The sequence below is a fragment of the Penicillium canescens genome, assembly GCF_028828765.1.
Source record: "Penicillium canescens strain IBT 15451 chromosome Unknown utg000002l_segment0_segment0, whole genome shotgun sequence".
NCBI lineage: Eukaryota > Fungi > Ascomycota > Eurotiomycetes > Eurotiales > Aspergillaceae > Penicillium > Penicillium canescens.
Window position 1 is genome coordinate 579,085 of NW_026703964.1, and position 1,061,515 is coordinate 1,640,599.

General features: G+C 49.0%; 411 protein-coding genes across 411 annotated transcripts; 199 read left to right on the top strand and 212 right to left on the bottom strand.

Annotated features, from left to right (window-relative positions):
- Positions 1-3,899: 3,899 nt before the first annotated feature.
- Positions 3,900-6,305, bottom strand: N7446_001405 (acetoacetyl-CoA synthase; the record flags this gene model as incomplete). The annotated part of the gene is made up of 6 exons (XM_058510154.1): positions 3,900-4,058; positions 4,123-4,463; positions 4,545-4,999; positions 5,118-5,487; positions 5,595-6,126; positions 6,195-6,305. The coding sequence occupies 6 exons, from the start codon at positions 6,303-6,305 to the stop codon at positions 3,900-3,902; spliced, it is 1,968 nt and encodes a 655-aa protein (XP_058375690.1).
- A 552-nt stretch (positions 6,306-6,857) lies between these two features.
- On the bottom strand, positions 6,858-7,676 carry N7446_001406 (uncharacterized protein; the record flags this gene model as incomplete). Its single annotated transcript, XM_058510155.1, has 1 exon — positions 6,858-7,676. One exon carries the CDS (start codon positions 7,674-7,676, stop codon positions 6,858-6,860), a length of 819 nt encoding a protein of 272 aa, XP_058375691.1.
- An 830-nt stretch (positions 7,677-8,506) lies between these two features.
- Positions 8,507-9,250, bottom strand: N7446_001407 (uncharacterized protein; the record flags this gene model as incomplete). Its single annotated transcript, XM_058510156.1, has 1 exon — positions 8,507-9,250. The coding sequence occupies one exon, from the start codon at positions 9,248-9,250 to the stop codon at positions 8,507-8,509; it is 744 nt and encodes a 247-aa protein (XP_058375692.1).
- Positions 9,251-9,589: 339 nt separating this feature from the next.
- Positions 9,590-10,612, bottom strand: N7446_001408 (fumarylacetoacetate hydrolase family protein; the record flags this gene model as incomplete). The annotated part of the gene is made up of 2 exons (XM_058510157.1): positions 9,590-10,405; positions 10,457-10,612. 2 exons carry the CDS (start codon positions 10,610-10,612, stop codon positions 9,590-9,592), a joined length of 972 nt encoding a protein of 323 aa, XP_058375693.1.
- Positions 10,613-10,887: 275 nt separating this feature from the next.
- Positions 10,888-12,318, top strand: N7446_001409 (uncharacterized protein; the record flags this gene model as incomplete). Its single annotated transcript, XM_058510158.1, has 5 exons — positions 10,888-11,176; positions 11,228-11,375; positions 11,428-11,530; positions 11,581-11,637; positions 11,944-12,318. 5 exons carry the CDS (start codon positions 10,888-10,890, stop codon positions 12,316-12,318), a joined length of 972 nt encoding a protein of 323 aa, XP_058375694.1.
- A 4,061-nt stretch (positions 12,319-16,379) lies between these two features.
- N7446_001410 (uncharacterized protein) lies at positions 16,380-16,775 on the top strand (the record flags this gene model as incomplete). The annotated part of the gene is made up of 1 exon (XM_058510159.1): positions 16,380-16,775. The coding sequence occupies one exon, from the start codon at positions 16,380-16,382 to the stop codon at positions 16,773-16,775; it is 396 nt and encodes a 131-aa protein (XP_058375695.1).
- Positions 16,776-23,219: 6,444 nt separating this feature from the next.
- On the top strand, positions 23,220-24,140 carry N7446_001411 (uncharacterized protein; the record flags this gene model as incomplete). The annotated part of the gene is made up of 3 exons (XM_058510160.1): positions 23,220-23,665; positions 23,708-23,849; positions 23,958-24,140. The coding sequence occupies 3 exons, from the start codon at positions 23,220-23,222 to the stop codon at positions 24,138-24,140; spliced, it is 771 nt and encodes a 256-aa protein (XP_058375696.1).
- Positions 24,141-24,174: 34 nt separating this feature from the next.
- On the top strand, positions 24,175-24,876 carry N7446_001412 (peptidase family M3-domain-containing protein; the record flags this gene model as incomplete). Its single annotated transcript, XM_058510161.1, is given in 4 exon segments — positions 24,175-24,222; positions 24,261-24,398; positions 24,414-24,515; positions 24,691-24,876. 4 exon segments carry the CDS (start codon positions 24,175-24,177, stop codon positions 24,874-24,876), a joined length of 474 nt encoding a protein of 157 aa, XP_058375697.1.
- A 5,423-nt stretch (positions 24,877-30,299) lies between these two features.
- Positions 30,300-30,654, bottom strand: N7446_001413 (uncharacterized protein; the record flags this gene model as incomplete). The annotated part of the gene is made up of 4 exons (XM_058510162.1): positions 30,300-30,349; positions 30,406-30,450; positions 30,507-30,564; positions 30,589-30,654. The coding sequence occupies 4 exons, from the start codon at positions 30,652-30,654 to the stop codon at positions 30,300-30,302; spliced, it is 219 nt and encodes a 72-aa protein (XP_058375698.1).
- A 2,573-nt stretch (positions 30,655-33,227) lies between these two features.
- Positions 33,228-35,025, top strand: N7446_001414 (uncharacterized protein; the record flags this gene model as incomplete). The annotated part of the gene is made up of 5 exons (XM_058510163.1): positions 33,228-33,470; positions 33,547-33,965; positions 34,033-34,319; positions 34,390-34,658; positions 34,708-35,025. Coding segments are annotated over 5 exons (1,536 nt in total), but the record flags the coding sequence as incomplete, so codon positions are not given.
- A 512-nt stretch (positions 35,026-35,537) lies between these two features.
- Positions 35,538-38,323, bottom strand: N7446_001415 (ATP-dependent Clp protease ATP-binding subunit; the record flags this gene model as incomplete). The annotated part of the gene is made up of 2 exons (XM_058510164.1): positions 35,538-38,122; positions 38,194-38,323. 2 exons carry the CDS (start codon positions 38,321-38,323, stop codon positions 35,538-35,540), a joined length of 2,715 nt encoding a protein of 904 aa, XP_058375700.1.
- A 1,865-nt stretch (positions 38,324-40,188) lies between these two features.
- On the top strand, positions 40,189-41,763 carry N7446_001416 (uncharacterized protein; the record flags this gene model as incomplete). The annotated part of the gene is made up of 4 exons (XM_058510165.1): positions 40,189-40,251; positions 40,304-40,486; positions 40,776-41,561; positions 41,620-41,763. The coding sequence occupies 4 exons, from the start codon at positions 40,189-40,191 to the stop codon at positions 41,761-41,763; spliced, it is 1,176 nt and encodes a 391-aa protein (XP_058375701.1).
- Positions 41,764-46,912: 5,149 nt separating this feature from the next.
- N7446_001417 (putative isochorismatase family hydrolase) lies at positions 46,913-47,841 on the top strand (the record flags this gene model as incomplete). Its single annotated transcript, XM_058510166.1, has 4 exons — positions 46,913-47,002; positions 47,083-47,395; positions 47,469-47,688; positions 47,751-47,841. 4 exons carry the CDS (start codon positions 46,913-46,915, stop codon positions 47,839-47,841), a joined length of 714 nt encoding a protein of 237 aa, XP_058375702.1.
- Positions 47,842-48,685: 844 nt separating this feature from the next.
- N7446_001418 (transcription factor domain-containing protein) lies at positions 48,686-51,135 on the bottom strand (the record flags this gene model as incomplete). The annotated part of the gene is made up of 2 exons (XM_058510167.1): positions 48,686-49,814; positions 49,865-51,135. 2 exons carry the CDS (start codon positions 51,133-51,135, stop codon positions 48,686-48,688), a joined length of 2,400 nt encoding a protein of 799 aa, XP_058375703.1.
- A 2,500-nt stretch (positions 51,136-53,635) lies between these two features.
- On the bottom strand, positions 53,636-54,661 carry N7446_001419 (proteasome assembly chaperone 4 family protein). Its single transcript, XM_058510168.1, has 2 exons — positions 54,395-54,661; positions 53,636-54,119 (listed from the first exon to the last, which is right to left on the bottom strand). The coding sequence occupies exons 1-2, from the start codon at positions 54,617-54,619 to the stop codon at positions 53,871-53,873; spliced, it is 474 nt and encodes a 157-aa protein (XP_058375704.1). The 5' UTR covers positions 54,620-54,661; the 3' UTR covers positions 53,636-53,870.
- Positions 54,662-54,790: 129 nt separating this feature from the next.
- On the top strand, positions 54,791-56,356 carry N7446_001420 (uncharacterized protein). The gene is made up of 2 exons (XM_058510169.1): positions 54,791-55,017; positions 55,147-56,356. Exons 1-2 carry the CDS (start codon positions 54,893-54,895, stop codon positions 56,261-56,263), a joined length of 1,242 nt encoding a protein of 413 aa, XP_058375705.1. The 5' UTR covers positions 54,791-54,892; the 3' UTR covers positions 56,264-56,356.
- A 279-nt stretch (positions 56,357-56,635) lies between these two features.
- N7446_001421 (Hsp70 family protein) lies at positions 56,636-59,532 on the top strand. The gene is made up of 4 exons (XM_058510170.1): positions 56,636-57,278; positions 57,337-58,269; positions 58,320-58,758; positions 58,809-59,532. Exons 1-4 carry the CDS (start codon positions 56,886-56,888, stop codon positions 59,006-59,008), a joined length of 1,965 nt encoding a protein of 654 aa, XP_058375706.1. The 5' UTR covers positions 56,636-56,885; the 3' UTR covers positions 59,009-59,532.
- A 127-nt stretch (positions 59,533-59,659) lies between these two features.
- On the bottom strand, positions 59,660-60,355 carry N7446_001422 (tubulin-binding prefolding complex subunit GIM3; the record flags this gene model as incomplete). The annotated part of the gene is made up of 4 exons (XM_058510171.1): positions 59,660-59,852; positions 59,982-60,049; positions 60,125-60,256; positions 60,338-60,355. The coding sequence occupies 4 exons, from the start codon at positions 60,353-60,355 to the stop codon at positions 59,660-59,662; spliced, it is 411 nt and encodes a 136-aa protein (XP_058375707.1).
- Positions 60,356-60,967: 612 nt separating this feature from the next.
- On the top strand, positions 60,968-62,489 carry N7446_001423 (autophagy-related protein 27). Its single transcript, XM_058510172.1, has 3 exons — positions 60,968-61,536; positions 61,628-62,141; positions 62,204-62,489. The coding sequence occupies exons 1-3, from the start codon at positions 61,275-61,277 to the stop codon at positions 62,397-62,399; spliced, it is 972 nt and encodes a 323-aa protein (XP_058375708.1). The 5' UTR covers positions 60,968-61,274; the 3' UTR covers positions 62,400-62,489.
- A 2,303-nt stretch (positions 62,490-64,792) lies between these two features.
- On the top strand, positions 64,793-66,841 carry N7446_001424 (uncharacterized protein; the record flags this gene model as incomplete). The annotated part of the gene is made up of 1 exon (XM_058510173.1): positions 64,793-66,841. One exon carries the CDS (start codon positions 64,793-64,795, stop codon positions 66,839-66,841), a length of 2,049 nt encoding a protein of 682 aa, XP_058375709.1.
- Positions 66,842-67,907: 1,066 nt separating this feature from the next.
- Positions 67,908-68,894, top strand: N7446_001425 (uncharacterized protein; the record flags this gene model as incomplete). Its single annotated transcript, XM_058510174.1, has 1 exon — positions 67,908-68,894. One exon carries the CDS (start codon positions 67,908-67,910, stop codon positions 68,892-68,894), a length of 987 nt encoding a protein of 328 aa, XP_058375710.1.
- A 1,535-nt stretch (positions 68,895-70,429) lies between these two features.
- N7446_001426 (uncharacterized protein) lies at positions 70,430-71,146 on the top strand (the record flags this gene model as incomplete). Its single annotated transcript, XM_058510175.1, has 3 exons — positions 70,430-70,521; positions 70,594-70,764; positions 70,813-71,146. The coding sequence occupies 3 exons, from the start codon at positions 70,430-70,432 to the stop codon at positions 71,144-71,146; spliced, it is 597 nt and encodes a 198-aa protein (XP_058375711.1).
- Positions 71,147-71,441: 295 nt separating this feature from the next.
- Positions 71,442-72,729, top strand: N7446_001427 (uncharacterized protein; the record flags this gene model as incomplete). Its single annotated transcript, XM_058510176.1, has 4 exons — positions 71,442-71,543; positions 71,607-72,036; positions 72,098-72,621; positions 72,682-72,729. The coding sequence occupies 4 exons, from the start codon at positions 71,442-71,444 to the stop codon at positions 72,727-72,729; spliced, it is 1,104 nt and encodes a 367-aa protein (XP_058375712.1).
- A 458-nt stretch (positions 72,730-73,187) lies between these two features.
- On the bottom strand, positions 73,188-74,266 carry N7446_001428 (heme-dependent oxidative N-demethylase family protein; the record flags this gene model as incomplete). The annotated part of the gene is made up of 3 exons (XM_058510177.1): positions 73,188-73,593; positions 73,659-73,781; positions 73,839-74,266. 3 exons carry the CDS (start codon positions 74,264-74,266, stop codon positions 73,188-73,190), a joined length of 957 nt encoding a protein of 318 aa, XP_058375713.1.
- Positions 74,267-77,362: 3,096 nt separating this feature from the next.
- On the bottom strand, positions 77,363-78,600 carry N7446_001429 (SDR family oxidoreductase; the record flags this gene model as incomplete). Its single annotated transcript, XM_058510178.1, has 6 exons — positions 77,363-77,506; positions 77,565-77,651; positions 77,710-77,781; positions 77,828-77,954; positions 78,018-78,475; positions 78,525-78,600. 6 exons carry the CDS (start codon positions 78,598-78,600, stop codon positions 77,379-77,381), a joined length of 948 nt encoding a protein of 315 aa, XP_058375714.1. The 3' UTR covers positions 77,363-77,378.
- A 478-nt stretch (positions 78,601-79,078) lies between these two features.
- On the top strand, positions 79,079-81,009 carry N7446_001430 (uncharacterized protein; the record flags this gene model as incomplete). The annotated part of the gene is made up of 6 exons (XM_058510179.1): positions 79,079-79,395; positions 79,474-79,491; positions 79,541-80,050; positions 80,112-80,345; positions 80,407-80,654; positions 80,708-81,009. The coding sequence occupies 6 exons, from the start codon at positions 79,079-79,081 to the stop codon at positions 81,007-81,009; spliced, it is 1,629 nt and encodes a 542-aa protein (XP_058375715.1).
- Positions 81,010-81,441: 432 nt separating this feature from the next.
- N7446_001431 (MFS transporter) lies at positions 81,442-83,486 on the bottom strand (the record flags this gene model as incomplete). The annotated part of the gene is made up of 6 exons (XM_058510180.1): positions 81,442-82,103; positions 82,161-82,208; positions 82,277-82,652; positions 82,717-83,130; positions 83,187-83,380; positions 83,432-83,486. 6 exons carry the CDS (start codon positions 83,484-83,486, stop codon positions 81,442-81,444), a joined length of 1,749 nt encoding a protein of 582 aa, XP_058375716.1.
- Positions 83,487-84,975: 1,489 nt separating this feature from the next.
- N7446_001432 (alpha-amylase) lies at positions 84,976-86,822 on the bottom strand (the record flags this gene model as incomplete). Its single annotated transcript, XM_058510181.1, has 8 exons — positions 84,976-85,000; positions 85,068-85,265; positions 85,316-85,596; positions 85,666-85,686; positions 85,739-85,762; positions 85,820-86,137; positions 86,158-86,414; positions 86,474-86,822. The coding sequence occupies 8 exons, from the start codon at positions 86,820-86,822 to the stop codon at positions 84,976-84,978; spliced, it is 1,473 nt and encodes a 490-aa protein (XP_058375717.1).
- Positions 86,823-88,282: 1,460 nt separating this feature from the next.
- On the top strand, positions 88,283-88,924 carry N7446_001433 (GNAT family N-acetyltransferase; the record flags this gene model as incomplete). Its single annotated transcript, XM_058510182.1, has 1 exon — positions 88,283-88,924. The coding sequence occupies one exon, from the start codon at positions 88,283-88,285 to the stop codon at positions 88,922-88,924; it is 642 nt and encodes a 213-aa protein (XP_058375718.1).
- A 690-nt stretch (positions 88,925-89,614) lies between these two features.
- On the bottom strand, positions 89,615-91,221 carry N7446_001434 (peroxidase family protein; the record flags this gene model as incomplete). The annotated part of the gene is made up of 6 exons (XM_058510183.1): positions 89,615-89,945; positions 90,001-90,175; positions 90,235-90,555; positions 90,616-90,796; positions 90,849-90,967; positions 91,017-91,221. 6 exons carry the CDS (start codon positions 91,219-91,221, stop codon positions 89,615-89,617), a joined length of 1,332 nt encoding a protein of 443 aa, XP_058375719.1.
- A 1,536-nt stretch (positions 91,222-92,757) lies between these two features.
- On the top strand, positions 92,758-94,406 carry N7446_001435 (CFEM domain-containing protein; the record flags this gene model as incomplete). The annotated part of the gene is made up of 7 exons (XM_058510184.1): positions 92,758-93,064; positions 93,113-93,297; positions 93,353-93,389; positions 93,446-93,513; positions 93,568-93,950; positions 94,007-94,074; positions 94,132-94,406. 7 exons carry the CDS (start codon positions 92,758-92,760, stop codon positions 94,404-94,406), a joined length of 1,323 nt encoding a protein of 440 aa, XP_058375720.1.
- A 1,155-nt stretch (positions 94,407-95,561) lies between these two features.
- N7446_001436 (GMC family oxidoreductase) lies at positions 95,562-97,750 on the top strand (the record flags this gene model as incomplete). The annotated part of the gene is made up of 3 exons (XM_058510185.1): positions 95,562-95,617; positions 95,696-96,142; positions 96,211-97,750. The coding sequence occupies 3 exons, from the start codon at positions 95,562-95,564 to the stop codon at positions 97,748-97,750; spliced, it is 2,043 nt and encodes a 680-aa protein (XP_058375721.1).
- A 473-nt stretch (positions 97,751-98,223) lies between these two features.
- N7446_001437 (uncharacterized protein) lies at positions 98,224-98,643 on the top strand (the record flags this gene model as incomplete). Its single annotated transcript, XM_058510186.1, has 1 exon — positions 98,224-98,643. One exon carries the CDS (start codon positions 98,224-98,226, stop codon positions 98,641-98,643), a length of 420 nt encoding a protein of 139 aa, XP_058375722.1.
- Positions 98,644-100,147: 1,504 nt separating this feature from the next.
- Positions 100,148-101,993, bottom strand: N7446_001438 (putative extracellular lipase). The gene is made up of 2 exons (XM_058510187.1): positions 101,300-101,993; positions 100,148-101,240 (listed from the first exon to the last, which is right to left on the bottom strand). The coding sequence occupies exons 1-2, from the start codon at positions 101,903-101,905 to the stop codon at positions 100,215-100,217; spliced, it is 1,632 nt and encodes a 543-aa protein (XP_058375723.1). The 5' UTR covers positions 101,906-101,993; the 3' UTR covers positions 100,148-100,214.
- Positions 101,994-102,275: 282 nt separating this feature from the next.
- Positions 102,276-103,939, top strand: N7446_001439 (putative MFS transporter). Its single transcript, XM_058510188.1, has 2 exons — positions 102,276-103,806; positions 103,861-103,939. Exons 1-2 carry the CDS (start codon positions 102,298-102,300, stop codon positions 103,885-103,887), a joined length of 1,536 nt encoding a protein of 511 aa, XP_058375724.1. The 5' UTR covers positions 102,276-102,297; the 3' UTR covers positions 103,888-103,939.
- A 99-nt stretch (positions 103,940-104,038) lies between these two features.
- Positions 104,039-105,148, bottom strand: N7446_001440 (uncharacterized protein; the record flags this gene model as incomplete). Its single annotated transcript, XM_058510189.1, has 6 exons — positions 104,039-104,235; positions 104,292-104,375; positions 104,432-104,503; positions 104,580-104,639; positions 104,723-104,778; positions 104,850-105,148. 6 exons carry the CDS (start codon positions 105,146-105,148, stop codon positions 104,039-104,041), a joined length of 768 nt encoding a protein of 255 aa, XP_058375725.1.
- Positions 105,149-107,039: 1,891 nt separating this feature from the next.
- On the top strand, positions 107,040-108,155 carry N7446_001441 (uncharacterized protein; the record flags this gene model as incomplete). Its single annotated transcript, XM_058510190.1, has 4 exons — positions 107,040-107,078; positions 107,154-107,203; positions 107,290-107,709; positions 107,771-108,155. 4 exons carry the CDS (start codon positions 107,040-107,042, stop codon positions 108,153-108,155), a joined length of 894 nt encoding a protein of 297 aa, XP_058375726.1.
- A 1,318-nt stretch (positions 108,156-109,473) lies between these two features.
- Positions 109,474-110,688, bottom strand: N7446_001442 (putative proline racemase; the record flags this gene model as incomplete). The annotated part of the gene is made up of 1 exon (XM_058510191.1): positions 109,474-110,688. One exon carries the CDS (start codon positions 110,686-110,688, stop codon positions 109,474-109,476), a length of 1,215 nt encoding a protein of 404 aa, XP_058375727.1.
- A 592-nt stretch (positions 110,689-111,280) lies between these two features.
- N7446_001443 (uncharacterized protein) lies at positions 111,281-112,562 on the bottom strand (the record flags this gene model as incomplete). The annotated part of the gene is made up of 5 exons (XM_058510192.1): positions 111,281-111,648; positions 111,698-111,762; positions 111,816-111,933; positions 111,994-112,360; positions 112,410-112,562. 5 exons carry the CDS (start codon positions 112,560-112,562, stop codon positions 111,281-111,283), a joined length of 1,071 nt encoding a protein of 356 aa, XP_058375728.1.
- A 2,023-nt stretch (positions 112,563-114,585) lies between these two features.
- Positions 114,586-115,953, top strand: N7446_001444 (uncharacterized protein; the record flags this gene model as incomplete). Its single annotated transcript, XM_058510193.1, has 4 exons — positions 114,586-114,898; positions 114,954-115,083; positions 115,136-115,584; positions 115,640-115,953. The coding sequence occupies 4 exons, from the start codon at positions 114,586-114,588 to the stop codon at positions 115,951-115,953; spliced, it is 1,206 nt and encodes a 401-aa protein (XP_058375729.1).
- Positions 115,954-116,631: 678 nt separating this feature from the next.
- N7446_001445 (uncharacterized protein) lies at positions 116,632-117,741 on the bottom strand (the record flags this gene model as incomplete). The annotated part of the gene is made up of 4 exons (XM_058510194.1): positions 116,632-117,325; positions 117,390-117,468; positions 117,523-117,538; positions 117,601-117,741. The coding sequence occupies 4 exons, from the start codon at positions 117,739-117,741 to the stop codon at positions 116,632-116,634; spliced, it is 930 nt and encodes a 309-aa protein (XP_058375730.1).
- Positions 117,742-118,015: 274 nt separating this feature from the next.
- On the bottom strand, positions 118,016-119,819 carry N7446_001446 (sugar porter family MFS transporter; the record flags this gene model as incomplete). The annotated part of the gene is given in 5 exon segments (XM_058510195.1): positions 118,016-118,369; positions 118,421-118,777; positions 118,833-119,543; positions 119,600-119,619; positions 119,630-119,819. 5 exon segments carry the CDS (start codon positions 119,817-119,819, stop codon positions 118,016-118,018), a joined length of 1,632 nt encoding a protein of 543 aa, XP_058375731.1.
- Positions 119,820-120,269: 450 nt separating this feature from the next.
- Positions 120,270-121,451, top strand: N7446_001447 (sialidase family protein; the record flags this gene model as incomplete). Its single annotated transcript, XM_058510196.1, has 1 exon — positions 120,270-121,451. The coding sequence occupies one exon, from the start codon at positions 120,270-120,272 to the stop codon at positions 121,449-121,451; it is 1,182 nt and encodes a 393-aa protein (XP_058375732.1).
- Positions 121,452-121,702: 251 nt separating this feature from the next.
- Positions 121,703-122,734, bottom strand: N7446_001448 (dihydrodipicolinate synthase family protein; the record flags this gene model as incomplete). The annotated part of the gene is made up of 2 exons (XM_058510197.1): positions 121,703-122,224; positions 122,276-122,734. 2 exons carry the CDS (start codon positions 122,732-122,734, stop codon positions 121,703-121,705), a joined length of 981 nt encoding a protein of 326 aa, XP_058375733.1.
- Positions 122,735-123,111: 377 nt separating this feature from the next.
- On the top strand, positions 123,112-125,204 carry N7446_001449 (uncharacterized protein; the record flags this gene model as incomplete). Its single annotated transcript, XM_058510198.1, has 3 exons — positions 123,112-123,264; positions 123,312-123,415; positions 123,476-125,204. 3 exons carry the CDS (start codon positions 123,112-123,114, stop codon positions 125,202-125,204), a joined length of 1,986 nt encoding a protein of 661 aa, XP_058375734.1.
- A 303-nt stretch (positions 125,205-125,507) lies between these two features.
- N7446_001450 (aldo/keto reductase) lies at positions 125,508-126,521 on the top strand (the record flags this gene model as incomplete). Its single annotated transcript, XM_058510199.1, has 1 exon — positions 125,508-126,521. The coding sequence occupies one exon, from the start codon at positions 125,508-125,510 to the stop codon at positions 126,519-126,521; it is 1,014 nt and encodes a 337-aa protein (XP_058375735.1).
- Positions 126,522-127,104: 583 nt separating this feature from the next.
- N7446_001451 (polynucleotide adenylyltransferase) lies at positions 127,105-129,344 on the bottom strand (the record flags this gene model as incomplete). The annotated part of the gene is made up of 8 exons (XM_058510200.1): positions 127,105-127,152; positions 127,289-127,406; positions 127,460-127,574; positions 127,619-128,234; positions 128,285-128,496; positions 128,553-128,927; positions 128,990-129,138; positions 129,196-129,344. 8 exons carry the CDS (start codon positions 129,342-129,344, stop codon positions 127,105-127,107), a joined length of 1,782 nt encoding a protein of 593 aa, XP_058375736.1.
- Positions 129,345-129,701: 357 nt separating this feature from the next.
- Positions 129,702-131,101, bottom strand: N7446_001452 (homoserine acetyltransferase family protein; the record flags this gene model as incomplete). The annotated part of the gene is made up of 6 exons (XM_058510201.1): positions 129,702-129,835; positions 129,890-129,969; positions 130,026-130,173; positions 130,227-130,336; positions 130,390-130,882; positions 130,960-131,101. 6 exons carry the CDS (start codon positions 131,099-131,101, stop codon positions 129,702-129,704), a joined length of 1,107 nt encoding a protein of 368 aa, XP_058375737.1.
- Positions 131,102-132,453: 1,352 nt separating this feature from the next.
- On the top strand, positions 132,454-134,055 carry N7446_001453 (uncharacterized protein; the record flags this gene model as incomplete). Its single annotated transcript, XM_058510202.1, has 7 exons — positions 132,454-132,505; positions 132,562-132,683; positions 132,750-132,883; positions 132,942-133,069; positions 133,121-133,778; positions 133,833-133,919; positions 133,980-134,055. 7 exons carry the CDS (start codon positions 132,454-132,456, stop codon positions 134,053-134,055), a joined length of 1,257 nt encoding a protein of 418 aa, XP_058375738.1.
- A 179-nt stretch (positions 134,056-134,234) lies between these two features.
- N7446_001454 (flavin reductase family protein) lies at positions 134,235-135,019 on the bottom strand (the record flags this gene model as incomplete). The annotated part of the gene is made up of 2 exons (XM_058510203.1): positions 134,235-134,660; positions 134,714-135,019. 2 exons carry the CDS (start codon positions 135,017-135,019, stop codon positions 134,235-134,237), a joined length of 732 nt encoding a protein of 243 aa, XP_058375739.1.
- Positions 135,020-136,111: 1,092 nt separating this feature from the next.
- N7446_001455 (Zn(II)2Cys6 transcription factor) lies at positions 136,112-139,738 on the top strand (the record flags this gene model as incomplete). Its single annotated transcript, XM_058510204.1, has 8 exons — positions 136,112-136,131; positions 136,182-136,403; positions 136,481-136,530; positions 136,589-136,900; positions 136,958-137,049; positions 137,105-137,153; positions 137,232-139,010; positions 139,068-139,738. The coding sequence occupies 8 exons, from the start codon at positions 136,112-136,114 to the stop codon at positions 139,736-139,738; spliced, it is 3,195 nt and encodes a 1,064-aa protein (XP_058375740.1).
- A 531-nt stretch (positions 139,739-140,269) lies between these two features.
- On the top strand, positions 140,270-142,414 carry N7446_001456 (uncharacterized protein; the record flags this gene model as incomplete). The annotated part of the gene is made up of 1 exon (XM_058510205.1): positions 140,270-142,414. The coding sequence occupies one exon, from the start codon at positions 140,270-140,272 to the stop codon at positions 142,412-142,414; it is 2,145 nt and encodes a 714-aa protein (XP_058375741.1).
- Positions 142,415-143,227: 813 nt separating this feature from the next.
- On the bottom strand, positions 143,228-144,005 carry N7446_001457 (RNA recognition motif domain-containing protein; the record flags this gene model as incomplete). The annotated part of the gene is made up of 4 exons (XM_058510206.1): positions 143,228-143,420; positions 143,615-143,721; positions 143,788-143,860; positions 143,914-144,005. 4 exons carry the CDS (start codon positions 144,003-144,005, stop codon positions 143,228-143,230), a joined length of 465 nt encoding a protein of 154 aa, XP_058375742.1.
- Positions 144,006-144,388: 383 nt separating this feature from the next.
- N7446_001458 (thioredoxin family protein) lies at positions 144,389-144,923 on the top strand (the record flags this gene model as incomplete). The annotated part of the gene is made up of 2 exons (XM_058510207.1): positions 144,389-144,576; positions 144,626-144,923. The coding sequence occupies 2 exons, from the start codon at positions 144,389-144,391 to the stop codon at positions 144,921-144,923; spliced, it is 486 nt and encodes a 161-aa protein (XP_058375743.1).
- Positions 144,924-145,352: 429 nt separating this feature from the next.
- On the bottom strand, positions 145,353-147,234 carry N7446_001459 (multicopper oxidase; the record flags this gene model as incomplete). The annotated part of the gene is made up of 4 exons (XM_058510208.1): positions 145,353-145,944; positions 145,995-146,408; positions 146,461-146,935; positions 146,991-147,234. 4 exons carry the CDS (start codon positions 147,232-147,234, stop codon positions 145,353-145,355), a joined length of 1,725 nt encoding a protein of 574 aa, XP_058375744.1.
- Positions 147,235-148,437: 1,203 nt separating this feature from the next.
- On the bottom strand, positions 148,438-150,975 carry N7446_001460 (putative homeobox and C2H2 transcription factor; the record flags this gene model as incomplete). Its single annotated transcript, XM_058510209.1, has 1 exon — positions 148,438-150,975. The coding sequence occupies one exon, from the start codon at positions 150,973-150,975 to the stop codon at positions 148,438-148,440; it is 2,538 nt and encodes an 845-aa protein (XP_058375745.1).
- Positions 150,976-153,790: 2,815 nt separating this feature from the next.
- N7446_001461 (alpha/beta hydrolase) lies at positions 153,791-154,552 on the bottom strand (the record flags this gene model as incomplete). Its single annotated transcript, XM_058510210.1, has 2 exons — positions 153,791-154,294; positions 154,325-154,552. The coding sequence occupies 2 exons, from the start codon at positions 154,550-154,552 to the stop codon at positions 153,791-153,793; spliced, it is 732 nt and encodes a 243-aa protein (XP_058375746.1).
- Positions 154,553-155,303: 751 nt separating this feature from the next.
- Positions 155,304-157,646, top strand: N7446_001462 (Zn(II)2Cys6 transcription factor; the record flags this gene model as incomplete). The annotated part of the gene is made up of 2 exons (XM_058510211.1): positions 155,304-157,524; positions 157,573-157,646. The coding sequence occupies 2 exons, from the start codon at positions 155,304-155,306 to the stop codon at positions 157,584-157,586; spliced, it is 2,235 nt and encodes a 744-aa protein (XP_058375747.1). The 3' UTR covers positions 157,587-157,646.
- A 197-nt stretch (positions 157,647-157,843) lies between these two features.
- Positions 157,844-158,616, bottom strand: N7446_001463 (uncharacterized protein; the record flags this gene model as incomplete). Its single annotated transcript, XM_058510212.1, is given in 4 exon segments — positions 157,844-158,032; positions 158,100-158,288; positions 158,337-158,507; positions 158,524-158,616. The coding sequence occupies 4 exon segments, from the start codon at positions 158,614-158,616 to the stop codon at positions 157,844-157,846; spliced, it is 642 nt and encodes a 213-aa protein (XP_058375748.1).
- A 403-nt stretch (positions 158,617-159,019) lies between these two features.
- N7446_001464 (uncharacterized protein) lies at positions 159,020-160,071 on the top strand (the record flags this gene model as incomplete). The annotated part of the gene is made up of 2 exons (XM_058510213.1): positions 159,020-159,354; positions 159,435-160,071. The coding sequence occupies 2 exons, from the start codon at positions 159,020-159,022 to the stop codon at positions 160,069-160,071; spliced, it is 972 nt and encodes a 323-aa protein (XP_058375749.1).
- Positions 160,072-160,956: 885 nt separating this feature from the next.
- On the top strand, positions 160,957-164,834 carry N7446_001465 (putative NRPS-like enzyme; the record flags this gene model as incomplete). The annotated part of the gene is made up of 3 exons (XM_058510214.1): positions 160,957-161,199; positions 161,285-161,683; positions 161,736-164,834. The coding sequence occupies 3 exons, from the start codon at positions 160,957-160,959 to the stop codon at positions 164,832-164,834; spliced, it is 3,741 nt and encodes a 1,246-aa protein (XP_058375750.1).
- Positions 164,835-165,524: 690 nt separating this feature from the next.
- N7446_001466 (oxidoreductase, short chain dehydrogenase/reductase family) lies at positions 165,525-166,513 on the bottom strand (the record flags this gene model as incomplete). The annotated part of the gene is made up of 4 exons (XM_058510215.1): positions 166,411-166,513; positions 166,103-166,347; positions 165,665-165,965; positions 165,525-165,614 (listed from the first exon to the last, which is right to left on the bottom strand). Exons 1-4 carry the CDS (start codon positions 166,456-166,458, stop codon positions 165,525-165,527), a joined length of 684 nt encoding a protein of 227 aa, XP_058375751.1. The 5' UTR covers positions 166,459-166,513.
- A 1,610-nt stretch (positions 166,514-168,123) lies between these two features.
- N7446_001467 (zinc finger HIT domain-containing protein) lies at positions 168,124-169,469 on the top strand (the record flags this gene model as incomplete). The annotated part of the gene is made up of 3 exons (XM_058510216.1): positions 168,124-168,167; positions 168,230-168,670; positions 168,728-169,469. 3 exons carry the CDS (start codon positions 168,124-168,126, stop codon positions 169,467-169,469), a joined length of 1,227 nt encoding a protein of 408 aa, XP_058375752.1.
- Positions 169,470-169,708: 239 nt separating this feature from the next.
- On the top strand, positions 169,709-171,223 carry N7446_001468 (glycoside hydrolase family 16 protein; the record flags this gene model as incomplete). Its single annotated transcript, XM_058510217.1, has 1 exon — positions 169,709-171,223. One exon carries the CDS (start codon positions 169,709-169,711, stop codon positions 171,221-171,223), a length of 1,515 nt encoding a protein of 504 aa, XP_058375753.1.
- A 650-nt stretch (positions 171,224-171,873) lies between these two features.
- On the top strand, positions 171,874-172,422 carry N7446_001469 (V-type H+-transporting ATPase 16kDa proteolipid subunit; the record flags this gene model as incomplete). The annotated part of the gene is made up of 3 exons (XM_058510218.1): positions 171,874-171,988; positions 172,105-172,240; positions 172,302-172,422. 3 exons carry the CDS (start codon positions 171,874-171,876, stop codon positions 172,420-172,422), a joined length of 372 nt encoding a protein of 123 aa, XP_058375754.1.
- A 481-nt stretch (positions 172,423-172,903) lies between these two features.
- Positions 172,904-174,672, bottom strand: N7446_001470 (cytochrome P450; the record flags this gene model as incomplete). The annotated part of the gene is made up of 5 exons (XM_058510219.1): positions 172,904-173,075; positions 173,124-173,290; positions 173,375-173,485; positions 173,543-173,863; positions 173,923-174,672. The coding sequence occupies 5 exons, from the start codon at positions 174,670-174,672 to the stop codon at positions 172,904-172,906; spliced, it is 1,521 nt and encodes a 506-aa protein (XP_058375755.1).
- Positions 174,673-176,039: 1,367 nt separating this feature from the next.
- N7446_001471 (sugar porter family MFS transporter) lies at positions 176,040-177,750 on the bottom strand (the record flags this gene model as incomplete). The annotated part of the gene is made up of 3 exons (XM_058510220.1): positions 176,040-176,757; positions 176,817-177,576; positions 177,627-177,750. The coding sequence occupies 3 exons, from the start codon at positions 177,748-177,750 to the stop codon at positions 176,040-176,042; spliced, it is 1,602 nt and encodes a 533-aa protein (XP_058375756.1).
- Positions 177,751-180,870: 3,120 nt separating this feature from the next.
- On the bottom strand, positions 180,871-182,309 carry N7446_001472 (SUMO protease ULP1; the record flags this gene model as incomplete). Its single annotated transcript, XM_058510221.1, has 2 exons — positions 180,871-182,126; positions 182,189-182,309. The coding sequence occupies 2 exons, from the start codon at positions 182,307-182,309 to the stop codon at positions 180,871-180,873; spliced, it is 1,377 nt and encodes a 458-aa protein (XP_058375757.1).
- Positions 182,310-182,899: 590 nt separating this feature from the next.
- On the bottom strand, positions 182,900-185,062 carry N7446_001473 (phosphatase PAP2 family protein). The gene is made up of 5 exons (XM_058510222.1): positions 184,848-185,062; positions 184,555-184,771; positions 183,728-184,489; positions 183,204-183,682; positions 182,900-183,144 (listed from the first exon to the last, which is right to left on the bottom strand). Exons 1-5 carry the CDS (start codon positions 184,897-184,899, stop codon positions 183,068-183,070), a joined length of 1,587 nt encoding a protein of 528 aa, XP_058375758.1. The 5' UTR covers positions 184,900-185,062; the 3' UTR covers positions 182,900-183,067.
- A 1,110-nt stretch (positions 185,063-186,172) lies between these two features.
- On the top strand, positions 186,173-187,140 carry N7446_001474 (Rho4-like protein; the record flags this gene model as incomplete). Its single annotated transcript, XM_058510223.1, has 3 exons — positions 186,173-186,457; positions 186,510-186,713; positions 186,766-187,140. 3 exons carry the CDS (start codon positions 186,173-186,175, stop codon positions 187,138-187,140), a joined length of 864 nt encoding a protein of 287 aa, XP_058375759.1.
- A 546-nt stretch (positions 187,141-187,686) lies between these two features.
- N7446_001475 (DASH complex subunit DAD1) lies at positions 187,687-188,441 on the bottom strand. The gene is made up of 3 exons (XM_058510224.1): positions 188,154-188,441; positions 188,017-188,079; positions 187,687-187,953 (listed from the first exon to the last, which is right to left on the bottom strand). The coding sequence occupies exons 1-3, from the start codon at positions 188,250-188,252 to the stop codon at positions 187,750-187,752; spliced, it is 366 nt and encodes a 121-aa protein (XP_058375760.1). The 5' UTR covers positions 188,253-188,441; the 3' UTR covers positions 187,687-187,749.
- Positions 188,442-194,553: 6,112 nt separating this feature from the next.
- Positions 194,554-202,122, top strand: N7446_001476 (ATP-binding protein; the record flags this gene model as incomplete). The annotated part of the gene is made up of 4 exons (XM_058510225.1): positions 194,554-195,030; positions 195,100-195,439; positions 195,511-195,786; positions 195,857-202,122. The coding sequence occupies 4 exons, from the start codon at positions 194,554-194,556 to the stop codon at positions 202,120-202,122; spliced, it is 7,359 nt and encodes a 2,452-aa protein (XP_058375761.1).
- A 3,250-nt stretch (positions 202,123-205,372) lies between these two features.
- N7446_001477 (uncharacterized protein) lies at positions 205,373-205,621 on the bottom strand (the record flags this gene model as incomplete). Its single annotated transcript, XM_058510226.1, has 1 exon — positions 205,373-205,621. One exon carries the CDS (start codon positions 205,619-205,621, stop codon positions 205,373-205,375), a length of 249 nt encoding a protein of 82 aa, XP_058375762.1.
- Positions 205,622-207,882: 2,261 nt separating this feature from the next.
- On the bottom strand, positions 207,883-208,478 carry N7446_001478 (small nuclear ribonucleoprotein F; the record flags this gene model as incomplete). The annotated part of the gene is made up of 4 exons (XM_058510227.1): positions 207,883-207,949; positions 208,054-208,209; positions 208,325-208,362; positions 208,473-208,478. The coding sequence occupies 4 exons, from the start codon at positions 208,476-208,478 to the stop codon at positions 207,883-207,885; spliced, it is 267 nt and encodes an 88-aa protein (XP_058375763.1).
- A 537-nt stretch (positions 208,479-209,015) lies between these two features.
- On the bottom strand, positions 209,016-210,058 carry N7446_001479 (CXXC motif containing zinc binding protein; the record flags this gene model as incomplete). Its single annotated transcript, XM_058510228.1, has 5 exons — positions 209,016-209,156; positions 209,210-209,332; positions 209,593-209,658; positions 209,742-209,856; positions 210,024-210,058. 5 exons carry the CDS (start codon positions 210,056-210,058, stop codon positions 209,016-209,018), a joined length of 480 nt encoding a protein of 159 aa, XP_058375764.1.
- Positions 210,059-210,374: 316 nt separating this feature from the next.
- N7446_001480 (putative FAD monooxygenase) lies at positions 210,375-212,331 on the bottom strand (the record flags this gene model as incomplete). Its single annotated transcript, XM_058510229.1, has 2 exons — positions 210,375-211,631; positions 211,687-212,331. The coding sequence occupies 2 exons, from the start codon at positions 212,329-212,331 to the stop codon at positions 210,375-210,377; spliced, it is 1,902 nt and encodes a 633-aa protein (XP_058375765.1).
- A 2,023-nt stretch (positions 212,332-214,354) lies between these two features.
- N7446_001481 (uncharacterized protein) lies at positions 214,355-217,351 on the top strand (the record flags this gene model as incomplete). Its single annotated transcript, XM_058510230.1, has 4 exons — positions 214,355-214,569; positions 214,624-215,712; positions 215,832-216,390; positions 216,449-217,351. The coding sequence occupies 4 exons, from the start codon at positions 214,355-214,357 to the stop codon at positions 217,349-217,351; spliced, it is 2,766 nt and encodes a 921-aa protein (XP_058375766.1).
- Positions 217,352-217,903: 552 nt separating this feature from the next.
- Positions 217,904-221,001, top strand: N7446_001482 (DDHD family phospholipase; the record flags this gene model as incomplete). Its single annotated transcript, XM_058510231.1, has 4 exons — positions 217,904-218,932; positions 218,982-220,275; positions 220,325-220,462; positions 220,523-221,001. 4 exons carry the CDS (start codon positions 217,904-217,906, stop codon positions 220,999-221,001), a joined length of 2,940 nt encoding a protein of 979 aa, XP_058375767.1.
- Positions 221,002-221,307: 306 nt separating this feature from the next.
- Positions 221,308-222,396, bottom strand: N7446_001483 (molybdopterin molybdotransferase MoeA; the record flags this gene model as incomplete). Its single annotated transcript, XM_058510232.1, has 1 exon — positions 221,308-222,396. One exon carries the CDS (start codon positions 222,394-222,396, stop codon positions 221,308-221,310), a length of 1,089 nt encoding a protein of 362 aa, XP_058375768.1.
- A 2-nt stretch (positions 222,397-222,398) lies between these two features.
- On the bottom strand, positions 222,399-223,632 carry N7446_001484 (uncharacterized protein; the record flags this gene model as incomplete). The annotated part of the gene is made up of 3 exons (XM_058510233.1): positions 223,367-223,632; positions 223,178-223,215; positions 222,399-223,108 (listed from the first exon to the last, which is right to left on the bottom strand). The coding sequence occupies exons 1-3, from the start codon at positions 223,621-223,623 to the stop codon at positions 222,399-222,401; spliced, it is 1,005 nt and encodes a 334-aa protein (XP_058375769.1). The 5' UTR covers positions 223,624-223,632.
- A 308-nt stretch (positions 223,633-223,940) lies between these two features.
- N7446_001485 (H(+)-transporting V0 sector ATPase subunit c'') lies at positions 223,941-224,898 on the bottom strand. Its single transcript, XM_058510234.1, has 5 exons — positions 224,797-224,898; positions 224,703-224,737; positions 224,551-224,642; positions 224,182-224,489; positions 223,941-224,116 (listed from the first exon to the last, which is right to left on the bottom strand). The coding sequence occupies exons 3-5, from the start codon at positions 224,551-224,553 to the stop codon at positions 224,008-224,010; spliced, it is 420 nt and encodes a 139-aa protein (XP_058375770.1). The 5' UTR covers positions 224,554-224,642; positions 224,703-224,737; positions 224,797-224,898; the 3' UTR covers positions 223,941-224,007.
- A 259-nt stretch (positions 224,899-225,157) lies between these two features.
- Positions 225,158-226,075, top strand: N7446_001486 (Rab family GTPase YPT6; the record flags this gene model as incomplete). The annotated part of the gene is made up of 5 exons (XM_058510235.1): positions 225,158-225,207; positions 225,266-225,291; positions 225,378-225,466; positions 225,558-225,960; positions 226,017-226,075. The coding sequence occupies 5 exons, from the start codon at positions 225,158-225,160 to the stop codon at positions 226,073-226,075; spliced, it is 627 nt and encodes a 208-aa protein (XP_058375771.1).
- A 1,090-nt stretch (positions 226,076-227,165) lies between these two features.
- On the top strand, positions 227,166-229,501 carry N7446_001487 (uncharacterized protein; the record flags this gene model as incomplete). Its single annotated transcript, XM_058510236.1, has 6 exons — positions 227,166-227,193; positions 227,239-227,307; positions 227,373-227,638; positions 227,692-228,440; positions 228,495-229,293; positions 229,346-229,501. The coding sequence occupies 6 exons, from the start codon at positions 227,166-227,168 to the stop codon at positions 229,499-229,501; spliced, it is 2,067 nt and encodes a 688-aa protein (XP_058375772.1).
- A 258-nt stretch (positions 229,502-229,759) lies between these two features.
- On the top strand, positions 229,760-231,695 carry N7446_001488 (Zn(II)2Cys6 transcription factor domain-containing protein; the record flags this gene model as incomplete). The annotated part of the gene is made up of 5 exons (XM_058510237.1): positions 229,760-229,787; positions 229,852-230,000; positions 230,054-230,527; positions 230,589-230,952; positions 231,016-231,695. The coding sequence occupies 5 exons, from the start codon at positions 229,760-229,762 to the stop codon at positions 231,693-231,695; spliced, it is 1,695 nt and encodes a 564-aa protein (XP_058375773.1).
- A 44-nt stretch (positions 231,696-231,739) lies between these two features.
- On the bottom strand, positions 231,740-233,346 carry N7446_001489 (uncharacterized protein; the record flags this gene model as incomplete). Its single annotated transcript, XM_058510238.1, has 3 exons — positions 231,740-232,470; positions 232,526-232,898; positions 232,972-233,346. 3 exons carry the CDS (start codon positions 233,344-233,346, stop codon positions 231,740-231,742), a joined length of 1,479 nt encoding a protein of 492 aa, XP_058375774.1.
- Positions 233,347-233,843: 497 nt separating this feature from the next.
- Positions 233,844-234,499, top strand: N7446_001490 (phosphotransferase family protein; the record flags this gene model as incomplete). Its single annotated transcript, XM_058510239.1, has 2 exons — positions 233,844-233,905; positions 234,046-234,499. 2 exons carry the CDS (start codon positions 233,844-233,846, stop codon positions 234,497-234,499), a joined length of 516 nt encoding a protein of 171 aa, XP_058375775.1.
- Positions 234,500-235,127: 628 nt separating this feature from the next.
- Positions 235,128-236,704, top strand: adB (adenylosuccinate synthase ADE12; the record flags this gene model as incomplete). Its single annotated transcript, XM_058510240.1, has 4 exons — positions 235,128-235,167; positions 235,216-235,284; positions 235,396-235,847; positions 235,994-236,704. The coding sequence occupies 4 exons, from the start codon at positions 235,128-235,130 to the stop codon at positions 236,702-236,704; spliced, it is 1,272 nt and encodes a 423-aa protein (XP_058375776.1).
- A 567-nt stretch (positions 236,705-237,271) lies between these two features.
- helA (putative DEAD box RNA helicase HelA) lies at positions 237,272-239,403 on the bottom strand (the record flags this gene model as incomplete). The annotated part of the gene is made up of 2 exons (XM_058510241.1): positions 237,272-238,982; positions 239,051-239,403. 2 exons carry the CDS (start codon positions 239,401-239,403, stop codon positions 237,272-237,274), a joined length of 2,064 nt encoding a protein of 687 aa, XP_058375777.1.
- Positions 239,404-240,750: 1,347 nt separating this feature from the next.
- On the top strand, positions 240,751-241,923 carry N7446_001493 (NAD(P)/FAD-dependent oxidoreductase; the record flags this gene model as incomplete). The annotated part of the gene is made up of 1 exon (XM_058510242.1): positions 240,751-241,923. One exon carries the CDS (start codon positions 240,751-240,753, stop codon positions 241,921-241,923), a length of 1,173 nt encoding a protein of 390 aa, XP_058375778.1.
- Positions 241,924-242,702: 779 nt separating this feature from the next.
- N7446_001494 (MDR family NADP-dependent oxidoreductase) lies at positions 242,703-243,734 on the top strand (the record flags this gene model as incomplete). Its single annotated transcript, XM_058510243.1, has 1 exon — positions 242,703-243,734. The coding sequence occupies one exon, from the start codon at positions 242,703-242,705 to the stop codon at positions 243,732-243,734; it is 1,032 nt and encodes a 343-aa protein (XP_058375779.1).
- Positions 243,735-244,113: 379 nt separating this feature from the next.
- N7446_001495 (CybS family protein) lies at positions 244,114-245,127 on the top strand (the record flags this gene model as incomplete). Its single annotated transcript, XM_058510244.1, has 5 exons — positions 244,114-244,249; positions 244,355-244,372; positions 244,567-244,633; positions 244,734-244,827; positions 244,963-245,127. 5 exons carry the CDS (start codon positions 244,114-244,116, stop codon positions 245,125-245,127), a joined length of 480 nt encoding a protein of 159 aa, XP_058375780.1.
- Positions 245,128-245,741: 614 nt separating this feature from the next.
- On the bottom strand, positions 245,742-246,557 carry N7446_001496 (nucleotide diphosphatase; the record flags this gene model as incomplete). Its single annotated transcript, XM_058510245.1, has 1 exon — positions 245,742-246,557. One exon carries the CDS (start codon positions 246,555-246,557, stop codon positions 245,742-245,744), a length of 816 nt encoding a protein of 271 aa, XP_058375781.1.
- A 926-nt stretch (positions 246,558-247,483) lies between these two features.
- N7446_001497 (uncharacterized protein) lies at positions 247,484-247,816 on the bottom strand (the record flags this gene model as incomplete). Its single annotated transcript, XM_058510246.1, has 1 exon — positions 247,484-247,816. One exon carries the CDS (start codon positions 247,814-247,816, stop codon positions 247,484-247,486), a length of 333 nt encoding a protein of 110 aa, XP_058375782.1.
- Positions 247,817-247,877: 61 nt separating this feature from the next.
- Positions 247,878-249,079, top strand: N7446_001498 (uncharacterized protein; the record flags this gene model as incomplete). The annotated part of the gene is made up of 3 exons (XM_058510247.1): positions 247,878-247,891; positions 248,198-248,346; positions 248,403-249,079. The coding sequence occupies 3 exons, from the start codon at positions 247,878-247,880 to the stop codon at positions 249,077-249,079; spliced, it is 840 nt and encodes a 279-aa protein (XP_058375783.1).
- Positions 249,080-250,371: 1,292 nt separating this feature from the next.
- N7446_001499 (Zn(II)2Cys6 transcription factor) lies at positions 250,372-252,301 on the top strand. Its single transcript, XM_058510248.1, has 3 exons — positions 250,372-251,022; positions 251,071-251,214; positions 251,261-252,301. Exons 1-3 carry the CDS (start codon positions 250,384-250,386, stop codon positions 252,119-252,121), a joined length of 1,644 nt encoding a protein of 547 aa, XP_058375784.1. The 5' UTR covers positions 250,372-250,383; the 3' UTR covers positions 252,122-252,301.
- Positions 252,302-252,996: 695 nt separating this feature from the next.
- On the top strand, positions 252,997-253,827 carry N7446_001500 (uncharacterized protein; the record flags this gene model as incomplete). The annotated part of the gene is made up of 1 exon (XM_058510249.1): positions 252,997-253,827. The coding sequence occupies one exon, from the start codon at positions 252,997-252,999 to the stop codon at positions 253,825-253,827; it is 831 nt and encodes a 276-aa protein (XP_058375785.1).
- Positions 253,828-254,971: 1,144 nt separating this feature from the next.
- N7446_001501 (uncharacterized protein) lies at positions 254,972-257,128 on the top strand (the record flags this gene model as incomplete). Its single annotated transcript, XM_058510250.1, has 4 exons — positions 254,972-255,244; positions 255,293-255,491; positions 255,540-256,645; positions 256,672-257,128. Exons 1-4 carry the CDS (start codon positions 255,213-255,215, stop codon positions 257,126-257,128), a joined length of 1,794 nt encoding a protein of 597 aa, XP_058375786.1. The 5' UTR covers positions 254,972-255,212.
- Positions 257,129-257,502: 374 nt separating this feature from the next.
- N7446_001502 (uncharacterized protein) lies at positions 257,503-260,289 on the top strand (the record flags this gene model as incomplete). Its single annotated transcript, XM_058510251.1, has 5 exons — positions 257,503-257,746; positions 257,836-258,779; positions 258,828-259,635; positions 259,690-259,839; positions 259,892-260,289. 5 exons carry the CDS (start codon positions 257,503-257,505, stop codon positions 260,287-260,289), a joined length of 2,544 nt encoding a protein of 847 aa, XP_058375787.1.
- Positions 260,290-261,421: 1,132 nt separating this feature from the next.
- Positions 261,422-264,284, top strand: N7446_001503 (karyopherin beta; the record flags this gene model as incomplete). Its single annotated transcript, XM_058510252.1, has 4 exons — positions 261,422-261,461; positions 261,564-261,622; positions 261,716-262,522; positions 262,581-264,284. The coding sequence occupies 4 exons, from the start codon at positions 261,422-261,424 to the stop codon at positions 264,282-264,284; spliced, it is 2,610 nt and encodes an 869-aa protein (XP_058375788.1).
- Positions 264,285-265,705: 1,421 nt separating this feature from the next.
- N7446_001504 (40S ribosomal protein uS8) lies at positions 265,706-266,437 on the top strand (the record flags this gene model as incomplete). The annotated part of the gene is made up of 3 exons (XM_058510253.1): positions 265,706-265,838; positions 266,118-266,187; positions 266,248-266,437. 3 exons carry the CDS (start codon positions 265,706-265,708, stop codon positions 266,435-266,437), a joined length of 393 nt encoding a protein of 130 aa, XP_058375789.1.
- Positions 266,438-266,732: 295 nt separating this feature from the next.
- On the top strand, positions 266,733-268,000 carry N7446_001505 (uncharacterized protein; the record flags this gene model as incomplete). The annotated part of the gene is made up of 4 exons (XM_058510254.1): positions 266,733-266,784; positions 266,836-267,161; positions 267,256-267,846; positions 267,913-268,000. The coding sequence occupies exons 1-4, from the start codon at positions 266,749-266,751 to the stop codon at positions 267,998-268,000; spliced, it is 1,041 nt and encodes a 346-aa protein (XP_058375790.1). The 5' UTR covers positions 266,733-266,748.
- Positions 268,001-268,189: 189 nt separating this feature from the next.
- N7446_001506 (uncharacterized protein) lies at positions 268,190-271,939 on the bottom strand (the record flags this gene model as incomplete). The annotated part of the gene is made up of 3 exons (XM_058510255.1): positions 268,190-269,756; positions 269,800-270,711; positions 270,762-271,939. 3 exons carry the CDS (start codon positions 271,937-271,939, stop codon positions 268,190-268,192), a joined length of 3,657 nt encoding a protein of 1,218 aa, XP_058375791.1.
- A 213-nt stretch (positions 271,940-272,152) lies between these two features.
- N7446_001507 (uncharacterized protein) lies at positions 272,153-273,811 on the top strand (the record flags this gene model as incomplete). The annotated part of the gene is made up of 1 exon (XM_058510256.1): positions 272,153-273,811. The coding sequence occupies one exon, from the start codon at positions 272,153-272,155 to the stop codon at positions 273,809-273,811; it is 1,659 nt and encodes a 552-aa protein (XP_058375792.1).
- A 337-nt stretch (positions 273,812-274,148) lies between these two features.
- Positions 274,149-274,697, top strand: N7446_001508 (uncharacterized protein; the record flags this gene model as incomplete). Its single annotated transcript, XM_058510257.1, has 1 exon — positions 274,149-274,697. One exon carries the CDS (start codon positions 274,149-274,151, stop codon positions 274,695-274,697), a length of 549 nt encoding a protein of 182 aa, XP_058375793.1.
- An 853-nt stretch (positions 274,698-275,550) lies between these two features.
- Positions 275,551-277,519, bottom strand: N7446_001509 (uncharacterized protein; the record flags this gene model as incomplete). Its single annotated transcript, XM_058510258.1, has 3 exons — positions 275,551-276,683; positions 276,812-277,205; positions 277,268-277,519. 3 exons carry the CDS (start codon positions 277,517-277,519, stop codon positions 275,551-275,553), a joined length of 1,779 nt encoding a protein of 592 aa, XP_058375794.1.
- A 599-nt stretch (positions 277,520-278,118) lies between these two features.
- Positions 278,119-279,716, top strand: N7446_001510 (phosphatidylserine decarboxylase 1; the record flags this gene model as incomplete). Its single annotated transcript, XM_058510259.1, has 2 exons — positions 278,119-279,097; positions 279,118-279,716. 2 exons carry the CDS (start codon positions 278,119-278,121, stop codon positions 279,714-279,716), a joined length of 1,578 nt encoding a protein of 525 aa, XP_058375795.1.
- Positions 279,717-280,235: 519 nt separating this feature from the next.
- Positions 280,236-282,180, top strand: N7446_001511 (Auxin Efflux Carrier superfamily; the record flags this gene model as incomplete). The annotated part of the gene is made up of 4 exons (XM_058510260.1): positions 280,236-280,497; positions 280,571-280,737; positions 280,791-282,022; positions 282,108-282,180. 4 exons carry the CDS (start codon positions 280,236-280,238, stop codon positions 282,178-282,180), a joined length of 1,734 nt encoding a protein of 577 aa, XP_058375796.1.
- Positions 282,181-283,434: 1,254 nt separating this feature from the next.
- Positions 283,435-285,760, bottom strand: N7446_001512 (uncharacterized protein; the record flags this gene model as incomplete). The annotated part of the gene is made up of 7 exons (XM_058510261.1): positions 283,435-283,875; positions 283,954-284,362; positions 284,414-284,617; positions 284,692-284,846; positions 284,911-285,242; positions 285,293-285,409; positions 285,469-285,760. The coding sequence occupies 7 exons, from the start codon at positions 285,758-285,760 to the stop codon at positions 283,435-283,437; spliced, it is 1,950 nt and encodes a 649-aa protein (XP_058375797.1).
- Positions 285,761-286,496: 736 nt separating this feature from the next.
- On the top strand, positions 286,497-288,596 carry N7446_001513 (nonhemolytic phospholipases C family protein; the record flags this gene model as incomplete). The annotated part of the gene is made up of 5 exons (XM_058510262.1): positions 286,497-286,625; positions 286,680-286,762; positions 286,810-287,074; positions 287,126-287,249; positions 287,314-288,596. 5 exons carry the CDS (start codon positions 286,497-286,499, stop codon positions 288,594-288,596), a joined length of 1,884 nt encoding a protein of 627 aa, XP_058375798.1.
- A 337-nt stretch (positions 288,597-288,933) lies between these two features.
- Positions 288,934-289,574, bottom strand: N7446_001514 (uncharacterized protein; the record flags this gene model as incomplete). Its single annotated transcript, XM_058510263.1, has 3 exons — positions 288,934-288,984; positions 289,096-289,442; positions 289,505-289,574. The coding sequence occupies 3 exons, from the start codon at positions 289,572-289,574 to the stop codon at positions 288,934-288,936; spliced, it is 468 nt and encodes a 155-aa protein (XP_058375799.1).
- A 1,407-nt stretch (positions 289,575-290,981) lies between these two features.
- N7446_001515 (uncharacterized protein) lies at positions 290,982-291,327 on the top strand (the record flags this gene model as incomplete). The annotated part of the gene is made up of 2 exons (XM_058510264.1): positions 290,982-291,127; positions 291,195-291,327. Coding segments are annotated over 2 exons (279 nt in total), but the record flags the coding sequence as incomplete, so codon positions are not given.
- Positions 291,328-291,616: 289 nt separating this feature from the next.
- On the top strand, positions 291,617-291,880 carry N7446_001516 (uncharacterized protein; the record flags this gene model as incomplete). Its single annotated transcript, XM_058510265.1, has 2 exons — positions 291,617-291,806; positions 291,855-291,880. The coding sequence occupies 2 exons, from the start codon at positions 291,617-291,619 to the stop codon at positions 291,878-291,880; spliced, it is 216 nt and encodes a 71-aa protein (XP_058375801.1).
- A 135-nt stretch (positions 291,881-292,015) lies between these two features.
- Positions 292,016-292,291, top strand: N7446_001517 (uncharacterized protein; the record flags this gene model as incomplete). The annotated part of the gene is given in 2 exon segments (XM_058510266.1): positions 292,016-292,181; positions 292,197-292,291. 2 exon segments carry the CDS (start codon positions 292,016-292,018, stop codon positions 292,289-292,291), a joined length of 261 nt encoding a protein of 86 aa, XP_058375802.1.
- An 815-nt stretch (positions 292,292-293,106) lies between these two features.
- Positions 293,107-294,964, bottom strand: N7446_001518 (cytochrome P450). Its single transcript, XM_058510267.1, has 5 exons — positions 294,760-294,964; positions 294,490-294,707; positions 294,254-294,440; positions 293,248-294,200; positions 293,107-293,195 (listed from the first exon to the last, which is right to left on the bottom strand). The coding sequence occupies exons 1-5, from the start codon at positions 294,950-294,952 to the stop codon at positions 293,127-293,129; spliced, it is 1,620 nt and encodes a 539-aa protein (XP_058375803.1). The 5' UTR covers positions 294,953-294,964; the 3' UTR covers positions 293,107-293,126.
- Positions 294,965-297,219: 2,255 nt separating this feature from the next.
- Positions 297,220-299,806, top strand: N7446_001519 (uncharacterized protein; the record flags this gene model as incomplete). The annotated part of the gene is made up of 6 exons (XM_058510268.1): positions 297,220-297,265; positions 297,435-298,248; positions 298,317-298,328; positions 298,381-298,900; positions 298,951-299,094; positions 299,150-299,806. The coding sequence occupies 6 exons, from the start codon at positions 297,220-297,222 to the stop codon at positions 299,804-299,806; spliced, it is 2,193 nt and encodes a 730-aa protein (XP_058375804.1).
- A 327-nt stretch (positions 299,807-300,133) lies between these two features.
- On the bottom strand, positions 300,134-301,251 carry N7446_001520 (putative 26S proteasome-associated ubiquitin C-terminal hydrolase; the record flags this gene model as incomplete). Its single annotated transcript, XM_058510269.1, has 3 exons — positions 300,134-300,995; positions 301,066-301,160; positions 301,210-301,251. The coding sequence occupies 3 exons, from the start codon at positions 301,249-301,251 to the stop codon at positions 300,134-300,136; spliced, it is 999 nt and encodes a 332-aa protein (XP_058375805.1).
- A 1,927-nt stretch (positions 301,252-303,178) lies between these two features.
- Positions 303,179-305,057, bottom strand: N7446_001521 (putative C6 transcription factor RosA-like; the record flags this gene model as incomplete). The annotated part of the gene is made up of 4 exons (XM_058510270.1): positions 303,179-304,268; positions 304,318-304,545; positions 304,593-304,895; positions 304,948-305,057. The coding sequence occupies 4 exons, from the start codon at positions 305,055-305,057 to the stop codon at positions 303,179-303,181; spliced, it is 1,731 nt and encodes a 576-aa protein (XP_058375806.1).
- A 3,455-nt stretch (positions 305,058-308,512) lies between these two features.
- On the top strand, positions 308,513-308,910 carry N7446_001522 (CVNH domain-containing protein; the record flags this gene model as incomplete). Its single annotated transcript, XM_058510271.1, has 2 exons — positions 308,513-308,645; positions 308,714-308,910. The coding sequence occupies 2 exons, from the start codon at positions 308,513-308,515 to the stop codon at positions 308,908-308,910; spliced, it is 330 nt and encodes a 109-aa protein (XP_058375807.1).
- Positions 308,911-312,217: 3,307 nt separating this feature from the next.
- On the bottom strand, positions 312,218-315,533 carry N7446_001523 (putative importin beta-2 subunit). Its single transcript, XM_058510272.1, is given in 4 exon segments — positions 312,218-312,479; positions 312,534-314,981; positions 314,993-315,145; positions 315,225-315,533. 4 exon segments carry the CDS (start codon positions 315,324-315,326, stop codon positions 312,378-312,380), a joined length of 2,805 nt encoding a protein of 934 aa, XP_058375808.1. The 5' UTR covers positions 315,327-315,533; the 3' UTR covers positions 312,218-312,377.
- Positions 315,534-316,826: 1,293 nt separating this feature from the next.
- N7446_001524 (uncharacterized protein) lies at positions 316,827-319,840 on the bottom strand (the record flags this gene model as incomplete). The annotated part of the gene is made up of 3 exons (XM_058510273.1): positions 316,827-318,740; positions 318,805-319,559; positions 319,633-319,840. The coding sequence occupies 3 exons, from the start codon at positions 319,838-319,840 to the stop codon at positions 316,827-316,829; spliced, it is 2,877 nt and encodes a 958-aa protein (XP_058375809.1).
- Positions 319,841-320,105: 265 nt separating this feature from the next.
- Positions 320,106-321,892, bottom strand: N7446_001525 (DUF803 domain membrane protein; the record flags this gene model as incomplete). The annotated part of the gene is made up of 7 exons (XM_058510274.1): positions 321,625-321,892; positions 321,482-321,551; positions 321,332-321,422; positions 321,182-321,272; positions 320,962-321,122; positions 320,615-320,906; positions 320,106-320,559 (listed from the first exon to the last, which is right to left on the bottom strand). The coding sequence occupies exons 1-7, from the start codon at positions 321,636-321,638 to the stop codon at positions 320,106-320,108; spliced, it is 1,173 nt and encodes a 390-aa protein (XP_058375810.1). The 5' UTR covers positions 321,639-321,892.
- A 921-nt stretch (positions 321,893-322,813) lies between these two features.
- Positions 322,814-325,358, bottom strand: N7446_001526 (uncharacterized protein; the record flags this gene model as incomplete). The annotated part of the gene is given in 4 exon segments (XM_058510275.1): positions 322,814-323,274; positions 323,295-324,198; positions 324,253-324,339; positions 324,354-325,358. 4 exon segments carry the CDS (start codon positions 325,356-325,358, stop codon positions 322,814-322,816), a joined length of 2,457 nt encoding a protein of 818 aa, XP_058375811.1.
- Positions 325,359-325,761: 403 nt separating this feature from the next.
- N7446_001527 (coatomer subunit delta) lies at positions 325,762-327,480 on the top strand (the record flags this gene model as incomplete). Its single annotated transcript, XM_058510276.1, has 4 exons — positions 325,762-325,764; positions 325,822-326,265; positions 326,319-326,515; positions 326,577-327,480. The coding sequence occupies 4 exons, from the start codon at positions 325,762-325,764 to the stop codon at positions 327,478-327,480; spliced, it is 1,548 nt and encodes a 515-aa protein (XP_058375812.1).
- A 1,475-nt stretch (positions 327,481-328,955) lies between these two features.
- Positions 328,956-331,916, top strand: N7446_001528 (CeGAL family transcription factor; the record flags this gene model as incomplete). The annotated part of the gene is given in 6 exon segments (XM_058510277.1): positions 328,956-329,069; positions 329,122-329,378; positions 329,435-329,546; positions 329,613-330,391; positions 330,447-330,912; positions 330,927-331,916. The coding sequence occupies 6 exon segments, from the start codon at positions 328,974-328,976 to the stop codon at positions 331,914-331,916; spliced, it is 2,700 nt and encodes an 899-aa protein (XP_058375813.1). The 5' UTR covers positions 328,956-328,973.
- Positions 331,917-332,724: 808 nt separating this feature from the next.
- Positions 332,725-334,323, bottom strand: N7446_001529 (uncharacterized protein; the record flags this gene model as incomplete). Its single annotated transcript, XM_058510278.1, has 2 exons — positions 332,725-333,503; positions 333,564-334,323. The coding sequence occupies 2 exons, from the start codon at positions 334,321-334,323 to the stop codon at positions 332,725-332,727; spliced, it is 1,539 nt and encodes a 512-aa protein (XP_058375814.1).
- A 720-nt stretch (positions 334,324-335,043) lies between these two features.
- N7446_001530 (uncharacterized protein) lies at positions 335,044-336,285 on the bottom strand (the record flags this gene model as incomplete). The annotated part of the gene is made up of 1 exon (XM_058510279.1): positions 335,044-336,285. One exon carries the CDS (start codon positions 336,283-336,285, stop codon positions 335,044-335,046), a length of 1,242 nt encoding a protein of 413 aa, XP_058375815.1.
- Positions 336,286-336,926: 641 nt separating this feature from the next.
- N7446_001531 (fatty acid alpha-hydroxylase) lies at positions 336,927-338,181 on the top strand (the record flags this gene model as incomplete). Its single annotated transcript, XM_058510280.1, has 2 exons — positions 336,927-337,897; positions 337,950-338,181. 2 exons carry the CDS (start codon positions 336,927-336,929, stop codon positions 338,179-338,181), a joined length of 1,203 nt encoding a protein of 400 aa, XP_058375816.1.
- A 565-nt stretch (positions 338,182-338,746) lies between these two features.
- N7446_001532 (putative RNA splicing factor (Pad-1)) lies at positions 338,747-340,549 on the top strand (the record flags this gene model as incomplete). Its single annotated transcript, XM_058510281.1, has 4 exons — positions 338,747-339,354; positions 339,407-339,715; positions 339,766-340,242; positions 340,291-340,549. The coding sequence occupies 4 exons, from the start codon at positions 338,747-338,749 to the stop codon at positions 340,547-340,549; spliced, it is 1,653 nt and encodes a 550-aa protein (XP_058375817.1).
- A 549-nt stretch (positions 340,550-341,098) lies between these two features.
- On the top strand, positions 341,099-343,058 carry ptcA (type 2C protein phosphatase PTC6). The gene is made up of 2 exons (XM_058510282.1): positions 341,099-341,187; positions 341,235-343,058. The coding sequence occupies exons 1-2, from the start codon at positions 341,127-341,129 to the stop codon at positions 342,851-342,853; spliced, it is 1,680 nt and encodes a 559-aa protein (XP_058375818.1). The 5' UTR covers positions 341,099-341,126; the 3' UTR covers positions 342,854-343,058.
- Positions 343,059-343,630: 572 nt separating this feature from the next.
- On the top strand, positions 343,631-344,666 carry N7446_001534 (CDP-diacylglycerol--inositol 3-phosphatidyltransferase; the record flags this gene model as incomplete). The annotated part of the gene is made up of 3 exons (XM_058510283.1): positions 343,631-343,811; positions 343,864-344,240; positions 344,298-344,666. The coding sequence occupies 3 exons, from the start codon at positions 343,631-343,633 to the stop codon at positions 344,664-344,666; spliced, it is 927 nt and encodes a 308-aa protein (XP_058375819.1).
- Positions 344,667-345,596: 930 nt separating this feature from the next.
- leu2A (3-isopropylmalate dehydrogenase LEU2) lies at positions 345,597-346,973 on the top strand (the record flags this gene model as incomplete). The annotated part of the gene is made up of 8 exons (XM_058510284.1): positions 345,597-345,647; positions 345,699-345,719; positions 345,790-345,855; positions 345,943-345,999; positions 346,058-346,118; positions 346,190-346,330; positions 346,405-346,683; positions 346,741-346,973. 8 exons carry the CDS (start codon positions 345,597-345,599, stop codon positions 346,971-346,973), a joined length of 909 nt encoding a protein of 302 aa, XP_058375820.1.
- A 206-nt stretch (positions 346,974-347,179) lies between these two features.
- N7446_001536 (anaphase promoting complex subunit DOC1) lies at positions 347,180-348,561 on the bottom strand (the record flags this gene model as incomplete). The annotated part of the gene is made up of 2 exons (XM_058510285.1): positions 347,180-348,015; positions 348,090-348,561. The coding sequence occupies 2 exons, from the start codon at positions 348,559-348,561 to the stop codon at positions 347,180-347,182; spliced, it is 1,308 nt and encodes a 435-aa protein (XP_058375821.1).
- A 759-nt stretch (positions 348,562-349,320) lies between these two features.
- On the bottom strand, positions 349,321-349,677 carry N7446_001537 (uncharacterized protein; the record flags this gene model as incomplete). The annotated part of the gene is made up of 3 exons (XM_058510286.1): positions 349,321-349,366; positions 349,424-349,488; positions 349,543-349,677. The coding sequence occupies 3 exons, from the start codon at positions 349,675-349,677 to the stop codon at positions 349,321-349,323; spliced, it is 246 nt and encodes an 81-aa protein (XP_058375822.1).
- A 1,159-nt stretch (positions 349,678-350,836) lies between these two features.
- N7446_001538 (uncharacterized protein) lies at positions 350,837-351,163 on the top strand (the record flags this gene model as incomplete). The annotated part of the gene is made up of 1 exon (XM_058510287.1): positions 350,837-351,163. The coding sequence occupies one exon, from the start codon at positions 350,837-350,839 to the stop codon at positions 351,161-351,163; it is 327 nt and encodes a 108-aa protein (XP_058375823.1).
- A 616-nt stretch (positions 351,164-351,779) lies between these two features.
- N7446_001539 (FAD-binding oxidoreductase) lies at positions 351,780-353,685 on the top strand (the record flags this gene model as incomplete). Its single annotated transcript, XM_058510288.1, has 5 exons — positions 351,780-351,993; positions 352,134-352,298; positions 352,353-353,437; positions 353,485-353,558; positions 353,610-353,685. 5 exons carry the CDS (start codon positions 351,780-351,782, stop codon positions 353,683-353,685), a joined length of 1,614 nt encoding a protein of 537 aa, XP_058375824.1.
- A 686-nt stretch (positions 353,686-354,371) lies between these two features.
- On the bottom strand, positions 354,372-356,305 carry N7446_001540 (alpha-keto acid decarboxylase family protein; the record flags this gene model as incomplete). The annotated part of the gene is made up of 3 exons (XM_058510289.1): positions 354,372-356,029; positions 356,091-356,226; positions 356,291-356,305. The coding sequence occupies 3 exons, from the start codon at positions 356,303-356,305 to the stop codon at positions 354,372-354,374; spliced, it is 1,809 nt and encodes a 602-aa protein (XP_058375825.1).
- Positions 356,306-357,433: 1,128 nt separating this feature from the next.
- Positions 357,434-358,345, bottom strand: N7446_001541 (TMEM53 family protein; the record flags this gene model as incomplete). The annotated part of the gene is made up of 1 exon (XM_058510290.1): positions 357,434-358,345. The coding sequence occupies one exon, from the start codon at positions 358,343-358,345 to the stop codon at positions 357,434-357,436; it is 912 nt and encodes a 303-aa protein (XP_058375826.1).
- A 204-nt stretch (positions 358,346-358,549) lies between these two features.
- On the bottom strand, positions 358,550-360,713 carry N7446_001542 (sugar porter family MFS transporter; the record flags this gene model as incomplete). Its single annotated transcript, XM_058510291.1, has 10 exons — positions 358,550-358,846; positions 358,896-358,990; positions 359,043-359,215; positions 359,277-359,374; positions 359,426-359,469; positions 359,517-359,771; positions 359,831-360,341; positions 360,418-360,463; positions 360,523-360,598; positions 360,656-360,713. 10 exons carry the CDS (start codon positions 360,711-360,713, stop codon positions 358,550-358,552), a joined length of 1,653 nt encoding a protein of 550 aa, XP_058375827.1.
- A 303-nt stretch (positions 360,714-361,016) lies between these two features.
- On the bottom strand, positions 361,017-363,500 carry N7446_001543 (uncharacterized protein; the record flags this gene model as incomplete). Its single annotated transcript, XM_058510292.1, has 8 exons — positions 361,017-361,967; positions 362,028-362,291; positions 362,351-362,787; positions 362,836-363,128; positions 363,175-363,266; positions 363,320-363,334; positions 363,388-363,402; positions 363,453-363,500. 8 exons carry the CDS (start codon positions 363,498-363,500, stop codon positions 361,017-361,019), a joined length of 2,115 nt encoding a protein of 704 aa, XP_058375828.1.
- Positions 363,501-364,500: 1,000 nt separating this feature from the next.
- Positions 364,501-365,547, top strand: N7446_001544 (uncharacterized protein; the record flags this gene model as incomplete). The annotated part of the gene is made up of 5 exons (XM_058510293.1): positions 364,501-364,700; positions 364,755-364,831; positions 364,888-364,971; positions 365,023-365,091; positions 365,147-365,547. The coding sequence occupies 5 exons, from the start codon at positions 364,501-364,503 to the stop codon at positions 365,545-365,547; spliced, it is 831 nt and encodes a 276-aa protein (XP_058375829.1).
- A 1,462-nt stretch (positions 365,548-367,009) lies between these two features.
- Positions 367,010-367,972, bottom strand: N7446_001545 (GNAT family N-acetyltransferase; the record flags this gene model as incomplete). The annotated part of the gene is made up of 1 exon (XM_058510294.1): positions 367,010-367,972. The coding sequence occupies one exon, from the start codon at positions 367,970-367,972 to the stop codon at positions 367,010-367,012; it is 963 nt and encodes a 320-aa protein (XP_058375830.1).
- A 1,922-nt stretch (positions 367,973-369,894) lies between these two features.
- N7446_001546 (glycoside hydrolase family 43 protein) lies at positions 369,895-370,925 on the bottom strand (the record flags this gene model as incomplete). The annotated part of the gene is made up of 2 exons (XM_058510295.1): positions 369,895-370,517; positions 370,577-370,925. The coding sequence occupies 2 exons, from the start codon at positions 370,923-370,925 to the stop codon at positions 369,895-369,897; spliced, it is 972 nt and encodes a 323-aa protein (XP_058375831.1).
- Positions 370,926-371,860: 935 nt separating this feature from the next.
- N7446_001547 (uncharacterized protein) lies at positions 371,861-372,285 on the top strand (the record flags this gene model as incomplete). The annotated part of the gene is made up of 2 exons (XM_058510296.1): positions 371,861-371,872; positions 371,950-372,285. The coding sequence occupies 2 exons, from the start codon at positions 371,861-371,863 to the stop codon at positions 372,283-372,285; spliced, it is 348 nt and encodes a 115-aa protein (XP_058375832.1).
- An 815-nt stretch (positions 372,286-373,100) lies between these two features.
- On the bottom strand, positions 373,101-374,764 carry N7446_001548 (uncharacterized protein; the record flags this gene model as incomplete). Its single annotated transcript, XM_058510297.1, has 6 exons — positions 373,101-373,157; positions 373,208-373,294; positions 373,349-373,513; positions 373,577-373,840; positions 373,890-374,668; positions 374,722-374,764. The coding sequence occupies 6 exons, from the start codon at positions 374,762-374,764 to the stop codon at positions 373,101-373,103; spliced, it is 1,395 nt and encodes a 464-aa protein (XP_058375833.1).
- Positions 374,765-375,158: 394 nt separating this feature from the next.
- On the bottom strand, positions 375,159-376,039 carry N7446_001549 (glutathione S-transferase family protein; the record flags this gene model as incomplete). The annotated part of the gene is made up of 3 exons (XM_058510298.1): positions 375,159-375,261; positions 375,311-375,642; positions 375,692-376,039. The coding sequence occupies 3 exons, from the start codon at positions 376,037-376,039 to the stop codon at positions 375,159-375,161; spliced, it is 783 nt and encodes a 260-aa protein (XP_058375834.1).
- Positions 376,040-376,338: 299 nt separating this feature from the next.
- Positions 376,339-379,304, top strand: N7446_001550 (uncharacterized protein; the record flags this gene model as incomplete). Its single annotated transcript, XM_058510299.1, has 10 exons — positions 376,339-376,498; positions 376,544-376,569; positions 376,632-377,089; positions 377,145-377,336; positions 377,391-377,529; positions 377,578-378,026; positions 378,084-378,248; positions 378,302-378,638; positions 378,727-378,836; positions 378,893-379,304. The coding sequence occupies exons 1-10, from the start codon at positions 376,435-376,437 to the stop codon at positions 379,302-379,304; spliced, it is 2,352 nt and encodes a 783-aa protein (XP_058375835.1). The 5' UTR covers positions 376,339-376,434.
- Positions 379,305-379,691: 387 nt separating this feature from the next.
- Positions 379,692-381,308, bottom strand: N7446_001551 (TauD/TfdA family dioxygenase). The gene is made up of 3 exons (XM_058510300.1): positions 380,735-381,308; positions 380,420-380,685; positions 379,692-380,365 (listed from the first exon to the last, which is right to left on the bottom strand). The coding sequence occupies exons 1-3, from the start codon at positions 381,032-381,034 to the stop codon at positions 379,705-379,707; spliced, it is 1,227 nt and encodes a 408-aa protein (XP_058375836.1). The 5' UTR covers positions 381,035-381,308; the 3' UTR covers positions 379,692-379,704.
- A 544-nt stretch (positions 381,309-381,852) lies between these two features.
- N7446_001552 (uncharacterized protein) lies at positions 381,853-382,335 on the bottom strand (the record flags this gene model as incomplete). The annotated part of the gene is made up of 2 exons (XM_058510301.1): positions 381,853-382,016; positions 382,215-382,335. 2 exons carry the CDS (start codon positions 382,333-382,335, stop codon positions 381,853-381,855), a joined length of 285 nt encoding a protein of 94 aa, XP_058375837.1.
- Positions 382,336-382,409: 74 nt separating this feature from the next.
- On the bottom strand, positions 382,410-383,106 carry N7446_001553 (formate/nitrite transporter family protein; the record flags this gene model as incomplete). The annotated part of the gene is made up of 3 exons (XM_058510302.1): positions 382,410-382,570; positions 382,641-382,761; positions 382,828-383,106. 3 exons carry the CDS (start codon positions 383,104-383,106, stop codon positions 382,410-382,412), a joined length of 561 nt encoding a protein of 186 aa, XP_058375838.1.
- A 1,974-nt stretch (positions 383,107-385,080) lies between these two features.
- Positions 385,081-386,303, top strand: N7446_001554 (uncharacterized protein; the record flags this gene model as incomplete). Its single annotated transcript, XM_058510303.1, has 2 exons — positions 385,081-385,664; positions 385,769-386,303. The coding sequence occupies 2 exons, from the start codon at positions 385,081-385,083 to the stop codon at positions 386,301-386,303; spliced, it is 1,119 nt and encodes a 372-aa protein (XP_058375839.1).
- A 53-nt stretch (positions 386,304-386,356) lies between these two features.
- On the top strand, positions 386,357-386,716 carry N7446_001555 (uncharacterized protein; the record flags this gene model as incomplete). The annotated part of the gene is made up of 1 exon (XM_058510304.1): positions 386,357-386,716. The coding sequence occupies one exon, from the start codon at positions 386,357-386,359 to the stop codon at positions 386,714-386,716; it is 360 nt and encodes a 119-aa protein (XP_058375840.1).
- Positions 386,717-387,932: 1,216 nt separating this feature from the next.
- On the top strand, positions 387,933-400,210 carry N7446_001556 (uncharacterized protein; the record flags this gene model as incomplete). The annotated part of the gene is made up of 8 exons (XM_058510305.1): positions 387,933-388,902; positions 388,959-391,277; positions 391,307-392,039; positions 392,104-392,324; positions 392,375-394,595; positions 394,660-395,351; positions 395,408-397,258; positions 397,305-400,210. The coding sequence occupies 8 exons, from the start codon at positions 387,933-387,935 to the stop codon at positions 400,208-400,210; spliced, it is 11,913 nt and encodes a 3,970-aa protein (XP_058375841.1).
- Positions 400,211-401,407: 1,197 nt separating this feature from the next.
- On the top strand, positions 401,408-402,554 carry N7446_001557 (zinc-binding alcohol dehydrogenase family protein; the record flags this gene model as incomplete). The annotated part of the gene is made up of 2 exons (XM_058510306.1): positions 401,408-401,964; positions 402,020-402,554. The coding sequence occupies 2 exons, from the start codon at positions 401,408-401,410 to the stop codon at positions 402,552-402,554; spliced, it is 1,092 nt and encodes a 363-aa protein (XP_058375842.1).
- A 312-nt stretch (positions 402,555-402,866) lies between these two features.
- On the bottom strand, positions 402,867-403,566 carry N7446_001558 (uncharacterized protein; the record flags this gene model as incomplete). The annotated part of the gene is made up of 3 exons (XM_058510307.1): positions 402,867-403,361; positions 403,414-403,455; positions 403,513-403,566. 3 exons carry the CDS (start codon positions 403,564-403,566, stop codon positions 402,867-402,869), a joined length of 591 nt encoding a protein of 196 aa, XP_058375843.1.
- Positions 403,567-404,074: 508 nt separating this feature from the next.
- Positions 404,075-405,919, bottom strand: N7446_001559 (DUF1479 domain-containing protein; the record flags this gene model as incomplete). Its single annotated transcript, XM_058510308.1, has 8 exons — positions 404,075-404,287; positions 404,342-404,448; positions 404,502-404,747; positions 404,802-404,937; positions 404,990-405,147; positions 405,200-405,314; positions 405,363-405,560; positions 405,611-405,919. 8 exons carry the CDS (start codon positions 405,917-405,919, stop codon positions 404,075-404,077), a joined length of 1,482 nt encoding a protein of 493 aa, XP_058375844.1.
- An 878-nt stretch (positions 405,920-406,797) lies between these two features.
- Positions 406,798-409,208, bottom strand: N7446_001560 (putative lipoxygenase; the record flags this gene model as incomplete). Its single annotated transcript, XM_058510309.1, has 3 exons — positions 406,798-407,840; positions 407,904-408,787; positions 408,898-409,208. 3 exons carry the CDS (start codon positions 409,206-409,208, stop codon positions 406,798-406,800), a joined length of 2,238 nt encoding a protein of 745 aa, XP_058375845.1.
- A 1,422-nt stretch (positions 409,209-410,630) lies between these two features.
- fmpR (Zn(II)2Cys6 domain-containing transcription factor fsqA) lies at positions 410,631-412,304 on the bottom strand (the record flags this gene model as incomplete). The annotated part of the gene is made up of 2 exons (XM_058510310.1): positions 410,631-411,740; positions 411,801-412,304. 2 exons carry the CDS (start codon positions 412,302-412,304, stop codon positions 410,631-410,633), a joined length of 1,614 nt encoding a protein of 537 aa, XP_058375846.1.
- A 1,348-nt stretch (positions 412,305-413,652) lies between these two features.
- On the bottom strand, positions 413,653-415,688 carry N7446_001562 (cytochrome P450). The gene is made up of 5 exons (XM_058510311.1): positions 414,520-415,688; positions 414,440-414,465; positions 414,272-414,356; positions 414,056-414,219; positions 413,653-413,999 (listed from the first exon to the last, which is right to left on the bottom strand). Exons 1-5 carry the CDS (start codon positions 415,609-415,611, stop codon positions 413,801-413,803), a joined length of 1,566 nt encoding a protein of 521 aa, XP_058375847.1. The 5' UTR covers positions 415,612-415,688; the 3' UTR covers positions 413,653-413,800.
- Positions 415,689-416,755: 1,067 nt separating this feature from the next.
- Positions 416,756-418,323, top strand: N7446_001563 (uncharacterized protein; the record flags this gene model as incomplete). Its single annotated transcript, XM_058510312.1, has 4 exons — positions 416,756-416,873; positions 416,923-416,998; positions 417,047-417,210; positions 417,266-418,323. The coding sequence occupies 4 exons, from the start codon at positions 416,756-416,758 to the stop codon at positions 418,321-418,323; spliced, it is 1,416 nt and encodes a 471-aa protein (XP_058375848.1).
- Positions 418,324-418,642: 319 nt separating this feature from the next.
- Positions 418,643-420,095, top strand: N7446_001564 (acyl-CoA dehydrogenase family protein; the record flags this gene model as incomplete). The annotated part of the gene is made up of 3 exons (XM_058510313.1): positions 418,643-418,829; positions 418,875-419,857; positions 419,910-420,095. The coding sequence occupies 3 exons, from the start codon at positions 418,643-418,645 to the stop codon at positions 420,093-420,095; spliced, it is 1,356 nt and encodes a 451-aa protein (XP_058375849.1).
- A 671-nt stretch (positions 420,096-420,766) lies between these two features.
- Positions 420,767-422,514, top strand: N7446_001565 (uncharacterized protein; the record flags this gene model as incomplete). Its single annotated transcript, XM_058510314.1, has 3 exons — positions 420,767-420,947; positions 420,997-421,014; positions 421,064-422,514. The coding sequence occupies 3 exons, from the start codon at positions 420,767-420,769 to the stop codon at positions 422,512-422,514; spliced, it is 1,650 nt and encodes a 549-aa protein (XP_058375850.1).
- A 239-nt stretch (positions 422,515-422,753) lies between these two features.
- Positions 422,754-424,245, bottom strand: N7446_001566 (uncharacterized protein; the record flags this gene model as incomplete). Its single annotated transcript, XM_058510315.1, has 4 exons — positions 422,754-423,542; positions 423,602-423,862; positions 423,917-424,014; positions 424,068-424,245. The coding sequence occupies 4 exons, from the start codon at positions 424,243-424,245 to the stop codon at positions 422,754-422,756; spliced, it is 1,326 nt and encodes a 441-aa protein (XP_058375851.1).
- Positions 424,246-425,647: 1,402 nt separating this feature from the next.
- N7446_001567 (glycoside hydrolase family 28 protein) lies at positions 425,648-426,954 on the bottom strand (the record flags this gene model as incomplete). The annotated part of the gene is made up of 4 exons (XM_058510316.1): positions 425,648-425,976; positions 426,041-426,170; positions 426,221-426,643; positions 426,700-426,954. The coding sequence occupies 4 exons, from the start codon at positions 426,952-426,954 to the stop codon at positions 425,648-425,650; spliced, it is 1,137 nt and encodes a 378-aa protein (XP_058375852.1).
- A 1,760-nt stretch (positions 426,955-428,714) lies between these two features.
- On the top strand, positions 428,715-430,532 carry N7446_001568 (MFS transporter; the record flags this gene model as incomplete). Its single annotated transcript, XM_058510317.1, has 1 exon — positions 428,715-430,532. One exon carries the CDS (start codon positions 428,715-428,717, stop codon positions 430,530-430,532), a length of 1,818 nt encoding a protein of 605 aa, XP_058375853.1.
- Positions 430,533-430,781: 249 nt separating this feature from the next.
- On the bottom strand, positions 430,782-432,065 carry N7446_001569 (putative phosphatidylglycerol specific phospholipase; the record flags this gene model as incomplete). The annotated part of the gene is made up of 1 exon (XM_058510318.1): positions 430,782-432,065. One exon carries the CDS (start codon positions 432,063-432,065, stop codon positions 430,782-430,784), a length of 1,284 nt encoding a protein of 427 aa, XP_058375854.1.
- Positions 432,066-433,428: 1,363 nt separating this feature from the next.
- Positions 433,429-434,738, top strand: N7446_001570 (RTA1 domain-containing protein; the record flags this gene model as incomplete). Its single annotated transcript, XM_058510319.1, has 3 exons — positions 433,429-433,650; positions 433,706-433,841; positions 433,906-434,738. The coding sequence occupies 3 exons, from the start codon at positions 433,429-433,431 to the stop codon at positions 434,736-434,738; spliced, it is 1,191 nt and encodes a 396-aa protein (XP_058375855.1).
- Positions 434,739-435,267: 529 nt separating this feature from the next.
- N7446_001571 (transketolase family protein) lies at positions 435,268-437,553 on the bottom strand (the record flags this gene model as incomplete). The annotated part of the gene is made up of 4 exons (XM_058510320.1): positions 435,268-436,140; positions 436,198-437,195; positions 437,246-437,355; positions 437,408-437,553. The coding sequence occupies 4 exons, from the start codon at positions 437,551-437,553 to the stop codon at positions 435,268-435,270; spliced, it is 2,127 nt and encodes a 708-aa protein (XP_058375856.1).
- Positions 437,554-438,122: 569 nt separating this feature from the next.
- On the top strand, positions 438,123-439,402 carry N7446_001572 (NAD(P)-dependent alcohol dehydrogenase; the record flags this gene model as incomplete). Its single annotated transcript, XM_058510321.1, has 3 exons — positions 438,123-438,459; positions 438,521-439,149; positions 439,199-439,402. 3 exons carry the CDS (start codon positions 438,123-438,125, stop codon positions 439,400-439,402), a joined length of 1,170 nt encoding a protein of 389 aa, XP_058375857.1.
- Positions 439,403-439,746: 344 nt separating this feature from the next.
- On the bottom strand, positions 439,747-440,209 carry N7446_001573 (uncharacterized protein; the record flags this gene model as incomplete). The annotated part of the gene is made up of 4 exons (XM_058510322.1): positions 439,747-439,852; positions 439,903-439,947; positions 439,998-440,071; positions 440,126-440,209. The coding sequence occupies 4 exons, from the start codon at positions 440,207-440,209 to the stop codon at positions 439,747-439,749; spliced, it is 309 nt and encodes a 102-aa protein (XP_058375858.1).
- A 1,988-nt stretch (positions 440,210-442,197) lies between these two features.
- N7446_001574 (uncharacterized protein) lies at positions 442,198-445,160 on the bottom strand (the record flags this gene model as incomplete). Its single annotated transcript, XM_058510323.1, has 4 exons — positions 442,198-443,626; positions 443,683-443,770; positions 443,905-445,002; positions 445,064-445,160. 4 exons carry the CDS (start codon positions 445,158-445,160, stop codon positions 442,198-442,200), a joined length of 2,712 nt encoding a protein of 903 aa, XP_058375859.1.
- Positions 445,161-445,862: 702 nt separating this feature from the next.
- On the bottom strand, positions 445,863-449,552 carry N7446_001575 (Zn(II)2Cys6 transcription factor). Its single transcript, XM_058510324.1, has 3 exons — positions 447,077-449,552; positions 446,971-447,023; positions 445,863-446,909 (listed from the first exon to the last, which is right to left on the bottom strand). The coding sequence occupies exons 1-3, from the start codon at positions 449,229-449,231 to the stop codon at positions 446,040-446,042; spliced, it is 3,078 nt and encodes a 1,025-aa protein (XP_058375860.1). The 5' UTR covers positions 449,232-449,552; the 3' UTR covers positions 445,863-446,039.
- A 924-nt stretch (positions 449,553-450,476) lies between these two features.
- Positions 450,477-452,394, bottom strand: N7446_001576 (MFS transporter; the record flags this gene model as incomplete). Its single annotated transcript, XM_058510325.1, has 3 exons — positions 450,477-451,284; positions 451,346-452,192; positions 452,301-452,394. 3 exons carry the CDS (start codon positions 452,392-452,394, stop codon positions 450,477-450,479), a joined length of 1,749 nt encoding a protein of 582 aa, XP_058375861.1.
- A 3,614-nt stretch (positions 452,395-456,008) lies between these two features.
- N7446_001577 (uncharacterized protein) lies at positions 456,009-456,197 on the bottom strand (the record flags this gene model as incomplete). The annotated part of the gene is made up of 1 exon (XM_058510326.1): positions 456,009-456,197. One exon carries the CDS (start codon positions 456,195-456,197, stop codon positions 456,009-456,011), a length of 189 nt encoding a protein of 62 aa, XP_058375862.1.
- A 5,528-nt stretch (positions 456,198-461,725) lies between these two features.
- N7446_001578 (GTP-binding protein Obg) lies at positions 461,726-463,462 on the top strand (the record flags this gene model as incomplete). The annotated part of the gene is made up of 1 exon (XM_058510327.1): positions 461,726-463,462. The coding sequence occupies one exon, from the start codon at positions 461,726-461,728 to the stop codon at positions 463,460-463,462; it is 1,737 nt and encodes a 578-aa protein (XP_058375863.1).
- Positions 463,463-463,961: 499 nt separating this feature from the next.
- N7446_001579 (putative flavin-containing amine oxidase) lies at positions 463,962-465,825 on the top strand (the record flags this gene model as incomplete). The annotated part of the gene is made up of 2 exons (XM_058510328.1): positions 463,962-464,702; positions 464,758-465,825. The coding sequence occupies 2 exons, from the start codon at positions 463,962-463,964 to the stop codon at positions 465,823-465,825; spliced, it is 1,809 nt and encodes a 602-aa protein (XP_058375864.1).
- Positions 465,826-466,315: 490 nt separating this feature from the next.
- N7446_001580 (ketopantoate reductase family protein) lies at positions 466,316-467,421 on the top strand (the record flags this gene model as incomplete). The annotated part of the gene is made up of 2 exons (XM_058510329.1): positions 466,316-466,514; positions 466,580-467,421. The coding sequence occupies 2 exons, from the start codon at positions 466,316-466,318 to the stop codon at positions 467,419-467,421; spliced, it is 1,041 nt and encodes a 346-aa protein (XP_058375865.1).
- Positions 467,422-467,847: 426 nt separating this feature from the next.
- Positions 467,848-469,402, bottom strand: N7446_001581 (alpha-hydroxy acid oxidase; the record flags this gene model as incomplete). The annotated part of the gene is made up of 8 exons (XM_058510330.1): positions 467,848-467,923; positions 467,982-468,058; positions 468,124-468,377; positions 468,456-468,530; positions 468,592-468,759; positions 468,822-469,159; positions 469,220-469,253; positions 469,309-469,402. 8 exons carry the CDS (start codon positions 469,400-469,402, stop codon positions 467,848-467,850), a joined length of 1,116 nt encoding a protein of 371 aa, XP_058375866.1.
- Positions 469,403-470,149: 747 nt separating this feature from the next.
- On the bottom strand, positions 470,150-471,149 carry N7446_001582 (uncharacterized protein; the record flags this gene model as incomplete). The annotated part of the gene is made up of 3 exons (XM_058510331.1): positions 470,150-470,227; positions 470,297-470,813; positions 470,875-471,149. The coding sequence occupies 3 exons, from the start codon at positions 471,147-471,149 to the stop codon at positions 470,150-470,152; spliced, it is 870 nt and encodes a 289-aa protein (XP_058375867.1).
- Positions 471,150-471,583: 434 nt separating this feature from the next.
- Positions 471,584-473,860, top strand: N7446_001583 (Zn(II)2Cys6 transcription factor; the record flags this gene model as incomplete). The annotated part of the gene is made up of 3 exons (XM_058510332.1): positions 471,584-471,839; positions 471,908-472,842; positions 472,904-473,860. The coding sequence occupies 3 exons, from the start codon at positions 471,584-471,586 to the stop codon at positions 473,858-473,860; spliced, it is 2,148 nt and encodes a 715-aa protein (XP_058375868.1).
- Positions 473,861-475,077: 1,217 nt separating this feature from the next.
- On the top strand, positions 475,078-475,472 carry N7446_001584 (uncharacterized protein; the record flags this gene model as incomplete). Its single annotated transcript, XM_058510333.1, has 2 exons — positions 475,078-475,171; positions 475,222-475,472. 2 exons carry the CDS (start codon positions 475,078-475,080, stop codon positions 475,470-475,472), a joined length of 345 nt encoding a protein of 114 aa, XP_058375869.1.
- A 27-nt stretch (positions 475,473-475,499) lies between these two features.
- On the top strand, positions 475,500-477,573 carry N7446_001585 (WD40 repeat domain-containing protein; the record flags this gene model as incomplete). Its single annotated transcript, XM_058510334.1, has 3 exons — positions 475,500-476,457; positions 476,545-476,768; positions 476,815-477,573. 3 exons carry the CDS (start codon positions 475,500-475,502, stop codon positions 477,571-477,573), a joined length of 1,941 nt encoding a protein of 646 aa, XP_058375870.1.
- An 870-nt stretch (positions 477,574-478,443) lies between these two features.
- N7446_001586 (uncharacterized protein) lies at positions 478,444-479,631 on the bottom strand (the record flags this gene model as incomplete). Its single annotated transcript, XM_058510335.1, has 1 exon — positions 478,444-479,631. One exon carries the CDS (start codon positions 479,629-479,631, stop codon positions 478,444-478,446), a length of 1,188 nt encoding a protein of 395 aa, XP_058375871.1.
- Positions 479,632-480,400: 769 nt separating this feature from the next.
- N7446_001587 (uncharacterized protein) lies at positions 480,401-481,391 on the bottom strand (the record flags this gene model as incomplete). The annotated part of the gene is made up of 5 exons (XM_058510336.1): positions 480,401-480,615; positions 480,667-480,924; positions 480,972-481,085; positions 481,135-481,271; positions 481,321-481,391. The coding sequence occupies 5 exons, from the start codon at positions 481,389-481,391 to the stop codon at positions 480,401-480,403; spliced, it is 795 nt and encodes a 264-aa protein (XP_058375872.1).
- Positions 481,392-481,738: 347 nt separating this feature from the next.
- Positions 481,739-485,803, top strand: N7446_001588 (uncharacterized protein; the record flags this gene model as incomplete). Its single annotated transcript, XM_058510337.1, has 1 exon — positions 481,739-485,803. One exon carries the CDS (start codon positions 481,739-481,741, stop codon positions 485,801-485,803), a length of 4,065 nt encoding a protein of 1,354 aa, XP_058375873.1.
- A 497-nt stretch (positions 485,804-486,300) lies between these two features.
- Positions 486,301-487,650, top strand: N7446_001589 (uncharacterized protein; the record flags this gene model as incomplete). Its single annotated transcript, XM_058510338.1, has 1 exon — positions 486,301-487,650. One exon carries the CDS (start codon positions 486,301-486,303, stop codon positions 487,648-487,650), a length of 1,350 nt encoding a protein of 449 aa, XP_058375874.1.
- Positions 487,651-488,586: 936 nt separating this feature from the next.
- N7446_001590 (uncharacterized protein) lies at positions 488,587-489,672 on the bottom strand (the record flags this gene model as incomplete). Its single annotated transcript, XM_058510339.1, has 1 exon — positions 488,587-489,672. One exon carries the CDS (start codon positions 489,670-489,672, stop codon positions 488,587-488,589), a length of 1,086 nt encoding a protein of 361 aa, XP_058375875.1.
- A 2,657-nt stretch (positions 489,673-492,329) lies between these two features.
- On the bottom strand, positions 492,330-494,211 carry N7446_001591 (CAZyme family AA7; the record flags this gene model as incomplete). Its single annotated transcript, XM_058510340.1, has 2 exons — positions 492,330-492,351; positions 492,428-494,211. The coding sequence occupies 2 exons, from the start codon at positions 494,209-494,211 to the stop codon at positions 492,330-492,332; spliced, it is 1,806 nt and encodes a 601-aa protein (XP_058375876.1).
- An 813-nt stretch (positions 494,212-495,024) lies between these two features.
- N7446_001592 (uncharacterized protein) lies at positions 495,025-495,782 on the bottom strand (the record flags this gene model as incomplete). The annotated part of the gene is made up of 2 exons (XM_058510341.1): positions 495,025-495,672; positions 495,750-495,782. 2 exons carry the CDS (start codon positions 495,780-495,782, stop codon positions 495,025-495,027), a joined length of 681 nt encoding a protein of 226 aa, XP_058375877.1.
- Positions 495,783-496,504: 722 nt separating this feature from the next.
- Positions 496,505-497,346, top strand: N7446_001593 (uncharacterized protein; the record flags this gene model as incomplete). Its single annotated transcript, XM_058510342.1, has 2 exons — positions 496,505-496,788; positions 496,851-497,346. 2 exons carry the CDS (start codon positions 496,505-496,507, stop codon positions 497,344-497,346), a joined length of 780 nt encoding a protein of 259 aa, XP_058375878.1.
- A 1,367-nt stretch (positions 497,347-498,713) lies between these two features.
- On the top strand, positions 498,714-500,321 carry N7446_001594 (putative JmjC domain protein; the record flags this gene model as incomplete). The annotated part of the gene is made up of 1 exon (XM_058510343.1): positions 498,714-500,321. The coding sequence occupies one exon, from the start codon at positions 498,714-498,716 to the stop codon at positions 500,319-500,321; it is 1,608 nt and encodes a 535-aa protein (XP_058375879.1).
- Positions 500,322-500,489: 168 nt separating this feature from the next.
- On the bottom strand, positions 500,490-502,089 carry N7446_001595 (uncharacterized protein; the record flags this gene model as incomplete). The annotated part of the gene is made up of 3 exons (XM_058510344.1): positions 500,490-500,690; positions 500,764-501,227; positions 501,309-502,089. 3 exons carry the CDS (start codon positions 502,087-502,089, stop codon positions 500,490-500,492), a joined length of 1,446 nt encoding a protein of 481 aa, XP_058375880.1.
- Positions 502,090-502,399: 310 nt separating this feature from the next.
- Positions 502,400-504,776, bottom strand: N7446_001596 (cell division control 45 family protein; the record flags this gene model as incomplete). Its single annotated transcript, XM_058510345.1, has 2 exons — positions 502,400-504,202; positions 504,252-504,776. The coding sequence occupies 2 exons, from the start codon at positions 504,774-504,776 to the stop codon at positions 502,400-502,402; spliced, it is 2,328 nt and encodes a 775-aa protein (XP_058375881.1).
- Positions 504,777-505,639: 863 nt separating this feature from the next.
- Positions 505,640-506,673, bottom strand: N7446_001597 (uncharacterized protein; the record flags this gene model as incomplete). The annotated part of the gene is made up of 4 exons (XM_058510346.1): positions 505,640-505,991; positions 506,052-506,224; positions 506,271-506,549; positions 506,572-506,673. 4 exons carry the CDS (start codon positions 506,671-506,673, stop codon positions 505,640-505,642), a joined length of 906 nt encoding a protein of 301 aa, XP_058375882.1.
- A 499-nt stretch (positions 506,674-507,172) lies between these two features.
- Positions 507,173-508,372, bottom strand: N7446_001598 (GPI-anchored transamidase; the record flags this gene model as incomplete). Its single annotated transcript, XM_058510347.1, has 1 exon — positions 507,173-508,372. One exon carries the CDS (start codon positions 508,370-508,372, stop codon positions 507,173-507,175), a length of 1,200 nt encoding a protein of 399 aa, XP_058375883.1.
- Positions 508,373-508,778: 406 nt separating this feature from the next.
- Positions 508,779-509,605, top strand: N7446_001599 (DUF1014 domain protein; the record flags this gene model as incomplete). Its single annotated transcript, XM_058510348.1, has 3 exons — positions 508,779-508,835; positions 508,920-509,020; positions 509,092-509,605. The coding sequence occupies 3 exons, from the start codon at positions 508,779-508,781 to the stop codon at positions 509,603-509,605; spliced, it is 672 nt and encodes a 223-aa protein (XP_058375884.1).
- A 405-nt stretch (positions 509,606-510,010) lies between these two features.
- pex7 (putative peroxisome biosynthesis protein (Peroxine-7)) lies at positions 510,011-511,172 on the bottom strand (the record flags this gene model as incomplete). The annotated part of the gene is made up of 2 exons (XM_058510349.1): positions 510,011-510,911; positions 511,009-511,172. 2 exons carry the CDS (start codon positions 511,170-511,172, stop codon positions 510,011-510,013), a joined length of 1,065 nt encoding a protein of 354 aa, XP_058375885.1.
- Positions 511,173-511,595: 423 nt separating this feature from the next.
- On the bottom strand, positions 511,596-513,066 carry N7446_001601 (uncharacterized protein; the record flags this gene model as incomplete). Its single annotated transcript, XM_058510350.1, has 2 exons — positions 511,596-512,889; positions 512,954-513,066. The coding sequence occupies 2 exons, from the start codon at positions 513,064-513,066 to the stop codon at positions 511,596-511,598; spliced, it is 1,407 nt and encodes a 468-aa protein (XP_058375886.1).
- Positions 513,067-513,589: 523 nt separating this feature from the next.
- On the top strand, positions 513,590-515,075 carry N7446_001602 (GDP-Man:Man(1)GlcNAc(2)-PP-dolichol alpha-1,3-mannosyltransferase; the record flags this gene model as incomplete). Its single annotated transcript, XM_058510351.1, has 2 exons — positions 513,590-514,415; positions 514,468-515,075. 2 exons carry the CDS (start codon positions 513,590-513,592, stop codon positions 515,073-515,075), a joined length of 1,434 nt encoding a protein of 477 aa, XP_058375887.1.
- A 171-nt stretch (positions 515,076-515,246) lies between these two features.
- Positions 515,247-516,344, top strand: N7446_001603 (uncharacterized protein; the record flags this gene model as incomplete). The annotated part of the gene is made up of 1 exon (XM_058510352.1): positions 515,247-516,344. The coding sequence occupies one exon, from the start codon at positions 515,247-515,249 to the stop codon at positions 516,342-516,344; it is 1,098 nt and encodes a 365-aa protein (XP_058375888.1).
- Positions 516,345-516,361: 17 nt separating this feature from the next.
- Positions 516,362-517,714, top strand: N7446_001604 (uncharacterized protein; the record flags this gene model as incomplete). The annotated part of the gene is made up of 2 exons (XM_058510353.1): positions 516,362-517,093; positions 517,173-517,714. 2 exons carry the CDS (start codon positions 516,362-516,364, stop codon positions 517,281-517,283), a joined length of 843 nt encoding a protein of 280 aa, XP_058375889.1. The 3' UTR covers positions 517,284-517,714.
- Positions 517,715-517,720: 6 nt separating this feature from the next.
- N7446_001605 (MFS transporter) lies at positions 517,721-519,822 on the bottom strand (the record flags this gene model as incomplete). Its single annotated transcript, XM_058510354.1, has 3 exons — positions 517,721-518,483; positions 518,540-519,449; positions 519,551-519,822. 3 exons carry the CDS (start codon positions 519,820-519,822, stop codon positions 517,809-517,811), a joined length of 1,857 nt encoding a protein of 618 aa, XP_058375890.1. The 3' UTR covers positions 517,721-517,808.
- A 494-nt stretch (positions 519,823-520,316) lies between these two features.
- N7446_001606 (inositol polyphosphate kinase KCS1) lies at positions 520,317-525,292 on the bottom strand. The gene is made up of 6 exons (XM_058510355.1): positions 525,200-525,292; positions 524,898-525,126; positions 523,147-524,820; positions 522,986-523,065; positions 522,674-522,938; positions 520,317-522,612 (listed from the first exon to the last, which is right to left on the bottom strand). Exons 3-6 carry the CDS (start codon positions 524,718-524,720, stop codon positions 520,722-520,724), a joined length of 3,810 nt encoding a protein of 1,269 aa, XP_058375891.1. The 5' UTR covers positions 524,721-524,820; positions 524,898-525,126; positions 525,200-525,292; the 3' UTR covers positions 520,317-520,721.
- Positions 525,293-526,633: 1,341 nt separating this feature from the next.
- On the bottom strand, positions 526,634-526,816 carry N7446_001607 (uncharacterized protein; the record flags this gene model as incomplete). The annotated part of the gene is made up of 1 exon (XM_058510356.1): positions 526,634-526,816. The coding sequence occupies one exon, from the start codon at positions 526,814-526,816 to the stop codon at positions 526,634-526,636; it is 183 nt and encodes a 60-aa protein (XP_058375892.1).
- A 146-nt stretch (positions 526,817-526,962) lies between these two features.
- On the top strand, positions 526,963-527,931 carry N7446_001608 (DUF614 domain protein; the record flags this gene model as incomplete). The annotated part of the gene is made up of 2 exons (XM_058510357.1): positions 526,963-527,608; positions 527,696-527,931. 2 exons carry the CDS (start codon positions 526,963-526,965, stop codon positions 527,929-527,931), a joined length of 882 nt encoding a protein of 293 aa, XP_058375893.1.
- A 1,866-nt stretch (positions 527,932-529,797) lies between these two features.
- On the bottom strand, positions 529,798-531,326 carry N7446_001609 (uncharacterized protein; the record flags this gene model as incomplete). The annotated part of the gene is made up of 7 exons (XM_058510358.1): positions 529,798-530,022; positions 530,132-530,539; positions 530,567-530,626; positions 530,681-530,874; positions 530,930-531,020; positions 531,048-531,167; positions 531,240-531,326. 7 exons carry the CDS (start codon positions 531,324-531,326, stop codon positions 529,798-529,800), a joined length of 1,185 nt encoding a protein of 394 aa, XP_058375894.1.
- A 1,269-nt stretch (positions 531,327-532,595) lies between these two features.
- N7446_001610 (uncharacterized protein) lies at positions 532,596-533,854 on the bottom strand (the record flags this gene model as incomplete). The annotated part of the gene is made up of 5 exons (XM_058510359.1): positions 532,596-532,998; positions 533,054-533,135; positions 533,197-533,235; positions 533,308-533,492; positions 533,556-533,854. 5 exons carry the CDS (start codon positions 533,852-533,854, stop codon positions 532,596-532,598), a joined length of 1,008 nt encoding a protein of 335 aa, XP_058375895.1.
- Positions 533,855-534,250: 396 nt separating this feature from the next.
- Positions 534,251-535,441, top strand: N7446_001611 (alpha/beta hydrolase; the record flags this gene model as incomplete). Its single annotated transcript, XM_058510360.1, has 2 exons — positions 534,251-534,515; positions 534,575-535,441. Exons 1-2 carry the CDS (start codon positions 534,276-534,278, stop codon positions 535,439-535,441), a joined length of 1,107 nt encoding a protein of 368 aa, XP_058375896.1. The 5' UTR covers positions 534,251-534,275.
- A 1,446-nt stretch (positions 535,442-536,887) lies between these two features.
- On the top strand, positions 536,888-537,684 carry N7446_001612 (MscL family protein; the record flags this gene model as incomplete). The annotated part of the gene is made up of 4 exons (XM_058510361.1): positions 536,888-537,024; positions 537,105-537,305; positions 537,366-537,510; positions 537,577-537,684. 4 exons carry the CDS (start codon positions 536,888-536,890, stop codon positions 537,682-537,684), a joined length of 591 nt encoding a protein of 196 aa, XP_058375897.1.
- Positions 537,685-537,928: 244 nt separating this feature from the next.
- Positions 537,929-538,874, bottom strand: N7446_001613 (RTA1 domain-containing protein; the record flags this gene model as incomplete). Its single annotated transcript, XM_058510362.1, has 2 exons — positions 537,929-538,599; positions 538,703-538,874. 2 exons carry the CDS (start codon positions 538,872-538,874, stop codon positions 537,929-537,931), a joined length of 843 nt encoding a protein of 280 aa, XP_058375898.1.
- Positions 538,875-539,378: 504 nt separating this feature from the next.
- N7446_001614 (putative ABC transporter) lies at positions 539,379-541,614 on the bottom strand (the record flags this gene model as incomplete). Its single annotated transcript, XM_058510363.1, has 2 exons — positions 539,379-540,850; positions 540,903-541,614. The coding sequence occupies 2 exons, from the start codon at positions 541,612-541,614 to the stop codon at positions 539,379-539,381; spliced, it is 2,184 nt and encodes a 727-aa protein (XP_058375899.1).
- Positions 541,615-542,402: 788 nt separating this feature from the next.
- Positions 542,403-544,293, top strand: N7446_001615 (CAIB/BAIF family enzyme; the record flags this gene model as incomplete). The annotated part of the gene is made up of 4 exons (XM_058510364.1): positions 542,403-542,769; positions 542,823-543,121; positions 543,174-543,674; positions 543,742-544,293. 4 exons carry the CDS (start codon positions 542,403-542,405, stop codon positions 544,291-544,293), a joined length of 1,719 nt encoding a protein of 572 aa, XP_058375900.1.
- A 292-nt stretch (positions 544,294-544,585) lies between these two features.
- N7446_001616 (D-serine ammonia-lyase DSD1) lies at positions 544,586-545,993 on the bottom strand (the record flags this gene model as incomplete). The annotated part of the gene is made up of 3 exons (XM_058510365.1): positions 544,586-545,575; positions 545,647-545,763; positions 545,823-545,993. 3 exons carry the CDS (start codon positions 545,991-545,993, stop codon positions 544,586-544,588), a joined length of 1,278 nt encoding a protein of 425 aa, XP_058375901.1.
- Positions 545,994-546,465: 472 nt separating this feature from the next.
- On the bottom strand, positions 546,466-547,501 carry N7446_001617 (uncharacterized protein; the record flags this gene model as incomplete). Its single annotated transcript, XM_058510366.1, has 3 exons — positions 546,466-547,061; positions 547,115-547,358; positions 547,436-547,501. 3 exons carry the CDS (start codon positions 547,499-547,501, stop codon positions 546,466-546,468), a joined length of 906 nt encoding a protein of 301 aa, XP_058375902.1.
- Positions 547,502-548,711: 1,210 nt separating this feature from the next.
- On the top strand, positions 548,712-550,503 carry N7446_001618 (T6SS phospholipase effector Tle1-like catalytic domain-containing protein; the record flags this gene model as incomplete). The annotated part of the gene is made up of 2 exons (XM_058510367.1): positions 548,712-548,825; positions 548,893-550,503. 2 exons carry the CDS (start codon positions 548,712-548,714, stop codon positions 550,501-550,503), a joined length of 1,725 nt encoding a protein of 574 aa, XP_058375903.1.
- A 310-nt stretch (positions 550,504-550,813) lies between these two features.
- On the bottom strand, positions 550,814-552,834 carry N7446_001619 (AAA family ATPase CDC6; the record flags this gene model as incomplete). Its single annotated transcript, XM_058510368.1, has 3 exons — positions 550,814-552,438; positions 552,496-552,738; positions 552,789-552,834. The coding sequence occupies 3 exons, from the start codon at positions 552,832-552,834 to the stop codon at positions 550,814-550,816; spliced, it is 1,914 nt and encodes a 637-aa protein (XP_058375904.1).
- Positions 552,835-553,240: 406 nt separating this feature from the next.
- On the top strand, positions 553,241-554,840 carry N7446_001620 (DNA-protein crosslink repair co-factor UBX5; the record flags this gene model as incomplete). Its single annotated transcript, XM_058510369.1, has 2 exons — positions 553,241-553,715; positions 553,774-554,840. The coding sequence occupies 2 exons, from the start codon at positions 553,241-553,243 to the stop codon at positions 554,838-554,840; spliced, it is 1,542 nt and encodes a 513-aa protein (XP_058375905.1).
- A 1,412-nt stretch (positions 554,841-556,252) lies between these two features.
- On the top strand, positions 556,253-558,435 carry N7446_001621 (putative Ste20-like serine/threonine protein kinase; the record flags this gene model as incomplete). The annotated part of the gene is made up of 4 exons (XM_058510370.1): positions 556,253-556,304; positions 556,377-556,407; positions 556,477-556,793; positions 556,853-558,435. 4 exons carry the CDS (start codon positions 556,253-556,255, stop codon positions 558,433-558,435), a joined length of 1,983 nt encoding a protein of 660 aa, XP_058375906.1.
- A 1,341-nt stretch (positions 558,436-559,776) lies between these two features.
- Positions 559,777-562,501, bottom strand: N7446_001622 (putative C6 transcription factor; the record flags this gene model as incomplete). The annotated part of the gene is made up of 5 exons (XM_058510371.1): positions 559,777-560,578; positions 560,632-562,006; positions 562,056-562,172; positions 562,228-562,262; positions 562,332-562,501. The coding sequence occupies 5 exons, from the start codon at positions 562,499-562,501 to the stop codon at positions 559,777-559,779; spliced, it is 2,499 nt and encodes an 832-aa protein (XP_058375907.1).
- Positions 562,502-563,194: 693 nt separating this feature from the next.
- Positions 563,195-564,586, top strand: N7446_001623 (L-rhamnonate dehydratase; the record flags this gene model as incomplete). Its single annotated transcript, XM_058510372.1, has 3 exons — positions 563,195-563,281; positions 563,342-563,564; positions 563,622-564,586. The coding sequence occupies 3 exons, from the start codon at positions 563,195-563,197 to the stop codon at positions 564,584-564,586; spliced, it is 1,275 nt and encodes a 424-aa protein (XP_058375908.1).
- A 470-nt stretch (positions 564,587-565,056) lies between these two features.
- Positions 565,057-566,467, bottom strand: N7446_001624 (uncharacterized protein; the record flags this gene model as incomplete). Its single annotated transcript, XM_058510373.1, has 4 exons — positions 565,057-565,560; positions 565,614-565,955; positions 566,010-566,165; positions 566,216-566,467. The coding sequence occupies 4 exons, from the start codon at positions 566,465-566,467 to the stop codon at positions 565,057-565,059; spliced, it is 1,254 nt and encodes a 417-aa protein (XP_058375909.1).
- An 826-nt stretch (positions 566,468-567,293) lies between these two features.
- N7446_001625 (uncharacterized protein) lies at positions 567,294-569,378 on the top strand (the record flags this gene model as incomplete). The annotated part of the gene is given in 5 exon segments (XM_058510374.1): positions 567,294-567,468; positions 567,523-567,773; positions 567,821-568,008; positions 568,028-568,448; positions 568,503-569,378. 5 exon segments carry the CDS (start codon positions 567,294-567,296, stop codon positions 569,376-569,378), a joined length of 1,911 nt encoding a protein of 636 aa, XP_058375910.1.
- A 362-nt stretch (positions 569,379-569,740) lies between these two features.
- On the top strand, positions 569,741-570,784 carry N7446_001626 (SDR family NAD(P)-dependent oxidoreductase; the record flags this gene model as incomplete). Its single annotated transcript, XM_058510375.1, has 4 exons — positions 569,741-569,809; positions 569,894-570,162; positions 570,257-570,674; positions 570,734-570,784. The coding sequence occupies 4 exons, from the start codon at positions 569,741-569,743 to the stop codon at positions 570,782-570,784; spliced, it is 807 nt and encodes a 268-aa protein (XP_058375911.1).
- A 57-nt stretch (positions 570,785-570,841) lies between these two features.
- On the bottom strand, positions 570,842-572,012 carry N7446_001627 (uncharacterized protein; the record flags this gene model as incomplete). Its single annotated transcript, XM_058510376.1, has 2 exons — positions 570,842-571,278; positions 571,337-572,012. The coding sequence occupies 2 exons, from the start codon at positions 572,010-572,012 to the stop codon at positions 570,842-570,844; spliced, it is 1,113 nt and encodes a 370-aa protein (XP_058375912.1).
- A 901-nt stretch (positions 572,013-572,913) lies between these two features.
- Positions 572,914-576,710, bottom strand: N7446_001628 (GTPase-activating protein RGD2). Its single transcript, XM_058510377.1, is given in 4 exon segments — positions 572,914-574,477; positions 574,527-575,655; positions 575,673-575,960; positions 576,024-576,710. The coding sequence occupies 4 exon segments, from the start codon at positions 576,252-576,254 to the stop codon at positions 573,471-573,473; spliced, it is 2,655 nt and encodes an 884-aa protein (XP_058375913.1). The 5' UTR covers positions 576,255-576,710; the 3' UTR covers positions 572,914-573,470.
- A 464-nt stretch (positions 576,711-577,174) lies between these two features.
- Positions 577,175-579,032, bottom strand: N7446_001629 (amino acid permease GAP1; the record flags this gene model as incomplete). Its single annotated transcript, XM_058510378.1, has 3 exons — positions 577,175-578,237; positions 578,290-578,707; positions 578,759-579,032. 3 exons carry the CDS (start codon positions 579,030-579,032, stop codon positions 577,175-577,177), a joined length of 1,755 nt encoding a protein of 584 aa, XP_058375914.1.
- A 3,617-nt stretch (positions 579,033-582,649) lies between these two features.
- N7446_001630 (RNA-binding protein LSM5) lies at positions 582,650-583,358 on the bottom strand (the record flags this gene model as incomplete). The annotated part of the gene is made up of 6 exons (XM_058510379.1): positions 582,650-582,714; positions 582,770-582,834; positions 583,045-583,072; positions 583,129-583,167; positions 583,225-583,281; positions 583,334-583,358. The coding sequence occupies 6 exons, from the start codon at positions 583,356-583,358 to the stop codon at positions 582,650-582,652; spliced, it is 279 nt and encodes a 92-aa protein (XP_058375915.1).
- Positions 583,359-583,724: 366 nt separating this feature from the next.
- Positions 583,725-588,095, top strand: N7446_001631 (3'-5' exonuclease; the record flags this gene model as incomplete). The annotated part of the gene is made up of 3 exons (XM_058510380.1): positions 583,725-583,846; positions 583,908-587,848; positions 587,926-588,095. 3 exons carry the CDS (start codon positions 583,725-583,727, stop codon positions 588,093-588,095), a joined length of 4,233 nt encoding a protein of 1,410 aa, XP_058375916.1.
- A 494-nt stretch (positions 588,096-588,589) lies between these two features.
- pex10 (ubiquitin-protein ligase peroxin 10) lies at positions 588,590-589,717 on the bottom strand (the record flags this gene model as incomplete). The annotated part of the gene is made up of 1 exon (XM_058510381.1): positions 588,590-589,717. One exon carries the CDS (start codon positions 589,715-589,717, stop codon positions 588,590-588,592), a length of 1,128 nt encoding a protein of 375 aa, XP_058375917.1.
- A 284-nt stretch (positions 589,718-590,001) lies between these two features.
- N7446_001633 (EXS domain-containing protein) lies at positions 590,002-592,698 on the top strand. The gene is made up of 5 exons (XM_058510382.1): positions 590,002-590,529; positions 590,579-590,628; positions 590,715-591,400; positions 591,450-591,766; positions 591,861-592,698. The coding sequence occupies exons 1-5, from the start codon at positions 590,445-590,447 to the stop codon at positions 591,932-591,934; spliced, it is 1,212 nt and encodes a 403-aa protein (XP_058375918.1). The 5' UTR covers positions 590,002-590,444; the 3' UTR covers positions 591,935-592,698.
- A 151-nt stretch (positions 592,699-592,849) lies between these two features.
- On the bottom strand, positions 592,850-595,060 carry N7446_001634 (aromatic amino acid ammonia-lyase; the record flags this gene model as incomplete). The annotated part of the gene is made up of 2 exons (XM_058510383.1): positions 594,850-595,060; positions 592,850-594,794 (listed from the first exon to the last, which is right to left on the bottom strand). Exons 1-2 carry the CDS (start codon positions 595,020-595,022, stop codon positions 592,850-592,852), a joined length of 2,118 nt encoding a protein of 705 aa, XP_058375919.1. The 5' UTR covers positions 595,023-595,060.
- A 652-nt stretch (positions 595,061-595,712) lies between these two features.
- Positions 595,713-597,104, top strand: N7446_001635 (uncharacterized protein; the record flags this gene model as incomplete). Its single annotated transcript, XM_058510384.1, has 4 exons — positions 595,713-595,821; positions 595,873-596,122; positions 596,174-596,647; positions 597,065-597,104. 4 exons carry the CDS (start codon positions 595,713-595,715, stop codon positions 597,102-597,104), a joined length of 873 nt encoding a protein of 290 aa, XP_058375920.1.
- Positions 597,105-598,392: 1,288 nt separating this feature from the next.
- On the bottom strand, positions 598,393-600,063 carry N7446_001636 (putative cyclopropane-fatty-acyl-phospholipid synthase; the record flags this gene model as incomplete). Its single annotated transcript, XM_058510385.1, has 3 exons — positions 598,393-599,351; positions 599,404-599,890; positions 599,956-600,063. 3 exons carry the CDS (start codon positions 600,061-600,063, stop codon positions 598,393-598,395), a joined length of 1,554 nt encoding a protein of 517 aa, XP_058375921.1.
- A 758-nt stretch (positions 600,064-600,821) lies between these two features.
- N7446_001637 (uncharacterized protein) lies at positions 600,822-602,509 on the bottom strand. The gene is made up of 3 exons (XM_058510386.1): positions 602,167-602,509; positions 601,886-602,104; positions 600,822-601,833 (listed from the first exon to the last, which is right to left on the bottom strand). The coding sequence occupies exons 1-3, from the start codon at positions 602,387-602,389 to the stop codon at positions 601,070-601,072; spliced, it is 1,206 nt and encodes a 401-aa protein (XP_058375922.1). The 5' UTR covers positions 602,390-602,509; the 3' UTR covers positions 600,822-601,069.
- Positions 602,510-602,817: 308 nt separating this feature from the next.
- Positions 602,818-603,508, top strand: N7446_001638 (tropomyosin; the record flags this gene model as incomplete). Its single annotated transcript, XM_058510387.1, has 3 exons — positions 602,818-602,835; positions 602,989-603,293; positions 603,346-603,508. 3 exons carry the CDS (start codon positions 602,818-602,820, stop codon positions 603,506-603,508), a joined length of 486 nt encoding a protein of 161 aa, XP_058375923.1.
- A 296-nt stretch (positions 603,509-603,804) lies between these two features.
- N7446_001639 (rRNA-processing protein RRP17) lies at positions 603,805-604,501 on the bottom strand (the record flags this gene model as incomplete). The annotated part of the gene is made up of 2 exons (XM_058510388.1): positions 603,805-604,269; positions 604,319-604,501. The coding sequence occupies 2 exons, from the start codon at positions 604,499-604,501 to the stop codon at positions 603,805-603,807; spliced, it is 648 nt and encodes a 215-aa protein (XP_058375924.1).
- A 196-nt stretch (positions 604,502-604,697) lies between these two features.
- Positions 604,698-605,793, top strand: N7446_001640 (Ac45/VOA1 transmembrane domain-containing protein; the record flags this gene model as incomplete). The annotated part of the gene is made up of 5 exons (XM_058510389.1): positions 604,698-604,792; positions 604,845-605,143; positions 605,217-605,321; positions 605,370-605,600; positions 605,654-605,793. The coding sequence occupies 5 exons, from the start codon at positions 604,698-604,700 to the stop codon at positions 605,791-605,793; spliced, it is 870 nt and encodes a 289-aa protein (XP_058375925.1).
- A 574-nt stretch (positions 605,794-606,367) lies between these two features.
- N7446_001641 (uncharacterized protein) lies at positions 606,368-607,471 on the top strand (the record flags this gene model as incomplete). The annotated part of the gene is made up of 1 exon (XM_058510390.1): positions 606,368-607,471. One exon carries the CDS (start codon positions 606,368-606,370, stop codon positions 607,469-607,471), a length of 1,104 nt encoding a protein of 367 aa, XP_058375926.1.
- A 682-nt stretch (positions 607,472-608,153) lies between these two features.
- Positions 608,154-610,376, bottom strand: N7446_001642 (uncharacterized protein; the record flags this gene model as incomplete). The annotated part of the gene is made up of 4 exons (XM_058510391.1): positions 608,154-608,386; positions 608,455-609,363; positions 609,426-610,005; positions 610,062-610,376. The coding sequence occupies 4 exons, from the start codon at positions 610,374-610,376 to the stop codon at positions 608,154-608,156; spliced, it is 2,037 nt and encodes a 678-aa protein (XP_058375927.1).
- A 579-nt stretch (positions 610,377-610,955) lies between these two features.
- Positions 610,956-612,921, top strand: N7446_001643 (Zn(II)2Cys6 transcription factor; the record flags this gene model as incomplete). The annotated part of the gene is made up of 4 exons (XM_058510392.1): positions 610,956-611,128; positions 611,176-611,988; positions 612,037-612,243; positions 612,300-612,921. The coding sequence occupies 4 exons, from the start codon at positions 610,956-610,958 to the stop codon at positions 612,919-612,921; spliced, it is 1,815 nt and encodes a 604-aa protein (XP_058375928.1).
- Positions 612,922-613,245: 324 nt separating this feature from the next.
- Positions 613,246-615,124, bottom strand: N7446_001644 (PEX28-32 family peroxisomal membrane protein; the record flags this gene model as incomplete). Its single annotated transcript, XM_058510393.1, has 3 exons — positions 613,246-613,803; positions 613,856-615,063; positions 615,112-615,124. The coding sequence occupies 3 exons, from the start codon at positions 615,122-615,124 to the stop codon at positions 613,246-613,248; spliced, it is 1,779 nt and encodes a 592-aa protein (XP_058375929.1).
- Positions 615,125-615,358: 234 nt separating this feature from the next.
- On the top strand, positions 615,359-615,995 carry N7446_001645 (import motor complex subunit PAM16; the record flags this gene model as incomplete). Its single annotated transcript, XM_058510394.1, has 3 exons — positions 615,359-615,403; positions 615,448-615,522; positions 615,591-615,995. 3 exons carry the CDS (start codon positions 615,359-615,361, stop codon positions 615,993-615,995), a joined length of 525 nt encoding a protein of 174 aa, XP_058375930.1.
- A 744-nt stretch (positions 615,996-616,739) lies between these two features.
- Positions 616,740-618,161, top strand: N7446_001646 (D-arabinose 1-dehydrogenase (NAD(P)(+)) ARA2; the record flags this gene model as incomplete). The annotated part of the gene is made up of 1 exon (XM_058510395.1): positions 616,740-618,161. The coding sequence occupies one exon, from the start codon at positions 616,740-616,742 to the stop codon at positions 618,159-618,161; it is 1,422 nt and encodes a 473-aa protein (XP_058375931.1).
- Positions 618,162-619,149: 988 nt separating this feature from the next.
- Positions 619,150-621,415, bottom strand: N7446_001647 (putative topoisomerase family protein TRF4; the record flags this gene model as incomplete). The annotated part of the gene is made up of 2 exons (XM_058510396.1): positions 619,150-620,587; positions 620,640-621,415. The coding sequence occupies 2 exons, from the start codon at positions 621,413-621,415 to the stop codon at positions 619,150-619,152; spliced, it is 2,214 nt and encodes a 737-aa protein (XP_058375932.1).
- A 7,218-nt stretch (positions 621,416-628,633) lies between these two features.
- Positions 628,634-630,515, bottom strand: N7446_001648 (uncharacterized protein; the record flags this gene model as incomplete). The annotated part of the gene is made up of 3 exons (XM_058510397.1): positions 628,634-629,286; positions 629,342-630,298; positions 630,419-630,515. 3 exons carry the CDS (start codon positions 630,513-630,515, stop codon positions 628,634-628,636), a joined length of 1,707 nt encoding a protein of 568 aa, XP_058375933.1.
- A 134-nt stretch (positions 630,516-630,649) lies between these two features.
- Positions 630,650-631,739, top strand: N7446_001649 (replication termination factor 2; the record flags this gene model as incomplete). Its single annotated transcript, XM_058510398.1, has 3 exons — positions 630,650-630,669; positions 630,730-631,216; positions 631,278-631,739. 3 exons carry the CDS (start codon positions 630,650-630,652, stop codon positions 631,737-631,739), a joined length of 969 nt encoding a protein of 322 aa, XP_058375934.1.
- A 491-nt stretch (positions 631,740-632,230) lies between these two features.
- N7446_001650 (mitochondrial 54S ribosomal mL50 protein) lies at positions 632,231-633,731 on the bottom strand (the record flags this gene model as incomplete). Its single annotated transcript, XM_058510399.1, has 3 exons — positions 632,231-632,599; positions 632,659-633,061; positions 633,154-633,731. 3 exons carry the CDS (start codon positions 633,729-633,731, stop codon positions 632,231-632,233), a joined length of 1,350 nt encoding a protein of 449 aa, XP_058375935.1.
- A 404-nt stretch (positions 633,732-634,135) lies between these two features.
- Positions 634,136-635,337, top strand: N7446_001651 (uncharacterized protein; the record flags this gene model as incomplete). Its single annotated transcript, XM_058510400.1, has 4 exons — positions 634,136-634,675; positions 634,772-634,955; positions 635,030-635,143; positions 635,195-635,337. The coding sequence occupies 4 exons, from the start codon at positions 634,136-634,138 to the stop codon at positions 635,335-635,337; spliced, it is 981 nt and encodes a 326-aa protein (XP_058375936.1).
- A 178-nt stretch (positions 635,338-635,515) lies between these two features.
- Positions 635,516-636,757, bottom strand: N7446_001652 (uncharacterized protein; the record flags this gene model as incomplete). The annotated part of the gene is made up of 1 exon (XM_058510401.1): positions 635,516-636,757. The coding sequence occupies one exon, from the start codon at positions 636,755-636,757 to the stop codon at positions 635,516-635,518; it is 1,242 nt and encodes a 413-aa protein (XP_058375937.1).
- Positions 636,758-637,339: 582 nt separating this feature from the next.
- Positions 637,340-639,471, bottom strand: N7446_001653 (uncharacterized protein; the record flags this gene model as incomplete). The annotated part of the gene is made up of 2 exons (XM_058510402.1): positions 637,340-638,083; positions 639,412-639,471. The coding sequence occupies 2 exons, from the start codon at positions 639,469-639,471 to the stop codon at positions 637,340-637,342; spliced, it is 804 nt and encodes a 267-aa protein (XP_058375938.1).
- A 1,144-nt stretch (positions 639,472-640,615) lies between these two features.
- Positions 640,616-642,197, top strand: N7446_001654 (3-deoxy-7-phosphoheptulonate synthase; the record flags this gene model as incomplete). The annotated part of the gene is made up of 4 exons (XM_058510403.1): positions 640,616-640,652; positions 640,732-640,797; positions 640,852-640,907; positions 640,990-642,197. Coding segments are annotated over 4 exons (1,167 nt in total), but the record flags the coding sequence as incomplete, so codon positions are not given.
- Positions 642,198-642,510: 313 nt separating this feature from the next.
- On the bottom strand, positions 642,511-644,080 carry N7446_001655 (cytochrome c oxidase assembly protein COX14; the record flags this gene model as incomplete). The annotated part of the gene is made up of 2 exons (XM_058510404.1): positions 642,511-643,457; positions 643,582-644,080. The coding sequence occupies 2 exons, from the start codon at positions 644,078-644,080 to the stop codon at positions 642,985-642,987; spliced, it is 972 nt and encodes a 323-aa protein (XP_058375940.1). The 3' UTR covers positions 642,511-642,984.
- A 189-nt stretch (positions 644,081-644,269) lies between these two features.
- On the top strand, positions 644,270-645,238 carry N7446_001656 (DUF2458 domain-containing protein; the record flags this gene model as incomplete). The annotated part of the gene is made up of 3 exons (XM_058510405.1): positions 644,270-644,661; positions 644,816-644,858; positions 644,945-645,238. The coding sequence occupies 3 exons, from the start codon at positions 644,270-644,272 to the stop codon at positions 645,236-645,238; spliced, it is 729 nt and encodes a 242-aa protein (XP_058375941.1).
- Positions 645,239-646,092: 854 nt separating this feature from the next.
- Positions 646,093-647,965, top strand: N7446_001657 (uncharacterized protein; the record flags this gene model as incomplete). The annotated part of the gene is made up of 2 exons (XM_058510406.1): positions 646,093-646,308; positions 646,358-647,965. The coding sequence occupies 2 exons, from the start codon at positions 646,093-646,095 to the stop codon at positions 647,963-647,965; spliced, it is 1,824 nt and encodes a 607-aa protein (XP_058375942.1).
- Positions 647,966-649,268: 1,303 nt separating this feature from the next.
- Positions 649,269-650,043, top strand: N7446_001658 (uncharacterized protein; the record flags this gene model as incomplete). The annotated part of the gene is made up of 3 exons (XM_058510407.1): positions 649,269-649,553; positions 649,612-649,870; positions 649,937-650,043. 3 exons carry the CDS (start codon positions 649,269-649,271, stop codon positions 650,041-650,043), a joined length of 651 nt encoding a protein of 216 aa, XP_058375943.1.
- A 1,326-nt stretch (positions 650,044-651,369) lies between these two features.
- On the top strand, positions 651,370-652,397 carry N7446_001659 (cytochrome b5 reductase family protein; the record flags this gene model as incomplete). Its single annotated transcript, XM_058510408.1, has 3 exons — positions 651,370-651,646; positions 651,704-651,781; positions 651,841-652,397. The coding sequence occupies 3 exons, from the start codon at positions 651,370-651,372 to the stop codon at positions 652,395-652,397; spliced, it is 912 nt and encodes a 303-aa protein (XP_058375944.1).
- A 1,703-nt stretch (positions 652,398-654,100) lies between these two features.
- On the bottom strand, positions 654,101-656,172 carry N7446_001660 (uncharacterized protein; the record flags this gene model as incomplete). Its single annotated transcript, XM_058510409.1, has 3 exons — positions 654,101-655,813; positions 655,871-656,035; positions 656,089-656,172. 3 exons carry the CDS (start codon positions 656,170-656,172, stop codon positions 654,101-654,103), a joined length of 1,962 nt encoding a protein of 653 aa, XP_058375945.1.
- Positions 656,173-657,043: 871 nt separating this feature from the next.
- On the bottom strand, positions 657,044-658,525 carry N7446_001661 (putative lipase; the record flags this gene model as incomplete). Its single annotated transcript, XM_058510410.1, has 4 exons — positions 657,044-657,192; positions 657,278-657,803; positions 657,866-658,219; positions 658,430-658,525. 4 exons carry the CDS (start codon positions 658,523-658,525, stop codon positions 657,044-657,046), a joined length of 1,125 nt encoding a protein of 374 aa, XP_058375946.1.
- Positions 658,526-660,376: 1,851 nt separating this feature from the next.
- Positions 660,377-662,011, top strand: N7446_001662 (putative hexokinase; the record flags this gene model as incomplete). Its single annotated transcript, XM_058510411.1, has 1 exon — positions 660,377-662,011. The coding sequence occupies one exon, from the start codon at positions 660,377-660,379 to the stop codon at positions 662,009-662,011; it is 1,635 nt and encodes a 544-aa protein (XP_058375947.1).
- A 995-nt stretch (positions 662,012-663,006) lies between these two features.
- On the bottom strand, positions 663,007-664,042 carry N7446_001663 (intradiol ring-cleavage dioxygenase; the record flags this gene model as incomplete). The annotated part of the gene is made up of 2 exons (XM_058510412.1): positions 663,007-663,347; positions 663,424-664,042. 2 exons carry the CDS (start codon positions 664,040-664,042, stop codon positions 663,007-663,009), a joined length of 960 nt encoding a protein of 319 aa, XP_058375948.1.
- A 920-nt stretch (positions 664,043-664,962) lies between these two features.
- N7446_001664 (type I polyketide synthase) lies at positions 664,963-667,499 on the bottom strand (the record flags this gene model as incomplete). The annotated part of the gene is made up of 3 exons (XM_058510413.1): positions 664,963-665,790; positions 665,852-666,172; positions 666,225-667,499. 3 exons carry the CDS (start codon positions 667,497-667,499, stop codon positions 664,963-664,965), a joined length of 2,424 nt encoding a protein of 807 aa, XP_058375949.1.
- A 50-nt stretch (positions 667,500-667,549) lies between these two features.
- Positions 667,550-671,837, bottom strand: N7446_001665 (type I polyketide synthase; the record flags this gene model as incomplete). The annotated part of the gene is made up of 3 exons (XM_058510414.1): positions 667,550-668,791; positions 668,866-671,071; positions 671,137-671,837. The coding sequence occupies 3 exons, from the start codon at positions 671,835-671,837 to the stop codon at positions 667,550-667,552; spliced, it is 4,149 nt and encodes a 1,382-aa protein (XP_058375950.1).
- A 540-nt stretch (positions 671,838-672,377) lies between these two features.
- On the top strand, positions 672,378-673,316 carry N7446_001666 (uncharacterized protein; the record flags this gene model as incomplete). The annotated part of the gene is made up of 6 exons (XM_058510415.1): positions 672,378-672,419; positions 672,467-672,485; positions 672,535-672,618; positions 672,669-672,977; positions 673,031-673,102; positions 673,153-673,316. The coding sequence occupies 6 exons, from the start codon at positions 672,378-672,380 to the stop codon at positions 673,314-673,316; spliced, it is 690 nt and encodes a 229-aa protein (XP_058375951.1).
- Positions 673,317-674,122: 806 nt separating this feature from the next.
- Positions 674,123-675,026, top strand: N7446_001667 (uncharacterized protein; the record flags this gene model as incomplete). Its single annotated transcript, XM_058510416.1, has 4 exons — positions 674,123-674,464; positions 674,542-674,632; positions 674,683-674,765; positions 674,832-675,026. 4 exons carry the CDS (start codon positions 674,123-674,125, stop codon positions 675,024-675,026), a joined length of 711 nt encoding a protein of 236 aa, XP_058375952.1.
- A 2,740-nt stretch (positions 675,027-677,766) lies between these two features.
- On the top strand, positions 677,767-678,188 carry N7446_001668 (uncharacterized protein; the record flags this gene model as incomplete). The annotated part of the gene is made up of 1 exon (XM_058510417.1): positions 677,767-678,188. Exon 1 carries the CDS (start codon positions 677,946-677,948, stop codon positions 678,186-678,188), a length of 243 nt encoding a protein of 80 aa, XP_058375953.1. The 5' UTR covers positions 677,767-677,945.
- A 188-nt stretch (positions 678,189-678,376) lies between these two features.
- Positions 678,377-679,012, top strand: ura6 (uridylate kinase ura6; the record flags this gene model as incomplete). Its single annotated transcript, XM_058510418.1, has 1 exon — positions 678,377-679,012. The coding sequence occupies one exon, from the start codon at positions 678,377-678,379 to the stop codon at positions 679,010-679,012; it is 636 nt and encodes a 211-aa protein (XP_058375954.1).
- A 485-nt stretch (positions 679,013-679,497) lies between these two features.
- Positions 679,498-680,945, bottom strand: N7446_001670 (PCI domain protein; the record flags this gene model as incomplete). The annotated part of the gene is made up of 2 exons (XM_058510419.1): positions 679,498-680,606; positions 680,705-680,945. The coding sequence occupies 2 exons, from the start codon at positions 680,943-680,945 to the stop codon at positions 679,498-679,500; spliced, it is 1,350 nt and encodes a 449-aa protein (XP_058375955.1).
- A 430-nt stretch (positions 680,946-681,375) lies between these two features.
- N7446_001671 (uncharacterized protein) lies at positions 681,376-682,072 on the bottom strand (the record flags this gene model as incomplete). The annotated part of the gene is made up of 3 exons (XM_058510420.1): positions 681,376-681,774; positions 681,826-681,902; positions 681,952-682,072. The coding sequence occupies 3 exons, from the start codon at positions 682,070-682,072 to the stop codon at positions 681,376-681,378; spliced, it is 597 nt and encodes a 198-aa protein (XP_058375956.1).
- A 723-nt stretch (positions 682,073-682,795) lies between these two features.
- Positions 682,796-683,485, top strand: N7446_001672 (PaaI family thioesterase; the record flags this gene model as incomplete). The annotated part of the gene is made up of 1 exon (XM_058510421.1): positions 682,796-683,485. The coding sequence occupies one exon, from the start codon at positions 682,796-682,798 to the stop codon at positions 683,483-683,485; it is 690 nt and encodes a 229-aa protein (XP_058375957.1).
- Positions 683,486-683,676: 191 nt separating this feature from the next.
- On the bottom strand, positions 683,677-684,741 carry N7446_001673 (thioesterase family protein; the record flags this gene model as incomplete). The annotated part of the gene is made up of 2 exons (XM_058510422.1): positions 683,677-684,575; positions 684,639-684,741. 2 exons carry the CDS (start codon positions 684,739-684,741, stop codon positions 683,677-683,679), a joined length of 1,002 nt encoding a protein of 333 aa, XP_058375958.1.
- A 225-nt stretch (positions 684,742-684,966) lies between these two features.
- N7446_001674 (uncharacterized protein) lies at positions 684,967-687,905 on the bottom strand (the record flags this gene model as incomplete). Its single annotated transcript, XM_058510423.1, has 5 exons — positions 684,967-685,258; positions 685,328-685,753; positions 685,810-686,792; positions 686,862-687,634; positions 687,683-687,905. 5 exons carry the CDS (start codon positions 687,903-687,905, stop codon positions 684,967-684,969), a joined length of 2,697 nt encoding a protein of 898 aa, XP_058375959.1.
- A 1,925-nt stretch (positions 687,906-689,830) lies between these two features.
- Positions 689,831-690,689, bottom strand: N7446_001675 (uncharacterized protein). The gene is made up of 2 exons (XM_058510424.1): positions 690,348-690,689; positions 689,831-690,290 (listed from the first exon to the last, which is right to left on the bottom strand). Exons 1-2 carry the CDS (start codon positions 690,672-690,674, stop codon positions 689,946-689,948), a joined length of 672 nt encoding a protein of 223 aa, XP_058375960.1. The 5' UTR covers positions 690,675-690,689; the 3' UTR covers positions 689,831-689,945.
- A 3,963-nt stretch (positions 690,690-694,652) lies between these two features.
- N7446_001676 (putative alpha,alpha-trehalose phosphate synthase subunit TPS3) lies at positions 694,653-697,616 on the bottom strand (the record flags this gene model as incomplete). Its single annotated transcript, XM_058510425.1, has 3 exons — positions 694,653-694,783; positions 694,836-697,540; positions 697,594-697,616. 3 exons carry the CDS (start codon positions 697,614-697,616, stop codon positions 694,653-694,655), a joined length of 2,859 nt encoding a protein of 952 aa, XP_058375961.1.
- A 529-nt stretch (positions 697,617-698,145) lies between these two features.
- N7446_001677 (Stk19 family serine/threonine-protein kinase) lies at positions 698,146-699,339 on the top strand (the record flags this gene model as incomplete). The annotated part of the gene is made up of 2 exons (XM_058510426.1): positions 698,146-698,695; positions 698,750-699,339. The coding sequence occupies 2 exons, from the start codon at positions 698,146-698,148 to the stop codon at positions 699,337-699,339; spliced, it is 1,140 nt and encodes a 379-aa protein (XP_058375962.1).
- A 238-nt stretch (positions 699,340-699,577) lies between these two features.
- On the top strand, positions 699,578-700,835 carry N7446_001678 (SRPBCC family protein; the record flags this gene model as incomplete). The annotated part of the gene is made up of 2 exons (XM_058510427.1): positions 699,578-700,067; positions 700,225-700,835. 2 exons carry the CDS (start codon positions 699,578-699,580, stop codon positions 700,833-700,835), a joined length of 1,101 nt encoding a protein of 366 aa, XP_058375963.1.
- Positions 700,836-700,982: 147 nt separating this feature from the next.
- N7446_001679 (uncharacterized protein) lies at positions 700,983-701,823 on the bottom strand. The gene is made up of 4 exons (XM_058510428.1): positions 701,648-701,823; positions 701,505-701,594; positions 701,390-701,414; positions 700,983-701,262 (listed from the first exon to the last, which is right to left on the bottom strand). The coding sequence occupies exons 1-4, from the start codon at positions 701,708-701,710 to the stop codon at positions 701,048-701,050; spliced, it is 393 nt and encodes a 130-aa protein (XP_058375964.1). The 5' UTR covers positions 701,711-701,823; the 3' UTR covers positions 700,983-701,047.
- Positions 701,824-702,537: 714 nt separating this feature from the next.
- On the bottom strand, positions 702,538-704,336 carry N7446_001680 (C2H2 zinc finger protein; the record flags this gene model as incomplete). Its single annotated transcript, XM_058510429.1, is given in 2 exon segments — positions 702,538-702,947; positions 702,959-704,336. 2 exon segments carry the CDS (start codon positions 704,334-704,336, stop codon positions 702,538-702,540), a joined length of 1,788 nt encoding a protein of 595 aa, XP_058375965.1.
- A 2,807-nt stretch (positions 704,337-707,143) lies between these two features.
- N7446_001681 (uncharacterized protein) lies at positions 707,144-709,328 on the top strand. The gene is made up of 2 exons (XM_058510430.1): positions 707,144-707,885; positions 707,939-709,328. Exons 1-2 carry the CDS (start codon positions 707,400-707,402, stop codon positions 708,971-708,973), a joined length of 1,521 nt encoding a protein of 506 aa, XP_058375966.1. The 5' UTR covers positions 707,144-707,399; the 3' UTR covers positions 708,974-709,328.
- Positions 709,329-709,685: 357 nt separating this feature from the next.
- N7446_001682 (condensin subunit BRN1) lies at positions 709,686-712,044 on the bottom strand (the record flags this gene model as incomplete). Its single annotated transcript, XM_058510431.1, has 2 exons — positions 709,686-711,647; positions 711,700-712,044. The coding sequence occupies 2 exons, from the start codon at positions 712,042-712,044 to the stop codon at positions 709,686-709,688; spliced, it is 2,307 nt and encodes a 768-aa protein (XP_058375967.1).
- A 20-nt stretch (positions 712,045-712,064) lies between these two features.
- N7446_001683 (uncharacterized protein) lies at positions 712,065-712,387 on the bottom strand (the record flags this gene model as incomplete). Its single annotated transcript, XM_058510432.1, has 2 exons — positions 712,065-712,266; positions 712,314-712,387. The coding sequence occupies 2 exons, from the start codon at positions 712,385-712,387 to the stop codon at positions 712,065-712,067; spliced, it is 276 nt and encodes a 91-aa protein (XP_058375968.1).
- A 220-nt stretch (positions 712,388-712,607) lies between these two features.
- Positions 712,608-716,061, top strand: N7446_001684 (sodium/calcium exchanger protein; the record flags this gene model as incomplete). Its single annotated transcript, XM_058510433.1, is given in 3 exon segments — positions 712,608-713,117; positions 713,189-713,703; positions 713,721-716,061. The coding sequence occupies 3 exon segments, from the start codon at positions 712,914-712,916 to the stop codon at positions 716,059-716,061; spliced, it is 3,060 nt and encodes a 1,019-aa protein (XP_058375969.1). The 5' UTR covers positions 712,608-712,913.
- A 521-nt stretch (positions 716,062-716,582) lies between these two features.
- On the bottom strand, positions 716,583-721,143 carry pan1 (actin cytoskeleton-regulatory complex protein PAN1; the record flags this gene model as incomplete). The annotated part of the gene is made up of 3 exons (XM_058510434.1): positions 716,583-717,765; positions 717,819-720,459; positions 720,522-721,143. 3 exons carry the CDS (start codon positions 721,141-721,143, stop codon positions 716,583-716,585), a joined length of 4,446 nt encoding a protein of 1,481 aa, XP_058375970.1.
- A 453-nt stretch (positions 721,144-721,596) lies between these two features.
- Positions 721,597-722,333, bottom strand: N7446_001686 (DNA-directed RNA polymerase II core subunit RPB11; the record flags this gene model as incomplete). Its single annotated transcript, XM_058510435.1, has 4 exons — positions 721,597-721,791; positions 721,849-721,958; positions 722,011-722,069; positions 722,206-722,333. The coding sequence occupies 4 exons, from the start codon at positions 722,331-722,333 to the stop codon at positions 721,597-721,599; spliced, it is 492 nt and encodes a 163-aa protein (XP_058375971.1).
- Positions 722,334-724,006: 1,673 nt separating this feature from the next.
- On the bottom strand, positions 724,007-726,991 carry N7446_001687 (uncharacterized protein; the record flags this gene model as incomplete). Its single annotated transcript, XM_058510436.1, has 3 exons — positions 724,007-726,244; positions 726,299-726,698; positions 726,759-726,991. 3 exons carry the CDS (start codon positions 726,989-726,991, stop codon positions 724,007-724,009), a joined length of 2,871 nt encoding a protein of 956 aa, XP_058375972.1.
- A 1,269-nt stretch (positions 726,992-728,260) lies between these two features.
- On the bottom strand, positions 728,261-730,724 carry pmt4 (dolichyl-phosphate-mannose-protein mannosyltransferase; the record flags this gene model as incomplete). Its single annotated transcript, XM_058510437.1, has 3 exons — positions 728,261-728,721; positions 728,782-730,420; positions 730,497-730,724. The coding sequence occupies 3 exons, from the start codon at positions 730,722-730,724 to the stop codon at positions 728,261-728,263; spliced, it is 2,328 nt and encodes a 775-aa protein (XP_058375973.1).
- Positions 730,725-731,411: 687 nt separating this feature from the next.
- N7446_001689 (uncharacterized protein) lies at positions 731,412-732,338 on the bottom strand (the record flags this gene model as incomplete). The annotated part of the gene is made up of 1 exon (XM_058510438.1): positions 731,412-732,338. One exon carries the CDS (start codon positions 732,336-732,338, stop codon positions 731,412-731,414), a length of 927 nt encoding a protein of 308 aa, XP_058375974.1.
- Positions 732,339-732,814: 476 nt separating this feature from the next.
- Positions 732,815-733,963, bottom strand: N7446_001690 (uncharacterized protein; the record flags this gene model as incomplete). The annotated part of the gene is made up of 1 exon (XM_058510439.1): positions 732,815-733,963. Exon 1 carries the CDS (start codon positions 733,943-733,945, stop codon positions 732,815-732,817), a length of 1,131 nt encoding a protein of 376 aa, XP_058375975.1. The 5' UTR covers positions 733,946-733,963.
- An 846-nt stretch (positions 733,964-734,809) lies between these two features.
- On the bottom strand, positions 734,810-736,203 carry N7446_001691 (uncharacterized protein; the record flags this gene model as incomplete). Its single annotated transcript, XM_058510440.1, has 6 exons — positions 734,810-735,177; positions 735,235-735,308; positions 735,374-735,753; positions 735,805-735,881; positions 735,937-735,973; positions 736,030-736,203. The coding sequence occupies 6 exons, from the start codon at positions 736,201-736,203 to the stop codon at positions 734,810-734,812; spliced, it is 1,110 nt and encodes a 369-aa protein (XP_058375976.1).
- Positions 736,204-737,302: 1,099 nt separating this feature from the next.
- N7446_001692 (uncharacterized protein) lies at positions 737,303-739,695 on the bottom strand. Its single transcript, XM_058510441.1, has 3 exons — positions 739,544-739,695; positions 738,644-739,486; positions 737,303-738,589 (listed from the first exon to the last, which is right to left on the bottom strand). The coding sequence occupies exons 1-3, from the start codon at positions 739,667-739,669 to the stop codon at positions 737,465-737,467; spliced, it is 2,094 nt and encodes a 697-aa protein (XP_058375977.1). The 5' UTR covers positions 739,670-739,695; the 3' UTR covers positions 737,303-737,464.
- A 224-nt stretch (positions 739,696-739,919) lies between these two features.
- N7446_001693 (ATP synthase subunit e) lies at positions 739,920-740,372 on the top strand (the record flags this gene model as incomplete). The annotated part of the gene is made up of 3 exons (XM_058510442.1): positions 739,920-739,943; positions 740,009-740,198; positions 740,299-740,372. The coding sequence occupies 3 exons, from the start codon at positions 739,920-739,922 to the stop codon at positions 740,370-740,372; spliced, it is 288 nt and encodes a 95-aa protein (XP_058375978.1).
- Positions 740,373-740,814: 442 nt separating this feature from the next.
- On the bottom strand, positions 740,815-741,597 carry N7446_001694 (CSN8/PSMD8/EIF3K family protein; the record flags this gene model as incomplete). Its single annotated transcript, XM_058510443.1, has 3 exons — positions 740,815-741,089; positions 741,144-741,325; positions 741,383-741,597. 3 exons carry the CDS (start codon positions 741,595-741,597, stop codon positions 740,815-740,817), a joined length of 672 nt encoding a protein of 223 aa, XP_058375979.1.
- Positions 741,598-741,893: 296 nt separating this feature from the next.
- N7446_001695 (dolichyl-diphosphooligosaccharide--protein glycosyltransferase subunit STT3) lies at positions 741,894-744,430 on the top strand (the record flags this gene model as incomplete). Its single annotated transcript, XM_058510444.1, has 6 exons — positions 741,894-742,023; positions 742,074-742,097; positions 742,174-742,254; positions 742,333-742,926; positions 742,979-744,107; positions 744,160-744,430. 6 exons carry the CDS (start codon positions 741,894-741,896, stop codon positions 744,428-744,430), a joined length of 2,229 nt encoding a protein of 742 aa, XP_058375980.1.
- Positions 744,431-744,962: 532 nt separating this feature from the next.
- On the bottom strand, positions 744,963-745,412 carry N7446_001696 (uncharacterized protein; the record flags this gene model as incomplete). The annotated part of the gene is made up of 3 exons (XM_058510445.1): positions 744,963-745,042; positions 745,223-745,347; positions 745,399-745,412. 3 exons carry the CDS (start codon positions 745,410-745,412, stop codon positions 744,963-744,965), a joined length of 219 nt encoding a protein of 72 aa, XP_058375981.1.
- Positions 745,413-745,912: 500 nt separating this feature from the next.
- Positions 745,913-748,573, top strand: N7446_001697 (RNA-processing protein PTA1; the record flags this gene model as incomplete). The annotated part of the gene is made up of 8 exons (XM_058510446.1): positions 745,913-746,244; positions 746,340-746,505; positions 746,559-746,689; positions 746,748-746,951; positions 747,001-747,349; positions 747,402-748,246; positions 748,298-748,368; positions 748,428-748,573. 8 exons carry the CDS (start codon positions 745,913-745,915, stop codon positions 748,571-748,573), a joined length of 2,244 nt encoding a protein of 747 aa, XP_058375982.1.
- A 560-nt stretch (positions 748,574-749,133) lies between these two features.
- On the top strand, positions 749,134-749,428 carry N7446_001698 (Short-chain dehydrogenase/reductase SDR; the record flags this gene model as incomplete). The annotated part of the gene is made up of 2 exons (XM_058510447.1): positions 749,134-749,167; positions 749,214-749,428. 2 exons carry the CDS (start codon positions 749,134-749,136, stop codon positions 749,426-749,428), a joined length of 249 nt encoding a protein of 82 aa, XP_058375983.1.
- Positions 749,429-750,028: 600 nt separating this feature from the next.
- On the top strand, positions 750,029-750,475 carry N7446_001699 (uncharacterized protein; the record flags this gene model as incomplete). The annotated part of the gene is made up of 1 exon (XM_058510448.1): positions 750,029-750,475. One exon carries the CDS (start codon positions 750,029-750,031, stop codon positions 750,473-750,475), a length of 447 nt encoding a protein of 148 aa, XP_058375984.1.
- A 779-nt stretch (positions 750,476-751,254) lies between these two features.
- N7446_001700 (uncharacterized protein) lies at positions 751,255-753,536 on the bottom strand (the record flags this gene model as incomplete). The annotated part of the gene is made up of 4 exons (XM_058510449.1): positions 751,255-751,959; positions 752,013-752,499; positions 752,546-752,615; positions 752,666-753,536. 4 exons carry the CDS (start codon positions 753,534-753,536, stop codon positions 751,255-751,257), a joined length of 2,133 nt encoding a protein of 710 aa, XP_058375985.1.
- Positions 753,537-754,858: 1,322 nt separating this feature from the next.
- nop12 (rRNA-processing protein NOP12) lies at positions 754,859-756,741 on the top strand. Its single transcript, XM_058510450.1, has 2 exons — positions 754,859-755,001; positions 755,055-756,741. Exons 1-2 carry the CDS (start codon positions 754,885-754,887, stop codon positions 756,516-756,518), a joined length of 1,581 nt encoding a protein of 526 aa, XP_058375986.1. The 5' UTR covers positions 754,859-754,884; the 3' UTR covers positions 756,519-756,741.
- Positions 756,742-757,397: 656 nt separating this feature from the next.
- On the bottom strand, positions 757,398-759,212 carry N7446_001702 (DEAD/DEAH box helicase; the record flags this gene model as incomplete). Its single annotated transcript, XM_058510451.1, has 1 exon — positions 757,398-759,212. One exon carries the CDS (start codon positions 759,210-759,212, stop codon positions 757,398-757,400), a length of 1,815 nt encoding a protein of 604 aa, XP_058375987.1.
- A 139-nt stretch (positions 759,213-759,351) lies between these two features.
- On the bottom strand, positions 759,352-759,846 carry N7446_001703 (uncharacterized protein; the record flags this gene model as incomplete). Its single annotated transcript, XM_058510452.1, has 1 exon — positions 759,352-759,846. One exon carries the CDS (start codon positions 759,844-759,846, stop codon positions 759,352-759,354), a length of 495 nt encoding a protein of 164 aa, XP_058375988.1.
- Positions 759,847-759,889: 43 nt separating this feature from the next.
- N7446_001704 (uncharacterized protein) lies at positions 759,890-760,888 on the bottom strand (the record flags this gene model as incomplete). Its single annotated transcript, XM_058510453.1, has 2 exons — positions 759,890-760,753; positions 760,811-760,888. The coding sequence occupies 2 exons, from the start codon at positions 760,886-760,888 to the stop codon at positions 759,890-759,892; spliced, it is 942 nt and encodes a 313-aa protein (XP_058375989.1).
- Positions 760,889-762,613: 1,725 nt separating this feature from the next.
- Positions 762,614-770,900, bottom strand: N7446_001705 (type I polyketide synthase; the record flags this gene model as incomplete). Its single annotated transcript, XM_058510454.1, has 19 exons — positions 762,614-763,447; positions 763,505-763,813; positions 763,864-764,035; positions 764,103-764,515; positions 764,568-764,645; positions 764,698-764,904; positions 764,960-765,112; positions 765,166-765,926; positions 765,984-766,080; positions 766,150-767,066; positions 767,122-767,437; positions 767,496-768,598; positions 768,682-769,281; positions 769,381-769,588; positions 769,648-769,958; positions 770,011-770,030; positions 770,086-770,202; positions 770,252-770,369; positions 770,423-770,900. The coding sequence occupies 19 exons, from the start codon at positions 770,898-770,900 to the stop codon at positions 762,614-762,616; spliced, it is 7,212 nt and encodes a 2,403-aa protein (XP_058375990.1).
- Positions 770,901-771,770: 870 nt separating this feature from the next.
- Positions 771,771-772,728, top strand: N7446_001706 (alpha/beta hydrolase; the record flags this gene model as incomplete). The annotated part of the gene is made up of 3 exons (XM_058510455.1): positions 771,771-771,881; positions 771,935-772,408; positions 772,474-772,728. The coding sequence occupies 3 exons, from the start codon at positions 771,771-771,773 to the stop codon at positions 772,726-772,728; spliced, it is 840 nt and encodes a 279-aa protein (XP_058375991.1).
- A 225-nt stretch (positions 772,729-772,953) lies between these two features.
- On the bottom strand, positions 772,954-773,829 carry N7446_001707 (TMEM53 family protein; the record flags this gene model as incomplete). Its single annotated transcript, XM_058510456.1, has 1 exon — positions 772,954-773,829. One exon carries the CDS (start codon positions 773,827-773,829, stop codon positions 772,954-772,956), a length of 876 nt encoding a protein of 291 aa, XP_058375992.1.
- A 667-nt stretch (positions 773,830-774,496) lies between these two features.
- N7446_001708 (MDR family MFS transporter) lies at positions 774,497-776,433 on the bottom strand (the record flags this gene model as incomplete). The annotated part of the gene is made up of 6 exons (XM_058510457.1): positions 774,497-774,834; positions 774,889-775,146; positions 775,205-775,320; positions 775,382-775,557; positions 775,602-776,153; positions 776,281-776,433. The coding sequence occupies 6 exons, from the start codon at positions 776,431-776,433 to the stop codon at positions 774,497-774,499; spliced, it is 1,593 nt and encodes a 530-aa protein (XP_058375993.1).
- Positions 776,434-777,093: 660 nt separating this feature from the next.
- On the top strand, positions 777,094-778,578 carry N7446_001709 (long-chain-fatty-acid-CoA ligase; the record flags this gene model as incomplete). The annotated part of the gene is made up of 1 exon (XM_058510458.1): positions 777,094-778,578. One exon carries the CDS (start codon positions 777,094-777,096, stop codon positions 778,576-778,578), a length of 1,485 nt encoding a protein of 494 aa, XP_058375994.1.
- A 2,040-nt stretch (positions 778,579-780,618) lies between these two features.
- Positions 780,619-782,376, top strand: N7446_001710 (Zn(II)2Cys6 transcription factor domain-containing protein; the record flags this gene model as incomplete). Its single annotated transcript, XM_058510459.1, has 1 exon — positions 780,619-782,376. The coding sequence occupies one exon, from the start codon at positions 780,619-780,621 to the stop codon at positions 782,374-782,376; it is 1,758 nt and encodes a 585-aa protein (XP_058375995.1).
- Positions 782,377-783,669: 1,293 nt separating this feature from the next.
- On the top strand, positions 783,670-784,397 carry N7446_001711 (uncharacterized protein; the record flags this gene model as incomplete). The annotated part of the gene is made up of 2 exons (XM_058510460.1): positions 783,670-783,991; positions 784,057-784,397. 2 exons carry the CDS (start codon positions 783,670-783,672, stop codon positions 784,395-784,397), a joined length of 663 nt encoding a protein of 220 aa, XP_058375996.1.
- A 108-nt stretch (positions 784,398-784,505) lies between these two features.
- On the top strand, positions 784,506-785,510 carry N7446_001712 (NmrA/HSCARG family protein; the record flags this gene model as incomplete). Its single annotated transcript, XM_058510461.1, has 1 exon — positions 784,506-785,510. The coding sequence occupies one exon, from the start codon at positions 784,506-784,508 to the stop codon at positions 785,508-785,510; it is 1,005 nt and encodes a 334-aa protein (XP_058375997.1).
- Positions 785,511-785,613: 103 nt separating this feature from the next.
- On the bottom strand, positions 785,614-786,542 carry N7446_001713 (uncharacterized protein; the record flags this gene model as incomplete). The annotated part of the gene is made up of 3 exons (XM_058510462.1): positions 785,614-786,135; positions 786,198-786,415; positions 786,476-786,542. 3 exons carry the CDS (start codon positions 786,540-786,542, stop codon positions 785,614-785,616), a joined length of 807 nt encoding a protein of 268 aa, XP_058375998.1.
- A 223-nt stretch (positions 786,543-786,765) lies between these two features.
- On the top strand, positions 786,766-788,368 carry N7446_001714 (cytochrome P450; the record flags this gene model as incomplete). The annotated part of the gene is made up of 2 exons (XM_058510463.1): positions 786,766-787,858; positions 787,932-788,368. 2 exons carry the CDS (start codon positions 786,766-786,768, stop codon positions 788,366-788,368), a joined length of 1,530 nt encoding a protein of 509 aa, XP_058375999.1.
- Positions 788,369-788,775: 407 nt separating this feature from the next.
- On the top strand, positions 788,776-790,522 carry N7446_001715 (cytochrome P450; the record flags this gene model as incomplete). Its single annotated transcript, XM_058510464.1, has 4 exons — positions 788,776-789,031; positions 789,099-789,640; positions 789,697-790,036; positions 790,098-790,522. 4 exons carry the CDS (start codon positions 788,776-788,778, stop codon positions 790,520-790,522), a joined length of 1,563 nt encoding a protein of 520 aa, XP_058376000.1.
- Positions 790,523-791,159: 637 nt separating this feature from the next.
- Positions 791,160-792,860, top strand: N7446_001716 (uncharacterized protein; the record flags this gene model as incomplete). Its single annotated transcript, XM_058510465.1, has 2 exons — positions 791,160-791,168; positions 791,283-792,860. 2 exons carry the CDS (start codon positions 791,160-791,162, stop codon positions 792,858-792,860), a joined length of 1,587 nt encoding a protein of 528 aa, XP_058376001.1.
- Positions 792,861-793,159: 299 nt separating this feature from the next.
- Positions 793,160-793,976, bottom strand: N7446_001717 (uncharacterized protein; the record flags this gene model as incomplete). Its single annotated transcript, XM_058510466.1, has 4 exons — positions 793,160-793,366; positions 793,442-793,567; positions 793,624-793,746; positions 793,800-793,976. The coding sequence occupies 4 exons, from the start codon at positions 793,974-793,976 to the stop codon at positions 793,160-793,162; spliced, it is 633 nt and encodes a 210-aa protein (XP_058376002.1).
- Positions 793,977-794,656: 680 nt separating this feature from the next.
- N7446_001718 (uncharacterized protein) lies at positions 794,657-801,903 on the bottom strand (the record flags this gene model as incomplete). The annotated part of the gene is made up of 12 exons (XM_058510467.1): positions 794,657-794,955; positions 795,013-795,373; positions 795,438-795,739; positions 795,793-795,943; positions 795,998-796,168; positions 796,225-797,356; positions 797,402-797,443; positions 797,497-799,712; positions 799,772-800,216; positions 800,267-801,091; positions 801,149-801,630; positions 801,676-801,903. The coding sequence occupies 12 exons, from the start codon at positions 801,901-801,903 to the stop codon at positions 794,687-794,689; spliced, it is 6,624 nt and encodes a 2,207-aa protein (XP_058376003.1). The 3' UTR covers positions 794,657-794,686.
- Positions 801,904-803,811: 1,908 nt separating this feature from the next.
- On the top strand, positions 803,812-805,972 carry N7446_001719 (alpha-amylase; the record flags this gene model as incomplete). Its single annotated transcript, XM_058510468.1, has 8 exons — positions 803,812-804,206; positions 804,263-804,366; positions 804,417-804,572; positions 804,621-804,729; positions 804,787-804,949; positions 804,975-805,161; positions 805,220-805,271; positions 805,329-805,972. Exons 1-8 carry the CDS (start codon positions 803,828-803,830, stop codon positions 805,970-805,972), a joined length of 1,794 nt encoding a protein of 597 aa, XP_058376004.1. The 5' UTR covers positions 803,812-803,827.
- An 856-nt stretch (positions 805,973-806,828) lies between these two features.
- On the top strand, positions 806,829-807,705 carry N7446_001720 (GPI anchored serine-threonine rich family protein; the record flags this gene model as incomplete). Its single annotated transcript, XM_058510469.1, has 3 exons — positions 806,829-807,129; positions 807,196-807,455; positions 807,518-807,705. Exons 1-3 carry the CDS (start codon positions 806,870-806,872, stop codon positions 807,703-807,705), a joined length of 708 nt encoding a protein of 235 aa, XP_058376005.1. The 5' UTR covers positions 806,829-806,869.
- A 6,739-nt stretch (positions 807,706-814,444) lies between these two features.
- N7446_001721 (uncharacterized protein) lies at positions 814,445-815,676 on the top strand. The gene is made up of 2 exons (XM_058510470.1): positions 814,445-814,848; positions 814,910-815,676. Exons 1-2 carry the CDS (start codon positions 814,504-814,506, stop codon positions 815,450-815,452), a joined length of 888 nt encoding a protein of 295 aa, XP_058376006.1. The 5' UTR covers positions 814,445-814,503; the 3' UTR covers positions 815,453-815,676.
- Positions 815,677-815,864: 188 nt separating this feature from the next.
- Positions 815,865-816,065, top strand: N7446_001722 (uncharacterized protein; the record flags this gene model as incomplete). The annotated part of the gene is made up of 1 exon (XM_058510471.1): positions 815,865-816,065. One exon carries the CDS (start codon positions 815,865-815,867, stop codon positions 816,063-816,065), a length of 201 nt encoding a protein of 66 aa, XP_058376007.1.
- A 215-nt stretch (positions 816,066-816,280) lies between these two features.
- Positions 816,281-817,512, top strand: N7446_001723 (uncharacterized protein; the record flags this gene model as incomplete). Its single annotated transcript, XM_058510472.1, has 2 exons — positions 816,281-816,438; positions 816,495-817,512. 2 exons carry the CDS (start codon positions 816,281-816,283, stop codon positions 817,510-817,512), a joined length of 1,176 nt encoding a protein of 391 aa, XP_058376008.1.
- A 3,694-nt stretch (positions 817,513-821,206) lies between these two features.
- Positions 821,207-822,403, bottom strand: N7446_001724 (uncharacterized protein; the record flags this gene model as incomplete). Its single annotated transcript, XM_058510473.1, has 3 exons — positions 821,207-821,693; positions 821,781-822,079; positions 822,149-822,403. The coding sequence occupies 3 exons, from the start codon at positions 822,401-822,403 to the stop codon at positions 821,207-821,209; spliced, it is 1,041 nt and encodes a 346-aa protein (XP_058376009.1).
- A 1,763-nt stretch (positions 822,404-824,166) lies between these two features.
- N7446_001725 (GPI anchored serine-threonine rich family protein) lies at positions 824,167-824,862 on the bottom strand (the record flags this gene model as incomplete). Its single annotated transcript, XM_058510474.1, has 1 exon — positions 824,167-824,862. The coding sequence occupies one exon, from the start codon at positions 824,860-824,862 to the stop codon at positions 824,167-824,169; it is 696 nt and encodes a 231-aa protein (XP_058376010.1).
- Positions 824,863-825,536: 674 nt separating this feature from the next.
- On the bottom strand, positions 825,537-827,422 carry N7446_001726 (CCCH zinc finger protein; the record flags this gene model as incomplete). The annotated part of the gene is made up of 2 exons (XM_058510475.1): positions 825,537-825,641; positions 825,701-827,422. The coding sequence occupies 2 exons, from the start codon at positions 827,420-827,422 to the stop codon at positions 825,537-825,539; spliced, it is 1,827 nt and encodes a 608-aa protein (XP_058376011.1).
- A 214-nt stretch (positions 827,423-827,636) lies between these two features.
- N7446_001727 (DNA-directed RNA polymerase III subunit RPC25) lies at positions 827,637-828,503 on the top strand (the record flags this gene model as incomplete). The annotated part of the gene is made up of 7 exons (XM_058510476.1): positions 827,637-827,648; positions 827,694-827,792; positions 827,841-827,937; positions 827,984-828,070; positions 828,120-828,183; positions 828,233-828,410; positions 828,459-828,503. 7 exons carry the CDS (start codon positions 827,637-827,639, stop codon positions 828,501-828,503), a joined length of 582 nt encoding a protein of 193 aa, XP_058376012.1.
- Positions 828,504-829,106: 603 nt separating this feature from the next.
- N7446_001728 (cystathionine gamma-lyase CYS3) lies at positions 829,107-830,473 on the top strand (the record flags this gene model as incomplete). Its single annotated transcript, XM_058510477.1, has 4 exons — positions 829,107-829,211; positions 829,262-829,347; positions 829,397-829,841; positions 829,898-830,473. The coding sequence occupies 4 exons, from the start codon at positions 829,107-829,109 to the stop codon at positions 830,471-830,473; spliced, it is 1,212 nt and encodes a 403-aa protein (XP_058376013.1).
- A 476-nt stretch (positions 830,474-830,949) lies between these two features.
- N7446_001729 (protein-histidine N-methyltransferase) lies at positions 830,950-832,310 on the top strand (the record flags this gene model as incomplete). The annotated part of the gene is made up of 3 exons (XM_058510478.1): positions 830,950-831,099; positions 831,307-831,600; positions 831,675-832,310. The coding sequence occupies 3 exons, from the start codon at positions 830,950-830,952 to the stop codon at positions 832,308-832,310; spliced, it is 1,080 nt and encodes a 359-aa protein (XP_058376014.1).
- A 202-nt stretch (positions 832,311-832,512) lies between these two features.
- N7446_001730 (putative NADH-ubiquinone oxidoreductase 178 kDa subunit) lies at positions 832,513-833,178 on the bottom strand (the record flags this gene model as incomplete). The annotated part of the gene is made up of 3 exons (XM_058510479.1): positions 832,513-832,660; positions 832,723-832,967; positions 833,074-833,178. The coding sequence occupies 3 exons, from the start codon at positions 833,176-833,178 to the stop codon at positions 832,513-832,515; spliced, it is 498 nt and encodes a 165-aa protein (XP_058376015.1).
- Positions 833,179-834,399: 1,221 nt separating this feature from the next.
- N7446_001731 (uncharacterized protein) lies at positions 834,400-838,199 on the top strand (the record flags this gene model as incomplete). Its single annotated transcript, XM_058510480.1, has 2 exons — positions 834,400-837,035; positions 837,212-838,199. 2 exons carry the CDS (start codon positions 834,400-834,402, stop codon positions 838,197-838,199), a joined length of 3,624 nt encoding a protein of 1,207 aa, XP_058376016.1.
- A 3,148-nt stretch (positions 838,200-841,347) lies between these two features.
- N7446_001732 (lysophospholipid acyltransferase family protein) lies at positions 841,348-844,046 on the bottom strand (the record flags this gene model as incomplete). The annotated part of the gene is made up of 6 exons (XM_058510481.1): positions 841,348-841,507; positions 841,560-841,816; positions 841,870-842,857; positions 842,907-843,162; positions 843,213-843,431; positions 843,491-844,046. 6 exons carry the CDS (start codon positions 844,044-844,046, stop codon positions 841,348-841,350), a joined length of 2,436 nt encoding a protein of 811 aa, XP_058376017.1.
- Positions 844,047-844,588: 542 nt separating this feature from the next.
- Positions 844,589-845,518, top strand: N7446_001733 (pantoate--beta-alanine ligase PAN6; the record flags this gene model as incomplete). The annotated part of the gene is made up of 1 exon (XM_058510482.1): positions 844,589-845,518. One exon carries the CDS (start codon positions 844,589-844,591, stop codon positions 845,516-845,518), a length of 930 nt encoding a protein of 309 aa, XP_058376018.1.
- Positions 845,519-848,713: 3,195 nt separating this feature from the next.
- On the top strand, positions 848,714-850,969 carry dbp7 (putative ATP-dependent RNA helicase; the record flags this gene model as incomplete). The annotated part of the gene is made up of 1 exon (XM_058510483.1): positions 848,714-850,969. One exon carries the CDS (start codon positions 848,714-848,716, stop codon positions 850,967-850,969), a length of 2,256 nt encoding a protein of 751 aa, XP_058376019.1.
- A 77-nt stretch (positions 850,970-851,046) lies between these two features.
- N7446_001735 (WD40 repeat domain-containing protein) lies at positions 851,047-852,415 on the bottom strand (the record flags this gene model as incomplete). Its single annotated transcript, XM_058510484.1, is given in 3 exon segments — positions 851,047-851,970; positions 851,982-852,087; positions 852,160-852,415. 3 exon segments carry the CDS (start codon positions 852,408-852,410, stop codon positions 851,047-851,049), a joined length of 1,281 nt encoding a protein of 426 aa, XP_058376020.1. The 5' UTR covers positions 852,411-852,415.
- Positions 852,416-852,770: 355 nt separating this feature from the next.
- On the bottom strand, positions 852,771-854,955 carry N7446_001736 (Zn(II)2Cys6 transcription factor; the record flags this gene model as incomplete). Its single annotated transcript, XM_058510485.1, has 4 exons — positions 852,771-853,164; positions 853,226-853,390; positions 853,449-854,155; positions 854,206-854,955. The coding sequence occupies 4 exons, from the start codon at positions 854,953-854,955 to the stop codon at positions 852,771-852,773; spliced, it is 2,016 nt and encodes a 671-aa protein (XP_058376021.1).
- A 1,325-nt stretch (positions 854,956-856,280) lies between these two features.
- Positions 856,281-856,520, bottom strand: N7446_001737 (uncharacterized protein; the record flags this gene model as incomplete). The annotated part of the gene is made up of 1 exon (XM_058510486.1): positions 856,281-856,520. One exon carries the CDS (start codon positions 856,518-856,520, stop codon positions 856,281-856,283), a length of 240 nt encoding a protein of 79 aa, XP_058376022.1.
- A 456-nt stretch (positions 856,521-856,976) lies between these two features.
- On the top strand, positions 856,977-857,901 carry N7446_001738 (type 1 glutamine amidotransferase; the record flags this gene model as incomplete). Its single annotated transcript, XM_058510487.1, has 3 exons — positions 856,977-857,217; positions 857,285-857,511; positions 857,611-857,901. 3 exons carry the CDS (start codon positions 856,977-856,979, stop codon positions 857,899-857,901), a joined length of 759 nt encoding a protein of 252 aa, XP_058376023.1.
- A 620-nt stretch (positions 857,902-858,521) lies between these two features.
- N7446_001739 (uncharacterized protein) lies at positions 858,522-860,108 on the bottom strand (the record flags this gene model as incomplete). The annotated part of the gene is made up of 4 exons (XM_058510488.1): positions 858,522-858,659; positions 858,731-859,324; positions 859,378-859,790; positions 859,889-860,108. 4 exons carry the CDS (start codon positions 860,106-860,108, stop codon positions 858,522-858,524), a joined length of 1,365 nt encoding a protein of 454 aa, XP_058376024.1.
- Positions 860,109-861,558: 1,450 nt separating this feature from the next.
- N7446_001740 (FAD-dependent oxidoreductase) lies at positions 861,559-862,939 on the top strand (the record flags this gene model as incomplete). Its single annotated transcript, XM_058510489.1, has 6 exons — positions 861,559-861,587; positions 861,649-861,786; positions 861,850-861,953; positions 862,002-862,105; positions 862,169-862,544; positions 862,596-862,939. 6 exons carry the CDS (start codon positions 861,559-861,561, stop codon positions 862,937-862,939), a joined length of 1,095 nt encoding a protein of 364 aa, XP_058376025.1.
- Positions 862,940-863,110: 171 nt separating this feature from the next.
- Positions 863,111-863,830, top strand: N7446_001741 (uncharacterized protein; the record flags this gene model as incomplete). The annotated part of the gene is made up of 1 exon (XM_058510490.1): positions 863,111-863,830. The coding sequence occupies one exon, from the start codon at positions 863,111-863,113 to the stop codon at positions 863,828-863,830; it is 720 nt and encodes a 239-aa protein (XP_058376026.1).
- A 107-nt stretch (positions 863,831-863,937) lies between these two features.
- Positions 863,938-865,839, bottom strand: N7446_001742 (putative MFS transporter; the record flags this gene model as incomplete). Its single annotated transcript, XM_058510491.1, has 8 exons — positions 863,938-863,982; positions 864,031-864,169; positions 864,226-864,656; positions 864,712-865,027; positions 865,094-865,295; positions 865,355-865,453; positions 865,506-865,593; positions 865,645-865,839. 8 exons carry the CDS (start codon positions 865,837-865,839, stop codon positions 863,938-863,940), a joined length of 1,515 nt encoding a protein of 504 aa, XP_058376027.1.
- Positions 865,840-866,675: 836 nt separating this feature from the next.
- Positions 866,676-867,848, bottom strand: N7446_001743 (TauD/TfdA dioxygenase family protein; the record flags this gene model as incomplete). Its single annotated transcript, XM_058510492.1, has 2 exons — positions 866,676-867,691; positions 867,746-867,848. The coding sequence occupies 2 exons, from the start codon at positions 867,846-867,848 to the stop codon at positions 866,676-866,678; spliced, it is 1,119 nt and encodes a 372-aa protein (XP_058376028.1).
- A 392-nt stretch (positions 867,849-868,240) lies between these two features.
- On the top strand, positions 868,241-869,621 carry N7446_001744 (TauD/TfdA family dioxygenase; the record flags this gene model as incomplete). The annotated part of the gene is made up of 4 exons (XM_058510493.1): positions 868,241-868,639; positions 868,735-868,912; positions 868,968-869,176; positions 869,238-869,621. The coding sequence occupies 4 exons, from the start codon at positions 868,241-868,243 to the stop codon at positions 869,619-869,621; spliced, it is 1,170 nt and encodes a 389-aa protein (XP_058376029.1).
- Positions 869,622-869,692: 71 nt separating this feature from the next.
- Positions 869,693-873,611, bottom strand: N7446_001745 (uncharacterized protein; the record flags this gene model as incomplete). Its single annotated transcript, XM_058510494.1, has 7 exons — positions 869,693-871,728; positions 871,781-871,850; positions 872,237-872,312; positions 872,384-872,459; positions 872,524-872,823; positions 872,871-873,153; positions 873,240-873,611. The coding sequence occupies 7 exons, from the start codon at positions 873,609-873,611 to the stop codon at positions 869,693-869,695; spliced, it is 3,213 nt and encodes a 1,070-aa protein (XP_058376030.1).
- An 801-nt stretch (positions 873,612-874,412) lies between these two features.
- Positions 874,413-875,964, bottom strand: N7446_001746 (uncharacterized protein). Its single transcript, XM_058510495.1, has 6 exons — positions 875,690-875,964; positions 875,601-875,637; positions 875,480-875,547; positions 875,216-875,407; positions 874,853-875,152; positions 874,413-874,798 (listed from the first exon to the last, which is right to left on the bottom strand). Exons 1-6 carry the CDS (start codon positions 875,864-875,866, stop codon positions 874,493-874,495), a joined length of 1,080 nt encoding a protein of 359 aa, XP_058376031.1. The 5' UTR covers positions 875,867-875,964; the 3' UTR covers positions 874,413-874,492.
- Positions 875,965-876,350: 386 nt separating this feature from the next.
- N7446_001747 (putative MFS transporter) lies at positions 876,351-878,210 on the top strand. Its single transcript, XM_058510496.1, has 5 exons — positions 876,351-876,601; positions 876,671-876,779; positions 876,843-877,189; positions 877,234-877,386; positions 877,451-878,210. The coding sequence occupies exons 1-5, from the start codon at positions 876,395-876,397 to the stop codon at positions 878,075-878,077; spliced, it is 1,443 nt and encodes a 480-aa protein (XP_058376032.1). The 5' UTR covers positions 876,351-876,394; the 3' UTR covers positions 878,078-878,210.
- Positions 878,211-879,089: 879 nt separating this feature from the next.
- Positions 879,090-880,545, bottom strand: N7446_001748 (uncharacterized protein; the record flags this gene model as incomplete). The annotated part of the gene is made up of 7 exons (XM_058510497.1): positions 879,090-879,411; positions 879,473-879,568; positions 879,625-880,004; positions 880,059-880,132; positions 880,192-880,225; positions 880,280-880,299; positions 880,359-880,545. The coding sequence occupies 7 exons, from the start codon at positions 880,543-880,545 to the stop codon at positions 879,090-879,092; spliced, it is 1,113 nt and encodes a 370-aa protein (XP_058376033.1).
- A 1,298-nt stretch (positions 880,546-881,843) lies between these two features.
- N7446_001749 (FAD-binding oxidoreductase) lies at positions 881,844-883,595 on the bottom strand (the record flags this gene model as incomplete). The annotated part of the gene is made up of 5 exons (XM_058510498.1): positions 881,844-882,124; positions 882,186-882,406; positions 882,458-882,947; positions 883,011-883,440; positions 883,515-883,595. 5 exons carry the CDS (start codon positions 883,593-883,595, stop codon positions 881,844-881,846), a joined length of 1,503 nt encoding a protein of 500 aa, XP_058376034.1.
- A 1,769-nt stretch (positions 883,596-885,364) lies between these two features.
- Positions 885,365-886,350, top strand: N7446_001750 (uncharacterized protein; the record flags this gene model as incomplete). Its single annotated transcript, XM_058510499.1, has 4 exons — positions 885,365-885,439; positions 885,487-885,552; positions 885,602-885,698; positions 885,752-886,350. The coding sequence occupies 4 exons, from the start codon at positions 885,365-885,367 to the stop codon at positions 886,348-886,350; spliced, it is 837 nt and encodes a 278-aa protein (XP_058376035.1).
- A 441-nt stretch (positions 886,351-886,791) lies between these two features.
- Positions 886,792-888,203, bottom strand: N7446_001751 (TauD/TfdA dioxygenase family protein; the record flags this gene model as incomplete). The annotated part of the gene is made up of 5 exons (XM_058510500.1): positions 886,792-887,142; positions 887,201-887,734; positions 887,796-887,977; positions 888,043-888,085; positions 888,141-888,203. 5 exons carry the CDS (start codon positions 888,201-888,203, stop codon positions 886,792-886,794), a joined length of 1,173 nt encoding a protein of 390 aa, XP_058376036.1.
- A 743-nt stretch (positions 888,204-888,946) lies between these two features.
- On the bottom strand, positions 888,947-889,801 carry N7446_001752 (alpha/beta fold hydrolase; the record flags this gene model as incomplete). Its single annotated transcript, XM_058510501.1, has 1 exon — positions 888,947-889,801. One exon carries the CDS (start codon positions 889,799-889,801, stop codon positions 888,947-888,949), a length of 855 nt encoding a protein of 284 aa, XP_058376037.1.
- A 300-nt stretch (positions 889,802-890,101) lies between these two features.
- Positions 890,102-891,503, top strand: N7446_001753 (TauD/TfdA dioxygenase family protein; the record flags this gene model as incomplete). The annotated part of the gene is made up of 4 exons (XM_058510502.1): positions 890,102-890,388; positions 890,447-891,217; positions 891,275-891,374; positions 891,426-891,503. The coding sequence occupies 4 exons, from the start codon at positions 890,102-890,104 to the stop codon at positions 891,501-891,503; spliced, it is 1,236 nt and encodes a 411-aa protein (XP_058376038.1).
- A 347-nt stretch (positions 891,504-891,850) lies between these two features.
- On the bottom strand, positions 891,851-893,848 carry N7446_001754 (nucleobase cation symporter-1 family protein). The gene is made up of 5 exons (XM_058510503.1): positions 893,305-893,848; positions 892,942-893,254; positions 892,590-892,892; positions 892,290-892,540; positions 891,851-892,230 (listed from the first exon to the last, which is right to left on the bottom strand). Exons 1-5 carry the CDS (start codon positions 893,740-893,742, stop codon positions 891,925-891,927), a joined length of 1,611 nt encoding a protein of 536 aa, XP_058376039.1. The 5' UTR covers positions 893,743-893,848; the 3' UTR covers positions 891,851-891,924.
- A 126-nt stretch (positions 893,849-893,974) lies between these two features.
- On the top strand, positions 893,975-896,372 carry N7446_001755 (Zn(II)2Cys6 transcription factor). Its single transcript, XM_058510504.1, has 3 exons — positions 893,975-894,172; positions 894,226-895,772; positions 895,828-896,372. The coding sequence occupies exons 1-3, from the start codon at positions 894,075-894,077 to the stop codon at positions 896,274-896,276; spliced, it is 2,094 nt and encodes a 697-aa protein (XP_058376040.1). The 5' UTR covers positions 893,975-894,074; the 3' UTR covers positions 896,277-896,372.
- Positions 896,373-896,750: 378 nt separating this feature from the next.
- On the top strand, positions 896,751-897,534 carry N7446_001756 (uncharacterized protein; the record flags this gene model as incomplete). Its single annotated transcript, XM_058510505.1, has 3 exons — positions 896,751-897,086; positions 897,157-897,271; positions 897,326-897,534. 3 exons carry the CDS (start codon positions 896,751-896,753, stop codon positions 897,532-897,534), a joined length of 660 nt encoding a protein of 219 aa, XP_058376041.1.
- Positions 897,535-898,703: 1,169 nt separating this feature from the next.
- N7446_001757 (MFS transporter) lies at positions 898,704-900,530 on the top strand (the record flags this gene model as incomplete). Its single annotated transcript, XM_058510506.1, has 1 exon — positions 898,704-900,530. One exon carries the CDS (start codon positions 898,704-898,706, stop codon positions 900,528-900,530), a length of 1,827 nt encoding a protein of 608 aa, XP_058376042.1.
- Positions 900,531-901,364: 834 nt separating this feature from the next.
- N7446_001758 (PTH11-like integral membrane protein) lies at positions 901,365-902,744 on the bottom strand (the record flags this gene model as incomplete). Its single annotated transcript, XM_058510507.1, has 5 exons — positions 901,365-901,759; positions 901,817-901,884; positions 901,942-902,315; positions 902,394-902,461; positions 902,519-902,744. 5 exons carry the CDS (start codon positions 902,742-902,744, stop codon positions 901,365-901,367), a joined length of 1,131 nt encoding a protein of 376 aa, XP_058376043.1.
- Positions 902,745-906,666: 3,922 nt separating this feature from the next.
- On the bottom strand, positions 906,667-907,549 carry N7446_001759 (bZIP transcription factor; the record flags this gene model as incomplete). Its single annotated transcript, XM_058510508.1, has 2 exons — positions 906,667-907,340; positions 907,405-907,549. 2 exons carry the CDS (start codon positions 907,547-907,549, stop codon positions 906,667-906,669), a joined length of 819 nt encoding a protein of 272 aa, XP_058376044.1.
- Positions 907,550-909,137: 1,588 nt separating this feature from the next.
- Positions 909,138-911,025, top strand: N7446_001760 (uncharacterized protein; the record flags this gene model as incomplete). The annotated part of the gene is made up of 2 exons (XM_058510509.1): positions 909,138-910,782; positions 910,865-911,025. The coding sequence occupies 2 exons, from the start codon at positions 909,138-909,140 to the stop codon at positions 911,023-911,025; spliced, it is 1,806 nt and encodes a 601-aa protein (XP_058376045.1).
- Positions 911,026-911,973: 948 nt separating this feature from the next.
- On the bottom strand, positions 911,974-914,647 carry sreA (siderophore transcription factor SreA; the record flags this gene model as incomplete). The annotated part of the gene is made up of 4 exons (XM_058510510.1): positions 913,397-914,647; positions 912,833-913,338; positions 912,390-912,778; positions 911,974-912,336 (listed from the first exon to the last, which is right to left on the bottom strand). Exons 1-4 carry the CDS (start codon positions 913,675-913,677, stop codon positions 911,974-911,976), a joined length of 1,539 nt encoding a protein of 512 aa, XP_058376046.1. The 5' UTR covers positions 913,678-914,647.
- Positions 914,648-915,218: 571 nt separating this feature from the next.
- Positions 915,219-915,795, bottom strand: N7446_001762 (TVP15 family protein; the record flags this gene model as incomplete). Its single annotated transcript, XM_058510511.1, has 4 exons — positions 915,219-915,391; positions 915,460-915,549; positions 915,599-915,714; positions 915,776-915,795. 4 exons carry the CDS (start codon positions 915,793-915,795, stop codon positions 915,219-915,221), a joined length of 399 nt encoding a protein of 132 aa, XP_058376047.1.
- A 1,571-nt stretch (positions 915,796-917,366) lies between these two features.
- Positions 917,367-918,978, top strand: N7446_001763 (uncharacterized protein; the record flags this gene model as incomplete). Its single annotated transcript, XM_058510512.1, has 4 exons — positions 917,367-917,486; positions 917,547-918,576; positions 918,634-918,887; positions 918,943-918,978. 4 exons carry the CDS (start codon positions 917,367-917,369, stop codon positions 918,976-918,978), a joined length of 1,440 nt encoding a protein of 479 aa, XP_058376048.1.
- A 1,354-nt stretch (positions 918,979-920,332) lies between these two features.
- On the bottom strand, positions 920,333-921,616 carry N7446_001764 (uncharacterized protein; the record flags this gene model as incomplete). Its single annotated transcript, XM_058510513.1, has 2 exons — positions 920,333-921,046; positions 921,203-921,616. The coding sequence occupies 2 exons, from the start codon at positions 921,614-921,616 to the stop codon at positions 920,333-920,335; spliced, it is 1,128 nt and encodes a 375-aa protein (XP_058376049.1).
- A 799-nt stretch (positions 921,617-922,415) lies between these two features.
- N7446_001765 (SDR family oxidoreductase) lies at positions 922,416-923,787 on the top strand. Its single transcript, XM_058510514.1, has 5 exons — positions 922,416-922,869; positions 922,933-923,242; positions 923,293-923,348; positions 923,399-923,507; positions 923,565-923,787. Exons 1-5 carry the CDS (start codon positions 922,565-922,567, stop codon positions 923,595-923,597), a joined length of 813 nt encoding a protein of 270 aa, XP_058376050.1. The 5' UTR covers positions 922,416-922,564; the 3' UTR covers positions 923,598-923,787.
- A 90-nt stretch (positions 923,788-923,877) lies between these two features.
- Positions 923,878-924,667, bottom strand: N7446_001766 (uncharacterized protein; the record flags this gene model as incomplete). Its single annotated transcript, XM_058510515.1, has 3 exons — positions 923,878-924,283; positions 924,357-924,490; positions 924,551-924,667. The coding sequence occupies 3 exons, from the start codon at positions 924,665-924,667 to the stop codon at positions 923,878-923,880; spliced, it is 657 nt and encodes a 218-aa protein (XP_058376051.1).
- A 1,587-nt stretch (positions 924,668-926,254) lies between these two features.
- N7446_001767 (uncharacterized protein) lies at positions 926,255-927,511 on the top strand (the record flags this gene model as incomplete). The annotated part of the gene is made up of 2 exons (XM_058510516.1): positions 926,255-926,590; positions 926,654-927,511. The coding sequence occupies 2 exons, from the start codon at positions 926,255-926,257 to the stop codon at positions 927,509-927,511; spliced, it is 1,194 nt and encodes a 397-aa protein (XP_058376052.1).
- Positions 927,512-929,325: 1,814 nt separating this feature from the next.
- Positions 929,326-930,590, top strand: N7446_001768 (uncharacterized protein; the record flags this gene model as incomplete). Its single annotated transcript, XM_058510517.1, has 2 exons — positions 929,326-929,729; positions 929,861-930,590. The coding sequence occupies 2 exons, from the start codon at positions 929,326-929,328 to the stop codon at positions 930,588-930,590; spliced, it is 1,134 nt and encodes a 377-aa protein (XP_058376053.1).
- A 342-nt stretch (positions 930,591-930,932) lies between these two features.
- On the bottom strand, positions 930,933-934,896 carry N7446_001769 (uncharacterized protein; the record flags this gene model as incomplete). The annotated part of the gene is made up of 12 exons (XM_058510518.1): positions 930,933-931,164; positions 931,330-931,701; positions 931,763-932,390; positions 932,440-932,504; positions 932,561-932,611; positions 932,667-932,738; positions 932,789-932,912; positions 932,966-933,319; positions 933,395-933,557; positions 933,626-934,308; positions 934,362-934,595; positions 934,662-934,896. The coding sequence occupies 12 exons, from the start codon at positions 934,894-934,896 to the stop codon at positions 930,933-930,935; spliced, it is 3,213 nt and encodes a 1,070-aa protein (XP_058376054.1).
- A 1,652-nt stretch (positions 934,897-936,548) lies between these two features.
- On the bottom strand, positions 936,549-938,839 carry N7446_001770 (uncharacterized protein; the record flags this gene model as incomplete). Its single annotated transcript, XM_058510519.1, has 5 exons — positions 936,549-936,941; positions 937,004-937,298; positions 937,363-937,575; positions 937,644-937,779; positions 937,831-938,839. The coding sequence occupies 5 exons, from the start codon at positions 938,837-938,839 to the stop codon at positions 936,549-936,551; spliced, it is 2,046 nt and encodes a 681-aa protein (XP_058376055.1).
- A 542-nt stretch (positions 938,840-939,381) lies between these two features.
- N7446_001771 (uncharacterized protein) lies at positions 939,382-939,808 on the top strand (the record flags this gene model as incomplete). Its single annotated transcript, XM_058510520.1, has 2 exons — positions 939,382-939,543; positions 939,623-939,808. The coding sequence occupies 2 exons, from the start codon at positions 939,382-939,384 to the stop codon at positions 939,806-939,808; spliced, it is 348 nt and encodes a 115-aa protein (XP_058376056.1).
- Positions 939,809-940,647: 839 nt separating this feature from the next.
- On the bottom strand, positions 940,648-956,629 carry N7446_001772 (uncharacterized protein; the record flags this gene model as incomplete). Its single annotated transcript, XM_058510521.1, has 6 exons — positions 940,648-944,160; positions 944,244-944,260; positions 944,311-950,749; positions 950,803-953,088; positions 953,133-955,202; positions 955,295-956,629. 6 exons carry the CDS (start codon positions 956,627-956,629, stop codon positions 940,648-940,650), a joined length of 15,660 nt encoding a protein of 5,219 aa, XP_058376057.1.
- Positions 956,630-957,623: 994 nt separating this feature from the next.
- N7446_001773 (ABC transporter permease/ATP-binding protein) lies at positions 957,624-961,978 on the top strand (the record flags this gene model as incomplete). The annotated part of the gene is given in 11 exon segments (XM_058510522.1): positions 957,624-957,722; positions 957,779-957,859; positions 957,913-958,028; positions 958,092-958,146; positions 958,203-958,804; positions 958,860-959,472; positions 959,544-960,117; positions 960,169-960,341; positions 960,391-961,397; positions 961,415-961,895; positions 961,952-961,978. The coding sequence occupies 11 exon segments, from the start codon at positions 957,624-957,626 to the stop codon at positions 961,976-961,978; spliced, it is 3,828 nt and encodes a 1,275-aa protein (XP_058376058.1).
- Positions 961,979-963,287: 1,309 nt separating this feature from the next.
- On the bottom strand, positions 963,288-964,526 carry N7446_001774 (FPP/GGPP synthase family protein; the record flags this gene model as incomplete). Its single annotated transcript, XM_058510523.1, has 1 exon — positions 963,288-964,526. The coding sequence occupies one exon, from the start codon at positions 964,524-964,526 to the stop codon at positions 963,288-963,290; it is 1,239 nt and encodes a 412-aa protein (XP_058376059.1).
- Positions 964,527-967,180: 2,654 nt separating this feature from the next.
- Positions 967,181-969,235, top strand: N7446_001775 (uncharacterized protein; the record flags this gene model as incomplete). The annotated part of the gene is made up of 7 exons (XM_058510524.1): positions 967,181-967,322; positions 967,380-967,464; positions 967,529-968,487; positions 968,544-968,588; positions 968,647-968,832; positions 968,894-969,060; positions 969,113-969,235. 7 exons carry the CDS (start codon positions 967,181-967,183, stop codon positions 969,233-969,235), a joined length of 1,707 nt encoding a protein of 568 aa, XP_058376060.1.
- Positions 969,236-970,660: 1,425 nt separating this feature from the next.
- Positions 970,661-972,528, bottom strand: N7446_001776 (uncharacterized protein; the record flags this gene model as incomplete). The annotated part of the gene is made up of 2 exons (XM_058510525.1): positions 970,661-971,510; positions 971,576-972,528. The coding sequence occupies 2 exons, from the start codon at positions 972,526-972,528 to the stop codon at positions 970,661-970,663; spliced, it is 1,803 nt and encodes a 600-aa protein (XP_058376061.1).
- Positions 972,529-973,575: 1,047 nt separating this feature from the next.
- Positions 973,576-974,495, top strand: N7446_001777 (Major facilitator superfamily domain general substrate transporter; the record flags this gene model as incomplete). Its single annotated transcript, XM_058510526.1, has 4 exons — positions 973,576-973,661; positions 973,723-973,974; positions 974,024-974,158; positions 974,222-974,495. The coding sequence occupies 4 exons, from the start codon at positions 973,576-973,578 to the stop codon at positions 974,493-974,495; spliced, it is 747 nt and encodes a 248-aa protein (XP_058376062.1).
- Positions 974,496-975,887: 1,392 nt separating this feature from the next.
- N7446_001778 (uncharacterized protein) lies at positions 975,888-977,999 on the bottom strand (the record flags this gene model as incomplete). The annotated part of the gene is made up of 4 exons (XM_058510527.1): positions 975,888-976,694; positions 976,757-977,395; positions 977,448-977,661; positions 977,710-977,999. The coding sequence occupies 4 exons, from the start codon at positions 977,997-977,999 to the stop codon at positions 975,888-975,890; spliced, it is 1,950 nt and encodes a 649-aa protein (XP_058376063.1).
- Positions 978,000-978,313: 314 nt separating this feature from the next.
- N7446_001779 (uncharacterized protein) lies at positions 978,314-980,006 on the top strand (the record flags this gene model as incomplete). The annotated part of the gene is made up of 3 exons (XM_058510528.1): positions 978,314-978,369; positions 978,438-979,908; positions 979,974-980,006. The coding sequence occupies 3 exons, from the start codon at positions 978,314-978,316 to the stop codon at positions 980,004-980,006; spliced, it is 1,560 nt and encodes a 519-aa protein (XP_058376064.1).
- A 1,766-nt stretch (positions 980,007-981,772) lies between these two features.
- N7446_001780 (cytochrome P450) lies at positions 981,773-983,062 on the bottom strand (the record flags this gene model as incomplete). The annotated part of the gene is made up of 3 exons (XM_058510529.1): positions 981,773-982,185; positions 982,292-982,434; positions 982,491-983,062. The coding sequence occupies 3 exons, from the start codon at positions 983,060-983,062 to the stop codon at positions 981,773-981,775; spliced, it is 1,128 nt and encodes a 375-aa protein (XP_058376065.1).
- Positions 983,063-983,118: 56 nt separating this feature from the next.
- Positions 983,119-983,589, bottom strand: N7446_001781 (n-alkane-inducible cytochrome P450; the record flags this gene model as incomplete). The annotated part of the gene is made up of 2 exons (XM_058510530.1): positions 983,483-983,589; positions 983,119-983,404 (listed from the first exon to the last, which is right to left on the bottom strand). Exons 1-2 carry the CDS (start codon positions 983,491-983,493, stop codon positions 983,119-983,121), a joined length of 297 nt encoding a protein of 98 aa, XP_058376066.1. The 5' UTR covers positions 983,494-983,589.
- Positions 983,590-984,414: 825 nt separating this feature from the next.
- Positions 984,415-987,623, top strand: N7446_001782 (uncharacterized protein; the record flags this gene model as incomplete). The annotated part of the gene is made up of 3 exons (XM_058510531.1): positions 984,415-984,881; positions 984,932-985,357; positions 985,418-987,623. The coding sequence occupies 3 exons, from the start codon at positions 984,415-984,417 to the stop codon at positions 987,621-987,623; spliced, it is 3,099 nt and encodes a 1,032-aa protein (XP_058376067.1).
- A 927-nt stretch (positions 987,624-988,550) lies between these two features.
- N7446_001783 (Zn(II)2Cys6 transcription factor) lies at positions 988,551-990,623 on the bottom strand (the record flags this gene model as incomplete). The annotated part of the gene is made up of 2 exons (XM_058510532.1): positions 988,551-988,675; positions 988,723-990,623. The coding sequence occupies 2 exons, from the start codon at positions 990,621-990,623 to the stop codon at positions 988,582-988,584; spliced, it is 1,995 nt and encodes a 664-aa protein (XP_058376068.1). The 3' UTR covers positions 988,551-988,581.
- Positions 990,624-990,786: 163 nt separating this feature from the next.
- On the top strand, positions 990,787-993,136 carry N7446_001784 (putative pentafunctional AROM polypeptide; the record flags this gene model as incomplete). Its single annotated transcript, XM_058510533.1, has 2 exons — positions 990,787-992,877; positions 992,930-993,136. 2 exons carry the CDS (start codon positions 990,787-990,789, stop codon positions 993,134-993,136), a joined length of 2,298 nt encoding a protein of 765 aa, XP_058376069.1.
- Positions 993,137-994,948: 1,812 nt separating this feature from the next.
- N7446_001785 (sugar phosphate isomerase/epimerase family protein) lies at positions 994,949-995,971 on the top strand (the record flags this gene model as incomplete). The annotated part of the gene is made up of 1 exon (XM_058510534.1): positions 994,949-995,971. One exon carries the CDS (start codon positions 994,949-994,951, stop codon positions 995,969-995,971), a length of 1,023 nt encoding a protein of 340 aa, XP_058376070.1.
- Positions 995,972-996,083: 112 nt separating this feature from the next.
- N7446_001786 (putative pathogenesis associated protein Pep2) lies at positions 996,084-996,838 on the bottom strand (the record flags this gene model as incomplete). Its single annotated transcript, XM_058510535.1, has 2 exons — positions 996,084-996,657; positions 996,711-996,838. The coding sequence occupies 2 exons, from the start codon at positions 996,836-996,838 to the stop codon at positions 996,084-996,086; spliced, it is 702 nt and encodes a 233-aa protein (XP_058376071.1).
- Positions 996,839-997,114: 276 nt separating this feature from the next.
- On the bottom strand, positions 997,115-998,044 carry N7446_001787 (shikimate dehydrogenase family protein; the record flags this gene model as incomplete). The annotated part of the gene is made up of 1 exon (XM_058510536.1): positions 997,115-998,044. The coding sequence occupies one exon, from the start codon at positions 998,042-998,044 to the stop codon at positions 997,115-997,117; it is 930 nt and encodes a 309-aa protein (XP_058376072.1).
- A 272-nt stretch (positions 998,045-998,316) lies between these two features.
- On the top strand, positions 998,317-999,192 carry N7446_001788 (shikimate dehydrogenase family protein; the record flags this gene model as incomplete). Its single annotated transcript, XM_058510537.1, has 1 exon — positions 998,317-999,192. The coding sequence occupies one exon, from the start codon at positions 998,317-998,319 to the stop codon at positions 999,190-999,192; it is 876 nt and encodes a 291-aa protein (XP_058376073.1).
- A 1,835-nt stretch (positions 999,193-1,001,027) lies between these two features.
- Positions 1,001,028-1,001,926, top strand: N7446_001789 (Ras family protein; the record flags this gene model as incomplete). The annotated part of the gene is made up of 4 exons (XM_058510538.1): positions 1,001,028-1,001,039; positions 1,001,108-1,001,222; positions 1,001,321-1,001,596; positions 1,001,688-1,001,926. The coding sequence occupies 4 exons, from the start codon at positions 1,001,028-1,001,030 to the stop codon at positions 1,001,924-1,001,926; spliced, it is 642 nt and encodes a 213-aa protein (XP_058376074.1).
- An 867-nt stretch (positions 1,001,927-1,002,793) lies between these two features.
- On the bottom strand, positions 1,002,794-1,003,967 carry N7446_001790 (flavin adenine dinucleotide pyrophosphatase; the record flags this gene model as incomplete). The annotated part of the gene is made up of 3 exons (XM_058510539.1): positions 1,002,794-1,003,427; positions 1,003,554-1,003,720; positions 1,003,785-1,003,967. 3 exons carry the CDS (start codon positions 1,003,965-1,003,967, stop codon positions 1,002,794-1,002,796), a joined length of 984 nt encoding a protein of 327 aa, XP_058376075.1.
- Positions 1,003,968-1,004,207: 240 nt separating this feature from the next.
- Positions 1,004,208-1,004,915, top strand: N7446_001791 (GMF family protein; the record flags this gene model as incomplete). Its single annotated transcript, XM_058510540.1, has 4 exons — positions 1,004,208-1,004,210; positions 1,004,289-1,004,388; positions 1,004,534-1,004,664; positions 1,004,724-1,004,915. The coding sequence occupies 4 exons, from the start codon at positions 1,004,208-1,004,210 to the stop codon at positions 1,004,913-1,004,915; spliced, it is 426 nt and encodes a 141-aa protein (XP_058376076.1).
- Positions 1,004,916-1,007,989: 3,074 nt separating this feature from the next.
- On the top strand, positions 1,007,990-1,009,502 carry N7446_001792 (uncharacterized protein). Its single transcript, XM_058510541.1, has 3 exons — positions 1,007,990-1,008,330; positions 1,008,395-1,009,171; positions 1,009,229-1,009,502. The coding sequence occupies exons 1-3, from the start codon at positions 1,008,176-1,008,178 to the stop codon at positions 1,009,323-1,009,325; spliced, it is 1,029 nt and encodes a 342-aa protein (XP_058376077.1). The 5' UTR covers positions 1,007,990-1,008,175; the 3' UTR covers positions 1,009,326-1,009,502.
- Positions 1,009,503-1,012,360: 2,858 nt separating this feature from the next.
- Positions 1,012,361-1,013,503, bottom strand: N7446_001793 (putative oxidoreductase, 2OG-Fe(II) oxygenase family; the record flags this gene model as incomplete). Its single annotated transcript, XM_058510542.1, has 2 exons — positions 1,012,361-1,013,065; positions 1,013,120-1,013,503. The coding sequence occupies 2 exons, from the start codon at positions 1,013,501-1,013,503 to the stop codon at positions 1,012,361-1,012,363; spliced, it is 1,089 nt and encodes a 362-aa protein (XP_058376078.1).
- Positions 1,013,504-1,013,823: 320 nt separating this feature from the next.
- Positions 1,013,824-1,014,803, top strand: N7446_001794 (RNase P/RNase MRP complex subunit). The gene is made up of 2 exons (XM_058510543.1): positions 1,013,824-1,014,450; positions 1,014,522-1,014,803. The coding sequence occupies exons 1-2, from the start codon at positions 1,013,919-1,013,921 to the stop codon at positions 1,014,719-1,014,721; spliced, it is 732 nt and encodes a 243-aa protein (XP_058376079.1). The 5' UTR covers positions 1,013,824-1,013,918; the 3' UTR covers positions 1,014,722-1,014,803.
- Positions 1,014,804-1,015,206: 403 nt separating this feature from the next.
- On the bottom strand, positions 1,015,207-1,016,160 carry N7446_001795 (tRNA splicing endonuclease subunit SEN34; the record flags this gene model as incomplete). Its single annotated transcript, XM_058510544.1, has 1 exon — positions 1,015,207-1,016,160. The coding sequence occupies one exon, from the start codon at positions 1,016,158-1,016,160 to the stop codon at positions 1,015,207-1,015,209; it is 954 nt and encodes a 317-aa protein (XP_058376080.1).
- Positions 1,016,161-1,016,648: 488 nt separating this feature from the next.
- N7446_001796 (uncharacterized protein) lies at positions 1,016,649-1,016,956 on the top strand (the record flags this gene model as incomplete). The annotated part of the gene is made up of 2 exons (XM_058510545.1): positions 1,016,649-1,016,706; positions 1,016,772-1,016,956. The coding sequence occupies 2 exons, from the start codon at positions 1,016,649-1,016,651 to the stop codon at positions 1,016,954-1,016,956; spliced, it is 243 nt and encodes an 80-aa protein (XP_058376081.1).
- A 21-nt stretch (positions 1,016,957-1,016,977) lies between these two features.
- On the bottom strand, positions 1,016,978-1,018,197 carry N7446_001797 (elongator complex protein 4; the record flags this gene model as incomplete). Its single annotated transcript, XM_058510546.1, has 2 exons — positions 1,016,978-1,017,678; positions 1,017,732-1,018,197. The coding sequence occupies 2 exons, from the start codon at positions 1,018,195-1,018,197 to the stop codon at positions 1,016,978-1,016,980; spliced, it is 1,167 nt and encodes a 388-aa protein (XP_058376082.1).
- Positions 1,018,198-1,018,470: 273 nt separating this feature from the next.
- On the top strand, positions 1,018,471-1,019,224 carry N7446_001798 (DNA-directed RNA polymerase core subunit RPB8; the record flags this gene model as incomplete). The annotated part of the gene is made up of 2 exons (XM_058510547.1): positions 1,018,471-1,018,799; positions 1,018,876-1,019,224. The coding sequence occupies 2 exons, from the start codon at positions 1,018,471-1,018,473 to the stop codon at positions 1,018,979-1,018,981; spliced, it is 435 nt and encodes a 144-aa protein (XP_058376083.1). The 3' UTR covers positions 1,018,982-1,019,224.
- A 1,664-nt stretch (positions 1,019,225-1,020,888) lies between these two features.
- Positions 1,020,889-1,022,108, bottom strand: N7446_001799 (thiamine pyrophosphokinase-related protein). Its single transcript, XM_058510548.1, has 2 exons — positions 1,022,035-1,022,108; positions 1,020,889-1,021,982 (listed from the first exon to the last, which is right to left on the bottom strand). Exons 1-2 carry the CDS (start codon positions 1,022,073-1,022,075, stop codon positions 1,021,055-1,021,057), a joined length of 969 nt encoding a protein of 322 aa, XP_058376084.1. The 5' UTR covers positions 1,022,076-1,022,108; the 3' UTR covers positions 1,020,889-1,021,054.
- Positions 1,022,109-1,022,271: 163 nt separating this feature from the next.
- N7446_001800 (OPI10 family protein) lies at positions 1,022,272-1,022,976 on the top strand (the record flags this gene model as incomplete). Its single annotated transcript, XM_058510549.1, has 1 exon — positions 1,022,272-1,022,976. The coding sequence occupies one exon, from the start codon at positions 1,022,272-1,022,274 to the stop codon at positions 1,022,974-1,022,976; it is 705 nt and encodes a 234-aa protein (XP_058376085.1).
- Positions 1,022,977-1,023,449: 473 nt separating this feature from the next.
- Positions 1,023,450-1,025,962, bottom strand: N7446_001801 (MHYT domain-containing protein; the record flags this gene model as incomplete). Its single annotated transcript, XM_058510550.1, has 3 exons — positions 1,023,450-1,025,111; positions 1,025,163-1,025,727; positions 1,025,808-1,025,962. 3 exons carry the CDS (start codon positions 1,025,960-1,025,962, stop codon positions 1,023,450-1,023,452), a joined length of 2,382 nt encoding a protein of 793 aa, XP_058376086.1.
- Positions 1,025,963-1,028,660: 2,698 nt separating this feature from the next.
- On the bottom strand, positions 1,028,661-1,029,766 carry N7446_001802 (thioredoxin family protein). The gene is made up of 3 exons (XM_058510551.1): positions 1,029,662-1,029,766; positions 1,029,332-1,029,505; positions 1,028,661-1,029,187 (listed from the first exon to the last, which is right to left on the bottom strand). Exons 1-3 carry the CDS (start codon positions 1,029,668-1,029,670, stop codon positions 1,028,891-1,028,893), a joined length of 480 nt encoding a protein of 159 aa, XP_058376087.1. The 5' UTR covers positions 1,029,671-1,029,766; the 3' UTR covers positions 1,028,661-1,028,890.
- A 661-nt stretch (positions 1,029,767-1,030,427) lies between these two features.
- On the bottom strand, positions 1,030,428-1,032,659 carry N7446_001803 (uncharacterized protein; the record flags this gene model as incomplete). Its single annotated transcript, XM_058510552.1, has 1 exon — positions 1,030,428-1,032,659. The coding sequence occupies one exon, from the start codon at positions 1,032,657-1,032,659 to the stop codon at positions 1,030,428-1,030,430; it is 2,232 nt and encodes a 743-aa protein (XP_058376088.1).
- A 4,079-nt stretch (positions 1,032,660-1,036,738) lies between these two features.
- N7446_001804 (MDR family MFS transporter) lies at positions 1,036,739-1,038,596 on the bottom strand (the record flags this gene model as incomplete). Its single annotated transcript, XM_058510553.1, has 4 exons — positions 1,036,739-1,037,380; positions 1,037,436-1,037,859; positions 1,037,933-1,038,312; positions 1,038,375-1,038,596. The coding sequence occupies 4 exons, from the start codon at positions 1,038,594-1,038,596 to the stop codon at positions 1,036,739-1,036,741; spliced, it is 1,668 nt and encodes a 555-aa protein (XP_058376089.1).
- A 3,597-nt stretch (positions 1,038,597-1,042,193) lies between these two features.
- Positions 1,042,194-1,042,481, top strand: N7446_001805 (uncharacterized protein; the record flags this gene model as incomplete). Its single annotated transcript, XM_058510554.1, has 1 exon — positions 1,042,194-1,042,481. The coding sequence occupies one exon, from the start codon at positions 1,042,194-1,042,196 to the stop codon at positions 1,042,479-1,042,481; it is 288 nt and encodes a 95-aa protein (XP_058376090.1).
- A 4-nt stretch (positions 1,042,482-1,042,485) lies between these two features.
- On the bottom strand, positions 1,042,486-1,043,228 carry N7446_001806 (ubiquitin carboxyl-terminal hydrolase; the record flags this gene model as incomplete). The annotated part of the gene is made up of 2 exons (XM_058510555.1): positions 1,042,486-1,042,832; positions 1,042,898-1,043,228. The coding sequence occupies 2 exons, from the start codon at positions 1,043,226-1,043,228 to the stop codon at positions 1,042,486-1,042,488; spliced, it is 678 nt and encodes a 225-aa protein (XP_058376091.1).
- Positions 1,043,229-1,043,784: 556 nt separating this feature from the next.
- Positions 1,043,785-1,044,895, bottom strand: N7446_001807 (translation initiation factor eIF2B subunit alpha; the record flags this gene model as incomplete). Its single annotated transcript, XM_058510556.1, has 2 exons — positions 1,043,785-1,044,793; positions 1,044,846-1,044,895. 2 exons carry the CDS (start codon positions 1,044,893-1,044,895, stop codon positions 1,043,785-1,043,787), a joined length of 1,059 nt encoding a protein of 352 aa, XP_058376092.1.
- A 207-nt stretch (positions 1,044,896-1,045,102) lies between these two features.
- Positions 1,045,103-1,046,679, top strand: nuf2 (kinetochore-associated Ndc80 complex subunit NUF2; the record flags this gene model as incomplete). The annotated part of the gene is made up of 4 exons (XM_058510557.1): positions 1,045,103-1,045,222; positions 1,045,272-1,045,532; positions 1,045,599-1,046,513; positions 1,046,566-1,046,679. The coding sequence occupies 4 exons, from the start codon at positions 1,045,103-1,045,105 to the stop codon at positions 1,046,677-1,046,679; spliced, it is 1,410 nt and encodes a 469-aa protein (XP_058376093.1).
- A 136-nt stretch (positions 1,046,680-1,046,815) lies between these two features.
- On the bottom strand, positions 1,046,816-1,047,457 carry N7446_001809 (uncharacterized protein; the record flags this gene model as incomplete). Its single annotated transcript, XM_058510558.1, has 1 exon — positions 1,046,816-1,047,457. One exon carries the CDS (start codon positions 1,047,455-1,047,457, stop codon positions 1,046,816-1,046,818), a length of 642 nt encoding a protein of 213 aa, XP_058376094.1.
- A 197-nt stretch (positions 1,047,458-1,047,654) lies between these two features.
- N7446_001810 (AP-3 complex subunit beta) lies at positions 1,047,655-1,050,385 on the top strand (the record flags this gene model as incomplete). Its single annotated transcript, XM_058510559.1, has 3 exons — positions 1,047,655-1,047,774; positions 1,047,841-1,047,998; positions 1,048,058-1,050,385. Exons 1-3 carry the CDS (start codon positions 1,047,735-1,047,737, stop codon positions 1,050,383-1,050,385), a joined length of 2,526 nt encoding a protein of 841 aa, XP_058376095.1. The 5' UTR covers positions 1,047,655-1,047,734.
- Positions 1,050,386-1,051,739: 1,354 nt separating this feature from the next.
- On the bottom strand, positions 1,051,740-1,053,368 carry N7446_001811 (uncharacterized protein; the record flags this gene model as incomplete). The annotated part of the gene is made up of 2 exons (XM_058510560.1): positions 1,051,740-1,052,130; positions 1,052,182-1,053,368. 2 exons carry the CDS (start codon positions 1,053,366-1,053,368, stop codon positions 1,051,740-1,051,742), a joined length of 1,578 nt encoding a protein of 525 aa, XP_058376096.1.
- A 557-nt stretch (positions 1,053,369-1,053,925) lies between these two features.
- N7446_001812 (metal-dependent hydrolase family protein) lies at positions 1,053,926-1,055,227 on the top strand (the record flags this gene model as incomplete). Its single annotated transcript, XM_058510561.1, has 1 exon — positions 1,053,926-1,055,227. The coding sequence occupies one exon, from the start codon at positions 1,053,926-1,053,928 to the stop codon at positions 1,055,225-1,055,227; it is 1,302 nt and encodes a 433-aa protein (XP_058376097.1).
- A 699-nt stretch (positions 1,055,228-1,055,926) lies between these two features.
- N7446_001813 (serine/threonine-protein phosphatase) lies at positions 1,055,927-1,057,058 on the top strand (the record flags this gene model as incomplete). Its single annotated transcript, XM_058510562.1, has 3 exons — positions 1,055,927-1,055,942; positions 1,056,007-1,056,240; positions 1,056,346-1,057,058. The coding sequence occupies 3 exons, from the start codon at positions 1,055,927-1,055,929 to the stop codon at positions 1,057,056-1,057,058; spliced, it is 963 nt and encodes a 320-aa protein (XP_058376098.1).
- Positions 1,057,059-1,057,378: 320 nt separating this feature from the next.
- On the bottom strand, positions 1,057,379-1,058,145 carry N7446_001814 (rho GDP-dissociation inhibitor; the record flags this gene model as incomplete). The annotated part of the gene is made up of 3 exons (XM_058510563.1): positions 1,057,379-1,057,509; positions 1,057,576-1,057,947; positions 1,058,052-1,058,145. The coding sequence occupies 3 exons, from the start codon at positions 1,058,143-1,058,145 to the stop codon at positions 1,057,379-1,057,381; spliced, it is 597 nt and encodes a 198-aa protein (XP_058376099.1).
- A 905-nt stretch (positions 1,058,146-1,059,050) lies between these two features.
- N7446_001815 (KilA-N domain-containing protein) lies at positions 1,059,051-1,060,900 on the top strand (the record flags this gene model as incomplete). The annotated part of the gene is made up of 5 exons (XM_058510564.1): positions 1,059,051-1,059,328; positions 1,059,440-1,059,648; positions 1,059,705-1,059,867; positions 1,059,923-1,060,823; positions 1,060,876-1,060,900. The coding sequence occupies exons 1-5, from the start codon at positions 1,059,268-1,059,270 to the stop codon at positions 1,060,898-1,060,900; spliced, it is 1,359 nt and encodes a 452-aa protein (XP_058376100.1). The 5' UTR covers positions 1,059,051-1,059,267.
- Positions 1,060,901-1,061,515: the final 615 nt, after the last annotated feature.

A 1,061,515-nucleotide genomic window follows, 5' to 3' on the forward strand; every position in this document is an offset into this window, starting at 1 on the left:
CCTGAATTCCAGAAAGTATACAATCCAATCCTCGGCACATCCCTACCGCCAGTTCCAATTCTCTTAAAATCAAACACCGAATCTCAATTTTGTGTCTGCAAAGGCTAAAAGGCAGAATAGAATATGCTGGAGAGTGACCCGCCGATCTCCCGCCTCCTTGCGTCAACTGTTGATCTTATCGCCATCGGACATAGACAAGGCAAATGGTTGGCCCAATAAGTTAACTTATGCGAACATAATGTGTCGGGATTTGAACACATATCCCTGCAAGCCAAGTGTGATTGTGAAACCCATGGAACCATTCCAGAAAAACCTCAGCTCACACCCCTGACGCTAATAAGCCAGTGGCTTGGAATGTCTTGCTTAGACATTGCATATGCACCCTGTACACAATAGTCCGCAGTTACCACGGCTAAATGATCCTGAGCTGATCCTTCGACCGTTCTAAGCCATCTACAGTACTAAATATGGAAATCACCGTCCCACTTCCTATATCACGCCTTGGCATGGCCACCGACATCGGTGACTTCATCTAAAGAGGAAAAGGAAAAAAAAAAAAAAGAAAAAGAAAAAGAAAAAGAAAATTAGCCTAGACTGTATGTAACGGAACGCCACCGCGGGCCATACCCATGGATATGGACTGGCATCAACAGCAACGAATGCATCGCCAATAAATTTCATGGTTCCATGGACTCACTTTCTCTGGACTTGGGGATTGGGATTTTCGCGGGATCGACCGGAAAAGTGACATGATAAGTCTGGAGTATTATCAATACCCGTCGGTCACATATCGGCCGCCTAATATAACACTTGCAACACTTATATTGCTCAATTTCATTGTATATTGCTACGTGCATAGTAAAGTGAAGACACCAAAAACAGTTTCAGTGGCGGCGCAACGGCACTAATCAGAGTTTGAGCAGAGTTTCGGCGACCCACACGGACCGCCTCGTATTATCTCTCACCTTAATGTTTGAACCCCGAAGTGATTTTGGAGCACAATATGGACATGTAACAGCGCGGTAGTCATGACAGGCGATCAATCCTATTCGAGCAAGAGTCCCAACGACAGATCTTCACACTCGCCCATGGATAGACAATCAATAGTGCAACACGCAACTCGGGAGCGACAAGGTAAGCGAACACAATATATTAAAATGCAAACCAATCAGAACTGAAATCCTCTATATACTAAGCAAAGTAAGTGGACCCCCTTTCCCAGCCTCGGCAAAACACAAAGCAACCAGCCAATACAAGAATCCGAATGCAAGATCGAGCCACGCCTATCATTGCCCGGTCAGGATGGTGGTAAGCCACCCCAATCCCCTATCCCCTTTCCGTCATTTTTCTCATGTTGTATTGTTGCACTGCGCCTGGATAATCTAATCCTTCCCTGGCCACATCCCCGTTGCAAAGCAATATATGTCGGTCTCTTGGATCGTAGGCTTGCCGTGCATGGTGGCTCGTGCAACCGCGCCCCGCTGGTTTGCTGATGGTCGCCCTGGCGGGATCCTTGTTCCGAATAGGGGATTTGGAGAGTTGGTTTTCTTCTTCATGGATGGAATCTTATCCCTTGAGCTTAGGGACGATTGGCTTTGGGCCTGTACCTGGATTTGGGCTTGAGCTTGCTCTGTTTCACTGTTCGGGTCGGGTTTACTGTCTATTTGCGGGTTGATACTCTGTCCGTGCATTGGTTTTGTGGGATTGAAGTAGCCCACATTTCGGATTTTTTTTGTCTGTCTTTCGGTACAATACTTTCCGGTTGGTGGTGGCATGTGTTTCTGTAAGGCGGGGTGGTGTTGCCTCTAACAGTATCTCGTAGTTCGTCCAATTGCCATGAGGTGCAGACCAAGCTCTGTTAGTCGATATAGCACCGCTTAGGGAGTGATTTGATCTGCTGTCGTGATATAGGGTGAGACATTCGAGAAGAACGGTTTTGTAGTTCTATGCAGGTACCCTAGTTGGGCAAGGTACGGAGTACAATCCATTGAGGATCTTCGTTCGATGATGCACTTGCCTCATACTGTGAGATATTGAAACAAACCTGTTCGTATGGAAATACACTTTCAAAACTTCCTTCCCTACACCGCCATCCCAACATGCGTAAATCTACTCACCCAACAATTTTATATCGTAGGAAACTTGACACGCTCAGACTATTGAATCTTGACCAAGATCCTGTTCAGTTAAAGTTTGACCATATCTTACTTGGAGGACCTGGCCACCGTCCGCCGCACAGACGCTTGAAGCCCGCAAAGCGCAGTCTCAAATTATTTTTGAAGCTCAACTGCGTACGGACCCTCCTTCCGATTTGGAAGTGGATTTCGACTTAGGAAAAAAATATGGGACATTTGTTTCGGGTCAACGGAAGTAGTGGAAGCAGGGTAAGGTATTTGTATGATTATGAACAGACCTCCTGGATATAAAGTTAGACTTATGCAGGTGTAAAGCAAAGTACAGTAAATTTCGTTGATCATTAACTAGAGGGGACTAGAACACACGTCCCTGATGTTTGCATGATTCATGTTTTCTATCCTCAGGCATCCACCGAGAATTATTGAATAATTGAATACTACGGTACCTGTTGAAAGCGTCATAAATAAGCGAAGAGAGGACTCTACTAGTCAGCCTATCCATATTTGCTAGGCTATGACAATGTCTATTATCTCATCGTAGAAATGGTATAGAGGGCTTTGATGCATTCTCATGCCATGATTGATATCAGCAAAACCTGGAATTATTGTATTTAGCTGATGTGAGGCATGCCACTAGATTTGATTGAGAAATGATCAGTTTTATATTTCTAACCATGTGTAACTTAGTCCTAAGACTATCAAATAGATCAAAAGAGCGCTTTAGATAAACTCATCACTCATATTACGTTCTAGGATCACTCAGCCTGAGTGGTTTGAAAATAGCAACATGAGGATTGGGCTACGTACACAAACATGCCAAAATAACATCATATGAACGATTGTAAATGCAAGGCATTGACTATTTTTGACATTTACCTCTATCAGGCCCGTTGCATGGAAGTACAAGACATTGTCACCAGCAAGCACCTTTCGCCAATTCCAGGGTTTTACGAAGATATTACGAAAACAGAACTGCTAGTCATTTAGAGGATAAAATCGAGCAGCTGTAGGTAGCCCCAGGAAATGGTTGCTGCTATCATCACCATCCCAGACTACTGGAAATCGAGTTGATCGGTAAATATTTCGACATATTTTATTAGTGCCGCTATTCTCGTTATCGGGATCGGGGTTAGCAGCCTTAGCTACTAGCTTATTTCCGCTACTAACTAAGATATATTTACTTATAACTCGAAACTTAATTCGAGACGGTAATTAATATACTACGCACGACAAACTAGTCTAGTCGTCACTATATTAGAAGAATCCTACGTTATACTTACCTATACTTCTCTATCTTCTAATGGAACGGGCAACCATGCTGCGAATTGGTCATAGTCGCCTGAAGAACTGCTTGTACGGTACGATACTTTCTCGCAAAAGCTCAGGCATTATCCAGACTCTCCCGTGTAGCAAGACAGTGATGAGTACGTAGGCTGGTCTGAAAGGTGCTATTTAGGAGAAACCTTGGATAGTATACCCATATATGCGATATAACTTAACCAAAAAGTAAAAATTAGTCTCTGATAACGAAACGGTATTATAAGATAAGAAAACCTTGATAGCCCCTAAAACTTCAAGAATATCACACTGATTTCTAGCGTGGATGCCGTATTTATTCGCAGGAAATAGTATATCTAACGCAAAAGGCGCTTAGAAGGGAAGACAACCCTTAGATAACATCGTGCTTTACGGGACCCAATTGTACCCCATTAATAATATTATACCTTGGATCATAATAATAATATCGACCATCTTTACATCCGTTTAGAGTCTGCTCTCCCTCGCTGCCATCTTCTCAATGTCAAAAAACTGGACGTAATACTTTAGGCAATCGGGATTTGCAAGTGTACTGGATGGTTGGATGTGTACTCCAGATATAATCTGTTTCACAGGCAGCTCGACCTTCTTGAAGTTCACTGTAGTCTGGTTGATTCACCATCAGCTGAATTTCTAGTAATCAATCATGTTGAAAGGCGAGAATACTCACTGGTATTTCAGGAGTGGGAAAGATATAAGACGGAACATGACGTGCGCTCATCCGTTTTCGAATACCGGCTCTCACTCTTTTCGTGAGGTCTGCATTAAAAGTAGTGTTTGGCTTCATTTTGAGGAACAATACCACCCTTTCGTCATTATCAGAAGGCCTCCGTTGGCTTACACAGAGCGAGTCCTCGACCTCATCGGCAAAATCGCTCTCAATGACCTGATAGATCTCTGATGAGCCAAACCGGACACCTGACGGATTAAGTACCCCATCGGCGCGTCCGTGGAAAAACAGCTGTTTCGTGGTGGGATGGATGGAGACAAAGTCTCCATGCGTCCAGACGCCTAGTAGAGACATACTTTTGATTAGCATACTTATCTCCAGATGGCGGCTAGTTTCCCGCTTGCAGCTGGACTCTAACATACGGTCAAACTCAGCAAAGTACGCTTGGTGATAACGTTTGTCACCGTCTTGGCCCCAGAAGCCAACCGGCATGTTGGGGAAGGCAGCTGTGGCCACCAGTTCCCCGGGTATGCCATCGGCAACAGCCACTCCCTTGGCTCCACCCCTGTCTATGGATGGATCATACACCTCAACAGGAATGCCCAGGGACAAGCCGGCGCACCCACCCACGTAGACTGGCAGCAGAGCATTACCGGTGCCAAAAGAGCCCGCAATGTCCGTCCCGCCGGAAATATTATTCAGACGGACGTTTGGGGGGAAGCCGACATCGTAGAACCATTCGAAATGGGAATCGGGCAGCACCATTCCGGTGCTCGTGACCAGCTGCAGACACTGCAGGTCTGCGATCTCTCGCGGATTGATCTTGCATCGCTGCAGTTCGTACAGATACCGTGGGGATATTCCTAGGTGACTGACCCTATCATAAATTATCAGCCTCGTGGACTATGTTTTGGGTCATGTGCAACTTGAGTTATGGTAATCGCAAGGAGAAAGCCGGGGTGGGAAGAGACTCGAAACTTTATATGATAGCGTACCTCTCCTTTGCAGCCAATTCGATCAAGACTGAAACATGCGGCAAGAACGGATTTCCGTCATACAGGATGATTCGCGCCCCGAAGAGGAGACCTTGGACCTGCGCCAGATACATGATCCAGCCCGTGGTTGTGTACTGCAGGATCACGCTGTCGGAACGCATTTCTTGATGGAGGCCGCCTTCTTTGTGAGCGTTCAACAGCACACCCCCAACGGAGTGGATGATGCATTTGGGCTGCCCAGTGGTACCAGACGAATATACCACAAGAAACGGATCGCGGAACCGCACTCGTGCAAACTCCAGACGATCATGTGGCGCTTTAGCGAGGAAGTCGTCCAACGTGCAAGCTTTAGGGACGTCACTGATATCGGCTGGAGACGAGAATCGGGGTTGAGCAACGACCCCCGGAACTCAGCGACTCCGTCCAATTCTTTGGCAAGTTCCGCCATTTTCGGGCGTAAATCTACCTTCTTCCCACTGTAAACCGCGAAGTCATCCATGAAGAGACAAACAGGCTTGATTTGCAGCAGCCGGTCAAGAAGCCCTCTGGTGCCCATGTCTGTGGACATCGAGGAAAAAATGGCGCCGAGGGCAGTAGCCGCCAGGAACACGAGTAATGTGTCGACGCTGTTGCTTGCACAGACTGCAATACGGTCTCCTCGTTTTACTCCATGGGCCTTCAGTGCCTGGACTAGGCGTCCGGTCATGTTGCGCAGTTCCTTCCAGGTCACATAAGTTGCTCCTTCGGCGCCTGCCTCACGCACCTCGACAACTGCAACCTTGTCGTCTTCTTTCCCTCGTAGCCGGTCTCCGGCGTCGCTTGAGAAAAGAATATTCTCTGCAAAGTTCAACCTGACACCGTCAAACCAGTGAGGAATGGTGTCGATTGGGGCTGTTTCGTCCACGACTACATCATACAAACCCTCATGTATGAGTTGGAAATATCCCCAACAAAAGTCCCAGAACGAAGACCTGTGCTGGATGGAGTAGCGGTGGAGGTCATGGAAGGTCTTTGGTTTGGTCAACGAGACTGCAGTATCCGTGGTAGCAACGGGACATGCTGTGCGCCGTAACTTACAGGGAAGGATTTTCCAGTGTGTCTCTCCAGAGTGTCTCGGAAACGGCCGATGTTCGTCGACGCTGGACAGGGATGTTGCCAAAGCTTCCGAGGTACTGCTTGGCTTGCCATAATTCGGAGTGGGAAAAGAGAGGAGTCAGAGGCAAGGGAGAGTATACTAAGAACCAGCAGAGATATCACAGCTTGGGGGAAGAAGAAGAAGGGTCTTGGGTAAGAAAACTTATACTCCGCTCGAGATATTCATTCTCCTCGGCTTGATACTCAAACTGCCGAGGATATAAATGTGGCACCTATGTTTACCTGGATGTCCCCGCGCTGTCTGTCCCCATGGTGGGGCCCCACACTTTTCGCCAGAGGGTCATCATCTTGGGGTCGCTCTGGTTTTCGAATAATTTCTGGATGTCTCTATTTCCTAGTAATATCGTGTCAGTCGATAGTAGATGTACTGGCTTACAAAAAATGCGCCCTACGTTGCTATTTATTAGCTACGGTGCCAAAAAATTTACGAAACGGATTGAAATATATTTCGTAGCGAAGTAGTTCACTTGTTCTTAATACCGGATCTTTGCTGGTCGCATCATGTGAGATACCTTAATATGAGATGCTGGAAACCCTGAGAGAAGAATTCACACCGTAGTGATTTGATACACAATGGTCCTAAATTTAGAAAACATTCTCCTGCCCCTCGATAAGCGCAAGCAAGGCTGAAGCGAGGCTTAAAGATAACTTCCAATACCGTATGCTCTTCAGGAGGCCGATTATCCCGAAGACCTGATTCGCAGCCTTCCGCTCGACTTGAGTGTTCCTCAATTCTGCTGCACCGAGTTCGCCAACATGCACTCCAGCCAGATCTAATTCTGGAAAGTTGCGTTCCATGATAGCTCCGTTGCTGCTATTCCCGATATGCCCAAAGCAAAACCAGATGATACCACAATGGTAAAGGCAGGTGGGGATCTGTAGTGGACACTCAGACCCAATGGACATTGACTCGAAGTGTTTTCTGATGCAGACAGCATGTATTAGAGATCTGATCGCGTCCTGGGAATTTGCCCACTCTCGAGCGTATCCAATGGCTTCTCGAGCTGCTTCAGGGCCGTCTCTACCACAGGCTCGCTCAAGCGCACCGATATCCGAGTATAAGAGGATGAAAATGGCATGCCAGAGAATCCTTAATGGATATGCCCAGGCCTCACCAGGAGCAGCAGCAGATAGATGCGTCTTGTACCATGATAGAAGCATTTCCTGGCACTTCTCGGCTGCATGGGTTGTAGTCGAGAAAGGTTCCTGGCACTCGCAGGCCATAGCACTGATGGACTCAAGAGTGGCACAGAGTTGGAATTCACTCGTCACTCGAAGAATTCGATCCTTCATCGACCTGTTGCAGAACCAGCTCCCTCCATGCATTTGCATTGCTTGCAGCAAACATCTCATCTGAGGAGATGACCGGTAGACGCTCAATGGAAGGACGTAGGCATGGCTCATGATGATGAGTCTTCGCTAACTCAGCATCAAGTATAAATATTCCGAGCACAGCGCTGTAGGATATTAGTGAGGTTATATCGACCGGGTAAAAATGGTAGGTTCACCGTTTTCTCTCCTCTAGGGAGACCCAATGCTTCCACGAGGATTGCAATTTGTCATTCGGGAGGCTTGAAAGGTTTGTGGGTAGTTCTAGTGATTCTGTATGCCAAAGTAGTCGGACTTTACGAGCCAACTTTGCCATAGTCAGCATTTCCAAGCGTCTCTTGTCGAGACAAGACGGTTTGCCAAAACTCACTGCAATTATACTTCCATGAAAAGCTTCGATTCCCGCCAGATCTTTGGGCTTCTGCAGAAAGAAAGCAGAGGTAATAAGTTAGCCTTTGCACATAGTACATGATTCAAATAACAGAGTAAGAGAATCCTGTGGCTGGCAAAGAACGTACTCCCATAAGAAGACCGAATGTCTGTCCTAGTAAGGCCGACTGAATGGCCACAATTTTTGAAGCTGAACGTTGAGTGATCATAACGTCCCACTGTATTGCCAGACTCTCGATTAATGTTGCTGCTCAAGACCGATTGACTCCGCGAAACGGACGGGCCTCCTGACTCACTGAAGATAAAACTGCTTTTTGGAGTCTTTCAAATAAGCTAATTCTGTGCTCGATTGCTCGTTGGGAGCTGAGAAAGAGACTCCCTACAGAGCAAACGGACAGAGGAAGAACGGCATTCTGCTTAGAGGGCAGGAAGGATGACTCATGGATGACAGGAAATATGGGATGAAAATGGGAGAAATACGCCTGCAGGCAGAGATGCTACATATCAGTCAGCGCCTAATTCCTTAAAATTTCCCTCCTTCCGCCTTTGTACCACTTTCGGAGACCGGGTGATGGCACACAAAGAATGAAAGTAGTAGATCTTACTAGGAAAGTGGTTGAAGGAAGAATACCGGCTTGCAAACGTTGCTGAAGACGCTTAGCGAGCTCGTGGCGATAAGACTCGTCAATTTGATTGCAGTCATTCGCTGGATCTGGGGATATGACGCCCGACGTGGCCTGCCCACAGTAGGTGTGCCATTTCTCTGTTATTTCATCCCCACTAGGCGCCAATGCCGCGTTCGTTGCCTGTTGGTCAACGCTAAATGATCCAGTGGCAAGCGGACCCTCATCCGGCATCCGATCAACAGTCATGAAGTCTCCAGTAGTGGCTTGCAATAAGGACGAGTTCAAGGCATCCAAGTCGAAGTTGTCGTCCATCAGCCAAGAATTCCATCCTGACTCTAGCTCGACGTTGAGTATATCCGACAAATTCAGGGTTTCGTTAACCTGGAAATCACTACTTGGATCCTGTGAAAACGAGATAGGGAAATCCAATGCCAACGAGTCATTTGTATCAGCGTCCCCAGACACAGTTGCCGGCTCTACACGTTCTATTGCGTCATTTGAAGGCGTCCCTATCGTTGCAATATTACTCGTAGATGGTGACGAATGTGACGGCGACAATGGATGGCATGTTGTCGCGGCAAGCACTTCCAGACCACACTCAGTCGTGGGAGGAGTGACATGAGGGACGCCCATTCCCTCCTGTGAATGCAGAACGTCCCCCGATCCATCTCTGCGGTAATGGGACCGCGTATGGCGAAGCAATGTGTCCCTTAATGAAAGGATGAACATCCTAATCAATTCCTTTTTCTTTTGATTTGGTCAACCCGGTGAAGAGCTACACTCACTGTCTGCTATAACCCCTTCCGCAGTCCGCGCAAAGGAACGGCTTTTCCTTCGTGTGGGATCTATAATGCCTGGCCAAATGTTCCGCCTTGGAGAACTCCTTAGAACATAACGGGCACACGCGTTCCTGCTTGGACGTCTTGGGTCGCCGACGGCCTACTGGTCGAGAGAGAGCACCAGATTGCATTATCAGTACACAAGTACGTGAGTCTGAGCCAGCTGTTGATGTGTGAATGATGATGCTGGTAGTGATGTGATGTTAGGAAGATGATGATGCGTTATGGTAACGGGAAGGGGCGAACTACGGATTGTGGCAACTTCCGTCCGCCGAGATCTGGCGCATAACTTTTTAGGATAATATTGTTCTCTCCATATCAGATAGTAGATAGTATGCAATGTTGTCTCCACAGCGATATCAAGTATACCGGATTTCATTTTGACGGACGCCACGCCTTCGATCTCCACCTCCACCACATCCCCAACCTTGAGAAATTCCCGGTTGAAAAATCCCACGCCAGCTGGTGTGCCAGTCATGATCACGGTTCCCTTCCGAAGAGTTATGCCCCGTGAGAGGTGGCTGATAATCTGCCGGACGCTCCAGATCATGTCAATTGTACTGGTCTGCTGCTTGACCTGCCCGTTGACCCTGGTAACCAGACGGAGATCCTGAGGATCGGGAATCTCACTGGCCGCAACAATGGTATGTCCAATAGGTCCAAATTGATCAAATGATTTGGAATAGCCAAATTGCATCCCAGAGGCCTCGGGGAGCTGGAAATTCCGCGCAGACAGGTCATTTCCGGCCGTATAACCCAGGACATAGTCCAATGCCTCATTTTCGGAAATATTCTTCGCATCTCGGCCCACAACGACGGTCAACTCGCCTTCGTAGTCGAGCATTTCACGAGCGTCGGGGTGAATTTCAATGGTATCAAAAGGACCAGCTAGCGCATGGGCCGGCTTAACGAAGATGATGAACGGAGTATGATCAATGGGACAGAGTAGCTGGATGGTTGTTAAAGGGGAAGACGGGAACTTGTTTGATGCAAGACCTACCTCATCGACTTGTACAATATCCTCAGTGGTCATCAACATAGTGAAAGGGTCACCAGTCAATCGTCTGACTTTGTATGTGTCGCCATTGACGCTGAGAAGATCGCCAAAGGAGATACGGTCTCCTATGGCGAAACGGACCAGTCGCTTGAAGACCATTTCGTTTATGGATACGTGGAGCGTAAGAAATGCAGTTTTATATTAGAGATTGCAATTGCGCCTGAGCACAAGGTTTGTAATTCTTCTGAAAAAATGGCAAACTGGGTGTAATTACGCGACATTGAATTTATATCCAGACTGAGGCACTTCAAGCCTCCGCAACATAGGTCCCACCGCGCCCTTGTGGCGAAGAGGATGTGGGGCCTTTGACTGGGTACAGTATAATAGAGTGTTCAATGTTCAATCACATCTATCAATCGGCCCCTATTAGTTTCATGCAACAGTGCACATCACCTTTAGGCTTTCTCGACCTTTCCAATTTGGCATCTCAGCGTCTTACCTATCAGCGTCTTACCTATCCTCACAATGGCAGTTACGGAATTTTCGGTCAAGGCCAACCACGGAGACTCTGTGCCCGACACGAGCGCCTCTCGAGAGCCAATGTCTCAAGCGCATTGGCTCCAGTCCAGGGTCATAAGGCTGAAGACCGTGCTCGTTTGGGCAGGCTCTCCCATATGCGATATCAGCATCCAGATTTGGACGTATTATCCGATTTCATGCTAAGTTTGTGTCACGCGGTTGCCTCATGTGTCGAATGCAAACTAAACCTTCTAGATTTCGGAACGGAGGTAGCAAAAAGAACCGAAAACGAAGTCTGGTTCCGAGGTTATGGAGTCGATCAGTATGTTTATTACGCAACCAAAGGACCGAAGAAGTTCTTAGGAGGAGTATTCGCAGTTGAGTCGGAAGAGGAATTCGAGAAGTAAGAGCAACTCTCGCCAAATGCTAATCATACGTGACTAATTTACTTATAGGGCCTTGAATGTACCAGGAGCATCCCCAGTCCAAAAATTATCTGAAGCCCCGGGAGGAGGTCAGATGGTGACTATCGTGGATCCAGACGGCTTTCCCTTCAATGTGATATTTGACCAAGAAAGAGTCGAAGATGTCTCTACGTTTTCTACAAGAAGTTGAAGGCCAACTATCCAAACGAGAAGCAGAGGCTTCGTCAGTTCAACCGCTTCGTACGTGGCCCTGCAGCTGTGCATAAAGTTAGTTGACTTGCGGTTCTCTGTTTGACATGCTCTTCTATCCATACTAACGATTCGGGAATTAGTGGAAAAAGACCCAGAACTGCAATCAGCCATACACTAGCAAGTCGATTTAGAGACCTAGTGCGCTGATCGCTCTCACAACCCAGCATTACGGGCGATGCTGGAGGACCAGAAGCGTTAAGTCCATAATCTACGCCGGCGTCTGCAAGAAAAACGGCGGAAAGAAACACACCGCGTTTTAGTCGGAAACAGGCGGTGATTGACATTGAAAGATAGCTAACTAGTGGAGCTGTCAGTGATGAGCCTACGCGTGAGGTATTATGGAAGGAGTTTGAAATGCCATCGGACCAGATTCTTCTCGTGGAGACGTTCTTTACTTATCCCACCACCGATTCATTAGAAGACGAGTGGACGCGGCGCAACAAAGCTGTTGCTGCTGGAATACAATATTGCAGCTTTCAGGAGGGTGGGCCTCTTCGGGGACGACGGAAGCGCTCTACGCCGTCCAATAGTGACGATGCAGTTCCCTCTCCGCCAGCTCGAAAGATAAAGACCTATACGCCGCCGACTACGTCGTGGGAGAAGGGACGTACCTCTGGCGGGAAACATACCGAATGCAGAGCAAACATTCACATGCTTCCAATGCCCTAAGACATACTGCGACTATAATGGAGTTAAGAGGCATTTCAGGACATCACATTTGACGGACCGGAAATGTAATTTTTGCGATTTGTCTGTCCTACACGAGATGCACTTGCGGAGGCATGCCGAGGGTGTCCATGGCCTTCGAACATGACCGTCAGATTCTACTTTTCCGATCTTTGAGGCCCTTGCTTTGTTTTTTTAATTGGACACAGATGGCGGAGCCATGGTTGGGTTGTTGACTATTTCATTAAAGCATACCTTTTTTGTCGCGATTATTTAGAGCTACCGGAACAGAACTCCGTCATAGTTGTTCCGACCTTTTGATTGATGGTTCATAGTAATTTTGATTGCATTCGTCTTTGACTCATCTCTTTACTTCAATTAAATTTTTATCATCCAAAATAATATATTAGATTGGATTTAAAACTAAGTCTTAAGACCTCCTCAAGTAATTAGTTATGACTATTTATCTCCCCTAGATTAATTAATTATAATCTAGTACTCTTCTGCTATTATACCAGTGGTGAATCATGGACAATCCCTATGATCCCTTGATGATAGAGTTGATATAAGATTACTAGCTAGATTTTATCTTTGAGATTTATTATAAAGCTTTTACTTACGTATTACAAGAAAAACCGACTTCCAAGCTTGGAAGGGTTCAAGGTTCCTCATCACGTAATCCTTAAAATATACGAAGATTTGAAGAAGCCCTGGAGTATACCTAGGTAATTTATTTACAGACTTTGTTACGTTTATTAATTCGAAGCAGATTGTCATATTTCATAGTCAATGCAGTTCTTCTCGCAGGAAATAGCGAATCTCCGTCCATATTCGTTATAGTCAATTATTCCTCGAAAATGACTTACGGAGCCTTGATATTGGTCATCTATCTTTTACTTACAGCCCATGCCTATCTTATTTCTCCTCCAGTTGCGCCAGCAGACATCCTTCACTGCGGTTCAACTCCAGCTGAGGCTAAAGCATTGGATTGTCGTTTTGACATGTTTTCCTTTGCATGGTATCCAGTACCATGCTGGGACAAGGAGCTACATAACGAATTCTTCCGCGTCCACAGCCATGAGATTGATTGGAGAATAATGGACTATACTCCAGTAACGGCCGCCGAGGTTCTTACAGGATCCTATATCCACCTTCGTCCAATATCTGGACAGTTTCATGATTTACATTGCACATACGAATGGCACCGGCTGATTCGTGCTCTTGCCAACGAGAGGCCTCTAGATATAAAGCTTTCGAGATTTGAGCACTCCTATCACTACTCTCATGAACTGTTACAAAAATACAAAACCCACCGAAATGAAACAGCCGGTACGACCGCTAACCTTCTTTTTGGTTCTTGCGGATTGACAGCAGAAGAGATGTATCGATTTGGGACCAAGGGAAGCGAGTGGAATTAGCTTGAACATACATCATGCTATATATGGAGACTATGAAAAACTGTCTCTCCCCTGGCCACATGCAAGTGCCTAGGTACTTCGCTCTCGCAACTTAAAGGCTTACTCTTCATAGAATGCTACAGATATTAGGCTATCTGAGAAGGCTGACAGGTAATACGCAGCTCGGAATGCGTGTTTATCACTGGCATGTATTCTAGAGAATCTAATACCCGCTGTCATATTCTGGTGGAGCAGTCGGACTATTCGTATTATAGATGTTGGCAATAAAATACACTCCCTGACTAGCTGCGGCTTATATAATGTTTTGATGAAAAAATCAAGGACCCGTCAACTTGAAATATTTCACGAAGACTTAGTCGAAGTACAAAAATGTGAGTCAATAAGCTAAAGGGCTTAGAGTCAAACCCTGCTTAGTTTTGTAAGCATTTGAAGATGGAGCTGGCGTTAAAGGAGATGTCAAGAAGATGCAAATAGAAATCAGAGTATGATCTATTCGAGGCAAAGTCTAACTAATCACACAAAACATTGGAAATTCCCAAAGGTCCAGGAATTGAACTTCCTCCCTTTAAAGAAGCACGAAACCTTGCTGCATTCTCTTCCCAGTGATCTGGATCCGCAGAATCTCGATTATTTGCCTAAACTTTCAATGACTCATAATCCCGGCAGGTATGAATCACTTCAAAGTTTGGTATAAATCTATTTCTATTTGTCGTCCATATTATCGGTGAAAGAGTTATGTCCCCGGTACACATCAGACTCTGTCTAAGGCTATCAATGCAATTGTCTGTGGAAAGTTGATCAATTCCGTATCATGATAGATTGGGGATTGCAGAAGAAGCCAACATACCTAAATGAGATGGCCATGCTGTCATATTCTTCTCCGGGGTATAGTAGTCTAAACGCAAAGATTGGCGTATCATGTTCTTGTTTTAGGGGAAAAGAATGAGATTTATTTTGACCCTTCATATCAAATTCGATTATTGAGACTTACTAGACAATGCAGGTCATGGAATACAGTGACCCTTGATACTTCCAAGTTAGTGACAAGCTCTTTTCCGTTTCAAAAAATGTTCCGACAAAGACAACAATGGGATCGTTTACTCGGCCATGTACAAACCACTAGCAGGATCAAGATATAAACCTCCTCCCAGCAATTTGGCTTCCTCTTCCGATACAAAAATGTTGACCGCTGAGTTTTTAACTTCCAGTCAGCTTGGTTCTATAGGGATGTCATTCAATGCTAATCAAGGCTGCAAGGCAGGACTTGCCTCCGATGAGATCATCCCAGGCGGCATCAATTTCTGGACTCGGTATACCGACATATTTGGGTCCATTTGGGTTGACAGGCCGATACAGTTCGTGCGCCTCGTTATACTTTAGTGCGGCAGTAAAAAGCGTTTCTTTAGTGGTCGCGGGAAGCTCTCTTGTTATAGGTTCTTGTGAAGATGAGTTTAATCAAGATTGGTCTGTGGATAAGAAGAACATTAATCCGGCGGACGTACCGATCTCTGTAGGTGCCCAAAAATTCTTTGGAATACAGGGTTCCGATCTCAATCCCAGACTAGCTGTTAATAAGATAGAAAGTATCAAGCATAAAACCTAAGGTATGATTATCGCATAGTAATGATGGTTTCGTGTTGGCTCCTTCTCCTGTGTCGGACGAAATTCTGTAAGCAGACTTTCTTCAGATTCTCGATTATATTCACTTGATTTTGTGAATTTTGCCATGTTAGGTTGACAGTTTTCCTATCCAAAGTAAAGGGATTTTTCAGGGAAGGAACATTTGAAACAACTGATATTTGCATATGTGCGAGGTTTCTGCAAATCATCTAGGGGTAAGGTTAGGGTTATATCTCGTAAGCTCGGGTTATAGATGAGGTCGCATTACCCGGAAATTAGCTTAGATTCAAATGTTGCTCTAAACCCCCAATTTACTTGGGCTAGTCTAAAGTCTTTAACCAATACGAGATCAGGTATCCCTATTCACGTTCATTTAGGCCGGAATTCTTGTGTTGTAAGTGCTTAATAATTCTACTTTGATTGCTGGAAACTTCATTGCATATGTAATTCTAAGTTAGATTTATGAAAACCCCTCAAATTTGCAGATCTTTGAGTATACCGATATCTACACAGAGCCCCGATTGACTGCCTGAGGCCCTAACTAGCGGCCGCAGTCACGACTTGAATATTAAAAAAGAATTTGTTAAAGAAATCATTGGATCTTGCACCGTGGCGGCTCAAAGCTATATCCACTTACGGTTTATGTATTTGCTCATAGCGGCCCAATAAAAAACTTTTACGGTCAACATGAGCTTTTTGGATTGCTCTGGTAAATTTTAGACCATTGCAACCCGTAGACCCTCGTAAGCCATGAGGTGAGATATAATAATCTGGAATATTACTAAATCGACCATTCAATAATTTCATTTCCATACTAACTAGGTACAAATTAATGCTTCAGTAGTTTCAAATGTTTCTCTTGGGCGTAACCAAAAAATTGCAAGCTGGACTTACATCAGTCTTAGAGCTTCTAGGGATTGAAGTCGCGGTATATCGTCCTGCCCCATACTGAACTATGTAATCTCATTGTATATCAATACTTATTGAAGATAATTTAACTAGTAGATAGCTACCCTAAGTGCAACCATGGCCGAGTATAAGAAGATCCTCGGGGAGGACTCGCAATCCAGCGACAACGACTCTGTTGCCGCTGAAGGATGGACGAAATATGACCACCTTCGAAATTTTGGCGTTAGGACAGTGATTTTTATCCTCTTTGTGCAAGTTATCACATACCTCGCGATTGTTCTGCTCCTAGCATGGATCCTCAAAAATCAAGGTTCATACCAAAACTTGAACGGGAAAAATTTAGAGAAAACGGCTATCAATCAAACTCGTATAGATATCACATCTTGCGGACGTACGCCTGCTGAAGCCATCGCAGCTTATTGCTTCTTCGACATTTTCCTATTTGGATGGACTCCGCCAGAATGTACGGACTTGCAACTTTATAATGAGAGCCTGACGACTTTGAACTCCTAGCTAGAAGGTTGTCCAGCATTCTACACCCTTTCTAGTTCTAGCTCTGCACTTCCATCAAAGTACACCCCGCTGTCTTTTTCGACAATAGAAAACTATGCGCTAGGCGCAACATCCGCTACAGATTCTGAGCTCCTTATAAATGGCGATGAAGTGTTCGCAACATGGGAGCATTATCTAGTTTCATGCATATATGGATGGCAAAAGGTGCAAAGAGCGGCGATGAGAAATTGGCTATTGGAGGAGTGGTCGGCAAGTTATGCATTAGCAGCACACTACGGACCTGATTTATTGATAAGGGAAAAGCGAGAAAGCGAGAGTATCATGTCACGACATACACCTTGGTATCTAAGGTGTGGGTTAGAAGCAAAGGACCTGAGGAGAGAAATTGCGGATACAATCTAGCGAGGATTATATCATGATGCTCCGAGTTAGTATTCGGTCTTACAAATTACTAGTACGAGTGTAGGTAAAGCAACATTTGAAATTGAATGAAGAGTGAACATTTGAATATAATCATTATGACATAGAAAAATCAGTACTAATAGCAAGATTGTAATTGTCACTCGCTTTGACCACTAGTGGTGTGCTGACCAAGCAAGACGGAGCGAGTGACAATTATACGTGAATCTTGGAAAGGAAATGAATGCGACATTGAAATAAAATAATCAATGACTCGGAGACATATAGTACCTCACCTAAGATTCAGAACTACCTAGACAAAACTACCAGTGCCAACACAATATTATCTGTGGGTAGTGAACCCACGTAATCTATATCTCTCGTTAGTAATGGAATAAGGGGCTATTCTAGGTGACAGGCAAAATGAAACCTTGGAATACTAAGGCTGTAGCGAGCTTTCTGTTCTACATGTGCCCACATTTCTGAGCCGCCGATGTAAATTTCACCGCTTGTACGACACGGCTGGCTATCTAACAGCTGCGGCAGCTTGCATAGTCACTTGCAGATGCCTACGCCACATGGGGAGCGAGATAGTGGCGTAGAGCTAGGCCCACCCCCACTCGTAAGCGGTGACCTTTACCGTGCCCGTTACCATAGGCTCACGGATGTCTGTTCGCCGGATTGCATACTAATACCCTCGGGAGAGCCAACGTGGTCAATGGCGTAGCCCCGTTCAGAACTACCTATAGCAACAAAATAGCACGAACTTATCGAATTTAGCATGAAAAGGTCTTTTGATGCCACCTTTGTGCCCTTTACTGTAACTAATCTGTTACCTATGCACCTTTCAAACAATGTCACCTATCTACCATGACAAGCTTTTTGAGCGACCCACTTTACTCCGCAGCCCTATATTAAATTTTAGCGGTCTTTATGATAGATCAATACAGCTTGGTGTCTAGATTCTACGCTCTCTCCAATATAATCTCTGCCATACTTATACCGAAATTCGGTGCTTGGTATAACCCCCTATATCAACACTTAACTGCTTGTATCCTTTGAGGCATCATCTCTAATAGGTTTTACAGTTTATCTCGCCTAACGCTCTCCTAAGTAGCTCAAAGTTGGTGATTTTATCTCTGGGTGGTTTCTATAAATCCACTGCTTCATGCACGCCGTATCAGTTTGGCCATCCTAGGGTCCGATGGCTTAGCCCTAACGGGGGGAAATATAGGATTACGAGACAATTATCTAAAATAGCTCCGAGCTTTCGTGATAGATTACTGACTAGAGCTTTCTGAGGATATAATCTCTAATGTAATCGAGGCATATGGTTGGTTGGTTCACAAAATATTACGGTAACTGTATGTAATAGATAGTCGATTTAATACCGCGTTTTCCTGTTTCAATCTAGCGTGATGCGCTAAAATTTAGTGCTTGTCAAAAACTAATCTCATGGCACTGTACATCCCTCGAAAAGCGTAGCATTTTCAGTGGGTTAAGGATCCCGGCAGTCAGCCAGCCTGCCTAAGTTCCGCTAGGGCGGGATTATAAGCGAACAGGATTAGAATTTTGGAGATAGGGGATACAGGCTCATAAGAGAGTTTACCGGAAGTGATATGGCCGATCTTGGGAAACTGGGTGGAACGGGGGTCGACAAATCGCATTCCGACAGAGGTTTCGCTTTTCCCTTGGAACGGTCCGGGATTTCAAAATCAACACGTGCGGCCAATCGGAATTTTTCCATTTTTATAGGAGAAATTACTGTCTTAAGTATTGTTTATGACTATAGGCTCTTTTTCTTTTCCTTAGCTGATAAAACATCCAAACATTAGCCGACCGCTGAAACTAATAAGTAGCTACTGCTTGCACAGGATACGGCATCGCCTGTGATAAGACGCACTAGTACCTCGTCCCTAATATTCTCCCATGCCTCCTTAGCAGCAGATTTTAATGCCTCGAGCCTTTACGCGTTATCACGAGCTTGCTCAAGCTCAGGATATAGCCTATAAATTTCCTGCTTCATTAACGCCCAAAGGTTTTCAATCGGATTAAAATAAAGGGCGGTGGCGGAGAACCGACGGGAGACCAGTATCAAGCTTTGGGCTTAACAAGCCAAAGCCAGCTTATTGGACGATTAACTTAGTACGCGTAATGGGCTCCGCTGGTGCGCAAGCATAAATCGTGTAGTACATGCTAGCATGCTCGCATCAAAGACATTCATGGTATCGAATAGGTGCTAATCCACTGAAAGATGCAAAAAGGCGGGGATCGCCCTGGAGTCCGTCGTTATAAGAAGACCAGGGGTTTGCCTTCAATCGAAGGGTTGATACTACTTTGCAAATTGGTCGACCTTGAATATAATCTTACTTTTACCTATGGCCGGTCCAGCGAGTGACAGCATGAGTAACGTCGTTAGCGACAAGGTCGTAACCCCACAGCACTGCCAAGTGAGCAGCACAAGACCCGAAGATTCAAAAGAGCGAAAACGGAATCAGAACCGTATTGCTCAGCGTACCTACAGTGAGACAGCCCCGTTCATTAGGTCAGCTAGAGAATGACTTCTAACGGAGTTACGAAGGATACAATCAAAAGCAACGTCTTCGAGCTCTAGAGGAAGCCGTTGGACAATGCCTAGTGAACAATAGCGAATTAGCCATCCCTCATGAACCCCCCAAACATGATGAATTTTGGTCTTTCCCATATAATGAGGCTGTGACCACAAACTCGAGTTTCACTCCTCTGAGTCTGCCTGGCTCATAGATCGACATTCTAAGAAACAAGGTAGTTGAAAAGACCATATCATCAAACTTGGGCAATATGAGACTCAGAATTAATATCTTTTAGTTTACTCAGAGCGACTCCGTCCTACCTGAGCTTCCCATCCCAAGAACTAAACAAAATGGGGACCAGCCCGCACTTCACCGTGCAATTTGCGCGGGGAATGAATCGATTACGCGTCTTCTTTTAGAGCGAGGAGCTGATGTTGGGAGACAAGACGGCAACGGGAAAACTGCACTGCATCTGGCCGTGGAAAGTGAAGATGAGCCTCTAGTCCGTATATTGCTTGGAGTGAAGATAGACTTAAATGTCAAGGACTCCCTAGGACGAACTGCATTATTCTCAGCAGTCCAGAGTGATAATGAGAATGTTGCAAAGCTGCTTTTAGAGGCATCTATTGATGTTAATATGAGGGACTCATATGGGGAGGTTGCATTGCATTTAGCCGTGGATTGCGGGTCATTGTCTCTGACAAGCCTTCTTCTCTTCCATGTGGCTGATATTGAGGCATAGAGTTAAAGATTGACGTTGCGTTAAACAAAATTTATCCGATAGTATGCGCGAGTATGTTCGATATGGAGGAATACCTACCATTTATGGATATTTGGGAAGAAATCTCTGATATTAGGATAATACCAATTACTATTGCCTGCACCCCGTATTAAGAACTAAATTATCTTTCGTGGTGAATAAGCTCGGGGTATTTAACAGTTCTGATCATAAACAACACGGCCTGCAAAGGTTTCGATATCATGCTAGTGAATATCCTTTTAGATAGCTTCTAAAAGAATGCCAGCGCAATGCTCTATATGCGGATAGTCTACATAGCGTTGGGTATACCTACCACTATCGTGAAGGATTTGTGCAAGACTGAGGAACATGTAAATGCAATGGGTCAAGTGTTCTCCTCGTTCACCGTATACCAATATTTCGTTGTCTAATACTTTGGTCCAATCGGTACCATCAACAACTTCCTTGGCATATGGATCAGAGTAGAATTTCTAGTGTTGAACGTTGAGATATTCGTCATTTGCGTAGTGTGGGCAGTGTTTAGGATACCACGACCACATCAATTGATCGAATGAGCATCCACGCGCCCACGCCTGGGCAGATGAATTTCCGCAGGGAAGAACTTGGTCGACATTATTGTGGAACTTCGCATTTGTCAAGAGACCGATGAACGCCAATATGGCGATTCCGCAAATTATAGCAATAAAAACGGCCGTCGTCCTTTTTCTAGGCGCTGGAGATAGGTCTTGTTCGTCTTTCATATGTTCCTTAGCAACTGACTTTTGACCTAAGTCGCTGTGGACGTTATCTGACCCAAGTCTGCTGTAGGACAGTTTCTATCTCGAAAACATACTTCTAGAACTTGAAGTAAATTGTGTGCGAAAGGAATACCCAAATTTTCTCGAAGCTAGACATTTTATTAGAGAGTTTGACTTTAAATCTTTTGAAGAATGATCGACATACCAGCACCGTGACTTGAGAAAAGGTTTCTATCTCCAGTTTCTTAACACTGTTGTTACACAACAGACGTTCTTAGACTAGAGAAGTAGATGAACATGAATTATAGTCAGGGGAGGATAGTAGACAAGATTCAGTGTAGAATACACACATGTGCATAAATCTAACGTAAGATACTGTTAACGTGCTAGAGCACATTTATCTGGAAATGTCGTTCAACAGCTCAATTCTTCCTTATTGGTCCGTATACTACTAACTCATAATCGAGTCGGAAATCCTAGCTACGTACTATATTAGGTGAGAATTGGTGTACACTAATTGTTCGGTATACTATTAAATCCCAACTTCCCTAAGGATGATATAATACATATCCCTAGATATAAAGACTGGTAATCAATGAGGAAGTCGGTTAATGAGTAACGTCACGGTGCTAGTCTAAGGGTCACTATGATAGGCTTATCATACCAACAGTGGGGTTTTCATCATTGAGCCACCGAACATTAGAAGGGATCCCTTCAAGTTATGGGGCTTCTGGTAATCGTAGAAATAGTGCCTTTTTAGGCGTCATTCTCCGTTGACAAATAACTACTACTAACACCGAGGTAGCCCTAGGTAATCCTCAAATGCTAATTATCTAGAAGGCTCGTTACCATTGGATAGGTTCCAAAGTTGACAAGGTGCATACATAATCGCTTATCTATGTGGATGAAGCTATCTATATGCAGCTAAGTAGTGTACGCCATGGAAATCTCCCTAACCAATCACTGGCAACGGGTGATCATATTCTTGATTCCTTCGTAAGCCTTCGGCGAAATTTAACGTATTCGGTAAGCGAGCTGGCCACCCCAAAACACATAGTAAATGTAGTAAATCACAACTCTATTTCTCAACAACTGAAAGTTGAATTCGGTTAAAACTTATAGATTAGGCTATTAACCTTATTTCTAGTCATACTCCGAACTTTAGGGCCGTTTAAATAAGTGTTTATCATGATTACCAAAATACTGTCCATTTTTCATCGATTTGCTTTAAATCTATATTTTTGAGCTATTATTCTCTAGAAATTTTCAAATACCACACTGTCATAAGAATCTATTCTAACTTGTGGTTGTTGAGAAATAGAGTTGTAATTTAATACATTTACTATGTGTTTTGGGGTGGCCAGCTGGCTTACATGGCCAGCTCGCTTACCGATTAAGTTAGTATGTGTTCTCTTTCTGGCTGTATAATTGGACTCTATACAATACCCCAGTGAAGAGGGGATCGCTCTAAGCCGTGCACGCTAAAGATGTACGGGTCGATTGAGCTTCAATGGACCAAATCACAACCACGCTTCGAGTTTTTTGGACAACGGGAAGACCCGTAGGGGTACACTTGGAGACAGCATGTGGAGAAAGTGTGTATTCCAAAACTGTAAGAACCTTGGAACTGGCAATATTCTATGTGCAATAACGGAATATGACATAAGAAAAACAAAACACGTAATGACAGGTATAATACATAGCCCCACTAGGCCACGTCAGCGGCACTTGGTTCCATTAACATGTAATATGTACGGAGTAGTAGAGAGTAATGCAACCACCACTAGGGGGTACCTGGGACTCCGGAGTAACATGGCTCTTCTCTTTGTTCCCTTGCTGTGGGAGATCGGACCACCGTAGTCACGTAGTCACCTAATCCCCGTAGAAGTATCACTAACTTCGCTGGCGCCCTCTCCCTTTTTCTTCCCATGCTCTCTTATTCAGTTCTCCTTCCATCCTGCAATTGCGATATCTTAAAGCGTCACCAGATACGAAAATGTCCTTAAACAAGATTCAAGAGCCACCTCAAGCTCCTCCAAGATTCAGTGACACGCCGTCAACGGTTCTCAGCAAGGCTAAGGATCTAATAGAGCGCTCTCGAAAGGCGAAAGATGAGCTTATGGCACATGTGCCGCTAGAAGGCGCAACTTTTGCGAATGTTCTAGTACCACTCGCAAACGATGAAAATTTATTGGCTCATGAATTTGAAATTCTTAAATTCTATCAATCTGTGTCGACCGACCCGGAACTACGTGATGCATTAGGGGAGGCTAAGAAGCTTTTTAATGAATTTGTTTTTGAGACGGAGACCCGGGAAGACCTTTACAACCTAGTCAAGTCGGTTTTCCACAAAAGCAACATTGATAAACTAGATCCGGAATCACGTCGACTGTTAGAGAAGAAATACAAAGATTATTACCGGAAGGGATTGGGACTGCCCGAGTCTTAGCGTGGTCGCTTCAAAGAAATCCAGAAACATCTCAGTCAGCTGAGAATCGACTATAAAAAGATTCTGAACAGCGAAAATGGGGGCATCTGGCTTACTCTGCAGGAATTGAATAGAGTACCTACGGAATTTATATCCAGCTTGCAGAACAGAAAAACGGATGAAAATCATTCGGGCAAAGTTTGGCTTAGTTTCAAGGGATCGGATATCTCCATAGCACTGAAATCTGCAAAAAATGAAGAAACCCGAAAGAAGATCTTCATTGCTAATGAGAATAAATGCTCATAGAATGCGTCTATCCTTAAGGAGGCTGTGGTGCTTCGCGATGAAGCTACTCGGCTGCTTAGATATTCAAATCACGCATCGTTCAGAATAGAAGAGAAGATGGCCAAAGACTCTAAGACAGTGGAGATTTTCTTAGATGACTTATGGTCTAAGTTGATGAGCAGTGGTCAAAAAGAGCTTGCCTAGCAAACGTAGTTGAAAAAGGCAGATCTAGAGTCTCATGGAGAACTATTCAACGGCTTTTATCTCTGGGACTATTCATTTTATAGTCGTTTAATGAATCAAAAAGAGTTATCAATCGACTAGGAGAAGATTGCAGAGTATTTCCCTTTGCAAACCACTGTCCAAGGTATGCTAGGGATTTTTGAGAGATTGTTTGGTCTCGTCTTTAAGGAAATGGTTGTCGACAAAGGCAGTGACATTGTTTGGCATGAAGATGTGCTGGTTTTTAATGTTTAGGACGATAAAGACCTAGGAAGTGGATTCGTTAGCTACCTCTACATAGACCTGTTCTCACGAGACGGTAAATATCCAAACCCATCGGATTGGAATCTCCAGCTAGTACGTACTATCTCTTGTCCTAGTTGCTAGTTTAAGAAAAGTCTTTCCCGAATAGTGACTTGATACTGCCACTTTACTTTTTCTATTGATGACTTCGTTCAGAGCTGACTATATTTAGGGCTTTATTCGATAAGACAAGACACGCTCCTATCCGTCCACAGCTTTATTATGCTAGTTCCCTAAGCCTAGCCCTGATAAACCCAGTCTTCTCAGACATGATAACGTTGTAACGATATTTCATGAACTGGGACACGCTATCCATGACCTTATGGCAAAGACTACTTACTCAACTTTTTATGGTACAAAATCAACGGAAGACTTTGCAGAAGCGCCTAGCCAGATACTTGAGAACTGGTGCTAGGTACCTTCACAACTAAAGTCGCTGAGTCGACACTACTCAACTCTATCAGCAGAAAGCTGCAGTCTAGGGAAAGGAGAACGTTAACCTAAGTCAATGCCCTCTGAACAAATCCCCGATGAGATGATTACAGGGCTTATCCAATCACGCAATTAGAAAACGGGATTGTATAACCTGTTTCGGGTATTTCTTAGTGTTTTTGATTTGAAAGTCCATACACCTAGAACTCACTAAGAGATCATAGATTTGGATATCTCATCGAAATTCAACAGCCTACGAAAGGCAATCAGACTAACTGATAGACCTGAGACACTTGGCCAGGGTTATGCGTGGGGACATGGCGAGGGAATCATTCCACACTAGATAGGCACGTATGATGCGGGCTTTTACAGTTACCTATGGTAAGAACTTATTACCTGAAGATAATTGATCTGTCACTAACACCTATATGAAGGTCGGAAGTATATGCCCTTGATATGTTCGACTCGGTATCCGGTCTGACCCTCTCAATGCCAAAGAAGGCCGAAGATATCGACACCTTGTTCTTGAGAAGGGTGACAGCCAGGATGGGATGAAGACCCTGACTAAGTTCTTAGGTCGTGAACCAAGCAGAGAGGCATTTTTCAAAGAACTCGGTCTGGCTTGACTTTTAATCGCTAACAAGCATATCTCCTATTTTTTTAATCATCAATAAAGTCATAGAACGGCTAAAGTCTTCTGTTTCTATTTGATAGTCTCTACCAGATTAGCTCTCAGTCGCCTTCCACTCATATATTAGATTGACCTGACGCGTAATTTAAACACCAAGAAGAGCATTCAAATGTTGAATTATTCAATGTTGAAAATGCTAGTACACACACGTGGATAGTAGTATTGAGTCAGTATGAAGGTATGGAAATTGCGTGAAGTTCAATGTGATGAATCATATGCTGAAGCCTGGTGTCTGAGAGCTGGTGCCTGAGGCCTGAGAACTGAGGGTCCTTATATTGTTATCCCCTCCTGTCTCCTTCTCCTCTTCTCTTCTTTCTCTAGCTTTAGTTATCTTGTTGAATAGACTCTTTCCCCTTGGATTGACTAGCCTTATCACATTCAAGTTCTAACATTTTCAATCCATTTGAGCTAACTAAGATGTAGGGACTTGTTAATCCGTAATTTCGCCCCTGTCGTAACAACCAGCATACCCCACAAACACTTTGATTGGCATAGTCCTAAAGTCAATTCCCCAAGTGGTCATGTTTATCAAATATTCAGAGCAATGATTTGTATGCCTAGAGTCTGCGATTATAGAATCATATGTAGTTCGACCCTTAGCAAATGCCCTGTATTGCTTCCTCCACAGCATCGCACAATGAACAATATGGTCTCGTTCGTTGGTGTAGTAAAAAGAAATTTCTGACATAGCATCTATGCTCAAAACCTCTATCCGATTCTCGTCGGCATATCCGTACCATGATTCATCCGATTGATATTCCTCCACAGCGCCTCTGATCTATGCATTTGCCTGGCACCCAATGGTTACTAAGGATGTCGTATTGACAGCCCAAGGCCCTCGCCTCTGGAGCTGATCTTCCGCAATACGAGTACTTGGCTCCGGAAAATAAGGGCGCATCATCTAGAGAGTGGCCGACTCGTCCAACCGATTTGTGACTATACGGGGATAGGAGCGTAAAGAAAAGAAGAGATCCCCCCAAATCACGGACGTGATCAAAAACACGAGCAGGTAGGTGAAAAATGGAATTGATCTTTTTCTGCTTTCCACCCAATGTTGAACAGCCCGGAAAAGGCGAAATCTTTTCTTCACGACTGGTGAATCGTTGAGTTCGTCTTGCGTGGTATATTGAGATTCTTTCAGGAATACATCGCACTCATCCTCGGAAAACATGATAGGTTGTTAGATTGCAGGAACCAGGTGTCTGTTGTGTAAAATACCACGTTTGAAGCTCGGAATACCAAGTTTCAATGTTGTCATAGTGTTGATATCCTAAGAAACCACCTAGGCTGAGTGAGTACATAGAGGAAGTTCTCACGTAAGTGGCATGAATTAAGTATCTTTTCAATTATCTAAATCAATTTTTCTAGAGACTTTTTTCAATAAACAAACAACGTTTCTAAGCTTATGTAGTTGGGTTAGTAGATTACGTTAGATTCATGCATTCACGTAATTCATACCCCTGACTAACCCAAATACCCCCAAGGAATTCACGGTACATTCCGCACCTTGAAAAGCCACTATTATGTGATGATACGACAGGGCAAATATCATAGAAAACCCTTTTCCAATACTAGCCCTACGTAAGAATTCATATAGAGACTGTCATTCAGGGATATTGCGGCACGGCCTTGGCGTTGCTATACATGAGGGAGTTTGTAATGCTGCATTACTTCGATTTCTCTGTCAGATAGTTCTGAATTCTCTTTATCGGAACAAAGAATCTGAATAATCATGATGCTCGAGCAAGAGGAACAGGGCGATGCAGAATCCAACAGCCTATTAGGGCAACTCGGGAAAGAAGTTTCAGCTAGGAGCGGAAGAATAAAGGGAATCCTAAATTTTCTCTTGCTATTTTCTGTTTTACTGAATATCTTTCTTCTTAGTATCGATTTCGGCTATAAACGCCCGCAGTCTTACGAATATAGATTCGAAACAGATTTAGGTAATAAACAGTACAGTTTAGATAAGCAATATTTCTGTGGTGATCGCTAACAAAGACCCCCAGACTCAGTCAAATCGAAAATAGAGCTGTCTCAATACCACTTTACTAGTGGAGTCAAAATAACAGAGAACGGGGACTTTGAGATGGAACAAACTACCCCTAAATACGTCGGATCTCCCTCGCGGGAAATCGACGAGGCCTAGGCGCATCTTCTATTAGGTTAGTTTTACGCTGAAGATAAGTCAAAACAATTATTAATCTTGATGCAAGGTTTAAACATGGACCTTGAGGGTCATGAGGCTGATCACCTTCATAGGAGAACCTTCTAATGGCCTGACTCAGGACATTATTTTACTAGGTGAGATTGATTTCAACTCTACGTCAAGCCTCAAAATACATTATATACTAACGGATAGAATAGGCTTGAGGTATTTCATTCTCTGCATTGTCTAGTAAGTCCTATAAATCAATCTGCAAGCCTTCAAGTTCCACAAGTTTTAAGACAAAGCAAAGAATCGCCTCCGCCAAGCACTATATCCCAACTATTACAATATCTTCAACGATCCAAATAACCCTCCCCGTGAGCATCATATAGGTTGGTTCTTCCAAAAATTCAATATTCAAATGTTACTGGGATTTTCACTAATCGAAAGGAGGCCACTGTATCAATCATTTACGCCAAGCCATCCAATGTCACGCCGACCTCACCCCGATGGAATAGACTTTGACTAGCAATAAACTCATTCTAAGCACTGACACTATGCACACATGTAGAAACTTTGAAGTGATTCATGACTTGGCAATCAAGAGGCGCTCAGACTACAATAAGAAGGAACTGATAGTCAATAGAAGTATATTCATAGTAGATTAGGCTCATATTAAGACCGGTTTTAACTCGAGGGCTGGTTTTATCTCCTTCCAAATGTTCTCACTACCATATATCAATATATCAAAACAATCCATCAATGGATACAGTCACATCAGGACATCTGGATATGCGCGCCGGCCTTTATAATAGCCAGTGAGAGCACTTGACATCCGGAGGTAACCTTGGAAGTTTAAGGTTGAAATTGACATCTAAAACATTCAACCTTTCAGTTCAAATCCATGTTCCAAGGTTGAACGGTTGACCTTGCACAGACATATGTATGCACCGTGACATGTGTGGAACTTAAACTTGAAACGATTGATTAAACTACAGAACACATAATCCATATTTAGCAGCCCTCCGGGGCTGGGAACAAATATCTCAAACGTTCTAAGGTTGAATCTCATATTGGTGATAAATGGAAGGTACTATCTTTGCCCATCACCATCAAACAACTTGAATTGACTGATTTTCCGCTAGACACATATTCAAGGATATCTTCAGCAAGGGGGATAAATAATCTCCACGATACTTCCGATAGAATCCAAATCATGCTCCCCCAAGACATGTTTGGAGCAATGATCAATGTGTTCCTGCTTGATACATTCTCCATCTGTTGGCCACCCCTTTACCAGTGCCCGATTCAGTTTCTTCCACATAAATACACAATGCGCCGAATGCCAACGATGTGTAGTCTAGATAAGTCCACTTTGGGAACCCAGTACATCAGGGTCATGGGATATTGGATCAGTGCCATTCGGGTTTCGAAAATACTGCCATGGATGCAACGCCGTAAATTCAGCGGCCAGTTCATAGTCGATATATTTAGGGGGCAGCCACGCGGTAGCAATTATATCGAAGTGACAGCCTCGAGCTATGGCCTCCGATGGAGATTTGCCACAGGGCAACGGTGTGAATCTTTGCGACCAGCTCAATTGTCCGGAAGGAAAAGATTTACCGTCATCGGTCATAATGGAGTCGTAGAGATTCGTCCGTGAAATATTCATCGTGTGCCGGGTCGCGAGCCCCATTATAATGACTAGTAGCCTAGCATTAAACACGCTCCACCAGAGTAGTAGAGTAGAGTATGGTTTAGAGCGACGATAAGTTGAAAAACAAGAGTGTGGTTTTACGCGTTCATCGTCTACCCAGTGAACTCTACTAGTAGAGTCTAGGAGAAGTTCATCTCCATCAACAGGATCCTTATCCAGGATTTCGCCATTCTTGCGTTGATCAAGGTGAGGCTGTTTCGAAAAAAATACTGTCTTTGATAACCAATTTTGGAACATTGTCAAGTCTCGAAGATGTCAAGAAAGGCGATCTTGTTGAACACATATCATAGGAAATAAACCCCCAATTCTGATTATTTTGGATCCATTTAGTTAAGGAATATGAACTTGAATTGCATTGGTAATAGTTATTAGTTAGCTAAGTCTAATCGTTAGGTCAACCACCACCCCTAGCCCTACGCATAATTTTCTCACGTAACTAAAGCTCGTTATTTATGTCAGACTCGGAATAGTAAGCCATGAAACGCCTGCAGGACGACTCTTAGAAATTTACCACGTAATTAATTTACTTGAAAGATATCATCAACAAGCATAGCCCATTGAAATGGAAATCCATCATCTTCACTACTAACAGAAGGTATAACATTAAAGAAACAGATTATGAGCTGGAGTACTAATTTCAAGTTGGAGTAAGACCAAAGAGTAATCTAGGCCAATGGAATTACATATTGCCAATTAACTCAGAACTAGCTCCTTCCAGTAAACAAAATGTGATTACTGATTCCTAGTTATTCTAAGGTTGTGGCACTGGCTAGCATTCATCAGTCCACCTATAGACCTGGTCCAAGCGGCGCACAGATCACACGCTGAGCGCCCCTTTCTAAATACAGATTACTACTCGTCCAATCGTGAGTAACCCTGGCCATCACGCTGTGGCTCTCGCTCTAGAATTCGTGTTAAATGTTGTCAAACCTGGAACAAAATGTATCCCTGATCTTACTTATCTTGTCCGAGTAAACCTGGCCATCACGCTGTGGCTCTCTTTCTATAATTCGTGTTAAAAGTTGTCAAACCTGGGACAAAACATATTTCTGATCTTACTTATCTTGTCCGAATAGACTTGGGCAATGCGCTCAGGCTGCGGCTCGGGATGCCGCGCCTCGAGTTAGGCGACACCACTTACAGGGGCCGCCATAGCAATGTTTGCCGTGGTTGCAAGGGTCGCAACGAATACTTTGAAAAAATGCATTCTGGGTGGAATGGATTAGGATTTGGTGGATTTTTTTTTTCTAAAAAAAAAAAAAAGAATATAAGGTAGAACTGGATCTAGTTATATTTCGTCTTCCTTGAATGCGGAAAGCGTGATACAGCCCTGGAGGACCTCGGGGAAACCTGCTTTCGACTAAGGAATGATGGTTGAGATTAGTTAAAAAATTTCCATTACGTAGTATACACTATGCCTCAGAAGATTCAAATAATTCTGAGACGCACGTCATATTTCGACACACTAACGTGTACCGAGTCATGGACTCATGGCTCACGTAATTTACGTGACTTGGGTTAGTTACTCGATATTGGAATCTTCGCATTCAAGTTTTGTGCAACCCCATACATGTAGACAATAAACAGAACTCACATGTGCATATATCGCTTCTCATACGGACCTTGCCGATATACTACTCATTGCTACTAACATCGAACTCATCCATGTTAAACTATGTCTTTTAGATACCAAAAGATTCCCAGTGCAGGCCTCGGACTTTCGGACGAAACCACTACATATAGTAGGAAAAGGGGCGGATGGGTCTATGTCTTTTTGCACCCTCTTCCTTGGATCATCTCAACCGGCATTCTTCTAGGACTTCAGATACTCAGTCATATAAAATTACAAAATGACACATACGAAGTTAGGTTTGGGACGGAGTTCGGTTAGTTCTCAAGATCTATAGAATCCGTAACAAAAGACTGGCACCCCCTTCTTACTTATTATTTCACTTTTTCAAAGAGCCATTTCGGTCAACTATAAGCATCACAAAAGTTCGATTCAGTGGAACATTGAGTTACAACGATACCGGTCACCTTTATATTGACTTAGGCCCTGATGGCGTGCGATATTTTGGAGAGCCTGGCCCAGAGGTGGATCAAGCGTGGCATGAACTTATTGGGAGTGAGTTCCTTGTAGGATTTTGGGTTTGAGCGATATTTTCCGATCTAATTCTTGATTTAGAGCATTTTCAAGTCGGCACGACTATCCAGGAGTCGGAAGCATTAAATCGAGAGTCATTGAAACCTCTCTTATATCCTACAAATGTCGGGTGAGTAAACCTTGCATCCTGCAGTTATCTAGGAACTTGAATTCGAGTTTGAGTATTTCCTGTCAGGGCTAATGGAAAAGGTATGCAGACCGGATGTCCTTCATACTTTGCACTGTGTGGTTAGCAACATTCTCTCTTTTGTTAAATTGAATTGAGAAAATGACTGATGGTTCCAGAATTACATTCGAAAACTTCTTGACAGCGAATATTACTATAATTCCAGTTTAATCAATTTACCCCGTGGAGACAGAATACATGGTGGTATGTGGTTTTTGTTTCCCTGACCTCCTATAAGAGAACTTCGAGCTAAACCCCTTCTCTTTTCAGACCATTGTCTAAACCACATACGTCAAAGTATTCAATGCCACATGGATTTGACACCGGTGCCTGTTATGTACTTTGATAGTGTGAATTCCAAGGTTGGAAATTTTGATGTCTTGCATACCTGCCGTGATATCAGCAGGCTACGGGGCTGGATGGCCGAAAAAATGGCTACGGCTGAGCGATCTCTATATTTTAACCCAGAACATGATCTCGGATATGTGCAAAATGATCATTATAGAAAGTCTTGGGATACCAGGATAGACGAGTTTCATTGAAAACTTCTACTTTGTATTCCTCAACACGCAAGTGCTTTGAATATATACTCATCATATAAGTATCTTTTATGACCAATCATGAAAATAGAGAGCGAATCTAGTAGACAACCGTAGCATCATATCTCAAAGAATAGTTATCGAGAGTAGGGAATTGATTGCTGGAGATGTCCAAAAATAGCTTCTTGCTTGTAGCTTAGAGGGGATTGCCTAACAGTCTTCTGCTGTGTATTGATCACGGGGGTATAGCTGATCCGACCTGGGACCAAAGCTGACAAGCCAAACCACGTCAAATTTGGACTAGTTGCCAGGCCGTGGTAATCCGAAAGGGCCGAACTTCCTCCCATCGGGTCCCTTATTTTTGTGAGGTCTATCTCATTCCATTTCCTCCACTTAGGACCACTTTCAATTGAAGAATATCGGTCATGTTTACTGTTTAAAATCACTCGAAAAGGTGTATTTTCCCTGAAATAATTATGGGTTTTCAATTAAATCGACATTCCTCGTCAATGGTGAGAGAGTGGGCACCGAAATCACTGGAAAATTCCATCTAATGTTCACTACAAAAAGTGGATCGTTAACGGTTGATTGAATATCCAGTTCTAATTCTATCACATGTGTTTGCTATTAGTTTGCGACCCCCAGATCGATACTAGAAAAAGTTCTAGTTAAGCTTCATAATGTCACGATTTGTCCTGTATCCGGCCAATTGGAGATGTAAATGACTCTGTATTTCATTACCCCTATTTCTCACTATTTATGGGTTCATTCTAGTTACATAAGCTATGCCGACGGATCATCTATCGACCCGGTTTCATGCAGTATTCGTAAGCTGGTCACCTAAGCAAAAACGCGGTGTTGAGCTTGCAGCAAACCCGGGACTTCTTCTGTTCCTTGATGAACCTACCAGTGGACTGGACTCTCAAACTGCATGGTCTATCTGTGCATTTCTTAGAAAGCTAGCAGATAGCGGACAGGCCGTTCTCTCAACTATTCACCAGCCTAGCGCGGTCTTGTTCCAGCAGTTTGACCGGCTTCTTTTCTTGGGAAAGGGTGGAAAGACAGTCTACTTTGGTAACCTAGGGGAACAGCCACAAACTTTGCTTGACCATTTCGAACGCAATGGCGCTAGAAAATGCGATGCGTCTGAAAACGTAAGTCCAGCATCGATCACACTGATCTATTTGTAAGAACGTTTTGCTGACAAATCTTCAATTTGGGAACAAAAAGCCTGCAGAATACATGTCGGAAATCATTGGCGCCGGCGCTGCCGGCTACTCTGTTCTGGACTGGCCAGTAGTCTGGAAAGACAGCCCCGAGGCGCGGGAGGTGGAGGCCGAATTTCAGCGTATACACGCAAGTGGAGCTGCTGCTAACGCCCATTCCAACGAAAGTTTTGGTACTGGTTATAACGAACAGAGTGAATTTGCTATGCCGTACCTCGATCAGATTTGGTGTGTCAGACACCGGGTCTTCCGGCAGTACTGGCGTGAACCTTCCTATATTGGGGCAAAGTTCATGCTTGGTATTGTTTCGGCTTTGTTTATTGCTTTCTCCTACTTCAAGCCTGGAAGCTCTATACAGGGGATACAAAATCACCTCTTCAGTTCGTTCATGCTTACATCAATCTTCTCAACCCTAGTCCAACAGTATGTCCCCACCCTTATTTCAGTATAGGTATATGTGCACGTTCCCGCTGACAACACTATTTACTAGGATCATGCCCAAGTTCGTCACTCGACGCTCGTTGTATGAAGTTTGTGAGCGCCCCTGGGAGACATACTCTTGGGTAGCATTCATTGTCTCGAACATATTGGTCGAGATACCATACCAGGTGTTGCTAGGGCTTTTGGTCTGGGCCAGTTACTATTACCCCATCTATGGGGCGAATCAGAGCTCTCAAGTGCAGGGAATGATGCTTCTTTTCGTGATTCAATTCTTTGTGTTTACCTCAACATTTGCCGAGCTTGTCATCTCAGCATTGCCAGATGCTGAAACAGGAGGTATGATGACGCAGTCCCTCTAATATGAACCTTTAGGAACAGCTGCTGATCTTGTTCTCAAAACTAACAGGAACTGTCGCAACATTGGCATTTGCTCTCATCTTGACATTTAATGGAGTAATGCAGACCCCAACTGCACTCCCCGGGTTCTGGATTTTCATGTACCGCGTTTCGCCGTTGACATACTTGATTGCAGGCATATGCGGAAATGTGACTACACTCTCAAGCTGTACATTGCTCCCAAGCGGAGCTAACTGTATTCAGCCCACCTCAAGGCCAGACGTGCGGTCAATATCTTACAGACTGGCTGATGGTCGCTCCCGGGCAATTGTACAACCCGTTCGCTACACAAAACTGCCAATATTGTGCATTCACGAATGCAGACCAGTGCATGGCCTTGAGTGATATATGTATGTTATGCCCTCTTCTCCCAAGAGAATACACCGTCGAACGTCTTCACCTATTTGTGGTAAAACCCCGTTCTAACTTAACCTGTGATTCAGATTATGATGAAAGATGGCGCAATTGGGGCCTTGGGTGGGTTTACATTTGTTTCAATATCGCGGCGGCCGCAACCTTATACTATTTCGTGTCTGCCATTATAAGCCCACGCTACTCATTCGAACTCTTCACGCCTGTGGAGGAGTTCTACACAGACTTTTCAGGAGACGATCAGGCAAGACACCCTAGGCAGAGAAGATCATAACGACCGTTTGATTTGAATTGGATGGTGCAATCATGTTATCCAATTTCTATGTGAGTATATGCTAAGACTGTCGATGCTGATTGTAATAAGCGAATCAATTGAGCAGCATTCAGTAGGAATGCCTTATAAACTTTTGTTTTACTTACATATTGTATTCACAGAGAGACTATTAATATATAGCGTCAATGCTATGCACAAATGCTATATGTTTTAAATTAACATGGCCAAAGTGACCACCGAGTATTATGTGCCCAAAGGCAACAAGCAGAAAGTCACAAAATCAAAACAGGATAGATATAAGACAAGAAAAATATAGAATACGAAATGCTAGGACCAACGCCATGCCAAAAGATGGAAGGAGGGAAAAAAAAAAAAAAAAAAAGAAAAGAAAAGAAAAGAAAAGAGAAAGTCATTAAAAAGGAAAATCGTGAATCATCCCGAAGCTCAATATGCTCAACTCTTTTTTCCTTGCTTGTGTTTCAACAACATAAGTGGAAGATTGAACATTCCATTTAATCATCGTACAGATCGGGCATGTCAGTCTCCATTTCGGCTGCGAGGTCATCCGAGTCCATCATGTCATCATCGCTATCACTGCTTTCACCTAGCTCGTGGTTAGGCAGGACCTCGATGCGACCGTCGCGCATGACGACACGAGCGTTCTCGCCATCTTGTATACTTCCGCGAAGTATGAGAACAGCGAGACGGTTGAGGACCTCACGTTCGATGAGACGACCAAGAGGACGGGCACCGTAGGCGGGAGAGTAACCAGCTGCACCAAGGTAGTCCTTGACTTCCTCGGAACAATCGATGTAGACATTGCGGCCGTTGTGCTCGAGACGCTTCTGGACTTCGGCGAGGCGGAGGTCGACGATCTTGCGGATCTCGCGCTTGGTGAGGCGGTTGAAGATGACTGTGCTGGAGATACGGTTGAGGAATTCGGGCAGGAAATAGTCGCGGAGAGCGCCCATGACCATCTCGCGGGTCTGTGGGTCGATGCGGCCGTCCGTGGTGGTAGGGCGGGCGAGGAACTCGGCGCCCAGGTTGGAGGTCATGACGACGATGCAGTTCTTTGCGTCAACGATGCGGCCTTGGCCATCGGTGATACGGCCATCGTCCATAAGTTGGAGGAGGACAGTGAGAACTTCCTTGGCGGCCTTCTCGACCTCGTCGAAGAGCAAGATGGAGAAGGGGCGACGGCGCAGACTCTCTGTCAGCTGACCGCCAGCATCATGACCAACGTATCCGGGAGGTGCACCGATCATGCGACTCAAGGAGTGTCGCTCTTGGTATTCGGACATGTCGAAGCGGATCATGGCCTTGGGGTCGTCGAAGAGGAATTCGGCAAGGGCTTTGGTGAGCAGTGTCTTACCAGTACCAGAGGGACCGCAGAACAAGAAGCTTGGAGGCGAGTTGGGGTTACTGAGACCAGAGCGTTGGAGTCGAATGGCGTTGGAAACAGAAGTAACAGCCTCCTTTTGGCCGACAACGAGCTTACCGAGGGACTTCTCCATGTGGAGCAGCTTGTCCTTCTCGGTAGTCTTGAGTCTGGTGACGGGAATACCAGTCCACCGACCGACGATTTCATTGATCTGATCGGGGCCAACAGCATCAGCAAGCAGTGCCTCGCCGGCATCGCCGGAGTTGGCGCGGCGTTCGGCATCAGCCCTGGCGCGGTCAGATTCAAGACGCTCAATGAGGGTCTTGGTCTCTGGAATGGCATAGTACTCGAGATCGGCAGCTGTTTGGGTGTCGCCTGAGCGTTCGGCTTCGTCACGCTTGACCTTCAGAGAGTCAAGCTTGATCTTGGCGTCCTGAACTTCTCGGCTGCGCTGCTTTTCGCTTTCATACTTCTCGCGCATGGGCCGGAGCTCCTCCGCAACATTAGCAGCTTCCTGCTTGGCAGCCTCAAGACGAGCCTTGGATGCGTCGTCTTGTTCGCGCTCCAGTGCATGGATTTCGATTTGGAGCTGGCGAGCCTTTCTCTCAAGGGTGTCAAGTGCTTCTGGCTCGGACTCACGGGTGACGCGGACGGCTGCTGCTGCCTCGTCAATAAGATCGACAGCGGAGTCGGGAAGTCGGCGGGCTGTCAGATAACGTGAAGCGAGAGTGGCGGCAGTGACGATGGCACCGTCAAGAATGTTGACACCGTGGTGGACTTCGTACTTTTCCTTTAGACCACGGAGAATGGAGATCGTCTCTGCGACAGAGGGTTCCTTGACCAGAACTTGTTGGAAACGACGCTCAAAGGCCTGATCCTTCTCGATATACTTGCGGTACTCGCCGAGAGTGGTAGCACCAATGCAGTGCAACTGACCACGAGCCAGCATGGGCTTGAGGAGGTTGGCAGCGTCCATGCCGCCCTCGCCGCTGGAACCGGCACCCATAAGTAGGTGGATCTCATCGACGAAAAGAACGATGGTGTCCTTGGAATCCTCAATCTCCTTGAGAACACCCTTCATGCGCTCTTCGAATTCTCCACGGTACTTGCTGCCAGCAACAAGGGAGCCGACATCAAGAGAGAGGAGACGGCATTGGGCCAGGTTTGCAGGAATATCGGCATTGACAATGCGGCGGGCCAGACCTTCAACAATGGTGGTCTTACCAACTCCAGGCTCACCAATCAGCACAGGGTTGTTCTTTGTTCGTCGGCTAAGAATGCGAATAACTCGTCGGATCTCCTCCTCACGACCAATGACGGGGTCGATCTTACCCTCACGAGCCAATGAGGTCATGTCGATGGTGAATTTCTTGAGGTTCTCATTCTCGCTCTCCGCGTCGGCAGTCTTGGAGTCGACGCGGCGCGTACCACGGATTTGCTGGATGGCAGTGTCTATTAACTTCAGGTTTGGAATATTGGCATCGCCCAGAGCACGCTGAACCTGTGAATCTTGACACACCGACTGGATCAGGTGGTCAACGGCGACAAAGCTGTCTTTTTGTGTTTTGGACAAATCGGTGGCAGATCGGATGACTTTCGCGAGTTGAGGAGAAACACTGGGGTTCTCTGGTGGAGGATCTTGGCTCGGGAGACGGACGAGCAATTTCATGAGCGCTCGATCGAGGAGTTGGGAGTCACCGTGGGCGCGTTCGATGACTTGGCGAAAGAGGGTGCGGTAGCCCCATCATGAGATGCATGGCCCACGGGCTGCTGGTCTTCAGATTCACCTGGGGATGGGTTGAGGAGAGCGACTGCCAGGTGTAGAGGCAGAATTTGGGAGTGGGCGTACTGTTCACACAGGCCGCTGGAGTCGAGCAAGGCCTTGTTGGCCCGATCTGTAAATTGGGCGCCGTTCATGTTGAACGGAATAGTGGAGTGAGATCAGCGAGGGTGTGGATGGCAGCTGAAAATGGACTGTGAGGTCAGGAAATATGCTGGATTTGGTATGTGAGTAGGTAAATTATGGAATGTACCGATATTTCAAGGAGGAAGCAAGTTCATATACTCCATAGCGCGTGGGTTGCCCGAAGCTACTTCGAAGGTCCATGACGCCACCACCAGCTTCCACCGCCTTCCAGAAGCTACCCGACCCAGACTGATGACTTGGTAGGCGACCTGTCAATGGGCTCACCGACTACGTACATGTCCCACTTTGCATATTGGTAGATGATGTCAACACTTATGGCAACAGATAAGAAATAGATGTAGGCAATGAGAGGGCACACTGGATGACATTAAGTTACGGAAGCATGTAAATGTTTGACCAGGAGAGTAATGTACATTTCTTAATGATACTTTATTGCAAACATAGCAAACAATCTGCCAGCGAGCACCGCCTACCCACGTGAGACAGGTGTCTCACGTGACTGTTGTATTACCACGTGACCCAATAAATCGCGCAAAACCGGCGACTATCCAGGGTTGGATCTCCAAGCTCCCCACGTTCGAGAGATGATTCGACCCTGATGACTTTGTTGGTGGGTTCTCCGTTGGAGCTTGCGTACCGGCGTGCCTTGCAGTGGAGCATCGAAACGAGGTGGCTCTGGGTTGAAAATCAAGGCTCAAGATCTTACGATGTGCCACTGACGCCAGCCCAGGTACAACTCCGATTCTTCACGAGGGGCCTGGTTAACACACGGCTGCCATGCCTTAACACTTAACTCGTGTTCCACGATAGCCGACGGAAAATAGCCCAGTCAATGACGTCAAAGCGGGCGATCTAGAGCAATGAGCATCCGAGTAAGCATTGGGTGAACCTTGACTGGGATCAGACCCCCAGTGACTTCGACCGTGTTGATATCTGCCTTGACATGCATGCCAACCCTCCATCGGATATCGAGATCACACTCTGCCTCGGAGGGGGAGTGGCCGTGGGGCATTTTCGAAACGATGCATCCAGACATGGAGATCAATCCCTCGGGCTGTCCACTAGTCGGTTTCCTATTGGCTTTCCAGGTGGATTCCCTCCTGATATGTTTTACCTTGGACTTTGCCTTTGCCCTGACTTGTCTTGGAGGCGCTTGGAGAGGGGCAGGGAAAAGTAGATGCGGAAAAGTTCGGCGGGGCAAGCGGAGGAGAGGGGCAAAATACTTTATGTGTTTTATGATTTGCCTCTTGACTCCAGTCACCTCCAGCTGGGCGTGAGCTAATGCTGGGCATGGGGGGTTCGAGACTAACCTTTCCATGCGCTACCACATATACTACTGTGTGAGGAGGGGGCTATGGCTATACCCTATACCCCATGAGTACCCTCATCCGTAGTAGATCCTAATACCCTCAATAACGGAAATACATGTATCCATAAAATTCACATCTCCATAATTCTTTTTATTTTCCATGGTAGGCAATGGTAAGCTCTCCGCCTCCCGAGGCTCCAGAAAAAGAAAAACCTGGTTTATTCTTGGAAACCCCAGTGGATGTAGACATATAAAGAGTTTGCCCGGGCCCCATCTCTGCATCCTTCATTATTCTCACGCCATATTGCATATTCTGATATCATCAAGCTGCACTCACATTTGTTGAGAGCCTTGACTGGATACTTTTGACCACTAGTGAAATCAGAGATTTCTCGCGCAGCCTTAACGGCCGAGATTTCATTTACCCACGCTGTAATTGATCAACTTGATCCACCTCAAGTTTATTTACACTTGACTATTTTTTTTTCTTCTGGGATAACCCTGCAGACTGCAGTCACCATTACCCGATTCATCTCACATATCAGGATGTCGAACAAGCCGATCTTTGTGGCTACGCATCCGCGAGCATGCTCGACGGCCTTTGAGCGCGTGAGTGGAGACGTCGAAATATGATGCTTGAGTTGCAACTGACATTTCACAGGTCTTCATGACTCAGCGTGACACCATTCAGTGTGTTCACGAGCCGTTCGGCGACGCTTTCTACTACGGCCCAGAGCGTCTCTCGGGCCGATTTGCAGACGATGAACAAGCTCGTCTCGAGAGTGGATTCAGCGAATCCACGTATAGCACCGTGATGGACAGACTCGAACGAGAAGCTACACAGGTCCGACCCTTCTTTTGCGAGATTCTCCTTCATTGCGTTCTGCCATATCCCCTTAATGCTCCTCATGTTCTCCGTCTGTGGATCGAACACGAGGGAAGATACCCTACTATGTCTACATCTTCTGCGTTTCTTGTTTTGCACCTAGTGTGCTGGCTTTGTGTCGATATACCCTCCCCTCTACACACATGTAAACCAAAATCGAGCTCCGAATCCTCGGATGACTCTGGATATCCGCAATGCGGAATAGAAAAATTGCACTTCTGTCGAGGGGATACTTACCGTATAACAGGGAAAGAGAATCTTCATCAAGGATATCGACCACTACCTGCTCCCACCGAGTGGAAAGCCAGCCAGCCTGGCTCCATCCCTGCTGCGCCTGAAGCGCGGCGTCGGGACTGACGAGACCAATGGCGAGGGCCCCCAGGCCAACGGCGTGAATGGTGTCGACGGCACCCACACCAATGGCCACACCAACGGCCACACCAATGGTACCAACGGTGTGACTAACGGTGAGACAAGTGGTCACTCGAACGGCCTCAGCAACGGCCACAGCAACAAAGAGCCCTATCCGTACAACACTCCCGCAGAACCAGGCAACCCAACAGTGATGCCCCGCGAACTGCAAGAGAAGTTCCACTGGGCATTCCTAATCCGCGACCCGCATTACAGCGTGCCGTCGTATCTGCGTTGCACGATTCCCCCACTGGACGACGTAACCGGGTTCCACAACTATGACCCCACCGAAGCCGGGTACGACGAGCTGCGCCGCCACTTCGACTACCTGCGCGAAGCCGGGCTCGTTGGGCCGCGTGTTTCGACTCGACCGGAGCTTAGCTCTGGCGAGGAGGTTGCTCCCGGTGCTGTTGAGATTTGCGTTATTGATGCAGATGATATGCTTGATGAGCCTGCTAAGACTATGGAGGCGTTTTGTAATAGTGTGGGCCTGCCTTACAGTCCTGAGATGCTCAAGTGGGATACTGAGGCTGACCATGCGGTTGCCCGGGCTGCTTTTGAGAAGTGGCGTGGCTTCCATAATGATGCTATTGAGTCGAAGGCTTTGGAGCAGCGGGAGCACGTGAGTTCTTGTACTGGTAAAGATGTGGGAGAGTGGTTTGACTGACCTTGGCTTTTAGAAACGTGCTACCAAGACTGAGGCAGAATTTGACGCTGAGTGGCGCAAGAAGTACGGCGAGAAGAATGCTGCCCTCATCCGCCAGACTGTGGATGACACCATGGCCGACTACCTGTACCTGAAGTCTTTCGCCGTGAAGGTCTAGACTGGTCACAGATGTGGTGAATGAGTTCCGTAGTATGGGATCTCATGGTACCCAAGGTGGCAACGATGAAGAAGAGGAACAGAGAAGTGGAAGAAGAGGAAAAGGGGGAAGAGGATATCAACCCCAGCTTCCCCAGTTCTTGACCGCTTCCCGTGAGAACAATTTAGCTCGGATGGCGCCATTTCTGGATCGACCGACTCCAGATTGGTTGATGACTCTGACGATCTGCATTTATTTACTTTACTCGTTTACTCGTTTACTCGTTACTGTTTTGTGCTGCTATTCGTTCTTCTATTTGTTATTGTAGTGATCGGACCCGATTGGGCCCACTGGATCTCCTTTACTTGCTTTTTCCTTCTTTCAGAGATCGGATACTGTAACTAACGCTATGTAAGTCTCGTACATGTAATTTGTTTAAATTCGGAACTTCACATCTCATTAAAACCAGTGAAAATACTCCGTCGTCCAGCTCATCACCCACGTTGCCGATGCCTTCATCAATTTTGCCGGTAAAAAGTTCGATATTCTCTCCTAGCATTACATTACGCCTTGACAAAATCTAGGCTGCGAGTCTGAAAGCTGATGTGTCTAGGAAATTAGTGATAGTCAGTGTTCTCAGTCGCCTTGGAAATTTCTCTCAGAGGCACGTAGCCTGAATTCAGGGACTTGGTAGGTGCTATGGTCTGGAAGAAGATACAGTGTAATTACCAGCGGCCGCCATCTGGGGTTTGAGGTTGTATGTGCTTTATGAGGGAATCAAGCTCCATCACAGCATGCTCAAAGAATAATATGCAGGCACATATGTGATCATAAGATATATCGTGGATATGCGAAATACCTCTTACGTCAACCTTGGACGCGCCTCACTATATTCCAATATCTCGAACTTTGGGATCTCATCTCTTTGCAAAGTGGACTTCTGAAGAGCAAGCACTTTCTAGGAGATGAAATCATGAAATATAAGCAAAATGTCAATTCCTTCCACCCTCCTCCTGTCTTCCTCTCCCCTCTTCCCTAATGACATGGGTACAATATTGCAGCAGCATTAAAAGAAACAAGGTGGTGGTTCATAGCAGTCATCCCATTTCAGCTTGCAAATGTTGGGAGAAATTCCCCTGTCACCCGGCTTTATCCAGTGTAGTCACGAGTAAGTCGTATGCGAATTGTGAAACAAACTTCAAGAGGCTGTTCGTCAGAGCTTAGTCTCCCCCGTCCGGCGCCTTCGTTCCTTATTCCTGCTGTGCTCCCTCGCTCCGCAATATCTTGATGTTCTCTATAGTAAACTGGACGGCAAGATCTCGCAGGCCGCTATCAGTTGCCGGAGTAGAGTTGTAGATGGCTGTTCGGAGGGTGCGCGGAGATATCTCTTTTGGAATTTGCAACATGCGAGGGTCTTGAGGTCATTGATGAACATCCGACCTGCTAGGGAAAACATCAAAATGTGGAAAGACAGAGGTTCCCATAGGTCTGCTGATCCTTTAGATTTCCCTCGATAGTTCCTTATCCCCTTGCTACTGATGACTCGCTAGTAGAAGCTGGCTTCACGTCGACATCGGTGCTGGTAGTACTACGTATTGGCTCACTGTGCTTCGCAATATAGTCGAGCGTCATCTAGGCCTCTCCACGGTGAATGATCTTTCAATTCAAGAACCTAGTATTACACTGCAGTGCCTTCCGCTGGTCTCATTCGCGATGTAGTGGGAAGGGCAGGGTTTTGCGTCAGCAAGGAGCCACGGAGTACGACCACGCACATGTATTGCCTGGTGCAGATATATATTTCTACAACTCCTATCCCCACTTCTACTTTTCCCTCATCTAATGATCGTAGCCTATTAAGGCGGCCTGCAGATATATCATCCACCAGTCTTCCAATTTTCTATAGCCGTATAGCTTCAAAATTTAAACCTTACGTGAAAAAATAAAAAAATTAGATAGGTTACCTGGATGAATCAGCATGTTATGCGTGTGTTCGGAGCGATTTTATGTAAACTGCGAGTATAAGAAATACAAGGCAAGGAGAGCCGCATTTGCTTCCAAAATAGACGCCCATAGTAGTTACTAAGGGGTTATAAATACGGCTACAGTTAACCTCCAAGATGATATATATTTGGGGTCTAGATCAGATACGAACAGCAGCACATGATCTCTACCGGTGTTGTTAGGATCCGCTTCTTCTGAAAGTGGATGTTGAAAGATTTCAGGTTGTCCATACCACAATCCCTGATACAGGATTACCAGAACAGCGGAGTCTCAGGGATGAGAAGATCCACTTGGCGGCAAGTGAGCAAGCGCGGGTCCCTGCAACGAACGTATCTCGGTCTTTTGATAGCTAGCTTTTGAATTTGGTCAATAAGAGATCGGCTGTTGGTCAGCCTCCCCATACAAGTAAATGTCAGTCAGCTGTACATAATTTTAATTCTGACAACATTCCGAGTAAGTGGGCGTAGTGTAACTAATTACCTGGGTGCGGCTCTTCTCAGTCACAAGAACTTTCCACCTGATGAAGCATATCTGACGCTTGCTCTCAGCTCAACGCCCAGTCTGTTTATATATCGAGTTTTCTGATAATCGCAGCGTGATATGTTTAAGAGCAATAAACGTGTAAACTATGATAGCTGTGGTGACTAAACTATTGAGTGTGAATTAGTAGAAAAATACTAGAATGAGACTTTATTCGCGGTTCGCTTAATGATGCTTAGTCTTACATTTGAAGAGTTAGATAAGGCGACTGCGACTGCCATTTGAAAGGGAGAGGAGGAACGATTTAAGGCTCACTATGCCCTATATTGCCTACTTGAGTGCAAATAGTCGTCGCTTATCACTCCAGATTCGCCACAGCATCTTTCCTATTATCTAGTCCAAAACAGGAATATTTTACCACACGTTAGCCTGGTTGCCAAGGTGATTCTGAATGGATTTCAAAATCATCAGGGGCGGGAAGACTGGTCACTCTTTGTCTCACCTGGACTGAAAAGTGACCGCCGAGTACTCCATAGTAAAACCTAGGTTCAAATGACTTCGTTTATATTTCATGTGATATGTTGCAACACGCCAAGGCATGCCTAAGAAGCCCGTAAGCAGACCCGACCACAGGGTCTCAGATTTAGATCGAGTTTCCGGTTCCGAAACTAGCTACATCCTATGAGACCTAGCAACCAGGCACGAGATCTCCACAGTGGCTACGTTATCGTTGGCAATGAATGAGAAGGCGATATGCGGAGAGAAAAATTACAAGTTCTGGTATCCTATTCTTGTGTGCATGACTCGGCAGCTGTTTTGGAGATGACACGCTTCAATCAGAGTTTCAGGGCTTGAAAGGCGCGACTTGATTCCTGGAAAAGGGTGTTGGCTAAGCGCAAGACAGTGTGGGTGCATGTTTAGCCCGACGCTTCAGGCTGACAGGCAGATTAGTCTGCGGTTTGTAAGACGCTAAATAACGCTAAATATCGGCCCTGCAGATGGCGGGTTCCTTCGGGTTTGCCGAGCCGAGCGATGGCTTCATGGTCCACTGTGGCAGGTCCGGTTAATTAAATTTGCAATCAGCAGGGTTTACCTGATGGGCCCTGAGAGCCCCGTTGCTTTTGGCCCCCAATTTGTATATTGAAGCCCATCATATGTCCTGGACGTGTTGCCTGTTTTTCTCCTGGAGAGTGGAGATCCAGGAACGCTTGGGATGTAATTAACCACTCATCAAAGGTAGCTGACGTGAGAATATGACAGGACATTGAAATTTTGCAATGGTTCGTAATTATGCACAATCCCTGCGAAAGTGCATGTTCAAGTCACGCCGCTATTCCGGCAGCCCAGTCTACCCTTTGAGTGCAATACATGCAAAGACCTACTTCACCTTAACCGTTATACCTACTATGTTCACTTCCGGCCTGTTGTGAGAATACCTTCCACTCTGAAACTCCGGCCCCGCAATATTCGGCCCCAACCATTTGTGCTTTAATTAAAGACCTGCCTTGCATTTACGGATCCAGTGGCTTATTCCGTGTCCATAGGAGCGGCCTTTATCCCAAAATCAGCACATGGAGCCCCGGCTAGTTTTCTCCAATCTGTATTTCTCGGAGCGCCTCCTGTGTAGTGCCGGTCAATATGCACCATAATCAAATTGCCGACAGTCACTAAAGGGGAATATGGATCAGGATCTTAACATTAGATAAGTTATGGTTTTGTGGGTCTTCGCTAGTCAGGAGCTAGTATTGTCAAATTTGCAGATCAGGGTAACTGTGATAACTGGGACAGGAAGCGAGTAACCTACAGACTGGAATTCAACCAGAACATGCCAATGCGGTGTGACTATGACTCGTGCTGCAGCGGCTTTCAGTAAGTCATTTATCCGGAATTTTGCAAAGCCACCAGCAACGTGGTCACCCTCTTTTTTTTTAGTACCAGCAAGGTTGGAGGGATCTAAGAACAGTCTCAATTATTTTCTCCAGGCACTGCGACGTGAGACTAAAGAACCTTTAGACTACAGATTATTCAGGATTAGCAGTGATTTCTAAGGGCTGAGTGGAGCAGACGTCAGCCGTGCCCAATCCCCTTTAGGTCATTGCTACCCCAATCATTTACACAGGTCAAAACAAAATTGGAGTCGATATCCCAGGATCTATAGTCTTGGGAAGAATAAATCATCTAATCTCTTGTCGGCCATCAAACTAGAACACCGAGTCCCAACAATGAAACCGGAATTCATCTATACCATCCTACCGGAACGAAGCTACTGCACAGCAAGCCGAAGAACAAGCTAAAAACAGAAAATGCTTTCCAAATCAATAGTCACGATCTTATAATCTCACCACAGTCCGTAATATGTCGGTCTCTTTACGAACCCCAGTCAAGCCTCTTTCTGCAAGCCAAGACATGACGGTAACCGTTCGCGGATATACCTCAAGCCTAGACAGCACGCACTGGCAGCAGACAGCAGACAACAGACAGCACTAGCATCTCCGGATAGAGATAAGCTGGTGAGAATTAGCAAATCTTTGGTCAGGATTACGGGATGTAAGAACTGAGATGGAGGAAATTCTGGTTGAGGGTCTGGGTATAAAGTCGAGGTCATTCCCATGCAATTAAAGGGCATCCAAATCAACTCGAACACCTTCCACTCTACTGTCTTGCTTCGACTCTTCAATATTCCTACAAGATGTTCATCTCCGCTGGTATCAAGGCAGCCCTGCTGCTCGCCGCCTCTATTCCTGCCCAGGCATGGAACAGACTCGACAAGGACAAGGCTGTAAGTGAACCTATTCTCAGCACCACATAGCATGTCTATTCCCTATCCGGGATATATCCGAACCTGACTGACAATTTCAGGCCCTCCTGGTCATCGACCACCAAGTCGGTCTCGCCCAAGTCGTCCGCGACTATGGCACCAATGACTTCCGCAACAACATGCTAGGCCATGCCTCGATCGGCAAGGTCTTCAACCTGCCCACCGTGTTGACCTCCTCTTCCGACCAAGGCCCCAACGGCTTGCTGCTCAAGGAGATCACAGACATGCACCCCAATGCCACCTTCGTCCGTCGCCAGGGCGAGGTTAATGCATGGGACAACGCCGATTTCCGTGCTGCTGTTAAGGCCACTGGAAAAAAGCAGCTTATTATTGGTGGTATTGTTACTGAAGTTTGTACGTGTGACTCTGAATATGATAACTTATATCCATCCCAAGACGAGTGAACTATGCTAACTGAAACACCCAGGCACCTCCTTCCTAGCCCTCTCCCTCATCGACGCTGGCTACGAAGTCTTTGCCAACACCGATGCCAGTGGCACATTCGACATCCGCCTTGCAGAGGATGCGAACCGCCGAATGGAGAAGGCTGGTGTTACTCTCATGGGATTGTTCGGTATTGTCTGTGATCTGATGCGTGACTGGCGCCACACCCCTGGTCTGCCTGAGCTTCTTCCCTTCCTTGACAAGTAAGTTTTGCTCTATCTTCCGCATTGTTTCAAGAGACTGTTTTTCTGACTGGTGTGTGTAGGTACCAATTCGCCTACGGTCTTGTTGCTCGTCACCATGCTGGTTCTATTCAGAATGGTACCATTGCTCCCGTTGAGTTGACTTTGATCTAAGTCTTTTCTGCAGGGGAGTGATTGGTTTGGAGGAGGTGTGAAGGGGACTGACTAGTGTAAAAGAGATTGGAGATAAATTGGCGAAAGTGTGATATATATGATACATATGTGCATATGCACCAAGCATATTTTATCTCAATAATAAGGTAGATATCTAGCTCGATCGAGATAGCATATTCGAATATCAGTGTCACTTTTGAATGGATGCAAATCTGAATGTTTTTAGGCACCATACAAGTACTATTCAAACTAGTACTATTGGTCTTGTCGGAATGTGTTTGATTTAAGTTTATTCTCACAGCGGCTTGACTAGTCTGGATGTGAAGGTGGGCGTCAAGGGGACTTGTGGAAAAGAGATAGATGTGACAACGAAAGTGGGATATATATTTTGCCAGTGAATAACTAACTGGGTAGAGATGTCTTGCTTCAATACTAACGTTCTCTTTAGAACAATGCAAACTTGAAAAATTGGGGCCGGTTCGCCACCGCTATAAACAAACTAACGATGCAATATACGATCCCATGGTAAGCCCATACGTATGCTTGGAACGTAAGTATATACAGAAGAAGAAAAAGGGCTATAAACATGATTGGGCATGGGTATCGGCAATGCAATATTTGCAGGACATAATGACAGTGACAGCAGACGATAAGAGATGATTGCTGTGGTTTGAGGTGTGCCGGGTAGAGCGAATCTGTTATACGGACCGTATTTTATGGTCGTAGACCACTAGAGATGCATGTGTAGGTGGCAGTAGGCAGATGAGAGATAAGAGATGATGTCGCATGATGCGCCAAAGACATAAAAGCACCGAAACCCCAATAAAAGAAGACAAACACCGCTTCAAATAATGCTAGCAATCGTCATGCGTGAATGCGCCGAGCTAGACCTGCGATCCGAATCCGAAGTCGCTAACTCAGGCGCAAGAGTCGACCCCGAAGTCGTAGGAACCTCTTGGCGGGACTGACCCCCCATAGGCGTATCTCGTTGAGCATAAGCCCTCTGCCGCTGCTGGGTGAAGAGCTCTTGCACAGTTTTCTCAATCCACTCCCATCCCTCCCACTCAGTCTCGCGCTCGTGCTGAGCTGGTTGGCCCCCTGAAACAGGCGTTGACCGCATTGATGACATCGCTTCGAGTTGAGATCCTGTTTCGCTGCCATGCCAGACCCAGCTTCCGTCGCTGGCTCCTTGCATATCGCCTGAGACATAGGCCATCATTTCCTCGTCGCGTTCTAGGTCGACGCCGTCGCTGCGGCGGAGTCGGGAGAGAAGACGGCGCAGGAAGAAGGAGAGGTAGCGGCCGCAGGCGGCGTTGACTGTGCGGACGTCGCCGATTGAGGCAAGGGCTTGCACGCAGGCTAGGGCGCCGGCAAATTCTTGTCGGAAGAGGAGGAGGAGGGTGCAGCGCCAGATGTGTGTGCAGAGGAGGGAGCCGGCGCCGGAGGCGAAGAGGGCGCGCGGGTCGTTGTTTCCTGCTGGGCCTGGGGGTAATGCGTTTGCGTTTGGGTAATTGCGCATGCAGCGGGCGAGGATGTTGGCTGTGTCGAGGGCTGTGGAGACACAGTAGTCCATTGCGGAAGAACGGACGATATCCGGGCAAAAGGGGGAGATGTTGTGGCGGTGGAGGAGGAGACGGGCGTTTTGTAGATATATTACTGGGGCGAGAGAGCGAGGGTCAAGGTCTTGGTCTGTTCTTGGGTGGAATTGGGAAGGGAACGTTGCAAGGCAGGTGTTGAAGTGAAGTTCGAAGGTCTCGAGAGTGGCGGGGCTGATGGTGGCTGACCGGAGGGTTCGTGTGAGTTGGCCGATTGAACGGACGACGTGGATGGTTGCTAGAAGGGGCGATGTTTGCTGGCCTTCGGGGATAGGGCCGCTTTCTGTGATATATTGTTCGTCCACGGGACAGGGCAGGTCAATGTCGCAGTCTTGGTCATTGATTAGAACTGGCTTGCCCATCTCGAGAGCGAGTAATCTGAAACAGCTATGAGCTAGGGTTCATCCAGGTACTTGGGCATAACAAACCTATCCCAAGCGTATAGTCCCCACCATACGCGCTTTCGCATCTCCCCTTCGACCGCTGGCCATGGCCCTGACTCAATGTGCAGGCCCATCTCTTGAGCCACGCGCACAGCTGAACCAATCCATACCCAACTTGCTGACTTCGAGTTCACCTCGTAGAGGAAGATACTGGCAAGCAGCGCAGCCCGAGCTCGATCCAGATTGAAGTTGTCGTGCCAAACGTCGATGATGCCGCACGAGGTGCGTATGTATTTCTTGCCTTGCTCCTCCCGATCCAGCTCGTTGGTGTGAATAGCACCGCAGGCGAATACTCCAAAGAGAACAGCAGCCCATTCATTCGAAACACCCAACAGCGACCCCGATCGATAGACCTTCTCATACTCCGCCATGAAGATGGGCCAATGGAGCACCGGAAGCACCGAATGAATGCAATTGAAGTACTGCGCCAACAAATGGTCCGCGAGAGTCTTTGGAGGTAGTTCTGGCGCATCACCAGTAACCAAAGACTCAGGACCCTGCTGTCGATAAGGCGTAGGAACCTTCAAGATACCACGACCATAATGTCGCAAATTAGATCGCACATCTGAGAAATCCTGGGCAATAGGTGCCTTCGACCGCCGCACAGGACGGTACTCAATCTCCGGCAACTTGATCAAAGGCTGCGCAATGCCCTCATCGACATCGACCATGCGATCAGGACGCATCATGCCAGTCTGCAGATGCTGCAATTGCTGCTTGGTATTCTGCAACTGCTTCTCCAAGTCCTGCACCTGCTTAATAGACGACATACGACGATTCGTTTCCTTAGTAAACTGACATCGCACCTTGCGATTGTTACATTCCGTGCAACTAGACGACTCCGACGCATCGCATTTGACCTTGCGTTCGCGACAAGCGTCGCAGCTGGGATCCTTCCTACGCTGTCGATATGCGCGCTTTTGTTGCAGCTGCGCGGGCGTTGGCTGCTGCCCAACTGGGCTGGTTTGGTACAGACCCGGACCGCCCGGTACTGATCCCAGCGGCGCGTCGGGGAGCGCACCGCTTTCTGCGGGCGACCCGGAAGCGGAGTCGTAGAAGCGCGAGTATGGCGATGTCGCAGGGGCTGGGAGGTGTTGTGGCATCGGTTGGAGTAGATGAGCCATTCGCATCCCGCTGTCGGGTCTGCTGGGCGGAGCGGAGAGCAGCGCCGGGACCGGAAATGCGCCGGTCACTGATTGTACGGGTGGAAGGTCATAAGAATTCGGGTTATTCCCCCGAAAATGGGAGGGCTGCATGGTGTTGGGATGAAAACCACATTCAAAGTTGGGGGGAGAAGAGAAAACGAGAAAGGATATCGCCACAGTGCCTAGGCTATTCCTAGAATGCAAAGTGTTACGGTAAGAAGGCCATAGTCGGGAACGAAGAAAAGAGGCAAAAACAAGAATGTAAAGGAGAAGAAGAACCAGATCGGCGGTAAAACCAAAGATCGTGGAGAATATTAATATTAATATTAATGTTAATGTTAGGAATTTAAGGAATCTTCAGCCGAAATGACAGCGGGACTAACTAACCAACTACACACTACACACACTGCACTCTATGCTCGAGCTCAGACTTCACTTTCCCGAGATCGGCAGTGGCAGTGTCGATGAATACTCAAAGCAGAGTGCTCAGTCATTTCTCCCTTGGCCCACCAGCGGGCTGGGATATGAACCTTGTCTTCTTCTCGATCCGGTGTGCTTTCTGGTCCACCAGTCCTAGTGGATGATCAGACTGGTTCGGCGTCTGAGCAGATCCCGGAGTCCGTCCCCTGAAGGGAAGAGTGAAGATCTTGTCTTGTCTATAATGGTATGTCTAAATGATCGACTCGGAAGGCATGCACCGGACCACATGGAAGCCCGGATGGCTGGCCCGGACAGTGGGACCTGGAGCCAATCTTCTCTTCAACAGAATGCCGAGCATCTCGCCTATCACAGCCGAAGTGCTAACGGGTTGCCCCGAGCTTTATCCGAACGTTTATGTTTCATCTGTACAGGTCCATGTATCGTGAAGTCCTGGAAATCACTTCTCTGGACCCCCGGCGCTCCCACCCTAACAGGGTTGGTGCCGAACACGGAGTAGAGCTCCCGTGCCATTCCGCCATGCCTTGATGCGCTGGCCGTGAAATGCCATGCAGGAAAACCCTGCACAGACACTCAGCCGCCCCTCCCCCTTCTCCATTATGGGCTAGTCCTCCGTCAATCCGTCCTATGAAGGCTCGGGACTCCTCCGGTCGGCTCACCAAGTGACATCTGGCGCCCTGATCGGCTCGTATCGAAGGAACAGGCTTGTTGAATTTCCCCGCACAGCCTCGGCCAGAGGCAGTTCGAGGAAAACAGGCTACATGTATGCCGCTAATCCGAATAATGCAAGAAGGGCTCGGGGCGACATTCCTTGGAAAACAGGGGGTGCATGCACGAGCTTAACCATAATGGAGACAGAACTCCCCTCGGTTCGTCCCGTCGGAAATATTCTCCATAATGCAGGGGTTTGGAAGCATTGACCTGCGATAAACGAGCCAATGATCGGGTGAGAAATATGTCCCATTCGGCCTAAAGGAGTCTTCATTTCCTGGCAAGGAGATTGCGGTGTAAATCTCAACCCCTTTTTCAATTTGATCTGCCTTCTGGGCCAAGCGGAGACTGTCTACGCGTCCAGAGTGATCATCAGGCGGTTCTCCGATGATCGTTTAAGGGACCTGTGGATATCGGACGCCTCCGACAGGGTTCTGACGTAGTTAACGTCCCATAGCATAGTTAAGTTATGCAAATACATGTACATGTTCATGCTTCGCGCGCGTAATTGCAGACCATTTATCTAAACACTCACATGTATTTCTTACATGTACAGATGTCTAAACCTCAGTTCGCCCCACAGCGGGACAACGATCTCGAAACTCAGCCGTTAACCGAGTCATTCCGATTTGCTCTCCCCTGCTGTCACCGTTAACCTGAGACTCCCGAGGCCTGCCGTCTGTTAGTTCCGCAAATGTCTCAGATTAATTAGGCTTGGACGCTTTGACGTAGAGATCTGAGATGCCCGGAGTGCCTGCCGAGTGGACGATGGGTCCCTGTCAAGGGCGCATTGTTCGAGTAGTAGTATTTTCATAATGCCTTTGTCTTGGAGGACCTGGTGGATATTGGAAATTTTTGTGTTTGTGTTGTGGATCGCGTAAATGTAACGCTACACTCCATACTACTAGTAGCATGTGAAACTCTACCTTTTTCGGTGCTGCCTACTGCTACGTACTGCTGCTTCTGGTACTACGACCCTAAGCATGCAAATTGATTGACCCAAGCTTACTTCTGTGTGTACTTTTCTCAGGTACCCGAGTAATATAATGGTGGGGCCCGTTCGTGTTTCTGAAACCCTAAACAATGGCATCGGCCACTAGCCATAAGGGCGCAATCCTTCCGGTGATCCAATTACGCACCTTAGATCCGATGAATGTACATTTCATCTAACCAATTGATAGAGAGGTATCTTTTGCAACTTCATCACATTATTCTCCACTCTTCAATTGTTGTCTGAATTGGTAGACCTTTGCTTTGGAGACGGAGACTTCCATATTGAACAGGACATATATAACTTAGAGATCGAACGAGATGAACGACGATGTTTAGTGAACTCTTGGATGATCCATATCGCTGCATTAGGCTCTCACGTAGCCCCTTATCGTCCTTGATAAGTTAGATTCTGGGACTGTATTATCGCCGCCTGAATGGGGAGGATGATGCTGTGCCTCTTTTATATGATCTTTAATGCTGGGCATAAGGCATTTATTAACAACAATGTGACGGCCATGTTTCACCAAGGACCTGAGTCACAAGGGCAGAGATCATAGGCTATAGAATATTGTTTGACACTGCGCTGACATGGAACTCCAAAAGTGGTATGCTTCATTAAAAAGTTTTCCGGGCGTGGCAGTTTAACCAGGTGAGAAAGACAATGCAAATTCCACAAGAGAGATCTCGTGATATTCCGAATCCATTTATTTCGCACTTCTAGCCTTCTCCTGTTTATGCTCTTCCCACTTCGCCATAATCACATTAACAATGCTGGTAAGTCCCTCCATCTCTTCCTGAACTTCCAAGCCCAAGGAATGCGGGTCAATGCTGCAACCAACGTAGACGGGCATGTAAAGCCGTCTAGCCAGGATTTTGGCTATGCGAGTTGTGTATTCGATACTGGGTGGTGATGTGTAGAGTGTAGTTGAGATTGTTGATTTGGGTGATGTGCGCTGTATTATGTTAGTGATATATTTAACAACAAATCAGAATATTTCCAAAGAGAGATGCTCAAGTCACAGGATGTGACGATGCTTGATACATATGAACATAGTGTGTGTTCGGGGTTCAAAGATGGGGCAGTGCTTGTTAGATTGCTGTTTCTCCAACGAAAAGGGATAATTCAACCACTTTGAAGAGATAAATGCCCCATCTGATAGGAGTGTAGCACGAGAAATCCTCTTTTTATACATGTTCAAGGAGAAAGACTGATGTTCAAGATACTCACATCAGGCATCGCGTAGACAAAGCTCCCCATCGGCTTGATAGAGCCACCCGAGTCACCGGGTGTAGATGTAGCCAGGAAAACTGTAACACAGTGGTTCATAAAGTTCAAGTGAACATGTGCTGTTGTGTGCAAAGCTCGGGGCAATGTGAACGAGAGCTCTTGAGGCTTGACGCTCGGGGTGGTAAGCTCCGCTTGAGGGATAGCTGGAGGCATGTCGGTGGCCATCGCTGCGCTTTCTCTGGAGGTTCAAGAAAAGACAACACAGCCTACCTAGGTAGGGTCTCAAGAGGAATGGCGGGTGTTGGTGATGTTGGAGTCCCCGCCCTCCAAATGTCGGCCAATCCCAGGTGTTTCTGCCTCAGGACGAAAACTTCCCACTTATTTTCTCCCCCTCCATATACTCTTTTGCTACTCCGTATTTCTCTGATTTATTGCTAGCGTTTTGATTCTTAAACTCTAGAATAGAGGGCACAACGCCTCTCGCGTGCAGATTTTAGCATGTCATCTGAGACACACCAAAACCCCCAGACTGGGGAAGAGGAATCCAGCTGGGGAGGTGATTTTGATCCTTTTTCTGATCCGGAAGAGCGCAGAGTGCTGTTTGCTGCTTTTGACTCATTCAGGTATGTCGACGATGGTTGATTTTGATGGAAATATTGTTGGTCTCAAGCTCCAGCGCTCAAGATGCTCCAAATACGCAGAATCTGAAGTCTATAGACAAGAACATCGGACTATAGCTGACCTATTGATAGACAATATCGGCGAAATGCCCACATGAACACCACACATCGCAGGCGGCAGGCCTTTTATGCCCTGCCATCGGCACACTGGCAGATGCTATCAGAGCCGCCATTCTCTATCCTTGACAACTTCAACAAGGTAGATGACGCTATCGATGTCAATGCTGAAATTGCAGATGCAATCCTTGCCATTGGATTACATTCATTTGATCTTCCTGTCAATCCCGACAAAAATAACCCAAAGGAAAATTGGCATGACACAGCCACTTCGTCAGACATCAACAAGGCGCATTCGACGATCCGCCAGTTCTATCGTGACTGGAGCCTGGAGGGGCGAACCGAGCGAGAAGTGTGCTATGACCCCGTCATCCAGGACCTTCACAATGAGTTCCAGACAAGGCGCGACAGCGGAGAGGAAATCCGCATTTTGGTTCCTGGCGCCGGTTTGGGGCGTTTAGTCTTCGAGGTCTGCATGGCTGGCTATGATGCCGAAGGAAATGAGATCTCCTATCATCAACTCCTGGCCAGCAACTGGGTTCTCAATCACACCGACGGAACGGCAAAGCATGCGCTTCATCCTTTCGCATTACATTTCTCCAATCTACAATCTCGAGCGCAGCAGCTTCAGCAGATCATGATACCCGACGTGCATCCCGCCTTGGCGATGCAGGAGATGGCCAACTCAGGCCGTCGCTTTGGAACAATGTCCATGTCTGCAGCCGACTTCACCGTATTATACACCCAGCCCAACAATCAGCAAGCTTTTGATGCAGTCACCACGGTATTCTTCATTGACACCGCGCCAAACCTTATCCGGTACATCGAGACGATCCGACACTGCCTCAAGCCCAACGGGCTGTGGATCAACGTTGGCCCGCTATTGTGGCACTTCGAAAATGGCCATTCCCGCAATGAAAGCGAGGCCGGGCACGAGGAATCTGGGATTGGTGAGCCTGGCAATGTAGAGTTATCCGAGGACGAAGTGTTGAGCCTCGTGGAGCGCATGGGCTTCCGCCTTGAGAGGCGGCCTGAGGATCGGCGGGCTTGCGGCTATATCCAGGATCCAGCGAGTTTGCTTCAGAACCTTTACCAGCCATCTCACTGGCTGGCCCGCAAAATTCCTGTCTAGGCTCTGTCTAGGGGAAATTGGGCGTCTGTAATTAGAAATGACAAGGCTGTGCGGCTTTGCCCCTGGTCTTAGTGTTTGGGGGCCAAAACGAACAAAGAATACATCTGAAGCGATTCCATGGTAAAGGCATCCCATAGTAGAAGGTAAATGGCATTTGAAGCCTACTGTGATATATGTAGTCCGTTGCCGAGTAAATTACTCGGTATAGGCAAATGTATACAAAGTACCCGGCGGGGACCTACAAACAAACGGTGAGAGAGTGTATACAATTGCAGAAAGAGAGAGACGGACAAAATTAAACGAATATACAAATGTCAAGTATAAGCGAAACTCGAATTCGGTCTTCATTCTGCCCCTTCAGACCCTTCGACCCTTCAAACCCTTCAAACCTCCCGTTCTTTCATCTCCCTTTGATCTCTCCACCTCGTATCCTCAGCCTCACTTTCCCTCTCTTTCACCTTTTCCCCTTCCCACCTTTCTCGCCTCACATGGACCTCATGAGTTCCCGGTTCAGGTTCAACTTCAGGAACAAGAAGAACCCTCCCCTCCGCCGATTGTCCCTGCGAGTACATCCCCCAGTTCTCCACCTTCCGGCCACAGCTCGTCAACAACAAGTCTCCCAATGAATCAGCCACCCGGGGGTTTGGGCCGACCGCCAAGTTACACCATGAACAATCGCCCAACCAGCCCGATGGTACAACACGGTCAACACCCCGCGCCCACAAACGCCCCATACACCCAACCTGGTGTGCCCATGAACACTGCCCAAGGCTACGGTATGCAGCAGCAACAGGTAGCCCCCAGCATCCCGACGACACTGTCGACTTCGCAGTACCCCGGGCGCAACCCCGCGGTGGAGGTCGAGGGCGCGGGTCGCAGCAAGGCACAACTCATCGTCGGCATTGATTTTGGAACAACATTCTCCGGTGTCGCATTCGCATTCGCGACCAACAATGAAGCACGGGAAGACATCATCACCGAGTGGCCGGGTGCCGGAACTCACACGAAACAAAAGGTAAGCATGGCACGAGACTCGCGAGCGCGCTTGATCTGACTCGCGGTTGCCTGGCTAGATTCCCACCGTCCTCTATTACGATCAATACCAGAAGGTCGTAGGCTGGGGCCCCGATATCGCCGACGCTCTCGCCCCGACTGGATACCCCAAGCCTGGTGTGCAAAAGGTGGAGTGGTTCAAGCTGCAGCTGATGCTATCCGGGAACACGTATATCGATCCCATCAACCTACCCCCACTGCCCCCGGGCAAGTCTGAAATCGATGTCGCGGCCGATTACCTTTTCAAGCTACGACAAGCCATGCGCTCGCAGTTACAGAAGACACTGGGTGAGGTGTTTACCCGTGAGGAACGCAACATCCGATACTACCTCACTGTGCCGGCTATTTGGAACGACGCTGGCAAGGCTGCGACACGTACTGCTGCTATTCAAGCTGGTTTCTTGCGCGACGAGAACGACAATCGACTTACGTTGGTTTCGGAGCCAGAGGCGGCGGCGCTGTTCTGTGCCAAATCTGGGTTGCTTAATTTGAAGGTGGGCGATGCCATCTTGATCGTGGATTGTGGTGGTGGCACCGTGGATTTGATTGCATACGAGGTCGAGGAAGAGTCGCCGTTCAGCGTGATGGAATGTACTGCCGGGTCTGGTGACTCGTGCGGTTCAACAGCACTGAACCGGAATTTCAGCAACATTTTGCGAGCGAAGATCCGTAAAATGAAGCTGCCCGATGGCTCTCGAACTGCGGGCAAGGTATACGCGAAGTGTATCATGGACTTTGAGAACCGCATCAAGGCCGATTTCCGTAACAACGGGCAAAAGTGGGCTGTAGATGTGGGTATTGAGGCTGACTTCCCTGATGCCGGCATCGAGGAGGGCTACATGACCTTCACCAATGAAGAGATTCTCCAATGCTTTGAACCGGTTGTGAACCGTATTCTCGAGTTGGTTCGCAACCAGATTATCGCCATTCAAGCGCAGAACCGTCTGCTCCAGGTAAGAATATCGTTTCTGTTTGACATACCGGCACTAACCCAGCTATGCAGAACGTTCTCGTTGTTGGTGGCTTTGGTGCTTCAGAATATCTCTTCCAGCAGATCAAACTTCACGTGCCACCACAGTATCAGACCAAGGTGGTTCGCCCCATGGACTCTGTGGCTGCTATCGTCAAGGGCGCTGTCACCGCAGGTATTACCGAGCGGGTCATCACCCACCGTGTGGCCCGTCGACACTATCTGATGGCCACGCTCCAGCCATTCAAGGAGGGCTACCACCCAGAACAATACCGTGTTCCCAGTCTGGATGGCCGTGACCGATGCAAGTACACCCGTCAGATTTTCGTCCAGAAAGGAGAGCGTGTCAGGATCGGCGAGCCCGTCAAGGTCAGCTTCTTCCGCCAAGTTGCTCCTGGCGCCACACTCATGTATGAGGATGTGCTGTACGCCTGCGACGAAGACGTCTGCCCCGAGTACACCAAGGATCCCCGTAAGTCAAGCTTTCTCTGTTATTGATCTCGCTCACTAAACCTTTTATAGGCATCAAGGAGGTTGTCACACTCACATCCGATCTATCGCGCAAGAACCTAGAGACCGATTTTGAACGCATGGACACACCGCAGGGCATCTTCTACCGTGTCTACTTTGACATCTACCTCACACTAGACGGCAGTGAATTCAGCGCCGAGCTGGTTTGCCAAAACGAGATCATGGGCCGGTGCCGTGCCAAGTTCCGGTGATCTCCATCGCAACGCAGCCAAATCAGAAAAATCAAACCTTACAAAGAAAAACATAAGGGTGACGCCGTATATAAATCTCCTCCCCGGACGAGGACCATGACATCATCGGTGAACAGTGGCTATGACTTGGAGTTCTTGACTTTCTTCTCTAATCTTTTGTACCGTCGTTGGGCAAGATATCCTCCCACTCCAGGTCAGGGTCACTGGACATCGCTACACGGAAGAATAGGCGTTTATCTGTGATGATTATTCGAGAATCCTGTGCCGTTCCTAAATATATGCCACAGTCGTTTGGCTATTTCTTGTCGTTTCTTATTGTTGTTTGGCGGTCCCTTTTCTTTCTTTCGATGGCCCTCTTAGATACCTCTACCTATTTTGTGTTTTGTTTCAATGATATTGACAAGCTGAGTTTAAGCTTATAATGCTTTCCTTAACATGATCACCAGTGGGTAAAGGGTAAAGCAAAGAAAGGAAATAAAGCACCCCTGAAAGGAAGAAAGGAAGTATACGTAAGTCATCAAATGAATGCCATCCGACTTTCATTGAGTTTAGCTAGGTAAGACATGAACTTGGCTTCGAAGCACATCACTTCAGTGACCATTATAGACAGAGAAATGAAAAGGGTTAGAGACAGGGATAGAGAAACCACACTCAAGTCTCCAGGTTAATGCTTCTTCCGAAGCGAGCATACAAGGCAACCTTGAGCTGCTGCAGCTCCTCACGCAATTCACCCAGCGTATCCTCTAGCTTGGACACGTCGGAGTCGATTTGCTCTGTGGATGCGGAGAGCATGCTCTGCGCATCGGGTAGAGGTAGTTGGAAGAAAGAGTCACCGATTTTGTAACTGGAGACACGTTAGAAAGATCCATTAATTCACACATTCCTTCGCTCCTTTAGACTTCTGTCCAATTGAAGACAGAAATGAAAACAACCAAAAAGGAGAAAAAGGAAAAGGAGAAGGATATCAACTCACGGGACAAGCTCGTCCTCATCAGCAAGTTCAAGCTCCATCGAAACCTCCTCTAGATCCTCTTTATCTTTCTATAAACCAATTAGCAATCCCGTATCCATCGTAGAATTCAACCATAGAGATATGGTATAAGATATGATACATACCTGCTTCCCCTTCAACTGCTCCTCAAGCAAAGTCTCCCGCTGATGCAACCGCGAAAAACGATTAATCTTCTCCTGATCTTCGCGGCGGACTTCATTCTCATCGCTGGCTGTCGCCTCATCGGCTTTTGAGAGCTGCGCGTGGGCGCGTTAGTCTGGCGTCCTTCATGTGGATTCGGCGGGGTGAGGGGAGCTTATGGAGGGGTCGCGCTTTACCATGCGGGGTTGCACCATCTTGGGTGTGTTGGGTGTTTTATTTCTGTGTTTGAGATGGGGAGTGGTGGCAGAGTGTACGCTGTGTACGCTGTGTGGCTGTTTTGTCGGTTGGGACTTTGATATCGGGTTTGAGTGGGTTGGTCCGTGCGCGTTTGGCGATGCGGACTCGGTTTATACTCTACAAAAGGTGTAGATTGTTGGAGATATTTGGAGATATTGACTGCTTTGGTTTTGTTGTTTCTGTTTTTGTTACTTCTGTCATTCTAGCTTGCGCTACATTTTACTGAATCACTACCCAGGTACGTATTAATGGTGCTGTATGACCAAGAATCCTGCTGCTAGCAGGCTACCAGGGGATGAAGTGGAACCACTGTCAATCTGTGGAAAGATAACGGCATTGGGAGTTGGATTGAGCAAGTTGATCTATATCTACATCTCTATCTATATCACTGCTGGCAGCTGTAACTACAACTTGGTCAAGTGACATCATCGCGGTATAGTACCTATAGGCACCCGCCTACCTACTTAAGAGGTAAATAGCTTCACTTTCAATATCTGAATCGAATATAACCCACTAAGAGAATCAAAACCTTACTTTCCCAGCTTCCTCTCTCAGATTTCGTCGGTATCATCTAGGCGCGTGTGCTGCCTGCAGCCGCACCGGAGAAACGAAACACCTCCGGAACACCGTCATCCTGAACTTGATACCCAAAGCACCCGTGGACCTTGACTATCCCAAACTCCCCAACTCCCCAACTCCCCAACTCTCCATTCCTCGTCATTTGTGCCTGTGCACCGGTCACATTCACCAACCCGGTGCACATCCTCGTGACCATCCCCACCCAAGCTCTCAAGCTTCTCCATCCCGCGCGGGAGCCTCAAATCACCTCCGTGGGCTCTTCCATCAATCCTCTTCGTACCCCTCACAACAAACACAATGCGAATACAATCAAGCGGAGTCTCACTCCTCCTCTCCGCTCTCGTCCCCGGCCTGGCCTCGGCGTCCGGCTTTGATTGCGAACACATCAAGGTCGACGGTTACAAATATGACCTCAGCCCCCTAAAAGGCGTCCACGAAGTGACACACAGCGTAACCACGGACGATTTTGTTACCAATACAACATACCGCCTCAACATTTGCAATATTCTGGGTTCAGCAGCCCACCAGGGCAAGGCGACGTGCGGCGCAAGCAGGAACAGTACGTATCGAGATGATCGCGACCGCGAGCGTGTTGGCATCATTACACTGCCACTGGGAATACCCACTGACTATGTTTCTACTCATTCTAGTCTGCGGCTTCGTACAACGGTCTCCAAAAGATGGAAACGGTGGCACCGAATTCGGCTTCCCGATCGTCGGACTCGACCACGGTGGTCACGGCTCTAAGGACCCCGAAGTGAAGCGATTGAAGCAAGATAACCCCGACTCTGAAGGTCTCCTCGTTAAGCTCGCCGGTGGTGAATACAAGGGCGATGACAACGAGCAAAAAGGCAAGGCTGCAGGTGCTGTCATTGAATTCCAGTGTGATCCCGATCGATCTGGACTGGAGGGGTTGCACACACTCCAAGATACACTGGAAGATACACCGGCGCAGGTTTTGCGACGTCTTACGGCTACCGCGGATGAAGGCGAGACGCCAAGGAACAGCAGCCTTCAGTTCAGGAGTTTTGGTCCTGCAGATGATGATACCTATATTCTGAGACTGGATTGGCGTACACGATATGCCTGTGACGACTACCAGAAGGAGAAGGGAGACACATCTGGCTCGAAGAGCTGGGGTTTCTTCACTTGGTTGATTATCATGTAGGTTTATGGAACTCTGTCTCCCTTCTACGCCGGAATTCTTTGCTGATTGCTCCACACAGTGCCTTCCTCTGCACTGCCACCTACCTTATCTTCGGCTCATGGCTAAACTACAACCGCTACGGCGCCCGCGGCTGGGACCTCCTCCCGCACGGCGACACCATCCGCGATGTCCCCTACATCTTCCAGGACTGGCTCCGCCGTGTGATCAATACCCTGCAGGGGGCAGGCTCGCGGGGCGGATACAGTGCAGTCTGATAGGGCTTCGACGGGACGATTGGATATGAGTTGGCTATTATACTCTTATGTACTTTTGACTCAAGACACAACATCTTCTTTTTGACCAAGTTGCTTAGCCGGGTTTGTCTTGGCTTCTTTTGCAGGTCAGGCTTGCAAATGATTTCTGATGCAATGTTTTTTAATGGCGCTAGATGAGGGTGGGTTTATATGTTGGTCATAACGAATGACATAGGATCTTTCTGAGTCATTGTCTCCTTTTGCGTGTATTTTCGTTGTTATTTCGGGATGTTGTGGAGAAATGAGATTTAAGTGCTCTGTTAACCACTTCTTTCACACGACCCCTTTGCTGGATGTCCCTGGGCTGCCCTGCGGGAACCCTGCTTGGTCCTTTTCCACTGCTATATCCAACCAATCCCTCAATCTGTCAGTCCGGGGACTCCTTGCCTTCCTTTCTTGATTTGTGGCATCTGGCTGTTTCAGCGGGTATCCTTCTGATGGGATCCAGAGGATACCACTTTAGAATACGGGGTTTCTCTTCGGAATTGCCCAAGGCAGCTAGCTGCTCTCACCTTGCGGGTCGATTTGTGTTGTTTCTTCGTCCAAACTAGCTATTATATATTCCAGAATTTCTGAATTCCTTTTACAAACCAAGGGAAGCTTCACCGTGTTGATGACACCCAGAGTTCTCAGTTGGACACGTCGGGACACGCAAAGATATATGCAATCCGGGCTGCTTGAGAGGATGCTAGAAGACGAGGATCTCTTGGACAACATGTTCGAGCCAGATCTTGATACATTTTCCTAGCATTATAGCATTATCTGGTGAAATGGTGCCAGTGCGTGTTGTCAAATCTGGCTACCTGGGTACCGCGGTAGTTAGTTCAAACTACAACTAAAATACAGAAGTAATGTGATCAGAGCTCCGGCGTTCGTTCTGGAGTATTGATAGTGGTACTGGGCAAAATTAAATCTGTCAGTGGCCAAGAAGCCGGTGCAGCAGCTTTATATATATTTACAGTGCGTCAAGTCCGAGAGATTTCAAACTAGAGATTCTGATACATATTTACTATTACCCGACCCTGAGCGGCCGACTAGAGTGACTGTCAATATACACCAATTCTGGTTATACAACACTCAATTCTAGCATGGGAGATGGTCACTTGCACTGCCCTGTCTGAGGTGTTGAAGGCTGTGATTCCAAATACGCTCTATATTTTATGGTAGCGGTATTCGTGGCTTGTCCGTCTCTTGTCTGTTTCTGGCCATTGTTGACAATAACACAGTTTTCAAATCATCATCCTTGCACTCTCCATGGGTGATATCAGAAGCCCTTCTTTTGTACGTCAGGTGCATTGTCCCTGACCCCTCACGCTTTGATATTTCAACTTCGTTTATCCCCCCTGAGTATTAAAGTCAACGTAATTCGGATTGCTGCCGAGCACTGTCACATCGGCAAGGGAACTTGGCATTCGAAGCACAAGTCTAGTCCATGCTAAGACCAACGGCGCGGAAAAATGAAAGGCACTCCACCCGTGATCCACATCTTGCACACTTCTAGTAGTTCCGCCCGAGCCTCGGGCTCGGACTTGGAAAAGATTTCAAAGACATGCAGGGCAAAATTGTTCTGCAGTCCATTGGATCGTTATTGCCAAGCCTTTGATTGCGTTGGCTTGATTGATTCTCTTGCGTGGACGAACGAAATGAAAGACAATAGCCCTGGTCAGTAGGAAATCTCCGAATGTTTGAACTACATCTCGAACCAATGTGCTTGGCAGAGAAGTCGGGATCCGAAGATGAGATCTGGGGAACGTTATCGAGTCAAGCACAGAGCCAATAGAGGTGATCCAATTACCTTCCTGCCACTCCCTACATCCTGGCATTCCGATATCGTCATTGCTACTATCTTTCAAAACCATATCATTTGCACCTTCCCGGCTGTCTACTTGACAAAGTCTACTAAATGAACACGCGGGAGAGATTTTTTCCGTCAATCTCAAACAACGACGATCCCTGCCTACTTCTTCAAGTCTTGCAACGCGGGTGCAACCGATACGTCCAATGGGCAGGAAGATTAATCTCGACCAATGCAAGCGCAGTGTCTGAATGGATAGAAATAAGACAGAACTTCCTCTTACTGGAGACTCGACTGCTAGCTCGCTTCATCAGATAAGATGAAGTCCTTGGCGCGGTGCGACGACTCTACCAAACTACGCTAGTAATGGGGACTTCATTACGCCAATGTGGGTTTGGCGTCGGAGGTAAGGACTGTGCTACAGCCTTGAAAGGAAATGATCGTTTATTGAAGGATTTTATTGTTTAAATGGTACAGTATAAGTATGAGAGTACCGTCTAGATAACGGCGGCTTCTGTCGCTGTGCTGCAGTCGTCTACTCAACTGTTAAGCACTCGCCATGCATTTCTCCACGTCCGCTACCTTATTAGGCTTGGCTCTGCCCACGGCATTGGCCCTTTGCCCTTATGCTGAACAGATGAAAGTTGACAAGCGGAATACGCCACCTCCTCATCCGCATACACCGCGCGATTTGCCCACCTCAGATAAGAAAGGCATCTTCTACATGAATCGTATTGCTCCCGGTACATCTGAGCTCTATGTTGCCAATGTGGATGGTTCCAATGAACGACCTTTACTATCTAATTCTATCTACGAATACCATGCTACCTTCTCCCCTGATGGGGAATGGATCACCTTCACCGGAGAGCGCAACGGCGATGGCAACTCAGATATCTACCGTGTCCGAACAAATGGCTCCGATCTCGAAGAGCTAGTAGCGACATCCTCTGTGGAAGACGGAGCCGTCATGTCTCCCAATGGCAAGCAAGTCGCCTATGTGTCCACTGCCAATGGTTATAAAGCCAACATCTGGGTCTTGGATTTGGAGAGCGGCAAGAAATGGAACCTGACCGATACTGCCTCAATTGCCGCCAATGCCACTCTACCAGACGGATATTTCCGTCCCTCATGGTCTCCTGACGGCCAATGGATTGCTTTTTCGTCGGATCGTAACTCGGGATGGTACGGCCATGGAGACCCAACCTTTCTGGGTGTGACAGGATGGGAGCATACACAGGAGCTCTCCATCTACGCTATTCGTCCTAATGGATCTGATTTCCGTTGCGTGGCCGCAAAGTCAGGCTACTCTCTGGGCTCCCCCAAGTGGTCTCCCAGCGGCAAGCGTATTCTCTTCTACGAGATGACCCGTGAAAACACCTGGAACTCTCACCGTCCCGAGTCCATTGACTCTGCAAACTCCACCCTGGTTTCCGTAGACTTTGCCACAGGCGCTGATCGTCGCGTTGAAGTCGAGGGATCTGGCGTGAAGATCTTCCCCCAATACCTATCTGAGAGCACGATTGCCTACTTTGCCAAAGGTGCCGGTAAGGAAGGTCTCCACACAACCAATGGTGGATTCGTGAATACCTCGAGCGTTACCATTCGTTCCCCTGCCTGGTCTGCCGATGGCAAGAAAGTGGTCTACGAGAAGACCACCTGGTCTGTCCGTCCCATGGACAAGAAGCTTTACAGCTGGGACACGGACTGGGAGTACCGCTTCACCGATGTTTTCCCTCAGCTGTCCAACACAAACATGATTGCCATGACCGAGAAGCAACTGGGCAATTCCTCCATCGTCTCTCTGAATGCCAACGGCACAGACGAACACCTAGTCTACAACGACATGGCCTCCGATTTCCTAGACTCATCCTCTATTGCCATGGGCACAGCAGGTGCCTTCAACCCTGCCTGGTCCCCCGATGGAAATTGGCTCGCCTTCGGCGTTGGCTTCTGGTTCCAAGGCCGAGCCACCGGTGGTGGCTGGCTGGTGCGTGCTACCGCCAACGGTACATACTCAGAGGTATTGCTGGATAGCCAGACAACCCTGGAGAGCAACAGCAGCGTTATAAACCACGGATTCCCCAGCTACTCGCACGACGGCAAGAAGATCGTTTACCGAGTTTGGGGAACAAACTCGACCCTGGGTGATAAGTCCCAGCTCGGTCTCCGCCTCCTCGATCTACAGACTCGAAAGGTCTCTGTCCTCACTACGGAGTGGGACAATCTACCCTTCTTCTCCCCAGATGGCGAGAGAATCGTTTTCACCCGCAAGACCAGCTCTTACAACTATGATATCTGCACGATGCGCTCTGATGGTTCGGACATCAAGGTGCTGACCAGTAGTGGTGCCAACGATGCCCACGCTGTTTGGACTTGGGATGGTCGCATTGCCTACTCTACTGGCATGTTCGGCTTCCAGTATGAGTGTGCGCTGTACGATCAGACTTTCCAGCCTTATGGTCAGGTTGTTGTTATGGATGCTGACGGGTCAAATAAGCGTGTGCTTACTGACTCTATTTGGGAGGATTCTATGCCGATGTTTGTGCCAAACGAGAAGCTTCATGGTATCCACAAGACGGCTAGACGGGATTATCGGGGTCGTTTCTGAGGTGGGAATGACGATACATGGTGGTCACAGCCAGTTAGAACAAGTTTTCATCTTGGTCAATGTAGGTTGGTTGTTTGTGTTTATAGTTTGTGGTGCTTCAAAAATGTGTTTACGACGATATTATTATTATATCGTTCTTGATATTTATGCAACCCACCTAGAGAGCTCCGCATTCCCTAGACTTGGCAGTGGGAAGCATGTATAAAGCGTGCAGTCCAAATCAGATGTATCATCGGTTGTAAGAATTTAATTAAAGTTGCATTACTGATGAATATGAACTAGAATACCCTCGACAGACCAATGATTAGGTCATACGTACAAATGGAGAGCAAAGAGCACTACAGAGTAGAATTGAAGACAGAGCGAGAGTAAACTAGAAAATGGACGCCCAACTAGGAGACCCTTCCCCATAGACCCTGAACATGTCCCCCAGAAACCCCGGGATTCCCGCTAAACTTGGCCCGCTTTTCCCTTAGCCCCTCGCTAATCGCACGCCACTGATGCTACTCTTCATGCAGGAGCAAAACAGGCTAAAAGCCATCCACTCCATCTACACCAGGTGCTTCTCTCGTCAGAAGGCACGGTACTCGTTATCAGAATCAGGAGTTCCGCTGTTGTGGGGTACTCAGATGCGTTTCAGCAAAACAAATGGCGTGTCACATGTATATTACTCATCAGACATGACACACCTGGACACGAACTATGTCTCAGAGTGTGTTGACCTGAAAAAAAGGAGAAGTGATCTACACAGCACTAGCCTATTTGAAAGGCGCGATATATGACCAAAGGGGCAAACTCCCGACGGGTTGAACAGCTCTTTCCAGCGATACTCGGTAAAATGGATTTGCATGGCTGAAACGTAGGTAGAATAGCTCATGAATTCTCCCGGTTAAGCCACTTGGAGTTTATCCATTAAGGCAAGAAGCAATCTATCTGTCTTGTTCGGGGTATTCTTGCCAAAGCCAAGCCTTATGTAGGACATATAAAGCCGTCTGGCCTTCGTTTCGAATTATTGCCTCACACCTCTCTAGCTTTGAACACTTCGCTTTTCAGAAAACACACCGCAATGAGACCCCCAATGACTAAAGCTTACTTGCTGTCGTCTGGCATTGTCCTGCTGGCATCGGTGCTAGGTGTTTCGGCGGACTGCGACCTTCCCTCTACCTACCGGTGGACATCAACTGGTGCGCTAGCCGAGCCTAAGTCAGGATGGTCGGCTCTCAAAGACTTTACCAATGTGGTCTACAACGGCAAGCATCTGGTGTATGCATCGGCACCTGATACATCAGGGAGCTACCACTCAATGAACTTTGGCCTATTTTCGGACTGGTCTGATATGGCCTCGGCGAGCCAGAACGTCATGAATGTCGGCACTGTTGCCCCCACGCTCTTCTACTTCCAACCGAAGAACGTTTGGATTTTGGCCTATCAATGGGGCTCTACCGCGTTCTCCTACCGAACTTCAAGTGATCCTTCGAACGCCAATGGATGGTCTTCAGAGCAGCCGCTTTTCTCGGGAAGCATCTCCGGCTCTAGTACTGGCGTTATCGACCAAGCAGTCATTGGCGATGCTAAAAATATGTACCTATTTTTTGCGGGAGACAATGGCAAGATCTACCGCACTAGCATGCCCATTGATCGTTTCCCGGGCAACTTCGGAACGGTGTCAGAAGTGATCATGAGTGACACGACCGCAAATCTGTTTGAAGCAGTTCAGGTGTATACCATCCAAGGCCAGAACAAATACTTGATGATCGTCGAGGCGATGGGGGCAAATGGACGGTTTTTCCGCTCCTTCACTGCCAACAGTCTTGACGGTTCGTGGACAGCGCAAGCGGCAACTGAGGACCGGCCATTTGCTGGAAAGGCCAACAGCGGCGCTACATGGACCAACGACATCAGCCACGGAGATCTTGTTCGCCACAACCCTGATCAGACGATGACCGTTGACCCGTGTAACCTTCAGCTTCTCTACCAGGGAAGAGACCCTAACGCTAACAGCAACTACAACACTCTACCTTACAGACCGGGTGTCCTGACACTGCAGCGATAAAGGAAACATTCCAAACATTCCATTTGCTCCATATTCATATACTTTGGCGAGTAGATATGATCCAACCCAATTGAGTATTCGGACAGTGATGAGCCTACAAATCCTATGTATTTAAATGTTTGGAATGGGAACCGGGATTAACGACTGGAAGACTTTGCAGCAGAATGTAATTCCAGTAAAGGTCATAGGGAAAGAAAAATTTAAGGTTCTATCTAGCACATATGTAGTCTCTAGTTCTGTAATTGAATGTCCAGGGCAGAGTTGAGTTTAATTATGTGAGCTACCGGTTGCTTTACTCACATTGAGGATTCAGCGCCAGCTAGGTGCATCAAATTAACGTACAAACATTTGCAATTAGAGCATCAGGGAAAAAAATAATCTTTTTCACGGTAATACAATAGAGTATTCTGTAATGAGCGGATGGCTGTTGGCTTCATCAACGTTGGTGCTGGACCCGAGTCAAAGGCCCGGAACTACGCTCAAGCTAGCCTGATGCTCACATAGCTACGAATATACTATATGACTGTCGATCCTATCTGATACGCCATTATTCCGGAGATTTGTCCACCCTTTTCCACAACAAAGGCGTTTGTTTGATTCGTATCGCCTATTATATTACTCGGATTGTGTCCAACAGTGTCAAACCCCTCATGTTGAATTCAACTGCGGGGAACTAGCGTTGGAACACTGCTTTCCTTCCGGGTGTCTTTTCCTTCCTCTTCTTTGTCTGGGCTTTTTCTTCCGTCTTCCTGAAACGAAGGACAAACATATGAAGAGTTCGGCATTTTGTTCGCTCGCCGAGTGAAATTTGGCAAACATAGGGTTAATGCTTTCGCTGAGGTTGAACCGGTCCTCCAGAAAAACGATGAGAAGTAGCGACCTCTATATAAATTTCTATCATTTTCAGAGGAGAAAATGAAGGTTTCGAAGTGGAGCTCTTCCATCGATCGGGCCCAGAAGCTACCAAGATGTATTTAAAGTTTAATTTGTCAACAATTGTCCAAGCAGCGTAGCCGCGCCCCATTAGTCCATGTAAATAATCATGATACTTTGTAGTTGACGTAGGAGAGACGATTGGCCCTGTTATATTTCCAATGAACTTGGTGGCTCTCATAAGCGACCGATCGCACAGCCCAATCGGATAGTTGTCGCCATCATATCCTTTTATTCTCAACAGCATGATTTTTTTTGTTGGTTTAAGAACCTTTCAAACGAGCATTTAGTTTCAGGAAAGCTAGAATTTCACGAAATGGCACGCCTAACCACGCCCGGGTGGGAGTATTAATTGACCCGGACTTACAGCCTAAGAGCCTCCAAACCTGAAGAGTGAGGGGTACGCGCCTCAGCTGCAGAACTTCTGCATCCAGCCTCCTCAGCTTTTGAAACTACTCCCTCACTCGTTTTATTCAGTCGAACCTGGGTCTATCTACACTCGTTAATCATTTTTTATGTTGCATTTTGATTACGGTTGAACATATCTGCGGCCCAAAGCTATCCCAGTTCCCTGACGAATCGGTTGGAGACGGCTCGCCCATATGCCAGTCTCATCCTTGAAACTTAATCAATCTGCTGTCTCAGCACCATGGCGGGTTTTAACGGTTTTTTTTGCGGCACTGCTGCTTCTCGGGTCAGTTGTATTATCTCGATAATTGAGTTTTCTCAACAGCATAAGGTCGCTGACTATTATTTTGGGCGTTAGTTATATGATCTTGGCCGTGGCAATCAATAACACCCAAGACACATTGCGAATCGACATCACTGGATCTATAACTTGCGCATTCGTTTTTGTTGGAGTATCCTATATCTCATCAGCCCTGGTCGTTTTCTGTCAGCGACATCAGAAGCTTTTCCTAATTCACTACGTCTTTTGGTACGTTTTGTGGTCGCACGAAGCTGATGACGCAGCTAATGATCTCAGTCCCTACTCGATAATAAACCTGCTCGCACTTTTTAATGCCCTGTTCCATGTCCTTGCGCGCGACTTACCCCTGAACACCCTACGTGTCATGAGCATTGGGCTGCCCGCTGCGTTTTTTGCAATATATCCTCTCGCAGCGCTGTTCGTCTACCATGACAACAGCTCTAGCCGTCCCCACCGAGAGGATGGTACTCCCTTGCTTAGTGACGAAGAAATGCAGCGAAGACAGATGCTTCGCTTGCTTCAAGATCAGTCAAGTGCGCCGTCGCCAGATCTTATTCGAAACACCTATCGATTTGATTTACCTCAGTACGACGCGGCTCCGAGATATTAGAGCGATGCGTGGTCCACGGTCCGTAGAGGGGAAACTGCACGGTCGCACCAAGGATAGAAACATATGGAATTTGTTCATATAAAATATTAGTAGTAACATGATACTGAAAGCCAACACATGTTTTCCGTAGAGGCATGTGTCGGGAAGTACATAGTCTCAGTACCCGTGCCGGCAAGCAACTTAATCAGCACGCGTTGGACCTCGGCTCTTTCCGCATTTAAAAGTCCAGGAACCCGCCGCCGTCCGCGACGTCGACCTCATTAATTTTCTAGACGATCTGTACTACTTTAACAACATGGCTAAACGCGTGACCATCTTTGATCCTCCAGAGCAGGATCATTCCAAGGCGCTCATTGAGAATGTACTCGATCTGACGCCTGTGGCGGACCTCGGCCCAGTATGCATACCATCGCACAACTCGAGCATCTGTCCCAGTCTAACAAATCGCCTTTCTGTATAGGATGTCTTCACAAATACTCGCCCCCTATGGCATCCCCCCGGAGCTCGCGGCATCTACGGTGGTGCAGCGATCGCGCAGTCCCTATCAGCAGCGATGCGAACAGTCCCCACCGACTACGCCGTCCATAGCATGCACTGCTACTTTGTCCTTGCTGGTGACTCCGAGATTCCGATCTTATATCATGTCGAGCGGGTCCGCGATGGAAGAAGCTTTATAACAAGGACCGTGCAGGCGCGACAACGGGGTCGGCCTATCTTCACTACAACGCTGAGTTTTAGTCGCGTAGGCAGTGGTGGCCAGAAGACGCTCAACCATGCTACCCCGAAGCCGGATGTGGGATTACCGACTGATGCTGAACCGGGAAGTATCAGGGCTCTGAGTGATGCTGGCGGAGGTCCATTTGAATCGAGGAAGGCGGGCATTGTGAACCGTAAGTATCGGACCGGAGCGTCCACGCTATGCAATTCATAATGACAAAACTCATAAAATAGGCGACTCTCCCAACCCAGAAGACAAGAAAATTCGACGGTATATCCGCGCTCGTGGTCACATCTCCGATGAAGGCGCCTATCAAGCACACCTGTCCGCTCTCGCCTACATCACCGATAGCTACTTCATCGGAACTGTCTCCCGCGTCCACGATATCCCCCGATTCTCATCGCGTGCTGAATTGGAGGGTCTTTTGAAAGCTCTCAAGAACCCATCAGACCTCGACGACGAGGATATCACCCGAGCCCTGAAGGAGCTGAAGGAAGAGGAGGCCGCGGAATTGCGCCGCCGGATAGAAGGTGCCCTTGTCAAAGCCACCAACGTCAAATCCGAGAAAGATCATAATGAAGTTGGCATGATGGTCAGCCTGGATCACTCGATTTATTTCCACAACCCCATGGCATTCCGGGCTGATGAGTGGATGCTGTCTGAAACAGAAAGCACCTGGGCCGGAGAGGGACGAGGATTAGCACTCCAGAAGATTTGGTCCAAGGATGGACTACTTATTGCTACTTGCACACAAGAGGTATGTGCATTGATCATGCCTTCCTATTGAGTTATTGGCTCATGCTGACATTGATAATAGGGTGTCGTGCGTTTAAAGCAAGATAAGCCCCCAAAGTCAAAGATCTAAGCACCTTGGCTATACCCCTACTGACCGACTTACTTCTTCCTCTTGGATCATCATTGTTTTCCTTCGATTCTCCTGACACAACATAGATTTGGGTTCACTACCCACTACTTTTGACTTCATGTGATTCTATTATTGTACCCAAAGTTTGCCTAAGCTTGCTTCGAGCTCTACTGCACAAGTGTTCTTTTTAATATAATATATAGAAATAACCATATATTTGTCTCCTGATATCTTTTTGTACCTTCGAAAACAATATTGATGCCTGCACAATCAGATCAATTTTTCATCCTGGATTTGACTTTTGAATCTGAAATTGACGGGAACAAACAGCGCAAGACTTGAACCAACAAAAAACAACTTTTACGTTGTTGACAAAAAGCCGCCGATCCATTTTTGATCTTCCAGAGCCAGTATGCGAAACGGACACAGCAAATAACGAATAGTGTTACAAGTTCAACTCAATCTTCATACTTCTCGGGCTCAATCTTGCCCTCCTCCACCTGCCTCTGATAGAATTCCAAAACCTTAGCCCCCCACACATGTTTCCCCTTATACTCCCCAACATAGTCAGGCCAACTCCTCATTTCCTTGGCAAGATTATTCAGCTCTTGCATGGGGAGCTCCTCCAGAGGCGTGAGATACGTCTTCACGCCAAAGACGATAGCTCCCGTTCGTGGCAGTCGACGGAATGTTTGTCTTTCACGGCGAACGAGGATTTCCGAGGGGAGGGGGTTGACTAGCTCCTTTTCGCAGAGTGCCTTTGGTCGGTACAGAATCTCTGTTAGGTTCTCATCGGGTCGTTTTACTTCGATGAAGTAGTTTGAGCGCTCCATTGGCGAGGTTGGAGTTAGACGGGCGAGGAATCTGGGAGCTTGGTTAGTATCCTTTGCCTCTGGTGGCCATTCTCCAGGGCTTGTATGATTACTTACTTGTCCACGGAGTTGGCAACGTGCTGGTGCCATAGAGGTACTGGGCCATGCAGTTGAGAGATGGTCCAGCCGATTCTCTGTTGCACTGTCCATCCTGTAGGGAACAAACTGGCACTCGCTGCTCTGGAATGGTGTCAGTGTTAAGCATTGGCATTGGCATCGACACTGGTTCTGACTTACAGATAATATTCGCCCTCCTCGTTCATCATCAAAACGCTGAGGTCCTCCATTGTGAGACGCACGGCAGCCTCGAGGGCGTCGGCTACGCCCTCATTGGGGTCGCGTCCACTGACTGTGAATTTGTCGCCGGTCATGCAATTATTGACGATCTTTTGGTTGTTTTTGATGTTCATATCAAAATTGTTGGGGAATCTTTCGCAGAGGAAGTCTGATACCTCCTCCAGTGCCTCCTGGCACGCATCGACAGACTCTGGGAGGCACCGTAAAACCTCGGATCTTTTCTCGTGCAACAACTGGTTGCGTACACGGTGCTCATCCATATAGTTTTTGTCGAGAGTGAGCCAGTTTTGTGCGTCGAGTTTGCGGATATCCATCATGACACGGTACCGCTCTCTCCCTTTGATGGGCTGCGCTGGGTAAGGTGCCATGGACTTGACATCTGATGAAGTGGAGGCATGATTTAAACAATACTTTTCCGACTTTGGTGACAGCCACTGAAACAGCTGTTTGTGATGTTTTACGGCGAATAGAAAGACGAATATCGGAATCGCCACGAACGAAAAGGCTGTCATACTTTTCCCATTCAATGTGCTCACGTTCTAAGGCGTTGGAACTTGTCTTCTTTTGGAAAATGAAGTCGACTAATTAACAACGCTGAATTTCAAAGGAAGGAAAAAGAAAAGAAAAAAAGGATGATCATGGAGTAAGTCATCCGGAGCAGGTGGACATAAATATGACCTCGGAGACATGAACAATGACCTAATCCGGGACTAGGCAGCAAACTTGAAAGATCACCAGACAATCAAGTCAGCTCTAGTTCTCGGGGGGAAAATGGATAGCTCTGGCAGCTGCATTCCACATTCCTGATTCAGCGGAAACTGTGCCTGCGGAACTGTTGTGATACGCTCAAGGATTCCCCGCAAAAAAAAAATAGCCCAATTTCGCCGGGGAGTACTGACAGCCACATGATCTCAGGGTTTTTTTTTTCTAATTATTGTTTTGTGTTCAGTTCGAGGTATGCAGGCTGTGCACCAGATCAGCTCGAGTGGAGGGCAAACTCTCAAAATCCCCAAGTTTTAACTGGCTCCCGGCTGGATATGAGAAGGCACCCCCACACAGTTAGATCTTTCACTAATCCCAGAATAGCAATCTAGGCACAAAATCCCCCAGCCTTGAATCGTCAAGCTCACGTACACTGTCAGTGCGCGGCGCCCCCGTGAACTGCTAGCCCTGCCGAACAACAATGCCAACATGTTAAAGGCAAAATTAGGCCCCGGATACCCTCGGAGGAAGTAATTCCCAGCACATGATTCGTACCGCGCGACGCGCTTGCCAATGTATGTACCCAAAGGCTGAAGGGAGCGAATGTTTGATCTGAGTCACGCAGGTCCAGCTCCTGTTGATCGCCCGCAGCACCCGCGCCTTCGGGGATACTTGAGCTGACTGGCTCGGGGCCTGATCTAGCTCAGGTGCACATCACACCGTCACCAAACTAAATCGATGGGCACATGGAATGGGCTGACGTATCACAGCCCTGGAGGTGGGGGGCTCTAAGGGGCTGTTCTCCAACGGCCCAGTGCCCTTCACTTCCGCGGCCCCGATCTAAAGATACCGGAATGAATCTTATTACTTCTGTTTGACCTGTTTGAGATGCAATTGCGTTCGGCTAACACATTTAATACGTCTACATTCTATACTAAGTCCCGGTCGGACACCACGAAAACTTGGAAACAGGAAATAGCCCAAAATTGTAAATCACCATTGACTGGAATAGAATTGCCACTATTTGTCCCACCCTGGGATCACCAGGCCCAGAACACGCCATACACTCCACAGCTCTGGGGCTCCCGCTGCAACCGCTTATCCCCCTTTCGCGCAAAGCGCGATTGCCGCTATGTCTTACATGTCTTTTTTCGGTGCATTCCCTATCGATTTTCTGTTGTTTTGGATTGAAAGGCTATGATGATTATTATTATGATTAGTCTATTTTCTATTTTGCCCTTTTTCGCCTCCTCGTCATAGCCACGCTAATGCCCGTCACATATTGAAACACAGACCACCATATCTAGGGTCAATTGAATCGATCTGCAATGTATAAAAGATATTTGCCACCGCTACTTGGAATTGACACGATTTGTTTGCGCATTTTATTCAGGACCAGAAAAGGCAGAAAAGGCATCCAAATACATAATCCTTTCGTAGTTCCTACTCGACGCGTTTCTGAATCCAAAACACCCACCCCACCCAATCAATGCCTCTGCATTACCGTGTCCAAGTCTTCCTTTCTGGGCAGGGTCTGGACCTCTACCCGATCCTAGCCTCGACTCCTATCCCTGATCCTAGCCCTGGCCCTGGCACTGACGATTAGAGTGGAGATCAATGCAAGTCAACCCTGTCAACGGGTGTTAATCGCCCCCATCAAGTCCGTAAATTCTAACGATTTCCAATTCTTTCAACTGCGCACAGACGGTGAGATCAGCTGCCTCGACGCAATCCCTCTCACTGAATGACGGCAATTGCATCCGTCGGAAAGGCAGTTTGGACCGAGAGGGAGGCCGTCCGCGTTCCTTGATTGGCTGAGGTTGCCTGCCGTTCGGCGCTGGGTATACTGTATTTGTTTTTTTTTTCGTAAGGCTAGCGTTCCTTACATTAGTATCGCCTGGGGCGTCTTTTAGGGATAAAAGGGTAAAGCCACAAATCTGCATCAGATCATTCGTGAAATAAGCCACGTAGGGGTATCTGTCAGCTATTCCTAGAATGTTCACGGGTGGTGGCACAAGTACGGCAGTCTGACAAGGCCATCACTCAAAACTAATTCTGCCACCGCTATACATACCAATACAGTCGACTTGCTTGGTTTCATCATTAAGGCTACTGATACTGAGCACCACGTAAAGGTGTAAGTTATTGTTTAGGGCGCTGTATATAGGTATCCCGTACGGCTAGGGCGGTCTAAAAATGGTCTAGAAAACTGTCTCGAAAACGGTCTGTCCAATGGTGTTGAAACATTTGCTAATATGTCACTATAGAAGAATAGCTTTCGTACGAATCTGTAATTATCTAAAGCGGTAATAGGGGCAGCAAGGGAGGAGGTAAGAGGTTTGTATGGGGAAAATTAGTCTTGAGCTGATGGCCTTGTTAGGCTGCCGTACGCAAGAGTATTGCCTTTCTATCAGCCACGTTCTTGGTAGTCACGTTGTGTCTGATGTATCTGTCAAATTGGATCTAGCTGATTCGTCGGATCATAAGCCATGTCGAATGTGGAAACTTGTCTTGCTCACTTGTTTGCCTCGACGGAGTATGACGTTGTTCGACAGTTGATGGCTCGAAATTCCTGGATCTGGTTTGTTTTGGCCCCTGTATGTGAGGTACTTGTTTCGCATGTCATAGCGACATGGACCTGGAAGAAAATGACAAGAATGAAAGTCGTACTAAATCTCAGAATGTACATTTAATTCTCTAACTTGAACAAGTGGCCTTCAGCTGGATATTACCAAGCGCCATGACGTAAATTTGTGCCCCTTGCAATGTCATCCGGCTTTACAAATTGAATTCTTCCCCAAGGAGACGTTCGCCTAGATGCCACAGCCTATCGGCAGTCTCTGCTCCGCAAGCATGATTCGCTGGATTCTTCAGTTGACAATCACTGAGATATGAGCCCGACAGTTCTAAGATGACAACTTTGTTAGTAGCTCGAACCAGGTTAGACTCCAGATATATAATGACCTTCAAGGGCTGGATCCAGAGCAGCGACCAAAGTAGTGGCGCATCCTTGTTGAAGCGTCTTCCTCTCTGCGACTTCAAAATCCGGAACTTGAAGAGTCAGCTAGCTCTGATGGCACATAACGGCAGGATAACAATATCAACGCACTTGATTGTGACTTTGCTCTAGCATCTGACATTGACTCGGAATCGACATGACGCTGTAGACCTGATGCAATACCTAATTCTGTTAAATCCGCACCTGCAGAATCCTTGCTATGACTTACTTCCGGGATGAATCGCAAAAGAAGCGACTTCACTACTTGGGATACTTCTTGCGAGGTGGACGGCCATCAGGATTAATGCTGTTTTTGACTGGCCATATGCTTTCCATGTATCATAGGCAGTACCACCCTAGTGGACAGAGGTCCGCCGTTAGAAAAGATGCACTTAAAAAGTCTCATGGTAGTTGCTCACCTCAAAATTTAGATCTTCGAATCGAATACCCTCAAACCGATGTGCGGAGCTGCTCACGTTGACAATACGTGCGCCTGGTCCCGCAGCGCGGAGCTTAGGGAGAAGCAGCCCAGTAAAGAGGAAGGGACCGAGGAAATTTGTTCCAAATTGTACCTCAAATCCGTCTTTGGTGGTGTTATACGGACAAGCCATGATGGCGGCATTATTGATGAGAACATCAATGCGATCGAATTGACCGTTTATTTCTGCAGCGGCTTCCCTTATTGAGTTTCGATTACTTAGATCCAAGGAGACGAAAGTTACTGTGATGTTTGGGTTGATCTCGGTGATCCTTTCGATGACTGGTTGAATTTTGGTACGATCCCGACCTGCAAGAATGATAGCTGATGGAGATCTGGATGCTAGACAGAGGGCAGTTTCTGCACCAATTCCTCCGTTACTTGGGCCGGTGATTAGAACTGGATCTGAGATTAGTTGATGTCGTTGGGCGAAAGTGATTCCTCTTACATGTCCGTCCTTCGATCCTCTCTGCAAATTCGTGCACGACTTCATTACCCGTAGATGACCACGACCAGGTAGACATTCTGGTAGAGTGTTCATGTATGAACCTTATTCTTGTATATTTTGTAACTGGGCCACAAGTGGTTTATATAGGTAGCGCTTACTGGGCAACCAAAAGTCTAAGCCTCCGGATATCGCTTTTAAAGCTCCGTCATCTCCTTAACTCCGTCACTGTGCATGAAGGCGTTTCCTTCCCCAATACTTTGATTTTGCTTGCAATTTTTTTTTCGCGCGAGGTCAATACTCAGATAAAATAACACAGATTAATTATTCCTCAGTGTCCCGTCCAATTCATGATTGGCGCACGTCAGGGATTCGGGCCCCGCCATGTCACTCCCAGGGCGCACTGACTAATGACCCGAGTTTCGATTCTTGAGGTTGACTTCATTTTCAAATTTGAATCTCGAATATAATCTTATACCTAATGTCCTGTTAGCTACCTGGAACTAAGGATCAGAGCTAGCCACCACATCCCTCATTTTCAACACCGGACTGATGAAATGTCTCAAACAAAAGTGCACACCGAAGCTCGAACAGTGGGCGTGGAACTCGATGAATTAAACCAACCTTCCATGCTAGATACACAACTCCGCGAGTCCCTAGAAGCATATTTAGTGCGTCATTCGCCGGACGAAGAGCCGTCTACCGAGCACGTTTATGATGACCGACCCAGAGATCTTTCTCGGAGCAATGCGGTGATCTTAATTACTACCCTCTCCGGCATTACTTTTGTCGGGAGCATGAGTGGTGGACTATTGACCGTTGGACTGCCCACCATCGCTGCCGACTTAGACTTACCGGATAACCTATTGCTTTGGTGAGTGACATTATCATATTGTTGTTCATATGAAACCCAATTTTCCACTTAGTCTAACCAACATTCGACTTGCTTTAGGCCAGCCTCAGTCTACTCGTGGGTTTCCGCTCCCAATTTCCACTGAGAAATATCTAACCAATTTCAGTCTTGCAAATGGATGCTGCCTCCTGCTCGCAGGCTCCATAGCGGACTTAATAGGCAACCGAATGATAAACATAATCGGCTGTTTCCTTCTAGGGTCATTTATTCTTGCATGTGGTGTAGCCCAGACTGGCATCCAAATGATTCTCTTCCGCACACTCCAAGGCATCGCAACATCTATGTGCCTTCCGACGGCTTTTAGCATCTTGACAGATTCCATGCCGACTGGAAAACGTCGAAATATCGGATTTGCTTGTCTTGGACTCGGACAGCCCCTGGGATTTTCAGGTGGACTTGTGCTTGGTGGCCTTTTCCAGGCTACGTCTCTAGGCTGGAGATTTGGTTACTATCTCTGTGCAGGGGCTGCCTTGATCCTTGCGATTTTGAACTTTTTCAAGTTGCCAAAGGATGCAGAGCGAGGACCTATCTCTTGGCACAGATTTCGTTCTGAGATCGACTGGATTGGAATTTTCTTGTCGAGCGCTTGCTTAGGCATAATTTCCTATGTGTTTGCGTAAGTTTACCTTTTATTGTTATTGGTCCGATCAGGTTGATTCAATTAACTCGGTTTACAGCACCATCACGGATAGCCCGTCCAACATTAGCACACCTGAAAATATCGTCTTGCTCTGTGCTGCTGGTATTATGATCCCTGTATTTTGGGCCTGGATGAATTGGCGAGAGAAAAACGGCAAGCCCGCCCTGATCCCAAACTCTCTGTGGAAAAACACAGCCTTTGCTTCCGTCTGTATTATGGTTCTGCTGTCCTGGGCAGTCTTGAACGGAATGGAAACTATTCTCAGTCTTTTGTAAGTTCTGATCAACGTCGCCTGGGAATTATACTTCTAACCGCTGAATTACGGAGTACAGCTTCCAAGAGGTGCAGAACCTATCTGCCTTCCAGGCTGCACTTCGGTTCTTACCAAACATAGTCATTGGCATCATCCTCAACGTGGGTACCGGACTTCTCGTTCATCGCTTGCATGCAAATCATCTGGTGCTTGTCAGCACAGTACTGAGTGCTGGATCCCCACTCCTGATGGCTATAATTAATCCGAGTTGGTCGTGGTGGTATTGCGCGTTCTGGGCTATGCTGCTTGGTCCTCTTTCGGCAGATGGTAGGCTTTTTTTCGTCTTGCCCTTTGAGAATCCACTGACAATCCACAAATAGTTATTTTCACGGTTGCGAACCTCATTATTACCGACGCGTTCACTCCTAAGACGCAGGGTCTTGCTGGCGCCGTATTTAACACGATCGCGCAGTTTGGAACATCTATTGGATTAACCATCTTTGCCATCATCTCCGCGGGTGTCACTCAGAGTTCCGCGTATTCAAACAAAGGTTCTGCGGAAGCACTGATGACCGGCTATAGAGCTGTGTTCTGGACCTGTTTCGGGTTGATGGTGGCGGCATGTGGTGTTGGAGCCTGGGGATTGCGCAAGGTTGGAAAGGTTGGGTTGAAGAGGGAGTAATATAATGAAGGACAAGTATGTACAGAGGGTGCGCTAGAATAGATAAGTTCGGAGATAGCGAAGTTCAAGTCAATATCATTAGTGCGCGACCCTTGCCTGATGCGATACTACGATGTGTGGATGGTATGTAGTGTGCCCAAATACATCAAATGTAGGGAACTTGCGATCATGGAAAAAAGAAAAGATGATTTAAACACCTGCACATGCTTCCGGATCGACTTTCCTGATGCAACTCATCAAGCTTCTATTTTCGTAAACATTAGAGAATAAGTATGTTGTGCGTATCGCCTCATGATAAAATGTCAAAACTTTTGAATCGCCAAAATGATGATAACATATCGAAGCAAAGACCTGTTGCCGTGTTCCAAATAAGACGGACAGGCCAACAATGAGTTCTGGAGGTATAAGTGAGAAACGAAAACTGCTATCGAATTAACAAATGATCGATGCCTTGTCTGCGTGGCTCCGGGCAGTATCAATCCTCGTCATCGAACCACCGGTATTGCACGATGGGACAGATTTAAGCTCGTTAGAGCCACTAGCAAGACGCTCCTCTCTTTCCAACTCTAGTCGTTCGACCTCCTTAAGGCGCTTGAGTTCCTGGCAGAACTTGCTATTAGCTCTAATCCGGTCACCATATCGGATAAAGGCAAAGGGGATAATGGAGACAACCAGACTGAGGAATGCAATAAGACTGCAAGCCCAGGCCACGCCGAGACGGTCGAACATTGGCTTGGCAGCCAGAGGAATCACGGCTCCCAGAATACTTCGCGTGCAGCTTGCAGCAGATTGTGCGCTAGCGGAAAGGGTTTCGTAGGCGTCCGTAAGATAGTTGAGCATTGCCATGAAAATGAGGAGATATCCCATTCCGAAGGGGATTCCGGAGAGGAAGGGTACAACCCAGTGGATGTTTGGTGAGGATGTCCATCCTACCCAGAACAGAGAGATTACATAAAGAGGTCCTCCGATGCAGGCGAGGGGAAGTCTTCGGTATTCTTCGATGAAGGCCCATTCGGCGTTGCGGGCTTTGGCTCGCGCTAGATAGCCATCGTACCATAGAAAAACTCCGCATGCAAGGATGGCGCCGATGCCGACTATTACAAGTAGGTCAATAATCATTTCCTGGTTTGGGGTAAATTGTAAAAACTTACTTGGCAGAAACATTAGACCAGAGACACCAGGGCTCATTTTGTAAATGCCTGCGAGAGAAAGTTAGGACTCGTCGCCAAAACGTAACTTCAAATAGTACTCGGCATAGATCACCGACCTTGGAAAATGATAGGGTAAGCCTCGAAATAGAGGTAGAAAATCGCGTATGCAAGCGCGAGATACAAGGAACTCAGAGAAACGATATACTCGTGCATAATCATACGGAAAGGTCGTGATATCGTGATGAGGAACATTTCTTGTAGGTTGTGGCTTTCCACGTCCAACGGCGAGACAATGCTCGAGTTGCCAGTATCTTTGCGTAGTTTGTGCGCACGACGCTTCAGGATCACCGGTCCATAGGTTTCTGGCATGAAGATGACCAATGGGAGAGTCGCCCCCGAGCAAATTAGTCCGATCCAGAAACACCATCGCCAGCTAACGACAGCAACAAAACCCGATACCCAGGGTCCGATGATGGGTCCAAAGGTTGTGCACTATACAGAAGTTAGCTTTCAATCTCAGACAAACTATGCGTAGTCAGGATGTGAAAGAACTTACGGCCATAAAATAAGCCATCAATCGACCTCGAAGCGTGGGATCATCATGGACGTCCGCAAACAATCCACCGACAGTGGCAATAGGCGCCGAGGCTACCATACCGTTGAGTAACCGGAATATGAGCAACGAGGTATATGAATCTGCAACCGCACATGCCAGCGTGAAGATCATGAAGCCACAATAAGCTATAAGCAAAGGTGGCTTCCGCCCGAAGTACTCAGAGCTGGGACCCCACAGTAAAGGTCCCAAAATGTAACCGATGAGAAAGATAGAAATTGGCAACACTAGAGCTGCTTGGTTGGTGATATTAAATTCCTCGGCGATCTGTGGGATGGCGTTGCTACAGATCGATGAGCCGATCGTGCTGTTCATGACCTGCATGACACCAGACGCGAGGACCAAGAACTTTCTTCTCTGTTGGGAATATTAGAAACCCGTTAAAGTTCTGATGAAACACTTGATAAACATACTCTTCCCCAATTCACGGGATTTTCTGGGTCATTCTGTCCGAAAGAAACAATTGTTTTGGAAGCCACACGACGAAACCGAGAGTACGAAGGGTTTTCATATCGTTCCTGAATAGGCTCATGATTGACTTCTGAATGTTGGTCCTCAGATTCGCGTGAACTGTGCTGTGACTCATTGGATGGCACCTCTACGTCCTCTATGCACCACTTCAGTACTTTGACCCCTATAATACAAAGGAGGGACTGACCTGTCGTTGACATGGCCTCTTGCATGTTCTCTTCGGCGGTAAAGTGGTCCGGCATTGTGGTGACCTTAGCTCGCCCATCAGGTTGGTGATGTGTAGGCTAAACGAAGATCCAGGCGGGACACAAGAATTATAAAGGCTCAAAGTCGAAAAAAACCTACCCCCACAGGGACCCAGTTCATGCTTGAGTCAGACAAATTAGAATGGCCTTCATGTGGATTCGGTATCCACATCCGTCAGGCAGGTTCTGCCTCGACGCCCTAGGTTTGACAAATGGAGTCTGCGTGCGAAACTGTTCTGGTTAATACAATGAGAAAGGGTCTAGCTTCCCCAGTCTAATTGGGTATCTGGTGGTGCTGATCAGCCAAGTAAGAGATCTGGCTCGGTTAGGACGGCTTCTTCCCCGACTTTTGGGCGCAAAACAGAAGCCAAGATTTCGTGGATTTCCCAAGTGGCAACTTGGGATGCTACTATATGCATTACCACATGACAACTCGCACAATACACCAACAGGCATGGCCTAGATAGGTCATCATGGGTTGTTTGCGATAAAACAAACGCAGACGGCTAGGGTGAAGCCAGCAAAAATTTGACGCAAATTTCTCTTGACCGCATGCATCTGATCACTTGTCCCGAATGCTTCAATTCGTGATGAGGGGTTAGAGCCTGCTGATCAATCGATCGGTCTTAGATCGATAATCGCACTAGGAGTTTCCCTGTCATGTCACTTAGGACTAATGGACAAGACGTAAGCGAGCATCCGTTCCCATGATATAGTAAGCGGGGGACTAGTTGGCCAAATTGAGCCATAACCAACTCTTAACAGGAATCCCCCTGTAGCGGGGGGACGCCAATGCTGGGGAATGATCGGGAACGGGGTGTTCCGCACAGCTTTGGGTGTATCGGCATAGTGTCCGACACGGGTCCACAGCTGGTGAACAACAGCGCTGTTTTTGGAAATTGCCGGGTATATACACACACACACACATATATATATATATATATATCTATACCTATCTCTTGGTTATTGTGGATGCAAGCCTTTGTGCAGCCCGTTTGTTTGTTGGGCTGGAATCGGCAAACCATGCCAAGCCAGAATTCTCCGGCCTCATTCCCGGTTGCGTCCCGACGCGTTCGGACTTCTGGCCGATCTTAATACACTTCTGTGAGAACCTCTTCTACTCCAAAGCATCGATATTGATTAGTGGTCCATAGCATAATAAGTGCTAGGTGCTGGGTTTTTCAAACCTGAACAAGGGGCCAAATGAGAATTCATCAAGTCTACGCACCTACGTGACTTGAGTAGAGAGCAGACCTATTGTCTACCGCTATCGACTCGAAATCATAACAAAATAAAACCACATATAACATCCAGTGTGAAGTCTAGGACAGAGAACCATAACCGGACTTTCGATATTGCCAGTATCCTTACCCAGGAACGAGACTTGTATGAATACATTCGCAACTTGCCTCGCAAGCAACGACAATTAGATATTAATGACAATGATTGTCTATACATGAGATTTAGCTCTGTCTCGCTTGAGCCATCACAGAGCGTATATATTCTCATTGCTGTAATTTGTCGATTATTAGCATTCCGATAATTAGATCAACATGTCGGCAAAAACTCGAAACTCACAAAGGACGATGAAGATGACGTCTCCCTTTCGCTCTCGAGTTGACCCAGACACTTACACTCATAGCAGCGACCGGGAAAATTCCATGCCCGGACCGATCGATCAAGACTGTTTCATCCCGCCACTCCAAGATGTCGGTCCACATCTCGCCAGCATGTTTGAGCCCAATGAACATGCGCTTATATGAAGAGGAGCCATTGCTAAGAATACAAGCAAGGCCAAACGGATGTCTATAGTTGCCATATCTAACAAATCCTGAACGTTTTGTAAGAGATCAAGACCATTGAATGGTAAGAAGAGATACTGACCGATGCAGTTTCGTCTGTTAAAGTAGTCTCGCTGCTCCCCGTGTGCATACAGCTTTCGTGCACGAGTAAGAATTGGAAGCCTTCCGTGACAAGATGAGCCGTACTGGGGCTCGGGTCCACCTTTGATTCCATATAGGTCACCATAAAAGACACAAGGTTGACCCTGCGCACGAAGAAGTATCAATGAATATGCCAGTGGCTTGAAGAATGGTGCAATGATAGTCTGCAAAAGCCATCAGCCGGGTTCTGAATCTTGTCAATGCGAAAGCGCCGCTGATTGAGGACATATTACCTCTAATGATTGGCCAGGTTGCTTGGTAAATGTCAGCTGCGTTCGAATAATCTATGAAATGGTGGTAGCATACTGTATCATGATTCCCGACAAATGTCTGAAAGTTTGGCACAGGTTAGATATAATCAATCTTCACGTCTTGATGGAGTCTTACTACTGCATGTTTCGGGCTCCGTTCCACCAAACTTCCCTTGAAAATCTTCCGCAAATCCCCACCAGCCATCTTTGAAATAGCAGCAAACCGCCCAAGGAGTGGCACGTCGAACAAAGACACCTCGTACTCCATGAATCTGAGGTAACCCAAAAGCAGATCAACTTCTCCCCTCCAGTATTCCCCCATCAAAACATAATTAGTACCGACTGTGTTGCGCAGATGATTGACGAACTCTTTTTGGAAAGATGCGGAGTAGTGTTTAGCTGCGTCTATTCGCATTCCACTTATTGGCAACTCGGTGCCGAGCCACTCCCCCATCTCAGAATATCAGCTCGAACTTCTGGATGGGAGTGATCGAGATTGGCGAACATCAGGTAATCATAGTTACCGTATTCATCGCTCACATCCTTTGCCCAAGTCTTGTTCTGACCTAGTGTTTTATATATCGAATGCTCTTTGTGTTTCTGGTCCCAGTCCACACCGGTGAAATGCTGCCAGTGGTATTTCATCGAACTGTACTTGCAACCGCGGCCGGGAAAACCAAAGCCAACCCAGCCATCAATGATCTCGGGCTGAGAAACCTCCGTATTTCTATCTAGCATGATGTCGGCGTTGGTATAGACACTGGAATCCTTTCTGGGGGACTAGTCATACCTTCTGGGTCAACCTTGACCGCTGCAAAACGTTCGGTTGAGTCGGCTCCAGCTTTCTGGTTCAACACTGTATCCCAATAAATCCCAATGCTCCTTTCCTGCGCAGTGTAGACCAGATCCTCCAAGTCCTCCTTTGGACCCCATCGCGTCGCCCTGTTTCCCTTCTGGTCAAATTCGCCGAGATCGTACAAATCATAAATATCATATCCAGTCCCTGTCGGATCCATCCCCTTACAGCCAGGAGGAATCCAGATGTTGTCAATTCCGATATCCTTGAGGTCTGGTATCGCCTTGCGGAGGCGTTGCCAATGAAGTTGGTCGGCCGGTACATGCCATTCGAATCCCTGCATCATGAGGGTATTCTCGGAAGAAACCCACGGCAGCTCCTTTTCAGACAGGATCACAGAATCTAATTACAATATAAGTTAGCTGAAGCAAGCCAGACAAGGCTGGCTAAAGATTAATGCTAGCCTTCGATCTCGGGCCATTTTCTGGCCTGTCTCCGCATTTTCAAGAAGCAGCTTAGGAATGACAACATGTTGTCAGCGGTGTGTTTGGCGCATGAGGACACTACTGCGAGATTCTAAATAAATGGAAGAAGAGCCTCTTTCTATTGTCCCAAATTTATCAACGTCACTAACATCAGGACTACGCAGAACTGCACAAAGTAACACTGGCACACTACTGTGTAATACATTGTTGTAACCACGGATCTGGTAGGCTATATGTTCATAGGTTAAGTATAAATTCTCCCTGTGAAAGGAAACTAAATTGAAGTCAACCTATTGTCTCATATGAGAGAGTTGGTGCTCATCCCTTTTGATTTTGTCCGAGGGATATATATATTTCTTTTCAGCGCGAGATTACCTGTGCATCGGCAAACAGCCTCCCTTGCAACTGTCCAGTGAAATATATAAAGATAGTCAGTGCGACAAGCCCGTGTCACGTATAAATCATAATGGACGCGTAGATAATTCTCTCGGATGTGTATTTTAGCCACTCTGCATTGAAAATCCTAAGACCTCGGATTGTAGGAACTAGGATGCGACAGTCTCTCTGATTCGCCTTGAATGCCCGTGCAAGCTCAGAGAACCGATAAAGATGGCACTTCTGAGTTTGTGATCGTAAAAAGGGTACAAAAAAGCTATTTATTTCAATGTGAAGAGGTCGGTAGTGGCTGGTGCTATAACGGTGGAATAACAGCATAAGTAATAACAGTTTCATGTACCTCTCCCCCGCCTTCCAATAAGAAAATCTCACTGCCTGATAAATTTCACACTACCGATGATAGCCGTGAGCTACATGCTACCGCTTTGACTTTTCTGGTTCTTTACTGGCTTACGACTCCCTATCAATACTTATCTCCCGGCTGGTCGCACAATTTTTTGGTACTCGAACAGGGGGCAGAATACTCTCCATGTATGGCTCGTACAGGTACCCAACGCCGGATGTGTACCGTGGCTCATTTTACCGATTTTCTAGCATTTGATATGTATCTTCCAGGGCCAGGAGGGCTATGTCACTGGCCTTTCGAAAGGGCTAGGCGATATACAAAAATGAAAGATGTTCTTTTGACAACCAATGAATTTGCTGGAATAACGCCAGGTCTGACTGTAAAGTAAGCAAGGTAATACGGATCTGGTGTTTGGTAGTCGGGGTCCCAATCAGTTCTAGGGCGCACACCAGGCTGTTCAATCGTCTTTTTCGGCGGAGTACTTAAGTACCAGGGCCCCCTGCTAAGACAGGGAAGCCAGCAATAAAATCTGAGAATTTCCATCGAAAACACATCTCTGGCCTACCCCCTCTCAATATGGCAAGGACCGATGCCCCTGAGCACATTTTTAAGTCTAAGCGCCTCCTCTACCGAGCTGTCGAGGACAATGAGGAGGACAAGGCGTTTTTACATAAACAAATCCTCAACGACCATACCATCCAAGCAATGAGCACTGCTAGATTAGCGCGACCAGCACACACGCGATCGAGTGAGGAATTTGTAAGAAAGTTTCATGATGCTGTTCTCGGCGTTATGATATGTCTTCAACCTGAATATCAACACAGAGATAATACGAAAACTTCATCCGATGCTGAGGCGTTTAAATCGACCCCAATCGGTCATCTGAGTCTCTTCAATAAACTTGGTCAGGAGACGAGCCATCACCGCAATTTGACGTTGGGCATATCGCTGGCGCCCGGGTTCCGGGGCAAGGGGTACGGTGGGGAAGCTATCAATTGGGGATTGGATTGGGCATTTCGATATGCCGGGATCCACAGGGTTGAATTATACTCATTTTCGTATAATGAAAATGCCTTGAGGCTTTATAGAAAATTGGGCTTTGTGGAAGAGGGTCGCGAGCGCGAGGCTATTTATCACCTTCGCGTCTGGCATGACGTGGTCCTTTTCTCTATGCTGGAGCATGAATGGGAGAAACTGCGTGAAGTAGGGAAGATATGAGTACTGATAAAATGCTTACAATGACCCTTGGTACATCTACCTTTCCATCGACCTTTCCATCAACGATCTAACTAATCGTCGGAAAAAAGCCTTAGTCTTGTGTATGACTGAAAAGCGATAAACTCACAATCATTCAACTATGAAAGATTTAGGAAGCTATAGCAAAGGTAAAGGCACACAGGGAGCCGTACGTTCCATGATAGGCATGTTTTGTACACCTGGACTCTTTCTACCATACTGCATTATGTGCTTAATTTGCGCAACCTTAAGCATAGTCATAAGCAGCTCTTGTAGCCAAATAGCTAGTTCTCGTGGCGGGACAATTACACGTGGTTTTGGATAACTCTGGTAGAATAAGTGGTGTAAGAAAGGCGCGAGACAAGGGAGATCACTTTCGTAGCCCAATGGTATCGAAAGCGGCAAGGCATTAGAGTATAAGCAGCGAAGGTAATTGTTGATCGCGATATGTGGTACTTATTGTGTCAAGGAGAAGATGGGAATCATACTTAATTTTCCTAAAATCTCTTGGTGAGTCCCTGACCCCAAAAGCACCGTTCCTCGGTGTTGGACATTTCATCAACGGGGATACAGCTCAAATAGAAAAGGAAATGCAAACAAATGCACTGCAAAAGGTCTGAATTATGATAAACCAGAGCTAGGCATGCTCAAGGCAAATATGAAGCATAATGTTCAAAAAGCACGGTTGCTTTTCATAGCACCAGGGAAGTCGTCTTGAAGTGCTTCCCAAATTGGCTTGCCTCCCATTTGAAGATCCTGGAACGCAGGGCAAGTCACATTCAGCAAAGGAACAGCGAGAATGTTGGTGACAAATTCCAGCGGCTCAGCAATGGTCCCATATAGCCCAGAAAGTGCGTTGGGGCTAGCGAATTTCAGCACTTCGAACACAAAGCAAAGCAGATTGTTACCCTCTAGGAGGGTGGCCAAGCTGAGCACACCGCCAGTCAGATCTGCTGGATCAAGCCCAGCAAAGCTGTTCACGGTGCCAGTGTTGCCTCCAACGCTGCATATACTCGTCAGATGTGTGCAAGCATGAAAAATAAAGGGATAAAAGTTACCTTCCAAGCTCTGGGTACTTTACAAGCCAGTCAATTGTATCCAGATTGAGTTGGATAAGGCCATAGTCTACGGGAGACTTGTACCAATTCTCAGGGATTCTTTCCCATCCTTCGCGGTATGTCAAATTATGTTCTTCCCCGTAAATGCCGTAGAAGTTCCGGATATGGCTCTTGGCTGAGAAATCATTAGAAAAGTATGTATTTAGAGTTGACATCACCATCAAATTCACGTACTCAATACTCCTTCGGGATTCTCACGCGAGTGGTTCCGGAACAGTCGGCCTGGAAAGATATAACCAGCATTGCGCGCAATAAGGCCAGTAACCGGTCCGTAGTAAAAGTCGGGATTCGTTTGGATGGTTTCTTCAAAGCGGTTCTTTGCACGCTTGGCCATCAGATCCATATCAAATGTACCGTCGGTTGACATGTTATACCAAGACATAAACTTCTCCATGTTAAGTGCGTAGTTGTTTCCTGTCACATAGAGGTCGTCCCGCGTGTTGGAGGAGTCTGCTTCGATAAAGTTGTGTGACCCAATCAGGCCTTGGGGATCACCTACAAAAGGATAAGTCAATCACCGAAAGGGGCTGGGATATGTCATAAATGCATTCGTACCTAGAATGCCACCTAAATTGTTCAAGAGGTTGTTGACGCCTGTATCGCGGCCACCGATGGAGAAGCTCGGATCTAAGGACAGCGGATCTCCTGTCCAGACGGTGCCCATGATTGCAAGGACAGTAGCTAGATCGACACCCATGCCGTAAACCTCATTGATCGCTGAAATGACTTTCGCAAACTTTCTCTCAGTCAGCCTGTGCCTGATGGAAGTCAAGTAGCCAATGACTTACTGGCACCACACCGTTTCGTGGGATATAGCCATGGTTGGCAAGCGCGTTGAGACCTGGACAAGGACCGCGCTGGTCACCATTCTCAAAGTTCGGTGGTTGGAAGGCATGTTCCCCAGTGACTATGTTTTCGTTACTACCAATTGATGACTGACGGTGGGTCTGCCATACCAACAACAGGTGAATCCATCAAATCAAAAAGAAACCGCTTGTCATGTTCTGGCCTTGCCTGTTCCTGGCTTGGGGCATATGGGCATCGTTTGTGTGATCCTCGGTGGGCCAAATTACCACCATGGGTATCTGCTCCCGGGAATCCTGCCACAAGGCTCAGAAGTGAGAACGACCAGAGCAACTGCCCTTGAGTGAAGACGCGCATGACAGCTGAAACGAACTGATCCCAGATTTGAACGAGCGATATCACCAAACTACTGGGGAAATAAAACGATCAACCATGGAAGAAGTAGATTATTCTGGAACTGTGGCATGCGTCAAATAGATATGCACTTCCATGCGCTTGTGCCTCGGTAGAGTTCCATTGTAGCCAGGCTGATTCATCAATGGCCCCTGAATGGCGCGTATCAGCGTACATGTATGAAGCCATTACGCAGACATTACCAAGCAGAGTCGTGTGAAATACCAGCCGGTCAATTAGATAGTCTATTATGGGGATAAACTCCGTAAATTGGCCCCCACTCAACACTTAATCAGCGGAGGAACGAAGTATGGATTATCACCGAACCCGGGGGTCCTTCCCTTCGAAATGTATTCTTAACTCTTTCCCTTCTTCGTGCATCACGGAGAGGATTTCCATTAATATTACCGCTGCCTGTCATCTAATCCCATCCTTGTAGACCGGTGATTCCTTTCTCTAGAAGCTGCTACCCCTCGTGGAGTCTAAATCCGGAAATGGGAGCTGGGAATTCGATCGGCGGCTGTCGTTGGTTGGCGGGACTACTCTCAGGTCCCTTCAAACGTTCCGCTCGATATACCATTTTGGCACAATCAAAAAGGACTGCAACGAATAACATCACGGGGAAAGTCAAAAATATTCGATAGAGGCGCACATGTCCTCGTTAAACAAACACGCTACATCCAAGGCCATGCCGCAGCTGGCAAGTGAATATTTACTTGACGTTGATCAGGTCAGTTTGGGGAAATCGCAGGCCTCTCCTTAGTGGCCTACTGACTAGCATGTTTTTAACAGTGTCGATCGGGTCCGGTAGTCGAGTTGGCAGGATTCGGGGGCCCACTCGGTCGCTTCCGGCTGGCTTGTTCCCCTTAGCTCAAACTGACGAGGATCAATTAGGAAACTGCGGCGTAAAGCCAAGATCTTGTCTGGTTGGAAACGCTCAGTCTTTAGTGGGGTCATGTGTCAAAATACCGCAGATCAGCGGCTCGTTAAATATCCCGCTGGTGGAGCCATGTCAGCTCGGCTCCTGACTCGGTCTGGCCCGTTAAGCCCTAAAACGTTCAGTAAGTGACTACGACTGGAGAAGTGTTCGTATAGCACGCAGATCATAATTTACCCCAAACCCACTGTGCCAGAGGATAGTTTAATCGCTCTTAGTGGCTATAAGCCAAACCATACAGGGGCATATCCGCAAAATCATAAGCTCATGGAGGTCTAAACAACTTCGTTTTGCCGCAACAGTTAAACGATCGACAGGGATAGAATATTGGGGTAGCTCATCACCGCCAGAGACTGATCTAGTTCTCGCCAAGTTGGGTGTTTAATCTCCCTGCGAGAATAAACGTGTCTTTAGTGTAGATTCTAAAAGTCCGACCAGACTGGTGCGTCTGGTTATCTCATCCCAAATAAGGGGTTGCTGTCTTCAAGAAGGTCGGTTCTGCTGGCTCTAGAAATTGCTGGTCACAATCAGACCAATTCTCATCTGCCAGCGTCTCGAGCAGAATGCGTTTCTTCGTTGTAGCGTTCAGTGTCGTTGCGCTTTTCGCCATTTCTGTGACAGCGGGAGAGGAACAACTGCAACAGCTGGCAGCTGCTCTACCCTCTTGTGCGGTAAGTAGTGGAATATTCCCCGTTGCCTTGAATATTAGCTTGACGAAAACTGACATTGACAAGCTCGAGTGTATGCAAATTTCACTGCCGCAATCCTCCTGCGCAATTACTGATCAGAAGTGCCAATGTACGGATGTCACCTATACTGCGACCCTTGAGCGATGCGTCGCCACCACTTGCACGATCCGTCAATCACTGAGTAGGTAAAACATTCAATCACAAGGAGTGACCTTTGCTAACAGATAAGCTACCAAAAATGTCACGAGCTCGGCTTGTGGAGCTCCGCTTCGAGATCGAAGTAAGCTTGTTTCATATTTTGGACTCGGTGGTGGCATTCTAGCACTCATTGCTTTTATCCTTCGGATGGTGGCACGGCTCAGGTGCTGTGGTGGTACTTTTGGCATGGATGACTGGACGATGATGTTGACGATGGTGAGCACCATTTGCTCTTATTCAGGGATGAAGTATCTTGCCACTGACGATTCAGTGTCTTGTTGTTCCAATATCCGCACTTTCGGTCGTTTGTATGATTCCCTTGACTGCTGGCTTTGATTTCCTGCATTTCACTGACCTTTACTAGTGGCCGACGCGGGTTTAGGAAGAGATATGTGGACACTCCCTTTCGAAAACATCACGAGAATCCTTTATGTTAGTGCACAAACCTTATGCTCTCGGCTATACAGATTTATCTGACCCAAGCAGATTTACTTCTGGGATGAATTGATCTATCTGTCAATTCTGCCATTAACCAAAATCTCCATCTGCTGCTTCTACCTTCGCATCTTTCCCGACCGGCGCCTCCGGATAGCAACATATATTGCCATCGCATTAAACTTGAGTTACTTGATTGCCTTTGTCTTAATTTCGGTGTTTCAATGTCGGCCACTACCTGGCGCATGGCTCCATTGGGACGGAGAGGGCAATTTTAAATGCAACCATATCAATGCACAGGGATGGGCAGCGGCAATCATCAACATGGTGCTTGATATATTGGTCATGGTTCTGCCATTACGGCAGCTTTACAAGCTAAATCTTTCCGTCAGGAAGAAGGTATACGTGATGTGCATGTTTAGTCTGGGTATCTTGTATGTTTTCATGAATACCTAATATTCGTGAGAGATGTGACTGATTTGGGACTTAGTGTGACTCTTGTGAGCATCCTGCGCCTAAACTCACTCATTCATTTTGCCAGCACCACAAACTTGACATGTAAGTAATCGCCAGACTCGTAAGTTTCATGGCCGCAAACATACTGACGAATGCAAGGGGACTACGTGAGCGTTGGCTACTGGTCTACCATTGAAGTTGACGTGGGTATTATCTGTTCATGTCTCCCTGCTATTCGTTCTTTACTCCGCCGAGTCTCACCTGGATTATTTGGCGACACGGAAAACACTAAATCGTATGGGATGAACTCTCGCTCTCATGGAACTGGGTCTCGATTTGAAGGAGCACTTCACGTCCAAAGCAAGAGTGGTGACCGGCATTTCTACCCCCTTGATGATATGGACACTTCGAGTGATAGCCGGCTACACCATTAGCAAGTTGAGTAGCAAAGCCAGTCGCTCAATTTGTGAATTACACAAGACGGTTTCTCGCAGGAGCCCCTATATCTAGCTTTTAATCCTATATATCCAGGTGTCTTTGTACGCGAAACATACTTTGTTTAATTTCACCAAATAAGATTTATACCCACGGGTTGACTGTCAAGCTGGTTGGTACACATTGCCATAATTTCAATTTGCATTTTTGGTGAAACCTCAAGCGGATTGCTAGCGAGGTAGTGGGCCTCCTAAACAGGAAGCTGGTACCTACTCTCCTGCACAATGTCACTAATTCACGGGTACAGTTGGTAAATTTTCGGCAATAATCAGGGGTTGTTGGGATTCAAGTGCCCCTGACCCCCATTTGCCTAGTCGCAAAGTGGACCGGCAATGCTTCTAGATTATCAAGAGCAGAAATAAGATTCTTGACTTGTCTCAGTAGGTTTGTGGCGTAATGCCGTTATGGGTCCCAATTTCAGCATACGGAAAACGATCCCGGGGTGCTGGGCGCGTTTACTTTTGGTGCACTGTGGACCCTCCTCCCCACATTAATAAATTGCAGGCCTAAATAAACGAAGCCTCGTCGTGCGAAAAGAGGATTAGCCTCACCGTTACACTGTTTACCTGTAATGTTATATGATCGGCATGTCAGACGGCATAGGGTAGGCACTAGTCCGTCAGCACGAGGGTCCCGAGACGCAATAAAGAATTACTGATTGGCCGGCGATTGCTAGGGCAGGACTAGCAGTGTTTTTGTATCTTTTTCTTTGGGATACTAACAAGATACCAGCCGGGTCAATACGAGACAGACCATCCACCTGTATGGAGCTGCTGGACTAGTTTACGAGTCAGACGAAATTGGTGCCATGCTAGGGGATACGACCCGCTGTACAAAACAGACCAGCTTTGAAATAGGATGGTAATGTCGATCATACTACAAGCAGAATGAGGACATGGTAGTAACGTGGTCACGGATGGTACTGTAGAAGACCCCAGGGGTCAAGGTGTATCAGCTTATAATAGATGGCGATGGAAGATATATGCTGCTTTGGAAGTTCATGTTCTGTCTTTACCTAGTTTGACCTCTGTTGTGTTTTCACTCTTGTTCCTGCTTTTCACTTTGAGGTCTTGGTCTTCCCTCGAGCATTTACCATGCGTCTCTCGGCAGTGGCTGCGTTATTATCCACTCTTTCAGTTGTGCTAGCTTCGTATGTGCCAGAACTTCCTGGAAGTTCCTTCCGGTACAAGCCTGAATCTGATATCGCAAGAACTGACAGATGTTACAGAGGCCACAGCTCAAATCCGCAGCATCATGATACATATAAGAGATCACCAGTTGGCGGTAAAACAGCGCGAGACAACGCCACGTCCTCGGAATATGACTATGTTGTTGTTGGGTCCGGCCCTGGAGGAGGCCCTCTAGCAGCGCGACTGGCAATTGCCGGATACAAGGTACTTCTTCTGGACGCAGGTGATGACCAGGGAAATGCCACACAACAAATTGTCCCTGCCTTGCAGCTTCAGTCCACTGAGTATGATCCCATGAGATGGGACTATTTTGTGAACCACTACTCGAATATCTCACGCCAGGAAGAAGATACAAAGATGACATACCGGACTCCTGCAGGGGACCTCCACGTTGGACGCGATGCACCTGATGGCTCAGAGCCTCTGGGCATATTGTATCCAAGAGCTGGGACCTTAGGAGGGTGCTCTGCCCACAATGCCATGATGTGAGTCTTCAATCTTTCTATGCGGGCCTGAGGCTGGGCGATCTGTATGCTAACAGTCATTTTGTCAGCACCATCTACCCGTACGAGAATGACTGGGAGCAATTGGCCGCTCTCACGGGGAATGACTCGTGGTCTGCGTCAAACATGCGAAAATACTTTGAAAGATTGGAGCGCAACCGATATATACCAAGTGGCCTGGTGGGCCATGGATTTGAAGGATGGCTCACAACAAGTTTGACCGACTTGCGTCTCGTGATTGAAGACCAAAAACTCCTTTCCTTGATCCTTGCTGGCGCGACAGCTGCAGGTCAGAGTCTGCTGGGTAAATTGGTCAACACTGTGACGGGCCTCGCGGGAGTCCTTCTACGCGATCTTAACAACGCCTCCCCCACGCGCGATTATGAGACCGGCCCATACCAAGTGCCTCTGGCTGTGGACGTTCCCGAGTACAAACGTACAGGCCCTCGAGAGTTCCTCATGAAGACTGTAAATGCCGTCCACTCTGACGGCTCACGGAAATACCATCTTGACATCCAGCTCAACACGCTTGTGACCAAAGTAAGGTTTGATACCACTGGAGCTAAGCCGCGGGCTCTTGGTGTGGACTATCTTCGGGGCCAGAGCCTATATCGTGCGGATCCCCGGGCCTCCCGCACGGCCTCTAACGGTATACCGGGTAGTGTGAACGCCGCGCGTGAGGTGATTCTGTCCGCAGGATCATTCAACACCCCTCAGTTGTTGAAGCTCAGCGGAATTGGTCCACAGGAGGAGTTGTCCGAGCTGGGTATCTCCACGCTGGTGAACTCGCCTGGCGTCGGCTCCAACCTTCAGGACCGGTATGAGATCGGTACAGTTGGGAAATCCCCTACCGATTTCGTTCTCACCTCCAAATGCACCTTCATGTATACCATGCCCGACCCCTGTCTGGAACAGTATGAGAACGATCCTTTGTTTAAGGGCACGTATACCACCAACGGAATTGCCATTGCAATCATTCGCAAGTCATCCGTGGCGGACGACGAACCGGACCTATTGATCTCGGGAGCCCCCGTCAACTTCCCCGGCTATTATCCGAACTATTCATATGAAGGTCTCAAGGATGCTCAACATTGGACTTGGATCACATTGAAGGCACGCAGTCGCAACAACGCAGGTACAGTGAAGCTGCGCTCCATTGACCCCCGCGACGTACCCGATATCACCTTTAACTCGTTTGATACCGGAGTAACAGAAAATGATGCGGATGAGAAGGATCTTCAGTCTGTGTACGAGGCGGTGGAGTTTTCTCGAACGATATTCGACGATCTTATCCCGCTCGACGGGGGATTCGACGAGGTCTGGCCGGGGCCTAACGTCACTACCGAGAGTGAGGTCAAAGACTTTATCAAGCAAGAGGCCTGGGGCCATCATGCCTGCTGTACTGCTGCTATTGGAGAGGATGGTGACGGGAAAGCCGTACTGGACTCTGACTTTCGGGTACGGGGGGTAAATGGGTTACGCGTTGTAGATGCCTCGGTGTTCCCAAAGATTCCCGGGTACTATGTCGCGCTGCCAATCTACATGATAAGTGAGAAGGCCGCCGAAGTTATTATTGCTGATGCCGCTTGATTGTGCTTGTGATAGTTTACCTACTGTCATGGATGGCAGATTATTGTAATTATTATTTTGTATCTTTTCTATTCAACTCAGATATAGTGGGATTAGAGAGTCATTAAAGGTTGATGAAATCGGCCAATCTTGCAATGATTCAGCTTCTTATGATATAGTAAGCTTTATACCGTTACAGGGGCAATTCTAGATGGCAGCAGAGATACGATGTGAAGTAACTTGATGTGTTAGCTTCCTGATAATTGATGATTTTAGTAATAAATAAGTAGACATATTGATTATAATAGCACAGATCCTTGAACATTCGGCAAACAGTAAACAATATAACAATTATAACAATATCCTCGTGAGACACATCCGTTAGGCTGGACGTCTCTGATTCTGAATTGACGGGGAAGATGACAGATCTCCATGTCAGTGTGCAGTGGAGAGAGTTCGATCACCTTTCACAGGTGATCGAGATATCGTTACTCATGAATGTCGATTTCCTTCAGCAAGGCTTCGCAGGCCAGAAACTGGCGGTCTCGGGTCCACTTGCGACTGAACACCTTGCCACAAATTGGGCAGATCTTGTTGTTCGGGTCCCCAGGGACAGCTCTCCCTTCGTAGCAGATTTGTTCATGAGCCTCCATGAGGGCATTGCAGTCGGACTCTTCGCCACAGTGCATGCCCTTTTGATGTGTTTCCTTACGGAGTACACTGTTGAATACTATGCCACAGTGACCATAGGTCCGATCCGCTGCTGGTTGATACTGTTTCATGAGGCGAAGACCATCCTGGCAGTGCTTTGTGTGTCGTTTGCAGCCCCACGGGCGCGGGAATACTTTGCCGCAACGAGAACAGGTGAGGTGCTCGATGGAATCGGCACGCGCTTCCTGACCCCAACACACTGACCATGCGCTTCACGAAGAGCCTTGAACTTGAAGATTCGGTGACACTCGTCGCAAGTCTTATTCTTCATCATTATGAGTGCTGGAAAGATCATGGGTAAGTGCGTGACCCAAAATCTCCACTAGGGCAGGTGTCCAGGCAAGCAGTCCAAAACCCATAGCGACCGTCGGGTCAGTACGTGCTCATACTGATATACGCACACGTACGGACTCTTCGATCACAATCACGACCGACATCTATCACCCTCCGTTGGATCCCCGCTCACGTCGGGGTGCCTGGCAATAAAGCTGCCGATGGCAATGCGAAATGCGCGGCCCTGAGCTCGAGATGGTGAACGTCAACAAATCCAACCAGAACCGTGCGGCCGAAGATGAGTCTCCTGCTGATATGGACTGGGATCCATACTCGAACTCTCCTAAGCCGGAAAATGAATAAACATACGCTATGTTGCAAAGACTTTTGTGTTGACAGGGAAATGACATCTGCCGCGAAGTGTGTCTTGAAACTAGGATAGGAAATTACTTCGTGCAGTTCAACAGCTCAAGGTGAATTGCACAGTCAAATTGAACAGTATGGCAACCGTTCATATATCAGTGAATTCTAAGTTAGCCGTCATAAACAATATTTTTACCAATATCTAATTCCATAGTGTAAAGACGTAGGCACATGCACAAGTCAAGAAATAGACCGAATATGAAGTGCATCTCCTGCATACTTCAGGGGCGAGGTTGTGTAGCAATCACTGCGGCCATCCGATCGATCGGCTTTTGCCCGATGATGATCCCGAACTGTGTGAAATTCAGAAAGCGTCGAAGCCATCGATTCCACCTATTCAACAGGAACTCAAGGCCAACAACAGGGCTATTGAGACTGCGGAGAAATTCGGTGTTCAAAGTTACATCTTCGTGCCGTGCATCGTTCACAGTCAGGAGGAGGCATCCGGCAATCCCATTTCGATCCAGAGGTCGCGATTGTGCAAGTAGCCAAAAAGCTTGGAAATTTGTATAAACCGGATGAGGAATTCTTGGTAAGACCTATCACCTTTTCACGAGTTATTTGTTTAGATTGTCGCTGATACACTTTCAGACTTGGCCCGTCACTCATGTTATCGAGATTACAATGCTCTATCAGGATGATCACACAAAATATCCTCTACGGAGAAGATGTACTGCACGGGAAGAATGGGTGCTTTCTCGTCTCCAGTGGCGGCGTTCCTTGGTATGACATCTACTGCGCCATGGTTAAAGCACTTGGCAAGCGCCAAGGCATTGGCAGTCATGCAGTGGAGCTGGCAGATAAGAAAACTCTAGAACAGATAGGAAATGCACGGGGCTGCCCAAGTCATCTGGTTCCGCTGTTCTTGGGTGGTCAGTGTACCTGCAGTCCAAGAATGGGCTTCACATCGGCTGGAAACCGCAGTATTGAGCGGAGCCCATCTTGGAGGCCGCTGATGCGGAAGTGGAGCTCGTTCTTCACAATCCGGGGAGATTATATTCAACAGTGCTCGTGAAATATGAAGGACATCTATTGACGGTATCTATGTGCGGGACTATATTCAAAGTATTGTTCGGAATCAAGCAAGTTGAGAAATTGGAACCTTCGACCACCAGAATTTAGTTTCATCCCTTGCCCAATCGTCTGCAACACATTTAGCAGGAGGAGCAGTATCCCCGCCAATCAATTCCTCGTTGCCCTCTCCAAAGATCATAACCTTGTTATCCTCGGGCTTGAAGGGCTTCCACTCCGGTCTCTCGCCATACCGACCGGGGACAGCATTAGGATCACCCTTGGTAATAAAGCTGGTCAGATAAGCATGAAGAGCACCCGATAACTCCCTCTGTGATTTAGAAATCCCCGTAATGCTGGTGTTGTATGTCTCATAATACATGTTATCTCCGTGATTGGCACGACCAACAACTGTTCGCGGAAGTGCCCAATGGTAAAGATACACAGGGGCCCCCTGTGATGACGCAAACTCCGCAGTTTGGCGAACTGGCGCAACGTAGGCATAGTGACCATATGCAGCCTCGATACGTTTGTATTGGGCACCGAGACCCTCACCCTCCCTGGTTTCAAGATATGGCGAGGATGAATCCACCGAGGGGTCGGGGTAAAGCTTTTCAATAGTATCCAGATCCGAAGATGAAAGCTCTGGGAGTAAGTTCTCCCAGAACTGGCGGAATTGAGAAGTCTTGGACATTTGCTTGTCGACGTACATGGTACCTTCGTTTCCGTTGAAGCCGGTCATTATGGGTACTTTATTCCAAGCCTTGGAATTCCATGCATCCAGGGGCTTGCGGGCAATTGTGTCCCCATCAATTACGGGCTGGAATGCCCATCGCAGCGAGGGGTTGTATTTGTCAAAGACAGCTGTTTGGGCGTTGGTCACGGTTAAGCTTGGCAACGACCGGAGGAAAGGGAAGATCTCAGATTCAGGTAGATCTGCAGGACATCCGACTTCCTGAAGGAAATCTTGGAATTGTTCTTCGTGGACTTTCGCATTGTATGGGCGAACGGCGCGAGAAGTGGGGGCGCCCGATTCGATGATAACACGGTGGAACAAGGGGGAGGCGTTGTGATTGAGCAGGAGGTGGCCGATCTACACTCTTCTATTAGAACAGTAGACTCGAAGATGCGGTTGGAAATTGCGATACTTACAGAGTGTGCCCCTGCCGAGAGACCAAATAGAGTCACTCTCCCAGCATCACCGCCAAAGTGGCCAATGTTCTCCTGAACCCACTCCAACAGATGAATTTGATCACGCAATCCTAGGTTCAGCAATCCTTCCTTCTCGGAGAGACTCGATGGCAAAAATCCAAGCGCTCCAATGCGATAGCCAAAACTCACAGCCACAAACGGTTCTTCGGACCATGCCACCATAGACGCGGTGTCATGCATCGCCGCCGCTCCACGGTTAAAGGCACCGCCATGGATATAGACTGCGACTGGAAGCTTCTGCCCATCTCCAGCACTGGCAGGCCGGAAAACGTTCGCGGTCAAACAGTCCTCACTCTGCTCCAGTTTCGGTCCGCCCGATAGCAATGCTTTCCCTGGGGCCGCGGGGCCGTACTTGGATGCATCGATAGTGTCTGATGAGCTCGCAACTTTGACTGCAGGTCTAAATCGCCGATCTCCAACAGGAGGCAACGCGTATGGCACTCCCAAGAAGGCGTCCACTGTTTGTGGGAAATTGTCCTTGAGTTGCGTGCCAACTACCTGGCCTTGGGCCAGAGTCACCGAGGGGGGCTTGCTATCGACTGTCATTGTGTATCTTGGTCAGTTCAAAGCCAAGAAAGACGGCAAGATGGGGTTCGGAGGTCTGATATAGCACCGTTGGGCTCGCTATCTATCCGGGCCTCAGAAGTAGAGCCGTGCGGGGGAAGTAAACCAAGTGGAGACACGGGATGTTTATCTCAGAGATAGTTAGGCTTGCTTGATATGATTCCGAGACTCTCTTATCACGTTCGGCCAAAGTCCGAATGGCATGCCCAGCAATGCTCCGCACCATATTCCCCGTTTCTAGAAAGTATAGATAACGCAAAACGGTCATGCATAAAAGGCATTGGGGGAATTTGGTTCTCGTATACGAACCCTTCTGACTTCTACTCCTTCAACCATCTGAACACTTTCATTGATCAATCTACTAGCTTGATGTCATGGAGGTAACCAAGAAAGAACCCGTGGTAGACTCTGTCGGCGAGAAAGACGTCCAAGTCGGCATTATCACAGACCTTGACGAGGGTGAGGTCTTCCTGCGTCAACATGGATTCACCAATGAAGACGTTCAAGGCCTATTGGACGATGAAGCACGCAACAAGGCCGTGGTCCGCAGAGTAGATCTTATTCTGCTCCCCTTGCTTGCAGGAACCTACATGCTTCAATACATCGACAAATCCGCACTGGCTTACTCTGCGGTGTTTGACCTCCTCAAGTCGACACACATGTCAAGCAACGAATACAGTTGGCTAGCCAGTATCTTCTATTTTGCCTACCTTGTCGCCGAATACCCTTGGAATATCTTAGCGCAGAAGACCAACCTCGCTAAGGTCGTCTCCTGCAATATTGTCGCCTGGGGCGCTATGCTCATGATTACTGCCGCCTGTTCCTCCTTTACCGGGATGGCTATCTGCCGCTTTCTTCTTGGTGTTTTCGAAGCTCCAATAACGCCTTGCTTTATGATGATTATTGGCATGTGGTATACACGCTCCCAACAACCGTTTCGCGCTGGTGTCTTCTACAGTTGTAACGGAGTTGGTGCTATGGTCGGTGGAGTCCTCACGTTTGGTATTGGTCAAATCGAAACGATTGCCGTTTGGAGAGCTATATACCTCATTCTTGGAGGCATCACTGTTTGCTGGGGTATCGTTATGCTCTTCTTTCTCCCCGGTGACGTCCTCTCCGCAAAGCGCTTTAGTCTAGAAGACAAGGCTCTGCTCATCGGTCGTGGACGTCTTGGCCGCACTGGTATTATCAACCACCAAATCAAGTGGAACCAGATCCGCGAGGCCCTGGTCGATCCCCAGGTCTGGATATTGTTCTTTTTCACTCTATTTAATGAGGTCGTCAACGGTGGAATCGCCAACTTCAGCAAGCTGATCATCAAGGGCCTAACCCACGACTCACTTACTACTGTCGCTCTGGGTATTCCTTTTGGTGCTTTCCAAGTGGTCTGGGTCCTCTCAGGAACATACTTTGCATCTCGCTTTGCCAATTACCGTACCATCGTCATGTTCGCGTACCTCATCCCGACAATCATTGGTATCTCTCTGATGTGGAAGCTGGATCATGCCACACACAAGGTCGGCGTGCTATTCAGTTATTACATCGTCGGTGCCTACGTCTGCTCCCTAGTCCTGGCGCTGCAGATGCCCGCCACAAATCTGGGTGGGTATACGAAGCGCTCCACCGGTGTTGCTTTCGTATTCCTGGCCTATTGTGCTGGTAATATCATAGGACCACACGCGTTCCTCGCGAAAGAAGCACCCATCTATCAGACCGGATGCAAGGTTCTCCTCGCATGTTCTTCTGCACAGGCTGCGTTGACTGTCTGTCTACGGTGGCTGTTGATCCGCAGAAACAAACAGAGGGATGCCGCTGCAGCAGCTGCAAATGAGTCTGGGGCTCCCTTTGAAGTGGATGAGTCGGCTGATTTGACGGATTTCGAGGTTAGTAGTCAGCTTTCTGACTTGGTTTTGGATAAATTGCTAATAAATTCACAGAACCCAAACTTCCGATACGTGCTATGAGTGATAGTCTCTACTTATAAGTTTATATGTACAACCGGTTTTGCTGCCCAAGATGTATGTATAAGCCACGGCACGGCTCGATGGCTTTTCCCGCTACCACGTAAAACACTATTATAGACCCATGTAATTAAGACACCACTACCAAGGGGCCTTAAGAGCTGCTGCTGAAGTCGCTCTTAACAGCAGAAGTAGAGTCAAAGTCAACACTGTTAACCTTGACCCACTCGGTGTACCAGGTCAGGCCACCATCTGAGGTGGTAAAGCCATTATCAGTGACACCATCAAGGGCCATCGCCTGGTCGAACTTGGTGTCGGCCTCGCTCAAGGTGACGGTCAGGTTATTGATGTCTATTGCATGTTAGGCCGTCGCCTCGTGAGATACTCTGAGGAACAGAAGGGCTTACAGTAACCTGCGAGCGAGCCACAGTTTCCAGAACCGGTGTAGCACTCATTGCTGGAGTACAGGTATTGAAGGGGCGAGTCGAGGGCTGAGGCTGCTAGTTAGTCGAGCGAAGCTTTCGGCGAGTCTCGATGATCCACTCACCATCGCTTTCCTTCGACACGACCTTTCCGTCCATGGTGACAGTTTGGACAACCTTTCCGTTCTCAACGGCGACTGGGCGTGAGTTAATCATTAGAATTGATGTCCCGTTGGGTGATGAACGCATGTTTAACAGAGAGAAGTAACTCACTTTCGAAGTTCACTAGGGTGTTATTTGGGACTGTCACATAGGCTTGGCCAAGTTGACCGGCTATTAATGCAACGATGTCCGGTCAGCTTGTTCGGTGCATAATATAGTGGATTTCACAGCGTGGGTCTTCTAGATATGCTTACATGGGGTATAAGTGCTCGCTGCGACACACCACTCATCAGCAGATGCGGAACAACCCCTATATTACATGCACAGTCAGTAAAACCCACCTTTCTCTCATCCGACGGTACCTAATCAAATTCCACGTACTGAGACTCCTGGTCTAGGGACCAGTTGAATATCGGCTGGTATAAATTGGCATTGTCGTCGCCGGCAGTTGAAGACGCGCCAATCCAGACAGAAACCCAGACTTCATCATTGGTGTTGGATGCCTTCGCGCCGGAGGGAACTGTTGGAGGGACGATAGAATAGGTCGCCTTGGTGATGGCAGAGTTTCCTGAAGGGGGACCGAGATAGAACAGACTGTTTCCAAAATACCATGTGTCGGCATCGATGGCCATGGCCTGCATGGCGGAAACGAGAGGAACGAGTGCGTAGCTGTAACGCATTTTAAAGGATCCGAGCTTTGTTGCTGGGAGTTATGCCGACGAGGATAGACTGTAATGAATAAATCTCCAATGGTGGGCGGAGATGAAGACTTTATATGGTGACAATCAGGCCAACACGGAACAAGCATTATTGCTTTACTACAAGCTTTATCAACGTGAAGCTACTAAATTTCTCTAGGGTGTTTCATCGTGATGAGGAAGACCCTAGTAAGAAGTTTAGGAAATAAAACCGAAACATTGAAGTTCTGGATCCGCCTTCAGTTTCAGAGTTCGGCGTTGTTCTTTGCCAATCGACGGTAGTTCAGCCTTGCAAGCTTGGTAGATGGAACCTGTGGATTCGTAGGGTTCATACAGGTGCTATATTTGCGCCTCGACGGTGCCAAAGTCTGTGTTTTGTCTTCTCTCGAGATGATCAGGGTCTTGAAGCCTTGGTGGACCCCTGGGCTAGGCTAGCTGCCTGGCCCTAAACCCACAGGCGATTTACAGAACTTTAATAGGGGTTAACACGGCAAAACAGAAGGTTAACGTTAATATTTTCTAGACAAAAAAACAGATAGGCTATAGGGCTGTCGATAGCTGATGGCAAGTGCAGCAGTGGAGCCGAGTAGCACTCTACAGTGGTTTATTTGCGTGGAGTATGTCTGACAGGTTCGACTCCTAAATCTAGGATTATTGCACTGTAATTAGTAGAATATTAAACATGGACAAAATTGCTTTAATGCATCCATGTAAGACATTCGCGCCAGGCAAGTCACGAACTCCTCAGCGCATTTACCGCAAATACACGTACGATGTTTCGCCATATAGCTACGATGTTTCGCCTTATAGCTAAGACGCGTGATCTTTATGTGTTTGACGCCAGTACTCAAGTTATTTCATGAGTCAGCAGTTTATGTACTAGGGCAGATACTCCTTTCCGCTCCGAACAAAGGGCATGTTGTAAACGAACCACGTCATAAACCTAGAGATTTCACAATTAGCCTCATCCAGAGTCCCACGAGGAACGCTGGAAACGAGATTAACCTGGGATATATCATTTTTCTTCGAGATATCTCCCTTTCGATATATATTGAATGCTTTACCGTCTCTTTTTTTTTTTTTTAGTCGTGATGAGGTGCTTGCAAAGAATGCCGCTGACGATACACAAGAGATGGAAGAATGATACTCACCCGCTTGGTTCTAGAGTTTGTGTTTTTGAGGCTTTTTTTAACTACTGTACCTTAGTAAGGAGCCAATAGTACCTGAAAGCGGAGAGATTATATTGCCACAATGGTTCCCCCACCCCCCGTACAAAAGGAACAGGGTGTCCACTCTGACGTAGGGATAATTGTGTGGGCACTCAAAATCTGCGCTGGGATGCGGGTCTTGAGATTGCGATTGTTTGCGATTTTGATGACCATAGTGTATGAAATCTACCTTGACACTGGCCTATCTACTTCAAGTTTGCTTTTAGTAAAACCCAGCTTATACAATATCAAGCTTGCGATGTGACGCTCTCGGTCAGTGGCTGTGCGTATTATTCCGCATAATTCCGGTGCATAACCAGGGCGACCAAGCATCATGGGTGTTTTGATATTGAGAACCTCAATGTTGTTTCAGGCATAACGTTATATTATATCATACAACTATCAATGCATAGAAACAAAGCTATCAAGTACTGGGGCTATTGCCCGGGTGATCGGAATTTAGTGGCAACCGTGTGCTGCCGAGTGGCTCCCGCATTGGCCGCGAAAAGTTTTCGGGTTCGGGCCCATCCCTTTGAAATCTTTTCTCCTCTCTCAATCCTCCACCACTTCAAGTGACCTTAACTCTCCTCTCTTTCTCTTTTATTCTCTGTCTGCTTTTTTGTTCTCCATATCAAAATGGCCACTACTACCACCCCGCCCCTCAGATGGGCGCTTTCGACTTCTACGGAAGAATTTCTTTCGCTGTATGAACCCTTGAAACCGGGGACCAACCACCTCACCTCCGCTACCCAAGTCAACTAACTTTCTTTTGTATACAGGGAGCTGCTTGCTGTGCTATCACACACGGTGCGGCCACGCCACTCGACGTGTGAGTTAATTCGTTATTTGAAGCGATTGAAGCTATATACAATCGCCGGAAACATGAAACTTTGACTAACAACGGATCGCATACAGCGTCAAGACCCGTATTCAGCTTGACCCTGTCACCTACAACCGTGGCATGATCGGTGGTTTCCGCCAGGTCATCCAGAACGAGGGTGCTGGCGCTCTCCTGACTGGCTTCGGTCCCACCGCTGCCGGTTACTTCCTTCAGGGTGCCTTCAAGTTCGGTGGATACGAGTTCTTCAAGCAGCAGTCCATCAACATGCTCGGCTACGAGACCGCTAAGAACAACCGCACTGCTGTCTACCTTGCCTCCGCCGGTATCGCCGAGTTCTTCGCTGATGTCGCCCTTTGCCCCCTTGAGGCCACCCGTATTCGTCTCGTCTCCCAGCCCACCTTCGCCAGCGGTCTTCTCCCCGCTATGGGTCGTATCATGAAGGAGGAGGGCATTGGTGCCTTCTACTCCGGATTCGGACCTATCCTCTTCAAGCAGTAAGTCAATTTTTTGGGATTTTCATATCAGCCCTATTTTGTGCTAACGCGGTTCTCACAGGGTCCCTTACACCATGGCTAAGTTCGTCGTCTTCGAGAAGGTCTCCGAGGCCATCTACGCTCAGTTCGACAAGAGCACCCTCTCCGACGGCTCCAAGACCGGTATCAACCTCGGCTCCGGTCTCGTCGCTGGTCTCGCTGCCGCCGTCATCTCCCAGCCCGCCGACACCATGCTCTCCAAGATCAACAAGACCCAGGGCGCTCCCGGTGAGGGAACCGTCACCCGTCTCGTCAAGATCGCCAAGGAGCTCGGTATCCGTGGCTCCTACGGTGGTATTGGTGCCCGTCTGTTCATGGTCGGCTCCATCACTGCTGGTCAGTTCGCTATCTTCGGTGACATCAAGCGTGTCCTCGGCTGTGGCGCTGGTGTCGAGATCGGCAAATAGATCATTCGAGTATAATAGAGTCTGGAGGATAATAGAGACTGCCCTTAGAATTCCCTTTGTTTTACGCCTTGTCCATCCCCCACACACGATGTACATTACTTTGTCTCAATTTCTTTCAAGAACAGCCTCATCTTATTTTCACATTTCCAATTATTTCCTCTGTATTCATAACATAATTAGTCCTGCTCTGTCTTTTGATATTGGGGCGTGACTGCGACAAGCAACATCTAAATCCTAAGTCCGACGATCTTGCAGATAGGGCAATCCTAGAAGGACCCCCATTCTAGGCGTTTGGACCCTACCTACGCTCACTAAGCCTGATTACATAGGTCTTATGCAGTAATCGTATTTCAATGCATTAATCGCTAAAAATCCATCAATTTCTTGGCAATGCTAATGCCCTGAGAATTGGCGGTCATAGATCCGAGGTACTTCTATTTACTATGCATCCGCCTAGTAAAATTAAGTCACTACCATCCCGTATAACGAGCAACTGGCTTCCTGGCCCCAAGATACTTTCATTTACTATGTAAACCCCTAGTTAAATGAAGTACCTAATAGCGGCCAATTTCCAAGCAAGGTACTACTCCTAAATAGGAAACAGATGCTGATATCAAAACTGCGCATCTGAAGGAAACCAGCTATTCTGCGTCAGATTCTTTTTAAAGAGGCATAAAGAAGGAAAAAATCGAGTCAAATTTTAATGTATTTCCTATTCCTATTTGACAAGATGTCTTCCTAGCCGACCGGGGCCAGGAAGCCAGTTGCTCGTTATACGGGATGGTAGTGACTTAATTTTACTAGGCGGATGCATAGTAAATAGAAGTACCTCGGATCTATGACCGCCAATCTCAGGGCATTAGCATTGCCAAGAAATTGATGGATTTTTAGCGATTAATGCATTGAAATACGATTACTGCATAAGACCTATGTAATCAGGCTTAGTGAGCGTAGGTAGGGTCCAAACGCCTAGAATGGGGGTCCTTCTAGGATTGCCCTGCAGATATCTTGTCAGCGAACAACATGCCGCTTCAGCGAAGGAATTACGACCATCTTATGATCAAAATCGGTTACATCAGTGTTTTGATGGTTCTGGTCGAGGATTAAAAGGTCCGGACATACGGAAAAAGATGGGCGTTGTAGTCGCCGCTGAGTACCGCATTAGCGGCGTTGCTACTAGAAGCGAAGAATGCTCATCAAGACGGGAAGCGGCCAGTTGATCACTTGGCTACCATCAAACAGTCGTTAGATTTGACAGCTATCAGTCCCCTGGACATGCTGTTCCCATCCTTACGTATGAGCCTAGGCCAACAACCTTCTATAAAGCGATATCGCGAACAGAGAACCCATCCACACCAAGTCCATCTTCTTTTTCCACCACGAACGAATGGTACCCGGTGTAATATCCATATCCCTCAACTCGGGCTCTGACACTCCGCTGCCCTTTGTCTCCCTCGGCCTCATCAAACACAGACCCAACAAAACCAGAAAGGCCATTGTACGCCCGAGTCACTAGGGAATTATAGACTCTCTTCTCTCCAACGGACAAAGCACCCTTGGCACGTGCTAGGGCAACTCTTGCAGCGACACAGCCACCAGTCGGAGAACGATCAATCTGTTGATTAGCGAAGAAACATAGACCTGTTTCTTCGCTAGTTGCGTCCAGTTGGGCACGAGAGGCTGCAGATCCCTCCGACGCATCAACATGTCCCAAGTTTCTATCTGTGATCATGATGCTATACAAGAACCCTGACTTCCCGGTCAAGATGTCTTTAGTGAGGTATTCCAGATCGGGGTTTGCGACCACCGCTTGCTTCAGCAATTTGGTTGCAATATCCATCTCTTGGAGTTTGACATCACCCAAGCCACCAGGGAATCCTAGTTCTTCTGAACTGATCATAGCATAGTAGGCACCACCATAGGCAAAATCTACCGTAACAGACGCTCTTCCTTTCAGCTCCGGCCACTGGTACTTCTCAGACAATGGAACCTCCAGAGAGATAGCCGTCGCAAACGAAGGCACTGAAATGAATGACACAGGCCTCGAAGGATCTGACTTCCCCGATTCCAGAGTCGGAACAGAAACTTCAACAACACCACAAGGAACATGCAAGTTAAGCGCGGTAGTACCAGAAGCGGCATCATATTTCAACTGCTTCCGACGTGGGAAAATACTCTCATCAATATCAACAAGGAACCTCCCCAGCGCGATCGTCGCATGGCCACACATAGTCGAGAAGCCTTCATTGTGCATGAACAAGACTCCAATATCAGCTTCTCCGGAAGCGACCAGCTCTGTTTCTGGACGTAGAATCGCGCCATACATATCGTAGTGGCCGCGGGGTTCGAGCATCAGCACCCGTCGGAATTGATCAAATTGGCGTTTGGCTTGGGCGCGCTGTTCGAGTAGGGTCCCTGTCAATGGTGGGATACCTTCCCATATAATTCGAGTTGGTTCGCCTGCTGTGTGCATCTCTACGCAGGTTATTGGTTTGATAGGGCCCGCAGATTCGAAGGGGCGTATAGCTTCCATGATGCAGGCAAATTGTATAAATTGAATCGGAGCTCAAGCGATGCAATTGATTATTTGAGAACGCAAATGGTAGTGGTACGAAATGCGTTGATTTTTTGGAGATGCGGAGTCTCCCCTGGAAGCGGTGCTGGCGCGTATCCTTACCTGAAGAGGTAAGTGGGCAGATAAGTGGGCGGATGTCGAACATAAGGCGCGAATAAAAGCTGCATATGTTTCCGCTAAGATTACATATCTCTGCTTCAATACTTCATGTACCAGCTTGAAACTTTATGTGTTTGCTCACTATCAATCAAATGCTTCCGTTATCGTATTGCAACGCGTACGGTGCTAATTGCATTCAGATACATGATTTCATGATAGACACATGTACCCGGAGTCAGTTGCGGTGACGAAAAGGAAGTGTGACACTACACAAAACGGTATGCATGTATGGGAGTGTTGAACCCTGGGAGACGCTGTCGCTGTTCATAAGCGAACACTATGAGCTTCGAAACCATGCGTAGTCATCAGCAAATGTACATAATAAAAAAGAAAGGAAAAGAAAAGAAACAGTTATGTCCCTCCCAGTACAATTGATACGATAACGCGTTTCTTAGAACTTTTTACCATATGGCTCATAGGTGACCGATATTTCGTCCATCCTCTCAATGCCAGCAGCCCCACGAAGAATGGTTTCGTCGCTAGTGTTGCTTTTTTGGTGCTTCATAATGGTACTTTGGTATGTGCCACTCTTCTGTTCAACAATAGAGGAGCCAGGGCCGGGGAGCGAAAGTATGCCGTACTTCCGGCCACTTCCATACAAGGGCAATTTGTAGGAAGAGTTACCAGGGGTGCTGCTGTCTTTGCCATCCTTCCCATATCTGACGCGAATGTAGAGAGGTCGAAGAACAGGGATTGTAGAGCACATAATAGTCACGGTACTCTCAGTTGCGGACCAGATAAGCATTGGTACAGTATCATCTTGGGATGGTCAGTTGTGTTTATTGAGAACAGTTTGGAGGCCACTAACATATGTACTCTGACGCGTTGAGCCCCGACAGAGCCACGGTGCGGACAATTCCACAGACTCCAGCGCTGAATTATATCCGTCAGGAAGATTCCCAAAAATGTGGTAGTTCCGGACTTACAAGACTCCAAGGCTAAGACCTAAAGCCACTGTGATTTTCTCTTTTTGTTTCATGTTGAGATCCCAGACAACGAACCATGGGAGAATCGCGAAAGAGAAGTCGGCGGCGACAAACCACGCTGGAAAAAGTTGTGGTTAGCATTCTAAATCCGTTTTGCGCGGAGTTGTATGTTACTCACAGCCAACAGTGTAGCCAACCTTAGAAAAGTCCAGCCAGCATGTTCCCTTGACAGTTGGGTTCCAGCTCCTTTCGACCGGGGTACATTGCACGATCACCGTGATACTGGCAAAAACAGTGATAAAAGCAGTGATTGCAAGGCAGACCCGAATGAACCAAATCTGGATGTGGTTCCGAACGATGCGAAGGAGAAACATTCCCACAGCAGCTTTTCCTACCCCAATGACCATTATCCCGGCCACTTGGCTGAACAGCTCATACTTGACTGCTGTAAAGTAGATCGCTGGGTCCCCGACATCAGCAAGCTTTTGCCCAAGGCCGTAGCGACTTGCCTCGGTAACTAAAGCCGTGTAAGCAATTTGCAGAATCTATTTGGAGTCAGCCTTTGGCATTAAACGGAACATACGAATCGCTCACCAGCGAAAGAATGCCCAGATAATCATCGGCACCGACAGCGTTCAAGATACATTTTCGTGTATAGAGCCTTAGCCCCACAAAGACAGCAAATATAACGACGTGAACCCAAAGAACTGCATTTGTCATAGGTCCTAGACCGCCGTAAACACCCATGTTGAATATGACCGTCTTGAATTCACAAATTCAGTACAATGATCATTGAGATGATTAAAGCTGAGGAGCTCCAATTCTTCCAGGAGTATGAGGTTGACCGTATTAGTATGAAAGTGTTTATGATGTGTAACTTGGTTACCGTTATCTCTTGCTCCCGACTCGGAGCAAGGTACGCTAGGACGTGATCATTATGCCCTTCATTAAGCCTCACATGCTACCGATGAGAGAATTAAACCTACGGGAGATTAGGATTTTAGAATTGTGACCTGTAGGGTGGCATATGAAACACCCACTGGCACATGTCGGGCTCTCAGGGGCGTCCTACGGGCTCGGGATATCCATTTGTGTATAGTTTTAGGCGGGTAAGCCTCGACCGTATCCGAGTGACAGCCCCACACGAGTAAGTCCGGGAAAATATTGATAGGTCATATCAACCATGATGATCCTATAGACCCTGTCAGCATATTGGACGGAAAATATACAAATGTGGACCGGCAATTAAGCTACTGCTCAATATAGTAAGATGCGGGACCACAGCGGACGGCTTTTCTGACAGATAACGGCCGGAGGTTACTTCAGAGGCAGTGAATTGCCATTGGTCGCTGGGTGGGGTGCATGCGAGAGTCACTAGTATTTCCAGAAATGCAACTCACGTAGAGAATGAGCTGTAGGTTATTTGTCCTTCACCATTAAAAGACGTCCAAGAGCGGAAGATAGTCCTTTTGGGAGATGAACCATCGAGTCCTTGACCAAGGTACCGGGATACATGCGAACGCACCACTATTTGGGGTAAGCCATCAATGATGATAGAGTAAAGACAACCTCGTTGGCCGCTGTCACCCAACGGCCGGGGGCAATAAAACTGGGACAGTCTAAATCCGCTGGAGCCCAGACTCGTTGCCGATTCCACCTAGCGCAAAGAGCACGAGCTGTCTCTTTGGATGCCTTCATGTTCCCGCTTCCCCGGTTATGTGGATCTGCAGTGGCGTAGCCAGAATAGACAGCGATTATTCCTTAACATAGTTGACAACGTACAGGTCCCCTTCGCTTGGGTGTGAACTATCAATCATATGCAATGGGAAACATTATCATATCTGTAAGGCTCATGGAGAGATAATGTGGAGAAATTCTCCGCTCTGGAGTCGGGGTGATGTCCACATTTGGTTTGGTGCCAGCTGTCAGACAAAGACGTAAAACACAAAAGTGATAGATAAAATCCATATCGAAAAACAAGGTTCTGGGATTTGAAACATCCGTCTTCCTTTCCAAAATTGCTCTACGTCCATATACGCGAACAGCGTTATCCCGCGCTTGGAGCGGGCTGGTTTCGAGCCTTTGCGGGAGGATAACATGTTGTCAAGTGAACAAATCAGTGTAGCTTGAACACATCAACGTAGAATGGATGTAGGTAGTTGGTCCATCCTTAACACGCAGATTGGTATGTCGATCAGAAAGATGGCTAACAAAGTTGCTTCGTGGGAGACGAGAAAACTGATATATCAAAATATTCTACAGTATGACATGCCAATCTCCGAAAAGATGCATTCACAGGTCGTCAAAGCAGCACAATGCCGCTCGACAATTTCGACCAATTTCCCCACTTCGGATGGCGGAATTGAAGCCGGATTGAACGGGCGAGCGATCGAACGGCTAAACTGTACGGCACGTTCAGACCTTGGCGTTCTGGCGCCTCAAACCTTTAGAGCGCTACTAGTTAAGGGCGAGTGCTGCGCATTGATACTGCATTAGTGGTGAGGGGTTTTAATCTTCGAATCCACATTATATCTGGCTTCATGTTCTAACTGGGCAATTGCCAATCCATTGGCGCTGCTGGTCGAAGGATAATTCCTGTGATTTTTCGCTCACCATGTGGCAGCCCTTAGTGCCATGTCGTCTTCATGTATATAAAGCTTTGTGCCGTAGCCTGCATGTTGCTCGGGTCTTGCATGATCTTTTTATCCACTCTCCTATACCTGTCACAAACGTGTTGTGTCCAGCCGAAGCTCGATCTGAACAGTCCGAAATGCCTTCCAAAGTACTATCTGACACCGACCAAATTATCACCTCTCTCGATGCAGTGGAGCCTGAGGTATTTAGCGGAAACGAGGTAGAACGCCTCAAAGTACGTGCAGCAGCTCGCCGCCTACTTGCCAGGGTTGAAACGCCTTACGAACGCGCTTGGGGATTCTGTTTTGAACACCCTGCCGTTTTTGCTGCTTTACAAACTTGCATTGATGTAGGCCTGTGGAAATCCTGGACTATGGTGGGAGGTGGCAAGAAGACCATCGACGAGCTAGTGGAACTTACCAGTCCAATTGTGGACACAAACTTGCTCCGTAAGCCATCATCCCAGATAAACTTCGCTCCTTTTGACTGACATCTTGGATACAGGTCGGTTGTTCCGTTTGCTAGCGGCATTCAATGTCATTGAGGAGACATTGGAAGACACATTCAAACCAACCCCGTTTTCATACGCCATCGGTGAGGAAAGTACCAAGGTTCGAGCATCCATTCAAGCAGCGTGCGTACGATCCGCCACTTAAATCTAGTCATCATACTCACAGGTACACCAGAACAAACCAATATATTGCTGCTGGTCACAATCTGCCCGCATATCTAGCCCAAATCTCCTACAAGGAGCCTACTGACGTCAATGTGAACAATCACTCGGCCAGCGATCCGGATGGCCTTAACTTCTTTGAAAGACTGCAGAAAAGTCCCGATTGCCTTGAGGCCTTTACCGGCCATATGGAAGCCTGGACAGCATGGAAGACCCCCTGGACCAAAGTGTACGATACAACTCGTCTGCTTGAAAATGCCAAGCTGGGAGATGGCTCCCCGCTAGTGGTTGATGTTGGTGGAAATACCGGAATCGACATCTCACACGTCCTTGCCAAGCATCCTGACATTCCCGCTGGGGCACTAGTTCTGCAGGACCTTCCGGAGGTTATTGCCAAGGCACAGGTTGACGAGAAGATCACGGCAATGAATCATGACTTCTTCTTACCACAGCCTGTCAAGGGTGAGAGAGACTGAAACGTACGCATCAAGTTCATCTATTAACATTTAAGTCATAGGGAGCCGTGCTTACTTTATGCACGCTGTTCTTCACGATTGGCCAGATGATAAGGCCAAACAATTGCTGGAGAATACTAGAGATGCAATGGTCAAAGGCTACTCAAAGCTTTTTATCTATGATATCGTTCTTCCGCCTACTGGAGCTAGTATTAGCCAGACCACGATGGATGTGGAGATGATGTCGTTGCTATCCGCTTCTGAGCGTACACAAGATGCGTGGACGAGGCTGTTGACTGATGCTGGGTTGAAGATTGTCAACTTTTGGCCTGATCCTCAGGAGTATGAGATGATCATTGAAGCTGAAATTGCGTAAATTCATGACGAGAAAAATTTGAAAAATGGAAGTTTCTAAAAGATCACCATCTTTGAGCTATTCGGACTGTTCAAATTCTAATCTGTTCAGGCAATCGTATGAGTAAGTAAAGAATTATCACAAATAGATCTCAGAACGTACTTTGTCTGGCGTGTCTGGCGTTTCATTGGACAAGGATATCCAATTCCTCGGTTGGCAGAGTCAAAGAGTGCTTAGAAAAGTGGTAGATGGGAGAGTAAGAGGCAAGTCAAAAAGTTAGAGGTAGGTAAGAATAAATGATGGTCGCAGGAAGGATGTCTCTTTATTATAGCCACAGGCGAAAATAGAAGCCGTTAACTCTGTTCCCTTTAAACTTATTGACAGCGGAAGACCCCGAGACGACAGGAGAGAAGAAGAGAATGATTATTCTCTAGGAAGAAACAGCAGATCAAATAGTCATATAACCTAGGGCTAGCAAATCACAAGATCTGAATACTGAGGCAAACATGCCCATATCACTTCCCATGATATTTTCAAGATCTTCCTGGGTGTTCTTTTAACAAAACTACGAGATCTTAACCAAATTAATTGAGGCACGAATTCATTAAGGGGTAGTGGGAATAACATATAGCTTTCATGTTACATTTGATCAAACACACACACCTGTCTCGTATTTAGCTTTTCGCTCGTATGGATGTCTCAATTTTCGCATTGCACATTTTCTCGATCATCGTGGAAGATCACGGCCCCCCAGTTAGGCCGATTGAATCGCTTCTCTCCAAGCGTGTTGACTAACTGATCAATTTGCGCCACCTCTTGATCGTCCATCACGAAACACTTTTGCAGATTCCCCACGATACGCGTCGGTTTGACGCTCTTTGGAATCACACTCCAACCTTTCTTCACACCCCAGCTTAACAGCACATTCCCAGAGCTACATGCTCTCCTGTCTGCAATACCACTCACAATGGGATCTGTGTGAAGCGTACTTCCACTACCTCCAAGCGGCCCAAAAGCAGTTTGATGGATGCCTTTATCAGCGCAGAGAGCATTCAGTTTCTTCTGAGGAAGCAAGGGCTGAATCTCCGTTTGATTCACGGCAGGAACAGTGTTACAGCTCTTGAGTAATTTTTCAAGGTTCACGGTCGAGAAGTTCGCAACACCAATCGCCCGGACTTTCCCGGTTGCTAGCAGCTTCTCCATTTCGCGCCACGTATCTGTGAAGTCCCAGTCTGGGTCGTGTGTGGTACGGTCTTCCTTGCCGTATGTTCCTGGCGATGCGGTGGGTAGCGTTACGGGCCAGTGCATCATGTAAAGATCGACGTAGTCTAGACACAGGTCGTCTAAGGACTTTTGGAGGGCGGACGTAATGCGGCGGTGATCGGAGGACCAGCTATGATTCGGGTAGAAATATCAGCTTTGAATAGATTCCTTTGTGCTCATGGAGTGTAGCTCACAGCTTAGTTGTTACGAAGTATTCTTCTCGGGGGACGTCGGTTTCCTTGAACACTTGTCCGATTTCGGCTTCATTTCCATCTATATTCGTATGTTAGTTGTGTAAGAGTGAGGGCTAGCTTAATAGAAACGCACATAACGGTGCGCAGTCCTGAGATCCACATCACACGTCAGCTTGAATGCAGTAAGATAATGAGAGGGGAAAAGACTTACAAAGTGTCTATAGCCGGCTTTGAACGCAGCTTTCACAGCCGCTGCCGCTTCGCCAGGGCCAGCCTTCCATGTTCCAAAGCCAATTGCAGGAATTTTGGCTCCCGTGTTCAAGGTGAACGCTTTGTTCTGAAGTCCTGCCATGGTGAATTGTGTTTCAATTTCCTATGATCGTGACACAGGAAACTACATTAGCTTTATCAAGCTCTTGCGGGGTATAGCGCGCAACCACTGGAGCTCTCCGTTTAAGCCAGACAGCGGAGAGAAAGCCGGAAGTCGATGCACTCGCAACACCTCCGACCTCTCGGAATGATACCGCATCCTACGACTAATGAAGCAAAACGTCGAAAGACTTTTTAGGTTACTGCAATGTTCATATCTCGTCTCATATTAGGCAGATGATTAACTATGCGTCAAACTAAGCAGTCTCCACATGCTCGGCGCGATGATTCTTTCCATCGTCCCTGACAGCTTGAATCTTGCTGTTCATCTCCTCTCGGACATCGCGTCTCATCTTCTCCTCCTCGGTGGGGTACGCATGCTTCCACATGGTCCACAATGGGCGCTCGAATAAATCGTCCATACTCTCCATCGACCGACCTTTCATCTCTGGCAGACAAAAAAATACAAATACAACCCCCAGATACGTGAGCATTGCATATAATAGGAATACACCCCAGCCCATTTCAGTGATCATGTTTGGTGTGGCTCGCGTAATGCCGTAGTCGACGATCCAGTTGATAAAGAAACATATAGCCATGCAGAATGATCGCTATTTCTGTTAGTATTCTTTTTACTGAGATGAGATTTGGTGAAAACTCACAATTCTGGTTGGGAACACTTCAGCTGCGACCACGTAGCAAGCGACAGAGTGGCCGAAAGACCATCCAAACGCGTAGATATATATCCAAACAATCCCAACAATACCTCCGGCAGGAGTCCCGCCTACACTATCCGCGGTGGTATCAGTGAAGCGAAGGTATAATGCAAGATATAGCATGGCTGTGGCTTGAAGCGTTGCTCCAATAAGAAGGGGAATCCGACGACCGATGCGATCAACAAGGTATCCCACGTAGATAATCGTGACAACCGTCTTCACCACTCCATATACACCGGTGGTAAGTAAGCTGGAGGAGCCACTCTTGACTCCAATCAAGGCAAAAATCTCCGGTGCGTAGTACTGAGAGCCACGTTAGCCATAGGACTACCAAGTAGGAAGAATGAAGGGAACCCACGTTCAAGGAGTCAGTACCCGTGAATTTGTGGAAGAGGAATAACATAATCGACAAGAAGAAGCGCTGGAAGTTGCTCTTCGATGTAAAGATGTCCTTGAATACAACCCAATAGTTATGTCCCACGAAGCACTCCTGCTCATGTCGAACCTGAGCCTCGATCTCACGGAACTCAGTCTGCACATATTCATGATCGGCAGGAAGTTTCCGCAATTTACAAATATTCTTCAGGCCTTGCTCGGCCTTGCCATGATTGATCAAATATCGCGGAGTCTCTGGAACGAACGGAACCATCAGGCAGAGCAAGGCACCAGGAATGATCTGAATCCCCATCGCCGATCTCCATTGGGCGTCGTCATACTCAACACCTGGGAAAGACCACTTCGCAACGCCGTAGTTTACCCAGAACGCCAACATGAGTGAGGTCACAATCATCAGATTGTATGTTGCAGTCATCGATCCTCGCACAGATTTGGGCGAGTTCTCTGCCAGAAATTGGGGAGTGAGCATTGAAGATGCACCGACTCCCATGCCTGCAATGAATCGTCCAGCAAGGAGCACTTCATAATCGGCAATCATTTGCATTACCGCACCAATCACAAAAACGATGCCCCAGCCAAAGACTGACCATTTTCTACCGAAATAGTCCGACGTTGGCGCAGCAAGTAGGGCACCAGCTGATCCACCTGCTGCAAGCATGGAGGCGATTGTTCCCTGTAAATTGTCAATCATCCATCAAAGAAAGCTTCCAGTGGGGAAGGTCAACTTACCTTGCGGTCATCTTCCACGGCTTGAGATACGTTGTTCAAACCGAATGCATTTCTGAAGGACGGAAGCGTCAATATTCCCCCCTATGTTTCCTGTGTCAAATCCATAGAAGGATCCTCCCCAGGCAACGGCAACGAGCAGATAGAGAAGGCGAAGATTGAAAATCTCCTTCGGATCAGTCTTCGCCTCGCTGCTAAACCAAATGCTTGTTCCTCCCGCCATGGTAGCTTCGGAGGGTATTCTCAACAATCGTCGATGATTTGAAATATATCACAGGCCTCTGAGGATTCCTCGTAGGGATCGAGAAAAAAAAAAACCGCGAATGGCGGGATAGAGGTGCGGGTCAATATATAGACAACGTTAATTTGTGTCCAGCCAAACACGCCACTAGGATTTCCTACGTCAGGAATGTAGCTATGCATGCCGAGACCTCCACCTTGCGTTCCCCATGGGGAAGTGGGGGAGTGGAGTGGAAGCATCGGATTCGGACTGTCCCCCGGAATTTAGCCTCAAAACTGCATCTCGGGGAGCAAGCCGATGGATGGGATCATCTTTCGCATTTGGGCCACGGGCGAAAAACTATACAGATAAGATAAGGGTCATAAAATATTTGCCAGCTGTCGTCCGACAGTTTCAAGCATCTACACTGCCCTTTGATCACAGCTAGTAACGATGGCAACTACCACGACTCTGCTTGAAGGGCCAAAATTTGATCCAACCCTTCAACAATCACCAACCCGACCCTACAGCTACTCTGAAGCCTACATCCCCGCTCTCACTTCACAATGCCATGCTTCCAACCTCCTCCAGCTCCCAAATGGTGACCTACTCTGCGCCTGGTTTGGCGGAAGCATTGAAGGTCGACCTGATATCTGCATTTATATGTCCTGTCTTCCAGCAGGACATAGTTCCTGGACAGAGGCAGTGAAAATGACGCACGACCGCACACGCAGCGAACAAAACCCCGTCCTCTTCCGTAGTCCCTCGAATGGAGAAATTCGACTGTTGTACACTTCCCAAGATGCGGGGAACCAAGACTCGGCTATCGTCAAACAGTTGATCTCCGTCGACAGCGGTACTACTTGGTCAGAGCCAGCCGTCCTTTTTAGTGACCCGGGCACCTTCATCCGCCAACCTGTCGTCGTACTACACGATGGAGCATGGGTTGTCCCCATCTTCAAATGCCGCGCTGAGCCAGATACACGATGGCTAGGGAGTGATGATATATCCTGTATTCGGGTATCAAAGGATGAGGGCCAGACCTGGATCGAGAAGGAGATCCCAAACAGCTATGGGTGTGTACATATGAACATTCAACGACTGAAGAATGGGTCCTATCTCGGACTCTTCCGAAGCCGGTGGGCGGACTGCGTCTACCTATCTACTTCTTCAGATGGATTGGACTGGATTGAGCCTAAGCAGACTGTCCTCCCGAACCCGAACGCAGGTATCTGTTTTGACGTCCTTCCATCGGGTCGGGTAGTTCTGGTGTATAACCACTCGTCAAAGCAGGACGCTCTCGGTCGGAGGAATGGTCTCTATGATGATATCAGTGACGGAACCGACACAAGAGCTAATCAGGCTACCAAGCATGGGAAGGAGGCGTTTTGGGGAGCGCCTAGGGCCCCGTTGTCTGTTGCTTGGAGTGACGATAATGGTGCTACCTGGAAATGGAAGACCCTAGAGGAGGGAGATGGGTATTGCCTGACTAACAATAGTGAGGAGAAGCTCAATCGTGAGTTGTCTTATCCTAGTATTCTGGTGGAAGGTAACAGGACTATCCATGTCGCATTTACTTTTTGGAGGCAGCGGATAAAGTATATGCAGTTGCGAGAAGACTTTTTCGAGGCATGAGCTTGTACATCTATTCTTGTCCAATATATAGAATTGACCATTCTCTACGCTGTTAGTGTCGCATTGTCTTATATTAAATGTAGCACTATTCAGTAAACAAGTCAGAAGGGTGTCTGGTACTATACAGGGCCAAAGGAACGCTGATAATGAACGGACCAAGAGGTATGTATGCGAGATACTTTTCACTGGCTCATTAGGATTTTATTTGCAAATTTCGTTCAATAAGAAGGGTATGTCTATATCTTAAATTTCTAAACTCCATCCGGCAAACTCTGCTCTACCTCTACTAGATGTTGCATCACCTTCACCACCCAAGCCGACTTCTCCTCTCCACAAGGAGCATATGGCTTCCGAGGCCAAAAAGCCTTCAGATCGGTTATACTAGCCAGCGGTCCAGCAAAATGAGCAGTACCAAACTTAGTGGCTGCAATACCTTCCTTGCATGCCTTTTCCGCTTGAGCGACCAGGCCTTGTAATTCGCTCGCTTCCTTGGTCTTCCCTTGATTCCACAAGGAGTAGAGTTGCGCAACACATTTAGGGAACACATTGGCAATCCCAGTAACGCAACCACCCCCGCCACCAGCAAGACAAGGAATAAGCCAGTCTGATGATCCAGCATAGACGGCGAACTGCTCATGGGTATACTCCTGGGTGAGTCTGGTCACTTTTCCAGCATTTCCGCAGGTCAATTTCACCCCAACAATATTCGGATGCTGGGCGAGTTCGGATAATGTGTCGGAATTCATATCAATGCCGTTACACATTGCGGGGAACTGTTTCGCATTAGACGAATGGTTTAACCAACAGCAAATTGAGAGACTTACACTGTAGATAACAATGGGTAATGTTGTCGCATCAGCGACATCTCGGTAGAACCCAACAATAGCATCCTTGGTAACTGCCTTGGCCCAATAGCTCGGCGGGAGCAGCAATCCAAAACTTGCGCCCGCACTCAGTGCATCCTCTGCCAGTCTGATCGACTCATTTGTGGATTGGCCGCTGATTCCCGCGACAACAGGGAAGTCTGGGCGACCGAGATCCACGGCTGTTTTCCTGGCAATTTTGACCAATTCTTTCCTTTCTTCCGCAGACAATAAAACTGCTTCAGCAGTAGTTCCAGCAAGTACTAGGCCATCGACACCACCGCGGATGAGGTACGAGAAGAATTTGTATGACGCGTCGTAATCGATTTCCTGTCGGGGTGTTGGTTTATAGAGCGAGATGACCGGACAGTAGATCCCCGGTGGAATGAAGGTAGCTTTCTTCGCAATGGTAGAAGTCATGGTGTAATTAGATCCTTGTACAAAAGCTTAATACGTGCGAATACGGCTGTCTGTTTTTCCTTATACTTAATGAAATACGCGATAGGGCAAGTCCCTCATAGTAACTCGGCGAGTGTCCGAGATCGGCGGGTTTCCGGAGTCTTTTCCACCGATGAGCCGTAGATGAGGGGATTGCCCCAATCAAAGCAGCTATGGGGAATTGTCCCGGGAATGAAGCGATCTGCATTTTCTGAACTGGACAAAGAACGTCTCAGCGAATGAAATTGAGGTTATTTCGTCAATCCGGGGCACAGGGCTCCCCCGCTTCTCCATTCATAAACTCGGGGTATTCACCGGTGCCTTCTTGTCTTTGTGTTCCTTGATTACTCTCTAGTGAAATGATGGTGAAGCGCAAGCGGACCTTGACCGACGACGATCCGGAAACCTTGCCGGCCTCAAATGTTTCTTACTCGAAGGAGCCAGCTGTGCTTGACGTTTTGCCGGGGATTACCCGGAAGATCACAGCATGCGGTGCATGTAGGAAACAGAAGGTGTGTGATGAGTCGAGCGTGATACGGATTGAGGTTAACAGGGATAGATCAAATGTGACATGACCAATGGGCCACCATGCACGCGATGTAGGCGTCGAGATCTCAGCTGTATTCTGAACAAAAGTCTGCAGTCATTGGTTGAGGAGGTCAAGTAAGTAATCCGCTGCTTGCATTCATCCTAGCCATCGGAGCCAAGCTCATTCTTTTCCAGGAATACCGAGGTTCTACAAAGTGATGTGTCAGGGATTCACGAAACCCTAGACAACATCTGCCAGTATCTCAACCTTCCTCGACCAAAAGCTCTTTTATCTTCATCAACTAGGGATCCGGTCGAGGTAGGCGAGAAGAGAAGTGAGAATCATGATCTAGAGCGAGATGATGAAGACTTGGATGGTTGTGAGATATCTCCACCGGATACTCCGTCTGCTGTCCACGCTCCCATCGATACGTATCTCGATATTGCCAAACTAGGAAGTCCAGGATCTTCGGAAAATACGCCACCGAGTACAACACGACATAGGCAGAACCCACTGCCTCAAGACCTTGTCAGCAAAGGGATAATTACTGCTACAATCGCCGAGATTCTGGTGGAACGATACATCGCACGGCTGGATCCATATCTATATGGGATATGCAGTGGCTACCAAAGCATTCAAGAGATCCGTACAACATCCCCAGTGTTGTTTGCTGCTATCTGCACAGTATCAGCATTGCAAGATCCTCAAGCGCAACGTGTCTACGAAGTATGCAATCGCGAATTTCGCCGTCTGGTGTCCCGGTCGCTGTTTGAGAAGCACAATATCGAACACATTCGTGCGTTATGCATAAGTTCATTCTGGTTGTCAGATGCCTCGAGAATTCTCTCGAGTGATGCCATCCGTCGGGCAGCAGACATGCGCCTTCATCGCAGCTTTGATCATCTCTCGGTCCCAATAGATCATCGGCTGATAGCTGGCAATTATGGGACTACGCAGCCCCTACACGATACTGCAGCACTACAAGACCGTGTGAGACTCTGGTATCTAACATTTATCTCTGATCAACACCTCTCTATTCTTCACAATCGAGATCCGCTACTCCGCAGCGATAAAGAAATTGCGTTGAATGCAGAAACATTTCTTGCTCGAGAAGACACGACAGACTGTGACGTGCGGATAATATCCCAAGTTTCCTTACTGGTGATAATGAGCCAAGTCCGAGACCTGCTTGGGTCGGATCAAGAAACCCGAGTACCACAATCATTATCAAACCAGATCGTTCACTATTCGCGCCAACTAGATCGATGGTTCACCAAATTTTCCGCACTTTTCAAGCCAGATCCACGCATAGGTGATTTTCCCAAACGCGGCCTACAGCTCCATTACCACTTTGGAAAGCTGTACCTCGGACATCAGGTGTTCAAAGGCTTGGACGGTGAGACTATACCACCATATTTCCTGACAGCCGCCAGTATGGCCCACGAAGCCGCCGTGGCAATTTTTGAAATGATTCTCAATGAGGATCTTCAACAGAGTCTCATTGGAATGCCACACTATTTCCATATCATGATTGCCTTCGCCGGTCATTTCCTGTTAGAGGTAACTCAGAACTACCACGGCCAGCTATCATTTGCGCCTGGTCAGAATTTTGAGTTGATCCAGAAAGTGCTTGAACTATTCCAGGATATCCCCGCTGTTCAACAACATCCAATTTGCAGAATGACACCTGGCTTAACAAGGAAGTTACGTGAGTGTGTTAGTGTGTTGCATGGGGATGGGCATTTACCTTCGTCAATTGGGCGCGCGATTGGCTCTATGGATTATACTCACAAGTCTACTCATATGCCGCCGCCGAGCTCATTCACTTTCCCTGGGGAGGCACTTGTTGAACCTGTAGATGATTTTTTGTTGGCGGACTTTGGGGAATTCACGTTCCCCGGAATGATGTCTACTGATATTTGACCTTCGAGTAATGGTACGAATTTATAAGTGGTTTATGTTGTCTTGTATGATAAACAAACGGTTTCAGAAGCGACAGGATGTGCCTTCTCAGGTAAACTAGCGTTCTTACCTTGCCCTGGAGGGTATTTGCATTGATTGCTTATGTTGCGGAGAGCTGTCCGAGTACTCGGCGGACATTTATAACCTCCAATATTTTAACTAGCCACCTTGGAAGAACCGAAATCCTACTTTGCCAAACCTAAAATGAATATACAAACTTCAAGCTTGATTTCAAGCGACACTAAACAATCATCTCCCCGCAAAATGGAATACCAACACCTAGGAAAAAGCGGCCTCAAGGTCTCAAGAATAATCCTAGGCTGCATGACATACGGCAATCCCAACTGGGAAGGCTCACCCTGGGTACTAGACGAAGAGAAATCCCTCCCACTGATAAAAAAGGCCTACGACATGGGAATCAACACCTTCGACACAGCAAACACCTACTCGAACGGAGTCTCAGAAACCATCCTTGGCAAAGCCCTTACCAAATACTCAATCCCACGAAGCCGAGTCGTGATCATGACAAAACTCTACTATCCTGTCCTCGAAGACGATCTAGACGCACGACCAAACCCAGCAGTCAACGACGGCCCACTGGTGAATCAAATGGGCCTAAGTCGAAAACACATCTTCGATGCCGTGGACGGATCCCTACGTCGACTGAATACAGAGTACATCGATGTCCTGCAGCTGCACAGACTCGACACTGAAACACCTCCCGAAGAGATAATGCGCGCTCTTCATGACCTGGTTCAGATGGGGAAAGTGCGATACCTGGGTGGGTCGAGTATGCACTGCTGGGAATTCGCACGTTTGCAATATATAGCAAAGATGAACCATTGGACATCCTTTGTTAGTATGCAAGGACTATATAACCTACTGTATCGGGAAGAAGAGAGGGAAATGAACCCATTCTGCGAAGCCGAGGGCGTGGGCTTGATTCCGTGGAGTCCGTTGGCGCGTGGGTTGTTGGCTCGGTCGTGGAATGAGCTTTCTGCGCGAGCCGGCCAGGATGAGAAAACTAAGAAGTGGTTTGTTGGAGGGCAGAATGAGGAGATTGTTCGTCGTGTTGGGGAGTTGGCTAGGAAGAAGGGGTGTGAGATGTGGGCGCTTTCCATCGCTTGGTTGTTGCGTAAGGGGGCTTGTCCTATTGTTGGGCTGAATAGTGAGAAGCGGATTGAGGGGGCTCTTGAGGCTCTTGATGTTCAGTTGTCGCGGGAGGAGATGGAATCATTGGAGGAGCCGTATCAGCCATTGGCTGTTCAAGCAATTTGAATGGTAATTTGTTGTTCAAAGATCGGTTTATACAAGTCTTTTAGAGATATCGCATCAGATCACACTTCTACCCAGTGATTCCTTTGGAAGACTGAGAAATGATATTGGTGGATTAAGTGTAGCCCGCATGCCGCAGGACACATTGCATTCAACTATTTGAACTATCTGCAAGATGTCGAATGGATACATACAGCGGATAAAAGCCAGCCTGTAGCACCAAGGAAATACTACACCGATGAGATATGGAACATAAGAAAGCTGATGCAGGTAGATATGCACCATGTGAAAATGTCCCGAGGGACTGCTCAAAGAAAAAGGCATGTCTCAGATCTAGTTGCTTATCCAGCAACAACGCAGAAGACAGAGAAGAGAAAACCAACCTTGTACTTCAGGGTTAGGGAGGTTCACCGTATGGCAACTCGCAGGCCCGGAGTTAAATGATCACTTCTTGTGAGTAGGACTGTAAGATCACAGGTCAGAGACCTCTGGCAATTCAACGACGTTCGGACAGTTTCTGTTATCAATTTCAATGGGGACCAGCCCCGGCGTGGTGTATAAGGACAAGGTATGATCGGGGAGTGCTTCAAGCTGGAGTGGCGGCATGGCGTTTCGCGTTTACTTCTGACGAGCCCTGGAAATCAATGTTGGTATTAGTCTTTCCTAGTTGTCGGAATCCTGGGAAATTGTCTTGTAGGACGTTGGATAGCGGATTCCAGGATTGGTCTCTTGCCAAGTCAGGTTCGTCTCGCTTTCTTCTGTACACTTACGTCCAACTGGCTGATGTTCCGTTTCTGGCCGGCTGCTTCCGTCCTCTTGATGACCTTCTTCTTCGGCCGAACAGGCTTGACCTCACCGGGCTCGAAGACATCGTCTGGCAAATCGAAGCTGTGGGTGTTTAGTTGAGTTCATGGATTTGGGAGTGATTACGATTGACTTACTTGCGAGTATGAGTGACAGCTAATTCCATGACCTCAGGCTGGAACCCTGTCCACGACGTGCAATTGGACTTGAAAATGTTCGCATCGGTGGAGATGTCCAGCTCTCGTGATTGACCTGGAGGCGTTAGAAAAATTACACAGCGGTAGCGGAGTCATTACCTGGTTCGAGAGGCTTCAATTCCAGTCCGATATAATACGTAGTAGTGTAGACGGTGTGACCATCGGTTTCCGGTTTCGTCTGGCTTTCGCTTGGCTCTGGGACCTCTGCATTCTCGAGGGTGTTTTGGATAGCGGCTTGGTGAACGGCATCCTTCGTCTCATCAGTCATCTCAGTTTTGGTGCCCTTAGCCTGATACTGTGTAGATCCATTCTTAACGGCTTCCATCTGTTGTTCGTTGGCGATAGTATGAATTCTTTCGAAGCCTTTGGGGAATGGGTGGGCAACTGCAATGATGGGCTTGCGGTCAAGAGCTCCGACAAGGTGGCGCAGCTTGGACTCGACAAGACCTGACCAGGCTGACTCGGCCTCCTTAGTCCTGCTAGAGGCAGTTATGCTGATATAATACTTGTAGTCGTTGGTGAAGAATGTATGGCGAGTGAACAGATCATTCCACGAGAGCTGTTTCATGAAGATCTTGTCCACTATATCTCCTCCTCGCTGGAGCTCCCTCAGGATGACAGCCTTCGTGGACATACTAATGTTGTGCGTCGCACACATGGACGGATATGCGGGAGTGATGATGGGCATCAGATGGAACCGATCGCCATGATAAATCTGATATTGTCAGTTCATACTGTCGGAAGAAAGGGGAGCCATATGCGTACCTTCGGGTTCCAGACTTTCATCTGAAGCGGGCCATCCTCAATCTGCTTCAGTAAGACGGGCTGGGGCCAGCTCCACTTGTTCATGATCCGGAAGAACTTGCCCACAATGACAGATCCGCTGGCTTGAGGGTAGAGTTGGCAAACTCGAGCCACCAACATAGCCCACGCGACACCACCGGGGAAACCGACAATGTTGGAATAAATCGCTCGCCCTTCATATGGTCAGCTCAATCACATCATAACATGACATTGACGATGAGTCACTTACGTTGAGCCCAAAGCTTGATAGCGCGCAATGCAAGACGGAAGGTTTTTTGCTGAGGAACAAGCTCTAGAATCTCATCTGTGACACGAGTTCCATTCAGCGACCGCACTTCTCTCTCATCCAGTCCTCGGAGATAATCATTGTTCTTAAGGTCCAGGTTCATCGGGATAGCAGGGATAATAAGGCGCGCGAAAATCAAATCGATACTGATTCCACATAGTTCAAGTTTGATGATGGGAACGAAGGCATCGGGCACTGGTGTCATCTTCTCGATTGCACCTTCGCTGGCCATTCTTTGGAGGATAGGAGGGAAGTCGGAGAAAAAATCATCGATCAGGACATGCTTCGGTCCAACCACTAGGGTATCGATATCGGATCCTGCCAGTAACCGAGGTCAACCAAACAACGAGATCCAGTGTTCATCTTGCATTGCAACTTACCTGGTCCATAAACACCCAGGCGATAACTTCCATATGTGAAGATTTTACCGCCGGAAGCCTCAACGGCGGCATTTGACAGGCCCTTCTTGCGACTGACCGCTTGCACGAATTCTACTGCGACGCGCTGCAGTAATTGGAGGACTTGTTGCCTGTGCCGGCATCAGTTTCGGAGCTTTCAAGCTTCCTTTTCCCAAACTTGAACACACCTTTTCTCTGTCTCAGTGGGGAGCTCGAAGTTGTTCTGAGCCTTGAGCTCCGCAATCAGATCGTCGTTCGCCGCAAGCTCGCCCTGGGTCGGCAAGACTGTCGAAATCGGAGGAGTGACACCCCACTGGCGAACTGGTGGTGCGGTCATCGTAAATATTATCAAGATTGGTATAAAGGCTTGGAAAGGACGGCGGGAAGGTAGGAAATTTGATCTCGGAAGGTCGGTGACGATCGAAGAAAAAGAGCTCCGGAAATAGATTAAGGGACGCTTGAGGAAGAATTCAAAGTAAAATGATTGAGAAAGTTAGTCCGGCGCATACGACCCAAAGTGAGTAAAGAAAGGAATGACGAGGAGATTGTGCCGACATGCAAGGTTCGTCGGCGCTTCTTGGATCACGCTTACTCATGCTGTCACGTGATTTGTATGCCTGATCAAGCCGGGATGTTTACGCTCTACATTTTTGCATCATGAACCATGGTCTATTCCAAATTATGATTCGCACAATCAGCCTAGCATGTTCTTGATCTTCTCAGTGAGAGACTCGACACCGTTCGGTCCATTGTCAGCAAAGAATCGCGACATCTTCTTGTCAAGCCATTCAACATCGTCCTTGCTATCACCCGGACCGCCTGCCCAATCTGCATAGCGAATTAGCTTGCTTAAATCTTTATTTTGGATATAGGTTGACTTACGACCCCAGATCGAAGGGAAGATATCCAGTGTCCCAACACCGGGCTTCATACAGGCAACTTCATACTCCGAGTCCTCCGGCCTAAACGGATAAAACAGTCAGTTTGTCCAAATTGAAAAGGGGCTAATCCAGCATACGGGAAATAAAGATCAGTCTTGCCCGGCAAAACAAGAGTCTTGGCTTTGATGGATGCCATGGCCTTTTCAAAGTCACCATTATACGGCTCTTGCTGCGAGACATCTCCATTTTGCCAGGTTTGCAGCATGACAAGCAGATTCTCAGGATCTAGGAAGATTGCGTCAGATATTTGAGGCTGTTCATAATGGACCCAACAATACCTTTGGAACAGGCCCACTTCTCCCAAAAGTTGACCATGAAATCCTCAAGGTTCTTGTATCCGAGCGCAGTTTCATGCAACTTATGGCGATAAAATGCCTGGCTGAGGCCCCTGTTCCGATTTGTCAGAGGAATCACACACAGCCACATTTCCTGACATCTTACCATCCAGCATAGACCCGACCCATAGCCTTCAATCCAACATCTTTCTCCTCGGCACTCCAGGTAAATGCCTCCGCAGTATTTCTTACCCCAAGCTCCCCCGTCCCAGCAGAACGAATCTTCTTCGCCGCAATAAGCGAGCTTTTCACACCCTCCAGAAAGACCTGGTTATGCAGCGAAGTCTTCGCCGACGTGCAGAAGGGAATGACAATATCCATAAACTCCGGATACTGAGTCGCCCATTGGAAAGATTGAGCACCACCCATCGACCAACCCACGACAGCGCGCAAATGCGTGATGCCGAAGTGCTTGGTCACGAGCTCGTGCTGCGCTCGGACATTATCGTAGAATGAGACCTTCGGGAATGGACCGGGGGCAGGCTGGTTCGATGGGGAAGAGGATTGGCCATTGCCAAACAAAGCGGTGATAATAATAAAGAAGTCCTTTGGATTGAGGAACTTGTCTTCGCCGATCAACCAGAAGTTGTCGGAGATAGCTATATACTGTTGTGTCAGTTTTCTCTTTACTCAGCCACACCGTGGGCAATATAGAAGTGTCTTGGATAGTACTTACCTCCCGAGAACCAACTTGGATAGACGATGGCTGGAGACTTGGGATCACCAAAAGTCTTGTATGCGATGTGGGCATTTTCAATCTTCTGTCCACTCTGAAGCTCCCAGTCTCCCAACTCATAGGTTTCGTATTCTTCAGACATATTCGCTCTTCTTTTTGTCTGTTCTTCGGGTCAAGGTGATGAAGTTGCAAAGATTCTCGCCGGAGAGCAGCGATATGCAGTTGTCCTCCCATTTATAGTTGGAGATAACGACCCCGCTCCTCCGCACGGCTTTAATCGGAGCTATCGTATACTTCGGATATTTGTCACGAATACTTGCTACAAGCGCTGAAGGATTATCTAAACTGGGCCTCCGGCGAGATATCTACTCAGCACGGAGGGATTCAAGCTTACTTTTTAGGTAGTTCTCGGCCACTTTCGGGTTGGGAGGACCCCACCTGAGCTTGGTGAGCAACAACTTTAATCAACAGTTTGCAGGGCAGTAGAGTTTCGGATCTAACATTTTATAGTGTAGCTTATTATTTCGTGCTGTTTGGAGTCGGCTTGTTTCTCGCTATACTTCTAGCCGACTTCAGGTTAGATCTTCAACACCGCATTGCTCCAGGTCTGTGGGGCTCAGCCAAAGTTCTAACTCAAAGTAGGCAAAAGCCAAGCTGCAAAAACGAGACGCTAGTAAACATAAGTGTGAGATGATTATCAAGCAGATGGAATTTTGCGGATGAACTTTGCGCAGATGAGATATATATCTCCGTTCGATCTATAAACCAACCTCTAAAGTCTCCGAAAACATATACACCAGATTTTAGGCCACGCGAAATGGCTTTCACTTTTCCTTTTAGTGCTTACCCCTCGCCCCTTTTTAATCACTGAGTAAAATGAGCACGCACCTGAGTATTACATACTCATCAAACTCACTCACTGAGCATCACCTGGCCATTTCGTAAGCTAGAGGACTTATCACTGAGCGTCACCTATGTAGATATACTCACTGCGCAGGACCAAAGTAAAGCACGGGAGCAGCTAAGTCAGCAGTCACCTCAATAACATGCACCACGCTAGCTTTATCTGAATGTAGTCGCTCACCTAGCACTCTTGACCGTGGCCCCGTCAACAGAAGGCCGGCGTAATTAATAAAGCGGTCGATCCTAGCTAGTTCGCCTCTAGTTACACCTAGAAAAAGCTCGTGATAGGCCTAGGTTTTACGCTCGAGCTGGTCCCGTAGGGCTCGCGAGCTTTCCCAGGTCTAGGTCCTAGTCCTATGAATGACTAAATCCAGTTTCACGAAATTCACTGATACTTGCGAGAAAATAAATGTTATGGAGAAACAATTTACTCTCAAAGTGTTTGGCATCTTTCCCATATTGCGACATAATGGCGTGTTGCCAATTGCGTGCTCCTAGAAACATATCACTCGAAGCCATCTATTTCCCCGCAGGTAACTTATAAGGTTGAACATAGTAACCTATTTCCTCGAGTCACCCTCAGCAATAAAAATGGGTAGCATAGCAGCCAATCCTTTCCAAGATGTCCCAGTGGGTCGAACAGGTAAATGATACAATTGATAACGTTAATTGATATACCGGAATTAAGAACATGTTTAGAGGGCCTCGAAGCTCTCGTTGCGCAGTTCCGAGCCGATACCGATCCCAACAGAACTGATCTCCTTGTGGGCGTCTACAAAACGAACGAAGGGAAGGCCTATGTGTTACCAAGTGTGAAAAAGGTATAACTTCCCAAGTTCACTATTCTACACCGGCGCATCACTAAATCCTTGCTATTCATGTCACAGGCAAAGACGAAAATATTCAATGACCCTGATTGGCATCATGAGTATCGCCCTTCCTCACTAGGTTCCCAGAATTATAGGGACTTGAGTGCCAAGTTGCTCTTTGGGGCGGATCATCGTCTGTTGCGAGAGAAAAGGTATAAGAGGACGCACATTTTCTTTACCAGTCAGTCCAGAGCTGAGTCTATTTATCAGGATAGTTTCCACACAGACACTCGGTGCAAGTGGCGGATGCCATGTCGGCGCAGTTATGTTGAAGAATCATTATGGACCATGGAAGCAGACTGGGAACCCCGAGATCTTCCTTCCAAGCGATTCTTGGTGTAAGGCGTCGCTTGATCACAAAGACAAAAGCAATGCTGACCAAATCACAGTAAACCATCCTTACGTATTTCAATCTGCGGGAATCAATCCCAGCGTTCTGCCGTATTTTAGCAGCAAGACGAATAGCTTCGATTTTGTGACGTTTGCAGAGGCCATCAAGTTGTTGCCAGCTCAATCCGTTGTCCTTCTCCAGTCTGGAGCCCAGAACCCAACTGGATGTGATCCATCACCAGATCAATGGCGAGAGCTTGCTTCAATTTTCTCCCAGCGTGGTCATTTGGCATTCTTCGATGCTGCGTACCCCGGATTTGCCTCAGGAGACATTGACACGGATCTTGAAGGAGTTCGTTTGTTTGCCGAGCACGAAATCCCGCTTGTCTTTGTCTCAACGTACGGGAAATCCTTTGGGCTTTACAGCGAACGCGTTGGGATTCTTTCCATTCTTGTTCCGAGCGAGGAAGTGGGAAAGAGAATCGAAACGCACCTGAGACTACTAGCACGAGCTGAGTCTGGCGCACCTCCCGACTTCGGGTCCAAAATTATTGAAACTGTTTTATCAGATGAGGTTTTGGAGCGCCAATGGCGGGAGGAAGTGCGCGATATGGCAAACCAACTCAAGCATCGTCGAATTGCGCTTAGGGAAGGATTGGAGAAATTGGGAACACCAGGTGACTGGCGGCATATCACTGAACAGAACGGGATGTTTTCGTAAGAGTTACCAACATCGAACTCAAGGAGATTTACCTTATTGACTTTCTTTAGATACGTTGGACTATCTGTGGAACAAGTCACTCTCCTCCGAAACAAGCACCATGTTTATCTTCAGGACTCTGGGAGAATATCTATCGCGTATGTTTGATGAGCATATCTTTGGAACAAATGCCGAGCTGACATATTTCTTGCCTTTAGTGGGCTCAACAAATTCAATATCGACTACACTGCTCGCAGTATCAGCGCTGTTGTTAAAGCCACAACACCCAAATGAACTCGAAAGGTATCGGTTCACTGAATCAACTATGTAGATGGGAAGAAGGCCTTTGGTAGCATCAATGGATCTTGAGCACCCTTAAAGCGGCGGCACCCCAATCAGGCAAGTCGCGGCCGCGGCCTGAAACCCGGTACATACAGCGATATATTTACATCAATGGTGTCACCCCAATTCTTCTAGTACTGAGGCCGAGGAATCTCAATAACCTCCGTAGTTCGACCGTAAGTGATACCACCAAGCCGACTAACAGGCTTTAAAACATTCAAGTCGATAGCACTCCTCTCCTCATTGATAGCATCATCTCTGACCCAGAAGCGAACACCTTCAACCATAGCCATACAACCAGACTTCTTGCCAGGAGTAGCGCGACTCTCAAACTCCTTGATTTCAACAAGCTTAGCTTCAATCGACAGCACGGACTCCTTAACACGGGCAGCCTTGACCACGGCGCTGGGAGCCTGGTGCAGTCCCGAGGTCTCCCACTCAGATACACCGTATGGAGCATTGATACAAGTAGAATTAGCCGCCTCGATGAAGTGTTCTGAGATAATATTGACAACACATTCCTTCGTCTCGGCCAGGTTCTTCAATGTATCCTTTGCCTTCTCGAAAGAGCCCGAGAACCCGACGACGAAGAGTGGGGGTCATGGCAGACGACCTGCGAGTAACTGAAAGGTGCCAGGTTCGTAGACTTGCCATCAGCTGATCGAGTGCTAACCAAGGCGATGGGCCGAGGCACCATTCCCGAGATAAGGAGCTTATAGTTGGAGACTGCAGGCCGGCCTTCGGCATTGGGGTCGATCTCGACGTGGTTCTTCTTCAAGCTCTCGCCGTTATCGTTTGCTCCATCTCCGTACTTCCATGTGGGGTTTGGGGACTTGGTGTAGACAATTTCGGCACCCTGGCGCCAATCTGGGCGCGCGGCTTGGGTCTTCTCGAAGTCTGGGTGGGCGCTTGACATGTTGTGCGTTTGGCTGAAGGGTCGGGGAGTTGGGTATGGGAGTTTGATTCGCGTGCAATTTGCTAGGAGACGCGTTGGACTGGGGATTATAAATCAGCTGTGTTCACCGTTGCCCCGCGGAGCTTGAGATTGGTGTGGACGGTGGGTGGTTGGGTTTGTTGGGAGGAAATGGTGGCATTGAAGTACTTGCAGTGATTGCAGGGAGGATTTCCGAGGAACTCGGCACATAGATGTCAGTAAATGCATGAAGACTGGGGTTTGAACTTGGTTTGAATTAGCTGCACCTTGATTCCTTATCGCGTTTATCTGCGAGTTAATTCCACGGCGTATTTGGCTGAGGTGTAGATATTGCCACGCTTTATGCTATCTTTGTCTTGATATGTAGTGCGTGCCTATATGCTCTCCCCAAGCTCGGGCCGACTGCTATACCAAGCGGGACTTTATGCGACATCACATCAACCGGTTAAATGCATCGAACTTTCGATATAATTCCCGTTGGAGCTACTATAGAACTATATGCAATCTATATACATCGGTTGACAAGAGCCCCTTTTTTACAGAACAAGTACTCAAGCTATGAGCATCCAGCTTGCAACAATCTAAGCTTTGACAGAATGCGAACTAATGTACATATCGTTGACGTTTTGAGTTATGTATTCAACAGATGGTCCAGAAGGGAACGTGGGGTCTCGAGACACGGGCCCCCAGATCCCCCGGAGTTCAAACTCCGGGGACTCGGAGTTGATGCGACAAGACCTTATACGTAGCCCCCTATCTTAGAGTGTTGTATTCTAGGCTATTGTTGCCGAGACTATGACCAAAAGAATTAGACCTACAGTATATAGAACATCCTAACCCCCACGGGAACGTATGGATCGCCCCACCAGGGCAAATCCCATGACCGTCAGATCTTGTACAGGTTGTCCCTGAAGGCCTAAACGAGGTGGTTGCTGTTTTCGACTTAGCGGTCAAGACTCCTTTGGAAATTATCGTGAGATCTGGTGTGGCGTAGTACATCCCCTCTTCCCTCCCCAACTTCCTCTCGTCTTTATCCCTTGTCACTTGTAAACCGCATCTCATTTCGCCCACCTGATGCAGTTGTCGTCACCGAAGTCCGTCCTTCTTTCGTACGACCTCCTACGTCACTTCATCTGTGCAACAGTCAACCCTCGTCGTTGCAGCTGAATCACCGCGCGCCGACCGATCGCTCCCCCCGAACCTGGGACAAACATACAGATACCCAATGGGTCGGGACCACGGCTAATACCTGGCTCGCCATGAGCCCCCCTTCTCCCAAGAAGAGCGGCAATCCTCCACCGCGACAAATCCGCTTTGTCGCAACCGACGGCCAGCCGCAAACCAAGCGCCGCCGGGTCAACGCCGCGTACGTGAACCGCCCTGGCCCAATGTGATCTACTCGGCAACCTCCGAATACTGACATCACATGCGATCTACGTTTAGTTGTCTCACATGTCGCCGGCGCAAGATTCGATGTTCAGGCGAGCAACCAGGTAGGATGCGCCGAGTGTCCTAATTGAGATACCGTTGCTGATGGATATGTGAGGACAGTTTGCAAGACATGCTCTGATTATAAGCACACTTGTCTTGGATATACCGACTCGACCGCCCATCTGCGAACACAGTCCGATTCTACAACCCGTGCTCCGCCGAATCTGTCCGGTCAGAATGGATCTAGTGAGCGTGTTACCCGGGCTGTCGAGAGTTGTTCTCCGGAGCCGGTCCGGACAACCGTATCCAAGCCTGCGGTGGACAAGTCGCCTAAAGTGAAAGCGCCGGATGGAAAGGATGCCTCCAATCGGGAACCATCGCGAGTGAACAAAGAGCTGGATACACAAGTGGCTATTGACAGTCCACGGAGCAGTGAGTTAGAAAGGCAGCTCGGTTGCGGCTTAGTCCATACTGACTTGACACTTCTAGGAGGGACATCTGTGAGCTCAGGGAATCGCACCCATGTCCCATACTTTCGATACTTTGGACCGACAGCGATCGTGCCCGGCTTTAAGCAAATGGTTTGCATTCCTCTTTGGCTATGTACAGCGTAACAGTCCTCTAATATATGCTCAGGTCGTACAAGTTCGAGGCTCTCGCAAGAGTAATGCTTCCGTGTCTTCCGGTAAGTCATCAAGCTATTCGACCACACAGTCAGGTACATACATGCCCCGGGACCACTGTCGCTAACACTGACCTATAGATTCTCTTTCTCCTCTTCGGAGCCCCAAGCCTTCCGGTATCACAATTGGACCCTCGGCCCCGATAGCAGAGAACCTTGATAATCGCGACGCAAATACGATCCCGTTCTACGACCGAGATGATACGCTGCCTGTTTCGAACCTTGTGTCCCATTTATGCGATCTCTTCTTCGCCCATTTGGGTTGCAGTTTTCCGTTCCTACAGCGCGACAGATTCCTTCAAGACCTCAAAGACAAAAGAGTTGATACCATGTTGGTAGATGCGGTGTGTGCACTGGCTGCAAGATTCTCACCACACCCATTACTTGGACCACCGCAGGCCCAGCCTATCGATAATTCGCAGCCACCACTAGACGACAAAAAATGGGACCGGGGTCTTCCCTTTGGTCACCGAGCAATGAGCGCCTTGGTGGATTCATTGCCTTGTCCGACTCTTTCCGCCGTCCAAGCTTGCCTATTACTGGCATATGAACAGTTTGGGTCGAATCATGATAGTGGCCTGTGGATGTATCTCGGGATATCGATTCGGATGGCTCAGGACCTTGGTTTGCAAAAGTTCCAAGGCCTAAAACACAGCTATGGCCAGAGAGGAGTCACACCAAGCGAAGTTATGACCGGACATGCTGGGAAATTAAGGGAAGATCAATACGATGACCTTGATGTGCACCATACTCCGAAGACGACGCCAAAGCCTCTGAGTTCGGAACGGGCTCGAGAACGGGAACGTGTTGATTCGTTCTGGAGTATCTTCTTCCTGGACAGAGTAATCTCGTCGGGCACCGGACGACCGGTGACATTACGCGATGAGGATATTGAGCTCTGCTTTCCTCTTCAATCTGAATCTCAACTACCGAACGGGTGGCCTGCACCGTTCCCGCCGCTTATCCGTATCATTCACCTCTACGGGCGAGTGACCGATCTTATCAACGGGATTCAGGATGTTAAGCGCGTCACACCGGATACCCTCAAGATGCTTGCTGGGATGGAAAGCGACCTTACTGGTATCTACCAACGTCTATCTCCACGGCTTTATTTCAACGCGGCCAATTTCCAGGCCTATGTCAAGGCCAAGGAAGGGACTAATTTCATCCTTCTTCACTTCTGGTTCCACACGCTTATCGTCCTGCTGCACCAGCCGACACTTTTGAACTCCTTCGGCGGGACAATCCAACATCTCTACCCCAACAGTCGAGAACTGTCCATGTCATCGGCCAAGACCATCGCGGATATTCTTTCTTTCTCAGAGCTCATCGATGGTAAAAGTTTTATTGGTAACCCCTTTACGAGTCAGCCGATGTACATTGCGGCTTGTGCGTTCCTCATGGAGAGTGCATATTACACATCTCCTTCGTCGAACTCTGGCTCGCCTCCACCGCAACCATTATTGACGAACCAGTCCAGCGGATTTGTGATGCCTACCATGGAATCATCCAATGGAACAGAAAGAAAGTCCACTCAAAAGCATATCCTGCTAGCTTCTGCTGCCAAGGAGAACTATCAACGATGCTACAAGGCCCTGAAAGCACTTAATACGTACTGGGAAGGTACAGGATATATACTGACAGTACTGGATCAGAAGGCCAAGGGAATCGTCGATCCTCTCCTTTATACCGTGGAAGATATGGAGAACGCCGATGGGTTCGCTCCAGGACAGCCTCTCGGGTCGGGGCCTTGGCGGGCAGGCAAAACGTCGGCAGATTCTAGCTTTGATCCGGAAAGAGCAGGCTTGGCTGACATCTCATCGGATGAAAGGCGGTCACCACTTATTGATCCAAGTCAAGGTATGTTTATATACCAATGCTGTTATGGAATACTCACTAACTGACTCTGGCATTCAGCAATCGGATGGGCGCTTGCAGGAGCCACGGGCTCTGCTCAGCCAAATTTGAGCTTGCTTTATCAGATGCCCACGACTCAGAATGAACATCCTCCCAATAAGCAAACATACTCATCCCGATACAGCCACAGCTACCCTATCCTCTCTCCAAATGCCGGAGAAGGGCCCAGCTCCTATGCCCGACCTCTCGCCCAACCGCAGGGCCTTGAAAAGCACACATCAACCCTCACAACACCGAACCCCAAATACTCGCATGTTCCATCCCCAAGCCTCGGCAATGAACCCTACTATATGAACATGGATCCGTCATACCCAGAATCAAGCACTCAAACAGCAAGACCGCTCTTCCCCAACCTCCCATCGTCCCAAATGGAACCACAACCCTCCTACAACTACTCCATACCTCCCACGACCGCAGAACACCCAAGCAGAAATCACATGGGCTCTCGCGGCCCTGATCTCCCTCCGACGATGAATACGGATAACGGGATGATGATTGGAACGCACGACGTTGATATGAACTCCCTCCATCACCAGGACTCATTCCCTTTTGCAAATGGCGAGATTATACCCTGGCTGGAGTATCTCCCACAAGATGTCCTCAGCTTCTTTGGCGATCATCAAAATTATCCCCTCATGAGCCCTGACGACGCGACACCACGACCTCCGTAATGTTTGATGTTTATCTCTCGTATATATTTCTGTATTTTTGGCGGGTTTGCATTTCTTTGTGTTCAGCGATCGACTTGTGCTTATTTTTATCCCGAATTTTGGAAGGATGCATGCTTTTTCTGGCGTCTAGTGATGATATCCTTGGGCAACACTAGATCTCCTTGGTTTTATATTTATATTTTCGCTTCGATTCTCATCTACAACCAACTCGGTCTCAGCGCAGCTGACTCGACTTCTTGAGTATTGAGCTTATATGACACGTGGAAGCTATACATGGATGTATTAATTATATTGTACTATGAACGTGGAGATAGCTGGTGGCTTGATGATCGACCTGTCATCCGTCGATCCGTTGCCCTGCACAACGGGGCGGTGAGCCATCGTCAACAGTGTCCAACGTTAACCCCCAACGTTCACATTCACGACATGCAGTGGAATCTTGTTTCACTGGCACTGGCTGTGTAGTTCTCTAAACCGTACACAGAAAGTGGACTATCTCACACTCCCGCAGCCGCAGTGTATGACAATCCTATGGCACGGTTAAATGACGATAGTCAACACGACGCATCAACAGACATCCTAAGCCCGCAACCATTCACCCCTCAAGGCAAAGGCTTCCTCGTTTCGTCGCTCGAATCAAAACACAGCAATGCCCAAATGTCCAACCACGATTATGAATACAACTCCTCATCATCCTCAACCCGCCACTCAACAAGCGACGTCTTCGGCCATGAAATGGACGAGGAGCTAGAACACCTCAAGTCTAGAGCCTCGAGTCGCTCATCGCTATCTTCCATCCCGGCTTCCGTCCTTATCCACCCAGTCGACCGCATAAAGCAAATGAAACAAATGCCCGACATGGATATTCACGAGAAGATCGCCGGCTATAACAATAGGGAAGAGTCGGAGGCTAGCTTTGGTGATTTCAACGAGGTCCCTGCTAATATTCGCACTATCCGACAGCGCGAAGCGGCATTCCGGAAACCGAGCTCCGTTAGAGCTTTACAGATGCATACAGAAGACGAGGCTGATGATGATGACTACTTGACGCCGCCGCGCCGACGGGCAGGTCTACGCTCGCCAGGCTCTTCCCCCTTGAAGCGTTCCCCATACTACTCACCTAATGGGTCTCAGAGCAAGCCGAAAGCCAAGAAGGAGAGGGAGCGAGAGAAGGAAAAAGAGAAAGAGAAAGAATTCCCTCTGGTCCTCCTACACTGCACCATACTTTCACCATCAATTCCCGTCCCCGGAGCCACAGACCCCCGAAACCAAGATATTCTCGAAGAAACCCTACCACCAGAATACTGGAAGCGATGGCGGCGACTCCAAGATCGAGTCGGATCAGGCGTTCTCCGCGATAGAGGCGTCCTAATCTCGCACCCAGAAGACCTATACGACATGCTCGAAGAAAGACTCCTAGAAAGCCTAGAGCTGCAACGTCCCCGCCTGCAAAACGGGCACTTCCTCGGCCGCGAGGAAAACGACACAGCCTCCGAACGCGAGATGTCCGATGTCGGCGAAAGCGAAACAGACGGCGAACAAGGCGACGCCTGTCCAGACTGCGGCAGCCACGTCCGACACGGCGACAGCAACCGCAAATGGGAGATCCGCGTCTTCGCCGCGAATGGGCTCTTGCGCGCGGGTGCGTGGGCTGCTGCGTGGCGCGATATGGAGAAGGTCGATGTCGAGGTTGGGCTTTGGTTGCCGTCTGATGTGCGGCGTGCTTTGGAACGACGGTTGGGCGAGGAGTCGATGGCTCTTACGCATACGCATGGCAGATCTATGTCTATGTCTATGTCTACGCCACAGATGGGATCGCCTTCGCTGCTTGATGCTGATAATCGGGTTATTCCCGAGATGATGCAGTCGCCTATGCCTGGGTATGTGCGTATGGTTTCTGATGCTGGGTCTTTCCAATCGGAGGCTGTGCTTTCTCGACAGGCTCTTCTTGAAGGCCGGAGGGATTCTGTGTCGGAGTTCCGGCATGAGAAGGTGGAGCGGCGGCAGCAGGGGCAGCAGCAGGGGGAGCATCAGGTTGCGTTGAGGGTTCTCATAGTTAATTACCTCCGTGTCCTTGCTGCTGACCGGCGCAACGTTGCGCTTGTTTTGTTAAGTGTCCTCGTGGCTTTTCTTGCCATTGGCTCCGTTCAGCAGCAGTTGCCGCCGTCTTTTGATACCCGTCCCTTGCCCCGGGATTTGGGGTATGATGTGCTGGAGCCTATGGTCGTATCCAGTACCAGCGTTGCTTTGGCGCCTTCTGTTCCCGTTGCGAGCTCGATTGCTCCTATACCGACTGTTGACTCTACGCCTCGTACTGGAGACTTGGACGAAGATAAGTCTTTGTCATCTGAGACGCCGAAGCCGGTTACTTCCTCTGTTGAACCGTTTGCGCCCACGGAGGCCGCAGAGACCTTCGCAGCACCCGAGGTGCTGGAGACACCTGAACCCGAAGGTGAAGAGCTCCCGGAATCATCTAAGTCTTCTCTCAATTCTGCTGGAACTTCCGTTGCGCCCACTGAGTCTTCCGAAGTTGTGGACGAGGCCCAGGTACTCGAGACCGCTCAATCTGAAATCGAAGACACGGAGGAACCCACTTCGCCTTCGACCGACTCTGTTGAACCCCCGCCGCATCTGTCGAGCCGACGGGCCCACCTCAGTCCCAATCAGAGGAACTAGAGGAGGATGATGCCCTCGTTGACTCTATCCGGTTTTCTGCAGTATCAGAAGAGCCAGAGACCGCGACTGAACCCCCGACATCGGAAAGCAACCAATCCGAGTCCGATATCCAAGAAGAACTCTCTTGAAAGTGAAACCAACCTCACGACCATGACTGAAATGACATACAGCGATATGCTTGGAATTTATACGTTTTTCAATTTTGGCGTCTGTTGATTTAGCCATAGCCTCTCCTTTGATATGATTTATGTATTTGCGCCGGAGAAGTGGATCTGGATCTATTAGCGAGTCTAGCTTCAAACAATTAAATCTATGTTCCTGTAAGAGAACTCCAATTATAGTGCGTGGGGACATTTTCTCCACTTTGCCCCGGGGGGTCCTCCAGGGCTCCTCTCGCTTAGCCCCATAGATTAGATGCAGTGTCTAAGATATTACAAAATTACAATTGTACATGTAAATTACAGGTCTACTCTGGAGAAATGCGAAATGAAATAACCTCGAAGAATTGCGATTTTCAGAGTACGGATATTCACACGGGTATCACTTGTGTCTCAGCCCAGCTTGGGATCACCAAAAAAGGCGGGGCAAGGCAAAATAATAAATTGAGCCCTCTACATCCCGCACAATGTAGATCAGGAACCCAAAAAAGAAAAAAATCCGGATCGGCTCATCGATTAGTCGTAACAGTCGTTGAGAGTAACAAGTTCGATTTTGTAGGCATTCACAAAGGGGGAGGGGGTGGGATCATGGGATCAGTTTTCCCAAAGACCATGAAAGAGTCACAGGTCACAGGAAGTGCAAGTCAGGGATCCTTTAGTAACCACCGTTACCACCGCCGTAGCCGCCCTGCTGGTAGCCACCCTGCTGCTGGTAACCACCGCCGTAGCCACCGTTACCGCCACCGTAACCGCCACGGCCACCGCCGAAGCCGCCGAAGCCACCACGGCCACCGCCGCCGGCGCCACGCTCAGTAGCCTTGTCAACACGGATGCGACGACCGTCGAACCTGGAAGAGAGTTGTCAGTAAAGGGTCTTTCTCAGAGCTGGATTGGATGGAGCATTGAAGGGAGTAGCCAGGCGCTCTTTCGAGCGCGACAGGACAGAATTGGGAATTGGAAGGGAAGCAACATAACAGAAGGTAACGGACACCAGCCAAGCAGCCAGGATCAGGAAAGGGGAAAAAGGGGAATCGCAGCTTACTCCTGGTCGTTCATGGCGTTCATAGCGTTGGTAGCCTCATCATCGGTAGTGTAGCGCACGAAACCGAAACCACGGCTGCGGCCGGTATCGCGGTCCTTGACGACGGTCTAGAAACAAAAAAAGTCAGATTGGACGCCATCGGGCGGTCAGAGGGGCAGAAAGAGTCCACTTACAGCCTCCTCAACGACACCGAATTCCTCGAAGCGCTGGCGCAGAGACTGGTCGTCTGTGCCCCAGGAGAGACCGCTGGAAACGGAAAACGGTCAGTAATCGCATCGATAACGTGGAAATTAACTTACCCGATGAAAAGCTTAGACATGTTGATAAAAGTGAGTGGGTTGGATGAAGGAAGAGACAGGAGGTTGGGGGGTGTTAGTGTGAAGAGGGGCATAGCCGAGTTGGATCTTAAATACGGCCTTCACCCCGGGCCGGAACAACATCTGGCCATGTCACGAGTCCTGATTTTTCAGGCGAATTTTATTTTTTGTTTCCTTTGTTTCGTTTGTATATCCATTGTAGCTTCGTTGCTTTCGTGTGATATTGGCTGGGAGGTGATGCTCGGTATCACCGTCGATCCGAGCTCCCCGTGGAGTATATCCCCGTCGCCCATTCCATGGGGCTGACAATGAGGCTACAGAATACCTGGCCAGATTCATCATTGATCATTGTGATATCGCATAACTCGTAGCACAACGTGGCAATGTACACATGTATACAGCATGTACTCTATACATGTGTACCCCGTACCCCGTACCTGGAGATCAGAGACTAAACATGTCACCGGCGCCATCTTTCTCCGCCCCTCCGATCTACATCACCCCACCTTTCTTCTATAAAATCGCCGATTTGACAACTCCTCACTCTTCCCTCTACCACCATTTCTCAATCCAATCCTCATCTCAAATCACAACTGCTCATACATCCCATCACATCACCAACATGCCCGTCATCTCAATCACGAGGTATGCAGATCAGCCCCCACTTACCAAAAGAGGTACTAATCCCCACCAGCGTGGCCGAGTTCATGGACAAGGTCCTGGGCTCCGAGGAACCCGCCATCGTGGACTGTTTCGCGGAATGGTGTGGTCCATGCAAAGCCATCGCGCCTAAGGTCGAGCAGTGGAGTGAGCAATACCCCCAAGTCAACTTCTACACCTTCGATGTAGACAAGGTCCCCGATCTTTCGAACGAGCTTGGTGTGAGAGCAATGCCTACTTTCATGCTCTTCAAGGGTGGCCAGAAGATCACTGAGGTTGTTGGTGCTTCTCCTCCGGCCATTGAGCAAGGTATCCAGTCTCTCATTGCTTAAGGGATGATGTTGTCACTCCGGAACTCTACTGAGCTCTGAGTTCCTTACTTTTTTAATGAGATCATATGAAATGCCCTTAACAAATGTGCGTTGCAGCATTGGTCTGGTTTCTCAGTGCGGTGTTCCCTGTAATGTGGTGAAGTCATCGATGAAGTGCTCCGGTACCCACCCTTCTCCAGCCCTAATTACGGTCACTTTACGGTACGTGAAGGGAAGTCAACGACGAGTAGGAACGAATAATCATTCTCCCATAATCCACCAACTTTATACTACGCAATGCCAAAAACTATATGCTAATATCAAACTCAAATGCTGCTTGCTCAATAAACATCTCCTTAAACCCGAATTGTCGTTCACATCTTGTCAATGCATCGGTCACATATACATTCCCGGACTCACCAAATGTAGTCCCAGCCAACCGTCGTTAATCTAAGCGCCATTGCCATTCAAATAGATCGGCGGGACAGTAGGCCAAGCATCAACCCCATCTAACATAGCCAACGCCATACCCCCACTCTGATGAACCTGAATATGACAATGCACCAGGAAAGCCCCAGGGTTAACAACCTGATACCGAATCGCCAACCAAGTCGGGCCCTGCGTAGCTGGCGGTGTATTCGACGTATCGCGATACTGCGGCGTAAGCAGATTGAAGTTCCCAGGGATAGCCTGGACAGCCTGCGCAACAGAGGTATAATTGAATATCCCGCTCCCCTGCCCGATGATGAAATGCTTATTTGAATGTTTGTGGATTGGATGTGGAGGCTGGACGGGTGTGACGACTTGGATGATGAGATCGACCCAGGTATTGTTGTTTGTTCTGATGACTAGGTTGCTGGGGATTGAGCTCTGGTTGAAGAGGAGGGGCTGGGATTCTTCTAGTTCGAGGCCATAGCTACCGTTTCCTAAAGTCCAGCGGTATGAGGCGCCGAAACGTTCGACGTTTAGGAAGAAGGTTTGGGCGACGCTTGTTGAGGGGACGAGGACAGGGAAGGGGTGACAATGGATTCGTTGAGAAAGACTGTTTCTGTTGTGGCGTTTTGGTTGTTTATTGTTATCCATGGGTTGGACGTTCTGTTCAGTTGCGATGTGCCTTGGTATCGGAGGATTGCAGTTGTGTTGAGGATTTGTTGGACGCTGGCGCTGACGAGGCGGACCGTGTAGTCTCCTCTTGGTTGGGTGAGTGGGACTAGCACTGAGTAGCGGTTGGAATTTGGTATTGTGAGGGCTTTCACTTGGACTGGGCGGATGTATCGTCCGTCGATGGCGTATACCCACATGACATGCTCGTCGACTGAGAAGGTGAGTTCCAGGACGCCTGATGCACTGGTCAGATCCCAGCTTACGAATTGCTGGGATGCATTGACGTTGAAGATCTCTTGGGGTCCCTGAGATGGCGTGCAGCCGGAGAACATCGTGGGAAGAATGGCACTGTAGTTGTGCGGGAAATTCCCCTGCGCAGAGGTGAGGTTTGGAGGGAAGCATCTGTGATCATGGTCAGTATTCCAGATCACCACTTTCACGCTGATCAACTAACGCCATATCCGTCAAACTCTCATTCCTCAACGCCCGCCTTTGAGCTTCCGTCGTCAAAGAATCAATCTGCGTGCGCGGAAGACAGGTAACAGACCCCTTGCCATTAATGAGCAAAGCATTAGCACAATAAGAATCAACCCCAGATGCCACTTCGGCACTCCAGATCTGTTCCGAGGTAAGAAGCCGCCAGTCCGAAAGCAAAACAGAGCAACCATTCCTTTCGGCATTTATTATAGCATTGAGTTGACTGGTATTGTTCGTAATCAGGCTGAATGGTTTTGTCACAGAGGCCAATGGAGTGATATAGATTGGACCGTAAAGCCCATCTTCGAGTGAACCGCGGTGATGCGCATGGTAGAAGTATGCTCCGTATTGAGCTGCTGTCCATCTATAGAGGAAGGTAGTGTTTGGCGAGATTGACCTCTGCGAGACCCCGGGGACACCGTCGGACCAGGGGGTTCCAATCTGTTCGATTCCTATAACTGATTAGTACTTTTTCACAGCAAGCATATAAAGAAATTAGACACATACCGTGGAAGTGAACGGTAGTATTAAACGGACAGCGGTTATCAACAAAAAACTGGACATTGTCGCCTTGATTGATATTAAGTGGAGGACCAGGATACTGGCCATTCATGGCAATAACCGGCCTGACAACGCCGGCAACGGTTTTATTCGTCCATGTCAAAGTGATCGGGAAGAACACCGTGGCCGCAGTCGCCCATTGGCTAAGACATAGAAGTATAACGGAAAGGCTTCCAATGGAGAGATTCATAGTTATTGATGTAGGTTAAACTTTCAAGCTTTGTATAGACTGGAAGGTCTGCTGTATAGGCCATACTCTCCTCGGCCTGCTCATCGTTTTATACGAGTCCGCAGACTCATAAGACACTATGTGAGCATATGCATCTCAATCCCGCCTGAGGGTCCTCCGTGCAGACTATCACATTGAATGCAGATTGTCCATGGAGCGGCTTGTTTGCGAGCTCGTAAAAACGCCAGAGTAGGGTGATGCTTCCTAGTGTTTTCTTCCGTGGCCATAGCAACCTCTCAGAGGTGGGAAGATGAGAGTAGTCTATTCGAGCATCAATATATTGTTCGGCGATCGCGGATTCTCACTTGCGACTAAGCCAATCATGTCAAGCAGCAAACCCTTGGTGGCCGCTCAGGACCCTCTCGTTTCTGGCAAGGGATCCAATTCGTAAACGAATGACCAATTCGATCAATGAAGGGGCTGTCAAGATGTCCATACAGCCATCGGGGAGATAATACTCCCGAGCGCTAAAGTGGCAGTGCCTGAAGCATAAGCCTGCGAGTGATGTGGGTTGAGCCGTCTCAACAGCTCCGGGGGTGATCTCATAGCCCTAAGTCAGATCCAAAGTGGGGGCTTTTATGCCTCGGCATGGTGCGGAGTTGTGTAGAGCCCAATGATGCACGATGGATTTCAAGGCTCCGTAGCCATGGGGAGCGCCTGACTCAGGTCGGGACCTTAGTGGATTGCATGTCAGACCGACGCGAACCAATGTTATGGTTAGTAACAAAGAAATCTCAGTATCGATAATTGTGGCTTGTGACTCAACCAGTCATAGTCCCGATTAATTAAAGCGGGTTCGGCAGAAGGCCTTAATCCGGGCTTAGCATGAACGCCACGTGCCTGGAAATGCATCAAGGTACGCAATTCTCAGGATAAATCAGAAGACAGAATCATTCACAAGGCTGGCTGACGTGTGTACAAGGGAGATGGAGGGAGTTGGGTTGAAAATTGAACTACCCTCCACGCCTCCACGAGGATGAGACGTGAGAGCCTGGACTGAACTGAGAGAAACTAAATGCGTATTTATTTGTAGTATTATCGCCAGCATGATTAATATCAAATTATATGCCATGAAAATGAAATGAACCAAGCAAATTCGTAACAAGTAACTTTTACTTGCCATGCACAACTCTGCACGGATCAAAATATTTGCCATCATAGATATCAAAAGTGGCCTTGTCGATTGAGAAACCCAGAGAGGTCAGGCTTGGATGCATCTGAAGCAGGGGCGTGGCCCTCTTTGGGATTGAAGATACCAACCGGATCTGAAGTGGGTTGGCCAAGCATATCTGAGTTTGGCCACCCCTGTTCCCCAACCGCTCTGTGGCCATCATCCTCATCTAAATGCATGCCTTCAAGATCATCAGGGTTGATTTTACCATAGCTATCATTCAGTTGTTGGAGGAACTCCGGGTCGAACCCCATTTGAACCAAAGGATCAGAGGACCCTTCTCTTGGCATAGACGAAGTGGTTGGAAGGCTGGTCGGAAGACTGGTTGGCACACTACTGCCCCAATCCGTGGCAAATGATGGATCCGCACCGGCTGATATCATCCCTGCACTACCAGCGTAGCTGCCCGAGAGACTTCCCCCACGGCTAGGCCCGGCGGATGAAAAACCAGTTCCGGGAAAGGCGGGGCTGCGGAGGCTCGGGCTAGAGACTGCAGGGCTATATAGGCCACCTCGACATACTGTTCGCGCGAGGACATTCATCTCCCGGGGTGGGGCCCGCAGGCCGCCATGCATCGCAAATGGAGGTTGCATGCCTAGGTCGTCGAATTGGATCGTATCATTTTGTACAGCTGTCTCCAGCCCGCAATCACGTTTGAGAACACTCAACCACACAATGTTGTCTGCGCAGGTTTGGTTCCAAGGGTCATCGCATCCATAAATGACACGACGGGCTTCTTCTTGGATCATCGAGTCGGACGGAACCACACCTTGTGACTTCTGGTTATGAATGTACGCAGCAAGTTCTTGCGAGAGACGGTCGTAGCAGTTGGCATCATTGGGGACGGGGAGCTGAGGTGAGGTGCCGTCGCCCTGGGCTTGCTGTGTGGTCCATGGATCAGGACTCCTCCATTCATAGTCAATCATGTATGGCGGGATTGCATTTTCCACGCGAGCTTGAATTAAAGGCTCAAAGCCCCAGTCCCCTTGCCAGTGAGCCATCACAGCACCGTTCTTGAAGTGACCCGCCAGATGATCGACTCGATCTTTCCAGGTCTGGAAAATAGAGCCACAGAAGCCGCAGCGAGATTTGATCTCTGTGATACTACTTTGCCATTTATCCATGCACGATTGGAACTTGGCATTGTGCATCAAGCGAAGGTGTTGGTTCAGATGATCCTTCCGATAGAATGTCCTTTCTTGCACAGTCTTCTCCTGGCAGCTGATGAAGTTATGAGTTTCTAGGTGTTCTCCATCTGGGTTAGCTGCCGAGCAGAAGACGCAAAGAGGTATACCATTCTGTTCAACTACTCCACCGTGAGGAGAGCATGTCCATTTATCCAGGATAAGGTGCATAGACTTTTCGTGTCGTTGCCAATCATACTTGGCAGGGAAGGAGTCAGTGCAAAATGTGCATTGAAATGGACGAGCGGATTTAGCCTTGGAATGGGCCAATGTGTTGACAGGTACCGAGGCCTTACGGCGACGGCGACGTTCTTTACGATCCATTGAGCCGAATGAATGCGAGGATCGATGAGAGAATGCCGAAGCAAAAGAGAGATCAGAGAGAGATGACCGACTAGTATCCAGACTACTGGCAGAGGCGGTGCGCAGTTTATGTTCGGAGCTGGCATGGCTTGACTCATTGGTACTGGACCCAGGGCGACGGGGCCTCACGTGACCAGATGGGGCCCGGCGTGGACGCGAGGGATCAAACGGGGGATTTGCCAAGGCACGGTTAATATCGCTGATCGTAGCAGGTTCGTTCTCGGGAGGAGAGTATTTCCAACGCTCCAGAGGTGTCATGAGAGATACGTCGACGGATTGTTTCTTGGGAATATCCACAGCGCCGGGAACAGGAGTGTTATCGGTCGAAGAACGCACTTTGCCGCGTCGTCTGGCGTTTGCTAGCCAATTGGAAATCTGCGTTCGGGTCAAACCAGTGTCTTGTTTGAGATCATCTTTCTCCTGTTCAGTAGGATAGGGATTCTCGTTGTGATCTCGCAGCCAGCTCTTCAGGATACTGATTGCCTTTCGAGAAAATCGAGGACTATTTTTCCGAGAACGTGCATCAGGATCATCGGCATATGCACCATATGAGACGGATTTGAGAGCTTTCTTTCCTGTGAGGCTGCCCGTAGGGACGTAGGCGTTTTCGGACACACTGTGTAGGGTCTGAAGGAACTTGCCAGGCGTTTTGGCATGTGTGAAACTGCATTCGCGGTAGAGGGAGATACAGCAAGTACAGCCATTTTGCATCACACCACGCTTGGCAACAAAGCAGTCCAGTCCCATTCGGCGACAGAAGTCGCATGGTTCCTGGGCGCGGAACATGGGGTACACCCCGTCGGGGGCAATGGCTTGTCCGACATACAGATCAGGGAACTCTAATGGCTGATCTCGGGCCAGCGAGTTGAAATTGGCTGCTTGTTCCTCGGCTTCATCAAGCTCAATATCGACTGAAGCGACGTCGTCGTCTTGCTGGTTAGAGCCATGAGCTGACGACGCGCCCTCGAAATCGAAATACTCCATGCTGTAATGTGCAATTTCAACAAACTCCTGCACCGAGACGAACAGGAATTAAAAAATTGCAGGGAAATGGAGGATGGAAGGTGGAAGAATCGGTCTGCTGAAAACTGCCCGAAACCGCACCTTGGGTCTGGGGTAGAAAGGGAGGAATAGTGGAGCACAACGATTGACCTAAGATTCGGGGGCCGCTGGGAACGCAGATTTTGTGGCTTTAGAGCATGATCATGTGGAACCCCAAGCACATTCGTATCCGCATATGAACTTCGGCATTGCCGGCCAACAATGAGCAGACGGAGAAGAGCAGCAAGTCCGAGAATGATGGAGCGTGCAGCGCGCCCTTTCAATGACAGCGCCAAGCCTATTCAGGACTAGCGTCAGCGCACGCCAAGGCCCCGATCAGGCAGGAATGTGTCATCGCGATATCGGACTTCGACAGTACGGAGTATGCAGTTTGCTTATTTTAGCTTATACTATAGGTCAATTCTTATAATCCTTTGTCTTTCCTACCTTCCATCATATGAATATAACCGGGTATAAGTCTGGGACAATATCCTGCCTCGGGCTATACTCTTTCTATCTTGCGAATACGAGATCACACGAGCGACTTACCTTTTATCACCTCCGTGCTATTCTTGTCCCGGGACGTCATCCGTAAACTTTCGATGAGGTTTGTCGGGTTAACTGGTTCGGCTAAAACGCTTCGACATATATCAGATCAAACCCCAAACGTGTGAGTGGGCCTAAAACATAAACATCCAAGTAGTTGACATTCATAAGCTAGGGTATTTCCTATGTTGGTGAACCCGGTCGAGCCATTTTCTTACCTGCACACGAACGCCAAATGGATTCCTGTATCTTTACGAAGTCTGCGATCATTTGGAGCTAGTTTATCGTTTACAACAGTACTACCAAAGACTAAGTACACCAGCAGTAGGTTGAGTATCTAACTTGTCCGATTTTACGGGCAGATAGACGGTTGCATTCGAGCATAGTAGATCAAGGTCTTTGAGATATTCTAACAAGCAACTAGATTCAGACTAACCTAATAAGTTACTAATAAACGAAACTAATGACCACCACCTTTGCAAGAAGTAAAACAACAAAAACAAAAGACCGAAACAGAGAAAAATGATGAAAACATGCTGTAATCAGAGGAAATCGTCATCGACCTTTCTCTTCCAACATGTAAATTGTAAACGCACCCGAAGCCCTTTCATACAAAAGAGCCTATCAAACACGAGTTCATTCAAATACTCTTGCGTACTTTCGAGAGTCATGTCTCTCCCGCACGAGCTTCCCCCCTCACTTTGGTTCTCGTATAGAGGAAAAGCCCAAAGCACACAGATAGGGAACAGAAGGAAGTAACATGGATTATTCCTGTATGTTGAGCCATTTAGCGCCGAATCCCCCGCTTGTCTATCTGTGCAGCCCAAGCATTGAAAGTACCAGTAAGCCTTTCGTCTTCTTTCAATACTTTTTTGCCTCCCTTTTTCTCTGCGCAGTCTCCTCCTTATGAGTCTCAGTGGACTTTAGATTGTCGTATGTCTGAGGTTACTTATGGGGAAAGCGCTCTCCAGCTTTTACAGCCCTACAGATGTAAGGTTAGCCATGTATTTCTCCTCCCTTTTATCAGGGGGTATATTACTTGTTCATCCTTATGGCCATGTCGATTCCTGCCTATATCTGGGAATCTTGAGATATGGTGGGTGTATTGTTCTACCAATTGAGATGGCCGATACGGCAGCAATTGCTGCTTCCTCGCTCACATCATCCTCATCAGACAGCCCCTTCGTAGTATAGGTAGTCCTTATTCACATAGGGTGCGTACAGAGTTGCTTCACAAAAGGGTCACAATATACGTGTTCCTGTTAAGGGTTACAGACTGAGTGCGCACGATTCTGAAGTTCTGGGTGACCTTTAAGGAAGCCTTCTCCCTGAGCTCTCCGATTGAAGATCTCCGTTGTGCTGGGACTTTTTTGATGTCGGAGTCAAAGTAACTCGGTAGTGGTCCGCGGGCAACTTGGTATAGGTACTCCGGCTGTCAAACCTCGCACGCAAATTCTGAGCACGTTTTTCTCGGCTTCGAGTCACTATCCATATCTAAAACAAATCCAAATACAGATATTATATAATCAAGAGACGAGAGAATGCAATTGTGATGAAGGAAATCAATTTTTTCGGAAAATAATAGCAAACTGTTATACAGGAAAACGAGCAGCGAGACATCTCACGATTTTTGTTTACATTACCAAAGAAAGTTCCACGAGGTTTGCTCCAGTCTCACCACTACCTTGGCTCTGACAGATATGTACCAAGGGGTATAAATCAAAATCGCAACGCAATATAGGTGCCAAAGAAAAAGCCGCATATATAGAACTCCCACAGCACGCGAACCAGAAGTATGGTTAAGCGATAATGCATTGGGAATACAATTACTGCTGAGACCTAATAGGGTTTAGTGAACGTAGGTAGCGTCCGAACGCTCAACATGGGGGTCCTTTTAGTGATACCCAAGAAATATTACGGCATCCCTAAGACGGTTTGGTAAGAGGTGGTCCGAATAGTACAAACGTGGTTCCTTTAAGAATTTCCCTTTAGCTAAAAATAAGGTATAAAGATCCTGACCCCATGTCCCTGTGGATTCCTCTAGCACCCTCTGTGATTGAAAGTTAAACTTGCCATTTGATGACTAGATAACATGTTGCCTCATCGAACAATAAATGAACGTAAACCTTCACCAAGGCCTGCGTGTAGCTATTTGCGTACCACCCCTGCATTAACCATCGAACAATTTAGTCTCTTCTCGTGTGGAGACAAATCATTTTTGAAGGAATTGCAGAATCTGGTCAAAACCTTCAGGTTCTTTGATCCAGTGTCCATCATTCTCCGCTCCAGTGAACTGGTGACAATCAACGTGCGTCATAACCCGCCGTATAATCCGAGATGTCTGTCGTCCAAGATCGACTGATACCCAGGCATCGTCCGTTCCATGACTTAAAAAGACCGGAGTGGAAAGAACAGAGCTGTCAACCGTTTGATCGGCCTGTGATAACCCTTGGGCGGAGATTTCGTCAAAGAAGAATCTAGACACAAGGCGCAGTGCCTGAGGAGTGCAGGGCCTGTCGAAGATTGGCTCGCATAGCATCCCTTCGATATCTTGTGCAAATGGTAGCCAACCACAAAGAGCTAGCAGGCCACCCAGTGGACGTTGTATCCTTCCTGTACCGACTGCCGCAAAGAAAGTCAACAAAGCGGTTGCCATTCCCTGGCTGACCCCACCGAGGTAGACATGAGAAAGTCGCCGCTTAAGTAGATTCGCTTCCTCTTATATGGCATTAAGAATGTGGAAAACTGACTGTGTCAATCCTTCTTTCTGTAACCCCTGTCTCTCGTTGATATCGCCTAAGGAGTAGGCGTCAAACCAAGAGCAAATGTCCTCTTGGAATGTAGTACTGTATCGGTCGCATGAAGTTGGAAAGACCCAGCGATAGTTGGGTAGGCATGCGGGTAGGTTTTTGCCGTTCGAGGTTGTTGAGAAGAGTTCTTCGGCGAATTCTTCACCATTGCTAGCGCGAACCATGCAGGAGAATGACCGTATGGGTGTGAGGGGCTAGGGGAGGTTGGATGTGAGATGCCGGAAATTCCATGATGGCTGAGCCGTTACTAGGGAGTACCAGAAGGGTCGAGAGAGAAAGGCTGAGAGTTTTAGGTGCCTTCTGAATTTCAAAGTTCGGACCAGCCCGAATCACCTCGTCCACAAACAAACGGATAGTCTATCCTATTTAGTATCATAGATGGTATCACTTGTCTGTAAGTACTGATATATCCCTGCAGTACTAAGCGCAAAGGCCCTTACAGGGCGCTTGCTTTGAAAGCCTCTGCTATCGCATCCGCATGCAAAGGTATGGGATCTGAGCGGGTTGTCCGGGAGCTTTTCGCGTCAAGGGGGTTGCCGTATGCTGTAGAGGCAAGTTTGAAACCATTCCTTTGATACCAAGATCGTGAAACTCCCTCTAGGGGCCGGATTTGTAACCCGTTAATGGAAACGTTTAAAACTTTATTGTTCCAATGGAAGATACTATGCACCCAATAGATTCCCCAACAAAATGAAGATTAAAATTGATAGAGTCACGGTATATACAAGTCCTTTGATTCAAGCAGTACAAGTTCGCGCAATGATGGGATTACTACTTTGTTGACTACTGTACACGTGGTCCGGAAAAAGCGGAAAAGCGGAAAAGTCTCCGGACAAGCTGAACAACATCAAACCGTTTTCGAGAGGGTTAGCTATGGCTACATCTAATCGCCCGCTCCACTTGCGCTAGTCGGAAATGGCCAGCGATGCACGTAAAGTGCGCAAAGTGACACGCGCTTGCGATGCTTGCAAAGCGAAGAAAAAGGCGTGTACAGGCACGCTCCCCTGTGGCCCTTGCGCGCAGCGGCGGATGCCATGCACCTACAATGCGGCTTACAACAGAGGCGTTGCCGTGAGCCCACTTTCCTCCGGCCATCAAATAAAGAGGCCAAGCTCGGCAAGCTCCAATGCAGATATCAACCAACCCCAGACCATTGGCAGATCTCGATATCAGCACTATGCAATAGAGTCCCCTTCGGAGAGTTGGGTTCAACCACCAAGCGCTCACATATCTCCAGCCCCTGCCTTCGCGCGCACTGCATCAGGGACCCCTGCCGACCCGCCAAATGAATCAGAATCGTCAAATATCGCTCCTCAATATTGGGGGCCAACCTCGGCGCATTCGTTTCTTGGCCGCGTGGTTCAAGACCTGCCCTCAACACCATCAAAAACATTGGCCCAGCAACGGGAGCGAGGCACGTCATCCAGTGTCTCGATCTTCTCTTTTGGGGACCGGGTCACTCCCAATGGCTTAGCCGAATTTGAATGGCCTGGTCGGAGAACCGCGGACATCTTGGTCCGACGATATTTTGACTTCGCATCCCCGACCTATCGAGTTCTTCATCAGCCAACAGTCGAACTACTGGTTCATGACCTATTTCGAGGCGGTAACGTTGCAAGAGAAACCTCGCTCCCCACTGCAACTCGGGCGACTCTGCTCCTGATATTCAGTATTGCGACAATGTTTCAGCCAGACTCGGAAGGGCATATCACAGATGCTGACACGTCTGGTTGGCAAACAAGTGAGACGTATTACACACAGGCAGATGCTCTTCTGTCACATGAAACGGGCGCACCAAGTCTGGCCTCGGTACAAGCGCGCTTTCTGATGGTCCTCTATCTTCTAAGCTCGTCGCGGGCTCACAAAGCGTGGTTTACATTTGGTACGACAGTTCAGCTGATGATGGCCTTGGGATATCATAGTAAGCGGCCACGGCTGGGAACTGATGAGGAGGATTTGATACAGAAGGAATGTCAACGTCGCGTCCTCTGGTGCTCATATACATTGGACAAATACCTCAGTGTTATTTTGGGCCGGCCCCGTCTTTGGCAAGATGAGGACCTGGACGAAGATCTCCCTGATCGAATCAACGATCAAGACCTAAGCCGGCACGAAAAAAGAATGTCTAAGCGGGATTGTCTGATGGATGCCCCTGTGTTTCATACCATGCTGGCTCGCATCCTTACGCAGGCCGCCAAAGAACCGTATGTAGTCACAGGTGTCTCTACTAAAGCACAAATTGATATTATTCGACTCTTTTGTGGGAGAGTCGCCGAGTGGCAGGCCGAGTTACCGGCGTTTCTATCAGGCATTATTCAGCCAGATAGCTTAGTCCCTGGATTGAGACGCCAACTCACAGTTTTGCAGCTAGCGCGGTACCACGCATTGCTATTCATTACTCGGCCTCTACTACTCCGGAACTATGGTCAGACCTGGCCTGAATGCGAAGCAAGTTGCCAATACTACCTCAGCTTGTGCTTGACGGCAGCACGAGACGCAATTGAGTTGATTCTCACTTTTGTCCAGGAGAAGCAACTTTTCCAGTCTTTCTGGTACTCTCAATATATCGCCTTCAATGCGTTGTCGATAATCTACCTTTACCTGATCCAAGTCCAAAGAGGCCGAATTTCGCCAGTCAATCTCCGCTTTGTCTCAAGCCAGGATGTCCCCTTTGACTCCCCATTGGACGAATCCACGCTCTACAGATTATCGGAGACCGCACAGGCCCACCTTGCCGATGCCACTGTTCGTAATGCGCCACCGTGGAGATATAGCATTATACTACAGGGTCTGCGGCGAGAATTGACAAAGTCATACCCGTCCGCCCCGAGTCATACTGACATCTATCCTGACAATCACAGCAGCCAACATGGCGCTACTGCTGACCGTGATATTTCTCCTTCTACTGCACATCAACGTGATATGATTGCTTTTGCGCAAGCTGAGCAGAATGGATCAGCTATGCAAGAAATATTATCAACGCAGGAGGACGACGGAGCAGGTGGCGTATCTGGTCTTGACAATGATGCTCAGCTTTTCCTACTTGATCCGCAAACCGAAATCTTATTGGACAATCTTGCGACCGATGAGGACTTGGTTCTTGATTTCTGGCCACAGTTTGACAGCCTGCCTATCTGTGAGTTTTTCATCTCTTCGCTGTAGCTGAATTTTCTGACCGCTCCAGCTTATCTTGGGTAAGAGGTGGTCATTTATTGACGACCAGCCATTTCAGCCCAAATTACACGTTCGAACTCTTCGACATTCAGATACCATGGTGCGCTATATGGACGAAGATGCCAAAGTATGACAAGCGTGCGGAATCATTCTATCATCTATTCTTGATACCCCTATAATCATTTCTACCAAATATACTTGTAGCGTGTCTGGCCATCTTGTTCCTCCGCTTTTCTTGCATTTACATTCATCCAATGGAGATAAGCTACGAAGGCAAAGGACTACACGATGGCTCCCGCAGCAAATGAGGATAAAATGATGCCTCCTGGGCGATATTGGGGTGAATCCTTCGTGGGGAAGAAGTAGGAGCCATAAACGTTGATCGAGTTGCCGAACAGATTTACCAAGGCGTATACGATGGCTCGCTTCGTTCGTGTGCGAGGACTTGTGCTGGTAATCCACCTCCTGCACTACACTGAATGCCGAATAAGATCTTGCGCACATGATGAACATACCGGTGTACTGCACAGCAGTTACCCGGGACGAGATAACCATTATGTTACCGACAATGTCCACACAAAGAGGCCAGGCAATCAGAATGAATCTTTGGTCAGTACGGCTTGCAATCAAGAAGTTCCCCAGGGCAGTGATGAAACTAAAAATATACATTGGGGCGATAATCAGCAACGTAATCTTGTTGCCGTAGCCCAGCTTTTTGGCAATTGTCTGTACTCATTAGACATGAAAGAATATGGGGTGAGTGGAGGCGCATACAGGGAAGAAGTAGGTCCGTGTTTGGGAGGAAAGCTGGCAAACTTGAATAAGAACGAGAATCCAGGCTTTGGGGTCAAGGAAAGCGTCACGCAGCGCTTCTTTGATAGAGCCATTATCGTCAACTTCATCGTCTGCCGCGCGAGCCAGGCGCCATTTGGCAAAGCGCTGCTCCTGTTCGGTTAGTCACTTTTGCTTGCCCGATGAAGGAAAGTCGAGCAACAAGGCCACTGCGACTGGGCCAGCCACCATGGCTCCGGCGCCTTCGATGATAAAGAGCCATCTGATCTCTTCAGTTGCATGTCCATGGAGATGTTATAGTAGATCACGAACCTCCATCATGCAAGACTCCCTTGCCCTCGAAGCCGGTCATGATGCCAGCGGCTAGTAATCCACCAAAGCCGTTGGCAACTGTATTCCCGCAATAAACGATTGCCACACGGAGAGCAATTTCTGACGGCTTGTACCAAATTGCTAAGCGGATTGCTTGAACGAGACCAAGGAGTTTATTTTGCTAATACTTTTGTCGCCTATATTCGATTTTCCGCCTTATCCGAACCTAGATCCACTCCTCCGCCTCCGACGTATTGTTGACCCTGGGATACCAAGCTACTTATTTCAGTTGTTGGACAGTTCCATTTTGTTTTTCTTTCAACATCATTCATTCCATTGGGCCCACAGCAACTATGCCTATCGCCACTCACTTCACTCTGAACACTGGCGCCAAAATCCCGGCCGTGGGATTTGGAACATGGCAAGCCAAGCCTATGGAGGTAGAGAAAGCAGTTGAAGTCGCCCTTAAGCAAGGATATCGCCACATTGACTGTGCCGCTATCTATCGCAACGAAACAGAGGTCGGAAACGGAATTCGCAAGTCAGGGGTGGCCCGTGGCGAGATCTTCGTCACTGGCAAGTTGTGGAACACGAAGCATGCCCCCGGTGACGTCGAAGCCGCTTTGGACAAGTCCTTGAAAGACCTGGACCTTGATTATCTTGACCTATATCTTATGCACTGGCCTTGGTAATCACTCCATCTTCTCACCATTCTTTAGTTCTCTGAAGAACCCATCATCAAATAAGGGCTAACCGAGTGAAATGTAGCGCTTTCAAGGGAGGAGATAAATGGTTCCCTCTTGACAAAGATGGTGTATTTGAGCTGGCAGATGTTGACTACATCACCACTTATAAGGCAATGGAAAAGTTGCTGGCAACCGGCAAGGTACGGGCTATCGGAGTTTCGAACTTCAATATCCGTCGCCTGGAGGAGCTGTTGGGTCAAGTCAGCGTGGTTCCCGCAGCCAACCAAATTGAAGCCCATCCATACCTCCAACAGACAGAGCTACTGCAGTTTTGTCAGAGCAAGGGAATCATCGTTGAAGCCTACTCGCCCTTGGGTAACAACCAGACCGGGGAGCCCCGAACAGTTGATGATCCTCTTGTTCACGATGCCTCACGTGATGTTGGTCTGGACTCAGGTGCTCTTCTTGCCAGCTGGGGTGTCCAGCGTGGAACTGTGGTCTTGTCAAAGAGTGTCACTCCCTCGCGTATTGCGTCCAATCTACAGGTCCGGGAATTACCCGAGGCCGCTTTTGCAAAGCTCACCTCGTTGGAGAGACACAAACGCTTCAACTTCCCTACCATTTGGGGTTATGACATTTTCGAGGAAGTGGGTGAAGAGGCTGTTCGCAAAGCTGCCTTGGAGGCGGGCCCGGCAAACAAAACCAAGTTTGTTGTATAGGACTTCTTGAAGAATTCCATGGCTATTTCATGTATATAAAACAAGCTTAGACAAAATAAGAACAAAGAAGTGCCATTCAATTCCAACTGCGTCCTGTACATCTAGGCATCAGCTAGCCGTTAAAAAGACAAATGGGATTTCATGCTAGGTAAGAAAAGTAGTCCCGAGTAACTTCCACCTGTATGCTATGAGATACAGATCGAGTTTTGATATCAGCTCCATCTTCTTTCCGCCTTCTTCTTGGCCATCTGCAGTACCAAACCCAGAGGATGGTTTAGTAGCACTACTTACTACAGTCTAATATATATGAGGTCCCGTTGGAAATATCCCCTGGGTGGCTACAAGATACTCTATACTTGGGCAGTGGTATTTGCTGTATGGGTGCATTGTCCTGGAGGCCGCGTAGGGCTCCATGGTAGACTCATGGTCTTCCACCGCCTTTAGTGAGTCTCCAGGATATCTAGCTAAACTCGTCCTTTAGTTTAGAGTGCAACTCGTTCATGAACACACATCGAAATGGGGTGTTAGATGCTTCTCCGACGTACATCCATACACGCAAATGCCGAGCCCATTGCGCCGGATTCATCGGTATGAAATATATCTACATTGGTAACTCTAGAATCGCTTCAGTTCCATCATTCATACCTGGGGTTTATTTGAGCTACATCTTACCTCCCGCATGGCGGTATCCAATATTTAGTTGTTTGTATTTCCGACATTTCCGACACCTCCGCAGCGGAACGGAACCCCATGTTTCTCTATAATTCGGAAATAACAGTGATGCAACTCTGGAAGTTTGATTAATGCCTGGAGCAACCATAACCTCAAAACCTCACTGTTTTTCCCTTTGATGCATTACTGTCAAATTAAATCAATCCGACCACCATGGCAGTAATTACAGTACAACCGCCGGCATCGCAACCTCTCTTTTCATCAGCCGAGCCAGCGAGCTCAGCCTCCCCAGCGAGCTCAGCCTCCCCAGCAACCATCGTACAAAATTCCACCGAGCATGATTTTAAAACCATCGACGGACTCTTGCGAGCACGATCTAATGGGCATTTGGCCAATGAGCCCATTGTTGCATATCCATCATCGGGAACTGACTATGACTACTATACACCCCGCCAAGTAAGTTTTGCCTCCAACAAAGCCCAGCAGAGCAAATTCGTGCTTGAATACTACCGAATGCCGTGGCTAATGTTCAATTACGCAGTTGGACAATTTTGTGGAGGCGGCATCTGTCACCCTGTCCAAAGTGATTCCACAACGCCGCTCTTCAGAAGACCCCGTCAAGGTGGTAGGTTTGCTCGGTGCATCTGACTTTGAGTACACGATCACTCTTTTGGCTATCTCCCGCTTGGGCCACACCGTGTTGTTACTATCTACACGGATTGCAGAAGATGCCTACGTCAGTTTGGTAGAAAATACTTCTGCCTCATTTCTGATAGTCCACCATAAGTTCCATACGATGGGTGAAAAGGTCGCCGAGAGAACAAACATTGCGCTGCATGCTGCTTTATCTCCTGAACATTATGACAGTTCCGTTGCGAGTGCAGCCAGGCTACCATCAGCTCACCTGGATGGTACCAAAGAGGCTGGTAACATTTGTTGGGTTAGTAGTTTGTTTCCTTGATGGTTTTCATTTCGCTGATGCCTTTACTTAGATTATTCACTCAAGCGGCTCAACGGGCCACCCAAAGCCTATCTATCAAACCCACTCCGGTGCTCTACGAAATTATGCAAACAACTTCGGACTTCGAGGATTTATCACACTGCCACTATTTCACGCCCATGGAATTAGCTGCCTCTTCCGTGCGGTTCACTCGCAAAAGCTAATTTATATGTACAATGCAAACCTGCCTTTGACAGCATCGCATCTCATGGCCACTCTACAAGAGCACCAAGAGATCGAGGTGCTTTATGCGGTTCCATACGCCTTGAAGCTCCTTTCGGAGTCGGAAGACGGCTTGAGGGTTCTTTCACGTCTGGAACTTGTCATGTTTGGTGGTTCTTCCTGTCCAAAGCCTATCGGTGACACCTTGGTGCAGAACGGAGTCCGCCTGGTTTCTCACTACGGAACCACCGAAACAGGTCAACTAATGACTTCTTTCCGAGACCGCTCGGACTTGGACTGGGACTATGTGCGCCCAGGTCCATCTTTGCTACCATATCTCCGCTGGGAAGAGCAGTCAGCTGGAATTTACGAGCTGTGTGTCTTAGAAGGCTGGCCATCCAAAGTCGCCAGCAACCGCCCTGACAATTCATACGCAACCAAAGACCTTTTTGAGAAGCACCCAACCACACCAAATGCCTGGCGCTACTACGCACGTCTGGACGATACTTTGGTTTTGGAAAACGGCGAGAAAGCCAACCCGCTGATTATCGAAGGCGTCGCCCGAAATAACCCTAACGTGGCTGAAGCGATTGCTTTCGGAGCCAACAAGCCACGGCTTGGCATGTTTATTGTTCCAGCAGCCAACGGTGTTGTCCAACAGGAGCAAGATCTGGTAGATCTGATCTTCCCAGCTATTGAGAAATGCAACGCGGAATCTCCTGGATATGCCTACATGTCCCGTGACATGATCCACGTCCTGCCCGCAGATGCTGTCTATCGCAAGACTGACAAGGGAACTGTTATTCGCTCAGCGTTCTACCGTGACTACCAGTCACAGATTGAGCAGATATATGATCTTGAGGATGCCAGCGGAGACCAGGTTTGCGAAGGTGCCGCGCTGATCAATTTCCTACGCGAACATCTTCTCCAAGTAGCACCATCCCTCGAACCAGCCGCATTGGAAGAGACGACCGATATTTTCAGTTTGGGAATTGACAGTTTACAGTCTACTCGACTGCGAACAATTATACTGAAAACCCTCTATCTTGGTGGTCAGAAACCATCCCAAAATTTTGTTTTCGAGAATCCCTCGTTGAAAGCTATGGCCGAGGCTTTGACTCGCATGCGCCTAGGTCAGGTTCCGAAGGGCGAAATACCCGTTGAAGAACGGATGTCAGCCCTCATTGAGAAGTATAGCGCAAACTTTGAAGCCCATATCCCAGTTGCCCGCGAGGATGACGGCGAACACATCATCGTGACTGGTGCGACAGGTTCCTTGGGTGCTCATGTCGTGGTTCAATTGGCTCAGTCCGATCTTGTCAAAACAGTCTACTGTCTCGTTCGTGCAAAATCTCGTGATTCTGCCCGTCGTCGTGTTCAACAGTCTTTGCGGGCACGAGGCTTGTCATATACCCTTGCCCCAGTTCATGAACGGAAGATCGTCGCGTTGCCGGCTGACTTGGGTAACTCCAACCATCTGGGAATGGATGAATTCTCTTACAACATGCTAGTTGAATCAGTTACAGGTGTCATGCATTGCGCTTGGTCGGTTAATTTCAACTGGTCCTTGGAGAGCTTCGAAGGAAGCTGCATTGCTGGAACTCGACACTTGTTGGATTTCTGTTTGCAGGCACGACGGCCCTCCCCTGCCAAGTTCTCTTTCTGCTCCTCAGTTAGCACAGTTGCACGGACACCCGGCAATTGGGTCCCAGAGGCCCTTCCCGAATCACTCAGTTATGCGCAAAAAATGGGATATGCGCAGTCCAAGCTAGTAACGGAGCATATAATCAATCGAGCTGCCCACCAGACAGGAATGACAGCACGTGTACTAAGAGTAGGGCAGATTATTGCAGATACCGTTCATGGCATCTGGAATGCCACCGAGGCCATTCCTATGATACTCCAGACAGCAGAGACAATCCACGCACTGCCCCAACTAGAAGATCTCATCTCGTGGACACCGGTAGATATCATTGCCAACAGCGTTATTGATCTCACCCTGGCTCAAACTGCAGGAGAGGTGGTCAATGTCACGAACCCAACTCTTAGTCACTGGACTCGAGACTTGCTACCACTTCTGAGACAGTCGGGATTGGAGTTTGAAGAGTTGAAACCTCGCGAGTGGCTGAACCGTCTGCGCAATTCGAACCGCAACCCCAAAGAAAACCCACCTATCAAGCTTGTCGAGTTCTTTGCCAGCAAGTATGACCATGACCGTCCTAGTCAAGTTCTTCTCTACAGTACCCAGCAGGCGCAAGCCGCGGCTCCTGCACTGCGCCAAGCAGGAGGTCTGAGAGCCGAATTGGTGACACGCTTTATCAAGTACTTCCGCACTCAATGCTGGACAGACACAAGTGTTTCAAGTCTCTCAGCACGGTACCGGGAAGTGATCTTTTTGACTGGCCCCTGTGGATGTGGCAAGAGCACAGCCGCCCAAGCTCTAGTACAGCGATTTGATATCCCTATCATCGAGGGCGACGACTTGCACTCGCATCTATCGCGACAGAAGATGGCTAATAACATCCCTTTAGAGGATAGTGATCGTTGGGATTGGATTGCTCATATCCGTGGTGCGCTGATGGGTAGATTGCAAAACTCAACTGCTCCTGCCATTGCCGTCACCTGTTCCGCGTTGCGAACAGTACACCGCGACGAGCTGCGGAAGCTAACTCAGCTCCTCGACTTTCCCGTCACAATCACCTTCCTTGCCCTCTCTATCAGTGATGAAGTTCAGTTGAAAGATCGGCTGAACGCCCGTTCTGCGGCGGAGAATCATTATATGCACTCGAAAATGGTTGAATCACAGCTTGCTGTCCAAGAGCCTCCCACCCGCCTGGAGAATGACGTTATAGTGTTGGATTCATGCCAGTCAAAAGATCGAGTGATTAAAGCTGTCGAGGAGACTGTGCAGCAAATTCTGGAGCTCTAGTTTTAGATATCAAGTTATCGTTTTTTACTGTCTTTAACTCTTCCATAACACTGCATATACACACCGTACTCAAAACTATGTGGCGCAATATTAGTTGGCCAAATTCCCTAGGAGTAGAGAATAAAGACTTTAAGGAGACTGGGAAGTAGGTACGCTGAACCTGACGTGTATAGGTGCATGACAAATTGTGGCGTTGAAGGGACAATCCTGTGCTTAGCATTGACCCAAACACATCTATTCAAACAGTGAAAGCTTTAGCTCCGCCACACACAGCCGTCATGTTGCCATGCAGCCACTCTGGCAAGAAATTGAAAATTGGCACTCTACAATTCCTCCCATGCAAATACCATAAACTATACCTATGCTGCTTGCTTTGCTGCAGAAATTGGCTCGGTAGTTATATCATATTGGTGCCAAATCTGCATAATGGGAAATCAAATACGCAACATATTAGGAGGTTGGAAATTCCCAGCCACAATGAGACAACATAATAACTAAATTAAAATAAAGACTACCAACATCATAGATTCATCTCTAGATGTTGATCACTAAGAAAGCTGATGACTGCTAGGCTTGTCCATGGAAGTAACCTGGCTCTTTCTTTGCATCGATGCTTAGAAATCAAAGTGAATCGACTCTTTCAGGGTCCGTAAACTTGATTCAAAGACATCCCGGAACTTAATCAAATGTTTACCACTTCTCAACATATGGACGTAGGTCGAGTTCAAATGCAAACGTCGTTCGTGGCTGAGTGTGCAGATACCAATACGAGTCCGCAATCTAAAGCAAGTCAGTGACCAAATCGATATACCAAAAGAAATAACACTTACAGCATCGGGACTCAATTTCCCATCCACGTGTTCATTGACCCATGCCTTAGTCCGTGGTATGTCAATGACACCGTCGATGATGGTATGCGAGACATGCACACCCTGCGGTCCAAACTCACGAGCAAGCGACTGTGCTAACGCGCGCAGTGCAAACTTGGCCGAGGCAAAACCAGCACAGTTAGCCGAACCCCTAAGGCTCGCTGTAGCTCCGGTGAAGATCAGAGTTGGAGGATACTCGGAGGATTCACGAGAATCTAAGAGGAGCGGGAGAGAGCGTTGAGCGAAGTTAAAAGCACCTTGTCTATTATACGCATTAGTGCCGAAACTCAAACTCCACATGTTTTTGAATTGTTATCATCGAGAGCAAAATATGTGAAAGAAACGTTCGCTTGAGATGCAAGTGCGCTTGAGTAATCCTGCTCGGTAAGTTCAAGGAACGGCTTTCGGACGAAGCCGCCGCCAGTATTAAACACCGCGGCGACAACCTTAGATGATGGGTATTGAGATGCGATCTTATCAAAGGCCGCATTCACGCTCTTTGAGTCGGAGACGTCAGTGCTAATGCCGAAGGCTTGGCCGCCACTGGCATTGATCTCCTGAACGACTGGGTCGAAATTGTCTGGGTTTCGAGCCAGAACGACGACAGAGTATGCCTTACCAAACTTTCTGGCGATCGAGGCGCCCTATACGTTTTGTTAGTGCCGTATTTCTTATATAGCGGGGGTGTATGTATAAGTAGACCGTACTGTGCCAGGGCCAACGCCGGCGATAATTGCGAGAAACTTTGAAGTCATGATTGATATGGGAATGAAGTCTTTTAGGCGAGTGCAATGAAAGCAGAATTGAGGGGAGCTATATAAAGCAGATTACTATCGCCGAAGCTTAGAAATGCAGTGGGGATTGATAATCACCTCAGCGGATGATATCATCTGCAGAGAATGGGACTGGTGTATCCCCGCAGACGAAATCACAGCATAAATGGGACAATCCAGATGAATAATCGTTAATTAAGGGTCAGTTTCACTACAATGATAGAATAATGATGGATCTATTTTTCTGCCGCCCCCAATTGCGGTTTTTGGCGCGGTCTAGAGGTCACAAGTGAAAGCGGCGAAAGGTCTGGCATTCTGAACATCTGCGGGAACCGAATGACAATATTTATGGACATAAAAAGTGACTAAACTAAATGAGAGGAGGGACTTTTCGATAGTACGGAGTATTTATTGCTCTTTAACCGAGGCCGACGTCGGCTGGGAACGTGAAATTAAGGCCGTGCGGGCGATCCGGAGCCTGGAGCGTTTGTAGCGCTGTGGCCTGTGGTTGGGCGCTAGTTTAGGGCGGCTACTAGTATCGGGCAGTAGTTATTTGACATAAAGCTAGCACTCCTCTCGTCCCTTATTGCTCGCTCACCAGAAGTTGTCTCAAAATCTACCACACTGCTGCCACGTGATGAAATTGATTCTCCCGCAATTCCTGTCTCTTTGCACCGTTGCACTCGCTATTCTTAGCAAGACTAACCCCACATAGCAAGAATTGCTCGTCCGCGAGGACGTTATGGTCCAACAAGATAGGTCCCCGGCCACAATGATGCTATATACGACATCGTGACCAAAGAAGACCAGCTATACAGCATCGAGTTTCTCGAGATTGCCCCGACGCCTATTTTCGCGTAACATCCTCCCTCTCCTTGGAGTGCAGCTTGATGATAACGTTTTGACATCCTGATGAAGCGACCGTGTCCTCTTCGTCCTCCTAAGCGGTTATCTTCCTGGATCTAAAAAAAAGGAGCTAGCAATTCCCGACGAGGGCCTCGTCAATGCGACCCTCAAAGTGAGCGGCTCTGTTGTCTACGCGGATGGTAGTCACGACGACGAACGTTCCGTTACATTTCCGCTAAAGACTACGCCCTTCAATGCTCTAGCCCACCTCAGCATTCGCGACGCCCGTAGAGTTCAGGTCGACTACTTGCCTAGCAGCGCCAGCAGTGACATCCTAGTAGATTTCCAGTTTCTTCTAATGTTTTTGAGGAGCGGTATGTGGACCTTCAAGGTCGACGCGAGACTCGGCGATATAGACAATACATGCCTATTTGCTATGTCGTTGACACAATGGTTAGAGGGGAGGCTTAAATAGTATGTTTGGAATAATCTACAAGCTCAATGGCACAACTTTCCTATAGCGTTCCTTGTATTCTCCTGTTAAGATTGGGAAGCCGCGTGAAGCCTGGGGGGGGGGCGGTCACCTCCCTAATTAGGATCTAAAATGGCTTGCTCGAAAGCAGGCTTAAGGGTCTACTACTCCGTAGTTAGCGAGCGATCAGTGTTTAGTTAGCGGAGGCCTGTGCGTATATCGGGCCCCGACATCTATCGATAACGAACTTTCCGCCTCAGGCCGTTATCGATAAGACAGCAAATTTCCCAAATGTTCCCAACTCGACAACTTCTTCTTCACAACCCATCATGGCCGACTCTGACGCTTTGTTGAGTGAACTGTGCTCAATATGGTATGTCTTGGCTTATATACTACATACGTCAAGCTCAAATCTAACCTCCGAACCTCCTACAGCCATGTTAACCCCCCAAAATACCGATGCCCTCGCTGCTCAACGCGCACCTGCTCTCTTCCCTGTACACGACGTCACAAACTCTGGTCGCAATGTTCCGGTGTACGTGATCCAGCTGCCTATCTGAAGCGCAGCGAGTTAGCCACAGAATCTGCGTTCGACCGCGACTTCAATTTTATCACGGGCATTGAGCGCAATCTCGAGCGAGCGGATAGAGATGCCGATATTCGCGGTATCGATCTTTCGCGTGGTATCCAGGGCGATGATTCCGGCGATGGCTCTCATGGTCTGAACGATGGACGTAAGAGGAAACACCCGCGTCAGGGCCTTGTCAAAGGAGAAGCTGGTTTCTTGCGCGCTGCCGAGGCTGGAGGTGTCAATGTCATCCGGGCTCCGAGGGGAATGTCGCGCAGTAAGCAAAATGGGTCGCGGTTACATCCTAAGTAAGTTGGAGTTTGTCTTGATATTTTGGTGGATGGTGTGCTGACTGAAGTGCTAAGACATAAATGTCTTGCGTGGACCGTGGAGTGGATTGCAGGTGATGGAGTGAAGACCGTTCGGAATGCCATTGTCGATACATGTTCTATCTCCGAGGCTTATGACCGTTCCATTCCACGTTCGAAGGACCAAGGTACTTCCGAATCAGTCAAGGAAAAGAGCGAAGGACAAATGAACTTGAATTCTCCGAATAATACCAAGGAAAGCGGAGTTACCGACACACGCAGTGAATCCGCCACGGCAGCTGTCGAACCGGAAGATACGAAATTACACCAAGCTTCGGTTCCTAGATCAACAGAGACACCCGCAGACACAACTACCGACGTGATAGAGCAGCCACTTAAACATAGCACTACTCACCGCGAACTCTACTTCTATCTCCACCGTCCACGAACCACCACCAAAAAGCCAGTTCTAGCTCCAGTATCGCCATCCTCAACTTTGAATGAAGTCCTCCGTGGTCGAACGGTTCTCGAGTTTCCTACGATATACGCCCTCCCGGACTCTCCAAAGACACTTGCAGGACAAGATATGTCTCCATTCATTTTGGAAGAAGAGTATCTCCGAACTGCGGGACCAGAAGAGATCGGCCAGTCCACCGCAAGCGACGAGGATGATGTAGCTGGAAATGTAACCTTACCTGGCTCCGCTGTGAATTTGCAAGATGTCGACGAAAAGCAAGTGCTGGAGGTCTTGAAGCAGGATCTGTTTGAGGAAGTCCCGGTAACTGAGCGCCCAGTATGATTAGAAATACTGAGCAGAGCCAAGCAGATGGGCACATGGACGATAAAACTGGCAGATAATTGTCTGTAGATTATTCAACTGCATCCGACTCTCCAGTCCTGCCCAGGTAGAGTTGTCGGCTTACAATTACTCAGCCTGATATTCCAATTAGGAAACCACGTTCACCACTGGGCACTTCCCCGGCCATCCTTTAGCCTCTCACTTTACTACATCTTCCGCATCTTATTGTTCAGCTCACCATGCAAATCATCATATTAAGACTGGCGGCTGTGCTTTGTCTCGGGACACTTGCCTTGTCTACTATACAACCAACTGCCACAACACCACCACAGTTGCCTTCCAAGGAACGTCCACGAGGGTGCGACTGCTTCACTGTCTCTGGTCCTGATCCTGGATACTTCCAGCACTACAAACTCTGGGACTTTCGAACAGTCGATTTAAGCAAACATGCCCATCTCAATCTCACAGATTCTCTTTCAGATGGTGAAAGGGACTGGGATGATGATGACGAAGGCGATGAGGAAGGGCAGAACATAGCCTATACCACGGCTCCACCTTACGGCAAGAAGAAGTCCGACCCTAGCTCCCTGGTCTTCTTCAAAACCGCCTTCGAGCGAGATTGGAGCAGTCAAGACTGGGAACGCCAGCGCTCCCCCAAAGCCCCAGTTTACATGGTCAACTCGAAACACAACGTCTTTCTCACCAAGGATTATGAGCGTGAAGATCCTCATGCAACTTACCTCGTTCTGCGCACCACCCGCCATGACAACTACACATCCACCGCAGAGATTGAAACTCGCGTCCATAACATCTACCGTTGTTCGCTTCGTGTCCGACTGCGCTTCTTGCCGGCAAACTTCATCGTGTCCCAGCCACCACAGCCGAGAGAATGGCCACCGCGGGATCCACTGAAACACGCCATCGCGCCTTTAAATAACCGGACTACAATGGGCAACCGAACAGTTCCGTTCCATGAGGGAAGCCCGCCCCCAGGCGCATGCGCCGGCATCTTTACCTACCACGATCATCATTCTGAATCAGATATTGAAATTCTGACACGAGACCCAACACATCGTGTGCGCTATGCCAATCAGCCAGACTACGACCCTGTGACCGATCAGCAAATCCCTGGGGCAAGCACGGTAGCGGATCTCCCCATCCCGTGGACATCATGGGCCACGCATCGTCTGGACTGGCTTTCGGACATATCACGATGGTTTGTGAACGACCAGATACAAGATGCCAAGTCCTATCGAGTCCCTGAGCTGGAAAGCATGATTGTGCTCAATCTTTGGAGTGATGGCGGGGCGTGGACTGGCGACATCAAAATCGGCGAAAGTATATACATGGGCATTGAATATATCGAGCTGGTCTACAATCGTTCTACCGATGCCCCCGGTTGGAATTTCTCTTCTCAGCATCATAATGACCAGCAAAGATTTCCTTTCGCAAATACTTCCATCATTGACAACGATTCGAGCCACGGGAATTCTTCTGATGAAAAGCATGCTTGTCCCCCAGGAAGACAGGGGCGCGAGTGTAGAAAGGGGGATACAGGAATCCGCCTCATCATGAATTTTGCCAGAGATCATGCAACATCGATGGAATTGAGCCTTGGCATGCTGGGTGACCATTGTGCTATCAGTCGTTTTGGACATTATTATCTTTTCTTGGAGGATGTTGAGCACCGGCGGGGATTGGCGACATGGGTATACTGTATTCTCTATCGAGCACACAGAATACAGAGACCTTGAGATTTCCACGGTGATTCGTATTCCTTAGCCATAATCATGGTGAGTGTAGAGAGTTTATTAGTAGCGTAGTAGTTAATTATAGTGGGAAAACACAAGTTTAGAATACGCCAACTGTACAGTCACTATGGTATAACATACGAGAACAGTGAGCTCAACAGGGGTGCCTTCTGGAAGCGTGGCCCCAGGCAGACTTGGCTTGGGAAAGTCCGTCTCAGTCCGTCCAATCTTGCCACTCAAACCTCTTCTCTCAGTTACTTGGGGCAACGTCAATAACCTCCCTCTTAAGATTGTGTCCTTGTCTTCCTAGCATTTCTCTAAAAGCTGTCCGCCTCAAGCGCTCAAATAGACAAAGCAATCAGCAAAACGGTTTCAGAATGTGGTAAGCAAAGCTCGTGGAGCCCGGGCATTTCATCTGATCCCTTACGCATGCAATCCGTTTCTCTGCACTTCTAATGTCCTGCATCTGATTCGTACTCACTGGATCTTCTTTTAGTCCTGTCTATGCCATGAGTTCGCCCTCCCACGTGGCTGATTCGAACGTGACGACCTAAGCATCAGCCAAAGTTCATGTCCTCGTCCCTCACCATGTCTAAATCCGCTGCCCCAATTTAAGTGGCTAATTTTGAGAGCCCCAGCCATTTGTTGGCTCTATGGGCTGCGTCTGCGCAATTGTCTTCACTTGCTTCTGTGCTGCCTACGGAACTGCTAAGGCCGGCGTTGGCGTTTACTCGACGGCTGTCTTGCGACCCGATTTGGTTGTAAAGAGTATGTCACGTCTGAGTGCCGGACGAGTTTCCAGAAGGGTTTTGCTGTTAAAAAAGTGAGTTATTTTCAGTACTTGAGACTGCGACCCTAAAGCAGACGTGGTTCAATAGACATAGTTCCGGTTGTGATGGCTGGCATTATCGGGATCTATGGCTTAGTTGTTTCCGTTCTTGTCGCGAATCTACCCTTATATACAGGCTTGATTCAGTTTTGTGCGGGTCTCTCCGTCGGCCTTGCCGGTTTAGCATCTGGGTAAGTTGCGTAACAGATAAGTCCCGAGACAGCTGAGATGACCCTTGCATCATGATTTCAGTTTCGCTATTGGCTTCGTTGGTGATGCCGGGGTTCGTGGAACAGCTCAGCAGCCAAGATTGTATGTCGGCATGATTCTGATACTATCATATCTTCGGGAAATACGCCGAATGAGAAGCTAATACGTGTATAAGGCCTGTACGGTCTAATCGTCGCCCTTCTCATGAACTCGCACGCCAAACAAGATGTCGAGGAGTGCACATGAGAGTTCCTTGCCACATACATGGCGTCGGAAATAGCGAACTTGGGCAATCGAATCTTTGCTAGAACGTAGCGAGATCTTCTGCAGGCTTTGGTCTCGTCCATGCTACTCTGCTCTCGATATTTCCATTTTTGGTCGGAGACACTGGTTTAGCTATCATATTCATGTTCGAGGCTCTTAAAGAGAGGTCCGGACTTTGTGACACTGTTACAACTAGAGCCGAACTAATCCTTGGATACACTGAATGCAGACAACGTCTTTTTATCCTTCTGTACGATTACGTGGCAGTCGCTTCCACGTAGGTTCCCAATGACAATCGAGGGAATTCCGCAATACCCCAGTTGGTATCCCGAAATGCTTCATTGACATAGAGGTAGACTGAGAGGCAGACGAATATTTGGCTAATCGAGCTCTTTGATAACTCTGACCCTAATCAAATTAAGGCCGGGGGCTGTCTGTCCATTGAAACAGTCTCGAACAATGCGGACATTTTCCTCATTAGTCTCGTAAAGCTCCAGGTCGAACTTACGTATCACGGTTCCCACTGCTGAGTATAGCCACGAATAGGCCATACTTGAATAGGTCAAAACAAACCGTCTCACGAAGGGGCAGCGTACTTACTATGGGCCCAGACAACTTGAAGTTCCTTTGGCGAAAGGGACGAGATATTTGTCCAGTAGACGAACTTCATTAGGAGAGGTCATCCAACGCTCAGGGAGGAATTCCATCGGCCGAGGAAAGATTCCTGTATCTCGTAGGATGAAGTGGTTGGACATGCTGACAGCAGTCTATAAACACGTTGTATGGCGCATTAATAAATGACGTAGATTGAGGTATCTTGAGAAGGAATACCAAGAACTGAAAACACATACCCCGGGAAGGAGGCTCCATTCCTTATAATATAAGGTCTCCTCCGGCGCTATACGTGGAAGTCTTGTTGTCACCACAGCAGAAATTCGTAATCCTTCTTTGATCACGGCACTCTAATATAGCTGTTAGTATGGTATAAGAAAAACAAAGAACTAATTAATATTTCTTACGAGATAGGGTAGATGTTCCAATTTGTTCCAGTCTGCATTGGACACAGGAACAGGAAAAGCATCATTTAACTCAGCTTTGAGCTTTTGATGTATCTCCGGACTCCGAAGAATATGGAACATAGTGATTGCGATTACTTGGGATGGCGCGTCGGTCCCAGCCACCATGATAAAAGTCATTTCCTGTGCCAGGCGCTCAAAGTCTTTTTCTTCATTTGGTGCTTTATCACTGGCAAGTATAGTGGAGAGCATTGCTTTTCGTGAACCGTCAAAGAGGCATCCGTCTGGGTTATCGCATACAGCTTTAACACTTTCACGAATTTGCTGGTTCATGATCAGTATTATTCCTGTGTTGATAGATTGATGTAGCTCCATAGCCATACCGTTTCTGCTTGAAGAACCCATGAGGATGTGGGTAAGATCCGACTGGCAACTGACGGCAGCGTGCGTGCTAATGGTAAAAGCCATGGGAAATGTCTAACGAGCACCAACAGCTCGAAGACACTATTGATCTTTCGCTTCCAGTCATCTGTTATGTCTGGTGACTCCAGGTACCCAGAAGACTGTGTGGAACCAAATACATATGTAGAAAGCGTGTCTGCGGCGAAACAGGCAAAGAGAGATTGCAATTCTAGGGTATCTCCTGTGCCGACTTTCTTGGATAGATGATAGCAAACCATACTCATCTTGGAGCTGACGACAGGCCCAAAATTTGAAATCGCACGTTTTGTAAAGAAGGGGCTTAATATATTCCTCCGCTTGCGATGAATGCTATATTGCGCAGTTGAGAAGGTTGACCGGGGCAAACCGATGTAGACAAACCAAGGCACTTTGTCTCTCTTCCTTGACTTTCCAACATAGAGAGTATCGTAGAAGTCGGGATCTCGGATATGTACTTCCGAAGGATTGATTCGGACGACAGGCCCATATTTGCTGTGTAGGCGTTCAATCTCCCACATTAGCTGTCCCCCTTTCACGACATCAAAATATATCTCATAAAAACCGGTTGCGGCCGCTAAGAGTGGACCTGGGAATCCCGCGAGTGGAGAGAAGAATAGGCGATAGATGATCTTGATTCCCGTGTACACAAATAGTGTACACACTAACAAGATTAGGGTCTCGGTCATATTCATAATGAGTCGCACGGTACATGTAAATGGAGCAGGCCGAATGTTTTCACTTTGAGGTGTTCTCACCTCACAGCACTGAGGGGAATAACAGGGACTTTTTTATAGGTGACAGGAGAATAGACTCAAGGAGATCTGATTTGGTAAATTTGCAGACCCATAGGCTTTGCATTGATACAAAGACGGTATATTCACATCTTGACGTTACAGCACATAGGCCAAATGCAACTAAATATGCACATCGATGTTCTAAGAGTGATATCCGATTTGAGTGGAAGCGAAGACGTAGATCAGTTCAACTGTTCATAGCCTCACCAAGCTTGAATCTTTCTACGATTTAGAAGAAAAAAACACCCCTACATTCCATACTTTTGGACGATGAAAACGGGAATGGCGTAAATTGATGTGAATTGGTGTGAATCCTACAAAAAAGTCCGTGTATTAAATGCCTATGTGTAAATGATCTCAAATGGTTGACAGTTCGGAGCATTTCCGATGGTGTGTACACCGTGGATGTTGTGTAACTACATAACGTCACTTTAAGGATATTTCTGCATACTCGTGAGCCATGACAAACCAGAATGGGGTCTAAATGTGATCTGACGTAGGTCGTCGATCTTGCCGTGGCAACTCTTGGTGCCGGCGCTACGCTGTTAGCTCCGATTAAATCTAAGTCTCGAATAGGAAGCTATTGTCGAGATCATGGGTCACGTGACCCAGCAATAGAACTGAGCATTAGATAACTAGCGAGCTCGCGTACCAAGTCTCTTTCTCCGTCCTTTTCTACCAATACCTTTGACATATGATTGCTTCCTGTCCCTTTGCCAAGATCTTCTATCCTTTCTTCCCCATATTTGTTAGTCGCAAATACAATACCATTCTTTTGCTCCGTTGTTTCCTTTCGTCATAAGCTTTATTATGACGGCTCAGCAGGTCTATGCTGCAATATCGACGGGGGCGACGGCGAGCGTCTGCAACCACTTGTCGGTCCACTCCGCCCAGAATGGTGGGAAACGAAGTCCAAGAAAAGGGTGAGACGGCCGGTTTACAGAGTACAAGAAATCCATCAGACATTTGACACTAACAATGCCCATTTCTCCTTCTTTCTTAATCCTGTTCTGCACCGGAATTGGATCTGTAGCGTATTTTATAATAGTTCAGAAGAAATAAGAACATAAAGTTATGTGAGTCAAGCACGACTGCAATAAAGTGGAATCCAGCTCCAAAGAAATAGGGAGAAAACAAACAAAGCAAAAGGGTTGGAAGAGGGGATGGGTAAAACAAAGGGTGATCTTGCGTATCCCTCGTACCTTGCCGTTGATTGCTTCTCGGCAAGAACAGAAAATCTAAGATCCTTGGCTATCCAAAGGTATTTACACAGCCTCCATATGCTCTCCCTGTCCAGACACTCCTTTCTTTGCTTCGGACACTGATTTGTTCCGATGTACCAAGTCCTCTTCGATCTCGATGTACCGCTCTGGACGTGCAAGAGACACAGCCTCCGGGTTGTTGTGAATAAACACTGACTGGTTGTCTCGGAAGAACAAATCAATATCCTCCAGCTGTCGGTTCGCCGTCTCAGGATAGAAAAAGTAGATAGTCGGTACAAACACCAAATTGAGTACGGTCCAGATGATGTAAAACTTCCAACGAAGATTTCGGATTCCGATGGGAGTGATCTCGACAACCAAAAAGTTGATCGCCCAGTTTGTTGCCGTGCCCAAGCTGGCTCCCTTCGTTCGCATGCTGAGCGAATTGAGCTCCACAGGCAACAGCCACGGGATACCTTGGAATCCGCAGCCAAAGAAGATATAGTAGAGGAAGAAGAAGGCGACCGAAGCTGAGGCCACCTCCTTTGTGTGAGCATATCCTTCTTTTTCACTGAATCGCAGGAGGACAGTGATGAGAAGATAGCAGAGACCCTGGCCTAAAGCACAAATCATAAACAGGCGTCTTCGGCCCCATTTTTCGATGTTTGCAATACCCACGGTACCTGCAATGAGATATGATATAGAATTACAGCCTGCGAGCAGCCTGGCCAGCGTCTCCGATAATCCAACAGATTCTATAAGCACGGTTGGAAGATAATAACTGATTGGATCGTCAGTATATGTTGCGAACTACTCTCAATGGGTATATGCGCCACCTACCTAGTCACGTTGATACCGGCTCCCTGTTGCATAAACTGTGCGCCAGCACCCAAGATCATCCGGCGAATAGCACACGTGCCACCCTCTTTAGTTCTGCCGCGTAAAAGGTCGCCCCAGGACACGGCATGCTGGCGTTCATATTGAACAGCAGCCACAATTTCAGTGTATTGAGTGATGACGTATGGTTCATCAATGTTTTTATCCTCTAGATCAGCGATGATGACCTGGGCCTCTTCGGAACGGTCATGGGCGATGAGCCAACGAGGTGATTCAGGCAACCAGGGAACGGTTGCGTAAAGGATAAAAATGAAAATGAACTGGAATGCCAAGGGGAAGCGCCAGGCAACAGGGCCAGGGAGGAAGGAGAACGCAAAGGTGATCCAGTTAGAGAGAGAGAACCCTGCTATGTTGAGAGTGAGTTCGATGACAATCAACTTGCCACGCCATTTAGCCTGGCTGGTTTCTCCCTGCCACACAGGAGCAGTTGAAGTATTGATTCCGTTGCCCAGACCAGCAATGATGCGGCCTACGATCATCTGGGGGACTCCGTAGGCTGTTATTTGGAGGAGGGCTCCCACGGACATGATGGTTGTTCCATATATAATAGAATTTTTCCGACCCCACTTCTCGCCCCAAATCATGGACATTATGGCACCGAAGAGACAGCCGATATCGTAGATAGCAGTGACAGTACCAAGGAGGGTGGCGTTGTCATTGAGGTTTAGGGTATTGAGGAAGTCTTTGGTCACAACAACACCGGCTAAAGGGTCAGCATCACGAATTCAGAAAAGGTTCATAGGGGAAAGGTACCAAAAACACCCTGATCGTAGCCAAACAGCATCATGTCAGTGGCACAGGCGACAGTGACCCAGAAGGTCAGCCATCCACCGCGTAAGCCAAAGTAAGGTTGAGTTGGTTTGAATTTGCTGAACATAATGGAAGGCAGTAATGGGAAGCACAATCAGGCCGTGAGGGACGATGGGAACCTTCCATCCTTTAAGTAGAATAACCCTTTGACCAAAAAGTTAGCAACATAGGTACGCTCTTGCATGACGAAATCCCAAGACGTAGTAGCGGTGATATTCAAGAATCATTCCCCTACTTGTCCTAGCTGCAGTGCCCCAGGAATCTCCACAACAAAGCTTGACCCACTGTAACAAGGGGTACCCCCGCACGACAGGAGAATGAAGAAAATAAAGTTGGAGTGGCGGCTTCCCAGAGAATAAAGAAGCATGTAACCAGGGACGTATCGACTCGGGATTGGCCAGTAAAGCGTGGTAAGTTAGACCCTGAACCAAGGACAATTTGGAGGCGAGTCGACTCCTGAGTAGAAGGCAAGGTCAAGTTTCAAGGTCCATTTTATGATGGCTGATATACTCTGGAACGAGAATGACTCTGTACTAGACAGAGTTCCCAAGACTCGCTTTCAATGAATGTCAACAATGCTCCATTGGTCTGACCGTTACAGGCATTGGGTATATCTAGGATCATTGCTTAATCTGGGGTTCTGGGGTCCCGCATCATTAACGTTGGTCTCTAGTATGAATAAACCGCGTTGCGTCATCGGGCGCCACTGCCGGAGCTTATAAGTTATTGGCTAAGAGTATAATTATAAGCCCCACCACTTTTTAGAGTTAACTTATATAAACCAATCATATGTCTATAAGTTTCCGCGATGAAACACCGAGACCAACTTAATTCGCTGTGCATTCCCGTACATACCGAATGTAACTCACCGAGAAAACAATATAGCCCGAGCACGGTCCGAGACACGCGATATCCCTCAACCCTCCCGGTTTTTCGTGCTCCGGCCCGCTTGATCGGCCGCGGGATTTAGTGGCCATGGCATCAGCCACCCGGCGAGTGCCAACTCTCTTGCCTTGGCTTTGCCAGTTGTGTTTAATTTGGTCAATTATTTCATCAGTGTTGGGTAGATCTATCCCAGGACGGGCACTTGAGCGAGTTGGGACGGAATATGCAATGCATATGACGCTTGTGGACGCGGCAGAACAGATTAGTCAAAATAAAAATCGTTGCAATAGTACGAGTTGATCGACGCCCTGCGCCAAATTACTTAGCCCCGTAAAATCTGCTCAACGTGTGCCTTGGTTATAGAGCATGCGCCCCATAAACACACTTGCCTAATCTATATGGGACTCATGTGTGGTATTTGTTTCTCCTAAGATCATGCACACTGTTGAACTTCATAGCCATCCTCCACAAAGACGAGCGTTCTGATATAGCTTACCAAGATAGTCATTGAGATTACCCATCCAGCCAAAGCAATTGCCAAAGCATTTCCCAAAGATGCCGGTTTGAGAAGCATATAAATAGAGATATTCGTGTATCCAATTTGACTAACATTATAACACGCACTAAGTGGTACTGACGAGTCAGTGGTTGTATTGCTTGACTTGAACATTATCGCCATGTCCTTTCTGTGATGTCCTCGGAATCGGCGGCTGACAAACAGCATTGTTTCGTGCACCATCGTTGGTAATGCCAGGAGGCAATGACCAGACTATGTCCAGGGGCATTTTAGAAAGGCTGTATTGCTTTGGTCTCCTCTTATTGGCCCAGGATAGGTGTCGGCGATGAGCCTCCGGCATAGTCTAAGAAAGCTTCCTCCACCTCTCCTAGTTTACCGTTCTGTCTAGCGCTTCTATAAGTAGGCTACCTTTATAAACTATTAAGCCTCCGTTCGTCTCTTTTTACGCGTCGTCTTCACATTAGTGGCTAGGAATTCGCCGATTCGCTACCTCGCCATCGTAAAGCTAGGGCTTTACTAAATGGACCCTATTTTCGACGAATGGACCCCGCCTTACATTTATCTAATCCTAATTAGTAAGGGGCCGTACTTGTATTTCACGAAGCATCATTAGGTCAATATTAGCACCGCTAATACACTACTAGCGGGTTTATAATCACCTTAATAGCCTCTTCTACGGCCTAGGCGTCGCCGACGACTCCTATCTTAGGACGAGTATGCCTAGTCTAATCGATCGACCTAGGAAATGTAAGATAGCTTTACATTTATCTGATCCTATATATATATTTCTTCGCTTTTGGTATAACTTTTCTAAAAACGCTCAATATGAAAGGGCTAGCTAGCCTCGCTACCATCTCGCTAGTGCATACCAAGACGCTGTCTCGATTTATATATCGCAGGTTACATTGGATGGATAGGCTCGGAATGAGAGGTTGGTTCGAGTGATGGTGGATTTGATGTTGAGCTTGACGCGATGATATTGCAGCTTAATGCGATTAGTCCGCATTATGCTTTTTACAAGGCACTTGTGTGGCCGGCTTTTGCTATTGGTGCTGAAGCCAAGCTTGAGAAGCAGAGGGTTGCTATTCTGGAGGGTTTTGGGCATTTATGGGTGGTTTGGAGGGCTGGAAATGTTAATTATGCTCTGAGGGTTTGAGGGAGATTTCGGTTAGGGGCAATGAGGAGTTGTGGTGTAAGCCTTAGATGTTTGTTTAGGGATGATGATGTATACAGTTCAAGTAGGTGGTACTGGATATATTGCTATACTATTTGAGTATAGAATTCACATGGAAACGGGGTTACAGGTATTGCAGGTCCAGTGCGTTGCATTAAAGTACATAGCTCTGGGAGAGCGATAAGATAGACTTGATACAGCCAAAAAGACAGGAAAACGCCACGAACCAATGCAGAAAACAAGCTGGGAAAATCAAAAAAGCAGCACTGGCTTCGTTCTCTGTGTCAACGAAGTCAATGCCGTAGTGACAGGGGTATCATTCATATTCATTGCGGACATTCAATGGAAACAACTCCAACAGAAAAAGCAGGGTGCTTTCTCGGTCTTGTTGTATTGTGTTCGCCTTGTGCGCCGAAATCAGATAATGTAAATCGCTGCCGAGAACGCCTTAGGGAAAGATGATGGACGGGTATGTGATTTGAGGGAGGTGAGGAGGATGGATTGCGAACGTGTAGAATCGGTCAAGAACAGAGCCAGAACCCACGTTCCAATGCCATCACGAGACCGACAGGGCTGGTATCGATGGTTACGTATATGTCGACATTCAGTGATCAAAGCAGTAGTGAACCTGTAGCTTTATCCAGTGGAGTGAAGTCGCCATGAAGCCCTCCATTCATGAGCTCAGCGACAATCTTCCTGCGAAGAAGTTGAGTATGGCCTGCTCCGAAGGCAGTTGGCTCAACACCGATAGAGATTGCCTTGGCGTTTGTTAGGAGAAATACACCACAATCACTCCCATTGTCTTGTTGGGAGGAGACCGATGGAAGGGTCGTCCATTCGTCCTCTTTGTATTTAGAGCCGAGCTCGCCTCCAAGCCATTCCTTGATCCTCTTCACCTGCCGAGCACCACGAGATCCTAGAGAATCGAAATATTCTATCGTGCGATCTGCTGGTCGAACAACCATCAGAGTCCAGTGACTCGACTCGTGCACTGGGATGAAGACAGTGTCAACATTGAGCAACCATTCTCCACCAATCTTGGCCCGGTTTGCCCATCGTCGCACGCCCTGGTAACCTTTGTCGCGAAGGGTGGAATAGAAAAACGTGTTGAAGGCGTGGAAGCGCGGCTTTTCGTTCGGCTTGAGATTCCCGGTGGATTGACGGAGATAATGAACAAGTAACGGGAGGTAGGCATTGATAATTTCATCGTTCAGCCAAGCCAGTGGTCGAATGCATGTGACAATGTCTCTTTGGTAGAGATCATCCCCGGCTAAAGACCTTGCGACAGCCTGGCCCTGTGCGCTTTGTGACGCACGTTGTAATTTGTCGAGCCAATCCCATGAAAGGTCACGCACTGGAGGACCACGCGGGACAACTCTTGTCGGTCGCCGAGAATCGCGTAGCCTGGCCTGCCTTTCCTTCTCGCGTTTTTCCCATTCGGCCGCGTATACTGATGCAACGCGGTTGGCGGGTATGTCCTTTCTCGTGAGGGAGAATAGTTGTACAGCTGAGACAGGTCTCCCCAGATCTAATTTTTCGAAATCTTTCGTATGTTGTTCCCATGGATCGTCGATGAGCAGGCGATCTTCTGCGGCGCGCTTTGGGATCTTCTGTGGGCGGGGCGATGGCGCCGCCCGCGAGCGTGGAGGGGTGGGTGGGTAATATTTGGACGCTCGAGGATGGAGGTGTGAACCAAGCTCTGTATGAAGTGACGGCGATCCGAGAGAGTCTATGTCCATCGACTCCAATCTCCCCGGCGCAATGCCCTTGGCCTCGATAGTCTCGCCATGTGGATCGATTGGCGCAAGTGTCGGTGACTCGGGAGGAGTCGCTGGGAAAGCTCCCGGGATAGGCAGGTTGCTGTAGTCTACATGTGCACAGTAGGTAAGTATCTGCATGCGCATTTTGGATGCATCCTGAGCTCCTCACCATCGTTATCGCCAATCGTGCGCTTTTTGGGAGCTCCAAAAGAGGGTGGAGTATCAGGCGCAGGCTTCGTAGGTGTGATATAGGAAAGGCGAGACTTGAGTCGAGCCCAGCAATGCCCCATGTTGATGTGAGCCGGAGATATCTCAGCTGAGCGAAAGCGAGGTAACCTATCGTCCGATGACGCGCTTCCAGATTGCGAGGGTGGCGATTCAATGAATGTTAGAGGTTGAGCGAGGAGAGAATGAAAAGTGGAATAATGAAAGGTCACAGTCCATCATTGGGCATGACCGGAGGAAAGGTCTGAGAAGCCAGAGTCGAAGACAGACACTCCAGAGGTTCATGAGAACAATATGAGCAGACGCGGTTCCCTTTCATCATTCTGCTGACTCAGCCCAGTGAAACATTTCCCGAGGTCTCCAGTCTACACTTTCTCTGCTCCGTTCTCCCTATTTTCTTCTGTTTTTCGAATATCTATTGAACAGACCGGTGACATTTACTATTTATAGAAGAGGCACCTTATTCGGTTGGCTTAAATCCCACAAGACGTCGAAACCAGCTTCAAGGACTGCAACCATGTGATCTTCCACTTTGGACATTAGTCGCTTTTACCTAGATGGCTTGCTATGAAGCACAATCTCTAGTAGGGATTCATTATGGCGGCACCCAGTGCGAGCGGAGTGTGAAGAACTTATAAATGTCTTATGAAACACACATATGCTATGAATACCACTTGCGATGCTTATATACATGGACAGGGTAATGTACGTATGAGGTGGCGCCTTCCAGCACAGCCTGCTGAACTGGAAGCAGTCTTGGAAGCCGTCGGAGGTGAGGAGGAGGGTATTCAAGGTAGTAATGACCCATTCAATAATGATACATTCATACAACATGCGGAACTCCGAGCCCGATTAGGTCAAATAGTAGGGGTGCGACCTCGATAACAACCCAAGGAATACCTAGAAGCAACTGTCAGCAATTGCCGTATGAGAAGAGAAGCCTTGGTGTTGGAACATACCTGCATATACAACCAGCTTGGTCACGACCTCCACATCATAACGGACACGGGGTTTCTTAATCTGGGAGAATACCTCTTTTTCATCACGTTGCTCGGCCTCGAGTTCTGTCTCTATCGAAAAGTCTGCCGAGGGGAAAGGTGTTGTCTCGGGGCTGACGTCGATGGCAGACGAATGGGGACTGCCTCTTCCCATCATGCCTTCGTAATCGCCCACGGTTGTCGCCTTTCTTGACATAGTTGGCGCCCCGTTTAACTTTGTCTCTCCCTCTGCAACTGGAGAAGCACGATTTCCAGATTGGCTCTCACGTCGACGTTTTTCCCTGTAAGCCAGGGTCTCGTACGCATCAGCCTCTGACTGAGGGCCGACAGAGATGGCTCTGCGGCGAGGATGACGCATGGTAGTGATGATGGATGGAATGTCGGAGAAATTAGGGAGGACATCGCGGTCCTTAAGGTTAGATGGAACAGTGGTGTATTTCCTGCAATTGTTAGAATCCCTTTACTTCAAACAAAGGTGAACTTACGAAGCAGTCGTGAAGAAACGTCGAGGGAGAAGAAGTCCAAGTTTCTCCAGGGTCCGGAATATGGGCGGTAAAATGCGAAGCAGAGCGGGCTTCATCACAGTCCTCCAGGCAAACACGCACAGTACACCCACAACCAGACGAATAACAGTTTTGATCCATCCCACGGTGTTCAGGTCATATGGGATCGACCCAGCAGGATATCCATCCCAAATATCGGCAAAATGCCACGAGGATACGTCCACGCCAAGCATGACCCCCGCAAATGCAACACTGTCGTCAAAGCAGGGACAATCATCGGCCGGCTCAGGGTGGACGCGGACCAGAGATATGATCAGAAGCGCGAGCAGGGAGATATCCTTCAACGAAGCGGACACAATAAATTCTTCAAAGGCTGGTCCGTAGTGGAACTGGATGAGACCAATGCCCGCACCCAAAGCACACCCAACAGTACAGTCCAGCATCCCATGCATCCCGCAGTACAGACGGCCCAGAACGATAGACACGACGTACATATAGGTGACGCATTGGAGAAGGAGTGTGGCTTGCGCACTGAGAGTCGACTCAGGCGATCCAAGTAATCCCAAGGCATAGACAGCCACCGAAACAGCGTTTGTAGAATGTGTCGAGGGGAATCCGTATTCGAGGGCTGCAGAGCCGGACATCGTAATGCGCTGCAGTGGGGGAGACAGAGGCCGTGGGAGACATAGCAAGTCTTTAATAAAGCCACTCCAAAAGACACCAGATGCTAATATGTGTACGAGTCTAGAAAGAACACAAGTCAGTCTCCGGCTTGCATTTGGCTATACGATTCCGACGAAAACACATACCCTCTACCCATGCTCGGAGAGCCGCACCAGAACAGGAAGGGCAGGAAAACCATGAAGAACGTGTGGGTACCGAGGTTCGCCGTGAACGCGAAGTACGAATCGAGCGTCGGGGTGCGGACTTTCTCCTGCACCCAGGCAAGGTATGGAGTCTCATATCGAATCAGTGGGATGAGTTGCTGTCGCGGCCAATACCGCCAGAGGGGTAAACGGTTTGAGTCTATGCCGTGAACGCGCGGGGTCAGCGGCCATTTCAGATGGGAGGTGGAGAATGTGCAGTCGATAGGGGTCCATACAATGGTTGAGACTCTTTAGTCCAGCATCAGGCTGGTCCGACTTGTGGCCCATTTTGTGTTATCTATCGGGCGGATTCCATAGATCGACAGACAGCTACCTGCCGATAGGGTTGAAATGAAGTTTAGAGGGGCCGGAGCATAAGGAGCGAATAGAAGTTGGATTGAAGCAATGGAATTCGACGTGGACTCGGAAGTTGAGATCATCCTCCCCTGGCCATGTGTGTGTGGCTTAGTCACCTCAAATCGCCGAGGTTGACTAACTTATACTTCAGACATTTGATCATTTATGAGGCTTTGCTCCTGCATGTGTTCTCTTGCTTGCTACACACTTTATATGTATCCTCCCAAGGTCGTACGCAACCCCTGTTATATATTGTTCAATATATTTTCGGCCTCTAGTTTGGCGTGAATGCTATTGACGAATACCATTGCCGCGATACTAACACTAATACTCAGCCCCTCCCCGCAAGGCTCAGCTGAGCTCAACTTTGTCATCTTTGATGTAAGATTCACATGTAGAAAGTAGACATCTAACTTACACATAGAAGTACACAGAGTTGGACAACACATTAGAGGCAAAGCGCATTATCATGGTAACCTGGGTACCTAGGTTGACCGTTGCTTGACAAGACACATCACAGCAAACTGAGTTTGTTTTCCAGATCCTTGAGTCCACTGTGGGATACTCTATACCTACTAGTCGGATTTGTGGGCACGATACGAGGGAGATCACTCGCAGGATTAGCACATGCATGAGGTAGAGCCTCCTTCGCTTATACATATCTCTACATGAAATCCGGCTACAACCTGTTTTTCAATGGTTAATTAAAGAAATCTAGTTGCCTATGTAACTAATCTATAACCAAATAGGCCTTGGAAGTGAGATACAATCACATGACGCCCCAATCCGGTAATCTGTATATAGGCCGACCCGGTTCTGGCGAGCTGAACGGTGGGGAAATGAGGAGGCTTGAGGCGGATCCTCTCCAAGAAAAGAAACAGGATCGGAGTAGCCGTGCTTCAAAGTGACAAGATATCGAGACTTTCATGGGAAGCGGAGCCGTGGCGTCATCACGACACGGCCGTTGCCATGGCAGCTTCATGTAAACACGGGTCTCGCCCTGACAGACCCTCTATCGACGATCCTCATCGAGATCTTTTAGATCTGTCGTATTCTCCCTTCTCAACAACCTGAACCCCTCAACATATCTCCCGGAAAACTTGTCAGTTTGTCAACTGTCACCTGTCAACATTCCCACACGTCAAACACGTCAATACTTCACCGGCAAACGAGGGACCACATTCCACGTATCCACCTCTTCACCATGAGTGCTATGTACGAGGACCAATACTATGCTGCTTCGCGCCGCCGCTCTCTTGCAACCCCTCCTCCATCCTTGACACCGCGTCACAGCAGAGCGCGCAGCGACAGCGTGCGAGTGAGCCACGGCACTGCCAGCACAAACACCAGTTTCTCCAGCGGACGGATGTCCGAAGCAACAAATATCACCCAGCCGCCCTCTTTCTCCAAAAAGTTTGTAGTGGTTGGTGATGGTGGCTGTGGAAAGACCTGTCTGCTGATAAGCTATTCGCAAGGTTACTTCCCAGAGGTAAGTCCACAACAACATATATTATGCATCCCTGATATTGACCATGGTGCAGAAATATGTTCCCACGGTGTTCGAGAACTACATTACACAAACCACACATCGGGCTTCAGGAAAGACTGTCGAATTAGCACTCTGGGATACTGCTGGCCAGGAGGAATATGACCGTTTGCGCCCACTGTCGTATCCTGAGACAGATCTTCTGTTTGTGTGCTTTGCTATTGATTGCCCCGCTTCATTGGAGAATGTTGTCGATAAGGTGAGTCGCTAACTGCAATCCCTTTGCCCCAATTTATCTAACCTGTGTATAGTGGTACCCCGAGGTTCTGCACTTCTGTCCCACAACCCCAATAATCCTTGTCGGCCTGAAGTCCGACCTGCGCACCAAGAGGACCTGCATTGAACTTCTAAAGACCCAAGGCTTGACACCAATTACACCAGAGCAAGGTCAGAACGTAGCCCAGCGGATGGGTGCAACCTACGCTGAATGCAGCAGTAAGGAGATGCGCGGTGTGGATGAGGTTTTCTCCATGGCCGTCGACTCGGTCATCTCAATCGAAGAACAGGGCTACTCGACACAGCAACCAGGCCGCATCGGCCGCAAAGATCGCAGCAGTGCCATACCCTCCGGAGGAGGTCAACGTCCCGGCAAGAAAATCAAGAAGCGCACTTGCAAGATCCTGTAGATTGACTCTTCAGGGAAACGGCTTGTCCCTCCACTTCCATTCTCAAACACCCTCTTATCCTTCCCTTCTCCCCTGGCCGGACCACAAGCCTGGTTGCTTCGTCGACTTGCTTGCCTCAGCATCTCTACATCTGACATGTGGTAAGCTGGACAAAGCTAGACATGATTTTCACACCCCCTTGTCCGTGGGGATACGCTGTGCGGCCCCTACAATGATCTCGACTGTTTTTTTTTTTTTTTTTGCTGGAGGCTGTTTCCTTTATTCCATTGTTTCCCTGTTTGTCTTATGTTTGGCCGTTTTATGACCCGTGTCCACTTTTTTCAATTGATGTCTCTCATGACTCGGGTCTTTGCCGCTTTTTTTATTGGCATGCATGGGACTGGTGTTCTGTTTATGTTATCTGATCTGTTCTGTTGGCGAAGCGACCCCTATGTGTTACTGAACAATCCATCTGACTTATGTTCATTCCGTTCCCGAGTAGTAGAGGGTGTAGATCTAGCTTATGTTTCGGCAATTGTCTTGTAAAAGGAAATTTGAGTGTTGCGTGGTATCTAAAAGGTAAAACAAAACAGCCCGACGCCGAAGCCTATGCAGACTAAATGTAAACAATCACTGCATGACAGTCGACTCACCCTCCTCAGGCTCCTGTTTAATCTCTGACTTGATCGGTACATCGCTCTCCCCGCTCACTTTCCGCTTCCCATGGCTATTCCCATTGCCATTGCTGCCCTCTTCACCCTCCTCTTCCGGCCGTCCCATAAAGTTCTCAAATTGAGACCATAGAGCTTCCACAGACCCGAATTCATTCCCAACCTATAATCAATCTATCAGCGGGAGATCTTCTCCAAGCAACCTGCAATCGGTCCTGATACTCACCGCGATAACGCTCTCCAGATTCCGATTCAGACGGTTGATATTTTGAAGAACCTGCTCCATACCCTGAAACATATAACTTAGCACCATTTACACCACCAGCTGTCGGCCCAAGAGCAAAAGCAAAAGATCCAACCTACCACTGCAATGTCCCGGACTAATTCCTCCCGCTGCTGCTCGAAAACAGTCGGGGATGCGGCGCGTCCACCTGAGCCTGGTGTTGACTGAAGCCAGGCCATATCTTCGAAATGTATGGGACAGAAGAGTAATTGGAAGTATTTGTCACAGGCCAAACGAGATAGGCGCGACTGGTGCGGTCTTTGGGTATTGTCGGCAAGTTATGCCTCGGGGAGACGCGACGGGTTTGAGGCGTGGGTTCGGGTCGGTTCTCACGGTAGCAGAGTTGGCGAGGAGGGAAGCGGATGCTAAACTCGGGGTATTGGAGGTACTTTCCGATGGGAGCGGGTTGTTGTCTAAGGGTGCGCGATGGAGTTGATGTTGTCGGGGGAAGTTATAGTGGGGCAGTGATAAGAGATTTGGATATCCGAAGTAAACATCACTGAACGGCGTTATCTTACACTCATTTCTAGCAAGGTTACTCTACTTTGAATTGAAGCCCTGCGAATAAATCAATGCCTTGTATATCAGTAGCATACATTTAGAGAGGAGAAGTCTACATTTAAATATACACACTTCCAAGAGGCTCGGTGTAGGAGATACAACGATTCCGCCACTACCCATTCTTCAAGTGATTTCTTCTTGATCTGTAGTAGGCTAGCTTCCTTGTCTCGATTTGCGGTATGAGTATCCTGTGCCTGACCGCAAAAGTTATACGAACCAGCGCAGAGCAGCCGGTGTAACCTTTTTCATACTTGACGTTGCAACATCTAACGTCATATCTGCATGCACATGGGTTTGGTTTTTTGTTATTATTTCGGCGTTTCGTATTTGTAGCTCTTGCTGCTGCTGTTGCCGCCGTTGGTCCTGGCCTAAAGCGATGAATATCACCACAATGTGTGGGTCTTCGGCGGGACTTTTTGGTGCAAGAGAATGCAGCTTTTTCTGCGTGAGAAGAACAACGGGTTTATTAAGCCTTTCGTAAGAGGAACTGTCCACATAGTTTGTCCGAAGCCTCTCTATTGCCTCGAACGTGATGTAGGCAAGGCTTGGAGTCACGGAGTTATTTGAGAAAACACCTTCCGTTGGGAACTTTGCAGCAGCCCTACGATTAAAGTGGAAAGACAGGCTTTGAGGTCTTCACTACCAATGACGTGGGATACAGGATATCTTACTCTGAAAGATGAATATTTTAAGAATCAAGTGTTGCTTCAACAGCGAGCTTCTTGGTCATCCAGGAGGTCCGCTTTCCTAGCTGGGTTGCTGAACGCATGGTGTCTCTATATTGTTCCCATGGCCTTCTCTGTGCAGGAGCTGCCATGCTACTTTCACCCTGTGATTCCGGTTGTGACGCATCATCACTAAACTAAAACTAACGTCGCTAGTCAACCTTTCAACCTACAACTACTTTGTCGTTTCTCCCTGGTCCCTTTCTGCAGGAGGAACTGGCACGTCAACGCGACTGTTCCGAGATCCATGCCATCGGTGAGACATATAAGCGGTTCCCGCAATGATTTTGAATGATGCGCTGAATTGAATTCGGCTGGGCTAGACTGAGATATTCATGCACCTCGAACACCACTGCACGATTCAAGTTGATTCTAAGATATAAGCTTCCACCTCGTGAAGTTTGGGATTGAGTTGTTCAATCGTAAGAGCAGATTCAGGGAGTCTCATTGGGAGAGTGAGTTGGCTGAACAGGCCATCGGAATGTATGTGCCCCTTGATCCCGATGGTGAAGACAATGAATATCGCAGTCTTTTTGCGGGAATGAAGTTCTTTTTAAACTGGAAGTTTCTTGAACTTTCGATACAACAAGGAGACTATGCTGGAGAGTAGAGACAGAGCTGTGTATCTGTACATTGGCAGTTACTGAGCTGAACTTGGATATTGGGCATAATCTAGTTGGGTTGGTTTTTACCAGTCACTGGTGTAGGGTGCTTTATATTGATGGAGACACACCATCTTGCAAAACACAAAATATCAAGAATTCCAACATTTAGAGCGACTGCAATACTAAAAGGTGAAATGATGTACTGAAAAGAATGTCACAACACGAATATCCAAACCACACTCCAACGCTAGGTGACGGTGGACTGCGACATTGCCTGTGGACGGGCGTGTGGGCAAATGCAGGCGTAGTGGGCGTTGGGCCCCTACTCCCTTGGGGCTCCACGTAAGGTGGATCCAAGTGATGGGGGCTGTTTTTCTTTTTTTTTTCTTGGTTTTTGTTTCTATTTCTTTTTCTTTTTCTTCCTCTTTTTTCCAATGGCGCGCTTAAATAAGCGCTGATCACGCAGGTAACTTACTTGACTTCATTTCCACTCCGCTTCTGTGCATCCTTAACTTCGTCATGGGCGGAATCTCTGTTCTCCTTTCTGCATCTAAGGCAATGGACGACCGCCCTGTCCCTCATCTTGGTCTGCCGGAGCTCATGTTACAAAAGATGGGGTACTATCAGCATCCGGTCTTGTATGTCTCCATTTCTAGTCATAAACGACTGTTCATAAGTCTGATCCTATGCTTAATAGCGTCATGCTTTGTCTTTTCGCATCTCTGCTCGTGGTGTTGTATTCATTCAGTTCAAATTTGTGACGAAAGGTTCAGAATTAGAGACGTTAAGCTCTCCACACGATGTATGTATTTCTCCATACGTAGTACTTCTCCGAACGGATGAGAAGTTCTCCATCCTTGGCCAATAAGCTGACTGGCCGTGTGACATAAGTGAGGACTACATAGTAGCCATGTTGATGTATCTGTTATCACTGACTTGTCTAGGAGGAACATCTTTCTGGGTGCCTGGGTATTGAAGAATACGTGTGATTTTGGATGGAGACTGTTCCCACAATCACTTTAAACAACCTACTTCTTTCACTGTGTTTGAGACGAAAACGAAGGATTAATCATTGACTATTTCTTTCGACGGCTTTGTTGTCGAATTCCTGAAACAACTAAATGTTTATTGACCGGCTACAAATATTTTCTTGCCCGTTGAACTTCATCGTTTCACCACTATAGATTTTATACCACTAGGTGTCTATTTTTATTTATTCTACTGCTAGCTCGAGAGCACTGTTGAAGATGTTTATTTCGTCATATTATCGTTCATCAATATCATCCTCTTCTAACCGTTTATTACACAAAATTCTTCCCTAGTTAATCTCCTCTTCTTTCCATTGCCCGCTCCTATTGCTCGCGTTTTGGAATTCATATTGATGATACCTATCCATGATTCCGCTTATTATTTCGGGAGTGAGACCCACGTTCCTGGGATCATACCCGGCCCTAGGATCCATAGCATGGTTTCTAGGCACGCTCTTGGTCGCTCCTAGGAATCAGAGTCATAGTTCCTAGGGGACCTATAGCTCCCGGGAGTGAGTGGTATAGCTCTAGGGAACGAGGAGTGGGGTTTTCAAGCTTTAGTGCATTTAGTAAGATCGGTGCCAATGCATAACGAATCTCGGGAGCATTGAGGGCTCCCCGGAATTAACAAATGATTCCTGGAATGTAAGGATATCATGGATCGCACATCTCGAAGATTAGTCTATTAGTGATCATATGGATCAAGCAGGATAGCTTATGATATAATGTCTACAAGTATTTTTCGACTCGTCTTTCGGTGCTCCTTGTTCAATTATAAGGTATAAACAATCTATTTTGATACAGTATGGGCCAAAGAGCGTCTAAAACCTACCTTCCACTTGAATATCCACTGCACATAGCATGACCGCCTTAATAGGCATCAGAACTAGTACAGTAGTAAAGGCCTAATGAGCAACCTAGCTATTAAAGCTTCTCATACATCGATTCAAGGCCAACGAGGCCTAATATAAGGAGTTCAGCATCCAAATTTGCCTATGATCAGATATCATATGTCCGATAAAAGTAAGCTGGAGATGACCGCCTACTGTTCTAGAGCTTATGCCAAATGGCCATGGTTAAAAGGCGGTGGTGTAAGAGATAGACGCTGAGATCTAGTGATCGCGAGCACCGGTTACCGGTTGATTGCCAAAGGGCCGAGCTAGCCCACGAGCCGTAGACGGTGGGCCAGCCCGGCCCTTTGGCAATCAACGACCGGGCGGGCTTATTAACCTAATAAGCAAAGAAGCATGTGGCTACAGTACTTATTGGATCAAGATCCGGGTCGTAAGGGCTGAACTTCAGATCGGTGGCCTATTGGGCATTGGAAAATCCCCCAATTCAATAATATCATCAGTATGAGAGGATCTACAGCTCCTTGGAGTGGACTGTATAGCCTCCGGGAACGAGAGCAGGTATTCTGGGAGCTTCGGTTACTACTTCAGATATCATCTGGCACTGATCCAGGCCTCACTGAATCCTTAGATCAAGAAAACATTGTCTTGAGTCTTGTATACTGTATATTCTAGTCGAGGGGTACGAGCGCTTGACGAGGCCCGAAGCCAAGGATGGGAGGTGCAGTTTAGATGGATCCCGGCACACGTCGGAGTGCCAGGTAACGAGGCTGCGGATCAAGCTGCGAAAGAGCCCGCGAATACTCACAGCAACCGCCAAGTTTACCATTCTCCAAGCGATGAGAAACGAGTGGGAACTAGCTTGGGAGAAATGCAAACACGGCAGAGAGCTCTTTAGGCTCGGAGTGCGACCGGAAAAAGCGACCCTCGAAACACACATCGGGGCACATAGAGCAATTAGCTCGGCAATCACACAGATGCGTACGGGTAAGATCGGCCTACAGGCCTACCTCCACGCCATAACAAGGCCGATACAGACCAATGTCAGTGTGGCCATGGACCCCAAACGGTTCGACACATCCTGCTCGAAGCCGGAACCGGGTGGAAGAACGACATCGAATGTAGGCAGGCAAGTCTCTATTCATTGACATCAAGCACGCTCTCTGTAGCCCGCCAATGGCAGTACAAGCAGCCAAGATGATCTTGAGGACTGGACTGCTAGGACAATTTCAAGCAGTGCCGTCCACGGTACTCAGATAAACATAGCGAAGATGAGTGATTTTTGGTATATAGAAGTAGAGGAGAGCCAGGAGAGGCCCGACAGGTACATAGAAACAGAACGGTCAACAAGACTACGAGTTGGGATGTAGCATACTGGAGCGGACGGGGAAGTTATTCGGACAAGGAACGGCTTGTTTTCTGAAAGCGAGGGCTGGGACATCCGTACTTACAGTCACACGCTACATAGCTTCCATTAATTGGGGGCTGGGACAGTCTATGAATAAATCAATCAATCAGATGGTTTCATGTTCCTGGAGATTGACTTTACACTTCTCGAAGGCTTACCCGTGTTCCAGGGAGCTGTAAAACTCTCCTAGTAGTAGACTTGCCCATCCCGGGACCAAAAAGCTTTTGAGGGAATTCAATAAAGCTTTAGTTCAGTGGCAAACCTAAGGATGTCTGCATTAGATCAATCCCAGAAGTATTCAACTCAGTCCCCAGGCGTAGAAAACTGATCATTTTCGTTTTGTCATGGCGGAGTATTGGCTTTAGTGGTCGCAAAGATCATTCTTGGTAGTCGCACTGTCCATTTTTGTACAGTATGGTAGGTAAATCCTCAGAGCGCACATCGGCATGTTCAGGGTCTTTAAGCAGAGGCCCACTAGGGTCAAACTAAACGTATGGATGCTATCAGCCGAACGAATCGTGTATCGGTCTATAGCCAATACAGATCGGGATTTGGTCAAGAACTTTTGATGACACCAAAGACTAGCCAGCAGTATATTATGAGTCAGTCCCCAATAAGAACGCGTCGTGCTTCCCGACCCTCACATACTCCCAATGACTTCAATAACAAGGGGCTTAGGTAGCAGTGACTAAACGCAAATCTGCCCGACCGGGACACATGACAAGATTCGCTTCCCCTAGGAGATAACTTTTCATTGTTTTACGGTAATGAAGTGGGGAGAACGCTTGAAGCATTAGAACTGATATTGAAATTAAAAGCAGTCCTTTTTGTGAAACGAATTTAGCGGGTTGAAGAATGGTATCACAACTGGTCAATCGTGGCATTGGCGACATTGAACCTTCACGGGTCTGATGTTACCGCATAGGAATGCGAGGCCTGGCTTGGCTGGTGTTCCTTGCACACGCCATGATTTTTCACTGCTCGTGATACTTAAGTGGCCGGCTTGTCGCCGATACCTGACCAATAGTTGGGTCTTGAGGGTCCTCTGAGTTGGCCGTCCGGGATATGACACTAAAGCACGGGACTTAGGTCTGCGGTGGTCATCTCCGCCTCATAATCCCAGGAGATTTGCGCGGTCGCATTACTCTATCAGTTTAGGACCGATTTTGCTTTTTCGATGCCGCTTCAGCTTACCTTTCGTCCTTAGGCCATGGAGTCTACTTTGTTCCTTCAAGAGTGACTGGTCCCTACTACCCAACCCAGAAATCCATCCCAAATACGTCTCAGCCTAAAACAGGCAAAATGCGCTCCAATACCGTGCGCCCTGTGCCAGGTAACCGCTCCTCTGCTTTCTACCCCGGGTTTCCTGGTAAATCCCGGCAACTGTCTGCTTTCTCTGCCGCTTTTGATTGCGATAGCATCTCCCAAAATGCTCGCTCCACGCAGGGAGGATCTGATTTCGCCCGCAAGCTTAGCGGCATGGGCAGCTCCAATATCACCAGCGTGGTGCAGTCTCTGTATCACCGCAGCGGTGATGAGCTGGGCAATGGTGTTTCATCTCAGCTCCTGAACACATCTTATCACTCCATTATCGAATGGATTCGTTCCGAGCGGATGAGCCACCTGCCCCCAGAGGGTAGCTGCTATGACAAGGTTCTCACTTGGGCCCAGCTCTTTGTTGACAGACTGCACTCCTTTGACACTGGCATCCAAGACTTTGCTGGCGATAGCTATCTTGCCGCTCAGCTCTCCTACGGATACTGTTCTATGCTGCTCGAGGTATGCTCCATTGCGATGCTTTTCACCAGGTCTTTGTAGACTAACTGAACTTTCCTCTTCTTTAAACAGCTTGGTATAAAGAACGCGCCTGCTTTGATGATCTCTTTCGGCTTCTTCTACAGTACCTCATCCGCTCTGGTGAACCTACTGGAGCGGACCGAGCTGTTCTCGGTATCCCAGGAGATCAAAGAGCAGCTGATCCTAGCCCTGGCTGACTTGGTTACCCTTGTTGCCAGTGTGTCGACTCACTTTCACAAGGCCATTCGTGGATTAAGCACCGCCTCGGTGTCAGTCAACGTCTATGACACTTTCCCTGGCCAAATCCAATCCTTCTGTGAGCGCTGCGGAAAGATCGCCGAAGCTATGTGGCGGCACCAGCTTGCCAAGGAGAGCATTGACACCGAAAGAGGTAAGAATATTTGTGATACGATATCTGGCCTTAGGCTATAGCAGTTACTGATCACGCCTGGCTCTGTATAGTTGCCATTGTCAAGTTCGTCCGATCCTGGCTTGCCCCAGAAGACCGCGTCCTCAGCTACCTCGCTGAAAACACCTCGCATCTCGCCCACGAGCGTGAGGAGATGACTTGCGTTTGGATGAGCCCATATTTGACTCGCTTCCTGAAGAGTCAGAACCACACTCTGTCATTCTACGGCAAGCCTGGATCCGGCAAGACCGTTCTTGCTTCGGTCATCGTGGACCTTCTGCAGGAGCGGATTGACGGAGTTCCTTACAAGACCTTGTTTGTTCCTATCAGTACGTGTCGAATTATATGTGAATCTATCACGTGTTGGCTCTCATTTAACTTAGTCATTGAATTAAATAGATTCCCGCATCCTCGCTGAGACTACCCCCATTCCAATTGCAAAGACTATTCTGTTCCAGTTGTTCGAGAAGGGCATTGGCAATGTACAGCTCCTGCACATCTTGGGTGATGCCTATGAGCGCAGCCGCAAGAAAACTAGCCCCGCGGACTATGAGAACATTGTTTGGAATGCTCTGGAGCGTGCTTTGGCTTCTGCTCTCCGTGGTGCCAAGGAGCTGGTTATTGTCATTGATGGCCTCGACGAGGCTACCGGCGGGGAGACTGCTCTGCTCCAAAGATTGACTGCCGCCACCTCCAACGCTGTTAATGTCAGGCTCATCACTCTTGGTTCCGAGAAGCCTACTACCAAGGAGAATGTGATGGCAGTTCCTATCACTGAGGATCGCATTGCTGATGACATCGCTGCTGTTGTGCGTGACATCTTTGAGCACAGCCGCACTTTACAAGAAATGTCTGAGTTAGAGCGAGAAACAGTTGTGGACCAAATTACCGAGGCTTCTAAGGGCTCATTCCTATGGGCTAAGCTCGCTGCTAAGCGTGTTCGCCACGAGCATCATGCCGATGCCTTCCGCAAGACTGTCGAGACCGTGGTGAACAGCAAGTGGACAGTGACAGACTTTGTCACCTACATACTTGCCTCCCCTGACGTTAGTAAGGATGCCAAGTTTATGCTTCTTTGGCTTGCTACTGCCGAGCGGCCTTTGTTGCTAAAGGAATTGGCTACACTGGCCTCGGTTCAGCTTGATAAACAAACTATATCCGATCGTAAGGTTGACACTTTGACTATCCTGAAGCCCTTGACCTCTCTTATCTTCCTCCAGGATGGCCAAGTATACCTTCGCCACGGCCTCATTCGTATGGCCGTCCTGGATATTTACACCAAGGGCAAGTTTATCACCACCGTTAAGGACCGTCATGCCGACCTTGTGACTCGACTGTTGGTTTATATTAAGTCCACTGTGACTGAGCAGCGTGAGCCTTCGCTGACCCCTCTGGACCGTCACGATACCAGCATTCTTATCCAAAAGCATCAGCTTCTTGACTTCGCGGTGCGCTATTGGCCCCACCACTTGAAGAATACCACTGTATATACCACTGGTGGTGATGCTCCTACGGCCAAGGAGTTCGGCAAGCTCTTCCCCGCCAATGTTACTTTGCTGCTCCTCCAGAACAGCCTGTGGCAGAACATCTCCACCCCGACGCTCTTGACATACCTATCTATTGTCAGCAACTTGAGCCGTCAGATCCTGACTCCAAATAATGTCGTCACTCTCCAGTCTATCATCTCTTTGGCTCTTTTCCGTCGTGACATCAGCCACGTTACCGAGGCAATCCCGCTGTTCTACGAGATCACTACTCTCAGCCGGACTCTGCTTACTGCCAAGCACATCATTACCATGCAGACGTCTATCCTCTTCATGGATCTCACAGTTGGGCAGACGACCACAACCAAGACTGACATAATGGTCAAGCGCGAGGAGATTCTTCTTCTCATTGTTGAGTGCTACAAGATCCATTATGGCAACGAACCGGAGAAGGTCGTTGCTACTCTCGAGAACTTGGTCGATCACTACCGTCTCCTCAAGGAGGAGAAGAAGGTCACAGAGATTGAAATCATAATCCAGAAAATTACTGGGGCTCGCTGTTATCGCGACGAAACCGACACTCACGGTAATCTTCATGTTCACCAGAACGGTCATAAGCAGAACGGCGAAACTGGCACTCGCTTCGTTCTGGATACCGAGGTCGATGAATACCAGTCCGAAGCCTTCGACTTTGAGGCCCTCCTCAAGCAGGCTCAAAATTACGTCTCTGAGGGTGACATTGCCGAGGCCGAGCGTATCTACGTTGAGAGCTGGCATCGGGCTAGCAAGGAGTGTCGCACTCAGTACTCTGTATACTGGGAGCAGATCAAGCTGGAGTCAGTCACTGTCTATTCAAACTTCCTTCAGTCTCAGATGCGCGAGAACGAGGCCTCTTCAATCTTGTTAAGTGTTTGGGAGGAGTATCGCAACACTAACCTGTCTGTGTCCGAGTCCACTTCTTCCTACTTCCAGGAGATTGCGAAGGTCATGACCGCTGTCGGTCTCTCTTCAGCAGCTCTGAGCATTTTCAAGCACTGTGCACATTACTACAAGAGCACCAACCGCACTGAGTCCTCGCAATACTCGGAAATCCAGAAGAGCGTTGAGAAGACATCTCAACAGGCCATGCACCAATCGAGCTCGCCTTCATCCGTCATTTCTGAATCCGTTTTGGAGGAGATCATCTCCTCCCATTCCAAGCACGCCAAGTCGTCTGAGTCTGTCCTCTCGGAGCTCAAGGAGTCGGCTGTGCAGATTTTGCAGGCTGAGTCTTCCTCCACCAGCCTTCTCGTTGCTGCCTCGACCATCGCCGCCAGCTACATTGCCACAAACCAGGTGTCCAAGGCCACTGAGCTGACACAGGAACTGTACCACCAGGTCGTCATGAAGGACACGACCAATGTCAAGTCTACCAAGTTTGATCTCACTTCGAAGGGTCGACAGAGCCTAATCTTCTTGGCACAGCTAGAACAAAGTCTCTGCCAACGAAGTTCGAGCATCACGGAGATCCTAGCCGCACTGATCACCGAATACGTAAAATTCGAAGAGTTCCGTAGCCATGTCTTCTCCAAGAGCAGCTCCTTCCACACTGTCTCGGTTTCTGCCTCCCATCTGTACCACGCCTTGCTCTCTAACAACCGCCAGACTGCTACTATTCGTGTCTTTGACGACTATGTTGCCTACTTCCTGGCCACCGAGGGCAAACACACCAAGTTGACCGAGATTAACCAGGTAAAGATCTTCCTGTCAACTATCCTGGAGCACTTCAGCACCCACAAGTCCACAAACTTTGTCCGTTCGGTTGGTATCGCAAGCAACTACCGTGTTCTTGATCTCCTCCAGAAGAAGAACTACGATGGTGCTTGTGACCTTGCTATCGCCTCCTTCCGGTACATCTCTGCGCACGATGTGTATCGCTCCGTTGCCATCGTCAAATTTGTCTTCACTCTGGGCGTTTTCATCACCGGACGTACCATTGTTCCACAGCCTGATCAAGCTGCTCAGAAGAAGCTGTTCGGCGTCTCTTCGGCCATTATTCAGGAGGTCCTCCGCGTCATCAGCGATTTGAAGATCAACCTGGCTCAGGTCAATCTGGACTACCTGAATATCCTGATTGGCGTGCTGGGCGAACAGAAGGACTATAAGAACCTCGTTTGGGTCCTTTCCAGTGTCTGGAACGGTCGTAATCAGCAGATCAACTGGTCACCTGCGATCACCCTCCAGCTGGCTCGCCGTTACATTCTGGCCCGTTACTTAGTTGGCGACGCTATCAAAGCGACACGGCTGGCCGAGGACATTGTGTACAAATGCAGCCGTGTCAATGGTGCCCGCCACCAAAGCACCCTCGAGATGTCTACCCTGCTTTCCCAGCTGTACGCCGGTATCGCTCAGCGCTATCAGTCCGAGAAGGGTGGTCAACACATGGCATCCAAGTACTACAAGAAGAGTGCCATTGTTCACGAGTATCTGCTCCGCATTTTCGTGGATCCATCCCTGGCCGAGTTTGAGGGCGGCCTTGACGACAGCCTCAGCACGGACGGCTCTGAGTACGACCTCAATTTCGCCGACCACATCACTGACGACACCGTCTCCGATGGCGAGCATATCCGTCAGCACCTGCTACTGTTTAAGCTTGCTATGCAGCGCCTGGGTGATTGGCCCAAGGACTACAGCGAGTACGAGCGGCTGAATACCGACCTGTTCCGGGAATTCGAAAACGAGCTGAACGGCTTTGAAGGTATTGAGAAGTGGAACCTGAAGGATTTTGGCTCGGGAAAGGCCGCGAGCAACGAAGATATGCTGGACCTGGAGTTCAGGTCTTGGGAATTATGCCTGGGTGTAGCTAACGAGAGTCCCGGTCAGACCAGCAAAGAGTCCTGTGAAAAGTGCATGCGATGTGCACACTCCTCCAAGGACTGCCTTACATGTCGTAATGGAAAGGGATCCGGGATATGGTGTCATGTTTGCAGCGAGAGTACTCGAGAAATCCAGTACAGCGATGGCCATCAACCATACCATCACAACCTCAAACAACAATATTCCAACATAAGCAAATCCTCGCAGCAATCTAACCAGGAGGAAACGCGTTCGGCGCAGACCGGTATCACACAGCCCGATCAAGAGGAAGAAGATGACCTTGATGCTGGATTCGCAGATTCCGATGAGATGGAGCATATTCTAAGTCCAGTTACCTATTACGAGAAGCTGGATCTGCTCGAGGTCAAAACTGCGGACATCTGCGATATCAGGAAGGGACCCAGTGAGCAAAAGGGGTCGTTCGTTGAATGCCTGATGAGCTTGAAGAGAAGTATGGCTGCGCTCCAAAACCTACAGGCAGAAGGGTTCTGTGAGGGCGTGCTGTCCATTTTAGTCGAAGACCAATCGCGACTAGATGTTGCGAGCGCTGTCCGTATATCGCAGGATGAAATTGCGAGTGCCATCGGCATATTGGATGATCCGCCGCATGATATATCGCCACTCAGCTCACAGTCACTTGTCGCAAAAAGCATATTCCGGCCTTCTCCAAATCCTGCCCACGTTTCTTCTTTGCCAATAATTCACAGGCTGCTTGGCAAATTGTCCTTAGAAGATCACGTCGAGGGGAAATTGGATTGGCTGCCCTACTGGCAGTTCCTAAGCACGGCCTTGTTAGTTGGCCTTGTGTCTTTCTCTGGCTCACACGTCTGCCGGTTTGATCTTAATCTTTGGAAAGAGACGAGAAACGAAATTTCTGTTGGGCAAGAATATTACTTTACTCTGCGAAAATTGGCCTGCCTTAAGGACTTTATCGGCGGGCCTGCATGGGTTCTGGGGAAGAGCCGAGCAACATCAGAACAGAGAGGACTGAAAATATCTCTGACCGTTCAGGACCTCCAAGAACTTTGGGGCCCAGTCTGGCTGGTTGGAGGAACAACAGACGAAGGCCTAATTCTCCAAACTGAAACAGGATATATTGTCCCTCTTCCACACAAGGAGCAGTCTGATACAGCTTCGGGGGAGATTGAATGCCATTGGACAAGGCAATTTCCCGAGCATATCCATTGCGATAAGACTACTCTGTTAAGCAGCACATCACGTATTCTGATCGGTACTGACTCGATCACTGCAGCCGGACTGACAGTCAACCACCGATGCCAATCAAAAATTGATTGCCTACAGGCGCACATTCGACATCAGCTCCAACCTTCTGGGACACACGATGCATATTACACTCCCGATGGTTTCGATTTGCAGATAACGGGAGGTCAATACATCAATGGGGGCATCATCAAGAAATACAAGCGAATCCCAGGGCGTAAATGGAAAGCCTCGATTATTGACATGTGCAAATATCGGAACCCCAAGCTCATGCCGCTCCTCAACCATTCCATCGGATTGGAAGTAAGCGCATGTACTGGTAACGCCCAAAGAGTAACACTCTGGGACGCTCTTCGCCTATCACAAACCAAAGCAAGGGATTCAGGCCGAACGTCATGTTGTGATCACCGAGTTGCCGACCGAAACTGTATCAAGTCCTGCTGGACTCGATGCTTTTCCACCGATGACGACATTGATTCATCTGACCAAATTCTAGAAGAATCAGCTATGACCAAAGAATCCATTCGACGCTTAATTATCAATTCGATCATTGCCCTTGAAGACACAGGAGTCGATCATAATGGGCACCTGCAGGTTTTTTGGCCTTTTACTGGTAGCCCGCGGACCCTTCGCATAGAGATCAACAACTGGTTTCGGGTTATAAAGGATACACGGGATGTCGCAACCTTTGCCGTTGCAAGCCAGCATTGTCTAGAGTTTCGACAGCAGAGTAATGCACGACCCTGCTCGATTCTTTGCCAGAACATTTATACCGAAATTCCAGAAACAGTTCTGTGTACTCGGGTCTTGCTCACTCCTCCAGTATTATCGAATTGCGCGGACGAATTCAATCGATGCAAGACGATTACTCGGTCGTCACCGAATCAGGCGGACAATATGCTTCCTGGTGATCACTTCCTGCTGGGAGAAGCAGCTCTCACTGTGAAAAGGGTAGTTCCAGGAGTCGAGAGGGTGGTCATTGCCACTGCCATCACAAGTAGATGGAGAAATGGGGTCACGAAGCTGGTGGAGCGGAGAATATTCCAAGAGGATTTGGATTCTGATCTATCGACAGGCGTTTACGTTTCACTCTTGGTTAACTGAGTACCACGCAAAGAGGGAACCGAACAAAAATGCCAACCTTTTTGTGTGGCGCATTCATACCCTCGTCAGTCAATGCCTGTTTCCAAATTTGGAGTCCACAGCATGGGATCAGCATCGAAAGGCTGTGGGAGGGCTCTCCATTCTTGTTTATAGCGAGTTTTCTGCTTTCGGGCCTATGTTGCTATGCTTGCATTTGTCCACTGATTCATGGTCTCCTTGCCTTCTTCTGTCGTTTCGCCTATTTTGCAGTTCTTGAGGTTCCTGGGGCGAATCGGCTTTAGCTCGGTTCGTCGACGATAAACGTGTGTTTGCCGTATAGATGGTCGAAGTGCTACCCGGAGTGGACATTGGGTGCAAGGGGTTGGTTAGTCCAGGTTTCTGAAGTTGCTGATAGAAGACATCTTGGCGCTAAAAAATCACTGATAGCTTGGAAAGCATTGTTGAAGATGCATGTTTCGTCATCTGATCGTTTATAAATATCATTCTCTTCAAACTGTGTCTTTACGCAATATTTTTGCCTAGTTAATCTCCTCTTCTTTCTGTTGCCCGCTCTTATTGCTCGCTTTTTGATCATGAGCTATGCCGTTACACCACAACGGTAGTAGACGGTAAAGCACAACGTGACCGTGACTCTAGTATATATGGGGAGTCACCAGCTATTCCAGAAGCTACCTTAGGGGGTAGACCTAGGAGTAGCAATCGAAGGATATATAAGGACACTACATGCACTTAGTTTAGTTTTACGTGATCAATCGCATATTGCTGCCTGTGTTTACTACTCAGGCTTTGGTGACTTTTTATTTGATTATTACTTGACAAGACTCGTAGTCCAACACTTTAATATAGAACTAGTTTGTGCTCTACCCGGCATCGTTCCTCGGTATCTCAAAAGAGCCTGGTTAAGAATAACAAATCAAGTACTGTAGTATCTGAGATACAAAATCAATTTTTGTTTAGTTTAACAAATGATTAAGGTCGCGAAATCGTGGTAAATCTTGGGATGGATATTGTCCCGTGATCTTTTGATTCGTGAGATTATCATGGTGGACGAGAATCGTAGTGTTTATTATGATACCACTAGTTCTAACGGGCGCTAAATTCATAGGAAGACCTTTAGAGTTGCTAAAGGATCGTGACACTTCTTACGATAGCGATACTCGTATGTTCTTACGGTTCGCAAGAGAGTCAGAGCTCGCGGAAACCATGGTTTCCCATATGATACAGATAATCAGATGATCGTCTGGTTCGTAAGAGCCTAAAGCGCGCGGAAACCGAGGTGTTCCCTAGGATCTACCTTGTCCAACGATGTGTAGGCTCCCCCGAGGGGTCTTAGATTATAAGAAATCTGTGGTTTCTCCAATGATAGAGATAATTAGAGGACCCCCGCGTTCGGGAGAAAATCGTAGTTCGCAGAAACCGTAGTTTTTCCTACGATAAAGAGAATCAGACGATCTTTTGATTTATAAGACACCAAGGGACGCGTCAACAGCCTAATCAATTGGTTCATTATTGTGCAGCCCGTGTAATGGCCGGTTTTTATAGAATCACCCAAACCACGACGAATACCATGCATGACCTTTCCGCAACCACTGTACGATACTCCGTAGTGGTACATGCACGTGTGTGTAGATTGATTGGCTATTGATGCCCGTTTGTGGCATTAGCCTCGCTTCTCTAGACAGTAAGGAGATAACAAGCGAGGGCCCACGCAACCTTTCTCCCTTGGAACGTGATACTGTAGCCAACGATATAGAAAAGTGAATCTAACAAATGAATATAACCACTTCAAGGGGTACAGTATAAAGTTCCCGCGTAAAGCTAATGACTCGAACAAAACATTGAGTGGAGCTTATCAGCCTACACTGTGGCACACTATGTGGATTGACTAATGCTAAAACATCTTCTGCTATAGTTAATGGTGATATTGATATATCAGATTGTATCTCGCGCTTAGACGACTCTGCTTTCGAGGCCGAGTCTAACGTCTAGTTATCCGCTGCTTTACTCTAGGGCCACCAAAAAAGTACCTCCATCCCGAACGCTGTACAACAATCCCCTTATCAAACACCACACAGCTCCCTCCACAACGCGGATCCATCAAGATCTAGATGCAAAGATACCTACCACTTCGTACAAAATTCTCACCAACCCTCGCCCATCCCCAGTCCAAGCCCGAAGTTCGGAATGGTCCGGCGCAGGGACGGAGGCACCAGAATTGTACCAAGCAAATAATAACACTTAGTACCAGAACTGCTGTGTCAGGTCTGTCTCAACAGAGACAGGCTTAACAGTAATATAGATCCAAGCTTCACCGACATTCACCTTGACCCTACCCCAACGGCTGAAACTTCTTTAGCCAAATCATTTCTATTGGATCGAAATTAACCGAGGAGTTGTACTTGTAGTACAAGTGGTCCACTCCGAGATAACCCCTCATCGCCAGGGTCCACACGTTAGATCTTTTACTTACATGCATATGTTATGTTACAAGGATTGGGAGTTGGGCAAATGGCAGTATTCACGGCTAATTCGGAATATCCTGACTGGACAGGGGGGTGAGAGGGGTGAGAGGATTGTCTATGAGGCCCATTTGATTTGGTATTTGCCAGGTACGGGGATGAGGAAATAATAGCTAGGTGGCTATGTGGAACATGGAGAATGTAGTGTAGTGTAGTTCGCTGCTTTGAGTATTGGGTATCAAAAGTAAATCTGCTCAGGCTACTGAAGAGCAGCGAGACAGCAAAACAGCATAAGAAAAAAAAAGAGAGAAAAAGGATATGTGTAAAGTATCAACAAGCAGTGAATAATGAACACCATTCCCCAAAGTCGCGGACTCCCTTCATTTCAGCTTCTTTTTTTAGTGAGGCGATTTCGTTTTCTCTATGTCCGCTGGACATCAACCCGATACTCATATGCAACTCCAATCCAGTCCAACCCATTCGCAAGTTAAACATGCCAAGTGGGGGATGTTCCCAAACTTATCAATTGGACCAAAAACAGCCCTGGACCAAACTCCTTCCGAATCCCCCACTTTCACTTTCATTTCATTTATTTCGTTATGTCGTTTGTGAACGGTCTGACACCGCACCACTTTTTGACTGTGTGGTTCGATTACCAGAACCGAATCCGATGCATGATCCTACAGCGAAGTCAAGTCGTGAATATATCCGTAATTTCAATTTCGTAACACATGGCAGAACAAAGCTTCTCCACCACGGAGATAGCTCCGTATAGGTAAGAGGCGGTGTAGCTAAGCGTTGCGACGAGGCTGCACAAGGATATTGCTCAGCCGCTTCCAGCGTGGGGTGGGAGAGGTCGAGTTGCAACGCGACATGGATTTGTCCATGGGCTTTGTGGAAGATTGTGTTGAAGAGCGGGGCCGACTGCTTATTGCTTCGTGGTCGGCGAGGACATCTTCTAGGCGGACGTCTGAGTCAGACATGCGGGAAGTGTCCTTTGGATCGAGAATCTCGATGAATTTGGAGGGGGTGTCGCGCATGTTGATGTGATGTGAATAATACGCGAACACCAATATAAGTGCGAGTGGTGGAGGTAGAGGTGAAGTATATAGAGACGGAGGGGTCACGAGGGTGTATGGGTGTATGCAGGATACGAGCGCCAGATGAGACAAAGAGCGTTGCAGGTTTGGGCTTGCTGCAGAGTTGCGGGGTATATAACGTGTAGAAGCGAGAGGATATGAGGAAATCAGATGGAGGGGGAAGGAGACTTTTTTAAAAGGTCACAGGTAATACTGTAGGGATCTGGAAATGACTTCCAGTGAACGGCGTGAGATATGCAACTAACCACTCTCGATCCCTGTAGTGGAGCCCGAGTGAAGATCAGGGGAGAGAAGAAAAGATGATTCGATAGCCTAGGTATAAGATCCGTAGACTGAAGATCGGACCCGAATCAGCTTGATTCGATATTGTAGAGTATCACACTGGGTAGTACGTGGGTTGTAGTACCTGGAACACCACACTTATACCACAGAATCAAAATAGACCCCATTCTGCACTCTGCACATGCGTGTAGGGTCATCTCCACAGACTACGTACCCGAGGCAATGCCTTGGACGCCACCAAATGCTGATCATCGCCCCATTAGCTGCTCCACCAAACCCTCCCACCGCTGACCATTGACTGCTAGGGCCCGAGTGAAGAACCCTTGGAGAGGCCTGAGCTGTGTGTGTGTGTGGCCCCAATCTGATCGGCCTACTGTATACTTTTTCTCTTCTGTGCACGCTACCCCTCCGATGATCACAGTGAAATTCCCTCAGGTTATAGTAAACGGGGCTTAGCGTTTACCCCTACAGTAGTTCTCACGGTAGTTCACAGTAGTTCTGACAGTGGATGCCTGCAGTAATCATTCTCACCATGACGTCGGAGGCACACTAATGTATAGTGCAGACACCACGCCCTCTCTGGGGATCTCAGCGAGTTTGTAAGCACTCGGGTGATCGGCTTCCTTTCTATAAAAAGAAACCCGCCACACATAAGCCACTCACCTACATGTACATGTACTGTGACTTGTACCATATGAGCTATGAGCTATGAGCTATAAGCCACCTGAGCCCCCGGTAAACACGAAACAATCCACGTAGTGCCGTTCGCCCCAGCTACGTACTGCACTATAGCAGACACGCCGTGCTCAACAACCAAGTGGGCCTCATCAAACCATCGCCTCCATCCATCCCCACAGTAAAGTTGGCGGTGGAGATGTGAAAGATGAAACCGGGGGTCCAATTCGACGGTATACAGCTGTTATCAATGCGGTCGCTGTCTCATACTTTTTTATTGGAGTGGTCGCCACATCGATCACGTTGCCGCCTCAGCTTTTTTTCATTGCGCAGGTGTACACGCATACGCGATAGCTTTGGGTAGTGCGATTGGGTTTGTTCGGTAATCAGCCAAGTTGTTCTCACCGACTCCCTCTGTCTCTGGCTATGTGGGTTCAACTGGGTGATCGTCGCTGTTCTGCACTCCGTATCGAGTAGGATACACGAGGATTGTATACCCGGGTTTCGTGGTGGATGTTAGCGTGGTGGATAGTTGGATTACATAGGCGCAGAGCGAAACGGATTACATGCAAGATGCCAGAAGCGACAGGATGACATGGATGCTTGATCTATCTACACGAGGATATAGGTACGTACTCGAAGTGGAAGTGGAAGTGGAAGTGAAAGTGAAAGAGAAAGAAGAAGAGCAACACAGGCCACCCATACCAAGTGTCCTGTGCAACATGCAGAATAAAGAGCAATTGATTCGATTTTGGCCAATTGGGACCATGCACAAAAACCACTTTGAAAAGCCAACAAGAAAAAACGCCTTGCGATAATTGAAAACAGTGAGCCCTAGCACACCCAGTCCAAAAGTGGACATCGTCGTCGCCATATCTCCCTCTCTATCTGTGTCTGTGTGTGCAGCAATGAGCTCTGATCCCCGGTCGTGCAGTGGATACCTGACGCAAGAAGAATAGAATTCGTCCCTCTGATCGCCGGGCACATGTACATGTAACCTGAGCATCCCGAGGGGGTGACATTAACGATTCGATATCCAACCCGCCGGATGTACAGGTCCAAGGCCGACAAGCGCGAAAATGAAAATAGAATAGATGTCGGTCTCATTCTCGACGGCCACGACACGGAGATCCAGCAGTTTTGTCACACCTCACACCTTCAGACTTCACTCCTCACTCATGCATCGCAGTGTATTTTATTGCATTGCATCCATCCCCATCCCGCCGAAACATATGCGACAAGAATTATTTTAATCCGAGATCCGTCATCTCGACACTATCCGCGGAGCCCATCCAGAGGATGTTGTTGCATCTAAATGGAAAGAAGAGTTAGCGATTCCAATCAAATTCAAACACAAATGATCCCGATTCCAACGGGACACGAGATATGAGGTATCAACGGGTCCGGTCGCATACCTGATCAACACAAGGCCCAGCGAACCGGTAGGCTTCCCATCGATGAATTCTTCCGTATCGCGCAGCAAGACGTTCATGTATGAATCGATGCTCTCGAGCTTGCCCTTGTATTCCGTCTGGCCCCACTTGAGGCGGATGAGGACTTCAGTGCCGACGCTATAGAGGAGATATTATTAGTACTTTTTCTCGATGGTTGCGACAATAGTTCATAGAAAGATGTGGGGGGATTATGATCAGGGTTGGGGGTTTGGGTTTGGACGGGGTCGCATACTGAGCCTGTAGGAACGGGCGGGGGTTGAGTGGTTGGAACTATAGAGCCCGGTTAGCAATTGGATCGCTGGCGATCAGATGTGAGTGGCATGAAGGTGAGTTGTATCTTTAAGCTTGATACTGGTGTTTCAGGGCGAAGGGAGACGTACGCTCATTGTGACTGGGGTGGTGCACGCGGTGATGAGTGGCTAGGTGGTGCGGTACGGTTTTCGGGAGAGGGGTGAAGGGAAAGAAGTCGGCAATAGGATCTTTCACGCCGTTTGGATGTGCTGGTCGCGTGGCTGCGAGAACATCGGAGTCGGCGACATCGCGAAAATGTGAGCTGGTCGGGCGGTGATTGTAGGCCAATCAGAGGTCGCTGTGCCACACCGCTTTTAGCTTCTTTATAGAAATGGCAGTGGACTTGTTCTTTGGTTAAGTAATTGGTTATAGAAAGCTGAAATGCTACAGTTCATGCTTGGTTTGAAAGATTTCAAGCTACTCAAGCTACGCAAGAAAAAAAATGGCCATCTCTTGGCTCATTCTGCCACTACGGACATGTCATTATCCTTTTGCATCATCACCCCAACACCACTGCTTGAAATCATCCCCAGGCACCATTAATAATACAAAAGAAACATTCATATGAAGATCACAGCTTGCTAAGCAAACCTCGGCCACACTCAAGCCGACTTTGCATCGTTGCAATCTTCCTAGCGGCTAACCTTCCAGGTCAGCTCCTTGATGCTAACCTCCTCGCCCTTCTTCTCGTCATAGTCATACCACTCGCCTTCGAGAAGGTCAATACCTGAGAAGGTAGTGGTAGACTCGACAGCCTTGGCTTCCCAATCGCCCTGGGAGGAGAAGTCAGTATATGACATAAGATCTCTCGTTTGTAGTCACTCACGTCAGGCTTGAACTCGACGAACTCGAGGCCACGGCAGTCCATCTCGATGATCTTCTGGGAGTTACGCTTCTCCTGAGCTTCGTAGGCCTTGGGTGCGTTGAGAATGGATGCCGAATGGGTTTTCTGTGTTGTTGGTGTTAGCGGTGGGAGCAGGGAAAACAGGACAAGGTGTGCAGGGAATAACAGGCGAAGGACACAAAAAAAAAGCAAGAAAGATAGCCAAAGGAGGAAACACATCGAGAAGATATGGCCCAAGGCATGAAGCATGATATCAAGTAGACCCTGGCTCCAAACGGAACAACCACAAGTAAAACCACAATTCAAGTACCAAAATATGAAGGTAAAAAAAAAAAAAAAAAAAAGGAAGAAACAAGGAGACTTACAGTGCAAAGGCGACACTTCCACACAAAGTTAGCCTCGCCCCGACTACCAGGGATCTCATGCGTTTCCTATATAACAAAAGAAGAACAGTCAATAAGTTATCCTAGCGAACTCGGAGGAGAAACATCTCCACCTCAGAGCGCGCACATACAAAACGATTGAAAGAAACCCAGTTCGGGTGCGTCTCATGGCAAGAAGTGCATGACACGCGGAAGGTGTAGTAGTAAGGGTTTTCCTCTGTGTCGGTGGGCTGGAGGGCAGTCACGCTGGATTTTCATATTAGCGGATGGAGTCCCTGATACAATTGGTGAAGGGTTCTGCTCGCGCGAGGTTCTTTGTGTTGGAATGCAGTGCGGGGAGATTCGATGATACCAGAGATTTGGTGGATTGGGATTGGGATTGGGGGTTGGAGATGGAGAGCATTGGGACTTACCCCTCTAGCTGGGCTTCCAGAGTTAGAGACAACATCTTTGAATGTGACGAAGGGAGTTGGGCGTTGGGGTTGTGCTTTGTGAAGATCGTCTGCAGATGCGGGGCGGAGCTGGAAAGGTCTTTAGATCGAGGCTTGGCATGTGACTTCGACGAAGTTGGACTGGCTTAAGTAGCTACGAACATACAAAAGATTTAATTTTGGGAATGTGGATGCATATTGAAGAGAAAATCTATTCATATCTGAAATTTGAAGATAAACGCCAGTCATGCTGGAGCTGTCGCTCCCAATGAACGAAACAAAGCTATATACATCATGAAAAATAAACAAACTCATAAACGTGAAACAAGATTCTTACAGACGGCTCTGCTGCGAGTCCTGACCCAGAGGCTTGGTAGCGAAGGTACCGAAGAACTCGTTAAGAGCGTCGACAGTGCCGCTGCCCTCAACCAGCTGGACAGTGCAGGCAACGTGGCTGTCAGGACGGGTTACAACGACACCACCCTGCTCAGGGTTGAAGCCGAGCTTCTCGTGAGCAGCGAAGGTGGCCTGGGGGACGCGGACATCGGGGATGTCGTCTGCGTACAGGTGGTGGTGGTAGTCGCGCAGAATCTGGGGGATGGACTCGACATCGACGGTGTTCTTGGAGCCGGCATAGATGACGGAGAGAGTGAAGAGCTTGGAGTGGGGATTGTGACGCTCGAAGAATGAAACATCGGCGATGTCGGATCGGCGGTAAACCGAGAGGAATGAGCGCTCCTTCTCCAGATTGGCGGCAAAGTCAGCAATGGCCTTCTTGCTCTTGGCCTGGTTGCCCGCGAAGACGAAGATGCGGAATGAGCCATTAGCGGGGACTTCCTGCTCAAGCTCCACGAAGTTGGAGTCTGCGAGACGGGTGACGGTGGTCGGGGTGAAGGCACGACCAGGAGTCAAGTGAACACCGGGGATGTTGAACAGAGCGGACTTGGCGGGGTGGCTAGGGGACCAAGTGAAGATGTTGGGCTGGTAAGCAACTCCGTATCCACTGGTGAACTCGCAAGAGGACTTGAAGGTTTTGACGAATTCATCCTCCTCGGCATCACCGCCGATCTTGGCGTGGCTGGCCTCACCAACCTCGCCGGCATTGGGGCGGCGCTTGGAGAACAGGGCGGCGTACTTGGCGTCGAAGTTCAGCAGGGTCTCGGCGATATCCTTGCGCTCGCTCTCGTAGGTGCTCAGGATGGAGCGGTTGGCAAAGCCAGACTCCACGGCGTGGAGCTTCCAGGCCATGTTAAGTGCGTCGTGGAAAGCAGTGTTCATACCCTGACCAGCCTTGGGGCTATGAGTGTGGCAAGCATCACCACCCATGAAGACACGCTCGTCCAGGGTGTACTTTTCAGCAATACCTTGTCCGATGGGATAGACCGAGTACCACTCAACGCGGTCCCACTCGATCCAGTATGGCTTAAGGATGTTTTTGGCAGTCTGCTGGACCTGCTCGGCGGTAGCAGTCTTGCGAGGGTTCCAGTCGGGGTCGGTTGAGGAGGCGATCTGAACGTAGAGGCGGACCATGTTGTCCTCGCGGGGAATAACCATGATAGAACCGGCATCGGAGTGGATAGTGCACTTTGTCTGTAGATAGGTTTGTTAGTCAATTCCGTGAAACCGAGCAGTTGCAGTTGCTTACCTCAATATCAGGGAAGTTGGTGCGCACGACACCGTCCATGACACCCCAGACGTAAGCAATGGGGTCCTTGTGGTGGATCTTGATATCGAGCTGTTCACGGACGAAGCTTCGGGCGCCCTCTCCACTGAAGAGGTACTTGGAGCGGACATTCTCAATCACATTGCTGTCCAAGCACTTCAGATTGACCTCAACGGGGTAGTCGGCGTTGGCGCCATCATTCTTGAAACCAACAATGGTCCATGGGCGCTCGACCTTTGTGCCAGCCTTTTCAATTTCATCCAGGAAGACACGCTCGATCTTACCCTGGTGAACGAGGGTGGTGAAAGGATAGCGGGTGTCAATGAAGCGGGGGCAACTGGGCCAGCTGCCAGTGCGGCCAATACCGGATCCGTCGGCCTTGGGGTCCCAGAAGGCAACATCATAGACCTTGGCGGGCTCGTAGGCCATGATCGAGCGCTTCAGGCCAAGGTTACGCAGGATCTCGGTTGACCGCGGCTGGATACCGTCAGCGCGACCAGTGGCGGTCGGCACTGGACGGTTGTCGATGTGCTTGACTTTGTAACCCCATCGTGACATGCACAGAGAAAGGAGCAGGCCGACGGGGCCGGCGCCCACAATGACAATGTCGTAAGTCTCTTGGACCATGACGAAGGAACTCAGGTATCGGGTGGTTATGTATAAGATGTGATGGTTCCAAGGGTCTGTATAAGTAAATAGTATTCACAGGAGTCACGACAAAGAGGGAAAGCCAGGGCCATGGCGGGCTCTATATACTGTGCGGAAGCTGGGGTAAGATTAGGTCACGGAGAACATCCACGGCATTCACAATCGGCTGAATCGTGGGGAGCACCGGTTGCAGGGCTGGGGTAGCCAATCAGCGGCGAGAGAATCGAGGTTACTGGTGGTTAGTCATCACAGCAAGAACAATGTGGGGGTGCAGACTGAGCTGCCTGCCCAGCGAACAGTCACAATGCCGTCGTTGATCGCCGAGTCGTGCTTGTCGCTGCAGGGAAGTCTGTCTCCACCCGGAAACGACTTCGGTATGTGGAGTGTGGCACGTGACATGGCTCTCGGCAGCTTGTCCGGGATTTACTTGACCTTGCTCTTTCCTGGCCCTAATTCCCTTTTTTTACTACTCCGAAATGTTAATGACCATCTTCCGACTAATCCATTGGCCACTGTCTATTTTAGCCGAGAGCGCCTTGCCGCCTCATCCGCCGGTCCCATGTCGTGGTAGTTTAACCTGGTACTTGCATTGCGGAAAACCCGAGGTTTCCTCCCAGACCCTAAATTGCCTCATTATAAATCCTATTTCTACAATTAAATTGTGTCATTCTCGGATCTATCCATGGCAAATTGCTCGGTCCCTTCCGTCCGAACAGCCCGAGGCAGATCAGTGCATTCATCGTAGTGACTTCCTCGCATAGACAGCAGGTAGATCGTTATATTATATTAAGCTTGATACTAGATAACATCAATGAACTACCTAGTCCACCCCTCCTGAAATTGCTCCAAATCCAGTACACGTAGTTTGTCCGCCAAGTCCGGACGAGTTTGCATATCGGATGCCCCGGCTATCCAAACGCCTCTTCCATGGCCTTGGGTTAACTGTTTTCTAGAAACAATAATCTCGGTATTGGGAGTGGCAGTGGCACGCAGAATAGGGACCTTGGTATGACACCTCGTCTGTCAGGCATTAAGCGGTTTCAATATCGGATACAGGTTGTTCCGTGCCGAACTATATCGACTACAATTAAGACAGATGAGGCATTGGATAGGAGACTACACTGTTAAGGAGGTACATTTGAGATGGCTATCACAGCCAAGGAACTCTGTTGTGTCTGCCATGGCGTAGCGACGACCATTTTCCAATATCATGGATCAGGTTAGCAACATTGTCGGGCGATATACGGAGGGTACAACGAGTAATGCCCAGAGTGGATACTTGTGTAGGATCATCTCCTAACCAGTCCATAGAAAGAAGGAGAAAAGCAGCAGTATCAGACATCGCCATGTCCTGGTTGTGGCCTCAGGTATGGTAGCATGGAAATAGCTGACCCGGAATTCGTGCATGTTCTGGCCCAGGTAAGAGCTGGCAGGTGTCGTCGGTTTTGGTTAGGGGGGGGGTGAAAGAAGGAGGCTGGGGAAGGAATGGCGATTGGTTGGTCGAAACTTGAATAAGCATTCAAGCTTTCTTCGCTCATTGTTCTTTTCATTTCTGATTAGCCCGTTTATTCAAATTAGATATTGTCGATTTTCTTCTTGATTTTCCCTGCTCCCATTGGCCATTGGGATTGTTTGCTCCTATTTACACTGAGACATTGTCATTTTGGGGAGAGTCTCGAGAAACCGAACCCAAATGCTGCTTGTCATCGGGTCCTGACCACCATCCTCAGACCTATATCAACCAACCACAATAGCCTCAGGTCTGTACGATGACCCCAATCGAGCCTCTGAATGATCCCTCAATAGCTATGTCTGGCTATTGTTATGAAGAGTCCAATAAACCTCGATTGCTTCAGCTGCTCAACTATTCTATTCCATCTATCTACTCTCTCATCCTTTCTCATCTTCTTCATCTTTCTTCATACTTCACCGTTTCCTTTCTTGCAACACCAGTCGCAACTTTGTTCAATCTTTGACCTCAATTGTTTCTGTATTCGCAACTATGTACCCCGACGTCAGTGGTATCAAGTCCACCAAAGGCCGGCACAGCCGCAACTTCTCCAACTTCGACCGCCGCCCCACCCCCGCTCAGATCCTTCAGCGATACCGGGACATGGAGGAAGAAGTTGACCCTGAGTTGAGTGCTTGGCGCAAAGCCAACCAAGTCCGGATGGATCACGCGGACGCTTACAACAAGACCATGATTCCGGGTACTAAGTACGAGTCTGTATCCTTGCCCTGACATGATTTAAGAGCTAACACTACGAATAGGTCTTCCCTTGGTAAGCCTTTCCCCACGCCAAACGGGAAGGGTGCCTCCATTCTGTTCCCCAAGCCAGAAGTCGAAACCTGCAACTCTGCCGATGAGAAGCTCGAGTGCAACATCACCTCGGCCGCTAACAACGAACAACTTGAAATTGTCTGCAAGCAGTTGCAAGATGTCAAGTTTCATACCGTTCCTCCCCCAACGCCCATCGGACCATCCAGCCACACACCTGCCACATTTGACCTGGAGGCCGTGGTTCAGAGTGCCCATATTTCTATGCGCAACTTGCCTCGGACTTTCCCTCGCCTCAATCGTTCACATGATGGAACCAACGACAACGATGAGACCACTGACGATGAGACCAAAGAGGTGGTACCTTTGCTCGAGCGTGAGGTCGATATGAACGGTTATTGGAAGTATCTGTCCGAGGATGGTGAACTTCACGACACTTATAGGCAAGCCAAAATCAACGGTGGTTTGCCTGTTACAGTTTGGATTCCTCACAATGCCGACGACGCGCTTGATCCTCCTGACATCCACGACTCTGGCTCTCCTCACTCCTCTGATCTTCCTACTACTCCGAATTCCCCCTCTGTGAACTTTTGCTATTCCTCCAAATGTTGCCTTTCTCGCTCAGCTGCTCCTGAGGTTGCTGGGGAAGTGATGTGGGAATGCGTAGATGGTGAACGGTTCTATTCCTCCGAGGAAGCTGGCGCCCATGGTCGTGTAGTGTCTTATGCTGGTTACGACGATCATCCCGCCATTGATGGTTATGTCTCTCCTTACCGAGCATGCACCCCTTCTGATTGCTGGAAGAATGAATCTGATGCGAATGCAAATGCCCTTGGTGGCGTGAGGAGCCTTTCTCATCGTGCCATCCCCAATTATGTCTCTCCCCTCCCAGCCGGCAATCCTCTAGATTACTGGACGAATGAACGTGTCCATTTTGAGACTCGCGACTCGAATGTGAATGCGATTGTTCGTGGTGGCTATCGCAACTGGTCTCGCTATGCCCTTGACGGTGCTGGCTCTCTTGACTCGCGAGCCTGTACTCCTCCTGTCTGTGGCCGGAAGTTTGAAACCACCGAGGAGATGTACGCCTTCTACGCGAATGACCGTACCAACAGTTGCGTGGTGTCCCCTCTTTTGTTTCACACAATGGCTCTGGCGACTTGGCTTCGGAGACTCATGTTGACCAATTTGAGCGCTCTAGGGCTCCCTCCCCGACAGTTTCTTTCTCTGACACGGTTTCCACTTCTCGAAAGCAGTCCGCCACATCTCCTTCCAAGGGTGATTCTTCCATCTCAAGCTGTGCTGCAGCTGGTGCAGGAACCACTCCAGCATCGTGCCCTGAGTCTGCTATCTACTCCTACCAAAATTTCTGGGACCCTCTCATGGACGACATCGAAAACATGCTCAAGAAAGAACCCGCCACCGACTTCAACTGGACTGCTAACGTCCCCATTCAATTCACCAATGGGCAACAGACTGCAGTTCACGTCCCCGGGGGCTCAGACGATACACGCAGCTGTGCCGCCTCCATCGAAGACAATGCCGAAAGCGACACCGACACCGCCAACGTCGCTCTGAGCCACGAGTTTAGCATGGAGTCTGACAGCGATGCGTTGCCACGCCGCCATTTCAACAAAGAGCTCTTCGGCAGTAACGGTTGGCTTGATCAGACCAATACCACAAAGACGGGCAGCAAGCGACGTGTCAGTTCAGGCCTCAAGGGACTGGGACAGACTGTGAAGGCACACATCAAAGATCTGGTAAGTGGATCATGGCTCATCGATTATGATCGTTTAGAAACTAACAATGCTTTGACAGACTGGAGATGCCAAGCGAGCTCGCATCACCACAGCCAACCCCAGCATCGCAGTCGAGATCACCGCAGCTCTCTCTCTGAGCGTCGAGACCCAGGTCAAGCTCTACGCTGAGCTCGAATACCTGATTGTCACCACCGCCAACCGGTTCCTGATGAACGAATATTACGACGGACATGTTTCAGATCTCTCAATCCGCCGCCTAAACAAGCAATGGATCTCCAAAAACCGCCCAGGTGTCCCTCAGTTCTGCTTCGACCAGTCCACCCAGCGTGAGCTCATCTTCGCCAACCGCCAGAGCGTCCAGTTTGGCGGCGATGCCTCCAACCAGCCAATGCTACTGCATACGATCTTCAGCAACTGGAAGGCTGTCTGCACCGAGACGAGCGTGCGCTCTTTCTGTCTCCCAGACGCCGCCGTGCGCAAGCACTTGCGTGACATTGAGGGCATCCTGGAACTTCTGCAGGCCCCTCCCTCCATCATGGAGACCATGCAGACTCTGGCCATGCGTACTCGCGAGGAGATCCTCCAAGTCCGTGCTGCTCGTACCGCCCGTGCATCCTATGGCTCTGGTGCTCCTGACACACCCAGCACCCCAAGCACCCCCAGCTCTTCTGACTCGACCTTCGCCTATGTCAACCCGCGTACTCCCACGGCTTCATCGATTTCGAGCATTTCATGTACTCCTCGGACCCCTCATTCGCGTCGTCGTGAGGCTTCGCCAAATTCGTGTTCTCCCGAGACATCTTTTCCACTTTATTATGATCAAAATGCTCCGTTTGAGCTCGCTGGCTGGACTGGCGAACTTGCAGCTGGCCGTCGCCAACGTCGGACGGCCTGGCGGAGTATAAATGGTCGCGTTAATCCAACTGCACTTCGTGAGCGTGGCATTCCCAAGTCTGGATAGTCGCCCTCGTGGACTTGTGCGTGATGATCAGTACTGCCGGTGATTTGATCTCATACGTTTCCGATACTCTGTTCCCTCTGTCCTAAGGATGACAGGTCCCCAGACCTTCAGTTCTCGGGTGGTTCTTCTGCTGCCCAGTTCTTTTTATCTCTTTTCTTTTCTTTTCTTTTCTTTTCTTTTCTTTTCTTTTCTGATAACAATGTGTGCCGTGGACATTCGAGCAATGAGTTGATAACGGTCTCCAGAATATGCAGAATAGCCAGAATAACAATGAATATCACTCATGAATACTTCCGCGGTAGTATGTAGATAAACACGTGGGCCGACGTCATCGGCTTATCGATCACGGGTGTTCCAAGGTGGTCACCGCTCACATTTTCTCTCTCTTTCTCAATTCTTGACACTCTGAAATCTCCATATGCAATCTTCAAGCGCGCGGGTGTTTCCGATCGCGTGGTGGAGTAAACATACCGGCCCCCAATGACCATCTCTACGATCCACGTTTAGCACCATCGGAGTGGAGCTCAACTGGCTTAAATTACTACCCTCGCAATGACGGGCCCGATTCACACATACGGTCAAAGCTGCTTACTATCGGACGAGGAACCAGATCTCGCCAGCTTCCAGACACTTCCCGATCCACCAGAGATCCGGGCGCAGTTCTTTTATGTCTCGTCGTTGCCAATCGACGATCCACTAGCGGCTCTGCCACCGCCTGCTACTCAAGGAGCTGGGAATGAGAGGATACCCCCTAAGCCGTTCTCCGCTAGGGATAACATCGCGCTGGAGGGTGCTTGGCGCGATCTACGGGAGGCGAGGAAAGCCAAAATCGCGGGACAACGTGAATCCAGGCCTGCAACCTCGAAAGGGCCTTCTGGGATAGCTGTTCCAGGTCATGAGTCGGGGTCAAATATTCAGAACCGCCCCAAGACCTCCAGTCGAGAAGATCCAGGTTGGATAGGTAGCAGAGAGAGCACCGTCAGCAATACTCCTTCATTCCCAGACGATGTACCTTCTCGAAGTCACAAGTCTCAGCTCGCGTTTGCGACCGGCTCTGGGGTACGAGCGCAAGATTTCGGAAACGTAGATCGCGTGGGATCATCGTCGGATGATGGCATGAAACATGATACCCCTACTGGTATCGCTATTGATCGGAAACGAGCGCGTTCTTCTTCTGTGAATGAGTCCATCGCTGCCAAGAGAAGAAGTAGCTCGACTTTGGATCCAGAGAATGGCGATGCTGGCAACGAGGAGATGGGCAATATACGAGCCAATCGTTCTCGTGATGCAAGCATCAGTGGCTCGCCTTTCATACGTGCGCCTACCTCTCAGTCTCATACGCCACTCGGTCGGTCATATGAGTCTACTTCCTCGAAGGACGGAGGACAGGAATGGCAGTCTGAAGTACGAGTCAACACTGCTCCCCGGAGTGCACCAAAGCCCTCGGGCCTCAGAACGACAGTGAGCCTGGATCAGTTGACACAAGACTCAGAGGGTGAGAGGACAGAAGAGCCGAACACGCAATTAAAGATCCCAGTGGGCGTTTCGCGGCTTCATTTAGTTGAGTTGCCGAATCTCAAGGTATTAAATCTTGTCTCTTTTGGCTTGAAATAGTATTGACACTATGCAGATGAAACCGATATACTGGAGCCCTCTCCAGGACATATCTAGTGTTGTTCGGGCTACTTGGTTTTACAAAAACACCATGTATCCCGTTGAGGCGGAGCTTGCTAACAAATTGGAGGAAGGATACGTCTACTTGAAGCCTTGGAGTGATACCTGGCAAGATGAGCTGAATAGCTGTGTGGAAAACGGTGCTGATGCTGAGATGAAAATTGTCCATCCACTGTGGACAAGGGAAGAAGCCGCCTCTACCAGTCAACCTACAAATGAACCAGGTCCTGCAAATGGCGACCCCGAGTCGAATCGAGCAGATTATTTGTTGACTTTTGACAATAACCAAGCCGCCGGCGGCACTTCTCTTCAGTCCGAGAACATCAAACCCTATCTCACATCCAGTGCTATCTTCGTCGATGCGGTCAACGCCCAGATACTTCGACCAAGCCTACTTCCCTCATCCTCGAGGGGACGAAAACCTCTGGGAGCAATCAGGAAGGGGAGGCAGATAGGGATACCGGTGGTCCGAGGCTTTAATCGAAAGCTATGGGAGCAACTACATCCATCCAAGCCCAATCCCATCGATGTCCGCCATTACATCCGCAAAACCCAATCCCAGGAACCCTCAGTTCCAGGTGAGCAAGTATGTTACGCTTGCAAGATGGAAGAGTCGCGGCCACCTCCGACAGACTTGGTACTCGTCATCCACGGTATCGGACAGAAGCTCTCTGAGAGGATGGAAAGCTTCCATTTCACACATGCCATCAATGCATTCCGACGAGAAGTCAATATGGAGCTCAACAATGAACCTGTCTGGCCACATGTGCGCCAAGATCATGGAGGAATCATGGTGCTTCCCGTAAATTGGCGCACCAAGCTATCCTTGGATGACCCCGATATCGAAGCGGGCGTCGAGGACCCGACCGCTAATAATTTCTCGCTGGACGATATCACACCCCAAACGCTTCCAGCCGTTCGATCTTTGATCAGTGACGTGATGCTCGATATCCCGTACTATCTCTCACATCACAAGCCGAAGATGGTCAAGGCGGTAGTGAAAGAAGCGAATCGCGTGTATCGCCTCTGGTGTAAAAATAACCCAGGGTTCCAAGAAAACGGCCGTGTACATCTTCTTGCCCATTCCCTTGGAAGTGTCATGGCCATAGATATTCTCAGTAATCAGCCAACACATGTGCCTCGCTTTGACTTTTCCGATACTGCACTGCACAGCGATATCTTCGAGTTTGATACTACACAACTGTTCCTCTGTGGAAGCCCGGTTGGCTTCTTCCTACTTCTGAATAAAGGTAAGACAGCAAGTTTACGATCCTCGAGCTCGAAACTGACATCCTACAGCTAGTCTTCTACCCCGGAAAGGCAGAGATAAACCAGGCAGTGAAGGTGACGACAGACTGCGTGGTGTAGCCGGTGAACCAGGTCAATATGGATGTCTCGCAGTGGACAATCTATACAACATAATGCACACAACCGACCGTGAGTTAAGCACCTTAAAACCCCCTCATCCCCATGTGCCAATATACTAAACCCCTTTAGCAATCGCCTACCGCGTCAATGCAGCAGTAGACAGTGACCTCTCCAACTCCCTAAAAATGGCGTCAATCCCAAGCTCCAGCTCAACATTCTGGCAATCCTTCGGCAGTGTCTTCCGCTGGAGCTCAGCACCAACATCTTTCCTACCCTCAGCAGACCCAACCCGACCAGCAGCAGTCTCGAAACTCCCATCGAACGTCGAGCTGGAGACACACGACTTCACCCGTGAGGAAATTGCCGAGAAACGAATGCTTCTTCTCAATGATAATGGCCAGATTGATTATTATCTTTCTGGCGGTGGGGGCCCGCTGAATATTCAGTACCTCAATATGTTGAGTGCGCATAGTAGTTACTGGACTCTCGGTGATTTCGTTCGCTTTTTGGTTGTTGAAATTGCTAGGAAGCAGGGGCGCGAGGGGACTTTGCTTGCTTTTCGGTCGGAGAAGAAGAAGGGTTGGAAGTATTCTAAGGGTTCAATCTAATTTTGGGATTTCTGTGGGTCATCTACGGTTTTCCGGTTTGGTGTTTTGCTTTTATCTACAGATAGAGCATCTAGAATTGACTTATTGTAGGAGTTGAATGTAGAAATGAAGTTGTTGGACACATGTGATTTGCACTCATCTGTTCACATACATCCTCGGCGATATATATTACCCGGTTCTGTCAAGGGCAACCAAAAAAGAAAACGAACCAGACAAGAAATATAAAGACAACACAGAAGTCATAGCCAAGAAGACAAAACGAACCAACCAGTTGGAGATCCAGCCCCGGAGGTAAAATCATCAATGCTAACAAATAAGCCTAGTATCAGAGCCATGCACATCACCCATCAACAAAGCCTCCACAATCTCCCCCTTAATAGCAACACCCCTCCCAATGCGCAACACCACCAAAGCATTAGCCTTAGCAAGACTCCCAACCTTGGAGCTTCGCTGCCCAGCCCCCTCAACTCCAGTACTAGTCGCATACAAGCGCCCATCAGACCGCGACGCTGTCACCACGGCACGATGATACTCCGTGCGTTTGGGGTCAAGCGGGAAATGATGCGTTAGGACAACCGCAACACGCGGAAGACCAAGCTGTGGCGCAAGCCAAGGCCTCGAGCTCAGAGCCTGGGAACTATGACCCAGACCCGTGAGCTTGTGCAGTGAAGGTAGCACGAAGAGGTTGAGAGTGACGAGGGCGGAGGCTGGGTTACCGGGGAGGGAGAAGATGAGTTTCGATTGGCGTTCGGATTGTGAGGAGGCTGCTTCTGCGTCGCCGGTGGGTTTGAAGGGGATTGTCGCGAAGGTGGTTGGTTTTCCTGGTTTCATGGAGACTCGGCCGAAGTGAATGGTGCCGCCGAGGGAGCGTTCAATTGTCGGCTTGAGGAGATCCAGCTCGCCCATTGAGACACCGCCCGTCGTGATTATGACGTCGACGCTGGACGAGGCGCGGCCTACGCCGCGGAGGGAGTCGCGGAGTGCGTGTTCTAGTTCGCTGGCTGGGGTGTCGCGAGCGATTCCTAGATCGATGGTTTCGAAACCCCATGAGGTCAGGCAAGAGATGAGAGATGGGCGGTTTGAGTCTCGGATCTGGCCACCTGTGAGGGGGCGGGGGTCGTTGTGTTCCACCAGCTCATCGCCCGTGCTTAGGACGCCTACGCGTGGTTTGCGGAAGACCTTGATGGTCTTTGTGCCGGTTGAGGCTAGCAGGCCGATCTCTCCACCGACGGGGGAGATCAGATCGCCTCTTGCGAGGATCTTAGAGCCTAGTGAGACGTCGCTGCCAGGCTCGCGAACGTTCTCGCCAGGCTCGATGTCGTCAGTGAGAATTTCGACGGTCGCTTCTTCTTTGCCATCTGGCGTGCAGCTGTCCAAGGTTGTGTCTTCGACCATGACTACAGCATTTGCGTTCGGGGGGAGGGGGCACCGGTGGTGATTCTAGCGATGGTGCCCTGTTGCAATGGCTCTAGGTTTCCGCCGACATTGGCATGGGTGATCGATGCTACGGGGAAGACACCCTTCGTGGACGGGCCGGTGGTGCTAGAGTCCGGTGCAATGATGGCGTAGCCATCCACGATACTAGCTCGGTAGGCTGGGACAGCCTCGGCGGCGTAAACGTCTTCGGCAATGACTGAACCGATCAAGGACGTCGTCACCGGGACTTCGACCACCTCTGGGTCAGGGGTCTGCTCGTTAATTCGGCGTAGTGCTTCGTCTACGGACAGCATTGGGTAGGGAGAGGACCGATAGCGCCGGTTAGGGCCTGCGTTTGGGTCGTTGGACTGAGGTCTTTCTGAGGGCGATGTATGTGCCTTTGGGACCTTGTGTCCGTGACCGTGATCATGGCCATGATGGTGGTGATGATGATGGTTATGCTGGTGCTGATGCTTGTCCTTTTGAGCGCTGACACCTGCCTCTGATTCCAGCTTTGCCATGCCTCCAGCATGGAGGTTTCGTGAATTGGCACCAGCAGCCTGCATACAGGCATGAGGCAACAGCTTCACAACAGCGTCGAGGTTCTCCATTGCCCCTTTTGGAGACCCAGGTAGAGTAATAATCAAAGACTTGTCACGAACACCCGCAACTGGTCTGGCCATCATAGCAACTGAGCGGGGGTTAGCACAAAGTAAATACTCGGGAGAGGCGCCAGGGCGGCGCCCCTGATGTCACTTACAGGGAGTCACTTTCAAGGAGGCAGCAATCATGCCGTGCCTTCAAGTCTTGGTTAGTTTACTAGCGTCAATGCGGCCAAGAATACCGAGCCGACTCACACTAATCCTGGGGCATGGCGTTGAATCAGCGGGGACACTGCCTGGTGATGTCATTTAGCACGACAGCGTCAATTCGGGAAGCAAACACTCACCTCCGGGGTGTTATCTTTGATTGCAAATCCTGTTCCTCCGCTGAGCAGAATGAGGTTATACCAATTGGGGCCATCAGCCCACTCGCAGACGCACTGTTGGATCTGGCCCACGTTATCCGGGACGATCCTGGATGCGGGGGTTCCCACTTGCCCTCTGCAGCGAAGATGGGCGTCAAAGCATCAAAAACCTTGTCGGATGCGGGGTTCGCCGAGGCTGTGTCGGAGACTATCAGAATTGCAACTCGAAGTTTGTCCATGTTGTGGTGTGGTCTGGGGAAGTGGGGTGGGTGGGAAGGCTCCTTTATAAGGAAAGATATCGGACAATCACGAATCCCGGACAGCAACGTCAATTAGGGCAAACCATGTACAGTGCACTCTACTTGGCTATAACTACCTGATTAGGTATGATACGTCTTTTACGCCAAGACTAGGATAAGGTTATTCCTTGGTACTCTTTACTGTACACATAATCTCCTGATGCAATTCAACCCAAAAGGGCTCTAAGCGACCCCAGACGCCCCAATGCGGTGTATATCGAAACATAAACTCGAAACTGAAAGTGAAGCGAAATTGTGTGGGGATAAGTTTGCCCCTTGCCAGCCGCCCAATTTTGAATCTTCTCTATAAAGAGATGATTCGATTTAAGCTGCCTCCAATGCTGAGGCCTTCTGAGCCACGAGCAGACCGACAATGAGACCAAACAGACCCAGGACTGAGCTGAAGATTTCAACGACGAGAATCTTGACGAACCTGGAAAAGAAACAATGTAAGCAAAGATCCGGGTTATCATATACAATAACACAGGAATGACTTACAGACTGGGATCGGCAGCATCGGCCAGAGCAGCACCACTTCCGTTGATACCAACAGAGATACCGCAAATCAAATTGCACACACCAACTGTGATTCCTCCCCAGAAGACCGCGTATCCGGTGTAGTAGTTGCTGGAGGTGTGGATTCCGCCCTCGGCGACAGGGTTGAGCTTCGAAGAAAAGACAATGGCCATGATGACACCGTAGATAGCCACGACTTCACAGAAGATAATGGAGATCAAGTTCTTGGTACGGATTCGGGGGCTCTGACACCACCTCCGACGATCGATGAACCGGTAAGGAAGATACCCCTAAGAACAGGCATTTGATAAGTATGGAGAAGCTAGTATGTGTATGCGGCGATCGGCTTACCATGCTGCGCCGACAACTGAGCAGCCAATACACATGGCGATTCCGATATTCGCCCAGGCATAAGGAGACACCTCCTCAAGGAAACGGCCGACCTAATGCGATCCACGTCAGAAACAAGATCACTGTAAATTGCGATAGAGATAGACCCGTACATTGAAAGCTTCTCCTTCACCATGGAAGAGCATGTCTATTCAGAACGTATTAGCTGCCAGATCGCATCTCGCATCTTGCATCTGAGAAACGTACACAATCCAACCACAACAAGGGCGGTGGTGGAAATACCGACCGGATAGAGGTAAGCCATGACGACCTCTGGGAACTGAATGAATGGAAAAGGTCAAGATCGCGTAGTCAAGTTGGAGCTAGAGGGAGATGGGGGGACTCGGTGGCCGGAGCGGATTAACTGCTCCGCTCGGGCGGTGACAGCGCGCTGTGTTTCCCCAGACATCTCCCTCCTTTATTTGTTACGAAGGAAGACACTTGTCTTGACCTTTGATATCTTTGTTACTGCTTGCACATCATTTACTGTGTGCTGAATCCCTGACCATCGTCCCCTGGTGCCTCCTTCCCCTGACTTTCACGCGTTCAACGCCTCCGTCTCCGTACAATGGCCTCCTCCGGGGTTGGGTCGTATTCGAACCCCTTGAAGAAGTTCAAGTAAGTCCTGGGAGCATGTTGTTTGAACCTAGAATGAATTGTTAACAATGGTATCTAGGTTGGTCTTCTTGGGCGAACAGAGTGGTAAGCATCCGTCACTTTACACCTTATCACCATGCGCCCTGGTCCATGGGGGAGCAAATGAACAGAAGATCTGATACGCACTACAGTTGGAAAAACCTCACTGATCACCCGCTTCATGTACGACTCGTTCGACAACACATACCAGGCCACTATCGGTATCGATTTTCTGTCCAAGGTATGCCATACCCCGCACAAGCGTTCAGGTCTACTTGTTTCGCCTCAGAAGATTGTCCATCTATGAATTGCGGCTAAATGTATTTCATCAGACCATGTATCTCGAAGACCGAACCGTTCGCCTTCAGCTTTGGGATACCGCGGGCCAAGAGCGATTCCGTTCCCTGATCCCTTCCTACATCCGAGACTCGAGCGTTGCCGTTGTTGTCTACGATATTTCGAATGCGAAGTCCTTCCAAAACACCCGGAAATGGATTGACGATGTCCGCGGAGAGCGTGGAAACGATGTGATTATTGTGCTCGTAGGCAACAAGACCGATTTGAACGACAAGCGTGAAGTTACCACGGCGCAAGGCGAAGAGGAGGCAAAGAAGAACGGATTGATGTTTATCGAGACCAGTGCAAAGGTCGGACATAACGTGAAGCAATTGTTCCGGAGAATTGCCCAGGCTTTACCAGGAATGGAAGGCGAGGCCAAGCAAGGCGAGAGCCAGAGTACGTTCACTTGCACTGAACGCCCCCTATCTTGATACTGACCTATGTCTTTCCAGTGATCGATGTCAATATCAACCCCAAGGAGACGACCAACAACGACGGCTGTGCCTGTTAAGATCACCTCACGTCAATCCCGCACTTCATTGCCTCATCTCGATGCCCATCGAGCCTGTCCATGATATTCTACCATTTTCTAAGATGTACATGTTTCCTCTTTCCTTTCTTGCTCCCCGGGACAATAGCGCGTGTGTCTAGATATTTCAGTACCGACTGCGGTCGCGTCCACTTTTTTTTCTGAGCCCTCGGAAGGAGATAAGGTGTTATGATTTCCGTTCAACCAGCATCATATGTGTTTCTTATTGCAGTTAAACTTACTTCGCTTGATTTTCTCTTGGGAGGTCATCTGTTCTCCGTTTGGCAGCATGGGCTAACATGTCTGATATCTTTTAATTGATGAAGCTGTACAATATGGCATTTTTCCCGAGCTAATGTAAATTATTTTCAGTGATCACAGCATATATAGTTACCGGCATGCAATTTACGATGAAATCTATAGGGCAGTGTAATTTGTAACTTAATCGTAAGTTCACTTTACGACTGTTGCGAGACTGATATCTTGAATATCATTCAGACAGAAAAGATCGGCAGCCTTTTAGCAATAAAATAAGCCCAAAACAGGGGAGCATTATCCGAGCTCGGATAGCCTGACCAGCTGCCTCTGTTCCGAACGCTAATGGCAGCGAGAATGAAGTCGCTCCAGAATGCCGACAGAAATGCAACCACGATGACTACCGCAGCACAGCCGAAGAAAGGAATGCGGCCTCGGCCTCCGCGAACCACGAGACAAAGTAGAACTAGGAGAAGGATCAGCGCAGCACATCCACCGGACACCTCACATATGATTCTATAGCCTTGATTTGGTTCGGCAAGTTGTCCTCGACGCCGGCGATGAGTCCCACGAGCCCAATGATGACAGAAAACAAGTATATGACCACGGATAGCGGAATACAGGTAAACATCTGATCTCCAAAGAGTAGTGTTTCTTTGAACAGAATCTGTTGTGATTTCTGGATTCTAGTCCCACAAGAACAATATCAAGGCTCCCGTCCGGAAGATATTGTTGCTCATTCATTGTCCCAACATCAACATGCCTTCGGACATTTCGATGACTTCTCTACTTCTCTTCACTTTTCAATCCAACAGCCATGGCACGCGTTGTGATTGTCGGTGCAGGTATGTACAAGCCATCTTCTAATCCAATCTTCGTTAACAAGTCAGGTCTCTACGGTCTTATTGCCGCAAAAACATACCTACAGGTCGTGGGAGCCTATGACAGAAACGCAGAAGGTAGCAAAGATGATCTCGCCGAAGTTCCCGCATGTTTTACTGCAACAGATGAATTCCCGCAAAAGATGCCGCCGAACGTCTTCTCGTCATTGACTCCGCCTCGGATATTGGAGGTACATGGGCAGAGGAGCGCCTGTATCCAAATCTACTAAGCCAGAATACATACGGGCTTTATGAGTTCAGTGATCTTGCTCTTTCAGAAGTTGTCCCAGAGGAGAATGATGACGATGGCACGAAAAATCAGTTCATTGCAGGGTGGAAGATCAACCGATATCTTCGTGCGTGGGTAGAGAAATGGAAGCTTCGAAAGCATATCAGGTTGAACTGGACGGTAAAGTTCTCCGGATCCGACCCAGCGCTACACCCTCTCTGACGAAGTTCTAGGTTGACGACATCAGTCGCTTGGGGAACAAGCAGTGGAAGCTCAAAATCACCAAAGTCACATCCAGCTCGACACAAAGTATCACGATTATATGTGATAAATTGATTCTTGCTACAGGATTAACATCGGTGCCAAATTTGCCGGACACTCAAGCCTCTTCAAAGACAGACAGTCCTGCTCCAGTGATCCACGCCAAGGGTGTTGGAAGCTGGGCTCGTGAACACCTGGGATATCAACCACTGGAAATACCCCAGCGCTCAACCTCCAATCCTCCAAGTAATGAGCCTGCCTACCCAGAACTTGGATCGGTTGCAATCTACGGAGGCGCAAAATCATCCTTTGATCTGGTGCATTTCTTCGCTACTCTGCACCGCAACGACCCGAAGCTGCGTCTAGCATCCAAACAACAAAATCCAATTCAGGTGCATTGGATCATTCGTGATAGAGGGGCAGGTCCTTCATGGATGGTGCCTCCGACGTCAACACTACCAAACGGCGACACTGTTGCGAGTGATAAGGCCGCAAGTACTAGATTGCTCAGCTATCTAACCCCATGCTGCTACAAGATCCCGAAGCGGTTTTCTTTCAAAGAGTTCCGGTGCGAGGGGGCATGGCTGGCGCGACTTTTCCATGGCAACCCACTGGGTCGATGGTGGATTCGGATGTTGTGGCGCTCCATTGATAAAAGCCTGGAGGAGACAGCGCAATATAGATCAGATCTGAAGATGGCGAAGATTCGTCCAGAAAATAGGTCAGTTTGGTGATGTTTTGTCTGAAGAGCATTGGTTAAAGTAACAATTTGCAGTGTTGTTTCCTGTGCTTCTGGCATTGGCATCGCAAATCAAGGAGATCTCTGGGAGGCAATTAGATTGCCTCATGTGCAAATTTACCGAGCAGGGGTCAAAAACATTAACGTCCCAAACTCACAAGGAACCACAGACTCTGCCGGCAAGGCTGTGGTTCAATTGTCGGACGGAACTTGCATTGGCGGCGTTGGTCTGGTCATCCATGCTACTGGCTATAAGCCAATTGTCCCAATTCAATTTAATCCACCAAGCCTTCGATTGAATCTTGGGTTATCCGCCCTAATGGATTCGGAGCCCCAGGAGTATCACGAAGATCAGGTCTTAACGGTATCTCCCGAAACGGTTCATGGGTCTTTGGACCCAAGCATAAAGGACCGCATTGATCATTGGGAGAACCTAGACCGTCACTCCGAATTGAAAGTCAGGAACACTTTAAATACGACAAGATGTGTCCTTGCAGATCGCAATCCTCCGTCATGGGCTGCAACTCACAAACTACTACCATACCGTCTATTCCGCCGTATGGTGGCCCCAGAACTAGTTGCACAAGGGGACCGCTCTTTCGCGACGCTCGGTGTGCTCTTGTCGTCGACAATTGCTGTTGTTGCCGAGGTCCAGGCCCTGTGGGTAGCGGCATTCCTCACGGGGGCATTGGACTCATCTGGCGACGTGAGGTCAACAAAAAGCGAGGCGCTTTCATTTGCAGACCTCTCGGAAGAGTCGATTGAGGGTTCCATTTCCGAGGATGTTGTACTCGGTTCGTTGACTGGGACTGGGCTTGAAGTTGATGCTATTCTGGTATGTTATCTCTAGGAAGTAAATTATTTGTTCCCCCCTAAGATTTGTTTAGTACAACGACCTGCTTATGCGCGACCTGGGCTTGAACCCATACCGACTCGGAGGAGGGTTTTACACTGAACTCACTGGGGTGTATAAGCCATCGGCATATGCTGGAATTGTGGACGAGTGGAAGAAAAGCCGAGGTCTGGCCGGTGGCCATGTGTAGTTGTATAAGAGATCTCGTTGATCAATACCGAGCAATCATTCTATCTGAATAACAAGGGATTAAGTGTAGTTGAAGCATGAATGTACTCTCCAAGGTCTCGATATCTGATGACAAAGCATGTCAGTGGCCCACCCCACATCGGCAGTGCTTATGATTACCCGATTGGGAACTTACACCCTTCAATTTCCCGATTCGACTCCGAATCATCTCACACTTCGAGGCCATGCCGGACCGCCCAGGGCAAAATCGACTCACGCGATGTCGCACTGGGTGCATGCGCTGTCGCGTGCGTCGGCGAAAGTGTATGCATGTCGTAGACTTTGGAACATTCATTGAGCTAATGGGTATAGGTGACGAGGGCAAGCCGCGGTGCCGGAACTGCGTTGACCGCAATTTCCAATGCCAGTATGGCCCCCAGTTGACCTTTTTGTCAAAAAATGCACACACCATTCAGGCCTCGCAAGTCGGCACTCCATCCGCGAGATACGAGGCCATCAGGGTAGGTCTACTGAGATGGAGAGGCGGGGAAAACAGACCTGATTGCCGTTATAGTTTATCAATGAAGAGCCCCAGAAGGATATTACCGAAGCTGAAGATGATGATATGGATGAAATACCCTCTCATATCGATTTACCACCGCACTCGCAGGAGGCTGCCGACACGAACCCGCTTAGCCATCCACCCAGAAATGAAGATATGCCGTCTGGGTCAGAGGAGCCAGTATCCCATACTGCGAACGATCTTCCTTCTACTGCAGTGCTCAGTGACAAGGACGAATCAGCCGTCGCAGGATTGTTGGCTCTGGGGACCAGCATGAATGGACACGATCTGGGAATGGCAGACTTTACGGTCTCATCCCCCGAAGTAGTCACTCTGACGAGCTCCACGATTCCATCCCGTTTGTCGCATAGCCGACCAGCCTTCTCTCCGCAACCTATGCTTCCTCCCAAATCACCTGCAGATGAGCTTTCGCCGACTGAAACCCAGGCGCTGCTGAGGCACTATCGTTATGAAGTAGCCTCCTGGGTAAGCTTCTTTGACTACCGAGACTCAATGCCGAGTGCTGACCACAGACCCATACATGTAGTTGGACATATGTGACCTGGGGCAATCATTTGGAATCAATGCCCTCCAGGTAGCGATGAGATCGCCTGCCATCTGGAAATCAATTCTAGACCTGTCTGAAACGTCGTTCAATCAGCTTCACACGCAAAATCCACGCAAAGAAGGAAGCAGGTCATTTTCTCAGTTTGGCGACGAGGATATACTGGACAACATTACAAATTCCGCTCTTCTTGATGTTCTCGATCGAGTGATGGATTCCATTTCGAATATATCTACTGCGTGGACGATGAAAAGACACTACAATACTGGTCTTTTGAATGCGTTGAGTTCCCACGCAGTTGGCAGAGACCTCAATGCAGCGATCTATTGGCTCTTTGCCAGGCTTGGTATGGAATCTCATTGCCCTCAATACACATTGACAGTCATATCTAACTTGTGAACGCTTACAGATGTCGGAACTGCATTAGCAAGCGATAGTGATGTGCAGGTACCGCTGCCACCGACGTTCCCCTGTTTAACTGAAGTAGACATGGTGGCCGACCCATATGAAATGGTCTTCTACTATGCATACCGGCCACTGTGGCTCTGCGCGAAAGCAATCCACTTCATGCACAATGAGGAAGTTTCCCCATATCGCCCTCCCCTGCATACATGGATGCAGCTAGTGGAGGAGCTTGAGCAATGGTATCGGGAGCGACCCCAGGAGTTTCAACCCATGTTAGAACTAGAGATGGATGATCGTTTGGCTGGGCCGGAGAGGAGCTTCCCGGTTGTTCTCTTTGCCAATGGAGCTGGCTTGTTCGGCAACCAGCTTTACCATACGGCCATGCTCCTGCTACTACATAATAAACCGCGAACTGCGCGGATCACCGACTTTCAATCTGCTGCCATGTCACCGTTGTGGCATGCGCAGCGCGTCTGTAGTATTTCTCTCCACAATGACCGACGAGAATGTTGGGACCCATGCCTTCTAGCGTCCTTCTTTGTGGCAGCTCGTCGAATGACACACGAGTCGCAGCAACAGGAGGTGTTGCGAGGGTTTGATCGCATCTGCACAGTGACAGGATGGAATGCCCATGACTCTGTGCAAGGTCTGCGAGTGGAATGGGGTCTTCTTGACGAGACATGAAAGACTGGTGTCTATTTGAGTATATTCTCTTTCACTCGTCATTATCACCCCGTAACAGGAATTCGGTACCTCGCGCTCGGCTTTTCCGGACGAGGTACCTGATATCCCCAGGCAAGTTCCAAATCTCTGATGCGCCAGCAAGCGCCCCATCCGGTTTCTGCCTCGATGTGGCGGATTAAATCAATGATGATAACATGTTCGGAGACATGGCTGAAGAGACGCCCTGCAATCCAAAGTGGCTGGATGGCATTGTTCAAGCATCCTTGGTGCGGATTAGCCAGAGAGATACCGCAAATTCGCCTTGCATGCCACAACGCAGAGATGGCGGGTGCTGGCTGCAACTTGATACGTTTGGGCATCATGTTGAGCAGCAAAATGCATGATGTATGATATAGTTGGTTCGAAGAAATCGCTGCCCATTGCATGAAGAGGACGTGTGGAAACGGCTTTGTCGTGGTCGTGTGAACTGGTAACAGTTCAGGTGGCCGGTTTTCCATCCAGTTTTGCAGGTCGTCCCAAAGTCGGAGCCAGCGGCGATTAAAGGCTTCACCAGTGCAGTCGTTCTTCACGCCCAGTTCGACATACTGGGTACGATCTGCCACCAGCTCGCATGACTTTGCACATAGATAGACGGCGTAATTTGCGTGCATATCCGGGGATTTTGCAGCTTGAAAGAGCTGCGCGGCGTCGTCTATATGGCATCCGGGCGCCAGCCATTTGCTGGGACGAAGGAGGGTGCTTTGTGTCCCATCAGAGATAAGCGCACCACACACGTCTAATTAGTTAGCCATCAATCAAGTTTGATCTTAGCTCTCAATATGAAATCTCACCCATTCGTGCGTAGCACCAGAAAACAGCCTGCAAAATGCCACTGCTAAATCCATTAATCTCAAAAGAATCGAAAAGCGCCGCGCAGCCCTCCAAATGGCGGTGCCAGTCCTGCGCACGCGCAGACATCATCTCAAGGCAGCAGAGCAGCACACAAGCCGCAACAACCTTAGGATCCCGCATCTGCAGCAACGGACTCAACAAACGAATCGCTTCCTGATAGAGCTCCAAACTATCAAACGAGTCCTGAATCCCCTCTTTCCTCTCCATTTGCCTGGCAGATATAGCAAGAAGAGCATTTAATAGAGCAGGAAATGAGCGCGCCAAGGCAGGAATCTGCACCCGAAAAGTGCACTGCGAATCAAACATATCAAGCTACAATCCCGTAGAAAGAATCCATCAGCAATTGCAACTCATAAATCTCAAAGACTGAAAGATAAAAACCCACCCAAGGCGCAACCTGTCCAACGTAATTCTTCAAATACTCAATCCGGCGCGGATTCGAAAGAACAGGGCGCGCCGCCCGATCGCTATCACGGATTTGCACCGCATCCTGCGCATGTGTATCCGGACTCGGGGCGCGGGTCGGGGCTGCGGAGTGCGCGATATTAAAAAGCATGCATCGGAGCTCTTCTTGGGAGGCTAGGAAGCCTGGATCGTGCGTGAACCCATCGTGGCCCCAGCTGGCGGCGCCTAGTGGGGATGCGAATGCAGGCGCATCGGTTGAGTCAGATGGGGTGTAGGAATGGGAAAGGGTGGGATTGGGCCAGTCTGTCATTGCATAGGTCGAGGATGGGTCTAATTCTTCTAGGGAGAACTGCATTGGGGCATGGTTTAGTTGTTGTTCGTTGTTCGATGCGGAAGGAAGACGCGAGCTGTGGGGAAGTTGGGGAAGTTGCGGAGACCCGTGATCTACTTCTACAGAGCTGTCAGATTTGATATCGTCGAAACTGTGTATGCGCTTCTTTATATGCGTTTGTTATAACTCAGGGAAAAGGCTCTAATATTTCATTGTTCTAATTCCCCTGACTTCCCCTCCCACCTTCCCACAACACTCAATATCCAATATACCGTTTTAGCGTGCAGCCACGCACGCCCTTTTATGATGTTGCCTGGGAACAAAGTGGAAAGATCACTAACGGCTGGCTGGAAGGACTATTTCAAGAAAGTACACTGCGGGCAATAGGCGCTTTCATCTTGAAGCACCGAGGTGGGTGTGAAAAGCTATGCGATCCCAAAGCCGGTTTTAAACATTATATTCCGCATGATATTCCAAGACGGGGGCTCTGCAATAATTGATTTCCCCAACCAGGCGTGACAATGTTCCTTGGAGGGAAAGTTCACAATGAGGTTGCAACGATTCGATATATCCAGGAAAACATGTCAATCTCACTACCCTTTATCCTACACTGGGGTACCCAGGAGGAAAGTTTCCTCGGCTTAGGCCCTTTCATACCATAGAGTGCATAATCACAAAATGAACATGACCAAGACATTGAATATGCCTGATCCAATGCCCCAGAACACTTAAGCTATGGTGCGATGACGTCAAGCCCTCAAATGTGCTCCTCTATGAGAAATTGCAAATCGTTGGGCTTATAGACTGGGAGTTTACATATGCTGCACCAACCGCGATTTCTTCTGCACCTCCATGGTGGTTACTGATCGAACAACCAGATTGGCCATATTGTATCGAGGCTTGGATGAAAGTCCGCGACTATCGTTTGCAGGCATTCCTCAAGGTGTTGATTAAGCATGAAGACGCTCTTTTACGTTATGGACAACTGGAAGAGGGCCAAATTCTCTCTGGGCCAATGCGGAAAAACCTTGCTTTTGATGCTATTTTTTGGCAGAAGCTTGATCCTCGCTTCTTTGGTTCCGTCGAATCTCCAGGTGATGCCTGGCTAAAAGGGTTGAGTTGGCTGCTGAGAAAGAGAAAAAAGTCTATGGAGTCACTTGTAGAGCATAAGCTGTAAGATATGAGGGATTGGGTCCTGGCTTGGGAACCATGAATAGATTTTGCGACCTGCTCTGGGGTTTGACTATAGAGAATATATTTGACGTAGTGTAACTTAGCAAAAGTCCGCGATAGGAGGTCATATGCAGACCCTTGACCCATGATATATTCCGTAATTGCCATATATAGAACGAGATATCCCAATAACTTCTTTATTCTGCAGTATATGCATACTATCAAGCCATGCAAAGAACATGAATTACGAACCCTTGCCCTAATTTGTGGCCTGAGGCTGAAACGTAACGAAACCAAGGCACCAAGGCACCAAGGCATCAAGGCCGCAAAGCCCCGCCACCCCGCTAGGTCGGATGCGGGATGAAGGGAAGTTAGTCTGACTCACTAGAATAAAAAGACCTTGAGAAACGCTTTGCTGTCTTATATACGGAATTTTGCAGCATCAATTTCATAAACATCTCCTTGTGGGTGGCCCCAAAGTCAAGGACAAGAAAGGCACACCGGCAAATCTCTTGGCCCCGCTATCGGCTCCGGACATATTCTCTTCTACCCCCACCACCACGCAATTGACCGCGGAGCAATACTAAATCGGACTTCTTTGACCGAGCAACTACCTTGTCAATCGAGCAATCATGGTTTCCATCGTTTTAGGCAGTCAATGGGGAGATGAAGGTGCGGGAACAAGACCCGAACGCGGAGATGGCCGCTGACAGTGAACAGGAAAGGGAAAGATCACAGACATGCTGTCGCAGCAGGCGACGCTGTGCTGTCGTGCAGCTGGTGGCCACAGTACGTTTAAGCCCTCAATGCATTGCATTGCCTCTACCCCGGAGTTTCGAAACGAGCCATCGTGAGCGCGGGACAAGGACTGACCAACCCGCTTCTTTTGATTGAATATAGACGCCGGCCACACCATCGTCCACGAAAACGTCACCTACGACTTCCACATCCTGCCCTCCGGTCTCGTCTCACCGAAGTGTATTAACCTGATTGGTGCCGGTACCGTCTTCCACGTGCCCAGCTTCTTCAAAGAGTTGGCCGCCATCGAGGCGAAGGGCTTGAAGGGCGCCGCTCAGCGCATCTTCGTCTCTGACCGCGCGCACGTCTGCTTCGACCTGCACTCTGTCGTCGATGGTCTGGAGGAGAAGGGTCTTGGTGGCCGTAAGGTCGGCACCACCGGTAAGGGTATCGGCCCCTGCTACAGTGACAAGGCTGCGCGCCGTGGTGTGCGCGTTGGTGAGATTCTGGATGAGCAGACTTTCGAGCGCAAGCTGCGCACTCTTGACACCGCTTACCGCACGCGGTACGGAGACATCGAATACAGTGTCGAGGATGAGATTGCCCGCTTCAAGGTATGTGACTCAGAGGGGCTTCATGCAGGATCAAGAATCTCGCGGAACCCACTGATACAAGACAATTGGAACGGAAGGAGGACCTAAAGAAGCCTCATTCCTGACTATAGTTCACCTGTATAACATGTAACTAACCCTCAAACCAGGAATACCGCAACCTCCTGAAGCCGCACATCGTCGACCAGCTCGAGTTCCTGCAGGAGCACAAGAACTCGCCTAACACACTGGTCGAAGGCGCCAACGCCCTGATGCTCGACCTCGACCACGGCACATACCCCTTCGTGACCTCGTCATCAACAGGCCTTGGCGGCGCCGTGCAAGCCCTGGCCCTGAACCCCTCCAGCATCAAGTCCGTGATCGGCGTGGTGAAAGCCTACACGACACGCGTGGGCTCCGGCCCCTTCCCCAGCGAGCAGCTCAACGCCGACGGCGAGAAGCTGCAGCAGGTCGGTCGCGAGTTCGGCGTGACGACCGGCCGTCGCCGCCGCTGCGGCTGGCTGGATCTGGTTCTGTGCCGCTACTCGCACGCCATCAACCACTACACCGCGCTGAACCTGACCAAGCTCGATGTTTTGGATGACTTTGATGAGATCAAGGTCGGCGTTGCTTACCACTTGCCCTGTGGAAAGCGGACCACTTGTACTTTCCCGGCTGATCCTAACGTTGTTGAGAAGATTGAGGTTGAGTATGTTACTCTGCCTGGTTGGAAGTCTAACACTATGGGTGTTACTCGCTATGAGGATCTGCCTGCCAATGCTCGTGCCTATATCGAGTTCATTGAGCGTGAGATTGGTGGTGTTCCTGTTAAGTGGATTGGTACTGGTCCTGCCAGAGAGCACATGATTGCCCGTGAATAAGTGTATCTCTTGTTTTGCCTGTTTGATTTTTATGTCACATTGTTCCTTTCATATTCGATATATTTGGGATGTGTGATATAAGGGTCTCGTTTTGTCTCATATTCAACGATTTAGATGTCTCCAAAATGGATCTGGTTAGAAGCTACATTACTAAGCCTACGTTACAATTTATATTTCTTTTCTATCATGTTGCAGTAGAGTGTGTTCATATTCAGTGGATTAAAATGAATTTCGGGATATGATAAAGGCAGATAACTGAAATATTGTACATGAAATCAAATAAGTCAACCCTTCGATATCCAGAACGAAATCCCGCAAAACAGCGAGGAGAGTATAAGACAAGAGGAGAGAAGTCTAAATTAGAAACACAAAGCACCCGAACAAGGGTGTATAGTACACAGACAATCCAAGAAAGAGACAAAACGCCACCCGATGCGATGATTGCTTCTTCCTTTCACTTTTCGCTCATCCGAACCCATAAAAGGCATTCCTGGCGCCAATGCAGATATCAAAAGCAGCGGAGCCACAAACGTGACTGGCAAAAATCAAGAATCGATTTAGCCGAATTTAAAAGTCTAATCCTTCCAGGGCACGACGAGGGCCGCGAGATGAGCCGCGGTCGCCGCGGTCGCCGCGGTCACCACGGCGCTCACCGTATGAGAAGCCTCCGCGACGGTCGCCACGGTCTCCTCCACGAGAGAAGCCACCACGGTCACCACGAGGGAAACCACGGTCACCGCCACGAGAGAAGCTACCGCGGTCACCACCACGGGAGAATCCATGGTCACTACCGCGAGAGAAACCTCCACGGGAGAATCCACCGCTAGAAGAGGAGTCATTCTCCTCCATCATGCGGCGGGAGCCAGTGCCAATGTTGACACCAGGGATTTTACCGAGACCCATTTGCTGAGCAACTCTGGGGGCGATCTGAGGAGGAGACTCCATGCCAAAGCCGTCAACGAACTGCTTGTTCAATACTTCTATAGCGAACCTCTTGCTGCTGAAGTTGCCAATGATTGTGCCAAGCTGGCCCATGTATGACTTGATCTTGTGGGTAGGACCAACAGCGGCCATGGCGGCCTTCATCTGGCTGACGGTCTCGCTGGTGGCGGAAGAATCGGTGGCCTGCTGGGACATGTCGGCCCAGGCAGCGGGGAGAGAGGCGGTATCCTCCTTGATGGGGATACGGCCGAGGCGGGAGCGGAAGCAGACATCTTCGCCCTTGTGGACGAGGAGCCAGCCCTCACCCTCCTTGCCGGCACGGGCGGTGCGACCGAGACGGTGGATGTAGGTCTCAGTGTCACGAGGGACGCCGACCTGGATGACGTGCGTAACGTCGGGGAAATCCATACCGCGGGCAGTCACGTCCGAGGAGAACAGGATACCCGAGGGAGATCTCCGGAAGCTCTCGGCGCTGCGAGTGCGGTCAGCCTGGGTCAGGCGCGAGTTGATCTCGAGCATTTTTAGTTCACCCAGAGGGGTTGTGCCGACGTCGTAGGAACGGCGGAGGTTGTTGAATGCGTCAGCGGCACACTTGGTCTCGGCAGTCGAGTTGTAATAAACGATGGCCTTGAAAGGTCGGAGGTCCTCGCCGTTAGCACGGCGGGCTTGGTAGTTCTTGACGATCTCGAGGACAGCAGGCATTCCGTTCTCAAGACCACGCATCCAGACGACCTTTTGGGGCACTCTGTGGTGGGTGGGGACCTCGTCTTCACGAACAGTCTGAACAAACTGGAATCCTGGCTTCAGGGTCTGGCGCACCAGAGACATCACTTCACGGGGAACAGTAGCAGAGAACATGAGTGTCTGGCGATCAATCTTAGAGGGATCAGGGAGGAATCCCTGGATCTCCTTGATATCAGGAGCGAAACCTTGGTCAAGCAGACGGTCTGCCTCGTCAAGAATCAGGGTGTTCAGCTTAGGGGCAGAGACACCAGTCCAAGGGTCAGAGAGAATGTCCTTAAGACGTCCCGGGGTACCGATGAGTAGGTGGCAGCCCTCGCGCTGAATCTTCATCAGGCCGGAGCGCTTCTGGGTACCACCAACAGCAGTTTGCACAATGAGGCCAGTGCCGAAGGCGACCTTCTTGGCCTCGACAGCAATCTGTTCGGCCAATTCACGGGTAGGGGAGATGATAAGGGCGCGGATTTCGGAGGGAGCGGTTCTGGAGTAACGTCCAACCTTGGAAACGTCGACACCGGGATCATTAAGGATGTTCTGAAGAGTGGGGAGGAGGAAAGCAAGAGTCTTTCCAGTTCCTGTCTTGGCCTGGGCAAGGCTGAAAAAGGTTGGCATATTAGCGGATCAATTCATCTCGATTTATAGCTGACGCATAGCAAAACTTACACATCATCGCCCTTCACAATCTCGCGAAGAGTCATGGATTGCACCTCAGTCATGGTCTCGAGGTTCATCCTGGAAGGATGGGTGATGTTCTTGATGATCGTGCTGTCAATGAAGCCTTGTTCTCCTAGTTCTGCAAATTTTTCAATCTTCTGAGATGGCTCAGTCTCAGTAGACTCTTGGGCAACAGCGGCAGAGAATTTGGGGAAAGAAGAGTGCAGCGATCTCGTCAGCACCGAAGACGCCGAGAGAGCTTGCACTTTCGGCAACTGGGAAGCCCATCTCGTTGAGAGGGTACGAGGCGCAGACGCGCGGAGCACACTGGATACGCCGAATCGGCGAAGTGTTCCAAGCATTTTGAATGAATGATGGAAAATATGGGTAAGGATGATAAAAAAAGCAGATTGCAATTGGGGCGATCCAGGAGACCGCAAAAATAATCACGGTCACATGACTCTTATCGATAAGATATGAGCCTTGGACTTCGGACTATATTGGCTGTAAAATGCTGAAGCCACTTCTGTTCCATAAGGTCACAAGGTGTGGGCTAAATGTGATTGGTGCATGCTCCTGACGCGGTTTTCACTCATATCATAGTATATTACAATGTGTGTGGCTCTACATCTTATCGTTGCTCTATGCCTTCTGTTTCATAAGGTCACAAGGTGTGGGATGAATGTGATTGGCGCATGCTCCTGACGCGGTTTTCACTAATATCATATTATATTACAATGTGTGTGGCTCTACATCTTATCGTTGCTCTATGTTTTGACAAGAAAAAGGGACGGAGAGAGCAAACAAGCCAAACAGTCAAATAAATAATCCAATTAAGTCAAGCACGCCAAGCGGTGCAAACTAGTCAAACAGTCAAATTAGTCAAACCTACAAACTGACAAAGGCTTGGAAATACCATCACGGCTGTCCAAATGGATTTCCAATGCTTACTTATTGTGCTTCGGTTCGGAGCTCAAATATATCCCTCTCCCGCTTACTTTATACTGTTCAGTCCCGTTTTAGTTGCCTAGCGCTTGCCGCTTTTTGCTCAGTAGAACTGAGCACGCTTCTGTACCCCAGACTGTGACTAAAATGGAGCATCTCATAATCTCATGGGCTACTGAGCACTACATTACATGCATTAATTCCAGGTAAGCTAGCCGCAGGTTTGATTGAATATCTACGACCTTGGTAGTGGCTAGTTCCAGAGGCACTATATATATTGGACAAAATAAGGCATATTTGTCTTGCCGAAGAGTGCCCACATCAGAATTGTCTCTTTGTTGGCAAGGATGCATTTTTGCAAAACTTTCAAGATATTGGTATTCGCATTGCCAGATTTGATGAATACGGTATTCTCAGGCCATCATTCGAGTGTTCAAATGCCTTCAAGACCTGTGTTGGAATAATATCACGTGACTGCTATCACGTGGCGGACTAGAATGTACTCAAGGGACCTGAAGCGCCTCAGATGTGAAGGTAAAAGCGGCAAATAGGAGAAAGCCACACCCGAAGTCTCGGGGGAACTAGAATATGCTGACCAACCAGTTCAAATCTGTCCCATGGAAGACTTGGGGAAATACGTCTGTTGATACTTCAAGCCTTGCAGCAGGCCCTGCATAGACGCGGGACAGTCCCAAGACATATAAGATCAACCTTCCTCGCACTTCCAAGGAAACTCACCTTCTTGAAGACTTCAACTTCACACCATGGCCCCTGTGAATGTAGTCATTGTCGGAGGCTCCTATGCGGGCCTTCATATTGCCCACTCGATGCTTCGTGATGTGTCTGACGCTCAGGTCACGCTGATCAATCCTTCAACCAGCTTCTTCTGGAACATCGCGGCCCCGCGTATCGTCGCCAAACCCAAGGCCTTCCGTACGGAGCAGTATTTGCTCCCGATCAAGGATGCTTTCGCAGGCTACCGCCCTGACGCCTTTCGCTTTATCGCAGGCACTGCAAGTGCCATCGACACAACCGCCAAGACTGTCTCCGTGAACTCGAACGGTGGTGCCTCTGCAGCCGTACCATATGATTACCTCGTCATCGCATCCGGCAGTACAACCTCGGCCACGTCAGGCTCGCTCACCGGCACCTCGATCCCTTTCAAGCAGGCGAATCACGATGATATGGAGGAGCTGATCAAGTCGGCCCAGGGACACATTTCTGGTGCGAAAGAGATCGTTATCGGAGGCGCAGGACCCATCGGTGTGGAACTGGCGGGTGAGCTTGCTGAAGCCGTGGAACAAAGTGGTAATGCTGGCAAGGTCTCGATCACGCTGGTCTCGGCCACTGATCGCGTGCTCCCTATGCTCAAGCCATCAGCCAGCTCTGCCGCACGCAAGATGCTCGAGCAGAAAAAGGTCAAGATTATCACGTCGAAGCGAGTCATGGGTGTAGAGACCCCCGCTGATGACGGGTCAAGTTGGACTGTGTCTCTAGAGGGCGGCGATAAGCTTTCGGCCGATCTTTATATCCCCACCACCGGTGTGGTGCCCAACAACAGCTTCATTCCGGCTGAGTTCCTCGACAAGAATGGTTGGGTGACGGTCAACAGCGAGATGCGTGTCCAGTCCAGCGATGGCAAATCACTGCCCATCTTTGCCGCTGGCGATATCACCAACAACTCTATGCGTCTCAGTTTCAAGGCCATAGAGCAGGCACATGTGGCGGCGGCAAACCTCAAGGCCGATATTATTGGCACTGGTGCTATCAAGACCTTCGAGCAAGGTGATGGCATTATGATGGTGGTGCCTGTGGGCGAAACTGGTGGCACTGGCCAGATCTTTGGATTCGTGCCTTTCAGCTTCATGGTCAAGATGATCAAGAGCAAGCATTTCTTTATCGACAAGGCAGCAGGTGCACTCGCCGGCAAGGCCTGAAATTGCATCTTCCAGCTATTTAGAACGTTCATATTCATAGTTCCCATTCCGGGCATGACTAATACATAATTTTGGATGACTTCATTTTTACAGTCTGCTACCACCCGGCCAGACACCCAGCTCTGGTCATAGACCTTGAAAAGTCTGCATAATGACCTCAACAATAGTACTTTGTATATCGACTAACTCCAGTTCATGTCTGTATTCTCATAAATACCATACTATGTACAAATTCAACTGATCTACCCCTCCATAGCAGGCTCTGCCTCCCGAAACGGTAAGCTCCTCCGTGCTTAAAAATCGTCGTTTTCAACCTTGAGACGTGCCGAGGGACGGTCGTCCTGCCCATAATGGAGTTTCCCCGTCGGTCTGACTTGTATTCAATTCATCCGGTCCCCACTGGAATCCCGTTGCCACAGTTATGCACCAATGCCTCACTGATTTTGCCTATGTCGGGCTTTGAGACCATGGCATAGTGGACATTTATGACCATTTTAGCTTACGCATGCCAGTCTGCAAGTAATAATCAGCCAACTGAAACCAAAACTTGCAGATAGTGGAGTCTACCAGCTTCAGCATAACCTTCTCGAGAATCTTCTCCGGACCCAGTCTGCTTTATAATAAAATGTTGAGATCTTGCATTCTTCCTCGGCTCATTGACTGCCCCGCTTGGTGTAGCTTTGTATAAAAGAGCTGTGTTACCGCATTCTCTCTTAAATATCCAAACCTATATCTTCCACTTCTACCTCTACCTCTATCCACATCATAATTACTTCATAATGTCTAACAAGGCTCTCGTCTTCAAGTCCATCCCCCAGGGATACCCTGTCCCCGGCGAGCACTTGGCCGTCGAGGCCGCTGCCTATGACGCCAACGTTGCTGCCCCCGACAATGGTGTCGTTCTGCAGTCCCTCTACACCAGCTTCGACCCTTACATGCGTGGCCGCATGCGCCCCGCCGAGACCAAGTCGTACGCCCCCGCCTTCGAGCTCAACAAGCCAATTGAGAGCGCCACCATTGGCAAGATCGTGCGCTCCAACAACGCCAACTACAAGGAGGGTGACCTCGTCATCGGCCATGTCGCCGTGCAGGAGTACGTCGCCGTCGGCGAGAAGGAGATGATCCGCATCCGCAAGCTCGAGAACCCCCTCGGAATCGAGGACATTCGCGTCTTCCTCGGTCCCCTAGGTATGCCCGGTCTGACCGCATACTCTTCCCTGTACGAGATCGGCAAGCCCAAGAAGGGCGAGACTATCTTCGTCTCCGCCGCCAGCGGAGCCGTCGGCCAGCTCGTCGGCCAGCTCGCCAAGCACGAGGGTCTGCGCGTCATTGGATCCGTCGGCTCCGACGAGAAGCTCGAGTACATAACCAAGACTCTCGGCTTCGACGGCGGCTTCAACTACAAGACCGAGAAGCCCGCTACCGCTCTTGCCCGTCTCGCCCCCGAGGGTATCGACATCTACTACGAGAACGTCGGTGGCGAGCATCTCGAGGCTGCCCTCGATGCCATGAACAACTTCGGCCGCATCGTCGTCTGCGGTCTGATCTCCCAGTACAACGCCGCCCCCTACCCCATCAAGAACATCCACAACGTCCTCGTCAAGCGTATTGACATGCGCGGCTTCATCGTTGGTGACAAGGGCATGGGTGATGTCTACACCAAGGAGCACCAGGAGAATGTGCAGAAGTGGATCAAGGATGGCTCCTTCAAGGTGCTCATCCACGAGACTGCCGGCATTGACAACGCTGCCGAGGGTCTCGTCGGTATCTTCTACGGCAAGAACATGGGCAAGGCTGTCCTTAAGTTCTAAGTGCATTATGAGACTGATGAAATAATGAGATTGGCGTCATAATTTTTTTCAATATATGAAGGGATTTGGTATTGAATACCTCGGCTAGGATAGTAGACAGGCCATTGGCACAAAATAAGATTTCTGCAAATAGGGAAGCAAATAAGTGCAAGTAGCCATAATCAGTAGTCAAAATTGGAATAATCAATATAGCTCCAGGGAGTAAAGAAGTAAGCAATAAAAAAGTAAGTCGGGCTAAATGTTTCTCGAGCATCGGCCAATTTCGGCTGGGCGGACCGTCGACCAATCACCTGACCTGTAATAGGATGACATACCCGACTTGGACTCCCGAGGCCTCCAACTTCATCCGCGAGGTTGTTTCTCTTCCATACACCACACAATGGCTTCTTTTGCGCGCTCGTCCCTGCTGAGGCAGACTCTCGCTCCCCGGCCCTTCCTCCAGAAGAATGTCGGTGTGTCGCAGGTCGTGGCTTTCCACGCCTCGGCTAAGAAGCAGATCCTGCCCCCATTGCCTCGTAAGTAGGCCCTGCCACGGAGAGAATGGAGAATTGAGAGAAGCGGAATGAATGAGAAATACCAGATACTGTGACAGTCTTGCTAATGTCTTTTTCGCTATTCAGAGTCCGTTGAAGGAACCCGTATGTGATTTCCGCGCCTTGCCTATCCCGATCCTACCCACGCTTTCGCGGGCATTCGACCTGCCAAACCGCCTGCAAAACGTGAATAAATTACCATTCATACAATCTGCTGAGCGTGGTGGCCTCGGGAAATGCTTCCATTCGGATCGCGATACCGCTGTTACTCATGTCCTTGATATTAACAATCGTGACAGTGAACGACCCTGCTCCCATCCCCGAGACTCACCCCTCCGAGGGCAGCTACCACTGGACTTTCGAGAGGTTCGTACTCCCCTTCGCATGCAGCAGCATCAGCTCAAGTCACACCTTCGGGCAATCCGGAGACAAGCAATCCAAAGAACCCAGAACTAACCGACAACAGAGCCGTCTGTGTCGGCCTCGTCCCTCTCACCATCGCTCCCTTCGCCGCCGGCTCCCTCAACCCCGTCATGGACGCCATCCTGTGCTCTCTGATTGTCGCCCACTCTCACATCGGATTCCAGTAAGACCTCACTTCCATCCCTGGAGCACATCCCCAGATCTAGATCTAAATCTAAATCTAAATCTACACCCCAACATGAACACCACCTAACATGTCCCGTCTCATCCAGGGCTGCCATCGTCGACTACTTCCCCCCAAGCGCGTCCCGAAGTTCCGCACCACCTGCAACTGGCTCCTGCGCGCCTTCACCCTCACCACCGCCGTCGGTCTGTATGAGTTTGAGACAAACGACGTTGGTGTCACCGAGGCTCTTCGTCGCATCTGGACTGCATAGATTGCTGCACCGCTTGTCTTTCTAGTTTCCTTTCCTTATTTCTCTTTTTTTTATAACCTCTTGGTTCTGGTTTATCCAGGCGTTCCGCTTCCGCCTCTACCTTGGCCTCTGTATATGTCGTTGATTTTCTTTTTGTTTGTCTCATCTGAGCCCGATTCTTTTTGTCGGTGCTGAATTCCCGCTGTGATCGGGTTGGGTTTGAGCTATAGAAAAATATGGAATGTAACCCTTGTACGAGAAGATATTTTGTGTTGCATTTGTAGATTGTTGGGGTTGTTGTTTGGGTATGAGTTACCGATGGATCTGATTTGTTCTAGAGACTGGGTCCGGCTGTAGATAAACGGATATTCGCATCGAACCTCGTGGCGTATCAATGTTTCGGGTCACAGCAGATATATAAATCGACTGAACTCCATAATTTACAACATATAATAATAAACGCAACACCCATTCAGGCATACTCAATATCAGATCTCGTTCAAGTCCATTTGGATGCATTTATTTCTATCTAAGAGATCACTATACGGAATGCAAGTATATATAAAGCGTCACAACCAACGACCAACGACCAACGACCAAAAAACTATACAAATCCCCCCTCAGACCAAAACCCCTCACTCCAACTCATCACTCTCCTCCCCATCCTCAGGCAACCCCTCCTCATCATCCGCCTTAGCCATAACAGTCTCGATAAGCTTAAGCGTAGCCTTAAGCGGCATCCCAATAACATTATCATAACTCCCATCAACCTTCTCAACAAGAATACTCCCGAGCCCCTGCAAGCCATAACCCCCCGCCTTATCCGCGCCCTCACGGGTGCGCACATAAGCCATAATCAATTCATCAGTGACATCCCCATCAAACCGCACAGCCGTCTCCTCAACCGTACTCTCGAGCGCATACCCAGGGTCCCGGGCTGAAGCGAGCGGCGCCATGGCGACTAGCGCAGTGAAGACCTTATGATCGCGCACGTCGCGGAGGGAACGGAGCATTGTCATGTGGTGAGCTTCTGAGCGGGGTTTTTCGAGGATTGACCCGGTTGACGGATCGACGACTATTGTGTCAGCGGCGATGATTAGGGCTGGTTCGCCGGCGGTTTCGTTGTTGATTTCTTGGGCGTAGACTGCTTGGGCCTTCTTTGTTGCTGTTGCTAGTACGTATTCAAAGGGCCCGAGGCTTTTGGGTAGGTCTTCGTCTGCATTTGAGGGGATGATTTCTAGGTTTGGAAGGCCTAGGAAGGAGAGGATTTGGCGCCGGCGCGGGGATTGAGAGGCTAGGATTACGCGGCGGTTGCGGAGGCTGTTTAGGACGGGGAGGCCTAGCGGTGGTGGGCGTGGAAGGCGGGTTTGTTTGGGTTGGTGGTAGGCTGGGGGTGGGTCTTGGGTTAGGTCGTCCATGTTGGAGAGCAGGGCTTCTTTTGAGTCGGTCATGATGTGGTTGTGGTTGGTGTGGTGGGTTGGTGGTTGGATGCGGGCAGCTTTCTTATGCGATGCGGGGTGATGTCTCGCCTGTTGCGGGCAAGTAGTCTGAGGGTACAGTTGGAGGGTTTCGTCGGGATAGATACAAAGGTACGATTGAAAGTTCCTTTTCGAGGATATGTGTATCCCTGTGCAGTTAATGTCAATGGGTACTTCAACAGGAGCTTGCCCGGTTAGTTCGGCAGTTCGGTGGGCGGTAAGACTGATGTCCACATCATGCACCATACAAGAAGATCATTGTCTGAATAGCACTCGTTATTCAGATTGATATCTGATGTGCCTATGCTTATATCTACAGGGCTAAGGCGAACAAGGCACCAGTGAACAGCCTCAATTATGTGCCCAGGCTAACCTGTACACGTGATGCAACCAAACCTGCGGCACTCGGGACTCAAATAGCCCCGATGATGTCCTGAATGCCCCTGAAATTGGGAGTCGCTCATTAAGAGCTGAACAAACATGGATTCAAAGTTAGCCAACCACGAGTTAACGCCCCAGTTGCTTTGCAGCAACATCCGTGACCATATACATTCTGGTATCCAGGAAAAGCTTCAATGTACAGCAGAAGTGAGAACAGAAGTAAGGACAAGAAGTAAAGGTGAGAAGGAAAAAGAACAATTAGAGACAAAAGGGTAGAAAAAGAATTAAATACAAGAAGGGCGGGTGTTGAGGGTGAAAACAGATAGATATGATATCGCATGTAAAGACACAAGATTCAGGAAATAGGAAATCAGATCATTTTCGTCTTGATACAACGAAGCAAAGAAATTCGTGTGGCGTGGGAATAGTTCCTGAAATTGAGCGGACCTCGGCACATACTTGCCCCCGAACCCCCCTCGACCAGCGAAAGGGGACGGGGGCAACCCCAGTAAAAGGAATCATGATGGACGGAAAGAATCATCTACATGACCGCCTTTGCTCTCGATTTCGGCAATGAGATCATGGCGCTCTTGGAGCTTGACATGAATGAAGTCCACTGTCTTCTGTAGAACAATGCTCTCGCTTCGGCCCTGGCCCTCCAGACCAGGGACCAGCTCTGTGAGGCGATCGAAGCCCTCGCGAATTGCTGCGCGTCGCTTTTGCTCCGAGGCGATATGGTTGCTCTTCTTTTCTTGGTCGGTTAGACGAGGCTTGTCTTTGTCTTGGGCGGACTGCTTGGATGTGCCATTCGGTGTTGACGATGACCTGTCATCGCCATCTTCTGGATTCATGTTGAATGCGGCTCGGATGGGAGGAAGTGGTTGAAAGGAAGGGATGGAATCGATACTCGAGATGGATGCGCGGAAGTGGGTATAACGTGTTCGGGGATTTGCTTCGATTGCGATTCTTTCTGAGTGTCAACGCCGAGAGAGTAAGAGAAGAACAGAAGGTGAAGCAGAGAAGTTGATAGCGATAAGGTGCGGAGTCAAGTGAATGTCTTGGCAATATTTAAACGTCATAGAGGTCCACTGGACTCGCCCTGCTTTCTCTTTTCTTCAATTTTGTTCCACTTGACACTTCAAATTTAATCATTGTCATTGTCGAGATCAGACAAATTGACTGTCTGACTGCTCCTTTCCCGCCTCGGCCCTATCTATCGCAATCTCGCCCAGTTCACCGGCGCCCCGGTACTTCTTGTACAACAATGGCCTACGAGCCGCTGCGCGCTCATGCTCCTGTGGTCGCAATGAATACCAAGTCAACATCCCAGACGATGTGACAGAACATGCCGAGGTCTACTTCGACAGCAGCCGAGACAACCGTGAGTGAATCCCAAGCTAGCCTGTCGATCTCCCAGCCAATGCTAATATGAATCAGGTCGATTCCACGGCACGCCTCTTTCGGCATGGCTGCGGGTGCCTCTTGACTGGTACGAGTCTTATACTCAATCATTCTTCCCGGATGAATCCCACTCCTCCATCCGCCGTAGATTCTCGCCCCGTCATGCTCCTCAGACTCAGCGAGTGTTCTGTGGTTACTGTGGAACGCCATTGACATTCTGGACGGAGGAGCCGCGCGAGGAATCAAACTTCATGTCTATTACCATTGGAAGCTTGCTCGGTGAAGACCAGCGGGCTTTGGCTGATCTAGATCTGCTTCCGGATGACTTCGATGAAGAGGCCCAACGTGCTGGAGTCTCCGTCTCCTCTCCTCTGGCACCGGCAGAGGCTCCCACTTCTTCTGTTATTATTCCGTCTTTTGAGGAGCCCAAAATTTCCAGGAGCTTCCAACACGGCACAACAAGGGGTATCCCTTGGTTTGAAGAGATGGTGGAAGGATCTCGTTTGGGTCGCTTGATGCGATCTCGGCATGGGAAGGGAGTTAGTGACGATCAGTCTACTTCGGTTGAATGGGAGATTAGCGAATGGCATGATGATGGATCTGTATTTGTACGACAGGAATCGGAGTCCAGTGGAGGGTCTACTGGGAAAAGAAAGCGGGTGACCCAGGTCGATGTCGAGGAGTCTGAGTCTCCCTCGAAGCGTGTTGAGTAACGTCCCCGAAAAGTCTATGGAGTTTTATGAATATTAAGCTGGTGTTTCATGAAATTCAAAAATAAAATTAATGTTTAAACATATGTTCCTTAAGCATATTCTAAGTTGCTGTTCAATTAAGGCTTCCATTAACTCAAGGGAGCTCTAGGAAACTCGTCAGAGCTGGCAGTATAGAATCTTGTCGCAAAGCCTGTGTCACTTTTGACTTTATAAGAGGAACGAAACCAGGGCGTCAGGATTTTCATATGCAAGCAGATTTCCGAAGAACAACAGGCAACGGTATCTAGTCATTCATTTAGTTTCAGTAATGGCGCAATTTGAGATAGTTGAACCAGGTCCTTTCATGCATCCAAGCCTGAACTTTTACAATATTTGAAGTGTTTGAAGTGCCTCGCTTCAGCTCTTTGACTTCAATGTATTATTTAAAATACATCATAGCCTCTGGCATACCAGAATTGACTAAGAAAGCACCGTATAATACAGAGGCCTCGACCCGCCACGAAACCAATGTATCAACTCATGTAAAGTGTTGTCAAAGTCCAGTCAACTCAAAGCTATCATGGTCCTTCTACTTGCATTTTTCTTTCCAAAAATCCTAATGCCAATCTACAACTGTCTTCTTCTTTTCTTTTTGAACTCCCTCCCTCCCCGCATCCTTCTTGACTGACAACAGAATGAGAAATTGGTGTTTAAGCCTGCCGGCCTTTAGAGGAGTACCCAATCATGATCAATGATACATCGATACTTCTGAATGGTCCTGGCTTTGAAAGTTTTTGCTAACTAGGCGACAATCTTCAGACAAGTGGAGTTACAATGCGGCAACTGTCAACAAGTCTCACTTTTGGAACAGTCATTGCCAGAGGAAACTCTTGTTTCAGAGGGCGTATTCTACAAAGAGAGGGTTGAAATCAGAGCAGATATACGAGTCAATTGAACGACCTTTGTACTCCCACTAGGACCATTGATCGTGTGTGCTTGCGTAGATATACTAATCGGTTGTCATTTTCTGATTAGATTCCAGTCTTCAAGAGGGCTACGAACAGTCAAACTCACACGTTACCACAACCATATACCCATATCCCGATTCCCAGAGAGCTTTGAGGAGAATGTGTCAGATCACATCGAAAAGGAAACTGACTCCTCTTCCTCTCATGCCCCCATCCTCACCATCTAATAAAACAAGAACGATATAGATGTAAGCTTTCGCAAAGCATACCCGAAACGGTTAAGCGCGGACCCATCTCCGTTGGGCTGAACATCCAACGATCTCCAGTAGTTAGTTCTTAGGTACTCTTCAACACGCCATGGTATACTGCGGCAAGCCAAGCAAAGGATGTGGCGAGTGCCGGGCCAGAAAGATCAGATGTGACCAAAGCCGACCGGCGTGTTCGCAATGCACGCGCGCCAAGCGGGACTGCCCGGGCTACCGGGATCAATTATCGCTGATGTTCCGCGACGAGAGCCAAGAGGTAGTGAGAAAGGCGGCCGGGTCTAAGAAGAGCGAGCGAGCGCCTCGCACTGTATCCCCAGAAGGGAAGACCGGGGTCGTGGTGGAGCCGGAGTTCGACTTCAATGTTCTCCGACGACTGGGGAGTCGCCCGGTCGAAATTCAGCCATCGCAGGATGTGGAGACGACGAAGTATGAAGCGATTTGTTATTTCATGCGGTCGAATGCTATTCCCGGGTCTTTCTGGACTAGTGATTTGGTCTCCAAGTTCTTGTTGCAGTCTGGGGGCCCAGCGAGTCAGAGGGCCATGCAGGCCAGTGTGGTTGCTACTGCGACGGCTATGCTTTCCCGTGTCCGAGGCTTGCCTTCGCTGCAAGATGTGGCCCACAGGGAGTATGGGTCCGCTTTGAGGCTGCTAAACACCGCCCTATCCGATATGGATCAAGCGAAGACGAATCAGACTCTGGGCACTGTCGTGCTGCTTGCCATTTATGAAGTAAGTTTGTCGATCCCGCAGATAAGCAGACACTAACTAGAACTATAGGTTGTTACGTCAAGGTCTCCGGAAAATATTGACAGCTGGACAAACCATATCAATGGTGCGACGGCCTTGCTTGATATAAGAGGAACTGACCAGCTCAAGACTGATGCTGGTCTGAAATTATTCTTGCACCTGCGATATCAGATTGTAAGTGTCGTGGACCAGCCGTCCATCCCAAACTAATCATCCATAGATCATCAGCTGCCTACAACGAGACGCCAGAGTCCCAGAATCACTATTCGAATGTACCAAACTCACCATGTTCCTTCGCCCAGCAGAAGCACATGGCAACCGCCTCATCATGATTATTGGCAAATTATCCAACCTACGCGCAGACATCAGAACCAAAACATTCAACAACGAACGAGAAATCATATCAGCAGCCTCAGCCATCGAATCGGACCTGATTGCGTGGCTAGCTTCACTCCCGCCAGAATTCAACTATACCAACCACACAAAGTCTCCCTTTGATTCACAATTCCAACATCGATTTAAGGGACTATCACCATACGACGACCAATACCACATCTACCCCAACCTCTGGGTCTGCAATTCTTGGAATCAATACCGCAGCGCCCGAATAGTCGTCAGCGAAATCATCCTCTCCCACATCCGCCAAATCTCCACAACCTCATCCATAACCTCCCTGTCCGAAGAATTCCACCTGCAATGCAAGGCGCTCCGTTCAACAATCAGACGACTGGCCGTGGACATCTGCCGCGGCGCACCATTTCACTTCAACGCACACGGGGCAGACACTTCACCTAATTCTATACCGCCAGAAAGCTACATCGGTGGCCTCGTGCTCCTATGGCCCTTATTCGTCGCTGGTATTGTCGAAAGCCCGCGCCACGGTCTCCGCCGTTGGGTCGTGAAGTGTCTGGAGATGATTGGGCACACGATGGGTATTGATCAGGCGTTTGCTGTTGCTGATATTATCTCTGCTGATCCTGGGATTTTGCGTTCCGTTACTGAAACTGACGAGGATGGTCTTATTGGGGATTCGAATGCGCCGGACTTGACTAGTCGGCTTCCTGTACCTCTAACTAGATAAATGGGAGAGGGGGTATAGATGGCTTGATGTTTGTTTTCTCTTATGTTGTTTCTGTTGTTTATGTGCCGCGTTAGTGGTGTCAGGTCATGTCTCATAATTTGTATACATTGTCGCGTTATAGCCTGGATCTGGGAGGGGGCCTCATTACGAATCACGAAATGTATCTAACTTCAATAGAAGCGCGACTAATAGAGTCATACCTTCCAAAGACTTTTCAGAAGAGTCCAACATAACCCTGTAACCCAGGCTACTGTACTTCGTATCAACCAAATTGGGCTGTGCGCTCAGGAGGTGGGGCTGGGCTGTGTAGCTCCGCCTCCAGCCTTAACTAATGCGGTAGCTCATGCGGCTCCTGCAAACAATATACACATCTGGTTGGTTAATCTATAGGTTAAATACCCAGCACGTCCAATATATGACGGTGTCTTTGGTTTAGTTAGATGCAGGTGTGGCTCCTACCAGACACGGGTTACAACCACATTCTACCCTACCAGATACATATGTGCCCTGCCAATTCCAATAGGGCTGCCGACCATCCCGAGTCTGCCTTGACTTGCGACAGTGTGACAATTCCAAGGTTTGTACGGGGCATTCCAAAGTTTATATGACAGTTTGTATAGTCCCCAAGTATGCCTTGTCCCACGTTCCCATGGTTCTTGCCCTAGGCATTGCCATCTTGATACTTTGGTTATTAGTTCCACAGGTATGAGGCCGTGTTCAAAGACGGGTATAAAGAAGGTGGTGTTTCCGGTTGTGACAGATTTCTTTGTTTTAGACAGAACCATATTTAGACCTGGGTCTTTGACATTACGTCTTTTTAATAGAGGCAGAGTCCGCATTTCTACTTCTTCAACTACTATATGCCCTTGGCAGCCATGAACTTCTCTGAGAAATCACCACCCAAGTGGGCTTCTTTTGCCTCACACCGACGTTCATCCGGTCAAGAAACACAAATGAGAGCAGAGCCGGCTCCTAAGAAATCATGGAGATCGAAATTCAGAAGTCCAATCACATTCAACCCCAACTCTAACTCCAACTCCAACAATGAAACCACCGACCTCCCACCACCCTACTCAGCCAACCCAATTCCCCCCAGAACCCTACAGCAACACCAATCAGCAAACACGCCCACAGACCCGGAATCAGCCTACACGTTCCTCAACACATTCGACACAATCTTCCTAGTAGACGACAGCACAAGCATGAAAGGCTCAAACTGGACCTCAGCCGCCACCGCAATCGCAGCAATCGCCCCAATCTGCACAGCCCACGACCCAGACGGAATAGACATCTACTTCCTAAACCAGCCAGCCAGCAGCAACGTGCACTACAACATAACAACTCCCAGTCAAGTGCACGAAATCTTCCAAAGCGCGCAACCGCGCGGTGCGACACCCATCGGTAAAAGGCTGAATGATATTCTGCGGCCGTACATGGCGCGTGTGGAACGCATGCAAACTGCCCAGAAACATGGTGATAATGGGGAATTGTATGTGCGGCCGGTGAATATTATTGTTATTACTGATGGGGTGTTTACGGATGATGCTGAAAGTGTTATTGTGGGTGTTGCAAGGAAATTGGATTTGATGGATGCTATTGCTTGGCAGGTGGGCATTCAGTTTTTTCAGGTTGGGCGCGATGAGAGTGCTAGATTGTATTTGCAGGAGTTGGATGATTTTCTGGGGGGAGGTGTCGGGATGGGTTGAGAGATATTGTTGATACTGTTTCTTGGAAGGAGAGGGGTTAAGTGGTGAGGGCATCTTAAAGACTGTTCTTGGTGCTGTTAATAAGAGGTTGGATCGGAGGGTTCTCTAATTAGTTCTGTGTATGTGTTGGTGTTGTTGTGAAGTATAGATATTCGTCCCCGGTTTCAGGTTGGTTGTTCAGGGGCCAGTTTCATAGTTGCTTTTTCCTTGCTAGAAATATTAACTTCCAGCCAATCGCATATTTTATTGGGTTGTTTATTCTTTCTTGGCTTAATATGAAACTGACAGATCAACAGTAATCTCAGGAACCGCCGGGGTGGAGTACAAGGCGAACACATCCCTGACCCTGTGAGCCTATGAGTGCAGTTAGTTCAATTAAGTTAGCTACTATTAGCTGCAGTAGTTTCCTCTAGTGTGTCCAATAAGAGTATCTAAACCGTTGTACGCCAATCACGTCGTTTCGGCACTTCAGCTCCCTATGTGATATGTTTCGTTCCCAGTTTCCAAGCTAGGAGTTCCTGTTTATTTCTAGAATAACTTGTTTGGAAGAAGCTAGAGGGGGGTTTCTCTAATTCTCACTGTAAAATAAATTAATTGTGTGCACCTTGCGTGGGGAACGGCGAAATTCGGTTCGGATGGATAATAGGCAAGCCACCGTGATAATCTTCGCTCAATTCCCTATTTTGACGGGCATATTCCATACCAATTTGCCCTCAAAGTTGGTTGACTGCACTAGTTCGCTCCACCCCTCATCACCGCAATTTGTGTGATCGGCGAAAGTCATCATCCCCGCGCCGATCCCTCGAAAACCTCGCCTCTTCATGTCTCAACGTCTCTCCAACATACCTCGTTTGACTCCTTCCACTCCTTCCACTACTTTCACTCCTTTCCGCCGCTTCAACTTTCCTCTAGTTCCTCTCTCTCTCTCATCTCTCGTAGCGCCGGGTCCCTACACAGTACTCGGCGCTTGCATCTTCACCTCCGATTGGCCATCCTTGTCGCCCTGCACTGCGCCTGGGAAATTGTCCCATCGCGGCTCCCGCCTAGCTATGGCATGCTCCAATCACACCTGAAACGTCGTTATTCTTAGACCTGTCAAGCCTGAGACAGGTACCGCCTGGTGTTGCCTTGGGTCTGGACTAGTCTTACCGACTAGTTCTTAGTGTTATTGTTATATGAACTCGTGTTTGCGACTCGACTTCTGCCTTTCTCCATTGTCTTTTGTCTTGCATTTGCGTGTACAGCACTGGGTGTTTGTGTTTTAGCATTTGTTTTCCTTTTGTTCTGCATTGTTGTGCCTGTTCTCTCTTTGATTTATCTTTCTTTTCTACTTCCTATCTTCAGCTCTGTTAGCGATCTCTTTTCTTCTCTTTTCTTATATTGCGATGATCTCTACCACCCTCATGACTTTCTTGCTGTGAGTGTGTCCAATGCCAATTGCAACTTCATTACTGACTCAATCTAGGATTACCAAACCCGAGGTCCGGTCGGTCAAACTGCTCGGATCGTGGGATAATTTCTCCAAGCAATATGTGATGGAAAGAGACAAGCGAGTTGGGCCGGGCCACTGGAAAGGATGCCATACTTTTACGGATATCATTGGCGACGGGCCTGACCAATGGCGAACCGGTGGCCTCAAGATGGGAGGCACCTACTGGTACTATGTGAGTCTTACTGACCATATCTATCAGATGATGAGCTAATAAAAACAGTACTTACTGGACGATGACATTGAGTATTACAACGAAAGAGAACCTGCCACTACACAATGTCCCCTGCTTCCCGGGCAACCGGTGAATGTACTGAATGTGCCCATCATCCTACCCGATAGTCGGTCTCATGGACGCTCGGGAAGCAACAGCTCCCAAAAGGCCGAATACCGAACGATGAATCCAGAGGACAAATTCATGAACCCGCGCAAGCCGCCGCCGCAGCCTCAGCCGTTGCGTCTTCAGACGTCCACGTCCGTGCGTCGCCAACCGAGTCCGGCGCTGGCTTCCACCTCTCCAATTGCGGGCATGGTTCACAGGAGTAAATCCCAGCCGAACAGTGCCACTCGCAGAAGCCACAGCTCGAAGGACTCGCGTTCCATGTCTCCCCCGAGAGCACGGGCTCTTCGCGCTGCTTTGGGACAACCCAATGGGACGGAGCACCGAACGCCAGAGGCATGGAAATCAGCCAATGCTTCAAATGAGTCTGTTGAGACTCGCCGCAATGTCCCTGGGATCAAGGTCAACGCTGGAATTGCAATTCCCTCCTCCGCGAACTCGCCTAACAAACCCGGGTCCTCTACCATCCAAAGTCGTCGCGCGTTGAGAACCGGCGAAAATGCAGCCTCGGGTCGCCTTCTCACTGTGCAGACACGCCCTGAGCACCATGGACACGGTCCTCCTCGCGCGAATGGCAAAAATGCGGCCTACGATGAGTCTCGTGCTATCAGAGAGGCCTTGGAGGATATCGCAAACTCCAGTGACTTGCCAACGCCAACCAAACCATTCGCCAAGAAGGAAAAGAGGCTTCCCACGCTCCCCAACTCTCCATCCTCCGTGATGGATGAAGCCGTCCGTGCCATCGACGAAAGAGACAAAGCGATGGACGCGGAGGTCCTGCGCAGCCACTTCTCCAGCATGACAATGACAGACGATTCCATCCACTCCCGCTTCATCCCAGAACGCAGCCGATTTTCCGAATGGAGCACCGATACCGAAGCCGACGACTACAACACACCAGAATCAATGGTTTCAACTTCGTTCAATCAGGACTGCAACTACGAAACCGAAGCCTCAGATGACAGGTGGAAAACCCCCGAACTTTCCCAGTCCGGCGACGCAGCAACAAACACAGACCCGAACACCCCCACCTGACAGTCCACTCCAAACCCTCCTCTCCAAACTCAGCCTCTGGCGACCTCCCCTGGAACGGCCCTCTGCCCCACCTCACAGTCTCCTTGTCCTCCCCCAGCATCGACGGCTCAGGACTGGGTATCGAAGGAATGGACGAAGTGGAAAGTAACCCGAAGCGCCACGCCGCCCTCTTCAGCGCTCTTGAATCAATGCAGGCACTCGCTATGTCCCGCAGCCCCAATGCCTCCCCCATCCTCTTACCGCAGGTCCTGCGTGATTCTGTTTCTGAGAGGAAACTCTCTGGCGAGCGGAGACACAGTGATCAGGCTGAGTCTACTCGTTCTCGGCGCAGTAATGCAGACTTTCAGGGTGGTAATGCTACCATGCAAGAGTTGATGGATGAGCTCAGTTATCTGAAGAATATGATTCAGTCTGAGATGGATGGCACTCCTTTCTGATGGATTACTGCCTATACTTTTACATGTACTTTAGTCGCTCGTTTTGTATTCTTATTCTTGTCCGGTGCTGGTCGCCGGAGCAATTACTGCATACATGTATCATTTATCTATCTGTTTAAGAGATGAAATTCCATGAAAGCGAACAATTCAAGAAAAGTGATTGTTCTCACTTAAGAAGACCATCAATAAGTAACAGAAGAGTTCGGAGTACAAAAGCGAAGTCCCATACAAACATCCTCCAAACACCACACACGCGCCAAGAATCCCTGTATCCACCACCCGTCAACAGCTTCAACCAAGACCAAATCAGCCATTCCTACTTGACCGCAAATCAAGAATGGGCTGAATCTAGTCCAGCCTCTAGACAAAAAGCAATGGCAGAAGAGGGCCCCCAACTAACACCCGTCGGAGAAAAATCTCTACCAGCAAAATGCAAAGCCGGCGCCGTGGCATACTGTCCAACAATGGACCTGATCGCGCTAGCGACTGAAGACGAGGAACTACGCGTCTTCCGACTAAACGGGCAACGCGTATTCGGGGGTTCATTTGGTGGTGATCCGTACCTTGGCGAGGACGAGGAGGATGGAGAGATTCGAGGGATGGCGTGGAAGGGGAATGGTACGTGTGCATTCGTTCAATCAGGCCATGCAAATCTATTCTAGTTTTCCATCCCATTGAAAAAATCAAATACTAATATCCCACCCCAGGTCGTCTACTCGCCGTCGCCTGCGGAGATGGCTCACTCCGCATTATCAGCTCGTACAGCGGCAAGACAGTGCACCACTACCGCACCTACCAGCACCAGCACGCCGGCGAAGAAGCAGCAGACTCAACCGAGCAGAAGTCGCTGCCCAAGGCAACATGTCTAGGCTGGGGCGTGAATTTCACTGATAGCAAAGCCGCCCAGAGACATCTGCACGAGTCCGCCGGTCATATCTCCGTCGATGACCTCCTCGCCCCGGGAATCCATCCCTCTAAGGCGGCTGCTGTGCTCAAGGCTGATTTACCGCGGGAGCTTGCGCTTCTGGATGTCGAGAGCTCATTGCCTAAATTGAGTACGCTTCCTGCGACGGGGGGTGAGGATGATGTTTTTAGTTCGCGGGCGTCGCTTGATGCTATTTTTCACTCGGCTAGGGATACCAATGATTCTGTTGATGTCCTTTCTGTTGGGTTTGATGATGGGAGTGTTCATCTGCGGATCTTTGATTGTTTTGAGATTGGTTCGTTCCCTGTTGGGAGGACGCCTGGTGTTGCTGGCTCTTGTCCGGTTTTGAGGCACGCTTCTCATCCGTTGAGTTCTACGCATGCGTTGTTGGCGTCGGCTGTTGATGGTGATGGTGAAACGAGGACTCTTGAGCTTGTTACGTTGGATCTACGTTTCATTACCAAGTCTGGGAGATATTTGTCTCTGCTGGCTTCGAAGACTACACAACTTCAGAATTTGCTGCGTTATGTTGGGCAGGTGCAGCGACAGATTGAGCTGGAGTGGAAGAACGCGCAGGAACTTCCTGCGCGGTTCTTGCGCAGTGTTAATGAGGACTTGCAGGAGAAGTGTCAGTGTGATTTTATCACTGCTATCTACCATCTTGTTGTTACTGGTCATTGCTATGGGCCGATGAAGGAGTTCCTCGTTGATATTGTCGGAGAGAGGGTATGTGAGCCTTGGAATATGTGAGAGCGTTGGCTAATGAGCGATTAGGGACACAAGCGATGGGAAAAGGCCGTTGGGGGCGGTTACGAGAACATCCGCCGATTGACGCACGAGTGCCTTCTGCCCGCTCTCGAGCGCAGCCAGGTACTTCTCAGTCGACTGGTTGGACTATCCAAATTCCACAAGCTCAGTGATGTCCTCGGACTGGACACGCCTAAGCTAAACGCCATTGTGGAAACACTCGACTGCCTACACCTCCTCGCCCACCGAATCCTCATCCTCACCAACGAAGAACTTGATCAATTCGGTGCTTTCTCCAGATGGCTCCGCCACGAAATCAACATCCTCAACAGCGAGCCTCTATCGCAGACTCTAGAGGAACTGCAAGACAAAAGGGATCTGTTTGACGTCCCTCCCACTGTCAAATACATCACTGGTGCATTGACAAAGAGTGCTCTGCGTAACTTCATCCGCCAACTCCCCATGATGGGACCTCCTCCCCCGTCTTCTGATAAGTGGCTTCCTCTGCCGGACGGCCATGACAGCTCCTTCTACGACGCTTTCAAGTCTCTTCTTCAACAACAGCGAGTGGCCCAGGACAAAGGCGGCGACGGTACATCAGTCGATGCACCTAAACTCAACGATCTCACCAGGCGTTTGGGTGTCCAGTTCGAAAAAGTCTTCGGGGAGATCGCCTTGACACAACGGAGAGGTATCCTACATCGCTCACCCATCACACTTCACTCCGATTGTGATCAGGGAGTTATCGATCTTGCTGTCTGTTACGAAGACTGTGAGGAAGGACATCCCTGCTCTATATACGTTGCGACCAGGTCAAAAACGTCAAAGTACCAAGGTTCGTCCCTACCCCTTCCCTAACTTAACCATATACTTACACTTCCAACCCCAGCCTACATCTACCGAGTAGTCCTCGACTCAATCGGCGGCGTCAGCTCAACAAGAAGCACATCAATCGCAACCCTCGACCTGGAAGAAGGAACCATCCGCCAACTGCAATTCGTGGCTGACCACACCTTAATGATCCTCTGGACAAACAGCAGTAAGTTCTCTCGACCTTGAATCCACGGATCTAAGTCTAATAATTGAAACAGGAGGATCCTCCCACCTCCTAAACTTCCCCTTCCAACCCTTATCGGCACATTCAAACCCACCACCCTTAATCCTCGACTACATAGAGAGCGAAGCCACACCAGCCTCTCTGAAACCTTCCGTGCCAGCTACGAAACTCGATCTGTCGGACTCGTCTCCTCATGCGGAGGTGCTGAAACATGTCTTTGCTTCTACGGGACCGAAAGCGAACCCTGTTTGTATTGATGTTAATGGAAGGAAGGGAAGGCGTGCTGTTTGTGCTTTGTATGGAGATGCTATGCGGTATGAGGTTTTGGATTTGGACGCTGCTATTGATGAGGAGGAAGTGGATGAGGAGGGAGAAGGAGGAGAGAGAGAGGAGATGGGGAGTGAGGAGGAGGAAGTTGATACTGAAAATTAGCATTTGTAGTGTGGAATTTGTTTAGATTATAGCTATTCAACGATACCTCTTGTTGGAGTATGTACTTGCTAGCTGGGAGGGCTTGGTGACTGGGATTACTGTGCGACCAGACACAAAATCAGTATTTCAAGGACAAGCACTCTCTATAAAGAATTTCCATTTTAAGCTATCACGTCACTGCAATATCATTAGTCTCAGACCGATACAGGTGAACAGTGCGCGCCACATATATATAGTGGGGTATAGGGGCTTTATGTGATATTGTCGAATTCACCACCATTGTAACTCGGCCGTGATGCAATTAATTTGCAGGGTATCGAGATATACCCAAGGGTTGCTGATTATGACATATAATTTTCTCTTTGTCTCCGGGTCTGCTCTGTCACAATGTGGCTAGCGTTAGGCCCTTATCTAGTCTCACTCCCTGCATATATAGTGCGTCGATCAATGAGGCACACACAAGATAATTAAAGAAAAAAAAAAAGCCCGTAAATCGAACTTGATATTATTAGAGCACCAACTGCAAGCAATACAGAGCTATCCTTTGTTATTATTCCAGAGGCTTCTGTTTGGATATTTTCACCCCACTGGTGGACTCGGTCGCTGGGGCCACAGATGTCTCTAAGGAGAAAAATCAAAACAAGCAAGCTGGAGGGGCTGCCCCTCCATGGAAGGCCTCCAACACACCAGTCAGTAGAAAATACTCAATAGAGCTATTGATATGAGAATAGCTTTGTACAGAGTACAAATATAGCCATCGTCTTAACTATACAAAAAGCCGGGGCTTGAGTCTAAATCACGTGACATCTGACTAAACCCCGCACCCAATCAGGTAGAACTTCACCTCTCCTTGGAATCGCCTTTTTTTGTCTCTTCACTTTCTTCACTATTTTTCTTGTACTCCAGATTTCCTTGTTTGAAACCTGGGCGTGCACTCAGGCACCTTTTCTCTCTGCTGTCGCGGAAAGACCTATAGTGCATGCCGCCTCATATCCACAAAGGCACCCGTCCCTTCCTCCCACTCAACTCCCACATTTCTTCTTCCCCCCCCATCCAGGACTTGGGCGTGATTTCGACTTCCTGCCCTATCTTTCTTTCCTGTTTTTCTCATCTTTAATACTTTTTGCACACCATGGATGCTCGTCAGGTGTTGCAGAGCACCCTCGCGCCAGGTAAGACCCCCAGCTCCATCGCAGATTCGGCCTTCGAGTCGCGCTGCGTGATGAAGAATTTTTTTTAAGAGCTCCCCTTGCTAACCGTGATTCTCCTTGAAGATGCGGCCGAGCGTACCAATGCCGAACAACAACTCGCCCACGCGGCGGAGGTCGACTTCGTACGTTTTCCTATCTCCCCGTTGTCTCCCATCTCCCTGCGATGCGAATGATCCCTTCCCCGGACCCGAATGCTAATATTCCCGATTCCATAGGCCGTCTATCTTATCACCCTCGGTCAGGAGCTGGCCAACGAGAGCAGCCCAGCTCACATTCGTGTCGCTGCCGGTATTGCCCTGAAGAACGCCTTCACTTTCCGGGACCAGGCCAAGCTGCGCGAGGTGCAGCTCCGCTGGGTCCAGCAGATTAACCCCGAAACCAAGACACAGGTTAAGGAGCTCGCGCTCAAGACTCTTCATTCACCAGACGCCCGCGCCGGAAATGCCGCCGCCACACTTATCGTCTCGATTGCCGCCATCGAGTTGCCCCGGAATGAGTGGACGGAGCTGATGAACATCCTCGTCCAGAACGTGGCGAGCGGAAACGACGCCCTCAAGCAGTCTTCTTTGACTGCCATCGGTTACATTTGCGAGTCTCAAGATCCCGATCTCCGCGCGAGCCTCACAGCACACTCTAATGCCATCCTCACTGCCGTTGTTCAGGGTGCCCGGCGCGAGGAGCCAAACATGGATGTCCGTTATGCCGCTATTGCTGCCCTCAGTGATGCTGTGGACTTTGTGCGGACCAACATGGACAACGAGGGAGAGCGCAACTACATTATGCAGGTTGTGTGCGAGGCCACCCAGGCGGATGAGGTTCGTGTCCAGGCTGGTGCCTTTGGCTGCTTGAACCGTATCATGGGTTCCTACTACGAGAAGATGCGCTTCTACATGGAGAAAGCTCTGTTCGGCCTGAGCATCATGGGCATGAAGAGCGAGGAGGAGGAAGTCTCCAAGCTTGCTATTGAGTTCTGGTGCACTGTCTGCGAGGAGGAGATTGCCATCGAGGACGACAACGCTGAGGTATGTGTTTTCTGATAAAAGGATGAGTGCAATTGATAGAATATTGACCTTTTTGTAGGCCCAGCAAGAGGGTATTGAGGCTCGTCCTTTCTTCGGCTTTGCTCGCGTGGCCACCCGCGAGGTTGTTCCCGTTCTTCTGCAAGCTATGTGCCGACAGGACGAGGACGCTGGTGACGACGAGTACAACGTGTCTCGTGCCGCCTACCAGGCTCTCCAGCTCTACGCCCAATGTGTCCAGGGCGATGTCATTCAGCCCGTCGTGACTTTTGTCGAGGAGAACATCCGCAACGAGGATTGGCGCCGCCGTGACGCCGCCGTCGCTGCTTTCGGTGCCATCATGGAGGGCCCTGAGCCCAGTGTTTTGGAGCCTCTGATTAAGCAGGCTCTCTCTGTCCTGCTTGGCATGATGCAGGATGACTCCATTTCCGTCCGCGACTCCACTGCTTACGCCCTGGGTCGTGTGTGCGACTGCTGCCCCGAGGTCCTGGACCCCGAGGTTCACCTCCAGCCCCTTATCTCTTGCCTTTTCAACGGCCTTGCCAACTCCCCTAAGATTGCCAGCTCTTGCTGCTGGGCTCTTATGAACGTCGCAGACCGCTTTGCCGGTGACGCTGGCTCGCAGACTAACCCTCTGTCGAAGCACTTTGAGGACAGTGTGAAGTCCCTACTCACAGTCACCGAGCGCCAGGATGCTGACAACCAGCTCCGTACCGCTGGATACGAGGTTCTCAACTCCTTTGTTCTCAACTCCGCAAATGACAGCCTGCCTATGGTTGCCACTCTCTCAGATGTTATCATCCAGCGTCTTGAGCACACTATCCCCATGCAGCAGCAGGTTGTCAGCACCGAGGACCGCATTCTTCTTGAGGAGATGCAGACTAGTTTGATCAGTGTTATTCTGGCCATCGTCCAGCGCTTTGAGGTTGAGATCAAGCCCCAGGCCGACCGTATCATGAGCATTTTGCTCCAGGTTCTCCAGACCCTTGGTCCCAAGTCAAGCGTGCCGGATGTTGTCTTTGCTACCGTTGGTGCTATTGCCAGCGCCCTTGAGGATGACTTTATCAAGTACATGGACTCTTTCAGCCCCTTCCTGTACAATGCCCTCGGCAACCAAGACGAGCCCGGTCTCTGCGCCATGGCCATTGGCCTGGTTAGTGACATCGTTCGTGCCTTGAACGAGAAGGTCCTGCCTTACTGCGACTCCTTCATGAACCTTCTGCTCAAGACCCTCCAGACTACGACCAACCAACTGAAGCCTGCTATCCTTGAGACCTTCGGTGATATCGCTCAGGCTATTGGAACCAACTTCGACACCTACTTGGCTGTCGTTGGCCAGGTTCTCCAGCAGGCTTCCAGCGTCACCACCAGCTCTGACCTCCCCTACGATATGGTGGACTACATTGTCTCCCTCCGTGAGGGTATCATGGATGCTTGGGGTGGTATCCTTCTTTCCTACAAGGGCACTCCTTCCATCACTCAGCTGCAGCCTTTCATCGAGTCCATCTTCCAGCTCCTTCACATCATCTCCACAGAGAGCAACCGCAGTGAGGGTCTGATGCGCTCTGCTATGGGTGTCATTGGTGATCTTGCCGATGCCTTCCCTAACGGTGAGCTCGCTGCTTACTTCCGCAACGACTGGGTCACTGCCCTCGTGCGCGAGACTCGCACAACTAGAGCTTACAGTGAGCGGACCATCGAGACCGCCCGCTGGGCTCGCGAGCAGGTCAAGCGCCAGATCAACATGAGCACTGGCATGGCTTAAGCTTCTCAATGCACCTCAGCATATTGATCAAGGCGTTTAGCACAGCTTCACCTCCTGGCTGACCATGCCACCATGCCACTCGGCTCGGAAGTGTTGTTGAAAAGTGACAGGTCCTTTGACGCGGTACTACGGCATCCTGAGGCCCCGCCTCTCGGTGTCGGTGTCCGCGGAGAAGTTGCCTGCACGCTCGACGCTGGCATACGTGAGCTGTTCGCTATCTCACTCCCAGAATTCCCCCTCCCCCTTCCCAGCACAGGATATCTTCTTATCCACACCCCTTGGTCCTGAACTCTGTTTCCCCTGACCCTTTGCTGGTGCTACTCCCCTGATGACACACGTGCGAATGAAAGCCAATTTCCCCTTCCCCCATTTGCCCTAGGCCCTGTCCAATTTCTCTTCTTGATACAACCCTTTTCACCCTCCCCGTCCTCTTTCTACTTTGTTTTTAATTAGACAAGACCCCACCCCGTCGCATCTTATAGCATTGCGAATCATGTAGCCCAAGATTCATGTACTTCCCTCACCAATTCCCCAATTCCTGCCCCCCGCAATCATGTATCCCCTCCCAATCATGTCACCCCTCCAGAAACGAGTCATCGTCATGAAAAAGCTGTCCCCGAGTACCTCTCTTCCTTCCTCGTATACTCTCCAGCCTCTCTCCAACCCATGCTCCCATGCTGGAAAATTATGTATAGAATAATCCGTCTGTGGATTTACCCATGGATGGCTTAAGTTAATGGTTGTGCTAATGAATTAGTAGTAGAAGTAGTTGTTTTGTATGGTTGTCGCAGTTCTGTGTCTCGTGTAATATTTTACTGGAATTGACGGAGTCTCAACGGGCTTGTATCATGTATACTTTCCAAATTGAACCTCAGTCATAGTCAAGTGGTGGAGCACAGTATGTTGAAATGAAGTTTAGACTTGTAGACCTAAGAGGTATGTTGAAGCCTGAGGCAGAAGTCTCAAGTTATCACCACGTGACAAGCCAAAGATAAGGGCTATCGCGCGACTAACCCTACAGGCGCACGACCCGAAAACCAAAGTTCGACGATTTCTTCACTCTCCTCATCACCCAACGGACAGTCTTTCGAGGTATGTACCAACCCCCCCAACAACAGCCTCTCAGCTAGTCTGGAAGTTGCAATCATTGCTTCTGGATCTGCTTTCTTGAGAATTACAGATGGTTCCAGTGGTAGACCAGGAAAGATGATACGCATCTCCCAAATCGGCACGGGCTGAAGAACTCCTTGCAATGCATAAGGGGCACTCTTTGCGCTCGAGGACTACTGGTGGCTGACTTAGTTTGCAATATGAAAACTCGCCTACGGGTGGGGTTTTCTGTTGCGTTTTCATCGAACAGATACCTCATAATCTTTCTTTAATTTTTTCGATTTGAGAATCTCGATTCCTACACCGCCACAATGGTCAAGACTTCCGTCCTCAACGATGCGCTCAACGCCATGAACAACGCCGAGAAGGCTGGCAAGCGCCAGGTCCTCATCCGTCCTTCCTCCAAGGTCATCGTCAAGTTCCTTGCTGTCATGCAGAAGCACGGTACGTTTACATTAAATTTTTGTCGTCTTTCTCTTTCCTCTTTCGTCTTTTGCTTTCTTTTCATGTCATGTCTTTTCTTTTGTGCCACTGGAGGATTTCATGTCATCCGGCTTGATAACTAGGCGGCCGGTCTCAACAACCTACGACGTCTGCCTTTTAAGTAGCCGGTATATTGATCTGTCGAAGATCTTACACGTTTTCAAAGCGCTGTTATGGCTTTTTTTTCAGTATTTGACGACTTTTAAATCTTCGCAACATACTGACATCTTTTCTTTTCAGGCTACATTGGCGAGTTCGAGGAGGTCGATGACCACCGCTCCGGCAAGATCGTCATCCAGCTGAACGGCCGGTACGTACATCATCTCATCATCAACCGTCAACAAACGTGAATGCTAACTACCTCCTCCAGCCTCAACAAGTGTGGTGTCATCAACCCCCGCTACCCCGTCCAGCTCCGTGACCTCGAGAAGTGGGCTACCCAGCTCCTTCCCTCCCGTCAGTTCGGCTACGTCGTCCTGACCACCTCCGCTGGTATCATGGACCACGAGGAGGCCCGCCGCAAGCACGTTGCTGGCAAGCTCCTCGGCTTCTTCTACTAGATGGAGTCTTAAAAAAAGAATTGAAAAAGTTCTTGCTTTGACTGGTTTTGCATGGCGTGGTTTTACTGGGATCTTGGGAATGTAATCTGGTAGCTGTGGATATTATACCCCCATTCAGCTGTTTATTAGTTTGCAGAGTACATGGTGCGCTCGTATTTCCAATGCTACGTGATTCCGGTCTGCCTTCGATCCTTTGTAGAGAGTAAATATCTGGGCCGAGGTAGGAATTCACCGCCTTGGTCGGTTGATGTATTCTGCCCTACCCCCGCAAGATTGTTGTCAATAGTTGATCGTTCAAGAACTCGGTCAAAATGCCTTTGGATACGATCTACCTGACCCGTCATGGTGTATGTACTGTCCAATTCATCACTATATAGTCCTCAAACTAACCCCTGCAGCACCGCCTCAACTGGACCATCGACTTCCGCACCGGCACCTACAAAGCCCAATTCCCTACGCCGACAGGAAACCCAGCAGACCCAGCGCTGACCTCACATGGCGTTCGGCAGTCGCACGAGCTGGCAGAACATATTGCTGCTCCTCAATTTCACCCCAAACCATTCCGTGTCTATTCGAGTCCCTTCTACCGCTGTCTGCAGACGATCCAGCCCTCCGTCGAAGAACTGAAGAGGATATCCGCCGAGTCTAGACATGGCCAGCAGAATGCCCCCGGTTTGATTGACCGGCATGCGGATTTGGATGTTAGGATTGAGAATGGATTGGGGTGAGTATATATCCTCTATACCACGGCTTCTCCTTCTACTCTCCTTCTATAAACAACACATCTACCCAAGCAATATAAACTAACCAACAACCAGAGAATGGTTCGGCGCAACAAACTTCTTCGACCACCCCTCCCACCCAACTCCCAAAGAAATGAGCCTCCACTTTCCAACCCTCATCCCAGAAACAAGTCTCCAAAACTACACACCACTCCTAATCCCCTCCAGACGCGGCGAGACAATCGGCCAACTCCACAACCGCGTCGCGACAGTCCTGCAGGGTATAATCACCGACATCGACGCTGACATCACAGCTGTGGAGGCACATTTACCCCCAGACCAGCGGACCAGCAAGTCCGTCTTGATCTGCGCGCATGCAGCCCCACTTATTGCCATGGGTCGTGCGTTGACGGGTCATATGCCTGATGACAGTTCTGAAGAGGATTTTAATGTATTCACTGCTGGCTTGAGTACGTTTAAGAGGCGGGGGACTTCGACTGCTGTTGCTGAGGGTAGACGATTACGACCAGAGGGTGAGGGTGAAAGTCCTCTTGCTGAAGGCACGAAGTTTGTTCGTGCCTCGGGGGCTGTTCCATGTTGGAAGAATGGAAATGGTGTTGGGGGAGGGTGGGATTGTGTTTCGAACGGGGATTGTAGCTTTTTGAGTACGGGTGCTGAACGTGGATGGTGAGTTTTATCCTGGTTCTTTTGTTTGCTTTGTCTTGATTTTGATACTAATAATCTATTTGACAGGCATTTCAATGGTGAGGAGTCTTTTGATACTGGTCCTATGGCTCCGGCTTCTGAGCCAGCGCCGAGTAAGACTGGTACGAAGTTATGAGCACTGAAACGGTGACCAACGTACAGGTCAGTCTTGTTGATTCTACACTATACCATTTCCTATAGCTAGGAACTTATATATAGATCATATACAATCAACACAAGCAGCATATTACCTGACTACACATATGAACAGATGAACATACATACAACAATGTAGAATCTATCCAAAAACCCCCATACTCAAGACTCAACCCATCCTCCCACCCGTAATCAATCCCAACCAACTCCTTCCCCCATTCCCATCTCCATACCTAGCCAACTCATACAAACACCCCCACCCCTCCCGATCAGGCTGCGTCTCAGCGGTAAACCCATACTCCAAAATATCCCTCTTATCCCACTCCCCAGGTTGCTCAATATAATCCCCCTTCGAAGTCCCCTCCAATTCACACATCCTCTTAGCTCCCGCGTCTCGCAGGATACGTATAACATCCGGGAAAAGCCTATATGCTTCTGCCGCACGCGACGGCGGACCTTGATTCTCATCATAGACCAGATCCGCCTCGAGGGCTTTGGTACGTGCTATGCCGGCTTTGTATGATGCCAGTCTGCGCATGTGTGCGCGACGAGTTATTTCTGCCGAGTGGAGGGCTTGGTCGAGGGGCGTCCAGCGTTCGGATTTGGAGGTGGAGTTGGATCTAGGGTTGGAGGGATTATTGATGGATTTTATGAGGCCGAGGGTGAGGAGGAGGGATGTTGTTTGTGGTTTGCCGCGGGATGCGGCTGCGAAGAGGGTTGCGTTGCTGTTTGGGTTGAGGAGGTAGTGCGTTTTATAGGCTTGTTGGATGTCTGGGTTGAGGTGGAGAAGGAATCGTTGGATTAGGTCGTGGCTGTCTTGGTCGGTTAGGACGACGTTGTTGGCGATTGAATAGAAGATGTCTCGTCCTTGGTCTTTGGGTATGAGGGGGTCGGCGCCCTTTTCCAGGAGGAAGCGGCCTCGCCGGATGGGATTGAGGTTTGTTTCTAGGGCTATTGACAAGGGGGTTTCGCCTCGGCGTGTTTTTGCGTTTATATTTGCTGGAAGAGAGTGATCGAGGAGGACATTGCATGCGGTTTCGAATTCATCTTCCGGGTGGTAAATTGTCGACAATAGATGGAGTGGAGTTTCTTCTTCGAAGCGGTTGATAATGTCGATATTTGGCATGGCGTTGACTATTTTCTGTAGAGTCGGGATGTACGAATTTGGATAGTCCAGACGCGGTCCGATGATGGACACCCATGAATGTAAAACTGTATTCCCAGCTGACAGGATCGATTCACTTAGATCAGCTCCTGAGTCTAGCAATGCACATATCATACCGCCATCCCAGACTCCTGGATCGGCGGCTGCTGCGATGGGTGTCAGAGAAGGATATCCCTTGTCTTTGGCATTTAGGTCTGCTCCAGCATCGACCAAGACTTTGACTAAATCTATCATTTGTGACAGATGGTTCTCCCAAGTCCCGTGGCGAATCCAATAATGCCAATGATGAGGTAGGTAGCCATGTCGATCGGGGAAGTATTTGGTGATACCGTGCAAGGTGTTTCGTTTCATCGAGTCGAACAGAGTACCATCCGCGCTGTGGGATGTCAGATATTTGGCTATAGTTGTCTCTCCAAAGTATGCTGCTAACGCAAGTGGAGTTGTTGATGAATCTTGGCCATGGTATACTGCATTGACGTTGGCACCGAGCGAGATGAGAGCATCCATGGCTGTCATATTGCGGAAGAAGCATGCCCAATGGGATGGTGTGCCGTGAGGAAGTTCAAACGGACTGATCTGTTAGTTTGAGGTTCAGACGAAGAATCAAAACATACTAATGAAGGATCTGGATCTTCTCTGGGAATCCACCGCTATTCTCCTTGATCACAGGCTCCATGACCGCGTTCACATCTGCTCCTTTCTCAGCCATCCGCTTTGCAATTTGGTGGATTGAAGCTTCGGGAACCATAAACAGCCAATGCAGAGGAGTGATCTTCTGCCGGGTTGTACAGGATGCACTTGCTCCATGGTCAAGCAGGACCTCTATCACTTTCGCATGGCCTGCCTGGAACGCCTTGTACAATGGCGTCTCGGAATTCTCATTCTCCATGTCCACTTCCATTTGCGCATCCAGTAAGCTCTGCACCGCATCAACAGACCCAAAAGCAGCAGCAGCATGCAGTATCGTGTTGCCTTTGCGGTCAACGACATCTCCTCTCTTCGACTTCCATTCTAACACCTTGTTCCCGGCAATTGCAGCTTTAACATCGTTCTTCCCCAAGAATGCATCTGAACAGAATCCCCCATGAATCCTAAACTGGTCTTTCGCCTCTTCCACCCGCTTGACAAGCCGGCCAGGTTTCGCAAAGAAATACCCTTCAGAAACAGCCTGCAGCATCCACTCATCCAAGACATCCTGAGTAAACTCCAGTGTTTGTCCATGTGCTTCCATAATCTGCATATACACAGCCCGAGCAGGCGAGTGACCCGCTTTTGCTGCGTCGCCTAGATAGCCCAGCATACGATCAAGATACGCTGGCTTCTGTCCGGTGATTGTTTGTGCTATTCCAAAGAGAACATCCCCTGCAAATGGAGGTGCATTGCCTTCCTTGCTGAGCGCGTGTTGTTCTTCGAGCTCTATGCGGATGCTCTCGTCCAGTCGGTACCAGAAGAGCGGGCCTTTGTTGTAGATTGGGTCAATGATGCCAACATGGGTCGTCGTAGAGTTTGATTGGATTGAGGAAAGCCTGGAATCATAGGTTAGCGAATGAACCGAGGCAAGGAGGAATGAACATACCAAGATGCGTATGCTGGCGTATCTGTTTTGAGAAGAGCTGAACTTGGAAGTGGTCGGGCTCGAGGATCCTCGGATAGCAGGCTCAGTACTGCATTGCGCAGTTGTTTGCGTATAGAGGAGGGTATGTCCTTCCGATCGTTGAGTGATGTGGAGATCTGATCAGAGCTCTTGTCGAAGTCGCTATCCAGAACTGGAGCATCTCCATCCTTTGTAAAAATCGACAATAGCACCATCCCGAAGCTATACGCGTCAAACCTGAACATCAACTCCGGCGAGAACCCTCCAAATCTCGAGACATCCCCATTCAACACCTCAGGTGCTAACCAAGCCGGCGTCCCCCGGTAATCATCCAATGTAAATCTCCCCTCGGGAGCCTCTAGATCAACACAGACCCCAAAATCACTCAGCTTAGCCTGGAAAGGCATGTTATCACTCGGACCGGCAAAGACAAGCACATTATCCGGCTTGACATCTCCATGCACAATCTTGAGATTGTGTAAGGCCTCCAAACCATTCGCTACACCTAATGCAAGCTGATATCTCACTCCCACGTCCCTTTGCTCAGCAGCGAGAAGAAAATCGCCCAAAGGCATGATCGCCGCTTCCATGAACAACACAGGAACAGCGAGATCCGCAAAGGGGAAATCGAACCCCCAGGCTAGAAGACTGGTAATGTTGGGATGCGCGCGTAAAATTGGGTTGCATAGTGATAGAAGCTCAAGCTCCAACGTCTTCAGCTGGAGGCGATAGTCCGTGCTCGCTGCGAAACGTTGTTCAGCTCGGCTTGATAGCGGGACGTTAACCCGTTTGATGACTTCTCCTTCGAAGATGGGGTCTTTGAAGACGGTGAACTGTGCACCGGAGCCGATCTTGGTCGCCCGGGCGGAGAGATTTACTGCTTTCAGGAGACGGGGGCCGTGGATACCCGTTTGGGAGAGGATGGTGGTGAATTGGGAGAGAGTGCTGAGGACCGGAGCTGAACCGTTGCGGGTTGCGGTTATGGCGGACTCTAGAGGGTCGATCCATGATGAATCGGAGGATAGGTTTAGGCTTTCAAGGTCGAGTTCTTCGATGTCGGTGGAGTTGGACCAGGGTTGGATGGAGGGGGAGAGATCATCTCCGTCTATGGAGTAGTAGTTGTCGTCGAGGGTGTTGAGAATATCGTCGTATTCTGACATTTTCCTTCGATTTACAAGGCAATGAAATTAAAATGGAGAATGAAGGGGAGTCATGAAGTAAAAGCCAACGGCATACAATAAGCAGAGTGTGCAGGTGCAGTAGTTCAGCCTCTAAAATTAGCCCTAACCCATCCCACTCTTAGTGCTGACTGTTGATCCCCGCCAAGTCCGATTTCCTGACACTTCTCCTCTTCATCTATCTTTGTTTGCAAAATGGACTTTTATGGCACGGCAGTAACTGCCATCACTCAAGTGTACCAGGTCACTGTCTTCATCCAGGGCGTCATCTCCGACGTCAAGGCATTCGACGATGACCGGGCCGAGATCCGGCTCAAGCTGAATATCCAGCTATCGACTCTTCTCTTTTTCAAACGTACATTTTTTCATCCGGAACATGGGTTGATGATCCCAGGGAAGGTGGATACTTTCATCGCCGAAACGGTTGAAGGGCTACTAGTGCAGATGAGAAAGACGCTGGCTGAGTATGAGATTATGGCTGCCAAGTACGGTCTTGTGGACGAGGAGTACACCATTGAACCGGAAAGGCCTAAAGTGCAAGAGACGCTGCTCGAGCGGGCAAAGACCAAAGCCAAATCGCTAAAGCTCAAGGGGTACGACTGGTCGCTCTTCGACAAGAAGAAGCTGAATCGCATTCTGGAAGCATATACCAAGTGGTCAGAGGACCTGCGCAACCTCATGCTGCACATGTCGCAAGAAACCTTGGCTATTCTGGTCGAAGGCGATCATAAAGGACTGAAAAGTAGCGGCCTGGAACCGGTGATGAAGAGACGTATGCTGGCGGAGACCAAAGCGCCAGCAAACTATCGCAGTTTGACCGGAACTGTCACTGAAGAAGGAAAGTCAACAGGAGGATTCAAACTAGGGAAATGGTCTCTTTCAGAATCGGAAGAGACGCAAGTAATTGTCGAGTACCACGAATACGAGAGGATGCTCAAACAAGACAATCTGGAGCCAGATGAGATTGAAGAGCTGAAGAAACCTATCCGAAATCTTGCCTGGTTGCTCCAAAACACGACTTTCTCCAGCAAATCATCCGAGTTCCTTGACCAGCCAAAGATTTATGCGCTGGAGTGTCTGGGCTTCATTGATCAACCCGTCGAAGAGCGAACTGTTTTCCTTTACAAACTTCCATCCGAACCAACAGCCCCAGCGTCACTAACGACACTCCATGACTTTATCAATGCAGTCGACAGCACAAACGACCGCCCACTGAAGAAGCCTTCCCTAAACGACCGGTTCAGCATGGCACACAGTCTCGCCCTAACGATCTTAAATGTCCACGCCTCAGCCTGGGTCCACAAGAACATCTGGAGCAGAGGCATCCTCCTATTCCTAGAGACCCCCACTGGAGTCAGTACCTCGGGGCTTTACGAGCATCGTCTTTCTGCACCAACCACCGGAAAGAAGATCGTCTCATACCTCAGCGACTGGGGCTATGCGCGCTCCGTCCAACAAGGAACAGACATGCGCCCCGACTTTGAGGTCGAGCCTAATCTCTACCGCCATCCAAGGCGACAGGGCCGTCCTACACAGCAGTTTAGTCATCTGCATGATATCTATGCTTTGGGTGTAGTACTGCTTGAGATTGGGTTGTGGGTTACGCTGTCACGGTTGATGGTGACCAAGATTCGAGATGCGGTGTCTAATGGGCGACTGCCTAGGCCGACGAAGGTTGTTGAGGATCTGATGATGCTAGCGACACAGGGACTACCGAAGGAGATGGGGATTGGATATACGCGGGCTGTTCTTGCTTGTTTGAAGTGTGACTTTAGAGGGACTGAAGGGCCGGCTTTGGCGATGGACTTTCAGGAGAAGGTGGTTGATGTCTTAAGGAGTGGTATAGAGTTGTGAATGAGCTATAGGTCAACGCTTGTTATATTCTACTTTTATACATAAGTCGCCTAACATAACGACGATGTAAAAGGTTGGTTTCCTGTTTATATAATATTTCTTGTTAACCAATCATGTCTTTGTCAGGGGAATAACCAAAGACGATAATCGCCTCGATGGTTGGCTATGTAGGTGGCATAAGCGACGTGTTGGCACCCCTTCCCCTGTCTAAGAGGTGCGTCTCGCTTACTCTTTGAACCTACGACATCAAAAAGGCTCCCGCAGCTGAGTTATTCGATCTATCATAAACCAATAATACTTCTCACAAGAATACTTAAATACTCGTATCCCCAAAACAATGTCGGCCCCCACTCTCACAGAAGCAAAGGAACGTGCAACAGCTATCAGAAAACAACAATCCGACCTACTAACAAGTCTCCCACTCTACGCACTATACATAGGCCTGTGGATCCGATCGGATCCCCCACGCCCAAATGATTTCCACTGGGGCTTCTACCTACACACGAGTACAACAAGCGGCATAAAATACCACGTCTCCAGTCTGACCGGAGGATGGATACCCGAACACGGTCCCAACTCGGTCCTCAAGTCTAATTTCTTCTGCGTGCTTATTCAAATCGCCTCCGTTCCAGACACAAGCCTTGCTCAGCTTGATCAGATTATGCGATTGCATGACGGGGATGTCAATGGTATACCGGGAGTTACGTGTCGTGTATGGTTGGTGATGATCCTGGAGAAACTTGTTCAGAATGGTATTGTTCGATGTGGGAGTCTGCAAGCGTTGGAGGATGAGTGTATGGATTTTGGGAATGATCATAGTGCAAGCGCTGCTGTGAATGCTCAGCCGCGGCCTGTTGTTAAATCTGGACTTTGTCTTTGGAACTGATTACGGTGTCTTGTTCCGGGTAAAGATTGAATTTAACATGCGCAGTCAAACTGTCTCGTTGATTTTTCTATTTGGTGTCTATTCTTGGACACCTCTTCGGACATAGTAGGAAAGCATGTATGTGCATTTCGAGGATATCTTGAGACATTGAAAGAAGAACAAGAGTAGCTCGCATTCTTATAACAAGCTCATCAAGTATCAGTCCACGAGCTCGGATAAAGGATTGAAGTACCTCTTAGCTAGCCATCCAACTGTGCGCCTGGTGTCAGGATGACCTGGAGCTTCCACCTGGCCCAGTCATTATCGGCTTGGCTTAAGTCGGGTTCATGGCCAGTCTTGTTGCGGATACAATAGGAGACACCCAGCACCTGATGGCGAGGGCTGCCTTTCTTCCTTTGTCTTCCGTCAGGCGGAACATCTCCTCAACGAGGGTTTCGCTCCCCTGGGAGAGGAGAGGATTTTATAGGCCTGGAACTAGGGCAACATTAAGGTAGGGAGACAGAAAAGGGAGAATAGAATAAGAAAATACAGCAAGGGAATGGAATAGGAAACAGAGGAAGGAATTGGAAGCTTTTCGCTTCAGTAAGTCAACTCTTATAACTACCCACGCATATAGACCTTTACCTTTACCTACGACTAGTGCCAGGTCGTTTACCATCACATTATACATCGCTCTACAACAACCTAGCAATATAGTTTGTATACGACACTACAGATAGAGTGGAAGTAGATAAGAATATGTGGTTTTACTTCAACACAAGCGTCAAACATGGCCCGTACTCAAGGACAGAAAAGTACGCTATCGCTAATACACAAACAAAAAATGCTAATATGGACAGCCAACCCTACAGAATTAATTCTGGGCGGGAGTTGGCTCAGGCTGCGACGCAGGAGCCTCCTGTTGAGCAGCGGAGTTGGCAGAGCCCTCGGCCTCCGTAGTTTGAGCTTGCTGCTCCTGGGCCTGTGCCTGCTCCTGCTCCTGACGCCGAAGCTCGGCGCCACGCTCGGCCGCATAGTGTGCCTCGACCTCCCGCTCACCAAGACCGGGGACTACACTAGCCAAAAGGAGAAGAATAGACCGCTCTATGCGGCGTAGCTGCTCCCGCATACTGAATGCCTGAAAACGGGGGTCGTTGGCAGTTGCGGCAGGGTCTGCAGGTCCACCAACACGGGCCAAAGCCTCGAGATGACGCTGTGCAGGGGTGATAACTGCTCGCAGGATTTGCTGAGGGATCTCGGTTTCTGACAGGAGAGTGACCAACAAAGAAACGGCGACCATGATGTAGCGTCTCCAGGTGCCAGGCTCACTAGTTAAGTAGCAGACGAACCAAAGACGTACGAATAGCCAGATGCGACTCATGTGGCGGGCCAAGCCGGCTTGTTCGATATTGTTACCGCGTCTCTGTTGGTTCGGCATTCCCTGGCGGAACACGTTCTCGACTATTGCTGCGTTCTGAGGAGGTTGCGGAGGGACGGGTGCATCAGATGCTGCTGCAGGTGGCGAGTAAATTGTTCCGTCTAACTGTGCGCCTGGCAGATAAATTGTTCCGTCCAACTGTGCACCTGGGGCCAGGATGACCTGGGGGCTTCCACCTGGCCCAGTCATGATAAAGATGCTATGGTTTTCGGAAACCGACGAATTGACTATGCAGCGACCTTGAGCATTGGTTTCAAGATTGGCTGAGGCATGGCTATGGCTGCTCGTTGATGTTCTCTCCCGAAGTTGCATGCTTTCCAGTTGGCATACACGAGTATAAGCGTCCATGACACGTGCAATCAATGCTCCAACCTCTGGCAGCGGACGCCGTCTGTTGAATTGGGCATCTTGGATTCCTAGAAGTTCCGTCCGAACGTTGACGATATGCCGCATCGAGGAGGCTAGGAGACCACGCTCCAGCTGCCGTTCGATCTCTTCGGTTTGGCTTCGCAGGTTAGCAAGACGGAGGTTGGTGTCGTCATCCGTTGCCGCGGGCTGTGGCTGGAATCCTTGGAACCCCCACCAGTGTTAGTGTTGTGGAGTGAGCCAAAAGGATTTCCGTTGGTGCGTGCAGGTCCGAAACCCGTGATGCCCGGTCCGAATGGACTTGGATTAGCTGGGATGGGACCGAACAAACCTGAACCGGTTGGGCGATTGGGTCCGAACCCACCTGGGTGAGCTGCGTTGGGTCCGAATACACTCGAGCCAGCTGGTGCATGGCCGAATCCACTTGGCTGAGCTGTGTTGGGTCCGAATGGACTCAAGCCAGCCGGTGCATTGGATCCGAATCCACTTGAATGAGCTGCGTTGGGTCCGAATAAGCTTGAGCCAGCTGTACGGTTGGGCCCAAATGGACTCGGATTCGCTGCAGAATTGCCGAATAAACCCGGGGTACCCGTAGCAAATGGTCTTGCCTGAAGTGGACGTAGGCGATCAGAGACAGCTTGTGACGATGGCTGGGAGGCACCAGAAGCTAGCGCGTGAGTTGGTTCGGGTGGTGGCAGCACGAGATGCAGGGCGTGAGTAGAGTCCTGCAAGACGGTTTGGTCAATGAGGAGAACAATTAAAAGCATCAGAATATCAGCAGACTTACATTTGTAGACGGCAGAAAGCCTCCAAGAGTGACGTTGTCGTCAAGGAGTGCCTTGCCTTGGTAGATGAGTCGTTGAGTTGATGGATGAGGGTTTCCGGGGAAGGTCTCGGAAATGCGGGCCCGAAGCTGGCCTACAGTTGTGGTCAAAGGCAGATTCTCCATCGTGTATCGCCCAGGAGGAGGCAGAATCTGACAGAGGATGTTGAGGGTTGTGGTTGCGCCCTCGCCGGAGGAAGAAGGTGCGTCCGCCATTGTAGGTGGTAGGCAGTGGGCTCAACGTCGGACTTTCTGGAGCTGTGAATGCAGGTATGTGCAACCCAGTGATGGGAAAGGAAGGTGCGGCAAAAGAAGCTATGAAAGATATCTCTTGGAGCTGGTGTGGGGAATGATATGTGTTATCGGAGCTGCGGTTGTATGAAGCCGCGATTGCGCCAATGGAGGGGTGAGGGGTGGAAGGAAATCCTGCTAGAGGAGAGTCTCCGGTTATTGACGTGAGAGGAACCCTCGACACAAAGGGGATCTGAGGGTGTCGAATCTCCAAGCGCAAGGAGTAGAGAAAGTTGGACTTGATCTTGATATCTGGCATCAAAGTATCGATAAGCGATAAGCTCAATAGGAATGGCTGGGGACGTGGGAAAAGGAGGTGGGAGATACGAAGGAGAGAAAGACAACAAAAGATGCAACGAAATACCACAACGCCAATTGAGCAGAAAGAGCAACTACAGCAACGAAGTCGACAAACATCATATTCCACGTGCCCATGTGCCATTCTGCCCGGGCGGTGTATCGGCGACGCTTCTTTTCCCCCCGGGAAAAAACGCTCAGAAGGTTGATCTTCGCCTGTATGAAACATGGCCAAGCGCCTCCTTTATTCTTTACCGTCTTCTGGCATAGGGGCCATGGAGGTATTCTCGTTCCGGGCTACAGCCCGCCACAAAGCCAGTCTTAGGCATTTTTCATCCACATCATGGAGATATCAAAAGGACAATAACCCCGAAAACAACAGAGGTGGATTTGGTTCCCGACTACGATTCGCCCTACGAAACACCAAGGTCGAATGGTATCCAATACCGGTCGGACTCGGTATTGGCCTGCTTGGATTGCTGCATTTCTACAAGTCACAGCGCGCGGAGCGCGATCGCGTGGCCCGTGATGCCGCTGGAGATGAATGGGACGAAAGCAAAAAACCACCACGTCGGCCGAGGATTGTGCCGTCCGGTCCATGGCATGTCCAGATCATGTCCACACTGCCCCTGAAGGCCATGTCGCGGCTCTGGGGTCAGTTCAACGAAATCGAACTCCCCTATTACTTCCGCGTTCCTGGATTCAAATTATACTCCTGGGCCTTTGGCGTCAACCTTGAAGAAGTTGCCGAGCCCGACCTGCACACCTACCCCAACTTGGCTGCCTTTTTCTACCGCAAATTGAAGCCTGGCGTTCGACCTCTAGACCCTGACCCACGAGCACTTCTGGCACCGTCCGATGGTCGCATTTTGCAATTTGGAATGATTGAGCGGGGTGAAGTCGAACAAGTGAAGGGAATGACCTATAGTCTGGATGCTCTCCTGGGTTCGGCCACACCTGCGCACGCCGACCACACGAAGCGACTCATGGACAAGGACACCGAGGAAACACAAAAGGATTCGGAGAATATGGCTGCGCATGAGGAGTTTGCTCGCATGAACGGCATCTCCTACACGCTTCCGAGCTTGTTGTCTGGCGAATCAGAAGCCCCTAAGCGACGTGCCTCCATGGACGCCTCTACAACATCCAAGGCGACATCAGAAATCCAAGTGCAAGAGGAACTGGCCCGCGGTGACGGAACCCCTGGTATGCGCCGCAAACCGCAGCCAACCACGCCTTGTTCTACGTTGTGATCTACCTGGCCCCGGGAGACTACCACCGCTTCCATTCCCCAGCTCCATGGGTGGTCGAAAGCCGTCGCCACTTCGCCGGCGAGTTATACTCCGTTTCGCCATACCTGCAAAAGCACCTTCCCGGTCTGTTCACCCTCAATGAGCGCGTTGCCCTCCTTGGCCGGTGGCGATGGGGATTCTTTAGTTACACACCGGTCGGAGCCACCAACGTGGGCTCCATCAAAATCAACTTTGATTCGGAGCTGCGCACTAACAGCCTGTTGACCGACACCGCGGCGGACTTAGCAGCAGCCTTGGCATTGAAGCGAGGTGAGCAGTATCCCGGTTTTGTTGAAGCGACCTACCGCCATGCCAGCCGGACTCTTGGCGGACATCCGCTGCAGCGCGGCGAAGAAATGGGCGGATTCCAGCTAGGCAGCTCGATCGTTCTTGTGTTTGAGGCTCCTCTGGGTACTCGCAAGTCAGTGGATGCCGGCTGGCCGGATGATACTCCGACTGATGGATGGAAGTGGAATATCGAGAAGGGACAGCGCATCAAAGTAGGCGAGAAGTTGGGCTTTGTTGATGCGTGAATGTTGCACAGCCCTGCACTCTTTTTAGAGGCCTGCTGAGACCATTGTATTATACCCTTGCTGGACAGCACGGTCAAAACTAGCTTAATTTATAAATTCTACCAGTACTCTGTACAAACTTGTAACTATACAACTTTTTGTTAATTATTGGCTGCAGACCCGTTATCAAAGCACTGACCACCCTTGGCATTTTGCCGCTCGCGTCACTTATCTCTTGCACTCTTGAAACAATCCTTGACTGTGATGTATATTTAGTATGTGTGTTTCAAGACACTGTAGCACAAAAGCTAGATGTTGTAGTATATACCACTTGCCGTGTATTGCGCCATTCATATGTCAGACCGTCGGAATAACAATGCCCGATCACAGCCACTGTGGAGAGGGAGCTCTATCCAAGGAACTATCAACGTGGGCGAGATTGCCAAGATCCCTGCCAGGAATGTCGTCAACCTTTCTTCTTTCTTCCTTTCTACAACTCCCCGTCCTCTCACTCAAGGACAATTGTGATACTTCCAACTCATGGCCATCTTTAACTTACCGCGGTCATTCCAGAATGTCAATGCCATTCAAGCCCCGATGGGCACCAGCGGCTTCTTCCCGGAAGGCGCCCATTCCAGCCACCCCTCGTTCTTTCATTTAGTGCTGCTCGTCTTTGAGGCCGTGCTGGAAGTTGTCTGTGTCAGTCTGCCTGGCTATATCGCCGCCCGCCACGGCATGTTTGATGCCGATGCCCAGAAGCTCGTGGCGAACCTTAACGTGACTCTGTTCACTCCTTGTCTTAGTATGGAAGCCGCTCCTGAAGCTCTCCCCGAAAAGGAGATAGGTTTTGTGATCGGCAAAGCTGACAGTTACAGTTTTCACAAAATTGGGCTCACAATTGACCGCCGAGAAGCTGACGGACCTGGCTATCATCCCTGTCATCTTCGTCGTCCAGACCTTCGTGTCATACTTCTGTTCCTGGGTCGTTACAAAATGTTGTGGCTTCAAGAAACGCCAGTCCAATTTTGTGGCTGCCATGGCGGTATGTGATTTGTGACATCATACGAGACGCGTTACTGATAAGGATCCCAATAGGTCTTCGGCAATTCGAACTCCCTCCCCATCTCCCTCGTGGTATCGCTCTCAGCAACTTTGAAAGGCCTCCACTGGGACCGGATTCCAAATGACAACGATGACGAAGTCGCCGCGCGTGGAATCCTCTATCTCCTTATCTTCCAACAACTGGGCCAACTCGTGCGCTGGAGCTGGGGATACCACATTCTCCTGGCCCCCAAGGACCGATACCTGGAGGAAACAGAGCGCGAAGTGACAGATAACTCAGTCATTGAACAGGGCCAGGCGCGCTACACCGACAACCCCGCCCAAACAGACCCAGACGAACCGCTCGTCCGGACGCAGAGCTCAGACGATCTACACCATGTGCAACACGCCCACACCCCACGCGACTTCCAATCCGGAGACCAAACGCCCGTGTCAACACGTGCATATTCCTACTCCAAACTCTCCTCCACCCACTCCGACGGCCCAGACTCGGATGATTCCCCATCCGTAATCGGACCACCACCAACCGGCCCCTTCCTTCCGCGCCAAAGCTCCCGGGGCGACATCCTGCAATTCCCCGACGTAGAAATCACAGCCCGGGAAGCTCAAGAGGCAGAGCAAACCCGTGTCCAGCGCTGGAAGTCATCTCTGCGCAAATCCCGAGATCGCCATGGGCGTTGGTGGGAGAAGAAGACAAACGCGCTCCAAGCACGCCTCCCACCCAAACTCCAAAAAGGTCTCTCATCAACCAGCCGCGGCGCCCGCCGCTTCGTCAATGGCTTATGGGATTTCATGAACCCGCCTCTCTGGGCAATGCTAGTCTCAATAATTGTCGCCTCGGTACCCGCCCTGCAACGACTTTTCTTCGACGACGGCACCTTTGTCCGTAACTCGGTAACCCGTGCAATCGATCAGAATGGACAGGTCGCCGTGCCACTTATATTGGTCGTGCTGGGCGCGAACTTGGCGCGGAACACTCTGCCCGATGAGGCGCTTGAGGATATGGAACATCCTCGCGAAGAGCGCAAGTTGATTATCGCTTCGTTGGTGGCGCGCATGCTGATGCCGACTATTATCATGGCACCGCTTTTGGCGCTTACGGCTAAGTTTGTGCCGATTAGTATCCTCGACGATCCGATCTTCGTTATCGTCTGCTTCTTGCTTACTGGCGCGCCGTCGGCGTTGCAATTGGCGCAAATCTGCCAGATTAATAACGTTTATGTTGGGGCTATGTCGAAGCTTCTCTTCCAGAGCTATGTTGTCTGGTAAGTTCAGTTCAGTTCCAGTGCAGGGGCTTTCTTCCCTGCTCATTCTTCATGACATGACTGCTAACCTACTTCCTCTCTATAGGATCCTCCCATCCACCCTCGTCCTCGTCATGTGCGCTTTGGAAGTTGTCGAGTGGGCTACTGCATCTACGTAAATTCCTCGTTCTCTCTTTTTCTCTCTCTTTGTATCCTATCCTGAAGGGCGAAGCTGGTCTTCCTTTCTGGTTTCCTCGGGGCTTGATATATGACAGCCGTCTCACTGCACATTTTTGTAATACCTCTCGTTTTCTCTCATTTGGCTCGCTACTGGCGTTATGAGTCGTTCGCTCTGCACAGAATATGCGAACGTGTGTACTTGAACCTAGGTATTTTTCTTTATTATTAGTATGTCACGAACAGATCCACCCTTTTCTCTGTTTACCTTGGCTTAGGTAAATCCTCTGCACTCGCGTCATTAGAGAATATATGGATGCTATCTAGGAACTCGTTACTGAGATCTATGAGCGCCCTCAAATCCAGGCTTTTCCCAAAAAGAAGCAAAATAATTGTATCGGCCTATATATTAAGCCTCGTGACGGTATAGCAGAGTATTTGTTATCTTGATAAACCCTATAACAGCAATATAGCTGTTGTACATCTAAAGGAGACTCGGATCGATGCACTTCACTGGCCTTTACAAGTGCACGTGAAAGGTTTGTTTGATGACAGGGGAGAAATCATTTATCGAATTTCGAGGAAACAAAGAGCTCATGATTCGGTGCCTTGCTCTTTCTACGCTTTTCTCTATCTGTGAAGATAACTAGACCCTCCGAAATTCCAAGTGCTCCCGTAGAACTTTGGATCTTTTGGGAGCCTTGCTTCATCGCCATGCAATATACGGCATATATTAGCAAAAACGAAGTCAAAATCGTGGCATTGAAGGTATGTTGTCTATTAAGGTGCTCTGTGAAGGCGCCTGAGTGATTGAATTGGGTCCGTTCCTGATGACAGGGCCTGTAGTATACCAGATTCAGAGAACTGTCTATCAAATAGAGAGGAAATCCAGACTCACGAACGAACCAAGATCTTGTTACGATGAGTGTACAGCGATCTCGGCCCGGCAATGTTCTAAACGGCGGCTTATAGACGTTGATGTAGTTGCTGTAGGTCGCGTGAGGCTTCCATGAATCTATGGCATCTTCGCTAAAAGTGCTTTTGGTTGTGTTAGAGGTTGTTCCTGAATCATATCTTTTATTGGTCTTATTGACTGCCTGAATTCTTATAGCCTATACTGAAAAAGAGTTTCATTTGGGCTGATCGTTACCTTGTAATATTGCTATTAAACGGTTGGTAGCAATCCCAGAAACTAACCTAGCAACCTAGCTACCTAGAGTGGCCCTTATTTAGTAGGGAGCAGTGGGTAGCCCCTGTTACCCCAACACTGGGGAATCAGAACAGACCACCCCATCACCATCACCACCACCAGCTCCCAACTCCCTTCCATTTCCAACATCAATCAACATAGCCATCCCGGTAACAGAATGCCAAAGAACATGACAATGTAAAAGCCAAACCCCAACATTTTCGGCCCGGAATCGGAGCACGGCATACCCGCGACTCGGGATGTTGACCGTGTCACGTAGTGCAGCCCGGGAGAGGACGTACGGGCTGGAAATGTTTGGGGTTGAGCCTGTGTTGTTTTCGTCTTCTGTGGCTTGGTCTGGGTGGCCACGGGATAAGGATGCAGATGAAGGTGAATCCCTTTCCAGGTCTGAACCTGCGTGTGGTGGTGATTTATCTGTGAAGGGGTTGTAGGAGCCCCAGCCGGAGCTTGCTTGATATGTTGCTAGGATATAGAAGTGGTGGCCATGCTTCAGTATTGTTTGTTAGATTGTGCTGGTGTGTTTATTTTGTCGGATGGGAGAGCAAGGAGAATATTCTTTTCATACCAGGTGGAATGGATGGGATCCTTCGTCTAGGTTGTTGATTACTAGGTCGATCCATACTGAGTCCGGTCCTGTAGTAATTGTCAATTGGTTCTTATCCCATTTTGTACGAGGTAAAGTGGTCAGCGGTGCTGGTGGATGCTGTTGTGGTTTCCAGGTTGTTTGGTTGATATAGCCGAATGGTTTGTTGGAGTAGCGGGCCATCTTTTGGATCTTAGTGTAGATGACGTGTGTTTGTTCTGCTGTTGGTGGAAGTGAGTTTAGAATCGAGGGTGCGGATGGTACTTCTTGGATGTTGACATGGTTGATAACCACCGGTGGCTGGGAGCTGGTATTGAAAGTGGAAGTTGGATGATGATTAATTGGGAATGTTTGATCAGGGGTCAATGCTGGACTGGTGTACTTGAAGCAGCTGATTAGTTGTTAGCAGAAACTTCATGGTGTTTGTGCTAAATGTACATACTCTTGATCTAATTGAACCGTCATATATGACTGCTTGTTGGTGCTCTGCGACGACGGCGGAAGGATAAAATCCATGCGCTGTCCGGGATACAGGATTCCAACAGAATTGGCATTTCGCTGACGCAGACGCTGTACATCAATACTATCCACCTGCATAAGATCCAGTACGTGATGGCTGAAGGAGAGAGTGAACCCAGCAAGTGCGCTAGAAATGGTTAACCGATTCTTTCCTTTTTTTTTTTTTTTTTTTTTTTTTTTTTTGAAAATAGAAGTACATACCCAGTATTTACAACACGTATTCTATATGTCATATCAGGAACGAGGTCCATGATTGACCAGTTCATACCCTTAGTGCAATCCAGCGGCAGGGCAGGAACAGCCATGCTGCAGTCGAAGCGTCCCACTCCATTGATGAGTAGAGAATCAGGGATGGGCTAGTAGGCTTGATCATTAGTGACTCAATGACACATTACGCTTGATATAACTACCAGGCCATACCTCGTTCCCAAAGTTCCCAGGGTCCATGTACCACTCAAGAACGTCACTTGCAGGCCGATGATACCAGTCGCCGATGAGAAGCAGAAGCTCTTTTTCATAAGTGTATGGCTGATCATTATACTCTTTCTGAGCCATCAAGCCTCGAACAGTCGATTTTGAAGCTGGCGCATGAACAATTAGTCCACCATAAATGCCATCAGCTCGCGAGACCCCCGAATGAGCATGATACCAAAAAGTACCACTTTGATCGGATGGAATAGTCAAATTGTATACAAATCGACTCCCGGGAGAAATGGGGCATTGGGAAACTCCGGCAGCCCCGTCCATAGAATCTGAGAGGGTCAGCTCTAAAACTTCAAGTTCCGATACTGCAAGTACATACTGGCAACATGAAGGCCATGCCAGTGAAGCGTAACCGACTCATCTAGCAGCTCATTCTCAACAGTGATGATCAAGGTATCACCAGAGCGGGCCTCAACCGTCGGGCCAGGAAACAGGTCTAATTCAATATCCTCCGGTCAGCCCACAAACACAACTTCACCCCAACTGCGCACTCACCATTGATCAGATAGACCCGCTTCAGTACACCATCCGGTCTGCGATGGTCTACTGTAATATGCCAGTCCAGATACTGTGTCACCGGCGCTCGGTACACATGATCCTCCGGGTGGAGTTCGATTCTTGGGCGCGTTGCGATTTCCTGGTCTTTTTGGAGGTGTTGGTGCTTTCCAATCAGGATCAAAGGCATAGATGAGAACTGAGTTGATTGGAGTAGGTATGCAAGCCCGATTAGGAAACATGCGACCAATGACCAGGTCACGATCGGCCATGGCCGGGCTTGATTAGGCATCTGTTGAGTTCGAGGTTGCTCAGGGTGAGTGCGGACAGTCCACCGACTGCTCTAGTGCCCTACCTCTGGCTTTCAAATACAGTAGAAGCAACTAGAGCGCCACGGGTGTTGCAGATAGAACACAGAGTACCGATAACTCCGGGAAGTGATCTCATGCCTCATGCCGCCCTTGCTGGGAAGGGGAATGCACATCTGAATCAAGACTGCGACCTTGCAGAAAGACATGCAACCCACGTGCACTGAAGCAATCAATCAGAATACCCTCAATTATGGCGGTCATCCATGAAAAAAAGAGACTATGCCCGAAGTAAACAGTCGCTGTTCTTGCCGCAAGTATACTTCGCTTTAGCGTTGCCACACCCGTGGGTGAATTCTTCACGTGGAGCCCCAACCAGATCACATTGGCCGATCACCAGGTACATCCCGCTATAACGTCAAATGTTTACGATTTCGGTGTTTCTTCTATAGTTCTACGCACGAGCCCTGATACATCGCTTATGCACGCTATGATCGACACTCCAGGAATGCCAGCCCATCCCTGCGCTCTGATCGCAGACTTTCGATCGTGCTTCCTTTTCGAGCTATAGTACCATGGAGCTCATGCAACCTTTCATCTGGAGAGCAGAGAGCTCCGAGGTCTGGTATAGCGGGGCCTCACTTCTTGTGGGGGCATAGGTACATATAGTAGTCGGTTTCTCCTTCCTTCTTACGACACATCACTTCTTCAATATCCATTATGACTTCCAAGTTACTTGGAGGTATAACTCTAGCAGTGCTGCTAGGAAGCAGCACTGTGACGGCTGGATCGTTGAAAGACATTGAGCACGTAGTCCTCTTCATGCAGGAAAACCGTTCGTGGGACAGTGTAAGTTCCCCTGTCATACTGAACAGTTCCATCTTGCTCACTCCATATCTCCAGTACTTCGGTACCATGGCTGGAGTCCGTGGCTTCAATGATCCAAATATTCAGGTCAACCCAGATGGGAACTCAGTTTGGCACCAGTAAGTCCGGATACAATATCAACCAGAATGCTTCTAACAGTCGCCAGAGTTGTCGATCCCAGCCAGTCCAATGATACCAAGACCTTGCTTCCTTGGTATCTGGGTCATAAGGGCGGTGACTGGAGTGACGCCATTCAGTGCATGGTAGCTGGTAGCAATGGGTACCAGGAGAATCAGGGTTCTCTGAACAACGGCTCCAACAACCACTGGGTGACCAAGAATACACCCTGGAGCTGGGGACATCTCAAACGTCAGGATATTCCAGTTCAGTTTGCCATTGCTGAAGGTTGGACTTCGGGAGACATGTACCAGGTACGAGATCAGATCAGGAATGACTTGAGTTGCTGAGGCTGATAAGGCCAGGAGAGTCAAATCACTGCCACAAACCCTAATCGGGTTACCCTCGTTAGCGGCTCTATCAATGTGCCTGGTAGTCCTCAGACCAAGGACCAGGGTGGTGTGTACATTGACAACAATGAGGTACCAGGTACGTATCACCTGCTTCTCTATTTTGATAGCTCTGAAGTATTGCCATCTGACTCAACTTCCAGGTTGTGACGATCATGGTATCAACTGCTATCCGCTCAAGTGGAAGACCGTATATGAATTCTACGAAGAAGCAGGTGTTTCTTGGCAGCTATTCCAAGATACAAACAACTTTGACGACAATCCTTTGGCTTGGTTCCAGCAGTTCCAAAATGCCTCAAAGAACAGCCCTCTCAACCAGAAAGGCATGTCATTTGTGAGCCTCGACGCATTCTATCAGCGAGCTGCCAATGGAACATTGCCTGAGGTCAGTTTCATTGTTGGCCCTGCCGAGTTGTCAGAGCACCCGCCCTACATGCCGAAAGATGGAGCTTGGCTGCAGAAGAAGGTCGTTGATGCGGTTACCAATAGCCCCAAGTACAACTCCACCCTCCTGATGGTCAGCTATGACGAAACTGGTGGCTTCGGTGACCATGTCACTCCATTCCATTCCCCTGCGAACACACCAGGAGAATGGATGAAAGATCCTTTGGGTCTGTTCTCCGATATTTTCTCAGGGCCTGGGTTCCGGGTTCCTTTCTATATGATCTCTCCATGGACACGAGGAAACCGTGTGTTTACTGAGCGAGCAGACCACAACTCCCAGATCTTGTTCGTTGAGGAATGGCTAACAGCCCGAGGCTACAAAAACATCCAAACTGACCAGATGGTGTCTTGGCGACGTGAACATATGTCCAATCTGGTCAACGCCCTCGACTTCGAGAACCCGGATTACTCCCTTCCCAAGCTGCCCGATGCACAGACGCCAGACACCAATTCCAAGGGAGGCTACACCGGTACCTCGAACTGCCAATCCCGTCACTCCCAAACCCGACCTCCAGTCCCATACGGCGAGCAGGACAATGCAACCGATACCAACGGCCTCTGGTTCGAAGAAGGATACAAAGAGGTAGTCGGTTACCTAACAGAAGGTCGCTATCTAGTCTTCGAGAAAGATGGAGAAGCCCTCACAAACCCAGGTAACGGCAAATCCCTCATCACCAGCCCAGCAACCTCCCAGCACAATGCCAAGTCACAGCGGTGGGTCATCCATTACACCCAAGACCAGGAGAGCCAGGTCTTTACCATGTCCAGCGCTCTGGATGGCAGATGGCTTGGAGCGAATAATGCCATGTTGCCTAAGAACGAAAGCGCAAATGCCGTCAAGGTGCGATTCTCATTCAATGGAAATGGTCGCGGCCATTCCATTCAACACCTTGATCAGGGACATTATGTCGATATCAACACTCAGGGGCGTAAGAGTGGGGCTGGTGGCTATAAGGTCTTTAGTGTTTCATATCGTGATTAAACTGGGGTTTGGTCTGATGTCATTACGGCAAATTGCATGGCCATTTTGTCTGAGACTGGATGGCCAAGGAATCGATTTTAAGTTCTTGTCTATTACTATAGTGGTTGATCCTCCGAGAGGCTGGAAGCTAAAATGAAAATACAGTGGAATTTTTTGAATATTTTGACAGCTGGTCACAGTACAGTACACCGCCGACTATAAGTTGATTAGATTGCGTTAGATTCAACTGTCCGGTTGATGCAGTAATGCCAAGCATGCTATTTCTATATAATATGCTAAGAATAGTAAGGGTCACATATTATTTTAAATCAAACTCAACCTCAAATAGCGGATGCACCTAAGCCTTGGTAATAGTAAACGGTCCAGCAGCGTTGAACAAAGTGGGCATCTGCAGTATGTAATTAGCATCAATCAACCAAAAGAGAAGCAAATCCAGCCCCAAATAATACGGTACAACCACAACAAGGGGAACCAAGCAGAAAAAACAAAGAAAGCTTACCTGAGGAGCAGTAGACAAACTAGTCCCAAGTCTCAAATACCAAACAGAGCCATCCTTAACCTGAGGCAAATTCTTAGGGATAGTAACATGCACAGCACCCGCCTTCTCCTTAATACCAGTAGCGATCTTAATCGACTGATCGAAGTTCACAGCGTTCGGCACGCGGACTGGATTGTTGTACAGCCAGACACTGTAGTCGTCGCCGGGGTATTGGTTCAACGGATCCGGGCAGCGCCCAGTGGGCTTGCGATCGAAGCGGACGTGGACGGTTTGGCCTGGAGAGACGGTTGAGTTATCGGGGATGCCTTGGTAGACGTTAACGCAGGAGTAGTCGCGCTTGCCCCACGCTAGAAGTCAGATTTAGTTGGTTAGTTGGTTGGGATTGGTATGGTGGTTGGGATGTTCATACGCTGGTTCTTGTCGAAGAGGGCGGTGCTGGTTGCCACGAGGGAAGCGAGGATGGGGATGGTGAACTTCATTTTGGACTTTGAGGTGAGGGTAATAAATAGTAGTTATTGGAAAGTAGAGAACTATTTGTTTGTATTTGGAGGAATTGGAAGCACAATCAGGGTCTCTTTTATAAGGAGCCGGAATCATACGGCTGCCACTGACGAAACAGGCCCTAAATTTAGCTGCGGCTACTAAACCCCAGTCTGCAAGATTTAAGTGACGATGTTTCACTCAGCCTCTCCACATCGACTCAGATTAAATTTTGTCTGCTTGGCGTGAGAGAGCGGTCGGTGAGGTGTGACTGATCCGGGCTTGGCTATGCAGATCTCTGGGGTGGCCAATGTCGCAGTTCTCGTATACTTGCTCACGAGATCTATACTCAGCTGCACTGCGAGCTGAGCGGTGTAGAGCAAATTATCTGTTTATGTTGTCTATTTAAAATTAAAATGATACTTGTTGTTGAATACTCGACTATCATGTTTGATCGACAATGTTGTTGTTTATATAAGTTAGTTTAGCTCTTTATCGATAGTTGCCGCCACAAACCGCGAATGACCTATACTAGCTTAGTAGCTTAGTAGCTTGGTAGATTATAGAATACTTGAAGTGTCCTTGATTTAAGAGGTCGCTTTGTTTTAGAAGACAAAGCGACCTCTGTGTACATATTTCCAGAAAAGAAACCAAGAACAGCTGACCGAAGTGAGAAGCCACCTCGGAGTCGCCGCAACTTTTTGTACGTAAGTTTTTATCTCGCCTGTCCTTTCAAGTAGGGATAATTTTGGAAACATTGTTGTTCGCCTGTTCAATATGTATATTGTGTAAAATTGACTTCTATTCGATTAGGACGTCCTCTAAAAGCCAGATATATATGGCTGCCGAAGACTGATTTTCTCCACTATGAAATAGGAATTTGAAGTTGTTGCCAAAGGCCTACCGCTTTAGATAGCTGTAGTCGTTGCAATAATTGAGCCGTGATGCCTCGCTAAGTATTAAGTACCGTTGAACCCATGCAGAGATGCTCTTGTTGTATACGAATTCTTAGCATTTAGGGATCTACAACAAAATCTAGAAGAAATAAAATAACTATAAGGGATAGTGTTTATGATACAAAGAATCCAATGTCTTTATGCGCTCATAAATGTGTTGATATCCGAGCTGAGTCGCACAGGGCAAAGAACGCGCTTCCCCGCCAACCCCTACTTGAGATAACAACATAAACTGCCCACAAACAATGGACCTGACAGCCACCCAAGATGAGATTGAACGTAAACCAGCTCTGTTGCTTGAGTCATCGAATACTGCGAAACGTGAAGCCTCGCAGAATCCCAATATCGCAAACATGGCCGAGCCCCTTTCTCCAAACACTCCCAACATCAACGACCATCCACGTCTCAAATAGGCAATTTTCTTCTTGCGAAACAGACGTTTACATCTAGAAGAAGCTACCCGAATATTTTGATTATGAGCATTTCTTTCGTTACACTACTGGACGGTGGCTTTGGGATGAGCAGAAACAGCTACGGGAGAGGTATAGTGCCTTCAATGTCCCCGAGCTACAAGCCGTCTGTGCCAAGGCTGTGGGGTCAGTTTTTTTTTTTTTTTTTTTTTTTTTTTTTTTTTTTTTTGCTTTAATGGAAAAACTGGCAGAGGCAACTCGAACAATGTGTCTCGTCTACTCATGATGACGGCAAGACAGCTCTGGCACCGATCGCGAACCCGAACGCTGGGCCTGCATTCTATACAACTGCCTCCGAGGTTGCCACAATAAATCTGTGCTCTTAAATAAACAGGGACTGGCAGAAATTACAGGTGCAAACTGTGCTTGGGATTCCTGTTCCCTGAGTACTGCAATGGAATGCCAATTCTGATAATCCTGTGGGCTCAGAGAATATTGTCATGGAAGAAGCCACAAGGGCACAGCTTGCAATGGTTAGGGATGACATGTAGCCTGACCAGAAAGTCAAGACTGTGAATGAGATTGTTGCTGTCGAGACAAAAATGCTGTCTATCTCGTTCTCACGATATGTTCGGGTCTACGAGAACCAATGCTCAACAGGAAATGCTATCTAACATGGCCATTAGCTACGGTTGTATCTACTTTGCGAGTGATGCAGTGAGTGATGCAGTATCGGCACAGATCACTAGCGACATGTCAGCTGGATTGAGAAAGCAAGTTAAGGTGAAATTCACTATAAATCCCGTAGTCGACATCCAGTTTTGGAAAGAGGAGCCTGCCCACATGGATAGCTCCCAAGGACCTTGTGCGCTTTACATTATCATATAAAACAATACATGCTAATCCCCTCCAGGGTCAAACCCAAAAGTCTACGCGTGAAGTATTGCCCGCCGCGAAATCGAGTGGCTCAACCGATATGCCACTCCATAGCTATTCAAATCTCCTATACGGTTTGATGAAGTCCAAGAAACGCAAACCAGCCGAGAAGCGTACATCGATCTCTTAGAAAGATATATGAAGCTGGCACCATATCTTGTGGCTCTTTCCAAGCCCTTGACTAACTCTACATTATGGTATACGGACCTCCGTTTCCCGAATATCTTTGTGAAAGGCGACCGGATTACATCACTTATAGATTGTCAAGGGATATGGTCTGGGCCATTCTTTCTCAATATCTCCAGTCATTGACTACCAGAAATGGTGCTCGAACGCCCAGAAAAATTTGACGAGCTTGATTCTGAGCGGCAGGATGAGATCAAAAACCAGATTTCCAGATCATTATTGCTATAGCTACACTTGATAAGGACGGGGTGAAATGCATCCGACACTTAGCGATGTACTCTGTCTGGAGTACGGAAAACTACAACATTGGCTTCTGCTACACTCTGGGAACACTTGGAATAACGAGATCATGCCCTTCCGGGAGTGTCTTATGAAAGCGGAAAAGTACTTAATCCAAGAATGTCCCCTCCAAACTGACGGATCTCAAGCTAATCATGAATCATTGCCTGAGGGCTTGGAAAGGACTAGGCATTGAGGAACTGTGTCCAGTTCATTTTTCCAAAGAGGAGAAGAAGAATACTTAGAAGGAGAAGGATGGAATGAAGTCCAGGACTTTTTCAACTGCCTGTCGAGTGCTGTCCAGAGGGATGGCTAGGCACGCCATAAAACATTTGACGCTCTCAGCATTTATCAGGATCTTCGAGAGGATGCTCTCACTGAGTCGAAGGGGGAAGATAGAAAGCAACATGAAAAACGGACGCGGGTGCTTGAAGAGGCAAAATGGTTGATGGCGTGCTTAAGAGAGTCTCTATGGATGCTGAAGAGCCCTGTCTAGCTTATTTCTCACATTGTTTTTCTAGCTCCAGTAGCAATGCCTCTCCTTAAATAAGTTCATTATTCAACAGCGATCTACAATATGCAACAGAGCCTTTCACACCCCCAACTTATATAATCTATACGATGAACCCGAGGTAGTCGAACATGGACAAAAAGGAAGATGTAAAAAGAGAAGCCAAAGAAGGGCGAATAAATGGTGAACAATTATAACCCCTGTTGTAATTATGTGGGCTACTCCATACGTACGGGCTTGCGGATCCATCTCAGTTTGCGAATCCATCTCAGCTTATACCGTTGGGGCGAACCTAACACGCATCTTCGTTCCGTCAACGGGCTTCGCAGTGATCTCCAATGTCTAAATGTTATCAGCACATAGCTACCACATCCAGAAACTTCCAAGCACTTACACTGTACAGCTCTGAATGGACATCGTACTGCCCGTTTGCTTTCATAATTGGTGCACCCGAATCATCACATTTGAAGGCTCCAAGCCCTACCTTCTCCCAATCATACCGGCGTACCGCACACGCGAGAATGACCAGTGCCTCAATGTTTGCAAGCTCCTGCCCAATGCAGTTGCGTGGTCCTCGCTCGAAAGGACGCCATGCACTCGGGGGGATGGGGGCGCTGTCTTTTACTCCTCCCAGCCAGCGCTCGGGGATAAATTCGTTGCTTTCGTCACCATACACGCTCTTATCACGCTGTATGATACTATGACAGGTATATAAAATTGTACCATCCAGGCACAGTCCTTCACCATTTGGTAACTGAACGGTCATTCCGGTGTTTGGAGGTGACGAACGTGCCGTGGCAGCTGGTGGGAACAAACGAAGGATCTCCTTTATCACGGCAGAAGTGTAGGTCAGCTTCTGGAGTAGCTCCTCTCCACGTTCCAAAATATTGCCCCGAACAACAGATGGCGAGCTATCGGTTCCAAATATTTCATCCAATTCGAGACAAACGAGGCGTAGAACCCGGGGAGTCCGACTCAGTTGATAAAATGACCATTGCAACACGATACTGGTTGTATCATGGCCAGCAAATAAGAAAGTCTTAAGTTGGTCACAGGTCTGGGTCAGAATCTCTGGCGTCAATTTAGGATGTTCTGCGAGACTGAGAGCGAGAACGCTGCGAGATAACTTGTCGGGATTGGATCCTTCCTCAAATTTCTCCGTAATAATCGCTTTGAGAAGCCTATCAAGCCGACGTCCCATAGCACGTCTCTGGAAGGGAAGCAATAACTTCCATCTACCATTATTATGGCGATAGCTGTAGCCCAGTTCACGGTAAAGTCGAACCAACTCGCCTTGGTATTCTTCTTCGAGTTGAGCATCCATGTTAGTATCCATGGTGACCGCGCCTGTAGACAAGGTTAGTGGACATATCTGTGAGGGGACAGCAAGAAGTATTCACCGATAATGTCAAAAGTCAAGTTTGTACATAGATCGTCAAGTGAGAATTCCTCTCCAGTGGTGGCGTAATGGTCCAGGCGTTCTAGGAAAAGCTGGGTCTTGTCGAGGATACAGGGCATCAGACTCATGAGATGCTTGTGCGAGAATCCTGGATTGAATCGCTTGCGTAGACATTTCCATTCTTCATTCTATATAATGGTTAGATCGTGTATCTCTTCGCCGAATGCCTCAACTTACTTCTGCAACAAGAATCGAGCTTGCTCCGAACAAATCTTGGAACCACCGGATGGTGGGTGACTTTGGAGTACTGTACTGGAAAAGTTTTGAGCTTTTCGAAATCTGCTCTGCGACCTCGTGATTGCAGACAATACACATAACATAGGTAATTGGTCGGAAATCGGCAATAAATAGAGGAGGGTTGCCGAGTTGGTCGTGCATGTCTTGGAAGAGTTCATCTAGTTGCCAGTTAAACCCATGCTGCCAGATTAAAGAAACGTTTAGTCCTACCGACGTGAACATTCGGCCTGTGATTGTTCCTGATTTTACCGACAGTGGCCAAATGACCCCATACTAATGATGGTGGAAGCTGGGGTAGGTGTGCATATTGCTTGGTTCTGTAGTATGTGACAATTTTCCACAGATAGATCACGAATAGTGGAAATATGCCCACAAGTATAGTCCACGCAATATTAGGCGACATTGCTCAAGTTCTTGCAACTGTGAAAAGCGTTGCACGTCAATCCCAGAGGTCTAAGGGTCATGAGTTGTGCCTGAGGCGTCAATGTGATTACGACTCGCGCCGTTCTGATTCGCTGTTCGGGCCCCTTTTGGTCTGCAGAACTCCATGCACCGCGACGGGGAGCTGACTCTCCACACTCACATTGAATGTCCTAAAATGGTGACTCGAGGGAGGTTTTGGTCGTGTCTCCATCCCGAGGGACCGGTCGGATTGGGAGCAGGAAATCAAAAACAGGATGCAATACTTGCAAGTCAGTTTAGTCTTACGCGTGAGCAACCAAGTTTTCATTGAGGGCCATTCCCGAGAAGATAGAGCTGACAATCGTTCAGAATTCGAATTCGTCGCATCCGGTGTGGAGAGGAGAAACCACACTGCGTAAGGTGCACTAGCACAGGTCGACAGTGTGCTTACAGCACCGTGTCTCTCCGCCCAGCATTGGTCATTTCGCCTCCGTTATCTCATTCTGGACAGCGCGAGCGCCGTGCATTCAATTATTACTTACATCGAGCAGGGCCCGCCCTTGCCGGTGCGTTAGATCTTAACCTCCTGGAGCGGATCCATGTTGCAGATCTGCCGGTTGGAGCCTGCAGTATGGGATGCAGTCATCTCACTTAGTGCGCTATACGAGAGGCCACCCATTTGCGATTCAAAACTATTATCCCTTCTCAATAATCGAGCAAATTGTGCGCCATGGCTATCACGAAGAAGCTTTGGTGTGGCACTCACGCTCTCTGACTGCTTTACGGCGGCAAATCAAGCAAGGCGTTGCCGATCTCACCATATCGATGACCAGCTGTGTGCTTTTCAGAGAGCTGGTTACCCGCCGAAGAGGATCATTTTAAGATACGCGGAGTTGCCAATGGGTGAAAATAGAACTACAGTCTATTCGAAATATTGCTTCTCGTCTGCAAAGCAACATTTTCCTATTATGTAGCTTTTAGCAGTATTTCCACCCATCAGCATTAGGATCATTATTTTCTTTCTTCCCCCCAAGTCAAGAAAATGTCGGCTCGAATTCCTGACATCCCTTGAGGTTTCGGAAGTAAACATCATCTTGAGATAATGGCGTCGGGAGTGATGGTTGCAGTAATTAATGTTGTGGCATTTGATAGATTTGATAAATTCATGAGAGGCAATATGGAAAGTAGGATCAAGAAAACAAATGGCTATAACTCAAGAGAGGGTGAGAGTATAACTAAGTTATAACGTTAGGTTGTCAATTCCAGTGCTGTCTTCGACCAATTAGAAATGTCAAGAACTCTGCATTCGATTACCCCTATGGGTCCATTCTAATTGCATAATGATGCCTGCATCGGATCATTATAGATCCGGTCTCACGCAGTATTCATAAGATAGTTAAGTTAATATTTGACATGGATATGTAGCCTAATATCGGAGGCAAACAAATACCACCCAATACGGTAACTTACCTCGTGCTCCCCTCATCTCTCATCTCCCCTCATCCTCTTTTCTTTTCTTCTCTTTGACTTAACAATCCAAGACTTGACATCGGCAACTTTCCAGGGTACATCCCGGGTCGTCAAAATGAGACTTGACGAACGCCCCCAAACTCTCCAGCGAGAGCCCGAACGAAAGCTTCCTTTGGCGCCGATACAGCCCGCTCCCCACATGCTACAGTGAAAGCCATCTGCCATCTGCCGCGACATGTACGAGATGCCAGCCCAAGCAAGAGACGAAGTTTGCGGTGTGAAGGATCCGCTACTACTAGCCCGGCAAAGATAACTTATCAAACAATTAGTGGTGTGATGGTGTGACCTCTTGCCGAATCGGAGATCCCTGGCTGTTTTGCCCAGATATGGAGACGGCTGCCAGATCCGCAAGGCATCTCAGTCACCTGAGTGATAACTGCCAATTTTTCGCCACTTTTTATTTTGTCCAAACGTCTCCTTGAACTTCGAGTTTACGATAACGTTACAGTACTCCCTACATGTATTCTGTTAATTGAATCAGTTCCAGCTCATCTTCCCAGGTTCCACTGCAGTTGGGTTGCAATCCAAGGGACCAGTCCTCCGTACCCACATCCATTTCCGTTCGCTTATCAAACTGTTTCTAGGGGTCCAATTTATCCCCCACCTTGCCTCCTTTCTGTTCCCAAGTTTCTCGTTTCTACGCGGGTTTGGGCATTCTTTTCGCCTGGAAGTGCAGTTCAAACTGGTCGCGTGCCTGCCGATAAGCTATCCACCCCCTTTCTTGGCTCGCGTGGAGACATGCCGTCATTCACCGAAGACAGTGGTCCTGGTCCCGAATTAACAGGTAGGCTCCATCTCTTTGCCCGCTTTGTAGTTAGGAATCCACTATCTCGTCCTCGTCCCATATAACCACACGTCCCCTGGCTTGTAATTCTGTCTCCATCGCGACTCGACATCTCTTGCCCCCAGCAGCACCTCGAATCGTCTGTCAATCCAAATACTAATTCCCACAGAATCGTCTATTTCGGGAACAGGCTTGGATCTCCGCTCTTTGACCAAGGCCTTACACGCAAGTGGGACGGTCGATTCCCCAGACAGCACTTCTCTGAAACAGTATCGGGCTTCCATGTCCCAGCCCATTGCGCAACACCCCACCTCCTCCATGCCTTCTCTCGATGGCCCTTCGAGCGTCAACGATGCAATGACCCAAGAGGTTAGAGAGCAATACAGGCCCGAAGAAGATACCCAGGGTCTCTTCCACCAAGTATACGAATGGTTACACCATGAGAAAGCCAGACGACAGAATCGTAAGGCACGGAAATCCGAAGCAGTCTCCTCCAATGCGACAAGCGATTCACCCGCCGAGGACGGTCCCATAGAAAGACCTAACTCCAACCCCTCCGAAAGCACCTTCTCCTTGGATAAACTGGAGAAGATCCTCCTTCAGTATGCGACCAACCGGCCCAGCAGTGCCATCGGCTCGAATGCGTCGGTCAAACGCCAAAGTCGGCGTCGCCATAAGGGCCTGCAAAGAGGTTCCGCCTCCGACTCAGAAGCCACAGATGTCGAGGCACCCGTGCCAGGCGTGGAAGCCTACTTGGACAACTCCAAGACACTTGCCTACACCGGTGGTGCTGCAGTAGAAGAGGATACCGATGCCAATGCCAATGTCAAGGCTGCCAAGGACCGAGAGGGCTGGATGATTTTCAAGACTGAGATCGTGCGCATTGTACATACGCTGCAACTTAAAGGCTGGCGCAAAGTCCCGGCGGATCTGGCTGGCGATATTGAGGTGGTTCGACTTAGCGGTGCTCTCACGAACGCCGTGTATGTAGTTGCACCACCCAAGAACCTGCCTCCCCCAAAACGGACAGCAAGTCTACTTTAGTGTCCAGGAAACCCCCACCGTAAGCATCGACATCTCCCCTATTTTGAACCCCTAGCTAATCGGCATTGTAGGAAGCTTCTGCTCCGAATCTATGGCCCGCAGGTGGATCATCTGATCGATCGAGAGAAGGAGCTACAGATCCTCCGCCGCCTTGGCCGGAAGAACATCGGTCCTCGCGTTCTAGGCACATTCTTGAATGGTCGATTTGAAGAGTACTTCGAGGCCCGTCCTCTTACACCCCAAGAACTGCGCATTCCCGAAACGGCAAAGCAGATTGCCAAGCGGATGAGAGAGTTGCACGAGGGTATTGAACTCCTCGAAGAAGAACGCGAAGGCGGACCCATGATTTTCAAGAACTGGGACAAGTGGGTGGATCGTTGCGAGCAAGTGACCACCTGGCTCGACAAGGAAATCCAGTCTCCGCAGAATGAGGCCAAAGCCGCATCTGAGCCATGGCGTCGTCGCGGCTTTGTCTGCGGTGTGACGTGGGACATGTTCCGCAAAGCCGTGGATAATTACCGACTTTGGTTAGTTGCCGAGTCTGGTGGAATTGCTGAGATCAAGCGTCAGTTGGTATTCGCGCACAATGATGTAAGTTCTCTTCGTGGATATTGTGAGATGTTGTATTGACTCGTCCCTAGACCCAGTATGGCAATCTTCTTCGCATGGAGCCGGCCACACAGTCGCCTCTGCTCTTGCCTGCAAATGAACACAAGCAGCTCGTTGTCATCGACTTCGAATACTCCTCCGCCAATACCCCTGGCCTGGAATTCGCCAACCACTTTGTGAGTCCCCGATGTCAGCAACAAAGAAGCAAGCCCCTAGATCTAACTGCAGCAGACCGAGTGGTGCTACAATTACCATGACGAAGAACGCTCCTGGGCCTGCAACACTCGCGCCTACCCAACCCCAGACCAGCAATACCAGTTCGTATCGACCTACCTTACCCACCGACCCGCCGTCGGCGGCGGGACCGTCTCTCCCCTGGCCACACCCAACATCCGCGGTCGCACCGCAACGGGCATCATACCTCTAGACCTCGACGAGGGAGCCGATGGGCCCAGCTCCCAATTCTCACAGATTGAAAAGTCCAACGACGAAGAGTTGGATAGGGAGGTGCGCTTCCTCATGCAGCAGACTCGACTGTGGCGGGTCATGAACTCAGCGCAGTGGGTTGCATGGGGTATTGTGCAGGCCAAGGTGCCCGGCATGGAAGAAGGTATCGCGGAGATGGCAGCTGCCAATGGGCACAGCGAGAACGGACAGCACGAGGGTAACGGTAACGGCAACAGCAACAGCAGCGGCAACGGACACAGCGAGAAGACGCCGCCTGTTGACGCGGACATCGACGAAGAAGGAGATTTCGATTATCTGGCTTACGCCCAGGACCGAATTATGTTCTTCTGGTCTGACCTGCTGGCGCTGGGCTTGGTCAAGGCGGAGGATCTGCCTGCGCCTATGGTTGAACATATCAAGTCGCGCCTTGTGGAGCATTGAGTGGCTGTCATTTTGGCTCTTAATCCGGGGGAGAATAATGATTTATATTCAGGAACGGGACGGAGAATGTCCCTTGCACATTATCATTACGAGTTACGATGTGGACGCCAGTACATAGCACTGCGTCGATTTCGGTGATTTATCACACCTATGTATGTACTACACTCTAGCGTTGGGGTTTCAACATCATCATCGAATACCATACCAGATCTTTGTTTCGTATCGACCATTATCATCGTCCTGCTTCGCCAAGGGTATCTGAAATGCCGACGTAGAAAAGCTCAAGGACAAAGAAGAACAACCACAAGTACAAGAAGAGAAGAGCATCTAACGCTGCATCTCAAGCTTCTTCCTCGTCTCCTTCTTCGCGTTCTCAACCCACTCCCCATAAGCCTTCCCCTCAGGATCCTTCTTATCCTTCATCCCAACAACCCCCTTCATCATCTCCCCAATAAAGCCAACAAAGTTATGTCTTCGCAGCGTATTCTCCCACTGCCACGCAGCCCTCTTCCTCTCCTCCCTCTCAAGCGTCTCCACATCCCCAATCTCCCTCGCCGAAACCCTCGGATCCCTTACAACAGCCATAAGATTGAAATGCGTCTCCCCAGCCGGATACCGCGCAATTCTCCGCTGAAGAACCTCAATCACCTTCTCAGGAAAAGACCCCGCATCACACGCCCCATGACTAATAGGATGAGGCTGCAACCCATCAAGCTCATACAACTTCCCATTAACAGGCGTATACGCAATGAAATGGTAAGCGTCCGCGCCCTTCTCGTCGTCCTGCGGACGGGCGGTTTCATCCGCGAACGGGCTAGCACGCGCAAAGCTGTTGTGTGCTGTGCGGATGGCTTCTGAGTTTGAGAGCGCCTCCCCTCGGAGTTCGGGCGGGAAGCCTGTTGTGAATTCTTTGAAACTGGATAGTTCGGGCCCGAGAGTTATCGCTGGTTGTCCAGCTTGGGGGTTGTCGTGGTTTAGGATTACGGAGAGGATGGCTTGGGTGCCGCAGGCGTTTTGGATTGTCTGCGCTGCGAAGAAGAGGTTGTTGTCTGTTGCTGTTTGGTCGTATTCGCCGTCTAGGGGGCTTCGGCACGGGCGCCTGCTGCTTCGCGGGTCCATTTGAAGAGGAAGATTACGCCGTAGACGGGGCTGGGTGGGGTTAGCTTTTGATGAGGTTCTCGGTCTTGGTCTTGGGTGTGGTGTTGGTGTTGTACGGATTGGGTCGGGATTTTGGGACTTGAAGGGGAGGTGATGCTTACCCGAGGGACCTGATTGTATCCGGGTCGAGGGAGATGAGCTCCTCAAATTGGGTGTCCTTTACTCCCAAGGTCTCGATCAGCGAGGTGAAAAGGCCCTGGCATGTGTCAGTAATCTGGTTCCGACGATTGTTAGAGAGATCGTACCTCGTCTGACTCGATTGTGCTCCAGCCAGCAGCGTCGCTCATTTTAAATGTCTGTTGTGCCGTGTAGACTGGTTGATTAGGAGTGACGAGTGGTTGTGCTCGAGCTTGAGAATCAAGCGTTGCTTTGTTCCCCAAAACGGAAAGCGGTTATGTCATTGTCACATGATCATGAGTTTGTTTGTCACGTGTCGCTTCTTGTATGGAGCTCAGAGCAGGGCATAGCACTGTGTTCTTCTCAAAACCAGAAAATGAAATAATACAGTAGAGATAGAATGTGCATATGAGTGGTACGTTTGAATATCAAGACGTATAACCATGACTCGATCATGAACTTCTTCCACATTCCGCATTTCTATTCCCAGACATGGATGGTCGCTTGATGTCGTGTAGTGAATTGGAGTGAACAATAATCAGTCATTACCCCTCTCACCTTACTGGAGATAAAAAGAGTCAGTAGATCTGTCCCCCATAAGATCTCTGTTATCTTGTTGACTAAGTTAAGTAGGCTTTCAAAAGTTGCAAGTCTTTGCCAGCGTAAGTTTAGAAGCGATCCAGGAAAGGAGCTAACAGCTGAAGAATTCCTATACAGACGACAAGAATAGTAAGAAGATCATTACCAGAAGCAGCATATTTCTATAAAACGACGAAGCATACTTCACCGGTATTAATTAGAGCAAAAGTAAGCCCCTACGGAAGGGTCATCTAAGACGCAAACACCATGCACAAGCTTAGTCCCCAATAGCCAAATACCCATAAGATAGCGCAAGGGCAGCGAGAGGCTCCATGTGAAGCATGCAGCAAAAGAAAGAACAAAGGATAAATATAGACAGGAGACGATTATTAACCGCATTTCCATATAGTACATACACACCAACCGAGATAAAGGAAACGCCGATCTTAATCAACAGAGAATCCAATAAGCATAGAGTGAAGATGAAGTAATTAAATTCTGTACTTCGCCATCTCCGATCCATCAATTAGGCTTGAGGCTATACCTCTATCCGCCTTAGCCCGGGAACATAATACCCCATCTAGCCTAAAACGCAGCCGAATACGAGGTCTGAAGAGAGTGCGGGCCACGAATATCCAATGAGAGGCTCAGATCTGTAGTTTATATCCCTTAATGTAGTTCGTTTGATTGATTGTTCTATTCTTAGGTATGGGACTCAGGTCGGTTTGTGGGGTTGCGTTTGTCCCTGCCGATCGGTGATTGGAATATCAAGTTTAGGGCTGGATAGAGTGCTGGGGGTAGATTGTATAGGGGTTTTCTCGTGTTCTTTTTGATACGGAGGGTAGGTGGGTAGAGAGAGGGTTGGCGCTGCTATGTTTAGATTGATTGCGGCTCATATTCAGCTGTCGGGAGATAATAAAGTCCGTGATTCATAGTGGTTTGATTCTGCCGAGGTACATTGTGACTGTGTATTGTGTGCTTTGGTACCCATTTCTGACATGATCATACTATGTATCGTTCTGGAATGGATAATTAGAGATATAGGGTAGTTGGCACAGAAGTAAAATAGAACACTTCAAGCAATTCTAACAAGATATTCGAGGAAATCGGGGTATATACATCAATATTAAAAAAAAAAAAAGGAAAAAGATTCACGCAGTCATTCCATCCAGCTTGTAACTGAAGATTAGACCAAAAAGTAAAACACTCGAAACAGAACCAGACCACACTAATGCTCATGCACGACAGACAGAAATGACAAGAGTGGAGTGATATGAATCCGAAAAGTTTACCCAGGGTCCCAGGAACCCAACTCCGTGCCGTAGCCCAATTGTTTAGAGACGAAGACTGTCCTAGTCATTCATTCTCTCCTGGTACCCAGTAGCCAGAACCAAAACAACCATCTCCTTTCCACTCATGGAAGGCCATCGAAATCTTCCTTTTTTTGGGCACTTTTCTTTCTTATTGTTTTTTTTCGGGTATAATGGCATCATCTCATAATCGAACCATGTATAGTCCTCATGATGTCCAAAGTGGCGCAACCAAACTGGGCATTTCAAAGGGATGCGTCTGCGGATAGACCTCCATGTTCAAACCAAGCGTGCCATCAGCACGAGGTAAATCAGAGCAATGCAACTCCCCACCATATGGTGGCGTATATGTCGAGGCATTCGGGATGGCAGTGTGCGGATGGCCCAAATCAAGGGCGAGGTGTGCATCATTCGTATCCAGGAGTTGTGGCGAGGGCGGGTACAGGGAATGAGAATGCGAGGGTGGAGCAGTGATATAGCCATCTGGGAGGTTGTAAGGGGAGCTGGCGACTGTGACAGCTGGAGGGGACTGTAGGGGCGGGGTATATGCGGCGTAAGAGGGAGAAGCTGATGCAGGAGAGGAAGATGCGACGAGGGGGTATTCGGTCAGGTTGTGGTGATATGGACTAGGCGGGCCGGGGGAGTATTGGTCAATAGAGGAGCGAGGAGACCAAGGAAGGCGGCTGCGATAGTGGGCGACGATGCGTCGCGGGATATCCATCAGGCCCAGGGAAAGTCGCAATTCAGCGTTGAATGGATCCGTTGCGCTATGTGCGATGATGATGCGGTAGATTTCCTCGATTGGGCCGATGGATAGAGCGCCTAGATATGCGCCTCCCATCTCGGGAAGGAAGCGGTCGAGGGAGACGCCGACAGCAAAGAACTGGGCGAGGATTGGGAGGGCGTTGAGGTCCGAGTCGCTGCCTCGGAGCATGGAGGGTGGTAGCCAGAAGAGCCAGCGGCGCAGGATCTGGATACGGTCAAAGGTTTGTTCGGAGGTTTGACTTGGGAAGTCGTCGCGGAATTGTTGGACGAATTCGATCAGTTCACCGAGCCTTTGGGTGTGCTCCAGTTTGTGAGTGACTCGTTTTTGGATCATCTGGAGGCCGTTGATGGTTTGGTCGAGATGGGCCATGTCTTCATCGAGAGGTTGGTAGCCAGTTGCCATCCCGAGATCTGTTGTGCTCAGTGCGCGTTGACTGTCTACGAACTGTGCCAGATCTGACTCCTGCTTCCAATACGGATGCATAGACTCGAGGACACTTGAGATGCCATGTTGTAAGGACATCCAACTTGAGCTGTTCACGTTAATTGCTGACATTATTGGGAATTCAGAGTAAAACTCACTGTTCTGTCGCCTGCCATGAAAGAAGAATAGACGCCGCGAGAATAGCATCACAGTTATCCTTGGAGAACGACCCAAGAGCACTCTGCAAGCCCTGAAGGGCAGTAACCTTATGACGATAAGCTAACTGCTTCGTATCCTGGTCTCCGGTCAAGAAGGAAAGATGGAAAGCCGAGAAGCCAAGGATAGAGCTCATAACAAAGTCGCTAGACAGCGCAATAGCAAGAAAACTAGAAAAGGTAAGCAAATGAACTCCCGACACACCGTAGAAACTTACTTAGGCATCTTCTGCGCCCAAACAGTACAACCACTCAACCCTCTCCGATGCAAATCAATCGAAAGCCCAATAATATGATGAATCAAGCGCAGATCCGCACGCGACAGACCAGACCATCCCGAACGGGGACACTGCAGGAGCTCTGGATAAGGCGGCACGCCGGTACGATGCCAGTTCTCGATTTCGGCCTCAATATCGGGCGACATGAGCAGGTCCGGACCCCGTCGTGGTGTGGGGGGACTGCCTTGAGCGCCGACAACATCCTGGTAGTCGCAGCGGCAGTTGTGCTTGGTGCAATTGCGACTAAAGGAAATCCGTTAGCTGCGCATTTGGAGATCTGTGGATTTGAACGTACCATTGCGGGAAAGTCTCGTCGCAGCGAATATGTCGCCTCTTACAGGTTTTGCAGCCGTTGCGAGATTTGGTGTGACTCTTGCGCGGGGGACCGCCGCCTGGACCGACCATTTTGGCGTGTTAGAAGGGTTGAAAAAGGTGTGGGATTAGATTGGAGTCAGGGTTGACTCCGGAAGTGATTAGAGGGAATGGTTGAGATCAGGTAGTGGGCACGTATGCCCTGTAGACTTGAGTTGTCGGACAGAAAGGCTGTTGAATGAGAACAGGGGAAAGCGAGTGATATGAGCCGCAACAGATGTTTATAGTCGATCTCTCGGGGGTCCAAAAATAACCGTGAGGAATGTCGGATTAAGCACGTGGAGAATACGAGGTGCAGGGCTCCCGATCTCCGAAAAAGCCCAAACCGAATAGTTCAGATAGGTGAAATTGTCGAGATAGTTGAGGTATATTGAGTAGGTATAGAAGAAAGAGGTCGGGAAGAAGCCTTGTAAAAGAGAGAGAGGTCAGGCGCAGATATGATCAATCTCACTTATAAGAGAATAATGCTGAATCCATCGAGATTTTGAGCCTCTGGGTGCAGGGGGTAAGCTAAAGAAATTAATAAAATAAATTACCAAAAGAGTAGAAAGAGAAAAAGAAATAAAAAATATTATAAAACAATAAAATATCGAATATTATAGAATATTATGAAGAAGATTAGCCGTCCAGGATAGCACCGGTTCAGCTGGGTCTCAGACCGGGGGGCCTGTGTGGAGAATTCTTATACAGCTGCCTCGATAGGCTTAGGCTCGTCTTGGGCTCCCAGACTTTCTGGGGAGTCTCTGATCGGTATGGAGGCTGAGCTATTACAGCCCTAGGCTGTGTAAGAACCCTTTATTTCTATACAGTGTGAATAACCATGGATGCAGCGTATGAACTATAACTTACTATGGGTTGCAAAGGCAAAATAGGGGCGGACTCCCTTGTAGATCAAGTCTATTTTTGCTTTTTTGCTTTTCATTCTTATCCCGCGCATTTCTAAAGTAGTTCTGGCCAAGACTAGGGACCAAACTATGAAACGAATCTGTTCGATCGACCTCACAAGGCTCGATCTCAAGACCCTAGTGGGTCGAAACTGTCAAGCCAGCACCTTATACCTTGTTGGGTAAGTCTCCATGTCAATCACAGTGCCATCCTGGACCTCCCCCGACCCACCGGCTCGCTAAGATTGGAGCGTAGACTGACAGGCGGAAGTCCGCCGTTTCTACCCGTGAGTCAGAAGGAGATTAAACGCTCTGAACTCGGTAATCACAACCGAATGTAGAACTTCACATCCATGACAGTATGATTCGAGAGACAGGGGGTCGCTAACCACTTGTGCCATGGGGATTGGCGGCTACTATTGCAAGGTTTACTCGCAACCAGGGGGTCACTCCAATCTCGCGGGATCGCCGCCACATTACAAGTCCTCAATATCCTGGTGGCGAGCCTATTTGGGCCCCCGGAATCCCCATGTTCTGGTCCGGTTAAGCTACCACTGGACTGGAACGGGGAACCATGTCCATGTTCATGGACTATTGGGAGGTGTGCGACGTCAAGCCTAAACAAGATAATGAACACCGGCCGAAATTCTGAGGTATGCAGGGAAGAGAGAGTAGTGAGATCACCTTTCTCGTCTGCAAAGACCCAAGGCACATTACTGCAGGGTCCAGGCTGGGGGCAGTCACAGAACAAAGGTGGGAGGCGTTCCCCCGTGGAGTATGCACCCTAGCCAGAAGTAGAGTAGAGGGTCGGAGTTCAGGTGTGACTCCCCTGAAGGCTGCAGGCTGCAGACTTGTGCACCGATCGACCACGTTTTCTGGGGAGACATGTGTCTAAAGTCGGTGTGTGCTACCTTCTGATCTGGACTCTGACATTCTAACCTTACTACACACGTGGCACCACACTCGCACAGGATCTCAGGCCTCCTGTGAGATTGCTTTCCATTCCAGTCAAGTAATCAAGTCGGGCAAACCCGTCCGGAACGGGCCCGGAATTGTTCGGGACAACAATAATAAGGGACCACTGTAAGAACAATGGAATAACATTGAGTTATGGACTAACAACTAAGAACTGAGAACTAGTATGAAGTAAGTAAGTAAGAAGGGAGACTGCAGACAGAGAGAAGGGCCAATCAGCGGCAGTGAGTCTCGCTTCTCGCGACATGGCCCCCAAATAGGCTTAGCGGCCAAAAGTACTGACTTCACTACTTTATCCCCTATTCCTCTCTCGGCCTTTTTCTTCGTCTTTTCATGGGAGTGGACGGGGTGCATGCAGGTATACTGTAGTCCGCTCTCTAGCTTCTATTGTTCCGAACCCAGGGGTACCTAGTCTTCTGGTACACTAAGGAATATTTTCCCTACCAATACGAATGCCCCAACCATAATGACTATACATAATTGACTCCCTATATGCGTCTTCCCCGGATGGCCGAGATTATCTCTCCCCAGATAAAAACCGTGGATCGAAGATCAAGAGACAAGCCTTTTTGGATTAGAGCCATCGAGACCTTCAGCACTGCCCATGGGCTGCGGCAGACTAAGCAACTCTATTACGCCAAGAAGAGGTCATTCAAGACGGTGGGGCGCACGAGATCGTCAAGGGACTACAGATGTATGTACCACTCCACTGGGTTCGAGGAGCCTAATCTTGGGCGGTCATCTGCAATGGCCTTCTGCATCACCTTCAGACGGCTGTCTGTACCGAGCACTCTAAAAGACTTTGGACAGGTATAGCCCAGAAAAATTTTGACCGGGGATCTCAAAATAGACCCAAAGTCTGTTCTACATCGATACATCGAACTAATCAAGAACTAAAGACACTAACTAGGATCGACGGGAAGGAGTCTATATTGCCCCGAGTCCCGCGGATATACTGTACTTCATCAAATAAAGATCGTTAGCGTCAACTCTCTTTTCTAAGCCACGCTTCACCCCCGTTTCAGCTTTCTATATGTTCTTTTCTTTTTTGGCTTCTTTTTTTGATTATACATATTACCCGACGGCTGCTGACCCTTGCCAAGTCTAAACGCCCGATACTTTGCATTTGGATGAGGCTGACAGCGCACTCTGCAGAAGTCCTGCATGAGGTCACTATGACCCCCATAAACAAGAAGAACACGCCCTATCATTAACAATGAGTTATATTTCCGCAGCTAAGATACATGCTGCAAGCAGTCCATGCAGTGCTAGTCTCTATATTCCCCCACGTGTCATGGTGAGAACAGCATGATGCCAGAGCCACCGCCTCCATAGCTCTAAATGGTCGGACATCTACACCGTACCGATGTCATCTGGGGAAAGTTGCCGTCCGCTCAGTATTCAGCATTTCACTTGCAGTCCTGTTTCTGTACTTTCTTTTCTATTTTCTTTTCTTTCTTCTCTCTCAATGCAGGACTGCGCCAGACCGTTCTGGGCATCTGGATAATAGAATTTTCATACTAGACTGCATAGTTTCTGCATCTATCTTTTCATTCGAGGGCCAGCCCCTGCCTTGGAGCCTAACCAGCAAAGCAACCAAAGAGGCCATTCACAGCCCAACACGCCAATATGCCCTTCCACAAATCATCTATGAATATTAGACTGAAGGACAAGCACATCCTCACTGCCTACTGCCGACGACCGACCGGGGACGCATTATACTCCGAACTAGATCTCAATCCTTTCTTAGGGGCTAAGAAAGGTGAGTTGCATTTTTTTACATACAAACTCTACTTCCCATCCCTGTAACACTAACGTGGCTATCATTAGGAAAACTTACATGGAGCTGTGAGAATTTCTCCGATTCTGCCACTGATGTCGCTCTTCGAATGGATGGCCCAGACAATGAGCCCATTTTACAAGCGCGGCTTGACGATGGGGAGGGAAACATCTGCAGTGACGAGTTGAACTTAAGTTCATGCATCAAGAATGAAGATGGACATTTGCGGTATATGCAATGTTTCTAGCGGGATTTATTGTTTCATATTCCGAGAAAAAAAAACAAAAGAAAATAAACATGTGTTTGATTTTGAACCATTCCCAATGAGTGAGATAGGGGAAATAGGAGTCAGATTCCACGATCGTATGCTTCCTAGATCTAAGTTTCAACACTTAAAAAGGCTCGAAACTCCAAGCCCAGATCTGACTCGACCTGACCTGGAACCCGTCCTACATAGGAAAGATAAAACTGTAGTCACACTACAGCTGAGGCTGAAAATGAAACCCTGGAAACGTACAATATTGCAAACACCAAAGCTTGTAACCCCTGAGCCCTAAGAACCCCCCAACAACACCTCTCACACCAAGCTAAGATCCACTCCATTTCAGGAAAAGCGTGTATATAACGTACTAACCCACCGGCGTCCAAAAAAGGACCCCGGCCGTCGATCCTCAAAATCCCAAGTCCACCAACCCGTCCCCAAGCAAAATGCCTTCAATAGCCCCGTCATCTCACCCCCCAAAGCCACAAGACCCATAGCCGAACAGCCTTACCGTAAGCGGGAAAGGCTGGAATATCGACAATGCCCAAAGCCTCGAAAAAGGCGCCACTAGCACCCACGCCCTCGGTAGACTAGGCCCTGCAGTATAAGCAGTTAGAAAACGGGTACCAGGGTGAGATTTGCCTTGTCCTTGGCATTGTGCTTGTGCTTAGACTTGGACTGCCCAGGCTGGTATCGGTATGAGTGGGGTCCAAAATGGTATGCAGACGCCCCGTTTTTTTCGTGAAAAGAAGCGGTTAAGGGAAAGGCTCGCGTCTTGGTATTGGGAACGGGCGCTGGGGCTTTCGGAGCCGACTGTTGAGTTTATGTTCGACTTCGCCTTGCTAGACCACGCGCCAAATAGGCGAGGAGCGGAAGTTTCGGGTTTGGCTTTGGTTTTAGTTTCTCTGGTTACCTTGCTTAGTTTGGAGGATGGGTGGACTTGTTCCTACGTGTTCTTGTTAGTGTTAGTTCGGGGAGAGTACAGTACAGTAACTTAGTCCTGAGGGTCTGTGGGATCTGTTGATGTCTTTGCTTTTTCTTGCCCTCGCATGTCTACGGAGTAGACATCCAGGTACAGTACATGTACATACCTCCGAGCCGTTAGGGGGTAAAGATGCACGAGACCTAAGGAGACTAAGTGTGCATCGTTGATCCAAAAATACCTTCGCGGATCGCAAATGTTCGTTGTAAATCACCGCTGATCTTCATTTCCTTCTTTGCTCCGAGATCTGGCTGATCGTCTTTTGTTCATTTTGGTTTAGCGGCCTCGCAGCATGGATACTGCTTTGTCGTTAGTGATCGACCGGGGTGTCAATCGCACCGAAATTACCGAAATGAGAACGACTCGACGTGACTCGATTTTTAAGCGAAGAGCCCTTTGCGCATTTACTTGGCAGTCATTTGGCGATTCTAAAGCACAGGCCATGGGGGCAGGGCGGTCTTTTTTGTGGTGCCGATTGGTCTGTTTATACAAGCTCCTATTGGGTATGGAAACCAAGTACGCAGCAAAGGAAAGAGGCCACATCAAAGACCCTGACCCCAAGAATACCGCTAATAAATTGTTAAGAAAACAATGAAAGAGAATACACAACCTAGGTTCAATCGATGTTATAAATTCCAAGGAAATCAGGCTGGTTGCCGCCACAAGCTCATAAATTCCGCTAACGATACCAAAGTAGCTCATACAGTCATAGGTCATCACACCTTGATGCAATATACATGATTAACCCGAAGCACGCGACGAAGGGCAAAACAGAGGTAGAAAAAACAATGCATGAAACGGAATACTTCATTCGAGGCTTTCGAGTACTGTCCAAACATTATCAATTGCACAGCATACACATTTATGACGCCTGTTTTATAGTACAAAGCCCTGAGGGATTTCAGGAGTGAGGAGGCTGTGATAAGTCACTGAGTCCTGGGCTGGAGATAGGTTACCCTATGCGCGACACGATGAGGCTCACTAGGCCACTATCATAGGAAGTGTACCAGCTACGGAAGGAAAGACGCTATTAGTTACTTATCACTTCTTTTTCCCATTTGTTGGCAGGCAATATCTGACTTAGGTTTCAGGCCTTGTTTGTTGTTTGCTAGCCCTAGTCCATGGGCTATAAATCCCATGGACCTCAGCAAATAATTCATCCTTCTTCATCATCTCCCTCTCGGTCTATCATTTGTATCGACTCGGCCACGAGAGATCATCGAACTGCTTCGGGCCGTCATTCTCCTTGGGTCTCCAGAGGACATACGAGATTATCCGCCAGACAATGAGGTATGTTCAAAATACACTTGCATGAGTGCATTGCCTGACTACGGGAGTGAGCATATACTAACACTGATCTCCTTCAGACACGCCCTATGTGACCGGAAGAAACGGGCAGGATAGCTAGATAGCCAGCCGGCCAAGCGCCCTTAATGGACTTACCTTTCCTCTTCCCGAACTTCGCTTACACCCCACCAGCTAGTACTGCTGTGTATCATTACTACGTCTGCACATTGACAAAGTGCGTCGAATCTATCAAGAACAAGGCTCATCGAGCCCAAACAAACTGCACAGCCTGCACCTGAGTGTAGAGCCTCGCCCTCCTACTGCATGTTTCAAGTTTGCCTCTATCCCGAGACGGGCAACACTTCGTTGTTTATCGAGAGTCTATATAAGCCGAGTTGTGTAAAGACTAATTGATCGTTGTTTAAGGGAACCTAGTGAAGAATGTTTAGTTGTAATTTGAGAGATTGCTAGAGGTAATAAGTATACAACCTAAGAGCTACTTAAAAGCAAGCAATACTGCCCCTTTCATGGCTAGTGAGGGCTTTCCTACTCTATGACTTTATATAGCTCGACTAAGTTCTAAAGCAGCGTGATTGTTCTTTGTGTATCTCACACTACCTACCAACACAATCCCCGGCTTCTTTATCTAAGTAACCATTTAAATTATAAACTAACGTTGAGAAATCCTAAGATTTCTTTTAATGCATACCTATCTAATCTACCTAGATATCTATCTAATGGGATATGAATTTTTGAACAAAAAAGCCGAACCAGCGCTGAGAAAGAAAGAAAAACTACCTAGGAGCCGGCCCTGACCAATGGGGCCAAATGGATGCAAGAAATAAAATAAAAATGGAAACCAAAGCAAAAGTAAAGAAGAAATGGAGATCATTTCAGAATCATGCATGCCCATTGCAATCATGAGATGTAAACGTAAAAAAAAACGGCTAAATCGCAGAATGCTCCTATCCCATGATTTTTGCCCCCACCTCCTCCCCCCCTCCCCCAAACTTCGCCCTATATCCCTCCTCTTACTATTAACTCTATTAACTTCGAAAGAAAGAAAAATTGGCCCATGGCCCTATGTACTTTGTCCATTTCCTCCCAACTCGCCCTGCCCGTGGGGTGAAATCCCGGGCCAAACTGACGCTATGGTGTAAGCGTAGACCGAAACGGTCCCCGCTTAGATCTGGTACACCGAGCGCAGTTTCTGGGCCACTGGCTGGGGGAGCTGGCCGAGGAAGTCGTCGAAGTTAGGTATCATATTCTTGTACCCTTGGAGAACCTGGGCGACTAGATTAGCGGGACGTTGTAAGCAGTCCAAAGTAAATGTTCTTACCTGCTGGAACGAGACCTGAATCTCGCGGTACTCGTCCTGCGCCAGCGACTTAGCGGGGAAAGTGGCAATGGCCTGGAAGTAGTCGACCAGGCTCGACTCCATGGCCTGGGGGTTCTTCATGACGACCTGGTTGAAACCGAGGAAGGCCGACGCCTTCTCACGGGTGAAGTCAATCTTGTCCATTGACTTCAGGAAAGGTCCAGAGCATTCGCTCAATCGTGGCGCCATCTGGTCGGCGCAGCAGAATCCCAACCGTCCCAATGCCATAGCCGCGTTCTCGTTGACGGAATCGATGATCTCCTCGTTGTTAATGATGGTGAGGAGGCTGTGGTAGAGCTTGTCTGCGTATGGCGAGAGGCCGGCGTTATCGTTCACGGCAATCTCACCGCAGGACCAGCAGGCGTTGTTCAAAACACTGAAGCCGGTGTGGCGATCGTCGTCGCGGATGAGGTCCAGGTCGAGCTGCTTAATGAGTATGGGTGCGATAGTGGGGATGAAAGGTTCCAGATGCGGGAAGATGCTAATGGCGCAGTCACCCAGAAGAGCGTATGAAGACTGACGGACTTCGTAGTTGGCATCCTCCATGCAATAGCAAAGGATGTCGAAGAACCGTGGCTGGGAGGTGGATACAAGCTCGCCACTCTTATGTGGGTCGATAGCCTGAATGATGGCACTGAGGAGATCTAGGCTGGTGACCAAGAAGTCCTTGTCAGGCTCATCGTAAGCGGCGTTGTTTGCCGATTGAAGAGATGCCTGCAGGTTCTCATAGATAATTCTGATGCAGCGCTGGAAAAGAGGTGGTGCGAATTGCGCGAAAACATCGCCGTAGGCCGCAGCAATGTAGCCAAGGCACTCGAGGAGAGGGAACAACTCCCGAGACTCGTCGCTGACAGAGTTGTAGCGTCCGATGAGGGCGGGCATGAGGATATCGACCAGGTGTGGCTTGGCAAGTTCGTTCATGACACATTCCGCCAGCGTTTGCACACAGTCGTAGAGAATGTACATGTTTCTGTCCTTGTATTTGCCGAAGCATGCGACAAACTGGCGCAGGATGGGCTCGCAGTATGGCAACAGGTTGTCATCTGCCTTCTCTTCTAGGCTGGCGAATGCCGATGCAGCAGCTTCTTGGACCTTCTTGTTGCTGTCCAGCATGCGGTGAAGAATACCTTCCATCATAGGCTCGAAGTATTGCGCTTTCTGGGATGGGTCACGAAGACCTGCCGCCCAGCCGGAATAGCGGACCAAGCACCAGCAAGTGATCTGTCGCACGACAGGCTGGGCATCGTTAAGTAGTGAGATCAGGTAAGGGACGAGCTCTGGGAGGTGGGGAGTCACGGCATCCATGCATCCATCAGCAACTGCGCCCAAAGTGAGGACGGCAGCTTCACGGTTGGGCCACTGCTCATGGCGGAGAGTCTCCTTGAGGTATGGCAGGAGAATTTCAAAGACGGGACGGTGGTAGACGTTGGAAAAGACGTCGAGTGCTGCAGCAGAACACTTGCGCAGAGTCCAGTTACCGGAAGGATCGTCCCCAAATTCGGAATCCTCAATTTCGCCTTCGCTCAGCTCATCATCATCCTCTTCGATCTGTTGTTCCTCCTGGGCGTTCGCTTGATCACCCTGCTTGTTCATATTCAAACGGTCTGCCTTGGACTTTGCGAACTGGGGCTTGAGATCCTCAGCGCGGTCCTCGGTATCAGCATCATCCTGTTCGGCCATCAGTCGAATGACCTCATCCTCCTCATAGATCATGTTCTGGAGAAGGACCGGAATGATCTTCGGCATGAATGGAGCAAGTGCTTGTTTCAACTGCGCTTGCTCTCCAGCCCCGATCCAGAACTCGGCTGCGTCGAGGGCGAGCTCCGGGTCATCCTGAGACTGCTGCTGCATGATGATATAGTTGACCAGACCTTCCATATGCGGGGCAAGCTTCTCCGGCGCGAACTCCACCAGCTGGGAGAAAGATTGGCAAACCATCTGCCGGACCTTGGTATCCTGGTCGCCAGATAAGTTGAACAACTGTGAAAGGAAAAGATCAAGCGAGGCCATCAAAGCCTGGGGCTTGTAAGGAAGGAAAATGTGGACGGCACTGAGAGCGGTAGCACGGATATTTGAGCTCTCACTGGAGCTGAACTCCAAGAGCTTGGGAATAATAACGTCGAGTGGGCGCTGTCCGGAATAGTCGCGGTCGAGGATCTTGCGGTTGTCCTCGCAGACTTTCAGCAGAGCCTCCATAGCAGCCTCCCGAGTGCCAATGGTAACATCACCAGAGGCATTGCCAACGAGAGACAAAAGTTCCTGAAGGACCTCGGGCCAGGCCAACAGGCCTCCTTGGCTTAGGAGCTCTGTAATGATGCTACCAGCACCCCGCTGGACGTTGCGTTCGGAGTCGCGCAGCGCAAGCAAAGCCGCAGACCGCACGAAGACCAGACTCTGGGGGAAATGGTGCTGTAAGCGACGAAGATTTTGGTCTTGACGTTCATGGCGGCGGCGAATCGAATGGTGCTGTACTCCGCATTGCTGATCCCCGACGAGGCAGGAGGGTGCGGGGTGGAGAAGAGATAGGTGATGTAGTTAATGTAGTCCGGAGAAGAGGTCGCTTGAGCAAGCATCTTTCGGTAGAGGATTTGAAGTCAGCATACATCCCGGTGTAGAGCCGCAGAGGCGGACAAAAAAAGGGAAAGCCATTACCTGTTCAGCTTGCTTGCGAGCTGGACCGATTCCTCCAATAAGAGAGTCGCGGAGGCAGCAAGCCAGCTGCCTCAATGGCTCCTCCTGAGGTTGCCAGTCCATCTTGTTAGGTGTATGGACTCGGGTCGACTGTTGTAAGAAGTGTAGTCGAAAGTGCGAGTGGCACAGGAGCCCCGCCGAGAATGTGGGAACGGGCCCCTTCGATTCCCCAGATAGAACAAAGCGATCACCCACGGCGCTGGTCTGCTTACACAGATCCAGAAATCATAAAGGAATTGGAAATCAGCCGTAAGATATTGCAGAGCAAAGAAACGAAGAGAACTGTCGAGGGTGCAAGAGGGGGTGCACAGGCAGAAAAAAACAATGTGGCTGAGATGGGAAGGCGGTGTAGAACTGTAAAGCCAGGTCAAACATCCAAAGATCAAAGATGAAAATATGGAAAACTTCAAGTCTTTCCCGTGCCAAACCGGAGAGGCGAAGAAGGGAGAAAGGAAATTGAAGTAGATTTGGGATCTTATAGTGTGTATTCTCCGTGTAAAATGCGCGAGATACCTTTGAACCCTCCAAGGTTGATCAGAACGTCAAACAACCAGGGCTGGGCATCGACGAAGAAGGAAAAGAGAAACTGGAGGTAAATTGGGCATTTTATGGCGGGAAACCCTCGTATGGAAACACGCGAGAAACATCTGGATCTTTTGCCGGACGATAAAAGGAAGAGAGATCCAAGTAAATCTGGGATTTTAGGGGACAGGCCCCATGGAGAAACAAACGCACGAGATACATCTAGATCTTTTTGCAAAACGTAAAACAACCAGAACCAGAATTAGCTAAAGGTGGAAGGAAGAAACAGGAGGTAAATTTGGGATCTTATATCAGGGAGCCCTGGCGTAAGAACGCGCGATATACATCCGGACTCAAACGACCACGAAACAAACCGAAATGGAATTCGCTACAGGATACCAGTGGGTTGTCCCTATGAAACATGCCAAACTCCTGCAGACGAATTGTATGAGGGAGTGAAGGAAGAAGAACTACATTTGGAAATTATAGCTGACAACCCAGCAAATAAACATCAGATCTACTTCTGAGCGCTTTCAAAGTAGAGTCAACCATTAGCCAGCCATGAATCGGTCCAAAACGGGCAGTGAGTCATCCGCACAAGTCGTGTCCATTGCTACCTAGATAGAAGTAATCCGAAAGGGCGAACCCCGAAGAAAGAAGAGCATTGTAGATTTTGGAACGTATACCGTGCAGACTGCGAATCAACGCGCATCAATCCCTGAACGAACCCAACGCAAAACCAAACGACCTGACACGACTTCGCTAAGTCCTGGCAGCAATTTATACCCATGCGTCGTGCCCATGGGTAAGAGGTACGCAACCAGTATCCTCGGTAAGGTAGTCCGTATGTAAGATTGCAGTAGCACCGATGGGATATCATCGCAGTCAATCACCACGCAATAACGCACTATGGGCAAGGGGACGATGAACGTCAACGCTATGATGAAAGTCAACGGATCACCAGTCGCCTTCACCTTCCCTGAGACACCACATCACACTTCGCCATGCACCAGAAACCACACAAGACAAGAAAGCCTACAATCAAGCCCAAACCATCTTCTTCAAATCATAAACCAAATATTCCAACCAACCAGTCCTCTTCTTCGCATCAGCAAGAGAAATAATATCCGACTCCTCAACAGCCGAAGAAGCCTCAACATTTCTCCCATCACCAGCAAGCATAGCGCGCTCAATATCCAAAGCGATAGACCTCACCCGATCCATCTCTTTCACCACACCGGTCGTAGGGCCGAGCCGTGGACTAGCCACAGAAGTCGACAAAGGTAACCCCTTAAACGCAACGAAGCGCGTCGTAGCCCTTTTCACACCACGCAGCCAAGAAACAAGATCCCACTCGCTATTCGCACTAGCAGTTGTCTCAAGCGAACTCATATTGACATCACTTTGGAGGGAGCGCGTGTTAACACGGAGGGTATTTGCATCCCCGTCTCTGTAGACGATGACAAGGCCGACATTACTCGCTTCGTTTGCTTGGCTCTCCGTCAGGATAGAGGTGATGTAAGTGCCATAGTGGATGCGGGAAATGGAGCGGAGGTCGATGCGCTCGAAGGAGCGGACTTTATCTGTTTCCCAGTCGAAGCGGCAGCTATAGACGGCTGCGTCTGTGAGGAGGAGGACGGATTCTTCGAAGGGGAATGTGCGGAGGGTATTTGGTTGGCGCGGGGTGAGCATTGTCCAGCCACCGAGGAAGTCCTCGGAGGGACTGCTGATGACTATTTTGCAACTCGTATCGATCGCGTTTTGGCGGAGCTTTTGGACGGAGATTCCTGGGTCTGTGGTTTGGAGTTGGATGGCGAATTCGTCGAAGACTTGGGTTGAGACGTTGCCTAGGAGGTAGTCGATGCAGGCTTGGGAGAAGAAGTCGTTGACGATGTTGTTGTAGTATCGTGACAGGGTGAGACCGAGGTCGTTGAGGGCGCCGCGGTAGTCTCGTTTACGGGTGCGGGTGTAGTCGCCCTTGAGGGCTGCGGTGGATGAGTATTGCTTGGAGATGGCGTCGCCGTTGTCGGCCCACAACGTGTTGAACCATTGAGTTGAGGAGTCGCCGCCGAAGTCAATATCGATGCCTTCGTTCTCGAGTTGGTGCTCGAGGGCCCATTGTCCGAATGCACACTGGGCGACGCCGGTGCGGTCAAGGCAGTCCATGCAGTTGGTTCGGATGATACCCTTTTGGGTCTGCAGGATGTCGTTGTTTGCGAGGATTGTGTAGCAGAACTCGTTCAGTGTGTCTTTCAGACGGTCGACCAAACGAGACACGTTCTCAAACTTCATTCCGCGACATTCGCGGTGGAAGTCAAACCACTCGAGGCTCAATGGAGTGCCATCAATGCCACCGGCTTCATTGAAGGATTGCGTGTATCTCTCATATTGCTCTCCTAGCTTCAATTCACCGGCGAGCTTGTCAACGAGGGAAACGGCCTGGATCTTCCCGTACCTCCGACTGAACTCTCGGAAGTGTCTGCTGAAAGCAAGAAGATTGGTATCCGCTGAATGATGCAACACAGGAATTGGCTTTAAAGTATATGGCGACTGAGAAAAGTACAACGGGATTGAGCCTCGGACTTGCATATAAGAGTAGGCAGGACGAGACGGATTCCAATCAGGAACTGAAAAAATCTGCTCAGTCTCGACAGTATTGGCGGTGTTGCCCTCGTCATCGATACCGCGGCGCAGGTAACGAAGACCCGGCCGATTAACAGACCGTCGAGAAATGAGCGTCAGAAGGTAATCACGCTTGCTGGCGTCGGTTTCAACAGCCTCAGCCTCGCGCTTCTCACCGAGAATTTTACCTCCTGTGAGTTCTTCTGACGACTTTTTCTCAGCGCCAGCAATGGTAAATTCACGCTGGCCAACGAAGCCTTGAATAAGCGGTAAAACAAAACCATGAGCCCCATTATCAATGAATGCATTCATCAAATGTCTATTCCAAAAATACTGCAAAAAGTCAGTAAGCAAGACCTCAAGAGAATAAGTACCCAAGCATATATTTCGCGCATACCAACGGGTCAACAACTTTATGAAGCGGAAGCAAATCCTTCCTAGCCTCCTGCGTGTGCAGAGAACGCGTAAGGTCATAATCATAAGCAAAGAAGAAATTGCGCGAAGCAAACAAAAGCCTCGTATACCTTAACAACTTCGGCAAGAGATCAGTAGCCTGACCAGATTTCAGCCGATCGAAATCCGACTCGCCCGGTCCATCGAGCGTACCCGCCTGCAAAGAAGGCCCATCCTTTGCATCACGGGCCTCACTCGAAGGGCTGGGCGCATCGTCATCAAAAGGTGATTCAGACTCAGCCACTTGGGCCGGAACAGGAGCAGTGGCAGGGGCATCCTGCTCCAAAGCACCAGGCCTAGGCAAGCCCAAGTTCTTACGCGACAACCAATTAGCCGCAAAGCGACCAAAGCGAACCCGCTTGCCGATTACATCTTCCGCGATGCTTCCAGCGCTAGCACCGCGGGCATGGTGCAACTCACGAGTCGGCGACGCGGGCAAGCTACCAATCTCTACCTCCGCACGATCTATTTCATTATCCGGGAGATCGTCTTCATCTTCATCGGAGGAGTCGAGCGAGAGGATCTCCTGGGCTGTATCTTTTCTAGCTTGTATGATTGCGCGGGTGGCGTCTGCTTGGGAGGAGATGGGGATGATGGCCACGTTTGTTACGGCGTAGACGGGTCGGCCTTGGATTTGGGCGACCTGTTCGCGCTGTGTGATTGATACCAGGAATGAGTATGAGTCGACGGATAATAGGCCTGTGGGGTGTGGGTTGTTCACCCCCGCGGGTTAGGTTGTGTTTCTGTGGGGTTGGATAGCTGTTTCACGTACCGATTAGACCGTGGGCTTCTAGGGCGTCTTTCCCGTCGAGAGGCTCTGAGGCCGAGGTTGGCAGGGCGGTTATCTTGTTCGTTTTGTAGTCGATGCGGATTGAGGAGGCTTCATTATTGCATCCGCTGTTAGATCGGGTGTTGGCTGCGTGAAGGATTAGGCCGTCGACTGCGGCGACGATAACTAGTTTGCGCAGGAGACCGGGCATCTTGCTTCCCCCTTGGTTGGCGACTATCAAACAGCCTGAAAAGGCAGAGAGGGAAGAGTAGAATCTCGGATGGGCATGTTCCATAAACAGCTGACTACATCATCGGCCCCACCATCTATTCAAGAAATCCAAGAGAAGACTATATACAAAACAAAACGCATACCCAGAGTCATATCCAGTCGTTCAGACATCTCTCTGCCTGAGCCCGAGTTCTGCAACTCTTGGCATTTTCGTAGAGTAAAAATACAATTGAAGCCCTATACCATCAGAGTTGACTGTTCTGCTTGGTATGCTTCGCAGTCGTCCTGTCGGTACGTGGGAACGTCGGCCCTGGCTCCCCATCGCTTGCCTCTGCGAAATCATTCATGCTTATTCCGTTGTGCTCCACGTCGTACGCATGGATGAGCCCCTCACGGTCGCCGTTTCCATTCAGGTATGCGCTCGAGGAGCTTCGCCGGGACTGCATAGAGCGCCGGGTCTGGAAGCTCGCAATAGCATCCGTTGGCACTCCGTCCTCGTCCAGCTTGGAGTTCACCATGTGGTGTCCGTCAGGGTCGTGTCGCGAGAGGTTCAGGAGGTACACGCCGGTGAAGATAATGAGGAATCCACAGAGCAGAGATATCGTGTTGACTGCATCTGTGGTGTTAAATCCCTTGAAAAGGATGAACGAGGCGCAAAGAGTCGCGGTCGTGAAGGTGACGTAGTAAAGCGGGTTCACACTGCAGCGACCTTATGTGAGTACCGTGTCTTCATCCTGAGGAACATCTCACTTACATCGAGGTGGAGAACGAGTTCAATGCCTTGTTGAAGTAGTTCATCTGAGTGAGAATGCAGAATCCGGTCACAATGGCGAAGACGTAAGTAGAGGCATGGACGAATTGGTTGTTGCCCGCAAATGTCAACTTGACTGCAATGCCGAACGCTTTCACAGACATGACTGAAACCGACCCAACAGTGGAGCAAATCGAGATGTAGATGAGGGGGTTCTTCTTGCCGTAGACTGGGGCAACCCGATAAATCATCAGCGTGGAGAAGATCGCGACCGCCAGACAGTAGATAAGGAACCCTGCGTAGAAAGAGTCAGCGATCTGCCAGTGCCGCAAACCAATCTCGAGACATACCTGGCTGAACAGCATATCCAAGGATCTCATTGACGGTTTCCACCTGCTTGTCGGGAGGCGCATGAAGAACGATAATAACCGAACCCAACAAGCACATCGCACACCCCAGTTTCCCCAAAACACCGAGTTTCTCCTTGAGGAAGTACGAGCCGAGAACGGACCTGTGATTGTCAGCCTTAGTGTCGCTGTATCCACGCACACCATCTCGGGAGCTCCCTACCCGATCAACACACTCAGCGCACCCAACGGCGTCACGAGAATCGCGGGCGCAAACGCATATGCCGCGAAGTTGGCCACTTCGCCGAGTCCCACTATCAATCTCATTAGCTTCTGCATAGCCCGATCGTCGATTCTGGCACAGGGTGCGTACGTAGAGAGACACCAGCCCACCACAGGGGACTCTTCAAATATGAGAATCCTTCACCCTCGAAGCCATGTCGCTCGGATGCATGATTCAAACCCTGTACCAAACCCATTAGCTCTCCATCCCATTCCCCGACCGAGTTCCATCCAGACGAACCAATTTCGTAATAACAAAACTCGTGCCGATTCCCATAGTCGAAACAATGGCTAGGATGAGTCCGACATATCTAAGGGGTTGCGCGCAACGATGTTAGAGCTCCTGGCCAGCTTGTCCACAGCCATTCGAAAGGGAAGCCATACTTGTCTGGAAGCATCTTGACGTAATTCCTGAGGAGCCGAGTGCTCCTACTGTCGAAAGACCTCCAGGGCCGGCAATGGATCGGGGAAATGAGCGAGCGACTCGAATGAGCGAAGGGGAAGCAAACAAAAGCGAAAGTCTAGAAGTGAAGCCGGGGATGTTGAGATGAAGGAAGAAGGCTGAGATGTGGTGCCTGCGTGCGGTGGGGTTCCGGTTTCAAGCCTGGCCGATCGGGACGCGTAAGAGAACGGCTGAGTCTGGAGAGGCGACCTGGAATCGACTTGTAATTAAAAGTCTTGAAACAGGGAGATCTGGATATCGGGATAAGTTTTACACTCCAGAATATAATTAGGTGGCCAGTTCCAGTACCTTGGAAGTCCTATACAGCCAGTCCCTTGTTACTTATTACTAGTCACATTGATTATCCCTCGGTACCTGAACCTGCATTTCTCATTTCTTGGACCCTGAAATGAGTGCGGCGATCGTTTCAGCTCCGAATGCGGCGTTTCTATACATAGTCATTCATCTTCAATAAACTCATACTATTGACTCCATGGCGTTTATCAAGTGGAAACTGGCCAAGGACCACGTCTAGTGCCGGTACTTCGACCCTTGTCCCCATAAGAGCTGAGACATGCGAGCTACATTCCAAGTGTTTTCATAATTCGAGGAACGGGTCTACTTTTTATGCAGCATAAAATAAGAATAGGAATACATGTAAATCTGTGGTATGCTACACGTGGAATATCCCATCGCGCCGATACGCCTAAGTCCTATGGAGGATTTTTTTAAAAAAAAACAAGTCCCAACATCCATCAACACCGAACACAAATTTTGGCCGAAGACCGAACGTGGTATCTCGAAATCGCAAGGAAAGAACCAGACAAGGCAGAAAATGCAAATGAAAATCAGGGGAATCGGGGAATGTGTCGCGGACCGGTGTTTGATCCAGATGCGAGGAGGCGAACAAAGAAATCGCGGGTCCCAGGGATCGGGGACGGAAGCGAGGGAAAGGGTCGAACATACCTGTGAGTAGTTAATTCTCAAACGTGACACTGCGTCCGCCGGCCGAGGTCGTCGCTGGTAAGTATGATTAGTAGAGGGTGGAGAGTGGCCATCATCCCAAGGTGAGGCCACATGGTAGGAGAGGGTGGAGGCAAGGCCCTTGGACCGGGCCTAGTGACAGCGGGTTTACGACGACCGGCGGCGCTTGGTGTCAATGGTGGTTTCCACGAGATCCCATTCATCGTCGTCGTCTTCGCGAGACCGTTTGGCAGACAGGTTCGCGCTGGGTTCGGAATCCGCAGGGGAATGGTCTGCCTCAGCCAGCACGACTGCCTCGGATTCTTCCAACTTGGGGTCGTGTTCACCAAAGTTGTCCTTATTGAAATGTTGCTCGTCGGCACCTTCATTGTGAGCGAGTTCGTGCTCAAGCTCGCCGGAGTCTACGCTCTCAATGTGATCAAGGGGTTCGTGCTCGGTATCCTTCGCAGGGCTTTGCAGCACGTCTGGAGCTATCTCAAGCAAATCATCTACATGATCAGGGGTTTGCTCCTTGCCAGATGCGTCTTGTGGCGCACCATTTAAGGTCGGTTCCGCTTGGTCATGAGAAGTGTGAGAGCCTTCGTCGTCGAAGGCATCTGCCGACACGACTTCATCCGTGGGGGAGCACCTAATTCATCTCCATCTCCATCAGGACCGGGTGCATGACCAGCAGGTTGTTGAGCACCAGCATCGTTATCCTCGCCGGCAGATTCATCCTGGAAGTTCTGTTGGTCATCACCGAAACCATTGTCCTCGTTGTTATAGTAGTCGGCGTCGAACCCATCATTTTCATCTCCATTTTGGTCATGGTTGGCTTCCGCAGCATCTGCAGAGACATCCTCGATCAGCTCTGTGATCTCAGTCTCACCAGAAAGCGGGGCCACAGTGGCCGTAGACTCGCTCTGTTGGCCTTCCGAATCGTAGTGATCTTCATTTCGATCATCGTGAGTCTCAGCTTTATCATCATGGTGGGGACCATCTTCTTGCACATGTTCGCCTTCAAAGTGCTCATAGTGGTCAAACTGATCAGTCTCTTTGCCTTCAGGGGAACCTTGAAGAGCGTCAGACTCTGGTGTAGCTTGCGTCTCTTTCTGGGAAGCGGCAGATGCAATATCCTCCTGCGGCAAATCCTTTCTCTGGTCATCATCGGGGCGGTCTTCCTGGGTTTGACCCACGCCGTCTGCAGGAGCCTGATCTTCGCCGGACAGAGCAAGCTTAGCTTCACGGTCTGATTGTTCTGGCTGAGCCTCTTCGCTGGAAGATCCATCCTCATGTTGCTCAGTCTTATGAATTTCAATATCATCTTCAGAACCGGGCTCATGTTCATCATAATCAGCCCACGGGTGAATTCCGGAGAGTCCCTTGCCTTCATTTGCAGCGTCGAGGAGATCAGCGATTTCAGCAGGGAACGCGCGCTTGCTGCTTAGTGTTAGATAGAGAGCTTCAGCATCCGTGGTGCCATCGTTATGACAAAGTCGAAGGTAAAGGTCCACGACCTGGTGCAAAGTAACCTGGGATGCGTGGAAAGAGTCCTGGAAAAGGGGTTAGTTCGTTGATCGACTGGGAAAAAAAGGGAAGATACATACCTCTGTCATTTGGATACCAAGCACGTCGATATCAATAATGAGGACCTCATTGTCCGCCACATTACCCTGGAGCACCAGGCGCAGAGCCTTAAACAATTCACCAATGTTTTCATAGGCCACATCTTCATCGTGAAGGAAGAATGTCTCTGCTGAATCACCCTCCAGAGGGGGAAGAGAGCAATTTCATTGTCCTGATAATAGATTTTCACCGGATGTAAAGATTCATCTCCATGCTCAGCGTGGTCCTCTCCTTCATGCGAAGGCTGTGTCTCAGCATGCTCGGTTGCGGCGGTTGCGGCGGTTGCGGCGGTAGCAGCTTGGGGCTCTTCAAGAGAAGCCTGGACTTGAGTGGTCTCGAGGCCTTCAGTTGCCTCAAGATTCTTATCGGTCGCTGAGACAGAAGTGGTTGCTGCCTCATTCACCTCTTGGCCAAGATCGGCGTTTTCGTGATCGTCGGTGTTTTCGGTCGTAGTGACATTTTCGGTCGTAGTGACATTTTCGGTCGGGTTCTGGGCAAGGCCGTCATCCTTGGTGGGCACGGCTTCGGTGCTAGGGACCTGAGTCTCAGGTATCTGAGGCTCAACTTGATCGTGTTGAGATTCGGCAGGGGCACTCGGGGTTTCCTGTACTTCCAGTGTAGGTTGCTCGGCCATGACTGAGACTCTTTCATTTACCTCGTTGGGCTTGCTGGTGTCTTCATTGGCGGTCGTGGTTTCTAACTGAATAGTAGGGACTGGAATATCAACGTCTTCGACTTGATCGTCTTCAATCATCTCAGCTTCGTACGTCTCCTCCCCAAAATTCACATCAATATCGTTGTCTTGGTCGACGTAGTCGGCATCGACCATCGACCCCTCGGAGGGCTCATCGGCCATGTCGGCATCGTGTATCGTCTCGTTGAACTCGGTAGGCTGGGATGCGTTGGTGTATTCCTCGGCACCCATCATATCACTGTCCATATTGGAGACTTTTTCATGGTCCTCCATGAAATCGATGTCGATGTCAAAATCGTCGACCTGCCCCTGGTAGGGCGAGGCCATCTCCATAGAGTCTTCCACAGCGGGAAATTCCATGGCGGGGAATGGTACAGAAGGAACTGCTGTCATGGCAAGAAAAAAAACGCGTGAACTTGTTTGAGTGCCACAGGTACGTGATGGAAGGCTCAGTGGTGAGCTTCCATGAAAACGTACGAAGTGGATGTAAAGTTGAACGAGAAAAGCCTCTCGGCTCTCTGTAAAAGTAGAAAACCTAAGAAGAGAAAAGAGAACGATGAAGCGGGTGCGGGCAAAGAGTATCAAACGCGTGGGAAAAAGGTGAAGTGAGGAAGAAAGTGGTTGCCGACTAAGCGAAAGTGGTGCACGGACCATCCGCCGAAGTGAACAGAGTAGCTCCCTACCGTTGCCATCACCGCATATGCTTGTTTAGTCCACTCTACTGTTATTCTGTGGTCTCTGTGCCATTCCTTTCCCCTGAATATTTTGACTGTCATTGACTGACGCCCCCTTCACCATGGTATGCCCCTGTGTGAGCCATTTCGCGGGGGGAGTCCAACTAATCAACACACAACAGGTCGTTCTGGCAGCGTCGATTTGTACTCGCGGAGGCAAAGCAGTTCTCTCGCGCCAATTCCGAGAGATCTCTCGGTCGCGAATCGAAGCCCTCCTCGCCTCTTTCCCCAAGCTTGCGGACTCCGGAACCCAGCATACTACTGTTGAGCAAGACAACGTGCGCTTCGTTTATCAGCCATTGGACGAGTTGTACATTATCCTGATCACCAACCGCCAATCCAACATTCTACAAGACATCGACAGTCTCCACCTCTTCGCGCAAGTCACAACCAGCATCTGCAAGAGCCTGGACGAGCGGGAGATCCTCCGCAATGCCTTCGAACTCCTGAGTGCATTCGATGAGTTGGTGACATTGGGATACCGGGAGAACCTTTCTCTGTCTCAGATTAAGACCTTTTTGGAAATGGAGAGTCACGAGGAGAGAATCCAAGAGATTATTGAGCGGGTACGTTGCGGGATAGCACGCCGGGTTGATCTATGGCTAACAGGCATCGATAGAACAAAGAGTTGGAGGCCAGCGAGGAGCGCAAGAGGAAGGCGAAGCAGTTGGAGATGCAGCGCAAGGAGGCTGCTCGCACAGGTCGTGCTGCGGCCCCAAGAACCCCATCCTACCCCGTCTACACACCCCCGTCCCGTCCGTCGGTGCCCGACACCTACGATTCATATGAGGCCGAGAAGAAGAAGGCATTCTCCAAGTACGTTCCCTGCATCCGCGACCTGTTCGTTGCCGGGGCATTGCTGACTGCGTGATACTAGGCCCATTCCCACCCGCGGCAAGGGTATGCAACTTGGCAAGAAGTCCAAGGCAACCGATATCTACGAGAAGGTGCGGGGTGATCTAGGCCCCGAGCCTGAGGAAGAGAGCCCCTTGGTGACTCCTCAAATCTCGACCCCCGTGCAAGAAATTTCCTCAGCCCGCGAGTCCCTCAACGCGGACCGGGAACCCATCCATCTCACAATCGCCGAGACCATCTCAGCCACCCTGACGCGGGAGGGTGCCTTGAAGTCATTCGAGGTCAAGGGTGACCTGCAGCTTCGCATCACCGACCCTTCATTCACCAAGCTTCGACTTGATTGTCAGGCTGTCCCCACACATGGCGCACAATTCCGCACTCACCCCAACGTCGACAAGGCCCTCTTCACCAGCTCCTCCGCCATCCAATTGAAGGATACTACCAAGCGATTCCCAGCCAACAACTCCATCGGTGTTCTGCGGTGGCGTGTGGCCAGCTCGGCTGACAATGCCGATATTCTTCCCATCACATTCACCGTCTGGGTAAACAAGGGCTCTGACTCAACCACGGTGACCGTGGAGTATGAGCTCACCGGCGAGGACAGTCTGCGCGATGTTGTCGTTACCATTCCTTACGGCTCAGCGGAGCCCGCAGTATCCAGCTTCGATGCAGTTTACGAGGTCTCTGGAGACAGTCTGGACTGGAACCTGGGTGCTGTCGATGAGTCGAACGCTTCCGGCAGCTTTGAATTTGAGGCGACCGACGCCGATGAGAACGAATTCTTCCCCATGAGCGTTCGCTTCACGAAGACCAAGCCCTTCGTAGATGTTGACGTCCACAGCGTTTCTCTCCTAGAGATGGAGGGTGAGAACGCCGGCTTCTCCAAGGATGTCCGTAGCGTTGCTGAGAACTTCCACATTGAGTAAAAAGTGGGCTTGGATTACTATTGTATAGGTTCCTAATGATGTTCGGGTTGTGGTGGTGTTCTATTTTGCTTCCAAGATCGTGTTAAGCCAATGCCTGATTTGATTATCTTCCCAGCCTCTTTCTTCTATAGTCTTGTGCAAAAGATTATCCCTTTTTAAGATGAACTAGAGCTAATGGGAAATTCTAATTCGTTCTGAACTACACCTCTAATCATAATTTAGAATGTCCTATGCTTTTAAGCTCGCTTCCGAGCGATATATATCGTACCTTGTGCAACAGCCAACTTCGGTGTCGAATATGACTATCGCTATATATATAATGGCACACAATTCTTCCCGTGTATACTAGTCATGGATTAATAGTTTAGGTTAACTTAAACTTTAGGGTTAAGCCTACTACACCAGCCCTGGAGGCATCACCATAGAGTCATCTCCACGTAACACCGCGTCAGAGATATGAACGTCATATACCCAAACAAACGAGAGATTCTCGTACCAATTGCCGTAAAGCTTTGCGGACATTTCCCCTGTTGACACACCTTCACCTTCAGGTCCGGCCTGAAAGTTAACCAGGGACGAATCTCGAAATCGGCGCCTCCATTTACCGTCAAACACGTCAGATTGACTTCAATCGGCCTGGTCTGGCCACTACATTCGACTACTAAGGGAATTTATCAGATCTTGAATATTCGGACAGAGGGTAGCATGTCTTGCATTGGCAGTTCTACCTCTTCAATATGACCTGTGTTTAGAGCTTGCAAGAGCTTTTGGCAGCATCATTGGCAGTCCATGATTGGAAGCCTTGACACTCAAATTATTTCTTATATCTGGTCCATTGGTCGCCTCCTCGGGGTCCAGAGCCAGACGGTTCCAACAACCGAAAGCCAGCCTAGTCAAGCATGAATTCCCGGGGAAATTATCAAACGGTTAAGCCAATACCATAATTCCCCTGGTGTGTGATAAGGTGCTAGCCTATAATTATGGTTGGTTGAAGGCAAATAGCGTGATCAAACAACTGCGAGAAGGGTGTGTTGCTCATAAAAACGTTGAACTTTTTGCCTCGTCTCCTAGCAAGGTACCTAGCTATGAGGTCAAAACCGAACAACTATTCCTAGTTCGGTGATCGGTGGCCATGTTGCGTGTTGACTCCTTGTCAAAACGACAAAGCATTACGAGCCGACTTGCGATTCCAAGCGGTGCTGGAAACCCGAACCTCTCTTGACACATCTTTCCCCGTTATATGCTTCTCCTGGGTCGAACCTTGGGGTGGTTTTATAAGACCCATCGCCTCCTGATCTATTTCCATCTTTTGCCCAATGTCTCGACAAGTGGTTGCGGATACCGTCGCTTCAATATATTCATAGTTCAATGGGACTTGGATATATTTCACGATTAACCTACGCATTCAGGCAAGTCTTCTGGGATTATATGACTCGAGCAACTCTCCCTAACAGCATTGAACACCTTCAGTCCTCATAATCCGATGATTGACCATGAGTAGCTTACATTTCCCGCCATGGAGCGAGCAGCAAAACATCTTTAACCTATCATGCGCCGACGCTGAGACGTATAACCAGCTATCCAATGTGGTAAGTGCCCACGCGAGCAGGCATAGCAGCGACACTGATAAAAGATCTGTAGGATAATCCAGTGCCGCAACTCCAACATCGCGATACTGATCTTGGTAGCAAGAAAATGGCCATTCCGCGACTTGCGGAAGGAGCTGAGTCGGCTTTCACCTCGCCTGGCAGGTTCCATCGTCGACATGTTCGTCGGGCTTGCGAGTCTTGCAGACAGCGAAAGACGAAGTGTACTGGCGACAAGTCTGGCTGCCGCAACTGTCGAGAAGCTGGAATCATTTGCTGCTATACTGATGGCAAAAGAGAAAAGTCTAAACGGTAAGAACAGACTACATATTCTCATTGCATATATTAACATCCTAACCACTTGAAAGACAACTTGCAAGCCTATCGGCAAAGGTGCAGGCATATGAAGATGTGATCAGCAAGCTGAGCAATCGATTTGGAGTCTCTGACGAACAGCTGGTAAACATAGCCCTAGCAGCGGTATGAGACTCGATCCACGCCCACGAGTAAAAAGAAAAAAAAAAAGTAAAGGCTAAGACCAACCAGGAATCGGCCCCAGACGTGGCGCTTAACCCAGATGCATCCATCACAACAGGCGGAGACCAAAAATTCATACTTTGGCGCTCTGGTTCGGAGCCACCACCCTCTCGAGCTTCATCTGTTAGTCCTCTGGAATCCGGAGACCAGACGGAGGAAGACTTCAACCGAGACGAAACCGCACGAGCAACTGGGTTTATCGGGAAAAGCTCCGAAATTACTTGGCTCCAGAGGCTCAGCAAAGAAGTTAACAATGAATGTGAAGCATGGCCGGCCACTCTTCTCAACACAGATGATGTTAACGGTCTACCTTCGCCAACTTTGACGCCTAGACCAGAAAATCCCAGTGATCCATGGGTGGTGTGTTCCAATTATTACGTTGATGATATGGATATTCCAACTGCAGATCATGGTGATGCTTATGCAGTTCCATCTCGTGAGCCAGCAACCAAATTGCTCAATGTCTATCTGACCTCGGTGCATCCATCATTTCCAATCATTGGGATCTCGACATTTGTCTCCCAGTTCCAGGTTTTCTTCAGTCAGCCAGCTCTCAAGCCAGGAAACAAGTGGCTCGCCATACTGAATATGATATTTGCCATTGCGTCAAAGTATGGCCAATTGACCTACGCGGAATGGTTGGATGAAGAAGATGACCACCAAATGTATTTCTCAAGGGCGCGGGCTTTGAGTCTAGAAAATCAGATTCTCCATCATCCTGATCTGCAACAGCTGCAAGTTGAAGGACTCACTTCGTTCTACCTTACCGGGGCAGGTCATATCAATCGGTAAGTTGGTAGATCTGGCAGTTTGGATATATACTCACAGTGCTGGTCTCTCTAGGGCCTGGAAACTATCTGGAATTGCGATTCGAGGAGCATTGGCTCTAGGATTACATCTTCGCAATGTGGGCGCGAGCACTTCTGATACTTCCAAGGAGATCCGCTATCGGGTATGGTGGTCGCTCTATACCCTTGAACATCTCCTGACTGTCATGACTGGCCGTCCCTCGTGTGTCATTGATAGTTCTTGCACTACACCCATGCCGGTACCTTACGACGAAAGTGATTTCCAGAAAGGAGAAGTCGCCCGACTAATCAGACGAAGTTCCTCAATGTACTACGACCAAATGCCAGCCAGCAATAGCGGCGAGGACCGAGAGTCAACAGCGGAATCCGAATCAAATGATGCGCCTGCAGAAAGCGATATAAAGATGAATAGAGCAGAGTATCTCAAGAGCCTGCCACCATGCATTTCATTCTACTTCCTGCAGCTGTCTTCATTGACCAGCATATCCAAGCGGATGACAGTCAAACTCTACAGCCCAGAAGCACTGCAATCACCATGGGCAAGCACCGAGTTCACCATCCAAAGCCTAATGCTCGAGATCGATTCATGGTTCATGAACCTCCCCCAGCCTACGATTTCACTTCAACACAGACATCACAATGCCCCATCAACCAGCGTATGGGTCTAGCATTCCTATTCTACAGCACCAAAATCGGCATCACCCGACCATGTCTGTGTCGCCTGAGACAAGCGGAATCAGAGGACGACAAGACATACGAGTTCTGCAACAAAACTGCCGCAGAGTGTGTCGAGGCCGCGTGCCACATGCTCACGCTGTTCCCAGATTCACCAGATGCAGCCATGCTATACCGCATGTCGCCGTGGTGGTGTACCCTCCACTACCTGATGCAGGCAGTTACAGTGCTCCTCCTGGAATTGGCATTTCACGCCCAACACGTCCCCGAAAACGCAACCATGGTCTCCAAAGCCGCGAAAAAAGCTCTGGACTGGTTGTCCAGTCTATCCAAGACGAGCCTTGCTTCTGAAAGAGCCTGGAGGCTTTGTGATGGATTCCTTCGCCGCCTAGCGCCACACATTGGAATCAGTGTCAACGATTTACCCAGCCATGAGGAGTGCGCTGCAGACACTCTCTTCCCTGACACCGCAGACCCTATGGGAATGGCAGAAGACCCAATTGGTGATTTATCATTGAATCCGTTGGATCCATGTGCCAATTTGCCTACGACTGCAGCTGTTGATGCCATTGCCACAGAGCTGGATCCTATCACCTGCTCGCCCATAGATCAATCAGATAGTTCGATTGGAGTGCAGGAGCCATACGGTCTCGAAGCGCCAGATTTCCTGGATCAATTCATCAAGCAAGAGATGGATATCACGGATCGCAGTCCTTACGATGAGTACTTCCCCTATGACCCTACTACAGGTCAGATTACGGGTTCATTTTTCCCGTCTGGGAATCTGGACCTTGACATGGGGTATTTCTGGGGTGATCCGGTCTGTTAAGGTCGGATAATAATAAGATCAAAAAAGAACAAGACAAAGAAAAGCAAAAAAAGAACAGCAAGATGGAGGCAGAACCAAATTGGAGCATCTTTGAGGTTATTTGGATCTGGATTTTGTTCCTCCTATCGCTTCATTCGCATGCTCGAGAAAGATAGAACTCGTTGCAACTGGTTTTATATAGACCCCAAAGTTATAGAGAAAAGTTATTATTGCTTCTCTGGATTTCACTTGCCCCTAGGTCTATCTTGAACTACACTAACGTGATCTTCAATTGATACTGACTTTGTCCAAGGTGATATCTACTCCGAAAGTTTTCTTTCGTATTCGAACTTCGAGTTTGTCATACAAGATAGCGATGTCTTCAACAAGAGAGATTATTTTAACCTCCACTGTACACAAAATTAACCCCCGTATCCCTCACCGAAATGCAACCAGATCCCAAGACCCTAAGAGCTAAGCTTCTCTCAGAACCAGCATAATATGGCATATGGATATACCCAGTTGCCGATGAGACCAAACCCTGGGCAGAACAGGCCCAGACCGGTCTCAACCCATCTGATATCTTCTCAATGTCGTCATTCTGTCGCGTTCCCACGCACTTAAAAGGGAGAGAGATAAGTCCGTGGTCCATTGCTCATCGTGATGTATACAGGAGGATGCATGTTGTTAGGGTTACAGGGATCTCCGTATGTAGCAACTGGACCTGTGCTTTTTTTACTTTGCTTTGTTTACTAACAGTGAAAGTATAGTTGGTATATATCTACTATATCTACATCCAAGGTTTGATCCAAGCATAGCTTATGAATATTCACCCCGAACTCGCAGTCCAATCTCGCTTAGCTGCTGTGAACAATAACCGGCCCACCTCTTCTTGCGGCGTAGAGCGGTTCAGTTGATTCTTCTGTGGAATTGATGGGTAATGCACTGCAGTAACCCTCGCGAAGGAAATCTCGACTGTTTGCTTCTTGTTCACCAGATCAGCCCATGGTATCCACCTCGCTGGATGTGAGATATCTGACACAAGAGGATCCAAGACTGGTAACATAATACCGAGCAGACCGCGATCATCCCAGACGAATTTCTCAATGCATTCCAACGGAGCCATGATTCGGCGCCGGACACCGCAGCCAGAATGTGCTTCATCGATGGGGTAATCGGGGTATTGTTTGAGAGAGGCGATGATGGCGGTTATATCAGACGGTGGACTTGCAGGAGGCTTACTCGAGGAGTGGCCATTTCTCTCTTGATCAACGACATGACCATCTTCGTTGGGGGTTGCGCTGAAGTCGGGGTCTATCAGGGTCGAGCCTAGGAAGATGGTCTTGGCGCGCAGTGAGAAGAATCGGGTCATTTGGCCCAATTGAAAGAGATCGCATTGACTGGCGTTATTTAATCCGCCTCGGCATTGGAATTGACGCAGGTGGACGGTTAGCGGTGCGGATGTTGTGAATGCTGCGCCTGGTGTTCTCGTGTTGGGTGCTGCTTTTGCGCCGTCAGAATCTTCGAGACCTCCATAGACTCGTAGGAAATAGGCTTGGAGGTCGGTTATGGTGTTCAAAACGCATTGGCGTCTATAGTAGATTTCCTCTGTTGGTCACCGGATTTAGTATTCGAATAGTGTTTTGGAAGTCTGGGAATAAAACATACCTTCTAGACCGTTTGGTAGATAACGCCAGCGTAAAGTTTCTTCGTCCGGATACTCTAGTCCATTGATCCAGAATCTGGATCCAATGACCAACAAAGCGTGGCTCATGATTTTGGTCACACTTAAGTCATTGAGGAAGGCAGATATCAAAATGATCTGCCGAATCCGATCTTCCTTCATCTGTAACGAAGAAACGCTAAGCTTGGCAATGAGTGAAGGTTTCGTCTTGCCATATGAGTATCCAACTTGTCGCAGTATATCTTGGACAATACGTGGAGAATTGAATGAGTCGGCAAGATCAATCAACCTCGCAACAAGTGATGTAGACAGGGACTTCAACTCATGTTCAAACGACGCAGTGTCTTCCTCGTTTAGACAGTTCACACATAATATTTGCAAGAAAAGCTCGATAGCGTCTTCCCCGCATATGCTAGTCAACATGCCCCCGGGGAGTCTCACTGTGGGTAACATCTGCTGTGAGGCAGAGTTTGATCCTTGGGTTTCGTACCATGCTTGCTTTTGAGCATTGAATTGTCTTCCTTCGAAGAATTTCGTAGGATCCAGCAGGGCATGAAAATATGGACTATTGGAGCTGAGAAGCTCGCTTGCCACCTGCCATCTCCGGTTTGTTGACGTGGAGTCACCAGGAGCAATGTACTCGATGATCAGGTCACCCTGAACAGAGATCACTTTGATGGAAGGGTCTATGCCGTCTGTATTTGGGCCATTGTGACTGCCCAGTTCGTTTTCATCGTGGCTCATGATTGTTGGGCCCCAATGTCAGCTTTTGGGACTCTCTGAGTTTACGTTGTTGTGATGTATGATTTGTGGCAGCGAAAAGAAAGCATTGAGAGTTACAGAAATCCGAGAAATGCTTTGTCCAGAACGCTGAATTGGTTCCTCTCATGATCGCATGTTAGACTCTCAGATGTTCATGTCTAAGATATGGCTGACTTATGTGTGTGATTTGCAACGAGGTGAGGTATTAATCAACCGAACACAAATCAATTCATGCAGCCGAGTATATGCAGATGTGGATGGGAATGAACATGTATAATGTGTTTAGAAAAGAAGGATGATATTGGTAGAGTAAAAAGTGCCCTCTGTTGATATGCCCGAATTCCAGGGTGGTGACTAATCATGGGCACGTGAATAACATTCCATATTAGGAATACGTATGCCTGATTAAAAGGGTCACAGAGTCATGTACTTATAGTGGGCCAACAGGCGATTACCAGGAGTGTTTAATATAGGAAGTTCAAGTGAAATATGTGCTCCCAATTCATTTGCATATACAAGACTTTTTTTCTTCTTTTTTCAGGTATTGGCGATGGACAAATATCCTAACAGCATCGATGCCAAAGAGCAAGACAACATTGGCATCTAGAATGCAAACGAAATCCAAGATCGTCAAAATGGTCGTTAACGTTCGTTGACAAAACATCAGAGAGCATGCAGAACAGCCGGCGCTAGTATTTGTAATTATGCAATGATAACCGCTGGGAAATGCAGGAGATTGGGACCGACTCGTTCACTTCTCGATCCATTGGGTTCATGCTCTTGTCGACTCTGCTCCCGGAAGGCAACTGCTTGGCCGACAATATGGTGTAGATATTGCGCCGAAGCTGGAATTTCAGTATCTGACACAGTTCGTCCGTTGGGCTTGAAGTTGGGATCGTATTCAAAGCCGTTGCCGAGCGGCGGTGGGATGAGCGAAAATATAGCCATTGAGCCTTGCTTATCGACGTAAGGCGAGTTGGCGAGTAAAGAACAGTCCATGCCTTCTTGGGCTACGCCGCAGCCGTCCATTAAGGCCAATTCAAATATATCATTGCCTCGGTGATTGATGAAAAAGGGCTCGCTGGTGGCGAAACCCAGAACGAAGTCAGAGTTGGCCAATGCGGCGATGATCGAACTCTGGCGGAACTCTGGTTTGAAACCGGTGTTAATGGAACTTGGCAAACAGAGCGATATACTGCGGGCCAGTGTGGGCGGGGTTGGAATGCCGTCATCTGGTTGGATGTCGGGATGAGGTGTTTTGTATTCTGTGACTGAGATGGTTGACGATTTGCGTAGCGCGCCACCCATATTGTCGGGGCTAAACTCTTTCCAGCCAGTGCTTGTTGACTCAAATGAGTGAGACACTTCCATTTCGTCCTCGGACAACTCATGATTCCTTTCAACGGAAATTTCCGTTTGAATGGTCTTTGCGGTTGTCGCAACCGCCTCGCGGGCCGCAGTCCGCAATGTCGGGATTAAGGCATCCTTTTCTTGTTGGTTGACAGCCACAGCGGGAGCCCAAGAAGTGGCCACGTTGGCCCAAGTCGCCGTTCTTATCGGACCGCAGGCGTATGACTTTTTGATCAATTCAGAAAGAGCTTGGCGCGTTTCCAGCGGCGCATCGCCCCGACCCATAAAACCAACCAGTGAGTTTAGGATCTTGCTACCTTCCCACAGCAGAAATCCATGTTTTCGCGCGAGATACTGCAATTCATCAATGGTATCGCTACTCCAGTCGTCAATGACCTCGGCTGGCACTTGTAAGATGGCGATGTGGGGACCCAGTTCTGCGGCCAGCCGCAGAAGTGAGGCCGAGTCAGTGTGGCTATGGGAGACATAGGCGGCCACTGGTTGCCCATGGGGAAGATTCTTCTTGGTTGCGATTAATGTTTGCAAATAGGCCAGAATTGGATTCTCGGGGATCCAATCCCCCGCAGTCGACATGGTGTAGAGGTGGAAGGGGGGAAGAGAGAAGAAAGGGAAAAAGGGAAAAATGACAACAAGAGGGGGGGGAAACTCCACTGATGTCTAACCCCTGCCTCAATTTGGAATCGAGAGATAAATCACTAAACAGATGGAAACTTCCCGGCCCCAATTCCCGCGCAGGATGCGCTAAAGCAGTGGAGTGCGCCGAGAGCATAGAAAGGCGCTGGATCAGGATCGGGATCCCTCTGTCCCACTCATGGGGCCTGATGGGTCTGTCAGCCTGATCGACCCGGTAGGAAGAGAAAGCCAAAGCCAAAGCCAGTTGAAGCGCAGTTCTAACTCAATATGGCGTGTGGTGTATACGGGGTTAGTCATCGAGGGAGTCTCCGCTTAGGTCAGCATACAGGCTATCAGCAGAATCTACATAGATCAAATTACAATGGCCTGATTTATTGTGATTACTGTGTATGTTACTCAAAAGATCAATAAACACTGGTTGTGGCCTGATCTGCGTGGTTGAAATATCAGAGATTTCGGAGCGGGCGGATCCCCCGATCGTTTTTTCTCGTCACGCCACTCCCCTGAATAATTTATCTCCAGTTCTATCCCTCGTTTCCTTCTCGAACTACGCATACGTCTCTATTCCGTTTTCCCTTATCATGCCTGGAAGGGTCTTGCCGACATTCACCTCCGCCGAGGTTGAATCCCATAACACCGCCAAGTCCTGCTTCGTGACCTTGGGGCGCAATGTTTACGATGTCACCGATTTCCTGGAAGCCCACCCCGGTGGCGGTGATCTGATTCTGGAGTATGGAGGCAAGGATGTTACAGACATCCTCAAGGACGAAATCTCCCACGAACATACCGATGCTGCCTATGAAATCTTGGACGACTACCACATTGGCTTCGTCTCCAATGGCTCGACGCCCGGAAAATCGTCCACTACTGCCATTGAGACCGAAACAGGGTCAGCTCCCATCTACGCCAGCACCGGAATGTCCCGCGCGGAAGATCTCTCGATCGACACGGACTACACCCAGGATTTCAAGACCCACAAGTTCCTGGACCTGAACAAGCCGCTCCTCATGCAGCTATGGAACAGCAACTTCTCCAAGGAGTTTTATCTGGAGCAGATTCACCGGCCCCGTCACTACCGGGGCGGAGAGTCTGCTCCTCTGTTCGGCAACTTCCTTGAGCCTCTCAGCAAGACTTCGTGGTATATTGTTCCGTCCATTTGGCTGCCTCCGGTTATCTACGGAACCACGGTCGGATTATCAGGACTTGGAAACATTTCTGTCACTGCCTCCTACTGGATTAGCGGTGTTTGCCTGTGGACTCTGATCGAGTATCTGATGCACCGATTCCTCTTCCACGTTGACCACTGGCTTCCCGACAACCGTGTCGGTCTGACCCTTCACTTCCTGCTCCACGGTATCCACCACTACCTCCCCATGGACAAATACCGCCTTGTCATGCCGCCGACGCTATTCGTGATCCTGGCTGTCCCCTTCTGGAAGCTAGCCCACACAGTCTTCTTCTACAACTGGTTCGCGGCCGTGACAGTATTCTGCGGCGGAGTCTTCGGATATATCTGCTATGACTTGACCCATTATTTCCTACACCACCGCAAGTAAGTTGACACTCCACTTCTCCGCAGAGGTACAATGCTAACGTGACTCCAGCCTCCCTCTGCACTATAAGGAACTCAAGAAGTACCATCTCCAGCACCACTTTGCCGACTTTGAGAATGGCTTTGGGGTGACAAGTCGGTTCTGGGATCGTGTCTTTGGCACTGAGCTGGAGACTCCCCTCCCAAGGGAACAAAGGCTCAGTGAGCGTTCTCTGAACCAACCATATTTAATGGGCTTCGGCCCTCGGGTCACGATTTTACGTCGAGTACGACAGTCTCTGTGATCCGACTCTCTACTATTCATTGGCACCTACGGAGTTTGTGGTTTTTCTTCGGCCCTGGAGGGTCTACTTCTTGTACAGTGGAATTCGTCATCCGATTCCGGTCATTGTACAATGCTGGATGACGAGCCCTATATCTTCAAGTATTTTTATCAGTCTATATGCACATTAATCATAATGCAATTAATAATGTCCCGGTTAGTCACTTGTGAATGAGCATTCTGAAATTGTAAATCTTCCACATCCACTGAATCTCACAACGATTCACCAGAGCACAGCTGCTAAAACGGTTGGTAAAACCCTGGCAGAATCCGGGGCAAGCGCCTGTCGCCACGTAAAACTCAGTATTTCACGTGATGCATCGCCTTCACCGCCCTCCTCTTCCCCCATCACTTTTCCCCGATAATTATATGATATCCACAATCTAACCCACAGCCACTTCAACCTGTGCCTTGCCTAGAGACCGATCTCCTGCCCAGGAAGGGTTTGACCGCCAATTTTGCTTCATCTTTCGCTGTCTGACCGCAGCCAAGTAACATCCCTCCCCCGAGTCGCAACGCCACTCATCATGTCGGGACTCAACGTCGAGGCTCTCCTGGAGGCCACTGATGCAGCCCCCGCCGAGACCCCCACCAGGTCTGATGACCGTGATAACCGCTCCCCCCGTGCAGACCCCGATGACCAGCGTACCCGTTCCCGCGAGAGACGCCGTCGTCCTGACCGCGATATCGATGGCGATGAAGACATGAAGAGCCCACGCAGCGAGCTTGGCAGTGCTAACGGAAGCCAGAGAAGCCGACGCCGCAGCCGCAGCCGCGAAAGTGATCGCCGCCGCCCTCGCCGCCGTGGTGATGATTACCGTTCTAGCGGAGATTTCTACCGAGGTGGAGGCCGTGCTCGCTCTCGTTCTCCTTTCGATGATCGCCACTATCGTCCTAACCGTCGCGAGCGCGATGACGAGCGACGCCCCCGCCAGGACCGCCGTGGAACTCCCAGCCGCCGGGGCAACAGCAAGTCCCCTGTGCTCAACGAGGATGAACGCGACAAGCGCACTATCTTTGTGCAGCAACTTGCTGCCCGTCTCCGATCCAAGGAGCTGGCTGAATTCTTCGAAAAGGTCGGCCCTGTGAAAGATGCCCAGATTGTTAAGGATCGTGTGAGCCTCCGATCCAAAGGGTACGTCTCTTTTCCAGTCCTTCCTATAACAAACATACTAATCTTCATACAGTGTCGGCTACGTCGAATTTAGGGATGAAGAATCGGTGCCCGCTGCCATTCAACTCACCGGCCAGAAGCTTTTAGGCATTCCCATTATCGCGCAACTGACCGAGGCGGAAAAAAACCGACAGGCCCGTAACCCCGAGGCTAGCTCCGGATCCCAACACACAGCTCCCTTTCACAGACTTTACGTGGGTAACGTTCATTTCAGCATTACTGAGAGTGACCTCCAGAACGTCTTCGAACCCTTTGGCGAGCTCGAGTTTGTTCAGCTACAGAAGGATGAGACTGGCCGCAGCAAAGGATATGCGTTTGTACAGTACGTCTTCTCTTCCGTACTTTCACCTTTCATTTACTGACTTTGTTTAGGTTCCACGACCCAACCCAAGCTCGTGAGGCATTGGAGAAGATGAACGGTTTCGACCTTGCTGGACGCGCCATTCGTGTCGGCCTTGGCAATGATAAGTTCACCCCCGAGTCGAACGCCACTCGTCAGCAGGGCTCTCAATCCAGCAGCCAACAGTTCCAGGGCTCTTCCTTCTCCGGTCAAGGTGGACGTGGTATCCAAGCTGGTGGCTCCAACAGCTTTGATCGCGCCGGCGGCCGTGAATCCGAGAAGGGCGGCGGTGCCAGTGCCCTTGACGACACTGATGTTGCCGGTGTGAACTTCAACAATTACAGTAGGGACGCGTTGATGAGGAAACTCGCACGAACAGATGACCCCCAACCTTCGGCCGAAGACCAGCAGAAGGTCCTCCGACCCAAAACCGAGACCAAACCCCTTCCCGTTAATGTCAACATGGCTAGCCGCTGTGTAATGCTGCGCAATATGTTTGATCCTGCCGAGTAAGTACTCTCGAAACCCACTAAAGAACAAGTGCTAACATGTCACAGGGAGACCGGCGAAACCTGGATTAAAGAATTGGAGGACGACGTTCGCTCGGAGTGCGAGCAGAAATATGGCCATGTTGTTCACATTTCGCTAGATCCCAACTCCCAAGGCGATATCTACCTCAAGTTCGATCGTGTCCAGGGCGGCGAGAACGCGATCAAGGGCCTCAACGGCCGTTTCTTTGGCGGCAAGCAGATTACCGCCCAGCCTGTCGTGGATGCCGTTTACAGCAGTCTTTTCTCTCGCACAAAGGCCATCTAATCGGCTATTCTCAACAGCCATTGCCGTGGGTCCCCAACTGGTTCTCTGATCTCTAACCTGGCACATTTTCTGAAAGCAGATTCCTTGACTTCTTGCCTGGGCCTCTCTGGATGATTCTGCTCCTGGTAGGTGCCGATTTTCTTAGCGTGATATTTTTCTGGCCACTTCATGAGCCTGAGCCTTTTTTTTTTCTTCGATATGATTGTTTTAAGTAGCATGGCCTACATATCGAATGCTCTACATTACCAAAATCAAATTATCGAAACATCTTCCATTTGTCGTAGTGATGTAACATTGCAAATTGGAGCCCATGAGTTGGGTCTGTGACCTGCATGGCTATATCATTGTCTCTGCTGATACGATTACGGATTTGTCCCTTATATATGTTATCGTCTAGTATTTGTGCAGTATGCCTCGAAGTATAAAATGTAGTATAGAATGTAGTATAGACAGTTCTATAGCGGAAGGGATGTGCCGACCCAACTCTTCTTATCTGCCGAAGCCGGGGCCACGGCTCCCCCACGCCCGGTTCTTCATCTCTCCTTTGACCTTCAACTTCACTCTCCTCAATGGGCCAATGACTCTCCTTGCAGCGAGTCGAGTAACAGGCCGAGTCTGGACCTCGGCCGACCGTTACAGTATGTGCGGACGCCATATTCCTCTAACATATAGCTAATCGCAACAGGCTCCGCCCTTCTTCGAGCGCGATACTACAGTTCCGACCCTGCGTTACCCAATGGCCAGTCGACGGCGAAGAAGCAGCCACAGTTCCACGATTACTTCGTGACACATCTGCCCTCGTCCTCCCTCCACCCAGATCCCCGTGGTCCATCCTCTCCGTTCCATAAGCTACCTCGCTCCGCCTCCGTACCGCATACCGGAGATACGCCGCAGTCGCCAGCTTCTGCCTCGGCTTCATACCAAGCATTAATAGATCGCGAGACAACCGTTGTCCGTATTCCACTTCGCAGCGCGAAGCACCATTTCGGCGCCGTTACCGCCCGTGGCACCCGCCCTGCCAATGAAGACACATACCAAGCTGGTGTCATTGATATTCCGGCCTTTGCCAAGCGGCCTCCAACGTCGCTGACTATCAGACGGCAGAATAACGGAGATCCTTTGCCCAAGCCGCGCGAGTCGCGGGCTGCGGAGACAGCTAGCGGTGATCCGCAAGTCTTCTATTTCGGTGTCTTTGACGGCCATGGCGGAGTTGATTGCAGTGCGTTCTTGAGGGACTACTTGCACGAGTATATCCAGGAAGCGGCGGTAGATATCGATCTCAAGTCCAGCCTCCAGCTCGGCGCGGAAATGCCACCTTCCAACAGCGAGCTACCTGTCATGCAAGAAGGCAACCGGAACAAACTCGGAGATCTGGAGAAGAGCCTCGTACAAAATTGGAGACGTATAGTGGGTGGTTACTTCAAGCGATTCAAGCCGCCTCATTTCTCCTATCATGGCCTCGAATCTGATGACCCCAGCATCTCAAACCACGTTTCTATCGAAGAAGTCATGGAATACGCCTTCCTCCGCGCAGACCTCGACTTCATCAAAGCGCAAGCCTCCAAACGAGCCGATGACCTTGTCCAAGCCGAGAGACCTCTAAACGACGATGAAATCTTCCACCGACCCAGCATGACCCGTTCCCCCAAAATCGGCGGACCCAACCGATTCAAGGGCGGCAGCACAGGGAGCATCGCCATGATCTCAACACCCACCCCTACCCCATTCTGGCACCCCGTCGGACCCTCAAGTCTCCTAGTAGCCCACGTCGGCGACACCCGTATGCTCCTCTGCTCAACAACAACAGGCGAAGCAATCCCAGTAACATCAAACCACCACCCCTCCTCACCAATTGAAGCAAGCCGACTCCGCCGCTATGCAGCAACCTTCGTAACAGACTCCTTCGGCGAAGAGCGCATGAGCGGGCTAGCCAACACGCGCGCCTTCGGCGACATGCAATCCAAGCGCATCGGCGTCTCCGCCGAGCCAGAACTCAAACGCATTGAAATGGGACCCGCAGAGTTCTCGTTCTTGGTTATGGTCTCCGATGGTATCAGTGGTACCCTTCTTGACCAGGAGATTGTGGATATCGTTAAGGAATCCAGGACGCCTGAGCAGGGCGCGCGCGACGTGGTCAACTTCTCCACTGAGGTTACTAAGGAGGGTGACAACGCTACTTGTCTTGTTATTCGTCTTGGCGGTTGGGAGCGAAGGCTTGAGGGTGGTGTTGGGAGTTTGGGGACTAAGGAGTCTCGTGAGTGGCGTCGTCAAGATGCTACTGATCCGCGCAGGTCACGGACGTGATGGCTCTTCTTTTGAGCTTTTTTCTGTATATACTTTTGTTATTTGGCCTGTTGGCTGTCGCATATAATTGGTGGTGTCAATAGGTTGAGAGTATTTTGCATCAAATGGTTGTGAATATAAGATGTTGCGGCCTGAGGCTGTGGTCCTTTGCTATTTGAAAGATACGCGTGTATTTGAGAGTTCTTATATGTTCTGTATAATAGGGACACTAGCTATGACATAGCTGCCCGGGCGTTCTATTCGGACAGATATTTTGTCTGACTAAGAAGGCGTAAACAACCCTGGAAGTTAAAGTTAGAGATAAGAAAGATATTAGCATAAGGACGAGTAGACAACGCATCTACACTGTACGCACAAAATATTCGCTGTTTCAGTTAAGTGAAGATCCTACAGTGGGTTCCCGGGAAGCTTCCAAGGATCCGAGTAATCCGTCAGGGACTGTGGACATTCCACTCTCCTGATCTTCAATCTTCCATCCCTTGTCTTTTTTTTTTTTTTTTCATCTTCTCTTTGATTGCCTGGCAACTCGCGATCTTCAGATCTTTGACCCTCCTTTCACCTCTACCTCCTATCCTTATCCCACCTGGGAACTCCATATCATTATCTGTTTTGGACAGCCTTCACGGTATGCCTATTTCCGAATTCCGTTATGTTGCCTAGCCTTGGCTGCATCAAGCTGACAGCCGTGATATCCAGCTATAAAGAATCGCGTTCGGCCCGTTTCGAGTCGACTCTGAACCCATTTCAGCTCCCAAAGTCCCGCCACACACATACACAATGAGCGCACGAACACGACGACAAAAGGCCGCTCTCGCCGCAGAGGAGAGCGAAGACTCACCTAGCGGAAATGGCTCTGTGTCAACACCATCTAAGCGCACACCTTCTAAGAAGAGATCTAAGTCTGCCGCGCGGGAGGAGCCCAAGGAGAACATCTTCCTCTTTGCCCCTAACATCATCGGTAGGATGCCTTTCCGGACCGTTATCAGTTCTAGCGTCTGACTAGCTCCTAGGATACTCCCGAGTCGTCCTGACCTTCGCCTCCCTATACTACATGCCCCTCCACCCCCGGACATGCTCCTTCCTCTACACCGTGTCATGTCTGCTAGACGCGCTGGATGGCTACGCGGCGCGTTACTTCAACCAGTCCACCACCTTCGGTGCAGTCTTGGACATGGTGACTGACCGCTGCACAACCGCTTGTCTGCTGGTCTTCCTGAGCTCCGCCTGGCCACGTTGGGCAATCGTCTTCCAGGGTTTGATCTGCCTCGACATGGCCAGTCACTACATGCACATGTACGCGACTCTCAGCATGGGCGGATCCGACCAGAGCCACAAGAAGGTCGATTCCAGCCGCAGCTGGATTCTCTACCAATACTACCACAGCAAGGTAAGCCACAACGATAAGCTGTACTTACCAGCCAAGCTAATCCGCTCCCTCACTTAGACCGTCCTGTTCATCTGCTGCGCTCTCAACGAGGCTTTCTTCATCGGCCTCTACCTTCTCTCCTTCTCCTCGCCCATTCTGTCTCCCTCGCTCCTGCAGCCCGTCCCTGAAGCCCAGGCCTCCTCCGCTCAGCCTGGAAACCCCGCCCACCCCGAGCCCGCCAGTCTCTTCGCCAGCCCATGGAGCGCCGGTGCCCTCGAGATGGCCCGTGCCAACAAGCTGGAGAGCACCTGGCCCTGGATCATCACCGGCATCTCGCTCCCTGTCATGGCCTTTAAGCAGTTCGTCAATGTGGTGCAGATGGTCAATGCCGCCCGCTGGATGGCTGAGGGTGACCTCCAGGCCCGCCGGGCCAACCGCAAGAAATGAAGGCCACAAGTTTGAGACATGAATGCTACCAACACGGTGGCTAGCTAGTCCGCTGATTGTAGCATCTAGCAGATGTCTCATATCTCACACCTTATTCACCCCCTTCTCCTTCCTTCTTGTCATGCATGTCTTGGAGCTACGGTCTGTGTTTTCAGGGATGATCAAGCGGACAGCAGTTGGAGCTGTCCCTTACTCCCTAGGGCAATGGTTGGTCTGGTAGCTGGATCCTATTCATGAGTTGTTTTGACTACTGCTCGTTTTGGTGGCCCAGACATACTCCGCTTTCTGGAACTTTGTACAGTACACACGCGGGTTGTGTTTTTACTACCCTTTCACTTTTCTTCTTCTTCTGTTTCTTCTGTTTCCCCTCTTTTCACTCTTCACGTTTACCCCTTTTCTCGGCTCGAGCTCTTTGCCTGGCTTGTGTTTTTCAATCTTGTTTCTTTTAGTCATTCTTAATGCCATTACAACTCATTTAATGCTTTTACCTGCGCCAAAAGACGCTAGTCACCGTGGACTGAGTTTCATTTTTGGGACGAGGGATCTGACGACAGCCATTGCGTATTAAATACCCTTCAAGCTTAATCTTCCTTGATCCGTGGACTATCTGACTTGTTGATTCAATTGCCTCCTGTTTGAGATATAATCTGACTAGCTGTTATACGTGCATCGAACACGTTCACTGGAATGGCAATCAAACCAAGACCAGGGTTTCAAATATAATGAGTCAGAGAGTTCTATGGAGCTAGCAGAAGCTATGCATTGAAGACATAGATGAAGCTATAGACCGGGAATAAGCGACGCCGCGTTTATGTCATCGGCCGCCGATTTCGGAGATGGCGGGGTCGAATTCACCCGCCCGCCGTTTTTATAACTGCAGCTCCCCTGAACACCAATTGAGTCACTTTCATTTGTATCCTCTGCTTCAATATGTCTGCCTTCAACGTCGTTGTCTTTGGTGGTGACCACTGCGGTCCTGAGGTACGTGGTTGAGAACCCCACCATACGTGTATCTACTGACATTCAGTATAGGTTACTGCCGAAGCTATCAAGGTAAATTTGACAATTGCGATATGCAGGAGCACACAGAACGCAGATGCAGATACTAATTGCATTGGCGTAGATTCTTCGTGTCATTGAAAAAAACCGTGATGTCACCTTCAACCTGCAGGACCACCTCCTCGGCGGTGTAAGTATACATATACCACGGTCCAAAGCTCAACATCTAACAATTGCAGGCCTCAATTGATGCCACCGGCTCCCCCTGACCGACGAGGCCCTCACCGCTGCTAAGAATGCCGACGCCGTTCTCCTTGGTGCCATCGGCGGACCTGTACGTCAACTCACAAACCCAATGGAAAGCAAGAGCAACCACTAACACACACACAAAGAAATGGGGAACTGGCGCCGTCCGCCCGGAGCAAGGAATCCTCAAGCTCCGCAAAGAAATGGGTACATTCGGCAACCTGCGTCCCTGCAATTTCGCCGCCCCATCTCTAGTAGATAGCTCCCCCTCAAGGCAGAAGTATGCCGGGGCGTAGACTTCAACATCATCCGCGAGCTGACCGGCGGCATCTACTTCGGCGAGCGCAAGGAAGATGATGGCAGCGGCTTCGCAATGGACACAGAGCCCTACAGCCGCCACGAGATCGAGCGCATCACCCGTCTCGCCGCCAACCTGGCTCTGCAGCACAACCCCCTCTGCCCGTCTGGTCCCTGGACAAGGCTAACGTCCTAGCTACTTCACGTCTGTGGCGCAAGGTCGTTACTGAGGTTATGGCTAAGGAGTTCCCTCAAGTCTCTATCGGTCACCATCTCATTGACTCCGCTGCTATGCTTATGGTTAAGGATCCGAGGAAGCTGAACGGTATTGTTGTTACTAGTAACCTCTTCGGTGATATCATTAGCGATGAGGCTAGTGTTATTCCTGGTTCGTTGGGTTTGCTGCCTAGTGCTAGTTTGAGTGGTGTTCCTGATGGCAAGGCTCGTGTTAACGGTATCTACGAGCCTATTCACGGTATGTTTTTGTCTTTCTTCTTTTTGGTTTGTTGCGATTTGCTAAATGAATATGCAGGTTCTGCCCCTGATATCGCTGGCAAGGGTATTGTAAACCCCGTTGCTGCTATCCTCTCCGTCGCTATGATGATGCAGTACTCCTTCAACATGTTCGACGAGGCTCGCATCATCGAAAAGGCCGTCAGCAACGTTATCGAGGCTGGTGTTCGCACTGGCGACATCGGCGGCAAGGCCAAGACCGCCGAGGTTGGTGACGCCGTCGCCGCTGAGCTGGAGAAGCTGCTCAAGTAAATATGGAGCAGCGGCTCCAATGTTTCTATATGAGATATGACTAGCATAAAAAAGGCCAAAAATTGAATACCCGTTTAAGATGCAACCTGTTGATTCGCCTGGACTTGCCTAACGATATGACCACTTGCCACTGGGTATCTTGAACCTGAAAGACACGAATAAACTCCAATATGAACCCCGTTTTCGAGTTTCATCTCATAATGCATTCATCGTATCACCGGCTCACCCATCCAATCCGGCTCATCAAGACCAGAAGGCGCAGTCAACCTCTCCGTATCAACACCATCGCTCACCCGCCCACGCAGATCATGAGAAGCACGAAGCGAAGGCCGCCTCAGCCTCACATCAGCAGAAGCAGAAGGCGCTGCAAGGACCCGACGTCGACTATCATCAGCCGCAAAAACCTGGAAGCCCCGAACATGCGTATCCTTCCCGTTCTGATGATTCTCCATAATCCGCATCTGGATGACCATAGCCTTAAGCACATTCCCCGAATAAGGATCATCCTGGTCGTCCTGGCTATCCCCCTCCTCGTCTTCATCTTCGTAAAATGGATCACAGTCTTCATTATGTTCGTGGTCAGGGTCTGTATTGTCACAGTTCCGGTACGTAGTTCGGCGCCGTCGCCGCAAACTCGTCGACCGACGTTTCCTTCTTCCCGCGTCATTCTGTACCCAGCCGCCGTTTCGTCCGCCAACCCCTTCTAATGGTACATCTACCCACCCGCATGGGCCATCGCCTTCCCATGTTGCGAACTCGACTAGATCGTTGCCACCCATCCCGGCGGCGAAGATCATTTTCGTAGGTGTGTAGCTTTCGTCTAGTTCAAAGTCGAGGTATACTCGGATCCGGACAACAGCGACTAATTTGAAGAAATGTAGCGTTAAAGTATGTGGCTGCGGGCCGTCGGATTGCCAATATTGGGATGGGGAGGCGTTGCGGAGGGCTGCAACGCCGCAGCCCGGTTTGGAGGTCGACACTGTCCAGGAAGCTAGAGATGAGATCTCACGCAGGTTCGGCGGTAAAGGGGAAGGGGACTTTTCTGTAGAGAGGCGGGTTAGAACCGGGGAAGCGTGGGACCAGTCGCCAGCTGTAGGATAAGGAGGGTAGTCGTACCTCGATCGTGCATCTCCTCGTCGGGGTCTTCTTCCTCGTCGAAGTGATCCTGGACAACCTCCTCCTCTTCCAGTTCCTCGCCGTCAATGTCGGAGTCATCGTATTGCCCTTCAGTGCCGTCTTCGACCTCGAAGGAATCGTCGTGGTCGAGTGGTTCGTCGTCGCCTATCTGCGCCATCCCCCGCGGGTCGTAGTCCTCGTCGAATTCGTCGTCATCCATTGTCTCTGGTGGAGGTTGTGCCACTCCTGGTCGGCCGAAGATTGTAAAGGGGTTTATTTGGACGGGGTGTCCCGCCTGGGCGAGTGCGTCGGGTGTGATCACATTTGGACCTGTTGATGGTGGGAGTCGGTGGGTTGGGTTTGAGGGTGTGTGTCGCGCTGGCGGGGTGTGGAATTGGGCGCGGAGATTCCCCTGTGCTGGATCCTGGTTGGGGAGATCGCGCGGGTTGGGTTGTCGACGCAGATGAGGCATTGTTGTGGTTGTTCGGGGAGTTTGATGTTTACGCGCAGAAGCTGCATTTCCTGTTGCGGTTAGCGTCTTAGCTATATGGATGGCATGTTGAGTTGTTTCTCTTCTTTGAATTGGATAAATCTAGAATTGTCCTTTGTGCTATGCTAGTATATAATCTAGCACTTGGCTTCTTGGTCAAATAACAGCTTGACTAGGCTGGAGAGTGCAAGTTTAGAGAACAAGGCTAAACTCTGGATCTATACCGACATTGGCGATGGCCATACCCTACTCCAACTTTGGAGTTTATTTTCCTAGATATATGATAATACTGGGTATATTAATGAAAAGCTCTTCATCGTCGTTTTTAATCCTTGTTCTAGAATGATACTGGAGCAAGCGGCAAGTTGCACAGTAAATAGATCCGGATCTAAAATGTATACAAGAATTGTGTACAGGGGGTGTCATCTTTTACAAATTAATTCCTGGTCAAATTTTTCTGAATATTCCATTGAATGCCAGAATGATGGAGCAAGAAGAAGCAAATACCAACAGCCATCAAGGTTATAATGGTTTGTGAATATTATCCGCTCTATCGCTGGATCGCTAGATCAAGTACTAACTAAGCACACGCGACAAGGAGTTATAAAAACCGCAATCAAGTTCAAAGTCTTTGAATAATTTGGTATCCAATATGGCTCGCGTATTCACAGGTTTCCCGATCCATTCCAACGCCGCTCAATCATTCAATCAAGGTGTGTGGTTCGTCGTACAGTGATGCGCTTAGCAGCAGCACTCGCAGCATTCGATGCAGGCGAGACCAGCGCAGCTATAATATCATAATTAGCACCTAGGTTTGTGCACCAGGCCAAGGTGTGATACTTACATTCCACAGCAAATATCACCACCCTCACCTCCGCCGCGCAGTTCCATCTTCATGGACTCGGGGTTCTAGAACAAGATTGTCTGATTAGTTCATGCTTTTGATGCAGAGTGAGGCCTTACCGGCTGCTGAGAGATGACCTGGTTGGCAGTCATCTCCTCGGTGTTGGAGGGCTGGCGCATGGTCATGGTGGCCGCGTCCCAGGTACCCTCCTGGGTGGGCTTAGACTCGTTCGAAGACTTGAACCAACCGAACATTGTGAAGAAATATTGGAAAGATGTTTAGAAAATTAGGGGAAGTTGAGAGTTGTAGAAAACAGTAGAGTTTAGAAAGAGGGGGACGGCACAGATAAAGGTCAGCAAAACGGATCAGCCTCAGCTAATTTCCTTCTCGTTTTCTAATCTAAAAGCCCCTGCCAGTCGTACACTCTAATCGGGGACACCGGACGTGTCTCAGAAACTGATAGGCCACTGGAATTACCACAGGCAGCCGTGTTCTGTGGTGGGGCGGCACGAAAGTGAGGCAAACCTCGCTCCTGTGGCTTCAGCTCTTCTTGATACGGTTCAATACTCTGGGATTAGGGACCTAGAGAGTTTCCGCCACGAAACATGACATCGGTGGCTCAGGTAGATTACTCTCAGGTGTTCAGATGCCGACTGTTAGGGGTAATATCTGCAGTTCCACATCGGAAGTATTAGGAAGTGGACCGCCAAGCTTTGACCAAGCTTTGAACAAACTTGGCACATCGTTTCCCTCTCAGCCCTACTGCTTTTCGACGTCATTGTGTTTTTATATGCTATTATTGAGAATTACCGTGGGTACTTGGAAGTCCTTCATACAATCATAGGCCATAATTCCTTTCACACCCTCTACCTTTATACAATCTAGTTGATGGACCCGAGGCACTCGAAAATGGTCCAAGAAAGAGGTGAAAAAAAGAGAGGCCAAAGTAGGGCAAAAACAATAAATAAAACAGTGTACTCGATTGGAGGCTTCGTTTAGAGACTGCCCAATACTTCATGACACTGCATACATGGCTATGACCCCTGCCTGTTGTGTCGAATACCAAGGCAAATTATTCTCTAACCAGTCTAATACCCGAAACCTGCGAGACGCAAAAAGACAAAACGTCACTACAACCAATACTCATAATGAAACGAACTTCTAATTCTTGCGTATATAAACCATTTCATACAGAGGCTCCCCACGAATTGCCTGCCGGGTTGTGGCCCTTGGGAGTGACTCGCGTTGTGCAGAGCTCGGATCTCTAGTTTAGACTTTGACCAACAACTTGATCTTGAGTGGACTTGTTCTTTCACTGCACTACTTAAGCCTTCTCCATCATCTACATCTAATACCCCACATTTCACATCATTCGCAGTCCTTGCCTTCTTTTTTTACTTATCCTTGACCACAATGAGTACCCCAGTGTATCTCCTCCAGCTTCTCTGCACCAAGGTCACCGTCGACCTGTGGCTGCCACCACCTACTGGCCCTGTTTCCAAGGCTTGGGAAATTACCGAGAAGATTGAAGAGGCTGTCAAGGTGACGAACGAATTCGAAACGGTCAACGGTATGACCATATCATACGCACGTGGGGAGTTTCGCTGTCGCTCCTCCAATAACGAAAAAAAGCTCGCCGTTCTGAGAATTCACAAGCAGGTTTCTTTCGCTGGATCTGATCGTGACGATCCCGAAGATCGAAACCACAAGCTGTTGAACCATATGGATCGCAAGAGTTGATCATTTTAGAGGCCTTACAGCAACGAGATTGCCCTGTTGTTCCCGAGTCACTGGGCTATCAGCTTGCCAAACAGAGCATGTTGGCGAACGTCCTTAAAGGGTGCCCAGTGTATTTGGCGTGGAAGAAGGTTCCTGGAGAGACCTTTATGCACCAAGCCTGGGAAACTCCCCTATCTAAACGAGCTGAGATTCGATCCAAGTTCGAGCTTCACTTTGTGTCGCAGACACCAAGAGCCATGGCCAATGGACCTTGGACCTATGAGGCGGATCCCCCTGATTGGTCAGAAGTTCGGAAAGCGGGCCGCCCAATCCACAAATCTCGTCGGCACGGAAACGGATCTGCGGAAGGACGAACCCACCTTATTATTGCCCGTCGATAAGCAGTCCTATCTCCTCGTCACAGGGGCGCGGCAGGCGGATGCAAATTGACATATCTCTGAGTTGCGCGGTGCTGCTGTCCTCGCTCAGATCGCCATATCAAGGACAAAGCTTTGGTTCGCTTTGAACGCTCCCTGATTAGTGGTGGCAATTTTACAGCTTTCTACCCCGGGCCAATATCTTAGTTCTGTAATTAAGTCTGGACGCAATTGTGTCAAAGACTCCGATGTTTAGCACAATGCTCAAGACTGTACGCATCCAGGGTCTATGGCGACAGAGCCTGAGTCGACACGCGCCGAAACAGAAGCAGCTTAGAGTGCTATCAAGACCCTACTCGAGCAATTCAGCCAAGCCAGCAGGCTCAGTTATCTCCCTCCTGGGGCTCACAGCTGTTCTTTCGATGGCAGCTGGATATGGCTTTGCGACACAGTTCTCTCCGTCGCCTCTGTCGGGTAGTTTAACGTCGGTTCAGTATCCCCGGAAGGCGACCATGATATCAGCAAGTCTACCATACAATCGAATGTCATCTTATAGCATTTGCTGACTGTGGATGGATTACATCAGGCAGCGCATGAGATCTCAAGCATTCTAGGAGAGGATTCAGTAAGCTACGACAACGACGATATTGAGACACACGGCTTTTCAGACTGGGCTTCCACAAACTCGACGGGACGCGCGGTGGCCATCGTCTATCCTAGGTCTACTGAAGATGTGTCCAAGATTGCAACTATCTGTAGCAAGCACGGTGTCCCAATAGGTAAGTATTCCAATGAGGCGTGCGTTGGCGAGGACATAGTCTGACTGATTGAAGTGGCATTTGGAGCTGGATCGTCCATCGAGGGCAGCTTCTCATCACCGCACAGTGGCATAGTCATAGACTTCACGTACATGGACAAGGTCGTTGCCACCCATCCCGATGACATGGACGTGGTCGTGCAGCCTGGAGTCAACTGGGTTGACTTGAACAAAAGCCTAGAAGCCGAGGGCTTGTTTCTCCCGCTAGATCCCTCCCCGACTGCAACCATTGGCGGCATGGTTTCAACTAACTGCAGTGGTACAAATGCCTTCCGCTATGGTACTATGAAAGATTGGGTTCTTAACGTGACTGTCGTCCTTGCTGACGGCCAAGTCATCAAGACAAGGCGACGGCCTCGTAAGACGTCCGCCGGGTACAATTTGACCTCACTTTTTGTCGGAGCAGAGGGCACACTGGGTATCATCACTGAAATTACACTGAAGTTGGCCGTGGTGCCAAAAGAGACTAGTGTCGCCGTCATCTCTTTCCCTACTGTTAAGGACGCAGCGTCTGCTGCGACCAAGGTCATCCGCTCCGGTCTGCAATTGGCCGCATTGGAGCTTATGGATGATGTTCAAATGCAGGTTGTCAACCGGCATGGGAGCGAGTCAGTACGGATGAAGAATCTGGATGAGTCTCCGACACTCTTCCTTAAGTTCTCGGGCCCTACACAGGAGGGTGTCCAAGCAGATATATCTCAGCTCCAGAACCTAATCAAGTCTTGCAACCCGGGAAGGTCCTACTTCGCGAGAAGTAAACAGGAAGAGACAGATCTCTGGGCAGCAAGGAAGGAAGCCCTTTGGACAATGACGTCTATCAAGCCAGAAGGGCATGCGCTTTGGTCAACCGATGTAGCTGTTCCCATTTCTCGCCTAGCAGAGATTATCGAGCTATCTAAAAAAGACGCAGAGAGCTTGGGTGTCTTTGCCAGTATTGTCGGGCATGTTGGAGACGGAAACTTCCACGAGGCGATGATGTACGATCCCAAGAATACAGCCCAGAAGGCTGCAGTGCAGGATGCGGCGTACAAGATGGTAGGACGAGCTCTGGAGATGGACGGCACGGTTTCCGGCGAGCATGCCATTGGGATGGGGAAAATGGTGAGCTCACCCTCTTCTTGTACCGAGACGGAGACTAACGCATTCAGAATTCCCTCGTTGATGAGTTGGGAGGCGACACGATCGAGGTAATGAAGCGGCTGAAACAGGCTTTGGATCCAAAGTAAGCCTCAGTTCTTTTTCTTTAACAGGAGCACAGACTGACTTCTCATAGATGGATTTTGAATCCAGGGAAGGTCTTTGCTCTCCCGGCCGGCTCCAAGGCAGTTGCAGCCAAACCATTAGAGTAGTCGACTTTGTCATCCCACGAAAAGAGTCACGTAGTCACCAAAGCCAAGCAGCGCCCCGGCAATTTCACTATACGTTAGAAGGTTGGAACCCACCTACTTACTGCAGGCATCTGGCGGATCCTCTACTCACCTAGTGGAACAACCGGCACAGTTGGCCCATGTATATAACATCAGTTGTTCCAATAAATCCTTGACCTGGAAACCAATGATCATAGGACACAGACTTTGGGAATCATGTTGCAGATTGCAAGTCCAACTTGATATCCCAGCGTTAAACAAAATTAGCACGTCGTTTCCTCTAAGCCCTATTGCTTTCGACGTCATTGTCTTTATATACAGCTATAGGCTATACGTCCTTCCACAACCCCACCTTATAGAGTCTACATGATAAACCTGAGGCACTCGAAAATAGACAAAAAAGAGGTGAAGAAGAGAGGCCAAAGCAGGACGAAAACAATGCGTAAAACGGTTATTCGCTTCGAGGATTGAGTGTATTGGCTTGTACTTCACTAGTGGCACTGTATACACAATTATGAGCCCTGTTGTTACTACCGTGGGTACAAAGAAGACCTTCATATGGAATACTAGTAGTGATTTTTCTCTAACCTGTCTAATACCCGAAACCCACGTACAAAAAGGCAAACAGTCATTACATACAATCAATAGTTATAAGTAAACGTGTCATGTCACTTCCGTCTTGTGACTGCATCAATCATGCCACGCAGAGACACCGGTGCATCATCCTTCGGCATATGCAACTCCACAAGTCGCAATGGGGCCGGATTCTTCTTATCAAAGTTCTCAGCAGGTCCAAACTGAGGATCGGCAAGAAGCATATCCAACTCGGCCCTGGTCCGAACATCATAGGTACGTACGGTATCAGGTGCGGCTTGGAAGACAGTAGGGAGTAGCTTGTAGTCCCAGGGTTGGATATCGTTATACTCCTGATCTTCGCCGTGGACTATACGTTCAACTGTGTAGCCTTCATTATTGACGACAAACAGGATAATCGGGAGCTTCCGGCGGACCATAGTGCTGACCTCTTGTGCAGTCATCTGGAGGCTACCATCTCCCGTGAGAAGAATAGTGCGTCGGCGAAGGGCGTTGGACTTTTCCTCATCTTCGCGTGCGGCTATAGCAGCTCCTACGGCTGCGCCGACTGCGTATCCAATTGAGCACCAAAGGTATTGCGATAGCAAGACTACTCCTCGTGGGTATCGGGTCCATGTGGTGCCGAAGAGCGAAGTACCAACGTCCGCGGCTATAATATCGTCTTCCTCTAGCCAGGTGCTGATCCGTTGCCAGACCCATTCTTGTGTTAGGGGAGATGACTTGTCGAGAATACCGCCCTGGAAGTCAAGTGCATGATCCCAATAAATGCTTCCCTTGGACAGCGTGGAAGCGGACGAGACTGAATTATCTCTCTCAGAAGTGACGCTGACTTCGCGTGCTGGCGTAGATGCCGAGGAGTTGGACGGTGACATGCGACCATCAAAGGCCTCACTGAGCTTGGTGAGAACGCCACTCATTTTGAGACTAGTAAACTCTTGACCTCGCATCTGCACTGTATCACGTCCGAATTTGATGGTCTCAATATGAGGCATGTCTGTCATAAAGCCCGCTGTATTGAGATCTGTCGGACGTGGTCCAATCACTAAGATCAGATCACTGAGCTGGACTTGCTCGAACACACCAGGTTCCGAGATCCTCTCTGCGTATACACCGCGGTAGTTGATTAGGCTTTCATCCACGATGCCCTTGGCCATCGGCATAATAAAGCAAGGCAGACCCGACTTCTCAACCAATGATCTGGTCGACTTCAGGACTTGTGGTTTGCCGCCCAAACCATCAACAATGATAATCGGGTTCTGGGCTCCCAAGATCTGATCGAGAGCCATATTCACGACATTCTCTTCCACTGCCATGGGATTGGATGCGGGTTCTTCGAGGCCCAGTGGACGCTCAAGCGGAGATGGGTCTACTTCCGCCTGAACGAGATCCATGGGGAATCCAATATAGACAGGCTTGCTGGAGCGGTAGCACTCGGTGATAGTCTCGTCGATGCATTTCGACGCAGTTGACTTGTCTTTCAGGATCACCACGGCGCTTGAGATCTTTTCGCTCATTTTGGCGAATCGCCCAAAATCTCCATCTGCCAGTGTATGATGCAGTAAGTCTCCCTTATCCATGGCTGTTGTCGACGGGTATCCAACGATGTGGATCACAGGTACAAGCTCAGCGCTTGAGCCTGCTATAGCATTGATGGCGGAGAGCTCCCCTACACCTAGGGTAGTTGCGATCGCCGATATTCCTCTTATGCGCGCGTATCCATCGGCTGCATATCCTATTGTAATATATTTGTGAGCTTGGAACCTAACTAAATTGAATGGCATCAATTTACTTACCAGCATTGAGTTCATTGGCGTTCCCAACCCAGCTTAGCCCACATGTATCAACGTAGTCGAGGCATGTCAAATTGAAATCACCGGGGACACCGAAGACCGACTCAATACCGAGTTGGTGAATACGACGAAAGAGATACTAGATATTGAGAACATCCTTGTTAGTGAGAGGCAGTAGTAAATAAGGTTTAACAGATGTATACCTCAGCAAGATGCATGGTGAATCCGGTCAAAGGTCGTTAAGAGACAAATAATCTTTGAAGGTGCGATAAATATAAGTGCATTCCAATGTTAAGGCTCTTCGTAATTCTTCGTCTTTGGCAATCCTACCCGGGTTTTTATATTAATCTCATCACCCACATTTTGTCACTTCGATTCTTATTGCACCGTTGTGGTGGATATATTCTTTTCGCCTCGTAGCCAATCTCATCCTTGTATTAACCTGTCTATCTGCATCATAAGGACACATTTTACCCAACCATGTCTAACGTGTCGTTCAAAAATTACGCGAAGGGGAGCTATGCGCAAGATCGACAAGGTTGTATCACCCTACCACATCCCATCAAAAAGCCACTTAGAGGCTGACGACGCCACAGACTCGATACAGACATTTGTTTGTCAGTTGCCTGTCTCTTATGATCAGTCCAATCCAAATCGGGGTCCATATCTGCGTAAATGACTAGTATCTTGCCACACAGGACTCTAGTGACTTTCACGTTTACTACCTCCCTAGGTAAGTAAGTGCGGTATGACAGGTGCGTGAACTAGCTACTCTGATATGCTGGATGTCTTAGCCAAAGCTGCTTACGTCGTCGTATCTCAGCTATCCGATGTGTCAAGCAGGGTGTTCCCCGTCGATAGCAGCGAATACGATGACAATAAACCGTAGCTTCATGTCATGCGTTTCAACTTCTGCAGGAGGAAATACCAGCATATGGTTGTTCCAGTAAAGATTAAGTACGCAAGCAGTTTCCTTATTTGAACCTGCCGGAGAATCTGAGCATCATACACCTATCATAGCCAATTGCCACATATCTTCAAATATTGACTATGTACCACGACGTATATCACCACATCTATGGGATAGCAGACATAGTGCCGAACAAACGGCGTGGTGAGGTGACCTTTCAGGGGCTTTTCTGGGTGCTTTTTCGGGGGTATTGTCTTCTATGATAATGCCTAGGAAAGAGTTTGCTTGTCATCTTGTCTGGTATATTATAGGCAGCAACCCGCTCGTCAGGTAGTGCCGGCTAAGAAATGATCTCATGGAGACAAGGAGTATCACAATCGGAGCGATCATCTTAACTCCATCGGGAAACCAATGCAGTAGAGCACATACCAAGAGCTCACAAGCGGCTGCGAACAATCTGCTCTGGGTGAGATACACCAGGGTCTGCAACGTCATATCCATCCCAAAACCGCTGCACAGCCAACCAGTACCGCGTAGAATCTTCCATTATCAAACCACAATGCGGCCCATGCTCAAAGAGAACCTGATCGGCATGATAACCCCTGTCCCGGGCCTGATCAATATGTGTTTGCACATCTCTCCACCCAACCATGTTATCCTCTTTTGTGTACATGTACAGCCTCCTTGTCCGTCTCCCAAAAGTAGATGGATCATTGAGTAACTCACGCAAGTCCCGCATAGAGCGCAGTACACCCGAGTTCTGGAGTATCTTAACCACAGCGACCGAGGGATAGAGCATTGTCTTCGTGTAGAGTTGGGATATTGTGTCCTTGCCCATCGACAGTCTTACGGCTCCATATGTCTTCTCGAAGCTGTCGTCACCGGGACAACAGTCGAAGATTACGCCACGAAGACTTGAGAGGAATAATGCGCCTTGGTCGGCACCCTCTTGCATTGCCAGTGCCAGTTGGGCACCCATACTACCGCCGCCATTGGAGAAGAAATGAAGCAAAGTGCCGGGATTGGTCGACTTTTCTAGAATCCGTTGGATCACTTGGCAAGTTGGTTGCAGACGCGCGCGGATCAGGCGGAGCGGCCAGAATGCCGTGTCGTAAATAGTAGTTGTAATGACAAGGATGCTGGCTCCTGGGTACATCTGGCGATATTGAGTGATGTATTTGTTGATCCGCCGCGGGGTTGCTCCGCCATTCCAAGTGCAGAGGATGATTATTGACGGTGACGCTCCGTCAACTGTGACCTGGCCAGCCACACTTTCATGAGGTTCATGTAGATAAATATTCTCGCTCACAAGCTGCAAAGAGTCAAAGTTTGAGTTACTTGAGGCCATGGTGGGCAATGTGTCTGACATGCGGGGGTGTTGTGAGTGTTGATCTGGCGCTAAAGAGCGTTGGGGCCGTGTCAGCCCGTGGGGGGCGTTTATGAGATATTTTGTTAACAAGTTTCGCTTACTTATCTTAGTTAACTACCTGGGTACCTAGTGACTACTTATGTACCTTTGTACCTCGGAGGTGACCCGCGCTTCGTCGGCTATTCACTCCTGTTCTTCCACGATGGCATAGTCTATATCCGCCTCCTTAGCCTTGGCTAAGTCCATTTCTTCTGCAGAGAGAATACCCAGTCTGTGTCGAATTTCCGTAATACGCTGCATATCTGCCTGGCCCTGGTTTCCACCGAATATCTTGTCCATTTCCTCGATCGGCACCCCTTTTGTTTCGGGGACAAAGAACATGACCCACACGAAGAGGATTACGCAAAATGCCAGGAAGAAATAGAAAGTTCCAAATGTGATTGACTGGAGCATCCGCGGCGTAATCAGAGCGACGATGAACTGAGAAAGGTCATTGATATACCACGGCTTAGGTGCTTGCGAAACTTACATTCGTCAACCAATTGGTCGCAATAGCGATACTCACACCCTTGGAACGAACACCAGGAGGAAAAATCTCCGAGGGCATAATCCAGTTGATACAACCTGATCAATCCATAAGCCAGGTACTTAGAAGCCAACCCCGGAAATTGCTTACCGATGCTGTATGAGAAATTGGCGATATAGACCCAAATGAAAATAGCTGCTGCCCATCCGGCACTGACATTTGTTTCCCAACGGTTCCGATACACAGCATATAAAGTGCCAACAATGAGCTGGGAGATAGACATTGCTGCTGCACCTAAGAGCAGGATTTTACGACGTCCCCACCTTGAAGATGAAGCCATGAGTATTGGAGGCATACGTTCACTAATATGATGAGGGCACTCACCTGTCGATAAACAGAACCGTAGGAATGGTACAGAGAAATAGGATGATACCCACAACACCAGTTGCGAGGAGGTTGACCGAGTTTCCACTAAGGCCGATCTAAAAACGGTTGATCAGTATCTCGACAAATCCACCTTTGGGGCAGCGTACGGATTGAAACATTGTCGGAGCGTAATAAATCACGGCATTGATTCCTGTTGTTGTGAGATTTTCGATCGCCACCAGATATTGCAGCACATACCTGTAAACTGCTGGATAAATTGAAGCATGCAAGCGATGAACAGGCGGCGGTTAAGGTGACGCAGCACAAACAGATCCTTATACTCCTGCATGGCTACTTGAAGTTTCCCCTTGCTGTTCGGGTACTTTGTTGCCCTGCTCTCTTGCTCAAATATAGTCGCCGCTTTAATTTCCAACAGCTCCAGGCGAATTCGATAGTCAGATTCTGGGACGCGGCGAAGTCGGCAAAGGACATCCCGTGCCTCTTCTTCACGGTCTTGGTAACCAGTCAGCAATAAACGACAGGTCATATTAGCCTTCGTATCTATAACGTACCGACTTTCATCAGCCAACGTGGGCTATAAGGCAACATGAAAGTGCCACATGCCAGGAGCAGCGAAGGCACACATTGCAAGGCCAAAGGTAAACGCCAAGCAGCCTGTGACTGGCCATCACCTGTCCCGCCAATATATTGTGTCCCGTAGTCAATCCAAAAGGAAACCATAATACCACACGAGATGGCCAATTGTTGTAGTGAAACAAGACTACCACGCAGTTCTGGGGGTGATAGCTCACTCAGGTATAGCGGTATCACCATCGAAAGCATGCCGATTGCCGCGCCCGTAATAAAACGCCCAATGAATATCATAGGTAGGTTCACAGCGCCGGCCTGAATTGCTGAGCCGATCAGAAAGATTATGTTAGCATATAAGATTGACCAGCGTCGAGAGAATCGGTCGGCAATAGGGCCGTTTACAAAGGCACCGAACATGGCACCCAGCGTTAGGACCGAAACCATCCAGCCTTGAAGCCCTGGGTCGCTTGCAAGTTTAGGGAATTCTTTTCCCTAGTGGCGTGATAGAAGCTAGGTTAGACTAGGCAAAGTTGAAGTTTAGAAGATTGAAAACGAAAAAAATCCTCACAAAGCTTGTCGTCACAATAACTCCTGATATGACACCTTGGTCGTAACTATGAAGGGCTTCCATATTAAAACAGAACAAAGTGATCTAAGGACAAGTGCAACTTACCCATAAAGTAAGCCTCCAATGCTAGAAAACAATGCCTGTGAAAGGAGATAAGGACTTTTCACAAGCCCCTTGAGGCCTATTCATTTCAATGAGCTTGGTGTTCAATGGCAGTTGAAACCACAAATTAACTGACCTGATGGACCGTATGAGATATCTAGTCCCCCAATCGAGGGATTATCTTGAGCAACCATATTTGCTTGATGATATGCAGCCCAAGGACAAGCCAGTGATAGAAGGAAGGGGTAGGTAGGAATAGTCACATCGCTTTATACAAGCACGCATACTAAATAAAGTTCAAGGTATTTCAAGGAAATCCGGGGTGCGGGGACAAGTTCCCCAGAGCCACCCCGGGCATTGACAGGCCGACAAATGATCTTAGTCCCGGGGCACTCTTCGCCGATAAATCTCATGTCGTGTCTATCGGCGCACTCTGACCCTATGGCCCGCGGGACCGGATAATCACACACCCAGTACGGTATGTTATTTACATTTGCTCACTGTGTGTAATTTAAATCCTGGCCGCCTGGGTCTGAAGATCTGAGACACCCCTGGTCAGCATTGGATGGAACATAATCAAATGCTTCCCCCTCGCCTGTGCTGGGAAAACCATCGAGGCCTTGAAAAAGGTCTTTATCCCACAAAGTATCCTCGAAAAGCATTTGAAGTGTAGGGTCAACAGCTAGCATCGTGGAAGGAACCTCTACATCGCCGGGGACAGTTTCGTGCTGTACAATTTCTGGTTGACGATTCGCCTGCGATTCTGAGGCCAAAGATGAGTGGTGTTGGGCATGCTGAGGTTGGTCGCTTATTCTTTCAAGAACCTCGAGACACCGCGTTGCAGCCGTATTGGTTCGGCTCAAGGAAGCCAAACAGTCACGAGATCTTGTAATGGAAGAGAACCAAAGCTCTTGACTTACCTCCCCTAAGCCTCTATTAATAGATCCGATAGGACGAAGGTGGTGGATGCTCAGAACAACAGCCGCTTGGAAGAGGTAGTATGTAGCATACCAGCTAATGCCAGTGTGCAGTATCTCCGAGTTGTCACGACAAAAGTTTGAGATATCTTGAATCGTCTCAACTGCCGTGAAGTTGCACATGTTCTGTGCCTCTTCGTGATCAGACGGTGATGTGCACATTCGCTTAGTACCCCACCATAGCAGCAATCGAATGTTTTCTTCTTTCCATAGGACAATCGCTCGTGGGCCACGGAACCATTCTGGAACACTTTGTACCGCGAAGTAAGAGGGGAGTGAGAGTTTCCAGGCTTTAAGTTGGTTGTCGATAGAGCGCGAAATCCTCAGGTCCAAGAGGCTTTGGTTCGAGGAGGAAATTATCTCACTGAAAACAACATTCCCAATTGATGCCATGCGAGATTGGGCAATAATCGCAGAGTAGGAAGTAGGGTATTCAGTTGCATCAGGAATAGCCGCCTCCAACGTGCACGTCTATATAGGGATCTCAGAACTAGTGAAATAGTGACTGCAAAAACAACGTCTTACACTTACCGAGTCGTCTACGTTTCGTGGAAGCTTAGTCTCAATGAAAGAATCAGATACCATGATAGGCCTTCCCGTAGTGAAGCTGAAGCCACTATCAAAGGAATAAGCAATCCACCATATAACTCGTCGGCGTTGATTGGAAAAGGGCTCGGAGCTTGTCATTCCCCCAGGCGGTTCTCGGTGAAGTCCCAGACCGAGTGCCATTCGATATGCGATACCGATGAAGTTATATCCTGTGTTTGGCCTATCCCTCTTTTGTAGGTAGTTGCCCTATCTTTAAATCAGCAAATATAATCGATATGATAGTCGGGCATCATCTGCTAACAGACCATTAATAAGAATGCTTGAACAGTAAGGAGATTTCCGGACTCCAGCATCCGCATTGACATGCGTGAACGTGCAGCAGTATAATATCTTGACTGCTCGGCCTCAGAATCCTCAGTCAATGTCCAGTGACCAATCGCCAACACAAGAAAGAATATCGAATGCCAGCTTGACCGAGGATGAATATGGTGCCGATTTTGGTATTCCTCTCTAAAGGTTTTCTCGTGTATAATAGGGTAAGATGGATTGTACCACATAAAATATGCGTCAATCAGACCATTCATTGTGGTAGTATCCGCGAGATTTATAGGCATTGTCGGGCTACCAGTATGATTGGTGTCTGCAGGTGAGGACTGCCCCTGTTGGCTCGCTCGCGACCTGAGGCTCTTCACGGGCAGAAGATCTGAGATAGTCCTCAAGATGTTAGAGCCCGAGCTATTTCCTGGTCCCTAGTTAGTGTTGGTTCTGACCGACCACCATGTGGACCTACCAAGGTAGCCAGATTCAGCCCTTCTACTTGGCAACGTTGCCATTCCATCCAGCGGAACATCTTGCGTCTGTGATGGAGAAATTAATGAGCTCTCATTCCACTCAGTTTGATCGGATAAAGTACTGTTTTCCAGGCCAGGATTCAGACTTCGAGAACTTTCAGCAGATACTTGAAAATCCTGATCAGGGTTCCGTAGTATTGTTTCCAGCAGAGACTCTATGTCAACATCAGGGTCCAGCCGCTGTATCAAAGATACTAACCCTGCACATCGAAGTTCAATAGCGTCCAGGTTCCTACATGGTGTCAGTGATGAGTTGATCATAGTAATATGTAACATACTTTCTCGTTAGTGGAGTCCGGGATGGGGGTGGCCCGAAAATACAGCGCTTATTTGCTCGAGTACAGTAAGAGCAAGGTGATATTCCAGAGCACTTGTTTTGGTCAACATAGGGGAAACAGTATAAGGGGCCAAGTTTCACAATACTTTGCTTTTGCGTTTCTGCTCATTCCGGTCACTAGTTGATCATATAAGAAGTATGTCGTGATACTCACCCGGCATTCGGTGCACTGTCCTTCGTCAGTTAAATTGAAGTAATTAAATTAACCAAAATAAATACCGCTCGAAGATCGTGAGACCCGGACGCTGCAGGCTTAGACTTGGGCATAGCGGAGGATTCCGGCGACCAGTGTACGATCAGTCATACCAAAAAATAGTCAATATGATGGCGCGTAAAGTTCGAACACGTAATTCTTTCGCAACAGTACAATCTGTGAGTGAGTGGACGTTACAGGTTCCATGAATGATTGCATCGGTCTACTGTCGTCCGATCACGGGATATTTGATATTCCGAACTATGGCGCGGGGAAGCCAGGCAGTGATCATCTCTTGAAAGCACTGCAAATTTGTTTCTATCATGGAATGCTATTCTGTGCTATACAGAGGACCCTTTCGGTGCTAATATTCTCTCAGAGAAATGGCATTGTTGGGTGTTGTTCAGGATTGCGATATATATCGTGCATCTTGTTATTATTATAGTCCAATCTACCTTGATACGAATACCACCAGCTCCAGCTGACTACGCTATTCTCTAAACCGAGGGGATCGACCGCACTGAACACCTTTTCGCCAAGATCTCCCCTTTAAACGCTGATTTGTCAGGGTTTTGACCCATCTATCTCGGGGCACAGGGAACCGACGAAGTTCCCCTCATCTTAAGACAGGCAGAATGCCTCCGAAATGGCATTTTCCAATAATTAACGAGATCATTTTTGACTTCTAAGCTGATAAAGTAGATAAATGAAATAAAAGAGTACATTACACGGCACATTTCTTGCTCGAGAATCCCCGCATTATGCCCCCAGATTCCCAATACAACGTCTGAGTCGGGTGTATGCAATACTTTCTTACTTTTACTTGTGTTGAACTTCGTAGTTAAGCAATCCGTGATAAAAGACTAAAGGTTCCGTATTAAAGACGAGTCTAAAAGTATAATATCATAAGACTCTGACATGTCTCCATACAGCACATCTCGGCCAACACTGCACCGATAGTGGGTCAGTCCGGTTATGTCGCTTCCAAGTTGGCGGCATTATAAAGAAGATCAGGCCCCCAATGTGGCTACCTTCCTCAGAACATGTTCATAGCACCAATATAACTCCACCAAGATGTCTATGACCTTCGAAGATTGTGCGAGAGTCCGGCCCGGCTTCCCCCGGCCGTTCCCCGACACGCCATCAAATGTTATGGAGCAGTTTCAAATGAAGGGGAAGGTGGTTGCCGTCACTGGCGCTGCCGATGGACTTGGTCATGCGATTTCGCAGGCTATGGCTGAAGCAGGTGCCCATGTTGCCCTGTGGTATAATTCGTAGGTTATGCCTGATCCGATGGTGTCTAATTTGAAGTTGCTGACCATCCCCAGAAATAACGTCGCCATTGAGAAGGCCCAGGAATTAGAAAAACAGCATGGTATCAAGGCTTCTGCATATAAGGTTGATGGTGAGCAGTTCCAGTGCCTCAAACCACAAGGGATCATAGGTTTAACCTCTATGAAGTTTCGGACTCTACTCAAGTCTCGGAAACAATTGCCAAAGTTGTGAAGGACTTTGGCAAGATGGATGTATTCGTTGCTAATGCTGGTAGGTGCAATCTGAAATGTTCAACTGGATAATCAGCTGATTTTCAAAAAGGCATGGCGATTTCAAAGCCCATTTTGGAACAAAACCTGGATGAATACCGGAAGCAGATGTCTGTGAATGGTAGGGGAATGTTCCCTATATTGATAAATCACCGCTTTACTAACCCCCTTTATAGTCGATGGAATCGTTTATTGTGCGAAATATGCAGGCGAGGTGTTCGCACGCCAGGGCTATGGCAATCTGATCATCACCTCGAGCATGAGTGCGCACATTGTGAACGCCCCAACTGATCAGCCCGTCTATAATGCAACCAAGGCATATGTAACCCACTTTGGAAAGTCACTAGCCCGTGAATGGCGGGAGTTTGCACGTGTCAACATTGTCTCGCCAGGCTTCTTCGATACCAAGATGGGTGCGAGCCCCCAAACCGTCCACGAGGCGTACCGTATGTCGTCGCTTGGAAGACAGGGTCATGTAAAAGAGATCAAGGGATTATATTTGTACCTGGCCAGTGATGCTTCCACTTACATGACTGGAAGTGATGTGATAATTGACGGAGGATATGTCTTGCCATAAATGGAGACCCTATGAAGCACCTGTCCGAGCAATGTTTCTAACTAAAGTAGAGAGACAAGTTGCGAGTCAAATAAATTAAGAGCTATTACTATTTAGACAGAGAAGTCAATATCTTTCCATCTTGCTAGTTAGCTAACTAGATGCTCGACGTTTGCCGAAGGATAAGGAGAGCCTGTCAAATAACCACGCACATGTGCATTCCAACCTCCAACTCCTTGCTGTAAAGCGTACGTCAAGCCTGCACGCATTGCATTGCTTCTTGTCACATAATAGGCCCCAGTCCGTCGATCAAACTTCTCAACTCAACTTTCCGTCGACAGACCTCCAAACCACATATGTGAGCCATACAGAAAATAGAATATTTGCTATTTATAAACACACCCCTTTGCAGACCGACTTTCACTGATGATTTTCATTGGTGGCGGTCTCCACTACACGTAGACAATTATTTGCACCTTAATCCACACGATCGCGCCAACTGTAGATCAAGGACCCTGAGTTTGATCTTCATACGCCACACCCGTCACGGAACGTGATGATGAATCCAAGCTCTTGGCATTTTCCACCGGACGAACTATCGATCCACGCTCGGGTTAACGGTCCGCCGTCCGGGAGATCCTTGATCGACATCATCCCGCGAGACCCAGGCGCTAGAAACGCACAAGGGGGTTTCTAGCCCAACTTTCCTAGACCCTGAATATGGTCTTTCACATAAAAAGGAGCCAGGACTTGCGTACTCTATTACGACAAGCACGCAATATGTCGCATCTGAGGTAAATGTTCCACACTTGTGTACACCCCTGAATATCATCTCAGCCAAGGCCAGGGTGTTTGAATAGTATGCATGTAACGTATATGTATACTATAGCCCGTAGGTACGTGTTCCCCTCAACTGAAGCTTTGAGAGAAGAAATACGGAGCCGTTGTTTGGCATATCCTGCCAATACATTAAACTTGTTGACACCGACAATTGAATGATCTACGACGTAGACCCACATCTGCTATCCCTTGTTGAACAATATGAAACAACTAGTTTCGCATAAGCAATAACAGCATCTGCGCATAATTCCCCTGATCCATTAAACCGGGTTTCTCGGCTATATGTATGAAAAGTCGGTTTTATGTACTTGGATTTCGGGATTTCTAAGACAGCGGCTACAGTATGTCAAATTGAGAAAGTGGAAATAAAAATAAAATTGCATCAATTGAGTGTATAAGAGCCATCAGCCTCATTGTAGGTTCTAAACAAATATCCAACTCCAAGTATATACAAACCAACCCTGAGAAAGAAAACGAACGCCAGGGTTTTTCTTCTAGACCAAAATATGAAACGCCTGAAAATGAAGATCGAGGTACCAAATCCCTTTCTGGAGAATGGACCCCTGAATTATGTGTACAAGATGCAAATTCGAATAAGAGAGCAAGTGGGGATCAGATGCAAATCACCGCGACCAAGGGCCCCTTAGTTGGTTTTCTTGGTCAGGATGGGCTTAGTGAACGCGAGTCCGAATCCTTCCTTCTCGGCGTTGCGACCTGTTCCAATACCGGGGCGGGCGTGGATAGTGGCGAAATCGTAGCCTAGGCGCTTTGCGTCGATGAGACGAGCCCGGATCAGTGCTTGCTGGACACCACGACCGCGGAAGTTTGGCGTTGTGCTGTCGATATAGAGATGTGCGACACGTCCATACTTGGTCTCCATCAATGCCATCGCTCCACAACCAGCAATTTGACCATCAATCTTGCCGAAGTAAAGGTTTGTGTCGGATCTCAATGCTGCTGTTTCGGCTAAGCTGCGAAGAACTTCATCTGATCGGCCGTCATCCTTGAACCCAGCGACTGAGGCGTGGATGAAGGCTCCCATGCCTGCCTCGTTGGCGGGAGCACGGCAGACAAGCATGTTGGATCCAAAGGGAAGTTCGGCAGGTGCGTCCATGTTTGGATCAAAGTCCACGTGGATTTCATGTAGAGAACGAGCGTAGATGTTGAGGAAGCCGTCGACCACGTAGTTGCGCATGGCAAGTGCTTGGAGCACACTCTGGTCGGCATATGGGCAGAGCAGGATGGTTGGTGTGAGGCTTGCTTCTTCGTGCAAGGCTTCAATGTTGGAGAGATCATCCTCGGTGACCATGCCCTTCATGCCTAGGCCAAGAGTGCGATTTAGTTGTTTGCCGAGCTGAGGAGTTGTGAGAGCAGACACGCCACCGCCAGCAACGGGGTGCAGTCTGATGTTTTCTTTGGGGAATAACTGCATGCCAATCTCAACCTGTCGTGAGAGATGGAGGATGTGGGCTTCTTCAATTTGGTGGACAGTATCGAGCTTGTTGAACAGCCGAGTTGACATGGCTGATGGTGTAGGAGCAGGTGCTGTTTGCTTGCGGTGCTCTGAGCAGAGGTTGGGAGTTGTGGTAGAGTGTGCGACCAACATGATGGTATGGTCTTCTAAAGACGCCGGATTGAAAATAGTGTAGACAAAGATGTTTCAAAGATGATGTGTCTGTGTGTTTGGAAAGAATAGTTCTTGATCTGATCTCCCAAACACTCGGAGACAAGCTGCTTTATGAACCTCAGTTGTGCTCTTCAACGTATCCCATGCATGAGCCGTCTCCTAACCTCCTGCATTCTTGGCGAGGACACATGGATGATTGCGTACGTGGTCAACTACAATGGCATCCAGATCCTCTGGGGAAGAGCAGATCCCGAATATCTCCTGGGCCGCGCGGGTGGGGCCAAGCCCCCAGGAGCGTATAGTTTCCTACTATGAGATGTTTCAAATCAAATGCCAATCAAGGACGGTGACGAGTACGCGTGCGAAGCCATTGACGCCGATCAGCCGCTGAAATGATCGACCCGTCAGACCCTTGTGACTAATACTGGCCTCTGAGCTTCGATCGTCATGCATCAAATCGTTGGTCAGACTCGGAACTCAATCATTCCGCCACAGCGCAATCATTGGAGCTTTTCCTGTTTCCGCTATTTTAATTCTTGGCCGATGATGCCTGAAGATGATCAAATTGCATCAGGAGAAGCCTTAGCATGCAAGGAACGCGATCTATCATGAATGCAAGTTATCTCGCAGCTGAAGTGGACCCAGCCTATAGTACCTTGATGATCTGCTGTGGAAACCCTCCAGTTGGTCAATAATTTGAAACAGCAGGTTAGATCTCCACTCCCAAAATGGTATAAATCCAGGGGATAAAAAAAAGCTTTACAAAAACAAAGTAGAAGACTAACAAACCATGAAGCTAGGAAGGTTGGGGCGAAGCAAGCTTGGCAGGACGTCACTTAGGATCCAGCGGAAGATCGTTCCCCCCTGCCCATTCCGCCCTATGCCAAGACGGGCACGCGTCATGAAAATTCCTATGTTTTCCATTCCCTCTACCTCATCAGGTATGTTCGAGTTAAGTAAACCATTTAAAAGTCTACAGGGACGAGATAAGAGAGCGCCAAAAAATGCGGGCGGAACGGACCTTAAGCCTTGCAATTGTCCGAGTCTTCGTAATAGCAATCACAATTCGACTATTGAAAAGAAAATGCTCCCTTGTTAGAGTACTATCGAGATATTGAAATTCAGTAATCCACCTCAAAACGGAGGAGGTGTTGAGTTTGGCTCATGACTTTGAGAAGCACGCAAAAGCAGAGTGAAAATGCTCATATGCTCCTCGATCCAAGTAAAATCTAAGCTCGCGGCATGAAACTCACTACAAACTTTATCAAATGGTTGAAGTCAAATCATGAGAAATAATGAGTCTGCATCTCGGTAATATTAACTAGTATTTATCTCCTTTTATTGTTCACATATTGCAATATATATATCCACTTGTGTCCATCGTCCCATCTACGCTATCGAAAGTAACAAATACTAGCAGCAGTTTTCTCACTATTGTAGTGGTGGAACCCGTGACTGTAGCGTATTATTGGCCTAAGGTGTCGCAAATGCCCTAGGAAGCTTGCATGCAGTCTTCTCCTTCTAGGGATAGCATCCATCCATCATCAATATGACTAAAGTTTTTCCACCAGATTCTTCATTCATGATATATTTTCAAGATCAGTACTTCAGTCGCTTCCTGAGACTACTTCCTACGCCTACGGTGGGCATAGGAGTGGTTGGTTGTCTTCTCTCCATTGATATCGACCCGTCTGCTATATCAGACTGCCATCGAGCCATCCCCATTTCACTATATATATTCACCACTATGAGACACCGGCAGCCTTACTTCGCTTGGGATTGGTTCTGCTCACACCACGCACTGCTTACTGTTCGATGACCTTCTATTACCAAATCAGGGAGCATCAGATGATGGACACAATGACAACGGCACTCCGCGCAATTGTTCGACCTCTCTATTTTCAACTTGGCTCACTATAAGCATGTCCCCACGCCACCGGAGTTCCAAAGTTCGGACTACCGTCACTGTGCGTCCCCAATAGTTGGATCATAGTGTACCGACTATCGTCGCAGGCGCCAGTGCTAGTGGTGGTAGCATGATATGCAATCCAAGTCTGCGAGCCGTCCGGACTTGTGAAGAACGAATTGTGGCCAGTTCCATAGTTCCCATTGGCCGAGGAGAAGACACATTTACTACTCTTGGTCCAAGCACTCGCTGAAGTGGGGGCTGTGCTGCCGTCCCATTCCAAGGTACCCAGGCAGTAGTTGGCAGTCCAGCAGTAGGATGCCGAGTAGGTGATATATGTCTTACCGCCGAAGTAAAGCGCAACAGGTCCTTCGTTGACGGGCGTGCCGTTCTTCTCCCATGGTTGATCAGGTTGTGAGATCACATATATGCTGCCGGTCAAAGAGACATAGTCCGATCCTAGCTTTTGAAGGCAAATTGATTGGTAGGTCACGCCGTGGAAACAGGAGAACATCAAGTAGTTCCCGTAGTCATTGAATCGAAGGACTGAGGCATCGATGGACCATTCATTTGTCAATTGTCCGCTGTAGGTATAGGTATCCCAGGGGGTAGCACCGCCTGTCCACTGTTAGAAACGTTGCATTTGAATTGGAATGAAATTGATAAGAGGAAAGTACCCGTGAGAACATGGAGCCGCTGCCCATCGAGATCTGTACTCTCGCCCGCAGTGTAGTAGATGTACCATTTGCCGCCAAGGTAGTGAACCTCGGGAGCCCACACGTTGCAGCAGTGTGATGTAGCCGTCGTGGTATACACCACTTTCTTAGTTGCCGTTTCAAGCCCCGCCACAGTTGTCGAACGCGCAATTTCAACGTCGCTCCACGTGGTAGTGAGAAGATAGTAATATCCACCAGTATAGACAACAAACGGGTCACTTCCACCCGGGTTTCGGATCGGGTTGGTCCATGCTATAGCCTGACTGCAGAACGCAAGTAAACCGAAGAAGGAACAAATGTTGAAAATCATCCTGGAGTTCCTTCAGGAAAGTCAACCCTGGAATTGCTTTTTACATGGCCCAATGGGGTTCGATTCGATATATAGTCCTACCAAGGCGGAGAAATTAAAGTGGTTTCAGCCCCTAGGTGCCCCGGCGGGGGCTTTACTCGGTACGTTTCTTGGAGCTGCCGCTTTTGCGAGAACACCAAAAGACACAATCACTGTGTAATTCCCAGTACAGATACTCAGCTCGGTAATTGTTATAATGCCCGATCCATTTCTGATTCACCGCTTCGGCACGAACCCAAACGGTTCACCACGATCCTTCTAAGCATTACATAATCGAGAAGTAACAGGCAACCATAAGCGATACTTTCTATTGACACCAGTTTCCTAAATTGGTCCGCCTGAGTCTTACTACTGATATGTTCGTGGACCGCCGTTTCAAGAAGATGGATGATTTCTGAAAGTAGTTCACTAACTGCACCATAGTGCCTGGATAAAGCATCAGTTAATAACCAATAACAAGCGACACTACTGAAGCCTGTCGCAAGGTAGGTGACTGCTACCGTACTGTGGTGGAATATATGGAGCCATAGGCCTCGCAGGGCAGTGAGCAAAATGTAACAGTTCGTCCCCACAACGCCATACGCTGACAGGAGACCAAACCACTAACCGTAAGAAGCTACAAACCTTGTCGATCTGCAGTAGCAAACACTTCCATGGCCTTGAAGTGGAAACATCGCAGCATTGAACATACGATAGTCGTCAGCTCCCCATGATCTAGAGCTATTGCACCTCAGCTGAGAATCGAACAGTTTCCTAACGAGGTCAAGCTTTGTTAGCTAGTGTTTCTTATCGAATCTAGTGCAGGAAGTAGGAAGGTCAGGATGGACATATAAAGAGTTAACTATTCCCCTCCGTTTTAAAGGGAATATAGAATAACAGTTTTACTTCCCTTCAAGATGATGACCAAGGTATGCACTGAACAATATCAAAACGATAAGAGCCACACAACTACAATAGAAACATTGAAATCTAACATAACAAGTAGGCAATGACTCTCATCTCCGCCCTCACATTGGCAGGAGTCGCAAGCCCCATAATCGGTTACGCAGGCTACTTCTACGCCGACTGCGCCATCCCAAGCATCGACTCCGCCAACGCCTACGCCGGATCCTGCATCAACGTTGAGAACTTCCCGATCAAATCATTCACTGCCTACGTTGAGTCCGGCTCCTGCGGCGACGGTACCTCTGCCGTGTTGAACACCTACACTGCCGCTGGCTGCAATGAGTCTACCCTCTTTGAGACTTTCAGTGTGGATAGTAAGAAGCAGTGCTTTGAGGCTGATGTCACTCTTGTTAGCTTGAAGACTGAGTGTATCTAAAGAACGAAACTATGCTACATGGGTGAGCCGGGTTGAATTATGTAGGAGCCTAAAACAATACAATGCATTTATTGAATAAAATTTCCACTTGAATAAACGTAGATCACTCAGCCGCTAAATCCAATTTGGACTTAAGCGACCACCGGCATGGACCGCGGCAACCCGACTCGCTTAGAGGCGTGCTCAACTCTACAAGTAAGCAAAAAGCGGCAAGAGCCTAGCCTCCAAAATGGACAAGGATATCATACACATGTAGGACAATTCGTGGATATTTTGTCAAACTATTTGCCAATAGTTCCTGTATCGTCTACCATTATGACGATGCCGGGCTACGCCCCCGCACATCCAAGAATGTGGCGCTGACATGCAGCAGCCCGCCGGAATGTTACGACTTCTGGCCATGCAAAGCAAGCCTGTAACCGCGTTGATCGGCTTTGATTGGTGCGAGCCGTTCTTCACTGTCCCAGGTTCTCTGGGCGTCGGGAGTAGCGCGTGGCTATGTCGTAATTTTCTGGCTTTGCAGGGACATGTACATTCCAGTGGTGGATCTGAGTATTGGCACTCATGTCTTGAGATAAGAGTTCTACTAAGTCTTACAATCAAGTTTGATAGCGATATCTGCTGAGTTGGGCTGAATTTGGGACAATTCAGTTTGAACCGAGGCAAAATTTGATGAAATTTGACTTAATTGCATCATGTTGAATAGATGCAGTAGAATTGAAATGCGATGACGCGTGTTGAACGGCATACAAAACAGGAATAGCAATGTAAATGAGTGGCAGGAGCTTTATGCTCCGGTGAGCACCTTAGAGGGCTCAATAGTCATCGCCGCGGCTGATGACTTCCTTGTTTGATCCGCGCAGCAGAATTGTCTAGAGTGGTTAGTACTTTGGATGAGTGTATAGGCCAATGGCGCACTCACATGTTCAAACTGTGCGGAATAGGAACCTTCGACGTCCATAAGCGGCTTATAGGCTTCAACGACTCCATTATTCACAAGAGTGTTCATCTGTTGAGAGTTAGAGGATTGTCTGGCTTCACAGCTATAAATATGATAACTCACGCCAGCCAGATAACGCTCAACGCCCAGCCGTTCGAGATAACGGCGACAAAAGACAATAGAGCCAAAGTTCTCGTTGATCTTCTGATACAGGGAATTGGCACTGGCGAGATGGGTCTTGATCTTCTTCGGCGCGAATGGGTCTTTTCCATATCCGTAGATACCAATCTAGATTATTGTCAGTATATGGACGCATAAAATGATCAAAGCTAGGAGGGAAAAAAAACGTACACCATCGAACATGTGGCCTCGGCCAGTTGTGCCGAATGTTTCGATAGCAAAGACCTCTCCCTCCTCCATTTTGGTGTTGTCGTTGTTCTTGACAAATGGAATGGATTTGCCACCATGGATGCGATATCGATCAATGTTGTGACCACTGAGACCTCGCACTGCCTTAACCGGGATCGATTTACCATTGATCTCAACCTCGTAGCTTTCCATCGCTTCCTGGATGGCAGCGCTGACATCGCTAATACGAACGTCAATTCCAGCATTCTGGGACTGTCAGTCATAACATTGGCTTTGAGGAAAAAGGTTGATTTACCTGAATACCAGTATTCGTTGCATCCTTGACAGCAGCAAGCAGATTGTCGTAGGTTGGTTCAAATGACATGGTGAAAGCACTGTCAACGATCCAGCCATTGATATGAACTCCAAAATCGACCTTCATCACGTCGCTCGATTTGAGAATCACTTCTTTCTGACCGGGGTTGGGTGTGTAATGCGCAACACAATTGTTCAGCGCAAGACCAGTCGGGAATCCCATGCCAGACACGAGACAATCCCCGGTACCAAGACCATCGTTATCGAGCAGCGCTCTCACGCCGTCTTCGATGCCCACGGCAATCTCCGTGAGTGTCTGACCCGGGGCGACGTTCTGCTGCGTCCAGTGTCGGACCTGACGGTGAATCTCCGCTGCCTTGCGATAGTCGTTCAGGAAAGTTTCGTCTTCAAGGCGATTACGAGACTCATATCGGACCTCCTCACCCGTGGTGCGAGCCGTATTCTCGACAGGCGCATATTTCAGCAATTCACCAGTCGGGTACTTGCCGGCAGGGAATAGTTTGGTGAGAGGGACTCGTGGTGGTGAAGATTGCTTGGAAGAAGACTTCTTCTTAGGCTTCTTTCGTTTCTTCTTTTGGGATTTAGCCGGAGACGCGGAGTCGGGTGTCAACGGCAAGGTAACAGCACCGGCGGCATGGTCGCTGTCGCCGTCATCACCGCCATCGTCATCCCCGAGGGTACCATCGCCATCGCGGGACAGATGGGTTCCACGCGGTTCTCCACCAGTGGCATTGGGCTTAGTAGAGCTGGGAGGAGCATCTGTTGGGAATCAATATCTAGTCTAAGACAGTGTTGGGTAGTGAGGGACTCACATTCACCTCCCTGGCCCCCATTTTCAAGTGTTTTAGAGCCCATCTCGACATTAAGAACTGGAATTTGTGATCTGCAATGGAGACCACGCGGTGGAGATGTCAATGTTGTGCGTGGGGCCGGACAGGGCGGTGTGTCTCTCGGTCTGGATATATCGGGCACTATATTTATCTCCACGCTGTCGTGTTGTCCCTTTACTCCATCTGGATATGACACAAACAAACTAATATTGGCTGGCTGAAATTTGCTAAGTAGGCTACTCATTATCAACATTACACGCTGATTTGTGAAACCTGCTCTCAGAACCCATCAGGAACAGCACTCTATGCTGCAAAGACCTCGCCACATCAACACAATATCAGGCTCGACTCTTTTGCAGGGATTTACTATGCACCTGAATCTCACAACATTCCCTCCTCAAAACAGTGCCTGAATCAACTCACTCCCAAAGCATATATTCAGGGAAGAATCGATCATGAATACGGCGCGCATATTCGACCACAACGGGCAGACTCTTGACAACCTTCTGCGCCTTGGGACACCTGGAATAATGAGCTTCTATTGCACAAAAGCGTGAGGACAGGAACTTACGCGGTAGAAGTCAAAGCCGCAACAATAAAGCCGAAACAGACCGCATCTGCTTCAGTCGGTGTATCTCCACCAAGCAGCCAGAAGACCTGATTTTGTTCTGCGTTCTTTGATGCAGACTTTGAAGAGATAAGCAATGAGCTTATCTCTTCCCAGATGTCTCGTCGCATCGAGGCAATCTCATCATCCGTGAAGCGAAGTGTTCCTTGGCCATAGAGTGTCTGGGCCATATTTCGATACACCAACAACCCTACTCCGACACGCAACGGGTAAGGTATCGATCCTAGGACGTGATCTCGCATGGTATAGTAATTCTCGAACCATTTTTCATGACACTATATCGATGGTTAGCATCACGGATCACATAGCTAGTCCATTACTTGCCGTTAGGAAATATAGCCGTTCTTCTAGTAAGGCACGCAATCCTAGGTCGTGTGTCCTTGCCCGGGGACTCAAGGATCCATTTAAATCTTCGATTAACCCTTTCTCAACAAGATTTCTGATCATAAGACTTGAGTCGGAAAGTGTTTGCGTTTCCGATCCATCGGGTTGCGCGAGTGTAAGGTATGGAATTTTGCCACGAGGACCATCACGAGGCGAACCGGCCTGCTTAGAATATTTGAGAGCAGAAAATCGTAGACGAAGCTCAATTTTTGTGACGAAGGGCGACCAGGTATATTCGTCGGATCCGGGAAACCCTCGGTACAGCGTCAACTGGGGTTGCTCGGCCATCTCGAGAGTATATCTGTCGCTTCAGTTGGATCAAACAATACTCTTTGTGTTTTCATTGTAGAAAGAATGCGTTTGTTTATTATACAGCAGACAGCGCTTCGCCCAAAGCCCGACTCCGACTGCTTGGCTCATGTTGCGACCGCAAAAGCCGAAGTAAACACCCGTTAGTAACCCATGCATGATCCCAAACCACGCAAAAGCCGAGTTGCAGGAAATCGAGATAACTGTACAGCATATCTTGATGTTTAGGTTATTAGTTAGATATTCAATTTGACATGTTTGTTTCGAATTGACATTACCCCACACTTTCGATCTCGTCATTCAACGTGCAGATCTCGTAATAGAGCCGACCCAGCCGACAGCCCGAAAACTTTTATGCTTCTCAATGTAGTTGAATGCTGAGAGATACCCCCTTGCTGAATGGTATGGGTTCAAACAAGTCTTCACGATCGCGGTTCGGTAAGTGATCACGCCGAATACAAGGCATGCAGCTAACATGCATAGGTTGCCGCACATGTCGCGCCCGCAAAGTGAGAGATGAGCCCTATGCGCGAGGCGATGCAGCATTCTGATAATTAAATCTACTTTGCAGGTCAAGTGTGATGAACGACCAGGCGAATGTGGCAACTGTGCTCGGTTGCGACTGGTCTGCTCGGGTTATTCCACGCCGCCGAGGTCGCATGCATCGGAGAGTGCGATCGATCAGTTGGACCGCTCGAAAAGGAAGCGAACGTATCGTTCTTGTGCCGCTTGTCGTGTATCGAAAACGAAATGCTCAGGCGAGAGACCAACGTGTCAACGATGCCAGGATAAGAATTTACAATGTGTCTTCGCTGAGGCTTCGCAGCCTACTTGGGTGCGGAGGGTTAATGTGATATCAACACATAGTCAGAAGTCGCCATCCTTAGAGCCGCCGGTTGATGGGTCTCCTAGTTATACCCCTGCGCGGCAGGATGTACGGAGATTATTGGAAACTCCGCCAATCTCACAGCAGCCCTTTTCGATAGTTGAACCTACATTTACTGAGACTTCATCATCCCCCTTAGACTGGTGAGATACTTACGTGCTCTGGAGCAAATTTTGAACTTGATCTGACAGACATAAGGCTGTCTTCACGGCATCTACCCAACCCGTCACGGACGAGGGTGCTAGTCGAGGAATACTTTAACAATGTTCATCCGCTACGCGCTTTTGCTTTTATGCATAAGCCCTTATTTCTACAAAGGCTAGATGGGGAACTTGCGAAGAGCGGTAACAATCATGCTTTGCTGCATATTGTCTGTGCATTGGGAGCTCAGTACGATTCACAGCCCTTATTCCGATAGCTGGCCGCAAGTTAACAAAGTGAAAGATTCTTTGCCCTCACATACAGTGAGACTATAGCTCCTCTGGAATCGAAGTTCGTTCTCCATGCAGGGGCTGAATGGGCCAAGATTGCGCAACGTATCATCCTGGAGGCCTTAGATTCTGTCACTATCGAAAACCTAATGGTATGTGCCAGCATAAGAAAAGTTTGAGCAATCCTGACATTATTCTAGGCAGCTGTCCTTCTCCATGATTATGCCGTTCGCTTAGGAAACTTCTCGAACGCATTTATGTTAAGTGGAATCACCACGAGGATGACACAAGCTTTGCAAATCAATCTGGAATACAACACAGACATACTGTGTCAAGAAGCTGAATCCAATCTTCCAGTGACCGCAAGAGAGTCTCGCCGTCGGCTGATGTGGAGTTGCTATATCATGGACGCTCTCGTCGGCAGCGGAGTTGACCAACTCACACTGATGGACGAGAGGGACATCAAAATTCAGCTTCCATGCAACGAGCGAAACTTCACCCAACAAGTTCCATGCCTTACTGAAACCTTGAATCCTGGAAATCGACTCAAACTTCTTCCCGGAGATCCAGATAATAAGTCTCTGTCGCCCAACATGGGAATAATGGCATATTTCATTCGACATATCGCACTTCGTAAGAGGGTTCTACGGTATGTATAAGAAGGCTTCTATGAAACATCACATAAATCTGACAAACATCTAAATAGATACATCAAACACCTAGGAGATGCCATGGTGCCATGGTCCCCAGAATCCGAATTCGCCCTCTTGGATGCAGACTGCCGAGCATGGTACGAATCCCTCCCAGCCAGTCTTCAGTTTACACCAGATGCAATCTACATTCGCAAAGACACATCCCAACTAGGCGCTCTGTGTGTTTTACATTGTGCGCATTATCAAACGATTTGTGACTTGTATCGACTAGGAGCACCAGCTCTCTACAAACTCCGAGCAGCCTTCGACTTCCCCCAGAACAGCACGACTTTCTTCAACATCTGCAGCAGGTTCTGTTTGATGCTGCTCGCGCTTTGGCTACTATCGTTGGTCAGACGGCGCACCATGGTCCTCGGATGCTGGCGGATTCTTGGCTTCCTACTATCACCTATGATAGTTGTCGGATTATTGTTTATCACCTTACTCAGATTCTTGATCCCCGAGAGGAGAGTACAAAGGCGCTTATTTTGGCGACTATCCCTTTGTTGCGGAGTAATATTGCGGCCCTTAAATCTATGGGTTCTCTAAATGCGATTGCTAACACGCTGGTAAGTTGAGACCTTCTCTGTTTTCCTCATTGGCTATAATTGGCTACAACCGATGTTAAAGTTACTAACATTCAATCTTCTCTTCCAGGGTTGCGCAGCAGAGACAATGCTGGACAGATCTGGTATCGAGTCCGAGGTGGTAACACACAACATTATCCCTGACGATCCATACCACCCAGACGAAGAAGAGGACACAAGGTACTAACAAACACCTTCCCAACCCCAAACTGCACATACTAACACTCAACCTATAGCGAAAGCATATCAGGAACACCGGCCCAAAGCGCCCCAGACTACGTCTTAAACCCACTAACAATCTTCCGCATGGCCCGCAAAACAATACCCGAACGCCACGCCCCCGAAAAATCCGGCACATCCTCCGACCCGAACAGCGTCCGCTCAGACCCGCATGCCGATATCGAGCGGTCTTCAGCGCGGGTCAGTGACGGGAGACTGTTAGGTGGGAATGAGCTTGATGCTGGGCAGGCGAGTCTCGAGGAGTTACAGACGCTTTTTATGTCTGATTTGGGTTGGGCGTGGCAGCCTGCTGATACGGCTGTCGGATCTGGGATTGATGGCGCCGGGCTTTTGCCTTGGGCTGGTGGGTATCCTGTTATGCAGACGGAGCCTTGGTTACCTGTTTTTCCGTTTCCGCAGCAGGGGTGATTGAATGAGTTTGGGGCTTGGGGTTCGGTTTTTGTACATATCTGGGGAGATGTATATAGATGTAGTATTCTGCTTTCTATCTGTGCTATTTTGTACTCGCGGCAAATCATATCGCAACACTACAACATGGGTCATAAGTGTGTATACAGTGCCATAAAGTATTGGACAGTCTCTACACCAACCCCAGCCTCGACGCAATTGTTTTCGCCCTACTTTGGCCTGTCTTGACCTCTTCTTTGTCAATTTCCGGGTACCTTGATTTACGGATGTTTATATACAAGCGGGAGTGTGAAGGAACTTACGGCCTAGGAATATATGCAACTTCATTTGTGTTCGACCAATATGGAACGGAAGGGCTATCGCATGGCAACATATACTATAACACATACAGAAATAGCCCTCACTCCGCATCCAAAGGACAAACAGGAGGCGTATCATTAACCTGAATCCCGCCCCGTTTCTTCTCCAATGTATCATGATAAGGAAGCTTCCAACCACCCTCAGACTCAGGCGCAGCCAACCAAAGCCTCATCAAATGACGACGCCGAGCCGGCCGACCCTGCTCATCAACAGCGCCAGGAGGATGATCCGTATAAGCAGTTCTCGCATGGAAGACCTGCGCATTACTCAAGAACTGAATATCACCAGGCGCAAGAATCATATGCAAAGAAAGCTCCGCACAGACCTTCTCAAAGACCTCCAGTGCGTATTTCTGTTGATCAGATAGCGGAGGAATGCGCGCGTCAGGACCCGAGTTGAATCGTGCAAGTGAGGTCACGTTCATAGGGTCGAATTTGGCGTAGACGCGGGGGTTGCTGCTGCGGTCGTTTTCGAGGTAGAAGATACTACCGCGAATCCATTGTTCTTCGCCTTCGGATACTTCGCCTTTACGGTCGAAGTACCAGTTTGGTTCGCACATTGTTCGGGCTACATCTGGGTAGCGTTCTTGTAAGACGTTGAAGACGTGGTGGGTGGATGAAATGTCGGATTCGCCGCCAGACATTGATTTTGCTACGCAGAGGAGGCCGACGAAATCTGCTCCGTCTGTGTGGAAGTATTGCCTGAGGGATGGTTAAATTTTGGATTCGATTGGGTGGCTTCTCGGACTTTCATACCGAGCATTGGTTCGATAGATGCGGACTCTATCAGTTTTGGTGGGATCTTCTCCGAGATCCTTGACGTGTCCGAGGACATGGCCTCGTCCATTCTGGCTGACAAAGTAACCTAGGTATGTGCCCAGGCCCATATACGCTGTCGCGCACTTTTGGAGATCCCATTCTTGGACGGGAAGACCTCGGAAAAGGAAGAATCCCTTGCCATCAATGAGGTCTCTTCGAAGCTCTTCCATTCGGTTGGATAACTTTGGGAGGTGGAAGTTCGCCTGGAGAAGGTCAATACGAGTTTTCTCCGCCCTGTCCAGTCGACCGTACCTTTGAAATGCCAGTCAAAGGAGCTCCGCTCTTGATGAAGTCTTCGGTGGCATTGCTTATCTCTTCGATCTCTTCAGATGTGAATGTATGCGTCCATGACTCGGGGTTGTTGCGATAGTCCTCAGCCTTCCACAGTGTGGGTCCCGCTAGGACTTTGGGGAAGTCGGCGTAGGGGCGGACTTGTGAATAGATAGGAGGGTGTTGTCCAGATGTTTTGTATCCATCTGGAAAGACAGATAACTTGACTGGCTTCGGTGTAGGCTGTGGGAAAGCACTTGAATCCACGAGACCGGGAGCCATGATGATAGAGATGTGATACTACTTAAACACAAGTGGAGTGTCGTTAGAGGAGTATGTATCCTGTGGCTTGGATAGTTAGTTTAAATTCCCCGAATGAGAGGACATCGATCCTTATATATACAGCTACTCGGCATTTCTCTAGATGTCGTAGGGTTGTAGTTTCTCGGCTCGTCGCGTCGATCGGTCGCGACCGGTCGCTGTTGATGGGCGTCGAAATCACCTCGCACACGCATAGTAATCTCTTTTTGGTGTGACTGGGGGTGCAGAGACAATTTTCCTCAGTGAATATCGCGTCACATCAACTTGAAATATAGCATCTGGCCCGCGCTATGCTTCAGTGAAACGACTCTCAGTGACGGCTTGTCGTCACGGCTGGTCGGCTGCTACCCCGACATTGGCAGAGAAGGTATTGCGCAACATGTTGCCGTATACTCGCAAGCACGAGCGACTCATATCACTCGCGACAATTATTCGACGGAGATTGTGTGGTCAGGGGTGGAATGTTGTTTGGGGATCAACCCAAGGCCTCCGGAAGTTCATCAAACGCCGTTAAACCACAACGCCAACCCAACACACTCTAGTCCCCGATGCGAATTGCCCGGTATCAAACCGGTGTTGTTGAATATTACTTCTGGTCGCAACTATCTCCGGGTCTTTTGGATTGTTAAATCGGCCACGACCTCGGCGTTCACGCAAAATGGGCAATTACAAGACCTCAAAGAGCCGAGCGATCGTGATTAAATTAAGTTGTCATAACTGTTAGGACATATTGCAGTTCAAATTTACCTACTCAGCCCCATTTCAGCGAGTGAGTCTCTCTACGCATTTGTGCGCGTTTCATGATCAATGACACCAGCCGAAGCCTCAATATCGGTCTCCTTCAGCGTCGCCTGCTCCGACTGAAGCGGGCTATCAAAACACTTCTTGCCATACAAAGGCAAAGAGTTCAAGTCAAGCAGGTACATATACCAATAGTAAGTACCTATTATACCTGTCAGTCCGAATCCAAACAGCCCAAGCATAGCTCCAAAACCCGCAACCTCCGACAGCCGCACAGGAACGTGCGCGATACCCACGTCAACAAAGTACCCAGAACGGCTTTAGAAGCTGGACCCGAAACCCGAGCCGTTTGTGGAGATTTGACATATTCTAGAAGAAAAAGAAGAAGAGAATGACTTACCACAAAACACACCGCCACCAACGATATTCCCTAGAAGGGTTGGAATGATGCCCTTCCAGATGTATAGACCCACACTAATATCCGGCGCTCCGACCCAGATAGCCATCGGGATGAACGTCATATTGGCAACAACGTGGTCGAAACCCAGAGAAACGAATGCAAATGTGGGCCACCAGATGCCAATCACTTTTGATGCTAGGTCGCGGCCTTGCAGCTGAAAAAGCATGCTAGACATACTAGCCAGTTGCATCCGATGCCACGCAAGAAGATCATGTGGAATTCGGGTGTTACTTGCTTTTTGGTTGCGAACGAGATTACTGCTGATTTGAATGGTTCTGCTGAGAATACGTTGCCGTCTATGTTGTTCGATTCTGTTGTTAGCCACGTCGATATGAAACGCGACAGCTGGGCGGATTGGATACTTACATCCGAAGATAATGGCCACGATGAATAGAGATCCGGCTAGGTTGCCGAGGAATGTTACTACCCAGTGAATCAACATCTTTGTCCACGGTAGGCGTCTGTGGAGTGCGGCTGTTGTGGTAAACTGGAATACGCATGTTAGCCACAATATAATTCGGTCATTGAGTATGTCACCCCAGCTATATCATACCATGAAAGAGCCCGTGCAAAGCTCTGCGCCTGTCAACAAGATCATGCACAAGCCATAGGGGAAGACCAATGCGCTGATAGTTCGCATCAAACCGGGGGCATTGGTTTGGAACCATGGTGTAGCATTCGTGCTAAGTGCAGTCCCGCATGCAAAGGCAAGCAAAGCGCCCGCAGAGGCTGCGCTCATGAATACCTTGTCTAATCGCATGTTTCCCTTGAGGACTCCGGCATTTGAGACCATCTCGGTCACCTCCCGAGGGGAGAAAGCGTCGAATGTCATTGTGTATGCGACACACTCGGCTGTGGAAGAGAGAAAAAGGTATTGATTTCACTGGTCGTTACTAAGTAAACAGAGGTGGACCAATATCCATGGCATGGTTATATATCTATTCATCTGCTCGAATATAAGGCTTATCTCTCCAAGCTTCCGTGACCCTTGCCGGCATAAGGGTTAGAAAAATTCCGCATTATTGAACTACAGGCAATCATTTGAAGATAAATTTGTGATAGGATATCGCATTGGCGATCGTTTTCTTTTTGTTGACTTCTGTCGAGTCACAGCTCATGCAGTTATCAGACTCAGGGTCTTGGCAAGATAAGGATCTATGTCAAGTTCACACATCTCCGCGGGAGTACAACACTGAGTATTGTTCTATAATCTTAATATTAAGCCACTATGGCTGGTACAGCCACTTGTTGACAATGTCCAATCACCGCCCTAGTTATAATGAATGAATAGTTGAACATAGTTGCCAACTTCTCACGTCAAATGTAGCAAACCAACAATCTAAACCCCTTTCCAAGTCTCAATTCCTAGCAGTACCATTTTTTCCTCCATATTCAACGTATTAGATTGAACCTCAATTTTCCAAACAACTCATCTACCAACCGAAACAATGCCCAAAGACAACGTCACCATCATTGAATTAACCCCAAAACTCAGTACAAAAAGCAAAAAGCAAAATCTAACAACTTACTCAGAGAATTCAATGATTACGTGAACATGAGCCCGGAAGTACCCCAAGGATTGCTGGAACAAGAACAGTCAGTATTCTCAGGTTTGCCAGGCGAATCAAGCGAAACAATTGACACGGAATATCAGCCGAATTGTGTTTACCCGGGCGCATAGCAAGCCCCTTCGGGGGTAAGTAAGAATGAGAAGGCTAGTGCAATGAATAGCAGCCGCAGGATAGTCAGCATTCTCGAGCACAGGCGTCACAATCGTTACGATCCTTCGCAGGAAAACGGGGGATTCTACGCCAATATGGAATTCGCACAGATGTGTCGCGTCGTCGCCTGTTGTAGGAGGGATTATGGCGCAAGAGCAGAGGGTTATGGGGATCCGAATGGTAAGAGTTGCCGGTCACTTAAGAATTGGGTCATGACTCGCTCTAAAAGTGAATTTTAGAGTAGTGTCTGCTCGAGATTGAGTCTTATGGTTTGGAGTTAGGAGTGGGATATCAAATCTGAACTGGTTCCTCAATTTTTGAGTTTGTTTGGGGTAATGGAGAATACTGAAGTTTGCATTGTTTTGTCTAGGTAACAGCTGTCAATTGTAGGCTGTAGACCATACTTCTCGTACAAGCGAGGTTATTGGGAGTGGGAGAACTTGGCGTGGGGTGAGTCGTGCCTGAGGCTGTCAGACTCGGGTTCTTCAGCCAACTTGATCGTGTCTTCCATCTTTGTTCGTTGGATAGTATGTTCTAAGTAAATACCCAAGACGGTTGGACTATCGCGGCTGACAGAACCAAGACTGATCACCGACGGCTAATGAAGTAGGGCATGTGATGGATATATATCTGGGCTGACACCCTTACTCGGGGCATAAGTCGGCACGTTGGACGCCGCCACGATCAGATACGGCTCTAACAAAGGCCGACCTTAGTGATCGGTCTCTCCAGTACCCGAGCACATAAGAGAAAGAAAGCAAAATGGTCACCCCCACGACCCCGAGTTTCGGTTTGCCTCGGCAATGGCCGAAGGGAAAAGACACCCGGGTCCCCCGCATTTTTCGGAAAGGAGAGAGATTGTAAACGATTGGTCGAGAGCAAACAACCTTGTCGACATACGGCAAACCTCACTCGCTAAGGGTCTTGACTATTGTGGGCTGATCTCGATTTGACTTTTGGTGGCGGACGCGGAGACGTGGGGGAACACGGGGAAGAAGGAATAGATGACGAGGGCGTGGGGTGGGATGCCCTATATATCCCTTGGAGCTGGCCAAGAAGAATTACACATTCACACGCCCTTCACAATGGACAACGCCATGTCCAAACCAGATGTTATCCACAATGAGACCGCCGAGCAGCAGAAGGGTGACAAGGCCGTGGACAACAGCGGTATCGAGCGTGTCCACATGACCGAGGAGGACAGCAAGCGCATTTGTCGAAAGACCGATCAGACCATGCTTGTTGTGCTTGCCTGGGTGTACTTCCTACAGATCCTTGACAAGACAGTACTGGGCTACGGTGCGACTTTCGGTTTACAGGCGGATACGGGCTTGACGGGCAATCAATACTCGCTTGTTGGATCCATTGGCCCCATTGCACAGCTGGCCTGGCAACCATTCTCGTCATATCTTATTGTTAAGGTCCCCCATAAGATCTTGATGCCGTCTCTGTGTCTTGGATGGGGTATTGCGCAGACATGCATGGCTGCGTGTCACAACTTCAATGGACTTATGGCTGCTCGCTTCTTCCTTGGTCTGTTTGAAGCTGGATGTCTGCCTCTGTTTGGTGTTATTACCAGTCAATGGTATCGTCGTGCTGAGCAGCCGATCAGGATCGCTGCATGGTACAGTACCAATGGTCTGGCTACTATCGTTGCTGCTGCTTTGTCGTACGGATTGGCACAAATCAAGTCAGATGTGTTGAAGGCGTGGCAAATGCAAGTTCCCCCTTTCTCCCGTGAAAGGGATAATTACTCATTCTAACTGTGAGTAGCATCTTCCTAGTCGTCGGCCTCATTACCGTCATCTCCGCCCCAATCGTCTACTGGCGCCTCGACAATGACGTTGCAACTGCTCGCTTCCTAAACGAGAAAGAGAGAGCCCAGGGAGTGGAGCGTCTGAGGGCCAACCAGACTGGAGCAGGCAACACGGAATTCAAGCTGGGTCACGTCTACGAGGCCTGCCTCGAGCCTAAGACCTACCTATGGATCGCCATGGCCTTGCTCCTCAACATCGGCGCCAGCGTGACCAACATCTTCGGACCTCTCATTCTGAGTGGCCTCGGCTACGACAAGTACAGAACTACGCTTCTTACCATGCCATTCGGCGCACTGCAATTCATCATCATCCTGCTGGCAAGTTATCTCGCCCAAACAGCCCGCCTGAAGAGTGCCATTCTCGCGGGCTTCATGATCCCAACGATAGCTGGCCTCGCAATCTTGTTCGCAGTCCCCAGAACCAAATCAGTGCAGGGCGAGTTGTTGGCCGGCTACTACCTGCTTGCATTCTTATTTGGTGGCAACCCCTAATCGTGACATGGATCATCGGCAATACGGCAGGAACAACCAAGAAGTCTGTTATAATGAGTTTGTACAATGCCGCCAGTTCCGCAGGGAACATCATTGGTCCTTTATTGTTCAACGCGAAAGACAAACCCGCCTATACCCCGGGACTGCGCGCGTGTCTGGGAATTTTCGGTGCCCTAACTGCGATTGTCCTCATCCAGTGGGCTAACCTGTGGGTCCTTAACAAACAACAAGCACGCCGACGTGTCCGAAATGGCAAGAAGGCTGAGATTGTTGACCACTCCATGCAAAGCCAATACCATGGGATGGATGAGGGTAACCAGGAAGAGGCTGGTCAGGAGACCGTCCAGGTTGGAGATAACGCCTTCCAGGATCTGACCGACCGTCAAAATGATGAATTTGTATATATCTATTAAGACCAACTTGAATAGCTCGCGCTCAGCCAGAGATGTGGCGGCGAATGATGAATGATACTCCTTGAAGCGCTTTAACAATCATGCCCCGATCACGCCTGTCAGCCACTGCTATTTAGGCAAAATTGCATGCACGAGTAAAGTAACGACACCAAGATACAGTCACGGAGAATTTAAATTATGATACTCCCGGGTTGTTCTATGCGATATGCGACGCGTTGACAAAGCAAACAAGCCAAACATGACCAGGGGTCAAACCTTACCAACATCTTGGCCAACGCTAGGTTCTTGTATGCGGAACTAGAGTTCCTAGCTAGGTAGATTATAACTGATCATGATATGCATATGCGGGTGCCAGATGTTTTCCACAGACACTAGGATTTATAGTCTGTTGCACTTTTTGAGATCGACCTGCAATGTTGGTCATGTGTCTCCAAGATATCAAAGTGAGATCGGCTCGAATCTCGGCCATGTCTTGTACCGATCGTGAGACATTGGATGAAGTTTGCCGGGCTTTAGCCATCATACTATTGGCAGCAAAGCCTCAAAATTGCTGATGTCGCACGTGGTGGCCAGTATACGAAACCAAGCCAGGGGACCACCAAGGAACAAGGGATTATGCAACGCATTGCAATCCGGCCTGGGATATCTCCGAGTCTAAAATATGATGCTAGGGGCGTTGGACGCCAATACTACGATCTACTGCCACCACGAGGCACGAGCAGTCGGAGTCGGAGTCGGTCTTGAGATTCAAACCGAGTCAAAAGCCGGCAGGCAAACGCCACAGGTTCTACACCCTGTTTCGCAGTCGTCAATTCTAGTTTGTCCACTCTATGTCAATAGTTCGTTTACAACACGAGGCAGAAACAGCCCAATCCACATGGCGGAAACATGGTGGACCCCCTTGTTCGAATCGTGATTTGTTTCGTTTCATACCACAAACCCAGCAAGATACTCGGAGTCGGAACCAGCTGCATGATACTGACAGGATGATGCGAGAATCAATGCCCGAATATGTCCCAATCTGACCACCATAGCGAGCATCGGAACCTTGATATGTACCGCTGCCCGTCCCTGGTGCTGGAGGGTGAATGATTGCGGAGCATTACTTGTCCCGATTGTCCATGATTCATATCCTCTAGACTTTTCTTTGCATACTGACAGACGCACAATTGGTCGTACCAGCCTGTGAAGAAGCCAGTCAAACCCTGCCAACACAATGATGGGTGACCGTGAACAAACTGGAGAGCCAATTGCCATTGTGGGAAGTGCCTGCCGCTTTCCTGGTGATGCAACAACACCATCGAAGCTGTGGGATCTGCTCAAGGATCCCCGTGACGTCTTGACTGAGATTCCGAAAAGTCGATTTAGTACCAAAGCCTTTTACCACCATGATGGTCTGCACCATGGCACGACGAACGTCCGACACTCCTACCTCTTGTCCGACGACCACCGGCTGTTCGACGCCCAGTTCTTTGGAACAAAGCCAGTCGAAGCGAACTCGATTGATCCGCAGCAGAGGTTGCTGCTGGAGACGGTCTATGAAGGCTTGGAAGCTGCCGGTATCCCTATGGAGGGTCTCCAGGGATCCAACACCGCGGTTTATGTTGGACTGATGACAAACGATTATGCGGATATGCTAGGTCGAGATGTCCAGAACTTTCCTACATACTTTGCCTCCGGAACTGCGCGCAGTATCCTGTCCAACCGAATCTCTTACTTCTTTGACTGGCGCGGCCCTTCCATGACCATCGACACAGCCTGCTCTTCCAGTTTGATTGCACTACACCAGGCCGTGCAGAGCCTGAGAAGCGGCGAAAGCAATGTCGCGATTGCCGCCGGAACCAATATTCTCCTTGGACCCGAGCAGTACATCGCAGAGAGCAAGTTGAAGATGCTTTCTCCAACAGGGCGCTCGCGCATGTGGGACAAGGATGCTAATGGATACGCTCGCGGTGACGGTATCGCTGCCGTCATACTCAAGCCATTGAGTGCTGCCCTGGCTGATGGTGATCACATCGAGTGTATCGTCCGGGAAACAGGTGCCAACCAAGATGGTCGCACGAAAGGAATCACCATGCCGAACCCTGTGGCTCAGGCGGATCTCATTCGGACGACGTATGCTCGAGCTGGACTCGATCTTTCTAAGCCCAGTGACCGACCGCAATACTTCGAAGCTCACGGAACCGGTATGTTTTGACGTATCTGGAATTAATCTCTGCGGAATACTGCTAACAAGAGATAGGTACCCCTGCGGGTGACCCTGTCGAGGCCGAGGCTATCAGCACGGCTTTCTTCGGAAAGACGGCTAACTACCACCGAAAGACTAGCCAGGAAGACCCCTTGTATGTTGGATCTATCAAGACTGTGATCGGACACACCGAAGGCACAGCTGGCTTGGCGGCTGTTCTGAAGGCATCACTAGCATTGCAACATGCAGTGATCCCGCCAAACCTCTTGCTTAACGAGTTGAGTGCAACAGTGCGACCCTTCTACAATGACCTGGAGATTGCCCAGGCTGCCAAGCAATGGCCTAAACTCCCAAATAATACTCCCCGTCGTGCTAGTGTTAACAGTTTTGGCTTCGGTGGTGCAAATGCGCATGCCATTTTGGAAGAGTACAACCCGCAATTGATTGGACGTACCTCTGGTGAGGGCAATACGGCGATTGTGTCTCCGTTCAATTTGTCTGCATCTTCTGAGAAATCGCTTCTCGGAAATGTGGCTGCATACTCGGCATATATCAAGAGTCACCCTGATATCAATTTGCGCGACCTCTCATGGACTCTGAACTGCCGCCGGTCCACATTGTCGGTGCGGCTCGCGGTCTCTGCATCGAACACCGTAGACCTTGTTGCAAAACTAGATGATGCAGTGCAGTCATCCACTGGTATCACACCAGCCACCCAGACAGCAACTATCCGTGAGCCGAAGATTCTTGGAGTTTTCACGGGTCAAGGTGCACAATGGGCTCGAATGGGCGCGGAGCTGCTTGAGAGCTCATCAATGGCACGGGAATGTCTTGCTCGTCTTGATCGCTCCCTACAGGAATTGCCCGTAGAGCATCGCCCAGAGTGGTCCTTGAGTGAAGAGCTCCTCAAAGACAAGAACTCTTCCCAAATTGGTCTGGCGACATTCTCACAGCCCCTGTGTACCGCTGTTCAGATTGTCCTAGTCCAACTTCTCCACGCCGCTAATATTAAGTTCAAGACTGTTGTCGGCCACTCATCTGGTGAAATTGCTGCAGCATATGTTGCAGGTTATCTCAACGAAGCGGATGCTATTCGGATTGCGTACTACCGCGGATGGTCCCTTCAGTATGCCAACGACAAGGAAGGACCGAAGGGTGCTATGATGGCTGCGGGTACATCCTTCGACGATGCCAAGGAGCTTTGCGAGATGCCCTCGCTAGAAGGTCGAATCTGCGTAGCGGCCAGCAACTCCTCCGCCAGTGTCACGCTCTCTGGCGATGCAGATGCGATTGACGAGGCCCAGGAAATCCTCGAAGATGAAAAGAAGTTTGCGCGCCTTTTGAAGGTCGACAAGGCATACCACTCTCAGCACATGCTATCCTGTGCAGCACCTTACATTGCAGCAATCCGCAAGTGTGGCATAACTATTCAGTCTCGGTCCAGTGGCAGCCCTACATGGATCTCCAGTGTATATGGCGAGAATATCGACGACGTCAACGACAATCTTGCTGACACTTACTGGAGCAATAACATGGTCAATCCTGTTCTATTTTCTCAGGCAATAACCTATGCCGTTGGTGCCGCCGGCCCATTTGACATGGCATTGGAGGTTGGACCTCACCCAGCGCTGAAGGGACCCGCAATGCAAACTATCCAAGAAGTGTCTGGTGAATCATTACCCTACACGGGCACCTTGAACCGTGGCAAGAATGACCGGGAAGCCTTTGCATCCGCTCTTGGCGCCTTGTGGGTATCACTAGGAGAGAGTGTCGTGGACTTTGCCGGCTTCGAGAGCAAGGCGACACGAAGCACTCGACAACCGGCATTGATCAAAGGTCTTCCATCGTACTCGTGGGATCACGACCGAGTTTACTGGCACGAGTCTCGGTCTTCGATTGCTTTCCGCACTGAGAGTGAACCCTTCCATTCTCTTCTTGGTGTTAAATGCCCAGACGGAAGCGACAAAGAGCTGCGCTGGCGCAACTACCTTCATCCCCGTGAAGTCTCTTGGCTGGCTCATCACCAAGTTCAGGGACAGATGGTGTTCCCTGCGGCCGGGTATATCTCAGCGGCAGTTGAGGCAGTTGCTCAGAAGTATGGTCTGCAGTCCGTGAAGCTGATCGACTTCCATGATGTAACCATTGGCCAAGCCTTGGTCCTCGAGGAGAATGATGGCGTCGAGACCATTTTCAGACTCTCCATCGAGGAGCTCCGGAGTGATTCAGTATCGGCGTCTTTTGCTTGTCATTCCAGCGCTAACAAGGGATCATCCAACATGTCCCTGCATGCATCTGCTTCACTGCAAATTATCTTGGGCGATCCGAAAGATGATACTCTCCCCCTCGACCCGAAACCCATGGAACCTTCCTCGAGTTGGAAGCTGACCGTTTCTACAACACAGTTTCTGAACTTGGGTTTGGCTATACGGGTCCCTTCCAGGCTCTCTCTGGCTTAAGCAGGAAGATGGACGAGGCAACAGGCCTCATTGCTGTCCCAGAAGTTGATGAACATGACAGACCATTGATCATTCACCCGGGCTCACTCGACGGTGCCATCCAGTCGATCATGTTGGCTTATTGCTTCCCAGGGGACGGTCGTCTACGCACCCTATACCTGCCTACTCGAATTGACAGGCTTCGTCTGAACCCTTCTGCTTGTGCTGCCCTCGCTGCGCCTGGGGCAGATATGCCGTTCTACTCCACAGTTACGGATGCCCGGTTTGCTGAGCTTTCTGGTGATGTTGATATATTCTCCACAGACGGAAAACATACCCTGGTTCAACTTGAAGGGTTGCATACTACTCCGCTCAGTCCGTTGACACCTGCCAACGACGTTCCCTTCTTCACGGAGGTGATTTGGGATGTCGATGGGCCGACCGGCACCAAGGCCACTACAGAATTGACACCGCAAGACCATGCCCTGGGATTGAATCTTGAGCGCATCGCTCACTTCTATTTCAAGAAGCTTTATAGTTCGATTTCCCGGTCGGAACGTGCGAAGGCCGCCTGGAACCATGCACATCTTTTGTCTTATGCTCAGCATTGCATCTCTTCTGTTGCTTCTGGAAAGCACAAGATTGCAAAGGCTGAATGGGCTAACGATACATTAGCTGATATCACTCCAATTTTGGACCGGTGAGGTCCCCTCTGCTAGCTTGTGAGCAAGCGCCAAAACTGCAACATATTAACCAAATTATAGTAACGCTGAGAGCATCGATGTCAAGGTTCTCTCTGCAATTGGCGAGAACCTACCTGCTGTCATTCGCGGTGAGAAGAATCCGCTTGAAATTCTTATGCAAGATAACATGCTTGGTAGTTTCTATGCCAAAACTCTTGGAATTGATTTTTACCTTGGAGAAATTGCCCGGATGTCTCGTCAGATCAGCCACCGATATCCCCACCTGAACGTCCTAGAAATTGGTAAGATTCTGTCCATGACCGCGACCTTGCTATGTACTGATAATTTGCAGGCGCAGGCGCTGGCGCCACCACCGAGAGAGTTCTGCCTGCAATGGGCTCGGCGTTCACCTCCTACACATACTCTGATATTCTGGACAGCCAGTTCGATGATGTCCGTGAGAAATTCTCGGAGTACCAATCCAGGATGGTATTCAAGGTTCTGGACATTGAACAGGATATTATCGAACAGGGGTACGAAGCGGAATGCTTCGACCTGGTGATTGCTCCCTTGGCTCTTTACGCCACGAAGAATCTCGAGGCTACCCTCTCAAACGTTCGTAGGCTTATCAAGCCCGGTGGTTACCTGATCATGTTGGAGATCACAAATCCCGATGTTATGCGCTTCAGCCTCATCCTTGGTGGCCTACCTGTTTGGTGGCGGGGCCACGAGGACGGAAGAACACTATCCCCTTGTGTTAGTGAGAGCAAGTGGGATGAGCTAATGCAAAGGGCAAAGTTCTCCGGATTGGAGGCTCTCGCGCCATCTTCCTCGACCTCCCTTCTGCCATTCTCCGCCATGGCTACCCAGGCAGTCGACGGCCGCATCAACTACCTCCGTGACCCCTTGGCCCATATCCACCAACCACTCGGTGTTGACTCGTTGACAATTATTGGAGGGAAAACGCCGTTGACTGCAGCCATGGCCGCTGACATCAAGACCGCAGTTAGTCGCCATTATGGCAACATCCATACTGCCAATTCCCTGAGCGATATTGTCTCCACGGACCTGCCGGTTATGGGAACAGTCATCAGTTTGATCGAGCTTGATGAGCCGATTCTCAAGAACATGACGTCCGAGAACCTTAATTCTTTCCAGGAACTGTTCAAACGGAGCAAGAATGTACTCTGGCTGGGACATGGAGCTCAAGGCGATAACCCCTACGGCAACATGTTCACTGGTGTTCAACGTACACTGCTCATGGAGATGACCCACCTCCACGTTCACTTCCTCAACCTTCATTCCTTGCGTGAAACGGAAGCAAAAGCCATCGCAACAAAGCTCCTTCATCTAGAGGCTGCCGAAATTTGGGATCAAAGTGGCCAACTTGATGGAATTCTCTGGTCTAATGAGCGAGAAATCGCCTTTGAAAACGGAAAGATCCTGGTTCCTCGATTCCGTCTCAACTCTTGCCGAAATGACAGATACAATTCTTCCAGGCGACTCATAATTAAAGACGTTGAACGTGCCAAGTCCATTGTGACTATCCAGCAATCGGACATGGGATATCAAATCGAAGAGAAAGATATTAGGTCTTCGCTATCTTTCCCCGATGGCGTCGAAATCCATGTTACACATTCTTTGCTTCGCGCTGTCCGCATCACCGAGACAGAGAGTCTGTTCTTGGTTGTTGGAAACAACACTCGGACTAAGGAGCGAGTAGTTGCTCTGTCGCATACTTTGGAGTCTCAACTTCATGTGCCGCATAGTCTAGCAGTGCGTTGCGGAGATACCCAAGAGCAAGCCGTTAGTTCAATGCTCACCCTCTATCTGCACTTCCTGTCTCTCTCCATGCTGCAGAAGCTTCAACCTGGCACGGCGTTGGCAGTTTTGGATCCCAACTACTCTCTGTCTCCAGTAATAACAAAGCATGCGAACGAAAGGGGCGTACAGCTGGTTCTTCTGACCACGAAGCAAGGCGTTTGCTCCTGGCCATGGATCCAGGTCCACCCGAACACCACCAAACGTGAACTGATCACCAAACTTCCTCGGAATATTGCCAGACTTGTCACAATGGGGGGCAATGATGATGTGCTTTCGGTTCTCAAAGCGTGCCTACCGGCCATCTTTCCATTTGAGAATGAGACAACCCTTACTACGACTTCCTGCCAATCGCAATTCACCTCTGACATGGGTCAACTGTCGATGCAGCTTCAAAATGTCTGGATGAGAGTGCAGTATGATCTGATGCCGGTGAACCTGCACAGGTTCGCATCTTTGAGTCTACAAGACCTCATCCGCACAAAAGACCCTCTGGCCGAGCAGTCCCTAATTGCCTGGGGTGAGTCCAGGCTTGCTATTCAAGTCCGCCCAGCCACCAAAAAGGTGAAGTTCTCCAAGGACAAGACTTACTGGCTCGTTGGACTTACGGGTGGGCTTGGTCTGTCTCTGTGTCAGTGGATGGCCAGACAGGGTGCACGGTACATCGCACTCTCAAGTCGTAACCCCAAGGTTGATGACCAGTGGTTGAAGAGGATGGCTACTACCAGTTGCACTGTTCGTGTCTTTTCAAAGTAAGTTATTTTCTCTATGTCGGCTTTCCCTTGCTCGCGTCAGGAATGGACTGACAGCATTCAGTGACATCACAAACCGTGAATCTGTCCAGTCAACATACCGCCAGATATGTGATAGCATGCCTCCAATCGCTGGTGTTGCACAAGGTGCTATGGTTCTCCAGGATACGATGTTCATTGACCTGGATCTTCCTCGCCTGGACAAGGTCCTTCGCCCCAAGGTTGATGGTAGTATCCTGCTCGACGAGCTATTCCCAGAAAACACTTTGGACTTCATGGTCTTCTTCTCATCAATGGCTGCGATGACAGGGAACCCCGGACAAGTGGCATATAATGCTGCCAACATGTTCATGGCAAGTTTAGCTGCACAACGCCGAAAGCGTGGCTTGGCAGGACATGCAATCAACATCGGTGCCATTGTCGGTAACGGGTATGTTACCCGAGAATTGAACATGGGCCAACAGTCATATCTGTACCGAGTTGGACATTCTTGGATGTCCGAACAAGACTTCCACGAGGTATTTGCCGAGGGCGTTCTATCCTGCTTGGATCGTGTGGGTGCCGCCGAGTTGTGCTGTGGTCTTAGAATCGATGATGATGAGTCTAAGAGTTGGGTTTCCAACCCCATGTTCCAGCATTTGGTCTCCAAGTCGAGCAGCCTTGTTATCTCTGACAAGAAGGGCAAAGCTGGGATGTTGATCAAGACACGCCTGTTTGAGGCGACATCCATGCAGGAAGTGATGGAAATCTTGATAGGTACTGTGATCCGGAACTTGCTGCAATAAATTGTGAACTAACAGTATTCCGTGTAGACGGCTTTGTTTTGAAGCTCCAGTCCTCTCTTCAAGCTGATTCGTCTACTCCCATGTTAGACATGAGTCCAGATGAACTTGGTGTTGACTCTTTGGTCGCCGTTGACCTTCGCTCATGGTTCCTCAAGGAATTGGGAGTAGACATGCCAGTGCTGAAGATTTTCAATGCAGCATCGATTCGAGAGCTGCTTGCCACAGCTGCCGAGGTTCTCCCGGGGACATTGATTCCTAATCTCGCCAACGGTGACCAGCCCCCTAACGTTCCAGCGCACCAGCTCGCTCCTGTAGTGCCAGCCGCAAACATCACTACTGATATTTCCGAGGATGTCCGAACGCCAGATACAAACGAGACCCTCGAAGCCTTCAAGTTCGCAATTCCGGATATAGCAAACACGTATAGTGGCAGCTCAGGAGCTTCTTTGAATACCAGGGACTCCAATTCCGAAGATAACGCAGACACTTCTTCGTCAATTTCTACAGATGACAGTGAGATGGTGTCCCCAAGTCGCGAAATTCAAAGGACTACCTCGATGTCTTATGGGCAGTCACGGTTCTGGTTTCTGGGCCATTTAGTCGAGGATAAGGCTGCTTTCAACATCACACCGACATTCGAATTGACTGGTCGGTTGAAGGTCAATGACTTTGCTAGAGCTATTGAGTCTGCTGGTCAGCATCACGAAGCCTTGCGTACATTCTTCTTCACTGATGACAAGCAAAACCATATGCAAGGTGTTTGGGCAAAGTCCAACTTGCGATTGGAACATGTTGCAATTTCCGATAGAAAGGAAGTCGAAGACGCCTCGAAGCAGATGAAGGCACATGAGTTTGACCTTGCCAACGGTGAAATTATGCGTGTCCAGCTCCTTTCAATGAACCCAGAAAAGCACTGGATGATCTTCGGTTTCCATCATATCAACATGGATGGGATCAGTTTTGAGGTGTTTTGGTCTGATGTTGAGAAGGCTTACCAGGGTATACCTCTTTCCCAGGACGGTATTCAATACCCCGAGTTCACCATGAGACAAAACCGCGAATATGAAGAGGGTGACTGGGCAGGTGAGCTGGCTTACTGGCGAGCACAGTATGTTGAAATCCCGCCAGCGATCCCTCTGCTCCCGTTCGCCCTTCAATCGGTCCGGCCCAAGGTTGCCCGGTTTGGGTCGCACACTGCTCAAATGCGTCCTGATGCAAATACTTCCGAAGCCATTGAACGGTGCTGCCGAATGTTCAAGTCCACGCCTTTCCATTTCCATCTGGCGGTCTGGCAAATTCAACTCTTGCGTTTCTTTGATTCAGATGATATTTGTATTGGTCTGGGTGATGGAAACCGCACCGAGGCCGACATTCTGCGAAGTGTTGGATTGTTCTTGAACCTACTTCCAGTTAGATTCTCCCGTCACCCAGGTCAATCCTTCGGAGAGTCTCTGAAAGACGTTCGGAACATCACACAGGGCGCATTTGCGCATTCGCGTGTGCCGTTCGATGTGATTCTGACGGAACTTAATGTTCCGCGATCCGCCTCCCACAATCCTCTTTGCCAGGCTATGTTCAACTACCGTCCTAAAGTTGAGCAGTCCAGGAGTTTCTGCGGATGCCTTGCTGAGGGTGCACTTTTGGGCGGTGGCGAGACCTCATTTGATCTCAGTCTGGATGTTGCCAATGTGGGTGCAGGCGAGACCCTCATTCACCTGTCTGTCCAGGACAGTCTCTATAGTATGGATCACGCTGAAATCCTACTCCGGTCTTACTCCAATCTGGTTCAATCTTTTCTGCAGAACCCAGCTACACGAGTGACTTGGCCGGGTTTGTATTCGAAGGATGATGTTGAGGAAGCAGTGACTCTTGGACGAGGCAAGTCACATCACCCCTTCTCAGTACTCATCTAACCGTCTCACAGGACCCGAGCTTCGAGCGGAATGGCCAACCACTATTGTTCACCGCTTGGATGAGATCGTTAGTCTGTATCCTAACCGCGTCGCTTTGAAGGATCATGATGGAACTTCAATCACATACACCCAAGTCCAGCGTCGCATCGATATGATTGCCAACGAGCTACTTAGCAACGGAGTGAGTCCTGGCACCCGTGTCGGGGTTCTCCAGGCACCAAGTGCAGACTGGATTTGCTCTCTTATGGCCATTCTCCGTGTCGGTGGCGTCTACATTCCACTTGACAAGAAGGTGGGAATGGAAAGACTGGCAATGATCATGAAAGAAACCAATGCCTCCGTCGTTCTCCTTGATACCACAACCATATCAGACTATGGCCTCTTGTATACAAAGGCTGGGCCGATTGATGTGCGTAGTCTGTACGACTTTACTGCAACCTCTGTCTCCAATATGGCAGCACCAGATGAGACAGCAGTCATCATGTATACCAGTGGATCCACCGGGATCCCCAAGGGTCTTATGATCTCCCATTCGGCATACATCCATCATGTCCAAGCATCTAGTGCAAAGTGGAACGTCAGGCAAGGAGACGAGACTATCCTGCATCAGTCATCCTACGCATGGGATGCGTCTCTGTGGCAGATCATGGTCACGCTCTGCAATGGGGCAACACTCGTGATCGCATCCAGCCACGCAAGAGGTGATCCCGTTGCTCTCACCAAACTTATCGCTTCCGAAAATGTGACTCTCACACTTGCAACGCCGACGGAATATCTCGCTTGGATGCAACACGGTCACTCCAACCTGACTAACTCCTGCTTGAGAACCGCTATCTGTGGAGGCGAATTTGTGTCCAGTGGTCTGATCGACGAGTTCAAAGCGCTACAAAAACCTGGACTGGAGTTGATCAATGGCTACGGGCCGGCGGAGATTGCCATCGCCTGTTCTGGTGCTCACATTCCGTTGGATTCAACCGCCGCTTCTTCTGTGCAAGCCCTCTTTACATTGCCAAACTACTCCGTCTACATTGTTGACCAAAGCTTCAACCCTGTACCGATTGGGATCCCTGGTGAAGTGGTTATTGGGGGCGCTGGAGTCGCCCAGGGCTATCTCGATAACGCCAAGGCAAATGACCGCTTTGCACTTGATCAGTATTCAAGCCTTTTTTTCAAGGAGAAGCACTGGACAACAATCCATCGAAGTGGAGATCGCGGCAAGCTCACCCGGGGCGGTGGATTGGTACTCCTGGGGCGCATGGATGGTGATAATCAAGTCAAGCTGAGAGGCATGCGGATCAATGTCGAGGAGATCGAGAAGGCAATTGTCAATTCTTCCGCCGGAGTTATTGCCCAGGCTGTGGTATCTGTCCGTTCTGATGCCAGCCACAGCTCGGATAAATTTCTTGTTGCCTTTGCTGTGATGACAGCTGCAGATATTGCCGAAAACACACTCGAATTCCTCAAGCGCCTTGCCCGGGAGCTACCATTGCCACAGCATATGCGACCTGCTGCTATAATCCCCATCGAGACTATTCCTCAGAGTACCTCCGGCAAAACCGACCGCGCCGCGGTCAGCTTACTCCCCATTCCATCTGTTGCATCCAAACATGTAAATGATGACACTCTCAAGGAATCTGAGCAGTCACTGCGCCAGCTTTGGAAACAGGCTCTTCCACGAGAGCTTGTCAGCTATCATTCAATTGAGGCCAAGTCAGACTTCTTTCATGTCGGTGGAACTTCGCTCGCCCTTGTTGATCTCCAAGCTCTGATAAAAGATCGTCTGGGGGTATCCATGGCTCTGCACCAGCTTTTCGAGTCAAGCACACTCCGAGACATGGCTGCAAGCATTGAAGATTTGTCCTACCCTGGACAAGAGTTGGAAGTTGATTGGAAAACAGAAGTTGAAATTGATCCCAGTCTTGCTTTGTGTCTGAGCGGCGGTGGTACCCACATTATCCCCTCTGGTGTTAGAGTCGTGGTGCTTACCGGGGCTACTGGTTTCCTTGGCAAGGAGCTCCTCCGGTTGCTCTTGAATGACACCGACGTTATCTCTATTCATTGTCTGGCTGTCAGAAAAGAATCGTCTGAGCTCCCAGAGATCTTCTCGCACCCGAAGGTTCATCTGCACAGGGGCAATTTGGGAGCTTCTCGGCTGGGACTCTCAGATTCAGATGCCAGCTCAATCTTTTCTTGTGCAGACATCGTGATTCACAATGGTGCCGATGTCTCATTCATGAAAAGCTACCAGACGCTCAAACTGATAAACGTGGCATCCACCAAAGAACTTGTCAAACTCGCCTTGCCTCGACGTATTCCTTTCCACTTTGTCTCCACGGCCGGTGTTGCTCGTCTTGCTGGACAGGAGAGCTTCGGGGAATCCTCTGTGGCATCGTTCCCACCTCCATCACCCCCAAACGACGGGTACGTCGCTGCGAAGTGGGTGAGTGAGGTATATCTGGAGAACATCCAAAGACAATTCGGTCTTCCTGTGTGGATTCATCGTCCATCTAGCATCACTGGTGCCGATGCACCAGAGCTTGACCTGATGGGCAACGTCATGCAATACATCAAGGAAACCGGCAAAGTGCCTGACTCGAGCTCATGGTCTGGGGTCTTTGATCTCATATCTGTCGAATCTGTTGCGAGCCAACTTCTCGAGGCCGTGCACGAATCTAGTCTCAGTCATTCACAGGCAGTCAAGTATTTGTATGAGTCTGGTGAGATGCAACTTGGACAGGAGGACATTATGCCCTTGATGGAATTGGGAACTGGCCAAGAGTTCCAGACTGTTACTATAGAAGATTGGGTGGCCTATGCCGAGCAAGCTGGAATGAGTCGATTGCTGGCAGCGTATCTCCGCACAGCATCGGATGGACAAGTATTTCTTCCTAAACTGGTGAAAAGCACAGACGTTTGAAAGTTACTGAAAAGAATACCGGGAATGATATGGCCAACTGAGTTATTGTCAAACACAAGAATAATATAGGCAAACAAGAATGTAATACTCCAAAGGCTATATAGAACTAAATTGAGGACGAAAATAACTTCCATTCTAAATTGCTATCCGGTCTCCTTCTATCAATATGACCGACGTAGGCATATCCAAGACTAAGTGGTCCTTCCTTTCTAACGGATAACGCCAAATATCAATTCTTTATCTTTCACCATGGACAAGAGCATGTGGAGTCAATGGTCCAAATTTTCTGGGCGAGATTCTATAATCAGGCTATAGTGCTGTTTGATGCAACCCAAATTGTCCTCCATGTTAGGTCTCTAGAATTATTTGGATGTAATGCAGAGACCTCTATACGTAAGCCGATGAGAGACTATGACAAGGCCTCTACAAGATGCTGGCAGACTTCCAATCAAAGTATCATGGCTCTAACACATAGGAATTATCAATATTTGCCTTGGTCCCATCTAAGCGCCATCACCCGCAACCCAGGGTGGCTGGTAAGAAAAAGCTCACTGACTCGGACTAATGAGTTCGACCGTGCTGACGGGTGCAACAGAGAAGCATGGAGTCCAATTCCTCCGCGCTGATTGCAGGATTATGATACTCTGACATCAATTGTTTTATTCTCACCCAGCGGTCTACGTCTCATCTGGAGCATTCGATTGCCAGATTTGCTTTTAGGCTGCAGTCTGTGCTGGCCATATTTCCTTTTTCACGGATGTCCAAAAGGTATGGGCAACAGTTACAGTAAAAGGCATTTTATGCCGCCGTTGGGTTCGCAAATCAAATCCCTTGCGGGAAGAAGCGCCGACGCTGCGAAGTACAAGCAACAAACTTGTTTTCGCGATGGTAAGACCCTGCAACAACCACTGCGTCAGGTGTTTCCCTTTTGAATTAGACGAGCTAGATGTTGCATCTTGCATTGCCAAGCTGTGTCGTGTAAACAAATCACAGATTCAGCCAGACTGGAAGACGCTGATCTCAACAAAGTGCATGCCCAGAAAAATGTCCGACTTATCACCTATATTTATAGTTTCCGGGAGTTTGTTTGTCAGACTCCTGTCTATATAATGCTGTCCCCCAGATCGGAGGGCACCTTGGATCACACATCCTCCCTTCAAATTTATGTATCGTTTATATCGCCCACCTTCACCTACAATGGCAGTCCAATCGAACTTGCCCTCTACTCAGACGGGTATCATTCAACATGAAGGGGGGTTGCTTCAAATCACTCCGGGTCTGCCTCTTGCAGAACTTGGACCCCACCAAATGCTCGTGAAGACGGCTTCTGTTGCCTTGAATCCCTGTGATTTCAAAATGCCACTGAGATTTCCGACTCCAGGTCTCTGGGATGGCTGTGATTATGCTGGTACAGTTGTTGCGCTTGGTGCTGAGGCAGCAGCACAAGGCCGATTCAAGCTCGGCGATAGAGCTTTTGGGGCTGTTCAGGGATCAAACCTCTCAGATGCAATGTCTGGAGCCTACTGCGAGTATATTCGGACTGAGCCTGATCTTGTCTTTCATGTTCCAAAAGAAATGACACTCGAGAATGCGCCATCCATTTCTGGTACGGCAATCGCGACTCTCGGCGTTGCCCTGTTTTGGTCACTTCAAATCCCTGGAACTTTGGACAGCCCAGCAGCCAAATCCGAAGATGTTCTGGTATATGGTGGTAGTAGCACTATTGGTCTTCTCGCCATCCAGATGGTCAAATTGTGAGCTTGAACCCTACAATATATATCTGGATAACCGCTGACACAACTTGTTTAGATGTGGCCACCGAGCCATTACCACTTGTTCCCCTCGCAACTTCGACCTGGTAAAGTCCTACGGGGCAGATCTAGTATTTGATTATAGTTCTCCAACATGTGCGGAGGATATCCGAGCAGCTACCAAGAGTACCCTGCGCTATGTCCTCGACCCTTTTGCAGAAGCAAAGACTCTGCGGCTGTGTCATGCAGCCATTGGTCGTACAGGTGGCCGGTACTGTGCTCTGGAACAGTATCAGGAGAGCCTTTGCGCACGCAAGACAATCAAGCACGAACTTGTCATGGGAGGTGCCATTTCTGGACGAGGTGTGGAGCTTCCAGACCCGTATGGCATTCCACCCCGACCTGAGATTGGAGTATGGGCTCGGTCCTGGTATCGAACAGTCCAGGGTCTCATTGATCAGGGGAATATCAAACCTTGCCCATTTGAAACCATTCCTGGTGGATTTGAAGGTATTTTGAATGGGTTGGACATGCTCCGGAATGGAAAGGTTTCGGGGAAGAAACTTGTTGTGCCGATGGTACAGGAGAAGTAGTTTAGCTCTTAGTGTCAGTGAGGTAGCGGAGTTAGGAATCTAAATATTTGAGGTCTCTTTGGCTCTTCTACATGCGTAATCTAAGGTCTAGCCCCAGCATCAGAGGTTCTGAATGTCAACCAACCCTCAGCCGTTAGGCTTCAGACAAGAAGAGATTCAACACAGTTATTTTAGAAGGCTCACCGATGACAATTCACCGAACACCGAGAAATTGAGGTTACTTTCCGAGCAAGAAACTTCTTTTCGGGTTCCGTGATCTAGTCTATGCGGCTATCTACTTCCAATAGGCAACCAGGCTTCACACAGTCAAGTCTAATTATCCAAGTGATAGACCATCCTAGCAATGACCTTGTCATTGCCCTTGGTGGTGCTGATGTTCCTGGTCAGATACTTGTTTCCCTCAATCTCCTCAAATCCCCAAATCACCTCAGCATCCCAACCCTTCGTCGAATTCTTTGCTAGTTCTTGAATCACTTTTTTGTTGATACTGGACTTCTTCAACTTTTCACGGAGGACGTCCTCTAAGATCTCAGAAGTGTTGATAAACTGCAAGCGCATAGTCAAGTCTCCGAAAATCGGCAGCGAAAGCTTCTGTGGAGTCCCATCAACAAGATAAGATCCTTCGCTGTCGAAATTCCCAGGGCTCACGACCTGTTTCAAGCGAAGCCTTGTAACCGACTCGCTGGCGTCAGTCAGTCCTGGGCTGCCATCTGTATCTCCTGAGCTTGCATCGGACTTGGTTTGCCAGAGTTGTAATGACAATCGGGCATGCTTCAAGGCCTTGCGAACGATCCAAGGGACGCCTTGCTATTTTCTTGTGAGCACTCAGTGGCCAGATCCCTTATACGGTGGAACTTACCAAAGCAAAAACATCCTCTGGATCAGTTGAGTACTTCCGGTTCTAAATATGATAGTCAATGCATGTTCTTTTAACATTTAGGTAATCCAGAGATCTTACCAGTATCCAAGTTCCGGTGATGTCGGGAAGATTCTTAGAGTCAAGGCCAGACATAATTTCGGTATTGAGTTCTAAGTTCTGAACAAATGCTGTGAGGGTATGTTCTATTATGCTGGATGAATAGCTTGCTTGTTAGACAGAAACAGTCCTTTTAAGAGCGTTTGACCTGGCAAATTAAATGATGCGCACATGACATCCGAGTTAAAATTGGACTCGGACTCGGCGTCGGAAGTATGCAGGGCAAGTTGGTGTTTCGGTTTTTACAAAATAAATTTCTGTCCTAGTTGTGTTATCAGCTATAAGTCAGTATACGCGTCCTCTAGGGCTGATCGTTGTCAAATGGGCGGTCCGTGATAATATCGTATGTCGTTGGTCTCCGTTGGTGACCCTATTTAGAAACAACATAGCAAAGAACTATCATTATTAAGAGGACCCTGGCAAGATAGCTCGTGGCCTGAAAATACTAACTGAGATTCATTGAATCAATTTAACTTGGTGCTACGACTGATTGAAAAGAAATACATTTGTGCTGCATATGCCCGTAATCCAAATTTACAGCCGCTTAGTGGCCCAAAATTTTGTTGATCTCTTGCACGAACTTGTCGTTCTTGCCATTGGCTTTGATAGGATCCAGACCCATAGCTACTCTGCCAGCTTCAGACTGGATGTCTCCAACCTGTGCTCTGTCAGAGAACTGAGACTCGCCAAGACCACCGGGGAAGTCTGGTGGGGGAACACCCTTCAAGAAAGCATCGCGTTGCTGAGCGACATATTGCTATGTGATGTTAGCGCCAATTCTGTATACGCATGATTTGGATCATCATCATACCGCGTTGTTAGGGGTCAGTGGGACCGATGGAATATAGAACACACAAGCATCGTTCTTTCCTGTGTTCAGACTCTCCGTACCGTGAATTGTATCGGCGCTCCAGAAGACTACCGAAAAAAGTTTAGCATGGTCCGCTTTATTCAATCAGCAATAATCATACCGGTGTCACCTGGCTCAACAGTAGGATATGGGATCATAGTTTCGCTGAGGTTGAGATGGGGATGGTGGTCAGGGGTATGCTCTTGGGCAGTTCCCGGGTTGGCACCATGCAGATAAAGTTCGCCCTCTTCATCATCAAGGGAGAACTTCCATCCGTCCAAGGAACCCTTGCGAGTAGGTTTGAAGAAGGGTCGAAGCATCCAGTAAGCAGTGGTGGGCTGCAGGATGGGATGGACGACAAGAGTACCTGACATTACGAGCAATTAGCGTTGAACCAGCCTTATATGTAACAGCAACTTACCTTCCTGGGGTCCATGGCGAGACAGCCCGAGCCAGCTCTGGAAGGCTCGGAAGACAGAACAACCTCCTGGTGCTTCATACATGTTCATGTTGGCATCAAGGCGGCCAGTCAGATCCCATGGGTTATACTCCCGCCACTGTCGTGATATTAGTTGACTATGCTCGCAAAGTAAAATGGCATACACATACCTTTCCTTGGAAGATCTTACGATAGACATGGTTGTAAGAGTTGTCTTCCCATCTCTCAACACCTCCCCCATCAACGTGAGGTGGAAGCCCGAAGTGTTTATCACCAGGTGGACGGATTTGAACACGGTCACAATAGGTAAGCGGGACCGAGAGGTCAACTAAGTTGCGTCAGTGAAGTCCGGTACGTGTTCTCATTGCAGAGTGTCTTACTCTTCTGGTCTGCATCGGCACGATAGAGCTGATTCATCCACGACTGCGTGGCGAGCATATTGGGGTGCGATCTCGCCTTGACTTGTGAAGGACTCCAATATGATTCGTAAATAACCTGAATCAAGTCACTATGAGTTCAAAAAGAACTGACAAAAAATATTACCTTCTTTTCCGCTTCAGACGGGAAGCCTTTGAAAGCATGCCCGTCAAAATATTGTCGAACATCGGAGAGGAGGTCTTCAGTGACGCCTTTTGGCACAACTCCTCTGATGACGGCAACACCGGTGCGTCGAATGGCTTCAATATTGGCCGGAGCTACATTACCAGCTTGAATATCAGAAAAGTTTAGTTGAGGAATGATCTGATTCTCTTAGTATGTAGATTCCCATTAGAAAGATGTGATGAACGTACAGCTTCTCGCTTGGTAGCGACTTCTTCAGTCCGGACTTTCAGAGTCTCAACTAGATCGTCCCAAGACTTCTGAATCTCCTCTTCGAATCCGACGGTCAAGTTCCGCTTCAGGTCACGAAAACGATCGGGCAGTGGCGCGCTCTTCCTACCAGAGAAAGTTGAGAATACTGAGGAAATATCGCCCTCCTGTTTATCCTTCCGAGTGAGTGGTGCATCAGTTGCGACAAGTCGCTTGGCTGTTTTCCCCGCGCATCTACCCGCGCGAAAGGTAGGACATTTGAGACACTTCGGCGAAACAAGTCTGTTCATTTTGAGAGTCTTGAGCACTTTGCCGTGATTGATCAATTCGCACAGCTTAGGAATCCTGACATCTTGACTCTACCTTGGAACTTATATAGCTTTTTTCTGAAATATTTCGGTGTAGAATCCAGTTGCCGCAAACGAGTGATAGCCAGATTTGGTAACACTCCGCAACAGCGGCTGATCCCAGTAAAGTAGGTTACCGGTACTCAGTAGAGTGGACTTGGATGCGGAGCAGCTTCGAGCAGGGCCCCGCGGGGAAATCTCAATCCTGGAGCGCAGGCCATAGACCGGTGAGGTCCACCAGAGAGATGAATCATCTTAGCAAGCTAGGTGAGGCAAGCCTGTTCATGTCGGAAGCAGTACCATTTACAGCTCTTGGACTATGGATGTGCATATATAAGCTTCATTGCATACCTAGACTCAGGGGGCGGGCGGGAACCCTAATTAGGAAATCTAACCGCCATCCGGATGTACTTCTGCTCCTCAGTGGCGTTTAACAGGTTTGTATAGAGAACTATGGGAAATTGGTGTTTTGAAGCAAGTCTCCTTTCCTCGTGCTTGAATTTACCACCTGCCCACAATCGCCTTGCTTCATAATTTAGTCCTTGCTCCCCATATTTCTTTACGCAGAGCTCGTTGACGACGGACTTTTCGACAACTGTATTTCGCGCAGTATATGGCAATCAATGTGATGAACACAACTTCAAATTGCAAACCAAAATTATCCCAGGCAATTAAAACTATGGAAAGTCGTCAAAACAATTGTTCGTGTACCTTTTTGGCCTTTTTCCTAACCAACCTATCTCTCTTCAATTTCGATATTGAATGCATATATATGCACTGGTGCAACCAGACCGTAGCCCGTAATATTCATACTGACGTGCCTAGATCAAAATCGACACCGCATTCCAATCTGTTTTCAACACGTTGTACGGGATGTCATCGAAATCGTCTTTCGCGCGTGCGTACTGGTCGAATTCTTCATCGCTACCTTGAAGCGCCTGGTAAAATTTGTAGAGCACAGCTGTGGTTTTCTTTTCCACATCAGAGGGATTGGGCTTTTTACGATAAATGTCCCACTGCGAAAGAGCGTACGCGATCAGCGTTTCGTTTTCCTGGTTTGGTTTGAAGTTGAGGATGTATGGAACATGCGAAGCAAGAAGCCATTCATGAGTATGATTTATAGGCAGCGCTTTGACAAGATCATCCTCGGTGTATCTGAGCAAGCTCTCCAGAGATGTTGGAGGCTCAGCGAAAAGACAGGAAGGCTTATTGATCACAAAATCCTGGTAGTAGTCTTGTAGGTAATTCACAGCCGTGTGCTGGGGAGATGCGAGGTGAATACACATCGTCACGCAGTCGATCAGCTCTGTGAATGTTCCAATGACTGGGAAGTGTTGCAAATCGGCACCGTCAGGAGACCGCATCTCTTTCGACCAATTCTGAATAGATGTGTCATTCTCGACTTGCCTATCAGCATCGGGCCCTGAGTAAGCCAGAGAAAGCATGCCTTCCACATACTCCCTGATCTTCTTCCACATGCTGTTGATGCATCTGGCGTAGGCGTAGTTGTGAAACTTTGGGGTGTCGAGTTGCTCTGGAGGGAACCTCCGTGCGCCGAGATCTGTTGGTACGTAGCTTCCCTTGAAGTTAAAATTCCTGTATTCGTTCTGCATAAACTTAAGGGTTTCGTCTTGCTGAAACCCGATTATCGGGAGAATGACAGAGGGAACGAGAGTGCTCCGGGCAGCTCCATTTAGTGCCAGGGTCTTCTGCCAGTGCGGACGAAGTAGCCGAAACACAGCATGCTCGGGTTCAAGTTGCCGGTTGGCGGCGACTATGATGGATTCTTCAACCAAATGAGTACGTGTAAGATGTGCAGTGACTTCATGCCGAAGCCAGTCACTAACTTGCACACATGTCTTGGCTATACCGAGACCGAAAAGTCAGCGCGCACAACGTAGGGGACGTATTTGGTGCGGAGATTTACCATATCTCCAAGGCCAGTCATTAACCTCCTCGGTTACGGTGACCTTTGGGTCATGCTTTTCGCTTCCTGACTGGATATCTGTCCGCTTGAACAATTCCCGGTTGTATATTGTCACGGAAGTCTCAAGACTGCCCCGCCAATCCGTGACAATAGCTAGCGGGTAAAGCTGGCCTTTTTCATTGAGAAAGAAAAGGCACACCGACGCACAACCATAGCGATAGCTTCCTTTGTTGTTTTCGTCCTCGCATTTGATGTCGGCAGCCGATTCCATACCAGCAGCCTTGCGAAAGTAGCTGTAATCCTGCATGTAAAACGACTCTCGGCAGCTGGTACTGAGCTCAGTGATGGTATTCTTAGCCACTGCATCATCGGATGTCTTTGCGGCTCGGATAAAGTGATCTATCCAATCATTTGAAGCCCGCTCAATTGTTGTAGGATTCGTCCCTGTAAGGTGTTGTTGTGCAAACCGGGAATCGCTATACCAATCTTTCAAATCGCCCACGTTCGGACGATCGAATATATCGTTGTGTCTAGACTTCCCGCGTTGCTGCTTATTATAATCCTCCACGTTTGCGAGCGTCTTCCCTGCATCGGGTGTGCCAACCCCCCCATAAATCAACCTTGGCAGAATACCTTTCATAACCAAAAATAACTGAATCAGGCGTCCGAAATCAAAAATATGGGTTTGAGAGAGGGTTGATTGCTGTTCCTGGTCTGGCTCGTTCCCAGCTTTTACCCATTTCTTGTTGAGGCTAAGATTAAGATGGGGTGGGAAGCCATCGGTTTCACTCTTTGTAAATTGAAAGAAGTCGCGTTTATCTTCCAGGGTCAGAGTCGACGGAATCAAAGGTTCAACCTGGGCTACATCCATGAAGGACACATAGCTGTCCAGCATATTAGCCAACTTCGAGGAGCAAAGGGGAAAAAAAAAAAAAAAAAAAAGGAAGAAAATGGAAGGAAGAAAAGGAATTAGGAAAAGGGTTGGTGTAAGTACCGCTGTTCTATAAGATCGTAGAGCTTAGTGAGCGCCAGCTGAGTCCCCCGATATGTTCCCTTCTGAATCCTAGGTAGCGGCTCCTTTCTACGGAGGGTCCAAATCAGACTGTCGGGGTTTTCCTTGCAGGCTTCCTGTTCGTCGGGAGTCAAGTCAAGTTTCCCTGGCAGAATTGCAAGCTTCGCCAATTCATTGATGAGCGCACCAGAGTCCATGTCGTTGACAACAGCGTCTTCCGGGTTTTTGGGCCATTTCCTTGGAGCGTCGGTATCACCAGGCCCGACGCCAACTGGGGTGAGGTTTCGGACCATAATTGCCGGAACTAAGGGGCAATGATTGGTAAATTTAGGCCAGACTCAAGCGCCTGCTAGTCATTGGCATAAATATAGGCCAGTATAAGATGGGATTAGCAGGATTAGATATGTCAAACCTACATTGATAAGGTGATTTTATGAGTACTTTTACTGCCTCGTGATGTCATGACAGTGATCGAAAACATCAACATAAGTACTTTATACTACGTTGCCCTCGTATTTCACATTGCCCATTTACTTTGAGTTCGGTGAACCTTTGTCCACTGCAAATACTAGAGTTCTGAGACCACTGGGGTGTTGGAGGAAATGCTTGTGGATCTAATGCGGACCATGTTCAGAACATCCCAGAACGGCCTGAACCATGACCGAAAGCTTAGAAGTGGGGATAGCATTGATGCAACTCGAGGTCATGGCATTGGCAGTGTATGACTCGTGCTATTGCCTGGGAAATGCAAGCGCCGCAAATGGACCAATCAACAATTCTTCCCGCGAATCCCACAAAACCTTAACCTACCGGGTTATCGACAAAGCTCGCTGCCCATCACTGGCTTTTGAATTATTCATATTAATCGGTGTAATGGACTGTTAGCAGTCGTGCACACTCAGCTAAATCTACAACCCAGGGTTTCTAGCATGGTTCCTAGTACTAACAGCGGTAGGAGAAAATCTCATGGAAGAGGGAGGCATAGGAGGGAAGGGCTATGCAATCTAAAGCAATAAGGTGAAGGGGAGAAGCACCTCTGGGCGACCTGGCACCTGCTATGGAATATTCATACATTTCGGACACAGCTATGTTTGATCAGCCGCAACTGGAAAGTTTCTAAATACCTTAGACCCACCAATCCCGGAACGTTAGCCGCGGACCGTACCGAACCCGAAGCAGAATTTCCAGAAACAAATAGCAGGGAGCGTTGATATAAAACAAGGCGTACTGATACCCAAACACAAGTTGTCAGAATGGGAGGGGATTTGCGGGCCGATTTTAGTCGCACTTACTGATTTCTTGACCGAACAGAATGATGATGTACAGTACATGCTGAACGGACCGTTATATGACAGGGAGTGGACGATCTATGCCCCGTACTTGAAGTTGAACCATGACTGTGCATCCAGTAGCATCATGCGTCCTGCAACTTGCTCGCCTCTCCTCAGTGAGAATAATTGAGAATGGAAAGGGAGCGCTAAGAAGTGACAGAGGCCCCGATGAAAGGAGATTCATCAGCATTCTACTTGACACTCTCTCTTCGACTATACACGTATCTGGGATTCGCGTACTACCTATATAGGTATGTACCCCAAATGTAGCATAAATGTCGCCCCAATATAAGAAGAATTCCGTTATTAAACTGATCAATATCAAGAATAATTGATGCAAGCATAGGAAATAGTTAATGAATATTTAGGCGAACACGAGCTACCCTACAGTAAATGAAAAGCAGGATCCCAAGCAAGTTGCCGTAAACACTTCATCAGATCCACCAAAGACATCTCACACGGATCTTGCTCCTGCGCCAAGACAAGATCTCGGATGGCGGTTGACCAGTTGCCTTCCCCAACTGCTGCAGGTAAGCGAATCTCTCCCTCTTCGTGGGTCTGATCAGAGCTTGGTGGCAACTCGAGAACCTCGTCAATCTGACCCATCATGCTAGAGCAGAGATCAACGAGAACCTGGACTTGAACAGCGAGATTGCCATCCGTATGAAATTGTCCAAGTTGCAGTTTGGGTAATAGCAAATACATTTCCGCGTCGGCAGGGGCGATGATGAGGAAGAGCTGATACAAACGCGTGAATATAGCACGGTAAATGCGAACCAGATAGCAATGTGCTTCTAACACGCTCAGCCACACTGCAATATCGCATATCGGACTTGGGGTGATCATAGTCCGATCCGGTGAAGATGTCATCGCTGTTTGGTAGCCCGAATCATGGGATGATATTGCAGTCGCACATTCATCCAAGTTGGTGTCGCTGACATCTTGAAATAGTAAAGTTGAATTTGCAAGTCCCCGAGAGTGACTCTGAGTTGGTGACTTAGCAGGAGTCAATCTGGACGTCTTAGGTACTCTGTGCAGAGATTGAATCATTTCAAAGAATCGGTACGAATGGTTGAGCATCCGATAGGTTGGAAGATCGAGCGCCGCGACGGATGGATTGAATAGGTCATTCAGAAGGGATTCGGATGCCAGCGCCACGGCGTCCGTTTCAAGCATATCTAGGTCATTGAGAAGCTCGATCTTCAACTTCAAAATCTCCTTCCGCGTATTTTGAAAAGATGTGGGCATTTCTTGGGTAGGCACGCTAGGAAGAAGTTCGGCCGGGTTTGGGAGGTTCTCAAGGTTACCCCAAAAGGATTCAGGGACATCTTCTGCTCCAAGGAATGGTGCTGTTCCGAGATAGATGGGTTGCTGGCTAGTTGGTACGCTTTTGTTTCCGGCATTTATTGAGATATCATTACCAAGAATCGGGGAGTAAAGAGATTCGTCACTACAATGATGTGTGAGCTCTGGCAAGGCAGTTTCAGGAGGAGGCTGTATTATTCTGAAGTTAGTAGCTGAACGCTCAATATCATACCCAATATATCGACACACCAGGTTGTAATTCTCATTAGACCAGCAAGACTGCTGATGACCCCACGATTCGAAGGGGATTGGAAAGCCCCTTTGATCTAGAGGTATGCTCAAGGCTAGATCGCCGGGCGACGGAAAGGCGTCTTCCCTGGAAATATGTGAGAGTAAAATCTGATCATTCCAGCTGTTTGACTGTAGCATATTGGGCATCCCTGAGTTCGTGGATGATGGCAGAACCAAGCTTGTCCCTTTCGGGCCGGATGAGTTGGGAAGCATAGATATCAGATCAGGGCTATGGCCAAATATTTGACTCTCCCGATCTTTCTGAACAATGCTCTTATCATGGCTTGTCGGAAGGAAGACCGGTGCTGGGTGGCTTATGCTGGTGATGCATGGCTGCTGAGCCTTGAGGCAACGTTCACAAGACATGCCATTAATATGGCCACGCTCACAACGCAGCTTCTGCCCGCGGCATTTATCACAAGCGGACCGCCGTGAGTGCCGATAGTTGAGAGTTGGGTGCATCTCGAAGCAAGAATATACCTGTTGTATGTTGATGATATGAAGGAAGATTGTTGTCAGTGATCGAGATCCCGGTCTCATATGTACTTTTGCTTATATCTAATCCAATAGAGGTAAACCTCAGGAACCGATCAATTAGTTCAAATGCTATATATCAACGCATCCAAAAGGACTTCAGGCTCGAGGAAAGGCAGTTCTATTGGAAATTAGGGCCCAGGGAATTGGTTAGAAAAGCGCGTGGATAGGTATCACTGCGTATATGCCCTTCCTTTGGAAATTCTTTGGAACACAAGCCTTGGTTTGATTGGACACACGGTCATTGAGAGTGATTGGTTGTCTCTGCTTGATTTGGCATATTGTGCCTATGATATCCTCACTTTGGAAGTGCAAATGTCTGAGCAATCGCACAACATGTGTATAGACGTGCGGATATGCGGACAAGAGCCCAAGGGGGGATTTTCATCTCATCCATGACCCCAAAGCTGAGTTCCCATAGCCCTGGTACAAGGTGCATCACGATTCATGGAATCCGTTACACAGGAGCAAAGCCAGTGAAGTATGGAGGAGCATGTTTGTCCTTGTACGACATATGATGGCTTTGTCTCACATCGCCCTGGTGTCCCGGGCTTGGTGTCTGTTCGGCAGGTTCTACGGTAAAAGGCCCAAGGGGTTGGGGAAAACGCCTTTCGCCAACCGTCTATCCCGTGTAATCTTGAATTACTCAAGGTGTACTGTAAAATGTTGGAGATTGTCGAAATGAATAGATTCAAAGTATACGGTGGACTCAGACACGTTTCAAGTGGATCACGCTAACCCATTCGTTAGATATGAAACAAGTCACAGCGTGGTAGACACCAGCGCCACGCTAGTAAGGCAAACTGTCTGCCCAAATGTCATGACCTTGCAGATACTACCGCATGAAGTCCCAGGAAGACCCGTTGGCGGGTATTTGGAATAGCGAAGCTCGTTGAAGCCCGAGTCAGATTAAAGATTTGGAAAATTGCAAGCCTCCTGGGCAGCCGAAATTCTTCCTGATTACTGGTCTGGCTAAACGCGCCTCACTTTCTTTCTTTTCCTTTCTCTCTTCTTTCCGTGTTCGTCTTTACCCCTTTACTCTCTTTCGCCAGCTCTTTCGTTGCTGACCACCACGAAGTGGAGAAAGGAGGAGATTGGAAACCTGACTACGCTGCTGGCCAGTGCTCAGGTATATTTAGAAGACTTGGAACAATCATCGAGCGGTTCGAGAATAGGTATGATTTTCAAGGGTAAGCCCCTCGTCTAGAAATTTGCGCCTAGTCCATCCCCCAGCTCAGGTTCAGTCTAGCCAGATATTGCGGTCATGATATGCAGAAGTACGCACTTGAAGTCTTTGGAGGCGGGAATACCCCGGGCTTGGAGATAGTAAGTACTAGTAGCGATTTCTGTCTGGTTAGCTCTGTCGGGTCGTTATTGTATGTACATTAATGAAAGCAGCAAAAATAATAAAAAGAGAGCAAGGATCATGAAGAGCTTCTGCTTGTCCCAGGACTTTCATTCCACCCTTTGATCATGACACGAACACCTTGGCTTCCCTCTCTAGGGTGACCATTGAACATGTCTCGCACAATACGAACATCGTCGATAGTAGTTTCGTACAGCTCCATCTCAAATTCGCGGAAGATTGTAGCTACAGCCAAAAGAATCTCAGCCCGCGCGAGACTGGCCAATAAATGTTAGCTCGTATTCCAGGTCACAGTCAGGGGAGCATCACGTACGGAATACCAATGCATTGTCTGGAGCCCTTGCTGAAGGCGACCATGTATCTTTCGAGGTACTTCCGCTGATCTGGATCCATCCAGCGCTCTGGGATGAAGCTTTGCGAGTCCGGGAAGATGTCTTCATTATGGTGCATAAATATGCTTGTCATGCCAACAGGCGTCTATGTTGTATTGTTAGTGTAATGGATGAAAGAGTGGCGGATAATATATTACCCCAGGTGGAATGACCCAGTCCTTGTATTTCATAGGATCAACGGGCGAGCTGCGTTGAAGTCTTGTCGAAATAGCGTTTGTGAGTCTATAGAACGAGTCAATAACAATGCACATGGCAGCGTCCTGCTTCCAATAGCAAGACGACAGAGAGTTAATCTCGCTTCATACCGTAGTCCCTCGAGCATAATCGATGTCTACTATTGTTAAAAATCGTATGTTCTCGACCGATGATGTTTATTGGCACTTACCAAATATGGCATTGTCTCATATTCCACCAAAGACGCCGTCCCATCAGGATCAAGGCGGTTCAATTCGTCGCGTAGTTTCTGCAGCTTGTCGGGATTATTCAAAAGATGAAAAGTGAGTGTCGTCAAATTCTTCGCAGTCGTTTCTCCGCCCGCAGAGATGACCGTGAAAATCTCCTGGCTTAGGCGACTAGCTGATTTCTCCTCCGCAGGAAGCTTGCTGTCCAGCAGCGCATGGAACAATGTATTTTTTGGTAGACTGGCTCTTTTATCCGTCGAGTTGGCACTGGACTTTTCACTGTCGATGATCAAGTTTGCCAACCGGAGACTTTCTACCTTCTGGTCGATGACCGGGCCAATGTCCGGGTTGAGGCTAACAACTAGCCACCGTGGAAGCAATTCGAAAAAGCCTATGACCCAGCGGAATTGCTTCAGCTGCACACCCATCTGGACGATTGACTGGATTGTCTTAGACCATTGTGGGGTGAACTCAGGGTCATCTAAATAGTGGAATGACTCGCCCATGGAATACTCCACAACCACATCTGTAGTGAATGCATTGAATGCATGATACATATGCAGAGGTGTATTCCTTTCTTTCCAGGCCTTCATTCCCTTGCGAAGCTTATCCATCATGCCACGAAGCATTGGCTCAAGGTGTCGGATCCGTTGCTGGGAGAAGAATGGGTTCATGGGTTGTCGGCGTATCCGATGACGACGGTGATCGACAGAACCGAAGGCAGAGTCTGGTGCTCCGAACATGCCGGTCAGGTGTACTGATTTGTTGCGAGGCTTGTCTCGAGAGTACAAAACGTCGTAGTACTCTGGGTCGTCAATGTGTAGTTCATAAGGACTGATCCTCACAATCGGGCCGTATTTTCGGTGCATTTTGCCGATTTCGAACGTATATTGACCACCAAGATATGAATCATAGTAGAACTCGTACCACATGGTTAATGCGGCCAGCTTAGGTCCTGGGAAATGAGCGATTGGTGAAAGGTACAGCCGATATACGGCCAGGGAAAGCAGGTAGCCCACCCCTACCACGCCGAGGGCGAGGCATGGTTGCGCGACAACGAGATGCCACCACGCCATGTTCCACCAAATTCCAGTTGCGAGCAAGGGTGAAGAAATCCAGAACACCCCAGCTTCGCCCTAGTGGGCTCCTTTTGTGTGCCGTGGTTGTGGGGCCACTCCTGTCAAACAGTGAAGAAAGACATGATGCGACATAATGCAACTAGACCAAATAGATACACAAGCGTGATTGGAACCCATGATGTCGGGACTCTCCTGTATTGAACTTGTGAGCTTTTGGAAGGAGAGCGAGGGAACTCTGGGGCACCGTGCATGAGAAATAATATCTTCAACCTATCGCGGGACATCCGTTGGAGCAGAAGTGGCTTATAAAAGCGACGCTAAATTGCCTGTGGGTCTAGAAAATCCTGTCCAGAGCACCGGGATCGTCTCGAGTCCTCCATAGAAGATATCCGTATTTGGCATCCCGTCCCTAAAAGTTATTTAATGTGCACGGGGACTCAGTGGAACCATCACAGGCCCATCGGTGAATACGAGGACAAAGCGTAGTGATCTTTTATGGGAACAAAAACACACACGAGTCATGTACTATTGTCAACCAGGATAATCGCATTCAACCGTAATAGGTACCCTTAACATATCTGAAGGACCTAAAGGATGCGGAGGTGCAAGGATTGTGATTAAAGCCAAGGCTTTATTTCCCCATCAGGAATAGTAATAGACGTCAAAGTACCCGCACAAAGCCGTGGTTTATTCACGATTTTCTTCATGATTCAGGAGACTCAATCCCCTGATGTGGTAGCATTTTGACAAGGCACGTTCAACACCCGCGTGAAAACGGTATGAGGCCATAAATTCCGTCAATAGGGAGATCGACCATTTGAGTGTCCGGAAGGTGTTCTAGCGGAAGTTTTATCCCTCTGCTCAAATCATGTTCCCGACAAGCTGGGTCAGGCTGTGGCAGGACGCCGAGGTTCATTTTGCCAAGCGTCTGGGCCCGCCATATACAATATTTTGTTCCTCTTCCGGTTCATATATGGAGTAGTCGACATTGCATAGATCTATACTCAACATGTTCGCGACATGTCAAACCGCATGTTCCGACTGTCTGGGTCCTGGTTGAGGTCTGCAGGGCCATCACACTGCAGGGTGGGGGCGGGGGCTGGCAGACCTCATGGGCTGAACAAGCCATCATCTTGGAGCCATGTCGTCCAAACTCGATCCTTCGGCATTGAAGTATGCCTTGTTTCTGTGTTGCGGCCGGTCGGTTGCCTCACACGAGCAAGGCGCATCTTGTCCAATAGCAGTCCTGGATCAGGCCGGTAAGTGATTAGCCTCGATGCAGCTGATGCACGCTCTGACGTACTGCAGAATCGCCTGATTTTGAGGAACAACTGCGGTCAGAGGCACCCGCTGGGAGTAAAGGACATAGCCCTCTGCATGTTATGTATGCTTTTTTCTCCTGACTTTGCTGGCTTCTGTTGATCCGTGTCAGACTGCTGAGCCCTGAAGCGGGGTCGTTCCCGGGGGACTTGGAGGTCAATTCTCTCTTTGAGGAATATTGGGATATCAGTCTTGAATCCGTGGCTCTTTTGGCTTCGCCGTTGGTGTCTGGTTATCACAGTCGATGTGTTGACATCAAAGGCCGACCGTGCCTTGGTCGGTGCCCCTTTCCCGAATATTGAAAGTCAGTATTGTGGGCTCACGAAGACAGAAATATGCTATAATGTCTCAGAGTCACTATCATATGTAGCGAACAACACCAGTCCCCTTGATAGTACCCCAACCATCAGTTCGCGAGGCCCGACCGACATGGTGCTGCATCATCAGCATGAGCCTATTTACTTCCGCCATGATATAACAACAGGTCACAGTGTTTATATGTTCCTCCAGGCAAAAAGCGACCTCCGCAATTTGGTACATGGACTTTATGAGGGCCTCCGACAATCCGAGCCATGTTCCTGTACAGACAACTGCACCTGCAGATGCAAGGGAGAATCACGCCTGCATCCACTGGCCTTACATTCCGCGATATTATTCTACATCCTCTCAACACGATCAACCGAGCTCGACAACCTTGTCAAATGGCTCCTATGGATCGAAACACAACTTCACCAAGGCTCGCTCTTCGAGATAACCGACTCCGATCGCTTCTCCAAATACGTCCAACTGCTACACAAAATGTCCCGGAACCTAATCACACTCGAACACAATAACCAGCGCGACACATCAAACATCAACCATCTATTACAGGATCATACGCGACTCGGTCGGCTAGCGAAGCGTTACAACGGCGGTACAAACATAAAAAGCAGAGTCCACGAGCGTGTTCGAGACGATCTCCTCGCTCTACGTGACTTCTGCGAGGACAGACATCGCCGTATTCTCAACCTCCGTCAACGGACTAACAACTTTATCACGCTTCTCTATAACCTAATTACAGGGCATGATAGCACGGTCAATTTGCGCATAGCTACCCAAAGTGCGAGCATTGCACGCGAAGCACGTAAAGACAGTATGTCTATGAAGATCATTGCGGCTGTGACATTGATTTACCTCCCTGCCACATTCGTGTGTAGCTTGTTCGGGACGAACTTGGTCGCTTTTGACACATCTCCTGATTCAACTCGGTCTGAGTTTGTCGTTTCCCGGTGGTGGTGGCTTTATCTTGCTTTTGCTATACCGTTGACTGTGTTGACTATATTTGGGTTTTGGCTGTGGCGGCGATTTCGGGAAACGCCAAAAGAGAGAGAGAAGAAGTATACTGACTAGAGTGAGAAATCGTTTGAGTAAGGTCTTCTGTTGCTGCAATGGGGGGTTATAACGAGGTGGTGTGGGTGAGGGTAGGGATATGTCAATATGGTTTAGGGTCATTAATCACATCCTAAGGGGCTGTTTTCACTCCCTAGTCATAGATAACTCATTACATTCTTCGTTACTATTGCATTGATTTGCTTCGAATTGCTGTTGTGCTTTGGTCATTAGCCACTTGATTATCAACCGAGACAAGATGCGCGCCGAGGTCCGAATGCGGGGAACACATCATATACATAGCCTGGCCGAGCACAATCGTCCGTCAAGCATCGCCATCATGAATTTCGAGCTCCCACTCGAGCTTAAAGCTCACCTAGAGTCTATAGATTCGTTTATCCATTCAAATATCCTGCCGCTGCAGCATGCTGATGACAATGATCGGTTCTTCGATCACCGTCGTGAATATGCACGAACTGACTGGGATAACAATGGGAATCCACGACAGGAATGGGAAGAGCTGCTAGGTAAGTAGAACAATATCGGTAGTCGCTCCAGGCTGATTAAGCTAGGTGAGGCGAGGAACCGAGCTGATGCCGCTGGTTTCTACCGGTTCGCATTGCCTCGAGTATACGGCGGCCAGTCACATCCAGACACCAATTTGTGGATGTCAGCTATTCGATACCACCTATCCTCACACCCAGTATACGGCGGTGGCCTAGGACTAGCCAATGATTTACAAAACGAGCACAGCATTGTGGGGAATTTCCCCGACGTATTAATGCTCCACCATTTTGGAAACGAACACCAAAGGCAAACCCTCATTCCAGCACGTCTGAAAGGAGAGTTCCGAACGAAATTCGGCCTAACAGAACCCGATCACGGAAGTGACGCAACATACATGTCCACAACAGCCCGCCAGACCCAAGGCGGGTTTGAAATCACGGGGGCAAAGAAGTGGCAGACAGGCGCGCACCACTGCACGCATTTTCTCATTTTCGCCCGGACCTCGGGCCAAGCAGGATCTGCACGAGGGATCACGGCTTTCCTGGTTCCCCGTGACACGGCAGGACTTCGCATTGCCAGCTACGAATGGACTCTCAATATGCCCACTGACCACGCAACCATCGAGCTGGACCAGGTGTGGGTGCCCGAGACGGCTGTTTTGGGGTCCGTTAACCAGGGACTAGCAATTGCGCAGACTTTCGTGCATGAGAATAGAATTCGCCAAGCGGCCAGCTCATGCGGGGCTGCGCGGTACTGTCTGGATCGGAGCGTTGAACGCGCCCGGTCACGCAAGATATGGGGTGAGGGGAAGACTTTGGCTGATAATCAGGCTATTCAGTTCCCGGTGGTTGAGCTTATGACCCAGGTTGAGATGCTGCGTCTGTTTATCTTCAAGACGAGCTGGGAGATGGATCGTGTTGTGGCTGAATGTCAGTCGTCGGCAAAACGGCCATGGGTAGAGATTGAGCGCCGACTAAGTGATCAAGTTGCCATGTGTAACTTCTGGGCAAATCGACTGTGTTGTCAGGCTGCCGACCGGGCCATTCAGGTATGTTGGTATTCTCAGATACTTCACGGATGAGACACGACTGACCGATTAGATCCACGGGGGCGATGGGTACTCTCGACACTACCCTTTTGAGCATATATATCGTCACTTCCGTCGGTATCGCATCACTGAAGGGGCAGAGGAGATTCAGATGCGGAAAATTGGCGCGTATATATTTGGATTTGCAGGCCCAAAGAAGAAAGACATCGCGGATGAGCACTCCAAAGCCAAAATCTGACCCCTGAACTAAATAGCCAGGTATCGAGGTCAACCTAGGCTGATTTGACACTTCGTCTTCTGTAGTTAGCATTCAAATGGTACTTGGACCAGAGGATGAAACATGTTCGTTTCAGAACCCCCTGCATATGCGTCAAGGAATGTAAGAATGTTGAAGGCTTGTGGCCTAACGTTGCAGGCAACACTAGGACATAACTATTGAATTAATTCACTTATTGTTTCTCGCCTTTATACACTCAATTGCGAAGTGTTGATCCCCTGTACAGTGTATACATCTTGGTCCCAATGGCAGTTAGCCTTATAGACCCACTCATGGAAAATTCTGGCGTTCAACCAAACATTTAAGCTTAAGTCTGCAGGCTAGTCTTAAGGGCTACCATATGTCGACATGTCGACAGGACTGTATTTAGCTATGTAATTTAGAGAGAAACAGCAAGTAAATGCCAATATCAACCACCAATATATCGTCAAGTCCTTCCTTTCCGGATCGTTCGACTTTTTACCTAAGAAATATTCTCCACGCCTCCGAGCCCCACCCTTCAAGCGAAAACGGAAATTCGACCTTGAATGAAAAATTTCAACGTCTGCTTCTTTCATAATAACTCGACTGTTTGCTATTGTCAGTCCATCGCATTTGCGGTGCTTTGAGACGCATAATTGTGGTGGTCCAACATGGCTTCCTACGACGCCTCCACCGGCGACATCAAGAGCTCTGCGAACGAGATCTCAACTGAACCTAAAAATGCCTTCCAAGATACCAAGCAAGCGGACGCCGAGCAAAGCTACCCCGAGGCTAACCCCGGAGAGCTGAAGCGCAAACTGAAGAGCCGGCATCTTCAGATGATTGCTATCGGTATGTCTTTTCTGTCGCCTCTCACAAGTAACGTGCTAACTATATCCAGGTGGAACAATCGGAACAGGTACACAGCCATTTTGAGCTCAAAAATAGCTTGATCTAACTTGCACTAGGACTCTTCATCTCCAGTGGCACTGCAATCGCATACTCCGGACCCGCAGGTGCATTAATCGCCTATATCTTCGTCGGATCCATCGTATACTCGGTCATGAGCTCCCTTGGCGAAGTCGCAACATATATCCCAATCCCCGGTGCCTTCACCTCATATGCGGCGCGCCTGATAGACCCCAGTCTTGGTTTCTCTATGGGCTGGATCTACTGGTTCAACTGGGCATCCACCTTTGCGGTCGAATTAACCGCCACCGGAACCATCATTCAGTACTGGAATGCAGATTTGAATATTGCAATTTTCATCGGAGTATTCTGGGTCTTAATTACTGCTTTGAACTTCCTTCCTGTCAATTTCTACGGCGAATTGGAATTCTGGTTCTCGACTATCAAGGTGGCAACCGTCATCGGGTTTATGATTTTCGCCATTTGCATCGACGTCGGTGTCGGAGAGCAGGGCTACATCGGCTTCAAATACTGGCACAACCCAGGAGCATTTGCTACGTATATGATCGATGCCCCGGAATCCATCGGCAAGTTCGTTGGCTTCTGGGCTGTCCTTATTCAGGCTGGCTTTTCCTACCAAGGCACTGAGCTTGTTGGTGTCGCAGCCGGCGAGACTGAAAACCCTCAGAAGACTGTGCCCTCGGCTATCCGCAAGACCTTCGTCCGCATCCTTCTTTTCTTCGTTCTGACCATCTTCTTCATCGGCCTGCTCGTCCCATACGATAATAGCCGACTCGCCACCGCCAAAACGAACGCCTCCTCCTCACCTATGGTCATTGCAGCCGATCTAGCTGGAGTCAAGATCCTCCCCAGCTTGATCAACGCCGTCCTCCTAAGCGTGGTCTTATCTGCCGCAAACTCCAATGTATATAGCGGCAGTCGAGTCCTAACCGGATTGGCCTATGAAGGCTTCGCCCCGGCCTGCTTCGGCTGGGTCACCAAGCACGGTGTCCCATACATCAGCGTGGCATTCACTGCTCTATTCGGTCTGCTGGGTTTCATGAACGTTTCCAACGACGCCGGCCAAGTCTTCAACTGGCTCGTCAACCTCTCCAGTGTTGCCGGGTTCGTGACATGGGCTTGCATCAACGCTTCTCACATCGCATTCATGCGCGCATTGTCTGCCCGTAACATTTCTCGCGATACTCTTCCCTACAAGGCCATCCTCCAGCCCTACCTTGCCTGGTACGGCCTCTTCTTCAACATCCTCATCGCCCTGACCCAGGGTTTCACGGCTTTCATCCCGACTTTCAATGTCTCCGACTTTTTTGTCGCTTATATCTGCCCTATCGTCTTTGTTGTGCTCTACGCCGGACACAAGATCATCTTCCGTCCTGCATTTATTCGTTCGGCCGAGGCTGATCTTGATACTGGTCGTCTTCACTACGAAAAGGTAACGGGACCTCCGAAGCCCTGGTACTGGAGGGTCTGGGGGTGGGTTACCAAGTAAGCAGGACACACATCTCGAATCTGATTATCTGTGGGGACATGTGCAATTATTTCTCATTAGCGCAAAGCACAGTTGCCAAGTGAAGTGGTATATATGTAGCATTTCTTTTTTTTTTCACATATATTGACGAATGGCCTCACAAAACCAAACCGGTCTCAAACAAGAAATAAACCCAATTTATATAGAACAACTCCCGTTCACGACATGTTCGGTGTGCACAATAGGCACAGTTCGCACAACTATATCCACTTGAATTGACGCGCCACAACACAGATCCCACCCATCAGCGCAGTGGCGCCGGTGCAGACAACCAGCGTACCGTAGCCACTTCCATAGGCACCATATGCATGTCCGCGCCAGTTGTCTGCTTTGAGGAGAGCCTCGCTTAGCGGACCACTGGCGACATTGCCGATTCCACGGCCAGTCTCCATGAATGGGAAGATGACCGTTGCGTCTGCGGTGGGGTTGGCGCGTTGTACTTCGTTGGAAACACCCGCCCACGTAGACGAAAAACCGCCCGCGAGGAGGCCGTATGCAATGCAGAATATGTATAATGGCGCGATGGAGGTGGCAAAGCCCCAAAGGAAAAAGACGGCTAGGACGGTGCCGACAGTCGAGATCAAGATACATGTTGTGATATGATACCGGTCTGAAAGGAATCCCATGCACACGGAGCCGAATACAGTGGTCAGGTTAACCAGGGTCACGGTGAGCGAAGACATAAAGTCATTGGCTCCGAGGCTGCGCGCGAATGTGGGGAGGTAGACTGTCGGCAAGAAGAATCCAACTGCTTCCAGGGTGTTTCCAAGCTGGTAAACGATAAAAGTCTTGTCGTACAAGAAATGGAAGTTAAGCCTGTGGTACGCAACCTCAGTCATGGGGATTCTAGGTCGGTGGAAGTAGAGAAAAGGCGCGGCGAGAATGAATAGAGTCACTGCTGAGATGCGGAGTGTTGCTTCTATTCCATACTGGTCAAGTAGCCATTGTATAGCGAGTGGGAAAATGATACCCGATATACCGGACCCTGCCTGAGAACATAGTTAGCTTTATTCAGTATAGAATGATTGCAACGCAATAAATCACTCACCCAGACAATTCCAAATGCAAGGCCTTTTCGCTTGGCAAACCACTCTGACATGAACAAGATTGTGGGGGTGTATGCTAAGCAACCACCAGTGCCAAAGCCAATTCCCTGTGACAAGATGAGGTGCGTCACATTGGTGGAAAATGAGCTCATTGCCAAAGAGAAGCACATAATGCAAACGCCAGCTGTGGATACCCAACGAGCAAATGAAGGCACCAAAATCATGAAAATGATTGCCGCTGGAGCGAGGAGATACGCGATGCCCTACATCACGTATTAATTACATCCAATGCCATCCGCAATTCCTTGACGACTCACCATAGCACAAGTTCCAATAACAGCAATATGCCCCGACCCTTCAAATGGCGGATGTGAACTGTAGTAGTCCTGGAAGACTCCAAATGCAAAAGCGTAACCTGCTAATTTATCAATTCCCATCCAAAACATGCAATAGCATCAGCTCACATACCCCATACTAAAGACTCAAGCATTGCAGAAGCTATAAGAAATAGCCATGCTTGTGTACCTCCATCAACAGGAGGTAACTTCTCGTCATCCGTGATAATCCTGCTGTCAGACTGTTGATCTGATGGAAGAAAGCCTGAACTCCGACTAGTGAAACTGGGAGGATAGTCCTTGGCTTCCATGATGCTCAGTTTCCCGGACAATTAGTAGGAAGATGTCTCAGTTGAAAATGTAGTGTGTCGAAAAACACGGTCGAACCTCTCTTGAAGAAGGGGTCTGTCGCAGGCGATGATTCAAAAATAAAGCTAGGGCAGGAGCTTGCAGGAAAAATAAGCTAATCAGAGCTATCGGCATGACGAAATAAATTTTTTTCTGACAAGATTCCTTCCAATAAGCTAGTGCAAGGCACATACCTGGAATCCAGGCGGACTCTGGTCCCAACAATGTGATCCTAACTCCTTAGAGGTGCCATTTCAGTAATGTTTCGCAGGTCATGCGTGCAATAGTATCTCATTGGTGAGACTGTGATCTTATTTCGATGGATTGCAGGCGTCAATGTTGAACTGAAAGTGCACCTCATATATGAGGTTCATGCTGCCCGTGGTCCATCATGACGAAACCACTTCATTTTCTCTAGCTTACACTGCCGATCGGCAGCGGTATCTACTCCAGCAATGATTCAGAAAAATACCGACAGCCTTGTCAAGGCTTGACCAGTTTTGCGGGTGCACGAACCGCCCCGCTCGGGGGATTAACTAGGAAATGGAATGTTGATCGGGCTACTGCATAGCAGAACTGGTGCTCTCGGAGACTTATCTGCTGATAACCCGGTATTATTGGCAGAGGCAAGTCCCAAAGGGGAATATCTCATGCCCGAAGGGTGAGAGAATCGTGCCCTTGGTGGTTGAAGCTCAAGCAAGCCCATAGAGCAGGTGTAGGGCGTCATGTTGAAATTTGGAATGGATTTTGAGCTCCCTTATCTGTGAATGCAGATATTTCAATTAGGTTTTTTTGGTAAGACTTTTCCTCGGTAATGTCACAGGGCCTGGGGAGTTGCTCTCTGTAAGAGGGGAGCTGTTCACAAGTACATTCTTGTCAGTGGAGTTGTTGCAAGCTTAACCAGTCGGCCTACCGGACTATTCATCCACGGCCTTTGAGGCTTTCATGCTGTCATATTATTCAAGGACATATGCCCATCAATTCCTGGAACCCCTGCTGGCCACGGTCATGCATCGCCTGGGTCGGCGGATTCTTGTTTTATCCAATATCCTACATGAACACGCGTCAAATAATGACTGTACTACCGGAGAAAGAATACCCGGTTTGAATAACTGATGCTCTTTGGAAAAGGATGACTTGAGGGGATGCTCATGTCGTCCGGACGATGGCGAGTGATGGTTATTGCCTGATTGGGGGTGCTAAGTCATACCAAAATGGCCTTGGAGCCTTGTGGCCTTAGAAATGGGGAACGAATATCAAGTTTGTTCTGTTTGCATTTTCTATTCCAGCTCGCTCGTCACACGAACATGTTGGCCGTTATAAGATCAGATAGCTATATTGCAGGACCGTACAACTCTGGCTCGCTCAGCAGCTTGCACCGCTTGGGATGTTGGAACAAGAGCCACTTGTCTTTCCACCGGTGACACTGACACCTTTCCACGTCCAGTTAGAGCATGCACCTTTGGCGCAGAGAATATAAATGTTCGTCGCGCTGCTTTTCACGGTGCCTGTCACGCCATCCAGAGTTAGACCGGTAATTGGCACGCCATCCGTGGGGGTTCCAGTGGGACTGCCGTTCTCATAGTCTTGCTCGAGCACAATGCCGTACTTTGCGATCCCGGAAAGCGTAATGCCCTTGTAAGTGACGTTGTTGACGGAGCCAGTTGCTCCATAGACTGTCTTGATTCGCACACCTGTTTGGGTTAGTGTTAGTGAGGTTGACAATTTTTTCAGCACTCGCCTCTTATGTTCACATACCATTGTCAGAGTCCTTGATGACCGAGTTTTCGATGTGCACGTTGTCAACTATGTTGTCACTTCGCCCTCCGACAGATCCAATGGAAAGTCCATGACCTCCCGAGCAGAGACCTCCGGTGAAAGTGATATCCTAGTCCACATTAGCGACTGATCTATTTTATTGTGTGTTGTAGTCAATACCGTTCCAGAATTAACCGCCAGACAATCGTCCTGATTGTAGACAGTTGCGCCAGTGATAGTGATACCCGAGCTTGATCCCACATCAAAGGCATCGGTGTTGTGACCACCCTTGACATCGCCGTCGCTGTTATCAATGGTGATTCCACTCAAGGTGAGATCCTTTGCTCCATTAATACTAAAAACCTGGACTGGAGAGTTGATGATCTTGATATCACTGATGGTGGAAGAAAACATTTTATGAGCATAGAAGAACTTAGGCTTCGTCTTGCCACCGTTCGAGCCCTTTCCATCCCACCAGCGACTCCCGTCTCCATTCAGAGTCGCTCCCGATGCACCTTTGACCGTAACGTCCGTTCCGGAGACTGAGACAAGAGGACCCGACCACTCTTTGTAGCCGAAGGTTGTTTCGCCCTCAAAAATGACCTAAATGAGAAATTGTGTTGGCAGCGTCCTTCGTACAGGGATGTAGGTCACCCTACTGTTGTTCCATCATTCAGGCCGGTCAGGTCCAAGGTAGTCCCCGACGGGACCGCCACTGCGGAGAGTACAATGGTAGAACAGGCGGTCTTCGACTTGCTAGCTGAGGAAGCACCATTGGATCCGGAGAAGGTGCAAGTGGTCGCTCTCTCTTCCAACTTTGCTGGCGCCGTCACCTGGGGTGCCGCTGGCTCTGGGAGAGCATTTGCAATGGCTCCCAGAAGGCTAAGAATGTACAGGCTTTTGCCTACAATCATAATGAACCACAATGGTCTTGGTGAATCGATACTCAGGGTAAAAAAGCTCAATGCAAAATGTGATAGTCTGCACAAGCAGCCCACGGTTCATTTTATACTTTTCATCTTCAGCCTTATACCTCCTCCCGCTTTGCCTCTTCAGGAGACCCTGCCAAGCCGCTCCTAATTCAGTGAGGACATCGGTCCGTCCCAGACCCTGCATAAACTCGTTCATATTTCAGGTCCATGTTTCGATTTTGAATGGAGGAGCATCGCTGGCCCAGGAACAGAAGCAATTGCCACGAATCGGGAGCGGCTGGAACCCCATTGCGCGATTTCATTCGTGGACAAACAAGCGAAATTAAGCTTCCTGTCGGACGCCACGGTGCATCACCCGCGTGGGATGCCATATTTCCCCGGATATTAGCTGACTTGATACACAATGCTGTCAGCCAGCGCAATTTATCCGTGAATGTGGAGTGGACCCTGGGGTACATGTATACTTGTTCCTCGGGTTTACCCCTTTCGAGATATGATTGCAGCGGCATAAGCGTGGATTGTAGAATAATTGAAGACTAACGCTGTATTTTCAGTTTGAACAATGTTTGATCACCTCAGGATCTCTCTTACACGGTCACTGAGTGGTGGATTGGAAAATTCGCGGTCCGCTCCAGTGTTCTGACCAGATATACATATATAGCAAACACAGATCAAACGAACACCAAGCCTTAATTTTCCCTGCTATTCAATTTTCTCATTCTACCATTTGGACATATGAGGAATTTAGCATAACCGTTTTAAAAAGGTTAATCGATGAGTTCAATCTAAATCGAGTGCCAAATTATTGTGTGCCATTGTAAACATGCTAACTGTCGGAGCGGGCTTCTTATAGCGTAGAGGAATTTTTAAATTCCAGATACCTATCCCAGGCGGTTTGAATGGTATAATGGTGCTGATGTATTTACCACCGACTTGTATTTTTCTGAATGTCAATGCTATGTATAAGTGCGAGATCAGAAGAAAAGGTCGGATAAATGCAGTACCGACACGAGGCCGGATCCTAGACATGAATACCTCCTAGACCCAGGTTGACCCCAAAGACTCAATGCGTGGTCGTACAGAATACAATGATAAACGGCGTATAGCGTTTAGTGTTCATACTTGTCAACTCCGAGTCCACGGCCAGCTAAAATGGCGTCGGTGGAATTCCTAACTAATTAGCATGGTGGCAAGTAATGTTGGAACCCACTGTGACGATTGACCACAAATATGCAGATGCAGATGTAAAATACCTCGATCGATGTGATTAGACATTCTGTATTTGCCATTGAACCTTGGTTACAGTTCTGGGCCCGGCAATGACATAAAGCTGCAAGTGCCGATCCACAAAATTTTGAGGACCCAAAATCCAGTTTTTTCTTTTCACTTGGTGTAGGCTCGCACATTGTTAGGGATCGCCACGACCCGCTGATAATGAACTATGAATGTCTTTTCCACAGAGCCTAGGAGTTATCGAGAAATGTCAAAATTCAATCAATACAGAATACAAAATACAGACTACGAATACTCCACCAGCCGCGGCCCGCGGTCGCCGAAAGCCAAGTATAAGGAGGCTCGGCTTGCCGAAAAGGTATCCGATCGGACTCCACTCGTCACGCAAGCATCAGATGTTTCTTATAGGACCCAAATTATACAGACCTTTCACAGTTTGGTATTTTACTCCTTTTAAAAAGCTTCCTCCTCCCCCCGACCATGAGTTTATTCCCGCTAGAGTTTCCCCCATGGCAAAGGATACGGAAAGCGATGCTGTCAAAGCAGCGCTCCCACGCCGGATACCACACTGGCGGATCTTAACAGACCAGGGCGTGGTGACCCCTGAGATCATCGACTATCCATACGTTGGTTCCGGCACAGAAGAAGACCCTTATATCGTCGAATGGATCCCCGACGACCCGCGCAATCCTATGGAGTTCAACACGACTCTGAAATGGATGTATACCGTCACCGTCGCTTTTGCCACATTCGCCGTATCACTATCATCATCTGCTTATGCCGGTAGTATCAATGAAGTGGTCATCGATCTCGATACGAGCGAGGAAGTGGCTACTCTGGGAGTCTCAATGTTCGTGATTGGATTTGCTGTCGGGCCCTTGCTTTGGGCGCCACTCTGTGAACTCATCGGTCGCCAAATTGTCTTTCTGATAACTTTTCTTGCGCTTTCAGTCTTCTGTGCGGGTGCAGCAGGCTCGCAGAACATCTGGACCTTGATTATTCTCCGCTTTTTCGCTGGTTCCTTCGGCTCATCGCCTCTCACAAATGCCGGCGGTGTCATTGCTGATATCTTCACCGCTGAACATCGAGGTCTAGCGACAAGCTTGTTCGCTGGTGCCCCGTTCCTAGGTCCAACAATGGGACCCGTGATCGGAGGGTTCCTAGGTGAAAATGCCGGCTGGCAATGGGTCCAAGGATTCCTGGCGGTATTCACCGGCCTGATCTGGATGGTTGAGAGCCTCCTAATCCCGGAAACATATGCCCCAGTACTCCTAGCCAAACGGGCGCAAAGACTATCTGCCCTCACAGGCAAAGTCTACCGCAGCAAAGCCGAGATTGAGCGCGGCCGAGTATCACCGCGAGACGCATTCACGACAGCCCTCGGACGCCCATGGATCCTCCTATTTTCAGAACCCATCGTCCTCCTCTTATCCCTCTACATGGCTATCGTCTATGGCACGCTATACATGCTCTTCGACGCATTCCCAATCATCTTCCAAGAAATCCGAGGCTGGAGTGAAGGAGTCGGAAGTCTCCCCTTCCTAGCCGTAATGATTGGAATGATGGCCGCGGTGGGCGTAAACATGTACGACAACAAACGCTACGTGAAAATCCATAAAGCACACAACGGCTTCGCACCACCCGAAGCACGCCTCCCACCCACAATGTGGGGAGGTCTCGCCATTCCCATCGGGCTATTCTGGTTCGCATGGACGAATTCCGCATCCATACCGTGGATTGTATGTGTGCTTGCAACCGCGCCGTTTGGATTTGGAATGGTGTTCGTCTTCTTGGGAATCATGAACTATCTCATTGATGCGTACACCATCTATGCTGCTTCTGTGCTCGCCGCCAACTCGATTATTCGGTCGTGTTTTGGTGCTGGGTTCCCGCTTTTTACGACGTATATGTATCACAATCTTGGGATACACTGGGCGTCGTGTGTGCCTGCATTTTTGGCGCTTGCTTGTTGTCCGTTTCCTTTTATCTTTTATCGTTATGGTCCTGCTATTCGTCGGAAGTGCAAGTATGCGGCTGAGGCTGATGACTTCATGCGTACTTTGGCGAGGAAGGCGAATGTGAAGGGTGATGGTGACAATGATGAGAAGAAAGATGAGATTGTGGCCGAGGCTGTTGTGGATGGGACTCAGGCTCCAGAGGCGATGGCTGATGCTGATGCTGCGTCGCTCACTTCTCAGTCGTCTTTGGAGCGGACTGGGACTTACGAGGCTAATCCTTATGATATTGACCGCGTGAACACTCGCAACTCTGCTATCACTCGGCGGTCGCAGTCGGGCAATGGCTGGAAATTGTTTGGGCGCAAGTGAGAACACCATTTTTCATCGTGATTGATGAACTGAGTTGCGGATAAAAAACTATTTGATCGCCCTCCTTTGCTGGAGATTTGAAAGGGCACAGACATGAACTTGTCTTTTTTATAATACCCCAGCCATATACTATGTACATAACAATTACAGATAATCATTTGATAAGCATATTGATTCATGGGTCATTATCATTGAACTTATATAAAGTCATCATCACAAACCACCTCTTCCAGCTATCAACAAGCCAGCCTAAAAGTCCGCCGCATCAGGCAACCTCTCAGGGGTATCATCCCGGAAGCTATTAGTGATCAATCCACCGAAAGAAGGCGACCAATCAACACGAGGCGAAAGACTCTCAAGCCCCCAAAGCTCCTGCACAAACTTAATAATAGAAGTATGAGTAAAGTCATTGCCCGAACCAGGCGCATGCTGAACAACACCCTTAGCAACCCAAGGCGAGATCAAAACCGTCGGCACGCGAACTCCCAACCGATCAAAGTGGAACGTATACTGCTCGCCGTCTCGGGCAGCTTCAGTATAAGTCAAGCTATCGCCAGCGGGAACATCTGTGGGCGGCGAGACGTGGTCTGCAAAACCACCGTGTTCGTCGAAGGTTAGGATGAATAGGGTCTCGTTCCACTGCGGGGAGTTGCGGACAGCTTCGTAGATGCCCTTGACGAAGTTCTCGCCCATGTTAATTGGGGAGGGCGGGTGCATGGACATGTAGTTGCAGCATTCTGGGTTGATCCAGGTGAACTGGGGAAGGTTTCCTGCTTTGGCGTCTGTGTAGAATTGGTCGATTGGGAGGATGTTGTCCTTTGCGTTCTTTGCTGTCCAGTCGTAGAAGAGGGCATCGGGTAAGAAGGCTGGGCTGGACTGTGTTGAGTTTTCGTAGTTCTTCCATGTGATGCCCTTTTCTGAGAGCTGTTCGAAGATGGACTTTTGAGGCAGGGCGGAGTTGAGGAAATCGTCGTCGTTTTTGCCGTGTCCGTGGGATGTGCCTGAGGTTAGATAGGCACGGTTGGGGTTTGTTGGGCCTGGGACGGCGGCGAACCAGCGGTCGAAGAGGACGTAGTTTTGTGCGAGGGAGTTGAAGACTGGGATGTGGTCCGGTGTGAAGTAGTTGATTGCTTCTGCTGCCCGGGCCAGGTCATCCTTGGGGTAGGAGGCGCGCTGCTCGCTGATGAACCCGTTCATGCCGGGCTGGGCCCCTGAAACGGGGTGATAGGTGCCGAATACTTGCATGTTACCACCTGAGATGCTGTGGTTGGGGTCATCGGATGCGATATTCTTCGCAATAGGGTTGGCGCAGACTTGGGGAGAGTCTGGCAAAGAAACATTGGCTGGGTTACAGTATTGAGGGTTCTGCGGGCCATCGATGCTAGGATCATAGTCCAGACCGCCAGCGAAGTGGTCAAAGGAGAGATTTTCTTGCACCAAGACGACAATGTTCTTGATATTGCTGGAACCCGACGAGGCGGGCAGAGCCGCGGCGCCGAGACTTAGGGCTGTGAGCAACAAAGAACGCGCCATGTTTGAGTTGGAAAATTTAGAATCAAGGAATCGGCCATTATAAGTATTTCGCTTCCCCTGCAGCTACCCCCAGCATCCTCTCAGATGCTCCTTTGGCCGCATGTGCTGCATGGTCCAACTACAATATGCAAGAGCAGCACGCTGTCGATCATCAACAGCCCTGGATCCCCCGCGTCGGTGCATGGGCCGCGGGCTAATTTTTATTGGCCGAACGACCCCCCTGTCTCCGAGCCACGATTTTAGGAAGATCAGATGTTCTTATCTTCTTCTTCTTACTGAGTAGAAATGAACATCTGATGTTTGTGAAATGTTCAGAGGGGGTGGTCGAAAACACCCCGTGTTCCGTGCTTGATTTGCAGCATTAGCCGTCTTAGATTCATGAAAATTTCTACGCCTTCCAAGGTTTGCTTGATGCAGCTTGTACGGTGAGTGGGTAAGACCAGCATTGGCTCAGGCCAGGGTCCATTTAATCCTCTTGGCTGAACCAGGTTTTGCCCTTCGGACTTTCGAGGTACTTCACATCACAAAAATTCACCGACATACAGTTCAGTAGTTTCAGACAATACGTCATAATCCGGGTCCCCTAACTTATCTGTTGCAACCGAAAACATTTCCCCGCATGACTTTGTATGCTTCTTGGTTAGTATATCGCTGGCATGAAGCGCTGTCAAGGAATATCTATACTGTGATCATGATTTCCAAGAGATGATCTGGTCCGATGACTGCTGAACTTCCTTTTGAAATTCGTCTGAATACCACCCTCGGGGCTAAGCGATCCATTTTATATGTCATCAGATCACAACCCTCGTGGCCGAAGTCGGGTTGACTCGGTGAGCGGGGAAAGTCCATATGAAGTTTAGACGGTCGCGGGGTATTTTATAGGGAAGGTCATCGGATCAAATTCATGTTTGGGGTTCTTTGAACTGCGCTGAATTCAGCCTCGGAGAAAACAGGTGAAAAGTTCTTCTAAGTGGTCTACCAAATAACGATGCCTAACGGGCGAAGTAAGATGTCAGATTATAAACATCCCGAGCCTATGGCCTCACTAAACGAACGGACCAATAAGATCTTCGGAAAAACTAGGCTGCTTTTTTAACTATTATAGAAGACATCAGTTGGTTGAATTCAATCAATCAGCTCGTTCACTCTTGGCCCCCAATCTTGGCTGGATTTGATTCCATCTCACCCTATGCATGGACTTGAGATCGCCGTCAGTTTGATTGGTCGGTAGTACTTCAGAAATTGTGAAGTATACGATTCGCAAAAATAGAATCGAATCATCGAGTTGGGGATATATAAATCCAGCGCAGAATGGCCTCTAAAGAAGGAACATCCTCAACTCACTCTTCAGAGCTATTCGATCATGGCCCCGACCGCGACTACCTTGCCAGCGTCGGCTACTGCCACCTCCATAGCATCTGCAACCTGTATTAGCGTTGCTCCTGGAAAAGATGGATACCTTCCACCAGAGTCTTGCGATGCCCTTCTCTACTATATTCCATCTTTCGCGGCCGCCATCTTATTCTGTGTCCTATATGGGCTGACTACCATCATGCACACCGTCCAAGCATTCATCTACAAAAAGGTTCACTCGAGTCCCGTCAAAACATCACCGGGACGATAGCTGACTTTCCTGTAAGCCATACGCCTGGGTAATAAGCATGGGTTCAGCCTGGGAGCTAGTAGCGTTTATCTTTCGAGCCCTTCAAACACGGCACCAGAACAATGAAAACTATGCTACCATTTTCACCATCTTCTTCCTACTAGCACCGATCTGTGAGAACTATACCCCGGTCCCAATCACCCATCACTCTATATATTCTAACATAGCCCGCCCTAGGGATCAACGCCTTCATATACATGACCCTCGGCCGCATGATTTACTTCTACCTCCCCCAACGCAAGCTAGCAGGCATCTCCGCCCAACGCTACGGCATAATATTCGTCACCCTGGACATAATCGCCTTCCTAGTCCAGCTGGCAGGTGCCTCACTAACAACCAATACCGACACAGAAACAAAAACCGTCCTGCTAGGTTTGCACATCTACATGGGCGGCATTGGCATGCAGGAATTCTTCATCCTTTGCTTTTTGGGGTTAACGATCCAATTACATGGAATCATACTTCGTATGGAGAGAGATGGGGTGCTCGGTTTGGAGAAGCTTCAGCAAGGTCCGTTTTCCTGGCGGTGGTTGTTCTATTCGGTTTATTTTGCGCTGGGGATGATCACTGTAAGCGTACTGGGAACTTTGTCTCTATGTATCAGACCGAATTCTAACTTTCACTTTCTTTTGCATATTCGAATCATCTTTCGCATTGGACAGTATGCCCAGGGAACATCGACCAAAAACCCGGTCCTCACGCATGAGGAGTATGAATACGTGTTTGATGCCGTGCCCATGTTGTTCGGATTGATAGCCTTGAACATATTTCACCCCGGTCGCATTCTTCAGGGGCCGGACTCGAGCTTCCCGAAGAAAAGTCGAGCGGAGAAGAAAGAGCTGAAGGCACAGAAAAAGGCAATTAAAATGGAGAAGAAGATGGAGAAGAAGAGGCTGAAGCAGAATGCTCGTTCGCCGATCGAGTCGGAAAACGAGCAATTCAATGAGCCACTAGATGAACGGGCTCATGTGCCGGAGAACGCTGGTTCGGGGCGATTCTACAATGTCTGATGGGATATGATGAGTGGTTAGCATAGATGGGTGCGCTTAGATGGTTAAATGGCAATTTGGGTATATTTTATGCCTGAGAGTTCAGGCCACAAAACGACACTCTCTTCCCAATCGAGTAATCTGAAGCGCACACCGCGAGGCGTTGCCAAATGAAGGAGTTCTGCACTCTCCCCACCCTCGTGCATTTTTCCGAGGTCCATTCGCCGTATTTTCTTAGTCAATGCCAAGGCTTCATGTAAGGTCGCAAGTGGGTGCATGATGGACAAATATGAGCCAAGTGCTCCTTAGCATGAAAGAAAAACCACTGTCTACATACTGCCTAGTCTGCAAAGTAACTTAGCTCTCATACGCAACGCATTAGATCTGAAGATAAATAAAAGTTCTCAAAAACATCAATTTTAAACAGAGATGTACAAGAATATGCAAAATATATATACGTATCCAGCTCGAACATAACAAGCCAGCATGCTCATACCCAGCCCAATCTATAGCTATTACCAAAGACACCAAACATGAAACGATCACAAAATCAAAGCTCAACAAACTCACCCCGAAGCAGCTCATCAGCCTTAATCTGCTCCAGATAACCTGCAACCTTAGTAGTCATCGTCTCAATCTCATACCCAAAGAACTTGTACGCAGCCTTACCCGGCAAACTGTGACCGAAGCGTGTGATATGGATGCCCGCATCTGCATACCGCTCCCATCCGTTAGGAGCATAGGGCTCAATAACGACAGCGGGGATACTGCGGTGTCGGCGCAGGGTATCACGCTTGTACTGGAGAGACTGCTTCTCAAACAGGCGCTGACAAGGGAAGCTGATAACACGGGCTGTGATACCCTTCTGTGCCTTGAGTTGCTCGGCAACTTCCAATGCGAAGGAAAGCTCGGCGCCGACACCGATGAGAGTGACCGAAGCTGACTCGTCCTCTGACAGGACATATGCGCCAAGGGCGACGCCGTCGCGGCGGGTTTGGGAGAGCTGAGGTAGAGTCTGACGGGAGGTAGAGATAATACTGGGGGTATTCTTAGCTCCGATGGCGGCGAGCCATGCGCCGGCTGTTTCTTCGCTGTCACCGGGGCGGATATAGAGCAGGTTTGGCATGGCGCGGTAGAGGTTGGCTAGCTCGATTGGCTGGTGGGTTGGTCCGTCTTCGCCCATGCCGATTGAGTCGTGTGTGGCGACGTGGATGATCTGGAGGTGTTGGAGGGCGCCCATGCGCACTGCCGGGGCGGCGTATAGGTAGAACATGAAGAAGGTGGAGGTTACTGGGATGATGGTGTTGGGGGAGTATGCTGCCAGACCGTTTGAGACGGCGGCCATGGCATGCTCGCGCACACCATAGTGGATATAGCGGCCGGTATAGTTGCCGTTGATGCCGCAGTTCGTACGGAGGTCGGGCTATAGATATGTCGTAAGTAAGAGTCTCGGTATAGCAATATCAGCTTCCACACTTACATGCTGGAAGTCGACCTTGCCAGGCCAGATCATGTTCACTGATGGCGAGAGATCTGCAGTGCCGACCATGAAAGAATTCACATCTTTAGCGATAGGGTTGAAAACCAGACCGGACGCAGCACGAGTAGCAGTGGGCTTGTCTGGGAAGCTGGCTGGGATCTTCTCCTGCCAGTTCGCAGGAAGCTCGCCACGAACACGAGACTGGAACTCAGCTCCAAGTTCGGGATACTGAGCAGAGTAGTCTTTTACCAGCTGGTCCCATTCCTGGACCCATTGCTCTCCACGCTCGGGCAGGCCTTGGAAGAACCGGCGCACAGTGTCACCAATGACAAAGTGCTCCTCCGGGTCGAAGCCATACGCAGTCTTCATATCGACAATGCTCTTGGCACCGAAGGCAGCACCGTGAGCGGTAGCAGTACCAGCGACGCTGCTGTGCAGGCCGATAACAGTCTTGACATTGATGAAAGTGGGCTTATCGGTAGATGCACGAGCCTGCTCAAGCGCACTAACAATACCCTCGATATCGAAACATCCGTCAGTGACATCAATGACGTTCCACCCGCAAGCGCGCATTTTCGCGTTCACATCCTCAGTGTTGGTGAGGTCGACAGAACCATCGCATGTGATCTGGTTGTTATCATAGATGACGGTGAGGTTGTTCAGGCGGAAGTGTCCGGCCAAAGAGATAGCTTCGAGACCAACACCCTCCTGCAAACAGGCATCACCGATCATACACCAGGTGTGGTTGTTCACCACGTCGAACCCGGGCCGGTTGTAGGTTGCCGCGAGGTTCTTGGTTGCCATAGCGAGTCCGACGGCGTTTGCGATACCTTGGCCAAGGGGTCCAGTTGTGACTTCGATCCCCTCGTGTTCGATCTCTGGGTGTCCGGGGCATAACGCATCTACGCGGTCTGAGTGATAGGACTTGAGCTGATCGAAGGTCATGGCCTTGTAGCCGGTAAGGTGGAGGAAGGAGTACTGGAAGAGGCAAGTGTGTCCTATACTTGTGTGAGTTTATTTCACCCGAGTCCGCATTGTTCAAGCTCACCGTTGGATAAGACGAAGCGATCACGATTAAAGAAGCCCGGAGTATGGGGTGCGTAGTGCATCACATACTTCCACAGCGAAACACCGATCGCCGCCATACCAATGGCACCACTAGAGTCGCATTAGTTTTACAAATGATTATGATCAATTCCGAGAGTCATACCCAGGATGTCCGCCATTAAACTGCTGGCAAAGGTCGGCAATCAGCAACCGGAATGTCTTGAGCACCAAGTCATGGTCCTTGGATAGCTTCTGCACCAAAGGCAAGGCCGACTTGTGGTTGATGCCATTCTGGATTTCGACAGTCATGATGTATAGAGCGAATGTGCAATGCGAATCTTTGAAATCCAAAGCTGCAGGGGAGCTTCTTCAAATAATGCACGCGGTGATGCTTAATATTTCCTAATCGGGTTATAGTCAGCCCCGCCCAACAGGACATCTTTCGCCCCTCAACGCATCGGAGTTGTCTTTGAGATTTCGGGATGAATCAGACCAGTTGCGAATGCGTCATTTTGATTATCGAGATTTTAACTGTCGCGACCTGGTGTTTAGACGCTACTTTTCAATATTATGAGGGTCCGGCGACTTAGGGTTTCGTGATACCGAAGTATACCTACCTATACCTATAGATGGCTACCTTCAATATAAGTGAAATGTCCAGTGTAAGAGCTGCATGATTCCCCTACCCCGAAGTTCCCTCTACTATGTAAGCACTTCACTAAATTCCCGATCCCCCGCGACCCCCGACTGTCGCCAACTCCACAAAACGGGGGGACCCACAAAACAGAACGGGTATATCGAGCCACAACCTACTGAATCAAGTGGCCATTAACACTTAAGAGCAGCCCTTCCTCTTTCTGTAACTTTTGTCAATAAAAATGGCTCCCTCAGTACTCGTCGATCAGAACAACTTGGTGGCAGCACCAACAAAGTCACAAGTGAGCGATCGCGTCGCCATCAAGGCCTCACACCCAAATCCCTCACTGCAAGTAACAGCCGATCACAAGCTGAAAGCAGTCGAAGCACCCATCTACGCCCCCAGGGCAGGCGAGGCCCTAGTTCACATCAAAGCGACCGGAATTTGCGGTTCAGATATTCATTTCTGGAAGACTGGGCGTATTGGCTCGTTAGTGTTCGAAGGCGACTGCATCATTGGCCATGAAGCCTCAGGAATTGTACTGCAATGCGGCGAGGGCGTCACCCACTTAAAGCCTGGTATGTATATCCAATGGCAATATTGCGCGTGGGAACGCTCGCGCTAATATACTTCGAATAGGCGACAGAGTGGCTGTCGAACCTGGCGTTCCATGTGAACACTGCTTCCTCTGCGACGACGGACGGTACAACCTGTGCGAAGACGTCCAGTTTGCCGGCGTTTACCCATACGAAGGCACGATGCAGCGGTATAAGAACCACCCAGCGAAATGGCTGCATAAGCTACCCGACAACGTGACTTTCGCCGAAGGCGCTCTCCTCGAGCCCTTGTCTGTCGTCATGAACGGAATCACATCAGCCGGTCTGTCACTTGGTCGGGGCGTGGTGGTCTGCGGAGCTGGTCCTATCGGGTTAATTGCGTTGGTTGCTGCGCGCGCCTCGGGAGCTCATCCCATTGTTGTCACCGACCTCGAACCTGCTCGGTTGGCTTTTGCTAAGGAGTTTGTTCCTTCTTGTATTACTTACCAGGTTGATCGCACGAAAGATGCGCAGGGAAATGCGCAGGCTATTCGCGCGCTCTTTGGGTCTCGGGAGTATGTTGCGCCGGAGACTGTGCTTGAATGTACGGGTGTCGAGAGCAGTGTGTGTACTGCTGCGTATACTGCACGCCGAGGAGGGACTGTTATGGTTATAGGTGTGGGCAAGGCTATTATGAATAACCTGCCATTTATGCATTTGTCCCTTGCCGAGGTGAGTTTTCTAATTCCCGTGTGAATTGTGCTCTTGTTGACTTTGATAGATTGATCTTCGCTTCATTAACCGCTACCGTGATACATGGCCTCCGGCCATTGCCTGTCTGAGTGGTGGTATTTTGGACTTGAAGATGCTTGTCTCCCATGTCTTCCCTCTTGAAAAGGCGCAGGATGCTTTGCATCTTTGCGCTGATACTAGCAACGGTAGTATCAAGGTTTTGATTGTGGACGAGGAGGAGGCCTCGCTATAGATATCCGCATTATAACACATTTGAATGATAGAAATGCAAGATTGACGAATGTATGCTCATCCATACTCGTATGTAATCGATAGGAAATACGTTGCTTCCGATAGGTGGGTTTGAGTTACGGTGGTGTCATAGTGAGATGACGAGTAGTGGTAGCTGGTGGCGATGATTTTTTTCCAAAGTAATGAAGTGTTTCATTTCACGTGGTAATAAGTGATTCCCGGACTGATATGAGAAGTCACGTTGGAGATTTAGCAATAGAAAAAAGGATCAATGATAATACAAGCCAGTTCAAACCAGGTGAGAACTATAGAAAGCGATGATTCTCCACAATCCCCGTTATGCCCCTAAAATGATGTCTGGCAGAAGATGGACTCAATAACGGGGATCGGTTCCTCGGAAGAGTGCGCGCCGGGGCTGAGGAACGTGTTGTGACCAGTGCACAGGGGGCCACTGTTATCTTGTTAACATTTTTTCCCCTTTGTTCGAGACCACGGACTTACGTGAAGAGGCGGCAAGGCCTTTTCAGGGAAATGGTGAGAACATCTCTGTATAATTCGTTAGCCTTGGTCTGCGTATGGTTGGTAGTTCGGCTTACTCTTCCTCGAGCTCATGGCATTCATTCAGTGGTACGTCAACACCGCGGCTCCTCTCCGCTGTCTCAATGCCAACCTGCGCGACTGTGTTAACAATAAACATCCAGTGTCCGGAGGCGAAGACTCATACAAGTGTTCTTTGGGGATCTTTTTTCGCGGCCGATACTGAGAGAAGCATCAAGCTCAGAAGCGATAGTTGTTTCAGGCCGTACATGATGGCACAGTTGATAGTCCAAGATCTCGTGGTACTAGATAGAAAAGAGAGATTGTTGATAATCTCAACCACTTTGAAGACACAGGCGAAATGACTGTTTATGCAAGGAGATGCCATCTGTCTTTTTTATCCCTTGCGTCAGTCCCTGTGAGTGCCAGGGGCCACCACAAACATCATTACACGGGCGCCCTTTCTAGGAGTGATCACCCTGGGATTGTGATCGGTATGCGATTGACTATTGATTGGGCTGCAGGTTGGCTGCAGTCGGTCCAGGTTGGACCTCCTGAATAGGATGTCGTAGGATTACATGTAAGTTAGGTGTCATTTATTACAGCAAGTGTATTATTATAGTATAAGAGGGAAAAATACAAGACTAAACATCGTAACTAAGTTATCTCATAGTGTATCATCATGCCTTAAGCAAACCCCGAAGTGCTTCTTTTTACTCGGCCCGTTGAGGTGCATTGACCGGAAGTTCATTGCGGAAAGGAGGATTGTGTAATTCGCCAACCTATGATCGTTTTCACTAACTTGCTAGTTCATGTCTCGATCTTTTTTCAGTACCAGAATAGGTGGGATCCGCGAAAGCTCCTTGTGGCTTGCTGGATGATGCTCTTGACAGATACCGGCGGCGGGATATAAAACATGTGTCCCACGATGATAAGTAGACGGCAGACACCACCGACCACACCTCACGCAATCACATCTCCATTTGCGAATGAGCTTGAAATCCCGAGGCGGCAGTCGTCGTATTGGCGTCTTTATCCGTAGGTACACTGAAAGTCCTGAGGAGACGGCAAAATGGTCGAGTCTTGTGATCGCGTCAATCAATTTGATTCCTATTGTCGAATTGAACTAATAGCGAAAACGCCAAGTAAAATGGGAGTATACCTGAAGAGGTTCTCATCTGTTTCAACTCCCCATAGTTCTATTTTGATATCCAACATAGACATCTCTGCTATCCGCACAGCCATAGGAGTCATATGGTTTTGTCAATCAGCTGGGGCTCGCAGCAAAAACCTTTCTGTTCACCATAGACTCAACGCTGAATTTAGACATCGCTGCTGAGCTTCCCCCTGTGTCGTCAATAATGCATTGCGTATTGTTGGCATAGGGCACGTAGCTCGTTTGTGATGGACAACATGCCCACCATTTTCCCCAAGTATGATGACAGGTTTCAGAGCTCGTGCATGTAAGCTGTACAACTTCATACTGTAAAGAAGGGATGGACACTGGTCACTTTAGTGCTCCATTCTGCGGTGGTTTGGTTTGGCACATTAGCTTGATTTCTTTACAAAGTACTAAAACCTTAACTTATACCTTGCTACGATGTTTATATAAAACACGTCCCTTTTATTACTGATTGAAAGGAGCTTAAGGGGCCACTTGTTTCAAGCGTTATTTGTTAAGTATGGTCAACATGTACAGTATGTTTCACAACCCCTATTTATCAGTTGACGGGATAACGAATAAGGAAAAGCCGAATGTTAGAGAGTCGCAAGATCAAGGCAATGTTTGTAAAGTAGAGGTTGCATTGCTGGTTATAATCTCAACAAGTAAGAAACGAGAAAGGTGATGCTAGATATATCATGCCCTGACACTACAAGAACCAAACAAATCGAAGACTGAAAGAACCTGATGGAATCAGATAAATCTATGGAGATGTGGTAAAAATCCCGGGTATTCACAAAAACACCAAGCCGGTCATGCATCGCGAACAAAAGAAAAATAAGAAGAATAAAATGGAAGTGGAAAAAAAGACAACAGCAGAAAAGCAGTACAGTGCAGACGCTAGACCAGATCAAACCAGAGCAAACTCCCCGAATACTGAATGTGAATCAGTCACTGCAGAGTCAAGCCCAACCATGCAAACGCCAAACCAAATAACCAGCCACATGCCAGCTGCCGTCTTCTTTTCTTCGTCTTTTCCCATTCATCGTACATCCGAGCAGCATCAATTATCAATCCAACAAAGGAGGATCGATAACCTAAACAACCTTCCCCCCATTCCGAATCCACTCCCTCAACCGACCCAGATCAAGTATACACTCGCGATGCATCTCACAAGCAACATCCCAATGCTTACGCACCTGAATATCCTCCTCGACGCCACGAAGATACGCACTAAAGCCGCCCTTCGAGGAACCAGGAACAAGGAACTCGTCGAGAGCATCATCGGCATCTTCGCGGATTTTGGTCTTGCCACTGGTACCATTGCTGTCAATGTCATCATCTGCGTCGTTGATGCTCAGACGTGAAGAGTCGCCGACTGCACTGATCCAGCCTGGAGCCAGGCCTGTTTCGTTCGCTTCTTGTCGCGCGTTGAAGTGCTTGAGCATGCGGCGGTTGAAGGCGTTCCACTCGTGCATGTATGTGCCCATTGCGGAGACGTACCAGTTCCATTTGTCGCGCAAAAGAACGGGTTGCGTGGAGGTTAGGGTGAGGGGTGCGGGCTTGGGGGCCCAGGGTCGTTTGGGTGGGTTTGGGAGTTGGAGTTCTCGAGGTCGGATATCGCGTTTGTTGGAGTTTTGCTGCTTCGCTTGTGACTCGAAGGGGAGCGTTGCGTGGACGTCTTCCAGGTTCTCGATGCCTCCGCCGGCTGTACTAGAGAAGGGGACGGTGTTGCGGAGATTGTCGAGGTTGAAGAGAGGGGCACGGGCGTCTGCATTTGCTGCGGAGCCCTCTGCTCTTGGGGGAGTTTTGGTCTTCTTGACCGGAGGTGCATCTGGCGCTGCCTGAGCAGCCAGATCTGGATAACTTGCACTAGCAGAGCCCGGACCACTTGATCCGTCTACGGGCACCTTTGCTGGTACAGGTGGAACACCTGACGGAATGGGGAGGTCATAGTCTAGATCCATTGCTTCAACATCTGGTGTTGCTGTGCCATTCGGCTGGGTAGAACCCTCGTCATTGATCGTTTCTTTAGCCTCATCTGCCTCAGTTGCCACATTCGCTGGTTGTGGAGTACTGCGCAACTTGGTGGCTCTGGGTTGTTTTTTAGGGCTCCGAGACTGAGGGTGGTTTGTTTGCCGGGCTTTCTCGGCATCTGGGGCCCACGACAGATTTCGTAGCTGCTCAGCCCACGAGTCCGCGGAGAACTTTGCCTGTGCAAAGGGAGTAGGTTGTTGCTGCTGCTGTTGTGATGGTTGATGGAAAGGCGTAGGACCAAAAGGATTTGGCAGAGGTGACCCAGTTGATGTCTGTGTCGTACCCCGTCGGTTATTCGTACGTCCCCGACTCTGCGAATTTGGTGACCTTGGCAGTGATTCCTTGCTTGCCGAAGCCGAACCGAATAAATCAAACTGGCCCAAATGCTCTCGCCAGTCTTCGGCGGAGAACTTCTTGTGCAGGTCATTTGTGTTGCTACGCCCAAAGGCAGTAGACTGAGGACGCTCCGTATGCGTTGACGGGTCATTCCTATACGTCCAATATATCAGAGAAAGTAACATGAAGCAGAGTAGGACATAACATACTTGGCGGTAAAGGGAGAACCCGAAGGTTTGTATTGCTGATCTGTCCGGTTCGATCCCTTGGGGAAAGCTGCGCTATCCGAGGTGTGTCCTTTTGCGGTAATTCAAGTCAGCATATCGATATCCATAGGTGTAGATCTCCTTATCGCGGCATTCGAGCTGTCCTAATTTCATCCTCGTCGAAAGCGAGACTTCGTTGAATTATAAAGAAAAAGGGATCCTCACCAGTTCCGGGGCCTGGTCGCTCCTGCCGGTACATATCAGCAAGTTTTTGGTGCGCTCGGAGGCGGCTCTTGGGTACTGCTTTGGGTTTGGGTCCATTTGACCGGGGCACATATTCACTGTCGTCAGCGTCGTCTTCCGACTCACTCGCACTGGTGGAGTCATAGTTATTGGGGGTTGTGGTGGGCTTGGGGCTAGCACTCCGGTGTCTCCCAGATCGACCAGACGTAGGTGTCGACGGTTGACGTGCACTTGTGTGGTACGACCCCGAAGGTGTACGCACGCTCTCTGATCGTCCCAGTGGAGTACTTGAAACGAAAGTCCTCTCACCCTTTCCAGTCTGAGAATAGCCCCGACTAGTCCGTTCAAACTCAGGAGTGAAAGGATGCTGAGGCGGTTCAGGAGCAGCTGGTTTCTTTGCAGTGGGCGGCACAGCAGACTCAAAGTATTGGCTGCTTGGTCGTTCAGCTCGACTGCTACTGCTATAGGCAGAAGTGTTGCGGGCCATAGGTTCATCTCCTCCAGCGGCTCCTGGCGCAAAGCCTTGCTTCTTCTTGGGAGCGTCTGTCTTGGCATATGCCTTCTGGAAGGTCTCAAACGCGGATTTCGGCCGGGAATTGCCAAATGGGTGACGCTGTGCTCCAGGTCCCGGAGCTGCACCAGCAGCACGACCCGTAGCGGGGTCAAATCCTTGCCATCCATGAGAACCTCTCATATTCGAAAAGCCCCGGAAAGCATCAGCCCTTGTTTGCCCATCATCCTGCTGTTTCTGCCATTGTTGCTGACCGGCACGTGCATGTGACGCGTATCGCCGAGCACCGGCTGATGGTCCAGTCTGCTGTTTTGGGTGTGCCCAGTCTGGGGGAGGAGGGGCCGAAGAAGTGGGCGTTTGGCGAGCCCATGCAGACGGTTGTGTTTTGCGTTGAGTATTGGCCTTCGGGGGTCCGTAGAACTTGCCGTAGCCGGCGCGCAAACGATCGGTGTCGTATTTTAGCCGTTGCTGAGGGTCACTGAGGATCTCGTTTGCAGCTTGGATGGCTTGGAATTTCGCGTTGAATTCGGCTTCTCGTCCTGGGTTCCGGTCTGGATGGTACTTGAGCGCTTTCATTCTGGTTAGCTGAATGGTTCCATAACGATTCACGCAACTTATTCATGGGCTCACCTAGCTTTCTGAATTGCTTCTTCACGTCTTCCGCCTCTGCGCTGGGCTGTAGCCCGAGGTCCGCATAGTAATCCCTTCGTACGTCGGATTTTACCATCTTGAGCTTGATCCTGGGATTCCGGCGAGTTTATGGGGCTGTATCGGGCTCAAGGAGCATAGTCGGTGTTCGAGCAAACGATCTGCGGTCCCACGCATGTCCAGTTCACAAACTCAGCTCAACCCACGAGTATGGTCGAGAACGTTGCACGAAGGCAGATCCTTCGAAACAGGTCTAGACAGGCAGAAGGGAAACAAAGGGTATGTTCCGCGGCCTGCGCAAGGCAGATTCCGTCGCAAAAGGTTGCAGACGAGTCCGTTCCAGATCGAAAGAAGGGCAGAGCAGAGCCTCTTGGTGTACACTCGGGGTCTCGGTTGGCCGCAGCGTCTCGGCGCTAATCAGATCTCGGCTTGGTAAGAGAAGGTCGGGGATCGGTTGTGTTCGCGACGAATGAACATCTCTCTAAATGAAACCGGGGGAAGTGGGGAGAAGAGAAGTGGAATAGAAGGGCGAAGTGGGCAGCTGATGAGATTAGGCAGTTAGGCCCAAGCGTAGATCACAACCAACGGGAAGCGAGATCTACTGAGGCATTCAAGGTTGGTGTGTTGGCGGGTTGAAAAAAAGGCGGGAGTGTTTGTTTTTGCTGCCCAAGGCATCCGCTACATGTATACAACTTCCACCTTGCCAATCAGTTCATGCCTTGCAGATTTTGGTATATATATATATATATATATGTATGTGTATATGGTATAAAGGGAGAAGTCCCAAAAAAAAAATATACACAACCCTTGCGAAACCAATCCTTTTCACCGTTCCTCTTGAAATAGCAGTATGGGAAAGCAGTACACGAGATGGGTAAAATAGAACAAACCAAACCAAACTGACAGAATAAAGTAGTAACTGAGAAATGAAATACCTGAGGAAAGAAATAATAGAAATCTAAGCATCCCCTCCTGAAGGGCCAGCCCCCGATCCACCAAAGAAATAACCCTCCAAGAGATCATAGTTCGGATTTTCACTCCAGTCATGCTGGAAGTCCATAGCCATCCCAAAGCCCAAATCAATCCCAACATTCTGGCCGAGATTATGGCCCAGGGATGGTACAGACATGGCATTGTATTCAGGGTTGGCCTCGCCCTCCATATTCCCCTGGCTTTCGGCGTCACCCGATCCAAAGTCCAAGAAATCCAGACTGAGTCCTTGTTGCGCTTGCGCTTCTGGCTCTACATGCGGCAAGCCATTTGGAACACTACCCGGCGAGTCATTTTGCTGCGGCGAGGTCGAGTAGTAGAATTGCGGGTGCGGCTGTGGAGATGGCGGGGTTTCGTACTTTGGATAGTAATCCATAGACGGATTACGAGGTCCATATGATCTCTCTGCTGCGAAGTTGCGGCCAGTAGATTCTTGTTGGGTATACGAAGGACCTCCGGGTCTATTCTCTGGTCGAGAGCGGTCTGCTAACGGGTTGTTATCGTTGAAGAGATCGGCCAAGTTCATGTCGAACTTTGGAACTGGACGGAAGGAGCGTGCTTGTGTAGCTCGCCGGGGTTGACCCTGTCCTGCCCGGTGTCGCGGGTCCATCTGCTGGCGATTCCGGCCGGTGTATAAGTTGTTACGGGCATTTGATGCATGAATGCGGCTCATGTCGACTTGTGATCCGAAGCCAGTTGTCGATAGACACATCTGGACGGTGGCTTTGCTCATCCGCTCAAACGCGTCCCGACAGGCCTCGGCGGGTGGGCATTTATGCATCAAGTCACCTAGAACAGAGGTTGCGGCGAGGACAGTGAAGTCTACCTCGTCGAGAGTCTGGCAAGTGAAGCGTTAATATTCTGACGAAAAACAGAAACCAGGGGCACATAGCACATACCAGTCGGCTTCGAACCAAAGGCGAATGCCAGATAGCATATAAAAACGAGATTCCTAGTGCGAGTTCAGTAAGAATCCGATAAAAGAGGGCAAATTTAAACCCATACCGGCCATGAAAATATGATGCGTAGCAAGATACGTATAGTTCACCAAGCGCACTCTATGCAGTTGGCGATAAATGCGAATGACCTTCTGTCCAGCTTCGGCCACATTAAGATAGACATGATCCTCGTCATCGCCTTCATCCGGATTGGAAAAGGACGGACTGGAGACATCATCCGCAGGGATAAGCTCCCCGGCCAACTCAGCAGGTACGGTCAAGCTCTGCTGGTACAGCAAGATGATGGCTTGCCAATAATTCAGTTCAAGCAACTCAATGGAGAACCTGACGCCAGTATCTGGACGAGTTGGGGCGGTTTCTTGCCACTCCACCAATCGACGGTGTACATCATGGCGCCACGAGCGGAAAGAATCAAAGCCTTGCAAGAAAGGCGAAGTGAGTTCGGCGTGGGGGAGGATGGCTGCGCTGGAGGCCCTTCTCCGCACAGCACGCGCTTGTTGGTATTGAAGGACATCATGAATTTCGGATTGAAGAAGACGGAGTTTGAAGTAGTGGAATGCGACATGCTTATATGTCGGCGCTCCGTCCGGTGGAGTCAGCAGACCAGATTTGGTGATATACTTATCGTCCATCATAGACGGCAAATCTGTGCTGATAGCCTGATCACTGATGCCGAATGGCCGTCCGACACAGGTGGCGACAAGACGGTCGAAACTGTATACACACCACCACAGGCGGCGGCGCAGGTCGCGCACCCATTCTCGTCGTCCTCGTTCACGAGGATCAATGCGTGACTGGGCCCGATTTCCGTCTTTTGTTGCGGAATCAATCCCCGTCCCATCCTCATAATGCAGTCCAAGGTCTACAGCTAAGCGCATAGCAACGCCGACGATATACCAAAGACCCGGTGCAACTGGTCGCAGGAGGGCGAAACTGGCTAGAAGGAGCACTGCCTGCAGCTCTTCCAATCCACCAAAGCCCTCGCTAGAAGACGACCCAAGGAACGATTCCAGGTGAACAATCGCCGAAGCATGGTATTCCTCTGGCTGATACTGATGACTCGAGAGTCTCTGTCGTTTGGATGTAGATGAAGCTCTGTTCCGATTCGCGCGGTTCTCATCGTCCGAACTTTGAGGTTTATCGTCGAAAATGATTCCAGCGCCAATAGCGAACACAATATTGAGCACATACTGTGCGCGCGGTGAGCGGTTCTTCTCTTCCAGCTGGTATGTGCGGTCCAACAGCTCCATGAAATCCCCACGGTGGAGAATCGGCATTTGGGGATTGGCATGTTCAAAGTAAAGATTAACCAGCCGTTCGGCCAACTCGCGGTCAGGAAAATCTGCGCGTTTCATCATGGGTCTCGTCTGCAGCCCGAAGAATGAATCGCGCATGCTTCCTCCCGTACCAGCAGCAGCGCTTTGAGGCAGCCTGTCACTTGTGCGTAGCGGCGCACGCTCTGGCATGTTGCCCGGGAGGGAGCTCCTGACTGCTGCGAAGACAACACGAGCGAACGAGATACCGGATGTCGATCCGAGATATCGGGGATCAGAGGTTCCCTGAACAGAGACCATGCCGATATTCGAGACCAAATTATGCAGGCGCCAATTATCCTCATTCCGAGGGTCGCCCTCCGTATCGTGGTTCATATCCCCATCTCTCTGATCCCAGCCATCACCGTCGTCTTTCGATGTATTCTTCCGCGTTTTCTCCACGGCAGACCCCTTCCCAGCCTGACCATCGGAACCGAACTGAGCTTGCGCCGAGTCCCCATCAGCCTCCACTTTGATAGCCTCCTCTTCGTCGAAAGCAACGACTTTCTTAAAATCAATATTATTATCCGCCAACTGTTTTTCGAGATGTGCTACCCGCGTCTCCAAAAAATAGACGTAACTGCGGGGGATCTCCCGCTTCGTAATGGGGTCGTATCCGACACAGCGCACACCGGCCTTCTCGCAGGACTGGCAGCGCGGGAGACGCTGATCACAACGGTTCTTGCGCAGGCGACAACGGTTGCAGGCGGAGACATTGCGGAACGAGGACGAGGCCGAGGAGGGGGCCGCGGGGGAGGTAGAGGGCACTGTCGGGGCGGAGGGGTTGGAGGCGGAATTTGTCGCGTCGGGATTCGGCGCAGTATCTGAAGGATGCGATCTCTTCTTGCCTGAAGAGATCGGCGAGGGCGGCGAGGGCGCGTTAGGCATTGTGGCACAGTGAGAGCCGCAGAGTCGCGATCATCTCTCGATGGCGGAGTTCTGCGGAGACTGCGGTCGGGAACGAATTATCTCCCCGGACTGAATCAACAGTCATGATAAGACCAAATGAGCGTATGAGTTGTGTGGTGTGCAATGTAGACTTGCAAGAGTTGTTCGGTAGTTGCAATTTCCTCTCGAATCGAATCCTGGGAAATTGACCCGCACTCCGCGCAAGTGCCGCGACACGGACTTAGATTATCCCCCGGGAGTGGCGATAACTTCTTTTCTGCAACACTGCAATACTGCAGATCGATTCTGTTGATGAGCCACTCTCGAAGATGGAGAGAGGTCAAAGTCGGAGATAGGGTGGAGATGTCAAGTTGCCCTCGGGAAGCCACTGGCGATGGGACTCGGTTCGGTTCCCCAGACTCTTGGAGCCGATCGGGAAGGCGATAGCGACCTGCATCGTGGCTTTGGGCTATGATCTGACATATGGTGTAGTATATACAGGTAGTCTCATCTGTCCAGGTGTAGGCGACATCCGTTAGCGTGGAGTATCCCCACTCCCCGCTGTCAGACAGGTGTCTGGGGAAGACATACAGGTGCCGAGGTATAAGCTGGGCTATATAGCCAGTAGGCAGCAGCCAGGGTTATATGACGGGGCCATGATCAGAGAAATGCCTGCATAATTGTCTGGATGCCGTAGGGTAAGCATGGCTTGGCTTGTAAAGTGAAACCATGCTAAGGACTACGTTTGTGGAAGAAATCCTCCGACACTGGGATGGAGACTAAGACAATTACAGAGAGTAGAGAAGATGATAGAGAAGATGACGACCGTTAATATTGAGCAAGTCCGTAACAATACGCTCTAACAAAGACACATGCATGAGAAACTCGAACAGAAATCAGAAATAGCCTCCCAGATGCACATGAGTATCATGATAAATATAACCGGGCGATGCTCCAAGATGACAAGATGACGGAAGAAAAGGAAGAGATAGAATGTAGACCCAAATTTTATGCTTGTGCATATGCATATGCAACCATCTATAATTGCGCCGTTTCCTGGTCTCAGAGAAAGTCATGAGAACGAAAAGAAAAGAAGAAAAAGAAGAAAAAAAAAGGTGGCGAAATGAGGTATCATGAGAAGTGAAAAGATGAAAATGGAAATCCGTGTGCTCCTAAGCGCTGAAATGTAGATGCCTTGCCAGAAGGAAGAGAAAAGGAAAAGGAACTGAAAATTGAGGTTCAGCTCTAGACATGGTTATCATGGGTGACAGCGGGTTCAGGCTTAAGGAAGTTGTCGGTGTTGAGGTTAAGTTGCGAGATGTCGAAGTCGTGGTCGACGCTGGAGCGCAAGGAGAGCAAGCGTTGCTCCTCCTCTGCGTCAGAGTCAAACTCCTGGGCATCAAAGTCAGGGATGGCTTCACGCTTCATCTCTGCCTCACTGGTCTCAGGCTGGCAGGACTTGAACCGCTCAGGCTCAGAGGACTCCTCCATCCAGAAGCTTTGAACGGCACCGATGACGCAGACCAAACCGCAAGCCCACCAGGCCAGCACGGAGTAACCGCTCTCAAGGCCTCTGGAGTGGAGAAGACCGGTGATGGTCGGACCAAAGGCACGGCTGAGACTGGCAGTCGATGCGGCAGCTCCGTTGATGGAGCCCAACACTTTCGAGGACGGGGCGGCATTGGCGAGGAGAATGGCAGTAGCGGGGAAGGCGATGACATGGAAAGTAATCTTGCTGATCAGAGACACATAGACAGCGAGAATTTGGAGCTTAGCCGGAAGGAGAACAAGATAGGGCACGGCCAGGTAGAGAGGGGGCCAGGCAAGCAGCACGAAGCGGAATGTACGTAGAGTACCAAAGTGCTTGACCACGAAAGGGAACAGCCACAGTTGGGCGATCATTGAGTACACGCCTTGCACGGCAAGCATGAAACCAATGGTCTTCGTGGCCATACCAAGCCCTCCGGTAAACTTGAGGGGTAGGACCACGTCGTCATTGGACTTGGGAGTGCTCAGGAAAACTGGCATCAGCTGATCGAACGATACGCTGTGGCTACACGAAGGTCAGTATGGAATAGATTGGATAGATCGGATTGATCGGATGGCCAACTCACTACGCAAGGATGCCGTAAGCAACGATCGCGAGAATGACCTGTCGGGTAAAGGCTTTGGGGGCAGGGTTCTTCTGTCCCTCCAAGTCACTCTCCGCATCCGAGGCATCAAGGCAAGGCGATGCAGCGTTCTCATACTCCGCTTCATATGCGAAGTACTTCTCTTCGGAATCCTCAGGAAGCTGCACGCGCGAGCCCCAGCAAAAGTTGACCAACCAGTGACCAAGCTCGAGACCAGGATCACGTCGGTGCTTCTTCTCCGGGTGAGTCTCCTCCAAAAACAGGAAACCGACCACAATACCACACACAAGCACTGTAATGCACACCAGGTTGGGCAGCAGGAACGGGAATTTGTCCCACAGCGTACTGCGGGCGAACAGGGCCGGATAGTTGTCGCAAGGTTGGGCCAAAGCGCCGCCCATAGCCGGTCCAATGATCGACCCCAAACACCACACAAAGGGCATGATCGAATAAGCTCGGGGTTGGTGCTCTTTCTTCGTCACGATCTCCGCAACCGTCGTCTGAAGCACTCCGATATTGCCATTCAACAAGCCGCCCAAGGCGCGCGCAATCATCGCCGTGGCCAGGTTGGGCGCAAATCCGAAGACCACCATGCTAATGGCCGTGCCCACCAGGCCCATGATGAGCACTGGCTTACGGCCAATCCGGTCACTCATACGGCCCCAGAACATACCCGCGGAGAATTCAGCAAAAGTGAACGAGGATGTGATCATGCCGGCGTAGAGTGCGATTTGGCGGTCGTTATCCGTCACATGGAATGATTCGACCATGTGATACACGTATGGGAAAATGGACATGAAAGCAATTGGTTCGCAGATCCGGACGAGGGCTGTATCACGGCGTCAGCAATCGAGCTCTCTATTTTATAGAGGTTGCGGCGCATCGCCAATATAAGTTGCTGTTCATACTTCGCGATGCGCAAAAGTACCACACTTACCTAACACGAACAATTGCCGGATTGGAAAGGTAGACATATCGTCAGAGCCATTGCGGGATCGCCGGCCCTGTAGACAAGCTGGTAGCTGAAACATTGTGAAGATGCGAAGTCGAAATGTGCTGAGAAAAGGAACTTTCAAGAGGCGTAGATACACCCCACTTCCGCGTTCAAGATTGGTAGATTGAATGTGCCGGAAGGGAGTGGAAAAAGTACCAGAAAGGGTGCTTTTGTGTTTCGTCTCAATTTCCCCGGAGTTAATCTTCAGGGTAGGAAGGGAGAGAATGCAATAGCTGGTTCGGAGCAAGGAGATCGAGTTTGCTTTTAGGGCTTCAGCATTGCTGCCCCTGCGGTTTGAAATTCAATCGGTATCCGATAACGTAGGGTCCCAACAGACTATGAGACACCTGCAAGGGATGTTTGACACAATCTTTTGGCGGAGAGTTTATATCGATTGACAAATATAACACGATCGACACAATAATTTCGAAAGTCGGGCTTTGCTGGGACAGGGTTCAAGAATGGGAAAGGGATCTATAAAGAATCCCAATGGGAGCGGCAAAGGGGGATAGGTAGAGTTTAAAGCAAATCAATGAGGTGTAAGAAGGGAGAGAGAGTCATTCCAAAGAAAGGAAGGGAAAATCTGGAGGGGGAAGGGGAAGCTATTATAAGATGTTGACAGTGGACAGGTCTATAGATTGATCAGGCGCCAAAGAACTAAAACGTCAACCGTTCAGCATCACAACTAGACATTTCGGTTACAGCTGTACAGGATGCAGATGGCAGCAAACATTGGATCAGGATAAAGACGAACGAAGTGGGTCTCGTTTTTTATTTTATTTAGATTTATTATTTGAATTTTATTTAATAAATAAAACCCTTTTTATTATGGGTGGATCGGGGATGTAGAAACCTGACATGTTCCGTTCAGAGGGGGAAACGGAAGAAGCACCCCGGAGGTAAGGAAAGGGGGTGGAACCAATGGGTAAACGAGGAATCGAAGTGAGGTACAAAGATTTAATTATTTAATTCCTTTCCACGGGGGGAACCAGTGAGGGTTCCGGTAGAGAAAGAAAAAAAAGGCAAAAAAAAAGGGAAAAGGACATATGATTGATAGGGATCAGATCAGATCATTTTGGATTGTAACACTAGCACAGTGGAAATAATTAAAGTCAAAGTTTCAGTACACTCTACCCACCTCCTTTGATTCGACAGATCCATCCCCCAGATCCAGCAAAAAGGGTAAAGGCTGATACATACCAAATCCTGTTTAGTTGTCTCTAGAGACCCACGGCCCTGAGCCCCGGGCCCCGGGGAACAGCATTAGGCCTACATTTAGTGTCTTCGAACGCTGTGGCGGGCTGATCGGCTTACGCTGAATTTTTCTGTTCTACCAGTGGGGTGGTTTTAGTGCGAGTTAGTGAGATGATAGATCTAGCATCCTTCTCACTCTGCGCCTCCCCGAGACCTAGTGCTAGTATGAACTTAGACAAAGATCGAGGGACTGGAGCAATTAAATATTTTTATTTGATTCTTTGAAAACTGAAAATGTGATTTTCTTTGTCAACCCAGACCTGGACTAATTTAACATCGTCATACTCTCCACACAGCGGAAAATCAAGGAAAAGCTAGCCGGTCTCCGCTCTTTTCCAGATGGTCAGGAAGAGAAATGAACTCACCAAGGATCGGCACTCCCCCATAAAATCGTTACAGCTGAACGTCGTCGGATGAACTCATTGATTGGATCTAGAAAATTGGAGCTCTTGTCAACTAGAGACAATATTAAGCCGCGTTTCGCGTTAAGTGCGATCCGAAGGTTCCTAAACGTTCTGGAAACAAGATGCGGTGTACAATCTAGGAAGGGGAAACCCTGGTGCGAAGTATTGAGAGCCATCCCGCTCATTGTCCCGAGGTATTTTTGTTAGATGATAGAAGTACACATACAAAGGCCGAAACCGTTGAAAACCTCCCTAGTCTATCCATTCATTCGGGTTCCGTGTTCCCCGGTTGGTAATTTTCATTGAATGCAAAAAAGATGTCACTTAAAATCCAGTGCAGTGGGTCGGATAATGCCTACTTTCTCCTTCTCTCTCCTAGTGGCGCAGGGGGAAAAGGGATAACTCAGTTCAAACTTCCCAGAACCCAAAATTCAAGCGTGGGACGTATAGCTCGGTTCCCGTCCCATTGGGACCACTTGAACCCGTGTTGAAGAAAGAGCTATTGAAACCTTGGTCTGACGGACACTAATGAAGGATCCGATGATCGTCCTGTCACCACAAAAAGTTACACCATGACTGGTACCGGTAATTAGATTATCAGTTTCGGGGCTTCTCGAAGACACCAAAGAATCAGCTGAACTTGTCATAAATTCACCGACACTTCCGAGCCTCGTCTATTGGCCGTTGGAGAGTCGATCATGACGGAGTAAACAATGGCCCCTTTCCCGCCCTTCACACAATCCCAGCACATACAGAACAGCTAATGTGGCGAAATCTCACCGGATTATATCCCGCCATCCCGCCACCCCGATCGGCCAACATTCTAGTTGTGCAAATCGGGTTGTAAGGCAAGTAAATTCCATATATCCAAAAGTCGGTAAAGTCCCGACCCAGCAGAAGGGGACCCAAGGGGCTGGGTGCCACAAGTGGAACCTATTATTGGTAACCCCTGTAACAATACAACAGGTAGTTTACTCCGTTTTTGATGTGCAATGTACGACAGAAGTGTGTTTGGAGCCACGCGATGGAGGGGCAACTGAAAAGCCGGTGAGACAGTAGTAGGGATCGGGAAACAAATCAGAAACGTCATACTACTGATCGGCTTGAGCCTCTCAGGGTATGCTCAACAAGGAAACTCAAGGAACGGTGTGAGCAAGCCATTGTGAACTGAACCAAAGGCTTCTGCAACCTGCAGTCCCTCGATTCTTCCAAACGGTCAGTCCTACATACAACCGGATCGTAATGTTGCTTTGGCCAAGCAAACAACACGGCGATTTGTTTTCGTGGACTATCTCACCTCCAGTCGAGGGTAACCGTGACAATGGGCCAACACAAGCTCCGGTCTGACAAGCAGGGTGCGTTGACAAATTCTTCTATGCATTTCATGCATCGATCGCAGTGCACTTTGCATCCCAACTAGGGGGACGATTGGCCAGAATGATCATGACAACCGTCAAAGTTGTCCAAGGTTTCGCATGGACACTGTCGTCGCCCAAAGGCCTGACGTGGTGCACTCGGATGCAGCGGTGACCGCCTGTTGTCCACGACCTTGGAAAGCCCGTCATCTCCGCATGGCATGCATCACGCGACTGTGTGCTGCCGTAGTTCCGTCAGCGACATTCGTGTCGACCTTGATATCCATTCGGACTGTTCGGAGGGGTGGGAAGATTGCGACCCAACGAACAAAGCCGGGGTTGATCCGTAGTCTCATCTATGCCAATCTATAGATCATGTGAGCGGGCTTCATTTACTGCAGCCAACCGAATCATCCATGTCTGGTGGGGAATCAGATCCCTGCTTCCGATTTTCGCCAGATTGGGCAATCGGGAGTGATAAACAAAGATGAAGTGTCCCGCCTGCATCAATAGCCTGGTAGAATGGTTGATATGAAGCGGTGTGTCTCTTGGCTGCATTATTTGCATTGTCTGCTGCTGCAGAGGCTCTGATATCGCGTCTCAAGCACTCACATCACTGGTTCTTGGCATCCCGTATACTACAACCCCTGCAAGTCCTCGACATGGGCATTGTTCTCGCAGTCCCGCCATTTGCGTCTGCATCGTCGGTAGGCTGTCCGACCTCGATCGTCGAGGATTTTCGATGCCCCGTTGCGATTTGGACCGGTGTTGCGTATGTAGCCCATATCGATAATTAGACCTCCGCGGTTATTGTTGCCCAAGAACATCGCAAAAGACGGTGAAGTTTTTTTACAAGTGAACTCATAACGTAGAACTTACAGCCTGGCGAGTTGACTTCGTACTCGGGATAACTCATCTGCAGGAATATTGTTAACTATTGGGCATCTGGTTTTCCGAAGTCCACCCGAGCCCTACAGTACAGCATCATGGCATCATCATGGTGTCAAAGCAGGTTTTCTATGTTACGCTCAATTCCAGGGCGAGAGCGAGAAGCGAATCCCCTTCATCACATTCCTTGCGCTGCCCTTGATCTTTCCTTCATTCCGCAGTGAGCACAATATTGCATCACCCCGGGATCATACATCTTAACACTTCCCAATTGAGAACAGTATAGCAAGGGACGGGTCGACTTACATTGACGCCGCCTCAGTGGCATCTATCGCACATGCAGACCCATCACCCAGATCGTCCATCTTCCCCACTATCACGATGACCGCCACAACAAATATCGGGTTCAGCCACTCTATAGATCACCCATAGCGGTACAATCTAGGTCGGCGATACACGATGACACGCGGCATGGGCCGTGTCTGGCGTTTGTCCAGAGCACTCTATCACCAATCTCCCTTTTGAGATAACGCTAACGGGTCTCGTACCATACACAAGGCTCCATGATCGACGCAGGACAGCTGCCACACCACATTGTCGGGCTCTCACATCGCATGAATCCAAATGGTTGGAAGTGTGGCGTCGCGGCTACTTCGCAAAGCCAAAAAGAAAAGTAAGTACGGAGATATGTTCCTGGCTTATAGGATCTGTCTGTCCCCAATTCCAAATTAGGGGATATCGGGCCAAATTGCGAAAGGGGCTGAGCTCTCAGGCTAGACTTTTTGGGCCTGTGCCGCAATGGTTGACGGGAAGAAAATTCTGTTGTGATGTATCACTTTTTTTTATTTTCGGGGAGCTTACAATCTAGAGCGCCAGGAATGAAAGAGAGCGAGCGCCAGGCGGCAAAAGGGAACAGGCATTAAGTGGGGAAGAGAACAAGGGTTTGAACATCGCCCCTCGCAAGCTGTATGTACAAGGACTCTGATACTGTAGAAGTATGCACATTGCGGATCATTCTGGTTCCTTTGTTTCCCGGCAAACCGATCATGATCTCTATTTGGATTGTTATGCAGCTTCCCATTTCGCTTCTCGGCCTTTTTTCGGTTCACTGTCCGGGTCCATTCCTACTCTGCCAACAGGGCGCCACAATCATGCCGTCCCTTTTGCGATGTGTACTTTGAGAGCTGTGTAAGTTCCCCTTAGCCTCCCCGATCGATCGAGAGGAAAGAAGGTTGGAAGTTTATCGCGCTGTCGAGCGTCACTGCAGTCCACTTTCCCCTCCCTTTACGATCTGGAACCTTGCGCTAAATTGTGCTTGCGACAGGTTACACGATACCTCGGTCTATGTCGGTTTGGATCTAATGAAGATGACAGCATACCCACCTTGAGACTTTTGCCACCTTTCATACCGGGCACTTGAAGGTGGGACCCATCAGCTTAGAGCTGAAGTACACAAAGCGACCAGCTCCCGAGGTCCTAGATGGGTCCGAGGCTAAAAGTACAGTACGTATGTACATCTTCGGCTTTACTGTCGGCGGCAAGATTACCGATCTAAACTTCTTTATGGCATTATATAGGATCGGGAGATTGTTCTCCAGATCCTATGCATACATCGACACTAGATTTGACAGGTACTTTTGTGCAATGCAGCTGTGACGCGATCCGAACTCCAGACCTGACCTTGCATATCTCGTTTCTGTCTAGTGTGTACCAGATAGAGACAAATCCTGGGAGCTGGGAGCTGGTCCGGCAGCTGAATGGGATATCCGCGCTCCAATCAGAAGAGTGAATCGCCTGTTTCTCGGGGGCCCCACTGGGGGAGCCGCGGAACAGCAGTCCAGTTCCACGGTACTAAGTTAAGGATATTATGGAGTACATTAGTGTCTACAGTAAATAGAATGTGTATGGGAATTACATCTGTTTAACCAACAGGAACGATCGCCCTAATTCCCAGTGGCAAACGGAAAGTAATCCGGTGCCGCGGTGACGGGAATGAAACAAAAGTTCCGCGGAGTGGACACGAATCACATCTCGTCTTTGCAAGGATTTTCACACTATCGATTCCCCTTTTGATCATGTGAGCACCCCTGCCTCTCTTCTCTGTTCCCACTTCCTTGCCCTAGCCGAGTTCCGCGGACTTTTGGTCTCTCAGCTGGACCTGTACAATTGCACATGTACTTTTTTTCGCCTTGCTGATTCATTGATTCTGGGCTCTTCGGAAATGCTCGATGTGATTAAGAGGATTTCCCCTGCAGCGGTCTAGACAAATTCCTCGATCTGGTGGTCACGTGTGCAGCCTTGGTTGCTTCTGTCGAATAGTACACGCTAGATGTCTGTCCCTACAGAGGGGGAATTGACTTTAGCTTGGGAGTGTCAATTGAATTTTGGGAGCCATTGACTTGTCGATTTACAATTTCATTAGTCTATGCAACCCCTATCCTATCTTCTTGATGACTATGCTCCACTTGAAGTAGAATATACATCTAAAGTCCACTGGATGAAGTTTTCCACTGTACATGACTATCTTTTAGCGGAGTGATTCAAATCAAAAGCAAATCCTACCCTAAGCTGCTTCAGGTATGCATATCAACTCTATACCTAAGCCACCTCATCTAGGAAGTAGGCCACCGTATAGTACAGTACGTCCCTAGTCAAGCATGTCAGAAAGCCACTCAATAGGCACTCAAGCCCTAGGCGCAAAAGGCAGACTAAATGCATGATTTCCTGCATACAACGCGAAGTTTCAACTGTCGATCGAAGACGAACGTCTAAAAAGTACCGCCACCGATTTTCGTCAGATAGAACCTAGATGAACAGTAGAACATGCATGAACACCTCAAGCCGAGCCGACCAACAAAAGTACAGGAACAAGACCTTTGCCCTGGAATAGTACTTTTGTGAGCAGGGAGCTAAGGGATGATCGACCTCCTAACATGTGTGCACTAAATGTGACAGCGGATCACAGACTCCTGCCTGTGATGAGCCTGACATTAGAGGCAAGCGCGTCAGGCCAATCAACACAGACAACAGAACCTTCTATGATACATCCCCGATACGAGCTCCTACACGTCAATCATTGAAAAAGGAAGGTTTATTCACACTCCCGTTCTTATCATGTTGTACAGATTTAGCTTCCCTGTTGATACTTATTCCAAATCCTATCCTTGTACCACCCCCGGTCTAAGTTCATTACGAAGCCTGGTCGTAGTTACGTGTCCCGTTCGTGTCGTACTTGATGTCACTTGAAATACTCGTCGACTACGACGCCAGTGACTGGTACTGGCAATGCAATTTGATGTATCTTGTCCTACGCAGGCACTAATCGCCTGTCTGGGGGTGTCGTTCGCTCGAATAGATATATTGTAGACTTATTTCAGGGCACCGTGACATCTCGGGTTATGGGTTATGTCGCTCGCCTTGGGTGGAAATAACGGGTAGGGGTAGATACTTGATTGTGGCTCAACACAATTAGAAAAGCAGCATCTACTCAAGCTTCTATCTAGTCTTTATTCATATGCATACACAATAATAATGGACCATATAATCGTAATGCTCCACGCTGAAAAGTAGTCAACCGCGCCGTTTCTAGGTCCTTTCTGGTCGAGTTGTTAGTTCTCTTGTTGATACAACTATCGGTGTTACATTCACTTAAGACTTCAAGAATTTTATCAGTTTCGAACGATATATATCCATACACACATTAGTGCTAGAGTTGTAGAAATTAGTTCGGATTGAGGAAAATAGCAAACATGTTTGACAGAAGCAACACGCCCTCTCCGGTCAGTCTAAGGCGATGGCTTGTTGCCAGTATATGAAAAGAATACTGCTCTCGTCATGTATACATATATCTCTGCGTAGTAAAAAGCGAGTGTATTGCCGGAGCAATCACCAGGGAGCCGGAAGGAGAAATTTGCATACATCTCTAAATATATATATTCATATTTCTAGGCACAAGGTGAAGAGTCTAACAAAAGACCTTTTGTCCTCATATTGCGGAGGAGAATCACCGGCTGCGCGACCACGGTGTTCCCTCTGTTTGGAAACGATAGTTGGTTCTCACTTCGTTCTTTTCTGAGAGGAGGGACAAGTTTCTCAGCGGGCTCTTGAGGTCCACGGCCTTTATCACGACCACGAATAATATTTTATACCTTCCGCACTCCTTGAATGAGCCTGTGCGGTTGCTCTTAGGCCATCATTCTGCCCCGAAATACTATTGTTTTTCCAACAGCACGAATTTTTCCTTCGAGATCCTGGATAGTATTTCTTGTTGACAATACGAGTGTCTTTATCTCGTCAAGTTGCGCTCCAATCCTACGCATTCGCGCATCGGTCAATTCCAGCTGCTCAATGAGCATATGCAAATTGCAACGGAAGTTACCGGATCCATCGAGGCGAGAAGCTTTGCCGGTAGAAGATGACTGCTTGTTTGATGAAGATGCCATAGTACAGACTTAGGAAACCTGGTGGATGTCGAAGCAAGCGAGGCTCCATGAGATGGAATGATAAATGTCATTCAATCTTCCAGTGGGTCATAAATAACCCTACAATGTAATCTTTAGGATCTATGTTTGATTCTGAGGATTCCAAAGTTGTGACCGGCATCTACCGAGGTAAACTGCAGCACAGTAGCAGATACCACGGTAATAACAATAGAGATAGAGCAGAAGAAAAGGAATCAATGCAAGTCTTTAATGATCTGTATCTAAAGAATGTAGTCCCGGAGCAAACAACTACGTCAGAATCCAATCAAACAAACTGAAGCACACCGTTTTTGCATTGCTGTATGTTGGCCACTCACCGTAACACTTGTCCAGCCTTAGCGCGATTATGGGTATATCCAATTCGGAATCAAATCAGCTAATCTCCTCAAAGAAGAGTCCAAGTCAGTCCGTTGGTCCTTGTTTCGATAGGGTGGCCTGGGAGTCACAGCGGCAACGTGCAGACGAGACAGGGGTAGCTGTCATAGCCCTACATTTGTCATATGCTGATGCCCAACGGCGTTTGTACAATTCATACTTGAAATTTCTGAAGTAGGGTGTCGATGAGGCGGTGGCAAGTTACGGGAAGATGCAGTTGAGTATTGGCTGCTTTATTTTTGGCAAACGTCTGCAATATGAAACCGGTTTCTCCTATGTGAAGATCATATGATTCCTGTTTGAAGTTGCAGAAAGGGACTAGCGGTCGGATAAAGGAAAAGAAAAGTCTGAAATCTTAATCGACTTTACAGCCTAGGAAGTATAGACTTGATAGGCCTTTATTATGCACCATTGGTAACGGTATAGATGGCTTATCGTCATGTGACCTTATCGTATTGGAGAAATCCGCTGAAGTCATAACCTGGAATTCACTCCAACGTCAATTGTCTGCAATAGCTCATTTTCTTTCCCACCTTACCCGCACTGCCAGGAGTTGCTTCCAATTACAGAGTTTCTCCGCAGAATGAGCGCGAGATAGCCGGTCACACAACATGGCGCACGCACGACCTTGTTTTTTCCTGCCTGTACGACCATTCCTTTCAAGACAAGCAAGTTGCAGTCGCATATTGCTACAATACCCACAAAAAGCATGCATTGCGCGATATCGCTTGCAAAGCACCAAGACAGACACCGCCGATCCTCCGCCTAATGACGAGGTTGTGCCCGACGAGCCATCACCAGACCTGTCGCATCTGAACCCCCCTCCGGAGGATTACTCGCGTTTCATTTTTCAGGACAAATGTCGGGTGACTATGCATGCCGGGTCTGGTGGCCACGGCTGTGTCTCATATCTCCGTGAGAAATATGTCGAAGAGGGACCGCCCAATGGCGGTGACGGTGGTAGCGGAGGAGGTATCTACATCCAGACTGTCGAAGGTTTGACCAGTCTCCACAAGCTGGCTCGCCGAGGTGTTCTAAGAGCTAGTCGAGGTAGAAATGGACAAGGCAAAAGTAAGGGTGGAAAGCGAGGTGATGATGTGCTCATTCAAGTTCCCGTTGGCACTGTGGTTCGGGAAATCAGCCGTCACGACCCAGTAGAGGAGGCATGGGCGCGCATTAGGGAGGAAGAAGAGGCATCCAAGGTCTCCAAGGAGGAGCAGGAAATGTTTGGAAATCCCAATGACCTTGAAGGTCTAGAAGATGGTCCGCGTGAGACGGACGAGCCGGAATTCAACTCCATTCGGCACGACCGCTGGGTGCTTCACCCTTCCTCGAAACCATCCGACTTCCTCATGGTGCAGTTTCCGAAATCATATCCTCGGAGACAGAATATAGCAGCGATGGAACCAAAGGCACCGATCTGGCTGGACCTCTCGAAGCCCATGGATAAGCCTTTGCTTCTGGCTGCGGGTGGTGCTGGCGGGCTGGGGAACCCGCACTTTTCTACGCGCACAATGGGACGGCCGAAGTTCGCTTCTCGTGGTGAAGGCGGAATGACATTAGAACTCGACTTTGAGCTCAAGCTTCTTGCAGATGTTGGACTAGTTGGGAAACCCAACGCTGGCAAGAGTACGCTGCTCCGCTCCTTGACCAACAGTCGGACACGCGTTGGAAACTGGGAGTTCACTACGCTTTCCCCTCATATTGGAACAGTGATTACCGATGACATGAAGGGCCGTCCACTTGTCGAGTCAAAGGCTCGTCGGACCCACTTTACTATTGCCGATATTCCCGGCTTGGTGGAAGACGCTCATCTTGACCGAGGACTTGGCCTTGGATTCCTTCGTCATATTGACCGCGCTGGTATTCTAGCCTTTGTGGTCGATCTCAGCCATGGTGACCCCGTGCAGGAACTGAAGAAGCTGTGGCACGAGCTTGGAGAGTACGAGCGAGTGCGCGATATGGATCCCAACTCTGCTGAAGATGACAGCGTGATTGACTGGAATCCTTTTAGCAACGAGGATCCGGAACCTGCAAAGAATCCATTCAGAGAGCCTAGCAGTGTGACATTAAACACCAATCCTGATGGCTCTCTGCCTCGATTGATGATGACGCCTCTTCACCTCAAGCCCTGGTTTGTGGTGGCTACCAAAGCAGACTTGGAAAACACCCAGGATCAATACCGAGCTCTACAGGAATATCTGTCGGCTGTACAAAATGGATTGGTTGAGCATCCATCTGGCCATGATAAGGCATGGAAGGAAAAGATTTGTGCTGTTCCCGTTAGTGCCAGAAGAGGCGAAGGTGTATCTCGCATTCCCAAGTTGGTGATGGAGCTTCTAGAGTGAAGCGTCTGTATATTATTTTAGACAGTCAGCTGCGTGAACCAAATGTATCATAACAATCATAACACATGGAAGGCTTTTCCGACGGTGTTTGATGTTTGGCTGTTCACTTCGGTGATCATCCCGAGATTCATAGATGCAGGGTAAGTCACAGCGGAGAAGGTAAGCCACAGCGCAACCACATCTCCCGACTTCTCCACTCTAAAAGTGAAGATCCCACGTTGTATGGAACAAGATAACATCATTGCATGACCCAATAGCCTTTGTTGCTTTGATGACATGACTTGGCGAACCTAACAGTAGTCGGTATCTCGTGCATGGCGTCGCGATAGGGAAAGGAAGGAGGGGCCGCCTCAGAATCAAAAGGGCCGCGTCTACTCTTTGACTGGGAGTCACCCCTTAAACACCTTTCCATTCTTCAATCCCATAGAGCTGTCATCCTATATAGCTTGTCATCAATCGGGCTTTGGCTCTTTCTCCCCACAACATCACATACTTCACGATGTCGAGAACTGTCACCACAGTCGACCTGTCAAACACCGCAAGCGCCTACTACGCCCCGGCGACTGTCGCTCCGGCAGGCAAACTTATTCATGTTGCCGGTCAACCGGGAAGCTTGAAGGATGGATCAATCCCCAGCAACTATGAGTCGCAGATTCACCTGGCTCTGCTCAACCTTCGCAAGATTATCGTTGCCGCAGGATCTTCTACTGAGAATATTGTGAAACTGAATCTTTTCATTGTGAACTATGACGCCGCCAACCGAAAGCATACACGCCATATCCAGAGCTTCTTGAGAGGCCACCGACCAGCAATCACTCTTGTCCCTGTGCCACAGCTTGCAGTACCATCGTGGCTGTTCGAAATCGATGCTATTGTTGCACTCCCGGAGCCATCGCTTCCTCCTGCACTGCCCAATGTAAATCAGACCGTGGACGTTGTCATCATTGGTGCCGGCCTGGCTGGTCTGACCGCTGCGCATGATATCCTGCGTGGCGGTCTATCCTGCGTCATTCTTGAGGCGCGGGACCGTGTTGGTGGCAAGACGTGGAGCGTACCACTTAGGGACGGCGGTACTATTGATCTTGGAGCTGCTTGGATCAATGACACAAACCAGAGCAAGGTCTATGCCCTTGCGAAGCGTTACGGCGCAGAGGTCATTGAGCAGAATACGCGGGGAAATGCCGTTCTAGAAGACTTTCATGGTAAATGCACAGCCTTTGCCTATGGAGAACTTCCAAACGTAAGGATGCACCAGAGCCCAGTTTGATGTTCTAGTTTCTGACTTTGAGAGACAGTTTGATGAAAACACTCGGCAACATTTGGCACAGATTCGCGACATGTGCGAGGCAGATTGCCAGGCCCTTGACACATGGAGACCCGATGACAGTTCTCTGGATTCTCTCACATTTGAGGCTTACTTGCGGTCCCGGGGTGCTAGCGAAGTTGCACTTGCTACGGCCATAGTCTGGACACGGGCCATGCTGGGCCAGGACCCTCGCGATATCTCCGCTCTTTACTTTTTGAACTACTGCAAGTCTGGCGGAGGTCTGCTGCAGATGAGATCCGATCGCAAGCATGGAGGTCAGTACCTGCGAATCCGCCAAGGTACCCAGGCTTTCTCCCTAGGATTAGCCTCTTCGCTACCCGAGGGTATCATAAAGCTCTCCGCCCCTGTGCACTCAGTTGTACAGAGCGGCGACCAGTCGATCAAGGTGCAAGCAGGCGGCGCAGTATATGCTGCTCGGAAGGTTATCACCACTGTCCCCAGCCCTGCTTTGAAGAGTATTGCTTTCCACCCTAAGTTGCCCCCCGCAAAGCAGGTCTGGGCCGAGTCGACCACGTATGGATACTACACTAAAGCCATGATGGAGTTCCGCTCTCCCTTTTGGGAGAAGAAGGGCTTCTGCGGTCTTGCGCAATCATTTATTGGCCCGGCCAGCGTGGTTCGGGAGACCTGTAGTCCCGAGGATCGGAAGTACGTCCTTACATGCTTCCTGTCTGGCGATCCCGGACGGGCCTGGGCAGCACTTTCTACTCCAGAGCGTGAGCGCAGTCTTCTGAAACAACTTGAGAAGCTCTTCGCAGATGGCGGATTACAGCGAGAGTTTGTGCAAATGACAACCTACGAATGGGTGCATGATGAGTGGGCTGGCTGGGGCTGCCCATGCACAGCGCTCACTCCGGGTGTCATTGCTAATCTTGGTGGCGATGCTCTACGTGAAAGCTGTGGAAGCTTGCACTTTGCTGGCACGGAGACTGCGGGTGAGTGGAAGGGCTATATGGAGGGTGCTATTCGGAGTGGTGAGAGAGCCGCTGCCGAGGTTATCAAGAGCTTGCAAACTGGTATTATTGCTCGCCTGTAAGTTTAGTCCAGTCAGATATATCCTTTTACCAATTGCGAAAATGAAACCGTAGAAGTTTCGCTACAAATAAACATAACATTTGCTGGATCTATGAACCGCGTGAAACCTAACAATATTGAAGTTCCGATGAAAGTAAAAGCACAAATATGTCTCCTAATTCTGTTCCTAAACTAGATAGTATTCAAGTGAAAATCACCTATAGAGAGCATAAAATACATGAAGTCAAGTTGCCCCTCTATGTTGATCCTCATTATGGAGCATCTAATTGGCTCCGCTGTGACTTTCCTTTCTCGATGTGCTCCATATTCTCGGCGTCTTCCCCCTCCGCTATCTACACTTTTCATTTTAAGGCATTCGATGCCGTAAACATGAAGAGGGGAAGATAATTGCAATCATCCTGCAAATCCTTATAGCAGCCACTTCATCTCGCCTCTCTCCCTTCAAAGAATTTTACAGTCCCCACAAACATTGTATTCTCCAAATCGCACCAATGGCACAGGAAAAAGCTCGAGTCCTCATTGTCGGCACTGGAGGTGTCGGCACTATGTCTGCCTATGCGCTGATGCAAGCTGGCAAGGCCGACGTCACAGCAGTGATGCGATCAAATTACGATGCCGCCGTGAAGAACGGAATCAGCATTGATTCCATCCAGTACGGACATGAGATTAAGGGATTCCGCCCAACAACTAGTAAGCTCCGATAAGCGGCCGTACAAACCACAGCACTTTATAGCAAAGACTGACCACACCCTCAGTCGTCAAGAGTGTCCCCAACGTCGCAAAAGAAGGCCTCAAGCCATTCGACTTCATCCTAGTAACAACCAAGAACATCCCAGACGTGTCGCCAACAGTAGCAGACATCATCGAGCCAGCCGTGACACCCGGCAAGACAGCCATCGTGCTCTCACAGAACGGCCTCAACATTGAAAAGCCAATTATCCCCCGCTTCCCTAACAACCCAGTCATTAGCAGCGTATCCACCGTCGGCGCAACAGAGCGCGCATACGCCGACGTCTTCCACGACGACCCAGACGCGCAAAAGATCGGCCCATTCCAAAACCAATCTGTTCCCCAACAAATCGCGGAAGACGCAGCAAAGAGCTACATCAATATTTACAACCCGGATGGAAAATTAGAGGTAGTCTACGACGCCGATGTCCAGCGCGCCCGCTGGCGTAAACTCCTCTATAACGGCTCCTTCAATCCAATCGCTACCATTCTGCGCATGGATACCCGACGTATGCGCATGAGCCAACATGTTATCGATGACCTGGTTCTTCCCATTATGTTCGAGGTGCTTGCTGCTGCGCGCGCTTGTGGCGTGACGGAACTTACGGATGATCTTCCTGGCAAGGTTATCTTCAATGACGACATGCAGTTTGAGTTTAAGCCGTCTATGTGTCAGGATATTGAGAAGGGGAATCTGTTCGAGCTGGAGAATATTGTCGGTGAGCCTTTGCGTGAGGGGGAGACTCATGGTGTTGCTATGCCTACTCTTCGCACTGTTTACGGTATTCTTAAGGGGTTGCAGCTTCAGGTTAAGGAGGGTAAGGGGCTTTGGGAGCCTAAGTTTACTCGTGATAACCCTTACAAATAGGTTATTTTGGGTTTGAACTTAGAGTAAATGCCATGCCAATGTATAGAACTTTGATATTATTCATAGATTTTGATATAGTCTTTGGGTGAATCAGCGCACAAGAAACGAGAGCTAAATATATGTTACTCGCGTATACACTTGGTTAATATAACCCGATTGTCTGGGCCAGTGGCCTGTTTGGAGAGGACTGAGTCATTCTGCCCTCTTCTGCTCATGGGCTTTGAAGTGCCTTCGTAAATTACGCCGAGTTGAATAAGTGCAGATTAGCTTTGCCATGTCAAAAGGAAATATATGATACATGAAATAATTGCCAGATGATATGTTATGATAGCTAAATTGATGCGAACTTATGCCCAATCGTCTATTCAAATTATGTCCATCCGTTCTAACTGAACAGTTCGTTAACCTAAAAGCAAAAGCGCTAATTTACAACTTCAGCAGGCGACCATCAGACTGCAAAAGCGAAATGGAGACTCTCTTAATCTCAGAGACGTTTCGGCAACTGCAGTGATGTTAGCAACGTTAAAGCAAAGCCTAAAATTATAAGATTTAAAACTTACCCAGCCAACGCCATGCAAGTTCTGAATTCATCGTAAAGCAAGTTGAGAGCCAGTTCAACACCCTTTTGGCCATCATACTTCACGTGGTTGAATTTCAGTAAACAATATTTTAGTTTAACCACAAGAGAGACGGGGAACTCACAGCCAAGCCCCATATTGCCGGTCGTCCGGCAAGACAGAAGTCGGCTCCAAGAGCCAATGCCTTGAAAATATCAGTACCACGACGGATACCGCCGTCGACGGCAATAGGTATTTTGCCCTTTGCGACGGGAACAACTTCACGGAGGACGTCAAGAGAAGAAGGAACACTATCAAGCTGGCGTCCACCGTGGTTTGAGATGATGATTCCATCAAAACCGTGCTTAATCGCGAGCTCAGCATCAGCTGCGGTATAAACTGCACAGGAAAAAAAGCGAAAGACGTTAGCTTCCTTAAGTAGCAAGGCTTTCCTAGGTGTAGATGTTTATTGCTTACTTCCCTTGCCCCAGATCTGCATGTTGGTGTGCTTGCGGAAGAAGGGTATCATGTCAGGCCATTCAAGAGTGTCATCTATCATTTAGACATGTTGGTCAATCGGGACAATTCCTGATATTACCCCAAAGACAATTACCATAAGCCATCACTTCATCGCCATCCTCGAGGTTGGTGACATCGACACCAGGGAACAGATTAGGGTATTCCATGCCCTTGGGCACCGCAAACTTGTTACGGAATTCATTCAGTCTGCGACCAAGATAGGGAACGTCGAGAGTGACAAAGAGTGCCTTGAAGCCCGCAGCTAGAAGTAAGAGTCAGCGATATATCATAGTACTTGTGTGTCAGATAAGGAAATGAACTCACCCTCCGCTCGCTTGATCATCTGGATCATCGCGGCCTTATTCTTGAGAAGACTCATCTGAATAACATAGGGATTACCAGTGCCTTGTGCAATTACCTTTTCCAGCTCGATACAGGAGTAATTTGATAATCCCATCAATGTATTGTTAGCAGCACAAGCTTTGGACGTGCCGATCTCGCCGTCGGGATGCGCCAGCGTCTGCATGGCCGTTGGCGAAAATCCGAAGGGAAATTTAACCTTTGTGTCGAAGATGTGAGTGCTGGCATCCAGGCCTGAGAGGTTTCGCAGCACTCGGGGGCGGATCATGTAGCGGTCGTATGCCGATTCATTCAACCGCAATCTGTGCGATAAATCAGTCAGAGCGAAATGCCCGCGGGGTGAGGATGAGGTGTAAGCCTACGTGATGAGATCCATGGCGCCCTCATTATAATACTCTGCGAAGTATATCAGCATCCTCTTTGATCTGATTTTTGGAAGTGTAGCACTTACCGCGATAGGCCTTTTCCAATTTCTCGGAGCCGAGGCGTTCCAAGTCTTTGATGCAGTAGACCTGCTGGTCGAGGGTTCTTTGGCGGTTGGCCATTGTGAAGCAGATCAAAAGCTAGAGGGTAGAGAGCAGTAGTTGAGACACGTTTAAGATGGAATAAATGGTAATTGTGTCGACGAAGTCCGAGATAGAGCTCGAATGTCATAAGTGGATATTCCGCTATAACCTTCCTATTCCCCGAGAACTGAGACTTGGCATTTCCCCGGAGATCATTAGCTTCGGACTATATTTTTATTACTAAATAAGTGATTTGATGGTAACTTGAGCACGTAGTTCCGGTTTCATTTTGACATTATGTTTAATTTCGTTGTGCGTTGGATTTTTTGAAGTCTTTAACATGCACCCGGACACAATATACTTCTCACCTGCACTTGAGAATCAACTCTCACTACACGCACCGTTTACTAATTTTTGGAAGGAGTGCCGAAGATGCTTTTGCATTGAGTTATATTAACAAGGTTTAACCATATCATTTGGTTGAGCTAAAAATTTGAAAATTCGCTATCCAAGCTGGTATTACAGGCACAGGGAGCCTGACGAGACTTTCACATTATCAAAGAAATTACTTCTGGTTATAGAAACTTACAGTACAATTTACTACGCCAAAAACATAAAAGGTGGATGGTTTTTAACAGAAAAAGGAAATCATACAATGTACTGTGGCTTGTTTCTTGGCTTGTAAATGCAGTAGAACATAACAGCGCGAAAGATTGTGTTTGAATCACCCAAAGATCGATTCATAGCAAACGGTCATCTAGAAGACCTCGAAATTGCGTTTCTCTACTAAGCCTTGCACAACTCTCCGTTCGACTTCCAGACCTCGTACTCGAAGTCGGGCTGGAATTCAGTGTAGAGGGTTTCCTGCATTGAAGATCGTTAGCAAATCATTTTTTTCCAATATTCGGAGCCTCACACAGACCGATCACTTACAGGGTCAGCATTAACTTTCGCAGTGAGCTCAGCTTCTTCCTCGCCCACAAAATTCTTGGGAAGACCAGTACTCTCCACCATAATCTGAATCTCACAAGAGCGCTCCGCAAGCGTGAACAAATACGCTGCCTCATCGACGGTTCCACCGGCAGTCAAAAGGCCGTGGTTCTGCAGCACAATCATTCGCGCCTTGTCACCCATCGCCTCGGCAATTCGCACGCCTTCCTCTGCCCCTAGGACAACACCACCGAAGGCCTTGTAGACCGCTTGCGTACCCCAGAGGATACAAGTGTCCTGGCTGATGATATCGAGCGGTCTGCCAAAGGTCGACCATGCCTTACCAGCCGGTGAATGGGTGTGACATGCAGCATGGATATCCGGTCGGGCACGATGGATCGCGCTATGGATCATGAAGCCAGCTGCATTCACGGCGGTTTTATTGCCGCCGATGACCTGACCGTTCGCATCGATCTGGACCATGTCGCTGGCCTTCAACATGCCAAAGTGTATCCCCATCCTGGAATCTCACGGATTGTGTTAGCCGGAGTCAAAACTAAGTACGAGGGCTTTCATCTTACGGGTTAATCCAGAAGGTCGTTGGGTCTACTGGGTCGCGCACGCTGATGTGACCACTTGTTCCCTCTGTGAAGCCCTTGCGGGCAAAAACGCGGAATGCGCCAGCCATGTGCTCGAGCTGCCACTGGCGCTTCTTGTAAGGGTCATCGATCTTTGGGATGCCTGGGAACTCATATCCGCCTGTTGCGAGGGCGGCATGGGCGCTTGTATCTTGCTCTGAGTCGGCCACAGTGGGCACAACAGATTGACTAACATCGATGGTCTGAGTAGTAGACATACTTGTCGATTGGAGATTTCGATTATCGGATGGTGTATTTGAAACAATTTTGGGCTCACGTCGTGTTGATTACAACAATTTCAGGTTACAGCGAGCGACCGGAAAACCCCCGAAGATGTTTCGCATTAAGATATCAAGTTGAGTATGGCAGTCACATCATAGCCTTCGGGTTTGCTCATTTTGGCGCTTGGATGATCATCAAGGAGACAGTTGCCAAGAATGGAAGTTGAGGCAAGTCTCCGCGCACATTTAGGAGTTCCGCTCCACTCCAAGATAAGCGTGGGTACCTCCCCGCCTCCGCTGAGAACTACCTTCTTGATTCTTCCTCTTTCCCTCTTCAGATTATATTTTTTTGAACTACGATTCGCTATTTGCCCTTGCGCATCACATTTGGACAACGTGGACAGTGTATAGTGGGTAATGGCCGGAATCCCATGCCTTCGCAAAACCGAAGGCAACCTCGGAAGCGCACGAAGACATTCACAGGGTGTTGGACATGTCGCACGCGCAAGATCAAGTGCGATGAGTCCAAGCCCTGTTGCCACCAATGCTTTGAGAAGGGCCTCAGCTGCGAGGGCTACACTGGCCGCCTGCAATGGCTCACACCAGTCACTGGCACGAATGACCATTGCGCGGATGAGGCGCAGGGACTTCCGCTTGGCCAGAACACAAGACGTCTCATGCCAGTAGGTGAGTAATTTGACATTTGTGACCGGGGTAGTCGTTCTGTTAATATGGAACTATCCGCTAATGCCCAGAAAAATTAGAACCGGTTCAACCTGTCTTGGGATGGAATCAAGTCGATGGGATCCTTCGCTACATTGATTCCCTGGAGTCTGTGGTCAACACCCGTAGTGAAGATGTCAGTGCCAACATCCAGAATTTTGGTGTCTTCAGTCTCCAACAGAACTCCTTGTTGGACTCTGTTCAAGAGCTCAGCCATACGAATACTCCCACAGTCAAGCCAGTCAGGCGACCGGGTGAATATGAATTCGTGGCGGACCCAGAGGTCATCTCTCTTGATTCTGCTGGTACGAACGATTATTCTGAACCCGAGGTAGCATGGGATCTATGCAAACTTCAGGGTCATGATTTTGCTTTGGAATTTCCCCATGCGGTTGATCCTGTAATACAGGCTCTTCCAAAAGTGACCCAGACCCTTCCAACCGATACCGTTCTGTTGCCGTCTGTCGGGTTTGAGGAAATATATACGCTGGCAGGCTTAAAATATGCCAATAATCGCCCTCGGGTGATGACACCGCCAGTTCAGTCCGTACCCAACACCTTGGAAGATCTGGTAGTCCCCTCACAAGAGCGATTCTTGATGGGGCACTATCGGAACAGGGTTGTGAATATATTTTGCGTAATTGACAATGCGAAAAGTCCATGGAAGACGATCCACCTCCCAAGTGTTCTCCAGTGTGCCGGTGAACTCAGCTTTGGAGGCACTACAACGAGAATTCGCAACGCGTTGCGAAACTCATTGCTGTCAATCAGCGCCTTTTATTTTTCGAATGATCTTCGAGCTAACCGCCGCAATGAAGAGGCCGAGAATTGGGGCACAATCGCTTCGAGATATCGCTGCGATGCTATCGGCCTCCTCAAATATGCCGTTGAGATTGATCTCTATGCTGAGGAAAAGCCGAGATATAAAGAATTTCTTGCTACGATGCTGTCTATGATCACGATTAATGTATATCATGCCTCTACCAGTAGGAAAAACGGAGTATACCTTGCTAAGTCAGTTCCTACAGGTCATGTCAGGAGACACACGGACTTGCAGTGTGCATCTAGATGGAGCAGAAAAACTCATCACCCATATGGCCACCCAAAAGTCCTCATTCTCCAGGAAAGCGCAGTCCCTTCATCGGATTTATCTTTATTTACGAGTGATATATGAGAGCACGTCTATCAGACGACAAAGTACTTCGGGCTCTCGGTTCGCGTCCTGGTTGGGTTCAGCAAAGACGGTCGGACCGCACCCAATACTCCCAAGCATCAATCCTTTCATCGAAGATGAAGACACCCCTCTGTCCATGCTGCCTATGGAGTGCACCGCACCACTTCAAACACCCTCCGCCAGAATTTCTGCATATGAATGTATCTATGGTATCCCTGAGAGCCTCCTTCTTCTACTCAAACAATCCATCGAAGTCATCGACGAAGTGAACCACCACCGTGCAGGAGGTGGAAACTCATACATACCGGATTACCTAAACCATATTTGCGACGTGCTTGAGCAAGAGATTATGGATTGGCCAATTGAAGAGCGTCTCAAGCGATGCAAGGAGGCCAAATATGGGATCAACGCCAACATTATCTATCACCAAACCCGAGCGTTCCTCAACGCTCTCATCATATACTTCTCCCAGAGCATCAGGCTATTAAACCATCGATATCTGAGACAATATGTGCAGAACATCCTTGAAAGCATTGAAGCAATCGAAGAACTGAAAGCTGAGACCAAGTTACTGGCTGCCCCACTCTTCTGGCCTGCTTTCATAGGTGCCACGGAGGCATTCGAGGCGCGACAGCAGGAGCGGTTCCGGCAGTGGTACAAACGTGCTGAAGTGTACGGAATGGAGTCTGTGAGGACTGGGATTCAAGTTTTACATGAAGTTTGGAGGCAGGGTCCTACGATAAGTCGGAATATACAGCCTAGTTGGTGTAGCATTGTAGAAAATACCGGGGCCTGTCTTATGTTAACATGAGAAAAGACCACAATATTCAATATAGCTCTTTTCATACGTGAGTGCATTGTCATAGTTCCCTTTCATCTGTTAAGACTACCCTACTGGCATATCTAACAGGGAATTCCGAATTAGGAGTTGATCAAGAATGATGTGGACAGTCTTCCGGTCCACCCAAATGGAAAACCGTAGCCTGCCTGCGTCGCTGACAACTTCCTTCTATTCCTTTCACGGAACCAGGAAGTGTCCCCACGTTCTATTTACTCTTATCGCCTCAGGTCGTCGTCATTCATCACGCTAGAGAATAAAATGACAACGCATACCCGGATACAAATGATACATTTGGATCCAGCAGCAGGCTACTTCACATAATGCGCGGGTTAAAGAACATTATGATCCAACGATCGCGGTGGGCGCAGACAGTTAGGTATACTTCCGGCCGTGCGCAATTCAGTAACCATACAAGACGAAACGCCAATCAGCCTCCTAATTCAACCCCGTCTGACTCCTTCCCAGGAGGTAACAATCCCCATGGGATGGCTGGCTTTCTAATTGCAGTGGTTGTAAGACTAGCAGGATATGGCATCTCCAGTCTCTCTATAAGGGGCGCGAATGCACCGAAAATCACCGAGGCTCCATAATCCTAATGCTAAAGAGAAGAGATACCCAAGCACTTTGCACTCCTCTATTACTAGAAGGTCTTACAGTGTACCGTACTCCGTACATGAAACGATAATCCATCAGCACTGTGTGATATTCGAGACTAAGATCGGCAATATACTCAAATCTTGGCAACGTCAGCTGAACGGATGCCTTGGCTGCAGTGGGGCGTTTCTCCATTTCTCCACCAAATCTAACATAACTTATAACGTTATCTTCAATGAACAATTAGCAAATTGATCCCCCTCGGGCCGAAAAACGAGCCGACAGTTGATAATAGATCCCACACTTTTCCCGAGACCCCCATTCCCTTCAAATTTTGGAACTGACACACTACCGATATAATGCGTCTAGCGATTGCAGAAGTGAATGTATATATCTCTAGAAAAATACTGAGCTCGGCGCTAGCGCGTACTTTTGAGGTCATTCATCTTCGTTGACAAATAGCGAATGGAATATCACATGACGGTTACGGGCTGACACGCTTTCACTTAAGCGACGCATAGCCCCTCCGCATACCCTGCAGGCGTTTTCTTCCCGACTTCTAAAACTCCTTGTGCTATGCTACCATTAGGACAATGAATTCCACAATATCTTTTCAGAATCCCAATTCTGGAATGCAAACAGGCATTAATAATGGCACAATAAATGCTCAGTTCAATCTTCATACAGGTAAATTGTGAAAGGTACAAAGTCAGAGGAACTTGATTGACCAAATGAAGACCCTCTGGATAAGCTACCGATTGCGAATGGGGCCGCGTTTGACTCTTACACGGATCGGCATGAAGATGAATGTCTCCCAGGCACTAGGACCGAGCTTCTCAACGAGATCGCAGAATGGGCTGTTTCACAGCACGGGAAGTATATTTTCTGGTTAAATGGGATGGCTGGGACAGGGAAATCGACAATTTCTCGCACTGTGGCAAAACGCTTCAAACAAGAGAAGATCCTTGGAGCAAGCTTCTTCTTTTAGAGGGGCGAGGGGGATAGAGGAAATGCGATGAAGCTTTTTCCGACGATCATAAGACAATTGGCGAAGCGTATTCCCCAACTGACCCCTGGTGTCCAAAACGCAATCCGTAACAACTATGACGTTGGAACTAAAGGAATGAGAGAACAATTTGATATTTTACTCCTTCAACCACTGCTGGACTTGAATTTATCAGCTATCCCAATCCTAAATATGGTCATCGTGATTGACGCACTGGACGAATGTGACGTGGACGATGACATGCGACTTATACTCCAACTTCTACCACAGCTACAGAAGCTAAATTCTGTACGTCTGCGAGTTTTCTTGACTAGCAGGCCTGAATTACCAATCCGCCTAGGATTCAAAAAGATTGCAAACCGTGATCATAAAGACTTGGCTCTCCATGAAATCCCCGAGGAAGTTATTGAGCATGATTTACTAATATTCTTGAAAGACCGACTTTCTGATATTAGGCAAGAGCGAGAACCTCCCCTACCTCTCGACTGGCCTGGAGCTACAGATCTCCACAATCTAGTAAAATTGTCTGTTCCACTGTTTGTTTTTGCTGCTACTATTTGCCGTATCCTCGAGGACCCTCTTTGGGATCCTATGGATAGTCTCGCTGCGATCCTCGAACGTCAAAACGACGAATCTAAATTAGACGGAACATACCTTCCCGTGCTTAATCGCCTACTTAACCGACAAAGTGAGAAACAAAAAGCGCGACTGGTTCAAGAATTTCACCAAGTAGTGGGTCCAATAGTGATACTAGAGAACCCACTCTCAGTTATCTCACTTTCAAGACTTCTAGGCATCCCAAAAAGGCTTATCTATCTGAGACTGAATCTACTGCACTCAGTTTTTAGTGTACCAGATAATGAGACTTTCCCGGTTCGGCTCTTTCATCTATCATTTCGGGACTTTCTTCTTGATCCGGAAACCCGCGAAAAGACTCCCTTTGGGGTGGATGGGGAAGAAATGCACCGTAAGCTAGCTATACAATGCCTGCTTGTGTGCCAAAATCTAGGAAGAAATATATGTGAGCTGCCAAGTTATTGAACCCAACGTGCAGAGATCGATTGGCAAACTATCGATCGCTGTATCCCTCCGGAATTACAATATGCCTGTCAATATTGGGCTCGTCATCTGGTGCAATTCGCAGACTTAAATGGTGTGATGCATGATGCTCTCTTGTTTTTGCAGAGGCATTTCCTGCACTGGGTGGAAGCTATGAGTCTACAAGGTCTTATATCAGAAGTAGTAGGGATTATTAGTGCTCTGCAGGCGGTTCTACCAGTGAGTCCTTTGGATATTTATATGTGGTTTGAACTAATGGATATAGGATAATAACCATTCCACAATTTCCGGCTTCCTGCATGATGCGAAGCGCTTTATTCTTAAAAACCGCAAAATAGCCGATGAAGCGCCTCTCCAACTTTACTGCTCAGGACTTGGATTTACACCAAGGAGGTCGATAATTCGAAAGTTATTCGAAGAAGAGCTCCCCAATTGGATATTGTTTCCAGATGTTGCCGAAACCTGGAGCACAGAGTTACAGGCCCTCGAGGGCCATTCAGGTGGCATTAACTCTGTGGCCTTCTCACCGGATGGCCGACTGCTAGCCTCGGGATCTGGTGATATGACCGTCAAGCTCTGGGATCCCACCACAGGCGACCTGCAGCAGACACTCAAAGACCATTCATCTGCGGTATCTTCTCTGGCTTTCTCACCAGCTGGCCAACTGCTGGCTTCAGGCTCTGGTGACAAGACTGTTAAACTCTGGGATACCGCCACTGGTTCGCTGCAAGTGACTCTGGCTGTTCAAGGCAGACCTTATGAACTCGCCTTTTCTACAATTGGTCCATATCTGGAGACAACTTTGGGACCTGTTAACATCCAGCAATGGTATAAGTATAGCTCCCAGGCATCACTAATTGATGCTGGATTGTTTGTACAAAGTTTTCATTGGGTCTATTTCCGAGGTAAAAAGTTGCTATGGCTTCCTCCTACGTATCGGCCTAACTGCTGGGCAGTGAGAGATGGCATTCTTGTCCTTGGGAATTCATCGGGGAGCGTTTCTTTTATCACGATTTCCATGTAACTATTGGCCTCGGAAGTTCCTGTCTTTCTCTGATATACCTTTTTGTGTCTCTTTCAAAATGGGCTGGGAAATTCTCGATTTAGTTTATGTTCAGCGGACGTTGCAACCAGAAATATTGAACCAAGACACCTTATATTTGTGTAGATATCCAGGTACAGTGTCCAGTCGCATTGCAATCGACCTATGTGATGGCCAATTTGACAAGAGCTTTTAACGATAAATATCAAGTCATTCTACGCCCATTGCAGAGGTAGCTTACAAGCTCATTTGCCAGAATGCTCACTGAATCTCCTTGCTTGTATATTGTCTCTCGATTCTGAGTATTAATGTCGCAAGAAACAGTGGGTGGAAGCATCATATGGTCAACTGAAATGCACTTAGTTTTTAGGCTGGCATCTTAGCCGTGGGGGCCAGGACTAATTCGCGAATAGAAGATGGAGAAGATGGTGAATCTGATTTTGCACTTCCGGTATACTCCCGCTTCATTAGGACATCATACTTTCAGGGTTTACTGATGCAGATGCCCGCCAGGCCTTTATGCTGGCATGTTGGGCGCCAGAGCCCACTGATCTGCACTCAATTTCTGGGCTAGCGACTTGGCAGTGGGGGCCAGAAATAATGAAAGAGTGCGAATTGGTGAAGCTGCTTTTGCACTTCTCTGTATGCGAGCTAGCAGAGAAATTCTAGCCATAAGACCATCCGACTGTACATGTATTCCGAGCTCTCCTATTCCCAGACGCGTTGATAGAAAGACCCAAAGTAATGCAGATTATGCCTTTTTGGAATCCGTATAGTTCTCCATGAAACATTAGACATATGATAAATGTGACAGTCTGAGTTTGTTCAGCGTCACTCATTTTTATGGACCTCTCACAGGTCCTTCCTCGCCATCCACTCATTACGCTTGCCCTCAGCATCCCAACGCGGATTATCACAGTTCTTCTTCGCGTCTCGCAACCACCCGTCCCAGTTCTTCGTTGCCGGCGCTACTTTGGCCTTCTTGATCCAGTCGATCTCTTTTGTTGCCTGAATTGTATCCCACATAACGACAGTGAAATTTCCTCTGATCGTTTTTTCGTTGGTCCTCTTGATATAATATCGTTCCTTCATATTCCAGGTATGATGCGGTTCAGTCAGAAGCGCCATGGCCCAGTATGCGATGTTGAGGATAACATATGCGAGCCCGACGGCGATCTGCATTTTCCAGCCGCTGTTACTGAAAAAAATGATTGAGGCCATCAAAAGAATCGTACTGGTTCCGAGAAGAATTTGATACACCACTCCCTTAAAGACATAGTCGCAGACCTCGGTACCACCGTAAAGCTCTCGCGAGACATTCTCGTCACACTCGACAAACACGAATGCCCCTGACCGCGTGCGGATAATAACATCTCCTGAAGGGATGACAGAAGCGTTCGACGTGCGGATCGTGAGTCTCGGCCGCCACTGTGAGGACAGACAAGCAGTGCTGGTGGATAGCGACATGGTTGCCAGGCCGATCAAAGCAACGGCGTCGTGGTTGACGCCAGCCCAAACAAATAACGCGATTGTGATCAGGATCGAGCCCAGCGTCACAATATTCAGTGGGCAAAATTTATGCAGCGGAATGCTGGCCTTGGATGGGATCTTTGGCTTCTTGCTATCCTTCTCGCTCCCCTTTTCAACATCTATTGCGGCTCTCGACTCAGCTTCCTTCTGGAGATTATCTCGCTGAATAGCTTCTTTCTTGTGGCTGATCTTGAAGGACTGGAACTCGAAGGGTTCAAGTGAATCAATGCGATGGATCACTTCCGCGAAAAAGTTGAGCTCGGTAAAATGATTGCCGGAATGAACACCCAAAACAGTCACATCCTTGACGGCAGGCAGTCGAGCTGGTCGGTCGGTGTCCAGCATTGTCTCAGGGGCGGGGAGCAGACGGGGAAAGCCTCCAAAGGGCGATGCTGTGATAGCCTGCGCATGTTTTTCGATTGAGGACCCTCCGACCACCGCGAGCAAGCCGACGATATCGAAACTCCAAGTGGGTTTGTCAGTGTTGACTGCGAGCGGAAACCAGCCCATCTTGTTTGTCCTTTGTGAGAGATTTCCGAGGAATGAAAGGGAAGAGTTTACAACCGCAAAAAGAAGATCAATAAGTATCGATGAAGACACCAGTATTACTGCACGGCACTACTAGTGCTGTAGGCCAGACGGCCTTAGGGGTTTCTACATGCAGTGACCCACTTAGATATAAGGGATGATCAGCGGAACGGAATTGAGGGCAAAGTGGGCACTGAAAGGAAAGATAGGCTGAAAAAAGGCGACGAGCGACCTTCAGCCAGCCACGTTGACCGGGGGTTTAAAAAGCAACTTCGGAATTTGACTATATGGGTAGCGATAGCCTGCATACATGCATGCTAGTAAGAATTCCCCTGATTGGTCCCGACTCAGCGATGATAAAACAGAATGGGTGTGTGCATATTATTCTGCACGGAGTGTCCATTTCTGCTTGGGATGAGTCGTGGGGCAGCTGAAAAGTGAAGACTCATAGGCCCAAACCCTCGGGAATGGAGGTAGGGGATAGTGCACTACACTTCGTGCATGGCACGATCGGAGGGTGGAGTATCGATATACTGGGATGAATTAAAGGTGGCTGGGAAGGGATAAGCATCGAAATTATTCACAGATCACCGTAGATGACAGAAAACGAAGAACCGAAGATCGCGCATCTGCTCCACATCTCTCGCAAACCCGCTAATCATAACTATCTTGAGCTGTAGATACAGATATAGTGTACCTCCGCAGACCCACTGACACGGCCAAGAATTCGCTCTATTCCGAACTAGGCGAACTAGATCTTCTCGTTCGACAATGCCTGCCGCCCAGCATCATTACCAGAAGTCAAGCCGTCGACATACTTCTTCGTCATATCATCTAGACGGGTACCTGCGAGGAGAATCCCCAAGACATGGCCCACCAGCTGCCCCTGTGTGATAATGCCGCAGCGTATAACATCGCTCATCAGGTCATAGATACTGTGGGGCTTCAATCCTCGCATAATGCGCTCTGTCATGGTCAGAATTTTGTCTTGGGTCTGAGTGTTATGGGTGCCTTAACTACTCTGTGCCCAACTGCAAGGCTTGGTGATCTCCACCTTGTAGAAGCGAATCGAGGATTTGGGATACGAAACCCGCAGTCCAACCGGGTGGCCCAGACTTCGCGTTGAAAAGACGCTGGTTTTGCGGAATTCAGCCACCGCGGGGTCATCTGTTTTGCCAGTGTCTTTAGTCGGCCCCTCTGGTTGGCTACCTTGTCCGTTGGTGGTATTTGCTTCTTCGTTTGGCTGATCCGGGTCATGGTACATATCTTCCAGACCTGCTGTTTATGAGCACATGTATCTGCAATGGCGTTTGTACACTCACTTGGTTCTGTATCGCCCTGTTTGCCGGAGCTCGGCTGGGGGTTGGATCTGTGCTCAGGCCTGCCCGTCTTCTTGGGCATATGCTTTTCCAGTTCCTCGATATCCAATTTATCCTCTACACGGATATTAGCTTCAATCCATAAAGCGTGTATGGGAAAACGGACTGTAGACAATGATTCCATGCTCAAACCGCGCATTGGCTGAGTATGAGAATAGAAAGAATACGTCCACAAACCCGATCAGTCGGATCTTGCCAGCCCATTGCTCTCCATCTATGGAGATTTCCCATGGGTGAACGTCACTGGGCTGTTAGCAGGCAATTTCTGAAAAGAATTGGAAGTTACACGTACGTGTCGCATTCCAGAGTATTGTCATGAACGGATCTGCCAAAGGTCTCCAGCACTCGATGATACGAAGCCATTGTAAATCAATAAGGTATTGAGAGTGAATATGGGGGTCTAAGATGGTAATAAGTCAGATGTTGAATTTCCGCAGGCATATGAGACTGGTGGCAATTCCGAAGGGGTTCGCCATGCAGCTGAAGGTACAGCGTTTTTGACCCAAGTTATCGGGCGCTAGATGGGTCTCAGCGGAGCTAATGGCTGCGTAGTGATGGGTCATGCATACAGTAGTGCTACATCACCGTCAGCTGAAATGCGCCGTGCACCCGCTTTAGTCGGCTCAGCTACGTATACAACGTTGAGGGGTGTCCCCTAAAGTGTCTTCTCACATCCAGTCCTCCATTCCTCTTGTCCCAGGACTCTCAAAATGAATGCCATCAAGTCCACCGTTCTAGACAAGTTTGCTGCCAACCCAGTGGTGAAAGAGGTCATAGATATTGCCACATACTCCGGCGATCGCATGCAGCGACTGAAAGAAGTCACATTGGACGAAACCCAGAACCACAAGCTGCGCCACATTCTAAAGCACTTCCTCACTCCCAGCATCAAGCCAATCTTTGTTGATGATGAAGACGCTACTTCACCCGATGATCATCGTGTCCCCGATGACTGGTTGGCCATGGTGGACCAAGACTTGAAGATGCCTTTCCGCATGTTCGACGTCGAGACCAGAAACATGGTCAGCACATTTAACCTTGGTCTGCATGACCAGTACTGTATCGTTTCCCACAGCTGGAAAGGGTCTGAAATTGGCTACGGATACTTCGCCAATGCCAGAACATTCGATCCTAAGAAAAACTCTCAGGCCGGCGACCAAGGCGCACAGGTTGAGGGTTTGCAACCCGAGGAGGCGAAGTCAAACTCGAACGACCTAAGCAACGTGATTGAAAGGTGCAGATCTGATATCAAACAGTTGGAGGAAAGCCTTGAAGCCGCACTCCCCTACGTCAAAGCCAGAAAAGATGGACGAAGACCTGCGGATATCGCAACGCTTCTCCAATGGTTTATCGACGCCAATGGCGCCGAGTATGATCTCGGGAGATCACAAAAAGCGCTTCATGATGCCACAGGAAACCTTTCAAGTGCCGAGCGCGAGGCAGACTATTATGAAGATCTATGGAAAAAGCTCAATCGTGCCCAAGCCAAGGTTTTCGTTTCTGAGGCTGTTGCGGGAAAGGAGGAGGCAGAAAAGACCGAGAAGGAACAGAAAGAGGACGAAGATAAGGGGGCAGAGAGGAAGGAAGCAGAAAAGACGGAAGTTCACTTAGCAATTAACCGTCTGAAAGAAGGAGCATGTATCCAGCACAAACAGGCGGAAGAGAAGTTCCAGGCCGCTTCAACAGCCAGAAATGAAGCGGAAGACACAATCAAGTTTTTTGACGATAATCGTGAATTGTGCTACGGAATCGAGAAATTGTTGGTTTCCTTACAACACATCCGGTCCTCACGCAAGATCGATCACTCAATCACCCAGGCGAAGAAGCTGTTCGATACGCACTTCCCAAAAGGCGGAAAAAGATACGTGTGGCTTGATACTTGCTGTATTAACAAGGCTGACAGTTATGAGTTGACTGAGTCTTTGGCTTTGATGGGTGACTGGTATGCCAATGCCGACTTCTGTCTGGTGCACCTAGACACTCCCCGCTCGGAGTCTTCATGGATTGAAGAATGGAAGCATTGGAAGGTCGCTTCCTATGAGCCCATAGAAGTCAACATGGAGGAGTTTGAGAGAATTGGCTTTGATGGGGCTGATGAGACCGACAAAGCTAATAACCAGGTGGAATGGGCAACGCGAGGATGGACATTGCAAGAGCTGGTGCTGAGCAAGGTCACCTACTATGTCAATTCGCATTGGAAGAATTTGGTCAGACCCATCGAGCACATTGGCCCCTTCTACCACCTCCGTCCCTTCATTCAACGCTATCGGCGTCACCCATTTGTCCAGAATTTCAGAACTATCCCCGCTGAGCAAATGGCAAAACTTGAGGAGTTGCTGGACCCCGAGGTTATTCAAAAGGAGATGCCTCGGGAACGAAAACTCTCCCTTATGCTTCATATCTTGGAATTTTCGCCGCCGAAACACTTGAAAGAGAAAATGGCTGAAGCCCAGATCGGCAAGGCGGTACTTACTGCTAGTACCAAGTTACCCAGTTTGCTAAAGGGCTTGGTTGAGAATAAGAAAAACTTCGATGGGTCCTGTTTATCAAATCTTATGGACCAGGAAGGTCATCTGAATGAAAGGATCGCCGTCTTCAATCATATGTTGGCTAGTCTGGTTGATCTGACGGATGAGGCTATTATCGCGGATCGGAAGGCTATTTCAAAATTCAGCAAAGTTGAGAACTTGACAAACTGGATCACTGGGGACGGACTCTTGGATTCCTCTGCAAGTACCTCTCTGGTCACCGCTTCGTCACGACAGACCACGGTCCCAACTGACCAGGCGTACTCTTTGATGGGTATCCTCGGTGTGCGATTTCCAGCTTTCCCGGCAGAAGGATTGCCTAAAGCCCTGGCCCGGCTGTTAGATGAAGTGGTAATTTCATATAACGATGTTTCGGTATTCAACTGGACCGGGAAACACCACGGTAGTCCCCTTCACGGACGATCGCTGTATCCTGCGACCATTGATGCGTTTGTGAATCCTGTGAGCAATCCAAAGCTTAAATCGCAGGCGGAGACCAACCAGCAGATTCTCAAGCTCTTTAGGGACCAGCGGGTGCGGCAAAGTGAAATTGCCACGAATGTGAACTTATGCTTAACCGAAATTCTGAAAGCCACAAAGGAAATTCCGGACTGTCATCCGGTGTTTGGCGATCTGGTTTTCCTAGTTAGGAAAATCAGGCTTGCCAATTTTGATACCCTCAAGCCCTGTATCGGAAATTTGAGGAAGGTCGTTACGTCCCTTGTGGATGAACAGGTAGAGATCAAGACGAAAGACGAAGTGAAGAGCGCCGAGAAGAAAATGGACAGCAAGGAAAAGACACCAAGTGAAAAACCAGGAAGATTTGGCTTGGGGCGTATTAATCCATTGCCCAAGTCCGTCAAGTCACTCGAAGTGCCCAAGTTGCCATTTGGGAGAAAATGGCCGAGTACGCAGGCAACCGAGACAGATGCACCAAACGAGGTTTCCACGCAAAAAGAATTCCCTACGCCAGAAACAGAGGATCCGTGCCCCGGCTTTGGGCACCATACCGAGCCTTTGGACACATACATCCAGCATGTTCTTGATGTCCTGGCTTACTACACGACATCCAAAACAAAATACAACCACGCATCTGAGGCACGAGAGAAGGACAACTCAAACGACGATACGAACAATACAACCAGTCTCAGGGCGAAGTCGCAATCCCAAAACAGAAGAATGGTTTGTCCCAACCCAGTCACAGTGAGCACTGCCGGTATCCGAGGCATCTTTGATATCCAACGAATCATTGTCGATATGGTTGAGCCCAAGACACTACGTTCCCGAATCCGAAACGCTGTCAGCGGCCAGTATATTGATGGTTGGTGTACCATCAGCACTGGATTCGCCGTCACTCTGGTTGCTTTCTCGTGTGAGCGGGACATGCTCGAGCAGCAGCTTGATCTGGTGGATGTCATCAAGCGTAATTTTGAAGCCTCCAAGAAGAAGAACAACGAGGACTCCGACAACAAGGACACTGCAGCAACCAACGAAGATGCGCAGAAAGTCTCTCATCAAAACTCCCAGCAAGGCGCTCAACAAGAGGCTAAATCTAGGGGCAATTCCAAATCTCCGTCAAGCAAAGATAGTTTCTTGAGCCAAGTCAACCCGGAAAAGAGCCACGAGCAGAAGAAGGTCTCCCGCATGATTTCGTTTGTGCAGAGACCTGATCTCCACAGCATTGCCGGTGAATGGGTTCTGTCCAGATTCACAGGTGTTCCCGGGGCAAAGTGGTTCCTGTGCCGCCTCGAACTGGGGGCTGGAAACGATTTCTATGGGCGGCGAATTCCCACAGATGCTTTTAGCTTCGAAGACGCCGCTCCTGAACAAGGTCTGACGGAATACTGGCACCACTTCACTGCTGAGAAGAAAGCACGCACTTGCGATACACTTGAAATCGCTCTCTACGGGAAGAAGCAGATGACTTCCGCCAGTGACGAGGTGCAGAAATTGCTGCATTCATGGAAAAGCGACACAAAAGATACTGAGAAGTCTCCTCTCGAGCTTGCAATGGAAGTAGCGCAAAATGTTTCGTGGGACAAGGTTGCCAACGTGGGCAAAGCGACAGGAATGGTGGTGACCGGCCTCGGTTCTGAGGCCTGGGCCGATTATCTTGACTCGCGCATCGATAAGTGCGCTTTGAAGCTCATCCCGGTGCCGTTACGGACGCCTGTGAAGGATCTCGATCGTAACCGAAAGCTGTTACCGTCCATGTTTCACGCCGGGCGCGAGGTGCATATGTTCTGATTGCCGCTGGGAGAAGCCACTTACTACAAAGAGTAGATAAAGGGTATATAAAGAGTCATTTCTTGTAATTCGGCTTAGTAGTGGATTAGTTTTTCATTCCACTAGGACTTCAGTATCTACCTGAACCTTGATAAGGACCTTGTAAGAACCGTAGATAAACCGTAAAAACCACACGTCACCTCCGTTCAGGGATGACAATTAGGGCTAGGTTTATTCTCTCAACCAAGCTCACATTTTCACATGCAAAGCTCACTTGGTTACGGCTGAAAACCCTCAGCTAGCCCGTATGGTCACATATCAGCTGAAAAGCATCGGTAGATTTCATTAGATCTGATGAAGATCGTGACCCACAAACACGGGTACTTAACGCCACTGTGAGGCTGTTCCTGACTGTTCCCCTCCTTCCCACTTTCCAACCACTTTTTTATTCTTTTGTCTCTCATACCCTCTGGTTCCAATACAATAGTTCAGTCTATTCTGCGTGCAAATATTACAACATGGCTTCGCTGCTGGACATCGGGCTGGACGACTTTGGTCGGATGTCAGACATCGATGCGACCGGTTTGTTTGGGGCGGCTTTTCCATCAGAGCTGTCACACCTGAAGAATGCAAGTCCTACTGTGGAGACTACCACAGAGACTCCGAAGGGTCGTTTGGGGGAGGGTGAAAATGAAACACCCTCGACGGTCCTCTATGGAGAGAACTTTGCGGAAGTTAACCGTACACTTGTCAGTATGCTAGCGGTCAAATGGCTCCTCTCAGACGACTATTTGACCTTCACCGCTGGCCAAAAAGACGACTTCAAACTCACACAGAGCTCGTTTTGTCAGCTGCGAGACTTCTATATCCATCGCCTGCCCACGGCGGACGACCTCCATACGCTGTTGATTGCTATGGTGGTTGATGACATAGGGAAGGATGCCCATCTCGCTGAGGAAATGAAACAACAAACCGGTGACTCAGCCGGTGCAGACCACTCACAACTGGTGTTCGAGGCAGCCCAAATGAGCCTTGTTCCTGCGCTCAAGATGGTCCCAACCAGTCTACAGAATGATATTCTCTGCTGCCTTCAGATTGGATCAACGCTGAATATCTCTCAGGTTGTACAGGGCGAGTGTCCTCCTGCCAGCCTAAGTATCCTACAGCACCTCGGTCAAGGACGAGGATTTAGTCTGCGAGCCATGGTGACCTTCCTTGATGTTGCTGGCGCAGGAGGTCACGCAGATACTCGCGGTTGCATTGTGATGACCGAACCGGTGTTTCAAGGGTATATCGTGGCAATGGAAGCTTTAGATGATTTTGCCAATGGCCGGATACTCTCTCCGCGCGCATGCTACGATCGCATCCTTGAAACGAGAGCGAAAGACCTTAATCGGCAAGGCTTTAGTCTCCCATCACTAGCGGATGAGGTGCGAGCGCTCCTTCGGCTGCTTTGCATGGGGCGTGTTACCACCAAAGAACAGGCCGAACAATTCAAGCGGGCGTTCAGCCAGCTGTCACCATCAATCAAGCAGGATTTAGTGAGCGGACTCAATGTGGATGGCACAGACGATGGAGTTGCGATCATTCCGTACTACGCCCCAGGACTCCTGATCAGTGCACTCAAAAACACCGCGGATAAGACTGATCACGCCATGATTCCAGTGCTATCTGCATTCATGCGATTTCTAGCAAGGGTTTTTGACGGGTCTAAGCCGCAGCCAGGAACCCCTGGTACTGTTGTCGAGCATGATTTGTCATTCGTGCAGGAGACAATCAAGAGTAGTGGTTTTCAGAATAATCCTGAGATCTTGGATGAGGTTGTTCTCCCGTGGAAAGACCCAGAGCAACACAAAGGATCTAACTAGATTGATTAAATGGCTCTTGTTTGCACAACAAGAACCTTATATAATAAAGAGGACGCGATAATTTTAACTAGGTGTTGTATAACCGCAAAATAGAAAGAGGGTTAGTAGCCTACCCGTACACCGTCGCCTCTAATACTAAGTGACTATATTCAACGAGAAAAAAACATGTAGAAAAGCCAACGAATGAGAGTTGTGGAGAGGATATTCTCATAGAAGCTCTCTCCTACCTCAGATTCTCCATCAAGTCCATTCTACCTACTTCTAAAAGCATATCATGTGGAGTGCGTGGAGTGGTAGTCTGCGGTCTATCTTCATCGTCTACCCATGTGATTGAGTGCTAGGAAATCCCTTTTCCGGAAAGCTCTGTTTCGACGCCATATGGCCGTATGTGCTGCCGAAATATCTCTCCATATCTACATAGATTTCGAATACTCTCCCAGGTCCCCGCGAGTCCCTGCCGACCGACCACCAAACATCACTCCTGTGATGCTAGACGCCCTTTATGGCCATCTTGCTGAAAAGCCCGGCCTATATGTCGAAGAGATAGCTATCTTTCTATAGGATGAGTTTAACATATTACCATCATCTAGAGTCAAACGTGCTCTTTCCCGAATTGACTGGACAAAAAAGAAAGCCTAGCAGAAAGCAAAAGAACTGAACCCGCAACTGCGACATTTTTATCAGCATAAACTATCCGAGTTTCGTTCGTATCAGCTAGTTTTATTGATAAATCCGGATGTGATAAACGGGTGGGATATAGGCGGACTGGTTGGTCATCTCTCGGCGTGACTCCCGTCCAAGTATCTAAATTTCATCGGGGCCAACGCTACCAGATACTGCCAGTATATACTCAAGACCCAAAGAGACTAGACTCATTCTAATTCATTGTCCATTTTACCTCCAAATTTTCAAGCCTTCACCCTGCCCCCAGAGCCTTCACGGCCCCCATAATCCAAGAACCTCCTCTTCCCACCACTGGTCCGCATTTTTCTCCCCATACCGCACTCTTAGCAATAAATCATACCTATACATAAGCCCAAAGCACATTTTCAAGTACTCTTTCAGTCCTGTTCTCACCTCCGCTGTAACACCTTCCCGATGCGCTAGCGGATCTGTTACACCCTGGTCCTGGGTAAGCGTAGAGGCAGATGCGTGCTGGAGAAACCGGTCGGTATGGGCGTTCCGGGCTGCCCAAGCCTCGTTCACACCGAGTGTATGCCAAAAAGCCCGATGTGGAATATTTTGGGCTGCGTAATCGTCGTCAGGAAGGGCGCTCCGTGCAAAGGAACCGAAGCTGTTCAATTCAAGCAGTGACACCGTTGCATCCTTTGTTCCGCCGGCTTTCGTATATCGCTGGCGAGCCAAGACCGCATCCACGATATTAATTAGGAAATAGACTTTGAGAGCAAAGACGGCCAGAAGCTCAACACCAAAGCTGTGGCCCCACGACAGCGAATTTAAGTGGGGTAGTGGGATTTTCGGATGTTGAGATAGGCGAATGAGGGCAGACATTGCTTCTCTTTCAAGTTTACTAGCGTCATCAGGCGGCCCATCCTCACTTGCTAACGCTGCGATTATTATCAGCATCTTTACTGCATCCGCCAGATCCCCATCTCTATTCGTGTAACCCCGCCAATGTGCCGGATGAGGCACCTCCGCCCGGTTAACCCAGTAGTCGAGGCGCTGGTACTCCGCTGAGAGAGGATTATGTTGTGCAGAGTTTTTTCTGTGCTGTCCAAGGCCAAATTTGCGCTCTGGGTACGTAAGTAGCTCGTCTGAAAAAAGCTTTTCTTGTTCGGCCAGAGTCGCATGCATATCTACAGCATACTTTGCCCGTTCGGTGGTGGAAAACTCCCGGATTGTGTTGACGAGAACGCGTGCGAAGTGGTTCAAGTCATTGGCTTGGGAGGCTGAATTCCGGGGGAAGAGGTTGGTGCGACGGGGGGTATAGTGAGGGTTCAACTTGACGAGAACGAAGTGGGAGGAAGCGGTATTCCATGGGATTTTGTGGTCGAGATGCATGGGAACAGGTGTGTTATCACTTTGAGAATGAGATATGTTAGGTCGAGCCGAAGGCGGCCTGATAAATGCCAGAGCTACGATACATTCGCTAGCGCTGTATCGATGAAGAGAGAACTCATGGAGAGAGTAAGAAGAAAGAAAGGGAACAACGAGAGGAAGATGAAGCTCAGAGGAAGAACGTCATACGGACAAACCAATTGTTTCCCGAACCCTGATTACTAATTCGTACTAGTTGTACGTTATTAAAGTAATTGGTGTATCGATACTGGTAATGAATATCAATATTCCGAGCCTCCCCTAATATAGACAGAGTGACTTGGCATTAGGGTCTGGGATAAGTGTAGGTGGTCGCACCAGTGTCGAGACGTACTATATACCATCGCCCCTCAAATAAAAATCATCATCTAGTACATTTAACGTCTCTTTAACTTTACTTAGATTCTGACTGGATGTCACACCACGTGGCCTGGATTGTTTCTGGTATGATACAAAATAGACGGAAGGATGGCCCAATCCCATATAGTTGGTGGCTTTTGGTGGGGCGCTGGGATACAGTGAGAGAGATGTATATCGGCTATAAAATACTCAGATTGATGACTGGAAAGAATAAGGCTATCCTGTTGAAATGTAGAGGAAACATAACGAGAACACACCCAACAATCTAAACGCAATGTATGTATTATGGACCAAAACCAATATGCATTACGGCTCTCCAACCCACAAGAAATATAATAACCTTAGCGGACCCTGCGTAGAGCCTGCCGCATTTAGGATAAAGAAAAACAGCATCGTTGAGAATTTAGTGATAGGGCTGGTCAAGTCGCGTGTTTGATTATAAATATATATACGTACACTAAGAAGTATCACGCTCCGTGTACGAAGAATCTTCTCGTTATGGCTTAAATAGGTTAAATACTCTGTATAGTTTATATGATTTTTGTGGTTTGTATAAGTTGTATGATTTATATAGTCACCCCTTTAATGTATTTAGATATTAACGGTCCTTCACTTCTCCTCTTCGTAATATGTTATCTACAGATACTAGTCAAATGTTCTTTCCCAGTGCCACTACAATTTGACCCGGCAACCAACCCACCGTTTTACTTTTCTTCCTACACTTCCCCTGTTGCTCCGATTGCAATGAAACTTGCTGCAAAAATTAGCAAAACGGCGCAGCTTACTGCTATACAAAGGTCAGCTATTGTATCTACTTATAAGAGCGGTATCTCGCAGATGAAATTAGCTAATGACTTCGGCTGCTCTCGGCGTACAATTTATAATACGCTAAAACGTTATTTAGAAGACGAAAGGCTAGAAAATCGTGAAAAAAGCGGCCGTCTCGTAATTATTAGTGAGCGCGCTTGCTCTCACCTCTATTTATAAGCACGTCGGCATCCGTTTTAGACCTATAAACAGCTAAGTGCTGCTATAGCTTAGCATCCGTCATCCTCCACTATACGTCGAATTTTAAAGCGATTCGGACTTGGAAAACAGCGATCGAAATAGAAAACACCAATTAAACCTCCTCTTGCAAAGAAACGGCTAAAATTTGCGCGAAAATGGCGACGCGAAAGCTTCTAATCGTGGATCTTCTCAGACGAGTGTTCGGTGCAGCGAACTTCGAATGTTAGACCACAATAGTGCTTTCGTACGACCTCGGAGGGCCTTCGAAAAGATCTTATGGATACTAAGGCTCACATAAAAAGATATTTCATAAATAGTTGAGGCTAGAATTTGGCTCGGAGGTCAGATAGACCTAATTATTATAGAAAGAAACGAAGACTCGGCTTCGGGGAGGGGTTATACCGCGAAGTCGTATATTTCGACGCTCGAAAAAGGTCTGATGCCAATCTACACCCTTAATTTAGTATTTTAGTGAGATAACGCGAGGATTCATCTAGCGAAAGACACGAAAGAGTGGTTTAAAACTCACGGAGTATGCATCGAGGATTGAACCGGTATAGCGCTAGTTAAAGTGAAGCTTTTTACATTATTTCCGGGGCATTTTAGCATAGGAAGGTCGGAGGTAGACTAGCATTATTTTAAAAAAAATGCCTAGTGGAAGCATGGAACGTATTAGATCAGTCGAAGATAGATGCGCTAATATTGAGCATGGGAAGACGTTTGAAGGCAGTACGGAAGGCTAAGGGGTATTATACGGATTCGTTTCCCCCGAACTCTTTATCTACTCTAAGCAATATGGTCTCCCTTAGATATTATATTTGGTTTAGTTTTTTAAGGCCTTAGGAAGTCGGACACAACGTGCCAATGATTCCTATACTAGTCCCTATATCAACCGCAATTGGTCTTGCTATATAGTGGCTAAGGATCATATTGTGTGAGGAGATGTTTAGGCTGTGAAATAAACATATTTGATGGTATAGACAAATCGAGTGTATATCTTAATGGTTTCCGAAGACGGTGTGGCTTACGTTAGATTTCCTAAGATTAGGGCCAAGATTTGAGTGATCGGTACGAAGGTTAATTAAGAGGCAGATTAGACTATATGCTATGGGCTTGACTCCTTTGATCGAGGGAGTGAGAATACCCGGAGGAAGGAGAGGGTAAGCAGCAACTTTACAGTGCTAAGTTGCGCTAGGATTATAAGACGTAAGCTTAAACTCCGTCAAAATACTGGAAATATAGCAAAGTCTGGACTAGTTGTAACAGTAGTAGGCACTGTACGGGCTTCAAGGTTAGCCTCCGATTTACTCAGGCAATTTGAGATCGTCGGATAAAGAAGTATTCAACTTACTCAGACGGTCCTTCCCAGCCAACACACTTCCAACAGTCGAAGAAGTGGGTAGGATCGTACTTCTTCTTAATGTCAAGCAGTTCAGGATAATTCGATCCGAAAAATGTCTCTTGCCATTCTGGTTCCAAGTAGTGGCCTTCATTAAGGTAGCACCCTCCACCGGGCGTCAAATCTTTCAGTGGCTGGACGGTATTCAACCATGATTCGAGCAATGCTGTCTCATTGGAGACGCCAAGCTCTTTGGTCCATCCACCTGTCATAAGAACATGCCAGAGAGCCGTGCGCCAGGCAGGATTAGCACTTGTCGTGTTGCCATTTTGGTGATTCACAGGCGTAGTCATTATGACTTGTGTTAGAGAAGCATCATCGGGCACCAGCTTATTGCTGAGGCGAATTCCTCGAAGGACGGCCTCTACTAAGTCGTTTATCGTGGCGTCGGTTTCAAATAATGAGTTCGGCATCAGCCGACCTGCGACAGCTTCGAAGATTCCGCCCGGTGTTAGGCGGCTAGCGATCGTATTGGTAACCTGAAGAAAATTGGTATATTTGGGATAGGTAGTGTAGGTGCTCGTGGTGACAGAAATACCCGTTTGATTCGTCAAAAAGGAAGAAAATTCACTGGTGAGAGTTTTCAAAGCTGTTTCATTATTCGAAGGCAGGACAAGGTAGATTTCAGCTTTGCTCGGCCAGTAGTAAGCATGTCCTGAAATATTGATGTGAGACCAGACGGGTTGGTAAGTTGCGTGTTGTGTGAGAATCTGTTCCAATACAGCGTAATTGGCAGTTTCATTGCCATGTAGTGTGAAGTTGGCCTTGAACTGGTACACATTGATCTTTACCGCTGGATGAAGTTGGAAGCGGTAGCTGGTTAAAATGCCGAACGAACCTCCTCCTCCACCTCGCATAGCCCAGAAGAGACCAGGGTCATTGCAACGGTTGATTGTTCGTAATTGGCCGTCTGCAGTGACAACATCAAACTCGACCGCGTTGTCCACCATCAGACCATACGAAGGACCAAACACACCGTGGCCACCTCCTTGACCAAAGCCGCCAGCCAGGCCAACCGATCCTTCGTTGCCACCAGTCACATCCATGTTGACGCTCTGGAAGTAGGTATAGACGTCCAACGCCTGAGCACCGGCTCCTATCTCTCCGATATGTTGACCGTTCGAGGCAGGGCAGTTAGACGCAGTAAAGTTCGCATGATACTTCATGGTTTTCATGTTGTGGGTCCAGATTGTAAGGGTATTGGGACTAGTAGAGCGCCCAAAGTAGTCATGCCCTGTGTTCTTGATGGTGACTCGAAGACTATGCTTTTGGGCGAATTTCACGGCGATGACAACATGTTTTGCTTCACGGGCATCAACATACAATGACGAGAGCCGTCCAAGGTAGCATTCATCGGAAAGAACCACAGACGAAGTAGGAGCATAAATGTTCAAGGCACAGGTTTGAGACAGACATGATTCCCAATTTAGTCCAGTTGTTGCGCCGTATACGTCGGTTCGTGCCTGATTTGTTGTGTAGTTCCCTTCGATGACATCACAGGTTGAACGGTCATAGTATGGAGAACTATAATAGCAGCTGGCGGCGTAGGGAATTGTACGGTATAGGTTTCCGGATAGACTGCTATTAAAGATCTCCCATTCCTTGTTTGATGGCCAACAATGTTGCCCAGGGTTACAGTTGTACCCCGAAGGTGTCGCTGACGCGGGAAAGAATAGGGCCAGGAACGCCAATGCGGATGCCGCGTTCACCATAGAAGCACATGAGATTTGCAACATGGTTGGATAAACTTGAGCGTCGAAATTATACTAAGGTGCTTAGGTAGGAAAGGACGGAATTGTGGCACTTTCACGAGGTGCGAGGTGTCGAATTTAAAGGTGATTTTTAGTTACTCAGATAGTCTATTAGATCTTTACGGCTCCAATGTTGATCGGTTCATTTTTGGCCCCAAAGCTGGTATAAACCGCGCCTAGCTAACTTAGTTAAACCATTTATAGCAAAGACTAGATGGTTTTAGATCCGTGGAGCTAGTCCCATCTAGGCAATATAGATGCAGCACCAATCAACGCATGATCATGACTCAACAACGATGGAGGTTTTGATGATCGATTTTGCGACCTGATAACTATTGCATCACTTATACGTATACATGCGCTAGCCCCTGTGGATGATTCGACAAGAAAAAAAAGAGAAAATTTGGGTATTTCCAATGTCCAGTTAAATGGTAGTGATGCCTGCTGCTAATCCATGAGGTTACATTTAGTAATTCAAATTCACAGCTGGTGCGAAAATAACTCAGCTTCAGAAAGAAAAAAAAGATTATTGAGAAAGAATGACAAGTAACAATCTTTACTTCTGGGCAGAAATTGTGCCATACATAGATACACCGATACCATTTCAGTCTTTGGAAATTCCCATAACTCTACCCGATCGTCAGTTGGTCATCAGATCTATTTTGACTATATCCTGGGCAAGTTGCAGTGCCATTGCGATACCTGCGCTCTTGCTGATACCCTTGAGTTGCTTAATGATCCATTGCCGAGTTTTATCATTTATGACGGGAGATTTGCCGATCGTGTAGAGATTCCAGGTCAGCATATACCCGCCTGACACGCAGGTGTGGGCATAAGGATCGCAGTCGGGCTAGAAAATTGAGACTTGCCCCGAGCAATAACCAATGCTGCGGCTCCCTTGACGTGTCGAACCCACGACTCGAAATTTGAGACGTGCTCGAAGACCCCTAATGAGATCACCGACATCAAGGTGCTGTCCTTGACAGCCTCAACAGGGGATACCAATGCAAAATTCACATGGCGGATCGCCTCTGAATATTTGGCGCGCGCGTGACTGACAAGGTCGCGCTGTTGACTTGCCAACCGTACGAGGCCAACGGCCGCCATACTAGTGGCGAGTATCGGATGCTCAACATCGGCGCTGTATGCAGTCGGAATATAGTTTAGATATTCACGTGAAGGAGAGTGGCCACCGCTGACAAAGCTTTGGAGGAAATAGTTTATGCCTATTTCGTCCAGACTTGGGCCCAAGCCACGGGCAGGTGGATGCGAGTAGGTAACCTCGGCAACCCCGGTCGAGGCCACCTCCTTCGCTGATTTTTTCTCGGACCGCTTGATAGTATGGTTTGTCTGCTCGCGGAAGATCAGTTCCCATTCATCTCGGTATCCAATGCAATATTCGCGCATCCGAACACATTGTCCACATTGGGGAAGCTGCTGGTCGCACTAAACTGTTTATTAGTACCGATCTCATCGACATGGGAAGAACATACTCACACATCGCTTAATGGCTCTGCAGTTACCGCAATTCCTGGATGTCCTTGCGCGAAATCCATGGTGACATATCGAATAGCGTCACCAGATTGGGCAGGAACGAGAAGAGAGAAACCGTGGGAGGGGAAAGGGAAAAGGTGTTGTGATTTTGAAACCTGTCGCTTATCAATCGAGCTGAAAATAGCTGAAGACAGCTGAAATCAGCCTGGAAACAAGCTCTCACATTGCAGCTTCTCAAATTGCTTATTTTACACCACACAAACAAACACTCTGGGACAAGGTGAAGTGCTTCGCCCTGAAAGCCTAAATGGCCTCAACGGCTCCGCTTCCCACCTGGCTCAGCCCAGTCACAGTCGCAAGCCACCGACACGGTAGGCTTTGCGCCGGATTACCTAGAGGAGTATCCCACAAGCATCTGTTTGGCCCCGGCTGCTCTCCCGTCCACGCTAGTCCTCTTCAGGTAACTAAGATGCTCGGCCAGTCAACGCGGGCATCTTGAGGTGTCAACAAAATTGGCTACTTTTCATGACGTTCATAATAAGGCTATGGCTTTGAGATTAGAATAGAATATGGGATACTCTGAAATACATAAAAGGACCAGTTCTCTGCTTTACAGATCGCACACAACAAGAAGTTTTCCTCAATTTCAACCTTACTTCTCCATTCCTCTCAACTACTTCCTCTTCTTCTTCTTCTTCTTCTTCTTCTTCTTCTTCTTCTTCTTCTTCTTCTTCTTCTTCTTCTTCTTCTTCTTCTTCTACTACTACTCTCTATTGCCACCACAATGGGAACCGTGACCTATTGGAACGGCATTGCAATCCTCCAGCTCATTATATTTCCCATTATTCTCATTGCTGCCATTTTCATCTGGAAGCGGACAGGCTGGAGGGTCGGCAGCAAGATCTGGCGATATGCCGTCACTCTCTCTCTCATCCGGATTGCTGGCAGTATTTCTTCATTGTTGTCTATCAGTAACAACTCACACGATATCTTGGTTGCCGTGGCAGTGTGCCAGCTGATTGGTCTTGCGCCCCTGTTGCTAACCTTTATCGGACTGCTGAGACAAATGTGAGTTGGCGACGGTGAAACCCTTGAACTCAATAGGCGTGGACTAAGAGACGTGTTTCTAGTGATGTGTGCGAAACGATGCCTCCCAGGCCTATGAAACTATTGACTCTTGTCACCTTCATCGGCCTCATTCTCGGTATTGCGGGAGTCAGCTCCTCTGACAAACAGGGTGGTTACCAGCCAGGCACACTCGCGAAAGCAGCCATGGGCATCTTCCTTGCCGTATTTGTCATCTTCATGTTGCTTACTGTTTGGCTGCACTATGAGCTTAGCTTCTCATTGCGGAGGTTCCAGAAGAAGTTGTTCATTGCTATCGCCCTTTCTTCTCCCTTCTTGTTAGTCCGGCTGGTCTACTCGGCGCTCAGCGATTACACTACGTATAAAGCTTTTTCTCTTGATGGAAATGCCACTGCCTACCTGTGCATGGCTGTACTGGAGGAGATTATTGCTATGGTCATCACTATAGCCTTGGGAATATCAGCTGTGCTGGAAAAAGACTTTGTGAAGGCTACTCCAGTAGCCCAGGAGGACCCCGAGCGGCAGCCTATGGGAGCGTGAGTTCTAGTTGATTGCTGAATGATTGATCTTTCCAAGTTTGTATTGGTTATTTGTGAGCATGCTTCTGTGTTCTTGCGTTTCGTTTTGCTATATACTGCAATGCTCATGTCATAAGCGGGCGGAGATTTACCGGTAGCGAACACTTGTATACACAATCTATCTAACCGGAGCTGACTGGAATTCAAATAAACAGATCTAGTGCAACCCATGCACAACATGTGGAACCAGTGCTTGTACGATCCAACCCGTGATCGTAGGCACAAGGCTCTTACTTCTGGTCTTTTAACCTTCCGTGTCACTCTCTACCGAATGGTTGTTAAGCTTCGCTCTGGAACGCCAGAGGAGATATCATGGTTGATCTGGGAGACCCAAAACTTAGCATCAGACCCAGACGCAGTCAATTATCTTGTTCACGGATGCTGAACACACAGCGATCTGGGATCTTGATATGCTCAGGTCTTGGAGGTTAAGCGATGTCCATGATCAAGGTGGACAATTGGCTGAGTAATAGCTGACACGCCGAGGTTTTATATGGTTGCATTATCGAACAAGACATGAAGGTGTTGCAATATCAAACTGCGTCAATCTATTTTGGTCCTAGTGGTTCATTAGGCATGATTGTCGATCAAACATAAATTCATACAAGTGCATAGGCAACCTGATATGTTTGTTACGCGCTAAGCAACTGATGCAGGATCCATGGCTCAAAATTTAATTACCCGAATACATGTAAACGCTCGTGGAAGGCTAATAATATCAGGGGAGCGGTTTGTGGACCCCCGCTTGCCGTCCTGTAGTATACTATTTTATTTATATATTCCCGAAGTCCTTTAGTAACATCCATTTGGCTTCACTTCGGCGTTTTGAGCTAGCTAGTCTTTCAATTGTGGAATCTAATTTGATATGCTGTACTAAATGATATAACTACCTGCCGCTTTATACATAGCTCCGGGAGCCTTCTAGACTCCATCCCCGGATTTGTTTTGTAATTTTTTATTTTATTTTATTTCTTGAATTCTAGCGGTCAACTTTACATTGAGTGTTAAGTTTGGATCGCCGTAAACTTCCTCGGACTAAGATATATATTTCCATGTTATAGGCTTCAGGCCTACTAGAACATAGTATATTGACATACCTCGAGAAACCATCACAAATTCAATATCCATTAATATGATAAGGCCTCCAATGGCAAAAAGATCCAGTGTGATGCGAAGTGGAAGATTGAGTGTATGTCTATCGGTGGCCCGAGGGGAGAATTTGGGCAACTTCCACGCACACACCTGCAAAAATCAAACCCAAAAGAGCAAATGGACCCGACTCTATTTCAATGGCCATAGAGGCCAGGGCTCTCTTCAAATTCCTTCCCGATGGGTCTTCTACCCGCTCTCAGCGACGCGGTGTCCGTCATCGCCAAGCCAACCTCCGACGACCCCATTCTTCAATGCGGCGATGAGCTACGTGACCTCCTGCTCACGAACTACGAGAAGGTGAAGGACATTGCCAACACAAAACTACACGTCTTCCCATTCAAAAATGTGCAAGAGTGCTGGCGCCGGCTCTATACCGACGCGTCCATCATTCACGCCTGCGTCATCGCCTCCGGCCTGAGCAAGGGCAGCTCAGAGCCAGATTTCAACGTGTTACAACAGATACAGAAACTCAAAGATGCAGGAACAGAGCTAACAGTCAGTCTACATGCGCCATGGCTATCGCAGGTCGTGGAAATCCTCGATAACGCGTTGATCATGACCGGTGCACCCCGCCGCGAGAAGCTCATCGAATCTTTACTGTCCACGCTGGAAGTCGCGACAGAAACCCAAGAAGCCGAAAATGGCAGCGACGAAGATATGAGACCTTCTCACGCCAAGCGCCGAAAGCTCTCGCCGCCTCTTTTCCCTCCAAATGCTCTCCCTGAACCCCGCCTGGAGTTCCCTATCCCGCGATTATCGGCACCCTCTTTTGATTCCATCGAACGCCATATCGAAGATATACGCACCCCGCTAATAATCACAAACGCGCTCGACCATTGGCCAGCTCTGTCAGGACGTCCTTGGGCTTCGCGAGACTACTGGTGGAAACGCACCCTCGAGGGTCGCAGACTAGTTCCCGTTGAGGTGGGAAGGTCATACACCGACGAGGACTGGGGGCAGAAGATCATGCCATTCAGAGAGTTCGTGGATAAATACGTATGGCAGGGGAAGCCGACCCCAACTGGCGTACGGGAAGGCCATGGCCAGTCCCAGACCGAAGATCAGAGCGGCGAGACGGGATACATGGCGCAACACGACTTGCTTTCTCAGATCCCTGCCTTACGCAATGATATCAGTATCCCTGATTACTGCTATATCACTCCACCGGGTCCAGAGCCTGGCACGCCAGTGTATGAGAAGAAGGAGCGTGAGCGTAGGGAGGCCAAGGAACAGGCATCAGGGAAACACTCTGATCAACAAGGGGCTCGACGAGGCTCACTGCCAGATAACCAAGAAGATGACAACTCGGATACGGATTCATGCTTAGGTCTGCCCAGTGACCCGATCATCAACACATGGATTGGTCCCTCGTGGACTATCTCCCCTCTCCACCATGACCCCTACCACAACATCCTCACGCAGGTCGTGGGAACTAAGTACATCCGTCTGTACTCACCACACACGCCTGCCTCCCAGATTCACCCACGCGGCAAAGAAACTGTTACCTCTGTTGATGAAACGGCGAACCCAGATCCGGAAACCGGGGCTCAACCACTGACTACGAAACTCATTGATATGTCCAATACCTCGAAGGTCGATCTAGCCTCTATTGAGCTTTCTCCTGCTGAGTTCGAGCAGTGGGAAGAGATGTGGCCCGGTTTTATGGACGCGCCTTATGTCGAAACCGTGCTCCATGCGGGCGAGTGCCTGTACATTCCTGTTGGATGGTGGCACTATGTGCGTGGGTTGAGAGCTGGCATTAGTGTTAGCTTCTGGTGGGGCTGATGTGGTAGATCAAGAGATCCCTTTCGATATGTTATGTCGGAATGAACGTATTGATTCCATGCACAGCATATGTACATATGCAAATGATATCCCATCAAATGACTTCAATGACTTCGTAGTACTTCGATGCTGTATCTATGAGATCGCATCTACGTCCTCTAAATACATCTAGCTCCAGCCCGCCACCAACTCACAAAGAGTCTCCTCCCCTCCCACATTCCCAGGGAAAACAACAAACGGCACGCTTCGATGGCGACTAGTTTCCTCATCGCACCGCCACAGAGGCACGCCAGGTGCCGCCTGACCAACAATAGTAGCACGCTTGATATTCAACCCCTTAGTCGCAGCATCAGAAGAAGTAATACCTCCCTAGGCAATTGTCAGTACTCCACGCAGTCAAACCACCAGTTCACAACCAAGCAGAAGACAGACAGAACCATACCTTAGCAATAATATACCGAGGCTGCACCTCAATCCGCTGCAAAACACTAACAAGCGCCTCAGCAACAGCAGATCCAATCTTCAACGACGACAACTCATCACCGCCAGTAATAAGCTTCCGGCTTGTCATAACGAGAGTGTCTTTCCCAGCACGCAGATAAGACTCCGTTTCCTGAACAACGCGCTGCACAGTCTGTGACGCAGTCTCAGGTGATGCAATTAGCTCGTCAACCTTCATCTCGATGATTGCTAGCTCGCCCGTTGCGCCACGGCGGTCTGTCAATACTTTCAATTGGGCTGTCGTTTTGGGGACATATGATCCCGCAATGATCAACCCGCCAGTTTGTCGTGGCGAGGGGAGGTTCAGCTGTACTGCGGTGATGGGTGCCTTGGAGCGGATTCCCAGCCTGGTTGAAACGAAGGCTGCACCTGTGCGGTAGAGGAAGTGTTTTCCCTTGGATTCGGCTGTGAGAGAATATATCAGTCACCTTGTTCCACGCATTGGCTTTTCTGTTTAGGCAGAAACAGGGATATCTCCAAACATACCAATCAACAATCCCGCCACAAAGACATGCATATCAGACTCCGCAGCGGCATTAACAATAACCACCCCACCACTAGGCGCCGCAAGCAATTTCTCACAAACAGCCTGTGGCCCTCCAAATCGAATATCCTGAATAGACACCGAACACAGCTGACCAGGATCAAACCGGCCAGGAGCCTTCTCTAGCACATAATCCCTCAAATTGGAACTCTTATATCCAAACGTAGCATCCTTCGCAAACTGCGTCACACCGGCTGGAACGAGATCCTCACCCTCAGCAACATAATGCACATCATCAATAGTGAACCGACCCCCCTGGAAAAAGAACGGCGCAAGTACCAGCGCGTCAGCGGGCCCAAAGACAGACTGTGCGACGTCCGGTTCAAGCGGGAAATGACCGCGGAGGGTGCTATCGCCGCGTAGGACGATGTCAACCTTTTGGTTTGTGGCTTTGGCGACTTGGGCTATGTTTGTGCAGATTGTGCGGATGAGGGATTCTGCTTCATTTGGTGGGAGGGCGCGCGAGTTTGTTAGGATGAAGAAGCCTGGTTTTGGGCTATGGAATTCCGTTGTTAGCGTTGCGAGGTCCCAGACTGTTAGGACTGAGATGTCGTGGCAGGTTTGTGTTCCTGTTGGGTCGTCGTCTAGGACCACTAAGCGGTTTATTGGGGTTGTTGAGAGGATTTGGGTGATTTGGTCTTGGGTGTCGGTGGGATACTCGGCGGGGAGGTTAGCGAGAGTGGTTTCGCGGGGGAGGACTGGGTATTCGCGAGGTTGGGACATTGTGGTGGTTGCTATAAAATTATGGGGTTGGAAGCAATTGAGTCTGTAGGATCGGTATTTAAAGAGTTGAAAGGTTAACCGGAACGCGGGGATGCGGGGAGTTGGAGAGTCGGAGAGAAGGCCGAATATTGCACAGATTGATGCAACTATGGAGTATGGACTCTAGATAACAGACATTTCATCAAAAACCACAAAACGCCGGAGACAGATGCAATGGCAGTGATACAAGCCCATTTCACTGTCCCGTATTCCCCTAAGTTCATCCCATGCAAAGACAGGTCGTAGACTGCGTGAATGATTGTTGGTGATTTTAGCCCACCACGCTGCGGAAACTCAGTGCCTCGAGGAAGCCGCCGAGATCATCCTTCTGAACCTCGACAACGCAGTGTTCGAAGCTGTCAATGCGAACACGGGCATTGGTCTCCTGGACTACCTCTTGGAAGGCAATTCCGAATCTGTTGCGAAGGAGATGCTTCTTGCCGCGGGGATCTTCTTCGTCTTCAGACTCGGATTCCGATGAGGATTCAGACTCTTCTGATTCTTCTTCCTCGGCGTCGCTGCCGTCTTCTTTCTCGGCACGCTCAGCTGCGCGCTTGGACCGACGGTCCGCCTTCTCCTTCTGCTTCTTGTCCTTGGCTTCCTTCTTCTTCTTTCGTTCATCTCGACGTTTAGACATGGCCGCGAAGTCCACAACGCCACCACCTCCACCAGTGCCGACAACCACATATAGATCGCGGTCTTCATCGAGGCCAGCGAGGACAAGAGGTGTCCCGGCTGCTCGCTTGCGACCGATCTTAACGGAATCACCACGTTCTTTCTCTTGGACCCGAATGGCCTCAGCTATCCATAGGGCCAATTTTGTCAAGGCTCCGGGATTGGTAAACAGCTTGACGTCAGGTCCATCTTTAACCACGGCAATACGGAATGCGCGAAGGTGGCGGATTTGATGCTTGGAGAGCAAGGAGGTACCAGTGCGAAGGATGGCACGGTGTAGATGCTGAGCCAGTGGCAAAGATTCAAGGAGAAGTGTGGGCGACTCGGATGTTAATGAAAGGGCGTCGTAGGCGCTCCAGAACCGTGGAAGAAGGCTTGTTAGATCGGATTCAGCCGAGGCTACGCCGCTCTCGGTATCGTCGTTTCCACGGGTTCGAGGAAGATGCCTGGAGTCCCAAGAAGGGGAAGCCTCATGCGGCCCGACCTCTAGCATTGCACCCACGATAACACCCACGTCCGTGGCAGACAGGCACGCCTTCCAGCCCCAGCAACGTACGAAGCCCCAGCCTTCACGAGCACTGGCACTTCCAGCACCCTCTGCGGGCACAAGGCCATCTAGGCCATACATAGGGGCGTACTTGAGCAAACGTGACCGTAACACGCGCTTCAACTCCATGTCCATGTGGGTATAGTATTGGTGACATTGGGTCAGACTAATGCCCATCTTGGCCAGAAGTTTGTGTAGTCGTTTGCGGCCATTTTCTGTCCAGACATGCAGTCGTGGAGCGAGGTAGGGACTGTGTAGCATACTTTCGTACAATGACCAATGTCGGACAAGAAGAAACCGAGGCTCTGGGGAAAGGCGAATTGACGTATCAGTTGGTGATCGAGCGGTTGTTGGAATGACACCGTTGATCTCTCCTCGGATATCACGATCTCGCTCTAAAGGATCGGGTGGATTTAAACGGTGCACTTCATCGCGAAGTATTTGGCGGATGTGTTCACCACGTTGTCCACCCCAACCCGCGGAACCTCCCGATTCTGATGTGTTGGAAATTCCCACTCCGGTCATTGTTCGACCGCTGAGCTCCAAGCTAGAAACACCGACAATCGCGAGCCATAGCAGGTCGTTATCATCTCGTCCGAGCTCGGATGCCAGCGAGTAAATTAAAGACGAAATGGGTTCGGAATATGACGTTCCAGAGGAGTAGTAATTTTGCAGGACTGAGTCGTGTCTTCTCTTGAGATTAAGCAAACGTTTCTTCAAAGATCGTGCCGATGGTTGCTTTGTTTCTTCTGGTGATGGCGAGTCAGTGGTCGGAGTCGCAGATCGCGACGAGTTCGAAGAATTGAGACCCGTCTTTCTTCGACGGGTCGGAGACGAGGCAATAGAGGAACCCTGTCGCAAGTTAGAAGATAATTGGCTCATATGTAACGTAGTTGCATACCGAATTACTTCTCCTCCGTTGGTGGGGTGGCTCATCGCCATCGGAGTCTTCATCATCCTCGCGACCTGACCAGGATTTACGCTTCTTGGACCCTGTGTGCGCATCGTCTTCGGCATCATCGTCACTGGCATCGTCATCGTCGTCCACATCGGGCATCTCTAATAACGCGTAATATGCCTCCCGCTCATTGCGGAGCTCCTCCTCGATGTCACCGTCATCATACACGACAATGCCGCCATTCTTTGACGTATAAGCAGGAGTGATGCAACCTTTGTCCACACCGCGGTCTCGCCGTCGCGCATTGGCATCGATTTCCGCCATTGCCTGGCCCATACCAGCCTGTCCGCCGAACACGTTTCCCAGGTTCCACGGCCGTCGCGCGTCAAACACCCAGATCTCCACGCCGCCCATGTCCTCCATTTCGTCTTCGGGGTTGCTCAGCGCAAGAATCTCTCCCAGATCAACCAGACCGCCTACGCCAAGGCACACGACCACACCTCCGCTGCCGCCATTAGTGGTCTGCATCGGCCGGACCAGCTCCTCCCCGCGCGCGCCAGGTCGCCATAACCAGCAACGGGTTGGATTTTGTGAGGGATATAGTCGCGTTTTAACAAAGATGTAAGAATTCGGCAGGCACACAGCGCGTCTGGTTCCAATGCCACGAGAATCAGGACCGGTGGAGAGAGTGGGTGGTGGGATCGGAGGAGTTGTAGGTAGAGGTGTGAGATGAGCTGCCGAGGGAGATACATGGCCAGCTTGGGATATTCAAAGACTCATGCGACAGCTCATGAAGAAGAGCTCGTAAGAATAACTCAGCTAAAGGGCGAATTTGTCGTGAGTATTGGGGTGGAAGCCCTTGCAGCAGGACTCTCATAGCGCCGGGGAAGCGGACAAGCGCGACGCGTCGGAGGCACGTGCCAGATTCCATACCTTCATCACCTCGACAAAGACGGAGTATTTGCACCCTTTCCATGTTATGTCTTACTCCTTAACTCCTTAATTCTTGATTTATCTGGGTATAGATCTGCTGGTTATCTTTTTATATTATCGCGGTGTATGAAATCCAACTGAACGCGCTTCATATCTATGCAAGAAATAGATCACATAATTCACTCCGACAACCGTCTATGCGCTTTCTCTTTTTTTGTGCTTTTCGCTCATGTAATATTCAGTGATTTATAAAGCGAAGACATGCATCGCCCTCTCCATCTGTGGGAACACATCCTGGCAAACATTTAATCTATTTTCAAGCCGTTATCTCTAATTGGCCCTCGACATCGAGGCTCATATATCCGTTTTGGGCACCTCCAATGCTTTGAGTCTTCTTTGCCATCTTTTTCTGATGCATATATTTCACAGATATAAATGTTTCAAAAAACTACATAATATCAACACAGTTTCTCCCAAAGTAAATCAATCTTCTGCACAACCTCCACCGGCAATGGCCCTTTAGAAACATCATCCACATTCTGAACAATCTGTGAAATCTTACTAGCACCCAAAATCACACGATCCCCCTCCCCTAGCATTGAATGGTAGTATATCCATCGTAAACAAGCCTGAGATCCTGAAATTTGAAGTGGCTCGATCGTATCCTGAAGGTCGGTAATAGCGGCATGCATCTCCGGCTTATCGTACATGCTACTATAACCTTGGAAAGCGGTGTTTCCTGGTGCGCATCCGTTACCGACGACGTCACCGCGAGTCATTCGGCCTGTTAGAAAACCGCCTGCAAGGGGACTGCAGGCAAAAAGGGATTTGGTCAGATCTAGCGTGTGTAATACAATATGTACGACAAACCTATATTCTTGGAAGGCAATTCCATGTTGACGGAGAAGTGGAACAAGCTGTTCACTGCCCCGGCTGAGAAGATTGTATAGACCTTGATACACGCTTGGCTTGATATAGTTGTGCTCTTCACAGATTGTGATGAATTCCACGACCAGCTCCGGTGGGAAATTGGATAGACCGAACTATCAGAATTAGATTCATTCCGTGTCAGTCACTGGTGTGGTTTACCTTCTGAAAGCGACCTTCCAAGTATTGCCTATTGATCTCAGCAGCCTGTTCAAGGATCGGTGTCGAAAGATCCGGACGATGGAAATAGAGAATATTGACTTTATCTATCGCCAGACGGCCGAGGCTCTTTTCAAGTGACTCTCTAATTGCAGTAGCCGTATGGGCACCTGCACTATCATTGCCGGGGCTGATTTTAGTATCAATGGTGAACCCTTGCTTCGCAGCTCGTACCTCTTCAAAGAGATTCAGAGCGACCAGGGCTATGGGGTGGGTATCGGGCTGCCGTATCGAGATGATAAACCTTCAGTTCTTTGAGGTGACCGAGGGCTTGCTGGACTTGTTCTGCGGTGGTGAATGTGCTGCCTATCGTGGCTCCTCTAAAGAGTGTGTTTGGTATAGACATGGCTGTATGGATAAAGTGGAAAGGGAAGCTATGTTGATGTCCAAGTGAAACTGACCAGGGGTTTAAATTTGTTTCATATGCGACGGAGGGTTGTATCCTCGGGGGATAATACTAGTATACCTGGTAGTTTGATATCCGGACGGAACGGGCTGAGGGTACCGAACCCGAGCCGGATATGGGAGCATACGTATGTGAGATCCTGACAGCTTACACCTGAGTGGTCAAACAGTATCTGCTTAAATGCGCGTCTGTAGATGTATTTTAGCATTTTAACTAACTACCCACTTACATCTCAACATAAGTGAATCAGAGGATATCATTCAAATTCGATAAGGAAACAAAAGTAACTCCTTGCGCCATTGACATGATATGATGTATGCTCCAAGGCTATCCCACCAAAATACAATGCTCTAAGCCCTGATGACTGAAGAAAAACAAGCTTTCCCAAAAGAAAAGGTGAGCAAGTCGTAGCCACTAGCTAGTGTTTATTTGTACTATATTAAACAGCTGAGCGACCCAAAATGGAACCCGCTACCCAGATAGCAGTGCATGCACCAACGACAGAGAGACCAACTAGTTGCTTACCCCAGTTGCTGTCTTCGGCCATTTTGGTCGACCCAACAATCTTCTTAGGGGCCAAGTTCACATGGGAGGATAAAGGCACCTTCTCGGTGGCATTCTGAGCGGAATCACCAATGATGGTGGAATACTCCTCGTCACGCTTCTGCCATTTCTCAACCAGTCGCAAAATCTCAGCCAGGTCTTCCTTTAGAGAGCCGGGCTCGGTTGCGTTGGCGTTCTCGACTTCCACATTCTGAACGTTGCCGAAGAAGTCAACCACAGTTCGAAGGCGACCTTCTTGTTCACCGCCAGGGAACAAATCCCACCGGACACCTGGCTGGGAGTGAATCTTCGACTCGTCATAGGAATCGAATAGATCTCCCAAGTTGAGTTTGGAGTTGGCGCTTGTAACTTGCGTTTCAAGGAACTCAAGGACATAGTATGTCCAACGATCAATCACAGCGACACCCACATCATTGTCCGCATGATGAGAGTAGGAAGACTGGTCAAGCTCGCTGGAGCCAGTGGCCACAATGTTTGGCGAATAGAAATGTGTGTACATCGTGTTGGCCTGGCAAGTATCGATCATGAACAGTAATTCGTGGTAGCGCTTCTTTTCCCACATTTGTCCAAACGCGTCTGCCAGGTCCCACGCGCCAATCTCTTCGGCGTCCTGGAATTTCAGGAATTGGTCACCTCCGTGTCCGGTCATGTAAACCAGGACATTGCTACCGGCGTCGGATCCCAAGCGCTTGCTACGTGGGACATCTTCATCAAGACGATCAGTCAAGAGTCGAATGAAGTTCTCCACAGTCACTTCGTACCCCCTGTAGTCCACCTCGATGTTATCTCCGTAGAGATCGACTGCGCGGTCTGCGTTACTGTAGACGGTTCCCGGGAAAGCATTTCGAGGGTTGCAAGCCATGTCATCGGGAAGCATGAGAATAATTTGTGAATCGGGAATGCCGAGCCGCTTGACGGTCCGGTATAATGAAAGGACATTGGCGAGATGGCGGTAGTTGAACCAGAAGCGCGAGGTCGAGACTAGCACTGCCCAGTTAGATGTATGTTCGGCAGTGACCGAGCTGGCGAGCAGCAGCAGGGCGAATGCCTGCAAAAAGCGGAAGAGCAAAGCCATTGCGATAGACGGAGGTTCAGATCATAATAGGGAAAGGAGGAACAGAGCTCGAATCAGTGGCCGAGCAACGTGAAATCGGCGGTGAAAGACGAGGAAACAATAAAAATTGCCCTAAAGAATAGCCGTAGGTACTATGCGAAAGCCATCACAACTCTGACGATCAGATGAAAGTTGACAACTTCAAGGGCCTGAGATAGGAGATTACAAAGACGAACCCGGGGATCGCCGCCTGACCCCTCAGGCACCAGGAACATGTGCCCTGCACGGACCAAAATGTCGTCACCGCCTTCACGGACTCGGCATGGTGGGCTCGCGGATCGGATCATGTAGACTAGATCCATTCCATCTTTTTTCTTTTTCACATCCATACTCAGTTCCTGATATACTGTGTGGATCGCAATTCAAAATGGGAGGCAAGAAAGCAGCAGGTGAAAACTCAAAGAAGGCCGCTGGAAACGCTCGTGTATGTTTTTTTTTTTTTTAACCCCGCCCCCGCTATTATTGCCACATTCCTTATGCCAGGCGAATAAATACTGACAAAACACAGAAAGCCGACGCCGCCGCATCCAAGAAGGCTGTTGAGGACCAGAAGCGTTCCGCCGAGGAAGACAAGCAATGGTCGAAGGGATCTAAGAGCAACGCTAAGAAGTATGCGGGGCCGAGCTCCAAAGAAAGAACAACATTTCTGAGCAGCGAGCTAACTATTTTCTGTTCCACAGGGAGGACGCTGAAGCTAAGAAGGCCGAAGCTGCCCGCAAGAAGGCAGAGCGCGATGCTCTCTTGAAAGAGGAGGAAGCTTCCCAGCCAGCCAAGGCCAAGGGTGCCAACGCTAAGACCGCACAGAAGAAGACCCGCGGTCTTGATCTCTCGCAGCTGGACGATGCCCCTGCCGGCAGCAAGAAGGCATCTGACCTCAACGCAACCGGTATCGACAACGCTCTAGACGCCCTGTCTCTGTCCTCCAAGGACACCTCGAAGATCGACCGACACCCCGAGCGACGATTCAAGGCTGCGTATGCCGCATTCGAGGCTAGACGTCTACCAGAAATCGAAGAGGAGAACCCCGGTCTGCGCCGCAACCAGCGCATGGATCTTTGCAGGAAGGAATTCGAGAAGAGCGAGGAGAACCCATTCAACCAGGTCCACGCTGCTGTCAATGCCTCCAAGGAGGAGATTGCTCAGCTCAAGGAGAACGAGCGCAAGAAGGTCGAGGGCAGACTTGGCTCGAAATAAATTGGTCCTTGATTGGACCACATGCAATCAGGCAACGAACCCCTGCGGCATTACTAGCAATAAGGCATATTGCTATGTTGACTTGGGTTCAAGTCTTTTGCCCCCAAATACCCACTATTGATGGTGTTTTCCAAAGCATCATTCTCAAAATTTTGACTGCATGACTGGGAATCGCAGCAGGTTCAAGTCATGGTGTTATTTTTATACACAAGGTTGGATCATTCAGCCTGGCCGTAGATGAGCGCGACGCGTCATTTCTGTGTCTTCTTGCATTGTTGGCTTTCAGTCAGCTCTAGCATACAAATTTACGAAATCAAATGATTGATATGCAAAAACTCGGCACCACCTTTAAGCTTCAGCAAATAAACGTCTGGACCCTGCCAGATTCATATATTGGATATTCTTCTATGACATTGCAGCCCGCACGTCCCACACGTAAAGACTTTCATCCCAGCCAACACTAGCACACCAGCCCTCATTTCCAAACAGACACCAATCAACACCCGTCACAAACTCAGTATGCCTACCCATCCTCCCCAATTCCGCCCCAACCATAGGACCGCCCGGACCAGCGCGCATGAGATCCACATCCCCGACAGCACCAGTATCCGACCTATCATTCCATACACGACAGGTCATATCATAACTAGCGCTCAAAAGAACATTAGAAAGATGCGGCGACCAAGCCAGCTTCCGAACAGCATATTCATGTCCGAGCATAGTCGCCAGCGGGCCCTGTTGTGGGGCACGGATATCAAACGTCCGAATGGCGCGATCCACGCCAGCCGTAGCGAGCACCGTAGGACGATACTTATTCCAGTCATGGGTGAGCGCCTCAGCAGGCGGGGTTGGGCCAGCAGGCTGGCCGGGGATAGCAGGAGCAGCGGGAGCAGCGTGGATGGGAATTTGAGTGACGAGGTGGTTAGAAGCCGAGGCTGGGGTACGGAGATCGAAGACGCGCACGTAGGAGTCTGATGTCACGCATGAAATGAGGTCTGGGTTGTGTGGGCAGAAGGATGCGGAGTAGGTGCAGCTGTGGGTTGGGAGGGTGAGGAGGGACTGTGGGCGATGCGGTGACCAGATGCGCACTGTGCCATCCCAGCTACTTGAGCAGAATCGGTCTTTCGCGATGAGGTTCCAGTTTACGCTGAAGACTTCGCGCGCGTGTTCTTTCCAGTTCGAGATTGGGAAGTCATTTGCTGTGCAGTCGAATAGTTTGATGCTGCCGTCGCCTGATGCGGCGAGGACTTGGTTCTCGTGCAATTCGGACCAGGCGAGGTCATAGAGGGAGTCTTGTGTGGTGAACCTGGGAGGTTGGGAAATCGCAATGCGTCAGTGTTTGCTCTAGTTCCCCGTGGAGAGATGCCCGGGTTGAGCGCGGGATTCTGGTGATTCTACCTTACCATTTTAGAGGTTGGATTCCGTTAGCTGTGAGCTCCAAGATGTGTAGGCGGCCATTGCCAACAAGGCCGAAATTTGATGAGCTTGCAACTGCGAGCCGATTGTCGAAGAACGGGGAGTACTTCACTGCGCAGCCGTTGTAGCCTTGTGTGCGGTAGTGGAGCATGATGGCGACTGGTCGGACGATGCTGATCGCTCAGCGGATGAGAGAAGAGCGGAGGAAAGCGAGACCGAGCAATCTAGGGCATCAAGACATCAAAGGTGAAGTTGAGTTGAGCTCGCGGGATTGCGGGGATCAAATGGACCGAGGTCCGTATTCAGGCATCTTCAGGCATACTTCACGTTCACTTCCACCGATAACATTTTTGTACTTTCGGTATATCAAGTGAGACTGGGCTAATAGCGATGTAGTCCTATAGAAGAATGTGCTGTGGGCTGATATAAATGGAAGTGAGTATATGTATAAGTTGTAACAATTTAACCTGTCTAGTCCTAGGGTTATACATCGGTAGCGTTTTTGGGGGACCTCAACTTATCAATTTAACATGAACAACGCATGTTCGTGAGAAGAGGGCTCAAAAGCAGTAGCTCATAAATTCCATGTCCAATTCTTTCCAGCAGAACCTTCAATCCTCACCCACAGCGTGGCAAGACTTGCCGCAAACAAAAGTATGCCAGCAGTATAGGACACACTCAGATAATTTGATGGATCTGACAGAGCCGACTGCCCAGGAAGCAAAAGACTGGTCAGCGGTGTGCCGAGCAAAGCACCCATACCTCGAATTAGGTAGAGCGCTCCATTCACCGAGGTAAAATGCTGCACGCCAAAGAGCTCGATCAGACTCGCAGGGAACAGCGAGATATACGCACTTCCAAAGCAACCATATACTACAGCAAACAGAATGAACAACACATCCGCCGCAGTACTCGAGACAGCGCCCCCTGCGAAGGTTGAAGGCAACCAAAATGCAAATACGGCAACACTGCTCATGATCGTAGTCAGGAACAGAACGTTCAATCTCCCAAGCTTGTCCGCCGCATAACCGATAACAATGCGAGAAACAAAGTTCGCCGCATTGCTAATCGTAATGAAGTTATCCGCCATGCTAACATTATATCCCAATGACCGCGCATACGCAGCATAGAAAAACAGCGGCGTAGCATACCCCGTCGATTGCAAAAAGCAGCCCAACGCCTGCGAGACGAACTTCTTCGACCGTGCAATTTTCCAATCAACAAATGGCGCCTGAATCCAGCCAATCTTCTTCGATATACCAGCGGTCTGCCCGGCGACTTTCTCCCCAAACGTAGGCTCCCAACGCAAAGTATACCCAGCCAGCGGGACAAATAGCGCAACAAGACACCAGGAAATACGCAACGCATTCCGGAACCCAATAGCAGATGTAATAGCTCTAAGCACAGGCGGCCAAATCATACCCCCACAAGCAGACCCAGAAATGACAACACCCATAGCCAACCCACGCCGTTTATCAAACCAAGTCGGCGCAACAGACATTGTGGGTACATACGCCATGCACGTTCCCAGTCCAATGAGCAGACCCTGCGTCAACGCGAACTCCCACACGTACTCGCTTAAACTGGCGAGGATGCAGCCGATGCCGAAGACCAGACCGCCGGTCATGATTACTGGCTGGGGGCCGTAGAGCTTTGCCCATGTCATTATGAAGGGTCCGCCCATGGACATTAGTGCTATTGATAATGTGCCGATTAGACTGATTATTGAGCTTGAGGTTCCGCTGAATGGGGTGTTAGGTTGTTTGGCCATTTCTTCATATATGGCTTGGTAGACGCCGTAGGAGAAGATTATTGCGCAGGTCATGAACATTGTTATGAAGCCTGCTGCGACGACGAATATTTGACGGCTGGGAGTTCCTTTAGCGAGTGGTTCATGGGTTTAATGGATCTATGTATACACCAGAGACTCACAGCTTTGTTGGTTTCGGATGAGTGCGAGTGTTACTCTGTACTGAAATAGACTGCGCAGTGGCCTTGGGCTCAGCACTGACTTGGCCCCCATGATTCTTTTCCCTGTCGGCCATTGCTGCGGTTCATGGCAGCTCTGAGACCCGACGGGAGACGTTGTAGATTTTGCTTGGGGTATGGGGGCGATCCAAATATCCAGCAGTAGGACGAATCACCGGCTTTCACGCCGAACCCAATATAGCTTGTTGGACCCCACAGTTGGTTATCTGATCGAAAGATCTCCAGACCAACTCAGTGGCAATTTGCGCTAGATGATCCTGACAGTCCTCTTGGATGTGTCGACGCCATGATGCATTTCTCTCGGCATTTGGTATACTATCCGGGACAAGAAATATCCACCGGCAGTGGAGGTGCAGGCCCGATCCGACTGGGTTGACTTCACATCATGGCAGTACGTGACAGATGTATGAACAAGAGACCAGCTTGTCCTTGAGAATATCAATCCAGGTAAATATAAATCTCAACGATGTATAAAACGAAGTAAATCCTCGTGTAGCTATCTGCATCACATGACGCGTACCCCACGTGTCTTTCTTGTCGCAACGCAAGCTCAAGCTCCAAGAGTCAAACAATTTCACCATGGGCCTTCAGCGCGCCAATGTGACAATCATCCACCCGGACCTGGGTATCGGCGGCGCAGAGCGGCTAATCATCGACGTCGCACTAGCCCTCCAGAACCGAGGCCACCGAGTAACGATCTACACCTCCCACCGCGACAAAGCGCACTGCTTCGACGAGGCACGCGATGGAACGCTGGACGTCCGCGTGCGCGGGAATTCCATCTTCCCCGCCCATGTCTGCGGCCGACTTCACATCCTAATGGCTGCGCTACGCCAGTTGCATCTTACTGTGTCGTTGTTGTGCGAGCTTGGTGGGAAGGGGGATTCGAAGGATGCGGAGGACGACCGGGACGATATCTTCATTGTGGACCAATTACCTGCCTGCGTGCCCTTTTTGAGGTCATTCGGCCGTCCGCGCGAATCGAAACGCCAGCGTATCCTGTTCTACTGTCATTTCCCCGATCAATTGCTCGCCCGGCGAGATGAGGGTGGCTCGCTTCTTCGGCTGGCTAAAGTACTTTACCGATTTCCGTTTGATTGGTTTGAAGGTTGGGCTATGAGCGCGTCTGATCGGGTCGTTGCAAACTCCAAGTTCTCTCGTGGGGTAGTGCGGGATGTCTTTGGGTCGGAGCGTCTTGGTGATGTGGAGGTGGTGTATCCATGCGTTGATATGGATTTGGGGAACAAATTGCCGGAGAAAACGAAGGAAGATCCTCTATGGAATGGGAAGAAGATTCTGCTTAGTATAAACCGCTTTGAGCGCAAGAAGGATATGGCATTAGCGATTCGCGCTTATAATGGTCTCGGAGCGGAGAAGAGGAAAGGGACACGGTTGGTGATTGCTGGTGAGTTCTTCTCTATGGCTATCTTGTATTCTCTAACAACCATTCTACACAGGCGGTTACGACAATCGTGTCAACGAGAATGTTCAATATCACCAGGAGCTGGATAAGCTCGCAACCAGTCTTGGATTGAAGACCGCCACCTCCAAGACAGTCGTATCTGCTCTCTCTATCCCCGATGACATTGATGTCCTGTTTCTGCTTTCTGTTCCTGGCGCATTCAAAGATACCCTGCTGGAGCAATCCAAGCTCCTTCTATACACTCCGATCAACGAACACTTTGGCATCGTGCCTGTCGAAGCAATGCGAGTTGGTCTCCCAGTGCTAGCATCGAACACTGGTGGTCCACTGGAGACGATTGTCGAGGGCGAAACGGGCTGGCTCCGGGATGCTCATGCGGACGATGAATGGACTGCCGTGATTGACAAGGCTCTTTACGGCTTGAGTCCCAAGGATGTTAAGCGCATGGCTGCGGCAGGCAAGATCAGGGCCGAACAGAAATTCTCTCTTACTGCTATGGGCGATAGGTTAGAAGAGGAGATTTCCACTATGCTTACGGCGGACAGACGGCGCTTTAATGGGTGGCAGCAGGTCTTTGCTATCCTAGCTCTGGTTGGTGCTATTTTGGCAGTAATTGCTGCAATTCTGTTTCGAGCGATGTAAACTTTAGTTCCAAATCAATCATACCCCTTTGATTACAACATCTCAAATACTTTTCTTTCGCATATCCCTGCACAATTATAGATGGTCACCTGACCTCGTGTTTCTTTCGCGGTGACGTCGCGTCCCCCTCGTCTTGCTCCATCACCCGCCCTGGTGGCATTGGGACTCGAAATGCCTGAATACATAGACCTCATATCCTCCGATCCTCCCGATCCCACAAAGCGCCCACAACCGCAACAGTCACTCGAACTTCCATCGCGGCGCCCATCCTACCAGCTCAACCTGATTTCGTCAGACCCATTCGATTCGTCGCTGTTCAATTACGATGACGTTGTCTTCGACAAGCCCGCCAAAAAGCGGAGGGTAAATGAAGAAGCTACTTCATCGCTAGCCCAAACTACCAAAGCGAAAGAACCTCGAGCTCCAGCATCTGCAGCGGACCCGTGGTTTGCCATCTCCGACGATGATTTCGACCTGCCACCATTGGACGCCGCGGCACAGAAAAAGCCATCTCAGTCGCACATTGAAGAGTCAGATCCAATCGTTTTCACATCTCCGGCTCCAGGCCCTATATCCAAACCTCCGGCGTCGCGCAAGCCAAAGAACCCGAGTCGCGATGATTTCGCCCTCGATGACGATGACATTGTGGACTTGGACAAACTCCCTCCGTCGAGCCTAAGAGGGCGCAGCGATATTGAGGAATTTAGTGATCCTTTTGCCTTGCCGGAATTTGTGGACCTATTGGATCAGTCCGAACCTCATCAAGCAAAGAGTGCTTCTAATCCTCTATTCTCCTCGGCAACTGCTCATCTCCTTGCTCAAATCGGCAATGACGGTTCAAAGGCAGCCCCTGGCTCTCGGAAGTCGAAGGGCAGCGCCCAGCCTGCGACTACGGACATCTATCTTGATGATATTGATGAGCCCGTAGCTCCTCGGAAACCAGCGAAGAAGACAAGCAAAGTTGACTCCGCAGATAAGGAGGCCAAGGCGCGAGCACGAGTGGAAGCCAAGTTGCAGAAAGAGCGAGATCGCGAAATGGAAAAAGAGCGCAAACAGAAGCTTAAGGAGGACAAGGCCAAAGAGAAGCAACGGGCTGCCGATGTCGCAAGCGTTAACAAACTCAAAGTGAACAAGAAAGACTCCACGCCAGAGATGATCATTGACATAGCGACTTCTTTTGAGGATAGCAGTGTGGGAACTCAGACCATCGAGTTCATGAAACGACTCGGCGTCCAGCAGACCTTTTTGCGAGCCCAATTCCCAATATAATCAAATGGCGCCGCAAAATGAATGCCACATACAACAAGGTCGCACGACACTGGGAACCATGTCCAGCATTTATCCAAAAAGAAAACCATGTCCTGTGCCTCATGCCTGCGCAAGATTTCATCGACATGATCACCCCAACATCAAACGGCGAAGAGAGAGAATCACTAGAGCAGCACGTCCTCCGACTCAAAGCCGCCTACTCAGACTGCAAACCAATATACGTAATCGAAGGATTGACAGCGCTAATGCGCAAGAACCGCAACGCGCGAAACAGAGCATTCCAAGCCGAAGTCCTGCGCCAATACGCAGAAACTGCCGCACCAGAGCCTACGACTACCACAGGTCGAGGCCGCGGACGGAAAACAAGGAAAGACACAGACCCCGCCACCCTCATAGACGATGAGTCTGTTGAAGATGCTCTCCTCGAGCTACAAGTGACGCACTCCTGCCTCATCCACCACACAACCGCGCCCCCCGACTCAGCAGAATGGATCAAGAATTTCACAGAGCACATCTCGACAGTTCCGTACCGCCGAGAACGCCAGGAAGCACACAATGCCGCGTTTTGCATGGACGTTGGACAGGTCAAGTCTGGCGTAGACAAGCATGACACCTTCGTCAAGATGATGCAGGAGGTTAATCGCATTACTGCTCCTATGGCGTATGGTATTGCCGGTCAGTACCCCTGCGTCACGGATTTGGTTCGTAGTATGCGCATACATGGTAATATGATGTTGGAGGACATCAAGGTGGGTTTCCTCGTCTGTCTCTTTATAATTTCGGGTTTCTGGATCAGCTTACTCACTATTCTTTTCTCTTTCTTTCTAGAAATCCGCGAACAAGAATGGTTCGTTGACGAATGCGCGCATTGGGCCCGCTGCCAGTAGACGTTTGTACAAAGTCTTTACGGGTTTAGATCCTAGTTCGACGGATGTCTAATTTTGGTTTTGGTCTGTAGACCTTGTGGTTATTTTAGTGTTCTTGGAGTTTGGAATTAGCTGGTTAAAGGAGTACCTTTGGAACTTGCATGCACTTGGCGCGGGTTTATGTTTTGGCGATTGGTTTACACTTGCACTTGTGTATCCATTGGAGGAGACTTAGGGCCTTGAAATACATTCACTATCGTCATTTGGAGGAAAGTTGAATATTCTTGGAATTGGTTGCATGCCTGAGAGATCCTGTCACCACCCTCAGTACAAGTTTTGTTGACGTAGGGCCATATTGCAATCCAGAAACAGATGAACCATGCAGGAATCGCTTTGTTGAAAATCTAGCAATGCGACAATAGTGTCAAACGTATACCCCGCTGAAAGTGCCCATGTGTAGATAGATAAACATCCATCAAGCTAAACGCAACCCAAAGACAACCAGTATATAGAAAGCAACACCAAAACCGAAAAATCCAACAAAATGCTCAATCAACTCAAAATCAGATCTAATAAGAAACCAAAAGAACCAAACCATCTAAACCACAACACCCCTCCTCTTCCACCCCCTCCAAGCAACCAACCAAGCCCCAACGGCAACCCAAACACTAACCGTACACCCAACAGCCCAGAACCCATAACAGCGCCAGCCATGGCACTGCCCATCCGGCAAACCCCCACCGGCACCGTTATCAACAGCACTCTGATAAGCAGTCGAATAGACAACGCCCCAAAGCGCCGCACCAACAGCAGGCATCATAGCAACAATACCCCAATTCGTGGCGAAGTTCTCCACGCCCCAGACGACGGAGATGATGATTGGTGCTAGGGAGAAGGCACTGCCGTAGCCGAAGCCTATTAGGGCTGTTGTTAGGTTGAACAGGCCTGGGTGGGAGAGGGAGAGGGGGGAGGCTAGGAGGAGGTAGCCTAGTGAGAGGAGGAGGGCTGAGGGGAGGAGGAAGGTCATTCGGGAGAGGGTTAGGGTGTTGGATTGGGTGGCGGATGCTGGGTGTCTGTGTCGGGCTGCTTCGGGGATTGGGGGGAAGAGGTGGGTTGCTGGTGGTGCGAAGAAGTCTGAGAGGGAGCCTGTGAGGAGGCGGGCGATTGTTGAGGTTAGGGCTATTGTTGTTACGTGTGTGGAGGGGGAGCCGGCTGGTGGGGAGGCGCCGGCTGGGTAGGTTTGTGGTGTGAGAGTTGGGATGATTGTGCCCAGCTATTCATATTGCGTTAGTCTGGGTTTGTATTTGGTGACTTGGAGAGGAGACTTACGTTGTTGATGTATGACTCTCCTGGTCCAGTAACCAGGAAGAAGCCGGCAGCCAACCACCACATTGTCTGGTCTTTGAGGAAGACTCTAGTCTCATAATTGAGCAGCCAGTTCTTCTTTCGGCGCTCTTCTTCTTCGCGCTCCTTCTCCAGTTGCCTCTGTTCGCGCTCTTCATCGGACAGAGCCTGGGATTGCTCCTCGTCAAAGGCATCAGAGAACGTGCCATATTCAACCGCAGCTCTGATTTCACCGCGAGGCCGGAAGAAATCACTTTCCTCCAGCATTCCACTGCGCTCCAGTTCCTCCACCGTCTCATCAATATACTGATCATCCTCCTCGACAATTTGCAAAGCAAAGGTACCGACAATACCAATACCCAACAACAACAGCGCCAGGAAGACGAAGTACCTGAAGACATCAAGATCACCATGCGTCCCATTATCAAGCTTCTCATAGAACAAATATGTCCCAACCTGACTCTGCCACATGCCACTAAGTCCAAACGCCGCAATGGGAACAGCAAGCATGATCCCCTTATGCTTCCCACGACCAAAGTTCTTAGCACAGGTCGCTACAGCAGCAAGATACATGCAGCTAGTCCCCATGCCAATGGCAATAAACGCCACGATCATAACCCAGAACGGCCATCCAGACCCACCAGCCTCAACAGGCGGCCCGCTCTTGTATGCGTATCCAGCGAGGAGATACCCGAACCCGAATACAACTCCAGAAAACAGAGATAACGGCGACGGACTGTATCGATCACACAAATACCCGAACAACGGAACAGGGAGATACATCGCAATCTCGGCAGCGATGGAAACAGCATTAACCTGAAGCTGGGAGTAATGCAACCGCGTAAGCAGTAAATGGCCGTATAACGAGAATGCAGTAATACTGCCAGCTCCAAGACTAAACCAGCGAAAGGAAAAAAAGAAAAGTTAGCGCCTAGCCCTCAGTACAATGCAAGAGATCGGAAGAATAAGAAGAGAGAGCATCCCATACCAAGTAACAACCCCCAAGCAAAACTCACAACCCTAATAACCTCAACATGCATCATCCTCCTATCTCGTTCAACAATTTCGTCAACAACCTCACTTAGAAGCCCATCATCACTCCGCATGCCGATCCCATCATCGCCCGAACTCCGCGATCCAGCCCGTAACCGCGCAGGAGCAAGATCGTGTCTCCGATCACCGGAATCTGGTTCGGCGTCTATATCTTGTAAGAGGGGGCGATTCGCGTCGAAATCGCGCTTGTCGATGGCGTTGTTGGGACTCGGCATTATGTCTGCCCTTTGCCTCTTTTTCCTCTCCGCACCGGGACGCGGGGGCTGGGTTGTGGTGCGGGTTAGGGTGGTTTGGGGGCGAGGAGGCTGTGATAAGGGGTGAGAGGTGTGAGATGTGGAATATGGGGTTTGTATTATGGGCTGGGGCTACCTGAAGGTGCAGGGCAGGGGGTTGGATGCTCCGGGGGTGCCTGGTGAGCACGCTTAATGCCTGGCGACTTGGATGATTGAGCTTGGGGAGCGGGGAGAGTCAGCTGGGCGGATCCGTTGAGTGTTGTTCGTACTACGTCATTGGGCGTCGGGTCCGATCATAGGGTAAAGTTCACTGGGGGTGTTAGGTATGTTGACTTGCTCGAACTGAAAGCTGTCGCAGCTTCGAGGTTCTGAGTCAAGGAGGATGAGGAAGCTCCGAGGTTCGAAGCGGAGAAAGTTGGAGTCATTCGACACGTGACTCGCTACAGTATAGATCTATGCGGGGATAAAGACAATGCGTTTTCTAAGGATGTACACCATGGGCCCTGGATGCAAAGGAGACAAAATAGACTTGGGACATTGGGGGTATTATCAATATCAATAAAACATGACCGAGAAATGCAGTTGACAAAACTCAAGGGGAATAGCTCATACACATCCGAGAAAGAGAAACCGAAGCTCCAAAGGAAAAGGGCAACAGAGAAAGGAACCACAATCTCATAGGAATCCAAGCATTGACATGTATCGTAGAAGCATCCGGGGTCATTAGTCGTAGGTTTTCGCCGATCAGGCGAGGTCAGGCACTGGTGCATAAATGTCGACGCTCCAAAATTGGGAAGAGAAATAGGCTATCCCCCGAGCGCCACGTGTCGGCAATGGGCCGATGTCACTGTTGACAGAGGAGAATGAAGAGAGTTCGGAGGTTAGAAACTGACTGCGCCCGCGTCACTTTCCATCATCGTCTCGTCCCAATATTGGTCGGAGGGTAGTTCGCGCACGGCGGGCTGAGATCCCAGCGCAATGGCTTCACCTTCTCCTCGCTCGACAAATTCATCTTGCGTGGTCTCCTTCATGATCCGCTGGAAATACATTCGGAGTGTGCGAAGGCCGCGCAGGTAGCCACGATCAATGTCGTGCGGGCTGTGAGGTGGACAGGGTGTATCCGGTGGGAGTTCGTCCTCGCCCGTGACGCAATTGGCGAAATCGACGATCTTCAACTGAACGTCTGCTTTTCTGTGGCCATCGTCGGACATACCGCGCTTCAGAGGTGACGGTTCACCGGTACTGCGCGGGGGCCCTTGATGAGGTGTTTGTTGCTCCCCATCATAGAGAATCAAGAGGCTGCTTGCGTAAAGACGGTAAGAGTCCAGCTGTCGGATCATATGTTCCAACAGAGCCAGCTTCTCCAGGATGACAGGGATCTTCTTGGCCACACTGGCATAACTGATGCCGTCGTAAAGGAAGCGGGTGAGAGCATCCTGGAATTCGCGACCGGATTTCAAATCTCGTCCGAAGTACTTGTCTTCAAAGATGTACTCCTGCTTCTTGACGTTCCACGCTTGCATGCCACAGAGTCGCACTCCTAATTGTTGGGATGTGGTGGACTGGCATTTGCGTCGCTGTGACTTCTTTTTCTTTTCATTTGCCTCAATACCATACTGTCGAGTGCCCATCTTCAAGTCCAGCACACAAGGCTTGTTCATCCCTGCAGTCAGATCCTCGAGGAGAAGGAAGAATTGTACTCGTTCATCCTTTCTCAGCTGCGCCTCTTTGGGGTTACTGGGCAACATAGTGGAAATGCTGGTCATTCGTTGGGGATCAGATGGGTCAGACACTCTCGCTGCTGCTGCAGATTCAAGCGCACGGCGTCCACTGGTTGGATTGCTTTCAGGTTCTGGTGAAGCCAGACGTTTTGCGACCGGGGAGGGGTTCGAAGGCATGGAGGCATCGGCTTCCATGGAAAAGATATCATCTTCTTTGTCGCCACCATAACCTTCGTCATCAAAGAAGACAAGCTCACCATCCTTACGGGAGTTGATGCTGCCGCGCCTCTGAAGGCCACTTCCAGAATGCCGGCGCCGTACTCGATGGGAGGCCCGAGACAAAGAGCTTGCTCGGTTGGGCTCCTCTTCGGTTTGAACCTTCTCCAGGCGGTTTTGATTAGCGTCCAGGGCAGTGGATGCGGACGAGGAAAGAGCAGGTCCCTCCGTAGCGGGAGGGACGATATCAATTGCTTCCGTCTTCAGCGCTTGTATGGCTCCCAGTATCGGTCGCCGAGGGCTAGCCGTATGTTCCTCGGACATGTTTTCTCGTCGAGAGGAGAAGTCGCTGCTGGCTCGAGGCAGGTGACGATGACCCCGAGCATGCCGGCGATGGTGGTGGATAGCAGGAGGGCTGAAAACCTCACGAAGAACCTGCTCTTGGAGCTTTCGATTGACGGTGGTTGCGCCCCAAATCTTAGCTCGCTTGCTCAGAGCAGATGGGTCGGACTCGGCTGACATAGCCTCGAGGCCGTCCATCGATCGGGCACGGCTCACCACTGAATCATCCGCTGTCCGCGGGCGCTGCGTTCGGGAGAACAAGTCGGCGGGGATAATGTGGCGATTATTTTCAAGGATGACCTTGGGAATGACTCCTGTTACTTGCGACTGGCTGAAAATTCGCTGCGGCTCTGCCGCTTCGCGAAGTTGAGAGCTGAGCACCGAAGACCCATTCGCTGGTGTTACATCCTGAACTTTGCCCCCAGTAGAGTCGACCTGATCCTTTGGTTTTTTGGATGTCTTCGAGAACGTAACATTCAGCACACCGATGTATCTATAACGAGGTATCAGTACAAGGGGCACACGCAGTGGTTGGCATCGGGGATTTTACGTACTTTGGAAGAAACATCAACATATCAGGGTGTCTCTGCTCAATGCGTTCATAAAACTCATTCTCTCGGTTGTTAAGTTGTTTGCACACAGCGCGTCTGGAGAATCGAAATACGGTTGTGTGCCCGCCAACCTGGTGCCGGTAAGGCTTCAGTTCCACAGCGCCAAGAGGCCCTTGATGTTTGGGGGGTTTCCGACGAGACAGAAGCCCTGTACGCTGGGTTGGGGTCGCTGTGGGTGTCTCCGCGTCATCTGTCAGACTGGATTCCTCTGGAATAGAGGGTGTACTTTCATCGGCGGAGGGGGTTCAGATTCACTTATTGAATCATAGCTGCGTTCAGAGATGGTACTCAAGGACTTTTCTGGCACATTCTCGTGAAGATCGCCATGTAGGATCCTATTTTCATGGTTAGATCGGAAGGCAATATCCACATGGCTGATCTCTTTTTCAGGAGAATCGCTACGGTCTGAAACTAACATCAGCTCATGGCCTTTTTCGGCCGACAACTGAACCGGCTGTACATCATGAGGACGTTCTGGGTTTAACTGCAGTTCATCGATTTCTTCAGTCACAGTGCGCTCGTGAGGAAAATAAACGGCGGAAGAAATCTGCTCATTCTCCTCTTCATCGGCCTCGAATCGCCCTGACCCGCGACGTTCCTCTTCGAAAGAGGTGGACGGAGACAGGTCAACATGAGGCTCCTTTTGGAAATAGTCATGACTGCGTTCTGAATACTGAGTCGGAATGCTTTTGGAGAAAGATGACCCTCGGCCTCCACCGCCGGGAGTGAGATGGAAGTTTCGAATCTCTTCTAGGAGGCTGCGAGGCAACGCTGTCGGGCGACGCTTGTGTGGTTCATCTTCTTGGGTGTTCTGAGGTGGTTCGGCTGCAGATAGAGGCTCAAAAGCCGGACCATCGCCAAGCACCGGGAGGGAAATGCTTTTACGCAGCACAGCTTCCTCTTCGGATCGCGGATGTCCGTGGTCAAAGTCCATGGCGTGATCTGCCGATTCCTCTGGCTCATCCTGCCGGCCGCGATCCTCCCATCGTTTCCGATCTGGGGACGTGGTGTTCTCTTTGAACAGACCCAAGTAGTGGCTGGACTTGCGGCTGCGCACGTTAGAAGCCGGCTCCGAGTTGGTCAGATTGGCTTCAATTGAGTTGTCAACTCGATTACGGCGACCTCTACTCGGGCTTCGTTCAGGACCCGCAGGGGGAGGGGTTTCTTTTTGAGGACTGTAGGATAAAAATTCCTGACTGACCTGAGAGCCCTCGTGGCGAGGGGACAAGAGAGTCAAAGAGTGAGAGGTACGAGGTACATCGTTTAAAGCAGACGGGAGCAATATGCGTCCGGGCAAAGTCCCTTGAGAACGGCTAGTCTTCGTACCTGTATCATCCAAAGGTCCTTTGTCTCGCTGAGATCCACCCAAATGATCATGTGGTCCTGCCTCAGTCACCGGTTTCTGCACCTGATCGGTCGACGAGATGGACGAGCGAAGAAGAGATAACCTCGGGACATCGGAAGAGGAGAAGAGAGAGGAGGAACGCAATGGGTATTGTCTGCGGACGTCAACTTCCATGTGGGAAGGGCCGACGCTAGAACGGTGGGGAGAGACCTTGGGGAGTGCACTTGGCGACACGGAGGCATCATCGAGGCTAGGAATCAAATTGACCTGGCCATTGTCTGCTTTTTCGGGAGGCAACTGTGGGGTATTTGCGCCGCTATCTGAGGGGAGGTAATGGGTTGCGAAGATACTGTCACGTTCTGACAGTTGGGGTCGGTACACAATATCGGGATGCGCAGTATTCTCCAAGGGTGTGGTTAGGGTCCTTTTTAGAGCGAAATTAGATACGGGCTGCGACCACGAATGGGCCGTGGGGGATTCTGCCCGCGATGGCGACGGCGCCTCTCGAGACCCCTGGGACAAGTGCTGACCCTGCCGCGAGTGGTGACGTGGGCTGCGCTCTGAGCAATCATGTTGGGCAAGTGTAGCAGGTGTCACCAGGGGATTAGGCAAGGTATCATCGGGAACGGACGGCGAATTTGACATGGAGAGGACATTGGTCAAGGATCGGGGATATGGGGAGCGGAGACCAGGGGGGTTGTGTGGTTGGGCTGGGAGAGGAGGATTGGGCTAGAAGGACAATGCGCTGGGAAGTCCGGAAGAGTTAGAAGAGATATCGCTCCAAGGCCCGAGAGAGCACGTTCAGGGGGAAAGAGATCTTACAGGTTGACCTTGACCGCAAATCGGAGGTAGAGAGAGGGAGAGATAAAGAGATGAAGAATGATCGTCACCGCCCTGAGTGGATCTTAAAGATGAAGAGAGAAGAAAGAGAAGAAGTGGAGATCGAAGGGATGAAGTCAGAGGTTCGCCTCTTTTCCAAGTTTCAACTTTTCCTTGAACCACTACTCATATTTGTGTCACTAAATTCGAATCCTTGTCGCATTGTTCTACACTCTAGTACTAAGGCACCTAAGTTCATAGCTCCATTCTTTCTACGGAGCATATCTAACTCTATAGCAATTGACTTCTAGAACTGAAGATCTTAGAATGATCTCGAAGGGGATCCAGTTACGCCGCTTGCTCAAGCCGAATGCTGTCTCCTCTGCATCGGATTTGCCAGGTTCTGGTTAATATGGTTACGGGGGAGCTTTTAAGGGAGGACAGGGTTTGGTTATTATGATACTTATGCAGGATCGTCTACCAATCACTGAGCTTTGATAGACAGCGTGCAGTCCCGGTGGGAGTTTATAGGATTCCCCATATCTTCAAGGGTATGTTGATCACTTCAAGCTGCTTAAAGAATGAGAAAGCTCCAAGGGATCAGTGGAGTCTGGGGCATTTAAGCTAAACGCACTAAGTATGAAACAGTCTTCTCTAGATCCTCTAGCCCTACGCCTCAGCCTGTCTTGGCTTGGGATGCTTCTTGAGCCCCTACAAGAAAGGCAAATGGCCTACCGTGGCCTACCGTGGCCTACCGTGGCCTACTATTGCCTACTGTGGCCAAGATGAAGCCCTGCTCTACTGTAGGTCTCAAAGTTGCTGCCTGCTTGGCTTTGTATCTGTCAATTGTCTATATCTCAAGCGCCGTGTAACCAGGACATGGGATACCGGGGACCAAGGTTGAAGATATATCTTTTCAGGCGGATGGAGGTATAGATCTGGGATTGTGAGAATAGTGTCAACCACAACCATAGGGTTATTTCCAACCCCTAAGACCAGTCAACAACTGCCCCCAACCAACAGCGGTTGTGTGTGATTGTGATGGGAAAAGGTGATCTGACGCACAACGGGAGGCGCCGGGCGGGTCCCAGTCCAACCAGAGCGCCCAGCGATGTGAAGCTGATGCATTAGGGCCAAAAGTCCCTTGTCTGAGAAACAGGAAAGAGAGCTTTGAAGCCACTCAGATCACTGTATCCCCAGCTCTGACTTTTGTACGCCCCGCCCACCAGGCTCCTATCACTCATACCAGCTCGACTTCTAGTTTAATGCCGGCTTCCTTCCACCATGCGCGTCTGTTCACATTTGAGACTGCACTGGCGACTTATACGTCGCATTTTCTGTCGATCGGTCGCATGTCGTCTAGTAGCGCGCCAACTTTCTCCCCAACGCCGTTTCCCAGGGGAAAGCTTTTGAGTCGCATGTTCTCCGATCTGGCTTGTTCAACTGGACATAACTCGCGCGTTCAAGCAAATTTATCTTACTACGTTCATCGTTCATCTACGATATTTGGGCAATCAGGGTAATATCCCATTTATCGCTGGCTGTTGCACGATCAGAGGAGCGTTCGAACCCTCAAAATGAGTCGCTTAAACTTGGACACCTCGGTCGGTGGCAACCATAACCAACGGTATTCATTCATGGAAACACCACTGGAAATGCATATTTCGCCTGATGAAAGGGGTCTAAGATCTCCTTCCCCGTTGCCAGACTCGAAAGACTCCAACCCCCGCAGCATGCCATTAGAGATCCGAGACAGCAACAGCAATCATATGCACTGAGTGAGAAGGAACAACAGCTTCAGCAGCAGGGAATAATCCCAGACTATACCAACTGTCCACCACCTGAAGCGCATCCAGCGCACTATGCGCCATTTGCGAATGCATCTCAACATCAGCTGCCAAGCCCTCAAGCGACTTCGCCATATGTGACGGGTTCACATATATCTCAACAACATGGGATGCCTATGTCTCCAACGTACGCCCATATGCATGGACAACAACAGAATACCCAGATACCCTCTCAGTCATATGCGCACCGGTCGTATACAAGCATACAGGAGCATCCAGCCATGCCTATGTCTCCCCAGTCATACTTCACCATCCACGAGCACCAGCAAAGTGCCATCCAAATGTCTCCGCAGTCATACACAAACCTACCAGGACAACAGCAGCAGGACATTCCAATCCAACCCCAAACGTATCCGGCCGAGCCATACACCATAACCGAGCAACAGAGCCGCGACATCCAAATGTCACCTCAATATGCCTCATACGCCAACCCACCCAGTTCACCACCCCCACACTCCCCAGGGCCCCTACCATTGAAAGTAAACCCAGACGCGCCAACCCGAAGCGATACAATGATCGTCGTGCCAGACGCAAACCCACTACAATCACCCAAGCTGCCTTCTTTTCCGCCTCCCACCCGGGCAGCGACGACACATGCGCCTGTTGAAGATCTCAGCGATTACCACCAGCCAGGCCAGATAATGCATCCAAACCAGGAGGTACGGGGCGGGGGATGGAGCAACGAACTTTGCGAATTCTCAAATTTCGGAATTTGTTGTTTGGGACTTATCTGTCCTTGCATTCTATATGGACGGACGCAGCATCGACTCACGATGAAATCGAGGAAGGAGGATCCGACTAATATGCTCGCTTATGAGACTTGTAACGGGTCATGTACTGGTATGGGATTGCTCTGTGGATGTCAATGTAAGTTCATTCTCACCTTGGACTGTGTATGCACGGTGGTCTGCATGGAAGGAAGAGAAATTCCATTTTGCTAAAAGGTCACTGTAGGGTTGCTGGCAACAATTCAGCACACAAGAACAAGGAAGGCCTATGGAATCCAGGGTGATATTGCATCGGATTGTGTGCGGGCAACCTGCTGCACATGTTGCACGTTGATCCAGGATGAGAAGGAGATTCTCAAGCGTGAAGGGCACCGGGCTCGTGCTGCCAGGGAACGCGGAGCTACTTTGATGTCGCCGTATACCGCGCCAGGACCGATGACGTATGGTCCTTCTCCGAAATAGGTCATCATGATGGGGTGTCTTATGATATTGAGCTTGTGTATATAGTTCATGCATTGTGATATAACAGCGTCTGGTCACTCAATTGACTTGTCGAAATATAGTATTTGCATTTGGAAGTTAAAGGTCTTGTCATAAACCGCCTTTGAGATAGGAACTAGGTCTTAGATCGAGAAGCCGGTATGTACTGTAGTGACAGTCTGATAGATCATAGATCCGGATTGTGTTGAAGAATTGTTGTGTGAAGCTGGTGAAATGTGATATATCATATCGCCGCCTTCCATATTGATACAGTGAAGGATTACATCAAATGAGCTTGTTTGGCCGATGAGCATAAGTTCAACAGGGATAGCAGTAAATTGTCAAGCACTGGAAGACGCAAAGTAGTTCTCCAAACAAAACCATTGTTCAACCTATGTTCCGAGCAACAAAACCAAGACTCACCTAATCGGCTTCGACAATCAATAATAAGCCCTCTTAACGTTGTCGCTAATAATAAAAGACAAATAAACTCAACCAAAAATTAAATATTCACCTACTATTAGCTACAAATAGCACTCAGGTGAAGCGAGAGCGAGAGCGACGGATATACAGACAGTTGCCTCCTAGAACACATTATATATTGATTGCATAGTCAACTACGGCAAACTCTCCACCCAATTGCACGATTGCACGATAGGACAAACCACTCAACCGGGTCAACCCTGATCAGCCTCGATCCCACAAGTGACCCGAGACCAGGGCGATGGGGTCCATGCGCCACGACGATCTAGAAGTGGCGTTATACACTCTTGCGATGCCGATCGTTGTTAATCTCCGCATGACGGCTGTCAAAATCGACATGGTTGTATGCAAGGTTTGCATCGGGCGTGGGCCGTACATATGTAAGTTACAGCTGGCAACTCATGTTCCATGTCTGCTATACAGTACATGATGCATCGAGTCACGAGTGTGGCAAAGAGGGTGGCATCCTAGTGGCTGTTTAATTATGGAATTCTCATCTCTGGCAAGTTTGCTTGCTTATTCTTTCGTGTGTTTGCCCAGCGAAGGTTTCGACTAGGAGAGATCACGGACGTTGACCATCCGCTAAGATGTAAGGATGTGATAGATCTATTACTTGCCTCGTTTGAGACTTTGGATACAATTATCATGTCAGAGTTAAGATTTAATATAGTTGCAAACTGCTCTTATGCACTTAAGGCGTGTCTTTTAAGGCGTGTCTATCTCTTCTTTGCTTTTGGTTCTCTGTGAAATTGCCTTGCTGTATATTGGATATTGGGTCTTTCATTGCGCTAGTCTCGGAGCTTCCACTTCTTTCACTGGCTTCGGGAACTGGCCTTTATTTTATCGGCGATATGGCGGATTCTGTGGCCCAGACTGAGCATGGCTATGACCATGATAGCTGTGTAGGTGCATTTGAACTCTAAACATCCAAGCGGATTAGGTCTTCGTTGTCTTTTGCTTTCTACTATACACTTTCTTCTGTGGTGCATCAGTTTGGGAGTAATTTCCATTGCTACTTCTGGTTGTTAGCAGTCCTATCAAGTACATAATTAATACATTTCAAGATTAAGACGTTTATTTTATGACAGCATCTATACTTGTCTCAACATTGGCGCAGTGAAAAGTTGTGCTTTGATGTGCAGATGGACATCTGGCCTAAACGGAAAGTGTAGCACAATGATATGACATTGGTTCTTTATTCCTCCCTGTCACTATTATGGGTTTGTCACAATGCCTTCGTGTACCAATCCCCAGCGCGGGAAAGTCGACATCGCACTGAAGCATCAATCCCATTGCGACAGTTGCGAGTCCCATGTTAAGCACCGCTGACCAGAGCTTCGAACATAGTCCAGTAAACATCATCCTTCAGACTTCCTGCGGCTGATACGGCTCGAACGGCTCAAGCTCAAGCAACGCGATCTGGTACTGCTCCAGCGAAATGCCGAAGATGCAGCGGTACTCATCGGCTGTAAGATATCTCACATCATCCCATCCCACTTCTTTTTTCAAGTCCAGCATAGCAAGTCTTCTTCCAGCCTCGGTCATGCCCGCGCTTCGTCGAATAATCGTTTCACAGCCAGAGGGGCCGAACTCCGGTTTGGATACCATTGTTTTCTATGAGAAACAGGATACCTGGCTCCGTTATGAAGGCTGGTCGATCAAGTATGACTGCAAATTGTTTGCATGTGTAGTTAGGAACTATGCCAACGTTGCTGGGCTGCAAAGGGACGAGTCGCTCCTGCCGCTCCTGCTTCGAACCATTCTTTGTATTGTACAGCACACCCACGGGGAGGTCATTAGGGTGAGGGGATGACCAAACGGAGGCTAGACGTAGGCCTGGGATTCGAAACTCGAGTCTTATCCGCGCGGAACCAATTTTGGCCAATAGATGTGTTGTGAAAATGTGGGCTGTACGCTCTAGAAGATTGTCTGCGTTGTCCGCGAGGAATGGAATATGAATGACATATTGAAGATCACTCTCCTTGGAGTTTATAAAGTTTGTACCAGTGAGTGTCCTTTTATCTGAGCCCCACGTAAGACATAGATCCTTGGATTCGTGATTCGGAGTAGGTTGTTGCTCGAGAATCTCCTTAACTTCTTGGGAATCCTAAGCCGTTTTCTCTAGCGGTGGTACGTCGGTATCGTAGTCAATTTTCCACTCTCCGTTAGGCGTTATATAGGATCTAACGCTTCTCTATATGCTATATGCCCATTGATCAATAGCAGATCGAATCTCTGGTGTATTCACCTTCATCTCAATAGCCTCGGAAACCACTTCTTTCCCGAATTTAACAAAGTCTGCTATATCCCCGTAGATATTCGGAACACGATATTCTAACTCGACTGTTCGCACCTTAGTGGGGAATCTCCGACTAAAGTCGATTGCGAGAGGGATAGTTCTAAGTTCGTTCCCATCCTCTCGACGGTGGACCAGCGAGATAGCTATCCGAGGTTAAGATATAGGAACCAGTTGGTTCAAGAATCTAGGAGCCCCTACTCGCTGAATCCTTAGCAATCAAAGGAGGCCGACAGTTAGAGCAGTTAGACTGCTTATCAAAAGCCTCGCGTAGTCTCTTACGGTAGGCGATCTAACGTCGTTGATGTTTGACGCATACAAAGGCGTTACGCTGAGTACTTATGTAGATCTCTAGGAATGGGCCTAGTTCCGTGATACCAAAGAGATACGTAACAATTGAGTCATAGTTCTTAGGCTGTATAGGGACCTTGGTATAAACCTACAGTCTGTACTGATGATTCCCTTCCGGCTCATTGAATTCGCGAGCTTTAGATAGTTTGCCAAGGATAACGTGGTTACCCTTGTGGTCCAGGTACCGCCGCTGATGCCATTCGGGACCTTCATCATCACGCCGGGCAGTCTGTGCTGTTCTGGCCATGACTCTGGAACTGTTCAGAGATTGTCAGTGAGAGAATTGTCCATGAAACTTGCCTGTGGTCTACAGCTTGTGGGCCAGCTGGGCCCTTTGACCGTCAACTGGCGACCGGGCGGGCTCACTGACCTGATAGGCTAAGGAACCCCCGCTACAATGTTTATTCGATAAGATCTGGGTCTTGAGGGTCAAACTTAAGATAGGCGGCCTATTGGGCATTGAAATCCCCCCAATTCAATAGAATTTACCAGTGCGAGTCGATCAGGCATGAACTGGGAAGTAATCCACGCAATACCTCACTGGCCCTTGCTCAAGACGCACAGCCCAATTCGGAAGCCGGGAAACGGCCCCAGAACGCCGATACCGATTCCATCGGCGAGTCTATCTCCTCGGTAGAAACGCGCGATGATCACGATGCCTGGGAAAGACATTGACGGCTCGCGCCTCACGGGCCTCGCATATGTCCTTGTCGGAACAAGTGACTAATATTGTGCGACCCAACATGCGCACAATAGGGGATCGTCGACGACCAGATTCAGGTGTTCGGAAGTTGGACCTCGGACATTATTAGGCTGTATTTTCCGACGAACGCGTCCGGTCTTGTACAAGCTCAATCACCTGTTTCAGATAGGTTCACGGGCTCCACTGTCTCTAGTGGTTCCACCTCTCTTCCCTTCGCCATCCTAGTTTGGCCCAGGTCATTTGGGCCCTATCTGACCCTACGGTCCAATGCGTTTACGTATAAGTCCGCTGTGACGGGTGACTTGTTACGGCCAAACTATACACATCTTGTCCCTTTTGACTGAGTGACGTCACAAATATTAATTAATTAGCGTTTTGGTTGAGATACTCGTATTTAAATTAATATACCTAGTGGTGGGGTGGCGGCTCGGGGGCGGCTCGGTCGTATCTATTTGAGGCTCCTCCTGAATTTTCTTTTGCAGGAATTGGATTCTTCGACTAGGATAAAATCAGTTGACAGTTCAGAAATAGGACAACGGGCAGCCATACTGATATAACTCGTGTCGAAGGGTTCCATCGCCCCGCAAAGCCTCGATGATCGTTTCAACAAAGTTATCCACCGTGTCTGGCTCAGAAGTTCGTAAAGATACTTCCGAATAAATCGGCTTTCTCTGGATATTCGTAACGACATAATCTAATTGGGCGTCAGGCGGGGGGAGCGGACGCGAGGTAAAGGCGGTTGAGTGGCCAAATGTCTAGCTCAGCTCGGAGCCTTGTCTATTATTGCTTTGTACTTGGAGTCTGTACCCCCTCTTACTTTTCCAAGCTTCGAGTCAACGACTGACTACTCTCGCCATCGATCTCCAAATAAGTCCTGGTTGATATCTTTGAACCGAGAGCAGACCCTCTCTTACTGTGACGGGTCCCTTGCAGTTCAAATTCGGGCTCATTTGCTGATCTCTTTTGGAATCCCTGCGACGACGGCCCAGTTGATCCGGCTCCTGATGCAGCGTACTTGGACCTTTCTTTTTGTCCCTTCAGGAGTCCGTACAGGACGGGAGCGTTGGCGACGATAGCGGCAGCGAGTAGCTCAATGGACGCCCAAGTCGTTCTATTCACTTGTGCAGTGGGATTTTTCGCATTTTGAGGTAGTCTAGCGATGGTGATTGCGACGATAAAGAGGCCGACGGCGAAGAGGACCGCAAGCTGGAGTTTTCTGGAGGAGAGAACGCGTCAACGAGATGCATAGATATAGGTCGGCCCAAGCTTACTCAACAGTGGATCGTTTAACCAGAATCAGAATTGGAATCGGCAAGGCGATAAGCATAAGGTCCGTGATGACATTGAGGACACCTGAGGAAATTAGAATGTTAGCGGTATTACATTGAAACGATCTTCCCGACAGAAGGCATACCGAGGACGATCAATTGGAGCTGTGCCTGGCAGCATATACCTGTATTGGTTAGAAGGTCAACGAACACGAAAGGTAAAATTTAAAAGGAAGATGAAAGAGGGAAAGAAATACCAGGATCTGGCAATACGATCCAGTAATGGTTGAATGGATCGCACTCCGTGAAAGTCACAATCTGTACAGTTACATACGTCGCTGCGAATATACCAATATATGAGATCATCGTGGCCTTCTCCCAGCGAAGATGCCTGAGCAGTCTGCGGTAGGTATCAAGCAGAACCAACTTTTGCAACCAGAGACTAAAAGAAATATGAGAAAAGAATAGCCAGACGACCCTGCATTTCATTAACTCCAGGACGTACTAGGAATTATAGAACACGCGATTGGTGAGCACAAATTTGCTCGCGATCTCTCTGCGACGGATCTCCTCGGGGGTGAAATGGTGCGTATGTCTGAACGTGGTAGACATATTGTTGGTTCCCCAGATGAGAATAACATGGACCAAGGCGAGGCGTACAAGCGCACAGAGAATCGCGCCCATTGCGAAATAATCGCCCAGGACGAACGTCAATCCTTTCACCTTTCGCAGCAGCAGCCGAAGGACAATCAAGCCGATTGCCACCCAGGTAAACACCCAAAGAATGATGAGGGTGGAATCCATGGCTTCTGAGGGCAGTCTCCGAGTCCCAAAGAAGGGAAAGGAAAAGTGAAAAAGGAAAAAGAGTGACAGAAACAAAGACTGAGACGGGGACGAACTATATCAAAAGGTGATGGGTAGAGAACTTTCCAATAACCTTTTTCCAGGCATTATTTCAACATGGAAAGAAATCCAAAATCTAAGGATTCATCTAATCTACTAACTTTTAGAAAGAGGCGCAAGCGACTTTCAAGGTTCACTTGGCAAAGTCTAACACTTCGTTTCGTGGGGGCCAAAAGACAAGATTGAACGCCAGACCCACGGAGGAAACTCGGCAAAACCACTGAAGCTCCAGTAGATTTTGATTAGCCAATTCTGCATAAGTTGACCCCTGATTAACTTTGTCCTTGTTTCATTGTTCGACCCTTGCCATCCTTTCAGCAAGATGCATGTCAAGACAGGATTATTATTGATCGCCTGGGCAATTGCTGCTGCGGCTTCCGGCTGGCGCGGTGAGGTGCCAGCCCAGCGATCGTACATGTATGTTGGAGGACAATACATTCTGAATAGTGCTGGCCAGCATGTCTTCGCGGATCAGATGTACGTCGAAAAACTGACTCCGGCCGCGGGCGTTACCAAGCCGTATCCAATTGTCTTCATCCATGGACAAGCTCAAACAGGTACCGTACGTATCAGTAAAAAATCCTTCTCGCCCTTCCCAGAGGTTAACCGTGCTGCTGGCAGAATTGGCTCAACAAGCCTGACGGAGGGGAAGGCTGGGCCTCTTACTTTCTCTCTCAAGGATATGCATGCTATATTGTCGACCAAACCTTCCGCGGCCGCAGTGCCTGGTTCCCTGGCAATGGGACGCTGAGCACCTACAGCGCCGAGCTGTTGCAGCAGCGCTTCACTGCGCCGAAGCTGTACAACCTCTGGCCGCAGGCGTCCCTGCATACCCAATGGAACGGAACGGGCGTCATGGGCGACCCGAATTTCGACACTTACTATTCCTCGACGGTCGAGTTCCTCAGTTCAGCAACCTACCAGCAGTCGACCGTCCAGGCCGCCAGCGCCGCCCTGCTCGACACTATTGGATCCCCCGTCATCCTCCTCTCCCACTCCCAGGGCGGAGCTATGCCCTGGCTCATTGCGGATGTGCGCCCGGATCTCGTCCACTCCATCGTCTCGATCGAACCCACCGGCCCTCCTTTCCAGGATGCCGTCTTCAGTAACTCTTCCACGCGCGCCTACGGGCTTACCGATATCCCTATAACCTACTTGCCCGCCGTGGCCGATCCTAGCGACCTCGTGAAACACGTTATCCCTTCTAACTCGTCGCTGTACTCCGACTGCGTAATCCAAGCCGATTCCCCCGCACCGAGACAGCTCGTCAATCTCGCCGAGGTGCCCGTCCTGGTCGTGACGACCGAATCGTCTTACCACGCGCCGTATGACTGGTGCACAGTCCAGTTCCTGCAACAGGCAGGCGTCCCAGCGCAACATCTCCAGCTGGCGGATATCGGCATCCACGGAAATGGACATATGGTGTTTATGGAGAAGAATAGTTTGCAAGTTGCTGCTGCTCTGCAGGAGTGGATGGAGCGGAAGTAATTTGTGGGATGCAAAACTTTTTTTTTTTTGCCCAAAGCTGAATCTTCACTCATTTTCCTTCGCTACACTACCTGGTCTGTCAAAGCATGTGGTTCTTCTGGAACCGGCTCAGACTTCGAAGCGAGAGCTCGTGCCTCCACCTCATATTCAAGTTTCTGAAGCGCTCTTTGTACTACGTCTTCCGCGGCGTCTCTTTCTTCAGCCCTACGCTCCAGGCCATCTAGGTCAGATTGGCGAGTAATTGTTCGGGCTGCCGTAGGTTGCTTGTGAGGACTTCTGTTGTCATTTCCTCTTGGGTTCTAGCAGTGAGAGATAGCTCCTCCTTCAATCGAGGTTGTCTCACTTCCTGCAGATTCCTGACAACTTCGATCTGGGATTGGATATTAAAAGGAACCCCCCTGGTGGCGGCGTGGTTACAGTTTTCTCCGTGCCAATTCAAACGTTCAGACTCGCTCGACAACGAAGATTCATACTAGAAGAAATGGTTCGCGATAGGGACATATTTTCCCGGTCTCCCGGTAAGTCAATGCAGTAAACATTGAACGAGTTCGGTTCGGGATTGCCTCGGATAAACTCAGTTTGCATATGGTCCGTTGATATTTCTCCGGATAGGAGGCTCGATTGCTCTGTTTGTGATCAGTGGTATGGTCTTGTTCAACTCGTATCTGTTGACTCGCTGCTTCTCCGAATGGGGAGCTGATACGCTCTCTTCGTCACTATTGGTCAAATAGACCAACAATGATTCTGTTATACATACGCGCAGCCGAATAATGTGCAGAAAGATGGAAAGCTGCTTCAGTTCATGAGGGATCCGGAAACGGCCTCCATATATGAGAGTGACAGACTAACACAAAGCCTTGGCAAGTAAGAATAGCCTTCTATGGGCCCTGTCTATTCGTACGCGTTATCATCAAATCTATCGCATGGTAGCCTCCAGCTCTAACTTACCAACATCATGACACGCTTCTTACCACTGGAGACTGCATAGAGACCTAGCCAGATCACGCACATTGTTGCTATCTTTGACTCCCAGGAAATAGGGGAAAAAAAAGGTCAAATAGGACCCATATATGGTTGCAGTTCTCAGATGTCTGCAGGGGCAACAGGTAGTGGAGATCGGCCGATGGACGGGTAATGTACGGCCTAGTAGAGGGCGCCAGTCGGCAGTGACTGCTTACTCGGTGGCTACAGTATCTCGATAACGTTATATGAGAATGTAGATCGTAGCAGACGACCCTCCCATACCTCAACAATGAAACACAATTGGATCCCAGATGAGCGATCTCCTCCCCCTTTCGTAGCGCCAAGATAGCTAATCCGCGCCCTAAACTCACCACCACATGACTGATTGGTATGTGCAATGACGACTAACTTTCGGCAAAGGGCACGTTTAAGGGTTGTTTCCCCTCTTCCATCTCTCCTTTGTCCCCGCCAGACTCTTCTAAGATGCGTGGACTGGATGAAAGCACCGAAGTTCTGATGCGCACTGGCCAGAAAGCCCAGGAGCAAGTGAAACATGCCTGGGATGGCTTTGTTAACTTTGCAGCGCGGGACAACGTCCTAGAGGTCGCGTTAGGTTTGATGTTAGTTGTTCGATAAATCAACTGACTTGAAATTATCTTGTCTAGGACAGGCCTTGCTAACATACAGTTGTCAACGATAGCATCGCAAATGCATTTACACAAGTCGTGACATCTTTCGTATCCGATATGGTCTTGCCGATCGTCTCCCTTCTTCCGTTCCTCAATAGGAACATGGACCAGAAATTTGCCGTTCTCTCCAAAGGTCCTAACTTTAGCCATGAGATAGGGTACAATACCCTCCGTCAGGCGAGAGATGATGGGGCGCTGGTTCTTGCCTATGGGTATGGTACCTCTGACATCGGATAATCTATTCCTGTTGTTTCTAATATGTCTTTATACAGAATGTTTATCGAGACAATTCTCAACTTTCTGGGTGTCAGTCTTACTCTCTATGCGGTTGGGCATTTGTACATGTTCATTTTTCACAACAAGATCATCAAGCGGACCGTTCAGTGTCCGTATTGCAAACAGTACATCAGCGATGCGGTAAGTTGATTAATTTCAATATGTTACCATGCTAGAACTATGACTGATAATGGTGTGTTATGCAAGGCTATGCGGTGCCGCCACTGCTCGACATGGCAGGATGGAAGAGAAGATGAACCCAAGAGCGATAATGATTCTTCCGAGCAATTATTGACAGTGCCATCAGTGCCATGATCGACTCTGGGACTTTATTTCATGGCAATTGTGGATCCGTAGATGCTTTAGATTGACTGTGGCTTTCCAAGGTTATAATTCTTTAATTTATAACCCCAGAATAAGTACAACAAACTCCCGTCCCTCACAAGTCAAAACATAATATAAAACAAGAACCCCTTTACCCGCATGTAAATGACAGAAAAGCAATAAATCATAAATCATAGCAATCAAGCCAATCTCTAATACCCACAAAACATCGAAATCAAGCTTTCAGTGGGACCGAATAAGGAACGACCTCCTCCGAATCCGACCTGACCAAGAACGGCTGCAGCTCACTAGGATACCAAACGGCAAAACAAACCATAGCAATAAACATAGGCAAAGCATCCAAAACATAAGTCGCCCACTCATGGCCTAACAAATACCCATCATTCCCCAAACCATACTCAATAACCCGGAAAACCGAGCGAACAAGAATCATAGCACTGACCCCATAAAGACTGTACAAATGCTTCTTCCAAGGAACATCACCCTGCACAGCCGCCGGAGTCGGATTCGCTCCCATACGTCTCTGAAAGACAATAGCCGTAGTAAGGAATAAAACAAACGTAATAATCTGTAATATCAACCCAGCAAGAATGATATTCTGTCCCATCTTGGCCATGCTACTCTGGGCCATAAGACCGCCGCCACCACCCTGGATGAAGAAGGTGAGTATATCGCAAGTGACGAATATCTTTGTGACGAGGTTGATACGGATCGGGGAGTATTTCTCGCCGTTGACGCTGCGGATTATACGGGCGAGGACCATGTAGACGGCCGCGGCGAAGAGGGTTGGGGCGAGGAGGACGAAGATGCTTTGGATTATGAATGGCATTAGTTTGCCCGTTTGATTTGTGCAGGCTGCTCGGGCGGCGTAGCCGACTAATTCGACTGTCGGGGTTTGGTGTGTTAGTATGGTCATGGTTATGGTTATGGTATGGCTGTTGATAGGATGGGATGGGGATGGGGGTTTGGAAGATGGGAGGGAACTTACATAGTCCGCCAATTGCGAATGGGATGGTAAATCGGACTTTTGTTTTGAATAGCTTCCAAAAATGGATTGCTGTGATGGCGGAGAAGATGATTGTGAAGATCACGGATGCTGCTATTGAGGGGACATAGTGCCAGACGTAGTAGCCACTTTTCAATGGCTCTAACTTGGCCATTTTCAATGGCGATTGTAAGACTGGAAGTATATAGCAGCCTTTCCGGAATAAGGTAGTAGACTCGATATGATGTTGGGAGTTTGGAAATGAATGAGGTGAAGTAAATGTTAAGAGTGAAAGAAGAAGGCCCAAACTTATAGGCAAAAGCAGGCTTCCAGGCCTTTATGATTTAGCACCATTTTAGTTCTATTGATGAACCCCTGGAGGCGCAGTAGCTTCAGAATTTTAATATAGCTCGGTTATACTGAATACGCGTATAGACATCTGCTTTGGAACGGATACGGATACGGGTGGTCTGTGCATACGCGTATAAGTGAACATCAACTTTTTAAGTGCTTATGCGAGACTTGCTTGGCTCATTAACTGAGTATTCCAATGGATTGATACAAAGTAGAAAAATTTAAACATGCAATTTGGTACAGAGATTGAAATGTTTATTAGATGTACAGGAAGTCTATAGCATAGTTATCTAGGGTACCAGACCGTATCCAAATGTCTATACTTCTAAACCGTATAGTATTCAAAGTCAATCAAATCTTGTGCCCCCACGTCCTCACTGTTGCGACGGGAAGTTCGACGAGTCGCATCCTTGAACGCCTTGCCACCAGACCAAACAATATCCCAAACCGATGGCTTCCTTAGCAAACTGTTGGTACTGAGCATGCCGAAGCGGAAATCAAGGGGCGCTTGATTAACACCGGGATCAGATGGCAGCCGCAAGAAGTAACGAACGCTGTCTGGGATCTCTTCGGGCACATGGCTGATCACGAGCAATGACTGCTCTCGCGTGAGACCGTTGAAACGGTAGGTTGGCTTTGCGTTACGTTGGACTGCTAGACGTGCCGCGCGGGGCCTCTCGCCGCAGTCGATGAAATCTATGCACTTATCACGTTGCGTAGCAGACAGTCCGGAAAAGGCCTCGTCGAGAATGACAATGTCGGGCCTGTGGACGAGGGCCCGGATGAAGAGTACGATGCGCTGTTGCGCGGTTGTGAGTTCGCCGAACCGGATATCGTCTGCGTAGTCGCAATGGTGTTCAGGCGGGACATATCCTCTCTTGGAACCGGCTTGAGAAGGTTTTGGAATTTTTGGGAACATCTCGGTGCTAACTTCTGGAATCTCACTCTTCGCAGCGGCCGGGTCAAGCTCAGGTTGGAAATGTTTCAGGACTGCATTGACATCTAGGTCAAGTTCGGAGTTCAACTTCGGTTTCGAGAGGAAGGTCTCAGCGAAAGCCGATTCGACCGCTTGGCGGACTGTCAATTGCCGAGGGAAAAAGGCATGGATTTCTGGTGATGAGTGACCGATGCGGGACTGCAGTTCGAAAATTGAAATTCCAGGTTTGCCAGGCTCCGGAAGCCTAGATCGTCCAAATATTTTGACAGGCTGCGCATAAGTTTGTGGATGGTCGGAAGTAATCATTGAGACTAGAGTTGTCTTGCCGGATCCGTTGGCACCGATAATGGCCCAGCGTTGTCCCCGACGAACCCGCCAGTGCAAACCGTCAACTGTTTTATTGTTCACTTCCTGCGTCCAATTTCCGAGTACTGCTTTTTCACCATACTGAACACGGACGCCCTCCATCTCTATAATGGGTTCGCCACCGAGATACGTTGCTGATTCCCGTGGGAAGGTAGTGTTTACTCCGTTTGTCAAGCTTTGGAGTAAATCTGCATCCAAGAAACCGGCTTCCATGTCTGTTTTCATTTTCTGAAACGCAACATTTTGGTCGTATGTAAAGGTTAATGGTGCAAATGGATCAGAGAAGTGACTCCAAACTTTAATGGTCTCATCTACCTCCGACTTTGGACCTTGTAAAAGGGCTTGGTGATTGTTTCCCAGGATCATCGTATGCGTGATCCATTGGGGGACCTTGTCCTGTGGGCGCAGAGCCAAGATGAGCCGCGGTGATTGTCTTTCCGCAAGGTTGTGGAGCAGACCCGAAATGCTCCTAGTCGTCGCAGGATCCAACCCCACTGCATGGTGGTTAGAATACAAGAAACTTAGATAAGGATCAAAATCACTTACTGAATGGCTCATCAAGAAGTAATACCTCCGGCCTTCTCAACAAAGCTTTGGCAATTCGTGCTCGACGGGTTTGGCCGTTGCTTAAATTCGCGACTGGCATATCCAGCAATTTCTGGAGATGTAGATGGGTCATGATCTGCTTGAAGAACTGCTCATGGGGTACCAGGCCAGCATTCTCACCCTCCATGGGATTCAAGGAGGTCTGCCCCCGCAAGTACTGCTCAACAGTCCAGTCGGTCTCCTCCCGGTGGCTCTCATAGCGCGCACTCAGGTATGCGCCACGGGTGCCGCCAATAGCCTCTGATCCCTCTCCGCTGAAGCCAATATATCGAATCGCATTCGATACGGATCGTAGACGTGGGTCTTTCGCGGCGACCTTGTCTAAGAGAAGGTATGGATATGAGCGCGCATTGGCCGGAAGGCAGACGTCCCGGCCACGGAGGATGTGCAGGAGGTCGGTTTTTTCAGAGGGACCGATTATCGCCCAGTGCTGTAAATTTGCTCCCTCTTCTTTGGATGTGCGTTCGGAGGGCAGTGTAAAGTTCAAGTTGGGGAACAAAGGAGGATTGGGTGAGTCTTCGACGTCGGTGGGGTAGCGCTTGTAAAAAGTTCCATTTTCGATGCGAATAACTGGCGCAGAAGATACAAATCGGGTCGGGCGAAATGGAACCAGGCGCAGGACCCTGGGCCGCAATGTTGTTCGTAGCACCATCGTCGGACGAACAATCAGAGATGACTCGGAGTTACGGCGATAACATTTGCTCTGGCACGTGACCAATATCGACAGTCTATATCTCGGAATATACAACACTTTGGTTTCGAAACATAGACAATTCCACGTATTTGTTTGCACAAAGCAATTTGCCTGATAGAACAGAATCTGCAATTCGCTACGATTTGTACACTGGCCACGTGATCCCACAACCTGCTTTCACTCCAGGGCAGGTACTAACCTTGGAAGATGTCGAGATATTCCCAGTCGTAGAATTAGAAGTCAGTCTGTTATAGTAAAGAAGTATAGAATCATCTCTCCCATAACAACTAGAAAAATACCAAGTCAAATCTGCTCACGTGACCATCGGATCTCATCACATCCGATAATGTTCCCCGGGCCGAGAGCTTCGTCGGATCTGCGTGGGGAAGTGTAAGTTTGAATAGTTGAACATGTTTCTATTAAATTTACAGCTGTAGTCATAGTTGTAGTGTATGGTGAAAAATCCATCCCAGGTCGTATGTATCACCCTGTGTTCGTATTGTTGAAAATCAATCTATATATCCCATTTCCGCTATAGTTGAGCCGACGTGCGGGTGTGGCGACCCGACGGCCAGTTCCTCGGGACCCGAACATTGTCATATATAACAACGTGAACTAAACTTTCTTTCCACTTCTTGCTGTTTGCTTCTACCAATTCCACTCTTCTACGCAACCACCTGATCAGATATCAAACGTGGCCGCGAAAACCTACGTCATACATCTCATCATTGAACTTGCGACAGAACATGGCGGGCACCAGATATTCCCCGGTCCTCGAGACCAGTCGCATCTTCTCCGATCTTTGCGAGCAGGCGGAGCGCTTTGACTTGCCACCAGAGGTCCTCGCGAACAAGGATCGCGTATCTTTCTCAACCAGCCATAATGAGATCTACTTCCCCATTCCATTCAAAGAAACCGAGACCCTTGCCGCGCTGAAGGGTATCGAGGGTTCTGTCGCAGCTGCTATCGCAGATCTCCGCTTTGGTGCTGGTGCGTCACCTCGTGGTGTCCAAGTCAGCCTTGAAGGCGCGACTGCCTTTGGATGCCAAGCGTACATGGCCAAGGTGGCCGGCCTGTCAAAGTTGGACCCCAATGTGAAGTCGAAGCTCAAGAGTGCGTATCATACATCATTCAATTGGGAGTATCTGATATTAATTGGTATATAGACACGGACCTGTTGTCTGCGCAGTCTAACGGCTACCGCCGCATGTCGGCTAACCTGTACAAGACCAAGAACCCAGGAGAGTTCTTCCATATTCATGGATCTCTGGAGGCTACGACCACTTTGAATATGATTGGGCTCGAAGGCGAGAGGCCAGATTTGACTGACTACGAAGAGATCATCAAAGTCATCGAGGAGAAGGTGCAGAAATACACAGCCTCTGAGCTTGAGGTGATGAACAAGGAGAGACGTCAGGCTGGTGTAACTGCCTACAAACACGAAGACTTCATCAAGACACCCCATGTAAGTTTGGCTTGATGTGGAGTCCAATATTAGTGCGCTAATGGTCATATAGGGGAAACTCAATGTCCAAGAGCCGGCATGGAAGGTCAGCCGTCTGCCAGGCAACCTTCCCCCAACTCCATTCCCAAAAGCTCCTAGCGACAATAAAAAGATCCTTAAGGGCGTCAAGGTGCTGGAGATGTGCCGTATCATCGCAGGCCCAACTGTTACCCGTATTCTCGCCGAGTACGGTGCCGACGTCCTGAAGATTACTAGCCCTAGCCTTTCGGATGTGCCTTTCTTCCAGGTTGACGGTAACATGGGCAAGCATGCCGCAGACCTTGACCTGAAGACCGAGGCCGGACGCAAGGAGTTTGAGAAGCTCCTGGATAACGTCGATGTCATTGTAGATGGTTACCGCCCTGGAGCTCTGGATAAGCTCGGATACGGAGCAGAGGCCATGGCAGCTTTGGCCGAGAAGCGGGGCAAGGGCATCGTCTACGTGAATGAGAATTGCTTCGGATACGAAGGCGAATGGGCTGGCCGAGCTGGATGGCAACAGATTGCCGACTGCGTACGTTACCATCATCATAGACAACCCCCAAAAGCAAAGAGCGCAGCAAATCTAACCCGAAACACAGGTCACCGGTATCGCCTGGGCCCAAGGCAAATTTATGGGCCTCTCGACCCCCGTCGTGCCCCCTTTCCCAATCTCCGACTACGGAACCGGCTGCATGGGCGCCATCGCCGCCCTAACCGGTCTCTACCACCGCGCCAAAACCGGCGGTTCATACCACGGCAAAGCCTCCTTGATGCACTATGACCTCCTCCTCTTCGCCATGGGCCAGTATCCCGACGACGTACAAGAGGAGCTGCGCTCGGTGCAGTCTGCTGATTTCTTCAAGTTGCGCCATTGTGATAGCGTTGACCGTATTTCTTCGACTGTGTTGAAGAGCATGCATGAGCGTTTCCCTCACTTGTACTTGGCTGCTGGTCATGAGAGTGAGGGTCGCAAACCTCTTACCGAATTGTGGTCTTCTGCTGCGTATGGTGCAGATGTTGAAGTTGTTAAGCCTGTTGCTGTTATTGGGGGTGTGGATAACCAGTTTGTGCGTTCTAGTCGTCCTAACGGGAGTGATCGTGCTACTTGGGAAGATTTTAATGTTGCTGAGGGGGATGTTAAGAAGGCATAAGCGTTTACTGCTTGGTTGCATAGAATGCATGTACATAGTCACGGCTAGCCTAGATATCAAATTTTACGACATTCTTTTTAAGTGTTCCTCTCTGCGATGTATATGGAGACAAGTTTCTAAAACATCTCTAATTTTTGGCGGAATGAACGTAAGAAAAAATGGCTGCTCATGAAGTGCACCACTTTCTGAGCTCGTTTGCTATAAGTTATAAAGAGACCGAACCCACAGCCTCGAAGTTCCCCTATTCTATAAAATCTATAAAATCCAGCAATCGCAAACTGAAACCTGAAAATCACCACCCTTTCCAAGGAACCCAAGTCTCTCTCACAATATCATCCTCGTCAACAACATAATAAGCAAAATGCATAGCAGCAGTAATACAAGCATGCTGGATATAAAGCAAAAGCTTATCGCCAACCGTAAACGCACTCTCAACCTTCTCCCCTTCACTCGATTTCGACCCAACCTTCTCAATAAATCTACTCGTCTGATTGGAATCCGCCCAGCCGAGAATTCCATGTTCCTGTGCCATACGCACAACACTCCATTGGGGCCGATCAGTAACAACCGCGTATCCAGGGAACTCACTCGTTTCTTTCGAAAGAGCTACCGTTCCCGCGTTGATGAGGGCTTCGTTACGTTCTGGGTAGATGCTGCAGACATCCGCTAGGATTCGGACTGCTTGTTGGGCCGGTTCAACGAGGAGGTTGCTACTTGCTGGAGGTCGTTGGCTGGGTAGTTTCCTACATGATATGGTTAGCTTATTTCCTTTCAACAATCTTTCAAACATACCAGCATGCAATTCCAACTCCATCCCCTCAGGCAAAACTCCCTGCAACCTTTTAACAACGTGCGCCGTAGGCGTCGATCCAACAGAAACAACGATCTTCCTCTCAGACTCCCCACCAACCAAGAATCTCGCCGCACTAACAACACCCTCCACTTCAGTCTGCAGTACCGCAGTAGCTGCATCTTCCGTGCGACACGCATAAGAGTGACCAGCATGACAGTAAAAACCATAAACAGAAGCCGAAGATGAAGATTCAATGCGCTGAATCAATTTCGGTAGAGAGGGTGAATCATTAACCATTCCCGCGCGCTTGGAACCGACATCGATCTTAATAAAGACCGGCCATGCCACGGTCAAAGATGATTTAGAAGCGAATGAGTCGAGCAGATCTATTTGTTGCTCGCTGTCGATCATAAGGATGATTTTGACGCTCTTTGTTAAATCTTGGAGATGGGGGAGGGCGCTGGCGGAGATTGGAAGGCCGTAGAGGCACTGATTATTATTAGCATATTATTGTTTTTCCCTGGGGAAGCTAAAGCTCAAGATTGGGTTGTTGCACTAACCTCGTCTAGCTTGCCTTCCTTCACAAGATCCAATGCTCCGCGAATCTCGCTTAATGTCGAAGCGACAATCTGGCGGTGCTCGCCATCACCGAGCATCATGCGCGTAACTTCGGTGCACTACAAGGTCAATACAATTAGTATACACTAATATACTTTCAATTGATAAAACAACGTACTTTGAGAGTCTTCACATGAGGCCGGAAAGTAATCCCGAGCCGTTTGACATCATCCAGTAGGCTTTGGGTATTCCGCTCTAGCACGGGCTTGCTCAGGATCAGGGAGGGAGTTGGAAGCTCGGAGACCGGACGGCCGATGTAGGAAGCGTGGTTCTGCAAGGAATAATCCATTTTGACAGGGGTATGTTGTAGAATCTACAGGAGGTGCAATTGCGCCTCCCGGGATTATATCTGGAGCCGTGGTGGGGTTGATAACGGGCGTGGGGGTATGGGGGTTTCGGCGGGGGCATGGGGGGATGGTTGCAATGGGGGAATTGACGGGACTGGGGTCTATGGTTACAATTAGCAAATGTTGCATCTTTCTGGAGTTTTGTTCGTTGGTTGATGTGTGTAGTGTGGGATGGGAGTTTCGATCTACATGCGCTAGGTTGATATTGAAGGCTGTGTTGAAGCATGATTTTAGCGACACAACATATGGAAGAACAGTTCGCAAACCCCATTACAAGGCTTTGAAATACAATTGAGGAATATCATATAGCCTCGATATAGTTCGACTGGGCCTGAGCTGTCAGTAACGCATTCGGCAAATGATCAGCGCACTCCAAGCACTATCTTAACTGTTTGTTTCGATAACCATTGAGAACTACACATCTTCACCTCCTCCATACCAAAGGCGGCCTCTCCGAATAACTAAACCCTGCTCCTGGCCAACAACCCATTCACCCTTTTCGGGCTCAGTGCCATCAGACTGGGGCCAATACATGCGTTCCAACTTCTTATTGATATCACCAATCCGATCAACTAGCAACTGTACGCACGAATGATCAAGCTGGCCAGCAACCTGGAATCCTTCCTGGGTGATGAAGCGTGCTATAGTGATATGTGCCGACGGAACAATATAGCGTGAAGCAACGGGGATACCAGTTTTCCGAACCATGTCAAAAATATCCCGACGGAGATGATGGTATGTGTAGTGATCATCATGACCACCAGATCGCTTAGTCGAGGGTTCCCCTGCGGCTGGAACAAAGCTAAGCGCCATTGCTGAAGAGTCGAAGCTCACCATAGGCTTCAAAAGGCGTGATTGGTGAGTGATTGGGTGTTCTGCAATCTGCGCCCGGGTGATTGCTGTGGAAGACTTGATAGTTTGGACGAGATCCTCAATTTGCGCTTCGGTCAAAGAATGGGCTACTTCCAAGACTGTTGTGTGCAGGTTTTCAGTGGGCATGAGCCAAAGGGCTGTTGAATCGCGTGAGTGGTTTGAGCTTGTAATGACTTTGTGCAAAACTTACACGGGGCAACATCCTTCAATTCCTTTTGAACAAAGGATATCAGATCACTGATATTAGGAGGGGGTCTGGCCCAAATGACAAGGCAATTGCGAGGATCAAGGAACCCTTCCTCTTTTGTAGGGCCGGCGAGTCTCATGAGAATCTTATCCAAAGTCCAGCCTTGGAAGTCTTCCGCTAGTATCTTCGCCCTCTGTTGCTCATTACGAGCCGTTCGGTGCTTCTCATAGCGCAATTGCAATTGAGCCTTGGGGGAAATGGCATTAGACCTTATCATGCTGCACGGAAATTCCTTTTCCAACCCCCTGAAATCAGTTCACTTACTGGATCATCATTTGACTCCGCGATCAAAACCTGAAAAGGATTGTCTTCCGATATTGTTAGAGACATAACCACTGATGGTCGATTTTGAATATGTTTTGAATCAAACTGTTCCAATGAGGCAACTGATATACTTCTTGCGCCAAGGCTACTTTCCCGTCCCCGGGTAAATAACGTGACTCATGTTTCAGAACGGTCAGCTTTTCCCAGATAGGAGCAACTGAGCATCTTTCAACTCCGGGCAATCTAAATATGTCTCTGAATACCCCCACTTTCACGAGACTGGGAGGGCGCAGTCGCCGCGTCAGCTGCAACGGTTATATATAATAGACGGTAGTGATGCGCAGGAACAATAGGAAAGTACAAGCGAAAATGATATAGATTGAGCTCCTGTGGATATCGACAACGGCAGTGTGGGTGCTCTGGTTGACTAAAAACGGTGGTGGCGCACGCAACATGCTCTTATGTACATTAATGCAAAGCTGAACTTGACTGAAGAAAGGGGGAATAGTATTACATGATGCATTATGATTCCCAACCTGTAACAGTATTAGCCTATCATCTCATTATAGAACGAAAATGCTCAATCACTAAGCAATGGTGAGCGTGAGGCCGCGCCAAAAGCAGCCGCTTCTAGCCCATTCACCAACTGATCGTTATAAGGAGTTTCTGTTAATGACCCTAAGCTTTTGAAAGACTCTCTGATGCTTATGTAGTTATAAGCCGAAGCCATCAACTAGGAACTGTACGCACGAATGATCGAGCTGGCCAGCAATCCGGAATCCCTCCATTATATTTTATAGTTAAGTAAAGGCGCCGAGGAAAGCGCCACTTTATTTGAAAAACAAAGGAATCGGCAATAAAATACCACTATCCGAGGAGTAGAACGGTATACAAATACCAAAACTCGAACGGTGGGGCAAAACTTCCGATCGTAGCGTGAGTATGAGCGATTGGGTTTGAACCTTGACTGCATAGGGGAACGGCAGTAATGAAGCTCCAGCATCCCTGACACTAAAGCCGCAGAACCAATAACATGCCATATCCAAGCCCATGTCTACGTCTTCAAGGGTGGGCTTGCAGCTTCATGCAGTCGCGGGGATCTGCAAGCCATAGGTCCGTATAGACTATGACCCGTGTTTAATTAGTGGACTCTGATTTGACCACACTCTATCATATTCGCTACGCCCCCAGACTTGGTGGTTATATCTATAGTTTTACCTTCAACACCAGATCCAGAACCCACTCTCTCGTGGTAGAATCTAGCCCAATATTCAAGATGAATACATTTGGACCCTACCCCCAGCAAAAACAATTCGTGCTCTGTTTTGATGGCACAGGAAACAAGTTCGCTGGTGATGCGTCCGACACGAATCTCCTCAAGATTTATCGCGTGAGTGGTCCATCTTACATTTTACCCAAGCATCTACCTCAAAGTCCTAACCCCTTCAAAAATACAGATGTTAGACCGAAGCCAAAGCCATCAATACCACTACTACCAACCAGGGATCGGAACATACGTAACAAGCAACTCCTTCGGCGGAAAAAGCAGAATCGAACGTCTAAAGTCCTCCTACAAGAAAGCCAAAGATGCAGCCTTGGGCTCCTCATTCGACGAACACGTCTTAGGCGGATACAAATTCCTAATGCGATACTACGACCCAGGCGACAAAATCTACTTTTTCGGATTCAGCCGAGGCTCGTACACCGCACGCTTCCTTGCAGAGATGCTAGACTTCATCGGCCTCCTGCAACCAGGGAACGAAGAAATGATCCGGTTTGCGTGGAAGACGTTTGCAAAGTGGCAGCAGCGACGGGATACGACGGAGCATGACCATGAAGAGAGACACCGACTGTTTACATTTATGAAAGCCTTCCGGGAAACGTTTAGTCGGCCTGTTGGTCGGATTCGATTCTTAGGGTTGTTTGATACGGTGAATAGTGTGCCTGTTTTTGAGAATGCCTGGATGGAGAGGAGTAAGTTTCTGTATACGGCGCAGAGCTCGGCGAGGGTTATTCGGCATGCTGTTTCTATTGATGAACGGCGGGCGAAGTTTCGGCAGGATTTGCTTTACGAAATTAGACCTTCGGTGCGGAAGTCGAGGCATTCACTTGGTTTGAGACATATTTTGTCTCATGAGGAGGGGAGTGAGAAGCTTGATGTTCCTGAGATTGTGTTAAACGGTCCCGAGAATGAGAAGGAGACGTCGCGGATTCCGAGACGTGGGTCTATGAGGGTTCTTAATGAGGGACAGAGATACCGTGGACATACTCCTTCGCCTAATAGGCATGTTAGTATCGAAGGGTCGAGGACTAGAAACTTGCTCGGTGACGGAGCTTCAATGAGAAGTGGTGTCTCCGGCGTCTCTCTTCAACCTTCACATCTGGATGTACCAAGCGAGACCGGCGAGGATGACAACGAACAGGATGTGGCAGAGGTGTGGTTTCCAGGACAACATGGTGATGTGGGAGGTGGCTGGGTCCTCAATCCAAAAGATCCCTGGCCTCTCAGTCATATTCCACTGGCGTGGATGGTCAAGGAAGCACAACTAGCAGGGCTTGAGTTTGATCCTGAAAAGCTCGAACGATTCAATTGCCGTGACGAGGCATTCGAAACACCGCAAGCTTCATATGAAACAAAACCAAATAGGTACCGCGACGTACTCCAACAAACAATGGACCAGGGCATCGTGCATGACACCCTCACATATGGAGGTGGTGTATCATCATTTTCAACATTTTCATGGCGTTTGATGGAATATCTGCCTTTCCGAAGGATGGATCTACAACCCGATGGATCGTGGAAGCCAATTCGTTGGCCACTTCCTTGTGGAGAGGTACGTGATATCCCTGAAGATGCTCAGATCCATATATCTGCTATACATCGGATGGAAATTGATCCCACATATCGACCTGGGAATCTCATCATCGGTGGTGGTGGAAGGGGTGTCAAACGGGCTCCTTCAAGATACGGAATTGGTAATTGGCAAGTTTGTAAGCATGAGGGTGATTTGATTAGACAGACTTATGTTCGAAAGATCGGGGATCTTTGTCAGGACGATCATTCCTAACAATGTTCTACATGCACGGTCGGAATATATTGATCAAATCATTTGTAATTTTTATTTTATTTTTTAGCTTTTCTAATTTGGACATGAGATCTCAGGGCTACTCGTCCAACGGACCGACAAAGGAAATATGCTTGACAAAGGAAATCCGTAACCAAAACACGCTAAGAATGAGATAGGAAATACTTCCCGACTCCGCAGATGCAAACTCTAAGAATGTGAAAATGACGATAGAAATGCCAGCGTGGACTCCAAAGATGCGGTAGTGGGTAATCAGAAATGAAACATGCACGCTCGAGAAAGTCAGAAGAAATCAGATCCCCTCGCCACGGAGTAGGCGCCGAAGGATTCCCTCCCCAGGTCCGACGATCTGGCTCTCGATTTCCTGCTGGGAGACGAAGCAGACAAGACCTTGTTCGTCCAGCGCCTTGTGAGGTGTTGATGGTGCGTGGCCTGACTTTGAGGGCGTACGACGGATATCCGTGCCACCTGCCACAGTTCCACCGCGGCCGCGGCCCTGGTACTCACCAACTAAGCCCATGGTTTCCAAGTTGCTGAGAACGTCCTTGAATTCGGTGGCAGTCAAGGGATGGAGGATGTTGTCGTTGCGGCACAAGGTGCAATATGTGTCGAAGGCTTGTTTCACAGTAGGTGCTGAGGATCGTGACTTGGAAGGTGTGCTTGGGACCTCAAATTGACGACGTTTCCGTTCAAGTGCAATCAAGGAGCAAACTGCAGCCTTTTGCTGGAGATTTAGACTTTGAAGTCTTTGAACGGTACCTTGACCGAAGGCTGCGGATGTAATTCGGGCAATGTGTGCAATACTGGCTCGGGGCGCCGTAATGACAGTGTAGCTTGACATCGATGTTGGCTTGGGAGCAGCAGCTCCTTTGACAGGCGAAGAAAGGTTGGTATTCTCCGCCAGGATCGACACATTCTCGGGCTCCATGGCTTGCTTCTCTAGTTTTTGCACAGTCTCCTGTTCGATAACATCAATCGCTCGTTTGATAAGCTCAAATGCCTTGCGCAGGTCACCAGTTTGCGAGGCTACCTTCTTTGAACAAAGCTGGATGGCAGCTGGTTGAACAAAGGGGACGAGCTTCGGGTCGGACTCTGTCCCGGGAGGGAGCAATGATCGAAGACGATTTGTCATGACATTTGCGATAGATGTGGCGCTGTACGGCAAGAACGGTAGCAAACGGGGCTTCAGGTTCTTAGCCTTGAGTTGTGGAAGTGAGCGGTCAGTCAAGTCCAGTGCGTTGGCTATACCGATGAGCATCAGCTTGGAATTGCTTTGCAAGGACCACTCGAACAGAGACTGTAACACCCCAGAATCGCCATTGAGTAGGTGATCAATCTCATCCAGGGTGACCAAGAACATGTCCTGTCCTTTCTTGGACGGAATGAACATGGACTTCAAACGATCCGCCTCGCTCTTCTTGAACACGTCTGTATCCTCGCAAAAATCTAGGATGAGTTTGCTGTAGACATCTCGAGACACTCGCATGCTTGCGCAGTTGACATGCGACACCCTCACTTCGGACAGATCGAGGTCTGCGCATACTTCCTGGACCATGGCACTCTTTCCAGTCCCTGGGGGGCCACTGACGTAAAGACAGCCTCCATTGCGCGACTTCACTCCCTCTGTGATGAAAGAAACCAATTTCTCTCGCTCTGCGTCTCTTCCCACTAAGCGACCGGAGGTAGCACCACGAGCGAACAACTGTCTTGCTTGAGAGTACACCGTTTGCTGAGTGATCGTTGGAGTAGCACTCTGTCGTGGGGTCGGCGGAAGATCCGCATGGCGGGGGGTCCTTGGTGTTAAAGCCTTTGCGCCCACCTGGACCCGATGTCTAGGTGTGACCGGAGAGTGTGGTAGGGCATCCCGGAATCGTGATTTCGAAGGTGTCTTGAATTCGGCGGGCTTTGTAGGTTCTTCTGTACATAAAATCAGCCACCATATACAATGTCATATCTTTGAGGTTCTCAACTCACCATCCACTGATTCTGGGATCTGTACATGCGTATTGGCCTTAACCGGAGAATGGGGCTCGTCATCGCGGAGGGTATGTTTTGAAACTTCTGAGACAATTTTCTCCTTGCCGTTTTCTTGATCGGGTTGTTCAAGAGCTTTCTTGACAGTTGACCTCGTCCGTCGTAAGGGCTGAGCGGGGGCAGGTTCTTGTCGGGATCGGGGGACAATTGTTCGGCGCTTGCTTGCGGTCCGCACCGGCAATGCTGGAAAGAGTTAGAGGGGGAGAGAGGAGAGGAAGGAGGATTGAACTTACCTTCCGACTCAACACGAGCGCGCTTTCCCAAGACAGTCCCAGCCATGTCAATAAGTGAGGTAGGAGCGATGAGTGAGGAATGGCAGGAACCGAGATAGGAAATGTAATTGATGTCTCGCGTCACGCGTCACGCGTCAAACTACGGCGGGGGTTTTCAACCACACGTGCACCATTAGTCAGCCGCGTCACTCATTCCCCAACCTGGAGCTGGCACTCAGTCAGCCTTACAATTTACTTGACTTGAACTTGATCCTTTCAGTTTTGCTTCTTTGTCTACTCTCCTTGCAGAAGCTCTGGTTTGCATCATTTGCACTGCATACACACTCCCCTCACACAATCTCTCCAAGTCTCCACCATACCCGCTAAGCTCTCTGATATCAGAGCCGCTTCATTTTCTCCTCACTCTTATCACCAACCCTCTCTTTGACTAGATTTTTCTTACGTCGCCCACAATGGATAACGACGTGGTAGCTCAGTTCACTGAAATTACCAGTTCCACGCCGGAGCTGGCCATCCAGTATCTCCAGATCACAGAGTTTCAAATCGAACAAGCCATGCAGCTGTACTTCGAGAATGGAGGTGCCCCGCTGACCGCCGAGCCTTCCCAACCTGCTGCCCATTCCGGCTTCTCGGGCTCAGGCCAGGAGGTGGTGAACATCGACTCCGACTCAGATGACGAAACCGCATCCGCAAACCGAGCCCACCACCCCACCATACCAGCTAGTGGAGGGACATTTGATGATGACGAAGCGATGGCTCGACGCCTCCAACAAGAGATGTACGGAGGAGGACAGGATAATGAAGACGAAGTGAGGGCGCCGATGGCACGCACGACAGAGACTTTAGTGGGGCCCGGTGCGGACTTTGGCAGTGGTGAAGACATGCATGCGGATATCCTTAGTCAACTACGAGCTCGCCAAAGAGGTGGTAGGTGTCTTTGGTGCCCATGAACTACCGAACAACTTGAACTGACAACTTTTTGCAGGTCGCGCCGGTATCTTCAACCAGAGAGAATCCTCCTCAATATGGACCGGCGGGGAAGACACTCGTCGCGAAGAACTTGCTGCCGCCACCGGAGGAGCTTCAGAAGTCTCATCCAAGTCTAATATGCTCGCTGAAATGTACCGACCTCCCTTCGAAATTATGTCACGTCTGTCCTGGGACGTGGCGCGAGACGAAGGAAAGGAAAATGAAAAATGGTTGATCGTCAATGTTCAAGACGCTTCAGTCTTTGACTGCCAGGTTTTGAACCGCGATTTGTGGAAAGACAAAGGCGTTCAAGAGACCATTAAAGAGCATTTCATTTTCCTTCAGTACTCGAAGGACGACCCTCGTGCATCTTCCTACCTCCAGTACTACTTCCAAGGAAGCGATGTCTCCGACAATTACCCCCACATTGCCATCGTCGACCCTCGTACCGGGGAGCAGATGAAGGTCTGGTCCGGGCCGCCTTTAGTGAAGCCCGCTGATTTCTTGATGCAACTTCACGAGTTCCTCGATCGGTACAGCTTGAATCACAATGTGCGCAACCCTGTGGCGAAACGGAAGTCTGACAAGAAGGATAAGAGTGTGGATGCAATGACCGAGGAGGAGATGATGGAGATGGCAATGAGAAATAGTCTTGGGGCAGCTGCCTCTGGTCAAACGCTTGAAGACCCTGATGATCTCACCCGCAGCACGGAAGATGTCAAGGGCAAGGCTCGGGCGACTGACGATGTTAATATGGATGAACTCGAGGAAGCTGCTGAAGCCTCTCAATTCGCAGCGATCCCTAGCGACCAGCCACATGTTGAACCTGCGAATGACCCAGCCACAACTACGCGCATCCAGTTCCGTCACCCGTCCGGCAGAGTCATCCGCCGCTTCGCAGTCTCAGACCCCGTCCAGCGCATTTATGAATGGCTCAAGGCCGAGCCACCTTTAGTGGACAAGGCTGGTGTGGAGTTTGAGCTGAACACCATGGGTCACAACCTCATCGACCAACTCAGCACAAGCATTGCTGATGCGGGGCTGAAGAATGGTACTGTTAACATCGGATATTTGGAGGAATAAACACCATCTCTTTCTTTGTCCTTCAGTCCCATCGTCGCGTTGCAGCACTTTCTTTGTTTCGGCAAGGCGTTGATGGACATGATTTGGATCCCGTGGGGTCCTGGGGTCCCAGCTTCGTGCCCAAGGTCTTGTCATTCCAGCGGGACGAGCCAGCAAACTGTATCTCCTGCTATCATCAGCATGGGATCTACTTGTGAGTATAGAACAGCAGAGCTTAACTGCAATTAATGCTATTAATCATGATACTCAGCTTGTATACTTGTAAATCATGCGCCCTCGGTGGAAAGGCCAAATATAAGGGAATACATCAATACGACAGAGCTCGTTAGGGTTCACCCGTAGCACGTGCCGCTATGCTGGACATGCTCTTAAGCTGACTGCCTTAGGGCTACAGTAGTTATTTGACATGATAAGCATCCCCGTTTGAGTCCCAGTTGTTATGAGGTTCCTACCCCGAATATACGGCAACTGGTTACGTGCATGCCGATCTGAATCATCAGATTGTGACGCATGTTCTCTTGGAAATTTATACCAGTTTCGTGGCGTATTAGAACAAGTAGTAAAAGTGATGGGCTAAGAGTGGTTATGCCCCAAGATCGGCAGCTCTGCGGCGTTCATTAGTGATGGGATGTGTTCGTTCACTTTCCATGTACCAGGATAACTTCCTGCTCGGTTTGTCACATTTTCTGCTAGCTAAGATGGGGACTTTCTATGCTGCAGGGAATCATATCTCCACCCTGCTGATGAATTACTACATAGCTGGCTGTCTTCCTACATAGAAATTAGATGGGCGATGAAAACTACGCTGACAGGCTATGCCGTCGGAAATTGGATATACGCATAGAAAACCAGGCCCAGCTTCAATTCTGAGGCCAAATTGCAAAGAAATACCAAAATATCAGCAGTGGACGTGACTTGGAGACATGCTTTCACCGCCTCGATAAGCGTCGGCAAAATGAACCCCCGCGTCGATAAACAAGGGCATCTCAACGTCAATTACAGTTGAATAGTCTCCCTTGCCTGTGTAGATCGGTTTTCCTCTGATTAGCGAGGCCGCCCACAATTGCCTGGCGTGTATTCCAAGTACCTTCCCGTCTCGTCTTTGCCTCAGCCAGCCTTATCATCACGCTTGCACGCTCCACGTCCGCAACTCACCATACTTCTGTTCCTTGCCCTGTTCTTGAACGCCGTGAGGCCTTCGCCTTTTTGATATTCTCATTCTGTATTCGTGAAAGGTATGTCATATCAGGTTCAAGTCCATCCCGCATTTTCGTATCTGTGGAACAAACGCTTTGCTCCCTCCCTTGATCTGAAGATACCTGCTAACGGGCTGGATATTGTCTAAGCAGACTGCACCTCAGGAGCTATTCCGGCATCTCGGTATCATCCGGTGACTCGGGTCGACCGTCAAAATGCCGGGTCCCATTGATCCCGAGACAATCTACACCAAGCAAACATGCATTGGTACGTGTCAGGTTCTCGGTCTTTGATATTCAAGAAAGGGCAAGTTTTCTAACTCCGGCCGTGGACTCACAGGTGGGGGTAGTTTTGGAAAGGTCTACAAGGGGTAAGTCGAACTCAAGTATGCATGTCAATATCTTGTTCAAATCACTGACTCGATATTACCCACTTCCAGTGTTGACCGACGAACCGGAGAATCAGTTGCTATCAAAATTATCGATGTCGAGAATGCCGAGGATGACGTCGACGATATCATCAAAGAAATCGCTATCCTGTCCGAATTGAAATCGCCCTATGTCACGAAGTACCACGGCTCATACTTGAAGGGATCGAACCTGTGGATTATCATGGAGTTCTGCTCTGGTGGTAGCTGCCATGGTCTACTGCGTCCAGGCGTCATCCATGAGGAGTATATCGCTATCATACTGCGGGAACTTCTCCGCGGGCTGGACTATCTCCACACTGATCAAAAACTGCACCGAGATATCAAAGGTATGAACATTCAATTGGACATGGTGAATATGTACGATGGCTAACAGCCCTCATTACAGCCGCGAACGTCCTTTTGAGCGCGAGTGGTCAGGTCAAGCTGGCAGACTTCGGAGTTTCCGGTCAGCTCTCAGCTACCATGACCAAGAAGAATACCTTTGTAGGTACTCCTTTCTGGATGGCCCCTGAAGTCATCAAGCAGTCTGGATATGACTACAAAGCAGACATCTGGTCATTGGGTATCACCGCAATTGAGCTCGCTTGTGGCGACCCTCCATATGCCGATATTCACCCTATGAAAGTACTGTTCTTGATTCCCAAGAACCCGCCTCCCACGTTGAACGGCAACTTCAGCAAGCTATTCAAGCAATTTGTTGAGCTGTGTCTGCGACGGGATCCCAAGGAGCGACCCTCGGCGAAGGAGCTGCTCGAGCATCCGTTCGTGAAACGTGCTAAGAGAACTACATACTTGACCGAATTGATTGAGCGCGCTGAGCGTTGGCAAATCACTCACCGTGGCCAGGGAGATGATGATGATTATGATTATGACGAGAGGGAGCCAGACCACACGATGCAGGCTAGATGCCAAGATGATGAAGATCTTTGGGACTTTGGAACCGTTCGTCCGGCAGGAAAAGCCCATGCCGTTCCTCTGCGCCCAATGAAGGATTCAGACACCAACTCTCGAAGCAAAGAGACAGAAGACTGGGACTTGTGTGATGAGTCGCCGAAAGATGCGCCAGCAGCTCTCCAACCTCGTCAACAAACCGCAGTAAACCCCCTTCACATCTCCCCCTCTAAAACTCCTCTTCCTCCATCTGCCCCATCTTCTCCTCTTAAAAATTCTCCCACACAGTCTTCATTTTCTCCTCTCAAGTCCAAGGCTCCGTTGCCTCCCAAGCACAAAGACAACTCTCCGTTGAATGAGCAATACGCCCAGGCTGTGATGAACTACGCAGGCGGCCTTGACACACCTCCATCTTCCAAGCCTTCTGCAATCCACAACCAAAGCACCCCCACAAAACAAGCCTCCAAAATCTCTCTCCAAGAATCTCGCACCCCATCCGGCCAAGTCTCGCGCAAGCCAACACCTCTTTCCCGTCCTGTCAACGATCCTTTTTCTTCCCAACCTCAGTCTCCACGTTCCCATCATTCCTCCGGCCTCCCAAGACAAACGGAGCCACTGCAGAACGTGAAGCAAGTATCCGCCCTCAAATCCAAACGGGCACCAACCAACATGGACGAACGATCCATCAGCTCAACTCCTCCCACCCCAAACGACAGACAGTCCACTCGCCCCCTCCCCGAAACCGAACGCGTAACCGCCTGTGGAGCCGTCGTCCTCCCAGCTCTCCGCGCTGCCATGGACCGTCGTCGTCGCCACCTCGTCAGCCTCGAGCCTGGTCGCAACCCTAACGGTGCACCAGCCACCCCTGAAGAAGAGAAGCAGTTCGACCGCAGCGTTCGCATCCACCGTGGCATGGAGCAAGTCGCCGAAGACATCGCGCGCTCCTTCAGCAACCTCCACCGCTGGGACATGGAAGGTCCTGTCGATATGGGTGGCGGCGTTGATGCTGTTCTTGACGCGTTCCTTGAAGAGGTCCTAGTACGGCTACAGCCTGCCCCATCTCCACCATCCTCTTAGTTCTGTTCAGCTTGATTCTCCTGTAGAGAGTATTGCGTTCGATGGAGTTCGTGGTTCTGATTTGAGCTTTGGGCTTTGACCTTTGACAATTGATCATTCACCATCCATCATTGAATGTGTATCGCCTCAGCTTTGTTCTCTTGCATGTCTTGATTACCTGTATGCTTGCACCTTCATATGTTGTTTACTTGTATTTGTTTACTTCCTCAATGTTGTAAGTGGTAACTAGCATCTTCATGTTATTCTTTCTTTCTCATATCTATCCCTCGTAGAGCCACGTGGATCCTGGTTTTGGCCTTTATTACATTTAGTTTTTGATCACGCCGCATGGTTCGACGCGGCGTACTGCACATCCAAAGTGTGCTCCCGGTGAGTGCGCGATCTCGCATTGAGGCATAAATAAGTAGGAGCACGTCTTGTACCTCGCGTCCATCACCATGTGACCTGCCGAGCACATATGCTCTTCACACTCACAGTGCTGCTATACAGTGCCATGCTCTGGACTCCCTCTTCCAGTATGACTGAGCACGCTACCAATTATCAGACATGCTGACTCGCGGTCCTGAGGTACATTTTAAAATTTGTAGAAGAAGTTTCCTTATATTGAAAAGCTTTCGCGGGAGTAAGCTGCTTTTACCATGCCTTCCAGGTAGAGGAAGCATGTATGCAAACCTTCATAAAATCTACAATGAAAGGTTGCATCCCTGGCTAGCGACAACTAACGGTGATTCGACAAGTAGATATCCTTCGCTCCTTCGGGTATACGATATTCTGGCTCTTGTTGCCAGATAAAGCTTTCAGAACGGGTGAGGAAATAGCCATTCGGGTTTGAGGACTCCCATTTCCTGGTCTCCGGGCCTGCAGCTCGTACTTGTAATGGGTGTACCCCCAGAACCAGTCGCTCCATCGGTCTGTAAAGACTCTGCTGGTGGTTTGCTTATTGACGCGGGGAGAGGTACGAGCCCACACATATTGTCAAAATCTTGTTTGTGCATACATTCGGTACAGCTTTGGTTATCTCACTTTCGTGCCTAGATCAAAGCCAGCAAGAGAACAGAGGTCACGATAGGTAAAGCAAGAACATGCTGCTTCACATTGACCAAAGTGGGGACATATATTCTTGTCGTGTCTCAAGTCATCAATAGTCGGTGTTTTATACATAATCGACAAATTATGGGAGGCTGGGACTTGAAAGCCAGGGTTTTGGATAGACTTTCCATAGCCCATTCGCCTTTCAAATTCGGATGACAGAGATCGATGTTCAAGAGACAAATCAAAGAGCCCTTCAAACTGCCGCTGCATGACGTTTATTGCAAAACTGATCGAGAACCCCACAGAGTTTTAAGATGGACGGAATAACCAATCCGTTTCGGGCGTCGGAATAAGATAATTCGTAATGTTGAACTCATTCGCATTAGCATGCCCATCAACAACAGAACCGGTGGGCTGCGCAGAGCCAACATCCGTCAATCCATGAATAGACATAGGATTCGACACATGGTCCGATATCTCCAAAGCAGAAGGCGCAGCCCCGGATTCAGGCGCACGAGCAGGAGGGACACGAGGGACATTAAAGAAGCCAAAGACATCGAGGTACTCGAGCTCATTAGGCGCCAGACTGCGCGGCTGCATAACCGGTTGATGGGACCGATGCTGGCTTCCACTTTCAGCAGGCGACTCACGTGGTTGGCGTGAAATCAGGAAATCCAGATCGAATGCACAGCGACGCATGTCAGCTAGGATTTTGACGGTTGATGGTGTTGATCGTTCGCCGTCTAGTGCGATTGATTGTTGATACTCGTTGTATTCGTCCAGGACGCGTTGGAGGATGCTGCTGTAGCGTTCTGCTACTTTCCAGTATTTGCCTAGCTGAAAGAGGGTGTCGACGAAGAAAAGGATGTCTGCGCTGACTGTGTGGGCGATTGTGGAGCCGTGAACTAGGAGTAGACGGGCTGAGACCCAGAGGGTGAAGGCGAACGGTGGACCCATCTTGTCTAGCATGTTGTGCTCTACGACAAAGCGGGTTACTGAGAGGATGTTCTCGACGGCTAGGAGACAGCGCTGGCTGGCGCTGTAGGAGGGTGTGAAGATTGGAGAGCGGGTTGTTGGGTATGCTGCAGATGAGTGCAGACGGATCACAGCTCTATGAACCTGTCAGTTATTTCGCCTCAAAAGAATGTGGTTATGTTGACTCACGTTTGATAGGTGGCATGTAGTTGCACCCAGTCACTGTGTGGGGCGCGACCATTCTTCGGTCCGCTGAAAAGTCGAGAAGAATTCTCGTATGCATACTCTGCTGGAAGATTAAACTCCCACGATGTGAGCTCACTATCAAGCTTGCGATAGGTAGCCTGCCATTCCTCGACATCGGAGAGAGCTCCGATATCTACAGGACGTTTCAGGAACAGATGAATTCGCGAGAGGATCCCCAGGATCTCCATATAAAGGCCGAAACAACCGACATTCTCTGCATGACTGAGATAATCTGCGCGGTCACTGTTATAATGGAACCAGCGTGTCTCGACAGGCTGGTTTTTCATGAAGTAATCATCTTTGCAAGGGAGCTTTCGGTCAATGTCTCTGTCGTCAAGGGCAAAGTTGAATGCTGTTGCTAAAGTGGAATATCGGTCCAGCAGGTAAACCATCCAGAACAAGCGACGTCTGCTTTCGTCTTCAATCCATGAGTCTGGCTCCGACAACGTGACGGCTCTGAGGGTATAGATAGAGGGGTAGACGGGGTTGATAAGGGAAGATTTTGATTCCACAGCCAGTCCCAACTGGACCACCGATCGAGTGATCAAGGCAAGCAGCTTCCAGCCAGGAGGACCATTGGAAGACCCAACCAGATCGATGGCCAGAATAACAAGAGCTTGAAGGGCTTTGACAGATGAATTTTCCAGGCCATATAGAAGAACCTTTTGTTTAGATGAGTCGTGATAGCGTTTCCGGTTCTGGTCGTTTAACCTGGTATCAGAAGAAAATCGCAGCGTTGTGGCCACTATGGCATAAAGAACCATCCGGTCTGCTTCGTCCAGTGGCGATGGGCCAAAGAAGGTATCCAGCGTCGTCCGCCGGTGGAGTATGGGACACCAGGAATTGATATGCTCAAAATAGAGATCCACCAAAGCGTACAAGAGGTCGTAAGGTGGCAGATCAAGATCCGGATCAGCGAAAGACTGTTCCTGATTTGAGAATATATTGACCGGGACCTTCAGGGACGATTCATTCCCCGTGTAATCCTGCTGTGGATTTGAAGCCTGTAACAACGGGCCTACTGGAGCCGCATGCATGCCATTTTGCATGTGGCTCTGTGCTGCATTCCTTACTGATGAATCAGATGGACTGGTGATAGACAAATCTGCACGTCGAGAAGGCAGTGTTACTGCAGATCCAGGGTCATTAAAGTAGTGAGCAGTACGCGGACTGGGGCCATGGGCTGCTGATGGCTCCGATGGAGAGCTATATGAAAGGGGTCCTGCATGAGGCAGCTCATGACCCATTGCGTTCTGATTCTGCAGGATATGCATCTCAATGAGGCGTGCTTGCGATTGGATGATATCTTCCAACCGATCTGATGCACGAATTAGACGGGAAAGTGGCGATGTTGCAATAAGACTTACCGAGTCGTTGCTCCAATTCTTTTCCATACCCAGCCCGCAGGCCAGGCTTTTTTCGTTCTCTATATTCGCATAGCTGGCCGTTGCGGGTACACCACCCACAGCTCGGCTGCACTCGGTCTGCTCAGTGTATGTTAGAAACAAGTCTATTTAATAAAATCTATATCGTACATACCGCATTTGACCTTTCGCTGCTTGCAAAGCTCGCATCTTCATAGGGTTAGTCAGGTCACACTTGGAAGACAGGGAGCCGTTCGGCCGAGGCGTTTCAGTACGCACGAGACAGTTAGAGGACGTTTCCGTTTCAGAGCTCTCGGGCCAGATCCATTTCCGACATGGTCATTATCGGAGTCGGCAGCAGAGGAATACTCTGCGCTATCTCTGTCTGGATCACCGAAGTGCTGATTGGAGGACGGGGTCTCCTGGGCGGGTAGTGCAGGGTTCGGCATTTTGATTCAGCGAGATGCGCCCTATTAGGGACCGAGCATGATGCAACTGGATACACGGTGGAATCTCCGATATGGCTAGATGGACAAAGGGGAAGAATTGATAAACGCGGCGATCGTCCGACAGAATCGAAGCCGAGGGAAAAGTGGAAGTTGCGCCTCAGGCAGAAACCGGGGCACCCCGCGTTTCTCCACTTTGGAAACTGCCTCGTGATTCACGGGATATTGTGTATAGTGGCATGTTGTAAGCATAATAGCTGGTTATTGTGGCAGGATATAGTAGATTAGAACTATTGTTGTGTAAAAATGCCAGTAACTATGGTATGTGGAAATATATAGTGGAGTATAAGCATACGGAGCATGCGGAGTACATAGCGACTATGTACAATATAAGTATATCGAAACTACCTCGAAGCAAGAGCAAAAAGAAAGAGATATAAACAACAAGCCATTACCAATTACGCAGAAAGTACAGTAGAAACAAACGTAAGCAGTGCATATGCAAGTCCCCGGATATCCATGCAGAAATTCTCCGTATCGCCGCTCGGTACATTCTCTCCCCCGAGGTCTCGGGTTCCCTCCGGCGCGAGTCCGTTGAAATAGTCTCAGCTCCCCGCACATTATTTTGTTTCTTCTCTTCTTTCTATCTTCAAGTCAGTCGGTTTTCTCGAATCTTGCGTGTTCACATATTGCATCATGGGTTCAACAACGGAATTCCCCCGCATCAAGGAGGTTCGCACCTTCATCATCGACGGTGTTGGCTCCGGCGGTGACTACCACAATGTACGAATTTGCTTTATTTCTTCATCAAATTGAGAGTCAAGGTGCTAACTACCTGTATAGGTCAAGGGAGGCCACTGGCTGGTCGACAGCAACATCTCTACCCCTATGACTAAGTGGGCGCAGTTCCGCGGCTCGCGTACCTCATGGGGTATCAACGTGCTGGGTTCATTCTGCGTGGAGATTGAGGCCACTGATGGCACCAAGGGCTTCGCGACTGGTTTCGGTGGCCCTCCTGCCTGCTGGTTGACACAGCAGCATTTCAACCGTTTCTTGGTTGGCGCCGGTGCGTATCGAATATTCAATATATAGATCGCAAACACTAACGCATTACATGCAACAGATCCCCGCGACACCAACGACCTCTTTGAGAAGATGTACCGCGCCTCCATGTTCTACGGCCGCAAGGGTCTGCCCGTCGCCGTAATCTCAGTCATCGACTTGGCCTTATGGGATCTGCAGGGTAAGATCCGCAAGGAGCCCGTTTACAAGATGATCGGTGGTGCCACTCGCACAAGACTGGACTTCTACTGCACCGGTCCCCAGCCTGGCTCAGCCAAGGCTGCCGGCTTCGTCGGTGCAAAGGTTGCCCTGCCCCACGGTCCTGACGAAGGCACCGCGGGTCTGCTCAAGAACGTCGAATACCTGAAGAAGCAGCGCGAAGCCGTCGGCCCTGACTACCCTCTCCGTGTCGACTGCTACATGTCCCTGACTGTCCCCTACACAATCCAACTGGTCAAGCGCTGTGAGGCCATTGGCCTTGATATCGACTGGTGGGAAGAGTGCCTTTCCCCCGATGACTTCGACGGCCATGCGCTTCTCAAGCAGGCCCACCCCACTGTCAAGTTCACCACCGGTGAGCACGAGTACTCCCGCTACGGTTTCCGCAAGCTGGTTGAGGGTCGCAATCTCGACATCCTCCAGCCCGATGTCATGTGGGTTGGTGGTATGACCGAGCTGCTCAAGGTCTCCGCCATGGCTGCCGCTTACGATCTCCCCGTTGTGCCTCACGCCTCCGGTCCTTACTCCTACCACTTCGTTGTCTCCCAGTCCAACAGTCCTTTCCAGGAGTACCTGGCCAACTCTGCTGATGGCCACACCGTCGAGCCTGTCTTTGGTAACCTGTTCTTGAACGAGCCCATTCCCACCAAGGGCTACCTTGATGTCTCTATTCTGGACAAACCTGGATTCGGTCTGGAACTTAACCCGGCTGCTCCTTTGATCCCCGCCGCTGCTATTCTTACTCCGGCTCCTCAGAAGTCCCTGCGCGCTCCTGACAACGAGGAGGCCGCCAATGGCTCTGCTTAAATATTTGTCTGCGATGGAATTTTGAACGAATCTTTTTTGCTGTCCTTGTTCGTTCCATGTTCAAAGGCTATTTACCCGCTACACGAAATTCATGTACATAAGATCAATTCATCCAATAGATTGAGATTTAAGGATGCACGTTTTACGCAAACTTGTATTAGTCATTGGCCGGCCTCACGAGTCAAGGCAATGGGAAATTTCTTTCTTTTTCTTTTTTTCCCCCCTTGTCTTAACCGTTTAGCGTAGCGTACTCTGTCACTGAACTTTTTAAGTCCCGGACTTCCTTGCCCGAGATACAACAGAATTATATTTTTACGGTAGAAACTGCGTTGTGCCGGCAATACAGTATTGCCCCATTTAGATCGTGTTCATAGTACTACCATGGTGATACGTATACGGTACATATACTATATTTCACTAGTCGCTCACATACCTGCAGTTGCATACATTGGAATCTGAGATAAGCAGACCTACGCACGAGACGAACCAGGCGCACCAGCTAAGCCAGGATGAGCAAAGCCATCGAACTCCGCACAAGACGGCTTGACAGAACCAGCGGTCTGGCTAGAAGGGTCGTAGCAGTTTTGCGGTTGGGCAGTGGTGCCATCGATACCCATGGCACTGACTCCCATAGTGAAGTAGTCGGCAAATTGAGCCCCGTACTTGATATGCAAGTTTTTGTTGGTGTCATAAATGTGACTGACGAGAAGTGGTTGCTTGTTGTTGTCTTTTAGGCCCTTGGGCACCTCAATCTTGATCCTGAGACCAGCTTTGGTTTTTATATCGCCACGCTGCCACCGGAAGACCTTATCTGGATTTTCAATATCCTTGAGATCAGTCGGGGCGCCGTCGTTTGTACCGTTCATGTCGAACTTAAAGCTTCTCGTGTCGAAATCTCGGATGTACAGCGCAACCGGCTCGGCCACGGTGAGATTTGCGCCGTCTCGAGCGAGCGAGTTGATAGCCGCTCCGATCTGGTCGTGTCAGCACACCTAGGGCTATATGGAAAGTATTGAAAGCATCTTACCGATGGATCGGAGTTTCTGCCTGGGTTACCGTACTTGGAACAGTTGATCAGCTCATCCGCGTCTGTGATTGTCTTGCCCTTGTCATTCTTGCGGATGACGGTAGCCTGTGCAGCGATGTCAACCTCGGCGGACAGTGTGTTGTTCGGCTGGATTAAGTGAGCGATTGCGCCTGTGGTACTGAGTAGATTCCAGACATTTGCTGGATTGTATACTTCGTTTCCTGTCTCGTAGTCCTTCAGAAAGAAATCACTGTCCACCATGTCACTGGCAAACCCAGAGTTGAGGTCTTTCATCAGCTTGAGAAAGTCGGCTTTCTGGCAACTAGCGAGGAATTGCCAATACTATCTATTGTCAATTGTTCTGTCAATATGATCAAAAGGCAGTGTGGCACGTACCTCGGGTCCCTCAGCGGTAAAGGTCACACTGTGGATGTCCCCAGTGTACTTTCTGGCGCCTCGACTAACAGACCACTCCAAATACTCGTCCTGGACTACACGAGAAGAATCTGCAATCGCCCACCGCACGGCATCGCTCTGATATGAATTTCTGATCTGTATCTAGTTAGCGCGCAAGTTGTTCCGAATCTAGGGTTCGAACTGACCACTTTAGGAAATGCATTCCATTCGACGGCTTTCGGCGAATCGTCTGGATTAAAGGGTGTCTTGGTACCGTCGAAGAATTGAGTCAACGGGGTACGACCTTTCCCGACAATTTTGGGATCAGCATCGATTTCACCCTGCATCCAGGTTGAAATGAATTCCTTGGACCACTTCTCCTTGTTGGGCTCGGTGAGGTCAGGAAGGTTGCCTGGAGGCTCATGCCTTTTAAGCACGGTGTCTTTCTTCGGGGCCATGATGTTGTGTTGATGGAGCGTTTTGATGTTGGAGAGACAATGAGAGCACCTGTCTTTATAGATACTCCGGTACCTTTGCCAGTAGACCAGTGACCCTGTTTAGTCAAGAATTCTGAGCTCTTCTGTCTACAGTGAGCCATTTTTCGTTGTCGTCGTACGCCTGAAATTGCCCGACTGCCGAAATTATTATCCACAGAGGGTATTTGCTGGTTATGATGGGAGTTCAGCTTGTCGTTACATTGCAGCTCAGCTGCACTTTTTGTCCAGACCCGTCGAGCAGCCAGCGTTCAAACCATCACAGTTAGCGCTGACTACGTCGTAGGCAACGATGGACATTTCCGAGGATGTTTCATTGGCAGCGCTTCGGTGCCTAGCTCATGATCGCAGTTCGCATTACATAGTATTAGAGAACGTGCAGCTAAAGGACAAGTTTTCGTGCGGTGAATGTCAACAACGCATGCATGCATAACTCCGAACGCGGAAAACCCGAAGATCATCTGTAAAGGATATGCAGGAAACATGCATGATGTCCTCGGGAGTTCTTGGTCATCTCTGCGTTCCTATCTTGGCGCCATGCAGGTTGATTTGTGAAAGTTATTACAAACTTCCTTAATACCCTCGGCTGACAATTCTATGCTATCTAAAGGTGGGCTTGTAGCTGTGATTGGGGAAATATCATGTCAAATATACACCAATCAGATTATTGACGATCGTCAGCTCGCTATCACACATCACAGCTGAGATATATATGTATTCTTCATCGCCATTTACGATTTCCATTGTCGAGCATACTTCCAAGTCCATTTCATCAGAATTCAGTCTCAAAATGACGACATCAGAAATTTGGCATCGCCAGTTCACCAGAGTTTCTCGTTGGGATAATGATACTTTGTTTACAGCTGAGCAGCAGCAGAAACTCCAAGATAAATTTGGCCAGTTTCTCCAGCGGGACTTGCACTGGACTCTCAATACATTGGACGGAATACTTTCCTACTATTATAGTAAGTTTTACTTCGGATGCTCAAGACGATATGTCACATACTAATTGGTTCTAGACCAGTCCGAGGCGTCGTCGAAAGCATGCAATCTGAGAATGTTTATGATTGCAGACGGCGCCCATGTGGATCGCTCAGGATTGCCTAATAACGGAGAAGGCTGGTTCAATCCTCACTGCCGTATACTTGGAGTCGTCGACTTCAAGCCCCAGGGCGACATTATTTTCATTGTTGGTTCAGACGACGTACACAATCCAAAGCGTTTCGTGCAAGTCGCCAGTTGGGATGAAAAGACCTTCCACTATTACGCCGTATGGATCCTTTCTCCGCGTCAAGGTCAGGGCCTAACCATGTATAGATTGAAGACATTAACGGTGACAAGGAAAACAGAAAATGGACATACCAAGGCAACGCATACAATGCATTTACGGACGGGTCATCTTACGACATGTCATATCTTGGTCCTTTTAATGGTCATGTCAACGGACCATGTATCATGAAAGAGATTCACGAGTTGGTCTCCATTCGCATTCCAAGTTCCCTTCCGTAACTGATGATGTCGCAGCCCTTGGTACCACTGGAAGACGGATAGGACCGACCTGAAACAATGCCTCAGTGTAGACCAGGCCAAGCGTTTCAAGCAACTACCATATCTCTCTCCCTCCTCCTGGAATTTGTTAGGCAACGTAAAGAGTGCCGAAGGGCTAGAGGGAGACATTATCAAGGTTCTGGTTACCAGGTGGTTTCAGTTGCACCATGACAACGACTTCAAAGAGAATAATGGCAAGTATAAGTCTCAGCCGGCCAACCTGCACCGCTGGATGGCTCACTTGCTGCTCACGACCACCATCAATATCGCGACTGGCGCCAAAGTAGTTACCTTTTTCGCGGAGAACCCATCAGCAGATGCTCTGCCTTTTCGAGCCCCCCATGATCTCTTTATGAACTTTGAGCTTTTGCTAGAAAGCAGATTCGATGAAATTAATGTACGTCTGTGGATATCCTCACATCTGCCCGTCAAGCTACTGACACGAAATTAGGACCCCATGGCGCATTTCTCCCCGGAGTTCAAATATGAAGACTACCAAAAAGCCGTCAAATATCTGAAACTTGGACTCTTACAGGAATGGTCTTCAGATTCAGCAGATCCAGTTCCGTCAGGTGTAAAAGTGGTGGAGCTTCCCAAGGGTACTCTCGGCGGCGGCAAGCAGACAGAGGCGTACGATATCACTCAATTCCTGGTGGTTAACGAGAACATAGAGGGCGACCAGATGTACTTTATCGCCCTGCAGACCTCCTTCGAGGATTCAATGGGCGTGCTGAACCTGCCCGACAATCTCGTCAGTCAAAAGCTCCTCCGCTCCATCCTCCTTCTCGACTTCTACAACCCAGTCTACAGCTGGCGTCGTGGCGTGCTAATGCAGTATCTCCCACAAACAACAACTCTTGTCGATGGAAGCTATGACATGGAGGCCGCATTCGTCGACAAAATTCGACACTCCCTACACGCCTCAGAGGCCAATTCCCCCGAATCCCAATTCCTTACTCTGTACGACAAACCTTTATCGAACGAGGACATTATGTCTACCTTCCGATCCTACCTGGACAAAGTGACCTACAGAATCAAGACCACTGAGGGATTAACCGACTACATGAGTCTGGCCGAGTCTCGCCGCCGGATATACCGACCTCTGCCTGTGGACGAGTTTGGGATGACGCTTCCGTATGCGCTTGGGCTACCGCCTACTTGGAAGCTCATCGAGATGACAGAAGAAGCGACTGTAACGGAGATCCCAGAACGTGGGCTCAAGTTTTTGAATTGTTGGACGGGCACGCTGCATGGGTTTGATCCCAAGTTGTTGCCGCCGGATGGTTGTTATGCCCAGGCGAGGGGTGGGAGGTGTCCTAGAGGGTAGTGTTGTCTTTGACACTCCATGACGGCAAGCATAACTGGGAGAATTAGGGTTAGTCGTATCATTTACTCTAGCAGATACCGCCGCACCTGCTAAATACGCAAATAAATACCGGGGAAAATACATGGACAGTTCAATGTTTTGTCAGTATTAAGTCAAACATACGTAGACCGCCCTAGGGCGGTCGTAGCATCTTGGCAAGAAAGCCCTGGAAGACGTGGCACATGCCCCTCGTGGGGTTCCCCACACTCGGGGCAACATCATCACGAATCCCCGAGATCTTATCGGAGAGAAACTTCACATGGACACAGCCCACCTTGAGTCTTGCAATTGAACTTCCTCACTCTCGCATTAACCTCTTCGGAATGCCTCTCCCTCAGTTACTAGTTGGCAAGGTTGCCGCCATCACCGGTGGTCTCACGGGAATCGGACGAGTAAGCTCTCCCCGCTTGTCCATAATTTCAAAGAACATACCTATTCAGTTCAGAAGGAGCCACGCCTAACAAGCAGTCCCACAGGCAATTGCCCTTGACTATCTCCGCCACGGAGCCAATGTCTCAATCAGTCACCTTGGCGGTGCAAAGGAAGACACACTCCTGGAAGCCCTGCGGAAAGATGTGAACGAGATCGAAGCCGGGGCCGCCGAGACCCGTTTCCTCACAGTATCAGGTGACATCTCCCAGCCCGAGACTGGTCAGCACTTTGTCGCAAAGACAGTCGAGAAGTTCGGTCGTCTAGATGTATTCGTGAGCAACGCAGGCGTGTGCCAATTTGCAGAATTCCTAGAGTGAGATTTCCCCGCTTGCCAGCATACCCATACCTATTCGAGCCCCCCCCCCCTCCTCTCCTAACTGAATTATCCCTGGCTAACGTAAATCCAGACTCGAACCCTCCCTCCTAAACCAAACAATCTCAACGAACCTCTCAGGCGCCTTCTACGCCACCCAAGCCGCCGCCCGACAAATGGCACAGGCGCAATCCCCGCCCGGCGGTTCAATCATCGGCGTGAGCTCCATCTCCGCGCTTGTCGGCGGCGGCCAGCAGACTCACTACACGCCCACCAAGGCTGGCGTGCTAAGTCTTATGCAGTCATGCGCGGTGGCGCTGGGTAAGTATGGCATTCGTTGTAATGCGTTGTTGCCTGGGACTATTCGTACGCAGCTTAATGAGGAGGACATGAAGGATCCTGTTAAGAGGGCTTATATGGAGGGTCGGATTCCTCTTGGAAGACTTGGGCAGCCGCCTGATTTGGCTGGGCCGGCTGTTTTCTTGGCTTGCGAAGAGTTAAGTAGTTATGTGGTAAGTTTTTCTTCCTTTCGTTTTGTGGTGTGATGGACGCTGACTTTGCTGTTGGATAGACTGGTGCGCAGTTATTGGTTGATGGTGGATTGTTCGTCAATCTGCAATAAGAAGTATGGATATATATATATAGCTACACCAATGACAATCACACATTCACATTAATCTCAACCACGAACACCCGGGTATCCAATCATATAAGCATTTATAGCAACCCTCGCCCAAACATCCGCCTTCTCATTCCCTGACAAACCTCTCCGCTCTAAAATCTCCTCAACAACCCGCCTCCAGCGGCCCCACGAGACATCATTCCCACCACCACCAACATTGCAAACCGGCCAATCCGATCCATACATGACACGCTCCGCACCAAACGCATCAAAGACAGCATCTGTCCAGGGCCGGACACGCTCAACAATAGCCTCGAAATCAGGCTCAGACTGCCCAGCCAGAGGTTCAATCTCAGAAAACGCCCCGGAAAGCTTCATATAAGTCTTCGGGTGAGCCCGAGCCATCTTCGTAATAAGATCTTTCCACTCCAAGAACTCAGGATGAGAGCGAACAGAAGCAGGCGGGAGACGGAGATTAGGCTTGCACATATGGTCTGAACAAGCAAGTTAGCAAACACCATCAAAGAACAAAAGAACAGGACATAAACATACTAATAATAATAGTAACAGCCTCCCTCCCGTCCGTAACCCCCTCATAAACCCTCCCCATCATCTCAACCGCCTCCCTCAACTGCCCCAACCCCCCTGACCTAGCATCAACCCCAAGATCAAACGTCAGCCCCAACCTCCCAAGCCACCTCAGACTCCCCACAAAGCCATCCTGAAGCATCGTCCCGGCAGGTTTATCCTGCACGAGATACCGCACACCACGGACCTTCGCCCACACCTCACCCATCCGCACCCGCTCCCGCACTAGATCCAAATATTGTTCCAATACATCTTGCCCGCCGGGGATAGGTGCCCATGGTATAATTCCCCAACAGAGTTCTTTATCTTCTGGGCTGTGGCCTTCGCCGGCGATTGGTTCGCCTAGCGCTATGCGTGTTAGGAGGGAGACTTCGTCTAGGGCGTGGGTCCAGCCGTGAATTGGGGTTGAGGTGAATGTTGAGGTGGGTGATTCTGTTACCGATGAGAGGCGGTCTGTTTCGAGGAATATGAAGCCGCGGAGGGCTGATGCGTTGGATTTGGTGGCTTGCTTGTATTCATCTATGCTGTGTTGTTTGCCAAGGGGGTTGGAGTCGCTGTGCCAGGATAGGGTCTTTAGATGTGTTGCTGGGAAGAGGTGGATGTGGGAGTCCACGATTGGGAATTGCCCTGTCGAGCTCATTTTTCGGCTTCTATGGCCCTCTTTCTTTTGCTGTGCTATGTTTTGGAGTTGGTTGTTATCTGACGGGAAGTGCGGGGTTGATGCTTACCATGCGCTTTAAACGCCCGGAAGGTTGGAAAGTACCACGATGTGGGTTTTCTGTGATATGGGAGAAAGGAGAGAGATCCTATGGAGAGTGGATGTTTGGCGTAATTGCTCGGTGGATGTTGTCCCGAGTCCGGAGGAATCATAAACCCGTCCTTACGGAGGGAGTAGATTGATTCACTAGTATTGTCGATTTCACGCAGTAACTCACAACCCTGTTTTTGTTCAGCCCTACGGAGTAGAACGCAATCGGTTTAAACCTATGGGAATAGCAGAGTTTTCTACTTACCCCTTGAATCGATATCTGCTCTTTCAAGTGTGCAATTCTTGCTACAGGCAGCTTTCCCCCGTATAGTTCTTTGCTGCAGAGGGGTAAACACGACATGATTTATACACCTTGCTCTATTTTATACCCGTGACGACACATTACCGCACAACCCCGGAACAGATATTGAATACAGACTATCTATCTTGGATTTAGCGTACCATGTGAGTTGGGGTTGAAGGAGCTTTTCTATATTTTCCTAATCGGGATGGCAAAACCAACCCTCTATCAGCAACTTTAACCTTACTTTTGCAACCACCCCACCGAAACAACCTAGTGATAGTTAACTGTGTTCGGCCGTACCGTGCAGAGAGAGCTGCGAGTTCGACCCGAACCTCGGAGCTCCCAGTGGGGATTTTTTTATTTTATTTTATTTCCTTTTCAGGACACCACGTGGCAGTGGAGCACTAGTTTTTCAAACATGGTAGGCGATAGCGGTCGCCACTGTATAATACTCTACGATGTATCACGCCACCGCTTGCTAAAGGCAGGCTCCCATACTATATATGCATATCAAAAGTATACAGTACACTACAAACCAGACGAAGTACCATCTCCATGAAAGAAGGAAATTCATATGCAGAGGAATCAGAGTATACATATACCAAGTGCAGACAAGCACAAGGGCAAAGAAAGAAGGGAATGCATAAGAAACATAACAAAAAAGGTAGGAAACAAAATCCAAATTCAAAAAGCGGAACGAAAAGGGACGTGAACAATCCCCCCAACTGCGGGTAGTACAAGACAGAAAGGGAGAAGGGTATGTAATGCATACATGCCTCGCAAGGGACATGAAGTAAAAGGTAAAGATTAAAAAGAAAAGGCAAACAAACAAGCAAAACAAGCTGAAATCAAGTTCCAAAACGCAACTCCATGGGTCGTTTCTGCCATGTCTCAGTTTCTGAAGAAGAGATATGTATGTAATGCAAATGTTCTTTCTCCAGTCCGAGACAGGACAAATGGCTCCCGTTTCGATCTATACAAAAGAGTTTCCCAGCGTATTCCGTGATCCGTCAGTCCTCACCAGCAGGTAGGCAAGGCGTTACAATTTAATCGTCCATAGGCTTATCCTCTAGAGTGACCCTGTTAGGCTCACTCTCGGCGATACTGCTGCGGTTGCTATCCGTTCCGCTAGCGCCGACAGCCGAGCCAGTAGGGAAGTTGGATAAGCTACCGAGACCCGGCTTGCGGGTGTAGCGACCACCAGCGGAGCGGGGGATAGAGTTACGCTTATCGAACTCGGCGGATTGAGCGGATGGGGTCGGGGTTGGAGTTGGGGAGCCGTCGGAGGCGGTTTCGGGAATAGGAGGGGGACTTGGCGAGTCGGAGTAGCCACTTGTGCTGGCGGCGATTGAGTCTGGGGATTCAGTTGAGGCGCCGTTGGTGACTGTTTCCGTCATTTGGGTGTCCACTGTGGGTGCGTTCTCGGAGGCAGTGGGGGATCCGCTGCTTGTTGGCACGTCCAGACTAGGGCCGCGAGTGGCTCTGCGGTCTGAGGGGCTGTTGACGTTGATTGGGAACCGGCCAGTCTCTGATGCTCCGCTGGAGCGGTCACGTCGGTGTCTTTGGCGGGCGGCGGGGCTGGTGGCTCGGCTGCGGTTGACAATGGCACGCTGGCGGGCCTCCATTGCTGCACGACGGTTGCTCTCATCTGTGCTGATGGCGCGGGGGCGGTTCGAGCCGGAGCTGCTGAGTCCGAGGGCACTCGACTGGCGTTTCAGTTCGCCAAAGATGGCATCCTTGTGGGCGAACAGGTCGCGGATAAGACGATAGCTGTGGCGCTCGTTCATGGTCAGGGCGTTCTCTACGCGAGGGCGAAGAATGCAAGAAGCAAAAGTCTGAGCCAACAAAGTGACGTATTCTTCGTCGGCAGAGGTCAAATCAATCAGGCGCGTGAAATGAGTCATAATGGCATCAAGCGTAGCGATGTTGACGAGACGGAGTTGTCCAAGGGTGCTCTGCAGAACCTTGATTCGTCCGTCTTCCGTGGTCTCGTTAGCGGTGGTGGAGTAGATCGTTTTCACAATTTCGTAAACTTGGGAGGAAACCAGGGAGTCTATTGGGGTCAGTCGATGTGCAAATCAAGTTGGTAGAAAACAACAAACCTGGCAGTTCAAGCAGGTACAATCTCAGAACGCTGGCAATGACGGGAATTTGGAATTGTGGCAGGACCTCCTTGTAGTCGGCCTTGCTGTTGTTCAATATAGCACGAAGCTTGTGGGTCTTGTCCAGGCCAACATCAGTCAGCCAGATCATTCGCCTTGCCTCGTCGCCTTCTAGTTCGGGGTAGCGGTTATCGAGGTAGGTCAAAATGGTGGTGACGAGAATAGGGACACGCTTGCGATCGACGCGGGCTCTGGCCTCAAGGTCAACACCAAAGTTCTGTTCTTCAACGGAACCGTAATAGTTTTCGTATGCCTGAATTTTAGGCACAAATCCACCAGTACGGTAGTTCTCCAGCAGATATCTCAAGTCACCAAGAGGCTGAATAGTCTCCTGGTACAGCATCATATGATCAACCGTGCTCTGCAGGTTTGGGATGACATTGCTGATAGCGCCAGAGAAATCGAGAACAACGGCCTTGATAGCCTTAAGACGATCCAGTTCGCACTGCTCCATATACTTGAGCTGGTCAATGATCTCTTCCTCAAGACGGCAGCGGATCTGGTCAAGCTTGCGCACGGCAACCTTATACCGCTCATCGGCTTCGAGGGCTTCTCTGCGGAGCTTCTCTGAAGGTGTCTCGTTCGGGTAGGGGTTGTTGAGGGGGTTCCAGCCTGAAAGCATCTCAGAGACAGATGCAATGGGAGAGTCGGCGTTGCTGCCGTCTTCGCTGGATGCCATGGAAGTAACACGCATGAGAGGCTTCTTCTTCTCGGGGATACCGGTAAGCTGGAAGACCTTAGGACGCCATTGGTAGTTCATCTTGGAGCTGTTGGCAAAGACATTGCCCATGTTTCCAACCAAACGAAGAAGACCATTGTCCACCATATCCTGACCAATCCGCTCTACTTGGGCGAGGTTATCGGCCTCCATATAGGTCTGGATGTATTGCGCAATGTCCGCACCGGTAGAAACATTCAGATACGTTCCGATAATAGGAACCTTGGCCTCGCCAAGCTTGATGTTGTGAAGCATATGAGAGAGCAACTGCTTGATCTGGTCCGGCGAGAAAATGCGCTCGCCCAACTCAATAGGATCCTCATCAGGCTCCTCTTCAGCAGGCAAAACAATCTTGGGGGAGGCTGGACCTTAGGACTCGTTTCGGGATCCTGGAAGGCAAGCTTATTCTCTTCCTCCAGATCCTCAACAACACGACACTTATTGAAATAAGTACTGCGCAGTTTCCGCACCAAATCCGCCTGTTTCGTGTGTTCCTTGATGCGCGACTGGAGCAGATCATGCGAATACTGAACACGTAGATCATGCTGCTCGCCCCAGCGTCGGAATGGCGCAACGACTAATTCGCGGATATTGTTGGCGATCTTCTGGTGATTTCTCGAGGCCTCAACCATCTCGGTTCGGATTCCTTCGTATGCCTGTGGGTATCGAGATCGGTTAATATCCATCTTAGTGGCGATCCGCATGTATCTTCAACAAACCTTTCTGACACTTGCACCGTCGTCCTTGCCGAATCCTGCGGCTGTCATCCTGTCCACGCTCGGGGCAATGTCTCCCATGCGGAGACCGTACTGTTCCTCTGCATCTGCACGCATCGACGCAATGGTCAAGATTTGCCTGTTCTCCACCACGCCTTGCTGCAACTTCCCATAAAGAACGCCCAGTCCCGACGCATAGTCGGGCGTCCAGAACGAGTCTCGGAAACCAGGCATTGTAGCGGCTAGAACGTCGCTTCAGACTATCGATCGGAGACACGCAATCTGAGTAAACGGAGGAGAACGTAGAGGATGAGCGATAGCGAGTTCGGAAATGGGAGAAGATGGGAGAATTATCGAAGGGCTGATCAGAGCGGACTGTTGAGCGGCCGCTGGGGCTGTCCCGTTGTTGCGATAGGACCGAGGAAATAGAAAGCGGGCAGACAGGCAGAGTTGAAAAGTCAATCTCGAGGTTGTACGCTGGAGCGCGCATAGACCGAGAGACCGATGACGAAGCGAAGACAGATCGCTCTGGAATGCACGGGCAGGAGAGGCTAAATTAAGCGCCGAGTCGCGAAAGGGATTCCGCCGCACAAATGAGGGATAAGCCTGGGGATTCGGCAAAAGGCAGCCGCAAAAGAGAGACAAAAAGAGAGATGGAGATAGAGATGGAGATGAAGCTAGATGTTGAAGTCACCTGGTAATATTACCTTCCAGGCTGAGACCAACAAATTTCGACGCCTTGTCTCCACGTTTTATCCACATTTTACTATTTTTGGGTCTGAAAATTACTTGGCCACTGGCACTGGCTGTTGCATAAAAGGGGCACTTTCTTTGTATATGAACTATTCTTATATCTGCAATGTCTTTGGGCCCTAGGGGCGCGTATATATGCAAGTACCTACAGTAGGTACAGTAGATACAGGAACCGGGCCAGCGATCACGGGTTGCCTCAAACGCTCTCCACAAACATGCCAAGCCTTGATCGGCGCCTGAGGTTGTCAACCTTGGCTACTGTATTCTTTCTTGAGTCTACACAAAGAAGTAACATGAAATATGTTAAATTCATAGATGGTATCATTATCCTCAAGCAAAAAAAATATGGTGAGGTTGCCAAAAAAAAAAAACATAAGATGTACAGATCGGCAAAAGCCGCTCTAACAGAAGAATTTGTAAGCCTTCTTCCACTTAGGCCACTGCTTCTGCTCAGCCCGCTCCTGCTCAACAAGATGCTGAATATCAAGCTCGCGACGACCAGTGACCAGATCCACCTCATGCGAGCGAACAAATTTGGTCTTGTACCAGAACTTGTAAGGGACGTAGAAAGCGACAACAACGGGAGCGGCCAGGTAGACCGAGAAGAAGTTGTAGACAAGTTCGTTGGTAGTCATTTCGGCATAGCCGACTGGGGCAAAACCAACCCAGAATTGGGCAATCAACACCAAAATGTTGAAGATGAGGCCGATCCAGGATCCAATGACGCCGGGCTGGGAGCGGAAGGCAAGTTCGTCCAGGGAGTGGCCCTGCTGCTTCCAGGCGCGACGGAAGAGAATGTGGGCACCACATACGGAGCCCCAGGTGAAGATGGAGGACAAACCTGAAATGGCCATCATCCAGCCAAAGGCGGTAGTCTGCTTGTCGGAAGCGGCGAGGAAGCAGAGCAGACCAATGGCGGAGGCGACAAGAATGGCAGGCAGAGGACGACCCTTGCGGTCAATGTAGGCCAAGAACTTGGGGGCCTGCCCCTGCTCGGCGAGGGCAGCAAGTGTACGCGAGGATCCGTAAACGGAGGAGTTACCGACGGAGAGAACTGCTATCATGATAACGACGTTCATGATGGAAGGCAGAGCCTTGATACCGGCGTTTTCAATGGCAATGACGAAGGGGGAAGCGTGGGCGTCGGCGGAGGAGGAGCCGCTGACGAGTCTGGGCTCGTCGTAACGGACCAGGAGACCGACAAGGGTAAGGGAGACGATGTAGAACAGAGCAATACGCCAGAACACCTGCTTAACGGCTGTGGGGAGGGACTTCCGAGGGTTCGCGGTCTCAGCAGCGGCCAGACCGACCAGCTCAGTACCGGCAAAGGCGAAGGCGGCGTTGACGAAGACACTGCATAGACCCTTGAACCCGTTGTTGAAGGCACCGGGGTTGTACCAGTACTTCGCACCAATGTATCCACCCTGAGGACCACCGCCGCAGTTAATAATGATTCCGAGGATACTAGAAATGCCAGTTAGCTTGAAATCCAGAAAATAACCAGACAAATACTTACATGAAGCCCAGCACAGCAACGACCTTGATAATAGAGAAGACAAATTCGGCTTCACCATATCCTCGGACACCAAACATGTTGATCGAGACGATGAGAACCCAGAAGATGGCAACCCAAGCAGCATTGGAAACACCGGGACTCCAATAATCAACGGTGATAGAAGCAGCGACAATTTCCAACGGTAAGACGATAAGCCATTGCAAGGCATAGTTCCAACCCATAGCAAAACCCCAAGCAGGGTCGACGAAACGGGTCGAGTAGTGGGCGAAAGAACCAGCAACGGGGAACAGAACGGCCATCTCACCAAGAGCATGCACCGTACAGTAAAGCATGCATCCGATGAGAATGTAAGCGATCAAAACCGAGGCAGGACCACCGGCAGCCAAGACGGATCCCGAACCGACGAAAAGACCAGTACCTAGAGATGGTCAGTAAAGAAACAGACTAAAGCTCCGAGCCCAATGCATACCAATAGAACCACCGATAGCAATCATCTGCAGGTGACGACCCTTCAGCCGACGCTGGAGAGGGGAGTGAGCTGTGTTCTGTGCGGCGGTCTCGATGTCGAAACCAGAGCCATCGGCTCCAGCATGGCCAGTGACGGTATGGTTAGGGTCACGCTTGAAACTGTCCCAAATGCGCTGTCCCATGCCAGCCCGAGTGGGCTCCGAACTGCCATAGGCGGGGGGAGCCTCGGGTGGAGTCTGGACTGTTTGAGGCTCCTCGAACTTCTTTTCGTCCATGGTGAGGTGATGGGCAGTTGCTTATCCAATTAGAGATGGGTGGGATGTATGTAGAGGAAGGAAGGAAAGGGGCTAGGCAATTCCTCGGGTTGGGTTAGAGGAAGAAGACTAAGAAGTCAGAGCTGCACGGCGTGGAGGGGCGGGAAATGTATGGGGGAAGCGAGTATTTAAATGCGAGCCAGACCTGATTAAGATAAATTATTTACGTTCCTTTGAAAGTCATGGTCAATGTCTATCTGCGCTTAGACTAAAGTAGACTTTTGCGCTAACTACTCTTCCCATCTTCTGATAGTCTTGGCGTCCCTTGAACGCCCGGTGCCACCGTAAATTAAAATTTTTATTATTAATCTTATCATTTTGCCTTTCTATAACAAATACCCGGCTGCAGGTTGATAAGGAACACGTTCTGTTTCAGATTATAGGGAAATAAGTATTGGAACAATCAAGGTAAGTGGGACCGCACTAACTTATCTCTCGCGTGATTTAGCCCGTCAAAACGGACGATCCTACGGTATGCCCGAGCCTGGATCCTTGCTGACTCGACTTGCAGGTCATCATGGAACTGTGGTATAGTCTGAATAGAATATATTCAAGCCAATAATAATATAGTATTACCAGTAGTATACCAATAATAATATCATATATAATAATAAAAAAGGGAAAAAGAGACATCAAGCTCAGATCTAGACTAGCCCCATCAGTCCACCTCCGCACTTGATAACCGATCTTTACCCAATCCGTTTTGCGGAGATAAGCCATTGCCTCTTCCTCTTCCGCTCTCTCACACTCTCCTGGAACATTACATCTTCTATTTCCGTTTTCATATTCTAGAATCTTGGCTAAGCATACCTCATCCAATGTCATTCTCTATACAAGTACGCCGTACCAGCCTAGCCCATTATGAAGGCCTAAGGCTGCCTTCCCCTTTACCTATTGGAAGGCTTCCCGTCGGAATCCGTACCTGTGGCTCTACATCACTGCGCTATGGGCAGGAAATATGCGTGCCATGCCATATGGCTTGGGAAAGGGTGCCCCACTGAGGCTGGTGTCGACCGGATTGAGTTCCCCTAGAGACCCTCGGTACAGCATCTTGGCCATGGCCAGAGGCGAATGAGCAAGACCTCGGTCGGCCTCTCCGGATGCCTTTGACAGTGTATGGCTTTTCGCTTTCATTTTCTGTTTCTCTTCCATCTCTAATTCTCGATTTCTCGCTCTCGGATGATGCCATCAATCCCTGCGCTTAGACATTTCCCTATAAACGCATTCCATTCGCTAAGTTTCGGTCGCTCGTGGCGGTCTGCCATTGATATGCATGGAAGCACGGGAGAAGCACACCCGGCCGACTAGAGGCGCGAGGGTGTGCTAGTTTCCTTGCGGGGGAAAAGTGACTATCATGTGTTCACAGCAGATGCGGGTGATGATTGGATTAGCGTGGGTGGTTTGAGCTGCATCCTCGTATCCTCGGGCACCAGGATTGCTTTTTCACAAGCTGTGGTAGGTCCAAGATTATGCCCTCGCATTTCTAGGGGTCCGCGAATAGACTTTAGCCTTGGCGAAGGCCAAGGGATCCCTGAGATGAATCACATTCTGTGGCAAATGCGTCTCCAGATCGAAGGGCTATCATGTACATGTAGTGTTGTTCCATGCCAGTTTCCCATGGGTTAACGGGGCCATATCGTGCAGCAATTGTACAGCTGGGCAGTGACCCACACTCTTATCAGTAACCACTGGCTACGAAACATCCTCTCAATTCTAACAGACTACTCCAAGCATGAAGCTCTCTGATAGGCAACAGTGTACGACCCATATGGTCCATGCACACTTCCGGAGAATAGGAATAGGGGGCGGAAAATAAAAAGACGCAGTGTTCTCGGCCCTCAGCTTCCTACATAGGGTTGCGTGAGGTGAGCAGCCACCAAAAAGCCTCCCCCCAGACGATGGCGCGCTCTAGCGCCTATTACTGGCTGAGCTTGCGCAACTGATAGCCATGGTAGCATCGGGTCGGTGGGTTCGGCTGCCCTTTGCCTCTGAAAGGGAACCAAGGCCGTCTTTGAAGCTTGGCCCGGTATGCCTAGTCTGCCCAGCTGTCTTCCTATCGCTTCGAGGTCCCCCTAGCACAATGAAAGTGGGACTTTGGGTGGCTTTGATCATGTTCCTTGTCTTTGCTGGTTCAGCTTGAGGTGTCAGGAGACTATCTGGAGATCATGATCATGATCACCTTTGGTGGATTTAGGGGGATAGTTTATTTTGGGGGTTTCATGCCGACATGTTTGGATTAACACAGCCCCCTGGCACATGCGCATTGTGGTTTGTGTCGCCACTTCCCGCGCCACAAACTCACCCGCTCCTTCCCTGAATTCCCGTGGACTTTATTTTCTTAGGTTCTTGATTAATCAGCTTGTTCATAATCCCGACTGTTAGAGCGGCCAAGTCGGAATCCCGTATATCCCATCCGGGAGGCTTTCTGGATAACTTCATTACCCCTGGCCTACCATACCACCTATCCCATACACGAATATGCCTCAATATACTCTACAGACATATAGAGTCGACTCTAAGTACATCAAAGTTATATAAAATGCGGGGTGTGGTATTCTGTTAGGTAATGGTTTCCACTTCTCCCGTCCGGGGTAAAACATTCACGCTGTCACTCTTTGACAACCCCCAGAAAATCAGGGATATCCACCGTTAACCTTTAGCGAGTGTCGCCCCTTATTCCGCTTGACAGGTCCACCTGTGGTCCTAACTAAGGCTGCCATGTATTTACTCGTGATTGGCTTCGAAAGCTCTCACCGTCGGAGTCCCACGTCTACGGTCTACAGTAACCGAGGTTTGCCATAACCGAAGAATGAGCTCCACTGTACATGTACATGTATTTGCGGTGTAAGTTATACTTTTCACTAGCTTTCCCCGCGTTCGACTAACCTTACGAAATCATGTGGCAACATATCGGAGGGTTAATTACCCCAGGTTTTTGTGTCCCGCTGGCCCGGTTATAAGCTCCGTTGTGGTGTGATCCACTTGATTTGAGTTCGTCGGTTTTAGAACTACATGTATCTACCTACCTATCTAGGTAGTGACTGGTCTACTTGTGAAATATTTTAGCTCTGCGATATGAGATAACAAGATACCAAGAGCGGGACGTTGACAAAGAATCAAGCCCTTTTCTCGTATATTTTGCTTGGGAGTGAGGGAATAGTTGGAGATTATCCCAAATAGCCGGTTGTAAACCGTCGATAGCGGGCATAGCCGTTGATAAGCTGGTCATGGAGCGTGCTTACAGTTTCAGAGCTTATCTTGGCGTGGGAAGCTAGACAGTGACTTGCATGCATTGTTTCGTATTTCTCATTGGGTGGCCCCTGCAGTTCAATTGGTGACCTGTGCCCATGGCTAGTCACTTGAGATGTAATGGTTCGATTTGACATCTGGCTTTGTCACGAAGGCTGGCCAATTCCTCCGTGGACATATGGATGGCAACTCGTTTTGCTTGCTCGGGGCCAATGGCAATCTACACATGGAAATTGGATATAGCATATATTTGCAGCAATTCATTCATTCAACCAAGTATTGGTTAGCATTGCTTTCGATATCATTAATACGCATTTGTTTTCTGTTCGTCATGATGGGACTGGGTATCTTGGGCTTATGAGCTTGCCACAGGACCTTCGCCGCCGGGAATCAACTGGTACAAATGTTAGTAAAACGGTTCCACAATATAAAAACTGTGTCTGATATACCATGCAGATGTTGTTGCCGTTCAGCAAGAGCTTGGGGGAGCTTGGTCTGGGCACCGGTGTAGTCGCTGTGATAAGAGTTAGTTTATCAAATAGAACGGTACTCGCAATAAAATGCGTTGTCAATGCCCTTTGGTAAACAGAAGTCACCAAATCTGAGAGATGGCACGATACACCGGCCAGGAACAGCCCACATGCGTGGGAGCTTGAACCAGACCGCAGTTGGCAGCAGGGCGAGGAAGTCGAAAGAAGGCAAAGACAAATTCCAAAGCACATACAATTCTGTCACATCTTCCATGACCATGTCTAGTTCCAAAGTTAGTGTCTAATCATATATAAACAATTCATGCAGGGGTACTCACTGACGTAGTCATCGAATCCGAGGAGGGTTCCGGAGAATTCTTCATGGCGTCAGTATCCCCCTCAGCCGACGTTCAAATCATCACATTGTGACTCACCCTTGTCACCTTTCATGACAACCCATATCCGGGAGCCGACACACTTGTCAATGAGCTCTATCAAACCAGTTAGTGGGGTCCTGGCTTTTTTGGTTCATCGGGCACAAACCGAGAGGAAGAAGTTGAGAAGCCATAATGTTGAGTAACAGTTTAGCTGATACCTTGAGGAATATTTCCCGGTATTTTCTCACTTCAAAACTCAAGGTGTTGAAGTATTTCGCGTGGACAAGATTGATATAGAAAAGGACGTGATCGTTTGTCGCTCGGCGGGGAGGTTGATCCGACCCTGTTACACTAAGCCAAATGTGGCTTAGCGGCGACCCCGAGGTTGGTTTGCGCGCTTGCTACGACGGCGAGCTGCTGTACTACTTTCACAATCGGCTTGCTCCTTGCCGACTGCCTGCTCGCGCACTGCCAAAGCCACCCCTTGACTTGAACAGACCAAGTTTTGTCAATTCATTTGTGAGCTCAGGCCCGGTCCACTATGCTTGTCACGCAGCATGCCAACTCAGGCGAATCTTCTGGCGAGTCGGAAATCCCGGTCTGCAATCACAAGTCTTAGCAGTCAGCTCGCCAGATCTATTTCTCAGGGTGATCACGGATGGCACCATTGTATACTGCGGTCAGTACGCTCAATTATCTCCTCTGCAGCTCGAATGGCAGTGCCTCTAACAGAACTACAGTGATGCCAACACGTGCACACGCTTTCCCTCAAGTCTCCGACATAAGAATCCTCCGGCTTCACGCGTCCACAGCCCCGGTCCGCTGAAAACATACAAAGTACGACCATTTTCCACAACCGTTCGCACACAGGGTGCGTGGGATGATGAAGAGGAAGTGGTCTCAACTCCCAAAAAAAAGCCTTTGCGCTTCGTAGAACCGAAAAGCCACTCTTCTCGTGGGCCTCCTGTTCATCGCGATGTAGGTAGCTTGCTTCGGGCGCAATTTTATGCCAAACAAAATCAGCTTAAGGCCAAAGAATTATCGAGACAACATGCAATGCTCGAGAAGGCTTTCAACAACCTCCCTTCAGTCGATCAGTATATCGATGTGTTCTTGATGTTGAAGTATTTCGACTTCGAGGTCATGATTCAGTACATCGATCGCGAATGTGAACGGTATCAAGCTATGTTCAAGACCCTCTTATCCTGGGAAAACAAGCGAATTCTCGCCATAACCTCATCAGTCGAAGATTCAGTCCTCCGGGCCGAGGAAACTACTCAGAAACTGGTTGCTGAATGGGAGGGGTTGTCATTCTCCATCTTGAACCGCCTAGCCACCGAGGTCTTGCAGATCACAGACAGAGTTGTGCAAGCGGAAAGTGTCACTCAAGAATATGTGGCTGCAGTGACAGACTTGTCATACAAAGTGAGACTCAGTCAGGTGGATATTGCTGTCACAGAGGCAGAAAAAGCCGTACGGTTGATGGATCATGATTTCTGTCTCGTCGTTTTCTTTGGGACTCCAGAATTAACCCAAAAAGTGGAAGAACTAGACCGCAATCTTGTACACTGGCAGCGTGAGCTTCTGAATATTGCTACTTCTCTTTTAACGCACCAAGTAAACATCTCTCGGCTATCTATCCACGACATGGAAGACACAATCCAAGATGGATTTTTGAAACCTCGGCAATCTGCAAGAAGACGAATCGATGAAATCACTATTGCATTCGACAAAATCCATCAAGATTACAAACAATTACAGGCGAAAGCCAACGCGGTGTTAGACGGACGAGTCCACATCCTTTGTACGGAACTCTCTTATGACCCTGATCTTTCCCACAGACAGAGATCCAAGTTGGGTCAGCTTGGTCGTGCCATGTCCCTTACCCGGAACTCCCTTATGGCGGCCTTGCATTCTCACCGTTCTGCCTGGCGAAAAAGGGTCATGCAGAGTCACTCACTCCGAAAAGCTCAACTATGGGAATTGAGTGATCTTTCAAAGGTCTACCGGATGCACAACAATAACAATAGTAACGGTCGTGAAAGGCTGTTTGAAGCTTTTGCGCTGGGCCCTCGACATGGCGGAAAGCTTGCTCAGCATTTGGCGGAAAACTCCCGCGACATGGCTTCCGCCCTTCGTTCCATATACCTGCCGCGCTACCGGCGCCTACCAGCACGCAGCCCTCGGCAGAACTTTTACTGGCAACAGCTAGATGTAGTTTGGCCGATGTATCATCTCGATACCTTATGCTGGCTGCTGAGCAGTGAAGTTTGGTACCTTCAACACACCCTCAAGGGAAGTTGCGGGCCCTTATGGGAGGGTATTCCCGCTATAGACAGGCGGTTTTCGGCCACGAAGATGGCCGAGTGGAACTTCAAGTTTCAAGTCCATCGCAATGAGCTTAGACAAGAGCTTGGCGAATTTTATAACATCAACTGGATGCGCCTTCAGTCAGAGAGCAAGCTGTACGCCATGGGCGAACGCGCTTACCTGAGTGGAAGATTTGAAGTTCCAAATCCAATGAGCCAAGACCGAGAACGTTTCAAAGAATGGGCCATGCACTTTGCTCGCATTTGCTCGGAAGCGTGGATTAACAGCTTTGCCCTGTATCAGTCACCCGAATTCTGGAACCGTCTCTATCAGAAGTTAGAGGCTAACAGGAAAGCGGACAACGACCTTGGCCAAGGGCACCTTCTCGCAGAATTTGGCTCTGAACCTGTCCGCAAGAAGGCAGTCGCTACTCCCCCACTACCTCGGACTGGCTCTTTCAAAACAACCAAACGGTCAAAGTTTGTTCGTTCAAGGAAATCGAACGCGCCACGTAAGACACAGGGCAAAGGTGCTGCAGCTCCGCCGAATGCGCAACCCGAAGCTGTTTCCAAACAGAGCGAAGCTCTTCCTCTCGCCGACCAGAAGTTCCAGACGAAGATTCAGGGTACTGGCAGGCCTTGGTGGATGCGTTCGAGGGAAACAGGAAAAACACGCACGACCAACCCCGAAGTCGTCACTCCAGAACCTAAGAATGCCCCAATTTCTTCGAACCAAAACAAGGCCTCACAACCTTGGACCATGGCTCAAAAGATTCAAGAGATTTTCGGGTTCTCGAATGACCTTAATGTCCATCAGCCTTCGCTCACAAAAACACCTTCACAGCCAACTGAAGATGCCAGCCTTGACATGGCGGAATCTGAACCGTCCGCTAAAAGTAAAAGATTCCAGAATATGTTTACTGGAAGATCATATTCCTCGCCTTCGGTGGAACTTAAAGACGATCCCCCAGGCCCCAAAGACGATCTTCCAGATAAAACGTCACCACACCAACCATATCCACAAAACTTGCCAGGGACAACGGCGTTGACCAAGGCTGGGATAAGAAGACGACGCAGAAGAGAACAAAGGAGAAACGCCACGGACTATTATAGTCTTCCGCAAAGCGATGGTGTCAGCGAGAGCTCCCTACCCAAGCAGTCACTTGAGCATGACATTTCCCCAATCACGCCTACCAAAATCGAGAGCCCACCTTCAGGGGAACCGAGTGACGATCTCCCAGGTAAATGGCCACCACACCAGCCATACTCACAAAGCTTGCCAGGAATGGGAACGTCCAAGTATGCGATAAAACGACGACTCGGAAAACAAAGCAGGAGCAAAACCACGGACCCAATCTCCTATCACAGTCTTCCGCAAAGCAGCGGTGTCAGCGAGGGCTCCCTACCCAAGCAGTCACTTGAGCATGACATTTCCCCAATCATTCCTACCAAAATCGATAGCCGACCTTCAGGGGAACCCAGTGACATTTTCCCAGGTCAAACACCAGCCAACGGACTACAATTACAAAGCCGGCCTGGAAAAGCAATATCCAAGCAAGCGAGACGACGACGATTACTCAGAAGTGTTTTTGGTAGAAGCTATACCACCGACGCAAGCTCCTACCAAACAAGTTTTCGGCACTGCAGCGGTGTCAGCAATGGTTCCCTACCCGAGCAGTCACTCGAGCATGCCATTTCCCCAATCCCGCTTACCAAGGGCCATGGCTCGGAATCACTTGATAAGGCGTCCCTGGATGAAACGGTACCAGCATCGGACATCGATCTCAATGTTAGCGTCTCCGCAGCACCCAAGTTCTGGAGCCACAGCTCACAGCAGAGCCCAGGCGGCGAAAAGCTCATCGTGCATTACTGCCGTACTCTCCATAACACCGAGGAAATTGCCCAGCACTTCCTCGACAGCAAGGTTCTCGGATTTGACATGGAATGGAAATCTTCAGCGTCTGCCTGGGACAGTATCCAAAACAATGTCTCGGTGATTCAAATTGCAAACGAGGAGCGCATCGCTATTTTCCAAATTGCGTCGTTCAAGCCCTCGCGGTCTTTGAAAGATCTTGTTTCCCCGACACTGAAACGGATCATTGAATCTCCTGATATCACTAAAGTGGGTGTGTCAATCAAGGCAGACTGCACACGGCTGCGAAAGTATCTCGCTATTGATGCGAAGGCAACATTTGAGCTGAGTCACCTGTTCAAGCTGGTAAAGTACGGCCAGGAAAACCCCAAACTGGTGAACAAGCGAGGCGTCAACCTCAGCGAGCAAATGGAAGAGCATTTCGGTCTACCTCTTGAAAAGAATGAGGATGTGCGTTGTGGCGATTGGGCTCGGGCTTTGAGCTATCGCCAGGTTCAATGTTAGTATCTACAAGCCTGGAACCCTGCATAGTCTATCTCTATTATAAAAAGTACTAATTTGGATTTTTTGATATAGATGCTGCTACTGATCCTTATGCCTGTATTCGCCTCTTCAATGCCATGGAGGCAAAGAGACTGGCCATGGATCCTGTGCCACCTCGTCCTGCATTCGCTGAACTTAATAGGCCAATCATTCTTCCTCTTGGACAGGCTGTTAATAGTGAGGACAAGGAGCCACCGCTCTGAGTTTATTTCTGGATATATTTGCATAATTATTCACCACTCTTTGGAAAAGATTCTACGCATATAGTTCCATGTCACTCTTGCTTTTGTGATCTGTTGCGCTTTGTTTATGTTGCATTTTGCCAGCGTGCATCTTTCTCGTTCGATATCCAATGTTGATCTTCGTTCATGCAAAATACATATTTCTGCGACATCACACAAAGTTTAGTACCCGATACTCAATAGTGGCGAGAGTGTAACGCGTCTCATCCACATGAATGGACACAGTATCAGGGGTGGTGTGTCTCGATATGGGATATATATCTGCTGAACTATATCAGTCGGATGTGATGCATCTCAAAATATAAATCCATTAGACGAGTCAAGAGAAATGATTACAAGTGGGGTATATATTTATCAACAATAAGTGTATAAACATCTATCGACCATGCCGATATCTCCAAAATATGCATCAAGATCAGAAAATACACTTCTAGCTCATTTGCTCGAACACAAAATTACCCTCTCAGAGGAAGAACCTTCGATAACAAAACCTCCTGTCGACAGAGCGGACACTCAGGCTTCTCACGAACCCAGTCACGGACACAGATCCAGCAAAAAACGTGTCCACAGGTCGTCACACTAGGATCCTTGAACTGTTCCAGACACAATGTACACTTCCTCTGCTGACCCTCTGGAATCCATGAAACAGCACCGGGGTCCTCATCCAGATCATATAGAGGCACAGAAGCAGGAAGAAGAGGAATAGCCGAGGGATTCTGAATCGAAGAGATAAGCGCCCCGCCCTCTGAGCGAGACTCACCACCCTCCGCAGACGAACCCTCGTCCTCATTCATGCTAGCAGCCAGCTTGCGGGTATGCAGGAATCCCTGCACAGCGATCTGGAGAACAAGTAGGACACCTAGGACTTCATACCCGATGCGCTGCTCGTTCTCCTCAATCTTTTTCGTGAACACATAACGCAGCCGCCAGAGTCGTTTCGACAAATGATAATACGAGCCTGTGAAGTAAAAGGTCGCAATGCTTAAGGCGTAAATGGGCGACACGGATGTAACAGAGTCGAGATGTTCAAGGAGATACTGCTGCAGGTGCAACTTGGTGAAGAACGACTTTTGAGTGGGGGTATTTGAAAAGGTAGGTTTGTTCAGCAGGCCAGCCTGCTGCGCGGCCCGGAGCTGTGCCCGGGCAATGTTGCGCTCGAGCTTGTTGCGGATCTTTTGTCGAAGGGCGGGTAGGATCCGCTGTAGCGTCCACGGTACTAGGATGCTGCTGAGGATGTATCCAACGCGTCTGCCGATAGACGGTAATTGGAGCGTGTCGTCCTCTAGTTGGACCAGGTCACAGTATTCCTCGCCGAGGGTTCGGTTGCCGATGGCAGTTGTTAGGGAGAAGTAGAGGAGCTCGGTGAGGTGCTTGATGGCGTCGGAGTAGGTGTGTGCGAAGCGGGCACCGCGTAGGGCTCGAACGATGCCTTGGGATTGTTGGACTAGGCTGCTTGTGAGGAAAGCATCCTTCTCGTGGGAGCGGATGACATCTGGGGATGTTGCGAATGGGTAGAAGTGGGAGGTGGATGAGCCGAGGGCAGAGCTCGGGCTCAGAGCAATGTGGGTGTCGTCGTCGGCCATGATAGAAGATGGAGGGATTGACGTTGGAATGTGACTATGTATGCTATCTGATTTGGGGCATCCTCACGGCGAGGTACAATTCCCCGACATGCCTAGGTGGAGATGACTTCCCCAGAGTCGGATGTGCCTCGGTATATAGTCACATGACTTGGCCGATGAGGAAGGATGTCACCTGATATGACATCACGTGGCTTGAATTACCGTATTATTACGTGAGTCCCACAAGCGGTACCTGGATTCTGCCGAATGCAGCCCTCGAGTGGCTGATTCTATATTGGATCCCCCTTTTTTTTGGCTCCATTTCAGGGTCTTCAGCTTATTGTTGTGTGCCTGTCTTGGAACTGGTGACTGACAACTGGCGAGTGGCGACTAGTGACTAACTTGCAAAGAGCAACTTACAGTACAACTGGCACCCCTCTGTGGGCTATTCTGATTGGCACTGAATGTCGATCCAGCGCTCAAGATCTTCAGTCTCCCCTGAGATGTGCTTCTAATTATACCGAATCCGACGCATTGTGGAGTTCCAGACCACCAGTGGACTCTTGCCTGGTCCACTCAGCGCGAATTGTTCTCGTCTCATTACCCTCTCCGCTTATTAAACTGCCCTGAAAGCGGCCTCACTGGCAAAAAGTCTCAACTTCCGAACTCGCCCCTAGTCATTCGTTTATCCCCACGGGGTCTCTTTGTTGTTTCTTCAGCCTTCGTCTTCCCTCTGATCAATGGAAAAATGGGTCCTGATCAACATGCTCAACTGGATGCCTTTGGGTTGATCTTCCCACTGCCACTACGGGTAGCTGCGCTTCTGGTTGCTGGTAGGTTATCCGTTTTGGTGTTGGAAGTCCGATACTAACGGAGGGGCAGGTTTTTGGGGATGGGGTCTGAATCTTCAATATTTGGCAAAAGCGAACATTGTAAGTGACGTCTCCTGTCCAGCGGAGCCCACCGGTCGTTCCAGTGCTGTCCAGTGCGGTTTCAACTAACCACCCTCGACCTTCAGGACGTTCCTGCTCTCGTCAAATACCCTGGCCGCACATCCTCCTCCCAACGCCCGCACCACACCGCCGTCTACCGCCTGGCGACATTCTTCACCATCCCCCTCACCCTGTGGTTCGTTGTTTTTTGGCTCGCCACCCGCCGGTCCCCTGAACTGGTAGAACGACTCGACTGGATCCCTCAGTCCGTTTTCATTATCCTCCTTGTTATCCTGATTTGGCCCTTCAACCGCGCATCTCGTTCAGGCCGCATTCGATTCCTTCTTACCCTCAAGCGGATCAGTATCGGTGGTCTAGCTGAGTCCCAAGATGGCAAGTTTGGTGATATTCTGCTGGCAGATGCCCTGACTAGCTATGCTCGCGTGCTGGGGGACCTATACGTCAGCTTCTGCATGTTCTTCACCGACGGCCTCGCCGCAACCTCCAAACCCAACCGGGCCTGCGGCAGCGAAATCGTCGTCCCTATTATTATCGCGGTTCCCAGCTTGATCCGTTTCCGCCAGTGTTTGATCGAATATGTGCGTGCGCGACGCACTACGACCCGGAGAGAGACACAAAAGGGTAACCAGCACCTGGCCAACGCCCTCAAGTACGCTACTGCGTTCCCTGTCATTTGGATGGCTTCCAAGATGCGCAACTATAACCCCTTGGATTTCCATGGATACAGCGAGATGAGCATGATGCGCCTCTTGTAAGAATTTGATCCTCCGCTTCGTTTACCCCTTGCTAACACCCCGCAGGTTCATCGTCTCTTTTATCAACTCCGCATACTCATTCTGGTGGGATGTTGTCAAGGATTGGGATATGACCCTCTTCTCCCCGGAACGACTCGATAACGACCACCCGTATGGACTCCGCCGTTACCGCTACTTCTCATCCGACAAGTTATACCACTACGTCATCATTGCGGACCTAGCACTTCGTTTCTCATGGCTTTGGCGCATTGTCCCGGGTTTCGGCTGGATCCCAGAAACCGAGAGCGGCCTATGGATATTGATGTTCCTCGAAGTTGCACGCCGCTGGATGTGGGTGTTCTTCCGAACCGAAGCCGAATGGAGTATGTTTTCCCGTGCCCTCGCCCCGCATCGAACTGGTGTAGCCCAGACATTATTGCCTCAGCGTTAGAACATGGCCACTGACACTCGAAACAGTTCGGAATACCCATGGCCCTGGACCTGAAGATGTTCTCCTTGGCGAGTACAACCACAAGTTCGACGCGGACTAAATTTGTTTATATTCGCCTACGAACGCACCTTCAGGCGACATGGAACGAGAATGAGACACAGAATCCCCGCTTTCAACCTATCACAACGGTTGATTTTCAAGAGCATAGATGCTCTCCTTACCACCCGCATATCCCCCAACCCACCCAATGCTAGAACAGCGATAGATGAGGCCTAGGTTTGGCTTTCTTTCCGCGCGTGGAACTATTTTATCCAACGCCCTGTACGCCTATAGTTTTCATTCATTTCAGACGTGTGTTCTTTGCACTACACGACTTTCAGTTTCCTTGGACTCATTTGAGGCTGTGGTTTCACAGTCAGCTCATGGATTTTGGTGTTCGATTTTGGAATCCGCCCTCGCGGCAAGCATCATGTGGTTTTTTTCCTGGTCGTTTTCTGTCTACTGCGCCTGATCCTCTTCCTTGTATAAATATCTTCCTAGGATCGCCCTGGTCTGACGTCTGCATCTACCCTTGCCTTTTCTGTCTCTTTTTATAACATATACCACATCTATCGGATCGAATCTCTTATCCTTCCCTTTTCTTATTCTTTTTCTGGAGTTCTTCCCGGAGCTTGGCTGCTAGAGAGTCCAGTGGTGACATCTATTATATAGATTTTTTGGGTTCTACCTAATGATGAGCGACTATAATGATCAAGATTTGAATACGGCCCGTTCGTTCGGGACAGACCTGGCTCAAATCCATTGAAAAAAAAGGACATCTAAGAACATCATTTCCTGTGCGTACAAATTGATATGGGACTATCGAGTTCGGCTCTGCCTCCAGAAACAATGATAGCAATCTAATTGGGTATCCATCTTGACGGCACTACATGGTGAAGGAAGCATGGAAAAGCATCTACATTGAAACCGCCCAAAGGTATTATCGCACCCGAAAGCTAAAACATCCAATAACAGATCAGTTGCCAGCAACTGCATGGCATCTCAATAGAACATCCATAAACTTCCCACCGCGCAAGGCAGTATAGACTTGAGCAATATTCGACCCGATAGTCTTCTTCTCCGAAGCCTGCTCGCCAGAGTCATAAGTTGGGTGGTCAATAACTCCGCGATGCATGGGGACTGCTAGAGTTTCTCGAACGAACTCATACAGGATCTTTGATGAAGTACCAAGATACTGTTTCGTGGTAGTTTCAGTCAAGAACTGCTTCACTGTGCCCGCATAAGACCCAACCAGGATATCATCCACTTGTTGCATCCACTGCTGAGGGTTGTCCATGAGGCTGTTTACACCGACGAAGTGCAGGACTTGCCCGAGGGATGAAGCCACGGTCGTTGAGCTACGCTCAGGCAGGTTCTTGGAGCTGTTCTGTGCCCACTGGTCCATCAATACATCCCACACACCCTTCTGAGAACCTTCAATTGACGTGCCTCGACTCTCTGAGTTGATAAGCTCCCTCGTGATTTCGTCAACCTTTGGTCGGGCCGTACTGATAAACTCTAGATGCAATGCACGTAGATCAAGAGCTTGACAGATGACGTAGAGGTATGTTGCGGTCATGAGTGAAAGCAACTCAACGGTATCGCCAGCGTAGCGACTAGCGATAAATGCCAGAGAGTTGAGACCCTGATTGTGCATCTCAGCACTTTGAACATAGTTCGTAACCGGATGAGCGAGATACGCCAACTCAGACATATACGCAGCCATGTTGATGTCGACACCCTTAAAAGCGAATGAGATGTTCGGATCATCGAAACACAGGTTTGGTGGCAATCCATTGCTCAGCATAGGATTAATCAGTTCAGAGCACTGCGCAAAGAACATCTTTCCTAGCATCTGCATAGCTGACATGGTCTTTTCCATGGCCGACGTGACAGAGACGGCCTGGAAGTTTCCACCATGGTAGATTTCCTCGTTGGGAGGGTCGACGAGGGGGTTATCTGTCGTGGAGTTAAGCTCACATTGCAACTGCTCAGCAGCCAATTTCATATTCTCCAATTGGGGGCCAATCCACTGTGGTGCGGTGCGCCAGGCATACCGATCCTGGGCGAGTTTGGCTTCTCCGCCGGGGCCTTCGTCGATTGCTAGCTTTGATCCTTCTAGATGATCGAAGATGTTGGCAGCAGCTTCGCTCTGGCCGCTGTGAGGGCGGACTTCGGAAATGAAAGAATGGTAGTTGCGGCGGTTACCCATCATTGCCTCGGTACCCATGGCTGTCAGTGCTTGAGACAAGAGGACCAGCTGGTTTGCTTCGAACATCACCAGGCTGGCGGAACCGGAACTGAAGGCTGTTCCATTCAGCAATCCCAATCCTTCTTTTGGTCCAAAAGTGAGAGCTTTGAGACCGGCTTCATTTAAGGCTTTGTTGGATGGAACCTTTTCATAGCCATTGGCTGTGGGACGCTGAATCAAGATATCGGGGTTCCCTTCCAGTGCACCGGCAATGTATGCCAAGGGCGTGAGGTCACCAGAAGCTGAAATGCTACCGCGCAGGGGGACAACTGGGGTCATATCGTTCGCCAGAAGTGCAATGATGTTTTCGATAACCTCAACTCGAACGGATGAGTGACCACGCAAGAGAGAGTTGCATCGAGTTAGCATTGCTGCTCGGACAGTGGATGCGGGCATGACATGGCTCTTCAGGTCATCCAAAGTTGTGTTTTCACGGTTGGGAGTCTGACTGCCAGGATAAGGAAATGCCACCGCGCTGTTATGGTGCTGAATCAATGCCTTTTGCAATGTCTCATAGTCAGCAGTGCGGGTATTGGCGCTGCCACCGAATCCAGTTGTGACGCCATAGACAGTATGGCCGGCCTTCAGCTCTTGGGTTAGGAAGTCAATGCTCTGATTAACACAGGCTAAGACTTTCTGATCATCTGTGAGATATGGTTCCACATGGCATCTGTTGGAGGTTAGTTAAGACGCCAAAAGGGCGAGATATCCGAGGATCAACATACCTTGCAACTGCGAAGACGGAGCCTATATCAAGGGACTGTCCATCAACAATTATCTGTTCCTTCCCCTGAACCATCTTGTTGAATTGCACCGAGCTTGATAGGGTCATGTGGGTAAGACCCAATGCCCGATCAGTCAAGTACTTCTGCAGACCTTGATCTGTTTTGTCGTACATGTCGCCAATTTAAAGAAGAAAAGAAACTTGAGAGGGTGTACTAAATGATGAGAAGATCCGATCTTACACGCTAAGATCGATCTACTAAATGTGATGTAACTGTGGATCCCACGTGGACCAAGCCCTACATCATCCCAACAAAACTATTTTCAACTCAAAGCCCCAGAGGCTCTTTTCAAGACGATCTATGCTCCTTTTGATGACTTCAGCAGAATTTCAAAACACTATTACTGTACTACATATATGGATCACCATCTGAGACATGCCTATCAGCCCAGGCAGTGTTACATAGTGAATTTTTCATCATGGTCCATGCCAGTCGCGCTTGACTCCACTATGTCCACTTCGTAGACTCAGTGTAGCTGATTGTGCGGCGATGTACTTCAAGCCCAGCGCATGTGATGCTGACCGGGCGCAGCGTACATGTACTTGGCATATGCTGCCTAGGTGTCAACCACGCAGGTGTTCGGCCAATCCAATGTTCAGAGTAAGCTGACTGAGATAGCCCTGGAGGTGAACTTATATAGAGTTTTATACTAATGTAATGCAGGATAGCTATGGCAAAGTCTTGACAAACCAATAGGGCTTGTTGCAGTGTTAATATGGCGGTGAGCGAATCCAGGCTGTTGATTCACTATTATTCTTTATTCTCACTCATCTCTTGCCTCATGTTATCCCACTACCACAGTGATGACGTATGATATTTACAGCCTTGATAGCGCGATCGATGCCTTCTTCACATCGAACAGTACTGTGACTAGACAGCAATGTGACGGTTACGTCTTTTCTCGCACTGGCGGTGTGTCGATTCCGTTGCAAATGCAAGGTGTATGCAGCTATACCGTGACAGCGGGATCTGAGAAGCAAAAGATCCTCCAATTTCGAGATGCGGATTCTACCATTGATATGGAACACATCTGTCTTGCCAAGGCAGTCCATCCTGAGTTCGTGGCTAGCTGCAGGTATCTTGGCACGTTGGGTGATTCACGGCCGCTGCATATTTACGAGATGGAGAATCTCTCAGGGATCCCTCACATCATGGTTGGCATTCAACCTGACGACTTATTTCGACAGCGTAATACGGTCATGGACCTTGCAAGGTACTAGCGAATTCGTGGCAATTATCTGCACGAGCTGACATTGTAAAATAGGTTCTTTGCACAATCATGGAACAACGATCAACGACCATCCTCAGCTGACACCACCATTTTACTTGCAGACTTCCAGTCCAATTTCGATCTTCTTGCTCGAGACCTACCATCCCGCTTTTCGCCGAACATAAATAGAGTCCGCAAGGAGCTCCCGTCTCTCTTTGCTACTCTCCCTTTCATTCTAAGCCATGGGGACCTTAACATGATGAATGTACTCATCAGTCCCGAAACTGGAAATATAACAGGAATTGTCGACTGGGCGGAATCAAGGATTCTACCTTTTGGATTCGCGCTATATGGACTTGAGAATGTTTTGGGCTGGATGGATTCAGAGGGGTGGCATTACTACGATGATCACCGCGAACTTGAGAACCTCTTCTGGAAAACCTTTCAGGGAGAAGCCAAAAATGTCTCCAACGCGGATATGTACTTGATCCGCGTTGCGAAAATGGCTGGAATATTCTGCCAGTATGGGTTTGTTCTTGACACAAAAGGTGTGGTACAAAGTGTGCGGACGGAGCGTGATGGTAGTCTTGCATATCTCAATGCTTTCGGTATTACCAGCGAGTGGACTCCTATTTTGCCGACCTATGATGCGTTATAAAGTAAGCAAGGTGACACAGTCATAGACCATAAGTCTTTTCACACCCTACCTTTATACAATCTTACATGATTGATCTGAGGCATTCGAAAATGACCAAAAAGAGGTGAAAAAGGGAGGGCAGAATAGGGCGAAAACAGTCCATAAATCGGTATACTCACTTTGCAGCTTTTGTGTAGAGGCTGTTCAATACTTCGTGGCACCGTATACACATTTATGACCCCTGTTGTAATATATTCTGAATGGAGATTGCTCACCGGCAACGACGAACTAGACCACATCTACTGCAGTTACCACCACTACCAGTACCACAACGGCGACAGCAACTAACTAACCAACGGCATCGCAACACCCACACCGATCCTAACCGGCATGGTGGACAACTGCGATATATTCCACCATGTCACAGAAAATAACGAGTGCAACGCGATTGCACATAACAGCTGGATTAGTCTGTCACAGTCCTACACTTATAACTCCGCTGTTGGGATGGACTGCAAGGGACTCTGGAAGGGGTACTATGTGTGTGTCTCGATTGTTGGCGTGAATCTTATTACTACGACTTCAACTACGACTAAAGCGGCTACCACCACGAATACGACTACCACCACTACCACCGCTAGTAGCGTTGCTACGCCGACACCTATCCAGCCTGAGATTACGCTCAGCTGTAAGAAATCCCATAGGGTTGTTGCTGAGGATATTTGTGCGAAGCTTGCATCTAGTGCAGGGATCTCGCAAGATCAGTTCCTTTGGTGAAGTCTTGATGTTGGGAGTACCTGTTCTACTTCGTGGTTGGGCTATTATGTTTTGTATTGGGAAGTGAGGAAGCGGGTAGAGGATGTGTAGCTACTGAAGATATAGATATAAAATCCGGGAAATATAGATATATAGAATGAACTTGATCAAAATATCTCTTCTGGCTTCTTATTTTCTGAATAATTACGGGATGGCGGGAGTGGCGTATTCAAGTGTAGTGATGTTATACAACACGCCAAGAGACGCTAACCCTAACTTTACACAATGGCAACGCTAACCAGCATTCGGTCGTGGGTCTTCGCGTCTCAAGATGTAAGAAGTAATCGTAAGAGCACATCGTTGAAAACAATGAAATTTAAGAGCAGGTTACAGACTACAATTTTTTGTTTGAACCAGTAAGCAGTATAGGCTTCTACAGGTCTCGTTGATCTAAAATGAAAAATTCATCCATTGACATCTACAAAAAAAAATTCCACAAAGACAGACTCGTTGACTTCGTGTAGAGCCCCTCGACTGGGTAAGATAGAAGAGAAAGAGACACACAGCCACAGATAAAATACTAAGGCGGACCAGCCAAATGGGCCTATAACATATCCGTGTCTTTCTTTCTGTTCCATCTGCCTCCAGTGCTTTTTGATTCTGATAATCAATCGTTCGCTTCTGCTTCTGCTCTCACTTCACATCCATATCATATCGTCTTGCTCATATCATGCATGTCTTAACTTTTTGAAGTGTCCACACACCCATACATGAACTACATCTATACATTGCCATTGTTTGTTCAGGTGAAAGCATACCAAATCGAATGGATCTAGTAGCCTTCAAAGAAGCATCAAAGCATGATACGATGCTCAGACCTTTACAGGTCCTTCTTGATGATGTGGGCCTTGGGGAGGGTACCAGCGCGGTCAATGGCGTTCTGGCGAGCGCCGGTGAGACCATGCTGGGTGGCAATACCATCAACGCGGTGGGTGGAGTTGATGTTCTTGACAAGGGTGAGCTGCCAGCAGGTGGCACCACCCTGGCGGGAGGTGATGGTAGAGGCAGCAAGGAAGTACTCCCAGATGCGGAACCAGCGCTTGCCGTACTTGGCCTCGACCTTGTCACGGTTGCCCATCCAGTTCCGGTACCAGCGCCAGAGGGTGGCAGAGTAATGCACTCCGATGGTGTCGACGGCCTTGATCTCAAAGCCGGCACCCTCGAGGCGGTCCACAACGAAACCGAGAGGGGTACTGGCGTCGGCACCGGGGAAGATGTACTTGTTCATGAATAGACCCCAGATCAGGTCCTCGTACTGCCAAGACTTGCGGAGACCAGCGATCTGCAGGAAGAAAGTACCGTTGTCGTCGAGCATGTCATAAACCTGGGACAAGAAAGAAGAGAAGTGGCGGACACCGACGTGCTCGGCCATCTCGAGACAGGTGATCTGTTGGTATCCACCCTCAACACGGGGAGCATCGCGGTAGTCACTGCACAGAATGCGACTCTGGGACTCCTCAATACCGGCCTTGCGGAGACCGTTGTTACCCCAGGCAGTCTGGTTACGACCAAGAGTGATACCAGTAACGTGAGCACCGTAGTGGGCGGAAGCGTACTTGGCAAGGGTACCCCAGCCACAGCCGAGATCGAGGACCTTGTCACCGGGCTTGACGCCAATCTTCTCACAGACAATAGCCAGCTTGTTATCCTGGAGCTCCTCAAGAGTCTCCTCCTTGTTGATATCACTGATAACACCGGAGGTGTAGATCATGCGGGGACCAAGGAACCAAGCGTAGAAGTCATCACCCCGGTCGTAGTGGTCACGGACCTGCTCCTCGTCTAAGAACCAAGTTAGAACTGCTGTAAATCTAACGGACGTGCATAGGCTTACCCTGAGAACGAGTGTGCATCAGCATCTCGGGGATGAAGCCAAACAGGAAGTGCTTGAAGAGACCCATGGTGAACTTGAAGTTGGCCCAGTCGTGACGGTACTCGAGACACTCAAGGGCATCACCCTTGAAGTCAACCTCGCCATTGAAGTACTTCTCGTAGAAGACCTCCATGGGGATCTTGCTCTTGCCGCGGTAAGTGGCGCGGTCATGCTCGCTGTGGAAGTGCAGGTAGTGCTCGACGGGGCGGCCACAGTACTTGGCCTTCTCAGTCTTGCGAGGAGAAACGGAGGAAGAGACGGTCCAGAAGGCCATCAGGACGGGGATGGTGGTGAAGATAGCGAAGAAGATGGTGGTGTAGAAACCTCCACCAACCTGGCGGGCCAGCCACCAGGGCACCACGATGACCAGGAAGATCATCAAGCCATTGGAGAAGCTGTCGCTGCCGGGCGAGTCGGCGGGAACAGGAGCATTTTTAATGGCCGGGTACTAGAGAGCAAACAGAGCAAATTAGGTCCTGGACTCATGCAACATAGGTAGCTCGGTGGACTTACCAGGGTGGTTGGTACACCGCAATCGAAGGCAGGCTTGGTCTGCTCGGGGGCAGCCGGAGTCTGAATAAACTCGAACTCCTCAGTGGAGTCCGGATGAATGGTCGTCATGGCTAGGCGTCAATTGAGAGGAGTGGGAAGGGAAAAGGAGAGGCCACAGAGTAAATAAGAAGATGGGCAGTTCTGGGGGCGGTGTGAGCTAGACCAAGGTACCTGGAAGTACCTGATTGGTACCTAGCGTTACGTGCGTGGGTAAGCTGAGGAGTTGGTACCGTCCAGGTACACAATGTTAGTTACGCTACTGCAGACACTGACGTAAGGCCTCTAAGCCCTGAAGCACAGAACAATGGGATTCTTTTAAATAGTTTTGGATATACGAACATACTGAATTTCCTGTTAAGTTTACAGGTACTCCCAATATATCTAGGTAGGCCGAAATTTCGGATCTGCGGTAGGAGGCTTTTGCTCCCTTGCCTTTCCGAGCTCTGCTTCTCCAATCATTTCACACTTGCCTATCACGCCCCGCGCAGTTCGAGGATTAGTGACAGCTTCATGTCTACTCTGGGCGGACCTCACCTCGCTACACTCGAGACTAACATTATGCGCCTTGGCAAGGTTGCTGATCGAGTGTGTTCCCTCGATCTAAGGCCATAATCTAAAGTATGGTGAAGAGAGACATGTCTACATAGTGGAGGACTTGGGCGATGAAAACCATCTGGTTATTAACGAGAGCCAGCTGGAGAACCTGAAGGTTCGCTTGGATCAGGTATCTTCGTATTCTCTCTCTCTTGAGTGACTATCACAACATATTGAACAGGTCCTCGATGGAAAAAAAAAAATCATGCAATCCGAATTTGAATAATCAAATACTTCATTTAACGGTGTATCCTTCACTCCGTACTCAGTGCGGTACTGTCTACGTGGTCCCTGTGCCTTGGCAGATGATTAAGTGGACCTCGGGAGACTTCTGAAACATGATGATCCGCGGCTCGAAACTCATACAGTGACATTCATTTCCAGACCCTTCGGCTTGTCGCTTGACCCCGAGCTTCACGCCGATAAAAAGACAATAACATACAGTAGTAAAGTTGCATAATTTCTCTTATCTCAAGATCTCCTACAGAGTGAGCTGGAAACTCTGGGCCTCCTCATCCTCGTCAAAAGTCGGCAGTGATTCGAGTTCCTGGGAAGTCTCCGCTGGCGTGTCAAAGCATCCAGCAGCTTTGCAGCGAGTCCACATATCTGAGTCCAGCGGAGGCGGTCCGTACAGCTGCATGTAGGTTTCAGGAGACAAAGCCTCAGAGCTTGAGGTCTTTTGTGCTTCGGCATTCTTCTCTCGAATGGTGGACGAAACACTCCTACCCTTGGAATATCCAACAGTGGTGTTGGAGTTGACGGCGGCAGCAGTGTTGCGCATGGAAGAGGGATTGGTCGGGGCTCTGGTCTGTCTCTTAGGCATGAGCAGGGACGATCCCAGTCCCAAACGTGGCTTAGGGGCCGGGGCCACCCGAGGAGCCGCAGTTGGCTGAGGTGCTGCAAGGGCAGCAGCTGCCTCGCGAGATCGAAGGGAAGAGATATTGCGACTATGTCGGGTAGTAAAAGGTGCCTTCGAGCGCGTGGTCTGCCGCCCAGTTGCCTTTGCGGACTCACTGTCGCCCGAGCCTTCGAAACTAACACCCTCGAGTTGCTTCAGAATCATCTCATCCACCATCTTGTCACACTTGGCTGAATCCTCCTTGAACTTGCGTTGCTTCGCTGTCAGTCCATCACTGCCGACTTGCTGCTTGCCGTACACACTCTCCAAGCCCAAGGCCCTGTTTTTGGGTCGAAATTGAGGGAATGTTGTATCGTACGTTACGTCATCTGGAAGATCCGGGAGATCTATAGCTTGTTAGAACACCCTTCTACACTGGCAGCTCCAATCATGACATACCTCTGGGCTTAGGGGGCATATATTCAATGTCGGGAATATCATCAACAGTAGAGTCCCTGTGGACCTTGGGTTGGGCTTGGTGTACCACTGGAGCGGCCTTCTTTTTCTGGGCGGTCGACTGTCTTCTGTTTGTCTTGATGGTACCGAATGGAGCAGGCGTCTGGTTGTTCTTGGTTTTGAGATTGGTTGTTTTAGCACCCAGAGGAGCGCGGTTCTTCACTTTCAGTGCGCAATCAAGTCAGCTATAGTCCAATCAATTCCTCGAGGTGAAGTTCTCGTACCCATCGGCGTAACAAACGCGTCCTTGCCTGGCTTTCCATTCTCCTTGGCCTTTCCGGTGCCCTTTCCAAACACTATGGCATTGTTTTCATCGTTCAACGGTACCTTGAGTGGTCCTTTGCCTGGAGTCTTGGGTGCCAGCTGCTTGCTTTGATTCAAGGGCTTGGCGGCCGCGGCGGTCTGGTGGGTGTTTATCAAGTTCTCTTGGTCTCGAAGAGCCAACATGGCGGCGAGTTGAAGCTGAAGTTTCTCATGCACTATCTCCAAAGGATAAGTCGCGTCTGGTAGCGTGTAAAGTGGTCAAACGCCCGAACGAGTTCTAGATGCAGGTGTTGTCGAGTGGTTGCCCGTGGAGACGCGGCGATCCCGAGGCGGTGAGTGGCTGAAAGCCGAAGTGGAGTGACCGTACACAGCACTGTTGGTACACAGTAAGTACACGGTACTTTGGCTGTGGTGGAGCTTGGGCCTAACGAGGCGGTACTGTCTACTTGTTCAGTCAGCCATTATTCCTCCCCTTCTCTCCCAAAACTCTCCCCAGACCATCATCCTCTTACCCCATCCACACTCGCCCGGTTTCTCGCTGAGCGAAAGCCTGACTGCTATTACTTTCACAAACACATATTATCTCCCCCTCTTTTTTCAATAACCTCAAAATGGACAAGATTAAGGAGGTATGTTGCGCAAGACCCCTGCTGGCGGGGTAGCTTGCAAACTGTCCACCAAAACTACCCAACCCCTCACCATGTGCATATGAAAAGATTTGCATCATTCGATATTTCTCACAAACGCCGTACTGGTAATCCTGCTAACATGTCTTTAATCAGCGCATGGTCGCCCTCCGCGCCGAGGCCGATGAGGCTCACGAGCAGGTCGACGAGCTCAAGGCCAGAGTGAAGACTTTGGAACAGGAGAACCTGTCCAAGGAACAAGAGATCACATCCCTCAACCACCGCAACCAGCTGCTCGAGGAAGAGGTTGAGAAGGCCGAGGCCGCCCTGAAGGAGGCCAAGGATGCTGCCAGCCAGAGCCTCCAGCACGATACTCAGAACGAGGCCCTTCAGCGACGGGTGCAGCTCCTCGAGGAGGAGGCCGAGGAGAACGACAAGACTCTGCGGGAGACAAATGAGAAGTACGACCACCCATCGCCTCAATTCCAACTAGGTACTAACATTTGGGGTCAGGCTTCGCCAAACCGACATCAAGGCTGGTCACTATGAGCGGAAGGTGCAGGCACTTGAGGACCAACATGCCAAGCTCGAGCAAAGATACGAGGACGCAATCAAGGAACATAGCACTGTGAAGAAGGAGCTCGACGACCTTGCAGCCCAAATGGCCGACATCTAAGCTAGACCAAGCTGATTATGGGTGCAGGATGTTGGGAGACACTGGCTTGGATAGGATCTTCATTCGCCTCAGGATCGTCTTCTTCTTTATGCTGTGACTGTTTGTGTTGCTCTTTGTTTCACCTTCGAGGGGAGACTGTGCTTCGATATCAATATTTTTACCATGAATGGTGCATCGGTGTCTTTGACATTTCCTACAATTTCATTGCTGTTTGGACATAGCGATACCGGTGCTCCGTAAATTGAGTAACAAACAATAGCTCCAGACCCATGAGTATATATACACATACTATGATATCATTTTTCTTGTTCAGCTCCCCGGCGTGCCTTGGCCTTGTTCGATTTGACAGAGCGTTGCTTTCGCGCCGTTGCTTTGCGCACATCCTTGCTCTCGTAACGGAAATTGCGCTTCTTCTTCCTGGCTATTCTCTCTCGCTTTGGCTTCTTGGACTTCTCATCGGCCACTGTGTCGGCAGCTGGATATTCTTTCTTTTCCTCAGTGTCCGACTCCTCTCCTCTCACAGACTTCAACAGGCCTTCGCGGGAGGGATCCATCTCCTCAACTGTGACTGTGGTGTATTTGTCCTCATCGATATATTCGGCTTCGTAGTCCACGGCTGGCGGTTCTTCAATCCCATCCCATTCTTCCTCATTTTCATCCTCTGATTCACTCTTTTCTCCGGCGTTCTCCTTCATCTGCTTGAGTACTCTTGCATGTTCCTCCATTGCCCGTTTGAAGTCGGCTTGCCGCTCATCACGAAGCTAGACACGTTAGTCGAGATTAACGGGCAATTACTGTAGACTAACGAACCTTTTTCCTGTCGGCCCTTTTCTCTTCTTTGTATCGCTTCTCGGCTGCCTCTTGTGCATGTTTTGCGCGTTGCAGCTTGCGCTTGTGGAATCCGGTCAACCATTCCTGGCGGTCCTCGGTGTTGAAATTGATCTCCTCCACTTTGGGTTGAGCGACCTTGCGTCGTTTTTGGGGAGGGCCCATTGTGAATAGGAATTTAATCCGGAAAAATTGAGCAAAAAGGTCAAGTCCTTCGTAGGTAGTTCTGTCAAAATTGTCAGCCTAAGAAAAAAAAGTTGCAGCGAAAGCTAAGGCGGGCCGGGGCTGTCGACCGCCTCCGAGGCCAAGTCGGACACCTCCCGTTGGCAACATCATCAACTTGACCCTATCCAACAGCACAATGCATCTGAGCAGGTTTGGGCTGGTCGCCCTTGGGGCTACTGCTGTCAACGCTTTCCGCGATACTTCACCATTCTTCCTCGCCTCTACTTCTGAGTATGTTCCATTGGACCTCTCCAGCTGCAGCCAACTAACTGCTCGCCCTTAGTGTCCTGGCGAACTCCGCATACATCCAGACAGGAGCATCTCTCTTCGATACCCTCTCATCCTCTCTCAGCACCTGCCCGTCGGATTATTATGTCGTCGTCTACCAACCCGGTGTGCACAGCACCGACTTCGCGTCGCGCAAGTCGGCGCCCCGCTTGGGTGCGAAGATGCTTGGCAAGGACAGCTCGATCCGGTCCAAGATGAGCGTTAACGAGGTCGCTGGCTTGGTGGAACCAAAGCATATTAAGAGCCTTCTGGAGGAGAAATGCAAGGCCCAGACTACCACCATCGACGGTTCCTGTGAGTTGCTGTGGTGGCCAACAATGGACGTGGCCAGTCTACCACGAGCGTCATAGCTGACAACTATCTGTAGCCGGATCATATCCTTCGTCCTTTGAGAAGGGCCCACGTATCATCGATATCGAATTCCCCATGCTTTCGCTTGGATCAGACCGTGCGCAGCAGCTCGCTGGCTTCGGTATGTACTGGTTGTACCGAAGCAGTTCATGATTACTGACTCGGCCAGATGGTCTCCTCTCCGATATCGTTGCTCAAATCCCCTCCTCTTCGAAGTATACTATTCTCTATCTTACCTCCCCGAGGGAGTTCCCCGAGACCGACTCCGTCATCTACGAGACCGAGGGAGATTCCTACCACGACTCCATTCACATGGAGCTTAAGCGTGACTACTCATCGCACGAAGGCTTGTCAGACAAGTCCACATCTCTCTTCGAGGAATATCAGTACTTCACTCCAGGTTTGTGCTTGTCTTCTCATCAAATCTACGTTCATATTTAACCCCCTCGGTAGGCATCTTCATGGGTCTGATGGCTACTTTCCTCTTCTTCGCGATCTTGTACATTGGCATCAATGCCCTCGGCAGCCTTCAGGTCCCCTATGCTGCATTCGAGAAGGATACCTCGGCTGCTGTGCAAAAGAAGTCGCAGTAATTGGAAGGAGTAGGTTGGAATACATTTCTATTGCTATATGCATTTGTGATCAGGGGCAATTTTCTCGTATTTTCATGTATGATATATCATATTTCATTCCCAATCTGAACGTTAGCCCGATGTAAATGCAATCCTTGCTAGTTGGCGTCTTTTAGTTCTTTTTTTGGAACTGTCACCTGACAGTTTTGGAGCCTAAGGCAGCCTACTCCTTTAGCGTTGGCGTCGTTTGATTTCTCCCCAATTCTCGCTTATACGCATTCTCTCTTCGACATCCCTAGACGCTCGTTGTTCTCACTCGAAAAGCCGTCATTCTTTTATGCAGGAAAGGTACTGAAGGCTCTGCCTCATCTGAAAATCTTCTGACCGTGGCTCCGCAACCTACAGCATCAGCCAGTAACAAGAGAGACGAATCACAGTCGTTTTCGCAAACAGCATCAGCAAGCCAAAAGCTGTTCAGGTGTCGTTGATAACCTCACAGTAACATCTACTTCATCGCTGTCGAAGATCAGCGGGCTACCCCGATTGACCCGCACCCTGTGGAGAAACAGTTGCTCAATTGTTTACGGCCGTCACCATGCGAGTTCTACCGCGAGGGCTTGGGAAAGCCCAGCCGTCGATGATTTTATTGCTGCTCCTGGTCATTGCCATCGCTGCTCAAGTAGCTGCAGTGCCTGCAGACGATACATCAACGGAAACTACCGACGCCGCTAGGACCACCGACGATCCCTCCACCACTGATAGCACCAAGACCACCGCTGCTACGACAACCGAGACTTCATCTTCATCCACATCGACTTCAACCTCGGACAAAACTACTAGCACGACATCCTCCTCGTCGACGGGGACAACCATGGATACAACCACCACCTCGTCGTCCGAAACCTCCACAACCTCCGATACGAGCACATCAACATCATCCGTCTCCACGACAACAACATCGTCAACATCGTCCTCCTCCTCCACAACAGCCGCCGCGATCGTGACAGTCCCCCCGATAGCAAATGCCCCATACATGCAAGAGAGCGCCGCGCCAGAGGGCACAGTGTTCATCGCCGTCGGCGCGGCCCTAGGCCTAATCGGCCTGACCCTGCTCGCATGGCGCGCAATGATCGCATGGTCAGTAAACCGCTCAGTGCGTCGCGCAGCCATAATCCACGCCTCAGAATCCAAGCGTCTCCTCCGCGGCAGCAGAAAGAAGCGCTCAACCCCCTACACTGCAGCCCCAGCCGCCGACGTCTCCCTCGACAAACTCGGCGCCGCCACTCGCGCAAGCTACAAGCCCAACCGCATCCCAAGCTCGAACAGCGGTCTCTTCTTCTCCCCTACTGCTGGTGGTGGTCCCCACGGATCACATGCTAGCCTCAATGCGACGGGGAATACGGGGAATCGCGGTTCGACATACCTGCCCGCTGGGTATTATGCTGCTGCTGGCAGTTCTACCCCGGCTGCTGGCGCTGGTGAAGTACCGTATTCACCTGCAGCGGGTCTGTCGTCGCCTTCGCTGCCTCCTACTGGTGTTTATCATGATTCGCATAACCAGCGTCAGTCGTATGTGGGCGCTTCGACCAGTTCACTGAATCTTAACCAGGCGCCTCAGGGTCGCGCTCCTAGTGCCTACCTAGAGGACCTGTTTGAGAGCCATGTGCCTTCTCACAACTCCGGGTCTGATCGTCGGTGACCCCCTTATCTGATATGCCGCTTTGATATGAAGGAATGAATTCGGCGAAATTTTTGTTCTTGGATTTATTTTAGGTTTCTTTTTACTTTGCCAATAATATACTCATATTTGGTTTTTTTTTTTTTTTTTTGTTTTTCTGCTGAATTCTTTATTTGGCGTCTTACATACGGTTATTACTACTGGTTCCTATTGGAATAGCAAAATTTATACAATTTCATATGTTTGTACCGCTCAAGAATCTTCGTATCTTGTATACGGTCTTAGAGCAATAAGAAGATCTCGCATACCTTGTCGGTGACGTTATATGTTAAGTTTGAAATGTAAAACCTGTCCTTGTGTATGGATATATATATCTGCATGTGGGACCATTTACGTCCAATTGATGCAGTTTATAACCGACAGATAACTGGACTTGACCTCCTTTAACCCCTAAGCGACTGATATACCCATTCTAAACAGTAGACGCATGACACTTATATATGATATCAAATGATGATAAGTCCCTCTACAGAAGACAATGTTACGTTTCTTAAGTCGCGTCTGCTTATATAACTTTGCATCACGTCCATGGATAAGAACAAGAGAACATATATTCACTTTACAACATTCATCTCAACACGTTCATTTCATTATGCACAGGGTATAGGGTATCTACAAGATCAACAGAAAGCAAAAAAGCCGCCTAATCAATCCTCTTGTACAACTTAGCCTTGCTAGACGTAGAAGGGCCAGCACAGCAAGCGGCACGTTCTCCCTCAGGGTGAAGGGAAGACTTATTGAAAAGCTGAGAAGATTGTGGGACATCAAGAGCCGGGTTCTTAGTGAAGAATCCATCTGGCTTGAGCATGACGCTGATACGCTCCATTGGCATGACGGGGAAATCTTCAATACGGGGGTTATGGGTTAAACCGAAGGCTGGTGGTTTTGTTAGCTATAATTGACCAGAGTGGGGGCCCATGAAGAAAGAGGGTTGGTTTGCTTACTGTGCCATAAGACGATGTCCTCGTTTTCTACGTTATCCTTGCGCTGGACCCAGGTCTCAACGCCCTCGGCGCGACGGCTCTGGTTTGTGAACTCGCCTGCGGCGTACAGTTCATCGTCCTGGTACTTTGTGACCCAGATCGGCTTGGTAGCGAACTCCGCTCGACGGAAGCCGTGGGCATTCTTGCTGACCAGGAGCATTTGGCTGGGGGCTGCCATGAGCTTGTATGCTACTGGCTTGTAGGTGATGGGGTTTGTGATGTTATCGTTGCGGATCTTGAAGACACGGTGACGATCCACGCTTGTGTTTGCTGTGCCTGCGGTTTTCATCACTGTCTGCTGGGAGGTATAGCCCACCAAGTAGGGGTTCTGCTCATCCTCTGGCATGGGAACGCTGTCCTCGTAGTAGATAGTGTTCTTGAATCCATCAATAGCAGGGTCGACTCGCAGTGAGAACATATGCTGGTGGAAGGGAGCCATAACTCCGGGGCCGACATTAGTTCCCCAAGGAACAGTTTGCCCGTTCTCATTATCGAAGGGCACGGTGGACAGAATGCCGGTGGCGCGGACTTCCAATTCGACATTAGCAGCCTGGTCGAAGATATAATTGAAGATGTATTCGTAATTGGCCACTGTGCAAATCATCTGCAGGACCAATTGGCGGTTGCGAACAACAGTAGCAGCACCGGAACGATAATTGGTGTGCTTATGTTGCAGACCATTGTCCTGTTCGTGCATACAAATGACGTTCTTCAACTGCAACGGGTTGCCCTTCGCGTCATTACGGTAACCATCAAAGTATTTGATGTGGCCTAGGCAATCACATCCTAGAGCCAACTGATTGGCATTCATACCGAAACCAGTGTCGCCGACATCGAAGGCCTGCTTGCGGTGATATGGGGCACGGGGATCTATGTTCATGTCAGTCAGATTTGTTGACAAACCTTGAGTGAAAGCTCTAGATGTTCCTTACCGCCATAGGGAACCGTCATCTCCGAGACCGCCAAGCGGTAGAAAAGGTTCCGGTTGTCATATGTAACGTTGTAGATAACCAAACCTTCACGGGCGTTGAAACCAACTCTGAAGCGCCACTTCTGCCAGTAGACGGAGTTGCCATCCACAGAGTATGAAGGGCCTTCAGGCTGTTGCACAATATAAGGCTTGAGGTCGGTGCGGACAGGCGAATCCAAGAGATCGTGGGCGTATTGGACCGTCTTAACAGGCTTCCAAGGTTGGGTGGTGGTGGTCTCGAAATCAGCTCCTCCGGGGAGGTAGTCCATGCGGATCAATTCATGAGTAAGGCCGTCAAACACGGGCGAGAACTTGCAAGGCAGAGAGTAATGGTTGTTCTGGGGGTGGTCTGTTTCAACCAAGTACATGAAGCACTGGAATAGGCGTCTATTCTCGGTATCGCTGTCTGTGCCATACATCCAAGGGTCGTTGCAGACGGTGACACCTGTGGGTAGCTCCAGCTTCTCGATCTCGGCCAGAACAGCAGGATGCTTCATGCACATTTCTTCAATGGCTGCAATTTCGTCGACATCAATTGGTCCCTATAGAAGAAGACTGTCAGCTGGCCCCGCACAATTTGGAGTAGGGCTCCACTTACCTGAACTTCCTTTGGAAGCTCCTTGGCATAGACAATTGTACGCTTATCGGCATTCAGAATGGCTTTGTAGAACGCACCAGTGTCAAGACGGTGGAAGAGCACGTAGAGAAGACGTGCTGGAGGTGTAGGCAAGGGCCGCCGTAGACGTTCGGCTTCAATATATGCGATAACATCTTTCTTGATAGGTTCATTGACGTCGATGCGCTTGTAGCGTAGCTCAACGCCGGGGAATGTAGTTTCAAGGATGCATACAGCAAGCTTGATCTCCTCGGGTGTGATAGGGTCGAATGGGTGAGGGCCGTGGTTGGTCACCATGGTGGCGGGTATCTCTTTGGAGATAGAAGTAGGAGTCTCGGGGAACTGACACTTTACAGGTCAGAAGATAGGGAATAAAAGCAATGAGAAGTACGAAGTATGAGGGGGAAGAGCAGCCCCATGGGATTTTAAATATCTCGTCGCAAAGGCCCCGGAGCACCTTATCGCGTTACATAAGTCTGGCTGGACTTGCCTATTTGGGAAAGGATAAGAGCGTTGGAGATGACCAGGATGCCTTGGCCTGGGGATATAGGGTACATTGTATGCGGTAGCCTCACAGAGGCCATCGCAATGCCAATTATACTCATATGAACATCACGAAATGCACCCTCGCCAATCTCGCTGGAACGAACGTCAATAACGTGGGGAGTATACGGTCACATGACCGTGGAATACAGGAACCGTGTCACGTGGATGTGGGGAACGGCGTGAAATTGTCCCGATGTGGTTTAGCGTCTGAGTGGCTATCGATAACGATCAATGCAGAGCGCGTGCACTGACCGAATCTGTCCAATATCTGCGATTCTGTAAGTATGCCGCTAACAGTCAGAGCTCCATACTATCTGTGGAATCCTTGAGATGATGAATGCCTTTACGAGTGGTCTGGTGCAACCTTCATCCTCGTTTTCTCCCGGTCAGCCGATATCCGCTCCGAAGAATGGCAGAACACGGCAATCTGGCACGGCATGGACTCGTTCGGGATGTCTAACCTGCAAGAAACGACGGAAAGCTTGCGATAAGACTAAGCCGAGGTGCGTGTCTAGACTTTATCTCTAAGTTTTGTGACTAATTTGGTCAGTTGCAACAATTGCCTCAAGCAAGGCCGGACATGTGAGGGCTATGGCTCCATGTGGGTAGAGCCACTAGGTCCCTCAGCGCATGTATTCTCACAAAGAGAAACACCAAAGCGTCGAAGGTTCACTGCGTCCTCACCGCCCCAACTGCCTTCGCCTGCACAGTCACCGTCCTCAGATGTATGGCTTGAGACCCGTTCATCGCCTGGCACGGTGGATTCTTTGGCTTGGTCTACCCCATCATCACCATTGGAATACCAACTAGTTGGAACGGATGACAACTCTGTTCATGATGCAGAAGGGCAAAGTACAGACCAGAGCCTAGGTCTGCCTAACCCTGTGGCAGTGATACCCCGGCCTCAAGGATTCATCAACCATCTCTCCACTCACGAAACTCACTATCTGCAATATCACATGGAGCAAGGGTCCCGGCTACTAGCAAACCTAGAGAGCGGTGACAACCCTTTGCGGTCATTGTTGATTCCAATGGCAATGTCATCCCCTCTGCTGATGAAAGCCGTCTGTGCCGTCTCCGCCCTCCACTTAGCGAACCGATCCCAAGGCTTCGGTGCACACACGGCTGCGGTAAACTACTACAGTGGGACGCTCAATGGTCTCCGATCTGCACTGAACAAATGTCCAACCGAGGTTTTCCCCGACGATGCTCTACTAGCAGTGGGTCTGCTCTGCAAATACGAGATCGTACGTGGCAGCATTAAGCAGTGGGTTGTTCACCTTAATGCATTGCAGCGCTTGATCGTCTCCCGTGGAGGCTTTGCCTCGATGGATCGAGCCGCGGCCGAGTTCCTACGTGGACTGTATGTGTTACTCTGCAACCCATATCAGCAAATGCTGACAAAGTCTAGATTTGTCTATGCCTATAACATGGCCCAGATCAGTAATCGAAACTGCAACACTGCTATTGACGTCACTGTAAATAGTGACATCGGTGTCCCAAAATTGGATATCTACATCGGCTACACCGAAGAGATCCTCAAACTATGCGCACGTATTGCAGAGCTACCCTCTCTAAAAGACGATACCTTGGCTCTTCGCCTCAGCGTCGCGACTATGTATGTCCTTCTTTGTCTAAAAGTAAACATCCAACACACTAACCACTATTTACCAGAAATGAATCCCTCCTCACATGGTCCCATACTTCAACTCCCTACATAATCCCACGAGGCACATCACCAGCAACGCTAACACGCCTCCAACTGGTAGCCGAATGTTTCCGCGACGCAGGCTTCGTCTACCTCTACTCAATCATGGAACGAATCGACAGAGACCATCTAAATACCACCGTCACCACCCCCACCCCCACCCCCACCACCGCAACGCCCAATAACACTATTAATCCCCAATCACTCGAAACACTATCACTATCAGCACAAGATTGGCTCCCTTTAATCTCTACACCCAAATCCCTCGCCGTATACCGCTGCCTCTCCCGCGTGGAGACCTTCCCACTAGATGACCACTGCGAATACTCAGCGCTCACATTCCCGCTTTTCATCTCAGGCTGTGAGAGCGAGAACATAGCAGATCGAGAGGTCGTACTTCGGTCGTTGGGAAAACTACAAGATAATTTTGGGATTGGCAATGTCCGGCGTGCGAAAGATTTATTAGGGATATTGTGGGCGAGACGGGATGCTGATCGTGACACTGAAGTTGCTGGGATTGGTAATCACCGAAAGGTGCATTGGTTGGATATTGTTGAGGAATTGGGGTGGGAGCTTATTCTTGCATAGATGCCATTTTGGCTTTGGCTCTTTCTTGCTATTTGTCATGTTGTTATGTTTGTACTTCTATATTTTGATGTTGCATTAGAGTCGGGAGGATATAGGTTTTATGTCTGATGTTTGATGTCTGCATGAGTGACACGAAACCCCAAATGTTATGGATGATTTCCACGCTCAATAAGGATATACAAATTCCGAAATAAAGAAGAGGGGAGCAAAGTAAATAAAGCTGAGAAGGTTGGCAGGGGTTTTAGGTTGTAAGTGCCCAAGACAGGGAACGACGACAATTAGATATTTCTTGATAAAGGGAAAAGCGCAAACAAGCGATCAACATCAACTCAATCCCATGTTTAGGTCATCGCTGAGTCCCCATTCTCTCTCCGCTCGCTCCGTTCCATCTGCAGCCCGGGTTGACCACTTATCAAGATGGTCTTGCGAATTGGCCATTTCCTTTTCACGTAAGCTGGCGCTGTCACTTGTCGCCACGCTTCCTTCGCGGGCATGATATTGAGACGATTTGCGCGAGTTTTGGATGCTGATAGGTCGCGAGGGACCTGGGCCATCAACAGCGCCGGAGACGTTTGAGCCCGAGGCACGGCCACTGTCAATGGGAGAAGCGAGTTGGTCTTTCTCCTTTTCCTTGCTGTTGCTGAACCAGCGTCGGCGACGGGACTTGGAGGCAGTGGATGGGGTAGTGCTCTTGGTGTCGGCATCTTCATCGCACCCTTGTTGTGTCTCCTTTTCCAGGGCTTGGGTGAGTCCGGAGATTGTCTCTTCGGAGGTGTTTTCGGTGCCTGATGGTGATAGCTCGGCTAACTCAGCGTCACGGTACCACTTGCGTCGGCGAGTGTAGCGGTCCCATCCGTCTTGACCGCGGCGACCATCGTTCCACTAGAAGACTGTTAGAGTGGTCAATTGTAAGACTGAGATACGATCAACAAACCTTGTTATCATAGTATATCCATCCCTCGCCGGTGGCGCCCTTCGCTTCGGACTTCGAATTGAAGAAGTCCGCACCCTCGACGCGCCAATCACTCCCTTCAACCCAACGCCATTTGGCATCTCCCGTTTTAACATCCGGCAATTCAAATGTATCTTTAGGAGGAACTGCGTTCATATGTTCGTCCGTCCAAGGAGCACGTTCGGACGGGAACAACGAGTAGGTCCATCCAATACCTAGCCAGCGGCGCTGGTTCTCATAGACAACAAATGTGAATCGTACAGTCGAGTTATTCCCGCGCCGCCGAGTAGAGATGTTCAGGCCCTGGCTTTGGCCTTGGGCTTGAGCCTGGGCCTTTGGTGCACTGCTCGGGGTGTCGGCCACTGAAAGTCCCGTGGCGGCGGCACAGAGTCGACGCACGGCCCGTGACCGCCACAGAATGACACGCGAGACTCTCGCGGGCCGAGAATGATAAGTCAAAACGATGGTGCCGACAGCCATGACGACACGGCGGGTAGTTATTAAATAGAATGGCGGGAGAGTCATAAGGATCCATACAGGAGTTACCAAAAGGATGCGAATGAAAAGAGCCGTCAATGCAGGCTTCGTCGTCGCCGATGTGGGCGTACGCTGGGTTGATAGGAAATCAGTGAGGTCGAGCAGAGGCTCGAGGAGTATATTGCATCTGGTTGTGAAGATGCGGAGCGTTTCAACAATTTCGTCCAAGCTCTTTTGGTGGCGGGTTGAGTCCTGGGAGACCTTCCTCTGGTGCTTTTCGCCCGTTGATATAGTTGACGACAAAGGCGAGTAGCGGCGCCCATACATGCCGAGGATCAACGCGACCACAACCAGGATCGGACCTGCCCAAAGAATGATGGCATCACTGTAGAGCACCACCGTCCAGAAGGTCGCCACGAGCAGGAAGCTCTGCCATGGGTCTCCAGAGGTCCATGTCAAAAGACCAGCGAGTTTATTCAGGGGAAGAAGGTATGGGTGTGAGTAGGCTAGGGCCCGCGTGATGGCCGGTGGTGTGGCCACCAACAGGGGAGATTTGCGATGCACGATGACGCTGGAACGCTGGCGCGATGTCAGGGCTGAGCCGGTGATAGTAGAAGGAGAGAAAGCAGCGACCGTCGGCGGTTGGGAATCCGACTGGCCATGCTCCGGCGCATGCGATGGGGGTGCCATGGAATCTATCCACGGAAGATCGTCTGTCTAGCATCAGTAACTGTGCACATCGTTGAGGGATGAAAACATACCTAGAGCTGCCATCCAATTATGGACACGTCATGGAGTGATAATCAGCTCATCCTCTGGGCGGACGAGAGGTTTTATGTTTATGAGTTCATGGCTGTTCGGTCCAGGAAGATCTGCGGGGAGAAGATGGACATGTGACTCTCGGTACTTGGTGTGAGCGAGTTACTATAGTTAGTTGTTGATAGAAAATGACTGAAATGAATGAAACGAGTATATTGGTATATTAGTTTATTATATTATAATAAACAAATGATTCTAACTAACAAGTCCAACTCTGATGTCTATGTCGTCCCTGTATGTAGACGCCTGTAGCTCTCTTCCGACGCTAAAATCCGCAGCCGAAATTTTCCCTTCTCTTCTCTCCTTCACCTCCACACCCTGTCTACCACGGCACTTCATATCCTCTCGACATGGTAAGTCTGTCAATTAATTGGCTTTGGATACAAAAAATGGAAGAACAAACTAATCATATTCCTGTTAGGCTCACCGCATCGTCTCTCAAGTCGTGGTAACCGGAGCCCGCGTCTTCGGCCGCGCCTTCGCCGAAGCCTACAAGCAAGCCCAAGCCTCTGGCAAATACGCTGCCCAGAAGAAGGCATCTGGCGGTTCTCTCACCACCTCCAGCCTCACCCTCGATGAAGCCTGCAAGATCCTGAACGTCAAACCCCCAGCCAGTGGCGAACACAACCTTGAACATGTTATGGGCCGATTCAAGAAGCTCTTCGACCTGAACAACCCCGAGAAGGGCGGCAGCTTCTACCTGCAGAGCAAGATCCTGCGAGCACGCGAGCGCTTAGAGATGGAGTTCCGCGAGGCCGAGCGCAAAGCCGCGCACGACAAGGAATTGAAGGAAGGCTGGAACCCCAAGGTCTACAAGGACAAATGAAGAGCACATCCACTGTGTTCCATCCGCTCCCTAATCACCTGGGAGCTCCCTCCTTACTTGCGATAGAAGTCTCCGAATGGCTTCGCTCTTTGATCTGCTCGTCTTTCTCGATTTGGCATAGCATGGCGTTTGGGTTACCGTTGGAGAAAGACGCTTGAGTTTCTAGACTGGGTCTTTCACTTTCATCTTGATGTCCAACCTCTCGGACATCACCTCTGGTCGGAATGGAGTTACACCTTCAGATCCGATCCTCTCGACCTCGTGGTCTGTGTATATCATCTGTGTCTTCTACCCCCTTCTCCACTCTCACCCGGAAAGGATGTACAATAGCTATATACTTGCATTAAATTGTTTAATGTCCGATTGTCCGATCTAAACTGTTGTTTCTTCGTACTTTGTCTTCAGCACAGACTCGGCTTTTTTTGCCACCGCCATCCAACACTGTTCATATCACCACGGAGTAACCTTCGTAGACTACATGCCATCAGGACCTCAAACGAAAATGGGTTATTTCACTTGATCGATGATATTCGACGACCGATCGGGTCGTGGCCACTCATCCCGATCTAGGGGGATCGCGATCCCCGCCATGGCGCCATCCGGAGCGGAGACCGGGTTACTTTTTTCGCCTGAGAGCGGCTTAGCCCCCAGATACCACTTATTCCCCGAATACCCCAGGATACATAAGACTCTAGTGCCAGTCTCAATCGCCGTTGACCTCACATTACCCGAGAAGAAAAGAAAATGCGTCCCTCCAACCCGCTGTCGGCGGATCTCCCGCCGCTGATAATGGGTACGGCAACCTTCAACTCCCAATACAACGCCGACCCCTACACACTCCCCACAACAGAATTAGTACAGCGAGCACTAAGCAGCGGCGTCCGTGCCTTCGACACATCACCCTACTACGGTCCCGCCGAAGAACTACTCGGCCGCGCACTCGCAACCGATACAGTCCAAGCCAACTTCCCGCGCCAGGCATACAAACTCCTCACAAAGGTCGGCCGTGTAGCAGGCGCATCCTTTGACTACTCCCCACCATGGATCAGACACAGTGTGCGCCGTAGTTTGCGCCGGCTTCACACAGACTATCTCGATGTGGTATACTGCCACGACGTGGAATTTGTGACACCCGCTGAAGTCCTAACTGCCGTACGGGAACTGCGCCGTCTCCGCGATGAAGAGGGCATACTCCATTACATTGGTATCTCCGGCTACCCGGTTGACACATTGAGCGAATTGGCGGAAATGATTCTACGGGAGACCGGCGAGCCATTGGATATCGTGATGTCCTATGCCAATTTCACGTTACAGAATACGAGATTACACTCGCGCGCTTTGCCGCGGCTTCTAGCTGCAGGCGTTGATGTCGTTCCTAATGCCTCGCCGTTGGGAATGGGTCTGCTCCGTCGTGATGGTGTGCCTATTGGTTCAATGGGTGATTTCCATCCTGCGCCGAATGGCTTGCGCAGTGCCATCCATAGTGCCGCGGAGTATGCATCAAGTCATGGCGAGAAACTCGAAGTTGTTGCGATTCGGTTCGCGCTAGAGTCATGGCTTCGTGTTGGTGCGCGGGCTGGTGGTCTTGGCGCACCACTTGCGCGCGCTGTAGATGCGGACCCTGGGTTCTTGTCAGTGGCTAATATTGGGACTGGGAAGAGGCTGGGTGTCAGTGTTATGGGCGTGAGCAATATCGCCGAGCTGGATGAGACTCTGCGTGTGTGGCATAGTATTGTTGATGGACTGGAGAATTGGACTGAAGATGATGACGGCTCGTATTTCAATACTAAGTTCGAATCTGCCGGTTATTCCACTCCTAGCCTGGATGTCCCCGCCAGTGCTGTTCCTACTGCCTCCAATGCCAGCATTCTTACGCCACAGGAGGGTCTCATTACTGACCGGGCCTGGTCCCATGCGCGCGGTGCTCACATCTTGCAACTGGCTCGGGAAATTCGCGATGTCCTGGGTACAGAATGGGTTGACTATGTCTGGGATAGTCCCTCGCCAGACTTTGTGAACTCGTTATCTGAGGAGCATGTTGCCGCTGTGCAGAAGATTGAGGCGGAAGAAAGAACAGGAGAGAAGACGAATATATCTTCATCTGATGGAGCTGGGAGGGATCCGATGCTGACACCACCTTTAGAGGCGGAGAAGCAGCTTGCATAGATTTACTGAATTGGGAGAGCTTCTGCTGTTGTGATTTATGTTCATATCGGAAATTGTACATAAACTGGATAAGCCAGTGTGATGTTGAATGACAACTCCCTCCAGCCTTGATCCAGCAACTAAATGAATGTTAGCAGCTATTGCTCGAAATTGGTCACCAAAGTCTCCAGGGATTGCAAATGCGCATAGACATATAAGAGGAGAGTGCTTCAAAACATCACCTAAAGATGCAGTAAACACCAACGTTGACTTCATTGACATTCTCCGCCCACCCAGTCCCACACTGAATGCTCTGATCCTCCGATCCTCTCTCAGATATCGCATATAGCGCTCTCTGAATGAGAAGGAAGGCACGGAGCAGAAAAGGGAAGGGGTTAAGCAAGAAGAGTAAACACCAACGCGGATGAAACTGCATGGGAGGGCAGATCCACGATAGATGGCGTGTTCCATTGAAAATCACTAACAGCGTCCCAAGCGAGGAATGTAAAGTTCTGAGTCAACTAGGTGTTCGTAGGCCGTTCCAAAAACCGGCGACGGATCGGCTAGAACAGGCGGCAGTCTTGTCAGGAAGCCATCATTCGTCCAAAAGAATAAAAGGCTGGCTTTGTGTTCCAAAAAGTGCAAGTCGATCGGGACAAACCGAGACCCAGGATTAAAGGCTGGGGAAGGAGAGAGAGGAACCGGAATCGCGAGATAAACCTAGAAAGTGAGTGAATTTGTTTCTCTTGCGCCATATGGGGCTCGAAGTAGAATCCCTATTTCCAATTCCCAGTTGTTACTTCTCTCCACCAAGATGGGAGGCAACACGCTGATCGAAAACACATAAAGAAAAATACCTCCAATCCTTCCACTGCGCCACTGCCATATGCTCCCTATTCATCCCCAGGGCAAATCACCGAACCGATCGAAGCAAGGGGTATCATCATACAGAAAACGATAATCAAAGAAAGCAGGCAAATGAAAGTCGTTGCGGGCGTCGGTAATAAGCTCAAGCGTCATCCATCACCATCTTCCATGCCTCCTCCGACTCCACTTGGTCTTTGAGTTCCTTCTCACGAGCATCGAGGTCTTTCTCCATCTCCTCGTTGGTCTCGTAGCCCGCGTGACGGCGAGCTTGACGGGCACTCAGCGTGTTTGGAACCTTCTTCAGTTCTGGCCTCAGTCTTTTCAGCCGAGCAGCGCGCTCCTGGCAAACCGCACGCCTGACTTCGCCCTTTCGGGACTTGGTTGACTTTGTCTCTCCAGAACGCTCATCGGAAGAGATATCTTCCGCCTCTGATCGGGTGCCCGCCGACTTTGCTTTTTCTCCCTTTTCGTTCTGGCTAGCCTTCTGGGTTGGTTGGCTTGGCTGACGAAGCTGGGCTGAAGACGAGGAAGGACCTGGTGGCGGACCGGGAGGCAGTGGAGGAGGAGAAGCTCCATCTTCGGGGTGGGGACCTGGCGGCGGCGGGGGTGGTGTCCTGTAGCGTGCGAATCTCGCTTCCGTCATGAATACGTTTTGGAGTTGCAAGCGCTGTTCAATGTATTCATCAAAGTTGGCCGCAATGATAGGCCCCAGAATGCTCGATTTGTGATCTTCATAAAACGCGAGTTGTTCGATGCGACTCTGGAGGGTAGTGTGGGCTCTTGAGAAGGTTCTGAGGATCAAATTGATCTCCTTCGTACCACCTGAGATATCGTTGTCTGGGTTATTGGGGTCCTCAATAGTGAGACGATCGGGATTTCCAAAGTAAACCTTGTTGAAAAATCCCGGTGGGTTCATCCGAATGCCTTGGGTTTCATAGCGGTACTGCTTTCCGTAAAAGTTGAAAAAGTCCATGAGGATATTTCCCAAGTTCGGCTGTGAGTGACCCTGAGGCGTGTGCTGGAGAAGACTTGTTACCAAGCAAGTGATGGAGAAACCTCCCAGTCCACCGGTCGGGACTTCATTGAGACCACGAATCAGCAAGAACTGCTTGATGACGGACAGAATAATTGGCATTGCAGGGTACTGGGCTTTCCACTTCTTGAATGTCTCATTGGCAACCAAACCGCTGTCATTGTCGAAAGACAAATCTACGCGGAGCCCAGTGAGCTTGTCGACAAACTTGAGGATTGGCACGCGAGCTCCGGCAATGCATTCGATCGAATTAGGAACCGCAATGTTGGTGTTCTTCACGAAGGCGGAAAATGCATAGATCTGTCCCCTTTTCTCTCCGAAAGTTCGAACTCCTGTGCGCACGAAGGTGTTGGAGAGAAGAACAAGATCAACATCAGCAGTTGGAAGATAGAGACCAGAAGCATAGGAACCAAAGGGACGGATTGAAATGTTGCTGTATCGCTGCCGGAAAGCAGTCTCCAGTCGGTTGATAAGATCTGCTCGTACGATGTCCTCAAACTCCAGCGGCTTGGCCCAATGGTAGAAACTCAAAATCTCGTTATGTAGCCTGAGTAAATTATTAGCAGTGTGATAGAGAACGAAACAAGGATATTACTAACTGAGTGCCCACGTTGAATGACTCGGGGTGATCGGGCTGCTCAAGCCATGGCGTGCCGGTCTCGTTTGGTAGCGGTCGCCATTGATCGACAACTGAACCATCGGAGTTGAACCGGCTGGCAGGCTTACCCGTCTTTCTCGAGTAGCCTTTAATCTCGTCGTCACGGGTTCGCTTGCGGCTAGCAATGGACGGGTCAAGGCCGTCCATAGCCTTGGGACCCCTCGGGGCACCCTCTGGCGCGTTATCCTGAGGAGGCTCCGACTCGTTAGCCATTCCGAGGGAGATGAAGTCCTGGTTATCGGTAACGGCGTCGGTCTTCTCGGACTTGGCTGCGTTGGCAAGTCGCGCTTTGCGGATCAGCTTGACGAAGTCGATCTTGGGTGTTTTGCTTTCATCCGGTGGGGGTAGCGACGTGTAAGGATCGGGGTTGGACCATTTAGGAACAGTAGGCGGGGGGGCAGCAGGTCGCGTAACGTCGCCGTCGCCGAGCCCATCAAAACCTAGTGCGCGTTTCTTGCGTGGACGCTCGTCGTCGTCGGAGTCGGATGTGTCCATGTCGACTTCCTCGCTATCGCTCAAAGCCGACAGCGACGCAAACTTTGGTTCCGATTTGGTTTCCCCTTGCAACTGCTCCGGTGTGCTTTCCCTCTTGGTGGACAACAATGGCCGCTCAGCTGTTGGTGGTTTTGGTTTTGGTGCGCGGAACGTGAACTCATGTCGCGGGTTTGGGCGTGATCCGCGGTAGTTAGAGTTTCCTCTAAATTGGAATGGAGGCATCCTGAATACCTGCACTCACGCAAGAACGAGATGGTGCGAAATGACAACGAAGCGAGCTTGAAGCGGACGCGAAAAAAATGATTGACCAACAATTTTGCCATCTATCGGTGAGGGCGGTGTCGTGCCTGCATATCTCCGCATATCTACATTTGCCGAATAGGCTTCACTCTTCAACAGAGATACGTAGCAATTACGTTGTATACTCTTGCAAATAGTATTGTGTGTAGATGTGTCTTCCTTCTATGTCGATCCGTGTCAAGATCAACTCGCGTCTCCCACTTCTCGTTACGGAAAGTCCGGATTACTCCGTACCAAACGAGTCTGCAATTGTATAGAATATAATATCCATCCAAATTTCAAAAAGCACTTCAGCTCGATCGCTGCCTGGAGAACAAGCCCAAAACGCCACAAGTAGACAGCAAAGCTCATATCCCTGAATCCTTGTTCCCGTATCTGTCTCTCCCATCTGAGTACACTTTGAGGCCCTCCTCTAACCGGCGCAGTAAATCAGGCTGCACTGCCAACTCCGCAAAACTGACCCGACCCGTCGCCCATTCCAACCAGTCCTCTGCTCGAGAGCCATTTGCCCTGAGCAAGCCAACACTCACATCAATCAATAAGGGACGTTCTTCACAATGCCAGTAGACCGTAGCACCACAGCAGCGACAGAACTCCCTATATACCCCAGGTGAGCTATTATATCTTTGCATGGTACCTCGGTCGAATGCCAGTGGCGAACCGTCTGCATTGAAGATATTGGATTTCGGTATAAAAGCCCAGGTCTGTACGGGAAAGCCACAGCTAAGTCGACAGGTGGTGCAAGTGCAAGTTCCTGCTAGATATCTTGTATGTCCATTTTGCTCTCGTAGCCACCACTTGATATCATCTGGATTTGATGAGGAACTTGAATGGTACGGGACCAAGAGGTCTGGCCAGGGTGAAGATGCTTGTGAAGATGATGCATTTGGTGGGGTGATATAGAATTCGATTCCTCCACATAGGCAACGGGCTTGCAATTTGAATCTTTCCGGTGGTTCGTTTTCGACGGGGTTCACTGATTCTTGGCTTGGGGTATGCTGGATGTTTGAACTATCATATGTATGAAGCCGACAGTTTGCGACAGTAGACTTTGTTCCAGCAAGAAATGTGCTAAGGCCACCATCTCCACAGTCACCTTCTTTCCAGTGCTCAATAGTTTGGACTGCGGGGCAGTCTTTTGCTGCTAATAACCCCGAGGCTACAAGAAACTGACCGTTTGGCTGGGAATGCGCAAAGACGTGCGCGCCGCAGGTCTTACAGAAGAAATAGCTCACATCTTCGGACTGTTGGTATTTCTGGAGCCCATCCAAGACTGGTTCATGCCGAAGGAGATAGTATGAGGAACAAAGCTGCCCGGTCACCGCGCGACAGTTGTTGCAATGACATAGTTGGAGTTGAGTATGATCTGTGTTAGAATCTAGGTCAACTAATAATGATATGCCTCCACATAGACAAGCGACCGAGGTAGACATCGTGAGTTAGTGAATCACACCGAATGTCCGGTCTCGCATAAGCCGATGCAGTTAACAGTCAAAAAGTATGTGCTCAAGCGGGGTTTAAGCAGAAACTCGCATATGTGAGAGAATGAAACAGCAGAACTCCGAAAAGTCACGAGTATATAAGATCCCGGACGGCCCAACTCCTCTTCTCCTCCCCCACTCTCCACCACAACTCCAAGTTTACCTACATTTTTTCATCTCCAACCTTTTAACCACTCAAAATGAGTAAGTTGATCTTTGGTGTTCCCTCTAGGGCTGTGACTTTGCAATCCTGAATCGGAGGGGTGCCCTCCGATTCCGAGATGGCGGGGTTATGGCGGGGTATTCTGAAGTCGACGCTGACCACAACAACAGGCGACCACGGATGCAGCTGCGGCTCCTCTTGCCAGTGCCCTGCCGGCGCTTGCAACTGCCCTGTACGTGATATCCTCCTTTTCGATGACGAGTGACTGACCGAGCCGTCCTTTATAGAAGAAATAAGTCATCCTTCTAGGATGCAGCTTTCAGGTCTCTGAAATGCTCGAGAACTATGACATGAACATGCGAGGAGGATATGATACCATGGGATAGCCCGGATGGACAGGCAATTCGGAAGTTCGGCATGTCATCAAAAAGGATAGCTTTCGCCAGATCAATATTAGGCGGTTGCTTGACCATTTTTATTCTTCGTACTCAAGTACCTTGTGAGCATCGGGCCTAATCTTAGGTCGTTTAGGCTCAGCGGAGGCCAACCTTGGGAGCTCGATGGTACCCGAACCGCTTGAATATAAAGTAAAACGTAGATCTCTACTTGTATGCCCTCACGCCTGCTGAAAACGACATGCCCAAACAGGGGGTGGCCATACCCCGGAACGATGTCCGCATATACTGTAGCGTCACCGAGAATCTCGATTCATACATTCAGGCACCCTTTTCGACCCAACATCTCCGTTGCAATGCCCATCTCCACTAAAGAGAATTCTTTCGGCTTTCGCGGCTGTGTTTTGCCGATGCGCCTTTTTCGCTCATCTCCAACACAGTGACTCTGGATCTGCGAGTTGTCTCAAAGTCAAAACGAAATAAAAAGCGGACCCCGATGCTGCACGAGTCCGAGAAGAGTAGCATTGGATGGAATCAAACCTTGGAATGACGGAGAATTTTTCTGATATGCTCAGCTTCCAAGCTGCAGCCTCTCCACTTTCTCGCTGGCCTCTGGCTCTCTTCAAATTTCTCTGTGCTCGAGGCCCGAACGTGGCCAAGTTTCGCTGTTATCTGATCTTGGATTTGATCCAACGGAATACTGTATACAGACCCTTTGGCTCAAAAGCGAGATATACTATGCTAAATGCTCGGTAAATCGACATGCAACATATGATCTAATGTCCACCTATGAAATCGCCGATCTTCCTCAACTCAGCCTCTGGCACACCACCAATGCAGGTGCAAAGCATCTTACATGTATATTGTAACCCGGACTCTTCTTTCTTGTTTGGTAAATACACTGTGAAACTACCAACTCCACAGTGAGGCAGCTGAACAGGGCTACCAATAAGGCCAGGTAGCGCCCCTCCTCCAAGGTCCCCAGACCGCGCAAACATTTGTCTCCTCATAGGCTGCCACGCCGAGAATCCAACGTAGCACCGCTCCAGGCGCCGGAAAATACCTCTTGGCTCCTCTCCACCTGGTCTCCGATCTTTTCTTGTTTGGATGTAGTCGTCATGCCTGTTACAGAACCTCCAGTTATGTGGCCGTATGAGATATAGTAATGATAACAAGAGGCCCGTCCCGAAACCCGTGGAGCCAGACATGGGAGTGCAGATCTAAACGTGGCCATAACCATGGCCGTGGCATGATGGTCGTCTATTTGTCCACGTACGAACCTTGCACATATTGCGCATGCTGTCTTGACGTATAGTAGCGTACGGTCTGTTCATATACGAGCTCCATTATCATATGTTGCAATGTAAGATTCCTACGGTACGTTCGGAGTAAAAGAATAATGGAGTAATGGAGCTTAAGTACGAACAAACAATCTCCACTGGCTATGACCACATCCAGAAAAGCGTGCCTGCGTATAAACATGTACCTGTAAACGCATACAATGAATCCCATCTCCACAGGTGAACCCTGCGGCGCGTCTCTTAGTTTCAGTCCATCTAGAAACAGGCCAACCACGTATAAGCATACCACATTACTACTATAGCATAGAAACAGGTCCAAGCACAAAGCAAGTCCGATCTACAACCGAGATTACACCCTGGCATTGTAAATGTATGAACAATCTCCCGGTATCAGGACCAACAAAACGACAATACTACGTAGCTCCGCAGACAAGAAAACAGATCGGAGAACGGCCCTCCGATCCCCCATCCCCCCGTCCCGAATCTGTGCGAGGAGGGGGCAAGAATCATCTATTGGTAGCCCGCATCATAAGCAGAGCCTGATAGGCTTATTATTGGCGAGCGTTAGAGATGCCTGTATAATACAAGAAACATGTACAAGTAGCGGGTAGCGCGTCGGAAAGAGGTAGACAGTGGTTACTGGAGGTAGATTGGAGAGGGGGCCTCCAGAGTGGGATGCATGACTTCATCTGACTCGACCACGCGATGCGATGGGGGTGTGGACGGGGCGCGTCGACTGCATTGCTGGTGTTTTTTTGGTTGTTTTGGATTGGATGGAGATGCATAATATACCTCAATGTGGGAATACTGCTTGATTATCCACTGAGTTCTTCCCTGCCTTGTTATTGATGGAGTGTCGTAGCTGTCGTGGATGCTGGGGTATAAAATCGGCTTAATATCCTTTGCTTCTTGGACTTTTTTTTTTTATTTTCTATCCAAGCGATCTCTATTCAAAGCTAAACAACTACTTTCTACTTTTCTATCCTTTTAAGGTCTATCCTTATTATCTATTCATCATGGGCCCCTGCTCCTGCAACTGCTGCTCCGGCGACTGCAACTCTTGCTCTTGCTCCACCTGCAAGGTATGTTCCTCTCTCCCTTCTTGATATAGGTCCACGGTTGCACCTTGTAGCGCGGAGATACCCGGGGCGAAAGATATGCTAACTGCCCTTCCAGCACTAAGCCGGCTAACACGCCTTCATCACCGCCATCCTCCAATTCAACGACCCATACCAGACCGGGACTCCCACTGCTGTCGAACTAGGCCGGAGCCGGCGTCTTTCATGTCAAACTTATGAGATGTCTTTGTTATGACCGTTATTGAGTTGGTTGATTGTTAGGGCCTCGGGCCTTTCGGGTGGGGTGTTAAGTTAATAGGTTGATGTTCGACCTCGTGTACGTTGTGATTTTGTCGAGCCTAGTGCCCTAGTGCTCTATTTCTATATGCTATACATATACTGGTTATATCGTACTTTTGTTCTCTTGTATCCGTGCAGAGCTTTGTAACAACGCCCTGCTCCAGATTACACACGGATTATTTCTCAGCCCTTAATCCTAATGCCAAGATTGACGTAACTGTATACAGTCAGATCCAAAGAGACCCTTAAAAGTATTGCCAGTCATTGACGCTACTGCTTATTTACTTGTATCGTAATGGATGGTACATTCGATATATTTGACCTCGCCAGAAATAGGAACCATATCTCAAATTAGCGTTACTTGTTAGGGGTTTGCTCATATGCTAGGCTTTTTGATAACAAAATAGATGTACTACAGATATCACATTTTGTGTCTGCTCACAGTAAAGAATAATGGCCTTTAGTTGCAGCCATAGCCCGAGATACCTTAGGTTATGATAGCACTCATGTTTAAACGTGCTCAAGTAGCTCGAGCGCCTTGCCGACCTGGCCGTCGGCTTCGTATGCTATAGCAAGCAGATTCTGGGATACAAGTCGGCTAGTATCCTCTTCAGATAGCATCCTCTCTCGCACTGTAACAACATGCTTAACTAGCTTGATCGCTTTGTCGAACTGGCTGTCGGCTTGATACACCCTAGCGTGCTCATACTGGAACGCTAGTTGGTCAGGGTCTTTTCTTTCACCGCAACCACATGCTCAAGCTGCTTAACTGCTTTACCGATCCGGCCGTCATGCGGTCATAATGATATGCACGAGCGAGCTCCTGCTGAGTTGTCCCCTACCTAGTGGCTTTCGATCCATCGATAGTGATCTTCAAGACAGGTGACAGCCTTCCTAGTCCGGGCATCTGCCAATAGGCAATGTGAAGCCTCAAAACGAAGCTCTGACCTGCCCTCCATATGCTGCCCAGCACTTCCTTAAGAACCAGAGAGATATCTGTAAAAGGGTCTTCAATAACTCGCGGTTTGTATGATCATCAGACGGAAAGACCCTTACCATATGACGTCCTGCTCGCTCGATTGTCTCTTCCGTGGATCCTTATTATCGAACCCATATTTAGCTAGAAAAGCATAGCCACACAATGTGCCTATAGGCGCACTGTTTGCTCGTGTGGCTTCGGTCCATAGAGGAGTGAATGTGGAGTCGCCTTCGGCTCGATGCACGAGATGAATAATAATAGGTGTGCTGCAGCTTTGTCCGATCTCTAGATCTGCTAAAAGGAGCCCAGCTAGGTAGAAGCCATGGCATTCCGCGAGCCCCTATAACGAGTATTATTGTGAAATTATCTGCTTATAAGCCTAACCGTATCACTGTTAGTGCCGCGCAACAATTCGAAGTATTTTAAAAATAGAAAATGCCTACCGCGTTCATGTAGGCTGTCGCTTATGTGCTCGCTAAAGGCAAAAAGTTGAGCTTTTTAAGAGCTACACCGTTTCTTCTTATCTTAAAATAAGCCTCTTTAGATGCCCGACTTTCCCAAGACACTCGTCGCCTCTTGCAAATCCATTTCCTAAAGTTTGACGATGATAGTGACCCTAAATAACACTGCTATCTCTCAAGAGTGAGTAGCGATGAGCGTCACACAGATCTCGCTCTCTAGAAGATACCAGCTTATTCCTAGCTGCCCTAAGACCCCGAAGAGCAAATCTATGTCGTCCTCATTTTCCACAATAAGAGGCTAGGGTCCGGCTGAAGTAAGCTTAGATGTCGTCGTACTAACTTAAGAAGACTTGAGATGCCACGAATTCCACCGTTATCAAGCGAGAAGATCCTCAGCGGCTCGCAAGAGTCCGTCATTTTGGCTGCCGGGTGGTCTTTCAGTTAGCGAAACGTATGGCGATCAATAGTGCCTAGAACAGAAGCCCGACTCAATCTGATGGAAGATACCTAGAAACTGCCCAGGTGTGGTTTGCTGAGTGTCAGCGCTGCCCCGCGCCCTCGCATGATCCCTATCGAGGCTATCCTTGGGAATGCTTAGTTATAGCAATGGTTCATGGAAAACATGCTAGGTAACCAATTTAGCAACAGAGAGGCGGAGTGTTTGCAGTGGCAAGTTTGGCGCCATTTGGTTGCAAAGGGAGGGAAGGTTGCTGAGGGATGTTGCTATAAAAGGGCGACAGGAAGGCACCACATGTTTGTTCCGTATCACACCATTCACTTGTTGAAATAAGGGCCTATCGGGGTTAGTATCATCTTGGTATTAGGGTTTGGGAAACAAGAGAGTATAATGGCGCAAGACGTGATACATGTATAACGTTAATCAATTCTTAACTTGACGTTAGGTGGATATCAGGATGAGAATAATTGATGGGCGCTCAAAGTGCAATCGATTTCAACTCGTGATATGCATATACAGAGGTAACGACAAATCTAGATCTGATTTTACAACTCGTCTTTCGAGCGAGGTGCACCGTTTGCTCCTTCCTCGCCATCAGTACAGACAGCCGGCGAGGTAACGCGCATGGAGTACACGCACTTCTCGTCTTCTGCCGTCTTCAAGATCTCATTTTCCTCACCACACTCCAAGATGACTTTGGTGGAGCGGTTCGGTCCGTTCCAGCAGGACTGGCCACGGGTGTACTCAATCACGGTCTTTTCAACAGTAATGACTTCGCCAGCCTCGTTGACTTCCTCCACGCTGGTGGTTCCAACGTGGGAGAATCTGCCCATGGACACGGAATTGCTTCCCTTTCTCTGGTTCTGCTTTGTAGACTGTAGGAAACAGTGCTCGTAGGTGTACTCGCCGGCATCCTGGGTAATGCAGAGCCCCTTGAGGGCGCGGAAGATAGAGCCAGGGCCGTAGTCAGTCTCAAGATCCGCACGCTGGTCACGCAGCTTGTTCTTCAGATCGGCCACAGAGTCCTGTGCAGACTTTAGAGCATCACGTGCTTGAGTCACGGCCTTGGATTCCGAAGAAGAGTCCTCATCGGACTTGGCCACGATGCCGCTGTTTTCAAGGAAGCTCTTGACTGAGAGGACCTTGTCTTCAATGAAGCTAACAAGCGATGGCGGGAGATAAGCGGCCAACTTGTAAACTGTAGTTCCCCGTAAGCCAGATGTGCTGTGCTACAAAAGACAAAAATAACTTACCTAAATCAGAGTCCTGACAGCCATCTTCCTCATTCTCCCAGTGCTCCCAGTTAACACCGCTTTCCTCGCCATCAACCTTAACAATCTCATCCAAGTCACGGTCCTGGGCACTGTTTGTGTCGTCGGTGGTATCCTCCCTAGCAGCGTAGTCCTCATAGCTTCGCACCGCGCGCTTGACGCCCTCATCGTTAAAGTTAGGGTTATATTCAACCTTGACCTTGGACAAAATGTCCTCGAGCTCCTTCACCCGCTCACGGGTTTCATCCCGCTGGCGACGCACATCCACAAGCGCATTCCGCAGCTCATCAATGCGGCCTTTAGCGAGGTTAGCGAGTGCATTAACCTTGCCCTTGCCCTTGCCACCTCCAGAACGAACAACCTTGCGCTCCTGCTCCTGGACGGTCTTCAGATCAGCCTCGAGGCTCTGTTCCTTTACCTCGGCACCTTGAATCTCAGCCTCGAGGCTAACAATGTGATCCTGGATCTCTTGCTGCTGGCGACCAGCATCGACAAGGAGATCCTTCTTCTTCCTCAAAGCAACAGTCATAGACTTTTGGCGCTGCTCTTCCTGCTTCCGCCATTGCTTGCCAATCTCCTTGCAACGATCCTCGCACTTCGTTCCACCAACACGGGCCCATTCATCGCTGCCATCGCAGCATTGCTCATAGTCGCAAATTGCATCATTGATTCGTTGGAAGGGAATGTAAGATGGCTTGTGGCCCTTGTTCTTGCAGTAAAATCCGGGCAGGGCGAGGGCGATGTCCAGGTCGCTATTGCCGGGTCGGTCTGCCACTATCTGTGGCGAGTTGCGTGAGATATGTGCGCATGCAGCTGTGCCGGGCTCGTCGCTTCCATCAGGGCAGTCACAGAAATCATCATTGACGGCCGAGAAGGGAATTTGGACCGAAGGGTTCGAGATACAGGTAAATGTCGGCGAGTCCTGGTAGAATTTCGCAACTACATATCCCTTGTTAGTATGATGATTTAAATAAAAGAAGCAACTCGATATCGTAGATCTCTCCGTTGCATCACCAGCAGTTCGGGAGGTGGAGATATAGTCAGGGTCCAAATACTTACACTCCGGGCCTACACCACGAGGGCGAGCAGACTTATCACTAGCCTGGGCCGTCGACGCAGTCGCAGCCAGCAACAAAAGCAAGTCAGAGGACTTCATGTTTGAGGCATTGAGCTTTGTTTATGGTGCGGAGAGAGCTTCTGGCCAGATGTTGATACCCGCCGGTAACCGCTGAGTCAGCCCCGCTATCTTTGCGCTTTATCGTGGCGAGATTCATCCTCAACTTCGCCAACATGGGTAACGACGGTGGAAGGTAAGCTCTATGCCTTGGATAATATTTGAAACACAGCATATCTAACAAATGACTTTCTAGTATCCCAACCCGGCGCGAGCTCGTCCGCGAAGCAGCCCGTACCCCGAGTACGGCGCAAGTAAAAGAAGCCCAGCGCGAACAGCAAGAACACTCCTGGACAACCTGCCCACTGTCGCACAAGGCACTGTCCCGACCAATAGTCTCTGACTCGGTCGGGAACCTCTACAACAAAGACGCCGTCCTCCAGTTCCTGCTTCCCGGCGACGATGGCGAGGGAATCAGTTCTAAGGCCGACTGCGAGGAGATCCTATCCGGGCGAGTAAAGTCGCTCCGGGATGTTGTCGAGCTGAAGTTCGAAGTTGATACCGAGCGCACAGAGCATCCTTCGGACCGTGCCCATGCGCCTCGTGAGCGCGGCGAGGGCTGGATCTGCCCTATCACCGCGAAGCCATTGGGGCCCGGTGTGAAATCGGTGTACCTGGTACCGTGCGGGCATGTCTTTGCGGAGGAGGCTATTCGACAGCTTAAGGGCGATAAATGTTTGCAGGTAAGACTTGCTTTAGTTGCGTGTTGCGGATATAACAGCTGACTTTTATGTGTCTCTCTAGTGCAACGAATCCTATGCTGAAGAGAATATCATCCCCATTCTTACCACCAAAGAAGATGATAAGAAGCGCCTCATTGCGCGGGGTCACAAACTTGCTGAGCAGGCTCTCACACATTCTCTTAAGAAAGCTCCCGGTTCGAAGAAGCGCAAGAAGCACGCTACCGCTGACGGTACGGCGGATGTCACTGCAGACGCTGCCGGGTTTGTTTCTAAACAGACATCTGACGTCAAAAGCCGGAGTAACACTTCAGCGCCGGTCCCTAACGGCGCTTCTGGAAATGGCATCAAGAATGCTGCTACTTCCTCTCTCACTGCCCGTGTATTGGCGGAGGAGAGTGAGAAGAAGAAGCGCCGGAAGGGTAATGAGAATATCGACAGTCTCTTTTCCAAGAAGGACGGGGCGTCGAAGAATGGCGATTTCATGACCAGAGGTTTTTCTATTCCTTCTGCTGCGCGGAGGTAGATTGTTAGACTGGAAGAGAATGCCTTTGTGTTCTCTATTTTACCGTTATGGCCACGGAGTTGTGTCGGACTTTGCAATTTCTCACCCGCGAAGACTATGAAGAAGCTATTGAAAGCGACCTGTCTACCTCGGACGATCCAGTCGAAAGAAGAAAGAATAGCAAGGCTATAGCCTCAATTCTCTTATTCTGTGCTGATGAAGTCCAAATACAAATATCCGATTATACTAGCGCTTTCAATAGCTTCATCATAGTCTTCGCGGGTGAGAATTGCTTTGATATAGGTCTTTTGATTTATTCTATGATTGACAGCGACTATGAAATTTTGATATTCATCATCCCAGGATGGAAAATGGATATCTCTCTACCCTCCAACTTGGCTTGATAAGATGGGAAAAAAATCAAAATGCAAATTTAATCAACAGTTCTAATATACAGAAGGTTGCTTCGATAGAGACAAAAATATCTCCAAACTTCTTCATAGGCAAATAAATCAGTTCGCCTTCAACTCCAACTCCTCTGCCGCCTGCTTCTTCTGCAGCTTAATCCACTCCTTCCTCTTTCCAAGAGGGTGGCTGATCAGACCGTTCTCGTAGAGCGAAGTGACAATGACCTTCTTACGGCCAACATCTTCATCATTGTCCTGGCGGGTCCGGCGTGTGTCGTAGATTTTGACATTGGATAGCTTTTCGGTGCCCATCTTAGCCATCTGCTCATGGAGACGCACGGGTGTCATCTTGGTTGACTGCTTAATCAACTCCTTGTAAGCAGCGATAGCCTCTCCGACAGTGGTGGCAGTGGTAGAAGAGTAAATCGCATCGGGGATACGCAGGCCGGTGAGTTTGGAAAGGCGAGTAAAGAACTGCGAGATTTAGTTAGTGAAATTCACCCAGCAAATGGAAACCGGAAAGGGAAACAAACGGCAAACTTCATTGCTGGGTCATTCAACGGCAGAGATGACATGGTGCTCTCATTCCTCTTCCCGAGCTTTCCACCTTCCCAATAGCGATCCTTTCTCAACTTGCCTTCAGAGCTCAATTGAAAGAATATACTCTCCTTCGGGGTGTCTGGCTTGCCAATTGCCCCGAAAAAGGCAAGGAGTCTGTCCCGTGTTCCCCTGCCCGCAAATCGAAGGCGATCACCCCATTCTGCGGACTCGCCCTCCACACTGCAGTGTTTGAAATTGCTTCGCACATAGCCGAAACGTTGTTCATAGTCTTCCATGGCGGAATAATTTTTACCGACCATGCTCATCACACTAAACTCGATGACAACCTGGTGAAGAGCTTGCTCCAACGGTAGCGGCCACTTGGTCTTGTACCATCTGTGAAATCAAGAGCTATTGTCAGCAACGTCCATCATAAAATCATGCCACGATGCGAGAGGCACGGCTTGCAAAAACTGGATCAAACATACGGCTTGACTTTGTCTGCCTTGGTTGCGCCATTGATAATCCATTCTTTATCCTTGGTGTAACCAACTCTGGGCATGTTGTTCCAGTCTAGGCTCTGAAGGTCCATGTCATCGGGGAATGGTGTCTCCTCTTCTCCTTTACCCGGGGAAAGGCCTGTGGTTTCAGCCGCAGGTTCTTCCTGGGGTATGAGCTGACTTCCGGAGTAGGGGTCTGCAGGGCCTGGTGGCTTGTCTGTGCCCCAGAGCTTGCGCCGGGTGCGTTCAAGTAATCCGGGGGAGTCGGAGGCATTGCGGAGGAATTGCTGGTTGAGCGGCGAGATGCGTGGTGTGGCTCCTACTCTGCAGCTGGAGCAGACGTATTTTGCCTCCCGCAGAGGGAGGCGCATTGATGGCCTCATTGTGTGTGCGGGCGCAAAGGATGTTTGATCGAGCGGACTTGGGCTTGCACGGAGAAACAAATCTGAGAAAGTCGGGTCACGTGAGATGGGATTTCGATGCTTGGCATTTTTGGCTCTCAGCACTTCAAGTCTAATATAAATTGGACTTATTGCGGAATCAATAAACGAAGATGTTGAAATCATATTTTATCCTTTCTTTCCTTTCTATGTCGAAGCTCAATTTTGAATAGCAGGCCTTATCGCCGAGGAGTATATAACACATGTCCCTTCACAGACAAGCAAGGCAGCAGACTGAGAAAAAGAGGCCATGCAGCAGTATCGTATGATGTATCTTACATTTTAGATCGCGGAAAATAGAAGAATTGCAATATACCCCTGTAATACGACATTGTGTTAATTCCAAACATGTTCGGGTGTACCGGTCATAGTCGGACTTGAGAGATCATCAATCAGTTACTTATGAAGCTATATAACCACTCTCCTCACCTGCTCGAACAACACATCTGACATCCACGCTACATCCATCTTGTTACCCAGCCACACATATACTCACCCACACCCACAAAGATATACATATCCTACCCACCATGCCAGCCCCATACAACGCGGACACTACAACAACCGAACTAGTCACCGACTACAAAGCCCTAATAGAAAACAAAATCATCCTAACAACAGGAGTTACCCCAGGCTCCCTAGGCGGATCTTTCGTCCAATCCCTCGCAAAAGCAGAACCCGCCTGTCTCATCCTAGCAGGTCGCAACACCGCCAAACTAGAGCAATGCGTGAGCGATCTGCAAACCGCGAACCCCAAGCTGAAAACTCGTACTTTGCAAATTGATCTCGGGTCTTTGAAGAGTGTTCGAAGTGCGGCAGACCAGGTTAATAGCTGGTCTGATATCCCTGCTATCGATGTCCTCGTCAATAACGCTGGTATCATGGCTACTGAATATGGTCTTTCGGAGGATGGAGTCGAGTCTCAGTTTGCAACTAATCATCTTGGACCGTTCCTATTCACGAATTTGATTATGGGGAAGATTTTCAGGTCCGAGTCTCCGAGGGTTGTTATGGTTACTAGCGATGGACATCGGTTGAGTCCTGTTCGGTTCGATGATTATAATTTTGACGTGAGTGGTCTTTTTACCACTATTTTCTTTCATTCCTTAGGAATGTTTCTATCTGCTTATATCTGTACTAACAACTCTCATTCTCTTCTCTTCTAGGGTGGCAAGACATACAACAAATGGGTAGCTTACGGCCAAGCAAAAACAGCCAATATGCTAATGGCACTTTCTCTATCCTCCAAATTGGGTATCAAGAAAGGGCTTCTTGCATTCAGTCTGCATCCTGGTGTGATCTTTACCAATCTTGGCAGTCATCTAGATTGGAGTGGCGACGTTGGACTACGTTAGTATCTCATGACTTATCCCATGATAGTTGCGTCAGTATCAGAGCTAACCGTCTATATTTATATGGAGCAGAATCTATCGATAGACAACTTGGCAATCGCGAGGGGTGGGCTGAGTTTAATCTCAAAACTCTGGAGCGTGGTGCTGCTACTCATGTCTATGCGGCATTTGATCCTGCTCTCAAAGGTGCGTCCTGTCAACATGAGATTGTTGCTAGGAGCTGATCTGTTTTCACAGCAAACAACGGCGCCTATGTTATTGACTGCCATGTCGCTGACCGGTTGGTTGATACTGTCAAGTCGTGGGGGACTAGCAGTTTTGAGGCAGAAAGGTTATGGAAGTTGAGTGAGGAATTAGTTGGCGAGGAGTTTGCTTACTAGCCTCAGGGGCAAAATTACATCCATATATATGATATAGGGGAAGAAGAATTGAACTTATACGATTAAGAAGAAAACCATTCATTGTATGTGAACTGTAATTTACATGCACATGCACCGCTGATATCGTACGAAATAGAAACACAGAAACAGCCCATTTTAGACAATGCAAGATCTAAGCTTATTCGCGGACGAACATGCCAGCCATACCCATACCAGTACCAATGCACATACTGATAACACCAACCTCCTGGCCACTGCGCTCCATCTCAGGCAGCAGAGTAGCCAGCTGGCGGGCACCAGTAGCACCGAGAGGGTGACCGATAGCAATGGCACCACCGTTGGGGTTAACCTTAGCCTGGTCGATGCCGAGCTTGCGAACACTGTATAGAGCCTGCGAAGCGAAAGCCTCGTTGATCTCCCAGACACCAACCTCGGGAACCTTGACATCAACGGACTGCAGGAGCTTGGGGATGGCAACAGCAGGACCGACACCCATCTCATCGGGGGCACAGCCCGCAACGGCAGAGGCGACCCAGCGGGCCTTGATGGAGCCGGAGAGACCGAGCTCCTCGGCGGTAGAACGACGCATCAACAGGGCAGCAGCGGCACCGTCGCTGACCTGCGAGCTGTTGCCGGCGGTGCTGGCACCATCCGCGGAGAAAGCGGGCTTGAGAGCGCTGACCTTCTCGAGGGTCAGGCCGTGGCGGATACCATCGTCCTGGGAAATGGTGACGTCCTTGGCTGGGGCATCGGGGTTCTCGGGGTCGAGCGTCTTGGTGGTGACGGAGATGATCTCAGAGTCGAAGCGGCCAGCCTTCTGGGCGGCGGAGGCCTTGGCGTGGGACTCGACGGCGAAGGCGTCCTGGTCGGCGCGAGAGACGCCGTAGCGCGAGGCGACGTTCTCGGAGGTGATGCCCATGGGCATGATACAGTCACGGGCGTCCTGGGAGTAGGACTCCTTCAGCTCAGGCCAGAGCACGGTGGGGATGGCGCGCGAGCCGTAGTTGCGGGTCATGGACTCCATACCACCGCCGACACCGACGTTGATGGCGCCGGCGCGGATCCCATTGGCAATGGTTGTGATCGCGGCCAGACCGGAGGAGCACTGGCGGTTGATCGTGTTGAAGGGCACGGAATGGGGAAATCCGGCGTGGATCTGGCCCATACGGCCGGCTTTGGCGCCGCCCAGTTCTTGCAGGACAGATCCGATCAGGACATCGTCGATCTGGGCCGGGTCGAGGTTGGGGTTTGCCTCCAGTGTTGCGCGGAGCACGTTGGTCAGGAGCTCTTCTGGGTAGGCGTCCTTGAAACCGCCCTTCTTGGCGCGTGTTACGGGTGTACGCAGGGAAGAGAGAATGACAATGTCATTAGGCGACTTCTGGAGCACCTGGCGGAGACCTCTGGGAATTGGAGAGGCCATTGTGTATGGACGCTCGGAGTTAAGGTATTCCGAGGATCTGGAGTATTTCGGGTCTTTCTCGGCGATGTTAGTCTCGATGTCAATGATGAGCTTCACGAAAGCTTACATATGTACAAGATGGAATGGAGAGAAATAGGCAACTGACTCTAGAGAGAACTCCGGGGCTCAAGAAATACTTATAGGAAAATGCCGGGCAGAATTCCGGGGTCGGAAGTCGTCTGGTTGTCCAGTACCGCTGCCCGGCATTGAAGATCGGCTAAGTGGTCTTCCGCTGTGGGGGACTATACCCCATTTGCCACTCTCTAGTTGCAATGTTATTTGCATGTTTTCTTGGGATATCGAGGCTCCAGAAATAGGAATGCACTTGCATAACCTGAATACTTCTACAAAATGCACACGAACTTGAACAATGCAAATATTCATGGTCAATGCCAGATCGGGTGCTTATGTCACCATATTCCCGCTGTTCGGATCGGCTCCCGAAGCAAAGATTGAAAGCCGAAGATTAGATCGAATGATGCCATTGAGATATTCTCATATTCGAAGATTGCTGAAGCCTATCAATAGTTCCATATCTTCTTCTCAGTGCATGATAGCCCACTTCGCCAGGCACTCAGCCTCCTGGTTGTTCTCCTTGGGCACAAGCCAGAACTTGACCTCAACAACTCTCTCCAGCACAGTGATACCAGCCTCCACCAGCTTAAACAAGTCAGCATTGGCAACAGTCACACCCTTGCAAGTCTTCCATCCAGCCTCCTTCCACTTAGGCAGCCACTCGGTGATGCCACGAACCAGATACTCGGAATCGGTCTTGATGATGAAAGTACGCAGAGGCACGAGCTCGTTTCCCTTGCGAGACAGCTTCAGTCGCTCATTCATAATGCTAGTTGCGTTGCGTAGGGCCCGCAGGCAAGCGGTCAACACAGCGATTTGGTTTGTATGAGCCTTGCCGGTGATGGCATGTGAGACGTTCTCTAGATTGTTGACGCCGTAGTACAATCCGAAGGAGGAGCGCGTAACTTTCTTCTCCGTGATGCAGGCTCCATGGATCGCAAGGAGGAGGGAGTCCTCGTGGCCCTCGAATTGCTTGCAGGTTGGGCATGTGCTGGTCGATGCTGGACAGGCAACGCACATCCAGGCGCCGATTTCTACTTCGATGTCTTTCAGGCTGAATCTGGGTGGGTATTCATTCTCTGCGATAAAGCGGCGGCCTTTAAGTGTCACCTTGTCTTTGCCGTCATCTCCAGAGGGCTTCGTGTTGGATGGGGCGAAAGAATGGTGGGTGTGCATAGTGGAGCTGTGCCAGCAATCATCGCCCTGGGTAACCTGTTTTGGTCAGCTTGAAGTGCGACAGACATTGTACCTTGGATTGAAGTAAATGATGTGGAGTAGTGTAGATCAGAGGCCAAGATGTTTACCATGGGGGTTTGAGGACCCTGAGTGGCCTGAAAAGCATGAGCGGGCTGAGTTGGCTGACCTGTTTGGGTCTCCTTTGTGTCCCTGTTTCTAAGTCTCCTCGGAAGAGAAGGAATGGTGTTCGAAGCCATGGTGAGCTTGGACACAGGCGACGTAGAGGGGAGTAGTGTGAGAAGATGGGCAGCAAAGTGCAGGGGTGAAGCAGAATTTCAGAGAAGGGAGACTGAGGAGAGAGGACAACGTTAGGAGCGAGAACGTCAAGGACCATGGAAAATAGAAACGAAAACAAAAAGTGAGGGAACAAAATTCCAGTGACCTGCCTTTTCACCTGGAGCTGGTGACAAAAAAAGAGGGCACCACTATGGGCTAACACACGTGCACTCTCACCTTTGCAATTGAATATTCACTAGGAACCACACTATTAGAGAGATCCTCACCTTCTAGCATCGTAAAATATGATTTATACGTGAATGCATGTTTAAAGCGCGAACAAAGAGCTATAGGTTGCCCTAAAACATAAGAACATCGGAGGCATGACAAGTGTTTGGGGGTAAATATATTTATATTTACAATTAAACATCCTACGTCTAAGACTGCTAGAGACGCTGAAAGGTAGACATCCTATGTAGGGATCAGTTAACACCAGGACAGTCCCTACTATGAGTCGATCATTATGCACTGTAACGATCGTGGTAACCCCAAACCAGGCAACATTCAACCATTAAAAGGCCGTATTGGGACAGGAAACTACAATATTGCACATCGAATATTGAGAGGAATTGAGAGAAAAGAAAGAAGGAGAAGAATGAAAGACCATGAAACCGCATCATGGTCATGGTCTCATAAATCATATCAACGCAAAATGTGGCTATAATGACCAGGATCCTGTAGGCGGAAAAGCTCGCAGGAGTTCTGTCAAGCCTATCCAAACAATACACATTACTCGAAACTGAAATGCCCATTCAAATCAGCACCAGATCTCGGGCTCGATACATATTCAATTCGAAGACTATTTCCTTCGTGCAAAGAGGGGCAACGAGTCACATTTCAGTCTGTCGAACGAGGGCCTGACGGAAATTGCAGAAGCTGTCTGGTGTTACCTTCCCGAGTGACCTATTTCGACCACATCATGCCAATCTGCCACTTATAGCCGATACAACCCTCTCAATTCTGATAATAATGAAATGGCAGGGAAGTAAAAGGTAAATGAAAGGCAACTGATAGACAGGGGGTCATACCTTGGCTTCATAGTTGTGCTCGTCGGTCAGTGTCATCACTCCGCGCTTGATGTCGGTCATGTTAAAGTCGACAAAATGTTAGACTTTCCGAGGTTAGGAGTGCGAAGAAGGAAAGAAAAAGGAAAAAAGAAAGTTGAGAGCTTGCTTGAATATATAGCTGTCTATTCTAGATTGATAATGACAATATATAAATGTGTCTACGTGTGAAATTTAAAGAACTGTTAGCTGAACACCCCATTGCTATAGACACTGTTTTTCTAGAGGGGTTTAGCGTATTCATATATATCCAAAGGATGTAGGATGTATAAGTGCGCTTCCTTTGCCATCGTTTCGATAAATCAGTACCTTTTCAATGCTTTTTATGTCATAGAAGACGGATATCATAACTGCGAGTACCTTAAACTGTACAAATTAAACAGGCAGGTCCAGGTAGAGCGTGCATTTATCGAACTTTTAATAGAGCAAGTGGATTAAAGGGTGGGTTGCGTTGCTCTCTATAGGTAGAATGACAAAAAGAGGTTGGTTAGACTTTGAGATATATTTAGGGTGTTGAATTATCAATCCCCTATATTTAATAGAAAAGACTTGTTTGTTGTTCTTTCATCAAGAACTATTCGCCAATTGTTTACTTTAGAGCTAGATTGCAAAATGACGCCATACCTAATACGGCTGAAGACGTGTATTCTAATTCACAATCCTCGATCTATGGCAGGGAGTCTGCTCAAGATCTGCACTCCTTGTACTTTACGCCTTGATTCAGTTCTAAGTTCCATAGTCGAGATGAGTCACCACCTGATGCATAGGGGATGTGATGTATAGATCCAGGGGTATATTCCCCTACATCGGTCACATCATAATAAATCATAGAACATGCTAGAAGGCAAACATGGCTACACAGTCAACATGCGTGAAACCAAGAGCAGAGTGATATACGATTTCTTGCATGTTGTGTGGTCATCTCCTGTCTCCCGATTGGCTCATATGCGCCTATGACTAGATCTGACTATAGTACAGGGATAGCAGATTTGCCTCCAGAAACTTAAAGAAACTTAAGAGGAAAATACAAGGCACATATTATTGGATAAATATGACCGGAAGCAAGTAGTCAATAGAACAGTAAATATAGCTGCAGCTGTAGGGGGGCTACAAATAGGTCGATCGTCGACCCGATCTCGGCCCACTTTTGCTTCTTAATTTTTGTTTCTTCCTCTTCTCCTCTCTCATCCTCGGCCCCAGTATTTGTGAGTCACAACCCTTGCATTTAAATACCTTTGGTATCTCCTCGTCAATTGTGCTGATAATATACCTTGGAATTGCTAGTCTTGAACTGTCGAGCACGCACAATGCCTCTCATCAACACCACAGAAGTCAACGAGGACACTCGTGGTATGTGGACACTGTCTGATCCAGTTTATCTGTAATGCTCATCAATTCTGTTAGTCCTTGGATACGACCCATTGCTGTCGCCGCAATTCCTGCAGACTGAGATCCCCGCCGTGAGTCAAATTTTTTCTGCACCCCGCACTGCGCGATTGACCGCATTTTGAACACCAAACTGACAGCAATTGCTTCAATCAGCCTGCCCGTGCCACCGAGACCGTCCGCTCTGGTCGTAACCAGGCAGTCGAGATTATCGAGCAGCGCGATGACCGTCTACTGGTCGTCGTTGGACCCTGCTCCATTCACGACCCGGACACTGCCCTCGAGTACGCCCGTCGCCTGAAGGAACTCTCAACAAAATTAGAGAAGGACCTCTGCGTCATCATGCGCGCCTACCTGGAGAAGCCCCGCACAACAGTCGGCTGGAAGGGTCTGATCAACGACCCCGACATCGACGAGACCTACAACATCAACAAGGGTCTCCGCGTGTCCCGTAAGCTGTACACCGACCTGACCAGTACCGGTCTGCCCATCGCCAGCGAGATGCTGGACACCATCTCCCCGCAGTACCTGGCGGACCTGATCTCGCTGGGCGCGATCGGCGCCCGTACAACCGAGTCCCAGCTGCACCGCGAGCTGGCCTCCGGTCTGTCCTTCCCCATCGGCTACAAGAACGGCACAGATGGCAACCTGACCGTGGCCGTCGACGCCATTGGCGCCGCCTCGCACCCGCACCGCTTCCTCGGTGTGACCAAGCAGGGTCTGGCCGCCATCACAAAGACCTCGGGCAACGAGCACGGCTTCGTGATCCTGCGCGGCGGCAACAGAGGCACCAACTATGACCGGGCCAGCATCAAGACTGCACGCGAGGCCCTCCGCGCCAAGAAGCAGCGTGAGGTCCTCATGGTCGACTGCTCCCACGGCAACTCCAACAAGAACCACCTCAACCAGCCCCTCGTGGCCAAGGAGGTCTCCGACCAGCTCCGTGAGGGCGAGTCTGGTATCATCGGTGTCATGATCGAGTCCAACATCTACGAGGGTAACCAGAAGGTTCCCCCCGAGGGACCTGCCGCTCTCCACCGTGGTGTCAGCATCACTGATGCTTGCATCAACTGGGAGATGACGGTTGATGTTCTGGAGGATCTGGCCGATGGTGTTCGTGCCCGTCGTGCTGCCCGTAAAGCAGGTCCCAACGGCTCGCAATAAGCAAGTCGTTACCTTCCTAGGCGAATCGCTTGTCTGGATTCCACGGCTTGTCCTTGCGATGGTGAGGCGGGTGTGGTAAAATAAAAATATGCCTTCATTTCGGTGCCTGTTGTTTTTCTTAGGGTTTCAGCGGTTTCCTTTGTAATTTTCTTCTCCTGCCATGTGCTGTGATCATGTGTGAATGAGTCTTTGGTGCCCAGTCAGAATATGAAAGATTTTCATTTCTGTGAACTTTTTCACCAGTAAATGTTGACTGGCAATGGGCCATAGTAGGAAAGTAAGATAGGTAAAAATAACAGTGGGAAAGTTAAACTGAGGACTCTTAAATGTCCAAGGGCCAACACTCTATAAGAACGGTTTTTACCTGCTCCACTGTGTGCATGGGCCAGGGGAAAGCGCTCTTCCGGCGCGTTGGGGCACTCATTTGTGGAATTAGTACGACAAATCAAAGTCAGAGGCGTTCATTTCGGTGAAGATCTGTAGTAATTTATTATGCTTTATAGTTTTAGGTTACTTGTATAGACAGCAGCTATAGAAAGTTACTGTACTTCGTGTATTGATATCTGAAAATTGGAGTAGAAATGAGAACAGATAGGAGCAGATCTATGTACTGTACACGATATACATTGAGGCCCGCCCATACACTCCTTTCAGAGTATAAGGAAGGCCATACTGACTAGGAACACATTCCAGAAGAGAAGCTGGGAAAGGAAATCAAACGCCGTAAACCCCCTGGGAAGATGGAAGCAGGCCGCGAGATAAGTCTGCGACTTGCCATGCAATAGAAAAGATTGTTGCAGATGGCGAAGAGTGAGGATTAGAGAGGACAGAGAACAGATGGATCTGGTTTGGAAGCATCATGGGTGTTTGCCTGGTGGTAGACGGTGAGGTCAGATCAGATCCGAGGACGGGCCATGTCTCTCCACACATCCATTTTGTTCTCCCGTCCTTTCATTTTGGTTACTTTAAGCTGACAGTTGCTCCCATCTACCGCCCTGTCAACCAGCTAGTCCAGCCCTTTGTCTTGGCCTTTGCGGCTTCTTCCGCGTTCTCGGCCATCACATCCAACTGGCCGGGCAAGGGCACGCCGGTCTTTGCGGCGGAGGCATCGATGGCCTGCTTGGCCAGCACCGCCTCTGTGACACTGCTCTGGGGCTGCTCGGTTGATGCGGCGGCTGGGACAGCACCAGTATCCTCCATATTCAGCTTCTCGAAGAGGAAGCGCTTGGCCTTGGCCCACGGCTTTTGTGCCTTATCCTCCTCGCGCTTCTGCCTCACAATCTCACCAATGCTCTCCTTCTTCACAAGTTCCTGTTGCTCCTCGGTTGCGCTGCCGTTGGCGACGGCGAGCTGGGCCTGGTTGAGAGTCTCGAGTTCGCGTTCGATCCAGAGGGTGCGCTGACGACGGTTATAGAGCGTAAGTGAGATCATCGAGTAGACTGTAAGGACACCGCAAACACCTATTTGAATCAAGAATAATCAGCATATGGTCGGGTATCAGTGGGTGTTGTTGGTTGTCATCTCGGGTATGGGCTGATGCATTCATGGCTTCAACCGATAACCTCCACAAGGCAGAAAACATACCCGACGCGGCAATCAATGTGTATACCATTCCCTTGTGAGCCTTGTTGGCAAACCTCCGACCAGACTCAATCCACCGATCCGCACCCGTCCCAAGAGCCTGAGCCCTCTTCGCAGCCCGTGCCTGCGCGCGGAGTCGTTCCACCTTCTCCTTGGGGGTCTCCGGTTTCCCATCGGGGCCGGTATGTTGTGGTGATTGTGTCTTCTGGTTGGCTTTCTTGCTCTTTCCGATATCCGCTGTCTGGAAACCGCCGGTCTTGGAGTTGGCGTAGGGCCCTGTGGCCGTGAACCGCGTTGCGTCTGCGGCGGATCGGGACATCGTTGCGCGTTCCCGTGTTCGGTGGGAGACCTGTAGATCGTCTAATGGAATCCAAAATAGTACCTGTGACAACTTGGCCAGATGCAATTGATGTGTTTGTGGGGGTGGGCTCTGGGCGTTGGCGAAAACCGGGGATTTGCAGGTTGAAGGTAAATTTTCAGCACGGGAGATGCGCCAAGACATTCAACAGCCTTATCGACAGACCTCCTTCGAGTTGCCTTTGTACATCTACAAATATCCGATATATCAAATAGTATAGATCTCGCTTGCTTTCTGCTTGCTATCTGCAGGTTTGTTTTCATCTATAGATAACCTTTACTCCGGTTCCCATTTCTTCCCATCCTCAACCCTCAATCAAGTGCCACCAACAACATGGCGGATGATCTATACAATTCCTCCGACCTCAACTCGGTCCTCCGTACTCTGTCTAGCTTAGCTCCTCAAGGCAGCTCTCAGACGATACCACAAGCCCATCAACTCTCTACCCCTGCTCCGTTGCACCGCTCAGAAAAGGCACGCCAGCCGCAACCCCGGCCACCGCGACCTTCCAATGGCCCCGCTGATTCATCCAATATCACGACTTGGCCTGCTGCATTACGCTATATCATGCGCACTGTGGGCCAGAATGAAGAAACTCAACATCGCATCCGCGGAATGATTCGAAGCCAACATCACCATGAACGGCAATGGTTCAATGCTCGCGAGGCATTGATAAAACAGCAACGAGGGCGCCCTGAGAAACAGAAGGAGCTCGATGCAGTTCTGTGAGTATTCTTTCATTCTCAATCTTCTGTCTGTTTTCTTTCGGTTTTCTTTGGTCCCTCCTCGATATTTCCATCTCGTTTTAGTCTTGTCATGGTTTTCTCCTGTCTTCTTTTTCCAATCATTTATCTTGAATCTTTCACTAATGTCCAACAGCCGATCAATCGGTGCTCCGGTGGATACAAAAGAGGCGGATACAGTACGTTCTTACTTCCACATCTACTCAGCTCTTTCTCACGTCATCTTTAAGCTGCCCTACTATCAACTTGCTGACTGATAGATCAGGCCGAGCAAGATTTTGCTGCAGAAGTAGCAGCCTATGATACCAAAGTCTATAGGGCTGCTTCCCAGATGACAGACGCGCTGATATCTGAACTACGTGGTCTCGGTATACCCTTCTTTAAGATCCGTACAGATTTGATTCAGGATTCCCCGAGTGGGACAGGGACTCCTGGTTCTAGTGTTGCCCAAATACAAGAACCTGATCTCACCGGAGTCTCGTCGCAAATCACAAAATCCGAGCTTGTGAAATTGCAACAACGCATGCTAGAACTGTTGGAGGATCTGTGCAAGGAGTGATATTCTTTTTTTTTTTTTTTTTTTTTTTTTTTTTTTTTTTTTTTTCATTGCTATCATCTCCCCTTTCTCTTCATACAGTGTTCGTTGTGCGCGCGAAGTATCCGACTGATGTCCACTATGAGGCCACTGTGTGACAGTAAACCTCAAGAGCAACAGAGAGTTCGAAACTCCCGCGATATTGTCATCGCTCTCGGGATGCTCTCTTGCTTTCTTCAAATTCATTTTCAAGTCAAAGTCTCGGTTCACTTTCCGGTCGAACCGAACTGAAAAATCCAACGTGGCCCAGAACACTTGCTTGTGTTTTTACAGCGAAAGTTTTCTCTAAATATGAGCCAGCTGAGTTCAAGCACGAGGATTTGGATCTTGTACTCGATGCTCCAATGTGTTTGCCGCAGTTGGACGCCCAAATGGGAATATCTTCAATGATAAGATATCTATCTTTTTTTCGAGACCAAGACCAATTCCACGATACAAATTACGGAAGCGCAATAACAATTCATTGAATCGAGACTCTTGAAGTTAGGATATATCCATGAATTCCTGCATAGCATATAGTCAAGCCATCCATTGTATCTATGCTCTTTCGTATTGTATTCATACTTCTTTTATCCCGGTGAAGTTCTCACCTGGGCCGCAATGTCCACATATCGCACTGCTTAGGTGGTCTCGTTTCACAGTCTCAGAAATGGAACATAATTATACCAAGATATTTGAATCAATATAAATGACTGGGACTCCTATATTCGATAGAACGGGTGATGTAATAGGGACTCGGCTGTAGGGCATACCGCCCGGCGGCAAACGCCGATCCACCCGGGCTTTGACGTACGCTTCACCTTGCATTCATCCTGAACATGACAACGAGAACCAAGATAAGTGGTCTCGCATCTCTTGCTTGCACAGAGTGCAGAAAGCAGCATCTCAAATGCGATGCTAGCAAACCATCGTGTTCACGATGTGTACAGAACGGGTTACTCTGCCAATATCTACCGTCTCGCCGAGGCGGACGCAAGAAATCCCGAAATGAAACTCCATATCAACGTCCTTCAATTTCGCAAAATCAGGCCAATGTCAGTGTTGATAATAATCTTCGGAAGTATTTTACTAATGAATTTTCAGGCCAGATATCAGTCTTCCGTCTCTGTTGTGCCAATCACCCCTGTGCAGGTCACACCAGAGAACACACCACAGACCGGCAGGCAGACGGGGCTAAGTATTTCCACCGAATCAGCTCCATGGCCTGTGATGATTACGGGGAATTCTCCAGTGCAAGAAAATGTTGAACCTGCAAGCAAACCTCCACTTTACGATGAACGACTACCTCGGTTGTACTACGAGAATTTCCATGTCGCCCATCCCGTCTTGGTGCCCAGCTCATTGTATAATGATCGGAACTACCCTCATTTCCTGCAGATGGCAGTGAATTTTGTGGGCTCTCACTATGTTGCATCTATCTCCAGCCAGCAACACAAGGATCAAGTTGTTGCCGAGTTGAAAACCAACCCGGATCGATCGCCTTGTATGGTCCAGGCTTGGCTGATCTATTCCATTGCTCTCTATGCTCGCGATGAATGGCAAGAAGCACAAGAGGCTTTCTCTAATAGCATTGACATTGCTTTGGAGCTTGGCATGAACCGATGGTCGTTCGCTTCATCGGCGAACCCGGAAAGGTCCATCGAAGCAGAGAGCATGAGAAGGACATGGTGGGAACTTTATGTTACCGATATCTTCATGGCAGTCTCATTGAAGACAACAACACTTCGGTGTAGCACTGTCTCGCCGGAGGTGGGCTTGCCTTGCGAGGAGTCTGCATATAATAGCGGATGTGAAGTTACAAAACCTCGAATGATGATCGAGTTCAAGCGGAGGATTCTCGCTGCAGAAGACCCAGTCTTTTCATCATTCAGCTATCGCATTGAGGCCACGACCATCCTTTGCCGAGTTCTTATTCTAAATCGACTACGAGACTGTCACCGCGATCATCTTCAGGCCATCGAAAATGCACTAGTGAGCTGGATCAACCACCTTCCACCAAAGAAACTCGACATTCTTGATTCATATGGTAACGTCGATGAAATGATGTTCCAAGCACACTTGACAATAGCATACGCTGCCATGCTCCTACACCTCCCACGCAGCGACCTTCCATCTGTATTATCCCAATCCCAGCCCGATGAGCGATTCTGGCCCGGTCTTTCAGGCCAACTCTCATCAACATTCACCCGCTTAGTTCACAGCATCAAAGCAACCGAGGCCTCAAGGCGAATCTCCGACTCTATTTCTGTCTGTCCAAACGTCCCAAAGCACACACCTTTTATAATCCCCGCCTTGGCCCTCTGCGGACTCATCCAACTCGCCACTTCGACCAGCCATTCAGAGGAATGTTTCGATCACCATTGCAATCGAGTCACCCTCATCTTAGGGTGTCTCAAAAGCACACAACGGACCTGGATACTAGCCGAGTCCGTATACCATGGTCTCCGATCTTCTGCATCGGACATTCTCTCCGACTCCATGGCGAAATGGAACGCCGAGCCTCTACATAGATTCATGCCAGCAGTCTCGACGCCGAATGTGCAGGAAAGACCAAGCTCGAGTGCAAATCAGGTCACGACTATGACATACGGACAAGAGTTCACACCGCCAGAGTTTACTTCAACATTTATCGATCCTACTTGTTACAATGCTTCATTCTTCAGTGCTATCCCTGATTTTGATATCAATTAGCGGGTATACCTGGGAGCGGAGACAGTGTTTCTGTACTAATATGATCTATGTACATCAGTTACCTCACAATTAAAAGTATACATCAGCTGACTACGTAGTCACGCAGACCAGGTGCATATTAAAACTCGGAATAAATGCTGACAATACGTAATAACAGGGGCCTGAACTTCAGTCAGAAGTTCCGATTTGCAGGCTTGTTCAGTCGCCGAAGGTTGACCTGGGTCGCCGACCGAGCCGTCAATCATTGGTGTTGATTGGTCACTACTTAAATAAACTTCCCCACTCGGCGATCCAGTTGGAACCTTCACGCGCATGTTGTACGTATATTTCGAGGCGCTACTTGCATTGACTAAACCCGTAGATCAAGTTATCTTGCTAAATGTTCTTATTGCGGTGAATCTGGTTGATATCGTCGGGACTCTGATTGGATGTGTCCCTATTTCAGTAATCTGCAAGACCCATGCACCTTCTTCTACTTCACGAGATAACTTCGGCTACTTCTACTACATTGTAGCGGTGTCACCGAGTATTCCTCCATCTGGTCTTTTGTTTGAATTGACTAAATACCCGGGTGTAACCGGGGTTGATCTGCGCATCTTTAGTCTAATTTAGACATGTTTTCTACCTCATTCTTCACCGTCCACGATTGACCGCCGGAGGAGAGTATACATCATGCTTAGACCTCAGCTGAGTCCTTATCAATGTCGATTGCATTACCAGCTCACCTGGTGCATCATCAGTTGTACAATACTTGTACTAGGTTCGACTGCAGGCTGCACACTATGGCGTTATCAATTCTCTCTATGGCGTTATTAGTTCATAGTCAAAACTTCCCTGATTCAAACGTGGGTTGGTTCGGTCTTGGAACTCTCTGCTAACTATGAATTCTTTAAGTCTTTGAATTAATATGGAAATATACTCATCTTGAGATTATAGCTACAGCCAAGAGAGATATGCCAAGCGCCACAGTAACATAAACATGGGGATGCATACTCCCAATCCCACCGCCAGACGCCAATCCCCGTCCTTCTCGAAATAAGCAAATCAACTGTCGTCTGCAGAAACAACGGTAAGGCCTTTGAAAACCGTTGGCCGAGACTGCAATGGGTCCGCGGCCCTGGAATGCAAGGTATTGAATGAATCGGCGATTGAAACGGGCATTCAGGGGAATGCTAGAATATGCAGCATGATCTCAGAGATAACAGATCTCAACCACAAGTCCTCTTCATATAATTTCTCCTATATCTGTTCACAGTCTCCAACCTCCATTCCTAACTCCACACCTCATCCATCAATCATCACAATGTCATACGCCGTCATTCCCACACTGCCCCTAAACACGGGTCTATCACCAGGCTACAAGCACTACACACCGCAATACAACCTAGAGGACCTTGTACATGATATCAAAGCACACCTAGGAGAGAGCGGCGGCATTTCTTCAGCAGACGTGGATAACGAATACCTCATTTCTCTGGCAAAGAAATACATCTCAGACCCAAACGACTGGGCCCGCTATTTCTACAACGACCCCAGCAAGGCCTACACCCGCAATGCAATTGAGAACATCAACCAGAAGGCAAATATTGTGAGTGACGTTCTCAGTCATATTCGGTTGCTATCATCAGTCTAACCCAATATCCCAGCTCCTCCTCGTCTGGAACCCCGGGAAAGGCTCCCCCATCCACGACCATGCCAATGCCCATTGCATCATGAAGATCTTGGCTGGCACATTGCAAGAGACTGTCTATGACATCCCCGATCAGGGGTCGGATTGTCCGGGTCCTTTGGATATCAAGTCTGATTCGAGGCATACGATGAACGACGTCGCTTATATCTCTGATGATATTGGCTTGCATCGGGTTTATAACCCGAGTAGTGACCAAGTTGCTGTTTCTCTTCACTGTGAGTTCTGCACCGAGAATTTTAAGCCTCTTTCTTGGTGCTTGGTGCTAACAGATGCTTCTCTAGTGTACACTCCTCCCAATGCTGCCGACTATGGGTACAACATCTACAATGAGAAAACAGGCAAGGCGAGTTTCGTACCCCAGGCTCATTCTGTTCCGCAGAAAGAATGAACTCGACTCATTTTGGGTGTTTATTGGCGCATGGCAAGGGAGTTCTTTTTCTTTTTCTTTTTTGGTTCTCTATTTCTCCTTTCCTTTTTTTCCCATGAGCAACAAGCATGTCTGATAGCTTGATTTTCCACTTCAACCGGTTTCGACGAAAGCGATTTTGCTGGTATACCCTTAACGAAATAATGACACTTCTTACGATGACTCCAAATCCTATCAAGACTCAATACAATATGACGTAAATCGCTAGAAAAGGCAAACTCTGCTCTCCATTGAGAACAGGCTTCTGACCTTACGACGAAGAGTAGGTCAATGCTTCATTATATGAAAGTTTTTCTATGTGATTAAGTACATAGCACACCAGGAAGGGGTCGGTTTGCTTAGTGGACTCATTGTAAGTCTCCGAAAACCAGAGCATCATTCAGTCATCAGGTTGAATGCCGTGTGTCGGGAACTTCCAGATCACGTCCCTGTTGATACTTCCATGTCTTCCTTCTTGTGCTTTTTTGTGCCTTTTCCCCAGTCGTGAGGGCTCCATGAAAGATCTTGTTGATGTCATCCTTCTACTCCTCGTCAATCTCACAATCCTTGTCATAGTTCGAGCTAAAGTGTATTGATTATATAGCCATGCAATGATATTATACACTCAATGCTAAGTTGGATGAAAGCGACAAAGAAAAAGTGGTAAGGCCGAGGAAGGAGACAATGAAGAAGGATGATGAACTAGCTATTGAGGGGCATGAACTTTATATTTATAGCTCGCAGACCTAGGGCTAGCAACCAACCAACAAGGCCTGATACTTGAAACCCAAGGTAACATATTGGCTGCCAAAAAGTCAACTTTGAGTGATCTGAAACTGAATGGTTTTACGACTTTGTGAGAGTATTGTCCTTTTCATTGTAACGAATGGTAATCTTAGTCTGGTAAACAAACGTGAGGTCTAAATGATATAGAGACAAATTGATTGAAGTGGCATTGACTACTCTCAGTGACGATTAACAATGAACGTATGATCTAAACTGACAATCGCACATATGCCTATAAAATCTGCTAAACCCGGGCCTAGCTATCGGGACATGCCAAAAACCGATGGGGGCGAAGATCAGACAAATCTTCAAGAGGCTCCGCAGTCCCTGGGATATCGGGGTTCGGATGTAATACTCCGCGCTGGTTATGGCCTGTGATTGGTGGACCTCTCGGATTTTGGACCCTCGGCGCTCGGCGGGTTTTGCACCGATAGACATAGTTCTGAGTTTATGGATTTGGCACCTTAAGTATAAATTGATCATGGATTCATTTATTTTGTTTGATTTTAGTCTTTAAATCTCATGTCTTTCAAGATCATGTCTAGAGCTCGCCTTCTTCCACGGTATTTAACAACAAAGTCTGCCTCGGCCTTTATTGTACTCGGCTTAGGGGCCTACTGCACTCGATCTTTTATTCTACCGACTGGCCATGCAGAATCAAATGAACCTCCAAAGGTGTTCTCTGGGTTTGGTTTTACTACGCTACGACTGCAAAGTGCGAAAGATGTGAACCATAACACGAAACGACTGGTCTTCGAGTTTCCAGACCAGAATGCCAAAAGCGGATTGACACTGACATGTATGGACACCAATATGATGAATTAACTCTCGAGATGTATCTTCTAACACACTGCAGCGGCCCTTCTCACAATCAGCCGTCCAGAAGGACGATGGCTCCCCGTACTACGTCCATATACACCTATCAGCGATCTAGGTATATCTCATCCAACCCCATACCCCGACACAAGTACATGAAATTAACAAAAACACCAGACCAACGCGGCAACATCGAGCTAATGGTCAAAAAATACCCAAATGGCAAAGCCAGCAGTCACCTCCACTCTCTCGTCCCAGGAGACACCCTCACATTCGCAGCAGCCATCAAAGGCGAGTCCTGGACACCTAACAAGCATCCCCAGATCTACGCCATAGCCGGTGGAGCGGGTATCACACCTATTTACCAGCTAGTTCAGGGTATCCTCAATAACCCAGAGGACAAGACGAAGATCAGGCTTGTGTTCGGTGTCAATACGGAACAGGATTTGCTTCTTAGGGAGGAACTTAAGGATTTCAAGACTCGGTTCCCGGATCGGTTTGATTATCTTTATACTGTTAGTCATCCAATTGAAGAGGCTGGGAGTGGGAATGGGGAGGCTAGGAAGGGTTATGTTACTGAGGAGCTTTTGAGGGGTGTTGTTACGGCTGATGGAGATGCGAGGGTCTTTGTCTGTGGACCCCCTACTATGGAGGAGGCTTTGGCTGGATCTTGGGGAAAGGACGGTATTTTGGCGAAGCTTGGGTTTAGGAAGGATCAGGTTTGTAAGTTTTAGTTCATGGGTGTTTGTTTTATGCATGTATATTAGAGGTGTTTGGGTGATTATATTATATTTGATTTGGTTTTCTCTCCATCGGTTCTTATCTAGAGTCTATGGATCTTGAAATGAGAGATCGTAGCAACAGATATGGTAAAGGTATCCTAAAAGCCAAGGCATTTTAACTGTCCAGTAGGATGACATGAGTGATGGCCTTGGGCATTTGGTATGAAAGTTTAGCCGAAGTATTCCCAAATCCGTTAGCCCTTTACCAGTAGAGGCCCACGTAGTCTAACATAAACTACATATACATGTACATCCAAGAAACAAATAAGTAGCTTATTTCTTATGATTTCAACGTCCCACCAACCTATAATCTAGCAAACGTTAACCAGAACCAGTATCTGCTTCAGTAAATAATGACGCGGCTTCCCCTCTAGGACCGACCCGTCGTCAGCCTGAGCCACGTACTCTTCATAAAGTCAATCCTATTTAGTTAATCATTTCTCTATTCGACAGGTAGCCAGACACACCAGTGTATGAACAACCTTATCAATCTTTCCATGTTGGGTAATGAACAGTGCCAATCAACACAATTTTCCTGATGCTTAGCTCCCACCATGTCCCCACAATTCTGCTACACAGTCTCCATTGGCGCCGTCCCAAAACGGGAGCTGTCACAATCATATGCCGTAGTGAGCGGTGTGGATAAATGAAAAGACCAGATAGGAGAAATTATCGTAAGAGTGGAAGAGAATACCGTGGGAGGAGAAACATAGACAGAAACAAAACAATAATTGACTTTAAACCCTAAGCTATGTTACAACCCTGAACCTGCCCAAACCCAGCCATCCAGAACAAGATATATGTCCAGCTAGAGCACATGTATCAGATCAAAAGCCAAGCGACGCTAAACAGCAGACCGAACCGTCGTGTCAACTAAAGCACAAAGCTTGGATAGTACTGTAGTGGATCCATGCTGTAAAGTAGAAAGCGAGCGAGGATCAATACCTCGTGCGTAATGTCTATCCACAGATCAACAAGGATGGAACGTGAAGCAAACACGAAACAAAGTCTCAAAGATAAGATCAGTTCGACTGCAGTAGAATGCAGGTACAGTGTGTATCAGGATAGGACAGGATAGTATAGTAAATATATTCACACTATATACAGACATGGATTTCGTAAAGTAGACGAAACCAGCCCCAAGGCGGATCCCCGGATAGAATAATATTACACAAGAATTGAGAACAGAACCTTGATGTAGTGTAGGTTAGTTCGAGTCCCCAGCAGAAAAGTCAAAACAGAAGGAAAAGAAAACAAACGTCGCACACAAGCACAGCCTGGCGATGTCCATAGGTGATATGATAATACCAAAAATGAAAACAAAAACAAAAACAAAAATAACGCCTAATTGGGGTATGATATGCATGGAACGATCATGACCTGGTTGATATATACCAGTGGCCTCAGCTATCCTCTCTTTTCTTCTGTCTTTCAGTCTTTCGGTTTTCTTTCTCTTTTTCTTTCTTTCTCGGGCCAAAGACGTGGTATGTGGTTGATTTTGTGTCCAAATTGCAAACCCAACTCCGTAGTGATACAGGTCGCAGCTGGAAAGGGGTCAAAACGATACAGATGCAGAAACGTAGATGCAGACGCAGAAATCAGGCACAATATGCAATGCTAATCATGCAGGATGGAAAGCGAAGGAGCGAAACGCTTTACTCCCGGGGAGCGGAGGTGAGGTGGATCTCTTCTGTGGGAAGTCCCTCCTCGGAGGGGACGTGCTGGTAAGAGCGCGAGCGGCGAGCGCGGATAACGCGCCAGATTGCGTAGCCTGCACCGCCGAGGGTGCAGACTACCAGGATGAAGATTAGGAGACTGCCTACGCCGCGGATGATGTCGTAGGCCATGTAGACTGCTTTGGCGACTTCCTTTGCGTCGGCGTACTGGGAGTTGCTGTGGCTGCTAGAGCCGCTAGAGCCAGTCGAGGTGCCGTCGTTAATTAGGTCAGCTGATTCATCGCCGCTGACGGCGTTGCTGTCGCTGTCGCTGTCAGAGCTGCTGCCGGAGGAAGAGCCTAGGTTCTTGATGGCTGCGGCGATGATGGATGGGTCGTCGGGGCTAGGTCCGGAGGCGTTTCCCTCCCAGCCAGCACTCTTCCAGTTGGTGGGGATTTCGGTACGCACGGTCATGGAGGTATGCATGACATTGCCGTCGGCATCAATAGCCTGGGCAGAAACCCAGTCCATGTAGCCGTCGGCGATGAACATGGTCTCGAAGTCGGTCTTGTTGACGGAGCCGATGAACACGGGTTCGCCGCGGTCGTAGGCCTGCGCATAGAAGTTCCATTTGACGACATCGGTTGCTCCGTTCCAGCTGACGTAGAGGAGGGTTGTGGTGTCCTCTTCGTCGGTTCCGTAGACGGATGCGACCAGGTCGGGCGGGGCAGATGGGCGGCCGGTGAATTCGCCCTTAAAAGAGCGGTAGGTCGAGTACCGCTCGGAAGCGAAGCGGGCGGTCATTAGAAGATCGCCATTCGAGGCGTGCTCGCTGGAATAGCCGCGCTCACTCCATCCGACGAAGATGTTCTCGTTGGGGAGGACACGCACGCTACCACGGAGTCGGGTGAGACCGCTGTCAGGGCGGTTGATACGGCGGATCACTCTGGCAGTCATGGGAACGACGGCGGTGTCCAGCTCGATAATCAAAGCGGCTGAGACATTCTCGTCGTTGCCCCGTTCGTCGGAAGCGTTGTTCAGGACTGAGATAACATGGTGGGTGCCGTTCGAAGAGACAAACTTAACATCGTGCTGCTTGGAGAAGGTGAAGTCCTGGTCGAAGTTGCTCTCCAATCCACCCAGCCGCCAGACGATGTTTCCATCCTGGCCAGAAATCAAGTAGATAGTGTTGGTGAAACGTAAGGAGATCAGATAGTCACCGGCCTCATTCTTGTCGACTGCGTTGATGTGCACGTAATCCCAACCGGGCTCTCCGGCGGGGTTGTCCCACGCGTTGAACATGTTCGATTCATGCAAGGCAATCTTGTCGTACGAGTCCCACTGGACAAGAACTTCGCTAGTCTCAACGTCCAACTCGACAAACCCACCAGTCGTCACCCAACTCTCTTCCGTAGGGCGACCGAAATCTGCCATGTTGACCACCTGGCTCCGGTAGGTACAGGCCAGAGCAGTCTTTCCACCGTCCATAATGTTGAACTCGTGCATGTTGAAGTCATGGAGCTCATTGACAACCTGGACCTCCTTCTCCACCTCATACTTGTTGTTCACAATAGCACCATGGCCCTTCTTTGAATTGTCGAATTCCCACCCCACAATAAACGACAGATGCGGGTCGTCATCGATATTGTGCACCGGCTTGAAATCGAAAGTATTGTGGTTGTCGTACAAGGGCGATCCAGCCCAGATCAAGACCTGTTGCGCGGGACGTCAGTTGCATGTTGACCGGGGGTCTTGGGGGCCAAGACCTACGCCGTTGTCATCGTAGATATAGGGTCCGACTTGGTACTGCTGGTACTTCTGGGTGGGATGTTCCGGAGAGATCTGACCGTACGGCGCGACGAACCAGTAGCCAGGGGCCATGCGCTCGCGGTCGTAGTAGGTGATTTCCCATTTCAAGGCTCGGACCTCTGGGAGCTATACGGACGTCAGGATGAAACACGGTAAAGAAAGGCAGTATTCAGCCCTACCGTCACAAAGGACATCAAGTCCGCATCATGACGCTCGGCAACGACATTACTCGAGAACAGGAGTAATAGCGCACCCCAGAACATAGTGAATTGAAGGAATGGATAGGAAGGAAGATCTCCCAAAAAGCGAAAAAACGGAGAAAAGCAAGAATGAAGGGGGGAAGATCCCACAGCCTTAATTCCAGAGGGGCTAAGAGAAAAGGGTATAGAGGAAAACAGAGGGCCGCGACGCTCAGCGTCAACGTAACAATTCACTCTTGGCATTTCGGGTGGAGAAGGCACATGAGTCCACAGCGGAGAGTTCCTCTCCTCTCGTATCTCGTCGTTCCGTATAGCGCTGGTTCCACTGCCTTATCCTGGTTGGGTCTGACATTCCCTCGCATGTCTGGAGAGATCCATCCGCTTCTTGGACTCCTGAAGGCTGAACGTCTCTGATGGCGTGGCTTTTGCGCCACTGCGCGTCTCGGAGTCGGCCTTGTTTTCCCTAATCAGCCTGGACTTGGGCTTTACCATTCAGCCGATGCAGATGTGATTAGCAGAGAACAATTAAAGCATCCAGGGGGAGAGTCTTGGCACTCTATCCGAACCTGGTAAGGATATCATTTTCAGGAGATGAGTTCCAGTGATTGACTGATTGACACGGCTGAGGAAAACCTTTTCCGCTCTCCTTCCTTTTTGTTTGTTTTTTTCTTTATTTTTTCATGTTTTTTTTTGTCTGTGGCTTCTGGGTTTCCACTCCGAGGCCGGCAGTTGAAATCATAACCGATCCACCCTTGACGTGCCGGCATATTTACAAGTCTTGCAGAAAGTACGGTGAACAGGGCCATTTTCTTGGAATCAGAATTAGTCTACGTTAGCTGAGGCTTCGCCTCAGATCCCATTTAAGCTCGAGAATGGTGTGGCAGTCTAGCCCCACAAACCACGTTTTCTTTGTTTTCTTTTCCAGAGTGGATTGTCACTCCGAAGACGCGTAATCCATGATAGGAGGTTCCCCCAGCGCCTGAGGCTTGTAGAGCACCAACCCGGCCACGGCAATCAGCAACAAACCCTCAGTACCAACAGATCCTTCAAATCCAGCGCCCGCGCCAGCACCTGCTGACAGGCCTGGGCCAGGTTAACCCGGGACAAGTCCGCTGCCCCGTCATGCAAGATTGCGTCAATTGCCAGGGCCCAAGCATGGGGGTTATACAGAACGCCATCGTGAGTATAGACACCACCAGCGGGCATCGTGGCGCAGGCCGACAGGAGATGACATTCGTCACGCCGACGCGGCGCACATCACCCAGAATAGCAGACGCACTGGGTCCAGACATTGGCTGGACGATCTCGTCAAAAGTCGAGTACACCGTCGTGGGCACGTAGGCTGAGTCGCCGCAGTCGCCGCGCAGCGTGCGGATGTACTCCGTGTCCCAGCCCTGCTGCCACAGACACGGTGTGCATAGCACCAGATCCAGCGATGTGCAGACGAGCAACCGGACCAGTGTCCCGTGGAAGCCTGGGCTTATGGCAATGAAGTCTTTCACCAATGCTCGTGTCGAGGGCCAGTATTTCAGTGCCCATTGGGTGTTTAGGCCGTCTTGCGACCATGATATCACGGCTAGGAGTTTGTCGGCGCAGAGTGTCGAGATATAGTTTATGGCATGGGAAACGTACTCGGCGTTCGATGCCCGAAGGAGGTTAAACCATACTGCGTCGATGGGAATGCTGTCGCCTAACTTGCCGAAGTTAAAGTGATATGTTCTCCAGCTGGGATGGCAGTGCCCGGCACGAAAGTCACAGGTGTTCTAGCGCGACCGAACGAGAATGAGTCTGGGATGAAGATTGCTGCTCGAAGTGTATCCTCCAGTGTCGAGTAGGGAGCATCCCCGGCAGCCTTTGGATGGATTTTCCGGGCCGGGGCTGGGTTTTGGTGGGATAGTGAGTTTAGCTCGCTGTCGAGGTATCCATACAAGATTGAAATAACGTCCGGTGGCACGAGACCGGCTTCTGCGATTCCGCTGGCCACATCGAAGATGCTTGGCGTTCCTTTCGATATTATGCTTTGGATTGCTGACAGTGCAGATTCAGGAGATTGTGGTGTCAGGAGTTTGTCGGCCTGGTCGAGGTGCGAGACGAAGCGGCTGATGTACTCCTGGCTACATCTGAGCACCGGACAACGTGTTGAGAAAGTTTATCTTTGCCAAGGCGGAGGATTTACCAGCGGTCAGCGGAGAGCCAAGCACGTCATATATCCAAGTGAACACAAGTAAACTCTTCGTGGCTTGGGTTATGCCGGGTCAACTTGGTCATTTCACCCTATCAGGGGACGCCCCAATTGAAATATTGGCCTTTTGGGGCTTACAAGCAACATCATATCAGGTTTAGGCTCCAAATCGATGGCTTGGGCTGCGTCTTTTCCGAACAAGTAACCATGCAATGTCTGATTTGCTTGTTTCATTGGGCCATTGCCAGAACTATTGGCTTACATTGCCTTGAGCCGAGAATTGGCTTCAGACCGATAGAAGCGAACGTGCAAATCGGGATTCCGACCTATTAGATTCAGGAGGTTTCTTAAAACGGCCCATGCCCAGTTTCAATTTTAGTCCGAGGGCCTGTCTCCCCGCAACATCCCCGCAGATCGTCGTGTGGGGGAATCAGAGCTACGGAATGATAAGATGAACAGGAATGCCATACACTATTCAACACGATAGAACGGTTACAAGTAGAGCTTACAAAATTTGCCATATCTAACTGTTACATAGAATCAAGACCACTGTTTAGTCCCTTGCTTTACAGACCACACAATACTCTGGTTGACATCATTGTAATGAAAGACCTGACTTGAAGAACTTACGAGATAAACACGACGAGGAGGCCACCTGGTCGATCTGCAACCAATGCGTCTACTTCAGCCGGTGGGTATCTATACAGCGAATACGACGCCTAGTATAATCAAATCTTGCCGTGGAGCTTGCAAGATAGACTTTTCATTCACGAAAAGGAGAATCGGATAGATGAGGATATATAGAGCATTCTTGCCCTGATGAGAGAATATCTAACTTCAATAGGGGCGGGCTTGGTGGAGCTGAAGAGCCTCAACTAGCGCAACCAAACCTTGATTAACGCCAAATCAAGGAAATCTTGCAGACTTTGCGAAGGGATGTGAATCTGTAGACTCGAGTATGCTTTGAGTTCAGAATTGCTAGGTCTCCATCTGATCTCAAATGAACTGCGTCCTTGCATAATTTCCAGGGCTCACGGTATGATCAAGGGTTACTTTTCCACTTGAGTGAATTGTGCTCGATGTCTCATCGATCCACTTGCAGCACTGGTCCTTATTAAGCTGTAATTTGGCCTGGAAGATTGTTGTGAGGGACAGGATGTCTTGTCTATGTCGGAGCAAGTGGGAACATCCAAAGCCAGAAGTTAGCATTTAGATCGATAAGGTGGCAGTGTAGATCCATAGATATGAGGCACGTGGTTAATGCCATGACACTAGCCCTGGAAAGGCGAAACATGAACGGAATGTTAAGTGACATAGGGCCGAAGTTGAAGGGAGTTGGAATGATGTTGCCGCAGTATTCGGGCTAGGAGGGTAGTAGTGCAGTTGACAGTACATATGACATCTACAAAATCGAAGGTTTGGGTCTCAGGTAAGTGTATCCGATCCGAAAGACCGAAAAAGTGTTGCAATGAGTGTTTCAAACGTAGAAGATCTTATAGGGAGAGAAGTGTGGAAGGCGAAGTTCCGAGTGTAACGGTAACTTGGACTACCACCGTTGCACTCAAGGGGGTGATTGCGTATGCACCATACGGAATGTATTGACAACAACTGCTATGGAGATAATTGTATGAATCAATTGCAATAGAATTAGAGAGTGCTTAATGCGTATTTACATGGAGCATATTTAATTACAACTCTCTGTCAATATATCAATAATATATGTGTTCCAAAATTGTTGATGTTGAAATACATTACAATACCATACACATTGCGACACCGCAAGGGCAGTGTCACTGGAATGGGCCAATGTTGATCCATGCTTGGGTTGACTTCGCTTCTCTACGGAGTACCTCTCTGTATTCTCTCTTCTTCCTCCAGGTGGGGATTATTGTCTCTGCTACACTCCCACCGAACCCACTCAAACACTACTCCAGTGGGAGTGTCACATCAGCTGCACCCCCGACCCTTATAACTTCTGATATTTCCTCTTTAGTCTTATCCCCATGTTCCCCAGGTAGCTAGGAACTTGGACTCCCTCGATCTTTCCTCCCGATCTCGCTCCCAATCGCCTCTCCTCCCGCCACCATGTCGGCCCCGCTGGTCAAGGTGCTGCACCGATTGCGAGAGCTGTTCCAAAACGTGATCTCGGCCCTCGAAACCATGATCCTCTTCCCCTCCCTCTTCCGCGGCCTCTCGCGTCGACGCCGGAGACCCTTCCTCGGTGCCCATTGGCGACGCCGCACCCTCGATGATTTCGCCGAGGAGGTCGAATCCCTCTGTTCCACACCGCTATCAACGCGCAATATGCTCGACATGTCGGAGAAGATCCGCGTACAGTTCCGCGAGTGCCTACAAACGAGTCCATGTTGCATGCTGCCATCGTACAACCACGTGCTTCCCGCTGGGACGGAGAAGGGCCTCTTTGTGGCTTTGGATGTGGGTGGATCGACATTCCGCGTAGCTTTGATTGAATTGAATGGACGGGACGAGGAAGTGCGGATCCTGAAGGAATCATCGTCTTACATTGATAATGGGGTTAAGATGCTGGAAGGCACTCTGTTTTTCGACTGGATGGCGGAAAGAATTGACACTACGTTGAAGGAGCTCGGATCTGAATATGGTCGCGGCGCTGCGCCGCTGGCGATGGGTCTGTCCTGGTCATTCCCTATCGAGCAGATGTCGCACAGCAGTGGTTTGGTGATTCACATGGGCAAGGGCTTTAAGTGCTCCGAGGGCACACTAGGGCAGGAACTGGGTGGTCTCATCAACGAGTCATGCCGCAAGCGCAACTTGAACGTAGAGATCGCTGCTATTGTGAATGATGGTTCTGCGGCTCTTCTTTCGCGTGCCTACGTCGACTCTAAGACTCGCATGTCTTTGATTCTCGGTACCGGTACCAATGTTGCAATTCATTTCCCCGTACACGGGATCGGTATGTCGAAGTTTGGAACTCGTCCAGAGGGCTGGTTCGACTACGCCAAGCACGTCATTATCAACACCGAGATGAGCATGTTTGGTGGAGATGTATTACCCTTGACCCGATGGGACGACGTGCTGAACCGCACTCACCTGCGTCCCGACTACCAGCCACTCGAATACATGATCACAGGCCGGTATCTGGGCGAGATCGTTCGCCTGATCATCGTCGAGGCCGTCGAGACCGCCCGTCTGTTCAACGGCGAGCTACCGCACTCCATGCGTGAACCCTACTCCTTTGACACAAGCATCGTCGCCTTCCTCGAAGAGGACTCCTCTGTTACTCTTTCCGCCTCCGCCGCCCTCCTGCAAAAGCAACACACCTTCCCTAACCTCCCTTCTATCGAGGACCTCCGCTTCCTCCGCCGCATCTGCCAGGCCGTGTCCCGCCGTGCAGCCGGCTATCTTGCAACAGCCATCCACAGCATGTGGTGCCTACGCAACGAGGTCGAATTCCCAACCTCCACCTCTCTCCACGACTCCCTTGACAAGGAAACACCCGAAATCACAGTCATCGAAAGCGAAGACCACCCCAAGAGCCTATCCATCGCCTGCGACGGCACCGTCATCAATAAATACCCCGGTTTCCGTGACTGCTGCCAGGACTATCTCAATCAGCTGAGCGAGAAATCTCACCCGGGCACCGGCGCCTTGATCCGCCTCAACCCCGCACCAGAGAGTGCCATTCTCGGTGCTGCAGTTGCAGTGGCTGTGGCCGTGGCTGAGAAGTCTGCCCAGCACTAAAGACCGGCTGATCGGACGACCGACATGATTGATGCATGACTTCCACGCTGAGCATAGATCTCGAGCTGTTTTTTTCGTTGTGATTTTCTCTTCTCTCTCCTTTTCTTTATAACCATCTCCCTCGGTCATCGGCGCATGATATGTGATGGGTTTTCTTTTCTCTGCATGGGGCATTCCCCGATGGGAGTCGGTGGAAAGCATTTCACTTCTCCCCTTTTTTTCCCTACCCCCTTTCGACACTTGACTCGCTAGCATTTGCGCGGTGTTTTTTGAATCTTGGAATTCATGGTTTCCTGTGCTTTTTTCCGGCTGGGCGGAGTCCGGTTTAGTTTCTTTGGCCTGTCGTTTCCATGACGGCCTTGTTTATTTCCTTTGAATTCATGGAGGCATATCTGATTTGTCTACCTTCTCTTTATACTTAGGCTAATATGTTTCCCCTTTCTCGTTGAACCTGAATAGGTATAGAATATATCTATAGAGCCTCAACCTTAGCATTCTTCCTCTCTTGACCTCCCTGTTTTTAGGGCGAGACTATCACGGATTCAATTGGGTTATCCGGTCACAAGATCATTGGCTTCGCAGGTAGGCTGAGCCGAAAAAAAATAATACAGGATGTTTCCGCGCTATGATTTTATTTGTGGCGGGGAAAATAAGAACGAAAAAAGTATTGACCGACGCAGGGGTCGAACCTGCAATCTCTTGATTCGTAGTCAAGCGCCTTGCCATTGGGCCAGCCGGCCTAGTTGTTGAGGAAGCGGCCAGAAGTGGCAATATCAGCCTGAATCGCACGATAGAGGTGATGCATAGATTCTACACACCAGAAAATGGTGATTTGGTGGTAGAACTAATAATTATAAATATTTTATGGCTACATTGCTTGTCTAATATATAAAACGGATTCAATATCCATCAAATCGGTCGCTTTATTTTTAGTGTTCACCTCTATCAAAACAATATATATCCCTCAATCTAAACCCAAACATAACACCGCAGATTTACTCATCTGTCGCAGTAGCAGTCTTATCAACACCAATAGTAATATACCCAATCATACCCTTGGTAACATCTTTCCCATCAGCAGGAACAACAGAAACAATGGGGTTATATCCGTTCTCAGTGTCACCACTGAAAACACTATCCACAGCATTGGTCGTGCGGTTAATCTCAGTGTGCGAGGCATACGGCTCAAGAGCCATGATTTTCTGGGATAATGGCTCGTCGAAGTAGATCTGGCCAGTGCTGACCGTGTTGCCGTAGGCCATTGTGCCGTTTCCGCGGATTGTCCAGTCTGTGTGGACCTGGACGTGGATGTGGATTGAGCGTTCGACGTAGAATCCTGGAGTTTGTTAGTAATGACGTTTCTCCCAAAAATAGAAAGAGAGGGAGGGAGAAAGGAGGAAAGAGAAACTCACCAGGGAAAACAGTCTTCATTTCCATCAAGCCATGCTTATCAGTAGGCCACATTCCACGCAAGAAAGTAGTATCATCAGTGTGCAAATCCGCAGTGGCCATATCAGTGACATTAAGCTGCTTGAGCAGCTCTGCAAAAGGCGTGTTAGGCGACAAGCCCGTGAAACTAGAGTACGAGCCGGTTGAATTACAATGCCAGAAATCAACCAGCACACCTTCCAACGGTTCACAGGTCTCCATATCCAAAACACCGACGTCAAGCCAAAGCGGGATGCCGGGCTGGTCCTCGGTCATATCCTGGCGGAGAGTCTGCGATTGCGGCCAGATGTATGGACCCTCTGTGACCTCGGGAGTCAGGACGCAGGTGTCGTTTTGGATGGTGTTGTAGTAGGAGCCTTCGGTTTGGATGTTGTAAGTTGTGTTACTTGTCGATCCTGGGAAACGCTTGTGGAGGTTGCGCTTTATGCGTTTGGCGTTGTAGTTGCCGACGTGATCGGAGCAGCGGGCAGAGAGGTCGTGACGGCGGGATAGTTCGCGTTTGCTGGGCGAGTGGTGAGGGCCTGGGTGGGCTGTTGCCACTGAGGCAATGCCCGCTGCGGCGAGGAGTTTGGTGAAGTGCATCGCTGCGGACTGGTGACTGAAGACTGAGGGCTTTGACTTCAGGGACTACTCGGGGTTTACGGGGGCCTTATATGTGGTTGGGGGTTTGGGAGAGTGCATGTTACTGGATTGAGACATCTATTTTGTCGTACTCTTTTGCGTAAGCTGCGGGAGATGTTGGGACTTGGCAGGCTTTGGACTGTGTTTCCAGATCAATAGTTTCATCATTGAGGAGGACTTGTCCTGGAAGAATTATGGGGTTGTGGAGCTGCTGCAAGGTAGTTTGATGAATGCGGCGGTGATCAATAAACAACTGATTAGACAATATAGCCTGGAAGCGTAGCAGAGGCGTGCTTATTGGATCGTGTACGGTTCGGATGGAATCTAGCGCCGGATATAGGCCGACTTGGCAGGAGAATATTGTAGCCTATATTATGCAGAAGAAAGTGCTTCATGCGGACTCCGCGGCAATCCGAAGAATAACCGGTTGCAGGTAGGTTAGGCTGTGAGGAGAATACGTGTTTAGGGCTAATCGGAAGGAGGTTCGGGACTTTACAACCGCTGACTGATGGCGCCGATCACTTCAAGGATGGAGCTGGTGTGTTTCACTTCAAACATGATTGGCAGAAGACACCCCTGGGATTAGTTATTGCGTGGCTTGTCTCTTGGCAGGCCTGCAGATTGTCACAAATTTCAGTCTAAATGTACTTCGGTTATTGTGGCTTGCCGAAGTGACCCCGGATCCCCAACCGCTTCGGCTTGTGGGGGTATTCCAGGACTATTGCATCATTTCGGGATATTTTCAAGCAACAGTGGAAATGGTGTGCGAAAATAGCAAATCCGTTTATTGAGAGACTATATGTATACTAATGACTATAAAACATAGAAAATACATAGAAATCTACTCCGCAATGGCACGTATATCGCCCAACAACCACCCCTCACGAAGAGGTGTAAGCCTGAGACTTATTCAGAATAATCTCCGCCAAGGCCATCAAAGTCCCACTAGACAAGAGCTCCAGAACTTGTACATTAGCATTGGCCTCCCGAGCAATCCAGTTCCGAATCTCAATCGCCACCAGCGAATCAAGACCCAACGAAGCCACAGTGATCGAAGGATCCATATCCTCCAAGGAGATGACAAGTACCTGTGCCAACTTAGCGGCCAGCGCTTCATAGCACACAAGCAAAGCATTTTCCTTAGATGACGCAGCCTGCAAAGTAACCTGCAGCGGGACGGACGGCCCATCGCGCTGGGAGCTACTACCAAGCTGGCCCTTAGCAGCTTGGTAAAGCACGCTAAATTTGGCGTCTTGAATCCAGAAGTTATTGTCTAGAGAATCCAGCGCCAGTCCAGTGATGCACTGCCCGACACAGGACTGGTTTAGGTCGCCTGTTATGGCGGCAGCAACGAGTGCCAGGACCTCGGATTCATTGATGGCCTGGCTGCCGATGTTTTTCAGGACTTCCTGGCGCCTTTGGGCGTCACTGTCAGCTAAGTAACCGACGTCGCTGACTGCGGCTAGGTCGATTGATGTTCCTGGTAGGCCGAGGGATTGTCGGTATTCCGTGAATCCGTCTAGGAAGACGTTTGCTGCGGAGTATGCTGCTTGTCCGCGGTTACCGATTATGCCGGCCACGGATGAAAGAGCGATGAAGAAGTCCAGTGGGGATTCGATTAGAGTGTTGTGTAAATTCCAGGTTCCTTCTACCTTGCTAGATGCCACGGCTGTAAAGTCGTCCAGAGACATGTTCTCGAACAGCATATCCTAGGGTAGTGTTAGTAACTGGGTATTCGACTGAGCTCATGAATTGGAATATATCACTTACACGCAGTACCATTGCACCCTGGATCACACCTCGCACTGGGGGAAGACCTTTCATCTCCTCCTTGACGAGAGCCTCGACAGATTCTTGACTGCTGACATCGCACGCCTTGACAATGATTCGCACCCCCAAGGGCGCCAGGCTGTCAACCAGGGCCTGCACCTTTTCATTGCTAGTTCCGCGACGGGATACAAGGACAATGTTCCTTGCACCCTTGGTGGCCATCCACTTAGCCATGCTTCTACCTAGACCACCCGTACCACCAATCAAGATGTACGATGCATCCGGATGCAGAAGGGTGGAACTAGTCTTGGGTGCCACAGCCTAGACTTCGTCAGTTATACTTGATTTGAAACTGAAAGGTCTTCTGGCTTACCTTGACGAGATCGCCATCTTGAGGAACAACCACAATCTTGCCCATACTCTTACCAGTCTGCAGAGTACGGAACGCCTTTTCAATATCAGAGATCCGATAAATTGAAAGCGGCAAGATAGGATGAACAGATTTCTCGCGCACCAGCTGACAAACATCACCCATAAGGCGCTTCATCAGCTGTGGTTTGTATTTGGCAACCTTGGTGAGATCGACCGACGCGAACGTGACGTTATTTTCGAACGGCAACATATCCAGTCGAGTATTCTTCGTGATATCAGCCTTACCGATCTCGATAAACCGACCAAATGGCGCCAGGCATTCCCAAGTCTCGCGAAGAAGATCACCGGCAAGAGAATTAATGACAACATCCACACCGACCCCACCAGTCGCTCTCCGAACACCATGAGCAAAGGATGTGTCACGGCTGTAGAAGATGCGATCCTCGGGGATCCCGTATTGAGTCATCAAGAATTGCTTCTTGTCAAGGCTACCGACGGTAACGAAGATATCGGCACCGATCATTTGCGCAAGCATGACGGCTGCTTGCCCAACACCGCCGGCGCCGGCGTGGATCAGGACACGCTCGTCTGGATGCAGCTGACCCAGATCAAACAACGAGTAGTATGCAGTACAGAACACGACAGGGATTGTAGCTGCGACCTCGAAGGACATGGTGTCCGGAATTCCCGCAACACTGGTAGTAGGGCATCGCGCATAGGTCGAGAAACCACCTTCAGGCAACGCCATAACTCTCTGGCCAACCTTGAAGTCCTTCACGTTTGAACCAACGCTCGATATGACACCGCTGCATTCGATTCCGATGTAAGGCTGCGAAAGCTGGCCCATGGTGACAACAATATCTTTGAAGTTGAGACCAGTTGCTTTAACTTCGAGCTCAATTTGATCCTCACCCAATGGGGGTGGGTTGTCCTCCACGAAGTAGAGTGAGTCGAGTGCACCCAGGTTGCCGACTTGGATCTTGAATCGCTGTCCAGGCTGGATGAAGGGTTGAGTTGAGATTGCCATATCGTGAGTCTCATTGTGAACAAATGCATTGGCGTCATCGTCTTCAACAATACGTTGAACAAACAGCTCCGAGCCCTTGGCCTTGAACTCAAAGTCTGTGACAGGCTCAGTACCGTCCGTAGGCCACAGCGAATCAATGGCTGCTAGAATCGGGTTCTCGGGGCTCTCCAGATCTTCAGTCTCAATTCCAAGAGTAGCAATCTTGGCCAGAGTCTCCGAGCGCAAAGTCCGAGTCAAACCGACTGTCATTTGTGCGTCAGGAGAGTTTGTTCGGTAGACCCAAAGCACGGAACGAGCATTCAGCAGGGCCTTTTAAGACCTTCGAACACATCTTCGGTGAGGTGCCTGAGAGAGCTAGCTCCAGTCTGAAGTAGGACAACATGCTTCTCGGAGAAATCTGTTCCACCAAATGTTTTCACGGAAGCTTCCCAGCCAGGGGTCTCAGACAGCAGATTGCTCAGTTTATCGGCAGTTCCATCAGACTTGCCGAAATGACTGACAAACACCTCATGTCGCTTGACAACATTGCCATTGGAATGAGCCGGCTCTCTTGGCTCTGTGTGTCCATTCGTGACCTTTGCTCTATTGACATGACCATCGCCGTTCGGTACTGCCTCACCATCGGATTCTTCGGTCTCATTCTTGGCATTTTCGATCTCGGCCAACGAGTGCCAATCAATCTTGTAGCACAATTTGCGAACCTCTTCACGATGATTATTGGAATTTCTGAGTGGAGTCATGATAAGACCCTCCATCGCAATCAATGCCTCTGTCGAGCCTTCAGGGGTAGCAAACAAATCAAAATGAGTCGGCTCAGGCTTTGGCAGACTGGGACTACCATTGCAGTAGGCTTTGACATATTCACCAGCAGTGGTTGGGAGATTGCGACTGATGCTCAGCTGTTTAATCATCGTTGGCATGTAAAGCGTGTCCAGGTCCATTCGACCCTGACCCTGTCCAAGGATCGGCCAAACAAGATGGAGCAGCCCATCCAGGAACGACGGGTGAACAGTCAGAGGAGACTCGTAGTTTTTTGGCATAACACTTCGCGTGTCCGGGACAAGCAAATCTGCCAACGAACAACAAGAGCTGGCATAACAGTTCTCAAGATCTTGGAACGTAGGACCATATCCAGCCCCCAGGTCACTGAGAACCTGGTACATGTGAGGCATATCAATGTGGTTCACAGCCGATGCGTTCACCTTGGCAACTCGGTTCTCCACGTAATGACTCTGGGCATGAGCACAGTTGCCAATAGCTGCGGCCTGTTGCTTCTGGGCGGTACGGGTTCTGATGAGACCGGTGCAATGCTCGGTCCACGCTCTCTTTGAGTTCCAAGAACACACGCGAAATTCACTCCAGATATCGGATGCACCACGGGTACCTTCGGTGTATGGTCGAAGGGTGATAGTGAGCTCTGTGTCTGTATCATCGCCGAGGCAAAGTGCAGCGCCAACGACCACCTCTCGAAGCTCAAAGTGGGTGAATGAGATATCATGTTGCTCTGCACCGCGCCGGGCAGCTTCAATGGCCATAACCAGCTATTTTCTTGTTAGTATGCATGGAAGTGATATTTGGATATAGGAAAACTTGCATAGCCAGCTAGCGGGAAGACGGGAATACCCTGCATTCGGTGATCCCGGAGCCAGGGAATATCGTCCAAGCGGAGAATGTTGCGCCATGTCGGTTCTAGATCATTTGAATAGTTTGCCAACAAGCCCAGAATATCATTTCTGGCACGGTCTCTTGTGATGTGCTTCCGGGGAATGCGTGCATCATGCCAGTACCGGGTACCATGCTGCCAGGGGTAGCGAGGCAAGTTGGTCAGGAGCCAGCGATTCTTAGCACCGGTCTTGGGAAAGTTGAGCTCAGTCATATTAAGATTAACACCTCTCACGTAGGCAGCAGCAGCTGTATCGAGAACCGACTCAGCTGCGTCCGCATTACGGAGAATTGTGGGAGTGTATCCAATCTTCGACGCAATTGGACCTAAGCTCTTCAAGGTATCCATAATAGGACCCTTTAGAGCCGAATGTGGGCCAATCTCAACTAAGAGATTTGGTCGTGTCTCATCATCCGACATGATCTTAGCAAGAGCATCGGGGAATAACACTGGCGACGTCAGGTTTGCAACCCAGTATGCTGGACCGAGCTCAGAGGGCTCTGTGAGACGACCAAAGACTGAAGAGTAGAATGCAGCCGTAGCAGATGTAGAAGGCTGGATATTCTCGATAGCAGTGAGATATACATCGGCAACATTCTTCATATGATCAGAATGATAGGCGACGTCAATCTTCAGTCGTCGATTAAAGATCTGCTTGTCTTGCAGAACCTGTTCGAGGTCATCGATTGCTGGCACATCTCCTGAGACGGTAACACTCGAAGGACTGTTCACGCAAGCGACGGTGGCATATCCGGAAAGTGTCTTCAACATTGGCTGGACATCATCGCGACTAGCACCGATAGCAATCATGGCACCCTTCAAGGCCGGGAATTTGGCCTTGAGCAGGGACGTCATTTGTCCTCGGTGATATGCGAGCGCCACGGCTGCTTCCAAATCATAAATTCCAGCGGCATAGGCTGCGCTGATCTCTCCAGAACTGTGACCAACCACTGAAGAAGGCCGGATACCCCAAGACCGCAGGAGACAGACGAGTGCAATTTGAAGTACCGTGCAAGCCGGCTGGCTTAGATGTGGAGAATTGATTTGGGAAGTGGCAGTGTCTTTCTCGAGCTCTTTGAGGAGAGAGAATTCCGCTCCAAGGTCACGTAAACATTTATCGGCTCGTGTGATGGCAGATGCAAAGACAGGGTATTCATGCATGAGAGGGATACCCATCTGTGCCCATTGAGCGCCCTGGCCAGTGAAGACAAATGACAGAATTGGAGTACCAAGGACCAAGAATGGGTTGATCTTCAGCTGAGCAAGGCGCATCCCAAGCTCATCCAGGGAGGTCGCCGAGACTCCCACACGATAGGAGAGCTGGGACATCTTGTTTCCAAGAGTGTAAGCGAAATTGCCGAAGAGGGCTTTCTCAAAGACTTCAGGATGCTGCTCGAAATAAACACCGAAGTCTTTGATCCTATGGCGTAGAGATTCTTTGTCATTGGCAGAAATCAGGAACAGCTTGCGCTTGGGGTCCACCTCGACATCTTCGGCTGCCTCAGTTGGAGCTTTAGATTCCAAAGGCGCTTTCTCAAGAACGACGTGAGCGTTCGTTCCTCCAAAGCCATAGTTGGAAACGCTCAAGTATTTCTTGCCAGAAGGCCAGGGCCGGGTGGTGGTTAAAACCTTCATATTCCACTCATCCATGGGAATATTAGGGTTTGGCTTGCGGAACTCGGCATTTGGAAGCATGAGACCTCTATCAAGCATCATAGCCCCCTTGATAATTGCAGCGATACCACTTGCGCCCTCCAAGTGGCCGATATTGGATTTGACAGATCCAATGTAGAGCGGATTTCTCGGAGTTCGTCCCTTTCCAAGGGCTGCATGAATCGCTGCTGCTTCGATGGGATCGCCAGCCTTTGTTCCAGTACCGTGCATTTCAGCAAAGCCGCATTCCTCCGGGTCTAAATTGGCATCTTGGTAGACACGTCGAATGAGATCCTCCTGAGCTTCGCCGTTAGGCAGTGTGATTCCCTTTGTTCGCCCGTCTTGGTTGACTCCGGAGTTGGCAATGACTGCTCGAATGGGGTCGCGGTCACGCATTGCGGCATCAAGAGGCTTTAAGATAACGACACCGGCACCTTCGCCACGTGCAAATCCGGACGTGGCCCTCTCGTCGAAAGAGTAAGTTTTACCCTCGTCATTAAATAGTCTTGGCAGTACCAAAGGTTAGAGATGTCCTGAGAATAAGAGGGGGGGGGGTATAAGTCTACTCACTGTGACATAGACATAGAAACAAAAAGATCTGGGACAACATTGAGGCGACATCCAGCAACTAGAGCTTCCTTTGACTCTCCACTTCGTAAGCTCTGTACTGCATAATGAAGCGCTACAAGAGATGAAGAGCAAGCGGTGTCCACTGTGATACTGGGCCCCTGTAGATCAAAGAAGTATGAGATGCGGTTGGATTGTAGGGAGGGCGCACAACCGGTGGCTTGATGCATGGGGATGGTCTCAATATCGCGCATATTGTTGAGCTCGTAATCGGCGAAATTTCCACCGGAGAAGACGCCCACGTTCCGGCGCGCAAGATTTTCTTTTGGAATGCCAGCACTCTCCAAAGCTTCATACGAGCACTCCAACAGCAGACGCTGCTGGGGATCCATGGATGTCGCCTCTTGGACGGTAAGGTTGAAGAAGGGAGCATCAAAGCGGGCAATGTCCTCATCTAAGAAGTAGCCTCCCACCGGGTTGAATGCGCCAACCTTCGAAGGGTTGGGATGATGGAATGCCTCAAGCGAAAATCGATTTTCGGGGATGGGGGACCAGCCACTGCGAGCTCGGGTACATAGCTCCCACAGCTCACTGGGAGATGTGACCTGCCCCGGCAGCCGGCAGGCATACCCAATGATGGCAATGGGCTGAGGTGCGCTCTTTTCGCCATCAGGGACACACGCAAAACCGGTATCGCCGTTCATGTTGGCCATATTAAGGAAATGTAAGAATGGAAACGAGTCTGGAGGATTACGGGAAGTCGCCTAGACATCGGGGAAACCGGCTGGCCATGCCGGCTTATATAGCGCATAAATGCCTCGGCCTCATCGTCTTGTGGATTCCTGGGGGCGTACAACTCCTTTGAAGCTCTCTATTTCAGGACTTCGAGCTGGCGAGAACGAGAAAGGATCGCCATTCCTACACGTCTAGACTGATAAGGATGCGCCGCAAACATTGGGTCGGTGGTTATTCGTAACTTCGACGGTCGTTTATAGTGTCCTACTCCAAAATTGAGACCGTTTTCACATGCACACGTGGAGATAAAAGGGACTTGAACTGGTTGCAGGAGAAGATGGTGACGCAGGACGAAGTTCGGTGGGAATCCCGTGGTTTCATGGCTTTACAGCATCTGTACGGCTCGACGGTAATTTATTTTCTACTGCATCCTTGGTGATTCCTATATTGCTCAGCTTCTCCCTTCTTTTCTACTCATCACATAACTCTCGTCGGATCATTTCTACATAATGAAGTTTCTCTGTTTCCATGGTGCCATTGGCAATGTTGATGTAGGTTGGCCATTGAACCGTGAACTATCTTGTACTGACTCTCGCAGAACATCAGCATCCAGCTAGGTAACTTCCCGTGAGATTGACGATGATATTAGTGCTCATGCTCAGTTAGCTCCCCTTGAGAAGGAGATGTCCATGGATAGTTCCGCTGAATTCCACTATATCATGGGCCCCGTTCCTGTGATCCCCCCGGCAGGTACGTTTTGACAGAGCTCTGATAGAGACCATAGTCTCATTGCCTGCTAGGTTTTGCGGAGTATTTTGGTGTTGGTCCGCATTTCAGATGGCTCGAAGACAATGGAGTCGCGGAGGAATCCATGATTTCCCGCGTTCGAAAAGCTCCGCATGGCCAGAGCCCAGAAGATGCTATGAGAACTCTGGGTGAGGGCTGGGATGGCCGCTGGAATAACCACCAACAGGTCATGGATTATCTCTATGATACTTTGGAGAAGAACCCTGACATTGCAGGTGTCATTGGTTATAGTGAGGGTGCCACCATGGCTGCCAGTCTCATCATGGATGAGGCAAAAAAGGCCCAGGAGACTGGACGTGTCCGTCAAATAAAGTGTGGAGTCTTCATAACTGGATGGCCTCCCTCTCTCCCGAAGAAGAAGTGGTCCTGGCGGACGAGAGCGACCTTATTCTGGACGTGCCCACACTTCATGTTGTTGGTGCAGATGGTAGCTTATCCCTACTCCTTCATTCGAACAATCTGCTGAAATCCAAACAGACCCCTACCGATACGGCGCGCTAGCCCTGTTCAATGTGTGTGACCCGGATAGCGCGGCCCTGTTTGATACTGGAGGCGGCCACACCATTCCTCGGTCCGGCAAGGTGATCAAAGAATTGGGAAATGCACTCCGGGATTTGATAGACAAGGCGTATGAAGCGTAATAGAGAATGAGAAAATCTTGGGAAGCACCAAGCCCTCTGTGTGCGATAGAACGGACCGTTGTAGAATACACAAAAATCGGAACCGGATGGTTCTCGATTCTTCAACGGCGATATGGAAGATAGTTGGATTTCGACGCATAAACAATCCAATTGTTATCATACCAATCTCCGAGACTCGCCCTATTTTGCGATGGTGTGTTACCCACCAGTCTCTATTTCGGGCCCAAGCGGGAAATTCTCGATAGGTTCATATCGTGATGAGAAGCCTGGCTATCGTGAATCCTACCAATGCACCGGTAGGCCCCATGAGTGTACTACCATTCCAGAAACTTTCGGCGCATAGAGCTCAACCGTTGTACGTCAAGCCAGATTTCCAATATTCAGTCGAGCTGATTGGCGGTTGAGTTGATCTACAAGACCGCTGATCATCATTTAGGTCTATCAACCCTATGTGACTTGTCCCGAAATACCGAAATTAGAGCTATCAGTATCCGCCATAACAAACCTCTTAATAAGATTCACTGGGATTGTAGGCGCCAATGGTATTCAAGACTGCAAGAGACCCTGGCCTGGCCAGCTGTCTCCTGAGATGATGGTGTTACATCGGGGGATTAGTAGAAAACAGCAGCTAAGAGACCTGGTGAGAAAGTAGGCAAAATTTCTCCCAGACTTCAACAGGACTCAAAAATTTTCAACTGTCTGCAGTTCCGCGGAAGCAATAAGAGCCGGCAAACGAAGGACCACGAATGGTGCGGCATTTGTTTGGGCAAATTACCTCAACTCTCAATTGCGCCGTTCGACCCAAAATGTATGGCGTGATCGCCAAAATAATCTGGGCATTTGTCAGTCTACTGTTGAGACAGTCTCATGCGCAAGTGCCGGATGGATGTGCGAGGGTTCACGCCATAATAGCCCGGGGCCAAGGTGGCGGCGACGATCTGAATGTGATGAACACACTGTCGGACCTGATCCTCCAGCAGATCCCGGGCTCGACTACCGTTGGCTTACCCTACGACCATGAAAATGTTCTAAGCAATGAGGCTAAGCGGCTCACAGTTCATGACGGTGCAGTTCTAATGCAGGAGTTTATTGAGGAGTATAGCGAAAGCTGCCCTGAGACCAAGCTTGTAGTAGTTGGCTATTCAATGGTGTGTTCATCGTTTCAGCTGAGAACTACTGAAGTTTTGAATGTCCTTCAATCACAGTGGATGCTAAAGTTAACTAGGGCGCGATTGTCATTATGGATGCCATTTGCGGAACTAGTCAGGTTGGGTTTTTCTTCGTCGCTCCTCTTGCACGAAGCTACAATGAGTCGAGTAAGGAACAGCGACGGTTTCAAAACCGCAAAAGCTCACGAGTCATTTAGTCATAGCTGCCATCGCGTATGGTGATGAAACATACATCCCCGGAATGCCCTGGAATGTGGGTAACTGCACGCTCGGCATAGGGGTGAGCACTCCCATTACTCTGATTCCTGAACTTGACGATAAAGCAGGATCTAATTAGATTACAAAGCTCACCCCTCGCTTGAATGCCGCATTGTGTGATCCATTCGGTAACTCGCTACAGAGTTACTGCGATTACGGCGATGAACAATGCTGTTCGCCGTACCCAGCAGACGGAAACGCCGCCCACCATACCTATGTCACCAAATATAACCAAAATGTGGTGGACTTCATTGAATACCGGCTGGCAACTGTGCAACAATGATAATCCCGTTAATAATGGAAACGGCAATCAAGGGCCGAGGAAGCAAGAGGCAAATCCTATGCTCTGTTACAAGCGTTGACAATAATGTACTACAGGTCAGATGTACTCTAGAAGTATAATAGAGATGAAGATCAGTACCTTGTAGCATCTAGAGAATTTTGATCACCTAAATCCGAAGCTCGAAACTTGATATAATCTATTTTTGCCTCCCACCTACAAAGCCCAACAAGCCTGGCGTTGTGTTTCGGCATTGAAGTTTAAGTGGAAAACTGGCATCGGCAGGTAGACCCTGAAAGTCGGATTTCTTCCTCATAAATTGGTCGTCTGGAAAAGAGGCCCCTTTTTCTCCGCAATATCAAGAGACTTTTCTCCGAAATTCCTGAGGGCAGATGAAATGACTTACTTAACTCTTGTAATTAACAGTGCACGTTGCTTATATCGGTGACTATTCTCATGAACAGGCGTATCCCTGATATCAGATGCCCAAAGTAGTTAGTAAAGATGCCTCGGTATGTACACTTAAGGGTGTTGCGCAGCAGCTCGTCCGAGCCTAGCATCATTGCAACACTGATTGCACACGGCAATGGAATCTGTCGAAGTAAGAAAATTCCGAGATTTAAAAAACATGACCATCGGAGTATTGAAATTTATGGGAGGGCAAGTTTGGGGCGATATTGTAGTGAGCCGTTGCTCGGTATCGCTTATAATTAACACCAAATATGAGAAACGGCTATAACATCAAATGGCTGCCTTTGTAAACTTCAATGGGCGAATACTCGGGTCTGAACCTTATAGTCTCAACCCCTGCATTCTCATCGATCGGTCCAACTTTATCTACCCTGTTCCTGCATACGAAAAATTAGGAAGCGTATTGCATTACCTGAAAATGAACCACGGAATGCGTGAATACACATATTTGAGCTTAAATGGAATAGATGGACCGGTTGGGGTTGACTCAATTTTGAGACACCGCTCTGTCTTAATAATTAGGGGAAAACCCTGAAATTAACTTACAGAGTATGATGAATACATAATACATAAAACAGGTGCTGGGTATCCTACCACACTTAGACCAAGACTATTCGTGAGTAAATTGACACTTACTCTCTTAGTAGTTCAAGTGAAATTATTGCTATATATCTGAAAATTGATAGTTATTGAGAACTTCGTAACAAGCTTTCGAGGACCCACATGTGGCACTAGTTTCACGGCTTCGGCATACAAAGCTTTTCCTCTGTATACATGCTGATTCCTCCATTGCTGCAGAGGTTTCAAAGCGGTAGATAGGTTTTATAAAGTAGTTCGGTGAAGCCGTGGTTATGTAAAGGCGGTAGGTGAAGATATAGGGGTTTGACCTGATGGCGGTAATAGATTGCCGTTGCAGCCAACGCCTCTCTCTTAACAAGCAATTCCAAACTTCACACTTCACAGAATTTACCGGCAGCTCACTTTTGAGGAAATACAGATATTGAATGCAAATTCCTATGGAGATCTACGTTTAAATGAGACTTGTGTTACACTAGCATCTTGTGATCGGTGCTAAATCATTCCCAACAGATTGCTTATTATGTTTGGAACGATAACACCGGTTTCTTGTACTTGAAAAGCGATGCAACACACTACAACATACCCGGAAGAGAAAATCGACAAAACCTAGCCGCCCTGCGCCTCGTTAGCAAGGCCTTTTGCGACAGCAGCTCAATCTGGCTGCTCCGGCATATTGACGCGAGATCAGATTCATCTCCGAAGAATCCACCTCTAGAGCGGCTCATGACGATTTCATATGCTGGATATTGTGTCATATTCATCTCCGGTTTAACAACGGCTCGTCGTCCTTCACCAATTCGAATACACGTTATCAGTACCTATGCCTCCCAGCTGTTTAGAATGGTTGAGATTGTGCCAAATCTTGAGTGATTCGCAATCCATAGTCTGACCATTCTAGACATTGACCCCGTCGCCTTTCCATCCTCTATTCATCTGCGATGTCCCTGTCTTGGGGGAATTTCAGTTTTATCTCACGCCTTTCTGCCCCTTCTCAAACAATCTGCGGAGACGATAAGACAGACTAATTTCTGGCTGGTCAAATTAAAATCCGGGACATGGCAAAATCTGCTGCTGCAAATGTGCGTGCTCGAACGGCTTCTCGATCGTTGACAGGATCAAGTTCCCATCTCGCTGTTACGTTGCTTCCAGACCCAGAGCGCCCAGAAGACGTCGAGGCCGATAGTTTCATTGACGTGTCTGCCCTAGGAAATTTGCATTGAAAAGTTAATGCGAACCGAATTACTGCCGGGTTCATATGTGCCTTTTCCAGAATCCGATTATCGATTTACCAATCGCAACTCTCTGGAGTTAATGGCACAATCGTTGCCAGAATTGTTGAATCTCTCTGACTAAATGAGCATATATCTTAAACAACAACTATTGAACCTGACATGGATTGTCTTCGGTTGACTTCAAGTGGCTTCAGTTGGCTTTTGCTTCACTAGGGAAGTAATATTTGACTAGACCTTCTATCACTTCTAAAACCTGTTCAGCAGTCTCACTCCATGGCCGATACTAAACAGCCTATAAACACATAAATTATAATAGCGTTGTAGCTGGAGTCAAGGACAAGTTCCTTATGCGAGGCTCAACAGATATGCTTCTCCTCGGATGTGTATACCTAGGTACTGATAGTGTAGATCCCTATGCTCACGCAGCATTTACCAGAGACAACGTTAGAGAAAGAATGTGACAATAAAACAGGACCTCAAACCATCTAGTAACAATAAATATAAATACCTAATAAAGTCCAATCCAAATGCTCCTGACCGAAGCCGTACAGCCGCATCGAGAGATATCAGCTAATCCCGTTTCGGCGAACCAACTCCTTTTTCCACCTCTACAAAACCATCACCCTCAAGCGCAGCCTCTATGTTCTCCCGTCAACTCACCGGAGTAATCTCCAAGCCCATTGTCACAGGCGTGCGAACAACCATACCCCACCGCCTCTACTCAAGCCCCCCGAGATCATCGCCACGACCACCACCCGCGCCCCAATCCCGCTCCAATTTCCCAGTCATCCCCATCATCGCCCTCCTCGCAATCAGCTCAGGCGCCTACGTCCTCCTAGTCAAATCCCGCACCGGCCAAGCCCCAACCCGCAAGGAATTCTAAGTGGTAAGCCGCATCCCAAGCCCAACCGGGGGACCTCAAAAAAGGCTCACCAAACTCCGACCCGTGTCAAGATCCTGCCCCTCCACACCGACAACCCCCCCACAAACAACACCTCGACCTCGAAACCAACTCCACCCCCTAATACCATACACCTCCCATAACAACAATCGCAACCCAAACCACCCAAAATGACCATCGCAACCCCCCGATTCTCCCCAAACGACGTAACAGTCGTCTTCTTCCTCGGCGGACCAGGAAGCGGCAAAGGAACCCAATCGGCGAACCTAGTCCGATCCTACGGTTTCGTCCACCTCTCCGCCGGCGATCTCCTCCGCGAAGAACAAGACCGCAGCGGAAGCCAATACGGCGAGATGATCAAAGAATACATCCGCGAAGGCAAGATCGTCCCAATGGAAGTCACAGTGGCCCTGCTGTCAAACGCAATGGCCTCGTCACTGTCCACGAACCCCCCACCAGCCGGCACGAAGGCGCGCTTCCTGATCGACGGGTTCCCGCGCAAACTCGACCAGGCGGTTTTCTTTGAGGAGACTGTTTGCCCTTCTGAGCTTGTTCTGTTCCTCGATTGTCCTGAGTCTGTTATGGAGACGCGATTGCTGAAGCGGGGTGAGACGAGTGGGCGCGCGGATGATAATGCTGAGTCTATTCGCAAGCGGTTCCGGACTTTTGTTGAGACTTCTATGCCTGTTGTTGAGGATTTCCGCCGGAAGGATAAGGTTGTTACTGTTACTGCTGATAAGTCTGTTGAGGAGGTTTATGCGGAGGTTAGAAAGGGTATTGAGGCTCGTGGTATCTCTCCCCGTTAAGGGGTTGGTGTTTTGTACATATCTTGTGTCTTGTTTGGATGAGGTGTCTGTGTTGGTTTGCTGAGTGGTGCGATTTTGGATTTGTGTTGGAAATAGATTATAGATGAATTGAAGCATTTTTGGACTTAACTGCGGACAATCCTTGATAGCATTGATATATATCAATGTGTTGATAGTCGGAAAACATACACCAGGACAGTCTAAAGAAGTATGATATTCTTTATACCAAAGTAAAAAAAAATAGAACAAAAGAAAAGTCATCCCTCCGGAAAACATAAACAAGACTTAAGACTGACATGACATGGCTCGTGGGGTCCCAAACATAGGGAGGCCAGTAAATCCAACCCTAAAACTGGCCAAAAAGGAAATGCATGAGGAAAAAGGCCGCGAAATTTCCCCTCTATTAACTGAGAATTTTTGTGTTCGGTGAGCTTTTTCCATTCGTAAAAAAACATCCGTTGCATCCAGAAACCAGGGAATCAAATTTACTCGGCAGAAACCTCAACCTCGCGAGTAGGCTGGTTCCGTCTCCGGTCACCGTTGCGGTTCTTGTCACCCTTGGCGGCTTCTTGGTCGGCGGCGGACTGGATGCCCTCACGGACGAAACGCTCACGCTCGGAGCGGATCACGGTGAGAACGTTCTCGAGGGAACGGCGCCACACCATCAGGCGGCCCTGGACCTCGGACCATTGCTTCTCACCAAAGACACGGTAGGTGGCGCGGTGGACAAGGAACTCGGACTTCAGCTGGGAGAGCTTGCCCTCAACAAGACCGGCACGGATGGTGTCAATAACCCACATCTCGACATCGGAGGCGGGAACACGCAGAGCGGAGGCGATGGAGGCGTAGGGGAGCGAGCGCGAGGGGGTGGAAGCGGCCAGCGAGGTGAGGGTGAGGAGACGCATCTTGGTCTGCAGAGCATCGGCGGACTCAGCGAGGACGCCGCCGGAGATGGAGGAGAGCGGGGTGGCGGAGACGAAGGTCTCGTAGGCGTCGAGGGTGTCCGCGGTGAAGATCTCGAGCAGCTCGAAGAGGGTGCTGTCGCTGGAACGCAGGGCCTGGACGGCATCGGTGGCAGTGAGGGGAGCGAAGTCGAAGACAGTGGGGCGACGCAGAGCGGTAGCGAGAGCACGCACAGCGAGCTCGCGGGACTCGGGCTTGCTGACATCGGCAGCGTCGATGGTCTGCAGGGCTTGGATAACGTGCGACTGAGCGAGCTCCTCATCACCAGCGGCGGTCGAGGCCTCGGCGATAGCGATGTGCAGCTTGCGGGTGTCGTCGGAGTCCAACTCCCAAGAGGCGAGCCATGTGGGGAGCTGCGAAGAGAGCTGGGGCTTGAGGGCCTCAAAGGCGAGCCCAGATCCGGACTGCCGAATCACGGCAACAATGGCCAGGAGAACGTGATACTGGCTCGAGTCGGTGGCGGACAGGGTGTTGAAGATGGTGGAGAGGATGGAGATGGCGAGCGAGGCACCGAACTGAGGCGAGGTGGTGATGGGCTTGGCAAGGTAGGTGCAAATGCGAGGGAGGAAAACATCGGCATCGGAGGACTGGTGAACAAGGTGAACCAGGAGGTTATAAGACGAGGTGATCTCTGCATTGATGTCAGTTTTTTCCCTTCCATGAACCAGAACAAAGTGCAGAGTCCGATTGCAGATCGTTTTTCTTTGTCCGGACTTCATCACGACTCACCCTTTTCGGGGGCAGCGCTCAAAGCGGTCGCAGATGCGACGAGCTTCTTGAGGACTTCATCGCGCTGCTTGAGGTCGGCTTCGCCTTCAGACTGTTCCTGCTGGCGGAGAGGTTCGAGGAGCGGGGCGATCTCGGACTGGAGGCTACCCTCTTTGCGGAGGGCGTCGATGTACTGGGCGAACTCGTCGGCGAGCTCGGTGAAGGAACCCTCGATGAGGAGGGTGGTAGTAGGGGCGGGCATGATGGGATGTGTGGTGTAAGGAGAGAAAGAGAGAACGTGAAGTTCTTGGTGGTGGAGTCTATCGATAAGTTGAGAAATTTCAGTGTGTGCCAAAAAAGTCTTGGCGAAACACGAACACCAACTTGATTCTTACTCCTACATTACAATTATTTGTTCGGATCTTTCTTCCTCTTAACGGGTCTCCATAATTGGGTTTATTACTGTTTTAATAGAATACTTGCGCGAAATCATCGCACACAAACTCCGTCTCGAGATATCAAAGGAAGGACAGGCGCCACGTTCATAGACGGAAAACATCATGAGTCAAGAGCATTTGGAACAGGGGAATCGAGCGTCTTAAAAGACAAATGGCATCGCGATGAGATAAAAGCATAAAAACAAACAGGACGATATGCGACCACAGGATCAACAGTCAGGCAATTTCCAGCCTCTACAGGACCATGCGAGCGGCCACGAACATGAGGCCAGCCATGAGACCAGTGGACATCTTGGTCATGTCACCAGCGACAGCAGCGTTGCTGGTGGTGGTGCTCGCCGCAGCGACGGAAGAGGTCGTGGAGGCGGACGAGTCAGTGGCGGTGGCAGTAGCCAGGGTTGTGGACGCAGCGGTGGTGGAGGAAGAAGAAGTGGTGGACTCCTCACTGGCGTTCTTGCTACCACAGTTGGAGGCGGCCTTCTTGCAGGCACGCTGGGCTTCCGCATCGTTGGCGTGCGCGGTGATGCACTGGCCGTAGTTGTTCTCGCAGACGTAGAAGGGGATGGTCTGCATGTAGGGAGAAACATCGGGCGACGAATCGTCGCTGCAGACACAGCTGAACTTCAGGGTGGCCTGTAGGGGGTCAGTCTGCTGTACATGTTACACCCGGGCAGTTTCACATACAGGATCACATGAGTTGAGCTTGGTGCCCTGCTGGCAAATGTCAGGACAGGCATTGCGCTGTCCAGTACACCAGGCGCCTATCTCGAGTTAGCAATGTTTAACAGGCTGATTGTCGCGTTCACTCACTCCGGGTGCTGGAGTCCACCAGGCCAATGTTCCAGCCCTCAGGGAAGGTGTAAGAGTCAGTGGAGTTGGCAGCCAAGACCGAGGTGGCCAGAGCAGAGAGGAAGGCAACAGAGGAACGCATGATGAGTATGGATTACGGATTAATGGTAGTATGGAGTATGGAGGGTGGAAGAGGGGGAGAGAGAGAAGAAAGAGAACTAAAATAGCAGGAAGGTACCCAAGGTTTATTATCGCATGCCTTGCCAGGGTAACACCGAATGCGTTCTACACTAGTTTAACTAGCACGGGGCCATAACTTGGTATAACCTGGTTATGAATGAAACAAAGGGTTGAAGATACCAGTCCAAGATGAATCAGGGTCCTTGGCTGCGTCCAACTAACCCTGAACTGGTTAATCAGACCCCTACCGACCCCATCCGAGCGAATCACATAGTTGCAATGGAGACCTGCAGACTCTGTGATACAGGTCGCTTACAATAATTGGGTTCACTCTTGTTTATCTCCAGGGCGCCCTCGCATTCCAGCGCCGAATTCCGGATCCGACGCCCCTTGCGCCATTGACATACTCGGGCAAGACAGCAAAAGACAATCCGTGGGGAAAATCAGGGTTAACTGTGTGATTGGACCGGCAATTGAAGGATGTGTTGGGATCAGCGAGATGAAGCTTCGTCCACCTCCACCGAACAGGTACAATGCAACACGTGACTGTCTATCTTGCCCTTCTCGGTGATACACCGGGCCGAGGTTCATCTATACCTTGGAAGATGTCGATAAAGATAACTGACTCTTTTCCTCTTCTCTTCCGATACACAACTCAAAACTCAAACACTTGAGAGAAAGAACCATGGCCGACCCAGGCCCAGCCATCGCCCATCTCCGCTCTCACCCATGGGCCAACTCCCTAATCTCCTCCACCGACTACACCCCAATAGAAACCGACTCCCGTCGCCTAAAGCCGACAACCGGTGAAGATGGCTACTTCGCCCAAACCCTCAGCACAAAATCCACAATCCCACACTGTCTAACTCTCCAGCGCCGCAACATTGAACCCGCCCCAACAGAATCCCCCGCCTGGCTCCCCGCAACAAAAGCAGAAGCCGCCGCCGCCGCAAAGCCCACTCCCGGCGCAAACCCTGCCGATGTCATCATGATCTTTGACCTCAGTAGCCCAGGGCTATCGGGTCATCCTTCAACCGTGCATGGCGGGATTGTCGCGACGCTGATAGACGAGGCCATGTCCCTTGCTGTTGCGGCCCATGCTAATGCGAGTGAGCGGGATTCCGAGGGTAATCCGCGGGGGCGGATCTTTACTGCACAGTTGGATGTGCGGTATAAGAAGCGGGTGGTTACGCCTGCTTTACTGGTTGTTAAGGCGAGGGTTGTTGGGCGGGTTGGAAAGAAGTTCTGGGTGCGGGCGCAGGCGTTGCAGGAGGATGAGGAGGGTGCGGGTGGTCATTTGGAGTGGGCGAAGCGAAAACTCGTCAAGGCTGATGCCATGGCCTTTTGGATTGTGGCGTCTGATTTGAAGTTGTGAGGGAATGGGGATTGGGACTCGGGATCTCGCCGATGCATATACATACTTGAGCGACGATACTGCAGCCAACCGTAACATAAAACATACAATATATGCTAGAGCACATACAAGCTTTCTTTAAAAATGACATATCTACTACATTGTATTCACAAGATCTATGTGCATCCATCCCAATCCAACATAGAACATATCTACAACTTCTGGACCTTCCTCGTCCCAACATTCCGACTAGCACTAACAACCAACCCAACCTGCGTACTCAACGCAACAACCTCCCCATCAGCATCAAGAACAGTAACCTCCAAGTCCGTCCTACCATCCCTAACAACCTTGGTAACAACCCGACTATAAAGCCACTCCACACCCCCAGCAGGAAGATGTTTCTTCATATCCACATTCAGCGTAACAGTGGGATACCAAAACTTAGCCTTCATCTCCTCAACCTGACCCCCCTTCTCCCTTGCAACAGCCTCAGCAGACATATGATCAAACCCATCAAGCGCCATAGGAAACATATCAACAAGATACACTACAGCAGCATCAGTCCAGCGCCCATTCACATCACCCCCAGGTCGGAACCTAGCCCACTGATCAATGCCCATGCCCGCCCTCTTCTCAACAGGCCCGAACAATTCAATCTGCGCAGCCGCTTTACGGAATTCCGCGAAAGGCGGGTTGAGCTTCGTCCAGCTTCCATCCCGCCCGGTACGTCCCAACACAGAAAGATCAACGGACCCGTCAGCGCGCGATCCAGCCGGCGGCAAGGGGTACGGCTTCCAGCCTGTCGCAGCGCTAATTCCGACTTCGGCGTCTGGCGGGCTGACGGTTATATAGCCTGCCACCATGATTTCCATTTTCCCGGGCTTCTTGTCGGATTCTTGGAGTAGTTTGATGTGGATTGTACTTGTGCGCGCGCCTAGCTTTACATCTTCCACTTCGAAGGTTGCGGGTCCTGCTGCTGTGCGGCGGAGGAAGGAGAGTTGGAGGGAGATAGGCGAAGCGGGTGTTTTGTATTGGGTTGGGTGAGCGTGGGTGAAGTGGGTTTTTGCTAGGGTGTAGATTACTGCTGTGGTGTAGCCGCCGTGGGGGACTGTGACTTTTTGTTACTTTTTATTTTCTGAGGTGTGGGAGTGGGGTTGGGAGGTTGGTTTACCGGTTCCTATGCACCATTCTGGGCGGAGGTTGGCGCTGTATTTATTTGACCCTTGTGGGGTTACCTGGATGGCTTCTTCGAATGATCGGTTGAGGGTAGACATGGTGAGGGTCTAATGTCTAGTATAAAGGGTGTATGTGAAGAAAGAAGAATAAAGCAGTGAAGTAAGCTATAAAGTTCCCCATAGATATCGAACCTCGGCTCGGTTTTCCCCAGACCGAGGATCAGTCATCATTATATCGGCCCCGCGTTAACCTGAAAACACGCAACTTAGGGCTTCCAATTTTTATATTAATACATATGACATAACAGTGATCAATGCGCAAATCTAGCTACTAGCAATTAACTGAACCGTTCTGCACTCATTCCGGTAAACACCGAAATGGGACAAAAGCTCACGGTCCATATCCACTGTGAAATCTCTGTGGGGGGCCCAGACTGACTGGACTTTCCCTTCCTTAGTGATAATTTCGCGAGTCGCAATAAGCATTGTTCCAAATGGGGTTTTGCAAGCAGTGGGGTAGTACATGGGTTTGACGAAATTACCCAAAAAGTTTTGATATACCATAGGTATACCATATCTCTTCTGAGATTTGGAGGATTCCAGCTGTTTCATCGCCCTGATTTGTGAAGTGTCAGCCTAACTTATTTGCTGTTACATATCTAAGTCAATGGATTGGATGACTTACGTAGATCGGTACCCCACAGGAACACTTTGTGGCTCTGAGACCATCAGGTCAGCCACAATGGGAGCATTCGTACCCAAGCGGTCTTTCTTATCCGAAGCCTTGAGAAGTTTGTATGCCAGAACACGTCCAAAGACATCCAGTGTCAATGGGTTGGCTTTGGTATCGAGAGTACCCCACGGTGCGCTGACATCATATCCTTTGTCCTTTTCAACGAGGAAGAGACCCCCGTTAGTCCCAGAAACCATGATAGTGCCAGAGTCAGCGGCCATGAGAATCTTGAAGCCTTGAGTGCCCTCAACCTTTTTGTATTCTCGAGTGGCGTCGGCAATGTAAGGTTTTCCTGCTCCCGAGTCTCCAGTCTCGGCCGTGACCGTTTTGATGATCCCGTCTGCTTGCTTCTCAGATTCAACATTGAACCCATCCGCACTATCAAGAGGGTTAGATGGTTGAATATGCGGGATGTTGTGAATAGAATAACTTACTTGACGCAGCCGAGGTCCTTTTCGAAAAGTGGGATATTGACGAGCTCGTATTCGAAAACGTCGAATCCAGCAACGTGGATGCGGTTCTTCGCGCCAACCTTCAATTGAACACCATTCTTACAGGTGCTCTCACTACGTGCCTGGAGGTCCAAGTTTGCAACGGCCTTGACATAGACGGAAGGAGTGTTAACCAGCCCAACCGTTTCCTTGAATTTCCCATCAAGAACAGTGAGCCCAACTTCAAGCGCCACAGGCAATCCAATATCACCAGTAAGGGAAAATTCACCCTTTGCACGGAAGACGGGGTCAAATTTTGGCATAAAGCCCTCGATTTTGTTTGTGCCTTTCAGGCTGGCAACGGCGTGTCCTGCTCCAATCGACACACTGCCTCCGACAAGCAGTTCAACCTTGCCCTCAGTCTCAAGGCTGACCGCTACACCGAAGGTCACCTGAGGGCCAAGGGTGAGGATGCCCGGAATGATCAATCCGCCAAAAGGGATACTTTTCAGATCCTTACTCTTCTTTGGCTTAATAGATTTCTTCTTATCCTTGGATTTGCTCACTGTGCCGTCGGCGCTGATTCCGAACTGAGCGTCTAGGGTCAGAGCATCCTTGTTGACGAATGAGATACTGCCTTCGGTGATACCATCTTTGATGCTGAATGCCAACCGGCCGTCAATGTCGATATTGACGTGAACACCACATTTAGCGCATTGTACCGTCCAGTGGAACGCTCCAGGGTTGTTGTAGTTACCAGAAGTGGCGAGGGTGTAACCATCTCTCATACCGAAAATTTCTGGTGGCCGGTCCCCAATTTCGCTCTTGAGGTATTGGTGGATTTTGATGTCGTTGTGATATGTGTGGTCGAATGGGACACCGAACGGCACCAACACCAGCTTCGCAGTGATAACTGCGAGCTCAATAATCTGGTCGCCAACCTTTTTAATGAAGTCGGCTGCACTTCTGAAGAAGTCCCCAATTCGCTTTTAAAATAGAACATAAACCCATTAGCCTGCGTTCCAAAATGTCTCTTCAGATGGGAAAACACCTACCCGACCTAGATCTCTGAGTCCATTCCACAGGTCAGTGAAAATGTCTCGCCGAGAGAGCTCAGATGAAGCGCGTTTTGAGATCTCGGTCCTAGTTCGCTTGGTTCGCTCAGATCGGCGACGTGTAGAGGACCGCCGAGTCGTTTTTGTGTGTGCCTCGGGGACTTCAGGATCATCCATGTCCATGAAATCCATGGTGTCGATCTTCTCCCCCAAATGCGTAGTATCCAGATCAGAGTTGTTGAAGAAGTTCTCCATTGCCCAAGGGTTCAATGTGATATCCATAGTGGCGTTGCTAGCATATTGATCAGTAACATTGCGCGCTGCTGGAGATTCTGGCCGCCCTCTGTTGTAAGGCTGGGCTGGCTTGGTGGCGCGGACATGGCCCTTGGTAGGCGATCTCTTTCTCTTGCTTGGATCGTTGTATGTGCCCCAGGTCATGACACCCGAGTCCAGGGCGTCCGACTCTTGGATAGGAGTGACAGAAACCACAACGCACATGTCCACCAGGTTGACCAAAGGCTGAGAAGCATGGAAGAAGCTACGCTTCCCCGAGCTCTCATCTCCACAACCTGCATGGTAAGTTACCAGATTAATCCCATCCTGGACTAACCATGAAGCCTCAATAGTAGCCATTGCAATTGGGTTGTTGAAGCAGATTTGCATGTCATTGTCATCACAGGCGACACTCTTAACGTAATCGGATTGATCTAAGATGACCGTGTTGCGCACAAATTTCGCCTCGAGGGAGGCATGCTTTGCGCCATGAAGAGCCGCTAGAAAGCGTTAATAATCGGAAGAAGTTCAGACTTCATCAAACCTACGACGATGCCCTTCTTGGCTATAATGCAGGACCTTATCAAGGCCTGCAACGAGATGTTCCAGGTTATGGGAGTCGTGTTTGGGGTCTAACCCGGGATGCAATGCTACATCATTGCCAGAAAAAGAAGGAGTGACTTGCAGTAGACCGTCCACCGCCTTGTGAAGGCCGATGGCAGATGTGGTTGCCGCTATGCCCAGTACGGCCAAGATGCCGTTGAGCCGCATGGCAAGGAAAATATGAATGAATGAATGAATGAATGAAACGAAAGAAAATGAGTGTCAACGAGCGTTAGTGAGTAAGGCTGCAGCGTATTCCTCGAAGAACATGGCCTTTTTATAATCTGTCTGGCTGTCTCATGTCGGTTTAAATCTCTTGATCTTCAGAGTTAGTCGGAGTGGAGTATAGGTCAATTTGTGACTATCGCCAATAGTATCCGCTGATCGTCTGCAGCCACTCAATAGATCTACCAATCCCATTCTTCTTTGTACCTCACCCCTCTTCTATGATTGGATGAAAATAGATATCCTCAACGGACCGAACCTTCACATTAAGATGATGAAGTTTCCGAAATGAGTCTGCTAGCATAAACCCCCGCTAGTTGTGTACTATACGTGAGGATCGCTGCACGAGCACTAGAAAGGAATTCTCGGATGGATCACGGTCCCTTGCTATAGTTCTATAGTTCCTACGAACCCTTCTGTTAACTAGCGTGAATGGACTATGTGAAATTGCCGGGCACCGTATACCTGTCACAGTTCTTAGATCCTAATGAAGATCGCTTCAAGTCACTGTATCTGGCACATACTATTGACAGGCTATTTACTGTGTGCGTGAAAACCTCGATGGTTTTTGCTGCCCCTTCTACAATTCGCCGCCCCCTTATATTTCTTTAGACTTTGTCATGAGGTGGACTTTACTTTTATTTTGCAAGACATGAGAAATTGCATCGTATCATTCAACCTGAAGAGATATTCATCATGGTGACTAGCTACGCTATTTCTTCAGAATTATTACTCTATGTACAGCAGTAGCTTAAGCTTACTGAATATAGTACGGTTTTTCAAACTGATACTTGGCCAATGAAAGACGGTGCAGATCCTCTGGAGGAATGGCCTTCAGAGAACCTCGCAAATACTTGTAGTGGCTTTGCAACTGCTGAATTTTACGGCAAGCGTTTCTACTATATTCGCGGGCTGCTTCGGGCTTTTCTTGATCGACTACCAAGTTCGACGATTTATTCAAAATGTTCCAGCTTGATGTCATGTCCCTCCATGAATATCTTGCCAGTGATATTTTTCATAGAGTCGAGGTCAGTATGCTTGCATCAATCTGAATTTTTGAATAAGAAGAAAGGACGTACCGTCAAGAAATTCCCTTCTATATAGGAATATAAAGCACTGATGTCAATGTACAGGTGTAAAACATCTCAGATGCCGGGTAAGTGGCCACGAATACACCGCACGCTAGCATTGATGATTCCCATCCTTTAGCCTTCTATGGAAAAACCCACATGCGACTTTAATGACTCTCTCTATTCATGAACGCTGTTTCCGAGGTCTCAGCCGTGCAAGATCAAATACATGACATGACTTCCAATAGTCAAACAACAAAAAAATTGCTCAAATATCTTTCTCCAAAAGGAAAGCCAAGTTCCCCTTACGATCCTGTCTTCATAAAATTTAGACTTGGCCTAGATCTTGTTACGACGTATAACCATATCTTTGACAGGTGAATATAAGGTCAATATAGGGAACACGTTTGAGACTAACCCCATAGTAGGTACTTGCTAAATTACAAGCTCCGTGAGGCTGCTGAGTACTTCGGTGCGACAATGAAGGAAAAGCATACTATCATTGATAAGTGGCCCTACAGATTGAAGCTCCTGGTCAGTAAAGGGCGCAAAGGTCCTTAAAGATTAGAATGTCGATTTTCAATGAGGGAATCTTACTGTGAAGATGGAACATGCCTAGCGTATTGTCATGCATATTTAGAGCAGGCTTCACTCTTTTGGTTAATGAATATTCAAGAATGCCAAAGCACAATAACGTTAAGTTATCATAACTCCAATACATGTTTTGTTTCAATGTCCGCAATTGTGAGACTGTATGTTTTGATGACATTAATGGTTAACTCATTCTATATTAACTTTGGTTCACGTATGAAGTATACGACAATAAAAACCAAATATTATTACTAGTAAACAAATTCCGAAGCTTGATTCCAGTAAAATACATACAGCTGGTAAGGCTCATACTAGCGTAAATTTACTTCGTAGATGGATTGGGCATCCCGGCGGTATCAGGCCACTTACGGAACAGGTCGGCGAGATGATCAATTGGCGCCGTTAGAAGCCCCACAGCTGTCTCGTACGGTGGCTTGTCTGGTGCACTAGGGTGAGAACGCGAAGGGACGAACATCTTCGTTCGGCCAAAGCTCTTAGCATAGCCCTCACTATCCTCTTGCGATAAGGCCTCTTCTAGCTTAGGCAAATCGTTTCTCTCCTCCTCTTTGATGTGCTCGGAAAGATTATCCATAAGCTCCTTAATAGTAGGAATAAACTGCGTGTCCGAAGCTCCCATATTCTGGAACGCCTTTAGTTGCTTTTTAACCTAGACCATAACGTTAGTACTATAATAACTAGAGATAGTAGATAAAGCTTAACTCACTGTCAAATGCTCATTACGGTCCTTGTTTGCCATTTCGATGCCACCGGGGAGAAGCTTCTCGAAAAGAGGATAAACAACGAGCTCTTCTCCAATAGAGTGTCGAGCTAGTTCCCAGGTGAACAGATTCTGGAAGCGTGTCTGTTCATCCTTGTCTGTGGAGGTAACGATCTTGTTGAAATAGGATTCAATTTCCCGGTGATCTTTTTTGATTGTGTCGCTAATGCCGGGTGCCATGGCGATGGGTGAAGTTGCAACTCCACGTCTCTGAACACGTAACAGGATGTTGCTGAATATAGTGTATTTTGACGGACGGAGAACGAAACTCATTATAGCATTGGAATAGAAGATTCATGACAACAAGTTTGACAGGCTGAAATATACGGTCTTTTTATACCAGAAGTGAATACCCGTCCCTAATTCTCATTACAGTCAACTCTCGCTTATACCACGGTGGGATATTGCACATTCTTGATAATAACACATCCCTTGCTTGGATGGCCCCTTCATTCCAGTTTTTTCCATATAAATTGACAGAATATAACACATTTTGTTTTACCACACTTTCTTCCTCTCAAATCTGCTTAGTCAGCGCAATCAACCAATCAGAATGCCTCAATCTACAAGCTCTCCTACCCTCCCGACCCCACCCAAGCGCGTCAGAATGGGACCAAAGCGTACCAAATTGGGTATATCAGACGCGCAGAAACAGGCACTACGGGCATTTTGGTCTAATACTAGCCCAAAGCCCACGCAGACTGCATGTGCTAAGTGGTTTGAGGACCAATTCAAACAAGTGATTGACCGGTCAACCATATCAAGGATCCTTTCATCCAAATACAATTATCTTGATACGGGCCCTGCAGGGGCAAACAAACGATCTTCATCCTCTCGTTGGCCATTATTGGACCAAAAGCTATATGACTGGGCAGATAACCATATTGGCAATGGAATACCAATAAATGGCCCTTTGATCCAAACTAAAGCAGCTGAGCTTTGGAGACAAATACCGGAATACAAAGATCGGACCAAACCTCAATTCTCTGAGGGTTGGTTAACTCGCTTCAAACAACGCCACTCTCTTCAATATCATACTTTCCACGGAGAAGCTGCCTCAGTCCCATCCTCGGTACATGATCAGATCAAAAGCACCAAATCGATTTGCAATCAATTCAAACCGTCCGAAATCTACAATATGGATGAAACTGGCCTATTTTGGCGACGTATGCCAAATGGTGGTCTTTCAAAGGGAAAAATTGCTGGCAAAAAGCTTGATAAAACACGAATCACTATTGTTGTTGCATCAAATGCGGATGGTTCCGATCGAGTCCCTTTATGGTTGATTGGCACAGCAAAAACCCCTCGCGCACTCCGGGGGTTAATTTCCGAGCTCTGGGATGTGTTTGGCGTCACAACAAGGCAGCATGGATGCGTCATGACATTATGGAGGACTGGTTGCGATCTTTCTATGGGCGTATTCCCTTAGATAAGAAAGCTTTGCTCCTTTTAGACAATGCTTCACCACATGTTATTGGACTCCAGCGAGCGCCACCACCACCCCGGATTACGGTTGTTTTTTTGCCAGCAAACGCAACTTCAATTTATCAACCCTTGGACCAAGGTATTATCCAAAACTTGAAGCACCATTATCGGAAGAAATGGATGCGCTATATGATTGCTTTTCTTGATCGTGGGATAGACCCAAAACAAAGAATGAGCATTTATTATACTGTTACCTGGGTAACGCAAGTTTGGAGAACAAGTGTATCAGACCAAACGATTATCAATTGCTTTAAACAAAGTACTTTGATTAGTCCAAAGTCTATACCTATACCTGAGTCCGCGCCCGAGTCCGCACCTGAGTCTGCACTATTTTCCGAGCCCGGATTGAGTGATGAGATTGAAAGTCTATATAATCAAGCAATTGATAAGCTTGGTGATAAAGATATTGTGCCATTTGACGAGTTTTTGAACCCTTCGGACGAAGACATGTTAGAAGATGGGACTGAAGGGCGAGATGAGACCAATGAGCAAGATATATATATTGCCCCAACAACCTCAGAAATTCAGGATATTGACATTGATGGGCCCCCACCTGAGCTTCTGTCTAATTCTGCTATATTGGACAGCCTCCAGGATATCCTACTATGGGTTTGTAGCAAAGAAAAGGGTACCTCGGACCATATTAGACAAATTGAGAGCTTAATCAGCGACTTTGGCAGGATTCAGATTGATGAGAAACGTCAGGTGACTTTGGATCAGATGATGGGATGGAAGACTAAATAGGTATTAGGGCTTAGAGTTAGCTTGTCAAATATTATGTCATCCTCTCACCAAAACACAACTCAATTATACCACGTAGTTTGGCTTGGATAGTATGCTGTGGTATAAGCGAGAGTTGACTGTACTCGTTCTAGGGCAAGATCATACTGACGTAATATAAATATATATATGATAGTAATGTAAGAGATGGCAACCTGGTCTTTTGGCTGGGATGATGTTCCAATCAGAAGAGATTCAATGGTAAGCATCATAATGACGGATCTCAGGCTTCGGGTTCTGCTCCCTTCCATCCACACCTTGCAAATTTGACAAGATATCCGAATTCAAGTTTAACCCTGCGAGTCGGCTGTTCTCCCCTCTGCTCCATCGTGTTCCCGTAGTTTGAAACCAGTATATCTTGCTTGTAGAGTCTAGGCTTTAGATAAGTGGGCCCGGTTTTCCCTGCCACATTTAAGTGTGAATGTTCGAAAAAGGAATTGGCTGATTAGTATCCACGGAAAGCACGACAAAGGATGTTTGCTCCGCCACTGTTATTCGATTTATCAAGTGGTGCTGATAAAAACTGGCTTCTATGCTGAGCATATGATGGAGGTGGGTGGTATGACTGGTGCTCCGAGTTCTACACTAACAGGAAATTTAGTTCAATATCTTACCTAGGTTCCTTTAAAGTGCGTTGTCCGGGAACCTGCTTAGCGGTGGTATTTTAAAGGCATCCAAACTTGATCTAGCCCACTAAGTCAACTATGAATTACGAAGCGGTTTCAGTACCTAGAAAGTTATCTTATAAGCAGTCGGGCATTACTTAGAATCTAAGAGGAAGTAACTAAATGCACATATAATTGGATTTTCAAATTTTTTTCAAATTTTTTTCTGGGGGGTTTTTTTTTTGTTGGTTTGGTAGTAAGGAAAATCAATCTATAATAATACAAAGGCGAGCATGGTAAGCGCTATAACTTACCTTTTTTTTTTTTTTTTTTTTTTCGAAATTTCTCTGGCCTGTAGCAATGATCAAACAAAGATAAACTTCAAAGTTGAATATAATAAGTGCTGTAACTTACCATGTACACCAAGACCCAAGGCAAAACGGAGGAGACTCGAATGAAAGCAAAGACGAAGTAGATTCGAAGAAACCAAGTTCTTCTACCTACTTCTCCCCTTCCTTCTTGTCATCTTGGTCCTTCTTTTCTGGATGGTTTGCCTGATGTTGGCACTTGAGGCATGTGCTACCGGGCTGTAGTAAGTCTGTGGGTGCTTCTCACACTCAACTACATGTCCGTTTATAATGCATCGGGGAGTCACGCGGTGACGGGGAGGGGCGGCCGGGCAGTTCACCATTTTTGTTATTGCTGCGATGCTTTAGAAATAGGCTGGTTTTAGGTTTGTGTTCGATGTTCCGAGAGGATATTTGTTTGTGTGATGGTGATGTTCATTTGGCGTGGACTTCTCCTTTTTATACTCGAGCAATACCTCAAATTTCTTGATCGAATATTATGGCTCAATGAGCTTAATAGGATCATTGTTTTTTTCGTAACCTGCTTATTTTGACAAAGACATGAAAGGAGAGGATAATACCTTTTGTTTCTTACACTTTCCTCCCCGAGGCTCTGTATAGAGGGACTCAGTGACTTGGAGTGGGCGAAAGCTCTTTGTCTTGGGAATAGTAATTGTTACATTATATTGAGATAAGCATCTAGGTAGCTACTGGACATAGCTTATGGGCGGTCCGGATGTAGCAGCTCAAACAGACGTGGTTGACCATCACAGAATAGCTAGCCGTCCTAGCCATTGCACCTTTTTAAACCGAACTGTTTTGTATGGTCCCACATTTATATTGTAATAGGATCAATATGATGGGATTAGAGAAAATGATGCCCAACAACAGATACAACAGATAAAAGTATGTAAAGCCTTCAATTATATATAGCATGGCAGAAAAAAGAAAGTACCGAATGGAGAGGGATGCCAGCATTTCATGTTCCAAAAGATAAAAACAAAACTCCGGTCCTTTTGGATATCTCCATGTATTCATCTTCGCGTCTTAACATCCTCAAAACCAAGGCGAGTCATCAAGTAACTTGTCACATCACTGTCGCAGTGGCAGTGATGCTCCATCCCCGGGCCCTGCGCAGCCAATCGTTGCAGACAAGAAAGGACACCTAGAAAAAAATTAGATAACTGTAACACTAGAGAATACTAGTGAAAACCTACCGGTCACACCCTGAGTCAGGGTCGCCTTCGCCTCGGTGCTGCGTGAGCCCAAGGTGACGGTCATGGCGTATTCGACAGCCTTGGAGCGTTGCAGTTTGTTGGCCCACCGGAAAACAGGCTCGTCCTCACGATTGTCGCCGATAACAAGCAAGAAATCAGGCTTTGCGGCTTCTTTGGATTTCTCGTCGTGTTCAAGGAACCACTTCCAAACCAGCGCCGCCGCAGATGCCTTGTTAGTATGCGTGGTTTCCACAATCAAAGCACCCTCGACGGGAATGGCATGCACGCCTTGGTTAGCGCACGCATCATTGATGTTTCCTGCACACTCAGCAGCGAGGCGGGCAGCAATGTGACGGTCTTCTGCGGATCCGTGATGGAAGACCAGCGAGCAGTGGCGCTCCTCGATCCAGCTGCCTTCCACCCGAGCCTGGAAGTAAGCCAGAATGTTGGATACTGATTCCTTCCATGCTTTGACGTGTAACTTATCCGCGAGATGAGTCCACACATCAGATTGTGGTTCGCGCACAAAGCATCCGTTCTCGGCGATGAGGCCCAGGTTATTGACCTGTCGGAACAGACGTTCCATCTCCTCGGGCATACGAGAACTCATGACGTAGACCACGTTCGCGGGGTCATCGGTCAACTCGGTCAGAGTAGTGATTGCACGCTGCGGGGTGGTCAAAATGATGCTCCGCGGGGATCCCCACGAGGCTAGTGTGCCTTCGTAGTCAACGATCATGAGTCGTCGTTTCGACTGGCGATACTGTTCGGTGAGTCGAGATACAGACAGTCGTGGGACAGCCATAATTTCTCGTGACGACTGCTCGTTCCAGACCCGCGCAAGAGTTTCATTGAACGATTTAACCCAGTTGGCAGTGGAGTTTTGTAAGACTGCACGGAACAATTCCTCCCAGACCTGCTTCCGTTCTTTCTCATCACGACTTAAGGCCGTGTGAATTGCTTCGGAGCACTGACGGTAATCCCAAGGGTTGACTAAAAGAGCATGGTTTTCAAAGACAGATGCACTTCCAGTGAACTCGCTAAGAATCAATGAACCATATGCCTTGTCACCGTACCGGCCGTCCTGGCAATAGACAAATTCGTGACTGGTTAAGTTCATGCCCTCGCGCAAACTGGTAATCATTAAAGCATCCGCCACAGTGATTAGGGCAAGGTATTGTGGGAAAGCCAGATCTTGTTTAAGGAAAACAAGGGGCTGGTGGGCAAGAGTCGAGTGCATAGAATTGATCCGCATAGCAATATCAGAGAGAGTCGCCTCTAGATCAGGCTGATCCGTAGTGCTAGTTGCGACTTGAATCAAGACCACTTTATCAGCCCACTCCGGGTATGTGTTTAGGAAAAGCTCATAGCTGAGAAGCTTTTGGCGAATGCCTCGGACAGAATCTATTTTGTCGCGCGAAACGATGAGACGCTTTCCTTGATAGCGTTCCGAGATTGTATCAACCCAGCGTTCCACGTCTGTCGATTGACGGCGCTTGTCCCAAGAAGTTGGATCGATGCCGATAGGGAACGTACCCACGTTGACAAACCGGTCTTCCAACTGGATACCTTCAGGCGTCGCTTCCACGCAAAGGATCCGACTGCAGGTTTGCAAGAAGTGTCGGCAATATTCATCTGTCTGGAAGCCAATAAGATTGGCACCCAGAATACCCTCGAGGAGTTCCTTTCGGGGAGCCAAACACTTGAAAACTTCCGATGACGGGAAAGCAATATGCAAGAAGAACCCGATTTGCGCATCTGGCAACAGCTTGCGAAGCATAGCTGGAACTAGTAGCAGGTGATAATCCTGAACCCAAATTGAATCGCCACGCTTCCAGTCCTTCGCAATCCGCTCGGCAAATGCCTGGTTAAGCTTGACGTAATAGACCCAGGAATGATCTTCATAGGCCTTGCTCTTTGGGTTATCCGGAATCTGATAGTGGAATACTGGCCAAAGAATGGTCTTGCAGAAATGTGTGTAATGACCATCAAAGTCACCGTCGCTCACACAAACAGTCAACGACCCGTACTCATCCTCCAGTTTCTCTGCGATATCTTGCCAGGTGTACTTTGCCAAGGCATCAGTCGGCATCCCCAAGGTGCCTACCCACATCATCTGATCCAAGAACCCAGCATCCGTTGCAGATCGCACGGCATTTCGCAAACCACCATTTCCCTGCTCAGCAGTTTCGATTGTCCACTCGGCCTTGGAAAATGACACTTTTCGGTTCGCAAATTGAGTCCATCTCTGTCCCGATGGAGGGGCGGCCTGGGTATCGGGAGCGCGCGATGAGACTGGTTCCTTGGCGAGAGGGGGATCCTGGTGTTTAAGGATAGAAGGTGACGGGGAAACTAGCGGCTTTGCCTTTGGCTGGATTAGGGAAGTGGTAGCTCCCCATGCTGGTGAATGACCCTCGCTCTCTGTAAGAAGCCGGTTCTCAGGCCCAGTAGCCGAAGGAAACGGATACCCGCTCTTGTCTTGCTCCGCCTGAGCTACACTGGAAGCGAAGATGCGCTCATGATCCGTGGTGGCACCAGGGGTCATTCCAGGTGTTTTTGTTGGATTATTCTTCTCGAACAAGCTCGCCGCGGCATTGGGGATGGGACTGATTCCATCGACGGTGGGGTCCGCGGATGGAGGGCCGATTGGGGGAGATCGGTTGCGCTCATTATTGACATGGAAGTTGACCGTGTAGGGCAGGAAGCTAGCATATGCACAGGTCAGTAATGAGACACGGGCTAGCAGAGGGCCACATACAGGGATGCAATAAAGACGGTCATGGTGATCGACTCGAGCCCGGCCGGACAGAAGGTTGAGGGTTGAAACACCAGAGAATGAGCTTTAAGGTAATAAGAATAGAGAAAGCAAATGCGAAGCGAATAACGAATGGCAGCTTAGGGGATCTAGCAATTGGGGGTAGAGGGAGAGGAAAAAAAAAAGAGTTACACGATGTGTTCTCTCATGGCTACGTCATGTGAAAGCGCAGTGGGCTGAACAAGCAAGTTTCCCCAGACCTTGCAGTGCAACAAACACAAGACGGCAAATCTGTTGATATCACGAAAACACTGGATTCTTCTGAATAGTTGCAGAACCAAGGAAGATCCCAACAGAGCTGTGATGAGAGTATGACCGCAGCTTACGGACTCATACCGAGTTCCACCACTTGATGCGCTGCCGGGTATTCCCGTACGGTATTACCATTACTGAAGTATGGCCGCTGGCCCGTGATTGGCGGAAACTCTTAAGTAGTCACCTGACATGAGGTAATATCTTCCAATCAGTCCAGGACCTGAGTCGTTCATCCCTGCCATGACCTTACGCCTCACTTCTGCTCCGGTATCTGGCGTCAAGAAACGAAAGTCCTCTGCCACCAGGCCTCGTGCCTCACCTTTTGCCGCTCATGCACGCCGCAAGCCTCCATCTGGGGCCAGCAGCTTGAAGTCGACTGCGACTGCCGATCTGAGTTTGGATGATCCGCTTCCAGATTTAGGTGGGTCGCATTACATTTCGCAGACTGCACCGGTGCAGAATGTGCTAGAAGCTATTCAATATATCCGCGATGGTATATTTGAGGAGCTCCCCCAGCGAGCTGGCATGAATAGCACTCGGATCGCAGAAGTTCTCAACTTACGCCGATCATTGCCGCCGCTCGCCTCAGTAGCCCACGTTCATACTCTTCTGGATGCACCAACGCATGTGGAAAGGGAGATTGTCGATTTGGTTCAGACGGGCCAGGTTCGGCGACTCATTATTCCTGGTCGAGGCAATGATGCGGCAGGGCTGGGTGATTGCCTGGTATTAGCAGAGGACTGGGAGAAGCTGGTACAGGGAAGCGCTCTATTAGACGCCCCAACCAAGGGTCAGTATTCAGTATTATGGTGATTCAAAGAGACGACAATTAACACCTTTCTAGAGAAGTTCCTTGATATTTTAAAACGCATGGGGACCTCCTCGGCGATATCGCAGGGGGTCTTTACGACTGATGAATATAGGGCATTGCTTCGTGCTGGCTTCATTGTCTCATCATCATCATTCACACAAGGGTCGTTGAGCGTTGCCTCTCTTCCCAATTTGCCTACTTCGGCAGCTTCATCAGCCAGTCGGAAAGAATCTACTCAGTCCAAGACTGAGCGCCCTGTGCAGTCAGATGCCCAGGCGCGTGCTGCAACCCTTTTCCTATCTCTTCCTAATACCGGGACCTATCTTCGCCTACTAGGATCTGGTCGCGCACACCTGCTAGCTTTACTCCGGAGATCTGCTTCTGGCGAAGTCCCTCTAGGCCTGTTGAAAGACAGGTGGGATGGAGCTGTCGAGACTGAAAAGAGCTTCCATCTTGCCAAGCGAGCTCGCGGTGAGTTTGCTGGCATTCTTCCCGGTAAAACGAAGAAGTGGAAGGAGCTATATGGAATGCACTTCCGCTGGGCGCTAGAAGAAGCTCTTGGCGCGGGACTAGTAGAGATCTTTGAGACTGGTAGCGTAGGACCTGGGATCCGTTCTTTATAGTATTGAGCTTTATAAATGCCACATACTGCTTATCCACGTGATACTATAGTTTTTGCATTCTGTAACAAGTCACGTTCAAATAGTTTTAGAAGGCGTTCCAACGCGCTAGACAACGTGATCTGCTTGCTACAGTGAAATATAAAATCCACAAACATTTGCCGATCACTCTACTTTTGCAAGCCACCTCCAACATCATTAGCAATACCCCTTTCCGAATCAAACCATCAAACAGTTCATCATGCCAATAATCCAACTACAACCCCACCCAATCACCAGCCTCCCCCACCACCCAGATCTAGAAACAGGAGGCCCCAGCCGCCCATTACAGGAGCACATTCGTGCCACTCTCGAAGAAGCACATGAAATCCTGGAGAGTCTCCCGTCTGACCTCAAAGCAGAATCGAAGCTGCGCAAGTCTCCCCCATCAGATGCAAAAGTCAAGCTGAGCCAGGGATGGCGAACACCCCTGCATAGCGACCCTAATGCTCAAAAGGAATATTGGGTCTCTCGCGAAAGTGAACATGAAGATTCAAGTCGCAGCAATGGATCTGCCACCTGGCAAGAGTTCCAGAATGGGCTGCATCAAGACCATGCTTATCATGAGATGGAGTATACTCCTAGTGTGACGCGTGTGGTGCAGCTTTTCAATTGGGCGGAAGGGGAGGATGATCATCTGGATCAGGATATCAATATCAAGAACACGCGGTACAAGCAGTTTGACGTCCAGTGTAAGTTGACTGATTCACGATCGATTAACCAGATCAACTCCCCTAACCATTTACCTACTCCTTCCCTTTTCCTCTCTCACTCTCCCCATTCCACTGAACATCCCACATCTACATGTATATAACCCCAAAGCAAAACCTAACTAACAACCCCACCCAGTATTCCTAATAATTCACACCTTCAACCCAAGCCGCCTAATCCATCCACGGGCATTCCTATCCTTCACCATATCAGCCACAACGCAAAACCTCCTCGCGCCAGATCACAACACGCCAAACACCCGCCACCCAACAGAGGGCTTCATAACAATCCAAGTCCCCTACTCCATAGACAATCCCGGGCCTAACCCCGCATTTGTCGATTATCAATACCATGGCCTCTATTCACGAATCACTAGCAATATCCCGCCTCGCACAGTCTTTGCCCATTATGCTAGTATTGAGCGGGTTGAGTTGCTTGTTCTGCCTACTGGTAGATCTATGTCTATATCGGGCCAGGGCGAGGGTGTGGGTGAAGGTGGAGGTGAGCTGGGGATTACTACGCCTTCAACTTTGAATACGCCTGCTAGTTCGACTGGGAGACGGGTAAAGTGGACTATGGCTACGACTTCGGATGCTGGGGGGAAGATTCCGGGGTGGGTACAGCGAAGTTGGATGCTTGGGGGTATTCCTAAGGCAGTTGTTGCTGATGTTGGGTTGTTTATTGGGTGGGTTATTAAGAGAAGGAGGGTGAGGGATGTGAGACAGGAGAAACATGAGGAGGAGCGCTGAGGAAGGGAAGAGGATCGGATGAAGAAGATCTGTGCCGGACTTAGGTTCCGTGAATCTTGTCTTTATCCAGGCAATTGACTACGTAGTCCGGGCTGGATAGCTTTGAACACAATGAAATCAGCAACTACGAGAATTCAACAGAATGCACAGAAAAATAGTAATTGACTAGGATATCTCTGTAGGAGACCTCCCACAGGCATATGCCCGAAAACCTAGATATGGAAACATATCTCACAGAATAGCCTGAACAACCCCCAAGCCTGCAAAACAGCAGACAACCCCACAGCCCAAGCATTATCCTTAATACCGTGCTTAACATACCAAGCCGAACTAGACCAAAGCAGTACATTAACGATACCGGCAATAGCCTTGTTAATTGGGTCTTGGAGGGCTGTTGGGTCGCGAGACCATTGGTAGTGTAGTAGACCTATAGAGATGAAGTTACATGGTTAGGTAAGTTATTTGGTTTGAATTGACAATAACCAAACCACGGAGGTAAGGTAACTAGAGTTCGGAAGATAGAAGGATGGAAGCGTGTAAGGAAGGAAACATACCAGTCAAGAAGAAGAATGCACTTCCCTGTTATAGTTCATAGATTATCAGAATTAGATATCCCTTATGGTTTGGTATGTGATGTCATGTCGATATAGGAAAGAATCTTGGACGTACCTGATACCATCCTACAGTCCCACTAGCCCATGGCTTTGTTCCTGCGATGGCCCTGAATCGGGGGTCTGAGGTCCACTGTCTGCCATTGATCTGATAAAGGAATCAACATCAAGGTTGTGAAAGGGGGTTAGGTTGTTTAGTACCGTATGTCCTATAGAGAGGAGAACGAAGGATGCAGCGGATGCTTGGAGGAGGGAGGGAGACATTGTTTAGATATTGGAAGTGGTACGCTGTATACGGGACTATGTGCAGTAATGAGGTATTGGACAGGGTACTCTGTTGTCTGCAGATAGGATGCAGAGCGGAACAGAGCTTAATTAATGACGAGGTGCCTCGGCTTAATTTCGGGCCGTGTGGAGGTGAAGGTGGAGTTGTCCGAGGTCCACACTAACGTGCGAATGGCAATATGACTCTCATTGATTCACCTAGAACTTGAAACGAGAGATAAAATTACTTGTAAACTTGATCTTCAAATATAGGGTATATTATCACTACTTAAGAAGGAAATAGCGCAACAAATATAAGACTCCAAACACAGCGTAATCCATGCACAAGTATTCCAATGCAATCACCAACTCCATTTTGGAGAGTCGCCCAAGACACGAGGTGCCTTGGTATCCTGGTGGTCCAACGAGGAGTATTCTCCAGTCCATCGAGATATCAGCCCATTTTGGGGCGCCAAACTCCTTCGGTCATTCAAAAGAGGAAAAAGAGAAAAAAAAAAAAAAGAAATGGAGACACTGTGTAGCTCTCTCCAATGAATATAAAAAAGTAGGCTAGAACGGAAGGACGTCCAGAGTATAAGACTCCAACAGATAAAAGGGATAGATGATAAAGGAAAAGGAAAAGGAAAAGAGGGAAGGGAATGTATAACACCAAAGCCGGAACTGTCGGAATGGTGATCATAAAGGCATCAGGTTCAGACCCAGATGGGTGGAACGTATCAACAAAGTGGAGAAAGAGAGGGTGAATAGCGGCCAGTTCACACTGGTGACCAGCCATATCATACACATTAAAGTCACACGTAGACAGATTACCGTGGTCCGGTATTGTTCATGTTCACTTCGACCGGGGCCGGGGGTGCTGATAGATTGGACGAGGCGATATGTGCCCGTAGGGTAGAAACTTCAGCACGCAAGGCGTTCAGTTCTTCGTGCATTCCTCGGACATACGACCAAAGTTTATCGACTTGGTTGGCGTCATTTGAGTTGACTTCAAGCCCATCGGGTCCCTTGAGAGCAGATATGCTGTGGGTGCTAGAATGGCTGTGCGAAGGAGTGTGCTTAGTTGCCGCTTGCAAGCCAAATCGACCATCGGGGGAGGTCATCCCCGGCGGCGGGGGAAGCTGGGGTACTCCTGATTGCGGGAGGGGAGACCCAGGGTCGGTGCGTGGCTTGATGATGAACTCGCTCGCCCGAAAGAGGACTGCGGGTGTGGCAAGGACTGTCCCATACCGGGTGAGTGTGCGCGGTGTGGCGGTGCAGTATCATGTTGCGATGACAGAGCACCCGGGGACAACGGCTTTGGGCTGTCACTGATGTTGTTTGCAGTGAATATAGTCGAGCCAGAAGCGTGACCTGCGGGTGGGAAAGTCAAGTTTCCAGCCTGCGAGGTCGATGTAGACGCGCCTGAGCCACCGTGATTAGCCGGGGGTGGGAAGAGATGGCTGGGGCGGCTAGCTGCGATGGGCGGGTAGGTGTTTGACTGACGAGACTGGAGTGAATCAGACGGAGCCACGTTCTCTGCCTCATGCTTTCGAATACTCGGCATCAGGCGTCGCTCGTCTTCTTCGTCCATACGCTCCGGCTCAGCCGTATACATCAGCCCATCCATGTCGTCCGGACCAGCACCACCGTCTCCGTATTCATCATCCGCAAAGCTGCCCATGCTCGCACGTCGACCAGCGCATCCTCCCTGGCCTTTGTTGTGCCGAGCAAGCGCGTCGCCTCGAGCAAAACGACGGCCACATTTGGGACAGATGTGGGGTCGTTCGCCAGTGTGCAGTTTTGTATGGCGCTTCAAGTCGTGTAATCTCCGGAAACGCGACTGACAGGTTTGACACACGAATGGCTTTTCCTGACTATGCGTGAGCAAGTGGCTCTTGAGATTATGTTGCCGGGTAAATTCTGTGGAGCAGTAAGGACAGCGGTGTTTCTTCGCAGACGGCGAGCGAGGGCTGCCTCTGTTATAGCCTGCATTTGGGAGACTCAATCCACGCCGCGGGTCATTAATATTGCCCGTGGGCATCGGATAAGAGAATGCTTTGCCATCGTGGTCGATCTCGGAGTCATCGCGCGGGCGTCGATCTTCGTCCTGCGACGTCGATTCTTCAATAGGACCAGGACTAGCAACGGTAGAAGAGTGCATAAGTGAATTGTGATGGTGATCGTTTGATCCGTATGGGTCCGATGGTGATTCGGTCGCGTGTGAGTCGACTTGCATCTGTTCCGGGGATGCATGGACGGAGGGATCGTGGATTGGGGCGCCTGGCGACTTTTCACTTGCACCTAAGGCCTCCCGGGCAACCTGCGAGCTGTTTCGTTCAGCTTCCTTGTCGTGCTCCGGCCGATCCGCCGGTACTGCTGATGGGCTCGTCATCGGAGGTAGTTGGTCTCTCGATCGCGACACGTGGAGACCGGCGCTGGCAATGGAGCTCAGACTGTCGGGCCTTTGGGATTTGAAAATAGAAAGAGGCTCAGTTCTAGCGATGGAGTTTCCAGATAGGTTGGACACGGCGACAGGCTCGGTGTTCGACATCAACGTCGCCATGGAGAAAGGATGTTTTGCGCCCTCGAAGGGTGGACGAGCCAGAGCGACTACTTCGAAGGCCATGTTAGATATGCCAAGCAGAGGGGATCAAAGGAACTCACTTTCATCCAGTTCGGGGATTTGAGGATGTAAAAGCAGAGGTTGGGGGGGAAGGCAACGAAGGACCAGGGCGTGTGGGGCGTTCTGAGTGTGGCGCAAGCTGACGAGTGGTTTCAGCTTCACTGTGGAAGATCCACCGAATCCCAGCTCACGGTTAAAGGGAGATCAGAGCGAAAGTATAGAAAGGCGCCAAAAGAGAGAGAGAAAGGGAAAGTAAATGCCCCAGGCTATGACAAGTACAGATTTCAGAAGAGAAACTGGGCACGGCAGGGGATACGTGGGGAGGAGTCGAGGCTCTGGAAAAATGAACCCTGAGGAAACCAAGTACCAGGTACTTAGTTATATATGTAACTGCAATAAATTATCAGGTACCCAGTACCTATGATTGAGGCTGTGTAGAAGGCTAACGCTATGTGGCTGTGGGTCTAGCACGAGGTGCGGCTGACACTTCTCTTCCAGTTGTCCTCTTCTCTTCTTCTCTTACACTTACACTTACACTTTTGAGTATACTGGGCGCACAGTCGAGGCAATGGACCTAACGGAAAAGAAACATGAGGTCATTGTCCAAACCGGTATTCGGTGTTCGTCTCCATTGCCACCACACATCCAAAGCAAGAGGTGATGTCACCTATGAATAGGCTCCAATACAAATATAAAATGTACGAGTACGGAGTACAGAGGAACAATCAACCCAGATGACACGAATTCCTTAACAGGTTACCAATTGGATCAATGGATCAAGTGGAGACAATTGGCCACATTCTTATATGTTACAGAATGCACCCCGTCCATACTACCTACACAGTACAACAATAGCCTATGACTCTAATAGAAAGGCCCAACACATCGACTGCGCCATGTTTCAGGTACTAGGCGATCTACAGCCCCATGGTGGGCCACGCTGTGTCCAGTGGTTCATTTCCTGTCATCTCCACTCCAAAAATAGTGTAGATCTGACTGGTTCCGCCAGAATTATCAGCCTATACGGAGTATACAGTCAGTGGCTGTGATTTCCGCTTTCATGTTCTCCCCTTGCCTAACCACGTCAATGTTGCCAAGCCACGATTGATTATGCATGGCATGTATCACCCACCTGAATATGCGTCATTTATACCTCGATCCGCCCCTGGAAATTGGCTTGCAGATGTACCCATTCTCTCACTTTGTCAGGGGTTGTAGCATCGCTTGGGCCCATACTTTGATAACTCAGCGATCCCATTGCGAAAGTGTTTAAATTCATTCATTTTTTCATTTATAAACTTTATCTTGAATCTCTTGCGGTGCCCAATAGATTGAGTTCGACGGCGAACCCACCTGCGCGGCTACTGTATTATAAAAGTTGGCTCTACGAAGTATTCACACATTATATGAAGCATGGTTAGAGTAAAGTGCAGCTTTTACATGTACAGAACTGTCTATGCGAAACAAGATGCTTCGAACTGCGAAGTGGATACTATTTTTATTTCCTCTTACGACCGAAGGTGTATATAGTTCCTTCCCACCAATGATACAATTTCATCTGAGATTCTTCCTTTTCGTCCAAAGTAGAACGGTAGACAGCGTCGATTGGCCTATAGTTCACATTGACGAGCAGAAAATCCTTTCTGTTCGTCAACCCTCATTCAACCCAGGCATCTGGCATCCTTGAATCGTCTTCCCGTTATCCAACCCTTTCATACCGATCTCCGGACTCCGATTCGCCAAGTCTGGGTAGAAAAGTCTTCTGTTTATAATGACTAATGACATCCTATAAGACAATGGGTTGCCTTGCCTCGGCTATAATTAAAGGTCCAGCCACGTCATTTCGCTTGGAAATACAGAGGGCAGGTATAACCCAATAGCTGCCATATATACCTATTTAGATATAATTAGGGCACAGGAGCCAGAGATAGCCGTGATCCATTCACTAGAGAGGTCGGTAGCAGATTGTATACTTCTATAAAAGGGATAGCGCTGCAGTATGTGGCCAGGCCAGTCATGTACAAGTGAACTTGGCAAAGTTAAAATAGTTCCAAGGATAGATTGCTTACTTCCAGGGTTTCCAGGTGGCTTGAAGTAGTCGTTTCAACTATTCTTTGCGGGGGATATTGGCGAAGGGACTCGAATAATCAGGAACTGTGGTACTCGTGTAGCGGGGCGACAGTAGTTCACATTACTGAGACTCGGAACAAGGATTTCTTTCACCAAAATCCAAATGTTGGGGGTGAAGGTGAATATATGCGAGGAGAGTACTGCTTATCACCGTGACCAACTCGCAGGAATAGCTTCAAGCGCACAGACCTTTCCCTCCCGCATTCCCAAACCTCCCGATATCCAACGGTCCTTATTCGGGATATGTGACTGGGTCTTGCACTAGGGTTGTCGGGTATAATTATCCCTCGCCCTGTGGTCTTCCGTTCCCAAACTCGAGCGGTTCTGCAGTTGGTCTGGTTGGCCATACGATCGGCGGATTAGCGCCGGCCGGGGTGATGAAGATGCATCGTGAGGAGCAAGCATGGCCACTGTAGCTTTTTACTGGTCGGTCACTCCACTGTGACAAGCTTGGCTGATCACCTTCGCTGGCCAGTCACACTTCCCGCTCAACGCCTTTGAGGTACAGTGCACTTGCAGAGGCCTCGACTGGCTGTGCATCTCCCAATCATGACCCTGGCCGCTGCTACTAATTCCATCGCGGCGCTTACTCTGACCCCCAAGTGATGAGAATCAATAGCCTGCATTTTCAACCCCTCTCATGCCATGCACTCGGCATTGATATTCAAGCTGCCCATGGCTCTCAGTCTCTGTCTTCACTTTTTCGTTCCTGACTCTCTGCTTTGTATCGTGTACGCAGGCCTCGCACACGATATCGGTGATCTATTACAACTCTGATATAGTTCAGCTGTTGTCCTACCCACCTGTGCCTTTGAAAACTTGGCTCGCCCACGAGTCTGCATTTCAAGCAGTCAGCCCTTTGAATTCCAAGTCGAGAGCTGGTTCTCTTGGCGTGATTGTTCGATTTCTTCGCCTTGCCTGTTGATTATCGCATCGATGTCGAACTTCGACGACAGCCACAACAACTCCCCTCAGACGTACGAGCCTGTCGTTCCTACGGATCTCACCCGCGGCTCCTATCACAGCGCAATGGGTCCCCCACCACAGCACACCGTGCGAGAGACTCGCAGCTCGTCTGATACGAGCAATGCGTCGCTCAAGAGCCCACGCACTGCTCGATTCGCCGAGGCCACATCCATCCACTCTCCAATTGAACGGACGGAAGCTGGTCGGTCACCCTTTGCCGATCCTCCCAAGTCCCAGGCGCAGAGTGGCGGTGTTGGTGATCTCGGCTTCGGTTATGTTGCAGCCAACAACCCAGCTCAGCATGCGGATGACCAGGTTCCAATGTCGCCTTTCAGACCTGACCTGAAGGTACCCCAGACGGCCAAGTCATTGAACCCGCTTAGCCCAACTTTCCGTGAGGAGTATATGCTCGAGAAGCAAGAAAAGAAGGCCGAAGTGGAAAACGCCCGAGATTTGGTAAGAATGCCTCCCCGAGGAATCAATCATTGCAACTTACTCATCATCCCCAGAGAATCAAACTTCGCGTCCGTATCGCAAAGGTCTTCCTAAGATTCGTCAGCTTTGGCTGCAGTCTCATTGTGCTATCTCTCTTAGCTGTGACATTGACCGTCTTTAACGCAACCAAGAGCCTTCCCACTCGTAACAACCTCCCAGCCTGGGCAGCAGGTACCAACCCGTGGGCCCAGTACCTCCTCCTGGGAATGGCCTGCGTCTCCCTAGTCGCCTGTCTAATTGTATTCTGGGCGTACCGCAAAGGCGGACACAAGCGCGCCGAGAAAGCTGCAGTCTACTACACAAGCTTCTCCATCGCCTTCTTCGCCTTCAACCTGATAATGTGGATCGTCGGCGCAGCAATCTACCAACACTCAAAGGCGACCGGAGAACACAAAGACATGTGGGGATGGTCCTGCGCCCAGAACACCCGTGAAGAGATCTACCACAACAGCGTCGACTACGCCCTCCTCTGCCGCCTCCAAGACTGGGGCCTAGTCTGCGCAATCATCGAAGTCGTCATCGAAGTCCTAATCATCATAATCTACGTCGTAGTCTTCTACCGCATCTGGAGCAAGCGCAAGCTCATGAAATCAATGGATACCCGCGATAACGCCCGCTCAGATCTCTACCTCGCCCAGCTTCGTCTCCAATCTGCCCCGAACACGCCCGGCTTCGCAGGCTTCAGCTCCTACCCGCCCAAATCCCCCTCTACGCCGCTGCTCCTGTCGACGCTTACTCGGCCGCCGAGAAGGGCCAGGTTACCCAGACGCAATACGCTTCGCCAGTCTCGCCTACACGTCCGACTCCGTCCTTCCAGCTGCAGCCCCCGCCTATTCGTGTTCAGCAGGCTACGCCGCAGACTGCGCAGGGTGAGTTCGCTCCTCGTCAGTCGCATTCGCCGTCCCCGCCTCCTCAACACCAGGCTCCGCAGTCTCAGTATGTCAGTGCTCCCGGTGAGCAGACTTACGCTGCTGTGCCGATTCCTGGAGCTTATGGGAGTCCCATGGGCCCGACGTTCCCGGCTGCTGTACACAAATGAGTTTGAATGACTATATGCTTTTTTATTACCATGCTATTTATCGTTTGGTTCGATCTTGGCAACCCCTTTGAAAACAAGAAAATATTCAAATCATTAAGAAAAAACTCGGAAAACCCGAAAAATACCTGTCTTATGTGGCGTGCTTCAAAACCGGACATGCAAATTTCTGCTCTTTCCTTTTTCTTCTGTCCTCCTTATCTTGGAGTCTATAATGTACACCCTGTGGCGTGTGGGAGTTTGGTGAAAGATATTGATACCTATTTGAACTTTCGTACACCGTTTGTGTATTACTCTCCTTCTCATCTTTGGGTTTAGTCCATTGGTTTTATATTGCAGTTATACATACATATTTGCATATTTTCCAGTGCTTGATCTTCGGTAGAAAGTATGCACACATTATATTCAAAAAAAAAAAAAAAAAAAAAGCAGAAGAATGACAAACCCGTTTGAGAGCAGTATTCTTTGACTTCGATGTTACTGGAAATTAGAGACCATTACATCCCAGATATATTTGAAGTAATTGAATCATCAAATTGAAAGAATAGTAGACCGAGAAAGGAAAAGACCAAGAGCGCCGCTCACTGCGAACAGGAAAAACCAAAACCAAAACGCCGCAAGAATCTATCAAGTCACACCGTCCTGTCCATCACTCATGATCAATATGCATATCATAGTGCTTCTACCGGAGCCAACTGTACATGCAACTAAGGGGGAAAAATGCCTCACATTCCGCCTTCTTCTATGATAGCGTGTGTATCCCTGGAGACAAAAATCTCCTCTAGGGTAGCAGCATTGGCACCCATTTTACTGAGATCGCTCTCAAGAACGAGACCTTGTTCGTTGGCAAGATGGAGAAGACAAATGAATCCGAATGAGGTACTGATATCCCGTAACGTCTCTGCGGGATAAACGGCCTTTAGGGAGTTCATGATCTGCGTGAACCGTAACCGTCCAGCATCTTTATTATCCATAGGTTTCTCGGGGCTTTCAGCCTTTGGTGTTGCGGGCATAGGGACCTCTGATTCAGTCTCGGCCTCTGTCTCGGGTTCGGGTGGGGCGTCGCTGGATACAGCTCCGGGTTGTGAAGCTGATGCGAAGTCGACGGCGTCAACTAACCGCTCGCCCATGCCCTTCCACATCTCCACCTTGAGACGTCGGACGTCGACCTTCTTTGCAACACGGGCATACGCCACATAGTCTGGGCGTGCACGGCGGCCTCCTTGCGTGACAAGTTGTGAACCGTAGCCACCACCGGGTCGGCCAGGTGTGGCGCCGACCATATTTAAGAGCGCACTAAGGCCGGTTGCACCACCTGCTTCGACTGTAGCGCCCGAGGTACCGTCTGGAGGCGGCGACAGCATCTCTCGAGCATCTGCAAATGGCAGGTTGTCATCATCGTCGTCGAGATCCATGCCGTTAGGGAAAGCCAGGCCATCGTCATCAGCAAAGAAGTTTGCATCATAGGCACCAGTAGCACCCTCTTCGCCAGCATTCTCCTCTGGCTTGTGATTTGCCCAGAACGCTTCGTCCATATCACCATTGCCTGAAGTCAGATCCTGGCGACGACGCTTCCCTAGTATCTTCTTCGAGCCCATCTTGGCCTTTGGCTTGAGGAACAATTGAAGTAGATTGCGTGAATTGAAGTGCTTGTCGTCCGGCAGCAGATTGCGACCCTTCGTCTTCCATTGCGTCTTGGGTAATGAGACTGCGGAGTTGGAGCTAGCCGGAGTGTAAATCAACTCAGCAATAGCAGGATCGAGCGGTGCTGCAAAATCAATTTCGAAAGGCTCCTTTTCCTTGCGCTGCTTGGGTGCCGCAGTGCTAGGTGCTGCGTGCTCTTTTATTCTGCGAATTTTCCAGTGCTCTGGGCCAGCCCAGTTTTTCTGTAGCGCATTGTCAAAGTAGCTCAGAATATTCTCGTGGTCGTGGTTATTAGGCTGATGAGACATCGAGATGGCGTATGCATCCTCGTCACCCTCCTCGCCCTCGCCGTCGGCATTATCGTGATCCATCCGGTGAACTTTGAGCATCGGTTCTAAAGCAGCTTCCCGAGCCCATACCTCTCCTCCATCACCGAATCCAGCGTCCCCACTGAGATCAAAGCCAGCCAGGGTGCCATCATCATCATCAAACCCGACAGCGTTGTCATCATCCAGCATAATGCCAGACGGATCATCAACTGGGTGTCCATCCTCATTGAGCTTGTCTTGTCGCCATTCTTCTGGGGCCTTGAGGAGAGGAAGATCCAGTGATCCACTGGGATCACCCAAGTCCAGGTTCTTGAGTGATGGGCAAATATCTTGTTCCCCGAGACGGTCCAAGTCTGGGAAAAATTGGGTTGCTAGTGAAGCAAGGTCGATCTCTGTGTTGTTCTCAAAAGTCTCGCTTGCTGTTGGCTGGGGAGGTTTCGGCTGGTCCTCTGTCTCCTGCTCCGGGTCTGCAGATTCCTGGCGGTCATCTTCGGCGGTCTTGGCATTGTCGTCCACGGCGTCATCACTGCTGTCAAATACGATTCTTCCATGACCGTCAATAGCAAGGTGGTTCAAGAGCAAGCCCTTGGCACCTCCTTCATCGAAATCTGCCGACGCTTTCTTAAATAGCGGGTCCACAGCAAACTCGAGTTCGAACTTCTTCAGCTGCAGGGAGGCAAATGATGGTGCTAGGGTGGCTTCGTGAGAGCGTGTCTAAAAACCAGTCAGCCAAATCCCGTGACGTCCCATGCCATATACACCATACCTTCTTGCGCGACTTGCGAGGCTGGCCATCCTCACCTTCCTCATCCTCTTCGCCCTCCTCTCCCTCCTCTCCACGCCCTCTCTTGTCACGGCTATCAGCCAATCCGCTCAGAAGTTTTCCGGTCTCTGTCGCGACACTATCCACTCGGCTGGTGTAGATCTTGACACATCCATCAAGAGTGCAGCTAGCTTTTTGGAAGTTCACACCATCTCCTTCCTTCAATAGTGACATATCGTGGAAGTAATCGATAAGCGCAAAGTTCCAGGAGTTGTTCGCATTGATCTTGTTATCGGTAGCCATCTTCATCCATTCCTCAAAATTGGCTAGGATGGGCACGCGCTTCATCGGCGTCACTGCGCGACCATTCACATCGCTCTCACGGCCACGGTGACTAGATCCCCGGGGGTCGCGGGACTGTCGCTCCCTTCACGGTTGTAGCTGGTGTATCGGCGGGGTGGCATAGGCGTTTTGACTGCGGCTTTGATTTGACTCATCTGGCGATCATGCAGCGCTTGACGGGCCTCCTTGCGCGCGGCCTTCTCGCCCATATCATCATTGAGGGGTATTCTGATATGGTCAGCTCAGTGTCAGGACAAGCATCCGGAGGTACGTACTTGACCGGCGAGTTCTTATGAGGGGTCGAAGTGCCGCCGGAGCGGCGATGAATCTTGTTTGCGACACGCGGCATGGTTGCGGTTGCCCCCTATGGGGGATATCGATAACGTCGGGATGGAAGGTTTGATGGAGAGGGGTTGATGTCGACTCAAAACAAATGGGGAAGTCGGGAAAACAAACATACAGCAGGGCAGAGAGACCAGTGGCGCATGAAGTCACGTGGGCGTTATGTTTTGCCTGATATCCAAGGCCATGTAAAGCCTAACTTAAGTTAACTAGATAGCAGGCAACAGGCTGTTCTTCATTTCCTTCTCACGCCTTCCAGACATTGTTTTTGTACATTCAAGCTGATCATCCTTCACTGCTATCTACAGTCATCCTACATACGTATTTGCGGCCTGTTACATGTACTTCGGTCCTGCGATAACCATCCGACTAAGCCGACTAAGCGCATTGGCCCACCAGGCTGACATCACCGCTCTCACCGCAGTGCATCAACACCTGTTCGAGTCTACATGAGATCTCGAATGTCGATAATTTTTGTATAATCTGATCTATAACGTCCTTATGCGTCTCATGATGCTGCCCTTTTCGCCACAATGAATCAACTGCCACCCTTCCTGCAGCTTACCGTCCCCAAGAGACCTCGATACTCAACCCGACCATTCTACATCACGCTGCTTGTGTTCGCAGTCCTAACAACAGCAAGTCTAGTCGTTTCAGGGAGAAATGAGCCGGGATCTTTTGCTCAACCGAGTACCGCGGCAGGGACAAACCTCTTCAAGCGAGAGGGCGAACCAGAGGTACCACTCCCTCCAAACTACTCCCCTGTGTGATGACGCCAAGGGCTAATGCTTTGTACCACGTCCGGTAGTGCCGCTCAGTTCGCAAGGTGAGAGATCAATGCGCGTTCGTTCGCGCCAACTGTCCAGATCATGAGGATGGCTTGATCTCCTACCTCCAACTCTATTATTGCACGCTGGCCGATGCGAAGCCGGTGGCGTTCACGATTTTGATTCTCTGGCTATCCCTTCTCTTCAGTACTATTGGAATCGCAGCCAGTGATTTCTTGTGTATTGATCTCAGCACACTGGCCAGTATTTTGGGGTTGAGCGAGAGTCTCACGGGCGTGACCTTCCTCGCATTCGGCAATGGGAGTCCCGATGTGTTCTCTACGTTCGCCGCAATGCGGTCGAACAGTGGAAGTTTGGCGATTGGTGAGCTGATCGGGGCTGCGACTTTCATCACCTCCGTGGTTGCGGGCTCTATGGCTCTGGTCCGGCCGTTCAAAGTCGCACGTAGAAGTTTCGTCCGAGATGTGGGCTACTTTGTGATTGCCATTTCGTTCAGCATGATTCTGCTTGCTGATGGAAGGCTTCATGTATGGGAGTCCGCTACGATGGTAGGTCTCTACGTCTTCTATGTCGTCATGGTCGTGACCTGGCACTGGTATCTGGTTCGGCAGCGCCGAAAGAACGAGAGGACCTCGCAGCGCGAGCCCATTTTCACATACCGGACAATCAGGAGCTGGAAATTGAAGAGGCTGAGGATGATGATCCCGGTGTAGCCTCTGAGTCACGGAGTCTACTTCGCGGGGCCTCGACGGAGGATTTCGATCTTTTGGAACGCGCCGATGTCGTCCCTCTCTGGAAAGAAGAGGATAACGAAGATGATGAAACCCGGAACCGGTATTTAGCCGGGATTCGCGACAACATGCACGTATATCGTCCCATGCAGTCGAGACGCAACACGATGAACCCCATTCGTGCTAGTATTGTCGGTGCATTGGAGTTTCAATCCGTGCTTAGTTCGCTCCAGAAATCCAAGAGCACCCATCACAAGCCGACGATAAGTTTAAGCAGCTATTCAGATGACGGCGAGTCAGATTTCGATAGGCGCTCAGTGGCCTCCCATCCTCGTGCCAGTCGGCCATTCGGTTCCAACGACCGCCTGTCACCTAACAGTGCAGCTGGTTCTTCTCGGGTTCGAGCTGTGTCGGCAAATGATGCCGATGGCTTGAAGTTGGACGCCAGTATCCTGGAGCACCGCCCAAAACAAGGTCCACTTCTTACCGTGAGCGGGCCCTCTTACGAGGATACTCCTGGTCAAAACGCCCCGCAGGCTCGCCAGCTCCCTCGAATCGATACTGAGATGGCGCTCACGGCTTCTCCTTCGAATTCTACACATCCATCGTTGAGTCCAAGTCCGGATGTTTCACGTCCTGCCTCCCCAGACCACCTCGCCCCCTCAGCTGCTTTCCAGGCTCCCAATTATCAAGCCACAGGAACAAATGAACGCTCCCCAATGTCAGTATCCCCCGGTGGTCGCACTGTAAACAGTTATCATTCTGGCTTTGGCCTAGAAAGCCCTTCAGTGCCTTTCCCATCCTATACCGATTTACCCCCTTCTGCGCCACGACCACCCAGCATTCGACTCTCAAATCCAGCAAGCCCCTTGGAACGGCTTCAAGTCCAAGATGGACATGACGACTTTGCTCATGTAGGCCTTTCTTTCCGAAAACTCCTAAGGAAATGGTGGCCTGACTCGATTCCCCCTCCCCAGCAGATCGGTTGTACCCTCTTTCCGACCCTGGCAGGCTGGAAATCCAAGAATATCTGGGAACGACTCCTTGGCCTAATTGCAGCTCCCAGCGTTCTACTGCTTACTATCACCGTCCCAGTGATTGAGCCTCAAGGTCCAGAGTCTGTAGACCCAGACCCACTGCCCTCAGTGATCATCCAGGATGTTGGTGATGGGGACAACCCTTCCCCAAGAGTGAGGCTTCCCGCCGACAGTCCAATACTTCTTCCCATAGAACATAACCATGCTGGGTCTGCTTCGAATGCACCAGCACATCCTCACCGCAAGTCCACACACAAACACAGTGGACGTCCACGCTGGGACTCCGAACTCCCAGCTGCCCCACCAGCGGCCGCAACCATGCCCGTCCAAGCAAAGGATTGGAACCGCTGGTTGATCTCAATCCAGCTCTTCACAGGCCCCTTCTTCGCTGTCCTCATAGCCTGGACAACCGTGGACGAAGACCGCCACCTCCGCAACCTCCTCCTCCCGTCTCTAGTCTCCCTCCTCTTCTCCTCAATCTGCCTAACAGCCCTGATACTAAGCACCCGCCGCCGAAACAACCCCCGACCCCCAAGCGCAGGCACCTCATTCCCCTTCCTCCCCCAAGAAACCCAATCCCAACCCCGCACCCTCCCAGCCCAATGGCGTCCCTTCCTCTCACTCCTGGGCTTCCTGGTCGCAATCTCCTGGATAGCAACAATAGCCACAGAAGTCGTCTCCCTCCTCAAAACAATCGGCGTCATCCTAAACATCTCAGACTCCCTCCTTGGCCTAACAATCTTCGCCGTCGGCAACTCCCTCGGCGACCTAGTCGCCGACATCACAGTCGCAAAACTCGGATACCCTGTCATGGCCCTGAGCGCCTGTTTCGGCGGGCCCATGCTCAACATCCTCCTTGGTATCGGTCTGGGCGGGCTGTACATGACCGTCCACAGCGGGAACGCCAGACACAACGAGGCCGTTGGTTCTGGGCGGGTTACTTACGATATTGCTATCTCCAAGGTTCTTGTTATCAGCGGGGCATCGCTGTTGGTTATTCTTGTTGGTCTTTTGATTGTCGTTCCATTGAATAATTGGAAGATGGATCGGAAGATCGGTTGGGGGCTTATTTTTGTTTGGTGTGTTAGTACCTTGGGCAATGTCATTGCAGAGCTCCTTTCTTGAGTTGGCTATTTGTGATTGGTGTTTTTTGGCCATTGATTGGTTTATGGCGTTGGATTTTGCATTTTTAAACGCAACGTATAGTTTTCTTGCATGATGATAATGGTGTGGTATTGATGCATTCAAGACAGCACAGTATAGTCTCTTTGTGTAGATTCACCGCGGAGGAAATATAATATATGAAATGTATTGTTTGTTGAATGGATTATAATTTCGATCAATTTATAGCACTACTTAGAGGAATTGCTACACACAAAGTAAACATGGATGATATGATATCCTAGCCAGTCTACGGTGTTAATTACTTACTACAATATCCTTCGAAGCTGAAAGCAGCTTCAGAGAAACAGAAGATGATAGACAAAACTAATATTATTCCAAGAAAAGTACAGAAAGACTAACTACTCGCCATTATCAACGAATCTCGTGTCAACCGGTCCCAATCATTCAACGCATTGACATCCTTCTCCTCGTCGCTCATCTATACAGTATATACTCTCAACGACCGACTCCATCGTCAATCCTCACAGGACGCGACCAGCAGACGAGCTCGTGCTGCGGTCGTTCACCTGAGTCTTCTTCAGGGACATACCCTGCTGGATAGAAGCGAGGAGGGCACCACGGCCGGCGCCACCGCCAGCAGCTGGAGGAGGGGGGATACCGGCTGGAGGGGGTGGAGGGGGAGCGGCGGGGGCTCCGCCAGGAGGAGGGGGTGGGGGGATGCCGGGGGCACCTGCTCCTGGGGGAGGGGGAGGGGGCGGAGGTGGGGGAGGAGCACCGGCGGGCGCGGCATGCGAGGTATCATCGCTTGGGCTTGGGATAGCGGGGACAGGGGGCAAGGCAGCTGGGGGAGGGGGAGGAGGTGCGACAGGGCTAGCCTGCACCGGGGTAGCAGACTTAGAAGCAGACTTGTCTTCGTCCATGGCGCTCAGAGGACGCGGGGGTGCCATTGTCCCGAAGAGGATACTGGCGAGCTGCTTGGCACTGCCGCCACCGGGCCGGTCCTCGTCCTCGTCATCGGAGGAGTCGAACTCGGAACCGGCATTGGACCAGTCATCGTCATCCTCGGGGCGTGCGCGGGTCTTGCGTTCCAGAGGAACTGCACCGTTGAAGGAGGGCTTGGCGGGTTCTTGTTGTTGCTGGGTCATACGGTGGAAGGGGTTCGTAGACTGAGCGGTAGCTGGCGGCGAGGTCATGGTAGAGTCGGCGGAGGGCTGGGCCATGTTCTTGAAGTAGGGGTTCTTTGACTCGGCATCGGGGGTAGCTGCAGGAACACCACGGCTGCTTTCAGGCGAGCTGGCCTCGGGGGTGGGCACGCTCTCAGGTTCAGGTGCCGCTGGGGGTTCGGGGATAGCGATCGTAGGCACTGGGGGAAGGGCGGAGAGAACCTGGCTCTGCGCCGGGGTGCTGTGCTGAGGAGTGATATCGGCAGGGCCTTCTTCATCGGATGAGCTCTCATCCTCATCAAGACCCTCGAGCTCACGCTGCAGCTGTCGCTCGCGCTCCTTGGCTGCCTCGAGCTCCGCACGCTGAGCTGCAAGGCTAGACTCTTGTTCCTTGGCCTGTCGGCTAGCTTCTTCCCTACGACGCTTCTCTTCCTGCTTCTTGATCTTGCCCTGGCGGACTTGTTCCTCAAGAGCCTGGAGTCGAGCAGCTTGGGCATCCTTCTCCTTCTGGAATTCCAACTCACGTTGGTTGGCCTCGTCCCTGTAACTGTATTAGCTATTTCCACCGTTCCTGTTGCTTTGGGCTAAACTCACTCAAGACGCTTGGTCTCGGCCTCCTGTGCTTCCTGTTCTTCCTTAATTGCCTGCTCACGAGCAGCCTGCTCCAACTTGGCGGACTCCTCCGCCTTCTTGGCATCAGCCTGGCCGGCACTGTCTGTCCGGGCCCGGCGAGTAGGGGGAGCTGGAGGTGGTTTCTTGCCCGCAGTCTTCGAAGCCGCGGGGCTAGGACCACCCCGTTCATCGGCAAGGCGACGCTGTCTCTCCTGTTCCCGCTTGGCATCTTCCTCCTCGGCACGCTTGACACGGTCCTCACGTTCCTTCTTCTCGCGCTCCTGACGTTGCACAAGAGTCTCGCTGGCGTCGCTTGGCTTCAAACCGGCAGCGGCCATGCGCTCAGCAATCCGCTTCTGCGCACGCTCCCTGGCAGCAGCCACACGGTCCTCGTGTGTGTTGCCTGAGAGGGAGCCTGATGATTCAACGGACTGAGGCATGGAAGGTCGCGCAGCGGGAGATTCAGCCGCTGAGGATGCGCGGCTTTGCACCTCGGGCGATGGTCTTGACCGTTCCTCCTTGCGAATATGAGCAGTTCGAGAGTTACGGCTCAGGTCGTAGATGAAGTCGCGAGTGATATCTTCAACACCCAAGGCATCCTCCCAGCGACGCTTCTCATGCTCACGGGTAGAGTTGCTACCTTGATCACGAAGGCTGTCTTCTAAACTGCGGGCAAAATCGCGCACACTCTCCTCGACATCACGAGTCATAGCGTCATTGCGCTCCCGTTCAGCCTTCACGTTAGAGCTCTCAGTCTCCAAACGACGAGCAGCTTGGCCATCTTCATCTTCCGAGACAGGCGCAGGGCGTCCAGCAAGCTCGGCAGCCCGGGCTTGCATGCGAGCGCGAGCGCGGGCCTTAATTCGGTCCGCCTCGGTCACAGTACCACCGGGGCCGGTTCCGATAATGTTGGAGGCACCACCAGGGTGAGCCTTGGCATCCTTGAGACGGAAGAGTTCGAGCTTCGCATCGGCAATCTCACGCTCAAGACGGCGCACATCAGATGCAACCTGAGGAACTTGGTCCTCGTAGGACTGCAACTGGCGACGGAGAGACCTACGCTCGGCTCCGCTGTCCAATTGGCGGAACGCGGCATTGGGGTGGGTATCGAGGTCATCCTGCACACGGCGGATACGGTCCATGAGGCTCTCTGCCTCGCGACGGTCCTGGCGGTCAAGAGCATCATCATCCTCTGCCCGGTTCTCATCTTGGAAATCGACGGCGTCAAGCATAACTTTGGTCTCCCGAATCTTCTTGTTCAATTGCTCGACAGAGTAATCCTCATCTGATGCTCCTGAAGCGGCGGGGGAAGGAGTACGAGCGTCGTTGCCAACACGACGGCGAGCACTGGAGCGGTAACCACCGGCGGCGTCATTGTTCTTGAACATAGTAGCATCCTTGCGGGCTCCGGGGGAGTTACTACCACCACCGCGGAAGGAGTGATCCTTGAGATAGCTGACACCAGTCTTCTGAGGCTGGAGGAACGCCCCGGTTGCCTTCCGGGTCTCCGCATCCTGGGAAAGAAGCGATTTCACTGTACCAATGGAATCATTCAAGTGTCTCGTGGATGGGGGAACAAGTTCAGGGGGTAGACGGTTGGGCACAGGATATCCGTTAAGAGCACGGTATATCATGTGCATGGCCACAGCGAACTCATCCATGTTGAGGCGGCCACGGTTATGCGGGTCCGCCAGAGTCCAAATGCGCTCCAGGTCCTTCCGGTTCAAACCACTCTGACCCATGATCTCAATAGCTGTCTCACCGCTGACAAAGCCCTTTCGCAACCCATCCCATGCGCGGAAGAGATCATCATAAATCTTCTTCTCTTCCTTGGTGATAGCCCAGGCAACCGTAGCATTACCCGAAAGAGCAGCTGCGCTAAAGCCGCCTTCACGGCCAGGCTGTGGCATAAGCTGCTGCTTCATGGCATCGATATTAGGCAGACCTTGTGCAGGAGTGTTGATGAAACCCCACTGGCCTGGCATACCAGTAGGTTGAGCTGTCAACCCAGTAGGCTGAGCTGTCAGGCCCATTCCGCCAGTCTGGGCCGGGCTCAGGTTTGAGCCGAACCCAGTAGGCATAGGCGGCATTGGCGGCCGCGGGCCAGTATAACCAGTTGCCTGCGGGTTGGTCATAAATCCGGTCTGCTGAGACTGGAGGAATTGAGACTGGTTCTGGCCAGGGAAGCCTGTGGGCTGGGGTTGCTGGATACCAGTCTGCTGGGGGAAGAAACCAGTGGGCTGCGCGGTCAGCTGCGACAGGAGCTGAGCATTATTCGGCTGCTGTGGCACGGGCTGTTGAACAATCGGGGGTGTCGAGTTGTTCTCCATGAGAGGAGCGTCGAAGTTGGGGACGTTCGTCCGCTGCTGTGGCGGCTCCGGCTGGGTATCCGGGACATCAAATGATATGATATCCACCATACTAGAAACCTCATTCTTGATCTTTTCGGGTAGGGAAGGAGGAAGCTCGCGGCCGGTGAGACGAATGTTGCACAGATACATGGCCAATGCAAACTCGGGGAAGAACAGCTGCCCAGACTTGGTAGAATCGGACAAAACCCAGATCTTAGAAAGGTCGGTGCCCGTCAGCTTCGAGCGCATTAGAAGATCTCTCGCTTTGTCGCCTGTTATTTTCAGTCAGTATACAAGCCATCGCCAGAATCATTGGGTAGCTCAGGGAACCCACCATCCATTGTCTTGCTGTCACCAACGGCAGACTTAAAGAGCTGCTCAAACTTGGCCTGATCCTGGGCAGTAATGAAGGACAGCCGAATACTAGGAATCTTCGATCCAGTCTTTGGCGGCACCTGGGGAGGCGCGGAGGCCCCGGCATCTTGGAAGGAGTTCGCGATCTCAGATGAGGTCTTGAATCGCTGCGGGATCTGGGGAACCGGAGGCGGCGCCTGCGCCTGGGTCTGAGGGGTGTATCCAGTGAACTGGGGTTGGAAGCTCTGCGCTTGCTGCTGTTGCGGTTGTTGCGGTTGCTGAGGCGCAGCGCCGGGGAAGCCAGTGTATTGGGGCTGAAGTTGGCCTCCAGGGAAACCGGTCGCTTGAGGCTGGAGTTGTCCCGCGGGGAACCCGGTGGCTTGGGGCTGTAGCTGTTGGTTACCGAATGGCGAGGGCTGACCGGTGAATCCGGTGGGCTGCGGAGCAAAGCCAGTGGGCTGAGGCTGCTGAATTGAGGGCTGCTGTTGCCCCTGGGGGAATTGCGAGTAGGGTTGTTGTTGCTGCTGTTGCTGCATGAATGGTGCCTGGCCAGGACGGCCACTGGCACCACCCCCGAGGAAAGTATTCGACGAGGAAAACATTACCGAAACCACGCTTGCATGGACAAAACAGATGCAGAAGAACTAAGAAAATTGATCAGAAGAAAGAACGAATGCAAAGATGGTACGTGGAGTAGGATCTCAGGAGGATGCGAATGACGCTGCCCTGGACGCGGAGGCACGCTAACCCAACCGGGTGCTTAGTCATTGTGCCATACAGAGATATTTTTGGTTCTACAACATTTACTGGCAGAAGCAATGAGCAGATGCATTTCATTGGTATCATGGTAGACACATTGTGTCTCTGCAAATCATGGCCGGTCTAAGCCTGGCTGAAATGAGACGAAAAAGCAAAAACGAGCCGCAGAAAATGGGCTATCTATAGATCCCGACCGAAAATAAGAGAAGAAAGGCAAGGCACTAATGATCGCTGCTCCATGCGCCGGATTTTCAGACCCCAGAAAAGAAAATGGATGAAGTGAGCCTTCAGACCACTTACTCGGCGCCTTGCTGCTGCTGGTTGGCGGCGTTGGCCATCTTGCGAAGCTCATACTCCTTGGTAAACTCGCGAGAAAGGATACCCAAGTCCTTGATCAGAGCATGGCAGGCGTTGATAACAGCCTGGCGAGGAGTGACTTCACCATCGGTTTGAACACGCAATAAGAAGTTCGGAGTCAGAGGATGGGGGACCTGGCAAGTTCTTGTTAGCGTTGCTCGGTTCAATGCTGCATCGATCAAATCCCATACCTTGTAGGCAGCAAAAATGACATGCTGGGTCTTGAGCAAGCGAGTGCGCAGCATGTTGCCGAGGGTGTGGTCCTCCTTGTGGAAAGTGAAGATCGCAGCCGAAGGAAGGCCTGTAAAAGAGTCAGTCAGGGTGTCGAGTTTCATCAGATCAACAAGCCTTACGAGTGTCGACCTCGACGTCGATCTTGTTCTCGCCGGGAGCGAGCAGGATCGCCTCGTACCTGTACTCGACATTAGCATCTGAATGGTTCTATAGGTGAAGGTTCAATCGTGTGGTGGAGGTGGGATGGAAAGATAAGGTGTTGTAGACCGAGACCACGGGCACCAAGGGCATCCCATAGACTCGACAGAACTGACACATCAGGGACCTCATCTCCTGCAGACATGAGGCTACGCTCGTGGCGTGGGGCAGGAGCAGAGCCCCGGCGGCCATAACGATCCTTGGCGATGGCCGCCGTGGTGGTAACGAAGGAAAGTTCGGGCATTGTAGGGTAGCTCATGGTCCAAAAAAGAAGGGTATGGGAAAGTGACAACAAGAAGAAGCGGGAATAATGGGAGATCAAGAACGTTAAGCACCCGGGGGAAGACAGGCCAAAAAGGAAAGAGCGATGCTTTTCATCCTTCTTATTTTGCCCCAGGGCCTAGGACCCTGGTAAGACCTCAGGAACTTCATCTCTCGGGGAACAGAAGTAAATAGTGTACCACACTCACCGATCAGGCGCGTTCATTCTGTACCAAAAAATGAAGTTGTCGTGATGTGCGTGTCTATGTAAAATCGTCCCCGGTAGACGAGAAGAATAAGACCGAATGAAATTCAATCCCAAGATTGGCGGCGGTTTGATATACGTCTCAAGACCTCGCCGGCGTGAAAGGTAACCTTGAGTGGACGCAAGAAATGCCCTTCACTTCCAATACGCGCGTTTCGGCTCCTCTTTCGCTTGGTTGGCCGGTAACACGCAATAAGTCAAGCAAGCTCCTGAATTTAGGGTCGCTTTAATGATAAACGGGATAATACGCCGGTCTTCTTGGTGGCTTGCTTGATGAAAAGTAGTGGGAGCAGATCCATCGTGATATTGATCATGTGATGCTATCTATGTCACGTGATGTTGTCGATCTGTCTATATTCAGGCTGTCTATTACTCAGGTTATATACGTATATGTTGTATATTGTCATCAATCCAAAATACAAACAAGAAATGAACCTATTTCGGATGACCTTATTGAAATTGTACAACCACGGATGTATCTGGGTCGACAGAGTCCCGCATTGCGCTATAAACAGTCTACAGTATACACCATCTGGCAACATCGATATACTGCAAAATACACCAATCAACCAATCAACATTCTCAAACCCGATACCTGAGGCCAATCTAATGTTAATTACTTTCACACAAGAACATCCATGGGTACTATACGTCCACAGGTCCATGTACGCAGATATATTAATAAACATCCACCCACAGAAAAACCAATTAATCTACACAACAGACACACACGTAGACCATGGACCCCAAAAAAGACACAAGCCGATGTAACCGGCCACAAGGCCCGAAATGTATTAAAGGAGTCGAGCCAAGAAGACCTGAAGACGCTTGAAAAAAGGTCGTAGGAAAACCAAAAAAGGCAGAGTACGTACCCAAGACGAAAGGCAGAAACATGAAAAAAGAAAGTGACAAACAAATCATATAAATAAGGATGAAGAAAAACGCCTGATGTCTTCCCACGCCGATGCCAGAAAATGGAAAATGGAAAGAACAATCGAAGTCAAGTAAACTAGAAACACAAAGAAACATATGTATCATACTTGAGAATGCCGTATGCCGGATGCCGTATGCTCAATTTTCTTATTCGCAATGCAATGCACAGATCGGAGACCAGGGATGCATGGAGGCAATATGAAGCCGAGACATTTCCAAACAGCAGAACAAGGCCTTTGAATTTGATGGTATGTGCGTGATGATTTCATGTCATAGAGGAGTGAGAGTGAGAGATTAAGGAAATAGGAAATGCAAAGGAGACATGACATGGAAATAGAGAGAAAAAAGAGAAAGAAAGAAAGGATGGCTATACGGCGTGAACAGGTTATCTGTTCAGATGCAGATGTAGAGAGTGTCTCGTGGGTGAGGGTTTGAGGGGAGTGACAGAGAGCCGGGACTTAGTGTACAGCACTCAGGAGATCACCGAAGCCAGAAGTCCCCCGCTTCAGCTTCCAGCTGCTCTTCTTCTTGTCGCGTTTCTTCATCATGTCAGCCCATGCCTCGTCGTCGTCGTCGTCCTCGTCGGATCCGGCCTTTCGGTTGCCAGATGGGCTGTTCCGTGAGACTGGCCGCACTGTGACCGTTGCAAGGGAGGATTTCGGTAGGTTAGGGTGTGATTGCGACATGGGCAGGGCGGGGTTGTGGTTTTCATCGCCCCAGGGTTTGTTCATGGGGGAGACCGCTCGGTTGGCTTGTTCGGGTTGCATAACTGACACGGGGCGGTAGCGAGATGCCATGCCGGCATTGCTACGCTCCGATGGAGCAATGGAAGCCGCGTATCCAGTGCTGGGACGGAACGGACTACCAGATAGGTTCGGCATGGGAGAACCGGTCCGGCGAGTGGAGATGTTCGGATCTAGCATGCTCAATGTGCGCTGGTCAATGTGAGGAGGTAACGAGGGCGGCACACCAAGAGTGGAACCTGCAGGCATAGACATCGGTCTCATATTTGGGTTGACACCGGCCATGGAAGGAGGGCCTGTCATAGAAGGTGAACCCATGGGCGGCATTCCAGGCATCATCATTGGCGGCATAGGCATACCGCCCTGCATCATGGGTTGACCCTGTCCGCCTTGCATGTGCATCATTTGCTGCATCCACTGCATCTGCATCTGCATCATGTGGCCCATTTGCTGTGACAGCTGGATTGAGGCCTGTTCTCCGGCGGTGACGTTGTTTTGTTGCTGGGGCATCATCGAGTATGGCCTCGGCACACCTCCCATATCGTGCATTGCGTGTGTGTTCGGGCTTCCTCTGCGCATCGCCCGCGCCCGTTCCTCGTTCGCGATAACACCAACAAGGCCTCCCGGGGGAGGCATCTGATTCTGATGCATCTGATGAGAGGTAGATCCTCCGTATACAGAACCACCGCTGCCGCCGCCTCCCATAGCCAGCGATTCACGGTTGGGACCATTGTGGATACCTGCCCCAAAGTAGGGGTCCTGTGGCAAGTTCCTCGCGAAGACAGGCAGACTGCCCCGGTTGCCTTCATTTTGTGCTCCCGTTGTCGAGCTCGAACTCGAGATATACGGCGGGGCCATGGACGCACGAAGGTTGGGGTTGGAGCTGACATTGTTCAGGCGGGTAGGCGGACGATTGCGATGGGGGAATCCATGTGCTGCCAAAATACCCAATGGCACATCATCGTCCTCCTCCTCGCTGCTCTTGCCGCTAGTAGATTTGTCTCCGTGGGCGGAGAGACGGCTCGGAAGCAGATTGGGTGTGCTGCTGCTACCTCCACTCGTCATTGGGTGCAGAGATTGCGCGGGTGCTTGTTGACCAGTGATTTTCATCATCTGCTGGCGGTAAACGGAGAGATGGGCCTCTTGCTTCCGTCGTTGCCGTTCCGTCTCACGCTGTTTCTCTACTTCATCTTCCTCATCGTCGAAGTCGTCATGCTCGGACTCTTCGTCACTCTTGGTGGCATTACTATTTGACCGTCGGAGCTCTTGCTGTTGGCGGTAGTGCTCAAACTGAGACGGTGTCATTACCTTGTTGCCGGGAGAAGTCGACTTAGGCATGCTTTCAGCAAATTGCACGGCCAATCGTGCATTGTCCGCGATCGAGGCATCCACAGGGTCGGCAGGTGCAGGCGAACGACGGTACTGGAACATATTATCAGGTTCGGGGCTCAGGTGCTGAGCATAAGCGACTCCCTTGCCCTTGTCCACAGCAGAAGGCCCACCGGAGCTGGGAGCATCGGCCCACTCTGCAGAGCCTTCCTTGCTCCACATGAGAGATTGCCGGACCATTTTTGCATCCTCATCGTCAAAGGGCACGGATTCCCGCTGTGGTGAGTAAACGCCACTCCTCCGCAACAACCCCCGGTCGGACTGTCCTCTGCTGGGTCGATCCAAAGAACGATGGGAAGTGGTGGCCTCGGATACGAGATTCGGCGACGGTGATGGTCTTCGCAAAGCAGTCACTGTATCGAGGGTGGACTGGCTGTGGTTTGCTGAGTACGCATCCGGGTTATGTAGCAGTCCCTCTTCGGATGGGCGACTACGGTGACCACGGTCCCAGGAGTAGGGAGGTGACTCGATGACAGGGGATCGATCGGTGTTAATCGGAGCAGGCGCGCCAGCCCTGCTAGACTGGAAACCGGGGAGGGCATGAGTCGGGGGAGACGAGGAGTACTGCGATACAGTTAGTGAGATGCGCCTCTGGCTGCGATGAATCATAGGCCTTACCTTTCCCGGTTGAGGCGAAGGATCCCGCATCACACTCTGTCGGGAGTTCATGTTGTCGAACATCTTATTGAAATCATCGCTCGAGCCAAGAGTGAAGTTTGTATCGGGCAGCTTGGGAGGTGTCGCCGTGCTGTCGGTGCTGCCGGTCACAGGACGGGTCTTCGCGGCATCTGGGGTTCCCTGTCGAGGAACAACGGGCGCAGACGACTTCGAGAAGCGTCCACCGAAGGAGAATGTCCTCCCTGCGGCACGCAGGGCACCTGAGAGCGGGGATGGATCGGGTATGTCATGGATTCTGGAATGCGGGGATTGGGTCTCGTCGGGCGGAGGGACCTCTGTAGATGACGGCAGGGTGGACGACGAGCTTAACCTTGTTGACGTAGAACTTTCGTAGTTGCCACTGTCACGCCTCCCAGTCAGTCGTTTCCTGAGGGAATCCATGGTCGAGGGGCGGTCATACCGATGTTTGTCCAGGGGTCGCTCGGTCTCGGCAAATATGTTGTCGTCTTCTAGCATCGATGGCACCACATTGCCTTCGCTGAATCGCTTCATCAAGGGCGCTCCGTCTGTCATGGATCGTTGGGGACCGGGTCGCTCGAAAACTCGAAAGGAGGATTGAGGGGCCTCCACGTCCTCCAGCACGTTACCAGACGACTTCCGCCGGTTGAAGCTCTTGGGTAGTTTGATAGGCATCGCAGTGGTGACCTGGAACTCGACCAAGTTGTGCTGTGATCCACCTCTTTGTATTGACTCAAGGGATCGCCGATCCTAGAGTGGCCCTCGGAAGCCTGACGTGTCGAAAACAAATAAACCCGAATAAGCGACAAGTCAGGTACCTAGGTAGAGAACCGCGAGGGGGTAAGGCAACACCGAGCCGAATTGAAGATCAGGGGTGCTGAGGAGAAGTCAGTCAAAGAGAGAAACTTCTGGACAACATCAACTCACTTTTGCTTAGCGGCTGATCAGAACCGGCAGGAATCCACAGAGTGGATTTCTCTCTTCGATCTGATCCTCACAACAAACTGGATAATAGTTCCTGAATTCCTTGCAGGGCTGTGTAGCCAACCTGCAGAGGATATCCGTAAAAATTCAAGCCAGGTGAAACCAGTGCGGAAAATCGTCGTCCGTTTCACTTCGGACTCCGCTTAGATTTGCTCAGACGGCCAGTCGAAGAAAAACTGGAGACCTGTGGGGAGTGGAGTTGGAATGGAGTTCTACAGATCCTTTGCCAAGAGGAATGTCAAGAGAGAATGATAGCAGGAATGAAGAGAAAGTGTAGAGGTACAGTCTCTAGTCTAACGTTAGGTTATACAGGCATGGCCTGAGGTACTTACACAATGTACATAATTGTGGAGAGATTTTCCTACTATTTTACTCCATTTTTCAGACTATCTCTTAATCTAGACTGTGTGGGATTGAATGTGAAACCTCTTTACTATACATAGGGGCCTTTGTATACATGTACACACTGCTAAAAATAACCATACTCCACAAAGAGGCGAATCGCTTGGAATGTCAGAGGAATGCAGTTAAGACGAGTCTCGAGTCTAGACTTCACAACTAACCAATATATGTACGTGCGAGAATACCTCGCTAGCCATACAGCAATCCACATGCAGACACATGTCACTGGCACGGGATCACGTGAAAATTACAGTCACCTGACCCTGAGCTATGCCATTGTACATTTCTCCGACGGTCAGTGGAAATAGCTCACGATGATCAGGGACTGATTTGGTCTGTACGACTGTGACACAAAACTCGAAAAGCTGATGGCTACGGAGAATGTACTACATTGGGAGAAACGGAGAATTCAAACAGATACATAGGACTCCAATAGATACCCAAGATATCAAATATCAATCCCATGTCACATTCCAACACCTCCTACCGTCTATCTCGGATTATAAGTTATCTTACAAATTGCCTCAGACAATTGCTTGGGTTTGGGCCAGGAGAAGCTTATTTGGCAAAGTGCAGGTCGTAGTTCAGCCACTTGCGGGCGGTCACGCCGGCAACGTCAAGGCCAGGGGTACCGTAGGTCAGCGGGGCATAGAAGATGAAGCCCCAGATGGTGGCGGCCAGGATGACAACAGTAGCGATCCAGCCCGCGACGAGCGACTTGCAGCCCATGCGCTCCTTGGCGGTGATGAAGCGGCGCAAGCTGCTGACCGACCGGGCCTTGGACTTGCCTGTGGGGTCATCGACCGGGGGCAGGGCAGTGCGGGGATCAAGCGGCTGCAGGTTGAAAATGAATTCAATCAGTGCACCACACACCATGGTGGAGGCCAAATGGGAGGGCAAGTAGTGGTGCAGGAAGCGCTGACGGCCCATCAGCCAGAAGGGGAAGTAGTGCGCAGCCCAGCACAGGAACAAAAATCCGGTGCTGTTGTACAGACGTGAGCGAGTACCAGGGCCCCAGACTGAAACGTATAGGTTAGTCACCGCCACAAATGGTAGGGTTAGCTTTGATTGAAACTTACTTTCTTCCAATGCATCCACACCACGGCGGAGGGAGAGCTGATCCGCACCGACAATACCGGCGAAAACAGCCAGAAGACTGCTAGCAATCCACCATCCGATCGGGTTACCCAAGAAGTAGATTTGGCCGCGGGTCTCGTTCTTGGTCCAGAAGCTGACACCACGCAACAGGAACGGCCACTGGAATGGCTCAGTAGCATAGGGGTGGCTGCTGGTCAAGGCGTTGTTGTGGTGGAACATGGCACCCTGGAGCTCGAAGTACTTGCGCAGGAAGGGCAAAGTCTTAACCTTGCGCTCCTCTCGCACCAGACGGGGGCTATCCTCCTCCAGGTTCTCGATGGTCTCGGCGTACCATGCGTTGCTAGACTGCAGAATGTTCTTATTACCGTTGATCTCAGCTTGCTTGTAACCCCATTCGGGCAACGGGGTTGTGTGCGTCCACATGGCAACCCGAGTCGGGACGTGAATCAGCTTGAACAAACTGGCAAGGGTACGGAACTCTTGAGCGGTCTTGCCTGACTCAATCTTGAGCTCGAACAAGGTGTCGTTGTGACGGTCGCCCTCAGCCGCTTCTTTGGGGACAGTGGTGAACTCCTGGTTAGTAGGGTAGAAAGGAGAGGCAACATCGTGGGTGAGGAGGTAGGACTCGGTGCCAACATGACGGAGCTGGATGATATCACCGTTCCTCACACTGCGGGGCTCAGTCACATCAAAAGGCACGGCGGGCAGAATCTGCCACTGGTTGTTGGTATCATTGTGGGGGTAGCCAGTAACCTGCTGGCCTTGACTGGAAATACGACCATCATCATAGCGGAGAGGGTACTTGTCCCAATGGCTGTGGAGGAAGACCTTGGTGTCCTTGTGGCGCATAGTGATGGTGTCGAAATACTGGATGCCAACAGACTGGGCAGTCATCTGGTTATCACTGAGAGTCTCCTGGAACTCGGGGGTCATGAACTCGTCGCCGGGACCGGACCGAGTGAGGATGGCAAAGTGGACCTGGAACCAGAACAGGTAGAACAAGAAGGGAATGACAACGAGACCGACAGCACGAGCAACAAAGTGCTTGCCCCAGCTGATCATGTCAAGCGCTCCCTGCTGGCGGTTGATATCCAAGAGGTTCCACAAGTCGATGAGGACAGCCGCACCGATAGTAACGAAAGTGAAGAAACCAACATATTTGGTGGAGATGACACAGCTCATGCAGAAGCCGGTCAAGAGAAGCCACTTCCACCACTTACGACCAAACGGTTGGTGACGGAGCTTGTAGAATCGAACATAGCAGAGGATGCTGAGAGCCATAGACAATACGAGAGTGGAATCCAAGAGGATCAGACGGTCCTCACCCACGTGAGCGTTGTCAAAGACCATCAGACCGGCGGCCAGAACACAGGCGGGCAAGGAATATCCGGACTCCCACATAATGAGGAACACGACGGGAATAGTCAGGGCACCGAGGGTAGCCGGCATAGCACGCAGCCAGAGGTAGGGCACGTTGTTTTCGATATAGGAATCGCCAATGTTCTCGAAGAGGAAGTGTCCATCGAAGCCGATCAGCCAGCCCATAGCGGCGAACAGCAGCTTTCCAAATGGCGGGTGGACATCGAAGAAGTAGGTGCGTTGCAGATAGTACGAAGCGAACTAGGACCAAAGATCAACGTTAGATGAAAAATCCCCCTTTTTCGCGACAATCGCGTCAAAGCAGTCGGCTCCATACCTTTCCAAAGTGAACCTCATCGAAAACGACCTCGTTGGGGTAATCGATGCGGTAGAAGCGCGTAGCGAACGCCAAACCAGTGAGAACGACTATGGCCAGCCAATAGTCCCATTCCGAACTTTGCTTGACCGGTGCCGCAGGAGTCAGAGAGCCATCATCAGAAGGCAATGCGGTGTAAGCCTCCTTCTTTCCGCCTCTCTTCCGCAGAGAGGGCGAAGGGGACGACATTATTTGAAGAATGAAAGAGAGCGACCGAGAAACTACCTATAGTCAAATAGACTTCCGGGGTGTCAGCAAGAAAGGCAGAGAAAGCAGGAAGAGAGAGAAAGGAAAAACATACTAGAATCACCAATAAAGCATGACCAACAATTGAGGACCTGCAAAGGAGGAAAAGGAGCAGAGGGGGCGGAACTGTAGAACGTTGCGTGTCTTCTTTGCACAGGCGACAGGGCGGTGGCCCATGCTCCACTTGTATACTTCGTTGAAACACGCCCTACGTAAGCCTTGTTTGACCATTATATGGTCATTCAAGGATTTGCAGAATGTATAAATTAGTAAACTTCATAGAACTGGGTAACGTCGGTGTGTTTCGACAAAAAAGAAAGACACTGTTGCTCTGGTGCAGACTTATGACCTCTTTTTGACCACTTTTTCGGACTATTTCTCGGAGTATTTGCATTCAATTGGACAAAACTAACAAGGCTCTATACATATCTATCTGGTCCAAGATGTTTCTGTCCGTTCCTTTGAATGCATAAACAGTCTTACTCGTTAAAATCCCTTTCAATTAGCTTGTCCTAGGGCTCGAATGCAACAAATAACACACACCATTGACTGCGGGACAAAGATATATATTAAGATCCACCAGCCTAGCGGCCCAGCTATACAACCCGCAAAGCATGCATCAAAAACATATCAAGCACTTTCCACATCAGCATCTCGAATAACAAGCCACAACCCCTTCCGAAACCGCACTTCATCTTCTGTCTCTCCCTCAGTCGAAACAAAATCCTTCCTATCCCTCCGCCTCCGCCCAAAATCTTCCTCCGGATCCCTAGCATTATTCCTCTTCTTCAACGCAGCATTAAACCGCGCTAACCTAGACTTAGAAGACCAAGGCAAGATATCAAACTCAAGCTCGGCAATCCAAGGACTCAAAGTCTGAATCCGTCGCTGACACACATCAACCTCCTGATCCTGAGTCCTATCACCATGACCAAGAACAGCATCGTTCTGAAGCTGCAATAAAAGCCGCGCCTGACGATTAACCTTGCCCTGGGAATCCAAAATAGGAATGCCGGCAAGATGGGCCAAAGCATCCAACTTGGCAATTTCAACCTTCAACCCGCGCGGACCGAAAATGTCCCTGTTGGCTGTCTTGATAGCCGAGTCCGTGCGGCTCTTGGAAACACCCTGGCTACCCAGATTGGCGAGTCCACTAACTACAGACCCGATCCAGTGCAGGGGGAAGAGGATCGGGACAGAGTTTAAGATCCCGCCTGTTGCGTCTAGGACTTGGAGGGGTGGGCTGCTAGAGATGTCTTTGTTCAGTTGGTCGAGGAAGGCCAGGAAGGATTCCTTGGGGAGGTTGTGGGATTTGAGGATTGGCGCGTAGGCGCGAATGAAGGGGGAGTCGAAGGAGGAGTTTATGGCTGGGATTGCGATTGGTTTGTGGGTTGATGATGATCCTGGTCTTGTTTCTTGGATTGGCGTTGAGGGTGCTTGTTCTTGTTCTGGTTGTCTTGAGGGTACTGGGGCTGTATATGCTGGAGGGTGGTCTGCTTCCTCTGAAGCAGATGGGCCCATGGCCTCGAATGGGTTCTGTTTCTTTTCATCGGCCATGGTGTGTTGAGGAGGAGAAAGATGGTGTTGGTGTTGCGGCCGATGTCCGTCTTATATGGGGGCCAAATGAGCCTTTATCTTTGGGAGTGGGGGCAGTAAGCTCAGCCTCGAAGTAAGTTTGCCCTACGGTGGCTTTGAATGGGTCTGATTATCCTGGACCAGAAAACAAGCATTGACTTAGCCACAAAGTGCAAGGTTGTTGGTCTGGGGATCTGATGCCAAGATCTTACACTACGCCTTATCGGGTATCCTGTGCGAGATGTCGTCACCCTCTTTACGGAGTAATGTACAACAAATATCCAAAAAACGGCTTTTCTTAGCAAACGCAGACTATGATGGGAAAAAAAACATTGACATTCCCAAAACAAACTCCAAATGCACTCCAAATAATGCCCGTCAGATGCAGAAGAGCTTCACAAAATATGAAACTGGATTTCAAACAAATCATGGCTCATGGGTATCAATCAAAAAACACCTTAATCATCATCGGATATGTCCAACAACTCCAATTCGGTCGACACCAGTGCCTGGAACTCCGCTCGGAGCATTCCCGTAGCCTTGGCCAAGCGGAACAAGCTCTTGATACTGGTGCCGATATGCTGCTTCACTCCAACCTCACACGTAGACCGGTTCTCGGCTTCTTGCTCCAGCCTGGCAACAGAGCTACCCGAGGATATAGATGCCGGCCGTGGGTGGTTCAAGGCTTGACCAGCCTCATCAGTGGGAATATCAGCAGCAACGTACCCGTTTGTACGTGGCTTATCCGTATCAGCCCCATCAATCTGGCGACGAAGCAGGCTGGCCAGCATATCCCCGTTCAGGGAAGACGGTCCCACCTCGGGCTGCTCTTCCGTTGGATCGTGGCTATCCATGGCCGGCTGCACGTCCCCGTACTGGGAGAAGTACGTTTGCTCAGACAGACCCGATGGGCCATGCGTTCCTGAGCCGGCAGCTGGGGCCGGGGTCTTGACTCCAGGCGTCCGGCCCGGCGTAGCATCGTACTGAGCCCAATAATCGTCGTCGTCATCTTCGTTTTCCTGGCCATTCTCCTTGGGCTTCTCCTGCTCAGCAGCACCAAGCACATCAGTCATGAGGTTTCCCTTTGCCAGAGAATCAGCCTCTCCAATAGAAGAAGCCCAAGTGTTCTCCTCATCGGCAGGTCCTTCACGCGGCAGAAGCTCGGCAACCCGCCAGCCGCGGCCGCCTCCCTCTTCGTCCGTTGGGCACCACAGATAGAGCACAGTAATGCTGTACTCGGGCAGAGGGACCTGCGCCTGGAGAGTCTCATCATCGATGCGCTTGTATGTGGCCGGGAGCTCATCGGGCAACTCGATCTCGCCCGATACGGGGTGCGGTTCAAAGGTAGCACCGTCTATAATCCTCTGCAGGCGCTCTGCCTTGCCTGAGTCCCAGCAGAGCAACTGCAGCCATGAGTCTGTGGAAGATGTAGACAGGGAGCTAAGGACGTTAACTCGTTGGCGCAGAATAGGAGAGAGGAGTGGGAGGAGAGCTGGAGGCGCACGCGGGGACACAAAGGCTAGCGGGAGGCATGCGAGCAGCGGAGGGAGTAATGAGCGTGTTTCTGGGGGGTTGATGAGTTCGACCATGGCGAGTATGGAGGAGAGAAGAAATGCGGAGGTGGAGGAATAAGAGAAGCTCCAAAAAATGACTAGGGCTCCATTCGCCCGAACGTGGGGCAAAACAGAGCAATCACCGGGCCGAAAGCTTGCATTTCCATGGCTCCTCAGGTCCGTCTAGGGCTCAATCTCTTTGTTTAATCCTTACCTCGACTGCATCTGATATCTACATATTTCTGCTTCTATTGGTCCTTTTCGTTCTAATTCACGCTAGATTATTCAATCCGAGCACCTCGAAAATTTTTTGGACGCTATGAAACATTTTATCTTCCTGAAATGAGTATCTTCTCGGAGTAGAGTTAGCCCCTAGCCAGTTTTAAAACATTTTATGACTGACCAAAAAGTGGATAGAGCATTTCAAAGCGGAAGGGGAGCTAAAAAGAATGAAACGCTGCATGGATATATTGTCACAAATATCGTACGAATACTGCATGAAACCGGGTCTATAGATGATCCGACCGGCATAGCTTATGTAACTAGAATGGACCCCATAAATAGCAGGAAATAGGGGTAATGGAAATACAGAGTCATTTACATCTCCAATTGGGTGGATACAGGACAAATCGTGACATATATCGACTGCCTGAATTCCAAGGCCTCTTTAACCACTCAATCCTTAACTAAAAAAAGTTGAGTCTGGCAGTATTAAGTCATGTTCTTGACAGAAATTGGATACTTAAATAAGCAGTACACACGGCTAAGTTATCGAAGCTTCCAAACTCGGAAGCCAAAGGTCTCAATTATATATACTTTGATACTATACCAATGAAGGTATACATCCATCACTCTTCTTGGTTTGCACCTATTATTACCTAGTCTATAAACTTATAACTATCATGAAAACCGCACACCATGTTTAAGAGGATCAGTCACCCTCTCATCAACAAGAATCGACAACCGCTGATCCTCCAAGTCAGCCAACGAACAAGGCGAAGGCAGCGTATTACCACAACTATCCTCCGCACCTCGAACCTCCCTCCAACGAGCGAGCTTCTCCCAAATTTTGCCGTCTCGAATTTCTCTGAGATACCAATACTCATGATAGTCACGCGGACACTGGCGCGGACTGTGACGAGAAAGAGAGACTTGGACACGCCGAGGCATGAGTCTGGTGAACAGAGGCCAGATACTCATGAGACAAGCGGCGACGAGGACGACCCCGCCTTCGATGACTGCTAGAGTACTCAGTTCTATTGATAACCCTGTTGACGGGGAGGTTAGTTACCCCGTTCTGACGCATATTCGGAACCAAGGCTTACATGTCGGGTCATGCATGGCTGTTCGGTAGTCGGTGAAGTATACCGTCATTCTTAGAATGCTAGCAATGGCCCCTCTGACGATAATAGTCAGCATTGCACCGATTGGTGAATGTTTGGCGAATGATATTAAACAACTCACATTCCACTTAGCAGGAAAATACCTGTCAGAGCTATCTTGTGTCCGCGAGGCGCATGCAGTTTCCAAACAGACGGGATGGGCAGCACAAGGATCAGAAGACCAGTCAAAGAATTTAGGGGTGAGAGGACGAGAAAGACAAATGTCCCATGAACACATCCCTCATTCGTGATGCTCTTGGTCCCTAAGATCGCCATGTTCTGACATTCGAAGAAAGCGTCAACAAACGTTGCAAGTCCTACTCCGAGGACTAAAGACCCAACAATATATGCGCAGATCTGAAATTTGCGGACGGTGAAGATGCGCACGTAGAATAGAAGCAGAGCTATCTTGGCTGGGGTGATATTGAATGGATAGTCGAGGACTTGAATGGCGAATAAGCCCTAACCTCTGTCAGCTTCGTTCTCAAGATTTGATGCTTTGGAGTTGCATACTTTGCTCTGAAGAAGGGCCTTCTCGGGTACTTGAGATATGAAATCATAGTGGTATCCCAATCCACCGATTGTGGCCACTGAGAGATGAGTTGTCTGTTCTTTTTGCAAGAATTACTGGTTGTTTGTACTCACGTATGACATAAATTGTCGATTTTGCCAAACTTGCAATCTATATAGAGCCCGATTAGAATACTCCGAGTCAGAGTACAAGATAGATATACATACCAGAGAAAGCAAGACCAGATAGTCATCAACACGAAGTTTCATCCGCTGCATACACCGAGTACCAAGCCTCGCCACAACAAAGAATATCTGCAAGATAGCAATAGCAGCCGCAGTACCTACAACGGCATTGCCACTATACAGCGGTCGGTCCCGATCTGCCCTGTCGTTAAACATGATAGGACGGGGCCCTCATCGAACCTCCCATCAAGCAAAGACTTTTGTAACGCTCTATAGCAAGAAAAAGAGCAACGAAGAACGGGTCCACATAATAAATAAAAAAGAGACACAAACATTTTTCTGTCAATAGCATACGTATGTGGAGTCCGGCAACGGAACCAGACATGAGGTATATACACAATGTACCACGCAGGGCAATCCGAACAATACTGTGGATGTGAAGTCTATCGAGTATCAAAGTTGTCACGCCCGTGGTTCCAGACCGTCTACTGTGTTGTATTTGGTCTGCCGCTCTTTCTCTATCCACCCGCCCCCAACGTACCCCAAGGGTGCCTGCTCTAAGGGTGCCCTAAGTTCCTGACATCATGACCTATTTTCGTCTTTGGTTCCGTTGGCTTCGAAAAATCTTCAGAAAACTGCGTCTACCACGTTTGACCTCTGCGGGAAAAATTACTCTTTTCTCGATAAAACCCTATATTGACTCTGGATGCTGTGAGCTAGTCCGGGTCTATGGTTTAATGTAAAACTTACTTGACTATATCGGGGAGAGAGACAGATGCTCGCATGCTTGGTTTCCATCTTCGGAACTCGTAGGTTTTCATCGGGCAATCTTGGAAGGATCTTCGGTCAAATTCGTGCTTATCACTGCTACTCCGGGCATTTGCCATGAGTCTAGATCAAGTTTATTTAAGTGTCTACTACCTGGATATACCCACTGTGGAATGAGTAGATCGCCGTTTCGATACACCGGAGGCCACGTCGTTGTAGATGAGGGACTAAAACGGTCAAGGTTCATTTGGTTTATTGTTCGTTGGTTTGTTGGCAGTCCCCGCAGTCGAGACCTTTCGTGATCCCATGCCCTTGCACGACACCTGCTTCAGGTATTTGCCAATGCGGCAGTTATGAAGTGAAGGAGTTGGCGACATTGGCGGGCAATACCTGTGGAGGAAAGAAGGGAGCCCGGGGGGGGGGGGGAAAGCGCCGCCGAGCTCGGGAGTTACTTACTGGGAACCACGGTATATCACCCGCCAGTAGTAGCGGACTAAGCCTGAGTAGGTTACAGCCAAAAGGCAAAGGTATCTTTCTTCATTGCTATGGCGTTGGAATACATACACATACAAGTATGTGACTGAAGGGAAGGGGGTATATGGCAAGACGGGGCACCTCGCAAGGAAAAAAGGTAGACGGGGAAGATCGGCCCGCGCAAGAAAACTACATCAACAATGATTGGGAGACACAAGTCATTGGAGTGGTAGGTCTAAGCCACCCGATCCTTGTTCTCCAACTTTCCCACCAACCGCTTCATATCAGTCCACTCCTCCGCGGGCACTTCTTCTGGCAGTCCGCCCAGGCCCTTGCCAACTTCGAAGACAGTAATGACACCATCAAGACCACCAGTCGCAAGACGTCGTCCTTCTCGCTCTTCCCATGCAACCTTATTAAGGCTCTGAGATAGGATGCCGCCACGGCCGCGGGATGGGGTGGCGCGGACGGCGGGTACCTCGGTGTCTGAGGCAAGGTCCCACACTTCCACGTTTCCTGCACCGTCAACAAGAGAGAAGACGCCAGGTCGGTGTGGGGACCAGCGTGCATCGTAGACCACATCTTCACGGTTGATCTCGAGAATGGGCGAGACCACTTGCGTCTGGGCGATGCCGGATGTGGCAGAGGCTGTTGTTGCTGGTGGCCGCACACGCCAGAGTCTGACACTCCAGTCTAGACTGGAGCTCAACATGAGATCTCCTAGATCGACGGGTCCACGGCCGGGGTGGAATGCGGTGGACATGATCGGTGCTGCATGTCCACGATACGCTAGGCGGTGATCTGTGCCAGCCTTGGCTCCAGCTCGGTCGTACCGGTGGCAGGGGTAGATGCCTCCTTCTTCGGTACCAACAATGAAAAAGGTAGGATCGGAGTGAGGGAATGACATGGTGGTCGGAGCGAGATCCTCCGTCTTCGATGGGGGAGGTGTAGTCAGTTCCAGATATTCCTGCGGTTGAGAAAGCATATCGACAGTCCAGCCACAGACCACACCGTCCGTAGAGGCCGTCATGATGTTGTGTGCATTCTGTGTACCAACAATTGAGATGCTGTAAACGGGATGGGTGTGTCCAGAGCCAGTGAGGGGAGTCTTCTGTACAGGGGCGCCTCCGCCAGCGCGTGAGGAACGAGTGTCCCACAGGAGGACTTGTCCAGAATAGGAGCCACCAACAATAAGGTTTGGATGGTAAGGAGAGAACTTTGCGGTGAGAATATCAGAGGTGGAGTGGAACACATATTCCGGGCGAGATTGTAGGTGTTGATTCCAGACCTGGACAAGCCCATCTGGTTCGTGAGGAGCAGAAGGGTTCTTGGTGTATGATGCAAGCAGCAATTCAGGGAACTTGAGATGGGTCAGTACATAAGACATAAAATCCATATGAAAAGCGGTGCTCACCTTGGGAGAGAAGCTCAGGTCACTGATCATACGCTTCTTACTCCATCGTTCGTCCCAGAACTGGCACACTTCCCGAATTCCTCTTCGTTTCTTGCCCGTCTCTTCATCTTCTTGCAAATCTCCGTCAGTTCCACCAAGCTCATAGTCCGCCAGTACATCGTAGTCCTCGTCTAAAGCTCGCTCAATAACCTTCGAAGAACGCTCCACGAAATCCAAGAAATCGTCCGACGATGTAACAGCCTTCAATTCGTCGTCGTCGAGTGTACGCAGAGGGTATCTTAATTGTGAAGATTGCGCAGCTGTCTTCTCATTATTTTCCGTCTGATTGGTAGCCTGCAGTTCGTCTTCGATTTCTTTGCGAAGCTTCTGTCGGATTTCCTCGTCACGTTCCCGGTCACGTCGACTGAGACGCTTGTTCGACCGGCTGGTACCAGGGACCTCCTCATTATCCGAAGCAACAGACTCCTCAGGGGTCTCAGGTTGAAGATCTAACCCATCTGTTTGTACCGCTTTGCTGTAGGTGACGACCTCTAGTTTAGGTTTGGATTCGCGTTCGAGTTCAGGGGGCTGCGGGGCTTCAGTTGCGGAGGAAGTGTAGGGCTCCTCGCCGACCGTCTGGACAGCAATGGATTGAGATTGTGGGCGCGATGAAGAAGCATATGCGTCGGTATTCTCTCCACTCAGTTGACTGGCGCTCAGTACAGAGGTTGGCCGGCTTCCTCTGCGCGACTGGCCATCAGCGCCATGGCTCAGCGAGGCCGAAGCTGGGCGGTCCACCAGACGAGAAATCAAGTCATCGAGCTCGTGTCTGTTATCAGGGCGACCGGGTGCTGGCGAGATAATCTGCCATTGTGGTTAGCTTCAGTTGAGCTCCATGGATAATTCACATGCTGCATTTACCTCTGAAGCATCACCAACACTAGTTCGGGATGTGAACTCCTTCTGTCGGAGCTCACGCTGTTTCTTCAGCTCAGCAAGCTTCGCCCGTTTGGCAAGGATCTCATCCTTACGCTGCTGCATCGACATCTTGTGCAACCATAAAGAAATTAGACCAGACGTGTCGTCGTGAAAGTGTAGGCGTGGTTTATTTACCCGGGATGACTAAGGGTTGGACGGGCGGCTTCGGAAAAACCTCGCGCAGGGACTGAAGATTGAACCTCGCCCCAGACCATTTCGGAGATTCATTGCCATTGTCGGTTGACACCTGTGAAACGGTCCCTCGGTATCTCGCGATTTAATTCCTTATTTACTCCCGTCCTCCGGATTTATCGCAGAAATGGCTAGCACTCAGGGTGTCAATGTGAGTATCGGCTAAGGGTCACCCTCTCCGCGAACCGGCTGTTGACCACGTCTACGCAACTACAGGTCCTCCGTTACTCGGCTCTCGTTGCCGGTCTCGTCTACGGTGTCTACCACCAGTCCTCTCTCAACTCGATCACCAAGCGCAAAGAGATTGAGCACGAGTACGCCCGCAAGGAGCGCCTGATCGAGCAGGCCAAGGCCGAGTACAAGAAGAAGACCCAGCCCCAGGAGACCAAGACACAGTCCAGCGGACGTACGTTACGATTCCTTGTTGATACGGCTTGACTCAATGCGAAATGATCCGGAGCAGCCGTCTACCCCCCCAGAATCCCCAGCGCTAACAACTCCTCCAGTCATCACGAATTTCGAGGACCCCAAGTTCGACCTGGAGGCATTCTTGCAGGCCAAGGCTGCGGAGTCGCAGTAAATGTGATGGATAGAAGAGTGGAGGAATGATACGCAATGATCTCTTTGCGGAAATCGCACCTCCCCCAGGGTATTAGACGCGGTTTGCTCGAGTCCGCTTCTTATTTCTGTACGATTGTTTGGGTTTAGTCTGCCCCCGAGCAGTGGCATTGCGAGCGAAAGATGGAATGATTTTGTTTCTTATTTTTAGACGTTTTATCTGGGTCCTGTACATACCCTGGGCTGTTGTGCGCCTGTACACTACAGTTGGACCATAAGCAAGAAGCAAAAGATCGTGTTATGCATTCCGGCGTTCCTTCTTATATGTTCCAGACCGATATCGGTTCCGGCGTTACTTTGTCTTCGAATTTGTATAACCCGGACAGAATATGTAGCCATCTAGCCGTGTAGCCTCTGGATGGAGGATCAGATGTATTAACTAGCAACGTTTCCGGGGATCTTCGTTAACTTAAACTTCCGCTGGTTCCAAGCATTTTCATCGCCCCGCGGATGCCATTTGAGGACTGGTTGTCCATGGGCGATACAACGATAGGCTTGGGATGCAGCAACTTTGTCTCCGGGTCCCACGTCCACCCACACTTCGTGAAATTGGCTATTATATTCGGGTCTTCCTGCTCAGCGGATTGCTCGTTGAGACCAAGATATTTTGCTGCCGTGGATAGCCTTATTGCTTCGTAGGACGTGCTCACTGAGATCAAGGTCTTGTCTTGGTAGAAACCTAACAACACGATGTAAGTGACTGCCCACAGACCTGATTGACATCAATACGTACTCTCATATCTCCGTACTAGTGGCTGTAGCACCTCTGGCCATGGGCATTGTCTGAGGATTCGATAAACCTGCTCAACTTGTGTCTGCCATACCGCTCGTAGTAAAGTTAAGCAGTTTTGCAGAGAAGAGTCTTGGTGTATGAGAGATCCGGGCATTCGTTTTGTCAAGGCGCGAGCTTCAGGTCTGTGGCACAACCCTCGTCAGTGGGTTGACAGTCAATAGGATCACTTGACTACTAACACTTGGTCGGTGAGGAGATGGACGAGAAAAAAGCTGGAATAAAATGTGCTTAATAGGGTAGGATCACCCCCACCAATTCCAGGACAGCCGCTGCCTGCGGATATGAGGCATGCTTCATGCTCGTAAAGCGATAAGGCTTCGAAGAGATGTGACGGCGGAGCGTTGGAGCTCACGAGCGTTGCGAGCTGCTCCATGGCCAGTGGAGGCAGCTCCATCTGTGATGTGAAGGAAGTAAGTCGTAGATGGTTCGTATCGCCGATATAGCTAAATATCTCGTAAGCGTTGAAAGTTGCGAGAGAGAAGAGTTCCAACAGTCATAGTATTGCGGGGAGCAATCGGAGGTGGCGCCTCTCGCCGGTGCCAAGACCCTCAGAAGTGACCACCTTGCGTAGCTCTCGCTCTTCCCATCTACACCCACGGCCCTCACCATTGGCACTTCAGCCCAATTCATTCCTTGATTTCATGTTTTAAATTTGATTTCTGATTCCGGACTTTGCTCCTTTTGGCCATTATGGCCCAGTCTTCGCTTGATGTTCTGCTGAAAGGCAGCTCCGGCCGGAACACGCGCGGTCTGTTGCGGGTTATCATTCTCTGTACTATTGCTGCCGCCGCGGTGGCTAGTCGATTGTTCAGTGTTATTAGTATGTGTCAATTGAGAGACTCGATGACCACTGTGCTAACTTGTTTCCAGGATTTGAGAGTATTATTCACGAATGTACGGCTCTATGCTGCACTAGATGCAATCACCTCCCCCAGAACACTCGAACGAGATATTGATACAATTCTTCTAGTCGATCCGTGGTTCAACTTCCGAGCAACAAAATACTTGATTGAAAATGGCTTCTACAGCTTCTGGGATTGGTTTGATGACCGTAAGCATCCCTTACCCGCGATTGCGCGTCCCCAGATGGTGGTTTAACCGAGGTGCTGATGGAACATTTATTGATTAGGAACATGGCACCCTCTGGGTCGTGTCACTGGTGGCACATTATACCCTGGTCTGATGGTGACCAGTGGTGTGATCTACCACATCCTTCGTTTCCTCACTATCCCCGTCGACATTCGAAATGTCTGTGTTCTGCTTGCCCCTGGTTTCTCTGGGCTGACGGCCCTGGCCATGTACTTCCTGACCTGCGAGATGTCCACTTCGCCCTCTGCTGGTCTCCTCGCTGCGGCATTCATGGGTATCACCCCCGGCTATATCTCGCGGTCCGTCGCAGGTAGCTACGACAACGAGGCCATTGCCATCTTCCTGCTGGTATTCACATTCTTCCTCTGGATCAAGGCCGTCAAGAACGGTTCTATCATGTGGGGAGCGTTGACTGCCTTGTTCTATGGATACATGGTCTCCGCTTGGGGTGGATACGTTTTCATCACGAATTTGATTCCTCTCCATGTCTTCGTTCTTATTTGCATGGGACGATACAGCACTCGTGTGTACATCAGCTATACCACTTGGTACGCCCTGGGAACACTAGGAAGCATGCAGATCCCCTTCGTCGGGTTCTTGCCCATCCGCAACAGTGACCACATGTCTGCCCTTGGTAAGTTCCTGGAAATGCTTAACCACTGTTACTTGTACTGACCATCTATCAGGCATCTTTGGTCTGCTCCAATTGGTGGCCTTTGCCGAATTCGTTCGGGCCTACCTGCCTGGCAAGCAGTTCCAGAAACTTCTGACTGCTATGGTTCTCCTCACCGTTGGCCTCGCCTTTAGCGGTCTCGTCCTGCTCTCACTCACTGGAGTTATCGCTCCCTGGAGTGGCCGTTTCTACTCCCTCTGGGATACCGGCTACGCCAAGGTTCATATTCCCATTATTGCCTCCGTTTCTGAGCACCAGCCTACTGCCTGGCCAGCCTTCTTCTTCGACCTGAATTTCCTTATCTGGCTTTTCCCCGCCGGTGTGTTCATGTCCTTCCAGAAGCTCAAGGACGAGCATGTCTTCGTGGTCATTTACTCGGTCCTCGCCAGTTACTTTGCTGGTGTCATGGTCCGCCTCATGCTGACTTTGACTCCCATTGTGTGTGTTGCTGCTGCCCTCGCCTTGTCGGCCATTCTCGACAACTTCCTGGTTGCGTCATCCCCCACCCCTGAGTCTAAGGCTAAGGCCAATGTCGAAGACTCCAAGTCTCTTCGATCGACCCGCAACCCTGTTGTTGGCATCTACTCATACTTCTCCAAATCTGTCGTGGCTTGCTCAGTTACCCTCTACTTGCTCTTGTTTGTCGCACACTGCACCTGGGTCACCTCCAACGCCTACTCGTCTCCGTCTGTGGTCCTGGCTAGCAAGCTTCCTGATGGAAGTCAGTTCATCATTGACGACTACCGTGAGGCTTACTACTGGCTGCGCCAGAACACCCCTGACAACGCCAAAATCATGTCCTGGTGGGATTACGGATACCAGATTGGTGGTATGGCTGACCGCCCTACTCTTGTCGACAACAACACCTGGAACAACACCCACATCGCCACTGTCGGCAAGGCCATGAGCTCGCGTGAGGAAGTCAGCTACCCCATCCTGCGTCAACATGATGTTGACTACGTCTTGGTTGTGTTCGGTGGACTGCTTGGCTACTCAGGCGATGATCTGAACAAGTTCCTTTGGATGGTTCGTATTGCCGAGGGTATCTGGCCCGATGAGGTGAAGGAGCGTGACTTCTTCACTGCCCGTGGCGAGTACCGTGTGGACGAGGAGGCCACTCCTGCCATGAAGAACAGCTTGATGTAAGTGACCCTACCGTTGTATGATTTTAAAACATTACTGACCCCGTAACAGGTACAAGATGTCCTACCACAACTACCAGAGCCTCTTCCCTCCTGGCCAAGCAGTCGACCGGGTTCGTGGCACCAAGCTGCCCACGGAGACCCCCCAGCTCAACACACTGGAGGAGGCCTTCACTAGTGAGAACTGGATTGTTCGTCTCTATAAGGTCAAAGACCTGGACAACCTCGGCCGTGACCACAGCAACGCTGTTGCCTTTGACAAGGGCCTCAAGCGTAAGCGTGCCGCTAAGAAGAAGGGTCCTCGCGTTTTGCGAACCGAGTAGAGCACTGTTTTCTAGACTCGTTTTGAATTTCTGTTGGCTGTTATGATGACATAGCAAGCCATTGTACTGTGTTTTCAAGACTTACCAAATATATACACTTGGTCCAGATACCTGCTAGTAGATCAGTACCTATCAACATGTTCCTCGCTCCCGCTTTGATGTTAGTTCATAAAGATACAGTGGGAGCAGGAGTATAGATCAACCCAAGGTGGCAAAAGGTGGCAATATGAAAAAGAGCGAAAGTGCTACACGAGAGTAGACAGACATCCAAGGCCCATGAATTATACAACATATTCCAATACAATTCAATCCATTCTGTACATTGCAGCACAAATGCTGAGATAACCGCTAAACCTGCAGATCTGAAAAACAAGGTCTTCCCGAAGACTCCGAAACCCCAATTTGCACCGTTGTTCCTTGGCCGCAGCAGGACGTTCAACTAAGCCGTGCGGGTATATGGTACACACCGAGCATATCAAATGACTTGACGGTGTCAACCCAGTATCGAATACTGGGGGGCGTGAGATATGCTTCACTTCTTCTCCGCTGGAGCATCGGGGACTTTGACGTCCGAGAATTCTTCTTGGCCGACGGCCTTGATGGTGTAGGAGTCTGTTTGTATTGGATTGCGGTTAGCACACTGGTCTTCGTAGTTCGGGTTGGGCTTGTTGATTGTCTGCCAAGCGGGCAAGTGGTGGCATGATCCGCGCTCTAGACATAGGAATTCTGTGCTCCAGGAATTGGGGTCGTGCAGGGAGCAAGTTGTGAAGTTGTGATTGGGATTCTACTCACAAACTGCAATTGTGAATGCGAACAGTCCGAAGCCGGTCAGGGCGTTCTTGAAGAGATATGGCCGGCGGGCACGCAGGAGGGCGGCACCCGCACGGTAGTCCTTGCCGTAGTAGGTGGAGTTGAAGCTGAGCAGATGTTAGCAGAGAAGCTTTCTGAGTCTGAGGGATCACACATACATTCCAGTAGCCATGTTGAGGGGATGTGGACGGAGAAGTGGGAGACAAGAAAGTTGAGGCCTTGGCTCATCTTCCGGAGGAAAAGTCTTGGCATCTGAGGCTCCGACAACGAACGCGATGGCGAGAAGTTACTTGTTATACTTCTTATGTATTTCTTAATAAGTGGGACTATTCTTGTCAATTGAGTCTAAATCGAAGATTTAACAGATTATTCTCATATGGTCCCTGTAGAATGCGCGTGTAGGCTACATAGACATACATCGGAGCCTTTGGTGATCCTTGCCCTTTCACATCTCACTTTGGTCGCAACCTCACCATCACATCTCTCTTCACATTCTCTTTACCTCCACATCCTTTCTCAATACTATCCTTTCCCAATATCCTCACCCCCCTCGTTCTTTCGCGATCCAGCTGGTGCGCGTTGCATCTGCGACACCCGCGTCCCCCGAAAACACCGTTCTCCGACTCGGCCTCGACAGTGTCGCATATCTGACACCCACACACCAGAGCCATAATGGCTCAACCCGCCGATGTCGATCAGATCACCCAGCTCAATGCCGCCCGTAACCTCGTCCTGGGCGACGCTGCCTTCTACCCGCAGATCGTGAACGGCATCCTCCCCATCGTGGGAGCTAATACCCGACTGGAGCTGCGAAGATGGGGTGCGGACTTCCTAGCTGAAACCTTTGCTAGTCCAGTGCTAGCTGTAGTCCAGAAGGAGCAACTTGCTCCCAATGTTCTGCAGACAATCCGTGAAATCCTAGAGCTACCGGAGAAGGACACTGCGGTGCTCCAGAGCTTAGTGCAAACCTCCGCTAGCTTGTATCCGCTCGTATTCAGACATATGTATGTCAAAATAAGTTTTTTTACTCTTTCAAGGTGGCGCGGGAGCGCGCTCGAATGCCGAAATGGTCACCACGCTAACAGAATCTTGATGACAGTGTGAACCACCCGGATGACAGCAAAACATGGGAAACTATGAACGCCATCAAGCAGGTTATCTTCCGCCAAATGGACTCTTTTCCATGCCCCGTCAAAATTTGCTGCGCCAAATTCCTACAGCGCGTGGTTCAGGTCCAGACCCCAGGATTGATCTCGGACCCCAGGGTATGTTCTGCGAGCTTTATACGCCTCTCATATTGGTGCTGACTATATTCCAGCGACCGGAGCAGAATGAGACCTCCCTGGCTGTTGTTCCTCGCAACCATGCTCTTCTATCAATCCCGAATCTGGAAGCTGAATCATCGGGTCTGCTTGACCGATTGCTTGGTGTTTTCCAAGAAGAGACCAGGTATGACAACCGAATAGAAATTCCCCCGGATGTCGACGACAGTGCTAACTATGGCCAGTGATGCCCTCCTTGTAAATGCTACCTTAAACTGCCTCGCTCCCCTCATCCGAACTCGTCAGTCCATCGCCAATAAGATTGTAAATGCAGTCTTGGAATTCTACCCTGCAAAGCATGTCCGCCCTCCTTTTACTCCGACTGTTCGCGTCAGCGTCAAGTCCATGGAGAGGACAGCACGAGCTCTCCTTATCAATATCTTGAAAAGGTATTGTATTCATCCCACGGAGAGCGTGGATAACCATTAACATCATTAGGAACCCTAACCACCCCATGGCTGGTAAAATGCAAATGTACATCGAACGCCTGATGCAATCACGTCTTGAGGCTCCTGATGATGCTTCTCGGAAACGCGGATTGCCAAATGAGCCCACTGATGGACTTGATAACGCCAAGCGGGCACGACTCAATGCTTTGACTCCCCCTATGCTTAAGATTCCCCCAATGGCACCAGGGCCCGCAAGCTATGATCGACTGTTCACCATAACCGAAGATATCGGATTGTCCTCTTTCGATGTGAAGCAGCTTCCATTCGATTTAGTACTTAAGATTGTCGTGCCTCTCTTGACACAGGTCCACGATTCGACACTCACACAGGCTACTGAGGTAAGTAGAGCTATGAGGATGATATATTACCTACCCACTGACATTACCTCAGGCAATTCGTACCCGATTGCAAACAATCACCAAGGAACAAAACTTGCAGCGACAGCAACAACAGCAAGCCGCTGCAGCAGATGATGACGACGATTATGAACCCGAATATCAGCCCATGGATGCGGCGTCAACTGTCTCTGAGGAAGCTAGTGCCGTTGCGGCAGAAGTAGCAGATCTCCAGCCAGAGCTCGTATCCTTGGGTCCATTCGTCCTGCCTCAGCCACCTCCCTTGAGCGAGGAAGAAGCAGGAGAAATCGGACGCAGTGCCGTCGCCCGCGTATTCGGCATGTTGAATGCAGCCGAAACATCTCCGGCGCCCGCCAAGAACCAGAGTCAGCAGAAGCTCGGTTTCTCCCGGCTAGCAGGTAGCACCTTCGATAGGGACGCATGGTCTGTTCTTCTTGCTCGTTTGGCTACGCGCGCACCTGCGGGCCTCGAGGAGGATAACCAGAACAAGACAGACTCAGCCGGACGCAGGCAAACCACCATTTCTGATTCAATTCGCGAGACACTATATCGGTATATCCTCGAGGATTTCCGAGGACGACTCAACATTGCTGTTATTTGGCTTAATGAAGAGTATTACAATGACCGGATCAAAATGAAGAGTGCTGCTAATCAACGTGCTGGATCTGAGGAAGAGGCTCAGCCGACTGTTCCTCTCCACTATGATACTTGGGTTGTTCGACTTCTTGATGGTTTCCTGGCTTATCTTGATTCTCGTGATATCAAGGTCTTGGTTCGCTTCCTCAGTGAAGTCCCTGAGATCACCATTCCTATCACTCAGCGGGTGGCCAGCTTGGCCAAGGATCCTGAGCGTGTCAACCTTTGCGTTCAAGCTTTGATGTAAGTTTTTGCGTCGCCGCCATCAAGATCACCTTACTGACTCTCCTTTAGGTACTTGGTCATGTTCCGACCCCCAGCACGAGAGATGTGCTTGAACACAATAGAGGATGTCTACCAGACTTGTAAGTCCCAACCCCACTTAATGCCCATTGGCATGGTCTGTCTAACGTGACCTCAACAGACGAGGAATCCCAACCTGCCGCTAGGAAGGTTCTTGTCAAGTGGCGCCCAGAAAGTGTAGTACTAGCAACAGCAAATGGCGCCGCAGAAGAGCCATCGGCCGCATCTTCACAGCCTGAAGCCCAGCCTACCGCGGTTGCGGAATAATTCACTTGTTGATGATGATTCGAGATGTTGCAATTCTTGTTTCATATTGTGGGCTAGGTGGCGACTTCAATTCGTTCGAACATATGTCTTCCTTGTCTTCGGCCATGTATCTTGGCCTCTGTTTTATTATGCCATTGCCATTATGCGATGTATGTGTCTCATGGTTCGATATGTTTGTGTAGCGAGTTCCCTCCATTTCTTAGCTTTCCCTTAGCTTTCTCCTTTCGGTTTAGGGCTTTCTTATCGCTTCTAGTATGCTGAGTAAATCCGATCACCTAATCGCCCTGTTTGGCCCCAAGTATTCATAAGCTGCTTTGCTCATTGCCAGATACCATCACATCAGACAGGGGGTTATAGATATGATTACCAATGCTTGGAGATTCTGAGGTTGAGATGTTAGCAATGTTCTTTGGATCAGATTAGTTGGCATTCATAGTGTTCTGTCTGAATGTCTAAATCATGGATAAGAACAAATAGGATACTGAAGTATAAGAGGAAGCATCTATCTGGATATAGGAGATATCCAAGTTACGTTCTAAGCGAAAACAGCACAAACCACCATGTCTACCATCCTCATTTCCGGCGCCGACAAAGGTAACATACAAAAGCCAGCTTTCTCAAACTATACTAAATAACCCAGGAATTGGCCGTGGCCTCGTTGCCGAGTACTTTAGTCGGGACAATGTTACCGTAATCGCAGCAGTCCGCAACCCAACCTCACCAGAGACAACCTTTCTTTCGAACCTCTGGACAGGAAAAAGCAGTCGATTGAGAATTATCAAATTGACGCCAGCTCCAACACCGACGCCAAAGCTGCAGTGGACTCATTATCCAGTCAAGACATCTCATCTCTAGACATCGTCATCGCCAACACAGGAATCTTCGACACAGCAGCATTTACAACCGTAGCCGAATCGTCCATTGAGCAGATCCAGGCCCATTTGGGCGTCAGCACTCTCGGATTTGTGCACCTCTTCCAAGCTTCTCTGCCATTGCTGCAGAAGTCGTCGTCTGCTCGATTTATCTTGAGTAGTAGTTTGATGATACTACCATTGGCTGGTAGGTCACATAGAATAGGGTATAGATTGAGGAACTATAAAATGGAAGAATCCTTGCTTCGAATCTCGCAGTCAACAGTCAATATACCCCAATGTATATACTATCCTCACACCCCAAGTTTGCTTTTATGATGGCACAACACACGGTATGCCAGTTCAAATAGACTTCTAAACAAGATTATCGTATTATACATTATGGAATTGATTCAACACTCATCGAGCTAAAGTGGCTGTCCAGAATCACTCGGGTCTCCATCCCTTCGGAACCGCACATCGGAAAATTCCAGCCTACTTGCGGCACTCTCTACTTCCACTCCATCTCTCCAGAGTATTTGCTATATACAACCATCAAGCCAGGCACCAACCTCCATCCACCCTCATCCATTAAGAAACAACCATGCCCACCACTGGCACAACCCTCATGACAATAGTAGGCATAACAACCTCCCTAGGCGCCTACCTAGCCGACTGGAACGATACCCACATCTACAATCCGCGCTGGCCACCCCATGCCAAATTCCATAACGGACAAACAATGTCCATGGGTCTCGTCCTCGGCCTGACAACATTATACTATCTCTACCGTCATGCTTCGACACCTGAACTCAAGAGCCATTATGTTCATACGGCTGCTTGGACGGGCAGTATTTATTGGATCACTCAGTTGAGTGCTTTTCTTTATCCTGGGGCTTTGGCGGTTGATCCTGAGTTTGGGACGTTTGCGCCGCAGGTGTATATTTGTGTAGTCTTGTTGGGGTTTGTTGGAGTTGGGTTGGGTTTGGAAAAGGTTAGGTTGGCGGCTTTGGGTTCTGGGCGTGGGAGGGCTGGGGAGAAGAGGTCTTGATGCTGTGTTTGTGTTCTCGGGGGCTCACTTGGGATTATGGACGAAGGGACGTGCCGGATTTCGGTGATTTGATGGGTAAGAAGGGCAAAGTGCGATATACACCTACGCCTTCTAAGGCTTAGTTTGATTACTTTATGTGTTGACGGCTGCTGTATCTGGACTTGACTACACTTCCACAGTCCCATTCCAATTCTGACTCAATGAGGATATCTGAACCAGCTACAGAAAGGATCTAGGTAAAGAAGAGACATCTGAAGATTTGTGATAATCAAATACAAACCGTGGTATGTACACAAACACGCACAACACCAAGAAGAAGTGTAAGACACGGAAGAGAAAAAGAAAAACCCCAATGCAAGAGATATTCCTCTACCCAAGAAACCAGAAAAAGAAACAAGAAAAATTCCATACCCCATACACCACATGTGACAGAACAATAAAACACCTCGAAACCAGATTCCATTCCATTCAGATATAGGCCATGAATCCAAAGTAAGTAAGTGATGACTGGAGGTTCCCACATATGAACGCTGCTGAAACTCGAAAGCAAGAGATCCGGTATCCCATTCATGCAAACACAAAAACAAACCATCTTTCTTTCGGGCTAGAAAGTAGGACAGTCAAAATACATTTGTAGGCGTAGCAATAACAGAGAGTAAAGAATAGACACAGGGTTTATCACAGGAAAGGAGAAGTCAAGATGCAGAGGAGAGGTGGGGAGATTGGTTGGGTATTAAGGGGAGTTGGCAATTCAATCGTGACAAGTCAAGGGACAGCAATTAGCGGGTTGGCATGTGATTTGAGCCAGAGCCTGTTGAGATCCCTGACTGATGGGGGCGGTAGTGTACCGCATCGACGGGTTTGGAGGAGAGGGATGGGGATATATCCCGTTTGAGACCTGCCGGCTGGAACAAGCCTTGTCGCGCAGGAGGCGGAGAGAAGATGTGGTTGTGGGTGGGGACGTCGGTAGCAGGAGAGCGGTGCTCGAGAGTATGGGGGATATGTGGTTGTGATTTGCGCACATCCAATGGGGAGGAACTTAATGAGCGGAATCCAGATTTGCGGTGATCAGCATCATAATCAGGATTACGGAAAGGCCCTTGTGTTTGATGCCTCAGGTCTTGTTCTATGCCGTAGGGGGTGTTGTTGGCTGATGAATTGGCCGCAGACGCATTCTCGGGGATGGTGGATGCAGATCCATTTGGTGCATTTACGTCTACCACCCGCTTTTGGGCAGCGGGGGTGGTATATGACGATGGCTGCGGATGCTCAAAAGTGCGACCTGGAGGCCGATGTTGCTGTGGGTGATGCTGATGTTGTTGCTGCTGATGGATCGGGTGCTGCGGGTTTGCCCAGGGAGTTTGTTCTAGGAATGCTTCTTCGGCGGCGCGGAAGGCATTCGAAGACATAGCAGACATGGTAGTAGTCCGTGGAGGCATTGCTGATGAATGCCTTGGAGCCGAGGCACGAGACTCGATAGAAATCTGGACCATGTAAGCAACTCATAATGCTAAAGTGAAAGATACAAGTTACTTACCCCCATCTTTTCAAGGTCGTCATCAAGTTCTGTGGGACGTGCTCCCAACAAGCTTGGGGCTGCGGGGAAGCCAACATACTTAGCAACGCCAGCCATGATTGAAACCTCCTGGTTATATGCGGTCTGGTGTGCAATCTGCTGCGAGCGACGAGTAGGGAACGCGATGATATGATGCGGGCTGAGTTCATCTGTCTTGAAGCGATCATGCTGGATGGCATAGAACTGCTTGCTGATATCACTCGAATGCTTCTCACGCACATCTCGGACATGTTGGAAGTATGTGCTGTGTGCCTGAGCTCGCTCAGCGAGGCCCTTGTTGAGCAACGACTTCATGCGGTATCGATACAAGTTTTCCTCGTATTTGATCTTGGCATCCCGGTAACGTTGCACACATTCGATTTGGCGCAGATACTCGGGATGTGTCGGATTCGGACCAGTAAGCATCTCTAGTTCGCGGTTGAGTTTGGATATCCGTTCATCATAAATCCTGCACTTGTGAGAAACTAAACATATGAAATAGGGCGGCTTCTTACTTGTCACGTAATGTCGCGAATTCTTTCTCTAGTGTCGCCAGAGAATCCATAGCAGACATCTTCTTGACAGCTGTTCGGGCGTTAGTAATCATGCTGCCTAGGACTCGTGAGAGAACATACACTCTTCTTCAGCTCGAACAGTTGCCTCCGCGTCGTCGGGTTCATCCCCTCGTTCCGTAGGCTCTTCGTCTTCTCCAAGAATCTCATCAGCGACGTCCTCTGCAGTGCCCTCTGCACCACCAGTTTCCGTCTCCTCATCAGCGTCTTGGGCCCTTCTTCCCTTCCGCTTACCATTTTTGCCCTTCTTGCCTTTCATAGGCGGGGCTGGGAGATCTAACTCTGGAGCATCGTCTGCCGGTGTATCATCATCATTGATAGCCATAGGGTCTTCGAGCGGCTCGGGGGAGAGGGGGGTATCGTCATCGATCGGGTCGCTCAAGTCGCTCTTGATTGAGCTCCGGCGCTTCTTCATGGGCTCATCGTCGCCCAGCTCGGTGCCGGTTTCATCATCAGCCTCAACGCGTTTTCGCTTCTTGCCAATGCTGTCTGGGAGCTCGACATCACCCAGGTCTGGGATATCGGCGCCCAAGCCATTGTTCTTAGAAGACCGTCGCGGTTTACTAGGTGAGTCGTCGAGCGCTTCATCATCGACATCGTCAAGTGTGGTAGATTGGTGGAGCTTGCTCGGACTAGGTCCGGCACTGCCGGCACTTAGCACAATGTCGCGCTTTCGGATATTGTGAGGAGAATCCTCGATGCGCTCGGTTTCCGCCTCCGAATCGTTCTCCATTGGCTTGTCTGATTTGATCGGGTCTTCGAAATCTGAGGGCTCATTTTCCGAGACGTCGTCAATCTCACTCAAACTACTTGAGCGTCCATCATCGTCCATGAGAGGGTCGTCCAGAAAGGGATTCCGATCCCCATTGGGCATGGACTCTGCCCCCGTTGACGGACCAACGGAGGCCTGTTCTCTGCTCTCGGCCACCTCCATTGAGAAGGTTGTATGTGGTAGAGCTGGCGCGAGCACAGGTGAACGGGAGGAAGGAAGGTTGGAAGATATTGGCTCCAAAGTTGCTTTCGGCGAGGTTGAGAATCGCCGCTGGCGTGAGGGGAGGAAGGACGGTCACGGATCCACCAGATAGTGTTGGGATGGAAAATCTAGAGAAATCAAGGATTGGATTAGCTCAATTGCCATGTCAACTCCACAGAAACAGTGGACAAGAGTGTTGGTGGACAAAAAGTGGTTGGTGGGTGCGAAAGATAGGTCAGCGCCTCCAGAAGGCGGTGGTGCGGAGATTGATCATCGGACGCCCCCAGAGTCGGAAACAATCGCCCAGCGTAGGGACTAGAGACCGCGCAAAGTGAATGTACCGACAAAACAGACTCCAAAGGAAGTGGAGATCTTATCTTCTCGCAAAACTGACCAGATGAAAGTCTGGCATTGATGTAAACCTCAAGCGACGTACCGTTTCAACAATGCGCCGGAACCGACGCCGGTGATGAGCACAGCTGCTCGCGACCGAGCACTATTCTCAAAGTCACCGCGTTCCTGGGATGCGAGAGGTAGCTTGAGTACAGGTCCACGCGTACCGCCGCTCTTGTATGTTGTGAAAGCTTTCGATTCGACGAATCCTGAACAGACCGACTCTGGAGGGCGAGGGGAGGTCGGCTAGGGCAAGACGAGGGTACCGAGTCGCAGGAGGACGGACGGCATGAAGATGTTGTTGAGGATCTTGACCAGGACCAAAGCAATGATCAGGGGTGGTAAAGCAGAGCAAAAGAGGGGGTTTCAGCAGCGAAAAGCAGCAGATCGCTATGATGGGGTGCCAGCAACAGAAGCGAGTGACGGGGTTCTGCCGCGTTCCGGCGAGGGCGAGCCTCACCGCCCGAAGAAAAAGCAAGTCACGTGAAGTGGTATCTGACGTAGCCGATGGTATACAACAGAGGTATAGAATAATTGCGTATAGGACGGTGTATGATATATAGATCAGATTAAATAAATCACAGTTGGCTGAAATATACAGAGTGATCTGAATGTGTATATGCAAAGTTTCAATCATAACAGTTACCCTCCGAACATTGACTATCTACTCTGTACACCACAAGATAATATGTTAATGTTATGCTAACAAAAAACGCATGCAGAGAAGATCCTTATGCATCTCTTAGCCATTTAGCCAATTATCCCAATTATCCCATTTGCTTTTAATATTCACACCGACTCTATACATGTCATGTGATAAGCAGCTTCCCGCGCCAAGACCCGATAAGCAGAAAAAAAAGTCGATAGAGATCAACTCCACGTCTCCTTATCACCAATTCTACTGCCAGATCTCAAAATGGGAAAGAAATCAAAGTCCCAGTCCAAGACGGACGATAAGTCCAAGTCTGCCGCTCTTCCTTTCGGAGGTGGTGCTTCTCTGGACCCAACCCTGTCCTCTCTTTTTGCGCAAAGTGTATGTTGATACCTGTGACTCCAATTGCAGAATATTTGACTGATAATCATTAGGCTGGACCTGTGCAAGCTCCTACAGTGAAATACTCTGAGCCTTTCCAGAAAGCGAAAAAGACCGAAGAGGATGCCGACGAAGACGATCTATCCGTCGGGTCGGACGACGAAGAGATGGAAGACGCCCCCGAGGAGAGCGATTCTGAGTTCGCAGAGGAACAGGCTACAGATACTCAGAACCGGAAGCGCAAGCGAGGCGCTGCCGGAGAAGATCTCGAGGAGACATATATGCGTCGCATCGCAAAGGAGGAGAAGAAGGATGAAGAGAAGAGAAAATCCGAACACGCCAAGCGCCAAAAGCAGACCGAGGCCGAGTCTGAATCAGAGGACGGTGAAGAAGCTGAAAACGCCGACTCCGACAAGGAGTCAGGATCCGAGGACAGCGACGAAGAGGAAGACAGTGCTCCCGCCCCGGTGCACGAGAGCTTAGCTGGTCCCACTCCCTCCAGCGAGGTCGAGAAGTCTAACCGTACTGTCTTCTTGGGCAACGTTTCCACCCAGGCTATCAAGTCCAAGACCGCCAAGAAGACCCTTCTCCGTCATCTGGCTTCCTTCTGCTCATCGCTCCCCGAATCCAGCGGCCCCCACAAGGTCGAGTCGATTCGTTTCCGCTCTGTTGCCTTTGCCAGCGGTGGTGGTATCCCCAAGCGTGCTTCTTTCGCCAAGCGCGAGATTCTCGATGAGACCACCCCTAGTACCAACGCCTATGCCGTCTATTCCACACTCCAAGCGGCACGCAAAGCCCCTGCTGCCCTGAACGGCTCAATGGTTCTGGACCGTCACCTGCGGGTGGACAGTCTTGCGCACCCCGCTGAAATCGACAACAAGCGCTGTGTCTTCGTGGGCAACCTTTCTTTCATTGACAGCGAGACCCCCGAGGAAGATGAGAAGACCGGCAAAAAGAAGAAGGTCCGCGCACCCGCCGATGTCGAGGAAGGTCTCTGGCGCATTTTCAACACCCACACCGGAGGAAAGGACAAGAAGACCCTCAAGAAGAGCGTTGAGTTTGTCCGCGTTATTCGCGACAGCACCACCCGTGTCGGCAAGGGCTTCGCGTACGTTCAGTTCTACGATGGAAACGGAGTCGAGGAGGCCCTTCTGCTAAACGAGAAGAACTTCCCACCCATGCTTCCTCGTAAGCTCCGTGTGACTCGTGCCCGCAAGATGGCTAAGAAGCGTGACTCCTCTGCTCCTGGTGCGAAAAACTCTCGCGCAGACGAGGCAAAGAAGACCCTGCAGGGACGTGCTGGCAGGTTACTGGGCCGAGCTGGTGCGGCCAAGGTCAATGCCGAGGCAAACAGCACCATTTCTGGTAACTCCTTTGTGTTCGAGGGTCACCGTGCTACTGAGGGATCATCAACCCTTAAGATGAAGGGCAAGAGCCGTGGCTCTAAAGCCAAGAAGAATAACAGAAGCATGAAGCGGGCTGCGGCATACAAGGCTGCTGGTGGCAGAAGGAACTAAAAGCAAGAGATAGTGTATCTTTATGGCGTTTTGAAGGGCATTTGAATATATCTTACAAAATTCGAGAGCACTGCATATACATCGGGTTTTAGGCGGCGCGACCTGGCTTTCCCTTTCCGTTTTAGTGCTCACCACTTGCCGCTTTTTGCTCACTGAAATAGAAAGTCAACAACAGGCGAAACATGACAAAGCAAATTAGTCATCAGCAAACACTAGGAAAAGAAAAAACCAAAATGAGCTTCTGGCACAAACCTACAGTATCACTTTCGCCAAGAACGAATAATGTCTTCGACTAATGATGTCGATTAAGTTCTTCTCCACTCTTTCAGTGAGATCCCTAGAGTCGAAGCTCTTTACACGCGCCTGCAGGAGCATATTTTCTGACCGTTTGATAGTTTTGGTTACCAAGCAACTGACAACTGACATACTCGAGATCAAGTTGGAATTGGATCGCATATACCCAGACTCGTAATCAATGTTTCTACCAGGGTTCAAGTACTGAGGAAGTATGTTCGCACCTTTTGATTATGAAAATGTATTCTCGGCGCTGTTGATTTGCAATTGAATGCAATGTGGATTTGGAGATATATATTTCAGAGGGAAAAAAGGTTCATACAGCTCTATGTTTGCCGCTCGCCGTTCAGAACGTTCCTTGGTGTCGTAGCGTAAAATAGAGAAGCTTCAAGGTTGAAATGGGCCAGACTACATAGAGCATATGAATGGATAAAAACTGGCAAATAATTCATCTCCAGCTGTGACTAAGAATAAAAACTGTCTGAAACATAAAAAAAAGCGAAATTCATCCTCATCCATTTTCACCTAACGAGCCCATCTGCTAACCCTTCCATCGCGCCACCAGGACTCATCGCCCGGACCTTTTCAACGAAGAGCACGCTCATATCCAGAACTTCCTTCGGAGATCCCGAGTTGCTGCTTGAGAAGGGCTGAACTACCCTTCACGCGACATAAAGTAGAAGTCTGCTCGTGTTGCTTGACAAGGCGCTCCCAGACCTGGAATCCCAGACCTGAGCCAACTTGCGTGGCCATTCCCATCTTCTCAAATCCGACGACAACAAGACAGCTTTGAGCACGACTCAATGCGACACAGCTTCTCTTCCGATCTGTGATGAACCCCAGACCCCATTGCCCACCTGGCCGAGTAGTTGAAAGTATCACCACAGGGCTTTCGGAGCCCTGTGAGGAGTCCACGCTTTTAACACGGACCTTTGAACGGCCGAGCTTTCGAAGCAGCTCAGATAGGACCCGGCGCTCCTCGTTGTAATACAAGAGCACCAGAATGTCCTCCTGCGGGAGATTGGGCACCTTCTTGGCCAGAGCATCAACGAGGTCAGCGATATGACTCACATACTCGGGATTTAGGACCGAGGTTCCTCCCTGACGTCGGATGACTGTTGTGCCAGATAGAGAGAGGAAAAACGAGGAACCTGGCGAGCACTTGTATCGAGTAGCCATGAAACTTGAGAGAGCTTTTGACGTCGCTCTATTCGGAGCTGACTCCACGGTCTCCAGAGTACCGTTGTAGAATTCCGTGCCAATGAACTTGCAAATTCCAGCCATCATACAGTACTGCGTTCGCAGTTGTATGTCGGGATGTCCGGAGAGAATCATTCTCTCGAAAAGCGAGACTTTTTCGATCTGGCCGCACTCGTTTTCATTCCTGGAGATCACAGTCGGTGGTAGCTGCGCTGTGTCTCCACTCAGAATGACCCTCTCCAGGCCTACGTAGTTAGCCATAATTGGGACCAAGCAAGTTGTCTCTGAAATATGCGAAGCCTCCTCAATCAAAACAAAGCGAGGGCGGAACCCACGAAGGATATGTCGCCCCGCGGTGTTCGCGGTACAGAAGACGACACGGGCCTTCTTAAGAAAGAACTCCTGGAGCTTTCCCCACAGCTTTTGGAAGCTGGCTTGCAGCTCTCGTTGTTCAGCAGAGAAATTGTGGGCGCTCGTGCTTGTTGGATCGATTGGCTCCACCTGCAGCTTGTCCATCATCCGTATGACTTGTTGCCAGCAAGCAAATTCCATGAGCAGTTCTGACTCTTGATTTGTTTCCCTCCCTGGCGAACCCTGCAAACGAATTTCATTCTTAACGCGGGTCATGATGAACCTGCCCAAGGAGAGGTGCTGCAGGTTTACACCCATGCTGGTGAGGGAGGCTTCAAGACTGCCAACGATTCTTTCAGCGATGTCTGCTCGGCTCAATTCATGAATAGCTCTTTTGAAATTTTCACGCAGACCAGACACCCGATCCGTTGTGAGCACCAGATTTTCTTTGAAATGCATATCCACTGATTCAGCGAACTCTGTTCCCAATCGGTAGACTTGGGAGATATCGGCATTGCCATTTTCGTAAAGAGACGAATAACGTTGTGCTACTACATCGAGACCTTGATTCTGTCCACAGATCACTAGGATTGGTGCTTGGGTAACGTAGCAATACCTGATGATGGCTGTGGAGACAGCCGTTTTGCCTGTTCCTGGCGGTCCCGTGATTAGTTTCATGAAGCCTCCATGGGGAGAAAGAGCCTCTCGGATTGATCTCTTTTGCAATGGATTTCGACTATCCTTCAGCCAACTGAGGAAGCTGGGGATTCTTGTATAATCAAGGTTTTCATTGTCTGGCGGCAAGAACTTCATGACGTGGTTTTCATGCGCCAAAAGCAATGCCTTCATCTTGCTAGATGTTGGTATACCAAGGCCTTCATTGCCTCACATGACATTCTGAATTGCTTTCCTGGCTGCCACTCGCGGGACATTTGGCTGTCCAAAGGCAACACGGGCTGTCATGTTCAAAACGCGACCTCGAGACATGTCATCGTGAGGCTTGTGGATCTTGGCAAACACAAGATTGGTTGGCGCACCGAGCGATTTTTATGTCTGCCAGGGACGAGGAAACGACGTGGCCGTGCCAAATTGGGGTTTTGGCTGCCTTTCCGGAATGGGATTTACCAAGGGAGGACTGGCCCTGTCGAGCGACAGCAGTGTGTTGGCTGGATGGACCACCGGATGAATAAGATTGCTGAGGCTTGCCGCTCATACCGACAACTAAAGTTCGTTCTCCACTGACCGATGGCTGGGCTCCAGATGACTTTGCGAGTTTCGGCTTCGGCCAGGGCCAAATCGGCTTATTGCTTTGCTTTGTGTCGCGTCCCTTTGGTGTGACTTTCACCGGCGTTCCCACATCTGGGAGTTGCAGGGTTTGCTCCGCATCACTCTCTCCTTGTTGGGGCTGGATTTCGAATGCGACATAGTATGTTTCAGTCGATGATGAAGTCGCTGCGCTTTCAACCTCAGAGGCTGGAATCATGTCGAAAGTGTAATCGCGATTGAATTGGTGATCATATCGACGCTCATTTGTAGCAACTTCCCGTAATAGCCCAATAGACGGTGATATGTTTATACGCGTCAAGGCCAGGTATTTCGAACTTATCGGTGAAGCAATGGCCCTCTGCGGTAATGTGAGACCAGCCTCGCTCTCGTCTTCGATGGTGAATTTGGACACGGAGGTCATGAATGTCAGGGATTTCTTCCATTCTCTCGAATCTCTTCGCCTGGGCATGCCAACGGCAATCATAGAGTGGAAACGGCGGGTAGGTTAGCATCGGCATAGACTTAAGCGTGTTCCAGTTTTCACGAAGAGCAGCAGCCCGGACCCGCGTGCATAGCCTGAAACGATCCCCGTATGCAGCGTTGATGAAGAGTTCGATGGATTCCTTCTGCGGCTCATTGAACCATTCCAGCGATGACTTGGCTACATCAAACCCATAGACGTAGGGGCCAACCTTGGATGCCCAGCGAGCCTGGTATCCATCTGCGCCGGCATTTCCTTGGCAAGAGCTTGCCTGCGCTTCCGTGAGGCTGATTGGTGTGAGACTCACTTGACGCAGTCTGGCGGAGAAGGTATGGCCCTCTGTTCCGGGGCCGCTTGCCCGTTCCGGAGTGGTTGTTTTGTCTCTCTGATGCAGGTCACTTCCGTCCCACGCGGTCCATATGATGGCAAGTTTCAGATACTGATCATTTTTCGATTTTGGATCGTCTTTGTATCTCAGGCGCAAATTGAGTCCCAAGTGGGGAATCTCCACACCACCAGAGATAAAGAAGCTCAGTTGCGCATCGGGACGAGAATGAATGTGGGTGGGCTCTTTCCCGCCAGCATACCAGAACATGAGTCCACAGACAACATCCTGGGAGAAGATCTGGTACTGGTGAAGTGTCTAGGCGCGAGCTCGAAGCTGTAACATACTCTTCCGTTTGAGGGAAGATATGCCCACTTTATGTGGCTCGAAGCCATCATACCAATTCTCATCTCCCTCCAGTTCGTTGGAAAAGTCGAATGTGGTGGTCGTCATGAAAGCAAGCTCCCTTAAGCTGCGTTGAAGAGAGTGGATCGTCGGTTATTTGGACGAAAATTGAAATCGGATGAAAGGTGTTGAGGTGTGTTGAGAGTCGTCCTTCACGGAACACTGCAGATCACAGAGGGTGCAGGAGTGGATCGCGATGCTCAGGTGACAAGAGCTGAAAACTAGATGAAACGTGTCAGAACTGGATCCAGACTCTTGTTGTGAGAATGTGGAATTGATGTGGAGTGAGATGGTCTGGAATGAAGCCGTGGTCCTTGAGATGCGCTCCCCTGCAGCTGTTGTTGTGCAGCTTCACCGAAGGCAGGGAGACAAGTGAGTCACAAGAGTTGAAGTGTACATGAGTTCAGGGTAGACAAAAAGGAATGAGTATGTACATACAAGGTCTGTCAGCTGTAGGTAGAGTTGAGTTGAAGAGTTGAAGAGTGATCATTGAGAGTGATGAAGAAGAAGAAGAGGAAGAAAAGAGGAAGGATGATGGGAGTGGGGGCTTTTATAGAGTGAGCCCAAGGCACCCAAAGTTGTCAACGGTGAATGGTAGGCTGCGAACAATGGTGAGTGAATACAAAGTCATGAATGACAAGTGAGAGGTAACTCGATAGAGGTCAGTCACTAATAGGGAGTGAATACAATACCACGTCATGAATGAGAAGTGAGAGAATGCATAAATAGGTGGTGAATAGCATATCGGACCAGTTTCCCGGGTCAACATATAAGTTTCTGATTTCTTTGCGGAAGTTGGATAACCGCAAGTTTGTGCCGTGATGATAACTAGCCGCCTGAGGGGAGGTGTGCCGTGGTCACGACTTGAAAGACTTAATGGTCTCCTCGGTGGCTTATGCGTCAGCCAGGCGTTGACTCAGCTAGGCCCGTCAACTGGGTCCTTGAGACAAGGGTCAGAGATTGCCACTGTCTCCCATGATGATGCTGGGCAGAAGGAGGGATTGAATAACACTTCTAGTGCCCCAAGAAGAGCCCAATAGAGGAAGCCTAGCGAGCTGGAGGTGTATGATGCGAAACTGGACAAAATTGAGCACAACAAAGCTCTACTAGCAAGCGAGGCCCTGACGAAGGAGGAATTTATTGCTGCTGTCTGGACTATTATCTCATAATACAACTGTATAGCATTTCTGTTGGCAGCCTTACACTAAGGTTACTGTACCATCCATGAAGAAAGAACTGCCGTAATTTCAGAATCAGTCATGCTGCAAGAACCCCTAAAGGCACAAAATGAAGTTGATACGAAGTTTCTTTAGTGAAAGGAGCTAGAAATTGATAGAAAGCGACACTTTGAAAACTGCATCTTTTTACTAATTTTACTCTTCGTTCATGTCCCGAGGTCACTACCGTTGCTCATGATTCTTCGCAGAGTTCGAAGCAACCGAGACACGAGCTGTCTCACTTCCCCCATCCCGACATGGCCATCCCCTTGCGTATTCGCCGGAACCCGCATAATACTCATATCCTCCTCGATATCATATAGCATCTCCCCCAACCGCATGGTGGCATGACGCAAAACCTCCAACATGATATGTAAAGGATATAGACAAAATGTGACGGTCATCGGACGCAATTTCTGCTTATACTGATCACCTCAAACTAAGAGGCACAGGATATTATGGTCAAATAGGCTTTCAAAATTTTACGCAATGTAAATTTGTCGTTGAATCGAACTAGCTAACAAAAAGATCCGACTCTCGCAACAAACAGGCCCTTTCAAGACTTATTCATATTTGACACAATCTTGTCACATAACGCATGAAGTGAATTAGCGTTGGCAATCTCCAGTGTTGTCAGTTCAACCTGTAGCTCCAATCGCGCCCAATTTCGGAATTCAACTGCAGCCAAAGAGTCCATCCCGTAACTGCTCAGCGGCTTGCCAGGCTCCATAGGTGCACTAAGTCGCAGTGTGACCATGAATTGCTTATTGACGGCCTCAATGGCGGCCCCCATAAGAGCCGCCTGTGGAGCACCATTCTTGAGCAGCAAAAGGAGCGCCTGCAGCTCTTTGGTCTCGTCAGCTGCAGCAGAGCCTCCAGAACCACTAGTCTGGTCTCTGAAACAGAGACCTGCAAATCGTGCATCAGCTAGGAGGCGCGAGTTTTCCTCCTGGGGGACGGCAATGCTGGTGATCAATTGACCATTACTGTGTGCATTCAAAGGCGCAATGTCTTGCAGAATAGCCACGCGAAGAATTTTGTTGAAAAGAGACTCATTGATGGGCGTCCAGGCTGCGGTGTCGAGGGCCACCAGTAGATCTTTGTGCTCTGACATGTATCCGATGTCGTCAATGGCGCCCAGGTCAACAGAGCAAGCTTTCAGACCCTGCTTGCGGCGGTACCGGGCGAAGTTGTCCAGGAAGACATTGGCAGCAGCATAGTTGGCCTGTCCCTTCTGACCAACAACACCTGAAATACTGGAAAGCATGGTGAAGAAGTTAATCGTGGATCCCGTCTCAATGGAAACATCGTGTAGATTCCATGAACCTTGCAACTTGGCCTCAATTGCCTGGTAATACTCGCTGATGGTCATCGAGGTGAAGACACGGTCCTTTTATATTGATTAGTTTGACAAAAGCGCAGGAATTAGAGTGGTATGGGGTTTTACCCTTAAAACCATGGCTCCTTGGATGATTCCTCCGATAGGAAGGGGCGCCTCCTTAAAGCATCGTGTCACATCGGCCTTCTTCGCCACGTCGCCGGTAACGAGAGTGAAAGAACACCCAATAGCCTTGAGATTTTTCAACACCGCCTGGGACCTCTCGTCATCGCATCCACTGCGAGAAAGAATAACCAAGTGTTTAGCACCATGTCGGGCTAGCTGTGTGGCTACGGTGCCGCAGAGGCCCTTAAGACCACCAACAATCAAGTACGACACATCTCCTTTAAGGATCAATACCTTTTGCGCAGGACGGGCCTAGTGTGGAGGTTAGTACTAAGCCCGGAGAGGGTTCATGAAGAGCATACCGCAACCTGAACATCTGTGTTCGGTCCATCAGAAATGACAATCTTTCCGATATGTTTGCCCCCACGCATATATCTGAATGCGGAAGGAATATCTGCAAACGAGAATGTTGTGATAGGGCCAATGGGTGTAAGCTGCCGCTTTTTGATGAGATCCATGGTCTGGTCGAGGAGTCTATATAAACAAAATTAGCAAACCACGACTGACTCATGTCTTCCGACCTGAGATTTGTTAAGCTCACCTCGCAATAAGAGTATCAGAAACATGAGCGTGGGACATATCAAAGCAGCGGTAAGACGCATTGCGACCAAAAGGTTCCATAGATAGGTAGTTTCTGTCCAGCATGTCCTTTTTACCGAGTTCGACCATAGTACCCCCGGCGGCAATGCACCGCCACGATTCCTCCATTAGCTCACCCGTCAAGGAGTTGAGAATTACATCAACACCCGCACCATGCGTAGCATGCATCAACTCACTGGCAAAGTCAGTAGAGCGCGAACTGAAGATTCGGTCCTCTGGGATCCCATATCGGTCCACTAGAAACTTTCTCTTCTCGTCATTTCCAACAGTGGCATAAACCTCTGCACCAATATTGTGGCAAATTTGAATTGAAGCTTGGCCCAGACCCCCTGTGGCGGAATGGATCAAGACTCGCTAGATTCAGTCAGACAATGGTTCATATATAACCCCGGAGGATCAAGCTTACATGGCCTTTTTGGGTATTGGCGAGATCCTTGATACTGTACATCGCGGTGAGGTAGACGCTCGCCAGGGTAGAAGCCTCCTATAGGCAACATTAGAACCGCGTTTCAGCAGTAGATAAGATGTATACTTACCTCGTATGACATCCAGTCTGGAATATGGTACGTTCTCTCGACCGTTGCTATGACGCGATTGGCAAAGGCACCCTTTTTGAAGACCAACACACGTTCTCCGGGCTTGAATTTGGTGACTGATGGATGGACTCGTCGGATGAGGCCGGCGCCTTCTAGGCCGAGCAGATGTTCGTTCTCAGGTACGATTCCCATGGTGATAGCCACATCCTGGTATGAAATGGTTAGTTGGCGCGACATGGATATTATAAAAGGCTTCGCTCACTTTGAAGTTCAATCCCGCTGCGAACAACTCCACCTCAACCAAGTTTTCCCCAAGAGGAAGCTCTGTCGGGGCCACCTCATTGTATTGAATGGTATCAATCGTGCCAACTCGCTCGCACTGAAGCCTGATCGTCGTCTCTGCAGAATGAAGGGACTGGAGTATGGGGGTCGCCCATCAACAACTTCTGCCTCGGCTTTGTTTATGACATTGTCTGGCAGGATTCGAGGGACATGAAGATAACCGCCCCTCTCGACGTATTCACTTTCAATGTGGTCTTTTGCTCGGGGACTTTGAATCCTTTTGAGGACAGTAACAAGAGCATTGAATGTCGCTGTATTGGAGACACCTTCCACGTCGAGCGTGGTAAGGTTGACAGATGGATCCTCAGCTCGCACAGTTCTTCCCAACCCATGAATCATGGCCTTGCTGGGATTAGTAACCTCCATCTGAGATCCTTCAGTTACCCACAAAAGCTTCATTCCAGAGCTAATAATTGCCTTAAGGGCTTCCCAGTTGGGTTCAGTGATTGTTGGCAGAATGGAATCACCAAACTCCACCACGATGCCGATCGACTCTGGATCGATATCGTCAAAAGGTGCTTCATGCTGGCTAACGTTCCATCCAGCAGCGACAAGGCTTGCTTGAAGCTTCAAACTCGCGATAACTGGCTTGGAAAATTGGAGTAGGCTAACAGACCCCGAAACTGGCTTGCGAATGGTTTCATGGCGACCAAGAACGATTGATCCGATGTTGCTGTCAATAGAAGGATAAAACCCCGCACCAAGACACGTGAGATCTTTTCGATCCATCAATGAATGTCGTTGGGCGCGGGGCCTTTCAGTTGAATCAAGGATCTCAAATCCGTCGGAGTTGCTATCACTGGTTCCGCCGTTCCCATGGAGAATGTCGTTGCCATTGGTATCTACAGACGTGGCCGTTTGCCCCTTTCTGGTCGTAGTGTGTTCATCTATTGTCATGATTAATTTGAAAAGTCTGGTCCAAGCCCGGAGGTCAAAGGCCTTACCATTCCCGTCGTAATCCACAACCAACAAGCACCCGCCATCTGCAAGGAGCTTGCGGGTGTTGTCGACAATTTGCCTGTAGTGCTCGTCGGTTCCACTCTAAATACGCAAACGTATCAATTTATGTTCAGGTTTGTAACCAAGGGAATCCATCGCGGTGTGACCTACCAACTTGAGGACGACGAGGTCAAACGTGGTCTGTCCGTTGGGGATATATCCCTCGCTAGCAATATCCGTGAGAACAAAATGTGCATTTTCGTGAGAGGAATATGTCTCCTGGGCGTCCAAAAGTGCCCCTGGATCTGCAAACATGACCTGAACGTTCTGAGCGGATCGACGAGAAGAACTGTCTGACAGACTTCCATCCAGCCAGATACTAGTTGGATCGTTGGACCTGACATTTATTTCTGCAACGCTCAGATGTGGCTTTTTGTGAGAAGCCATATCCACGATATGATGAACATCAGTGAGAGGTTCATCGCCATTGTCAATTCCTAAGAGCGTTGATATATCTGTGAAGTCAGAGAGCGAGGTGATATCCCGGTTCCATACCACTTGGCTGTAAGCGTGTCTTGAGTAAATCTCCTCACGAACATCCAACTTGTGATAGCGGAGTCCTGAGACCTGGAAAAGAAGTTGTCCAGTTTCTTTAACATAGACTGACGAATTCGACAAGTAGCTTTTGGTCTCATCGGGGCGACCTAGACCCACGTACGCCGAGCTTGAGACTGCTATGCCAGTCTTGGAGATTTCAGGCCGTTGGTTGACAATGATATCGTCAATAATGGCCGGGATCAAAACGGCATTGACATCGCTGCGGTTACCATTCCACAACGAGGGTGCACATGTCTGGAAACAGCCATCAATGCAGGCTGGATGCAGAGCAAAGGCTGACGGAAGGCTACTAGTATCGGGCTCTTCCAGGGAAACAATGGATCGACTATTTCGCTCGCCTGAGGTGCATTCAACCTGAAGCTGTTTCTGGAATGCAGGACCAAAATTATATCCGATGTCGTTCATGGCCTTGTACCATAACCGTCCATCCGCTGGATATTCCAGATTCCGAATATCATGAGCCGAAGCAACTTGAGAACTGTTAGCTATTATTCTGCGTAGTTGGAGATGGCGCACTCATCGTACCACGCTCAACTTGGTTGGTAACCTGAATCAGACCAGCACTATTCTCGCGCCATACGCCGTCCACCAGGGAAGAGACCTTGTAATCATGCCAGGCCGTGCCGCTTCCAGATCTCGGGGTAAGGGTAAGCATGACTTTGCACGGCTTACGTTCTTCCAACACGAGAGCCCTATTGAATGTCAAGTTCCGGAGTCGATAACTTGGTACTTTGGGACCAGGCTTTCCATCCAAAATATTCAATGCCTCTGTCTTCTGGCGAATAGCCTCTATAGCCATTGAGACAAACCCAGCAGCAGGGAAGACAATGTCAGGCCCCATCTGTGATTCATAAATATTAGCCTATGGCTCCCAGTCCTGCAATAAAAGCGCTACTTACTCTGTGATCCTGAAGCCACGGCAGGCTTTCTACTTCCAAAGTCTTCTTGAATGCAGGCTCATTCCAGGATGAACCCAAGATCTTGCTACCAAGGAGCACATGGTGCGGGAACAAGCGGTAGCGCCAATCCTTGCTGGCTTCATTCTCATACCAGTACTTGGTTGAGTAATTCCAGGCGTAATTGGGCAGATCAACAATCACAGCTGGGGCAACTTCACCTTCGCCACCTAGCTGATTGACGTTTGAGAGATTGACGGTACCTCCGGCTATGAATAGTTTTCCTGCAACATCGAATGTAGCTTTTATTGCATCGCGTCCCCGAGAAAGGGCAGCGGTATATTGGACGCTTGCAGCTTCGTTCGGGAGGGCCTTGACAATTTGGGATATTGGGCCAGCCAAGGCTCCAGAAGGCCCTATCTCAATCAGAAAATCGGGACTCGAGTCGACAGAGAGCATTTCTTGGACCGCTCGATCGAAGCAAACTGGCGAGGTCATATTTGCCTTCCAATAGTCCACGAATACAGGCCCCTCAAGGAGACTTCCAGTGACAGATGAGAACATGCGAATTCCCTTGTTCCCAGGAGATTGGGCTTCAACCTGGGCCGATAGCAAGGTATCATAGTCATCGCCAATATCTTTCATATACTTGGAGTGGTATGCGAGATTAACTTGGAGCAGGCGTGCAAACTTGTTGTCTCTGACAAGGTTCAGTCGGAGCAGTTCCAATGCTGGAATGGTCCCCGAAACCGTGATACTCTGCGGACTATTGAAGCATGCAATCGAGACGGCATCTTTAATACCACTAGTGTAGTTTGGGAACTCAGCAGCCGAGATACCAGCAGCGAGCATTCCAAGATCCTGCTGTGGTGCTCTCGTCGCTGCATAGCCACGATAGAAAGCAGCAATGATAGCAGTTTCCTTAGAAATAAGTCCTGCGACACAAGCTGCAGCAATCTCGCCAGAAGAGTGGCCGACAACGCTTTGGGGACATACACCCCAGTTTTGGAGAATCTCAACTATGACAAGCTGCAGTGCGGTCACCAGTGGCTGCGAGAACTCGGGTTGTCTCAGGGTCTCAGCGCTCCGAGGTTGGGTAAGCTCGTCTATCGCACATTAGATTCAACCGAAAAAGGGCGACTGGGTGCGGGGGAGATCCGCGAAGAAAGGGATAAGCGAGACCACCCACCTAACAAACTCCAGGCTGGGGGATCTGGAAGACGTTGGAGAACCAAGTCTAGTTGGCGCAGCAAGAGCCGTGCAGAAGGGAAGGTTTCAACCAGATCTTTGCCCATTTGGGGCCATTGAGCACCTTGGCCGGTGAAAATAAAACCAATTCTTGGAGGCTCCGCAGTTTTCTTGCCATGAACAAATGCGGTTTCATCTAGATTCGTCGACTGAGTGACAATGTAACCCCGGTGATACAACTTTGATCGGCAATCCGATAAGGTGTGCGCCAAACTAGCCATCTCAACCTTAACATTGAGATCCATGAGATGTATTCGAAGTCTATCAAAGTAAGACATGAGAGATTGATCGTCGTTTGCAGAGAGCGGAATGAGGAAGGGCCGTGTCGCCAGTGTATTGTCATCCTCATCAAACATATTATCTGCCTTCGTTTGATAAGACGAGACATGCTTGATGTTTGTGAATGAGCCTGTCTCTTCCACAACGACGTGGGCATTTGAGCCTCCATACCCAAAAGAGTTCACACTGGCCCGACGGAAAGGCATATCGGGCCACTCACGAGCAATACGTGATGCTTGGACATTAAGTCCTATAAAATCGACTGTTCATAAAATTAGTTGTGCTAACTCCAAAGGGTAGCAGTAAAAGAGGGACCAAAACAGAAAACAGATGAATGACATAGATATAAGATGGAACTTACTCTTCGGGTTTGGATTAATGAAAGTCGGATTGCCAGGAATCATAGCATTCTCAATAGCGAGTACCGCTTTAATCAGGCCAGAAATACCCGCTGCGGGTTCGGAATGGCCGATATTGCTCTTGATTGACCCAATATACAAGGGTCTGGCGCTGTCGCGCCCAGGAGTAAACACAGATGAGACACCACTGACCTCTGTCGGGTCGCCGGCCTAATCATCAACGTTAGCAAACAGGTCCCAAGTACATGGCATTGCATGAGGGAATTCACCTGTGTCCCAGTTCCATGACACTCTATGTAAGAAGTGTGGTGGAAGTTAGACAGTCCGGCATTGGCGTAGGCGGCTCGAATAGCCATTGACTGTGCCTCGGCACTCGGGCTTGCAATTCCCGCGGTATGGCCATCGCTATTAGTGGCACTGCCTCGGATGACAGCCCGGATGGGATTACCATCGCGAATAGCATCGGAAAGGCGCTTCAACATCACAGCATTCACACCCTCAGCCTTGATATAGCCGTCTGCCTTCTCATCAAATGTGTGACATTTACCTGAGAGCGAGGACGCTCCTTTCATTGCACCGCCTGTATTCACATGTTAGCTGGAGCTATGGTGTCTGCTGTTTTGCGCACTTACTATCCATGTTGTGCTCGGGACTTGGTTCCAATGTCAGTCTATATGTTTAATGCGTCGTGAATATGTATCTCTCACCTCAGGTACATATTGGCCCCCGCCACAATCGCCCCGTCAATCTCACCAGTTGTCAGATAACGACACGCAAGGTCTACAGACACCAAGCTGCCCGAGCAGGCAGTGTCCACAGTCATACTTTGTTACGTTAGAATATTTCGATATCTCGGCCTGTGTCTCAACGTACCTGGGACCCTTGATGTTAAGAAAATGACTAATGCGGTTGCTGAGAATTGCCCGTCCAACACCAACGGTAACGGTGGGAGCACGATCTTCTGGGTCACGAGATTGCATGTGCTCATAGTCTAGATGAGATATTAGGAACGGAAAATTGGGGGTTTAAACGGATCCTACTTGCCCACAGAATACGAGCCGACAAAGCATCCGACAGGGGCTCCATCCAAAGACTCCAGAGGCAACCCCGAGTTCTCGAGACATTCGTACACAACCTCCAGTAACTGCCTCTGCTGAGGGTCCATCGCAGTTGCATCCACATGCGATATACCGAAAAATGAAGCATCAAATTCCTGTGGATCGATGTTCTCAAGGAACATGCCTCCCGGTGATCGCATGGTCTTTGGCATTTTAGAGCCATCGTGGTGTCCCGCTATGTTGAATCGTGATTCAGGAGGTGTATTCTTCGCGACACCACCCTTCATTAAGAAATTCCATAACGCCTTTGGGGTATTGCTTTCACCAGGAAGACGACAAGCCATGCCCACAATTGCAACTGGCTCCTGCAGATATGCTTTTCTCGCATTGTATGGGGGAGCCAATGGCTCATCGTGGCCCACGGTCTTGTAAGGAACTTCCCTCTTGGGGTTGTCGATTGTCATAATTGAAAATAATAAATCGTAAACCCAAATGACTTTGTTTTGTGAACAGACTTAAACTGGATCTCCCACTTTCCTAGTTATATAGCTATGAGGAAGTATATTCTCGCAATCTCACGGCCTGCCTTTTTTGTCCTCCAAAAGAGCAAGGAAAAAAAGTGCCGATAGGGAAGCCATACCATAGTTTGGCAAGCCATCAGAAAGTAGCCGCTCGTGTCTTTTCGAACAAGTGATTTAGTGAACGGCAGATGGTGATCTTGTCAGCATTTAGTATCTCGGGTCCGGTAGCTTTTAAGGAGCTTCGATTGGGCGTAGTCACAGATTAGACAGCAAGTAGTTGCCGGCTTCGAACTGAGTTTTCTCCTACAATTTATATTGAGCTACTGGCAGAGGTCAAACTCGAGGGGGACATATGTGCGAGTTCCAATGAGCCTCGCATGTGTAGGAAATACACGCAAGATGCATTTCATCCTTGACCTGGTTAGACCCGCATAAGATAACCAATCCATTGATATAGTACTGGATAATAAAAAGTCCACGGCTAATAGCGTGAACTGTATCAGGAACGAAACCTTCTCCTGCGCCTCTCGGGTCTTTTGCGTTATCCGGGCCTATGCAAAGTAACACGGTAGAGAATCAGAACTCGAGAAAATATTGCTTTATGTCCCATTTTATTAGGCACATGAAGGTCCTAGGACCTTGTGGAACTAGCTGGGTTGTCCGCAGGTGGTATCGGTAGCCGACAGTTCGGCGACAATGTAGAAGTCCAAGCGACTCTAAACCCTTATATTGATAGACATCCACATAGCAGAGCAGAGCTAACAGAGACAGTCTACCATTCTGAGAGAGCTTTGTACACGAAAAGATATAAAAATGGCGCCAATTGTGGAAGATGTCAGCTTCAAAACCCTCGATGGGCTCACACTGGTCGGTAGACTCTATCCTGCCGACAAGCGTGGCCCCGGAATCATAATGACACCTGGAGTACGTTCGATAGTATTTCCACTTTGCTGTATATTCTAACCCTGCATCCTCAGTTTAATTGCGTGAAGGAGATGTTCGTGCCCGAGGTTGCCGAGCGATTTCAAGCAGAAGGTATCACGGCCCTCATCTACGATCCGCGCACACTGGGCGAGAGTGAGGGCGAGCCTCGAAACAACGTCGACCCCATGATGCAGGTGTCAGATTACTCGGATGCAATGACCTTTATGCGGAGCGTTTCTATCGTGGACCCAGAAAGTATCGCTTTCTGGGGACAGTCATTTGCCGGAACGATTGCACTTTGCGCTGCAGCGCTCGACAAACGAGCTAAACTCTGCATCTCAATTTGCCCTCTACTCAATTTCGAATTAACACCGGAAAAGTTTCCCCGCGTGCTGGCGAAGAGTATGCGGGACCGAGAGTCCCAAATTTCCGGCAATGCCGCTATGTATTTACCTGTCCTCACGGAGAAAGGGGAGAACCCAGCAGGAATGGGCATTGGTGCCGACAAAGAGGAATTTGATTACATGGTTAATGCAAAGTCGCGGGGGCTCCTAACCACGAAAATCATACCACATTGCAAACATATTACAAGATCGTTATGTGGCAGCCGCATGGCATCATGAAATATATGGATCCAACCCCTGTGTTGATGGTGGTGCCGGAGCTGGATATGATCTCACCACCGGAAGAGCAGTTCGCTTTGTTTGATACTTTCCCTGAACCGAAAAAGGTGCACATTGCGCCCGGAAAGGGTCATTTGGACGTCTTGAGTGGAGAGGACTTTCCGGCACTTTCAGCAATGCAGGCAGCCTTTCTACGGGAGCAGATGGCACTTTTGAAGGCTTGAGATCGAATCCATATTTTATCGCACGTTCATCCTTCACGCAGGGTTCGATCGACACCCCACGATCCCCCGGACTCGAGGCCTGGCCAATCTGGAGATCATCCTTGTTCTTGAACTAGCAAGTGATATCAATGAATCTGTGAATGAAATGGCTCTATAATTATTAAACGTGGTCTAAGCTACAAATACAAATGCACACAACACAATATATTCAGTCCCCACAGCACATTATTTCTCCGCCATGGCCTGCTTCCAAGAGCTGGAAATCTTATTCCAATATTGTTCTGGATGAAGTCTCATATGGCCCACATGGGACGAGCCCTCAAACATCTCAAGGTCAACCGAGTAGCCCAGAGTCTTAGCATGAGCGACATTCTCCTCCAAATCCTTGTAACCAATAATCTCATCTTCCTTAGAGTACAGGTAAACTCTGCTAGAATCGGTCGCAACACAGGACTTATCATTTATGATCCGGTCCGCCCAAACACCCGAAGATACGGAGCCGCTCAGGACTTGCCACAGGTAAACCGCCCAGAGGAAAGCATACCACAAACCATGAGTGATAACGAATGGCCAAGGGAAGAACTTGGCGGTGCCGACTGCCATGGCGCGCGCCCACCGGCTAGCCTGAGACCTGAAGTCCAGACTTCCCGGCGTGGAATCCAGAACCAGGAGCTGGTGCGGGAATGGCTTGTCTGTCCCATGGCGGCGCTGGTATGCGATAATGGTGGATGCAGTGAAGATGGCGCCTGTATTTGACATGGCATGCACGAGAACGCGCTCCTTTTCGTTTCCGCTGCCGGTTGGCGTTGGGAAGACGGTGTCCACGACAGGCAGCATGGCCTGGATTCTGCCTTCCTCGGGTTGGTTGGTGGCCTGGAAGGTACGCGATAGGATAACGATGATCCGCGCGGATGGGTAGAGCTCATGGTAGCCGTCGGAATACTTGGCAACGTGTTTCGGCATGCCGTCGCCCCAGCCGGAAATGATGACCGTTGTTGGCTCGTCGGCTGGGGCTGGCTTGGTCTTCTCGAGGCCATTGCGAAGGTATACCCGATCAGATATCGGCGTGAAGCCCGGGAATGAAAGGGGTTGTAAACCCATTGTGAAATGTGGGCTATGGAGTAATTGGGCTTTGCGCAAGGGGACGGATAACCTTGATTTAGCCTCAATTTTAAACTGTAGTAAGTTGTTGAAGTTCTTTTGCTGGCTCTGTCTTGTTATATGCCAGTCTTCTTAAAACATTCGAAAAAGAAAATCTCCTTCAGTGGCCACCCATTGTGGAAATTATCCCGCTGCAGGAGATATAGCATTGGCCCAACAATAACGGTTGGGATTATTTGATCTCCAGCACCGATCTCTTTCATGGCATGTGGAGTCGTTGGGAAGAATATAAGGACTTGGCGATGAGATACTTGGATACCTCGGCAATTGCCTAATTGGGCCAATTCATATGATTTATGCCTGAGGCATTAAATAATGTGAAGCAATAGGAGAGATCCAATTCAGTCTTGAACACATAGATGCTTGTAGAAATATCTTATTAGAATGGACTTGTGAATTATCAAAACTATAACTAGGTAAGAGCAGTCAGTCCTCACCGTACCTGACCTCTTTATCTTACAATCTATATCTCAGATCTACAACGTTGTATGCATAACTCTTGTCTCCACAAGCCGAAGTGCATAAATCTCCCGAAACCCGAAACCCGAAACTCAAAAGCTTAGAGACTCCACTGCCAAAATTCAGACCAAGGCCCAGTTCAGACCAACTAGGCCATAGGAACAAAGTTGCCCTGGTCATCCTTTCCACCTTGCTCACCCGGCCGCGGGATTTTGCCTCCCCGCTTCGGAATGAGGGCACACAAAAATGTCACGCCAAAGAGCGCAATTCCCATGGCCCAACTGCCGTGCAGACCATCAAGGTAGGAGCGTCGCGCACCAAGAAGCGCTGAGCCCGAGAAGACTTCTTCAAGCCCGCTTGAACCGGCAGCGATGACCTCCTCAGGATTGATACCCTTCATGTATTTGGGTATACTTTTCAGAAGTAGGTTGTTCATGATCGAATCCGTGGAGCCCACACCGTAAGCGGCCGAGATGAACTGGAAGACTATGAATGGGTCAGTGGGTTGGCAGTTGGTATCTTGAATACATTTGGACGTACATAGAACAGTCGCCATGGTAATGGCCTGGTCATCTGTTGAGCGCAATGCTCCTGCTACAACAACAGGGATCTGAACTGAGAGTCCGGTGCCTGTACCGTACAGAATTTGATATCCGATAATAGGGCCCAGACCGGATGTCAGATCGAAGGTGTAGATCAGGCCCGCGCCGATAGTGGCTAGTATACTGCCGGCTAGCAAGAATGGCTGGTAGTATCCGACCTTGGTGACAACGGCAGATGATAAGAAAGTTGCGATGGCTTTCTGTCTATTAGTTCAAGTCCCACTGAATATAAATGCAAGGAGACCGGAACTGACATGTTGAGAGAATGGTTGGGATGTTTTTGATCCCGCTGGTCATGGGAGAGTCTCCATTAATGGCCTGGAAATAGATTGGAAGGTTATAGATCAACGAGAAGTTGGCGGCATTGAGGCTGATTCTGTCAGATGTTGTTCTCGAGGCTTGATCGTGACGCAAAAGAGAGCAAAACTCACAAAAAGATAAAGGCACAGCAGGCGCCGATATTCCTATTCGCCAATAGTCGTGGAACCATCAGCGCACGGTCTTGCTGCCACCACTCGATACCGAGGAAAGCACCGGTCAGGACAACCCATAAAACAAGACAAGCGATGACGGAGCCGTCGCTCCACGGTTTCGTGACTCCTCCCCACTGTAGAGCCAAAAAAAGCAGATCAAACCTGCCAGCAAGACTACCAGGCCGATGAAGTCGAACTGTTGCAATTTCTCCTTTAGTGGCCTTCCCATTCCGGATTTGGCCTGGTCAGGGGTGCGGAAGAAGAAAAGCAAGACCCCGGCAGCCACGCCACCGATGGGAAGGTTAATGTAGAAGCACCAACGCCATGTAACATGCTGCGAAAAGGCGCCTCCCAGTAGAGGTCCTGCAATACTCGCTACACTGAATGTAGACCCCAGCAAGCCAATGAGTATGGGGACTTTCTTTGGGGGCGCAATGAAAGCTGCAATGGTGTAGCACCCGCCAGTGAGACCGGCTCCCCCCATGCCCTGGATAGCCCGTCCGACAATCAACGCAATACTGTTTGGCGCCAAAGCGCAGACCAAACTTCCAATCTCGAATATGCCAATAGCCGCCAGAAAAGAGCCGCGCAGGGAGAAGCCCTTGTATACATGACCCCAGGCAGATTGGAAAGCGGCAAGTGTCAAAAAGAAGGAACTGCCGTACCATCCGATATCTTCCATGCTCTTGAACTGGGTCGTGATCTTCGGGATCGCAGTGGAGATGATACTCTTGACTTAGAGTTAGCAGGGTATCTTGGAGATTGTTCATGATTCGGGTACTTGCCATATCAAGGGCGACCTGAAATCCCAAAGTTAGCTCGGTATTAGTATCTATAAGAGTATGCTATGGACTTACCAAGAACATGCTCAGCATCAATGCGATGACAATTATGACCAAAATTGGTCCCGATGGGTACTTAACCGGTGCCAGTTCATCTGGAGACTCAGAGGGCGTATCGGTTCTTTCCTCTTTGGTGTCTGTAACCAGGTTCGAGTTTGTCTCCGACATGGTTTTGAGTGAATGTAGCGATGCACAATCAATAGTAGCCGGGAGGATAGCAAAATATTGTTGAAATAGCAAGGAATCTCTGTTAAATACCCACTGAGCTTCAAGCTGTGAGAGAAAGAAAAGTACCCGATGGTTTACTATATAGGGGTCAGAAAAGTACCCGATTGGACCAATTCTGATTAGAAACCTAGCTAGGTCACCAGCTTTGGTACCATGACGAACCATGAAATATTGATGATGGGCCTGTTTTTTCTTTGTTTCAAGGCGAGATTTCCTTGGGGAGGCCATTATGCAGCAGTTAAACCTCAAGCATTGGTCATCAATCGCGGCGTTGATTGGTCTTTTGGCTACTCTGCTATATGACCGATGCTGGTCCCCCATATCTCTATTTGAGCATAAATCAAACGTTTGTCGCTGTGTCCCTGGAGATGCTTGTTGGCCTAGTCCACAGCAATGGGCGGACTTCAACTCGACTATCAAAGGGCGACTCATCGCATCAACTCCCATCGGGGCACCATGTCACCAGCCTCAGTATAATTCGACAAAATGCGAGGAGATTCGAGGAGAGTGGGAATGGCCTAGAATCCAGTTGAGTACCCGGACCTTCCTGCGGACCAAATTGGGCTAAAGGATAGCAGCATCAACTCTCCAACTTCGGTTATGAGTGCTTTCTTTCAGAACGCCGGCAACAATCCCTGTGATCCTTTTGGAGAATCCGAAATTCAATGCCACGTGAATGAACACGTCCAGATGGCTGTCAATGTTAGTTCGGTGGATGAAGTACACGCCAGCCTTGACTTTGCCCGTGAGCACAATGTCCGAATCATAATCAAAAATACAGGACATGAGTACATGGGGAAATCGGCACCGGCACGCGGGACATTGTCATTGTGGACTCACCATCTTTCTTCGTCTGAAGTGATTCCAAATTATCAAAGTCAAAACCACAACGGTAGTGCACTTCGCCTTGGTGCAGGTATTATGGGATCGGATGCGGTGAGGGTTGCTCATGAGAACGGGCTGCGCATCGTAGCAGGGTTCTGCCCAAGTGTTGGCATTGCTGGGGGTTACATCCAAGGCGGAGGACATGGTCCATTGAGTTCATCATATGGGATGGCGGCAGACCAGGCACTGGAATGGGAGGTTGTGACAGCAGATGGGCGACACATAATCGCTTCGCCGACTCAACACACCGAGCTGTACTGGGCTCTCGGCGGGGGCGGTGGGGGTGTTTTTGCATTTGTCATATCTGTCATCGTCCGGGCATTTCCCGATGATATACCCGTGGGAGGCGCCAGTATGGTCATATCCCGACAAGATCAGGCCAATGATGATGCCTACTGGGCCTCCTTTGCAGCCTGGCAAGAAGAACTCCCAGCTCTCTTAGACTGCGGGGCCACAGCCGGTTACGCCATCTTAAATGACACTTTTTTTGTGCATCCTATCACAATAGAGGGAATTCAGACTGCTGCCGAGATGGAGACATTGCTGGCCCCACTGAAGTCACGGCTCGATGACATGCACATACGGTACACATTGCAGGTCAGCTCAGAGGCCAACTTCTACAACCATTACCGCAAATACCAAGGGCCTTTGCCTTGGGGTGCATACCCGGTGGGTCAACTCTTCGGAGGGCGGCTGATCCCGCGTGTGGAGCTTGACGAGCGACCGCACTCTCTACTGGCTACCGTTCGACGAATCACCGAGGAAACGCATGCATTTCTTGGGTTTGTCGCTCTCAACGTTAACCAAACTCAAAAAGGAATTACACCCGTGCAACCTGTAGCAGACAATGCGGTTCTTCCCGCGTGGCGTCATGCAGCTCTGACGGTCCTGGCTCAATCAGTGTGGAACTATTCTGCCCCTCGCGCGGATGGGCTTTCACGTGCGGAGGAGATGACCCGGGTGGTTGGACCGGCGCTAAAGAGACACGCAGGGGTTGGGCCAGCAGTTGGGTCGTACATGAACGAAGCCGATTTCCAATTGGAGGACTGGCAAGTCGAGTTTTATGGGGCCCATTGGGATATTCTGAGTGGAGTGAAATATCGATGGGACGCCGAAGGATTGTTCTGGGCACCACTTGGCGTGGGTAGTGAAAAGTGGAGGTTGGAGAAGGGGGGCCGGTTGTGTAAAGTCGTCGGTTAATTAAATGGTACCATCAAGATGTGAGTGTAACGACGCGATAATATATGTATCTAGCAGAAGAAAGAATAAAAATGCAGAACGCTCATTTTCATACTCTGGGATGGAATAGAGGAGGGTACTATTGATCTAGATCCTCCTAGAGCAACCGTGTGGCTGTCGATCCTTGTCGTTATCGGTGCCATGTCAGAACTCTAGTTACTATCTGCACTATGCAAGTAAGCCTGCATAGCATATGCTATCTTCCACATACATCAAAGTGTTTTCACCGTTGGGGGCCTGAAGATAACAAGTACGTATACAATCATGGATTGATTGTTTCGCCATGCGACCCTATGCTAGAGGGTTGTTAAAAGCGATACAAATACTAGTGCGTACTGTCTTGTATCATCACTACCTACTAGGTACCTTGTATGTGTGTACATGTAGTGTCATTAATATTAACGTATTTCCCAAGCGAGCGCCGCACCCCAAAACACATTGTAAATGCGATAAACTACAGGTTTATATCTCAACAACCATGGTCTATCGGGATTATTGCTTGTAGGAATATGCTTTTTAGGTGATATCTAGCCTTTTTAGGAAGATTGGGGGATTTTTACAATTCAGTGACTAAGATATATCTGTTTATAGCTTGTAATTTTCGGTAATTTTGAAATGATGATAATATAACTTTCCGATTTCTTTGAAGTCCATATACAGTGCTAATAGCTCTTATCAGTAGCTATTGAGCAAGAACTAGATAAAATAGAAACGTGGTTGTCGGGATATAAGTGTAGCATTTACTATATATTTTGGAGTGCGGCGCTCGCTTGGGAAACACGTTATCTATCGGTCGAACAGTCCTACCCCCGCGCTCCGTAGGGGCGGTTCATAATGCATACTCTGTCTTTAGCAACAGGTCGACAAATGAGTCTCCCGTGTGTGCGTCAGATTGCATTAGTGCATGTAACATCAAATCCTGTAGCTTGCTAGCGCCTTAATATAACATACATATGTAATATTTGTACGGAGTGCACATGAAAACAAACTGATGATGATAATTATATAGTTTGCATATGCTGGAGACAGTTCGTAGGCTGCCTTCAATGTCGACAGGGCATAGTCCATGGCCGCTACCTTTTGACTTAATTCCTCGCGAGGTCCACAGATACAATGTCAGGTCCTAAAGTTGTTAACGTCTGCAGTATAAGATATTCCATATCAAGTGGGTGCATTTGGGACTAGGTAGGCAGTTAGCGATATACTATCAGCCTTATTATTCACAACACTATTATTACCAATTATAGGCTACTTCACCTTTGTAGACGGCCAGCTATAAGTCTGTCATACTGACATACCTTCTGGTCTCTGTTTCCCTTGTCCTCGTCATCTCCTAAAGTTGACCTCGTAGATCCCTAGGTAGATATCATGGGGCCTTACACTATGCTATGTATATATTGCCATTCATCCATGGAGGCTTTCGATTACCACATTACCACTCTTATACATAATCTAAACAAGATGCCCAGCCCTGTCTCCATGGGTACCTAGGTAGGTACCCAGTTAGGCGCGAATGGAAAGCCTCAGAATATGGTGTCACCACTTTAGTATAAAACACGCAATTCAATACCTTGACATAAATCAGTATTTATCTGTTTTTTTGTAACAGAGATACATGGCCAGGAATAGAGGGGGCCGTTTGAGGATGATGCCACGTGACTTCTCTCATTTCTCTATTAGTCTCTCCTGGATAGTTCCTTTCTCTCCTCACGCACTACAGAGACTCTTTCAGGCCTTTGCTTCTACGGTAGTCTCTAAATTCTCTGGTCTCACAGCCCATGCACGTAAAACTGAGGAACAAAGCAGAACCGGATACATTGGGCTACCTTCCCGAGCTGGGGGCCCAGAACATATTTGTCAGCAGTCTTCAGAGCCCTGAAGGTCGCAGCTTTGGAGACCATCAACCCCGCTAAATTATTGACCTGGTGATCTCCCGAGGTCTCTATGAAACTTGACTGAGCGTCATTATAAATCACCCGATGCTGTTGTTCTGGCCCAATCATGTCTTCCCAGGCACGACTTCGCACGTCGTGCGACGCCTGCCAATCCTTGAAAATCAAATGCAGCCAAAACAAGCCCGAGTGTGACCGCTGTGTGAAGCACGGACTTCATTGTGTATATAGCCCACTCCGTCGCATGGGAAGACCTAGAAAGCGAGATGCTTCGTCTCAGGGTGCTCAATTCCCGAGTGGAGATTCGGATGCCCAACCTGCCCAGACAGAAGACACGGCTCCTCTAGCCACGGAAGAAGAGGATGTTATGAGCCAGTGGCCCGATTCAACCACCGCGATTTCATTATCTTTGGCTGATTCTATGCATGATACTCCATTCGTATCTGACACCACTGATCGACTGGCGAGCTCTGTGAGCTGCCCCGGCATAGCCTCCCAGAGAGGTGACTTGGGCAATATATACCAGGATGCGTTTATGGAGGACATTCAATCCTCGATCGACTGTCAACTTCCGTTCTTACCGCGTCAGTTACCCACCGCCGCTCCACCTAGGCGGAACCCGAATGAGTTGAAGAGGAAGAAATTGGGTCTGGAAAGCGCCTCTTGGCCAATGACGCAAAATATTGCTCCGGCCGCTACTACAACGACTTCATATGCGTTCAATGAGCTTTTACCTTTATCAAGTCCCCCAGAAGCAGCCATGGGACGGCGCCTCAGCCTCCAGGATTCCCAGTCGGAATTGCCAGAGCTTCTAAATAGAAACACAAATGACACCGCCAATTGTACTGGCAACTCACAGTCCGCTAGGCACCATTCAAGGAGGGATGAAGCGTCTGGGGATACGGCTGGACTTCGCGAACCTGATTTTTCCAGTTTCGCTTCATCCTCAATCTCTCGCCCGGCCATATTCTCATCATCAGACCTATTTGCGGAACCATCAATTCCAGCGAATTCTTCATGGCCTCAAAACCCCTCAATGCGCTCTTCACAGAATTGGAGACAGCCTGACGATCATAGCAGACATACCTCTCTCAGCAATGATCGCGACCGAGAAATCGGCTCGCTCGCCACGCCAAGCAATCGAAATGGTAGTCTCAGTTCACGCAGCACTACCCGACCAGCTTCCGAGTCCGATGGCCCATGTCAGGGTCAATGCTACTTAACTATTCTCCGTCGTCTCGCCTGGCTCGAACATTCTCGTGGCACGGACAAAAAGCTCCTAACAATTGATGTGGTCATGACAGCCGAGCGGGACACTCGCCTACTCAAAGAGCAATTGTTTAAATGTGGTAGAGATGTTCCCGAAGACGAAGGATGTCTTTATTCACGGCCTACCAGCCTGATGGCCTTGAGCTTGCTTGCAGAATGTGTTGTCTCCCTTTTCGAAGATCTCTTTCGCCGAGCAGCGATCTCCGCGCACGAGAGGGAGCGCATTTTTCGAACTGCATGGCCAATAAACTCCAGTCCCATTTCCCCCGGCGGAACGAGGACTTTATCTGCTCATCAGTCTGCTGCTCGCTTTGAGCGCTCTATACGTGGCGCGTTCGATCGAAATATTACCTGTCCCGTTCCGGAGGCAAACTGTGATCTATTCCTGGGAAAGTTTAGAGTGGGAAGCGAGGCCAAATCACGAGCTATGAGACAGATCTTACGGCGTCGAATCGGGAAACTCTTGGCTACGTTGGTCGATATCAGGAGATTTGTCGGGCCCGGAGGTGGTGTTATACAAGGATCTGCAAAGCAGATCGCCGAAGACCTTCACCACCGTGTAGAGTCCTTACAAGGAAGAGTGGAATTGGCGGAATAATAGGAACTTGCCCTGTTACCATCTCGATGTGGCTGGTTTGATAACGATATGTTTATTTTTCATGCTCCAAACGAACAAACCTGAATGGCTTTATGATTTTATAGAGGGTCTCGTGAAAAGAAGACCACTATGCAAGATGATTTTGTTTACTTACTGCACATCAATATAGGGGATTGATAAAACCCCTCTACGTCTGAAACCTAGTACAGCCTTCAAAGTTCCTAATTGGAATCCTGTCATAACTTCTGCTGCTTTATATATTTTATGCCATATATAGTTAAAAGAATCTACGATCGCAAGAGTTTCATATTCTTTCAGAATCAGAGAGCAGCTATGTTGATGATTAAATTGATAACGAAATGGATGAATATGTAACTATGAAAGAAGTAGAAATTGCCAGTGGGTAGTTAACTAGGTAAAATTGAGTATCAATTTTTGAAGATGCGATAGGAGTAACTTGTTTTTGTTAGCAGTCTACATAGAAAGTGCAAGTACCTAGAGTCGGCCAGAGAGGCGGTATGCAAAGTACATACGTAGGATTCAAAGTAGGAGGCGAGGAAAGCGGTGATGTGAAACCTTGCATTTTCCGGAAGGGGGGTATCAATCCCCTTGACACAACGTTTTCGTTGATGTACACATTCCGATTCGCCTGGACCTTGCCAAACTAATTGTGACTTGTTCAAACATCCAAGCTAGTATCCGCTCCTTTATTGACACACTAGAACAAACCTACATGTGACAGCCAAATATGGCCAAATTTATGCGCGTCGGGTACTTTCGAACATCGTTGATTGGACAGAAAAGTACCCAACAAATAACCTTGGAAGAATTGGAAAGTACCCGATGGATGAATAATATGGAAAAAAGGCCCGAGGAGATATGAATAAGTGCCCGACCAAAACCCGAGGTCCCTTTCTTTGTCTTGGGCCATTCTTTGTTATGGTCCTCTAGTCAACCCCCTGGCCCCCGGCTCCTGTACCGAATACTACATCATACGATACCTCTTTATGGTGGGGTGTATCCAAATTGACGTCTGCCGCAATCCCAGAGCATATATGCGTACCATGCATATTTCTCGGAAGCACATAAGTGTCCTAAAGCATTAATTGTTGTTGATCGGCAAGGTAATGGTCAGTTAGTTGGCGTTGCCAAGTCAGTTTCCTTTGTACAAAACCCTTCAATTCCAAGTAGTGCGAGGTAGTGCGATACAAACCCGCCCTTATAACAATGTTAACGAACGGAATTTTCAGACAAGCGGACAGCTTTCAACCGTTCGCTCGGAACACTCCAATGATGCAGCGCTTTCAACCCCAGCAGCCTTGCAACTGTCTCGACCGGACAGCCCAAGCCCTCAATTGCTTCCCAAACATCTCGACTATATCTTCACTAGACACCCATCAAATGTCTCTAGATGAAGTCCTCTCCATCGGGACAGCTTTGGTCGAGCACTGGGAACTATTGCATGGCTGCCCCGTAACAGAGACGCATCTGGACGCGCGAATGCTGCAAACAATGATAGATGCCGTGATAAAGACACTCACGCTGTACGAGGTAGCTGTTGGGTCTATCCTCGGAGGCTGGGGAGAGAACCAGGAACCTAACGGTGTGGGTATTGGTATGTGAATCCTCAGCCCGACATGATCCACTCAACTTAGTGGCGGGCTAACGGGGGTGGCTTAGACAAATCCAACAATCCACCCAGCACTCGCAACGGAAGCAGGGATAGGTCAGTGGAAACCAAGCCTGCGGTAGTTGTAACTGAGGCAACGGCACATTTGGGCAATATGCAGCTAGATAGTCATGAAATGACGGTTGTCGCGCGCGAGGCTTTGCGTCATGCTACCATGCGGTTGGGGGAGATGCTGCATGATATCGAGGAGGATATGAGTATTTTGCGGGATCGAGCAAATCCATCGCAAAGGAATGATCACCATGTGGGGGAGGTGAGACAGATTACGTCTCGGTTGCTTCGAATTTTGGGAAGAATCAATAGTAACGATGGTAACATGAACGAAGAGTGAAAATTAGGTAGAAATCAGCCCGATAGGTGATACGGAATATGACCCGAAGGCCCTTGATAGTCACCGTGACGACGGTGTATAGTTTCATTTTGGGTTATTTAAGTAAAGATGTCGAACGCCAGTATGCGAACCATCATCAAGGACCCCAGAGATTATCTGCACCTCCCTTTGAACATGTTGGAAGACTTGATCCTTGTCACCGGGGCCACGGGTACCCAAGGAAGAGCGACCATACGGGCATTGTCAAAATTAAATGTCCGAGTCCGGGCTTTGGTGCGATCAATCACATCCCCTGCAGCGCAGGAATTGCGCAATCTCCAAGTCGAATTGGCCCTAGGCGATTTCGACAACCCCAGCAGCCTACGCTTGGCATTATATGGCGTTACAAGGATTTATCTCAACGTCTCTCCGTCTCCGACGGACCCCGAGGCTGAGACTCGGCATGCGAGAAATGTCATCGAAGCCGCTACCCAACCAGGAAGCACCGTCCGCACTCTCGTCTATTGTGCCACTGCCCTGACAGGCCAGCATGAAAGTTTCCCAGGATGGGAGAATAGCTGTGAATTCTCCAAGCAATATTGGCTAAGTAAAGCGACCAACGTCAACCAAGTCCGAGCGTCGGGTATTTACAACTGGATCATCCTTCGCCCTTGCACCTTCATGTCCAACTATCTCCAACCTTTGGCGCCATTCTTCTTCCCAGAACTGCTCAGTACCGGAGTGTTTCGCACTGCTCTGACACCCAACACGCCAACCATGTTGATCAGCCCGGATGATGTGGGTCGGTTCGCTGCCATCGCTCTGACTAATTCCGAACAATTTCATGGACGAGAGATCGATATTGCATCTGAGGCCCTCACACCCCCGGAGATTGCGGCTGCGCTGGCTGAAGTAGCAGGAAGACCCGTGGACGCGCAGTATATGGAGAAACCCGAAATCGATCGGCTGGCCCGTGAAAGCCACGTCATTTGGGCTCAGACTTACTTCAACGAACAGAGCTGCAAGGTTGATGTGGAGAAACTCACCGCGGAATTTGGAATTCTACCAGTTACTTTTCTTGATTTTCTGAATGCCCATCAAAACCATGTCAAGGCATCGTTTGGGACTCTCTGATTACTGGAAGATGGGGACTGGGAACGGAAGGTCTTTCAAGGAATATATTTACTTTGTCAATGATTCCATTTCCCATATACAGAATCTGTATCTCCACACCAGGTTAATAGCATCCAGCCATATAGGCTGTATTCTCCACCACATCGCACAGTTCATCTGTAATAACTCCGGGAATTTCATGTGCCCCATCATGCTCAACAACATACGTCTTCTCACTATCACAAAGTCCGACAAGATCTATGCTATGCCGGATCCAAGGATCGTTAGAGCCATAAACATGCGCAACAGGAATAGAAATACGAGCTGAATCAACTGTCGGGTGAAACATTTGATAGAACGAGCCCGAAAGACCGCACAATGCCTTCCCCTCCAGCTCTGTTTCTCCTCGCAAGTAAGTCTTGTCTGTGACGAGATATGAAGGGATTTCGGTTGGACATCCTGGCCGGACTTGGTGGAACTTTTGAAATGTTTCGAGACCGAAGTAGCCGCGGACGTCGATTCCGTGGTCTAGGGATTTGGAAAATGGGATCGGTGAACCAATGAATATGGCAAATGAGAAGAGTGATCGTTCTTCTGGGCTCTCAAGTTGATGATGGAGAATCATCGAGGCTGCTACAGCTGCGCCCTAAACTCGGTTGTTGATCAAGATCTTCAAACAGCCTCATCCAATTGCGCCAGAGGACTTACTTGACTGAAGCCTATGACCCCGTCAAAAGGACCATTTTGCTCGATGATATTTTGAACGAAGTGATGCGCTGCAGCTACCTTGCTCGTAGTGGGAGTGTTGTACCAGCATCGGTAGGGACCCGAGAAGAAATCACCCATTCCCGGTGCAGGATCACAAGTCTCGGGAGCATTGGCGAAGAAGAATTCATAGTTGGATGGGAGTTGAGATTGCAGCCCAGCTAAAACCGCTTAGCTTAATATTTACCTAGGTATGAATGAAAATTGAAAGGCGGTATTACCTGTTTGAAATGAGAAGATGTCCCCATTGACACCCATTCCATGAAGACAAAGAATGCGGACGACCATATTGTTAGAGCTGTTTCAAAGTGGATATTGAGGAGTGTTTATGCATTACTGGTATGAAGGATTTGAGGCGGCGACTTTTGATTGTATGCCCCCGAGGGAGGTACTTAGTCCCCGAGCAGATCGCGAGTATTTACTAGGAAGAGCATAAAATATAGAAGATACAATTCCAGAACACATCGATATTTCTTAAAAATACAATTATCATTTGATATTGAATAACAACATGGATCCTTTCACTCCAACTGTGGTGGTCGTCTTAGCGGTCGTTTTTTACTCAACTGCGCTTGGTATATACCGGCTGTTGTTAAGTCCTCTCGCACGATTTCCAGGACCCAAATTGACCGCTCTCACTGGATGGTATGAAACTTATAAGGATGTTTTTCAAGGAGGGCAATTCATCTTCGAAATAGAGAAGTGGCACCAGCAATATGGCCCTATCATTCGCATCAATCCTTGGGAGGTGCACATTGCCGACGCCGAATTTTATCAGACCCTTTATTCGAACAAATCACGTTACAGTAAGCCCAAGGCTTGGAAGTATCGCTTTGGGCTTCCTCTGTCCACATTTGACGTGATTGAACATGACCATCACCGTCGACGTCGCCAAGCTGTCTCTCCGTTTTTCAGTCGTCAACGAGTATTCGAATACCTCCCATATGTACAAGAACGCGTGGACCAAATGTGCAAACGTCTGGAAACGGAATATGCGGGAAAAGATCTTCCAGTATCTCTTGATGATGCTTATGCGGCTCTCACATCCGATGTTATCAACTATTATAGCTTCGGGGTGTCCTACAATTTCCTAGATTATCCCGACTTTCAGACACCATTCACCACATCAATTCGCAAACTTGCCCGAAGCCTTCATCTCTCTGGTCACTTTCCATGGTTCCTGGCCCTCATGCAATCATTGCCACCCTCTGTCGTTGCCATCCTCAACCCAGACATGAAGCCTGTCTTTGATTTCCACGGCGAGATTAGAGCTCAGATCCAGCGCTTAATGGCGGATAAAGACACAAAGACCAAGTCGAACAACCACCGCACAATATTCACTGAACTTCTCCATTCGAAGTTTCTACAAAATGAAGAGAAATCTCTCGACCTCCTTCAGCAAGAAGCAGCTAGTCTTACCGGAGCAGGGATTGAGACAACCAAAACCGCTCTGGCTATGGCGACCTTCCATATTCTAGACAATCCAGCGATTTACCAACGGCTACGAGCTGAGCTTCGCGATGCGATGCCAGACCCTGTAGGTTCCCCGCTATCTCTCTCGCAACTGGAAAAGTTGCCTTATCTCCATGCAGTAGTCCAAGAAGGTGAGATTTGGAAGTTGAAAAGTAAATTCATTTCCCTTGGGCTAATTTTCAAATTTTGAAATTTTCGTTTTAGCTCTCCGCTTGTCGTTTGGTATCTCCCAGCGCCTTGTGAGAATTGATCCTTACTCCCCAATAAAGTATGGAAAGTATGTTATCCCACCAGGCGTCCCATTCAGCATGACATCCTATTTGCAGCACCGCGACTGCAACATATTTCCCGATCCGGATGAATTCCGACCAGGAAGATGGCTAGGACAAGATGACGGTGGGGCAGAAAGTGAACAACATCGAGGACTTTCGAAATACCTCGTGCCTTTCGGAAGTGGACCCCGCATGTGTCTTGGGATGAACCTGGCTAATGCCGAGATGTATTTGGCCTTGGCTCATGTTTTTCGTCGGCTCGATTTGGAACTTTTCGAGACTAAAAGGAATGCGGTTGATATGGATGCCGACTATTTCATTCCGGTGGCTAAAGCCGGAACTAAAGGGGTTCGTGTTTTGGTCAAGTGAGGACATAGTATTTCCGATAGGGTAGAGAGGGTAGGGTAGAGAGGGTGGATCTATCCTACCAAATGTAATCTTCTATCGTTGTGAAAATTTAAAGTCACTCGTGCGCAACCGGGCGAAATGCACGAGCTATGCTGTCTCCCAACTGTAACTCATAACCAATATCATGAGCCATAAAAGAAGTGCCCGATGCGCAGGGGATATACTTAATGTGGGATGCGCATCAACAGTCCGGCGATATTCTAAACTAGGTACCTGTAATCGGGGGTTTAGTTAGCGTGACCAACCGGCGAGTTAGGATATATGTCATTCGCCCAACAGGGATTGAAATATCAAAGATGCATCACTTGGAAACGGCCAAACATCTTCAAGAATTTGCTGCAAAGGTTTCTATTATACTTGCGCACAACATGGGTATCTTCTCAGAACTTGTGCACTTCATTGACACCAAGACGGATATCTGGGTCGTGTCATGGCTTACTTTGAGCATCCTCGTGACCTACGCCGGAGGGCTAGTGATTTATCGTCTTTTCATGAGCCCTCTCGCACAATTTCCTGGGCCAAAACTTGCTGCGTTGACATATTGGACAGAAGCATACTACGAGCTTCTGTATGGTGAAGGGGGCCAATTTGTATTCAAGTACCGCGAATGGCATGAAAAATATGGTACATGACTGCTTCCTCTTCAGGGACTTCAATGATGCGAGAAGATTTACTAATAGATAGTGCGAAGGCCCTATCATCCGAATCAATCCACGGGAGCTGCATATCCAAGATGCCCCCTTCTTCGAAACGTTCTACGGATCGTCGAGGCCTGCCAGTAAGCTGAAAGATCTGGAGCATCGCTTCAACAATCCCAGCTCTGCCTTTGCTACCTCGGATCATTCTTTACATCGCATTCGTCGCGGCGCTTTGAACCCGTTCTTCTCCAAGCGCAAGATATCTGACAGGATTCCGGTGATCAGAGGTCACATGGATGAGCTCTGTTCTCGACTTAAACGTGAGTTTCAGGGCACAGGTCGTGTTTTAGTTATCAACGAGATGTGGGGCTGTTGGACCACTGATATCATCATTGAATATTGTTTTGAAAGACGGTATAACTTCATCAGAGACCCTGATTTCAAGGCTGGGCTTGTGGTGTCGTTAATTGATTTGCTTGAGGGCGTGCATTGGATCACTCAGTTTCCGTGGATGGTCAAGACAATGCAGTTACTACCTGACTCGCTGGTGGGATGGTTGGACCCACGCATGAAAAATGTTATCGACTTCAACAAAGTAAGAGTATGGTTCCACTTCAGCCTTTAATGCCTTGTTAATGGATGGAACCACAGGAAATGCTCACCCAAGTGGAAGAGGCCTTGGATAATGCACATGACAAAGCCGTAAAGGGCCATCGTCCGGACACTATCTTCACGTCAATTATTCAGTCTGATGTTCCTCGCTCGGAAGTGACGCCCCTTCGCCTGCAACACGAAGCAATTAGTGTTGTGGGAGCGGGTATTGAGACTACCATGCGAGCACTGACCATTTCGGTATTTCACATCGTCAACAACCCATCCATACATCAGCGCCTGAGGGAAGAATTGACTGCTGGTATTCCTGATCCTGACAGTCTACCTCCATGGGAGGCCCTGGAACAGTTGCCATTCCTTTCAGCTTGTATAAACGAATGTGAGCGTCTTTCCATATCTCCATAACATTATGCGGCTGACGAATAATGAACGGAAAAAAGCCCTGCGCTTAGCCTATGGGACATCTCAACGAATTCCTCGCATCGCTGATAACGAGACAATCCCATACAGAGGCTATGTCATTCCCCCTGGTGCTGTTGTTAGTATGGACATATATGGTGTGTCCCACGATGAGTCTGTATTCCCAGACAGTCACAGTTACAACCCATGCCGCTGGCTAGGTAGCCCCCGTGCTGCAGATGGCCGGCTTCTCTCACGGTACATGGTCGCTTTTGGGCGTGGAGCTCGATCCTGTGTAGGGCTTCAACTAGCCTATGCAGAGCTCTTCATCGGCATTGCCACTCTTTTTCGGAGGTTTGATTTTGAATTATATGAGACTGATCACACTGATGTGGAGCTGGCCAGAGACCGCTTTGTGCCTCGATCCAAAGCCTCAAGTAAAGGCATTAGGGTTCTTGTGAAATGATATGGGCGGATGTAAAACTTGCTGAACGCTGGGTATGAAAGCAGAGCTGTGGTTTGATCAGAGCTCTGTTAAATTACTCAACCAAGATATGTACGAAGACTGTGCACAGTTGCACTTTACAGCTTTTATATCACTTATCTGTCGCTTTTGACCACTTTTTCAAACTTCATTCAACCTTTTGTAAACTGTGTCATCAACTAAGTGTCAATCTGAAACAAAAGTGCAGTAAATTGAGCCCTTTTCCCGGCCACGAATATTAGGTCAGGTTTGGTGGACTTTTCTCTATATGACCACTCCCACGCCACTGGGTTCAATCCATGATGCCCGTTCTTTTCACCCAAGCGTCAGACCCCGACATGCAGGATGGATCGAAATCAGTTTCACCACTTTGCTCCCATGGCATTCATCGCACTCAATTAGTCATAGCAGGCCTGTCGAGAAGTGGGACCAACGTAGTGTGGATCTGACCCTGACGTCGTTTTTGCCCCGAGCCCCCATCACCAAAACAGCCCCCAACTCAGTGGACCCTTGCTCTCTCAATAACATTAGTTGGACGTTGCGACCTACCATTTAATTCCTGGAGTTCTCTTTCGCCACTGCAAGCAGCCGCCCTGATTTCAACATCAGCTTCGCCGCCATGGGTCGCGTACAATCCCCGTCAAGGTGCGTTTTGATTCCTGTTATACAGGGATCCAAGCTGATCCGCTATAGTTCCATCGAAAAAGTTCCCCAAGAATGCCTGACGCAAATTCTTGACTAGCTTGTGTCCTCCGATTCTGCTTCCGTTGGTGCTGCATCTCGGGTTCTTCAAATCTCCTCGGAAGAATCTTTATATCGCCAAGTCGACCTTGACTGGACCAGACCTCCTCTCAAGCGAGTTCTATCACTATTCCATGTCATTCGTCGACGCCCAGATCTAGCTGCGCGTATTCGCCATGTTCGCATGATCTCCTCTCGTTTGGAGTATCCAGCAAGTATGGTATTAGACGATTGGAAGCCTCCTTTGATTGACGGAAACTGGGAACAACTCTCAACTACCTTTCAGGATGAGGTGCATGCCGCGAAGGACATTGTCGCTCGGGCACAGTTTCCTTCGCCTGAGAAATGGATCCAGGCGCTAGAGCTTGGCGACCCGTATGCATTTGTGGCTATTCTTCTCTCTCAGCTCCACAATCTACGATCTTTACGGTTGGATTACACTTTTGTGTGGCAATCGGGGTTTCCAGGGCTCATGATGCGACATGCTCTACTTTCGGCACCTCCAAACACACTCTCAAAGTTCTCCGAGCTCTCATTGGTTGAATACGGCCTGAACCTCCCGTCTGGAAGAGTAGCTAGTGATGACCCAATGTGTCGCTTCCCCGACCCATTTCCGATTTGCGACCCAGAGCAATTTGCAGGCTGGTTTTATCTACCTTCTTTGAAATCGCTAGAGATATGGCTCCAAAGTTTCCAAGGTGTCAAGTTAAGCAAGCTGGCCCATTTGGCTCAACTCGACAGACTTGTGCTTACGGAATCCTATATCGACGAAGATGAGGTCAGGGATTTGCTGTCACTCCTTTCATCGGTAAAGAGCATTCACCTAGGCCTTGTCTATCCTTCCCAGGATAAAAAAGCTCGTCAGGATATTGATTCTCCCCGTCCTCCTTTACGACAGCAAATGGAAGGTGCGCTCCTCGAAGGACTTCTGAACATAAGTGGAACAGTCGAACACCTTTCAATCGGCCTTGAGCTCTGCCCGTTTAATACGGACACAATGTGGGATGAGGAAGAATTTGGTGACATTGAACAAGGGTTAATCCCATTCCGGGGCTTCTTAAAGAATTTCCCCCAGCTTCAAACGGCAGAGCTACCGTCTGTCATGCTTTTTGGGTGGGTTCACGATGACGCACCCAAGCTAGAGGAGTTATTACCTTTGAACCTTCAAAAATTAGCTATTAGGGACAACCTATCAGCGGTCGCGCGTGATATAGAGGACGGCGATCCCGGGGATGTTTACGAGTGGGGCCTTGGTGCGGTCGCCCGAGCCATCCAGGAATTTCTCCCTTCAGCACACTCTTCGACGCCGTTACTGAGAACAATCATCATGCGGGACTTTGCGTTAGAAACGATAGGGCACAAAGATGAAAAGGATGTTATCGCTGTTCGGTCATCATGCCGGGACTTGGGTCTGGACATGGATATTGCGCTGAGCCCTGAAGATCCGCCCGCGGGATTCTGGACAGCGAGTAGGGCGCTTGACGAATACGTTCGCTTTTGGAAACCCAGGAACCCAGACACTCCAGACCCTCCATTTCGCGACCAGTACAATTGTTGCAAAGTTGTGCGAGGCCTGTAATGCCTTGAGAATATCCTCACTCTACATAACAGATCACAAGGCTAGCCAAGCAAGCCAGGTAGGCAACTACGGCAAGCGAGCATCATGTAATTACACCGTGGTTAAATTAGCTAGCTAGCTCACGTTATAACAACCATGCGATCCATTCAGTATCCCCTGGCCCGTTACAATGCGGTAGGCAGTGGGCCTGACAGAAAGTTTCCGTTCAAAATGGGCCAAACGGGCAGGGAGTACCCGCCTATCTGCCAGGTCTACCAGTGGCCATCCAGGTGATATTCAAAGATGGACATAGTCATAAATCACAAGGAACCGCGCTTCATCCATCGAGAGTGAAGGTGGCTGTTGCTGCGCGCTTGATGAGTAGCCTGATTATCATTGCTATAATCGAGATCAAATGCCCAGACAGCCTGGAAGCAATGCGTGTCCACCTGGGCTTTCTGGTTGTTGGCTTGGGCGTTGTACGAGCTGTTGGCTGGGAAAAGACCGATGATGTTGTAGAAGTAGGCCTTGTGAAGTATCAGCATCTTATCGGCAATCTACTCAGGCCGTAGCAAAGAATTAACAGTTATTAAGAGACTCACGTCAACGGCACTTTGCAAGATGCGAATTTCAGAGGGAACTCTGTTCTTGGTTGTTTGGTTGATGGATTGCAGCTGGGCTGCACTGCTCGACAAGGCATCCATGAGCTCGAGGAGGGATTGTACGAACTAGCGTCATTAAGTATAAATGACTCCGATTGACTTATTTTTCGTCATCAACCTACATTTGAGTATCCCTCATAGACGTCCTGCTCCTCGGCTTGATCGGTAATGATTGGCGTGTTCGTCATAAATTTTACATCTGTTAGAACCACAGCGACCATCGTGTCTATCTCAGTGTAGATATGCTGAATTTTATTATGAGCTGTCATTCATGGAACTTAAAAAACACCCCACTTACCGGGATTGGACCAGCGTCCGCAGTGGAATTGATTTCCAATACGAGTTCCTTGGCAGCGAATCCTTGCTGTGCTAGTTCATTGAGAGAGTTGGCAATTTCACCCGAGGTTGAAGCAGCGACCACCCAGCGCGTGCCAAGGCAGAGGGCCACGACGAATGAGAAAAAAATGTGATACATTGGATGAGAACGAGAGACTGGTAAATGCACCGCAAAAATGGAGTAAGAGAATGGAGTAAGAGAATGGAGTAAGAGAATGGAATAAGAGAATGGAACAAGAGAATGGAATAAAAGAATGTATGAGTGTTGTATTAACTTGAAAAGAGTGGCAAGAATAACAACTCGAGCAGATGCAATTTGCAAAGAAAATAAGGGCCATCACGATAATATATACCTTGTTACTTATCAGAGGGCTCGGAATAATCAGTTCCCCTGACTAGCCCTAAAACGGATAGTTACTAATTAGGCTAGACCCCGTCGCCCTAGTCCTATATTGGTGTAGGCTCGCGCGATCGGGACGCGCCGCCCCGCTTGACAGGAAATTCAATCGAATGGGAAACGTTGCTCAATGAAGTCCAAACAAGGGAAACGGCTTCAAGGTAAAAAGAATAATGAATTTGATTTGGGACTGGAAGCATCGCTGCCTATTCAGAATCACACGAAGATGAACATTACGTTTGGACACCTATAGAACTTGTAAACCAGTAGTCTTTTTATACATTATATACAAATTCAAAACATGGGGCGACATTCACAAAGTCTACCGCGCTCCAGTAGATACAGCCCACTATAGTATAATTAATCCTTCAATCACAATGCCTACGCCACAGAATGTTGAGTGGATGTAAAACAGAACAAAAAAGAAATGCTAGTCAAGGTTGGAACAGCGATCAAGGTTTCGCGAGTTGTTCCTTGCGATAGAAGAAGATGCAGAGTACGTTGATGGATAGCATGAAGAGCAGGCAGACCCAGAAGTTTGCCTTTCCCAAGCCGGCTGCGACGCCAGCAGAGAAATCAGGGAAAACATCACCAGGGCCTAACTTATCCGGTGCTGTCGCGCGGGCGAGAATAGTCGCAATAGAACCGATCACCTGCGCGGCTAGAAGTGTGAAGGTGACATGGAATCGAGTCATTGTGGAGAGGAGGATCATTCCAAACCCTGTATTGGCGTGAATCAGTTTGTGTTACGTTTTATTCGCTGCGAGAGGAAACTTACCGACACCCTGAAGGGAATCCAAAACTCCTAGCCAGAGCCATAGTGCTCTGCCAAGGATAGCTCCGGCTACGGGACCACCGGCCCAGGGGATGTACGTGGCTATGTTGGAGGTTGCCCACAGGATCTGGGCCCATCGAGGAGCACCAAGACCGACGGCAAAGATCGGGATGAACCAGGCGTGTCTCTTGGAAAAGACGTGAAAGACCCAGAGAGCTGCCGCCCAGACAACGATGAAAAAGAGGAGGACAAGGAGCACGATTTGCCACATGTGTGCATGCTTGCTGGACCAGAGATAGAGCCAGTTTCGTCCGTAAGGTGCCGACAGCCAGTAGTTTGATATGAACACCATATAGAAAAACCACTGCAAAATACAGCGTCAGAATCAAAAAGAGCTTGAAGAGGGGGGGGGGTGGAAAGAGACATACAAGAATTATGCGACGGCGGAAGAGCGATAGGTAGAATGTCGGCACTTGACCTGGTGCTTGTCTATAATATGCAGGGAGTCCAAAGAAGACCAGGGCCCCCAACAGCCACAGAAGAGAGGCAAGTCCGATTCCGATCCCGAGCAAAGCGCCTGGATCGGTCACGGCAAGGCTGAATTGCGCGCTACCCTTTCGATTGAGAGCTGCTATCCAGCTACCCCAGTACCAAAGGAAACTGATGAACAACTGCTGAGTGCCCTGGATGACGGTGGCTCTATAAATCCAAGACCTCAGAGGCGCTCCACCTGGACAAGAAAGTCAGATAACTTCCATACATCCTAAAAGGATCGTTGCATACCTTCATCTCCAAAGTTGAGGGCGAAGAAAATCGAACCACTCGAAGACGCAAACGAATACAAGCCGGTTCCCATGTTTTGTAGCCATGTTCGACTTGTGCTGCTGTGGATGGGACCGGCAAGACCGACAAACAGAAAGGCAAACCCGTATATCTGCAGGTAGTTAGCTTGTAACCTCGTAAGCCAGATAGAGGAACGTGAACGTACAAAGAAAGGAGTCGCCAACACATAGACTGAGGGGACTAGGCGGAAGACCATCCACCATATGATCGAAGAGGCAAGATAGATGGATGCCAGAATGTATAGCTTTTCGGCCGTCTGTCCAATCTCACCGTTCAGGAGTGTGATCTGGTACGAGTTCAAGGCGAGAATTTGGCCCTAAAAGAATGCTGTCAACCTCTGTAATGAAAACTTTTGGTAGGGTTCCAACTCACAATAGCGAGGAAGATGGAGTACACAGGCCAATCACCCAGCTTCATCAACATGAAACGCTTCAAACCCGTGGGGGGAACATAGTCATTCGGGAGAATGAATTGCCCGGCATTTGGGTCTGCATCTGGACCAGTAATTGGCGGGCTCTCTGATCGACCGGTTTCACGAACCTTGATGCGAAAGACAGAGGCAGCAGGAGACGGCAAGGGGGACTTGCCCAGTTTGACGTCGCGGTATCGATTGAACCAGTCTTTTTGGCTCTTTTCGAGAAACTCTTCGATGCAGAGCTGGTCTTCAGAGTTCTTGCCATTCAGATTCGCAAGCTTCTTCTCAAACTTGTCGGCATACTCGTTATTCGCATCCGTGAAAAATGGATCAACTTTCTGGAGGTTGTAGTCTTGTTTCTCCTTTATTATACCATCGACGCTGACCAGACTCATCATAGACGCCCTTGCGTCTCTTCGGCCCAGCAGACTGTCTTCTGGTCGTGCACCGAGAACTGGTGTGCTGGCACCAGATCGAGCAAAATAAAAAGTAGGTGTCCCAAGTGGCGACGGACGAACACTGCCGTCCTCTTGGATGGCCCCAGAAATGGGCTCGACATCTTCTCCATCGCTTACCGCAGAGTAAACGATTCGCGAATCTGCGGGAGGGTTGGAGGACAAGGGTTTGTGTCTAGGGTCGGTGTCAGAATCGGGCTCGTTGTCGGACATGTTTAGATTGGAAGACAGATTTGTCGGCGAGACAACGTGGTCGAAATCTGGTCGAGATACAGACAGTCTCATATCAGACGTAATCGGCACGCTCGGCGGGACAGACACGATGGAGCTGCGTGATCGGCTCTGTTCGCGGCTGTTGTTTGAGCTCGACGAGACCTTGCGAATGCTTTCTGGGACAAGGGTGCTGCCATAGGAAGTCCTCCATGAACTGCGATCATGGCGCTTAGAGTACTTGGTGTGCTTTTCGATTGAGGTGGCATGTAGGATTTCTAGATCCTCAACCCACTGTGCTACGGGGAAGCGCTGCTTGCTGGATCGTGCACGCATGAGCGCTCGTGTTTCCTGGGACGATTTCAGAGCGTCGTTGATGGCCATCTTGAATTGTTGGATAAGATGTTTGGTTGTCATAGACTCGCTAGAATGGGTTAGTCTGAACATATCGTGAGAGAAGGAAACTCACATTGTAAACCACCATCCTGGCATCTGCCCAAGGCCACCAACACTAAAGAAACGTAGGTTAGCGCTGGCGGTAGACTCAAGCCAGGTCAGTCTTACCGTGACCCCACGCCCAACGCTCCTTTCCGTCCGAATTCCACGGCTACCAGACCGAACGGTTCATCACGCGAAGGAATCAAGGCGAATTCAGCACCACTGAAAATGAAGGGCGGTAGTGCAGTGAACTCTGGTTTGGAATAGACCCGCCCAGGGTAGAGCTCTATGAGTCGATTCAGTTTCAACGCGGCAAACCTTCCATGGAGATCAATGACTGGACCAATGCACATCAACTGGACCTTTGGGTGAGCGTCTAGAATGGAGGGGAAGATGTCTGCAATCAGATCAATGCCCTTTTGCATGGACCAACGACCGACAAACACAAACAGCTGGGCCTCTGGATCAACTTTGAGCCCTGCCCATTCTTGCGCCTGTCTCTTGAGTGCAGCACGACTGGCTTCAAACTCTGCATCGATGATAACGTCTTCGAGATTGTTGTTTGCGTTGTGATCCCAGTCGGCGATGTCAGATGGATCGGGGTTTGGCAGCGCTTCAATGTTCTTGAGACCCCAGAAAATAGGATATCTGGCGTACGATCTCTTGCCATATTTCTTGGAGACACCGACAGCGCCGAACCCGTTTTGGTGAATTTTCAGATAGTTCGCAGCTCCATGGAGAAGGTTAAACACTTCGCCGAATTGTACATACTTCTTCACCAATGCATGGTCAAGGTTATAGACACTGCAAACCTCTTGATTTTCCTGTGGGGTTTTCATTGGCCAGAGTCCTTGGAATTCAGCATTATGTAAAGACAGGCAGCATGGAATCGTGCGAGGTAGAAGATAGAGAGGGGCAGCGGCGCCATGGTAATCATTGATGTGATAGAGGTCGATAGCCGGAAATCTCCTGATAGCTTCAGCAATACATTGATTCCAACTGGAATAAAATATAGCCGAATTCAGATCATCCATGCGGGCCGGGTACGGCTCAGATTTGGACTGAGCTCGGAACACAGGCGCGTCCAACAAGACGTACGTGATGTTTTGCAGCCGATGATACTGGACATCCACTTGGTACTTATTCCCAAGAACGGTGATCACCATCGGCTCACGGGGATCGTCCTTGGGGTAGTCAATGCCCCCAACACAAGGGACCACCCATATGAGATCCTGCTGGGTCAGATGTTTCCCCACCAGCTGGGCCATCACACCAAGCCCACCGATTTTGATCTTAATGCCCCAATCTTCAATATCGTATTCCATCGTTGCAATGAGCACGGTTCGTCGACGGGTGTTTACCGTGGGACCGACGACGCCTCCACTCTCGGATGGGAACGGGACCACATTGGTTAGAGCAAGTCCGGGATTGGATTCCATGCCATTAGATGGATGGGCCACCTTTTGAAAGATGCTCATCAGTGGAGCGAAGCTTGATCTTTTCTCGGTGACACCGATTTTGTTGAATTTGACCTGGGAAAATGCCTTCAGGTAAACATACACCGCACCGACAGCGGTGGCGACAGGCACAATCGCTAGCAAGATAAAGATGGCCAGCTGAACCCACCTGGATCCTGTGGGCGTAGCGTAGACCTTAAGATCGCCGTCCCCCACAGACAGCTTGAAGGAAAGATAGGGCGAAGGGGGTGGGATGGTGACGTTGAATACATTGCTCAACAGCGTGACTGGAGGGACTTGATCCAGGACGTTGTCTCCATCGATGTCTCCAAATACCTGTGTTTGATCAGGCAGGCCGTCTTCGTTTATTCCCCAGGCGCTGAATGCAACCTGCACGGGCCATTCGCCCATGAAGTGGATTTCCCATAGGCCAGTGTCGTTGCTAAGAGCCATTTTGTTGGAATAGCCAGCGTCATATCCGAACTGGTTGAACTCGCCTTCGATGAAGAGGTTTGGGAAACGACGTGGGGGATTGTATGCCCATTGCGTGTCTCCATGCTGCCAGTGAGTACTACTTCCGGTCAACTTGCTCCAATATTGGGCAAGGATGTGTTCTCCTTCCCAGGCCTGCTCCGCAGTGCCGCTCCAGCTTTTGCCGGGGATCGATGTGTTGAAGCCGGTGTATGTCATCCAGGCACTGAACGTAGCTCCAAAATCCAGCGAGTATCGCCACATGTCTGCACCAGGGGCCTGTGGTGTTACCGATAAGGGCTCAGTCTCAGACGACGGGTTGTTGAACAGTAGCGTTCTGCTGTAGTTGGCCAACTGTGGCCAGACCATCGGATTGTTTATCTGTCCGATACGGAAAAGAAAGTGGTCGACGGACTGCCCGACCCAATTAGTATTGTGACTTTCTCGAGCTTTATAGCGAGAAATATACTCACACCTGTGGATTGATTTCCATCTGCTGTAGTCACGTTGCTAAGAGTGACTCTGTGAACCCCTGGAAAGACATTGCCCAAATCTACCTCGTAGCTGAAAACGCTAGTGAGTGCCCCCGTCCATGTCACAACATCAGTCTCTTCAATGGATTTACAAGAGACCGAAGTCGTATCAAGCTGCGGGCTCTCGTTGTCAAGCGCTTTGGACGTGATCGTCAGGGAGTTGGTGATATCCCCGCAATCCATCTCCTGAGAGAATTCGAAGCCGATTCGTATGGTCTCCCCACTTGTTCCCTGGGACACAAGTCGAGCGTCATGCCCGGGGGAGAAGCGTGTTATATATGGGGAAGGCTGCACGAATTTATCCTTCGGAACAAAGGCTTTGAAACCCCAGGCCGGCATAGTAAGGTTGGGATAACAGCCGTTGGGAACGTCAGACCCTTCAAATCTACTCATTGTCAGTAACAGGAATCAATTTCAGGAGAGTTGTAACTATACCTAAGCATAATTGAGCTGTTGTCCAGGGTCATCTCCTCGAACGGTGGAAAAAGGTTTTTGACCGTTGTTCCCATAGGAAATGGCGAGATCAAAGCGTCCTTACTGCTGCAGTTGAACTGATGTTCGACAGTTTTGTTGTCATTAGAATACAGCAGCCAGACGCTTTGATTCCCCTGGCCTTGGCCATCGAAATTCTGCGCATCCACAAAGCGTGATCTAACGACACTCCACATCCCAGTCTCGGTCGATGTCCCATTACTGCCTGGTAGGTAGATGTCGAACGTCTGATTTGACAATTGCTGCAGGGACCAGCCATCATTCAGAGTGGGATAGTTTCGACGCATCTCAAACATCATCTTGATGAGGCCTCGCACTGGGTGAGAAGGATCGCGGTGATCGAGACTGACGGAATCATCTTCACATCCGGTCAGGGAGCGGTCGAGCGGGAAATCAACGTATTTCGATGACCCCAGCTTGTAGCATCCGTGCAGCTGCCATGCCTGAGCAGATGTCATGGGTGCACGACCGAAGATATAGTTGTCAGCCTGGTTGTCCAGTACGTAGAAATCCTGTTCCTCGCCCCAGGAGAGGATGGGGATTCCAGGCATGAGCAACGAAGCGACGTACAGACCCAAATTCTGCTTTTGGGTCCCATTTTTTATCCCTGGCCACCTGAAGACATCCTGATTCGTGACACCAAACAGGTGACGAGGATCGAACTTACCGGTGTTCGTGTTGACCATATCGTTGGTCTCAACAAGACCATTCCAGGTCTCCACAAAGTTGATTGGCGGGTCGCCTTCGGCAGTGTAGGTACCGTCTAGACTGAAGGGGACGATGTTAGCTTGAGTAAACTAAAAGTGCTGAGGGGGAGAAACTAACCCTAGAAACCGGCTCAGACCTCGATATAACGTATAGTGGAATGCCACCCCGTCCAACGCGGACCTCTCCGCAGGTCTCAAGAACAGATCCTCATCTGACTTGTCTGTCTTGTTCGTCATCATAAACGCTTCCGTCATATTGGATTTGGTTTGATTTGTCTGTTGACCGCGACCGATATAAAGCGAGCCAAAAGAGTTTCCCGCCACAATCTCTCCGGGAATGTAGAAGTTTTCCTTTCCCACCTGCTTGGCGCAATCCCGCATATACTCGGACCATTCTCCAAGAGAGTCAAGGGTAACTTGTAGAGCCTTGTCAACGCGGTATCCGTCGATGTCAAGCATGGTGATGGTTAGACACGAAAAATGTTTGATCTTGGCCAGCACGTCCGGCCGCCATCCGCGTAGACGATCCTGCACAAATGCAAATTTGGATATCTGCCCTTCCCATTCGGTGTAGTTTCCAAAGGCGGCAACTTCTCCATACTGTAGAGGTCAGTCATGCTCAATATCGAATGGAATGAACGTTACCTGAGCAAATTCACTATTCCGACATGAAGGACCTAGGGTTGTGGTGGTCAAACCGGTCCCGTCATCATCCCAGAACCGAGGATACTCCCAAGGACATTCACTCTCAACTTCATTTCCAGGCTGAAAGTCCCAGTATCTACGGGCGTATTTCCATACATAGTCGTACTCGTTGGGATTGATCGGCGCGGACTTGTTCAAGAAACCCTGAAAACCGATAAGATCGCCCATTCTATTCACAATCAGCAGACGACATCGGAGGTTGCGCAGATGGATCTCACATACGTTGCAAAGGTATTATCAAAAAGAACATAAATCCCCCCGTCGATGCGCCTCAGATATCATTGTGCGCCAGTCTTCGATCGTACCAAAGTGATGGTCCAGCAGAGTCAGGTCAAGTGGGGAGTATCCATCCGCAGCCCAGGGGAAGTTGATATACGGTGTTCCAGCGAGATAAACGCCCTGGATATGGTCAATATATTCTTCACATCCGGTCTTCCTGAAGCAGCAGACGCACCTTGATCCCCATACCCTGAAGATAATCAAACGTATCAACCAACCCAAGAACGTCACCGCCATGGCGGAACTCGTTGGAGGTCAAGATATGTTCCCACTGTGTGCCATTTGCATCATCGTTACTCGGATCACCATTTACAAATTTGTCGAGGAATATCGTGTAAAGGGGAATCGCCAGTTGTCTGGCGAGGGGTTGTATGTGTGGCCATCCCACTGACCCGAGTAGTCGAGGGGGTGGGTCGCCGTCTGATTTTGATTGAGATTCCAGTTTGCTTCCTCCGGAAGATATGGCAAGGACTGTGCAATGCGTATAGATATTGCAACAATGGCAAGGTAATGCGTGATGGAAGTGAGCGACTTCATTCCGCACAGTAAATGCCACTATGGTGATATTCCCAGAACACGCTGTTCGAGCCTCGACTGCAAAAAGACAACCACAGAGTGCATACCAGGAAGGAAAGGATAGCTCATAGAAACAGAGACACTGAACGATTCATAGAGCCCAGATGCGCAAGAGAAGCATGTGAAAGATAATGGATAGTCCAGGCCAATGCAATAATTGATTCTGAGCGCGAGAATACCAATCACTGTTTTGTAAATCAGCATAGACGCAGGCATCAGGCGAACCGCTGGAGACCCGAGCCAGCCTTGCTGTACAGCCTCAAGCCACAGCAAAGCGATTGAGCGGTTCTAATTTTGGATGATGGATCTCAAGCTGACATACACCATATTTGGTGCGCGCATTGTTCGGGCATCTAGACCAGGTTCCAGGCCCAAGCCGGATCATGTCTCATACAAATGGAGACAATTTGGCACGCATCGGTGTAGGACCTTCGGATATACAAGTGATCCAAGGCGAGCCGTGCCGAGAGGAAATCATCGATCGAAAAGTGTAAATTATGCCAGATAGGGTATCCCACCTCATAGAAGATAGAACACGTCATACCTGATACAGGACAGACCTATGAGAAAGGGTGAGAGGTGGAGATGATGATAAGGGTGCAGCTCGTTGTTGCATGTCGTCCCTGTCTCGTATTGATTTTTGCTTTTGTTCACGGCCACTCCGTCCCTGTTGCTAGGGCTGTAGCAAGGCGTAATTGATAGTCGGCTATTGATGCACTTTGTACTTGACTTGGCTTGGCCGAAACCTGCCAATAGTTTGCCGTCAAACCCATTAAAGGCCAAAGGATAGGCCGACCTTCTCCTTATCTGACCCCACTGATGCTTTCCAGACCACATGGACCAAAGTCCAGCTGTCATATTTGGATCCCCACGTGGACTTGACCAAGGACTCTGGTCATGGAAAAATAAAATATCACGCAAGGGTCGCTGCAACTGCCAAGTAATCGGGCCAGATTGCAATCAACCATGCGGCTCTTTCAATCCGAGGCCAGCACACCAAAGTTAACATAGGCAATGATCGTCAACTAGGCTAGCGGACCCCAAGACTAGTCACTCGCGAATCCACTAGGGCCCGTCTGCCGTTGGAAGCCATCAGTGCGCTCGATTGGGATGAGTGGTTCGAGTCGGGCTGCCGATCGGGCCGACAGAATACATGACAGATCATTAATAGATGTATTACACGTACGGTACGATACACATCTGTACCTCAACCGAAAATCATTTTCATCCAGCATATATGACATTGTCAATTAATTCAAGTAGCCTTTTCATTGTCTCTGACTTCATCCGTCATTTGATCCTCCTTCAACCGGTCATGCAAACGCCACCGACAATGTGGTGGTGGAAGATTTTGGTGGTTGCTGTCATTGGGACAGTACATGCGGCTTCCCGAGACCAATGGCTCGGTCGGTCAGTCTACCAAGTGGTCACCGATCGCTTCGCTCGGTCCGATAACTCAACCACGGCTTCTTGTGATGCAGGACTGGGAGAGTATTGTGGTGGGAGTTTACAAGGCATCATAAATAAGCTGGATTATATTCAGGAACTCGGGTTCGATGCAGTTTGGATCTCTCCAGTGCAAAGCCAGGAGTCAACTCGCACGGCGGATCTCTCCGGTATGGTCATCTTGACTGTCAACGGATATAGAGAATTAACGATTGATGGATGATAGCATACCATGGGTATTGGCCAAATGACCTGTATTCCGTCAACTCCCATTTTGGCACTTCCGATGACCTCCAAGCGTTATCCGCAGCGTTGCACGCGCGTGGCATGGTGAGTCGCCGGCTGCCATGTCTACTCACGAAACTGACATGGAAAAATAGTACTTGATGCTGGACATTGTCGTTGGTGACATGGCCTGGGCTGGAAATGCCTCCACTATCGATTACAGCACGTTCAATCCATTCAATGATCAGAAGTATTTTCACGACTACAAGCTGCTTGCTGAGGATCCCACGAATGACACCTGTGTTCTGGATGTAAGTCTGTCATCGCGTGTTATGAGAGCAGTGCTAAGCCTTCATCAGTGCTGGATGGGAGACAACACCCTATCGCTTCCAGATCTGCGAAACGAAGATCAGGAAGTCCAGCAGATTCTGGGCACCTGGGTTTCGCAGTTGGTTTCGAACTACTCAAGTATGTCTATACGTTTCCTATTTCTCCAACGGATTTAATGACAATTATCTTTTGTAGTTGATGGCTTGCGAATCGACAGTGTCTTGAACATTCCCCCCGTCTTCTTCTCCAATTTCAGCAAGTCAGCGGGCGTTTTCACTATGGGCGAAGGAGCCACAAGAGACGCATCCGGTTACTGTTCTCTGCAGCCCAGTTTAAGCGGACTTTTAAATTATCCGTTGTGAGTAGCTCATCAAAATGAACAGAGGGCTTGTTGACACTATTAGGTATTATATCCTCTCAGAGAGCTTCAACACGACCAATGGAGACCTGAACAGGATCGTACAGTCTATCGACTACATCAGGACACATTGCGAGGACGTACTCCCCTTGGGAACTTTCACATCGAATCAGGATGTCCCTCGATTTGGCTCTTATACTTCAGACATATCGGTAAGTTGAGTGCATCGAGTTTTTGTCAGCACGTATTGACTTTGTCACTCCTGATTAGCTGGCTCGCAACATTCTCACAATCAGCATGCTCGCTGATGGTATCCCCATCCGTATGTTGCGCCCTCACAAACGGAAAGGAAACCCAAAGATACTAATAAAAACAATAGTCTACTACGGGGAAGAACAGCACCTGTCAGGTGGGTTCAACCCTGTCAACCGGGAGGCCCTATGGCTTACCAAATACTCGATGAACTCGACCTCCCTACCTTTGCTAGTCCAGTCGCTAAATCGCATTCGATCATATGCGAGCGGCGACGGAGAAAAGGCCACGATTGCCCCGAAGTCAGGGAACGACTATCTATCGTACCTCTCATTGCCAATCTATAACTCAACAAACATCTTGGCCATGCGCAAGGGGTTTACCGGTAACCAGGTTGTAAGCGTGGTGTCCAACCTGGGAGCCAAGCCAGCCACCAAAGCCACCACCCAAATCACGCTTGGCTCCGACGGCACGGGATTTTCATCCGGACAAAATGTGACCGAGCTCTTATCTTGCAAAACATTTGTAACTGATTCAAGCGGAAACATCAATGTGGACCTCAGCTCGGATGGAGGGCCTCGGGTGTACTATCCTACTGAAAGCCTGAACCGAAGCACTAATATTTGTGGAGGTCGCACCCAAACATCGACAGCCTCGTCAGCAAGTCCAAACACTTCCACTGGCGCTGGGATTTCTTTATTCAGTTTGGCGTGGGAGATAAGCACATTGATAGTCACGGCTGCATTGACCACGTCCTACATTTCCATCTAATTCTCTAGACCTCCATTCCTTCTGTTTTGGTCATGTTTCCTGTACTCCGCATTAGTTTTCGGTTTTGTTTGTTGACGTCCTTTTCAATAATTTCTGCAGTGGTTTTACTATAGTCGAGATACTCCATACATTTAGATCTATTGCTTTCATATTACATCTCGTGAATTACAACGGAAAATAGGAACGTATGTTGAGTCACTAGAGACTCCGTACTTGGAGCAGATTCCCAACAGTCGCTTTTGACTATTGGGCCCAACACAGTAAGACGGCATACAGACCTAGCTCATGTGGCGAATGTTACCTGTCATGACCGGTATTCATTCACGGCTGTAAGTAACAATACAATATAACAACAATAGATTTCTAATTATGATAACCTCGATTTCCGAGCCCTGTCTGTATACTTCGTATTTACTGCACTTCTCACCGCTAACCTAGCGCTGACATGATTGTAGCCATTAGTTCGAAGTTTATTTCTTTATTGGCAAGGACCACAGGTCACAATGCGTTTTGGAAACTTGATTGGAAAGATAAGGTGCAATGCTCACTTTGATGGACCCAACACAACAGGGCGGGTCGCTGATGCAGAGGTGATCCTAGCAGTGCCCGTTCGTTGGTACCCTACGTGGACACCGGAATGACCCCTGGATTTTCCAGTCTCTCCACAAGAGGCTCAGCTCGTGTTAGAGGTCATATTCTGCTTCTGTGCAAGGCTTGGACTATCCCGTATTCTCAATGCACTCGGCTTCAGCTGTAAGATACTGATTTCTGTATATAGATCTTTCAACAATCTAGTTCCCAGTCTATAAACCAAATATATATAGTCTTTTCCTGGGAAATAGTGGGACATTCCCTCCAGCACACACTCTAGTAATTCCATAATTCCATTCAATCAAAATGCGTTACTCATTCACCATCACCGCCCTGAGCATCCTCTCATCGGCTTTTGCAATCACCATCACCACTCCGTCATCAGACACGGCGTGGGATTTCTCCACTGCCAAAACTATCAAATTCACTAGCGATTCTAGTGATCCTTCAGTAATCAGCATCATCCTTCGAAGTCAGGATGGCTCCTTCCAGACCAAATTGGCGGATAACGTCAAGACCTCTGACGGCGAATACACGACCCAGCCTAACCCTAGCATTTCCAACGGGTATGTAGAAGATAGAGTTGGGTGAACAGAAAAGAACAACACTAATACCATTCTGTCATGGCTTAGAAATGACTACGAGATCCAGATAATTGATTCTGCTGGCCAGCTCGCCGTCAGTGACATTTTTACTGTCGAGAAGGGCGCTTCGGATGATGGTACCACATCCTCCTCTTCTTCCACGTCTTCTTCCACTACCACCTCCTCCTCCCCCTCCTCCACTTCTTCCGCGACATCCAGTGCGACCACTTCTACATCGGTCACCTCCACCCTTACATCCTCGGCGTCTTCAACATCCACGTCGTCGACTAGTCCTTTGTCTTCCTCAGGCATGATGCAACTCCGCACAATGTTACAAGGCGATTATACTAATACACCTTTCTCATCACAGGCTCCACCACTTCCTCCTCCTCTTCTACCTCTTCTTCCACGACCACGTCTTCCACCTCTTCCGACAATTCATCCACCAGTGCCTCCGCCTCCCCTCTGCCCTCGAGTGCTGCTGCGTCGTCTCAGTTGAGCGCTCCCAAGGGAGCGATGGCTCTACTCGGTGCTGCTTTCGCGCTCTTCTACGTCTAGGTCATGTCCATCAGACAGTATTGTGCCTGAAGCGTGTATACAATCGCCTTTCGAAATAAGTAGAATCAAGGAAAATATGTGTCATCACTCTGTTGAATTCTCTTATTCTTGAAAGCTTGTGTCGGGGTGGAGCGAAAGCGTATAGATTAGTACGACATGATCTAATTTTGAGAGGGTTATATCAATATGCTAAATCGAGTTGAACGATCCTGATAGTTCGCGGAGGCTAGTTGTATGGCCCGGACGGACCCTTACGTCTGTATTATATACAAAAATAGTCCCCAATATCGTCACCGCACTAACTATCGCAATGGCCCTATGGGGGCCTGTCTAGATTGAGTTACACAAATCAGTTACCTCAGTTCCCTCAGACCACAGCCAATGATGAGACAGAATTCTGCCGATTCTGCCACGCTAACCCGATTGGGTTGCTTCATCAGCCCGTGGTCTGAGCCGGGAACCCCTTCCGTACATACAAGTTTCCGGTTCTCGCCAGCAACCCCACCATTTGGTCAAGGTGTGTTTTCTCAAGCTCTCTGAGAGTATTTCTGACATTGTTAGAAAGAATGGCATCACCGGATTTGCCCAATATGATCTCTAGATCGCGAAAGCGTGCTCGACAATCCTCCCTCGAGTGGCCTTCTTCCAGTTCACCATTACAAGAACCACCTGCGTCTACTCAGCGATCTCGTTATATCTCAGGATTGCAGCCACGCGAACGTGTCGATATGGTACTGGCTGAGCTTAATGATAAGCACCGGTGGACAATCAAGGATCTTCTTTACCACATGGTGCATGCACAACCAGTCAAAAAAAATGGATATTCGACATCGTATCGAGCACAGAAATTGTCTGACGCTATATATGGGCAACCTGAAATTATTGAGCGGCTAGGTAGTGTCTCAAAAGACATATATGCCACTGGTGCATCCGATCTCGTGTCTCGGATACAGACCGAGATTCGAGGGCTGATTAACGGAGATATACTCGGCGAGTTCCAGTCCAATGTGGACCCTAAAGATATGGACATCTCTAGCTTGGCTACGCAGATGCAGAGGAAAGCTCCAGAGCTCTGTGGACTGCTCGTTAGCATCATGACACCTCCAGGAAACCATCGCGATACACCCAAGATCCACCAGGGCAGCATTGTGATGGTCTGTTCAATTCTGGCTTGCGCTTTTGCACCACGGAAAAGCAACAACTTCCCGATGTTGATCGGCTTGTATTTACATGCAATGGGTGTCAAGCGACGTGTGATTAGCTTTCTGGCTGGCCTGGGGATAAACTCAGCATACCAGACTATCATGGACAGACGGAAGGAACTTGCAGAACTAGGACAGGTACTATAACCGCATTTACCGGAGAATAACATGTTCTGGCTGACTTCTTACCCCAAGATGTGTACAGAAACAATTGAAACAGAATGCCCAGGCTTCTCGCAGGAATCTCATTGTGGCATGGGATAACTTTGACTACAGCCAGACTGTTCGACATCAAACTATTCGTGATCCATCAGAGCATATCTCCGCCACCACTGGCAAGCTTTGTATCGGTCAGTCCATCCCTGCAGGAGGGCTTCTCCGATCTATGTTCCATCCAGAGGTTACACTGAGTCCTCATGATATCTACATGGCACCAGGCAATCAGGATGATGAGATCTTCCATCAATGTCAGCGCCATTGGATTGCAGAGGCCATTCGCTATACTCATCGGGAGGCAGTAGAGAAACTATTTACTGCGGAAGCGTGCGTCAAACCAGGCCAGATGAAACCGCGAGCCCATCTTATTGACTGGCCTGAATTCCCAGCAGTTAAACGACTGCAAGCGCAGAAGACAATTCACTACAGCCTTGGGCCAATGTTATACAACGAAGGCACGACAGAGGGGACATACAAGGTCATTCAGAATGTCTTTCTGGAGCAACTGGGGGATGATGATGATACAGACCTTGATGGGCTTTTACAACTGGTTTATGGAGATCAGAAAACAGTGTCACTCCTTCGTGCCGTCAAAAAAGAACGTGCGGAGGCTTCTCGTCTTTTCGATCGTTTCAGCTGGATATTGCCAATCCCCGGACTGTTCCACTGGCGTATGAACTACTTGGATATGATCTTTGAGCTCTATGCTGGGACAGACCACCCTACCGTTGAATCGACGATCCATCATAATAAGGTCTGTCTCGGTTGCGTACAGGGACACAAAAGTCCATTCCACCATAAAGAAGAGGTGGCTACTCGCTCATTTGACGCTCGCGTCACGGCCATGTTCTATCAGTTTGTCCCATTAACAGTCAATTTCGCGGATGCTAAAGATGTGGATGATTGGATTCAAAGCCTCGGAAGGGGTCAATTCCTGGACGTTGTGGATCAGATACGCCAGTCTCTGTTCCATTTTAAAGAGCAGCAGTCTAAGGTTCGTGAACGAGAAGGAGAACCAGTCGACTATGAGTTCTCAGCACATGCGAAATTCCTTCAGCAGATGGAGACTTACAAGTCCTTGAAGCTTGCCATCAAACTTGGTGACATTGGAATTATCCAGCGGATCTTTGCACAATGTTGTCTCCTCTTCCCTGGCACAAAGAAAACCCGATATTCTTTCCTCTCCTTGTATATGACATGGCTCACTCAAACCAAAGCAGCTGATCCCGAGCTGCAGACTGCCATTCTTGCCAACGGACTTGTGAATCTACGGGGTGCGGAGGACGGTTGGTTCGAAATTGATCGACTGAATGAGTTCTTCAATCTTCATATGAAGACACTCATGTCGACTCGACGGACCTCAAATCTGGACATCACTACCATGTTCCGTCGAACTGCTCTCACAGCCAGCTACTGTACTGATCTAAAGGAGCTTCTGGAGGCTACCTTTGGAGAATATAGCAATGGGCGACACCAAAATAAGGATGCTAGCCAGGATGTTCGTCATCTAGCTTATCAGATCTCGAAGTGCATCCAAAAGCAACCAAATGGTCGGACAAGAGGCTTTCAACCATGTGATATACTCACAGAAACAATTGGCGAAAAGCTCTTCAAAGCCGTACAGAACTTCAATAGCCTCGTCGTCAACGGACAGTGGGCACAAGAAGTTGATTTTAGCAAGATGACATCGACTCCTATTGCTGTTCTAGATGAGATTGAAGAGAATGACACATGACACTGAATAGCAGGTTGCTGCCGGGACAGCTTTAGCTATACTTCTCTTCATTCCATTGATAATACTCCCACGCTATATTATAAGGTGACTGACACACATTGATGGAATGCATCAGATGGATTGTTCATCATTCTCTACCAGACCTTAGAACCTAGGTCTTCTCCACCCTTCATCACGCGACGCCCATTTCCTGATACCACACCGAGGGCCTTGCGTTTGGGAACTGGAGTTGCCGAAGGAGGAGGCATGTCCATAAAAGCTTGGGATGGCGTGTTAATATCAACCCACGGAGAGATATTCCGAGATGGAGTTGGTTGACTGGTGCTTTCTGGCGTGACTGCAGAAGACCATGTGAGGTTGCTGCATTCACTCATTTGACTAGAGTCATTCGACACACGCTTCCTCTTTGCAGGGGTTTGAATAGTGGCCATAAAGGCTGCTTGATATGCATTCTTCAAGACATCCACAAGACCCTCAGCAAGCTGATTCGACAAAGCCCATATTCCCAATATTGTCTGAAGATCCTTTGCCTGGAAATATTCCCGCTCCGAATAGGTGGCATTTTCAATATATATCGCAAGATGGACATATTGTTCTTCTGCCAGTATGCTTGAGCAATCAGGTATGAACTTCACTCCGTTCAAAGCGCTTGAAAGGACCTCCTTGGACCAATATTTTAACTGGTTGATGATTATCTCGTCCATCTGTCCTGACCTCGGACCGTGCTCAGTATACAGATAACGAGTTGGATCATTGAGCTGATACTCAGGATTGCAGTTGCTGCAGCACCGGTCACGCCGAGGATTACATCTGAACTCTTCAGGTTCATTGAAGTAGTCCAGGAACCGTTTCCGGAGGCATTCTGTAGGCTCATTGGCAAGGAGATACCAAAATTCAGGCAACACAGCACGTCGCTCTTCATGACTTAAGCGTCCACCTTTCTGTGGTCTCTCAGGGTTTGCTTCTTTGACTTCATCATCTGAATCGGCCAGTGGGTTGTCTTCCGCTAGATCATCATTTTCTGTATGAATCTTGCGTTTCACGGCACGTTTCTTGATACGCCCCTGTATCCACTGATCAACGAGAATAACGATCTTTCCATCCTGTCCAAGGCGAGATGCCCGACCACCGCGTTGCCAGAGCGTTGCTGGTTGTAGGTTTTTGGGGAACCGATACATGACAACTTGATCAATATCCTGGAGGTCCACTCCGAGCGCTAGTGCCTCGGTGGTCATGAGGACACGAAGCTTGGATTGCGGTCCGGGTTTCTGAAGCTCTTTGATCATTGCTTCCTTGTCTCCCTTTGCGGTGTCGCTATGGTAGACCTTCACCGTATCCATTGCCTCTTTGAGGGTATAGTTGCAATGTTGAACACTTGCCCCATCTGGTTGCTTGTTATGCTGCAGCCAATACCGACAATTTTCCATGGCAGTATATGCATCATTCTTCGAGTCAAAGAATACCAATGTCTTTGGGATTCGTGACGGTCGTAAAATGGGCTGACAAGGACCATTGTCAAACAGGAAACGCAAGGCCGTTGCCTTCTTATGCGCGCCTTGTGGGATCCAAGCTGTTTGAATGAGCAACTCTGGACGATTGACGGATGTCCGCAAGATTTCAACATCCTTTGGAAACCCAAGTCCCTCAATAACAACGCGCAATGTATTCATATCAAGCGTAGCAGAGCATGCAAACCAGGGGACGCCACTGCCGAATAGACTTCGCAATTGATGCAATCGCGCATAGTCCGTTCGAAAATCTTTGCCCCATTGAGCCACAAGATGAGCTTCGTCTACAACAACCAGAGCCAGCCGGTCTCGGAAACCTGGATGCATAGCAGTTGAACGGAACTTGTCACTGATTGCAAGCTCTGGACTCACGAGGACATGTGTGAACTTGCCCGCTTGTACCCTGTCAAGAAGTTCGGATGAGAATGTTTCCCTGTTTAGGAAACAAGGTCGCCCTCCAATGTTCTCGATGTAATTGGTCTGCTCAACGCCAATTTGATTCAATGGAAGCACAACAAGGGTGATAGACTTATCAAGCAAGAGTGACACTGCTTGCAATATCATACTCTTCCCAAATGACGTCTTCGCAATCAGGATAAGGTCCTTTCTCAGGTAGATCAATTGTCTCAATGCTTGCAACTGACCCGCACGTGGATAATAGGGATACAGCTCTCGAATTGCTTGTCTGATGGCTTGGTCCTGTTCATCCTTACGCTTCTCAGACGCATCGCGAATCAGTTTCTGCGCTTGAAGAACTGAATTCTTCTCAACTTGTTGTTTCTCCAGCAAGACAGTTGCGCCCTCATTCTCGTACTCCACTCCCAATTCAATAGGCTCTCCAGCCTTTGAAGAAGGTCGATTATTCTCAGAGGCCAACCAGTTATCCAACTGTGTCTGTCCATTTCCGGGGTCGTTCAGTTTCGCGTTATATTTCCGAGGAGGCTTCCGTCGTGATGGGCGTCGATCTGGCATCGTGAGGCGGGTTTGGAGTCAATTCTCACGCGATAGAGTTAATATTGTGGATCAGATGTAGCCACTATACATTAAAATATGTCAATATATGCTTCATGGAGGTTTTGGCGGAATACTTGGGGCATATAATGGCTTTGACAGCTTAAGAAAGGGTTCCTTCGGGTATTTTAAGGACATATTTCTCACCCACCTTTCCAGTTATACATACAATTTTGGTGTCAATGGGTTCAGCTCAGAAAGATGCAGAAGACATCGTCGCCCGATTCTTAATATTCGCGTGGGTGCGCGAGAAACTTGGAAATATTGAAAGACGCGCCTGGAAACTTCGCCATATAAACACGGGCAAAAACCCCGGAAACTTGTATGGTACCACCAAATTCCCAGCTCAGACGTTCCCCAAAAAAGGTGTGTCAGCATCGCTGGAAACAGCAGGCGGTGGATGGCCAAATTCACCGCCTTTTTGGGGGCGGCTGAGGTAACTGAGGTAACAAATCAGGGTGCTCACTGAGTATTACTAAGCACGCCGTTGATTAGTCATTATGCACGTGACCGAACTAGAGCTCACTGAGTCTGAGCCCGTGCTGATATCTACTCACTGATCCTGAGCCTGAGCGCCCTTATAAAGCGGTGGCAGTCTAGATAAGGAAAGGCCCCATCCGGCAGACATTATCATGTCTATATAGGGGCGTATTCTTACTACGAGGTCACGTTTGATGGGGCAAATTAGAAGCTGACGTCATATCAACAATGTAGCCCGGGAGTCGATCATCTCAACTCCTCTTCATCAGTTCAATTTAACATATTTGAGTACGGATAACAACAGTAATCCTCGCTACTCCATATTTCCAACGGAGCCACTATACTTTCAGTTCCTCTTCATCTTCGCATGTACGCGGGGAGAAGAGAGACCTAGGTACTCACACCACCATATTCCACACAAGAAAGATCCAACCAGATCTGAGTCAGGTGGTCCAGAGCAAAAGAAGTCTTCCAGGCTACCAGGCCGTATCTAAGCGGTGTATCTACAGCACTCCGGGACTCCGGGCTTCGCAGTGGCGTTGTAGCCTGAACAACGACTAGCTCAAGTCCAACGTACCAGCTTGTCCAGGTGTCACCAAAGCTTGATATCATAGCAGAACCTGTCCACAGAACCCGAAAAACTATCATGCTACCTTTTGGCCTTCGCCGCGGACGACTGGGTCGCAACCACATGCCTCTAGAACCTCCAAACAACGTGACCAACGACTCCGACCCTGAAGAGGCCTCGGCCGAAGATCTACCAGAGCCAGAACCTGAGATCTTCTACCCAAGTCTATGGGACGTCCTCAAAGTCCGATATCTACTGCAATGGAAGCTCGCAAACGGCCTCCCGGAGGAGTTAATCGACATGATCGTCGACGTAGCCGAGTACTGGGCCTCGGTGGAGCACAAGATGCAAGGGAAAAGGATTATCCAGAAAGACTGTGATCAAGTACTCCTAAAGACAGTACCGCTCTGCTACGATCGAAATGTACGTCTCCACCTCCCCCAACAATTCAAATGAACTCATACTAACGAGTCCACCCACCCAGAGCCTAGAAAAAGACACACCATCAAAACCCCTCCCCCACCGCGGCGCCCACCCCTGCCGCAAGATAATATTCAAGCTCTCATCACACGACCAAGGCCGTGGCCGACGCCACGAGAACATGTACGAATTCTCGTGGACATGGTTCGACACGGAAGTCATCCACGGCGCGCACGAGCGTAAGATGTATATCAATGGTGAAGAGCAAGAAATCCTCGACAACGAGCGTGGGCAGGAGCGGAAACACTATACGGAGGCAGATGCGCTGCTTCTTCCACGCGGCAATAAGTTGCAGGTTAATGGTGCTCATGTTGGGGAGATGCAGCATGTTGAGATTGTTTGGGATTATCGGGATGGGATTCAGCCTGAGTCGGCAGAGGCTGATGAGATTGAGAAAAATCTGGGACGGGGGAGGCTTACGCTTGAGGGACGAGGGGTGCGTGAGTTGGAGGTTGGGGATTCTATTGCTCTTTGGGCTAGAGCGAGGTTTCCGGGTTGGTCTAATCATGTTGAAAGGGCTTGTATGAGGGTTTTTTGGGCTGTTTGAGCTGTAGAGATATGATGCACATGATGATTATACAGACTATTGAATATCCAACAATGAAGATATTAACTGATAGTCATAGTCAAGCTGAGGTTATAGTTCGGTCAACGTGAACTTGCTATATTGTGGCCTTGTTCTTAAGGCAACTATTGAGCACGCAATTTCGCCAAGGCCACCCGATCACCAAACAGTCGCAGTATAAGATCAAATAGCGCCCTCGAGATGCTTTTCTTTCTTATTTCCTCTTATTCTCCTCTAGATGTCATGTCAGTCGCCATGCCACTTATACTAACCCTCACGCACATCCCATGATGTATTATTCATCACCGCTTCTTCGAGTCGCACCTGAGACGGCACATGGAACGACGCATCCGACAGCCCGACAAGAGCAGTGGGGCCTAGAGTTCCCTCGACTATGGCTCTCGGCCGGTTAAGCACAGTGGCCGATAATAAGCTTGGGACTACAATGACGGAATACACTTGGGCAGACCGCCCCGAGCTGCGCAATGCTATGGAGTCATTGTTTATTGGGGACCTTGGACTGGACAACGAGAATGGTCATTCCCGTCTTAGCGACGACCCGACTGGATGCTGGTTGCGTTATCTGCACCGCTGATGATGATCGAGAAGCCTGACGCATTCTTTGCGGAAGGGCCGTTCTTGGCTGTTTACCCCTTCCCCCTCATCGCCGATTGAGTCGGCGATACATTTCAATCGGCGATCCATTATCCTATTTAGATCGAATGAACGTTGTTTATCCATTTCACTCGCTACAAGCTTGGCTTTCTTTTCTTTTTTTGATATTCAATCTCTGATCACTCATTTCTCAATATGGCATCTCGGAAATGCGCCGCGGTGGTCGTGGGAGCTGGTCCGGCCGGCGTCGCTGTTGTCGGAAACCTGCTGGAACGCCAACTAGGCATGATAGCATGGATCGACCCATACTTCGAAGGTGGCAGAGTCAATAAGAACTATCGCGAAGTCCCAAGGTTGGTATCAGACTACCAGGACTCACCGCAAAGGGTACTAACAAGCCAACCTCCAGCAACACCAAGGTGTCTCTATTCCAAGCCTACGCAACAGCAACCCAGCCCTTCCAAAAGGCAATCGAGAACACAAGCCTACCAAATGCCTTCTCAGCCCTAGCAAAGCTAGACCAAGACAAGACATGCCATCTCCACTACGCAGCCGACATGGTCCGCGGTCTAACAGACGGCCTCAAGAAAATGGACGACGTATACGCCTGCCGCGGCTTCGTCTCAGCAGCAAACCTAAGCGAAGGATCCGGCAGCCCAACCTGGACAATCCGCATAACACAACAAGACTCACCAACCGAACTACAATTCGAAACAGTCCGCTTAATCCTCTGCACAGGCTCCCACCCAACAACAGTGCCCCTCCCAATCCAAGACCCATCCCTCCAGCGTCTGGACCTAGACCTGGTGCTGAAACCAAGCGCCCTTGCCAAAACTCTCCGCCAGGACGTCCCCCTCACAACAGCCGTCGTCGGCGCCTCTCACAGCGCAATCCTGGCCCTCCTAAACCTAATCAATCTCCACAATACATCCCACCCAAACCTCCGCGTGAAATGGTTCACCCGCCACCCGCTCCGCTACGCGGAATACAAAGACGGCTGGATCCTCCGCGATAACACGGGGTTAAAGGGGATGGCGGCTGAGTTCGCGCGCACTCAACTCGAAGATGATAAACTTGCGACCTCGCCTGCCGGCAAAGTCGTTACCAAGATCGATTGTGCGGGCGGGCGTGAAGCCGAAGGGGAGATGTATCGCCGTCATTTGCCTGGTTGTGATTATATTGTTCAGGCTGTGGGGTATACTCGTGATCCGTTGCCGCAGTTGGCGAAGGATGGGGCGCCGCTTGCTATTGAGTTTGATCATGGGAATGGCCGGTTCCATCAGACTGGTGGGGCGGATGTTCCGGGGTTGTTTGGGGCTGGTATTGCTTTCCCTGAGAGGGTTGTTGATCCGCTTGGGAATGTCGAGTATGCCGTCGGGTTCTTTAAGTTTATGAAGTTTTTGAAGAGGGTTGTCCCAACCTGGTGATTTTTTGTTTGCATTTGTGGACTATCACTCCTTACTTCCTTGTGCAAGCCTATGTTCCTTTGATAGGCTATGATTCAGCGTCTGGTATTAATACCTGTGGTGTTTGGTGGCGTTTTTCGGGGTTCCTTTGTGTTTCTAACTGCTTTGCAGTCTGCGATGGAGATCATTCTTACATCTATCCGCCCGTTGTCTTTACTTTCTAGTTCTATCCTTAGAAACGAAACAGTAATAGATACGCTTCAACATCCCTTCACTTCAACATAAAATACTGTAAATCTCTATAGAATGTTTGGTTGGGGGCTACTCATCGGGCGCCCACGCCAGGACCTTTTTCTTCGTGTCTTCCAGTTTCTGCTGCACAAGGGATTCCATTGGCCGTTCTCTTTTTCTTGAAGCAGCTCAATTCTCTTTTTCCGTACACATTCTCCGGCTTTTCAGCGGGCTCAATAATCAATGATCAAGCTTCTGCCAGAAAGTTGCACCCAAAGCAAGATTCTTCGGTGCTGCATAACTGACCCACGAAGCCCATAGGAACGTTGACTTGCGAGATGACTTACAAGATAGAAGCGATTGTGTCAGGAACTCTTATAGTGTTGGAACGGTGGATAGCTGCAAATACGTGGTTCATTTTTGCTCTAACACAAACCAGAGTTGAATAGCACAAACATTATCACAAAATTATAACCGGAAGGAGGAGTATCAAACGAAAGGACACATACAGGGGTACATTGTTCGCTGAAGCTAAGAGGATATTTGATAAGATGGGAGTTTCACCCTGCCAGTCATCCTCTGTGCTAGTTACAATATATCCATTCGGCAGCCTGCGGGCTATCAGTCACGCACGCCCAGGTATAATTATTGCTGTCCGTTATGATCCCCGCTCCAGTATAGACTTTGCAATCTTTCTTCTGCATCTCCCGTTTGATATCCTCTGCTATGTTAATAGGGCTGCCTTGCTTATCTGCCACCTTGCATTTCGTATCACCAGGCATTAAGATTACCGGTTTCATGGACTTATAGTAATCACGACTCGGGGTATCACGACTGAGGCATGACAGTATGTCACGAGTTCTGCCACTTTGATTACATGGTTGATTTTTAATATCGCACACATGTATGTGGATCTGCTCTTGAGTCCTTGACGCCTTTGAGTTCATAGCCAGTGCTTGTGTACTCCTGTTGTAGTGTTTCTGACCCCAAAGCCAGCCATCATCCGCATAAGGGTCGGCAACATGCAGGTCTTCAATCCCGTATATCGGCAGATTTGTGGTAATCAGGCTCTGGCTTTCAAGCAGCATCCAAACTGGGATTTTCGAATTGAGAGCACTACTGTTCTTGCAGTTGGTGGGGTGGGAGTATAGCAAATTCTGTATGCACGAACATAGGTCACGGAACCAGACATAGCAGGAATTGCATGAAGCATTTTCGTCATAAAAGCATGGACCAGAAGCAGTTGTCATATTCAGTCCGCTTTTCGGATGTATTATTCTGTCGGGGTTTGTACATTTATATTCCAATGGTGTACAATCGGTTCTGCCGCTGGAACAGTTGCAATCACGCGGGACTGTCATTGACCAAATCTGATTTGCCTTGCAATTGCTGACCTCGGGCTTTGGATCTTTAAGGATAGCTTGGTTCACGTGTTGATTTGCATTGCAATTGCTGACCTCGGGCTTTGGATCTTTAAGGACAGCTTGGTTCACGTGTTGTGCTAGTCCTGGTAGCACGGAGATCAAGAGTGGAATTAACTTCATGTTCGCAAATTGTCGAATTGACAGTTTGTATGGTATATTGTACACAAATGAATTAATCAAGCGACATACCCTTCTGGAACCAGGTTTATATAATGGGCATATGAGTAGCAGAGCAGGCTACGCCAGTATGATGCGTTTATCAGCTGTAATGATTCATCCATCTTTGACTTCCGCGCCATATGGCTGTTGCTCAGTGTAATGGATGAATTAAGCATAGTACACGCGGACCTCCCCCGAACCACAAACACAGAAAATTACCCGGCTCATCCACCAATAGCAAAATTGGAAACCAGAAGTATATGATGCTAATTGATATGACTCTAGACCATGAAAGTTGCACGGCGTGGGAAAAATGACATGAGACAAAAAGGTATCATGAGATAGAGCCTGCGCTAATGGCTAAAGTCTGATATAATGATATATTTATATGTAATGAATAAGCTCTTGAACGAGCGCTAAAAAAAAAATGGACAATTCTAGGCTAACTTATAAAGTTCAGTCTTTTGATTGGCAGTAAAAAAACGTACTTCGTATAATTATAAGATTATAATCTAGCCTAGTCTCACCTAAGTTCTATTCTAAAAATGGAAGCAACACGGAGATATGCAATAATATGTAACTTGAAAATCGAGCTGCAAGATATTCGGTAAAAATCGGCTAATCCGATTTAGCGAATTACAAGATTCCTGTTTCATCAAGAGAAGAATAAAGGGACTTCAGATGTTCCAGCATAGGCCAGACTCCTACGACAGTTCGCAGAGTTAGTTTATTTGGTCGATAACAAGTAAGCTCAGGCTTGAACCAAACAGTGGTCTGCTGTGTTCATCTGAGACTATAACCGAATTCTACGTGCGACCAACTAATGCATGAGAAAAGTGAGCCCAGACTGGCTGACGATCGAGGCGCGACAAGCACTTAGAGCCGTCATTGTGTGAAGCAAGAGGCGCAGATGGCTCGTGTTGATTTCCGTTTGCAGACCGGATGCTACGGAGAAGAAAGACATTGTCATGCACCGTGAGAGTCAGAACAAGGCGACTCCGACCCCCATGAGTCTAATGTTCCACTGGTGTTAGGGCACTGAATTCATCATTTACTACCGAACAACGTTAGCAACTGAGACCGCGAAACCGGGTTGTCGTTCGAGAGAAAATCAACGGCGACGAAAGCGGCGGAGAGTAGTCATCCGACCACCACAATGCGTGTCCAGCATATAGAGCGATCACCTAAGCGGTTGTGCGAAAGAGTCAGCCAATGCCTATTCAAGGATTACTCATGCTTAGGATCGGAGAATCTAAAGTCTTATACTGAATGCCCATTGGGGAATTACAATCGGACCTAAGAATGGTTATACGGACATAACGTTATCCTAGTGATTATATTGCACTATAACCTAAGGTTAAATCTATCAGTTAATTGTGAGTCATCCTTGAGCGTTTTTCCCAAAATTCCAGTGGTCCCCTCCAAGGGAGAAATATCTACTGTCTAACCGGGCTGCGTATCCGTGGGGACGGCCGGTCTTAGAGTCACTCAAATGATTGTGTTCGTACTTAGGCTTAACTTCAATATTAGGGCATGTTATAAGTGGTGTAATACAATCACTCATTGTTCCTAACTGGGATCGCGTCATGTCCGCATAACTATTCCCTTAAAAAGGCGTCAAAACTAGCTGTTTTCAGCGCCCAATATACCGTCACCTAGCGTTGTGGTGCATTAAACGCAAAAAAAGTAAGTACACCCCTCACATTGATCATAATTAGTATTATCCAGGGTCATATTCAAGTTGATTTGTGATAATATGCAAAGCAGCCACATCATACCGCCTCATGAACATAGTCGTAAACATATACATGAGTATATCAATAAAACATCAAATCACCACCCACCCCAGCACAACCCGTCCTATCCAATCCAATCCCATCCCAAAATCAATCAAGCCCCAATTACAAAACAAACCCCAAAGCCAACACCATAGAAACCCCCAAAACCCCAAAAGGCCTCAAACCCCCGGCACCATTAGTATCAGTCTGCGTAGCAAAAGCATCCCCCGTCTCCGTAGCCGTAGCCCGATACTCACTCTGACTAGCAACAGCCTTCTGATCATACCCAGTAGCAGTAACAGTGTAAGTAGTACTAGACTGGGACCAGGTAAGAACAGTCCCACTAGGCGGCGCGGTAACAGTCCCGCCAACATTATGCAGCGTAGAGGTACCGTTGTTTGGGAAATCGCCTGGCTTGTAGAACTTGTCTGCGTCTTTGAAGCCGAGGTCTTGGCAGGATGCGTCATCCAGTTTTGAGTCGCAGGACGGCCAGGCCCAGTTCCAGTTTGGGAGGGAGGTGTAGAGGTTTGGTAGGTCTGCCGGGAAGAAAATTGGCCAGAGGTCTGCACCTGCTAGGGTTGGTTTTGTGTCTGGGCAGATCTCGTAGGCGCTGTTGGAGTGTTAGTGTTATTTTTGAATGAATAAATGGCGGAGGTTAGGGCTAGTTGGATGCTTGGGTTTGGGGTTGGTGACATACGCAGAGATACTAGCACTAGCACCACAACATGCACAATCCGTTGCCTGACCCGCAATGTCGAGTCCATTACTCAGATTCGACAGATCAGTCACATCAGAACGGATCCTATCGGTGACGTTCCTCATACACTGGACCTGGTCATTGCGCGAGGACAGCGTCGTCTGCAGTACCTTGCCCAGATCGCAGGAACAGCGGTTCGGCGCGTTGTCCGGGGCTGGCCAGAAGGGGATTGGCTCTGAGGCGCTGGGGCAGATGGCGAAGTATTGTTGGACGAAGAGTTGGTATTCACAGGAGTAGACCTGAATGGAAGAGGGATTAGCATGGGAGGCTTTCGGTATGAACGTAGGTGGGAGGAGGTATGTACATACCTGGTTCCAGCACGTCTCAGCCATACAATTGATATACTTCTGATGAGAAGTACAACCACAGTCCACGATACAATTGCCATCACCATTGCAATCGCGAATGCAGGAACTCCATTTGCTCGAGACGTCTGAGTTGCACTTCTTATACTCGGACGACGAGGCACAGGCATTGTCTGTGATATTGGTTTGGGCATTGGCCAGGCCAGCGAAGGCAGCGAGGGCCGCAGCTGACGCGACGAAGAAGCTGGTGGATGGCATGGTGGAGATTGTCGACAGTACAATATGTATAGAGAAGATCTATACCTGTAGTTTCTTCAACCAGATCGACACAATGAAATCCACTGCTCAAGACCAAGATCATCTAGGTCTGGGTGGGATTCCTCGGCCTCTTTATACATCCCCAAATACCCCCATCGACCATGTAAAGTAAACGCAAATGTACAGTACATAGAAAAGAGCCCTGCAATGAAATTTGCACCATGAACTCGGAAGCCCGGCGCTCCTGCAGCCAAGAAACCGTCGATCATTATGAACAGAGCTGTCATCACTGGCAAGTGAGGCATGGAGCCATTCAGCTTTCGCAGAGAAGGACTCGGTTTCCGCATATCTCACATGTACATGTAGGCAGTCATATTTTTCTGGTGCTTTGGTGCTTTGTCAAGGGCTGAGATACATGAGAGAGCCCTTGGGCGATGCATCAGAGAGACCTGGTGTCATTCGATGCTTTTGATTCGATAATTCGGTTATTCATGATGGGGGTGATCTTGGTGTATGGTATAGTGTGCTGCAGCGCCCTTGCTCCCGACACGAGCGAACTCCGATCGTCGATTTGGCCCTTGCGTGGGATTGGGGTTTTATGGGGTTCGGGGATATTCTTGGTGTGAGGTCATATATTGTTTTGGTTTTGTTCTATTCCTGTTTGTCGGGTTTCTACATGTACTGTATGTTCGTGTTGCGCTTGTGCGGTGTGGAGATGTATGTTACTGGGGTTGGATGCTAGGGGGTTGAGTAGCATGGGTGCCTAGACTCCTCGTATTTCTTATGAATTGAACCCTGAAAACCCTGAAGACGCATGAGTGGTGGTCTGGATTGCAATGATATGCCTGAAACGTTGTTCGGAGGTGTGTATTGGGATTTTATCGAGTTAGGGGAAGTCATGGGTTTAGAGTCACAGCGTCTTAGCAAGACATGAATAAGACAAGTGTTAACTACTTGCTAGTGTAGGCGCAGATGAGTCTGCATGCCCATTACATTGTTACTTGTCTCGGGAATTGAATCGGCATCCATAAGATAAACAAGATAGAATGAAATCCAAATACGCTAAATTCCACAAACCCACAACTGCCCTACTGTAAGATAAAAAGGAGATGACACTAAGCCGTTGGACTCCACACCCGGCTGATCATCATTTACAAGAACTTGAACCCCAAGATTGGCCCCTTACTGGTAAGAGGCTATTGGACCCCTTGTTACATTGGACATCACATACACATAAACTGTAAGGACAACAATGCATCCCACTGGACATTAGCGGAAGGCCCGGATAGCCGAGCACCCTACTGTACACAGAAAAAGTGGACAGGACGATCCCAATGATTATCTCCGAGTCCCACCAGTCTCGCTTGTCGATCAGAGGGGAAAAATACGCTCAGTCCTCGGCAGTTAAATTCAAGGACGTCGAAAGGGCTCCAAACACGGGACGTAAAGTACAAAGTACGCATCCGAGTGATGGGAAAGGGGCCGGAAATAAAGCATTCGTAGATTCAAGGGATATTCCAAAAAATTATCATAATGAACACGCTTAGCCTAAGCATAAACATAAAAAGAAAAACTAATAATCACAATAACCGAAAGCCCGACCAGTTATCGGGGTGGTATTTTGTACAATATGCCAATGGCAGCCGAGGCAAAAGGGAAGAGCTGTTTCAGGTACAGCGTCCAAGAAAAGAAAATATTATCAATAAATGGCAATGGAAATGTGCCGAGACATGGACATGGACATGGTCTGACATGGGATCAATTTACAGCATGGCGATGGCACCAGCGACAGCGGCCAGGAGGCCACCAGAGACGCGGTTAGCGACACCGGCGTTGGTGGTGGGCACGGCGGACTGGGAGGCCGAGGAGCTGGCGGCGCTGGAGCTGGCGCTGGTGGAGGAGGCAGTGCTGGAGCTAGAGCTGTCGGTGGTGCTAGCGGAGGTGCTGGCAGCGGAGCTGGAGGTGGCCATGGTAGTCTGGGAGCTGGTGGAGGCGGAGCTGGAGGACTCCGAGGTGGTCATGGTGGTGGTAGGGGTGGCGGAGCTGGTAGACTCAGACGAGGTGCTGGAGGTCTTGCTGGCGGTGGAGGTAGAGACGGAGACGGTCGAGCCCTCGACAGTGAAGCGGGGCAGGAAGTTGTAGTCGTTGTCGTTGTCGTCGGAGATAATCTCGATGGTGTAGTCGGGCTGGGCGGCCAGGTTGGAGGGCACATCCCAGGTGTAGCTGCCGTCGTTGGCGATGTTGGAGGCGATGACACTACCGGAGTTGGCGGTTGTCACGGCTCCCCACTGCAGGCGCAGAGTGACGGTGCCGCTGGTGGAGGGAGTCCAGGTCAGAGTGGTGGGCTCGCCAACCTTGAAGGTGTAGCCATTGGTGGGAATGTTGAAGGAGTTGTCCGTGCTGGAAGCAGAGGCGATGGCGGCCAGAGCGGCGACGGCGAAGGAATTGAAGAAACGCATGGTGATGAGATGCTATGTAAAGACGGGAAAGGTCTATGTGCAGATAAAAGAGTAAAAGAGTGAAAAAGCGGAAATCAGAGCCTTAAAGGAAGGGAAGGCGAAGTTTAAGAGGCAAATGGAAGACAGAGCCGAAAATGAGGCGCAAGCGGAGGTTAGCGTTATAAGAGCGAGTCCATGGTTTGTTAGCAGGAGACTAAGGGACTTCCAAAACCCAAAAGAGACAAGAAAACAAATAGCGTCAAATGCAAGGTACAGCGATTGGTTGTCACCCCAACTCTCTCGTGGCGGAGATCCACGAGCTTGCAGGTCTGTGGCCACTAACGGCTTTGGTTTCCTCGCTTGGCAGGGAATCTCCTCGGCTGACTGGTGCACCGACGGACTTCCTCTCCACTACCGGCCTACTTCGGCTACAATTCCTCTTTACTTCGCGCTAAAAACGCCCCAAGATTTGGAAGGACTCGTCCGAAATACCGCTAAAATTAGCTGAAGGCTGCCACCTTTATGATTGGACAGATACGAAGACAGAAAATCTAGGCTTGGGGGCGAAGAAACACCTTCTCTGGTCTCTGGGCTGTAATTGACCTGCAGGGGCCACGCGACTCATGTTCGGCTATTCATGCAAGTTCTAAATCAGACCAAACCCCCGACTTCTCGGGATTAGTCCTTGCGTATATTCATTGCTTTAGGGTATCGGGAGGCGCAAGCATATTGTTTTGTCCAAGCCAGGAGATCACTTCCATAGCTCGGTGGTCTTCGTCTTGTTTTTGTCGGTCCAGTAGCTGATTTCATGTTAGAATAATTTCTATCAAAACCAAAAACAGAAAGAGGAAGTACTCACGGCTTGGTATAGTCCCTTGCGTCCTTTCTCCTTCTTTTCAGCCTTGGGTTTCGGGCCTCGTTCAGGTGTCTCATGAAGGAATTTGCATTGGTCGCCGCGGTTACACTGGCCGGTGCGCGCAAAGTAGCGGCAGGTGGTCTTCTTCCCTTCACGGGGCGGCGGGGCGACTCTCTCTGGGCCAGTGCGACGTGAGCTGACCTGCTCTGGCGCCGAGTCGCTGTCGGATTCGGAATCCGAATCAGCTTCTGAACCGCTCGAGGAGGTCCAGTCGCTGCCGGACATGTCCATATCGTCGCCATCTGGGAGATCCTCAATTTTGATGATTTGTTCCGAGTCTTCCGCATCCGCCTCTGTCGCGTGGGGCCCCGATGGAGACTCTGGAATTGGAGGCTCATTCGGAATTGGAGGCAAATCATGCGGCTCCGCTTTGATGTCGGCTGAACCCTGAGCTGCCGAACTCAGACTTAGGGCTTCCTTTTGGAGCGCTTCAAACCGAACACGAGCCGCCTCAGCCTCGGCGATTGCTTTGGCGATCCGCTTCTGCTCCCGATCCAGGTTGCGCTGAATCTTGTCAGCCCTACGCTGATTATCCGCCTTATTAGGCGAGTCTGTATTATTATCGCCTTGCTTGCGATCAGCATTTCGCTTCGCCTGCTGTTCATTGTACTTTTGCTGACGGGCAGCTTCACGGGTCGCCTTTGCCTCGTCCGCTACTTTTTGCTTTTCCTCAACCCGGGCCTTGGTCGGGAACTTCTTCTTTCGTTCTGCGATCCAAGCAGCGATCTCCGATGGCGTTTGTAGCGTAGCTGTTTGACCTCTGTAGGAAAATTGAAGGGGCGCAGCGTCCGAGTCGCCTGGTGCTAGCTTGGATTCTTCATCCGCATCCTCGTCATCCTCGCTGGATTCGTGGTCCTCAGTCTTGGGGGTCAGCCCCAGCTGGTTGTGCTTCCGCTTCCTCTTCTTCTGCTTGCGATTATTTCCATTCGCGTCTGCCGCTGGCGGTGGCTTCGATGGGAGAGGGTTTCCGAAACTTGGGACAGCGGGTGCTGCGGGGGTTCGAGGTGCGGAGTGTTTGCTGAACGCAGATGAGTGATCACGCTTATGGGCTTGTTTCGGTTTAGGTCCGTTGTGTCCGTTGAGTGCATGGGGAGGGCGTGGGCCTCGGGCCTGTGGTTGACCTGGCATATACCCCGCGGGGCCTGGTAATTCGGGGTTCCAGGGCAAAGATCCCATCATTGCTGGGTTGGCCGGAGCGCCGTGAGAAGGCGCCGGAAGACCGGTCATATATGTTGGAGTCGGGGGATAGGGCTGAGGTATGTTCGGCGTATTGTATGGTAGTTGCTGGTAGGTTCCTGGCGTCTGCGGAAATTGCGGTGGGTATGCGGGTTGATTTTGAGGATTTTGAAAACCTTGCGATTGCCCAGGATATGGCGGGGGAGGCATGTATGGTGATGCAGGGACGGACGGAGCTGGATAGGCATAGTTGGATGAATAGTTGTAGCCGGTATTAGGATATGGTGGCCGTCCTCCTTCCTGATAATGCCCTCCACGGCCTCGATTCCCTTGTCCTTGTCCTCGTCCCCGGCCTCGATGACCTCCTCGTCCCCAGTTCTGACCATGTTGCTGTCCATGCCCATGCTGTCCCTGGGCCGGATAAGCAGACTGGGCTGCTGCCGGTGGTGGTGGCGGAGGGGGCGGAAATGAAAACCCCTGAGAACTCATGATGAAAGCCTGAAGACCTTCCAGAGGTCCCAGCGCAATCTCAGAATGCGCGTGGAAATAAAAAGTCGAGAGAAGTTGCTGCGGAAGCTTTTCAAGGCGGTCACGTGGTTCCCCACTGAATGTCAAAAGCTTTTTGCTCGGAGTACAACGTCGATTCAAGGAAGATCTTCACCTGAATATCCAGCTTTGGTCCTTTGTTCCTGGTGTATTCGTCATGTTCATCCTAGTGAGTCTCGCGCACATGTATAAAATCGGTGGCTAACGGCGGCAGACTACCATCTCGGACTTGATCCAGATATCACCCGAGGACTTTTCTAAATTCAGTGCTGTGGCTATTGAAGACAACATCAATGAGAAATATGCCAATAAGGTATGCGATTCTGTTCTCAGATGCTGGCATCTGCTCACATTGACCTAGGTAATCCAAAAAATCGGCCTCTGCATCAGCTTCTATGACCTACTGGAGTCTTCGGATGGTCTAATTGGCCATGGGACTGGCCTGGTTAACGTAAATGGTAAGATATATTGGTTCGATCTCAAGATTGTCACTAACCAGTCCAGTCAAATTCCGGATGATCGTTTTCCGACCCTTCAAGGGCGAGATCATGCTAGGAAAGATTGCCAGCGGCACAGAGCACGGTATTAAGAGTATGTTTCAAGCATTCACACTCCAACTACACGACTAATATATCGATAGTCGGCCTGGAATTCTTCAACGATATCCTCATTCCACCGCAGATGCTTATGGAAAAGTCCCGATTGTGAGAAGCTCCTCCACTGTGGAATTGCAATACACTAACATTCTGATAGTGACTATGCAGAGCAAGTCTGGATTTGGGAGAACGAAGACGGAACAGAATTCTTCTTCGATGTGGGAGAAGTAGTCCGGTTCCGTATTGAATCAGAAGAGTGGCACGATCAGATCCCCAACGCGCCAGATCTTGGCGATGAAACTCCTACAGAGAGGCGGCCTCCATATTCCATTCTTGTTGGTTTTCCTTTCATGCATGCCCGTTGCTTTGCTGACCACTTCTAGGGCTCGATGCAAATGGGTGGAACTGGACCTATTACCTGGTGGTAGATGTGTATTTTGCTACCCTCAGACTGTGTCTATCATGGCACTGAGCGCCCATACAATTTCTTTAGTCAGATCAGATACCCATAATGCCAGTGAAGTTCAGTGTATTCAGTGTAATTGCAATATAAACAAATGCGGAAATAGTAGAATGTAGGAGTAAAACCAGCAAATAGTAAAGTGCAAGGTATAAAGTAATATAAGAGTAATAAATCCTAAATGAAAGACCCGAGAGAGAATAACTATAACTTATTAAACATAAACATGGAGGTTAATGGTGAAACTCCGACACTCCGACGGATCGGCGTATTCCCTCGTTCTCCGACAAAATAGCGGCGACCGGTGGAGCTCCGAGTCAGCGCTGCCCAGTCGCAGTAGCGCGATCGATCTCGCCTTCAAGTAAGAGAATCCGTGTTTTCATTGTAGGAGTTTTTTCCTGTTAAATTTTCAGGGACAAATCATTCTTTCTTCCCGAATCTCCCGGATCTCGTCATCCTCGCCCTTGATTAGCAATCAACGCATCCGGAGTCTAAATTAGGACGGAGGTTACTACAAAAAGTGTCTATTACCGCCACTCTTGATTTCCTCTCAATTGCACTCACTTACACAATGGGCTCTACGGAAAACGGACACTCTGTCGATCGCCAGTTCGGCACTCTGGCTGTGCACGCTGGTGCACCTCACGACCCCTCGACTGGCGCTGTCATTGCCCCGGTAAGTCCGTCGATAGAGCCTCACAAAGAAGGCGTACTGACAAGCAACAGATCTCTCTGTCGACCACCTATGCTCAGACTAGTGTTGGAAACCCCGTTGGTGCCTACGAGTACACTCGCAGCTCTAACCCCAACCGGTAAGTTTCTAAGTTCCGAGGTTCAGCACACCGACTAATGCCGCAAAAGTGACAACTTCGAGGAAGCCATTGCTGCCCTCGAGCATGCTAAATATGCTCTCGCATTCTCCTCAGGCTCCGCCACTACTGCGGTCGTTCTCCAGTCTCTGGCCGCTGGCTCGCACGTCGTCTCCGTTTCTGATGTGTACGGCGGCACTCACCGTTACTTCACCAAGGTTGCCGCCGCGCACGGTGTCGATGTCTCTTTCTCGCCTTGCGTTGAGCAGGAGGTCGAGCAATTGATCCGCCGCGAAACTAAACTCATTTGGATCGAAACTCCCTCCAACCCCACCCTTGGCTTGGTCGATATCAGATTTATTGCCGATATTGCCCACCAACGTGGTATTCTCGTTGTTGTCGACAACACCTTTATGAGCCCCTATGTCCAGAACCCCCTCGACCACGGTGCCGACATTGTTGTTCACTCCGTGACCAAGTACATTAACGGCCACTCGGTATGTTTGCCTGCACGACCTCGTTCACTATCGTATCAAATCTAACCCAAATCCAGGATGTCTGCATGGGCGTAGCCGCATTCAGCTCAGAGAGCCTGAAGGAGCGCCTCGGCTTCCTCCAGAACGCCATCGGCGCCGTCCCCTCGCCATTCGACTGCTGGCTCGCCCACCGCGGTCTGAAGACCCTTCACTTGCGCGCCCGCGAGGCCACCAAGAACGCCACAGTGGTCGCAAAGGCGCTCGAAGCCTCTCCCCACGTCATCTCCGTCAACTACCCTGGCATTGACTCTCACCCGCAGCGCAAGATCGCTGTTAAGCAACATCGCGATGGAATGGGCGGTGGCATGCTCAGCTTCCGCATCAAGGGTGGCGAGAAGGCCGCGCACCTTTTCTGCCAGTACACTAAGGTCTTCACCCTCGCCGAGAGCCTGGGGGGTGTTGAGAGTTTGTGTGAGGTTCCTGCTGCAATGACCCACGCTGGTATTCCCAGGGACCAGCGTGAGACTGCCGGTGTCTTTGATGACCTTGTTCGCATGAGCTGTGGTATTGAGGACTCCATTGATTTGCACGCTGATGTGTTGCAAGCTTTGGATCTGGCTGTTGCTGCTGCAGAGAAGAATGGCAGCTCTTAATCTGCTTTCAATCTTTGGCTTGCTTTCAAAATAATCTAGACTTGCATGTAGACTGCATTGCTGCTGGTTACTTCGATATGAATTATGAGAATACATTCCCCTTGCGTTATGACTGCCTATTTTCTTGATATATTGTAGCCGAAAGTCCAAAAATAGACAAGCTATACATTAAAAAACAATCGATATGTTTCTAGTCTTCACGCCAGAATTCATGATGAAATTGGTGCGGGCAGTCGAGCTTAGTCATCACATCGCCCACTGCAATTTTTTGTATGGAGATTATGGAGATCGAACCACGACGTCGTTGATACATCCAAATCCTCGTCGATCGTTTGCTTGGATTCAGAGCTTATATAAGTCTAGTGCAGTGTCTCGTTGCTCTGCTATCTTGAGCATTCAACAGCGTTCACGACAACCAGGACGACCCTCTACACACTATTGTCTCTTGTACGGAGATAACATTGAACTGAGACAACATGGCCTTCAGCTTTGGATTCTCAGGAGACGACATTGACATCGATGATTCAGAGATCAATAATGATATCTGCCCTGTCCTCTCTCAGCAGAATGTCGGCAACTCCCTGCCGGAGCTGGTGAGAGCGAGTAAACATGACATGAACGAATGGGTAAGTGAACAATCCATATAGCTATCCACTGGCAATGCATTACATGTTCCTTTGCATTTCTGAAGGAATTGAGTCAACAAGTATATTCTATTCCAACCCTCATATCGGTCCACAGGATATCCCGATATACCCCTCCAAAAAGATGTTTTGACACCATTGAGATGCATAAAACTTCCTGAAATACCTAAATTCTAACAATGACTGTAGCTCTCAATTCTACCCTCTCAAATCTCATACAACAAACTCAAAATCGGCGATACACCCGTGGTCATTGCCCGCCGAGAGATCTTCGACATCCGCACCCAGCTCATGGCCGAAGACAGCGCCGGCCACGACAATGAAGAGCTAATTGCCGGCATAGAAAAAGGCGACATCAAACCCAATTTCTATGAGGGCGGGTTCAAGACGTGGGAATGCGCGCTGGATCTGGCTAAGCTTTCACTGGATGAGGATATTCTCAATGGTTTCTCTGGTGGACTGCAAGTAACTCATATCATTGAGGTTCGTTGCCGCGTCCTTTTCTCCCCAACATTTCAAAGTGCAGATTGCTGACGTATCATGTCTATGAAAAATAGCTTGGCGCAGGCACAGCAGTCCCATCATTGACTCTATTCGCCCGCACTCTCAATGGTACTGAAAATACAGGAAAAACACATTTCACCTTTTCAGACTACAACTCCGACGTTCTGCGCCTCGTCACACTACCTAACCTTCTCCTGACATGGCAAAATAGCCGCTCTCAAACGGCTGTTTCGAGCATATCTACTGCACCAGACCAGGAAGAAGAGCTAGATATCACGCCTGAACTTATCGAAGAATTCAAGACTGATCTTGCGAACCGTGGCATCTCGGTGGATTTTGTCTCTGGAGCTTGGTCTGCTGAGTTTGTTGATTTGGTCTTTTCGTCTGGCGATGCTGTTCGCAAGACGTTGGTTCTTGCTAGTGAGACTATCTACTCGCCGGCTTCGTTGACGGCGTTTTCGGAGACTCTTTTGGCGCTGCTGCGTAGGTCGAATACTGCGTCGACTAGGAGCCGGGCTCTTGTTGCGGCGAAGAAGGTTTATTTCGGTGTTGGCGGTGGTGTGGATGAGTTCCTTGCTGTGCTGGATAATGTTTGTGGAAGGGAGTTGAATGTTCAGCAGAAGTTGGATGTTCATTCTGAGGGGGTTGGTAGGGTGGTTCTTGAGGTTGTACCGTCTACTGCGCCATGAGGAGTGGAACTCGTTGATAAAATCAAATACCCAAGTTACACCACCTTCAAGTGTATATCCAGTTCATAGGTGTGTAGTTCAAACAAAAGAAAATCCAATTATCAAATGCTGGATTGAACGTCAAGACCTAACGTATATGTACATGTTTTTCCTCCACACATGTCTAGAGCAGACAACCAAAAAAAAGAGAGAAGTCTCCCCTCTAATCATAGAGAGACTTGCCATCCTTCATCCGCACAGCCCGAGCCTCATCAATCTCCTGGTTCTTGCGCTCGTAGTGAGCAACAACGTGGCTGAGGTCAACCCGCGAACCGGCGGCAAGGTTGTACGGTGAGCCGGTGTTCATCATACTACAAGGGAAAAAAGTCAGTAACAGCCCGGAAAACCAACAGCAAAACCACCAGTCACATACTCAGGCTGCTTCAACTCATAAGCCTCGCGGGGACCCTGACTCTGAAGCAAGTGGCGGTCCTCAGCAGCCTTCTCCATAATAGCAGTGTGAATAGCATTGCGCTGCTCGAAAGTCTCCTGCGATGGTGTCCACTTGCTAATGAGGCCGGAGATCCAGGACGGGGCGCCGGAGTCCTGGTTGGACTGGCTAACGCGGTAGAGGAGGTAAGCGGAGGCGAGGGAACCAACGGTAACGTAGAAGCTGCGCTGTGGAGTGTGAATGCAATTGTTAGCTCTTGTGTCTGTGGCAATTGAGACTTTGCTCTCTCGCTCTCCAGGTTCGAGTCTGGTCGCGGTCGGTGGGGGAGCTTACGCCGACGCCTTCGTTCACAGGCTCGTGGGCGGCGTGCGAGCCCCAGCGGCGCTGGGTGCGCAGCAGTTGCCGCGTCGAGGTGGCAGATCGTCTGGCAGCGAACATGTTGTGGAGGAGGACAATTGGTGGTGGTCGATGACCCTTCGGGGAACGATGATAGGGCGAGGTGCAAAGCGAAAGTCGATGACACGTGACTTGCCGTTTGGGGTTAGGGCGAACCAGGAAGTGAATGAGTTTCATACTTCGTCACTTCATCTCTGTGTGTTGGAGATCTTTGTTGCGAGATATCATATGTTTGTTATTTTCTTCTTTGTCAGATAGTATACTCATCAAGTCTTGCCTGGTGTGGGATCCTTGATCAAATCCCACATCCCACATCGCAAATCCCAAATCTCATATTCGCATGCTGTGTCCCCCCTGTTCTGAGGCCGGCTGATCAAAAATAATTCAGAATCCGAATGCAGTCGGGCTTGTCAAGCCGGCGTGAGAGAATAATATTGCCTAGGTATGCATAGAAACCGGATGGGCTAACTGCTCGAAACCTCATCTGGTAATGTGCTGTGTTGTCAATTGATCTACCGGAGAATGCCTCACCTTCATCCCATTATGTACTAATCAGGCGACATACAGTGATGTATCGCTAACTCATGCAAATCATATCTCGAATGATCATATCCCGAATGAACATGTCCAAAGATATTCGCTCATCCCCACATGCCTTACTGAATCTTAGCCCGAACCCACTTGATGCCCAATGTCATGGCGCACCCCAACTGGTTCTCGCTTCGGTTCAGAATGGAATCTTGGTGCGTTTAGGATATTCTGCTTATTTCCATCTTTCGATATTTGAATATTTTGATATTCTTTGTGCCCTTTCGTTCTTTGCGCTTTCATTGCTGGGTACAAGGTTCGGTCCGCGCCTTTGTGCCAAACGTTCGGGTGCTAATTTTCGACTCTAGATTTTTTTTTTTTATTCTTTCCTATTTCTGTGCGTTGCAGCGTTCAAGAATAGAATTCTGATTTCGCCTCATATCTGTTATTGTGGTTCATTTGTGTCCACGCTTTAGTTCCAAATCACTGCCCGATCAGCATCCCCGGCCACTTGGCTTTCGCTATTAATTATTCTGGGGAATCTCACTTCCTCTCCCAACTATAGACCTTTGGGCTATATCTTGAGGCATCGCCAGGGCTGGTTGCAAACGTACAGTCACCCCATGAAACATCTGACTATTGCTCATGCTCGATTTAGCCAATTGCTCCCATTGGTAACACGTCTCTCACGTCTCGCATTTTCAAGCATTCTTGGGCACGCATCACTCATCCGCGATGGTCGCGGGCAAGAAGACTAAGGCCAAAGACAAGGCCAAGGCCAATGCGAAGAAGGTTAAGAAGGCACAGAGCCCTGATGTCGCAGAGACAACTACAAACACTCCCACTCCTGGCAGCCCTGAACTTCCGGCGCAGGAAACTGACCAAGGCCCTGAGCCTGCTATTGCCCATTCTCCTGAGATAAAGACGCCCTTGCCGGTGTCAGCTTACGAGGTATTCGACGACGACGACGAGCCTCTTATCTCTGACCCTGTCACGAGTCAACAATCCCCTGTGGTTAAGACTGTGGCCCCGGTCGCTTCAGACCCTGTTCCAACCCAACAAGCCCCTGTGGTTGACCAACAGGCACCAGCTATCCCAAACTCTGTCTCCAACCAACAATCCCCTGTGGCTGAGACTGTGCCGTTGGCCATCTCAGACCCTACCACGGATCAACCGTCTCCTAAAGCCGAGGCCGACAAGCTTGACGAGAGTGTGCCGCCTTTGGGTGAGGCAACCTCGTTCCAGCCTCCCGCCGACGACACAGAAGCCAAAGACGACGGGCCTTTGGATGACCCAAGCAAGCAAGTCGAGGCCTCTGAACCACTAGTTTCAGCACCACCAGCTGATCCATTTTCTCCCGTTGCGGCCAGTGTGCCCTTGCCATCGCCGTCTTTAACTGAAGCACGGTTTATGTCAAGTCCCTCTCAGGATAACTACTTATATCAACCTGCACCATCCGCGTATTCACCCTACGCTGCACCTATTCCATACTCTTCGCCTGTCCCATACGCCTCTCCAATCCCCTACTCTTCTCCAGTGCCGTACAACCCTCAAGCGGCTTACGGCTCACCTGCGCTATACGCCTCTCAAGTACCCTACACTGCCTCCCCAGTGCCTTACACTTCACCTGTGCCCTACCTTGGGTCTCCTTACGCTGGTTCTGCATACGCTGGATCTGCATACGCTGGCTCTGCATACGCTGGCTCCCCCTACGCCGGCTCTCCCTTCGCCGGATCCCCAACAGCTTACGCCTCTCCGGTACCCTACACTGCTTCACCGGTGCCCAAAGTCAGCAGTCCCCTTGCACGTTCCCATTACCGCTATAAATCACCAAACATGTCCCCAACTGCAACACCACCTCCCCCATCCGCACCAATGGCTCCTCCCGCACCCCCTTCTGTGGCTCCTCCCGCGCCCCCTTCTGTGGCTCCTTCTGTGGCCCCAAGCCGCTCAGCTTCTGTCAACTCACCGGTGATGAGCTCTGCTGGAGCCATCCCTCCATATGGACAGTACTCTCCTCACTATTCTCACGATCCGCACTACATGCAGCGAAGCTACAGTATTCCGGACCCATCTTACGCGGCCTCATACCAGGCCCTCCAAAATTTGTCAATGGCCGGTCAGCCTGGGGAGAACGGAGCCTTGTCTCCCCCAGACAGTGACAGTGAGCATCTCGAACTTCTTCAACGGATCCAGTCTGCCATACCGGATATCAACCGCCTCCTGCATGGGTTCCGTAACACCCATAGCAAGCTGTCAACCCGCGAGGCGGAGATAAAGCAGATTGGGAACCAACACGAACAGGCTTTGATGCATAAGGAGTACTATATCGAAGCCTTGCAGTCCCAAATGAAGAAGACTGCAAACCAAAGCGCTGAAGATGGATCCAGACTCAAGAACACGATCAATGAATTACGACTGGAACTCGGAAATCTACAAGAGAAGCAGAAAGATCTCGAGGATGGTTTGGCTGTTCACCAGAAGTCAAACGAGGAACTTACTCAGACTAAGGTCCAACTCGAAGGGCAGATTGCGCAACTGAACACCGACATTCAAGAGGCAAAGGAGACTCACGAGAAAGAGCTGGAGAACCAGAAAGAAGAACAGGAAAAGGCTCTTGTAGCACAGAAGCAAGAGCTTACTGAGCTGTTCGAAGAAATCAAGAATGAGGATGAGAAGATTGCAGCGGAGAACCTCGAGACCCGTGAGCGAGAGCTTCGCAGTGAACAGGAAGCCGCCAAGGGCGAGTGGGAGAAGGAGAGATCGACCATGCAAGAGTCCTTGGAGGCCCAGCGTACCGAGCTGGAAGCGATCAAGACGGAACTGTCGTCCAAGATCGCGGACTTGGAGTCCAAGGAGACCGAATTGGGAAACCAACTGAGTGCGCTCACATCGACACGCGAGGAATTGGCAGCTAAGTTAGCCGAACTCGAAGCGTCACGAAAGGAAATAGAAGAACTGCACCAGAAACACGCTTCGGAGTCAGATGGACTTCGTGAAGGCCACGCAGGCGAATTGGACTCTCTACGAAAATCCCATGACGAGAAGGTCGCCGCTGCTGCCAAGGACCTCGATGACAAGATTGCTGCGCTTGAAGCTCACTTCCATGAGAAAGAGCAGCTTTGGGCCGAGCAGCGTGCCACTCTTGAGAAGCAACTTGCTGAGAAAAATGACGAGCTCTCCAGCGCCGAGCGAGAGAAAGAGAGGATGGAGGGAGATGGTATCATCAAGGAACAGCATCTTCAGCGTGCTGTGAGTGAGATGAAGTCGACCATCGATCACTTGGACCGAGACTGCGACAGACTAAGGAAGACACTTCTCAGTCTTGGAGAGGCCACCGACCTTAAGAGCACCAAAGGCGATCAATTCTTGTGAGTGAGCCTTTGTAACCCATACTTCCGTTCTCTTTTCCTTCTATTTCATGTCATTCTTTCTACATTTCGTTTGTTTGAACTGCATCAGCGCGAAGGCGAACATACATTCTCTTATAAATTCTCATGTTGATAACGATAAATGGACACGATCTAATAAACCTCTTCACCTCTAGTTTGGACTGCTTCAACGAGCTCTCACAACTGATCTACGACCTATCCAAAGAACACTTCGCCTACCTCCCCATCGACCCACCAAAAGACATCCTCTCCAAGATCCCATCCGAAATCCCACCCTTCCTCGACAACACCCCAGCCTCACGCGAACTACGCTGCGCCTACATCCAGCACGTCGTATCCAAAACCATAACATACAGAGTCTTCCAACCCTTCCTCTTCACCCTAGGCCGACGCTACGACAAAGCAGACACATTCTTCCAAATGCTCTCAATGGACATCCGCCGCAAATCCGTCCGCCGCGAAGCCTTCTGGCGCCAACAAACTCTGAAAGCAGCCTACACAACCTCAGACGCCAAACAATCCATCAACGTCGCCGCAGCAGTCATAGTCGACGAAATCATAGACCACATCAAACACTTTGCCGACCCAAAACACCTCGACTCCCTCGTCACAGGCGTCCGCAAGATCGTCAAGCTAGCCGCCGAAACCTGGCGCCACGCCCGCGTCGAACGTGAACTCGTGCTGGCAACTTTCCCCGCCCCGGACGCAGACAACATCTCCAACGAAGGCTGGCTGGAGTACGGTGTGAACTGCGAGCACAGTTATCCGCAGGGCAGCGAACCAACCCGCCATGTCGTGCTGCGCACGTTCCCGCGTATTGTGCGCGAAGCTGCTCATGAGGACTTTACTAGTGATCAGGAGCGGGCTAGCTCGTGTATCTACTCGCAGGGTGTGGTGTTGTACTCTGACTCGCCGGTGATTATGGCGCGGCTGCAGGAGTTTGCGAAGAAGAAGTCGACTGATACGGTTGTCTCGGATGATAGCTCGACGGTCCATCCTAAAACACCTAGACCTTCTAGGGAGGATTTGGTTGCTGCTGCTGTGGAGAAGTTGACGCCAGTTGTCAGTTCGCCGCCGCGTGTTGCGACTATTCGGTCTGCTCCTACGAGTCCTGGCCCGAAGGGGCAGTTTGTGAGAGGTTGATTTGGGGGATTTGTTATGCTTGTTCTTTAGCGTTTAGTTCTTTTGTTTTGTCTTGCTTTTCTCTCTTTGGACCCTGTTTTCTGACTTGTGTTATTGAATCTGTTGTTTGGTTTTGACTGATACGCGTTCCAGCGGATTTGAACTCGACTTTTCTTTGATGTGTTTGTTTCATATGATGTTTTATACTCCTGTTTCAAGAATGTATGTATGTAGCCATTTTAGAGAGTTTTATACTGGGAAGTTGGTGAATTGATAGTTCCTCAATTCTTTTCAACCCTCACATTCCTGAGACAACCGATTGTTTAATCAACAATTGCAAGTTTGCATGGGCCTGGTACTTGCAGACCAGGAAGCTTTCTGGTCTTGAAGTCTGCGGCTGCTTTATTTGGATGGCTTTCGAAACATTGTTCGCGAGGGTCGTCTGGATCCTGAGATTGACGATGAATTTAGTGTTGTAGGAATTGGATGGACTGCGAATTACACGAAAACACTGTTGTGGGGGACAAATATCGAGTCAGCGGGGAGTTGGGCAAGGAGCTCTATCGATTGACAGAAGAGGGTCTTGTGAACTCTAGTTGATAAGCAAGCCAACACAAATACCGGTGGGCACTCACTTGTTCGCAATGATAAACCTTATCACTAGCAAGCGACATGCGTTGCGGTGACTGCCGATTAAACTAATGACCTAATGGAATCTCAACTTTTGAAATATCTAGACATTATAATCTCGCATAGCTTGCTTGCCCTATATAGGTTGAAAATAAACCAAGGGTCCGAGTAGGAGTAGACCATCATGTGTCTACTGGTCCGGCCCGACCTAGATTTGATCGCCTAGAAATCAGGTCATCCTTCTAGGTTGAAACAATCCTAGGGCTAAGATTTAGGATGTGTGTCCTGTGCCACCGAGACGCAATTGGGTGTCGTTGATTTGGACTTCGATACCTGCGTAGGCAATCCTCGTCCGACGTCATTGAGACACTTCGCGGAAACTCTTCGACGTCATGTTGGCGCTGAAGGATTTCAATGTAATTTTGGGGCCGAGATGTTGGCGCTGAAGGATTCTAATGTAATTTTGGGGCCGAGATGTTGGCGCTGAAGGATTCCAATGTAACTTTGGGGCCGAGATGTTGGCGCTGAAGGATTCTAATGTAATTTTGGGGCCGAGATGTTGGCGCTGAAGGATTTCAATGTAACTTTGGGGCCGACATGCCTCGGGGCCGATATGCCCTGGCAACCCCAGGCACATCATGATGGGATATGCAAGTATACACAAGAGGCATATTCTCCTAAGAAATGACTTCTGCCGAGAAAACAGAGGGGAAGTGTAGTAGAATTCAAACAGAAAGGTCGACTTCTATGCTGGATCTATATTGGGTCTGCCGTCTTTAGATTTGTCGTCGACGACCGGACCCGGGAGCGCCCTCGCCAAGCGCCAAGTAACCCCTGCCAAGCGTCTGAAGGCGTTCTCCGAGCTTGGCAACTCTAGATAGGTATCTTACTATCAGCTTCAACGAGTATCATGACGCTCCCTTCGTACTACCCGGATAGCAAAGCATCCGATGGTGCTAGGCGATGTGGAAACCCCTCTTTACATCCCCAACTTATATATTTGGCGGTATCCTGCTGAATTGAACGAAATTGCTCATTATCAAAGCAAACCCCAATCTCCCGCACTTAACAATCGAAGTTCTTCTCCACGATGACTCTCTTCATCAAGGTACTTCTGCTTCAAAAACGTACATTATTACGCACCTACTTATCAAGTACGCAGGCTACTATCCTCGGCCTCTTGGCCGCGACTGTTTTCGCTAGCCCGGTGGCCATGAACGATGATATCCTATCCAAACGTCAAGGTACTCCGCCCGCAGCCGGATGCCCTGGCGACAATGCAAACGAATGTCAAAAAGCCCTATCATTTCCATGTGGTCCCGGCTGTGCTATGCAAGACTTAGGCTGTCTGCATACCTGTCTGGGAAACGCGGCCATTCAATGCGCAAAATGTGAATTCTAGACTGCATGTTCGCAGTTGCGCAGCATTATGTCATAACAAAGGCTAGAGAGGTATGTGACAGCCTGGTCAATATCGGATGGGATCGATGTATGTAATTGCGAGGTCTTGGATGCTTGATGCTCTACAATGGTTCTATTCTCTACTGGTTTATGGTATGCAACGTTTTCTTTCGATGAGAGGACCTCAGTTTCTCTCGCACAGACGTATCTTTCCATTCAGGCATGACAAAGACACGAACATCTAGGCTAAGACTCGCCGTGAACGTTGGTGCTGTAATCCGGCTTGCCTTTGGAGTTTGGGCGTCCTTGGAGCTCGCTGTGGGCCAGTCACGTAACCAGGAGTGTTTGCTATGAGACGGGCGTGCTGGAGATCAACATAAGTAGCTGGAATTGACTTGCGGTGTGCAATGTTCACTGAGTCACAATTGCATGGCTAGCCTTGCTCATATCAAGGTCTTTCCACTTTCGTATGTACTTCTCAACTTGCTCCTCGGACTTGACATAGGCAGAGAAGTAAAAGAGAAGTAATTGGAAAATGGCCGAGAGACTGGCGTAAAATAGGTGAGAGCTGATTAAAGTCAAATATTTTAGATTTCGATTGAAAATGGGAGAGCCTATATATCCTAAGGGGCCGATAAGGTGGTATAGGAGACTGAATTTTTATATTTAGTGACATTTTCTCAACTCAGAAAAGTGGTCTAAAGCAAGACGTGACTCCTAATCCAATGAAGTAGCAAGTAGGATTCAAAGCTATTTCAACTATTTGGCTTGTTTGCTCGCGCTCTAGTGACAGCCAAGTTATACTGAAGTTAGTTCAGATGCCCAACTGTTTCGCATTTTGATATTCTATCTCACCCACTATGGTATATCCTTACTGTTCATGAGATCGCCCCTATTACATGTATTAGCTAGAAGCAGGATAAAAGGACCATACAAGTTGATAAGATGTAGACCAGCGTAGACGGCAAAATATATGTTCAGGCGAATGATAGAATGTATATATAGAATCGACGCCAAAGTATGAAAGCAGGGTATAAATAGGACAGGCGAAGGCATCGTCTGAATGAATGCACATAAACAGATCAAAAAAAGTGCTGGTTAACTGCTTGTACATGGTGCATGAGCGGGTATCAAATGGTTACAGCTTGGCGTCCGTTGCAATTGCCTTCCGGCGCATTTGACGCGAGGAGATATCCGCAGGTGCCGGTGCTGCGGCGTTCAAGAATAGCTGACGTCCAACGAGATCGGACATGGTCAGAACGCGAGAGGAAACAGTTGCACCGTCGCGGCGATTTTTGCTGCTCAAAGTTAGTTATCAATTTGCAAACAGACGGATAGTTGAAGACTTACCCCTCGCGACGGGACTGGGCGATCAGTTCCGTAAAGTCCCACAGTCGTCCACCCTCCATCACTTTCCCGGTGTTAGGATCGCGGTGCGGAGCCCATTCAGGTGCGAGTCTTAGAGACGGGCCGACCCGTGATTCTTTGTTCTTCGAAACCAGAATGATGCCCTCTTCTTCGAATCGTTGATAGGAGTTCTTGAGGGTCTCTTTGTTGACAGCTTCGAAGTAAGAAAGATCCCCTTGGTGATATAATGTTTTACCAAGCTGAGATTGTCAGTAAGTACGACTTCTTTTGATAAAAAACTGGAAAAACTTACGATCTGCGCACTGTCCTGTGCTTTTTTCGAATCAATCCAGATCTCCTTTGGACTATCCAGAGGCGGTGTCAGCCCAAGGAGAGACACTGCACCAAGCCAAGAGGCCTCAATGAAAGGCCAGATCAGGAAACAGTAGAAGTCATAGTTCTCACGACCGCAAAGCCGTTCAGCCTCGCTCAACTCTACGTAGAGTGGCGTGCTAGACTCATCCCGGGTGATCTTAATCACATTGTCCTTCTCCAACCCACGCAGGGTCTTGTCGAAATTGGCAGCCAGACCTTCAGGCGGGAAAATAAATTCACCGCGGAAAAGCTGGGAAAGGAACGAAACTTGGGTTTTCAAAGCCTCGTAAGTGATTCTTTGGTTGGCAGGTCCTCCACCTTGCTTGATCTTCGTATACATTGCCACAGAGACCAACGCCTCAGTGATAAAGAGGTGAATAACCATGTTGCGATAGAAGGAAAGCTGGAAGCGATCTACCGCGTAATAGGTAGGTTCGACCAGTCCCGAGATCACACCAACAAGCTTGGGCCCCAGAACGTCCAGGGCACGATCGACAACCATTTCTGTCGGTGAACGATAAAAGTGTGCAACCCTGCCACCTTTGGCCCGGACTCGTTCGCAGAGCCAGTCCAATCTCCGTACCAGTTCTCCCTTTCCGACTCCACGGCCACGCAGAGTTAGGAGCACAGTTCCCACGAGAGCGGTTGGCATCATGACGGAGACATCGTTGATTTCAGATAGAACCCGGTAGCCAAAGGTCCTAAGGATACGACCATGGTCCGCGTAACTGAGTGTGTTATTGATGTTAGTGCTACGCAAATCCAGGCGCGTAAGCTGTTGACCAATGAATTCTCGAAGACTCCATGGCTCGTGGAACCTGACATCGACTCGGCCAAGTTTCAGGGACAAGACGGAGGACGAGGATAGAAGATCGGCTAGGTTTTCCTTCGCCTTCGGCTGGCCAAGCAGCTCACTGATGTATGACCTGGGGAAGTTGTCAGCGTCAATTTCAAGTTGTCAGTGGGGTGCCATACTCAGTCTCAATGACTTTGTCGTATTGTGTGCTGACAGGACAGATGATCGTGTCTTCAACTCGACCTGATAGCAAGCTGTCCATAATGAAACTCAAGATTCCGAACTTGGGTGAAAGCAGTTTGCCAGTTCTAGAACGGCCACCTTCAATAAAGCATTCAAAGTTGAACCCTTGTTGAAGTAGAGTGTCGATGTAGGCCTGTACAACAGTATTGTACAATGGGTCATTTCCAAAGCTCCGACGGATCCACATAGCGCCTATAAGAGTCAATAAAGCCCAATGCTTAGAATGTCTGCGCTCAACTGACCTGCGTGTTGCAAGAATGGGCCCAGCAAAGGAATATTCAGATTATCGCCTGCGACCACAACTGGCAGGGCAATTCCAAGACGGTAGCAAATAAGTTGCAATGAAACATAGTCCACATGCGACTTGTGGCACGGTAGGAAGACGATCGATTGTTTCTTCTTTGCGGCAGCATCGGCCACCGATCTCAGACGCAAAACTTCCTCGCTGGACACATGAATGCCTATAGACCTGGCTTAGTATTCCGTCCAAAGGAAAGTAGACATAGCGCAAGCAACTTACCTTGATGGTAAGCCCGAGTCAATAGTTGGGTGCACATGTAATAAGCACCCCGAATGAACTTCTTGCTTTCCATCTTGCAGATCATGTTGTCCATCATCGTGTCCACAACTTCCCGAAGGTTGCCTTCAAGCTCAGTCCTCCGACGAGCGCGCTTGTCGTCGAGTGTTGCGCCATCCTTGATTGCCAGCAACCCTTCCTTCTCTTCTACCGTAAGCCGACGATTCGCTAGCTCGGTGACCTTGTTCTGTAGGAGCGGACTGGCCAAAATAGAGGACTTCATTCTTTCGGAAAAGCCTGAATAGAATATCGGTTGGCCAATAGCATCGTCATAGGCACGCCAGCCTGTCCCAGACATGTACAAGCTCACTTCGCGGAGGAAATCGAAGGGGTTCTCGCGGAATCGCGCCATGTGGCGGACAAGATTGCGCTCGGTCATTTGACCATCTTGGGTTTCAGGGCCTCCGGTGAAGCCTGAGGGATGAATCGTTAACTGGTCCTTGACGATCTCTAGGTCCGGCGCCGAATGGTCATCGGCGACAGCCGGTTTAGGAGGCATCTTGTACGGGGGTATAACGCGGGGGAAGGTTCCTGGGTTCAAATCATAGAAGCGTCAACTCCATTGACAAGAAGATAAAGTAGAGGAATGAAGGGGAATCTCTCAAAAGCGGAGATATGGAAGAGGCCATAGCTAAGCTACCAACAATAAACGGCCGATCCCCGGATGTCTCATGTTCCCCATAGAGCCGAGGCAGGTCACGTGGTGAGCTCCAACTTACATGGGCTCGTACTTTTGAAGTTTGTGTGTCTTCGTCAATCTTCAAGGGAGGGACCACACTCAATTCCCTCCAAGATGTCTCGTCTGGTCAATGGAGTGAAATCTTTCTCATGTATGTGTATTATAGCTTAAATTTCTAGCTCCATATAAGCTTACCTTCTTCCCCCACCAGCGACAGCTTCGTCCCTCCTTGCCGATGCAACTGCGGCTTCTCAAACCGCCCGCCAACCATCTTCGTTCCAAGTCTTCCGCGATGTCCCCTCGATCCGTGGGCTGCGACGCCAGTTGCTTAAAAGGACCGCACCGTGGGTTTTGTTCCCACCATGGGCGCTCTTCACGAGGGCCACCTTTCATTGATTCGGCAAGCAGCACGCGAGAACACAGACATTTTCGTGAGCATTTATGTCAATCCCACACAGTTCGGAGTGACGGAAGACTTGTCAAGCTACCCCCGTACCTGGGATACCGACGTGGAGAAGTTGGAGAAGCTGAACGAGGAGCTGGAACGCCTGGGAGAAAACAGTGCTAGCGCGGGACGTATCACAGCAATTTTCGCCCCGACATCCAAGGTGATATACCCCGGTTTGCCTCCCTCGTCCGAAGTCGATGGCCATGGTTCGTTTGTTACCATTACCCCACTCTCTACAAAATTGGAGGGTGGCTCTCGACCAGTGTTCTTCCGAGGTGTCGCAACTGTCTGCATGAAGCTTTTCAACATCACAACTCCCGACCGTGTCTATTTCGGACAGAAAGATGTGCAGCAGACCGTGGTCATCAAGCGCATGGTGGAGGATTTCCACGTGGGCACTGAGGTGCGCATTGTGGAAACCACCCGTGAATCTGATGGCCTGGCATTGAGCTCACGGAACGTGTATCTGGGAGACCGGAGGCGATCCATTGGACTCACTGTCTACAAGTCTCTTAAGGCTGCAGAAGATGCCTATCTGGCTGGTAAGACCAGCCGGGCAGATATCCTTGGAGCTGCAAACAGTGTGGCAGATTCTGTCCTCTCTCAGCAGCAAGGTCTGTCACCCTCTGAGAGGGCCCTCTATGAGGTCGATTACATCTCCCTTGCGGATCCCGACACCCTCGACGAGCTGGATATCGTCGACCCGGCTAAGGGAGCCGTCTTGAGCACTGCATTCAAGATGGCACCATTGGAAGAATCCAGGCCTGATGAGGACTGCGGATTGGGAGATGGCAAGGTCCCAGTGCGATTGATCGACAACCTCATTCTGCATCCTCGTGCTTGATCAATATCGAGCCCTTAGTACATATGTAGCATAGCGCAGGTCACCTTCACATAACGTAATTCACAAGCGAGCCGCCACCCCAAGCGAGCCGCCACCCTACCTAAAAACGCGTCGAAAATTAGCATTTAATTTATTCAACCACCTACCATGCCACCAATTCGTACCCAATCGCCCCGAAATCGTACAGAGCAAGAGGGTAGGATCTTATTAGCTATCCAGGCTATTAAGAACAAAGAAATAAGCTCTGTTGCTCACGCTGCTCGGACTTTTGAAGTGCCGCGTTCAACTCTACGCGACCGCCTCTCTGGCTGTACAGAACGTGCTACTGTACGCGCAAATTCACATAAATTGACCGAAATTGAGGAGGAAACACTTCAAAAATGGATTATCTCAATGGATTTACGTGGAGCAGCCCCTCGGCCGTCTACCGTACGAGAAATAGCAGATCTACTACTCGCGGCGCGTGGATCTACCTCCCCTCTTTCGGTCGGCGATAATTGGGTTACAAACTTCGTAAAAAGGCACCCAATCCTATCATCTCGGTTCTCAAAACGATACAATTTCGAGCGTGCGAAGTGTGAAGATCCAAAGATAATTGGAGATTGGTTTTCGCTTGTCCAAAAGACTATACTTCAATATGGTATTGACCCCGACGACATCTATAACTTTGACGAGACCGGTTTTGCTATGGGCTTAATCGCAACCGCGAAGGTTATTACGAGAAGGGAATATTACGGTCGGCGATCGGTTTTACAGCCCGGAAACCGCGCGTGGGTGACTACAATTGAATGTATAAATGCGTCGGGGTGGGCGCTTCCTCCTTGTATCATTTTTAAGGGCAAAGTCTTTATCGAATCTTGGTTCGACGGCCTTCCGGACGATTGGAGACTTGAGGTTAGTCCTAACGGATGGACCTCCGACGAAATTGGACTTCGGTGGCTTCAAAAGCTCTTTATTCCGTCTACTTCTTCGCGTACGAAGGGGAAGTATAGACTTTTGATACTCGACGGCCACGGAAGTCATTTAACCCCGAAATTCGACGAAATTTGCGAGAAAAACGATATTATCGCAATTTGTATGCCTCCGCACTCGTCTCACCTTTTACAGCCTCTTGATATCGGCTGTTTTGCGGTGTTAAAGCGTGGTTACGCTCGGCTTATCGAATCGAAAACGCGTGCTAGAATCAACCACATTGATAAGCTAGACTTCCTCGAAGCCTACCCGTCCGCGCGAATTGAGGCATTTAAATCGGAGACTATTAAGAATAGCTTTACCGCCGCCGGTTTAGTGCCTTATAGTCCGGATCGAGTGATCTCGAAGCTTAATATTCGCCTTCGAACCCCGACACCCCCCCGGAGCCAGGGAAGCGAGTGGGATCCAAAAACGCCTTCAAACTACGTACAATTACAAAAGCAAGCTTCCTCAATTAAAGCTTTGCTAAAAGCGCGTTCAAAAAGCCCACCAAGCCCGCTTAACTCCGCGATAAATCAGGTTTTAAAAGCCTGTCAAATCACAATGCAATCGGCAGCTATTCTCGAGAAAGAAGTAGGCGAATTACGCGCTGCAAACGAGACGAAGAAGCGAAAAAGGACTCGGTCTAAAAAGCAAATAGCTTCCGAAGAAGGTCTCTCAGTTTTAGAGGCCTCTACCTTAGTAGCGCAGCCAGAGCAAGCGGTTTTAGCACAAACCCCCCGTGAGGCAGAATCGGCTCCGGCACCTTCACAGCCACGTAAGAGAGCCTTACCAAAGTGCAGTATATGTGGAATTCAGGGTCATAAATTGACTACATGTCCTAATAGAACTAGTTTTTAGCTTATTGAATTTAATGGCGTTTTGGTTGAGAAAAATGCATTAAAAATAAATAGATACAGGTAGGGTGGCGGCTCGCTTGGGGTGGCGGCTCGCTTGTGAATTACGTTAGAATCTAAATAGTAGGCTTTACGTAACATAGAACAACGTGGCCCGCACGGCGATTCAATAACTATATTAAATCTCGCTGCGATAGATCTGTATCGTTATCGGTAGGATCTATGATGTACGAATGCCTATATGATAACAGCGCATCCTGGCGCCTATGAGATGGACCTATACGCTAAATTAGGAAAAAACAAAAAGTATTGAATCAAACAAAGTAAATAAAGTAAAGGAAACAAAAAGTAGCTAGGAATAAAAACAATAAAAAGGATAAACCTTCACACACGTTGCGTGTGAAAGTAAGGCCCGAACCGCGATTCGAACGCGGGGCCTCTCGCATAAGAGTATTTTACCATGAAAATTGTTCTGAAACAACTTCATAATTAAGCCCAAAGCGAGAATCATACCACTAGACCATCCGGGCGACGATGTATTGGACGTAAATAAATTTCTGCCATAATCATGCAAATGAAAATAAAATTCGCCTTGACCACGTAAAGTCTAGTGTACGACAGAACTTTACTTTCTATAGGCATGATTGTTTTTTTTTTTTAAAAAAAAATAATAAAAATAATAAAAGATTATCCTCGACTAGATTATCTAGTGGTCTATTCAGCTTATAACAAACAGTCTCGCTGTTTCTAATAGGGGGATATACTTTAGGTACACCTTATGTCTTAGAAAAAGCAAACATGGTAGGGTTTCTTAGTGCATATCTATAGATATAGATGATGCAGTCAAACATCGCTACAATAGGTCATAACTTGCATGGGGGGAGGGGGGGAGGTTGTCCGCTGTAGCGAGGATTATACACGGATATCCCTGCATATGTAAACTAGCATAGGTCATATACTTCAGCTACATCATTTGTTCTTTGTCTATATTTCAATTTTATCGCAGGATTTAATTCGAGGAGTCTATAGTAGAAATTTGATAAAGCCCGAGTAGCCATGAATTCGTTAGAGTATATGGCGAAGGATGTCTATACGGCCTAGTGTGTTTAACGTGTTAAATGGAGGAAGCCGCTGTCTTCGGGTACGCCGTAGCAAAGCTTTTCTGTTTCAATGACATTATTGAGCTCTAGTAAAACCAACAGAACTAAGCAAAAGAGGACACAATCCTTGTATCGCATCTCAAACATCTCTAGAAAGTAGGGCAGATCCTGAGGGTGGAGAAAATTTGCTGGAGCCGTGAAAGTCTTGGCGCGGAAAAAAAGTCTCAGCGTCAACCGCCTTAACCAAACCCTCCAACTCCCCCATTCTCAAGGAACTATCTTTCAAAATGGCTGACGATGGCATGCTTATGAACTTTAGCATTGCTGACACTGTCATTAAGCCCGAGGCAAAGTTCAAAGGTGGAACATGGCGAGACCGATTGGTAGCCAAGAAGCGTTTGGCGCATCGAGGCTCGGAGAAAGACCCCAAAGACGCAGCTGCACGCAACGCAGCTTCCAAAAACCCAAACCAAATCCAAATCGGCCCGCGGCCTGCTAAGCGCCAAAGGACCGAGGAGTCTTCTCATCGCTCCGGCGGCGATCGACGCCCACACCAGACCCCGCGAGACCCCCGTCACTTCGTTTCCTCGCTTTTCACTAGCAACCCCGAACCGCGCAATGCCGAAGAACCCAAGGCCGAGGGAGAGCAAGAAGATGCAAAGCCGACCAACGCTCCGCTGATCGACGGCCTGGACACTTTCACGAATCTGGGATTATCGGCCAATCTCGCGGCGCATCTGCTCACAAAGCTTGAGCTCAAGGCGCCGACGGCGATTCAAAAAAGCTCTATTGGGCAGTTGTTGAAGGAGGAAAGTGATGCGTTCATCCAGGCCGAGACAGGTTCCGGTAAGACGCTGGCTTATCTCCTTCCGCTCGTGCAACGAATTATGGATCTCTCGAAAGCCACAAAAGAACATAATGACAACCAAGTCCACCGGGACAGTGGGTTGTTTGCCATTGTACTGGCGCCTACTCGCGAACTGTGCAAGCAGATCTCCGTCGTGCTGGAGAACATTCTCCGTTGCGCGAACTGGCTGGTCTGTGGTACGGTAATTGGTGGAGAGAAGAAGAAATCGGAAAAGGCTCGTTTAAGGAAAGGATTGAACATCCTTGTTGCGACACCCGGTCGTTTGGCTGACCATCTCGACAACACGGAAGCTTTGGACGTCAGCAATGTGCGTTGGTTGGTGCTGGATGAGGGTGATCGCTTAATGGATATGGGTTTCGAGGAGGAATTACAGGGAATTGTTAAGAAACTCGACGCCAGACAAAGACCGAGTCGTGTTCCCGGTGTGCCTACGCGCAGAACTACGATCTTGTGTTCGGCGACATTGAAGATGAATGTGCAGAAATTGGGAGAAATCAGTTTGAAGGATGCGGTACACATCAAGGCGGATCCGGCGGACGAAGATGAGAATGCGCCAAAGAAGGATCAGGAGGACTCATTCCGCGTCCCGGCACAGTTGAAGCAGTCGTACGCGATTGTTGCACCGAAGCTACGTCTCGTTTCATTAACAGCCTACTTGAAGAGGACATTTATTCGAAAGGGATCGGTAATGAAGGCAATTGTCTTTATGTCTTGCGCCGATTCCGTCGACTTCCACTTCGAGCTATTTTCAAGGAACCAAGACCGAGAGCAACAAAAGAAGGACGAGGAGGAAGGAGACAAGGAAAAACCGGACGAAAAAGAGGAATTGTCACCCCACGGCACCATTGCTCCCGGTAGAGCCTTTTCCAATCCAGGAAATCCGGTCCTTTTACATCGTTTACACGGCTCCCTCCCCCAGAATGTTCGAACCGCCACACTTGGTTCCTTCTCTCGCAGCACGGAGGCCTGCGTCATGATCTGTACCGATGTGGCCGCACGTGGTCTTGATCTCCCCAATGTGGACTTGGTCGTTGAGTACGATCCAGCCTTCAGTTCGGATGACCACACTCACCGCATTGGTCGTACAGCTCGTGTCGGACGAGACGGTCGCGCCCTAATCTTCCTCCAGCCCGGCTGCGAAGAAAACTATGTCGAGATTCTCAAGCGCGGCTACCGTGATGGAGGCAAAGCTCTCACCCGGACTGATGCCAATGAGATTCTCAAGCGCGGCTTCGGAAGCAACGACTCCAGAAAGAAGAACTGGGAGGAGAAGACTACCGATTGGCAGATGGATGTAGAGCGTTGGGCTCTGGAGAACCCTGAATACCTGGAGATGGCCCGTCGGGCTTACCAATCTCATGTTCGCGCATACGCGACGCACGTTGCTGCTGAGCGGAGCATGTTTAACATCAAAGAGCTCCACTTGGGTCACCTTGCAAAGAGCTTCGCCCTGCGTGACCGACCAGGCAAAATCAACGTCCCTGGTCTACGTCCTGGGCAGGAAGACACCAAGAAGGACTTCAAGGCGGCGCGCAACGGTGCCGCAGGTACCAAGAGGAAGGCTGGCGCTGAGGACAAGGCTCCAGGCACGACGGATCTGGATGATGCTGCTCGCAAGATGAGAGCCAAGATGAGAGAGAACATGGCTGGAGCCAGCGAGTTCAACTTGGCTTGATCTGTTTCTGGCTTTGGCACCCCATTCGTCTCAAAAAAAGCATGGTTACATGGTTGTTTATAGCATTAGCATTTATCTCAGTAGATATCCCATAATGAAATCTTCCCATCCTTGGAACCTGCCGCTAGCCAATGAGTCTGCTGTACTTTCTGATTCCGTTGTTGCTGTACATTTGCGAGAGAGTAGTCGCGTGCAGCAACTGCCATTTGGCTTGCAGTTGTGGACTGCTTCTCTGTAGATCTTGTAGATAAAGATGTTTCAATCTCTCCAAATGTTATAGCATAACATCCATCTTTGTGCCACTTGAGCACAGCCAGTTCTTTCATTGTTTTCCCCGAGTACACCCGTACCCTGCTATCCCAACCGGCAGTAGCAAATACCTTCTCATCAGACCGGATGCGCAGACCCTGCTGACCCGAGTGTCTGGTGTTAACAACCTGCAAGGGAGATTCCTCCTTGTAGCCAGCCGTAGGAATGTAACCAGCAGACGGCAGACTGGGAATGGGATGTTTGACAATCAAAGCATCAGCAGAAGAAGAGATAAAGTGCGTGTACGAAGCCGAGACGTCAAGGGAAAGAACCGGCTGGGTATGAGGACGGCCAGCATAGAGCCTATCCCATTTCAAAGGATAGTTCTTAATATGTTCGATCTCAAAACTGGCCGTCTTCAAAGCACCACGATGAGCGTAAACCATAACATGGCCATCCTCATATGCCGAAACGACAAACAGATCCCCAACAGAAGTCACGAATATATTGACAGCCATCAGCATTCCAGTCTTCGTCGACGAATCAGATGGAATAGTGCTGATCCGGCGCTCGGATGGTAGGTGGAAGATATCGACGCCGCCAGAGTCCAAGGCATTGGGCACTGCAAACAATGTATTCTGTGGCTTTGCAGATTGCGATGGATAAACAGGAAGCCCGTCCACATTGACAAACGTCATAGAGAACGCGCAGAAATTGAGCGCATTCACGGGCATGGCATGTAGCAGCCATGGCTGAGTCTTACTTCCCCCTGAGCAGGACCACTCACGTCGACCGGAAGTGTCTTGTCTAAGAATGATTCATCCTCTGAACGAATCTTCCAGACGCAGAGCTTGTGGTCGCGGCCATGTCTGTCGTAGATGGGTTAATATGATGTGGTCAATCAAGACGTGCTGGATTGGGATAGGATAGGGTCATCTCACGTGTAAATCTCGGTTATGCCTGAGTCGAGGTTAAATCCTTTTACTTCTAGTACGGCACCTGCGTGCGCTTTCCAGACGGTCACTGGGCGTTTGGTGACCAGGTCCCAGATCACGATCCAGCCGTTGGCGTCGCCGGATACAAGGCGCAGGTTCTGGTTGTAGATGTGAAGCGCGTGTATCGGTGCACCGTGCCCGCGGAGGATGTAGATTGGAGTGGCCGGAGACTGAGCCTGGGCTGATTTATTCTCCATCGTAGTTTTTTTGGGCGTTGATGTTGATATCTATGAGCTAATGGTTTGCGGTTAAACGGGGAATTGCCCGTTCACACCGCCATCCTTGTGTGCCAAATTCTGTATCGTTGTCATTAATCATATACGATAATGTATTTACATATAGAATCTATTACAGCTTGTCAAGGCTGGTAACTGAAGGTATGGCTTTCAATTCGACCAAAGACATGGATATGTTGTGAGTTATAAATTTCGTGAGAGGTTCTACCATAGGCCCCCGGCTTGCATTCAGAAAACTACTTTTGAACACTCATGTTCTATTGACTAGGTAGCGGGAAAAAAACCAATAAAACATTTCATTATTCATCAAATGTCGGATCATCACATCAGATATGCACCATAGTCATACTGATCGAGTGCATGGTGATGGTGAGGTGGTACATAATATCCCTGATACGGATGATTCTCCATTGAAAAGTCCCCGGTTGTCGTGAGTGGGTTACATAGATCCGAAGATGAGCCAGATGCTTCGGAGATTGCTAGCGATGGATCGAGTTCGTAGTAGTGGTTGTGCATTTGGGCCGGGGTAACAGTGTCCGGGTGAGCATCGACCCAGCTCCAAATCTGCCTTAGATCATCTTTGATTGATTCAATGTTGGAAGTAGTAGTCTTGGCGATAGCATCAAAAATGCCGATCACTTCTTCTTGGGCCGAGCGGGCTTCTAGACATTCTGCAGCGATTGCAAGACAGCGTAGTGAGATATCGGAAAGACTTCTGGGTGATAATGCGTCAGCACAATTGATGTGAGTAGCGCGCAATGAGCCTTTGAACTAACCGGTCCTTGGTACATGCGATGAGGCCGCAAATTTCGTGTGCGTGGGTTCTTTGCATCCCACGCATGTCTCCATCGAATTCTGACTGCAGAGGGTTTGACTTGGATAGCAAAATTCGCGTCACATGGAAAAATAGCCGAGCAACGATTGCAGGTCGTTTAAGTATCCTGAAAGAGATCAGTCGGTGAACATATTATACCGAGTCCAAGATGAACGGGAACCTACATAACCTCCGGAAACGCGGATTTGGAGCTTGTCTGCCAGGGCTGCAAGTACCCAAGAGGAGCCATCGACTTGGGGGCCGATTTCTCCCACTGATCGCACCAGCTGTTGTAAAGACTCCATTCCTGGAATCGATCGTTGAGCTGAGCCCTAACTGCATCGTTGCTCAAACCCTGAGATTGACACAACGATGCTTGGAAGATCACGACCTTTGCACAGATATAGAGGATGCGATGAGACCATGAATCGTCGCTGCTCCCACCGGAAGTGTGGCAATGGTCCATGTCCATATCAATCCCCCAAGTGTTTGGATCCCAGGACAGACTCCAATTATATCGTACACAATTAAGTAGCTCTGCGCTGATGCTGATTCTGAAACACGCTCCACCGAGCCCTGGAGTTTTGGAAGTCCAGCCACATTCTCGAATCAAAGCTCGCGAGCCTGCGATATGGACTTTCCGATGTGAGGATAGCGATGACATTGTTTCAAAGAAGCCAAGAACCAGAGCCGCTACCGCACATAGAACAGAGTCACGATTAGAATCATGGACGGAGTTTAACAGATCCTGGGTAGCCTCGTCGTAGAGCTGCATGGCCTTTCCGTCCCCGTGAGAAGAATCTACAAGGGAAAGATGTCTAGCGCCGCACGCTAGGAGTGCCTTGAGCAGCATAGGTTCGTCGAGGGCGTAGTACGGAATAATATGGGTAAACTGTTCATCATTAGAAAATCACTCGAGACGATTTAGCAAGGGTGACAAACATGGTTCATTGCATCCATCGCATCCAGCCTGGGCCCAACGTGTTCGACAAAAGCACGGAAAAGAAGCATTCGGTCAGGATCTGCGATGAAGGAATGACTTCCCTCATTTTTTGCCAGTTTCCGTGCGAAGTTGGATGTCCCATGCGGAAGGAGTTCATCTCCTGGTACCAGATGAGACTGCTGCCAGACATCGGTTCCAAAATCTGCGTTGTCTGGGTTGGAAATATCAAAATCTAGCGGATCGAAAGAATGAGCAACAGATTGGAAAAGACTCGTCAGGTCATCAGGCCCCATAGCCTCGAAGCTATGGTGCAAAAGTCTTTGCTCTTCAGCAGGACTTTCCGGCTGAACGGGCGGGTATTTCTCGAACCCTCCAACGTATTCAGACGCGATCAAGCGCGAATCATCGCGAAATGTCACTTTGGCGCCATGGGGTCGAGCGACAACATGTGGAGGCGCCACATTTTGAATATCAATAAAGTTGAGGCGAACACCACGTCGACAGATGCGGTTCGACTTGCGACAATTATGACACCGTCCTAAGGCCTCGTCGCACTTGAGATGTCGTTCGCGACAAGTCAGGCAGCCCGTGCGCACCCTCTTCGCTTTGGTGTCTGCAATGCCCGTTGTCTTCTTCCGGCGCGGACGTAGTGTACTTTGTGAATCGCTTGTCTGGCTTTTTGGAGTCGATGTCTTCGAGTCGACAGTAGGTGATCGCGCCTGCGATTTCGCAGATGTCCGAAGATTCATTTCGATCTAGTTGATATTGGCGCCTTTTGATTTGAGCTCTGGTCCAGACCTGTCTCTAGTCTCCGGCTCCGACCTGGGTCCGAACCGAAAGAGGAGTCCCGAATACACAAAATGACCTTGTAGATTTCACTCGACTGGCCATGTTCGATAATGGCACTTGTAGTAATCGCGAGTGGGGAATTTGTCGAGAGGAAGGCGATCGTCGGAGCTTGCGATTCAAGGGCTTGAATCTAACAGCCAGCGTGCGCAAACAGGGAGGTGCTCGGCAGATAAATCGGGGGTCTAGGAAGTTCGTCAGCTCAAGGATATCCCCGAAGAAAAAAGAAAGTACTCACCAGCCGATGCCAGCACAAAGATATGTGTCGCGGGGAAGTGGATGTCAAGTCCGAAGAGAAAAAAGGCCGGCCCGCTTTGCCAAGATCCCGATGTATCTGGAGTACGCCGTGTTTGCCTACATACGTTTAAGTACACCTTATGATTATTATAACCGTCTTAAACTCAGGTTATCTTTATAAACCATCATTGCTTGCAAAGTAAGCAATAGATATTATCTACGCACTTTCCTCGCCAATCGAGGCAATTGGACTCGACACTGCAGAATCAATAGAACAGCCACACAAAGGGCCACATACATGAAAGTGAACGAAGAGCAGCGGCATACGAGTTGATGACTGGGGGGCCGTCAGAAAAAAATTATAAAGGGGTCGAGGGCAGTCAAGCATACTTTCCAACCGGTGAACTGGATCCAACTCCGCAATAGTCTGAATAGACTTGCGAACCAGGGCGACAATATGCCCTTCTCCATGCCTGTAACTCTATACTCGAGTTGATATCGAACAATACTTTGGAAAATCCAGCCGCTAACAGCCTCACCCATTACGCCGCCCAAATTCCGCCACAGTCCCATCGTAGTGAGTGCAACAGCTTGAAACGTTTTGCTCATTGGTAGCAAGCATTGACACCGCGATAGTTAGCCATGCAAGACCTTGTCCGAGGCTTACAAGCGAGAGCGAAACCATGGCGAGTGACTCTGGACTGTCGATTCCTAACGATGCAAAAGCTAATCCACCGGTCATTATGAGCAAGGAACCAGCAACAATGAAAGGCTGGAGGCGTAGACTGGTTTGCGACCGAAGGTATCAGTATCAGAGCAACACCCAAAAAGAGTCCTGAAGGCAGTTGAAGTTAGTAGGAATATAATCGATAGCCAGGAGACTGAGTTGGCGGCGTTGAAGTGGTGATGACCAGATGACTTGAAGACATGAGGTTGTGTCGAAGAAGCCCAGTATATATCCACATAAGACACCACCAAAATGACCCAGAATCTAGCGGAAGACGCCTATAAACCGTGCTGCATATTCTTCTTTATCGCTTGGAGTATCGGATTTGTTGTTTGGGAAGCTATCCCCAAAGTAAATGCCGTAGAAGTGGATCGACTTCGAGTCCTGCAGGTACCGAGCTAGAACTGGAGCGTCTGCGGATGCATACTTCCTCATCAGAAGCTTGATTGGTGACTGATTCGTAGCAGGACTAAAGATAACCCGTGTGTTGATAGGTGGATTCATCGCGTAAAAGAGAGTGTCTTCACAGGGACAGGATTGGTTCGATTGCCCCTGAATTGCGTCCGTTATCACAAAAGAAATGGATAAAAGAATGTATAAAGCCAAAAAATAAGAAAATATTTAAGAGAACAAAGCTCCTTCTAAACAAAATGTATCTCTTTAGAGCAGTGACAAGGAATGCTGAGTAGGCAAGGGAGTCTTTATACAAGCATTCGATCACTCGATCTGTAAGCACCCAATATCACGCAACACAACCTACTTGCTTAGCTGAACCTGTGCATGCAGAAAAACCCAACATGTATATGGATGATCTTCATAGATCCATCTACTGCAGGGCTGGTTTGTCATCGACCTCGGCCGATAAGAGATACTGTAGACACCCGTGAACCATACAGACTTCTTTACCTTTGCGCTACATGAACTCATGAACTCTGCATACATCTCTCTGCGACCCACACAATGCATTCACCCCTCCGTATTGCCGTGTTAGAATGCGACACTCCTCTTGACAGCATCAACCGCCGCTACAACGGATATGGCGGGGTATTCCGCGCCCTCCTCACAGCCAGCGCCAAAGCATTAAACCAACCAGAGAAACTCAACCCAGAGACCGGTTTGGAAATCACAGCATGGGACATTGTGAATGACGACAAATACCCAAAGCTAGAAGACGTCGATGCCGTGCTTCTAACAGGTTCAAGTGCGGAATGACTCAGACAACCCCATGAGCTCAAGCCTGTATACTAACAGCAATCGGACCCGAACAGAACATAATTCATTTGACGATATCCCCTGGATCAACCGCCTCGTCGAATTCACCCAACAAGTCCTCGCCCAGGACCGAGTGCGCCTACTCGGCATCTGCTTCGGGCACCAGATCGTTGGTCGCGCACTAGGCGCCAAGGTCGGACGAAGCGACCAAGGCTGGGAAATTGCCGTGTGCGATATGGACCTGACGGATAAAGGAAAGGAGCTATTTGGGCGGGAGAAGATCGTAAGTTCAATTCCTGTCTGTCCAGAAGTCATAGCAGGCTTCCGAAACATGCAGTGCAATGCCACGCAGAACGCTGACGGGCTGTGAACAAATAAACAGCGCATCCAGCAAATGCACCGGGACATTGTTTTCGAATACCCCCCAAATGTCACTCCGTTGGGTTCATCCCCGCGCTGTGCTGTGCAGGGCATGTATTCGCCGCGCCGCTTTGTTACTGTTCAGGGTCACCCCGAATTTACAGGGGACATGGTCACAGAAATTATTGGAAGCAGAACTAAGAGCGGTATATTCAAAGAGACCCAGGGTAAGGATGCATTGAGCAGGGCTCATAATGAGCATGATGGTGTTGCTATTGGTGCGGTGTTCTTGAAGTTCCTACTCGAGGACTAAAGCAGGAACAAACATCCGATGGGACAATAGGCGCTGTACCACTTTGGATCTCAATTTTGAATTCTGCCTGGTTCCGATTGTGTGATGGGCTCGTGGGGTTCTTCAGGAGGTTTGAGATTGAGATATTACATAGATCTAGCCTTTTGTACATATTTAGACTAGCATTGCCTTGGAGGTTAACGTAATGCGATTGAACCTACTTCAACTTCTTACTACCCTGTGCCTAGGAGATATCACCGACACCCAATACTGTCCTATGAGCGAACGATGAAACTGAACTGGGTATGCCTGTCATACAATAAAATGTGATTCAAGAGCAAGAGAAAAGAAGCCAAGTAGCAATCGGTATCATTGTCATAAGTGCATGTCATGTTCTATTGAGGAAATGCACCAGGCACCCTCATGCAAGTTTATGCCAGAAAGAAAGAAGAATAGAAAAAGGAACGCCCCGTTCCACAAAGCCACGCAGGCCGCTGAACCCGTAGGGAGATGCAAAGATGCCAACAAAATAGGCGAAAGGCCAAACGCTCCACCCACTAACGCCATTTCCATGCAAGTTTGAATCGCTGAAAATGCAAGGTCTGACCGGAGACAAGTAAGACAAGCAACAAACAAATAAATCAGAGTGGTCGGGATGCGGAAATTCGGCCGCTGCGACGCGGGTTTGCCTTTCCGTCTGAGTCCGATTGCTCCGGGGTTGTGTTACCAGGGAGGGAGAGGGGGTCTGAGTTCTGACCGTTTTCTGTTTCGGATTTCATCTATGAGCCATGAAGTGTTAGCAAAGAGTACAACGGAAGGAGGGAGATTGAGGTTATACGTGGATACTCACGCGAAGATTCAAAGAGACGAGCTCGTTTTGGTCATCTCTGAATGATATCCCAACTCCCAAGGTTAGGTTGGAAACAATTCGCCTCTTGGGTCGCGTTCGACGAGCTGGACGTGGATCCTCGGAGTCGTCACTGTCTTCTGCGGATCGCTTGCTCCCAGTGCTGAACGGGGAAGAAGACCGCGATGCCTGTAAGTTTTGCTTGATAGGAAGGCCTGGGGCAGCCTTCTTGTCGAATGGCACATCGGTATTTTCGTCAAGCAAGGCAGCGAATGCGCGGTCGATGTCACCTCGGCATTTTTGAAGCATGTCCACGATCGTCTCGCGGTCATAGCGGCCACCAAAGCACTCTTGGATGGATTTGATATCCCAGGGGGGATAGAGGTCCACGGCCAAGTCGGTGTCAGTGGTGTCAGTGGTGTCAGAGCCACTAGGAGCATTGCCCGCGATGACGGGTATGTCTTTACAGTCTTCTGCCAGTTTCCTGTCTACGTCGGGCTTGATGTCTTCGCTGAGTTGTGGGATGATATTCACGCCAGTGAGAAGCCCCTTGTGTGGGCCATTGATACGCCGCACGGAGGAGTAATGTTTAAAGTCCTATGGTTGTTAGCCCATAGCCCAAAGGCATCAAGAGAAAGCAGGACACGTACGTGGAAAGCGACGTGAAGTACATCTCGGGGTTGATCGGGAAGGGCATTGACATCTCGAAACACCTGGACCCCGTCCATGGTGTAAACATTCAGATCGACTTGGAAGACCTGACAGAATGCCTGGAGATGCTCCGAGCTAGCCCATTCTCCGTTCTTGCGAGTGGTCGCGATCATGTCCTCGAACCGACGCTCCTTGTCCTCAAGAGACGGGGTTAAAACATCGGCAGAACGCGTAGCATACGCGGATGCAGCTGCACGTTTAGGCCGACGGCGTTCCCCACCCTCTGCCACGACAAACTGCATGAAGTATTTCTTGTTGTTGGCCATGTGGGTGGCCAGGCGCTGGCGTATCTCGTCGGCATGATGGGTGATGCCGTACAATTGGTCGGAGAGGGAATAATAGAGGCAGTTGCCTATGATTTGACGCGTCAGAAAGGGCAAATATCCATTTGGCAGCTTGCAAAGAGAGCTCTAAAGCTTCAACGAGTGACAACAAGCGTGACTAGCTTACCATCTCCCTCGGTAGGTAGAGCAAACAGGCCACGTTCTTTCAAACAGGGCATTTCCAAGCTTGCGTGGTCCATGGTGGAGTTATTCTGTTGTGTTTTGGCCAGCAGCTCAGCCTGCTGGTCCTGCAGCGGGTCGGCCGTCTGGGGAAGCTCCTCTTGCACTTGGTGTTCATGACCCGTGAGTATGGGCACGATTCTGCCACCGTGAGTAAGGTGAGACATATTGAAGGTACTCGACTGAAAGTCGGCATTGGTCAATTCAGAAAGAAATCAATAAGGCTATCTAGGGAAAGATAAATCAAACCCGCAGAGGTGAATCGGGCGCCCTGCGGGTGGTTTGAAAAAGGAAATTCACCAATTCTCGCAGATTTGAGTGCCGATCGAGGCGGTGAATGCTGGTGGGTGGTGATTGGTCCCACGTGAGCAGTTGCCCACTATGACATAGGCGACTTCTGCTCTACACAATGGGCCTTTAGGGATTCAATTACTATTTATATCCTTTTACTTCTTTGTTCTTTGTTCCTCTCAGTTCCCCCTGACCATTGATGATATAATAAGAGTCAAGTGAGTGGGCGAGGAGTCAGATGTGATGGATACACTCACTATAGTGGAGTCTGGAGGGATGGAGAACGCGGGACTTTACGGAGTCTCCTTGCTGGGCCCAGATCCTGATACAGCATGGATTTATTGAATTGAATCAAAAGCAGGGGACTGTTGAGGCTTCAATATAACAAGAGACATTCTAGCAATTATATACAGAGCACACGGTACTGATTTACATGTACTTGTTTTGTCTATATTTCTATTGGATGGCGCCCTGTCATGCTTTTGAGATTAACGTCACTTGTATTAACAAGATTTACAAGGGCCGAGGGAAACCAGCTCAGTTCCAGTAGAATGCAAGTTATAGACTAGGGAATACGTACTTGAGAAACACAAAACATATAACGTTACTCGGTGCTCTATATACATGTACTGTAGCTGTAGCAAAAAGAACAGCAACCTTGGAATCGAAATAGTGCGGAGGCGTTTTTCATGTTACTATGTATCCACCGCATCTCCACCGAGAAAACTTAACTTGTTTGCTTTTTTAAGATATTTGGTTGGTTATATGCCCACACCGCCTGAAGCCTGACCATGAAATTACAACAATCAATAAATAATTAGGCCAGAGCCCTAATTCGGAACATGGGGCTGGGAATAATGTTCTTTGATCATATAGCCTAACTTTGGAGTATATTACTAATAATTGCCCGGATGGTCTAGTGGTATGATTCTCGCTTTGGGCTTAATCATGAAATAGTTTTCTGAACAATTTTCATGGTAAAATTCTCATCTGCGAGAGGCCCCGCGTTCGAATCGCGGTTCGGGCCCTTTCCCTTTTTTTTGTATTCTTTTTTCTTTTTAATTATCTTATTTTTATTTATTTACATTTTTACTTTACTCCGTGGATCGATCATTGAGAGAAATGACATAATCCAGATTACCCGTGATAACTTAGTAAAAGGTTGTAGCGGACAAAACCCCACAACCCCAACGTCTTATCAAAAGTCCCTGATAACGCCCCCTCACTCCCCGCCTTGACTTCCGATATTAAAGGGGAGGAGACTTTCTTTCTTATTTTAATGTCTTGACAACATATCAACATTGGGAAATCTAAGCGAAACACACAATGGCAACAAACAACATCGTGGTTTTGGGGTAAGACCCTCTAGCTCTGCAGCAAATGGTGCATTGAACCTCTCACTGACTTGTAAGTCAGGGCCGGTGTGTCTGGCTTGACAACTGCGTATCTACTCTCGCAGGACCCGGCCAACAAGATTACTGTGCTGGCAAAACACATGCCTGGAGACTATGATATTGAATATGCATCTCCGTGGGCCGGTGCCAACTACATGCCGTATGATATACATAGAACACCCCATCAATAATACACCTCCTTACTGATCTTGCTCCTGCACAGGGTCGGAAAAGAAGGAAGTGCTCACCATGCATGGGAGCGCGATACGTGGCCCGCATTGAAAGCAATTGCAGAGAAGTACCCAGAGGCTGGTATTCACTTCCGAGGTAAGTTCCCCGGGATCTAAAGAGCGTCCACATATCTGACATCCCAAGGCACTTTGATCTATAACCGAAAGAAAGATCAGGAATCTGCCACTGGGCAGTGGTTCTCGGAGTTGGTTCAGCCAAACCCGTGGTACAAGGATGTCGTGCCGGATGTAAGATATGATTGTTTAACCGACAAGATCATGGAATCCCCAGAGACTAACTCAATGTTCTAGTTCAAAAACATCCCCTCTGATCAGCTGGCGCCTGGGATTGACAACGCCCAAGAATTCACCTCCGTCTGCATCAACACACCCGTCTACTTGTCTTGGCTAGTGGGTCAATGTGTGAAGAACGGCGCGGTGTTCCAGCGCGCTGTTTTCAAGCATATCGCTGATGCAGCCAATGCCCATCATACAGGCCAGAAGGCTGATATCGTTATTAACTGCACTGGTCTATCATCCAAGACCCTTGGCGGAGTCCTCGATGAGAAGATGTATCCTGCTCGTGGCCAGATCGTCGTAGTCCGCAACGATCCAGGACCAATGGTCTCGGCATCTGGAACCGATGATGGAGAAGACGAAGCATTGTACATCATGACCCGAGCCGCAGGTAAGTTCATCCGTCTTTATCAACTGATTGAACCTCGCTTACCATGTGTAGGTGGGGGTACTATCCTCGGTGGATCTTATCAAAAGCACAACTGGGATGGAACGCCAGACATGAACCTTGCGAACCGTATCATGAAGCGTGCTATTGCGATCGCCCCGAGCCTCGTTAAGAAGGGACAAGGGATTGAAGGATTGGATATCATCCGACATGGCGTTGGCTTGCGGCCTCTGAGGGAGGGTGGTCCTCGCATTGAAAAAGAGAAAATCGACGGCGTCTCCGTTGTGCATAACTACGGCCATGGTGGCTTCGGCTACCAAGCTTCATTTGGCTGTGCAGATACCGCTGTGTCTTTAGTCAAGGAAGTCCTGCAGAACAAATCGCGGGCTAAGCTCTAAGTCGGCCTTTGTGGCTTCCTTGGAAAAGCATGTATATTGCCTTGCATGGCGATTGCTAGAAATCATCAGATGATAGAACATAGCGATCCACCCATATGTCACTATGACGTCAATTAATTGCTTTATTTCAACTCCATGAAGGCAGAGATAATCATTTAGTATCAAGCAACAATGTCCGAAGAAACAGCGCAAAAGATAAACCAAGTCTTAAACGACTTTGGTAGAGCTCCTCTCCACAATACGCCCCTTGAGAACTCCCTAGATGCCAGCCCAGGAATAATTCTAGCAATGGCGATGGATGCTCTAGTCAAAGCACGACCAATCTCACACGAATTGACACAGCGAACCATCAAAGCGCTCATCGACGCCGGCTACCATGACATCGACACACTATCAAACAGCTCGTGGGATGATCGAGTGGCTGTTCTGGCAGATGGGGGATACAACCGCTATCGTGAGCAATGCGCTACGAATCTTGGAGAATTGGCGGAGCTCATTTTGAATAAATATGGTCAGCATTTATCCCTGGATGCAGCTTCATCAAGTGGTGCAGTATTATGCCAGAATGTTTCTAACATGGCTTCAGATGGAGATCTTAATAACCTTTTGTATCAAGCGGATTTTAACAGAGATGAAGCTGGAGTCCTCATGAAAGAAATCAAGGGGATGGGGGATCTGGCTGTGGAGGTTTTCTTCAATAATGTGCAATCTGTTTGGCCGTGTATTGCTCCTTTTGTTGATTCGCGGAGTTTGAAAACTGCTATCGATGTCGGAATTGGGGATGACTTAGATCACATTTATCAGACTTTGCAGAAGGATCCGGTGCGAATGAGTTGGTTTGCTAATGGCCTTTCTGAAGTTAGATTGCAGAAAAAGCAAGATGTGATTTAGGAAGTTTCATAATTAAGAGAGTTTGGGGTCATTTGTATCTTGATGAGAGTTGTGAGTCGAAAGCAAAATAGACCGTAAAGCAGGCCTCGCAAATACAAGATTCAGGTTTATAAAACGTATCTAAATCCTTTGTTTTCGATCTCGGTTTTGTCCTAACATAGGTTAGCTTAAGCCGTCGAGTTTAGAGTGACATAACTTACCAGCATTCCATTCTCAACACCCTCAGCCTCAACTTCCTGGCCATCAACCGCTTCTCTGTCTCTGCGCTTATTCTCAAGATACATGTAAAAGTATAGAGCAACAATCGCAGCCAATTTCACAGCATATCCAGCGAGCATCCTATAAAGAGTCGTCAGTAACTGCAAGTCAAAGGTAATCAGTCAAATAATACGTACGCAATATAAGCACTGTGGTAACCAGGGGCTTCACTAGACTTAAAGGTCTGCGGTCCAATAATATTTCCAACACAGTAGCCAGTAAACAGCAAAGCAGACGTAACCTGCTTCTTCGTGTACCCAGCAATGTTAGAGCTGACAATAGTCAAACTCATGCTAAAGCCCAAGCCTTGGAAATAACACAACCAAAGCGCAACAAGACGACCCCATTTGTTGGAATTAGGAAGTGCGACAAGTAACGCTGAGCCAATGATACACACCGTGCAGGCAAATATCATGCATGCAAATCGCGAGTGGAATTTACCATCGAACTTAGTTGCGACATAACCACCAAGAAGGAGAGTGAGGAATTGAACGGCACCACCGGGAATTTGGAGGTACTGTGTTCCAAGGGTGTCGAATCCAAAGGTTCCAACGATAATGGAAGTGAACTATTTCTCTGTCAGTATATTCTAAATAAAAATATGTTAGAGCCGCGAGACATACACTTGTCAAAGCCGAATTTGGAACTTGCGCTCCAATTGCCATGACAAACAAAAGCCACGTCTTTGGGTCTTGCGCCGCTTGTCGGACCTGGTACCACTTGAAGTGATGATTCTTCACACCCTGCCGGTTAATCGCAACACGCTCCACCGCGATAGCTTTCTCACGCTCAGTGAGGAACTTGGCGGTTGATGGGAGATCCGGGAGGAAGATGAGAGCCGCAATACCCGTTGCGACAGAGAACGCTCCAAAGATGAGAAAAACATACATCCATCTTGGAAGTCCAGTGGTGATGTGTCCGACAGCGTATCCGATTAACCTATTTTTTTCAAGGTCAGGTGTTTGCCAGTATATATATCTCGTCCCTATGATATAGAGAACTCACCCTCCGAACATTGTCGCAATTCCATTGGTGCAGTACCATGCTTCCAGTCGTAGAGGTTGTTCCTCGGATGTATACCACATACCCATCATAAGGACAAATCCAGGACTAACGACTGCTTCTACCGCACCGAGAAGGAAGCGGTTGATGGCGATTCCGGCGAAATTATGGCATGCCGGCGTTGTCATGAGAAGACCTCCCCATACTAGGCTCGTTAGAATGTTTTATCATATTGATGGTTCCAACTTTATCTGTAGATCGCACCAAGAGTTGTTACAGAGAGGAATTTCCCAACGGGCAGCTTTTGCAGAGCTAACCCCGCAGGCCATTGTGCGATGAGGTACCCGAAATAGAAAATGGAGCCTAATTATATTAGTCTCTTTAGTCATTTCTCTCGTGGATGTATGAGACGTACTCAGCCATGAATATTGTTGTCCCTTGAGGTGAGTCCCCGTCTTCAAGCCGTATACCGAGGCAAAGTTGATACTGTTCTTGTCCAGATACTGAGGGGGTCAACACTTGAAATTTTGGAAATGAAAATGGACAGGGCTTACCTGAAGCATGTAGATCAAAAACAATAGCGGGATCAATCGCAGGTCAATCTTTCGAAGAACGCTTTTAGCTTCTTCTGGCGTATATTCCAGACCCTGATGCTGTTTGTAGAAATCATAGTTCTCATCTCTATCCGAGGAGCCTTCTGTCGAGAGGGGTGGCGATAAAGCTGCCTCGGCCTCTTTTATCGAAGACATTTTCTCGAAATCTGCGTCCGGCTGTTAGTGTTTCAGAGGAACAAGCAGGGTTTTATAAAAATCCCATCTCCTATACGCTTGACACGGTCCACGTGGGGAATTGCACAATAGAGTCCAGGGCCCCACAAGTCCTAGTAAGGAAGGTTCTATGGAGGGATATAAGATCTATAGCGTGTGTGGATGCTAGTTCCGGCCGGCGTTGAGTTCTGGCTTCTAACTTCCATATAGAGCATTGATGAGCGAGTCAGCTACAAATGTGTACTACTTGAGTGGTTAGAATGTCGCTTATTGCCTTTACTTTTGTGAGGCGACTGACGTCGAGGCGTTGAGGTTGAGCGACGCGGGTGGAGAAATCACGACATCACCGCAGCAATTGCGCGTTTGTCGAGCCATCTAAGCAAATCGCATCCCCAAACCCTCCCAACTTTGACGGAGATTTTCCGATGCCCCTGAATCATGAGAAAAGCTGGTTTCTCCGAGCTCAGCCCATCCTTTTCTCTGTTGCTGAGCTTATAATCAACCTAAAATGGCAGCTGATGGACTGTCAGATGCTCTGCAGCTCTTTTAGACTTTCTAAAGCAATAAGCTATGCTAAAATTCCAAGTCGCAAATCGATATCTCAAATCTTTTTTTTTTCTTTTCAGAATTATTTAAGATTATACTAAATTTGTGGCTTGATGTTGAAGAAAACGAAATTAAAGAATCTTGCGACTCATCGGAACCCCAGATCCAGATTAGGTAATACTTCTAAATCGACTTTCATGAATTTGATTGGCTGCCGTAGAAGTACAGAGATTCTAAATGTTTTGTTGCATTTCCATGTTATTTTGAATACATTATTCATCATCAGGTCCTTGAGGGGGGCGACTAGCAGCCATATTACACTGCCTGAACACCCGCACTTCATCCTCTCCGAAGGATCCAACAATGGAATGCATGACACCATGGTTATTGAAAAGTACCAGATCACCCTCTTCCCAATCATGAGTGTACAGATAACAAGGATCAATAGCCCGTCTCTGTAACTTATACAGACGCTCTCGAATGTCAGCAAGATCATTGAGCACCTCTCCGTTTCCAAGATGAATCTTCCGCGCGCATGTTGGGTAAACCATCATCGCAAACTTGCCAGTAACAGGATTCTTCCAAGCCATAGGATAAATCTTAATCTTGGAGGTTTTGAAGGGAGGCAGTTCATTCTCAGCAAGTTCAAGCCCCTCCGATATAACACCTAGCCCGTTAGAACGGGACTTTGCTTTGCTCATCCAGATGTATGGGTGGGGCGCATATTCAACCTTGCTTGTGCGGACAAAGTGTTTCTCTTCCTCGGACAACATATCGTACAATCGGTATCCACTAAAGAAGGCAGTTGTTCCAAGAGGAACATCTAGTGTAGCGTCTGTGCCATCATCATAGCGACAGATTTGACGACGACCCTTGGGAACCTTGACGGCCAACAGCGTGGTGACGAGTGGAGGGTCCAGGTTATACATGGCCGAATCGATGTGCCAACGATAGAAGTGTGTAAAGTCATGATCTTCCTCGGGTGAAATGGGATACTTGTGGAATGTCTTGTGGTGCGGGTGTCTCAGGCGAATGTCCTTCAACCCTTCGTACTCTTTGACCAGACCACTGCCAATGACTTGGACCTGGGGCTGGTGAGGAATGGTGGTCAGATCGGCATGGAGGACACTCCGCTTGTCAATTGATTTGCCATGGCTGTAAACCCCCGCAGAAGGGTCGAAACTTCGAGTGAGTTCGTATTGCGCTTGTGGGGAGAGCCCGGCCTGGCCTTTGAGCACCACGACTTGGTTTTCGTATAGAGTGCGGCGGAGAAAATCGAAGTCATTATCTAGAAAACATTCAGTGTTTTGATCAAAAGTGAACTGGTTTGGAGTAAACTTACCGCTCATTGTTTCAACATTGAAACCAGTGAGTTCTGCTCCAAAGTCTACCCGAGAGTCATCCGGTTTGCTCACGGGCTTACAGTAAAGTGTTATGGTAGACATTGTGAAGGAAATGGTAATTGATGGAGTAAATTTTGATTTAATATCGAGAAAATCAGTAGAGATAATACACGCGTTATATAGTCCTGTTATACAGGTTGCCACTGGCCAATCAGATCGGCGCGGGTGAGATTTAGCGACTTGCCCGCTCAAAAGGATAGAGCTCTGGTAAATGATAATTTGACGAACTCAGTCCATAATCATAGGAATAGTTACGTAGTGCATCAGGCGTAGGGGGATATCCTTATCAAGAATGGTGGTGCAAATGGGTGGACCCGCCCGCTCTGTGCGTTCGCCATTTATACTTATAAGGGAGCACTTATACAAAGTGAAAAGAACAAGCAAACAACCATACCTGGAAAAACTTTACTGAACACTAATCTTCATTTACAATTATGCCCGAGTCATCAGCTCTCAGCTTTGACCTCCTACCCGATGAGATCAGACAATCTTCCGCCATCGGCGCAGAAGTCCAGCTGCCCCCGGGAATGCCCCTGTTGGACCTCGATAGCCTAACTGAAAAGGACAAAGAAGTTCTCCAGGAAGAACTTTTCAGAAACCAGGTTATTGTCATCAGGGGACAGAAAGGTATCGACCCAACCGTCTTGCCTCGGCTCGCCAAAGTTTTCGATCCAAACGCGTCCGATATTCATTCGGCTGGAGAGAAAGCTGTGAGCGACCCAAGGAATATTTTGTCAGCATATAAAGCCGGCAGAATTCCAAGGGCTCCCCAAGTTGGAATAATCGGGTCGGGAAAATTCTGGGATTATGAAGGGTTAGACGAGTTGGAGGTGGTGCATCTTGTAAAGTCCTATTCCCATTATATATACCAACCCACTGACCATCGAGCTAGGATCACACCTCATTCCATGAAAAACCCCTCACCCAGGACGAACTGGATGATGGCTATACTCGTCCATACAGGTGGCACATGGATACCCCGTTCTATGAGCGACTTCCTGGAGAAGTTACCATCTTGCATTCAATTCGGATCCCCAATGTACCAGATCAGAAAATTAAGTTCCCAGACGGAAAGGAGAAGAGCATCGGTGCTGGGGCGACAGCATGTGAGTATCTTTAAGGAACCTGTATCAGAGGTATATTGTCTGATTCGAGATATAGTTTTCTCGGGCGCTCGTGCATTTGCACTTTTGACACCAGAAGAACAAGAGTTTGCACTCAATACCACAGTCACTTATGCACCTCAAGCATACGAATACATCCGCCAATGCAAAGCCTCTGATGATGGCCTCACTATTCCCACCTTGGGAAAAGAAGTACCGGTGGAGAAGTTATCTGAATGGGCTTGGGATAAAGTTGCAGAGCACCCAGTGAGCGATTTTCGAATCATGGAGGTGAAAACAAAACATGTGACTGACCATGCTTTCACAGATGGTTTGGCGAAGCCCAATGAATCCCGATCGGCCTTTCCTCCAGGTCCATGGTTGCTGTGTTTACAAGCTCACCACCAGAAACCCTATGACAGGGGAGGCCACGGTGGTGGATGACGTGGAGAAGGCCAGAGAGGTGGTATACAACATGCAAAAGAAGATTTATGCGGCCGAAAATATCTACGCTCACAGATGGCAAGAGGGAGATGTGGTTATCTTCCACAACCGTGGTGTCATGCATAGTATTACTGGTCAATTGGCGAAGTACAAGGAGGAGGAGGATAAGAAACGAATGTTGTGGCAATGCACGATGACAAGCACCACGCCTCCTAAGCCCTTCCGGGACTATGAGGGCGTGAATAACACAGGCTACGTGAGGGTATGACTTGGACATAGAATACAAGAAGGACTCCATAGAGCGGTGGTTCCAATCAACATCTGGACATAATATATGTTTCACAGCTGAAGAGGTCCCTGTAGAGAGTAAAAAGTCTCATTGAACCATGCATCGAAATCAATATCCTCTGCAGTCCCCCATGTAGGTCGCATCTCATCAAAATGAGCGCCAATCACATCCTGAGAATCAACAACCGGGATTCCGCCGGGAGATGCCTCGGTGCTAGGAGACCCAAGGTTCAATCGACTGAACGTAGAGAACTTGGCCAAGATTTGACCGAAATCCATCATTTTAGAACTCGTGCCTCCAGTATTCAGGTCCGAGCCCGCAGTAAAGATTGCATCAATCAGAGCAACACCTCGTTGAGCGAGCACATCAAGGTCCCGTGAAGCAAGACGGGCTCGAGCAGAAAGAATGGCCTCTTTGTAGCTCTGGGCACTCGCACTGAATGCACTCTCGGCGATTGCATTCACCTCGAAGCACATTATGACTGCGGCTGTAATTGCAAATGCGGTATGGGTCCAGATTGAGATATCCTCTTCCCGCACGATTGTTTCGTGTTCACGTAAAATAGTCATCGCTGCCGCGACAGAGGTACGCCTCGTGTAGCTATACGTTGGGTCATGGAAAGAGCGGAAGAGGAAGGGTCGATGAATCATGATGATCTTTTCTGCTGCCGTGATTGCTAAGCTCCGTCGGGCGATGCTAAGCCATGGGATTTGCTGTTCTTTCTCTTTGTCGGGACGCAGAAGAAATGGTGGTATATCTTTAACCACAGCTCTCATTTTCTGATCAACTTGCAGAATATGCTGGTATTGTTCACGGTGAGGCTTTCGGTTGTTCATTGGGCCAAGTCCATCAACTAGGCCGGGCATCAGCTCCGCCAGATTTACTAGCACGCGGACATAAGTGCTTGTAGTTGGTGTGCTGATTGGCATATCCATTAAGTCATAGTCCTCTGCGTTCATAGGGCGACCCGTAGAGAAGTGCATTGGGGATATGCTGTATGTGTCGGTAAATGGTATGGCGAAGTGGTCTTGAATGATCATTTGACACCAGACTCTCTTTCCGACTTCTCGCTCAACTCTTTCTTCCCAATCATCCTTATTCCGGACTGGCTTTGTCGAGTGATCCTGGATTTTGTGGACCCCAAGGCACTCGGCAATGCGCACTGCAGCGTTGAAAAGGGTCGCATTCAGCTGACTCAACCCGAGGTTATGAGCAACTTCTGTTGATATAACAATGGCCTGCACTGAGTATATTGAAAGATTGCTGAGGAAATGGCAGTCATACAGAGTTTGCACCATAGCAGAGAAGAGTTGCTGTGCAGATTGCATAGTGTGCAGATCAACATCAACCAAATCTCTCGCTTTCGGGCTATCCTGAATTGAACTGACGGTAGAGCTCAAGACAGAATAGTAAAGAGCTAGCCAGAGAGGATCATCATATCTTCCAGTTTCCCAGAACATCTCGCACTGTTCGAGAAATGTCGGGCCGTGGAAGCAATCATGATGCCATGCCACATGACAGATATGGAATTTGACTAGTTTCTGGGCATTTATTATTCTGGGGAGGTTGGGGTTTAGTCCCAGAGGAAGACCGTCACCTTGAATTGATCCGTTGCTGGATACCAACTGTTGGCCATTTTTGCGATATTGGCACGCGCAGTTCCTGTGAGGGAAGCACCCAGCAGAATTTCGACCCCAAGCAAGATGCTCGATTGCCGTGAGAAGTGACGAGTCGATCTGGTTTGAGGCAGATTCGGTAGAAGACGGTAATTTCCCAGGTATACGATCTTCAGTCAAAGTTATCTCCTGCTGTGCCGAGTCTATGTTGGACGCCTCAGATTGAGGGAGATCCTGGCCAGTTTGCAGCCGTGATATCCTATTTCTCACTTTTTGAATCACATGTGTGATTCCAGGCGAGGACGAAGAATCCAGATCCGCGAGAACTGTATTCAGAAACTCGATCTCTGAAGCATGTTGCACGGCGTTGCGCCTGAGCTGGACAACTTCTATTGAGCAATTAAGGTTCAGTCGTTTACACCTTGTGCAAGGAATCTGTTTGTCACATTTGCGCTTGCGCTTCGTGCACTCTGCAACGCGTCAGTCCTACACCCGACTCACGAGAAGAGATTTGGCCTTTACCTCTGCAGGCTTGTGGTTGACGCTGCGAGATACGGACAGAAGATGCTTTATCTGGTATGGCACTCATCGCCTGAAGAGATGGAGTACAGAGAGCCAATTATCCCATGCCTGTGTTTCCCGTTGATGCCGGAAGAAGTGGAATGCACGAGGGTGGAAAAAGACGGGGTTTGCCGAGGCTTGGCGCCCCAACGTCGATCTTGACTCTTCATTCCTTCTACGCATTCACCCATGCTTCATTCTTGAGATTTATGCCTTTTTTCTACTAGTTCTCCATGAGTATTCTTGCCCAGAAGGGCCTCTTAATCGACTATGGTCTCCTATGCAAGCAATGCGATCACCGTCATGCCTTTTGCTACATGCCGATTATCTCAATTCTCGTGCTGCAACCAATGGGCTCCCTTTAATAATTTTAGAAAAGTCGTGTGCATCCAAACATGCCTGCCTGGAGTTGCGTACGCTGGGCTCTGCACGCTTGAAGACGTCATTCTCGTAGGCGGCAAGGGAAGGTATCAAGGTATCTTGACCGAACGAGCTGGTGATTTGGAGAATACTAGTCAGTATACACCGACAAGGCCATGCTCAAGACAGGAAACAGAACCATACCGTGTCTGTCGCATGTCGACTCGGTTAACGAGATCCAAAACATCGACGATCGCATTGTTGGCGCCTTCTCCGCGGTCTAGACAAAGTCAGTAAAACGATATCCGCTGGTCCGCTCGAAAGGACCAACATATATCACGTACACATTGTCATTGTATGTGCTGAATCTCCCATCAAGACTGCCCGAGGATGAGCATGCGTCCTTCCTGGTTGAAACATCCAGTCTTCGATCCGGATGGAGCGCACTTCCACATCGTCTGGAAGTTTGTGAACCAGCGATCGGAATGGTTCAGACCAGCTGTCAGTCAGATTTTTCATCAGTGCAATGCGCTCCGCATTGTCTCCTGGGACTGATATCCCTTTAGAATCCGCCCAGGAAACAATTACCTGGCAGTGATAGCGATCCTTGCTACTGGTATCGAAGTTGCCAGGCGTATCCAAAACTACGGAATTAGTTATGGGTATCTTACGGAAGGTCTGGTAGACCTACAGCTGAAAAAGAGGAACACGTTTGAGTCGGGATGCGAGCCCTGGAAGATAAAGGGGTCAATGGACTCGGCGCCGCCCATCTCTTCTGCTGTATACAGCGTCGATGCACCAAGGATTTGTACGGGCAATGGGTTCATCTCCAAGTCAGGATACAAAATCTCGCGCGTGCGTGACCTTGAGCCATCGCAGGCAACAAGAAGTCGCCCAATGCATGAGGTACCATCCGCGAAATGAGCAGTGATTGTATCCCCAGAGGATTCGATATTTTGTAGATTTTTGCTCCACTACGCGTGTCGCATCAGCGTTCGTCGGAAGCAGAGAATAGCCAGCGCTCCAAAAAAGGTCCTCCGATAAGACAGTCGCGACGTACCTGAACATCAATCCCAGTAGTCAGTAACTGGCGCAAGCGAACGCGGCTTACCCGAATACGCTCAGCGGCAGGCACATCATACAAAGCAGCTCCTGACTTGAGATCAAAGAACTGGAAGCGCCCGGTATCTCCGAGCGCCGACGCCTTTTTGTTGACAAAAGTTTCCGGGAATCTCTCAACTAAATGTTCGGGTAACAGTTCGCGCAAGGCAGGGAGTGCCCAGTGCAGCGTCAATCCCCATCCACCGCTGCGGGCGTCGATCGCGGAGTCACGATCGAAGAGCTTAAAAGGAACACCATGGCGCTGGAGATACTGGGCCAAAACTAGGCCACTGATGCCCGCGCCGATGATCAGAATAGGGTGGTCGGACATGGTTAGGGTGCGTTTGATCCAGATACACAACACTCCAGCTTGATCTCCTTAATTTGCAATATCACTCGGTCCGCACTTCCGAGCTCACCCCTGTACTCAGTAGGCAGACGGGAAATAGGTTGCACTGCATATTCAAGCAATCATGCCACCCATGCCACCCATGTCGCCACGCCACCTGCTAATTGGAGAATCTTCGGAGAGAGTTTGTGTGGGGTCTACAATATGCCAAATGCTTCGATAAGGAGCCTATACTGCCCCACAAGAGACGTATAGTACATAAGATTTGACAAAGCCCAAATGAGTTGCGCCTTTCAGAACTAAGCGTTCATTTATATTGGTTGAAACGGATTTAGCTTTGCATTTACTTCCTGTTGTCTTACTTCGGGAGAATGAGGGTCCACCAGGACGGTGCTAGGCGGACTCCGGTGAAACCGGGCTGCCTGGAGCTATTTGATTGGTAGGTGGTTGGCGAGAATATTAACCTTGTAGCCCCTGGCGAATCCTACGCAATATATCATCCTGCAGGCCCACTCTCCGACCGGGATCATCTTGTGGATCTCGGTCCGTTAGGGCATTGATTGGAGGACTAGCCTAAACTGTAAGAGCAGACCCAGGCCTCAAATGGGAGATTCCAGGAAACCCAGCCACGCGGAAACTTACGAACATGTCGGATTATGTTTTATTTGCTAGAGTGTGGACTGGAGAATCTTGGAAGGACCGCAGGGGCTTGTTGCGCCGCGCAAGGGGTAAAACCTAGTACAAGACATTTCAAATGTATTGGGGGCGAGAAAGAAATATCTTAGCATGTTAACTAGTTTCACACATTGGTAATAATAATGTACATGAATTAAATCGCGCAAAACCTTCCGCCTTGTGGATCTTTAGGTATCATGCTTCGTCGACTTGTTCTCCAATGACACACTGTATTCCACTGTCATCTCAATACCTCCGTGGTCCCGATCCTGGCTCGACAAAATGAGTTCCTCACTTGGGGTCCGTTTCGGAGGTGCTGGCGCAGACACATTTGACTGCAACTGAGAACGCCCATCTCTCGACCAGTTCTCCATTGCATAGCTTCTGCCCCGGCTGTCATAATAATTGCCCTTCGTTTTGCCGCTATTAGATCGAAAGTCCCGCACTACTCCCTTTAACAGAGGCGCCAAGTAAGGAGCGCAGGTGACAATATTCTGACATAAATTAGCCATCAGGTTTCGCACCACTTGTTTCATTCCAAGACTTACTCCCACGTTAAATTCAATTGTTCCCCACAATACGAGCATTGTCGAATTACCGTCCCCAAAAGCCACGCGATGAATTTGTGTGAGTCGCAGAATGGAACAGACTGTCGTAAATAGGCCGAGGAGGAAAAGGCACACAACACCTGCCTTTTGCGCAGTCTTGATGTTCAGGCTGAGAAGGAGTGGAATAGGCAGCACAATGATAAGAACGTCGCAAATGATAGTGAAAATTGCGAGACCGTAAAACGTCGCTCCGACTGGAAGGCAGGTGCCTTCAATGCGAGAATTCCATGCTCGTCGAACCTATGGTACCGGAAATGTTGTTAGGTACCTATCACAGGGTGGGAGGTGCAAGTGCTTTGTTACCGGCGTGCAATTGAAGATCAGGACAAGGGCCCCAGCGATATGGCCCAGCGTACAGACGGCGATCACAATCCAAATGATAGTTCGATAGGTGATCTTGGAGGTTCCAGAGATCAGGCGTAGATAGCTAAGGCCAAGCGAAGCCTTGAACCCTGCAATACCGACCTGGTAGAAAGGACGCCCTGCATAGTTAAGCTATTTGCTTGCTTTGTGTTAGCTCGGTATTTATCAAAATTCAGAGGTCACACTATGCTAAGCGGTTCGCACCTTGCTGTATGTCGGGAAATCTGGCTTAGGACGATCCTTCAGCGGTAACCCGAGTCCATATCGACTCTCTGTAACTGTCAGCGTCGACTCAGTAGAGATGAGCGGGGTTGCAATTGCTCACGAGAGATGCAAAGAGCGCTATAGATAATACTGAATATCTGCTTGGGAGTAAGATACATCATCCCTTGTCTCGTGCATAGGTGCACTTACCATACTGCCAGCCATCACCCAGTCCGCCGCTGCCAGTCGACCTGATTGAGCCCGAACAAACAGTCGCAATGAGACGACAACAACCATCAGCACAGTCAAACTTAGACATACTCCTAATATGAGACGGTATTGCGACATTGCCTCCACCTCGGGGGTGGCATTATAAACCCAGCCCATTGTTGTGTATGGAATGCAACAAAGGTGAGGAGGGTAAAGAGATAAAGACCATAATTTCCTGGTCAGACACCGCAGAAATATGACCTGTTACAGTTTCCTCCGTAAAACCCTGATATTGTGTAGGGAACTTTCCACTTGCCTCATTGGACCTAGGACCGATAAGGCCATGCACTCCCATGCACCCCCTTCATAACTCAATCCTGCTAAACGCCCCGGCCCTCATGCAACGCAATCTATTCTCCCCACTTTGTTAACTTTAGGTAACTTGACTAGTTGACCGGTGAATATGATTTGGCGACAAAATCCTGTGCCCCTCCATGCAGGATGTACATGTATTCTCGGTCCCGCCGTGGTCTCGATGCAATTAACGTTAATGACTTGGTCGCTTTAGCCCATTCTTTTAGCTCCGATTATTTCCACCTTGCCCCTGTTAAACCCTCGTTGCCTTCCGGGTTCGTTTCTTTTTCTCTCTTATTAATTTAATTTTTGTTTCTGTGTTGTTCAATTCCTCTCTTTCTCCTTTTTGCCATGGGTGAGAAGCAACCTGAGGCAGCACCACAGATTGTGGGTGCAAATGGACTCGATGATGCTGTGGTGTATCTCGAGGGTCATGCAGGTGGGACAGACAGCCCACAAGTTGATCTGCGGGCTCTCCGCTGGAAGATCGATTGCCGGTTGATGCCCTACATGTTTTGCTGTTATGTTTTACAGTTCCTTGACAAGGTGATGCTGAACGTAAGTCACCCTATGTTTACAATTATGCTCAATCGCTTTCTTGTTTTAACATGGACTGCGTATGCATAGTATGCGGCTGTGATGGGAATCAAGAAAGATTTGAAGCTTGTTGGCAATGACTTTTCCAATACTGCCACTTGGTTTTTTATTGCCTACTTGATCGCTGAAGTTCCCAATGGTAATAATTTTTCTATCTCACGGTGCCTCCTTTTTTTCAAAGATTGCTAATACCTAAATAAAGTCTACTGTCTGCAAAAAGCACCACCAGCGAAATGGCTAGGGGGAAATGTGTTCCTCTGGGGAGTCGCAGCCGCCGCCTCATCCGGAGCACAGAGCTACAAAGGTCTCCTGGTAGCACGAATCTTCCTAGGAATCTTTGAAGCCACAATTGGTCCGTCGTTGATGCTGATTAGCAGCCAATACTACACTCGAAGTGAGCAAGCTCCTCGATTTACCGTGTGGTACATGGGCCTTGGTGTTGCCCAGATTCTTGGTGGTCTCATTTCCTTTGGCTTCCAGCATGTACACCATGCCTCGATGGAAGGCTGGCGAATCATGTTCCTCGTTCTTGGACTTATTACCTCTGTGGTCGGTGGTCTGACTTTTTCTTCATCCCGGATACGCCGATCAAGGCTACTTGGCTGTCTGAGAGCGAGAAGGTCGCCCTCCTAGAACATGTTAGCGAAAACCAGACTGGTGTTTGGAGCACCACCTTGAACTTGAGCCAGATTTGGGAGGCTGTGTGTGACGTTCAGTTGTGGCTCTTGACTGTGACAACTATTTTGGTACAATTCCATCCCTTCCTACCTGCCCGAGACTTAATTAAGCTAACACTGCCTGTTATCTCAGATCTCCGTATCTAGCGGTGTAGTGACCACCTATTCATCGACCTTGATCGCAGGATTTGGTTTCACGGGACCTATTTCGGCCCTTCTCAACACGCCGGGCGGCATCGTCAGTATCTTTTTCACCCTCCTCGTGGGATTCGGAATCCGTCATACCTCACACCGCTGGGCATGGAATGTGCTATGTACGATTCCCGGGATCATCGGTGGCGGCTTACTGTCCTTCCTCCCGAAGACCAACAAAGCCGGTGTGCTAATTGGTATCTATCTGGTCAACGCAATTGTCGCCACTCTTCCAATTCTTTACCAGTGGACTATGGCCAACTGTGCTGGACATACCAAGCGCGCATTTGCTAGTGCACTTGTTGCCGGATCTTTCTCGGTTGGAAATATCATTGGCCCGCAGACATTCCAGGCCCGTGATGCGCCGGAATACCACCCTGCTAAGATTGCTGTTCTTGCGACTCAGGCTGCTGCCGCAGTCCTGTCGGTTGTCCTGTTCCTCTATTATATGTGGGAGAATCGCCGTAGGGATCAAACCAAGGGAGAAGTTGACAGTACAATGGTTGATGAGACGAAGTGGGCTGGGCTCACTGATAAGCAAAACCCTTCTTTCCGCTATGTCTACTAGACATGTGAGGCTAATCGTTCGGTGTTGTGGTCAATGATTCCAAAGTGAACATGGAAGTTGTTGCGGACATCACTGGATGATACATGACCTGTACTATGTGGCAGTTTTGCTGTTGTCTCCGAAACCGCGAAATGTGGAAGAAAATGTAATTTATAAGAATGGAATATGAGTTCATATCACCCGAAAAAAAGTGGTAACTAGGGCAGACAGTCAAGGCCAAGATGTCACAGAATGGCGAGCCACAAGCTCATAGATAATGTTTGATTACCCAAACTGGCCAACTGTCTACGTCATTTGCTGCCTCTTTTCGGGTCTTTTTTGAATCTGAGCTCTGGATAGCGCCCAGCAATGTATTTTACGCGACCTAACTTGTTTCAGCTTTTTAAGGTCCTGAAAGGCCATCTGTGAGCCTCAATCCGGTAGGTGTTTCACATTAACCTATTTCGGCCTAGCCTTGCCATGAGGCCCTACCGCTATGCATGGAAACGTACTATAGCTTTTCTAGTCTTCACCCCACGCCATCAAGGTTGGTCCCTTTTGGAGGACGCGTTTCACAGACACATCCCTAACCTTTCAATCCAAATCCTTCCCGACGTAGCTGTTTGACTGGTTCGGTAATTGTGCACGACGCTCTTTCCCTTTGAGCACCCCGACAGGGCGCAATTGAGCAGAGACCCTCTTGCTGAATTCCAGGCTGAGCGGGACAAAAATAACCCACAGGCTGATCTGATTCCAATATTTTCTGAACATTTTCGCCAAGAGTACTGATATTCCCAGCAACGTCAGGCATCTTCTTAGACTGCGCAACCTAATCTTCAAGTCCTGCATGAGCTTGAAGATTTGGTCACAAATGAGCCGGAAGTCGATATGCATCTAAACTGCCAACTAGCTACAAATACAAGATTACCTTAGCGATTAGGCTGACAATCGTATCATTTCCCGATCCTGTCGCCTTAGCGGATCTACTGACGGGTAAATACATTTTGTGTGAATGTATATCTTATCACGATCCTTAGAGGAATGTTGTTTTCCTGTCTTGCTCGCTTGAGAGATGATCCAAGTCACCATCGACCCGCTCTTCTGTCACATTCCATTGCACATCTTTGACTATACGCGAATCACCTTGGATGCTCCCACCGTTTTCAGTAAGAGCGATCTCATCTTGTTGTCGAGAAGACCCAAGCTTCCAACGATTGTTTGAGACACTGCCGGTGTTAAAGTAACGGCGGGCGTTGCTGCTAGCCTCGCCGACCCATCCAGGGACATAGTGTCTCATAAATTGCCGTAAGGAGGGCAGGCAAGGACAAATTACAATCAGATTTGCTTCCACGTTGCTGAACAAAAATTCTGTTTAGCACAGTTCCATCAACATCGGATTGGAACAGAAGGACTTACATCCACACCTGGGGCCAAGCCAGTTGGTATGTCACATCTTCGGCAGTTAAGAAAGGAATCAAGGTCGTGAGACGGAGGATACTGGTAACAATCGTCCTGAGAAAAGGATTGTCAGCGGCCTGCGGAGTCTGCGCAATGGAGGTTGGACATACGCGCAACCGATGACGAAAATCAACACAAGATAGATCTTCTGGACCTTAGGCATCTGAAGGGACACCACTAGCGGTATAGGGAGGATGATTAGGGCGAAGTCAGTGACGATATTTGTCACAGCTGTTGCAATATACAGCCCGCTGCGGTTGATGCAAGACCCAGTTATAATGGTAGAATCCCAGGCTTTCTCAACAGGGTTACAGGCAAAGACCAAAGCGAATATAATGGCGATGCTGTATCCTACCACAATAGCGGAAATCAAGTGAAGAGCCCAGCTGTACCCTGCCTTTCTGTTTATGATGCGGTGATAGAGAAAGATGAGGCTCATCTTGGCAAATGCGAGGGCGGGAACGTATACGACGGCTGCAGCCAGGAGAACCTGTGACGATTTAATATCCCTATGTGTTCGTTGCGATATCGAATTCATTTATACCTTTTCATACACGTCCAACATCTCTGCAGTGACGTTCCACAAATGTATGCCAACTCCGCCGTATTGATATGCATCTGAGGTGAGGTGTTAGTACATGGCTAGACTTGAAATGAGGTTGGAGGACTTCACCCACAGATACACGTTATTTGAGTCCCAAGAGAGAACACCTGCGAGAACATCTATAAGATAACGGTCGTTATCTCCAATTCTTCAAAGCTTACCCATGCAAGAACGATGAAGGCTAATTGCGGAACGTCAGTAAACACGCCCTATTTTCATGTCTCGTCGAGTGTCCCTTACCGTCATCCCAGCCCAACTTGCCTAATAGACGGGACTTTGTGTATACACGAAGAACAAGACAAAGAAAGCTGAGTATCAGACCGACAGTAATGAGTGATATATTGGCATTCCATAGCCATGGGTGAGAGTAGTCGAAGTTGGCTGTCACTCCCACTGGAGGCGGCACCACTCCAACATGTTCGGGCATGTTGAAAAGGTTGTGTACAGCGAGATACTGACAAGTTCAACGTCAGGGATGTCCAATGTCAAAGGGCAAGAAAGCCCACATTGATTGAACATAATCTTCAACAGGGGCCATTATGCTATGGCCAACTCCTGAACCGCCTATTTTTGTAGTACAAGATGCATGGCTGACTTTTGAGACTATTGTATTGACAACCAAACACTACAGGCATTTGCTCATCATCGACCGGGCCAAGTGCCGTTACAATGTCAATACAATAATATTTCATGCTACTGTGACTAAAAGTGGTTCGAGCGGCCGAAACACGAGATTCGATTGCGATGGACAGTTCAACCCCCCACAGTGTGGGTCACGGATCGCCGACCCCGAGGCCAGGGCTGGTAACTGTACCCGCCCATCAAGAAGCGGTTGTTTCTGGTCAAAGCCCTAATGCGCCCGCAATCCTTCGGCCCCGCAAAACCAATATTTGGAATGTGCGGCTAATGGGACCGACCCACGAGTCTGCTTTTGGGGGGTTGGGAGCCCTATGCCTCAGGCGCAACTACAGGGATATAAAGTTTTTCCTGACAGGGATCACAAGCGAAAAAAGTTGAATACGCGCACATCAAGCCATACCTTCGGCTGCATGCTAAACGAGAGAAGATCGTCCCCTCCGACCGGAGGAATGCCGACGAAATCAAACGTCGAGACACATAGCTTACGATAGCATCTGTTTCGAGTAGGAAGTACGAAGGATTGGCCGTGTTAATACTCCCTCTAGCCAATTTCAACATATCTAACAGCAACTGTGCACGTTGAGGCTCGGGAGATACTGTAAGTTCACCAAAAGAGTTGGGGTGTAGATCCTCTTCAAACCTGCTAGGTATTGTGGCAATAGACTAGGACTATGCAGTGTTCTATATCAACTAGCCTTTTGATCTTTACAGCGCTGACTACAGCAAAAAACAGATACAGGAGAATCAACTGTGATGGGGGGGGGATCATAAGGCAGGGGTATAGCCGCCAAGAACGTTCACCATCATTCTCACAGTTGCTTTACTATAAGATTTCTCATGGTGACGTGTACTTAAATGAATTACAATTGTGGACTAATGGTGGAAAATACCGCTTAGGGGGGCCAAAAAAACCCTTTACATATTGTTACATATACATGTATGCGTGCGTCGATCAGTTCGTCGGTGATGCCCCGAGCACAAAAAGGCTCCACCACATGCATGTACATGTAGCTGCTAAGCGGAACAATTAATACTATTGTTCAAAGGAAGACTGACAAGATTCGCCAGTGCCAACTTTTTAATCGCTCACTGGTCCACCTGGCTTATTTTGAATCCGCCAGGTACCTGCTTCTGGAAAACACCCGCGTGGTCGTACTCCTTAGCAACACGACGGATAAAGTCCACGTTCTTGTGCCCGTAACTGCTCAGGGGATCTTGGGTACCATCGGCATAGTTCAAGTAGATATACTCATTGTCGCCTCCGACCAATTTTGCGTAGGCATTGAGTTCCTCAAGCGCGTCATTGGCCAGGTTGTTGAACAAGGCGTCATCGGCTTCGTCCTTCCATGAGTAGTCAAAGAGAACCTCTGTGGCTATTGTTAATTGCTGCACTTTCAGATCATGATAGTGTGGAAATTGATGACTCACGGAATAAATTGTCATCGAAACGCTCCAGACCCAGCACATTACCACCGTGCTCCTGGCTGTGCTCCGCAAAGAGAGTGGGCCATGGCTGGATGATCGTGTCCATAGTCCAGTCCGTGCTCTTGACACTAGCCTTGGCCTCCTCAATCTTCTCGTTATGGATTTCAATAGTGTGTTTGAGCATCTCGATTGTGTTGACAAATGTGCCGGTGAAGAAGGTGTCGCTGGAAGATGTCAGCCTTCGCTTCTCAGATGGAATGTATAATGTTTCTTACCGGTAGCCGGATGCCTGGACAAGCTCCTGAGTTAAGTTATACATATTGGCAAAGCGCATCGTGTCCGTGATATTGGGGATGTTGGTGAAGTCCTTCAATGCATCCGGGAATGCCACCGGAGAAGTGTACTCCAGAGCATTCGCGACAACGTTCGTGTCGGTCTTTGATGCATACTCCCACATACCAATCCAGGATGCATAATGATCCTTATGGATGTTGTTGATGAACTTATGTCCAGCGGCAAGCTGCTGCGAGGTGGTGCTGTTAGGATAGATAACGAGTCCACCCCACAGTTTGTCCTGGTCAATTGTCTTTAAGTCATACTTAGTGACAATTCCAAAGTTGATTGATCCTCCCTTCAGAGCCTTGTAGAGATCCGGATGACTCTCTTTGTTGGCGTTAACGATCTCTCCGTTGGCCAAAACGACCTCGAAATTTTCGACATTGTCGCAAGCGAATCCGACGCGTGCGGTGTGGAATGTGTTACCACCTAATTTGAAGCAAAACTATTAGAGATTTGTTCTCCAAGCAAGCATCCCTCAATCAATCTTACCACCGACCAAAAAGCCACCCACACCGACCGGACCTCCCCGACCACCAGGTACAGTCACATCATATGGTGCGAGTGTCTTGTATACAGACTGCCACCGAGCTCCAGGTAGGATAGAAGCAGTTCCAGCCTGCTTGTTGTAGACTGTACTGTTCATCATTGACAGATCAATAGTCACACCGTCGCTAATATCATTGGCCCCGGCCCAGGTGGTGTGGCCACCACTCCGGACAGCAAACTTGCAAGCTCCAGCGTCAGTGTCAACCAGGGTGCTAACAGCGCGGGAGACATCCTTGGCAGAGCGTGGCTGCACAATGCATGTCGGCTCAAGCTGAACATTTTCGGCCCAATATGATCCGACCGACTTCGTGTATGCAGTGCTGTTGGGGTAGACGACCTTGCCATGGAGACCGTTCGCTTCCAAAGCCGAACACTAATTAAGAAAATACATTGTTAGCTTCTCTTTCTCACTGATCCAATGGAACGACAGATGCTGGGATCACTTACACATGTTTCAGTGCGCTTAGCCGAGGCGACCTCAGGCAGGACACTAAGAAGCAACGATGCTAATACTGGAGTGATATGCATGGTGATATAGTGGTAAACAAGCGTAACTCTGCTACTTCCGAGCTCGAGAGCACGCAGGTCGGTCTTATATACCTAATTTTGAGCAAAGGCCAAAAGAGCTCTCGAAGTAGGCCGTTTTCCGGTGCCGGTATTCAACCGCGGCAGAGCTAGTTCCATATTGTCAAGTACAGTAGTCGATCAAGAACAGCCGACTAAATGAAACTCCACGAGGTGCACTAGGGGCTTGCGTACCGGGGCCGCGACCCATGGGTCCCCGTCGGTGGGGGCATCAAAGTGTAACAATTAGGGGCTCCGCTAGTGTTTTCAGCTGTACCTGTAATAATGTGGGGGCCACATTCTGTGGCCGTGGGGAATTGACGAGACCTGGATAAAATGCCGGTCTAAGAATAAATCAGGACGAAATACAACATTCCGCTTAAAAGATACTCAGACATGCGGGGGATGTATTGTAATTGTAGTTGGTGAAGAGATAAATCGTGCAGATGGGAGGTAGTAGAAGGGTGGGGGCGGCGGTGTGCGGCCTACGAGGGATTCCAACGTTTCTTTCGAATCTCTTCCTTTCTTTCCTCGCAATCTTCTGGAATTCACCATGGAAGCGAAATCTCCTCTGCCGTATTGACTCAACAAAAGCATACCTCGGACCACCCTCTGGGTCGTATATTGAACCCCCTTGGGTTCTACAGACTTCCAATCTTGTATGCCCCCTTTTCTAACGGTCTCATGCTTGCTACTATACCCCACTGTGGAGGTTCAAACTTTGTGTTTTCGCATCTTCTTTCTTCTTTCTATTTACTTTCGTTTGTCGTCAATACGGTGAGGCGGATGCTGCCGTTATCACCACCAGAACATGATATCTGCCTTACCGCTCTTTCTCTTCATTTACGAGGTATGGACTCAGGGCGTCAAAAAGCTTGGATGATCTCATTGCCATATAACCGGGTACAGCTTGAAAGCCTAGAGGCATCCTTGATACAGGAAGATTAGTTGTATCTTAGAGTAGACCGAGGCCTTTAATGAGTCTATACGGGAATAGAGACCTATGATTAGTAAAAACGTACCACCGTTTTGCTATATATCTTCTCGATGTATACATAGGCCGTCAAATTTTCGTCACAGTTGGTCCCAATTATGTCCCAAGGGGGATCAAAATGTAGCATACTAAATCTCTTTTCAATCTCAGCGTTATGTCATTTGTCTCAATATACATTTAGGAAGACTCTATGCATTCCACTTGTGAGCAAGGAAATCTGTTCCTTCTTTATTGTCAACTACCATCAAGTATAATTACAAGCATATGCACAGTTTCATGACAGATATCAGGTTGGAAAATCTAAGTGAAGCCTGCAATTTAGTCTAAAAACACATCCAAGCCGGCCAGCATTACAAGCTATATACAATGGTCTTTGTCAATTAAGCCGTAGGCATATTAAACCCATTATCGTCTCTGAATAGACAATGGGGAGCATGAAGTCGTAGAGGCTTTTTCTAGATAAGGGAAAGAAAAGAAAAGCCGAGCAAGTTCCTGCCAGGATTGTTTGGTAGGCCTTGGGAATACGAGGTCTCCGCAAGAATTGTTCTTCAAGGTAGACAATGGGAATTGTTTACATTGTCTGAAACCAACTCCAACTATCCATTGTTTCCTTATTGCACGTTTCATTCGTTTTGTGTTTTTATTAAGAGGCACGCGTCTGGGTATTAACTCTACACTGGTGACCATATTTCCTCTTACCTCAATCACTACCCCAAACCGCGTCTGTTCTCAACTCACCATGCTCTGGAGATATCTTATTACTATGGCGATCCAGCTTTGCTGGATAAATCTCGGTGTTTCTGAGCTTACGATTGTACGTTACTCCCACGGACCATGGCCTCAATTGCTAACCATAGACAGCCGATTCCCTGGGTTGGAGACGGGCCCGATTACTTCCAAGGCTATGGCGCCAATGCCCTTGGCTCGGTGAGTATGTTGTCTCTTTTCCAGAATAACTTTCTCACGATAAACACAGCATGGCGACGCGACTTCTTATGCGATCAACTGCCTTGCCACAGAAACTACCTGCGAGCCGTTTTCGCCCGATCTGACCGTTATTGCTGGACCTAGTAGTAAGTAACTACGCCAATTCCTGATCCGAATAAGGTACTGAACTCTTGTCTAGCATATGATATGATTGGCAGCGGCTTTGCGTTTGACATCAAATCCGGCTGCACGTTCACTGGTGATCCCACACCTACCCTCGCGACTTGTGTCCAAACAATCTCATACCACAACACTCCACTTGTGACTACGTCCTCGATTACTGTCACTGGAACCGGCAATCCGAGCACCGGGATCTACCCTGCGATGTTGCGCATGACTGATACTGGAAAGCCTACCACAACCAACCAGCCTGCCACAACCGATCAGCCTACCGCGACTGAAACCTGGAGCCTTCCCAGCATCCAAGACACCGCATCGACTGAACCCTTGACTGCTGCTAGGACTAGAACCCACATCTCGACAGCCACTGGCATCCAGATTCCCCCTCGTCCTGGTAATTCAACCAGTTACTCAAACGGCACTGAGACAGTGACAGTGACGCTGATTGTGACCGAGGCCCCCATCGCTGTTACTTGCAAGTGTGACTGTGAGTGCCCTACTCGTTCTCAGGCCGACGAACATGTGATTTCGAGCACCCCGCCCAACAATGCCATAGGAAAGCAGGTAGCTTTGTCGCTGATGGGTGCAATTCTCGCCGTTGTTGTCTTCTGCATGTGACTAGTCTTGTGGAAATAGATGAGATAAACTCCGACGTTCCAATCAGCCTGTAATAAGGTCAGAGGGATTTTCGTGAGAAGGAGACCGGAAGGGGCGAATAATAAGGAGATGACAGATATTCATGTATTGACAGACAGTCAAGAAGGGTCATCCTCTAGTTAGCAAACAATACAATCAAAAGCTGACCCCATGCCATATGTGCAGACATCAAATCGGTAGCTGTGTATATCTTTTTGCAAGAAGTATCTCTCTGAGATTGTATGAAAGCCATAAGCTCTGTTACAATAATCACAATGCATCAGTCTGCCAGAGGAAATTATTTTGACCACACCAAATCACAAACCCCGAAGAGCGGGCGAAAAATATATTGCAGGATGAGTGGGTTGAAGCTATCCATATCTTAAAAGCAACTGGCATAATCCATCATTGAGTAAATAATATTTAGGCATGCAAGGGGATCGGCACTGGCCCTCTCGGGCCAATGCTTCCACTGATATTTGCCTGATGCATTGACCTTGGACCCATGCGAATCGGGTAGTCAATAGCCGAATGAAAGACCCCATAATTATCCCAAATGACCATGTCTCCTTCTTCGGCTGGAGCCAACAAGACGTACTCCGGCTTCAAAACTCGATTTTGGATATCCAAGAGGAACTTCACGATTTCGGTAACATCTTCTATAATTCGAGGCTCCTCGTCCTGGGAGCTGCGTAGATAGAGCTTTCGAGCGCAATTACCATGTACCTGGAAGGCCTTTTCGCCTGTAAGGGGATTCACCCAGACCAAAGGGTACTGTTTTGTGAGTTTAGTAAATATAATATTGATTGAAAATGGAAAGTGAATCCGGTACCTTCTTTACTGCACTCGGATCGTATTCTCCCAGTTCTTCCAGCGTTAGACGTTCACCCCCTTCTGCCAGACCTAGACCATTGGAATTCCCTTTGCAGCGCTCGGTCCACTTGTATGGATATGGTGCATATTCGACCCAGCTATGGTCGACAAGTGCTTGCTCCTCAGGAGTTAACATTAGGTATAGCTGAGAAGTGCTAAAGTATGCAGTCTGGCCAGGCGGGGACTTAATAGTTCGGCCCGACCCGTCGGCCCACTCGACGGTGACATCAGGTCCTTTGGGAAGTGTAACGCATCGTAGAGTTGTGAACCATGCTGGATGTTTCCCGTATAGCGGAGCATCGATATGCCAGCGTTGAAAACGCGTGATGCCCTTTTCAAAGTCTTCCATGGATGGGGGAACAGCATGAAAGTCGTTGCTGAGTCCACGCTCAATAGTATGGTTTTCAATGCCAAAGTGGTTTTCTCCTTGGAAGCCCTTGCCGATCAGGCGCACGTTTTCCGCGCCAGGAATTCCAACAACCTCTCTCCCTTGCTGAAAGGGCTGGAGTTAGAACTTGACAAAAGTTATGAAGTTACCGAGTAGGAACACTTACTGCGAGAAGTCCCCCCTTCGCGCGGAATGTCTTTAGATCACCGTGGCTGTGGCCATCGCTTGCCTTTGGATCGAGCCGTGTCACCAATTCCCATTGCTTTTTAGGATCCAAATCGTGTTGAGCCTTGACGACGATAACCTTATGCCGCCAAACAGCAGCCTTGAGGCGATCAACATCCTCGTCTACATAATTTGTCAGAACGTAGCTCGTCACAATATGATACTATAATACTGGTTGTAAGACCCACCTGAGATGTTGTTTAAATCCACTCCGGTCACACGAGCTCCGAACTATCGAAACATTAACTTGGAATATCTCCTTCAAGATCAGGAAACAACCACTTACGTTGAATTTTTGCCCAGGGGTTCGCTCGACTGGGGCCACGGTAAAAGACGTAGTTCCATCCATTGTACAGACTTGGTTGCGTGTATTGAGCGAATTTTCCGAGCAGCGATGATGTTATTTATTCAGTTGATAGCCTCAATTACGGACCCGTTTCCCCAGAATTTGAGTAGCTGCTTATCAGTTACATTGTATTTGATTGGCTTAGCCTATCTGCACTTCGGCCGAGGTCGGCCGAGGTCGGGTGGCATTTCTGCAGATACTAAGGGGCACCATAGACTTTACGGGGGTTGTTATCACCTGCAGGTTGAATATATTTCTCAGGGATTGAATATTAACCACTATTGCGATTTCACACACCCCCGGATCGCCTGACGGATGTGCGGAGCGTGATTCAAGTCCAAACAGAATCATCCCGGCCGTTGAGATAAGGCGATGTTATCAACTGCTGATTACGCAGAATCTAGCCAGCCAAAAAAAAAAAAAAAAAAAGAAAAAGAAAACACTCAAGTCTCTCTTCGCAAGACGAACACCCTGGAAATGTTGTTAAAAAGTTCAGCTAGCGTTTGACAATGAAACGACAGATGACACCAGAACAACATGCAGTATGCCACCTGGGCTATAAAACCACTAATGGTCTTAGCTAAATAGATGTAGACAGAAAGCCGTGTTACCAATGCCGAAAATTATTTTGTATTTATAAGAGCCGATCGTAAGTAACGTCGCGTCATTTTCGAGCGATCAATACGCACTAGATAAGGTGGACTTTTGCAGAAATTATGTTGATTCGGCTGTATTGAGAAAATTTACTAATTGGACTTTTCCAGGAGCTCTTGAATTGCCTCAACGGATCCCGTCAAGCCCTGTAGAAGCATCTGATGTCCAACGCCATCAAGGACCCTCACCCAGGCACCATCTCCAATGAGCGCTTTCAGTCCCAACGATCTTTCCACCGGTGAAATGATATCCCCACTCCCAGCCAGCAATAAAGTTGGTGCATTAATAGAGCTGTAATCGGGATCAAGATGATTCAGATCCGCAACTGCTTCACACGCTCTAGCATACGCCTCAGCGTCACAGCTATTCACAGCCTCTCGGACAAACTCTCGAGATTCAAGGGCAACTGAGCCCTGAGGTGGGAAGTTGGAGATTGCGGCCATATCCGCCGCGGCTTGGATACCCTCCATTCGTGTCTTTGCGGCCAGGCCTAGCATTCTTTCCCTCGCCGCGGAAATATGGGCAATTGATCGTCCAGGCCCGAGTAGAGCGAGCCCCCGGATTTGTGATGGATGTCTGGAGGCGTAATGCATTGAGACGATAGCTCCGAGGCTGTGGCCGATGAGGATGAGCTTAGTCCCTGCTGTATCTTCAGAATGGTCTTGCAAAGATGCCACGAGATGTTCCAGGTCGTTGACATATCGAGGGATAGAAAGGACAGTCTCTGGTGTGGACAAAGTGGTTTGACCGAATCCCTCAAAGTCCACGCAGACTAAACGGTTCAGGTGAGGCGAAAGGAATGGTAGCAAAGATTCAAACGTTCTGGTTGATCCTCCTAGTCCATGAAGAAGAATTATCAAAGGACCTAGCTCGTTGCCGGTCTGTGTATAGTGCACATTTGTGCCGTTGGGTGTTTTATGGTAGAATGAAGCAGCGGGAGTATCCATTTTGTCTGCTCTGATGTTCGAACCGAGTTTTGCTTTTCTGTCAATTAAGCCGAGGGTGTCAGTAAATAGAATTGGCTCAATATACTTCATAAAAAAAAGCCCACGTTGCTAATTTAGTAACCCGATCAACGGATCCGGGTACGGCCGAGCTGAGTTGCACATCTACCCGCTATCCGGCCGACGATATGCCCCTTCTGTCCAATGGATTGACGCACGAGAAGTCTTGACTTGATAAAAAGGACATTTATACCGATCTGAATTATGAACCAGAAATCGATTCAAGATTTAACCATAGTCACCATGGTGTTTGCTGTTTCTACCACTGCCACTGAGGGCGCCCCAAAAACCCTAACTGTTCGGGAGGTCTACCAGCCTCCTTCAGCAAGTCGCAGCAATGGACGCGTTGCGCCAATTAAACATGACAGTCAGGTAGACTTCGGAGCGGAGGTATACGGTATCGATCTCAACAACTTCACTTCAGCTGATTTCAAGCTCATCTCCGATGCCCTCCACCGTCACAAGCTGCTTGTATTCAAAGAGCAGCCGGAGATGTTGACACCTCAACAGCAATACCGTTTGACTTCGTGGTATGTCTTCAACGCATATTACATTTTTCCCCCCTGCTGATAATTTGTCGTGCAATAGTTTTGACCCCGACGAAAAGACGGGAGGCTTCGCCCACGGCGCCGACCCAGTCCTTTTCTCTGACAAGAAAGTCACGATATATGGTCTCCCCAATCGACCAGCCATCAACGCTCAACCCCAGGTGCACATTTTGGGGCGCGGCGAAGTTCCCAAGGATCATTTTGATTTCCCACCAGGATTCAAAGTGAAAGGGATTGACCACGTCGACTTCCACCTTCCACCACACACCCCGCAGGAGGAAAGAGATGCGGGATCCAGTCGCTTCTACCAATGGCACTGGGATGGATCCCTCTATAAGATTCCTCCACCGCGTGTAGGTTGTCTTCTGGCCGTGCGCACGCCCAAGGGCCCAGATGTCACTGTGCACTGGGGCGATGGGACGGGAAGAACGATGAATATTGCGCCAGGGGCAACGGCGATGGTCGCTGGGTCAAGGGCACTGCAAGTCTTAGATCCGGAGTTGCGCGAGATCGTCCTCAACAGTCGTATTGAGTACGCGCCGCACGCATTCCAGTGGATGTCAACGGCGCGTAGCACTCAGCTTGGCCACCTTATCGAAACCGAGGGCCGGGAAATGCCGCTAGACAAGCTTTCACCGTGGACGGAGGATGAGATCTGTGTCTATCCCATGGTTTGGACTAATCCTGTGACCGGGGAGAAGTCACTGCAGGTCCACGGCCAGGGAGCATTCAAGCTGTATCTGAAAAACAAACCCGATGGCGAAGAAACTGTTGTAACGGATTTGAAAGAAGTTCGCGCTTTTATGGACAAGTGAGTTTCCATCGCCCTGTCCCTTAAAAGTTGTTTGTGACTAACCGTTGGCCGTAGAATCATGAGCCCCGTTTTGTCCCCGGAAAATATTTACGCGCATCCTCATCAGGAGCAGGATGTCATTCTTTGGTACAACCGGGCACTGTGGCATAGCATCGTAAGATTTGGTACTCCTAATTTGACTAAGATGGATTCTAACGCTGTACAGACTGAGTTCCCAGAGTCGTATGGGCCGAGGATTATGCATCAGTGCAATGTTGCAGCTTCAGATCATCCTTCGATGTAGGGTACAAGGATATTTGTGTTAGGTTATCGCGAGTTTCCACACAAATACACAATAGCACAATTTTTTGTATCTCCTCGCCCTTCATGAGCGTATCGGACAGCAGTCCTGTCTAGTATACACTATAAGCTGAGATTCGGATCCTTGTACCCATTATATACTTCAGGTCCAATACTTGTATGATATCAAGTAGCAAACTTGGATTCATCGTTCGGATTCTACTTTGGTACACTTAAATGACGCTGTCTGCTTTCTGCGTTAATACATCTGAGGCAACTCGCAATTCTATTGCTCATACAGGGGATACTAGGTCATGCAATCTGCTGGCCTACATGAGTAAATGTGATAAAGTGCGAACAAGAGGAATTGCAATAAGTTACTATCTGTTATTAAGCGAAAACACGGGAAATCCAATCCTGTCAAATCACGCCTTAGGCTTGGTAGATGATTGCGTCAGATATCCTGTGCTCACATCTGCCTCTAAATCCGAATCCACTGCAACACCTGATACCACGGCAGGCACCAGCGTTGCTCGATCAGGCCAGACATAATTCAACACAAAGTAAAGAGAAAAGGAGAGACTGAACCCATAAAGATAGTTGATCGCATATAGATGCTGCAGGCCCGTGTTGAGGTTGACATTCTTCGGTGTCACAGCATGTGCTAGCCCTGGGAGAAGCGGCACAATGACCAACAGATTGCATAGGAGAGCACGCCAATTGGTGCCAAGCTAAATATTCAAATGATAAGTTAGTCATACCTCCATTCTCAGAATTCGAAGAAACATGCCTTATAGTAATATATTCCTCGGGGATCAAACAAAGCCGGAACGTCGTATTTGCGTCGCTTAATGACCCAGTAATCGCAGCAGAGAATACCTGCAATGGGCGCCATGAAAATGGCATATGCACCCATAAAGCTAAGGAAAGTCTTCCCACTCTTGATGATAATCCAGGGACATAGAGCCCATCCGCCTAGGAGAATACATATGATCATCCCGCGCTTGATGTTGATCCATTTGGGGCACATGGTGACCACATCTAGGAATATATTAGTGTGATTTCGTGTTTCGCGTTCAATTGAACTGACCGTTGGCAAATGATACAGAGTTCGCAGAGACATTGTTGCAGATTTGAGCAAGTAACCATAATGAGCCACAGAAAAACGCCGCAGCTCGTCCGCCGGAGGACCCTTGCCATTGAGCGATTATCTCTAGTGGGCTCCATAGAATGGTGCCGTATAGTTGTTTGGACGCACCGGCGGCTATGATACCGAAAAGACCGGTAATAACCTTGAACAGGGGAATCATTGGTAGTTGCCATACCGGGCTCCCACGCTTCTTGCTGAAGCGGGAGAAGTCTGAAATGTTGACCGCCAGTGTCGAAAAGCCACCTAAGAAGGGTGAGTCCATATTCAAGGAGCAGGTTAAATATCTGCCTACCTGTGATTGAGGTCATGTTCATGAGCCACAACCATGCACGCTCCGAGCCATGAACACTGGGTGGCTGTTTGAATATAGCGTCGCCACCCCCTGCTTTCACGGAAATCCAGATCACCATAGCCAATGCCATGGGTGGCACCAGCATAGACTTGAAAATGAACATATATTGGAGCTTATGTGTGGGAATGAAGAGGAATGGTGTTTGAATGACATGGTAAACAACATAGGAAACCATGCCCTGCGTCGTGATAGCAGCCGACTTTGGTAGATGATTAGGAAGGTGTGTGTAACTGGGCCATATGGCTGTAATCATCTGTCTCCATGTCAGCTCGGGTATTTCAACAGGAATGGGAGTGTACCTACTGCAGTCACGCATTGCCCTCCATACGAGCTCTGAATACCGAACCAAAACAGAGCCAGCATAGCACGCGATGCCACACAGAAATATCCAAAATATGTACCATAACTGGCACGAATAGCGACAGGAAATGCGATATGCAGATCAGCTCCCACGGCTCCATTGAGGACTGTTGGGATGGCATTACATAGCGCTGCGACTAGGGTTAAAGTCACTGTGTCTGTGGCGGATAGACCAGATGCATATGCCGAGCTGGCGGCCGACCAGGTTGATACAGTGACCAGGTCTGACAGCCAGTATTGTGTGAAAGTCCAGCCGGTCCATGTCCATTTCTCTGGGGGAACTGGGTCTTGATCGGCGTTACTCCACACATGTGGTGGAGCTATACTGCTTTCTTGTTTGGGCAATGCCCAATCCTTGCGATGAGTACGCAAACGCATCATTGTTGACGAGACCTTGATACAGGGGGCAACATTGGTCTTTTGAGGGTTTGTTGAAGTAGCGACGGGGAAGAATCATCCGGGGCTCCTAGATAACGGAACGTGAAAGCTAATACAGAGCGGCGAACAAGGCGATATCATAATCTGAGGCGTTCTCAACATGTTTGCCCCCCGCATTCCAGTGTGCATGTAGTCAGACGCGCCAATTGCATCGCATATCGCTTATCAGCTATCACGGATCAGCCAAGCGATAGCGTCGGCCGAGATGATAACGCATATAAAGCCAAGAATCACCCAACCCGTCTCTCATCCGGTCAGGAACCTTTATTATTATCATGAACTCGGCAAGAAGAAAGCGCTTGGCATGTGCAGAGTGTACCCGTCGAAAGATCAAGTGCGATAAGGTGTTGCCATGTCGGAATTGCCGCCATAGGTGAGTATCAACTCCCTTGCTTAACTATGTTGGTTCCTTACGCGGATGTTTAGAGGCAGTTCCTGTTACCGCACTCCGCAGTCTTTGTCCCATCCGCGAGTAACTGCAGAATCCCCACACATTTCCCGCGTATCCCGCCCGACAGAGCTCACAGGAACCCTCGCCGCCTGTTTAAATGAGTTGCAAGCGACACTTCAGTCCGTGAATGCAGGCGAACGCTTGAGTCCGAATTTGGATGATAGCGCAGTGTCGTTGTCAGCGGGGCCAACGCCATCAACGCCAATTCCGTCCGAGGCAGACGACCCCAGTCCCAGTCGTGAGACGGCCGAGGTCGAGGATGCTGCAACAATATTGGAGTTCTTGGCATGGGGTCGGAGGAAAGTCCCTGATTTCGACTGTCTAGCTGGAGATCAAAATGGGGTTCAGGGACAGTCTCCTGGAGACGTATCTCAACCTGGAGGTCCTGCAGATCATCCTCAGTTGCGTTTGACTGATGACCAGTCTTCACTTCCAGTTTTACAGCTCTTACTTCCCGAGCCGCGCACTTTACTCCGAATGGTAAACTACCACTGCGAGTGTCTTTTATGGTACCATGCATCGTTCCACGGGCGCGTATTTCAACAAGAGGTTGATACCTTCCTCAAACGATATCATGGTCATATCGATACCAACCAAATCGATCTCCAGTGGGTTGCGCTTCTCTTTGCCGTCCTCGCAGGAAGCATAACATGTGCTCCGCGCCCAACAGCTGTTTCATGGGGATTCGAAGACCCAGAGCGTGCAACGCTGGCTCACCGATTCTTCAAGGCTGCATTAGTCTGTCTAAATCTTGCAGATTACACTGCTCGTCACTCTTTATACGGAATTCAATGTATCACGACCATGACCATAAGCGCGCATTTGCTCGGCCATTCAAATAGTCATTCCGTCAAACTAGCATCCGTTGTGCGGGTTGCACAAAGTCTAGGAATGCACCGACTTGGCTCCGAAGCCGATGACGATACATCAAATAGAGCACGAAGAGAGATCGGCCGACGGCTCTGGGCAGAGCTTTGTATCCAGGATTGGTTCTCGATACCATTTTCAGAAAGCTATCTCATTCATCGAAGGGACTTTAATACAAGCAAGCCTATGAACAGCATGGATGATGGCGATATGAGACCAGTTCCTGATAACGAGCCTACCCCTGTTACTTACCATCGTTTCCTGTACGACATCGCAACCCTCATGCCCCAGCTTCAGGATGATATATCTGCATCGCACACACTATATGCCAAATATGAGCATGTCATTCGGTACGATAAGCAAATGCGCTCGCTTGTTAGCAAAGATGTTCCCGCATGTCTTCGCAACACCGCCGTTGACCCCTCTTGGCCTCAATACATACCCTGGGCACGCCATTGTCTGACAATCAGCTCCGCGCACAAAATTATCATGATTCATCGCAAGTTCCTTTGGTCCAGTTTTACTAATTCGGCATTTAACTTTACTCGCAAAACGTGTATTGCGGCGGCTAAAACTATAATTCGGGAGCAGAAACAACTGGTCAAGGAGAACGGGCCAACACTGTGGATTTATCACGCATTTAGCGTTGCAGCTAGTGTGGGTTCTTCCCGATATCCGTTTGGAGCCGCACAGACTAATCTTTGTTCTAGATCATACTTTGCCTGGATCTTTTTTCGATCCACTCCCTGACTCTGACCAACGAGATAACCGCGCGCTGGCCAACGATACAATTGAGATTTTGTCCCAGAGCGATACAAGTATGATTGCTGCTAGGGGCGTTAAGATACTGCGCCTATTGCTTCAGTTTGAGCAGGACCGAGGGAAATTATCATCTTCGTGGGATATACGCGGTCTTGTCCAGTCTTTCTGTGACCAAGAGGTATCAGTGGGTCGTGCAAGTAAATCGCAACCAGCTGCTGATAATATGACTCCCACCGAAGCACGCTCGCCACTTTCATCAATGCAGCTGCCGAGTTTCCCACCTCAGGAGTCTCACTCTGAAGAGTTGTATAGTAATTTTCTTCTTCCAAACTCCAGGTTTGGGATGCATGATTCTCTAGAGGATATCCTGTTACTCGCGCAGATTGGAGGATCCTAGTTTATTGATGTATTCTCAATTTACAAATTTGAAAAACATATATCTGTGCTCGTCTTTTCAACAGAATGCATTCACGCATGTGGATCATATAAGACTGAGGTATATTTTTGAGAACTGCCGTACCGGGACACAACAGGGGCAAGTGTCAGCACGGCAATAATTCCGCTAGAAACCGCGCTATAATGCTTGGTAACGGATTCATAATGCGGCTGATTAATCTGGCCCGCTTATCAACTCGGCACTATGTAACTCCGTACATCCGACTTTCGTCTGATTGGTCAATTGTTGCGTTTTATCCGCTATTGCGGGACAATCGTGAGAAATCGACGGATGGAAATAGAAAAACTTGGTGATCTGGCCATTAATGAATTTGCAATCCACTATGTGAGCCGATCTATATAAACGCCGCCATCCTAGGACTTTTGGTTTTTCCATCCATTCCAATCCACCCTCACTACACCCCTCACCTTCACAATGACCTTCACAAAGAGCGAATTCAAGAACCCGGCTACCACCACTCTCCTTGAGTTGGTCAAGTCCCGTCGTACCTACTACGGACTTAAGGCTGAGAGCCCTATCTCCGATCATGCCATTGAGCGCATTGTCCAGGACTCCGTTCTCCACGTCCCCAGCTCTTTCAACACTCAGACCTCCCGTGTTGTTCTCCTGCTGAAGGAGGAGCACCAAAAGGTCTGGGATATCGCTATCAGCGCCATGGAGGGCCTTGTTGCTGCCGGTCACGTGCCCAAGGAGCAGTTCGAGACCGCCACCAAGCCCAAGCTGAACGCTTTCCGCGCCGCCTACGGAACTGTACGTGCTCCGTTGATTGAAGCTTAACACACACCAAAATAGTGAATTACTTGCTGATTGCTATTTACAGGTCCTCTTCTTCGTTGACTACGAGTCCCTCGCTCCTATCAAGGAGAAGTTCGCCCTCTACGCCGACAAGTTCGACCCCTTCGCCCTGGAGTCCAACGCCATGTCTCAATACCTTGGTATGTTTTTCCCGTCCGATTTAACATTACAGACATGAATCTAACAATGACTAGTCTGGCTCGCTCTTGAGTCCGAGGGCTTCGGCGCCAACCTCCAGCACTACAGCCCACTGATTGACGAGCAGATCACCAAGACCTGGAACCTGCCTGCCTCATGGAAGTTGGATGCCCAGCTGGTCTTCGGTGCTCCCACCTCTGAGGCTGGAGAGAAGACCTTTGCTCCTGTTGAGGACCGCTTCAAGGTCTTCGGCAAGTCCGCATAAATCATAGAAGCATCTTGAAATTATATAGCGTTACGAATGAAAGACCATGTCCAATCATTTTCTTCTGAAACCATACAAGTCAGCAGGTAGAATTTAAATATGGTAGAAACATGGCCCAGTAAGGAGAGGATCTGCCAAACATGACGTTGCATGCATGCAGGGCGATCTTGATCAAAGCTTGGTCCCGCAGCCAAAGGTCACAGAACGACAACGGCTGTGGTGATCACCCGGAGATCCACGAGAAGGAAGTTAATATCCAAATCAAAACACTAGCTATCCTAGACTTGCGGTGTGACTACTTACACAGAGTCCCACCAGTTCGCTACCCAATGGAGGCAGGGAGGTTGAAGCCATAACAAATTCCATCCCCTGATATTCTGACGATCATTACAAACTCGACTCATCTTTGGGGACGTAACTATTGCCCATATATGCATCCCGAACACACCCTGGGCCGACCGAACATCCATGCAAGGTCCCGACTGGACCTGCTTCGGTCGCTCCTTTTCCCTCGGAACTCGGATTCCGACACGAGGATATGAAGCCGTGCATCCGATTGGGCGTAAAACTCGTGGATAAAGTCGATAGTAAAGTGAAAACTCTTTAGCCGAGTCAATCCTTGTCGATCTAAGGGTAGACATGTATTGATATGCGGTGCTTCGTACTTCATTCTCTAGTGGCATTCCATCACGCATCTCACATGTTGTGAATAGATCGACTGTCTCACTTGCCTCACAATGATTGTCCTCAATTGTGTTTCACTTCTTCTCTTCCACGCCAGAAACAAGAACTGGAATACGGGGTTTAGCGTGGTCATAGCTATGCATCCCTAGATAAGAGGACTTGGTCGGCAGGTATCGTCCGCTGGACATAACTGTTGCGCAGTAAGATCAGATCGTCGGTCCCACTGCTCGACAGTACACGCAAGCTTCCGCAAGGGATTCCGATATATGCCCGGGAGTGATGTGGAAGTACATGTAATGCATACGTAGAAGTGAAGCGGTTAAATGTCGACCTTATTTTCGTGGAGTTCCACCCACTCCACCATCGACCACACACAATATTTAGTCCGTTTTCGCCACAAGCGCTCATATTTCATGTGAGATTTCCTACTTTTTTCTTCTTCATCCCCCATCCCAAGTATCGTTTCTGGCCTCGACAGTTCTAGCATGTCGAACGAGCATCGTGCGGGCGCAGAGCGTCCACAGGACCCTGTCACCCACACTGAACCCAGCCAACGTCTAGATCCAAGTCAAGAGCTTCCAGATGCAGACTCAGCACCTGAATCCAGTCGGTCTTCGATGTCCTATACAAGGACGTACTCGACTCCAGCGACCGGGGCACAAACCCCAGATCCATTAATGGGAACCACCATCGTCGACAGCGTCGCACTACAAAATCTATCATTCAAAAAGATGGACCAAGAACCCGATGAGCCCTACACAATCGACACCAAAGGACCCCAAGTAACAAACCGAAAGGCCTCAATCTCGGGATCCCGTAGTCGGGACGATGTCGCCGACGAAGCGGCATCCCCGATCCGAAGCAAGCAAGGCATCCCGCCCGAGATCCCGAACTTCACAGCGGAGCTCATCTTAATATTCGTTTGCTCAGCAGGCCTAATGCTATTCTCATTCCTGCTCGGCGACATGCTCGCTCCGCAAGAACAAATCAAAAAAGCCCTCGGCATCACCAATACCGAACTCCCGTGGGTCGTCGGCGCCTTCAATGTCGCGAACGGCCTGTCGGTTATCATCTCCGGCTCGCTAACTGACCTAGCACCACCAAAACTCTTAATGGTCGGAGCGTTCGCTTGGCTCGCGGTATGGAATATCATTGGCGTGTTCACTCTGCATCCGTCCCGCTATATCCTGTTCTTCGTGATGCGTGCCATGCAGGGCTTGGCAATCGGCGTCTTGGTCTCTGGCAGTATGAGCATCCTCGGGCGCGTCTATTCACCAGGTATCCGCAAGAACCGCGTCTTCTCTGCGATGGCAGCGTGCGCTCCATTTGGGTTCTCCCTCGGCGCTATCCAAGGCGGTGCTCTATACCAGCACCTTCCATGGATCTTCGGATCAAACGCCATGATCTGCGCGTTGCTCTGCGTTGCAGCCTGGTTCAGCATCCCACCACTGCGACCCGTCGCTGATGTCGCCGGCACCGAAGCACCAACCCTCCGTCAATTCGACTATTTAGGCGGTTTCTGCGCTGCTGGCGGCTGTGTGTGTCTCCTCTTCGGTCTAACCCAAGGACCCGTCGCCTCCTGGCAACCATACACCTACGTTCTGATCATCATCAGTCTCATCTTATTCATCGGCCTATTCTTCGCAGAACGCCGCGCAGTCCGCCCTCTCATCCCCAACCGCCTCTGGAGTACCCCAGGCTTCACGCCGTTGATGATAGCCTACTTCCTGGGCTTCGGGTCATTCTTCGGCTGCTGGCAATTTTACGCCATCCAATTCTGGCTCCGAATCCAACACGCCACGCCCATCGCCGTGGCTCTCTACCACATCCCCAACGCACTAGTCGGCGTGCTAGCAACATGGATCGTCAGTCGAATCCTCCACCTCGTCCCGGGCCATTATATCTACGCCGTATCGATGTTCGCCTTCACGCTCGGGCCGGCGTTCTTCATTCCCCAGACTGCCAACACGATCTACTGGGCTCTTTCTTTCCCTGGTGTTGCGCTCGTCACTTTCGGTCCTGATCTTGCTTTTGCGGCTGCTTCTATTTTCATTACTAGTAACGTGGCTCGCTCGTACCAGGGTAGTGCGGGTGCGTTGCTGGTTACGAATCAGAATCTTTCGTCAGCGATTATGACTAGTGTTGCTGATGCTATCGGGACCCGTGTTAATCGTGGTCCGTCTGGTGAGATTGGGCTTGAGGGGTTGCATGCTATTTGGTGGTTTGCTCTTGCGGCGCAGTTGCTTGCTGCTTTGGTTACGATTGTTTGGGTTCGGATTCCTAAGGAGGAGGAGAAGGAGCATGTTACTTGATTTTAGTAGACTTTAGATTTGGTTTCGGTATATAGATTAGACTTGGCTTATGCCTCTAGATATTACGATTTATGTTTTGCTGTTCATTTCTTGAAGATCTCTATTTTCATTTCGTGTGTCCTGGAATCAATCTGATGACCTATAGGATTGCGCGGATATTCGTTGCTGATTTCTTCTTTAAAGCCACTTTCATCATGGGTTCACGCCCAGACTCCCAAAGAAGACTAAGCTGGCATACATCTCAAGAAGTAATGAAAGTTATATCAAACAAATCATAAGGTACATCGAGGTTAAGGCTGTTCTGATGCTTGTTCGAGTACATGCTTCGATAACAGCAGACAGAGGAGGTGGAACGATCAACTCCAGCACATGTATGATTCAGACAATTCCATAAATCAGGCCCCGTATAAGATCGCTAGGATTATAAAGAGACTTTGGCTTTCAGGGAAAGGTAGATGAGTAGTTGTATTGAGGTTGTATCTCGGCTATTGTAAAAGAATTAAGAAAAACACAAGGTAGTCCATTCGAACAGAACCGTTGCAATGTGATTATATTTTGGAAGAATCGCGGACCATGATCCACCATGATTAGATATAGCGAGAAAGGGAAAAGGAACAAAAAAAAAGGAAAGACAGACAGAAATGTCAGTAAGCCACCCATTCCAAAAGGTATCCCCCAAATCGCAAACCCGAGCCAAATAAAACAAGAAGACAAGAAACCAAAGTAAGCCAGCCGTCACCATGCAGTCATTAGAAGAGAAAATAGTCGCCCGTATGCTGGACTGAAAATAATAGTATATATAAAGAAGCGAAAGAAAAAGGGTCAAAAGGGTCATCAAACATCCGTAACTAGCCGCCGCTCACTGGAATTATCATGTTTAGTCAACTCATGCTTAGTCGAGTCCTGCATGATGCTCATCTCGGTAGTAACCTCGATACCGCTAAGAGAGCTGTGACTTGCGCGGTCGCCAGGTTTGACATTTATGGAGTACATATCATATTCCTTGTCGTGATTCTGGCTGAAAAGCTCCGTGTGGCGTTTTTGGCTGCGGGTTGTGGTCATGTTGGTGACGGTGGGTCTGTTGTTGGAGGTGTAGCGGTTGTAGCTGTTTGTAGATAGGAGCTTGGGGAAGATGCGGCTGATAATTGGTCGTAGGAAGGGTAGACATGAGCAGATAATAGCGACGTTGCACTCTGCTGCGGTCCAGTAGGCGGCTCCGACGTTGCTGTCTGTTTTGTTCGTTAGCTTTGTTTTGGGGGTCAAGACTTGAGGTGGATAGTGCGTACAAGAAGTATCGGTGCTCTTTGCTACTTGGCGGAGACTTGATAGACGGAGGATACTGGTAATCACAACCCTAGATGATATGTTAGTCTCCAGTTTTGACCATTCAAGCGGGGTCTGGGGCACATACAGAATACCAATCGCGAAGACACCCATGAGAGCGAGCTTTTGCATGCGGGGGAGTTGGAGTTTAGAAAGGAGCGGCATCGGCAACAGAAGCAGTGAAACGTCTGTTGCGATATTCATAGAGGCATTGAAGAACCAGACGGCCTCAAAACTTAAACAATTGCCTGGCAGGTCGTGGTTCCAGAATTTCGCGACTGGAACACAGTTCACGTAGCCACTGATGATAGCCCATGTTGAGTAGGTGGCTACGATGGCCATCACAATGTAGCAAGCGAAGCGGAATGATCGACCAGGGAAAATGCGTAGATATTGGAAGAGAATGGAGAACTTGGTGAATGCCAAGCTGGCGTTATACATGGGGATAGCAGCCCACAAGCACTAGGGTAGGTCTGTCAGCAGGTATTCGAAGTGAGATTGGACATCGCTTAAAGTAGAGGATGACCTGTTGGCACATACCTTGAGTTGTTGCTGCAGCACATTACTAGGAAGCAGATCCGAGTGGATTCCCATGCCATAGTGTAGTTCTGAAATCATTGTTAGTGTGGCTGTCCCTCAAATTCACGAACAGAGCTTGAACTTACGAGCCGCAACGAGGGCTAGGTAAACCAGAGCAAACACCAAGGAAATCAAAATAGCCCAATCCTCTCGACCGGTGATCTTCATCAAACCAAGTCGTGCATATAACCGCATGGCAACAATGACAGTGGAAATGGCGGTCAGTACCGTCGTCACCACCAATGCACGTTGACCCTGGGAATGGCCATTGTCCTCATCGCGAGCCATCAAAGCGTGTAGAGACCCATCCATGGTGTATATGTATATATGTCGAAATAAAGAGCGTAGTAGTGGGAATAGTCGCTAAAGAGCGTGAGGGTGAAGATATTCAATAGGTCATGCCCGAGATCAAGGCGGCACGGATACCCTCAATTGTTCTTGCTCACTGCATCGGGCACTATTGGCGTTGAAGTCGAGTTTCACCCAAGCGAATCTGATGCCTGAGAAGAAAGAGTCCTCTTCGGGACAGCGAACGGGGACAAGCTCTTTTGAATTCAGTCCAAATGTCGATCAGTGGCTTCCCAAACTGCGGAGAAACAGTCAGTCCATGCATGAGTTAACAAAACTTGCTGTTCGCTTGTTTACCGTCCCCACAATGCTTGAATAGTCTGCTCAATAGCGCACCCAAAGGCAGCGATCCCCAGGTACTGAACCAGGTTCCCGGGAGGCTTGAGCTGCCATGAAGACGCACGCCATGGGGTCCTCCAATGGGAGGCCAGGCAGCCTGCAGAGAAACATCAATGGAACCCTTTAGCGCGGATTTACTCGCCTGGTCTCCATCTGCATAGGCGAGGTATGGACCCCGAGAGGCGGTTTTCCGGCAACACCATTCGAGGGACATCAGAAGAAGGATAAGATTGACATGTAGCCGCCGAATGGGCCATGGAAATCCCGAGCTGTCTTTTACAGTTCCCCTATTGAGTATGGGCCCGCGTGAACGGGCCTCCTTTTTAGAGAGTTGACCCACCATAGTGGACACTACGCCGCGTTTTCAGTGGCTGCGGATGTCTTGCTCCTTGTCCAGGGGAATAGTGCAGGGCAGACATGGTTCAAAATCGTGTTACATTATTGATGTTGCATGAAGTTTGTTCTCCGCTTACTCCGCGACGGAGTACATTACTGAATGCATATGCAGCTTCACCAAGCATCACCGCAATTGCAGACGTGCCCGGCCAAATACCGAGCTGATGGATCCAAACCTGATTCAGTGAAGATATTACTCCCTGGGAAGGTTAAGACACGATCTACGGAGGACCTTGACTGTCAACGTGACAGAAAACATTGTGCATATCACTTCCTATTTAGGCTAGACAGTCAACATAGATACCCCTGATGCCAAACATTCCTATTGTTCCTCAACTACATTTCTGTAAAGGAAACAAAAACCCGATTACTCGCTCAAAACCACTCAATCAACTAGACCAACTACAGCCAAGCCTTGGTGATCCTTTTCCATCCCCCCGGAACATGTTTTGCACCACACTAAATGCGCCCTGTAAAGGTGCTCCGCAATAATCGCCACTATTCAATAATGCAGATTTGGAATTCCACCTCGGGCATCGGAGCCACATGCCTCCGCGCACGCGCGGGTTTCGCAGTGTCCTCATCCAGCGCACGGGGCTACACAAATGTGGATTTTCTCAACTACTACTGCGACTCTTAAGTGCTGTTGGCCTCGATGGCTCGCATCACTCCAAGATCTACCGATGATGTGCTTGGAACTGAATTGTAGTTGCCTCCCGATCACTCGGGAAGGCGTTCCTTGCCGTGCTAATGATCGACACACTACTTTAGTTCGAAGTTTCTTGTGTTGCATTAAATTGAGGACTATACGAGGGGGTACTTTTGACATTTCATGATGCTACCTTGTAGCTAGATCATCAATAATGGCATACTACCCCGGATTAGGATCAGATTTAATAAGTTAAATAATAGCTAGTTCCATTTGATCTAGGTTGCTTGTCAATTAGGCCTACATTTTTCAAAATTCAGCCCTGGAGAGGTATTGGATCGCTAGTTGAATAATGGCGCCTTGGGGCTTTGCTTTGTTTACTGTGATTGTGCATATACAATAGTGTGGTTGGTGGAACTTGAGAGGCACATGACTCTTCTTGTTCAATTTCAGCCCCAAGCTAAGTATATATGACTGGATGAGATAACATATCCTCGACTTTACGATGCCATTCCTCTCCAACCTGGAGGATATTGTGCTGGTAAAGTAATGGTAATTCTAGTATCTGTCAAACAAATAGAAGAAACAAACAAGGTTCATCTTCCTCCTTCCGACTATCTTTGTGGGGAAATGGTACCATCGAACTCTCATAGACCATAAAATTACGGTCCGTATGCAACATTAAAATAGTAATACATCTGCCTAAAAAGGTTCAATATACTCAATACCAGTCTAGACCGTCGGCTTACTGTGATTATGGTCATCAATCTGACAATGCAAATCTGTTGACAGGAGCCACTGGCTCAGTGGGCGCACACGTGCTGTTCGAATTGCTCAACGATGACTCGGTGTAGACCGTATACTATCTCACGCGGACGGCATCTCCGTTTCAATGCTATCTGGCCGTCCGTTAAAGAGGCTAATTGCCAGGCAGAGGCCGTTGCTCAGATTTCACGGAACATGGTGGCGATCCTGCTGTACACTGCAAAGTTCCCCCGAACGGACAAAGACTCTATGATACGAGCACAAGTCTACCAGCGATATGATGAGTTGATCGAGACCCTGTAACCCACGGAAGCATGACGCAATGGGGGACTCAACTAGGCCTGCCCGAGACGCAATCTCGCCTTCTTCAGCTGTGTTGGGATGAATTCGTGATCTCTATCTCAAGCATAGGTGCCGATCTTTTTTCCGAAGGTGTCGACAGCCTGAAAGCAATGCACCTCCGTCGCTTGATTCTGCAGCAATTCAGGTTGACCCCTGCCACTCTCAGAGTCCAAACTCGGCGTTTGAAATGGGCACTCTCTCACAGCTAGCTCTCTACATCTGCGCGCTGCAGAGCGGAGATAGCCTCTCGGCGGCCGAAGACAGTATCTTACTCATGGACACTTTGGTCAAGAAATATTCCTCATTTCGGAAACACCTCCCTTGCGCGGAAACCCCACGGAGGATAAAGAGCGTGGTACGTACATGTACTTCTAATTGTTCCCCGATAGATGTGCAAGTCAGAACCGCAGATAGCTGCCCTTGACACCCGAACAATCATGTCGGTGTGGTTTATAATGATTGGCTTTGGCACGTCAAGGACAGAGAAGTTGAATGGTTGTCCTTGCCAAGCAACGGCTCGCATCGTCTCATTTAAAGCGGTCAAGCTGGAGAGCGCCATATCAAAAAAAGAGCGAAGATGTTGCACAGTTTTCTTGGGAAAAAACAATGGAGTTAAACAACGGCTTGAGATGCAACAGCTGGTCCAGAAGCTGGATACCCCGTACCTCAGGAGCTTTTATGAAATGTGCCAATATATGCAGAACCCATCTATCGGCCGAAATCCTGCCATTCTGAACATCTTCCCTGATTACTGAAACATATTTTCCAAAAGCAGGTCCACCGTGCATCGGCCGAACGGACAGACCCTTTCTAGCCTGCATGCCGTGCCACGTGTCAGCGTCATGCCATTAAAAGGTCTCAATCTGTAGGTTCTCGGCTGAACAATGCCTATTGACCGGTAATATAGGGACTGGTACATGTGTCGAGTTGGAAAGGAAGTGTGTAATTTCAGCTTCTGCCACCTAGAGTTACAGCAGTACCAACATCCAAGCAAAGCCATCTGAAGAGATTGACAAAATAATCACGAAATGAAGGTTTTCATAACTGGTAAGGACCAGGAACCCGCTGGTCACTATTACTGAAAGCATTCAATCGCTTGAATAAGTGGTTCTAGCTTCATCGTTGTACTCATGCACACCCCCAACATGGCGCCGGTGGATGCGTCGCCACGATTTCCTTTTCGTCTTTCTTGGTCCTGTGTGTCTTACGTTTTCGGATGCGAACACTAGGTGCCCAGATCTTATCTTCTTGTACATCTTGGTACTTTTTTCTAATAAACAAATTATTTTACGGCGTTTCACGATCGCACTAGTAGCGGATTAGCAACCGAAAGACATATCTCCTTTAGCTATCTAGTTGCGGGAGACCTTTAAAACGTCTGAGGTACCTAACAATTTAAATATACCGAAATATAATATTTTCCCCTCGCTTGTTCCGCCAATAATTTGTAGACTTAATCAACTCCGGAACCCCATGTAGCACCCACGGCCATTTTCTCAAAAATTCTTCCGTAACCTCCCAGCTCCCCGGTTCCGATGGCTCCCCCCACACCAGCAAGTTACAGTTCTTCGTCGAAATATCCCAGAATCCCATGATATCAATGCATAATTGGCCGTCATCGAGCGCATCGCCGGCAGCAATCAGGTTTTCACGCATTCTGCGAAATGGGAAGAAATCCAGCCAGGGATGATGGAGGATTTTGCACTGCATTTGCGTTGGGCGTAGACTGTCTGGCAGTTTTCTGTTGTCGACATGCTCAAGTGTGCGGGTATTGAATGGGGAGATTGCCTTTTGCGATATCCAATCACGGTGAGGAGTTATTCCAATGATAGACAGGTTTTGGATAAACGCGCGGTATACATTCAACTTGCTGAGTATTATCAGGTGGTCTGCTGTAGGGGATCCTCTCGCATAGCTCCGGAATGAGGATTCGCTGAATTCTTTTATGAGGGACTCGGTTTCATCGATAGACAGCCATCTGCTGGGATGTTTTGTTTGGCTTCGGTTGTCAGATGAGAGGACGAGTCTCCCTTCATTTACTCGACCACTTTGAGCATGTCTGCGTTGTCCTGTCTTCCCATTAGGCAATGGTGTTTGCATATGAATTTTTTATAAAGAGGGTATTGCACATACGATAGGCTCTTTGATTCAACCGATTCTGTAGCTTCCTCCGCATTTTGGAATCATTTATTCCTGACCAGTCATTGCTTTGTTCTAGCCCTGAAGAGCAGCCGTTGAATCTAGGCGGAGAACTGGATTGCGAGGAACCACGCTGCATGTTGGGCGCTCGTTAAGCTGCTAGCAGAAAAGATAGGTGAGCAGCGTGGCTTAAGTCCGTTGAGAAAATGGCGGGGATATGCGGTTGTCCTTTTGCCATATCCCTCTCCACATTTTAACAAATCCATAAGCCAAACAGGTATATATCCTACTAACGAGTGCTTTCCGTTCTCCCAAGCCACTGAATATTGCGTGGCCTCGTCTGGGCAAAGCAAATATCTCCTTGAAATTAAACCAATGATGACTTCATGGCCCATATAAGTGATTGGGCTAGTTGACTTTTGGTCTACCATGAGATGTTATGACTTGAGACCAGCCAACTTATTACCCTTGAAGTCCGATATGGTTAAGGGTTGGAAGAAGTTTGATTGGTCACTCATAAATTTCGGCCGAAACATTTATATCGGCTTACCGGAAGCTTTATGTATGCCAATGATGATTTGACGTTCGTGGATCAAAATTCATGTGGGCCTCCATCGGCCGAAGTAACAATGTCTTGGCCAAAATTTCCTCTACGCTTTGGCGCTATTTCATGTCCTGACCTGTACCGTCGATCCCTTGCAACCCTGTGTGAAATGACAAGTGCGGCACCCGCTTGGCAGCCAGTTAAACCGCACCGGACATCCTTGGGTTGCCATGGAGTCTCCTTATCCCTATCAGCTCGGCTTTTGCCCCGTTTGCTTGTGGTATTGTAATTGACGGACAGAAAGCTCCAGTTCCAGTCCACTCACTCAGGCAACAAATCAGCTGGCCCGGTACCACTGCTATGGTTCAACGAATACCAACGCAAATATGAGGAAGAACTTGCGTATAATAGAAGTGTCCTCTCAGTGCACATTACCCAATGCCAAGTACTACATAATACATAAACCGCTATTGAATGTTGGTATAAAAGTGCAGGGTCTGCTTTATGCCAATAACCAAGGGATATGCTAAGTAGGCTCACGGTTGGCCTACCTACGAAGGAGTGAGCTAGCTAGGAGTCCATGCACGTAGGTGAATGATAAAAGAGACTCTCACAGCAAATACTTTTCCGTAGTCACTGTAGGCCCTGGAACAACCAGGGAACAGTTTCCGCTCTCGTGTCACCCTCTGCAGTTTCGCCCCCTGATCGACAGGGCCATGACGAATTCTCGATTTTATGCTGCATTCTCTTCCAACCTTGAAGTCGGATATATGGTGCTATGTCCGTGACGCTTATGCTGCATGTTGAGCTTGACCGTTGCCGAAGCAATGATCTGCACATGTGTAAGGATAATGGGATTGGTCTCAATCAATATAGAGTTTCCGAGCCTACTTTTGGCCTCCTCCACATTCCCGGCCTAGCTTCTCAGGGCTTAGAGGAGTACTTACTCCACACTAAGCATAATGAAGGATTGAGGAGGTAGGAGCCGTCAACCTTCCCCTTTTGAATAATATTTCAAAGCTAACCAGTTAAGAGATAACTAACGATCCACAATGTCACCAATCTGCGGAAATCCTACTTGTGCAACCTGCTTGGCATTGGCAGAGGGGTATACCCGATATTTACCCGGTGGGTCTTGGTACCTATGTAGATCCATGGGATGCCTATATCCCTAACACTATATATGGGACTCTCTCAGTGCTGGCTTAATACAGTGCTACTTGAGAAAGCAGTGGTCAGAGATCAGTTTGAATTCGTCAATATCGGTATTCAAGCTTACGCTGCTACGCTCACTTTCTTCATGTCGCGGTTTACTCTACGGCTTGGGCTCCTTGGGGCGGTGCTCTGCCATCTAACGGCGGCGAGCCCATTGAAGGCCATGCAAGATGCTGCTCCAATTGCCATCGTCAGGAACGGCACATACACTGGTCGCTATAACGCCGAGTACGATCAAGACTTCTTCCTGGGAATGCCTTATGCTCAACCTCCGGTGGGCGATCTGCGTCTCCGCAACCCGGCCTCTCTCAACACATCATGGGACGGAAGTGCCGATGCCACTACCTTCTCCCCAGCGTGCTACAACTTCGGACCGTCCCAATACCCCGAGATACCACACTCGGAAGACTGCCTGAATCTCAATGTGGTACGACCCAGCGGCGTCAAGCCAGGTGACAACCTGCCCGTAGGTCTATGGATTCACGGTGGCGGCCATACAGGGGGCTCGAACCAGGATCCCAACTACAACATGACATTCCTTGTCCATCAATCCGTGGCGGCGGGCAAGCCGTTTATCGGGGTCAATATCAACTATCGGTTGCAACTATTTGGCTTCATGTACGGCTCAACTGTCGCGGAGGCCGGTGTTGGCAACCTTGGCTATAAAGATCAACACTTGGCGCTTCGTTGGATCCATGAAAATATCGCTGCGTTTGGTGGAGATCCTTCTAAGGTGACTATCTGGGGCGAGAGTGCGGGAGCGGAAAGTTCGGGAGCCCACTTGGTTTCGTATGGTGGCCAAGATCAGGGTCTCTTCCGAGGAGTCATGTTGGAGAGTGGAGGTCCCATCTATCCATACCGATACAACACTCCAAAGGAATGGGATGTCTACTACGATGTCATTCTCCGGGCTACCAATTGCAGCAGAGCATCTGATACCCTGGCGTGTCTTCGCACCGTGCCTTCCGAAACTCTCTTCTCCATCTTTAACAGCAGTGTGTCTGCCTCGATCCCATCTTGGGGTATGGAGATCGACGGAGACTTTATTCGGGAGAATGCTCGGGAGGCGCTTATCGCCGGACGCTTCATCAGAGTGCCAATACTGCATGGCCAGAACCACGACGAAGCAACGATTTTCTCCATCACGGGCATTAACACGGATGAAGACTTCTATGCACAAGTGAGACAACGGACCTCTGACAATGCCACTGTGCAAGCCATCGCAAAACTGTACCCAGACATCCCCGTAGTTGGAATCCCATCGACATTGGAAGGTCGACCATCTGCAGCACTGGGCTTTCAGTACAAACGCATTTCGGCCTTCATTACTGACCTGATGTGGCATGCGCCTCGCCGGTTGACCAGCCAAATCTTGACCCAGCACAATGTCCCCAATTGGAACTACTTGTTCAACGTTAGGCCCAATGGCATGCCGCTGTCGGCTGGAGCATCTCATTTCACAGAGGTGTCATTCATGTTCTATAACATTCTGGGTCTTGGATATGCGCAACCGCCATTTGCCAACACGCCCCCAAGTTACAAGGAGGTGTCAAATCTCATGTCGATGTACTGGGTCAATTTCATTGTCGATGGTGATCCCAACGGTGCCAATAGTAAGTTTTTCCATGCCTCAAGCAGTTCTTATAATATCCCCAATAAGTTTGTTCATTGACACCAACTGACCCATCTTCATAGTTGGCAACCACACTCACTGGCCTGCATATTCCCTTTCGAACCCACAGCAAATGACCTTCGATGCCAACACTACTGAGCTTTCATTCCGTGCACCAGACACATATCGTGCGGCACCAATTCAATATATCTCTACTCACTTGGCCAGCTCTTTTGGAAGATGATTGTGGCAGGTAAATCTGCTCATCTGAGGACAAAAGAGCACCGGAAGGACAATAATGTATCCAACAAAACTTGGAAAACGAATTATCCAATACCAGATACCAAATAGAAAACCACAAAATGAACCGCTCTAAGACAAGTTACAAGAAAAGTCCACGCATCTTAACCGATCTAGAGCGCCTTAGGCTCAGAGTAAATCCACTGTACTGGCACCAGAAGACCCACATCCAATTTAATGGCGTATTCCTACTTGGCACTACGCCAGCCCTAACCTCAAAGACTGGGGAAGTGAACCCTGATTTGCGGATACCTGCATGCCAAGACGAGTGGGTGCGTTGGCCCCGGTTTTGATCAGAATTGTAAGTATCATGAAGGAGAGGGTTTGAGGATTGGATCTTTGCGCAGTGTGAAGTTGCTACAGTGTGTATGACTGTAATGGATGAAAGAGAGGGAGACCGCGGAGGCTGTTAGATTTCGATATGAGGGAAGAGGGGGTTGGAATGGAGTAGATCTGAGAATTGGGGCAGCTTTGGCTCGGACTTCTGAAAGAGCTCATATTCTGATGTATCACATTCTAAGTACAGTATGCGAGCACAAGAAACCAAGATCTTCAAAATCATGGTACCGGTCGTAAATGTCGCGATATTCCGTGGAATTGATAAGTCTGGGATTGTAAAAGCCTAAAGCAAGACGCAGAGGATGAATACTGAATAAATATACGTTTCACAGGAGGTAAAAAAAGAATAGCGATTCCTCTGAATAGAATACAATTCAAGAACCACACTTTTGCCAATAATAACACAGCCAGGTAAGATTCCCAGCAAAGTAGGTGGTATCTTAATGCGCCATTTATCTCTCGAGAACACCAGTGCAAAAAGAAGAAAAAAGAAAAAGAAACATTATCCGGATCACATTATTTTCGTCACTGCTTTTGGACAGACGTTGAATGGTTACCGCCTCATCGCGGCCAACTCACGCTCCTTGGCTCGGAGTGCCTCGCGCATATTCTCGGCTTCGCGTTCTAGTCTAGCACGGCGATCTACCGAGTCACCGAGAGATGCAATGCCAGGCAATGGTTGCGGGGTATGAGGCGCGGGAGACACAGAGTGGTGGAGGGGTTGGGGCCTGTTCAGGTTGGGATCTGAACGGGCTTCGCCGCGAACATCGGGCTGGTTCAGGATGGATGAGATGGAGCTAAGCCGGCCGGGTGGGGTGGGGTTAGCCGAGGACATGATCGGAGGTAGCTGATTTGACCCTGCCTCCAGAGTGTTGGGGACTGGCAGGGCTTCCGCGGCTGTCTCTGCCAAGGTTCGCTTTTGGGAAGGTTGAGGGAGTTCGGGGATGCCGAGCGTCGGCCGTATGACACGGGGGAGTGACCCAGACGTTCTACTCCCAGCAGCATTGGTAGACCGTGCGAGGTAGGAGCGCCATGAGGAGGCACAGATGAGACATTGTAGCCGGTGAAATCGACCGGTGGCGGCGCGAAAGATATGGGTCGGGGTGCATCTTCAGTTTTACCAGGCATCATGTGATAATGATCCATGGGCTCGTTGCTCATATATCGATAATGATCGTCGTGGCTATGAGCCAAGGCAGCAGGCGAGGCTTCTGGAGACGCGGAAGAGCCATTGGATGACTGGGTGGCAGCGGTGGGAGACTGGTCTCGTAGGGCAGGAACAACACGTTTGCGACGTTTGATGATAGACTTCTTCATATTCGTGGGCCGATAGCATCCATGGAGCTTATAGTACAATCCTGCATTCTGTCAGTCAAATGGACCCATAAATAATGTGAGCAGTGGATACTAACCACAAGCGTTACAAATCGGGTGACCCTGTTCGTCGCGTCGCCAAAGAGGAGTCACAGTCGTCCCACAATTTTGGCAAGCAACCAGAGTATTATTTCCATCGTTCGAAGCGGGAACCTTCACTGGTGGCTCCTCTTTCGGCGCGGGTCCAGGCTCATTTGCTGGAGCACGTCCCCATGAAGATTGAATGGCGGTGGTTCCTCGGGGTGCGGACTTGTAGATGCGATTATTGTAAGCTGGGCATCCGTCGCATCCCTCGGCACCACCGGTACCATTACAGCTTCCACCACCAGGACATGAGCCCTTGCATCCACCTCCAGAGTGTGCGGAACCATCGGGATTGACATGAGCGGGAGGAGCCGGCTTTTCGCCGCCTTCTGGTTGCATGCGATTCCGTTTCGTGGGGCGGGCGACGTTGCGAGCCTTGAGATAAAGTCCGCAGGCATTACAGATCATCGCTCCTGTCGGGGAACGACGCCAAAGTGGCGTGCTTTTTGTACCGCAATTGCTGGGAGATTGGAGTCAGCCCACCAATAAATGCATCAATACGATCAATCACGACTCACCTGCATGAATGTCCTACGAAAATAACGCTTTTTTGCCCGCTTGGTGATGTTTTCTCGCCTGGAAGATCATTGTGTCCCCATCGATCTGGTCCAGACTGACCAGACTCCTGAGCCGTCGAATCCTCTCTGTAGTGATCTGCCATATGTTCACGACCCGCCTGCGCCGAGGAGATCAACTGCTGAGCAGCATCCAAGTCCTCCGCTGACGGCTGTCGCATCGGAACGTCCTGGTTCCGAGGCAAAGAGTGAAGAGTCTCCATTTGTGGGATGGACGCTAACATTACCACCAGCGATTGAGGCCGGGAATCCTTCAGCCGTTTCAGGATTGTAGACAGCGGGGGCCGACGAGCGAGACGGGGGAAGCGAGGGGAGTAGAGGATATCGTAGGGAGAATGTGAGGGCGATGTCGCACCACAGTCGAAAGCACAATACACCGTATCTCTCTAAAACCAAATGTCGGTCAAGCTGACGGTTGGAGATAGGAAAGTCAGTCCAGCAGGAAGGGCTGCAGCCACGATGCTGCAGCGGTGACTCGCGCGGACAATGACTCGAAATCGAGTCGAGGGATGTCAATATTGGCGTTTCAGAAGACTCGGAAGATAGAGATGAGTCCGCCACAGACAATTACCGATGTATATGGAAGAGTGGCGACCCAACAATCAGGTGATCCTGATTGCGACAGCTGACAGCGCAGAAAGGCGCCAATCTGACTAGCGAGCGATCGTGGGGAGACGGGCTCGTTCGGAAACAATGGCCGACGCAAAAGCACGAACAGCGAGGCCAGGATTGGCTAAGAGGCTAGGGAGCTGCAAGATGGTGATCACTCTGCGTTGGGAAGGGGCCAAGTGGGCACAGGAAGGAGTAGGAACAATAGGAGAAGGGAGGCGAGTAGAAGATAGTAGGCTGGAAGAGGATAGAGTGAGTAAAGGATCAAGAGTAAAGGGTAGAGGTAAAGGTGAAAATGAAGGTAAAGGTGGAAGGGGAACAAAGAGGAATGCGATGCTTATCGCAAAAAGGGATTTGGGGTTATCGATCTAGGGGCGATCAACGGCATATCAATCTATCACTCTAAACTGCCGGGTTTGTTCTTACCTATCCCTTTTTGCCTTTTCTTTGCTGTAGCAATGCTAAGAAATCTCTTCAACATGCATGTCTTAATCTCCAGATAGATCAGACTCCACTTCAGATGAAGATTACAGAAACCAGCAAGAAAGTGGGAATTTCACCTTCCCAACTGAGGATTTAGTGGAGTTTTGCTAGGCAATCGAATATGTGCGGTCGGTGATTGGCTATACTTTGATGACTAATGAGGTCAGCAGTAATCTCGGCCTTCTAATTCGCCACTCGGCTCTCGAATACACCGGAGCGATATGACCACGTAGTATTTTGGGGTGCTTTTTAGTCCGTTAAGCCCGGGCAAAAGTACAAAACGGCGGAACTTAGCGACGGACTTCGGTTTATGTCAAACTATAAGTTAGCCCCCAAACGGGCTCACCGGATCTTGGATCAAAAATTCATTAATGCCATATCCAATTTCAAATATAGTACAGGTCTCTTAAAACTTCGAGCTGGTACAGAAAATCTCGGAGACCCAGCCAAATCATCCATGCTTTCCCTCTTCCCCTGAAAAGCTCGATCTCATAACAGCTCCGGGTCCGTCATCACGATCAGACCCTGAGATTCCCCAGGTCGTTCCACTGGAGTCGCGCACACTGCACGCCACATTACGAAAGAGATCGGGGATCTGTCATGTTGCCAAGGCCATGCGCCCCACTCGAAGGCATGACAGGAACCGGTCATCGCCACCTACGCAGGCGGTAATTTAGACCTGCTCAGCACCCCAGCCCTGGTCAGACTCGCGCATGTTGGAAGGGGGCTCGATGGAAGGGATGAACTCGAGAGCGACGTATCCGAGACCGATGAAGCCGATGAGGGAGCCGGCAATAATGCGCAGGACGTGGTCGTGCAGCAGGATGGATCCGATGAAGATGTAGACTGCGGATGAAAGAGATTAGCCACCTGTCGCGATACATCCTTTCACGTTAAGAGATTCAATCACTTACAAACACCACGGCCCAGGAAGGAGAAGAGGAACGACGCATAGCGGTAAGCGTGGTCCGGGACGTTAGGGAGGAACTCCAGTCCAGCGACAACTGCACACACATTAGCCACTAACTGGTATATAGGTATTGCAAAGCATACCAAGACCGAAGAGGATCACATAGACGCCAAGGATGACAGAGCTCCAGGTTGCGGGGAAGAAGTTGCTGATGCCTCCCAGCACCATGAACACACCCACAGCGATGTTGACAAGACGACTGCAGCTGGTCAGAACTTTACTTTTCGCCGCACGCGCACACACGCAGAGCATCAACATACAAGATGTTTGTGAAATCCATTTTGATGACTTTATGGTATGTTATTCAGATGAAAGGGATCTTCTGGGTCTCGTGGTCGCGAATCAATAGTGCGGATCGCGAGTCGCTAGGCAGCTGCAAAGATCACAGTAGCGACAATGGGTCTCGAATAGCTGGGTTGAGTCTTCAATAGTCCTCAGTTAGCTCCTGATGTATCTGTCGATGGCGTTCAATCTGGATAGTGGAGAGTGAGGAAGAGCGGCATGTTCGCCGTCGGGATTTGACCAAGCCCCGTCGAAGGTGGCTGGGTTAACTAAGGGGAACACACACCTGTGGGTTCGGTGAAACAATGAGCCGTCCAAAATGACGAACACGTGTTTGATCAAGCTCAGGTTGCAAATGAAAGTGAACAGGGGCAAGGAGGAAAGGCATTCACTGCTTCGCTGTCGCAAGCAGCGGGTCGCCAAGCCCGTCATTGATGAGTCAGCTGTGATTTCGACGAGACAGCGACGCCGCTGTTGATCACGTGAAAAGCCACAGGACAGTTCGGGCGCTAGACCACATCAGGGATAGTGTTTGAGATACCACGGAGTAGTACGAGATTGAAATCTATGAGTTGAGAAATGTCAGCTCTATAAGTCTAATGAGTTGCAAATGGATATTTGGGAGACTGATGAAACAAACATTGGAATTTAGCCCTAGTTCATGCAAAATAATTACTACCGGGATTGAATGGAACATTATATATATCTTCCTTCCACATTGTGCAGAAGAGATGGATATATATACGGGAGGAGCCTGAGAAATGGTTGAAATCAAGTTATACAATGTGTATAGGCAGATACACGCTTGTGGTTAGCATGATTACATTATAGAATGATATATTCCCTATCTTTGTCGTTGAGTGTTCAAGCACAAGTTCAATAAGAGGTCTCTTTGCACCCTAAACAAAGGTACCTTTGGGAGTATAGGAAGCAGAATATCTTAGATAAAGGGACCTTCAGAAATATAGGTGTCAATTACCTTATGTATACGTCTTGTTCTGGAATGATATAGGCCATGGAGGCACAGTGACTGCGCTCGATATACCCTCCGCAATTTTCCTCAATAGTCAGCCATACAGGCAACTGCAAAGATTTTGATATTTATATCTTCCCACATCAAATTCTGCAAGTAACTTTGGTGGTAAGATCCTACCTAGCGTAGCATCATTGGCCCGAACGCCCCCGGCTGATTATTGATAGATCATGCAGACGCCTGCATAAATTATCACTCCATGCATAGTAATCTGCAAATGACGTTAATTAATTGGCTTATAAATGCACCACAACGTGGTAGTATTGCCCCAGGATTTCGAAAAATGACAATTAGCGATATTTCTTCACAAGCTGAGGTTACTATAATCTTAATGTACTTTGACCTGCTCCGTTTCAGGGCGCAAGTGTGAGATGAGCTCAGTCCCTCGACTGCACGTTCCCCCTTACATCTTCAGCCGCATGCTGTTGTTTCTCTTGCTTTGTAACCCCCACCTCAACCGAACCCCCGCTTCGAGGAAGTGAGGTGGAAGCCAAGTTCGCGTTCTTTGCGCCTCTCTTATCATCTCTCTTCGTACTATGGAGGATACCTTAACCCCATGTTCAGGGCCATGGTTCTTCAACCTAAGGTCTTCAAAACAGTTTATCGGATTGGCTGTGTTCGTAACAACGTTCACTGATGGGTTCCTCTATGGAATCGTAAGATCTCTCAAGTTTTACCTTCGACGACACCTAATAATGCGATCTGATGAATATTAGGTAGTAGCGGTTCTTCCCTTCTCTTTAAACATTCGTTTCGGAGTCCCAGAAGCAGACATCCCGTTCTGGACATCAACCTCGCTGGTCGTTTTCGGTCTTGCAATGGTATTTGGTGCACCAATAGCAGGCTGGGTTGTCGGAAAATGTGAAAGAAGTCAAATACCGTTTCTGGGAGGCCTTTCTTGCGCATCCGGGTCAACACTCTTGTTCATGCTTGGATCAGCGCCGTGGATGATCATCATGGCAAGGATTTTCCAGGGCCTATCGGCTGGCGTGGTTTACACAGCTGGTCTGACGCTGCTGGTTAACACGATTGAGTCACATGAACTGGGTCCCTGGATTGGCTTTGGGCTGTCGGGTATGAACTTCGGTGTTCTTGTATCACCCACGCTCGGAGGAATCGTTTATGAAAAGATAGGGTACTATCCTGTTTTTATTATGAGCCTTGGTGTGGTCGCCATTAACTTGGCTCTCATTTTGTTCATTATCGACAAGAAGGCTGCTGCAAAGTACCAAGATCACGTTAGCAAAAAAAGGCCTTCTTCCTCAGATGGAAGCTCGCCCAGGAGCGCGGTTGCAAATGGCAAGCGGCGACTATCGCATGTTGAAGATGATGCGGCTCTGACAACTCCGCTTCTCACACACTACAGAGAAGACTCTGATATTGTCGCGACGGAGCCTACTTGGTGGACTGTCGTTGGGGGCTTTCTTAGTAGCCCTCGCATACTCGCTGCGCTATATGCATGTCTCATCAATACCATATTGGTGGCCTCCATGGACGCGGTACTACCCATTTTCGTCAAGCAAACCTTCCACTGGCTATCTGGCGCCACAGGGGCAATTTTCCTCAACTTGACTATTCCATCTCTCATTGGTCCATTCATTGGAATAATATCGGACAGATATGGCGTCCGGTTAATCTCTGCCATTGGATTTGTATTTGCAGGGGTGGCAGTGGTTCTCCTTGCTCTGATACAACACAATACCATCACAAACCATGTGATGGCTTGCATACTATTGTTCTTTGTTGGTGAGATTTGACCTACTCACTACCCAATACTTGTGGGCCCACTAATAGAGTGAACAGGAATAGGACTGAATACCTCTCTTACCCCCTTGGTTACAGAGATACCAAGGATTGTGAAATCTCTTCAAGACGAGCGCCCTGATACCTATGGATACAAAAGTGCGATTGCCGAGGGATATATGCTGCTCGATGCTATGCTTGGTGCTGGCACTGTGCTCGGGCCATTGCTCTCTACGGTTGCGTGTGACCACGTGGGATGGACCGGATGCACCATCATGTTGGGAGTGCTGAGTTTCTCTGCTATAATCCCGGTAGTAGGTGGACCTCAGTTCCACATATTCTTGTTACGCATTTACTGACGGTTAATAGGCGATGTATCTGAAGCCGCAATTGGGAACTTCATGAGCATAATGTTGATTGCTCTCCACTCACTCTCTAGAGGTCATATCGAGTTAGAAAATAAAAACATGTCGTGATGAATTACAATTCCCGAGACTCGGGCATGGCTGAAAACTCTGTTCAGTGCGTAGGGTATACCGCCAACAAGGAAGACAAAGTAGAGACCTGCTACAGTATACCAGGAGCAGCAGCTTAGGCAGTCCAAAAGACATAATTTTCCAGTTCACTGTATCGTAGCTAGGTGGTAGTACTTAATATCTATGTTCCCACATCAAAGCCCAGCTTATGCCCCATCCCTGTCCTACGAAACCTCCCTGTGTGAGTCGCCGGTGCTCAAGGAAGCATGCATCCGGCGAACCGCTTGGAAAACCCTTTACATTATTTCCCAGGTGGAAAGCCGAGACTGTTGGATGTGTTTTGATGCAATTCTGTAGAATTCGACTTCTTCATACCGGTATTTTACAAATATTTTCAAAACAGCATGCCGTGCATTTATAACCTCAAATATTTGCTTGCCTGCTTGGTTATATAGTACTGACTCCCAGCATAGGAGAGGAAGGATCCCCGCTTTCTGACAAGTGAGTAAATTATGCCGCGCATAACCACTATGGCGGTGTTTATTCGACCGTGCGTAGCTTAGTAGTATTGAAAGAGAGATCTGCAATGTCCGTAATCGATCTGGTCAATTCATCGAGAATACCGCATATGAGCATTGTCTCGCCTTTGCCGAGATCACCCTTGATCCGTAGGAGACGAAACGCTCACAATACAAGAGCGATGAAGGGTTGTGTATGACTATTTCTGGTAAATTATTAAGTTGCTCACCATACCGCTCCTTAAATGTTAGGGTCTAATGCGCTTAACGCGAGTAGGAACATATGGCATACATGCTAATAGCTCACGAAAATAGCGCTAATCTGGAAGCAAAATGATAGGCACGAGATAATCCAACAATCAGTCCATATCGAAAATAATATCATTTCCATGGGCATTTAAAAATTAAGCCCATTGCTTCCCAGAAGCTTCTGATAGCGTCTCCCAGCCTCCACCCCCTCTGTGGCTCGTCAAATTCTGGTGTGGGGAATGAGAAGTATTCATGTGAGATGGCTTCAGGGCGTGCAGTTGTGAGACGACAATAACGTTGGGGCTTTGCTTTGGCCTCCAATCGAGCTGGTGTCGCCTCTAGGGCCGAGTCTAGTGAAGCAGTTTCGAGGGTTCGAGGCGAGGAGAATGTCGGCTTACACTCAGCCTCCAACTGAAGTGGTGGCAGTTCTAAAAGTGAGACAGGTGTAGCAGCTTCGATGGCTCGAAGTCGGGAGGACGTCGGCTTCCAACATTGCTTTCGAGGGAGCTTAAAGGCTCATCCAGCGACGCCAGCTTCAATAGACTTGGACCAATCGGACACTGACTTGATTGGGCTGCTGACCAGAAACCCATTTCCGATGGCAAGACCGGGGGATGTGTATTGCTGGTTATTGCCAGTGTCTACCATAATTTGGTCCTTCATCACCTCCTCATCATTTATCCATGCCCCATGAAGTGAATAGAGCTTGGAGACACGGCCCTGGGAGGCTCGTAGGAGGCTGGACCTGCGCATGCTCAAAATATATTGGTGTTGACCTTCAAGACTGACTGCCACGGGATCAATAAACGGAAGGGCTCTGTTCATGATCGATTGAACCCGGAACACATCCCTGCCCGTGGGAACTTTTGGTCCGGCTTGAATACAGACAAGGGAAACCTCTGGGGGCGTCGTACTCCGCCTTCCGACGGGCTCACACATCCAGTTGAAGTGATGGACATCTTCCTCGTTCTGTGTGCTCATCGCACGGTATCGAAACATGGCTTCAACCCCCTCGCCAACCTCCTGGTCCACCTCCACAAATTCCCAATCTTGGCTGGTGGCTTCCGTGAATGAATTCAAGGATGTAGTCGATGGAGAATAAGAGGAGTCTGACTCTTCGAGCTCAGGAGCCTCAATAATTGTAAGGTTAGTCAGAGGCAGCCCTTTGGACGGCATCGCCCTTGAAGTGAGAGGGAAGAGAGAGTCGGTGTTAGAATCAAATAAGCGACCCTGTCCATGACCTGAAATTAGTTTATATCTCTTGAGTGAGGATGGAATTGGGCGTGGGGTGATAGTGAGTGGATGGGAGCGAGGTGGTGTTTGGATGCGTTCTCTTGGGAAATGATCCCTCAAGTGAGAAGCGCAGCAAGAGTGTGCAATACCTACATCGTGTGAATAATATAGATTGTCTTCAACATCTATCGCCCAGTCAAAAGGGTCTGGTGGAAGGAGGGTAGGAGAGGCATTGGTCGTGGACGCGATCTCTTCCTCCACATCGTCGGCACAGCTGGAGGGTTCGGGCCGTAAGAGATTGGCAGAGATGGAAATGATGCACCTAGATGCAGTTTCCTCTTCGACATCACTGACCCAGTGGAAGAGCTCGGGCTGAAGAGTACTAGGAGAGGTCGGGGTCGAGCTTTTGGAAGCGATGTCCTGTTCCACATCGTCTACCCAATCGAACGATTCGCGTTGAAAGAGGTTGAGAGAAATAGTGTCCTGTATCACGCGTTTATCTTGTGAGCCTTCACATGGTAGAGTCTCTACTGAGCCCCCGGGACGTATCGGGTTGTGGGGAGACATGTTGATATCTTCACGGGCTGCAGTCCATGCGAAATGGGAGAAATGGTAAATGATATTCGATGGTTGGGATCACAGAAGAGATGGGAAAAATAAAACGAAGCAAAGGACCCACAAGAACGAGCTATGAGTACGGGAAGTTGAAGCACAAACTCTTGCAACAGGTCATCAAGAGAAAAATCGTCAAGAGAGACGTATTGCAAGAACGGGCCAAACGCGTTTGGCCTGGTTGCTGTCGGCAACAATTGGAACAGCTTTGGGAAACTCCTATGCTCCTGTCCATCGATAGTCTATAATATTCAGAATGCCAAAGTAGAAACTTGAACGCGTATTGGGATGTGGTCTTATTTAGTAGTAGGGACAATACCTATTTATTGCCAGTCAACCAGCCCTTCTTTGAAGCTATGGCCCTTCGTCGTCCAAGGGAGGTGAAAATGGTATTGATGACATCTTTGTCACATTGCTTCAAGGTATTCAATCAACAGAAGCTGATTAAGGATCTGATCCTTTGTACTACTGAACAAGAGCTCCCAGCCTAAATCCTGTTTTATCAAAGACCAGAAAGCTTCGTTATGCCAAACGCATGACTCATATTCGCCTCGAGCCCAAAGAAAATAAAGAATGACACAAAGGGCTTCTGCAACAATGGCATGCAGTACGCCGGAGGTGTTATACTCCGAATACTTCGAGAAGTGGGTCCGGCCTTCTGTCCGGGCCACGATATGTGCTTATGTCAGCCCCTCATGACGCCGATTCCCCGCAGCAGCTCGTGATAGTCATCTTTTTTCTTTTTCACTGTTAGCTGTAAATAGAGTCTACAATCCATGAACAATCTACGAGCTTGTTCTAGATCAATTGGACAACTCCGCCGACTCTCATCTCCCTTCACAGCTTCATCTCTCCCCCGCATCCCCCTTCGCTTTTACGGTTCAACCAAACTCCATACGAACAATGGCCTCCGCAATGGCAAAGCGCCTCGAGGGCAAGACTATCGTTGTGACCGGTGCCTCTTCCGGTATTGGAAAGAGCACTGCCAAGGAATTCGCTCGCACGTCACCCAAGAACCTGAAGCTGATCCTGACGGCTCGCCGCATCGACTCGTTGAAGGAGGTTGCAGCGGAGATCCAGCAGGAGGTTGGCGATGGTGTCAAGGTCCTTCCTGTGAAGCTGGATGTCAGCAACCCAGAGGAGATTAACAACTTCGTTCCCTCCTTGCCGGAGGAGTTCAAGGAGATTGACGTTCTAGTGAACAATGCGTGAGTCACACAGCAAACGGCGCGGGTATTCCTTCAAGATCAATACTAATATACGTCATGCAGTGGTCTGGTCAAGGGCGTCGCCCAGGCAGGTGATATCGCTGCCGAGGATCTGAAAGTCATGTTCGACACCAACGTCACCGGCCTTATCAACATGACCCAGGCAATTTTGCCCATCTTCAAGAAGCGCGATGAGGGTGGCCGTGGTGACATTATTAACATTGGCAGCATTGCTGGACGTGAGCCTTACTCTGGTGGTAGCATCTACTGTGCCACCAAGGCCGCTGTCCGCTCTTTCACCGATGCGATGAGAAAGGAGCTCATTGCCACAAGAATCCGTGTTATTGAGATTGATCCCGGCCAGGTTGAGACTGTATGGCTATTCACACTTATTTCGCTTAGACAAGCTAATGACAATTGCAGGAGTTCTCCGTTGTCCGATTCTATGGAGACAAATCAAAGGCCGACGCTGTTTACAAGTAAGTCAAACATTACCACCTTCAATGAGATCAGTACTGACAGCTAGCAGGGGTGTCGAGCCATTGACCGGTGACGACATTGCCGAGGTCGTCGTCTTCGCTGCCAGTCGTCGCGAGAACGTCGTCATTGCCGATACTCTAGTGTTCCCCAGCCACCAGGTAAGCTTCCGGTGCCATATTAAGATTTCTGATGAGCCCTAATTAACATTTCTTCAGGCTGCGGCTGGTGTCATGCACCGTAAAGCATGAGGATTCCCATAAACAGACGACATAGATGTTAAATGGAAGGTTTAGATAGTGTTTATCGAAGCAAGTTACACATCCTGTGGTGCAAGCCATGGATTCCATCAACAAGTGGTGTATTTGAAACAGAGCGATACGAAGTGCCTTGGTGGAACATATTTCAAATTGATGCACAGTATACCAGTATACAAGGCCAAAGTAGCCATCTATCAACAAGGCAAGTAGGCGTACATTTATAGCAGCAGTGGCACCAAATATTCAAACATTATATAATATATTTAATCCCCTAGAGAGCGGCAACAGCAATAGCAGCAGCAACACCACCAGCAGCAGCCCAGCGAGCATTGCCAGTTATCATGGGCAAAGCAGCATTAGGAGACGAAGTCTGGGTGCCAGTAGCAGCAGCACTGTTGCTCTCAGAGTTGGTAGAGGTACCAGTAGCAGTGCTAGAAACAGAAGTAGTCATGCTAGACCCGCCAGTCGAGGAAGCAGTAGAAGCAGTAGCCGAAGCACCAGTAGTAGCGGAAGCACTGGAGCTACCCGTGGCAGTGATACTAACAGGCAGAAAAGCGCCACCAGGAATTTCAGAGAAAGGTACGGCGGTGTTCAAAGCAGAGGAAATGCCGCTCTCAACCATGCTTCCGGAGCAAGTAACGCTGGTGGCGTCGTAATTGCAGCGCTCATCGAGGGTACTACGATAGGAAGGGATCATCAGCTTTTGGATTGCGGGGAAACTGGATCGTGATCTTCTTGGTGGTCACTTACATTCCTTCCATGCCGTAGCTGATAGCGGCGGTCGAAGAACCCTGGATAACGGTGACGCCGCCGGGTGGGACGCCGCAGTCTTCGGCGTCTTCGCCGGAGGCGCATTGGACGAGGTAGGTGGTCATTTTGGCACTCTGTGTTTGGAGGATTAGTTTTGTTTGGGCATTTCAATTGAGAGGATATTCAAAACATACAGATCCGAGAACGCTGCCTACGAGGTTTTGCTGGTCGAATCCAGGCAGGAAAAGAGTGACTGTGTCGGCCGCGACGGCAGTGGCACCGGCCAGGAGAGCGAGGGAAGCGATATGCATGGTGAATTATGATAATTATAAAGACGTCAAACGAGCGACAAACGTTGGTGGGTATAGTACAAGCAAAAAAGAAGAAGAAGAAGAAGAAACAATTAAGAGCAGGAATAGGCCATGGTCCCCATTAAAAACAAAGGTCGATTGCTCTCGTCAGATTCGAAACTTGCCAGTCCAGCCCAGGCGCAATCTAAAGCTATTTCGGCCATTTGCCGCAAACAGGGCCTTCCCATTGGTCAATCTCCTTTAAATCAGGATGGCTCAAGGCCGCCGACTAACCCATCTGGGCATAGTATACACACTAGCACCGGCGATAAGTCTTAAGGTGCCAGCAAATCTTTTGCCTAAGCCTCCTCGCCCCTAAAATTGGACACTTCCGGGGGATGAATCGGTTATATCCGGTGGGTCGACCATCATTGTGTTTGCCGTGAGATCCGATTATTGGCCCTTTGAATTGTAGAACGTCCAGGCCTTGTTTGCCTGCAAAATCTCCACCAAAATGAACCCTTCTTCACCCTAAAAATGGCGTCTTCACACATCTGCCAGGGTGGCAAGCCCTGAGTTTGGTACGATCTGATTAGTCGCAATCCCGCTGCCTGACACCCTGGCTCTCATTTGAAATTTTATTTTTGTTTTGCCCTATTTTCATGGCTCGGGCCGTTTTAGCTTTTTAGCCGCAAGTGAGAGGCTCGCAAGAACTGTCTAGGAAGTGATGAGCAACGTACCAAGCTTGAACCATACCTGATTAGATTTCCTTTCTGAACTACAGTACCTCCTTATGCACAAAATGCGTGGGAGTCGCCTTCTTTTTGGTTTCTGAATTCCATATTTTCTTTTTCTTTTTGCCTGGCATCAATATTTTTCACAAACATGATGATTGCAAAGGGTCTGTTTACCAGGACCACTTCATGCTAGACGTAAAATGTTATGCCGAGGACCTTGTGCTGTCAATTATGAACAGCATTATCCACCATCCGGACCAGTCCAGCGCCCAAGGCAAACAGCCCATTTCCTTTTAGATCATGGACCCTGAGACGCCACGTGAACGGTGGCTTACTTTATGTCCATGTGCCCGGAACATAAAGTCCACCAGGGTCCGGTATCTGCATGCATACCCGGTAAGCCTGTGGGGTGGTTGGGTGAACCTAATTGCCAAGCTTCGAAGAGAGTAATGGTAAGCGATCAGATAATGCCGTTCGTCCACACCAGCTGTTTAGTCTCCGAGATACAAGATCTTTGAGGCAGGGTACCATTGTGGCTAGCGATGCAGGTGATTATGATTGACGGGAAAGCCATATCATGTTCAGGGTCAGACAGCCCCGGGATGATCTGATTTGATCCGGGTTGGCAACTGTTGCGCCAACTATAGTTGCGGTTTTCTTTTGAATGTTGACCTCGCATTTTGGCCTCGCAGTCGGTATCGCGTCCTTCCAAGTCCTTGGCAAGGCTCACGTTTAGCTTGGCGCGTCTTTCAAAGAGGAACTGCAGTTACCTTACCCTGTATAAAGGCTCCAGCCTTATCCACGAAGACTAGTTTGTCTACGCGATCATTTAACGAAATAACCACCTTTGCTCACATTCCTTTCCACCACAATGTCAGGGAAGATCGACACCAACAATGACATTTACAGGCTCGCCGCCTGCCCTTTCATTATGGAAAGAAAGGGAGACTACGATGATGCTATTCGGATGTACAAAAGCGCAATCGACATTCTAGGTGAGGCGACAAAGACGTTCAAGAAAGGAAACGTGCGCAAGGTCAACCGCAAGATGTTCGAGCGCCAAGTCCAGGTTCATCGCGAGCGCCTAGCTTATCTAGAGAGGTTGAAAAAGAAAGGTAGTTATGAGGGCATAATATTGCCGCCAACGATCTTGGATGCAATGGAAGAAGTGGAGAAACAGAACGAAAAGAGTTGGACACTGACTCAGGTATGCAACGGATAGCAGAAGATCAACTAACTTATTGGTATCACTGCGACTTAACGCTTTCAGATTCGCAAAGATCTACACGCTTTTCGCGGAGAGGGCCTCAACACAACTGGAGCGGATATCAGCACAGCTCCACAACACCTTCAACCGTTTCTCAATACCGACCCGTCCACACGTCCATTCTTCTCATTGACTCTCTCACCTTCAGCACCCACGGTCACATATCGTATAACCCATTCATCGGAGCTAGTCGATTTGGGCCTGCGGTCACACTGGTTTTTTGTGAAAGATTCGACAAATACGCACGTCCTGTATGCCCTCCAATGCCTCTGGAGCAACGAAGTCCCAATCGTCGAAACCGTCCTGCGACGCGCAGGCGAATTCCTCCCCCAGATCGGTGCGACGAGCGTCAAGCTACGAAAGCAGAAAGGCGGTACATTCCGCATGGAGACACGCACTATCCCTGATATGGGCGCTATAATCGAAATCCCGGATGGCGAGATGCAGCGTAAAGATTGGTCGCCTCGTCGGTTTGAGTATGGGGGGCGGAACTTTGTGTGGAAAAGCGGGGGTGCGGATGGGAAGAAGGGGGATGGCGGGATGTTTGGGGCATTCGGGTTTGCTTGGGAGTCTTTATATGAGACGAAGCGGGTTTGGGCTAAGGGTGGGAGTCGGACTGGGAAGATGGAGGATGAGACTGTTGGTCCTAAGCTTTGCTGGGGTGAGAAGAAAAGTGGTGATGGAGCTGATCATAGTATGCATATGGTTGCGGGGTTGGATTTGTATTTCAGGGAGCATTTGCTTGCTGTGCAGTTGTCGAGGTTGGCGCGTGTTAGTTACCCTCCTGCTAAGGATACTACTGGGGTTGAAGTTGCTGCTGCTGGGTTGGGATGGCTGTCTATTGTCAGTTCATTGGCTTGACCTGGATGTGAAGATGGTTAGATCTCAATTCATCTCTCTTTGTCGATTTTCATGGAAAGTTCTTGAATATACGAATATTAAGTTACGCTGAAACAATCAATCAATTTCCCTCAACCTCAATGTTTATGGGTTGTTTCCATGGAAGCACTTCATTGCACTAAAGCTGTGAAATTCTCAGTTGTGGTCTCAATACCATTCAAGAATCATTCAGACGTCCTTTACTGATAGATTGATTCTCTCCCAGTGAACAAGTAGGCACCAAAACTAACGATATCCGGGTAGTGTGACGTGAAAGGGTAGGTGAGAATGAATCCGCAGAATAAAGATATGGTGAATCCAGCCCTTCCTAACCTTTATCATATTCAACCATGTTCATTGCCTTGCTTAATTCCACCCAGGAGTATGGGCCCCATAGCCCTGTCCAGAATCGCTCTTAGGTATTATATATAGATGAGGGGATTGCAATGCAAATTGAACTGTAGAGAAACCTAGATTCAGTAAAGAGTTGATTATGTATTGAGACCCGACGTGAGCCTCAGATATAAACACCCAAGAAAGACGTGTGATTATTTTGTTCAGTCTGACGCCATTTCAACCTTGACCAGAATCCCTGGAGAATCTGCAGCCGTGGCCCCAATATAAAGTCTCGAGTCAGATCAATGTCGGGGGCTCGAGACACTCGTGAACTGTCGGAAGATAACGGCCAGGATTACAAACAGCTCGTTTCGGGCCAGATTCAGTCCCAGACAAACTCGTACGCCTTTATTGAAGGGCACCAAGTACCGCTCCAACTGTCGAGATTGACAATTTTCATTCAACCATCGTTCCGGTCGAAATATGTGAGGCTCTGGATAAATGCGTTCATTTTCATGAATCAGCATGAAATGTGGATTGACCTTTTAAGTACAGGCCATAGTACCACTCATAAAGATATGTTCTTTGCCAACAATCCTGGGACAGCTGAGAGGGGATGAGAGAAGCGACGATAGAAATGAGAGTGACAAAGAAGAGCGAACACAAACCTGCCGCATACAGGGCGAAAGCAATCCACTGGCTCAGCATCACGATCGGTATACTACTATTAGTTTCGAGAGCTTCGCGACACTTCGAGAGAATAGATGTCTTGAAACCTACAGTGGCGCCTTGGCTCTTTTAAAGCTTTCGCTCGGCTGAGGCGCCGAGGTACATCCTGTCATTGGCCAATAGTGCAGCGAGCGTTGTAGGGGCAGTGTTGCGAGGTCATAGCAACATTTGACCAACGAAGATGCTATGATCGGCAGATGAGTCAGGGTTTCGCGTCCGACAAACCCTCGGAACTCGCTTAAATACAGTATTTTCAGTCGGTCAGAGCTTTGGGGCCATATTAGAAGGCGTATTTTCTCCTGGTTGGCTGGCCAATAGAGGGGCCTTAATGGAAGGAAGCGCTTTGCCCACCAGAGCGCCGCGTCGGGAATTAAATGCTCATGCAAGGCCACCCGACCAGCTAAGATATTTGGAGAACTAGTTTGAAGACCCTTGGCTCTGCTATTATCCTCCATACGACGATCTATTTATGCGCGCCCCCAATCATGCGGAGACAACCTGACAGGGCCAAAGCGAATCACCAAACAAGCAAATTATGGCTGGGGCCGTTCATGCCGTGTCGGATCCTTGCCAATCTAAGCGGAGACGATCCAAATTGGAGATTCAGGGGGTCGATCCCGCAATATCCTGGGGCCCTGTTGCGGCCCTTTTTGTAGGCTGGCGTTGCTGTCTCCGGGCCCATAATCTTTGCTTCTCACACTTTCTTTTGGCATGCGTGATAACTCAAAATAATGACGACAACACCTGCTTCAGATGTTACGATTGCCAATTTTGGTCCACTTACGACCACGTTCCCTCCACCCTCATGGTGTGCCACCCCGAACTGGGTCAGTTACAACACAGACAACGCCCTTTTGGCATGGGGGGCTGCCTGTGTCACCAAGGGCGTTCCAACTGGCGCAACCTCCGCGAAGGTATGGAACTGGGCCTCTTCTTGCTACCCCGAGGGTATCAAAGGTGTGTTTACTGGCGAGGGAGTAAATAATGTCTTCACTCCCGGTAATGCCTGCCCATCTGGATGGACCGCAAATTATACCACCAGCGCCGGCCAGAGGGGCCTATCACCATCATATAATATTGGACTAATGGGAGCGACCGTGGGCAATAGTCAGGTTGCCACAGTATGTTGTCCATCGTAAGTGCTTTATTTCATAAGCCCCAGTCGAAACAGGAGAGCCGTGGTGCCAAACTTTTCAAGTGTCTATTTGAAGACCCAGAAGCAAAGGTTGATTGAAATGACAACGGCTTGGCTAATAATTGGGCTAGTGGATATCGGTATGGGGGCAAAGGATGTACTAGCACTGTGACATCAGTCAGCGCACGACGGCTGTACACGACTTCAGATGGAAGATGCTCGTTCTCTACCGTGTCTGACTTTACTGGCTCTATCGAGACCAGCAAGACAAAGCGAGATTCACAAAATGGAGAGTCCAAGCAAACGGCGACTTTTACAGCATATCCCATTTGCTTGGTTAATGGCGGCGAAAACACAGGGTTATCAACTGGAGCCAAAATTGGGATCGGAGTGGGTGTCCCCCTCGGCGTCCTCCTTTTTGCCGGTGTGACGTTTATTTGGTGGTACCGACGCAACAAGTCAAGGAAAACTGCGGCTTCAGCTGCACGTGAAGCAACCAGTTTGTCCGAAGACGCGTCTAAGAAGAGCTCCGGAGTTCCAGTTGGCATCATAAAGCCCGAACTCGATAATGGCGACCCTATGTATCAGAAAGCGGAGCTTGATACTGGCGCAGTGATGGTGTCCGGATCGTCGAAGGCGCCAGTCGAAATGCCGAATGAACAGATTCCATCTGCACCGGCTGAGCTCCCTGCTGTGCAGAGCTCGGATACACCCCAAGCTGAGTTGCCTGGAGATTTTGAATACACCGCCGCCAAGAACAATGGGGACCAAGACGCAAATGTGGCCAATTTGTCCTCTTCTATCCCGACCATTGTCGTAGATCCTTTTTCGCCTCTTTCGCCTAAACAAGGGACGAAATAGTCGCGCTATAAAATGAGTTTGGGAAGATTGTGGGTAAGAAAATTCGTCTGAAGATTTTCAATTTCTGGAAAACTTGACGCACCGAGTTGAAAGAAGGCATGTAGATCGGAGTGTTGAGTCAGGGGCTACTGTTTATGTTCCCATAAGTTCACGAATCATGTCTGAACAAGCTATGTATCAAAACTTGAACCTAATTCGAAGATGTCCCAGCAATAGGTGTCCAAACTGGAAAATGAGACTAGAAGTAAAAAAAAAAAAAAAAAAGGGATACTTGAGACCGCCAGATGAATAGCCCCAGTGGACGTGATGTTTGACTTGATCTTAACAGCAGAAGAATGAAGATTATAAACCGGAAGAAGGCCGTTGAGAAACCAAATACATCTTTCGGAACTCGGAATCACTCTGCAACAATACTTCAGGTGTATCATACTCCACAACCTCTCCATACTTGAGAAACATCACCCTGTCAAACCGATGAATATATCGAAACCGATGCACCACCGCAATGATCGTTTCCTGAACAAATTCCTTCTCAACAATATCCTGCATTATGGCCTCCGTTTCCCAATCGACGCTATCGCAAGAAGATCGTTAGCCTCGATCTCCATGAAAATCCACGAATGGGTGGAATAATATCCACAAAATACCTCACCTGCTGGTTGCTTCATCCAATATTAACAGGTGGCTTTTTCTCACAAGTGCGCGAGACAAGGCAAGTAGCTGCCTCTGTCCAACCGACCAATCCGCCACAGAGAACTCCGTATCCAAACCTCGTTTGGCTTGAACTCGGTTCCAGAGGCCTACCTTCTCAATGGCACGGGTAAGTTCCGCATCGACCACACAGTGACGAGGATCAAGATAGAAACGAAGAGTGCCTGGCATGAAGAATGGGTCTTGTGGGATCACATTAATACGCGAGCGGATTGCGCTTCTCGGAATCTCGGCGAGGCCCCTGTCATCTATCATAATGCGTCCGGACTGAATGTCAAGCATCTGGAGCATCGCCATGATCAGTGATGACTTTCCACTTCCAGACGGCCCGCAAACTGCAATATTCTCTCCCGGCTTGATGCTCATGGTGAGGCCTTTGAGGATCGAGGTGGAGGAGTGGCTGTAGGTGACTTAGTATATATAGAGCTGAGTAGATTCTACTGAACCTAGATGGTACATACTTATATCCAGCAGTCACGTCTCTGAATTCCACCGCACCGCTGCCAGGCCAATTATCCGGTAGTTGGAAAATAATCGAAGGCGTGCTGCGGTATCCTTCCGCTGGTGTATCTTGTATAAAGTGTTGCACGCGTGTGACTGCCCCGATAGAGGTTTCAGTCATGGTCCACGTTTTGATAGCGTTTGCCAAGGTCTGATTAAGCGTCAGAAGAAGATTGAGCGCAACACCAATGGAAGCCGCATTGAACTGATTTCTTAGAGATGTGATCATCGCAATAAGAATGACGGCCATTGCCCCTACAGCCAAGTCCAGAACTAGAGTCAGCCATTGCTGGATGGTGTACAGCATGTAGACTGGACGTTGAGATTGATTTAGTAGAGCGAGGCCTTTATCTCGCATCTGGGGCTCCCAGTTGAAAGCTTTGATACTTGATATGCCGTGGATCGTCTCGAGGAAATGTGTGTACATCGGTGCCTTCGCCTCGATGTCTAGTAATCGGACCTGCCGGGACGTGCGTAGGTAATATGACTGAACGAAAAATAGAACCACTCCCAAGAACGGGATTGAGACTGCCAGATATTTACCCAAAACACATATAATAAGGACGTCAATAAAGACCGTAATCACGTCTGCCGAATGAGTTAGCCCGGTACCTGCGTTTCGGAGAAGATTTCATACTTGTAACGCAATTGACAGCATATACCGGTAGCATCATATCAATGAGTTCCAAATCTTGGCTAAATCTGTTTGAGAGGTGTCAGAGCCCACGTAAGAAGATTATCATGGAGATTAATGATACCTGTTGATTATAGTACCAGTGTCTACACCATGAAAGAAGATGATCGAAGCCCTGTAAGTGATGCCGTCAGTAAGACAACTATTTATATTAGACCGTGATTGCCCACCCAAGCGCTGTTTTGAGAAGGTCAGAATGCAGATTTAGCGAAGTATTGTTGAGGGCCCGAACGAAGAGTAACCTGAAATGTTCAGTCAGTGGTGAAATATCATTGCGTCTTACAACACATACCAGCAGCTAGCTATAAGACTCAGAAGGGCCAATCCGAATATCATGCCGTACACACCGAGATACATGCCCAGCTGCTTGTTCGGTTGCTCTTCATTTGCCTCGACCCACTGTTGAATCCATAATGCTGAAGAGGGTTGGTTTTGCTTCTGACAAATATTTGGGGTTGAGGATACAGACCTTGAAAGCTGGAGCAGAATGCCTCAATGATAGTGAATGCCAAAAACAAACCCAAGAGACCGTATCCTGCGCTTCGAAAGTAGTATGTATACACGGACCAAGTTCCTTTCTGTCTATTAATTGTATTCTCATCGTCGGCTGTTTCCATATTGATGTTGGTACGATCCTTGTTTTGGACAAGTGACGGGAATAGCAATGAGTTTCCTCCTGTCGAAAGACTAGTATCTTCTACTGCCTTTAGGCCCTTCGAGAAGTATTGTCGTGTCTTGGAGAGAATCGCATGGTATGACCCTGATGCGGTAACTTTTCCCTCTTCCATCACAACAACTTCGTCCGCATGACAAAGAAGTTCATCTATGAGTCTCGTTAGTGTTGGGCTTTAGTTGCCTTGCAATAAGCAGCTTCAGTCTTCGGAGAATATATACATACCTGTACTCAGAGCGAGGATAACTGATATCCCTGCTTTTCTAAAATGGCCATCGCTGCCGAAAAGGCAGCTCGATATAAGCGCGATATTCTTCGAGTCGAGGCCGCTGAAGACATTATCCAGAATTACGACGTTTAGCCTGGAGTAGATTGCCCGCGCAAGCGCCTGCATATAGAAAGAAATGACTGATCAGTAAGTGTAACGAGGGTTATTTAGCATCTACGATAACTCACAATTCTCTGTTTTTGGCCTCCACTAAGTGCAATACCGTCACTTCCAGCCCTATGCATATCACCCTTTGCGAAGGCACCGAGGTCATCTTGTAGGCCACACACCGTACAGGTAAAGTCGTACCATGCTTGATCGAATGCGTCAAATCCGATGATATTGCCCCGTACTGTGTCATTCCTGATCCACGGGATCTGAGGACAATAGGCTGCTCTTGAAAATGAAGTTGTCATGGATCCGGTTTTAACCATGTGCTGGTTGACAATGCTCTCAAGCAGAGTTGACTTCCCGCTCCCAACAGGACCCACGATCATCGTAATTCCCTGGTGGATAGTGAGTATTAGATTGGGGAGCACGGGCTCTTGATCTGAGGACCATGCTATGTTTGCATTCTGGAATGAGACCAAGGATGGATGGAATTCTTCAGATTTCGAGAGAGACGATAACGATATCAGGGTTGCACGGGAATCTTTCGCACAATATGTTTCAATCCGATCGAAGCAGGTGACAGCCTGCCAGATTGCCGGCATGACTTGACAAATGATGAGCAGTGGACTTGTAAGAAGAGAAATCAAAGCGAGCGATGTAAATGCTTGGGCAGAGAGGATTGACCCATCGCGTCGTACGACAGATATAATTGCGTAGATTGTAAAAGTGGCGAACGGTGCTAAAACAGCAGGCACATTGGCTAGATCTGACATCAGTTCACTTCCCAGTGCCCCATCCGACTAAGCTACTTACACAGAGCCACTTGCCATATCAACAGCTTTCGGAAACGAAGGGACGTCTGTATCTCAACCTCCCGTAGATGCGATACCAGCGGGAAAATAACATCGTTGAGCCCAAGCATCTGGACAGCCTTCATGTTGCCAAATGTATTTGCTGTCACTGCAAGCCGCTTTTGTACTCGTTCGACCCATTGTTTTTGGGCTTGCCCAGACCGGCTTGACACTGGAATCATTGCCAGCACGCACCCTAGAGACAAACTAATTTTCAGCGCTTGCTCTTAAAATATGTCTGTGAGGCAGATGAGAAGGATACCGAGTGAGATGATAAGAGGTATGAGACAGGCGACCCCGACCTCTCGCTCCAATAACCATACTGCAACCCCTAATTCTATGATCGACGCCCATGCCTCGTGCATATTCTTCAAGTTGGCCACTATTCGCTCCACGTCTGTTCCCATCAAGGTGATAGCTGCCGAATCATTCAAATCCCCGGCAGTGGTTCCGATAGTCTGGTCGTAGATCATAGATATGAGACCTGAGCGCATCATTGTGAGTAGGCGATATGTCTGGCGCCAATATACGGCTTTCGCGACCTTTTCTTTTCGTTAGACACACGCTGAATTGCTCTCACTCAATAAGCCCTTACCGCCAATCCCAGGTAGACCAAAATATACGCGCCGATAAGTCCACCTCCGTACATATTAGTCTCTGAATCCGATAGTCCTCCAATGTAATTGATAGTCGCTGTAATAAGAAAGGGCTGCGAGAATGTAAAGCAAGTGTAGGCCAGACGTGGGGGAACCGCAGAGACGCAAATCCATCCGTATGCACAAAACACAGCTCTGATCAAGCGATAATCTTTGTATAGGCTTGCAGAATCCCAAGCCTTCTGAAGCCTATCGCCTGAGAATTGTCCTTGGAGATCGGTGTCAACTTCCGGTATGTCTTCGACTTCGAGAATTTTCCGATATCCTGTCTGCAAGAATGGTAGTGCCCAGATGAAGAAGCTCCGATCCCAAAACGAGCTCTTTTCTTCATCAGTACATTTACAATAGTCCGAGCGAAGACTCCGGGTTTTTGGAACCGACTCAAGGGTTAAGACCGCGAGCGTGAAGAGCAGGCCGGCTAACGCGAGATATAGACAGACATCAACGGATGAGATCAACCATAGTGAGCGCAACTGAGGCAGTCTGCAAATGGTGGACGCTGAAAAATAGAGGGTGAGAAGACTCGAGGGTCTCACAGATCGCTGGTCCTCCATAAAGGAGGCGTATAGCGCTGCAAAAATGGCTAAAATATTGAGTATGGCTGCTGGCAAGGAAGCTCGGGTATGAAGAGCCGATGTTTGGACTTGAAATGCTGCGAAAAGAACCTGAAGGGAAAGCAGCACAGCAAGAAGGGACTGTCTCAAATCAGCCACCGTGGGGGAATGTGTAAGGAGTAAATCCTACCAGCTTATAGCTTGCTAATTTGTATGAGCTGACTTTGACCGACTCATATCGGAGGCCACGAAGCCGCATGGGTAAAAGTAACAAGAAAATGGTGGCCGGTAAACAGTTGAAGAACATGTCTTCGAATAAGAGAGTAAAGTCAAATGCACGACAATCGGCGTCGATCCGAGGGCCAAAGCGATTGTCAGCTTCGAGTAGCCAACATGAGCTGGTGGCCATTGGTTGTTCCTGGGGTATCTAGTATGTGAGTAACTGAATCATATTCAAGTACAAAGTTTATACCGATGGGATGCAAAGCTCACAATTAATACTTACAGACATCGAATTGTCGGACTCGGAGCATTTATAAGAGATTGCCTATTTAGGAAAATCTGTTGTCGAACACCGAAGACACCTAATCATTTCATTTTGATGGAGTACTCCTATCAATGCGTCTGGCTAGTCTTAGACTACAGGCAATCTGATCCATGGGACGCACTTTCTCCGAGGTGTAAGATATCTAGGCCGATTGGGCAGGCTCATAGCTCTAAGGATAAGTGTGACAGCTTGCTAACAGTCGACTTCACATCACCCTCTCTGAAAATATTGAGGCTTGAAGGCGACCTAGCGTAATGCTTTACAGATGATTCCATCGTTGTGGTGACTTTTGTATGAAACATAATTATAATAGCTTTTCTAACAAGATCTAGCCCATGGAGTGCCGCTTAGAGCTTGTTATACATTGAAATCAGAACCAGTCTTGTTTTTAGCTAGGTGAAATTTAAAAGGGAGTCCTGAGACCACTGAATGTTGTCAAACCATGCCATGAAATCCGGATTACCCTCCGAATCACAATCGTCCAGCCAGTTTTCAGGCAGATCATTATCTGATGTCAATGGAGCGGGTCGAGGACATTTAGGGGCATTGATCTTGTCGAGAACCCAACGAATATATGTCGCTCCTTGTTGAACAATCTGATAATTTCCTTGGTACGGCTGCACCTGGAAGGTCAAATGGGAAACAAAAGCGCCGAGCTTTTGGATAATAAGCTTGCGAATGTTTGCGGCTAGCGGTTCTCGAAATGGAGACGTTATCTGAGGTCGGTGTTCCGAGAGGAGTTTTGAAGTCAGAATGCCTGCAGCAGGAAGACCAATATAGCACATCTAGAAGAATAGGGTTATGAGAGATGTTCGATGGTAATTATGAGGGAGACCGGAATTCTTACATCCCACGAAATTTCCACTGTCGATTTATATGCTCTGGTCTGTATGGCGATAGTAGTATCCACCAGTGTGGTGATAATATCAAGGGAGCTTTCAATGAGACCTTGTGAAGCTATCCCAACGCGCTTTAGTAAGATTCGATGCAACAAAAACTCCTGGTACATAAATTCTGTGTGTGCGAATGCGCGGCCCTCGTCTCGCGGAGAATTGTAAACGCCCGCTGCAGCCTGTTCAGGAGACCAATGCATAAATGAGGGAAGATCTTGTTGCGTCTGGCGAGATTCCTGAATCAACTTTCTATTCGATTCTTGTGGTCAGCCCCTGGTATCAAAATAACATGAGCCTTATAATGGATACGGACTCAACTCTGACTGGAATGTCCTTTGTATTGGGGCTCAAAGATAATTCAAGGATACTTTCACGCAACAAGCTCGTTAGTAGCGCGACGCGAAGCCTAGCGCCGACAGTCAGAATTCCTTCGGTGTTCCAACCGTTTGCATCGAGGAATCCATTCTCTCCCTCTCTTTGGGGGCCGACCATCGCATCGTAAGTGATGTCCAGGGGGAGTGGGATACTACAGTATCGCGAGCATATGCGAGGGGGCGCCCCAAAAGAGTCGCCAGATCCTTATCAATTCCATACGCACACGCCATGACACGTTTTCGTAATTCAACCAGGAAGAATGGAACGCTTTGCTCGGCATTCCCCCCAGCTTGATGCAACCCGAATCCGTAGATAATGGTTGATAGGTCTCCTAGCTTTTGCCAGACCCGGTAGTCTGTCTAATATTTAGCCAAGTTCTTTTGTTTTAGTAAAGAAGAGTAGTTACCACTATAGCCAACCATCATAGTCAAAAGACATAGTTGTTGGGTCGTAAGCCAGCAAAAAGCGTCGCTCGCTGTTCCGGTGCCATTACAAAACTGCCAGCAAGTTTCGCTAACGGTGATGGCAATGCTTCTGAGCTGGCTTTTTTCAAGCTTCCATGGGTTTCGATGTGTAAAGATCGGGTCATCGTCAGGGATATGGAATAATGCTGTCCCTAACAAGACGAAAACAAGCCCGATTGTTTCCCATCTCGCCGCTATCGAATCGAAATACTCTGACAAATACATTGTTGAAGTTGTCCGAATATCCGCGGATGTGTTGGCGAATATTTGACGGGACAGGCTGAATAGCGACGCATGCGTATCCTGGGAGCCGCGAACTGCAGAATCATAAATTTGTTCAATGGAATGGCACAACGCGCGAGTCAAAGGCGGACCTAAAACCCATCCTGGAGCTAACTTGTCCTTCGATTCAATAATTTCATAGAACCAACGAATCTTCTGTAAGTGTGATAGGATTTGAGCTCCTAACAACACTTGGTTCGAATCGCTAGGTGGACATGCAGTAGTTGCTACTGTCGATCCTAGTAGGCGGCCCGGTTCCTCGACAGGCAGGCTATCTTCATACTCACTGAAAAGATCTTTGGGAGAGACCAACCCTAGAGCACCCGGTCTCAGAGTTCGCTTCTCCTGCGCAGTCCATCGTGCGATATGTTGGTCGCATAACGAATTTACGTCTGCGACTGGTAACTCTGACGGGCTTGGCGCGGCTGTGCTGGAGATTCTCTGATCGACACGGAAAACCAGCTGATTGTCCGCGCGTTGCCTCTTTGGTCTCCGCGAGATCACCCTGGGGGTACGGGGCTGGGTTAGTGGAGAAGGATGATAGAAGCATCGCTCGGCCCGGCCGTTCAGGCACCGACCGCAGACGGGACTTCGGTGGTCACATCGTAATTTGGACTTTCGGCAAGGCTCGCATGATGAAAGCTGTCCATTCCGGCGAGGTGTTGCCATTTTCACTTCCTAGATATTTGAAGACCAAGGAAGATAGACCAAGCTTTATCCGCCGTACTTATTTGGGGGTTTTGGAGGTAAAATAATGCTCGATCGGAGTTTCCAGCGGTGTCGGACCTGAGCGGAGCTCGACTTGAATTTCCCTAATTGGGAAATTTAGGCCTGGAACTCCGAGTGGACTAGAACGTCTTATCTAACTGAGAGATTATAAGAGACAGAGACACATGTGGGTTTTTCATCGAAATTGAATGAGTATGCCGATACCAGGAGTGATTCTGAATTTATTGTGACAGTAACTGTCTTGTCCAATCGTGGTGTCATAACATCAGGGAACTATCGAAGACGCCATTCAATCCATTCGGCGATCTCACCTTTGACTCAAATTTTTCACTTTTTTGGTCGGTAAATTGGGTAACTTAACATGTAACAATATCCGAAAATAGAATTGAATATGGCTTCTTAAGGGCTGGACCTGTACGGTACGGTAGGTCACCAAATGCCGCCATTGTGTCGCCGCTCAGGTTCAGTGGAGGGGTTCTTTTATGGTTGAATATCTTGAGTATTCTCTTGATGGAGAAGTCGAAATGAAATATATGGTTGGAACCGTACAGCAATTACAACAAGGGGCTATTGTGATGCGTATTATCGTGGTACATACCAACGTTTCAGAATGCAGCAAAAGTGAGGCTTATTTGGACTCCTCGGTGATACACCTATTTAAATTGTCGACGTGTCCGACGAAGTTGGAATAGAAGGCTTCTTTTTTTTTTTTCTTTCTCAAAGAAATGCGAATCTGATGCCAAGGGATTCATCAGAAAGAGGCAAGGCTTTCATGGAAACTGTTCGGAATCGATCAAGGCCATGCTGAAAGAAAAGCTCGCCGAAACATACGGAGCATACACTGCCATAATGTTTAGATTTTGCCCTGATTGGTGCAACCATTATCAAAAGCTGTCAACGGAACCCTAATATCCCAAGGGGGCGTTGACAGTGGGAGGAAATCGCTGTTTAGACCTACCGGCCATGCATAAGCCAGACGTCGGCGAGTTCCAAGGTTAGTAGTTAGGTGAGTGACCACCAGCGAATCCTTAATGCTGCATGTTTTTGGTTTTTCCCCACAGATTTGGAGAACAGGACTTCTGGTCCGCTCAGACGTACTTACGCCCTCTAGTGTGACCCCAGGATATTGTTAATCCTCGAAAGATAATTTATATTCTACTTTTTCAACATAAAAGTGTCGACGCCTTGAAACCTTGACGGGGGTAACCCAGCAGAAACCATATACATGGCAGGTCTCGCTGGAAGAAGTCGAGGGACAATACGAGAAGGGTGGAGTAAATATGATAGAGGATCTATCAGTGCCCCCTACTACGTGCAAGACAACCTGAAAAGGGCCTCATTTAGTCGAAACGAGCCTGACCACAAGATTATTAAATTAACGCAAATAGCTCTGTATTAGATCATGTTTAACAAGAAATCACACATATTTCAATCTGTTTCGCGTATACAACCCATATCCCTTTAATCACATACAACATGCAGTTAACTTTGCTAACACACTTATTTTCGCCAACGAGTTCCATTTCTCTTTGATCTGCACCATGGGTTGTCAGCTGCATGTTTAACAAAAGTGAGTATATCAGTCAGGGATGTACTAACAAGTAAGAATGGATAGCACCAGATTATCTGCGTGCGAGGGCCATCCGTCTTCTCATTGTTCATGAATTTGCTCTTTTTTTTTTTTTTTTTTTTTTTCCCTCCTTTTCTTTCTTTTTGCCTTAGCCTCCAACGAAACCTGATAGGTTTCCTTAGCTCCCTCCAAACAATTTTGTTTCCTGTGCTAGCTCTGAAAGCGGGCGGTCCGGAAATTCGGAGAACCATTGGATAGCCTCGACAAGTTCATCTGCCAACAGCTCCGCTTTCGACTGTTCCAGTGTGTCACCGGTCGCTGTGATCATAAGATCGAGGCCCATTCCCCGTTTCATTGATACAATACCGACCTGACCTTGCTCAAGTTTTGAATTCGCCCAGCTAGAGCTGGAAGAAGCACGAATACCGCCCATCTCGAATGATCCTCCGCCATCGGCTTCTTGATGGTGGACAATACAGCCAAACTTGGAGTTGCTCGGCCAATCAGTGCATTTCCGCACAATGTCTTCAAATGAGAGATAGTCGTAAGAGAGTGTTTCCAGCTGCTGGACTTGTGTATGCCGCAGAAGATCCATGATAGTCCACTCGAGGCTCATGACGACACGCAGTGGTAGGAGATTGATGCAAGGCCCAAGGGCCTTGTCCACATTTGGGATGGGACAACCACGTCCGTGAACGACCTGGCCGAAAATAACATCGCGATGCAGACCACCAGATGACAATTTCCATATCAGTGCTGCTTTTACCAGAGTAGAGGACGTAATCTCAGAAATGAAACAGGATCGTGTGATCTCTCGTCTTGCGCTGGTAACTGCTGTGCTGTCGTTCTGCTGCGATGCAGGAGTTGAGGTAACACGTAAGAAGTCGAGAGTGGCGGCGGAAGCGTCGTGGAGATACTTGCGCCAAAACGAGAATGCTTCATCATTTGTATCACTGAGTCGATTATAAACCACTTCGCTGAACTGCACAGCTTTCGGAAGAGTGTTTCCTTCGTATGCAGCCGCTAGGGCCTGCCATAACAAGTGCAACGAGGCTCCATCATATTGGGCGTGCGATATCCGAAGGATGAAGATGCAACCCGGTCCATTGGGGCTAGTCACAACGGTGAAGCTCATAGGCAGCGATCCTCGAGGCAGAGATGGAGAGATCTTTCGCTGAGATTCCTGGGTGATGTATGCCTCGGGATCGTCACATTCGACGACATCGAAGACCGGCTCAACCTCTTGGAGGATGACTTGGAAGATCCGGAAGTCGATTTCCACAAAGACTGTTCGTAAAATGCTATAGTGCGACATGAGTCTTTTGCAAGCCATATGGAGCCGGTCAATGTCCACGCCCATTGGGAAAACCTGGGCGGTGGAGACTGGCGATGAGTGGGTAACATAGTAGGACTGGAAACCAACGGCCGGCAAGATATCGACCACATTCTCTGAGACGAAAGGATGGTCTTTGTTTGTTGTAGTGGAGAGGATGGCTGCACGTTCAGCCTCAGTGACCGCTGAGTATGGAACATATTGCTGGGAGGGGAGTGCGTCCGCCTGCTGCGCATCGACAATGGCGGCCCACTCCGCTATTGTTGGATGCCGGAGGACATCGTGAGAACTGATCTCCATTTCTTGTGCACGGGCGTTAGCAGCGATTTTCATCGCGAGAATTGAGTCTCCTCCTAGATGGAAAAAACTGTCATCTGCACCGACTGTTTCTGGAGCTATATCGAGCAATCCAGTAAGGATGGCGTGCAACCGCACAGCCGTCTCCGTCTCCAAAGGCTTCTTGTTTCTCTGTGCAGCAAAGTATGCTCGCAATTCAAGGGGTGGAATTTCCTGAATAGCCTTGCTTAGCTGCTGTTTGTCCGTCTTTCCTGATACCGTTCGCGGCAGCTGGGCGACAGAGACAAAGAAGTCCGGAATCATGTACCCCGGGAGATCGTCCCGAAGTTGCCGAAGAGCATTGGCAGCAGTAGAAGAAAAAGCGTCGCTTGGAACATGGAGAAGATCCTGTTCGGTGCCTGTGTTGTCCTCATATCCATCGTATATGCATGCAACCAGGCGTGGAATCGCTACGGTCGGTGAGGTTGTTGGCGTGTCCGAGTATGACTCTTCCAAGAGCATCACCTGCTCGATCACAATCTCGCTTGCCCCAGAGAAGAACCGCCGTACGTGATGTTCAATATCCTCCAGCTCCACACGCTGCCCCCGTACCTTAATTTGTCGATCCTTCCGGTCCTCAAAGCGTAGAGAACCATCGGAGATTTCATACCGGACAAGGTCCCCAGTCTTATAAAGCCGCAATTGCTTTAATTCCTGCTCCGAATACATACCTCGTAGCCACACCGGTGGTTGGCCTTGCATGAAGGCTTCGGCGGTCTTTTCCGGTTCATCCAAATAGCCTATGCCTACCGCTGGCCCAGCGAGAACTAACTCTCCAACAGCGCCCAGAGGAAGTAGCCGGTTTTTGTCATCCTTATCAACAACCCAGGCATGGACCCCTAAAGGCCGCCCAATATTGCGAGGATCATCACCTGGACGAATTGCCGATGTTGCTGTGCTGTAAACTGCACATTCTGTTGGGCCATAGCTGTTTATCAAAGTAACAGCTTTCCCCCATTGGCTGGTGTGAGAGGATGACACAGGCTCGCCTATAAGAATTAAGGTCTGCAACCAAGACGAGGCTCTGGTCGCGTCCAACCCACTGGCCAGTGATGGGGTTAGCATTGCGTGTGAAACAGGAACAGGACAAACCCCAGTCATCATCATCTTATTCTGCTCCGAATCAGAAACCACGCAGACGGTGGCTCCCGCTATCAAAGTAGTGAGAATTTCCGCCATAGACACATCGAATGCGTAAGACGATGCTTGTAAGACTCGGGAAGATGGATTCAGAGAGAACGCTTGAATTTGTTGGTCGGCTGAAAAGGTATACGACGAGTGCGATACCATGACTCCTTTGGGTGCACCTGTGCTGCCCGATGTAAAGAGTATGTATGCTGCCTGTTCAGGGTTGGTAGGGTGGCTGAAGTGGGATTGAGCATAGTGGCGATCGTGGTGATCAAGGGTCATGTTGTTGCCGACCTGAATCACTTGATCGGCAAGAAGCCGACTTAGTCCTACTTGGGCGGTAGACGATATGATGATGTTCACGTTTAGGCGACGGCAGAGCTCCTGAAGTCTCCCCATCGGCTGCATGGCATCAAGCGGCACAAACGTTCCACCAGCCTTCATGACCGCAAGAATAGCCACTATTGTCCAGCAAGACTTTTCAAAGCAGAGAGGGATAGGTTGAGCAGCACGAATTCCTGTTTTCTGCAGTTTTTCAGCTAGCTGTGACGCCAGCTGATCGAGCTCGCTGTAAGTGAATTCACCATCCCAGCTGGAGACTGCTTGATGAGTTGGCTGTTTTTTCGTGCGTTCTTCGATTATTTCGTGAATCCCAAACGGCACAGGACTTGGCAGTGCACCATTCCAGGAACGTAGGCGTTGTTGATCATGGTCGCTTAGAAGCGCCAAGTCGCCAAGTGAAGAATCTGGGTGCTGAAGAATCCTTGAGACTGCAAGATCAAAGTAGTCGGCCAGCTGGGTGGCCAAAGAGGGTGATACACGCGATGGATGGTATGTCAGAGCTGCTCGGATCTGGCCGTCGTCTTCGAACACCACATACAGAGCAACCTCGTGCTAAAATAGGCGCATATAGTTAGAGAATGACCAGACCAAACAAGGGGATTCCGGGGAGATAAGTAAATATCTATAAAACTTACAATACCTGGGTCCAATACTCGCCGCTGTGTCAGTTGGAGTGAGGCTGTCTCGAGGGGGCCGCCATACCCGCTGGCAACGGGTAATGAACTATGACACCAGTAGAGGCCAATGCCTCTATGGGAACTCCAGCAGCTCGCGCAATCTCTACCAATGGGAAAGACTGGTAGGATAGAATTTGAGAGTAATCCTGCTGCATATGAAGAGAAATGTCGTTGAGTAGAAGGTCAGATGCCATGCGTGCACGACATATCGACATGTTTGAAAATTGGCCAACGGCGCGGTCAATGTGAGGGACTGGAATCAACCTCCCCGATGTTGAAATCGCAAAGCACACATCTTGAGAGCCTGTTAAAGCTGATAGTGCCAGGGCCCAGGCAAAATAAACAAGATTGGATGGAGTCCAGTCAGTTGAGCGACAGAATGACTCTATATCCTCTCCACGGAAGGCCAGCGATATCTCCAACCGTTTCATGACATCCGTGGAGGACTCGGAGGCGGTCTCAGGTACGCGTGCTCGTGGAAGGGCCAATGGTTCAATATCCTTCAAATACGACTCCCAGTACTTGCGAGCTTCATCGTGCGGTTCCTTCTGAACATAGTTGATGTATTCCCGATACGGATCTGGCTGGGACATTTTTGACAGTGGCGCATCATAGGCATGGCAAAGATCGAGCTCTAAAATGGCTAAGGACATGCCGTCCAAGATGGCGTGATTAATGTCTAGTCGGCAAAAGACACCTCCAGAGTAGTTGGAATGAACGGTGAGTTGATGCGGTATGGACTGGCCGTCGTTGCGCCACCCTACATTTGCAGAGGGCTCAATGAGGGCGTCAGGCAGCATGGAATCATCAGCAACGCCATCATGGCAAATTTCATCACGTATTATGTGCACCGGCGTGTCGATTTCATGAAGCAGAACCTGCTCGAACTGACCATCATCGCTCGGGCTTGGCTGAAACTTGACTCTCAGGGCTGAATGTCGAGAGACGACCGCCTTCCATGCCTTCACAAGGCGGTCTACATCCACAATTTCGCCCCTTGTATTAACTTGCCAGATGAAGTGGGCGGCATATTTGTGTTCAAATTGCATCTGATTCAGCAGGATGCCCCGTTGTGCCGGAGTACAGGGGATTACACCGGCCACATTAGGATCTCTTTGCTGAACATGCAACTCATGTGACGGTGCGAACCGCTTGGCAACCTGTAGAATTGTCCTCCACTGGAATAGATCTCCAACTGAATGGGCAATACCGACGGCGCGTGCTTGAGATGTGGCCTGGAGAGCGGAAATAGAATCCCCGCCGAGACGGAAGAAGCTATCCTCCACACCGATTTGGTCGGCAACGATTCCCAGTGCTTGTGCCCAGATTTTCTGCAGGGTGCTCTCCGTGGTGGTTGCGGTGTTTCGTCTCTTATCTGAAGTCTTCGGCATGAACATGGAATCCAAGTCTTGCCGCGATACCTTTGCGACAGAGTCCCGCAGTCGCGACCGGTCTAGCTTCCCGCCAGTGGTCCGAGGCAGGTGTTTGAACGGTACAAAGATATTGGGTATCATGTACTCTGGCAGAACATCTTCGAGTCGTCTTTTGACAGCGTTGACCATCTCCCCAAATCCCGTCGGTATCACGACATCCAATGACGGTAACAGCGAGGAAGGAGTGGGCCCCAGTGAGCCAGTATTACCTTTAAGCGCGATGAACACTGCCAGGCACGGGTTCTTCACTGCGCCTGCCGGAGTGATAATATGGGCCACCACATCTTCAATATCTGCAGGGAAATTGTGCTGCACCTGAGATTCCACTTCGCCAAGTTCAAACCGTTGTCCACGAAGCTTGACCTGGTAGTCTCGTCTTCCTATAAAGCAGAGTGATCCATCTATGTCGTACCGAACTAGATCACCTGTACGGTACACACGCCTGTTGCTATCCCTATCATCTGCCAACCACAGTTGTTCATGCATCCAGGATGGGCAGGGAACAAACGAAGCCTCGGTTTGCTGTGTATTATTCAGGTATCCGCGGCCAACTAGGGGCCCTTGCAGAAGAAGCTCACCCACAGCGCCGATAGGAAGTAATCGTTGAGGGTCTCTGGGATCGGTTACCCATGATGCCCCTGCAATGGAGACCCCAATGTTGGCAGCCTCACCGCCGTTGAGATTGAGAGACGGTTTCATTGTGAAGACCACTGTACACTCAGCAGGCCCATATGTGTTCAAAAGGTGCACTTTATCGGCCCACTGCCGGATGTCACTTTCTCGGACTGGCTCTCCTATCAGCATGATGGTATGCACTGAGCTCAAATCTGCCGGGCTCACTACCCGCAGCACAGACGGTGTTAATATCGCATGAGATGGCTGCAAGTTTGTGACGGCCCGACCCAGGTGATCTCTCCGTTCAGATTCTGACAAGACGCAGACACAACTTCCAATGAACAGCGTCCCAAGAATCTCAAGGATACTGACGTCGAAAGCATAAGATGCAAAATGGAGCATCCGAGAGTTCCTGTTAAGCCTCATCTCCCGAGCATATGGGACGGCCATTGTCGCAAAGGACCCATTCTCAACGACAGCGGCTTTTGGTTTTCCAGTGGAGCCGGATGTAAAAACAGCGTAAAGAGCCCGGTGCGGGTTGGCAGGAGGGCTTCTGATTTCGCTTGAACTTCCAGCGCCAGGACCTGCCGTCACCACTACGGTGTTTGATACCAGCGATTGCGCTGCAGCCTGGTGGTTGATGGAGGTAATTATGATAGGTGCCTGCAGCTCCTCGCAAATAGTGCGCAGTCGTCCGTGAGGATGGAACGTGTCGAGCAGCACAAAGGCGGCGCCAGCCTTGAGAACGGCCAAAACCGCAACAGCGGTCCAGCGTGACCGATCAAGATAGATCGGAATGAACATATCTGGTCCAACTCCCCAAGAGCAAACTGCTCTTGCCAAGGTATCAGATCGGGTATCTAACTCCCCGTAGGATAAGTTGCCATCCCAGGCGCAGACAGCTGGCGCCGATGGCTGGTTAGCACAATGCCCTCGAATGACTTCAATCGCCGTTCGAGAGTCCAAATCAGGAATTTCTCTATTCCACATCTTCAGATCCTGGAGATCCCTTGAGTTGACCGTCGAGATTTCCTTCACTAAACGCTGTGGCTCTTTGTGGACGCGCTGTAGAATGTGACCAAATTGGTCCAGAATCCGCTGGATTTGCCATTCTGGTAGAACTGTTTCATCGAAGGCCGCCTCCACAGTGGTCTTATCAGTTCCGAGGATAATGGTCAGTTCCAAAACATATGTATTTGCCGCATCATCCCCGGAGAATGTTTTAAGAGGCTGGGCATTGCCCAATGGCTCATCGTGGGCCTCATCTCTTCCCTCAATCAGGAGGGTCTGAAACGAACATGCTTGCATCGCTCCCGGCCCAACCGAAGCGATTTGAGACAATCCGACTTGCTCGTATGGGATGAGTTGCAGCATCTGTTCTTGTAGATCTATAAGAGCCTGCGACACTGTCACGTTGTTATCCACCGAAACGGACAGGGGTATCGTGGCAATCGTGGGGCCAGCCATCATCTCAATACCACGGACCGGCGCTGAACGACCGGATGAGACGACCCCAAAAACAACAGTGTCGCCGCTTTGATACTGTGATTGTACCAGAGCCCATGCTAGTCGGCTCGCTGTAGTTCGACTAACCAGTCCATCCATCACCGGGCCAGTGGCAATGGTACGCTGGACCTTTTTCGGCGTCTGGGGTCGATAGGATGGGAAGGGAATGGAAGGGAATGGGTCAGCATCAAAGCTGCTAAGTTTATCATGCCAATATTGAAGAGATTTTTCCTTTTGGCTCATTGTATATTGGATGAATCTCTGGAATGGAGCACAGCGCAATTTTGGTGATCCAAGGTCGTCATACGCCAGCTGCGCCCATTGGAGGAGAAGAGGCAGCGACCAGGCATCGTAAACCGCATGGTGCACGGTTATGCTCAGTTCAATGTGTTCTGGCTTCATATCAATCTCAAAATGGATGAGCCGTTGGCCAAAAAGCATCTCCCAGGTTGGTTCTTGATCTTTGTTTTGGTCACCAGTAGCAACTTTCCAACTGAGTTCGCAGTCGCGGATTATCGCTTGCAGACACCCAAACTCGGTTTGAACAAGACGCGTGCGAAGAATGCTGATTTGAGAAGAAACCCTTTCCCAAGCTGTCTTCAGCCTATCCAGATTGATTTTTGGAGCCAGTTTGAAATAGTGATGTGCAATATAGGAGCCCGGTCTTTCTGCCGTTAACGCAGCCAGACCAGCTTGCAATGCTGTGCAAGGATAAATGTCCTCAATTTGCTCCGCTGTCACATCACATTGACTCATCGTCTCCCTCTTAGCGGTCTCTCGCTGGGCTGAAGGAAGCAACGATAACGGAGGAATGGCGTCTTCTTCGTGTATTGATTCTAGTGCTTCCGTTTCCGGTGGTTTTGTCTGTTGGCGGACATGAAGTCGTGCGAGATCCTTCAATCTAGGATGCAGGAACACGTCAGGCACAGATAGTTTAAGCCCTTGAGTAGCAGCCGCAGACGCTAGTTTCATGACAAGAATAGAGTCTCCGCCCAATCGGAAGAAGTTGTCATCCGGACCGATGCTATCTACTTCACGATGGAGTACCTGTGCCCACAGCTGCTGTAACAGTTGCTCGTCTTTGGTGGTCTCCATGCGCTGTCTTGTCTTTGGACTGCCCTCAGATTGGTCCATCCGTATTTGAAGGTCACGCGACGCTTCATCGCAGAGCCGGCGCCGATCCACCTTTCCGTTAGGCAGTCGTGGCACTCCAGCAATGGGCAGAAATGCAGACGGAATAAGGAACGCGGGAACCCTGCCTTGAAGCCTCAGTTCAGTCTCCTCCACTGCCCCTTCAAAGGCGCGGTCTTTGACATTCTCGTCAAGATAGACGATTGAGGCAACTAGATATGTGTTGGTAGAATTAAGAGGCTTGACTAGATCCACGAAGACCAGTGGATCACATTCGGGCCAGCACTGTCGGATCTGATGCTCGATTTCGCCCAGTTCAATGCGCTGGCCGTGCAATTTGACCTGTCTATCTTTCCGTCCCAAATAGTGGATAGATCCATCTTCGAGAATCCGGGCCCGGTCGCCCGTTCTATAGAGACTACCCTGTTCAGTCCCACGGATGTGATGCAGCCATGAAGGATAAGGGAGGAAAGCGGCCTTCGTATGATCCGGTCTATTGACATAACCGCGCCCGACGATGGGTCCCTCGATGAGGAGTTCTCCCACTGCTCCAATGGGCATGGGCTTTTCCGGTGCTTGGGTATCGACCACCCAAGCGAGACATCCGACCGGGAATCCGATGTTTGCCGGGTCCTTCAAAAGGCATTGAGGAGAAGGTTGGACTGTGGCGACGACAGAGCACTCAGAGGGGCCATAGGCGTTCATCAAATGAACATGGGATGACCACAAGCGCACATCATTTTCACTCATGCCCTCACCACCAAGAACGAGAGTTTCCAGAGTTGAAACCTGTCCAGGTTTGAGAATACGAGCTACAGAAGGTGTGAGCAACGCCCAAGTCACTCGCATATCTTGAATTACTTCAGATAGCCTCCGAGCTCTGTCAATCTCATTGGGGATGCAAATACATCCGCCCACAAGAAGCGTTGTTAGTATCTCCACGATACTCGCGTCAAACGCATATGAGGCAAATTGAAGGACACGGGAGCCTTCACGCAGTCTTAAAGCCCGAGAGTGAGCCTCTGCTGCGGAGCGGAATGCCTGGTGCTCAATGACGCTTGCTTTGGGCTTTCCGGTAGAACCAGAGGTAAACACTGCATAGGCTGCAGCCCTTGGGGTTATTGCTGGAAGCTCTACTACCTCATCACCTACAGTCCAATTTGAGGCATCAGTCTCGATGTGAAGGACCCTCGGAACAATGCTGGCTGCCAAATCCACATGCTTCGTGGAGGCGAGAATGACAGGGCACAGGAAATCTTGATTCACCATCCCTTGTAATCTCTCGGCGGGATGTGTTGGGTCCAGCAAGATGAAAGCTCCACCAGCCTTCAGGACGGCCAGAACGGCCACCACGACCCAGCGGGACTTCTCGCAGCACACAGGCACAAACACGTCAGCACCCACTCCGTTTCCTTCAAGATGCTGGGCCAGAATGGAGGAGGCCTGGTCAAGCTGCCCGTATGTCATATCGCCATCCGTGTCACAAACTGCAGATGCTGTAACGTGAGCACGGCTATACTGCTGGATGTCGGTATGAATACAGGTTTGTGCGGCCTGTGGCACGAACTGGTTCCGTTGAAGTAGCCGGTCACGACTCATTGGACCTAGCGGATCTAGCTGGCTCATGTGAGCATTGGAAGGATCAATGAGCTGCGACAGAACATGGAAGAAGGTGTCGGACACCAACTCCGCCTGTGCATCGGTCACAACGTGGGACCAGTAAGTCAGGTCTCCGCTGATCTTTTCATCGCCAACGATGATATTGACCGTTAAGTCATACTTGCAATTGTCAGTTGGTTTTCTTGTAGTGAAAAATGCTAGCAGCTACGCACCTCAGTAGAGTCGATCCCAAGAGGCCCTTCAAGATTGATCTCTGATGGATAATCACTAGGCATCAGCTCCGCAGCCTCCCTCTGCAGGGACATGGCGGTGTTAAATAGTGGCTGGCACGCGAGGTTCAGGGAATGCATGACTTCCGCTAAAGAGCAATGCTGATGTTCGAGATTCCGAGCGTGTGCATCCTGGTTTTCTAATAGTGTCTTCAACACCGATGCATCCCCAGTCAAGGACAGTCGGCAGATGAGCAGATTGATCAATGGTCCGGACATCTTGCGTGCGTTGGGCACAGGGATATCGCGGCAGGAATTCAAATACCCGAAGCACACCGAGTCTGACCCCGTATAGACGCGGAGTACAACACCCCAAGCTACTTGTAACAGGCTAGAAATGGTGATGCCATGGTGTTGAGAGAAAGATTGCAGGCGACGTGCAATTTCGAAGCTGAAAGGCACCAGATTCAACGCAGATGGTTCGGTTCTGGGGCTCCTGGTCACCAGTGAAGGGAAAATACATGCATTGGCGCCATCCAAATACTGCTTCCAGTACATCTCTGACCCCGTTAGATGATGGGTCTGCAGGTATCGAAGGTATGTGCTGTATGCGCCTGTTGGCTCACTCTCCAACTGCCCATGATACGCACGGTGGAAGTCAGATAGGAAGATTTGCCAGGTCACGCCGTCAACGAGCATGTGATGGATGCTCAGTTCGCAGAAAACATCACCACCACGTTGAATGGTGAGTTTGAGCTTATGAGGTGTCTGTCCCTCCTGGCTTAAATGACTCTGATTCAATAATGACTGGTAGGAAGAAGGTGATAGAGTCTCATCATCTCTCAATGATGCCTCATCCTGTGAAACCACCTCGATGTTTCCCGGAGACGATTTGAACACAACTTGCAAGCTATGCTCGCCAGTCCTTTCAGTAAACACGGTACGTAAAATTGGGTGGCGATCAACCACTTGTTGCCAGGCCCCTTTGATCCTCGAAATTTCGATAAGCGGAGACTCGCTGGATGAGCGGTGCACAATCCACCTGATATGCGACCAATACATCTGCGGGTTTTTCGCGTGGCTCAGCCACATACCGAGTTGAATATGAGAGCAAGGATATATATCTTCGATATTGGATAAGGATATATCAAACTGATGGGAGATTTGATGCAGTAGCTCCTGGAGCTGTTCATTGGTCGTATTCGGCAACAACGGGAAATCCGATACTGTAAGTCGCTGTCCCTGCTGCAATATCTCAGGCACTTCTTGAAGAATTCCTTGACATGTCTGCACCCATTGTTGAAGTCGCTCTTGGTTTTTCATATGTTTGTTGTAGACAAATGCAATATTTAGGCATCCATCTGTCACTGATGCTGTCACATCGATGAGGGCAAAGCGCGGCAAGTCTGCAGGCATTGGAACCAATGCCTGGTCAGGGACAGACTGCAACTGAAGAAGAGCACCAGGTCGCTCAAGCTGTTGAAACAAACCGGTGTAGTTGAATAGTATCTCCATTGGCGAATGGGCCGCGCAGTAGTTCATGCCTTCGGGATGAAGATACCGCGAGGCAAAATAGGCCCATCCATTGCGCGGAATGGCTCGGCGGCCGTCCTTGGTCAGCTGGAGAAGCTCCGTAAAGTCTTGCCCTTTCTTCGCCCTCACGAAGACCGGTGCGATTGTGGTGAACCAACCAACGGTCCGAGAAATTTCAATTGAAGGATCCCATGGCTCCCGTCCGTGACCTTCGCTGAAGATAGCCGGCGCAGGTCTGTTATCAAATGCTTGAACAAACGCATACAAAATGGCAGTTTGGATGATTTCGACAGGACGAGTGTGAAAAGCGTCATTGGCAGCACCAAGGACTGACTGTGTTACTTCTTGAGATAGTCGGATGGACTGCTCGGCCGTGTCTGCCCATCTGTTGTTGGCTAATTTGGCCGGTGGTCCCCAGTAGCGAAGAGGAGCAGCTGGAATATCTGTAGATAGGGCTGTTTCGGGATCCAGGGACTCCTCTGTGTAGGCTTGTTGCAAGTGGCACCACTTTTGGAACGACACAGAAGCTGGTTGTAGAGGAGACCCTGTAGTAAGAATATCTTCAAGATCCTGGAGCAGCACCCGCCAAGAGACCAAATCAATGACCAGATGATGCGCCATCAAGCCCAGGTATTGCTCATGTGTCTCTGTTTCGATGAGGTCAACGACAAGCATTGGCCCGTCTTCAATGTTAAGGCTGCTCTGGCTGTCACCAAAGATCGATTGTAGAGTTGTATGTTCTTTGATAGAAGACAACTGGTGCTCACGGTACTGGAAGTTATTGGTCGCTTTTTTCCTACAATCTGTTCCCAGTCGCCATCATCACTTTGCTTGAAACGAGCCCGAAGCATTGCATGCCGAGTTGTCAAATCCTCAACAGCTTGTTTGATCTTGGAAGCTGGGGTCGGCTTTGTGACACGGAGCAAAAACTCTTGCGTGAATCTGTGGTGTCCATCTGGGACATGCTCGAAGAAGAGCTGTTGGATGGGAGACAGACCAAACCAGCTCTCAGTTGCATCCTCCGCCAAATGCTTACTTTTTGTTTGCGGTTCGTTGGATTCCTGGATCTTCTGGGCCAGCTTGCTGATGCTGGGGAAGCGGAATATGTCGGAGACCATTACATTAAGACCAGCAGCTTGACAACTAGCAGCCACCTGCATGGCACTGACCGAGTCGCCTCCAAGCCGGAAAAAGCTTTCATTCACTCCAATCTGGTTGATCGGCCTGTTTAGAGTTTGCGCCCAGATCTGCTGTAACTGCTCTTCGCGCGCTCCTGAAGGAGACTGTGGCTTGATCTGCGCCGCTCGGTACTCTTGCATTTGCTCCCAAGATAGCAATGCTGCCTTTTCGCGGAAATAGCGTCGATCAGTCTTCCCAGATGGAGTCAAAGGAACGTGGGATATTGGGAAAAAGATGGCCGGAACCATGAAAGATGGCAGGGACTCTGATAGGCGAGACTCAGCCATGGAGCATGCTCCGCGAAATTCAGCGTTTGGAGGCAAGAATAGAGGCTTCTCAAGCCCATCATCCCCCGAAGACGATGACGAAGCGAAACAAATGAACGCAACAAGGAGAGCATCCGGGCGGCCATCATCGCTTGATGACCGCAGCATCTCAGCGACAGCCTGTTCTGCTAGGGGAAATGCATGACAGAGATGATGCTCTATATCTGCCAACTCCAACCGTTGGCCGTGCAGCTTCACCTGAGTATCCTTTCGTCCGAGATACCGGAAGCTGCCATCCCCTGTGTGTTGTACTAAGTCGCCAGTTTTATATAGCTGGCGGGATGGTGCATCTCCAAATCGCCGCCGCCACGGCGGAGCAACAATGAAGACCTTGGATGTTTGTTGGAAATTTGACAGATACCCGTTTCCAACAATCAGGCCTTCAATAACCAACTCACCGGGGCATCCCAGTGGCATTAGGCGGTTGTGATCTTCGGGATTAACAACCCATCCAACACCTCCTGTAGAAAATCCTATATTTGCTGGGTCTTCTGACTGAAGATGTGGCTGAATGCTGAAGACCGCTGAACATTCAGCAGGGCCGTATGCGTTGCGGACCTGAACGTGTGACTCCCAGCGGACCACGTCACTTGCCAACACGGCTTCTCCGACGAATACCAGAACCTTGAGGGTATCCATGCGGCTTGGTGAGAGAATCCTAGTTACGGTAGGTGTCAGGCAAGCCACATCCACTGCGAATTCATTGATCACCTCCGTAAGTCGGCTTTGACAGTCTGCAGCTGAAGGAATGCACACGCAACCTCCCATGATCAGAGTAGACAGGTGCTCAATGATGCATGAATCGAAGGCCGGTGATGCGAATTGCAAGATGCGCGACTGTGGTGTAAAGTGGTATGGCTCTCCATGTGCCAAAGCACTAGATGCATAACCGGCGTGGGTGACAATGACACACTTGGGATTACCAGTGGAGCCAGAAGTGAATGTAGCGTAAACAGGATCAAAGGGAGAAATTGTGGGTGTGGAAAAAGGGTCACTGCTGTTCTGCTTCAAATCGAGGCTATCGACATTGAGATTCGTTGCGACTCCCAGGCGAGAGGCCACAGAGGCATGAGCATTCGAAGTCACAATCACATTCGCTCCGAGTGTTTCACACATGGTTCGCAGTCGAGAAACTGGATAAGATGGATCTAGTAAGACAAATGCAGCCCCGACTTTCATCACTGCGAGCATGGTCACTGCTGTCCATTTTGACTTCCCTAGACACAATGGGACAAACATGCCACGAGCCACTGAGTATTGCGATAGCTGAGCAGCCAGTGCAGATGATATTATATCCAAGCTCTGGTATGAGAGTTCGCCATCCCAGCTGCTGATTGCAGGTGCCTGAAGCTGCTGATCTGTGCGCTGGCGGATGAGCTCATGCACACGCGGGGGGCAGTGTGGTTGATGGAGGGCATATTCCGGCGTATAAGCTCCTGTCGATCCTCTGGGCTTACTGGATCAAGCTCTGAAAGAAGCAGGTCAGACTCCTCGTCGATCTGCTCGTAGATGTGGGCAAGTTGAGAAAGAATCCGCTCAGTTTGCCGAGAATCTATGACCCCCGGATCGAAACGCGCCTCGATCCACATAGCGTTGCTAGAAGGCCGACACCGAAGAACCAACGCGTACAGGTCATAGTTTCTCTGTGTTGATTGATGTTTCGAAAATAAAGCGGGTAGTTGATGGCCGTCGCGCGGTTCCACCGACAGCAACGTTTGGAATTGACAGGCAGCCTTAGGGCCCGGACCAAGATGAAGTAGATTCTGCAACCCAACCTGTTCAAATTGCATCATGGCCGCCCATTGCTCCTGTACAGCAGCGAGAGCCTCGGCTACAGTGTGACTCCTGCATAGGCGGACGCGAACAGGGACCGTGGCGACGGCGGGTCCGCTCAGTTCTTGGACTCCAGGAACCGACACCCCGCGACCGGCGTTGACGGTTCCAAACAGGGTATCGTCGGATCCCGTGTAGAGATATTGCAACACTGCCCAAGCCAGGCGGAGCTTAGTGTTGACTGTAAACCCAGCACGGGAGCTCGGTTGGATATCGAATGTCTTCTCCAGCTGGCACGTTGGTCGAGAAACATACCCGGCTGTTGGAATATGAGGGAATGAAGTCATGGAAGTCTTGTGCGCATCTCGGAACTCCTGTTCCCAAAATGCTTCAGCTTGTGTTCGTGTAGACTGTACATATTCAACCAGCGGTCGAAACGGACGGTGAACCAATTCTTGGCCTCTGTAGGCCTCGTCCACCTGACGCAGTAGTAGTGCAATGGACCAGTCGTCGCAGATTGAATGATGGATCATCATGGTCAAACTATGCTTGGTAAGATGGAGGGTTAAGTAGACCAGAGGCGCACCCGCCCTCCAGGCCACGCTGCTCGTCATATTGGGCATCCCATCGTCGTCGGACTCCTCGTGCCAAGGGACCGGCCCTTTCACCACTGCCTGCATTACGCCTCGCTGGCTGGTGGGGACAATTCGTGTTCGAAGAATCGGGTTGGCTTGAGAGGTCCGATTCCATGCATCCCGCAGTCGTTTGGCATCAATCCCTGGCGCAAGGTGAAACTCATATTCCACTGTATACGCACTTGGGTCCTTAACGGTGGTGGCCATCATGCCTTCCTGAAGCGCGGTGCATGCATATACATCTTCTAACTCCTCCAATGTACAGTGGCAGTGGGCGGCCACCTCTGACAGAATGTCATCCTCTTCAGGGGGCTGGCGGTGCCTCTGCGAATGATGTGTAGCTCCCCCCGTCCACCACAGATTTTGTTTTGATGTGGTTTCCATCTTCTGTAGAGGATCCGACTTTGACCCCTTCGTGATCGAGGTATTGAACTGCGCCTCCTGCCCCTATAGTGCGTGATGCGCTAGAGGTGCTTACGCATCTATTCAACAATAACTCAATTTCCTTCATGACGGTAGTGGTTTGTTAAAATAGAGTGAAAAGTCTCGTCCTTTTTTTTTAACTGAACAGATGGGAGAAATACAATGAGTTTAATTGTGACTCCAGCAGAACACATTTCAGATGGGCTAAGCGTACTACAAGATCACGCGTTCTCTAAACAATGCTAGAGATCTAGTCTCATCCCAGCCGTCTAGATCCAATACCTCACTCCATCATGCCCAACTCTAATTTCCACAGCTACAGCTGTGATTGTGGGGTTCATGAAGGATATCGATGATGCTGCCGAAATCTTCGCAATATTTACCCCCCAATCATTTTGGCTTTGACAAGCTTAGGTTACATCCAGAGCATGGTTGGGAATCGTCGTTTTGGACCTTATTGTAGACCCTATTGTAGACCAAGTTTCATGACTCTATTCTAGACCCTATTCTAAACCCTATTTAGACCTTTCAGTGGTCAAAAGTGAGGATGGGGTCGTAATGTGAACAATGGGGAATCAGATTTGGTAGTCGTTCTACATGATGGTCACCACCCGATTGGATACCATATCCACCATATCCGGCCATGAAGCCGTAAGCCACACGGGCGGCCCGCACTTTAAAATGCAACATTCAGTTCGCCACAAACCGGAATTGGAAATTCTCATGATGCGTGTATTCGTATACGGTTGTGTTTACCGACCTATAAACCGGAGCCAGTGATCATGCGGGGCTCGTGTGACTATTCACTAGATCTTTACGTAGTTTACTTTTTGTGCTTAACCTAGCGAAAATATACTTGTCGGATACCATGACCGTAAGACAGCTACGAATAGCTACAAGGTATTGAGCTTCAATCATTTTTGCTATTGTATTTTCCGTTGCGATAGCAAATGCCATGGACTCCCCTCCGGTCTCTCCTCCAGAGGAATCAAACCTTCGAATCGATAAGGAAGACAAGGAGAGCGCAAGCTCCCCTTCTTTCGCAAATTACTTGGTACTATTCCAGAAAGTCATCCTTCCCTATTATACAGCGACTGATGCTCTATTTAGAGGATTGTTTCCTACGGTGCTAGAAATGGTCGGGTATTCCTCGTTATCCTGGGGCTCATATGCGCCATGGGATCCGGAGTTGTACGTTTGAGAATACTATGCCTTTTTCTGTATGGATGACTGACGACTTCCAGGCTCTGCCGTTGATGAACATCGTCTTTGGGAAACTTGTCGGTGATTTCAATCAATATTTTATACCAGGCGCTGCCCCAAGCGAACAGACCTTTAAGTCTTCGATCAATCAAAGCAGGTTGGGCTTCCACCCAGAATATTCGTATGGTTTGAGTTAAAGGACTAAAAATTTTGATTCTAGCCTTTATATCGTCTACTTGTTCATCGGCAAATTTGTGTTGACATACATTTCTATGGTAAGCCCATGCCTTTGTGGACCGCTGTTAATCAATCACTCAACAAAGTCGGATAGGTTTGCTTTCGAACCCTCAGCTTATACGCATCTGCCGCATTGCGTCTCGAATATACCACGGCACTCTTTGCGCAGCCGATAAGCCGATTGGACGAAATTTCCGTGGGAACAATAACCAATTCAATCACGGGGCTGTCGAATACAATCCAGCAAAGTGTCTCAGATCGGCTGGCTATCCTATTTCAGTCCCTTGCACTCCTTGTATCTGCCTACGCCATTGCCTTTAAATACTCATGGGCGCTTACATTGGTAGTCAGCGCGGCAATACTCTTTGTGCTGATCAGCTTTAGCTTGACGGTTCCCTTCCTGGTGAAGATACAGAGGAACGTCGATAAAGCTGATAACCACCACGCATCCGTCGCGGGGGACGTGTTCACCTCTATCCGAACAGTTTTTTCTCTGGGTGCAGAGGCCCCATTGGCCAAGAAATATGCCCGACTTGTTGACGACGCCCAAAAGGAGGGATTGCGGATGACTCCCGTCACTGGTATCCATCTGGGGCTTCTTTTCTTTGCGATGTACGTGAGCTTCGCATTGGCCTTTTGGTTCGGATTGAAGCTCTACCGTGAGGGGCACATTGCCAATATTAACACTGTCATAACGTATGTCGAATTTCGTTCAAGAACATCTAACAGCATCATTTTGACTATTATATAGGGTCTTTTTCTCTGTGCTCCTCGTGGTCACTGTCTTAGGAAGTATCGCTTCGCCGCTCATGGCCATTACTAAAGCAATCAGTGCCTCAGGAGCCTTTTTCAGCATCATTGACTCGGAGAAAATCTCTACAGATGGGCTCAGGGACCAGGATGCACTCAGTCATGCCGATATCATATTTCGGAATGTTTCATTTACCTATCCAACAAGGCCAGGAATATATGCTCTGAATGGATTCAACGCGACCATCAAAAGCGGCAAAACAACAGCACTAGTGGGGCCTTCGGGCTCCGGAAAGAGCACTGTGGTTGCGTTGCTTGAGAGATGGTATCAACTGAGCGATGATTCATTATCGGATTCAACAAAAGATATCCTCTCGGGAGAGATTAATGTGGGCAATCATCGCATCAACGAATTAGATCTGAAATGGTGGAGATCACAGATCGGGCTAGTTCAACAGGAGCCATTTCTGTTCAATGACTCGATTCACAACAACGTTGTTTTTGGGCTTATTGGGTCGAAATGGGAAAATGAACCAGAGGCCGTGAAAATGGAACTGGTAGTGGAAGCGTGCAAGGAGGCCTTTGCAGACGAATTTATCACACGGCTACCTCAGGTAATTCCCCATGTCTGAATATCTATTCGTCTCTATTATCAACGGGAACCTTGCTGACGATACTGTGGCAGGACTATTCAACTGTCATCGGTGAAGGCGGGATCACCTTAAGCGGGGGTCAACGCCAACGACTCGCCATTGCGCGGAGCATCGTCGGGCAACCCTCAATCTTAATATTCGATGAAGCGACTAGTTCAATAGATGTTCGCGCCGAAAAGGTCGTCCAAGCTGCTCTTGACCGTATATCAAAATATCGCACGACAGTCATAATTGCACACCGCCTCTCCACCGTCCGTCGAGCAGACAACATTATTGTGATGAAGGATGGAGTTAACGTTGAAAATGGAACACATAAGGACCTCATAGAGAGAGGGGAGATGTATCATGGGATGGTTGGTGCGCAACAACTTGAACCACTAGAAGCTCTCGACAACGAAGAGGAATGCGACGATGTGATTATCCCCAAGGAGGAGATTGAGCCTCAAGAATACTCCATTCACGAGATTGAAGAAGAAGAAGATCTGCAAGCCAGTCGTGAGTCCAAGAAATTTGGATTCTTTCGCTCGTTTTGCGTCGTCGCTCGTGAACATCGGAGGCATTGGATTTTATATATTTTCATTGTCGTGGGGGCCGTGGGAGCGGGTTGTAAGTATCGTGTATCCTTGTTGCACACTCTAAACTGACTAAACTTAACAGCCGGATATGCGCTGCAAAGCTGGCTGTTTGCGCAGTTGATTCAGGTCTTCCAGTTTACAGGACAGAAACTTGTGAATGCAGCTAATTTCTGGGCATTGATGTTCTTCATCCTAGCTCTCGCCATAGCTGCATTCTATTTTATCTTGGGATGGGCCTCAAACTCTATCTCAATGGTGCGTTCGCCCACTTCTTCTGATTCGAATGAACTTCTAACCTAACTAGTTTGTCGTGTCCACGTATCGCAAGGATTATTTTATGAATATGGTCCGAGAGTCCGTGTCGTATTTCGACCGGGAGGAGAACGCCTCTGGCAGTTTGGTATCCCGGCTATCAACAGATCCAAGACAAATCCAAGAGCTATTTGGCCCTACAGGAGTCTTTCCTCTGATTTCTGTTTTCAACGTCGTCGGATGCGTCATCATATCTTTCATCTTTGGATGGAAATTGGCAGCTGTTACATTTTTTGCCGCAATGCCGTTCCTCTTCCTGTCTGCCTTCATGCGCATCCGCTATGAGATCATGTTTGAATCTTTAAACGCTGAAGTGTACAAAGACAGTTCGAAGTTTGCTGCTGAAGCAATGCGTGGATTCAGAACTGTTACTTCTTTGACCATGGAAGATCACATTATCAAACGGTATTCGGATCTGCTGCAGCGGCAAAGAACAAAAGCACTTCGAAAAGCCTGGTATGCAACACTTATTTTTTCGTTTTCAGACAGTGTGGAACTATGCGCAATGGCACTCACCTTCTGGTACGGTGGGCAACTGTTGGCATCTCGTGAATACGATACCACTGGATTCTTTGTGGTATATATTGCTATCATTCAAGGTGGCCAGTCTGCGGGACAATTCTTCAGCTTTGGTCCCAACATCGCCCAGGCAAAGGCCTCCATCAACCGTATTCTTAGTGCCCGATTGACAGCCAACCGTCAACTTCAAATGTGCACGACGGAACCGCTTTTCTTCCCTGACCAGAACCGCACCGCTGATATCGAGTTCCAAAACGTTACTTTTAAATATTCTTCTCGGAATGTTGCAGCATTTTCCAATCTCAACGTATCTATCCCGAGCGGTCAATTCGTTGCATTTGTTGGACCCTCTGGCGCTGGGAAGTCCACAGTCATCTCATTACTCGAAAGATTCTACGACCCCACACACGGCTCTATCCTATTCAATGGACGTGATATCCGTTCTATTGACTCTCTTCCTACCGACGATGCATTTCTCTTGTCGCACAGGAGCCAAGGCTATTCGACGGCACCATCCAAGACAATCTACTCCTGGGCCTCGAAAACACAGACGACGAGCTCATGCAAGAACAGATGGTGCGAGCATGCCAAGACGCCGAAATTCATGACTTCATCCTATCCCTTCCCAGCGGCTACCTCACGAATCTTGGTGTCAGCGCGCAAACATCGCTCAGTGGCGGCCAGAAACAGCGTCTGTGTATTGCGCGGGCTCTAGTCCGGAGGCCGCTCGTTCTTCTTTTAGACGAGGCAACGTCCAGTTTAGATTCTCAGTCTGAGAAACTCATCCAGGAGGCGATGGAGCGCCTAGCCGTGAAACGCAATATGACTATCATCGCTGTCGCACACAGACTAGCCACCATCCAAAAGGCAGACAGTATATTTGTCTTTGGGGATAGTGTCTCACATCCAGGGTCGGAAATTTTGGAAAGGGGGACGCATCACGAGCTGCTCCGAAACAAGGGGCCTTACTGGCAAATGGTATGCCCTCATTCAAGACAGCATCAGATCGAGAGTAAAGGCTTACCAGGAAACAGTGTCAAGCACAGATTTTGGAGATGTAGAACCGCTCTTAGAATCCTGCAGGTTATCACTATCAAAATCTACTTACTAGCACCAAGCCATAGTATATGTTGTTTCGGTGTATGTTTCCCATCATTCAGAAAGGATACACTACTCCGATATGTTAAGACGTATTAGTTACCGCTATTATTCGTAAAGCCCAGTCATCCATATAATATCCCCGATTATATTCATGTATCGCTTGCACTTCCCCGGTATATATTCCATCCAAATAAGCGGTATAGAATCTCTCTATAAGTACTGAAGTTGATAATTCATAGGAGATATAAGAATTTTAATAATTCGTAGTAGTTTAAGGTAAAGCTACCTATTTATTCATATAGAAATAGCTTGCTACTTATAGTAGAGATGGAGTCGTTCATCGAGGGATATCCGATTATTAGCACCATGCTTTGAATTGCAAAAGCTAATGTGTTTAAATTATTATAAGAGTGGGATCCTTCAAACCTATACAGCAATCTAAGAAGAAGTTCTATTGCTCTACTAAGAGTGATACCGGGTTTAAGTGTGCTGTGTGCTTAGAACGCTCTGTGTTGGCTGAATAGGGCTGTTTTAGGGCTGTTTTAGAAGTTTTATAGGTTAAGTGATTTTCTAGGATTTGTTAACAGTTTTTCATGTTGCTTTTTGTTTATTAATAAGATCAAGAAGCTAATATTTTTCACCCTGTTAATGAACTAGTATCCTACGAGAAATACACTTAACTCGTTTCCCTCCTATAATCAGGAGGACTACTCCGCCCACCGTGACGTGAATGAGTCGGAATAATGCCCAGAGAAAAATTCTCAGTGATTATGTCAAACATCAGCTTATGTATTGGTTTTGAACGGTTTCTATAGAGATAAGGCAAAGGCGTTGTCATGAATAAGCATAGAAAATTAGACTATTCTAGGGGCGGCACTGGACACCACCCAAAATCAAATATAACGGTAAAACGTGGATGGGAACCCATCTGGATAATCATGAAAAGAATAAATTGTATCCCCTTTAAGACACGGGTGGGTTGACTCTACGAAGATTGCTTTTCAGATAAATCCTGCATGTCGTGAAATTAGGGCTCTATGTTAATTGCCCAGGTGCCCAAGTTAGGATGGGTAGTTTGAAGAAAAGGTATCATTCGTGAAACGTATAGGTGAAATAGGATACAGTAACGTTCGAAATCAGATTGACCTCTCTGATTTCGAACCCCCACCCCGCTTCTACGTCATTAGGAATATGTTTAAATGGCGCATACACATCTGATGATCAATCTTCTCCTTCCATCAACCGCATCCAGATCAACTGGGATTCTTCCTATTCGCAGTCTTGCGTAGGACGTGCTATATCGCCTAGCAGACTCACAATTGCACGGAATTTTGGATTTGGCTCCCCAGTTATAGCTTCCAAGTTTGAAAGAGCGGCTCCAACGTTCCTCTCAAGGTTTTTGAGGACCTCCCATGTCTGCTGAAATGCACCCGTGTGCCGAAGTGTATCGAGGATCTGCGTCTTGACATTTAGTGCAAGTGGTGTTCCACTTTGCCGTTGTCGGAAAATTCCCATGATGACTCTTTGAGCCATTGGATCAAGTCCGCAACACACTGTGAGAGGATATGACAGCTTCCCTTCATCCAAATCCTCGCAAAATCCCTTCTGCGACGTATACTGTTCATCTTGTAGGTTCTGATAGTCGTCCCGTATCTGATACCATCGGCCAAGAAGTTTTGCAAGCTGATTTAACTCGGAGATCGGCCAGTCCGGGATTGATGAAAAGTCATGCATCATCTGGATAATCAACGCAAACATGGCTCCGGTCTTGCCATCCACCATAGCCAAGTATTCTGCAGTAGACGGACAGTGTCCAGTGTCCTTCCAATTGAGATCCCAGCTCTGGCCTACGGCCAGCTGATTCAGACCATGCAGGAGGATATGGACCAATTTTGGATGCTGATCCTGATGTGTAGCAACTCTGGATGCGGCTCGTGCTACCATATAGGTAGCACTGTTAATGCATTGGCCTGGGCCAAAGACATGATGGGCTGTGGCAAATCCCCGTCGTAGAAACGATGCATCCTGGATATCATCAAGTATTAGGGTTGAGTTATGAATATCATCAACCACGCTTTTTACCGTGTCCAGCTGATCATCGGGCAATCGACACCAGATATTCAAGGCATCAATGACTTTCGATCTCATGTTCTTTGATGGGAGGGACTGTATGTAGTGCACAGGATCCAACAGAGCGGAATCGTCCAGAGTTGAACAACTGGAGTATTGAGGGGCCATATTCTCGCTCTTTTCCTCGACTGTACATATATTTATTCCTTTTCCATCTGATAAGGTGTGGAACTTGTATCTTTCACAGGCAGCGCACCAGATATGATGACCGCCGAGCAGAACCTCAAGCATCGCAATAAATCTCTGCACATGAGGCGGGGCATTTGGAGATGACAGGAAGAATTGCTTCGACAAGTGCTGATAGGTTTTCTCGTCCTTCAGGATCGCGTTTTTGAGTGTCTCTTTGGCTTGCTCCTCAGATCTGCCCTCTGCTTCCATTAATACCTTGATCGAGTTTTGTACCCTGTTGCCATTGTCTCGCTCAACTTCCCAACTAAAATAGTCGTTTGTGTTGGCGAAAATCCGATCAGCGACATCCACAATGTGTTTAATTTGTTTCATCTCGTCATCTGACAACAGAATGCCAAGAGAGAATTCAAGGATGCCCCATATCGCCCTATACTCATGTCAGAAGAAATTATTTCCGCACCGTGCCGTGGCAGTGCCAGTCATACCTCGTTCCGATATTTACGATTCGGTTGGATACAGAATCTTCGAAACTGGTGGGGTTTGACTTCACCACAAATTCCATCGGCTGAAGCCAATATTCCAAACATTTTTCCCCCAGGACTTTACCTTCTGCTCCATATTTCGCAGTAAACTTAAGCGCCACTTTCGACATAAATTCTTTCCCCCTTAAACCTCGTACCGATTGGATGGCATCGACTCCCTGAGTCGTACCCAGAATTGAGGTAACCATGCGGTGATGATCCATTGCACGTTCTAAGTCATCTCGTTCAACAATATCTTTCCTTTAAGTTAGCATTGCTCATCCTACAATGGAATAAATCGAAAATGGTGTTAATGTTCATACCGTCATGAATAGTAGCTCCCTCCAATATCATAGCAACAGTATCTAGCCTTTCCGGTAGGCATTCGGGGTATAAGAGACTAGACATGTGGCCAACACAAGAGCCCACATGGCAAGGGTGGTCTGATGGTCGTCCAGATATTGCCGCCATCATCTCAGTACTAAACAATTTTGCTGATTCGACTGTTTGCGCATCCTGTTTATGAAGACGGCTAGGTAGCACGGTGAAAGCATCGGATGGTCGCTGATGAACATTTTCCAGGGGCTCGGAGTGCAAGAAAACATCGGCGTCAGGTACAGTGGACAAGATTGAAGATCGTGATCTACCAGACAATGCTTTGCGAATTTTAACTTTTAGTTTCATAATGACTTTGAAACAGGGCCCTCGAAGCTTGATATCGGGTTGCTGATGAATGTTCAAGGTTCCAATAGGGGAAAAACTAAATTAAAAATCTGAAGACAGAGATAAAATTGCTCAAGGGGAACTTCCGCCTTTTAAATGATGGAAATTCGGGGTCATCCCACGCAGTTATTCCACTAGGCCGTGTAATGATACGTTGGTCCCTTTTGTTTACTCGCAGATCATGTTTGTTGCGGAGCAGCGCTGCTCGCCCGGCAATATCTAATTTAGGACTACGTATCTTGAAGGATTCCAAGAGGCCAATAAAAAGCAAAATAGCATACCGCACGAGTAAAAGTACAATATAAGGCGATTCCAAATACAGCAGGAATGTGCTGGCCAGGAGAAGCTGAGTACACAAAGAACTTGCCGTGTAATGACAATTCGTAAAGAAAGTATATTTTCAATAACTCAGCATTATATCGAACGAATGTAACTGTAATATTCGCTTACCTACCGCATAAATGTTGCTTATTGCTTATTCTTGTTCGTTAAGAAAGTATAATTTCAATAACTCAGCATTATATCCCACCATAAAGTGGCTATCATATTCGTATATCACCGCATAAATATTGCTTTTTGCTTGTTGCTGTGTCGAGTATGACATATCCAAAAGGGATGAGTCATGGATGTGACGAGCCACTGCGTGGGTGGTTTTCAGTGGAAGAGGGTGGCACCTGAAGGTTCGGATTTGACGTGTATTATTGACTATTGAAATGGGGATGGCGCGATGGCAGTCCGGCATAGCAGACGGATCGATATCAACAAAGAGCGTACAACCAACCACCCCCCTGGTCTGTGGTACACTCCCCCTTACGTGCACATGCTCGTTGTCGAATTCCAAAGCAAACAAAATAATTCTGCTGTCCTTAATATAGAAAAAGACGAGGGAAAATGAAAGAAAAAAGAACATAAAAAAGTAGTTTCAGCTCTCCTTCTCCAGTCTCCAGATTATATGTTCATCTGATAAGCACCATTCAATTTCTCATTAAATCGCGCAGGTCAGACCAAGTTACTCATTGCGGAGTCATATGAGCAAAATACAATGAGCTTGAATTCAACCCTCTGCATGTCGGGTGCGAACCCGATTGCACTTTCTTCTTCCAACATTTGCAACCCTGGGTTCTACTGTACGTCTCACCAAAATGCGTATGATAAGGATGGAGAGAAACTGACAAGCCTCCTGTATATAGGTCTGAACAATACCGCGGAGCACCCCCAACTTATTGCGCACCAACCTCTGAATGCCTTATTACTCGACTCCAAGCCGTTCAAAATACCTGTTTTCAGCCACAAGGCTTATACGAACCTATAGTATGCAGGCCAGGTTACTACTGCCCTCTCGGAGGGAAAAATCAGTTGGTTTGCCCCAAGGGGCATTATTGCCCACTGGGTAACGTTAAACCGCTCAAATGCAAAAAACTTTCAAGATGCCCTGAAGGCAGTGATCATGAAGTTCCTTTCTTCGGATTCCTAGTTTGTGGTCTTCTGGACTTGTTTTTGGTATGTCTGTTTTTATGGCCACATATTAAAAGGCGACCAAATCGAGGAGAGGGGAAAGACGAACCTAGAACACAAGAGTCGCGCCTGGAAATGCAGCCGGCATATAATTGTCAGACAGGGCCCGCAAATTGGCTAGGTCTATTGTTTTCAGGGGAGCCCATGAATGTGGGTATGGAACTTGAATTTCGAAATGTCTCCCTTCGCAAGCCAAAATCAACGGAATTCATTCTTTCTGAAATCAATGGCAAAGCACAAACAAGCAGTCTCACTGGTATTATGGGACAATCTGGCTCGGGGAAAAGTATGTATCAACCAAGATAGAAAAGTCGATGTGTAACTAACTGTTTCCGTCTTATAGCAACGCTTGTCAATATACTTGTTGGCAAGGTCCGGGCAACTTCGGGGTCTTTATCTTTAAACGGAGTTGAGAAGAAATTGGCCAAGTACGTACCACAATCACAATACTATTCGTGGCTCGGAGTTTGATCCCACTAATATGTCGACTAGAGGACACAACTTTCGCGCGCTAATAGGGTTCGTCCCGCAAGATGACATTATCCACCCACACCTCACTGTCTTTGAGAACATTCTTCACTCCGCGCGTATCCGGCTTGGGGGCGCCTTAAATGACAAGATAATCCAGAAGCACGTCGATACTATAATTGACGGCCTAGGCCTTAGTAACGTCAAAGACAGCGTTGTTGGTTCCGAACAGCGGCGAATTATCTCAGGGGGAGAACGCAAGAGAGTCAGCATTGCCTTAGAGCTGGTCGCAGCACCGCAAGTCTTAATTCTAGACGAACCAACTTCGGGACTCGATGCTCAAGCAGCTCTTTCAATAATGGAATTGCTTAGGTTGTTCTCTCGCCAGGGACTTACCGTTATCTGCGTCATCCATCAACCCCGTGTCGAAATTTTTGAGGCGCTGGATAATCTACTGATTCTCGATCTAGGAAAGGCCGTATACAGTGGGAAGGCCTTGGAGGCAAAACGGCATTTTGAAGCTCAGGGATACGTTTTCAACCCCAACCTTAATCCCGCCGATCTCATCATGGATATTGTGTCCGGGAAACTCCAGCCAGCAGACGCCGGTATAGTCTACTCTAAGCAGCAAAAATTGCCACATGGCAAGATGGAACCTGTGACTTCAGGCCGCCACGATGAATCAAATATGAATATGTCATTGTTCCACGAACTAGAGACAAAACACAATAGAAGTGCCGCTTGGCATAGACAAGTGTATCTCTGCCTTCTCCGTGACATTATCCAGCAGAGCAGACAGGCTGCCATGTTTCTGACGGAAATAATGGGTGGGATCTTGACGGGATTACTGATAGGATTAGCTATATACGAGCTTCGTGGTCAGATATTCCAGGGCATATTTTTGCCACCTTTTGAGGTTCTGTCCAGCGCCGTTAATTACAAGCTTGTGACCCAACTAGGGCTTCTAGGCTGTCTTGCTATAAGTATGTTACTGACCTCCGTTACCTCAGCCCTTACTAACTAGAAGTGTTTATCGTAGCATTTGCTGCAGCCGCCCCCAGTGTCGGTATATTCGGGGAGGAGAGTAAGTGCTCCATTGTTTCCTATAGAGATCGGTTTGCCTTGCTAACGCCAATTCCTAGTTCTCATATTCCAGCGAGAGTCACTCTCGGGTCATTCAGAAGGTGCTTATTTCGTCGGAAAAGTTCTTTCGAGTCTCCCTCGAAGTTTTCTTGCTGCCTTCCATTATACAACATTATACGCGGTACTAGCGACGCCTCATGCCTCATTTAATATTCTACTAGTCCTTAACTTCTTCTACTTTTATTGTGAGTGCAATTCGTCCATTTCATAGGAGACACTGGAACACTAACTTACCCAAAACTACAGGCATCTACGGCATCGGTTCTGTCGTAGCTGCAGTGTCTAGTCGTGAGAACGGCCCCTTAGTCTGTCTCTTAGTGACCATTGTCATTGCGGTCTTTGGGGGGTCGGAACCACGTCTACCAACTGTCAAGGGATGGCACATGGAATGGCTTTGGTATATGAGTCCCGGCGTGGGTGTTCATCTACTCATCAATATGTATGCACAATTGACACATTCTTTAGATGTGGTACTCGGAGGCCTTTGTTAGCGAGCACGTCACACCTTTCGCGTATTTGTTTGACTTGAGCGCAGCTGCACAGGAAACAGGGTATACCTTTAATCGCACAGGTTTTGATATCTGGTAAGCAGAAGGCAAAGGGATTTTTTGGGTATAATTGTCTAATGGTTATCCGTATAGTATGATGTTGCTTATTGGCTCATTATGTCGAGCTATTGGCTGCTTGTTGATGGTTATTCGGGCACGAACTGCCTGGTGGTAGACATTTTTGCCTATACAAAAAATTCACAATTTGTTTTGGAATCTCATACATAGACTTCTTAAATACTATCAGCTTCGTGTATCGCAAATTCACACGCAACACATTAGGTATGAAAGAAAGCTTCAGACAGCATGAAACTCTTGCCAATCCCAAGCTCCCAGAATGCCTACCAGTCTAGTAGTGTCTGTTTCCTCCGAACCTCCACTCAAGGTAAGTGCCAAGGAGGGAAAGAGAAAATGTGAACGGATAATACATCATGACAGGTCTCAACCGTTATGTAAAATACAAGGTACATTCTTACAGGCGGGAGGGAGATCTACACCGACACTAAATGTAGGTTAGCATAATTTAAGAGTTCGGGAATTAATTCGTGAGAGTATGGAGATATATCTGATTTCGAACGTTGCTGTAAGACAGAGTGGAAACAGAGATACATGTGAACTTTGCAATCAACATCTTGCCTGTTTCGAAGAGCGCAAAATTTGCCTCCGATTGAATAAGACAGCCTTTTGCTGTACCCTTTTGCGTTTTGTTGATTGTACAGCAGAGACACCATCGGATAATTTTCCGTCCGGAATTTTGTTAGTATCGGCTGCTGGCTCAGGCGCGACGGCATTGGTTTCTAAAGGAGTTCGGAGACAGCTAGTAGGCATCTTGGATATCCATTTGTTGAGCAAGTCGCAGTGCACGCACAAGGACCGGTGGCGCTAAACCGGAAGGGTCAAAAGTTTCCTAAGTATAAGACTCCGCCGTAACCCTCCCATATGGTGTAAATGGAGATGACGGTAAAATAACTACGATATGACGTGAACTGAAATCTAATAAAAATCGGGATATTTTCACATAGTGAAGAGGGGAGCCCGTAAGGGAAACCCGACCATTCCCTGTCTGCGAACCAGGTCCTGGCCACGAGGGGTAGTAGGAGATATAAGAGAGAACACGTAGAGGTGGCAGAAGAAGAGAAATGTGTCTGAATTGCTATCTTGCGAACGGGGAAGTCTTATATGTCACATAGTCCTGATACACCGCTACTTCACGTGGCATCATGCAGTCAGCAATTCCCCCACTACAATAGGTATTAACCCTACCTAGTATGGCGCTAGTATCGACCCAACAGTAATTTAGGACTAAGCGAGTGAACGCTCTCTAACTTGAGCTGAAGGGGTTCCTCATCGATGATGATTGATTTATATCTCAATTGACTTAAACATTTCCGCTATGACCTCCTGTGTATGTATCTACAATTAATTCAAATCTAATGCAGATCAAAACTCTTCTTCCCACAACTCATCACTTTTTCAGTCCAATGACCGCCAAGTTACGCGGGCTTTCACTGTAGTCAAACACCGGCTGAACCCAGCAGTCTTTGACCGAGTCTTGTTCACGAAGGAATTGCCACCGATCCACAACAATGATAGCCTCGACGAGTTGAGCACTAAACGCCATTAAGCTCCACACAACACTCATATGTTTCCTCGCGTGGTGGTACTGAGTCTCGTAGCAATGAATCTCCTCATCAGTCAAGGTAGCAATATGCTCCTGCACCTGGGAACCATATATTGGGTCTCGACTCATCTTGATCGTCGCGGCACGAATATATGCAGTAAAGGACTTAAAAGCAGCTTTAGGTAAAGCTCCGATGAGAATAGTATTGGTTCTAGCTTCTGGGTAAGTTCCGTCAGAGAATGCTTCTTGAGGCACGGAGGGCCTAGGAAGAATTCTTCGATCAACGAGAATACGCTGGAGAAGAGCACGGAAAAAGTGACGGGTAAAAGACACTTCACTGTCATTGAAGCCCCAATTGTATGGAGCTTGCACGGCCAGTGCACGAGCTGTGATGTTAAGCTTCACGCCGGTCGTTGCTCCGGGACTACGGTAATTTTCGTAGTATTTAGACATAGGGAACCCATGCGGATCGTATGATCTTCCAGTCTCTTTAAGTCGAGGGTGGAGGGACTGAAGAATAGGGAGGTCATGTGTGTTTGGACCGAGGCGTTCCGTCAATAGATTGTAGCAACAGCCAATCATAGCGACAGCCACAATCGAAGGATTTAGAATCAGGGATCGTAGACCATGGTGAACAAGGTTTCCGCAAGAGTGAAGGGAAACGACCATCAATCTAGCATCGCTCTCTTCTTTGCTTTTCCCATCAGAAGCCTCAGCGGGGGTGGATGGATGACATGGTCGATAATGGGCTCCAAGTACCCATCTTGTATTTCATGTTCAATATAGCTGAGAGTACCGCCGGTATGGATCTCTGGCTTCGGTACCTTTTCTCGTAATGGGCTTTTGGTGAGGGCTCCGAGTAGCTCATCAGGTTGAAGGCTAATATCGCCCAGCATCTCGGAAAAACGAACGTCTGAGACCTGCGAGCCCTCTATCGTTGGCTGGGAGGTATCCGTTGTTTCAGAAACAGTCACTTCCGAAGAACCATTGTAGCCATCACATGAACTTTTGTCCTTGTGGAAATATCGAGCTTTCGGGTTCTTTGCCAACTTGGCTCGCACATCCATGCTCTTTGCACCGCTTATGTACTGATGCTTGCGCTCAATCGCGATGATATGCTTGTAGTAAGGCGAGCTGGCCAGTGTCCGTCCAAGATAGTTCTGTCCAGACCCAAAATCCACAATATGAGTGACTTGCTCACCGCGACGCTTATTGACAGTGTCTGATAGAGATGCGACATGTTGAGAAAAACATTCAACCTCGTGTACTTTTTTTCGGTTCATATGCATGGCAACTTGTTTTGGTAATTCAATTCTCTTCGAAGATGAGATGTACATTTCTCGTTTGAGTGTCAGTAAACGGATGTTGAAAATGTAGTCCAAGAGGCTCTGGGGTGGGAATGCTCCTCCATTCCAAGTACGGCTGCTTTGATCTTCGGAAGGCTCGCCGGCGCTTCGTATGTGCTCAATGTCCTCTCGTAGGAGTAGACGAATGATATCTTGAATATCATGCTGCTCGAAAAAAGATATCCAATCTTTTGGCAGAATTGTTGTATAGAGGTCGGGCTCTCGGGTCAAAAAGTCGACCATGTGCACGCCACCGCACAAGTTCATAAAGAGCACCGACGTAGTGGAGAAGCAGAGGAGAGCCTCAATGTAAGCATCAGGGTGCTCCCACGCCCCGGAAATGGGTAGAGGGCGATTGGAAGTCATGCCAAACAGCGACGGTCAATTGTCTCATCAAAGTCTCTATGAGAATTCTTCAATCGCGGGTAGTCGTTATTTAGGGAGCTCTTTTTTGCTCGCGAGCCCTGCTGAGTCATCTTCGGGTTCTCAAGGCCTTAATGGGCTTGGTGAAGTAGATAACCCCTCCACCCTAATTTTTACCTGGAGACATGCATTAATTTATCATACAAGAAGTAGCCCAGTTTATTCCTGCAGCTATGAGTGTGATATCGATACCCTACATTCATTTAGTGAATAGGGGTCTCACCTGGGCTGATAATGTTCTGCGTGTTGTAGAAACAAATGCAAACTTTAAATGGTATGTTGCATATTCTCAACTCTTTCACTTCAAAATTGAGTCCAGTTCGGACACTATAAACTTGACCAGAAAGGCTGTAAAGGCTATATTTGGTAACAGTCAGAATTTGAAGTGCAATTGTAATCCCCGTTAGTGCAGATGGGATCGTAGAGTGGAATTAATGGTAACTAACAAATGGCGTTACTCCGGGGGCACAGGACCGTATTCCTCGTGACGGGACTGAAAATACAACGTTTAAAAATTGATTCAACATACAGAGATAGGAAGTTGCAGAGCAGAAGGCCGGCAACTAGGCACATGCCACGCCCTGCCTTTGAGGGGATGGGCTGTTGGTATCGATCCAACGGCGCTATCCACGGCACCAGGAGATTGCCAGTCTTTTGCCGTCTGAGGACCGGGTTCTTCCAAGCACCCGTACGACGAGCCCCAGAGTATGCAGATTTCCCTTCTTGGGACTCGTGTAGCTGAAGAGGACGAGGTAACTCAACTTCCTCAATATGAGAGAATATTAGTGAAAAAAGATGTTTACTACTGACTGCGCGAAGAAAAGGCAACCACATGACTGTATTAGGCAGGGATCTTCTTCGGTGTGGCTGTACTTTCGGTTGCGGGCGCATGCAGGAGGCGATGCCAGTCTCATCTCTTCTCCCTTCGATGTCTGTTCAATGATTAGAGACAACTCTTGGGTCGCGGTTCTGCTTTAACTGTCACCGACGATGACTGGTGCTCCATGCAGTAATCCGGCAGTGGAACTTGACTCTGCACTCGGCGGCGACCTCGATGCGACCAGCCTGTCTGCGAGGTAAGCGACCTTTCACAACTTCTGAAACAGATCGCATCTAATGAAATGGTGGTACTCAAAGCGATATCGATTCCACCGGCCCTGACATTCCTCACATCCTACTTGAAGCGGACGCATTCATCACAAAATATGAATTGTTCGAGATGCGAGATACTATAAGGAAGGGAATTTTATTGTTCTATCGTCCATATGGAATTGCGGGGATTGAAGAAGATGAATATTTGGGAAATGAGGGAAACCAGGGAGATATCAAGGGCAAACCGCCGGGCTCGGCAGTTTCCACAAGCATATGCTTCGCGGCGGGCTTCCTCCAGTAAGTATCTTATCACCCAACGACGTAATCACCTAATGATTGGCTCCAGCGCTTTCTTAGAGTCTTCCTATAATCCGACAATATTTTACCCACACCCGGACGGAAATTGGTCCTATTGGGAGTCTGAGGGGCTCTGGTTTTGGGAATACCCGAAAGGGTTCTGGGAAGCAGTTCTACTCTCCAGGTACACCATGCATCAATTCTGCTCTAATGGCTGGCTTTTGATTTCTATCTAACATCTCACTAGCATTGTACACCTTATATCTGCAATCCTTAGCTTTTGGCTTTCACTAATCTTGAATCGACACTGGGGTCGGCTTCGGGCGTTCCGCGTCGCAGCAGTCATCGCTTTAGTAGCTTTTCTTGGAAAGTTCATTTGCCCTGGTACAATAGTTGCTTTTGTGGCTGACATTTTCTGTGTCGTCTCAATGGTGATCTTGACTTCGACAGTACTTCTGTACATTTCCGAGACCAGTGAAGCATCAAAGCGAAGCCATGCCATGAAAATATGGTATTTGTGAGTACACAAGTTGATATGAGGCATTTGGAAAATCCCTAATCAAGTTGACAGTGGATGTATGCCGCTAAGGGGTATTGCCCGTGTCATCATCGCTACAGAATTGGGTCCTTTGAGCTTGCTCTTTTCAGTGTTGGCAGGCTGTCTCACTCTGGGTCTTTCTACACAGTCGCTGGAGTCTCCCTATTGGTTGGCACTGAATGGCCCAATTCCAGCAGCATTTGACTCCCTACGGGGCTTCCGAGATACAGAAATCATAGCGGCCCGTGATCTCTACAATATTTATGTCACCGAAGACCCAAACGACTCAAAGAACGGCAGTTTTACTTGGCCAAAGTCATCTTCTAGGCCCAGTAAGCTGTTTACCAACCGCCGATTGAGGACGACTATAATGACATGTTCTCTTTTAATGCTCACACGAGCATCTTCGACCGTTGAGACTGTGCTCATAGTTTCTGATTTCAATGAGCCGTCCGTTTTTGTTCTATCCGTATTGTCTATAATGATTACTGTTTCATTCTGCGGTCTTATCTTGACAGCTTGGCTGTTTGATCGATGGGGACGACGTCGCATGCTAATCAGCCTTCTTTGTGGGATATTTGTTTTTCGTCTGGGCCTATCTCTCACCCTTCCTAACCAACTAGTACGAGTTGTGATTAGTATCATTTCGGCTTCCTGCTTCGTCAGTCTCCACGTTGCTGCTGAGCTCATTTTCACTGTCTATATTTCGGAGGTTTTCCCATTATATTATCGTGGTAAGACGGATCCAATGCGAATACGCGAAAGTGTTTCTGACTTGAACATAGAGATGGGAGTTGCTTTCATAATTTGTTTTTTCAATGCATGCACCGCAATATTGTCGCTCATCGCTGGATTCGAAAAGGGTTTGAACATACCCCATTCCCAATTGCATATACTGTAAGAACCTTTCCGTTGGCCTTTTTTTCTCGCTCTCACTAATACCGAACGTTCATTAGCATATTATTTCCTATTTCCATCATAGTGGCCTGCTTCTTCCTGAAAGAGACTAGCAAGCTCCCTTTAGAATGCATCGGGCCGGCATTGGAGCCTTCACCCAAAGGCCTCCTATCTTACCGGATTCTCGTTCATCTCCCCTATCTATTTGAACGCTATATCCTTAGAAGAAATATTGAGCTTGTGCCGTTTGAGGAGCATAGGTACAGTGAGGGGGCGATCACCTTAAATATAGAGAATGGCTCATCGGCGTAACGGCAGCGGAATTGATTTTTCCCCATTGTATAATATGTGATTTCGGCTGTGCTTTCGCGCTTCCACAGGATAAAGAATATATTTACTTCCATCATTCCTTTTTCGTCTGAATATCTCTAAACATCGACCTTGATTTGTTGTAACTCTAGCGAAATAATGAAAATTTCTATTCAGAAAGCCACGGAAGGCGCAGAGCAAGTTTCTGCCAAAGTCCTGGTTGACCAAGGTACCTTCCTAATTCTTGATGATGAGGTTTGCACTCAGCGCCATGATTGAGCAGAAGAATAATCGCATCATTTGCGCCTTGGGTGATCGCTTCATATAAGGGTGTATGATGATTCCCGTCTTCCTTATTGATGTTGGCTCCCGCGTCGATCAGCCGCCTCAAGAACTCAGTGCTGATCTTGCTGGATCTGATTGCAAGGTGAAGTGGCGTGAGACCATTTTCATCGACGCAGTTCGGATTGGCGCCATGACCCAAAAGAACCGCGGCGATCTCCTCTCGATCCAGAAATATTGCATATTGAAGAGGAGTACGTTCATTTCGTCCTTTCAATTCTGTGGATGCTCCTGACTTGAGTAGAAGATTGATCGCATCCGCCGTGCCAATTCTACATATTGCCAGATGCAATGCTGTGTCCCATTCATAGTTTTGGGCATCAATATCAGCACCTTTGTCCACAAGCAGCTGTATTTTCTTGGAGAAAGACTCAAACTTCCCTTGACAGGAGGCGAGATGGATCGGGGTTTCTTGGCGTGGCTCGGTACGGGCTTCAGGGTCTGCTTCGAATTCAAGAAGGGTTTTAACTGATTCCGCTGCGCCTTGCTCCGTGGCTACGTGAAGCGCGGTATATCCTTTCAAATGAATGTTTGGACTTGCGTTGAACATGAGAAGGGCTCGAAGCCTTTTTTCGTTTGATTTGCTTACTTTTCCTGACTTCACGAGATGCCAAAGGTCTGAAGAGTGGGGGTCCTACTCGTCGGTCAGCGATTTGATTTTGTTAAAGCGTACTCACGGTAATTGGTAAAGCATACCATGTTGTTCTCATTTCTTGTTTGCCTCGTGATTTGATTTGGGTCTTCTCCGAGAAGCTCCGGGAGCTCAAACAATTCTTCCTGGTTAGACGAAAGGTGCGATGGAGAACTTGTCATAGTATTCCTGTCGGTGGTAGATGATTCGGCAACTCTAGATGAGTCTGCAGTTTGCGTCAAAGTGCGAGAAACATCTTTCAACACTGGAGGAACCACCCAGTTTATCATAAGTTGCCCTGATGCTGTTGGCCTGTCTTCGGCAACTGGTGCCAAAAGTCGTTGGATGAAATATCGACCCGAAAGGCTAACTTGGTGCCTTGCAAGAGGGCCTTCCGGAAATCCAATATCACCCTCACAATAGCTTTGAAGTGCCCTATATGTAGTGTACTCATTTGCCTTTACCTTGAACGGAATCTCCTTTGTCAGGATGTAGTAGGTCAGACAACCGAGAGACCAAATATCAACGGCATGTGTGTAGCTGGATTTTGTCGTCCGGTTATTTATTCCAAAGCACTCCGGTGCCATATAACCGTCTGTACCAGTTTTTGTCCGCGGCTGTGTGATGTCTTTTGGGGAGAGCTTGCTGATTCCAAAATCGGCAATCTTCACCCGAATCGGATTTTTGGCAACGACTAGAACATTCTATGACCTTATTAGTCCGAGTCTCTTAGTCGGTCTATTGGGAGAAAACTACCTCCGGTTTGATATCCCGATGTGTGATGTCCAGCTGATGCAGGACAGAAAGACCCTCTATTAGTTGGTTACACACACACCATGCCTGTAGTTCAGACAGCGGGCCGGAATATGTAGAAATATCCCCGTAAGGGCAGTACTCCAGTACAAAGTGTATGTAGTCCTGAGATGGGAACCAACCAATGAAGCTAACAAAAAGCTCCTTTTGATGTGGCCTGCAATAACATTAATAACTTGTCCTTTTGGGGTTCTGGCAGACATACTCCACTTCTTTCAATACCCGTTCCATCACACTGAGCTCTCGGCTGTAGTTGGCAGGACTTTTCTGTTGGCGAAGACGTTTGAACACTCGTAGATCCTTCTGTCGCGACTCATATAGGAACACATTGTCCGCAGGGGAAGATGTCAGGCAAACTGTTCGGTTCCATAACGTGATTTCCGTTGTTCGTCGAGAGCCTTCGTCTGGCCTCTTGATTTTAGTTTCACGAAAACATCCATCGCTGACGGGTTTCATATCAAGCTTGAGCGACTCTGCAAACCCGTCTTCGTCCATTTTCGGCTATGGGTTATCTTTCCTTGGAGCGTTAATATCTCACACTGTATGTTTCGATTCCAGGCTCTCGCCAAACGTGGTCAGCTGAAATGTTTGCCCAGGTGCCTAGGTGATCTGCATATGCATGAGGAAAATTGTTGATCCGTGGATCTGCGTTTCATCCTCCCCGAGCTGAAAGCACTAGATGCGTTGGTAGGGGACCGTGCAACAACACCGCCCCCCGCCCCCGGACTTCATTGTTGTTCTGGCTTAACGTTTTCGTATTTATTACCCACTGTCCATGACCCAGCTTGAAAAGTGTCGGCGAACTCGAAATGGAGGCTGTGTCATTGGTGCTAGCTGTTGCTGGGACGTTGGATGTTTGTGTCAGGTAACAATCTTCGGAGTCAAGTCCAATGAAAAGATTTGCTCACAGTTACCTTTGCTATCGCTTTCTAGATACGGTAAAGAACTCGTCAAAATTTGCCGAGAAATACGGACCCTCAGCAAGGACATCGAGCAGCTGGCATTGATTATCGAAGGAATTTGGCTCAAAACAGAGGTACAGGTCACCTTATTGGGACGACTATGGAGCTCTGCATCTTCGTTACATCCTTCGTTACAAGCGCACTATGCAGATGCCATCCAGGGTCTCTATCAGCAGATTCATGGGGCTCGGGACATACTTCAAAAGAGCAATGATCGCCAGCTATCAAGCTCCAAGCATCTGGAAAGAGCCAAAGTGCTGTACCTAGTAAAAAGCCTCAAAAAGATCGTGGCCGATCTGGAACAATGGCAGCGAAGGTTTGATCCATCATGGTACTTAATCACACTTCTTTCGGCCTCGAATATTGATGAGAAACTTCACGATCGAGGGAGCACCCCTTCCTCGACGAGACTCATCCAGATCAGAAACGCTATTCGTGACGTCTCCGAACAGAGGAACGACTCTACGGATTCCATTTTCAAGTCGAAAGAGTCTACGGGGAGGGACCGCGATAAAATATCGGGCACGAATACTTATACCGCACGATACGATGGACGTCGGGTCCTGTTGGACAGAACAAACTATGGAATGAACGCAAATCTCCAGACAATCAAAAGTCATGTTCGGGATCTGGCACGCATGCTTATGCATGTTGACCCAGACTCCTTTGGTCTTCTCAAATGCGTGGGCGCAGTTGAGGTCCAATCTCATGATTCTGCACAAACCTCCCCAACCACACAATTTGAATTCATTTTGGACATACCGGACAAGCTCAAATATCCCAAGACATTGCGAAGCCTTCTGTTGGGCAATGCAAAGTTATCTTTGACAAAACGCATTCAGCTTTCTAAGCAGCTCGCAAGATCAGTTATGTTTGTCCACACGACAGGATTCGTCCACAAGGGTATCCGCCCTGAAACAATGATCGTATTCAATGATGGTGTCACTGATGTGGGGCCATCCTTCCTCATCGGCTTCGAGCGTATTCGACATGCTCACGGTCAGACCGATCTCATGGGAGATCTTGAGTGGCATAAGAACATATATCGTCATCCTGTACGCCAGGGGCAATGGACCGAAGAAGCGTACATCATGCAGCACGACATTTACAGCCTGGGGGTTTGCTTGCTCGAGATTGGCCTGTGGCATTCCTTTGTACAGTGGGAGTCGGATGACAGTCAACCACACCCCTGGTCGGATTTGGACATACAAGATGCTATTTCCGACAAGGATCCTCGCCATGGTGGATTTACCACCAAGAATAAACTGGTGACCATAACAAAGGATCGACTTCCAAGCTTAGTCGGAGATAATTACACCAGACTGGTTCTTGCTTGTCTGTGCTGCCTTGACGAAGGAAGTGAGGACAATGTCTTTGGAGCATTAGGGAATGGTGTTAAGGATAGGGACGGCATCGTGGTGGGTGTCCGCTACATTGAAAATGTAAGACTCTTGGTTTTACAATACCCTTTAATGTTCTACCACAAATGACTTATTTTTCTCGTTAGGTTCTACTCAAAACCGAAGAATTGCTGATCTAGTTGTCTGTGTCTAGCAATTTTTGATAGTCATGATCTCTAGCTCTATGATTTGAGAGAACAAAAAGGTACCCTATGTTGGTTGTTTGAAGAAAGCCCCCGGCATCTCCCGTTATCATCAACCCGCACAAGACTCATGACTCATGTCGGAAGAGTGGAGCCTGTTTTCCAATCCGCTCATCTTGTCCTCAGTACCAACCGATCGTGACGGCAACGGAAGTTCGGTCGCAAAGCAACTCTGGGAATAGCGGCTGGTTGTAGGTAGATGTCCCGACTGAAAGGTCACGCAGCAGACGTTGTGGGCCGAAGGCGATGGACCATAGGGTCGTATTGCAGCTTTCCAGACCCGAGAGCTACTCAAACCTTTCGAAATGGGTACCGTCAAATGATATAGTCATTGGGAGGGAAAGAAGGATGGGGGTCAGAACCACGCGTTCGGAGTAGTATATTAGCTGCATCTCGTATAGTATCGGGCCGGGGGGCTACTCCGATCATCTAATAAGCTAATCTATTTGTAAAGCGATCGCACTTTGAAAGCAGTCAATTTACGGTAGTTTACGCGTATTTCGGCGCGGTAGGTAAATGGCCAGCTCGGTAGGGAAATAAATACGTTAACTAAATAAAAGAGGGTATTTGTTTTGATACCAAAAAGATCGATAAAAAATAATGGGACGAGCCGGGATCGAACCAGCGACCTTGCGAAGACCGAAGTAACTTCAGTCGCACGCTCTCCCAACTGAGCTATCGTCCCCATTGCGTGATAGTTCCGCGAATCTTTTGCATCACAACTCCAATATGTATACATCAAAAAAGTAGAACAACTCAAAGTGCTAGGGCTCAGTGGCTGAGAGACAGATACCATGTCATTCTTGATTCACCATTATTATCCACTGGTACCCGTATATTACCGTCTTTAATATTGGAAAATTCAAGTCTCGTCATCGGCAGATATATTTTTCGAATTGTGGAATATATTGGCGGTACCGATAGATATTATTTACTCACAGAAGTACTTCATATATATCTTCGATACGATCCTAATGCTTTTTATGCAGGCGATCTTCCATTTTTCGCATCCGGGAAAGATTCTTGTCGGCAAAAGTCCTGTTGTCGATGAATACGTGAACCTCCAAGGGGGGTGATTGCCAGCTTACTGCGCCAATATCGAACCAGGGTAGCTTTCGGCTCAAAGAAAGGTTGGCAGACGTGCTTCATTATATCCGTGGTCATTTGCGTATATATAAGTTTACACTTGGTCATGTACTTCTTCCTTCTAAAGTCCATTGCGATCTGAAGAAATGTCTAATTTACTATTGCCATACAGAAACGGCGCTTGAGATTTAAATAGAAAGATTACGAGCAAGAAGAGATTGAATCCATAAACCCAGCTTGAATAGATGAAACCATAGAGGTCAAGTCTTGTATAGATGGGGCAGGGGGCTGAGTCCTCATTCTCACCGTCACTTGGTCATCGATGGTCTGCAGAAAATTTTAAGTTTCCAAAGGATCTCATAAGCGGGATTCCTTTGTCTCCTTGCCTTAACTATAAGCTGAGCGGGAAGCTTGGCTATGCTGGCCAAATAACTTCATTCAGAATATGTAATTAGTCGACAATTCTGCGCGACTTTGACTCAATCGAACTCGATTCCGGAAAAAAGTCCATCCGTACAGGAACATAAGATGGCGATTCGGTTGGGTGGTATATCAGTCTTCCAAGTTGCAGCTCCAAGCACTCCAAAACAAACTACTTACTACAATGCAAGGAAACATTATACCTCATATCTTTTCATTCGAACCCAGCAACCATCACCACTTGACACGACCAAAGTCAGAACCTGCCTTTCTTGACCCACTGGTATTTTGAACGGCTTTTCCTCTGTCATTTCGATGGTTTCAAACATCTGTAGCAACCGGACGACAGTGTATGAAGCCTCCAGCTCGGCAAACTGTTGGCCCAAACACACCCGCGGACCCCTGTTGAAAGGTAAATATCCCCATCCGACATCTTTCAGAGCGTCATTCTCCCAGCGGTCAGGGCGGAAACAATCGGCATCAGACCCAAAAAGGTCTTTGCGGCGATGCATTGCATAGACGCAATATCCGACTGCTTCGCCCTTTCGGACTAGGACTGGAGCTGTTCCATCAGGCCCTCCTCCTGTGGGAAGAGTGGTCGTCTTCGTAGCTGCACGTGAGTTGACCGGAACGGATGGGTATAATCGAAGAAATGTTAGGTGTGAGTTAGATCGGATATTCTGTCAATATGCGTGGAAACTGTAGGCCAGCAATACCTTCTTTGATTACGAGCGATAGATACGGTAACTTCTTCACCTGACTGATTACGGGGTCTGATGCACCCGAGCCCACACCGACGGTAGTTTCAATCTCGTGGCGTAGTTTGGCAAGAACTTCAGGATGCTGGACAAGGAGGCGTCTTGATTGGGATCGTGTTAGCACCTGAACCCGTCGGGTAGGGATGCCATGGCTTACATTGTCCATGTGAGACAGGATGCTGTTGTGTCCCTTCCAGCCAAAAGAATATTCAGACACTGGTCTCTCAGAACCTTTGGACTTCTTGTTTTCTTGGATAAGAGCGTCGACAAAGGTGTACGATTCACTTGAATCTGTCCTCGGCGGATCATAAAGATCCAGAGCCTTCTTGACAGCACCATCGACAAAATCGTGGCAGATTTTACAGACTCTTTGAAAGTTTCCCCCCAAATAAGCCAGTGAAGGTCACCTAGACGTCCTCGTTGTGCAAGGTAGTCCTGGCCTCGGTTGAAAGCGTCTGCAAACTCGGATTCGCGGCCTGTTATTCCTTCAGACTTCAGACTTGGCAGATGCTTTCCAAATAGTAAGAACAGGGTGGCCTCGAAAGTGAGGCGAAAGAAGAGTGGCTGGAGATCCACAACTCCATTTTCAGGGACGCAATCGATAAGCGTATCCACAGCATACTTAATCTGTCCGAAGTTCTCAATCCTGTTACTCATGAACTGTGGTCGTAGAAGCTCGCGTGAGTGCTGCCATTGTTCCCCATTTTGAGTAAAGATACCACTACCCATCCAAAGTGTCAAAATGCACCGGTCGTAAGTCCGAGATCAAATCTGAAACCCATACATCAGCGAAAGGCAGCAGCTGTCTCGGAATTGATTCTACCAGAAAACTGCGTTGAAAGGATAGCCTCAATGTTTTGGGGCTCAATTGTGTCAATGCCTCGAGCAAACAGGAGCTTCTGCTCGAAGGTTGTTCCCGACTCAGCTACTACGTCTAGAAAGAATTGAAGAATCTGCTGCTTGCGATCATGCTCCAAAAGCTTTGAGAAGTAAATCAAGCCCCAGAGGCCATTTTGAATTCCACAATTTGAGTGGCTGGCATCCTTTTTTTGCTGCAAACTGTTCGTCGATCTATTCAGCGAGTCAGAGTGAGAGGGGTATCAACAAGGCTCAAAGAAATATCAGGTGCAGTTAGAAAACACAACTTACTCGTCGCTCATTCTGAGACTTGATGAATTTGTATATCAGAGACAGCATCAAAGAGCCGACAATGAGGTTGAAAAATAAGAGGCTTGAGAGTACCATGATGCCTAGAACAGAGAAGTGTCCAAAGCGTGGAGATGAGCCTTTGTCTAACAGAGCGGTGGGCGATCATATACAACACGGTAGGAAAGCGAATGGGATGACTTTGTTTACAACGCCCATTCCAGAGGCGTCTCAGCCGTGGGAGCTAGGTGAAGTGATATGTCCGCGTACCTGCAGCTATCCCACGCTCAGACGTTGGCAGATGCGGTAAGCAAACGCCTACCTCAGATACTGCGCCTCGTATTCCATACTCTAGATAAAGTAGGCAACCGGTTCGCTTCACCTTGGGTGAGAATTTACACTTGCTCTGGAAGTCACAAGTTCTCGAGCAGAAGGGGGAATACGGAGAAGGACACAGGCGAGGGCGTGTCTTTGTTGCTTTGTCGGGTACACGTCTTGGCAATGTTGCCAAGTGCAAAGGCCGCCGATCTACGGGTGTCGCGGCGGTCTAATATGGCCCACCCGAGACAGCCTCACAAGTTTGGCTAAGAAATGAACATTGTGTCAAATAGATGGAGAAGCAGCATAGAGCCACCAATATATTCAAAAGGCCCAGGAGCAAATAAGCAATCGTAAGTAGCTGGTTCGTCCGAAACTAGTCAGCGGGTAAGCAGAACCCTGACGCTAAATCATGCATATAAGATTGCAACAACGCCCATCCTGCCACATGTGTCTGATAAATCTTCCAATCAAAAAGTACCTGCCGGATCATGTAGCTGAAAGTCCATCCGCACGAACCGAACACATAATGCCCCCCTTTTTCCTAACGCGACTGATAATTCAGCGTTGTATCGCTTGTCTACCGAGTAGCATTTGGATACCCCGCGTTCCTGATAATGGATCCGTTCTCCATCACTGCTGGGGCGGTTGGGATTGCAGACGTATGCTTGCGAGTCATCATTTTTCTGAAAGACGTCCCAGGTGCGGTTGCAGCCATTCAACATGAGATCAACGTCTTGGTTGCAGAGGTGGAGTCATTAAGGGTCATTTTGTCTTTGGTCAAAGAAACCTTTGAGGGAGATATAAGAAGTCCCACGAGATTGTCACTTTTGAAAGCCTCCAACTTTGAAGATCTATCGAAAGGCTTTCGAAAAGGCATCGAGTCATGCTACGATCTAACAATAAGGCTTGAGAAAGTCACCAAAGAGGTCTATGGAAAGTCTGGCTCTACCGTGACTGGAAAGGTTGATGGATTTATGAAAGAGATGCGTAGACGGGACAAGGCTCCAGATCTCGGAAGACTTCGTGAGGAATTATCCGCCGAAAAACACAACCTTACACTCCTGCTTAATGGAATCAGTCTGTGAGCTTTGAACCTGCTGCATTGATATAATGGTGCTGACAGACGTGCAGATACAATCATACAACTTCTCAAGGAACGCTGAATCAAATATCCAAGGATATCCACTCTGTTGATCGGAATCTCAAATCACAAATCGCAATACTTGAGAGTCGCCTCACACTACCTGGAAATGAAGACGATAACGATGACCAGGAAGATTCCATAAAATTGTCGACGATAAGACGACTACGGAGGTCTATCCGATCGGTTGCTACGGCTGTCTCAGCCACCACTCCAAATGAATTTTTCGACATCCCTCAGCCTGTCCGCAGCTTTTACACAGGCCGAGCCCGGTACATGGAAACATTGCAAAATATACTTGTAGCCTCCACGGTCGAGGAGCAAGACTCTCGGCAGCACCGTTTTGTTATTTACGGCATGGGCGGATCTGGAAAGACGCAGTTCTGTTGCAAGTTTGCAGAACAAAACCGGGACAGGTACCTACATATCTTTGTCCATTACTGTGAAAAACTCTGCTAACTGTTGTCACGTCGAAGTTATTGGGGTGTGTTCTGGATTGACGCCACATCGCATGAACGGATCAAACAAACCTATGCAGAAATCGGAAAACATGCAAAGGTAGAGGCGAGCCACACTGCTGCAATGCATTGGCTCTCCAACCGAGAAGATCGATGGCTCCTGATAATGGACAATGCCGACGACCCACAAATTTCACTCGACCAATACTTTCCCAGAGGTGACAGAGGTCATGTTATCATAACAACCCGAAACCCATCCCACAAGGAGTACGGAAACGTTGGTCGTAGGTTTTTCAAGTTTGAAGATCTGAGCAACGACGATGCCAGTGCCCTTCTTCTACGAGCGACAACATTGGCGGAGCCATGGGACGCTGATTCTTCGTCATGGGCGAACACAATCACCCGGCAGCTTGGCTGCCTTGCACTGGCTTTGATTCAGGCCGGTAGCGCAATCCGAAATGGGCTATGCACGCTGAAGAGTTACTTGGTCTTTCACGACACGGAATGGGAACACATCCGCCGTATACGGAGCGCATGTATTGACGTTGACCATGAAGACAAGTATTCGAGCGTACACGCTACATATGAGATCTGCTACAAAGGCATCGAAACCAAAGATACTCAAGCCTCCAGAGATGCTATCCAATTGCTCAAATTGTTCTCGTGCTTTTACTACAAGAAGATCCGATTCGATATCTTAACAAGGGCAATCGCCAACTGTGAGAAAGAAAGACTTCAGCAGGAAGAAGCGGGACAGGAAGAAAAAGGCCACCCATCGGATTGGAATCAGAGATACATAGAACTACGTTTGCTCCTACTGGTCTTTCTCATGAAGGAACGTGGCCGTCCTGTATTGCCGGACTTCATACGACAGGGGCAAGAATCAGAGACCCTAGACATACCAAGAATACGCTATGCTCTAAGAGAGCTGACTCAAATGTCTCTCATCACGCACGATGAATCAGATGACAGCTATTCGATGCACCCTCTTATACACGAATGGGCGCGCAAGAGGCCCGACATGAGCACAATAGAACAAGCTGTTTGGTCGCACGCTGCAGCTACCACGCTACTTCATTCGCTTCTTCTCCCGCCTCTCGGCAATACCGAGGCAGAGGAGCTCTTTCGGGTCAGTATTCTCCCACATGTCGATCATGTGCGCACATTACAAGCAACAGCGACACACAAGACCCTGGAAAAACGGAAAGGCCGCAAGCCCAGGTTCTTCGGATTTCTTGATTTCCTCTGGGTGGAATCAAAGTTGGACCGGGCACAAGCATTGCGTGACGCAAAATTCAGCATGGTGTATGTCCAAAACGGGCGTCTGAAGGACGCCGAAGAGCTACAGTCGGGGGTAAAAGTCTTTTTGGAAACTTTCCTCGGCCCAAATCATTCTTCGACCCGGCGTATAACACTTGTCTTGGCAAACACGTACCGATACCAAAGTCGTGGTGACGAAGCAGCGGATCTGCAAGAAGCAGTCTTAAACGCATGCGTGGCCTCTCTGGGACCGGATCACGTTGATACTCTGACAACAATGGACGTTCTTGGTCAATCGAGATGGCAGCAAGGGAGATTCAGCGACGCCAAAGTACTACAGCAGCAGGCCGTCGACGGACTTCTCAGATTGCGAGGCCAAATGCACGAGGACACTCTCACCGCAATGGGTTACCTTGGTCGGACGCTAGGCAAGTTCTACGAAAATTATGACAATGCGTTTCAACTACTCGAAACTTCATATGCCGGGTTGAAAGGAATATTGGGACCCGCACATTTCAAGACCCTGGAAGTGAAAGAGGAGATTGCTATGCTGACGGTACAAGTTGGTGGCGACTTATCCGTTGCTTCACAAATGATGCAAGAAGTGCTTGAATCTCGCAAAGAGAATATGGGTAGGGAGCACCCATACACTCTCTTCGCGATGGCAAGTATGGCAAGAATCAACTTTGCTCTGGGTCGATATTATGATGCAGAGGATCTGCTTCGCAGTGGTCTGGAGATCGCAGATCGAAACCTTGGCGAAGATCACATTGGGACTCTTATGGGAAGAAGCTGGCTGGGCGCCGTTCTTGCGCATCAGTCGAGGTTTGAAGAATCAGAAGCTACACTTCTTCGGGTGATGGAGAAGCAGCGCAGCATCTCATCGTATCGTGGCGAAAATCATCCCGATCGGTTGAGCGCGATGATTCAGCTTTCATTGTGCTATAGGCTGCAAGGAAGATGAAGAAGCTATACGACTATGCGATCGGATTATAGAAGGCCTTCAGAAGATCAGTCTGACGCAGCATCCGCTCGAAAGAAAGACAAGGACTGATAAATGCGAACTAATTGAGCTAAAGGCCGCTCGAGACGGGAGAAAGAAGCAGTTATAGGATCAGGCCGGTGTAGCCACAAGCCTTTGTATTATAAAGATGGACGTAGGCCAGCTACATAGCTCTGGTGGATAATGAAAAGTGATCCCGCTGTTATTTAACAGCGGCCATAAGTTTTTTTCCACACTCAAATTGATACGATCTGAATGGTTCGCCTGCTATCGAAAAATGGTTCATTGAATGGATCTAATGACTCTGTCAAAGGTCTAGGTTCATAGATAGCACAATCTGAATACTTCGGCTTCCACAGATATTAAGCATTTGCAGAAAGTATGCCGATGAAAAACGTCATCATGGAAGTAGAAGCTCTGCATCTGATTCGCGAAAGAACCACTATATCAGTGCCAGAAGTTAGAGGCTAGGGGACTTCTAGGTGTAGCCCTCTTGGCTTAGGTTCTTCAGATGTTAGGGATACAATCATAAGTAAACCCTGCTAAGCCCTAGGGATCACATCCCTCCCTGCCTACCGCTATTTCCTACCTAGGAAACAATGAAGCTATTTAGAAGCTTCTCTAACTAGCAAATCTAATAATAGTAGGATACCCAAGCGGCGCTCGCTTGGGAAATATGTTATAGCTCGACCACGTTGTTTCTAAATTATATAGGGCTTCTAAGACATTCCTTACCTACAATATATCTTGAGAGGTAGATTTCCTACTAAGCCACTAGCGTGGAACTTATCAATTGTAATTTATCACTTTCAAGGTCATATTACAGCTGGACCATTCGCTTACGTGGACCACTCGCTTATAGAATACGTTATGCATTTGCCACCACAGCACGCGCATTCGTATTTTTCACTTTCTTATCTTAACCGTCCGGCGGGCGTTGAAGTTGTTCCAAAAAGTCCCTATCCAGATCTCCAGCACAGAATCCCAGATTTTGGGCAAAAATCGGTTCCTGTCTAAAGTAATTTAGCATATAAACCATCATACGGGCGAATCACCATACCTGTTTGCTGGAATTGAGGTGACCATTTCTTCAAATAATGCGTCAAATCCGTCTCCTTCTGGGTACCCACCAGCTGGTTCGCCAGTAGAAGTAAGAGGAGGGTGAGTGATATTGACGGGAAGAGGAGGGGCGGGCGCTTCAAGTTGTATGTTCGGGATCTCAAGGGCGGACGGCTGCACAAGACCTTCAAGAGGAAGATTTGGTGGGGTATCATGGGTTCCGAGTGTTGGACACTCAGGAATTGGATTGTCGCTTATTGATTGTTGGGTAGACAGCAAGTTTTCAAAATTTGTTGTCTTCGGCTTTGGAAGATAGGGAGCAAGATGGTTCTCGAACGTTCGTCTCTCCCGACTCTCGGGTTCGGGGAATATGATATGCAAGCACTGCCGGCACTGTGAGGCGAAGCAAATGAGGAGCGGGGATGTGTTTGACGACCCATCCATTTCCAGGTATAGTTCTAGTAGTCGAATGGTGGATTGCAAATACGTCTCCATCAAGCGTTTCCCACTCATATCAATCGTTTTATTTCGCCGGAGGAGGGTCAACATCACGAAGTCGTAGACGAGATGCAGCGTCAGAACAGGAGGAGTGGCTTGCGCTGAACTATAGTTATGTGGGTATTTTTCCACACAACCTCTGTGTCCAGCTTGTATAACGACTGATAGCTCGTTCCTACCCACGGGAGGTATGTCGGCGGGCAAATATAATATTCGCCCCAGGTATACCATGAGGTGATTGATATCATTGAAGATGCTTAATGCGCGAAGGGGGCCCTTGTGAGTGTTTCGGCGTGCATCTCCTGGGGCTTGCTGGGGTGATGACCAAACGTCCCATTCCTCCATGCTGTCTTTCTTTACTGGGCCTTCTTCCTCTTGCTCTCGTAAGGAAAAAGAAGGCGACTTGTCCATAAGGGCAGATAAAATGTTGTCGAGAAGGACACACCCATGGAAGGTATGGCAGTAGCGGCTTTTCTTGGAGGCTGTGGGCAATGTCCCCAGCATCCTGGAAGCCAAGCCAACTAGCCTCCACGCATGTTGAATATCCCCAAGCTTTAACCGGAGAAGTACTAGAATTACCAAAGCTTGAACATGGCCTAGTTTCAAGTCTGACGATTCCACCATGATCCGCGAGTGGATTGATTGCTCGATCTGCACGGTATTTGGCTTCAGAGCATCGCTATCATTCTCCATGCATGATTGAAATGCCACGACTGCCCAGAGGGCTAAGCATGATCCATTATCATGGACTAGTCCTGGTGTGGATCCAGTGTGCATTGCCCTAAACAAATCATGTCGTTCTAAAATCGGAAACCAGCAATGCGTATGCGTGAAGTATGTTTGCAGCATGTCGATTGTATCCACCGGGAATGATGAATCAACGCATTCTATCGTTCTGAGCTCGATCCTTGGGGTAGGCTGCCGCACGAGTTCATCCAGTCTCGAGCTTGTAGGCCTAGTATCAGCAAGAAACGTGCCTGGTGTATTCGTCATCTCAAGATTGTCCCACTCAGACTCGTCGGGAAGAGTTATCATCGAATCCTCCTGGAAGTCATGGTCAAGGAGTTTCGGTATTTCCTTGGCCAGTCGAGACTTTCGCCATATCTTTGCGGGATCAGTTGCGAAGAAGTCGCTATTGTTTCTTGATTTGGACAGAATATCATGGACTGCGTTCTCGCTGTTCGGAACATGTTGGATAATAATTCCAAGTACTGTCTCCAGGCTTCGGACATATCCAGGAGGCAGCCCTCGTCGCCCACCGCCGTTTTGATAAGTGCAAGTTCGACCAGCCCCGCGGCAGATCGCGCAACTCGGCTGTTCCCCGTCACATTTGGACTTGCGTCGACGACATTGATCGCACGCCCGGCAGATTCGCTGCCTTTTTGAAGGCCGAGAGCTAGACATCTGTCAACAGATGCATTGCAATTGATGCTACAGTGATGACCAAGGGATGATGGTGTGTAGTCACGTGATCGGATACAATTTACCCGATGTCCAATGGGCAGCGACGGTCTCATCTTTTAACTGACATCTTCCAAAAAACTTCAAGGCTGGCCTCTCTATTAGAATGCCTTCACTCAGGACGGGACCAGCATTCTTGGGATCTCCCCCGGTCACACCTGGTCTTCGTGAACAACCTATCTCCCGAAAATACAACGCCGATGCGACTATCTTGCTGGTTGGCTTTGTTGGAGCAGGCAAGAAAACGCTTGGCCTCATAGCCTCTATTGCTCTTCGGCGAAAGTTAATCGATTATGATGCATTCTTCCACAGCCAGGTCAAATCTTCTCCTCAAAACTTCATTGCAACCTATGGGTTCGCACGGTATCGCGAGGTAGAAACGGAGCTATCTCAAGATCTTCTGACAAAGCATCAAAAGGGCTGTGTGATTGTTGGTCTTGGAGTTACGGCAAGCACGTCTCAAAAACAATTGTTGGAGGCCTTCGCACGGGATCATCCGGTGATATATGTGAGGAGAGACGAGGCAACCCTTCGCCGATTTATCCAAGCAAACCCCGAGAAGTTTGACCGTGTCCTCAGTATAGGAAATGCCTTTTTTGAGTCTTGTTCCAACTTCGACTTCTTCAATATTACACAAGTCCCGAGTCAACAAGATGAGGACCATCTCTATGCACCTCTAAAACTCAAGGAGATTGAACGCGTCTTTGTGACTCTCCTACATCGCATATTTGGCAATCCCCAAAAACAGCTCTTCTCCGCCGATCCTTTCTCTACAACCTATACATATGCCCTAATGTTGTCTTTAAGCCAGTTGGACGGAGCCAACTTCGACTTGGAAGTTTTGGATAGTGGTGCCGATGCAATCCATCTTACACTGTTCCCTGAGGACTTCAACCAAGAGCTAGCGGCAAGACTTTCGCAGCACATGACAACTCTTAGAAATCAGACTCGTGTTCCTATCATTCTGGATGCCAGAGCAGACCCACGAAAAAAAGACTTTCCAGAATATTCTGTCTTCGTGGAAATAGCACTGCGCGTGGCTCCCGAAGCTCTCACATGCCATCTCGTGGGTGCTAGTGAGTATGCACAAACTATTAGAGCGGCAAAGGGGCACACGAAACTGATCGCCGTGCACACCCAATCTGAGCCCATTGGGCTGGCCCTGTCATCTCCCGATATCCACATTGTCCGCCGACAGGTTAAAGAGCTAGGATTTGACGCTATTCGCCTCACCGGTAAATTGGGCTCCCCAGACAACGCAATTTCCTGCGCCATTTTTCGTCAAAATCTGCTGGATTCTTTGGGGATTCCAGTGATTGCGTACAATGAGAGCACATCAGGTCGGGCATCCATGTTTTTGAATTCTACCTTGTCTCCGGTATCAATACCTTCCAATTATGAAGGCCCATGGCTCCCTCTAAGGGAGACACAAGAAGCTCTTCAGGCCTTTTCTTTAGTCTTGAAGAACTCATTTGCCATAGTCGGGCAAAATGTCAGCCAGAGCCTGTCTCCGGCGATGCATCAGGCAGCTTATACCTCGTGTGGACTGCCACATGAATACAAAGCTAAGAGCATTGATGGCTTTGAAAATATCCCTCAGATGCTAGCTTCGGTCTCCTCTAATACCCTCTTCCGTGGCATCGCAATATCCCTGCCATTCAAAACTCAGGTCTTATCCTGTCTCGAAGAAATCAATCCAGACGCAAGAGATATACATGCGGTGAACACCGTGGTGTTGGAGCATGAATCTCAGCCCAGTGGAAATAGGCGGTTCTTCTGGCGTGGCTACAACACGGATTATATTGGGATCAAGGATTGCATCCACGGCCATCTATCTCCAGCAAACGCGATTCGTGACGGCAGCACAGCTCTGATCTTAGGCGCTGGTGGAATGGCCCATGCAGCTGCCTACGCTTGCTACCAGCTGGGCGTCAGGAGTATGTTTATTTATAATAGAACACCTTCGAACGCACGGAAGCTTGCCGACTACTACAACCAATGGGCAACGTCAAAAGGCGATCATGCTCTTCACTTGGACGTCATTGAATCAATCAAGGATCCCTGGCCATCGGATGCTCGTCTACCAACAATTGTTGTATCTTGTATCCCCGGTCAAGATGTTGACAGCCAATTGCCTGTCGAATTCCGAATATCTGATCAATGGCTTGGGAGTCGAACTGGTGGTGTGTTTGTTGAGGTATGATGTGTATTTGGCTGAAAATATAACACATAGCTAACATATTCACTAGGTTGCATATGGTCCATTAAAAACGTCATTGATGGAGCAGATCCTTCCGCTATCAAAAACCGGATGGATTGTTGTCGATGGATTGAAAGTCCTTGTCAAACAGGGTATTGCGCAGTATGAGTTGTTCACCAACCGACCAGCACCTGTACATGTGATGCGACGAGCTGTGGAGGAGGAGGCCACTAAAAGCGGGTATTTTCACATTTGACAATGCTGCCGCTGCTGCAGATGATAATGATGATGCCTCCTCACGTCACTGCATGCGGAAGTTCTCCCTGGATCGAGCGAAGCGGTTATCATTATAGACCTATATCTAATATTACAGATGTGCATTAATATTGCCCCGAAATATTCCGTAAAAATGCGCAAAACGCTAAGAATTTATGGGTTTTTCATCGTGACATGACTCTTTGGCGCACCAAGGAACGGCCTTCAGTCGCGTTATTGGTGACATACTGAGGCACTGGCCCACAGTAGTTACCAGTATCCCTGGTCAAACCGTAGCGCAGAACTCAGTCACCGATAGTCGTTATTTTATATGTCCTCACTAGCATCCTCCCATGTTATAGGAGTCACCCCCAAATATAGTCCGCCACTCCCTCATTCTCATAAAGTGTAACTACGCCATCCAACCAGTAAAACTTATTTTGTCATATTTGAAGTGCATCGCGTGGCAGAGTGATAACCTCTCCATGGTCACAACCAAGGTCCATCCAGGTGCAGGTGGTTCCCGGGTTGCTGCTGAGCACTTCTTCTGCCACAGGAACACCTTGAGCGTATGCATGGGTGGACCCTGATTGATCGTCATGGCGTATTTTGAACCACCGCTCATATTAATTCCAATCACAACAATCATGTCAGTGAGGACTAAGGGCAATTCCTAGGATCTCGCAAAACCGACGATATATGCCTATCAGCTCATTAGCATGAATCCTATTACGAATGCACTTACCGCAGCGAAGGTTAAAGCACCTCGGACGATCAAAGCCACCTTATGCGAATCACATCTTGGATAAGCTTATAATCCGCTATAGTTCTAGTGGTAATTTCTCCGGATCCGAGTTCCTCAAAGTAGGCCATAGTCTGCCGTAGAGCTGCATATTAAACAGTTTCTAGAAATATTCTGCCAGCTAACCGAAGCGGCGTGGCTGTACCACTAGCAGCTACACACACCACATACACGATCTTAATCAAGATATTTTGGGCGGATACGTATCGGTAAAGGGCGAGATAGGTGAATTGGGTGGCAGGTGTGTCAGACTAAAGCTTTTCAGTCTGCTCGTGGCCCGGAGATCACAAAAATCGGCCCTCGCGTTCTTCTCGTCATTATTGAGGGAAGCTGGTGATTACAGAACGGTTATGTTTTCCGATGTCAAACCTGGTTGAGGCTGTAGCCCATCACTAGCAGGCAGCATCCTGGGGGATGCGGTCATTGTGCCTGAGGACTGAGAAAAGCGTGCGAATGGATATGTGCGAGCGGTCAAACATCGGTGCGCTAAACATATTGAGAAAAGCTAAAATAACTATACTCGTTCTCGCGATTGGTCCTGGAGTAAGGCACACAATATGCATAACGCGGTGTTCGCCAATGTGTGCCGAGTAGTTCAAGCCTCATCATGATGCATGGTAGAATTTTCAAAGGCTTGGCTTCAAATGTCACAGCAAATCTTCGAGTCCCCTTTCCCAATCTCCCATCAAGTTGTGGCATGTCTTGATCGTTTGAGCCCTGCAACATCGGACTAGTGAGGGAGAGAGGCGGGGACGGGAGTCATACCGCGCCGGCATGCAAGTATTAACATGTCCCTACACTCAGTACAAGACTGATCACTAATTTCCGATGTTGGATCATTTGCTAAGCCGTTTGAGCTGTGTTTTCAGCATCGGCTATGAATTCCGCCTAGGGTAAATCATTACCCAGCCCCGCAACAGCGTAGAAGCCAAGACTCCCAGTATAACTTCTGCGACATTACCGCAGGATCCTACTTCTAGCCAACTGTCCAATCCTCTATCTTAAGCAATTATGACTTACCAACCCGCTATCATGAGCGCCTCGCTAGGGCGAGCTTGGCTCCACGATTTCGACTATAAAATGAGCCAAGCCTCAAAAGCAGGCTTCAAAGGAATAGAAGTGTTCTACGAAGATCTCGAATATCTGGCACGAGGAATTTCTGGAAACGACATTCCAACTCCGGATCAGCTCCTCCAAGCAGCAGATCATATCTACACAGTTTGCCAGATCCAAGGTCTCGAAATAATTGGTCTTCAGCCATTCCTCTTTTACGAAGGGCTGAAAGATCGAGAGCAACATGCAAGACTGATCCAAAAGATGGTCTTTTGGCTGCAACTCGTCAAGAGACTACATACAACCACGATCCAAATCCCCGCCAACTTTCTTCCGGCAGACCAACTCATCGATGACTTCGATGTCATCGCCGCCGACTTGAGACAACTTGCCGATATGGCAGCAGCTGAGTCCCCCGTTGTCCGCTTTGCATATGAGAATCTGTGCTGGAGCACATATGTCGACACATGGGAGAAGCTCTGGGATGTCGTTAAGCGAGTCGACCGATCTAATTTCGGAATGTGTCTTGATACGTTCAATATCGCCGGGAGAGTGTGGGCGGATCCGACGTCGCCAACTGGCAAGACTGCCAATGCCGATGCAGATTTGAAAGCATCACTTGAGAGGATGGTGGCTGAGGTTGATGTTTCCAAGGTCTTTTACGTCCAGGTCGTTGATGCGGAGAGATTGGAGTCGCCACTAGTTGTAGGTCACCCTTACTATGTGGAAGGCCAACCCGCGAGGATGAATTGGTCGCGAAATGCCAGGTGCTACATCTATGAGGAGGATCGCGGAGCGTATCTCCCAGTCGAGGATATCGCCGAGACGATTGTGTCCGGGCTAGGATATAAGGGATGGGTTTCGATGGAATTGTTCTCCCGGACTATGGCATACAAAGACGAAACTGTACCCGATGATCATGCGAACAGGGGTATCGCAGCTTGGAAGAAGTTGGAAGAAAGACTTCAGCTCAATCAATGACGATTGTTCTCTCAGGATAGTGTGAGACGCCTCTAGCACCAAATTTGGATAGCTGTTGAACTAGACCCAAAATAAAACAGTAGAATATATTTCAACATGACAAGCTGCTACTCTAAACTTCAATTTCGTTGCCATCCAACCAATCTTTAGCAAACCGATACAACAAATCATGCTTCTCTCCACAAGCAGTACCAGTATGCCTCCTATGCCCCGGCATATCCTTCAACACAGTAACACCCATAGTAAGCTCCTGGCAATACGCCAAGCACTTATACCCCGCAGGATAAGAATTAAGCCTCTCCAGATCAATATGAGGGAATTGATTCGGAATGACAGGCAACAGCTTATCCTTCTCATACCAATGCCGTACAAACCGCGCACCCCAGCGACCATCAATCTTCTCAAAAAAGAAACAGAAACGACAGTCAGCCTCCGCATCGACTTCGACGCCGTCGATCGTGAATCGCTGCGTGATGGTCGCTTTCATCTTTGTAACGGCGCGAGTCGCGTCTGGGGTGATGTCTGTCGTCACGCCGTGGCATCGGTGCATGATAAATGCACCTTTATCCATGCCACCCTTCGACGCTTCCATAAATTCCTTATATGTGACTCTGCCGGACCATGTGGTGTAGACATAGGCACCTGGGTGAAAGATTGATTCGAAGTTCTCCCATTCGCATGCATCACTAGAAATGTTGTCAGTCTTTGGTCTTAGTCCCATTCTTGGTTGTTTCTTTACCGGTAGCAAGGCCAGCCTTCGGCTAGTTCGCGGAGTTTCGCACGCTCCAAAACGAGGTTGTCTGGTCCATTGTTGCGGATGGCATGTTCGGGCCAGGTACCCTCGGGCAATGAATGCAAGTCGGTCATGATGGTATCCTGAGAATGCGATAAAGTCTGTGGATTTCCGAGGTCGTTCTTCGCTATAAGTATGTCTTTCAATCCGTCTCGGGTATAATTTCGTATAATTTCTTCGGCTCAATTCATTGCCGATGGGTTCCATTGCCTTTGTGCGGAGAAGTGGGGAAAGTGTTTCCTCATACTCCCGAAGGCCTTGAACCGAACAGAACACAAACAATTTGCTTCAGAGCTTCGAGGATTATAAGTGCAAATGATTCGCATTCAAGCTGTATTAGGGAACACATTCTAGAAATTGATCCCCTTGCTTTCATCGGCCGCCTTAATCAAAACATCCCAAGCGCCCTTCTGATCCAGCTTTTTTACACACTCCTCCCCAGCCCACAAGCGCCATTGTTCATGAATCTGGTACCCGATAATATGCGTTCCCTCCACACAGGGCCACTCCAGCTTCTCGCCCAACTTAATCATTCTCGTCCTTCTTGGCTTGAAGCACATATCCAACAACACCCCCTTGTCCGGTCGTGACAGGAAAGACTCGAGCAGGGCAGCAACCGCAATTTCAGTCTCGGTCTTGGGTTCAAAATCTGGTACTGTTCCAACAACATAGTACGGGCTGGGCAGCCCCTCGGCTTGCTTCTGCGTCTTTACATGGATGATATTGGGAGGATTCGGTAGCTTTCGCGAGTCTTGGATCAGACCCATCACCTCCTGGTCATCGCGGTTCAAGATATAAATTGTAGAGCAATTCAAATGCGCTGAAAGGGCGTAAATAGCCGCACGGCTCGCTCCTCCAGCTCCTACGATCAGAGCACTGGCAGGGGACGTCGCCGATGGTCTTCTGCTGTCATCGCCCTTCTCTAGAAGACAGCCCTTGATTCCTCGCCAGTCTGTGTTCGTACCACAAAGAAGCCGCTGACTACCTGGTTTGTAGTAGATGTTGTTGCAGGCGCCAATGATGGTTGCCAGCTCATCCAACTCGTCGAGGTGCTTCATGACGGAGTTCTTGTAGGGCATTGTCACCACCAGGCCGGCTGTGGTTGGTGCTTTGGCGAGCCTGAGGAGTTCTTCAATTGTAGGACATTCGGTGGAGTAGAACGTCCATGGGAGGCCAAGGGATTTCGCGATGTAATTGTGCATGCTGTAAGCGATGGAGTGCGTCACGCCCACTCCCACCAGATGGAGGGTCATCTCTTGAGATTGTGAGATTTGGGTCATTGTCAATTTGATTAACCTTCAGGTTGGATGACTGTATGAGAAAAACAGGAAATAAATTTATTGTCAATTTACGTTGCAATTTATCTGATGGCGATGGATATAGACTAGGCCCAATATCGTCTAAATTCATAGCCGATGGACCTGGATACGTAGTTCTAGATAACTAGGACGTACTAAGGCGGATAAATCCTATAAAATCATACTTATATTGCTTTCAACTATGCGTTCAAATACTTTGACATCTCAGAAGCTATAAATTTCTCAAAATCAGCATGGCCTCAAACAACGTGTCCCCGAAAAACTTCCACATCTTCGGCAAAGGAATTTTATTCAGCGTTTCGCCCACCATCCACAATGAAGCCTTTAAACATTGTGGCCTTCCATTCAAATATACCATTCGCGAGTCCGACAACATCGATGGAGTGGCAGGGCTGATCAAAGACAATGCCTTCGGCGGAGCAAGTGTCACCATGCCACACAAGCTCCAAGTCCACAAGTTCTGTGATGAGCAAACCGAGACCGCGAAACTGATCGGTGCAATCAACACGCTCGTCGTTAAGGGCGAGGGGAGCGAGCGTACCATAATCGGTGACAACACGGATTGGTCCGGTCTGTACGGTATCATTGCCGCCCACTCGACCAAGATGCAAAAACAACCCAAAGTCGGACTTGTTATTGGCGCTGGTGGGGCATCACGGGCTGCCCTGTATGCGATGCACAAAGCGGGAATGGAAGATATCTACCTTGTGAACCGGACTTTGGCCACCGCCGAGAAGGTCAGGGATGACTTTGGAAGTGCGTTCGATATCAAAGTTGTGCCGGGACTTTCAGATCTCCCAAAAAATTTAGATGTTGTTATTGGCACTGTTCCTGCGGAGACTACCAATGAGGATCAGTTTGCGTTGTTGTTTGGGAAGCAAGGTCTTTGTATTGACATGTCGTATAAGCCGAGACAGACGCCGCTATTGACTGTGGCTCAAAGACACCAAGGGTGGGATACTGTTTCAGGTGTTGAAGTGTTGCTTTCCCAGGCTTTTGATCAGTTTTCGCTGTGGACTGGACTAGACGCTCCAAAAGATGTTATGACGGAGGCTATTTTGGCTTTGGACAGAGAGGGGGCTGCGAAGGCTAAAGGTGGAATGCTTTGAGATGTGAGTCCTGCGTTTCTCATGTCAATCATTCATATATTTGGTAGTTTCTATTTGAGGTTCTTCTGGGCCGTGTTTCATATGTTTCTGAATACAAAGCTCAAAAGTAAGATTGTCAAGCTTGGTGTGCAAGGGAAGACATACAACGTTATAAAGAAATCAGAAATAAATATGATTAGGAATTTCAAAAGCCCTGAAAAAAAAAAAAAAAAAAAAAAAAAAACATCTGGATAATCAATAGCTTGTTGATACAGTGGCTTATTGACCAAGAACAAGAAGTAGATTCAGTATCTTTCAGGCAAGCAACTAGGGAAATCTCGGTCACCCCAAGTGGAATTGTACATGGCTTACCAGCTTTTATACTTATAATTGTTGGATTCCTAGCACTCATACACCTTGCACTATCACATAAGATATTACTGGCCGCTCCTAGCATGAGCGCTAACCTAGCGAGGCGCCAGTTCAAGTGTGACCACTTCCTTGTTTTTAGGTTACATAGGCAGGTCGAGAATACCATTAAAGCCCTTGATTTATTTGAAAACAGCTAGTTGGAAGTGCCGAAATGCAACATTTGTTGATACACCATTGGCCAAATAAGCTCTACGCAGTTGAGTAGATTTCCCCGCTGAGCATTGAGGTTCTATCGTGAGTTTAATCCAATCTAGCATAGAGAATAAATTACTGATCGCATTCCTTGAGCCCAGAATCTGTAACCGAATGCCTGAGTACGATTGCACTTCCCCGAAACTATAGTAAACTTTCTAGTGCGGCTCGCTACCATCCCTCCACAGCCACCCAGTTCGTCGTGTCACCTACCGGAAGCCGACACATGCATGACAGCCAAAGCCATCAATCACACACCGGTTGGCATTTGTCCGACCAATCATATTCTTGGGCGATGTTATAAACCAAACGGGATATAGTTAACTTACCCAAGGCCCTGCAGCCTTGCTGATCAGGTGTCTAGCTTATCTACGGGTGGAAATTGGAATCTCAACTAAAGATGTTGTGATTAGGACGATTGGGCTTCGAGAAATCTCCTATATTCGGAGATTGTTAAGTGGGAATTGAGTTCCATGGAAGGATAAAGCCCTAAGTTGGGTAAGAACATCACAATTGCGCAGAATGACGTTTCTCAGACTCAATCAATTCTACAGTATAACTACATGTATAACTCTAGCTCAAAAGGAGGGGTGAATGCTAGACGATCCCCAAGCCCTTCAAATGTGACCCTACACATGGCTTCCCAGGTGGGGGTTGCAGACGAACTTAAGGTCCATGCCTTGTAAGGGTCTTAGAACCTAGAAATGTGGACGGGGAAATAGATCCATCGAATTTTCCGACATGCAGTGTTTAACATGGAGTGAAAAATTCAGAAGATCGGCGGGCCTCTGTAGATGCTAGTTCTTAGTGTGATGGAGCCTGCCCAAGTGGGCACACATAGAGTGAATTGTCTGTGGACGTATCCAATCACCAAAATTGACACATTTCAACGGGATGATGCAATTATGCAAGGCGAAAAGAAGAGCTGGAGAGGTGCCCAACATCAGCAAACATAAGAGAATATAGAGAATAGAGAGAATATAGGAGAATAGGAGGCCAATATAAGTGCAATCTGCGTAAATTGCCAAAAAAAAGAAGTTTAAGATAATAATCCCCTTTTTCGCCCAATCACCTCTCCCCACCATCTCCTGAATTCCCCTTCGCCCCCTTCCTCTTCTTCTCTTTTTCCCCAGAACTGCTTTTTCTCCACTGACTGTTTTCTTCCTACCCTTTTGTGGATCCCGGAACTTGGATCCTCATTCCCCTTTTCTCTCCTACACTCACCTCCCATAATGGCGTCAAAGGTGAGTATCCCCAGACCTGATTACGACCCGGTTCTATTCGGAGCATCCCATTGACTCAAGCTCTGCAGTTCCTACGAGAATACAAGCTGGTGGTTGTCGGCGGCGGTGGCGTCGGAAAGTCCTGCTTGACCATCCAACTGATCCAGAGCCACTTCGTGGACGAGTACGACCCAACAATCGAAGGTGAGCCCAGTCCGATGACAGATCGCGCGGATCGTGTCCCTTTCGAATCCAAGGGGACCCGCAATGAACGGCGCTGATTCGGAATCCGTCTCCCATAGACTCCTACCGCAAGCAGTGCGTTATCGACGATGAGGTCGCTTTGTTGGACGTGCTGGATACAGCAGGCCAGGAGGAATACTCGGCAATGCGGGAACAGTACATGCGAACCGGCGAGGGATTCCTGCTGATCTACTCGATTACGTCGCGCCAATCCTTCGAAGAAATCATGACCTTCCAACAGCAGATCCTGCGTGTCAAGGACAAGGACTACTTCCCCATCATTGTCGTTGCCAACAAGTGCGATTTGGAAAAGGAACGCGTGGTCTCCGAGCAGGGTAGGTGACCTCTCAACACACTCCCAACCCCAGCCCCCTATTATCCCACCCCCTTGCAACCCCGTAACTGACAACTCACCGCGGCCAACAGAGGGTGAAGCGCTCGCCCGTCAGTTCGGCTGCAAGTTCATCGAAACCTCCGCCAAGTCCCGCATCAACGTCGAGAACGCCTTCTACGACCTCGTCCGCGAGATCCGCCGGTACAACAAGGAAATGTCCTCGTACCCCTCGGGCTCCGGCGCGTTCGGCTCCCGCGCACCAGAGGGCAAGATGGATGTCAGCGAGCCCGGCGAGAGCGCGGGCTGCTGCTCCAAGTGTGTGGTCATGTAAAACAAGAACAACCCGAAAACGTCGAATCAGCGAATGTCCTTGAGCCTCGAGAAAGAACCTTCAAATCATCCGCCTACGCGGCGCATACGATTGTCGGAGAGTTATTACACTGAGAATGGGTTGTTATATAAGGGAGAAGGCATTTCGTCGTCTTCCTCCCTTGGCAAGTTGGAAACTGGTTACACTTCTTGAATGGCGCTTAATTCGCATCTGCCTATGCATTTGCAACCCCCCTACACCCTCTGCCATTCAGAATACATACGCGATGGAGGAAAACACAACTCAGCACGACTACATACCCGACAGAAAGCAAAATAAAACGCAAAAACCCCCCAAAAAAAGGCGAAAACAGCAAGCGAAAACACAGAATAACAGTGGCCTGTCGAATTTTGTCGGTGTTTGTGTGGTTCATTTCGGACGAGGCTCGCATTCGCTTTGACGACCTTGACGCCAACCTCGTCTCACGAAACATTTTGATTCCCCTTTTGTTGTCCGAATTGCGTCCTTATCTCTATATTTTATTGTTTCAAGTCTTGCGAAAGATCCTTGGTGTTTGTTATCTATCTCTTATTATCTTTGTCGGTCCCGGGATACGAGACGACACGGCTGTCAATATATGTTATTTCACGGCAAGGGGGATTCCTTGCTCTTCATTACTATGGCGCGTGTCTTGTTTGAGTATTTATGGATGGTCTGGCTCTCGAAGCGGAGAGATATATGCCATCTATCATAGTGCAATCTATTTGATCTGTATCCGCCGGCAATGTTTGGATATGGCATTCCTGTGTTCTAGTATAGACATGGCGATCTATGTGCTGCAGATATATGCAACCCCCTCCGAGCTAACAGGGTGAACAAATAATCAAACTATTGACTGTAGACATGCTCCGAGTCGGACGGGGGATCAAGCTCATCCTCCATAGCAACAAGCTTACCCTGAACACCCTCCTCAACTTCCGCAATCAAGGACTCAATAAAAGCCTTATCAGCCCCAACAAGGGTGACAGTATTGCGCTTCTTCCCCCAGCGCGGGTAACTACCAACCTTAACACCATTCGACTCAACCTTAGCAGCCAGCTCAGTCAAGTACGGCGCAACAGCACTCTCGGGCAGCGGCGTACTAATCAAACACCGGAAAGTCCCCTTACCCTCAGGGTCCATAAGACGGGGAATAAGTCTGGGCCTAAGGTTCTCAAGAAGACGCTCGAACAGCCGCGGCACACCAGGCAGGATGTGCACGTTACCGTTCACCACGGCAATAGGAACCCACATATCATCGGCGACGAAGACGGCTTGGTCCTCGGCGGGGATCTTGGGGTCGAAGGGGAGCTCGACCATGCGCAGCTTGGCGTTCAGGCCGGGCGAAGGAGTCTCCCAGTCGAAGTTGGGCTGCATGGGGTGTGGCTTAGAAAGGCGCTTCATGCGCTCGAAGGCGGGCTGGTGGAGTTGGAGCTTTAGGCCGAAGGCTTTGGCGATTGATGAGTAGGTGATGTCATCGTGTCTGTGCGCGAGGTATGAGTATTAGCTGTCTGTTGGGTATGGTCGTTGATTGTCTTGCGTCTTGCGCGTTCTCCGTTCTCGGGGACCGAGGAAGAACAGTCAAGGGACCGGGCTGGGGTGTACGGACGTGGGCCCAATGCCTCCGCTTGTAACGACGAAGTCGTAGCGGGAGCTCATGCGTTGCACGGCTTCCATGATATCTTCCTCGTCATCCGGGATGACTTCGACTCGCTTCAACTGCATTCCGAGGGAGAAGCAGAACTTGGCTAGGTAAGGGGAGTTGGTGTCGATGGTCTGCCATGGGAGTTGTTAGAATATGTGATTTGCTAGGCGGGCGTCCTATTGGGATGGTAATCACCTTTCCACCGAGAACCTCATCGCCGATAATGAGGCATGCTGCCGTGTGGATGGTTTTCGCGCGCGCTGATGTCATCGCGATCGGAGTTGGGCGATGGGATGGGGGTGAGAGGAGCACGGAGGGGCGAGAGGAACTGAATGGGCGTGAGAAATGGCGGGTTAGGAGATTCAGTCGGCTGAGCATTGAAGGGTAGATATACAGGAGTGTTGGAGTGTTGGAGATGTTCAGAGAAGGGGATCAAGTGGGGAAATCTCCGCCCGCATTGCGCATTTCGCATTTCCTTCTCGCTTCACACTCCGGCTTTCTCCCTTTTACTGGAAACAACTGTTATAGTTGGGTTCAATTTGAGCACATATCTACGCCTGCCGAAAAGAAGTCCTCTCGGGGCTTTTGTTTCCCTGCGCTGCCCACACGCCGTCCATAATGGTGAGATGTCACACCACGTTGACGTGTCCACGTTAACATGCTCGCGTGCTTCCACGATGGATTGCTGATTTTGAGTAGTCCGATTCACGGTTATATTCATTCTCTCCGGAGACAAAGGAGAAGCTGCGCAAGTTCCGCCTGGGTACATCGCGAGCGAAGGATGCGCAAGCTATCATCTGTACGAGCCCCTAGATTCGCACTTTCTGACAGATCTCGCGCATTTTAAGACAACACAGGCTTTGTCTCAAATGGCTGTGCAAAGATCTCACATCAGATCTGCAGGTACCCTTGTTCGTATCATGCTAATAAGCGGCACCTTACAGATATCATCGACAGCAAGACCCAAGAGATCCGGCCACAAGATGATGAGATCTACTCCAAGATGGAGGATCTGGCCGACGACCTCCCAGAGTCCTCGCCACGGTTCATCCTCCTCAGCTACCCATTAACGACTGTGAGCTGTCCCAAATAGCCTATCAAACTGCGATTTACTGAAACAATATCCCCTCACAGAAAGACGGACGGCCCTCAGTCCCTTACGTCCTCCTCTACTGGCTCCCTGAGAACTGCAACCCGATGCAACGGATGTCATACGCCAACGCGGTGGAGCTGATGCGCACCAGCGCACAAGTCAACCGGGTGATCGAGGTGGAGACTGACGACGACATCATCGGCATCAAGTCCAAGCTAACTGGATCGGACTAAACCGATAAACAGTATTGAAGGGATACATGACCAAGAGCCTCTCCGATAGGTCGGGTCGACCCGACATGTATCCAAGGGCACAGGCATGGGACTTTGCTGTAAAGGGCGTTTAGTGGCTTGACTGGCTGGATACTGTTGAACCCTGTGAACTTCGCCCATACACACACACACATACATCGTATGTGGGCGTCGAATGATACTCTTTGCTTTTCGCTCTCACCTGGCTTGAATGGGATTGTTGGAATTGGGGCTGGCGTCGATCCCGCATTGCCTGATACTGGCATGTGTGATCTGTCATGTCGATGATTTGCAACGGTGCCCGGCACCTTCAGCTAGCGGTAGATCTTGCCAGTACGTACCACTCAGAGCCAGCCCTCGCCTGGAGAGAGCGGTCTATCTGCCGTCGGAGATGCCGAGTTCACCTCAGCTGGAGTAGACTAGCCCGCTAGCACGCTGTGAACAAACGCCTGTATTACTCTCCAGTGGCCCCTCCCACCCAATCAACCACGAATAGTTTCACTCGCTTGATGAGGATCTCTAGCTTAGCCTCGATCGTCGCCTGCCATTGGTAAATAACGAGGCTGGTCTACACAGCTAGACCCAAATCCTAGCTAGTCAGTCCAGCTATCAGCGTCGTCCCATTCCACCCAAACTTTTCCATCCGGTCAATCATCATCTTCTTAGCCCGCATGATTCAAGTCTAGGAGAAGAATCCCACCCCTATCACAGACGGCACAGAAGCATTAACATTTGCCTATAATTTCAAGCGAATGTGTACTACAATAAAAGCAACTGATTGGCCCATACAATTATGATCGCCGACTATGAATCAGCTCTTGCCCCCCCTCGTTCACCATGTATTCGTTCACTCTCGTACATGAATGGGCGCTCAGCGAAGCGAGAGCGGGCGGTAAAGTCACAGGTGTGTCTATCCCAGGTGAAAGGATGCCCATCACCAATAATTTGATATCTTTAACTTTCGTCTCTTTCACCCCGAACAATCAATCTGTGGGGAATTACCTTCTGGTGGATACACCTACGTAGGTGGTGATTCGGCGCCTAGATGTGCATGTACTGTACTTGAGTACATAGGAACTCGTATACTTCGATATTCCAAATTCTGAATTAGAAATATCTGCATGATTGGTTGAACAAAACCCCGGAAAAGGTCAGCTCGGCGATGCGCGCAGTACCAGCAGAGTGGTACAAAGGGGCCGAAATTCCGTATGTTTGTATCTAGTGGCGAGGCGAGCTGCTTGTCTGTGTGTTGCTTTGCCACTGCGCCGGGCCGGATGCACGTCTAGAAGGCCAGCGCGAAGGGGGCGCTGCGGTACATACTGGGAGGGTTGCAATGTTGTGAGATATCTACAGCAGATTATTGTAAAGAATAATTGCTTTTTTCACTCTGTGGAGCAGGGGTTTCTAGCTGAGTTGAATCTGTAAGGTTTACTTGAATCATGTTACAAGCATAATGTAACTTATGTTACGTGGATTTCACCGGGGCAGTAACAGGCGTTCACATATACTCCCACCTGATGCATGCAGACGGCACGGCATACTGTACAGGAAGAAGTACAGGGAAGTGTTGTCTTGAATATACAATTGTTGTACGATCGCCTGGGCTATAGATCGGGCGATCGGAACGGGTGCACTAGAAACATGTAGATTAATAAGAAAAAGCAAAGACCACTGGGCAAAATCAAAGAAGGCTGAGGGGTAATTCTAGGATATACACATAATTTACCATACTTACAATAACCAAGACAGCGATCAGACCCCCAGCATCATCGTCCTGCATAAGTCTCCACTGAGGAAACGAGATGACAAGGGGAAGCCCAGACCAGCCCTGGAGGAAAAGTATTCCTTTAGTACGAACCAGTTCTCCATTTCCAGGGGGATGGTTCAACCTGCAGCGCATGTGGGTTCCCAGATTATCATTATATCCGGTTTTTTTTTCGCCCTTTTTTGGCGTCCATGTGTACATATAGTACTCTGTCCTGGAACTTAACCCTCGGTTTGACAGGTGAAGAAAGTCAAGCACTGACACTTGTCATCTGCAACTTGTTTTAGTTCCAGTTCCTTCAGCACGTAGTGGAACCGTTGAGCAACGAGGAATAAATTTCAAATCGGTTCGATTTTCGACCTTTAACTTGTTAGTCTGCAGTAGTGTCTCCTTCCTCAAAGTCCCTCTTTTCACCGCTAACTGACGAAGTGGGTGATTTGCGCTTTCAATTCCCTATTATGCATGACTCGTCACGATCGGAGAGATGTCCGTGATAGGGAGGTATCTGTTGATTTATAAGGATTCTTAGTGGATCTTGGTCTGCGCTTTGCATTTCTTCATAACCCGACGGTTTGGTCTAGCCACATATTACTAAGAGTCATGTCAGCACGGCATGTCCACGCACTACAGGATTCCATAAAATGATAGTATGAAAAAGTAAATGCAGAATTGGATTATTCCCCGTGGGCTACCTGTCAATGCCAAAGACCAAGTGTTCTAAGTTCTAAGAGTTCACGATCTTCTCGGTTATCCAAATCCCGGTCAAATCCTCTCCTGATCGACAGTCTGCGCAGGTGTTAACGAAACACCGGCGTAGCCCCTAAGAAACGGCAATCTTACGCCCTTGATTCCCAGATCCCGCTTGCTTCCACTGATCGACTGACAGGTGAACTATTTCTGGAAAAGGCAACCGGAATGGCGGGAACACCCGGGCAGATGTACATAGCCCCATTTGCCGCATGCCACGCCGCCGGATCTCCTAGGAGTATTTGTAGGGAAATGTACAAAGTACAGCAACGCACGGGAGTGTTTTTGCCCCGTGAAGAAGAACCAATGGCAAAGTCCGAGAAACGCTACAGTACTGTCAGTACAGTTTGAGGCCAAAGCCCAGGTGGAGAGAGCCCGGGGCCCACCCAAGTTGCATCCCCCTAAATAATTTATGATTTTTGATTTTTATATTTTTATAATATCTCCGCCTTTTACGGCATCTATACAATACCTGTAATCTAACTATATTCTTATTCCTCGGATCTGCTTTTTTTATAATTGCCTGTTCTCCCCAAGCCCTTCCCTGCTCTTCGGTAATCCCAGCTCCTCGGTATACGTCTCACCTGGATACTTATACCCTTGACATACTTCTTTTTCTTCTGAATATCTTACATTCTACATGGAATGAAGCGGTCATCCCGACACTTTGGACCGATCAACGAAGCATTCGCCATCGCATTCCTGCGCCACTTTACATAAATCGAAAGCCATGTCTCCCCAGGACACGCCCGGTCGCCCAGGCGAAGACAGGCCCGAAGGGATTTTCAAGTACTTCAGGCGCATGAAGAGTGTCTTGCGCCCTCGATCAACTTCAAAGCATCAATCTCTAAGCGTACCTGATGTGGCGGCCGCAACCCAAATAACGTATGATATACTATACTGGCAATCTTCAACATTCAATAGTATAAACTGACACTGCCCACCACAGCGCACCAGCACCAGCACCAAAACTATTGCAGCAACCCAGTATACCAGAGCAACTCACTGTGCCCGACTACAACGCCATGCAGCGCCAAAAGGCCCACGCCATCTTCGCCAAATACAATCTAAGCTTCGAACCCACCGGAGAGAAATCATCCACCGATCACCAATTTGCCCGAGTAGCCAAGCCAATTCGCATGCGAGTGCGCCGCGCCTGTCACCGCTGCGAAACCACCTTCGGTCCCGAGAAAGTCTGCGTCAATTGCCAGCACCTCCGATGCAAGAAATGCCCCCGTCTTTCACCAGCCCATGCCCAAGACGAAGAGCCATCATTTTCCAAAATGAGACTCCATGAGCTTCGCGCAAAACAGCGTGGCATGCTTCATCTCACGCCCCATCTCAAGTTGAGCGGCAACCCAGCCTGTCCGCTATCAATGACTTCCAATATGGGAGGACCGGACTTTACGCGCAAAGCAGTGCGCCAGCGAGTTCGACGAGACTGCCATCTATGCGGGACTATGTTTGCCAGGGGCTCGAAACAATGTGACGGTTGTCACCATCTTCGCTGCAAGAGCTGTCCCCGACAGCCCGCCAAACTTGATAAATACCCAGACGGGTATCCTGGTGATGTTGAACCACCGAAAGCTGCGCCAGATCGCACATTTAAGAAGCCTCGTCGACGGGTTCATTACGTCTGTCATGTCTGTACCACCTCTTACAATGAAGATGCGCGTGTTTGCGTGAAGTGTGGTCAGACGAAATGCGATGAGACTATTCGAATTCCGTATGTGTGCTTTCTCCCTACTTGGTTTTGGGTTGAGCTGACTATCTACTTTAACAGACCTAAAAAAATCAAACGAGAACCTGATCCTGCAGTTATTCGGAGCCTAGAAGAGAAGTTGGCTACTATGGTAATAACAGCAAACCCAATTACATGATCAAAACATACGTTATGGTATTTCACAGGACAGCCTGTTTTTCCAAATGATTTGTATTTCAAGTTCGTTATATTCACTCGACCTATCTCTATTTCTTCCAGTGTTTTTCAGACCAAAGAAACAGATATCGAAACATACGAATGACTTTGACACCATAAATGAAATTTACCCCTCCTCTGAACCCGCTGACCCGCGACTAAATTACCCCGTTCGCTGGTTGGAACGTATGACATGAGCCACCCAGTACGTACATTTCCCTTTTCAAACCGCATTCCATTCACATTCACCCGAGGCACAAAAATGCAATATATCACCCGCCCAAAGCCAGAACGCACAGCCAGCTGTCAGAAGATGAAACCCGGCGTCAATTCCAAACAAGGAGAGCAGTCTTCAGGCCCACATCAATCCGGCGCGAAAAATAAACTCCATCGCTCCCGGTCCCCTGGAACTGCCAGTGGATATGGGTGTGGATACTATTCTATAATAGCCCTCAGGTCTAGACATGACAAAAGAGATACATAGTGACCTGTTCGGTCTGATTTGCTGTGCTTTCCTTTGACGTGAAACTCGGGATATGGACATCGGCCGAATTGTCATTCTGCTCCACATCGCAACGTCTCTCTTCCGAGATACTGTAATGTACCTCGGTTGCTGTCTGGTTTGAAATTCACAGTAAAGGGGTGTTATCTCTTATTGTGGAGCTGTTTCTAACTAATCTTCACGTACAATACTGTAATGCTATACTATACCACTCTAATGGGATCTATATCCACGTTCTGCATTGATTGCGCTGTCGTCGGTGGAATACTCTTGTAACATAGCGCCACCGAACTGTATTCAAACCGGGGCGCTTCCGGGTACGCATCCACACCAGAACCTAAGCGCAAAGCAGATGCTTCGGCCGAACAATAAATTACAGTACATCCCCTTTGGGGGGCATGGAACATGGAACATCACGACTCAGAAGAGTGGGATGGCAAACCCGTCTGGTTCCGTTTGGACGGTCCGAGCCGTTTACTGTGGGTTGGACCCAGAGTGTCTGTGTGGTAATGGTACCGTACCTTTTCCTTATTGATATGCATGTACAAGGGGATATCTACAGGGATTGTATTAGATGCGTTGTTGGGTCTATACTTACGGGAACGGGTATAGTATACGGGAGGGAATGGTACGGGGGTATTCGACGGTGCATAAGTCAGGTCTAAATAAGCCCGGCTGATTGGCTCGGCGGGAACACCGAGGCCGCTGGGAATCTCGATTTGAATTTCATTTTAGCTTCGAGACTGTTGCCTGTTACAGTATAGATCGGTGGGAAGAGGATTGAATTACCCGGAAATCGGTGATTCTCGTATTTGACAAGATTTGACTGAGCTTATCGATTTGGTCCCTAAATAGTCCAGTTTGAAATGTGTCAGCTCCGATGTCTATGTGTACAATGGAGCTGTACTGTATTCGTTTCTCCACTGAAAGTACACACTAACCGTATCCAGTCGCCCCTGTCAAAGATTTGAGAGAATTTGTATTCATGACTCGCAATTCTAGTAACCGAAATAAACTACTGCAATGACACCCCGACAGGGCCTAAAAGCCTACAGTGTCCGAGATCAGGCAAGGGTGTCATGACAGAGCCAGATTGTCGGGTCGCAGGGGGTGAATTGGCCTTAATCCACAATCGTCACCGTGCAGACCTGCAGTGTCAGTGTCAAAAGTACTTTAGGCCTTATTCCTTTAGTCTTCCCGTACGCCAGGGATGACTCCTTCGGCGGAGGGGACAACCCGGTCCCGAATTGCTAGAAGCTTGGTAGAATCCGTTTGGTCAATGTGGAGGTGGAGAGCTTGTTGCTCATACCCGCTGTCACCCTGATCACCTTGCTATTTTAATAGTGGCTGGGCACGGTGCGCTAGGAGTTGAGACATGGATCCCATCGTGGGTCGTAACGGCCAACTAGCCGAATCGAGTGCCACACATGAAATATATTGCCTTCCAGTAAGGGCGGGAATGTGCAAGGCTGGTTGTAGTCTACCTGGCAAAATGTGTGTGGAGCTATTGGAGGGAAAAGTAGAAATCCAGGCCTTCTGGCCTTGCCGTAGGAACCTGTCAGTTAAATGTAGATCATGCATAAACGATCGACTGGGATATAAGAACACGTCACAGAAACTGTCACAGAATGTTCAAGCTATTAGCGCCACGGGGAGTTGAAAACGCTCAAAATACCTACCACTTTTGGGTCTTGGCACGTCAACCCAGGATGTCGGAATGCGCGATATTCTTTGGTCTTGAGGTATGCCGCGTTGCACGATATGATTACGCAGACGGTATTTGGTATTATGATTTACCGCATTTTCGGACAACATATGACAAGTGAGAGGGTTGATCCCAGTCTGGAAACCCTCCGGGGTCTCCCCACCCAGACAGCCTGTCTTTACCAGAACGTCGGGTTTCAAAATCGAGGTTGTCGAATACTGATTCAGGTGACAACTGCCGGTTCGCAGGATGTAATTTCCTTCTTCTCGTTAAGGTTTTTTTTGCTTACGCAGGGGCTGATTTAGAGTAGACCCTCTTGCCGGGGGATTGTAGTGCATGCCTTCGGAGGTGTGGATTCGATGGTTTCTACTAGCTTACCCCTTGTCCCTCGTTGAGCTACTGTAGCTGTCATATTGTAGGTACTGCAACTCTCATTGGGTGGGAAGATAACACCTATTATCTGGTCTCCGGGGCTGAGATGAATTGGTAGACACCGACGGTGAAATCGATATTGTTGCTCACAGGGGATATGTAATTTTTCAGAAATTAAAAAGGAGTCTGAGATGTTGAACACCGGGATTTGAAAGCTCTGCATCCCCAATTCGGCAACCCATGTCATAGTGAATTCGGTCTAGATTATACATGCTGATCCCATATATACAATTTAGTTCAATTCGATGACTATCCACAGAGTGTCCGAAATCATTTTCACAATGAAAGCATAGATACTCAGATGTATATACAGTCCTCACCAGAGACCCTGCCTCTTCTAAACATAGCAGAATACAACCTAAACCTTGATCCTCATACTAATCTGCTCCGTACCAGCAGACTCATAATCTATATCATCAACAAGATCAACCCTCGTCCGAAAAGCCTGCCGAATAATCCAATCTTTGCTATTAATCTCCTCCTCAACCTGGCCGTCCTGTATCCTCGGAATCTGCTCAGACCCCTCCAGTCGACGCAACATCACACTATCCTCGGGTCGTGCAAAGTACACAAGACTGTACCTTGTCGATTCCGCCTGAAGTCCGGGTGGTGCCACAACCCGGTGAATGTTGGACCGGAACAACCCATTCGTGAACTTGACCATTGCGTCCCCGAGATTCACAATCGCATGTCTAGGGAGTGGTCTCACATACACCCATTCTGTGTCAGCACCGGGTGGTAGTACTTGAAGACCCCCGACTCGGTTGAAAAGCACCGTCAGGCTGCCAAAATCGGTGTGTTGGCCCAGTGCGGTGCGTCTGTCGTCGGCTGGCTGCGGTGGTGCTTTCACAAAACGGACTTGGTCGCCGCTTACTGCTTGTCGTCGGTGTAGATTGGGTAGAGTTCCTTTTGGTAGGGAGAGTTGGTTGTTCAGGATGTCGAGGATTAGGGTTACTATCGCATGTGACCCCTGCATGAACGATCCCAGCTGTGCTCGACTTTCTTGCAGGATCCCTGGTGCAGGCAGTGGGTTGCTAATTCCCAGTATATCGTCTTTTGAGACCTGGCAGCATCGAGATCAGGTTGCCGTAGAGACACAAACCTGGAGCAAACTTACATTGTAGAACTCGTTGCGGTCCAGATTCCCCTGCTTGTCAACTACCGCAACACCCTGTGCTTTATATCCGAAGTATGAGTTCTGTCCGCTAAAGTCATACTTCTTTTTCTCGTCTAGACTCAATTCGAAAAGGCTCTCTCCAAGCTTGAATAGGGTATCTGCGTCGCCGAGGAGCGAGGATCCTTGTTCCGAGTCTGAAAGATCGAGGTAGAAGAAACCTATATCGGTTGATGCTTGGAATAGTTTCGCATACTCTGCAGGGTCACCGGCTAGTAGTTTCCCTGATGATAACCGAAGAAGAGGTGCCGTGGCGACATCATCTGGGAAGGGCGGGATATCTGGGAAGTTGTTGGCGATTCCCTTCTGACCTACCTGAGACTGCATAGCTATTCAATGAGCTTCGGTGCTCAAATGATTGGTATATGTGCTTTGACTCTTTAGTTGTGATTTGAAAGGGAGAGGTGTACTACTGACTCCGGATATATATATCCACGAGATACATGCGGGGAAACATCAAAGAGCCGAGGGATGATCAAGCCCGACAATAAGAACCGGAAATAAATCAATATCCGACAGTAGCCTTACCACTTCTATGGACAACAGTAAATCAAATGTAGTCTGGAAGACGAAAACTGGTAGTTCTATAGATGGTTATCTCTTATCGGGGAGTGACATCAAACAATTTTTCTCCAACTCCAACAGCTCAACCTCCAACCCCAACGACAAAAGCCCAACCGTCGACGTACATCCTCCACATCCTCTCCAATAAGAAAACGGCCATCGAGGTCGACCCCCTGAAATGACCGACTCCCCAACCCCAAAAACGCACATCGCGCACACCCTCCTCTCACGCGCCTACTCCCCAGACAGCACAACAGCCCAATTTACCGAAAAAATAAAACAAAAACCCCTCTACCTCCGCCCAACCGAATCAACAGCAACAGACAACCGCAGCCGCCGCCGCCTCCACCGCCTCCGCAAGAAAGAATACTTCCTCAAACACCAAAAACCGCGCCCGCTGTCGGCGCGCGAGAAGCGCATATCCGGCCTGCACGATTTACCCAAAGAGGAATGCAAGTATGCGATTTTCAAGGGTCTGCATGAGCTGTGGGTGGGGTATATGCATGAAATCCTGGATTTGAAGCCGGGTGCGCATTCTGGGCCCGTTTCTGCTCTTGTGCATGGCAGTAAGCTTGTTAGTGCCGATTTTCATGGGGCGGAGGTTGAGGTTGTGAGGAGTTCTTGTTCGGGGAGAGTTGGGGTGAGGGGGATAGTGGTTCGGGATACGAAGTTTACTTTCGTGCTTGTTACTGAGAGGGATGAGATGAAGAGTGAGTTTATATCTGATATCTGCCTTGGAAGAGAGGAAAGAAGGGACGCATGGCGCTGACGAATTTTGTAGCTATTCCGAAGGAGCGGACTATTTTCCGATTCACGGTTCCTCTGCCCATATCCTCCAAGGGCGAGCAGGATCAGCAGAAAGAGTCGGGTGCTGGTGGTGCGAAGCCATTGGTTTTTGAGTTGCATGGAAGTCAGTTTGAGAATCGGCCGGTGGATCGTGCTAATAAGAAGTTCAAATGGAGGAATATTGATTACCTTTGAGATATTGAGATCGGGTGGCCTAGTAGAAGCCCAACCTTTACAAATGCTACGGCATGCACGAAATGATGACAATAATGTTCTGTGTGGAATGAACATTCCATGAATTGTGTTGCAAGTAGTATGAGTACATGCTAGTTTGCTCTCTGTAGGATAATGTCTACATAGAAACGGATTGCACGTCTGCTTGTACGTGCGATTGTGCTTTCAAGTCCGAATCCGAGTCGCGAGACCGCGAACCCCGCGGGTCTTGATATCTTGGTGCACTACACGGAGTGTCGGCCAAAATGTGCTTCGATGAAAGCCTCGATATCGATAAGTATCGCGAGAACTTGTACCGATTTCAAGGCATGGTGTGCATTGAGCACATCGAAAGACCCAGCATTTGGGGGAGCTGGTCGATTGCATGAGGCAGAGCGTACCAAAACCATGAGCTTGATAGGGTTGGAAGTAATAAAAGGCTTGTAAAAGCCTCTAACAACCAGCCCTCACATGCCAGCCCATTCAAGACTGAACGTCCGGACACTGTCCACCCGATCGGCCTCCGACTCAACATCATCCAGAGTCTTCTCCGCCCCGCCAATCAAGAAGCCCTTCTTCACACCAGTGCCCAGTCTGCCACCAACAATGAGGTCCATCAAATCAATGTTCTCATCCCAGTCATATGACACCACCAGGAAGTGCGAATGGAAGCGCAACGGGTCACCCGGGTAAGCTGTATACTGGCATCCGAAGCGCAGGCCAGGAGAAAGGAAATAGCCACGGGAGTGTAGGTGGGCGAAGAGAGGGTAGGAAGGTGGCACTGCGGGAGCTGGGAGGTGGCTCGACGATGGGGGGATGGACAGCGGCGGGTACGATGTCGCAGGCGTGATGCCCATTGCATTCTGAGAGGGTGTGGGTGTGCTCGAGGCATCCCGGGATGGAGTCGAAGGGTCCTCAGCAGCGAAGAGGTCGACGACGGCAGCATCGTCCTTCTTTGACGGCGTGGAGAGGGCATCCTCGGGTGTCTGCGCCGCGGCAGCAGCAGCAGCCTTGGCATTAGGGTTGGCATTCTTGTCGTTTATTCTGTTCTTCAACGCCTGCTCCTTCTGCTGTTCTTTGCGATCTGCGTGGAGACGCGAAGCGTGCAGACCTTGGGCTTCGAGGTCGCGCAGGTACCGTCTGCGATCTTCTTCTAAGAGTGTGTTCATGCTGTCGTGCGCCTTGGTTTCGTCTACGATGCAAGCTACACCCTTGTCCACTAACAGCCGGGCCTCCTCTGGCATCAACTCCAGCGGCAGACCCAGGAAGACATTTTGCTGCGGGATTTGGGGAAGTGTCCCGATCAACACGCCGCAGATGTTATGCTCACGGCGTAGGTATGTGACTGCGTCAATTGAGAACAACAGATATCTACCGGATACATAGGAGATCGGGATTGGAAGGTCTGGCTGGGAGTCCATTTTGATTTTTGATTCAGATGTTTGTTTGAAACTTTCATGGATTCTGTGGCATAGACTGTTAGCTTGTGTCCGGTATGCAAGTTTGCAGATGCCAAAATTGTTTAGGGTTCGCGAATCATTTTTAAGTACGTTTCTCAGTCACATGTGCTCTTTTTTGAGATATTAAACGAGCTTCAGGGGATTGACAGATTTGTATTTTGCATAATCATGCGAAGTGCGCTGGTGAAAGGGTCATAAGCTTACCATTAGAGATAAAAAGAGAGTGTCGAAAACATTATTTACTTGGATTTGACCAGCAAAGCCGAGTTGCAGAGAAGAAAAGAGAAAAGTCGAAAAAAGCGGAAGAAAAGGAAAAGCTCAGCTCCCGCGCTTGTCCTCTTTGGGACTAGTCATCTTGGCAAGCGAACTGCCAACTCGAGGCCTATCGACATGGGCTTCATTAGATTCATTGGCATTCGTTATATTTGACTCTGTAGAGATATCTACTCATGGGTTTCCTGCTTCTGCTCTTCCTGGTCTTCTTTGCGCCACTGCTACTGTTTGTCGGTAAGTATCGCTTATATACCCTGCCGACCAAAGCTTCCTAGGTACAGACGACTAACACCAACCAGCATGGCTTGCAGCTTCGTCTTGTCTCGGTAACCGTCTTCGGTCCCGCGAAGCTGGGTTGGACGCGTACGGCCCGAGCTACCTTCGGACCATGGCTAACTCTGGCCCCGCCCTGTCTGAGCAGATCGAGATGGACGATATGCTAGCAGAACCAGGAACCTGCCGTCACTTTGAGGAGGACGATTGATTGAGAACATTACATATTGCCTTAAAACTCGAGGTCCGATTTCTTGGGCATACTGCCAGCGGCCGAGGCATCCTGCGCTTCGGTGTCTCCTTCAGCTGGTGGTAGACTGAACGGTTTAATCTCGAATCGCCGACGACTCAGAATAAACGCCCAGTCTTGTCCAACATTCTGATCGCTTCCACCGCCACGTTCGTGTAACACTGGGAGTCGATGCGTCTTGAGCATACCCTGTGGGGGTTCTTCCTGGGAAGTCGCCGCTCCCGAGGTAGCCGTGGCATCTGCAGAATGTGGGAACGGGCAGAGCTCAATGACACCGTCGCTCAGCAGCTCGATCCAACGAACAAGACCCGATGACCGGGGGTAGAGAGAAAGAGGGAATGTGATCATTGCAGTGACACGGGTGGTGTGAGCACTCATCAACGCCTTGAGGGCGTGGAAGAACTGGAGCACATGCTCGGGGTGGCATGCATCGGGCGGGTACATTGTGGGGTTGAGCAGAGACGGAATGACAATACGGTGGATGGTACTCGCGGGGCTGGAGAAGATTGCGGTCTGGAGACGTCTTAGGATTGGGAGGAATGGCGATTCTTTGGAGGGGGTGATCGGGATGAAGGTCATGTTCGTGATAGACGGATGGGTAAGGCGTTTCGTGAGATCAAAGGCGTGACAGAAGGCGGGTGCCTCTTTCGCAGCTGGATCCTGGGCTCCAGGAGTAGCAGGGGCTGTAGCCATTAGCATATTGAAGCTCGAAGCGATCTTGTATCTCAATGCTCACCGTCGCGTGAACCGGCGACACCTGCACCAAACTCGCCCAAACGCTCGTAACGCCATGCAATTTTCATGCGATCATCCTTGCGCCTGTCGGACCTCTTTTCGTCAAGGGACTCGGCTGAGCCGATCAGGCCAGGCAAGCTGCGACCCCATTGCTCTGGCACTCCAACCACATGGATCTTCTGTTCTTGAATCACGCCCTCCGCCGCATAGTATCGGAGCAATGCGCCTGCAAAATCCGTTGTTCCATTTTCCTCAACAAGCAACAGTTTTCCCATAGGAAGTCCTGCATGTCCTGCAAGGAGATTGTCTAGAGACCGGGTACCTGTCGAGGTTGTTGGTCGACCATCATCTGGTGAGGGGCGGATGCCAGGCGTGCTCTCTGGCGCAGCTGGCTGTGTTGCGGCATTGGGAGCAGCTGTGCGATCGACACCGGGGGATAGTCCGATATTTCTCTTTCGAAAAGACATCGCGCAAGACTCGAGAAACAATAAATTATAAGGTCAAGCTGTAGTCAAACTCACATCGTTATCGGCGGGGACCAAAGCGGCAGAAAAAAAAAGCTTCCATTCTCCGATCTCCTCTCCGCTCCGCCTCCAACTCTTCTCTTCCGCCTCTCACCTCACGATCCAGCCATTGCTGCCCTTGAATCCTACAATAACGACTGTGCGATATTCGGCACGTCGACCGCCAAATCCGATTTCCGTCCATAGACCGACAAGCCAGCGGTCGCACTCGCAGTCATGTCCGACCCGCTTCTCTTCGAAGATACCTTCACGATCACTGCGATCAACGCCCAGAAGTACGACCGGGTATCCCGTCTCACCTGTACCTCCAACGATGCCTCCCTGACATTCACCCTTGATGTGAACTCCGAGCTGTACCCATGCGCTGTCGGCGAGTCGCTCTCGCTTGCCATTGCCTCGACTCTGTCTCTCGACGGCAAAGAGGATACTCGCGCCAGCTGGAGGAAGTCAGCATGGGCGACGCGACTCTCGCCGATGACTACGACTATGTTTGCCACGGCAAGGTTTACCGTTTCGAGGAGGGTGCCACTAAGGATACTATGTGAGTCTTTTTTCCAGCTTTTCTTCGAATATCCGGGGAAATTTCGTTGTTAAGGACACATAACTAATCAAATCCTGCAGGGCTGTCTTTGTGTCATTTGGTGGTCTTTTGCTCTACCTCGAGGGCCCCTACAAGAAGCTTGCTCCTCTCCGAATCGATCACGTTTACTTGCTTCTCAAGAAATAGGTTAGCGGTTCTTGGGATCATTGCTTTTGGTGAAGTCTTTGGCATGGGATAAATTTGGCTTTGGCTCTGACCTCCAGGCTGTGGCCGGGAAACAAAAGTCTATGTATTCGAAGGGAGATGTTCATGTTCTAATCGGGTGCAGCGCAGGCGTTATTTTTGCATTTTGATTTGGATATACCAATAGATCATCATCGAACTAAACATGATCTTCATGAAATTGATGATATGAATCTTGACTGTTGCAAAAGAACTTTAACATTCACTATAGCTACTTAAAATCACCACAACAAAGCCAACTTCGAGACCTGAAGTACAGGCCCGGAGATCAGATCCATGATCAAGCAGAATCGGTCAACCTCCTTTCAGCGGTCCCCCGGTGTTTCGTTGACACCCAAGCTATACAGTATCTCTGGATCTAGGAAGCTCCCAGAAGACAACACCACAAGTAAAGAAAGAATCAACGTACCCGTGATCTCAGCTTTTTCAAGTTTGCTCACAATCCGGTCGGTCCCATCCTCATCTTTATCAACTTCATGTCTCTCTTCATAACCCTCTTCCCAGAGGTCCGGCGGCTGGAGCGACGCCAGACCCACTATCATAACTACTCTCGAAGGTCCAAAAAGGGAGCCGATTGACACTGCTGCCTGGAGCTGATTATCATTCCATGGAGGAACTAGCAAAGAAGAAATTCCCAGAAGGGATTCACAGACATGCCAATTCTCCCAGGCTATTTCGGGATTGAACTTCAGGGAGGGTCGAGGTGTCAACAACGGCCAGTAATAGTCTGCTCATGTGGACGTTGGACTTTACGTATGTGGCATACAATACCTGGATACAACGGTGCAGCGAGCTTGGCCATGTGATGAGATTGCTGAGGGAACAACACGGTCCTTCGGAGAGGTAAGATGCTTGAACAACTTATTTGCAGCTTCCTCCTTGTCTTGGGCAAATATGTCAACTGTGATAGTCCTTCTCCACTGTCAGCCGCCAACGACTTTGCCTAGTGGTTCTCTATGCGATATTGTCGTTGGGAGCCCCAATCTTCCCCAAAGATAGCTAGGGACCATGGAAAAATAACGTTCAAGATTACCAAAGTTCGGTTGTAGACTCAATCTGAGGTACTCCCTCTAGTCTATAGTAACAGGCTCGCCCTTCTGGCCCCGCAGCGAACTGGAGGTTGTTCAGGAGAGCTGTCTCTGCTATCTTGCTGCAATGTAGATTCGATGATTGGGAAAGTGAGTATAGGAAAGGCGCTGTCGTGTTAGAAATGTAGACCTGAAGTTGGTCATATCTATACAGAGAGAGCGGCGTATAGTAAGATCTAACACGGGCAGTCGGGCTGGCCATTCGAAATGCCTCGGCCTCAAAGAGCAAGGCAACCGAAACGTGTTCGCAGCTGGGACGAAAGAAGGTAGATACCTGAGTGAAATATTCCCGGCGGCGCTAACATCAAACGGTAGAAGCCAGGCGGATGCCTCGTCACCAATCAACTCGAGGTATGTGAGATCAGATATATGACTTCACTGTCAGTCAGACGGATCATTGACAATGTCTTCGTATCCCAGATTAGGGCACTCGAAATGTATCCGCAACCGGGATGAAGGAAGGCAGATAACTGAGTGAACTATATCCACGGCGCTAAGAGTCGATCTGCAAGAGCCAGTCAGGAGCATGCCTCGTTTGTCAATCAACTCAGGTATGTTCATATCAGACAAAGGACTTCGTTGGCGATCAGACTGATCAGTACCAGTTGTCACGGTGTAGGGGAACCAAGACGTGTTCGAGGTCGAGACGAACGCAGATAACCAGCCAAACTGATTATTTGCAAAGCAGCAGTGTCATAGCGCAGTAAGGCAGATGGCGGTCTGACAAGGGTAGTGTGGGAAAGTGTATTGAAAACGGTATGTTATAGAAGCCGACTGAGCCAACAAAAATTGTCGCCGAAGCGAGGCTGCCTCACTCATTATCCATAGAGAAATGCAAAATTAGACACGAAAACAGGCTGTAGCAATAAATATATACACTCATATGCAATATGTATTGTATCCAAAGCCCTCAAACTCTCTCAATAATCTACCGAGCGCAATGCGAAGCAGTAGGATATTCCAATCGACGATGCAATCGAGCAACAATCTGCAAGAAATCAGGCTCATTCTCCGGAGTCAAATAACCATGCCGAATAAAGAAATCAATCATAATATTAGCACAGTTGGGTTTGAACTCGCCACGTGCCAGAGCCTCCTGCACCTCCGGAATAGAAAGCAATTTGAACTCCTCAACCTCATTATCCCCAGGCGTGGGAATAGTCTGAGAATCAAGTTTCAATTCGAAAACATACTCCACCTCTGGCTGAATGAGACCCGTCTCACCGCCAGCACGCGCATCCCGAACATGCGAGTACGTCACACAGCCCGAAGAAACCGTCGCAGCTCGGACAGCTGCTTCGGGTAGTGAGGCTTCTTCCATGGCTTCGCGGATGATGCACTCGAATGGTTTCTCATCTGTGCACATACCGCCGGCGACAGTGTTGTCTAGGAGGCCTGGGTAGGTTTGCTTGTTCCTTGCGCGGCGTGGGACCCAGATTTTCAGTCCCTGAGCATCTTCCACGTAGCAGGTCATGTGGGCGCCGTAGGAGACGATACCGAAGAGCGGGGATGCGCAACGCTCCATGTCAAGGAGGAATTCTCCGCCTGGTCCGTAGACGGGATATTTCTCGTTTCGCCATCCTCGAAGAACTTCGAATTTGTCTTGTCGTACCGCTTCGGCGATGCTCTCTGCGACCAGCTTACTGCGGAATGCGGGGTCGGCATCTGCTGGTGCTAGTAGTGTCACGGTGCGGGCGGTTGAGTCGATTGCCCAGCAGTTCGGTGACCAGGGGAATTTCTCAACTACCGAATTGAGGATATAGCCTAGGGTAGCATCGTAGCCGGTGACTTTAAAGGTGTGATAGTTGGTGAGGTTGGCTGTGTATAAGGCACGGTCGTCCTCGTAGTAGGGGAAGCTGGCTCGGAGTCAGATAGGTGTAGAGGAGACACTGATCGGGATATCCCTACTTGTCGCATTCGCAAACCAAATCCAAGTTTGACTTGCCCATGATGCCAATATAATGCGATGTTGTCCAAAGTTGTCATGTGAATTTGAAGCTGTCCAGGCCAAGCCCTTATCGGCCCGATAAGGGCCCCTCTTATGTCACAAAGGTTGCTTCCCCTCACAGCTCCTCACAGCTCCTCTGTAAAAGAACTCGACACCGCCAATCCCCTGCCTTCACCACATATATACCACACCCCGCCATGTTCTCCGTCGTGATCCCAGGCCGACCCTGCCTGACAGACATTGTCGCAGTAGACGGCCAACCAAACGGTCAAGCCACCAAATTCGCCTTCACAATCCCGCTCAGCCCTTCCTTCAGCGAGCTAGTAGTCTTCTTCCTCCCAGGAACAGTCCTTCCACCCAACACCGGCGCCGCAATCTACGCCCAACTCCCAGACCCGACAACAGGCCAACCATCAAACTTCCGCTTCATTGGCGCATTAGCAAATGAAAAGCCCTCAGGAATCTTCACCGTCCGATCCCCCAGCACCGGTGCCCGCACAGAAGCCGAAGAGGAAGACGACATGCTCGACGAGGGCGGGAACACTGCCGCCAGCGCTGGCGTCTTGACGCTTGGTATCTCTATCGAAGAGGTGCAAGCTATTGCGCCACAGCTTGCCGCGCTTGAAGCAGAGGGTGCATCGAGTGGACAGGATGGGTCTGGGTCTTCTACGGCGATGGTTACGCAGGGGTCTGGACAGGCACAACGGCAGATCTCGACCAAGGTGCTTGCGCAGCGGATTATTGGGAGTGCGTTTAACTACCTTGCAAGTTTTGCTGAGACGGATAAGGGACAGGATGTTGTGCCGCTTAAGAGCTTCCGCGATTGGTGGACTAAGTTTGAGCGGCGCATTGATGTTGATCCAACATTTTTGGAGCGTCAGGATCCTAATGCTAATTCTTGAGCTTGAGCTTGAGCTTGGGAATAGGTGTGGTGTGTTTTTTTGTTCATGATATGTTCACTGCTCTTGAGTTGGGTTGTGTGTATGTTGAGAGCAAGGTGTATTGTATCTCTTGCATTTAGGATTGAGCGACTGTCTTTTTGTTTCAGGTGTTTTGATACGTGTGACGATATTTTGCTTTTCCCTATGGATTACTGGTGTTCTTTAATGTATACATGAATCGAGTGCGGTATAGAATATAATGAGCTTGGAAAAGCTCAGTTTACTTCTACGGTGATACATCGAGGTATATTCATGCACAGTTTGTTATGTACCAAACCAAAACAATATATCTACAAGTCCAAACCATACTCTGATAAGCAGAACAAGAACAATAGAGACAAACAAACCAAACCAAACGACTCCAATGCCAGCCCTACTCCAACCATATTTTCACTGCCAAACCACAACCTATAAGAAACAAACAACCAATGAAATCACAAACTAACGCGATTATGCTGATGCAAAGAAGAATCAGGTCTCAACCTCAGCCCAGGCGCATAACAAAGACTATACAACTCATCAACGTAAGTCAATGGCGTAGTAGGCACCTCACCACCAGCAACAACAGTCTTCGCCTCGCTACCAACGGCGTTAGAAGTCTCATTAAGACGAGTAATATCCACCCTAACCTCCTTATGAACAGTGATATCTCCCAGCACCGTGGCAACAGGCTCAACCAATGATTCCTGCGAAGTCATCGAATGAGAATGTCCAGAGCGATGAGGCCAGAGACGGGATATGGCCATGCGGGCCGAAGAAGCGATATCCAATTCTGTGGCTGACGAGCCCGAGCGCACGTCTGTGCAGAAGAGTTCTTGGCCTAGTTCTCTGGCGAAGCCTTCTCTGTCGGCTGTGTTGTCGTTTACTTGTTGTTGGACACGGAAGAGGCGGAGCGGGGTGAAGATGTAGTCCGGGTTTGGGACTTGGGTGTCTAGCGTGCCGACGACGCAGAATGTTATGAGGGTGCATTGGGATCGGGGGAGATCGTCTTTTGAGGCTGCTGAGGGTCGGCCGCGACATGGGGCGAGGAGAGGGCGGGCGGAGAGTTGGGCTGCCAAGCGCATGTCTTCTGGCAGGGATTTGGAGAGGGTAGAGATTGATTTGGAGAGGTGGTTGCGGAATTCGGTGAGGTTGGGGAAGGTTTGCGCTGCGGCGGGTGAATTGAGGAAGCGGAGGCAGGTGTTCATTGACCAGCCTTCCATGTGGGAGAGGAGTTCGAGGTGTTGGACTTGGAGGTTTTCGATTGGGAGGGTTGAGGAGGGGAGGGGATTGCCGATGCCTTTTACGGTGAGGATTTCGAAGTGGTCGTGGATTGTTGGGCGCATTACGAAGGAGATGAGATGGACGCCTCCCTCGAAGCCGCGGCTTGAACTGGCGTAGTCGCGCATGTCGCGGAGGGAGCTGGTGAGGATTGCTTCTGGAACGTGGATGCGGCGGGATATTGTTGACGTGACATGTTCGATTGTTGCGAATCGGAATCCTTGGGAGGCGAGTCGTGCCGCTTCGTTTTTCTGGAGTTGGCGGACTGTGAACATCAACTGGCCCTTGCCAGTGCGGAGGGATGAGCGGCCCATTGCTCGGGAGAGGCGTGATACTGGGATCGCAGTGGACAGGACATCGTCGTAGAGAGTGCCCAGATCCTGTAGAGGCTGTCGAAGCTCATCTGAAAGCTCCTGAGCCGTAACACAGAAGAGTTGTTTGAACAGCGTATCAAAGTCAGTCTGCAACTCAGTCTCCTTGTCCATGAACACCCCTCGAGAAAGCATATGTTGCTGAATAGCGCGTCCCTCGGAATCCAGACGATTCCGCATGAAGGGAACGAGATCCTTGATGACAGGCCAGTTGCGAGTAGCCCTAAAAGCCCACAAGAAGGTAGGATGAGTACGGGTGAGATCGTCGTCCTTGAATGTCCTTCCGATATAGTGATCCACGATCTTGCGCGTCGGGAAAAGAGCCTGGTGGGTAACCATAACTCGACCAGTGGGATCGAAATAAGCACAAGCGAGAACAAGCTGATGGGCACGGGTAGTCGATTTTCTGCGATTGCTACCAGCAATAATAGCACAAGCAGACAAGATGACACATGCAACACAGGCCTACTCGAGGTTAGCAAACAATCTTCTCAACGCAAGACAACCAATACATACCAATACAGCACAAATAATAACAACCTGACTCCTAGACAACTGCGTCCCAGTCGAGATATTCTGATCATAATCCCGGTAGATCGTCCCAGCAGTAGCAGTCCAATGCATACCAGAGACAGCACCGGCAAGAAGACAAGCACAAAGCCCACGTCTCCACCAACTATCTGTCCAAGAGGCCCTCCACCGGAAGAAGATACCTAACGCAGTCGTACTGGAGAAGATGGCGATGATGGCCGATCCTACCACATTGGCTGGACGGTAGGAGCAGCGGTAGTTGGAGATACCCAGTTGACCGACGTAGTGCATTCCACAGACAGAACTGCCAGTTAACAGCCCTCCTATCAAGATACGAATATATCCAGCCTTTTCCTCGACGCCGACGGCGTAGAAGGCGAATAATAACACTGCAACTGGAAGTACTAATGAAGTACCCGTGAAGGCGACGTTGTATAGGATTTGAATATTTCCTTCGCCGTTGCCGAGGACGATTGCGCGGTTACCGATGAAATGCATGCACCAGATTCCTATGCCGCCCATTGTAATTGAGGATGTGAGGAGAAGATACCTTTTTCGGTGTTAGTATAAAAGCTAGGAAGTCATGGGTTTGCTGGGGATATATAGAATTATGGGGGATGTATAACGAACCAGTTGTATAGACCAGATCTTGATGTCCGCCGGTGGAGAAGCTCCAGTGTGGTTGCGCATCCCATCGCGCTGATCACATATGACAGGATAATATATCCAGCCAGGTATGACACGTGCACCGCCGGCTCCGGTTCATGTTGAGTTGAATTCGACATTTGGAGTATAGAAAAAGAAAGAAAGGAAAGCAAAGTAGAGAGATGGTAGCCCTACACGGGCATTGGGTGGGGACGAAGAATCAGAGATCGACGCGATAGTCGACGAGCGGGGTATATAGATCAGATTAAGTGTGACGACATGGAGACAGTAGTGAATAGATATAGAGAGAGAGTAAGGGAGAGAGAGAAAGAGGGAGAGAAAGGAAGAAAGGAACGATATCGCAAGAACAGGATCGATTCCCAGCTAGAGGTTGGGATTTACTGGAAAGCAGCTAGACGTAAGCATCTTATAACAGCAAATAACCAAATAACCGGACACCTCCACAAGCGCCTCAACTCGCATATTCTAGCTCGAGGGTCAGCAGAATCCTCCGACCCAGGCCTCACAACCAACGAATGAAGTCGACGTGTACGACCAACATATGGAGCCCTCGATCTAGGCGATGTTAGCTCGAGGCGATGGGCCACATCCACACTTCGCGTGGTGGTATCTAGGCTGCGGCATGCCATGGTCTAATCGCATTAGAAAGTCAATGCCGAGGTGCCTGCTGAAAAAGTTTCGGATTAATCAATCTGATCCAGCAGAGTGGGTGATGCGATGGGGCTTGAGGATCCATTTTTCCCATTCTCCTGTGGAGTTTTGAAGCGAGCATGTCTGCGCAGGCTTGTCATTCGTGAGATCTAGATCGGATCGGGCGGAATGGGAACTTATGGGTCGTGCGCTGATAGCACTAATTTACTGTACTCTATACACTTTCCTCGCTTATAACGTGGAAACTCTAGTGTATTCCTTGATAATAATACAATATCGGTACCTCCGAGAGAATCATAGTTGATAAATGTGTTGATAGGAATGTGGTCCTAATACATTTAATCTATTTAGTATTTCGGTGCCCAAACTCAGCTGCGCCAGTCAAAGCCCCACAAGGAAATGTAAATGTCAAGAACCATTAGATTAGACCTCTCCCCTGACACAACCCATACTGTCACTCAACAATATATTCTACGAACCGTTCGTCCGGATATGCAGGTCAAAGCAATCCGGCGATCAATCACATCCGCCATCATTAGTGAACACGAACACCTCGGACATACCCTGTCTGACAGGGTATAGGTATGGTTATGGAATATGAATGGCAGAAAAACAGTTCGTCCCAGCTGATATTGATTGCATTATTTGAAATCAGGAATCCTGCCGCCCCGAATCAGACTTCATCTGTAACTAGTGGACAGGAGTGGACAGGGGTAGCAGCACCATCGGCACAGGCACCAGGTGCAGGGGTAGCACACACAGCTCGAGGTCACACCCCGGATAGAAAGCAAAAGCATATAGGATACCTAGAGTAAAATTGCCTCAAATTACACTTTTTTCACTATTGGTAGACAAGATAAGGAAACCAGACCCATTCTTCTTCTCTGCAACAGATTCAATTCAGCAAGTTCGAGTCATAAGGATTGTGGGATCGATCTATCACGCTAGTCCCGGGGCGTTGTGTGGTCCGGTGATGTCGAGGGTGTTCTTTTTTTTTTTTTTTTCTTTTTCCCCTCTCATTTTTGCCCTTTTTAATCGGGGGATTCGGGTGTCTCTCGGTAACTTGTACATAGAATTTGCATTTACTGCATATTTAAGGTAAACAATTCAACGATTAATCACAGACAAACAGTATACAGTATACAGTAGAGAGAAATAGAATCCCAACTGATCAGTCTACTCTCGGCACCCGCCGAACCCACACAACTATCTCGATCGTAGCGTCGGCTAGAACGAACGCTTTGAGCAACCTTTGCCCTTTTTGGCGTGTGGCTTTATCAGCCTCCTTCTTGCCACCTGTAGAAAGTTCACGATTGCTTTCGACAGGTATGTAGGGCTTGTAGGCCTAACTTTAGAAGTGGACATCCAAACTGTAAACTGCGTGGCAGGTAGATATACACATGTCCGGAACTGCATTCCGCATACTGCATATGAGCTGTTACCCTCGAACACCACCAGAGCATGCGAAGAAGTCTTTCTTTATCTGGCACAGGCCTGTCAACTGTCAATCGCATGGCGATTGCGTAGGTGGGGTGTTTGGCGTGAGACAGGTCTATGGAACGGCTGTTCCGGTGAGGAGGCCACGAGTGTGAGTATCGTATAAATGGGAATTGTGGCTTCGGGGATGAGTTGGTGAAAGCCGTTTCTTTCAGGGAACCTGGGAAGGTTTGTACGCATCACTTTTTGGTTTGTCTTGACTATGAGTCTTTTGGGTCTTGGTTTGTATTCTCATTTTTTGGTGCTGGGTAGATGAGGGGATTCTGATAGATTGTTTCGTCTGTTTGAGGAGGACTGTGCTGAATTGAGATTCTTGTCTACTATCTTGTATGTGGTATGCTTCGGTGACGGGAGTGTTCGTACAAACTACGAGGTCTACAGTGTACAGTCTACTGTAGGTCATAGAGGCAAATACTACTGTGGATCTCAGTGAATCTGACGCCTGGTACAATTTCGTGCGTGTCAACTATATGATATAATTGCGGGGAATTTCGATGCAGAATGATGCAGGTCGGATCTGTTAAGCGGCTGCATGCATGCTGCAAGATAGGACTTGTGCAAGTGCGAGCAATACAGTAGGTTAGAGAAGGTGGTATATGGTATACTTCCGTGAACTATTTCTAGCTTCCAGGATTGAGGATTGAAGATTTAGTGTCAAACTAAGTTTAACTCTCATCCTGGTCGGGATCTGACCTTATACCCGCGACGCCTCCATACAAGTCACTACTATAAACCACCGCATACACCAACACCAATATAAGATGAAAAAAATCTCAAAAGTCGCCAGTGAACATGGGCGAATATTCAAAAATGGTATTCGGTATCTCTCATCAATACAAGGCAACGATATACCAGCATATCGCTCGTCAATTCCAACCCTACATCAAACCCAACCAAATCTATTGAAGCAAAGCCTGAACACCAGCCTGGATAGCAGGGGGGTTGGCACCCTTAACCTCCTGAACACGCTCGCCCTTGTTGTAGAAGTGGAAGGTAGGCATAGCCGAGACACCGTTCTCAGCAGCGACGGAAGCAAGCTCGTCAACGTCGACCTTGTAGAAGTCAACGCTGGAGTGGGTGTCGCTCAGCTTCTCGAGGAGGGGGAGACGGCCTTGCAGGGACCGCACCATGTGGCGAAGAAGTCGACGATGACGGGGCCTTGGGCGTCTGTGACCTTGGTCTTGTACTCCTCGGCACTAGATTGGGAATGTTAGTTTCTGATTGTACTTATGTTTTTGTTTTGGGATTGGGAACGGGATTGGAATCGGGATGGATGTATCTGGGGTGTGATTCGCTTCGCAGACTGATCCCGCGGGGTGGGTGGCAGGCGTAACACTCACGTCTTGATCTGGATAACACCCATTTTGAGAGAAGATGGCGCGAAGCGGGTAATCGGGGTAGTAGAGAAAGAACGGTAAGCGGGACGGAGAGTCGAGCGATTGAGTAGAGAAGAGAAGCGGGCGGGCATGAACTGTTTTAAATTTAAGTAAGAGGGGCTGAACTTGGGAGGGGCTCTGGGTTTTTATAGGGCCATGACGTTCCGCGAAAAGTGCTTATGTAAGATGAATAATAGAGAAGACTCTGGAGCTGTCGGGTTGGGCAATTGGGGTGTAGGGTAGGGGAACTGGACGGCCAATTGGTCCTGTCCAGGTGGCGCTGGTAGTACTTACTGCAGTCATCGTGATATTTGTCAGGTTGGACTTGTACTGAGGTCAATGGGGTGATTGAAGATGCCGAGTTCCAGGTCTCCAAGGCCGAGGACAGGGAGGATGACGTGATCAATGCTTACGAATTGGACGGTGTCTGGAATCGTCACTTTATACCGCCATCTGTACTACTGAATTTTACTAATAGGATCAATATGATTCATCTTGATATGTCAGGATCCATAAAGAATTAATTGTAATCAGATTAGATTTTATTATGGCGTCATGTGGCAAACTGTATGCGTCGATACGTCTATGTAGATGCAACTTCAAGGTAACTTCTCCTAAATAGATAAATCTTTTATTAATATTAGCACGGAAGAAAGGCGTATAAACGAAGATGGCCAGAGCCAAAGTTATGTGCAAGAAGAGCGCTGGATAATTTATCGGGCATATTCAGAAGAGAAACAGAAACAGCATTTATGCTTCTGGTAAGCAAACAGGGGGCGAGAGGGGGTATCAACAAAATCGAAAGACACTTAGCAGGTCAGACAAAGCAATAATGGGATACAGGGCAACGGATATCAGAAATCGTACAAATGGCCAACGGGCAACTTCAATCACAGATGGGTCTAACAAAGGAAAGTGACAAAGGAAAGATGTTTAAGGAGTGAACAGTCTGGTCAGATCAACAAGTCAAAATGTTTGACTGATAAACTGCCATGACAATGAGCGAGACTAGGATGCCGGGCCCTTTTGATGCGGATGGCATCGTGGAAATAGTTCCAGTCTACTCTGCATATCCAATCTCAGCTTTAGCGCTGGGGACTCTGTGCAGTTCAGTAGGGGATGTCTCTTCCATGATATAATCTTCTTCCGCCGAGATTGGTGAGAGAGAGGGAACGCCTCGGAGCATTCCTTGGGTAGACTTAGGGCGGACAACAGGGTTCACAAGAACTGGACGACGGCCAACTTCGTTGTGCCAGGTTTCAGCAAGATCGCTGGCTTCAGGTGTTGCTTCATTCTGGTGCTCTGTCTCTCCCAAGACATTGCTGCTGAAACGGCGAGACTCATCGATCGAATCGGCTTCGAGATCATCTTCTGCGCCGTCCTCCTCCGTTAACCCAAACGAGCTCAGGTTGGTCCGAACGGGACTGCTGGGCTTCTGCGACATCCGGCGGAAGAACTGGCCTGACATCCAAGATCCCTCGGAATCGATGGAGGCTAGAGATTGTGACAGAGGCACGTTGTCGGACTCGGCATCAAAGCTTTCTGCGGTCCATGAACCGTGGTGACGCCGCTTCGGGTTTTGAATGTCCACGGCGGCGCTGGGCGTTGGACCTCGCAAAGATGTCTCCTGGTTTTCGAGAGAGGACTCGGGCACTTGCTCGGGGATGTCTGGTGACTGCAGGCGTGAATCGGGAGGCGACAGAGGCTCGTCACCGAAGTGTTCAGTGAACTTGGATTGAGAACGCTTGATGGGGTTGGTGGGAACGAGAAGTCTCGGGGGGATTATCGAGGGCGGAGGGGGTGATGATTGCGTCTGGATTTTGTAAAACGATTCGTGGGAGGCGTTGGAGACTTCTGGGGATGTGTCCTGGAAGCGTTCTTTGTATGACCGTTTGATACGGGAGGAACCACGTCGGAACAGGGAGGTGATGGTATTACCCCGGCGACCGCTGGTGTCAGAGAGTCGGCGTTCTGAGTCGACACCCTTGGAGATGTCGGAGGTGGAGCCAGCTCCAAAGGTTTGGGAGTGGCTTGGGCTACTGAGCCCTTGCCGGAGAGACGAGTGAGAAGGCGAGAGGGTAGTCCGAGACATGGTAATGTCGTGCGACGGCGCAAAGCTGGGGCGCTGAATCAATCTGCGTTCCCGCAGAGAACCATCATCGATGTTTCCAACAACCCGTGAGCTTTCCAACGAGTCGCGTCCAGTGTGTACGCTGGCTCGGGAAGCTCCCCGTAACCATGACCCGGTCTCTGCTGCAGCCGGTTCGACCGATGGGTTATCCTCCTGGGTGTCCTCCTGTATGTCCTCGGGGATAACATCGTGGGTCGGCTGGGGTTCAGCGACAGGCGGTTCGGGTTGAGTGTGTTCAGGTTCGGGCTGTGGCTCTGGTTCGGAGACTTTTTGTTCGTCGGCTGCTTGTTGCGCATCGGCTCTTTCCTGCAGCTTACGCCGAAGTTTCTCCTGGTCATCCATCTGCTTCTTTTCCCGGCGACGACGGTCACGGTCGAGTAACTCGCGGAGAGCACCAGCATCTAAGGAATCAGCGAGTTCGTTGACGCGTCGCTTCGAGTAGTAAAGATCCTCCTCAGACATGGTCATCGCTTTGAGACGCTCCCTGTCCTGTCGACTAGACGCGGGAGGGTTGCTGCTTCGGGCGGTCTGCAGACGCGGTGCTTCCACATAGCGAACCACAGGGCGAGGAGTCAGTGCGGCAAAGGCATTGACCTTGTAGGTGTAAGGGTCGGACATGTCAGACGTGGACGAGGTAGCCGAGTCCCGGATCGAAAGGCTGATGTCAGACATATACCGGTCGGCACGTCGTCCGTTTGCCTTTCGCCGCCGGTGTTCCAGTCCATAGTCGGTAGAGTGGTGAGGGATATCGATCGGGGTGGATGACAGCATGCGAATTTCCCGCTCTCGCATGATCTCATGGGCCTTGCGCTTGCTGAGCCTCCGACGGAGTTTATTCGGGCCATTTTGACTCGGTTTGCGCTTGAGTAATGATGCGGATCGCGAGGGTGGACGTTCGCGAGGGTTGGTCGTGTGATCTGCGAGGGAGGCAGGGCGGTCCAGGGATGAGATAGGTCGATTCGACGGCACGAGCGCAGAGCTGCGTCGGCTGTCTGCGGCTTCACCCGCTGATGTGCGATTGCTCGGGCGCTTGGAATGACGGGAAGGTTTGCGGCCCAACGTAGGCTCTGCAGCAAACGCGGACTGGAGGTCTGCGGCTTCGGCGCCATCCAGTTGGATGGTATGCCGCTTGCTCTTGCGGCCAAATGGCCATATCGCCATGACGATGGGGGCCAAATGATCAGTCGCTATCAGGTAGGTCGCACGACCAGTTGACTGAACTCATGGAGAGTGAAAAGTCTAGTGTGTGGGTAGAGTAAAATAGAAGGGCCATGGGAAGGAAGGAGAGTTGGGGAAGGAAAAAGGGAAAGGAAGAAAAGAAAAAGACAAAAAGACACAGAGGGCCTGAAGCCCTTTTTGTTTTGTCTTGGCATTCCGAGCAGGAGCCTATATTATCTTATTAACTAACTTAACTTATAAGTTATTGTAATTCAACAGTGACACGGGTACCTGGTACCTGAGACTTTCGTACCACGTCTAGACTCTCCTCGTTTATTGGAAATTGGCAGCTGTGGGGGATATCCACTTATGACGCAGCGAGGATTGGTGTTTTCTTCACCCTGCGCTGCAGACTAAATATTTATAGAGTCATTCTAGAGATGATAGCCCTATCAACCCTAATTTGGGCTAAGTTACTCTCTACATTACTTCCCAACTCAACTCTTCACAATCGCTCGTGGTCAATGTCTACATGGGGAGCCACGCCACCGTTAACGCCCGGTGGAACCCAAGCCGAAGCGGTCCAGTCTGGACACGGAAATGGAGTCGATCTCTTGACTTTTGGGCCATGGGTCATCTGAGATGAAATCGGCAAATTCTTCAAATCTCAGTATTGAGCTAGTCTACATGAGTGCTTAGGAACAGGGTCTAGGTCATTTAGGGGAATGATTGGGACTGTGTGGAAGAGATCGGCGGAATTCGCCGAGTCCATTGGGGGCCATAGGGATGTGGACTCCCCCATTTTTATTGTGTGTTTTTCTTCAGTTCTATTCAATATCATTGTAATCTCATTGTTTCGCCTTAAGGATGTAACTGAATCTTTCAATTATTGCCATGTTACCTGGGAAGCCATATGCAGGTTCTCTTAGATAAGATCTAGAACACTCCTTGCCTGTGTTTCATCCCCCTTTTAAATCCTATGTCTTTGGGTCTCAGATCGTTCCACAATGTGCCTGACATGCTTTAGGGGGGCTCTTTATTTGTTGAAATTCCTATGTCATGACTGGGGCCTAGTTCTACTACGATACTATCCAAAAAATAAACACATATACTCTGTAGGGTTGACAACATATATTAGGCATCGTTAAAGCAAGATATACCTAGTTATTAACCTTTAAAGTACATTGACAAAGATAACGTTGAGCCACGAAGTAACTTGTGTAGTGGGCCGACTTCGCTCCGCCCTCACCGCATCTGATCTATTCTTGGTGTTGGAGTAGCCCTGATACCTGGAACTTGGAAGGGGCGATTCAGCTTCCATTGAAAATTCGCCACGCAACGTATCACAACCAATAACCACCATTCTATATACACTGATCGCAATTGGACGAAGACGGCAAGATACAAAAAGAAGCTAACCCAAATTTCGAAGACAACGGACAACACAATACCGCCTCAGACACTAACGCCGCTACCCGATCTAAAGCAAAACGCCAACCCATATGCCAGCAGATAACACATCATATCCCACCATGCGCCCAGCTCGCTTCGAGTATTCCCCTTTTGCCAGGTGTTCCTCGACGAATAGCCGATATCGTTGAGACATCCGGAGGACATCCGAAAAACAGACAGCGCAGATATATAATATAGCACCCACCCAACCCAAACCATCCCTCCCATTCTCCTACGAGGGACACTCAATTGCTCATCCGCTTCCTAAGCCGATTTGGCTCCCTCTCCAAAACACTATATCTGCAACTCCCCCGTCTGGTCAACAATCGTCGAATTGACCACGTGCCAGGACTAAAACATCGCGCATCGGACTTGGCCCCCGACCTGGTCCCCGATCCTGATCCCGGGGATAGGTTTTGGGTATGAGGCTGAAGGCTTGTATGTAACCGTTGGGCATCCATGGTCTCAGGCTGTAGTGTAGGGTAGAGTAGAGTAGTGTCACTCGGTAACAAACAGGGTCCGGAATGATGCGGCAGGTGATCTGTGGAGGTGGCTCTGGCTCTGGCGTTGTGGCTGTGACCGGGTAGCCGTTGAATTTGTGTGGGCGCAGTGAGGTATAGTAGGTTTATTTCGGTTGCTTTCTAATGTACAGTATGGGTGTTTGGATCTGAGATGGTGAGGTTCGGTGTTTGGGGACTGGAGAGCGGGGTCGGAACCTGTGGGGCTCTTGGATTGTTGATCTTTCTTTCTTTTCTTTGTAATTGTACTGTGTACGGAGAACTGCTTGTACTAGAGATTTGGTATATCGCCTTTAGGTTTGAGTGTAGGGTTCAGGGTGTTTGGTTGCCTTGCTAAGCCCGGTTGGATGTGGTTGGCTACTCACGACTTCCGGTGGTTTCCAGGTGGCTTGAAGGTTTCTTTGAGGAGGTCAAGTGATACAATGGCAATACAGTCCGATGATCATTATTCTGTTGGGTTTTGTGTTGCTTTCTTGGTTTTCGAAATCCCTCTTTGCCTGGAAGTATACCAGGAATGTACAATCACAATAGCTGTTTTATTATCACGAGTCGATTATCATCATTCACCTGTCATTGATGTTGATAATGTAATATCCATTCATTATTTCTCCAACAGTATGTAAATATAATAATGTTGACGGTAATATTGCCGCCGCCCTAAGCCGCCCACTGAGTGATCCTGAGCTACTCATAAAGCAACCGGATTGCTTATCCCATTGCTCTCCTCGGACCAGCCCCTCCTATTTTCATCTTGCTTTCTAGCTTTCGCCTGCTCCATTAGGAACCGCACTGCCTACCAGTGTTCCTGGAAGTTTAGGTCTAGAGACTACAATTCGTGCTTCAATCTAACGAGCAAACTAAAACCATAAAGTGTAATATATGAGTAGTCCTAAATATCTCTCTACAGCGTTTGCTTAGAATACCATCCAAACCTAACCTTCACTATTTCCTACTTCAATTCCTACCCATTCGGAATCTCTTAAATCTACCTGCCATAGTAGCGCTAAAATATAAAAGATTTTAGTAGCCAGCACTAAGAGCTTCAGTAAGATGCTCTTCCACCGGCTTAGAAACCTAGGCTATCGATATAGTGAGACAACTAGACGCTCTAGAAGAAAGGAATAAAGCAGAAGGCCACACCCTAGAAAATAATATGCTATAATAAGAACGCAGTAGATTAAGCCCTCGGTAAGATGTATTCCAAGCACCCTCCTCCCATGCCCTTTAGAATTAGTACGGTCTCTCCAATGCTAGAACGGGGCGAGCTCTTTTGAAAGTTTGTCCTCAACAAAAGGCTAGCTTCATCAATGTGGCGGCCATTCTGACGGCGGCCTCCTGCGTCTGTACGCTCCCTATACAGTGTGGATATAGATCCTACTATCGGGGGCAGGTACCTGATACCTAGGAAATGAAGTATTAGGAAAATCTGTAGGCTGTTGAACGCCGTTATAGTTATTGCCATTAAGAGGCCAGATGTGATAAGAGATTCCTCCACATTGTGATTGATGAACAGAGTTTTACATGCACACAACAAATGGAAGCAGATACTTCCTGTAGAAATATAAATTTTATAAGAACAAGGATAACGTGCAAACACCAACGCACAGCATGCTATTGCCGGTAAGGTAATCGACACCTTGGGGAGATGCTGGTCTATTGCCCACCAGCAAAGCTTAAAAGGAGTAAAAGAGTAGTCAACCTCCAGCGAGCGACTTAAATGGCGAGGAAAATGTACAGAAAACAACCGACATAATCCTCGATGGAGAGGGACGACCACATTTCCATCACACAATCGAACGATAGAGAAATGCCTAATAAGTTAGGCCAAGACAGCTTTCAATCTTCAATTAAATTGCTCTTCCTCAAAAGACTCTTATGGGACAGGATGCAACAAAATTCTACAACAAAACGTACGGGTAAACTAGGAAATCAAAGACCCTTCGTCCCTTGAGAAGAACCCGGAATAATATATCTACGCAGAATTTGTCGGGGGATACTCAATTAGAGTGCATAGTAAGCTCATACAACCCCTATCTTTCTATCGACCTATAAGCCAATATCATCGAGGATGTACTATCTTCTACAAACATTCATCCAACCGCCTTCCGCTCCTCAAAGAGCCGTCGTCACCTGCTTCTTTTTAACAGAAATCCATTGTAGACACAGAGCCCCAAATATCGAAAGGCTACTCGTTGCAACTGCGATGTAGAATGTCTGGGTGACAGCACCGTTGTAGGCTTGTAGTACCACATCGATGTCGTCAGGAAAGGCTTCCCGCAGCTTTGTTGCTCCAGCTTGGGTCACCAGGGATGGATCGAGCATTGGTGCCATCTTCTGGACATTTGCAATCAGTCGATTCTGGAATACATTTTGGGCAATGGAAATAAACATCGCACCCGACAGCGATTGGCTAAATACGACTAACGCAGTCGCGACGGGGACATCAGCATCATCGACTGCTGCTTGCACAACGATATTAGGCAGCTGCATACCCAGGCCTGCCCCAATACCAGCCATCGCTTGGTAGCCTATCCACTTGGCGGGACCTGAGTCAGGCTCTAGTGTTGTGAGGAGGCCATTGCCGACGCTGAAGATTACGGACGCGGCCAGCATGAGAGGATTGTAGTATCCGGACAGCGTCACTAGTATGGCTGCAATCATCGCAAAGATAGACACGCCTATAATTAACGGCAGGTTCCTCACGCCAGAGCTAGTAGCACTGGCCCCTTTAATTGCCTGGAACCACAGGGGGAGCTGTTCCAACATATAGTCAGTAATAATCCACGTGGTTCGAATACAGCACACTTACATAGTAGACCAAGACGAAGAAAGAAGCGCCGATCAAAATAGTGTAGGCCATTGCACCCCACACGTTGCGGTTCTTGATGATTCGAGGCGGTACTGTCGCTCGGTCCTGTTTCCGATATTGAATGTAGATCCAGCCGCAAAGGCACACCCCAAATAGCACAAACAGCACGATAATCCGCACATTTGCCCAGGGATATTTTTGACCCCCCCATTGCAAGGCAAGAAGGAGACAAATGATACCGGGGAGGAAAATGGCTGTCCCAATTAAATCCAAACTCCGTAGTTTCTCACGGTTTGTGATTTTGTTCTTGGTTTGTTTATCCTGGAAGAAAAACACAATAACAAGAGCTGTGATGGCTCCAAATGGTAAGTTGATATAAAAACACCACCTCCAGCTGACATGATCTGTTAGAGCGCCTCCCATCCTGGTGTGATATGAGATATAATTAGTATGAGATCAAAATATCACTGCCCGTAATAAGAAAAGATTTGCCTTACAGCGGACCAGCCACGCTAGAAATTCCAAATACGATCCCAATAAACCCGGAAAAAATCGGGCGCCTTCGCAAAGGTACAAGGGTTGCGATGACAAGCATGGCACCGGAAAACAGTCCTCCAGCTCCTACTCCAGCTAGTGCTCGGCCAATTATGAGGCCCGTCGAGGATGTAGTAAGGCCGCAGACAAGCGATCCCAGCTCGAACAAGGCCAGCGCCGTCATAAATGTCCATTTGAGCGAGTAGTATGTGTAAAGCTTGCCGAAAATAAGGGTTACCGCACATGTGGTCAACATGTAAGCGCTACCATACCAGCCCATGTCATTAAGCGAATCAAACTCGGCAGTGATTCTTGGAATAGCCGTTGCGATGATTGTGTTGTCCTTTGCAAAATGACTGTTAGCGGGATCGTGATATTAAACTTGTGGGATGGATAGCACCATACCAAGGCCATACAGAAAATACTACAACAGAGCCCCGCTGTGATAGGAATTAGTTTCCACAAGGATGGATATTCTGCTTCATTTTCAGGGCTATTGGTTAAAGTCGTTGTTTTTGCTGGCTCCTCAACCCCCCAGGGGACCGCCTCCTTCGGCGCGGCGCATGATGAATCCGTCAAGCGATAGTAGTCAGATTCGACATCTGCTGATTTGTTGTCGTCCGTCATGGTTGGCGCGACCTCAGCTGAATGCGGCTGGGAGATGGACCTGAAGTGATTAAGTTTGTCTCACAGTTTCCAGGGAATTCGGCACCTATTTTCACATTAATAAGTTGTAGTTGGGAATTACAATCATCCGTTCTCAAACGCCATGCAATAGTACGCTGTAACATCATGTAAGGGGTGGGAATTTGTAACGTACACTTAAGACAACCACGTACGAATCACTCGGTGCGATTCTCCAATACTATTCCGTAAGGGTTGACCGGGTTACGGAGATGTAGAGCAGTTGCCAGTAAATGGGAATGAATGCTGAGGGTAAAGAATGAAGTGTTGAGGTTTACGAGGCTGGGTGTTTATGTGGCATCATTTTTGGGCCTGGCATAATGAAGTGTGATGATCAATTTCTTTTTTTTTTGTTTACTTCTGAATGGATGCGTTTCTCAGGTTCGACAGAACCAGCTTGGCCCTGAGCTATTCAAAGTCAAAAGGAAGGGGACTGGGAAACTATTGTAAGCAAGTGGAGAATTCTGACTTCTCAAGCAAATTCGTTAAAAAGTCGGCCAAAAGTATCGTCTGGCTCCATGACTTCATGGGATGAAGATTCGGCACTGAAGGAAGTGCTGCTCTTGGAGAAGACACGAGCTGGGTTCTAGGACCCAGAAATCGGTTAAAGATTAAACAGGCAAGGTCGAGAACTGGCTCGCTTCGGGCTGCTCAAAAGGACGAGCGCTCATTTAAACCGGGTTGGACATTACCTGAAGGTAACCTTCTAGTGGGCACTCGTCTGTTAAACGAATATAGGATTACCTTCTCTGAAAGCGGGGTCTACAACGGCCACTAGGCTACCGCTCGTGAAATGTCGATCCCCGTCTCGACCCTAGCTTATAATCTAGCCTCAGCGCATTTTACACAAAGTTAAGGTCACGATCCGGACACTCTAAGCTCTATGCTAGTTGTTAGGGCATCTGTTACCGAAGTCACCGGAATGGATGATTTGGTTGCGTCAAGCAAACTGTTGCTTACCCTAGGTTAGTAGGATCCTTTAAGTTTAGTCCTCTTTCTATCCTGCCCGGTAAGAAAAGCCGAGAATATGGCTGGAAAGAGGACTACTGTTAGGCATTAGTTAGTGTAATGGAACTAGAGAATATCGAAATCAGCTACGACGTCTCTATAGAGGAAATCAAAAAAAGATTCGATCAGCGCTGATAGAGAAATATTAAGGGATAGTGCTTTTCCTTCCTCTTAGGCTGTCAGGTAGAAGAGTAGCGGGGGTGCAGAGACCATGAAACGGCCCTTTGAGTGGACGGCCATTGTCGATAGCGCTTTGCTGCCTATTAGTCTCATCCTAGTCTTATCCTATGTAGATCTAGATCTGACTTTAGAGAAGCAGCCAACATTCGACTTCTCCGACGAAAAGTTCGTCTCCGAAGACCTCCGTGTCAAAGCGGCTAGTAGTTAGACAATAAGCTTCTTGTACGCATCGGAAGATCATATCACCTATTTCCGTCACTATCGTTAAGACTCGAATGGGTTGCGGATCGTATCTTCCCGGACGGATAGTTTAGCGGAGGATCCTATACTAGCGAACAGATGGTTGCTGCCTCTATAGAATGTCGACCTAAAGGAGGAAGTGCAGGGGAAACAGTGTCTACTACTGCTACGCCTGGCGGTCCGACTGCGGGTGATCAGCCGGTCTATGCGACTTTCGGTAAATTGATTGACGTAGAGGGGATCGGATCAGAAAAGGTCGGCGTTAAAGAGATGATATTATACCCTTCCCGGTGATATTATTCGATAGGATCATAGTGAAGTACCGGGAGGAAAACAACTTTACAAAAAGGGCTTTCCTAAATGGATCCCATTTTTTGACGAACGGTAACCCCCTACATTTGTCTAACCCTAACTAGTAAAGCGCCGTAATTGTATTTCACTAAGCATTATTAGCTCAAAATGAATGAAGTTCTTACCACCGCTAATACACCGAGGACTAGCGGTGTTACGATCATCTTAATAGCCTATTCTACGGCCTTGGCGTTGAAGGCGATAAGTTCTACCTCTTAGGACGGGAATGCCTAGTCTAATCGGCCTAGGAAGCGTAAAATAGCTTTATATTCATCTGATTCTATACAATTATTTCTTCACTTTTGATATAACTCTTTTAAAAACCTTCGATATGAGAGGGCTATCTAGCCGCTATATAGGCTAATTCCTCTACTTCTATAGAGTTTTCAAAATGCAGAGGGTTAGGACTCTCGGAAAATTATAGGTAAGGTAGGAATGCTAAGGAATTCATACATTTTGCATGAGCAGTGAAATACACTTACGACGCCTTACTAGTTAGGGTTAGGAAAGTACAGAGAGGTCCATTCGTCAAAAAAGTAGGGTCCATTTAGGAATCCCCTGCAAAAATTTAGTCTTCTTGGTCACCCTTAACGGCCCGTAACGAACCTTGGATACATAAATTAGTTGTGCTTTATCTAATCAGGATGAACAAAGTCGATAATGTAGCTTGATAAATACCGTTATTTACTACTATTTCATCTCTGTTCTAAAAAATAATATATTTTCCCTTTGAATGTGCTAACCTTAGATAGTTAGAACCCAATATAAAAAGGGAAACCCTAATATCTTCTCAACTCGCTTCGATCGATCATGCGCCAGACCCTAATTGGCGGAAACCGCTCAACACCAGTCTTCGTGCCCAAACACTTATCAGATGATCTATGACTTGGGCAGGGAATTCCACTACGTTACCCAAAGGTAGAACCTTCAGCACCCGGGATCTGGTGGAGAATAATAAGTGAAAGATCGTCCCAACCCCGCATCTCTGCAGTCCGATAATCCGACACGCACTCTAAATGGACGGAAGACATACCACTTCGTCCTCGTATTGGATGGAACAACCCGGAAGAGAACGTGGGAAGCACAAAAAAAAAAAATACAAAATTCGAATCTAGAATGTCAAGTGTCGGTCAGGTCAGGTTAAAATGATCTGATATCATGGGATGCGAAGGAGAATCGTATTATTCTTCTTTATTTCATTGTATTTTCTATCCGTTTCTTCCCTTGCGTGTTCATAGATTATCTGACATTACTTGATATCTTACAACCTCAAGGGCTTTGTCTATATTTGAGCATCAGTCGGAATCACTTCCTTGTCGTCTGACTCTTCGAGCCCTGTCTCATCACACACTACGCAACGCTGGTCCCCATACATCATCACTACAACCTACTAGCCTTCACCGAATTTTTTAAGCTGGGATAATCTTACTCCCATGGCTGCTTTGTGGATATTCGTCGCTCTTGGCTACTTGCTGTTGTATGCCTTTGCCGCGATGCAAGCGCAGGAATGGCGTGTTCTCGTCACAAACCGAATTACAACTTGATCATGTTGACAACATATCATGTGTGGCTTTACGGAATGTCCCTGGCTGGAGTTTGCAACTAGGATGTCAAGACTTGTGTAATCGATAGCGGCAATGACTACTTCAGAGGTTACCTAGTAGCAACCGCCTTTCTACCGCGCCAAGCACTGTCACCTTCTGTGTTGACCAGGATGTTGGCGCTCTCGCATTTCGACTTGCGACCTAAATGAAGCCAAAAATGGCTTCGCTCTCCCGTTACCCGGCCAGATCGCTCGAAAGAGACCAATGGTTTCTTGCCTCATATCACCCAGCCACGGCATCATACATGGCTACCCTGGTATCAGAAGTGAAAAACGCTAAGGACATCGACTTTCTCGCACCTTGCAGCTTTTATGCCAAGATCACAATTTCGAGAGCGAACCTTGACTTCCTCCACCTGATGGGAGTGGGTATCAATATCAAGGACAACGAAGGATGGACGACACGCCGTATTCCAGCGTCACAAGAATATGCAAATCGTCAGTGATGTACTAGCTAGAATTGACCAGAGCTAGGAGGCTAAAGCTTCCCTCGGGACAGCTATCCATATACATTTTCAGAACATCACACCCCTTCTTTGAAAGAATGTCCTCATCATCTGCCAGGTTGAATCGATATATTGGCCCCGCTCTATCTCCATCCAACTCGTAGAGACAACCCGAACGCCTTACTAGACATATGTAGTGATACTTGACTTCATCTTCGGCAGCTGGAGGCTCTGTAGAGCCACTTAATGCCGCTTTGTGATAGATGGTCTCTAATTCCGGCGAATTCTGTAGATACCGCGCGTGGTTGACTGCTGGTTCCTTCATGAAACCGTCCATGAAAGAGCCTAAGTCTGAATAGAGATTGTAGTTGATGTTATTTATTACATCCCACGAGGATTAAATCGGGGTATCTTACCAATTTCCTTAGTGGCTAAAATGTTACAAATACAATGTAATATAGCGTAAAGACCGCAGGCATTGTTGATATTTTGCTGTAGCCAGAGTATGTCTCCCTTAGGAATGCTGTATTCGACTGTTTGCTCTGTGTATGCTGGACAGTCTGGGAGAATAAGGACCAACGCTTCAATAGGATTCTGGGTTTCGGAACGGATGATATGCAATTGGTCTGCATCAAGGGACCAGATATCTATGAATTTGAATGACTTTGGAACGCCCAAATCGTGCATTAGACTTGTGAAGATTGCAGGGTCGGATTCTAGAGGAATGAAGTGTTTTTCATATTCCATTGTGAAATGAAAGCTACATATCACTGGGAGTTGTCACTTCTTACTCTTCAAAATGGAAACAAGTGGGGTAGTTGATACACCCCGCCCTCACGTCATAACAAGCCCTAGTCTATAATAAACGGGTTGGGAGAAACCTGGGCTGGAGATACTAAGTAGGCCAGTGAGGTTATACTGTTTACATGTACTAAATGAGCACCAGAAAAGATGGAAAAGTCTGGGAAGCAAAGTAAATCACTAGGTATCCATGTTGCGGCGTTAGATCATGGAGAAAAAGAGGCGTGTTATTTAGTGTGCTCTGCAGCTTATGCCTCCTGCAGCTTATGGCTTGTATAGCATGTGGCCAGTCTCTGGCCAAATTCCACGCTTGGGACATACGCCTTCGAATAGGAGAGTCCCCTATCTTATTCAAAAAGAGGCTTCCGCGTGGGACCACCTAAAACCAGGTCTGAACAGGCGCCACATCAAGTCGTTCTCCATAATGTCATCTATCTGAAACTCTGCCAAACGGCATCAGAGGCGGATACAGGTAATCACGTAACATTGGCTTGCTTTTTCTTCAGAACCAAATCTTGATCAATTCTTCGCTGACAGCACTGGGTGTCAAGACACCGCTGTCCGTGATCAGCGCCGAGATCAAATGAGGCGGAGTGAAATCAACCGAGGCAGAGAGAGGCAATTCGATGGTCCGGTCCTCATTCTTAGTCGCCTCCGAAGAGTGTTGTGTGCTCTCTGCAATGTCCTCCTCGGACTTGAAGTCGAGCACGTGCTGCACGATCGGTAGGTCGTACTGGCCGAGAGGATACAAACGAACGAACTTGTGGCTCTCTGCCACCACATAGAAAGGCTTGCCAATGGCCTTGGCCAGGAGACCAATCTGGTAGGTTCCCATACGAGACACGATACCGCCATTCTCCACCACGCCCTCAGCACCGACAATGACCATGTCGGCCTTGCCGAGTGAATATGCAACTGCCGACTCGGGGATTGTCGAGACCGGGACGCCCTTCTCTCTCAGAGCGCGCACTGTCTTCATGCCCTCAGGCTCTTCAGATGAATCGCCAGAAGTTGTGGCAGTCGACGACAGGACGTAGATAACACGGAACCGCACAGCGGAAGGACCACCTTCTTCATCAGCTGCTTTTTGCAACAGCGCCGAGACGGCTCGGGAACCGCCATTTGTGAGGATAGTGCTGCCGTCGCGAATGAAGCCTCGCCCAAAGTCTGCGATCTTGTATCGGCTTTCCTTTGCGCGGCGAATGAATAGTCGTCCATTCGAGAGAAGATGTGTGCGGATGGCCTTGAAGTCGCCAGCTGGGCCTAGCTGCCCAGGTCGTTGTAATGTGGTGATCAAATATCTTTGGAAAAGGTCGGTTCCGGCGGAGAGACCGATGGGGTTCGGAATAGATTTCTTCAGGTGGGCGGTTGATTTTTCCAACAGATCTAGGGTTTCTGATATCGTTGATGAGGCGGATTGTGTGAGGAGAAGAACCAAAGCTTCAATGGCTGCGATAGGCATGGTGAGGTCGGGATCGGAGCGTAGAAGCTCATTGTAGGTTGCGACAATGCTAAGAGGAATGGTGAGTTTATGGAGCCTCCGGAGGACCGTAGATTGCTTACTCGAATGGTTTGGCACTGGCCGCAGCCGCGCCGTCTGTGGTAGTCGCCATTTTGCTTGAACAGGTAGAGGATGCGAATAATGAGAGCGACATGAAAGAAAGAGTCATGAATATGTTGTTTGTCCTGTTTGCTTCTGCCCCTCCAGCCCGGCACTAACCTCAATTGGGCGGTGAGGCTTCTCTAAGTAAACAACCCGAATCACAACACTTGCCTACCCCGTTGATAAACCCCTTGCCTTTTCAGGGTTCTAAGTAATTATGTCGCGAAACTCGATGGCGGCTGGCTACAATAACCGCATGAGCCAGCAACTCCACGGTAACCAGCACCATGGCCGAGGCCGCAAGAAGGAGGATGAAAACGACGCCCTCATGCGCCTGGTGAGTTTGAGCTTTTCTATTCACCGCGCCTCATGCTAATTACAGATAGCCCGATAAAGAAATTGCAGGATGTATCAACGACATCGGTATCCCGTTCACCCTCGCCGACCTGGCCAAACCGAATGCGCAGCAAATCCAGATGGTGTTCGAGTGGTTCGCAGAGCTTCTCATGAACACGACCCGGGAGACAGTGGAGCCCGCCATGCATGCAGCTGCAGAAGACCTCTGCGGCGACTACCCTGATATCGTTCCCAATGACACTCGCAATCTTATGGGGTTCTTTATTATGCTACGGAAGCTATTGGCGGAGGTAATTGCATGACCTTGATCGCGAAATCCAGAGGATGCATAAGCTGACCCATATGAACTCAAACAGTGCGGTGTCAACGACTTTACCTTCACAGATCTGACGAAACCGACGCATGAGCGACTCGTCAAGATCTTCTCATACTTGATCAACTTTGTTCGGTTCCGCGAATCGCAAACACCCGTCATTGACGAGCACTTCAACAAGACGGAAAAGACGAAATCGCGCATCGATGAACTTCTCGCAGAAAATCAGGAAATGGAACTACGACTTAACGAGATGCGACAAGACCTTCAATCTAACGAGGCGCATGTGCGTGAAAAGGTTTCCAGAAACGATGAGCTTAAGGCACGACTGTTGGAATTGGGCCGGGAGCAGTCGCGGGTTGCAGAGACACTCGACCGTGTCAAGACAGATCGGGCTCGGCGGCAACAACAATTGGAAGAAAAGACCGAAAGGACTGTCCGCACTCGACAAGAAGCAGAGAAATTGCGACCTTACGTCCTGGAGTCTCCCGCTACCCTCCAGTCGTCACTGGCTGAGCTATCTGAGCATCTGATGCGTGAGAAGGCTTCAATTGATGCGATGGAAAGGCGTGCTCGAGCACTCCAGACCTCGTCAGACACATTCACTGTGGTTTCCAACGACGTACAGGGTTGTGTCAAACTGTTAGATGACATCTCAGTGGAATTACAGAAAGAGGACGAGGAAGAAAATCGCGCGGCCAGAACCACAGAAGCTATCTCAGACAGGGGCAACAGTGTCCGTGAAGTCGAACAGACGGAGAAACTATTGCAACGTCAACTGGCTCGTTGGGTCGAGCGCATTGAGGCACTTCAGAAGAACGCACAGGAGAAAGCAGAAATTGCGCAGGCACGCATGGAAGAGCTTCGTAATGTACAGAAGCAGCTTCGTGAAGAGCGTGCAGAGAAGCAACGCGACATGGAGCGGAGGCGTATCCGCATTGAGCAGACAGAGAAGAAGGTACAGTTGAGCTTTTATCATCGGGAATATGCAATTACTAACACTCGTTCAGATGCTCGACCTGAAGGAAAACATTGAGAGCGAGATCCAAGGGGCCCACGATCAGTACCTGAAGCTGGAGTCACATATCAAGCTCTACATGACAGAGATGGAGAAATCTCTATAAGATATCGGCTTTCATTTGCGTACGCAACAGGAGTTCAGCGGTCGGCTCTAGGATACCCGGGCAGTTCAGATTCATTATAAGGAGTTTCTTTATGGTACAATATCATGTCTGATTTCAGCAATGAAACCTCTCTGGTTCAGTATTCCTGGTCGAACTCGAACCAGCGCGAAGCAACCCGCTTCACGGTAACACCCCGACCACTCATAGTGCTTTCATCGCCTCGCATCCGAACGGATCCATTCAACAAAGGGGCATTCATATCCCATAGCTTCCTTCCCCAGTCGGCACTTGTAGGATCTAGAGCATTTGCACACTCGTAGAGTTGGAGGTCTAGCTCGGCCCTGGAGGCAGCCTCGACAGCCGCGGCAAGTGTTCTCGAGAGCCCTTGTGCCGAGAACTCCGAAGTCGTAACATGCAAAGCCACCATGTTCAGGACAGCAAGAAGTTGTCGGTCACTGGAACTCTGTGTATCCTGAATATCCATCCCGTCAGCAGCAGTCAGAACTGCGAGGTATGCCCGAAGACTTTCAAGGGTCGGACAGAACGCCAGCCTGATTTTGCTGGATCTTGCAAGCAATCCAATGGTTTTTGTAAGTAGATCATGGCTCGCTGCCGCATCTGGCTCTGCGCGTTGAAAACGAATGGCCGCCGTCAACTGCACAAGGAACTCGGCCTTGGTCGCGCAGACAATCAAATGCGCGTTTGAGTTGGTCTCGAGGAGTTGCTGGAGCAGATCGGGCACGAAGTCGCAATGAGCGATCGTTGGGGTTGACCTCATTGTTTCAGATGTGCTGTTGCCCTATTTATATCGCCCCTCCGATGTCATCGAGTCGATATTGGTCATATTATCCCCAGCGCATGATGCGTTAACTGTAACAAGCCATGTGGTAGATAAATTATCGAGGATGGAGTGGTGCAGTGGAAAGTTGCAGATCAAGGCGGGCAACCATCATCCTTCACTTCCGCGGAGCAGCTCCGCCTCTCCTCCCCTCACCTCCCCCAACTCCGGCTGATTCACCCCACGCCCTTGGACTGGGCCCTCAGAAACTGGAAAGATGGAAACAATTTCCAGGATATCCTCGATGCTGGAGACAGGTACGTCGGGTTGTGTAGGGCGCCATTTTGACTGTAACTGACCGTGAGACGTCACTGTGTGCACAGCCCGAGAGCTCACTTTAGAGGCTGCCCAGTCCGCTGCTATTAATCGAAGCTCGAAACCAGATTACTCGTCACGAACTTACAGCGTTGCTCATATTAAGAAGCTGCTTGACAGTCGCCATGAGCGGGAAGTGCTGGATGGAATGCGGAGGGTCATCTCGGTATGGGGATTCTGAAGTACCGTATGAATCGCAATGGCTAACTTAATTCACTGCAACAGTTGATGTACCGCTCCGAGCCCTCCCTCACGTTCTTTTCTGCGGTTGTCAAAAATGTGGCCAGCGCCAACCTTGAAGTCAAGAAATTGGTCTACATCTATTTGGTCCATCATGCGGAGGCTGAACCGGATTTGGCACTGCTCTCTATCAACGCGATTCAGAAATCTCTGACCGATTCCAATCCTCAGGTCCGGACTATGGCGCTTCGTACTATGTCTGGCATCCGAGTTCCAGTAATCAGCCAGATCGTATCATTGGCTATCAAGAGAGGATGCGGAGATATGAGTCCACATGTGCGCAAGGCGGCTGCTTTGGCTATCCCCAAGTGCTATCGTTTAGACCCCAACACTCTGCCGCAGTTGATGGGTTATCTTTCGACACTTCTGGGCGATTCCCAGTACTTTGTGGTTGGTCCCGCAGTTGCCGCATTCTTGGATTTGTGCCCGGACGAGATCGACTTGATTCACAAAAACTACCGCAGCCTGGTCAAAAAGTTGGTTGATATGGACGAGTGGGGTCAGCTTGCGACTCTGCGCTTGTTGACTTTCTATGCGCGGAAGTGTTTCCCTCGTCGAACTCAAATGGTTAAGCCCTCAGCGCCTGAGGCTTTCTATGATGACGAGGAACAGCAGGACAACCAGAATGACGGTGAGGAGTATGAAGTACCGGTGATGGATCCCGATCTTGAACTTCTATTGCGGACCTGTAAGAATCTTCTTCAGAGCCGAAACTCTGCCGTCATTGTCAGTGTTGTCCGCTGTTTCCTTCACCTTGCTCCCTCGGAATATCTTGAGTCAGCTATTGGTCCTCTTGTGGCCCTTCTACGGAGCCCGCAGGACATGCAACTCATCGCTCTATACAACATTGTTGCCGTTGCTTTGAGAAATCCTAGGCCTTTCGCGCGATACACTGCCCACTTCCTTGTTCATGCAAATGACCCACCCCACATCTGGCATCTCAAATTGGAAGTGTTGACCATTCTGTTCCCGCATTGTGGGAAACACTGGAAAGGTGTCATTATCAGCGAACTGGAGCATTTCTCGAAGGGTACGGACCCTGACCTGGTGCGAGAGAGTGTACGGGCCATTGGGCGCTGTGCACAAGGAGACACGAGCACATCAGGCATGTGTTTGCGGATCTTGCTCAGCCAGATCTCTAGTTTGGATGGAAACCTTGTGTCAGAGTCGTTGACTGTCATTCGCCACTTGATCCAACAAGATCCAGCCTCACATAAAAACACAGTTCTTCAGCTTGTTAAGCACCTCGGTTCAACAACTCATCCAGATGCACGAGCCACCATTGTTTGGCTAGTTGGGGAGTTCGCTGGTGTTGACCCAGCAAACAACATTGCATCTGACGTCCTCCGCGTCCTCGTCAAAGGATTCGCAGATGAGACTGAAATGGTTAAGCAGCAAATTGTTCTCCTCGGCGCCAAAGTGTATCTTCATCATCTCCTGCAAAACCCACCAAAAGAACAGCCCGAACAACCTCTATCTTCCACAGTGCCCGAAAAATCCGCTACCCAGCAGGAGTTTCAAAATGAGTGGAATGATAATGGCACTGAAGGGCCGCAAGATGCTGACCAACCAGAAGAAGAAGAGCACACAGAAAAGGCCGATGAACCAGAAGCAAAGGAGGAAGAAGAAGACCGCATCACCCTGCTGTGGCGCTATATCCTTCTTCTCGCACGCTATGACACATCGTACGACCTCCGCGATCGAGCCCGTCTCTACAAAAGTCTTTTAGAAACACCCTCCTCTACCCAATTAGCCAACCTCCTTCTCCTGGCACCAAAGCCAGTTCCCCACGCCCCAAGCCCATCCGAAACCCGAAAGGACTTGCTCATCGGCTCTGCCACGCTAGTAGTCGGGAACGATGCTGGCTACCATGGTCTTCGCGGCTACACAAACCTACCAGACTGGGTTGAGCTAGGCCAAGAACCAGACCCAAGTCTCCGCGTTGAAGATGTAAAGCCAGATACATCCGCCACCCATGCTTCTCTTACCGCCGGTGCCCGTCTTGATAAGGCCCTAAAAGAGCACCAGAGCACTTCTACCTCGGCCCGGAACAGGAACGGTGTACCTGTGCCTGCTGACCCCGCTGGGAAAAAGACACTGGACCAGTGGCTACAAGAAGAGTCCGAGGAAGAAACCGAGACGGAATCTGAGACGGACTCGGAGGGTGAGACGGATTCTGAGGATGAGGAGTCCGGCTCAGAGGAGGAGTCTAACGAGGATGAGGATGAAGAAGATGATGATGATGATTCCGAAGAAGAAACGGACTCTGAAAGCGAGGCTATTCATAAAGAATCTCGGCAGTTGCTTGGATGATCTATGCCAATCTAGGATATGTTTAGATTCTAGTTCGGCCAGGTCAAGGAGATCATATAGAACATCGGGTATATTGAATGAGAGCTATGGGATAATAGCCAGCACAGGAAGTTGAAAGATGTGCACTATGATGTAAGAAGATGATTTGAAGCACGTATAGACACTAGAAAAATCAATTGCTTGGCCTTGTTACAAAAAGGCATGTACTTCGGGCTAAAAATCTAATTTATAAGGGATCAGGGACCAGTCTTAGCTCATTAATCTATACGATATTGTATAAGTATGAAGATAAACGCTCGAATGTCTACTACTTCAAGTAGAGGTGCTTGTTATAATGTTCTACTCGTTCAGATCGCCATAGGTAAAGCCGATACCAGAGCATCACCACTGACTTCATTATGAGGAATCCAACCCCGAAATTGAGACGTTTTCTCTGCTAGGATAGCAAGTTCCTTATAGCCAGTGCTTTAACATTTATCTTTCATCTCAAGAGCCTGCGCCCTGCTTTGCTCCTCGAATTCGCCCGGGCTATCATGGAGTCAGTGACTGTTCAAAAACAGGAAGAGACAAAAGATGTCAGTAGCATATAATTTGAATGAAGTTGTTGAGATCTATCATCTCGTACCAGGTGAGCTCCACCTGTGGACGCTGATCTTCACTATAGCTGCATGTCAAGGATTAGATCTCAGTTCGAAATGGAAAAGCTACCCCTGGAACGTCTCTAGAGTTGATGCTCATATATTTCGCTGATAACTCGATGGATTGCACCAATTTCCTATGAAATGGAAATCAGCAAAGAGTGCACTGGAAGGATTGAGACTGGCTCGTATCTTATAACCAGACATCAGTCAATGGTAATTGAGAATAGTGCCGATTGTTGTATAGGCTAGCCATTGGATAGTGGACAACCACATCTAGAACAAGTCCATATCCTGCAGTATACACTACAAAGAATATTAATAATCCTTCACATCTCGAGCAGACTTGGGAAACCGGCACGACTTTGTTGAGCAAAAGTTTCGCTGTCTGGTAAGATGAGAAGAGATAGGCCCAGACTTGGAGTCAAGGAAGCCTTAAACTATTTTACATAAATCTAAGACAATTTGACAAGCTTCAAATTATGATACCTGTCAGGGGCCATTACTACATAGCCCGGGGGAATCAATTCCTGATGGGAGGTATATATCACCATCTACAAAATTAACAGTTTCTCAGTAAGAAACGATCGTATGCCAATGAGTAATTTTCGCTGCTCCTCTTAATTCAATAGAGCACTGGAGTGACAAAGTGTGACAAGACAATTGGTAGTGAAGACCTCTGATGATAACTGTGTGAATTTCGGAGATGGGATTTATCACAAAGTTCCATCCTTAAGTGGTAGTCGTTCGGGTGCCCACTTCTTGAAATCCCTGCAAGGCAAGTCTGATTCAAACATAGCGTCGACCTCAAGTATTGTACGGTCTTTCATCTCGGGGATAATCAACCAGGTAACAACGAACGTGAGCAAACACAAGCCAGCGTAGACGAAACCAGTCTTGCCCTTGAGATCACCTGCATCTGTGTTGTAAATATAAGGAAGAACGAGATTGAAAACAACATTTGACAGCATGTAGCATAGAACACCAATTCCCTGGGTTTTTGCGCGGAGACGGAGGGATGATGCTTCTCCTGAGACTGCATATGAAGCAGGCCATGCTCCAAGTCCACAGACTACTACCACGGCCATCATACAGGCAGCAGTATACCTATTGGATACATGAGTTAGAGTTGATAGTATGACTGGATGGAAAACATACCAAATGACAATGTTGCCAGACCAGCAACCAGCAATTCCCATACTCAGCCAGATGACAGTGGTGACAGCCAAAGTGCTCAACATCAAGCGACGTCTTCCAACGCGACTCATAAGCCAGACACCAATCGCGTTCGCGATAAGACCCAGAACAATGCCCAAGATGAGCACAATGAGACTGAGGCTTGATCCCATTCCAACGACTTGCATAAAATAACTGGCACTGGCCAACAGAGGCACTCCGAAGAAACTGGGGACAACAAAAGCGAAAGCCACAATCATCGTCCGGCGCAGGTTCGTCCCTTTAAAACAATCGACATAAGCCAACTCCTGCGACATTTGCACTTCGTGCATAATAGACAAACGCATCTGGGCGAGAAGGCGAGAGACGTCAACTTTATCAGTATGAAACCACGCCAATGCGCGGTGAGCAGCGTCATATTTCCCCTTCCTGATCAAATATGACGGACTCTCCGGCAGGATGCAAACAAACATGAAGGGCAAGATAGTAGTAATCCATTGCGTCCCAAAAGGAATAAGATAGGCCGCCGCCGATACCTTCTTCTCACAACCATATATGACGGCCGCACCCAGCAGTTCTCCGAGTAGCATGAAAGTCGGCGACAGCGCCATCGCCGAGCCTCGCAAGCTGGTTGGTACAGTCTCAGAGAGGTAAGTCTGAGCACCAGCCATGGCACCACCAACTCCCCACCCCTGCACCGTCCTACCGACGAGGAAGGCACCGCGACGAGAGTTCATTTCGCTGGGCAGGTTGGAGCAGAAGGCGATGGCAATGCCGGCTGCGCAGACTACGCAGCTTAGTGCTAGTGACCAACGACGGCCGATGCGATCCTGAAACCACCCGGCATTAACGGCACCGACCATTGACCCGACGGGTCCAATGGCGCTCCATACTGATAGCCACGTTGCTGGGATGATGTATGAGCCATTGTATAATTCGCCGAATTCTTGTTTGAAATATGGAACTGCAGTGATGGTGCCGAGGATTACGGTATCATAGCCGGTCAGGAGGAATGCTAGTGCAAGGCCGAATGCACACGCGACAATCTTGGGGTAGAGACGGACTGCTTGGAGCAGAGGTATGTTATCTGAGGAATATTCGTCGGTAGCGGGAATATTGATATGGGTTTGCTCCATCTCCTGGCCCCAGTCAGGTTCCGGGTGAGTCATTGTGAGCTGGGATATCTTTCAGGGGAGAGTGAAGACACAGACAGGAGTCTACATACTTATACTGATTCGGGCTACTTTGGACAAATCAGATTTTCCAGAGATAGGACCTCAGAATTTTAGGCCAATTCAGCGGAAGGCATACGTAACTCCCAGCCAATATCAATGCACAGAGTATGCCCCATTCTATCTCGGTTTGCCGTCTGCTGTCAAAAACGCGGGGGATAAAGTCCCCAGAACGCCAAGCATCGGTTAGGGAGCCTCACTGCCGAAGCCACCAATCGCCTTTCGTCCCTCGTGGATCTCGCTACTTTTTACTGGTTACATCGGCTAGACGGGATCCACTTTAAGTGTATAAACATCTTTGTTTTGACGAGATTAGTGCTGGTCGGAATCGAAATACCCTGCACTGGCTTATCTACAAAACCGGACTGCCTGCCGCAGAGGTCCGTCACTTGCTTTTTCTTGCAGTCCTACCTGATATCCTGGATGCTTGATCCATCAGCATTGTTGTCATTCTCCAACAACTCTCAACGCATACAACGCGGTATACTACACAAATGGACATCTCTCGAGTTATCAAACCATGGAAACTCCATCCTCAGCGGACATTGGTCTTTGTGAATGCAACGATAATCGATCCTTCTCAGGGCGAGCTGATCCACAATGCCACAGTCCGGATCTCAGATGGGAAGATCACCCAGATCGTCACCGATGGCTCAATTACAGCGACAGAAGATGTTCCAGGAGATAATGTCATTGATCTGACTGGAAAGTACCTATGCCCCGGCTTGATCGACTGCCACGTTCATATCGCAGTGGTCCCAGGCGAAGCCGATCTCCGTGCCTACAAAGACATGACCGAGCGCATCAGTCTTCTCCGACAGCCACTCGTCCTCAAATCCATGCTAGAACGTGGCTTTACCTCAATCCGAGACTGCGGGGGCGCAAGTCTAGCAATCAAGGAAGCTGTTGAGGATAGAGTCTTCCCCGGACCTCGTCTCTTCATCGCTGGATATGCCCTCTCCCAGACTGGCGGGCATGGTGATATGCGTGGCCCTCACGATGCCCAGCTTTGCTGCGGAGGCTCGCTGTCTGGAATTAGCAGGATCGTCGATGGCCCTGCGGAGTGCTATAAATATGCCCGTGCGGAATTGCGCCAGGGAGCAGACTTTATCAAGATTATGGGAGGTGGAGGTGTTGCAAGTCCCACGGACCGCATAGAGCATGTCCAGTTTTCAGATGAGGAGATCAAGGCTATTGTCACTGTCGCGCGCAACGCTGGCACCTATGTCACGAGTCACAGCTATACACCGCAGGCAATTCAACAGGCTATCAAGCTTGGAGTCCGCGGCATTGAGCATGGAAACCTCATTGATCTTGAAACTGCAAATATGATGGCTGAGATGGACGTGTTCCTAACACCTACGCTTATTGCACATGTCATGTCCAAGCAGTTGAATTTCTTACCTCCTGATGGTGCTGCTAAGAACGACGAGGTTCTTGAGAAGGGGCTTAAGGCGATGAAGATAGCGGTTGAGGCTGGTGTGACTGTTTGCTTTGGTAGTGATCTTCTTGGTCCGATGCATTTTGCTCAGAGTAAGGAGTTCTCGGTCCGCAGTAAGGTCTTGAGCCCTTTACAAATTCTGCGCAGTGCTACTGTCAATGCTGCTCGTTTGATTATGCAGGAGGATCGACTTGGTCAGATTCGGGAGGGATTTGCTGCTGATTTGTTGATTTTGAATGAGAATCCGTTGGAGGATATTACTGTTTTGGATAGAGTGGAGGAGCACATGATGGGTGTGATTAAGGATGGCAGAGTCTCTACTTCGCGGTGGGAGGCTCTCAGGGTGGATGATTGAGTTTGCGGTACAAATGTAAATTTCGGGCTCCTATACTTCTTGTATCTAATTCAGATATTCGACCTTTTTGCTGGCGATATTATTTCCGGACTGAAATGTGAAAGCTGTTGGTATTGTGGCTAAACATAAATTATTCACAGCACAACCGGGATTGAGTCGGAAACATTAAGATGAGCAGAGATGTGTTGCAAATGATCATTCAAGTGACCTAAACAATTGGGTTATCAATTTGATCTATAGAGAACCGAGAAACAAGGACATCGTCACTGAGAAACGAACTATTAACTTATGTTAGGACTGATGCATGGATATTCAACGTTAAAAGCCAGACAAACATCACGTGCAAAGGCGGTGTAGCCATAACGAGCGGTCCAGTGTCCGAGCTCATCCCGCAGTTCGTGATGTAGTGCCTGGATCTTCAACAGCACTCTTCCCTTACTGGAACGAGCATCGGCTTTACAGTCAGGATGCCCGCAAACCTTACATAGCCATCACTTTCACTTTCATCGCCTCTCTCGTTTCCTCCCAACGTACCATATCTCACCCTCCTTTGGATTGGCTGTGATTTACCCGACTACATTGTTTGACGCACCAGGGCCAGGCTCAGGATACTCTCCTTTACTGTGATTTGGAATCTCCCGCACGGAGAAAGCAGCGTCGTTCTTTGGTGCTGACGACATTGTACCTACAACCCTCACAATGCCCGGGTTACCAAGTATGTCAATGACCCCGAGTTTTCGAGTTAGCGCTGGATTCGTGTACTGATCTGTTGGTTGCAGCTAGTGTCGATCTCGACGAGTGTATCGCCCGCCTGTACCGGAAAGAACTGCTAGCCGAATCGGTAATCGAAGCTATATGCCTCAAAGCCAAGGAACTGTTGATGAAGGAGAGCAATGTGGTCCACATCGCTGCTCCAGTCACCGTGGTCGGTGATATCCATGGCCAATTCTTCGACATGATCGAGATTTTCAAGATTGGAGGATTCTGCCCGAATACAAACTACCTCTTCCTTGGTTAGTTCAACCTGAGACTGGGGCTGGAATTGGAAAGAGCCTTTGGGCGGAACCTCTTGGCCCGCACTTCTTGGCATGGGTCATTGCTAATACGAAGCTATACAGGCGATTATGTCGACCGCGGCCTGTTCAGTGTGGAGACGATTTCACTCTTGGTGTGCCTAAAACTACGATATCCCTCTCGAGTCCACCTCATCCGCGGTAATCACGAGTCTCGCGGAGTCACCCAATCTTATGGGTTTTATACCGAATGTGCACGCAAGTACGGCAACGCCAACGTCTGGCACTACTTCACCGACATGTTCGACTTCTTGACACTGAGTGTCGTGATTAATGACGAGATCTTCTGTGTACATGGCGGTCTTTCTCCCTCCATTCACTCCATCGATCAAATCAAGATCATAGACCGATTCCGCGAGATTCCACACGAAGGCCCGATGGCCGATCTCGTCTGGTCGGATCCAGATACAGAGCGTGATGAGTTTTCGCTCTCCCCCCGTGGTGCTGGATACACCTTCGGTGCACAAGTTGTCCGGAAGTTCCTGGAGGTCAATAGCATGTCGCATATCCTACGGGCACACCAGCTTTGCCAGGAAGGTTACCAGGTTCTTTATGATGACAAATTGAGTACGGTCTGGAGTGCTCCCAACTACTGCTACCGTTGCGGGAATCTAGCGAGTGTACTTGAAGTGAGTGACACAGGAGAGCGCTTTTTCAATATATTCGACGCCGCGCCTGAGAACGATGTTCATCGGAATGAACAGCAGGCCCAGCAGACCAAGGACGGTCCGAGTCCAATTGTTGACTACTTTCTGTGATACCCATTGGTTTATGTTAATGTTTTGTTTGACCATACGATTTCTTTTTTTACATTTTCATTTTCCCACTGGCACTAGACAGGAGTTCTGGATAAAGTTGTGCATTCACCAACAGCGAGTTTTGTTTGCTATTTGGCATCTGGACTGAACATATATCACACCGAGGACCTCAGCATGGCGCATAAAACGATAGAACCGGGTACAAAGCATCGGGCCCGGCAAGAGCAACTCTAACAAAGTTTTGTCAAAGAAAGAAGATCAACGCTTTGGAAACAAACAAGCCGCTCAAGAATTCAAGATAGCTCTCTCTCAACCCACATTTACCAGTCCTTGGCAATGTCAAAGGACCACTCGAACTGCAAGTGAGTGTGGGCATCGTCGTCAATGAACTTGGAGACAGCGTTGTAGTGTCCACGGGCAATCATGCCTGAGGGGGCCTCCTCCTCGTTGACTGCAAGATAGAATCAGCAATGGTCCAAACCGAAAAACTCCACAGATGAGATAATAATCCACTTACACTCCTTCTCGTAAACGGGCTTGGTGGTGGTGCTGGGCGCGTAGCTACCCAACATCTCCTCATCCTTGCTAACTCGAATACCCTTCCGCTTAACAACCTGCAGGTACTTGAGACCGCTCAGGACCTCATGGTGAACCTGGAAAGTAACCTTGATGTGGAACTTGGCGCCCTCCTTGATGGTGAAAGGCTTGTCCTTGAGGCTGTCGACCGAGCCGGGGGTGGAGAGATCGATCACGACGTCGGGACGGTCTTCGACTTTCAGAGCCAGGGACTTGATGATGCACTTGCGGGGGTCATTGGCCTCGTGAATGGGATCGCCGCCGTTGAGACCGAGCGAGGCCTTCCAGCGGTTCAGGGCCTCATCGTCCTTGTCTATTGCGGGGGAAGAATGGGGTGTTTAGTTGGGGAAGGTTCAGGACAGAGTATGGATGTAGCATAGTCAATGCTAATGCGAGCTACTAGAGGGGATCACTCACCAAGCTGGTTGTATTCGTCGATGGTCTTCTTCTCGCCGACCTTGAAACCCTCAGTCTGGGTGGCGGCGAGATCGTCCTCGTGGTTGTCGACCATTGTTTACAGAAGGCGGGGCACGGAACCAAGGTATTGTAGTCCGGGGAAGAGATATGAAAGAGTCCGAGATGAACGGACGAAGAACAAAGAGGGATTTAAGGAAAAGGGGAAAGGATGAGAGAGATAGATTTCAGAGAAGGGAACTAGAGACAAAGCGTCTCCTCTTTGGATGTCTGGTGGGGGTGGAAAGGCGGTGGGAGAGGGGCGAGGCTATTCGGATTTCGATGCAGATTGCAGATGCGCCGTTAGTCCTGCACGGTTATATTGACATTGGGTCTGCTCTACTTGATGCAGGCTATCTACTGATCTTGATTTCCTGGTGGAATTGTCATGTCTTGCAGTTTGCAGTTAACTTGAGACGATCTAGGCCTCGGTTTTGGGTATCCAGTGGGGTTCAGGAGTATCTGCCCACGTTGTCTTAATATGCAACATGTATATGCATTTGGAGCCCGGTAGATTGGACCGAGACACTTCTGCAGGTTCGGCATGAAAAGGTCAGACTTTGTTAGTCTAGCTTTGCCGTAAAATGGTATATCCTCGATATCAATATCGAGTAATCACTCTGGTCTCAGTCTCAGATACGAGGATGTACGCGTCGACGCCTTGTTTCAGATAACGCCATTCAGTGGGTTGTATAAATTCGAAGACCAAAGACTGTCCTAACCTGGGAATTGGCGACAGTGATAAGAAGTAAGTGTCTACTTCGACAAACAAAAGAAAGGAATGCCACGTCACGGGGTCAAATAACCAATAGATTACTGCTGGGGAGAGCAAATACCGTATAATTGAGAGATTGGCCAACCACAACCCCCAAATACCCCACCTGACCGGCACCACACCGGACCTTACCGGAACGAGTCAAGCCCCAGAACGGACGCAACGCCCGTCGCGACTTCTCTCCTCTCCCCTGATTGTCTCGCTTTATCTCGGGTCTCTTTTTTTCCGTTATCAATTGGCTTCTTTTTTCTCTTTTTTGCGCGCTTCTCTTTGAATTTTAACCGAATCGGACAATACGGGTTCTAATTCTCGCTTGACGCGCCTGCTACGTGGCCGCCGTTGGCGCATCTTTCCCTCTTTCTCTCAGCCACGAGATCTTCATCTTCCATCTCCCCATATCCCACCATGTCGCGAACTTTGCCGAAGAAGTTTAACCCGCTCATCCTCACGGAGGTGGCTCCTTCTTGTAAGTTCCAGTCTGGCGCGTGGTCGCGCGATCGCGCATGCGCTTCGGCTGCTCACCTAGTGTTCCCTCGAGGCTGACCGAGACATCATCGCTAATCGCTTTAAATGTTAGATGAGGAGCTACTCGCGCGCCGCCGTCTGGGAAAAACACACCTCTCTGTGAGGCCTGCCCAGATCGGTACCTCAAATGCCACTAAGCCTGAGAACCTGGGCGTTTTCGAATACGCTCACCTGCGCGCTCCTCTGCCCAAGGACTTGAAGGGCTCGGAGATTTTCCCATCCCACACCTCTCAGCAGCATCCTGAGACGTACTTCCTAATGGTGAGCGCATCTTCATCGACTTGAGACGTGAATGCCGCTAACTGGCCTGATTACAGCGTCGCAGCAAGGATGGGTTCGTCAGCGCAACTGGAATGTTCAAGATCGCATTCCCGTGGGCCAAGGCCGATGAGGAGAAGGTTGAGCGCGACTATCTGAAGGCCCGGGAGTACACCAGCGAGGAGGAAGTCGCTGGCAACGTGTGGATCTCTCCCACGTTTGGTAGGTTATCCCAGGTTGCCCTATCGACCACACAAGTTCTGACTTAATTACCCAGCCCTTGAGCTATCCAAGGAATACAAGATGTACGATTGGGTACGCGCTCTCTTGGACCCCACCGATATCGTCCAGAGCCCCTCCAGTGCAAAGAAGCAGATCACTCCCCCGCCCAAGTTCGAGATCCCAGAAGACGAGCCGGAAATGCCTCAGCGCCGTCGCGGCCGCTCCGCCTCTCCCAGCAAGCAGTCCCCTCGCAAGTCCCGCACAACTCGCGTTGGAAAGGATGTCATGGGCACCCCGTCTACAAATGCTGCCAACGCTAGCCTCCACTCCGCACTGGAAATTACAGCCGGTGGTATGGACACTGAAACGGTTCCTGAGCTGGCACCTGTGCGAGGCGAGACACAAGTGAAGTCCACCGGATCCCCAGAGAAGAAGTCAAGGAGCCGGAAGACCAAGAGTGCTTCCACCGCAGAGCCTGAGGAAGACGTCAAGGAGGAGACAAACGAAGAGACCAAGGAAGAGAAGAAGGAAAAGAAGAAGGCCGAAAAGAAGACCGAAAAGAAGATCGAGAAGAAGAACGAGGTGAAGGACAAGGAAGAGAAGGCGGTTCCTTCAGTGGAAGTTGGTTCCCCAGAAGATGTCAAGGTCTCCCAGACCACTGTCTCTCTTGATATGCCCGTCAGCCTCCCTGAAGTCCCGTCCGCTGCTGAAACGGAAGCAATGATCGCCCAGGCCAAGGGCATGGTCGAAGACGCCGTCAAGGCCCAGGCCGGCGGTGCCACCGAGTCGGAATCCGTTAAGGTGACCAAGAAGCGCAAGCCCGAGGAAGACGATGAGGAGACCTCAGCCGAGTCCACCCAGCGGGCCAAGAAAGCCAAGGTGCTTGAGAACAAGCTCCGAGAGGAGCGGGTCCGCAACCGCTCCATCTTTGGTGTTTCCGTGGCCTTTGCTCTTGCGTAAGTCAACCTAGTCCTCGGGAAAACAAGTCGATACTAACCTGATGTACAGTGCGTCAATTCCCTACTTCCTTTGAGAAAAATCTGTGTTTTCCCCTCCACCAGTCTGATCGAAACCTCCATCCCCATCCACTCTACTCTGTCGCATGCGACCTTCAAACCTTCCCAATTCCTTTCTTACCCAATTCCTCTTGACATTACGATAAATATATTCCTCGCCGGCGACCTTCAGTGTACTGTACCCGTCATTTGACACTTTTCTCTAATATCTTGCCTCTCTGCCCCTGCTCTCTTCAAGACTTGGTTATGGGACAGTCCCTAAGCACATCCATTTACCTTCCCATCCCCTGATACCAGATCCACCTTGCCCACCCTCTACCACTCGCCCGTGGGCAGCTACCCGCGCGTAGTCAAGAACGATTCGCTTAATGACAGTGAGATTTCTTTGATGCTACTTGTATCGGGACTTTTGTAGATGCTACTATAAATTTAGATCGTGGGCTCTAGGACCGCTGCTGATGGGAGAAAGTATTTGCGCGGATGGCGCTCGTACAGAGTGTCATGGCCTAGGAACGTTGACAGGCCAGGAGGGACACATGTGCTTGACCACGAGTGCTACCAGATGTACAGCGAGTCAAAACTCAACGATCGTGACATGTGATGTCCGTCACAAAACATAACTGACGCGTCGA

Coding starts and splice junctions, on each gene's coding strand:
- N7446_001419 (XM_058510168.1), bottom strand. CDS start 54,619: ATGGCCACCGACATGCCTCCAGCTATCCCTCAAGCGGAGCTTACCACC. Junction 54,120..54,394: donor TTGTCTACGCGATGCCTGAT/GTGAGTATCTTG, acceptor AACATAATACAG/CGCACATCACCCAAATCAAC.
- N7446_001420 (XM_058510169.1), top strand. CDS start 54,893: ATGTCATCTGAGACACACCAAAACCCCCAGACTGGGGAAGAGGAATCC. Junction 55,018..55,146: donor GCTGCTTTTGACTCATTCAG/GTATGTCGACGA, acceptor ACCTATTGATAG/ACAATATCGGCGAAATGCCC.
- N7446_001421 (XM_058510170.1), top strand. CDS start 56,886: ATGAATCAGCCACCCGGGGGTTTGGGCCGACCGCCAAGTTACACCATG. Junction 57,279..57,336: donor GAACTCACACGAAACAAAAG/GTAAGCATGGCA, acceptor TTGCCTGGCTAG/ATTCCCACCGTCCTCTATTA. Junction 58,270..58,319: donor CGCAGAACCGTCTGCTCCAG/GTAAGAATATCG, acceptor CCAGCTATGCAG/AACGTTCTCGTTGTTGGTGG.
- N7446_001423 (XM_058510172.1), top strand. CDS start 61,275: ATGCGAATACAATCAAGCGGAGTCTCACTCCTCCTCTCCGCTCTCGTC. Junction 61,537..61,627: donor GTGCGGCGCAAGCAGGAACA/GTACGTATCGAG, acceptor TACTCATTCTAG/TCTGCGGCTTCGTACAACGG. Junction 62,142..62,203: donor TTCACTTGGTTGATTATCAT/GTAGGTTTATGG, acceptor TGCTCCACACAG/TGCCTTCCTCTGCACTGCCA.
- N7446_001438 (XM_058510187.1), bottom strand. CDS start 101,905: ATGACAGTCGATAGCAAGCCCCCCTCGGTGACTCTGGCCCAAGGCCAG. Junction 101,241..101,299: donor TCTCGGCAGGGGCACACTCT/GTAAGTATCGCA, acceptor AGAAGAGTGTAG/ATCGGCCACCTCCTGCTCAA.
- N7446_001439 (XM_058510188.1), top strand. CDS start 102,298: ATGGAGGTAACCAAGAAAGAACCCGTGGTAGACTCTGTCGGCGAGAAA. Junction 103,807..103,860: donor CTGATTTGACGGATTTCGAG/GTTAGTAGTCAG, acceptor ATAAATTCACAG/AACCCAAACTTCCGATACGT.
- N7446_001473 (XM_058510222.1), bottom strand. CDS start 184,899: ATGGGCCACAAGTCGGACCAGCCTGATGCTGGACTAAAGAGTCTCAAC. Junction 184,490..184,554: donor TCTCCGAGCATGGGTAGAGG/GTATGTGTTTTC, acceptor TGTTCTTTCTAG/ACTCGTACACATATTAGCAT. Junction 183,683..183,727: donor CGTTTCTTCACGACTGCTTC/GTAAGTTCACCT, acceptor TAACAATTGCAG/GAAATACACCACTGTTCCAT.
- N7446_001475 (XM_058510224.1), bottom strand. CDS start 188,252: ATGGCCTGGCTTCAGTCAACACCAGGCTCAGGTGGACGCGCCGCATCC. Junction 188,080..188,153: donor TAGTCCGGGACATTGCAGTG/GTAGGTTGGATC, acceptor TATATGTTTCAG/GGTATGGAGCAGGTTCTTCA. Junction 187,954..188,016: donor ATCTGGAGAGCGTTATCGCG/GTGAGTATCAGG, acceptor GATTGATTATAG/GTTGGGAATGAATTCGGGTC.
- N7446_001485 (XM_058510234.1), bottom strand. Junction 224,117..224,181: donor GATGCTGCCGATCCCAGTCT/GTAAGTCATTCC, acceptor TTTCTTTTCCAG/GTTCGTCAAGATTCTCGTCG.
- N7446_001499 (XM_058510248.1), top strand. CDS start 250,384: ATGGTATACTGCGGCAAGCCAAGCAAAGGATGTGGCGAGTGCCGGGCC. Junction 251,023..251,070: donor TGCTGCTTGCCATTTATGAA/GTAAGTTTGTCG, acceptor CTAGAACTATAG/GTTGTTACGTCAAGGTCTCC. Junction 251,215..251,260: donor TGCACCTGCGATATCAGATT/GTAAGTGTCGTG, acceptor AATCATCCATAG/ATCATCAGCTGCCTACAACG.
- N7446_001518 (XM_058510267.1), bottom strand. CDS start 294,952: ATGTCGCCTAATATTGCGTGGACTATACTTGTGGGCATATTTCCACTA. Junction 294,441..294,489: donor GCTCGATTCTTGTTGCAGAA/GTAAGTTGAGGC, acceptor ACCATTATATAG/AATGAAGAATGGAAATGTCT. Junction 293,196..293,247: donor TCCATTCAGAGCTGTACAGT/GTAAGTGCTTGG, acceptor GATAACATTTAG/ACATTGGAGATCACTGCGAA.
- N7446_001523 (XM_058510272.1), bottom strand. CDS start 315,326: ATGGACTGGCAACCTCAGGAGGAGCCATTGAGGCAGCTGGCTTGCTGC. Junction 315,146..315,224: donor CTCGCAAGCAAGCTGAACAG/GTAATGGCTTTC, acceptor CTCTACCGAAAG/ATGCTTGCTCAAGCGACCTC. Junction 312,480..312,533: donor TTCAGGTCTCGTTCCAGCAG/GTAAGAACATTT, acceptor CTAGTCGCCCAG/GTTCTCCAAGGGTACAAGAA.
- ptcA (XM_058510282.1), top strand. CDS start 341,127: ATGACTCTCCTTGCAGCGAGTCGAGTAACAGGCCGAGTCTGGACCTCG. Junction 341,188..341,234: donor GACCTCGGCCGACCGTTACA/GTATGTGCGGAC, acceptor TAATCGCAACAG/GCTCCGCCCTTCTTCGAGCG.
- N7446_001551 (XM_058510300.1), bottom strand. CDS start 381,034: ATGGCTCCCGGTCTCGTGGATTCAAGTGCTTTCCCACAGCCTACACCG. Junction 380,686..380,734: donor CTTTGACTGGCATTTCAAAG/GTACGGTCGACT, acceptor GACCTTCTCCAG/GCGAACTTCCACCTCCCAAA. Junction 380,366..380,419: donor ATCTATCGAACCAATGCTCG/GTATGAAAGTCC, acceptor ACCATCCCTCAG/GCAATACTTCCACACAGACG.
- N7446_001562 (XM_058510311.1), bottom strand. CDS start 415,611: ATGGCGTGGTGGCATCTCGTTGTCGCGCAACCATGCCTCGCCCTCGGC. Junction 414,466..414,519: donor ATGAGACAATGCCATATTTG/GTAAGTGCCAAT, acceptor TAACAATAGTAG/ACATCGATTATGCTCGAGGG. Junction 414,000..414,055: donor AGACAATGCATTGGTATTCC/GTACGTGATGCT, acceptor TTTATTGGCCAG/TCTCGCGCGGGCTGAGATTC.
- N7446_001575 (XM_058510324.1), bottom strand. CDS start 449,231: ATGCCTAACGCGCCCTCGCCGCCCTCGCCGATCTCTTCAGGCAAGAAG. Junction 447,024..447,076: donor GCATCATATTTTCATGGCCG/GTATGGGTTTAA, acceptor AACTCGCACTAG/GAATCTCGTTTTTATATGCT. Junction 446,910..446,970: donor CTTTGGTTCGAAGCCGACTG/GTATGTGCTATG, acceptor TTCACTTGCCAG/ACTCTCGACGAGGTAGACTT.
- N7446_001606 (XM_058510355.1), bottom strand. CDS start 524,720: ATGTCAAATTCGCCGTCCGTTCCCGATGATACCTTGCCTAATCCCCTG. Junction 523,066..523,146: donor GAAAAAGGCCATGAGCTGAT/GTTAGTTTCAGA, acceptor CCATGAAAATAG/GATCCTACATGGCGATCTTC. Junction 522,613..522,673: donor ATGTTGATGTTTCTTCCAAA/GTACGTAAAATC, acceptor ACCTCGTTATAG/ATACATCGGTGTGCTGAATG.
- N7446_001628 (XM_058510377.1), bottom strand. CDS start 576,254: ATGCCTGGTTTCCGAGACTCGTTCTGGACGCCCGACTATGCGTCGGGA. Junction 575,961..576,023: donor ACGGTGCAAGTGTCAGAAAG/GTTTGTTGAAGA, acceptor CGATACCCACAG/GCATACGAAGGAATCCGAAC. Junction 574,478..574,526: donor GTACCTGCTTGAACTGCCAG/GTTTGTTGTTTT, acceptor TGACCCCAATAG/ACTCCCTGGTTTCCTCCCAA.
- N7446_001633 (XM_058510382.1), top strand. CDS start 590,445: ATGGGTCCTGATCAACATGCTCAACTGGATGCCTTTGGGTTGATCTTC. Junction 591,401..591,449: donor ATGAGCATGATGCGCCTCTT/GTAAGAATTTGA, acceptor AACACCCCGCAG/GTTCATCGTCTCTTTTATCA. Junction 591,767..591,860: donor CCGAACCGAAGCCGAATGGA/GTATGTTTTCCC, acceptor CACTCGAAACAG/TTCGGAATACCCATGGCCCT.
- N7446_001637 (XM_058510386.1), bottom strand. CDS start 602,389: ATGTTGGCTCTTCGAGACCAAGAGAACTTGATAAACACCCACCAGACC. Junction 602,105..602,166: donor CGCGTTTGTTACGCCGATGG/GTACGAGAACTT, acceptor GCGCACTGAAAG/TGAAGAACCGCGCTCCTCTG. Junction 601,834..601,885: donor TATGCCCCCTAAGCCCAGAG/GTATGTCATGAT, acceptor AACAAGCTATAG/ATCTCCCGGATCTTCCAGAT.
- N7446_001675 (XM_058510424.1), bottom strand. CDS start 690,674: ATGAGTTTCGTTCTCCGTCCGTCAAAATACACTATATTCAGCAACATC. Junction 690,291..690,347: donor ACCGTAATGAGCATTTGACA/GTGAGTTAAGCT, acceptor GTTATGGTCTAG/GTTAAAAAGCAACTAAAGGC.
- N7446_001679 (XM_058510428.1), bottom strand. CDS start 701,710: ATGTCTCCCTCCCTCCTCCAAGCATCCGCTGCATCCTTCGTTCTCCTC. Junction 701,415..701,504: donor GGACTGTAGGATGGTATCAG/GTACGTCCAAGA, acceptor GAACTATAACAG/GGAAGTGCATTCTTCTTCTT. Junction 701,263..701,389: donor TGCATTCTTCTTCTTGACTG/GTATGTTTCCTT, acceptor TCATCTCTATAG/GTCTACTACACTACCAATGG.
- N7446_001681 (XM_058510430.1), top strand. CDS start 707,400: ATGTCGAACTTCGACGACAGCCACAACAACTCCCCTCAGACGTACGAG. Junction 707,886..707,938: donor TGGAAAACGCCCGAGATTTG/GTAAGAATGCCT, acceptor CATCATCCCCAG/AGAATCAAACTTCGCGTCCG.
- N7446_001692 (XM_058510441.1), bottom strand. CDS start 739,669: ATGTCGATGCAGCAGCGTAAGGATGAGATCCTTGCCAAACGGGCGAAG. Junction 739,487..739,543: donor GTGTTGGTGATGCTTCAGAG/GTAAATGCAGCA, acceptor CCACAATGGCAG/ATTATCTCGCCAGCACCCGG. Junction 738,590..738,643: donor ACCTGAGCTTCTCTCCCAAG/GTGAGCACCGCT, acceptor ACCCATCTCAAG/TTCCCTGAATTGCTGCTTGC.
- nop12 (XM_058510450.1), top strand. CDS start 754,885: ATGGGAAAGAAATCAAAGTCCCAGTCCAAGACGGACGATAAGTCCAAG. Junction 755,002..755,054: donor CCTCTCTTTTTGCGCAAAGT/GTATGTTGATAC, acceptor GATAATCATTAG/GCTGGACCTGTGCAAGCTCC.
- N7446_001721 (XM_058510470.1), top strand. CDS start 814,504: ATGCTACCTTTTGGCCTTCGCCGCGGACGACTGGGTCGCAACCACATG. Junction 814,849..814,909: donor CGCTCTGCTACGATCGAAAT/GTACGTCTCCAC, acceptor CCACCCACCCAG/AGCCTAGAAAAAGACACACC.
- N7446_001746 (XM_058510495.1), bottom strand. CDS start 875,866: ATGGGCTGGGTTTATAATGCCACCCCCGAGGTGGAGGCAATGTCGCAA. Junction 875,153..875,215: donor TGATCTTCAATTGCACGCCG/GTAACAAAGCAC, acceptor CCGGTACCATAG/GTTCGACGAGCATGGAATTC. Junction 874,799..874,852: donor CAATTGAATTTAACGTGGGA/GTAAGTCTTGGA, acceptor AATTTATGTCAG/AATATTGTCACCTGCGCTCC.
- N7446_001747 (XM_058510496.1), top strand. CDS start 876,395: ATGGGTGAGAAGCAACCTGAGGCAGCACCACAGATTGTGGGTGCAAAT. Junction 876,602..876,670: donor TTGACAAGGTGATGCTGAAC/GTAAGTCACCCT, acceptor GCGTATGCATAG/TATGCGGCTGTGATGGGAAT. Junction 877,387..877,450: donor TGACTGTGACAACTATTTTG/GTACAATTCCAT, acceptor CTGTTATCTCAG/ATCTCCGTATCTAGCGGTGT.
- N7446_001754 (XM_058510503.1), bottom strand. CDS start 893,742: ATGATGCGTTTGCGTACTCATCGCAAGGATTGGGCATTGCCCAAACAA. Junction 893,255..893,304: donor GAGGGCAATGCGTGACTGCA/GTAGGTACACTC, acceptor ACATGGAGACAG/ATGATTACAGCCATATGGCC. Junction 892,231..892,289: donor GAGGAATATATTACTATAAG/GCATGTTTCTTC, acceptor TTGAATATTTAG/CTTGGCACCAATTGGCGTGC.
- N7446_001755 (XM_058510504.1), top strand. CDS start 894,075: ATGAACTCGGCAAGAAGAAAGCGCTTGGCATGTGCAGAGTGTACCCGT. Junction 894,173..894,225: donor TGTCGGAATTGCCGCCATAG/GTGAGTATCAAC, acceptor GCGGATGTTTAG/AGGCAGTTCCTGTTACCGCA. Junction 895,773..895,827: donor CGCATTTAGCGTTGCAGCTA/GTGTGGGTTCTT, acceptor TCTTTGTTCTAG/ATCATACTTTGCCTGGATCT.
- N7446_001765 (XM_058510514.1), top strand. CDS start 922,565: ATGGCCTCCGCAATGGCAAAGCGCCTCGAGGGCAAGACTATCGTTGTG. Junction 923,243..923,292: donor ATCCCGGCCAGGTTGAGACT/GTATGGCTATTC, acceptor TGACAATTGCAG/GAGTTCTCCGTTGTCCGATT. Junction 923,349..923,398: donor AAGGCCGACGCTGTTTACAA/GTAAGTCAAACA, acceptor GACAGCTAGCAG/GGGTGTCGAGCCATTGACCG.
- N7446_001792 (XM_058510541.1), top strand. CDS start 1,008,176: ATGTCTCCCCAGGACACGCCCGGTCGCCCAGGCGAAGACAGGCCCGAA. Junction 1,008,331..1,008,394: donor GCGGCCGCAACCCAAATAAC/GTATGATATACT, acceptor TGCCCACCACAG/CGCACCAGCACCAGCACCAA. Junction 1,009,172..1,009,228: donor GATGAGACTATTCGAATTCC/GTATGTGTGCTT, acceptor CTACTTTAACAG/ACCTAAAAAAATCAAACGAG.
- N7446_001794 (XM_058510543.1), top strand. CDS start 1,013,919: ATGACCGACTCCCCAACCCCAAAAACGCACATCGCGCACACCCTCCTC. Junction 1,014,451..1,014,521: donor TGAGAGGGATGAGATGAAGA/GTGAGTTTATAT, acceptor CGAATTTTGTAG/CTATTCCGAAGGAGCGGACT.
- N7446_001799 (XM_058510548.1), bottom strand. CDS start 1,022,075: ATGGGCAAGTCAAACTTGGATTTGGTTTGCGAATGCGACAA. Junction 1,021,983..1,022,034: donor TTGGTTTGCGAATGCGACAA/GTAGGGATATCC, acceptor ACTCCGAGCCAG/CTTCCCCTACTACGAGGACG.
- N7446_001802 (XM_058510551.1), bottom strand. Junction 1,029,188..1,029,331: donor GGTGTTATCCAGATCAAGAC/GTGAGTGTTACG, acceptor TTCCCAATCTAG/TGCCGAGGAGTACAAGACCA.